Below are 1,153,433 nucleotides of genomic sequence, written 5' to 3'. Positions count from 1 at the left end.
TTCAAACCCTGCGACTGCTCATAAACAAAGTTTATGCCACTTTACTGTCAATTCAACATTGTTCACAGCATTTTCACCTGGAGTTAATTTCATCTCAAGAAACATTTTTTTGCTCATCTTTAGGAAGAAAGTCTTCATCTGTTTGATCATGAGATTGGAACAATTCAGTCACCCAGAGGTGACTAATTCACCTCTAATTCATTTGCTATTTCTACCACATCTGCAGTTGCTTCCACCACTGAAGTACCAAACCCCTCAAAGTCATCCACAAAGGTTGGAATCAACTTCTGCTAAATTGCTGTTAATGTTGATATTGTGACGTCTTTCCATGAATCAAAGTGTTCATAGTGGCATCCAGAATTGTGAAGATTTTCAATTTACTTGGCCCAGATCCATCAGATGAATCACTATATATCATAGCTATAGCTTTAGAAAATATATTTCTTAAATAAGGTGACTTAAAAGTTGAAATTGTTGATGCATGGGCTACAGAATGGATATTGTGCTAGCAGGTATGAAAAGAGCAATAATCCCTCTTTCTGCTTCCCCCCCCCCCATAACCTTAATTGTCATTAATTGTCCTCATATCAAGATTGAGTACATGGGGGCAAGACATGATTGCAAGAGGGACTTTACCTAACAATTGCAATCAGTGTAACTGGCTTATCATACCCTCAATGAATTCCCAACAATAAAAAAAAAAAAAAGAGAAAAAAAAAAAAAGAAAAGAGCAATAATCTCCTTGTACACCTCCATCAGAGTTCTTGGGTGACTAGATGAATTGTCAATAGGCAGTAATATTTTGAGCTCATAGATTATCTGAGATATTTTCTTCTGCCTAACAAGATAGTGTTTATTTAACATACTTGTCTCTTATTTTACGCTCCCAGCCTGTGATTCTACCTCCCAAAGAGCTCAGAAAAAATTGGTCCCAGGCCTTTGTCCTTTGGGTTCATTGATTTCCTATAACTCACCCCTCAGCCCATGTTTCTTATTCTCTGTGAAGAGGATATTTAAACTTCAATCATCTTGCCCTTCTTTGAGTTTTTGTATTTTGTATGACTCCCATGAACACGTGTATGTTAATAAATTTATATGCCTTTTACCTTGTTAATCTGTTATTAGTTTGTTTTATATACTCACATTTTTGAACCTTCAGAGGAAAAATTTAAACCTGCCTACACGTTTAATGTCTGATCCAAGCCTTGGCCTATTTGCCCTTCCATCAACCTCTTCTCTTTGTTCCTCTGCTTTAGATTACAGAGCTGATCCCTGTAGACTGTTTCTCAGGCTTTCCTGCCATAGACTTCCAACTTTGGGTGATGGAGGGGCACTCAAAGAAGGAGGGCAGGAGGAAGGGAGAAGCCATGCTGTTTCCCGCATTCTCTGTCAGTCTCAAGTATCATCTTCTGTACTAGCTACATTTTTTGCCTCTGGCTTCCCCAGATAGGCCAACTGTGGTCCCAGCTTCTACGTGGTGACTTCCCCTGAGCTGTTCAGGGGAATATACTCAACCATATTCATTGCCTGCTGCTCAAGAGGAAGCCAATTCACTGAGACAGCAAGAGTTACAGCAGAAAAAGAGTTTAATGTCACGTGATCCCAAGTCAGGAGAAGAGAGAAATATTTCAAATCTCTTTCTCCTAAAATTTTTGGGGCAGGCTTTTAGAGATAGTTTGACAAAAGGTTAAAGAATGGAGTCTGCTGCTTGGCTTGGCAAGAGCTCAATAGGTTTGAGAAGCAGAAATTACCTTCTTACTGAGTCAGTTCCCAGAAGAAGGGTCACAAGACCATTTGAGTCAGTTCCATGGTATGGACCACTCAGCTGGTTGTCTGCAGAATGCATGATTTGGAAGATATTTTAGGGACCAATCTAGTCTTCCTTTATAAGGGTGATGCTATCTATGAGAGCGAAGTAGATAGCTAAGAATTTTTATGATCATCAGCTATGTGACTCACAAGTAGTAAACAATTATAGGAAAGTGAGCTAGGGAACAACGCAATGGCTGGTGTGTTTGCACACACACACGATTTTTTTAACTATTTCTATATCTTTGCAGAGTTCGTATTCCTACAATAGTTATCACCTTATGGCCTTTTATTAATTTTGTAAAGGGCAGCTTCAGCTCTTTTACTACCACCAATTCTTCTGCATCTCCAGTTTGAGATAGTTTCTTCTTTATTAAATTGGTCATATCTGGGTTACTTCACTATCCCTGGTTAGCTTCTCAGCAATTCTGTCATCTGTGTGCCAATTTCTGGTACTAAATTCTTTCAGTTTTAAATACTAATAGTGTTTCTCTTTTTTTGTGGTTGGATTCTCAATGATAAAATGTCCTATAAAATTACGGTTCATATGACTAAAGTAGAAAACATTTTCAATTTAATATTAGAAACATTTAAAGCTCTTTATATTATCTTCATAAATGAAGATAAACAGTGTAAATATGGGGCATATTGTTTTCTTTGGAAGAGAAATGTTAAGTTAGATTTATTCTTGCATTGCTATCTTGTAACAAATAATGCATGATCCCAGGGGAGCTACTCACCGTAAGTCATTCAGTCCATGGCATGAATCAAATGGAGTTAACTGGATGATATGGAAGTCAAGGTATTGTCTCAAGCCTACCAACCCACTAATGATGTGTTTGAATCAAATTAAATGGTCTACTACAAAGGATACAGTAATGTATATGGTAGTAGTATATACTTGACAATGAATGGTTAAGAGTAAACTTACAGAACAATCACATATTTTAAAATTACATCTTAATTTAATTTAATTCAGTCAGCAGAAGTATGACATGCAGCACATTACCTAACCTTCATTTTAGTCCCTATTGCTTGATTCAGCAAGACTTTAAACAAACAGACAAACCAGAGGAAACTCAACTAACACTTGATTGACTACTATACAAAACACTCACCAGGTGTTGGGAAATGTTCATGTGCATGTAGTTCTTAATCTTGGCATTCAATGGCAAAATAATGAAAGGTGATAACTTTGTTTGGAAAAGGGGATTACCTGAGTTTGCTTCTTCACATTTGATTTTTTTTTTTTTTTTTTTGAGACAGAGTCTTACTATGTTGCCCTCGGTAGAGTGCTGTGGCATCCTAGCTCACAGCAACCTCAAACTCCTGGGCTTAGGTGATTCTCTTGTCTCAGCCTCCCGAGTAGCTTGGACTACAGGCACCTGCCACAATGCCTGGCTACTTTTTTGTTGCAGTTTGGCCAGGGCCAGTTTCGAACCTACCACCCTCAGTATATGGGGCCAGCACCCTACCCACTGAACCACAGGTGCCACTTTATTTATTTATTTATTTATTTATATACACGGAGTCTCTGTTGCCCCTGCTAGAGTGCCATGGCATCAGCCCAGCTCACAGAAACCTCAAACTCTTGGACTCTAGTGATCCTCCTGCCTCACCTTCCTGAGTAGCTGGGACTACATGTGCCTGTAACAATGTCCAGCTAATTTTTCTCTTTTTATGGAGACAGGGTCTTGCTCTTGCTCAGCCTGGTCTCCAACTCCTGAGCTCTAGGGACCCACCTGCCGCAGCTTCCCAGAGTGCTAGGATTACAGAGTTAAGCCACTTCACTGGGCCCAATGTAAATGTTTCTAATATACTAGATGGTGTAGGAAAGTTTAAATGTTTTCCCTGAAGGTTCAGTAATTTGAGTCTATAAAACAAATGGATAACAAATTAACAGGCACGAAAAAGGCATACATAGTTTATTATGTGCATATATGTGTGTACAAGAGTCATACAAAATATAAAAACTCAAAGGCTTGACATTTGATACTTTTACATCATCTTCAGCTTACAGAAAAAAATGGTGGCTTAGACCATGACAGGTTATGGTGGACTGACAGATTATGAGAGGGAGAAAAGAGAAAAGAGCTGGGTAACAAAGACAGTATTGTTGTGTAGACAAAATCTCACAGGTAGCAGTCCTCAGAAAGAATAGATGGTAGCCTGTGGTATATATGTTTCTCAGACATTTAAAGGTGTGAGACTTTCAGTTAATCTTTCTTAGAGCTAGAGAAGTGAGGGGGGGGGTTTCAGAGAGAGCCTGTTTGCCTGTGTTTATTTCACCTCTATAGATGCAAATCTCCACGTTGTCCAGTTCCTCAGAATAGCCATCTTGATATATATCAAAGCAGTATTTTGCGGGGTTAGATATTTTGATTTCTTTTTGTCCCCCTTTGAAATTTTACTGTCAGAAAACATTATGTTTTCAACTCATTAAAAGCCAAGTAGATAGCTTTGAAGAGGTTTGAGTTAGAGATGATTGGGTACGAGACTGGCAAAAAGGGAAGCAAACATGAAACTAGTAGAAAGACCCACTATAAGTATATTATGTTGATATATTAAGTATATTATCCCATAACTTTTTGAATCAGTCTCTTAGTTCTAGGAATAGGTTCATTTGGTCAAGAGGTTCTCGTGAAAGTCGGGCCTCTACAAACAATCAGGCAAACAGATCTTTCAAAAAAAAAGGCATTTTTTATGAAACAGAAGAAAAAGAGAAAGGTTAATGTCTACAGTGGTCTATAAACTAATTTTTCTGGAGTCTCTGGAGCATCTTTAGTTGGAGTTGCAATCTGACAGATTTTTCCAGTTTGTGCTTTGAATTAGGCATTGAAGAGAACTCACTCTCTTAGCAGTCCATGCATCAACAAGCATACCAGCTTTGTTATATGTAAGTTGCTGTAATGATTTCTTCCAAAGTCTAAGCATCTGAATCCCCAGCAATCAAGAATCCTGTTTTTATATTGAATCTTGGGAACCTGAAAATAGAGAAATGACACACAAGACTGGGCTGCGCTGGGCTTCCACAGTGCACCTCACTGAATTTCAGACACTCACTCCCCTGAGGCTGGGGGGAGAGCCAGTGCCAGGCAGCCCATTCTGTAGTTAGCCCATCTGCACGGGAGTCTTATCCCTTGAAGAGATGACTTACATTCTCAGAACCCACCCAAACTGCACCATTTTATTTAAATATGCAAAAAAGTGAATAGCCCCCTGTAGTAATAGCCATTTCCTGCAAATAGCCATGGTCAGCTGTGTTCAAAACTGTCACCCTCACAGGTGTCTCACGGATAGATACCATTGCACACTTAAGGCCACGTGCTCTCTCACAGCGCAGAGCAGCCCATGATCCCCAAAGTCACAGAGATCAGGCAACTCATTGTAAAAGAGAGCAGAGCTTCAGACCTGGGAGAATCCTGCCTGGGACTTGAAGGGCTTCATGAGGAAGACAGACAACCCCACAGAAGGGGCACCTGATGCCTTTACATGTGTTCCTCAAGGGCTCTGAGGGCCACCAAGGTCTACTCCAGATTGCTTCATTTGGTGTCAGCAGTGGCAAAAAAATGAAGAAATAAAAGTCAAAGGGAGAACAAATCCCAGGTGAACCAATTAGAAGAGATTTTTAAGCTTCCCCAAAAGACCAATGAAGTTTTACATTTTTCCCAGCAAAAATAATCATACCAATAAGAAAGAGAAGCAAACAGAGGGAGCAAACTTATAATTTAAAAGGGTTTCAGTTGACTGAAAAAAAAAAAAAGAGAAAGAAACAGAATCCAAAATAGAAAAAAAATTATATCTTATCACCTTTTAATTAAATTGACTTTTGACCATAGACCGCTTAAAAAAAATATTCTTTTCAAAGTCTCTTATTGTTTTAGTAGGGGACAAATAGCCAGTATTCCTGGGTCTTCAGTATTTTTTTTTTTTTTTTGCTTTTAGGCCAAAGTCACGATTTAACCAAGGATGCATAAGCCAACTCCTAAGAGATATAAAGAAGCAGAGCTCACAAGACCCCAAGCACATCAAAGACAGCTCAAAGAAAGGAGAGTCTCTGCTGGCTGCAAATGGAGAACAACCCACATTCTTTCTGGCCATATTCTCTAGGGGCTCAGCTTCTTAGCTGAACCCTCTGCTCACAACCATCCAATATACCCTACATATAGTATTAAAAGAGATAGTCATTATGACAGAAACTCAAAAGCTGTTCAGGGAAGGGAAAGGATTAAAACCAATAGGGATTCACAGAAGTCAAGACTCATCAAATATCAAACCAATTTTCAAAAATGTCTCTTCTGTTGAGTTAAAGGACTTAACAATTTCCTGGCTGGAAATTGAACCTAGGCCTGGTAGGGACAGCTTGAAATTTTAACTATTAGACTACAAAATAGAATGACCATGATCACAAATCCCACAGAGATCCAAAGATGGCAGTTTCGGCATACAAAGAATTTTAACTTTATTTTAAATTTCATTTCTTATTTCTTTAAAAAAATGTTGCCAAGGGAGTCTCTAGGATCATATTCCTTTTGCATCTTTTCATAAGTACCAATAAAAGAGCTGTTTAAGATGAGAGATTTCTATTAATAAATTTTTCTTTTAAATACAGCCAATTTATTCACTCTGTAAGTGAACCAGTCCACATACATTTTTTTCCTGTTAACCCAATTTTGGGAAGTGAAAAAGACCCTCATTTATTTCATTACCATCCTCATTTGAATTGGAGGCCACAGATATCTGGAAGAACTGTCTTGATAAAAATATTCTTACCCTTCTCTGCTGGTTTTTTGTCAGTTGTTCCAAGATCCCATCTGTAGTCCCAAATGAAGGGAATGATTTGCTTCCCTGTTCCCTGCACCCAAGTTGTAAAGAAGTTTCCATTTTTCTACTGAAGTTTTAATAATTTCAGTCTCTAAAATAAACTGATGAATAGGTTAACAAGAGACATACAAATTTTATTGCATGAACATGTCATACATGTGGGAATCATACAAAATACAAAAACTCAAACGCAAGATTGTTGATGTTTTTGTACCATTTTGAGGGTACAGAAAGAATAGAGACTCTCAGTGTGACAGATTATGAGGTGGCAAAATGGATTAAGGGGGAGAGAAAAATGGAAAGGCCCAGCTAGCAAAGGTGGTCATGTCCTGCAGATGAAACTTCCGTATTTTATTGAACCCAAGCAAAACAATGAACAACTTCCCCTGTATCTTTGGGTCTTCATTCTGAAGTTTCCCTTGTGTACACCTTAAATCAATGTATATGTCTTTCTACCAGTTACTTAACCCCATGTCAGTGATTAGCCAGCTTTTAAAGGGCTTGACCCCTATGTCATGAAAATGACTTCACAAGAAAAGCTTACTGTACTTCACATTTGGAAGATAATCCACTGTCATAAAAAAGTTACCAGAATCAGAAAACAAGGTTCATTTTTCCTTCTGTGTCAACCTAAGAAGTGTTCACTGAGAAAATTTCTTCTCTCATTTCATTCTATTTATTTCTTTGCTTTAGCAAACATAATCAGGGCGAGGAATGATACCAAAATAGTATTTTTTTTTTTTTTAGTAATTTCCTAGGTACATTATTCATCTCTTTTTTTTTTTTTTTTTTTTGGCCGGGGCTGGGTTTGAACCCACCACCTCTGGCATATGGGACCGGTGCCCTACTCCTTGAGCCACAGGTGCCACCCCATTATTCATTGCTTATTTGGAAACCTTAGAGCTGAATTCAAGCTCCTTTAAATGACATACATGTTTAACCTTATAACCATTGGCTCTAATTCCAAAGTGTTTCTCCTTCTAAACAGTACATTATAAATCTGAAAATATGACTTATACTTCTTTCAGATACATTTTCAACAAAAATGTTAGATTTACTGCCTTGCTATTGAGTATATTTAAATATATTCATAAGTTTTCACAAGCACTCTTGAAAAATGGTTTGCTTTTTCACAATACTATTGATGACTTTGTTAGTGTTGATGGTATATGCATTAGGTTATATTTTTCTTAAAATAGTCATACCTGGAATTACCCTCATGTCTAAATATTATTATATGAATAATAACATTGCATGCAGATTTTTCAAAAGGCAAATAACACTAAAAAGTTTATAACCAAAACCATTTCAGTTCGATTCAGATATTTTGGGGGTATCAGGGGTGGTGGGTTTTTCCTAGAAGGACCACTTTTAATATTCATTTTTCTAAATAATACACTAATGCTCCACTTCCTAATAACTCCACTTTATACACTATTTATTGTATTCTAGTGTGGCACTTGAGAGCATTTTGTTCCTTTATACAATAACCCCATTTGCCTCTTCCCCGATTACCTCAATTTTCGTGAATAGACTTTCTGGCACCATTTATTGGAACTATGTAACCATTGGTAACTGCTGAGCTGACCAGTGTATTTTTATTAAATATTGTTTTTTGTATAGTTTTTTAATGGGCATTTGCCTCTTCTCTGAATTTCATTCTTAATTTTTTTTGGCCCACTCTCCATAGCTTCTTTCTATAGTCTTCTGTAGGATCTAACCCATGACCAGTCAGCTGTCCGTTTTCCCAGATTCTGTCTTCTGTGCTGGTTTGGCCCAGTTGCTCTGGCTGTTTTACATCCCTGCTCCACTTTTCCTGGTCTTGGGAATTCTTTTAGAATTTTTCCTGTATTGAATCTCTAGTTGCCTACATTTCATCATTATTCTTTCTTAATTTTGTACTCTAGATGAGATGGTGGATATTCTCCAGTAGTTTCCATTGAAAAGATGCCAGAGAGGTAAATGCTTGAAGGATGTTCATGTCTAAAAATATCAGTCTACCTTTGCATTTGATTAATAGTGTTTTGTTTGTCCTAGCATTCTGAAATTTCAGAATAAGTTCTGGTATCAGTCTCTTTATACTCATGTGGCCCTTTCAATTTGTAGATATTGATCCTTTAGCACTGGGTAATTTTTGTAATAGCTTTTTTGGATCCTGTTTCTACATTTTTTCCCCTGCCTTATCTTTTAGGAAGTCTTATTAGGCAACCGTTCATTAACTGTTAAACCTAATTTTCAAATTTTTCTACATTTTTGTTTCTAGCTTTTTTTCATGTCTTCAATTTTATTCTGATTTTGTGCGAGATTTTCCCCAAATGCCTTTGTCTTCTAATCCTTCTACTGAGTTTTCAATGCATTTCATGTATGCTTCTAAAGTGTCTCATTTTGAATTGCATCCCATTTCATCTGCTGCATAGATGTAATATTTTGTGCTTTAGGAAAGTTAATTTCAATTTTTAAAACAAATTTCTCCTTTCACTCTATTGTTTCAGTTGTCTGGCATTTCCCTGTTTTTGTTAATTTTGGTGTCTGTCATTTAGGAACTGTTCTCAAATGTTTACTATCTTTGTGCATCTGTGAATGGGGCACTAAGGAGCAGAATGGAGACTGTGCACCTGGGAGGGGCTGTGTACTCGAGGCTTCATGGAAGGATGTTCATGGAATTTGCCATATTTTATTATTAGAGAAATTCTCAAATGCTATTATCTCTCTTTCTTTCTCTGGAATCTTTCTTAGAAAATGTTCCTTCATTCTGCTATTTGGGGGTAGGGGACTACAGGCTGGGGAAGCTGGTGGAGGTCTCAGCATTAGGTGTATAGTCACCTATTGAGCATCACGTTTTCAGTCCTGAGTCTTGCTCCTCTAATCTCTGCCTGTGCTTAGTATCTGAGACCATCGCCTTTCTTCAGTTCATTCAGAGGGGACACTCTAGGTCTTTTCTGCAGAGGAAAGAAGTAGCCACCTGCGTGGTGACTGGGAAGGAGGCAAAGGACCGAGAAGCCTGATATTATTCCTAATCTTTGCAGCTCGGTATCTCACTCTTTCTCTGGGGTATTGAACAGTGCCATTAGCTTCGCCTTTCTGGGCTACCGAACAGGCTCTGGCAGGCCTCTTTCTATAGATACTTGGTTTTAACTCCTTTTGCCCCGCTACTGCAGTCCTCTCTTAGTTTTTTGCCTTCTAAAAATTTCCTGATATCTCACGCTGACTTCTGTTTTCTTATCCTTAGGGATTTTTTTCTATTTTAGTTCTTTACTTTCTTCTTTGTAGAGCTGTGGGGGCGGGAAAGAAGGATGTTTGATACACTCAACAGGAAGTCTGGTTTTACATTTATGAAACTTCAATTTTATATTTTAAAGCACAAAAAGGGAGTTAAATAATCTCAAATACGCGAGATCTTTTAAAAATTGCATTTTAGACTATTCTCCTTGCTCAGAGATATTTTCAACATGTGTATCTGAACATTTATTTTTATTTCACACTGTGGCTGCTACTTTGTCCGGAGGTGTTGAAAAAAAGACTATGGGTCAAAACACACTAATGGAAATCTGTAACCAGTGACTACAGATTACATTAAAAAGAACAAATAAAAAAAACCTGGGTTACTAGAGCTTTTACTTAAGAAATCAAATTTTTCCCAGCGAAGGTTGTTGCTTCTTCTTCAAAGTATAAAATATGCCAGGAACTCTGGTCTCTTAATGCCAAAATCAGTGTTAAATTGTGCCAACCTCATTCCATAACAGTATTTAGTCTTGGATGATGTTATCTCGCTCTCCCTGTGAATTGGCCTCCTGAGCCTCTGAACTTTGTTACTTTCAGCCTCCTTCCTTAGTTCAGGTAGTACCAAGCCTTCATTCCAGTGTTGACGTGTGAAGGTATGAGATAAAGATCAACTTACCTATACAAGAAAGAGAAGTGGATGACTTACCATGTTTTCACATTCTTAAGGTTTCTAGGTGAAATTCCCTACCTATATATGTCAATCAAATAAATGTCTGGAACTCTGTGACAATTTTTACCTAAGAATGGCATTAGAATCGCTGTGACTTATTTTCCCTCTGGGACGATATAAGATACAGAGTTTCAGAATTTGTTTTGCTATCACCTTGTTCTTTTAGCAGTGAGATTTATTTGATTAAAAGGAGTGAGAAAGGCTCACAAAGGAAGTAGCCATATAAATAGGGAGGAAGTTATAAATTGTTTCTGTTAGAAAAGTTTTCTTTCCAGAACCAAGCATTTAATTTTTTTCCCCATTGCTCCTTGCCATAAAGAAATGGCTTATATAATTTCTGTGATGAGTTTAAGGTAATGCTAAAAAACAAAGGAGGTTATAGTCATATATTATTACTTCCCTGACAACTCATCTCATAGCATATAAAAGCTGGTACATCTTCACGCATAAAAATTTCATGTGCAAAATAAAAGCACATTTAAAAAATTATAAAACCAAGTCATACCTTTATACTATTAAAGATGAATTCTTGGAGTATATATTTTGTACCTGTAAAAATCTGGTTTCAATTCCTGGGAGAGAAGTGAATACTGTTAATTTAATATAAAGACATGATCGGGGCCTGAAATGTCTGCTAACTTCCTTCAAATGCATATGAACATGTGCTCTTTACACCAAAGATGGGAGAAGCATGTCCTCATGGAGCCCACATCTTGCTCCACAAGTTTTTGCTGTGGAATGATCTTGAAACCATGTCTAAAACATATACAGCTTCTGTTCTGTGGAAGAGATGTTATTGAATTTCTTGCTAATGACTCATATTCCTTCCAGAGGTACTTCCTTAAGATCTAGGACACAGCACAGTTCTTGATCTTAAACTACTTGCAATAGTCTCAGGGTTTTGCAAATCAGAAAATCTTCTAGTCCACACTCTCAGATCGATAAATTAAGACCTTGGCGTAGTGGGCTCTTGGCTAGCAAGATCTACCTGCATATTTTAAACCTGTCATGAAAAATCTAAATATTGAGCCTCAAGCATAAAGCCTAAAGTAAATTAAGACAGGCCCACAGAAGATTTAGACTGCAAAACTAATGAGGACCAAGCAGGGAGTTTACAGAAAGGGGTAATATAGTATATTTTCCCTTCATAGTCTCTTCTGATTAGTTTTTTATTATGCTCTGGGGAGTGAATTCTAGAACATATTTGTAAGGGGAGACTGCCTGTGTTCTGAGGACCAGTGTTATGGGAGCAGTAGCTGGAGATTGTTAAATGTGGGTGGGAATAATACAAACTTTGTAAGCTGTATAAAAACTTTGTGAGTCTGGAGTTTTGAGAACTCTAGGCAGTATTAATACAGCAGAAGTGCATCATTACGGCTTAGAAATCTAAGTTAGACTAAATAACCTCTGAAGCAAAGGTCAACATTCTGAATTAGTGTTTTGTTTTTTCTTCGACATCTATCTTAAAGGCAATCTAGAGGGTATTTTATAAGACATAACTTCCTTGTCTAATTGGTTCATGTAAACAACGATGCAAAGATTGTACCTTTCTTAGTTTCTGACAATTTCAATTTTATATCAAATTAAACTAGTTTTGAATGAAAATAATGCATCTGCAGATGGTGCTGAATTGCATAAAATTAATTACTACATGTGCAAGTTTCCAGTAATTAATTCCAGTGAGGCCTGTAAAATCCATTGTGAGCAAAATTACATGCTTCTCAGCCTCTTCTTGTCCAACCTGATGATGGTTTTTTCACTTTTGAGAACAAGTTAAAGTGACATGGAGTTGCAAAGGTCATTCAGGGAAATGCATTAGGTTTCTTGGGATAGAAAAGAACCAAGCTCTTGGATTACGGTGAGTCCCTCTAGTTCCCATGTGTAGATTTCGATTTAAAGGATGATTATCTCTCAGAGATGGACGAGGGACATCAACATTGGCAGTTGCAGTGCTGTTGTCTTGCATATTATGTCCACTTATGCCTGGACATGGGTTGACCATAGGATTTGTCCAAGGTCATTGGAATTAGTACTCCTATAGAATGTTTGTGTCCTTATCATTTTCTGTGGTCTTCATGAAATGTTATTTACAATCCAAAAACTTAATTCATGCAATTAAATATTTTGAGTATACTATCAAGTGCATTTTACCAATAATAGAATATCAGTAAAATGTCTGGGCTCACTAGGAGGCTGCAACTATTACATGATGTGCAAACAGGGCAATTTCAGACTTTTACTTTAGACTGATAATATTTAGTTCTTCTTTCTTTTTCTTCTTTTTCTTTTCAATTTTTTCCTTATGATTATGTAATAGCTATATATCTTTATAGGGTACATGTGATATTTAGATACATATTGTATGTATGTGTAGTGTGAATTAAATCATTAGAACTGAGATTTCATCACCGCAGGCATTTATCATTTCTTTGTGCTAGGAACATTCTAATGCCACCCTTTTAGCTTTTTAAAGTATAACCTAGATTATTGTTGGTTATAGTGACTTTGCTGTGCTATCAAATATTGTTCATAATACCTAAATATCTATATTTTTATACCCATCGACCATCCCACTTTATCCCTCTTATTCCCACTACCCTTCCCAGACTCTGGTAATAATTATTCTATTCTCTTTCTCCATAATATTAATTGTTGTCAATGTTTAGCAGGAAAACATGCAAAATATGTTTTCCATACTTGGTTTATTTCATTTAACATAACGTTGTACAGTTCAATCCATGTTGTGGCAAAGGGCAGGATTTCTTTTTTTTGGGCATGTAATATTCTGATGGGCATATGTGTCACAATTTCTTTTTTTTTTTTTTTTATTTTATTTTTTTATTGTTGGGGATTCATTGAGGGTACAATAAGCCAGTTACACTGATTACAATTGTTAGGTAAAGTCCCTCTTGCAATCATGTCTTGCCCCCATAAAGTGTGACACACACTAAGGCCCCACCCCCCTCCCTCCATCCCTCTTTCTGCTTCCCCCCCCATAACCTTAATTGTCATTAATTGTCCTCATATCAAGATTGAGTACATAGGATTCATGCTTCTCCATTCTTGTGATGCTTTACTAAGAATAATGTATTCCACTTCCATCCAGGTTAATACGAAGGATGTAAAGTCTCCATTTTTTTTAATGGCTGAATAGTATTCCATGGTATACATATACCACAGCTTGTTAATCCATTCCTGGGTTGGTGGGCATTTAGGCTCTTTCCACATTTTGGCGATTGTAAATTGAGCTGCAATAAACAGTCTAGTACAAGTATCCTTATGATAAAAGGATTTTTTTCCTTCTGGGTAGATGCCCAGTAATGGGATTGCAGGATCGAATGGGAGGTCTAGCTTGAGTGCTTTGAGGTTTCTCCGTACTTCCTTCCAGAAGGGTTGTACTAGTTTGCAGTCCCACCAGCAGTGTAAAAGTGTTCCCTTTTCTCTACATCCACACCAGCATCTGCAGTTTTGAGATTTTGTGATGTGGGCCATTCTCACTGGGGTTAGATGATATCTCAGGGATGTTTTGATTGCATTTCTCTAATATATAGAGATGATGAACATTTTTTCATGTGTTTGTTAGCCATTCGTCTGTCGTCTTTAGAGAAACTTCTATTCATGTCTCTTGACCATTGATATAAGGGATTGTTGGCTTTTTTCATGTGGATTAATTTGAGTTCTCTATAGATCCTGGTTATCAAGCTTTTGTCTGATTGAAAATATGCAAATATCCTTTCCCATTGTGTGGGTTGTCTCTTTGCTTTGGTTATTGTCTCCTTAGCTGTACAGAAGCTTTTCAGTTTAATGAAGTCCCATTTGTTTATTTTTGTTGTTGTTGCAATTGCCATGGCAGTCTTCTTCATGAAGTCTTCCCCTAGGCCAATATCTTCCAGTGTTTTTCCTATGCTTTCTTTGAGGATTTTTATTGTTTTATGCCTTAAATTTAAGTCCTTTATCCATCTTGAGTCAATTTTTGTGAGTGGGGAAAGGTGTGGGTCCAGTTTCAGTCTTTTACATGTAGACATCCAGTTCTCCCAACACCATTTATTGAATAGGGAGTCTTTCCCCCAAGGTAAGTTCTTGTTTGGTTTATCAAAGATTAGGTGGTTGTAAGATGTTAGTTTCATTTCTTGGTGTTCAATTCGATTCCAAGTGTCTATGTCTCTTTTTTGTGCCAGTACCATGCTGTCTTGAGCACTATGGCTTTGTAGTACAGACTAAAATCTGGTATGCTGATGCCCCTAGCTTTATTTTTGTTACTAAGAACTGCCTTAGCTATGCGGGGGTTTTTCCGGTTCCATACAAAACGCAGAATCATTTTTTCCAAATCTTGAAAGTACGATGTAGGTACTTTGATAGGAATGGCATTGAATAGGTAGATTGCTTTGGGAAGTATAGATATTTTAACAATGTTGATTCTTCCCATCCATGAGCATGGTATGTTCTTCCATTTGTTAATATCCTCTGCTATTTCCTTTCTGAGGAGTTCATAGTTTTCTTTATAGAGGTCCTTCACCTCCTTCGTAAGGTATATTCCTAGGTATTTCATTTTCTTTGAAACTATGGTGAAGGGAGTTGTGTCCTTAATTAGCTTCTCATCTTGACTGTTATTGGTGTGTACAAAGGCTACTGACTTGTGGACATTGATTTTATATCCTGAAACATTACTGTATTTTTTGATGACTTCTAGGAGTCTTGTGGTTGAGTCTTTGGGGTTCTCTAAGTATAAGATCATGTCTTCAGCAAAGAGGGAGAGTTTGACCTCCTCTGCTCCCATTTGGATTCCCTTGATTTCCTTGTCTTGCCTAATTGTATTGGCTAGAACTTCCAGCACTATGTTGAACAGTAAAGGTGACAGAGGACAACCTTGTCTGGTTCCAGTTCTAAGAGGAAAAGCTTTCAGTTTTACTCCATTCAGTAAAATATTGGCTGTGGGTTTGTCATAGATAGCTTCAATCAGTTTTAGAAATGTGCCACCTATGCCTATACTCTTCAGTGTTCTAATTAGAAAAGGATGCTGGATTTTATCAAATGCTTTTTCTGCATCTATTGAGAGGATCATGTGATCTTTATTTTTGCCTCTGTTAATATGGTGGATAACGTTTATGGACTTGCGTATGTTAAACCAGCCTTGCATCCCTGGGATGAAGCCTACTTGATCATGATGAATGACTTTTTTGATGATAAGCTATAATCTATTGGCTAGGATTTTGTTGAGAATTTTTCCATCTATATTCATGAGTGAGATTGGTCTGAAATTCTCCTTTTTGTTTGGCTCTTTTCCTGGTTTTGGTATCAGGGTGATGTTTGCTTCATAGAATGTGTTGGGGAAGATTCCTTCTTCCTCAATTTTTTGGAATAATTTCTGCAGTACAGGAATAAGCTCTTCCTTGAAGGTTTGATAGAATTCTGGAGTGAAGCCATCTGGACCAGGGCATTTTTTGGTTGGAAGCTTTTTTATTGTTTCTTTGATCTCAGTGCTTGAAATTGGTCTGTTCAGGAGGTCTATTTCTTCATGACTAAGTCTAGGGAGAGGGTGTGACTCCAAATATTGATCCATTTCCTTCACATTGTCAAATTTCTTGGCATAGAGTTTCTGGTAGTATTCAGAGATGATCTCTTGTATCTCTGTGGGATCAGTTGTTATTTCCCCTTTATCGTTTCTAATTGAGGTTACTAGAGATTTTACTTTTCTATTCCTCGTTAGTCTGGCCAATGGTTTATCTATTTTATTTATTTTTTCAAAAAACCAACTCCTTGTTTCATTAATTTTCTGAATGATTTGTTTTCAATTTCATTGATCTCTGATTTGATTTTGGATATTTCTTTTCTTCTGCTGAGTTTAGGCTTAGATTGTTCTTTTTCCAATTCCATAAGATCTCTTGTGAGATTGTTGATGTGCTCTCTTTCTGTTTTTCAAATGTAGGCATCTAAAGCGATGAATTTTCCTCTCAAAACTGCTTTTGCAGTATCCCACAGGTTTTGGTGGCTTGTGTCTTCATTGTTGTTATGCTCAAGGAAGTTAATGATTTCCTGTTTTATTTCTTCCTGCACCCATCTGTTATTCAACAGAAGATTGTTTAATTTCCATGCCTTTGGGTGGGGTCGAGCATTTTTGTTAGAGTTGAGTTCCACCTTTAGTGCCTTATGGTCTGAAAAGATACAAGGTAAAATTTCAATTCTTTTGATTCTGTTGATATTTGTTTTGTGTCCCAGGATATGATCAATTTTGGAGAATGTTCCATGGGGTGATGAGAAGAATGTATATTCTTTGTCTTTGGGGTGGAGCGTTCTATATGCGTCTATCAAGCATAGTTGTTCTAGGGTCTCATTTAAATCACTTATATCTTTGTTTAATTTCTGTTTAGAGGATCTGTCCAGCTCTGTAAGAGGTGTGTTAAAGTCCCCTGTTATGATGGTATTATCAGATATCATATTGCTCAGACTGAGTAAGGTCTGCTTCAAGAATCTGGGAGCATTTTAATTGGGTGCATAAATATTTAGAATTGAAATGTCTTCTTGTTGTATTTTTCCCTTGACCAATATAAAGTGACCATCTTTGTCTTTTTTGACTTTAGTTGCTTTAAATCCACATGTATCTGAAAATAAGATTGCAACTCCTCTTTTCTTCCGAATTCCATTTGTCTGAAAAATTGTCTTCCAACCCTTGACTCGGAGCTTGAATTTGTCTTTTGAAGCCAGGTGTGTTTCTTGCAGACAGCAAATGGATGGCTTGTGTTTTTTAATCCAGTCAGCCAATCTATGTCTCTTCAGTGGGGAATTCAAGCCATTAACATTTATGGAGATAATTGATAAGTGTGGTAGTATTCTATTCGTCTTATTTGGTGAGAGTCCATTGCTTAGTTTTATCTTTTGCATCAGTGTGGAGGTTAGGTTCTGTCCTTTGATTTCTGAGTTCTTACTTTGCTGCTGATCCATTGTGGTGGTCAGTGTGCAGAACAGGTTTAATTATTTCCTGTAGAGCTGGTCTTGTTGTGGCGAATTTCCTCAATGTTTGTATATCCGTAAAGGATTTGATTTCTCCGTCAATTTTGAAGCTTAGCTTAGCAGGGTACAGAATTCTGGGCTGAAAATTGTTCTGTTTAAGTAGATTAAAGGTAGATGACCATTGTCTTCTTGCTTGGAAAGTTTCATTAGAGAAGTCTGCGGTCACTCTGATGGATTTGCCCCTGTAGGTCAACTGGCGCTTACTCCTGGCAGCTTGCAGAATCTTTTCTTTTGTCTTGACTTTGGAAAGGTTCATCACAATGTGTCTTGGAGAAGCTCGGTTAGAGTTGAGGCGACCTGGGGTCCGATATCCCTCTGAAAGCAGTGTGTCAGAATCTTTGGTGATGTTTGGGAAATTTTCTTTTATAATATTCTCTAGTATGGCTTCCATTCCTCTGGGGCATTCTTCTTCCCCTTCTGGAATTCCTATAACTCGTATGTTGGAATGCTTCATAAAGTCCCATAATTCTGACAGTGAATGTTCTGCTTTCTCTCTTCTTTTCTGCCTCTTTTACTATCTGAGTTATCTCAAAAACTTTGTCTTCTACCTCTGAAATTCTTTCTTCTGCATGGTCTAACCTGTTGCTGATACTTTCCATTGCATCTTTAAGTTCCCTGATTGACTGTTTCATTTCCTTCAGCTCTGCTATATCCTTTTTATATTCTTCATATCGTTCATCTCTGATTTGATTCTGTTTTTGGATTTCCTTTTGGTTATTTTCCACTTTATTAGCAGTTTCCTTCATTGTTTCCATCATTTCTTTCATTGTTTTCAACATGTGTATTCTAAATTCCCTTTCTGTCATTCCTAACATTTCTGTATAGGTGGAATCCTCTGCAGTAGCTACCTCATGGTCCCTTGGCGGGGTTGTTCTGGACTGGTTCTTCATGTTGCCTGGTGTTTTCTGCTGATTCTTCCTCATGAGTGATTTCTTTTATCTGTTTCCTTGCCCTAATTTTCCTTTCACTTCCTCTTGCTCTTTAAGTTCTTGTGCCTATGGACCAGTGTGCCAAAACCGGTCTCACTCTGCCCCTGAGAGTTAGGGCTGCAAGGCGGCTCAGACCCCACCCTTAGGCTACTTGGTTGCTGGGTTACAAGCTCCCACCCGTTTCTAGCTCTGCGACCCTGAGGGCGCAGCTTGCTGGGGCAGATCACTGGCAATGGTTCCGTGTGACCCACCGCCAAACACTATTAGCTCCGTCTGGCTCAGCGGCTCAGACTGGGGCCCTAGACAACGGCCAAAGTTCTCCGCACTCCCACTCAGGCCTTCCCCAGGGCAGTTCAACTCAGTGCCAAGTCCAAGGACATCAAAACAGTTCACAGGTAAGGCCTTTCTGGTTTGCAGTCTCGCTGCTACTGAACTTACAGTTGTGGGCGGGTTTAGATGGATTGAACACTCGCGACCACTTGCCGGTTTTCCACTGTTTTAGTCCTCCTCTTGGGGTCCAGAAGTCTCTCGCTGACTCCCTGTATCCTCATAGGAGTGACACTAGGCAGTTCCCACCAGCCAGAGATGCCTGGAGTCCTATCTCCCCAGATTCATGGTGCCCAGATGCAAGGAAGCTGTTACTTGGCTGCCATCTTGCTCCGCCTCTCGTGTCAAAATTTCTTTATCCAGTCATCTATTGACAGACACGTAGGTTGATTCCAAGTCGCACAATTGTGAATAGTGCTGCAGTGAGCATGGCAGGGCAGATATCTCTTCAATATACTGAATTCCACTCCTTTGGATGTACACCCCATGGTGTGATTGCTGAGTGATACACTAGTTCTATTTTTAGTTTTTTTGAGGAACCTCCATGCTATTTCCCATAGTGGTTTACATCTCCACCGACAGTCTCCACATCTTCACCAGCATTCACTATTGCTTGTCTTTTTGAAAAAAGCCATTTTAAGTGGGATGAGATGACATCTCATTGTACTTTTGATATTCATTTCTCTGATGACTATTGATGTTGAGCATTTTTTCATATGCCTATTGACCGTTTCTACGTCTTCTTTTGGTAAAAGTCTATTTTTAGATCCTTTGCCCATTTTAAATCAAATGATTTGATTTTTTCCTTTTGAGCTGTTTTGGAGCTCCCATATGTGCTAGTTATTGATTTCTTGCCTGATGATTAGTTTGCGAATAATTTCTCCCCTTCTATGTTTTGTCTCTTCACTTTGTTGAAGTGCATCAGGGTGCTACAGATCTTGTGGAATGAGTTTCAAATTATCCCCTGCTTCTTGAGGTTTTGAATAGTTTAAGGAGGATTGTTATTAGTTCCTTGAATGCTTGGTGGAATTTAGTGAAGCTATCAGGTCCTGGACTTTGCTTTGATGAGAGATTTTTTATTAGTGCTTTGATTGCAAACATTGTTTTTCATGGTCTTCCTTCACTATCTATCCTGACTGCTGGAGTTGGACGAGGAGTGATGTGGACACCCGCTAATGGCCACCAGCACCAGGTCACACCTGAAGCCATCCTGGTCTCATCCAAAGCCTGTGGTGACCGCTGCCTGGCTACCACTGAGGTTTATTCAAAACCTAAGAGCTCTCTAGTCAGGAGGTGGTGAGTCCTGCCAGGACTGGGTAAACTCTAATCTATTCTCATGTCAGTCACACAGTAGAAGGCTGTCTCAACTATGAAATTTAAGGCCATATTTGGATAATGTTTAAATAGAGCTTTTTGATTAGTCACTGTTTATTTATGTAAATGAAATTAAGTACTGTTTTAATACGTGGAAGTATTTTAAATCTAAACTCAGAAGACCCTTAAAGACTAACTGCTCTTCATAAGGTACAAGGCACTCATTTTAAGCATATCAGTATTCCATTTCTTTATGAACACACACAAGACAGCAGTGACTCTCCACCTTGGCTGCATACAGAATAAACTGTGGGGCTTTTCAAAATAAATTGAGCCCCATCCTAGATGAAAGAAAATACACATACACGCGTAATTACCCATTCAAGTATTAATAACTAAGCTGTTTCTTAACTATCCTCGCTTAAAGAAACCTATACCAAACTTGGGGGTGGGGGGGGAATTTGCTGCTCCTTTTGCTTTATGTCTTCATTCTAGACTCCCTGAGGCATCCTGTGCTTAGGTACCGATTAGGATAAGTTACAGAAAGAATTCGAATATTAAAATTAAGAAATATTCAGTTTCTGACAGTCAAAAATGGAACTTTTCAATAAAATATATTATATATAAAATTCTTATTTTGAAGAAGAATTGCTTAAATTTTGTAAACTCCCATCCAACTAGTCAAGGGACAGTCTTAGAAGCTGCCACCTTAGAGTTTTAGTAAAATAGGTCTTCTCTTTGTGGCTATGAGGAAATTGTGAGCAGGAGGAGAAAGAGAATTAGAAGTGCAAAATGAGCTGAAGTGCAACATTTCGCTTCTCCATGCTTTGTTCCTCAGAGGAAGAGAATTCACGTCCTCCTGCTTCCTGCAGGAAACACTGAGAAGAGGCCAATTTGCAATCCAACAGTTTGGACCACTGCTATGTCAAATAAAGTTGACACCCTAGAAAGTTTGGAAAGATGGAGGCTTGAAAGTGGAGCCTTTCTGAGGGGCCCTTGGTTTCTAAGTGAAATCAAACAGACCCAGAAGAAGCCAAGATCTGGCTAGGAAACTCGATAGAGGAGGGAGCTATGTTGGTGCAGAGTAAACATAGAACGCAGCACAGAGGAGATGCCATTAGCTGAAAGTGAATGGGAGACAAAACTAGAAGAGAGAAATCAAGGGGGGAAGTCAAGTTCAACAGGGAGCACCACCAGAAATGTTGCCTAGATCGAGAGAAGAACCATGAGTAATCAGTTGAAAATTTCAGTAGAGGAGGCCAACAGGGGACTCAGTCACCTGGCAGTCAATGGACATTGCCTCAGTGATTAGTTAATTCCTTCCTAAGGAATCATGTAAGCCTCAGTCCCCCTCTAATCCCAAGCCATGTGGACATACATACTGTACTTAGGTATCTGGATGCCATACTAGGGGGGAGGGGGAGAGGTGAAAATGGCAATTATCACAGTGTCTATGCTATCGTTATATCAGACCAAGCAATTAAGGTTGAAACCTATTAAGATTGACTAGGTTTATTTATTGTTTATATATTTGTTTCTCTTAGCCATCAGATTAGGACTTGGGAGAAAGACTAAATTGGTTTTTCAAAAATATTTTGCCTGCAATTTGAGTTGTAACCTACATTTATATGATGTATGAAGCTTATCCAAAAGGTAACCAGCCATTATTAATACTATTTTTCTTGTTAATACTAGTTTTCTTATTCTGGATACTATCCAGATAGACCTCATATAGTCATAGAAAAATTCTCTGTTGAATAAGGTGAATCTATATATTTATACTTTTATCATATGCTTGCTTCAAATACAATTTAAAAGTATTCATTGAAAGTGAACATTCTTTTCAATTTGAGTTTTAGCCAGCTACATATCTAACTGCCTAAAAATTTAAATTGTTGACATTTTTGCTAAATGCAAAGAATAGTAAAACCTCATTGATTCAGAGTCTAAGTAACAATTCTATTAGTCTTGTCAGACTGTCATAACAAAATACAACAAGGTGAGTGGCTTAAATAACAAAATTGAGTTGTTTCACAGTCTGGATAGTGAGAATCCAAAATCAGAGTTCCAATAGGGTTGATTTCTGGTGAGGGTTCTTGCTTTGGGTTGCAAACAGTTGCCTTTTTGTTGTGTACTCACATGACTCTTGTGTGCCCTTTGGGGAAGAGAGGGAAAGAGGGAAAGAAAAAGAAAAAGAGAGAAAGAGTGTTTTATGTCTCTTCCTCTTCTCATAAGACCAGCAATCTTACTGGATTAGCACCCCACACTTACAACCCCATTTATTCTTAATTACTACCTTGAAGGGGTTTTGGCTGAGGAATGAAGAGTGTTTAACCCAGTGTTTGTCAGGGAACTGAGGAACTCAGGGAGGAGTCCTTCCTAGCAAACCTCAGGTCCCTATTTATTATCATAAAGCAGGAAAAAGTAGTTAAAGGTTACTTATTAGACATCTGTACTAAAAGGGGGAACATGGGAAGGGTCAGACAGAATGTCTCCCACTTGTTTTAGCAAAACTGCAGACCTTAAGCAAGACCTCTGCATCCAGCATCATGAGGCCTTTGGAATCTAGAGAATCTTTACCGTAACCATTAGGCCTGGTATTGCCACAGCTCACATGTACATTCTCTCTTGGAGGCCAGTTTTCTGATATCCTGCACATACAAAACTCACATGACATTCTTGTGACTCTCAAGCAGGAAGCAAGTCTTATGCTAAAGATTAGGGCACAATTTTCCCTATACTACCTAAAGGCCTTGTCTCCAAATACAGTCACATTGGGGGTTAGAGCTTCAATGTATGAGTTTGGGAAGGACAACATATGGTCCATAACAGGCTTAAAACTCAAATGTACGTTTTTAGAGACAGAGTTTCACTCCATTGCCCTTAGTAGAGTGCTGTGGCATCACAGCTCATAGTAACCTCCAGCTCTTGGGCTTAGGTGATTCTCCTGCCTCAGCCTCCCAAGTACCTGGGACTATAGGCGCCCACCACAACACCCAGCTATTTTTTGTTGCAGTTTGGCTGGGGCCGAGTTTGAACCCTCCACCCTCAGTGTATGGGGCCGGCGCCCTATTCACTGAGCCACAGGCGCCACCCCAAATGTATGTTTTTAACATAGCTCTGTCCAATTCTAATTTATGTGAGTTAACATGACGTTAGACATTCTAAGATATTGAAGTATCTTTTAAAGCATAAACAATGAATTAAATTACATTTAGTATACTTGCATTAAATTACTTTTTAAACTGGTAACCCATGTATAGAGTATATGATAATATTTGATACCTGCCATAATAAACAGGCCATTCATCTCATTCTTTACTAATTCTGAGAAATATAGAACTCATCGTATTCTCAGTTTTGGAACTGATCTAACTTTTACTATATTTGAATATGCTTGAGTAGAAAGATTCATTTAAGCCAAAACGTTTATAAAGTGAAGAATAGCTAGTAAGTAAGAAGCTACTTTATTTAGCCTTGCCCAGAGTCATAACCAATAATTTAATTAAGTATATGTAATTGGCATAATATCTTGAAACTATAATGGTATGGTTTTTATTCCTTGTTTTTATAAATCACAGTCCCCAGCACTCTACAACCATTGCAGCCACTAGAACAAAGGCGAATAAAATGCTATTTATTCAAGAAGTCTGCCTCTACCACAGGGCTTCCGCGCGTAGTTATGTCAGTGGTGTACTACGTGGGATTGCCACATGTAACAGGCTCCATTTACGCCATAGATATCATAGTTTGAATATTTATTTTACCAAAAAATTTCCAGCAGATGGCAGTAAAATGTCTCAATCTGAGAAAATCATCATAAAGCAACAATTTTCTGACAAGTAGAAATAAAATTTTTCGAAGAAAGACCACCATTTAAAAGTTTCCCAAAAGGCCCTGAACAGTCTAGCTTATAGGCAATATGCCTTATGGAGGAATTATAAGGATTAAGGGAGTCATAATAGTTTCTGGCTCATAGAAAACTCTGAATAATTGTTACGTACTAACAGTTCTACTACAATTACTACCACTGTCACCATTATTATCATCTCCATGAGTACAAAAAAAAGTCATCACACACAGAGGTAATATCATTTGAGATAAAAGAAATAGTATGGGATTCCTTTTTATCAAGAATGGCAGAATTGGGTGGCACCTGTGGCTCAAAGGGATAGGGCGCCAACAACTTATGCTGGAGGTGGTGGGTTCAAACCCAGCCCTGTCCAAAAACTGCAAAAAAAAAAAAAAAAAAAAAAGAATGGCAGAATCTTTCATGTTATTTAAACAAGCCCAGTGGGGATTTAAACTTTAAATAGAATAATGTATAAATGGGAGAGACTGGTAAATTTAAGTTCCCTCTAACACAGAGAACAGTGTGAGTCAAGGACTTGTAAGGAAGATTAGTCCTTAAAAAGCTGCTATTTTCCCCCAATTCTGAGCAAGGTGTTGTGTCAATTCCTGAGGAGAAGACTTCAAGATGGGTTCAGTGCAGGAAATTTATTGAGTGCAACACCTCTGAAGGGTGAAGTGAGCAGAGTGGGAGTAAGCCCAGAATACCTTCAGACTGTGGTATTTATCTATGCCTGTGAAAGGAAACACAGAGGGAAGGAGAATTGGGCAGGAAAGACACAGATTATAGCGCAGATCTCAGAAAACCTCAGTCAAGCTGACCGGTGCTTCTAAGTAAAAGTTGCCCACTGAAGGAGTGTCACCCTGAACAAGGATAGCTCAGCTCTAGACTTCTTGTCATGCTCAGTTATTAACTGGGGATAGGACAGAGAAGAGTGTTCTCTGACTACATGAAATAATGGCTCCAAGGTGCAGCCACTGGGGCTGTCGTCCAATATGTTCTCTACGGAAGATTGCTGAAAGGGACATCAAAGTGAGACACCTACCTTGTGGTCACACAGGTGTGAACACGTGTTCTAATCCTGCCTCCTATCTTTAAAGGTGTAAATACATCCCTTCATACTCACCCTTAGAAAAACAGACTATTATGAAGCAAACATTTACAGAATTAATAGACGCAGACAGTATTATGATAGTAGCAGAATTCCATACTTTCAATAATGTATAGAACAGCTAGAAAAAATAGTTAAAGAAATAGAGGATGGCTATTCAATGATATAGACTAATTTAACTTAACAGACATATACAGGACGCTCTACCCAACAATAGCAACATACACATTTTTTTCAAGTACACATAGAACATTCTCCAGAGTAGGTCATACATTAGGATACATAATAAGTCTGAATACATTTAAAAAGATTGAAATCATGCACAGTATCTTTTGTGATTACAACAGAGTATAAATAATCACAGAAGGAAAGCAAAAAAATATACAATTATGTGGAAATTAAATGCATTCTTTAAAAACCAGTGGGTCAAAGAAGAAATCGCAAGGGAAATTAGAAAACATCCTGAGAAAAATGAAAAACACAAGACACCACAATGTATGGGATGCAACACAAGCAATGCTAAGAAACTTGTATGTGTAAATGCTCACGTTAAATAAGAAAACAGATCTCAAATCAATAGCCTAACTCGATACCCTCAAGGAATGACTAAAAGAGTCATTTAATATGACTAAATATATTAAACCCAAAGCTAGTAGAAGGCAGAAAAAAAAATAAAGATGAAAGCAGAGATAAACAAAATAAACAATAAAAACCATACAGACAATCAATGAAACCAAGAACTGAGTCTTCGAAAGACCAGAAAAACTGTCAAAACGTTAGCCACATTGCTGAAGAAAAAAGGAGAGAAGGTTCAACTAAATTCAGTAATGAAAGAGGGTACATAACTACTGATTTTATAGAAATAAAAAGAAACATAAAAGAGTAATATCTAAATTCTGGCCTCTGGCTTCTAGATGTTTACTTTGGGGGTGGTCCATTGTGATGTTCAGTATTGAGAATAGGTCTAAGTATTTCCTGTAGAGCTGGTCTTGTGATGAATTTCCTCAGTGCTCATATATCTGCAAACAAGTTGATTTCTCCATCAGTACACCTTTTGGGGGTGGAAAACAAATATAAGAGGGTCCTTATCTAACAAAAGCAATTGATGTAACCTGGTTCTGTGTACCCTCAATGAATCCCCAACAATAATTAAAAAAAGGAGTAATATCAACAATCATACATCAAGAAATTGTACAACCTGGATTGAATAGACAAATGACTAGAAACTTATAACCTACCAAGACTGAATCATGAAGAAATAGAAAATATGAATAGAACTGAAACAAGTAAGGAGATAAAGTCAATCAATAATTAAAAAAAAAAAAAATTCACAACAAGGAAAGTCCAGGACCAGAGGGCATAAAAGGTAAATTTCACCAAATATTTTTTAAAAATGAGACTAATCCTCCTTAAATCCTTACAAAAAATTGAAGGAAAAGGAATACTTCCAAACTCATTTCATGAGTTCCACATTATTCTGATATCAAACACAGACAAAGACATTTCAAGAACACTACAGACCAGTATCCCCGATGAATACTGATGCAAAAGTTCTCAAGAAAACACAAGCAATCAAAATTCAACAGCATATTAAAAGTGTCATACATCATAAGCCAATGCGATTTATTCCTGGAATGCAAGAATGTTTTAACATATGACAGTTGATCAATAGCATATATCACACGAACAGAATGAAGGAGAAAAACACACGATCATCTGACTTGATGAAGAAAGAGCATTTGACAAAATTAATTTAACAGAATTCAACACTCTTTTGTCATGAAAACTCTCAACAAACTGGAAGTAAAAGGAAACTACAAAATAATACAAACCATGTATTAAAAACTCACAGCTAACATCCTGTTCAATGGTGAAAAACTAAAAGCTTTTCCGCTAAAATAAGAAAAAGGGCAAGGAAGCCTGCTTTTACTACTTCTATTTTACATAGCTCTAAAAGTCTTAGCCAGAAAAATGAGGTAAGAAAAAGAAACAAAAGGCATCCAAATTGGAAAGGAAGAAGTAAAATTACCTCTGTTCCCTGAGAACATGATCTCTTATATGTAGAAAACCTTAAGGATTTCACAAAAAACTAATTAGGACTGTAAACAATTTTAGCAAAGTAGCAGGATACAAAATCAACACTCAAACATCATTTCTAGACACTAACAAGGAACACTCTGAAAAAGAAATTGAGAACACAATCCCATTTACAATAGCATCGAAATAATAAAACATTTAAGAATTAAGAAGACAAAAATATTATATATCGAAACTATAAAATGTTGCTGAAAGAAATTAAAGAAGACACAAATAAATGGAAAGACATATGTTCATGGATTGGAAAGGTTCATATTGTTAAGATGCCAATAGTACCTAAACAATCTACGGATTAAATGAAATCTCTTTCAAAACCTCAATGGCATGTTTTCCAGAAAATTTCATTCAAAAATTCATATGGAATTTCAAGGAGCTCTGAGTAGAAAAAATAATCCTGGAAAACAGGAACGCACCTCATGACTTTAAAACTTACTATAAATAACCAAACAGTGTGGTGCTACCATAAAAACAATGGACACACCATGAAATAGAATAGGGAACCCAGAAATAAATCTGCAGGTATATGGTCAAATGATTTTTGGTAAGGGTGCCAGGACCATTCAATAAAGAAAGGACAGGGGGCAGGGGGCAACACCTGTAGCTCAAGGAGTAGGGCGCCAGCCCCATATGCTGGAGGTAGTGGGTTCAAACCCAGCTCTGGCCAAAAACTGCAAAAAAATAAAATAAAATAAAAAATAAAGGACAGTCTTTTCAACAAATGATGATGGATATTGCATATTTACATGCAAAAGAATGAAGATAGACTCTTGCTTTGCATTACATATAAAAATGAACTCAAATGGAATCAATGACCTAGATGTAAGAGCCCAAACTATAAAACTCTTAGAAGAAAACACACAGGAGAAGCTTCATGATATGGGATTTGCCAATGATTTTTTGGTAATGACATCAAATGCATAGGCAACAAAAGGAGAAATAGGCAAAATTAGACTACATCAAAATATAAAACTTTGTTCATCAAAAGGCACTATGAACAGAGTGAAGAGGCAACCTAGTAGAATGGGAGAAAATATTTGAAAATCATATATCTGGTAAGAAATTAATATCCAATATATAAATAACTCCTAAAATTCAACAATCAAAAAACAAACTCAGTTACAAAATGGCCAGAGAACTTGAATAGACATTTCTTCAAAGACATACCAATGACTAATAAGCTCATGAATAGATGTACAATATCACTAATTATTAGAAAAATGTAGATGAAAACCACAATGAGATACTACTTCACAATCATAAATACCCTATTGTCAAAAATAACAGAAAATAACAGGTGATGGAAAGAGTGTGAGGAAATTTCTATTTCTGTACACTGCTGGTGGAAATGTAAAATGGTGCTGCTACAATTGAAAAATGTATGGTGATTCCTCCAAAAATTAAAAATAACCATATTATCCAGCAAAGCCATTTCTATACTTATACATAATACCTAAAATAATTGAAAACAGAGATTTTAACAGATATTTATATATCCATGTTCACATGAGCATTATAACAATAGTCAAAAGGTGGAAATAACTCTATCTGTATATCTTCCTTCCTCCCTCCCTCTCTTCCTTCCTTTTTTCCTTCCTTCCTTCCTTCTTTCCTATTTTTAGCTCTCTCGCTCCTCTGCCTCCCTTTTCCCTTCTCTTCTCTGTTTCCACCCATCCTATTATTGTTTCATTAATGTTCCTACCTTTGTCCTGCCCATCACAGGATGAATAGATAAACAAGATGTGGTATATACATATAAAGGAATATTATTTAGGCTTGATTAAAAAGGGAAGAAATTCTGACACATGCTACCCCCTGTGAAGGAACCTTGAAGACATTGTGCCAAGTGAAATGAGCCAATTACAAAAGGACAAAAATTATATTGTTCTACTCTTATGTACTTAGAGGAGTTAAACTCATGGAGATAAAAAGTAGAAGGTGGTTGCCAAGGGCAAGGGGAAAGAAAAAATGGAGAGTTTCATGTCAAAATGAAGTATGGAGTTTCGATGTCAAAATATGAAAAAGCTTCTTATGGATGGTGGTAATGGTTGTACAACAATGTGAACGTACTTAATGCCATTGAACTGTACACTTAAGGTTTAAAATGCTAAACTTTATGTTATCTATGTTTTACCACAATTTAAAAAAAGAATTGACACCAAAATATTGAAATGCACAATACACATTTAGAGTAAATGAGCCCTAATATTCTCCAAGGCATTTTTAGGAAAGAACTGAAGCTCTTGGGTTTTGGCCTTTTTCTAGACTAAAACTTTGTTATAGTTTCGGGATACTTCCTCTTATGTATATAGTATACGTACTATTACGTTTTTTATGGCCAGGATTTATTAAAACAGTTCAGTAAATTGAAAAACAAAATAGTATCACCATTCAGTGCTGATCTGTTACCTCTAATGAGAAATTTTGCTACCTACCAGAATAGTTGAAATCAATATGTGGCCAAAAGAAACACAACATTATTGAAAACCACTAATCCCAACAAGTGCCATCATTTAACCACCCAAAGTATATCCAATCAATCCTCACTGTGTTACCTACCTGCATACATACATGCTGTGCTACATTGGTGAGCATCACTGCATTCAACTTCCAAGTCTTCTCCTTGGAAAGCTGTGCATTGATGCCAAAGCCTAGTCCACCCTTCAAAGCAATTTTGAAAGTCTTTTTCTGGAATGGCCATCAGAGCTGTTGTCATAGGCGGTCTGACAATTAAGTTCATGAACTCATACTAGCAAAAGTGCTACATACCTCATTGCTGAATATCACTACAGTCACCAGATAGCCAAGGGGAGTAGTACTTCAAAGGTGACTGTAGTGATAGCCAGCAATGATGTATTTTGTACTTTTTCTAGGATAAGTTTGCAAACTTAATGGTCTTATCTCATATATGTTACTACTTCTAGCGATGGAAAACTATAAAAATAATAATTGCATTTAAAATAGTTTGTTTAATAACAAGGAGACTGCTAGGATTATCTGAACGCATTAGATCAACATTAAATCTAGCCCCTGTGTCTGTATACTGCCTAAATTTACACATCAATTCCTAGAAAGTTAAGAGCCTGTGTTGGAGAGGGTTGTGGGTTGTTGGAAGAGGGTTGCTTTCTCATTTTGATTCAAAGTATACTGAGTAGGCTTACACCCTCGTGAATCACATTATTTACATTACTTGCATGAAAATTATGTGGTTGAAAGAACCTTGGTATATGTACCCATGCTGAAGATCACATAAAAAAATAATAAGTAAAAGCATTAGTAAGTACACATTTGTATCAATATCATAAATTCTATTTTCTGGGTCTGCCCAATGCAGCTGCTCCCGTAACCAACCCACACCATATCCCTTCACTCGCCACTACACTTGCTAAGCTCCCGCTATACTGACCATTCTCCAGTGCTCCTCTATGCTCTGATTCTTTCTCTCAAAGATTAGCAAAAAGAAGAAAGAGCCAGCGTTCCCTCGCTACTCCCAGTAGAGGTGGAAAATCAAGTTGAGAAGAATCGACAGGAATTAAGTGTAGACAGAACTCAGTGGGGCCCATTCCTACTCAGGTACAGGGCTCCCTCCAGCTTGAACATTCAGTTGAATTTACTCCATGGAGGGCACAGAATACTTAGCTTGATTTTTGATAATGACTTATTTTCATGAAAATACAGTGTCCATAAAGTTTGGGTGTGATTTAAAATAGTTGTCTATGTTAACGATTTCTTTTGTTAGGTTCTAAACTAAATCACCATTAATCGAATCACCCATCACCTTGAAGTTCTGATATAATTAGGCAGCAGTGGGGGTAAGTGTCTCAATAAAATGCTAGTTTTAGTGTAGAGGTTCTGCTAAATAGTACAGTAAGAAAAACATGAAATGCAAGAACCAAATGCATTTTCCACTCCTAGGGTGTTCAGACTAAGTAAATCAGTGACTTTTCCTATGTCTGCAAGATCAAGGAGTGTGTGCTTTTGGAAAGTACATTCAGTAACTTTAGAAACCAGACTTCACTGTACGACACCCAATACATCACTGCCTGGTTTCCAATCAGAGGACATGAAGTGAGGCAGAAAGCAGACTAGTTTACATTTCCATTTTCCTACATTTGTGCTTACTGTAGGCTTGCAGGCTAACCAACCAAATTACCAACCCAATTATAAATCTATAAAATTTTGTAGATTTTTTTCTAAAGTTTTAACAAGTTTACAAAATAGAATATTAAATTCCTCAGAAATACACACCCTGTTAGAAAATCAAGAAGTAGGCATTCTGTGAGTTTTTGTTAACAGCAGAAAACTACACAGAGAGGGTGGGCTTTGGAAAGGGAATAGATGGTGGGGAGAAAAGAGGAAATAGTAGAAAGATTAAGTATGAAGGGGAAAGCGCTAAAAGGAGGGAAAGAGAGAGAGAGAGAGAGAGATTGATTTTCAGGTAAAGAAACAGCAGACTGAACATCTGAAACAGAAATTTGTTTGGCAGCTCTGAAGGGGTAAGAAACTTCAGGGAAAGGGTGGTAGCAAATAAAAAAAAGTGGAACATCTCCTCTGCCACTGGTGCTGTATAACTTCCTTCTGTTTCTCTGAGATTTTTCCAAGTCTTCAGATTGAGTAACACTTCTATGAAGAAATGCTTTTGGAGTTGCCTTTTTTTCATGTGGTAGTGTATGGAATTGGCCACAGAGGTCACAGAAACAGCCCAGTTACTTTTGGTTATATTTATATACCTCCAGTTTGACAGTGTATAAAAAACTGGTAGTCCTTTTTGAGAGGTCATAAAATAATGTGCCCTTCAGCATTGTTATTTTTACTTACTTGGCTCCATCAGTTAGAATTTCGTAGGTACGTTTTCATGTTTCATACAGTTCAATCTAAGCTTGCATGTCAATGATGCCACCTTTCTCCTCCTAACAATTTTATGCACTCTCAGGAAACTGTAGACTAATATAAAAACAGTCTCTTTTTCTTAAATTATTAATAAAATATTCTACAAAGATTTCCACAATTATATGAATCAGGAAGCAAGCAAAATTTGCAAAACAGTTGTTTTTTTTTTTTTTTTTTTTTTGCCAGCTTTTAAACATATTTTTATTTAGACTAGTAATTTTTTTTTTTTTCTTTTTTTTTTATTGTTGGGGATTCATTGAGGGTACAATAAGCCAGTTACACTGATTGCAATTGTTAGGTAAAGTCCCTCTTGCAATCATGTCTTGCCCCCATAAAGTGTGACACACACTAAGGCCCCACCCCCCTCCCTCCCTCTCTCTTTCTGCTTCCCCCCCCCATAACCTTAATTGTCATTAATTGCAAAACAGTTGTTTTTAAGGTTCTTATGTGGACTATCTATGGGAAACAAAGAAATTAAAGTATGCCTGTGAGCAATGGTCTAGGAATCAGGAGACTGCGGATCCCACACAGCAGTGTCTCAAGTCATGTGACCTTGGGCACCCCATTTGAACTTGGCTTTTGTTTTATTATCTCATATGAGCAATTTTATCTAGATGACCTTTTAAAATTCTTCTAACTCTAACTTTTATGTGTATTATAAGGGTTGATCACTTGGAAAATCGGAGTCAATGTGTACAACGCCAATGTTTTCAGTGAGAAAAGGTGTTCATGATTTATTATGATTTTGATTCTCAGCTGTAAAGTAGTTAATATCCTAAAATGCAACTGATTTAATGAATTGTTTTTAAAGGCAGTGCGAATTAACACTTTCTCCACATACTAAAAAATCTTCTCTGAAAAGATTGCTAAAATTTTGCTTTCACAGAAGCTTAAGGTTTGATGGGAGGAGAGGAGACCTTCCATACATTTTTTTCAAATAATGGTTTTTATTTTGACATTAACTATAGACTCACATGCAGTTGTAAGAAATAAAACAGAGAGATCCTGGGAAGCATTTACTCAGCTGTCCCCCCCTCATGGTGGGATCTTGCAAAACTGATGCATCATCACAACCAGGACTTTGACACTGATACACTCAAGATAGATGACATAGCCCTCACCACAAGCACCCACTATAAGACACCCACGTTTCTTTCTCACCTTCACCTCTAGCCTATCGACAACAGCTAGGCTGTTCTCCATTTCTATAATTTTTTATGTGAAAAATGTTGAGTAAATGAAATCACATACTATTTAACCTTTTGGGGTTGAATTTTATCATTCAGCAAAATTTTCTGTAGATTCATCCAGGTCTTTGTGTGTATGAAGAGTTTATTTCTCTGTATTTCTGAGTAGTATTCCAGGGCATGGATGTGTCACAGCTTGTTTAGAATTCACCCATGGAAGGAAGTTGGGTTCTACCAGCTTTAGCTTTTATAAATAAGGCCGCTGTGAGTGTTTCTGTACAGGGATTTTTTTTGTGAACACAGGTTTTCATTTCTGTGAAATAAATGACCAGGAGAGCAATTGCTGAGTTGTATGGTTGCTACCTGTTTCACTTTTTAAGAAACTAACAAAGTGTTTTGCAGGGTGGTTGCTTTGTGTTACACTCCTGTGGGCAGGACTTGAATAATCCAGTATCTCTACAACCTTGGGAGCAATTGGTGTTGTTGCCAGTTGTTTTTTAATAGGCTTTATCTTTTAGAAGAATTTTGGATTTACATAAATATTAAGCACATGATGCAGAGCTCCCATATATCCCCCCACCCCGGTTCCTCTATTATTAACTTTTTATATTATATGCTATATTCGTTACAATGAATAAACAAGTGTTGGCTTATTATTACTAACTAAAGCTGATAGCTTATTCAGATTTCCTTGGTTTTTACCTAGTGATCTTTTTCTATTCCAGAATCCCATCCCAGGTATAATATTACATCTAGTTGCCATGTCTCCTTAGGCTTTTTTTTTTTTTTTGATTATGATGTTTTTTTTCAGAATTTCCTTATCTCGATGAACTCAAGATAATCTCGGTGTTGTGATTTTTACCAGCCCAAGTGAAGTGGGAAGCCCCCTCTACATCCCATTACCCTTCCCCATCTATAACATATTATAATTGCCTTAAACATTTCCTCTACATTCATTTAAAATCACATCAATATTACAATTTTTGTTTTAAATTTCAAACAATTAAGAGGAGAAAAAGATAATTCTCAAAAAGAGAAGGAAAGCCTAATCTACCTATATTTTACTGTGTTCTTTCTTCTTGATGCTCCAATATTCTTTCATTTTTCGTTTCCTTTTTGTTTAAAGAGCTCCCGTTAGCCATTCTTTAAGACTAAGTTTGCAAATGACACATTCTGTTAGTTTTCCTCCATCTAAGCATACCTTGATTTCTCTTTTATTCCTGAGGCATATTTTGGCTGGATATAGGATTTAAAGTTCACAATTCTTTTTTTCAGCCTTAAAAAATAATCTTGTTTTTCTTTCTTTATTTTTTTTTCAGCCTTTGTGGTTTCCGATGCTCTCCCTTTACTGAACAGATGTTTTTCCTTGTCGTTAGTTTTCCAAAGTTTGATGGGTCTTGATGTGAACTTGTTTGGGTTTATCTCGTTTAGGATTTGCTTAGCCAAATCTAGACATTTTCAGCTATCATTTATTAAATAATATTTCTGCCCTGCTCTCTTTTTCATCTCCTACTTGGAATCTGACAGCACAGGTGTCTGAGGCTCTATTCTTTTTAAAAAATATATTTTCTCCCTATTGACCTAGATTGGCTCATTTCTCCATTCTCAAGTTTACTGTTTCTTTCCTCTGCCCCTTCCATTCTGGTCTTGAGCCATCTATTAAGTGTTCTTATCTCAGTTCTAAATCTCCATTTACTTCTTTGGTACGTCTTCTGTTTGCTACGGTTTTTAAAATTTATTTCAAGCATAAATAATAATGCTCATAATTACTTTAACTCTTTGCCAGATGATTATAACGTCTCTGTCATCTTGTATTGGCATCTATTAATGGTATTATTTTCATTAAATTTGTGATCTTCCTGACTTTTGGTATGACAGGTTTTTTGACTGGACATTTAATGGTATGAGATCCTGTGTTTTATTGCAGCCTTCTGTTTGAGCTAACATGGTTCTGACAGTGGAACGTGCTATGTGCTGCCTTTGTTATTGCCAGGTGTCCACTTGTCCTCGGGGGCGGAGGGCCCCTCATTATTGTTGAGTGGAGGTAGGCGTCTTCACCGATACTCCTTGGCTTGGGGACATAGGAATGTCTTATTATTGCTCATGAATTTCCCTCCAATGACACCATATTCAAGAAGGAAAGTGAAATGTGGCCTTGGTGTCACTGGGTAATGGTAAAAGGCTTGATTCTCCATTCGGCCTCCTCTGACACCATCCTAACGGGCATGGGGAGGGAGCATCTTTATTGCTGGGTGAGGTGAGCAGCCCAGCCTCCCTGCTTGGTCTCTAGGCACCATTACTGTCGAGTGGGAATGAATGTCCCAGCTCTCTTCTTGTTCTCTTGGACCCACCAGGGGAGGGGTGAGGCACCCCATTACAGCCTGGGAACTGTGAAAGTCTAGGGTCCCCACTCAGCCTTTGCTCAAATCTGTAGCAGTTGGTCTACAGTTTTTTTTTTCTGTGTTTTTTTTTTTTGGCAGGATTAGAGTAGTTATTGTTTCAACGTTTACTCTCTTAATAGGTTGACCCTTTCCTGATTCTTTGGCTAAAAAGAGCAGACTTTTGGGATACTTATTTATTTATTTTCGCCATTACTTACTGGTGTTTATAGCTTTCATTTCCAAGTCTAAGATATACGAGGCATAAAAAGAAAAATAAAAATCCCAGAGAACTCGCTGTCATGCTGTTCCTCAGGTCCCGAGGTCCCAGTCTGATCTGGGTTGTTCTCTCCCACTTTCAGAAGCTTCCTTTTTGTTTTATTTGTAAGGGCTAGGGTTCTTCTTACAGGGAAAAGTGTGCCTATTCCATTTTTTCAGATGCAGAAATGGAATCCTTTCTGTACATATTTAATAATTTATTTCAGAACTTCAAATAGTTAAAACTAAATGTCATTTGTTTGCCCATTTCAACAAAAACAAGAAGAAAAGTCTTTCTTTTTGATACAGGGCAGTGCGCCCCGGCTAGGTCAGCGCTAGCCACCTGGGTGCACCTGCCACACCTTCTGCATCTCTGCTCCGTGGTGTTGGTGCAGCGGATGAGGGAAGGCAGAGCTGGAGAACCAGTGCGGCGGAAACCCATGGGTCCCTAGTTAGTTGAGGGAGACCATCACACAGCCCGCGCTGCAGTCCGTGCCACCCCCAGAACCAGCCTTGGACCTAGAGAGCCCTCCTCTGGCTGCGCCACTCCCCCTGAGCATTTCACAGGCCCGAGGGTGAGACAGGGCTCCGAGTCATTTCCTTGGCCTGGTCAATTGCATGTAAGTTTCTTAGGCCTGGACAATTTCATGAATGGACAGTATCCATTCATTGAGGATTCCTTCACCTTGCCCCAGTGGAAGGGGCCGTATCCATTCGTTACCAAGTCCCGGCCAAATGTAACCACAAAGGACCCGTCCGACCATATATCCCCCTGGACAAAGAACCCAGGCACAGAGATATTTTTTTTCCCACTGGGGATTTTCCCTTCTGCTTGGAGCTCTGGTGCTTTTTCTCTATATTCTTTTCTGTAAAATAAATCCTGTCTTACCAGTGATCCATGGTCTGTGAATATGATACCAGAATTTCATCTTCAGTAGGTCCTTGGTCTCAGTGATTCGAAGAATGAATCAGCAGACCACAGATCAGAGGTAAGACAGGATTTAGTCACAGAAAAGAATAGAAAAATACCAAAGCTCCTGGTAGAGAGAAAAAACTCAAGTCGGGAGAAAAAAAATCTCTCCCTCTGGGCTATTTGTCCAGGGGTGTACATAGTCGCCTGGGTTCCTTGTAGTTACATAAGGACAGAGAATTAATGGATACAGTCCTTTCTGCTGGGGCAAGATGAATGAGTGTTTTAATGAATGGACTGAGTCCATTCATGGAATTGAGGCCTAGGAAACTTACATGAAATTGACCTAGATAGGATATGGAGGTTCCCTGTTCAGTCATAAGTGCAAGGGGAAGGAGACACCGAGGCGCTAGTGTCTCCCCAGCAGTTGCCCTGCCCTTCTGGCTACTAGAGCCTCCGGCAGGACACCCCACCCCCTTGCCAGTCCTCCAGCCCGCTGGTTCCTCTGCCGGCTGCACCAACACCACTGGGCGGAGGCAGCAGGTCCTCCAGCTCAGCTCAGCTGGGGAGCTGGCTGGGGTGCCACTGTCCTGTACCAGACTCATTCTTCAAATCACCAAGACCAAGGTCCCATTGAAGAAGAAATTCCGGCAACACTTTGAAGTAGCAAGAATCTTCTATGGTACCTGGTTAATACATGGCCACTTCACATTTTTTTGTCCTTATGCCTCCGTGTTTCTTGATTTCTGAAGTTCCTCTGGTATTTGCATTCACAGATGACACAACTAACTGTTCCAGAGAGTTAATAGCTCAGAACCCAAACCATGTAAATGGGGTTTTTCTTGATTAATTGACTACATGACTATCCATTTATTTAGTCACTTTTAACTACCCACTTCTCTCTCAAGACTGAAAAACTGAAGTTAATTTATCCCTTATTGAACCGATATTGTTTTCTTTCCCCTTAATTATAGAACCTCTTGATAATGATGACCCATTGCAAAACTCAAGGAATCTTCAGAAATAAAAGTACACATCTCTGCTTTCGTTGTGCCTCAAACAGAAATCTTTTGTCATGGGCAGGGGACCCCACAACTGTGGGCCAATGAGGGTGATGGGATGAGAGAAAACTCAGACTCAGATCTCTCAGATGGAATGACCGATGAGGGCCTGGAGAGGTGCTGTCACTAGCAGGAGGAGCAGCTAGCAAGGGCTGCCTTCAGAAGACTCCCCAAGGGTCCTTTTACCCAGCAAAACCACAGAATGTGTTGCAAAGCTGATAATAGAAATAGGAGAGCTAAACACAATGGTCGCCTTAAATCATCATTAGCAGGGAAATAGAAAGGGGAAGAGCAGGGAAAAACTCATGAGCGTTATGTTATGTTATTCTACATCTAAACAAAGAAAAGATGTAACCCTTAACTCACTCTGATACTTTCCATCTGTGCCTGGCTCAGTCCATATTAATCTTAGCATGGCTTAGGCCATAGTAATCGTTAGTTACTTGAAGGAAGTAGTGTTTAGTTGCTAAACACTTCTTTCTTACCCCATGATGTTTAAAGGCCATTTGCAGCCCCTCTTGTGGGGTTTGGGAGAGGCCTGGACTTTGATCAAACAGGTTGTCAGGAACGTCAGCCGTGAGCTGCTGGGTGCTATGGATTCCGTTCAAACCACCAAGCTGTTACTGGGGTCTGAGGAGGCTGGATTTTGCCAACAGGCCCTCCAGAATGACTTAGCCTAAGCCACACTGTCCTTAGCCAACACCCACAGTCTTTCTTGTAGGATCTCTGCTACTTGTTTCTTGAGGTTTGCCAGGAAACAGGGAGACTCTGAAAATGTACCTCTCAATTAAAATCTCAGCGTGCCTGTATAACCTCCATTTATAATTGAGAGGAAAGAGAGACTCAAGAGCAGTTAAGCAATTTGTTCAAGTTTGTACAGTGAAAAATTTCTGACTCCAAAACCTGGAATCTTCTTCTATATCTCTTTCTGAGGCTGGTGATGCTCAAGAGAGAGAAGAAGACAGAGAGAGAGTATCCTCTGTGCAGCTTCTCTGGATGTCAGTGTGGAAATCTGCTCACACACGTTCACTACACACCTATTGTGTGGAGAATATAGTGCTAAGCTCCGGATATAGATGTGTCAGGGAGGAAGTGGGCCGAAGAGACAGTTGGACCAGCAAGCAGTAATTTTCAGTCAGGAGTCCTGGAGCACTGGGCTGCCGTGTTTTAGAATTTTAAAATTCTATAGACATTAGTAGCTACAAAACTTGTAGACAAGGTGCAAAATAAAAATGAGTTCCTTATTCAAAAAGCAGGAAAATAAGCTATGAAGTGTACTGAAATACAAAGTTTTTTCTTGCACTGTTTTTCTCTTGGCTTGTCTTGGTGTTTTATTTGCTATTTAATGTCACTCTAGGAAAAATTAAAAATTATTATTAAAAAATTTTTCATTCATTCTTTTTTTTTTTTTTTTTTTGTAAAAATTTTTCTGTTGAGACAAAGTCTCACTATATTGCCCAGGGCTGGTCTTCAACTTTTAGCCTCAAGTGATTCTCTTACCTCAGCTTCCCAAAGTTCTGGGATTACAGGCATGAGCTACTACATTAGGCCATTCATTCTTACATTCATGCCAGTTTTAATGTGACATAAAAGCATCTGAATACTTCCTTTCCAGTTTGGATGCCCTTTATTTCTTTCTCTTGTCTAGCTGCTCTATCTGGAACTTCCATGTCTGATGACAGACTGTGTTGAGAGCGGTCATGTTTCTCTTGTTCCAGATCGTAGAGGGAAGGATTTCAGTTTCCCCATTCAGTATGAATAGGAAGGTTCTGTCATATATGTTTTTTATCATGTTGTGGTAAGTTCCTTCTATATCAGGTTTTTGAGGAGTTTTTATTATGAAAGAATGTTGAATTTTGTCAAATGCTTTTTCAGTATCAATCAAAATGATCATATGGTTTTTGTCCTTTAGTTTGTTGATAATGATGTATCACATTGATTGATTTGCATATGTTGAACCATCCTTGCATCACAGGGATGAATCCTACACAATCATGATAAATAACCTTTTTAATGTGCTGTTGAATCTATGTTCATAAGGGATATTATTCGTAGTTTTCTTTTTGTATTGTGTCCTTTCCTGGCTTCGTTTTTTTTTATATTGTTTACAAAAATACTATGCATTTGAACAAGTACTCAAGTATGTTTTACTCCTAGCAATGTTCAGAATGAGAATTGCAAATGGAGGAATTCTAAGTACTCTCTTAAAAATAGTTGTATATTGACATCAAATAAGAGGTACAATATTACCTCTTATTGTAATATTTTTGAGGTACAATAACTATATGTTTATGAGTTAAACCCCAGAAGTCAGATGAGACAGGCTTGGAACTTAGGCAGATGTGTTACTTAACTGCAATAAATCTCTGTTTTCTCTTCTCTGGAATGAACGTAAAAGTGCTACCTTAGCCTGTGTTCAGAGGTGATGAATGGAAAGAGTCAAGCATAATGCCTGACACACGTGATTTTACTGGGACTACTATTATTATTTTCTCTAGAAGAACCTTTTCCAGTCCTGTAAATCTAATGTGTTTTATTTTTATCTCATTAAAACAATACATTTTTGAATCATGGCCATAAAATTTTTAACAGTAGAAATGTATTCCATTTTCCTTTTCCTGGACAGCCATGATGGCTCTTGCCTGTAATCCCAACACTTTCAGAGGCTGAAGTGAGAGGCTTGTTAGAAGCTAGGAGTTCAAGACCAGATGTTTTGTGAGACAAGATGTTTTGTGAGACATCATCTCTACAAAAAGTAGAAAAATTAGCTAGGTATGATGGTGCATGCATGTAGTCCCAGCCACTGGGGAGGCTGAGATAGGAGGATCACTTGAGCCCAAGATTTTGAGGTTGCTGTGAACTACAATGATGCCACAGCATGTAGCCTTGGCAACACAGCAAGTCTGTTTTAGAAATTGCTTTTTCTTTTCTTTTCTCTTTTGTTCTTTAAGACTGAATTCATTATAAACAACCTATTACTGGGAGTCTTTTAACCTCTTCTGGCTTATAAAACTGTTAATTGGTTATGGAAAACAGACATCTGCTAAGTCTATTTTTTAGTTAAAACCCCCATTTTACCCCTATTTTAATTCTTTTCTTATTATGAGCATCATGTGATTTATGCATCTTTAGAATTTTTTCCCCTCTAGATATAGCATCTGCTTTCTGAACTTCTGTTTTTGTTGACTCAACCATGAGGACCTTGCATTCAGAGGCCATATACAGAAAATGCTCTATCAATGAGAGACATCATCAATCACCTCATTATCATTGCATCATTTTTATTTGAAATGAGGAGGCTGTTCTGGATAATACTTGCTGATTACGAAAATTTAGAAATGGTTTCTTGTACCCTTAAATGGTGCATGCTATTCAACCTGAATGCCATTGCAGTTCATGTCACGTGTTCCTTTGTCTATTTTTATCGTGGAGGGATGCTGGCTTTCTTATCTACTCATGATGAGTTCAGTGATTTAGAAATCAAGCCCTGTAGCTACATTACCTATTCAGTTGCTGAACTGTGACATGCTGTTTCATTAGTCATACCAGGTTGTTTTGGAAATATGTCCCATCAACCTATAAATTATGGAACTGCTGTTATAAATGCATAACGCAACTATAAGTTTTAGATTAAGTTCATACTCTCTGTGCCTGAATTAAAATATGAATGAGCTTCTTCTCATCCCGGACTTTGGTTCACTGAAGGTCTGAAGTGGGAGGATGTTGTTAGAAAAAATATATAAGAAGACAATATTATTCGAAGTCTGTATCCAATCTGTCTTTTTGACAGATACATGTTCTTGGCTTATTTTAACACTTATATTGAAAAGAAATTGAGAATTCTAGTTCGGTCTTCTTATATTTCAAATCTATAAGGATATTTATTTCCTAGAGGAAAACAAGATTATGAGAGACTCTAAAGAATGGGAGGAAGTTTATGACTGAGGATAATTAATCCAGGATGTTGTTTATGTCTCTACTAGTATATTGCCTTGTTTTGCCAAGCACTTAATTCAGTCAAATAACAGGTATATAGTGAGTGCTAGGTTATGTAATTACCATGCTTGACACCTGGTCTCTAATGGAAAATGATACAAATATATAAAAGACAGCAATATAGAGACTATTGTACCATTACACAAATAACACTTGATACAGGTGTTCTCAAACTTCAGAGTACTATCTTTTACTTTAAAAATGTTGAGGGATTTCACTTGCAACTAGAGGTGGCACCTCTTTGCAGAAAAATCCAGCCTTGCCCCTGGGTTCGATCTTCTTTATACCACATAGAGGTTACTCATCTCTCATTGTCTGTGAGTATAAGTTAGTGTAGGGTTTAACCAGGCTCGGAGCAGAATTAGAAAGTGAAATCAAACACAGACTCTTTACATTATCCTCAATAGCTCTCAATTTACAGTACCCCCAATTTATTTTCAGGTGACATCAGCGTCCTATTTATAGTGATAGTACTTAACATTAGTGCTTGACACAAAGTAAAGATTAGCAGATGTTGATCTAATCAATGCTTTCTTTTTTTTTTTTTTTTTTTCAATTACACCAGCATGGACATAAAGTTCTTTTATTTATTTATTTATTGTTATTTTTTTTTAATACTTGGGGATTCATTGAGGGTACAATAAGCCAGGTTATACTGATTGCATTTGTTAGGTAAAGTCCCTCTTGCAATCGTATCTTGCCCCCAAAAGGTGTGGCACACATCAAGGCCCCAATCCCCTCCCTCCTTTCTTCTCTCTGCTCTTCCTTTCCCCACCCCTCCCTCCTTCTTTCTCTCTCTCCTCTCCCCTTCCCCTACCCCCACCGTGACCTTAATTGTCTTTAATTGTCCTCATATGAAAATTGACTACATAGGATTCATGCTTCTCCATTCTTGTGATGCTTTACTAAGAATAATGTCTTCCACTTCCATCCAGGTTAATACGAAGGATGTAAAGTCTCCATTTTTTTAATGGCTCAATAGTATTCCATGGTATACATATACCACAGCTTGTTAATCCATTCCTGGGTTGGTGGGCATTTAGGCTGTTTCCACATTTTGGCAATGGTAAATTGAGCTGCAATAAACAGTCTAGTACAAGTGTCCTTATGATAAAAAGATTTTTTTCCTTCTGGGTAGATGCCCAGTATTTTTATTACTAAGAACTGCTTTAGCTATACGGGGTTTTTTCTGGTTCCATACAAAATGCAGAATCATTTTTTCCAAATCTTGAAAGTACGATGTTGGTATTTTAATAGGAATGGCATTGAATAGGTAGATTACTTTGGGAAGTATAGAAATTATAACAATGTTGATTCTTCCTATCCATGAGCATGGTATGTTCTTCCATTTGTTAATATCCTCTGCTATTTCCTTTCTGAGGATTTCCTAATTTTCTTTATAGAGGTCCTTTACCTCCTTCGTTACGTATATTCCTAGGTATTTCATTTTTTTTTTTTTTTTGAAACTATGGTGAAGGGAGTTGTGTCCTTAATTAGCTTCTCATCTTTTCTGTTATTGGCGTATACAAAGGCTACTGACTTGTGGACATTGATTTTATATCCTGAAACATTACTGTATTTTTTGATGACTTCTAAGAGTCCTGTGGTTGAGTCTTTGGGATTCTCTAAGTATAAGATAATGTCGTCAGCAAAGTGGGAGAGTTTGACCTCCTCTGCTCCCATTTGGATTCCCTTTATTTCCTTGTCTTGCCTAATTGTATTGGCTAGAACTTCCAGCACTATGTTGAATAGTAAAAGTGACAGAGAACAACCTTGTCTGGTTCCAGTTCTAAGAGGAAAAGCTTTGAGTTTTACTCCATTCAGTAAAATATTAGCTGTGGGTTTGTCATAGATAGCTTCAATCAGTTTTAGAAATGTGCCACCTATGTCTATACTCTTCAGTGTTCTAATTAGAAAAGGATGCTGGATTTTATTGAATGCTTTTTCTGCATCTATTGAGAGGATCATATAATCATTATTTTTGCCTCTGTTAATACGGTGGATAACATTTATGGACGTGCGTATGTTAGACCAGCCTTGCATCCCTGGGATGAAACCTACTTGATCATGATATATGACTTTTTTGATGATAAGCTGTAATCTATTGGCTAGGATCTTGTTGAGAATTTTTGCATCTATATTCATGAGTGAAATTGGTCTGAAATTCTCCCTTTTGGTTGGGTCTTCTCCTGGTTTTGGTATCAGGGTGATGTTTGCTTTGTAGAACGTGTTGGGGAAGATTCCTTCTTCCTCAATTTTTTTGAATAATGTCTGCAGTACAGGAATAAGCTCTTCCTTGAGGGTTTGATAGAATTCTGGTGTGAAACCATCTGGACCAGGGCATTTTTAAGTTAGAAGCTTTTTTATTGTTTCTTTGATCTCAGTGCTTGAAATTGGTCTGTTCAGGAGCTCTATTTCTTCCTGGCTAAGTCTAGGGGGAGGGTGTGATTCCAAAAATTGATCCATTTCCTCCACATTGTCAAATTTCTGGGCATAGAGTTTCTGGTAGTATTCAGAGATGATCTCTTGTATCTCTGTGGGACCAGTTGTTATTTCCCCTTTATCATTTCTGATTGAAGTTACTAGAGATTTTACTTTTCTATTCCTAGTTAGTCTGGCCAATGGTTTATCTATTTTATTTATTTTTTCAAAAAACCAACTCCTTGTTTCATTAATTTTCTGAATGATTCTTTTGTTTTCAATTTCATTGATCTCTGATTTGCTTTTGGAGATTTCTTTTCTTCTACTGAGTTTAGGCTTAGGTTGTTCTTCTTTTTCCAATTCCATAAGATGGCTTCTGAGTTTGTTGATGTGCTCTTTCTGTTTTTCAAATGTAGGCATCTAAAGTGATAAATTTTCCTCTCAACACTGCTTTTGCAGTATCCTACAGATTTTGGTAGCTTGTGTCTTTATTGTTGTTATGCTCAAGGAAGTTAATGATTTTCTGTTTTATTTCTTCCTGCACACATCTGTTATTCAACAGAAGGTTGTTTAATTTCCATGCCTTTGTGTGGGGTCGAACATTTTTGTTAGAGTTGAGTTCCACCTTTAATGCCTTATGGTCTGAGAAGATACATGGTAAAATTTCAATTCTTTTGATTCTGTTGATACTTGTTTTGTGTCCCGGGATATGATCAATTTTGGAGAATGTTCCATGGGATGATGAGAATAATGTGTATTCTTTATCTTTGGGATGGAGTGTTCTATATGCGTCTATCAAGCACAGTTGTTCTAGGGTCTCATTTAAATCTTTTATATCTTTGTTTAATTTCTGTTTAGAGGATCTGTTCAGCTCTGTAAAAGGAGTGTTAAAGTCCCCTGTTATTATGCTATTATTGGATATCATATTGCTCAGACTGAGTAGGGTCTGTTTCAAGAATCTGGGAGCATGGGTGGCGCCTGTGGCTCAGTGAGTAGGGCGCCGGCCCCATATACCGAGGGTGGCAGGTTCAAACCCAGCCCCGGCTGAACTGCAACCAAAAAATAGCTGGGCATTGTGGCAGGTGCCTGTAATCTCAGTTGCTCTGGAGGCTGAGGCAGGAGAATCACAGAAGCCCAAGCGTTAGAGGTTGCTGTGAGTCCTGTGACATCATGGCACTCTACTGAAGGTGGTAAAGTGAGACTCTGTCTCTACAAAAAAAAAAAAAAAAAAAAGAATCTGGGAGCATTTAAATTGGGTGCGTAAATATTTAGAATTGAAATGTCTTCTTGTTGTATTTTTCCCTTGACCAATATAAAGTGACCATCTTTGTCTTTTTTGACTTTAGTTGCTTTAAATCCACATGTATCTGAAAATAAGATGGCCACTCCTCTTTTCTTCTGAATTCCATTTGCCTGAAAAATTGTCTTCCAACCCTTGACTCGGAGTTTTAATTTGTCTTTTGAAGCCAGGTGTGTTTCTTGCAAACAGCGAATGGATGGCTTGTGTTTTTTAATCCAGTCAGCCAATCTATGTCCCTTCAATGGGGAATTCAAACCATTAACATTTATGGAGATAATTGATAAGTGCGGTAGTATTCTATTCATCTTATTTTGTGAAAGTCCATTGCTTAGTTTTATCTTTTGCGTCAGTGTGGAGGTTAGGTTCTGTCCTTTAATTTCTGAGTTCTTACTTTGCTGCTGATCCATTGTGATGGTTATTTCCTTTAGAGCTGGTCTTGTTGTGGCGAATTTCCTCAGTGTTTGTATATCTGTGAATGATTTGATTTCTCCATCAATTTTAAAGCTTAGCTTAGCAGGGTACAGAATTCTAGCTGGAAATTGTTCTGTTTAAGTAGATAAAAGGTAGATGCCCATTGTCTTTTTGCTTGGAAAGTTTCATTAGAGAAGTCTGCAGTCACTCTGATAGATTTGCCTCTGTAGGTCAACTGGCATTTACTCCTTTTCTTTTGTCTTGACTTTGGACAGGTTCATCACAATGTGTCTTGGAGAAGCTTGGTTAAAGTTGAGGTGACCTAGGGTCTGATATCCCTCTGAAAGCAGTGTGTCAGAATCTTTGGTGATATTTGGGAAATTTTCCTTTATAATATTCTCTAGTATGGCTTTCATTCCTCTGGGGCCTTCTTCTTCCCCTTCTGGGATTCCTATAACTTGTATGTTGGAATGCTTCTTAAAGTCCCATAATTCTGACAGTGAGCCTTTTGCTTTCTCTCTCTTCTTTTCTGTCTCTTTAACTATCTGAGTTATCTTAAGAACCTTGTCCCCTACCTCTGAAATTCTTTCTTCTGCATGGTCTAACCTGTTGCTGATACTTTTCATCGCATCTTTAAGTTCCCTAATTGACTGCTTCAGTTCCTTCAGCTCCACTATATCCTTTCTATATTCTTCATATCATTCATCTCTTATTTGATTCTGTTTTTGGATTTCCTTTTGGTTATTTTCCACTTTATTAGCTGTTTCCTTCATTGTTTCCATCATTTTCTTCATTGTTTTCATCATGTGTATTCTAAATTCCCTTTCTGTCATTCCTAACATTTCTTTATAGGTGGAATCTTCTGCAGTAGCTACGTCATGGTCCCTTGGAGGGGTTGCTCTGGACTGGTTCTTCATGTTGCCAGGGGTTTTCTGCTGATTCTTCCTCATGAGTGATTTCTTTTATCTGTTTCCTTGCCCTAATTTTCCTTTCACTTCCTCTTGCTCTTTAAGTTCCTGTGCCTGTGGAATCCGCCGGCAGGATTAGACCGATCAACACATGCAACCACTTGCTAGTTTTCCACTGTTTTTGTCCTCCTCTTGGGGTCCAGAAGTCTCTCGCTGACTCCCTCAAGGTTGGAGACTGGAGATTCAGTAGACAGTCGATGAGGTTTGGTCCAACCGTATCCTGCTTGCTGCGTCAGATGCTGCTGTTCACTGGCCTAGTTAGACACACAAGGCAGACACTGCAGATGAAATGAATGATTTATTAAGGGATGGCTGGTGCTCACTCAGGCACAGCAGCCTAATCAATGGTTTCTAAAGCTGTTGTAACCCATATTTGGAAGTCATCGATTAGAAAGTTCATTTTGTAAATGTTAGCACTTTAAATATTTTATATTGTATTATAAAATTTGTTTTTATTGATTTCAATTCTACAAATCATATGTTTTCTTATTTCAAAGTATTATGGGGATAAAAATGTTTTTGGTTACATGGATTGTTTTTGTAATGCTTAAGTCAGGGTTATAAGTGTGCCTGTCACCCAGATACTGTTCATTGTACCAGTTAGGTGGGTTTCCCCCATCCCTTCCTCTCTTCTCTCTCTGCTTGATTTCCATTGAATTCTACTTCCCTCTGTGCACATATGTGCTCGTTGGTTAGTTCCAATTGAATAGTAAGTATATGTGAGGGCTGCTTTCCATTCTTTAGATACTTCACTTAGGATAATCGTCTGTAGTTCCACACAAATTGTTGCAAAAGGAATTAAGTCATCCTTCATGGCCCAGTAGTATTCTGTGGTATACATACATAACACTCCTTTTGTTAATCCATTCATGAATTGATGGGTACATGGGTTGATTCCACATTTTTGTCATTGTGAATTGGGCTTTAATTAAACATTCAAGTACAGGTATATTTTTGATAAAGTGGTTTATTTTCCTTTGTGTAAACACTTAGCAGTGAGAGTACTAGATCAAAAGGTAGGTCTATTTTTATTCTTTGAGGAATCTCCATATTGTTTGTCATAGAGGCTGTACTAATTTGCAGTCCCACAGTGTGTAAGCATTTCTTTCTCTCTGTACCCATGCCAACATTAATTGTTTTTAATAAGAGCCATTCTAACTAGGGTAAAGTGATATTTCATTGTGGTTTAAACTGGCAATTCCCTGATGATTAGTGATGTAAGGCATTTTTTCATATACTTATCAGCCATTTGTCTATCTTATTTTGAAAAGCTTCTGTTCATGTATTTTGCTCACTTTTCTTTTCAATTTTTTTTTTTTTTTTTTTTTTATTGTTGGGAATTTATTGAGGGTACAATAAGCCAGGTTACACTGATTGCATTTGTTAGGTAAAGTCCCTTTTGAAATCATGTCTTGCCCCCAGAAGGTGTTACACACACCAAGGCCCCACCCCTCTCCCTTCTTCCCTCTCTCTGCTTTTCCTTCTCTCCTCCCCCATGACCTTAATTGTCATTAATTGTCCTCATAGCAAAATTGAGTACATAGGATTCATGCTTCTCAATTCTTGTGATGCTTTACTAAGAATAATGTCTTCCACTTCCATCCAGGTTAATACAAAGGATGTAAAGTCTCCATATTTTTTTAATAGTTGAATAGTATCCCACGGTATACATATACCACAGCTTGTTAATCCATTCCTGGGTTGGTGGGCATTTAGGCTGTTTCCACATTTTGGTGATTGTAAATTGAGCTGCAATAAACAGTCTAGTACAAGTGTCCTTATGATAAAAGGATTTTTTTCCTTCTGGGTAGATGCCCAGTAATGGGAATGCAGGATCAAATGGGAGGTCTAGCTTGAGTGCTTTGAGGTTTCTCCATACTTCCTTCCAGAAAGGTTGTACTAGTTTGCAGTCCCACCAGCAGTGTAAAAGTGTTCCCTTCTCTCCACATCCACACCAGCATCTGCAGTTTTGAGATTTTGTGATGTGGGCCATTCTCACTGGGGTTAGATGATATCTCAGGGTTGTTTTGATTTGCATTTCTCTAATAGATAGTGATGATGAACATTTTTTCATATGTTTGTTAGCCATTCGTCTGATTTCTTTAGAGAAGGTTCTATTCAGGTTTCTTGCCCAAGATTGAAACTGGACCCACACCTTTCCCCACTCACAAAAATTGATTCAAGATGGATAAAGGACTTAAATTTAAGGCATGAAACAATAAAAATCCTCAAAGAAAGCATAGGAAAAACACTGAAAGATATTGGCCTGGGGAAAGACTTCATGAAGAAGACTGCCATGGCAATTGCAACAACAACAAAAATAAACAAATGGCACTTCATTAAACTGAAAAGCTTCTGTACAGCAAAGCAGACAACAACCAAAGCAAAGAGACAACCTACACAATGGGAAAGGATATTTGCATATTTTGAATCACACAAAAGCTTGATAACTAGGATCTATAGAGAACTCAAATTAATCCACATGAAAAAAGCCAACAATCCCATATTTTGCTCACTTTTTAATGGGATTGTTTAATTTTTTTTCTTGTGAATTTGCTTAATTTCTTTGTAAATCCTAGTTAAAGCCCTTTATTGGGCTAATATTTTCTTCCATTGAAAATATTTTCTTACATTCTGTAGGTTGTCTATTTGCTTTGATGATTATTTCCTTGGGTGTGCAGAAGTGTTTTAATTAAAACAAATCCAATTAATTAATTAATTAATTTTATTTTTTGAGACAGAGTCTCACTATGTTGCCCTTAGTGGAGTGTTGTGGCATCACAGCTCACAGCAACCTCAAACTCTTGGGCATAAGCAATTCTCTTGCCTCAGCCTCCCACGTACCTGGGACTACAGGTGCCCGCCACAACACCGGGCTATTTTTTGGTTGCAGTTGTCATTTTTGTTTAGCAGGCCTGGGACAGGCTTGAACCCCCCAGCTTCGGTGTATGTGACCAGTGCTCTACTCACTGAGTTATAGGCGCTGAGCCTATTTACTTATTTTTGTTGCTGTGATTGCTGTAGGGGTCTTCTTTTTATAAATTCTTTGCCTATGTCCACATCTAGAAGAATTTTTCCTACATTTCCTTCTAAAATTCTACATTTAAGTCTTTTATCCATCTTGAATTCATTTTTGTGAGTAGTAAGAGAAATAGTTCCTGTTTCATTCTTCTTCGTGTGGCTTTTCTATTTTCCCAGCACCATTTATTGAATAGAGATTCTTAATATAACCCCCCTCCACATACAGCCAAGTGATCTTTGACAAAGCAGACAAAAAAATCATTTGGCTGTATGTGGGGGGGTTTATATCAAGTTTTTCTATTCTGTTCCTTTGATCCACTAGTATGCCATTTTGGTTACTACAGCCTTGAAGTATAAGTCCAGAAATGTAATGCTTCCAGATTTATTCCTTTCGCTTTTGCCATTCTGACTTTTTTGATTCCAAATGAAGCATTGAACTACTTTTTCTAGATTTGTGAAATATGATGTTAGCATTTTGATGGAGATTTCATCAGATCTGTAAATCACCCTAGGTAGTATGGACATTTTAATATTTTAACAATGTTGGTTCTACCAATGCATGAGAGTGATATGTTTTTCCTTTTTTTTTTTGGTATAAACTGCAACTTCTTTCTTCCATGTTTGACAGGTCTGCTTGTAGAAAACTTTTGCCTCCTTTTTTCAGTATATTTCTAGGTATTTTATTTTCTTTGTAGCTATTGTGAATGGTACTGAGTTCTTTGATTTGACTCTCAGCTTAACTGTTACTGGTATATAGGAATTCTACTTGATTTTTGTACTCTAATTTTGTAACAACACTTTGCTGAATTTATTTATCAATTCCAGGAGTATCTTAGTGGAATTTTAGGGTTTTTCTAGGTATAAAATCATATAGTCAGCAAAAAGTGATAGTTTGACCTCCTCTTTCATGATTTGGATACCACTATTTCTTTCTCTTGCCTGATTGTTCTAGCTAGGATTTCCAGCACTATGTTGAATAGGAGTGGTGACAGTGGGCATGCCTGTCTTGCTCTAGATCTTAGTGGGAGTGCTTTTAATTTTTCCCCATTCAGTATGATGCTTACTGTGAATTGTCATATATGGCTTTTATAATTTTGAAATAGTTCCTTCTATGCCTAGTTTATTGAAGATTTTTATCTTGAAAAGGTGCTGAATTTTTTTGGATGCCTTTCTATTGCGATGCTCACATGGTCTTTGTTTTGGAATTAGCACAGTAGTCACCTACCAGGGTAAAACCATCTTCCAACATGAAAAGTCCTAGACCAGATGGATTCACCACCAAATTTTACCAAGTCTACAAAGAAGAGCTGGTACCCATACTGCAGATGTTATCCTATAACATTCAGAAGGAGGAAATCCTCCCTGACTTTTTCTATGAAGCCAACATCACCTGATACCAAAGCCAGGAAAAGACACAACAAAAAGGAAAACTATAGATTAATATCTATTATGAATATAAATACAAAAAAGTCTCAGTAAAATACTAGCAAACTGAATTCAACAGTGTCTCAAAATAATAATCCACCATGACAAATTTGGCTTCATCCCAGAGATGCAAGAATGGTTCAACATACATAAATCAATAAATGTGATTTACCCCATAAAAAGTACCAAAAACAAAGATTGCATAGTCATTTATAAATTTAAAAAATACAATTCTAACATTACTAAACTGAATTTTCAGAGAAGCTCCATGGACACATACCAGGTTTGTGCCACTAGTCACAGCCAGCTTTGTACACTATCCACATAACTCATACTTTAATAATGCCCCTTAGAAAGAACCTTTGCTTATATGTTCTCATGTATCTATTCAGGTTTTCCTTCAATGCATACATTTGTTGAGTGCCTACAATTCTAAAATTGTTCTGTGGATCAGGGATGCAGAATTGAACAAGATATCTGAAGCCTGTGTCCTCGCATTCTGTTGAGAAGATGGACAATAAACAAACAGACACATATTATATCACTAATTATAAAGGCTAGCAATAAAAGCAAATCAGAGAGAGAGGAGAGGGATTGTAAGGGAGTAGGGTTGGTCAAAGTAGTTCTGTCTAAAAAGATGCTATTTGTTCAGAGACCCAAACATAGTCTAATGTACTAAGTATTAAGTACATTAATACCAAGTACTAAGCCAAGAGCATATCGGCAGAGATAACAGCAAATGTGTAGGTACTGAGGCTGGGAAAATGGGGGAATTAGATTGGCATATCTGAGTAACAGCAAGGAGGCTATGGTAAGGTTGGGACTGAAGGAGGTAGATAATAAGGTATGAAATTGCAGGGATACAAGGGTTTTATTTGAGAAAGACTTTGAGACCATTGTAAGAATTTTGAATTTGTATGAGATAGGAAAGAGGAATGACAGATCTGACTTGTGCTGTAAAAGGGAAATCTGATGTCTTCAGACTAGAACTTAGGAAATCATGGTAGAAGAAGGGAGAACTTTTAGAAAGCTCTTGTAATAGACCCTGCAGGAAATGATGGTAGCTTCAAAAGAGTGCAGCTGTTAAGTGGGAGAAGATATTCTTAACCCAATCCATTAACAAATCCCATAGACTTACCTTTGAAGTACGTTAAGATGAGGTTTCTTAACGTACTTCAAAGGTAAGTCTATGGGATTTGTTAATGGATTGGGTTAAGAACAGAAGAAGTTGAGTTGTCTCCAAGATTTTTGGAAGAATGGACTTAACACTTTACTGAGATAGGGAGCACTGGGAGAGGAGCAGGTATGTGTGTGTGCTTAGGGGCCAAAACAAAAGGATTGTTTTTGGGTGTATTAATTTTGAGATAGCTATCAGATATAAAAGTGGGGAGTGGGGTAGAAGTTGCGGTTGAATACATGAGCTTAGTGTTGGAGGGATAAGGAGGCCTGAAATACAATATCGAGAATCTTCTACATGTTGGTGGTATTTAAAGCATGCAGCTAGATAAGATCGCCTAAAAAGTAAATGCATATAGATAAGGAAGTCGTTCAGAGGACTAAATTCTTAGAGTACCCCAAAATGTTAAGGTAAGGGAGCTGAAGAGAAATTTGCTATGGTCCCTGGAGAAACTGCAAGGGGAAAGGGAAGAGTCCCAAAACACAGTGTCATAAAGCCAAGATTTTTTAAATGCTGTTGATAGACTGATTAAAATGAGAGCTGAGAATTGACCAAATGATTTTACAATAAGATCATTGGCAATCCTTTTTATGAAATCCCTTTCCTCACCTTTCAACTAGCTAGTTACTACACAGTGATCAAGTCTCTACAATGCAAATGCTTATCCAAAAACAAAGCATACAAAAACTAAAAAACAAATTGAGAGACAAGGGGAAAAAGAAACGGAGGGAGAGAACAGAATACAAAAAGTATGTAGCTGATTGTTATATGTAAAAATATTAAAAATATTTAAACAATAACATAGGAGTGAGCTCTAGACAGAGATCTGGGCTAAATGACAGCATTGATGGATATAGTTTTGTTGTGGGTGCAAATCATAGGCTAGACATGCCTATTAAGCAATGGGAGAGAAGACACGAATGATGTCTTGTGAGCTTGCTGTGACCATGTGAACTGACACATAGAAGAGTGTTAAAACATCATCACCCAATCTGATGACAAATGAGAGTCAGTTTTCAGACACCATGTCAATGCTGTACCAAGGAAATGAGCTATTAATATTGCTTTATAAGGAGATTTTTTCCCCCCCACAAATAGTAAAATGTATACTAGGAAATCATTTCTGAAGGTGCAATACATAGTCTTTTTGGACAGGGAATAAAATATTTGAGATACAATATTGCCATTTTAAAATAATCTGTAATAAGAAAATTTGTACAGGGCAGTGCCTGTGGCTCAGTGGGTAGGGTGCTGGCCCCATATACCGAGGGTGGCGGGTTTGAACCCAACTCTGGACATTGCTAAAACAGCAATGACAACTGCAACCAAAAAAAGAGCCGGGCATTGTGGCAGGTTCATGTTATCCCAGCTACTTGGGAGGCTCAGGCAGGAGTAAAGCTTAAACCCAAGAGTTGGGGTTGTTGTGAGCTGTGATGCCAGGGCACTTTACTGAGGGTGACAGAGTGAGACTCTGTCTCAAAAAAAAAAAAAAAAAAAAAAAAGGAAGAAAATTAGTACAAATGAATAAAAAGGGAAGGGATGGGAACGTCACCAATAAGGGAGATCACACAACTAACTCACTAAATAACTGTTAAGAAAAAATGTAGTTATCAGTGGAATGGCTTCACTGTATCTAGATACTTAAAGGAATTATGTAATGGATTAAGCTAAACTATTTGACAGTTGTTTTCTGAAGTTCTGTGGTATTAGGAGAAAATAGAATTGAGATTTAAAAAATTCTTTGACTTCAAGATACAGCTAAGGGAAGGTAGATGTACCAGTCACAGTTGGAGTATGTGTATGGAGTACAAGAGAAAACAGGGCTAATAAAGTTTGAAATAGTCATCTGTTTTTAATTTTATTATTTTTAATGAAATGTTATCACACTCATTAAGTTGACTGTTTTGTTACAAGAAGATATTTCTTTTCCTTTATTAACAGCAATTTAACAGTTCTAGAGATAATATGATAGATGTAAATGTCAATGCTACAAATTTGGGGGTGTAGCTCAGTGCTTCTCAAACTTGAATGTGCATACAAATCAACTAGGAGAATTTGCTAAATCCAGATTCTGGTTCAGTAGGTTTAGAGTGGGTTTTGAGGTTCTGCCTTTCTAGCCAACCAAGTGAAGTCACTGGTGCTGCTTGGGGCATGATGCTTTGAAGGACAAGGTACAGGAGGAGTTGTGCTTGGGCTGGCACAGAGACTATTTGTACCTAATTCTTTCTCAGAGTGAATCTCCTTGGAGTTGACTTCACCTTATCTGCTAGCATCCTTTGAGCTTGCATTGTTTCTTACAGATGAAGACCACATTCTTCACCAATAACTGGGCATGCTTGCAGTAGAAGTGATAGATTTGCTGTTATCTGTTTCTGCTCATTACCTAGGCTTCTTTATGGCCTTTATGAGTGTTAGGGAACATTCTGTGGTCAGAGGATAGAAGGAAATCAGTGGTCCTGTGTAGAAACTGTGACCATGGCCCCATTAACACCATGTTCTAAAGCTGTTCTTTATTTAGCTTTGTTAATTAGTCCATTTTTTTTCTTTTGCTAATGAGGCCAAGGGTCAGGCAATGATCTTTATCCTGTTTCATGATTGCAGACTACACTCCTAAATCAAACTAGCTACTTCAGAAATATGGGCCATTGTTGTTTTAAGAGAAGGTGTATTTAATGAATAGAAAACAAATACCAGTCCTGATAAAAGCTGTCCCCCTACACTCCCCCTCTGAAGGCACTAATGAATTACTTTGATTGAATTAAAAACTCATCTTTCGTATTATGTATTTATGAATTTTCACTTTCTAAGTTAGTTTTTCCTGTCGAATATTATACTTTTCTTTTTAAAGAATGTGACAGTAGTGATGTTTAAAAAAATCAATCCTTTTACAAAATCCAGTCAAATCAACTAGGTTAGCAAGAATGAAAGTTCATGAACAAAACTGCATGACCAGAATCCCCGCACACATCAGAATACAGAAGGAAAAGCCAACATTCAACACAGGAAACGAGGTGAATAAAGAACCAGTGAAACAGAATTTCTCACAGACTCTGAACTGCGGACAAGAGAAACAGCTATAAGAAATAACACAGCACTTTCTTAGAACCTCATGTAGGAGGATAGGGGGAAGCAGCCTAAGCCCTCGAAAATCTCAACGTTTCCAGTGAATGCTCCCTTTTAGTTCTTAGAGAAGAAAGTGAAGAGAAGAAAATCTAAGTGAAGCAAAGTAGAGCCCTGGAGGAAGGACCAGCAGAGAAAGGCCTCAACATGTACCATATCCATACACTACGCATTTTTTTTTTAGCACACCATTGTGGAAGGCCATAAAGTTTGGATCTCTCAGAAGTAGAGGCAGGACAACTTTCTGAATCAAGTTTAGCTTCTGAAGACAGACATGGAAATCAAGAGAAGCTGTATTTCTGAATACTTTAGGGTAACATTAGAGGAAAGAGCTTTTGAATCAAGAATTTGTGAAAGCTACTCTGATTTTTCTCTGTTCCTGATGTAGGAATATTGTCCTAATAGTTAAAAAAAAACCTTTATTTAAACACAGAAAAAAATCTTTATAATCTAAACTACATAAATAAATTGCAGGACAATATGTAAATAAACCAAATACTGCTCCAACAGATAATAAAAACACACCCCAAAAATGTAGCCACAAAGATTAAAACAATACTGTCAAATTTTAGTCTAAAAAATTAAAGGAAATGAACAAAATTTTATTAGAACAACATAAGTCTGTAAAAGAACAGCCCTGAAGTGAGGTAATTAGACAATAATAGATTTTGAAAACAGAGTAGACAGGAATTAGTCATGAACCAGCAAAGTGTAAAAGAAAGACATTTTAGAAATTGACTTTAAAATACAAGAGATTCTAGGGTATAACTTGCTAGTTAAAAAATTAAAAGCAATTTTAAAAATTAAGTAGAATAAATACAAGAATAGTCACCCCCCCAAAACAGTGTAGGACCAAAATTAGAGTATAAGAGGTCTGACAATTAATTTTGAGAACTCATAATAGAAAAAATGCTATAATAATTATAGCATTTATAATAATTATAAAAAAGTATAATCTATAAAAAATTTCATTGCTGAATTTCTCTATGGTCACCTTTGAACTGCTTCCCTTGGGAAGCTGTGCTCCAATGGCAGCACCTAGTCCTCCCTTCAAAGCGATTTTGGAACTCTATTTCTAGAATGACCATTAGGACTGTTGTGGAATGGCAAGCAAAAACACACAAAAACTATAATGAATGGCACTCAGCAAGATGCCGCACATCTACACAAACACGGCTGTGGGACTCTGATTAACCAAAGTATCAAACCTTAACTAGTTGTCTGTACAGTGCTGTCAGTGTGAGTGCATGGTGGCAAGTTGGTGAACTTAATTATCAGGTCTCATACAACAACAGCTCTGATGATCATTCCAGAAAAACATTTCCAAAATTGCTTTGAAGGGTGAACGAGGTTGCTGGCATCAGTGCATAGCTTCCCAAGGGACATACTTCAAATGTGACCGTAGTGATATTCAGCAATGAGGTGTATAGCACTTTTTCAAGGATGGGTTCATGAACTTAATGTCAGGTCTTGTAGAATAGAGGGACATAAATTTAATGAACAATAAAAAAAACTACAACAAAACACAATAAAAACGTTTTAAGAGAAAACTATGAATATAGATGATAAGCTAAATATATCAGTCATATCAATAAATACAAGCTGATTAACTGACTTATTAAGAACAGAATTTTAGGCCAGGCATGGTGCCTCACATCTGTAATCCTAGTATTCTGGGAGACTAAAGCAGGGTAATCCCTTGAACATAAGAGTTTGAGACCAGACTATGCAGGAGTGAGACCGTGTTTCTACTAAAAATAGAAAAAGTAGCTGGGCATTGTGGTGGACAACCGTTGTCCCCTCTACTTGGGAAGCTGAAGCAGGAGGCTTGCTTAAACCCAGGTGTTTGAGGTTGCTATGAACTTCATTGATGCCATGGCGCTCTAACCTGGGCAATAGACAGACTCTGTATAAATAAATAAATAAATAAATAAATAAAATAGAATTTTAGGTTGGCTAACAAAGTAACATTTAATTTTACTGCTATAACAAGAAATAACCATAAGTAATTTGTAAGTTTTAAATAATAAAAAGGATGAATAGTGATATGTATCAAAAGAGTAATGTCTGTAAGCTACTTAAAATATATTATATATATAATTATATATAATTAAATATATTTAAATATATTTTAAAAGTCACAATTCATAGTAATAGTAAAATAAAACAAAAACTGTAGAAAACATTGTAACACATTGGAATGTGCCAGAGCACACAGTTATTATTCTAAAAATTGATCACTAAAAAAAGAAATAAGCATTTATCCTACCTTTACAGTATAACCTATATTTCAGGATAATTAAATAGCCTTAGTAGACACATTTTTCAATGCCTGTGCTCTCCAGCTAATTTATGCAGCAAGGATAATGAAATTAGAAAAATAAAAATTTTGTGATCTCTGATGGAAATGAATGATTCAGACAATGGTCATTAATAGATGATAGGCTATTGGGTGAAAGTTAATGGAGAAATTTTCAATGAAACAATGAAACTGTCACCATTGATCAATTTTATTATCATTGAGAGTGAGGTGCTTAGACATCATGTGCTTTTTATTTGCTACAACGTGAAGAACATAGCACCACCTATGAAGAATTCTTCTCATCTGCTACACACACAGAGAACTTGAACCTAATCAGTGGTGTAGATCTAATTTACAATCTACTGGAAATACAGGGGGTGGAGAAAGTAAATGATATCAACAGGAAACAATCAGCCAAATCCAGAAAAGGGGCATTTTTACAGGAAAAACTGACCCCATTGCTGCAGTGTCATTAAAAAATGTGAGAGATTAAAAGTAATTTAAAAAATACTCAAGTGTATAGTTGTAGCGTATTTTCCAGTTGGTTGGGACAGTCATAGTTTACTTTAGTTATCCTGATATAATTGTTATTAATCCTCTCTTTACTCTCAGACACATTTAGGGTAGAATTATAGACTATACAACCATTTTCCTTTGATTAAAATAAAAATACAATCTATTAAAATTTGTGGCATTTGAGGAAAACCATTTGTGGCATAAAAAACATTTGAGGAAAATTTATAGCACCAAATACCTGTATTTGAAAAGAGGAAAAGTCTCAGGTCAATGACCTCTACTTCTACTTAAATAAATAAGAAAATAAGAGAAAATTACACCTAAACTATGCAGAAAAAAGGGAATGATAAAGCCCAGAGTCTGGAAATTAATGAAATAGAGAACAGAATGACAAAGAAAAATTAATGAATCTAACATCTTTTTTTTTGATAATATTTAAAAAAACAAAAACAAACCAGCAAACTTTCAGCCCGACTTACCAAAAGGGAGTAGTTACAAATTACCAATCATAGGCATGAGAGAAGATATATTACTACAGATAATACATATAATAAGGGTCAATAAAAGGGGGGTATGGAAAGCTTTATAGTAATAGATTCAATAATTTGAAATAAATGGACAAATTCCTTGAAGAAAAAATAAAAAAACTACCATAGCTCGATTGAGAAGAGATAGCTAATATGCATAACACTATTTGTCTTTTTAGAGATGCCTTCGCCAGTGAATTCTATTAAACATTTGGGATGAAATAATACCAAAATGTGCATACACTCATTAAGATTTTAAAAGGAGGGCATATTTGAAACTCATTCTTTGAAACTAGCAAGAAAACAACCAACCAATATCCCTCACAAACACAGGTGCAAAAATGTGTGAACAGAGTTTCTCACATTGAATTCAACAGTACAGTAGCAAATGGACTGGATTCCAAGGATTTGGTTTAACATTTGGAAATCATTTGATGCAATTCACCACCTTAACAATTTTTTTAAAAAAGACTAGCACAAGAATATAGGGAAATGGGCAAGGGAGGGGAGGGGTGGAGGGAGGATGGGTGGAGGGAGAGTAATTGTTGGGACCACACCTCGGGTGCATCTTAGAAGGGTACAGGTGAAACTTATTGAATGCAGACTATAAATGTCTGAACACAATAACTAAGAAAATGCTATGAAGGCTATGTTAACCAGTTGATGAAAATATTTCAAATTGTAAATAAAACCAGCACATTGTACCCCATGATTGCATTAATGTACACAGCTATGATTTAATAAAAAAAAAAATTAAAAAAGATAATATATTCAACATCCAGCCAAGTACATGTAGAAGGTATATTAGTTTCCTATGGCTACTCTACCAAATCTCCATGAACTGAGTGACTTAGAATAATGGAAATGTATTATCTCAAAACTCTGGAGGTTAGAAGTGCAATATCAAGATGTCAGCCGGGCCACACTCCCTCATACGTTCAGGGGGAATCCTTCCCTGACTCTCCCCCTTTTTGGTGCCCCTTGACATTCCTTGGCTTTCTTGGCTGTGGCCAAATCACTTCAATCTCTGCCTCTATCTTCATCTCACCTTTTCCTCTGTCTGTCAGTATTTTCTTTCTGGTTCCTAAAGACACTTGTCATTGAATTTAGGGCCCATCTGGATGATCCACAATGTTCCCCAGAGCCTTTAATTACTTCTGTAATAATCTTTTTTTCTAAATAAGGTCATTTTTACAGGTGTTGGTTGAGAGCCACGAGTCCATCTAATACAGAAAGGAAATCCCACATCCTAAAAAAGGGCATCTACAGAAAAGTTGGAGTTAGCATTCTACTTAACGCTCTTTCCCCTCAGAAGTAGAACAAGACGAGGACGTCGACTCCCAGCACTTCTATCAAACCTTGCGCTGGAGGTTCTAGTCAGGCAAGAAAAGGAAATAAAAGCCATCCCATTTGGAAAGAAATAAGTAGAACTTTTTATTCACCGAAGAAATGATCATTTAGTAAAAAAGTATGATGCAATATATTAAAAGCCTATTGGAAGTAATAAGCAAGTTTATAATGGTTGTAGGATATAAGATCAATAAAAAACAGTTATTTTTGTATATACTAGAAACAATTGTTGAGAAGTGAAATCAGAAAAAAAAAATTCTCTTCATTAGTAGTAGTAATCATACTATTTGTGCCAAAGGAGGCTTTTCAAGCAAAATAGGCTACTATTTGTAATAGTACAATTATGTAATACTAGTACATCAGTATTTATTTTCTGATTTTGTTAATTGGATTGTGGGTATATAAGAGATTAATCCTGAGTTTAGGAAAGACATATTGAAATATTTAAGTATTAAGGAACATCTCATGTTCCTACTCACTATGAAGTGCATAAAATGTATATTATGGGGGAAAACAATGAAGTGAACAATAATAGGGAATAATTAAGGAATCTGGCTAAAGGGTATACGGGGTACATCTTTTTACTATTCTTACATCTTTTCTGAAAGTAAGTCTTACATTATTTTAAAGTAAAGTATTAGAAATAGAATGTGAGTAAAGGAATTGAAAATTATGCATATAAACCACTTGAGGAATTTTCCTGCATGCAAATGGAGCCACAGATGACTGGACAGGTAGGGTGAAGAGGTGGGGAACTTTATTATTACACTTGGCACAGAAAGGTGCTGATGCTATGAGAGACAGTAGTTGGTGAGGTAAAACTCAGAGAAAGGCGTATCCAAATCTCTACATCCTAATCACTCCGTGACCAGCAGATGAGTTGACAGTTCGGTTTTTCTTTTTTGTTCTCTCCCCTCTCTGTTTCCGTTGAGTCTGTGTAAGCTGTGTGCCTCCATTGGACACTGCATTTATCAGTTCTCATCCTCAAGGTCAGAATTTGCAGTGTACATCCTTTCAATTTGGAATGCCACACATGAAAACAATGTAATAGGATAACTTTTGTCTCTTTCACAGTCTTTGTAGCGCTCTGGAACAGGAATGAGGCTTCATTCACCATCAAGCTTTCTCATAATAGCATCTGCAGAAACAGAAAGAGGGAAAGACACATCCGCTTTTTTAGACCTGAATGAACCTGTTATGAGGAATTTTCCCTATCTGCTGTACTGCCCTTCGAGAAAAGTAGAGCAAATGAAAGCAGAATCACAGTCATTTTGCAAAGGGTCCTGATCCCTTTGCAGGCTACAAGTCTTTGCTTTAACACCCTCAGACCATTCTGGGGACACCACCGTCAGACATTCTGGGTCTGTTCTCTGGTATTCTATCTCACTGAAGTTTGAGGAAGTTAAAGAGACCGGGAAAGGGAAGTGAAAATCCTCGTTTTATGAATGCTGCAGTCAAGATTTCAAGTAAAGTTATATATTTAAGAGAATAGTACTCAGCACATGGCAGTTTTCCTAGACTTACGTCAGATGCTTGCCCTTTGGTTACCAATACACCTTTATCTTTGCAACCTAATATTGTTAGTAGGTGGCATCATTTTCCAGAGTCTCCTCTCTTCTTACTAACATTCCGGACAAACTGTGGTTCCACCAACACATAAACAAACTTTTCCTTGGGTTTTTTGTTTGTTTGGTTGGTGGGGTTTTTTCCCTTACTGGGAGGACTTTCTTTCATTAGTTTTTCTTTTTCTTCCTATTTCTATATTAGCGGATGACAGAAATCGAGGAATACTGTACTATATTCCATTATTTTTAGTGCCTGGAATTCAAGTTTAGACTCCCATAAATGATATTTAATGTATCATAAGAAGGAAAGGTATAGTAAAAAGAATACTTTTCTTTTAGAAGTGTGTGTGTGAAAGAGAGAAATAAAGAAAAGGAGAGAGACACAGAGAGAATGGCTTCTCACTGATTCTTGGGGTCAAAGTAATGGTGGAAAGTTAGAAAGCAATTATAGACTTAAAATCAGGATTAACTAAGATAATAGAGAAATGAATGTAGACATTAAAGAGTGTTATATAAAATTTGATAAATTTCTTACAAAAAAGGAAGAAAGTATTTAGCAACAAGCAGCTTTAAGATCAGTGATAGTTACGATGTTTGCTTTAGAGTATATTTTTGTTCTTTGCATTCTATTTATTTTATAAAATTAAGCTAAGTTTCCTGTTTAGTTAAGGTTTATTGATAATTGTGATCTATCAGAAGGCATGCAGAGACACAAAACAATAATATAATGCAAGATAAAAATGTGTAAAAGAAATCAAAACATCATGTAGAAGAAGATAATTTGAAGAATATCAATTTTAAAAGCCTAGGTGAAAAAGATAATCTAGATAGGGGGCTGTCTGGCTAAATAAATTGAAATGGTAATAATATACAGCCAGCATGATATTAACTTGATTTTTGCATTAAAAATAAGAAGGCAGTACTATTTCCTATGCTTGTCTGGTCAAATCATCCTTAGTAAATGGAAGTCTTTTGACTATTTTAGTAACAGCCAGCAGCAAGGAAATTTCCAGAATATCAAGTAAAGAAACTAGAAACAAGAAAGTTTCACTTCCAGTAGAAACAAAGAACACAAATAATTCATTTTACAAAGCTTGGCCAAATTGAAATGGTCCTACACAAGAATATGTAGGGTATAAAGAAGGAAGAAAAAATGTTTAGAATATAGTAATGGGATGCAATTAAGGAAAAGAAAATGTAGGCTGAATATCAGAAACAATGTCCTAACAGTCTATTAGGTCATACATTAGTTTCCCAGGGGAAGAAATGGAAGCCTCTTTGCCTAAGTCATTTAGAGCTAGACTGATTCCCAGAGGGTGTGGCAACCCAGAGGAAATGAAAACTGTAGAGTCACGAGAGTCAGTCTAAGTTAATTTTATAGCACAGTGAAACGCTGCTCTGGGTATGGGAAGGACTTTAAAACCCCTGTAATAGACATGTTCTATCACTTAAAATGAATGGTGCCCCCAGCTGCATCTCCTACCAGCAGCAGATGAAGTCTGCTCTCAGGTGAATCCAGTACCGCCCTGAGCTAAGTGCTAGGACAGAACAACAGCACATGCTTTTCTGATATGAAAAGGTCATAATATGCTGCAACTTCTACCACTGTAAGAGGCAGGTTTAGATGACCTCGCTTCCAGCTGTGTCCTATATTCACTTCTCTCTCCGCCTCGTGTGTCTCCTGCAGAGCTCCACTAAGGAGGCTGAACTCTGAAACTAGGCTGCCTTTTAGTCAAGCGTAATCAACTCTGAGACTAAACCCCTACCCCAAAAGGGCTCTGGGTACAAGCTTGCTTTGTTTATTTAATCGTATTAATGACAGCGTTACTCTTGTTTTTAGGTTGCTTGGCACATTGCTTTTCATATCTTTTAGTCTTTTCTAATTCAGACTATATATGAAGGGTAGATTCTGGGGAGAGGGGCATTTGTTTGGTTTTTTGAGATAGCCTCGCTATGTTGCCTGAGCTAGCATGCCATGGCCTCAACCTAGCTCACAGCAACCTCAAAGTCCTGGGCTTTAGCAATCCTCCTGCTTCAGCCTCCTGGGTAGCTGGGACTATCAGTGTGGGCCACCATGCCTGTCTAGTTTTCTATTTTTAGTAGAAACAGGGCCTTGCTTTACTTGGGCTGATCTCAAACTCCTGATCTCAGGTGATCCTCCCGTCTTGACCTCTCAGAGTGCTAGGATTACAAGTGTGAGCCATCTCACCTGGCCTAGATTCTGTATTTTTCAAGCATATTTATCTACCCCCATCAAGATTTTCCAGATACTTCAGGATCCAGTTAGCATGGATATAAAATAGAATCTAAGGGCTATTAATGTAAGCCACCATTATGACTCACAAAGAAAAAAAAATGCTACCTATAAAACTGTGACATCATACTTTATCTCTCAGGATTTTTATCTTATGCTTATTGGAATAGTTTTTTAAAGACATTTGGTTGTAGATTATTTACCATTCATTATATTTGGGTATATTTTCAAATTGGTGGAATAAATTATTTAACATATTCCTAAACAATTTCACATTTAGAGTGTAACTTCATCCTTTTCACACCCAAAGTTATTTGATCCTCATCTCTGTTTTATCATGAAACAGGGTTTCTGCACCATCAAGAACATTAGTGAGGTAGCATTTCTTTTAAAAGTGCTCCGCTATAGTCTCTGGGATTTTCTCATAAGCTGCTGACACCTGTTCTGCAAAATTTCTTGCTGGCACTTTCTTGCTTGCCATGTAACCATCAATAGAGGCAAAAGATACATCTTTATCTCCCCACAGAGTCTTTCTCCCTTAATGCCAACAAATCACTTTGGATTTGCTTTCCAAGTGAATACAAAAAAGTTCATTAATTCCTTTTAGGATGAATATTTGTTTCTGGACTACTAAATATATGTCCCATCAATGGTGTCTATTTCTTTTTGAACACACAGTAACTTGCCATTTCAATGCAGAATCGTAATATAATTTTTGAAGACATTTTAAAAGGCAATAAATGTAATAATTGCAATATAAGCATAACTCACTTAAAATGACAATACGAACAACTATGACCTAATTTGCTTATATGCAGGCAATGACATCTATGTCATAGCTGCCAGTTGGTTGGAAGATGTGAAAGATCACAGTTTACAGAAATATCTTCAAGTCCTTGTTTTCGGAACATTTCCCCCTGGCTTATTCACCCTACCTGGAAAATTTTACCTGCCTTGGAGTTAAGGCTGTGTTACTGAGAAATAAACACTGATGTCTTTCTCAAGAAAAACTGTAGGCTCCTTTTTTTACTACTCAAGCCCAATAATCCTGTTTGAGGGAAACACACGTTAGAGCGTTTGAAACTTTGCTCGCCGTTTTTGGCACTTTTGTCGCTTGTTGTTGGAAGGGCTCTTTTCTCCTAATAATCTCTAAAGTGACTTCCCTACGTAATGGCTTTGAGGCCGTTTCTTCAAAGGCTTTCTTCCTGGCTGCCTTAAACTAACAGGGAACAACCTTTCACTCCTTCAAATCTTCTCATTGGTTTCATCAATGAATGTCCTTAATTTTAAAATAAATTCCTCTTTTAAGTAAGTTAAGCTATAGGAAAAGATGTACCTTAGAATTGATGTCATAAAGTATCTGTCATTGTATGGCCTTTCTTTCCTACTCATTTTCACTCCAGCTAAACTCTGGTACCATGTAGTGCTGGGATTCCATTACCAGTGAAAGTTATTTGGACAATTCCTTCCTACAGATGAATGACCCCTCATTACTAGTGTAACACTCGTGTGTGTTTGTGTATGTATGATTACTCTATCCTTTATTCTTCAAAGTGTCTTGAAAGCAACTAATTTTACCCAGAATTATGTGTACTCTTGACCCTAGGATTACAAGTGCATGGTAGGTCCTCAGTGTACATTTGATTTAAATCCATGACCCTATAAATGGATGCTCCCCTTTCCCAGTGAACAAATGTACACTGAGGTCCTACTGTGCACCATATTTAGTGCTCAGCTTGTGAGAGAACAAAGAACAAGATAAGCATTATCCCTGAGCCCCCCAACTCTGTACACTTATTCTGCACAAAGTCTCTAGGGATGGATGAGGAGCTATTGACTGATCCAGATAGAACCAGTATCCCAACATATGTCACTGAAGTTATTAGGAAAGAGGACATGAAACCACCTCAGGCAAATGCTTCACAGCAACTCTGGGGTTGTGTGTGTGCGTGCGTGTGTGCATGTATGAGCATGTGTGTAGGTGCACCCAAAGTAGAGGATATAGAACACACTCCAAGTTTTGGTTGAAGAACAGCAGGCCCAAAGTCTTCTGAAAAGCCCTGGAGATTGCATTGTTGAAGGGGAGTCCTCTAAATACTATGCAAAGTCTCTTCTTGAAGTTAAAGGGCCAAACATTGAGATCAATACAGTATTATTTTTGCCTCTTTAAAGAAATCAAAGGGAGAGAAAAAAAAAAATCTCTTTAAATTTACCAGGAAACTGCTTTTATGAGACCCAAATAATCCCTTTCGAACCATTCTAAGTTTCAAAAGGGCAAGCAAATTGTTCATTGAATGTTTAATTACCATTTATTGCTAGCGTATTAGTTTTACATGACTCCCATTTAGTAACACAGTGAAGTTGTGTTCTTGCTACCATATGTGCATCTTATAGCATAGTCAGGCCTCATATGGAATCAACACACATGGTTCATTTATATCCATTTTGTAACACTTGGAATATAATTTCCCTATTTCAACTGATTATAGGGATTTATAGTTATATCACTGTTCCACTGAATTTACCACAAATTTATTGGGGAGGGTAAGTATGAGTATTTTACTAAGGACACGATGAGAAGCATAGAGATGAAATAGGCATAATTTTCTACAATTAAAGAATTTGGCATCTGAAGGCTAAGGGGGGGAGGGTATTATTATGCACCTGTATGTACCTTGTGCTGTGCTAGGTACCAGAAATACAAAGAAGAGTTTTAGGGATGGTTTCTGCCTTGTATCAGTTTAAGTGGAGCATTGGGAGGGATGTTCAAAGGACCAGAGGTAAAGGGCAAGGCAGATTTGCAGAAAGGGAAGTAGGTTCAATATATATTAAGAACAGAATGCAAAAGGTAAGGGAATTGGCTGGAAATCAAAGCACAGACGTAGGCAGGGTCTGACAGCCGTAGATGTCACGTATTATGAAGTTTGGAAGAGAATTATGGAGAGTCATGGGTGAATTTTAAACTGGGGGGGTGACATGTAGTACCCTTTTGTTGTGAAAGACTTGTTCCAGTAGTGGCAGAGAAGGAATAGGGAGACAGACTTGAGGAAGGTCGCAGTGACTTATCTAATGGATACAAGAGTTGGGAGGAATGGAGGGTTTAGGATTATGAAGTCCTCCTTACAGCTCTTCACCCTTTCTTGTGCATGCCTCTATCTCCAGCCAGAGAAAGTCATCATGGCTCCTGCATGCAGGTGTGCTCCAGTATTCTATCATTATAACAAAATTATCCTGTCCATAATTCATATTTTGCAGTTCAAATCATGGAGGAAGCTGGTCTAACTGATTTAATTAACATTTTTGTAGGAGCTTTAGAGTCATATATCCAACTGCGTATTATTGCCTAGATATTTCAAAGGCTTCCTAGAACTTAAAATTGCTAAATACTAATCCGTATTTTTGTGCAATTGCTAAATTGCAGGCAATGCATAAAGCAATTGATATTCACCATATTATTGATTGACCAAGTTGCTATTAGTTCTGTTTCCCTTGAGAACTCTGACTCTTACAGGGTCCTTAGGACCCTGTCCCTAAGAAGAAGAAGAGTGGGAAGGAAAGATGGGACAGATACCCTACTTATTCCAAGGAAAGTTTAGCAGGGACCCAAAGGCTGAAAACATTGAGAATAGCCTGACAACAGTTCCTGTTCTGTTCTGTTTCCAGATCTTCTCATTACTTTCCTTATGTAGCTTATCTCCTATCCTCCCATTGGATCTAACTCCCCATCAGCAATTTAAATCCATTTTCACATGCTAACTACACTATATCTTTTCATGGGGTATTTGTAATAATTATTATTAGTTAAACAAATAATAAAATGACTTTAGATATATTTATATAGAAACAAGTAGCTTTGTATCTCTTTCACATTTGTATGATACTTATATTACTTAGGTTCTAAATGATTCATAGTGAGTGTTTCAAATTCCATGGGTGACTTTTGTGTGTGTGTGTGTGTGTGTGTGTGTGTGTGTTTTATTAGCAAGGGAACAGGTTCACAACTATCCAGAATGTAAAACATGGGGCACGTTTTCCCTATGACTTCCATCTTAATGCTACTTTCAGAAGCAGAGAAAACCTTTTATGTTCATTGAAACACTGTGGGTAGTGATCCATAAACATTTTACCCATTCTTTCTAATTAGTGCCTCTCCGGGGAGGAAATGGTGACCGTGGGGGAAAACTGACTATATAGGTATTCTACTGATTAATTCTGCTCCAATAGCAGCAGACAACAGGAAGATAATTTTTAGATTACTCGATTAGTTCAATGGAAACCAAGGATCGATTCATTTTCTATTCAAGGTCAACATAACTGCTGCTCCTCAGACATTACTCAGAATGTTTTATCAGTTTTGGCACAGCTGCAGATTTACACAGCAGGTTTCTGAGCAAGAGGCACAAGGAGAGTCATGAGTTTTGAGTTCTAATCCTGACCATGAGCTTTAGACATGGATTGCATATTCATTTCAAAAAATTATGATGGCGAATGACACTGTTAAACCTTTCTAAAGCACAGCGATGTTAATGATAGTTAAAAGTAGAACTGAAGAAGTAGAAAGTCTTAAAATTGGAAGGTTTTCTGCTATAGGGTCCAACACTAAGGCCCACTCTCTGTGTCTATTCATTGTATTGTAGAAATCATGATTCTGAGAACTTAAATATAAATTTGCATGCATTGGAGTAGACCTTTGAAAAGTCACCGTAAAGAAAAAAAAAAAAGGCCTCTGGTTAAGGGCTCCAAGTAAAAAGACTTGACTTTTGACATTCAAAAATCATTAAAATTTTTTTAATAAAAAATTATAATTCAAAGAGGTTTAAATTTTTTTTCTATTTAGTTTCTTGAACTGACCATTAATTTTAAAAGTTCTTTAACCTAATATGTCATTAAAGCTGGCTTCATTACCATGTGACCTGACAGTCACATAGGGTCTCATGCTCAGAAGAACTTCCCACTTGATTTCTTGCTCTGCTGATGTTTTGAAAGTCTTAATAATTTTATATTTGAACTTGTGCTTTGTAAGTGAAGTTTGATGGGACAGTGGGGTGTGGAATGGAATGTGAGCAGAGGAGATAAGCTCATGTGAAGTGTGCATCCACCATTCCTTCCGGCTCCATTCCCATAGAGTATTCACCCTGCCCCAGGAGCACAGAATTCTTGGGGCTCACAGCAAGTACAAGGAAAGCAGTTTACTTCAGTGACTAAGTAAGGAGGACCACAAACCATTCCAAGAGGCTGCCTTTTCTATTTGAACTGGCTTAACTGCAGAAAGAAGGCAATGGTCTTCTAAGGAAACTAATGACCATGAGACCTTCCACATCCTTTCTTCTTTCTTTCTTTCTTTTTTTTTTTTTTTTTTAAGACAGAGTCTCACTATGTCTCTCACCCTCAGTAGAGTGCTGTGACATCACAGCTCACAGCAACCTCCAACTCCTGGGCTTAAGCAATTCTCTTGCCTCAGCCTCCCAAGTAGCTGGGACTACGGGCACCCGCCACAACACCTGGCTATTTTTTGGTTGTTTTTTGTCATTGTTGTTTGGCAGGCCCAGGCTGGGTTCGAACCTGCCAGCTCCAGTGTATGTGGCTGGTGCCGTAGCCGCTGAGCTATAGGCGCCGAGCCCCATATCCTTTCTTATTCATGACTTTTCATGTGTTAGCTACAATAAAAAAGATATAGAAGAAAAGGGAAAGAAAGAACAAACCATGGTTCCTTTTCCTTTTAGTCTCTTCTTACTCAACAGTAAGCCCCAGGTGTGCAGTATTATTAGAATATTCACATATCAAGAACTGAATAAAAACAATTGAGTTAGTTTTATGTGGTGTTTTCACTGTCCCTTAAGAGCAAATATATATGCAGGAACAAACTATAAAGTAAAAATTATGTAATTTCAATGATTCTACTTAAATGTTTACAATTAAATGGTCTTATATTTGCATTTAAAACTAGCATTGCACAACATAAAGGTATGTAGTAAAATTCATATTAATATTTCAAATTTCAAATTTTTCTTTACTTAGAACAATACCAATGAGCAAATTAAACATATACACACACCTCATGACAAGTTGTGAAAAAGGCTACAAAAGAAGGGAAAAACTTTATTTTTTATAATTTTTAAATTTTTTAGAGATTTTTTCCTGCTTTTTGAACAAAAGGTCTCACATTTTTATTTTGCACTTGGTCCCACAAATTATGCAGTCGACCTTGAATGTCATCAACTTTTTTTCATACCTCATCACTCTTTTGGCTACTATGGAGCTCATAATGAAAGTTCTTCTTGGCTTTCATATGAGTTGCTTTCCTTTTGATCTCAGCCCAACCTCCCATTCTGATCCCACATGTTCAAGGTTTTGTAGGTTGCTTTGTTTGATATTTCTTTTCGTGTAAATATAGGATATTGCCTTTAATTCTTTTTATTTTAATCACGTTACATTTCCCATTGGCAAAATTGATCTTCCATTAATTAACTTGCTATAGCAATAATTGAAACAATGGAAGCACAAATTTATCAAAAGAAAATTGAACTCTGAGCTAGTGCTCTTCATTTTGGCAAGTTATCTTTGCTTCAAAAATATCATTTATTCTAATTCAGTGTTCTCTGCTGTAAGAAGTAGTTTTCCTTTTTTCTTGAATTCATCTTATTTTCCCCCAAAATTCACAAGAATTTTCTCCATAACACTTTGGATTGTTCCAATGACACCCATGGTGTTCATTACTTGTCTCTTATTCAATCATCATCTAATCATATGCATGAAATATAATTCAGCAGTTTTCCAGCTGGGTACACCAACCTATGATGCTGATCTTTAAGGAGAACTAATATAGTTTTCCTGATAGAATCCAATTAATAAAAAAAAACCTCCGAAATTATTCCTCAATAATATTAATAAAATATGGAGGTGCCTTACATTGTAACCGGATATTATCTATTGGTTGGTTATATATATTATTTATCTCATTTCATGGTGTGTGTATATATATATATATATATATTTTTTTTTTTTTACTTATGCAAAAGTAAAAAAAGTCCCCACTTATATAAATATTCTGTAGCAATTTATTATCAGTTAAATAGCAAGAGGAAAACTTATTAATAATGAAGTACTCAAGCTAGTACTTTATAAAAGTAACCTTTGCTTAATAGACATTCAAAGAACTCCAAACTGACCAGTTACATAGCCTTGGGCAAGTTGTTCAGTGACTAAGGACTCTATCATTCTAGTTTATAAAATAAAGGTAATAAAATAGCATGTCATTTAAACTTTGATTAGAGGCATGCTTGTCATACCATAAACAATAACTACTGCTTTTTAATGCTATAGTTATTATTGGTAGTGTTGTTATTATGATTTCTATTATCATGTGTAGCTAATTACCATAAATGCCATTTTCTCTTTTTCCTGGATAACAGAAGTTGCACTTGGAATTGAAGCAGTGAAGTGATCATTTGAGGTAATGGGCCATGATTACTCTTGGCAGTAATAACAATCCTGTGCCTCATTCTTTCTTAATTTCCCAGTATCCCTTTCTGCAAGTACAGCCCAAGGACCCACCTTAGGCCAGTAAGATCTAAGCACAAGTTTTCTGATGAGGTTTCTGAGAACGAACTTAATTACCTTATAAAAGGGGACAGATGTGCCTAGCATAGCCCCTTGCCTCTTCTATCTGCCTTACTTGGATGTGGATCTGATGTAGCAACTGTCTTCGGATAAGATGTGAGGATGAAAGCCAGTGCACTCACCACAGCAAGCAGAGAGTCAGGCTGTGTGTCTGATGACCTCCCTGAGCAGCGAAGCAGGGGTCAGGGACCTCCGGCGTCTGCTAAGGAATACCAAATAGCATCATATTTAAAACTTCACATGGTTCTAATAATTTATCCTTCATGATTTTTTCAGATAAATAATTTTGCTTTCAGTGTACAATTACCATAGCATATAGTAAATGGGAAATTAAAGTCCTAAAATGATTTTAAGGGAAAGAACTCAATTACATCTAGTCTGTCTTCTGGGTGAATTTAGATGATTTTTTTTCATATTTTTTGTATTTGCTGAACGCAACTTTTTAGAAATTTTGACATGGTCTGGCTATTATCTACTAAATCTCTCTAAGATATATTTTTAATAAAAACAAACAAACAAAAAAACTCATGCAGGGATGTCCAACCTTTTCTGCCACACATTGGAAGAGTAAGAGATGTCTTGGGCTGCACAGTAAATACACAGACATTAACAAAAGCTGATTGGCAGAGAAAAAAAAAGATCTGTGTATACTTTTGCTGATATTGGAAACCACAGATAAGCAAATCATCAGAAAGTCAGCATGCGGCCTGTGGGCATCAGGATGGACACCCCTGGTGCTTATGGCAGGATCTGCAAGAGTCATTTGATTTAAATAATCACACTTATTTTAAAGAATTATTTTTAAACCTATAGGGCAGTGGTTCTCAACTGAGAGAAATCCTGAAATTAGCAATATCTTGAGATATTTTCGGTTGTCACAGGATACCCCCCAAATAAAGAATTATCCTGCCCAGATGTCAAAGAATACCAAAATATCTTCAATGGATTTGGAATGCATCTATTGGGAATGCTAAGGGTTTTCTTTATTTAAAAAGATCAAATTAAGCTATTTTGAAATTTTTAGTCATGCTTAATGGCCAAATTCTACTTGTGAAAAAGGTAGTGACAAGTTTCAGATATCTTGGTAACCTTTTTAGTTAAAATGATATCCATTCAAATACAGTTTTGATTGCAGGCTGCTGTGGATGGGAACAAAATATTAAACAACACAGTAAAACTCTGAGATCACATGTGCACTGAACTAAAATATTAAGGTTTCCCCCAAGTGGCTGGCTGACTAACTGGACCACCTCTTGGCCCAGGGATTCCCTAAAACTGAATTGCTAGCCATGAGAAGAGATCAGACATGCCTAATCACACCCCCCTCCCCTTGGACACGGCCTCTGTGTCTTATTCACAGGCCTAAGGCTGTACAAGTTATACTTGCAGGTCCTCAATATACACAGCGAACCACCCGAGTCTGAGCCTGTGTCCTGTAGTTTGTCTTTGATTAACAGACCCTCATCTTAACTCAGCATTCCTTTTCCCTGACTGCTGGTCTGTTAGACAGAACCTAACTCTTTCAGTCAATTGCTAGCCAAAGAATCTTTAAGCCCACCTCTAACCTATGGCCCCCTGCTTCCAGATGTCCCATCTTTTTGGACCAAGTCAATGTGTATGTTTTCCACATATTGATTTATGATCTCACCTGTAATTCCTATTTCCCTAAAATGTATAAAACCAAACCGGGACCCCACCATGACAAGTCCACTTGCTCAAGGCTTCTTGAGTGGGGCTCCAGATCATGGTCCTCAAATTTGGCTCAGAATAAACCTCTTTAAATTATTTTACAGACTATGGCTTCTTTTCCATTGACATACACGTAACGAGACCATCTAAAGTTATAAAGAGCTTCCACTCTGCTGACTAATGAAGTAGTTTTGTCATTATCTCTGTAACCTTATCCCTTCAAAATCTTTTATCGCTTTATTAAAAGTTAAAAATTTATTCTCATACTTTGGTTCTGTCTATTGCCATAAACATTTTGTATTAATTAGATAACTAGTACTAGCTTACTTTGTAGCCAAAAATAGAAGAGCTCCCATAATCAAATCAAATCCAGGCTTAGAACATAGAAGTTCAAGTTTACTAATTAATTTATACTGTAGCAAAGATACACTTACTTGGGCACATATTTTTTTTATGAGGTGATTTTTCAATGTGTCCTCTCCATTTCTATACATTTAGCTTTTCTAGAATAGCAAACTATTCTATTTTAGTCTTCCCCCCCAAAATGTATAATACCATACAAATGATAACTGCTTTTTATGAAGGAGCTGGGCTACATTTACATTCATTATTTTATGATCCTGGAGCCACTTTCAGAATTTGGTATGATGGAGATTCCAATGAGGGTCAAATGAGATTATACAGGCAAAAAAAGTGCTTCACTTTTTACCTGGAACAGAACGGGGTTCTCAGTAGTGCTAAGTTACCTCTCCTCTCTCTGCTTTGGTATTATTTTCCCAGTAGAAGTGTTTGCGGTGATTCACGGCTCACGGTCACGCCTTAAAATTTACCTTGTTGTGACTGAGCAACATTCGCGTTTCAAGAAAGAGAATAGATACCTGATGTCCTCTTTTTAATCTATCAATTTTTATGTTATTGATTTTGAGTATTCTGCTCATTAGATACAGGCAATTTACTTTTAATTATCTGGACATGCTTTAAATTAAGCAATAGAGTGAGACAAACAGATTTACTTTAAACAATAAATTAGAAACCTGCAACTTGAACTGACACGTGAAACAAAGAATGAATGAAATCCTACTTTAAACTCTAAAGGTCTATTTTTTACCAGCAATTTTGAGACAACTGTTTTTCTCCTTTATATTCATAAGAAAAGACAAACTTTAATGTTGTCAAGTTCATTGCAACCCTGTCAGAAAAGATTTCTTTGTTTTGTTGACTTTAAGGGTAATTTGTCCTTTAAGCAGAGATAAAGTTAAAGAGGTTACTTAGGAAAATGTCTCCGTGTGAGAGTCTGTATGGCTTTCCCTTTCACTGGGAGCCGTCCGTGCGGGCCGTGCAAAGCCATATGTGGTGGGGTAAACTGAGAGAAGCCCAGCCAGTGTTCACCTGTTTCATGAAGATCTTATGAGATACCAGCTTCTTTACTAAGGACGCTTTTGCTACCAAGAAAGAACACAATTGAGAGATGAAGTATTCAATGTCTGCCTAACGGCAGATGTGAATCTTTCCTAACAGGTACATAGCAACAAACCTTTAAATAGAATCCAGCAGCCGTTAAATTAAGAACAAGAACACTTATTTTACTTTTTCTATAGTTCCATTATTCTGTGATTCAAACGTCAACTCATCTTATTTTTAAGCCATAGCTGATAAGGAACAAAGTTTCCCTACCATACACAGGCCTGTGAAAGGCTCTAACCTCATTTATGATTCCTCTTAGAAACCTTTTTTTCTCCTTTAAGGTGAACAATTTTAAAGGCATATGTGTGTATTTCAGGTATAAACAGGCATCATCTCTGAACAGAAGTAGGTTGGCAGTAGGCTTAGAGATTTGTCTAGATCAAATTCAGATCTGCTTTTAGCAGACCCCATACATTCAATTTCAGAATTACCTCCTTTGTCTGCCATGATGTGGATTGGAGACTGCCTTGCCTAAGATTTTTTTTTTCCTTTTTCAGTATGCAAGTGACATTTTCCTGTTCATCCAAAGAATGAAGTAAACCCTATTAGATTTGTTCTCTAGCAGGAACAATTTCAAAGCAGGAAATTAACTTTGAAAATGATTTAAATCTCTTGCCTGGGGAGGGACTTTTACTGCCCTGAGTTCAATAGTTCAATTTGACAGAAGTCTTTGCCAGATTTCTAATACATAGTTATATTAAAAAAAAAAAAAAGATAAAAGTGAGGCTGCTCTAAATTTCATTAACTGAATTCTTGTATGTAGTATCAGACCAAATTTGAAGGCCTGTCAGGTAGAAAAATTTGATCCAGTAAACATTTTATGTAGACATATATTATTTCAAAGAAGAAGAAATACATGTTTTTTTATACAGTGTGGGGGGGGAATCTTTAGGACTGACAGTTGTGTTTTACAATTTTCTTCTGATTTTGTGACAAGAACGGGCAGTAAGCTCAAAACTATGAAAACTGATTGTACATGTTTAGAGTTTATTTTGGTAATCAAATAAAACAACAAAGGCATTCCAATACATTTCTAATGATATACATAGTAATTGTGCTGAAAGGTAAATAGTCAAATATGGCAAAATGTTCATATAAATCACTTTATTCTGAATTTTTATAGCAGACAGATACCAATTTCAGGATTTTTTTCCTTCTCACTTTTTTGGGCATATCCATAATTAACACTGGTGATGACAGTACTCCCCGTGACTTACTTTCTTTCTTTCTTTTTTTTTTTTTTTTTTTGAGGCAGAGTCTCTTTCACTTGGGGTAGAGTGCAGGGGTGTCATAATAGCTTATGGAATCTCAGACTCTGGGGCTCAAGCAACCCTCTTGCCTCAGCCTCTCAAGTAGCTGAGACTATAGGCACATGTCACAGTGGATGGCTAATTTCTACTAGTTTTAGTAGAGATGGAGATTTCACTTGAACTCAGTCTGGTGTTGAGCTACTGAGTTCAAACGATCCTCCTGCCTTGGCCTCCCAAAGTGGTAGGATTATGGGCCTGGCCTCCCCATGATTATTACTATCACAAAAGCAGAAATCTGTCATACATTCATATACACAGTGATATTTTTATATATCTTACTCCCTGTAACTTGCTTGGGACACTTTGCCCCTTATCCTGGGAATAAGATTTCTACTTTGGCCTTCATACACTTACAGCCATACTATTTTCCCCTCAAACCAAGGAGCTCTTGTTCAGTATCTGCCCAGCAGATAATAGTCACATTAAGCCATTGTACCAAATGACACTAAAATTTCTCTTTCTCTTTTTGAGCTTGGTTTCTTGTTCCTAAAATATGTGGATTAGAGATTGCATAGCATTCTGCTGTATGTCATTGTCACTCCAAGACCCAGGCTTATGGATGAGATTCTTCTGGGTTATCATCAGATTTATGGCAGAGGAAAAAGAAAAAAGGTGGAAGAAGCCATGAGATGACCTCTAAAGCTCCTGCTTAGAAGTAGTACTCATCACTTCCCCTTAATTTAATTGTCCAGATCAAGTCATGTAGCCAAATTCAGCATCAATAGGGCATTGGATCTAATTCTCCCAGGAGGATCAGCTTGACAAGAGAAGAATCCCAGATAGTTAAAATAAATGACAGTGAAACCACAATTAACCCAGTATATATCTGGATACATAAACTAGTGCGGGTAACATAGCAGGTGTCAAGGAAGACTTCTTGAGTGGATAAATGAAGAACTATATTAATTGACAAAACAGTGTATGGCATACTCTGATATTTCTATTTTATCGTATCCTCTTCTATTTCATTTTTGGAAAGTGCTCATGACCCATTAAATTGATTCCATGACCTACAATTTAAAAACATTGATTATCAAATCTGAGAACATGAAAGCAGTATTACTTTTCAGTCCTTGATTCTATTCCTTTTTTTTTCCCCAGAAAAACCTTGCAAGCAGAACATCTTCTATGAGCTGGGTGTGTGTTGGCATTGGTATTTTGAAATATTAAAAGTACTTGAATTAGATATCTAGGAAGCCCAGAGTTAATACCTCTACAACTAATCTAAAAGAAGAGAGGTGGATAAACTGGGGTAGGTCCGAAAGTGTTTCCCCAAGAAAGTGATGCCTAAACCAGGTCATGATAATAATAATGGGATCTAGAAATACAAGAAAGAACTACAAAAGAAAAGGTCCAGAAAGTTAATGATGAATTTGAAGAAGACCAAGTAGTCCAAAGGAAGAGGGGTCAGAAATATTATTTAGGACCTTATACTTCACTGACTCACTATTTTGTTTTTCAGATTAATATGAGGGTTCAAACAATTAGATTACCATGTTTGCATTTGTCAGATGAAGTCTCCGTTGTAGTTGTTTCCCTCACCTAGGAAGTGTGCTATATACCCTTATGTTGTACCCATTAAATAGGAGCACATCAATCCTCCCCTTCTTCCCCACAACTTGAATTGAGTTTTTTGCTTGTATGTATGTGTATTAGATTGTCAGCTGGCTTCATTTTAGTATTGAGTATATTGGATATTTGCTTTCCCATTCTTGTGATACTTTACACAAGAAGAATGTGTTTCAGCTCCATCGCTCCATCCAGGTTAATACAAAAGATGTAAAGTCTCCATCTTTTTATGGCTGAATACTATTCTATGGTATATATATATATATGTAACAGTTTATTAGTCAATTCCTTCGTTGATGGGCATTTAGGTTGTTTTCACATCTTGATGGTTACAAATTGAGCTGCGATAAACAATCTAATGCAAATGTCCTTAAAAACCTAGAAGAAAGCCTGGGAAAAACTCTTAATGATGTCAGCCTGGGGAAAGAGTTTATGAAAATTTCATTGCCAATTGCAGCAACAACAAAAATAAACAAATGGGACTTAATTAAGCTGAAAAGCTTCTGCACAGCTAAGGACACAGCAATTAAAGCAAAGAGACAAACTTCAGAATGGGAAAAGATATTTGCATGTTACAAACATGATAAAGGATTAATACCTGGAATCTACAGAGAATTCAAATTAATCAACAACAGCAACAACAAAAGAGCAAACAATCCTATCACTGGGCAAGAGAGAAGAACAGAAATTCTTTGAAGAGGACAAATGGCTAACAAACCTTAATAATCAGAGAAATGCAAATCAAAACCACCCTGAGATAGCCCCTAACTCCAGTGAGAATAGTCCATATCACAGTCTCAAAGCTGCAGATGCTGGCACAGACTTGGAGAGAAGGGAACACTTTTACACTGTTAGTGGGACTGCAAACTAATACAGCCTCTTTGGAAAGAAGTAGAGGACTCAAATTAGACCTCCCATTTGCTTCCACAATCCCACTACTAGGCATCTACCCAGAAGAAAAGAAAAAATCATTTTAACTCACTATTTTTCAACTAGATATGTCATGAATTCCTGGTCTGTAATTTTACCTTTAGAAAAAGCGAGTAAAAGGAGACCAGGAATGTTGTGTAAATTACAATTTTATTTCATAAATAGATCAGATTTAAGGTTAACAGGTTTGTAATGTCACATAATTGTTAGATGAGCTTTTTGTGTCTTCTAAATATATGGGGCTGATTTTTCCCTTTTCTGAATTTTTCCCCATTGAGATTCTCCCTGTACCAATTACATGGCTGCAAAACAAATCAGATTCAGTTTTTCTGATCCATATAAAGAAATTCATAATAGTGTAGCGCCTGTATGCTTCTACGTCCCACAGAATGTATTTGGCAGCATGTAACAAAAAGGGGGTTTAACTTTTTTTTTTTTTTTTTTTGCAGTTTTGGGCCAGGGCTGGGTTTGAACCTTGAACCCCGCCACCTCCAGTATATAGGGCCGGCGCCCTACTCCTTTGAGCCACAGGTGCTGCCTGGTTTAACTTTTTAATCACATCGGAACCATTGGGCTAAGTGGGGCAGAGGGAGTAGCTCAAGAGTGTTTATATGAGTGTTATAACATTCATAGATCAAGGAGAAGGAAGAGAAAAAGACAAGGACAATGAGGCAACCTTTATCAGCAAACCAAACTTTCCCAGAAATCCCCAGCCAACTTCCACTCTCAGCTTATTAGTGACAAGATCATATTCATATCACATGGCGGCTTCCAGCTTCAAACGAGGCTGGGAAATAAAATTATTTAACTGTCATATTCTTGCTCTGAAGAAAATCAGAGATCCTGATAACAAAGAAGGAATAGCAACTACATTTTTATCCCTCATGGAGTTATTAATGGAATCAAACGACAATGTAGATGTAAAAGGACTTGATAAATTTCAAATAATTCTGAGGAAATAAATATTATTTAAAAATAAGAAGTATATAAAATTAAGCTTAATTAGCTGTTTTTGAAATAAAAAATGCCTCAAAATTCCGACAACAATACAAACATACACACACATTCACACATGTAGGTCAGCTATTTATATGTTTATTTTTTTTATTAAATCATAACTGTATACAATGATATGATTATGGGGCATCATACACTCACTTCATAAACCATTTGACACATTTTTATCACAGTGGTTAACATAGCCTTTCCGGCGTTATCTCAGTTACTGTGCCAAAACATTTACATTCTACATTTACCAAGTTTCTCAAATACCCCTGTAAGATGCACCACAGGTGTGATCCCACCGATCCCCCTCCCTCTACCCACCCCTCCCTTTCCCACTTTCCCCTATTGTTAAGTTGTAACTGGGTTATAGCTTTCATGTGAGAGCCCCAAATTAGTTTCATAGTAGGGCTGTGTACATTGGGTATTTTTTCTTCCATTCTTGGGATACTTTACTAAGAAGGATATGTTCCAGCTCCATCCATGTAAACATGAAAGAGGTGAAGTCTCCATCTTTCTTTAAGGCTGCATAGTATTCCATGGTATACATATACCACAATTTATTAATCCATTCGTGGATCGATGGGCACTTGGGCTTTTTCCATGACTTAGCTATTATGAATTGGGCTGCAATAAACATTCTGGTACAAATATCTTTGTTATGATGTGATTTTTGGTCTTCTGGGTATATGCCCAGCAGAGGAATTACGGGATTGAATGGCAGATCTATTTTTAGATCTCTGAGTGTTCTCCATATATCTTTCCAAAAGGAATGTATTAATTTGCATTCCCACCAGCAGTGCAGAAGTGTTCCCTTTTCTCCGCATCCACGCCAACATCTCTGGTCTTGAGATTTTGTGATATTAAGTTGTTTATGTACAAATGGCTCTGTATTATTTATACATAATAAACATTAGCTTATAATTAATTTTCACAGATATTCCAGTGTACCATATATATAATAAAGTAACTGTGAAAGTCAAAGATATCATTTCTCTTAGTTTTACGTTTCCAAGATCTCAAATTTTTCCATAAGGTAATCATGTAAATTTATTTTCGGACCTCAAATCAAAGTGCTTATTATGAACATGGTCATTTGATCGTTTCCAAGGAAAAACTTGGACTAGACAGGTTAAAAATGGGAGGTGGGGGAAGATATGTACATTCACTGCAAAATTTGCAGGCAATCTGCAAAGCTTATAGAATTCTGAAAATTTGAGTAGAGTTTAGGGAAGATGGCCCTATTGAGAAGAATAAATAAGACTGAAGGAAGAGATGATAATTCTCAAGTATATACAGGTATGTTACGCAGAAGTGAGATAGCAATGATTTTATGAGTTGATAGGGCTAGAACATGGTATAACGGATTGAAGCTGTAGCAAGGAGTGTGTTATTAAATAACAGGGGGAAAGGCAATGGAACCTTCCAGAAAAGTGTCTTATTATCCCCATGGGAGATATTCAAAGGACAACATTATTGCTGTTTTAGAGCCTGTCTGCCCAACGTGGTAGAAGATCCACCTTACCTATGTCCTATTGGTACTTCTGGACATTTTATTTCAGCTTCTGCATCATTATTTTTATTTGCTGAACAGTTGGCTGGGGACTTTATATTGTTGCACTGTGATAAAAGAAAGACCATATGTGTGAAGATTATTTGTGAAATACAAAATACTATAAAAAGCATAAACACATATAATGCAATGTTATTATCAACTCACTCTAATATAAAATCTTGTGCTTATCCAATAGTGTAAAGCAGTGGTTTTCTAAGTGTAGCTGCAGATCTCTGGGGTACTGAGATGATTTCAGGTGGCATATGAGGTCAAAAGTATTATATTTGCACAATAATGTGAAAGTGTTATTTGCCTTTTTTACTTTGTTGGCACTTGTACTATTAGTGCAAAACAATAGTGAATAGAACAGCTAGCGCTTTAGTAGAGATATCTTGCTGACACTAAGCTGTATTGGTAATTATTACATTTTTCACCACCCTACACTCTCAGTACAAAATAAAAAAGTCTGTTTCACTTGGGGATGTCCTTGATAGAGCAGTGTATATTATTAATTTTATTAAATATTGACCCTTGAGTGCGCATCTTTTTTAATGTTTTATAAGAGAAAATGGGGGTAGGGTAATCTTTGAGGGACTCAGGCCACATGCCTCGGTTCCCAGAATGTCATGAGGAAGAGCACTGTGCTGTGAGCTGAACTAGTTCCTTTTCAGGTGACATTCAGCTTTTCCTGAAAGAAAATCTGACAGACTGCGGTTATTGACTCTGGTGTATTTGGTAGCTATTTTCTCCGAATAAATGAAGTGAGCCTTTCCCTTCAAGGAAAACAACTTACAGCATCTTTGCTGATGAATATATTTGAACTTTAAAGTGAAAATTAATATTGCGAAAAGCTTGCATTTGCCACACTTGAGCTTGACTGCTTTCCAATTCTTCTTGACTTTTTTTTGACGAGATTGGGAGTGAAAATGGATATGATTTTTGTGATAGTACGGATGAAATATGTCAAATTATGAAAGCTTTGCATAACTCAGTTGAACAAGCTTTCCAAACGACCAAAGTAATGAGTTAAAGAATATAACCTAGAAGATAAACTAATGCATCTTAATGTAAAGCACAAAAAGTTCATTGAGACAGTTTCTTAACGTTCATTGTAAGGCTAAATCTGAGGCCATCACTTGTCAGGTTTTGGAAGTGAATCAAAGAAAAATGTTCACAATCCTCTGCAAAAGTTACTAAAATATTTCTCCCACTTCCAATTAGCACTTCTCTGTGTGTGGCGAGGTTTTCTTCATATACTTCAACCCAAACAAGGTATAGCAACGGAATGAAGGCAGAAGCAAGGAGGAGAATCTAGCTGTCTCTTACTAAGCCTGACATCAGATTTGCAAAAACATTTCAGTTCTTCTTATTACATTTTGTTTGTCTTGAAAAGTATAGTTATTGCTCATAAATGTGATGTTTTAATGTTAACTGTTACTTGTAAATAATCTAATACATAAAAATGGTGGAAAAATGTATTCTTCTGGCTGATGGAAGTTGCAGTTGTGAACAGCTACATCCTTTACTCATTTGATAAGGAGGAGAGTGGAGAAAAAGTGCAGACGCGCCTCTCTTAAAGGAGAAATCTCATCACTCAGCTTGTGAGCAATGTGAGGAACAGAAATCCAGGGAAGAGGGGAAGACCATCATCCCTGACACTGAGAATGGGAAACTGCAGTTTATAATGAAAAATGGAAAAAAAAATCAACAGAGGATTGCAAGGTTTGCAGCAGAAGAAATGAGAAAGGCGGAAAGAGAGAAACCATTCTCTACTGTGAGACGTACAGAGGAGCAATTTCCTGGGCTTCTTCAGCCTGGAAATTGCTTCCAGAAGTATCACACTCAAAAAAATGATAAACAAAAATAAACAAAAACACTTTGATTATTTTGTGTAAACTAAAATAGATAATAAAATCAGCAAGTGAGTATATATTTATGTTTTCCTCTTTTAAAAGTATAGGATAATTACAAGTAATCCACCTACCCCTTTTTTACCCAAAATAAATCAGAGCTGGGGAGTATGCAGGTGGCTGAAAATTGGATTGGAAAATTAATTTTGGATAGGACAAATAATTGATATCATTTAAATAACTTTGCTTTGTGGTCTTCAAAATATTTTATGACAACGAGTCATGAGGCCAATTGTTTGTGAACTTGGGCTGCAAAGAAACCATTAAAACACACTGTTCAGCCTCTGCCTACTTGCCCTGGCAGTGGAGGCCCATTTGCTGTCTATGACGAATGTATCTTGCTTTGTAAACTTTCTTACTCTTTAAACCTATCTTTCTCTTCCTCCATAAACTTTGTTTTATGCTTATCTTAAAACACCACACACACACACTGATCTATATTACATCATTGTTCAATACAATTTAGAATTTGATCCATTTGTTACTTTTGTGTTCTTTCTTATGTACTATATTTTGGTTTATTCTCCAATATCTGTTTTCATTGTTTAGGTAAAGAAGTTGGCTTCTTTAAGCTCCCCTTAACCTTGTGCTCTTTTAACCTTGACACTCCCCAAGGTCATTGCATTTGTCACTGTGTTTTACCATTATGCTTATATTTCTGTTTTCAGAATGACAAGGTAGGCCAGAAGCCATAGGTTACATTTTGTTGATAAACCTACTCTGGTGAAAAAAAATATATATACCAACTTGATGTCATTATTCATGGTGTTGGAGTGAGGAAAAGATGCACACAGCTCATCAGAATAACCCATGTCGGTATTAATGGCCAATGATCTGTGTTTTTAAGAAAAGATAATTTCACATCTTCCTATTTCCATCCAGAACTCGTCTGTGGTGATGGCATTGATACCACTGCCAAAAATCAGAGTCAGTTTGTTTTTTTATTTTTATTTTTTTTGAAGTTTCTTTTTTATTTATTAATTTTTTTATTAAATCATAGCTGTGTACATTAGTATGATCATGGGGCACCATACACTTGGTTCATAGACCGTTTGACACATTTTCATCACACTAGTTAACATAGCCTTCCTGGCATTTTCTTAGTTATTTTGCTAAGACCTTTACCTTCCACATTTACTAGGATTCACATATTCCCTTGTAAAATGCACCGCAGGTGTAATCCCATTAATCCCCCTCCCTCCACCGACCTCCCTCCTCCCTCCTCTCCCTTTCCCCCTTCTCCCTATTCTTAGGTTGTAACTGGGTTATAGCTTTCATGTGAAGGTCCTACATTAGTTTCATAATAAGGCTGAGTACATTGGGTACTTTTTCTTCCATTTTTGAGACACTTTACTAAGAAGAATATGTTCCAGCTCCTTAAAAAAAGATGGAGACTTTACCTCTTTCAGTTTGTTTTTTTAATGTCTTTATTCATCAGTCAACCATTCAGAACCTCAGCGTGGTGTGGAGACAAAGCTGGAAAAGGGACCAATTAGTCCACATCCCTGCTCTGGAGGTGCAGATTCACCTGCTGCACTTTGCATTTTAAATTTCACTATTATATGGATAATTTTATCTGTAATGCCTTTAAAGATGACTCGTTTGCCTGCAGCTTCCTGCTCAAGTTGTAGTTCTTGGACCACAACTTCTACATCCCCTCAGAGCCTGTTAAAAATGCAGACTCTCAGGCCTCACTCTAGCCTTAAAATTTGCATTTTAACAAGATTTCCAAAAGATTCTTATGGACATAATGTTGTGAGTACTGATTCAGGCTATTTCAAGCCCTACGGGTTTCAGCTTCCTGCCTTATAATTGGGAAATGGTTGCTATATAAACACAGCTCTCATGAAATGTGTTATGTTTGAGGATATTAGCAAATACATCCCATCCGTGTTGTTTCCTAGTTTATCCTCAGTGTTATTTTGCCTTCATTAATTGAAGCTAAGTCTCTTTTCAAATACTGGAATGTCTCATAATCTATTTTCTTTAAACATGGAATTTCTATATTCTTTTGAAGTGAAGATTCATCACTTTAGTTCCTATTAGATTTTTGTCTCCTTGAAAATATTGATGTGTAAATTCTTTGCTCTGTGGAATGATCAGTCAGGGTTGGCACATATTTTTTCTTCCCTGTTGACTTGAAGATTCACTTTTATGTGTTACTAAATTGGTAAAGTGTTAAACTGCTATACCTTTGAATTCTGTGAATCATTCTCAGCCCCTTGGCTATAAAGGCCAACATAAGTTACTATCATATAGTTCAAAAGCTTGAAAGAGAAATTGGACATTTTTGGAAAAGAAGTATGCATACAAAATGCGATAAAAAATGTATAAGAACTTAAGTCTCTCTAAGGCAGCTGATCTCACCCTAGCTGAACTTTAGAATTATTTGGATGCTTTTAAGAAGCCCTAGGACTGGATCCCCTCTTGTAGAGACTCTGGTTCAATTGGTTCAACATTGTTTTCCTGTGTCTGTATGTTTTAAACTGCCAAAGTGATGCAAGCCAGGGATTGAGAGTCACTGCACTGCTCGACAAAATGGCAAAGCCAGGAATCTACAAGAGTACACACACCTTGGTCAATCACTCTGCAATAGGATTCTCTTCCATTAAGGACTCTACTCACTCTGAGCCCTAGTGTATAATGTGATTAAATTTGTCAGTTGAGTCCATCAACGCTTAGTTACATATCTTTAAGAATTACTGAAATGTTTGTTTTTGAACCTTTCTTTATGAAGAAGGGAAAAAGATTAACAAAGATGATGAGGTTACACTGTAGCATAAATCATAGAAAGTTTAACGAATGGCTCCTCTGAAGTTAAATGTGCATTCATCCAACTAAAAGGAATGAGAGGATGAATGTGCATGAGGATTTCCTCAAACCTGTTCTCCAAGTAAAGGCAGACTCCAAATACAGCCGGTCATAGAATAACATCCTTTCATTCAATGTCATTTGATTACAACGTAGATGTGAAGGGCTCTCTGCCCCACAGCTCATGCCTGTAATGCTAGCACTCTGGTAGGCCAAGGTGGGCTGATGTGTCCCTTGAGCTCAAGAGTTCAAGACCAGCCTGGGCAAGAGTAAGACCCTGTCTCTACTAAAAAAAAAAAAAAAAAAAATTAGCCTGGCATTGTGGTGGAACCTACAATCCCAGCTACTTGGGAGGCTGAGGCAGTAACAATTGTCTGAACCTAAGAGTTAGAGATTGCTGTGAGCTATGATGGCACAAGTCTATCCAGGGCACAGAGTGACACTCCGTCTCGAAGAATTATAGTAGTAAGCAAGGCACAGTGGCTCATGCCTATAATCTCAGCACTTGGGAGGCCCAGGTAGATGGATTGCCTGAGCTCACAGGTTTGAGACCAGCCTGAGCCAGAGCTAGACCTCATCTCTAAAAATAGCTGGGCATTGTGGCAGGCACTTGTGATCCCAGCTACTTGGGAGGCTGAGGCAAGAAAATCACTTGAGCCTACGACTTGGAGGTTGCTGTGACTATGACGCCATGGTACTCTACCAAGGGTGACAAATGAGATACTTTCTCAAATAATAATAATAGTTAAATTTAAAAATTGTTGATGGGGGAAAAAAATCAGTTCCTATTCAGGGTCATTGTCTGTGTGGAGGTGACATGTTCTCCCCATATCTCCCCACAGAAGTTTTCTCTGGGTACCCTGGTTTCCTCCCACATCTCCGAAACGCGGGTGCTAGGTTCAGTGACATGTATACGTGGTCCCAGTCTGAGTGAGGGTGTGTGTGTGTGTGTGTGAGTTGCCCCAGGATGGAATGGCATCACATTCATGGATGTTTCCTGCCTCCCGAGCTGCCAAGATAGGCTGTGGACACCCTCAATCCTGAACCGGGGTAAGTGGGCTGAAAAATAAATGAATAAATACAAATTATTGTAGAGTAAATATCAGTAAAGCCCACAATAATCACACAAATGCACGGCAGTAAACAATGTGGGACTAAAGCCCTCGGTGAGCTTCCTATTTGTGATCGCTGTTTTTTCTTTTTTTTAACTTTGTGATGGTAAAAAGTACTCCTTGTAGTTTTTGCTTTGCAAACATTTATTCCTTGCTTTAACCTGCCACTGCTACTGCTGTCACTCACTGATTCACCAAAAATTCGGTAGATAATTATCTTATTTTTGTTAGTCTTTCTTAAATGTACAGTAGACCCTCCAGAGTGGACCACCTCCCTACACTGACCATCTCCTTAAGTTGACCTGATTTTCCTTTTTTTTCGTTTTTTGAGACATAGTCTTGCTCTGTTGCCCTCAGTAGAGTGCTGTGGCGTCACAGCTCACAGCAACCTGAAACTCTTGGGCTTAAGCAATTCTCTTGCCTCAGCCTCCCAAGTAGCTGGGACTATAGGCGCCCGCCACAACACCCAGCTATTTTTTGTTACAGTGTCTTTGTTGTTTAGTTGGTCCAGGCTGGGATCGAACCTGCCCGCCTCAGTGTACGTGGCTGGTGCTGTAACCACTGTGTTAAGGGCACTGAGCCAGTTGACCTGATTTTCATAAACCTGGCATGCACCACATGTGTATATTAGTACAGTAGGCCTGGTTCCTTATATTGACCACCTCTGTATGTTGACCAGTTTGTTACAGTCCCCTTGGGTGGTCAACTTACAGAGGGTCTACTGTAGAAACAGCTCACATTTATTTCAGTGTTTAATATTAGAAGTTTTGTAGGTCTTTATTTAGAAGTTGATGATGTTTTGGGGACCAAAAGCATGTCATAGGAACCTAATTATTTATCTCAATTAGCCTATGGTAAAATTTGTTTTGCTGTACACTTTTTTCACTTAAAGTCACGGTTTCCAAGAACCTGTCCACAGTAATAAGTGATGACTTTCCATATGTCATCTCAGTGAACCTAATGGCGTAAGAACAAAACTGGCCAAATATAGTAACCAAATATAAAGCAGTTAGATTGCTTTATTTTTTCTTAATGTTTCATGACATTTTTTAATTCTATTTCACAAATATATTTGATAATAATACATTCACTATATGGTAAAATATGTGCATCCTACTTATTAATATATAATTTGAAATATAATAGATATTTGACATTAATATGCTTGAATTTTTTTAGGAAACTTTTCATCAGTACCTCCTTAGGTTAAGTCAGAGGAATAATAGACAAAGCTTTTCAGGCCAATGTCATATATTGTTATATGTTTGTCAAAACAAACATTAAAAAAAGTTTTTAACCTAACAAATGCCATCAGTGCAACCTGGTCCTTTGTACCCTCAATGATTCCCCAACAATAATAATAATCATAATCATAATCATAATAATAAAAGGAATAGGGCTGCGCCTGTGGCTCAGTGGAGTAGGGCACCAACCCCATATGCTGGAGGTGGCGGGTTCAAACCCAGCCACGGCCAAAAACTGCAAAAAATAAATAAATAAAAGTAAACAAATTTTCCAAAAAACAATTTTTTTTTTTAAAACTACAAACATTTAGAGATGCTGTATTTGTCAACTCGGGCAGCTGTAACAAAATATGATAGGTTGGGTGGCATAAACAACAGAAATTTATTTTCTCGCAGTTCTGGAGGCTGGAAGTCCAAGCTCAGAGTACCAGCACCGTGCATTTCTGGTGAGAGTCTGCCCTGGGGTTGCAAACAGCTGCCTCCTCTGTGTGCTCACCTGGCCTCCCCCACATGCGTGCACTCAGGAGAGAGCTCTCTGTTCTCACTGCTCATAAAGACACTAGTTCTTTTTTTTGTTTTTCAAGACTAGTCAAGTGCAGTAGTGAGCAGGGGGAAAAGAATACAGCAAGGCAGTTTATTCTGTCATTGACTGTTAGCAATCAATTGAGAAAACTCAGTTACCTTTGGACCAGCCTAAAGACACTAACTCTATCAGATCAGCGTTCTATGGTTACGACCTCGTTTAACCATATTTACTGCCTTAGTGGTTCCAAATACGTTTACTCTGGGATTAGAGCTTCAAAATATGATTTGAGGAGAAGGGCACAGACATTCAGTCTATAATAGAGAGATTTTCATTTGTCACATACCTCTCCCTTCTCACACAATATATGCAGTGTGTTAGAAATAAAGTTTCTGAGTAGGGATAATGAACGTGTTTGAAAATTAGAAAGAAAAGTCTACCAGGGGAGAAGGACAAATACGTACAAACACAGGGATGGAGAGAGAGACAGGTTAACTAAAAATGGTCCGTATTTGTCTATGAGCTAACATAATCCCCTCCCTCTCCCTTTTCAATAAATTGAAAACACACATGGAAGCGGAGAATCTACAGTACAGAGAAGAAGGCTTGGAAGGATCTTTAGAGAAAATTGAGAAGAATAAACCCAATTTATTTACTTATTTTCCTTTTTTTTAAAATTATTTCAGGTTCATTGGGGGTACAAAGAATTAGGTTATGCTGATTGCATTTGTTTGGTAAAGTCCCTGTTGTAACTGTGTCCTGCTCACCAGAGGCGCGCCATACGCCACAAGCCCTATGGCCCTCTCTCCTCCCCCTCCCTGTTCCCTCATTCCCCTGCCCACCACCCTGAATTTATTTGAGTTTTTCCTCTTATGAGGGTATTTATTAGATCATGAACTGGCTTCGTATTAGGATTGAGTACATTGGATTCTTGCTTCTCCGTTCTGGTGATACTTTACTAAGAAGAATGTGAATAAACCCAATTTAGGAAAAGAAAATTCGGCTGGGAATAATGGTCTAGCTCCTGACTGTCGATCACTTCTTAAGCCATACCTATATCTCACTATGGAGCTAAAAAAATTAAGCTACCACAGAGCTGCTCCCAAATTTCCATCATTTCTCATTTAGCCTTTCACCTAGTATAGTGTCCAGGAAACTTTCCGGATTATCAGTCATTCAACCACACCTGGAGAGTCAGGAAGTAAAAGAATGCCTTCAAGACCCTCCTTCCCCTCCCTCTCCTCCCTCTCACTTTCCCCAGATAAACACAGTTGGAAGAGGAAAACCTTTTTCTAAACAATCGACTTCTTTTGCCTTTTGTTATTTATTACTGTCTTAGCCTTGAGGCAAAGTGCTTTTTATTTCTAGAATGATAAAGAAATGTAATAAAAGATTTTAAAATTCAAAAGCAATTCAACTTTTAATTATAGGCACACGATGTACAGTTCCATAAAGCTCTGAGTTAAGTTGCTTATTGTGAGCTTTACGGAAATTACTGGTTTATTTGGTGAGAGGAATAGTTTTGATTCAGACCATCAACGTACAATTTTGCCTACCTGATATTTGATCTTTGCTGTATGCAAAGGGGAGAGAGACGTTCACATACACAGGGATGGGGAGAGAGAGAGAGGTTAACTAAAAATGGTACATATTGGTCTATAATTTTTCTTGCATAAATGTAGGGGAAATATTATAGAAATGCAAAACTTTCCTCAAGTCATCTAGTAAAATCACAGCTAGGAAGATGTGACAAGTTTATCCCTGAGAGGTGTGAGGCAGAGTCACCAAAATGTTAGGTGTTTGAGGGGTCAGGTGTCGGGTCCCCAAGTTCCCTGGTTCTTAGTTCCCAGTAAGGAAGAATGATTACTGGAACCAAGGTGATGAACAAATAACAGACCAAGCAGGTGCAAGCAGGCAAAGCGCCAAAGGTTATTAAACCATAAAGCATAGTACATTCCAGAGAAGGAATAGGTCAGCCCCGGGAGTGGAGGCGATCCCCTGTTCAACAGGTTTTCTCCTTTTAAGCTGATTCCCTAATTTTATGTTAAGTGGAGGTTGGAATATTCCTGTTTTTTGTTGGAAATGGGTGGAGAACTCCTGGAATTGGGAACACTCCTTTTTTCTATCCTTGTAAGGCAATCTCCGGGGGTGTTCCGTGGTATTTGTATGCTGTCATGGCCCTGGTGGGTGTGATTTTTACTGTGTTAACAAGGCTAGTCCACTTAGGGACACTGTTATCTCAACTCTGCTCATGCTCCGAAGACTTGTCTTTTCTGGCCTTGTTTTTAGCTCCATAGTACCTTCCCCTGTAGGTGGGGAGCTGCCAGTGGGGGATCCAACATGGTTCATTCCTACCCAGTTTTATCATCTGAGGTCGGACTGTCCTCATACGCTGGTGGTGGAGGCTTCCTTTGTTCCATTAACTTTGTCCCAGGCCTTTTAGCCCTTTTATTATACAATCACACAAAAGATTGTACACATGGGTTCTTTTTTTAAATTTTATTTTATTATGAAATCATAGCTGTGTACATTAATGCGATCATGGGGCACCATACACTGGTTTTATAGACCATTTGACATATTTTCATCACACTAGTTAACATAGCCTTCCTGGCATTTTCTTAGTTATTGTGTTAAGACATTTATATTCTACATTTACTAAGTTTCACATGTACCCTTGTAAGATGCACCACAGGTGTAATCCCACCAATCACGCTTCCTCCACCCATCCTCCACCCTTCCTGCCCTCCCTCTCACCTTCCCGATATTCTTAGGTTATAACTGGATTATAGCTATCACGTGAAAGCCATAAATTAGTTTCATAGTAGGGATGAGTACATTGGGTACTTTTTCTTCCATTCTTGAGGTACTTTACTAAGAAGAATATGTTCCAGCTCCATCCATGTAAACACGAAAGAGGTAAAGTCTCCATCTTCCTTTAAGGCTGCATAATATTCCATGGTGTACATATACCACAATTTATTAATCCATTTGTGGATCAATGGGCACTTGGGCTTTTTCCATGACTTAGCAATTATGAATTGGGCTGCAGTAAACATTCTGGTACAAATATCATTGTTATAATGTGATTTTTGGTCTTTTGGGTATATACCTAGTAGAAGAATTATAGGATTGAATGGCAGATCTATTTTTAGATCTCTAAGTGTTCTCCAACATCTTTCCAAAAGGAATGTATTAATTTGCATTCCCACCAGCAGTGTATAAGTGTTCCCTTTTCTCCACCAGCTGAAAACACCCAGGCCAACATCTCAGGTCGTGGGATTTTGTGATATGGGCTAATCTTACTGGAGTTAGATGATACCTCAAAGTAGTTTTGATTTGCATTTCTCTGATGATTAAAGATGATGAGTAATTTTTCATATATCTATAGGCCGTGAGCCTGTCTTCTTCAGAGAAGTTTCTTGTCAATTCTTTTGCCCAGCCTGTGATGAGATCACTTGTTCTTTTCTTGCTTATACGTTTGAGTTCTCTATGGATTCTGGTTATTAAACCTTTGTTGGAGACATAACCTACAAATATCTTCTCCCATTCTGAGAGCTGTCTGCTTGCTTTACTTACTGTGTTCTTGGCTGTGCGGAAGCTTTTTAGTTTGATCAGGTCCCAGTAGTGTAGTTTTGAAGCTGCTTCAATTGCCTGGGGGGTCCTTCTCCTAAAATACTCGCCCAGACCGATTTATTCAAGGGTTTTCCCTGCACTCTTTTCTAATATTTTTATACTTTCATGTCTTAAGTTTAAATCTTTAATCCAGTGAGAGTCTATCTTAGTTAACCGTGAAAGGTGTGGGTCTAGTTTCAGTCTTCTACAGGTTGCCAGCCAGTTCACCCAGCACCATTTGTTAAATAGGGAATCTTTTCCCCACTGAATGTTTTTAATTGGCTTGTCAAAGATCAAATAACGGTAAGTAGCTGGATTCATCTCTTGGTTCTCTATTCTGTTCCAGACATCTACTTCTCTGTTTTTGTGCCAGTACCATGCTGTTTTGATCAATATTGATTTATAGTATAGTCTGAGGTCTGGTAGCATGATTCCTCCTGCTTTGTTTTTATTTCTGAGTAATGTCTTGGATATTTGAGTTTTTGTCTGATTCCATATAAAATGAAGTATTATTTTTTCAAGATCTTTAAAGTCTGACAGTGGAACTTTAATAGGGATTGCATTAAAATTCTATATTGCTTTGGGTAGTATGGACATTTTAACAATGTTGATTCTTCCCAGCCATGAGCATGGTATGTTTTTCCATTTGATAACATTTTCAGCTATTTCTTTTCTTAGAGTTTCATAGTTCTCTTCATAGAGATCTTTCATGTCCTTTGTTAGATAAACTTCCAAATATTTCATCTTCTTTGGCACTACTGTGAATGGAATAGAGTCCTTGACTGTTTTTTCAACTCGACTATTCTTGGTATATATAAAGGCTACTGATTTATGAATGTTGATTTTGTAACCTGAGGTGCTGCTATATTCCTTGATCACTTCCGGTGTTTTCCAGATATACAGTCATATCATCTGTGAAGAGTGAAAGTGTGATCTCTTCTGACCCTATATGGATACCCTCGATCGCCTTTTTTCCCCTAATTGCAATGGCTAAAACTTTTATTACAATGTTTAAGGAGCAGTGGAGACAATGGGCATCCTTGTCTGGTTCCTGATCTAAGTGGAAATGATTTCAATTTAACTCCATTCAGCATGATATTGGCTATGGGTTTGCTGAAGATGGCTTCTATCAGTTTAAGAAATGTCCCCTTTATACCAATTTTCTTAAGTATTCTGATCATGAAGGGATGCTGGATATTATCAAAAGCTTTTTCTGCATCAATTGGGAGAATCGTGTGGTCTTTGTTTTTTAATTTATTTGTGTGCTGAATTATATTTATAGATTTACGGATATTGAACCAGCCTTGAGACCCTGGGATACAACCGACCTGGTCATGATGTATAATTTGTTTGATGTGTTGCTAGATTCTGTTTGTTAGGATCTTGCTGAATATTTTTGCATCTATATTCATTAGTGATATTGGTCTATAATTTTCTTTTCTTGTTGGGTCTTTTCCTGGTTTGAGGATCAGGGTGATGTTTGCTTCATAGAACGTGTTGGGTAGTCTTCCTTCTTTTTCTATATTTTGGAACAGGTTGAGTAATATAGGTACTTATTCCACTTAAAATGTTTGGTAGGATTCTGAAGTGAAGCCATCTAGTCCCAGGCTTTACTTTTTAGGGAGATTTTGTATGGTTGATGCTATTTCAGAAGTTGATATGGGCGTGTTCAAAATTTCCACTTGATTCTGGCTAAGTCTTGGAAGGTGACATTCTTCCAGGAACTGGTCAATTTCCTTCAGATTTTCATATTTCTGAGAATAAAGTTTCTTGTAATATTCATTATGTATTTTTTGAATTTCTGAGGAGTCTGTTGTTATTTCGTCTTTGTCGTTTCTGATTGATGAGATTAGGGATTTTATTCTTTTTGTCCTGGTTAGGTTAGCCAAAGGTTTATCTATTTTATTGACCTTTTTAAAAAACCAACTTTTTGATTTATTGATCTGTTATATAATTCTTTTGTTTTCAATTTCATTTAATTCTGCTCTAATTTTGGTTATTTCTTTTCTTCTACTGGGTTTGGGGTTGGAATGTTCTTCCTTTTCCAGTTGCTTGAGATGTCCCATTAAGTTGTTAACTTCCTCTCTTTCCATTCTCTTGAGGAAGGCTTGCAGTGCTGTAAATTTCCCTCTTAGGACTGCCTTTGTGGTATACCAGAAGTTCTGATAATTCGTGTCTTCATTGTTGTTTTGTTCCAGAAATTTGGCAATTTCCTTCTTAATCTCATCTCTGACCCAGCTATCATTCAGCATAAGGTTATTTAATTTCCATGTTTTTGTATGAGTATGCAGATTCCTGTTGTTACTGAGTTCAAGTTTTATTCCATGGTGGTCCAAGAAGATGCAAGGAATAATTTCTATTTCTTTAAATTTTCTGAGGTTAGACTTGTGACCTAAGATGTGATCAATTTTGGAGTGTGTTCCATGGGCTGATGAGAAGTATGTGTATTCAGTTTTGTTGGGATGAAATGTTCTGTAGATGTCTGCTAAATCCAAATGTTGGATGGTTAGGTTTAAATCTAAAATTTCTTTGCTCAGCTTCTTATTGGAGGATCTATCCAACACTGCCAAAGGAGTGTTGAAATCTCAGACTATTATGGAGCTGGAGGAAATCAAGTTGCTCATATCTGTTAGGGTTTCTCTTATAAATTGAGGTGAATTCTGGTTGGGTGCATAAATATTAATAATTGAAATCTCATCATATTGAGTATTACCCTTAACAAATATGAAGTGACCATTCTTATCCTTCCTTACTTTTGTTGGTTTAAAGCCTATTGTATCTGCAAATAAAATTGCAACACCTGCTTTTTTCTGATTACCATTTGCCTGAAATATGGACAACCATCCTTTCACCCTGATTCTATATTTGTCTTTTAAGATAAGATGTGACTCTTGTATGCAGAAAATATCTGCCCTGAGTTTTTGTATCCAGTCAGCTAACTCATGCCTCTTTAGAGGACAGTTTAAGCCATTCACATTAATGGAGAATATTGATAAGTCTGGTAAAATTTTGCGTATTGAGTTTTTCAAAGGTCCAGTGGACATTTTTAATCCTTTCGCCACTGTGGAAGTTGGAGTTTGATCAAAAGTTTCTGATTTAGTTTACTTTTCTGGTAGAGGATTGGGCTGGTCATTATGGAGGATAGGTCTGAGAATATCCTGAAGAGCTGGTTTGGTTGTGGCAAATTTCTTCAACATATGAATGTTAATTAAAGTATTTCATTTCTCCATCATAAATGAAACTCAGTTTAGTTTATTATAGAATCCAGGGTTGAAAGTTATTTTGCTTTAGGAGAATAAAAGTCGATGACCACCCTCTTCTGGCTTGAAAAGTTTCAGCAGAGAGATCAGCAGTCATTGTAATATTCTTCCCTGTGTAGGTAATGGATTTCTTACGTCTGGCTGCTTTCAGAATTTTCTCCTTCATATTAACTTTAGTGAAGTTAATTGTGATATGCCTGGGGGATGTCTTACTCAGATTGACCATGCTGGGGTTCTGAAACTGTCTGCTATCTGAATTTCAGAATCTCTTGGCATATCTGGAAAATTCTCTTTCATAATTTCATGGAGAAGGGCCTCTGTGCCTTGTGAGGTCACTTTATCACTTTCAAGGATTTCAATGAGGTGGATATTAGCCTTCTTCAAATTATCACAGAGCTCTGTGAGACAATGATCCATTTTTGCTCTCCATTTCTCTTCATCTTTGAGAGTTTGGGAGCATTCAAAAGCTTTGTCTTCACTGTCAGAAATTGTTTCTTCTGCTTGCTTCATTCTGTTACTGAGGGATTTTACTGTATTTTTCATATCTTTGAGGGCTGCAAATTCTTGCTTCAGTGTGTCAAAATCTTTGGTGGTTTTGTCGTTAAATTTGTTAAATAATTGAGACAACTTTTGAATTTCTCCTCAAATTTCTATTTCTGACTTTTGAATTGCTCCTCGAATTTCTAATTCCAAATGTTCCTCCATTCTATTAATCTTGTTTGCAATCTAAATTCTGAATTTGATTTCTGACATCTCGGCCAGCTTTTTATGAATGTGATCTTCAGTTACATTTGCCATATCTTTCCTTGGTGGGGGGTTGATCTATTCTGGTTATTCATGTTACCAGAGTGTTTCCACTGATTCCACCCCATGATTATTTTATACCATTTGATTTTTCCCCTGGAGCTTTGTTAAGGACCCGTACAGTGCTATGGCCTGAGAAACTGGGAACCTGTTTGGTGTGGTGGGGCTAAGTGGTTCTGTCTTATTTTCAGCTGTCTCTGTCCCACCCTAGTGAAACAGTTACTCTGGGTTGATGTCTCAGCTGTGAAGAGATACCAGCAATTAAGTCACCCTGCCCCCCGCAGGCAACAATTGGAAAAGGAAAATAAAACCTTCCTACAACCACATACCCAGGGCACCGCCTGAATAGTCCTTGGGTGATTGGCTCAGTTCAAAAGGTCCAAATCAATTGTCTCAGTCAGCACCTGTCTCAGTTGGGAGAGTTTAAAAGGTCTCTGGCAACTGGATTGCAGGGGTCTGGTGACAACTCAGATATGACTTGCTCCAATGATCTGTGAAGTCAGGAGGACCCACCCAGCAAATAGATTAGTCTGGGAAGGTTGATGCCTCCTTTTCCACCTTGCACCTCTGTCAGACCCAGTCACTGATAGCCCTGCGGGGCTGTGACCCAGTTGCTTCCAGCGAACAGATACTCCAGGGGTTTGCGCCTGCCTGAATCACAGGGAGATCTATATCTGCTCAGCCAGGCCACTGCTCTCTGCCTCTATCCAGCAGGGGGATGTGAGGCCTGACAACCTCGGGTACTTGATGGAGGCTGGGGTGTGTTGACTCAGTTCCAGCCCCACCCTTGATTGATGTTACTGACAGAACAGAACAACTTAGAGGGAATTTGTTTCTGTCCCTGCTAAATTCCCCTGCAGAAGAGAAGCTGTTTTGAGTTTCTAGAACCTGTGCCCCAGGCCCTATCTTTGCTCCTGCAGGTCTGTATTTGGTTAGCTGTCAGTTCTAGCCTCCTGCCTTCCTTTGTCTATAGGCTGATGATCCCCTGAAGGCCAGGTGTGTCTTAGGTTCAGTAAATTGGTCCTCTGGATCAGCCCTGCCCTGGGAATTTCCTGGCTCTGAGCATGCGTTTTCTCATCCCCATTGCTCCACCCAGGCTGGTACCACCTCAGGCAAACCCTTTACTCACAGGGCCTGTGTTTCAGTCCCAGATCTGTTCCATGGTGGTTGCCATTTGAGAAGATGCTTGGCCTCCTCTGGTTGCCCAGGGAGACAGGGGGTGTGGCTTTAGAATATCTGGGAGTGAGCCCTATTATTGCCAAAAACGGCTGCTGGTCTGCACATCTGGGCACCGCCACTCTGGTGTGGTTCCCTCTCAGCTGAGTATTATCTCCTCACTTCATGCCACAGAATCAGCACTGACCAGCTGCAGTCTAGGCCCTGTCCACACCCCTTGAGAAATCACCCAAGAATCTGGACTCCTGGGGGACAGGCCTCTAGACCTCAGAGTGAGAGTGGAGGGGAGTGCTGGGAGCTCAGAATTGCAGGTAGAGAATATATACAGTTTTATGCCTGGCAGGAGAATGCTGTGGCACCCTAGTAGGGGAGGTAGGTCCAGTTTTTAGAGGGTCTCTCCCATGAAGTATAGTGGGAGGACATTTGAACTCTGCTCATTTGTTTGTGGGGCACTCTGAGCTGGTCTCATGGAGGAGGGGACTCCCGTCTGCTTGGTGATGGATTTTGTACCTTCTGTTTGTATCCTTGGGGTTGCAGCTTGCCTCACCAGGGTTGATGTGCTTTCTTCAACCTTCTCTCTTGGTGCAGCTCTAATCCACCAGGTTACTTGCTAAATTTCTGTCCTTTAACTCTCCTTCTGGATGGGAGTCTCTGTGGAAAGCTGGCTTCAGTCAGCCATCTTGTCTCCACCCCCCACATATGGGTTCTTGATCCAGTTACCTAAACTTTGACAATCTCAGTTATAAAACAGTATAACAATTCAAGTTTCCATTCAATGGCCATGCTTCCTCACATTCCAGCACATACATTGGCCAATCAGCATTATAATAAAACACCATTCTCTTTTTACTAAGAAGTATTACAATAATTCACCATTATATTTTTAGACATAAGCGTAGAGCCATAAGTTGACCATTCAGCCAAGATTCTTCCTACAGGCCTTTTAGATGGATTAGAAATGGAGCCTCCCAGCTTGAAACAAAACTCACAAATATCAACAAACATAAGTTGACAATTGAAACAAAAGTCACAAACAACAATAAACTCAAGTTGACAAACAAACAATGGCAGGAAATCCCAACACAAACAATCTCAAATTCTCAGGACTTAGCAAACAAATGGGAACTGTGTGAATTAGAAATACATTTTCCTATTCTAAAAGGGGGTGTATCCCCCAGTTTCCCTACCAAACAAATGGGAACTGTATCAGCAAGAACCAAATTCTCTTAATCCAAAAGGGAATGAATTTGTAGTTTCTGTAGTTCTGCTCACCCTGATTTCCACCCCTGCAGCAACTACAGATGCCCCAGTCCAGGGCTGGAAGGTCACAGCCTTCCCTAAATGGGTGGCATCAAGGGTCGCTGTGCACTCTGGGGAACTTACCCAGAGGACCAAAGTGTCATGACTTTTCCAAATCTGTTTTTTCCCTCAATGATGTTCAGGTTGTAAGAAGTTGCATCTAATTTAGGGAAGGGGAGATGGGAGTTCCCTGGAGGTAAACAGGCTCAGCAGCTGGCTCAGTTCTTTACTTCTTCACCTAGGAAGCATAGCGCTCCCACTGCTGAGAACCCCTGGTGACGCTCAGAACTGCTCCCCACCTCCTCAGCAGGTACAGGCTGTCATTCCACTGAGGAGCTGAGGATCCACCAGGGAAGTCAAATCTATTACCAAAGGTTAGATTCTTGTCTCCAAGGCAAAAAAAAAAAAAAAAAAAGAGTAAGGACAAACAGAGGAAAAGAAAAGAAAAAAGAGAAGTGTATTATTTTACAGGCAAATAAGAAGGATTGCAGGCTCTCATCTTATAGAACCATCATTCCTCCTTCTAGGGCTTTTAAAGGGGCTATTGCTGTTTAACTAGAGCATCTTTAGTGAAGATAATCTCATGATCTCTCTGGATAATTCTGTTGAGCCATCTCCTGTGGTTTAAGATAATAGGAAAGGAAGGACATGTCTCTCCCACCATGATTACTGGCCCCAGGCAGGAATGCAGGTCTTAACTTTTCAGAAGAGGAGAGGGGTTATAAAGAGATAACTCATAAAACATTTTGTCTTTTTCCAGACTTTTACTTCTGGTACAGACATATCTGAAAATATGCCATTACAGCCAAAGATGTGGTAAAATAACCAGTGTCTCACAACTTTGTCCTGTTACACAAAATAGATTCTTGTTGAGCTAATGCAAATAACTAGATCACCATAAAATAGGATTACTTGAGAATATGTTCCAAATTTTAGAGGAATCAGGTAAAGAGAAAGGCAACTCTTTGAACTTTGCTCACAAACGTATTTTACACAATTGCTATAAGCTATACATAACTCAAAAGAAAAAATATTTATTGACTCTGGAAAACAAAATGTAAAAAGAATCAGCAACATTTCAAATAAGAAGCTGTAAAGATATTTTCAGTCCTTTATCATTTCATTCCCAAGTAATTAATTCTTGTTTTTCTTGACTTTGAGTTCGCAATCTTCGTGAACACATGGGTTTAAAACAGTTTGAAATGTTTTTATTTAGACCAATGATATGCTCTTCAAAATTATCAAAAATCTGCATTCAAGGGTACACATTAGGGTCCTTTTCCATGAATTTTCTTGAAGAAAAGGCAAATTTTGGACTGTAGACTGTTATAACCCATCTTTTGAGAAGAATCAAAGTAAAACAACAATTGTCTGTGGATGGCAAACACTTAGAAGAACCAGGGTTAAAGATGCAGTTGACAAGGAAATTTGGTTATTTCTGTGGCATACAATCATTTAGCATAATTGTGTCTGACATAATGTATGATACACCAAATAATGTATGATACTTCCACATCTCAGTTTTCAGGTATTCCTGCAGTCTGTGGGAACAGAACAGGTTGCAAAATATTTGATGTAAAAGGGCTTGTTCTAGTTCTAGGAGTTATAAGACTTGATTTTTGTCGGTACAAACTTTTGTTCTGTCTACACGTAATCTTTAGTGTCTGGCAACTTAAGGAGAGCAAGTAAGCGACTCCATGATGCAGAGGCCTGGTTTGTGAGCTGTTCACAGCTTCTGGAGATTTGGCAAACACTGACGGCATGAGAGTTAGCCTCAGCCTCGTCTAAGTGGTGCAGGAATGCCATCTGTGGAATAAAACCATAACATGTGAACACAGTAGTGCCCTAATATGTCACCTGTAAAAGAAAAAACAAAAACTGTCTTTCTAGTGACTTTACCTGAGCAAAAGCCAGCTCTTGAGATTCCATAGAGGTTTTTCTGTCCAGTTGACTCACCAACAGCGGAAGCCACAGAGTGATTTTCTGTAGTTGTCAATGCCACATCTTATCAAACATATATCTTCTGAACTTCTTTCACAAGGTACACACACTGGCAGAAATAAAAGTGAGTTCAGGTTCATTTGCATGATCTAAATGTTGACATAACCAGGAATTAGATTGGTTAGTTAGTGGGCCCAGGGTTTGAGAGACAGCTGTTAAGGGATGCCGGGTCTGTGTCTAACCTGCTAGAAAAATAATAAGGGTTAATAAGAGGTCTTAATTGGAAAGAAAACCAGCTTCCAATGCACAGTCCTCAAAGGAGGAGACTTAAAAGAAGTGTTATAAAAGGACTGTCCTTTTGGGGGGGTGGTAAAAAGAAAAAAACAGGAAAGAGGAGTTTTCAGAGGAAAAATGGGGTTCTTGATCTACAATCTTGGGAAAATGCTGTCTGCTTCATGAATACATCTTCTTCAAAGGCCTGGGAACTATCCCTGGAAATTCTAACTTTCTGGTCACCTGTAGATATGGTCCTCCAGTCGTCTCAGGGTAGTTTGGCATGACTCACATAGATACGGGAAGATTTTTTTCTGTTACTTTAACGGTGTAGGTGGTTTACAGTGCTTCTTAAGGGCTTTCCCAGCAAGGTGACCACACAAAGAACACATCTTTTTCTAAAAACTTTGATTTATACCAGATCTCTTGGTCAAAAAGGATGGGAAAGCTTATCAGTTAGTAGAGGCCCTTCTCCTTCCATGCATTGATGACATGCTCCGAGCATGTTAGGTAACTTCTTTATGGAGCTAGTCATGGTATTAAATTGTTCACTTAAATTTCCATAGTGTTCACCCAGCCAGGGAATGGAAGTTTCAGAGGTGCCAGGAGGCATTGGCTGACTGAACACTGTTTCAAAGGGGGTTAATCACTGTCTCTTATTTGGAGCATTACAGATTAGTATAAGGGCCAAAGGTAATGCTTTTTGCTGTTTAAGTCCAATGTCTTGACAGACTGTTTCCAAATCCCTTTTTATTTCAAGATTTTTACATTCCACTTGCCCTGAATATTGGGAATGATGTGGAGTATGAAATTTTAATAAGTACCCCAGAGCCTTTGCAAGCAAGTGGTTTATTTCTGCTGTAAAATGAGTCTCTTGCTCTGACTCAATCCATAAAGGAATGTTAAAATGAGGAATCATCTCAGTTACTAATTTCTTTACCACTAGTAGTGTCAGCAAGTCTAGTGGGATTGTTCCTCTTTTACCCACTACACATGCAAATGACAACCAGGTGGTGAGAAAAGCCTCAAGCTGGACGTAAATCTAGAAAATCAACTTGAAGTGACTCACTGGGTGGACTGGGCCTTTGGGGAGCTTCCTGGAGCACATGAGCTTCTCCTCCAGAGATTTGGTGAGATTTACAAATAGTGCTCTGGGAAATAGTTTGCTCCAGGACCTTGGGGATCCCAGGGCACCCAGGGCAGTACAAACCTTTTTTTTAGTTCCTTAATTATCTCCTATTTGCATATATGTCCCATCTGGTAGGAGACAAGGGCAAGCCAAAAGTTAAAAGAAAAGGGGCCACAGGGAGTCTGTTTGGCCCAATATATAATCTATCTGATAATTGTTTACCACCAATTTGTATTTGCCTATTATTTTGGGATCATAGAACATTAGTCTGATGATCAATAATATCAGACAGGGATAAAGATGGGGTAATAAATTGAGTGGAAAAAGGATCGGGAGGGCCATTTTTGTGGCTTGTATTTAGCAGCCCTGCCTGTTCTATCATGTTTTAGGGACACAGTATCCATTTCTTCATTTGGGCTGGGGAATAACAGCAGTCTTGAAAGGTAAAGAGTTTGTAGTAGGGCAGCAGTTAGAGGCCCATTGGCAATTGAAGTGGCAGCAGAAGTTAAGAAACCATAAGATTTCCAAATTGTGCCAATTGTGTGACAGACTCCAAAGGCTTATCTGGAGTCTGTGCAATTAGTGACAGCTTTTCCTTCAGCCAATGTGCAAGCTTTAGTGAGGGCTATGGCCAAATTGACTCAAGGCGTTGTGGGGTCAGCTTGTGAGTGCCCTGAGATATTTTATGTCCTAAATAAGTACTGTCATCTGTACCCACTGGAGTTTAGAACTAGAGACTTTATGGCCTCATTTAGCAGGAGTCCTTAAGAGAATGAAGGAGTCAAAGAGGGCACCCTGTTTGCCGAGTGAAAGATCTCCTGAAAAGAGTAGATCACTGAGTAATGGCTACAGAGTCTAAATCAGCTTAGATAATTTGAGAGAATATTGAAAAAGACTCACAGGAGCTGCAATATTTGGGTCCCTGTTAATTGTTTCCCTCTAAAGGTGAATGTATAGAGAAATTGTGAATTAGGGTATAACAGAAGCAAAAAGAAAATTAAGCAGAGATCAATGACTTTTATTAAAGTTATATGAACTAAAAGGCATTTGAGTTAGTTTCTATCTTCTTGATAAAATATTTCATTTAACTTCTTATTTTATTAAGCTATTAATTAGAATTCTTTTATATATTTTGGTAGTAAAATATTATATACTCACATGACACATATAGAAACATAAACATATAGACATACGAACAGAAGCAGATCTAATAGCCCTTGTAAAGAATTTTTATTTACAAGCTCTTAGATGTTATTTACTTTTAATCAGACTATCAATCTTTTAATTACCTATCTGATTATTTTGAGTAGTTATTAGGTAGGCAACAATTTTGACTGTGGTAAGATTTTGCCATTTTTGCAAGCATTTGCTGCTTCCAAGGCCTTATACTTATACATGCATAGGTAGGCATCATAGAGGACTCAGTTATTCAGAAATAAGGCATCCTATTTTTACCTTAAATATTGGATTTGGCTCTCCAAATTTCATGAGGAAGTTAGGCAATGATTTTTTTCATACTCTAACACATAAGAGAAAGGAACAAAGGGATAAGAACACAGGAATTTCTGTGAATTCCTGAAAGGTATAGTTTAATGAGAGAGGATACCCAAGAAGGGTGAGGTCTAGGAGAACAGGTCTTCTCAAGGAGACCCCAAGGATATACCTGCAGGGTCCTCTCCATAGTGACTCAGCTCTTAGGAATTTGTAAACTTCCTGAAACTTGGAAATTTCCACTTCCGTGAAATCCTGTAGTTCTGTAGGGGCTGGAATAGTATCTCCCACTTGATTCAAACTGGCCAATGAGATAGGTACCTCTGGGTTGGAACTCTTCGACTGTCAATAAAAAGGGAAAGACCAAGCCAGTAGGGGAGGGTGGCCATTTAGAATTCTTCTATGCCATGAGCTCCTGACCAGTAAATAAAGCCCTTCCTCTTATAAACATGGTGTTTGGGTGCTCTTTCTCTTCATTGGGCCTCATCATCCTACAACGTTGCAACCCCCATAGTACTGCCATTTACTATTAGTTTCTGCCTGACCCCCTCAGACATTTCAGGCCTGTAATTATAACTAAGCCAATTAATTATTGGATTGAATCTATACTCAGAACCCAGTTAGTATTAAAAAATTGCTAATAAATAAATAAATAAATAAATAAAACCTCAGAGAGCTTAAAAGACAAATCTGTGGCACTTTTGGAATCTAAAGAGACCCGACCCATGAACCCCCACTGCAGGTAGAGAGCTATGGGCACAGTGGGTTCAGCGAGTCCCTTGTGTGGACTCTTTGTGCTCCTGAGTCTCTGGTGTTGGTTCCCCAACAGTCTTTCTTTTATACCAGTTGCTACCAGACTGGTCAATTTCTGGTATGACTACTAATAAGTACTTAGTGTTTTCAGATTCTGTCTGAAATTGTTCAAAATGTACTATTAAAAGACACTGCTTTTTCAACTTTGGGTGTTCTTGCCTTATCAAGTTCCTACTACTTGAAAACTTGTGAGAACATACAGAACCTTGGGAGGCTCTGCTTTCAATAGGCATGTGTTTAGCAAATGGCATTTATGAAATTTTGTCTCCTTTACACTCTTGAGTTGGAAGGTATTTTTAAACTTCCTTAATTTTTGATATTAAAAGAAATAACTTTGAAGTTCTGTGATTATTCCCTTACAAAGATTTCAGTTTTAAGGGGTAAACGTTAATTGTTAATCTTGGATTGAATTTTAACTAAGATTGCTGACCTTTACTCTATCAATATGAATATTGATAGAATCAATTTAACTTATTAAAAATGGTAAGAAGGTACAGGCATTGCAAATAAGAATCACAGTCAATAGAGTATGGATTTATAGGAACCAAGGGTAATCTGAGCCACAGCCCTTTTTACCTCTTAAGAGGTTTTATAATAAACAGACTTGCAGTTATACTTTTCCGATAAAATATGTACAGAAAAGTATCTACTAAAAGAGATTTTAAAGGTATTATTACCCATATCTACTCATAGAAAATAGGTTAGAGCCACTATAGGGAATGGGGTAGTTAACTTGAACCAAAGGAGCTCATTGCAGCACTTGAAAAAGTATTTGAAGGTCATTTGCACATAAATGAAGAGTTTGCCTCTTCACTACTGCCTATTAAAGTTTTAAAACATGCAGCAGTAGAGGGATGGGAGTCTGCTTATGCCCTTGGACAGTTTGTTTCCAGTAGTCCATCTTAGTTTTCATGCAATGGTCATTAAATTCAGGTCAAGTAGAAGGATCCTCTGTATCTCTGTGATTACTGCCATGAGATTATCAGCTTGGAGAAAACAATAAATTGTCTGCATTAAATACTTCAGCCAAGCACAAAACTAATCTTTCTTAAAATCTTAAAAAGCACTAATTGGCTCCTTCATATGTCTAGCTTTAGGAAGCACAATAATTCATATAAATTCAATTTAATGGTTATTTGTTTACACATCTACCATATACCTTTGCAAAGTGAAAGGGGTTCAGGGTGTACCCAGAGAGGAAACAAGGAGAGACGTTCAGGCCAAGTTTAATAAAAGGGGACAGAGACCTGCCTGGAAGGAAAAAGATGGTATCTGCACCGAGGGTGGTTGGAGCCTCTTTTTATACTGGGCTGGGGTAGAAAGATTCCACAGCATGCTGGAAAGTTCCAGCAATCTAGGGTTTTTCTGGTGGAACTCTAGGGGCAGGGCCAGGTGGGCCTTTTGTTCTAGGAAGGGAGGGAGGAGAGGAGAAGAAGGGGTAGAGTTTGTGTAAAGGCCACAATTGGCTCCCCAGACAAAGTGCTTTGAATATTGTAGAAGAAGTAGAAAATGTTGTTTCTGTCCTTTAAGAAGCTCAGTCTTCAAAAAGAATTGAAATAAAATGAGCAAAAGTCTAGAAATATTTTCTAAATATTCTTGAGATATAAAACAGTGATTTACAGTATCTGCTTTAGGGAGGGCCAGCTTTAAACAACACATATTTACATAATGGCTTGCCTGTTGTTCCATCTGTCCCAAGTAATTGCTTGTCTGTAATATTTGATGATCCTTTGATGAGTGCTTCCCTCCTTTATGTAAAATGTAGATCATATTGTCTCCTCCAAAGCATAATCTGAAGTTGAGGGTAGTATTACTATCTAAGAGAAAAAAGAAATGTACAAGACAGAAAGAGAATAAATGTTTACTCCCGCCTTGATTGTTATTTTAATTAAGGAAAAGGGGAGGGCTGTGGAGATGGAGATGAACTTGTGAAATGTAGGAGACAATTGTCTAAAACGTTTCAAGATTGAATGGTGGCCTCCATTGCTCCTGACATTTTCCTTTTCTAGTTTGTGTTTGCCTCTCATGGATACCATGTAGCCAAAGGGGGGAGGGGAAGTACTGTTTCTAATATCCGAATCAATCCTGAACAAAAGGAACAAAGCTAGAGACATTATCTGACACCAAATTATACTACAAACCTATCATAACTCAAACAGAGGAACTAACATAAAAACAGACACATAAATCAGTGGAGAAAAGAGAACCCAGCAATAAAGCCATGCATTTACAGTTAACTAATTTCAGTACAGATGCAAAGAACATACCCTGGGGAAAGAACAGCCTCTTTAGCAAATGATGCTGGGAAAACTGGTTATCCATGTCTATAGGAGGATAAAACTAGATTCCTATCTCTCATAATATGCAAAAATCAAATCAAAATGGAATAAAGAATTAAATGTAAGAGCTTACCCCAGGAAACTTCTAGAAGAAAACATTTGAGAAACACTTTAAGACATAGGTATGTCAAAAGATTTCTTGAGTAAGATTTCAAAAACACAAGCAACCAAAGCAAAAGTGAATGAATGGGATCACACCACACTATGAAGCTTTTGCAGAGCAAAGAAAACAATCTATAAACTGAAGATACAAGCCACAAAATGGGAAACATTATTTGCAAACTATTTGATTGACAAGGGCCAACACTCAGAATATATAAGGAACTCAAACAACTCAATAACAAAATAAATAATCCAATTTAAAAGAAGCAAAAGATCAGAATAGACATTTCTTAAAAGAAGATACACAAATGGTCAACAGGCATATGAAAAAATGTTCAGTATCACTAACAGAAGAGAAATGTAGATCCAAACCATAATAAAATACCATCTCACACCAGTTAAAATGGCTTTTTTAAAAAGACAAAACATAACACATGGTAGTAAGGATGTGTAGAAAGGGAAACCCTTGGGCAATGGCCTTGAAATAACATTAAGGAGAGTGAACTTTATATGACATAATCCTAGTTTGAAACAGAATGTACTTAGAAAAAAAGCCTGGATGGCCAGCTACAGTGCTCAGGCCTGTAATCCTGGCACTCTGAGAGGCTGAGGCAGGAGGATTGCTTGAACCTAAGAGTTTAAGATTGAAGTGCTCTATAATTACACCACTGCACTGTAGCTGGTACTACGGAGTGAGACTCTATCTCAAAAAAACGAAAAGAAAGGGGCACCTTTAAACACTGTTGGTGGGGATTTAAATTAGTACAGCTGCTATGGAAAATAGTATAGATATTTTTTAAACAACTGAAAACAGAACCACCATATTATCCAGCAATCCCACTGCTGGGTATATATCCATAAGAAGGGAAATCAGTATATCAAAACGATATGTGGCGTTCCATGTTTTTTGTAGCAGTATTCACAATAGCCAAGATATGGAATCAACCCAAGTTTCCATCAACAGATGAATGGATAAAGAAAATGTGGTATAAATACACACTGGAATACTATTAAACCATATAAAAAATAAAATCCTGTTTTTGTAACAACATGGATAGAATGAGAGGCCATTATGTTGTAAGTCAGGCACAAAAAGATAAGTATTCTACATTCTCATATAGCAGAAGTGTCTGAAAAAGGGCAAAATGTTTTATGAGTTGTCTCTTTAAAACCCTCACCCTTTTTGGGAAATAAAGGCCTATATTTTGGCCTGAGGCTAGCAGTCAGAAGGGCCAGGAGTGTTCTTTGTCTTAAATCACAAGAGATGTCTAAATGCAATTGTCTGGGCGAAGGGAATGAGGTCATCTTCACTGGAGATAAGGCCACCAACCATAGTTAGCAGCAATGGCCGGAAGCTGAAAACTCCCTTTAAAAGCTCTATATTTCTCCTTATAGGGAGATTGGTGGTTCTTTGAGAGTCTGACATCTTTCTCATTTGCTGGCAAATTAATAAACTTCTTTTTCCTTTTCTTCAAACCACTTGTCCTTGTTCTTCATTCAGTCATGGTGACAAGTAACACTCTCATGTATGTGGGAATTAGAAAAAATTGATTTCATGGAAATAAAGAGTAGATGTTTATTTACTGGGAAGGGCAGTGGGGTAAGGGAGGATAAAGAAGGGTTGTTGAATGGTTACATAAATAAAATTAAATAGAAATAAGATCTAGTGCTTGGTACCATAACAGGGTAACTATACTTAACACTAATTATATTTCAAAATAACTAGAGGAATGACTTTGGAATGTTCCCAAGACAAAATAAATGATAACTATTTGAGGTGATATATAAGCCAGTTATCTTAATTTGATCATTACACATTGTATGCATGTGTCAAAATATAACATGTACTTGATAGATATATACAACTACTACATACCCATAATTTTTTTTAATGTCTTGGTTTTTTCAAATCAAACTATGTCTCTAGTAGTTTATTTAGGGATATAGAAGCCACACTATATGGGTGTAAACTGGTTTTGACACTCACTTGCTAGAGTCTGCTTAAGTATGTGCTAAACAAAGTTGGAGTAATGGCAAATGTAAAGGAAAAATAGCACTAGATTATTAAAACAAACACGAAAGACTATATTCAAGATTATGGCAATGGAGAAGAAAGACTGAATTCTGTTGAAACAAAGGGCAGTACAGTTTTTACTAAGGTGAGCTAATGGAAAATAACTAGATGTTGGTGAATGTGATTTGACCATTATGTTTGCTAATCATCTTAAGGAAGTTAGATCCTGATCTCCCAGCCAGACTGAGATAGAGATGCTATTTTTTTTTTTCAATAATTCCATTTCAAAGGGATGGCTCCCAGGTCTTTGGTTCAGTCGGTAAGGCGCCGGCCCCATATACCGAGGGTGGCGGGTTCAAACCCGGCCCCGGCTGAACTGCAACCAAAAAATAGCCAGGCGTTGTGGCGGGTGCCTGTAGTCCCAGCTACTCGGGAGGCTGAGGCAAGAGAATCGCTTAAGCCCAGGAGTTGGAGGTTGCTGTGAGCTGTGTGAGGCCACGGCACTCTACCGAGGGCCATAAAGTGAGACTCTGTCTCCACAAAAAAAAAAAAAAAAAAGAAAAAGACATTTCTGGGGCTATAGAAGATTTAAATCAGAAAGGAGCAGAGAAATGACTGCAAATTTTCTAAAGTAAATGTTCTAAGAAGGAGGGAACAAGGGGTTTATACTCAGTGAGAAGTGTGTCTAAAGTTCAGCAAAGCCAAGAAAAACAGGCTGTCTGAGCTACATAGACAAAGGTGAACTACATACGTGTTAAGATTTGTTTTTCTCTCAATGAATCCCCAACAATGAAAAAAAAAAAAGATTTGTTTTTCTCCTTTCCTCTTTCTCTCCCCTACCCCCCTCCCCCATAATCTGTCTCCCTTTCTCCCTCTTTCTCTCTCTTTCTTTTTAAATCTACATGATATTTTTAGAAGTCAGAAGGTTTTAGGCAAGGACAGGGAAAATGAGGCCTGGAGAAGAGAGTTTGGAGAGGGGATTGGGCACAGTCAGCCAGCCTAGAAGGTCTCCAGTAGCAGGTTTCATGCCCACCTTAGGACCCTTCACAGCTGTTGGTCACTAACTGGGCAAAACATACCAGGGAGAGGAATCCTCTTAGGTGATTTGGTGAAGAGCACGGGTACAATAAAGGGCCAAACAACAGAGCCCAGATAGCTAGGTTTAAAGAAACCAACCAGTGTATGCCAGCTAGGTTTAAAGGGTCCAATCATTGTTTACCAGCAAGGTTTAGACAGTGAGATGAGGTCCTAAACAATCAAACTGCAGTGGTAACCTCTTTGGGTCTCCTTCCTCTGTATTGAAGCTTTCCTGGCCTCAATAAACTATCACTTTTGCTTACCTGTGGTCTGTGAATTCATTCCTCCATTTCTAAGACCGAGAATCTGGTGAGAAGAAGAGAAACTCAGTATCAATATGATAATGGACATTTACACCAACAGCAAATTACCGGATTAACCATAGATTCCCAATCATCAATTCGAGAGTAATGAAATGCATTCATTACAACACTAAATATAATCAAATTTATCATTCATGAGATATTCAAATAGTTTTGTGGGATACAAATAAAATTGCCATTACATTTTAAATTCCCTAAACTAACTTTAGGTATTTTATAATGTTGACGGTTTGGAATATAACATATAAGGTGATTTTTTATTTTGGTAACATATAGTTTGTGAAAGCTAATGTTATAAAAATAGGTCTGTTTTCCTGAATGCTAGATAGAAGATTTGACATTTTCTTTGTTAGTATTAATATAAAAGACTGAAATATTTTTAAACGATAGAAATGTAATTGAGATTCCAAATAAGATTTAATATCAGAGCAATATTTCAATAAAATATATTCCAAGGTATCCATCAAATACTTTAATTCATTTTATTGTTTTACTTGCTCATTCAAATCCAGGTGCAAATTTAGAAAGAACATGACTTTTACATTTAGAACAGTTTCCTCTGCTTCTAGTGATCTTCATAACTGGAAGATGTAAAAACCCACAATCAGCCAGGATCCAGATGGTTATTATACTCACTTTAGTTTCTGGGCTGACAAACACAAGCTGATTGAAAATGCTTTTCTATTGTTTCTTACAGGACCAGTACTTGATTATTTATTGTTTGTTAGTAAAGTTTTAACCGGGAGGTATCCAGACAGAGAAATGCTATGGTCAAAAGCGAGGTTAAGAATTTTACTTGAAAAGTTTGAGAAAAACAGAAAAAGAATAAATCAACAGTTGCAGATTAAAAAAATGAAAAAACATTAGGTGATAGAGTAAATAAAGCTACAGGTATAACAGGGCCCGATTTTAGTGGGCCTTACTTCTGTAATCCACTACTTGACAGAACTGGACCTGTCCAGTGTCTTCTGCATCTTACCTAATTCTTTGTTAAAATGGTTAGTTACTTGGGCCGATGATAAAAGTGATGTAATACAGATGTCTTTAAAAAAAAAAAAATGACATCAGGGAAAGCTCTGCTATCCTTGCTTCCCAATTTTGTCTTTTAATTGAGTATTTTTGAAATGATATAATATATAAAAAGAACAAAAGCTTTTGAGATAAACGGCCTGAGTTTGAGTTTTAGCACTGCTGCTTACTACTTGTCAGTCAAGCCACCAAAATTAAAATCTGTACTGTATCTCGGAGGTGGACGCTTTGGGCGTTTTGTGACTTCCACTTGGGCAAGTGACCAGAGCAAGTTAGTTAACCTCAATTTCCTCATCTCTCAAATGACAATCCAAGCACCTACAGGACAAGATTTGCATGAAGATTAAATAAAGTAGTAACTGTGTGATAGGATGCTAAATTAGAAATTTCAACTGAGGTACCAAGAGGGAAAGAGCTGGTAAAGGGGTTAATAAAATACAGCATTCCATAAATATTTTAAAGAAGACTAAATGATGAAACACTATATTGGTATAAAAGAGTCACATTTTTGGATGTTAGGAGATGTATGAATAGTGTCTTTAAAGAGAATAGCTGCTGTCACTTACCTACCATTTACCTTTCAAAGCATAAGAGTATGGGTATCTCCACATTTCCCTCAGGTCAGAGAAGGCTTCAGTGACATCACTCAGAGAGCTTGATAAATACCCTCTCATTTGAGTATTTTATTGATACCCTGGAAATTTGGTGAATTTTGGTGGCAGAGTAAAGTAAAATTGAGCTCCTTGGATTTGCCTCACATTCTTGCACAAGTTTTATTATTATTATTATTTTATTTAATTAATTAATTTATTTATTTTTGAGACACAGTCTCACTTTGTCTCCCTGGTTAGAGCGCCATGTGGTCATAGCTCATAACAATCTCAAACTCATGGACTCCAGTGATTCTCTTGCCTCAGCCTCCCAAGTACCTGGGACTACAGACGCCCTCCTTGACTGACACCTGGCTATTTTCTAGAGACAAGGTCTCACTCTGGCTCAGGCTGGTCTCTAACCCATGAGCTCAGACAATGCACCCTCCTTGGCCTCCCAAGTGCTAGGATTACAGGTGCGAGCCACCGTGCCTGGTTTTTTAAAAATTCTTAATTCAGTTTTCAGTCTTGCATTTCTAAAACTTGTTCTAGAAGCAAATGAATGAATGTATGGACCAGATATAGACTAAACATGTATTGCAATAGGTATCCAAGGGGGTTGTTTGGAGGACCATCAAGCCTTCATATAAGCAAAGCTGAATATGGACTATAGGATGTCTAGGAACTGAAGAGTGAGAAAGTGGGCTTATAGGGGTCCATTCTAAAGGAAACCAGGGCACTCTGAGTGAGTCATCATCAGTAGCTCTATGCGAGATGGGCCCATGGTGGGACTCTGCCAGGCACAGAGAACAGGGCATCATTTTATAAGACTACTGGTCATGTAAGAACGTTTCTGCCCTCCTTACCTTTCTGAACCATCTGCATCCCATATCAAGTTGGAAAATTTGAATATTAAATGGAAAAGCATTTTTTAATGTACTAAACTGAGAATGTGATTATAATGTAAAGAGATGGCAAGACTTTCTACTGCTAGTGATAGAAAACCTACAAAGCCTACCCAAATTTTCTTCCAGAGAAGAGGATAAATTCTCCTACTGAGTACATTTCATGGAGGGAAGAAATAAACACTAAAGTTGAATTCTCATTAAATCTCCAGATTCCCAGGATTCAAGTATGTTTCATAGATATCTTACAAATTTAAAGTAGCTAGAGCTATGACTGGCTTATAACAAGTACCCTGTTTCCCCGAAAATAAGACATCCTCCAAAAATAAGACCTACTTACAGGAAAGATAAGACGTCCCCTGAAATAAGATCTAGCGCATCTTTGGGAGCACACCTTAAAATAAGACATTGTCTTATTTTCGGGGAAACAGGGTATTGATAGATATGAGAGCTCTTTTTTTTTAGGTTATTTTGTTTTGTTTTGCTTTTTTGTTTTAATGATTTTGGTACTGACTTCTACCTGAACTTCTAAGGTTAACCATACCTGGGAATTTCTTTCAACTTCTGCATGAAAGGCAAAAAAAGTTCCCTTGATAATTCCTAGAGTTGCATCCTCATAAAAGTTTTCATGTTTGGTTTCCTGCTTGCTTTGCCACACTAATTACACCTGAAAATTCACAAAATACCCAAGGCCTTTATGGGTCTGGCTCTTGATTATCTAAAGTTTCAAAATCTCATTTTGCTTAATTCTTTTATATCACTGTCGTTTCTCTCTTCCAGACTACTTTCTGATTCCTGGTTGACTTTATTATTGAGTGTTTATGTATTTCTGGACTTGATACTGATGTATCTTTATTTTTTTTCAACTTTTATATGTGTTGGGCATCCAGCCTATGGACTAGATCACACTCCAGTGGCTATTCTGTGTCCCAGATGTTCCCGGTTGCAGCCATTCTGAGTAACCAGTTTAACTGTACAGTTGTGTGGAATTTTTCCTACTTTGAAAATTTTTTATTACTTAATAAAATGACATCTTTTGAGACCCCCTTTTTTAAATTATAGGAACCCAATTCTAGCACAGGTGAATATACTGTTGAAATTGCAAGGGGGCTTGAGCCTAGGTCCAGTTATTTATTCCATTAAAATCCAATTATTGAGACAATGAGGATTATATAGGAAGAAAATAACTTAATATGAAAAACATCTTTTTGGAAGAACAGGGGAAACTGCCTCAGACCTGCCTCTCTGACTAATGTAGATCACAGGCTTTTACAAGAGGGGCTATGTCCCTTGGGCTTGGGTGTGGGGTGTCTTGCTAGGGGCGATCACAGCAGGTTGTGGGGAATGGTGAATCTTGGTGTCAGGGAAGTCTATTCAGGGCCCTTCAATATCTCATCTCCTTTGTCTTGCGGAAAGTCCACCATCTCTGAGAAACAACTTAAACATTCAAGTAGTTAGTTAAAGGAAAGAATTATAAAAAATATATAGGACTCACTGAAATTTGTTCATAGAATTGGTTGCAAATATGGAGCATGACTTCACGCCTTTCTTTTCTTTTTTTTTTGACTTCACGCCTTTCTACACGTGGAGATCTGTATTGTGCTGCACCATGGTTGTCTTAGTTCATTCGGCGCCGTTATAACAGAATACCCGAGGCTGGTTAGTTTATAAAGAAAATATGTTTGTTTGGCTTATAATAAGATTTGCTAAAACTTCCAAGAGCATTGCTTAGCTTCTGGTGGAGGAGGTATGCTGCTTCATAATGTGGTGCAGAGGTGGCCAGGTGAGCGGGCTTCTGCAAAGAGATATGCCAGAAAGGCAGGGTCCAATATCAACGAAACGAATCCATTCCCAGGAGAATAAGAACTCACTCTTGCAAGAAAAAAAAAATCTATGCATAAGGGTGGAGCCCTGATGACCAAAGCACCTTCCACTGCCATGCTGGGAATCCTTGCAGCGTGAGTTTCAGAATGGACACCTCAAACCACAGCAGTTGACTACACTTATCTTTCCACATATGTACCCTGCAAACCTGGCAGTAGAAAAACATTCCTTGTATTACTAGTAGAAATTTAGCTGTAATATATTTATTTTTTTCCATCTTGGAGAATTCAATATGCCAGGCGAGGATGAAGGGCATAAGAATTGGAAGCATAAAGCATATAAATTGTAGTCTTGTCTTTCAGTGGAATCACAGAGTGTAATAAAACTCTTTCTTGCATCAGAAAGAAGAGAAGATAGATCTTCTTTCCCCTGTGTGAATTGCTTGTAGAGATTGCCCTTAAAACAGAGTTTAGAGCCCAGTAACAATCAAAGTGTACATGTCTTTTCCTTCAAAGGAGATGTTTTAATAAAAAGAAATGGGGAAGACAAGGATATGACAGAGGAAATGTAATTGTTGCTGATTTGAGCCTTACATATTGATATTGTGACTGGGTAGTGATTCTCCTTGGGTCAGTTATTTTCTGAGTCTGTTTCATGCTGATAGGAGTGCAGCTGACAAACTACATCAAATATTTACTCGTTATTGAATTGATATAAAGCCTCTCCTCTTAAGAGTTTACTGTGCTACTCATAAAACTTTTAAACCATACAACTAACTTTTAGATAGGTATAGAAATAGTAAAGCACAATTTGGAGCCTGGAGGAAAAGAGATGGGTAATGGAAAAACAGAGCTGGTACTTGATTATCTATAACCTTGACCCAGCTGTGATCTGTAAGGTGTAATAAAAAGAATGTTCAGGCCAAATGCACACTCTAATTTCATGAACAGAACCACTGCCCAGAATTCTGTTTAAATGATTCAGAGAATGAGCTGGGGGAGTTAGAAGGAAACCTATTCTTTACTGCCTCCCCCCACCTCCCACTCCCCCACCCCCACTCCACACTTCTGCTTTTCAAAGCAAGCTTTCAGGAGCCACTTCTCAGTTTCTTCAATGATCCCTCCCAAATAGCACTTAAAGCTAGTGCTGAGAAGAGATCAAGAAAGGGCTTCAAGGCGGATGGGAGGAAAGCCTGGCCTGCTGAGAAAGGAAATCTGGAGGGCTCATGGAAACTCAACTGATCACTACTCAGCAATTCTTGCCAAAAAGGGGAAAAGAACGTGAGTATGACATAACCTAGGTAATCAATGACCAATGGAAAAGAGCAAAGGTGTGTGGAGGTGCAGAACTGATGAGGGCATTACAAACAGTTTCAAACAGCGTTAAAGAGAGTATCAAACCTCCACACTGCTTTCTCATCTATCTCTTCTCTCCTTCCTCTCTTATGAGAGAGACCCGCTTCCAACTCTCTTCGGAAGTGCTCTAAGCTTTCTCTTTGGTCTTAAATACAGTTTCCCTTTGTTATACTAAAGCCTGTTCAAAGTTACTTTTGCTTTCTATACGTGCTGCCTGTGCTCCTCTGGTTTTCTTTCCATTTCTTCCCACTTTTGCTTTTGATTCATCTATGCCTCAGTTGAACTTTCTAGTTCTACTGAGCAATTCAATGTTGAGCTCGAAATCTACCTTCTTTAGTCTCATCATAAAAAATGGCACACTGAATATTGGGAATGTAGAAAAAAACAATAGATACAGCTTTAAAAAAATCTTCATCAGTTTCTCATAAAGGATGCCAAAGGACACAGATGAAGAGCTGTATAGGTTGATGCCTGGGGTAGGAGCACAAAGCATCCAGGCTCTCACCCCGGGCACCACCCTCCAGGAACCACCACACGTTCAGCTATCCTGGGAGCTCTCCAAACCCTGTCCTTTGAGGGTTTTAATGGAGGCTTCATTACTTAGCAATAATTAATTAATCCATTGGCCAGTGATAATCAACTTAAACTTCAGCCCCTCTCCAGAGATTGTGAGGTGGGGCTGAAAATCTTTCAGATGACCAGCCGCCATCTTGAAGCTACTTAGGTGCTGCCATCCATTAGCTGACTCATTAGCATAAAAAAAGGCATCACTTTGGAGATTCTAAGGATTTTAGGTGTTGTATGCTAGGAAATTGGGTTAAAGAACAAATATGTATTTTATATTATTATAGTTCACTCCAAATTTTTGAACCCAGATCCCTTACATCAAATGGATAAACAACTTAAAAAACACTGCTGCATTCCAAGAATCCCATTCAGTCATGTTAATAATTAGTGCAGTTAATTATTGTGTTATGTGAATATGTCTCTCATGGTAAGACCACTCAGGTTTTCAAGCTTCAATTGATCTTGTCAGGTTCCAAAGGCAAGAGTGGTCTTGGCAAACATGTAGCCTCACCCTCTTCAGGCATCTGCTGTAATTGAGCTAAATGCCAATTCATTCTCTTTCTTTGAGCCTGTCTTGAGGAATTAATGCAATTTTGGATTTTCCTTATTTTGCAACCCACTTCCTCATTTCTTTCCCTTCAGTTTCTATTCCTCTTCCCCATTCATACCCAAACTGTTTCATCTTTGGAAAGGACTAGTTACTGAGCTGGCCTGGATTGTGGACAGCAATTCTAGTGTAGCAAGTATCTCCCCCACCCACTTTTCCATTCAGATAGGGTAAGGTTAGGTAGGTCTAGAACTGGTGGGACATTTTTACCACCCAGCAGTATAGCCGCGTTCCTTGCTAATCCCAATTTTGTCATAGGGGGTGAAGGCACAACCCATGCCATCAGACCCTTAGGAATTCAGACACAAGTTTTAAAACATACAATTACATCATCTTTCTTAGGAAATATCCCTATTTCCACAAGTGGTTGCAGACCTGGTCCTATAACTACTGCATCAGGTAGGGGAGGTGACAAAGGGAAGAAAGAAAAAAAAGTCATTAAATCAGTATACTCCTTCCTTATAAGAATTGCATAATAAAGCAGCTCCATTCCCAACCTTTCTTTACTGGATCAACCCTAAAAGCAGGTGAATATCTAGTGAGAACATTGCTTTAGTCCCACTGATATTGAGTGTGAGCTCCCACTCATGCCTTTATCTCTCCCATCTTGGACAACCAGTGTCTTAAGTGTCCATTCCACTTCTTTATCAAACTATTACTCACAGGAGGATATCTCTTTGCCCGTTGCTAGACATTATGGGCTATGCAGTGTGCCCCTTGGCCTACGATAATCTCATGTGGAGAGACAGACAGAAAGAAGATGTTATTTACTTCTGTGCTCCAGGGAATGGCATAGTTCTCTCACTTCTAATTCTGCTAAATGGGCTCTTGAAGTCTCATCTTTGGAGAATAGCAGCTCTCTAAGCCTGGCTGGGTTCAGCAGTAGCCAGACTAATGGAAGAGGGCAGCTTCAAATACAATAGTGATAGTAACCCAAGGAACAGTATAAAAGAATCATCTCAACATAGGGACTTCATTAAAATCTTTCCAGTTCCTTAATGAATAATGAATGCTTAATGAATTCATCTGTTGGATGAATGAATACATTTATACATATACAGATACTAAATCACTCCTTTTGATTGTGCTTCTTCCATATGAAACCCAGTCCATAAACCCAGATGCTTTATGTCAAGTTTTTATGTTGTATAATTATCTGAACATTGTGAAAAAGAAAATCCAGGACCCCATCTTACTCTGATATCTGTGCTCCTACTGACCACAAATTTCTTTATTTTTTCTTTTCTTTTTTTTTTTTTTTTTGCAGTTTTTGGCTGGGGCTGTGTTTAAACCCGCCACCTCCGGCATATGGGGCTGGCCTCCTCCTCCTTTGAGCCACAGGCGCTGCCCCTGACCACAAGTTTCTTTAGCTGATTGTATTGGCTAAGCCACTTTCACCTACTTTCCTAGCACATCTTTCTTCAGTTGCATTTTTTCTTTTTGTTATTCATTGTGGATTTTAATGGAAATATAAAAACTTCAATTAAATTGAAATTTCCCTTATTATTTTGTTTCTAAAGATGATGTTTTGACAGACTGAGTTTGTTGAGTAGGTCACACAAGCATGCAAGTTTTGTGACCCATTTTGTGACACTGAAATGTGCTGCCAGTGGTAACTTTTTCCATTTTTTTTCTTTTTCTTTTTTTTTTTTGAGACAGAGTCTCACTATGTCACCCTCCATAGAGTGCGTGCCGTCATAGCTCACAGAAACCTCTAACTCTGGGGCTTAAGCGATTCTCTTGCCTCAGCCTCCCAAGTAGCTGGGACTACAGGTGCCCGCCACAACACCCGGCTATTTTTTTTTTTTTTTTTGTAGCTGTCATGGTGGTTTAGCAGGCCCAGGCCTGGCTCGTCTTCAGTTGCATTTTATCAAGGTAGCTGTTGCAACAAAATAAAGATTCTTCATCCTTAGTCTTAGGGATGTTAAATCAAGCTTCCAGCAATTCTAAGCCACTCAAATATATAATTTGGTCTTCAGAAGGAAAGCTGGTGTCAGTACTTCCATATACTATAATTGTTTAAATTTAGATTTTATTACATTTTGGTCCATTGCCTACAGGACAAGTTTCTACTTCTGAGCCTGACATTTAGCTTCCTTTCTCTGAATTCCTAGAAAATATATCATGCTTGTTTTAAAGAGTTCATTCTATGATGAGTATTGCAAATGACATTTTATTGATGAATGCATGAATTTTATAGTAAGAAAAATAATTGTATTCGTCATTTTATTAAACATTATAGTTATTAATATTTATAGCTTTTTTTGTTTGAGGCAGTCTTTTTTGTTGTACTCAGTAGAGTACTGTGGGTCATAGTTCACAGCAACCTCAAACTCATGGGTTCAAGTGATTTTCTTGCCTCAGCCTCCCAAGTGGCTGGGACTACAGGCGCCCGCCACAATGCCTGGCTATTTTTAGAGACAAGATCCCGCTCTGGCTCAGGCTGGTCTCGAACTTATGAGCTCAGGCAAATTCACCTACTTCGGCCTCCCAGACTTCTAGGATTACAGGTGTTGAGCCACCACACCCAGCCAATATTTGTAGCTATTAACATCTTACACCTATTAAAATCTCCTATCACATTTTGGGAAGAATGTCTGAAAAAATTGAAAGTACATGGTAGCCATTATTACCTTAGGAATGACCTCCTTGACTTTAAGTTTTCAGCTGAACCAATGCCTCCTTCAAAGTGAAGGGAAAATGTAAGAGCTTGGAGGTAATTCTTGAGGGTAGTAGGAGTCGAATGGGTAAATGAAAGTGGAGAGGTCATTTTCAGAGATGTGTGCAATAACACGGAAGGCAGAATATACCTGACTTCCAGGGACAGAACAACACAAGATTTCATGCTAAGATGTAGTTCAAATTATAAAAAAAGAGTCTTCACAAGTTAATGGTGATTGAATGTACTTAGGGAAAAAATTATCCTGGCTCTATCAATTACACAAATGTTTCTTTCATACAGTCCTACTAAACTGGTCCTAGAACAAAAATCATTTGCCATATTTCTCCCACTGTAGCTGGGAATAAAAACACCAAGTGTTTAAAGTTTTATACACTTTGTTTTACATTTTTTTCCCATTAAAAATATATCCTGGTGAGATTTCCATGTAATTATTTATACATCTAATTTGAGGATCAAATTTTGAATTTGTTAATTAACAAATTGCTCTCCAAAGATTTTTTCAGTTACACACTCACAAGAAAACATACGTGAAGATCCCTGTTTCCGTATGTCCCTATAAACACAAACATCGAACTTTCTGATTGTTATTGCTCTGTAGTCTTACCTTGTATTTTTGAATTCTGAATAAAGTTGGCCACATGTTCATTTACTTAACAACCAGATATATTTCTTCTTCTTTGAACCATCTCTTCATATATCTTGTCCTTTTTCTATTGTTTGCTTTTTTGTTGTCCATGTTCTTTTTCTACTAAGGAAATTAGACCATGATTATGATACACATTTAAGTTGCAAACTTTTTTGAAAGTTGGAGTTTTCTACTATGGCAGCTTTTTCCAAAATCAATTTTTAAGCTTTATGTAACTAAAACAGTGGTTTTTTTTTTTTTTTTTACAGCTTTATTGAGACATAATTAACATCTTTCTGTAATCAATACTTTTGGCTTTTTAAAAGTAGTACAATTGACATAAAATAAACTGCACACACTGTATTGAAAGTGTACGCTTTGATAAGTTTTGAAATATGCCTATACCTGTAACACCTTCACTTCAGTGGTGAACTACCCTTAAAACTTATTTACATTCCTTTGTAATCCCTGGAAATACTTCTTTGGCAGCTTCCCATATATTCTGATATATTATATTTTTATTTTGATTTAGTTAAAAATATCCTTTAATTTCACCTATGAAGAAAGTTAGACTTCTTGCTTTGTTTCCCTCCAGAAAACTGTTCATTCTTATACAATGTCTAGTTTTTCAGATGGGAGGACAAATCCAGTTCCTGTTATTCTATTGTAGGTAGAATCCTATGTAATCAAATTTCACCATCTTTTTATTTTTTTGGCAGCTGGGGTGGGGGTTACCAAACACCCCAGCCTGGGATGGTGGTCAACAAGGGAGACAGAAAAATCAAGAGACTTTACCCCAAACTTACAGCGTAAAGCCTGGAATCCTGAAAGGGCAGCACTGTTTCATGTGTCGGGTGCAGCCCGAAACAAGGCAGCCCTGGGTCCTGCTTCTCAGGAGTCTTTCACTGGGAACAGCAACAGAGTAAACATGCAAGAATGCACAGCAGTCAAAGGTAAAGGAAGGGAGTTCAAGGGCAGCAGTTGGGTAAACAGGAACACAGGGTAGGGAACATCTGAAATGGCCAGATGACATATACAGGGGGAGAGAAAGGGTGGGAACAAGTTTCGTCCCTTTGAGCTACATTAACTTCCCTAATTTAAACTAGTGATCAAGAATCTAAAGGTCTGAGCCCACCTGCACTGCTGAAGCCTCACACAAGGACAGTCACGTGGACATTTCCCTGACTGGACACCCTGCCCTGAGTTGGAAGGTCTGTGAGGAATTCAGCCTGCCTGCCTCCCACAGCTGGTATTTGTGTTCCATTTAGAAATGTCTCCAACACTTAGATTTAGTTTTTTAACCATCAAGTTGTTTTCCTGATACATTTTCTTTTCTCTCTTTCTTTCTTTCTCTCTCTCTCTCTCTCTCCCCCCTTCCTTCCTTCCTTCCTTCCTTCCTTCCTTCCTTCCTTCCTTCCTTCCTTCCTTCCTTCCTTCCTTCCTTCCTTCCTTCCTTCCTTCCTTCTTTCTTTTTATTAAATCATAGCTGTGTATATTAATGCAATCACGGAATTCATTTTAGTATAAAATATGAACTATAAAGCTAGAATTCTTACCATTATTCACCCCAGACGAGCACTAGTAGCTCTCTAGTTGTCCCAACATCATTTATTGAATAATTTAGATATTTGTCACATACTCTCCTATGCATTTGAAAGCATTTTTTGGCTCCTGTTATTCAATTGCTCTCTACTCATGAGTCAGATCTTTCTGTCTTAACTGTAAACATGTAAAATATAGAAGTATTGGATAGAATTCATCTTCATTATCCTTGCTTTAACTTGGTTATTTATTTTTCTATGTAGTATTTAGAAACAACTTGTCTATTACAGAAAAAAAATCTTGTTAGGATCATATTAGAATCATAGATTATCTTTGAAATACTTGGCATTTGTAAGATGTTTAGTCATTCTACTCAAATCATAATAAACTTTTTCTTTTGATCAAGTGTTCCTTTACATTCTTTGCTGGTATTTCATATCTCAGTGGTTAGGGCACCAGCCACGTGCACTGGGGCTGGTGAGTTCAAACCTGGCCTGGGCCTGCTAAACAAAGAAACAAAGAAACAAAAGAGCCGGGCATTGTGGCAGGTGCCTGTAGTCCCAGCTACTAGGGAGGTTGAGGCAAGAGAATTGCTTGAGCCCAATAGTTTGAAGTTGTTGTGAGCTATGACATGATAGCACTCTACAGAGGGCGACAAAGTCAGACTCTGCCTCAATAACAACAACAACAAAAAAGTATTTATAATTTCCTTTATTTAAAGTTCATATATTTTTTTTTTTTGTAATTTTTGGCTGGGGTTGGGTTTGAACCCTTCCAGGATATGGGGTTGGCGTCCTACTCCTTTGAGCCACAGGCGCTGCCCCATTTATCTTTTTCTTAAGGTTATTCCTAGATGTTTATAGTAGCATTAGTTTTGTAAATGTGAAATTTTTCTTCCATTAATTTTTCTAACCAGTTTTTATTTAAAGTAGTGATTCGGTTTATTATTAAGGCCAACACTGGTTGATGCTTCCAGCACCAACTACCCTGTCCAAAATACCTTTTTCTTCCTTGCCTACTTATACTATGAAGATTGCACAAAGTAAGCCCTTGGCTTCTCAGCCTCAACTGATGGAATAAGTACGGATCTTGTGAGCAGGAGGGAAAGACCTGGAGGATGTGGAGACTTTGGCAATGCTGTGATAGAGTCACTGATTCAATGCCAGTGAACCACACTCCCACCCCAACCTCAGGCTTTATTACAGAGCAAAGAAAATAGTTTAAGAGACTTGGAAAGATTATATATGATTGATACAACCATTTTTTCAAAAATCATGTATTTAAAGACTTCTTTCCCAAAAGTATGACTTTGTAAGCAAATATTCCGGGCAGAATAATGCAGCTAAAATCAGAATTATACTAACAACTCAAATGCTCTTAAGCAACATATGTTTTTCATAGAATTAAGACAGAGTACCGAAACAGTATTTTTATAATAAAGTATCTATTATTAACATTTTAGAGTCATTGTTCTGGGGCAGCTAGGATACTACATTCATTTTTTTTTTTATTAAGTCTTTTGTACATAGATCATAAATACATTTATGCCATTAAGGGATTCAATGTGTTGATTATTTGTACAAATTGGAGTGCTTACGTCCTACTAATCAACATAGCTTTCACCTCATTTACCCAATTACAGCATGAAGACATTTGTGTTCTACACCTGATAGATCCAACTTGTACTTGCAGCGTGCTCCACAAGGTGTGGTCTCCCTACTATCCCTCCCTCTATCACATTCCTTTTGTTTTTATTATCCTAATATTTTCAACACGGGAGTTGTAAAAACCTTAGTCAGGCAATAATAGTATTTCTCCCAGAATTTTTGATTGAATGATGATTTTACAATATTATCACACAAAATTAGCAGACACTAGAAAACTACTTATAAAAAGAATATTTTTTCATTAATAAAACTTTATTCTCACTATTTGGCTGAACAAAGACATGTATAATTTTGACCTTTGAATCTTAAAGCTTAAATCATAAGAAGAGAAGAAATGAGGCTCTTGGACCAAAGGTGAACTGTGAGCTGTCTTCAGCCGTGTTAGAGCAGTGGGCACAGGAGAAAATGTGCATGGGGGGAGGGGGTCGTAACCCAGGAGGAGAGTTTATCTTTATAACTTATTAATGGGTTATTATATCAAAGTTTTGTCGAACATCTGTGATATTAGTTGATTATTTTCACTTAAGGATTCAGAGTGATCATTCTGAAAAAAACAGTATAGTAGTCAAAAGCAAGCATGTGAGAAATTTTAGTGACAATCACATGTCATGATTGCCTTTGGAATGGAAATGACAGTGTGACTATAAAGTCTTTCACTTTTATAGAACGAATGTTGGCAGTCCCTGGTTATAGGTCAGCTGCTCGTGTCTCCACTGCAGTAGAGCTCCGGGTCGGGCTACAGCCTTCCTGGTATCATTGCCCTGGTGTCCTACAGTTCATCTTCTGAAGGACTTTTTTATCTGCCAGTAAAAATTTGCTTATAAAAACCAAATTGGTTTCATCACATAAGAAGCGTGGCTGCTCCATTGCATTCATGTCCTAGTTGTAGTGATAAGATATTTTTAATGTGATAAAATGATCTTTGTACAGATTTGTTGGTCATAAAGTGATTATACTCAGATGCTTGGATGGCAAAACTATCCTCGCCAATCAAATAAAGGAGACTCCAATTTATTGAGGGCCATGAGAAGAGGATTTTCTTTTTCTCTCCTCCATGTTCTCTTTAACATTCACCTAACACTTTCCCCTTTGCCTCTAACACTTTTTACCTTCCATGTGATTTGCATGTTCCTGGTAATTTCCTCTCTCCACCCAGGAGAAAGGTCAGCAACAGTTTTGTCCTTATTTAAACAAGCACAGAGCCTGACAGCTTGTCACAAAATATTAGTTTTTTTTTCAGCCCCTAGAGCAGGAGGAGAAGGAGGTGAGCCCCAGAGCTAAATTTAAATGTGGAATAAGGGTGAGTGTGGAGTGAGTCTGGAAGAGAGAGAGCTCCCTCTCCCAGCAGTAAGAATGGCTTTGACATGGACGGGAACCCGTCCTTCTGCTCTTCCATCTTCATCTAATGAAGAATAAACTGTTCAGACTCCTTGCTCGGAAATGTCGATACCTTCTTCTTACACAAATTGTTAGTACCAGCTTAAGACTCTTAGTGCGCATGGTGGTTAAAGTATAAACACTCTGGGGAACCAAAGAGAACTTTTTAAAGGCTTCCAGAGGCCTGAAGCGCAAGCCTTAGCTTCAGATCCAAAGAGTGACTCAGGCTTCCCAAGTCTTCTGATGCTCAACACAGACTCTGCTTCAGCCAAGGTGTTCAGGACAAGGAGTGAAGATATAACTTGTGAAACAATGTATCAAATAAAATAGTATAGTGAAAAACATAAAATAAAAAGCAACAGTAGAAGTATAAGGGAAATTGACAAAAATACAATTGATTTCAAAAATATGAAAACATCACTCTCTTTTTATGACAGCTCAACTAAATCAAAATGGACCTATTGAAATGCAAAATCTGAATAATATTAAGAAGTCTGATGAAAGAGATACACAGAAACCTTTAGACTCGAAAACCTAAAAGAATATACATTATTTTCATATGCCTGTGGAATCTTCAAAACTTTATTTTTTTAAGAGCCCAAAAGAAATATTAGAAATTATAGCAAACCGGTGCCTGTTGCTCAGTGGGTAGGGCACCAGCCCCATATACTTAGGGTGATGGGTCAAACCCGGGCCCCGGCCAAACTGCAACAAAAAAATAGCTGGGCATTGTGGCGGGCGCCTGTAGTCCTAGCTACTTGGGAGGCTAAGCTCAAGAGTTGGGGGTTGCTGTGAGCTGTGATGCCACGCACTTAAAAAAAAAAAAAAAGGAATCTATTTTTAAGAAAAATATAATCAATACTATAATTTTACAATTATTTAAGTAAAAAAGTGAACAATTATTGAATTATCATTAAATCTGTGATCTTAAAATCTTTCATGTTAAAAGAGAAAGTAAAAAGAAAAATGGAAAATAAATGAGGTAGGCATTCAGCATAGATAATTATCTGAAAGTAATAGGTCAAAGCTAAGAACAATATGTAAAAAAAGAAGAATGAAAGCAAAAAAACTTAGTAATTTAGAATGGATAATCTTCCTAGATTGATAAATAAAAGAAGCTTTTTGCTTGTTCTTATTTTTTTTTTTAGAAAATAATATGTGAAAAAAACCCTAGAAGGCTAATACAATGATATATAAATAGAGATAGAAGATGGTAAAAATAAGATTACATATTTCTGTGAAACTAAAAATAAACTAAGTTTACTCAGAATAAAGTATAAGGCCTGAATAGACCATTAGACAGGTAATTAAGTAAAAAAGTGTTCAGAGTACCACTAATAAAATCATTCACAGAAGAGATGGTTTTAGTAGGCAAATTTGATTCAATGCTAAAGAACAAAATTTCTATGTCATACAAAATGTTCCAGAACTTATAAAAGGAGGCAAAACAACTTCTGTTTTACAATTTTTATAAAGCTAGCATAACATTCATAATCCGAAAAAGATAAATTCTTTCCATTCCTTACGATAATTATTATGTAAGCTGCTTTCAACTCGTCTTTTTAGAAGCATAAAGATAAATTGAAAGCTTAAAAATATGTATGGTTGCATATTCGTAGTCATCTGTTCTTGGTCATGTTTCTCCCTAGACCTCGTTTACATTTTAATTTATCATTTATTTAATGCATTTTTTATATATAACTATAATTTTTGTGTGTGTTCTTAAGTTTTTTAAAATCCTTTCAGAATGAAGATTGGATGAAACTACTTTCTTTAAAACATCTTTTCACTTAAAAGAAATTCCAAGCCCACAGAAAAGTGATGAGAATAGTAACATCGACTTCCTATGCCTTTCATCTAGATTCACATATTGTGAATATCCAGCCATGTTTGTAGTCTCTCTCACTCTTACATGAAAATAGGTGGCATGCATCAAGAATCAGAAATTTCCCATCATTCCACAAAATGCCATCATGCCATTTTGGAACAAACTTTCATCCCTGAGAAGCAACTTCTGATCTGATGTTATCCCTGTTCGTTGGTTTTACTTATTCTGGGATTTCATTGTCCCAAACGGTATGCACTTTTTTGTGTCTAGCTTCTTTGATTCAGCAAAATATGTTTCAGTTTCATTGACCTTGTTGCATTTGTAAAGGAGCTCAGGAAATTTCATCCCCAAATATGACTTCTTGGTATAAAGAATATCTTCAATTAAAGACTCCTAACATTGCCATATATAGGGAAATGGGAACTGTAGCTCAATGCAAAATAGTCATTATAAAATGTTTACAAAATGTTCTCAATGTGTTGGCTGCCTCTTTGTAAAATTTCGTAGTGAATATTTTGTACGTAAAAGTACACTGAGCTACAATGTCCCATTTTCCCTATGTATGGTGACTTCAGGGGAGACTTTTGGGACAACCTGCATGTTATTTATGCTATTTTAGTTTTTTTGTCTTTCAAAATAAATTTTACAACTAGCTTTTACATTTTGAGAAATAATTCTGCTAATATTTTGATCTAGATTGTATTGAATATATTGATCAGTTTGTGAGGAATTAATAAAAATACTGAGGCTTCTAAATTAAATAGAGTGTAATTCATTAAGTACTTTTAAAAATAGTTTTTAATGTAGATGTTTTATATTTTTTGTTAAATTTATTCATGAGTCTAAATGTTTGAAATACTATTGTAGATGATATTTTTTATATTTATCTTCAAATTATTCATAACAATTTGATATTTACATGGTAATTTTATATTTTGTGATATTGCTAAATTTACTTATTTGTTTTAGTACTTTTTGGGTAAAAATCTTTAAAATTTTCTAAATAGCAATATCATGTTATCTGCATAATAAAGGCAGTTGTATTACTTCATTTTCAATCTGCAGGTCCGTTCTTAACTTTTCTTGCCCTATTGCACTAGCACCAGCTCTAGCATACTGTTGAATGGAAGTGATGAAAGTAGATATCCTTGTCCTGTTCCCTTTCTAATGGAAAAAGCATTCAATATTTTACTACTAAGTACTATATTTGCTTATATATTCATTTTTATAATTAATTTAATATTGATTATTCAAGGATGCCCATTATAGCTTGAGAATATTTTCTTCTGTTTATAGTTTGCAGAGTTTTTTCTTGTTTTGTTTTGTTTCATTTTGTTTTGTTTTATTGAGACAGAGTCTTTCTCTTGTTGCCCAGCCTAGAATGCTGTGGCATTAGCCTAGCTCACAGCAACCTCAAACTCCTGGGTGCAAGTGATCCTCCTGCCTCAGCCTCCCAAGTAACCGAGATGAGATTACAGGTGCCACCATGATGCCCAGTTAATATTTCTATTTTTAGTAGAGATTTAACTCTTTCTCAGGCTGGTCTTGGGCTCAAGCAGTCCTCTCACCTCGGTCTTCCAGAGTGCTAGGATTATAGGTCTAGGCCACTGCCCTGGCCCTTTTGAGAGATTTTTAAAATACAAATGGGTAGTTATTAAAAGTTTCTGTAGCTATTATTATATGGCCTTTCTTTTTCAATCTGCTAAAGTGTTGAATTCTGTTGCCTCACACGTGTTAAATTACCTTGCATTTATGAGATAAGACCCGCTTATTTAGTACAAGGTTTATCCTTTTTTTGCATATTGATGAATTTGATTTGCTAACATTTTGCTAAGATTTTTTCATCTATAATTTCAGGGATACTTAGAAGTTGACTTGACAAACACACTGTCTAACAAAAGACATTCCAGATCATTAGAATAAAAATATGCTATTGATGTGAGTGTGTATTTCTTGTTTGGCCAGACTTGTTGCGTGACTTTTTGGGAACAGAATCCAAAATAGAGATTAGGATATGCACTAGTATCAGAGATCACAATATAAAAACTTATTCGGAATCAGGAATGTTTTTTATGAAAACTTTAATACAAATTTTATAATCCTGTTTATGATTTTTTTCCCTGAAAATGAAAATGTTCTTTTCATATTTACATTTGTGATTTTTCCTAGATAGCTGTGTACATTTATTCCAAAGTTATAAATTTTCTTTGAAACTATTTTTGTGCCCCTTTCATGAGAAAATAAGTAACATAGTGTAGAAATTATAATTTATAGGATTTTATGGAGCATAGAAGAGAGCTACAGGAAAATAACCCTAATGCAATGTTATTCTACACATAACTAATCATTTCTTACTCAAAAGCCATTGTGGATTTGTTCCTGGGACCATCTTTCATCCAGTGTATAAAAGGGTGATGAAAAAATGGTTCAGTAAACTAGAAAAACCATCAGGTAGAATCATGGTTTGTTAAAAGTCCTCAAAACAACATAAAATAGAGAAAAATGCTATTCTATCATTTATAAGTCTTCTTCCAATGATGAAAGCATTTTATAGTGTCACAAACTCATGCAGTAATAGTTCAGTGGTGCTGACTATCTTCATGATGATGGGAAGGAAATCCAATTTTTGGTTGAAATTATAATTACAGTACACACTAACTGTAGCTTTTGAGAAGTCATTTTACCTTTTTGAACCTCTTTCCCATTCTTTAAGATAAGAGGCTTAGAAAGTAGAATTTGCCAGATCTTTTCTGGATATCTATGTACCACCATACCTTATAATAACTAATAATCATTGTGATGACTCTGAACCATTATAAACTTCTGTAATGTCCTTGAAACATCAAAAAAGTTATGTCAAAAATTTTTATTATGGACTTTTACTGTTTTTGCTCACAAAGCACTGCTTTTTCCTTCTTCTGTTAGGAATAGCATTTGAATATTGGGTTGGATATTCATTTTTAAGAGCTGGTGCAAGGATCTCCCAGATTAAAATGACTGGCATGACCATTTTCTCCTAATTTTAATGATTTTTGTTGGGTATGAAAAACAAATGTAATTCATTTGATCAGACTCAAACTCTGACCTATTTACAAAGTAGAGAATAATTTATTTCTGTGCTTATTATGAATGAGAACATGTGAAAACCTAGGAGCTGTTAGCCATTTCTAGACCACAGAGGGGAAGCTTTGACAATAACAAAGCCAACACTGAGGAAAAGTGGAAATAATGAACCTGAATCAAGGTCGTAGCTGCTTCGTTTGAACTTCTGAATCAAGTCTTGAGAGAAGGCACCAACACCTTTGGGTATTTTGGTTATCCTTTAGAAAATAAGAGATTTAAGTAACTGGCTCCTTTTTTGTTGTTTGTTCTGGGTAAATAATCCTTATAATCAAAAACATCCTTCTGATGTTAATTGGAGAAATGCTTTGATTTAAAGCATTTAAATCAAAGCTAGACAGGCTTCAAGGAGAGTGTGTCTGCCCATATGTGTGTCTGCCCCAGTATCGGCATACTACCTCTTCGGGAGGGATTTCTCCTGCTCATTACATTTTCCCCCCTGCTTCTTTACGAAATAGATTCACTTCCTTTCCATGTTTTCTACCTCACGTCTATGGGGACCAGCTCTCACTGTTCTTGGGAGAACTCTCTATGTGGTCCTAATGGCTCCCGTAATGACAATATCCAAGACCAGTGCTAGCTTGGGTCAGTCAAATAATTCAACATTCTTGGCAGAGGGGCTAGTACAAGGCTGGACGTGTGCTCTGTGGAGTAAACAGAAGTTTCCTTGATATCAGTCTATGACATTCGGAAAGAGGAGTTTGCTTTCTTCTTGAGTATCAAGGCTGGACGAAGGGAAGTTTGGGTCTCCCAATGGATGTATTCCTATTGCATACATGTTATAGGCAACGTATATATAATAGGAAAGAAGAAAGCCGGGCCAACAAAAAGCAGGGTAAGGGAGAGAGGTGTTCTCAAAGATACATCCAGGGCCAATATTCCCCTTATGACTGAAGCCAGCTTCCCCCTTGAACCTCTCTGTTCTTTCAATCACTAAATTCCCCTTCCTCAGACCCTGTTCTTCTACAACTCTCCTAACAGCAAACCTTCCAGTGATGAAGCAGCCTCAGCTGGCTTTTTGAATCATAGCTGGGACCTTATATCAACTAGGCTTAGCAGACACTTCTTTCAGAGCTGCCAAATCAAACACACTGGCCTGCATATAAATTGATTAACTGAAATCTCACCATTATTTTGCTGACTGTGTGCCCAGTGACTGTCATCTGGTCTTAGGGAGACTAGGAAGAGACAGAAATTTTATTTCTCTCTGCAAATGGATTTCTGGGGCAGAAACCACTCTCTCCCCACCCCCACCACCCCCAGGCCTGTGGGAACACCTACCCTCACCTTGTATAGTACCAGCTTAATATTGTATGTTATCCTTATTTTTTGTTATATTTTAATGGAAAACTTACAATTTTGCCTCTTCAGACATCTGGAAATGACCCTAAGGTTGGCATGGATTAGTCAAATCTGGGGTCAGTCTTATGTCATACTAGGATACATGAATCTAAAGAGCTACAGTTGAAGACAAAAGAATGGTATTTTTGATTTGATTGATTGTGGTTCTTTATGGTACCAGAACAATGGGTTGGTAAACTCTCAAAATGTCGTTGGTTACAATACACATCTTTATACTAAACCGTTTCTATCCTTTCCCTGACTTCATTTCCCTCTCCACTGCCCATCCACTATTCCATATGTACACATCATTTTAAATGACTAATCTCTATCTTCTAGAAACTGCTGTTCCTGTCTAGTTACAAGTATGTAGGTAACTAACTGTAGACATCTTTTTCATTCTTGTGTTCAAATCTGTGCTTAAGAAACTGCATTGCAGGCAATGGATTGCTTCACCCTTCGTCATCAATTTCTAGTTCATTTAATTGACAGATATTCATGAAGTACATATTCTAAGCCAGACACCATGGCAAACACGAAAAGGCTGCACCTATCATCATCAAGCTAGCTGACAAAAGATGAGCTCCAGAGCCCTTACTTTCATTTCCATTTAGTCAAGTGTCCTTTTATTAGGGATTTTAATGCATTATCTCAATTAGGATTCATACAGCTTTATGCATTTTGTAAATTACAAAGCTGTGTACAAATACAAGTGATTAATTGTTTCAATAACTTTTTTTTTTTTTTTTTTTTGGCTTAAACAAGAGATATTTATTTTCTCCCAGAACGAGCGAGCTGTGGTGTCCCTTCCTTTTCTTTCTTTTCTTATAAGGACACTAGTCCGATTGGATTAGGGCCCCACCCTATAACTTTCTCTAACCTTAATTACCTCCCTAACACCTTATGTCCAAATACAGTCATGTTAGGGGTTAGAACTTTGACATATTAATTTGGAGTGAGGGGCACAGTTTAGTCTATAACACTAACATAATTTTATTTTTTATTTTTTTTTAAACTTTTTTTTTTTTATTGTTGGGGATTCATTGAGGGTACAATAAGCCAGGTTACACTGATTGCAATTGTTGGGTAAAGTCCCTCTTGCAATCATGTCTTGCCCCCATAAAGTGTGACACACACCAAGGCCCCACCCCCCTCCCTCCTTCCCTCTTTCTGTCCCCCCCATAACCATAATTGTCATTAATTGTCCTCATATCAAAATTGAGTACATAGGATTCATGCTTCTCCATTCTTGTGATGCTTTACTAAGAATAATGTCTTCCACGTCCATCCAGATTAATACGAAGGATGTAAAGTCTCCATTTTTTTTAATGGCTGAATAGTATTCCATGGTATACATATACCACAGCTTGTTAATCCATTCCTGGGTTGGTGGGCATTTAGGCTGTTTCCACATTTTGGCGATTGTAAATTGAGCTGCAATAAACAGTCTAGTACAAGTGTCCTTATGATAAAAGGATTTTTTTCCTTCTGGGTAGATGCCCAGTCATGGGATTGCAGGATCAAATGGGAGGTCTAGCTTGAGTGCTTTGAGGTTTCTCCATACTTCCTTCCAGAAAGGTTGTACTAATTTGCAGTCCCACCAGCAGTGTAAAAGTGTTCCCTTCTCTCCACATCCACGCCAGCATCTGCAGTTTTGAGATTTTGTGATGTGGGCCATTCTCACTGGGGTTAGATGATATCTCAGGGTTGTTTTGATTTGCATTTCTCTAATATATAGAGATGATGAATTGTTTCAATAACTTTAAAAGCAACAATAGGATAAAGAGGACATTGATTGCTGCTGCTGTTATTTTGTATTCATTTCTCTACTCTCTCTTCTTCTGAGGTTGCACAAATTTAGGAAAACAATTCAAATTTCTTCCCCCACCACTGTGGTGACTATGATTGTCCTTCCATTGCCGGAGGCTGTGCCTGTGATGATTAATGAACAACTGTGGTGTAAATTGGGAAGCACCATAGGAACACCCAGGTATAATATTTTTTAAAATATACATTGAGATTTTACAGATACCTAGTTAATTTCATTTTTGAAGTTAGGTGATTCAGAAAATTTAGCCTTGACCTTGCAGATTCTCAAAAAGAATGAAAGTTGTTGAGCAGACTTCTTGGGAGACAGCGTGCTTATCTTAGAACAACACTGGAATGTCCTCCTATAGATAAGAATGAGCACATGTGTCAGTAACTAAGGTCTAGCAATTTTATCATAATTTTCTTAATAATATTTTATTTGCTTTGTGCACAAGTTTCTCAGGATAATATGATCTGAAAACACTCTTAATTAGCTATATCACTCAATTTTATTCAAAATTATCCCCCCTTTTTACCCATTGGATATAATTTGACAGTGGATATAATTTACCCAATCTGAGCTGGGTAAGAAAGAGTTTAGGGGACAAGGACTCCGAACCCCAGAGATGGATGGTGTTCTGATCCTTTGTCTTCCTTTCTGTGAGCATTTAGTAACAGAAGAGGAGAAATTTGTTTGCTAAAGTTTGTGTGTGTTGAAAAATAATCTTTTTAGTTACATTTTGCCTGGAGTTTTATTTTCCCCACAGAGGACTATAAATAATCTCAACCACTGGCTTGGTGCCTGTAGCTCAGCATCTAGGGCGCCAGCCACATACTCCAGAGCTGGCGGGTTCAAATCCGACCTGGGCCTGCCAAACAACAATGACAACTACAACCAAAAAATAGCCAGGTGTGACGGGCGCCTATAGTCCCAGCTGCTTAGGAGGCTGAGGCAAGAGAATTGCTTAAGCCCAAGAATTTGAGGTTGCTGTGAGCTCTGATGCCACGGCACTCTACCAAGGGCAACATATTGAGACTCTGTCTCAAAAAAAAAAAAAAAATAATAATAATGTCCCGCACATTCCCTACAACGGCTATAGTCCCAACAGAAGAGGAATAAGGCAACCTTATGGTAACCTTTTAAATTCCCAGATGTTCAACTGCCTCCCAAAATTCCACCATGGTAACAGCAAAACCTACTATTAAAGGTGCCTCTGTCTAGATACGGTTAGGACATTGTATATTTAAGAAGCATCTTCTGATAAACAAAATACCAGCAATAAAAATAAATATTAGCTGAGGAAGCCCAACCAGTTAACCTAATCATATTTTTATTATCTACTTTTAAATATTTGGTTATTAGTTATTCTGGTTACAAGGCTTGAGGGACTGGAATCTTGAAAAATAGTTGTAAAGATAGAAAAAGATGAAGATTATGATGAAGATTATGAAAAGTATGGAGCACTCACGCAATGCAGAATTTTGGGGTATTGAGTATGTACTTCGGAAGGCTGTAAATACTAAAAACTCATTCACGACCAGACACACGGAGATGTCTTGGTATCATTTCTTGGACATTTAACAGATGTATTATCTCCAAGGACCACTGGAGTGTTATTTTCTTTGGTGAATCTTTTCTTTTCTTTATATGAGAAAATAAATTCTGAGAGCTACTGTAATATAAGAGTTTTTTTTTTTTTTTTGAGACAGAGTCTCACTTTGTAGAGTGCTGGAACAGTGCTGTGATGTCATAGCTCCAGCAACTTCAGACTCCTGGGTTCAAGTTATTCTCTTGCCTCAGCCTCCTGAGTAACTGTCACAAAGCCCAGCTATTTTTAGAGGTGGGGTCTTATTCTAGCTCAGGTTGGTCTTCAACTGGTGAGCTCAGGCAGTCCGCCCATCTTGGCCTCCCAGAGTGCAGAGATTACAGGTGTGAGCCACTGTGTGCAGCCTAAAAATAAGAGATTTTTGGAGTCAAATAAGTTTATTTACATATCATAACTTACTATTAAAGAGATTCAAACATCTTGCACATAACACATTAAGGCATTTAAGAAGATACAAATTAAATAAACCTGTTTAACTTTGTTGCACACAGTAAAACCATTCTTCTTTGAAATACATAGTATCCTGTGAGTTTACTTTGGGGAAGGAAACTTGAGTGAATTTTCTTTCCGATATTTTTTTGTTGGCCCTCACAAAATACTATCTATATGACAAACTACTTTCTTAGTTGAGAAAACTGAGCCACCAAAATGGCAGTGCTAGTAGATGGTTAAGCTAAAATTCATACTCAAATAGTATGGTGTGGAAGCCCAGACATTTGATGATAAGACATCCAAAGTTTGAACTTTAACCTTGAATTTGGGGAAATTTATGTGTGTTTATAAGTCATGGACTGCTTCATATGTTGATTTGAAGGCACATGAAACAAAATCCATAGACCGATGTTTCAAACCCGAATGACTGATGTGTAACTTATAATAGGAAATCAACGTCATAGAGATCAGAACATACAAAGGGCATAATTTACGCATTATTCCCTCTGCATTAGCCCATGTTCATGAGAAGCTACATCACAGTAAAAAGATTACAGGATGAAAATGGAACCAGAAGAAGTAAATTAGGTCACAAGTTCATAGTCCAGGCTTCAGGGACTTGCAGTGGTGAGGAAACAATGTCAGTTGGAAATCTTTCATAATTAGCATAGTGAAATTCAGGTTTTTACCCAAAACTATTATTAGTGTAGAAACTGCCCCAAAATTAAGGACTGAGAATATGGGCCTTTGCATCTTCCCTTCTAAGATCCAATAAAAATATATGCAATTAATTTACTTAATAGAGAAATCCAGGAGTATGGAAAAGCTATACAGAATGTCATTAGAAAACCAAGACTATTGTGAAATTCCTGAAATATAAAAATAAAATATGAATAGATTATTGAAGAGTAAAACCACAGGAAAATGAATGATAAAACATGATTTGACGAGGAGAGCAAGATGGCGGCCGAGTAACAGCTTCCTTGCATCTGGGCACCGTGAGTTCGGGGAGATAGGACTCCAGGCATCTCTGGCTGATGGGATCTGCCTATCATCACCCCTGTGAGGATACAGAGAGTCAGCGAGAGACTTCTGGACCCCAAGAGGAGGACTAAAACAGTGGAAAACCGGCAAGTGGTCGTGTGTGTTCAATCCGTCCAAACCCGCCCGCAACTGTAAGTTCAGTAGCAGCAAGACTGCAAACCAGAAAGGCCTTACCTGTGAACTGTTTTGATGTCTTTGGACTTGGCACTCAGTTGAACTGTCTTGGGGAGAGCCTGAGTGGGAATGTGGAGAATTTGGGGCATTGTCTAGGGCCCCAGTCTGAGCTGCTGAGCCAGACGGAGCTAATAGTGTTTGGCTGTGGGCCACAGGGAGCCACTGTGAGCGATATGCTCCGGCAAGCTCCGCCCTCAGGGTAGCAGAGCTAGAATCTGGTGGGAGTGGGTAACCCAGCGACGGAGTAGCCTAAGCGTGGGGTCTGAGCCGCCTTGCAGCCCTAACCCTCAGGGGCAGAGTGAGACTGGTTTTGGCACACTGGGTAAGTGGATAACCACTTCAGCAGTGATTCCAGCGACAAGTACTTTCCTGGGAAGGCTTCTGCTCAGCAAGTTTATAAGTTCAAAGTGCCTTTTAAGTGGGCTGAAGAGAGATTTAGGGTGTCTACCTGCTGGGGTTTGAGAAATCAGCAGCCTCCGGTCGTATCAGAACTGTGATTAACATCTCATACCCCAGAAGACCACGTATTGCCCAGACAATATTCAACAACATATACATATTGCTTTGTTTCTGGTTGTGGGTTTTTTTTTTGGTTTGGTTGATTTTTTTGTTTATTTTGATGTTGTTGATGTTGTTTTGTTTTTTAATTTCAACCTTTTCCATACAGATCTTTTTTCTTTCTCAATTTTTCTAGTTTAATTATAATTTCCCATTGCTGCCTTTTTTAATAACTAGAACTTCATTTTTGCTACTGTTTCTACCGCTATTATTTGGTTTTTCACCCAATATTATCCTGTAAAGTTTTCTGTTTGCTTGTTTTGGTTTGATTATAGCATTTTTGTCTTTCCTCTCTACTTGGTGGAGGTGGGGTACTGTGTCTGATCAGGTTAGCAAAGAGCTGCTGACCTCAAGGGAACCACCCAACTGAGCACCCCCAGAGGTGGGGATTTTTTAAAGGTTGTGTCAAAGTACCCTACTGTACACCTCTATTGCTCTCTCTCCCTCTTTCTGTGCCTCTCTTCTTTTTGTCAATATTCCTTTTACCCACCCCCTCTCCTTTCTCTATTTTTTTTTTTTTTTTTGCTTTTTACTCGGTCCTCCTTTCTTTCATTCCTTTCTTGCTGTTAAACCTTCTCACCCTTCTGGTCCTGTACCAAAAGGACTCATCTAACCCTTAGTCCACAGGCACGAGAACTTAAAGAGCAAGAGGAAGTGAAAGGAAAATTAGGGCAAGGAAACAGATAAAAGAAATCACTCATGAGGAAGAATCAGCAGAAAACTCCAGGCAACATGAAGAACCAGTCCAGAACAACCCTGCCAAGGGACCATGAGGTAGCTACTGCTGAGGATTCCACCTATAAAGAAATGTTAGGAATCACAGAAAGGGAATTTAAAATACACATGTCAAAAACAATGAAAGAAATGATGGAAACAATGAAGGAAACTGCTAATAAAGTGGAAAATAACCAAAAGGAAATCCAAAAACAGAATCAAATAAGAGATGAACGATAAGAAGAATATAAAAAGGATATAGAAGAGCTGAAGGAACTGAAACAGTCAATTAGGGAACTTAAAGATGCAATGGAAAGTATCAGCAACAGGTTAGACCATGCAGAAGAAAGAATTTCAGAGGTAGAAGACAAAATTCTTGAGATAACTCAGATAGTAAAAGAGGCAGAAAAGAAGAGAGAGAAAGCAGAACGTTCACTGTCAGAATTATGGGACTTTATGAAGCGTTCCAACATACGAGTTATAGGAATCCCAGAAGGGGAAGAAGAATGCCCCAGAGGAATGGAAGCCATACTAGAGAATATTATAAAAGAAAATTTCCCAAATATCACCAAAGATTCTGACACACTGCTTTCAGAGGGATATCGGGCCCCAGGTCACCTCAACTCTAACCTAGCTTCTCCAAGACACATTGTGATGAACCTGTCCAAAGTCAAGACAAGGAAAAGATTCTACAAGCTGCCAGGAGTAAGTGCCAGTTGACCTACAGGGGCAAATCCATCAGAGTGACCGCAGACTTCTCCAATGAAACTTTCCAAGCAAGAAGGCAATGGTCATCTACCTTTAATTTACTTAAACAGAACAATTTCCAGCCCAGAATTCTGTACCCTGATAACTAAGCTTAAAAATTGATGGAGAAATCAAATCATTTACGGAGATACAAACATTGAGAAAATTCGCCACAACAAGACCAGCTCTACAGGAAATACTTCAACCTGTTCTGCACACTGACCACCACAATGGATCAGCAGCAAAGGAAGAACTCAGAAATTAAAGGACAGAACCTAACCTCCACACTGATGCAAAAGATAAAACTAAGCAATGGACACTCACAAAATAAGATGAATAGAATACTACCACACTTATCAATTATCTCCATAAATGTTCATGGCTTGAATTCCCCACTGAAGAGACATAGATTGGCTGACTGGATTAAAAAACACAAGCCATCCATTTGCTGTCTGCAAGAAACACACCTGGCTTCAAAAGACAAATTAAAGCTCCGAATCAAGGGTTGGAAGACAATTTTTCAGGCAAATGGCATTCAGAAGAAAAGAGGAGTTGCAATCTTATTTTCAGATTCATGTGGATTTAAAGCAACTAAAGTCAAAAAAGACAAAGATGGTCACTTTATATTGGTCAAGGGAAAAATACAACAAGAAGACGTTTCAATTCTAAATATCTATGCACCCAATTTAAATGCTCCCAGATTCTTGAAACAGACCTTACTCAGTCTGAGCAATATGATATCTGATAATACCATAGTAACAGGGGACTTTAACACTCCTCTTACACAGCTGGACAGATCATCTAAACAGAAATTATACAAAGATATAAGAGATTTAAATGAGACCCTAGAACAACGGTGCTTGATAGACACATATAGAACACTCCATCCCAAAGATAAAGAATATACATTCTTCTCATCACACCGTGGAACATTCTCCAAAATTGATCATGTCCTGGGACACAAAACAAATATCAACAGAATCAAAAGAATTGAAATTTTACCTTGTATCTTCTCAGACCATAAGGCACTAAAGGTGGAACTCAACTCTAAAAAAAATGCTCGACCCCACCCAAAGGCATGGAAATGAAACATTCTTCTGTTGAATAACAGATGGGTGAAGGAAGAAATAAAACAGGAAATCATTAACTTCCTTGAGCATAACAACAATGAAGACACAAGCTACCAAAACCTGTGGGATACTGCAAAAGCAGTTTTGAGAGGAAAATTCATTGCTTTATATGCCTACATTTGAAAGACAGAAAGAGAACACATCAACAATCTCACAAGCCATTTTATGGAATTGGAAAAAGAAGAACAATCTAAGCCTAAACTCAGTAGAAGAAAAGAAATATCCAAAATCAAATCAGAGATCAATGAAATTAAAAACAAAAGAACCATTCAGAAAATTAATGAAACAAGAAGTTGGTTTTTTGAAAAAATAAATGAAATAGATAAACCATTGGCCAGACTAACGAGAAATAGAAAAGTAAAATCTCTAGTAACCTCAATCAGAAATGATAAAGGGGAAATAACAACTGATCCCACAGAGATACAAGAGATCATCTCTGAATACTACCAGAAACTCTATGCCTAGAAATTTGATAATGTGAAGGAAATGGATCAATATTTGGAATCACACCCTCTCCCTAGACTTAGCCAGGAAGAAATAGAGCTCCTGAACAGACCAATTTCAAGCACTGAGATCAAAGAAACAATAAAAAATCTTCCAACCAAAAAATGCCCTGGTCCAGATGGCTTCACTCCAGAATTCTATCAAACCTTCAAGGAAGAGCTTATTCCTGTACTGCAGAAATTATTCCAAAAAATTGAGGAAGAAGGAATCTTCCCCAACACATTCTATCAAGCAAACATCACCCTGATACCAAAACCAGGAAAAGACCCAACAAAAAGGAGAATTTCAGACCAATCTCACTCATGAATATAGATGCAAAAATTCTCAACAAAATCCTAGCCAATAGATTACAGCTTATCATCAAAAAAGTCATTCATCATGATCAAGTAGGCTTCATCCCAGGGATGCAAGGCTGGTTTAACATACGCAAGTCCATAAACGTTATCCACCATATTAACAGAGGCAAAAATAAAGATCACATGTTCCTCTCAATAGATGCAGAAAAAGCATTTGATAAAATCCAGCATCCTTTTCTAATTAGAACACTGAAGAGTATAGGCATAGGTGGCACTTTTTTTTTTTTTGTGGTTTTTGGCCGGGGCTGGGTTTGAACCCACCACCTCTGGCATATGGGACCGGCGCCCTACTCCTTGAGCCATAGGTGCCACCCAGGTGGCACATTTCTAAAACTGATCAAAGCTATCTATGACAAACCCACAGCTAGTATTTTACTGAATGGAGTAAAACTGAAAGCTTTTCCTCTTAGAACTGGAACCAGACAAGGTTGTCCTCTGTCACCTTTACTATTCGACGTAGTGCTGGAAGTTCTAGCCAATACAATTAGGCAAGACAAGGAAATAAAGGGAATCCAAATGGGAGCAGAGGAGGTCAAACTCTCCCTCTTTGCTGACGACATGATCTCATACTTAGAGAACCCCAAAGACTCAACCACAAGGCTCTTAGAAGTCATCAAAAAATACAGTAATGTTTCAGGATATAAAATCAATGTCCACAAGTCAGTAGCCTTTGTATACAACAATAACAGTCAAGATGAGAAGCTAATTAAGGGCACAACTCCCTTCACCATAGTTTCAAAGAAAATGAAATACCTAGGAATATACCTAACAAAGGAGGTGAAGGACCTCTATAAAGAAAATTATGAAATCCTCAGAAAGGAAATAGCAGAGGATATTAACAAATGGAAGAACATACCATGCTCATGGATGCGAAGAATCAACATTGTTAAAATGTCTATACTTCCCAAAGCAATCTACCTATTCAATGCCATTCCTATCAAAATACCAACATCGTACTTTCAAGATTTGGAGAAAATGATTCTGCGTTTTGTATGGAACTAGAAAAAAACCTGTATAGCTTAAGGCAGTTCTTAGTAATAAAAATAAAGCTGGGGGCTTCAGCATACCAGACTTTAGTCTGTACTACAAAGCCATAGTGCTCAAGACAGCATGGTACTGGCACAAAAACAGAGACATAGACACTTGGAATCGAATTGAACACCAAGAAATGAAACTAACATCTTACAACCACCTAATCTTCGATAAACCAAACAAGAACATACCTCGGGGGAAAGACTCCCTATTCAATAAATGGTTTTGGGAGAACTGGATGTCTACATGTAAAAGACTGAAACTGGACCCACACCTTTCGCCACTCACAAAAATTGATTCAAAATGGATAAAGGACTTAAATTTAAGGCATGAAACAATAAAAATCCTCAAAGAAAGCATAGGAAAAACACTGCAAGTTATTGGCCTGGGGAAAGACTTCATGAAGAAGACTGCCATGGCAATTGCAACAACAACAAAAATAAACAAATGGGACTTCATTAAACTAAAAGCTTCTGTACAGCTAAGGAGACAATAACCAAAGCAAAGAGACAACCTACACAATGGGAAAGGATATTTGCATATTTTGAATCAGACAAAAGCTTGATAACTAGGATCTATAGAGAACTCAAATTAATCCGCATGAAAAAAGCCAACCCCATATATCAATGGGCAAGAGACATGAATAGAACCTTCTGTAAAGATGACAGATGAATGGCTAATAAACACATGAAAAAATGTTCATCATCTCTATATATTAGAGAAATGCAAATCAAAACAACCCTGAGATATCATCTAACCCCAGTGAGAATGGCCCACATCACAGAATCTCAAAACTGCAGATGGTGGTGTGGCTGTAGAGAGAAGGGAACACTTTTACACTGCTGGTGGGACTGCAAACTAGTACAACCTTTCTGGAAGGAAGTATGGAGAAACCTCAAAGCACTCAAGCTAGACCTCCCATTTGATCCTGCAATCCCATTACTGGGCATCTACCCAGAAGGAAAAAAATCCTTTTATCATAAGGACACTTGTACTAGACTGTTTATTGCAGCTCAATTTACAATCGCCAAAATGTGGAAATAGCCTAAATGCCCACCGATCCAGGAATGGATTAACAAGCTGTAGTATATGTATACCATGGAATACTATTCAGCTGTTAAAAAAAATGGGGACTTTACATCCTTCGTATTAACCTGGATGGAAGTGGAAGACATTATTCTTAGTAAAGCATCACAAGAATGGAGAAGCATGAATCCTATGTACTCAATTTTGCTATGATGACAATTAATGACAACTAAGGTTATGCTGGGGGAAGCAGAAAGAGGGATGGAGGGAGGTGGGTGGGTCCTTGGTGTGTGTCACACTTTATGGGGGCAAGACATGATTGCAAGAGGGACTTTACCTAACAATTGCAATCAGTGTAACCTGGCTTATTGTACCCTCATTGAAACACCAACAATAAAAAATAAATAAATAAAAAATAAAAAGAAGAATAAAAACGTGATTTGAATACTTCTGAAGTGGTGAAACCATCTATATTAAAAGGATGTAGAGCCCAGAAAGTCTAATTTTTATACAAGTATGAAGAGAGCCAGAAATTAACCAGACATTGTTCCCTAATTTCCTTACAGCTTTAGGTGGTTACTGCTTAATGATACCATCCTCCCTGAAAGGTGCAAGATTTGTGACTTTCCTCCTATTTCTATAGATAACATTACCATTGTGAAGTGCAAAGGCTTGTGCTTCTATAGATCACATTGCTATTATATAGCCTAAAACAGGTCTTTGATTTTCAGACTCTGCATTCCAGGCGGACTCACAGATGCCAACCAGACCTGTGGGTAGGCGTGGGAATGGATCCAACAGTATTGAGGCCGCCCCCTACCCCCACCCAGGAAATCTCCCAATCAAGATAATCTCTGCTCCCCCCTCCTATGAGTTCATCCCCTGCCAATTAGCAGACCCAATTCTCTAGCCCTTTGCCAAACTATCCTAAAAAACCCTTTCTCCCAAATTCTTGGGGAGACAGATTTGAGAAATTTCTTCCATCTTCCCACATGGTGCCTACAATACTAAACACTTTCTCTGCTATAACCTTTGCTGTCTCAAGAGTGTTGGCTTCCTCTTGAGCAGGGAGCAATGAACCTAGTTGGGATGTAACAGCGGCAGTTATTCTTCCTGTGGGAAGGAATGTGGGACCTTGGTCAGGATAATCTTATCCATTGAGCTGCATCTTGTGTGCCTGGAGCAATTAAACTCTCTGTTCTCCATTACTTGACCAAGCAGTGGTTTAGGTGTTACTTGATCACTGGATGAAGCAGGAAGCCACACCAGATACCACAGAATAGAATTGTAAAATTAAGACACGATACCAGGGAGCTATTAGCCTCCCAGAAAGACAAGCTTGCCTCTACTCATGAAATAATGCAAGTCACATCCTAAATTTACCATAGACCTGTATTCTCTTGCCCCATAAAGCCCCAGGGGAAAGCTGTAATCATCAAAACAGTAACAGAGCTAATGGAAAACTTCCTCCTCATCTGCCTTCTGAAGGTTTGCTAAAAATCAACTGACACGTACAGATTAATGGGAGGAATGGCATACAAAATGTATTAACATGCATGTGTATGCATGAAAGTCATACAAAACATGAAAACTCAAAGGAAGGGCCAGATGGTGAATGCTTTAAGACCATTGCGAAGCTGCAGAAAGAATAGGAGCTTTGGAGCTTGGCAAGACAGGTTAGGGAGGGACAGTCTTGTTATGCAGATGAAACCTCAGAAAGCGCTGGAATCTGATTATGGATGTAATATAAGTTTTCTTCTGAAATATGATTTTTCTCTGCCCAGTTTTTAATTTCTACCAAAGATAAATCATAAGAAGACCAATATATTTGCAAAATAAGTTTTAGTCTTATTTTATTTGGCCTAATTATTTACATAAAGTACAGCAAAAATAATATTAGGCCATACAGACTCCTTTTAAGTTGGCTTTACTGGAACTTTCCATAAGGAATTTTAGATTAGACTTTTAAAAACCTTTGAGGATTTAGGAGCATAAACAAAAATTATGTCTGTAATACTTGAATTTCTTTCTTCTTGAGGTTCTCAAAATATCTTGATGTTCCTGGGCCTGTCAGAAAAATGCCATTCCTATCAAAAGGTCATGAACTTTGTAAGGGAACTCTACTTGTGTAGACAAGGTAGCAGGCCGGTCTTTTTCCATATCTCTTGGCTTTATAAAGTCAACTTCAAATCCTCAAAGCAGTCTGGGGAGAAGTATGCCATTACCATCCGAGCCTTGGTAAAATAACCAGTGTCTCCACTGTGACCTGTTACAACAAAAAACAGACTTTTTAAACTTAGGCAAATAATTTTATTATCATAAAATATGAGTACTCACAAATAATTATTTTGTTTCAATTTTGCTCACAAAAGTGTATTTTACCCTGACCCTATTGTTGTTATAAGCTATCAATAACTTAAAAGAAAACAAAAAAGGTTACTTAACTCTGGAAAATAAAACGCTCCCCCAAAGTCAGCAATGTTCAAAAGAAGTCATAAAAACTCATTTTTGTCCTCATCAGTTTTAGTTTTTCAATGATATATTTTTAATATTAAGGCTCATTAAAAAACACTCACAATAAATTTATTTAGTTTTAATCAAACCAATTTTGAAATTTTTTCCTTCAACTTTCTATATTCATTTAGTTTTATTTACATAATTTTTTTCATCACTTAAAACAAAATTTTCTCCTCAAACAAACATCCTACTGCTTTTATGCAGATGAAACCTCTGCGTAAAAGATGGTTTGATCTTGTTTTCTTGTACCCTTTGCATATAGAATTTTCTTACTTTAGTAGTTTTTTATTACATATATTAATTTGAATTTTAACTTTTAGTAACCCTAAGTTCAAGTGAAAATCTAAGCAGTAATTCTGAACTATTTTATGTTGGTATTTTTAGAAGAAGAATTTGTAATGTTTGAGAAAAACATTATCTAATTTTTTAACAGCTCTAAATATATTGAGCTTTTCTTTACCATATAAGAATAAGATGTTGAAGTAGATAAAGAAACATTTTGTGTTATATTTTATAATGTACTTTTATAATTACTTTAATAATTACTGTTTTAGTATTTTAACTTAGTGACAAATGATTCAGACATTTTATGGTTATCTATTACCCACTTTAACATAACGTGATTCTAAGATTTTAAATTACTGAAAATAATTTTGAAACTACGACACAGGTACCTTCCCTAATGTCTTCCCCAGTCATCCTGTGTTTCAAGTGCCGATATGGTACCCAGAATGGCTATGATGGGTAAGGCCCATCTGGACCCTGGATTCACACACCAGGTGTACAGGTCAGGACAGAGGATAGAGCTGTGAAGATAGCAGTTGGTGGCCCAGGTGCTATAGACACACATATCTCCAGGCCTCACCATGGCCACCTGTCCAGGATTCAGAATCCAGGGGCTCAAAAGATGTGTGCAAGGCTTTGGGGAAGCCCAGAGTTCACTATTAAAGTTTAATCTTATAAACAAATCAAGAAAGTATCAAAAATATTACGGAAGCAACATCTAGCAGAGGAAGCATAAATCTGACCAGTAGTCCCAGTCAAAAATCTCTAAAGTATATTTAATACCCAATGTTCTGAAAGCATTCCTGTTTTATTTACCCCAAATTCTAAAACCAGCTTTATTAACTAAGAATTATCTCAGATCACATAGAAACATAGCCTACACCTTGCATGCATAAACAGAGAGACACACAGATGCCCAGACTCAGATCTTAGAGCTTTCAATAGGATTCTTCATTTGCCAGCTTCCAAACAGGTTTTCCTTCTTCCAATAAGATCATAAATTTGCCATTTCCTCATTTATTTGCTGTAAACAGTTGTTAACTAAGTGACCATAACTGTGTACTTTCAAGGGACGACTCTTAGGTGATCAAAGGCAGACATTTTAATCTCAAAGGCGTGGAACAGTGGTTCTCAACCTTCCTAATGTCACGACCCTTTAATACAGTTCCTCATGTGTGTTAAAGGGTCGTGGCATTAGAAAGGTTGAGAGCCGCTGGCATAGAATTTAGATCTAAATATTATTACTTGCCAAGACGTGGAAGGGCAGAGGTATAGTCCCAGTTAAGGCAAGATAGCCAGGAAAAGTATTTTTAAGTTTTTAATGTAAACTTTTAAGTCAAGGCCTTTCCCACTGTAAAAGTTCCTAGTGGTTTAGATGCAGGGAGGAAGATGCTCTTATATATGAAGATTTTCTTTATAGATTTAATTTTTTGTTGCACAGAGTTTTAAAATAGAAAGTTGTGCTTTTGAGATGAGTTTAGCTGGTAAGTGGATTTTTAATTTAGTTTCTGTGTTCTTATGTGAATTAGTACTGAATTCAGGACGGAGCCAGGCCCACTCATGACTTCTGGGGCTCCATGAGGAAGACGGCAGACCCAGCCAGGGGTCAGTATGACCTGGGCTGTTTTCCCCAAGGAGGGGATACTGGAGTAACGACAAGTCTCTTGAGTTCCCTTTATGTGCAACCATAACACTCATATTTCTTCTCAGTACTTTTTTATCCACTGACCACTCAGTTGAGGAAGTAGGGGCTTGAAAGGTGACACATAAATGACTAACGTGAAACTGGGTGAAAGATCAAAAGCAGCGAAAGGAGGAGAAGAAGTAAATGGAAGAAGGACTCTCTCTAGAGGAGACAGTCGGGAGACATTAGCTTCCCAAAAAGGCCAGTGAAATTTTACATTTTTTGTTTGTTTGTTTTAAGCAAACTTACCAACAAGAAAGGAAGTGAACAGAGGGACTGAACCTAAAATTGAAAGAGGTTTCATTTGACTGAAAAAAATTCTCATGGGGGAAATGTGATCCAAAAGAGAGTGTTTTTTCGTTTAAAGCCTGGTTAGCAGCTTTTCATTAAGTAGACTTTTGACCAGAGAGCTCTGCTTAGAAATATGTATATATATATATACATACTATACAAAAATAAGTACATAAATCAACAAATATACAAGCAGCAAACTTTTCGTCCCATGAGCAGCCAGTCTTTCACTAGAGCAGAGAGAATGGTGGCCGTGGCAGCTGTAGGGGTGGCTGCAGACATGGCGTCTCCCCCTACCCCCACCCCCTCCATCATCTAGGAGGAATCCGCTGTCATCTCATCAGTTCCCAGTGGCAATGGTAGGTGGGTTTCTCTAGCCCCGTAGAAGCAGCAAAATAAATGGAAAAGACAGTTACTATCACACTCCAAATATAAACCAAACTTTTTTAAAATATAAGGGTGTGTGTGATTAGATTAGATTATTTACATTTGTAAGGAAAAGTCCAAAGTCTGAGTTTAGTTGAGACCTTCACCCAGGAAGTGTGCCACATACCCCTATGTTGTACCTGAGAGGTGAGAACTTACCAAACCCTCCACCCCTTCTTCTTAAAAACACAATTTAGGCGGTGCCTGTGGCTCAAAGGAGTGGGGTGCTGGCCCCATATACCAGAGGTGGTGGGTTCAAACCCAGCTCCGGCCAAAAACAAAAACAAACAACTCCCCACCCCCCCATCCCCCCCACACAATTTAATTGTGTTTTTCTCTCAGGTGGGTCTGTATCTGTTGATCTACAGGTTCCAGATTGGTCCTGAGTATGTGGGATGCTTCCTTTTTATTCTTGAGATATTTTGCTTAGAATAATGTTCTCCAAATCCATCCAAGTAAATACGTTCCATCTTTTTGAGGCTGAATATTATTCCATGGTGTACATATACCACCACGTTTATTAATCCACTCATGGGTTGCTGGGCACTTTCATTGTTTCTGCATCTTTGCTATTATGAATTGAGCTGCTGTAAACATTCTAGTGCAGATGTCCTCGTGGCAAAATGATTTTTTTCTTCTGTGTAGATACCTAGCAGTGGGATTGCAGGGTCAAATGGGAGATCTACTTTCAGTTCTTTGAAGATTCTCCCTACTTCTCTCCATAAAGTCTGTACTAGTTTGCAATCCCATCAATGGTGCATAAGTGTATCCCTCTCTCTGAACCCTCATCTCTAGGTTCTTGATTCTCTTCCATAGATCTATGTCTTTATTTTTAAGCCAGTCCCCTGCCATCTTAATCACTATGGAATTGTAGTAGAACCTGAGGTCTGATAACATGATTCCTCTAGATTTGTTTGTATTTTATAGAGCTGCATTAGCCATTCAAAATTTTCTCTGGTTCTATATGAACCAGAACTTTTCAAGATCTTTAAAGTATGACAGTAGTGTTTTAATGGGAATTGCATTAAATCTATAGATTGCTTGGGTAGTATAGACACTTTAACAATGTTGATTCTTCCCAGCCATAAGCATGGTACGTTTTTCCATTTAACATTTTCTGCTATTTCTTGAGTCAGCGTTTCATAGTCTTTTCTCTCTGTAGAGGTCCCCCGCGTTCTTTGTTGTTCCAACATATTTCATTTTCTTTGAAGCTACTGAGAATGGTATTGTGACTTTGATTAGGTTCTCATTTTGATTTTTGTTGTTGTACATGAACGCTACTGATCTGTGGACATTGATTTTATATCCCAAGACATTACTGTATTACTTGATCACGTCCAGGGGTCTCTTGGTTGATGAGTCCTTTGGATTTTCTAAGTATTTTAAACTAGAGGTGTATGTTAGCTTAATTAATAAACTAATGACTCAAAACCTACACAAATAAGCACACATGAGATTGAAACCATGAACCTCTTTATGGCTTTACCCAAAGTCTCCAAAGAGGAAGCAAAAGCCGTATCTCTCCCAAGATCTACACCACTCGGAATGACAGCTCAAAGAAGGGAGAGTATTACTAGGCAAACATAGAACAAAGCCAGCCTGAATTTCTGTCTGGCCATATTCTCTAGGGCCTCAGCTCTCAGCTGACCATCTGCACATAAATGTTTGACAACCAATGTACCCACAGATGGAAGATTGAAAGACACAAATAGTAAGCAAAATAGGAAATGAAAATCTGTCCATACGAGTAAAAAGGATTACAAATGGCTACCCCAAAAGGTCAACAGTCGAACAAATATATATCCAAAACAAACACATTTTTATAAATATTTCTCTCCCGAGTTAAAGGAATCTACTCAAGTATTTCTTTTAAATATTTACATTTTGAAGACAAGGTAAACTTTGCATATCCCCTCGTTACAAACCTGGAATAAAACCCAGGCCACAGCAATAACAGCCGAATTCTAACCACTGGTGTACAGGAGGGAGTAAGTTTTTATTTTTTTTCCAAATTCTGCAGGGTATTAAAAGGAGGCAGTTTGAATATGTATGGAATTTTAACTTTGTTTTAAATCTGATTTCTGCCTTTTTTATATTTCCAAGAGAGTTTCTGTATTTTTTTTATTTTTAAAAATACACTAATAGGATAGCTGTCTAAGATGAGATCTAAACTAAAATTTTTAAAAAATACAGCCAATTCATTTATTCCATACACAACTAAGTCAATAAGCTCTTTTTGCAAAGTTCCAGGGGTAACCTTACACATTTAGAACACCTTGGATGTAAGTGGTATTTTTTAACATGGGTACAAAAAGATGCAGTCTCACGTGATCCTCCCCAAATTCACTCCTAGCAACAGGAAGTGAAGCTAAGCTAGAGAAAGATTCTTGTCACTTTAAGGATATTGTTGCACATAGTGTCTCTAGTATTCAACAGATTTGTGGGGTCAAAGATCCATTTAATTCATGACACCCAGTAGGCCTCTTGGGATTGGACTTTCTTAGGACTAAGGAAAAAATTAAAACTATTTCTGGGAGGAAAAAAAAAACCAGACCCTATGATTATTCATACCAAAAATTATACCGGTGTTGCTATACCTAAAACTAGGTTATTATAAAAGATTTTCTTCCATAAATTTTCAATTTGGAAAAGGAAAAAGAGATAAATAGTGATTTTTGCCAAGTGCTTGATGGGATTCCACAGACAAACACCTAGGATCTGACTGGTAACAAATTCATACTCTTGGCCAGCTTGTCATTCATACGCCTGGCCGTCTTAACTGTGGCTTCCAAAAGAGCAGAGTGAGGTTCTCTGTGTAAACTTATGGGGTACATGAAATATTCTGTTACCTTCATAGAAGATAGAGTGATCAAGTCAGGGTGTCCAGGTTGTCCACAATCCAAGTACAATATAATTTAGTACCATCGTTCTACTCTATTAAACCTTGAATTTATTCCTTTTATATTGCTATAGGTTTTTAGCCTTTAAACTACTCCTCTTTACCTCCTTCTCACTTCCCACACAATATTGCAATAAACAAATGCAATATTTGTTTATGGTGCCTGGCTTATTTACTTCAGATAAAATTCAGGGACAGAATATCCTTTTTATTGCTGAATAGTATTTCATTGTGTACACAGAGCAAATTCACCTTGCCCATTCATCCACTGGTGAATACTTAGGTTGATTCCATACCTTTGTGACTATGACAACCCTTCGATATCTTGATTTATTTTCCTATTGGTGAATATCCACTAGTAGAATCACTAGATTGAGTAGTACTTCTATTTTTAGTTTTTTGAAAATCTCTGTACTTTTTCCCATGGGGAATTTACTAGAATACAGTCCCCCAGCAGTGTATAAGAGTTCCCTTTTATCTGCATCCATGCCAACATCTGTTACTTTTGCCTTTTTAACAATAGCCATTCTGATGGGGGGAGATGGGATGTTATTGTGGTTCACCTGTTCTTCTCTCCGGGGAACATTGTTACTCCGGGTAAAGAGGGAGAGGTGCACTGTCTTTTGGCACCTGCAGTTAAGTACCTGCTGTGGTGCTTCCGATAATTTGAGTTGGCCATCCCTGGGACCCCAGAAGGGGGTTCTGGTGCTAGCAGTGTTGGGCTAGGATACATTATCCCCAGTCTGCAAGCCCCTAGATGGTGTGCTTGAATCCTATTAGGACCAGCCTGGGCTGGAGAACTTGTCCTCAGGCCTCCCTGGTTCAGGTGCTGGCTGTGATGGGGGTTAGGCAGAATGATCTCGTCCAGCAGAATGCTCAGTCAGGGGAAGGATGGGTGTAACTGAGAGCTAGCAACTGGGCAGGGCAGGTCCTTCTTGGTGGGATTAGCAGAGGCAGACGGCTGTGTGGTGAATAGGCTGTTCACACCTTGCTCCCTCCTCTGTGGCAGCAGTGTTTGTCTTTTGTGGATATGTAAGTGACTGGATTCCCAGTTCCTTGAACACAGCTCCAACTTCTGGGAACTGGACTCCCAAAGTGAATGCAGACTGTAGCTAGAATGCTCAGGCAAGGGAGAGACAGTTGAGCCACAGACATGGACATCTTACCCCAGCTCACTTCAGCAGTAACAACAGTTACTGTGTTTGGAGCACACAATAGTACCTGCCTCTCCCCTCCATTCCCTTGGTGACAATACTTCTGTGGCAGCAGCCCCAAGTGGCCAGTGCCTGTAGGTGACAGAACCAAAGCAGGGCAGAGACCTTTGGGGGCTGGGCCCTCTGAATGCTTCAGGGGTCAAAAGGCTGTAGGTTTCACCCAGTTTGTTAAGTACATTTATTGCAAATATTACAAAATCTGAAAAAAAAAATTCTAAATCAAAAATACTTCTGGCCCCAAGCATGTCAGCTAATGGGTACTTGACCTGTATTCTACATGTATTAGCTACCAGAGAGAAAAATCACAGACATGACCCAAAACTGCTCAGTTTTGTTGTTCTATGTTTATAGGCACTTGTAATGTCAGTAGGATAAGTTCAAAGTTGTCCAATCCATATAATTATGTGTATGAAAAGGACAGTAGAGTATGGCTGCTTTAGGTATACTATGAAGTTTAACAGTCAATTTTGTTTCAGAATGTCACTTTTTATTTCTGTTAAGACACAGAATCCTTGGTTGGATGGATTACAGTTTTTTCTCAGAATGGCATTTTCTTTTTGAAAAAAACTAACTATAGACAAAGGTTTATATTCCTATATACCCTGAACTAGCAGCTGTATTAAGTATCAATGGATATATCAGGTGAGAGTTTAGGTGTAAAAAACTTGTGACTTAAAAATGTGAACAAGCAGGTGACACCTGTGGCTCAAGGAGTAGGTCCCATATGCCGGAGGTGGCGGGTTCAAACCCAGCACCAGCCAAAAATAAAAAAATAAAAAAAATGTGAACATGCTTATTGTTTATTTTAAAATACACTAAAGAATCCCTTATTTGAATGTCTTTCTGGAAGATTAGGATGTATGGTTATAGTATAATAATGTTATATTGTAGTTCATCTTGATCTCAATGATTTGTGTGGGGTTGATAGAAAGATTATTGGGGAGTGGTTAGCTGGAAGAAGGAAATACAGGATGATCCTGTAGTAAGAATTTTATAACAAAAATTTAATTATAAGATGAAATAATAGTATAAAATCCTACTGTTTTCAGAACTATCCATACATAAACTATTTTTATGATGCTTGTAGTTGGCTGGGTGATTTTATTAATTTTGATGTGTTTATCAAAATGTATTCTTGGTATTTGCTAAGGCAAATATGAATGATAAACTCACATATATGAACATGTAGCATGCTGCCCTTATCTTATTTTCTTTTGCTTGATCCTAACAATTCTATTGAGAGTCATATTCCAGAGAAGACTAAGGCTCAAATGAGTCAAGTGTCTTACAAAGTCTGCATAGCTGTTCATATAAGCATCAAATAGACCCAGCTCTCTTATTCTGCACTTCAGCAGTGCTCCCTGACTTCCCAACTTAAGTGGAGACAATTTGAAAACATTCAAGATAAACCTCATTTGTAAGACGATATTTGAACCTGCTAAAACCATCCATGTTAGGATGACTATTTTTTTTTTCTAATTTACACTTTAATGTGGCCTTAAAATTAGCCTTTTTTATTGTAAAATTACCTAATTTATATAGTTTTTGTTTTCTTATTTGGTTAGTTTCTGATTGGTCACATTACAGAAAATAATTATCTTTTATCTAATTAGAATTATAAATAATTCCAATGAATGAAAGCAAAAGGTAGTAATCAAATATAATGCAATGAATAATTACACAAATTAATTCAGTATTAGCTAATTGTGAACAATGCAGGTGATTATTATGCACAGAACTGGTAGAAAAGCCAAAGGCATTAAACTAAAACAAATTAAGTTTTGCAAATAAAGGATGCTTTGTTAGGATGACTATTTTAATTCTCAGGGACACGTAGGCAGAAAATCAGAATGAGACCACAACCAAAACTCAATGCAAGTTGAGGCCAAGTTTAAAATAAGAGAAATGAGAGTATAGATGCAGGTCCAGAGCCATTAGGTGTTTTCACCAGAAATAATTAGCCTGTTGGGATTAGATTTAAATATATAACTGATTGCATGTGATATGTGTAATTGTTGGTTTTACCCTTCAATTTCAAAGCATTAAACTAGTTCCCCATCATATTTTAAGCTGCAGTCTCTCTGTTAAGTCTGTAAACCTGAAATTTAAATCCTGATGCATGAAAAATCCATTCATTTTAGCCTTCTCAGTGATCAATGTGGTTGTCTGCATGTGTTCTGGTATCAATTCTGAAGGCTAGCTATGCTCTGATCCAGATTATCTATCTCATTGTCCTAGTTATCATCTTATTTAGATGATCTTCTTTCTGAAATAATACCTATTATTAAAGTAATTACCTTTGATTACTTTTTGTAGTGGGGATTTATAACATTCCGGTATCTTATAAGCCACATTTTTTGACATGTTAGGCAGCTGGAGTATGTGATTAGAATTAAATACAAAAATACAAATTAAGAAGAATATTAATTTATTTTTGTTCTGAAAGCTTATTAACTGAAGAAGACCATTTTTTTTCTATTTTGAGTATCTAGTATCAGCAATATCATGTTCATAGCATACCTCATTAAGTAAAGTAATTTAACAAAAAATTGTATCTGAATGAATGCTGATAACTTATAAAAGCACAAATAAAATTGAATTTGTGTGAAGAAGTGTTTGTCTATGTCTAGACACTAGGTAATTAATTTCCACATATTCCCTAGAAGTAATTAGAGAATTTCCAGTTTTTCTTAACTTTCATATTTTCAAGAATATCATATAATACTAATTTTTTAAAAAAGCAGTACATTATTTCCCCCTAATTGCTATATTTCCCACCAAAAGCACTATTTTAGAATTATTTGCCATTTATTTCTTTATTCTTTCTATTATGAACATGAAGTGTCATATGTAATTGTTCTCCACATTGACAGATTAATTTTGAAATTACAAAGGAATTTGAACCTCAATAGAAAGATAATGATTATGTATTTTTTTTAAGCATTGACAACACCTTGAAGCCAAATCTGCAAGTCTTTCTGGATGCCCCTAAGTTAATCAGTCAATAAATGTTGATTCTACCATCATGGAGAACTATTTTCAACCCTGATGAGCATCAAGGATTGAGCCTTTGGAAAATGGCTCACTGTATGGTGGTCCTCTAGCTACCTACCTAAAAGTTCTAGACTTCAGTAAATCATTATGAATGAAATTTCTTTAGGCCAAGCTGCATAACATGACCAGTTTTCAGGGACAAGGGTGGCTTTTAAAGGAATTGTAAAAATACTATGAATTTTCACATGAGATTTTCCTGTTGGAAACTTACATCTAAATGTGGGTAAGCCTTGAGTGTTGGTGCTGTCTTAGTGGACATCTGGTTATACCTATGTCACTGAGCTGAGTTCCTTTCACGTGCGACGCTCTTTCTTGAATGCCTTGTTTATGTATTTATCTGTTTCTTTGGTTATTGTTCATTCCTCCTACAAGAATGTAAGTTCACTGAAGGCAGAGGGTTTTGTCTGGTTTATGTTAAGTTCCTGAGCATCATATTGAACAAAACATTTTCCCCATTCTTAAGAAATTTGGCCATTTAAAAAGTAATGCTGAAGAGTAAGTGAGCTAAGTTTTGTGAAGTTGAAACTCAAAAATGTCCAAATTTTAATCAAAATCTGCCCTTTTGCATGAGACCTCCAGTCACTAACCTCTCGCTTAGGCCACTTGTGCAAGGATTGTTATGAGGATCAAAGTATAACTGTTATGGATCACTGAGAAAAGTGCTTGCCCTACAGTAATCATTTCAATGCTGTTGGCTATCTCCCACCAAAACTCCATATGTAGTTTTCTATTTGCACTTTTGAATGTTTCACGTACCAACAATTGACACCACGTGGCTACTTGTTGGCAATTCAGCTACGTTGGTGGTGTTCTATTCTAGAAGGGCCAGGAGTTCTCCCTTGCAGTGGTAGATGCTTAGTATGAATATGGGTCTTTTTATGGGTTTGACTTATCTTACCACAGAGCTTTAGTCAGAACCACTGGAAGCTTAATAAAAGTCTGATACACAGGCAGGGATCCCTTATTACATAGCACCCAACAAGAGAAACTATGTTGCAAATATAGTACAAACATGGGTCACTGATTGACTCACACATCACACCACCCAGAAGCATCCAGGTTTATGGAATGTTGGAATAGACTTCTAATGGCACAGCTGCAGTGCCACCTTGAGAATGGGTTTCTATACTGTAGGTCATAGTCTACTCATTAGGTGAGGTCTGAATAGGGACAGAAAAGAGCTAACCACTGATCAGCTGCCTTGATTCCTAATCACCCAGGTGAGGCTTTGTGCTTTCTTTTTGAGGTCCTAGTCTGTGAAGGGAGAAAACTCTTGACAAGGGAAACAGTCAAGATTCCATTAAACTACAATGGCTATAGCTGGCCTTGGGCATTACAGACTTTGTGTCCAGAAACCGACAGGTGATGAGAAGTGTTGCAATCTTGGCAGGAGTAACTAAACCTGATCTCCAGAATGAGGTGTCTCTTTTTATCCTGAGGAGGCAGAGAGAAACAGGTGTGCAATCCAGGTGATGCACTTCGATGCCCTGTAGTATTCCTTTGTTCAGTTTTAATGGAGAATGGGCATGTGCAGCAATCCTAGTTTAGGAAAGGCATGATTCCCTGGGGCCAGGCTGAGGGAATGAGTATTTTGGTCACATCACCAGGTACACCAGCAGGACCTCCTACTAACTGCAGAGATAGGGTTGTAATTTTTCCTAATCTTCTTCTCTTAAAATTTATCTCTCAGGAAGGGAGGCACACGGGAAAGAGGAAGTGCTTCCTGAAAATGTGTGGAGGAGAGAGTCTGTAAGACACACATGGGGTGCACTGTGGTGGTCCTGGGAGTGAACCACTCAGATAAACCTTCAAAAGAATCTGCTTCAAGAGAAGTTGGTAAATAGCCTCCAGTTGCTACGTTTTGTTGTGTTCATCTGCAGCCCACACTCCTGCTGAGCTGTCTCTGTCCCATAACTGAGCACAACAAGGCTATGAGAGCCAGTGCCTTTCTGCCTGACAGCACTTGGCTGATGGTCAGCGTTTGCTTGGGACTGTACTGCTCCCCCTACACAAGCTTCTTTCTTTTTCTTTTTTTTTTTTACTGAATGAAAGATATTTATGCATAGTTTATATAAAATATGGTTTCATTTATATAAATCAGATACTAAATATGTACATACAGTAATTATATATGCATTTAAAAAACGTCTGGTTACATATATAATAAACTGCTAACAGTGGTTCCTGGGGTTACCCTTCACAGATGTCAGACTTGCATCAGAATCCTTTTTATGTTCTTGTTGCTCCTCTTTATTCTTTGCAGGCATTTCTCACAGTAAATCATTGTACATCTAATTCTCTCTTGGAATCTGCTTCTTACAGGATTCAGCATAACACATAGGATAACACCTGTGGACATTGTCATCACTGTGATTAAAAGTAAGCACTCCGATATATTCTGGAAACTGTTTATTTCTTAAGCCACTTTCTTATATCCTCTAACGATGGAGCTATGAGTATTTTGCATGCACATACATTTTTATTATGTAAACAAAAGGATACAATTATAGTGTATTTATTAATGAGAAATAACAAATGTTTATTATTTGATATATGTTCATAATCTTTTAGAGAAGTATGGAGAAGTAAAATTCAAATATGATTTGTCATATAACGTATCCTTTTTCTGCTTATAAATATCGTACTTTAAAGGAAGTCATATTCTTTCCATGATCTATCTCTGATTGTTCAAAAGTTGGACAATAAGTAGTCTGAATTAAAAAAAATAACCTTTTATATGGTTTTCAATTGTACCACTGTGGCAGAGAAAAAGAAAAAGATGTTTTTAATTTGAGTAAAATCATCTTCAAAGGTAAGTACACGAAGGTTTTGTTGCAGGTACAGAGCGTGGGTTGGTTGGTCTTTTGGTGCTTCTCTGCTGACAACTGCAGGTACCTCTATGACAGTGAAATGAAATGAGGACATGTCAAAACAGAGTAATTACAGCTAAGCATGCAATGGGGAAAATACAGGGAACTTTCATGACACTGACCTCATCACTTTTATATTTATCTAACAAGAATGAAGTAGCTAAGTCATTGCTATGTCAACGTTGACTTGTGTATTTCCCTAGGCAACACTTTCTTTGGGATTATTATATTAGCTTGTAAAGGCCGTATATTTTAGACATCTGGTTAAGAAATAAGGTAGAGTTGTTTCTTTTCAAAATAAATGTTTATATTAGTCCAAGAGTTTATTTCTTTAGGAAAAATATGCTGTATATGTTTGGGTGGCTTTTCCATACCCTTTTGTTAAGGACTTTGCCATCAACTATTGTTCTTGCTGAGTACCTATGAGTGCTGAACTATATGCTGTTTACCTTTGACTTTGTACCTGAAGCCACATCTCTGATTTTCCTTTTCTCTCTTTTTGACTGGTTTTTGAAATTTCAGCTATTTGTTGTAGTATCCTCTTGAAAGACCCAAGAGTTACCTCAAATCGTTCTGTTGTATAATATAGAATTTGGCTAGCCTTTGTCTCTGGTCTTTGGGAGGGAGCCCCCAAACCCTGGGATATCTCAAGTGATAGATTATTTAGTATTTGTGGTGGTCCCAGTGGACTACACTTGACTTTATAATAATGAGATAACTCATGGAAAGCCTTTACATAGTTTTTGCTGATTAGATGAGTCATGTTAGGTCAGTGGTTGTCAACCTTCCTAAGGCCATGGCCCTTTAATACAGTTCCTCATGTTGTGGTGACCCCAACCATAAAATTATTATTATTTACATTGCTACTTCAGGTGTTGCTACTGCATAACTGAAACATGTATTTTCCGATGGTCTTAGGTGACTCCTGTGAAAGGGTCGTTTGACCCCCTGTGGGGTCATGAACCACCAGTGGAGAACTGCGGTTTAGGTGCTGGCCATGCCAGAAAGACTTTTCATGTGTTTGTAGGGTTGAGGTTTTTTAATCACATTATATCAACCTGACTTTGCCTGGGGCGAAGAAAGGGATTGAACATTGAGTTCAACTTCATGCCTAATGAGTCAATCATTTATGCTTATGTAATGAAATCCCAATAAAAAACTCTGTAAAATGATGCTCAGTTCACTTTTCAGGTTGGTCATACACATAAATGTGCTAAGAAGGTGATACATCCTAAGAACATGGATCATTCATGCAGATCTTGGTCTTCATTTGGCTGGTACTGATGCTTGTCTTTTATGATAAAACTACAATGTAAGTATCTTGTGTTCTTGGATTCTGTATATGGTCCTGTTTAATTCTCAAGGCTTAAGGTTTAGTGGAAATCTTGAAATTTGTATCCAGTTGGTCCCATGTGTAGGTGACCAGGGAACCTTAGACGGTGTAACTGGAGTCTCACATGAGGACAATCTTGTGATGTCTGTGCCCTTAACCTGTGAAGTCTGACCTACCTTGGGTTGTTAGAATTACAACATCATTGCACATTCTTTAAATCCCAAAGCACAGTCCTTTCCCAGAGTTACCATCTTGTCTGCAGAACTTTGTTTCTTTTCTCACATCATCAGCCATTCAGTCCAATTTCCTTTTCCCTCATAAACCTTTTATATATATCTCCTTCAGTTCATGTCCACTGTCATGTGTAACCCTTTTTGCCTTGGCAGTTTTAATACTTAATACTTAAGCTAGTCTATCTTCATTGTAATCTGTTCTTCATTTCACAAATTTATCTTCCTTACCCTATTCTCAACTCAAATATCGTTTCATAGATGTCTGTTTAGTGCCAACCATAATATCGCCTAAGTAGCAGGCATACATTTAAAAGTTAAATAAAAGTCTCCCTGCCATGAAAACTCCATACCTGTAAGAAATCCCACAAGTTGGCCCTTATGTATCTCTTCAACCCTATCTTCTCCATAAATGAATCATATGTTCCAATTACTTTATTTATTAATTTGCGTATTTTCAACCAATAGGAGATAATCTCCATTCCATTGACTAAATTGTGGAAGTCTAAAGGTTGTTTCTTTCTCTACTTGTGTGAACTCTATCTCCTCTGTGAATCTTTTTGGATTTTCCCATTCCTCAGGGATTGCTCTGACCTCTAAATTGTTGTAGCATTTATGGAATGCATATATGCATATTGTATTTAGTTCTTAATTGGCTTCTAGTCTAAAGCAGGGATTTTTGTTTATTTTTATTACTGCAGGTTCTTCCAAAATCTATTATTGTAAACTTATGAAAATAGGCAAGTGTAATATAACTTTTTGTGATCTCAAGGACATATGTAAAGGGTGCATTATTTTTCAGTGTACTTTTCTCTCTTTTGTTTAATGAGAACAATCAATTGTCTGATCTGTAAAAATGATGAAGGTAGGGAAAATAATACAGCTATTAATTCTAAAGTTGTTCTAATAAATCCACTACTTTAAATGTCCTTAAAATTTTAAGGATAGTATTGTCCAAATTATTCCACTGTAGACACAATTACAGAGAAAATGGTATGCATTTGCTGTTCTTCAATAAGGCATGTGCGATTTTCACTTATTTGTTCTAATCCAAACTTTTGTTACTTAAATGTCCGCACAAAAAAAGCCCACATCTCTCACAATAGAACCAAGCAATAATGCACTTATAAGCATATGGGGTGGCTCCCCACTCTTTTCAAATAGGAAAGGGATCATGTCCCAAACACTGTTTAAACAACACATTTTCCAGTCAGCTTTGCTTCCTTAATTTGACATATCTTCTTACCCTATCCAGATGTCCATAATAACTGAAGACTAAATATTGGCATTCATTAATTTTCTCATTTTATGGCAAAGAGAAGAAAAACAAGACTCACTAATGAAAAAGCATACAAAATGCATCATACATTTAATGGAGGCAATCCTTGTACAGATACGGCCCTTGTGCAAGAAAACACAACTTAAAAAAATAAAATAAAATCCTGGGAGTGACTGAAGGGAATTTATTAAATCGTTTGGGCAAATTTGTTCCAGAGCATTAGGTCTACATTTGTTTTAAAGAGGTTTTTATCTTCTGTGCCTGACTGATCAATAACAATATTAAAAATCTAGGTTGTTAGAAAGCTGAATTTTAAAGTGCAGAACATCTAATCAGTGAATAAAGATGAATGCATTGGAAAATAAAGATGAAATGAACAGTGAAAATTTACTTCTCTGAAAAGCTGTATCTGATAAATTTCAAATTTCCTTGTAAGAATTCACATTACTTTTACTTACTGTTAGCAAAAATACATTTTTACAGCTCTTGCTTTGTCAAATATAATCTGGTGGTTGTTCTATATTCTAACACCTGAGTTAATGGTTTCTCTCAAATAGTACTTTCAAGGTTTGTGGGTCAATATACATTTTATAATGCTCAGTAGGAAATATTTAAATTAACTCCTATCAACTCAGAGGGATAGCAAAACTACATAGTCATATAATAGTCTATAAAATGACAAGGCAACTGAAAAGATCAATTATTTTTACTTTCTTATTCCTGCCTCTTGAATTGGTTTTGATGCATTATATTGAGCTGGTAAGAAATCAGACTAGTAGAAAGAAATACACAAATGTATACATTTTAAACACTTGTTTATTTTCAAACTTTACAGATGTATGATAGGGTCTGGTAACTGAAGACCAATCATAGTTGGATCAAAGTTCACTTCCAGAGTGAGCCAATGAACATTTGTTGTAGGTAGTAAAGAAATATAGGTAAATGTCTGCTTTTTGGTGAGGGATTCCACCTCCAGCCATTGTAGATTTCAGTATCTTCCATGGTGAACAGGATAATCTTTGGAGAAAAGTACCTGAAATCAAATCAGACATACATTGATTGAGGAAAGTTTCTTGGGAAATTTCTCACATATAATAAGATGTTCTGTTATGGCAATAGTGCATCGTTGTTTAGTAAATTCCTAAATAACGTCTGAAAAGAGTAAGTGTAGAATAGTTACCAATGGAATTGGGTTTCTTATGGGTCCTCACACACTGAACTAGAGAAGAGAGTGACTAAGAGACAGTGGTAAGAATGTGACAGGTACAGATTCATCATGTCACCAACAGGGAGGAGCTTGGGCTCTACAGGGGACATAAACTGTCCCAAAGATGACATCTTAGACTTTGGTGCATATTTTTAGAGATGAATTAAATAGTGAACTCTTATATTAGAATTCAGTAAACACAACCTCTTTGTCTCTTTTGATTTTGTAGTAATTTGTTTCATCAACAACTTAAGTGTGAGATAATATTGACCTGAATCCAGGAGGGGAAGCATGTATTGTCAAAATGTAAGTCTTCTGAATTTGTTGGCAGTGATATTTCTTTAGAAATAGCCATTTGATTGAAGCAAGATGAAAGAAGAAAGTCATAAGTTGATCAGGAAGATCACCCAACTGATAACTGGTTCGAAGACTATCTGTGACGCTGTCTTGATATATAAATACTAGTTTTAAAAGAGACCTAGAAATGAAGAGGCACAGGCTGGATGACTGAATAAAAAAGCACAAGCCAAGTATATGATGTATTCAGGAAACACATTCAACTCCCAAGGACTAATCACGACTCTGGGTGAAGGGTTGGAAAACAATACTTTGGGCAAATGGAAAGCAAAAGAAAGTAGGAGTCACAATCCCAATCACAGATACAATTGTCTTTAAAGCTAAAAAAGTAATGAAAGAGAAACATGGACACTATTGTTCAAAGGAACTATACGACAAGAGGACATTTCAATCCTAAATATGCATCCAATGTGAACACCCCCAGCTTTATAAAATGAATCCTACTTAATTTGAATGATATGATATCCTATAGCACCATAGTCATTAAGGACGTCTACATCCCACTGAAAGAACTGTACAGATCCTCCAAGCAGAAACTAAACAAAGAAATGATGGACTTAAACACAACTCTAGACCAAATGGGCTTAACAGACATGTGTATAACGTTTAACCTCATTATCACTGACTGTATCTTCTTCTCATTAATTCATTAAATATTCTCCAAGATCGATCATACCTTAGGACATGAAGTAAACCTCAACAAATTTAAAAGAATACAAATTATACCTTGTATCATCACAGACCAGAATAGAATAAAAACAGAACTCAATTCTCACAAAAATACACATCCTTATGTGAACTCACGGAAACTAAAAAACCTTTTGCTGAACGATAGCTGGGTCAAGGAGGAGATAAAGAAGGAAATCATTATATTCCTTGAACAAAACAATAATGAAGCCACAAGCTATCAAAACCTGTGAGATACTACAAAAGAAGTATTAAAAAGGCAATTTATGCATTAAATGCCCACATCAAGAAGATGAAAGGAATGGAAATAAACTATCTAATGAATCATCTCAAGGCACTGGAAAAAGAAGAGCAATTCAGTCCCAAACTAAATAGAAGAAAAGAAATAACCAAAATTAGATCGGAACTAAATGAACTTGAGAACAAAATCCCCACTGAAAGATTAATGAAACAAAAAGTTGGTTTTTTGAAAAGATAAATAAAATCAATAAAACTTTGGCCAGATTATTCAGAAACATAAAAGTAAGATCTTTTAATCTCTATCAGAAATTTAAAAGGGGAAATAACAACAGATTTCACAGAGATACTAACAATCATCGCTGAATACCACAAAAACTCTATTCCCAGAAATTTCAAAATATGGAGAAAATGTACTAATTCTTGGAATCACACTAATTTCTTAGACTTAATCAAGACAAAAAAGTCCTCTTGAACAGACCAATATCAAGCACCAAAATTGCAAAAACAATAAAAAAGCTTCCAACAAAAAAAGTCCTAGACCAGAATATTTACACACCAGAATTCTATTAAACCTCCAAAGAAGAGCTTGTATCTATTTTGCAGAACATATTCCAAAACATTAAGAAGGAAGAAACTCTCCCCAACGTCTATGAAGAAAATATCACCCTGATATTTTCACCAAAACTAGGAAAAGATTTGGTTAAAAAAAAAGATAACTACAGACCAACATCATTAATGAATATTGATATAAACATAGGAAAATCCTAGCAAATACAATTCAGCTACACATTAAAAAATAATGCATTATGACCAGATTGGCCGCATCCCAGGGATGCAAGCCTGGTTCAACATACACAAATCCATTAACATTATCCGTCACATAAACAAAACCAAAAACAAAGACTATGTGATCCTCTCAATAGATACAGAAAAAGCATTTGAAAAAATACATCATCTTTTTCTTACAAGAATATTTAAGAAAATAGGCATAGTTGGGACATTTCTTAAGCCATCCAAGACAAACACACAGAAAATATTTTGTTGAATGGAAAAAAATGAAAACCATTTCCACTTAGAACTGGAACCAGAAAAGAAAGCCCATTATCACCACTACTATTCATCATATCTAAATGGGGACAGAGGAGGTCAAACTTTGCTCTTTGCTGATGATGTAATTTTTTTTTTTTTTTTAATTGAGACAGAGTCTCACTTTGTTACCCTTGGTAGAGAGCCATGGCATCACAGCTCACAGCAACGTCAAACTCTTGGGCTCAAGCGATTCTCTTGCCTCAGCCTCCCCAGTAGCTGGGACTACAGGTGGCCTGCCACAATGCATGGCTAAAATGATATAATCTTGTACTTAGAAAATTCAAAGGACTCATCAACCATGAGACATCAGAAGGGATCAGGAAATACAGTAACATCTGGATACAAAATCATTGTGCACAAATAAGTCATCTTCATATATGCCAACAATAGTCAAGCTAAGAATAAAATCAAAGACACAATACCATTCACAGAAGCTTCAGAGAAAATGAAATGCCTGGGAATGTGTCTAACAAAGCATCTGAATGAAACCCTAAGGAAAAAAATAGCAGAAGACATTAACAAGTCAAAGAACATACCGTGCTCATGGCTGGGAAGAATCAACATTGTTAAAATGTCTATACTGCCAAAAACAATCTACAAATTTAATGTAATTCCAATTAAAATACAACATTATACTTTGAAGAACTTAGAAAAATTGTTCTTTGTTTTATATGGGACAAGAAAAAAACACTGAATAGCCAATGCTAGTCTATGAAATAAAAACAAATCTAGAGGCATCACATTACCAACTTCAGATTATACTACAAGTCTAGAGTGATCAAAACAGCATAGTATTGGCTTAAAAATAGAGACATAGATCTATAGGACAGAAATGAGAATGTAGAGGTAAAACCAGCTCCCTGTTGCCATTTGATTTTTGATAAACCAAACAAAAGTATATGCTGAGAAAAGAATGCTCATTTAATAAATTGTGCTGGGAGAACTGGTTAGCCATAAGTAAAAGACTGAAACTGGACCTGCACTTCTCACCATATATAAAAATTAAATCATGCTAGATAAAAGATTTAAATTTAAGGCATGAAACAATGAAAACTCTGGAAGAAAGTGTGGGAAAAACTATGACAGTGGTCTTGGGAAAGAAATTATTAAGAAGACACCATTGGCAATTGTAGCAACGACAAATATAAATAAATGGGACTTGATGAAGTTAAAAGCTCTGCACAGCTAAGGACACAATTAAAGCAAATAGACAACTTTCAGAATGGGAGAAGATATTTATTTGTTGCAAATATGACAGAGGGCTAATAACCAGAATTTACCAAGAACTCAAGCAAATCAACAAGAAAAGAACAAACAATCCCATTAATTATTGGGCAACAGACATGAACAGAATCTTTTCCAAAGAGGATAGATAAATGGTCAACAAACACATGAAAAATGGTCTCTTTCCCTAATCATCAGAGAAATGCCAATCAAAACCACTTTGAGATATCACCTAACCCCAGTGAGAATAGCCCATACATATCACAAGGTCCCAAAGTTGCATATGCTGGCGTGGGTGTAGAGAGACAGAAAAACTTATGCACTATTGGTGTGATTGCAAACTAATACAACCATTTGGAAAGAAGTATGGAAAATCCTCAAAGAGCTAAAAGTAGACCTTCAATTTGACTTAGCAATCCTGTTACTAGGTATTCACCTAGAAGGGAAAAAAAAATCATTTTATTATCATAAGGGCATTTTCACTCGAATGTTTATAGCAGTTCAATTCATAATTGCAAAGATATGGAAACAACCCATGTGCCCATCAACCCATGAATGGATTAATAAACTGAGATATGCGTATACTGTGGGATATTATTCAGCCATAAAAAGAGATGGAAACTTTACATCTCTTGTGTTTACATGGAGGGATTTGGAGAACATTCTCTTAAGTATTTTAAGAATGGAAAAGAAAGCATCCCAGGTACTCAATACTATGTTGAAACTAGTAGATCAACAACTAGAGGTCACATGAGAGAAAAACACAATTAAATTCAAGAAGGGGCGATGGGAAGGAGGAAGTGGGACTGGTGGGAGGGAGGAAGAAGGGCAGAGTTTGGTAAGTATACACTGGATGGGAGCAATATAGGGGTATATGGCCCACTACCTGGGTGAAGGACTCAACAGCACCTTGGACTTTACCTTACACATGCAAACAATGTAACCTAATCCTAAGTGCTCCAAATAATTTTTATTAATCCAAAATAAAAAATACTTTAAAAAAACCTAAAAATATTACTCCCATAAGAAAAGAAGATAGTTGAAAACAGAGAAGAAGTGAAGTTGGTTCCCACATGAAAGTATTAGTGTTCTTATTTGCTCATTTATTTCTTTTTTAAATAATGCTGCTGCTACAGTTTTTTTCAGCATTATGAAAATGTTTTTTTTTTGTAGAGACAGAGTCTCACTTTATGGCCCTGGGTAGAGTGCCGTGGCATCACACAGCTCACAGCAACCTCCAACTCCTGGGCTTAAGTGATTCTCTTGCCTCAGTCTCCCGAGTAGCTGGGACTACAGGCGCCCGCCACAACGCCCGGCTATTTTTTTGGTTGCAATTCAGCCAGGGCCGGGTTTGAACCCGCCACCCTCAGTATATGGGGCCGGCGCCTTACCGACTGAGCCACAGGTGCCGCCCTGTGAAAATGTTTTAAAGAAGATAGAAATCACTGTATGAAAGGATTGGCCCCAGATATTGTGAGTATGGGCAATAGAAATGTGTGAGTTAAAATAAATTTTATATATGTAAATGTTATCTTAATGTCAAATGATCTTTAGAAGAAAGCTAAGTGTGCCACTTAGGATAGTCCTAGTATGAGAACAAAGTTAAAATAACTTATTATGATAAATGTCATGGAGTAAAGAAGGAAGAGAACAATTAATGAGCATTTATATTCCAGACCTTGTGATGGGATGCTTCGTGAGAACAAAAACACTTCTTGAATTAGGGTATATACATAACTTATGTATCATATTTAATCATGTCATTGAGAAGTTTAATAGAGTGACAGTTCATCTTAACAAATAAGGTTATACTATAAACTATTTTGAAAAATAACTTAGAAATCAAAAGTCAAAATTCAGATAAAATTAAAAACTGTAGGCAATTGGTTGTGGATTTTGTTTTAAGCAATAGTGCAAAATAAGGCAAATTCTCTAAAAACCATGATTTACAGCCACTCCATTTTCTTGTGTTATAAGTTAAGAAGGGAAAGGAAAATTTGTTTCTAATTTATATTTTCACTTTTAAATTTCATTACATTTACACTACTAAATCTACATTGAACAATGCTGTAATTGTAATACATATCATAGTGTGGACTGGTCTGTTTTGATTAGAATATTTTTAGAAAAGATAAGAAATCATGAAAGTTGGAATCATTTCCAACATAAAGTATATAGAAATATTCTTCCAAAAACATTGTTCTTTATCTCCATTCCTTAGTCACTTAAAGAATTAATCTACTTAATAATGATACAGTTGGTCATATTTATTGAATGTTTTTTGTTTGCCAAACACTCTAGTAATCAGTTGTATACATAATTCAATCAATCTTTATGACAACACTGATGTAAGTACTGTTAGTATTCCCATTTTGCAGATAAGACGACTGAAGTTAAATGAAGTAACTTGCCCAATGTCTCACATATAATAAAAAGGATTTGACTCTAAAATCTGGTGTTTATCTCCCCTGCAAGTCTTTTTAAAACAAATTATTATCCAGCTGTTGAATGGTATATTCTTGATTAAACATATTTTCTTCATTTGTTTAAATGAAATTCTATTGTTGCCTACGCTTTGAGTTAAGTCCCTATAAAGATGGTACATTTTTATCTCCTTCTGGTACAAGCTACTTTCTGGCAGGACCATAGCAAATTTTTTTTAGGGATAAATCACCTCTAATCCATCACTGCCACAAGGAAATTAACAAAACAGATGCCCTACAGATCTCAGGACCCAATAATGGTCTCCATACATGAAGGGCAGTGAACACCTGTACAAACACAAATGAAAATCAATATTCTCCTTCCTAAAACATTCTATTGTTCAGTTATCTTTTTTGAGATATTCATGATTTGAAGTTTTAAAAAGCACTGGGTAAAAGCCTATTTATAACAAAATAAATTACTCTTTGGTATCCAGTGCAGCAACCTAGTATTTGAGAAAAACAGAACTCCACAAAGGCTTAATATATTCAGAATGTGACGAAGTGTGACCCATTTATGGAAGCAGAAAATGCATCACAGATATTTCAGTGTTTCTTTCTTTTTGTTCCCCAAAGCAGATAAATTATATTTACCAGCCAAAAAACCAGAACTGCTTCCAAACTTACTTATTTTAGGGAAGAATCGAGAGAAAAACAGAGGGAAGAAAATATAAGAATTGGGACTCAGAAAGGTAGTCCCAAAATATAAAATGTGATGGGTTTTAAATGACTTCATAGGGATGCCGGAATATGAGAAACACTTGATGAATTTAGGTAAAAATAACTATTTGTTACCACAGATCCCTTCAGGCACTCTCCATACTGTGAGGATATTGAACGGTTTATAGAAGCCACATGTTCACATTGATGTTTTTTTCAGAGGTTTTTGTCAGAATTTTCAATATACCAGGAAAAGAATAAACAACATCACACTATACAACTTCCAATCTGGCTTAAGTATTCTCCTAAGTGCTCATCTATATACTAGCCCTTTTTACATTTTTCTGCATGCACTAGAATTTTTATTTTCTCTCCTTTGGTAAACTATCAACTGCTTGGAAATGAGAAAGTCTGTCTTACACACCCTTGTATGCCCAGTCCCCAGTACTACACTTAACACACAGTAGCTGTATCACCCAATGTCTGCTAAATATAAGAGTGAGCAAACAAACCATGTTTGGGGATTTTTTTTTTTAAAGAATATGTATTTACAGATAGATTGTGATACTTTCATATTACTCAAGTGTTTAAAATAGACAAATATGTTCACTGATTATGTTTAAATCTTCCAAAAGTCCTTCCAAAGTGGAAGTCATATATATGTACCCACACATATATATGAAACTCATCTATATAATTTAACAGTTTTACAAAATACCAAAACCAAATGTCATTGTAATTAATACCATAATTACTATACTTTAAGTTTTAAGTTAAAGTTATAGTTGGAAGTAAACTAAGTTTCCTAACAATCTAGGTATTTTTAAGTAATTTAATATCAATTTAAAATTATACAGAAGGATTAAAAATGTCTTTCGAATGCAGTGATTTGTTAACAATAACTCCCAATGGCCTGGTGGAACAGATAAAATGTGGCTGGAATGACTTGTGTCCACAATGCTTCAGATCAAAGTAAGAAAAAAAAAAACATTGGAAATAGCTTTTGGGGCCCTTGAAAGCCACTTCCAGTCTAAGCCACAAGGGCAGAAATAATCAATAATGGTAACCATTTGGTTTCATTTATTTCTTTTAATGAACATGTTCACAACTCTCTAAAAGCATTCTTGCAGGACAGAGATGGATTTCAATTCTCTGGTTACTGACAGAGGAGAACCTTTGAAGCCGGGAGGGAATTTCACTGCTGTCCACTGACTGTCCCCTGCCCTCACCTTTAGACCTTGGTGCTATTTAGCTCAGAAAAATTTGTCATTTTGGCACAGACAGACAAGCAGCTGATTGGCAACTATCCACTAATTTCTCTCTATGATTATTGAAGCAATTTATTTTGGAAAGGAATCCCCAAACTGTGGATCAGACTCAAATATGTAAAGTCTTAGAAATGTAAGCAAAAAGGCCTCAAGAAAAAAATAGACCCTCAGCTGGCTTAATAATTTTATTAATATTCAATAGCATCATTTCCATTTCTGTAGTCACCGCCCTACTTCAAATAAGCATTAATTTGTGTCTAATAAAGTGTCATTAATTCTGTGGATACTTAAAAATTTGCTTTTGATAAATGAATAACATCTGGATTACAATGGCAGCCTCTTAACTTGTCTCACTTACTCAAGTTCTTTCCAATTATTATCTTTTTTATGTCTAACTGCCAGAAACAAGAAACTTGTCTTGAATTTCTACCATGTTTAATTCTTTGCTTATGAAACTAGTTTTCTTTTTTTAACAAAATACAAATTCCTATGTCCAATATCAAATTTCTCCACGGTGGTGAAGAAATGATGACTGACCATACTTCTCTTATCAATTGCTTCCTTTTCTCCCTAATTTTCTACAATACTGCCCCTAGTGTTCAAAAGGATAATCAATCTTTTCTTTTTTTATTTTTATTAAACCATAGCTGTGTACATTAATATGATCATGGGGCACCATACACTTGGTTCATAGATCATTTGACACATTTTCATCACACTAGTCAACATAGCCTTCATAGCATTTTCCTAGTTATTTTGCCAAGACCTTTACATTCCACATTTACTAGGATTCACATATACCCTTGTAAGATGCACCGCAGGTGTAATCCCATTAATCCCCCTCCCTCCACCGACCTCCCCCCTCCCTCCCCTCCCTTTCCCCCTTCTCCCTATTCTTAGGTTGTAGCTGGGTTATAGCTTTCATGTGAAGGTCCTACATTAGTTTCATAATAAGGGTGAGTACACTGGGTACTTTTTCTTCCATTCTTGAGACACTTTACTAAGAAGAATATGTTCCAGCTCCATCCATGTAAACATGAAAGAGGTAAAGTCTCCATCTTTTTTTAAGGCTGCATAATATTCTATGGTGTACATATACCACAATTTATTAATCCATTCATGGATCGATGGGCACTTGGGCTTTTTCCATGACTTAGCAATTATGAATTGGGCTGCAATAAACATTCTGGTACAAATATCTTTGTTATGGTGTGATTTTTGGTCTTCTGGGTATATGCCCAGTAGAGGGATTACAGAATTGAATGGCAGATCTACTTTTAGATCTCTGACATTTATTCTCCAAACATCTTTCCAAAAGGAATGTATTAATTTGCATTCCCAGTGCAAAAGTATTCCCTTTTCTCCACATCCATGCCAACATCTCTGGTCTTGGGATTTTGTGATATAGGCTAGTTTCACTGGAGTTAGATGATATCTCAAAGTAGTTTTGATTTGCATTTCTCTGATATTAAAGATGATGAGCATTTTTTCATATGTCTGAAGGCCGTGCGCCTGTCTTCTTCAGAGAAGTTTCTCTTCAAGTCCCTTGCCCAGCCTGCAAGGGGATCCCTTGTTCTTTTCTTGCAATGCGTTTGAGTTCTCTGTGGATTCTGGTTATTAAACCTTTGTCGGAGACATAACCTACAAATATCTTCTCCCATTCTGAGGGCTGTTTGCTTGCTTTACTTACTGTGTTCTTGGCTGTGCAGAAGCTTTTTAGTTTGATCAAGTCCCAATAGTGTATTCTTGAAGCAGCTTCAATTGCCTGGGGGGTCCTTCTCATAAAAAACTCGTCCAACCCAATTTCTTCAAGGGTTTTCCCTGCACTCTCTTCTAGTATTTTTATAGTTTCATGTCTTAGGTTTAAATCTTTAATCCAGTGAGAGTCTATCTTAGTTAATGGTGAGAGGTGTGCGTCCAGTTTCAGTCTTCTACAGGTTGCCAGCCAGTTCACCCAGCACCATTTGTTAAATAGGGAATCTTTTTGCCACTGAATGTTTTTAATTGGCTTGTCAAAGATTAAATAAGGGTAACTAGCTGGATTCATCTCTTGGTTCTCTATTCTGTTTCAGTCATCTACTTCTCTGTTTTTGTGCCAGTACCATGCTGTTTTGTTCACTATTGATTTGTAGTATAGTCTGAGGTCTGGTAGCGTGATTCCTCCTGCTTTGTTTTTATTTTTGAGTAATGTCTTGGCTATTCAAGGTTTTTTCTGATTCCATATAAAACGAAGTATTGTTTTTTCAAGATCTTTAAAGTATGACAGTGGAGCTTTAATGGGGATTGCATTGAAATTATATATTGCTTTGGGTAGTATGGACATTTTAACAATATTGATTCTTCCCAACCATGAGCATATATATTTTTCCATTTGTTAACATTCTCAGCTATCTCTTTTCTTAGAGTTTCATAGTTCTCTTTATATAGATCTTTCACATCCTTTGTTAGATAAACTCCCAAATATTTCATCTTCTTTGGCATTACTGTGAATGGGATAGAGTCCTTAATTGTTTTTTCAACTTGACTATTTTTGGTATATATAAAGGCTACCAATTTATGAATGTTGATTTTCTAACCTGAGATACTGCTGTGTTCCTTGATCACTTCTAAGAGTTTTGTAGTAGAGTCCCTAGTGTTTTCCAGATACACAATCATATCATCTGCGAAGAGCGAGAGTTTGATCTCTTCTGACCCTATATGGATACCCTTGATCGCCTTTTCTTCCCTAATTGTGGTGGCTAAAACTTCCATTACAATGTTAAAGAGCAATGGAGACAATGGGCAGCCTTGTCTGGTACCTGATCTGAGTGGAAATGATTCCAATTTAACTCCATTCAATATGATATTGGCTGTGGGTTTGCTGTAGATGGTCTCTATCAGTTTAAGAAATGTCCCTTCTATACCAATTTTCTTAAGTGTTCTGATCATGAAGGGATGTTGGATGTTATCAAAAGCTTTTTCTGCATCGATTGAGAGAATCATATGGTCTTTGTTTTTAATTTGTTTATGTGCTGAATTACATTTATAGATTTACGTATATTGAACCAGCCTTGAGATCCTGGGATAAAACCGACTTGGTCATGATGTATGATTTGTTTGATATGTTGCTGGATTCTGTTTGTTAGAATCTTGTTGAATATTTTTGCATCTATATTCATTAGTGATATTGGTCTATAATTTTCTTTTCCTGTTGGGTCTTTTCCTGGTTTGGGGATCAGGGTGATGTTTGCTTCACAGAACGTATTGGGTAGTCTTCCTTCTTTTTCTATCTTTTGGAACAGGTTGAGTAATATAGGTACTAATTCCTCTTTAAAGGTTTGGTAGAATTCTGACGTAAAACCATCTGGTCCCGGGCTTTTCTTTTTGGGGAGATTTTGTATGGTTGATGTTATTTCCGAACTTGATATAGGCCTGTTCAACATTTCCACTTGATTTTGGTTAAGTCTTGGAAGGTGACGTGCTTCCAAGTAATGGTCAATTTCCTTCAGATTTTCGTATTTCTGAGAGTGAAGTTTCTTGTAATATTCATTAAGGATTTTTTTGATTTCTGAGGAGTCTGTTGTTATTTCGTCTTTGTTATTTCTGATTAATGAGATTAGAGATTTTACTCTTTTTTTCCTGATTAGGTTGGCCAAAGGTTTATCTATTTTGTTGACCTTTTCAAAAAACCAGCTTTTTGATTTATTGATCTGTTGTATTATTCTTTTGTTTTCAGCTTCATTTAGTTCTGCTCTGATTTTGGTTATTTCTTTTCTTCTACTGGATTTGGGGTTGGAGTGTTCTTCCATTTCCAGTCTCTTGAGATGTCCCATTAAGTTGCTTACTTCCTCTCTTTCCGTTCTCCTGAGGGAAGCTTGCAGTGCTATAAATTTCCCTCTTAGAACTGCCTTTGTGGTGTCCCAGAGGTTCTGATAGTTCGTGTCTTCATTGTCATTTTGTTCCAGAAATTTGGCAGTTTCCTTCTTGATCTCATCTCTGACCCAGCTATCATTCAACATAAGGTTATTTAACTTCCATGTTTTTGTATGTGTATGCAGATTCCTGTTGTTACTCATCTCAAGTTTTATTCCATGATGGTCTGAGAAGATGCATGGAATAATTTCTATTCCTTTAAATTTACTGAGGTTAGACTTGTGACCTAAGATGTGATCGATTCTGGAGTAAGTTCTGTGGGCTGATGAGAAATATGTGTATTCAGTTTTGTTGGGATGAAATGTTCTGTAGATGTCTGCTAAATCTAAATGCTGGATGGTTAGATTTAAATGTAGAATTTCTTTACTCAGCTTTTTGTTGGAGGATCGATCAATCACTGCCAAAGGAGTGTTAAAATCTCCGACTATTATAGAGTTGGAGGAAATCAAGTTGTTCGTGTCTGTTAGAGTTTCTCTTATAAATTGAGGTGCATTCTGGTTGGGTGCATAGATATTAATAATTGAAATCTCATCATATTTGAGTCTTACCCTTAACAAATATGAAGTGACCATTTTTGTCCTTCCTTACTTTTGTTGGTTTAAAGCCTATTGTATCCGCAAATAAAATCGCAACACCTGCTTTTTTCTGGTTGCCATTTGCCTGAAATATGGATGACCATCCTTTCACCCTGAGTCTGTATTTGTCTTTTAAGTTAAGATGTGACTCTTGTATGCAACAAATGTCTGGCCTGAGTTTTTGTATCCAGTCAGCTAACCTATGTCTCTTTAGAGGGCAGTTTAAGCCATTCACATTAATGGAGAGTATTGATAAGTTTGGTGGAATTTTGGGTATTGAGTTTTTCGAAAGTTCAGTGAACATTTTTAATCCTTTTGCCCTTGTGGAAGTTGGAGTTGGATCAGAAGTTTCTGAGTGAGTTTACTTTTGTAGTAGAGGATTGGGTTGGTTATTATGGAGGATAGGTCTAAGAATATCCTGAAGAGCTGGTTTGGTTATGGCAAATTTCTTTAGCATATGTATGTCATTAAAGTATTTAATTTCTCCATCATAAATGAAACTCAGTTTAGCTGGGTACAAGATCCAGGGTTGAAAGTTATTTTGCTTGAGGAGATTAAACGTTGATGACCACCCTCTTCTGGCTTGAAAAGTTTCAGCAGAGAGATCTGCAGTCATTCTAATGTTCTTCCCTTTGAAGTTAATAGATTTCTTTCGCCTGGCTGCTTTGAGAATTTTCTCCTTCATATTAACTTTAGTGAAGTTAATTATGATATGCCTGGGGGATGTCATATTGGGGTTGAGTCATGCTGGGGTTCTGAAGCTATCTGCTATCTGAATTTCAGGTTCTGTAGGCATGTCTGGAAAATTCTCTTTCATAATTTCATGCAGAAGGGCCTCTGCGCCCAGTGAGGCCACCTCATCTGTTTCAGGAATTCCTATGAGATGGATATTTGCCTTCTTCGAGTTATCCCAGAGCTCTCTGAAGAGTGATCCATTTTTGCTCTCCATTTCTCTTCCTCTTTGAGAGTTTGGGAGCATTCAAAGGCTTTATCTTCCATGCCAGAGATCCTCTCTTCTGCTTGGTCCATTCTGTTGCTAAGGGATTCTACTGTATTTTTCGTATCTTTGAGGGCTGCAAATTCTTGTTTCAGTGTGTCTAAGTCTTTGGTGATTTTGTCTTTAAATTTGTTAAATTCTTGAGACAGCTTTTGAATTTCTCCACTAATTCCTAATTCCATTTTGTTAATCTTGTTTGCCATCCAAATTCTGAATTCGATTTCTGACAACTCAGCCAGTTGTTTATGAGTGGGATCTTCATTTACATCTGCTGTATCTTTCCTTGGGGGGAGGGGGTTGATCTATTCTGGTTATTCATGTTACCAGAGTTTTTCTGCTGATTCTGCCCCATGATTGTTTTACTCCCTTTGATTTTCCTCTGGTGTTTTGTTGAGGACCCGTACAGTGCTGTGGCCTTAGAAACTGGGGCCCTGTTTGGTGTAGAGGGGCTAAGTGGTTCTGTCTTTTTTCTAGTGACCCTAGTGAAACAGTTACTCTGGGTTGAAGTCTCAGCTGTGGAGAAATACCAGCAATTAAGTCACCCCACCCACTGCAGGCAACAAATGGAAAATCAAACCTTCCTACAACCACACACCCAGGGCACCACCTGGATAGTCTCCAGGTGAGTTAGTTCAAAAGGTCCAAGTCAATTGTCTCAGTCAGCAGCTGCCTTGGGTGGGAGAGTTCAAGAGGTCCCTGGGAACTAGATCACAGGGGTCTGGTGACTGCTCTAAAATGGCTTGCTCCAGTGCTGTGTGGAGTCAGGAAGAGCCACCAGTAAATAGATCAGTTCGGGAAGATTGATGCCTCCTTCCCCACCTTGCAGCTCTGTCACACCCAGTCGCTGCTAGCCCCACAGGGCTGTGACCCAGTCAGTTGTGACCCAGGCAGTAAGCAGATACTCCAGGGGTTTGCACCTGCCTAAGTCACAGGGTAGTCTGTGTCTGCTCGACTAGGCCGCTATTCTCTGTCTTTATCCAGCAGGGGGTGTTGTGGCCTGTCAACCTTGGGCACTTGATGGAGGCTGGAGGTGTTCACTCAGTTCCAGCTCCACCCTTAGTTTATGTTACTGGGTGAAGGGAACAATCCTGTGGGAGTGTGTTTCTGACCTTGCCAGATTCCTCTGCAGAGGAGAGACTGATTTGAGTTCCCAGAACCTGTGCCTCAGGCCCTGTCTTTAGTCCTGCGGGTTTGTATTCACAGCACAATCAGTTGTTGGCTGTAGCCTCTTGGCCTCCTTTGTCTATAGGCTGGTGATCCCCTAAGGGCCAGGTGCGTCTTAGGCTCAGGAGAGCGGTCCTCTGGATCAGCCCCACCCTGGGAATTTCCCGGCTCTGCGGGTTTGTTTTCTAGTCCCCGTGTTCCACCCAGGTTGGTACCGTCTCAGGAAAACCCTTTACTCAAGGGGCCTGTGTTTCAGTCCCAGGTCTGTTCCATGGTGGTTGCCATCTGAGAAGATGTTCGGCCTCATCTGGTTGCCCAGGAAGACAGGAGGAGAGGCTATGGGATATCTGGGGGTGGGCCTTGTTATTGCTGAGGATGGCTGTTGCGCTGCACCTCGGGGCACCACCGCTCCAGTGTAATTCCCTCTCAGCCGACCATCGTCTTCTTGCTCCTTTTCTACAGAGTCAGCATTGGCCAGCTGCAGTCCAGGTCCTGTCTACACCTCTTGAGAGTTCACCCAAGAATCTGGACTCTTGGGGGGGCAGGTCTCCAGATCACGGAGTGAGAGTGGAGGGGAGTGCTAGGAGCTCAGAGTTGCAGGTCGTAACACCAAGCTCATGAGACCAAATGAACAAATAAACAGATACAAAGGTTACCAGGCACATGGGCCCATAGATACAGAGACAGACGGAGACACATAGACATACAGACAACAGCCACGACAACAACAATATAAGAACAACTGCAATAAAAATAGTGATAATCGTAAAATAATTGAAAGAAAGGAAAAAAAAGAGAGAAAAAAGTGGTGTTAGAAGGATTGTTAAATGAGAAGAAAGAAGAAATTAAAATTAGAAGACATAGAAATAAAAGATATATCTATATAAAAAGTAATAATAAAAAATTATTGAAATCTCCTCTAAGAAAATGGTGAGGAAAAAACAGACAAAAACAAAACAAACAAACAAAAACCCCCCACAGAAACCAAACCAAAACAAAACAAAACAAAAAAAAGCACCAACTACCAAAATATTCTTGTGTGTAGAAATATACCTATAAATATCTATATGTCTGCTGTAGGGATCAACTTTCATAGGAATATATTCATACTGCGATATACTTTCTGGACACCAGGTGGCATTGTGAGTGGTTCTGAGACTTATACCTGATTTACAGTTTATACCGTTACCATGGTAACCACCTTCCATGGCCGATCACCATTTTGGAGTTTCCATGAAAGATTGTCGCCTAAGAATTGTGCAACCACGGCTGTTCTTTTCCAGACAGCACTTGCGACCGACTTTCCCACTCAGTGCAGGTGTCCACGCTTCCTAAGTCCCTCCACTCTGTTCCCAGGTTCCCCTGCAAACTGGCGACTGCAATCGGCCATAAGGGGAGCGGTGCTGAGTTAGCGCTGTCATTGGCGGGCTCCCGGCTCTATCTCCTGTAGCTGGTTCCCGGGGTTTCAGCAGCCAAAGCCAGTCCGCAGCTTCAATAGCTTCGTGGCTCCAGAAGCCAAAGCTGAGGTCCTAGCCTTCAAGCCGGTTCCCATGGTTGGAGCTCTCAGGGGACTTATTTTGAGTTTTATGGATCAGAGTTTCCCTTTTGGATGGGCGCCCGTCAGTTCGCCACGCAGCCTGAACCACCAGCCCCCTCCAATGCCTGGGGGAAAGGTGCCCGCCCTTTTGGGTAGTTCAAAATGTCTGTTTCCCTGGGCAGGATCCCTTCCCTTCAATTGTCCAACAGTTTGCCCAGCTCCCCGTGGTTTCGAGTGGCTCTCCTTTCGGAAGCCTCCCTCAGTTCAGGATTAATTATTTGTCAATTGGATTTTGTCAGCATTTATAAGCTGCTGACCTCTGTAGGGGAGGGGCCTGCTGGCCAGCACGGCCAACCAGGGAAGAATCTCTACAACAGAGTCTGTGATTTTAAATTACCCCTCATATATAGCAAACTGCCAGTTCGCTGGGTGTCTCCAGCTGTCTGTTCACTCCAATAATCCACACAGAGGGAAGGTCCAGACCGCCTTTCCTCTCACCTGGTGGCTTGGGAGAGGTGGGCTACACATCCGTCCTGTCCACCATCATGCTCTGCCTTCCCTCAATCAATCTTTTCATAGGGAATGAACAGTGTAGTTAATGACCAAGTGTAAGTTTACTTAAGTGTACATTTTAGTTCTTTAAATGAGGAATTTTAGGGGTTTTAAAATTCCATTGTATATTGCCTGAAATTGAATTATGTTCCACCCTAATATTTCATGTTGTAAATGGTGAAATGAAGATGAAATAGGATCTATAGGGAGACTTTCAAAAGTCTACTAGTACGGAGAGAACTTCAGTGTGCTAAGTAGGTAAGGGGATGATCATCTTTTCTGTCTCAGACTTTGAAATTTAAATCAGATTTTTTTTCAGCAAGATTATTTAAAAGCCTAGATTCATACTTTCTGCATCACCAGAGAGTTATTATTGGAAATAATAACACCCTTGATTCTGCAATGTCAATTACAACTTTCCACTTCAGGGAGTCCCAGTGAATGAGTGTAGCTCTCCTGTAATGCGTCAACTCTATTATGAGAAACCAATCTCAGTAATGATTTATTATAAATAATAAATCTATTTATTATAGATTTTACTTTTTCATTTGTTCTTCCTTTCTCATGTCATGCTGGGAAAGGCATAGCCCCCAAAATTATTCTCCAATTTCTGCCAAATTATATCATTAACCAAATTCCATACCTAAGAATGAACTTTTTTTTGTATGGCCAAATCATTCTGCCCAGAACTGCCATATTATCATTTCCAAAATGATGCTTGATTCATTTAACTTACATGTTTAATGGGAAAAATATTATCTCTTTATATTCAAAGACCTCCATAATTTGATTTTTTACTTTATTATTATCTTTTACCAATGATTTCCCAAGCATCAAATGCTACATTACCCTTGAACATAATTTATAGTTATCCACTTGCCTTCCTATCTTGACTTTAGCCACTTTCTCATTATATCTCTGTTCCTGAAATGCTCTCCTCAACCTACCCAGATGAGCCCCCATGCCTCTATGGACTTCCCTCTAATTCCTCATCTGGCATTCATATTCACTGACAAAATGCACACAGGACTTTCCATCTAATCCAGTGGTTCAGAGATACAGGGGGCATTTGGCAGTATCTGGAGATATTTTCGGTTGTCATGCTTGGGAGGTGCTATTGGCATCTAGTGGAGAAGGTCAGAGAGGCCGTTGGATATTCCACAGTGTGCAGGGTGGTTCCCCACCACTAAGAAGCATCTGATGCCCAGTATCAACAGTGCTGCTGTGGGGAGATTTTAACCTAATTCAACCTGACTCCTCTATTTCAATCCTACTCCTAATTTTACTCCTATACATTTGTCTTCAATCATCTGTACTAGAGTATATTCCCCTAGAACACTAGGACCGTATCTTATGTACAATTTCATTTCTTCAAAAGCCTAGAACAATGTTTGGTACATGTGGGAACTCAGAAATACCAAAAAAAAAAAAAAAAAAAATACATGATATGGAATATCTGGAGCATCACTTAATAAAGAATAAATATATGAGAAGAAAATACCAATAAATCTACATTAAGCTCAATGTATTGTTTTCTTTGATGAATCTGATAATTCAGTGATCATTTGAGGATAGTTTAATAGTAAAAATCAACTAGCATTATTCTGGTAAAAAGAGAATTTATGAGTCATTGTATATTTATAATACTATGTAAATAAACAGAAAAACAGATATATTATGAACTTCATTGTGCTTTTATAACTGATTAAAAGTTCAAGGTTTGTGGAGCTAGTATACCTACCTTTAATAGAGTCACCTTCTATCTTTCCTATGTTGATTTTGTTGAGTTGTTGTTTTATACTGTGCTGCAAACAATTGATCTTTGCTTTATGCAGGTCTCTCAGCTGCTGTATGGTGAGTGTTGGTTAAATTAGCCCCAGTTTGTTTGCATTCTCTAACTGGAGCATCTAGCTGTTGGGCAAAATAAAACATTAAATTATCTTGCCAATTTGCTATAAATATTCAAAAACTATTGCCATTGGAATATATAAACCATATTTTAAGTTCCCTTATGAAATGAGCTGATGTGTTTTGCTTACTAATGAAATAGCTGTGTTTACATAATGTTCAACAGTCTCCCATATATGAAAAAAATGAAGGTAGCTTGAAGCTGCCTCCTCTAGAGGACAAGATTCAAGCTCTTCAGCCTGCCACGCATCGCCCTCCCAAACCTGTCCCCTACTTACCTTGCAGGCATATCTCTTTCATAAATATCCTGCTTTGGCTGAATTACTTTATCTATCCTTCCTTGAAAATGTCTCTCACCATGTCTAAGGTGAGTGTTTCCCTGTTCCCATAATTTTGGGAATTTGGAACAGCCCATTGATCCGTCATTTTTCAATGACAGGATTAACTTTCTCTTTTTATCCCTCTACCAACCCAACTTCCTCTTGAATGGCTGGTCACTCCACCCATCCATCTCAAGTTCCAACTTTTCCAAAAAGACTTCTCTCATCTCCCAAACCATACTTCTGCCTCCAAAATGTTAGCATCTATGCCACATAACTAACTTGTGTTGCCACGTTGTTGTCATTGTATTTGTGCATTTTTATTTTTCCTTTTCCTCCAGATTTTACAGTCTTAGAGACCATGATTGGCAGACATCTTTGAATTACACTTAGCACACTACCCTACACCTAGTAATTTGTTATTATGTAGTAGTTCAATACATGTTGAATGAGTTATGATTTTGCTTTAGAAGTAGAAAATAGTGTGACAACCTTGTTATAAACTATACAATGAAATTTGTTTTTCCAATAAATGTCAAGAAAAAATGAAGGGAAGATTATTATAGATACAATAACCAAATAACCAAATCATAATATGTTATAGACATAGTAACCAAAAGTGATGTGTAGACTTTATTCAGATTCTGATTCAAAAAAATTAATTGTAAAAGGATATCTTTGACACAATTAGAGAAATGTGTACTACGTATATGGAAGTATAATGGGTGAGGTGAAAGATCTATGGTATGATAACAAAGGCTTGCTTGTTGCATCATAAATAGTTCTTATCATTTAGAGATTCATGTTGAATAATTTTTAAATACCATGTTTGATATTTGCTTTAAAATATTCCAGTAAAAATATATGCGGGATAATAAAAACTTGGCAATTTTGGCATAATTACTGAAACAGAGTGAGGGGTGTATGGTGTTCATTATACTATACCCCTCTAGCTTAGAGTAGGTCTAAATATTTCCATAAAAAGCTTAAATATTTATAAAGTGATGTAGGAGAGCAATATTTTAGTCCTTCTTATAGTCAGAGAGTATTTGATCATTTGAAATATTAACTATAGGAGACTCTAAGGACTTGAATATATTTTATTTATTTATTTATTTTTTATTGTTAAATCATAGCTGTGTACATTTGTGCAATCAAGGGGTACAATGTGGTGGTATCATATACAATTTAAAATATTCTCATCAAACTGTTCAACGTAGCCTTCATGGCATTTTCTTAGTTATTGTATGTAGACATTTGTATTCTGCATTTAGTAGGTTTCACCTGTACCCATTCTAAGATGCACCATAGGTGTAGCCCCGTCCATTACCCTCCCTTCATCCTAACCTCCCCCTCCCTAGCCCTCCCTTGACCCTTTTCCCATATTCTTGTGCTATAGTTGGGTTATAGCCTTTGTATGAAAGCTATAAATTAGTATCATAGTAGGGCTGAGTGCACTGGATACTTTTTCTTCCATTTTGGGATGCTTTGCTAAGAAGAATAAATTGCTAAGTCATGGAAAAAGCCCAAGTGCCCATCGACCCACGAATGGACTTGGACTAGCAAATTGTGGTACATGTATGCCTTGGAATATTATGCAACCTTAAATAAAGATGGAGACTTTACCTCTTTCATGCTTACATGGATGGAGCTGAGACTTGAATAAATTTTTATTTTGCAATGTGTAACTCACCACCTAGAACAAATTCAAATGTGACAACAACATCCTGCTGATTGGATAATGTGCTCTAGCTGGTGTTGTCACAGAAGACTACTGAGTGCTTAGTGAGCCTGGCTTCTCACTCTTATCCAAGGATGCTATCTTTCTTATCCATAACTATCTGGCTTGAAGAAGGTTAGAGTCAACACAATAGATAGTCTCTGGCTCAAAATGACTTCCCCTCTTACCCAGAGAATGACCAAGAATGTAAAAAGCAATGAATATATTTTTTCTTGGGTAGGTGAACTGCATCCACTCATCCTCATTGCCATGGAACAAAAATAATGTGAAGAAAAATTGTCCATGAATAGACATATCAGGGATCAGGTGAGCTGAGGTGGAAATCGTGGACATGACCAAGTGGTAAACAGTAAAGAAAGATAGCAAAGACAGAAAACAAATTAGTGATCTGAACTTTAGATTTAATTACTGCCAAATCTTTCTCTCATAGTCGTTGCTACCTTTCAATGTTGTTGCCATGTTCCTAGACAAGTGCCTCATTATTACTTCTCCCGTTGATCCAAAGCTGCTCATGGTTATCTTCACTAGCATGCTCAAAACTATCCCCAAAGTTCATAAAATCTAAGTTATATTCTTGTGCCTGACATGGAAAAACAGCCTCCAGAGATGTCCTCTACCTTCCTGGCTTTCAACCACCATCTACCCTTCCTTCTGTTGTCAGAGGGCACCTCTGTTCTCCTGTGGATTACTTCAGTGACCTCTCTACTGGTCTTTTACTTCCAATACTTTCTCTCTAACATACACTATGGGGACTTTCAGGCTAGGCTTCCTAAAATATGGGGTATGACAATTAATTTTGCAAACTTATCCCAGAAAAACTGCTATATGCCTCATTGCTGAATATCCCTACGGTTATCTTCACAGTACCCCCCTGAGAAGCTGTGCACCTACACTAATGCAGAGTCTACTCCTCAAAGCAGTTTTGGAACTCTTTCTGGAATGGCCATCAAAGCTGACATCGTATTACCCTTGATGTCCTGATTGTCATAAAAATGTTTTCCTCTCAATATTTCCTTTAACTTTGGGTAAAGAAAAATAGTCATTGGGGGGCAATCAGGTGAGTAGGAAGGGAGGTTTTCCACGATAGTTATTTGTTCACTGGTTAAAAACTCTCTCACAGACGATGTCATATGAGCTGGTGCATTGTTGTGATGCAAGAGCCAAACCTTTCTCATGCCAAAATGTTCAGTTACAATTTTCCTGTTTTTCTATCAAGGTTTCCTTGGTCTGCTATACTCCTCACAGCTCATGATTTTAACTCACCATGTGATGAATATTTGCAATATTTTTGTCAGTTTGCTTGTCACTGGCTGCCCTGACCTCTCTTCATCAGTGACGCTTTCTGTCCCCTCAGAAAAATGTTTATCTTATTTGTACACTGCCATTTTCTTCAAGGCATCATTCCCTTCAACCTGGGCTAATGTGTCTGGTTTCCCTTCCACTCTTACCACGTTTGACAAGAAATTTAATGTCTGTTCATGGCTTTAATTCAAACTCTACCCTTCTCATGATGGCACACAAAAACACACACCAGCAACAATGAACACCACTCAATAAGACATGGCCATACAAGGGCAAGTTTGCAAACTCAGTTGTCAGACCTCAAATAGCACTTATTGTGCCAGTCACCAGGTCAAAAGCTTTCACTGGCTCACTGTTGCCTATCAAGTAAAGTCCATTCTTGTTCACTCAGTAATTCAGAGCTCACAAATCTGCCCAGAGGCTACATTCTCATTTTTTATGTGGTATAGGTGGTTTTTGTTATATTGACAAACTGTATCATGCTCAAGTCAGAACGTTCAGTGTGTCCATCACTGCAAAGGCATACTTTTTACTTCATAGGTGGATTTCTATCCCTCCCTCTTCTCCCCTCCTTGCTTCTTAGTATTCAGGGTCCATTGTACCACTTCATGACCACCTCTCTCTCGTTTAGCTCCATTTTGATCGTGAATTCCTTTAAGCACTTGAAACTATAGACCAACTGCACTAACTATAAACCAGCTGAACTAATTTCACTTACTTATAAATACTCTGTCCTTTTAGGTCTCCCCTCTCTATTCCTGTATTTAACGCGTATCTTCTAAATATTTCCACTCATGACATCCTCTGATTCGTCCTGTCATCATTCCTTAGCACGAAGACTTTCCTGGGTTTTGTCGGAATTAGCCTCTTTCTCTGTAAGATTCAAAGGCTCTTCATGTGTCTGTTGAATGTTTCTCTCATTGATGTTATAAGTGGTATAAGCTTCATTTCTCCAATTGACCGTAAGCTCTCTGAGAACACAACCATACATTTTTGTATCATCTTTCTATTTTTGGTACAGCCATCTGTGCTCAGGGTATGGTTAGTAAATACTGGTTACAGGGCCAATGGAAGGAATACTGAGGATTCTATGCACAGGTGGAGAATAAGGCAAAGCAGTGCTTTCAGAAATTGAAAACTTTATAGTGTTTCAGTTCTAGTTATGAAGTAAATTAACAACATTCTTTTAGGGCTGTGCTGGGCTTTGGGTTAAGTGTGTTCTTTGTATTCAAAATTCTATATTTTATAGATTAGGAAACAGACTTGGAGTAATTTGGTAACTTCTCTCTTCATGGTCTGAGATTCAAACCCATATATACCTGAAGTCAAACCTTGTCACTTTTTATTATAGTTTTAATGTGGCCGGGAAGCCCTAGGGCTTTGGGGACATACATTACGGGATCCATCAGGATATTAAAAAACAAAACAAAATGAAACACTAAAATGGATGATGTCCTCCCCTCCCCATTACTTCAATAACTGAAACTTTTCTTTTGTTTTATGCTGTGAATTTTTTCCTTTTTGCCTTGAATATTAGTAAGGTAGGACAGTCACTTTCTTCTCTGGCATATTTGTCACCGACTGTTTTCTACCTAAGGATGTCACAGGTGTAAATTATTTGCTTAGATACACTGAAATACATAGCTCTTCACTTACTGTACTAAGTTTTAAATAAAAATTAAAAGTTGCATTTAATTCCCTCAAAGAAGGCGTACCATGAGCCTATGTGCCTATTTAAAGAATGCCATCATATTCTAATACATATATTCTCACCTACTTTTGTAAATGTCTTCAAAACAACTTTGTAAGTCTCAAAAGAAAATAAATTTCATTCTTTGAGAGTCTAAATTACTACTTTCTCCAAAAATGGTTATTTCAAAAAATTTTTCCATTTTGAAAGGATGGGCCCATCATGAGGATACTTAAAATATACTTCTTTAATGCCAACTCCATAAAAGAATTCTTAAAATTATTTGGAAGATGCATGACTCCCAAGGCAACCTCTTAAAAGAAAGCTAATTTGAGTGTGTCAGTTCCGTTATGTGTGCATAAATATGTATGTATTTTTCTGATATGTGTACACATACACACACTGTGCTATACATCTAATATCAGAGTTTATATGCATTTACATACATGTACACATACACAGGAAATATGAAAATATTCTTATAGGAATATTCACATTAGAAATATTTCTATTTCCTTAGTTGTAGGTTATACAGAAATAGCAATATCAAGGTAGTTTTTTATATCAAAAATTTCAAAAAGATTTGAAAAGAGAATTTTTTTTCTGAGATTCAGAGAGACAAGAAAATTTTCAAGAAGGCAATATGGCATTCCAGTAATCCTTGGAGCTGTGGATAACCTATGGACCTTCCAGGTTAGTATTTCCAAAGCATTTCCTGGACTGCTATTCCCAGGAAATGATACTGTGTAAGGAAGGGGGAGGAAAGGAAATTGGTGGTTAAATGTTTTGGTTAAATAAGCTTCTTAAAGACTTATGGATCATGTTAAAGGCTCAGAGATATTTTTCTTGAGAAAAGTTGCTTAACTTTTCATTTCTAATAATTTCATAATGGATAATCTTTATTTTCTTTACATAACCTTTAAAACATCACCAATATCCAGCTTAAGTAAAACCACGACATTTAAGCTGATGATTGTGCTGGTGGTATGGATGGTCGTATGATAGCATAGCTCCTATTCGTTCAAAACAATTTAGGAAGACTTTTTCTGGAATGATAGAAGGAGTACTTCAAACTCATCCTAGGAAAAGTGCTTTGAAAGGACAGGGCAGAGCATTGGTGCATAGCTTTCCAAGGGGAATACTTTGAAGGTGACTATAGTGGTATTCAGCAATGAGGTATGTAGCACTTTTTCTGGGATAAGTTCGTAAACTTAATTGTTACACCTTGAATGTTCAGAAAAGTCCCTGAAGTTCCTTGGCTCCCACCACACCAATTTTAACCTCCAAGAAAAATACATTTCACTAACCTATGCAACCAGAAAAGGTTATATTTTGGCTTTCTTGTATCTATCAGGAAAGTATAGGTAGAAAATCTATACATATGGTATGTATATAAATATGTAACCTTTACCATTATTTTTATGATTCGAAGGGTAAAATAAGATTATTGACAATGATTGCAGGAGTGTTCATAAATAGTAAATGATTTTAATTATATGTTTACTGATAGAAAAATAATAAATTAGTGGGTAGGGATCTTCATACTTAGGTTTATAATTTTACTTGTTTTATATCTCCAAGGAGGGACCAACCTTAGTATTTTCACAAACAGATGTCAATATGTCAATAAAGCAAGGTGTTTATGTAAGTTAATATGTAATTATCTATAATTACATATAATTATAGATAATAATATAACATGAATACAGAACTCTAACATTTGCTAACCATTTCTCGCTGCCATCGAAATGAATTCTGTTCAGTTACTACTTGCCACACACAGGATTTTAAAAAGTCAATTGTAAGATGTATTCAATACATTTTTAAATTTCAAAATTTTGTTTTCAGAAATGATTTTTTCAGTGATGCTCACAATAAGTATCCAAAAATTGCGAATTATTTATATTTTATAGTAACGAGTTTTCATTACACGTGTAACAGGTCTTACAACCCATCTTGTTTCATAAGGAAACAGAGGATCCTGTGCCAACAGGTGTGCAGAGACCTCTGTGGATACTACGTTCTATTACTCAATTAGCCTCCACGATCTTTTATGCCTTCCATTTATTTGTATTTACTATGAAGTACTAATTAACTCTGATTCTACCCTAGTTAATCAATGCTGTGCTGTGGAGGTCACAGGCTTCTCTAATATTAGTTTTTCTTTTCCAAAGCCACATTGTGAATTATGAACAAGTATCTTAGTAAAAAAATACATGGAAGCAGTGATCCAACTCATGACATTCTCAGACTGCTCCCTTACATAAAAATCAAGCAAGAACAGCACTGAAATCACCAAGAATTGTGAGAAATTGAAAATCAGGCTCAGCACCTGTAGCTCAGTGTGTAGGGCACCAGCCACATACACTGAGCCTGGTGGGTTCAAGCCCGGCCCCGCCAGCTAAACAACAATGACAATTCCAACCAAAAAACAGCCGGGCCTTGTGGCAGGCACCTGTAGTCCCCACTACTTGGGAGGCTGAGGCAAGAGAATTGCTTAAGCCCAAGAGTTGAAGGTTGCTGTGAGCTGTGAATCCACAACACTCTACCAAAGGTGACATAGTGAGACTCTGTCTCAAAAAAAAAAAAAAGAATTGAAAATCATCACAGAAGTTATTCAGATTCAGATTTCATACAATGTAACCTAAAATGCCATTTTTCCTTTATTTTGAATTTCTTTGGAAAAGCAAAACCAAATTAACAATATTATAAGCAACTTTAAACTATCCCTCAGTATTATGCTATCTTGAGTTTTTATGGAACCTTTCTAATTGTATGGAGTATTTCCGTGTTATTCCATTCTCTCTCTGCATAGTCCCTGTGCTACAATACACCAAGCCCAATGCCTCCATGTCTTTATTTAGGGTAAGACAAGAATCTAACTTCAGATTGAGAAGGAGGAAGTGATAGTAAGGACTACCATAACCATGAAAACGAAAGATGCCTTAACTTCCCCCGCCACCTGAAGTCTCCCACCACCACTTACCGTCATGGCTCTTTTCTGTACCCGTTCTAACATGACCAGATTGCTCCTTCAGTCACACGTTTATTCCGTCATTCCCGAAATGTTTAGCACTGTATGTCAGGTGCTTCCCTCGATCCCTGGAATTTAGACATGAACACATGTTTTGCCTTCAAGGAAAGCATTATGTGGAGATAGACTAATAATCAGATACTCTCAAAACTATGTGGTAAAGCAATTATATAGAAAAACCCCAGGTGCAGAGAAGAGTTGGGGTGAAGGAGACAGGGTTCTATCTTAAAGGAACCAATAATGTTGCCTCAATGAAAGAAAAGGAAGTAGGAATTGACCAAGTGGTTAAATTTGCATGTTTTTCCTCTTTACCAGATATCAAATTTTATAGCTCTTCAGATTTAGTCCTGGGCCCTCCTGCTGTATTTCTAGACACTTCTCCTGAAGTAGTATTGTTGCTTCTCATGGCTTTAATGCCATCTCTATGCTTATTACTTCCTGATACACAAAACTTTTCTTTGAGTTTCTTTTGGGATTTGAGGGATTTTGTGTTGATCAAATAAAAAGATATGACCACAAGGTGCCAGGACCACACACAAGCTTTATTGGGCTACTTTGAAAGGCTCCATTTGGGAGGAAGACCAGAGGTGAAGGGTCAGGGTCAGTACTAGGATGACGAGGAGGGAGAGAGAACTCGTGGGAGAGAGGGGAGCCATGTGCCCAGGCAATGTTGGTCAGTAGCATGATGGGGGACGGGTAAGGCATCTGGGTAAAAGAACTCTAAACAGCAGTGGCAGCTTGAGTCTTTACGAACCACAGGGTTTATCTATTGCTAGCAGATGTGGGGTGAAGGTTGGCGGGGTATGAAAAACAGGAAGATTTTAAATAACTAACAATCTGCTTGCATAGCCAGTTTGAGAAACTGAACGTATGTGCAAACATTTGATTTTTCTTCCCTGGTGGGCTCAGCCTGCAGTAAAGATAGAAACAACCTAGGGGCCAGTACGCAGAGGCTATCTTTGGCTCTTCTGTGTAACAGCTTCACATCAGTATAATCAAATGCCTATTTAACATCTCCAGTGGGGTGTCCTATAAATGTCATGTAATTTACTGGATCTGGACAGAACTCCTGGTACTTCTTCTGTTTCTTCTTCTCAGTTAGTAGAACTATCATCTAATACTTGAGCAGAAACTTAAGGGTCATACATGGTTCCTCACATCCCAATCTAATCCATCATGGATTTCTGTCATTTGTACCTCCTGATCCTCTCTCATAGTCACTTCTCCACAGCTGCATTGCCAACATTCGAGTCTGAGCTGCTAATATATGTCAATATTCTGCTAGGTTGTCTTCTTGTTTTATTTATGTGACCTTCCCATTGGTTCTCCATACCACAAACAGTGTCATCTTTTGAAACATAGATCACACTAGCTCCTCAGTGCAATACTTTACAAGAATCCCCTGTTACACGTGAGCATTTCCAAATCAGAAAACTCTGCAGGATCCAGCCTAGCTCTTCTCATGCAATTCTCCCCATTGCTGGTCAGTGTCCAGCTACAGACTCAGTGACCTGTTTGTGTTCTTTCCCTCACCAAAGCCTCTGCTGTTCCGTCTGCCTGCAATGTGCTCCTCTCTCTGCAATTTGAATGGTTTGTTCCTGAGGCTATTTTTTAGTTGGCATGTCTAATATTTATCCTCCCCACTGCTCACCTGCATGACTCTATCTCAGACTTTCCATTTATTTCTGGCATAACAATGATCTAAATTCATAATTGAAATTATTATGTGTTTTTGTACATTGCTCCAAACCTTCTTTAGAATCTAGGCTCCACGAAAGGAGAGACTTTGTCTGTTATATTAACTGCCCTTTTTTTTTTTTTTTTTTTTAAATAAAGATATCTAGTATAGTGCCTGGCACATAACAGAATCTAACTAAATATTTGTTAAGTGAAATACATGCATACATTTGTAAAGAATAAATAAACACATAAGGGCATAGTCTCTTTTCATAAGAGCTAAAGATGTCACTCTATTATGCTGTACAGTGGAACAATACGAACACTAAATAATGCTTTTTTTGATGAGGAAAAGGAATTCAAACAACTATGGGGAATATGAACAGCCTTTGAATGAATACCTTTGAACATCAAATCTTTGAATTAAATCAAATGAGATTCTATGGCAAGGCAGGGGGTCTCCTAGAAAAGTAGACTGTCATCAGATTTTCTCCAAATTTTTTAGATCAAAGAAGATAAAACAAGGATAATCTTCATCATTAGTTGTTTAAAAGATATGTGAAGAAATATTTTCTATCAAGGGTAAGAATTTTAAAAAGCTGTTTATCAAGAGGATATAACAATATGTGAGAATCCTTTCTGCTGTGTCTTTTTTCTTTTCTAACACATCTATGGTAATTACGCATTTTCACATTTTTTTTATTATCAAATCATAGCTGTGTACATTAATGTGATCATGGGGCACCATACACTGGTTTTATAGACCGTTTGACACATTTTCATCACACTGGTTAACATAGCCTCTCTGGCATTTTCTTAGTTGTTGTGTTAAGACATTTACATTCTACATTTACTAAGTTTCACATATACCCTTGTAAGATGCACCGCAGGTGTAATCCCACCAATCACCTTCCCTCCGCCCATCCTCCCCCCTCCCTCCCCTCCCTTTTCCCCTTCCCCCTGTTCTTGGGTTATAACTGGGTTATAGCCTTCATGTGAAAGCCATAAATTAGTTTCATAGTAGGGCTGAGTACATTGGATACTTTTTCTTCCATTTTTGAGATCCTTTACTTATGTGTGCATTCTCCCTCTGCCTTTTTTCCTTTCTCAGTCTTAACGGAAATGTATCCATTCTGAATCAAACCTGCCTTAATCTGGAGATAGTGGCAAAAATAATAATACAAAGAATAAGAATATCATTGGTGGCCATTTGTTCCCCCAGGTGCCAGGCATTATTATTAGGGCTTTACATGCTCTAACTAATTGAATCCTAAAAACAAGCCCTATGAGTTAGGTACAGGTTGAGTGTCCCTTATCCAAAATGCTTGGGACCAGAAGAATTTTGTATCTTATACTTTTTTTGGATTTTGGAATATTTGCATATACACGATGAGATATCTTGGGTTTGGAACCGAAGTCTAAACAAGAAATTTACTCTCTACACATAGCCTGAAGGCAATTTTATTTTTCCCTCGGGAGCTCTGAATAAACTGCGTTGTACACCTGCATGTGGACCGCAGACTCCCACATGAGGTCAGGTGTGAACCTCTCCATTTATGGTGTCCTGTGGGTGCTCAAAAAGTTTTTCACTTTGGAGCATTCTGGATTTGGGATTTTTGAATTAGGGACGCCCATCTTGTATACTATTGTGATCTCCATTTTATAGATGAGGAAACAGGAGCAAAGTAAGGTTACATAACTTGACTATGATCTCATAGCTAGAAAACAGTGGAACTGGGGATCTGAAGTAGGCAGTCTGGCTCACAGTCTTGGGTGTTAATCACTATGCTCTACCGGATATTTCTGTCATTATTCCCCACTCTTTCTTTTTAGTCATCAGAATTTTCTATTTGAAAGATATCAGGATTGTGCTGATTAAAGAGAATTGACGCTTTTCTTGTCTACGTTTCTAGTTTCCTCCTCTTTCCACCTTTCGTTCAGTAAAAACTTAAGATCTGACGTAATTAATGATTGGAAAATATTCTTTGCTTTCACAAATTCATTCATTCACCTTGTACATATGCAATGAATATTTACGAGTACACCATATTCATGAGTACGTACTATGTGTCAGGACCTTGGGAGGCTTGGGAGTTCCTTGGTGAAACAAGTCAAGAGGAAAATCTGTGGCGGAAAAGAGGAAATGGAAACGTGAAGTTCACACATGACGCACACTCAGACAGGAGGTGTTTTGTGGATATATTTCATATACACACACACATACACTTTCCTATATGTTTACAATTCATAAATTTAAACTTTATGTGCTTATTCTATATACACTTTACATATGTACATAATTACAAATTATTACAAGTGCTGGGTAGGAAATGAACAGAGAATCAATCATTGACAAGAACTGTTGGAAGAGCAATAATGATTCTTGGGGAAAACAGTAGATTGGGGACATTCCTGAACTCAAAAGTGGCAGGGGTGGTCTTGAAGTCCCAGTGGGGCCCAGCGTAGCTCACAGTATCTCTAGTCTGGAACAAAGGAACCAACCAGAGCTATGTCCTGTGTGGATGACCTAATGCCCGTGGCTCTAGCTGCAAAGTACGCCAACCAATGTGTTCATTTGACAAGGAACTAAAAATATCAGCATAGATATCAGTGAACCGTAGAAGACATTTAGTTTGCAGGCCCATGTTGTGAACCTGCTGTGAAGAGATATAAAAGAAAAAGTACCTTTGACTGCAGAGCTATGCGTCTAATTGGGTAGAATAAACAGATGCATGAGAAAAGACACTGGAGGCAACGGACCAAAGTGTGCAAAGAGAGCTATTATAAACGGAATAAACAGAGCGTGGCTGAGCACATCCTTTTTAAAGGAAGTGAATTAGAGACATGGCATTTACTTAATTGATGGTGGAGGCAGTGAGAATATATTTAGATGGACATGGAAAATAAGTGCTTAAATTTAGGAAGACGAACACAAAAAGAAAATGCAGCTTCTAGTGAAGAAGAATGTAAACAAGGAAAAAGATCTGGAAAGCTCTGCCCAAACTTATTGACGTGTCACTGTCCCCTTTGTGTCCGTTTCCCTATGTATCAATGTTGTTCAACAAAGATACGGTACTGTCACCAGCAGGGTGCCAACGCCAGGCGTCGTCTCGTGAAATAACCAGTCTGTTACTACTATGTTCTTAAGATACGTAGTAGTAAAAATATGGAAGGATAAAAACCTTCCATTCAAAGGATGCTAATATTAATTTCTGTCCAATATGAGAGGTTTTAGAATGGTTCTAAATGATTTGGAAACACTTTAATAAATGCATTTTGAATGATTCCTAAGGACAAAAGTAGCCAGTCGACACTCTGGGACTGCAAAGAGGAAGCCTGGTCTTTTCTTCAAGTTTGACGTGAAGCACAGACAGAGGTGAACATGTCACTTCATAAAACACACTATGGAGGCACAAACCGGCTGCAAGCAATGTCATTCAGGCCATGAGTGGGAGAGTATAGGGAACGATCCTGGAAAGATGGTTATTTGGTTGAGAAATTATAACACAACAAAAGAAAATAAAAGGGAGAGATAATTTCAGGCAGAAGGACAATGTAATAGCCTAGGTGTACAAAAAATGTGGACAAATTTACAAAACATTAATTTTTAGCAAATCAGCATGAACGCATGCTTCAATCTTCAAAGTCCAAAGTAATTGTAACAAATATATGGAATGCACAATCCTAGTCTGACACTTTTTGGATTAAGACTGTGTTTATAAAACGAACTTAAGCTTTTAAGAAATGAAATTGGTTTGTGGCCCAAATTTCCTTCCTTAAAAAAGAAAGCAGAGGAATGGAAGTTCAGAATAATAAGAAGCAGCAGGTCCATATTCCAGTCCTGTCCTTCAGGTATGCAGAAAGGGATCAGGAGACTCTGCCAGCCTTTGTAACTTACTAGGGAAGACACTAGGATTTGATAGACCAACCACCTGTTAACCGGCTCCCTGCAGTTGGAGGGATGTGGCCTGAGGAAGGCAAACAGGCTAAGTTAATAATCAAGGCAATGGGTGAGTGTCTTGTGTCAGTCACTAAGATTTTGTTTTTTAGCAGAAACAAAATCTCTCTGCCAATATCTCAGGGATGTGGAGCAGAACAGCTCAAGGTAGAATCATTAGCTAAGTAAAGGAAGAGAGGTGCAGAGGGGCAGTGAGTTTAGGGGTTTATGCACCAGATGGTCTCTGAGAACCACACTTCCGATGGTGTTGCTTGCTCACAAATTCAGTGCGGGCAAACATCCTTTGTCAGTCTCTCGGATCAATCAAGGTTCAATGAAGAAAACAATATTCACTTGGAAGAATGAAATGAAAGCATTCTAATGAAGGGAACTGGTTAAAGGAGGAAAGAGATGATGAAAAAGACAGAAAAGCCGACCAGAAAGGAGCAAAGTGACTCAGAAATTCCCAAGAGGAGCAAGGTTGCCTGCTGCGAACTTGAGTTGTGAGAGGCGAGTGCGGAAGAGACAGAGCAGCTGCTGAAGAGGCAGGAGGTGAGGTGAGCATTGGGAGAGATATCTGGTTTCTCCCTTCTTCCCAGTCTCAAGTCTCCTGCCAGAGTCCCCACGGCCTAGTCCCAACAAAGCAGCCGAGACAGCTCTCTGGGAAAGATCTCCCTCCCCGCATTGAGGCAGAGGAAGGGCAAAGAATGGATTCAAGAGCAAACCGGCCCAGCAACAGCACAAAACCCAATGAAGAGAGTGTAAGTTATAGAAATCATAGGACCATTGCACTGGAAAAAGAAAGACTGAGCTCCAAAGGCTGGCTTCTCAGAAGGTGTTAGAAAAAGATCTTTCAGACGTGCCTCCCATCTTTTCTCTTCACTTGACCAGAGTGGGAATAGGAAATGGGAAATTCTGCACGCGCAGTCAAAAAATGACTTTTCATTCAGATAGAAATGCTCATCAGAGAAGACAAACTGATTTCTTTTCCTCTAAAAGAAATTATATGTTAACATCCTATTTTGTGAAACAGCCTACGTGTAAGATTTTGTGTGTTAGGCAAGCACATTTTACACAACCAGCAAAGGCTTATTTTCTGTAATTACCACACTGGCCTGACACCGAGATGTGAGGTTTCGTTCAAGTCTTTGTACATGTAGTGACCTGAGGTGTTTTGATAAATGCCATTGCCTAAAACTATTCCGTAGGAATTTGGGCGCCATCTGTGTTTGTTTCTGCAGGAGCCGTAACTGCCTGGAGAAAATCTGCTGCTCGTTTCAGAGATGCTGCGGTATAAACAACACTCGAGATGATGCCTTTACGTAATTATCCCACCTTTCATTTACATAGTGCTTTATTCATTTCAAAGTGAGTTGATGTGCTTTCATTTAACAGATCTTTACAAAACTCGTGGAAGTGGGGTATGGGCTTCTCAGAGATATAAAAGCTTACCCAGGAAAATAACACTGAAATTAGGCAGTCTTCCGGAAGACTGTAGAAAACCACAGTAGCGTCATCTGCTGATGGCGATGGAATATAGTTACTGAGCCCATTCTCTGTGGCAGGCACTCTTTTGAGTATATCACATATATTAACAAATTTAATCATAAAACAAGTCTATGGGGTTCTCCTCTTAGGGATAAGAAGACAAAAGGACAGGGAAAGTGAACTGACAACTAAAAAAAGATTTGAGGCTGGGCTCTAACAAAATAGCTTCTCTCAAGCTGTGTCTTCTTTAAATATTTACTCAGCAAGCAATTTTCCTAACTATGGAAACATATTTACGTTGGATCTGTTTTTTTTTTCTTTTAAAATGTATGTGTAACTCACGAACCTGCTGGCAAACTGGCTCACTGGTTCTCTGTTAAAAGAAAAAAAATTCCCTGATTTGTAGCATTTTCCAATTTCAAGGATATAAACTGACTCACTGGTGTGCTCCTGAAGCCACTGAAGGGAAGCCACGGAAGTCTAGATGAGGAAAGCTGTGCACAGTTGGATCTCGTCAGCTAGTAAGAAGTGGCCCAGCAACACAACCAGCTGATTAAAATTGCTATTGTATTCAAGTTGAAACATGTCCCCTGGATATGATGGTGAAAGTCTATTCTTGAGATATTCCTAAATAGGAATTCATTTGATTTTCAGTTGTTTTGTGCAACTCAGTATGACTTAAATTGTTTTACATATGTTCTTGTTCAATTACTGCTTCTAAAGAATTATGTAATCATGTAACTTTGGGATTGTTTTTCCTCGATGATAATCAGGCTTATCTAGGGGAAGGCATTCACGTAGCACCTGAAGAAAGAAGCAGGGAGGCTGCAAAATTGCAACTACTAAGAGGGGCCGGTACGTAGATCACAGGCTTCCTGAATTGTGACAAAAGCTTCTCCCCAAGCTTCATTTTCTGGATCTTACCTGCCCCTTTTCTAATACAAAAAAGATGGTTGTTTTTATTTTTTTTCCATTTGAGACCGTCTCACTCTGTTGCCAGGGCTAGAGTGCCATGGCCTCAAGCCCAACTCCGGGCAACCTCAAACTCTGTGGTCAAGCAATCCTCTTGCCTCAGATTTGCTGAGACTACAGGCGTGCACCACCATGCCCAAGTAATATTTCTATTTTTCTTACAAACAGGAGTCTCTCTCTTGCTCAGGCTGGTCTGGAACTCATGACCTCAAGCGATCGTCCTGTTACAGGCCTGAACCATCACACCCAGCCAGTGGCAGTTTTTATCATCAAAGCTGTCTCACATTAAAATTGTTTTACAGACACATTTCCACCCACAACTAAGCATTCTTGACGCCCTTCCCTCTCCCCTTTATCCTTGAAAACAGAATGTTAATATCAAAACTTTCTGTCATCAGCTCACCACATTCTTTTCTCATTTGCGTTTTGTTTTCATTCTTATTATTTCCCCACATGAAACTGTTTCCAAAAGTATTACAAAATTTCACTGGGAGAATATAAACATCTCACATTTTTTCTACAATAAAAACAAACAGTAACAAAAAAAGCAAAGGGAGCTTGGCTTGACTGATGCTGGGGAGGCATAATGTAGAGCAGGATAAAGATTCTTTTTCAAATTTTTAGATTAATATGAGGGTACCATTAGGTTACAGTGTTTGCATTTGTTAGGTGAAGTCCAAGATGTAGTTGAGCCCGTCACACATGGGATGTGCTGTCTACTCTTACCTTGTAACCTTGCCAACTCCCTTTCCCTCCCCCTCACTTGAATTTAAATGTGTTTTCTGTGTTATGGGCGTGTAATTGTTCATCTACTGGTTTTACATTAGCATTGGGTACCTTGCATACTTGCTTTTCCATTCTTGTGATACTTTACTAAGGAGAATGTTCTTCAACTCTATCCAGGTAAATACAAAAGATGTAAAGTCTCCATCTTTTTCTATGGCTGAGTAGTATTCCATGGCATACATATACCATAGTTCAAGGGTCCTCAAACTATGGCTCCCTGGCCACATGAGGCGGTGTGATTGTATTTGTTCCCATTTTGTTTTTTTACTTCAAAATAAGATATGTGCAGTGTGCATAGGAATTTGTTCGTAGTTTTTTTTTTTTTTTAACTATAGTCTGGCCCTCCAATGGTCTGAGGTACAGTGAACTGGCCCCCTGTTTAAAAAGTTTGAGGATCTCTGCATAGTTCATTAATCCATTCATAGGTTGATGGGCACTTGGGTTAATATTCTTAGTGCTCTTTTTGACCATGCCTTTGAAGCTCTGTTAGCAACCCAAAGCAAAACAGTGACAAAACAACTCCATCCTAAAAAAAATGTGTGTCAGCAGACAGAGCTGGGGCAGCTTGGAGGAAGCTCTGAAAGAAAGCCTTCCTCCCGCTGGTGGGTGGGTTGGTGACTTCGCTGCTCTCTGAGAAGAAACTAGTGAGAAGAGAGATTTACTAACCATTCTGGGAGCAAACTCAGAAGGAAAACTCTCCCGCTGTTAAAATTCATGCAACTCTCCTTTGCTTTTCCTTCTTTTCAGTCTTTTTCTTTAAAAGAAAAGGGCGAAAATCTTACTCTTCTAAGCTAAGAATTGTGAAAGTCCTTGCAAGCCCATTGGTTCCAGGTCAAGAAACAAATAAATGAACACCTAAAAGCTTCACAACCAGAACACTGACTCCTTCAAATGGAGATCACTGGAGTTTGCCCCCCACAGAAGGTGGAATAAATAAAACAAGTAAATCCAGATGTCTCATTCATTCAGAAAACAAATATTTATTATGCATATTCTAGATATAAATTCCTAAAGATCTAAGATTCTAAAATTGAATAAAACATAAATCTGGCCCTTTAGTAGTCTAATCTGTATTTACCAGCTGTGATTAAATTTCTTTATTACTGATATAAATATAAATCTATAGTATATAAGCTTTCAGAAAAGATTTTAAACCAGATTTTTATGGAGCCATAGCATAGAAATATTAGAAAATATTTTACATTTCTAAGTATTTATGGTTAAAAGTTTCATTACTTATTCAAGAACAATCTAATTAAGAATCCAAAAGGCATGACAAAGAATCCTTAAAGACAAGATTTTATTTTTAGCTAAAAAAAGAAAAAGAAAAAAATATTTCACTTACCTGTCTGACCTTCCATTCATCTCTCTTCTATAAAGTCATCTTTTTAAATCTCAGCCTAAATTAACTTTTAAAATCTGCATAATTAACATATTAATATCTTTCACATACGTTTTCATCCAGGGCTTGCTATGGTGCATATTGGAATCACCTGTAGAATTTTAAAATACCAGCCCTAGAAACATACTTCCTTCCTCAGTGCAGATAGGATCCCGGCACCTGCATTTTTAATGTGGACCACACATGATGTTGATATGCACATCCAGTTAAGAATCACTTCTCAGATTACACTCTACCATTTGGCATCTAACAACAGCACACAATTTGTGCCTTTGTATTCTTGTATCCCCAAGTGAATTAGAATCATCTTTTGAGTATAGGCACAGACTTATATTTACTTTTTTTTGTCTGCAGCACATAGAAGTCAATTCTACACTAGTAAGAATTTCCAAAAGTTTTGTTTAAAAAAATGAGGAATTTCCTTTCCAGAACCTCTCTATAATAATATATCTGTTTTTATATTCATACTCTTTATATAGCAATAGAACAAATTTGATTATGAGCAAATATTGTTTATTCATCTTTATTTAATATTGCTTTACAGACAGGCTTCTGAATTAAGGTAATCCCTAGAGTTTCCAAGATGAGTGCTCTACATAGAGGAGTTTTACCTTGACTCAAATCTAATTATCTTCTTATTTGGCCTATGGTAAGAAGAAAAACAAAACAAAATATTGAAAAGTATGTTAAGTGCTGCCAGTATTAAGCCCTTAATGCATAATAGTTGATATAATATGAGGTGTTAGGGATGTTCCTTTGCCCCCAATAATTTTTCTTTGCATCTTCTTTCTGCATCTATATTCTGATAATCAGTTACTCCAAGAGACATCTAGGCATAGAATGTCAGAGCCAAGAGGCCTGAAAGGATTCAATCTGCCAATGTTCATTTTTAACCTATGAACCAATTTAACATTAATAGCTAAAGCAATTTATACACATTCATGGGGTTCAAATTTTCTGCCTTGTGGAGCTGTTTGAAGGTACAAATCGTGACATGGGGATATTCCTAAGTATGGTGCCTGGCATAAACCAGTCACTCAATAAATCACAGTTATTGTCATTTATAGGACACTATTACTACCCTGAACTAAAACACTACTGAGTTTTAGTTCAGTTCAGTGCTGTTTTTCTGCCTCTTAAAATGCAGCATCTTTATAAAAATGCAGATATAATAGCTAGGAAGAAAAATTAGAACTAGCCATAATCTCTGTATTAAGAAAAGCAAGTTCATTATATAGACAGGCAAATAGGAAGATAGTATGTACAATGGTCTTCTGACACATATGGATACAGAGTCAGACCTTTGTCTGAATTCAGGTTTGCCCACTATGAGATTTGCCACCCTATCTTACCTGTCACTTTTGTTTCCTCAACTAAAATGTGGGCAATAAAATACTGGCCTTACTGGGTTATTGTGACGAATTCATTATACATGAAAGTATTACAAAGATTCTGACAATCAGCAAACTTCTAAAAAGATTATTAATTATCATTATTATTAACATTTTATTATTTACAGATAAATTTACTATACTTTTCATCCATACCAGGACACACCTGAGATGGAAAGGTAGTGGGGTAGTGATAAGTACACTGGAAAACAGATGTAAACCAGTACACCTGGTCATTCTACAATATATTTTCTAGCTTAAAGCAAATTCCCAAGGGAGTGTTATATTGTTCAGGAGAATTTACATGGAACTCTTTGAAAAGAGTTTGAAAAGATGTTTAGTATGGGTCAGATTAAAATGGATACAAAAGCTAGGTGCTGTTTCTTTCCAAACTCTTCTGGAAAAAAAAAATAGAAGGAGCCATAATGTTTCTACAGTATTTATAACTTGCCTCAATTCTTTCCTAAGGTCTTTCTCAGAAATGTACTTTCATTAATTTTTTTAAAGTATGTTTAAGAAGAAATTTCTGAAATATCTTACACAACTTTCATTAAACAAATATATACACTACAATTTATGCTCTCTAAATAACTTCTTTTTATATATAAGGATGTATAATAAAGAAAGCAGAAATATCTCTTCTGAATCATTGATATCACTGATCACCCATTCACGGATACATTTCTCCCTTGTTTAAAAACAAATTAGAATTTCAGGAGGGAACAAGTAATCATGGTCCTATTCTATTGAGTTTCTGCTCTGTTCCATCCCATTTCATTCTACAAACATTTATTTGAAGCCCCATGTGTTGGCCCTTTCCAATAAAATTGAACTTTCTCTCTCATACAAAAAGGCAATACTTGGAAAGATCACTACAATAACTCTTTAGACAACGCTCTATAAGGAACCATCATGTACGCTGGACAACATTTCTTCCCCACAGGAACTTCTTGTCTCCCACAGTCCTTATTATCAGGAATAATGTGAACATTTATTACATTCTCTCACAAAAATATATTTCTTTACTGATTGATTTTTACTGGGGTTTTCATTCTGTCCTACAGGAATTCATAGTCTCAAGTTCTGGTGATATAAAGCATATAAAAATCATGTGCATATGAGAATCAACGTATTACTGCTGTGCTATTACAATATAGAATAAAACCAAGACTTTCTCACTTATTTACCACTAATTTGATGTCCCACTTAGCTTCCATCTGATGCAAAGAGTGGCTTCATCCATTTAAACGCGTCTGTTCAAGCCCAGAGTGAAGCTTTCTGTGCCTTGGAAGCAGAGTTCATAAATGAAATCACAAATGGATGAAGGGACTTACCTCCCATGGTTTAAAAACATTGAATCTCCAAACAGCCAGTGCAAGGTTTATTCCAGCTTTTGGTTTTTGTATCATACATCTTCACCAATGGTCTCAGATGAGCAGAACAACTTTAAAGCATAATGCAATGCAGGCATCTATAAGGCATTCTCATACAGGATATCAATTCATCTCATGGCATATTTAACAACAGTAGCAGTTGTCAAACATACTCAAAACAAAATAAATAATCCTTCCCACCTTTATTTTATATTTAAGTGCTTTTTATACTCTGTGTTTTAGAAAAACAATTTAACTTTAAGCAGCATTCTAGCTATGATCAGTCTCTCCTGAGGAAGTTTTTTATAAGATTGACTACACATAATGACAAACATCAGTCACTGTCATTAAGATAAGGCTGGAGCAACACCACAATATTTATAGGCAGTTAAGACATAGCAGTAAAAATATGACTTCCTGTGATGTGGGCAGGCTTCTGACGACAGCTGAGTACTACTTTGAAAGTGAAACTCGTCCAAGGCTGGCATTAGTATATTTAATGGTATGTGCATCAAAAGACCTAACCACAGGGTACACAGCTCAACGTCCTCTATCAATCAAAAACAGTTATGCTGCTTAATGGCTGTTCCATTAATGTTTATGTGCTGCTTTTATATCCCGAATTATTCGATGAATAAACGTTAAGAAGACACTTGAGAACTAAGTTTAATGGAAACTTAAAACTCCCAGGATTCTTACAGCATCTCATGTTCTCAGCTAGGGAGTAGAGAGTCTACATCGATATTCAGAAATCTACACTCCTACAAGAAGGAAAAAAAAAATCAAAAGTTTGGAAGGAAATGATCTATGTAGTTTAAACCTTGCCACCTTGAAATTGAAAATCAAAATAGGGTTAGAATGGAAATAACAGAGTCAGATTAATTCAAAGGAGAAACTTGTTTCATCATATCAGAAAGGCTCAGCTTTTGTATTTCAATTGCTTTCTTAACTTGTAATGTCTATCAATCGTTCTACTTTTCCTGTAATAAGACTTAGCACTTTTAACGTACAAATGGACAGGGTGTATTAATTTAACATCTGTCTTTTGGTAGAAGTTCTGTAAAATTACTGAAAATATAATTTCACTGGAAATTGCCATTTTTAAATTTATGAGAAAAATGATATTTGTCTTTTGTAGTTGTTTGGATATAGTAGTATTATAGTCATCCACTGTTATTCATTCTAATATAAAAGTACTGATGTTTCCAACACTAGGGCTATGAGTTAATAAAACCCTTTATCATCCCAAATTAATGGGGTATCATTAGACACAGGAAAAAAGGGGGAAAAAAGCAATGAGAACCGAGGAAAAGAGAGCACACATTTCCTTTTGGAAGCCTAGAATACTTTCATACCAGGCATAGTATTTCTAAATGCTGGTGTATATGTATTTTAATAGAATTGTAGCCAGCCTTGTCCTGTCCTGTGGTTTAACATATCAACATGAAGTTCATAAACACAGACAAATGAGTTACAAGTTCATGAGATGTCAAATGTTCTTGACAACTTCCCACTAAGAACACAACTGAGAAATGACAAACTTATCATTCACCTGATTGGGGGAAGTTTAAAGCTGACTGCTTTTGATTATGAGACAATGAGTCTTTCAGTTTTTAGTTTACTTTGTATTTCTTAAACCCTATTTCCCTGAAACATATGTAGTTAAATCGAGTTGAATTTGAGTAGTTTAGAACTACAGTTTTTTTGTTTGTTTTTTTATTGTTGAGGATTCATTGAGGGTACAAGAAACCAGGTTACACTGATTGCCTTTGTTAGGTAACGTCCCTCTCACAATCGTGTCTTGCCCCCTTGGCACACAATAAGGCCCCACCCCCATCCCTCCTTCCTGCTCTCTGCTCTTCCTTTCCCCACCCCTCCCTCACAGCTTTATTATTTGTAATAAATTACGGTGGTTCCACAATTAGAAATCTTTTAGGTGAGCAATTGACTTTTAATTTTTAAATATATATTCGATACTCAAATGAGGTTTATTTGTAATTTAAGTTGATATGCTTTTTCTAATTTTACATGTTAGCTAATAATTGAAATTCTAATTCACGTCTATTTTTTAAGGTACTGAGCAAATAACCCAAGATATACAAATTTAAATATGGTCAGTGTGTCTTTCATGGATCAACTGATCATGAATGAAATAATAAATCTTCAATTTTACTTCCAATTAAAAATCATTGTAGTATGTTTCTCCAGTTATTTCATAGTTTATTTTCATATGTCAGAAATTAAAGTAAAAAATATTTAGGAAATAGAATATTTGGAATAAGCTTTGAGTACAATTATGTTACGACATAAATCATTAGTGTTAAATATTGCCATTCTGTTGGGAACTACTTAAATGTTTGCTGTTACAGAGTTTTTTTCTATTAACTCCAACATAAGAGCATGTTTTAAAATGTAAGAGGAATTGCATTACTGGGGAATGAGACGTTCTCAACGAAGGCAAAGTGGAAGAGAGAATTGACAAGTTGTTGGCTCATTTTGATAAATGTTCTATTTTGAATAGATGATCAGCTCAGTAGATAAGACTTTTTTCTAAATTTTACTGTTAAAATGTAAATTTTCTTCCTAATCAATAAAATTTAGAGACAAGTATATGATAAGAAAAAATAGTAAATTTACACAAATAATGTTCCATTTTAAAGTCTGAAATAACAATCTTATTTATTTACTTAAGTTCTGGTAAAATGTGAATATCCTTGGGAGGAACAAGTATATCCAGCCTCAGAGATAGTAATAAGTAATATTCTGTGTAATATAAGAGTATAATAGTGTTTTGTTTTGTTTTTATTTTTACTCAGGAAGATTATTCAATAGATTATTTCTTAATCTAGTAATCTGACTTTACAATTTAATTCTGTCATTATATATAGTCATTGTAGCAGGCCGTATAGCCTACAGCTAGGAGGAGTGAGAGTTATAAGAAATACCTGTGTAGCTCAATCATGGAACACCTTGGTGGAAAGGGCACGGAGAGGGACTTAGCTCCTAACAAGCATGGAAGCTCGTGAGATGAGAGCAGTGGTGTTGAGAGGCTGGAGAGCAGCCTTATATTTGGATGGAGGAGAAGGCAGTCGGGGGTGTGCACATTCTATCACGGACTTGCTTACTCTGACTCTGTCTCCTCTCCTGCCTGCAGAACTCCAGCACGGCGTCTCTCTGCTGAAGATCACCAAGCTCTGCTAAAGACTAAGATCTATCTTTCTAAGACTGCTTTACTCTAAGACACTCTCTCTCTCTCCAGCTAAAGTAGATAGCCCTCAGGCACCTCACAGACCTGAGCAAGCTAACTTAGAGGTCCGCGTCCGGAACCTGGTTAAGCCGGGCCGAGACCTGGCCAGTCCTGGGCCCTGGTGAGTGGTGTCAGGAATGAGATGTGACAGGTCATCAACAAATTAATAAACTGTTCCTACTCTGGAAATTTCTATTCTAAAAGTAGAAATTTCTTATTTCTTTGTACAGTAAAGGCAATAAAAATAAATAAAATAACTGCTATGCTTAGGAACCAAAAGTCTGGTAAATTGAATAATTACATTTTGATGTTGTCACGGTCTTGTTAAAAACAAACTATTAGTTACATATCCAAATGACTTGAGGGAAGTGAAATATGTGTATTTCTTCTGATTCCTAAGTCTATAGAATTGGCTTAATGCCGCTGAAATATGTTAATGTTATTACCTAGGGTTATCCTGAGAAATAATGTATGTTTCTACTGCAGTAAAATAAAACCTAAACTACAAAAATAAATTAGATAAAGCATTTATAATATATCCTCACATTCTAAAAACCAATCCAGCCTTAGAAGAGAATAAAATAATGTCTAATTACATATCATTATCAAATATTTTATCTTTCTAAATACACACTCTCGAGACACTTTGTAGCATGTTGCTGTTTTCTTATTATCATTATTTTGCTGTGGATATTGTAGACATAATTAGTCATCTCTTATTTATAACCTACTTCTAAATCCTTCCTTCTCCTACATGGGAAAGTAGGGATTGGTGGTGGGGATCAACTCATCCTCAGATATATGTATTTGTTTCACAATTTGCAACTTAGACATCACCTTTTCTCACTACAAAAGTGTATTTCTTGATCTTAGCAATTACACCAGGCTCTGAATCCTATAACACAGTGGAGCTGTTCTGACCCTGGAAGCAAATTCAGGAACGGGTGTCAGATTTAGGAGCAAAGGTTGATGTGGAAACTGAGTAAGTCTAAGACTCTCATTTAGTAAAACATTAGTTTTACACTGGAAAAGGAGTTAATATATTTTCTGCATAGAGTAATGCAACAGGTTAATTGTAAGACAGCAAAATCTGTATTGATTTGTAATATGTTGCTTTGACAATGTGTTTGTGACAAGTAGGTATTTCAGGGTCCTGGCAATACACTTCAGCAACAACGGTGGACAGAGATACGTTGAAAAACAGCAAATCCTCTGCATGGGTACACACCTATGAAAGAAGCCAAGTCTCTGGACTGCTGTATGAAATTGTATAGTAAGTTAAATTAAGATCAACTGCTGACCTGTTTAATTTAGATCCAAACCTTGTGGGATCTTTTCCTTAAAAAAAGGAATGATTCATGTCTTATAATCTATTAACATAATAATACCCAAAGCTTTTCCAAATATTCTATTTCCCAAAATTTTCTTGGTTGAACATTAGAAAATTGCTGTGGACTTTATGGCTCTTATAAACCCAACCAAAATTAGACTTTTAAATTCACAAAACATTTAAAAATGTCAATTATTCAACAGAAAGATTTTTTTTTTTAAGATGAAAGGACTACTGTAAGTATAGGAAAATAATGTCTAAGATTATGCTAATTTTTATCTAGTAGTCGGAAAAAAGCCTACCTTCTCTCTTTTGAACTTCTTATAATCATAGTTAATAAAGAAATGAATCACAATTTTGATATACAGTAGATCCTCCACAATTGACCACCTCCTTAGGTTGACCTAATTTTCATAGACCAGACATGAACCACTTGTACCTTTCAGTGCAGTAGGGCCTAGTTCCCTATGTTGACCAGTTTGTTATTGTCTTTTGGGTGTTCAAACTCACAGAAGCTTCTACTAAACTTAAAATCTCAATTAGAATGTTTTCATTTATTTCTTACTTACTGTTTAATGCTTTTATTTAATTTCAATTCCATTCTTTCCCAACTAAAATCATGACAAAAATTACCAATTAATTTAGGTTTTATAAAGTCACCATTTTATAATCATTATTCTCTTGATTTGGAGTAATTTCATATGCCTCTGACACCAATATGTTACTTTTTTAAGTATTAAATTTTATGGCATGGGCAGTGCCTGTGGCTCAAAGGAGTAGGGCGCTGGCTCCATATGTCGGAGGTGGTGGGTTCAAACCCAGCCCCGGCCAAAAACTGCAAAAAAAAAAAAAAAAATTTATGGCATGACTGTTAGTAAGCATGCAAAATTCAGTCACAGTAGAACCTCTGTAAGTTGACCACCCAAGGGGCTATAACAAACTGGTCAACAGATGGAGGTGGTCAATGTAAGGAACGAGGCCTTGATACATCTTGTGGTCCACGTGCAGTCTATGAAAATTAGGTCATTTACAACCTAAGAAAAGGGGCAAGGGGGAAAGGGAGGGGAGAGAGGGGGGAGGTGGGCAGAGGGAGGGCGATTGGTGGGATTACACCTGCGGTGCATCTTACAAAGGTATATGTGAAACTTAGTAAATGTGGAATATAAATGTCTTAACACAATAACTAAGAAAATGCCAGGAAGGCTATGTTAACCAGTGTGATGAAAATCTGTCAAACGGTCTATGAAACTAGTGTATGATGCCCCATGATCACATTAATGTACACAGCTATGATTTAATAAAAAAAAAAGAAAAAAGAAAATTAGGTCAACTTAAGGAGGTGGTCAGGGTGCAGAGATGAGAGATTCTCCAACTGTGGAGGTTCTACAGCACTAGTACCATGAGCAAATGATTACATTTAGAGGAAAAGGTCAATACATTTAGTTAGCTCTAAATGTGCTTATAAATAGACATTTAATAATTACTGCACATGAAGATTGTCCTTTTTCACATAACTTTGATTGTTCTCTTTTTCACCATTAAACACTATCATTTATACAAATGGGAAGGTTAATTTTCTTGGAGAGAATAATATTTCAGCCCAAATCCCACCATATAGCATTCATGTGATTTTTGGACAAATCTCTCAACATGTAAATTTGTTTCCTTATCTTTCAAATAAGAATAATAAAAATTTCCCTGCTTTCTTCATATAGCTACTGTGATAATATATATAAATATAATGAAATAATGGTAATAAGAATGTATAATAATAATCGTAAAGGTTTTAAGCCATACGTTTATGCATATTTATGTATGTATACACAATGTCATATAGAATATTAGCTTTTTACATACAAATAAATATCCTGCATAAATCATAAACAGTATATAAGAAATATTATAAGTCCAGAAAAAGATGGAGACATATTGATAGGTATTTATGCACTAAGTTACATTTGATAAGTAATGGCCTCCCATCAACCTGGACTGATATAATATTAATACTTAAGATAAAAAACATTAAGCCTTTTCCTAAGATGGCTCTAAATTTTACATTAGAAAAATAAAGCCTGGCTATTCTTTCCCAAAAATATTTCTTGGCCATTTTTAAAGTAAGATGCTGCCCTCCATGCAATTTTTCCTTAGGGGACAACTAGGCACGCATTTAGCTCAACAGACTATTCAGGACCCACTGAATACTTTTTAGCTGTAAATTGTCACGAGGTCACTTTCTTTAGAACCTACTTCATTTAGTCTTAGGATCATCATTACTGTCATTTGCAAGGTAAAGTGTTTCCTTGGATGATATGATAAATTGGTAGAGTTAATGATGGAAAATTATGTGGATTCAGTAAATCACTCGATTATTACTTAAAATATGCAAACACCTCAGAGTTAACTCCTGAGAAAATTAATTAGGAAATTTGTTACTACTCTTCTCTCACTTCTGAGGAATCAAATAAACTCATTACTTTTACCTATCAGTAATTAATCTTTTAAAATAGTCTACATTAGATATTTTGTAATAATCTAAATACAACCAATAAACACTAGGTTCTTATTGAGAATGTTACCGAGTTTATGCTTTCAACAGGGTATATTTTTTACTTACAATATAGAGTATACCAAATTATGTATCTCTTAAAATATATCTCTCATACATCATTATTATAAAGCACTGTAGTAAAATTACTTTGTCATACCTTTGGCATTCAAGGATTTAGTACTCCTATTTTTAAATATCTTCTAAGGTATGTGATATGCAGTATTTATAATTTTCTAAAAGTGTAAGTTTGAATTAACATACTGCCTCTGAGAGGCAGGTGCAAATTTTCCTTCTCTGCTTAACACTAGACACAGAAATTTTCTGTAGTGGTTTAAAAAAGTCTATTGGTGAAAGTGAAGGGAAGGTGCAAAGATCCTTAGATCTGAGAGAGACAGCAGAAATTCCAAATATATTCCATAGTGAAATGTTTTGTGTTAAGAGAAAGTATATTTTTAATTTCTTATTTGTTTGTAGAATAAATGGCACATGATGGAGATTGATGAAACTTTTTAGAAGATCTTAGGACATTATATCCCTTGAAGGATGCAAGAGGTCATGTATCTTCTGTGTTTCTTTCATCTGAGCACTTCTAATGGATAGTTGTCAACCTTGTAGCTACATTCTTTTCCTTTCCAAATCTATTTTCCTTTATTCTCATGTTCACCTGATAAAATATAAAATATATGTCAATAGTGGGTATTATACAAGCCATAAACACTGACCACAGTATTTGACAGGTAGTATCCACTCCATTATTACAAATGCCTTTTCCTTCACATTATTTTATTATTGAAACAACAGTACAAATTTTTGTTAATCTCACTTTCATTTTTATTCCTGGGAATTTTCATGCCAAAAATATATAGGCCATATTTCTCTAAGATTCTCATGTACAGACGTAATATCTGTTATGAAGGCATCCAATCTATATCTGTTTATGAATATAATGAGTATTTTTCCAGCTGTGTTCCAATGCTATATTAACTGAATATTTTAGTAGAGGATATTGGTAAAATGGTTAACCAGTGGATTAATTTGTTTGATATACATATTTTTATAGATTAAACTTGTATTTATCCATGTGATACAGACCTTGAACGTATTTTAAAGTTAAAATTTTTAGCCGAGGGAAAATAACTAACTTGCGGGGATATTAACTAAATTTGAGGAGGATATCCTCAAATATATCTGTATGAGTTTACTTTATATATTTCACAATTCTATAAATAGTGCCATTATTAGTATCATTTTACCTATTAGAAAATTGAAGCTTGAAAAGTTAAACTTTACTCACAACTCAAAAGTTGTGTTACTGGCTAATTTCATAGTGTAATAATACAACTTTAATCTTCCTCACACAAGTTAAACTTACGGAAGTGGGTAGTAGCTTGTTTTTCACAAACAAAATTCAGCACAGTTCTGAAACTTAAAATTGCATATATTAATGCACCAGAAATCAGCGGTTCTCAACATGTGGGTCACGACCCACAGGAATTGTATTAAAGGGCCATGGCATTGGGAAGGTTGAGAACCACTGAAATAAATAAATAAATAAATAACAAATTGCTGAAAAATGGAAAAGGAAATGAAGAAAAGGAAGACAAAAGAATTAAAAAGAACTATAAACCAATCTATTAACAGTCATCTCTAAGGAACAGGATTATAGATTTTTAATTTTTACTTTACATACTTACATCATGCACTATTTGTTTTTTTTTACTCTGAGTATGGATTACTTCTGTAGTCATAAACAAGCAGAGGATGCCCCCAAAACAAAGCATCTCAAGAAAAAGAGAACAAAACTAATTCACAGTCACTTCTGCCATATTCTAAGATAATCATTCTTTGTACCTGAATGATTTACTCACTAACAATGAACAAAAATGTATTTAAGAAGCCAAGCCAATTTGTGCTTTGTGAATGGCTGTCGGTGATAACAGGATTCCAGAGAAGTTTCCCTGATGCGATGTGATGTCACTCGTTGTAAAAATTATTGTCTTATAAGTAAGCATAAGCAGCATGATTAATATTATTTCTAAATTATCTATAGGTCAATAAATTAATTGATATTCTTAAATATCTAACAGGAAAGTTGAAAGAAACAACTGAATAAAATTCAATTTTAATTCCATTATAAAGAGTATCTTAAGGCAATATGCAAATACATTCCATAAACATCTTCCCTGTTTAAAGACATTTAAAACTACCTTCATCCCAGTCACACATTTTATGTGCTGGTCTTTAATAAATCCCACAAATGAGCTTGTTTATTTCTAAGGTTAAAGTTTACATTTTGAAATAATTAGAGAAGTTGGACTAATCAGAGATGTTTGCTCATCTATAAGCAATCCCCTCTACTTTATAGATAACAAATTAGGAGTTTATGGACGTTAGATTATCTATATATGTCGATATTTTTCTGTTTTCGTTAAACGTGTTTTCCTTTCATGCTTTTTGGTTTACAGTGGACATACCTTGGTTTTATCATGAACCCAATAAACATTCCTCAATGTCGGGACTCTGTGAAGAGATTAGACAGTCCTCCCTCCCCAGGGCCATCAATTGTCTTTCTCTTTGTCTTTTCACCTCCCCATGTTCTGCTGGGAAAATGACATGACTCTCAGAAGAGCAAAGTAGGATGGTATCAGAGAAGTTGAAAATGTCATGTCAAAAGAAAAGGCAGGCTATGAGGTCAGATGATAGAAAAATATGGCATACCTATGCGCCGATGGGCAGAGAATGAGACAGGGAAGAGGGAACATTTTCCTACCGACAGAAGTAATTCTGAGAGACATTCAGGTGATAGCAACCTGTGTCTAGTGGTGACACTTGCCTCCAGACAGGTTCTAAGAAGAGGATCCAAGCATCTCCAAATTTCTTTTAGAAATAGATCATTCACTATACCCCGCTGTGAAATACAAAACATGGTGGAACAAAAACTTAAACAATATTAGTCTTCAATAACTAATCTTACCAATTTAAAGCAGTTCATTCTGTTTTTTTTTTATTTTATAAAGAAAGATAAACCATCTGGTTAAGACATCCCGTGGTATAAGAATCAGAAAACTTCCTCTCCTATTCTCTCAATTCCTCTCATAAGAAAGTACGATACCCAGATGTAAAACAGCATATCAAGTAGATTGACCTCCCTGCATACGCACTGGAAATAAACTTTCAGGTACCAATTAATATATTCAACATAAGGAGACTTAGAATTTAATCTTCACGATGGATTTGGAAGACTGGTGCCTATCAGTCACCAACAACAGCTATTTTATTGTTAACTCAAATACGTAATAGGAAACTGGAATGTCCAGACTAATGTCACATAGTATATTGGCAACAGAAAAGACCTTTAAAAAGATTTAACATTGAACAGTACCTTCGCCTGTGTTCTTAACATATGACTGCATGGTTTATAAAAAGATTTATCTGGTTTGAAATTGACCCTATTCTTTAAAGCAGAGTTCTAATCTATAGATCGAAGAATGAAAGCTTGAAATTGCTTTCATGCTTATTTAATCATGTGAGTGTATTTTTTAGATGTCAAAAGCGAATTTAGATTATAAATGAATTCATTTGTTCTACCAATGACTGTGGTCATGCTTTGTGACAAAGTGTGGGAAACTTTGATCTACATTTGTATAATATAATCAAAATGACTAATTTGGGGAAAGATCAAAGATGCAGTTCAAGTTAAAATATTTTATCAATCTTTTTATAAGTCAATATTCATCATATTGTGACAGAACAGAAATCATGTTAAGGCTATCTAAGATGTTTGATTCTCTTTTTAATCAAATTTATTCAAAGATGGGAATCTCCAAAGCCTTTTGGAAAATACGTGGGTTATCAGACTTTGTTTTAGAGATAGACTTTGCTGCATATTAACAGTGTAACATTATTTCCTCTTCTGTAAAATGAAGTTAATTATACTGCTTTTACATACTTATTGAAAGGCTTGCAGATGGTTCATGGACATTTTTAGGTGAAAATTCTAGTAACTTGATTATTTTGCAACCTCAAAAGCACAGGGTTTCACTATTATTATTGTCATTGTTATTAATGCTGAGCCTCATATCAATTATAAATCATGTAATCAATTTTAGAAACTACCATGCAATTGGACATTTTCAATCATTTGCCATAAGATTTTTTTGGGGGTTCAGCAAAAATTAAACCTCCCCATGGATATTACGAGCATTGCAAATGGACAAGTTTTTTACTAAAACTAGATACTCGGCCAGCTCCTATTCCTCATCCCTGTTCTCTATCCCCTTTCCAAGCAAAACAAAATAAGCCCACAACCTTGTATTATGTGGAGCAAGAGAACTGGCAACAGAGAGATACTGCTGTAGTCAAAGAGTTACATATTTGTAACATGTTTTCGAGGTGCATGCAATAATTTAGTACATTCATATAATTTGTAAAAGTCAAATCAGTGTAACCGGGATATCCATTATCCAAATATTTGTCTTTTCTTTTAGTCAGAAACACTTAAGTCATTCTTTTCTAGCTATTTTGAAAGGTATAATAGATTATCGTAAACTACTGATGTATCAAACACTAAGGTTTATTTCTTCTAAGTGTATATTTGTATCCATTAATCAACTTTAGTTTCACTTCTGAATTTTTTTTTTTTTTTCTTTTGGCCGGGGCTGGGTTAGAACCCGCCACCTCCGGCCTATGGGACCGGCGCCCTACTCCTTGAGCCACAGGCGCCGCCCTAGTTTCACTTCTTATTGGAAAAATAATAGCAAGCGCAAAGACTTTCTTACTTATTAGTTTTATCATTAGTATTTAAAGTGCTTTGTTTAGTGCCCACACTAGGTAACTTTGGTGTTTTAGTGAGTTCCCAGCTGTAGAATGGTTAACATACCAAAGGTTAGGGTTATCTGAACATATGTGTGGAGCACGCATACAGGTAACTTCAAAATGCACTTAGATAAATTGCACTATCATTTAAAACCTTAATTTGCCATGGAAGTTTGTATCACTTACAGGAGGTCAGTGTCAGACACAGGACTCATTTGCCAGCTGTGCCGCCCATTACTGTGACCCACGTGCAGCCCAGCATTGTTTCCTGATACTGACAGTAGAAGGCAACTTCTACAACCAAGAGGCCACTAATTTGGGGAAATTATCATTCTCTGTTGCTGGAGAAACCTAGTATATTCATTTTTGATTATTTTAAGAGACAGGCAGGATAGGGCTTGCCTGTAAATAACTCTGCTATGTATTATATAATTAACTTGATTTCAAACTCAAGTCTCCATTCTGCTAGTCAGACAAAAATAATCTCAGTTGATGCAGATTAATTTTGGTCAAGAATTCCTCTGTCAACTCAGAGATTTATTTTTAGCCCCTGTCTTTGTCCTGGGTTGAATTTAGGACGTGCGGGTGCTAGTGGCAGGCAACGGCTGGTCTTCTTACCTTTCTGTGTTGTCAAGTCTGCTGATTGGTGTGCCTCCTGGCCAGCAGGCGTATTTGGCGTATGCAGAAAGTACTGCAGCCTCCTTACCTTCCTGTGGAGGGATCGTGTGCGTGTGCGTGTGCATGTGTGTTTCTCTGCCATATGGCTTTACTCGGGACAGTGTGGGGAAACATTCTATAGCCATTTCCGGAGGACTGTGCCTGGCACACACTGATGTGGGGAACTCTGTGAGGTTTGCTGCCTCCCCAGGCTCCACTTGAGATAAAAGTTCCTCCTTGTGTTCCAAACCTATCTGAGGACTATGTTGGACAACTGACACAGTGTATGGACCTCACATCCAAGGCCACCCTAATTTCTGAGCTATTGTTGGCTCTTGAGCTCTCTTCTCAACCCAGCCGATCTCTATCTTGTAGATAATGTAGACAGGTAGATGGGAGTCTTTTAAATCTACTGTTTAACACTTATGCTTTATGTCCAAAGTCCACCAGTCTCATGTCACTAAAAAATGTAGGCTTTTGTCTCAAAATCCCCTTTCTTGCAAACATTGTTTTTGGGTTGAAAAACAATGTTTCCTTCTCTTGTTCAGTGCTGGTACTTCTTCTGTGATGACCTTGCTTGACTTAGTGCATGCAAAGATCCAGGCTGAATGGTAAGAGAGTCACAGGGTTATAAAACCACAGCAATGAACAAAACACCATATTGATGACTATAGCCAAATAGTAGCAACCTGAGGCTGGGTTTTCTTTCCTTGCTTTGTCAGATCAAGCCCATCGTTTGAAAAGGATGAAGGAAAGGAAGGAACAGGAAATCTGGATTTGAGATTTGCTCTCCCCTTTGCTTTATAAAAGTAATAACATTTTTTCATAGTCAAATTAGATAAGGAATGTTACCGTTAGATAAAATTTCAGAATTTCTCTCATTTTTGAACTTGATTCTACAGATAAAAGAATTTTAATGGAAGCACATACATTATTAAATAATTATTTTAGGGGTTTGAATTGTATTACAGCTATCTCCACTGAAGAGGAGGCAGATAAAAGAGTAATTATAAAATTGACTGGATGTGAGGTTTACTTTGGTTTCACTGAATATTTCCATAGGAATAACTCTCCTTCTTTACTTCAAATCTAGAGTGGCTTCTTCCCACTTTTCCTCATAAAATCTGAGCCATTCAACACAGTACTTAGTTCAGAACCAGGACCTGACTTGAACTGGTGTTTCCAGGCTTTGCTCTTGCTCTGAGCCTTCCCAGATCTGGCCCTCGGGGCTCTCAGAGCTTCTGTTTTCCTCTTACTTATTGAATTTATTAGCTTCGACAATTGAGACAGCCTGTTCCTTCCCTTCCAGTCCACCTGCAGTCCACCTCCTGGCTTCTGCAGTCTCTGCCATCCGTCATCATAAAGACTCTCCAAGCTCCCTCATCCTTTCCCTGTGGTGCTTCTTGAAAACTAACCTGTATTATGGATATTTGTGTAGCAAAAACAGGGCCAAAACCAGAAAGAGAAAGTTTGGTGCTTTTAACCCTGCTTCATGCATCACACCGGGTCATTTCTGTTCTCCGAGCATCCGCTCAGCCTGTGGATTTCACAGCTGTCCTTGCACTGTTTTCAAGTCTGAAGTTTGCTGGCTAAAGTTTCGACTTCTGGCGAACCCAAATCAAGTCTCAATGTCCCATAGTGGTTTTACTCAGCAGCTATTTGCTAAATCAAATAGAAGGACAGATGAGAAACAAAATATTTATTGATCAATCCAGTGGGATACATGGGGAAAATAATGACAGTTATTCATTCATGTTATTTGAGTCTCGGTGACAGACCTGGCAGCAGGTTAGTCACCAACTAGCTTTCCCTTCCCTTTATCTTAGCCCATGACTGTGAGAGCTCCTTGCATGCATAGAGTAAAAGTTTTAACACTCTTTCTCTGTACAGTTTATAACAGGTATAGTAGTTCATAGCAAAGAAAAGAGCTGAAGATGAACTCTGAATTCACATTGCATTTGACAAGCTTCTGACTAAACCGAGAAAAGCTCATCAGGTAAAGACCACATCATACCACTTTATTCCAAGAAGGCAAAAATAGCTCCGTTCCTTGACAACAATCTAAGCCTTTTCGGTCATTCAACAAGTAGCGTTAGGTGTTTCCACTCAGTGCTCTGGCTTCATGTTTTATCATGTGTTCATGGTGATGAAAGTTATTTCAAAGAAGACCAAAAAAATAAAAATAAGCTTACCTCCATCTTTAGCTCATCGCATCTGCTATTCAATAATGTATTCTTTGCTTGTGGGTACCTGAAATAGTGAGAAAGAATAGAACAAAGAACATTAAATATAACTCAACAGCATTTTGTACAAGGCAAATATTTACAATTTTAACTGATGACAGACACACACTTCATCCAACTATTAGCATGCAACTCCAGCTGCGGAAACTGAACAGCAATATGCCTACGCTGGTTAGCAGCAAAAAAGTAAACCAATCACATCGACAAAAAGCCACCATAAACAAAAAAACTGTATTTAAAAGATTAACAGTTTCGGCATTCATCCCTACCATCAAGTCTTTCACTTTTTTTTTTTCCATCAAAATTTAGCTTATGTTTGATGTTAGCAAGAGTTGCATCACTATTATTGTTAATTTTAGTTCTGTTTATTGCCTTGAGGGTTATATATTGTAAAATAATTTTGGTGCCTCTAGTTAATGTTAATTAGTTGTTTTAATAGCCTATAGACCTATTTGTTATGTTTTTGTAGGTTTACTTTTTTAACTATCAGGAACTAAATAACTGAGAATATTTAACATTACTGTTGCATAGGCAAAATTACAGAGTTACTATTAGTGTTACCTGTTTAACGTTTAGTCATCCTTTGAGTCCTGCGACATATTTCCTTAATAATCATCAGCCATCAAGTCTGATAGTCTCAAAAGAAATATCAGCCCTCTAAAGTGCCTTCAAGGGCGGTGATATTTAGCACTGAAAATTACAAATAAAGTTTTTGAGGTTGAATAGCAACAACTGGCCAGTGACACTGATGATTTGTTTGTCAAAACAAATTGTTATCAACTACGCAAATGAAGTCCACGCACTCCTTTGAGTGAAAACAATAAAGTGAATCTACGCAATGCTTACATGTTGGATGGCATATTTAATGTGCGGGGAAACTCAAAGGTTGAAGAACTAGGCATTTAGACAGTGGTAAGTGGTAATCTTACCTCTTTATACTCCATTACTCTTTCTCACGAGAGACAGGCTAATGCAAACAAGTCAATCAGAATTTGTATTTAGCAAGATAAAGCTTAGAGGATAGTTTAAAATCCATTTATTATTCTAAATCCAGTTTTTTCCATTAACATGTTATACATTAGTGCTTACTAACCATGATTCATGTAACAGTTTAGTTTGTTAACTTTTAAATTATTTAACAACCATAAGTTATTAATACATTTTTAAGTATTACACAAATATCTTAAAACAGGCTTGGGTCCATTTTTGTAATTTTTAAATAGAAAACATTTTAGGCATCTCTTGAAGAAGAAATAAAGCAAGCATTTAAAGCTAGAAAACAAGTAATTCCAAATTTAGTTTTTACAAAAGTTTTCAGCTTTATTGACAAATTATGGCAAACATATTTGACAAATTGTGGTTTCCTATTTAGAGAAGCTTACACATGGAACTTTATGTGTGTTTTTTTTTTCTTTTTTAACAAATACAGGTTAAAACACTGAACAAATTCAGTTAGCTACATACATCCAGTAGCTGCTTGTTTTCAACCCCATTAAAACAGCATTTAAAATTAAATTTACAAACTTAATATCGAACATCTTCATCTAACTAACAGATATTAAAAGACAGGTTAAAACATCTTATCTACAACTTTATTATCAGCTAGTTCAAAAATCATATTACAATCTTTTAGCAACCCTAAACAACATTTCTGCTAGTTGGTTGAGACTCAAAATCTGTTAACAGATTCATGCTCTTTCTTAAAGAAAAAAAAAGGAAGAAAGTAGAAAGAAAAGAAAAAAAATAAAAAAGATTACACACAACAATGAAAAACGACCAAGAGAATATCATCCTTCTGAAAAGTCTATGCTTGCCAATGTCTTTTTCAGTCCGTTTTGTAAAATAATACTAGTATCAATGTCACGCCAACAGTATAGAGGGAAATACAAGAAATATACGGAAGTGATCATGAGCAGTTATGCCTAGAATAGAAAAACACAAACAAAAAAAGGACTATTACTTGTCTTGTTGCTGTTTATGTGGAGACCACAGGCTATGAATTGTCTTTGAGGTGAGGTCACAGGTGAGCAGGACCTTCAATATCTACCATAGGGGTGTTCCCTGTATCCCCCTCTGGCTGACCTCGGTGGCGGGGCCTTCAAGCTAGAGCGGGTTGTGGCCCATTCTTCTGGTGCTATGAACAAGAGAAAGATAGTAACATACACATGACTGCATAGTGATTAAAAACAATCATTGAAGGCGCAACAGTCAACCAAGAAAAAGACAATGAAAGATCTCCACATTGAAAGCTAAACTGTCACTATTCATCCAAAAGTGTGTGTGTATGTATGTATCTATGTATCCATACATACTATGTACATATGTAGTCGCTTGTAGGTAAACTGTAAACTTTCAGGATATTTTTCAAAGAAGAGAAAGTCTTTGGATAACCACACCTTCATTATGTGTTGGATTTCAATACCACAAATTAGAAGCGTGTCAATGTAAACCACTCCTCATTTAATCTTTTCATACAGACTTCTAAAAGATTGGGATATACTTCTAAAAGATTTGGATATAGTAGATCATATATCTACTGGTTCTTAGTCATTGATTAAATTGAGAATCATCTGGGAGTCATAAACAAAACAAACCCTAAATAACTCATATCTCTTTTCTATCCCCCAAACCAAATGATTATAAAATTCCTCAGGTGCGATCTAGGGCTTGATATTTTCAAATGCTCCTCAGATGACTGTTATGGCGTCCAGAGTTAAGATCTATTGTGCTAAACTGTACAAGAAAAAGTTAATGAGAGGGAAGCGGGATGGAGTAGGGAAAATTTTAAGCAGTAAACTCAGTGAAGAAAAAAAATCCAGGTTTTCCAAATAAACCACTCAAAGAGGTGTTAGTACATAAGGATACGAGGAAGACCCCTCATTTACTGTTAATTGGAATTCTATTATTGTAAACGTTTTGGAACCTAACCAAAAAAAAAAAAAAAAACAAAAACAAGAAATAAGCAACCAAACTTTTAAGTACTGTGGAAAATAGCTTTTGTAAAGTCTAGGTCCATTGGAAAAAAAATGTAGTCCCATCTTTAAAGAAACTTTATAGTGGGTTTGTGATGATATTTTATGTGATTCTGGAAACCAGATTATCTTTGTCTTTTAATCAAACTTAATTCCTCATGGAAAGCAGATTTCATGCCTAGATCTACAATAAGAGGAAGCATGGACCTAGGGAAGGAGATTACTAGAAAGAGAGCCAGTGACACTGACAGCTGAGACAAAGGTGGCAGTAATGAAAATGTTAAACAGGAACTCATTGCAGATATAGGGCATTTGCCCCTGGATAGTTCAAGTAATCTTAATAATTGTATTTTAAGAGATCTTAAGAATTCATATTTTAACGGAGATTGCATTAAATCTGTAGACTGCTGTGGTTAGTACAACCATTTTAACAAAGTTGATTCTTCCCAGTCAAGAGCGTGGTATGTTCCTCCATTTGTTAATGTCTTCTGCTATTTCTTTTGCTATTTACTTTCTTAGAGTTTCATAATTCTCTTTGTAGAGGTCCTCCACCTCCATTGTTAGGTATACCCCTAGGTATTTCATTTTCTTTGAGGCTATCATGAATGGAATTGTGTCTTTGGTTAGTTTCTCAAGTTGGCACTATTGGCATATACAAAGGCTACTGATTTGTGGACATTGATTTTATACCCTGAGACATTACTGAATTTCTTGCTTACTTCCAGGGTTCTTGTGGTTGAGTCTCTAGGGCTCTTTAAGTATAAGATCATATCATCAGCAAAAAGCAAGAGTTTGACCTTCCCTGCCCCCATTTATATACTTCTCTTGCTTGATAGCATTGCCTAGAACTTCCAGAACTATGTTAAATAGTAGGGGTGATAGAGGACATTCTTGTCTGACTCCTTTCAGTTTTATTCCATTTAGTATATTAGCTGTGGGACTGTCATAGATGGCTTCAATCAATCAGCTGAAGCAATGTGCCACCTAAGCCTATATGTGTAAGTCTTCTTGTTAGAAAGTGATGTTGAATTTTGTCAAATGCTTTTTCTGCATCTATTGAGAGGATTATATGGTGTTTGTCTCTGCTTCTATTGATATGGTGAACTACATTTATAGATTTGCGTGCGTTAAACTAGCTTTGCATCCTTGGGATGAAGCTACTTGAGAGACAAACACTTTTACACCACTGGTGGGATTCCAAACTTATACAGTCTCTTTGGAAAGAAACATGGAGAATCTCAAAGAACTCAAATTAGACCTCCCAATTGACCCCACAATCCATTACTAGGCTTCTACCCAGAAGAAAAAAAATAATTCTATCATAAAGACATTTGCACTAGGTTGTTTACTGCAGATCAACTTACGATCACCAGGATGTGGAAACAACCTAAATGCCCATCTACCGAGGAATGGATTAACAAACTGCAGTACATGTAGACCCTGGAATACTATTTAACCACAAAAAAGATGGAGATTTTTTATCTTTTGCATTAACTTGGATGGAGGTGAAACACATTTTCCTTAGTAAAGTATCACAAGAATGGAAAAGCTAGTATAATACATGTCCACATGATGATCAATATGAAACCAGTAGAAGATCTAATCCATGCCCACCTAAGAGAAAAACTCAATTGAATTCAAGTTGGAGGAAGGGAATGACAGGGAGGAGAGGAGGGGATTGAAGTGCTTCCACTTAATGGGTACAAGGTAAGGGTATATGGTACACCTCTTGGGCACGGGACACAACTACAAGAGGGACTTTACCTAACAAATGCAAATATTGTAGCCTAGTTTTTGGTACCCTCACATTAACCTTAAATAAAAAAATAAAATAAAATAAAAAGAATTAGTTCATAAAGATTACCAAAAAGGAATAAGAAAATTCTAAATTATACTATGACATAAAGCAAATGGAAACAATCCACAATGTAGAGAAATTATTAAAAGTTTATCAGTGTTGGAAAAATAGTTCTTTTTGGATAAATTATGGATAAATAATTGGGTTCCCGAGTGGAGCCTAATTAGGAGATCATTTTTACCAATAGTGCCTAATCATAAATAAAAAGATATATCTCTTTTGGGGCAGCGCCTGTGGCACAGTGAATAGGGAGCTGGCTCCATATACCGGAGTTGGCGGGTTCAAACCCAGCCCTGGTCAAAAACTGCAAAAAAAATTAAATCAATAAATAAATTAAATGAAATATATATATATATATATATCTTTCCCTATTTAAGGGACATGCTTATGTTTATTTCAGTATGTGATAAGATATAAAATAAGCATGAGAAAGTTAATAAATACAAAAATGTTACTGTTCCTCAGAAGAGAAATTTACCTGGATCAGAGGTGGACAAATTGGGCCTGTGAGAAAAATTTGGCCAGCTACCTGTTTTGAAAGCTGCTGTTTACTAGAACACAGGTATGCTTATTTATTTATTTACATATTGTCCATGGTCGCTTTCATGCTGCAAGAGTAGAGTTGAGAAATGGCGATGGTGATTACATTGCCCCCAAACCCTAAAATGTTTGCATTCGGGGCTTTTTACAGAAAAGTTTTACAGACTCCTGTTCTATACCATGTTGTCCTTTTTGGTGAGAGAATGTAGATGTGGCTCTTTCTGATATGATCTCTTGAGGACAGGAATTCACCCCCGCCCTGCCTTAATTTCTCAATTCAGAACATTAAGAGAAGAATTCCACACATTTACTTACTTGGAATTAAATAAGATTGTCTTTAGGGGTACTAGAAGGGAAAAGAGACTTAGCTTGCAAGATTGAAAGCTCCTTCTTAATCTTATGTAAAATGAATGTTTATACCACGTCTATGAGATAATCAAGAATATACCAATGTTCTTTTCCTCTGCTGGTAAAATATATGCCAATTTATTACCGTTTATAACCAAAAAAAGTACCACTCTTTACTCCCACTGTATTAGGGATGCATTCCATGGGATTCAAGAGCATAGGTAATATAGGTTTTAAGTTTTCCCAGGAAATGAGAATCTTGGTCCTTTCTCAGATTATAATGTTCGTGGTTAAGTGTTTCTGCCAAATAGCAGAACCTGTAGCAGAAGTGCCTGCCACGTCCTCGGATTTTTCAGAATTTTAAACTGACCTAATCCTGGGGACTTGCCACAGAGAACCTAAGTGTTTAATAAGAATTCATTGACTTGTTACATGTGATACTTTGATGCAGACATCTTGGCTTTACTTGAGGTTTTCCGAGGCTCTAGGGCAGTTCATTGATGAAGGAAAACTCTTCATTTCCTATTAGCCAACATTGGAATAAGGAGGGTCATTGTTCACTGTGCTATCCTCAGTGCCTGGAAAAAATACAGTGTCTAATTAGGGTGGAATGTAAGGAAAGGAGGCCTGCACAAAAGGATGAATGAAGGAGTAAATGTGGGAACTATGAGATAGAAAGAGTTTCCAATGATAACCTAAAAAGCCAATACCACTGAGTGAAGAAATTTGACCTTTATTTTAATAGCTCTATAACTAAAAATCTTATACATCTGCTGTAAAGTCAGACTTTGTACTAAAGTAGCAAAAGCGTTTCACTACTGAATTCAAGGAAACAATCACAGTGGAAGCCCTTTACAAAAAAAGTGCAAAAGCCTTGTTTCGTTGTATAAAAATGTTCTTTTATAAATCTCTATAAATGAATTAACACTATGCTCAGGGCTCAGACACTGGGAAATACTATTAGTTTGCGATAACTGACACTAGAAGGGTAAAAGTCAGCCAGAATGAATTCCTATACAGGCAAAAGCGAATTTCAGATTTTCCAAGATTTCTATACTTGTTCTTAGACAAAAAGGCAAGAAGCAATCTTTCTAAGATTTCTGACTATCATCAGATAAAATTAAGGATTTATTCTCTAATTCAGATTTCATTCAGACTTAATTCATGTTTTAGTTCCCTTGTTTATATGTCCTCAGTGAGAACAGTGAATTGAAATCAGGGAAATTATTTCTATTTGTACCAAATTTCCTTCATTTACCTGTATATCATTGCTAATGTCAGAATGTTTGCATAGAGTCAGACGTTTTCAATTACCATGTGATAATGCAAGCCAGTTTCTCTCTGGAATTTTATTCTTTGAGTTGGGCTTGGAGTGTCCTGACTCAATGAACGTTTTTCCAAAGCCACCCACGATACAGTATGTCATTGAACTTAGAATGGTCAGTCAACCCCTTCATCTCTAAACAGCTGGATTTCTTTACTGCAAGTATTGGAGAGAGAAGGGATTCTAGCCTGAGTCCACGATAGAACCTTGAGCATGGAAAACACCCAAACACAGGGAGAGACAAATTATAAGGTCCATTATGTAGGGGGTTTCTCTGAAATATGAACTTAAAAAGGCCCAGGAGTGAACTTAGTGAACTTAATCTGTCCTCTTGGGATTTCTAGGTAAAGAAGTATTTAGCAGACAAGTAGATTTAAAATATTTTAAGACTTCCTACACATTTTGGAGTCCTGGTTCATTGTTTCTACCTCTGTGATATCGTCTAGGATGTCATTTAAAAAAAAAATTGCAGAAGATTGAATTTTGAAATTTATTTTTTTTACGGACAAGCGAAATAAGATGCTCTCACATCAAGATCTTTGTCATATGGGAAGCAGTAGCTAGGCTATGGGAAGCAGTAGCTAGGCTAGGCAAATCACAAATTATTCTTTAGAGAAGATGCAAAATAAATATCGTATCACTAACTGTCAGATTGAAATTACGGCCATAGATTACAGAATTGTAGATCTAGAAATGACAAATGAAGACAGGAGAAACGGAAGTTAAGTAACTGGATCAAATTGCCACCATTTCTTGGCTTAGTAATACTGATTTTAAGGAGTACATGCAATATGAAATAAATTCATATGTATTATCTGAATAAAAAAGCATCATTAAATATATTTTTCTTTTTTTTTTTTTCTTTATTGAAGATCTCCGATACACCAGTCACTTTACTTGTCCTATGTATAGACAGTGAAAGAGCCTCAAAAAGACAGCCGGGAAAAATGAACACAGAACTTCACAGATTATAAAAGAATTACAATTGATATTTTAGGAAAATGCTGGAGAAAGTGCAGCAGAGAAAGCTACTAACTTTTGTCATTCAGTTGAACTTGGATTGAACTTTTAAATTTAATCATCTCAAAGGAGGGATTTTTCTGAGCAAATATACTCAGTAAGAACACAGGTGCTGTTTAACTTATTTAAGAGAATCCACTTTATTTAAAAGCTTTCAAGTATTCATTATTTTGTATCACCTGGACTCTGAGATGTGTGACAGGAGAAACCATCTCAGCGGCATGCACATAATAAGAACACCATAAATATTGGTGAGCTACCTTTAAATAAGTGGTGCTACAAAATAAAAGGAAAATTTTAAAATCAATATTGTAAATAGTAAAATATTGACTATTAGTAAATAGTAAAATCAATATTTAAATAGTAAACAGGACTATTCAGAAGGACATTGTTAGCAATTAGGTTGCCGTGTTGCATGTATCAAATATGTGCATATATCAATAATTCTTTTAAAAGTTATTCTTTTTTTGTTGTTGTTAAATCGATTGATATTTGACCTAGTAGGTCAAATTTTACAAACTGCCTAGCATGCGTCTCCATCACACGCTAGTCGGCATCCCTGAGGAACATTTTACTTGGATGGAAGAGTGTCAATTACTCAGGTAACTCTTCTCGTGTCTCAAATGTTACTCTGGTGACCGCAAAAGCTTCTGCATCTCAACTACTGTGCTCTCAGCAAAATCGGGCCTAGGAAGAGGTGCGCATTTTTCCATATGCTCTTGTTTCTGCCATGGGACCAGGTACTTGGGGGAAGATTCACAGTGGGAAAGAAAATATGGATGATTTTTAAAGTTGCAAAAACTGTGTTCTATTATTGTTCCAGCAGCAGGGAGGCTGCTGGGGAAAAGAGAAAGCACAGAACTGAGAAGCCAATTTAGGGAAAGGAGGCGTCGTTCAAATGCCAGGATGGAAACTTTCAACGTGCATCTTTCACCAAGTAGCTTTAAAACGTTACCTTCAGGGAAAATTAGTTTTAGGGATCAGTTCAGAAAAGATATAGCATATCATAGAGATTAGTGAGGGCCCAGCTACCATGTACTTTGCCAGTCTTTGGTAGATGTGTTTGTATTTCTGAAATCTAAAAAAAGAGATCTCGAAAAAAAAAAAATTCTTTTAAGCCCACGACAATAAAAGAGGGGAGCTCATGCTAGGTATTTTTGGGACACGGTAAATCAATATGCAAAAACCACAACTAAAGTAGGAAACCTAAATTAATGTGTCATTACAAACTACTAACATTTTTGGTTTACAAATCATGTATAAGAGCATTACAGCAGAATGTATCAAACTTCACCCTGGTTCTGAGCCACTCAGTTTGATGGTCTCAGTTAAGTTTCTGATTTCTCTAAGGAACATCATCCTACTTAAAAGCACCTTTCAAATATATATTTATCAGTTGTTTCAAGGCTCTATATTCCCCCAAAGTATGTTAAGTTAGATGTTTTGCTGTTGTTGTAATTCTCTATAATAGTAACATTCATTTTATTAATTTAAATTTTAAACACCCATCCTACTAAAAAAGAAGGAAACTCACCATCATCACAACTTCTAAGGGCCAAACACACTGCTAGGTATTTTATGTATATCATTAACAAACACTCGCAATTTTACACAATGTTAAGTATACATGTTGCCTTCCTTTTAAAGGTGAAGAAATTATAGATTAAAAAGTTTAGTTGTTGGGCAGTGCCTGTGGCTCAGGGAGTAGGGCACGGGCACCCATATACCAAGGGTGGCAGGTTTGAACCCAGCCCTGGCCAAAACTGCAACAACAACAACAAAATAAATAAATAAATAAATAAAAGAGTATTAAAAAAAAGTTTAGTTGTTGGAAAGACAGAATTTTTACCCATAACTATCTTAACATCTTCCCACCATCCCTTTCATCTCTAAATATTGGCTTCCTTTTAAAGATGAAGAAATTGTAGAGTAAAAGTTTAGTTGTTGGAAAGACGGAATTTTTATCCATAACTGTCTTAATCTTGTCCCACCATCTCTTTCATCTGAATCTTTTCCCTCTTCCTCTTTTCTTTTTCTTTCTTCTTCTTTCCTCCCCACCCCCCCAGAAAACAAACTTCTGTGCCTAAGTACATATATGGTTTAAATTACTACACTTTCAAATTATGAGCTCTAGGAGGGTTAAAAAAAATCAATAAACTTCAGGCTGCACGAAGAACAGCTTGCAGTGGGGGATTTCCACAAGCCTCTGTGTTCCCAGATGAAGCCACCATGATTCAGAATTTGGGGAAGAATCACTGCCTTCCTTGGTGGTGATGGTGTTTTGAAACGGCCTCCTCTGTTTTAGCCCCTATCCTATACATTATCACATTTGATGAATTGACTCAATCTGTATCATTTTATTTCTAATTACCATCCATTAATAACTGACAAATTATCTATGTTGTTGAAGTTAAAACTTTTATTTTGTTCTTAACTCTGCTGTACAGTAATCTTGTAGCTGTAGACTAACACAGGTCAGTGATTCTGAATATTTTTAAATAAGTATGTATCTATCTTCTTGCTTTGGAGTTAAGATCTCATCGAAGTAAAAGGGAGATGAAGAAGCCACCTGGAGTAAGGATTTCCAAAATGGAAAGTGCAGAAACAAAGGATACTTAGACCTAATAGAGAAGATTGTCTGAGAAGCGTCTAAAAACTACTTTCATTTTTGTCAAAGAAAATCCAGAATCATTCAGAAGCCTGCGCTATTCAGTCAAAGGCTTTTTGAAATGTACATAAGGACTTAATAATATAAAAAATAATATCAGGAAGAATATAAATGGTGATATAAAGTAATGTGACATAATTCTCTTTTCAAAGAATTTTACTGCTGTCTTTAATTCAGTGAAGAAGGTAGGCTTGGTGACACAGCTTCATAAGAAGAGAGACAAAATTTGTTGTTACCTTCTTATCTTACTCCCTCACATCCATTTATGTCTATGCCTGAGAACAGAAATGAGCCCAGAAATGAGTCTGTGTCCTTAGACCAACACTAAGTTATGGCGATTAGAAATCATTAGGCCTTAGGCTCTGCAGAATGTTCTTGCCGAGTAACCTGCTCTGTCTGAGCTTTCGCTCCAATGTGTTCTTGCCTGTACCCCCAGGTTGGTAAATGGCTGTCACCCCTTGTGTAAGGTAAAGATTTCACCTAGTCTTTGTCCCTGGTTATTGGAAGGTAATCTCTAAATCTTGACATTTCCCAAGTGATTAGACTGTCTCTTTTACTCATGGCTGCCCCTTCAACCGCACCTGATAGTTTATGTAACAAGATGATTCCAGGTCGGGGCTGGTCATGCCAGAAAGACCCACCAGAAGATGAGAAAATTAGGCTTGGCCCATAAGATATCAGTCCAACCTGAAGAGGAGGATATTGAAATGATTCAATCTATCATGTCTACCTAATGAAATCACAATAAAAACTCTGGATGCTGAGGCTTGTGTGAGCTTCCCTGTTGGCAAATATATATATGCTGTGTGTATATATACATGTATGCTGTATGTATATATATTTATTTAAATAAAAATTATTTAAATTTTTAATTAATTTTGTTTAGAGACAGAGTCTAATTTTGTTGCCCTTGGTAGAGTGCCGTGGCATCACAGCTCACAGCAACCTCCAGCCTTTGGGGTTAGGCAATTGTCTTGCCTCAGCCTCCCGAGTTGCTGGGACTACTGTGCCTGCCATAATGTCCAGGTATTTTTTGTTGCAGTTTGGCCGGAGCCGGGTTTGAACTCGCCACCCTCGGTATATGGGGCCAGCACCCTACTCACTGAGCCACCCAATACTGTATATATCATTAACATTATGCACTGAGTTCCCGGAAGATAATGTGGTGTAGCAGATGCAGGAAGCTTCATGTTTAGGACCCTCCCAGATGTAGCTTTTGTTCCACGTGTCTCTCCCTTGCATTAGCTCTGATTTGCATCCTTTTGCTATCATAACACTATAATCGTAAGCACATTATTTCCTTAGCTTTGTGTCTTGTTCTGGCAAATTGTCACACTTGAGGAGGTAGGCCTCTGGTCAGAAGGGAGAACCCCAAATTTATGATGGGTATGCTAACAGTGTGACAGTCATTTTATGGAAAACTGTGCCCTTAACTTGTTAAGTTTGGTCTAACTATGGACACCCTCCCATCTCTTTGCTTGCTCTCTCCAATCTTTTTAGCAGCCTGAATCTTAGCTCTTCGGCCATGACTGAACCTCTCTGTGCCAGAACTTCTAATGCCAAAAGGCTCCTGGAATATCTTTTTATTGCCTGCTGCTGCCCTCCCCTGAGCATGAGGGATCTTCTGGGATCTTTCTGGACAATCTCCGGCCACAGAGAGACTGACCCGATGAATCTTTCAGTAAATTATGGCATTTTGGTAAACAAAGTGTAGCACATTTATTTCAGAAAAGTTGTATCTTATTCTTTTTTTCTTCAATCCATACACCCTTTTAATAAACATAAAAGTCTCCTCAGAACCTGGAAATTCTATAAAAATGCCCTAACGTGGTGTATCCCCTGGATATATTTTTTCCTTAGGTGGTGTACTTGTATGTTGGTAAGAACATTTTTTTTTGCCCAGATTTATAGTTTGTATTCTGTGCTTTGTGCTTTAAAAGTAATTCACTTTTTCTCTATTCTAAATATGAATCTATCTCATATTAAATATAATTTTTGTACCTCATCTGTTCACCCCCAAAATGCGGGCAATAATCACTTAACTCTCTCCTCCTTCTCAGTGAAAATGATCGTGTTATTAACTCAGCAGGAAATAAAATGGGTTTTTAAAAAAACCTTTCCTATGTTTTGTTTTACTATCTCAGCAAGAGTGTTGTTAGACATACATGGACTATAATTTTTTTGTGGACTCTGTTGGGTAAATTTTAGAGAAAGTAAAGGTTGAGATTAAACTATTCGATATGGAATTGTTCACAAAGAAGTAAATAACATTTTCCATTTCTTAAACTTACAGTTCCTTTAAAGTGGATTTAAAATACCAGGTTCTATACTACAATGTTCGATTACAAAATGCTCAGTGCTATAAAAGCAGCCCGTGCATAAATTATGTGTTGCTGTTAAGACTGCCAGGGATGGGCATAGATTTCACTATTCATCTGTAAGTAGTCATGAGAAGCGGATACTGACAGGGAAAAGTATGTTTCGAGAATAGTTTTGTTTTATTCTTTTTTTTTTTTTTTTTGTAGAGACAGAGTCTCACTGTACCGCCCTTGGTAGAGTGCCGTGGCATCACACGGCTCACAGCAACCTCTAACTCTTGGGCTTACGCGATTCTCTTGCCTCAGCCTCCCGAGCAGCTGGGACTACAGGCGCCCGCCACAACGCCCGGCTATTTTTTTTCGTTGTTGCAGTTTGGCGGGGGCTGGGTTTGAACCCGCCACCCTCGGCATATGGGGCCAGCGCCCTACTCACTGAGCCACAGGCTCCGCCCAATTTTGTCTTATTCTTGTGGGGGAAATGTTAAAGGTATTTATCAAAGGAAAGCTATTACACATTAAAATCATAAGCAGATTTTTTTGTACCCCCCATGTGTGTGTCTCTCTAGAAGCTACTCTCAACACTAGCTTATGGCAGAGCCACCCAGGAAACTTTGCAATAATCTTGCTGGCCAGCTCTCATCTCCAAAGACTGTGAGAGAGCTGGTCTGGGGCGAAACTGAACACTGGTATCTTTCCAAAGCTCACTAGGTGATTCTAGAATGTGTAATCAAGGTTAATAATCTCTAAAATACATAAACGTAAGTTTTAATGTTGCCTCAAGCTGTTGTACTTAAAAAGTACATACTTTAAAACAAAATCAAAATCATAGATACGTTTAACCTAAAATTAGTAATACCAGCTGCAACGTAGGGTGTGCTGCTCTTCTGATTATTTCTTCCCCAGGCAACATGACCTGCATTCATTAAGTCTAATTGTATTAGATATGCATCCAGTGGCAACCTCTGAAATAGTAAAAAAAAAGACTAATTTTTAAATTAATCTTACAATTGAATTGAAAATACTTTAGGAGTATAATTGCACCAGGCCTTCTTTTGATTTAAAATAAAGCTGAAAAATGTACATTAAAGTTAAATTAAAGCACAGTAATGTTTTTTTCTCCATAACTAATTGTACAACAATTTCAATATTAATTAATATCAGGAGAAAATAAATTATTTGCCTACATTATTTTTAAACGATTGTTAAATTCTTGCTAATATCAAGAAAACTCATTTCCATTTATAAAATCATTTTTTTCCAAATTTATGTTTCTCTTTACTATTAAAAACAGGTAAGTCTTTGTTCCTGAATCCCATGGCCGGCACAAATACCAGTTGGCTTCATTTTCCTTTGCTGTTTTCACAGATTAATCAATGCAAGGCTTATTTTCACACTGGGATAATAATCATTCCAGCTCCTCAACACAAAATGAATATGTTCGTGTTCTGCAATTGACTTGAAGTGAGGCTCTCGAATACCCTCAAAAATAGCACGAGGATTCTTTTTTGCTTTCATTCACGACAGTGATTTAACATTATCCTGCCTGCTTCCATACAGCTGTCATCTAACATGCCACTGAAGAATGGACGCATAATTAATTAGCTCTTCAGTTCATGTACTAAATACATTTTAATAAACAACTCCTTTCTCTGAGAAGAGAACATTGCTGTCCATTCTTACCTATCAGTCTCAGAGAGAATTTAGAAGGTTTTTCTTATGGGAAGCATAGCTTAGCCAAGCTAATGTATGCCGTGTATTTAAAATGCATTCTTATGAATTATGAGCTGTTGAGACTTATCCAAACAATTATTGTGCCTCTGACAAATTAGGAAATATTTTAAAAATGCAGAAGCTGATTTGTAATTCCTGTAAGTCAAATATTTATGCTCCAAAAATAAATTCAAGTTATCATAAATGTAATATTTAAATATTGATTTAGTAATAATCAATTTAATATCAATTAAATATTTAACAAATACCAGTGCATTAAATATCAAGTAATATTAATAATGAATAAGATAATTATATTTTAATAATATTCATTTATAGTTTTAATATTTATACTATTGCAAGAAAAATGGTCTAATATTCACTATTAAATTGTCTACAAATATCTTGAATAATTTAATTGTGATGAAATCTAGAGGGATACATGATTTTCTCAAAGTCAACATATCTGTTACTTTAATGATGAAATATGGGTCCAAAAGGGATGCACGGAATTTGAATTTGGCAATATGCAAAACATAATGTGTGAAGATTCAAAGTGAAGTGTTCCACAGAGGACTGGATTTTTATTTTTGCCTGCTTATTTCAAGGCATTTCTGGAGGAAGTGTAATTGAGAGGTTCCAGATTCCAATTTGAGTTGTTCAAGTGCAGGGTCCTGCTACTCTGGAGAACTTCTTCCTCCCTCCCCAATGCTTCCACCTGCCCACATCGTCCTTTCTGCCAGTGTGAGCAGGAGAGGAAGATGCCTGGGGTAACTAACTGTGAAATTCCTCACCAACTGTCCAAGTCTGGGGGGTGCCAGGAAACTTAGAATTGAGGCTGTTCACTTTGTAAAAATACAGACACTCCATTGGGATCTACTATCTGTCCTCATGATGCAACTCAAATGGAACAGAGAAGACTTACTGATTCAGGATGGAATTGAGCAAATAAGTGGGGATAGATTTACATTTTTGAATAATCATTATTGATTTTAAAGACTGTGCACAGTTCATTAAAGTTAAACTATATTAATAATTAGTTTGTGAGATATAGAAAATGAACAAAAAACATCAATAAGTTGAAGACTTGAGTAGGTCTTCAAATCACTGCATCATATATTTTCATTATCATCTTCCATTTGAGGATCACCGGATGAGCAACCTACCTAATATCCTACCACACAATACCTAATACTAAAACCCGAGGGTATATAGTACGTATTAATTTCATTGATCTCCAAGGTTATGATGCTGAGTTCATGCTATTCCTTTTTGTTTGGCTTGGTCCTTGCTCTGTTCCCTATACAGGATATGAAAACCTAAGGATTTTAGAAGTTTAAATCTCATGACCACATGGATTCACATGTAAGTGATTTATTTTCCGGTTATGCAAAAGAAGTATCCTTTTTCAAATAAACATCTCAATGGATGATTCTGATAGCACATGTAAAAATATATTATTATCTGCATTTTGTCCAGGTATAGACCTAATGTTTGAGAAATGGGAAAAAAATTTTCTGTTCTATTTCAATAAAACAGTATACGTTGTGTTCTCTTTTTAAAATTAGAATATATGCATAACATTTTATACTATAAAAAGAGTAAATAAATATATAATAGTGTAATTCAGGTCTATTTAAATTTCTTTTTTTTATTTACTTGTATTTTCTACAGCATGTGTGTACTATTTTAAGAGTAAGGAAAAAACATTTTTCGGGTTAATCAGAACTATGTATCTGCTTACATATCTAAACATTTATGGCAAAAAGGAATTCTTAAAAAATGAATTGCAGGTGTGCACTATTTGAAACATAGGTGCTTTTGTTCCGTTTCCCAACTCCTGTTCTGTGGCTCAGTAAGTACAACAGAAGGGCAACAGTGAGGCTCGAGAATCACTGGACAGTGGGATGGGCCTTGAGCAGCTGGAATCCTCCCTTGGCACCACAGTGCTGCATGCATGATTTTTCTGTACGAAATCTGCGCCATGGGAGAGGTTGCAAGGCATTAGTTTTCTTTACCTCATGTCTGTAGTTGTTGGGAGGCCGAGGCAAGAGGATTGCTCAATCCCAAGAGTTTGAGGTTGATGTGAGCTATGATGCCATGGCACTCTACCCATGGTGACAGAGGAGGACTCTTGCTAAATAGTATGAAAGACCTCCTTCCCCTGAAAATAGTGAAAAAGCAGCTGGCAGGACTTAGAGAGATCCTCTAAACTTAGGAAGGAATATTTAGGATTTAGAAAGAAAGTTATACCTTCTTCCTTTTAAACAAACTAAGATTTAAAGGACCAGATCCTACTCTTTTTATAAGGGTCCACTGAACTCTGCTCCCATCTTCTGATTAAAAAACTAAATACACCCCAACACACCTGAATTCACATATTGTTGTCACTATTAGCTGAACCGAGACGAGTTATTTCATCTTCTAAGGCTCATTTCCTCATCTATAAAATGCAGATGACAATGAGAATGTTCCCTACAGGATTCTAATGGAGATTAGGTTATGAAGATACACATGTAATTTCTAATAAGTATTATTTCCATCATCTCTGCTCCTCATTAAAAACTGTTTAATACAAAGCCACGGTAGTGTGCCATGTGGTAGCAGCAATTAATGGTATCCCAACTACTGATGAAAATACAAAAAAAAAGATGTCTAGCTGCACTCATATTGACTGTGGCTCTGCTGCCCAATTTCCTCATAAAAATGGAAGTAAAAAACACTTAACATTTCAATTTATTATAAAGGAATAAATGAGAAAATACACATACGTGTGTAATCAGCTATGACTGGCAATGGTTATGGGTTATTTTTCTCCTTCTCCTCCTGGGCTCAGCCTCACGCTAGTCCGTTTTTGACTCTGGGTTTAGGAGAACATGATTCCGCCTTTCTTCCTGACGTCTGGCCCTGTCCTTCTCCTTCTGGGTGAAGCGCACACCTTTGTAACAAGCGCCCAACAGTCAGGCGACACTCACTGTCTCCGCTAGTGCTTCCCATAGTGAGGGACATAGTAGCCTTCGTATTATTATGCTTTTTTCTCTTTCGATACAGGACCTCATCTTGTTGATCAGGTTGGAGTGCAGTGGCTTTTTATGGGCACAATCATTGAAAAACATAGCCTCAAGCCTCTGGACTCTAGCAATCCTCCTGCCTCAGCCTTTCTTGTAGCTGGGAATGCCCGGTGGCCTTGGTCTTATTTTAATAACAATTCAAGATTGCATGAGTATCATTTTTCAAGGTGGGTCAACAGATGAACTGCATAAATATTTAAAAAAAACACAAATTATCCCTCAAAAATGAGGTACTATATTGACTATAATGATATATTTTAGGCAGACAATGAATTTTTAAGGAATAAAATTATGATTAATTTTAAGTGGTATTTTAATTAAAGAAAATATTTTTGAAATTAATTAACTTTCATAGACTGACATGCTAATTGATTATCAGTTCTTATGAGTCAATCATTATTTGGCTATGCATGCTAGAAAAATAACTTGAAAGTTATTTTATAATAACAAGTTCTGCCTTTAAAAAACTTTAAATGCAGTACATTGCATTTAAAATGTACATTGTTGTGATGATGCTTGTGAACAAACACAAATCCAAATGAGTGACTCAGACAGAGGACACAGTGACTTATGTAAGACACTATTGAAAATGCTCACTGTTGCTGTTGAAAACGATCTATGATAGTGATTAATGGCTTTTGAACTTTTGATCAAAATTGATCTGTTTAATTTTCTGGTACTGCTTCTGTAAGTCAAATCTCATCCTGCAATTAGATAAATCAACTTAGCCTGGACTTCTGTAAAAACTGGGGGGACAAAGAGAAAGATAATTTCTGAGTTGTCAGTGACTGACGGATGTTCCGATTTCACAGTGTTAGTAAAGAAAAGGTCTTACCGTAGCTGTCATAGGCATCCTCACTTACTCCATGACCGTAGTCATAATACTCAGGCACACTGCAACAGATTTAGACAGCAATCAATGTTACTGCAATCAGGACGAATCAACCCAGAAACGCATGTGGAATGGGAAAGCAAAATGTGTGCTAAGGTAATAAATACCCCAGGACCTGCTAGGCATAAAGCACAATCCTAAGGAAATCTTCAGTAAGAAAAGTACAAACCATTGACAAGGAGTGCTATGATTTTTTTCATGCCATCTTGGTACGCCTTAACCTCTATCCTTCAATTTAATAAATCAAATTCCCCTTAAAACACAAGTGTAATACTTCAAAATAGGTCAAGAAGAGAGTTATAAAAGTCCTGTTTCCAAGAAAAAAGTGCTATAGAAGATGACAATCTGGTCCATCATATATGGCTTTTAATGCTGTTGTCTTCAGAAATAGGCATCTATGTCTCCACTGCCAAACCCTAAAACTGTATTTACACTCTCCTCTGCCCCTTCTACATCAAGTCTGCACAGATCCCACATGTGTGAGCTATTTATTTTCACCCCAAATTTTGCTAGATGCTACTATATTTCAATAACCGTCAAAAAGTCTTCTGCCTCCATTTCTTACTCAAAGGATACTTACTGTCTCCCCACTCTTAAAACGGTCCTCACTTTATCTTGCAGCCTCAGTTTCCCCCTTTAAGGTATCATTCCCCCTAGCATCCAAATGTCTTACATGTCTCATATATTTTAAAACGTCCTCCTGGGTCAGCACCCATAGCACAGTAAGTAGGGTGCCAGCCACATACACTGAGGCTGGTGGGTTTGAACCTGGCCTGGGACACCTAAACAACAATGACAAATGCAACAATAACAACAAAAATAGCTGGGTGTTGTGGCGGGCACGTGTAGTCGCAGCTACTTGGAAGGCTGAGGCGAGAGAATTGCTTAAGCCCAAAAGTTTGAGATTGCTGTGAGCTGTTACTCTGCGGCACTCTACTGAGGGTGCCTCTATGTGCCTCCCAGCAACTATCCCTTTCCTTGTCCCTTTACAGCAAAATTTCTTGAAAAGAGGTGACTCTACTCACTCTTTTCACCGAGTCTTTCTGCACATGCATTTGAAGACACCCCATCAAGCTGTTATTCCCCTGATCCACTGAACAGCCCTTATCAAGATCTTGATATTTTCCAAATCCTGTGGTTAAGACTTAGTCCTATTCTACGTTAGCCCCATTTAACACGGTTGATCATTTCCTGCTCTTTCAAATACTTGGCTTGCTCTCCGATCTCCTGTCTCAGGCCTTTCTGAGTTCACTTCCTTTCTCCCTTCTTCCCTTCTAGTGGCTTCTCACTTTCCCAACCACTCACTGCTGGAGACCACTGGGACTCAGCTGTCAAAATTTTTCTGTTTTCTGTTCATACTCCCTAGGCAATCCCTCCTGACACCACGGCTTTAATACCACCTCTACTCTGATGACTTCCAAATTATATCCCCAGCATTGGTGCCTTATGTATCCAACTGCCCAGCGTACACTTCTGTTTGGATGTCAAACAGCATATATAAACACAAAAATGTTTATTTTCTTTCCAACTCTGTCCTGCTCCTTTTGCCTTCTCCTCATCTTTTTTTTTTTTTTTTTTTTGTAGAGACAGAGTCTCACTTTATGGCCCTTGGTAGAGTGCCGTGGCGTCACACAGCTCACAGCAACCTCCAACTCCTGGGCTTAAGCGATTCTCCTGCCTCAGCCTCCCGAGTAGCTGGGACTACAGGCGCCCGCCACAACGCCCGGCTATTTTTTGGTTGCAGTTCAGCCTGGGCCGGGTTTGAACCTGCCACCCTCGGTATATGGGGCCGGCGCCCTACCGACTGAGCCACAGGCGCCGCCCGCCTTCTTCTCATCTTTATCAGAGACAACACCTTGATTATTACCACTCATGCCAAAAAAAGTGCAGTTCTTTCATTTCTCTCACACGTCACGCGCAATACAACTATACATTCTTCCACTTCTCATGAAGTACACCCAGAACCTCCAGATGTCCAACACCTCCACCGCGGCGACGGTGGCTGAAGTCATCACCGTCTCTCAGTTAAACAAATGCACATCCTTCCCACTGGTCTGTGCCCTGCTTGCTGTGTGTCTGTCACACACACAGCCATCAAAGGCATTTTCGTAGAAGTACGTTAGATTATGTTAGTTCTCTACTCAAAATCCAGCCAAAGCTTCCCATAACATTTAGGGAAAACATTAAAAAGTTCTTATTTTGCCTCCATAATTTGCCACACTAGCATTTCTCAGCTCTCACCCTCTACCATGTTCTCCTTGCCTACTGTGCTCTGGATACACCGGGAGCCCAGCTGTTCCCTGAAAATAACAAACCCATTACTGACGTAGGGTCTTTCCATTTGCTACTTCCACGATCTGGAACATACTCTTTGTAAATGTCCGACTTTTCCTTTTCTCGTGATGTTAGAGCGCAAATGTCATTTAGGAAAGTTTTCTTTAATCACTCCTCGCCCCTCCTACCGGGTTTTATCTCAGCATTTACTAATCACTGCTGTACACGTTGTATAAGCAAACATACAAACACACATCTGTTCGGTTACTTAGTGCCTGTTTCCCACTTCTGGAATATAAGTTTCTTGGTAGAGGAACTTGGCCTCTTTTTTTATTCATTTGCTCTCAAGGATCAAGATTTCTAGAACAATCTTTGGCATAAAATAGCTGCTCCATAAATATTTATAAAACAAAAGAATAAACTGTTCACAGGAAAGTTAGATGAGGAACTCAATACAACCAAGTATTCGTTTTTAAAATACTACACGAAAAGCAACAATTATTTTAAGTTAGTATTTGGTTAATGAATTAATATATTTTGATTGTACTGAAGTATCTATAAACAATTATAATACATTATATTTTTCCCTCAAATACACTTATTGGTCTAAAGTTAAATATTGATCATTGTCCTCCATCTGAATCTTAATTTATAAATTATCTTAAGATTACTGATTTCTTTTAAGTACATGAAAGTATGGCAAGAAAATGGCTTACCATCAAAAACAAAATTGTATGAGGGCTAAGGATAGGGGAGAGATGTCAAAGGATTAGATTAAAGGAAATGATTACCATTATCCTTCACGAGAATAGGTCTTATTATATTAAGTACTTGATATTGTTTTTTTCAGTAAAGAAAGAGATACACAAAAAAGAACAAAAAAAAATATATATATATATACTACAGATGAAAAGAGAGACAGAGGAAAGTTTGCTCATCTTTATCTTCATGGGAGGCCATTTATAATACACTAACTTCAAATTAAGTGTAAAACAACTAAACAAAAGTATTTCCCAGCTCAACCCCCATTGCCCAGGATATTTACCTACAAACTGTCTAGGAAAGCTGTATGATAATGTGTTCTCCATTCTTCTAAGGACTCGAGAGTGTAGAAAGTTAATCCCATTGGCTGGTAGCTACAAGTTTATCTGTTCTCTCTCACATACTTAACAGAAATGATGCAACCCAATTCCGAATCCTCATATAGGTATAACAAATTCCTAAAAGTTGTTACATTGATTCCTTAAATGATCAAGAAGAGGCAGTCATGAGAAAATGATTTAACAAGCAGCTGTGCCATTCATGGGGACACAGAGAGAGCACTGGCATTGACAGAAGCTTCTCCCTGCCTTTGTCAAATCAATAACACCCTTTCTGTGAGTAAGCCTCTGATTATATTTCCCAAAGTGTGCTGTATGAAGCCAGTAGCACCAAACTCTGTCTAGGGGCATTACCACATTTCTCATTTCTAGTGTTGGTTGATGAATGTAAGGGAGGGAAAAAGAACAGGATTGAGTGTGAGTGTGACAAAGAAGCCGCAGTTACTATCACAAGAGATGCATACACATTAGAGGGAATTTTAACTTTCACAAACTCTGAAAAAGAGAAAGTGGAACATAAAAAATATTTTAAATAATGGATAAGTTAATAAAAATGATGAATATTAATCATAATGGAACCTGCCTTTGCTTATTAGAATATAACTTCTCATTTCTTCCACTGAAAAATGTTTACTTGGACACGTGGCCGCATGTAAAGTGAGTACACTCCTCAGCTGCCCTGTCAGGGAGATGGGCCCTTCCTTATGCCTGCGTTAGGGAACGTGGAACGTGGGACGTGTGCAGGGCTGAGGATGGCCATCAAGATTATTTACAGTAAGAAGAAGCTCTTCATCTTGGATTTGTGCATCTTTACCTTCTCCATTGATAGAATGCACTCAAAGTGATGATCTAGCATCTTCTATGCACATAAAGCCAGTGCCTTAGGAAGTCATGGACCACAACAGGGACGAAACCTCTGCCTCTAAATGATCACATGGAGCTGATTGTTAAGAGAAAAATAATTTTTTATATTGTTTGAGTCACTGTGTTTTGAATGTCTCTGTTACAACAGTTTAGTTGAACATAAAAATCACTATGTACAAGTGTGGAACTGCTATTAAAATTTCAAACTATGGGGACTCAGCTTAGTGGGAGGGTGAAGGCTGCAAAGAAAAGATACTGTAGGGTTGAAAGCTGACGACCCATGTTATGCATCTTTGTTGCCAGTGATGACTTGGAAAGCAGGTTATAGGCCTGTATATCCTTTAGTATGAGGGGAAAATGTTGCACAAAGCCCAATGTTGTTGATCCCTGCTATGTTTAGATTTACAAAATATGACACCTTAAATAAGAATGGGCCATTTTTTTTCCAAGAAGAATAGATCTTTGCTAAGAAAGACTCTGATTTATGTGTTAATTTTATACTTTAAATTGACAGAGGGTTCAAAAATTGGGGACTTACCTGGTTGGGGGGGGGGAGAAATCAGCAGCTTCTGTATTCCAATAGCAAGAGATAATGAGTGTTGTTCAAAGATGTTCTTGCATCTTCCCATAGCCTTTGCTACCATAAATGAACCCTAAAACAATCTTAGTCCCCTTCAAATAAGCATCAGCAGGAAGCACGGTGCAAAAAATGTGAGGTCCTCAAGACTTCTGTACCCAATTCAGCTGTGACCATGCATAAATCCATTTATACATTAGGATAAGGAAGAACCTTCTAGGAAATCTGGCATAACTCCCAGAAAAGAGAACCCAGGCTGCACTCATCAAAAAACTTACTTCACTGCTATTGCCAAGTGTCTTCCAATCTCTGCTTGGCAGGATTTTGTAACTGCTATTCTCACCGAGTCTTAAATTTTCCCTTCTTCTGTTTTCCTAATGGCAGCTTCTACTGCAGTTATTCTGGTCCTTTTTGACTCCTTTATGTTGGGTGTTTCATAAGGGGAAGAGGGTTGAGGGTGGGAAAGATAATATCTCTTGTTTAACAGATTGTCAGATTTCAGAGAACTACCTCAGGACCTAAAATAGAGGACTGCATATTTCCCAGAGATTCCAGATTTTGAACTGGTTGCAGTAATTAAAAGTAAACTTGGGTTTTCTCCAGAATAAGGTAGAGTACTTTGTTTGTTTATTTTCTAATGGAAGGAAGGACATTCACTCATATTGGGATGACTGGAGGTTTGAGCTATACAAAGAAGAATTCTAGTTGTTCCCCTCTCAAACCTGTTTGTCCTTTTTCCCATAAGAAACTGACCAACTCGACACTACATTTCTCAGTTGTCTTTACATTTGAGTGTGTTTATGGGCAGAGTGATAGGAAAAAATTTTTTTGAATTGCTTAAAAGCAAATGCCTCTCCTCTACGGTCTTTCAATTGTAATGCGACTGTCGGGAAATAACATAATAGCAATTAAAGCAGTCCCTTGAAGATTAACCGGCATTCAGTAAATATTTGTTGAATGAATAAATAAATGAATAAAAAGAAGTAAAGGGAGACAATATATTTGAGCATGAATAATCTTAGACTTTGCTGTAAATATTTTTATAGAATTTTACGTGTGTCTCAGAAGGGATGTCACTTATATTGACATCAATGGGAACGGTAAAGGAATCACTCATTTCCTTTCTGATATAAATAAAATTCAGATTAAGGGTTTAATAAATTAATCTGATATTGTTCATGCCTTCTCTATTCTGCTTATTTTTTAATAATTTTATTTCAGTTTTTTTAGTGCCTAAGGTCTTGAGGCCAAAAAGCCAAATACTGTGCAAATTTTACTAATAATTAGGTATTGGTTAAATCAATGCAGCTAACATATATATCTTGATTTAATATATGTGTCAGTTGCTAGGAAAATTATATCTGCCTTAACTACAAGAGTAATTAAGTTCCAAATCACTGATAATTATCATAATTTTAATTAACAGCTCCACAATTGTAACTGTATGTTTAGAACTTGATCACTATATTTTCTAAAATATAAGATGGAATAATAGTGAATTGAAAATTAAATAACCCTGTTTTGTTTATACAGAATTCATTTGTCAACTTTTATTCATCTTTCAACATGATTACATAATACGATAAATGAAGCAAATTTAAAGGGAATAGTAGTTCTCTGAAATAATTAAATGAAGAAAATCAATACACTACCCTATCGTTTCTAGCCAATGTTATGTTTTTAAAATTTATTTTAATATTTTATTTTACATATTAAGATAAATTATTTGTGAACATAACTCATAATTATTCCATGTCATTAGATACTACATTCAGGATCTGCAGTTTTCACTACTAAATATATATTTTTTACAACTTTGTAGAGATTTAAAGATAATTAAAAAGATAAGAGAGGATAATTCTGGGCTAACTTCAATCAGCAATTTAAAAGAACATTTTGGAAGATTTGGTGAGTATTGAGAGTGGTACATAATTTGAGCCTAATATTTTGGAGGCCAAACTCAAATGCATGGATTATTAGGAAGCAGGATTTGCTTAACTTTATTTTTGCTAATATTTTAACAATATCTGCAATGAAAGAAACTATATCTATTAAATGCCATTTCCTGATTGATTTCAATCTCCTTTTCCACCCCCTTGCCACTTCTACTACCTGCTTTTTAGAATTGAAAATTTTAAAGTGAGAAGGGGACTTAGCTAAATCATGTGTCCCTTTCAAATTCTTCTTTTCATCCCTTCCAAGAGCTAATAATAACAACCATAAACATATATTTAATGCTTCTTAAGCACTTAGTACACCCCAAGTACTCTTAAGAGCTTTATGTACCTTGTCTTATTTCATCATCACAGCAGTTTTTGAGTAAATGATATTAGTCCAAGTACAGATGAGGTAAAGCTGGGATATGAGCTTAATGATAGAGTTCATATAGACAACTTGCAATGTATCTGTGCATTATACATATTCAAAATAATCACTCTCAACTTGATCTCCATAATACAAACGAAAAGATGGGAAATGATTTAAGTAAAGTTAGTATGATCGTGGAGTAATTGTGATCAGGAAGATCAAATGAATTGTGAGCTCTCCCTTACATTTACTTCTCCTCCTCCTCCTTCCCCAGTAAATCTCAGGAACCATCAAGAACAAGGGCTTGCCTCAAATTCATATTGTTCTCAACAACCTCTCTCCCCATCTCAATTATTTCCACCTGCAAGAAATCTCAGCTAACTCTACAATGCTATATACCATCCATTTGTAGTATTGTCAGGTTGCAAGTCCACCATTATATGTACTATTATTTACTTGTCTGTCTTCCCTAATAAAATATGATTTCCCTGAGGTAGGGGCTATTTGGATTATCTTTGTATTTCCAGGGAGTAATCCAGTGCCTGACATATAGTCAATGCTCAAGAAATATTGGCCAAGTGAAGTGAAGTCTTGGAATAGGTGAGTTTTACGTTCATTCCAACTCTAAACAGCTGCCTTCTAACCTACAACCATCATCTAACAATTAATTGCATTGATTACTACCCAGCCCTCCCTGTTTACTTTTTTTTCATTCCCCTTTCCATTTGAGGAATCTCATGCTATCTTATTCCACTGAGCTGTTAGAATACAGTTCTATTTGAAATAAGCACCTCAATTTTATTTAGTACTTTTCTTAACTCTCCCATGACTTAACTTCAGTAAGAGTCAGCTGTCTTGCTTTAGGTAAGAAATGTTATTACTGATATGTAAGGACTTATTGCTGCCGTTTTGTTATTTCAGTTTGTTTTGTCCTTTTGTCCTGTATTTCTTTTCTCCCCTCATTTTCCTTTATATAAAAGTGATTTTCTCTGGTACTGTGTTTTAATTCTTGCTTTTTTGTGTGTGTGTATCTGTTACAGGTTTTTCTTTTATGGTTACTACAGGCTTGCAAATAACATAACATATCTAATTATTTTAGTCTGATGACAACTCTGATTACAAAACAAAACAACAAGCAAGCAAAAGGAAAATCAAAAAAAATTTACATTTTAACTCTATCCCCTCTACTTTTTGAATTTTTGGGTCCCCATTCATACATTTTATACTATCTATAACAGAATTTAAATGAAGTAAATTCTGTAGTCAGAAGACATAGGGTGGCAGTATGAATTTTAAAAAAGCAGAGTACAACTATATGCTGCCTACAAGAAACTCACTTCACCTATAAAGATACACATGGGTTAAAAATAAAGGCACGAGAAAAAGAATTCCATGCAAATGGCAACCAAAAAGTAGCAGGAATAACTATACTTGTATCACATAAAATAGTTTTCAAGATAAAAACTACAAAAAGAGAAAAATAAGGTCATCAAAAAATGATGAAGGCATCAATTCAGCAAGAGGATACAATAATTGTAAAATATATATATACACCCAACACACTGGAGCACCCAGATATATAAAGCAAATATTAGAGCTAAAGAGGGAGACACGGTCCAATACAAAAATAGCTCTGTACTCCAATTCCCCATTTTTAGCATTTGATAGATTATTCAGACCGAAAATCAACAAAGAAACATAGTACATACTCTGCTTTACAGACAAAATAAGACTAGTAGACATTTATAGAACCTTTCCTTCAACAGATGAAGAAATGAAATATTTCTTCAGCTTATGAAATATTATCAACAATGGACAATATGTTAGGGCACAAAAATAAACCTCAAAAAATTAAAAAATATTTAAATCATATCAAGTATCTTTTTTGACCACAATGGAATAAAAGTAGAAATCTATAACAAGAGAAACTTTGAAAACACATGGAAATTAAACAGTATACTCCTGAATGACCATCAGGTCAATAAAGAAATTAGGAAAGAAACTGTAAAACTTCTGGAAACAAATGAAAAAGTAAACACATAATACCAGACTTTAAGGATATAAGATTAGCAGTACTAAGAGTAAAATTTACAGTAATAAATGCTTACATCGGAAAAGTAGAAAAACTCTAAATAAACAACCTGATGTATGTCATAAAGAATTAGCAATGCAAGAGCAAACCAGTTTCAAATTAGTGGAAGAAAAGAAATAATGCAGATTAGAAAAGAAATAAATGAAACTGAAACTAAAAAAATACAAAAGATGGGTTGCACCTGTGGTTCAAAGGAGTAGGGCACTGGTCCCATATGCCAGAGGTGGCCGGTTCAAACCCAGCCCTGGCCAAAAACTGCAAAAGAAAACAACAACAACAACAAATGATTAATGAAATGAAAAGCTATTTGATTAAGGGAAAAAGAAAGAAAGAAGACCCAAATTAATAAAATCAGAGGTGAAAAAGGAGCCATTACATCTGGAAAACACAGAAATTCAATAAATCAGTAGAGATAATTATGAGCAACTATATGACAATAAACTGGGAAACCTAGATAAGTTCCTAGACACATATAACCTACCAAGATCCAATAATGAAGAAATTCAAAACTTGAACATACCAATGACAAATAATGAGATAAAAGTAATAATAAAAAGCCTTGCATCAAAGAAAAGCCCAGGACCTGAAGGCTTGACTCCTAAATTCCACCAAACATTTAAAGAAGAACTAACACCAATCCTACTCAAATTATTCCAAAATATCAAGGAGGAGAAGTAGCAGGAGAAGAAAGAGAAGGAGGAGGAGGAAATACTTCTAAACTTATTCTATGAGCCCACTATTATCCACTATTATTATTAACAGGAAAAAAACAGAGAAAGGCACAATGCCTTCACCACCCCCCCCCAAAAAAAAAGAAAGAAAGAAAGAAAGAAAAAGAATATTACAAGCCAGTATCTCTGATGAGCATAGATGAAAAAATTCTCAGCAAAATACGAGTAAACTCAATCAACACCACATTAAAAAGAAATTTCATTATGATTGAACAAGATTTATCCCGGATATGTAAGAATTATTCAACATTTGCAAATAACCAACTATAATTATCAAAATGAAGGACAAAAACCATATGATCATTTCAACAGATGTCAAAATATATTTGATAAAACTCAGAATCCCTTAATAATAAAAATTCTCAAAAACTGGGTATGGAAGGAACATACCTCAAGATGATAAAAGACTTATACAACAATGATATCCCCTAGTTAGTAGCATATTGAATTTGGGAAAACTGAAAACGTTTTCCTGAAGATCTGAAGCAAGACAAGGATGCCCACTTTTGGCACTTTTATTCAGCATAGTACTAGAAGTTTTAGTCATAGCAATTAGACAAGAGGAAAAAAAAAGGTCCTTTGAATTGGAAGGAAGAATTCAAATTATTCTTGTTTGTATATAATATTATGTTATATTTCGAAAAACCCAAAGACTATCAAAAAGTTATTAAAACTTGATAAGAACATTCAGTAATGTTGCAAGAGACAAAAGAACATATAAACATCAATGGCTTTTCTATATGCCAACAGAAAGCAGCCTGTAAAGGAAACCCAAATAGTAATCTTATTTACAATAGTTACAGATAAAATGAAATAGCCAGGAATAAACTTAACCGAATAAGTGAAAGATCTCTATAATGAAAACTATAAAACATACACAGACATATATATAAAGGAAATTTAAAAGGACACAAAACAATCAAAAGATATTACATGGAAGAATCAATGTTGTCAGAATGTTCAAACTACGCAAAGCAATCTACAGATTCAATGCAATCTCTTTCAAAATACCAAAGGTAATCTTCACAGAAATAGAAATAGTAAAAATAACCTAAAATTTATGTGGAGCCACAAAAGACCCAGAATAAAAAGTCACCTTGAGTAAAATGGAAAAAGCTGGAGGAATTGCATTATTTCATTTCAAATTCTACTACGAAATTATAACAATCAAATCAGCATGGTACTTGTCTCAAAACAGAGACACAGATTAAAGGAACAGAATAGAGAACCAGAAATAAATCCATGAATTTACAGTCAATTCATTTTTTACAAAGATGCCAGGTACATACATTGGGGCAAGAACAGACTTTTCAACAATGGGTAGTGGGAGAATGGGGTATCTATATGCAGATGAGACTAGACGCTTCTCTCTTGCCATATAGGAATTAAAATAGATTAAAGACTTAAAATTAAAGACTTTAAACTATGAAACAATGAGAAGAAAACATTGGAGAAACATCTATAGAGAGTCTACATTAATAAACTATGGTCTTTCCATATCTGACCTAGGATAGATTAAATAAGAGTCTCCATCTCCTTCCCCTTAGAGAGAAGAGAGAATTGCCAGGAAGAGAGAACTGCCATCAACTAGTAGAGTACATGGTAGCAAACTTTCTGAGAGTACTGGTCCCTAGCTATGGATTATTTGCCAACAGAAACATGATTAAAACTCTGTCTGTGACTCTAGGAATGATCACAGAAGATATGGCAAAGAGTCTTAGGTAGTCCTAGATAATCGGGTAGTGCTAGCTTTCCTGTTGGTCAAACAAAGCAGAGTCTGTGCGGAGTTAAACACAGTCTGGGGTAGCTATATAAATACTTCAGGAAGAGTGAAACCCAAAAAGAGAAAACAAAAAACAAAAAACATTACCGACAAATTATGTGGCTACAGTAGTCTCTACTAGTGACCTCATGCCTTGTTGGTTATTTGAGTTTTTCACTCTAATCCACTAGGACTTCAGATCAGTACTTCAGGAGCTCCTGAATCTAAGATTCTCACTCCTGAAGGTTCACTATCTTATGTTTTACAAGAACTTTGAGGTAGAAGTGTGCTGAGGGTGTTGAAGAAATGGCAAGAAAGCCAGTGTGCAGAGCAAGAGAAGCATGAGCAAGAGCTGCTGGCAATGAGGTGGAGGTTTGGGGATGGGAGGCTCAGTTTCTTCTCATGCCTATTCCCAAGCACAATCTTTCCCCTGGCTTTATCTTGAGCTCATATCCCTCTCTCTCCACATTCCTCACCTTTAACATCAGCTTTATTCCCAAGACATCATTAACCACAAACTCTGTAACTTCTATAAAGAAATTTCCAATATAAAAATTTCAATTATTAGAATCTCTGCAATAATATGAAAGTAGCATGACTGTTTGACAACATTGGTTATAATGTTGCTAAGTAAACAAAAGCACATTTTCAATCATATTTTAAAAGGGAGTTATTTTAGTTAAATGAAAAGCAATTTAGGAAAACATTTATTTGAGAGTGACTTAATTAAATCAAGCTTGAATTTTGATAACTAAATTATATGCATGAGAGATGGTCTCTGAATCCACTGTCATGACTAAGACTTTGGGAGGTGGACAGGCTGAATTGCTCACGGAACTTCCAAAGTCAGGGTAAGGTGCCTAATCAGGGGAATGTCTATGTGACTATCCCTGCAGGGAGAGATCAGCAGTGTAGGTAGCTGAGGCCCTCAACTAGTAGATTAAGCTAGAGAAGCAGAGATGTTTGCCTGAAGAGATGAGATTTGCTGTTCTCCCTCTCTCTTCTGATTATACCATTACCTGGCCACTTAAGATGCTCCACTACCCTAGGCTTACCCTTTACTCAACCTTCCTGGGGTCTGTAATCTCCCCTCTCTCATTCCTGACTGCTAACTACTGACTGCTGTGCATGTTTGCACCTATACTCTGTTATGTACCAAATAAAAAGATTCTGAGAAGCAGGACAGGTTGCTGCATTGTTTTCCTGCTGCCACCAGGCACCTGAACAGTGTATGCCCTCACAGGCTTCCAGTTTTATGCACTAAAGTTGGTGTAAATTTCATGATTTCCTCCGTGCCTTCTCCACTGTTGACCACTGTTCCAGGTTGGGGGTCCACTAGATGCCCAACATAATACTGCAAAAAGGTTAGAATTAATACTAATACTATGTGTAGTTAGAAATACAGATTTATGTGATATTTACTGGGCTGATGCAGATTAATTCTAAGGGTTTAGAAATGAGATACGATGAATCACTAAAACAGTTGCATGTAAAGCACAAATATGGTTTATCCACTCATACAAGGAAAACAGGAAAGAACATGTATGAAGTTAGACAATTCAGTTTGTGAACTCAACTCAGACAAAGTGCTACATACCTCATTGCTGAATATCATCACCATGGTCACCAGATGGCCAACGGGAGTACTTCATAAGACTGTAGTAAAATTCAGCAATGAGGTATGCAGCACTTTTCTGGGATGAGTTGAAAAACTTAATTGTTCAACTTTCTATACCCTGTGTAATTGATAGTTACAAGCAAATCTATGTACACAGCTTAAAATTCTTAAATGATCTCATCTTTTGAGACTAAAATCACAGCACAGGTGCCAATATGACTGGAATGAATAAGATTTAAATATAAAAATGTATAGCTTAAATTATTTAGACCCCATTCTGTGTATATATTTTGCATATTTCATTTTTCATTAAAGACTTTTCCCATTTAGAAATTGACCTTTATTCTGACGACAATCAGAGAATTACAACATACAGGTTAATCTTTCTGATATTAGAAATTTGTTTTCATATGTACAATCATTTGCTATGTTGAGATTTCCTATCATCACATTTACTATTTTAGTAAATAAAGACTTGGCATACAAATAAACTATACCAAACCCTTAAACTCTCTGTATAACTTTTTTTAAAGACATTTCAAGTACAGAAATAATTAATATAGATTTTAAAGAAATGAAGCTCTCTTGAAAAGTTTTATTCAAAAATGTAAAAATCAGTTGAGTGCAATGGCTCAAACCTGTATAATGCTAGCACTCTGGGACGACAAGTCAGGTGGATCACTTGAGCTCAGGAATCTGAAACCAGCCTAAGCAAGAGTGAGATCCCATCTAAAAATAGCTGGGTGGGCGGGCGCTATAGTCCCAGCTACTTAGAAAGCGGAGGCGAGAGGCTCATTTGAACCCAAGAGTTTGAGGTTGCTCTGAGCTAGGATGCATTGACACTCAACCTCAGGGCGACTGAGTGAGACTCTCTCAAAAAATAAAAAATAAAAAAATAAATATATAAAAGAATTTGAAAATTGATCTGCAGATTTGAGGCTTATAGAAGAGTCACAAAAATTAAAAACTTCTTTTTTTTGTGGTTTTTGGCTGGAGCTGGGTTTGAACCCGCCACCTCCGGCATATGGGACCGGCACCCTACTCCTTGAGCCACAGGCGCCGCCCAAATTAAAAACTTCTTAACAAAAAAATTAAAAATCAATAAGTTTGTCTTCTCAAAAACATTCAATGAAATAAGTTGTCTTTTTGCATGTATGTTTTTCAAACCATGTGCAAATACCCTTCTCCATGCTTAAATACCACATAGCCCTAACTAATGCAAGACCATTAGATCAGTACTTCATACTATTTTCCTAAAGTGTTTTTGAAATCCCATCAAGATTGTATAAATAATTTCAAAATATTTTTGAAATGTTATTTGTATTATTTATTCATTCAATACATTCAACCAACAGTGCTACATAGGAAACACTATACTATAGAACAGCCATATTTGTTCATAAAAAGAACATAAATCTGCATCTTTCAAAATTAACCAGTAAACTAAATACATTAAACAGATAGATGTTTAGGTACATAGGCAGGTAGATAGATACGCGGGTGGCCATAAAGTACATGTGCAATTTAAAATAGTGTGCAGCTTTATAGACATCCTGTATAGAGAGATAACAATAACTTCCTACAGTTGTTTTCCTGGCCAGTTTGTTTTGAGAATGTCCAGGGCATAAATCTCCCACTTAGTAGTAACTAATTGTGAGACATGAAAAGTCCATAGTCTCAAAAGTAAAGAACAGTGAGGTCTCTATTCTCTGACCCCTTTGGAAGAAAATCGGTATTTCGTCTAACGATGACATACAGAATACCAAAAATGGGTACTTAAAATTAAAAATGAGAGCAGATATTTTCTGTATTATGAGCATGTCTTTTTGGACAAATTATATAATCTCTCTTAACTCGCTTTCTTACATTTAACCCAGGTGATAGTGACATCTACCTCAAGAATGAATGAGATAACCTGTGATAGCCCCACAATAAGTGCCTAGTACACAACAGGTGCTCAGTAACTACTGATAATAGGTGACTGATCCACCAATGAAGGCACAGACATTAAGCTCCTCATTTTCATATTCATAAGGGTTGCAGGGCTGAGAGAGATTTCATCTTCTTGAAATATTCTGAAACATGAAATAACCATACATGCCCTCTTAAGTTTCAGTTGATGGTGTTTAATCTTTGCAGGATGAAATATAGGGCGGTTATTCATGAGGGAGGTGACATATTTGTTCTGCTCACAGATTAAGGATCAAGATAGATGATGTATATAAGGCATCTAGCATAGAATTATGATCAGCTTTGCAATGATCTTTATAGAAAATGGATATTCTAACCTCATGCTCCAAATAAGATAGAAATATATATAATATATTCATATGCTGTTGATTTTTGGATTTAACACTGTCCATATATTTCTGAAAATGATCTCCTTTATAAACTCTCTTTAATCATTTATTTTTAATTTAGCGTGTACTTTGACTATTATATAAATGAGGGTGAGTGATATTATAACAAAACGACTAACCATTTGCTTTATTGGAATTATCTGTACAGCATAATAATCATTTTCTATAAATAAGACCTTCAGCTGACTGACTAATTATGCTCAGTGGTACATGACAATATTAAATGAACTGTTACATACCTTTGGTACAACTACACAGAAGTTATTGAACCCTAGTTTGAAATGGACAGAATTTTAACCATCTACACATATTTCTTTGGCTGAGTCATAATTCATGAATATCAGTAGGATTTCAGGCCTATAAACAGCAGTATAATTTATAATTATTTCAATGCTTTAATCTGTGGAAGATTTCATTGGTGCACGCTGCACTATGGCTATGTATTAATAGTGATTTATATTCTTCCTCATTAAAATCACAAATGGAATCTTAGTCATGCAGTATAAAGCTCCCAAATCACTTGCTACTCATTAAATAAAGGGTTGTTTTTATCCTCCAGACTTTGAAAATTTAAATAAATATAATAGAGTCAGAGGAAAGAATATGTGAATTGATAACAATGATTCTGTTTTGACTAAGCTTTTCTTTGTGTGAGGAAATAAGGCCACTTTCATCCAGAAACTCAGGACACCGTAACTTAAGTGAGGCTTTGACTGTTTTGTGATTAGAAGCATTATGAAGTCTGCTTACTATTAAACATTAGTAATAATGTTGAATTAGTGCAAAGAAGAAAATAAATCAGAATTTTAAGTGGTTGCCTTCAGGCACCACAATTGTGGCTTTGAATTGAGTTATAATTATGTATTCTCAGGTCTCCTTTTGCTCTAATCCTGACTTTGAGTGACAATTCTTTAGCACAGAGAACAGGTCCCTTTTCTATTTTATGATCACCTATCTAGCCTCTTCTCAATCACTCCCCCTGTAACCCAGAGTGGTGGAGTGTCTCCCAAAGACATGAATCTTTTCACGATCCTATGCCCCTGACCATGGTACTTTGTCTAGATGGAACTTCCTCTACTTCTTCACTTGGGAAGGTATTCATCATCCTCTGGGGTACAGCTCAATGTTCAGCTTCTTATCAAGGGTTCACCCAATCTCCCAGGCAAGGTGTCCCCCTGTCCCCCTTGTCTTTGGTAAGACTTTGCTCACATCTTTATATGGACAAGATCTCATTGTAATGGAGCTCTTTTTTTTCTTTTTTTTTAATACTTGTTTCTTTTGTTAGTACAATGGTGCTCAATGTTGTGTACAAGGAACACGAGGACACTCAAGGACACTGCGCTAAAGAAATGCAATGGAGGGGCAGCACCTGTGGCTCAAGGAGTAGGGCGCCAGCCCCATACTGGAGGTGGAGGGTTCAAACCCGGCCCCAGGCAAAAACTGGAAAAAAAAAAAAAAAAAAGAAATGCAGTGAGTCCCATTCTTCAGATTCTGATTGAACTGGCCTCAGCAGGGGTCCACAGATCTATGATTTCATGTATAATGCTTCTTTTTTTGTTTGTTTGTTCGAGACAGAGTCCTTCTATGTAGCCTTCAGTAGAGTGCTGTGGCATCACAGTTCACAGCAACCTCAAACTCTTGGGCTTAAGCGATTCTCTTGCCTCAGCCTCCCAAGTAGCTGGGACTCTGGGCCACACTTATTGTGCCTTGATAATTTTTTTTTTTTTATTAAATCATAGCTGTGTACATTAATGCACTTATGGGATACAATCTGCTGGTTTTATATACAATTTGAAATACTTTCATCAAATTGGTTAACATAGCCTTCACCACACTTTCTTAATTATTGTGTTAAGACATCTACACTCTTGATAAAATTTTTGATGCACAAAGTCCATGAGCATAGTAAAAAAGTTATTTTATATCACTATGCTTTGAGGTGGTTTCTTATGAAAGAATAATAACTGGAAAGCCCAGTTTTCCAGCTTTTCTTGAGGAAAACAAGAGGTAGAACTACTGTCCCCCTTCTTTATGACACAGATTACATGGGTACACTATCCCAAAGTTGAACACAAGATGGCTGCTTTACAGCTGGCTCAGACCTGCCAGTTTGCCAGAGTCTCATCCAGCACTCTTTAGGGTACAATTTTACAAGCAGATCCATTCATGAAACTTCCTGACCTCTTATGTATGTTGTTTATATGTTAAATGCATTTCTTTCTTTTGGTGGAGCTGAGCTTTTCCTCACCTACTACTGAAACCACAGTTGGCCTTTAAGTTCTTTATCTGGCCTTAATGCTTTCTGCAACACATCAGGTTCTTTGAGAATTTAAGAAGACCTGATGCTTCCCATTTTTAAAGCTCTAATTATGTAGGTCTTACTGGGTCTGCCCAGTATCTTTTTGTTTCCTTGCTCTATCTGTTCAATCCTAAACTAATCTCATGCGGAGAAATGGCTGACCCATTGACATGTCTTGATTTCAATAAATGATTAATTTTGATGCCCAAATGAGACACTTCTTTAGGCTCTCTTGGGAGGCTTGTCATTCATATAACTAGGGAAAAATGGTCTTCACACAAAGTACTTGAACAGTATATTTTTAAGTACAAATGGACTACTTAGGTGAGTAGCTATTATCATAAATAAAAAATCAACAAATGCAATGAATAGATAATGAATAATTTAAGGAAACACATTCTTTCCTAAAACTATTAGTAATTGTCCTAAGTGCCTAAAATAAATATGTCAAAGAAGAAATAAAAAAGAAAAAATAATAGCGGGTATCAAAAGCTGCAGTCTCCTTTTGTTAAGGTAAATGTAAACAATCTCAAATCTACTATTTATGTATGCAGAGGTCTGTAGATGGCAGGAAAATGCAACTCAATTGTGGCATAACTGAGGGAATATATCTCAAATCCAATAACCTTTTGTAAATTCAATCTCCTCCTTGAATATAGCATTGAGACATAAGAGAATTGAATTATGAAATGAGGGTGAGTCACTTTACAGTGAACAGTGCCACTTAAATGAATAGGACAAGCTGTTACATACTTAATATTATAACTTTTATTAAATTACGGGGTAAATGCAGTGCCTCACACTTAAGTTTTCACTGGAAGGGTTCCTGTAGATTCAGTATCAAACATAAGGGTTCACTTTAAAAGAACAGCCTAAAAACAACAATGAATAATTTTATTTTATTTTTCTTGCTTAGAAGTGTCCCTTGGTGAGAACTTTTGGAAAAATGTTCAAATAATTTCCTGTACTCTTATTATGTTCAATGCATATTGTCTATCTAGGAACATAACAACATTCTCAATGGATTCATATTTTCAGGCAGTATTTGTTAGTCTTTATGTCTAAGGCTCTGAACTTAATAGACATGAGTTCAAATCTAACATGCACTACTTGAATGTACTTGGAAAAGCCACTTAACATTTCTAAAATTCAGTTTTTATTTATGTAAATAAAATGGGAGGAAAATCCTTGCCTCATATGTTGTTGCAAGGAATAAATGAGATAAAGGGCCCCTAAATGCTTAGCAGAGAAGCCAGCACGGAAATATCATTAACTATTATGAACCGCTATTAACTATTAACCTTTAGTTCTAAGTAGCCTCTGAAATGCAAAGCAGTGGTGCTCGTCCACAGGCTCTGACCCGTGAGGAGCTAAGAAGTTTCACAAGGGATGTGAGTACCCATTTGTCCACTAAGTGTATATTTTTAAGGTCCCTGTACAGTCTGATGTTGAACATTGCACTGGAGCCTGCATGTCCCTTCCCACTGCCATTCAACCCGCCAGCCTGCTCTCTACTTGGGGAATGACCAACCGCAGCACCATTTATCGGATCTCCTAGCCTCTGCTTCCTAATAAGCCCAGCCAATGGGAACAATGTAAGTAACTGGAGGGAGGCATGAGGTGGGGTGGAAGTGGCAGCCATTTGTGATAGAGAGCAGTTCACTCTAGGGATATTCTCCCACTGAATATGAGCCCTTTATTAAATGCTCCTCCAATTACCCTAATTTAAGAGCATCAGTTTCTTCCCCCTACAAGTAGTTCCTGATAGTTTTAGATATTCAAAAAGCGTCCTCATTCTAGAAAACTTTGAAAACCGATACCAGTGGAGTTTTCAGTTGGAGAATTTTTCTTCCCCCCCACCCCCCCAGCACATTCCTTCATTAATCCACAAAGGGGCAGCTTCTTTTCTTGGGTAGTGGGAGATCCTCACCTGACTAGGGCTTCAAGGAAAGCACAGGCTTTCATTTTACATTTTGTCTAATACACCAATCTACAGGGGAAAATTTATACTGGAATATTATTTATCTTTAACATTTCATATCTCAACAAAATTGCTGTTCGAGGCCCGGTACAATGGTTTATGCCTGTAATCCTAGCACTCCGGGATGCTGAGATGAGACCATCTGTTGAGCTGGAGAGTTTAAGACCAGCCTGAGCAAGAGTGAGACCCCGTCTCTACTAGAAATAGAAAAATTAGCTGGGCATGGTGGCATGCACCTATGGTTCCAGTTACTCCGGAGGCTGAGGCAGGAGGAGCTCTCGAACTCAGTGAGGAGTTTGAGGTTACTGTGAGCTGGGCTGATGCCATGGTACGGTAGCCTGGGCAACAGAGTGAGACTCTGTCTTAAAAATAAATCATAACTGTTCCTCTGACTTTCATTTGTAATATAACTGCTTGTATGTAAATAAATAGAAGTTACTTTTATATATATATATATATATAATCTGGTGGTATAGATATTTTTTTCTTTGGGCATTGGGAATTGTTGGTAAAACTTTGTGAATTTACATGATATCAGAAGGTGGAGTTAATGCCTTTGAGGAGTATCTAAAAAAAATAGGTATCAGAACAAGAACAGAATTTAAATGTTTGATCCAATTAAAGGTGTTAATCACAGGATATAACTTGTCTTCAGCCAAAGACTTCAAGTGAGTTCCCCTGGAAACCGCAAGACTAGTCCTGCAGTTTGAAGCTTGAATAATAAACTCATCAATCTATTTCTTTACTTTCTCTCTTCACAGAAAAAGAGCAAGAGGAAAAATTGGTCAGAGACCCCTCATCTCATCTTTAGCAGTCATTAATACGTCATTCAGTTTAGCTGCCTCCTGAGGAATCTTTAGTGAAGCACCTTTTCTGATCCATTTGAAATTTTCAGAACTAATGATACCTTACAAGATAACTGGGGATTAATTAAAGTTGTTATATCTTCTGAACTCCAGGTGAACCTTTGTGGGGTCGTTACCTTGTGAACTTGCCCAGAATCTCTATTGAGGATGATATAATTATTCCATTTAGGCACCTGCTAGATTCCTCTTTTTAATCTCCACGAATTTTGTATTCACCTGTGCTAACAAGTCAATTAAAGACCATTTTGTCTAAGATTTTTATCTATTATCTCAGTTCTGCATAGTTACGCATATTTTGTCTTCAAGATTCTAGATCAGCATTTCTTCTGAGTTTGAACTCAACAATGCCAAAATCACATTCATACTATTTGTAATTGCTGGAGTTCTGCATTGGTATATTTCTCTTTATTTTACTTTTTAGAAAACATTTCCCTTCATCAATCCATATCTTACATTTCATAGTCCACATAAAAAGCACCACTTAAAAAAAAATACTAGACTGATTCTTGTAGAATGAACTTTCTCTCAATCCTAATGCCTAATACTTGATATCCTTTCATTGCTCCATTTGTATTTGTTTAACTATACGTATACATTACATACAGCTTGCAAATGACTCTTTGAACAAAGCACATATGAAAACATACCTAAAGATTAAACAAATGCATTGTCACTGTGTGTAGAACAATATCTGACACATACTATGTACAGTCACTTAAAAAAAGCTTGTTTTACTGAACTGTTAATCTTACTTTCTGCTAGCATAATTTAAATTATTTAGAAATAATACTTTAGTGGTTATCTGTTTTAATTACAAGTTATTATATTAAACATTCTTCCCCACAGTTTCTTGAGAAAAATAGTTCACTCATTAACACATATCTTTATTTTTCACTCATTCATTCAGAACATCTTTATTGAGAACCTCTAGTGTGCCAGAGATTGTGCTAGTATTGAGGATATGACTTTGACCAAAATAGACATTTATAATTATTATAATATATACCATTAGTATTGTTGCAACTGATTTTATGACATTTTTTTGTCCCTTAGCACTAAATTGGTTTAGCACTAAATTGTCTGAGAAACATAGAAGCATTTTATCAGTAAATATTATACACATAATTCTGAATTTTGTCTTCTCTTTGAGGAGTCAGGTTCTTATTTTGTATACTTATGGTGCAGAATGTATTAGGCCTGACACGCATGGCCTTTCCACACCTACCCTGTGAAAATCCAATGCCTAGTATAGTGAAGGGCACCAGGGTGTATCAGACAGGGAGTCGGGGCAACTAGTAAGGACGTAAGAGACATGTACACAAATAATGTCAATGTAAGCCAGAGAAAGTCTATAAAAAAGTAAAAATGTGGTGCTATTAGCATTCAGGATAGAAATATATCATTTCCAAACAAAATATTAAGGGAAGACATTTTAGAAGAACTGGCTTTTGAGCTAGGCCTGGAAAGGTGGGAAGAATTTATCCATAAAAAAATCTAGTGGATAGGAAAGGAGGAGAAGAAAGCAACAGAACTTCACAGAAAATATCCCTTTATCTACAAGTTACACTTCATTAAAATAAGATAAAATATTTTCCCTAAGATTATTCTATATTTCCATTACTTTTTATAAATAAATGTGTTCAATAATGATTCATTTTTCAGATATTCAAAGATAAATTATCCTAGTCTTATATTCTGCTTCATCCTTGTCTGTTAGGGTCAAATAACCCCATTTAAATATCACTAGAAAAATGACACAGAAAATCCCCTATTTGCAGACAATGATTCCCAAATCTCAATGATCTAAATGTAGATTTGCAGAGCTACATCGAAGAATTATTATAGTTTATGGTAGTTGTGTTTGTATTTTAATTATATTTTCTACCAAATATTTCTGAGGAAAGCTATCACTACCTTTATGTAGTAACATGTAATGATGAAGTAACAATTTGATTGCAAATATTAACAATGGTTTTAAATATGTAGCCAATTTGCACACAACACTCTGCTCAGTGTCAATGGTATGATACAAAACTTTCCCACATCCTGAATATCTGTAATGTGTTCCAGTATGTAATGGGGGCTGTTAAGATATTACCCATAGCAGAAGCTCTTGGCTTATAATGGCTTCTCTACTTAACCCACTACAAATTAGTCGATGTTAAAGGTGTTTTATTCCATAGTGCTATCTTAAGTCAGTTTAGTTTTAAATGTATCCGTTCATACTGCCCTTTTCCTTAATTCTTTCTTTCTAAACAAAATTTCCCTTCATTTCTTTCACTACGTTGTCTTTCAAGCCATCAAAAATACAAACTTTTGTGCGTATAGATTTTTTCCACTCCATAATGGTCTTAAGGTTGTTTCTTCCTTGTCACCTCTTCTTCCTCAAATATTATTTAATAACTCCTAAAGGAGACTTATTCGTTAAGTGTCCTTGCCTGCCAATAAAATTTGTCAATAACGACCAAGGCTGTATTGATTTGACAACAATTAGTTCCAGTGGCTTCTGTCAGTCACATAAAGGGGAGAATCACTTACCTATCACACGACTTTCCTCTATTTTCCTAGGAATTTGTACCATTTTTAGAAAAGCCTTAGGGGATTCACATTTCTAAAAATTTATTTGTTTTAAACAATTTCATTCATAATTGCCCCCACATAAAAGCCAGACTCAAAAGGCTACATACTGCATTGCTTTTACTTATATGACATTTGAGTAAAGAGAAAACTGTAGTGACAGAAAACATATAGTGATTTCCAAGGCCTGGGGACGAGGGAGAAGGTGATTACAAATCATCTTGTATTAGAAACATTTTAGGGTGATGAAAACACTCTGTATCTTCATTTTGCTGGTGGTCACACAGTAGTTTGCATTTGCCAAACTCATATAACTTTATTCTAAATGAATAAATATTACCATATTTAAATTAAATCTGACTTTGAAGAATTCATTAATATCACAAATTTTGGATCTATCTAAGATATATACGGATAGAGGGTGCCAAAAATTATACACATTTTAAGAAAGAAAAAAAAACTGTATTAAGGTTGTAATGCTCAAGTCACATTTCTTTTGTTACCGGTATTTATTATTAAAATTTTAATATTTTTTTCCATTCTTAAAATGAGTATCCTTTTTTGACACCCTCTATGTATATTCAATTATCTTTAAGAGATCAAGAGGGTAGAGGAATTCTTGGTTCTATAAGATGTTTTAAGAATTTCTCTCTTTTCAGAATACCAATAACATCTTCTTTTTCAAAAATACAAATTGTGGTTTAGGAAATAAAAACATACTGCTTTGCTTGTCTTAACTACAAGTTTATTAAAAAAAAAAAAACTCTAGAAATAACAGGATTTAGTTACATACCAGCTTATTTAATGAGATCATTGGTTATAATAATCATCCAGTCTCAATAACACACTCCTATTTTAATATTTGCAATTGCAAGATTTCACCTTTCACACTCTAGTAAGCAACTTAATAATTTAGAAGGATAATGGAGAAAATCACTGCTAGAAAATCTTGCATAATATTATCAATATTTAGATTCAAGAAACAAAATAGCAGGATTAGAGAAAATCCTGAGAAGGGTGCTTTAGACAGCAAACGCCTTACCTTTGCGTCTGGGTCCCATAGCTCTTATCGTAAGCCTCGTAGGTTGGATCCTCATATTCACCCCTGTAGCCATCATCGTACCCCTGAGGCAGAAAATGGTAGAAAGACCTATTAGGAACCAGTATGAATAACTTTGATCTCTTTTTAATTAATAAGATTTTATACAATGTGACCTTGGCTTTGTTTTATGTTTGGCTTGTGACCATATATCACATTTTATTAGATTAACAATTCCCAGATAACCTTGAATAATATTTCATGGATCAGCTATTAATGTTTATTAATTAAAATCAGTGTATCATTGAAGTAGCAATACTTACTCTAAAATTTATTTAGAACTGTCATCATCAATACTAATGAAGACAATTTAAGAAATTTAAAATGACATTTTCTTTTGAAAATATTTGGGTAGATAAAAACAATTGTGATAAAGTAATGTTGGTGTTAACATATTTGTTACAACCCCACTGGGAGTTTTTTTTTTTTCCTTCTAGTAATTATAATTAAGATAAAAATTACAAAGTCCAGGATCCATAAATTGTAGTTAAGTTTCAGCAAAAAGATGGAATCATTTCTTCCAAAAAAAAAAAAAGAGAAAGAAAGGAAGGAGTTAAATATTCTATGATTTTTAAATCTCTTAAATAAAAGAATGTAGCACAGTGAGTTTTATTACCTGACTAAATTACATAAACAAAGCTAAAGTAGATTTTGTCATTGCAACACATGCAAATAAGCTAGCATTAACACACTTCCATTATCAGTCACTCTGTAAATGGTTTAGCTTAATTTCCCTATGTGCTCATTGACTTTAAACCCTAGCCATCCATCTCAATTATTCCCATACCTCTGAAAAAACCTTTGGGTTTTCTGACTCTGGTGTTGGTGCATCACTTTCCCTGGAAAGCACTTCCAAGCCATGCTATCAATTCATAACTTCTTTTCAATCTGGAGTCATAAATCTCTCTTCTATTAAAAATCTGATTCAAAAATTTCAACAGATTTCTAAATGTGATAGTTTCTACATTAATTTTGATTAACTTGAGCTCATTTAATCCAAAAACTAATAATATTTGTATCAATTTAGGGGGATTAAAAAATGATTACTTTATTTCCATTTTTGCATCAGGTTTAATCTAAATATTGCTATTATTAGCTGTGGGTTTTTTAATCCAACTTCCATGTCTTCTATTTTTTTAACCATATTTTTGCCCTTCAGCATGGGATAGTCTCTTTATTTGACCTTTGAATACTCTCATTGGAGTCCTAATGAATTTAAAACTTCTAAAAAATTATAAAGCTAATTGTAATATTTATAAAATAAGTACATGCAGATTATTTAAAAATTATAGTAAAAATTCTAAAGAGTTTATGTCCAAAACTTGTAATCCTTGTTTTTCTTCAACCTCCAGCTATCTTTCATTCTTTTCCTTTATTATTTTAGTATTTATTTTGTGCAATTAAGTAATATAATTAATGTTGCTTGATTTATGACTTTTAGTCATTTTTCTATTGACTGGCCATTTAGGTGGTTAATATTTAGTTCTAATATGGATTCTTTCTCTTTTTCTTCCTATACCTATCTTCCTAATATGATTTCATCATAACTTTTTGTTAAATTAATAGCCACTTTCTTTTTTGTTACATGGAGACAACTCTTCAAAGAGTCAAAAACTAAATTAAAGTCACAATGCCCCAGGAGTCTCAGGGGATGCAAACTTCTTTTCAAGTACCAGGCTTTTGGTGTTCTATCAAGATTATAAAAATACGGCTTCACTCACCTTAACTTTTTATTCAGACTCAAGAGCTCTTGCTTCTAACAGGAGGCAAGTGAGTTCTAATTTCTCTTGCTTTATTTCATTTCAGTTTTATCTGTGTTTTATAACAAGGAGCTAGGAGTGCTGTGGTGGGGATAGGTACATAATGTCTTGGCTCCAAGTTTTCTCAATTCCTTATGTTTCCCCCATTTTCATCTGTTGAAATGCTACCAGTTCCTTAAGGTCATTGTACATAATACTATCTCCAGGAAGCTTTTCCAGTTTTTCTACCCCTATGATAACTCTTGGTCCTCTGTATTCCAATAGCCTGGAATGCTTAGAATACTTAGTACACATGTACTGTACTTATTTTCTACCATTTTATCTCTTTTTTAGAATTTAAGCTTCTGAAAAGCAAAAACTGTGTCATAATCACCTTTTCTGGATGCCTGTGGTACTACTTAGCATAATGTATTATATAGAGTAGCCATTCAATAATATGTTGAATTGTTAATTTGGACCAAAGGAGACCATTCTCCTCACGTGCAGTTATGGATGGACCTAAGTTAATCACCAGTAAAAGAGAACTATTTCCTATTATAAGGGTAGAGCTTTACTCTTTGGTTTGGGAAGATTATTTCATTTTACTTCCTCACTTTTACTTCTTTTATGTGTTACACAGAAAATACATAAAATAGATAAAATTTTTTCCTGCTAAAGTTAAAATTTCATAAAGTGTATAATGCAATGGCTCCCAAATAATTGTACTTACCAGAAAAGGGAAAATAAACGTGGATACATATACATATCTTTTTTTGTCTTCTAATACTTGATTGCTGCTTAAAAGTATCTTTTTAATAAGAAATATTTATAAACGTATGCGTCTGTGTGAAAATGTTTGTAAGCATAGACTCCTACCAAAAAACTATCATTAGACCACAGTCACAACACAGAAAGCATCACAGTGTTTAAGATGCCAGCACTGTGCTCTTAATATTAAAAACAAACCATCAATTATTCATGAGTTTATCGTTATTTCATAGGTCATATAGTTTTCCTGATGCTAAGAGTACAGGGAGTAGGTGACTTTTTGAAGAGCAGAGAGGACAGCAAGAGTGTTCTGGAACCTTGGGGTAGGAAAAAACAGTGGTGTAGCTGTGAAGGGTGTGGACTCTGGGTTTATTTTATCTTCATCAAAGCCGAGACCTTCACAAGGTCCATATGTGGAACCTTGGCCAAAGTTTTAATTGTTCTGTCCTTTGTAAAATGAAAGTAATATCATCGATCTCATAGGAATTTCACGACCTAGTACTGTACTGTTAAATATAGGAATTTAACTTTAACATATTATTTTGTTATTTTTATGGCTACTTCAGAGACAGCATGAAACTCTTGAAGGCAGAGAGAAGCAGCATATAATTTAGAAACAGAAGGGAGCCAGAGAATTCCTTTCTATTCTGAAATCTAATGAAGAATTAGGCGCAGCTCCTTTCTTGAGAATTTGGAATTAGGACTGACATACTGGTTTAGTTTAGGTTCGTTTTAGTCATTTATTCATTTTACGATTATCTGTTGAGCACTTACTACATGCTAGGCACTGCTGTAGAAGCTAGAGATTTGGCAATGAAAAAAAGAAAGATGAGAAAAGCTAGAGTTACATGGAAGATCTATGACAAAGAAGATCTCTACCTATAAATAAGAAATGGAGCAGTTAGGCTGAGGTTCTCCAGATGTTTGGTAAAAAATGCCCTTCCTTTGCTTTTCTATGCCTGGAGATGAAGTGCTGGCAGGAAGGTCCTGGAGCAAAAAGTCTTGGAGAAGCAGGGGAAGGCAATGTCAGCTGACCAGAGAGTCCTCGGACACTGTTGAGAACAACCAGCAGTCTCAATGTATTAATTCAAGTTGCACCATCAATAGAGTTTGTGGGACTTTCTGAAGAATCTCAAAACCTCTTAAGAATTAGGGAAGGGTAAAAACAACACATGGAATATTTTATATGCTACAGTTTTTACTAAGGCCAACAAAATTCTGATAGAGGGGAAATCAAAGTTCTAGAAATCAAAGTTATAGGAGACCATGTTTGTGTGTTTTCTTCAGAATAGTAAAAACATGGATTGTACTAGTGATATTTCAAGATAAATCACTAAAAGAGAAATTCTTCCTAAAAACACCATATTGACAAGGGATTCAAATTCAAAATGAATGTTTCAACTAAAAAATAAAAAAATAAAAAATCCAAATTTCATTTTAGCTTTATTGTTTGAGGGTTTCCTTTGAAGAAATTACTATCTTATTATATTCTGGCCTACTAGTACATTCCTAATAAAAAATTAAGACTACTTCATGCTTTTTAAGTTCACAGAATCTCAAAGCAGAATTTTCTACAGTAGAAAGAGTATATCTGTCAGTAAAAGAAAAGACCTCCTTAATCAATTAACGGCTTTTATTTTATTTTCTTCTACCTATAGACACATGATTTGGTATCTGTCACAAAAAAGAAATTACCCAAAGAGATATATTCATTCCTTTTTGGAACATATCCTGAGACTATCACTTCCCTGTAAGATTTCTTTATATTTGTGAAGTTATAAAGTCTTTAGTTTTCTGTTCTTTAAGCCCAATAAGAACAGGTTCTTATAGGATTCTTATGAAACCAAATCTTGGTTATTTTCCAGATCTTAGCTAAGCCCTTCATAATTTACTCAAGGTACAAGGTGAAGTATGAGCCTAAAACCAAGCAATAATGAAAGAAGACAATTTCTTTGTATTTTCCTATGAATTATAGATCACTTTATGCATTTGAATACTGAGCAAAGCAACATACAAGACAGACATATATTACCATAAACACATAGGTGTGCACAGCCAGCCTTTTCAAAACTCCTCTGAAATGTATTTTTTTTTTGTCTTTAATAAGCCTACTGATTTCTCGACTTCATGGGGTCATTGACTTAAACACTCATTCTGGAATTATAATTTCTATACCAATTTGGGGTTGTCAAATCTAAATAATATCAGGTCTACATATGAGCTTAAAATAATAATAAATCATCAGACTTTATATTAATCACTGATTACCTATTTTCCAGGCATTAGACATAAAAGAAGACTAAGACATAAATCCTGTCTTTGAGATGCTCTTACCCAGTGGTGTTCTAAGATATGTTTAATAATTGCGTGCTCCCCAAACCTGTATGCATATGTGTTTGTATGCATACGTACATAAAATTCAGTATACATTTTACTGAGATAAAGCACACGATTTGCAAATAAATTATGGAATTTATTATAAATTCTACACACATATAACTTCAGCATGACTTATAAATTCAATGTTCTTGTAATTTTATCATCACAATAATACTCCCATAAATCATAGCACAAATAAATACTTTATTAATATCCAGTTCAGCAAAGAAGATGGTCATGTGATGGATGAACATGTGTGGATGGTTAGATAGGATGTGACTTCACATTTTCATTTCTGTTGACCAGTAAAATAAAAGGGAAATCTCTAATATATACGTTAGAATTTTACTTGTTTGTTAGTGGTAATTCGGTGTTTTGATAGATGATATTTTTCACATACTGAAAATATTTCCTCATATCGTGTTCCATTTACAATTGTAAATGCTATCCTCATAACTCACTTTCAAGTTAATAATGCATTATTATTAAATTCTCCATAGCTTTCTTAAGTCTAGATAATGAACAAAATAAAAAGTCAAGTCCTAGATTTTAGCATCTGCCAACATCTATGGTGTAAAATTATTGCCATAGGTGAGTGCAGGCTACCAACATGTTATCACTAAAAACAGATATGTGAAGAGATGACCGTTAGCACCACCATAATATATTGTTTCTACCATGCAGATACAAGAGATGAGAACCACCTAAAGGGTACAGATTGTAATAAAATAATGGTAAGTTTATAAATGTTTGCTATCTTTATTTTTAATATGATTTAATTTTAAATTTATACAATTTAGTTTTTAACAATGGCTGTGTTTAACAATTGGTTCACAAAATTCCTAAAAATTTTACAAGGACTCTTGTGAGCCAGTATGAGTCATCTCTGGCATGCCACTGCTCTTGGACTAATAAGAGATCAACAGATGTACACGCAATTTAAGCACTAACGGGAAGTACTCCAGTAGAGTAGGTAATAGGTACTTGGGGAGTGTGTGGGAGGAATGCCTAAATTGTTCTGAGGGGTTCAAGGACAACTTATCAGGGAAAGTCTTATTTGAGGAAGGTGTATTTGAAGATAAGTAAATACTATCCAGGTGAATAAGCAGGTAAAATGAGAGTATTCCATTTCCAGGTACACCAAATGTGAATGCATGGCATTATGAAAAACAAAACAAAATAAACACTGTTTTGTGAACTGCTAGTAACTAGATCGAATTAAAGCATGAAACTCCTGAGAAATAGTAGGCAGTTAGGTTTAATAAACTTAGAGAGGTCAGGTCTGAAGTGCTTCCTATAACATGGTGAGGAGTTTATCTGTATCTAGTAGGCAAGCGAGCCATCAAATGGTTTCAAGCGGTAGGATGACAAAATGTAGATTAGTCTTTTTGTATTCCCCTTCTCCTCCCTCCCTCTCTCTTTCTCTCTCTCATTTTTTGACAGAGTCTCACTCGCTCACTCAGGCTATAGTGCCATGGCCTCAGCCTAGACTCTCAGCAACCTCAAGTGCCTCAACTCAAGTGATTCTCCTACCTCAGCCTCCAGAGTAGCTGGAACTACAGGTGTGCACCATCACAATGGATAATCAACATTTTGTAACTTTTATTTGACTCAAAAATGAAAATCTCCAGGTCTTTTGGTAGTAGGCTCCCTTTTTTCTGCTATTTTCTCGAACATGCTCATCACAGTTATTGCTAAGTTCCTGAAAGATGGAATTCCAGCATCTGAATCACTTGTGATTTTATTTTTTTCTGCTTGGTTTTTATAGATTTGAGATGGTTTTTAAATATGTCTCGTAATTTTTCATTGCACGCTTAATATTGCATATGGAAATTTATGAAGACTTTGGCATTTTGTTTTTCCAAAGGGGATTAAGTGTTTTCCCGGAAGGCAATTAGAATAGTAGCAGATAACCCCGATACTATTAACAGTTGGTCTTAGGCAAATGGATAAATGAAGCTTAGTCTAAGCTATAGCTATAGCTCTAGTAGTCATCAAAATACAGATGACAACTGAATAACTCCTTGTGCACAGCGTCTAATGAAAAGGGAAGTTGAGTCTTCTTACCACACTCTACATAAACACAATGTTACCTGCCCTACTTTATCTCTAGGAAATGAGGGCACAAGCATCACCTATAATAAATATATTTCACATGGGAAGACCTCACTGTATAAAAAAATCGGTCTTGAATTTATCCACAATTGAAAGCCCTTGTAAAATCCCTATGCCAATGTTTTTGGAGTTCTTTTTGATTAGCATCAACCTGTAAAAATTTTGGTTCTATTTTTGTATGCATTATTAACCCCTAGACACAAAATAAAAAAATTTCGAAGAAAACAGAAACATACAGGAATATGTATTTGAGAGGCTGAGGTAGAAAATAGGAGCAATTAATAGCTATAGAATATAATATTTATAGAAATTTGAATTGTCCTTTAATATAAATTTGGATTTATATATAGCCTTAATATATACAGGAATATGTATTAAGTTGCCTCTGGATATAGCTAGAGTCTTTCTAATCAGCACTAATTTATGGAGCAAAGATTTTTGAGGATTTCTTATAACTCAGAAAATGAAATCATTATACAAAATAGTTCAGAATTATCTCTCACTATATACTTTGGAAAATAGTATGTTTCAAAAATATCATGTTATGTCATTGACAGTTTCGCTAAGTTTTTGTTTGTTTTGAATTTACCTATCTAAAAAGTTAAGTAAGACCACAGGAAATTGCTGTTTTTGTAGGTCAGAAATGGTCAAATGTTGGCAACCTAATACTAATATTAGAAACTATAAAATTGCCATGTTTTTGTCAACTGAAGAGAAGCAAAAATGTCCTGTGATGCTACTGAGTTATTGTGGCTTTCAGAAGAAAAGCATTTAGAAATTTAAACAATATAAAATGACATCAATTAGTGTGTCACATACCCACATTTTCTTTGAAGACTTTAAAATTTAATAGGTCTTGGTGACAGATTTAGCATTTGGTTATTATATTTATTTTGGATTTTATTCTCTGTAAATGGTCAGTGGGTATTAAAGAAAATATATAAATTAAATTAAAGGAAAAATAGAAATTTTCTAACATAATTGAGAGAAAAAGAACATAAAGTTAAGCAAGCAATGATAATTAGGAACTAGAAAACATTCTAGAATGTAGAAAGTAATTTGATTATGAGGGTCGAGATCACAAATTTGTCACCAAATACTAAAATGTTAGGCAAGGAAGCAATTTGCAAAGTTTGCCCTTTGATATTAATGAATGTAATTAACAGATCAAATAGAAACTTAACATTAACTCTCTTTATGAAGTGTGTTTAATTCTTATAAACATATTCCTTTCTTAATGTCGCGATTTAAACGATAAAATGACCACTTCATATATGAGCTTTTGTTGCTACAAAAGTACTTCATAGATATAATTCAAAGTTTATACCCAGGATCTACAAAGATCTCAAACAAGTAAGCTAGGAAAAAACAATTAAAAAGTGGCAAAAGATATGAAGAAAGTTTTTTCAAAAGAAGATATATAAATGGCCAACGTACATAAAAAACTGCTCAACACCACTAATCATCAGGGAAATGAACATTAAATCGATAATGAAATAGTACCACCCCTATTAGAACAGCCATTATTGAAGAAAAAAACAACCACCAATTGATGTTGGTGTGGATATGGTGAAAAAAGGAATGCTTATACACTGTTAGGACTTTAAATTAGTGCAATTACTATGGGAAACAGTATGGAGATTCTTCAAAGAATTAAAGTAGACTTACATTTGATCCAACAATCCCACCACTGGGTATCTATCCAAAGGAAAAGAGGTAATTATATCAAAGAACCCCTATACCTGAATGTTTATTGCAGCACAATTCAAAATTACAAAAATATGTAATCACCCTAAATATCCATCAATTGATAAGTGGATAAGGAAAATGTGTTATCATTTATATACCATGGACTATTATTTGGCCATAAAAACGAATGAAATAATGTCATTTGCAGCAACTCTAATGGAACTGGAGATCATTATCCTAAGTGAAGTACTTTTGGATTTGACAAATAAACACCACATGTGCTTAGTAACAAGTGGGAGCTGCATGATGGTTCCACATAAAGAGATATAAAGGACACGGGAACTAGGAATGGAGCAGGGTGGGAGGAGAGTGAAGAATAAAAACTTACCTATCGGGTATAATGTATACTCTGCCCAGGACAGGCACACTAAAAGCCCCAACTTCAGCTTATATAATTCATTCATGTACTAAGTAGCCTTTAATATTTTGAAATAAAAATTATTTAAAAAACTAAACATACATTTGACTGGGCAGGGTGGCTCATGGCTATAATCTGAGAACTTTGGGAGGCCAAGGTGGGAGGACAGTTTGAGGACAGGAGTTTGAGAATAGCTTGGGAAACAGGGAGACCTCATTTCCACAAGAATATTTAAAAAATAAGCAAACATGGTGGTGTGCCTGTAGTTCCAGCTATTTGAGAGGCTGAGGTAGAAAATAGGAGCAGTTAATAGCTATGCAATATAATATTTACAGAAATTTGAATTGTCCTTTGATATAAATTTGGATTTATATATGGCAAATCAATATTTTCAGCTTAAGAATTGGAGGCTCTATGATCACACCACTGCACTCCAGCCTGGGTGACAGATTAAGACTCTGTCCAAAAAAGAAGAAGAAGAAGAAGAGGAAAAGAAAATAAAAACATCATGAAATAGTATTAAAACAAAAACTAAACAGGAAATGCCAATGTTGTAATAGTCAATATTACCTTAGAATGTAAATTTGAAATGCTTGTGACAAGTAGACTCTTGGCTAAGGATTATTTATACTTTTCATATATCTTTTCTTAAAAGTTTTATATGAAATATCTCCCTATGTTCTTATCATACATTCTATCTTTGATGTTATATAGATAAAACTAATGATGTTCCATTCATGTGAGAAACATTCAGATTCATATATAACACATATTACGAGACCTCTAAGTTACCATGGGAAGTGGTTATACACACAGTATTCTGTTAAAAACCTACCTCAACCCTATATGGCGGGTTGTACATCTTTACACCCTTTTAAAAATTAGGAAAATAAGAAGTAATTTCATGAGTCCATAGCCCACTAGAATGTGTCCTGGCTAAAATCCAAACTCAGTTCTCTGGCACTGTAGAGTATTTAATCTCTAATTGCCTTATTAGAGTCCTAATATCATTAATAGCAAAATATAATGCTCATGATCATTTTTAAATCAATTGAGTAAGTTTATGATAGTAATGACACACACAGTATGAGGTTATAGTTGTTCAAACATGTACTGAAGAAATAATGAAAAAACATTTGGGGTTAACAGTTTTATATTTTCAAAAGTGTCTTATCTTTAAATGGACATATACTTTAATGAGAATATGGAGGCAAGACATGATTGCAAGAGGGACTTTACCTAACAATTGCAATCAGTGTAACCTGGCTTATTGTACCCTCAATGAATCCCCAACAATAAAAAATAAATAAATAAATAAATAAATAAGTAAATAAATAAATAAATAAATAGAGAATATAAAATATCAAGAACTCTGCAGCATCTGGGCTTTTAAGGCACTTAAAAGTTAACCAGTTAGTCCGTGACTGTTTCATGGATGCTGGCAGAAGATATGAAACTCCTGGATCAGAAACAAGGGACTTTATTAATCACAACAGTGTGACAGCCGGAGCCTCATTTGCTTTGTCTTAGTTTCCTATGTGCCCCTCATTCCCAAAGGGCGGTGTAGAAAGAGCCAAGTTAGAGGTCTGCACACTCAGTGGACTGCACTACAAGGAGGAACAGGGAGCCCAGGAAATCTCTACAGTAAATAGAAGCACATCTGCTTTTCCTCTGGGGGGGATGTTACCTGGTTCCTTAATGCTGCTACTTACAACACAACTCTGACAAATAGTATAGGTGAAGAGTACTTAGGGCCTTATACTCTTGGCATACTCTGGCAGAAGGTACAAGAACACTCAGGATCTATGACAGATTAGGTCTTCTAACAAGAGATGGGAGAAAGACACGTGACATCTAGGAGCCCTTCAAAAATGATTTAATATATTGAGGAAGGAAGGGCAGATTAATTATATTGTTTGTGTATTTGATATCAGAAAGCTAGCTCAGCAGATGGCAATGTATGCCTTTACTTTTATCTCTTTGGCAAAATTCAACATGATTTCTTCTTTTTATTCTACATTCTTGTTGTCTCCTAGATTTCTATAATGTTTTACCCAAAGGGAGTATTAGCCTGAAACCCTTTTCTACTAGAAGCAATAAGCATTATCAGTTGTGTCATACTATTTCCTGAAAACATAGATCACATATTGTTAGTGATGCTTCCAGTTCCTGCAGAATATTAACCTTCTCTATCATAGCAGTTTCAAACCTGTTTCCCTTTATTGGAAAAAATGACCAAAATTAGTTTCCGAAGTTTCAAAGCTCATCTAACTATTTTTGATGATCGACACTACTTAATGGGATTTAGGTTTCCAGGTAGGTGATTCTTAATCATGAACAGTTGCATTAAATTTCTGTTAGAAAGGACACTATTCATAAATAGAAGTACATCACAAACTCTAGATTAATAATAAAACTTGGTGCTTGTTGGGGAGAGAGGAAAGCTTGGCTATTTATAGAATGCTTCTAGGCCATAATTAAAATGAGACCTCCTAGAATATTTTAGTTATTTTTCCCTAGTATGCCATGAAAGGATATTTGCTTTATATTTTTGGAAAAGATTCAGTCGCCAGTAGTTTTATAAATGCCTTTTAACACTTTAGAAGTCAGACAGCAAGATTTCCAATTCAGCTAATGAACAGAACCATTTAGAGTAACGTAGTGATGGTTTTTTAATGGCTTTATTTTGAAATATGTTAATGATTTACGTCCTTCACATTGTGGACATCAGTACTACTTCTGAATAGAGCCCAAAGCAAATGCTTTAAAGTCCATGCCTTAAGTCACTAAGGTCTTCGAACTCTCTCAACAGAAAAAAGACCACTAAAATTGGTAATGCTGTCGTGGCTAGGAAAAGAATCAAGTATTAGGAGACAATCCATGTTTTTCTCTTGTAAGTACCAAAAGGTTAAAGATTAATACAAATAGCTTAATATATTTCTAATCATAGGAATCCAATGGGCTGGCCACATCAGAGGGAGAGTTTTCATTGTTGTTGTTATTTTTAAAGGGTCTTTTCACCTCCAATTACCTAAACAGTGCCTTGAAATCGCTGCTATGTGTTTTCTATTGTTATTTAAGGCTGTAAAAACCAAAGCCTAAAATGTTGTTGACATCATCATAGCTGATTTTATTCAAATGATCTAATACAACCCACGTATAGCAGAGGATGAATTAGAAACAAAGAAAGGGTTTAAAAAATCAGCATTCCATAATGACTCTTGGTAATATAATGCTGCGCTTCTTGCCACGCTTCTTGGTAATATAATGCCGAAAAGGGATTTTACAGATTATAAACAAGAGTGTGATGGCATGATGTATCTATTGAATATTATTGCAATCCCCCAAATATTTGAGTTCTAATCTTTAGGAATATTTTTCCAATTAGAAAACAATTTAAGACCCTATTATTTATATTAGTAAAGTAGTTTATATGTTTTGTTTCACACAACTATCCCTTGCTAATAAATTATGCCTGATAAACACATATCAAAATGAAATAACTAATTTCACATAAGCCAGCTAAGTAATTTTCATTTTGGTGATGGTTATTTTCCTATTGTATGGTACCAACTACAACAAATATGCCTTTGTTATCCTGAGAGAAAGGCCTTTCTAATCTTTTTGATATTCCTATGATAGAAATAACACTAACCATGTCAGCCTTGTATTCATCTTTAACCTTTTGGTACTTAGGAGTGAAAAGCATGCATGAGTTGCCTTCTAAAACTTCATTCTGTTCTTAGTCATGAAAGAATTACCCATTTTATTTTCTGCAATGTTGTTTTCTATTCCAGCAGTGCCAATTCATAGATAAAAGTAAATGTTCACATTAACTGCAATATTAATAAAGTATTTTGATATTGATTGAATAGAGAGAGGCTTCACTGCTAAATTAGGCTTAGTTTTGGTCTTGAAAATTCTACTTACTAAATGACTCTCTCTTATTTGGTCAGGCTTTTTTGTTGTTGTTGTTGTTGTTCTAGGCTCAGACTTGGGGCTGTGACCCAAGGCTCCCCTGGAAACTGGCTGTCCTGGAGGCAGACTGTGTGAACAGGCAGAGGCCCTCCCAGCTCTAAGTTTCACATAAGATTTCTTTGCATAATTCCATGTAAAAATGTTTCAAATACATTGGTGTATAATATTCTGCTTTATTAAACATTTCTACGTGTTCTATTGTAACTACCACATCTAAGCTGTCTGAGCAAAAAATACCGATTTGCCCTATAGAAATCCAAATTTACATCAAAGGACGATTCAAATTTCTTTAATTATTCTATTCTATAATTACTAACTGCTCCTTTTCTGTGTAGTGAATCATTTCTTTCCAAATTTAACATTATCATGTTAAAGCTCCTGTTAGATATCACACTTGGAGATTCCGTATGTGCCGGTACAAAGCTAGGGCAATAGGTTATTCCGTGATGATGGAAATTTTCTATGCTCTATGCTGCTCAACATGGTATTCACTTCAGACATGACTAATGAGTACTTAAATGTGGTTTGTATGACTAAAACCCCCCAACACACTAAATTTTAATTTTATTTAATTTTAATTTATTTAATTGTTAATTCAAGTAGCTATATGTGGCTATTACCTACCATAGTGGTCATGGAAGCGCTAGCGAGTAGTCACATATGGAAATATTCGTCTAACCAGACATTTTTTAGTATCTTCTTTTTTCTTCGGTTTGAAGTTAACCATAGAAGAAGAAAAAGCCAAGGGAGTTAGGTTTTATACATATCATTTTGGTAGCTATAAATACATATATTTAACCTGCTGTCCATTCTCCCTTTCATCTCTTCCTGCCCCATTATAAAGATTACCCTTGATTTTGTCCTTCTAATTTTGAGTGTTTGGCCTTTCGATGAAGGAGATGAATTGGGAAATTGGATGGCATTTTCTATACGACTTACTTTGTTGGGAGTATTCAAAAAAATGAAAAAAACCACAAGTTCACATGGCAATCGTTGAGCGCTCTGAGGAAAGTTTCAATATACAAACATCCAGCAAAGAGCTATGAGATTTGGGAACATGAAAAACACTTCTTGACTCTGTACTTGTCCTTCTTATAATCTTTTTAAAGAATCAACAAAAAAGGGGTATATAGATCCAAATATCTAAGCTTGTGGTGATTTAAAGTCTGTTATTTTAAAGCAGAATCTTACCCCGTCAGTTCTGTTGTATTCCTTATTGTTTCATTATAAACTGATAGAATGACCTCAGGGTCTGATGCTTAAGGAGGCTTTCAGCATTCACAACATTGATAATGAGGAGTTATTTTTAAGACTGTATAAGATTACAGTGGGGAAAACTATAAAAGACACTGGAGACATTTTATATGTGCTATGACTCATTTTTTAAGACAGCAACAGCAACAACAAAACAATATTCTTGCCACAAGGAATATCTTAAAAATAGAAGAAAATGGGTCAAAAAGAGCATTGAAAGAGATGAAAGGTCATTTTATAAAAGTCTATGATGTATTTACATCTGAGACCTATGAAATCAGGTTTCCTTTAATTCTAGTTGAAATGGAAATTGAACTGAAATAATGAGAAAACTGGTGATGAGGCTCACACAAAGATCAGTAAATGCAGGAAATAACAAGCAGAACAAGCAAGGCCAGTCCGCAGGGCTCAGGCTGTTTTTGACTGGATGTTTGTTAAATCTCCTTGATGAGCTCTTAGCCCTGCAGCTCATAGTGGGCTTTGTCTTTCTGAAATGCTGCTGCTGTTCTGATATGTACTCTACCGCAGCTTCTTGACGCCTGGGCACACACACGGTCAGTTATGACCATCACCTTGCTGGTCCCTAGTGCTCCTCACTCAGCACCTCTGTCTCAATGCTCTGGAAAGCAACCAAGTATTTTCAGAACAAGTCATCTTCTGATTCTATATACCTCTGTTTCTCCTTTCCAGCGTTCTTCATTTCCCTCTTTCATGATTTGCTTGTTTCCCAGGGGGTAACTGCCTCTCTTCTCATTTATGACCAAAGGAAAAAGAAGAGAACTAGAAGATAATAGTCAAATTTGACAAATGTTACGGTTCTTCCAAAGTCAAATTCTTATGTTTCTAATTTTATCTTGAGTAATCTGCATAGAAAGTGCTGTAATAGCTAATAGGTCTCTATCAAAAAGAAGGTAAACAATGACAGTGATTATTATGGTATTGCTATTATTATAATATACTACTAAAACGTGCAAATACAGTAGAATCTCTGTGAGTTGACCATCTAAAGGACTGTAAAAAACTGGTCAACATATGGAGATGGTCAAGCTAAAGAACTAGGTCTACTATACTGAAATGTACATGTGGTGCACATCCAGTCTATGAAAATTATGTCAACTTAAGGAAGTAGTAAATGTAGGGAGGTGGTCAACTCAGGAGGCCCTACCGTGTATAATTTGCGTAGTAGTATACTAAAAGAATTTTGAATGACATAGTCTGTAACTTGTGCTAAACACATATATAGATTATTCCATTTTTTGTTATGACGCTGCTACTTTGCCATACTAATTTTATAACTCTGGATGCCCTTGTATGATTTCTAAAGTATAATTATAACTATCTAAAAGATCAGTGGCCAACTTCTAAAGTTCTTGAATATTCCCTGCATTTTCTATTATATAGTTTTCAAAATTATAAACAGAAGGATGTGCCCTATTACAGGAGCCCAGACTTTATAACAAGACACCTGGAAATGCTCAGAGAAAAGGGGACATGCCTGTCAGAGAAATGACACAAGGCTGGGCTGTCTATGATACAATACACCCTTAGAGCCCTTCACATTTTTGCTAAATACATAAAACATCTAAATGCTGAGTGGTGCTGTATTTTACATGGAAAATCAAGAAGGAACTGCCATTTCAATTGTAGGGATTAACCAAATCAGCACACTCTGATTGATTGGGGGGTGTGGGAAGGACTGCTGGCAAAAAGAAGCTTAAGAAGCTTGAGGAAGTATATTAGTTTGCTACACATACCATAACAAAGTGTCACAGACTGAGTGGTTTAAACAGCAGACATTTATTTTTCCTATAGTTTTGGAGGCCAAAAGTCCAAGATCAAGGTGTCAACTGTTTATTTATTTATTTATTTATTTTTTTTTTAGACAGTCTCATTATGTAGCTCTCTGTAGAGTGACGTAGTGTCACAGCTCATAGCAACCTCCACCTCTTAGGCTTAAGAAATTCTCTTGACTCATCCTCCCAAGTAGCTGGGACTATAGGCACTTGCCACAACGCCCAGCTATTTATTGGTTATAGCTGGCTTGAGCTGGATTCAAACCCACCAGCTCTGGTGGTGTACATGGCTGAGCTACAGGCACCCAGCCAAGGTGTCAACTGTTTGATTTCTTCTGAAACTTAACTCCCCAGCCAGCAAATGGCTATCTTCTCATCATATCTTTTTTTTTTTTTTTTTTTTTTTTGCAGTTTATGGCCAGGGCTAGGTTTGAACCCACCACCTCTGGCATATGGGGCCGGCGCCCTACTCCTTTGAGCCACAGGCGCCACCCTCTCATTGTATCTTCACAGGGTCTTCGCTCTGTGTATGTCCTTCTCCCACATTTGAGATGATGTGTGTCCTAATCATCTCAAAAGGACATCAATCATGTTTGATTAAGGCCCTAGCTAATGGCCCCATTTTAAATTAATTACCTCTGTAAAGATTATTTCTAAATACAGTCACATTTTGAGAAACTGCATGTTTGGGTTTCAACATATAAATCTGGGGGTGGGGAGCACAATTCAGCCTATCACACAAAGTGAATCACCATAAATCACAGGAAAGGGTGGAACGTCCTGAGACATGGTCGCTCTGGAGATGGATCTGGGCCAAGTCTAGTCAGACTGCCATGGGTTCCATCCACACTTGGATGCCATCTGGATTGCTCTGCAAGATAAGGATGACTTTCCCATTTTACAGGTGAGAAGAATAAGCCTTATAGGGTTTAAGTAACTTGCTCAAGATCGCACAGGTTCTTAACTAGCAGACAAAGGATTTGACTTAGCTTTATCTGACTCTAGATCTTAGTCTCTTTTTATTAAACCATGCTGCTAAACAAGCTTTTTTCTCTAAACTCAATTTATCCAACATAATGATAATTAAAATACAAATTGATAGGCTATTCAATAGTTTTTTGAACATTTTAGTTTTGATTATGGAATTTAACAATCTGCAGAGCTAATTATTTCACTTTACAAATATATTTTGAGTGCCTGAAATGTGACTGTGATATATCGATAAATGGAACAAAAATCTCTGCACTCAATGAGGTCGTAGTCCAGTGGTGGTTCAAGATGCAGACAGAGAATAAACAGCATGGAGATAGACACTACAGAAAAATTAAATAGAGCCAAATGTTTGGGATGAGGAGATCAGTATATAAATTTTAATAACATAGTTAGAGCAGGTGTTTCTAAAAATCTGAGATTTATAGTATTATTTGAATGAGAAGATGTATTCTAGATTAACAGAATATTAACAAGTAATAATTTATAATGAAGACTTGCAGAACTCTACAGGAACCCAAGCTCTTAATTAACTTTCAGTAGGTATTTTATTCATAACCATCTCATCCATGACCATGAACGCATCACAAAACCAACTAGAATTACACTGGGCTTAGTAATTTATGGAATGGAGGGAAGGGCCACATAAGGGCACAATAAGTTCACCATTCCTGTCGCCCTTTCTTACTCCCTCCACCTTGGTTTTCCTCTCTCTCCTGCACTTTCCATTTCTCATCTCTTTTTATCTTTGCTCCTCCACTTGAGAGGGACACAGCCACCTCTGCAGCTGCTTTCATGTCACATCACTCAGTGGCTAACCCAACAGGAGCAGGAAGCTTCTTTCTAAGCCTCAGTTTTCCAACTCACAAAGGAGGACCGTCCTTAGCTTGGGCTGATCATTTTGGCTGCGAGTGAGAGGTCATGACCTGCTGATTTGGCGACCCCTGAACCGTATGAGCATTTCTCAGGCAAAAGAGGGACAGCTATAAATAATTGATCAGTATAATGGATATAAATATCTTTCTTTTAGCAGAGAACTGTGATTCATAGTTGGCTCTGCTGAGTTAATCGGTATGATCTCTTGCTCCTGTGTGTAGTGTTAGAATTTTTATTTTCTTCCTTAGGGCTATCTGGAAAGAGAAGAAAGCATAGCGCTGACAGAGAGGGTGGGAATATGGCAGCCATGCATAAAGGTCACCCACATCTATATTAATATGTGCCATACAGAGGTGTGGTAGACTGATGGTGATGTAAGTGTTATTTTCACATTCCAGTCCCAGGAATCTCTAAATTCCTTTTAAAAATCCCTTAAAATGGGGGGTGGGGGGGTTGCAAGGAATTATTAAGTTCAGAACTTGAGAAGAGATTATCATGTACTATCCAGGTAGGCCCTAAATACCATCATAAGCATCTTGTAAGAAAAAGGCGGCCGGGGGGGGGGGGCTGGGGGGGGATTAGACATTCACACAAAAAGGAAAAGGTGATTGATGTGAAGACAGAGGTAAACACTGCAGTAATCCAACCACAGACAAGAAATGCCAGAGCCACCAGAAGCTGGGAGAAGCAAGGACGGATTCTCCCCTGGAGCCTCCAGAAGAAATACAGTTCTGTCAAGTGATTAATTTTGGACTTCTGGCCTCCTGAACAGTGAGAAAATAAATCAGTGTTGTTTTCAGCCACAAAGTTTGTGTTAATTTGTTACAGCAGCCGTAGGTAACTAATACAGATGTGGAAGAGCAAAAAGGCATCCATTTACCTGGAACTCTCAGCAAGCTGAGGAGTTAAAAGATGTCTGCATTAAAAGAAAACAGATGAAACAGGACTTCTGGTGGGATGCCACAAAAACATGGACAATGGTCTGTCTCATTATTCATGAGTGGAGCAAGAGAACATCGTGGGGTTGAGAGCTCACCAATCTTCAGTCCTACGTGCCCTGCAGACTTAATGTTCGATAAGTGATCAGGTGAGCCTGTTATTAACTTCCCAGAACTTCTGATTCTCCGTAAATTGGGGTACAAGTTTCATCATCAGAGGCTACAAACCTGGACTACGTTTAGAGCCACATAGTGGAAGGATTTCATGAACTCACAGAAGCAATCATCTTAAAAGGTGTGGATTATGTCTTATGTCTAAGTCTTCCCCCTTGATGCTGTGCCTTATACAAGACTTTGCTCGTGATTTTACAAATCTCTGTAATTTATTAGATGAAACTGCAATATTTGATGTGGCGCCTACTTATTGTGGAGTGAATATAAACTAAGGAATAAATGGAATAGAAAAAAAGAAAAAGCCAGGAGGGCATAGAGAAATCAGTAACAAATAAGCGTGAATTTAGGGAGATCTTTTTAAAACCATAACTCTGAGGGCTCGTAGAGGGCTAGCTTGCTTTACTAAAATGAAGATGACAGCAGTGTTTTTCAACCCTTGGCATTAATCAATAAAACATGTTCAATGTCAGGTTTTTCCTCCAGAAGTTTTCATTACAATTTTGATGTCAATACTAAATTTCTGATAGAATATAACAAACATAGTATCTGTCTGAGCTAAAATTATATACTTGTCTATTTTACATCCACCAAATCAATGTGTCAAGGAATGTTGTAGAGATTACTTTGGGCAGTCTCTTCTCTGAACAATTCGACAGGTATGAGTTTATGTTATCGTATGTATAAGATATTATTTCTGCATTCAAAGATCTGTGAAAATAGAACATCAACAGCTATAAATAATTTTAGTTAAAGAAATGCTGTCGGGCGGCGCCTGTGGCTCAGTCCGTAAGGCGCCGGCCCGATATCCCGAGGGTGGCGGGTTCAAACCCGGCCCCGGCTGAACTGCAGCCAAAAAATAGCCGGGCGTTGTGGCGGGCGCCTGTAGTCCCAGCTACTCGGGAGGCTGAGGCAAGAGAATCGCCTAAGCCCAGGAGTTGGAGGTTGCTGTGAGCTGTGTGAGGCCACAGCACTCTACCGAGGGCCATAAAGTGAGACTCTGTGTCTACAAAAAAAAAAAAAAAAGAAATGCTGTCAAGATTAGATATTAAAATGAAATATTTAAGGACCTCTCTCGGTATTTACCCTCATCCCCATTCCTAAATTCTGAGAGCATTGGTAGATTCTTAGCTATCCATGTGATGGAAGTGAATAGCAGTTTGAGAACCATTACTTTGGAACTTTATTAGTCCTGAACTATGGAGGAAACTTCCTAATGAGGCAAAAAGTTCACCTAAACCAGTCTACAAAAAACAGGAGCCTATAAGAAAATTCAACTGTCCTGAAATTCTAGGCAGCCCATGCATTGAGTATGTGCACACAATTCAGTAGATTTTTTGAAAAATTTACTATAATAATTCATGGAATGGGGTGAGGGCCCAATAATGACATACCAGGCCAGTAGGTAGATTTAGAAACCACCAATGCTGTGATTTGAAAACTGCTTGTTCTGAGGTCTTTTACTTTTCAGGCAATTAAGCAATATCTCCTAGTTAATGTATTGCTCTTTAGGGAAAGTACTGGTAAGAGGGACATCAATATGGGGGTCCTGAACATATAAACATCATTGTAACAGCATATTACAATGGCTTTTGTCAGGGAAAGTTTATTCAATGACCCATTTTCTAAATCAGACACACAGTTTTGACAAGTATTATAGATTTATGGATATACTAGTTGAATTAGGGAGTAATTTTTCATTCACTGAATATTTATGGAGTGCTTGTTAATATAAAAAGTACCTTCAGACTTATTTGTTTCAAAATTGACATACAACTAACCCTGGACACCATTCTCAAATATCTGGAAATTCTGATTAGAAAATAAGCCACAATACATTTTGCTCAAATGTCAGACTCTGAGAAGTAATAGTTTAACCTAACAAAAAATGCACAAGCATTTTCGAGTGTGTGATGTGACACAGATATGTATCTGTGTTTTGACATAGGTATTATACTCATGATCTCTAAAAGTTTTCTCAAGCCACATTCTAATTCTTCTCTCCCTTACCCCTACACCCTAGTCTCTGGGCCCAGGAACTACTAATCTACTTTCTGTAATGATAGCTTAGTTTGCATTTTCTAGAATTTTATATAAATTGAATCATACGGCTTGCATTCTTTTTCAGTCACCTCCTTTCACTCGGCATAATTATTTTGAGCTTCATCCTATGCTTTGGCTTCCATCAAAATTCATTCTTTTTTATTGCTGAGTAATAGACTTGAAAGGGATATTCTGCTGTTGTTGGACAAAATGTTCTACATACATCAGGTAGGGTGCATTGGTAGCGGTGTTCAAATCTTCCATATCCAGGATGATTTTCTGTTTATCGTTCCGTTTATTATTGAGGGAGGCAATTCTCACTATAATTCTTGATTTATGCATTTCTCACTGTAATTCATATGTTTTCACATAAATATTACATGCTTTATCCAGAGTACATTTTACTTACATGGAAATTTTTCCTTTCCAGTCTTGCTTCTAGTATTGATTAGGTGGAACTGAAGCAATGCCCAGTTTAGCCCCCATCATTCCCCACAACATAGTGAGTCCTTTATATGTACTCTCCTCAGTGTTCTATTAATCATAAATCATGTTTTCAAGTGTGAAAATTAGGAATAGGCATTATTCTCAGCCCTGCGTGAATACTGGACTCTGATACCTCAGGAAGTAGTTATTTCCCCAGACTCAGTTAATGCACATGTGTTCTTATCAGCATCCTACAGATTTGTAGAATTCTCTCCCTGTGCGTCTCTCTCCCATCCGCCGGTTCTCTCACAATCTTTAGCTGCTTTGGTTGCCCTGAACTCTCAGCTCTCTACTGTCGATTCAGGGAGTCGAAGCTTTAGCTGGATTCCTCTCACTGAGTCATGCCCCAACCTCTCTCAAGGCCATATGCTGGGGTAACTGCACGGCTTATCTCATTTGTTTCCTGAGAAATCACTATCCTTTACTGCCAGATATTCAGTATCATGAAACATCTGTTATATATATATATATATGTTCCTTATAGTGAACTGCCTCCCTCAACAATAGAATAATATATATATTTTGTTTTAGGTGAAGGGGTAGGTCCACTTCATGTTAACTTTATAGACAAGCACTTGCTATCTGAACTTTCATTCTGTTTATATGTGTAGCTTGTATATAGTTTTTTTTTTTGATAGGTAGGGTCTTTGCAGATTTTCATCTATATATCTCTCCTCCATGGCTTGAATGGTATTTTGTATAGGTTAAGCACTCAATAAATATTTACTTATTTTAAACAGCTAGTCAAAAATCTAAATTGGTATTCATTCAATGCTGTACTTGGTACTTTCCATAGCTTAGAAACAGGAAAAGTTAACACTCCACTCCCCACATTTTATTCTATAAATGTACCAAATGTAGCCCTCAAAAGTTAATAAATTTTTCAGGGGGGGCAGAGACAAGATGGCTGATTGAAGCCAGCTTTCCACAGAGGCTCCTGTCCAGTAGGAGAGTTAAAGGACAAAAATTCAGCAAGTAACCTGGTGGATTTGAGCTGCACTAAGAGAGAAGGTTGAAGAACACATGTCAACCCCGCTGAGGTGAGCTGCGACCACAAGGATACAAACAAAGGTACAAAATCCATCACCAAGCAGACGGGCATCCCCTCCCCCATGAGAATGGCTCAGAGTGCCCCACAAACAATCGGGCAGAGTTCAAAGATCCTCCCACTACACTCCATGGGAGAGACCCTCTAAAAACTGGACCTACCTCCCTTACTAGGGTGCCACAGCGTCCTCCTGCCAGGCATAAAACTGTATAAACTGTATATAGTCTCTACCTGGAATTCTGAGCTCCCAGTGCTCCCCTTCACTCACACTGAGGTCTGGAGGGCAGTCCCCCAGGAGTTCAGAGTCTTGGGTGATTTCTCGAGGGGTGTGGATGGGGCTTTGACTGCAGCTGGTTGGCGCCAGCTCCAGGGCACAGGAGTGAGGAGAGGATGGTCGGCGGAGAGGGGACCGCACCGGAGCGGCAGTTCCCTGAGGCACAGTGCGACAGCCGTCTTTTGGTGACAATATGACCAGGCATAAAACTGTGTAAACTGTGTGTGTTTTCTGCCCACAACCCCAGTCTCGCAGCGCTCCCCATGCTCTCCTCTGCTCTCGCTCCAAGATCTGGAGGCCTGTGCCCCAGGAGTCCAGACTCTTGGGCGATTGCTCGAGGGATGTAGACAGTGCCGGGCTGTAGCCGGTCACTGCAGACTCTGCGGTACGGGAGCAGAGAGAGGACAATTGGCCGGAAGGGAGCTGCAACAGAGCAGTGGTTGCCTGAGGCATAAAACAGCAGCCCTCTTTTGCAAGCAATATGACTTACTACCGAATATTCTGAAGCCACACCCCCTGTCTCCCTGGGCAACCAGAGACTCTGAGTATAGGATTTGCCTGAGACAACTCCAACTTGCAAACCAGGGAAACTCCCAGGGCGGGGCTGACTCAGAGGTCCGCTTTACTGAACCTAAGACACACCTGGCCCTCAGGGGATCGTCAGCCTATAGACAATACAAGAGCAAAGACAAGCTGATTTGGAACTCAATTCAGGTTCTCTTCTGCACGGGAACCACAGAGTTGTTCTGTTCTGTTCTGTCAGTAACATTAATCAGGGGCGAGACTGAACCTGAGTGAAAACCCCCCAACCTTCATCAAGCTCCTGAGGTTGTCAGGCCTCACCTCCTCTGCTAGAGAGAGGCAGAGCACAGAGGCCTGGCAGACTTCCTTGTGATTCAGGCAGGTGCAAACTCCTGGAGTACCGATTCACTACAGGCAACTGGGTCAGCCAACGGCAGGGCTATCAGTGACTGGGTGTGACAGTGGTGCAAAGTGGAGAAGGATGCAGCAACCTTCCCAGACTGATCTATTGGCTGAGTGGCTCCTTCTGACTCCACACAGTGCTGGAGCAAGCCACACCAGAGTAGTCACCAGACCCCTGTGATCCAGTTCCCAGAGACCTCTGAAACTCTCTCACCCGACACAGGTGCTGACTGAGATAATTGATTTGGACCTTTTGAACTGAACCAATTGCCTGAGGACAAATCAGGTGGTGCCCTGGGTGCACGGTGGTAGGAAGGTTTGATTTTTCTTTTCCAATTGTTTGCTGGTGGGGGGCGGGGTGACTTAATTGCTGATATTTCTCCACAGCTGAGACTTTAATACAGAATATCTGTTTCACTAGGGTGGAACAGAAACCAGCTGAAAACAAGACAGAACCACTTAGCCCCACCACACCAGACAGGACCCCACTTTCTCAGGCCACAACACTGTACGGGCCCTCGACAAAGCCCCAGGGGAAAAAAATCAAAGGGAGTAAAACAATCATGGGGCAGAATCAGTGGAAAAACTCTGGTAACATGAATACCCAGAATAGATCAACCCCCCCAAGGAAAGATATGACAGATGTAATTGAAGATCCCATTCATAAACAACTGGCTGAGATGTCAGAAATCGAATTCAGAATTTGGATTGCAGACAAGATTAACAAAGTGGAATTTGACATTCGAGGAGAAATTCAAACATTGTCTCAAGACTTTAACGAATTTAAAGACAAAACCACCAAAGACTTAGACACACTGAAGCAAGAATTTCCAGCCCTCAAAGATATGAAAAATACAGTAGAATCCCTCATCAACAGAATGGAGCAAGCAGAAGAAAGGATTTCTGACATCGAAGATAAAGCCTTGGAACGCTCCCAAACTCTCAAAGAGGAAGAGAAATGGAGAGCAAAAACGGATCATTCTCTCAGAGAGCTCTGGGATAATTCGAAGAAGCAAATATCCGAATTGTTGGAGTTCCAGAAACAGATGAAGTGGCCTCGTTGGGCACAGAGGCCCTTCTGCATGATATTATGAAAGAGAATTTTCCAGACATGCCTAGAGATTCTAAAATTTAGATAGCAGACAGCTTCAGAACCCCAGCATGACTCAACCCCAATAAGACATCCCCCAGGCATATCATAATTAACTTCAGTAAGTTAATATGAAGGAGAAAATTCTCAAAGCTACCAGGAGAAGGAAAACCATTACCTTCAAAGGGAAGAATATTAGAATGGCTGCAGATTTCTCTGCTGAAACTTTTTAAGCCAGAAGAGGGTGGTCACCGACTTTTAATCTCCTAAAGCAAAATAACTTTCAACCCCAGATCCTGTATCCAGCTAAACTGAGTTTCATTTATGATGGAGAAATTAAATACTTTAATGACATTCATATGTTGAAGAAATCTGCCATAACCAAACCAGCTCTTCAGGATATTCTCAGACCTATCCTCCATAATGACCAACCCAATCCTATACCACAAAAGTAAACTCACTCAGAAACTTAAGACCAAACTCCAATTTCCACACTGGCGAAAGGATTAAAAATGGCCACTGGACTTTTGAAAAACTCGATACACAAAACTTCACCAGACTTATCAATATTCTCCATTAATGTGAATGGCTTAAACTGTCCTCTAAAGAGGAATAGGTTAGCTGACTGGATACAAAAACTCAGGCCAGATATTTGTTGCATACAAGAGTCACATCTTAACTTAAAAGACAAATACAGACTCAGGGTGAAAGGATGGTCGTCCATATTTCAGGCAAATGGTAATCAGAAAAAAGCAGGTGTTGCAATTTTATTTGCAGATATAATAGGCTTTAAACCAACAAAAGTAAGGAAGGGCAAGAATGGTGACTTCATATTTGTTAAAGGTATTACTCAATATGATGAGATATCAATTATTAATATGTATGCACCCAACCAGAATACACCTCAATTTATAAGAGAAACTCTAACAGACATGAACAACTTGATTTCCTCCAGCTCCATAATAGTCGGAGATTTCAACACTCTTTTGGCAGTTTTGGATCAATCCTCCATCAAGAAGCTGAGCAAAGAAATCTTAGATTTAAACCTACCCATCCAACGTTTGGATTTAGCAGACATCTACAGAACATTTCATTCCAACAAAACTGAATACACATACCTCTCATCAGCCCATGGAACTTACTCCAAAATCAATCACATCTTAGGTCACAAGTCTAACCTCAGTAAATTTAAAGGAATAGAAATTTTTCCATGCATCTTCTTGGACCACTATGGAATAAAACTTGAGCTGAGTAACAACAGGAATCTGCATACTCATACAAAAACATGGAAGTTAAATAACCTTATGCTGAATGATAGCTGGGTCAGAGATGAGATTAAGAAAGAAATCGCCAATTTTTTGGAACAAAACAACAATGAAAACACGAATTATCAGAACCTCTGGGACACCACAAAGGCAGTTCTAAGAGGGAAATTTATAGCACTGCAAGCCTTCCTCAAGAGAACGGAAAGAGAGGAAGTTAACAACTTAATGGGACATCTCACGCAACTGGAAAAGGAAGAAGATTCCAACCCCAAACCCAGTAGAAGAAAAGAAATAACCAAAATTAGAGCAGAACTAAATGAAATTGAAAACAAAAGAATAATACAACAGATCAATAAATCAAAAAGCTGGTTTTTCAAAAAGATCAACAAAATAGATAAACCTTTGGCCAACCTAATCAGGAAAAAAGGAGTAAAATCTCTAATCTCATCAATCAGAAACAACAAAGACGAAATAACAACAGCCTCCTCAGAAATTCAAAAATCCTTAATGAATATTACAAGAAACTTTATTCTCAGAAATATGAAAATCTGAAGGAAATTGACAGATACTTCGAAGCATGTCACCTTCCAAGACTTAGCCAGAATCACGTGGAAATGTTGAACAGGCCCATATCAAGTTCGGAAATAGCATCAACCAACAAAACCTCCCTAAAAAGAAAAGCCTGGGACCAGATGGTTTCATGTCAGAATTCTACCAAACCTTTAAAGAGGAATTAGTACCTATATTACTCAACCTGTTCCAAAAGGTTGAAAAAGAAGGAAGACTATCCAACATGTTCTATGAAGCAAACATCACCCTGATACCCAAACCAGGAAAGCACCCAACAAGAAAAGAAAATTACAGACCAATATCACTAATGAATATAGATGCAAAAATATTCAACAAGATCCTACCAAACAGAATCCAGCAACACATCAAACAAATTATATACATCATGACCAAGTCGGTTTTATCCCAGGATCTCAAGGCTGGTTCAATATACGTAAATCTATAAATGTAATCCAGCACATAAACAAATTAAAAAACAAAGACCATATGATTCTCTCAATCAATGCAGAAAAAGCTTTTGATAATATCCAGCATCCCTTCATGATCGGAACACTTAAGAAAATCGGTATAGAAGGGACATTTCTTAAACTGATAGAGACCATCTACAGCATACCCACAGCCAATATCATATTGAATGGAGTTAAATTGGAATCATTTCCACTCAGATCAGGAACCAGACAAGGCTGCCCATTGTCTCCGTTGCTTTTTAACATTGTAATGGAAGTTTTAACCACCAATTAGGGAAGAAAAGGCGATCAAGGGTATCCATATAGGGTCAGAAGAGATCAAACTTTCGCTCTTCGCAGATGATATGATAGTATATCTGGATAACACTAGGGACTCTACTACAAAACTCTTAGAAGTGATCAAGGAATACAGCAGCATCTCAGGTTACAAAATCAACATTCATAAATTGGTAGCCTTTATATATACCAACAATAGTGAAGTTGAAAAAACAGTTAAGGACTCTATCCCATTCACAGTAGTGCCAAAGAAGATGAAATATTTGGGAATTTATCTAACAAAGGACGTGAAAGATCTCTATAAAGAGAACTATGAAACTCTAAGAAAAGAAATAGCTGAAAATATTAACAAATGGAAAAATATACCATTACCATGCTCATGGCTGGGAAGAATTAACATTGTTAAAATGTCCATACCACCCAAAGCAATATATAATTTCAATGCAATCCTTATTAAAGTTCCACGGTCAGACTTTAAACACCTCAAAAAAATAATACTTTGTTTTAAACGGAATGATTAAAAAACCTCGAATAGCCAAGACATTACTCAGAAATAAAAACAAAGCAGGAGGAATTATGCGACCAGACCTCAGGCTATACTACAAATCGATAGTGATCAAAACAGCATGGTATTGGCACAAAAACAGAGAAGTAGATGTCTGGAACAGAATAGAGAACCAAGAGATGAATCCAGCTACTTACCGTTACTTAATCTTTGACAAGCCAATTAAAAACATTCAGGTGAAAGATTCCCTATTTAACAAATGGTGCTGGGTGAACTGGCTGGCAACCTGTAGAAGACTGAAACTGGACCCACACCTTTCACAATTAACTAAGATAGACTCTCACTGGATCAAGGATTTAAACTTAAGACATGAAACTATAAAAATACTAGAGGAGAGTGCAGGGAAAACCCTTGAAGAAATTGATCTGGGCGAGTAGTTTATGAGGAGGACCCCCTGGGCAATTGAAGCAGCTTCAAAAATACACTACTGGGACTTGATCAAACTAAAAAGCTTCTGCACAGCCAAGAACACAGTAAGTAAAGCAAGCAAAAAGCCCTCAGAATGGGAGAAGATATTTGCAGGTTGTGTCTCCTACAATGGTTTAATAACTAGAATCCACAGAGAACTCAAATGCAAGAATAGAACAAGGGATCCCATCGCAGGCTGGGCAAGGGATTTGAAGAGAAACTTCTCTGAAGAAGACAGGCATGCGGCCTTCACACATGAAAAAATGCTCATCGTCTTTAATCATCAGAGAAATGCAAATCAAATCTACTTTGAGATACCACCTAACTCCAGTGAGACTAGCCTATATCACAAAATCTCAAGACCAGAGATGTTGGCGCGGATGTGGAGAAAAGGGAACACTTTTGTACTGCTGGTGGGAATGCAAATTAATACATTCCTTTTGGAAAGAGATATGGAGAACACTTAGAGATCTAAAAATAGATCTGCCTTTCAATCCTGTAATCCCTCTACTGGGCATATACCCAGAAGACCAAAAATCACATCATAACAAAGATATTTGTACCAGAATGTTTATTGCAGCCCAATTCATAATTGCTAAGTCATGGAAAAAGCCCAAGTGCCCATCGATCCACGAATGGATTAATAAATTGTGGTATATGTACACCATGGGATATTATGCAGCCTTAAAGAAAGATGGAGACTTTACCTCTTTCATGTTTACATGGATGGAGCTGGAACATATTCTTCTTAGTAAGGTATCTCAAGAATGGAAGAAAAAGTACCCAATGTACTCAGCCCTACTATGAAACTAATTTAGGGTTTTCACATGAAAGCTATAACCCAGTTACAACCTAAGAATAGGGGGAAGGGGGAAAGGGAGGGGAGGGAGGGGGGAGGTGCGTAGAGGGAAGGGGATTGGAGGGATTACACCAGCAGTGCATCTTACAAGGGTATATATGAAACTTGGTATATGGTCTGTGAAGCTAGTGAATAATGCCCCATGATCATATCATTGTACACTGCTATGATTTAATAAATAAATAAATAAACAAACTGTTCATCTTATAAAAAAAGTTAATAAATTTTTCCAAATTTGAGTCCAACATAAAATGTAGTCCTATTGTATCACTTAATTTATAATTTTGTTTTCATATCTATAAAATGAATGTAATAATACTAGCTTTAACTAAATGTTATAATAGCTATTGTGTGGTAATATACAGTTAGGGTGTGGAGACGTGTATATTGTTGACTCAACAAATCCTAACAGCTGCTATGAAGCCATTCCTGTTAGTTCACAATGTGCCATATCTACAACACTGGAAATAAGATCTCACATATTCATGGTAAATGGTGAAAATATCAGGACAATACCATAGTGTGCTATGGTACCATAGAATTACATAGGAGTCGTGTGGACTATCAGCTATCCAAAATATTAATGAAAACAACAATTTTGTGTAAGGATATCAAACCTTTCAAAGTATTCAATGGAAGAAAGTATAAAAGAATAGTCACCATTTCTTTGTTCCAAAGAGAAAACACAACATTATTAACTAGATGTTTGCTTGTGTATACAAGTTAGCAATGTTGCTAACTATAATGGACATTCATCATGATTTATCGAATAAGGTACACAAAAAGCGCAGATACTCTCATATTACATTTTTGTGGTTTCTATTTGTTATTTTCTGTGTCTGTTTTTCTGTGACTCTGTCCTTTATATGTTTCTTAAAAACACAAAAGTTAAAATGCAATGCCCATTCCCCTCACGTAGTACTTTGTATAATAAACAGATAGAAGAGAGTTTTAATAGTAAATCTGAACTCTCTTGCATCACATAATTTAAAATATCATGAAAATATTATTAAAATTGACTCACTGCTCTTAAATATTTTGAAAGGTTTTTTTTTTTTTTTTTAATATATAGGAATTCTCCTGTGTTCATGTTTTTGAAGTACTTCCACAGCTTTCCTGGAAGAGGCAGCCACGTTCCCTAAGCCACTTGCTTCCAGTAGGTAACTTATTCCTTGGCCTTTGGCAAAAACACCAAACTATTCTGGAAAATGTTTGAGCTCTTTCATTTTTGCTGTTAACATAATTCAGCCTCAAGTCATGCCGAACAGGCGGGATCTCTGATACAATGATCAGCATCATAATAGTAGGATTAGGTTAATCAACAAAAATTAAATGAACACTAGCAGCCTAAAGGAACTACAATGTGTGAAAAGGATTGTGTCTTTCAGCTTTAATTAACTTTCATCTTTGCCTGGAACACGCTGTCTTTTAAACTCAGTCAGACTTATTAGAGTTCTGAGCCGGTGTGGACAGGCACTAAATGGCAAACTGCCTTCCCAGAGAAGAATTCAGTATTCTTGTCCTTGTTTACTTATTCACAAAATAATCTTGAGAAAATAATATGCATTTATACTTTTTTCTCTAATGTCATCCTCATCTAAAAAGAAGATGAGCTATTTAAAATGAATGCTGTACTAATTTTACCGGGTAATTCAATTACACATGGTCTTAAACATTCTGAAGACATTATAAGTGAGAGAAATTCAATTAATTTGTAATTGTTTTTCTAAAAGCATTGGTATTGTTTTTGCAGAGAAAGTTTGCAAATAAAGATGAAAACAGAAGAACAAGGCTCCAAACTGTTCTTGAGACTAGCAATCCAAGTAGAGCTTTGGAGAAAAATATTTACAAAAGAAAAGCCACGGCCAACAGACTAGAAAATCATGCATTTTAGGAATATTGTGTGATCATCCTAGTTTTAGCATATTTGAAATGGAAATAAGAAGATCATAGGGATTTATAGAAAACCAATATTAGAAACTCGACATTGCACCTTTACATTAAATATAAAATCTAAATATATTGGACGTAACACAAATACATTCATAAAGTGACATTTGGAGAAATGCCAGGAAGAAACACTGAATAGTTTTAAAAATTTCTTTAATAATTGACAGGCAAAGATTATACTGGCTTTTGTAATATTACATGTTGTTTATTATTAATATTAAAGATGTTGTTATTTGCATTTCTCTGATGATTAAAGATGATGAGCATTTTTCCATATGTCTGTAGGCCGTGCGCCTGTCTTCTTCAGAGAAGTTTCTCTTCAAGTCCCTTGCCCAGCCTGCGATGGGATCACTTGTTCTTCTCTTGCTTATACGTTTGAGTTCTCTGTGGATTCTGGTTATTAAACCTTTGTCGGAGACATAACCTACAAATATCTTCTCCCATTCTGAGGGCTGTCTGATTGCTTTACTTACTGTGTTCTTAGCTGTGCAGAAGCTTTTTAGTTTGATCAGATCCCAGGAGTGTATTTTTGAAGCTGCTTCAATAGGCCGGGGGGTCCTCCTCATAAAATACTACCTTGAGATACCATCTAACTCCAGTAAGATTAGCCCGTATCACAAAATCCCAAGACCAGAGATGTTCGCGTGGATGTGGAGAAAAGGGAACACTTCACTGCTGGTGGGAATGCAAATTAATACATTCCTTTTGGAAAGATGTTTGGAGAACACTTAGAGATCTAAAAATAGACCTGCCATTCAATCCTATAATTCCTCTACTGGGTATATACCCAGAAGACCAAAAATCACATTATAACAAAGATATTTGCACCAGAATGTTTACTGCAGCCCAATTCATAATTGCTAGGTCATGGAAAAAGCCCAAGTGCCCATCGATCCATCCACGAATGGATTAATAAACTGTGTATATGTACACCATGGAATATTATGCAGCCTTAAAGAAAGATGGAGACTTTACCTCTTTCATGTTTACATGGATGGAGCTGGAACATATTCTTCTTAGTAAACTATCTCAAGAATGGAAGAAAAAGTATCCAATGTACTCAGCCCTACTATGAAACTAATTTTTGGCTTTCATATGAAAGCTATAACCCATTTATAACCTAAGAATGTGGGGAATGGGGAGAGGGAGGGGAGGGAGGGGAGGATGGGCAGAGGGAAGGTGGGATAGGTGGGATTACACCTGTGGTGCATCTTACAAGGGTACATGTGAAACTTAGTAAATGTAGAATATAAATGTCTTAACACAATAACTAAGAAAATGCCAGGAAGGCTATGTTAACCAGTGTGATGAAAATGTGTCAAACTGTTTATAAAACCAATGTATGGTGCCCCATGATCGCATTAATGTATACAGCTATGGTTTAATATTAATAAAAAAAAGAGATGTTTTTAGCGGTAAGATTCAGGTAAATAGGGCTGTGAGGTGGCTGGAAGTAAAATTTGCATAATGCTTCGCTTTCAGAATATCTTCCCCTGTTACATTTTGGGGGGTGAATTTCATATGGTGTAGTGAATAGCTACTTCGGCTGTTTTTTATGTAAGGTTTCCAGAGACACCGTTTTTGAGCTTTAAGATGCATAGTCTGTGAAGAGATGTAATGTGTGTACGATGCAAATCAGGATGCAAATAAGAGAAAGATGTTATCAATCAGAGGGCTAGCCTCTTTTGGAATTAATCATAATGGTTATGTTTGAATTTCACTGGCACTTGAGACTACTACATATTTTAGAAAACAAATACATGTCTGCTTAGCGATTCCTATAAATACCTATTTGATTTTGTGCTGGTAACACACAGTATTTTTTTACGTTTTCTATTATAATAATATGGTGGTGATATCAGCTTATGAAATTCTAATGGCTCATTTTATTTAGGAGATTTTACACACACCAAGTAATGTTCCTGAATATTTACAAAACAGCATCGGGGATCATTGCATTAAAGCATTTGTACTATTTGCTAGGAGACTAACACCATGAATATCAAAAAAGATCATTTAGCAAAGGTTCTTTCTATGAAATACATATGTATGTGCCAAATGGAACTGTCATTTCAGGGTGATGCAATAAAGAATGATGCAATTTGAAACAGAATTAATCCTTTTCTGAATTTTGGCTTTAACTCTTTTGTATTTTGTAAAATGGTGATACTAAGTTATATTGTATTTGAAGAAAGATAATTTAAATTAATCTGTACAACTAAACATGGAAGCCTCAGTATCGTAAAATTTCACAGTATGTAATTTTTCTTACATTTATTTTGTCTTTTTGAAAAATCGCTTCTGTAACAGCTGTTATTACTAACAACATTTTAAGTTCAGTCACATCAAAAAAATGGAAAATAATTATCAAAAAATATGTATATCCCCTGATGTAAGGGATAATAAACAAGAATAAAAATTTTGGTATTTTTCATTGCAAATGAGCAATTTGATACCGACATAAAATAAACTGACCAAAGGAGAATTTGCATTGGTTATGTACATACTGTTCAGAGACCCGCCTGGTATAAATCTGAAATCCTACCCAACCTCACCATACTCATTTCTCAGATTTCGATGTGAAGAAAATAGATACTTCTTCATTCCCATTTAATTTTTGACCAGGAAGAGTCTTCTGGGGACTTGCTTATCCCAAAGAAAAGATGGCTGGCTGATGCTTAGCCATTTATAGCATGGTATCAAAGAGAAGGAAACTTCAATCCAGTGTCTCTCAAGCGGGTAGCAAGGAAAGGTATATGACAGAGAAGAAAGTTCCATCCAAATCTTGTTTACTTTTCTCTCTTTTCAAAGCCCTCTCCTTTCTTGTCTTCCCTCAACTCAGTCAAGCCAGCAGCAGGGATGAATGCTAGGAGAAGGCATCTCATCTGCCTGCTCCTCCCTGGATGTTAATGACTTCCCCTCCCCCTGTCCTGCCTTGGGGTCTGTTCTCTCTGTTCTTCCATGAGTAGCTCCAGGCTCTTGACCATATAATAGAACCTCTGTCCTCTGAAGAATAAATAAATGATTGGATAAAGACACCAATGTTTATACACTAATATTTTGATCCTTAACACTCCTGTCTCTTTAACTTTTATACTGTGATATGATAATATATGTAGGTCTCTTAGATTTTATTGTGAAGAATTTGGACCACTGAACAAAGCTGGAAGGCAGAAGGGTAAAATGGAGACCAAAAGTCCCTGGAGAGGTTGTACCAAAGTTTCTGATCAGGTTCAAAATGAAATGAGATTGTCAGCAGACTAATTATGAGATCATTAGGAGCCTGCAGAGTTGAAAATGGGACAAGATTCCAAAATAAAAACTTCAGAGGTATCTTTTATTAGACTATAAGAATCCATATGAGTCCTATATTATTGAAATGAAATCCAATAACAACACAGATCTTAATTTTTTAAAGTGTGAAGGATACGTCCCACTTTAGACTTGTATGGAAACCTGAAACCATAGTATGATTGCCCTTCCAGTAAGTGAAAATTGTGAATTTTTATGGGTGCATAGGGACTATCTTTTGGCTTATATTCCTACATCATATTCCAGGTGTGTCTGTGTACCTTGATGTATTTTTTTTTTTCTAAGTCAAAAACTAAAAATCTACATTAAATTACATTTTTAAAGTAGATTAAATCTACATTGAAATGTAGATTAATAAAGATAGAACTATTACAGGAAATCATTCACATTATAAGACATTTCTCAGTTGTCAACAGATGGAAACAGAGAATTTAAAATGATGAACTCACTGATTTTAAAATTTTATTCAACTTATAGGGAACTTAGAAGAAACCTACCTTTTTTTTTTTTTTTAACTAAAATGCCTCTGTATGATTTTCCTCTGCAGTGAAAGATGTATGTTGCCAAACATCTTTGCTTTCTAGCCTTTCTTCCATGCTTTTGGTAATTTTTATTTACTATCAGTATCCTCTTTTAAACCATTTTCATAGTTGGATATGTTGCATTTTAGGCTGAGCTTAAATGAAGTTCACCTATACATATTTATGACTAATAATTTCATTGGGTCCAACAAAACATAAAACTGTAAATTCTCACCAGAGTTAGGTGTTATCTCATTGTGGTTTTGATTTGCATTTCCCTGGTTATTAGAGATGCTGAGCATTTCATCATGTGTTTTTTAGCCACTAGACTATCTTCATTTAAAAAGTTTCTATTCATGTTTTTGCCCACTTTTTAATAAAGACCCATTCTGTAGGTTGTCTGTTTATTCTATTGTGTCCTTAGCTGTATGGAAACTTTTTAATTTCACCAAGTTCCATTTGTTTATTTTTGTTGTGACTGTGATTGCTTTTAGTGTCTTCTTCATAACTTTTTTCCCTAGGATAATATTTGTGAGAGTTTTCCCCACATTTTCTTCTAGAATTCTTTTAGTTTCATGCCTTAGGTTTAAGTCTTTTATCCATCATGAATTAATTTTTGTGAGTGATGAGAGGTGTGGATCCTGTTCCATTCTTTTACATGTGGCTATCCAGTTTCCCCAGAATGTTTATTGAATAGGAATTCTTTTCCCCAGTGTATGTTTTTACCTGCTTTGTCAAAGATAAGATGGGACTATGAGGATGGTATCATCTTGGGGTTCTCTATTCTGATCCATAGGTCTATATCTTTGTTTTTGTACCAATACCATGCTGTTTGGGTTCTTATTGCCTTGTAATATAGCTTGAAGTCTGGTTAAAGTGATGATTCCCAATTTATGATGTAAGGTTGCGTTGGTTATTTGGAATCTTTCTTGATTTCACACAAAGCATAAATTTATTTTTTCTGGATCTGTGGAAATGACATTGGCATTTTAATGGGCCAGGGAATCTGGAAATCACTTTAGATAGTATAGCTATTTAACAACATTGATTCTGCTGATCCAGAAGCATACTATGTTTTTCCAGATTTCATTTCTCTGTGTTTCGTAGTCCTCTCTGTAGAGGACTTCACCTTCTTAATTATATATACTTCCAGGGGGTTATTTTCTTTGTTGATAACTGTGAAAAGTATTGTGTCTCTGATTTGATTCTCAGTTTGAGTGGTTTTGGTGTATATGAAAGGTACTGATTTATATACATTGATTTTGCAACCCCAGACTTTGCTGAATTTAGTCACCAATTTCAAGAGTCTCTTGGTTGAATCTTTGGGATTTTCTAGGTGTCATCAGCAAAGAGCGATGAGTTTGACTTCTTTTTTTTTTTTTTCTTACAAGTTAGATCCCGTTGATTTCCTCCCCATGCCTGATTGCTCTGGCTAGGACTTCCAGCGATATGTTGAATAAAAGTGGTGAAAGTTCTGGTATTGATGTGTAAAGAAAGGAAGAACACTTATACACTGTGGGTGCACTGTAAACTAGCACAACCTCGATGGAAAGTAGTATGGAGACACCTCAAAGAATTAAAAGTAGACCTACCAGCAATCCCATTACTGAGAATTTATCCAAAGGAAATAAGACATTTTATAAAAAAGACACATGCACTCAAATGTTTATATCAGCGAAATTCACAATTGCAAAAAGGTGGAAACAAGCCAAGTGCCCATCAACACAGAGTGGATTAATAAAGTGTGGCATATGTATATCATAGAGTATTAGCCATAAAAAGAAATGGTGATCTAGTATCTTTTGTAACAACCTGGATGAACCTGGAGACCATTCTTATAAGTGAAATATCACAAGAATCGAAAACAAACACCACATGTACTCGATACTAAATTGTAACTAGTCAATCAACACTTGTGTGTACACATGGAAGTATAATTCAGTGGAAATCCAGTAGGTGTAGGGAGAATTGGGCATGGGTAAATTCATACCTAAGTGGTACAATACACACATTCTGGGTGAAGGGCACACTTAGTGTTTTGGCTTAAAATGTATACAAATAAACTATGTAACCAAAACATGCATCCTGTGATATTCTGAAATTTAAAAAAAGGAATTATAAAAAGAAAGCAAGTCACATGAATTTTTTGGTTTTTTAGTTCATACAAAAGTTATGTTTAACTATAGTATAATCCTTTAAGTGTACAATAGCATTGTGTCTAAAGAAAGAATGTTCATAATTAAAGTAATTTGTTGTCAAAAATGCTAATGATCATCTGAAAAAAACAAAGAGCTCAAATAAAGAGGGGGGAAAAATGCAGTTCGCTGTGCTATCAACTCACTGATGAAGAGATAGCAATGCTAGTGGTGGCTGCCAAGACAGAACAAAAAGTAATTAAGTTATTCTGTTTCTCCTTCCCAAATAAACATTGAATCAGAGAATGCCAAGAACCTTGGGAAAGAACAAAAAAAAAATCATTCTATTATTCATTTAGGAAAGGAAAGAGTGGTATTATAACGTAACACAACAATGGAAGCCTCTAGAGAAATCTATGTGTATAGGGAAAAGAAAAATTATATAGGATGTCTATGTTCTTTGATGATAGAAACCTCAAAGGAAATCCCCTCTTTAATTTGACAAAGAGCATAACAGCATATCTTTGGTATCTCTCCAGGATTCTAGTGTTCTTATTTCAAGAGTGTGAAGTAAATAATATCACATTGCTGTAAAAAGATGGTTAAGATTTTAATTGTCTGTCAGCTGCTACACTGTTTAATACAAATCATTTCCCAGAGTTTATCTTTGAGACAATGGGAAACTACTAAAATACATTAATACCACATCTCCAAGAGTCAGCCTTATGAGTGTTTAACTCTATGAACTAACATGGAATATCTGGCACTAGAGCAGTTGGGTAGAGTTGACTGTGCCTCTTATGCCAGGGACTGGGCCAGATACATCACCATTCTTGATCTCAGGTCAACTTCCCTATAATTTGGTTAAATATTTCTCCTTCTGATTACAGCTAAATAAACTTAGAGAGGTAATGATAATTTAACCAAGACCACACACTGCTTAATCCAACCTCAAGCACTGCGTATCTCTCCAAAGAGAGGCCATAGGGAACATGACTTTCACAGAATGTTATAAAGTAAAATGGGTAGTTAAAAACAAAAGATAAAAGGACAAATTGTAAAGATAGAGGTGCCCTGTGGTAACTGGGAGGGTAGTTTTCTAAAGTTTCACAAAGCATAGACGATTCCTCTTTGCTGGGACAAGTACCCCTAAGTCACAAGTTGCTTGTTTGCATCGGTCTTCATGGCACCATCAGTCCTAAATGATATATGCTACACCGAAATGTCAAAAAGAATTAGCTTATCTTTTTAACCTCTTTGTCCAGCCAGTTTCAAGGATAAAATGTCATAAAGAATGGATTGACTATTGACTAAAGGCCAAACCCTTCAGCCTTGATTTTAGACCTTGAAGCATTCTAGTTCCTCGTATTTCTGTAACCCTCTGCCAGTGCTTTTTCACCAACAATCTACCACTCATTCCATGCCTGATGCTTGCTAGTGTCAGATTCATTTGCACACTGTCATTTTTTCTTCTTCTACTAAGTTCATTGTCCAAACGTAGTCAAGCTCCTAACTGCTTTAGTGAGGGAAAGGGGAGCGTTCAGCTGGCAATTTGGGACATTTAATTATCCACTGATTCTGCCATCCGTTAGAAAGAGTAGAACAGATTTCTCTATTCAGAAATACTAATTTAAATATATGAATGTAACATATTATTCCAATGTTTATTATTTTAATGACACCAGAAATATTTCTGTAATCTTTCTTGGGTTCACTTTCTCACAACCCACTATTTAATAAGATCTGAAGTTCTCCAAATCAGAAGTTCCCTCCTTTGGGAGCCTTAAGAAAATACCCCCTAGAGCTTCTATGACCTAGGATATAATAGTAAAATCTTGTCAGTGTCTAAATAAATGTGGCAATAATGTAAGGATGGAGATAAGTACAGGAACAATGGGATTAAGAGTGTGTGGGTCAACAAAATTTATTTAATTGTTTTCAATAAAATTTTAATAGTATTACAGGAAGAACATAGTAGGGTAATCTATAGAATATAGTGGCAAATAACATATTTCTGTTAAATGCATTAAATTGAGAGAGAAATTAAAGGGTAACTAAGAACTTTTGACCAGGAAATGTATAAAACGCCTTATTTTTTTTTAACCACTCAACCAGATAATAACCCAATTAGAAAATTTGACACTGCAAAATAATGTGTTTTATAATTAAATCTTATATTAATACTAATAATAACTAACATTCAATGAGTGTGATGTTTCAGGCACTGTGCTACATTTTTTTACCTTAACTATTGCAATTGTTCTGAGTGTAATCTCAAAATGTAGGGACGATTCACCTCTATTTTCTGATGATGAAGCTGAGGCACAGTGTAAAATGACCCAGCTCAGATATATCCAAGCTGGCACTTAAATCCCAGTCTTTCTGACTCTAAAGCTGATTGCTTAGCATTTGTGGATGGAACTGAATTAAAAAATATAGTAAACATAGAAGAAATTTACTAAATTTAAGAATTATTGCTAAGTTACTAATTAGTAATTCATTTTCTGTCCTAGGTTACATGCACACTAACTCTCTGTGCATCTTACAAAAACAGGTTACGTGATGTACCCTCAGTACATTTTTATTCATGAAATAGAGAACTTTAACCAATGAATTAAAAGTAATTGTCTCAGTAATTTAGTTATACTTGGAATATTTTTTCTTTGCAAAATTGGGGGGAAATACATCTTCAGAACCAAAATGCAAAACATTTGTTAATTTTGGAAAGCTTGTAACTCTACATTTCTACCATAAGTGACTAATATTTTTCTTACGGACATCACTGAATCTATCCATGATCATATTTACTCCCCCCCAAAAAAAATTGCAGTCATAATTGTCTAGTATTTTCCTTCTAACAAACCACATTCATTTAAATCTAATCCTGGATCTTCTAAGTCCTAGATTTTAGTCATGGGGGGATGGCAAACCATTTATGGTACGTATATGCCCCTGGCTTTCTACAGTTGCCCACATCCTGCTTATAATCAGTTTCTGCCCTTCTGAGTTTCACTTGGGAAAACCTATTTGAAACCAGTTTGTGTTCTCCCAGCAGCATCTTATAAATACATGGCATCTTTCCCATTTAGCAGGTGTAGAGGTCTCTCCTTGAATCTCAGTTTCATTTATTACAGAAGACAATGGCCTTATGCTCTGTGGTGTCTGGTAATGTTCTTAAAATGACAATTATGCTAAGCCACTAGTCAATATTTTAGAACATCCCAAACATATGTTCCAAATTTGAGGAGAATATAGACAATCATTTTTACACGCTGCAACAACATAAAGACAGAAATTTAATTTTATCTATATCAATTACCTAATATCCTTTTATTCTATCTCTAGACACAGAATGATATTAAGAATTTTAAGACAGATGTGAACATACTTTATTCTTACAGTAACTCTCATGTCCATGTTCAGATAGAACAATTTTTCAAAATAATGGATAAAATAATAACTGATAAAATATGGATAATATTCACAATATAAAATGAAGCTCCCCTTTAAACAAATCAACTTTCAGAAATCCAGTCTTTAAAACTCAGGCTAACACCCTTCTACAAATTTGTTTTTGAATTGTGTAAGCACCCCCATATCATCAATAAGTTCTATAATCGAAAACAAGCAAATAAATAAAAATAGATAAAATTAGTCAAATTGGCATAAAAATTTGCAGACTCTTTCCCTGAAGTGGAGAAGGTAGATATTGCTGATGAAGCTGTGGGGACGAAGAGAAGGATCCTGTTGTGATCTGACTTTTTCCTCCTCTTTACAGTCTCACACTGAAGAATTTGCAAAGGAAGAAAAATTAATGGTGTTCAGGGACTAGAAATATGATATTGAGCACTTAGAATGAATTTTAAATGGCAAATTTAGAATTTTAGACAAATGTTTTAAAAATATGTCTCCAGGAAGGGAAATTGGGGTGTATGTTTTTTAATTTGTTTGCTTGTTTTTGTTGTTGTAGTTTTGGACTGGTTTGTTTTGTTAATTTTTTTAGAGCTGAAAATACAGAGTCTTTGTTGCATATTAGGAAATCAAAAATTGGCAACTACTGTGCCAATTGGCTGGTGATATTTGTGCTGATTATACAGGTATTGTGTGAGCAATGAGCGGCCTGTGTTTTTTTGTTTGTTTGTTTGTTTCCAGGAAATGGTCTTGCTGTAGAAATGAGGAAGCAGTTATTTTAATTCTTATTGTATCAGGATTCAGATTTGTACCCATGTCATCAGATAGAATGGCTAATGCCAGGATTTGTCACTTCATGGGTTTAAGACCAATCAACTCATTTCAGTTGCTCGTTTTAAGCTTTGGCTACAGACTATAAAATGCCATTTCTGAAAGGCTTGAACCTTTCTTTCTTTTTTTGCACTCAAACCTTGGTTTATTTTTGCAGTTAGAAGGGAATCGTGAGTGTTTAATATGATTACATAATTTAGATAAATCCAATTATCAAAAAGCTATCACAGGTAAATGAAAGTACTTCTCTTTATTCAGAAATGTTAAATTGACCTCCATCATGGCAGCATTTGTGCTCAAAATTATGTATTAGTTAGCTATTCCTGCATCATGAACACCACACAGTTTCAGAAACATATAACAATAAGCATTTGTCACTCATGGATATGTATTGTGTATGCTTAGCTTGTTCTAGGTTGGGCTTGGCGGGACTACCCAAGCTGATGGTTGGGTCCAGATGTCTCTCAACATTCTTGAACTAGATGACTGCTAAGACAATACTGTTCTCTTGGCAATGGCGAAAGCTGAGAGGTATGCAAGCACATACCATGATTTTCCTTACATTATATATACCACATTGTGTTGGCCTAAGCAAGTCACATGACCAATCCTGCAGTCAAAAGGTGAGGAAGTGTATTGCCCACTACAGGGCCAGGGCAAAGATGTGAATGAGTAATGCTACCACCTCTCCCACCCCCACCACAGGGGCATGAATAACTGAGTGCGGTACTAGAAACTATTACACTTGGGAGAGAAAATAAATTTTTTATAAAATGAAAATTGCTTTCTGGGATATAATAAAGATTTTCAGCCTTCATCTATATACAATTTATTGGTAAACAACTGTTTCCTATCATTCATTTCCTATACATTCTCAACAGCTGTTCCTTTTCCTAGAGCATCTTTCTCCTCTTCTTAACCTGATACATTTTTACTCATTGTTGAAACTCAGCACATATATCATCCTTCATAGGATGTGCAAGCCTCTAACCTAGCATTTTCCATGTTGTGTTGTAATGATCTATTTGTCCACTTCCCCAGAGGACTGATAAGTCCTCTGAATCTTTTGTTCCTAGCACTGCTTCTAGCAAGAACTCATTATATATTTATTAAAGGAAGAAATAAATAAAAACAAGACAAAAGACAGTCCCTGTCTTTAATATTGATGCTTTATGCTCTAAAATACTTATTTTCTCAATAGTTTTTTTATATAAGTGAATTTGAATTATAAAAATCAAATAATTTCTCACTGAAATAAAATTCATATAACTAAGTAGATTATCCATTAAAAATTTAGCACCCTGCTATCGCCTTTAAAACAATGTAACATATATTTATCCTCCAAAACGAATTAAATTTTTGTTACCATTTTACATAAAACCATAATATATTCAGGAGATTAATAACAGTAGCCATTACCTATACAAGCCTGGGTTTTGTTGTTAATCATATGTAAACTACTGAACTGCCGTATTATGAGGAAAATACACCATTTAATTATTATGAATGGTTGTTAGGGATTATTTAATATCAGACATCAGTCTTTTGAATTATAAAATGTGAATCTTTGAAGCAATTAAATAACTGTACTCAAATCTCATTAAAGAAGTATGAAAACAAACCTTAGAATGTCTGTATTAAGTATGTTTTTTTCACTCAATTAAAAAAAATAATAAACCCTGAAATTAAATCTAGCAATAAGCACAGGCTTTCTAAATAGAAGTGTTTTTTTGAAAATAGTTATTGAAGCTAGAATTACTTTAGTATTTGGATTCAGAGGTATTGAAATATAAATTTTAAAAGTTGAAAACACATACATAGCCATAAACAGTTATAGTGTTTTAACAATTTAGCCTTATATTCTGGGGTATAACTTCTCATTAAGCTTATAAAAATTATTTATTTTTCTCACATTATAGTAATTGGATGATAACTTTCAAATGCTTCATTTAATGACTGTCAAAAATATATTTGTCATTCAATAAGTTTATGAAGATTATTCCTTTTCAGTTATTTTGCCAGAATAAATAAAAAATTCTATACTAAATATAAAGTATGCATGCGAAGTAACTCAAAATGAGTAAGAGTGATTTCTTTAAAAACGCAATTCTTTAATTATATGCCAATTTTGTTTTATGAATAAATTTAGTCTAGAAATTAGTATAGTATGTGCTACATCCTTAAGTAATAAATGGTGTAAATATATGATACAACTAACTAAATAAATGTGAACTGTTTCATCTTAACACCGTTTATATAATTTCTGGTAAACACATTAAGTGGAGCCACTTAAAATTGGCAATATTTATTGAATTTTTTTGTTTGTTTTTTTGAGACAGAACCTCAAGCTGTCGCCCTGGGTAGCGTGCTGTAGCATCACAGCTCACAGCAACCTCCAACTCCTGGGCTCAAGAGATTCTCCTGCTTCCACCTCCCAAGTAGCTGAAGACTACAGGCACCTGCCACAATGCCCGGCTATTTTTTGCTTGCAGCCATCATTGTTGTGTGGTGGGCCCGGGCTGGAGTCGAACCTGTCAGCTCAGGTATATGTGGCTGGCACCTTAGCTTCTTGAGCCACAGATGCCGAGCCTATCTATTGAATTTTTTATCTACAAAATGGTAAATTCACATGGTTCAACCTAAAAATAGTTTATAGATAGATCATTCTATATGTATTTGTGTCCATATAGTAATGTGTTTTATTTCTAAATATTACCAATATTAGGATTTTAAAGTTAGTACAAATTTTATAAGTTTTTAAAAATACATGCAGGAAGGTGAAGCAAGATGTCTGACTATAGACATTGGTTGATACATCGTTTCAGAAAGAGGGAAAAGTTTTAGATGAAAAAATAAAACAATAAAAAAAACTACAGCTCAAGTGTAATTCTGAGTGAAAAGTACCAGAACCTAATGGAGATTCCACAGAAGAAATTGTGGAGCAGAATAGAAGGAACAAGAATTCAGCAGAGATCATCCCCCAAGAAACTTGGAGTCTCATGGAAAGGGAAAGTGGAGGATTTGCCTTTCCTCCCATCACCCCTCAGACCCATCGTAGGATCCAGAGCTATTAGAGAGCTTCTCTAGCTGCACTAGCCCCAAAGCTGCTACTGCCAGGAACTGGGGGCCTCTTGAATAAAAGCACTGGTCTGGCAGTCTCTTTGGGGTCACTCCCTATCACCACGGACATGAGCTGAGGCAGTGGGGGCCATACTGTTTCTCCACCAGATGTGTGTGTTTGTCCTCCCCAGGAAGCTTCAGCCCTTCAGTTTTTCTGTCCCTGATCCCCACCCAAACATTTACCAACTCATGCCCAGACTGTGGCCACAGGGACCCATTGGGTCCTGTGGACACTGTGTGACCTCAGAGCTTGTACATTCTAGGTGACCTTTTCCTCCCCTTTTCTGCCCACCACTACTGAGTGTCATGAGTGCACCAAGGGATGATCGTGGGCTCTCAGGAGTGGCTACTTCTCCTCTGTGGAGGCTCTCACAGAGAATGGAGCTCATATTTTCCCCCTTACAATCTGCAGCAGACAAAGGTGAGTTCAGACTCTGAGGATCCTGACTGCCAGCACTCCCCAGTGCTGCCCAATGGCTGCCCCAGTCAAGTGGCAGTCTCTTTGGGGTCATTTCAGAAGTGAAGAGACATTCAGCCCACTTGAACCCTCCAGGAGCCACCGGGTACCAGTAGCTTCACACTGGTATGGTCAGAGATTGAACTTGGGGGACTAGTGGACAGGTTTGCAGGCTAGATCCCTACTCCCAGGACTTGTGCTGGTTGGGAAGATTTGTGAACTAATCTTGGGAGGCTAGGAAGCCCAGGTGGGCAGAAATGACAAGGAAGTGTGATGTGGAGCACCCCTTCCCACACAAGAAACCTGCATTTTTGGTCAGAGGCAGGATTCTGGTAAGGGAAGCTTCCAGCCTGCTGTACCAACCCTGTTGAGTTAAGCTAATTTGGGCAGCTACTTGTAGCCAGACACTGGAAAGAGATCCATGGGGACAGAAAGGAGCAGGAAGAGTGAAATCTACTTCTGACAACTGGACTGGGAAAAAAGAAAAATAAAGTCTTTCCCAGAGACGCAAACACTAAGGGAATTTGTCACTACTACATGCAATAGCACAATAGACACCAACCAGTGTAGAAACATCCAAAAGTTATAGCTCCCGACTCTCATGAAACACCAGCACGAGAGGGAGAACCAAACAACGAGGGGTCATCCAGCGCGTTGAACTGATCACCACCCCACACATTGATACCAACATTCAATGTGAACAGTCTCAATGCTTTATTGCAAAGAAAGTTGGAATGCCTTATTTAAAAGACAGAGACTGGATAAAGGGATGGAAAACCACAACCCAAGCATTCGCTTTCTCCAAGAAACATACCTAAACCACAAGTACTCACACAGACTGAAGGCAATAGGATGGAAAAAAAAAAAAAAAAAAAGTATTCCACACTGTGGAAACCAAAAGTGAGCAGGTGTAGCCATTTCATTATCAGATAATAGGCTTTAATAAACAATGGTAATCAAGACAAACACGATCATTATATAATGGTACAAAGAGCGATTCAACAAAAAGACCTAAGAATCCTAAATGTTATTTAGTTGGACTTTATTCGGGCAAATATAGCCACTAATTATATGTTTTCCTGATGACTATATCTATGATAGCCTTGGCTAAAATCAAACCAAGGTCCATGTACACTCAGACATGGAGTATCTCGCTCTTCCTCTTTCTCACCTGTCTTTCCCTCTCCCTCTCTCTTTCTCACTTCTTTATCAGTAAGCAATTAGTCTTACAAAGAAAACCGTTCAGCTGGTTCTGTCTTCATTTCCAGGAGCAGGCATAGCCGTTTAGGTCCTTCCGCTGGTTCTCAGTATTACTTAGCTGACACACATACACAAACACACACACCACCCAAAAATGTATGCTTTGTCACAAAGTTGTCTAGCACAGGGATAGAAAACTATTTTGGTTTTATCTTAATCTCATAATCTAAAAATAATACTAGTAAATTATTTTTTCTCACTTCTCATATTTGCTTTTGCATAAAATATGTATATGCTTTCATATAATTGTCATAATTTCATATATAAAATATACATTGCAGATGTCATTCTATTGAGCAAGTTCTTTCTTTATTCTTAAATATTCCTAAAGGCATACTATTTTGGTGTATAGAGTTATTGTATAGCTAGGAATGTACAGTGACTTATTTCATTAGATATTTAGTTTGGTTTCAGCATTTGGGTGCTATCAATAATGCTGTAATGAACATCTGTGAACATAAAACTTTGACCTCATCTCCCATTATCTCCTTAGTAGAGATTTCTAGAAATAAAATTCATTGCCAAAGAATGTCCATCTCTATTTAGTATAAAATTGTGAGTGAAATTATTTATGACTTTACCATGATCACAGTTTCAATCTGCTTATAATTTTTGAGAATATCATATGACAGATACTATTCCAGTCTTCAAATAATTTATACATTTTAACCCTGTGGTTTTTCACTGCGGAAGAAAAGCATGGAGTAATTTTCTTTAGAAACTGATTACTCAGACTTACCTATGCCTCTCATTAAAAAATGTCAAATGTTTCATATTAAGCACTTCATCCTTCCATTTACTGAGGTTTGGGGTATTTTTTTGTTGCTGTTTTTTTTACTTCATAAAATACTCTGATTCATTATGAATCCAAAAAGCCCTGATAAGCGTCACCAAAGCCAAGGTGTTACAGCTAATGCCAATTTGAGTAACTGTATATGTCCTGCTTTCTTTCAGTCAGTTTCATTTGGGGATGTTACTCACTTCTTCCTTGGAGATGACGGTTTAATGATACTTTTAGATGAGTTTTGAAAATCAGGCTGTATTTTACCACAAAAGGTTTATGACAATCTCAGCTCAGCTTAGAAAACCTGCAAAGTAGTGTGTTTCCCAAAACTTTCCTAAAACTTCTTTTCACTTTATGGGCAGTTCTCAAGAACACACAGGTATAAACCAAACAGCATAATATGAGGTTGGACAATTAAGTTACTAGACTCACCCTAGAAAAAGTGCTACATACCTCACTGCTGAATATCACCACAGTCACCTTTGAGGTACTGCCCTGGGGAAGATCTGCATTGTTATCAGTGCTGAGTTCAACCTTCAGAGCAATTTTGGAACTCTTTTTTATCTGGGATGGCCATTAGACTTGTTGTCGTATGAAGTCTACAGTCAGAAACTCAATCTAGAAAAAGTGGTACACATCTCATTGCTGAATATTACTCTGGTCACCAGATGGCTGAGGGGAGTACTTCATAGGTAACTATAATGATATTCAGCAATAAGGTACAGAGCACTTTTTCTATGATGAGTTTATCAACTTAATCGTCCAACCTCATATGTCATTACTAGAAGCATTCTAATGCCTTAGCTAAGTAACATATTTCAATGAAACTGAATTAATACATGTGTTGGAAATATTTTTTTCTAAACATACCCCAAATCAATGTTAATCAATCATTTGAGTAGTTTTCAGTTTATAGATATGAGCAAAATAGTGATCTCAATGGTTATTACAAAACAAAATTCTCTATTATGTATGGTTGGTAAAGAAAACGTAACCACTTTCATGGTATGAAATATTAGTGTGCTTTTGGCTCTGGCCTATATCATCAATGACTAAAGAAAGAAATATCAGAGAACACAAATTACTGGAAACTTCACTATTTATAGCTTTCAGTGGTGATTATTTCTAGGCTTATCATTTCAAACAAATCATTTGCCTAACACCATTGTATTTAATGAGACAGAAGAATTTTTCTTCCAGCTGGAGCTCAAATGTTTTATTTTATCATGCAAAATATGTATAAGAATAATTTGTTGGCATACATCTGACATCTAATTGTGAGACATTTATGAAGTATCTTACACATATTGCTACTGGCTTTTGTAAAAGAGTTTTGCATATTTTATGCAAATGTAATATTCTCTTGTTCTTAAAGATAGACAGCACATATCTAATTAAGTAAAATCCTATTACACAGTAAATTCAGATAGGCTAATTTTATTTAAAGTGAATACTCATTTGCAAGGTTTTTTTTTTTTTTTTCTATTTTAAGCTAGAGGGCTGATTCTAAAAGAATATTTTTGATGACAAGTTTTACAATAACCAGATTGACTGGTTTCTACAGAATATGTCATTCCTAGAAAGTGAAATGGTCATTTATAGAAATCACATAACGTAATGCTTATAAGATGCACACACCATTTTACCTTAAATATATTTTTGTATATTAAATTTAAGATACATGTAAAATTGGTAAAGAGAAATATACGAGGCTGAATCTGTTAATAATGAGGTTTCCAAAGTCAAACTTCGTGGGTTTGAATCACAGATTTACCAGCTAGTTAGTTACTTGTTACTTGGGCAAGTTCTTAACTTCTCTAAGCCTCAGTTTTCTTATCTGGAAAATGGTCATTATGAGTGCAGACATCTTATAATTTATGTAAAACAGAATAGTGCTTAGCATCTAATAACCTTCAAATTAATACTATAACATTGGCAGTACCTTATTTTGAGAAGTTTCATATCCACTCATTAGTTACTATTTTTTGAAAATCCACTGTATGCAAAGTATCATGTTATCAATGTCGGCAATTTGAAAAGATAAATTGAAAAAGCAAATTGTGAGTATTGAAGATAGAAAAAAGGTAGAAGGAAAAACCATAGTCATAGTAAGAAAGCAGATAAAGTTATTACGGAAATTGGCAATAAAAGCAAAAATTATAATTATCTAATAGATTTATGAATAAAGAAACAAATTTAAAAAAGTAAAATTCCTAAGCTCACATGCATGGGAAGAAGAAAATTACAGCATTAGTGTTTTGAAAAGAACTATTTGTTCAGGTAGGTTACATCTTTTAAAGACTTGTATATGGGGATTAGCCAACAGAAAATTCCATCAAATAAATTAGAGACCTTGTGAATTCTATCTTTAACATTTTATTTTGGACACACTAAAACCAAGCTTTTGGCCTGCTCTTAGATGGTTTGAAATAATTTCTTTACTCCTAAACAATCTGAAAATAGGAGAATAATTTTCAAGCTGTTTCTTTGAGGTTAGAGTTTCAGACCTTGGTTAGTAAATGGAGTAGATTTAATAGATGTACGACCACATCAATACTGGCAACCAGTGGAAACCTACCTAAGTCTGTGTATCTCACTTAATTTTCACAAGACCCAGTAAGGGCACCTCTGTCCTTATTTTAGTGTCAAGGAAACAGACTTATTTTCTTCTGTCCTTAATGACTTCCACCTCATCAGTGGCAAATGAAATCATTTCAAGTTCTGCCTGACTTCTAAGTTCATCCTTCTCTCTGGTAATCGCACTGTCTTGATATAGGTCGCAAAAGAGATGTTAGACAGGAGAGAAATCATAACGGTTAGAAAGCAGCGGGAAATGGTGAAGATTTCAAAAGCACTATTCATTTGAAACAGATTCATTAAGGATAAAAAGCAGGCAATGGCGTATTTGTTTTCAAACTCTAAGGAGAGAAAGTGAGTACTAAAAGAAAAAAAGTTCAAGTTTTTGTACAAAAGCCCAAAATAGTTTTGTAATTATGCACTTTCATACACCAAAAGGTAAGCTCTACTGATGCTAATTAAAATTTAGGGGAAAATTCTGTTCTACAAAGATGGAGTATAAATGATTATCTGCTATTTATCTTAGTTTGGATGCTTCTGAATTGATTCAAACATACAATCTCCTGTAAAAATCAATGAGATTTTATATCCAGAGCGAGATTTTAGGTTGTACTGATCAAAGCGCGAAATGTGCTTTCTATTTAAGGAGGCTTTTCAAAATATGTCTTTATAAAAATAAAATAGAAATCCTCGTAAAAGTAAAATACGAGCAGGATTTCCTCAGGGTCCTCAGCAGAGCGCTCTTAGACTGTTTCTTCTACTTATTTAGAAGAATATGCCTTTGTGTTTCATCCATTAGATTTGAAAGATGTTTGAGTAAGTGTGATTTAAAGAAGAAATTGCTAGAGAAATTAATCAAAGCTTTCACAATACACCTTACTTGGGAGTTTTTGAAAACAACAACAGAGGCAGGCAACAGCAGCCTGAATTAGCAAGAACAATTCTTTACCCACAGTTCAACTTAAAAAGCTTTTCACCCGAATGGTTCTACCTGATCTTCAAAATAACTCCGAGTTAAAGAAAGATCACTTTCTCCTTTAATCTGCTCTCATGATGAGCTCATTCACTGATTTTTAAACTAAATTACGTTATCCTTCTGGGATAAAGTTAACCTTTCCAGGATGTACTTCGTTTTAAAAAGCTAGTATTCTTCCTTGTGTAGAATTTTTTGCGTCTGTGCCTACACATGAAAGCGGCTCGGTAATTTACTTTTCATGCACCACTGGTCAGCTTTCAGTATCCAACTTATGTAGTTTGAAAGAAATGAATCCTGGAATAGTTCTCCCTTTTCTATATTCTGGAATTATTTATTGTAAACATTGGCATTTGTTCCTTGAATACTGGTAAAATTATGAGGGTCTAGAATCTTTTCAGTAGAAAATTTAACTGATGATTTGCAATGTCTTGTTGCTAGCTACAGAGTCATTTGTATTTTTTGGTTCCTGAGCAGATTTTGTCAATATATTTTTCTGGATATTTATCCTTGTAATCTAAATTTTCGCATTTATTCAAATAAGATTGTTTATAATACATGTTTGATGCATGACAATAAAATTTGCAAACTCATCCTAGAACAAGTCCTACATACCTCATTGCTGAAATATCATACGGTCACCTTCTAACTATCAAGTCCCTTGGGTGGCTAAGGACCAATGTCAGTGCCTATATCACCCACCAAGAAATTTTGGAAATCTTTTTCTGGAACGCTCATCATCAAAACTGTTGTATTACACTTTATGTCCTGAATGTCATCAAAATGTCTTACTTTCAATATTTCCTTTTCCATTGGGTAAAGAAAAAAAGTCATTGGAGGCCAAACCAGGAGAATAAGGAAAGTGCTCCAATTGTAGTTATTTTTTAAGTGGCTAAAAAGTCCCTCGGTAGTGCTGTGTGAGTTGGTGCACTGTCTTGACGCAAGAGCCATGAGTTGTTGGCTAAGATTTTCAGTTAAGATTTTTCTAATTGTTTCTCTATAGATATTTACTTGGTCTGCTATGTTTACCACAGTCACCTGATGAATTTGATGAATTTTTGTAATACTTTGTCATTTCTACTCATTATTGGTTGCCCTGACTTCTCTTCATCAGTGACACTTTCTCTCCCCTCAGAAAGACATTTAATTCATTTATACACTGCAGTTTTCTTCATGGTGTTATCCCCATAAACTTGGACTAACATATTCCTGATTTCACTTCTACTGTTGCCAAGTTAGGTAAGAAATTTAAAAATGTTTGTTCATTGTTCTCATTCAAGCTCTGACATTCTCATGACAGCACACAAGACATGCAACAACAATAATGAACGCCACTCAGCAAGACACTGCCACATGTCAACATGAGCACAGTTGGGGGACACTGATGTACCAAGGGTACGAAACCTTCCAAAGTTCTACAGTGCCGCCAGTGTAAGCACAGAATAGCAAGTTTGTAAACCTATCATACCTCATCTATTTACTGCTTTAATGTACAGAATTTGATCTCCTTTGTGAGTTTTAATTTGTGCGTTTTCTTTTCCCCTTGACCATTTAAATCAAAGGTTTTGTCAGATAACTTCCAAGCTTTCTTTCCATCCTTAGTCTTGAATATTTCTATTACATGATTTTTATTCTTCTTCTTCTTTTCTTCTATTTTCTTTGAGACTATTTTTCTTGTCTTCCATTTGTTTTTTTAAAATATGTGCTTGGCTTATTAAATTTTAGCCTATCTTATTTACTAATACGTGCTAAGCTTATTTCTAAGTATTGCTTTAACTACTTTCTTAGGTTTTGAAAGGTGGCATTTTTATTGTCATTAAATGATAAATGTTTTGCTTTTATTCATGCTGATTTCTTAATTAAAGCATTTGCTATACAAAACGTGTCCTATTGCTCTATAGACTAAGTACAATAAGGTCAGAAAAAAATCATCTGCATGCTTACAGTTTTTTAAAGAGGGATATATTTGTTTTAGAGTCTTTTTTTGATGGATTTTTCTAAATGATTTCATGTGTTTGAAAAGAGTTTTATTCTGCAGTTTGGGGGTGCAGAGCAAAAAAAAAAATTATAACTCAAGTGTATCGAAACGTTCATGATTATGAAGTAACCTTCTGTCTCCAGTAGTTTTATGCAGTGTCACACTACCCATATGTTAACATAACTAATGGTGTTTTCTTTTTAAAAGTTTTGCCTGATACCTATTTCTTTTTACTTTCTTCGTATTTTAAAAAAGGCCATTTGTAATTTTTGTAATTGTTGATATGTGTGGACTTAATTCCTGCCATCCCACCTTGTATTTTCATTTGTCCCTCATAGTGCACGTGCTTCTTTCCTGTTTCTTATATCTGTGAAAAAATGTGTTTTCCACTTTTCTTTTTTTTTTTTTTGCAGTTTTTGGCCAGGGTGGGATTTGAACTCATCACCTCTGGCATGTGGGGCCAGCACCCTACCCCTTGAGCCACAGGCGCCGCCCTGTTTTTCACTTTTCTTACTTTGCTTTCTATTAGTTTAGAAACTATATCTTCTGTGTCTCCCTCACTTACAAAATTCTTAATTTTTCAATCAAATTTAAATTGGCATAATTAGTTTATCAAAGTCTAAAGCCTAATATATATGTACTTCTAGAAAAATAGGGCTTTAGACCATTACAGCATTGACACTCTGTCCACCAGTCCTCCCTTTTGGTGCATTTGCTGCTGGCTTTTCTATAAATTCATATTTGTATTTAAATTCTATATTATTTTTCCTCAAGTAAGTTATAATTTTTTTTTTTACTGAGTCAATATTTGTCTTTTAAAGCATATTTTAATCTTTCATTTATTCTTGAAATCAATAATTTTCATCTGGAATCACTTTTTTTGTTCCTACATCATTTCAAAATTTTCTTTTATGAGGATCTGGTGATAGATATTTCAATTAGTTTTCCTTTGATAAAAAGACGCTCAGTTTTCAAAGGTTGAATTTAAAATTTTATATGGCATACATAGTATATATAGTTATAGACTATTAAATTTTACTATTAGTACTTTGAACATATTTTTGTTACCTTACATCCATTGTTGCTGATAAAAATTCAGAATAACAATTACTAAAAAAACATACCAAAACACTCTTAAGGACTCCCCTCAATAAAAAAGTTAGCTAGGAGCTGTAAAAATATGAAATAATTTAATACAATATTTTGAAAGAAGAAAGGTAGCAATATTCAGTAAAATGACTCAATGCTAGAAAAATGTCAAATCCCAAATCCCCAAATTCCCAAATCCATCTGCTGATATACTGCAAATTCAGTCAAAATACTAAAGGGCTTGTGGTTCATATGCACACATCTATACATGCTTAAATTCATACATGGCTATGAAGAGCCAAGAGTAACCAAGAAAATATTGATAAAGATTTATGAATATGAATTCCCCCTATTTAATATCAAGACATTAAGCTTTGATGATTAATATCTTATCTTTGATCTTACTTAGGGAAAAATGCAAAAGAAGAGAAAGCTCAGAGACAGACCTCTTCATACGTGATAAGGTAGTATGTAACAGTGCAGACATTATAAACCAGTGATGAAGCAATGTGCTGTTCAGTAATGTGTGGAGACAGTAAGCTGAATATAGAAAAAGTTCAAGTTTGAAACTTATTTCACACTAGTTATAAATAGATTGCAGAGAAGATCTAAATCTAAAAAATGAAAAGTAAAAAAAAATTGAACAAGTAAATACAGTCATGGACGAGGTGTCCCTAAAGTTCATGGGCTATTTAACTATTTAAATATTTAAATGCAATATCAATTTATATTGTTTAATATATATTTATATTATTTAAATTATTTAAATACAAATATGTAATTGTATATGGTCAGAAATTTTTAGTGATACATAGTATTTGTGTAAATTTATGAGCTACATGTGATATAAGATACAATATGCCCAAATCGTTAAGGAATATTATGGTTATGAATGCATGACGTTTAAGTAAAAGCATTAAAATATAATTAGGAACGTATCAAACTTGGCAAACTGATTACTTTTAAGGAAGGAGGTTAAGATAAAGAGATAAGAAAAAGGAGTTTCAATGAAACTGTAATGTTAAAAACTGGCTAAATTAAATACTGCAAAGTGTTACTATTAATTAATACTAATACTATGCAAATATGGCTGGAAAGTCCATTGGAGAAATGTTACATTATTTTGATTTTCTTTCCATATGTTAAAAATACTTCATAATTTTAAAAATTTGATTCAAAAATATAAACCTACTTTGCAAATTGTACAAGATGCCACAACCAAATCAAACAATTATTTTTTAATGGTTATGTGCAGACAATATTTTTGCTCCATGCACTCATACTGATTTTTCCAGATGTTACCTCATAAAAAAGATAATAATCATCAACAACTGTAGTGTTATCTTCGAATTATGAGGGTGTTAATGCCGACTATTACAATAAGAACAGTTCACTTGGCAATGGGCGATGGCAATTTACCTTCGAGGTGACAATTTCAGCACTGCTTTATAGTTCAAATTCAGAATGCTACCAACATAGGAACATACATTTAGTGTTTTCTTTGGCCCTCAAAGCATTAAATACATAAAATGCTAAGGCAAACTTACAAACGAAGGATAATTAAGGTCCAGAGTTTTGCTACTACTAAGACAAACTGAAATCTATATAACATAACATTAATTTAAGCTCAATTTACTGAGCTCTCACTGTATGATGGATACTGTCAAAAATTTTATACACATTATCTTGATTATTATGACAAAATTAGGAAGGACAATCATTTCACTGAAGGGGACAAAGAGATTTAGTGACCCCTCATCATGCCTGAAATCACACAGTAGGCCACAGAACCCAGGAAATGTAGCCTAGCCCTGGCCATTAAGAACAACTTTATAATTAAATAGTTTTCTCCAGAAAGAAAAATGATGTTTTTCATGGTATATTAGCCAGCTGTATTTTAAGCCCTGAAGCACCTTCATATTTTACTGGTGGACAATTTTTGTCTAGCATCAACTTTAAAGAGAATAATTTAAATGTAATAGCTTTTTTGCTTGACTGAATGAGAAGTAACTAATAGATCAAACTTTTTAAAACTAAAGTTTGTTTCTCCAAAAATATTTGAAACTTCAACAAATGCAATTAAAAGAACACAGACTCCGTGTGGTGAGGGCCTTGCAAATTATGACTCTGCTGAAAATTTGAAAAGTGGTCAAGATTTTGTCATATGGTACCAACCAAAGGAGTTTTTAACAAGTTTTAGAAAGTTGTTATGGATACAAATACATGTTTGTTTGTATTTTTAACATTATGTCCCCGAAGGCTGTTTAATAGAGAGGTTTGGTAAATCTGAAAAATTCTAGTAGAATTAAAAAATATATTTAATTTAGTTTTTCTTCACATATTTCCTATACTGTCTTCCGATTATATACTGTCCTCCAGTTATATACATAGGTCTTAATTATACATCAGGGATTTTTTTTTTGAGACAGAGCCTTAAGCTGTTGCCCTGGATAGAGTGCAGTGGCATCACAGCTCACAGCAACCTCCAACTCCTGGGGTCAAGTGAGTCTCCTGCCTCTGCTTCTCAAGTAGCTGGGACTACAGGCGCTCACCAAAACGCCTGGATATTTTTTGGTTGCAGCCGTCGTTGTTGGCGTGCCCGGGCTGGATTCGAACCCGCCAACTCAGGTGTATGTGGCTGGCGCCTTAGCCGCTTGAGCCACAGGCGCCGAGCCTGCATCAGGGATGTTAAGAAATGGTTAGGAAAAAAGATCGAATGATTAAGCACGGCTTGGAATCTAGCAAAAACCCAACACAAAAAGCTGTAACACACAAGTGTGTCAGCTTATACACAATATTAATTCTCCTGCTGCAAATATTTCTCTGATGATAACTTGATGGGACTCCATACTCTCAGGGCCATACATATTTGTCATACATAAGTATCTATACTTTTTTTTAAAAACAGCTTTAGGGTGAGGGAGGCATATTGAATCCACTGATATAAATTATATTTTAAAAAATCAATGATAACTAATGTAGGAAGAAAATGATGGCTTTGATGCCACTTTTGTTCTAGTTTTATTTCTCTAACTTTAGTCTCATGGCAGGTTCACTTGTCATGATTTTCTTATGTGTGTCTGCCCTCTCCAGATCAATGCAACTTATAATTTGTTTTTCCCTGAAGATCATTTTTACATATTACTTCTTTGTTCCTACTGTAGACTCTATGTTTGAGCAATGGATAATATACTAGGATCTTCATTTTGATTATTTGGTCTGTTTCCCTTTAATCATCTTATTTTTCAGTACATCTGAGTAATTTTTGGCTCAAATAGTGAGAGTTATCATACTACTATCATAGAGTCCCCAAATGTTAGGGTGTTCAAAGGGAAACGAAGGAAAAAAGAACAAAGAAAAAGGGATACAGTGTAGTAGTTAAGAGCATAAAGTTGGAAAGATGGCTTGGAAGTCTCAGTTTTGGCACTTTTAGCTGTGTGACCTTGGGCAGTTTTATTTCCTCGTTTGTAAAATTAAAATATTAATAATGTTGTTCTAAGATTAAATAGGATTTAAAACTCCATTTTCTAGGAAGAGAAAATAACTAGTCTTCCATAATTTTATTTATTTATTGAGATCATCATAATTTGGCTTTATTCTTATTTTTGAAGTCAATGTAAGACAAATAAGCAAGCTTAAAATATGCTATTCTGCTCTTTATGCCAGTATAAATAATTGAGAGTTGGCTTTGTCTGAAGAGCCTAAAGGTTATGTAATAATGAAAGATCATGTAGTTTTTTCAGAATTATGAAAATATGTAATAATCTTAACAGCTAACCCATGACAATCAACATATATCTTTCAGTGCTTTATTTATTCAACAAATATTAACTGAGTGCCCATTCTCTGCTAAGCATAATTCAAATAAAAGAATTTGTGATTAAAAAAGCAGACATATACTTATAAATGTGACTTTGGGGTTAACTCTTCTTAAAGGTAAATTAAAAATTATTATTGAATAGCTTTATATAAATAAATAAAATAATTATATAATTGGAACAATAATACACTACATAATGACAAAGGAATCTTACAAGTGCTTTAGGAAGTGGAAGAATATTTACTATGTAGCATGGCTATAATGTTTGTTATCTATAAAATTCCCTTTATAGTTAAAAAGTATATTGGCTATTTCTAAAAGGGGCCATATAGTTGATTTTCATAGACTTTTAAAGGATGTGATTTAACACATATTGTATGCAATAGCAATGATTTGTAAAAACACATGTTCACGTTAGAAAATACATCAAGGCATGGGCAGCGCCTGTGGCTCAGCGGGTAGGGCGCCGGTCCCATATGCCGGAGGTGGCGGGTTCAAACCCAGCCCCGGCCAAAAAAAAAAAAAAAAAAGAAAATACATCAAGGCATATAAAGATTGCCCAGTATTTAATGAGAGTTCATTATTACTGTCTAATAATAATTCACTTGAATTACCAAATTACCTATATTAAATGTTTTTATATAAGATACTCAGAACAAATATCACCTCAATTTTCTAAATTATATAAGTGATGATAGATATAAAATTATTAGTCCTTCATAAAATCATATTCTGGTTTAATGAAGCCTATTTAGATGTATTTTTCAACAATTCTTCTGTAAATAAAAAAAATGAGCACTACACACCTAGATGAACGTATGTTTTTGACCATGAAAGTGAGGACACACAATGGTTTTGTCTCATGGAGCAGCCAGGGAGGTAAAGAAGAAACTGCGTGAAGGGAGATGTGTTTGTTCAACACGACATGCTTTGCAAACACAATGCTGCCTGATTCCTCCCTTTGCATAATGGTGTTCTGAGAGCTCATTAGTTGTATTTCAGATACTATCCTATTGCAGCTAATTCTCATCACAACCCAGTCAGGTAGGTATTCATGTCTCCATCTTTACACCAAAGATATAGAATCAGAGTTTTTAGTTGGTGAGAGAGGAAAGAGGCACCAGCAGGTGTGGTTACAAGAACAGATGATATCTGATTTTCAAGAGGCAATCATTTTCATTCTGTACACATTTTTTAAAAGGACTTAGCAAGTACTGAACTCTCCAAAATATATCAGGGATCTCCCCTCTCTACTGCTGGCCCCTAGGCTGTCAGGCCATCTGTGGGAAATACCAAATGTTAACTGAATATTCCTCATTTCAACAGAATTGCCTCCTAAGTAAGAACACCACAAAATAGCGTGATGACAGCTGATAGCGTGTCAGTAGGATGTATTTGTATAGTACATATTTATATAGGTATTATACACATTGGTCTTTTTTCAGATAAAAATGCATGTGTTTGTTGAGAGGACTTCAGGCTTTTGATTCAAAGGAGAAGTATCTCCTGCCATGATTTCTGAAAATATCTCCCGGCAGAGTGGTCATTTGGAGGCATCCATATCATACTATCACTCAATCAGCCGAGGCGTGTAGCTCATTCTCATAAAAGTGGAAACAAAAAAGCAGAAGCAAAGAATGCTCTGCACTGTGAACTATGTCCCCTTCATGCTCAAGGGCGTGATGTCTGGGCAAGGGCTGAATCTGAGCTCTTCCTGCCAAAACAGCAAAAGGATACAAGACCACATTCAGTATCAGTGAAATTTGTTTAAAGCCCTATACAGCATTAAAAAAGAGTAATTAACTATAGTTAGTCTGGTTAAAAAATGCTATAGTTAGTTAGAAACTATGAAACATAAATGTTTTTTAAGTGTGAATTTGTTTTATAATGTCTGCTAATCTACAAAACAGACACAACTTTATGGCATTAGAATGCTTTCTAACTTGTACATTTTATAGTGATTCTTCTTGGCCACCACCATCATCATAAAAGCACATCATTACCTTTTTCTTATTATTATAATCATGTCTTGGGTAATGAGGCATTTTAGCTTATTTAATATTTAAAAGATAAAATTAGAAACCATACCTTTTATGTTTTGCAATGCTATTGCTCTGGAAACCAGTTTTCTTAAAAAAAACTCATAGATTTTTATAATAGTATCTACTCACATATTTTTATAATAGTATATACTTTTAGAATACAGAGATGTATACTGAAGTATTGATGAGGCAATAAAAAGCTATTTGGTATATTTAATTAATATGAAGTTGTTAAAATTCACTGGGAAATTTAAAGAGTGGATGATGAAGATGGATGCCTTAAGCCTTAAATTTTTTGGAATATTGGCTAGCCATCCAGAAAGGAGTCGAAGGAACAAGTGTGAAATTAGTGTGGACTTCAAGCACCTTTATGAGGTTTCTAATTTTTCACTGGCCCGTGTGGCATCAATCATGAATTTACAGTACCGTACGTTTCGAATGCTGCAGTCCCTTGTCCCCAGGCATATGTAACAAAACATGCTGTTTTCTAAAGAAAAAGCATTAAATAGACAGTCAGAGATATAAGAGGCAGGGATATAAGCTATATGTGCCTTTTTTTTTCTTCATTTTGAATATCTTCAGGACTTTTCATTGCAGATTCCTACCGTTCTGACCTAAAAAAAAAAAATGTACTCTCATTTTTAATCTTACTAAGTCTTTCTTTTACATAGCTTATGATTTTGTTAAAAATGTATATATTTAGGGTGGCGCCTGTGGCTCAGTGAGTAGGGCGCTGGCCCCATATGCCGAGGGTGGCGGGTTCAAACCCAGCCCCGGCCAAACTGCAACAGAAAAATAGCCGGGCGTTGTGGCGGGCGCCTGTAGTCCCAGCTGCTCGGGAGGCTGAGGCAAGAGAATCGCGGAAGCCCAAGAGTTAGAGGTTGCTGTGAGCCGTGTCACGCCACGGCACTCTACCGAGGGCGGTACAGTGAGACTCTGTCTCTACAAAAAAAAAAAAAATTAAAAAAAAATGTATATATTTAATGAAGCAATCAAGAAATACTACCATCGGGGCGGTGCCTGTGGCTCAGTCGGTAAGGCGCCGGCCCCATATACCGAGGGTGGCGGGTTCAAACCCGGCCCCGGCCAAACTGCAACCAAAAATAGCCGGGCGTTGTGGCGGGCGCCTGTAGTCCCAGCTACTCGGGAGGCTGAGGCAAGAGAATCGCTTAAACCCAGGAGTTGGAGGTTGCTGTGAGCTGTGTGAGGCCACGGCACTCTACCCAGGGCCATAAAGTGAGACTCTGGGTCTACAAAAAAAAAAAAAAAAAAGAAATACTACCATCATTATGGTATGTTAATGAAACAAACTAATGACTTAAGAGTTTCTAATCTGAAACCTCAAATTTTTTAAAACACATAATCATAGATCTGCCTCTTTTGGCAAATTACTTTTCAGTTTCCTTTCAACTAGAGTTTCTTAAATAAATTCCATCATGTATGAAACAAAGACCTTCCATCAACACTACCGTGATGCTGACTTTCTCCATGTTGTTACGTCCATTCATTGTTAAAATGTACTAATATAATATTTAGAAGACAAAAAAATATTGCTTGATGGGCAATGAAGAGCTGATTGAAGGATAGATTTTAATTTATTCATCCTTCTACTTCCCATACTTCACTATAATTCTACTGTGGTTCAATCTCTGCCGTAAAATATGTGTGATAGTTATAAAGTACCAAGTTGCGATGTGTTAATAGAAATTCATAATATCTAAATTATGTGTAGCTATTTGGCATATATATTGCATACATTGGGCTGTGTATGTTTCTACACGGGTTTATAAGTAACAGTACAAATTACTCTATCATATGCCTGTAAGAGATGATTGCAAAAGGCATTTTTACATGTTAAGTTTGAACTGGAATTCTGATAATGTTGCTTTGACTTGTCCTGATGCCCCTGGGCTGACAATCAGTATTCTTGGTCTCTAATTAATCTTGGTGTGAAACTTTTACAAAGGGAATGACGAAGAACTTAAATTTCATATTTGCTTATTCCAATCCTAGGCCAATAAAACCACATATTGCTACATAATGTACTGTGAGAAAAGAAAGTCAAGTGGTCAAGTCTAAGCATATGTTTTAAAGGCAGTTCCCCTCATCATTAATGTGAGGAGACTGAGTGACGTGATCCCAACATCCTCTCTGCATCTGTGCCTTGGATCCCCATAAGCTGCAAAGCAGAAATAGTGCTTGTGTCTCGGCATGTCCAAGGTTAACCTGGTTCTACCCTGGAGAGCAGCTGTGTAATACTATAGGCAGGTCTATATGTACCTCCTTTACTACAAACTAACGGGGCAGGGCCTTTACTCTGATGTATTGTTTTTAGGATCTTCCTGATTCTGGATGTTTTTCAACTTGACAGCCATATCTATTTCTTTTTCCAGATATTGGGTCTCTCCTGGTTGTGGGCAGTGGATTCAACCTTCATATGTTTATTCTTACTGCTGACCTCGGCATCTCTATCCCACAGCCTGGTGTGGATGTTCATTTTTAACCCTGTCCCTCCTTGGCTGCAGCCACTCTTAGTTTCTTCTCTCTTTAGGGTTGTGTTACAACCTTGTTCTTACTAAACAGGACTAAAGATCAACTCCCTAATGCAGACTGCTTTCATGGATATCTAAATAATATCAGCTCCTAGATGCTGTGCTGTTATAGCCCACCTGTCTGCCAAAACATCCTGAGTGGTAGGTAGAATCTGTATTCCTGGGCCTCAGAAATGCCTTGTTTTAAGCTACTGGTAGGCAAATCTTTCTCCTTGGCTAGGGCCTGAATGCATCATGGAGGAGCAGCTTAGGGAGAGCTACATTCATGCATCAATCTTCCCCATTTGGGGACAGCACAAGGATGAGTAAGGAGAGGCAGAGTGAATTAAATGTGCATGCATGTGTTTGTGTGTGTGCAGGGGTGGGGAAGACAGGGATACAAAGAGAAGCAGAATGGCAAGGAAACAGCAGCAATCCGTGTTCTAATAAAAACAGATGTAACAGGTGTAACTATTTAAAGCAATTATCTCAAAAAATGTACGGGGATAGAAGCAGGACAATTACAGGGGTGTCTCAGCCTGAGCTTTTTTGACAACTACCTTGATGTAATTTGAATTTCAACTTTGTTTTCACCCATTCAAAATGTTATTTTCTGAACCATGGGCTCTGAACCGTGAGGGACTATTTTCTCCTCCTCCTCCACCTCATATTCAGTTCTTCTGTTCTTGTACAATGTAAGTGAAAATCGGAAAGAAAACAATCTGTCAAGTGTTTGCAGACGCGAAGACACAATTCTTTTGCAGGCATCTTTGTTGCCTGTCGAAACAATGATTATTAAGAAGCATAAGAATCAAGGTCATTCCTGGTCATTCCCTCCTTTCAGAGAGGGAATGAATGGTCATGGGCATACTTTTGAGAAAATATATTAAAACCCTGCTGACCCTGGAGCTGTGTGTTGACAGCACGACTGTTACTGAGAATCCCACAGACTGATGTGTGTTCTTATATTTTAAAGTTTAGTTGGACAAATATGAATGAATAATAATAATAACGGCAGACACTTAAATACACTTACTATATGCCAAGCTTTGCTCATGCACTTTCACACAGATAATCTTAGTTAATCTTCATAGCAACACACAATAGAGTAAGAACCACTGCTATCCCCGCTTTCGAGATAAGAACATCAAGGCAGGGTGGTTAAGTAATTTGTTCAGAGTCACGTAAGTCATAGTGTAGAGCTGAGATAGAAGTTCAAGAACTTAGGCTTCAGAGTCTGTGCTCTATTGATGCTTAGTAGATTTTCCAGAGATATCTGTAGCAATATTTCATAACCAACTTTTTACCTTATAATATGATATGGACACATCTTCCCTCCAGAGATAGGGTCTATGCTCACTTTTTTCTTAAATCTGAACAGGTTTGGATGAAACTGGAAACGGCTATCTAATCAAGGCTTGATGATACATAGGGATCCAGCTTCCACCTGCTTCTCTGTTGGGAAACTACTTATCTTTGCACCTGGGCTACCATATAATCGCCCTACCATCCCCAAGGCCCCCAAGGCATTAAAAAATCCCACAGGAGTCCATAAGAAGAGACCCTGTGGCAAAGCCCCCAACTATGTGATGGTGGAGAGAGGCCCAGGAAGCTCCAGCTGCTTCAGCTTCTCCACCAATTCAGCTGCAGTCACCACCTAAAAGACTTGAGTAGAAACCGCCTTACCCTGCCATAAATCCAGTGCCTACCTGGAATGCCCTTTCCATAGGAGGTAATTAGACAGTTACAAATGAAGCAACACAATTATCATATTTAAAAATGTATCTTAATTATAAGCATATATGTTGGTTCATGTTTTCGTTTCCTCCAACAGAAATACTCCTCTTATGATATCATTATGATTCAATCCCCAAGTTGATGTCATCTCATTACTAGTTTTGTTACACCTTCTTTTCTTTCAAAAGAAAGCATAATTTCTATAGACGCTATGATAATATGATTCTACAAGTTCTAAGTTTTTTATTATGCTACTTTTATAACTGAAAAAATAAAAGTTATATACATTTATAATGGACAAGATGATGTTCTGATATATGTATATATCGTGGAGTGGCTAAATCAAGCTTATCATCTACTCATTAACTTCACTTAGATCAAATCTTGCCTCAGAATGAAAATACACTACATGCCTGCAAAATATTCCATAAAGTAAAAATATTGTATTTTGTGAATAAGAACCCTCAAAGCATCATAAATATTCCAGCCAGAATACTCTTTCTGGATAACAATATTAAATCAACTGTCATGTTAGGGGGAGATTCGAAGAATAAATTTAATACCTCTTCAGTTGTTCAAATAAAGCAAATGCATGAATGTTCACCCACTAGATACCATCTCATCACTCAGTGGAAATCTTACATGAGGAGGAACGTTTCCACTGGCAAACTTATTTACTTAAACTTTATTTAAAGTGATTTTACTTTATTTTTTATTTCAGATAAATATGAGGATACAAACTATTTTAAATTTATGTATTGAATAAAATGTGAGAGTCTGAGGTTAACTATCATTAGTATTTTAAATCTATAAAATTGATTCATATTTAATACAGAAAGGTAGAATTTTTTTCCTGGCACAATTACAGAATTTCTTCATCTCTGGGAAACTTCAATTTTTGTCCTTAAGGCCTTTGATCTATCAGAGGACGTCCACCTCCATTTGCTAGGATAAGCTCTTTCACTCCAAGTCCACTGATAACAGGGGTCAGTCACACCTGCAAAGTACCTCATGGAGGCACCTCGATTAGCGTCTATCTGTTTCAGCCTAGCCAAACTGACCTATAGAACATGTCTACTACACATCTCACCAGGATTTCTCCAATGTTCCCACTCTGGGTGGCCCTGGAGCCCGGCTGGGAGCCCCTTCCAGGGAGGAGAAATGGAGGGTAGAGGTTTGACTTTGACTTTTCTATTTGACCTGCTGTGACTTACCTGTGCTGAGTACCTCTAAGGCAGGAAAGGGTGGGGTCAGGGGACCTGGCGGGTGGCCAGCAGCATGGTTTCCTCCCTAGGACCCTCCAGCAGTCCAGTGGTGTTACAGCTCAAACTCCAGCAATGGCCACAGCCATGGCCCCTTCCTCCAAACACCGGGCCCCAGAGCCAACACTGCCTGTTTCGGGATGACACCGGAGGACCTGGAGCCTGACAGACTCCTGCACAGAGCTGCTACTCCTCCCTGGAGAGTCTTGCCCGGTCCCCAGCCTGCTCTGGAATGGCACAAAGGGTGGGATCAGAGCACAATTCTGGGCACAATTACAGAATTTCTTCCTGAGGTGCCCCTGCTTGAGGAGGGCTGCTTCAGACTCACAAGAGGCGGCACAGAGCAGTGGCAAGCACAGCTTGATCCTGACAGGGTGAGGAAGCAGGGACTGTCCCCACTGCTTGGATAAAACCTTGTCACTTGGAGCAGATGGGGGCAGCCTTTGACTATGGCAGCCACACTTCTCAGGACACAGACCTAGTGGCTGTGACTTGCTGAGCTTCAAGAGGCCTGAGATCAACATGGCTTCATTCCGTCACCTGTGTACCCACCAGGCCACTCCCTGCCCCAACCCCTTGCAGCTGGTGACCTGTACACCCATTTGTATAGACCCGGTCACCCACTCACAAAGGAATTTCCCAAGTAGCTACCCAGGGTTCTGATGCCCAAGCCTTGGGGAGCTGAAGCCCAAAGAGAGTTATGCAGGGATCCCCCAAGCCCCTCGTCCTAAGAGCTTCCCCCGGCACACAAAGCCTCCTTTTCCTTGAATCAGTTCCCAGGAGCATCATCAGCCTCCACGACCATCTTGGCCTCCGGCCTCTGCTGGAAAGGGTGCTCTGAGGCTAAGCAGTTGTCCTCACTCCAGGGGGAACCTTACAACTCTGAGGCTGGACCCTACTGAGTCCAGGTCCTGGGGTGGCAGTTCCTTTGGCTTCTGGGCCCCTGCAGGCCTAGTCTGGGGAAGCAGACACTGAGCTCAGAAGAAGGGGGCATGAGCCCAACACTATGGCGCCACCTGCACAGGCAGGACTGACACTCTGAACCCTGGGAGCCCCGAGGACAGAGGGCTGGGGTCCAGGCCACCTGCAGCCACCCTGAGGAGTCCGGGGTCCTGAGTACCACTGGGGGCACTCAGTACCCAGTGTCTGCGTACGTCCATTAGAAAGATACAGAAATTGATCCACATAATGATGTTAGAATATGCAAATGTGCCATAAGAGAAAATCTAAAATTAGATTTTAACATGTTGTATTATAAACATAAAACTATCCAGAATTCTAGTTCTAGTTCCATCAGAAACGTTTATTACCAAAAGTCAGTGTAAAGAAAATGAGCTTCACTATTAGGCTTAAGAAGAAGTATCGACCAAAGGGCAAATGTGATTTTTCTCTCATGACATGATCCATTTTCTTCTAAATGTAACTTTGTAAAATGACATCAGAGGAGCCACTGTCAGAGTTATATGTTTCTAGTATGCATTGCTTAAGGATAAAACTGACAAAAAAAAAAAAAAAAAAAAAAGATAAATGAGAAATGCAAATCTAACCTAAATTTTAGGTTAGATTTGTATTTAGAGCAGCGGTTCTCAACCTGTGGGTTGTGACCCACAGGAACTGTATTAAAGGCTCATGGCATTAGGAAGGTTGAGAACCACTGTAGTAGAGTATAAATTTCTGTATTTCAATGACTGTAATTGCAACTCAAGGGAAAATTGAACATTTTAGGATTTGAAATGAGCTAAGAGATTGTAAGAATGTGAAAAAAAATTCAGATTGTTATTTTATGCATTTGAGCTGTTTCTTAAAATTAAATTCAAATTTTCTTTTTTCCCCCTCTCTTGATATGTATATGGATTGAAGCCACATACAAAATTCCTCTTCTCTGAAATAAATAGAGGTGAGGAAAAAAGAAAATTAAATGAAATTCAATTAAGTTTGACATAAACATCAGTTTAAAAAATGGAGCATCTAGTTATTTATAGCATTGAAACAAAAATTATCTGCAATGATACCTTTTTTTATTTAAGTTGAAGCCAGTGGATTCTGCCGGGGGTAAAAATAAAAAGTAAACTACCAGGCAATGGTCTGACTTAGAAGCACTAGCCTCTTTTTTACTATATTTGCAGAAGTCAAATGTACTAATATCACACTAATGTTCTGTAGTCCCTTCATGTAGATGGTGGCAGGGCAGCATAATAAATCAACAGAACAAATTGTCAGAGCGGTAATGTGGCTTCTGTTGTTCTGCTTCTCATTAAAGGCAGTGGCAATCGAAGAAAAGCTATTACTGCAGCCAGAATTCTTAATGAGGTTTGCTACCAATTAGTTTACACACCAAGTTACAGACTCTGACATTTGGCTAGCTAGAAACTTAGGCAACTTTTCATGCAAAAAGATATTACTACGCATAAGCCACAAAGTCTTAGCGATTCTAATGGCTGAGCCAGTTATTAAAACAGGTCTCTAAAAAAAAAATACCTTAAGAAAACATTGACCTTCACACTCCTGCTTTCTTCTGGGCTGATATCAAATCAATGAAAAAATAAATAAATAAAACCTAAAGCCAATGTTTTATTGATACCTGAACTAATGTGGTTTGCAAAATCTTTTTATTAAGCTTTGCAAACTAACGTCAGGTTAAACTATTGTGCCTGGAAAATGTCAACTTCAAAACTTATCTGACAAGCGTGATGGGGCTGTTTTGACACATTTTAATCTAGACCCTACCTGACAACCTCTTCTTTTCAATCACTTCAAGGCTATGAATAAACATCGGAGCATCTTTTATACTGTAACTAGGATTTAGCTGTATAAATCATGGGGAGGGATACCATTCATTGAATATTTTTAGTTTTATCATCGTGAAGAAAGATTCATAATGTGAAGAAAATTTTGTAAAATATCATAAGAGAAAAATATATTGCTGTGTCATAGTATCTCAAAAAATGAATGCCAAAAAGAATACTATTATTACCATACATAAGAGATTTTAAATAGATTATTAAATATATACTGCTTATTACAAACTTGAAAATAAAGATGTGGCAAAAAAGTACTAACTTTAGAAACAAAACTGTCTAAAACATTATCTGAGAATTTAACGATATAAGCTATGCTTTTTTAGAAGTGTGAATAGAGAAAAACAAGGTACCATGATGTAAAGATCACTGCAGCGGTGTCTGGGGTGTTCTCTGGGGTACAGAGGGAAGGGGTATCTACAGCCAAGGTGTTTCTTGACACCTCGGCTTCCCTATCATTTCCTCAATCTGGTTCTTTTATTCTTGAACTTTTTTATTAAACATGTGCCATTTTTCTCATTGCCTTCTATATCTCTATCAAATCAGATAACCTAATGTCATGAAACTCTATCTTTTATTCCTTTGAAATTTACATTTTGCCCATAATCAAATCTGATATTTCTTTATAGACAACTCAGGTTGCTCTTCTTACTCCAGCCATTGAATCAAAAGTCTTTAATTATTACTCGGAAAAAAGCAATACAATTCATATCTTCATTTCATGGCATATGGAAAAAATTATATATCTTCCATGATTCTGTATAAATTTGCTTTTTATTCGACTTTGATACTGCTGGGTACCATGCCGGTGCTAGAACTTACATTCTTTTACAGCCAAAGTGGCTAATTCCTCTTATCTTTAGATCCTTCTCTTATTTTTTTCCAACCATCAAAACAAACTTGGATTTCAGCATTCTCTAAAATAACCTAAGGAATCTTACATCCTCTAGATTATCAGGCCATGAACTGCTCATGAATACTGGCTGTACCTCTTCGAGTTCTCAGTACTAGAATGAGTTCTTGCCACATGGTATATGATCAATAAATGTATAATTAAAAAAAAACTCTATAGACGATGCTTCCTAAATGCCAGACTTTCCACGAAGAGCTTTAAATGAATCATCTGATTTAATCTTTCTAATCACCCATGAGGAAACAGAGGCTCATGAATATTAAATAATTTACCCAAAGTCAACAGCGAGTTACAGAAATAGTATAACTGCCTTATACATTATAATGCAAAAAAATGCACAACTATTAGCTATTTTACAACTTAGTGTCTAATACAATTGAATTTCATATTAAGGAAATCGTAACATCACGAAGATCCGTAATATACTTCACATAATCAACATTATCAATAGAAAATAAAATTTACAGTAAATCACTACTTTGTAAAACAAAAAAAATATATGTGTAATGCAATAAAATTCCTTACATGGAAACAAAAATAAAAATATGAATAATAAACTACAATTTAAGAGTTGAGATATGGTCATTTACATTTATTTCTAATACACTGACCCTTGCTCTCAGCACAATTTCACATCCGCACCTCAAGCCTTGGAGTATTTTCACCTTTTATATTTATGCATATATATTTTTTCACATGCATGTTACAATCTGATATTTGAAGTGACTTGAAGACACCTATTATTTTATTTCGGAAGCTTCCTGAAATCTAACGTAGTTTGTAATAAATAGAATTTACAGCTCCAGTGAAAGGTGTTGGGTGTACCATTACATATCATGTGCACAAGTAAATGTATACATGTGAATTATATGGAAAATCAAAATTTAATGAGAAAGCAGAGAGAAATAAAAATGATAAGAAAATCAAACTTAAGAACAAATGCAGGAATTAGAATTGAATGGACAATGTTGTGTTATGAAAATGACATATAGAAGGAAAAGAATGATGATTCAAGGTGAGAAAGTTAGGGTGGGTTCAATTAAAGGAATAAATTCTCAGGTAAAAGACCATTTTTTCTGGCCATGATGTGATAATATTGTGTTTAGCGTTATTATTGATATTATACTACCAAACTATATTCAAATGGAACCAGGCTTATTATAATGGCTTGCTGCTGCAAGGAGGCCACAACCCCAGGCAGACCAGGACATTGTCAGGGATCGGCCAGAATTTGTAAATTAAGGCATTCTTGGAACCACGTGTCTAGGAGGAGTCAGCTGCTGTCAGTAGTTTAGGACTGGCATAGATAGACCTAAGAGAGCTTGTTTTAGAAGAATTTGAGTTTGATAAAAGTAGAAAAAAAAAATATGGTTACAGAGGGGGGGAGGGAAGCCTGCAGATAAAAATCCTTCATGTGCCAAACAAATTCAAAGTATCAGAGGACCAGCAAATTTAGGGAAGAAAACCAACCCAGAAGACAATAGAAATATTTGGTGAAGTCAACAAGAAACTGAAAATGAAGCAGATCTGAGCATCTCAGTCTGAGGTTCAGCCAGAAATTTCAAAAGCTCAGCCGGAGCAGGACTTCCGCTGTGCATCCTCTGGTCTATTGACAAACGCTATGACTTAGCACCGGATCTCTGTACGGGAATTTATCACACACAAGAAATGTTGGGCCTCTGGGGGGAGTTTTGCTATCTAAAAGAGAATAGCAACTAAAATGTTTAGAGGCAATAGATTTTTACAAATAGTAGATCCTGAAGAAAATTTATTAAGTTATTATTATCAACAAAGGAGGCATGACGTCTATGATGAGAAAGTTGCAGAAAAATTATAGAGAAAACAAAAAGCATCACTATCCGGTAAGGAAGTAACGGAGTAGAGGAGGGAGGATGACGACACGATGGAAAGGAAAATGCTGGGATTAGAAAGTTCCCACAAGGAAACCCAAACAATAATGACTAAGTTAAAATCTGCACTGCAGGCCAGGGGAAAAGGCTTAACATTGTGGGAAATCTAATCGGAGTTGTAGAACAGTGTTTCTGACAGTTCAGTGTGCATGGGAATCTCTTGAGATTATTGTTAAAATACAGATTCTATGGCCAGGTTAAGTGGCTCACATCTATAATCCTAGTACTCTGGGTGGATCGCCTGAGCTCATGAGTTGGAGACCAGCCTGAACAAGAGTGAGACCCATCTCTACTAAAAATAGTTGGGCGTTGTGGCGGGTGCCTGTAGTCCCAGCTACTTGGGAGGCCGAGGCAAGAGGATTGCTCTGTTTGAGTTTGAGGTTGCTGTGAGCTTTGATGCATACTGCACTCTACTCGGGGGAAACAAAGTTAGACTCTGTCTCAAAATATATTTTATTTTTATAAATATATTTTATATATTTTATATATTATATATATATATTCTGATACAGTAGGTCTCTAGCCTGAGATTGTTGAGATTGTGGATGTCTAACAAACCTTCACTGCTGCTGCTTCAAGCTTGACGTATTGTGCAACAAGGCTGTAGAGGGCAAACTTGCCTAGTAAACCCAAAATGGACAAACATGAAATAATTAGAGAAGATGATAGATATGGATGACAATGAACCTATGGAATAGTACATCCTTATGTCAAAGAACCACCCCACTAGGCGCCCCTACATGCTGGGAGTTTTTGTGGACATAGGAAACAGAAAGGGAAGGGTTTGGGTGCCAGCTCTCTGCTATGCCGCGGAGTAGCACTGTGAAGTATTGTTTGGCTGCTGATTCTATGCACAGAGAGGCAGATATAAAGCACTTTGCAGCCTTTTGGTCAAGTTCTCCATCTCGATAAAATGAAGCCTATTATGAGGCAAAACTTTCCTAATCTTTTGCTACCACTCTGGTCATTTAGCTCCTGGCAGAATTTTTACTTTATCTATAGCAATGTAGTCAAATCTCGTAAGAGTTAAATGAAATTAACTCATTTTCTGGTATGAACGAGGTAGTAGTTAACTGTAACAAAGGAGGATTTATCTCTTCACTGGTGATCTCCCCATGCTATGACACACACTAGGCACTTTGCCTTCATTATTGCTTTTTTTTTTTTTTTTTTTGAGACAGAGTCTCACTTGTCACCCTTGGTAGAGTTCTGTGGCATCACAGCTCACAAAAACCTCAAACACTTGGGCTCAAGCAATTTTTTCAGCCTCCCAAGTAGCTGGGACTATAGGTGCCTGCCACAATGCCCAGCTATTTTTAGAGATGGAGTCTTGCTCTTGCTCAGGTTGGTCTTGAACCTGTGAGATCAGGCAAACCACCTGCCTAGGCCTCCCAGAGTGCTAGGATTACAGACATGAGCCACCATGCCCAGCCCTGAATTCAGAATTGGATGGACCCCCCCAGTCCCACTTCCACCCTCATGTCAGTAATAAAGGCGTTTTAGTCCTGCACTTAGTTTGGTTGAACTCCAAGATAAAGAAACAACAAATCTATTCATTTCTTCATGGAGCTCTGGCTGAAAATTTACTCTAGCTGACTTTTAAGTATGATTCAATGGATTCAATTCTATGATTCTTTGAACCCTGTGGCAAAGAGATGTCAAATGGATTCTTCAGGTTGAAACAGTGGTCTACTTATGCAACAGGCTTCAGAACATTGAGCTGCTGTTGCCTTCTATTTTAGTACAATTTGTCAATCCACTATGTTTGAAATTAAAATGACTGGACACAATCCAGTCCATGAGTGAATTAGCAATATTAAAAATTATCAAATGCATGATGTTAATATGGTTTTGCTTTAACTAAAATTTATAATTACATGGGTTTGTTTGGGTTCAAGTGAATGTGATGAGGGATGGGTGATAACACAATGAAACTAAAAAGTTCCCTCTTACCTGTTGGAAATATGTTCCAAGACTCCTAGTAGATCCCTGAAGCCATGGATGATACCTACCCCTACACATATAACCATTCCTCAGTATCAGTGGTTTAAGGACCCTTTTTGGATTCCTAAATCCATAGATGCTCAAGTCTCTTATATATTGATAAAAAGGTGTAGTGTTTGCATATGACTTAAGACAATCCTCTCCTATCTTTAAATCATTTCTAGATTACTTACAATATCCAATACAATGTAAATGCTCTATAGTTTTTGTACAGTATTGTTACAAAATAATGACAACACAGGCAGAATGGACTATGTTTTCTTTTCCTTTACAGTAATAAACGGGTGGAATGTACAACATAGATGTGGACAAAGAGACGATTCCCCTCCCAAGCAGAGCACAGCAGAATGACACTAGATTTCATTATGCTACTCAGAATGGCATGCAATATAAAACTCACGAATTATTTATTTCTCAAATTTTCCGTTTAATATTTTCCGACAATGGTTGACACCAAGGAACTGAAACCTTAGAAAAGCAAAAACATAGACAAGAAGGGAGAGGGGAGCTGCTGTAATAATGTTTTGATTATTTCGAGTGCTATGATTTTCCCATAAGTACTAGGTATACAACTTAATTTATCGTTTAAGCAAAAGTAATGTGTTCTTGTCCATCTACTCATCCATTTACAATGACCTGGTGACTTATGCTGCGTTTATAAGAGGCTGGTGAGGATTATCACTGGGATCACTGGTGACAAAGGAGAAGAAAAGTAACTGTCCCCAGAGTGTTAATTCCATGACCTCGGTACCATGGAGAAATGACTTCTACGAACGCTTCTATTCCTGAAGTAATTATTGAGGAAAAATTATTTTGTTCTTGCTTATTATAGAAAATGAGGAATTGATTTACTAAACCAAGTAAACGAGTCCGGGACTCTGCTTTCACTTTGGAGGTCTTCTTTATGGTTGACAAGGCTTCACATAACTTGTCTCTGGATACTCACTACAAAACTATATGTTGATAATAACCAGTACATTGAGAAACCCTGATGTATATATGTTTAAAACATGTGCTAATATTATGTTTGTTTATATTAGATCAGAATAAAAAAAAAAAACACAGTATTTCATTATAGGAAGGATTTTCAACTGTGCTGCTCAGCATGACAGAGCTCTTGTAAATACTAACATTTCCTTACTGAGCAAAACCTCACTCTCCCAAATCTAAAGTCACACTGCTCTGAGAAGAAATAATGTATCTCTTGGGCTTCTTATAATTTGCTAAAGCCACAACTATATTTCAATTAAATGATGAGACATAAAGCTTACATTGTATAAAATACTTCCATGAAACAGTTATTGATGAAATTGTGTCCCTCCATAATATGTGTCCCTCTACCCCTAAAATTTGTCTAAGTACTAAGCCCTCAAGCCTGTGGATGTGACCTTTTTAGCAATCAGAGTCTTTGTGGATGCAACAAGTTAGGGTGGGGTCCTTAGGGTGGATGCTAATGCAATAGGGCTGGTGTCTTTATAAGAAGTGAGAAGACAGCCATGTGAAGAGAGACCCACGGGGAGAAAACAAGTCAACAGCGATGCAGCTGTAAGCCAAGAAAGGCAAGGTTAATGGCCAAGGCCAGAAGCCAAGGCCAAGGAGAGTCCTGGAAAGATTTCACCCAGAGTCTCGGGGCAGGCATGGCCCTGCTTAATGTCTTGATTTCCAACATCTAGCCTCCAGAAGTGGGGGGAAAAAACATTAATTTCTGTTGTTTTGAGGCACCCAGTTTGTGGTACTTTACTCCCATAGTCCTAGGGAACTGATACAAGAGTGTTGCTTTTTTCAAAATCCAGTTTCCCAAAGGCTAGTTTATTCTTAAGGAATAAATCTACTAAAATGCAGGATGCCATGATGTTATGTAATGAAAAAAACTAATCCCATATTCATTTGAGGGGACATTTAGAACCCTCCCACATGAATCTTTTTATACTAATATTTTTGTGTGCAGAACACGTATGGATGTTGTCCTAATTTAAAGTACACACTTTTTACATGATACACGGTAACTACAAGTTAGTAGATTTCAATTTTGGTGCGTCTATTTAAGACAATTTTCTGGGTGATATTTTTGTCAGGTACCAAACATGCCAAAACATTAAGTAGAGGCACAGAAGTATGAAATCTATACTGGTGGATAATAGGAAGCTTTTTAGGACAATTTCCCTGCAAACAATTGAATTTCTCTTATTTTATTTTTCTACCAAGAATGTAAATGTTCCCCCCCCAAAAGATGATTGTAATGCAAAATGATGTAATTTCTTGAGAATTACATTTGACAGTGTATTACAGAAGATGGCATTCAAGTTTTTTGAAAGATTACCTTTTATGGAAAATGATGAGCTGAAATCACCACTTTATGATTTTCTTGTGTGCATGTAGAAGTTCCAAACCGCTCTGATACACATTAGCTTTCTTTATTTAGTCTTCCATTTGTCACTTATAATGCCAAAATATCACATTAAATGCATTGCCGTGCCACAGAAGAATGGCAATTACAGAAATACTAAGGACTGTATTAAAACAACTCAGTGTGCTAGCCATTACACCAGTACATTAGAGTTTTTCTTTTCACTACAGGAAATATCTAAATACTTCTTTATGGGGAAAAAAAAACCACATTAGATTTGAAAAATAAAAGGCTATGTTTTTAAATATCGAACATATTTGGTTTAAGGAAAATTTTTAGTTCACAAAACCTCTATTTTTACCAGCCACTGTGGCTTTGGATACTTGTTAGTTATTAGCCATATTAGCGCCAAGTCAAAGCCGTGGTTTTGTACGATGCCCTGGAATCTCACCCTGCTAACCTTTACAGAGACTTACAAGTCATTGGTGCATAATAAGCGGAGCCTCCACTTAATGAAGCTGGATCTTTATATTTTTAACACTCATTTGGAAAACCAATTAACTCTGGCTCTATTGAACAAATTGAACAGGAAATAAATCAAGTGTTAAAACATTGGTGACAGGCCAGCCTTTCTGTAATTAGGGTGCTGATATGCCCAAGGCTGTTTGTGCAGTGCTCTGTATTTTGATTGACAACTTTCACAGATTAAAGGTATTAAACTTTTTAGAACATTGTCCACCCCACCCCCATCTCAAGAGGCTTGAATCACAGAGAAAATCCTAAAAGCACCAGTTTACACTGGGCACTGCACTGTTTGGTTATTGTAAGCTATTCCTCCAGAACCTGGTAAGTTTAGAAGAGTAAAATGGGCTTCTGGAGCTTAAACGTGACAAAAAAAAAAAAAGCTTGAAAAAATACTCCACTCAGTCTTGTCTCTCTCTAATAATATTTTGCCTTGTTACTTTGGCATTTTTTCTTCTTTCTTTCTTTCTTTTTTTCCTTTCTTTCTTTTTTTCGAGTCTCACTTCGTCTCCCTGGTAGTGCTGTGGTGTCATAGCTCACAGCAAGCTCAAATTCTTGGGCTTAAGCAATCCTTTTGCTTCAGGGCTCCCAAGTATTTAGGACTGCAGGTGTCTGCCACAACGTCTGGCTATTTTTTCTGTTGGTGGAGATGGGGTCTCACTCTTGCTCAGGATGGTCTTAAACTCCTGAGCTCAGGCGATCCACCTGCCTCGGCCTCCCAGAATGCTGAGATTACAGGTGTGAGCTACTGTGCCTGGCCAACATTTTTTTTTAAATTCTAAAATAATGTCCCAAAGTCTGAATATTAGTTCAAAGAAAATGCACATTTGTTGTGCTTGCTTCGGCAACATGTATACTAAAATTGGAATGATACAGAGATTAGCATGACCCCCTGCACAAGGATGACATGCAAATTCGTGAAGCGTTCCATATTTAAAAAAAAAAAAAGGAAATGCACATTTTGTATATATGTTACTAGGAATTACTTTATTAAACCTCAAAAGGTTTTGGAAAATCTATATTATCCTTAGTAGTAAGTTCAGTACGGAATTGAATTAATTATAATACTTTAATGTCTCTCTTCCCCAGTTAATCTTTCCCAATATTTTTCTTTCTTTGAAAGATGTTTATTTTAGTTATAATAACTTATCACATTTTAACAACTCAGAAAGCTTTCCCTTCTGGAAGGCAGGTGGTATTTAATTTGTAAAATGTATAAAATTATTTTATTCATACAAATGATCTCAGAGAAATAAATGTTCAGGCGAAGAAAAAGAAGGGCATAAGAGAGTATGGAATTTAGAGAAGGGTTTTTTCATTCGGTTTTAATGAGTAATTTTTTTTTTTTTTTTTTTGGTTTTTGGCCGGAGCTAGGTTTGAACCTGTCACCTCCGGCATATGGGACCGGCACCCTACTCCTTGAGCCACAGGTGCCGCCCCGGTTTTAATGAGTAATTTAAATAAAAAAGTTTTAAAGAGAAGAAGCTTCTCTTCTTCAAAATATTGTCAAATGTATCGTAGCTTAAGGAAACAAAACAAAATACTGGAGCTCAGCGTCTCCCTATCATCATTTTCTATTCTTCTCCCTCTCTTTCCCGAGACATACCCCAGGAGAGAGGGGAGACAAGATGGCGGACTGAAGCCAGCTTTCAACAAAGGCTCCCGTCCAGAAGGAGAGTTAAGGGACAGGAATTTAGTAAGTATCCTGGTGGACTTGAGCCTCACCAAGAGAGAAGGTTGAAGAACGCACATCAACACCGCTGAGGCAAGTTGTGATCACAAGGACGCAAACAAAAGCATCCATCAGGGACGGGGCTAAGCCTGAGTGAACACCTCCTTCCCATCACCTGCATCAAACACTCAAAGATGTCAGGCCCCATCTCCTCCTGCTAGATAGCGGCAGTCTACGGGGGCCTGGCAGACTTCCTCGCGATTCAGCTGAGACTTCAAGCCAGAGTAGAAGTTGCAATAGGATCGAACAGAAACCAGCTGAAAACAAGACAGAACCACTTTGCTCCACCACACCAGACAGGGCCCCAGTTTCTCAGGCCACAACACTGTACGGGCCCTCGATAAAACCCCAGGGGAAAAACGAAAGGGAGTAAACCATGGGGCGGAATCAGCGGAAAAACTCTGGTAACATGAATAACCAGAATAGATCAACCCCCCCAAGAAAAGATACGGCAGATGTGATTGAAGATCTCATTCATAAACAACTGGCTGAGATGTCAGAAGTCGAATTCAGAATTTGGTTTGCAGACAAGATTAATAAAATGGAATTAGGAATTCGAGGAGAAATCCGAGACATACCCCAAATTCTGGACTTGATACATATCTTCTCATTCTGTGTTTTTATGCTGGATACAGAAACATCTACAAACAACATTAACATTATGGGGGTTTTTAGTAACTCGTTTTATTGACTCTTAACTTAAGGGTGCTGTTCTTTCTGAGTTTAAATGAGGTCCACAGTCCAAATAGGATGCAACAGTCAACTTGATTCATATTTATAGATAGACACTGTTTTCAATGTCAGTGAAAGCAAAGTTTTCACCGTTCTAGAACTTAGGTGAAAAAATACAAGAAAATGGGCAAATGAACCTGATAATTGTTTATGTGAAGGTATTTGAGGGAAATAAGCAGACAGATGAGGGACAGTATGTCTAATGATGACTTCCGCCTGACAAAAATGAAACGGCCAAGCCAAGAGCAGAAAATGAATAGTCTGAGTCAAAGGAAAGAGCAGGTGTCAAGGTCCTGGAGAATGAACAAATGGGAATCAACAATAAAAAAACAAGTACTGACACATACACTCTGAACATTTATCTTTGATTTTCAGGTAAGGCACAGGAAAGTTCACTAACTTGTTCAAGCTAGAAATTATTAAAGCCAAGACAAACAGTATCCAGAAACTTGCTCTCAATATACACACAGTCACATGGCTCGGCCAGTAGAGAGTTAATGGAGAGGGTAGCAAAAGCCTGGTTTGCTGTGCAAAGAGTTTATGGCTTTTGGTCAGCTTTTTCAAACTATTGAGAAGACTGAAGATCTGTAAGCATTTGAGTGATACCTGATTTATATCTGAGAAGGATGAAAACCATTGTTGAGAAAGAATGGATTACTGGAGGTTAAGAATGGAAGCCATTAAAATTTTTTTATAGGATTCTAGTCAAGAGATTATGATGGCTCATATCAAGCCCCACTGGGGATAGAAAGCTGAAGATAACTTTGTTAAGTGTTAACTAGCAAGACATTCTGATGGACTTTATATGAAAGGTGGAAAAAAATAGAGAAACATGGATTGAAATATAGATTTTTGGCTTGAGCAATGGGTGAATGGAGGTATTTTATAGAAGATGAAGAATATTAGACAAAGGATGGGTTTGACGGGGCTTGAGGCTATAGAACAGAAATTCTTTTTGGGCAATTTTGAGCAGATTGTTGGCTTAAAAAAAATTGGGATCTTGGGAAGAGTTTAATTCCAGAAAATCAATTTAGGATTAATGAAAAACAAACTAATTAGAGGTTTAAACCAATCCATGATTGCTGTCAGGAATAACGTTTGCCCTTGCTACTTTCTGACAGTCACATTTGTATTCCTAACTGTATTAACGTAAAATTGTATCTTACAGATTTATACAATCCATTTATGCAGAAGGCTATCATTTGCTGGCAGATTCTTATGGTCTCTTCTGTGTGTGGAATACATTTTAGCAAATATAAGAATCATTTTGGAAGGTTATTTTCAAAGGCCTAAATATGGACTTTCTGATTTAAGATGTCTTGGTAGCGCCTAGGTTTTCATATTGTTTAAATAGCACCCCAGTGGATTCTGACAGGGGTGGTGCACAGGCTACATTTTAAAAACCTCTGAAGTAGGAGAAATCTGAAAGCTTAGTTAGTTCAGCAACTACCTAAGTCAAACTACTACGGTGTCCCAAATGTCACCCATGCAGTAGCCATACATAGGAAAAAGGGGGAATATTTTAAAAAATATTTAAAAAATATTTACAAAATATTCTCTACAGGTTGACCACCTCTCTGTAAAATTTTGCAATGAATATTTTATAAATATAGGTACATTTACCTATAATTTCCCATTTTTCCCTACATATGGTGAATTTATGGATGACATTCGGGACACCTTGTATTTACAATGGCTGTGGTTTTTAACAATAGTTCTTTTGAAGAATCTACTGGGGTGCTATTTAAACAATATGAAAACCTAGGCCTTACCAAGACATCTTAAATCAGAAAGTAGGCTTTTTAAAATAACCTTCCAAAATGATTCTTATATTTGCTAAAATGTATTCCACACACAGAAGAGAACATAAGAATCTGCCAAAATGATTCTTATATTTGCTCAAGTTTGAGAACTGCTTTATTTAATATGTAGAAAGTGGGTGGCTGTGTTGTGTTATTAATGGACATAGGATATTAGTGGAGACTTGTCCTGTTCTACTTGAAAAATGTTGAATGCGAATGGACAGGTACCAAGGACCTAAAATGTGGAGAGCATGCAAAAGGTAACATGATACTTCTAAGATCAAGGATTTGAGTTGAACATGAAAGGTTTATTGGCAAACTGAGTCTTTCCATCTCTCTTTGTACGGAAGGGACTCCTTCCGCAGTCCCTCTGCAGGTTGCCAGAGTGGTGAGTAGTGGAAGCTCATTTTACTGCTGTGATGTTTTTTCCCCCTGTTTATAACCCTTAGAAACAATAAATTTCATTTGGCTATGTTCTAGATGTCCTACATATTGCTTCTATCATTGGTGGGTATCATATTTTTTTTCTACCAGAACAGTCTCTTTATCTTTATGTAACTCTAAAACCACACTGTGCCACATTAGAGACCAAGGACAGAGAATTCCTGGTAGAGTAAGAATTCATTTCAACCTAGTCTACATTTTACAGATGCCTGGAGAAGTCTAAGGCTTGAACTTGCTAGCATGCTCACTCCAGATAAAAATGTCTTCATTTATATAGTTAAAAGACACAGTCGGCTCATTGTGTCAGATATTCCAAAAACTGTCATGGATTTCCTTGAATGTTTTCATTATTTGAGTTCCTTCTCTGTTTCATATTCCTTAAACTATTCTTCAGAACCAAAGTGACCTCATTCATTTCAAAGATTTCAGTAGCTATCTCTAGGAATAAATCCCCACCGTGTGTTCTCAACCAACTCTTCTTGATAAACTTTAGATCTATGTTTCTCGCTGCCAATTAGCTATCTTTTGTTGGCTGAATTACAGGCACCTCCAAATCGGCTATCCAAAACTGAGCTCATAGTCTTTCCCCAGATTTGTTTTTCAGCCCATATAGCACATCCCAGGAAAAGATACCAACATCTGCCCAGTTTCCCAAGTCCAAAAGCAAGCACCATCCTTGAACTTTCTGTCCTTCTCTTTTTAAATATCCAGTTGATCACTGAGTCTTGTCAAATTCATTCTCTGAATATCTCACGAATCTCTTGACTTCCCGTCATACCCAAAACCACTGACCTTATATTAGAACACCATTATCTGTACCTGGATCAGTCAGTGCTTCTACCTCTGAATGTAGTTTTCCTTGCCATATTCTTTTTCTCTCATTAATTGTCCACAGAACTCAAGTCTCTTTGTAAAATATTTAAAAATTCCTTAATAGTTTCCCATTACTTTTACTAAATCTAACTTCTTATAACATCCCAAAAATTTCTTATTTATTTATGTGGCCCCAGATTAACACCCCAGGCTAACCTGTTTCTATTCCATACTAGACACTTTACTATTCAGTTTTCTAAGTGAACTAGGTGAGTAATGCAATTTTACAGACAAGCTCTCTCCCTTTCAGACTCTGCCTTCACCATCCAAGCTGTGACATTTAACCCCAACCAACAATACTCTCTTACTCACATCCTCAGAATCAGTATCTCATTACTCCAGACTCATGATAGCCCATATTATTTCTATTAGAATCGTTAAGACAGCCTATTATGATCAGCAATCTGTTTTGTAACTCTACATTCCACCAGCTGCTCAACTCTATGAAAACAGGCACCATTCCTATTTGGGTTTCTTTGTTTGTTTGTTTTTCACTATTATTTTATCTCTAGTGTCTGGCACAAAGCCTAGGATAACATAAGAAAATGTGCTAAATCATGAAAGACGTGGTGCTAAATCAATTCTAACTGATAGGCACTCATTGCTGGATTACTGAGTTGAGGGAGATTCTAAGCCTGCAATTAGGAACAAGGAGCCATGAGAATGGACTAGCACGTCTATCAGGCTGAGAATGTAGGATTAGAACCACTTGACAGACATCCTTCACCTCTTACTAAGGGTTTACACCAGATCTTTAAGGAGGAGAAATTAGGATTTTATTATATATTAAAATCCTACACAAGATTTGTATATAATTGTTGATATTAGGATAAAATTATTATTTTTTTTATTGCTGGGGATTCATTGAGGATACAATAAGCCAGGTTACACTGATTGCAATTGTTAGGTAAAGTCCCTCTTGCAATCATGTCTTGCCCCCATAAAGTGTGACACACACCAAGGCCCCACCCCCCTCCCTCCGTCCCTCTTTCTGCTTCCCCCCCATAACCTTAATTGTCATTAATTGTCCTCATATCAAAATTGAGTACATAGGATTCATGCTTCTCCATTCTTGTGATGCTTTACTAAGAATAATGTCTTCCACTTCCATCCAGGTTAATATGAAGGATGTAAAGTCTCCATTTGTTTTAATGGCTGAATAGTATTCCATGGCATACATATACCACAGCTTGTTAATCCATTCCTGGGTTGGTGGGCATTTAGGCTGTTTCCACATTTTGGCAATGGTAAATTGAGCTGCCATAAACAGTCTAGTACAAGTGTCCTTATGATAAAAGGATTTTTTTCCTTCTGGGTAGATGCCCAGTAATGGGATTGCAGGATCAAATGGGAGGTCTAGCTTGAGTGCTTTGAGGTTTCTCCATACTTCCTTCCAGAAAGGTTGTACTAGTTTGCAGTCCCACCAGCAGTGTAAAAGTGTTCCCTTCTCTCCACATCCACGCCAGCATCTGCAGTTTTGAGATTTTGTGATGTGGGCCATTCTCACTGGGGTTAGATGATATCTCAGGGTTGTTTTGATTTGCATTTCTCTAATATATAGAGATGAGGAACATTTTTTCATGTGATTGTTAGCCATTCGTCTGTCATCTTTAGAGAAAGTTCTATTCATGTCTCTTGTCCATTGACATATGGGATTGTTGGCTTTTTTCATGTGGATTAATTTGAGTTCTCTATAGATCCTAGTTATCAAGCTTTTGTCTGATTGAAAATATGCAAATATCCTTTCCCATTGTGTAGGTTGTCTCTTTGCTTTGGTTATTGTCTCCTTAGCTGTACGGAAGCTTTTCAGTTTAATGAAGTCCCATTTTGTTTATTTTTTTTGTTGTTGCAATTGCCATGGCAGTCTTCTTCATGAAGTCTTTCCCCAGGCCAATATCTTCCAGTTTTTTTCCTATGCTTTCTTTGAGGATTTTTATTGTTCCATGCCTTAAATTTAAGTCCTTTATCCATCTTGAATCCATTTTTGTGAGTGGGGAAAGGTGTGGGTCCAGTTTCAGTCTTTTACATGTAGACATTCAGTTCTCCCAACACCATTTATTGAATAGGGAGTCTTTCCCCCAAGGTATGTTCTTGTTTGGTTTATCAAAGATTAGGTGGTTGTAAGATGTTAGTTTCATTTCTTGGTTTTCAATTCGATTCCAAGTGTCTATGTCTCTGTTTTTGTGCCAGTACCATGCTGTCTTGAGCACTATGGCTTTGTAGTACAGACTAAAATCTGGTATGCTGATGCCTCCAGCTTTATTTTTGTTACAAAGAACTGCCTTAGCTATATGGGGTTTTTTCCGGTTCCATACAAAACGCAGAATCATTTTTTCCAAATCTTGAAAGTACGATGTTGGTATTTTGATAGGAATGGCATTGAATAGGTAGATTGCTTTGGGAAGTATAGACATTTTAACAATGTTGATTCTTCCCGTCCATGAGCATGGTATGTTCTTCCATTTGTTAATATCCTCTGCTATTTCCTTTCTGAGGATTTCATAGTTTTCTTTATAGAGGTCCTTCACCTCCTTCGTTAGGTATATTCCTAGGTATTTCATTTTCTTTGAAACTATGGTGAAGGGAGTTGTGTCCTTAATTAGCTTCTCATCTTGACTGTTATTGGTGTTGCAAAGCTGGTTTAACATACGCAAGTCCATAAACGTTATCCACCATATTAACAGAGGCAAAAATAAAGATCACATGATCCTCTCAATAGATGCAGAAAAAGCATTTGATAAAATCCAGCATCCTTTTCTAATTAGAACACTGAAGAGTATAGGCATAGGTGGCACATTTCTAAAACTGATTGAAGCTATCTATGACAAACCCACAGCCAATATTTTACTGAATGGAGTAAAACTCAAAGCTTTTCCTCTTAGAACTGGAACCAGACAAGGTTGTCCTCTGTCACCTTTACTATTCAACGTAGTGCTGGAAGTTCTAGCCAATACAATTAGGCAAGACAAGGAAATAAAGGGAATCCAAATGGGAGCAGAGGAGGTCAAAGTCTCCCTCTTTGCTGACGACATGATCTTAAACTTAGAGAACCCCAAAGACTGAACCACAAGACTCCTAGAAGTTATCAAAAAATACAGTAATGCTTCAGGATATAAAATCAATGTCCACAAGTCAGTAGCCTTTGTATACACCAATAACAGTCAAGATAGGATAAAATTATTTAAATAAAATTTGTTCTGAATAAGCTTTTTTTTGCAATATGTCATCGCTATTCCTTTTTTCTTTTTTTCAGACAGAGTCTCACTATGTGCCCTGGATAGATTGATGTGGCGTCACAGCTCACAGCAACTTCAAATTCTTGGGCTTAAGGGATTCTTTTGCTTCAGCCTCCCAAGGTGCTGGGACGACAGGTACCAGTTGTCATTGTTGTTTAGCTGACCCAGGCCGGGTTCGAATCCTCCAGCCTCAGTGTATGTGGCTGGTGCCTTACTCACTGAGCTACAGGCGCCAAGCCATCACTGCTATTCTTTATATATTTTCATTTAAAGAAGTGTTCTCTAGATTGAGAAATTGGGTAGAATTTATATGATGGCTAAAGATAATAGTGTTCTGCATGACCAAAGTCAGAAATATAATATTCCTACCAGAATGTTGTCTTAATATAGGTTAGTTCTGTCAGAATGTGATACATATGAAAAGCAAAACAATTTCAATTAATAATTATACTCGTCAATGGTGTAATTGCTTCAAAATGGTTTTGCAGAATTGCTTTCCCTGAATGTTGGGAAACATTGGTGAATTATTGCCTCCCTATGGTAAGCAGTTTGTCTCCTGAATACTTACGTATGTGTAGGATGATTCTGTAGTGGAAGTAAAGGTTATTCAAATTTACAGTTTTCAAAAATGTGTAGCTACTACAAAATCTGGAGATTACAAAATTAAAACTGAGAAACCAGGGACCAGTAAAACATGAACGTGAGTCGTGTAATGAAGAAGTAGTGCCTGAAATAACATGCTCCGAAATAATTTAATCCAAGTTAATTTAATTTAATCCAAGTTAAATCACATAGAAATGTTTACTATCGATCATTTCTCAATTCAATGAAACAAAAAAATTTAGTGCCCTTAGTAAACATTTTCTTTTCTTATTTTAATAATACAAGAGATGCATGACTTTCAAAGTTCAAAGAGCAGGAACATATTCTTCTAAGTAAAGTATCTCAAGAATGGAAGAAAAAGTACCCAATGTACTCAGCCCTACTATGAAACTAATTTATGGCTTTCATATGAAAGCTATAACCCAGTTATAACCCAAGAATAGGGGGAAGGGGGAAAGGGAAGGGAGGGAGGGGGGAAGTGGGCAGAGGGAGGGGGATTAGTGAGATTACACCTGCGGTGCATCTTACCAGGGTATATGTGAAACTTAGTAAATGTGGATGTAAATGTCTTAGAACAATAACTAGGAAAATACCAGGAAGGCTATGTTAACCAGTGTGATGGAAATGTGTCAAACGGTCTATAAAACCAGGGTATGGTGCCCCATGATCACATTAATGTACACAGCTATGATTTAATAAAAAAAAAAGTTCCAAGAGCAGTTTAAGAGCATCAAGCCCTGTGTTTACCGTTAATAAAGCCCAGAATCTGGTACAGCTTATGCATCTATTTTTATTTATCTTGTTGAGTCAACATACATTGAAAGCACTGACTTCTACTTTGCACTAGAACTAGAACACTAGAAGATGTATATTTTAGAATTTCCACTTTCAAATTCATCAGGAAATTTAAGCAACTTTGGAAATTCTGTATAAAATAAATAGTAAGAAGGTTTTAAGTTTTATTAATTATATGTTATATCATTTCTTAGTTTTAGATCATAGTATGATGTGGTCCAAATCAGTTGTTAATAGACTATGCACAAAGCCTGCTATATCTATCTATCTATCTGTATCTATCTGATAGATAGATAGATACAGATAGATAGATATTTACTGGAAATCTAAATTTCCTAAAAAATATCTATTACATATTTTAAAAATACTAGTAGAACATTAATCTTAGCCATCTTGAGTTTATTATACTATAGATTTTTTAAATCCATCATTTCACAGTTTTCATCTGGAAAATTTTCCAAAAGACTCATCTTTTTTACACATTAAATTAAATCTTAACTATTTGGCTTACTTTCGTTGAAATCAAGGGGTAAATTATTCCATTAGAGAAAAGCATATAGAAAAAGATCTACATTACTGTCTGAAAATAGAAATCATTTATGAAAAAGGTAGTTTTATAAAATGTCTTTGCAGTCTTGACAATTTATATTTATCAAATAATTGTCCTCTGACAATGTGCACAGTTTCTCTCTTATGAAGAGAAATGAATTATCAATTTAAAATACTATTTCCATAGGGAAAACATGTTCTGAGTCTTTAGGATTGACAGTCTAAGTGCTAGATTTGCTCATATAAATTGCTATCATAATTCTGCATCTAATCACACTTAATCCTCTAATACACCTCTAAATCTTGAGCTCTGACAAATAGCACCCCAACCTAAGTGTACTTACACCAACATCTTGATTAGTTTTTGTAGTTGGTTTAATTTGGAGTGGAAATGCATCTTCTCTGAAGGTCTTACAAGTAAGTGAATGCAGTTAAGAGAGTTGGAAAAAAAAATCACTCTCTGATCTGTTGACAGGGTAACTAAAACTTACACATGCTTAAAATCATGGTCATGCAGCAAGTCCCTCATTAAAGAGGGGGGCATGCTGTGAAAGGAACCGTGACAGAGAACATAGACACTGAAGTCCAAGAGCGTGGTTCAGAGGCGGCTTTACCACCTATGGTCTATGTGAATTGGGGAAAGCTATTTCACCACTTTGGATCTTGGTGTCCTGATGTACTGAATGGGGATGATGAGACTAGAATCTAGTTCACATCCCTGTATGAGGATTAAATCAAACATTTACACATTTTTATACTATATACTACTATAAAGTTAGCTGCTCAACAACTTTTTTAAGAAACAATGTAAGATTAGGAAGTCACGACTTGAATGATTCCTCTCCCTCCAAAAATAGGTGATAGGACATCCAAAACCTGACAAATTACCATATATGTAAAAATACTTCTAGGATGCAGATGACCAAAGAAGAGGTTTTCCAAATTTTTAATTTGCCTTCTAACTTAATTTCAAACTATGGCCCTTAATATTCATATAACCGTGACATTTGGGAGGGGAGGGGGGTCCCTGATGGTCACTTTGAGCTATATTCTGTGCCCCAGAAAATCCACCTCTGGAGTCTGCATCTCTCAGGCTCTCTTGACACCTGGTTTTCTCCTCAATTAGGTGAAGAGGAGGCACTGACAAGAAATCAGAGGGAAGGAAGAGAGAAAGGTGAGAATCTTTACCCCTAGTGTCATAGCTGCTGTTGTCTGCCACACTGGGATTTGACAGTGGCCCCTGGAAGATGGCCCCTCTTCCATGGTGGCTGCATTCACAGGTTCCTTGGTAGGCCTCCTGACCTTCCCTTCCAGCAGGAGTTTGTTTAAAGACTGCCTGCTCTTACTGGCCTCTGGCTGTTTCACCATCCTTAGTTGAAAGGGCCCCTTCTTTGAGCTCCCTTCAATTACCCCTGGGAACACTCCATCTGGTTAATGCTACCACATGGCCCATACAGGTAGGATTCATTAATTATAAATTTGACCTTTCTGGCCTCTACAGAAACTTATGCTGAATTTTCAAATTTATAGGACACTTCACCTATCTGCCCTTGAAACACTTATTGGTATAAAATTCAGTGGTTCTTTGGGGAGACATTTCTATGTGCTGACAAACTCTTAACATAACATTTGACAAGTTTTTTGAAAGCAGAGTACTTTCATAATTTTTTTTAAAATGTGAGTCACAGAACCCAAAGCAATATTAAAACCAAACTTATCACAACATGACATAGAAAAATTGCTAGCTAGAGGCGGCCCAGCCTGTGTTCTTTTTTTCAATTACCCTATATCTCCCAGCACATAAATTTTAGCAAGGAAAATAGCTGAGGATACATAAAATTAAACTAATTGTTTACTTCATTAGAAAATATAGGACAGCCATTGCAATGATGATTTCAATCACGAAGTGCTAGAAGGAGAGGATACTTCTTAGGGTTTCAGGGGAGCGTATTTAGAACAAACAAATTGAAGTTACACTTTTACACAGCAGGTAATAAGCATCATTAGTTCACTCACTCTTTCATTAGTTCTGTGGTAGGCAATTTGGAAAATGCTAGAGAAACAGTGATGATCAAAATGGACATAGTCCCTGTCCTCCTCTAGGTCACAGCAGGCAAGAAAGTATTAAAGCAGCCTGCCTGGGACCCCTTCTTGCCCTTTGTAGCAGTAAGCATACGGGTGTTGCTCTGGGCAAAAAGAAAGTGACAGAAACTTCTATTTAATTTTCATGTCTACTGGATGTCCAGTTATGCAGACACATGATACCTGTTTGTTAGGAGAAAGGAATTCTCTATATTAAAAATACTAGGCAGGATGCCCTTGCTAAAAGATTCCTTGTAGTAAAGAAATCCAGAAGGTGTGTAAGGCGTGGATGATACATGTAACTTGGACAGCTCTCTGGGTTATGTATTGGTCTCCCTGAGCTGCTATGACAAAATTCCACAGACTAGGTGACTCAGCAGAATTTATTTTCTCACAGTTCCGGAGGCTGGTAGTCTGAGATAGGGGTGCTGGCATGATTGGATTTGGGTGAGGACTCTCCTCCTGGCTTGCAGGTAATACTCTCTTGCTGTGCCTTCACATGGCTAAAAGAGACAGCACACCCCTCTTTGGTATCTTTTCTTATAAGGGTGATAATTCCAATAATAATCCCTCACCCTTAAGACCTCCTCTGCACCTAATTATCTTCCAAAGGCCTCACTCTCAAACATCATACATTGGAGGATAGAATGTCAATGTATGAGCTCCTAGGGGACCACGATTAGGTCCACAGCATATAAAAAATTAAGACACTGCATCATTTAAAGGGACCCTGAGGCCTTCACCTAGAGACATCGCTGATCATCTGACATTGACATGCATGTCTGTTATGAGAAAGAAAGACCGTAAGGCATCTCTGTTACTCAGAGTGCCGTATCTTTCACACAAGCCTCTGGATTTCCTGAACCCTTGAACTTCTTAGCTTCATGCTCAGTACAATCCCTGGTGAATAGATCCTATTTGACAATCTGATTCTCTGTATTAGCTCAACCAGCTAGTGAGGTTGTGGTGTGCTCAGATCACATCTAATTGCAAATGTTGATAAAGGCTATAAGGAAAGGTGCAGATGTCTCAAGACAGTATAAAAAAAGGACCAAATTTAGATGCAGGTGTCTGGGAAGCATTCCCTGAGAAGGTGACTTTAGGACTAAGGCTTGCATGTCAGGTTCAGGTCAGCAAAGAGGATTACTGGCTGGGGCTAGGGGTGCACAGGTATAAATTTCCTTTCATTATTCTTTGTATGGTTAATTTTTATTGATGTTCTCTTTTTATTATTGGCCTAGAATTTGATTAAATAACATCAGGAGTTCATCATAACTGATGGTTAAGTCATATGAGGACAATAAATGACAATTAAGGTTATAGTTGGGGGAGGAAAAGCAGAAAGAGGGACGGAGGGAGGGGGTGGGGCCTTGGTGTGTGTCGCACTTTATGGGGGCAAGACATGATTGCAAGAGGGACTTTACCTAACAATTGCAATCAGTGTAACCTGGCTTATTGTACCCTCAATGAATCCCCAACAATAAAAAAAAAATGTAAAAGCTAAAAAAAATAAAAATAAAAATATTATTTATTCTTCAATTTTTAGCTCAAAGCTCCTCTGTTTTGCATTCCTTGTCTGTTTTCCTCAAGTGGCTGGGAGATAAACCTTGCCACATCTCAGGAAGCTTCTCCCCTCTTCTCTGCCCCTTGACCTGTCCTCTGATGTGCTTCCTACAGCATTTATCACATTGAACATTTATCACACTTATCACACGGCCTACCTAGGAGAACCTTGACGAAAGATGCAACCTTTTATTTATCTCTGTATATTTTTGCTATCTTTGCTTTGACCTTACACACTCCTATTTATCCTTGTATGCATGGCACATAGGTGATGATCCACATTTGTTTGTGAAGTAAATAAATGCCCCTTAAGTTGTAAGTGTTGAAAACATTTATCTTCATTAGTCTACAAAGGGTTAGGATTATTAATTTATCCTGGAAACCATTAAGTACAAGTGAAGTGATTGCAAAATATTTAATTCTTCAATGCTAGAGTGGTTTAAGGCAATACTCTCTATTCACAATAATTTGGTTATGTGAACACAAAGATACTGTAATATAACATGAACTCTTTTGTGTGTTATGTTGCTGAGATTCTGTGTCTGTGGTTAAGATTGAGGTTTTTAGGTAATTTGCTTTACTGGTGACTTTACTTAGAAAAATAAACTGAATTGACAAAAAGACAACAAGCCCAAGAAGCTCAGAAAATCGAAAGGACCTAATAAAAGAAAATTCAGTAATATTACTTACTAAAACTATTTCCTGATGGGTTAATTAGGCCCTGTGGGAAACATATAGTTGTATTTCAAGTAAAGCCAGAATTAAAGTAGAAAATGGTCCCCATAAACTCACGAAGCAAATCATATTCATAACAGCCAATAGCAATGCATCAATTTAAAACTGGAGTCCCACATAATAGTCAATCTTTAGCGTGATAAAAATGGTCATGGCAAAGGTGAGATCCAAAGCATGGGATTCAGAGAGAGCTCATCCAGTGTTGCAAAAGATAGGTGAGTGTACACTGCACACGGATAACCTTCTGAGAAACCAGAAGGAAAGGAAATGAGAGCCACACACAATATGAAGCCCCACTTTCCACGCCCTCTCTGATTAAATTCTCAAAGCGAACAATACAAAAAGGTGGAGGGTATGTGGATGTGGGGAGAGCTGATCCTCAGGAGAGAGGGATGTGGACTCACATTCAGCCTGGCCGGGTTTGGGGTGGTTTCTTTTTATTATCTTTTCCTGTTTACAGCCAAGACCAGGGTGAATTTCAAGCATGGTATGTTGACAGCTATAAATTCAGGAGCTTTAGTTAGAGGCCTTCTCTAATACCTATCCAAGTGTCCAAACATATCCTTACACAACCTGCTGTCTGAGAAAGAAAATTGGAAAGAATAACTGGGGAGCATTAGAAAATTTTGGCAACCTATTTTCAACTTTTCCTAAAGTGATGGAGAGGGAAGGATGTTGAAATCTCTACTGATTCCTGAATTCTGTATTCCTGCGTCCCCACGCAGAACTTAGCTTTTATTCCCATGCCCCTCTCTTCTCATTGACAAACTCCAAGTCATTATTCAAGTGCCTCTTGAATAATAACTGAAGTCCATCCTTCCCTCTGCTGCTTTAACTTGGCACTTGTATCTCTCTCTGGCTTCTCCTTTGTAGGCCTAATGTCATGGCCTGGGGCCCAGTTAAAGCTAGCTTGCCATTCTACCTTCGAGCCAAATGGGAAAGTGAAGTTGAAATACATACTTGAGGTTATTACTAACAATATACTCTAAAGCTCATTATTAGACACGATAATAAAATAAAAATAATATCAGAGATATAGAGGTATGGATAATTTAGACATTTGATAATATTTTAATTTGTCAACTCTAAGACGGTGGTTCAGAGCGGCTATTATTTTATATATCACAAAAGAAGGAAATAATGTCCCCAGCTCCATTCTTGTTCTAACATACACCTCTTTTTCCAGACACGGTAATCTGTGAAACATATACATCTACAAATATGAGAAAACCTGTAGCTAGAGAAGATTTACTTTTTTTTAACACATTTAAAAATGCACTGAGGATAAGGACAGGTCAGAAGGTCTGTGACTTCCCTGTTTTTAAAGTGGGTAAATCTCTGTTATTCATCTTGGTGCTCCTTAATGCCTTTGTAGGACAGGGTCAGTCATTCTATTCCAAAGGAACCTGGAGCTTTAAGAGACATCTAGCAATATATTGCCACTGTTCTACTCTTGGAAGATTATTAAATGACTGTTTTTTTGTTAATATTTTATTACATTACAGACTAAAAAATACAAATGATAAAATGCCTTTTTACCCTTCCTGTCTTACCAATTTGCCAGTTCTTGAAGATGAAGGATAAAGAGAGGGTGAGAAAAAAGAGAGAGAGAGAGAGAGAGAGAGAGAGTGTGTGAGAATCTTAACATTAGGATTTATGATGTACCCTCATTTTTATTTACTGAAATAGGTTTCCACCAAATACTCTTATTATTTTGGTATTTCCTTCATTTACACCATGACTTAAAAGGACTTTAAAAAGGTATCCTGAGATATTAATCAATGTTTGCAATATTATTTTCCTGAGACAAAATGAATCCTAAGCAATTGACAAACAGGTAAGCCTTCATTATATAACTCAATTAAAAGTTGGGAGCTTCTTGTATGTTTACGAATGTGATTAACATGCTCACCGCACATAAAATGTTCATAATATGATCAATATATTTTTTTTTTTCAGTTTTTGGCCAGGGTTGGGTTTGAATCCACCACCTCTGGCATATGGGCCCGGCACCCTACTCCTTTGAGCCACAGGTGCCTCAATAGATTTATCAATAGATTTATCAATAGATCAATAGATTAATAGATTTATCTCTAATTTCTCAAATGTCCTATAAAATCTCCAAGTGATAACATAATTATATTAAAAAAACATTTTCTTATTGGTTAAAACAAATGAAATTATCTAGCTATTCAAATATGCCGATGTAGAATAATTTAAGGAACAACTTAATTACATAATAGTTTTTCATAACACTCTTCCAGGACAATCTCAACCATAATAAAGGATGAACATATACGTAGGGATAACACGTCATTACATGAGGCGAAGGTATTTGCACACTAATAAAATAGGAAAGTCTTGAATATTACGATTTATTTTAAAATATGACAATAAATAAATACTTCAGGGCTGGCTTTAAAAACAGAGGCACTTGAATAATGACTTGGAGTTTGGGCTTATGTACTTCATATCTGCAAGTCTCTTCCCACTTGCCTTCCATGTGTCTCAAAAGCTTCAATTCAGAAATGTTAGTAACGCGATACAGTAAAGAAAGGCTGCAACTTAACATCAGGGAATCTGAACTCAGCTGCCTTTTCTGCCTTGGAAAGACCTGGCTTTGTTTTCCTCAAAGGAGATAATTAGAATACTTCACTCAAAGGATTACCTGGAGGAGCACATGACAAAATGTTTGTAAGATTCTCTTTTATTTTTTTTAATTTATTTTTATTATTAAATCATAGCTGTGTACATTAGTGCAATCAAGAGGTACAATGTGCTGGTTTCATATACAATCTGAAATATTCTCATCAAACTGCTCAACGTAGCCTTCATGGTATTTTCTTAAATGTCTACATACAATAACTAAGATCCTCTTTTAAACTGTGAAGTGTCGTGGTACGCAACAGCAGTCTTCCTTAAGACTTTAAAGGCAGCTGACTGAATGGCCCAGATGCTTTTGGAAGATACAATGACTGAACCCCAGTCAGGACCTGGCTGCTGTTGACCTGTGGTGTATTTGGAACCCAAAAGACTTGTGGAATGAGAGTCTGAAAGCCTTTTGCGCCCAAATGGGCTTCTATGATTAAAGCATGACTTTTTGGTTTTAAGTCTAGAGCAAGCAGTAAATTTCTAAACATCTTTGAATATTAAATTCAGGCTCTATACTTTTGTCTTCATAAACTTATTAAATAGATTAAAGTTAAATTTTCATAAGTATCTTAATAGAACACAGATATCTTTTGGATCAGGCATGCACAATTTCTGCTGATCCTTATTTATATGCACAAGTCAAGTCATAATTTGACAATTTGTTTTTGTTACAACTTTTCTATAAAATGCCATTTCTTTTTCTTTCTTTATAAACACCATGCCCATGGATTTACCAGGATAGATGCTGAAAGGACAAAATGGGCAGGCGGTTTACATTAACATTAGATACCTTGGTATATCTAGGAAATTACAGTTTGTGGAGCTGTTATTGACATTGGTATGAATGATGCCAGTGACACGGAGCCATGACAATTTGTTAGCAATGCTTTCTGGCCTCAATGACATTTTCCACATTATCTGCATTCTTTGTCCTGCAGCCTTTTCAGAGCTCTTGCCGTTGATTAAATCCTAGGCCAGGCAATTGCTAACATGTCCAAAACGTAATATTTTTGAAATAGCTTTGAAAATGCCATTTCATTCACACATTCTGGAAGAGCGTCTTTTCCTATAAAATACCACATGTTCAGCTTCTTTCATAGATTCCCAATTCAAAACGCCTTTCATCTTATGATGCATCACATCAATCAACAAGGTGTTTATTTGGAAGAAATTTGGTCATGAGCTGCAGCATTCCTTCCAGATACAAATTCAGTGAAAGCCCAGCATATAGTCCTTCATCATTCATCACTTGAGGGAGCTGGACAAGACAGACTCTAATGACTTGCACTTCCAAGGGCAAGTACAGTTCCAAACATTTTGGTCAGGAAAAATACTACAGTTATTCTGAACTTGTGCCCAGTTTCTCTCCAGTAAAAAAAATATTTCTGGAACGCTTTCAGAAAACTTATTCAGAGAACATGATTTCCCTGAGGAACTCTTTCAATTTCTTTAAAATTAAAAAAAAAAAATGTATGTATTTCCCTCTCTCCTCTCTCTTTTTCTCTGTCCCTACCTCCCTCCTTTTCTCTAGCCTTTATTTGAACCTTTTCAAATGATTCTGTTACAAGTGTTTCTTGGCAGCAACCAGAGTGAGGCTACAGGGTGCACATGGTCACAGAAGAGAAATGGAGAAACATCTGATAAATGCTGATAATTCAGTCTATGTCTGCTGGTAGATTTTTTTTAGAAAATAGTTTTATATTTGTTTCCTATGCAAACATGGTATTCATCTATACTTCCATTAACCTTTGGAATATTCCCATTTTACTTTTATCCACACATTATTTCTGTATATCATACTAAACATTAAGAGTTCCAAAACAAGGAACGCTCTCAAAGTAGAATTAATCAGAAAAAGAGCTGCCAAATATACTCTCCTAATTTTTGAAATACAAAAATAGAAAAGGCTTTTTCCCTACTTTCTTCAACATTGTATTTAAAAACAAAAATATGTGTTTAATCAGCATATGAAATAGAAGATTCAATGAAATGACTTAAAGAAGGGAACATGTAAATGTAATCACTTAGCATTGTAAAACTAATTAACAGCAGAGAAGATGAGTTCTTTCACCTTTGGTAGTTCTGATTCTGGTTTAATTTTCTTTATCATAATTGAAGTAAAGAATACTCTCAAAAGCTAATTCCTTTTGGTTTAAGGGCATCTATCCTGTTAGCATTTTTTTTATGTTCCTCTGGAAACAAATGCAAAGATGTCACTATGTCAAAATCCTTAGCAGAGGGGAATCACAAGGCCAGGACCTGGTTGCCTTCTCATGGTTATTAGTATGGTTCATCATTTCATTCTTCTCATTAGAAAGGGCATATTGAAAACAAGACTCATTTTCTATGATTCTAATATAATGCCCATGAAATCTTAAGGGATAAGTATCTTTTGTAAAATAGATAATTTGTATATAAAGTACAATTCTATTTTAAGTTCACTTTTACCTTTGGCCAAGTTTACTTATCATGGATTTATTAAAATTTTGGGTGTTAGAAATCTCTTAAGTATAATATATAATTTATAACTTGCTGCTGGAAATTTATTTAATTCATTTTTAACCTTCCTTCCTGTCTGACTCCTTTCATCTCTTGCTCTTTTTCTCTCCACTTATTTCTATCTTCCCTCCCTTCTTTCAAAGGGTAAAGACCCACCACAAGAAAAGCAAAGGGATGCCAAGTGCATTTGTCAGGGTCTCTCAGGGCTTTGACCAGAAGGATACCTTCACTTATCAGAGATTTTACTGACATCCGGTTTTTGTTTGTCAGTGTCATTAGGAAAAGTTAAGAAAGATTTACTGTTTGAATTTTGAGCTTTTAAATTTGTAGAGATGCAGAAAAAATCCACTGCCAACATTTTAACAAACGCAGATGAGAACTTTATCAGTCTGCAGAAAGTTCCTCAAAAGCACCCTTCCCGTGCCCGTGTAGTAGTTCTACATTCAATATTTTATATTAATGTACTTTAACTGCAATGGCAATGGGGCATTAAAAAGAGTATATGAATGAGTGTCAGGGGGTCTTTTACTAATCAGTTACGTTGTGTGATCCCTGGTTACAGCTCATTCATCCTAGTGTTTATTTCTCTCCTGCACAGCACACAGACATTGCCATCAGCTACGGCCCTTTCTCTGTGCCACTGCCAAGATCCACGGAGATAATGGATATGAAACAGCTTTGAAAGTGCAGGGTACTGTAGAAAGGCAGGGACTTATTATTGCAACACAGAAGGTACGTGATGCTTTCTCAAACCATTGAGAGGTTTCGCTTATGTTCTGAGAAATAAACAATATTTCACTGGCATCACTTCTAGATTCTAAAATGTGAATATAAATACACTGTACAAGTCACTGCATGTCACGAAGACATATCCAAACATGCATAGAGTTATGTTAAATATATATTACATATAGTATGGCTTCTAAGACGAATTTCAACAGGAACAGTTAAGGCGCTAAAAAAGTTAAAAGTATACTGAAGTCTTATTAATGAATTATCTAACTAGTTTTGTAAATCTGGTGCACATCTTTATCTCCCCAGTCTTTCATATACATATGTAGAACTTGTTTTTTCTGATTATTTTAAAATTTGAGGATATTTCCCAGGATGGCAAACATTGTGAGCAACTGAAAATACCATATGTGTTGTTCTTAATTTTTACAGTGACAGACCTGAGGGTTAAGAAAGAAGCGCTATACCCAAGGCCCCCGACTTAGGAGGACCAGAGCTGAAATGACATCTTCCAATTTTTAGCCTAGCTTTCTTTTCACTATGTGTGAACTAATTCTGTGGAATCAGAGTTATTGAGAGGATTTATCTGTCGGGACAATAATATTAACTAACATTGCCTCATCTGTGCCAGTATTTCATTCTACACAAAAGAGCCATTCAGACTACCGTAAACACTGCCCTTGATGTGCTGTCCTGTCGGCCAAGGTAGGAACTTTAATTCGTGTATCTCAAATACATACCCAGGTTTTCCCTTCTGCACAGACTCCATGTAAGACAAGTGTCACATATTTTCCACGTGGAAGATACACTTACCATGAGCTGGGTCTGAAAAGTTGGCAAAATGACAGGAAGGTTGCCCTTTTTTTAACTTTGGAAAATTTTCATGTTTTATCATCTATCTACTCAGATAAAATTAGCTAGGACACATTTTTAATGCTTCCAATAAATAAAAAAAATGTGCCTGCAGCATGAAAAATCCTTTGACTGCCTTGTGTTATTGGCAACAGATGAATCTAATTTGTATTCTGACATCAGCGCTATAACTAACGAGAGAAATAAAATGGATTCCTATGACCTCTCTTCAGTTATTTAGTAAGGATGAAGTGTCAATTGGTTAAAAGTAATAACACTGTGGCTATACTTAGTGTTACACCTGTTAGGTAAAAATTCAAAATGAAATATACACACATATATACAATAGATTATTAACACGGAAGGTTAAGCAATCTAAAGTCACCATATTACCTTAAGAGACTAGTATTTATACTTCAATCAGTTGGTGTTGACAGAGGCTTAAAACTCTATATATTATGCAGACAGAATGCTATTTTTGAAACATTTATATATTGAAACATAACTTATCTGAACTATAAAAATTTATCTCTTGAGCAGCAGTGGCAGAAATCATTTATCCATTATGTCAGAGTCCTTGTAGACCAGGGATATGAAGAGTCACAAAAAGATCTTGAGGGTACAATGAGGTACGTTAAGGAAACCCGAGGGATAGAGCATCATTCTGGGTTTCATGTTTCCTGTTCTTCGGCTAACACTATTGGTACATTTTAGCAAATGATAGTCATACTCTGTTAACCATGCTGGAGTGCAGTGGCGCCGTCATAGCCTGCTGCATCCTCAGACTCCTGGAAGTTCCCTCAAGCCTCCTGCCTTTGCCTCTCAAGCAGCTAGGAGTACATGCCACCAATTCTGGATAATTTATTATTTTTTGTAGACACTGGGTCTCACTATGTTCTTCAGGCTGGTCTCAAGTTTCTAGTCTCAAATGATCCTCTTACTTTGGCCTCCCAAAGTGTTGAGATTATAGGTGTGAGCTATCACACTCAGCCTCCTATAACTTATAAAAAGCAAGAAGAAAATATGATTCACTAATTAGGCTATGTCTCCTTCTATCACTAACTGAAGACAAAGCATTACTCTTTGAGTGTTGCATAACTATCCAAAGTCTACATTATTGTTCCAAGTATCAGTGGCTACTGAAGTGATAGTGGCTAGGGTGGTGTCATTGTAAGACATGATCCTGTGTGCTTTTCTCCACCTGTTGTCACACAACTTTTCACTCTGAAGACCATCTCTTCCTTGAGCGCTAACAGCTAGACATGAGTCAACTACTGTTGTGTTAGAAGAGAGGGTCATAATAATACCCAGTTGAAAGTAAGATATTCAAACTATTAAGAAAAGGTCAGCTAGCCTTAGCATAAGACAAAACATTCAGACAGCACTGTCAGAGTGAATAATTCTGCCTCACTGTCCCTTTCCTCCACTGAGCCAAGTATATGAAGCATGGGACAGGTGCCGGGGAGCAGTCACATCGTCAGGGACCACCTGGCTCAAAGTCTACATGCATCAAAGGTCCATTTGCCACTTTTCACCAATGACAGAGACCACCTGAGAACTGAGTCCGTGGCCATTAACCACCTCTGATTTTGTCTGGTAGAAACAAAACAAAATTAGCGGCATACAGCAGACCATTGTCTTTTGGACAGAAACACTCTTTCTGACCAACCTCTATGAAAAACCCTCATTCAACAGCTTAGGAAGCCTGTATCTCCTGCACTCTAAAAATAGAGTCAAGGAACCTAGACACCTTTAGGAATGGTACAAAGCAGATGTCCCTTCAGCTGACCCACGAGAGAAAATATATAACTGAGAACTACCATTTATTCTAGATGACAACAAAAAGATCTGGTATAAATATGAGTCGCAGACAGAGCTTAAGCACTGTGAACTTTTTCTTAGAGCTAAGAAAATGGAAGGTGAACAGTTTGGAAAAAGGACAAAAAAAACCACACAAATTTGATCGATTTTTTTCTACTTTCATGTCATTTTTTCTGTCAAGATAAATAGATTGTCTTTCTGCAATGTTGATATGGAATACTTCTCACACACATGGGCTACAAGTATTGTGAAGTTTAAAGAGTTTGCATTAACAAAATATTTTGTAAATCTCAACTTATGATATTTTCAAACTAAAAAATCCTTAAGTTAAGTTACATTTATATTTCAGTAATGCCCACAGCCAAAGAAACAAACAAAACAAACAAAAAATATTAAAGAAAACACACCATCATATTACAAACCCATATACAAAGGACTTGTAAATGTTTGTATTATTCTTAACATTTCATGCATCTTGGGAATCTTTCTTCTATATATAACATATCTCAAACAATGTATGCACAACATTGTCATTATGGAATAACTAAAACATCTTTTTTTCTTCTAATTAATCAAAGCTCTTTAACTTACCTTTTGCAACCTGTATAATAGTATAGAATTCAGGAAAGATATAAAGAAATACTAAAGCACAGAGAGAATCTGTCATTTATCCAGGTCTCAGTGATTTGTTATAAATAGAAATATACCTGAACCCATCTATTACTGTCTATCCTCTACATCAGCACAGCAAACCAAGCTGCCATCATCTTTCATGTAGACTAACACAATGGGTTTCAAACTGGTCCCTATCCTTCACTTGCTTACATCCAATTCGTTTTCTATGCTACCATAAACGTGATCTTTTAAAAATCCAAACGTGTTCATAAATTCCCTTGTTTAAAAAGTTCAAAGACTTCCCCTTGAATGAAGAGAAACAATTACTCAATATGAGCTAAAAGTTACTGAATTATTGACTCCTGCCTCCCTCTCCAGGGTTATTTTTCACCACTCTCCTCCAGGATCACATTCCAGTAACTCTCCCTTCCCTTCCCTTCCCTTCCCTTCCCTGCCCTTCCCTGCCCTGCCCTTCCCTTCCCTTCCTTCTTTCTTTCTCTCTCTCTGTCTCTTTCTTTTCTTTCTTCCCTTCCCTTCCCTTCTTTTCTTTCCTTTTTTTTGAGACAGTTTCACTTTGTCGCCCTCAGTAGAGTGCCATAGCTTCACAGCTCACAGCAAACTCCACCTTCTGGGCTTAGGCGATTCTCTTGCCTCAGCTTCCCGAGTAGCTGGGACTACAGGCGCCCGCCACAACACCCGGCTATTTTTTCATTGCAGTTTGGCCAGGGCCAGGTTCGAACCCACCACCCTCGGTATATGGGGCCAGCACCCCACCCACTGAGCACAGGTGTGGCCCACCTGTAGCTTACTTTTAATAGGCCAACCCTTTGTCTACTTCCAGGATTTTGCAGCTATCTTTTCTTTGGCTTAAATGCTTTTCCCTGTGCTAATACCAGGTAATTTTCCACATCCTTCAGATCTCAGAATATAGAGATACAGAGAGGTTATAGAGAGGGGAAACCCATAAACTTAATCCTCCACAGAAAGATTCTCTCGGTCTCCAATCTCAAACAATTGTTCATTTTATATTATCTCACAGCAATATCTATTTTCTTATATAGTAAGTGGATTATAATTTATAACTGTGTATCTATTTCTGATTGTGCCATTTCTCTCTCACTCTACCTCACTCGATGACTGTTCTCTCCTTGCTTTGCATTGTGTCTGGCAAAGTGTGACTAGTCACAAGGCAGTTTATAATAGGTATTTGCGAAACAATGTGGGGAAAGTTGACAGGAAGTTAGTGAAAGTGGGTGAAAGATCAAGAACATAGGTGTTTAGGGCTGAGCGCCTGTAGCTCAGAGGTTAGGGTGCCAGCCACACACACCAGAACTGACGGGTTTGAATCTAGCCTGGGCCTGCCAAACAACAATGACAACTATAACAACAACAAAAAAAGCATCCGGGCATTGTGGCGGGTGCCTGTCCCGGCTACTTGGGAGGCTGAGGCAAAAGAATCGCTTAAGCCCAAGAGTTTGAGGGTGCTGCGAGCTGTGATGCCATGGCACTCTACCCAGGGAGACAGCTTGCAACTCTGCCTCAAAAAAAAAAAAAAAAAAAAATAGGTGTTTTGATAGCATAAGAATGAATGAAGAAGAAATGCTGCCTGAATAGAAAAAGAATATTGTACGGATATGGAAAAACGAAGTGAGGATGCATGCTAAAGTAACATGAAGAGAAAGTAGGGAGTGTAAAACTCGGAGATTGATTTCTTCTACTTTCTCCATTTCTTTCCCCATTAGAGTGAATATTTATCTTAAAGTGAAAATATCCACATATATTTTTTGCATTAATGATTAAGCAAAATTTTTTCAGTAAAATAATCTATCCAGTTTTTTTGTTACCTTTATATAATATTAGTCTTTAATTATTATGAGGACAAAAATCATTTTGCATGAGTAAAGGGGTGCGTCATATTCAAAGAACTTTCAAAACAGTTTTACGGCATCATTTTCTGTTCAAATGGGTAGAGACTTGAACAGAAAATGTACATTATGTATATTTAAAATATACAATTTTGCCAATGTCAAACTAATAGCAAGCATCGGTAGAAATAATGGTGTCCCAAAGGTCGCCATACAAAGGGAAAATGGGAAATTGTAACTAAGTGTACCTTTATTTACAAAATATTCATTACAAAATTTTACCAAATATTTCTCTGTGTGTTGATATAGAAATATAAGAAGATTAAAAATGCATGGGTATAAATATAATATAAAATATGAGTTTGTTAATTTTTACATGTATGGTGACACCTTGTATAAAAACGACTTTGGTTGCTTGTGACATCTCAGTTCATATATTCCAAGATTCAACATATAACTTAGCATTTTTCAATAACAACAATTTTCTGCTGATTATCAATACACGGTATAGCAAAAAATAACAGTTAAAGCTGTTTTAAGTGCTTTGGACAAGTGCTTTCTAAAAATACTTCAGCCCTCACTTTCCTCCTACCCCTAAATAAGCAAAAAAAAAGAAAGGGGAAACATTTGAAAAGTAAAATCCTCCACAAACCAGATATCAGTAGATAAGACCAGCTAACTCTAACTAACTTAGGCTTAGCTGGCTTTTAGAGAAGAACAACTACTGGTGCCCACCAAAAGGTGACAGTCACCTTTCTCACCCAAGTGGCACCTGTTACTGCACACGCAGCATTGGCATAATCGTAGCTTCTGGCCCACCTGCCATCCATCATGGCCCCTCCACTTTGGCACTCCAAAGGAGATCATTGAGTTCAGTGATTTAAACCGAGGAGAAGTGGATTTCTTATTCTTATCCTCCACAGGCAAAGGTTAAAAGTAGCTCTCTGACTTCGAATGAGCCTCATCTTTCATTCCCTAATCACACAGAAAATTATCTTCATAAACTGTAATGGAAATGAAGGAGCCCAAACAACGGGCCTCAGTGACCACTGGGAACCATCTGTCACATGCAGGTTCATTATATTCTGGAATTAAATTTGAGAGTTAATTATTTTATCAAAAGAAATAATTTGTAGCCTTATAGTGGCTTCTAAAACCACTTAAAGTTTTATAATCTCAGGACATTTCAGCTCCACAAAAACTAATACATTTCCTTATTTTTAAGGTAAACCAGGCATCCAACAAGCTGTACTTGGAACCAATCGGTCTCAATTTAAACGTTCTTTTTTAGCTGACTCTCCTTTACTGCTACTATCAATGCTCTGAAAACAGGTAATAAACTAAATGCACTAAGAATTGTTTTGTATGGTCTAGTAGACCCTAAACTCTTTGAGGGCAGGCTCCAAGTCTTTGCATTTACCTCCTCGTCTATAACTGTGCTTCTCATACAGAGAGCAGTAACATTTCTGGCATATATCACAACGCAAAAGAATTCAACCTTTTAAAATTTCATTAATGTGTTTTAAATAAAGCAATCAAGTAGAAATAGAAAGTAAACAGGATCCAGAAGATTAATTTGGCTTTACAAAGATTAATGTTACTCTCTGATTTCATTAGCAGCCTCATTAATTAATATTTATCAGGTCCTCACTGATGACACGGCCTTGTTCTTGGTACTATGGATTAAAGTCTCGTTATTTTGATGCACTCTGCTAAAACAGGATTGATTGCGCCTTCTTAGACGAGACCCGCACTTGCATCTTCCTGGGCATGGTATGAATCATGTACAACAGTTAGCACTGAAGAGCACAGTCGATGCGATAGCATTTATTATAAAACATACTCATTTGAAGCAGTAATTGTTCTGCTACCAGGGCACAACCCTTTATAACATCCCTTAAAGAGTTTTTTTATGAAGATGGAGCTTTAATTTTTTCAGCAGCTACCAAGTGCAATGCTTGAGTACTTTTCCTCATTTGTTTTTTATCGTATATCACTACCCAGAGGCAATCATTAGCTAATTTGCTGATTTATGGTTGCAGTTTATAAGCTTTAAACAACGCTAAACCATTTCTGTTCCTTTCTCAGTGCACTGACAGATGAAGAATGTCTGTCCTTTATATTCCCAGCTGGTAAAGACAAGGCCCCTCACTCTCTGGGTTCTTGGCTTCTGGGACATCCAAATTGCTGCCTTATTACTTTCCTGCTCCACTGAGAGCAATGTTTACCTAGCTATCCAATCTGAAAGCCGCGAAGGTTCTTCGCGCTGCCACCTATGACCTAACAAGGTCAGAACGCCAGCTTAGCATGGGAGTCTAATAGCTATTACTCACGCGGTATTCAAGTGACAGGCACGGAGGAGCAAAAGTGGGTGTTGCCATGCAGGCTGACAGGGCCTGCCATCCCAGCTGTGTGAGACATGTTTTCATCATTCAACGAGACACACACATTCACATTCAAAACTTGCTTTGAATAATCACAGTCATTTTAGCTTTGCACATATGATCCAAAGTTTACACTAAAGGGGGAAAGATTTTCAGTGCTGGCTGGGGCTGACCTGGTAGCGGTGTTGTAAGTGGCTACAGAGCTGAAAAGAGCACAGTGTGAAACGGCATTATTACGCTTCCAAATTTGCTGGCCAAATATATACATCAGATAGACGATAACGAGTGCTGGCAGGGATGTGGCGTGATTGGAGCTGGGATATGTTGCTGGTGGGACTAGGAAATGGTGCCTCTGCTTCAGGAAAGGGGCTAGAAGTTCCTCAAATAAACACAGTTATCCTATGACCCAGGATTCCATTCCTTACACTGAGAACATTGAAAACATACATCCACGGAAAAACTTGTACCAAAATGTTCGGAGCAGTGTTATTCACAACGTCTCCGAAGTGCAACAACCAAAATAAGCATCAGCTGAGCAATGTATAGAGGCATAGCCATGCAAGACAATATTATGCAGCCATAAAAAATAACGAAGTTCTGATACATGTTACAGCATGGATGAACCTTTGAAAACATTATGCTAAGTGAGAGAAGCGAGAGGCAGAAGCCACAGATTATATAACTCTGTTTATATAAAATGTCCATATTTGCCTATAAATGGAGTCTAATTAATTAGGTTGGTGTTGGTCTGGGACTAAGAGTAGGGAGGAATAAGGAATCACTGCTAATGGACATGGAAATTCTTTCTGAGGTAATAAAAATGGTCTGAAATTCTACTATGGTGATGGTTGCACAACAAAAGCCAGTGAATTTACACTTTGAAAGGGAAAATGGTGGTATGCGAATGATATCTAAAAACATCCCCATATTATCTTTTTTTTTACTTTTTGGATTTGATCTTGGGAGTGGTTTTATTTCTTTTTTGTTGTTGTTGTTGTTGTTTTATTAAATCCTAGCTGTATACATTAGTATGATCATGGGGCACCATACACTTGGTTCATAGACCGTTTGACACATTTTCATCACACTAGTTAACATATCATTTACATCTTCAAGTGCTATGCATCTTTGGATAAGTATTGCTAAGCCATTATTTTTTCATATACACCTAAAAATCTTATTTGGACTAATTTCTATTAAGAAGCACTTCAAGCATATTAACCATTATGCTATATGTTTTATCAAAAATTCCAGAATTGAATTTTTGAAATATAATTGTTAATGTCTCTAATTATCATTTGATCTATCACATTTGGTATCACTCACCTCTTCGTAGTAATGGAACACCTAATTCTCTTTGAATGTCTTTACTATACTTAGCATGACAATATTTTGTATTTCAAATAATGAGAACTGGACTCTTGCTAATATTCACATAGTTTTAAAATCATGCTATTCTTTCGTTTATCCTATTGCCTTTGGGGTAGGAGGAAAAAGATGCTCTTTCTACTTTCTAAGTCTGTTTCTAGCTAGAGTCTACTGGAAATACAATTCTCTCAGGCAAAAATAAATGCTTTTTACCATATTTCTCAAAACCCATTATTACCTTTACCTGGGACTATAAAAATGATGACTTAACTGGCATCATACAACCTGTGGTCTCCTCTCTCTAATTCGTGCTACACTTTTAATCTTCACTAAAGTGCCTTCTAACAGAAAGCGTCAAAAAGCGTCAGCAAACTCTACTTACTGTTGAACTTAGCAGAATTTTCAGTCTGGTGTTTTTGCTTCTCTGACTTTCCCACCCCATGTTCCACTAATTCCTCCTCTCACACCTTATAGTCAGCCAAATAGACTCCTTATTTTTTCCCATTTCACCCACACATCCTTGCCGTGATCTCTGGGACACCCCGCCGTCTGGGATGATTTCGGTTCTGGTACTCTGTCGGCACGCCAACCATTTCTTACGGCTTATGTCACATGCCGGTAACAAGACAGCTCATGAAAGTAGGAAATTTGTCTAGTTCTCTAGTTTAACTCCAGTGACCAGGATGGTGCCTGGTATAAAGTGGAAATTCATTCAATAAACAAGTAAAGAAATAACTATTAACCTGTATTCAAATGAAGGAGTTAATAGTATCTGTCTATTCTTCCTGATGTTTCCATTTTCTCTCCTTCTGAAGTCATGGAGAGCTGCCTTTTCAAGAACTGATGTCCTGTGGTACGTTTTAGTTATTTAAATATTGATCTTTATTTTCCTCATGTTTCGTTCATTTCCTATTTCATGAATTTTATAAGTCAGCAATTTACAGCACCTTGCACTTGGTCTCTGTTCAGTCAATTCTGGCTGGATTAAAGTAACAACAGGGCTCAATATGCTCACTTAGGAAACTGTACCTGCTTTGCATTGTTGTCACTGCAGACTTATTTGCATAAATATTACATGCTTAGTGACAAACTTACTGAAATAAAGTATAGGTGTTTTAATTAGTTTTTATTTAAAATGGTGTATGTCATGATAATCGTATAGAATATGTCCATTAAGAGTGAAATATGATTGACATATGAGCACACATTAATAAAAATCATTCAAAAGACTATTGGCTTTTGAAAGCAAATGGCTTTTAAAAGCAAATGTATCTAAGTATTTTCCTACTCTGTCAATAGTCAGGGACGGCAGAGGCTATCATTACCCAATTTTTATTCAAAGTCAGGGATATTGTTCTTCACTTTGGGGATCAAGGTTGATGCTAATGAGATTTTAGAACATTTCTACTAACTGCTATGGGAGTGTACTGGTTTGTGGTGAATATAAGGAGACTAAATCTCAGAAAGCCTCTCCATCCATCATTCTTTCAAAAGAACAGCAATGTTTCATAAAAGCTATGTAACTCTCCTGTCCTTGCTATCCCTGTAACTACCCTTTCTAGACAAGAGTAATGTAGACTAAACTACAAACTACTGATCAGATTACACTCTCCCTGGAGAATACCTTATATGTAAGTTTATAAATGAATTTATTAAAAAATATAACAGAAAATATAAATGACAGTTGCTACCCTCATTTATCCCAAAGCAACTACAATTTCCATGTGATGAGTTATGTAGACGTGCTCCATTCGTGTGTTAATTGACTGGTTACCTAGGGCATGAGTAGTGTCTACGTGTCGGTAACAAGATCAGAAAGTCTGCTTTGAGCTAGATTTTGCCAAGCAATTCATCTGATTTGGAAATATATCCTATCAAGAAAGTAGAGTTAAAATTTTTAAAATACTTCTAATAAATGTTTTACAAAACCAATCTTCTCCATCCACTAAGATATCCTGTAATAAGTATAGACATAATTCAAATGTTCTTAAAATTAGTAGAGTTTTCATAGAGGCTTTCAATATTTGCAAGGTAAGGACTCCAAAAAACAAGTGCTGCAAAATTTGATGGTTCTAAAAAATATAATAGAACCCTTGCAACATAAAAAAGCTATATATATACATACCTGACAGTAACAGGTATTATTTTTGAGGCATACAAATATTCACTTTGTCATAAAATGCTATTAATATGAATCGTAGTAAATGATTAAGCCTCTTTTGAATTTTATAGTGGATAAAGATCTCTTAAGATCTCCCTGGTGCTTCGGTTTATTAGAAATAATTTTAACTTTATGGTAGAAACAGGAAATAGCATGCTGCCCAGCTGTCCTTGTGGAAGAATCCGTGGCCTACTGAATGGTATGGAAGTGCCAATGCCCTTCCATACCTGATCATTTTTATTTAAACTAACTTACTAGCATGGTTAACTTGAACTGTTGAAACTTTGAAAAACAAAATATTTTTTGAATAATAACTCAGGGGTTCATGTGTGCTTTCTAAACCCAAAGGCCTTTGTGTAGGAACCTAAGCTTATCTCCCCAAAACATGGTTCAAATCCAAGCCTTGACACTTACTAACTCTCCATCTTTGGGTAACTGCTCAGAGCTTCAGTTTCCTGTCAGGTAGAATGGAGACTTGAATCTTTATTTTAATGAGTCTCATCAGAGGAGAAAATGAGAAAACTAATATAAATACCTGGTCCAAACCTGGTATCATGGGCCAGATTTTCACTATATGCCAGCTATCATTTTAACAAATTCTTTTGGTATCTGCTTTTTGACCAGCTCTGTATCACTATGAATCTTAACTAAGTGCAGGTATCAAGTACATGGGAAAAAAATATAGTTATTTCATAGTGCCATTGTGAAAAACATTTACATGTATTGCAAGTAAATAATTAGCAAAGAGAAATTACTCATGAAGAATTAGTCTATTCCAGCTGTAAGGCTTTTGTTGATATTTCCAGCTTCATCTAGTTGTGTGATATTTAGTATCTGAAGATGTGATTTAAAATGATTCGTTTATAATTTGTATGAATCACACTTCCAAAAAGGATTTTAATCATTTATTCTTTGAAAAGTTTAGAGTCAATCATCAAGGTCATTTGATACAAATTTTACTTAAAACACATAGATTTTGAGTTGGGCACAGTGGCTCCTGCCTGTAATCCCAGTACTCTGAGAGGTCAAGGCAGCTGGATCGTCTGGGCTCAGGAGCAAGAGTGAGACCCTGTTTATAAAAAATAGCCAGGTCTTGTGGTGGGTGCCTGTAGTCCCAGCTACTTAAGAGGCTGAGGCAAGAGGATCTCTTGAGTCCAGGAGTTTGAAGTTGCTGTGAGCTATGATGCCACAGCGTTCTACTGGGGACAATAAAGTGAGACTTTGTCTTAAAAACAAACAAACAAACAAAAAAAAAACCCATAGATTTTTACTTATATTGAGTTACAGTAGAACCTTCCTATTTGACCATTTCCTTATACTGACCACCTTCTTAAGTTGATCTAATTTTCATAAACCAGACATGTACCATGTACACTTACCAGTGCAGTGGGCCTAGTTTCTTATGTTGACCACCTCCGTACACTGACCAGTTTGTGATAGTCCCTTGGGTGGTCAACCTGCAGAGCTTCTACTATATTGTAATTTCAGGCACTACTCTGATTTTACTTTGCACAAAGGTCATGTCAATCCCACTGAGACTACTGTTGAGGGAAGTCTGAGGAAATACCTCTGAAGAGGGTGGGTATGGGCTCCATGGGATGGGCCTACGAGAAACAACAGGGCAACAGGGACCATTAGAACCTGGACACCACTGCCAAATCACTGCTGTCAAATGCCACCATGACAAAAAGGATTTGTTATATCCTCCAACCTTGTTCTAGTTGGGAAAAAGTTGCAAATCACCTGTCTATGAAACAGAAAATGTGTCTGACATGACCCTCTCACCCAGTACCCTGGCCTCAGCATGGTTGAGGATCCCAGGGTCTCTGTCCTAGGCTGTTGTAGCAGCCTCCCCACTGGTCACTCACCTCCCTTTCTTCATTGCAGAGTCTGCCCTCTACATTGTTGTTAGGACTAACGACCCCCCCAAAACATATGATTATTTCCCTCCCCTGTCTACAAGCCTGTGCTGGAAAAGTGAGCAAAAATTATTCCCTATTTTCTTCAATACAATGTAAATCCTTTGGCATTTGTATGTTGCTGTGTGCTAAATTGCTTTCCTTAAAATGCATCTGCTGAATACCTAACCACCAATACCTTAGAATGTAACTGTATCTGGAGATAGGTCTTTTAAAGAGGTAAGCGGGTAACAAGACAATTGGTGTCATTACGAGAAAAGGAGATTAGAGGCTGGGCATGGTGGTGCACACCTGTAATTCTAGCACTCAGGGAGGCCGATGCAGCTGGTATCTCGAGCTCACAAGTTCGAAACCAACCTGAGCAAAAGTGAGACCTTGTCTCTACCAAAATAGAAACAACTGAGGCAAGAGGATCACTTGAGCTCAAGAGTTGGAGGTTGCTGTGAGCTATGATGTCACAGTACTCTGCCCAGGGTGATAGCTTGAGACTATTTGCAAATAAATGAATAAATAAATAAATAAAAAATTGAAAGGAGACTAGGACACAGGCAACACGTAAGTCTGAGAGGTCACCATGTAAGGACACAGTGGCAGCCACCTGCAAACCTGACAGCGAGGCCTCAGAAGAAACCAAAAACTGCTGACAACTCTATATGGGCCTTCTGGCTTCCAGGATCTAAGAAAATAAATTTCTGTTGTTAAAACCACCCAGGGTATGGCATTTTGTTACGGAAGTCCTAACAACTAATATGGATATGTTGAAGGGATATTCGCTAAGTTTCATTACCTACATAAGACTGTATCAATGAGTTAGAATGTGGTGTTTGGGAGACAGGGAATGGATATTAATATACAACTTACAGAGTGACTAAAACCACCATAGAACTGCGAGGAAATATCCACCTCTCTGTTAAGCAAAGAAATGTAAACCAGAATAAATACTGATTTTAATACCCACCAAAAGAAGATTTCTTTTCCTTTTAATTTTTTTTTGTAATACCCAGAGTGATTAAAGAAGGTCAAATTCATTACTGATGACAGTCTTATTTGCTGCAACCTTTACAGGATGTAATTAAGAAAATTTTACATGTATAAAGAGAAATAACAAAAACACGAAATACATTATGGCCTAGAATTCTATTTTTCTTAAAAAAATTAATGAAAATCACCTTAGAAATTGACTGTGTTTGTATATAGAGGGTCGTGCTTATTTTTCTTTACTGAAGCATTATTTATAACAAAAAATTAAAGATATCTATATAGGTAACAACAGAATATTGAGGATCATTTTAATTTTAATTCTGCCCATCATATCTAATCATTTAAGCCAGAACAAACTATTAAAATGCCAAAACACTGTTTTCTCCATCCTTAAACACGTTACACACACACACACACACACATTTTGTGGATACTGACCTATTGTTATAGGAGATTGTCCTGAGCCGTGAGCTCTCCATTATAACTACAGATTCCCTGTCTCCATGTTTTAAATATAAGGTCTGACAATGAAGTTTGCAAACTTGCCACTGTGTGCTTACGTTGGCACCACTGTACAAACACTGGGTTAGGTTTCATAACCTTGCTACATCACGGTCTCACAGCTGTGTTTGTGTCAACATGTGGCAGTGTCTTGCTGAGCAGCAATCATTATTGTTGTTGTGGGTTTTTGTATGCCATTGTGAGAATGCTGAACTTGGATTAGAGCAATGGACAGACACTGTTAAACTTGGCAAGAGTGGAAGTGAAATCAGGGACATCTTAGTCCAAGTTTGTGCGAATAATTCCATGAAGAAAACAACAGTGTACAAAAGGGTTAACGTTTTTCTGAGGGGAGAGAAAGTGTCAGTGACAAAGAGATGTCATGTCGCCAGTAAGGAGCAGAGCTGATGAAAACATTGCAAACGTTCATGGAATTGTGCATCACAATTGTGGGCTGACTGTAAGAAGTGTAGCAGACCAAGTAAACACCAAGAAACACAGGTCATTAAATCCCTTTTCATTCAGACCATTAAATCTTAATTGAAAATGTTAGCATGAGAAAGGTATGGCTCTTACATCATGACAGTGACCAGCTCACAGGGCACTGTCTGTGAGGGAGTTATTAGCTAGTAAACACCTGGATTGGAACACCCTCCCTACTCACCTGATGTGGCTCCTTTTTCCTGTATCCAAAGGTAAAGGAAATATTGAAAGGAAGACATGGGGATGACATTCAGGATACAAGGGTAATACAATCACAGCTCTCCTGGCCATTTTGGAACAGAGTTTGATAGAGCAGGTGCTGGTGTCAGTGCAAAGCTTCCCAAGGGCAGTTCCTTCTTGCAGGTGACTGTAGTGTCATCATCAGCAGCAACAAAGTATGTAAGCACTTTTCCTAGGATGAGTTCAAGACTAATGGTCGGACCTCGTACTGGGTTTTGGTATCTTACTTTCCTTAATCTTGATTCAGGTGTCCTCTACGCTCCACGGATTCAACTTTTGTATACTCTGCTTCTTGGGCCTTGAGTTTGCAGTAAGTTTTTGCTTAAGTTACAACTCTCTAGAGACTATCCTCAAATCTACGCATGGAGCTTATGCCTAACAGGCTATTTTTAGTTACCAACTTCACACTATACAGCTATTAAATGTATTTACCATATAACTTAATAATGGCTTTAAGCCATTAAAACTTTTATTAAGCCTATGCCATAGGAAGAAAATTAATTATGATAAAAAGTTGCATAAACATATTTCCAGTTGTACGATCAAAAACCAAGGCATAGGGGAAAAGACTAGAGGGAAATAGACTAACATTTTAAGAAGGGCTTTTTTTCCCTCCCTATTGACCTGTGAGCCCACTGAATATAAACATGTCCTGAAGAGCAAAGGTTCCTTAAGCAGTGTTTTCTCCTTTATTACCTCCCTTTTTTCTTTTCCCTCTTTTAACTCCTTCTATTTTGTTTCTTGGGAATGTCTCTTTAATAAATTATCTACACCCAAATCCATGCTTTAGGCCCTGCTTTCCTCAGAACAAAAACCAGGGTAGCCATTACCTTGTTAGGTTCAGTTGAGTAACACCTGTGATCTTATCCAACATCTTCTAGACTCACTGCCTTTCCCTCTCCATTGTTAAATATAGTTTTTTTTTTCTTTTTTTTTTTATTGTTGGGAATTCAGTGAGGGTACAATAAGCCAGGTTACACTGATTGCATTTGTTCAAGACATGATTAAATATAGTTTTTATCAGTTGCTTTTCTCCCATCTCTCAGATGTTTGATGCTAAAATTTCACTGTGTGCTTTTGTACTCGTCTGGTGTTTCCATTTGTCTGGGCCTCTTCTTCTCTGCCCCTGGTATTACACTTAGTGTCAACATTGGGTGCTTTTCTTCACTGCTAGGCCCATGGAGAACAAATGCCTGATTTAACTGAACCCTCTTGGCTAGTGTATCGCCCTTCCATTAATAGAAACAAAGTCTCCTCTAATTTTACTTCTTTGTACCAGTCACTTATATATTTTTACTTAGAGTAGATAGGTGGCTGAGTCTTAAGAAAGTTCTGCAAATCCCCATAAACTCTATAAATGCCCCATGTCTTTAATTTATCTGAAAATAGAAGAAAACCATTGAAATAACAAAACGTAAAAAACTTATAGTTTGAAAGACAATTGTGAAGTATTTCTCATTTGTGCTTTTTTTTGTTGGAAAGTTTCATTTCCTTTTTATGTTTTGGAAGAAGTTAGTTTTAGAAGGTAGATTTAGACGTTTTCTTCCCAGGTTACTCAGGTTAGTGTGTTGTTTTGTAAAAATCATCATATTCAGTCCTCTGCTATCCTCTAGATATATAAGTGTATTTTTCTGTTAAGAATCCAATAGCAATGACTTTTAAGATCGGAAGGCACTTGAAAAGGTCAAAGCACACTCCTGGGATTGCGGGAGATAGAGAGCAGTCATCAATGTCACGCAGTCAGTTTGTTAATCTCTCTGTTTTTACACTTAGTGCCGGTAGAGCATTTTGGGAAGAAACAGCTTCTATGTGCAAAATATGAGAACAATTATAAGAAGCAAATGCCTGGCCTTCTTTAAATTTTGTGCTGATGAGCATAGCACCAATGTGAAGAATGGATCTAAAGAAAGTACTCTTGCTTTGGGCCACACTTAATTTGATAATCATTTAGTAATTTCAGTAATGATAATGGTGCCGAATAGACTTTCATTAAGTAACTTGACTTCCCGAAGTTCTTTTCTATTTTTTCCCAAGACTCAACAGATTTCAATAATTTTCTGAACTATGTATTTCAGAAATGTGAAAACCGTATTAGATACGTCTTGGATATAGTGACGTGTAATTAAAGTTAAAACTACAACTTTAAGTATGAAAGTTGAAAGAATGATTAAACATCTCTCTTAAATATCTGTGACTTATTCTAATGTTCCTCTTCACATAAATTATCCACCTAACTACAACTATAGCTTCGAAATGGTCACAATTGATCAACTGATAAAATTTCTTTCTTATGGTGAGAAAGAGATGGTAAAGAAATTTAAATAAAATCAAGGTGGGCATATAGGCTTATTTTCTTCCCATGTCTCTAGAACCTATAATCAATCTTTCCATGGATAATGAAAAATATAATTGTTCATTATATATTCAAAATATAGCAACAGAAATTGTTATAACACCTTTAAGAAAAAGTTATGTGAGCAATATACTGATTTCTTTTCCCCGACTGAAGCCTAGCAATTTGTATACACAGAGCTTACCCTTGTAGGTTTTGGAATTGATCGAACGGTATGATCTCACAAACCTCAAGCTGGGCAGTGCCAATGTGATTATAAATCATTTGTGGCAACTCCTGCTCACTGTAATATCTTGAAATGCTTGGTATCCAATAGTCCCCTTTGTTAAAAGGTAAGAGTATAACATGATGGGGATTTTTCAGACAGTGAATGGTGCCTTCTGTATATACGACGATCTAGTCAACTTACTAAACAACTTATCTGAACTTTGTTATACTATGGTATGTCATATGATGGTATGTTATCTCATAATGTATCATTTAAGATATTTGTATAGTATCTAAAGAATGTTATAGTCAAGGAACACGCGCTCACTGTGAAGAATGAGAGGCATTTGAGGTTGGTATCATGGCAGAGGCATGTTGTCAAAAGACTAGACTCACTTGGTTGTTTTTTCTTTTTTTTTATTGTTGGGGATTCATTGAGGGTACAAAGAACCAGGTTACATTGATTGCATTTGTTAGGTTATGTCCCTCTTATAATTGTGTCCCTCCCCAAAAGGTGTGTCACACACCGTGACCCCCTCTCCCTCCTTCCTACTCACTGCTCTCTTCCCCCACCCCCCACCCCCCACCATGGACTAGGTTGTTAATTGTCCTCATATAAGAATTGAGTATATGGGATTCTTGTTTCTCCATTCTTGTAATGCTTTACTAAGAATAATGTGTTCCACTTCATTCAGGTTAATACAAAAGATGTGACATCGCCATCTTTTTTAATGACTGAATAGTATTCATGGTATACGTATACCACAGCTTGTTAATCCATTCCTGGGTTGGTAGGCATTTAGGCTGTTTCTACATTTTGGCAATTATAAATTGAGCTGTGATAAACAGTCCTAGTATAAGTGTCCTTATAGTAAAAAGATTTTTTCTCTTCTGGGTAGATGCCCAGTAAGGGACTGCAGGATCAAAAGGAAGGTCTAGTTTGAGTTCTTTGAGGGTTCTCCATACTTCCTTCTAAAAAGGTTGGATTTATTTGCCATCCAGTCCCACCAACAGTGTAAAAGTGTTCCCTTCTTTGCACATCCATACCAGCATCTGGAGTTTTGATTTGTGATGTGGGCCATTCTTGCTGGGATTAGATGGTATCTCAGGGTGGTTTTGATTTGCATTTCTCTAATAATTAGGGATGATGAGCATTTTTTCATATGTTTGTTAACCATCTGTCTTCTTTAGAAAAGGTTCTATTCCCCTCTCTTGCCCATTGACATAAGGAATTGTTGGCTTTTTTCATGTCGATTAATTTGAGTTCTCTCTAGATCCTAGTTATCAAGCTTTTGTCTGATTCAAAATATGCAAATATCTTTCCCCATTGTTTAAGTTGTCTATTTGTTTTGGTTGTTGTCTCCTTAGCTATACAGAAGCTTTTCAGTTTAATTAAGTCCCATTTGTTTATTTTTGTTGATTTTGCAATTGCCATGGAAATCCTCTTCATAAAATCTTTCCCCAGGCCAATTCGTTCAAGTGTTTTTCCCATGCTTTCTTTGAGGAGCTTTTATCATTTCATATCTTAAATTTAGGTCTTTTATACATTTTGAATCAATGTTTGTGAGTGAAGAAAGGTGCAGGTCCAGTTTCAGTTTTTACATGAGGACATCCAGTTCTCCCAGCACCATCTATTGAATAGAGATTCTTACCCCCAGTGTAAGTTTTTGTTTGGTTTATTGAAGATCAGGTGGCTGTAAGATGTTAGTTTCATTTCCTGGTTTTCTATTCAATTCCAGATGTCTAGGTCTCTATTTTTGTACCAATACCATGCTGTTTTAAAAACTATGGCTTGTAGTACAGTGTAAAGGCTAATCCCCCTGGCTTTGTTTTTATTACTAAGAATTCCCTTAGCTATATGGGGTTTCTTCTGGTTCCATACAAAATGCAGAATCCTTTTTTCCAAGTCTTGACAGTATGATGTTGGTACTTTAATAAGGATGGCGTTGAATCAGTAGATTGCTTTGGGAAGTATAGACATTTTAACAATGTTGATTCTTCCTAGCCACGAGCATGGTATGTTCTTCCATTTGTTAATGTCCTCTGCTATTTCATTACTTAGGGTTTCATAATTTTCTTTATAGAGGTCCTTCACCTCTTTTGTTAGGTATATTCCTAGGTATTTCATTTTCTAACTATGGTGAAGGGAGTTGCATCCTTAATTAGCTTCTCATCTTGGCTGTTGTTGGCGTATACAAGGGCTACTGACTTGTGGACATTGATTTTATATCCTGAGATATTATTCTATTTTTTGATGACTTCCAGTCTTGTGGTTGAGTCTTTGGGGTTCTCTAAGTATAATATCCTATCATCAGCAAAGAGGGAGAGTTTGACCTCCCCTACTCCCATTTGGATGCCCTTTATTTCCTAGTCTTGTCTAATCGTATTAGCTAGAAATTCCAGTACTATGTTGAATAGTAGTGGCGATAGAGAACAACCATGTCTGGTTCCAGTTCTAAGTTGAAAAGCTTCCATTCAGTAAAATATTAGCTATGGGTTTGTTATAGATGGATTTGATCAGTTTAAGAAATATGCCACATATACCTATACTCTTCAGTGTTCTAATTAGAAAAGGATGCTGGATTTAATCAAATGCCTTTTCTGCATCTATTGAGAGGATCATATTGAGAAGATCATATGGTCTTTGTTTTTGCTTCTGTTAATATGGTGAATTACAATTATGGACATGTGTATGCTGAAACAGCCTTGCATCCCTGGGATAAAACCTACCAGATGATGATATATGACTTTTTTGACGAGAAGCTGTAGTCTATTGGCTAGGATTTTGTTGAAAAATTTTGCATCTATATTAAGTAGTGAAATTGGTCTGAAGTTCTCCTTTTTAGTTGGGTCTTTTCCTGGTTTTGGTGTCAGTGTAATGTTTGTTTCATATAATGTGTTAGGGAAGATTTTTTCTCCTCAATTTTTTTGGAATAATTTTTGCAGTATAAGAATAAGCTTTTCTTTGAAGGTTTGATAGAATTCTGGTGTGAAGCCATCTGGACCAAGGCATTTTTTGTTGGGAGATTTTTTTTATTGTTTCCTTGATCTCAGTGCTTGAAACTGGTCTGTTCAGGAGATCTACTTCTTCCTGGCTAAGTCTAGAGAGAGTGTGTGATTCCAGATAGTGATCCATTTCCTTCACATTGTCAAATTTCTGGGCATAGAATTTCATGTAGTATTTAGAGATAATCTCTTGTATCTCTGTGACACCTGTTATTTCCCCTTTATCATTTCTGATTGAGGTTACTAGAGATTTTACTTTTCTATTTCTAGTTAATCTGACCAAAGGTTTATCTACCTATTTTTTCAAAAAACCAACTGTTTGTTTCATTAATTTTCTGAATGATTCTTTTGTTTTCAATTTTATTAATCTCTGATTTAATTTTGGATACTTCTTTTCTTCTGCTGGGTTTAGGCTTAGATTCTTCTTCTTTTTCCAACTCTATAAGATGGCTTGTGAGTTTGTTGATGCGCTCTCTTTCTGTTTTTCGGATGTAGGTATCTAAAGTGAAAAATTTTCCTCTCAGAACTGCTTTTGCAGTATTCCAAAGGTTTTGGTTGCTTGTGTGTTTATTGTTGTTATGCTCAAGGAAGTTTTATTTCATCCTGCACCCAACTGTCATTCAGCATAAGGTTGTTTAATTTCCATGCCTTTGTGTGGGGTTGAATATCTTTGTTGGGGTTGAGTTCCACCTTTAGGATATGATCAATTTTGGAGAATGTTCCATGGGCCGATGAGAAGAACATATATTCTTTAGCTTTGGGATAGAGTGTTCTATATGTGTCTATCAAGTAAAGTTGTTCTAGGGTCACATTTAAGTCCCTTGTATCTTTGTTTAGTTTCTGTTTAGAGGATGTGTCCACCTCTGTAGAAGGAGCATTAAAGTCCCCTGCTATTATGGTGTTATGGGATATAATATTGCTCAGACTAATTAAGGACTATTTCAGGAACCTGGGAGCATTTAAGTTGGTGCATAAATATTTAGAATTGAAATGTCTTCTTGTTGTATTTTTCCCTTGACCAATAGGAAGCATCCATCTTTGTCTTTTTTGACTTTAGTTGCTTTAAATCCACATGTATCTGAAAATAAGATTCCAACCCCTCTTTTCTTCTGAATTCCATTTGCCTGAAAAATTGTGTTCCATCCCTTCACTCTAAGTTTTAATTTGTCCTTTGAGGCTAGGTGTATTTCTTACAGACAGCAAATGGATGGCTTGTGGTTTTTTTAACCAATCAGCCAATCTACACCTCTTCAGTGGGGGAATTCAAGCCATTAACATTTATTGAGATAATTGATAAGTGTGGTGGAGTTCTATTCATCTTATTTTGCGGAAGTCCATTGCTTAGTTTTATATTTTGCGGAAGCTAGATTTTGTCCTTTAGTTTCTGGGTACTTACTTTGCTGGTGGTCCATTGTGATGGTCAGTGTGTAGAACAGGTTGAAGCATTTCCTGTAAAACTGATATTGTGGCAAACTTCCTCAATGTTTGTATATCAGTAAAAGATTTGGGCTAGAAATTATTTTGTTTAAGTAGATTAAAGGTAGATGACCATTGTCTTCTGGCTTGAAAAGTTTAATTTGAGAAGTCTGTAGTTACCCTGATGAATTTGCCCCTTTAGGTCAATTGGCACTTACTCCTGTCAGCTTTCAGAATCTTTTCTTTTGTCTTGACTTTTGAGAGGTTCCTCACAATGTGTCTTGGAGTAGCTCTATTTGAGTTGAGGCAACCTGGAGTTTGATATCCCTCTGAACAAAGTGTGTCAGAATCCTTAGTGATATTCAGGAGATTTTTATTTATAATATTCTCTAGTATGGCTTCCATTCCTCTGGGGCATTCTTCTTACCCTTCTGGGATACGTATAACTCATGTGTTTGAATGCTTCATGTCGTCCCATAATTCTGTCATTGAACTTGTGCTCTCTCTCTTTTTTCTGCCTCTTAAACTATCTGAGTTATCTCAAGAGTTTATCCTCTACCTCTGAGATGCTTTCTTCTGCATGGTCTAATCTTTTATCAATACTTTCTACTGCATCTTTAAGTTCCCTAATTGACTCTTTCAATTCCTTCAGCTCTGCTATATCCTTTCTATCATTCATCTGTTATTTGTTTTGTTTGGATTTCCTTTTGGTTATTTTCCACTTTCTCAGCATTTCCCTTCATTGTTTTTATCATCTGTATTTTAAATTCCCCTTCTGTCATTTATAACATTTCTTTATAGGTGGAATCCTCTGCAGTAGCTACATCATGGTTCCATTTGGTGGTAGGGTTGCTCTGGTCTAGTTTTTCATATTGCTAGGACTTTTCTGCTATTTCTTCCTCGTGAGTATTTTATTTTGTCTGTTTCCTTGCCCATATTTTTTTTTCACTTCCTCTTGCTCTTTAAGTTACTGTGTCTCTGACTTAAGGTGTTAATGAGTCCTTTTGGTATAGGACTGAAAGGATGAGAAGATTGAAGATCAAGAAGGAAAAAAGATAATAAAAAGAAAATAAAAAAGAGAAAGGAAAGGGGGTGAGTAAAAGGTAAGATTGACAAGAAGAAGAGAGGCACAGAAAGAGGGAGACAGGAGTAATAAAGGTATACAGTAGAGTATTTGGACCCACACCTTAAAAACTCCCCAACCTCTGGATGTGCTGGGTTGGGTGGTTCCCTTGAGGTCTGCAGTTCTGCCAGCCTGAGCAGACACAGTACCCCACTTTCACCAAATAGAGAGGAAAAACAAAAATATCATAAATCAAACCAAACCAAACAAAAAACCTTACAGGATAAAATTGGGGGAAAAGCCAAATAACAGGGGCAGAAACACACACAAAGATGAAGTTATTATTATTGAAGAAGACAACAATGAAAAATCATATTTACACTTAGAAAAAATGAAGAAAAAGAACGAAAAAGAATCTAGGGGGTAACAGTTGAAATTTTAAAAAAGGAGGAAAAAAAACCCCAAAGCAATATATATATCATGTTGAATATCCCCTGGGCAACAGGTAATCTTCTGGGGTATGAGATGCTAATCACAATGCTGAAACAGCTGTATAAGATGGAGACTGGAGACTTGTGCTGACTTCTTTGCCCTCAAACCGCACAGGGTTGAGAGTCTGAATCTCTCCTCAACCTGCTTTTGTCTAAGCAGAGGGTTTCCCAGGAAAGTATGTATAACTGGGAATCTCTCCTGAAGTGGTTGCCCATTTATCAGGCATGCCAAAACTGGCCTCACTCTAAGCTCCTTCGGGCCAAGGCTGCAAGGCAGCTCTCCTACTGCCAAACACTAAAAGTTCGACTCTTCCCCAGAGTCTCAGTCCCAATCTCTGGGCACTGTTCAAAGTCACTAGATCATTCTACCAAGGTCTCCTAGCATGGTCCTTGCTCTGGGGCCCTGAGGGCAAAGCATACAGGGCAGCTCTCCCTGAATGGCTGTGCACAGCCCACAGGTGAAAAATGAGAGCTCTGTTCCAGCCCAGCAAGCTCATTCCCAAACTCTGCACACTGCTCAAAGTCACTTACTGACTTGTCCACAGTCTCTCTAAGATAATTCAATCAAGTGCCCAAGTCCAAAAAACCAAAACAACCCACAGAGAAGGCCTTCTGCAATCTCGCCGTTGCTGTAGCTAAAGCCATGGGTAGGTGCCATGGCCTCAGACTGAACACAATCACTTGCCACTTCTCTACTGCTTTTGTCCTTTTTCTGGGGTCAAGTAGTCTCCTGCTGCATCCCAAAAGAGATGTTTCTGGGCAGAGCCCATAGCCAAAGGTGCCCGGAATCTTCTCTCCCCAATTTCACTGAGGCTGGTTGCAAAGAAGCTGTTACTCGGCCACCATATTGCTCCACGCCCCACTTGGTTGACTTTTCTCTCTTTGACACAACCACATTAACACTTAAGAGGCACTTATTTCTATTTGCTACCTTACACCCTCTCTAATAGTCATTGGTATCTTAGAGACTTAATATTTTACTTCTAAGAATCCCTTATGCAATTAAAAAAAATTTTTAGAAGAATGTAATTCAACATTTTTGATTCTTTATGACCTGGAGAGGCTGAATTTACTTTTGAAGAGATATAGTACTAGATATTGAATCTTATTCTTCCATTTTCTGTTTTTACCAATTGAGCAATTCAAAATTTAGCATAATATAAATTATTTATTATTTTTCAACATTAGTTTTTTTTTTCTTGCATGGTACAAATTCCTTTTTATATCTTTGAATTTTAGCTGAAATGTTGACTTTTGACCCATAGAAAAACACAACCAGTTGAAATTTTATGGAAGGTAATGTACTTATATCATTTAATTCATTTCAGTAGATAGTATCAAGACCATCTCTTTTTAAACAAACAATAGCTTTTTATTTTACTATATGAATTTTACCACATATATGGAGACACATGAACTTCCTAAAGGTTGATATTTTGCTTTACTTGTACTTAAGCCTAGAAAGAAATCAAATTTTTCACTATTTTTTTATCTGTAACTAAAGAAATCAGTACATATAAAAATCTGAATTAAATTTTTCATATTCACACATGTATCTTCTCTAAATAACTAACTTTATATGTGATAGATAATAGCTGGTTTCTAAACAAAAGTTGCATACTGACCAGATAGTCTAGAAATTGATGCAAGTTATATAGGCTATATGATTAATATTCCACTCACTGTACAGGTATATATATATATATATATATATATATGTATATATTATACATCTTGCAACTCATAAGTTTAAAATTATGTGTAAACTTGGATAAAGACTGGAAAAAATATAGCTGGGCGCACTGGCTCATGCTTATCATTCTAGCACTCTGGGAGGCTGAAGTAAGTGGGTAAGTGGATTGCTTCAGCTCAGGAGTTCTAGACTATCCTGAGAAAGAGTGAGATCTCATCTCTGCTAAAAATAGAAAAAACTAGTTGGCGTTGTGGTGGGTGCCTGTAGTTATAGCTACTTGGGAGGCTGAGGCAAGAGGATCACTTGAGTTCAGGAGTTAGAGGTTGCTGTGAGCTGTGAGGCCACTTGGCACTCTAGCCTGGGACAACAGAGTGAAACTCTGTTTCAAAAAAACAAAAACAAAAACTAATTTTTTATAAAAGATTTTTAAAAATGTAAAAAATACAAATTATTTGGATAAGAAATTCAGTGAACATTTTTTTTTGTTGTTGCAGTTTGGCTGGGGTTGGGTCTGAACTCACCACCCTCAGCATATGAGGGCCAGCGCCCATTCACTGAGCCACATAAAACTAATGGACAAAATACTATGTTGAAAACATATATATTTTAAATTATATAGATTAGTGGATACAAAAAAGAAAAAAATTCCTCAGGAGCCATCAAATAATTATGAATTGTTAATTCCAGAAAGTGTGCTAAGAACACCAAGTTTTTCCTCAGAATCTTTGTCTAATGCTTAATTTTTAATAGGATATATGCCTATTAACACCAGAAAGGTAAATATCAGGGACTATAAGAAAGTCCCATAAAATGTTGCAACCCTTTTTAGTATGACACATTAGTGGGTAAGTAGGAAAAATATCATCTAAGCAATTAAAAACAATGGAAATACCTTCCTGAAACAGTCTTACCTTTGCGTGAGACAGAAGAAATGTCTCCCATTCATACAACTTTTGGGCTTGTGTTCACAGTTATCAATTGCTGCAGAGCCCCATAAGCCAAACCTTTGGTTAAACAGACTTGTTGGCTGTGCTCCCAGATGGGTGGGAGGTATGAATGCATATTAACTTGGGACTGTAAACAAGGCCTCAGTGTGGGTCCAGGATTCTGTGCTTGCACCTCATCAATCATATGAAAGAATAAGGCATCATAAGCATGAATCAGCATAAACATGAAAGTTTAGAATAATATCTGGAAAAATTGCATGTATCAGAATGACAGGGTGATGCATTTGTGTTTAATATGTTTGCACAGATAGATGTGGGCAATAGAGAAGTAGAAACACTGGGCAATAGAATTTGACTGAAATGGATTACAGAACTTTTAGAAGATACAATAATCGGAACAAAGAATTCAAATATTAGATTAAAATAAGTAAACTGGGGGAATGATGTGAGAAATTACACTGAATCTTGAAAATGAGAAGAAGTGTTTAAAAGATACAGAGAAAAGAGTGAGATAGTTCTGAAAATGAGATATCAGGTAGATTGAGAAGAATTTTCAAAATTTCAAAAGCTTCTAGAATTGATGGAAAAGGATAGCCCACAGACACTGTAAATATTTAAAATCCCAAGTAAAATAAGTGAAAATAAATCCACACTTAGACATTTCCTGGTAAAAACAGTAGGACATTAAAGATGATTTTTTAATTGTTTTGCTACAGAGTCTCACTTTGTTGCCCTGGGTAGAGTGCCATGGCATGACAGCTCACAGTAACCTCCAACTCTGAGACTCAAGAGTTCCTCTTGCTTCAGCTTTCCAAGATGAGAAGGTTTTAAAAGCAGCCAGAGAGTGACACATTCTCTACCAGCAGAGATTAGACTTGGGCTAATTTCTCAACAGCAACAGTAAACAAAAGATTTGAAGATACAGAAATTTATAGATAGTAAAAATATTTTTCACTAAGAGGGTGAAACAAAAATATTTTACACAAATAAGAGCTGACAAACATTATTAACAAACTGGCAAAATTAACTTGTACATTTCTAAATCGTTCCTATTTCAAGTAAGAGAAAATTCATCTAAACAGGGTTTTCAAGCAAAAAAGATACGATAAAGAAGTTAGAAAACAAATGGGCAAATCTGAAGAAAAATATAGCATATGAAACACTAAATTCACTATCTAAATTCAGCAATAAAAGGAACTAGCCCTGAAAAATAGCTTGTTTTCAGAGAGAGATTAGACTTGATGCAATCTGAGTTCCATCTATTATACAGGAAGCACTTTTAAATGTTGATATTTTGTTAAGTATAATACATGCTGGCCCAAATATATAAAGCCTCCCCCAAGCTTTCATTTATTACAATGTGTAGGAAATTTTAGGAATATTGCTGGAAATGATACTAACACATAAACATTAATTAAATTGCTAATAATACAAATAAACATTGATAATAATGATGTCAATAATTTTTTTGAAATTATCATATATTAAAGGAACACAAATATAAGACACCTAGGCCGAAAAGATGCGAAAGGCTTATTATAGAAATATATTAAACTTTTTGAAGGGAATTAAAGAGCAGCTAAGTATGTAAAGGGATGTGCTGTGTATAAGTACAAGGAACCCTATACCACAAAGATGTTAATTCTTTTCCAAACAATATAACAATTCAATTTATATGAAGGAAAATAGGACTAAGGGAGCTAAGGTGGTTCTAAGGAGAAAAAGGAAACAAGACATCTTGCATGACTAAATATCATGATTCAATATAAAAACTATAAAAATTAAGCTGGTGTTATATTGGTTTACAGAACAAAAATAGAGCTCAAAGAACTTGAAAACTGATGTGCACCTATATAAAAGCCTGATACACAAGAGCTGGTTTTGCACATTTGTGGGAAAAGGATTCATTGCACTGAGGTGACAGGTAATCCTAAGGGAGAAAAAAAATGAAACCTAAATCTCTTTCCATACCACAGACAAAATCTATTCCTGGTGAATTAATGTAGAAGGAAAAAATATCATTTTAAAAAGAACACTTAAGAGAACATTTTTATGACCTTGGAATAGAAAATTTCCTGTGTAAGACACAAAACTCACATTCTGTAAAAGGAAAACCAGTAAATTCTACCACATCTTAACAATAACTTTGCTCATTAAACATCATAAATGAGAATGAAAAGATGGAATCACAAATCAATGGATGATTTCTGAAACAAATACAAATGACAAAAGGTTAGAATCCAGAATATATAAAGAACTTTGAAAAATAAATGTGAAAGAAAAACAATCCAATAGAAAAACAGGAAAAATTCATGCAAGCACTTCCAAGAAGAGGGAAGAGTAAGAACAACAAAAAAAAAAAAAATACTTTTAGAATGGGTACCGGAGAAACTTACTAAATGCAGAATACAAATGTCTACATACAATAACTAAGATCAAAACAGCATGGTACTGACACAAAAGCAGAGAAGTAGATGTCTGGAACAGAATAGAGAACCAAGAGATGGATCCAGCTACTTACCGTTATTTGATCTTTGACAAACCAATTAAAAACATTCAGTGGGGGAAAAGATTCCCTATTTAACAAATGGTGCTGGGTGAACTGGCTAGCGACCTGTAGAAGATTGAAACTGGACCCACACCTTTCACCATTAACTAAGATAGACTCCCACTGGATAAAAGATTTAAACTTAAGACAGGAAACTATAAAAATACTTGAAGAAAGTGCAGGGAAAACTCTTGAAGGAATCGGCCTGTGTGAATATTTTATGAGGAGGACTCCCCAGGCAATTTAAGCAGTATCAAAAATACACTACTGGGACCTGATCAAACTAAAAAGCTTCTGCACAGCCAAGAACATAGTGAGTAAAGCAAGCAGACAGCCCTCAGAAGGGGAGAAAATATTTGCAGGTTATACCTCCGATAAAGGTCTAATAACCAGAATCCACAGAGAACTCAAATGTATGAACAAGAAAAGAACACGTGACCCCATCTCAGGGTGGGCAAGGGACTTGAACAGAAACTTCTCTAAAGAAGACAGACTCAGGATCTACAAACACATGAAAAAAAGTTCATCATCCTTAATCATCACAGAAATGCAAATCAAAACTACTTTGAAATATCACCTAACTCCAGTAAGCGTAGCCCACATAACAAAATCCCAAAACCAGAAATGTTGGCGTGGATGTGGAGGAAAGGGCACACTTCTACACTGCTGGTGGGAATGCCCACTAATACATCCCTTCTGGAAGGATGTTTGGAGAATACTTAGAGACCTAAAAATAGACCTGCCATTCGATCCTATAATTCCTTTACTAGGTTTATACCCAGAAGACCAAAAGTCACAATATAATAAAGACATCTGTACCAGAATGTTTATTGCAGCCCAATTCATAATTGCTAAGTCATGGAAGAAGCCCAAGTGCCCATCGACCCACAAATGGACTAGCAAATTGTGGTACATGTATACCATGGAATACTATGAAGTCTTAAAGAAAGATGGAGACTTTACCTCTTTCATGTTTACATGGATGGAGCTGGAACATATTCTTCTTAGCAAAGTATCTCAGGAATGGAAGAAAAAGTATCCAATGTACTCAGCCCTACTATGAAGCTAAATTATAGCTTTCACATGAAGACTATAACCCAACTATAGCACAAGACTATGGGGAAAGGGCCAAGGAAGGGGAAGGGAGAGGGGAGGTTTTGGTGGAGGGAGGGTAATGGGTGGGGCCACATCTATGGTGCATCTTAGAATGGGTATAGGCGATTGCACTAATGTACACAGCTATGATTTAACAATAAAAAAAATAAAAAAATAACTAAGAAAATGCCATGAAGGCTACATTGAACAGTTTGATGAGAATATTTCAGATTGTATATGAAACCAGCACATTGTACCCCTTGATTGCACTAATGTACACAGCTATGATTTAACATATAAAAAAATAAAAATAAAGAAAAAAACTTTAAATATTTTAAAATATAACAGATCTCATTAGTAATAATAACAATACAAATTAAAACCACAGTGCGATTTGACTTCATACTTGGTGGGTTGGCAAGAATGTGGTGTAATAGGATCTATAATAATATACTAAGTAATTGAGGGCATTTGCTGATAAGAACAATTTATGGTGAAAATTTGGACATTCTTATTCCCTGTGAACCAGTACAAGGAAGTAAGCATGAGAGTGTTCATGGCAGTTGTTTGAGTCTGTTTTGTATTGCTATAAGGGAATACCTGAGGCTGGGTAATTTGGAAAAAAAAAAACCAAAAAGGTTTATTTAGCTTATGGCTCTGATGTCTGGAAGGTTACGGCATCTAGAGAGCTCCTCAGGCTGCTTTCCCTCATGGCAGATGGGAAGAGGCACCAGAATGTGCAGAGAGCACATGGTAAGAGAGCAAGCGGGGGTGGGGGGGTGGTGTCAAGTGCTGAGGGGGAGGTGGGAGGTGCCAGGATCTTATAACAATCAGCTGTCACAGGAACTGACAGAGAACTCACCCTACTCAAGAACGCCACTGATCCACGTGTGAGAGATCCATCCTTACAACAACCCAAACACCTCCCATTGGGACCCCATGTACCCTATTAGGATTAAATTTCAACATGAGGTTTTGGGGGGACAAAAATCCAATCTACAGCAGCAGTATTGTTCATAAAAGAAAAAAAGTGACAAATCATCCAACTGTTTAGCAAAATGGATTTTTAAAATCTTGTTATATTTATCATTGAAAAATGAAACAACTTAAGCTAATGCATCAATATGGATAAATCTTAAACTAAGAATGTGTACAGTGTAAGTCCCTTTTTATAAAGTTTAGAAAGAAAGAAACTAAATAATAGTGGTTTAGAGATGTCATATAAAAGCAGTAAAAGAAAAGAAAGGAGATGATTATCATTGAGTTCCAGATACTCTGAGCGGGATGACTTGTAGATATGATTAGAAAAAAACACTTAATAAAAAACAAACAAACAAACAAAAAAAACGTATGAGGGGATTTGGGGCTTGTAATCTTTTATGTTTTAATCTGTGTGTTTGATGTGTGTTTATTTCATGAATATTATTATTCTTTAAGCTGTACACATGAATGATATAAACTCTTTTATGTATGAAATTTTTCACAGCAATAAAGAATAACGAAATTTATTTTAGTAGGATTACTGTATTTTTAATTTTTGAAAATTGCCTTTGATTATTTAATATTGTTTTTAATGTTAAATACCAGAAGAATCGATTTTGTAGGACTTGTTTTCAGATAAGAATGAGTAACCAGCATTCATTATAGATACATGCAAAAATAGCTTTAATCATAATGTCTTCACCAAAAATAAATGCTTAAAATTAATTTTTTAGGCAAAATCTAATATTTGACACATTCTTTAAAAAAGTGCCTCAGTTAGAACATTTGTCCATATTGTATAAAAATTCATACTGATTAAACAGAATAGCTGATGAACAGGGACAAGAGTAGTCTCTAATTTAGATGAGGAAGTAATGTTATTCAGTTTAGCCCCGCTCCTACCTAAATGTGTGCTCACTTTCCCCGCTTCTCCACCAAACTCAGTAATCACTACGACATGTGCTCTCTACCCAATCAGCAACTAGAAAATATTTGCTTAGGTGACTCTTCTTTGTGTTGCCAGGGCAATGTTGACACTGGTAGACAAACCTGGGTCTTACAAGAACATAGGTAATGAGAAAAGCAGCTCATCTCAATGTGTCTCAAAGATCTAGTGCAAAGAATCGGGCAAACAACCAAGAAAACCTGGTGGAGGTTAGTTTACAGAGTGTGACCCAGTTTCCCAAAATGTACCCCCATCCTGGTACCAGTATGGGAATCCCGTCGGAACTGATGCCATGATTTAAAAGCCTCCTGGGATTTCTTAAATCTGTCAGTTCCATGGCCTGGATTCTACATCTCCTGAACTGGCCAGCTAGACTGATAAAAGTCAGTCATTTAATCAATTCTTCATTGAGTATTTATTTGCTGGCTAGATCGATAAAAGTCAATCATTTAATTGACATTTTATTGAGTCTTTATTTGCTGGGCAGACTGATAAAAGCCAGTTATTTAACTGATATTTTACTGAGTACTTATTTGCAAAACAATGTAAAAAATAAATGAGAATAAACCTAGACTATTCTTAACCGTGCTTAAATCTAGCAGAAGAGACAGGCAAGTACGTAACTAACTACATCCAAGGCTGACTGAATGAAGCATCTTTTTTAAGGTGTTAGCTAAGGAATGGAAGTGTACTTTCTGATTTGGGGACCTGAAAGGTTGAATAGATCCTGCCACGTGTAAGTGTGTGTGTGTGTGTGTGTGTGTGTGAGAGAGAGAGAGAGAGAGAGAGAGAGAGAAAACAGTGAAAAGTATAAAGAATTACATGCAGAGTAAAAGCAACCAGGTATGGAAACCTATGTAATGCTCTGGGCGCAGTAAGTAGATCAGGCCAAAGGTGGGGTTTAAACAATCAGGATGCTGGAGAAAGGAGTAGATCAAGCTTGCTCATGACAGCCCAGTTCCAGGGTAAACAAAAAGCCTTCCGGGTATGATACAGGTGCCAATAAGTGAAATCCTTTCCATCTGCTTCACTCAGGCCTCACTCTTGCCTAAAGGACAGCTCTTCAGAAATTATATAACCCACCCTGTCAGGACTGATTCAGGCTTCACTCTGAGAAATAGGTTGCAATTACATGTGTGTAACGGCCTGTCCTTCGCATACAGAGGTAACCTTGAGCAGGAACTTTCCACACTTCCATGAAGTCTGAAATCTATCCTTCTGTTTAACTGTGTCACGACTAGATTGATATCGTGTGTCCTTAAAAGCAACCTTGTAACAGGCATCAAATACAAATCAGACTCTCTATCCTCTCTCATTAATGTCATAATTATTTTATTTTCCATGATCCTAATAGTTAATTCCATATCAGTTTATTTCTGAAGCCAAACTAGACCTGGTTATAACTCTCTAAAGTTAATTATTACCTTATTATATTAATTTAATTATTATGTTCTCTTTTGTGTCATTTGCTGTATGAGTTTTTTTTTTTTTTCCTGCAGATCTTTTGTGATGTTGGGGTAATCTTAAAAGACTCAGTTCTGCTCCTCTCAGATTTAAAATAATGTCAGAGAGAAAGATGTTATTTATTTATTTGCTTGTATATGTGGAGTATCCTGGAGCCGGAAAAGTTGACAAATAAATGACCAACATGAAAGATTAGGTTTTGTGATGTCTTCCAATTTCTCACTTTATGGCCTCCGAACCATTACCTTGAAATTCAGTTGTTCCCTCTCTGCTTTACTGATTACTGAAGTCTCTAAGTGGCCTTAATGTCAAATCTAAGGTGCTAAATTTTATAACAAGATCAATTTTCACAACATTTTTACTGCCAAATACATTTTTTAAAGGATGCATTAAATTTGAGTCTGTCTAAAGCATGATGGCTAACAGGTTCTTTCAGAAGAAAACAAGCAATGTGCTTGTGTGAATATTTATCTGACACTGGCTTACAATACTAGATTATTACAAATGGCAGGGACATAGCACTACTAGTGAGGTGACACAGGAGAATTTATCATCAGGAGGAGGTAGCTTTATAGAATATTGGTATTAGTGTACCAACATTCTTCCAACAAAATATTAGGATCCAGGCTCATTTATCACTTAGCAAGACACTCACCTGCACAGAGCCTCCGTCACCCAGCCTGCAGAAGCTCTGCTGGAAATGAGATTAGTTTTTCCCTTCAATGGTATCCAGTTGTTGCAGTAAGTAATTTGGCAGTGTGCAGCGTCACATATAGATCTTTAAATTAAAGATCCCACAGGGTGGGACGAGCTTGAATTCAACACAGTTATATGCAAACTGCCATCTCTGGGGACTGATGGAGTAAATTTGTTATGGTTTTGTGAAACTTTGAGCCCCATCTTTTTGTTGCGCCCATTCATTTGACTATTGCCTCTATCTACTTTTGGGCTACAAAACCAGAGTTGGGGAGTCAGAATAGAGATTGTGTTGCCCAGAAAGCCAAAAATGTTTATTCTCTTGTCCTTTACAGGCAAGGATCATTTACCCTGCATTGGACCACCAGCCTCTCATGCTTGAGATGTTCTGCTTCTGTTTGGCTGAAAGACTTGAAGGGGAGGGGATGGAAGTGCCTAAAACACATACTGGGAGAAAGACAATCCCACAGTTCTTGCAGTGTTTTTTAAATGCTTTTCTGGCAGTGGGAATAGAAAATTCAATGGAAGAATTATGGAAAAGCAAGAGGATCCTTTTTGTGACCAGAAAGTTCTGGGTTTGCTTCCCTTCAGCCTTACACGCACTGCATTCGAGTCTGAAGCTTCCCTCCTTGGACTCACTCTATGGGGGGTCACAGCACACACAGACCTACCCTGCTCTCTGGAGGAGCTGCAGAGCCTCTGCAAATAGAAAATTAGTTTCTGACAAATAATGAAGATATAAACTACTTAAAAAAAAGACGAAACCTGTTCTTCACTATTATGCAACTGGAACAGGGGCTAAAATTGCCTTTGACAGATGGGTGCCTCTAAAAAAGAAAGTGTAAAAACCACTGTGTCACCGTGATATTATGCTTAAAACATCTCTTTAGAGAATGGTTCAGGCATTTGGCTGAAAAGAAATCTGCAATCACGATAAGATTGCATTATATTATTTTACTTAGAACAAAAGTGAATATTATTTATCTTTTATAAATCTCTTTTAAAATTTAATTTAAGGTCACGGTTTTCATAAATGTCTAAAATGTTTTCTAGTTGAAGCTCTTATCAATATGTACATGAATTGAGAAAGATTTATAGTAAAAAGAAATATGATAAAGATGATATTGAATAGCATTCTGTTTTGAAATTACCAAAATATCTTTTGTAATGACTGAAATTCTGGAATTGGTTCCAGAGTTTGGTCCAATTAATTGACTGGATCTTCCATAGCATGTTCCATGGTCCTCTCTTTTTTAATCTTCTCCTGTTTAGATTATTCTATAAACTTCCAATGGCTCGTCCTGTCTCTGACATCCACCTGCGCTGGTCCCTGTTGTCCTGCAGAGCCACCTCTATCTTCACAAATTACAGCTGACATTTCTCAGACATCTCAGAAATGTCCAACCAGTACCCAATTACAACCCATTAATTATTAAATTTTATTCCAGGCATTGTTTGCACAACTTATTTTTATGACTTTTGTTCCAACTCATCTCTCAAGCTTTCTCCTTCTCATGAGACACTGTTTTAATTTGTTTGGTCTGGGTAGAGTTACCAGGCGGTTCCTTGAATTATTTCCCTCATTTCTTTTGTTTTGGCATCATCTGCCCCTGAGTGTCTCAAGGATCCTTTCGCTGGCTTGCCAGAGACAGCAGAGCAGCCCGGACAGGAGCTGGACTGCTGGGTTTGGATTCCCTGCAGCTGGTTACCTGGATGATGCTGGCTGAGCCGCTCAATCTCTGAATGTAAGGTTTGTATGTCAGACAGTAATATCACCTAACTCATACAGGAACCTAGAAGATGATGTGCGTCTACAAGTGTGAGCACTTACACGAGTGTCTGCCGTGCGTTAAGTACTATCATTTGATAACTTAGAGGCTAGCAACATTACCCCCGGGGAATTAAAGTTGCTCTGGGGCTTTCTGGGGAGGTAACTTTAAACCTATTATTATTTTTTTTCTTCGACAAAGTCATACTCTGTTGCCCTAGGCTAGAGTACCCTGGCATCAGCCTAGTTCACAGCAGCCTCAAACTCCTGAGTTCAAGTGATTCTCCTGTCTCAGCCTCCCTAGTAGCTGGGACAACAGGCACCTGCCACAATGCTCTGCTAATTTTTATATGTTTAGTAGAGATGGGGGTCTTGCTCAGGCTGCTCTCAAACTCCTGAGCTCAACGGATCCATCCAGGGTGCTAGGATTACAGGTGTGAATCACCCCACCTGGCCTACTTAACCTCTTTAAACCTCAGTTTCCTCAATTGTAAAATGGGGAAAACACCAACATAATAAGGTTGTTGTAAAAAATGCATGCTGATGGTAAAGAACTTTGCATAGTTTGTAGACAGTAAGTACTCCATTATCCTATGTTGGTTGCTTCAATGTATATTATACTATCGGAATCATTATTAGTATCATGATTGTTTTGTTGTTACTATTAATATTCTAGACTTCCAAAGAATTTTACATCTAACTGCCCTATTATTTTATATTTATGACCACTATAAAATTATTGGCTGCTTCTTCCTCAAAATTCTATATTTTTACCATATTAAATAGGTAGCATAAAACCTAATTAGTTCTTCCACCTTTCTGCGTGGAAGCAAAGTTAATCAAAAACATTACAGTTGTGTTTAGTTTAATGAGATTTCCAGCAGATGCCATAACTGTTTTACACCCACTTTATGAGATAGGTTAGGAAAATATTAGCATGTATTTAACAAGAAAGTCTGGAGTTCACCCTCATAAATTATATTCTGTCCTGTACTTGTGAGTTTTATTTTTTGCCCAGGTATTGTACAATGTATCTGTTGCCCTCTTAGAGCCAGGACTTTGCCTTTTATATCTTTATATCTAACAAGGTATAAGCTTCAAAGACAAACCTGTCGGCTCTACTATCAGGTATGTGACTATATATTATCTTTGACCCTAACTCCTTAATGGAAAAACAAGGATTATACCGCTCATCTTTTATTATCATTGCGATATTATATATGTAAACGCACTAACATAATAGACACTAATAAAAGCGACTACCATTTTTATCCTTCATTGCCTTTGTCTGTAGAAATTAGCATAACACAGAATGAGCATTCAATAAATATTAAATTGAATCGAAACAAATAACAATGGAAATTTTAACACACTACAAACTATGTAGTTGCTTAATACTGTATACATTTAGAATTTTTCTGTCTTTCTTCTTTATCTAATTTATTTTCATTCTTGGTAAAAATCTCATTTGAAAATTAAAAACATCAGTTCATGGTAAGTTCATAAAATTAAAGTACTTCCTTTCATCTTCTTGTAATGTTATAGATATAAAAGTAAGAAGTTGGATTTTATCCTGTAGGTGGCAGGGATAGATTGATGGTTTTTTTTGTTTGTTTGTTTGAGAAAGAAATGCTCTATTGAATTTAGTATTTTAGGAAAACAAATCTGAATTTAATATTTGAGACAAAGCAAAGAAAGAACCAGAAGATAACTTTCATAGTTTCAAGGTTTAACTCAATAAAAGTAGGGAAATCAGGAAGAATGTTAAGTTGGGGGGCAGGTGATAAAATCAGGTTGAGATGCATGTGTGTAAGAAGACAGGTATTGTTTGGATGGAAAGGTCTACAAATGATAGGTGACCTTTAAACTCTTAACCATGACTCTTCCTCCTCTCTTCCTGTCAGTAGGAAGAATCAAGAATTCAGATAGCTTTGGAGATGAAAGCTGAACTTGTGATACCCTTATAAGAAGGGTTAGAATAGAAAAACAGGGATAATAACTGTATAAAATGCCATGGTTGGGAAGGAATGTTAATGGAGATTGTGTTCCGGAAGGGAGGATTTTGATAGATTTATTTTGGGGTATTATTTGCTTTTCCTAAGTTACATATGAAAATGATCATATTAGTTTGTCTAGATCTTAAGTATAATCGTGTTATGTGAAAGAAAATCTTAAACAAGATCTAAGTATGACATGAAATATCTTTTTCTTCATTATGCTTAGAGCTCTATGTGTGTAATTCTGTTTTGTAGCAAATATATTGCGTAAAAAACTTTAGCTTACATTTGGAATATAAAACAGAATAAATGCATTTTCTAAAGATCTGGTTTCAAACATGGAAGGGGCAGGTCCTGCTTAAAGACTAAGAAATAGACTAAGATATAGATATATTTTAACCTTCGAAATTCCCAGAAATACCTCCCAACACCTTCAATCTCAGGCATGTTTGCTGTCTTACTGTAAACTCTTCTCTTGTCTCCACAACTGTCACTTCTCACTGCTGGGTACAGTCTGAGGAAGAAGTACCAGGATATGTCAGGGAAAGGATCTTCTTACATGATTTCCATAAATGCTGTTACCAAGAAGTAAATACTCTGAAATATAAATGAAATCTAGCCTGCTCTTCTCATTTTATTTATGCTCTTGATAAAAATTAGCTCTTTTTAAATTTTTTTTTAAAGAAAGACAAGTGCTACCATGGCTAGAGTGCAGTGGTGTGATCATATAGCCTTGAATATAGCTCAAGCAATCCCAAGTAGCTGAGACTACAAGTGAATGCTACCAGGGGTGGTAGCATTCACTTGTAGTTTTTGTTTGTTTGTTTATTGGGTTTGTTTTTTTTTTTTTAGAGACAAGTTCTCACTATGTCACCCAGGAGGTCTCAAACTACTGGCCTCAGGTGATTTTCCACCTCTCCTCCCAAAGTGCTAGGATTACAGGTGTGAGCCACTGCACCCAGCCAACAATATTTGCTTCTTGAGAAGTGTCAGTAACTAAAAAAATTAAGAGACTGTGTATAGTGTGTGTGTTTAACTTTTAGAACACAGTCATGTATCTGCAGAGAGAAGATAAGAGAAATCTTGGCCACCTAAAATCTCATTGGTAGATCTGCTTGTCTGTGGACTCAATATTCATATGTCATCCTCCCTGCCCACTCCCTGCAAATTTTAGAAAAACTTGAAACTCAGATCCACATGGGAGCAAGATGATGGGTCTAGTTCCTCGGAAGACCCATGAACAAGTGCATTTGTGCTTTTCTCTTCTCCTTGTAAATCCATTAGAAAGAGTGTTGCAGGGGAAAGTTGGGACACCTATGATTGGCATCGCCAGTTTTGTCAGTTTAGTTCAGTCACTTACTTTCTAAACCTTAATTTATTTAACACTAAAATAATAAATTGAATAAGATCCTTTATAACATTTAAAAGTGCGTGATAGTATTTTGCATTCAGAAGATTCTGCAAAATGATGGAGAGAGGTAGACAAAGTACATTAGATGATGTTCGACTCTACAGTGAGCAAGTTCAATGTGTTGCCAGGCAGAGTTCCTGAAGTCACAACGGCGATCAGCTCTAACTGACCACAAGAAATTTTGGCACAGTGCAACTATTGGCCTACACAGCTGCCCCCATGACTTGGCTGGGGAATCCTCCTAAACTCCAATTTAGTTAGCTCACTTTTTCTATTTGGGAAAATCCGTCATATTCTATTTTCGCTAGAATTTCATCAGCATGGAAGAAGTGTTACAGTAGTTGATGGCCAGCATTGCTAAGAGACCAAGAAATTGAATCTGAGGTCAGAGTACCCAGAATGGACAAGAACAAGAGCTCTGTACCCGTGTTGACAAGCTGGATATACTGGGGCACCAGTGACGATTTGGGCTGTTTATTCCAAAAAGGCATAAGTTCGATATTATTTAATAAAAAAAATATTGTGAGATAAGTGACCAGCAGAAATTATAGCATGGGCTAAAACAACAAAGGACATTGGCTTATATTTTCAAGTAGTTTACAACATCTAGTACAGCTGCACTAGAGGAAGAAAGTAAAAACATTCAAAGCAAAATCTCCTTCTCTTTGATGCATGATGACTGTGGTTCATATAAAAAAATGCGGAAGGCTTTAGTTTTATTTGCAGATATTGAGAAGAAGGAAAAAAAAAGATTATCTGAAAGAACAAACTATGCATTTTCCAGCGACCTAAAACTCTTATCCAGCACTCACACCAACTGTACCTGCAGTTCTCCAACTCTGCTGCTAGCATCCAAGGCAATGTAAAATAAAGAACAATTCACTTTACACAGACATTTATGAGTCACAGGTACTGCAGAAGAGTGAATGTAAACATTGGATGAAAGATGAAAAAATAAAAATCCCATCAGTGGTGTATTCTCTATTTGCTTTTCAAGAAGTACAAGGCGGGAGGCATAACAAGGGTCCTTCCTGCATCCTTTCTCTGCCAAATTGATCCATGACATGGTTTCCTATAAAGGGAAAGTATGGTTTTCCATCTTCAATAATGAAGAGAAATAGTCTTAACTCAAATCTTGGGATTATTAAAAGTTATTGCAAAGAATATTTGCAGGTTGCCTAGAAAAAGCCTTTGGCTCGTAAGATACTATAGAAAATAATAGCAAAGACCTGTGTCTGACGTTCCTCATTTGGGGGAACATAGAACATTCCCTGTATGAGGAACGCATGAAAGAAGGGGCCCAAAATGTGGACAGTAACTCAATCCTACTTAACCATTTCCACTTGACTGTCTGCAAAAGCCAGTGACAATTTAACTAGCTAGACAATTTATATGTAAGTTTTCCTCACCAGAAAATTATAAGGGTGATGTTGTCAAAACACGTTGAACAATGTTTTTCAGCTAACAAAAGAGAAAATGAATTTTAGGATTCTTAGGTATAATTTATCACCTCATCTGGAATGTTAATTTTTCAGTGGGATACCATTGTCAAAATTATAATCAACTCAGAAGAAAAACATTGTAGGCAAACCATTAATTTGTACTCAGTATATATTTCAGGAATATACCTATAGAAATAAATCAAAGTTCAAGTTACTTTCGTTTTTAATCCTTAGGCCATGTGTATTAACCAAAGATAGAACATAACATGACCTAAATAATGTTGCACACGGAAGCCATGTGTATTAACCGAAGATAGGTTAGGCCATGTGTATTAACCAAAGATGGAACATAATGTGACTAATAATGTTGCGCACGGAAGCCATGTGTATTAACCAAAGATAGGTTAGGCCATGTGTATTAACCAAAGATAGGTTAGGCCATGTGTATTAACCAAAGATAGGTTAGGCCATGTGTATTAACCAAAGATAGGTTAGGCCATGTGTATTAACCAAAGATAGGTTAGGCCATGTGTATTAACCAAAGATAGGTTAGGCCATGTGTATTAACCAAAGATAGGTTAGGCCATGTGTATTAACCAAAGATAGGTTAGGCCATGTGTATTAACCAAAGATAGGTTAGGCCATGTGTATTAACCAAAGATGGAACATAATGTGACTAATAATGTTGCGCACGGAAGCCATGTGTATTAACCAAAGATAGGTTAGGCCATGTGTATTAACCAAAGATAGGTTAGGCCATGTGTATTAACCAAAGATAGGTTAGGCCATGTGTATTAACCAAAGATAGAACATAATGTGACTAATAATGTTGCGCACGGAAGCGTGGTACAACTCCCTAAGGCCAGGACAGCATTCTGTCATTTCTGCCACCGCTTTCCTCTCCATGTCTATAGCAGATGCTGCAAAAAGATTGTGGCATTTTTTTTTTTCCCTAACAGAGCCTAGATGAAACTTTAAAATACTTTATGATATAATGTTCTCCAGAAGCTAGCAGCCATCTCAGAAAGGCTCAGAGAGAACACCTATTTTCATCCTGGTAAGTGTTATAAAAGACATTAGTCATCGTGATAATTATAAAGTACAGGTTTGGATGCCATCCTGAGTGTCGTGGCCAACAGAAGAATCTACATCTGTTCTAAAATGGCTTAAAAATCTGAAATACAACGCTACAGGAAGGATGGTGCCTTCAAACTACACCTCTAGAAAAAGGGTGAACAATATTTAAAAAGATGACATCTTATTTTTTCTAGGAGATAATTTAATATTTCAATAGTGCTTAAAATACCACCTCCTTTCCATGAACACAGAACCACAGTGGTATTACGCCCATCCATCCTATAGTTTCGCAACACAGTTCATTAACCTAGCATGTTTCGGTTATTTTAAATATTAGTTACATTTCAAAAAAATCAAAACTCTGCAATGCATTCTGGTAAATTAGTCTCTAAAATGAGGAGACTAGAGCATGAAACTCCAACAAGAATGTCTAATGGAATACAAATATCCAATATAGAAACTCTAATAAAAAATCTCTCTTCTTTTGGTGAAGGCTCTTGGCTATTACACAGAAAACCAACACACGTGGCTCCCTCAAAATGCATTATAGATCAGGTTCATAATCTTTCCTTCCACAAAAATGGCATAAGAATTGATTTCAATTATCATTTAATACTTATTTCCCTCTCCTGTCAAAAAATGTTCCATACACATGAAAGTGCGGGTAGGCAGCCTGAACTCATTTATGGAACTTTTAAGGACTATTGATTTACCAGTGAGTTTCCTAGTTCCTCATTGTTACTAGAAGGATGCCTCAGAGTCTGAATTAGATGATAGGATGGACTGGAATGCCAATAGGCTTAAGACTGATGAAAAGAGAAACATCAAAAACTGTCAAAATGCATTTTATAAATTAGGTTAACATGATGGATTAGACAGAGGCATAATTTTTCGTGTAGCATTTAACTGAATTTTAATTATATCTCTTCTTGCTTTTTAGTGCCCCAATATAGCTCCTTAATGTCTAGCCCATTGGAGAAAACCTGAGGTAATTTAAAATTAAATTGGACCTATGTCTTTGGAAACTAGAAACTATTTTGTGTATCTCATGTATTTTTTTTTGTTTTATCTGCAGTTTTTAAGCGATACTAACATACCAGAGAATACTTAAGCATGTATTTATGTTGTCTGTGTTTTTTTTTTTTATTAAATAATAGCTGTGTACATTAATGCAATCATGGGGTACAATGTGCCAGTTTTACATACAATTTGAAATGCTTTCATCAAAATGGTCAACATAGCCTTGACGGCATTTTCTTAGTTATTGTGTTAAGATATTTATATTCTACACCTAGTAAATTTCACATGTATCCTTTTAAGATGCACCGTAGGTGTGGTCCCACCAATTACCCTCCCTCCACCCATCATCTGCCCTTCACCCACCTCTAGGTGTGATGTTCTGACAGACAATTCCAGAAGCTATGTGTCCTTACCTGCACATTTAAATCTTCCAGACCATCTTTATTCAAAGATGCTGGAAATGCTGACAGGTGGGATGTAATCTCAACTGTGTGCAGGTAAAATGCCTTATTTTTGCAACAAGAGAGATGACCATTGCAAAGACATTCATAATACTAGAATACATATTAATAGCACTTAGTTGTTTCTAGCTAAACACAGAAAAAAAGACTTTCAGTACTCGAAAGAAACTAAGGTTACACAAGCAGTTTTTCCCTTCAACAATCTCTCCCTGCCTGCTTCCCTACAAATATCTTCCTATGAACATTGCTATTATTTTCCTCTATGGGATAGGATCCAAAATTATGGAGCCTAAAAATTTCATAATTGTACATTCTCTCTTTAAGAAAAAATTTATAAAATTATGAACACCTAGTTGGCTTAAAAGTATAAATTTATTTTAGATTAGAAAAATCATCACGACCACAAAATTTTAAAAGCTAGAGATACTGAACATCAAAAAAACTAAAAAATAGAGTATTTTTGTTTTGTTAGTTATCATACCCTTATACTTTTTCCTAATTGTTTGGGGGCATAATATTTGATCACTTGTAATATGACGATGATTTGATAATATTTCCCTAGAGAGGAGAGAAAATTCAAGGTATTTTTTTCTCTTGCCTGGTTAATAGGGGAAAAAAAATGCTATTGATAGCTTTGAAAAATTTCTTTTGTTTCATAACTTATTAATGGTTATGCCATAGACAATTAGCATTGTTGCTGAACTCATGTAAAACTCTAAGAAGTTTCTTTCATAGGTGAGCTAATGAGTTTTCCACAGAACAAATTCTGGCCCAGTACCACTTAAACCTGAGCACTCCTATCCGTATCCTTCCTGCGTCAGAGCCCTAGTTCACAATCACAAAGCATGGTAAGACCTCTGTGAAGACTCGTGTCATGACACCAGGTGAGATGCTGACGGTATTCCTAGAATAATTTCTGCAACACAACCATAGCAATGCCCAAATAATATAAGTAAAACTATTGCAGTAAATCCAAACTAAATAAATTTCCAACTAAAGTCTTATTATCAGGATCTCCCAAATAGCCATGCCCACTCCATTCCATGTGACCCAAGGGAACGTCTGACAGGTGGGGATGTAATCTCAACTGTGTGCAGGTAAAATGCCTTGCTTTTGCAACAAAGAGAGATGATCGTTGCAAAGACATTCAGAAGGCCCCTCCTGAATCACGGCAAGGAGCTTCTTTGGCTTCCAGGTCACCACCCTTGCTGCCCGTGGCTCCGTGGTACCACCTTTCTGCCTAGGCCCCTTCCTCTCCTGCCTCCCCGACACAAGCACACTTTTCAGTGAGTCTTCACTGCTTTTACACACTCCTCCCACAACCAGCTGTCATAAAATCCTGTTTTCATATTCACCTTTACCTTTGGCCTTGACATATAGGTTATTAAGAAAGTTTTGAGACACACAAAAATCAAGAAGTGTAAAATTCGTGCAGATGGAAACAAATCAAGCCCTCCCAGCAACTCTGATAACCTGAGCAGGGTGGAACTTGCAGGAGTGAATCCGAAAGGATGCTGTTACTGTGCTCCTTAGAAGTGAAATAAAAGACCATAACATAGTCTGTCTCAAAACTTTGGTAGTGACCTACATATTTGAACTCCCATTCCTATTCTTAAAGCCAAGGTCACACCTCAGTAAGCCTCACTATTGTTAATTCCCTACATCTTCTTCCTTTTTTTACATTTTTTTTTTTTGTTTGGCTGGGGCTGGGTTTGAACCCGCCACCTCCGGCATATGGGGCTGGTGTCCCACTCCTTTGAGCCACAGGCGCCACCTAATCTTCTTCCCTTTTTTCATTCTCTTCTCCAATCCAGTCTAAGCAACTGAGAATTATACAATTCTCCCAAATCTTAGTTTATCGTCAGCTCCAAAATTTTCGGGGGGCATTTTACTATAATAAGTTAGAACCTCAACGTTTGAGGGCATTTTTAAGTCCAGTCATATTTTCGCTGCTATGTTAAATGAACTCTGTTTCACCACATTGTTCTCCCTTATTCTTTAAATTTGCTTTCAAAGGTCCTTTTTATTTATTTATTTATTTATTTTGTCTTTGCCCTTACTCTCCCTTTTACCTGGAACATTCTCCCTCTTCTCTCTACTTGTCAAAGTTATACCTATTACCCTGGTCTGCCGTGACTGTTTTCCTCATCCTCTTAGAGGTTTCCCCAAACATTCATAGCCATTACTGGAGCACGTATAGTCTGTATTTGGCCCTTAATATATACTATGTTCTACTGTTGTTCATTTAATACTTAAGTAAAATATATATGTTGATGTGCATGTCTATAATATTGTTGCAAAAATATCCTAAGTAGATTCAGTTCAATTGCTCCTATGAAGCACTTTACTTAGAAAGAGAAAATAAATTTAAGAGACACTGCCTTTAGGATGTCAGTGGGAGAAGATAATAGCAAAAATGACTTCTTATGGAAGTGGACCAAGAGCCTCATGTAGCAAATACATGTTAAATGCTGCTAGACTACCACTAGATGGCATACTTTTCAGAGTAGAGCCAGTGTCTCTCACCACAGTTTTTATACTTCCAGCACCTAGTTTCTGGAGGTACTGAGTTCTCAGTAGCTGGAGGTGCTTATGCAGAGGCTAAGCACTCAAACACTCACTAGCCGTCTGCATGGGAGTATGAAGTACAAATGATCCCTATAAATATGTGTGAGTTCCCACTTACAAGCTCCAGTTTCTTCCCCTACTAAAATAGTAAAATCAATAACTAGATGATAGTATTCTCACAAGAGTAAGTAAATTAATATACAGTGACTAGAACCTGGTAGTATTCAAAAGTTTTAGTTTATTCTCTTTTAACTTATTATCCACTGGTATAGCTTATAAGCTTAATATTTTGTTGTATGAAAGTTTTTGTTGAAATCTACTTTTCAACTTTCCAAATCTCCTTCAGTCCTGATGACAGATCTATATAATATGAATGTAGTCTTCATAGCATAATGTCAATGAAAAGAAGCTTTAAAATATATAAAGTTTTGGTTAGGATGTGTAACAATTAAACTAAAATTCACTTTTTTTTTTTTTTTAAGACACAGCTAACGCTCACAGTTTTAAACAGCAATCTCAATTACAGTAAGCGGTTTCTTGTCAGGCCAGCTGCAAGAACTAGATTTGATTACCTAAATACATTCCATGTGCTCAGAAACTGAATGCTCAGGAGGGGAGAGTGAAGACTGAGAATGAATTGACTCACAGTGTGATTTATAATAAAGGGAAGCTTTTCAGAGAAATTTTATCCAAAAGTGAAGAACTCCGTTGAGATTTTCACCATCAACTCAGCATGGTGCTATTATTTTATTATTGAAACACTTCCACTTTTGTTTTTGATACCCTGAACAAAGGAATCAATAGTCTAAAATTACAGCAGAGAGTTAGTGGCTCTTGGGTGTTAATCTCGCTTTGGTACTGAGCAACTCAGAGATTGCAGCCAGCAGCCTATCAGCCACGTAGCAGGCTTTTATGTGCTGATTGATTGGCTTTAGGAAAAAAATTAACACATAAAATTTGATATAGGAGAGGTTTAAACTAACTATGATAGAAAATAGTTTTTCAAAACCAGTATCCATATACTTTTCCCTGTTATCAACGGTATCCTCTCATAGATAGATGTGGGAATATCAGTCGAGGTTATAATACTTTTCCCACTCCCCATATTGTCTGGGGGGGGAGGAGGTTCCCCAATAACTATGCCTGCATTGTGTGAACTCCTCTCCTCCCCTAGCTGTGACATCCAGGTGTAATTTCAGATGACCTCCTCCCGAGATTCATAGGTAACTACTACAGCTGGACGCCTGACAAGCCTGGCGGAATATGATTCTTCCGCCTGGGGATCTGGTCAAGACTGAGAGACAGCCAGCCAGTGTCTGTTGGTAACTAGAGCTGCGCATGTTTATGTAAGTTAGATTCATCAGAGACACCACAACATCTCATCTGTACATAGAAATGGAATGAAAACAGAAATGCAGAGAAAGCAAAGATGAGAAGGGGGAGAGGGTCCTAAGCTTTCTTTTTTGGTCCAGGTCTTACTTAAGGCCTTTATGACATCCCGTTTACTGGATTTCGCGAACCTGTATTCACACAATACCACCTTCATATCATTGTTTTTAAACTTTACTAAATTTGCTTATTCCTTTATTCATATATTTTCCTTTTCTGTCTCCTCCCACTAAATTCGAAGCTCCGTGAAGGCAGATGTTGGTCTGATTTACTCACAGATATGTACATGTCCAGGACCTTCAGAAAACACCTGATATTAGACAGAGACTCAGAGAATAACGGAGTGAACGACATAAAAGGCACTATATGCCTTAATAATTAAGTTACCATTTCACATGACATGGCTTTAATATTTTCTTTTATCTTTTCTAAAGAAACACCCCCATCCTATATTTACCTGTTCAGAATCAAGCCCTTACACTTTATGCCCTTGTTTTTATTGCTTCACATTCTAATGATTTATTCACTATAAACTGAATGCACACAAAACACTGCAATTCTGTTTTGCCAATCTTGTTCTCGTTTGTAGTCCCATGTGTATGGTGTAAATTCTTTGATTAGTAACAACGTTGACCACCATTATCTGAAAAACTTTTCTTTTTAACTTCTGAAAAAATAATCTGTTTAGGCTTTTAATTTGGAGGACAAGAACACCATTGTGATGAGGTACATAAGAATTGTAGAGTTGAAAGTCTCCTCAGAGATAAACAGTGATTCCAATAATCCTAATGTGAATGTTTAGCTCATTCATTGAATAAATAATTACTTTGCTTGTATTATCTCTCAGGCAAGAGATGGCAGAGCTGAGGCTTGTTCCTGTGTTTTCTGACTTAAGGGCTTGTTTACATGGTAGAGTAGGTTTTTTGCTTCTGGCTTTGCAATTTGAGATTGCAAAGGCTTTTAAGATTGTCTAAGGCTTTAAATATTGATATTTGATATATTACAGATCACTTTAAGTGAACACATTTCATCCATTCCAATAGAAGTGATTTCTACAGTTAATTTTTCTTCACTCTTGTAGATATTAGTCAATGTTTCATATTTAAGCAGTAACATTATTCTTAAAACCAAACATATAGTAAGCATTTATACATTCTTGGTGATACCTATATATTATGTTTACTTTATTTTAGGATTAAATTTCAATCGGCTATTAACTGCTCCATAAAATATTTATAAGTTTTAAGTGCCCAGCATATAATAGTAGCTATATTTGAAGAGTTTACATTTAATAATATAAATTCACAAAAGATATTAAAGGGGACAGCATGGGGTGGTTGAATAAAACCAACACCTAGATCAGGGGGCGGGTGTGCTGGAGAAACTAAAGGCCAAATGAATGTTTCATGGGACAGTGATCTGGCTTGCAAGGATTTAATTTAACATTTACAGCAGACTCCGGATAGTCACATGAGTGAATAGTAAACTCTCTTTTTACAGGTTCACAATCTACTAGGAGAAATGGCACAAGACCCATAATGTTAGAAGTAGAGTACTAAAAAGTTGAACTAACAGTCAAAAGGCATTGGGGTATATAAGATGACCAAGAGATAGAACATATGGGGGGGGATCCTCAGAAATGCTGCATTTCTGCTGTTCATTCTATATATTTTTTGAGTTCTGTATGTCAATCCATGTCTTTACCATAGTGAAAGAAAGAGTCAGGATTTGCAAATGAAAGAACAGCCACATTATTGGTGTATAATAAAATAATAGTAAATAAAAAATAGTAAAAAAGTGTATAATAAAATCACATTATATTTCTCAAATACTTCTGTTTTATGCCTCTGATGGATTTTCTGAATATATACATGCTGATGTTATAATTATAACTGCTTCTCATCTGAAATCTGATCAAGCCTTCTACAGATAAGAAAACTTCAAGATCGTTTGATTCTTAGCATCCAAGTGATTTTCAATAACAGTGATGACAGCTATAAAATAAAAGCTTTTCTCAAAATGCTCTTGTTTAAATGCACTGCTTAAATTCCATTGTACGTGATGTTTGTTTTACGCCCCGAACGTTACCTGCTATATTCATGGTATATGAGTGTTTTTGATGCCTAAACTGTTCATCAGTCAATTACTCAAACTCTTCCTCAAACTTATTTCTTGAGAGTACTTACATATTCTTCATAAGCCTCGTGGGCTGGAGGAGGGGGTGCCCTGTATCCTGGCACCGTTGGTGCCCCCCGGGCTCGAGGGGTAGGGACCCCTCTTGCTACGGGGGGCACTGGAAGAGCTCCACGGGTCACAGTAGTTCCTCGAGGGGTGAGAACACCTCGTCCAGGTGGTGGGGGAGGAGGAATGGCACCTCCACGGCCCCTGGAAAAACAGGTCATGCATAGATTAGACACAAGGGATGGGCCAAAGTGGACTAGAGCAGAATAGACCTCACGTCTCAGACAATGGAAGAAACACACATCTCTCTCTTTTTCTCCCCATCCCAATAGAGATTACTTAATATAAACACTTGATTTTAGCCAAAAGGCCAAGAAGCAATGGAGATTACTCAATACATAAAGTGTTTTGATCTCTACAGCAGAAAACATTTGCCAATAGTATGACTTATTTCTCGTGAAAATCACATGTCACTATGACATTGTTTTATTCAACTGAAAAACTGAAGCAGAAAACAAAAAAATACCCAAACCTGTCCCAATTATATTCCAAATTTGCCAAATTGGAGCATCATCTGTATACAGTGGACCATTTCTGCAACTCAGCCGCTATCTGGCAATGTCTCCTCCAACTGGGGCTTATGGCAGGGATGTGTAGTATTATGACTTCTAAGAAAGAAAAAAATATATCTGTCTGCACTTTAACAAAATGTGGAACTCTGGCCATGGTGATGTCATTCTGTTTATTATAGCAGCTTAAGTTTGGGGTCACTTAAAAGACCAACTCATGATCACTGATTTATTATCAGGCATGGCCCCCTCTGGGCTGGTGACGTCTCTGACACAGTACATTTTACTATGGTAACTACAGTGCTATGGGGTACATAGTGCATTTAGTCTTCTGCAATGAAAAGAACAGACTGAAATACTCTGCGGTTCTTCACACAAAAGTAACTTGCATTAAAAGCATAATATCAAACAGTTGCAGCCAACTTTTATGGTCTTTTGAGGCCTTTAGAAAGGTTGAATGTTTGTCTGAAATCTTTGGGCCAAAGCACGGTCATTTCACTTTTTATTATGTCTGAAAGGTTGGCCTCTCGAAAGCACTGCTTTCAGCAGGAACACTAAAGCTTTGGGAAAAAATGATGCTCATTGGCATGTCAACAATCGTGCTGTTTGGCCGAACCCACAGAGGGGGACGCAGGTTATGCCTTCTGCTGTGAATAGCAGGCGGCTGGCTTGCTCTTTCTTGCTTACAAAAAATGAGCTTTTATGAGGGAAGAGTAAGAATGCTGGTCAAGCTTTTAAAAATTTTAAATAGATTATGGAGCTGATGAATAGAGAAGCTGCCAGAGAACTTACTGTGAGTCTAATGTGTATGGAACACGCCCTGAGATTGGGAGAAGGTGAAATACAGAAGGCCCCCAGGCCCGCTGGTGCTCAGGGTACAACACAGCTGAAAATAGCCCCTTCTCCATTATCATGGTGATATACAGAGGCATCTATCAAAAAGGATGTACGCAGTAGAAACCAATTTACCTTCACGGGGCCTCCAGGCACCTATCTGAGTCCTCGTAAGCAAAATGAGGCCCATCCAGGCTTTCCAGGTGTATTCCTGGCTTCCCGTACCCACCAGCACTCCTCCACTCTCAGAAGTGTCCTTGTGTGTGTGATAAATTACGTGTTCACCCTGCTCTAAATTATATTCATAAGTCTTGGACCTACCACTAAATAACCATGGATAAGTACTATAACTACCTAACCCTGAGGTGTATTTTTTCCCCTAATGAGTTAAATGCAGATTTCTCAATCTATAACAATTATTCCTGTCCACAAATTATATGATGCTTGCATCAAACCTGATTTCTCTCCATTCCTTCATCGACTGACTACCAGACACATCCCTAGCAAACCTATCCTCTGAACCTTGACTCCTTAACACCTATGAGGTCTGACAATTAAGTTTGAGAACTCATCCTAGGAGAAGGGCTACATACCTTATTGTTGAATATGACTTGGGTCACCTTGGAAGTACTCCCTTTGGGAAGCTATGCCATTGACGCCAGAGCCTAGTCTGCCCTTTTAAGCCCTTTTTCTAGGATAAGTTTTTGAGCTTAATTGTCTGACCTTGTCTACACTACATTCCTTCCTTGGATTATTAACCTTGTTTCTCCCTCCTCCAACTTAAGTCAAAATTCATGTCACCTGTTTTAGGATACTGCCCTTGGCTAAATACACACCACAGTAGTCTTTTCACTGTTCTTCTGGCTTCTTGAAAGATTGTTTTCCATGTTTAATTCTTTTCCTTCTTCCTGCTCATTCCTGAACTGCGTGTAATCAATCTAGTGGTTCGTACTTTCACTGCTCTGTTGAAAACACTCTTTGCTGAGATCACGGGTAGTCTACCAACGTCCAAATCCACTAGAATCTTTTACATCCCCATGTGAGCGCACCTCCCCTATCGTATTTAAGGTGTGAATTAATATCTGGAAAATGTTTCTTTGGACTTTTATGACCCTGCTTTTTTCCTCTTTTCCTCTTCCTTCTTTCTTACTCCTCAGCCTCTTGCAGGGCGCCTGTTCCTGAACTCATTGTGGAATCTTGGTGTCCCCAATATCTGCCCTGGATCTTCTCTCTTCCTCTCATGGTTGCCCCTGCAGTCCCTGACTCTATTAATGGACATTTGTTTCCTTCCTACCATAATGTTATATCTTGGTTTGTGTTTCTTATGTCAGAAATTCCCTAATTTCCCTGCATATTATTTACTTGATGATCTTTTAAAAATTCCATATTCCAGCCCATATCCAAGGCCAACTAAACCACAGTCTCTGCAGGCAGACAGCCCAAGTGATTCAATCATACTGGCTAACTGGGAACCACTGCCTTATACTTGTGTTCCTCACCTCATGTAAGCATCTTGGCGAGCCTGTCATGTAGGCAGTTCTAAGCTATTCTTTAAGTTCAGAAACCAAGGCACAGAGAGTACAAGTCAACTGCCCAAGGTCACACTAGCAATCCATAGAGATAGGATTAATTACAGGAATAGTTATAATTCATCATTTAACTTGAGCCTTGACCTAATCTGGGTTGATAATATCATCAATCTCTTATGAGGGTGGGCACTAGAGAGTTATCTTTGTCTTGGGCCACACTTCCCTAAAATTTAAATTGGCATTAATTCCTCAATACTTTAACCTCTAATTTGGTCTTATCTGTCTACACTCCAGGTGCTGTTGAGTTCTGTCTGTCTTGGATAATAGACTTGTCTTCTCCTGGGCTCTCCTGCCATAAGTCAGTCTCTCTCTCTAGCCCTTCTCCTTCTCCATCTCTCTCTCAACCACTCCAACTGTTCGGCATTCCCACAGTGATGGCAGCATATTCCTTCTTAGAAACAAATATGATTACTTGACTTTTAACAAACTTCATTTGTTCTAATTATTAGTTCTCTGTTCAGTAAACAAAACCCTTCAAAATTTGCCTGCAATGTTTCATTTTCCACTTCTTGCTCTCAGTGCAGCATGCAGTGCTGATATGTGTGAGAGATGTCATATATTTTCATTTTTCAATTATGTAAAATGCATCATTATTATTATAACAGATACAGTGCTTTGTTCTCTGGTATGCATTATAATTGGAAGATTAGAGAGTTATAGATATGTTTATTGAAATGTAAATTATTTTAATTAAATACATTTCAACAAATTATTATAGCATTTTAAAATATTCTAGGCACCATCCTTTTGCATATAAGCGTAAATGAATAACTTCATAAGCTAATACTTTCATAAATATGTACAAATTAGCATCTATTAACTCATGTTTTCCAAAGTTTTCTTATCAAAATGATTTTGTTTTATGAAGCTATTGCCTTATTCATTTTTAATTACAGATACATTTCATCATGTTGTTTGAAAAAGATGATAACAAAGGTTCTGTTCCATTTACTTTTATTAATGTTAGTAACGATAATGATATCAGTATAGCATTGGAAGTAAAATTTAATTTCCAATTAAAATTACTTCAATTATTTTTTCTTTTCATGTATGTAGTATCACATCTGTAGAACATATATGATATGAAATAGCAAAAGGTTTCAATAAAATTTTTCTTCTAAGAAGATATGTAAAAATCTAGATCATTTAAAGAATCAGCAGTATTCTTTATTCAAGTACTAAACAGATTAAAATTTTTGAATAAGGGCATGACATTAAAGGGTTGACATTAAAATCTTATATGCATTTAGTAAGTTTCACCTGTACCCATTCTAAGATGCACTGTAGATGTGGCCCCACCCATAACCCTCCCTCCACCAAAACCTCCCGCCTCCCTTCCCCTCCCTTGGCCCTTTCTTTCCCCATAGTCTTGTGCTATAGTTGGGTTATAGCCTTCATGTGAAAGCTATAATTTAGCTTCATAGCAGAGCTGCAGAATACAAATGCCTACATACAGTAACTAAGAAAATGCCATGAAGGCTACGTTGAACAGTTTGATGAGAATATTTCAGATTATATATGAAACCCGCACATTGTACCCCTCGATTGCACTAATGTACACAGCTATGATTTAACAATAAAAAAAAATTAAAAAAAATAAATAAATAAAATCTTATATGGACCATTCAAATATGGCAAATGCAATATTCTATTAAGGAACATTAATAACACAAGGTAATCTATTCATGTAGTGATTTGTAACATCAAATACAGATTTATGCATTATTTTTTTCTAAATGATCCCAATTTCAAAGAATAAAGAACAGAAAGTTTATGTTCTTTCATTGGGCATTCTAAATGTACACTTAGGATAAACCACATAAAATTGCTAAAATTGGCATTTTTTGAACTACACAAGTGGCAATTTCATGTGACTTAACCCTTTTGATTAAATCCAATAAAGATGACTTGCAATGATATCATTGCAAAATCCATCAGGATGAGGCTACAAATGTGCAAAAATGCTGTTTAAAAATGACAGCATTGCTTTATGTCACACTAATTCTTTGCAATAAGCAAGTGATCCGAATGTTACAGAGCTCCTTTTTTCATTGTATAAAGATAATATAATTATAATCTCTGGATTGAACATATTCGGAAATTTTGCTTTTAGCTAAATCTAATTTCCAGAATCACCACATTTTACCTACAATAAGTTATTTCCTTGATATTTTATTTGGAAAGTTATCATTCTTCACTTTTTTCCTACCAAGTGTGTAAATTTTTGAAATATTTATGATTTAAATGTCAAGAACAGTGGTCATGTTGACAGTGGTGGTTGAAATATTTGGAATATAATTTAAGAAACAAATTGAATCTGCAAAATATCTTAGCATCTCTTAAAATAATTTCTTTGTGATATATGAAATAATATTCTAGATCTATGTTCTTTAGAGATTTAAAGGCCAACTATAATAGGGTGAAGAGAATGATTGAATCCCACAGTCACCGTGTGAAGGCTATGAATATTTCTTACTTTACCTTTTTGAAAAACAGTACCTTCTATTGAAAGCTTAACAAATTCAGTATTCAGAACAAAACAAATTTTAATACAGAAAGATTCCAATTTCTTTGCAAAGTGAGTAGAACCAAATAAAGACTTCTCTGATTGTCAAGGGCAGGGCATTACTAAGTGAAATGTATCTGAATTTTAAATATCCTTACCATCGGCAATGCAAGCAGTGTCCTTCTGCCTTTGGGGGCTGATGGTCCATGTATCATCTACATTTATCTCTGATTCTCTCTCTGTTTCTGTCTCTCTTCCTATTACATTGCCTGGCAAACTACGTCAATTCATGGGCCACTTAAGGCACAAACTTTATAGTTTTCTCTCCACACAAGATTATCAGGGTTCAAAGAGGTAAATGGTTGTATGGTTTGTGCTTCCTAATCTTAGGGAAAGAACAAGAAAGTAAAAAAATCCCAGGTTTGCTGCCTTAGTTTCTAAATCTAATTTCCAGAATTGACACCCTTATTTTGCAAGACTAGTTATTAAAAGAATTCATAGTTAATAGTATAAATAATGAATTCTGGAATCAGACTGCCTATGTGTCCTTAGGTGAATCCCATAAGCCTATCTGTACATCACTTTCTCACCTATAAATAGTAGATATCTCTTAGTATGGAGGATTTGATGAGCTAATATATGTAAAGCTCTCACATGTCGCATATGCATTCATCATTATTGTTTTTGTTGTGGTGATGGTGATCATTGCGGATGTTGTTTATTCCTAGCTGTGATCCTTAATGACACAGGCCTGGCATCTTCTTTAACTGTTGATTTATTTACAGAAAGAACAAATGTACCTTGAAGGTGTTGTGGGAGCTATTCTGAGCCCTCTGCCTCTAATACCTCTGCCACGACCAGAGTCCTCTGAGCCATTTAAATAAGATAATTCACGCAGTTGTTCCTGACGAATTTCATCATTATAGTCCTAGAAGAAAAAAAAAACAACACAATTTGATGAGTTAAAAATGACATGTTAGTTCTTAGAGCTGAATAAAAACTACAATGCTATAAATAAAAATATACATTTTCATTTCTTTTCTGGAGCCTTGTATATAAAAATCTAAAATGATTTTAACAAGTATATATACTTTAAATTCCTATTATTACATACAGAAATTAAAGTTGCTTATTTTATAAAGGAATTACTCAGCAGGAAATCAGATTTTATTTGCTAAGATATTGCTAGAAAAAGGAAGATGGCAAAAGAGAACAAGAATTTGGAAAGTACCAGGGTCATTATTGTTAACAGGAGAATTACTAAAAAACAACTTTACTTGGATGAATGTGTGTAGATTATGAATGAATACGCAATATTCAAATCGCTCCCCATGCAGCCATAAAGGGGCAATCCCAAGGCTCAGCATATACAATATATAGTGAGCATGGATTAAAATCAGTAAGAACTACAATTGTGGGTCAGCTGCAAATGACTGGTACTTTGTGAAATCCGACCAAACAACCTGATGGGCGTCACGAAACACAAGGATTTTCTATGTGTTCAAGCAGTGGCCTACTGCAACGTGGGAGCCCCAATAGAAAGAACCCTTCATGACAACCAGACACTAAGTCAAAGTCAAGGAGACTGTCTTTATCCTTCAAACATGTGGAAATGTATCATTTCACTAGGACCCCAAAGTGGATCTGAATCATAAAAGATGAATAACACCTGCAGAAAACAAGTGCCAAGTGCCTGTCTTACCTGTTCCTCCCTTTACCAACACGCACACACACACACACACACACAGAGTTAAAAAATACAAAATTGAATAACTGGTAATTTGCATCAAATGAACAATCTAATTAATTATTTTTCTCTAAACATATGTTTAAGTGAAATCAACCTGGCAGATTTTCGAGTGGTGGAGAGGGGTCTAGGAATTGAGATTAGAAACATCTGTAGAGGGCAGGTCAACAGACGATGTTTGAGGCTTAGCTGTGGGACCAAAAATCAAGTGTCATTATCATCTGCACCAAGTGGTGCCCAGTGTAGCTTTGCATAGATGTGGCGTATGAATTTAAAATGAAGACCAAGACGATGTACAGTCACCCACACAGCTGTGTCTAGAGAACAGCAGGTATGCAGCCAGCCTACAAGGATTTCTAATGCACAGCTTCACTCTGCAAGCTTTAGAAACAGCCTGGATTACAAGCAAAAGTGCTACTCACTCCACAGCATTTATTTTATTTTTTATTGTTAGTATGTTGCTTTCATGTTTATCATCTTCAGCAACTGATTATAGTGATAATAGACTCAATGCAGTTAGCTGACAGAAAAGCCACATGGTAGAAAATTATAGTTTCTAACAACTCATATATTATTCAATTTCTACCCCCTAATTTTCACATTCAAGCAATGACTAAATTTAAGAACAAACATGTCTATTATTTTATTAGAATCAGGGATTATAATGAATTGCCACGACTGAGTAAACTGACCAGGTGCCGTTGAAATGAATCATTAATCCCGTCATTTTCTCATTTAATATCACCAGTTTTAGGGGAGATTCTTGTAGCTTCCTCTCTGAGGACAACTTACGCACATTCAGGGTAAGGTAAGGTAATTCACTTGTGAATTATAGAAAAAGGTGGATGGATTCTGATTCTTGGCAACACTGATGCCTGACATAAAAATTAACAAATTGCAGATGAATTTGACATATGCAAAAATGTACCTTAGAGCGTAAATGTTTTTAAAGGCCAAATCAGACAGTGTAAGGAAGGAGGTGTGGTTGCATTCATTGTATAATCATAAGCTCAGAAGAGGGAAGAGGAGAAAATATCGAGGGGTGAGGGGGCTGAGTAGGACACTGAGGAAGGTCAGAGGGGAAGAGGAAGGGGGAACAGACTAATCAGACCAGGTGATAGAATGATCCAATTATTCAGGGCTTCCTGCATCCATATACCCCTAGAGAGTTGCCACCACACTGACTCTGGGGTTGGCCTTGTGATTTGCCTTAACTAAAACAATAAAAGAAAAGGTGACAAAAGCAGAGATTTGAAGAGTGCTTGTATATTGCAGTTGTCCTTCCTGTCTCTGGAAACTCTTATGCTGCTGGGTGAAGATGCCCAGGCCAGCTTTCTGGGATGGGACACCATGTGGCCAGAGACTACTGTCATCCCTCCCTTCTCTGCTATCCCATCCAAGTCATCTGACATGTGAGTGAGACCATCCTAGGCCATCCAGTCCCGGTCAAACTGGTGAAGACCAAAAAAATCAACCTGGCTAAGCCTGGAACCAGGAGAAGTAAGATAATAAATTGGCGCCTTACACCACTCAATATTGTGGTGGTTTGTTCTTTGCCAAAGCTAACAAATGCAGGGGGGACAGCAGCATGGAACACGAGAGATTATTTCAGAAGTGTATTTCAGCACCCTCTCTCCAGCTCGCGATCTCTTTCTCAGGGCAGGTATAGCCTTAGTTGAAGGTGAATATATCTGAATGTCATAGTCTGGTATCCTTGCAGTTTGAATTATCCATTTAAATTTTTTTGTTCAGAGTCCATGCTCACCAATTCAAGTGCACTGGAATTCAGCTTCCAGATAGAAATCTGCTAACATGGAAAGAATTTGCTGATCTTATTAACATGAATATTGGACACTGCAGATTAAAGTAATTCTTAGTGTAAGCAAAACAAATTCTATTAATATAATACTGAGTTTTTTTATGAGCTTAGCTAGAGAACTCTGCTTGAAGAAATAAGTCATTGTCCAGAATTGTGGTGGCCAAGATAATACAGATGAGTTACTACAGGTGTAATTGACCGAGAACCCTGCTCACTATGCTCTGAAATCCTGTTGTCCCAAAGGCCATGCTACCTAAGAGCTCCACCCAGCTAGTGACTGAATGTTGTTAGACGCTAAAATAGATCATTCTTGGAGGTAAAGGACTTTTCTAACTCGGCTCAAGGTTTACCAGTGTTGCTGAACTTCTCGTACAGTTTCATTTCACCAGGGCAATTTAGAGGGTTCCCACCTCTCTTTCTTTGGGGTCAGATATTGTAGTGTGAGGGTTCTCCAGCCTTCCTCAGCTCCCTTTTCTTTCTTTCTCTCTCTCTTTTTTTTTTTTTTGTCACAGGAGTATCTCCCTAACATAATTCTTAAATATTTAATCACATTTTGGCATCTGCTTATTGGAAGACTCAAACAAACATACCAAGTGCTGACAAAATCAAGATCACAAAACTGAGAGCTTTTGTGAATCCATTTAGGTTAATGATGGTTGAGTTTATTCTTTTCAACATACCTTATATGATAAAGGGTCATCTTAATGATTCGTATCTGGGTTGAGGGACTAAATCTGAGCGTCATCTGAACATATTTATGAAGTATGAAGATGGCATAATAGCACAATGATGTACCATGGATGAAAATTTTTTAATAATAATATTAATGCAAATTTATATCACTGATGATAATTAGTGGATTCATTAATTGCAATATTTGCATCATTAAATGTTCAATGATCAAGATTTTTAAATAAATTCACGTTTTCCTGATTAGTGAACCAAAAGATACAAGCCACTTGACTTACAGCTATGAGGCATACATATGAGGGTTTCAAATAAATATGCAGAAGAAAAATAATTTACATGTCTAAATGTAGGGATAGTTAAAACCCTAAATATTCTCTAGACTGACTTTATCCTGTGCATTATTTTTATAAAATATGTAACTTTCTAAACCTCAAGGTCTATGATTTTATATTTTACTGCTTATTTCCAATCCATTATTAAACATGGATGTAACTTTGAACTAATCTTTCATAATTAATAGATGAATCTAGCTAAAGCTAGAACATGTCTTTGATTATTTAAATATTGAATGCGTTGCTAATGCTTCTGTTATCTATAAACTTAAAGATACAAGTAAATAAAATATTTCAAGTTTATTTTGGAAATGTTATCAGAAATATATCCTATATTAGTTCACCAGAGTAGTATTAAGTTCTATGATTCTGAAGTTATTCAATAAATTATACACTGAATGGATTGTTATAGTTTTATAACATTTATAATTTTAATGTGCAATTCATTATACTAATATACATATTCATTGAAAAGCAAAATTATAAGTTCAGATGCAGGAAAGATGATATTTACTTATTTGTTTATTTATTTATTTACTTTGGAGATAGGGCCTTGCTCTGTCACGTAGGTTGGAGTGCAGTGGTATGATCACAGTTCACTGAAGTCTTGAAATTCTGAGCTTAAGTGACCCTCCTGCCTCAGCCAGAGGCTAGGAGGATTATGAATTTGTACCACTATGCCTGGTGAAAACTTATATTTATGTGATATGGTTTGGTACTATTTTATTACTTTAATATTAAAACACCTTTAGGAAGTATAGAGAAAGAGATAGACAAATATTTATTTATGTGAATAAATGCAAAAGGACAAAGAAAGGAAAAGCTATTGCAATTCAGGATTAAAAATGAAAAAATTCATTTTCAATTATTAAAAATAAATGCACATTAAAAGATAAATTAATACATGTATTCAATTTATTTAAATATTGGAAAACTACAAAATATAAAAGGGCTACCCATAATATGAAGACAATCGTCTTCTTGTAAAAAAAATTAAAATCATACCTATGAATACATTTTAATATTATATTAGAGAGGATTTCAAATTTTGGGGATTTCACACTTCAAGTAGTAAAGAATGATTTATTCTTTTAGGATAGGCCCACTGTAAATAAAACTTACACACACTAAAAATACTCCTTGACTTGTAAGATGAGTCATAAAGTTGCTGATTAGTTAGACCTGCAGCTTTGGTTTCAGACAGAAAGAATTAATGGTGTACCTTTAATCAGTGGTTCTCAACCTTCCTAACGCCGTGAACCCTTTAATATAGTTCCTGTGGGTCGTGACTCACAGGTTGAGAATCGCTGCTTTAAATGAATCTATCGAGGCTTAAATAACATAGGAATATCATACATATTTTTAAAATTGAGCCAAATATGATTTTTCTATAACATCCAAGATGTTTGCATTTTTGCTACCAAAATGCATTTTTAAAATTTGCTAGTCAAAATAATAACAAAGATGTGCATAGTATTTTTTATATGGCCCTTTTTCCTGGATGAAGCAAATTCACCCTATAAAACAATTTCCATGAAATTCACGAGAGCTCCTTTTTGCCTCTCTGACGAGGCCCTCCCACAGTGACGGCATATGGTGGAAACAGTATACAAAAAAGCTCGGAGCAGACAGATGTTTGGATGTTCCTAGAAACAACTTATACACACAGTCTGCATACTTAATGTATACGCGTAATTTCCCAGTTACATACACTCATGTCCATCTGCTATGATGGCTTTTTGCCCAAATACAAATTGGAAAGATTATTTCACTTGCATATAGATGCCAGGTGATGCCAGGTGTAGACAAGGTACCTGGAGGCACAGCGAGGGACCATTTTCCTGCCAGACTCCCTCCTCGGAGGCTCCAGTGGGCCCTGGTGCTGCACATTTAAAACTGTGATTATAACCACTGGTAACATGTGAACGTATACTCGGCTGTCGCGATGCCAAGACCGGCAGACAACATCAGGGAAAATGAAACGTAGTCTATTGCTCTCCTGGGCCACGACAAAGAGACCTGGCCCAGGTCTCTTTCCTCAGCCTCTACAAGCAGTTGGGTGAGGTCACTTTAACCCGAGTAATAAACAAAAGGTGCAGGAGGCATCGGGTCCTGTGCCAATATCAGAACTGCAAGTAACTAATTTAGATTGGTCAGGAAACTACGTCATAAACTAGTGCTGATGGATATTGTTTAGCAAAGCAGTGTAGGCTATTAGAAGATAACATCTCTAAGCCCAAACAGGGTGAGTTTTAATCAGCCCAGACTTGGGACCAGAAAAATCTCATTATCAAAATGTAGTCAAAGAGCAGTCAATTAAGATTTATTAAGAATCTGCTCAGTGCATGACTCTGCATAAGTTTCACATAAAGGCTTTAAAACACATTCATCAAAGCATGTTGAATATCACAAAGTCAAAATATTGTGGACTTTGCATCATAAACTGCTAGTGATGGTAAATTTCTGTCACTGAAGAATGTTTTCTCTTTTTTCTCATTATTCAAGCCATACTGCCCACTATGCAGAAATCACCAGAGAATCAGATACCATTGATACATATTTTATGTCGATATTTTGCAGGAGTGTTGGAAAAGCATACTTTCTGTCTTGTTTTATTTGACTTTATTAAACATTGGCCACTACATAGGTTGGTTAAGAGCAAAGACCTCTTGAATGAGCAATAATGGACTTATGTATTTGGTGTTGTACTTTTACCCTGCCTCCCCTAGAAAATCAGCCACAACTTCAGGGTAGATTCAAGGTGGTAGGAAAATGTTTAGATACTAAGTGATGGAGTGGAGCTGTTATTCTAACATCACCATCTCCATTTATCTAGGTAAAGTCAAAATGACTCCATTTCCTTTTGCAAATTTTCTTGGAAAATTATTATGTATATGACACAGGAGCTTTATTACATTTGAAGTCAAAATAGGCAGTGATTCGATACTTTGGCATATAATCTACCTTAATTTACAAGTACATAAAACTCACTCTTGATTAACCCAGAATTGATAGTTCTTGGTTATTGATCCAATGGGCCCAAATTCTTAGACAAGAAACCGTCATGTAAGGGTACACTGAAAGGATAGTGTGCAAATTCTGGGCATAAAAAGGATGGTAGGATGTGGCTTACCTGGGTGACTTTTTATCAATAACCTTGCAATTCCAGGTCTGCCTCTGGACATGGAAATTTTATTTATTTACGACGGCAATGCGTCTAACCTGTGAGATTTTTAAAAGTATCTAAAGGCATTTTGCAAACATCGATCATCCTTTTATATATTCAATGTATTTCTGAGCAGTGGAAGTAAGTGGCAGGCCCTGATGCAGGCGCCGGGGACAGAGGGCAAAAGCCCCTGGCCCAGGGCAACTTAAGTGATTGTAGATAACTGGATCCTTACACCTGTTCACAGAAGGTAGTGGTGACTCTGACACAGAAAATGAGCGAGGGGAAAGCAGGAGTAAGAGCCACCCAGCGAGGGCGAAGGGTGTTAAGTTAGAGTTCCAGCTTCTTCAGGAAAGTAAGGACAATCTGATTTAAAAACAAAACTTTAGTTCCATGGTTAACCGAAGACATGGACTTGTAAAATATGAGTACAATATTTTACGAGTACAATATTTTATGAGTGAAACAAGTATTTAGAAAAAATGTGCCAAAACATGATGTGGACATTCTCAAAGAACTTTTATTATGAAATAAATTAGAATTGCCAAATGAAGGGAAGACAGATGTAGATGCAGAAGACCCGGGCACATGTCCTTTACTCCCCTCCTTGCTTCTTGGTCTTCTGCTTTAATCGTGACCATCTATGGAACTGTTCCACCGGACTTCCCTTTCATAATTTACTGAGGACCTTGAATGGACCGCAAATGGTATGTGTCTGTGGGATGCATACTCAGCTTCCAAATGAGTACCCCTCTTTCTGGAAGGGGCAGGCATCTCGGCAGGGATGACCTGGATTCTTTGCTCTAGTGGGACCCTGCCAGAGCAGGTGACACAACTGGGCTCTCCTCTGAAGGTGGGTGTGACATCTCACCAATCTCAGGCTTCCCCCAAGATACCCTATTCCCCTGGACCACCTACAAAGCTCTTCTCAAGAGCATTGAACCAGGGAGCAGCTGAATTCAGCTTCTGAATCATGAAGTAGATGAATCAGGGAGCCCCATTCCATCCTCCATACAATGACAGACGTAGCAGGTAGCCAGAATCACTTCAAATTCAATTCTGCATGTTGTAGAAGAGCTTTACTACAAGTAGTCATTACATGTTCTCTGTAACTGTGGGAATTACGGTTCTTTTCTAAGTCTTCTTTCACGTCTTAGATCTCCTCACTTCCCAAAGCTATATCTTAAACAGCAACCATAATTCCTGTTCTCTGGGAATCACTCCCTATAAGGTACTTGAAGACCATTCAGCTCCCTGCTAAACTGCTGTGTCTGCAAGTTCCTTCACCGAGGATGTGGGAGAAGACCATGGTATCAAATATTCACATGCAGGTCCCAATCTTTCCCCAACACCTTTCTTTATTAATTTTTTAAATTTATTCTGAAAAGTCTGACTGGGAGAAGGTAATAATTTAATTGTTCTATGAAGACCATGCTCTATGGCCCACTGACATTATTTCCATCCTCTGTGATTAATAGTATAACTTTGATTCTTTTGCATCCCAAGGAGAGAAATGATAGGATCTCAAGAAGTGGAGATCAGCTAAAGGAACTTCCCTTTCAAACAATGTCTGGACACTACTCACAACACTCTGGTCCTTTGCTTGCAGGTGGGATTCTTGTATTGTTCTAAAGATCTAGCACAGCTCACGTTGCTCAGCACTGGGGACAGAGAACTGGGTTTCTATTGAACTGGTGAACATATCTCAGCATGCAAAGACCAAGAAGCGAGCACGTGAGTGCTCTTTTATTGCCTTCCATAGTGAAGAAATACATTAAATATATTAACATCATATACATTAAATAAAACAAATAAGCTTGTTTGTTTATATACGTGTTCTATATGCTGAGAATACAGTAAGCAACACAACCTTCATCGTGCTTACATCGAAATGTAGATAAGGACTAAAATATCAATATTAGTAAGTTCACTTAGGATACTAATAATGCTATGAAAAGAAAAGGAACAGGGCCATATGACTGAGTGAGCAGGGAAGCTAGTTTAGATAGTATGTGAGCCATAATCCCCCTAAACAGGCAATATATGAACAAAGACCCAAATTAAAAGGAGTGTTCCACGCCAGGATCTGCCTCACTAGTCTTCCAGGTAGACAGAAAGCAAAGGTATTAAGCCAGGAAGGAGCTAAATCTTTTCAAGAAGGTTTAGAGCAGTGGTTCTCAACCTGTGGGTCGCAACTTCTTTGTAACAATGAAAATACATCGCGGCATTAGAAAGGTTGAGAACCAGTGGTTTAGAGAATCCCAGTGCAAGTATATCAAGAATTTAATGAGGAAGGGAGAAACTGGTATAGACAGTAGCCAGGAGTTGGATCACGGTGGTTCTCCATGGCTTTCTTCTGTGTATAATAGAGGCTTAAGGAGTATTTACAATGGACAACACAATAAGCAGTTTTATATCTTTAAAGGAATGTTCTGGCTGTTGTGAGCAAATGAATTGAAGAAGGACATGTGTACAAACCAGGAGAGGAGCTGAGACGCTCTGTGTAACCGCAGTGAGCACACAGTCTATTGCAGTGATCTTTGCTATCACCGTGGAGCGCTGTGGACAAGAAGAACCATTTCATAATCGTGGGCGTTTCTGGAAGTAGAACTGGCAGAGACTGCTGAGATTGCTGAAAGATTAGGTATGGATGGGAAAAGTGGACTTAAAGGCACCTCCTAGATTACTGGTTTGTGTTACTGGTTCAATGGTGGTACTAAGCCTGGACTGGGAGGAGAGCAAACGGTAAGCGCTCTCTGGTCTCTCTCTATTCTTAAAAGTGAAGCAAATATTATTCATAAACAATGAACCGTTTTAAATTGGACATGTGGACTCGCGTTCACATGTGGCGCGATTTCTCCCTTCTACAGTAACCTGTCTTCTGAGTAGACACGAGTATCTTCAAGAACCCTGCTTATAAGAAAAAAATAACAAAAAAGACCAAAGTCATAGACTGTTAATCATAAAAAGGAAAATAGATACCTTTGCTTGAAGGCATCTAGGGATCAAAAAGAGAGAGAGGGGAACTTGGCACTTAACAGATGGGGAAGAACAACCCGTCACACTTTTTCCTTGTATAAGGCCATGAAAGGTGATACTGTTAGGAAATGGTTAATAATACAATTTTTCTCAAGCATTTTAAGCAGGATTTCTTCTCAAGGGAATGAGTCCTCTCAGAAAGAATTGGAAGGATCACTCTCAGGAATGTGGGTGATGAATTGGAATAGAGGGATCTCAGTCTGTTCCACAGAAATCCAATTCCTGCAGAGACCTATCAGAGCAGTCGGACAGCAGATGATGAAGTTGGGAATGAGGGAAGACCTCAAGTTTCACTCTTAACCAGTTTTCTCCTTTTGAACAAGTCACTTTTGGCTTTATTTACATAACCTGAACATAGGGAGGTGGTTGTAATGATGCAACTAAATTTTTCCCAAGGTTCCTCTGTAAGATTTTCTGACAAAGAAAGTTTCTGTGGATATCAGGAGGAAGGCAGGCTTCGGAATTTTCACTTTATTGAGGTAGAATCAAAATACAAATGATCAGAGCTCTATGTAAACACGGAAATATGACTGTATGAACATTTATATAATAACTTATTCACAAACTTCCACTCAAATAACAATTGGCTTTCTCTGCCAATTCATTTTATGTATTTCATTTCTATAAAGTCAATGAGAGAGACAAAAAGAGTATTTTTAAAAATAGACTTAAAATATACTATCAGCAAACCCCTTTGCAGAAAAACAATGTTTTAGAGGGTTTTGTGCTTTGGTTTGCTGTGCCAGCTCTCACGCTTGTCCAGAATGCGAATTGTGATTAGAGTCTTGGGGCCATAGTGTCAGTACAGGGCTGTGTGGTTATTACACACCTCAGCTGTACTCAAGCATTCAGTAAGACACAGAAGCCATTCGCCGGCTGTCTGTCACACTATCTTGGATGTTGCTTCCAAAGCACAAGTAAATATAGAGCAGAGCTATGATCTCTGTCCCATCTCACCATCCAGATAATTTACAGCCTAGAAACACATACCCAGATTTTTCATTCCTAATTATCAACAACATTCTTCCAGGAGATTTGATTTTCACAAATTTCTAAAACATTTGATTTGCAATGTAAAAACAACAGTGTGATACCATTATGTTCCTGCAGGAATTTGGAAACTGCAGAACCCTGACCCCATCACATATCGGTGAAGATGTGGGAACTCTCCTTGACGGCTAGTGAGACTTCAAAATGACACAGCCACTTTGGAAGACAGTTTGACAGTTTGTTACAGAACTAAACACACTTTTGCCACATGATCCAGCAATCATGCTCCTTGGTATTTACCCAAATGAGCAGAAAACTTAATGCACATAATAATCTATACATGAATGTTTATAAGCAGCGTTGTTCATAATTGTCAAAACTTGGTAGCAACCAAGGTGTCTTTCAATACGTGAATGGATAAATAAACCATGGTGCCTTCAGCTAATGAGCAGTTAGTTACCAATAAAAACAAAGGAGCTTGTACATAAACCATGGAAAAACATGGAGGACATTTAAAGGCATATCACTAGATGAAAGAAGATCTGAAAAGGCTGCACACTGTATAATTCCAAATATACAGATGACATCCTGGAAAAGGACAAGCTACAGAGACAATGCTGGGTAAGTTATTTCCCTTGGCTAAGAGGAAGATGGAATGACTAAGTGAAACCAGTATGATATTACAATGGTGGATAAATGACATGCATGTATATTTGTCCCAACTCATAAAATGCACAACAGCAAGAGTAAACCTTAATGTAAACCATGAACTTTGGGCACTCATAATGTGTAAATGTACTTACTGATTGTAGAAACTCTACCTTTGTGGTTCAAGGTGTCAAGAGTGGGGAAGGCTGGGGCAGGCAGTGGATGTATGGGAAATCTCTTTACCCTTTTCTCAATTTTGTTGTGAACTTGAAATTAATCTAAAAATAAATCTTATTGAAAATCAATTAAGATATGATTTTGATAGCATGATGTTATACAATAAAGATCATTTCAATCAATGGAAACAACCTATATAAGCTTAAAGAAACCATGGTGCTAAGCAAATACCTCTTTGCTCATCCTCAGGAGGCCACTGAGGCTTCCTCCATATGCACTGTGATCTCCAAGGAATCCCTGCCTGTGTCAGCACTGACCGAATTGATCTTCAAGGACCCTGGCGAATGACAAAGGCTTGGAGGGTTATTACCTCCACTTATGGACTCGGGGGTTAGATGATGAATGTGAGGCAAATCCAAGCAGGGGTTTTGTGGTAGAAAACAGTTCCAATGCCTTCCATTTTCTCCTCTTTATATCAGTTAGGTTCTTCTTTTATTTGTTTTCTCTTGTTCTAACATACTGTTAGACTAGACCTATTTTGAAATCAAGCATGCTGGAATCAAAGGAGCATAGGAGATACGTGAACCAGACCTTCAAGTCCTTACTGCCCAGACATTCTAAGGGATAAACTGCATTCCCCCCAAATTCATAAGTTAAAGCCATAACCTCCAATATGATAGTATTCAGACATGGGGCCTTTGGGAAGACATTAGTTAAATGTAGTTAGGAGGGTGGAATCTTCATCATGGGATTAGTGTTTTTATAAGGAAAGACACCAAAGTCAACCCCCCTCCTCTCTCTTTCATCTTTCTCTCCCCGCCCTCCAGTGCAAGACTGTTTATAATCAGACACACACCCACCCCACGGAAGCACAGGGAGAAGGCAGCCACCCGCAAGCTAGGAGAGTGCCCTCCCCTGACCCCAGCATGCTGGCACTCTGATCTCCAACTTCCAGCTTCTGGAATTTTGAGAAATACATTTCTATTGTTTGAGCCGCCCAGTCCATAGTACTCCATAAGGGCAGCCTGAGCTGACTGAGTCACTGTGCTCTTTCTGAGCACAGGAAAGGCAACCACAGCATATCACATCATCCCTGTTGTAAACTGGTATGACTGCTGCTACACTTGCTGGTGGGGTATGCCGTGGGTTTGAATGCGGGTAAAATGTGTGCATTCGAGCTGTTTGACTAACGAATTGGGATTGCATACGAGAATGAGATAGATAAGGAAGATGCTTTGGAGGTCCAAAGACAGGAATTCTGAGCTTTCATTTTGAGTCTGTCTGTGTGGCATTACAAAAATCACCACCTCCACCTCCCCGCCTTTTTTAAAATCTCTGTTACCTATTTTCTTATCTCTATATTGAGTTAAATAAAACCTGACCCCCACTTCTGGAGATCTGAAGACAATTCAAACCATACAGTGAGCCTCTAAGGGAACGCATGCTATCCTCACACATGTACATTAGCATGCATATGTGACTCTGTAGTGTACATGCATGGGCACATGATTACACAAAATAGAAGGAAAATGAAAGCAAGGGAAGGATCAGGGAAATAGAAAAGCTTCATGGCGGCGTCTGTGGCTCAGTGAGTAGGGTGCCGGCCCCATATACCGAGGGTGGCGGGTTCAAACCCGGCCCCGGCCAAACTGCAACCAAAAAATAGCCGGGCGTTGTGGCGGGCGCCTGTAGTCCCAGCTGCTCGGGAGGCTGAGGCAGGAGAATCGCTTAAGCCCAGGAGTTGGAGGTTGCTGTGAGCTGTGTGAGGCCACGGCACCCTACCGAGGGCCATAAAGTGAGACTCTGTCTCTACAAAAAAAAAAAAAGAAAAGCTGCATCCACAGCTGCCTAGGGTCCATGTGAAATATGTGGTTGAGAAACAATTTTTCAAAAATATCAAAGACATCCAAACAAGTCAGAAAAAGGGTTAGTAAGAGCACCCAAAGTTGGCTACAGGCCTGAGACAAAATGGGTTTGAGCATCTCACATTATAACGAAATGGGCAGTAAATGACACGTACCATAGTCATTTGTCAACACCTCGGAAATTGTCTGTGCAGAGCTGGATGAGAACTAAATTCTACCGTGTGATTAGATGAAACTGAAATGTCAAAAGCATCTGTGAAAACCAGCAGGCTCACAAAGATCCTGTTTTCCCCTTTAGCTCTGATGGTCTGGCTACTTTTCTGTGTAACTTCTATTCATAAAAACATGATTACGATATGATATTTCATTTCTTCCTTCTAAAAGGTGTATTTTGTTTAACTTCATTTCAAATTATTTCTGGCCATGTTCACTGATATAAAATCTAAGAAAAAAGAAATAAATAACCACCAAACCATCACACATCTCGAGTTTTTAAAACATTTGGCGTACTGAAGCAGAAAGAGAAAACCTGCCCTCCCTGTGTGGGAAACGGGGAGATCTAGTATTTCAGATGCAGCGCCCCCATCACTTGGTGTCTCAGAGACGCAGAGGAGAGAAATATCCCCGCAGTACCTTTATCTCCTCTTTTACAATTCTAAGAGTGGTGTGAAAAAAAATCTATTTTTATATATTTTGAGTTACACAAAAATCAATTTCTACCTTTTTTCTTTTTAAAGATACATGACCCCGAGAGCTTAAAGTAGATAAATACACATGATTGCAGCATTACTATACAATGGTAATCAGATTGTTTAATTTCATGATTAAAATGTTTTTAGGCACCATGCCAATTGTTAGAAGAGTTAAGTTTTAAAATTGCAAGTTAAAATTAACTGTATTGGTCTTTGGAGAGATCCTATGATGTGAATAGGATGATGTGGTACCATTGCCGAGGTCAGAGTCATGGACACTTATCTGTGTAGCTCAGTATAAAGTGCTTAACCTCCTAGGACCAAATTTTCATATTTATGAAATGGAATTAATCATAGTAATAAGCACAATAGTATTGCTGGTGGGAGGATTAAATAAATCAACATATGTAAATTGTCAAGAAGGTGTCTAGCACACACTGAGCTATTACAGTCTCCATGGGGATTATAGAATCACTTTCTCTGAGATACCACTTACTTGACACAATAAGGCAGCTTGGTTCCATCAATCTTATTTTATTTATAAAGAATTTTAGCTAAAAAAGGGAAACCTAAAGTGCTAAACATGTGTTTTGTCCAGCATTTTTCTCAAGTGGTACAGAATCTTTGAACTAGAGTAAGTAATGAAATATTTAAAAATGTATTTTTGGCTACTGATCCTTGGAAGGTTAAGATCTAGGGTGAGAATATGTTACAGAGGCAAACTCTGATTTGATGGATTCAGGAAGATTCATATCAACTTAGGGCTGTTTCTTTCTATAATATATTTAACCATCAGTCAAGTCCAAAGCTATTCTTTTTTTTTTTTTGTAGAGACAGAGTCTCACTGTACCGCCCTCGGGTAGAGTGCCGTGGCGTCACACGGCTCACAGCAACCTCTAACTCTTGGGTCTATGTGAGTCTCTTGCCTCAGCCTCCCAAGCAGCTGGGACTACAGGCGCCCGCCACAACGCCCGGCTATTTTTCAAGGTTTCAATCCTAAATAAGTCTGTAGTCAGGTATATTTAGACTTAGTGATCATAATATCTCTGCCACGAAACGAAGGTCTAAGGAGACCAACAACAGAAAAATACCGACCTAAAGGAAGGTTTTATAGAGGTGTGGCTGGAGAGAAAGCCAAGTGAAATATAAGAAAACAGGAAACTCAAACAGGCCACTTCTTAAAGGCAAAAATTAATATAATGTCAACATTAGTGAAAACTGATGCAGGGAAAGGAGGCAGGAGCATTATATATTTCATTTTTTTAATAAAAATGAAACTAAAAAAGTAAACAACAGTTTAAAAGAAAAAATATTCAAGACCAAAGTTTTAAATTGAATTCATTTCGGAGAGATTATGCAAAAGAAGGAAATGTAAAACTTAGTAGTTAATTATTAAACATCAGGAATCTCGCTTTCAATTGGGAAATAAGTAACACAAGTCACAGTTGCAAGACATATATTTTTACATGTTCCTATCGTTTCCAGGGTCTTGTCTTCAGAATAAATGCTAAATTGTACCCATCTGCACGTGTTCTTATAACACTTATCTACTAGGTAATTTCTCTCACAATTTTAGATGAAGAGTATATTCTATTAACTCCCAAGTTTCATTAAATACACATTAAAGCAGCCCTCTTTATTAATTTTCTTTCAATATGTGGGTGAATATCTTAGCAAATTATATTGGAGTTTGGTTGGCAACATTCCTAGAATTTTTAAATTGTTACTGTATTTTTTTTTTTTAAGTGTAAAAGCAATAACTGCTCAGCAGAGCAAGCAATGTGAGGCAAAGATAATTTCTTTAAAGTTAATAATCTTTTTACAACACCTCTCCCACATAGTAAAATAGAATGGCCTTTATCATATTTTTACTTTTTCTATTGTTTTTCCCCATATGTTTAAAACAAAATTGTTTGTAGCCTCTGGTGAAGGCTGGGAACTTCTTGATGAGCTCCTCCACAACTTCTACTGAAACGTCATGGGATTAACCACGCAAGACTTTCTGGGAGATCTCATGTTGCAGTTTAAATATTTTGAGGCAACCATTTGATGCTTAGAAATCTGCCGCACTGAATTTTTGTGCAAGTATTTTAGCAACTTCTTGAATCATCGCTCCAGAGATTCGGCATTCACTGCCTCATTTGTTTCAAGCAGCTTAATGTGGCTTCACTGAGTCAGGGAAGGAAGTTTTCCTCCTTTTCAGCTGCAGGTTTCTGCTTTCTTTACCATCTCTCCCCAAGGACTCACATTGGTGTTTTTAGATGTTGCAAACTGTGGTCTTGCTAATATCGAAATGTTCCCCTGTCTGTCTTTGTCTGCTGCTTTCAGACAATGTAGAAGATCAACTTTTTCCTTCAGTGTCAGCTCTTTGAGTTGTTTCCGTGGGGCCATTGTATCTTGAAGTATCACAAGAAGGGAAAAACAAGCACCACATGAACTCAGGACTTAACTTGATTAACTGTAAAATCTTTCAGTAATTGTAGGATGTACTTAGAACTTAGACCAGTCCTTCACCTTGAGAAAATCTTCTACAACATATGATAAACAGCAGGATACTAGGCCTGATCCAACACATGGTGATATTAAAACATGAAGGTAATATTCAAATAAGAAAAAACAACTTATATTAAAGATAAATAATACGACTAAGGGGCAAAGCCCTTACCTTCTACCCCTTGGCATAGAGTGGACTCAACTGATCAAGTTATAGAGAGAAAATAAATATTATGTGTTACAGCCCAAGTGGTCAAGATACAACTTACAGGGGTAGTTAATATGCAGAGGTCAGTCTTGCATTGAATATGTGTGGTACTTATCTGGTCTGTAAAGCTGGGCCAACTTAAAGAGGTGGTCAATGTAGGCAGGTAGTCAACTATGACGGTTCTACTGTATTCATTTTATATTATGAATATCAATTTTAAACTATGATGAACATTATGATGTTTTAAAATCTAACATTGGTCTTTGGATTTTATATATGATACTCCTTATATTTATTTTTATCATGGCATCGATAAATATGTCTAGTCAGATAAATTTGTCTAGCATTTTATTTATAAAATCTAGAATTTTTGGATTGCATTAAAATACTGGAAAAAATAAGATTTATATTTTATTATATTCTATTTAATGTTATATATTTAAATGTAAACTTTAGTCATTTTAAAATGTATTAATTTACTAATTTCTTAATTCCAAGTACACAAAAACATATTGTTATATATCATCATCATTAGTGGTAGTTATAAAAAATACGTGATAACCTAAAACTTGGAATTTTGTAGTTAAACTTAAATATTCTTACATTTCTTTTTTAATTGAGTGATAACGACATTTATTTGGTATTTATTGACTGCTTATAATTTATCAGCACAGGATTTAGGAACAAAATAAATTGACAAAGATTCTTGCCTGCATTAAGCTAACATTTTCCTAAAAAAAATAAAATAAAAAAACAAAGTTAACATTTTCCTGGTAGAGGAGTGATAGATAACAAATAAAAAAGTAAAATACATGTCAGGTGATGATATGTGTTGTGTTTAAAAATGTGTAACAGGGAAGGGAAATGCTAGAGAAGGTGGCAGGGAATGACTAGTAAGCGCCATCTGACATGGGTGAATGTGGAGATGGGGTGAGAGCTTCATGGGAAGGGAGCAGGAGCAGCAGAGGTGGGTTCTCAGGGGGAGTGCGCATGCCACATTGGTAACGCACATGGAACCAGCATGGTGGGGAAGCCATTGCTCTTTACTCCAAGTGAATGAGCATTCATAGAAAGTTTAAGTAGAGGAATTACATGGCATGATGCATGCTTTAAAAGGGTCACTAGGAATGTTGTTAGGCATTGGCAGTGGGCAGGAGGGAGGTCTGGTGCATCAGACAGAGCACTTACTAGGCAATTGTAATAACCTATGTCTGATGACCTAGTAACATGGTACCCAAACAAAGCAAACACATGACAATAAACCCAACCAAGGAGGAAAGACTTTTCTATGTATCCAGTAACCACTCACCTTTATCCCCACGTATTTGGAATTAACTTACTCTCCTTAGCTCTGCACTGGTGGTTGGGTAGGGTGGTCAGACTTAATAGGACAAATTCATTAAAACCAAGGGCATAAAGTTGGCTTCAGTTTAAAAACGATTAATATGAACGTTAAGCCATTTAATTCTTTCGCTTTAATGACCATCTTTTTTACAGCGTGGTGCCTCAAAAATGTAGTCTTGTAATTGAACTGGTTGATATTAATACTTACAAAATTAGCTAAGACTTTTACTAAGATTTTCAACAAAAGGTGAAATAACAGTTGAATGGATGCTCCATTTCATAGGCATAGACATTGTGCTGTGGTTTGCAAAATGTTTTCAATCAGTGTGTAATAGTGATTATATTATCCAACTTACATTGTTGTATGGACAAGCTACCATTTTTGAAAAGAAAAATTAAGATTCAGAATTACTACCACAAGGTGTTGGAAGTAATAATTCACTGATCTGCAAAAATATATTAAGGAAATACTTTGTGTCAGTAATGGACAGGATCTCTTACAAAGATACATAAAATATTCTAATTTCAGAAAATTAGGATATTTTATACACCCCTGTGGTTTTGTGGGTAATAACATTTATAATGAAGATGAGCACACAGATAATAATAATGTGGACCATTTATTAAAGGTGGTCCCCAGTGTCATGCTGTGATAGTGCAGTGGTTAGTACTCTGCCCTGTGGAGTATTTACTGAGTATTAACCATGTGCCAGGCATTGTGTTTTGCATAAATCATGTCTCCAGTGTCCACATACATATAAAATAGGTAGTAATACTAGTGACATTTTAAAAATGAGGAAACAGACACTGAAATTAAATGCGTACCTATAATTATGCAGGGATTAAAAACAATTATGAAAATGCATTTATATAGAAATAACTATAAAAAAGTTTTAGAATGGTTATATACAAGTATTGTGGATTTATGGAGGAAGGCCCAAGAGGGGATGTAAGAAATCAGCAGAGGAAGGGAGTAAGATACGGGTAGGATTCTGGATCATGGAACAGAAGTCAAAGTATGATGGAAGGAATATGTGCAAAGGGGCAATGCATTTTTTTTCTTTATAAAAGGAAATGTGTAGGATTATGAATCATGGCTGGATGGTGCGTAGGAGTGGGTGAGCTTAGAAGGGTAAGAAAATGAGCTTGGTAGGTAGTTTGGAAGCAAATTGTGAAAGCACCACTCTCAGGCATTTGAAATTGATCACATAGGCAAGTGGATTACTAAGGGTTTTTAAGAAGAGTGATTCGGAAAAATCATGGATTGAAAAAGAGTAGAATTCTCTCCTAAGCTAGTTAAATTCATAACATGCTGGAATATGGAAAGCAAGAACGGGCAGTTCAGAGTGCAATATGGGAGGGATTAAACCAAGGAGGAGGGCCCTGTCTGGCAGGTGTTCAAATCCCAATTCCAGCTTTCAAAGGGATGCAGCAAACTGGGGTACACTTTGGGCCAGGGATAGTCTGTAGGCATCTTAGTGAGCAGCAGTGATTTAGGGTTATTGGCTGTGGAAATTCTTGGTTTCAAGTAGCTTTAGGACAGGTATTGAATTTGTGGGTTTGAAACTTAGGAGAGAATTTGTAGCAAGAATTTTTGGTGCCATCAGCCAGTGGGTGAGGGCCAGAGCCAGGAGAATGAAAGATGCCATTTGGAAAGATAAGCTTAAAAGAGAATGAAGCAAATGGGTCACAGACTAAACATCATTTCCTGGATTTCTTAGTTTTATTCTTTTTTAAAGATGTTCGCTGAAGTGTGGGTAGAGTGCAAAATTATGGAACAGATTTAAAACAAGTCTCTGGCTTTCTGATTTTATTCCCTACTTCCACTATCCTTAGCAACCATTATCGAGTGCTTTTTCTAGGACCAGTGTCTGGTTGACATCATGTAATTCAGAAGAAACTGTCTAAGATTAGGAACATGGCCAGCTTTATATTAATGACTTTGTCAGTGAACAGCCAGGGGAACAGGAAAATTTACTTACATTTTCAGAGACAATAATAACAAGAACAACAAAATAATAATAACAACAGTAATAAAATATGATCCTCTTGTGAGGTTGTTTGAGAATAAATGATAATAAGTAAAAAGTACTAGGTTGGCACATGTTTATATACCTATTTTACGAAAATTATGGCATATTTATGATAAGCTAAGACTTGAGAGTATTATTGACAAGCAGTCATTTTTAATTTCCAGAAACAAACAAAAAAAATCTAAATGATAAAGCATCCCACCAAACATACAGTCCTATCAATTTTAGTCATTAAAAATTGACAAGTACCCTGAACTAGCTACCGGCAAGTTCAGAAATGTGGTGCTTGTTACCCAGAGCATTTTTAAACAGAGATTAAAAACCTTCTCTTTCTACTAAGTCTCCAAGCCAACTATCTTGGGGCTATTACTCATTTAAATATACATGTGCATATGCATATATACAAACACACACACACATTTAAAAACATTCTCCAACATCACAAGTAACATTTCCTTAAGTGCCTAAAGAATTGAGTGTCTAAATTCTTCAATCTAGTTCTTGAATACTCTAAAAATTTGGTTGCCTAAGGGAATCCTGTAACTACATTCATAATCCATCACTTTGAAAACACAGGTTGACTCAACACACAATAAATGAATGAAAGAGTGTTATAATGCATAATACCATATAATGTGCATCTGTTGCACAGCGGAGGGAAAACACAAGGATGAGATATTTATTTAAAACCTAATAGCTGAGTTTTTCAATCAGCTATAAACCTGTGGCAGGTGATGGCTCTGTTTCTACAGATGAAGTAGGCTATGAGGGAAGATAATTATTGCAGTTATGCAGATGGAGAGATCAACGGGGTGCCTTTTCCTTACTAAGCTCTGTCCAGTCTGGGATACTCCATATACTTGAAGTATCTTTCTTGTGTCAGAGGAAGTAACAGCTAGATTCTACTCATGGCCTACATTGGTAAATCATTCAAATCGCACTCTTGTCTTTACCTCATTATATAAAATGCTAAGGACTTGCACAGGACAAATGGAAATTTACTACAGAAAACAATGTGATTGTTACCAATTCACATTCTGATTGCCCATTCACATTCAGTAGATAATGGAGTAATTCTTTTGTGGTTTCTACATTCAAATTTATACTTGTTTAGTAATTGTAGTTCCTGAAACTTAGTTGGTGTAAAGTGGTAACCAAAGCTGAATGAATTCAAGAGGAAATTATTCCTTCTAGTGCCTTATTTACAATTCTCCGCTACTCAGAGGAGAAAAACTCTATTTTCATAATAAAATTATAAAATCACTCTGTAGAAATTGGTTAATAAAGAAGAAATATGGGTTTATTATTTGTGTAATTCTCATTCTATTGAGGCATGTGTATTTTAAATACTGAATTATTCAGATTATTATTCACATTGTATGATCAAATAGCTTGAAAATTACTCCATTCGCTGTATTTAATCTAACTCTACTCACAATATACTTTTCAGCATCTTTTAGAATGATATAATCATGGCAAATATTCATTTTAGTGGAGTGGTACTATATGGCGTTGATTTAACAGAGGGCTACATGTAAGCCATTACATTTTAACAATATGGAAAGACCAATTATTCATATAGGGAATACATGTTTTCTTAGGTTTTATCTTGCTTTCATTTTCTATCTGGTTAAAGCAAAGATAATTTATTATCTATACCATATTATGGTTGAATATTAGATTTTATGATGCTTTGGAACACTTATAAAACCAAGGTTGTTTGTTGGACCATTGCATTTATTTTCTGATTCCCTTTTCCATTGTTGCCATAATTTTTTAAGACTACTGGAAGCTTTTTGGTAGTGAAATTTGAAAGCAAATAGCACTACTTCCTACATAATACCATATTTTAACAATTACATAAAAATTACAAGTCTGCTACAAGCAAATTTCCATGCTTTAAAGATGATTGATAAAGGTTCGAAATTATGCAAGAGGACAATATTAATCTATGGGAAGGCTGAATGTGGTGCAGGTTTCCACCAGCGTGGTCATCCTCATTAACTAGAAAACAGAGCAGGGAGCAATGCTGAGGTGGGGAGTCGTAAAGTAAACAGTCACGGAGGATTAGAAATTAGAACTCAGGAGTTTATCACTTTATGAGAATAACACATGTCTGTTCTGTATTTGTGTTTGGAACAACTTTGCCATCTGCCATCAAACTATACCTTAGTGAACGGTAATGTTTTACTTTATGTAGTTGTAATGGTCCTGCTTTAAATAGTCAATCTCAACATACTTGCTGACATTCTTCGCTTTTTCATCTTTTTTATTTCTGGGAAATATTAGTTTCAAAACTATTCTAGAATAGTAGTATTTTAGCCATCCTTGCAAAGCAAAATTATACAGTGATGCAAATTCTACTGTGCCCATGACATTAACTTTCTATTATTGGCCACCTCACACCTCATTTTGTAATTTCGAAATGCATCTGTTATCTTGAAAACCATCAAAGCTAAGTTTTTAAGCAATCTTTAATGTTATAAGAAATGTATCTGCTATGGACTAAATGTTTGTGTCTTCCCCAAAATTGTATGTTGCAGCCTTAATTCCCCATGTGATGGCATTTGGAGGTAGACCCTTTGGGAGGTAATTAGGTTTAGGTGAGGTCATGAGGGGACCCTCATGATGAGATTAGTGCACTTAAACAGGATGCTAGAAGAGATTTATCTCCATAAATGCATGCAGCAAGAAAAGGTCATGGGAGGACATGACCAGCAAGAAGGTCTTCCCAAAGAACATGACCATACTGACACCATGATCACAGACTTCCTGATTCTGAAAACCGAAGAAGTAAATGTTTGTTGTCTAAACTCTCTAGTCAATAGTATTTCATGAGAGTAGCTTGACTCAGTTAATGTCAGTACCTGAATCAGATGTTTTTTTTTAGTCTTTTATTTCATGTAATTATCTGTAGAATAACTTTGGAAAAACATTCTAATTTTACTGATAGTTGTACTATGAAAACAAAATCTTCATAGTGATTTTTCACAGGTATTTTTAAGACACGTAGTATACACAAAATCAGAAGTGAACATCAGGTTTCTACCTGCATGAATTTGGCTAAGGAGTATTACATTAAAAAAATTTTTTTAAAGGAGTATTTTATTACATGACTAATTTCTATCACTTAGTTATCATAATAGCAATATAATATGACTCTGCCCAAAGGCCATTTTCTACCATCTATAGACCTATGATTTATTAAGACTCCCGTCAGTCATTCACATTCAACTTACTGAGAAATAGGAAAAATAATCAGAGATACAAGGAAAATCTTAGCAGTTTGTAACATTATACAGGGAGAAATAAAATTGCTTACTCAAGATGGATTACTTCAGCAGGACTCCTTCACGTTCCTCAATTCCTGAATATTATCAAGAAACAACGAAAACTACACTGCAAATCTGGATTCCGTCACAAGTGAGAAACCAACAAGCTAAAAAGCATGTCATGGTCTTTTAACAAATGTTGGTTTAAAAGAATTAAGTTAACCTAGATTTAATACAGATTGATATATATTATCTTCAAAATTAATAGATGAAGACGTTGTTTGACTTCCCTTTCTGCATGAACTTAAATGTGTCATCTCCTAGTTGCCTTGGTCTCTTCATCCATTAAGAAAAGGTCAGAACTATTTTGCTTCTTAACCTCCCTTCTTGCTATGATGTGAATGTGCCCTCTCAAATTAATATGTTGAAACGTAATTGCCAATGTGACAGTATTAAGAGGTGGGCCCTTCAAGAGGTAATTAAGGCGTGAGGACAGAGCTCTCAGGCGTAGAATTAAGGACCTCATAAAAGGACACAAAGGAGTGGGTTGTCCCATTTCTGCCTCTTCTGCCACTTGAGGAACCGGTATTCATCCCCTCCAAAGAAAGCAGCAACAAGATGGAAACAGAAAGCAGCTCTAACCAGACACCAAACCTTTCAGCACCTTGATGTCAAACTTCTCAGCTTCTAAAACTGTAAGATGTAAATTTCTGTTCTGTGACATTTTGTTATAGCAGCAAAAATAGACTAAAGGACTCCCTCAAATACAAGATCTCATGACTTGCCTTTTCTATTTGTAAAGGCAATGAAAGAAGAAGGGTGAAAGGCTGTATTCTCATAACTAGCAATTCTTCCAGGAAGTATTCAAGGAGAGTAAATGCTAATTATCATTGCGTGCCAATCATGGAGTTTCTGAATGTATTGCGAGGTGTTAACGGACTCCATACATCCCCTAAAGAAAGATAACAAATGATTGCAAATCTAAGAAAAGTATGTCTAAGAAAAAAAAGAGCCTCATAATGAAAGTAAATCAAGGGGAGTTAACAGAAGCAAGTTAGTTCATGAGTTGCCTGCAGGAAGCAAAGCACCAGGTTTCAATAGAGTTTTGTTTTATTTAGATGTGGAAACTAGTAACATATTCCGTATGCCACGAACCATAACAAACTTAACACATTGTAATTTTTCTACTCAGGTGTACATCAATAATTTGCTGACGATTTTTGTTTCAAATAAGCAAGTCTTTTGCATATTTGATACAAATACTCTCTGATTTTACATAATAGTGTGAATTGACAAAGATTCAATCATATTATATACACATAATGCAATATTTACCTGTACATCTTTATAATTGCAAAAGATATATTTTAATAAAAATATAATAAGTTTTACTTAAAATACCACTAATATTCATCTTCACAGAAAATCAGTATAAGAAAATCGGGTTCGATTCCTTATATATCATATAAAGGAAGTTAAAGATTTAGAGTTTATATTCACAGATCCACAAACCTTTGACAATCATTTACTGATAGTTTCAGGTAACTAAACTTTATAAAGATTCCGAGTTTTATAAAGTGCAAAAATATTGTATTACCAAAAAGTTACAAATCTGAAATATTAGACCTAACAACTGCTACTTAAAATTTAAAGGGTATAACAGCTATGACTTAATAACAAAAAAAAAATTTTTAAGGGTATATATGTATGTGTGTCTATATGTATGTGTATGTTACATCATATTCACGGAATTTATTTTAAGTAATTTTATATGCTCTTTTTAAAGTAATAAAGAGTTTTACATATAGTTTCACGGTTTTGAGATGATATTTCTGACTACACGATTGTTTTTAATTGACAGATGATATTGTATATTTCTATCACGCACAACACAATGTTCAGAACTACAATTGACCCTTGAACAACATAGACCTGAACTCTGCGGGTCCACGTATTCGTGGATCTTTTTGAAGAAACACTACCCCCCATGTGCCTCTTTCTCTGTCCTCCCTTTCCTTCCCCTCCCCTCTATGCTTATCCACCAGCGACACAGCAGACAGCAATAGCATCATGCTTTCTCGATTTCAGACTCCTGGCTTATATTCTGGTATTTGGAGGGGGGCAGGGGTGTACTTATTTTTCCTTTAGCTGAAGTATATCTTTTGTTTTCTCAGTAAAGCTTTTTAAACTGGTAAACTCCTGTTGTTTATAGGCCTAAAAAATATTATTATTTTTCTCTAAGTCTTCAATGATAATTCAGCCTAAGTTGATCATTAGTTTCTGTCCATCTGATAATAAAATACTGTCTCTTTATCATCTGTACCTAGTTTTGTGGATGAGAAGTTTACTGATAAGAAATATGTTGTTCTAATTTCTCACCGTGAATATTTTTTTCCTTATAAAATTAAAAAAATTTTCATTATGTTCTATAATATGATGAATATACGTTTACTTTGTCCATTTCAGGACTTTAAAAATTGTGAGGAATTCATTCTGTTTTCAGTTTTGAAAAATTTTTATAAAATATTTTTTCAAACAAGACAGCCATCTGATTTTCTGGGATTCTGTCCCTGAACTCCCACTGGAGATGGATAGAAACTTCTTTCTCCTTCCTTCATACTTTTTCCTTCATCTCATGATGCTGCATTCAGGTAATCACCTTAATCCTCATTTAGGTTCATGAATATTCTCCTCAGTTGTGTCTGTTACACCTTTTACATATCCCATTTTTAATTTGTTAGTTTATTTTCTAGAATTTCTACTAGATCTTTTGTAAACCATCCTTTTTCTTTCTCCTTTTTTTTTTTTTTTAACACTGTCTTCTCTTTTTTTTTTTTTTTTGCAGTTTTTGGCCGGGGCTGGGTTTGAACCTGCCACCTCCAGCATATGGGGCCAGCGCCTACTCCTTTGAGCCACAGGCGCCACCCCGCATTTCTTCTTTTATTTACTCAACTATTTCAACATTCTCATTTTAAAGTTCATTTCAGATTCTTCAGCATCTGTGATTCTTTACCTATTACTATTTCTGCTACTGCACAGTTGTTAGGTTTCCCGTTTTCTCTTGTGTTTTGGAATATTTCATTGTTAAGTATCTTTGGTCTAATGTGTCTTACGTTTCTTGAACTTCTTAAGTGGTTTTATTAATTTCTTCTTTGACAGTTTCTACTGTCTGAGTATAGGGCGAGAATTTAGGTGACACATCTATTTGTGTTACAAGCCTAGAAATCACAGTTTTTCCATTTGATTCTGTACTTACAATCTTGGGGCAGCAGGCTGATATTTTCTATTGGGGCTTCCTTTATCCTATAACTAGATTTATACAGGCAGCTTCGGATCAGTAAGTCTTCAACACAAGAGTCTGATGGTCTTTATTTAGACTTCTAAAAGGAATTAAAACCCATCCTTCATGTCTTATATTGGGACAGCTTTATACCCATGAATTACATGGGTCTACTCCTCGGCACTGCTGTAAATTTCCTCTTAATTTCTGGTACCTGAAGATTTCATTGTCTTACTTTCAATTCTTATTACCTCCAATTTTTCAATCCAGCATTTGTATGTAAGTAGAGTAAGTAGTAGGGGCTGTTTCCCAGCCCCATCTCAGCTAATTTCATCATCTTAACTAGGATACCCCAATGTACTTTCTACAATTCCAATCAGTTTGCATCACTAATTATTTATTGTATATCTCCTGCGTTTACATAACTGGAATCTAGGCAAAAAAAAAAAATATGTAAATCTCACTATCTCTCATTAAAGAGTTTACAATCTGTTCATTATTTAAATGAGATAAAACATTTACATTTAAAAGTATAATATAAAATGTGCTTATTTAAGTTCATATGTATTCAGGAGGGATGGTATGACTTTAAGCAAACGTAAAAAAAATGGAAGAATTTAAACCTCAGCTTGCTATAAAAAGCATAGATTTAGGAAAGCTGTAGAGTCAGGAGAAGTACTTCTAGTTAAAAGAAACAGGATATGCCAGGGTATGGTGCCCCATGATCACATTAATGTACACAGCTATGATTTAATAAAAGAAAAAAGAAAGAAAGAAACAGGATACGCTGTTGAGGTGAGAATGAGCAGAGTATATTGAGGGGATAATAATTATTACCAACCTTGAGCAGATCCATTATAATGGAGAGCAAATTCTAAAGTACTTTTCTTTTTCAACGTTCTAACTTTATTTAAGGAGAATATTCTAAGTAACAATGTTCTGCTGTGAAATTGTTCCTCTGAGAAGGCATCGTGGCAGGGGAGAACAGAGGAAGGGAGGCCGTGCAGTGGCTCAGCTGTAAAATGATGAACGCTCAAACTAGCAGATTGCTAACAGGAGCAGGAAAAAAAGGGAAAATCATCGGTGGCAGCACAATATATTCACACCCACTTCTTTCCACAAAGGATTTGGGGTCTCTTTGAGAAAATATAAAAGGATGAAATAGAAATATAAAAGGAAACTTTAGAAAGAGAAAAGCAGAATTGTTGATCTTATGATGCCATGGTTTCCGGCTGGCAGTGCAAATACAAAGATGTTATAGGAAGTGTGCTCCCCAAGGGAGGGACAATTTTTTTCCCCTAGGCATAAATTCTGAAAAGAACTCTCCTATTCATGTTCATCAGTGGTTTTCAAATGGAGGCTATTTTGCCTCCTCAGAGACTTTTATCATCATCTGGAGAGACATTTTTTTATTGTCACGCTGGGTTGGGGGGAGGTGTGCAACTGGCGTGCAGTGGCTAGAGGTGAGGAATGATGCTAAGTAACCCGCAACACACAGGGTGGCTTCCACAGCGATGAGCTATCTGCTCCAAAATGCCAGTGATGCCGAGGTTATGAAACTCGAGCATACAATGGTGAAATGTACCGGGCTCCCACAACTATTTCTCAAAGAAATAAAGAGGCTTAATACAGCTATTTTGCCTGTATCCATTCATATGTTCAATGATTTTGAAAGCTTAACATTTAATCATATTTCTATGGGTACCACATGCGACCCAGCATAACTTGCTATATTTTCTTCACTGTACTTATCAGAATCAAAATTTCTTAATATTATTTCAAATTCTAAGTTACTTATTTAGGCTTATTTTTTATTTTCTTCTTAACTTCCCATAATTATTTAAATTTCTTCACTGATTTTTTTTTCTATCACTATTCTTTGGCACAGAGAAAAAAACAAACAGATTTCTAACTGTCTAAGGAATGTCATAGAAATTTAAAAACTAAGAAACTTAGAGAAAGGAAGAGTGGGTATGACTATAAAACACCTTCACATATTATTTTTTTCTTTTTTACTCTCAAATGATACTAAAGCTTAGACTACAAGAACAACATTATGGTTAAGAACCAATGCGATAGAATTCCTCAATCCTGATTATAAACAGGGGATGAAACTGATGGGCACACTGGTTCCTTCAATGTTAAAGTCTAGTAACCAAAGACTAGGCAGCTATACAATTATGGATTTCCTATAAATTCAGATGAATTTCTAGTACATCCTCATAGAAACATTATAGCAGAATGTTTTAGTCCCTTGATAGTCAACCCAGAATGAAGTCTACATCCTTTATTTTTCTTGATACTTCCACTAAACCCATATTCTTAACCATATGTGATACTGTTCATGAGGCTATTTAGTAAAAAGATAAATACAAAAATTCATAACCACATTAATGGAAAAAATCTCCATTTGCAATTTAATTTATAAGGATTTAAGATAAATAATATCAACTTTATTATTTACCAAAGATAAAAATATATAACTAGTGATTAAAATATATTTGATGGAGTTTTGAAATAATATTAAGAAATACAGAGATTCTATTAGAAATACAGGGAGAGGAATGGAAAGGTTTTTGGTAAGAATGTAGTGACATAGGAATGTTTCAAAAATATAAATTGTATTAGCCACATTCGAAATCTATATGGAACAAGACATATTGCAAAAATGGGCCAGATGTGGTGGCTCATGCCTGTAAATCCAGCACTTTGGGAAGAGGCTAGCTTGAGGTCAGGAGTTCAATACCAGCTTGAGCAACAGCGAGACCCTGCCTCTGTAAAAAAATAAGATAAAATAAAATATTTAGTGGGTGTAGTCTGTGCACCTGTTGTCCTATCCACTTGGGAGGCTGAGGCAGGAAGATCCTTTGAGACCAGGAGTTTGCGTTAAAAGGAGCCATGAGGTATGGTGGTGTCACTTCATTAAGTTAGTAATGTAATTAAGTCAAAATATACACAAAAGACCGTTTTGCTAAAGTTAATTTATAATAGTAATATTTTATTAATTATAAAAAAGTCTCACTGAACATGTAATATTCTAAAAGCATATTATTTTGATGGGCAAATTTCATTCAAGTAAAACAGGATTCCCGTATTTGGAAGATCATTTGTCACAATTACTAAAAATAATATTTTCACAACAAAATAATTATATCCTAATATGTATTATACCAAAAAATGTGCTAAGCCAGGAGGCAGATTGTATTATCACTCCTCCCCCCCAACATTTTCTCTATTCCTACAAGCTTTGTTCACATTTCACAAGGACATGGAAAAGACACAACTTGAACCACGTCTATATTTTTGACCGACTTTAATCCTCAAGTGCACACAGGGATATTTGAATATAAATTTGTATTTATTTAGAAGCATTTTCTTTATAACGTGTACTCTGTTCCCTAGAAATCAAATTTCCACTGATTTAATTTCAAACAACTTTCCTTGGTTTCAATTTTCTGTTATTCCATATAACACCACACCAAATAACACCTTTCAAAATAAATAGAAATGTCTTAGGTATAAATAAAAATAATTGAGACTGTCCAACATAAAATGGGATTCTTAGAATAGTAACATTGATACACGAAGTCCATTTATGATCCATTAATAACAAACAGTTATTCATACAAAAATGACTTTCCACTTAGAAAAAGCACTAAAATTGCACACAGGATGCCACAATCCAAGTAAATAAAGAACTGGTAAGTCTGCCTTTACAAATCACACAAATATTTTATAGTTGTGTTTGCTTATGCGTGTGTACACTAGAATCTCAGTGAGAGAGAGAGAATGGAAGGCACCATCTCTTTTACACAAGTACATCATCCTTCTACACAAGTGCTAGGAAGTAAGATAAGATGCCATTTAGAAATCTTACAGTTCACAAATTCCATGCTCCCTACCACATTTAAAACAAGGTGACATTGTAAACATTTATATATCACCTCTTTACCTCTTGCTATGATTTTAGGTCCACACTGATACCCGCTAGATTTATTTATCAGTAACTTAATGGAAGTATATCACACATAAAAATGCACCAACACCACCCGGTAAAAATCACCTCCTTTTCCCCTCCTCCTCATGACTTTTAAGATAGACTGGTTTGAATTAAGCCTCAGATCATTCAGGCTGCTGTCTCGCTTGAGATTAGACTTATCTATGGGATCTGCTCTTACACAAATTGCCTTCAGATGATGCAGAAGATTATTCCCAAGCCAAACCTATCCTAAAATGTTTTGAACCTTTTTTTTTTTTAATAAGTTAAAGAAAGGAAATATTGTCAGTAAAACCTTGGCAAGAAAAAGATATCCCCTTAGATGTTTCTTTCATATGAACATGTTTTAATGAAGGGGCTATTTGGAGAAAGGTACGCTGGGAAGGATAAGCCACCCTGAATCCAGCCACACAGCAAGACACGACCATCACTGACACGGGAGGGATGGAGATAGGGAGGAAATAGCTACAGGACTGCTGGACGCACGGAAGAGAAACTTCTAGTGGAAGCTTAGTCTGGGGAGGCGGGTATATAGCTACAGCTGGAGACATTTTAAAGCAAGTAGGACATGTGGATGAGCGATCCAGACCTCTCTCTTTCTGCTCACCATCTGCACCCCTGCTGGTGCCTTCACTGCAGGACCCAGGCACTCCACCTAAGCCAGCAGGTAGGAAGTGTAGGAGTGTCAGATTCAGGGCCAGCCTCCCCACTCTCAGAGAATGAAGAAAAAGTGAAAGAATCTGGCATAGGAAAATGAATAAAATCCAACAGAGACACCATTTTTTAAAATGGCATTCTTGTTTCACTCCAGAATCATATACTATGTATTATACCAAATGAGCAAGAATAAGAATTAAAAGGAAATACTTGATCAAAGCTTCTATCTAAAACCAGCTGCCAATTTTGCCTGCTACATCTCATCCACTGACTAAATTAGACAGCTGACAACCATACGCTTCCTACCTGCAACCATGATCTAGGATGAGGCATCTGCAAACAGAGGTAAGTGTTCATCATTTGATTAATGTGAATTGGCAAAAGAGAATCTCAGTAGAGCACAATCCCTGCCGCATCATAATTTGGAAAAGACTCCACGAGGTGATCCAATTTCATTATTGAAGACATTGTCCAATAAATTACTCAGTTCCAAGGCACACACATTGACCTTCACTTTGGTAGTTCCAGTTCCTGGCAGCTTCAGCAAAAATGAAAAGCTCAGTAAATATTGTTTGAACTAAGTCCTGTATTATGAGGTAGAGATACTGTCCATAAAGAAGCCCATTCTTTGCTGAGGATAATAAACAGGAGGGGAAATGAAATTATTAGGCTGGGTAGCCAAAAGTCTCCAAGAGAGGAATTAAAATTGTGGTTTAGAATAGTGTTAGTCCTAGTGGATTGCAAAAGCAACTTAGTAGGGTTTAAGAAGAATTTTAAATGAAGAAATAAAAAGGAAAAGTGTAATGTGAATTTGAGTGTACTGGACAAGCAGGAAGGATATGGATGGTGAAACTCTGGCTTCACGTTTAATGTGCATGAGCTTCCTGACCCTCAGCATGAAATGTATATCCTAATGCGGCTTCTAGTTAAAAAAAAAAAATTTTTTTTTTGAGACAGAGTCTCACTATGTTGCCATTGGTAGAGCACTGTGGCATCATGGCTCACAGCAACCTCAAACTCTCGGGCTTAAGCAATTATCTTGCTTCAGCCTCCCAAGTAGCTGGGACTACAGGCACCTACCACAATACCAGGCTATTTTTTTGGTTGCAGCCAACTCAAAATTCTTGAAAACCACTGCCACATGGCAGTGAGGTAGGTGCCACTATGATTTCAGTTAGAGACCAGAATCCAGAGGCATATAATACAGGCAAGACAACAGTAACAACAATGAAAGAACGACAAACCACAAGAAAAGGAAATCTGGGGTAGCCACAGAAAGAGAGTGTATATTTCTTCATAGTATATAAAAGCAAAGTAATTTGCTAATCATTCACTTAAGAACAATATGGGAAACCAAAGTCTATGAAGATTGGTGTTTTAGTTAAGTTTTATATAGCAAAGATAATTGGGAAGAAACTATTTTGGGAAGGCAAATGACTATTAATTAACTTTTTTTTATTTATAGTCATTTATATTTATTTATTATATAAATATCCAGGAAAGATGAGGTAACCATCAGGACATTTATACAGATTAAATAATATATGTGACTAAGTAAGTGGCTCTTGACTCTAACTTCCCATTTGTCTCAATATTTGTTTATTATTTTAATTGTGTGATTTATATAACAGTGTTTTTAATCATTGATAAGAATTGCATTGAAAGACTGATTTAAAATCCAGAGTTCTCTTTTTTAGCTGAAGAAAAACTTAATGTTTAAAAGTGCATACACTTGTCATTTGGTGACCATTTCTTCAAATTACTGAAGCGTTATTATAGCAATTCAAGAACAGAGGAATGAGTTTGGCATATGCAACCGTCTGTGTGTCTCTGAGCAAGTTACCTCAATTCTCTGTCACTCATTTTCTTTTTTTGTACAATAGAGATTGAGTCTTTCCATAAAGTGTCATTGTCAGGATTAAGCTAGAAACACGCGGTTTACAGCACACACATTCCAAGCTCTTATGAATCAGTGGCCTTGGTGGTGGTGGCGGTGTTGAGAATAACAGTGTGGGGAAGCCCTCATGCCCTGTTTTTCAGGTATCCATGTGGAGTCCAGGTCTCTCTATCCACCCCTGGGAGCAAGAGTGACTGAGCTGGCTTGCAAGAAGTAGCTCGGCTATTCTGCTCAGGCCCTACGTCCTCCTCTTTTTCAGGAGCCAGCCTTTCCCCTCAAGGAGATTCTCACCCCCTGCATGGTGTAAAGCCTCCAGCAGCAGCCTCCTGGGAGAGGCTGTGATTGTCCTTCTATTCCCCTGAAGAGTGGGAATTTTATTTAATTAGGGGTATTATCAAGACCTTTTGACTGAAGATTTAAATCTACTCAATTTATCTGAAATCAAACTGTGATCTTTTGACATGTGACTTACGAGGAGAAGAAAGGGAGGTTTATTAGCCCCCCCTACATTCTTACTTCATAGTAATTAATATTTCTGTGCTCTTTTGATTACATGTTGCTAGATTTTTTAAAGTAGATCAACGGAATGACCTTCGCTATTAAAAGACTTTGTGTCAGGAAAGTCGAAATCAGTGTTTATTAAATGAAGCTATGGAGCACGTTTTACAATTATGCAATTCTAGGTATGTTTTGTAACTTCAAATGCATTTATCCTGTTTATACTAACATATATTACCGCTTTAATGTACAATATGCTATTTAAAATAGTTTAAAAATCATTTTTGCTTTTCAAATTGTATGCTGTTTATCTCCTTTTAAATGCAAAGGTTAAAAATTTTATCTAAATGCATTAAAAGACTTATCAATTGTAATGTTACTTACAGATTTAGTTTTACAGGAAGGATAGTTTTTCTATATTTATATAAACTATATGGATAACATTTTAAAAAGAGTAACCCATATTCTCAACAATTCACTTATATTTCCAGGTATAAATATTTTTCAGGTTTAAATATATTTTCCTAAAGACAAACGCACCCCTAAGTTGTTTTATTTACCATTATTTTACCTCCTATTTTAAATTTGAAGTAGAAATAGCAATGTTAGTGATATCTAGTTTAATTGCTAAAAACTGAAATATTTTTCTTGAGTCAATAGAAAGTTTATCAATAGAACATTCAACACAAAAATGTGTGTTTATTATAGCTGAAAGGTCCAAAAGCTGGTTGTTGTTATTTCTTTTAAAAAAGCCTAATAACACGGGAGGTGCCTATAGCTCAGTGAGTGGGGCGCTGGCCCCATATACTGAAGGTGGTAGGTTCAAATCTGGTCCCGGCCAAACTGCAAAAAAAGAAAAAAAATTGCCTAACAATATCAAATTCAACAGGAAGGCAAGTGTCTGTATGACTAAAAATTCCTGTACGCTGGGGAATAGCAGTCTTTGGCAAGTTTACTGGATGACAGCGGATATACTGGTAGAAAAAGGCTGTCTGTGTGGAAAAATGCTATTTTGTTGCATCTTAATTCTCTTCCCTTGGCTACAGTACAGCTCCAAGACGTGAATGGTTTGCGATTTAACAGTAAGTGCTGATGTTGAAAATTCAGTATATTACTTTGGTGTAAATGATTGTATAGTAATCGCTACTGATACCACTGACTTCCTTCTGAAACAGATGCTAGGAAATGAATTTCCTGAATTAAGATAGTAGACTGTTGAAATGCTCACTAAAAGTTAACATTCCAGATGTTCCAAGACTCTTTTAATTCCAGACTTTTTTTTTCTCATATAGATAGATCTCTCTTTAGTTTCCCTAATTAATTGATGGTGTTGATTCTGTGTTAATATACTTCACATTGAGCGCTATGAAAATGTATGTTTTCTATGTAATTCTCTTAAATGAATGTATTTATTTCAACTATGCCAGATCTGGGGATATTGTCCTCCCTGGAGTAGGATTACTTGTCTTTATAAGACTTAGAATGTGTGAAACAAGATATCCCCTGAGGTTCTAGGTAATATTTCCTTTAAACTGATTTTCCTTGAGGCAAGTCTAAATGTCATATTGGAGAAGGGGAAGAATTTTACTTCCACTGCCATATACTATGCATGGTTTAATTCTTTTTTTATATGTATATTATAAGTTTAAGTATGATATCCAAATTAATTATAGTGATGTGTATAATACTAAAAACTTCACTAATAGTATTTTCACGATCAAGAAATACTTCTAAGGCACAAATTTGCGGTAACTGAAGTGGTATGTATCACAGGGGCACATAAATGCTGAGAAGTAAGCAGCCCACGTCTTTTAATTTTTCCATCTAGAGAACCATAAGGCGTGAAGTGGCTAGGAGATTGGTTACAAATTTCATGTTATCTCTTGTCTGTTCCAGGCAGCGATATCTAGAACATTCGATGGTTCTTTTCTTTGAAAGTATATTTGCCATTCAAAGATGGACAAGAATGAGTAAAAGAAAAACTTTGCTTAATATCAACGAAGCTGTACTGGGGGCAGGTCTATCATACCGAGACAATTGCTGCAGACAAGGGATCTCTGCTCTCTAAAAAGGCAGACTTGAAATTGACAAATGACTCCCTGTGCATAGGAGTAAATTCTCTTTAAAGAAGCGATCTTTGGAGTGACTTTAAAGTGGCTTTCAAATGTACTGGGGGTGGAGAATAACTGGAAAATGTGTATCTATCAATCTATCAATCACTTTAAATTGACAGGGCAGCACCTGTGGCTTAAAGGAGTAGGGAGCTAGCCCCATATGCCGGAGGTAGCAGGTTCAAACCCAGCCCTGGCCAAAAACCTCAAAAAAAAAGAAAATTGACAGGTAAAATAATGCATTTCACTTTTTAAAAACTTACTTTCTGTACTAATACTACACTAGAAATATTCCAGTATTGTTACTTCCTTATTCATCATAAGCATTTCTCTCGACACTTGAACATTCGGTCAGGATATAGGGCATTTGTACAATACCCTGCCAGGCTAATATGTCTTTATTACTCACTCATCCAGTCCCTTTAAAGGTGTTAGCCTGATAGTAAAGGTACTTTAAAACATTCAAAGACAGGATTAGAAAAATAAGCATACAGTGTAAATTACTGAACAGTTTTTATGGGATGTGCCAATAGTGGGCGAGTGGCTATAAAGTGACCTTGACAAAGCTATTTACAGCCATGTTTAAAGTGCACAATTTAACCTGAAGTGAATAAAAGGTGTTTATCACATCAGTATCTCCATAAGCAATCCCTCACTCTTTCATTGAGGATTTCATTTTTTTTCTTTGCATACTGTCAGAGAGGTTCAAAAATGCATTAGAGAAGTTCTGTAATTATAGTTTCTGCAGTTCAAATAGCTTTGCTAAAGTGAAGTAAAATATCTGTATAATCAAAGAAAGCTACTCCTTAGCCCATGAGTTAAACTGTTTACCAGAATTCTATAAATAAACCCAACACTTTGCATTGGAAAATAATGAGATAATGATATGGTATGTATTTGATGATCATGACTAAGGCAAGATTCACGACTCCATAAACATTTTCAAGTTCATTTTTATTTACAATTAAGTATAGGAATACATGGTAGAACACTTTGTTTCATTTTTCACTTTTGAGTATGATTTAAAACTAATTATTTTTAAAGGGTGCAGTAGGAGAGATTTTCAGTTAAAAATTCTGTATTGAAAATGTGAACACAGAGATACACAGGTCAGAGGCATTATAATAATGGTAAATTAGCTGGGGACTGAACACTGCCATCAAAAAACAGGTATGGATCTTCTACCTAAGCTTTCAATAATTTTGTTATGATTTTTTTTTTATTTTCCTAGTTTGGACTTTTAGGACCAAAAGTCCTAAATACAAATTCAAAATTAGTGAGGACCATACTGACATGGTTTTTAATAAGCCCATGAGTTATGAGTTATTCCATGATTCACATCTGCTTCCTTACTCTACACACTATATCTTCGTGCCAAGTACAATTTTCCACCCAGATATCAATACATACTTGAAATGGAACTCTGAAGATTTTATAACAATTACCAAATGTGTCAAGTGACACATATTCCCGACTGTTGCCATGACTTAACTGCAATTTCCATTAAAAACATGAAACTGAACAAACACATCAAACAGCTTAGTTTCCTTGCTAATCATTTTGTCACACTTTAATTCACAACATAAATGCCTTGTGGAAATTCTACTTCCGTCTCCATTCCTATCTGCCTACAGACGCTGTGTAGCCGCAATATGGCTTCCATATCGACGCATGTCAGAAGATGCTTCTTTTTGTTACAACTGTAAAACACTCTAATATATTAATGACACTGATTCAAAGTTAGAATAGCTCAAAGTTTTTTCATGTGCTCCTATCTGACGCAACTTAGAAAATTTCCCACAATGTTACATATTTCATTAATAATTAAATCTTTTGTTTATCTAGAATTTCATAGCACTTTCCTATATATTAGGTAACCAGAGATTCACCGTGACCCAGTGAAAGATAGAAAAGCCATTGTTATTTCTGTTTAAACACGAAGATGCGGTAGCTTAAATAATGCCAATCCAGGCTCCATATGTTCTCACTCCAAATAGTCTTCTGGTGTGACTTTTCAAAATATGATGGGAGTTTTAAAAACTTTAGTAAGTCCTTGGTATACATATTGACAAGCACTAGAAAAATAAAGATTAGAATGGCAAGTACTCATCCAATTGTGCCCATCCCTGCTCCATACCCAGACTAAAACACATGCCAGCTAGAACAATCTACCACGTATACTGAAAAACGTAAATTGAAAGTTAGAAGCATTCACTACAAGTCTTAAGATTGTCTGAGAAAAACTGCTATTAGGCCAGTTCAGCTTTGACAAAAAGTACAGAATTTTCCTTCAGATCGCTAGCATTTCGGCAGAGCTGCTTTTGTGTCTAAAGACAAAGATGCCCTTTACCTGCCAACTGATAAAACAGGCCACTGCAACAATTAAGTAGAGCTCTCAGTCACGGAGCTGAAAAAGTGAAGCTTTGTCTTTGCGTTCATGAAATTTACTCTTCTGTAGGAAAACAAAAAGCACACGACCCGCCCATGCTGTAGAAATCAAAACAATTTCCTGATACTGTTGGAGAGGTAGTGTCACGACCTCTCTACTGACTTGGGAGTAGAACGTTTAGAGGTTGACACAGAAAGACTGAGGGGAAGGGCATGGGCCATAAGCAAATAAACCCAAGCGACATATCAGAGTTAACTCTGCAGCTAACAGAAAAAGAAAAAAACTCTGCAGCTAAAAGAAAAAGAAAAAAAAAAAGCTGTGAGCCACTTATAGAAGACCTATGACAAGTTTCCAGACATTTAAAAAAAAAGGAAGGAAGAAAAAAGAAAAAAAATGGGCCAGGAAAGGAAACAGATGGTGATAGAAACACCACAAGTGAATAAACAAGACGTGGGGACAACATTGCCACAAAATCAAGGTCTGTCAAACAGTAACAGAGAAAGATTCTGGCAGAGGGAGGCTCTGCAGGCATGTCAGAACGCCACCAGGCATAGCACGGAGAGACAGGCTCCAGGGGTATGTAATTCTGGAAGCACCTGCTGAATTCTGGCACTGTCTTGAGAACTTACTTTTTTATGATGGTCTGAGAACTCAGCCCAGGGGGGTGTGTATGAATGTGCGTGTGGGCGGGTATGTAATGGTACACGATAGGGGTATCTCTGTATGTGCACGCTTGCCTACATGTGCCTAGATACAGAGAGCATCACAGCGTTAATTTTAATACCACTAGCATTTCCTGAGTACTTCTAAGTGTCAGTCACCTATCCCATGCTCAGAAAGACGCCAAGAATACAGCCCTATAGTCATCTTCTTACGTGAGTACACACAATGTTGCCAAAACATAAAACAGTTAAATTTGCTGATACTCATCGCTGATAAGCAGAGGAGCAAGAATTTGAACGCAGAGATTTGAACTGTAGATTTCATGCTCTTAACGCAGTTGTACGTGTTATTTTTTCTAGTATATGTAATTCTGATTCTCACAGACCAGTGTTACTGACTTTAACTGTATCCTATTAACTAGTACATTTAGAAGACATCACTGGATGTAAATCTCTAAACACCATGTGATTCATTGACAAAATGGGAATCAAAATAGGTTGCTTCTCCTTTTATCTCTTTGATTGCACGGGTCTTGGTAGTGGTATCTTTAATTAATCATCTCAAACACCTTCAGCCAGTGTCTCTTCTGTTACTTTCCAGGCTACTAACCATGCAGCCATGGTCAGAGCCACTGAGCACTCCAGGAATGTCTCACAGAACTTCAGCGGTCCCCTCCACACTTCTTCACGTAGGCATAGAGAAAATCTCACCAGGAATTAATAATTCTAGTATTAAAGAAAAAAAAAGATGGGACGAGGTAAATCCTCCCTTGTCTGGACATCCCTGTATTCTTGGACATTAAACAAAGGTAAACTGTACTGATCTTTCTGGGATCTCCATATACTGTCCGTGTGACTGAAGCTCTAAAGCTTTCTGTGCCCTGTTGAATAATATGTAAAAATTCAGAACAATACTACCTCACCTGATCCTTTTATATACGTACACGTTGAGTAGCTGAGAAGGGCACTTACCGCCTTCCACAGTTGTTAGTTTTCATCATCACCAACATGATAATTCACCTTTACCCTCTACGTGCCTTCACTAGACTTTCATTGCCCCCGTCTCTAATCTGGCCGCTGATTCCTCCATTCACACCAAACCCTTTCACTCTAGTCTCTGTACTCACATTCCATGGTCTTCTGACACAAGCCATGGCAGAACAAAACCCTCTCTTTTCTCAGTCTCTTGGTGCACAGGATTTCCATTTTCTTACTGAATCCTGCCTGCTCTGCAATCCAGTGAGAACAGGCTGTTTCTTCCATCCTGCATCAGTCAGATTTAAGAACAGGACCAAGTTTCTCCCATTCCTATTAGTGTGGCTTGCCAACCATCACTCTCCTGTTTGGGGTGAGGAGCGTTACAAATGCTGACGCTTGGAGCAATGTGAAGAAGAGGCTGTGAAAACGACCCTGGGACAGACTAAAGCCCATGTGTGGCCGCATCCCCACGTGCAGAACGCGCGTCCCACCTCCGCTGTCTCCACCATGCCCGAGAGAAAGCGGAAGGGGACGCGAAAGGAGATAAGCCCAGGGAAAGGACAAACCACAGAGAAGATCCCCAAGCTTGTTTGCTAAATCTGCTCTTCCTAGCCTCGAAAGGCCTCTGCAAAGAAGGGAGAAGGTACCCAAAGGGAAAAAGGGGAAAGGTGAGGATGGAAAGCAGAAAGTAACCCTGGAGAGAAGGGAGATGCCCCAACGGACCAGCACAGAAAGCTGAGTGCTGGGCGTGCAAGCGAAGTGTGTGTGTGTGTGTGTGTAAGTAACTATGGACTTCTGGTGGCTGTATGGTTTGAAATACTATTTTTTATCAAGTTTTATAAAAAAATGCAGAATTTGGTTTTACTTTATTTTTTAAGCTATGTTGTTAGCACACAGAACACTTCATTATTGTTTTGGGGGGGGAGGGGCGCACATCACTAACAGAATGTCTCCAAAGCTAGATGGATGTGGGGAAACATCTTTCCGTTTTAGTTCTGAAAGGCTTCCTCTGGCTCTCAGGAAAGGGGATTCTCTGATGTTGGCACATAGACACCTTGGCTCAGATGCCTTGTTGTATGGAAAAGCGACTTTGTTTTTTTTTTTTTTTTTTGGTTTTTGGCCAGGGCTGGGTTTGAACCCACCACCTCCAGCATATGGGACCGGCACCCTACCCCTTGAGCCACAGGCACCATCCCGACTTTGTTTTTATGTCCTGTTCTCCCTCTGCCTTCAGGAGAGAATCTTAACTTCATGAAACCCAGTCACTTCTTGGGACCTGACTCCAACCCCCTGCCCCCAAATTGGTTACCAGTATGTCCAGGAATCTGGACATTTATAGTGACACTGCTGAGATGGCATCTTTCAAAAGAGCAGCGGTTCCATTGGCAGATTTTGGATCTTTAGATAAATCCTGAAAGTCAGGGTCGGCTTGTGAAAAGTTGTTAAACAGCATCTAAATGTGCAATGTCTACCCTCACTCTAAACTTTCCCTGCTCAGAGCGTCAGATGAAGATGTCATTGAGTTTTACGGTGGCTTTCTGATTTCAGTAGACCATTGAAGAAGAAAGTTGGAAATTGTTGCATACTGTTAACAGTTATCTGCCCATGTCCTGCCTAAACTCCATGATTGTTTATAAAAGTATCTTTAACAAGCTAGATATAGTTTGAAAAAAAAAAAAAAAAGTCTGCGCCCTTCAAGAGAGGGCCATGTGGCCAACTTTCTTTATGCTTTTGTCTGTAAGCTGCTTAGATGTAATCCCAGTCATTTGTAACTTTCAAATTTGGTTTATTCCAACCAACTAGACATTGATGTAGCCATTTTCATAGCTCTCACTGACAGTGGTATTTACTGCCATTCTACTTCAATGATCCATACTAATAACAGCCATACTCTTGACTTTGCATTACCTGAAATTCCTTCATCTCCTAAATATTCCTTTCAAACACTGTGAACCTTGTTTACCACTTTGTTCTGTCTCTGTCTTACGTATTCTTACCTCTATTGCATGTCTTCTATTCTATTTTATATCCTCTTTTTGTTGTAGTCCCCTGTCTTCTATCTTTATTCCCAGCTCTGCTGATCTTTGTCCCTGTGATCCATAATTCAAACTATTCCCTGGACAATGCCTTCAATTCTCTGGGCTCCTTGTTGCTACATCAAACCAGCCTGACACAAACCCAACTCTGGGTCAATCTGAATGTCTGCCTCTCTGTATCCACACGTAGGTCGCTGTGGCCAGCCAGAGGGGCAGACAATGGCGCTGAACAATGCACTCCTGAAGCAATGGTATACTACAAGCTCAACTGGTGTCACTCCAGCAGCGTCTGCTCCTTCAAACGTTTTTGGTTTGTCTGGTCTCTCCTATTGTCCACAACTATTTAAAACTTTAATACAACTCCCCAGGTTTCTGACCCAGCTCTTCCACCTTCACAATTAGCAGGCAACACTGCCTTTCACTTCTCAGGGAGTTATTGGATGAGATCGTTAAGAATAGAACGTATTGATTTAAGTTAAAAATATAAGGGCATCCTCTTAGTTAGCACATCACTTGACACCTGTGTTTTATTTATGGACTACCCATCAAAAAGAAGACTTAACATGATATTTAAAGCTACTAGTAGTTTCATTGAAGATTGACTCTTAGATGTCATGAAATTTCAGTTAATGCAAATGGGAAAGGTTGACTTGTGAGGCTTCTTGATTTTAAATTTTATGGATGCATCAGACACAAGTAAATCAAGTCTGGTAGCTCTTAATAAAGTCAGAGAATAAATTAAATGGAAAAACACACACATTTCAGCCAGATTTCTTTTGGCATTAACAGGCAGTAAAATGATCCACCGCACACTGCCAAGCCGCAGCATTTTGTAGACCAATTCTGAAATGTAGTATGTAGTTTGCGGCAACCATCTGCTAAACTCGCTTTACTTCCTGTCATTCGGCTCACATGAAATTAAAATATCGATAGAAACAATCTCTGCAGGGAAACTGGGAAAGTTAATAGGAAAGTCAATTAAGGGTTTCATGAGATTACATAGTCTAGCTTTTCGATACTTCTACTATTCTTAATTATATAACAGGACTAAGAATAAAATATAAAATGCAATAGAAAGTAGACTCTGCCAAGTGCAAGCAAAATACGGAGACAGTTATGGGTTAGGTAAAATGCAATACAATATTAGATTCACTACAAGAGTCTGCACTCAATGGCAGCCATATTGGTAGGAAAATTCTAATAAGAAAATACATCTTAGCTCCAAGATAAAATATAAATACATTTAAATGTTATTGTCAGAGATTCCTGCCTCTATGCTTCTTCTAGGTATATGTTTTTTTTCATTTTGAATGACCTTAAGACTTGTTCTTATTTCATTTCAAAAAATAAATAAATAAGGATCCCTTGTCTCAGAAAACATCATGTTACTATCAAGACTGATGAAAGGTATAACTTAGCATTTGTGCCTAATATTTTGATCCTTGTTGCCAAATATTTCTCTGTATTTTCCAGGCACCTTGCCTGGATTCATGGGCCACTATGATGATCCCCTGGGCTCAGAAGTCATCCTCCTTAAACCCCGCTATTAATGTATTGTCTGTATGAGCTGATCTCCTGTGCTGTGCAATCTGTTTTTCCACCTGGGTTTATGGTACCTATTCTTTTCTCCTTAATCTAGTAATCTTTCCTCACCATGGTGGCTCATAGCTCTATAAAACCTCAATATCTTCCCTTCCTCTGCTCCTAGCCCCTTCAGACCTGTCTCTTTTTATTAATATTGTGACAGCTAGCAAGAGATACCTAATTCCAGAGGAGATTTGTGTAGCTTCACTGAAAAACTGCTGTCAGAGCCCAGAATAACCCAGAACAATAACCAATTAAATTCTATATTAGGGTAGAAAACAGTTTGTAACTTAGAATCATATTTTTAGTTCATTTACAAGGTCAATTTCATAATTTCTTTCTATTAAGAAATTAGCTTTTCAGAATAATAAAAAATATATTTCATTTTCTGTTTCAATCACATAGATGGAATCTAGTCCCAATCAATATGTTCATGTATTTTAAATTGTAATTCACACAAATTTTTAGGCAAATGATACACATACTCACACTGCTATTATTAATATATAGTTACTGACTCCATTAATTTGGTAATTATTATTTCACATCATAAATATTAATTTGTAGAGGAAAAATATTAAAGTATGAATTGAACATATAATATTGGACTGAATGCTACTGTTTGTAATTTTGAAAATAGCTTACTATTTATTGTAAGTCAAATTTAGAATCAAGATAATATGAATAAATTTCTTTTAAATTTGTGCTTTTAAAAGGAAAAACTTAAAGACATATTTGTTTAACGACTTGAGATCTTTAAAAGACTGATGTTTCCTAAAAAAAAAAAAAATTAAACAGAAGATCCATGATAATTCTTATGTTCTGAAAAAATACAATACAAAAAGGGAAAAGTATCCTTAATTAGATTCTCATCTTGGCTGTTATTAGCATATACAAAGGCTCCAGATTTGTGGACATTGATTTTATAGCCTGAGGCATTACTGTATTTTTTGATCACTTCCAGTAGCTTAAAAGAAAATGAAATACCTAGGAATACACCTAACAAAAGAGGTGAAGGACCCTATAAAGAAAATTGTGAAATCCTAAGAAAAGAAATAACAGAAGATATTACCAAAAGAAAGAACATACCATGCTCATGGCTGGGAAGAATCAACATTGTTAAAATGTCTATACTCCCAAAGCAATCTACAAATTCAATGGCATCCCTATGAAAATATCAACATCAAACTTTCAAGACTTGAAAAAAAAAATCTTCATTTTGTATGGAACCAAATAAATAAATAAATAAACAAACCATATAGCTAAGGCAATTCTTAGTAATAAAGACAAAGCTGTGGGCATCAGCATATCAGACCTCAGGCTATACTATAAAGCTATAGTGATCAAAACAGCATGGTATTGGCACAAAAATACAGACAGAGACATCTGGAACCAAATAGAAAACCAGGAGATGAAACTAACATCTTACAGCTACCTAATCTTTGATAAACCAAACAAGAACATACACTGGGGGAAAGAATCCCTATTTAACAAATGGTGTTGGGAGAACTGGATATCCACGTGCGAAAAACAGAAACTGGACCTGTACCTCTCTCCACTCACAAACATTGATTCAAGATGGATAAAAGGCTTTAAGGCATGAAATGATAACAATCCTCAAAGAAAGCAAGGGAAAACACATGGAGAGATAGGTCTGGGAATAGACTTTATGAAGATGACTTCTGTGGCAATTACAACAACAAAAAAAATAAACAAATGGGACTAAATTAAACTGAAAAGCTTCTGTATAGCTGAGGAGACAACAACCAAAGCAAATAGACAACCTACAAAATGGGAAAGGATATTTGCATATTTTGACTCAGTTCTTTTACTATGATCTGCAGCGAACTCAAATTAATAAACACAAAAAGAGCCAACAATCCCTGCAATCACTGGGCAAGAGAGGTGAATCGAACCTTCTCTAAAGAAGACAGACAAATGGCTGACAAACATGAAAAAAAGCTCATAGTTTGTAATTATTAGAGAAATGCAAATTAAAACCACCCTGAGATAGCATCTAATCCCAGTGAGAATGGCCCACGTCACAAAATCTCAAAACTGCAGATGCTGGCGTGGATGTGGAGAGAAAGGAACACTCTTACACTGCTCGTGGGACTTCAAACTAACACAACCTTTTTGGAAGGAAGTATGGAGAACCCTCAAAGAACTCAAACTAGTCCTTCCATTTGATCCTGTAATCCCATTACCGGGCATCTACCCAGAAGGAAAAAACCTTTTATCATAAGGACACTTGCACTAGACTGTTTATCACAGCTCAATTTACAATCGCCAAAATGTGGAAACAGCCTAAATGTCCACCAACCCAGGAATGGATTTAACAAGCTATGGTATATGTACACCATGGAACACTATTCAGCCATTAAAAAAAATGAAGATTTTACATCTTTTGCATTAACCTGGATGGAAGTGGAACACATTATCCTTGGTAAAGCATCATAAGAATGTAGAAGCAAGAATCCTGTGTATTCAATTCTGATATAAGGACAATTATTGACCTAGTACCCAGTGGGGGACAGGGAAAGGAGCGAGCAGAGAGAGGGAAGGAGGGAGAATGAGGGGGTTATGGTGTGTCACTTTTGGGGGGTGGGACACAATTATAAGAGGGACTTTTCCTAACAAATGCAATCAATGTAACCTGGTTCTTTGTACCCTTAATGAATCCCCAACAGTTAAAAAAAAAGAAAAAAAGAAAAGAAGAGGACTTCCTCAAGAAAGAACTGGGTGTGTAAGGAAATGACATACAGCTTCTGGGAAAGCTAAAACCATAATTGGTGTTTTAAAAAAGAGGGGAGGGGAAGTAGAACTTCCAGAAATTTACTGTGGCCCATTGTTATAAAAATGCAAAAGTCTAGACGTTTAAATGATATTAAAAAAGACCATAAGCCCTTCTTTTCTTCTATTGGTTTTTGAAACAGTTACAAATAAGAATGTCAAAATGCTCTTCTCATTTATATTTGTGATCCCAGGTGCCTGAAGACACTAAAAAGTAAAGGACGTGATGCAGGCTGAGGACGAAGGCTGCAATTTGAAATACCGCTGATCAGGCGGTAAGTTGGCTACTTTTTTCCCTTTCCTTGTTTCCCAGCCTGGACTCAAGTTAGTTCACAACTTAGAAGGGCACATTGTAATGGATAAAGTGAAACCCGAGAGGGATTTTCTACCAGTTCCTGAGAGGGTGAGCATTCTACTGCTGCAACAACAGCCCTGTAAGACATTTTCATTCAACAATTCCGGTACTTGTTGACTGAGGGGTTACTATGGCCAGGCGTTTTTTTAATCTCTATTGACAGTCAACGCATAAAACAGACAGAGATTACTGGGTCATACACCATAGGAGGGGGAGATGAGCTAGAAACCACAGACCTAATAAGTAAGCACATTGCAAGGTGACTGAGAAGGTGCCCTTTATAAAAGGACAGGACAGCACAGCTGGGGACAGTGAATCAGGAGTGCTGGCAAGGGCAGCAAGATGTTTTAAGGAGGGTTGTTAGAATGGCCTCATTGGAAAGAGTAACATCTCAAGATCTGAACAAGCTGAGGAAGTCCACAGTGCTGAACTGGGGAGGAGGGAGAGACTTTCCATACAGCAGGTTCAAAGGCCCCGAAGAGAGATAACTGACTTGCTCAAGGGCAGCCAGAAAAGTTAGAGTAAGGGGCAGAGAGAACCAAGAAACAGCCACAGGGCACAAGGTCGAACAGAAATGGTGGCGTGGACAAATCAGATGTGGCCTTGAAGGCCATTCCAAATCTTCAGCTTTTACCCAGAATGAAGCAGACAGTCAATGCAGGGTTTGAGAATAGGACTGATATGGATTACAGTTCAAAAGGGCTCACCGTGGCAGCTGTGTTGAGGACATATTATGTGAAGGTCATATAATATAAACAAAACAGCATGTTTAACAGGGCTTATCAAACTTAAGTAGGACAATGTGATCAAACACAAATACACACGTGTGTGTATACATACAAATATATCTCTGTGTGTGTGTGTATACATGCGTGTGTGTGCTCCTCTTTACATGGAACCTTGTGTTCCATGAAATACACTCCAGGAAAAGTAGTTCATGAATTCATTCATGTTCTAAAGGATATCTTACACGCAATCTTCAGTAAACATTATGTTTCACAACTGAGCTTTGATAGGAATTGGGCAACTGGGTGTCTGAGTTTGTAATCTGGCAGCATCTGAAGGGCAGGTCTACTGTGCTGCCAGTCAAATGTATCACTGTATGCTTTGAAAGTTATGGTGAAGTTCTGAAAAGCTGGTCTTCATATTAAATGATGCAGGGCTAGGTTTGGTTATCACTGACTTGCGGAAGAAGTGATAGTGATGATAAAGGGCGGTAAAATAAATGGTTTCCCCTGGCGCCTCTCTCAGCTTGTAATGAGGCAGTAACTGTGGGGCACAGTTAAGACTATCTCAGGAAACTGCTTCTCAAATAGCATGCGTGGCCCCAAATCTGTCTCATTCCATAGGCTTCACACCCTAAGGGGTCAGATTTTTTTTGTGGATGGGGGTGGGAGGGATCAAGGTTCCACAAAGGTATTTACCTTATGTACAGTGTGATCATCCAACTAATAGAAAATAAATCTACCACATTGCAGAAGGTCTGTTAAATTGTCCAACATTAAATGTGCTTAACATTTGAGGGCATATTCTTATAGCTAGAAGATGGTCACAATCAATAAGTTATGATGAATACATCTGAACTATATCTGTCAACGACGATTGTTTTTATTATTGATTTTTCATCCTTGCTTTCTGACAAAAGTTAGATAGGAATGACAGTTACCCAGGACAGGTTACTTCTAGGTTGTAACAGTAAAATATGCCAATTTTATATAAATCAGATTTTAGAACCTATATCCCACCAGCTCACAACATGGAATATTGGATCTAGAAGCCCAGATTTTTAGTTTATTAAAGGGGGAACTAATTTACTGATCCCGAATGTGTGAATGGGTCTTCTCTTGGAGGCAAGTATGCTTACAGGGCAATGACTCTCAATGGCCAGCATGTTGGTTGGCCTTTCTGTTCTTATTTCTCACAAAGGCAGCAGTATACTTGTTAATTGCCAAGCACCACTTGAGCTGGCTACTATTTTGTAGTGAAATAAAACAGGACAGTAAACAAAACTGCAGGGAGTGCTGGTGCAGTCACAAATATATACAAAGCGGATAATAGCCCATATCAGTTTGGTGTCCTCAGGCTATGTTCTGAGCATGAGATGAAGTCATGGTTTAACACAATTACAAAGTATACACTTAGTGTTGCAGAATATGCTTAAATATATGAACAGTGGTATTTAAGTAATTTAAGAGAAGACCTAAAAATACAGAAATTTCAGGGTGAGAAAAATACCATTGCTTTTAAGAATTCACTTTCCAAAAGCAGAAATTGAGGTCTAACACCACATTTTCTAAAGTATGTGGAGGAGAAATGAGATAGTTTCCTGAACAAAGGGATACTTGGCCAAATAAATATTGCAAACACTAAGTTTAAAAAATTTGCTCAGCTTATTTGGTGGAGGGCTTCTCCGAGCTTTTCGGTTGTAATTTGGTCTGTGAATTTGTAAGGTGGGAAGACTGAAGGCTCCATTTTCTAAACTTGACGGACCACAGAGGTTCTCTATAACTGTTTCTTTTCCCATAGACCACTGTGTGGAATAAATGTTCCATAGAACGTTTTGAGAAATTGATTTCCTGACCTGATTTAAGTTAGATCCAACCTGTATTAACCTAACACACTCTGGGACACAGAGGCTGCAGAATCTTGTAGGTTTCTCCTGCCCGTCTCCTTAGATGTTTAAGGTCTTTAGGATCGTAGTAAATGCATGTGGAAGTTTTCTTTTTCATAGCTAAAGAAGATGACTTCTGTGATCTATAAATTGGAATAATTTCTTAGCAACATTTTAGAAAGCAAGCCTGGGGAAAATGGTGTTTCTGCCTTGATACCTAATTATGTGAGCTTTACATACACACACACACATGTGTACACATACACAAATACAGCTTTCAAGATTTTTATCCTGTGCCTGATAGAAGGATCAGTTTTAATTTTGTTTTCCAGCTGAATTTATGGAGTTTAATGATACCTAAAGATATGAATTTCTTTCCCTCTTAATATATGCTTAATACAAACTATTGCACCTCCTTGTACTTTATAGCTCATTACTGTAAATACATGAGTTCACTTACCGAAAAAATTGAGAACGAAGATAAAGGAGTTATCACTTATGGTCCTGGTATCAAGTGGTTCTGCAGACGGATAATGCTGCTCTTTAGGAACCCATATGTGTGTGTGTGTATATATCACATACGTATGTTGCAATGTCACTCAATTTATGACTTCAGGAAGCTGGGTTCATGGGGGAGAGAGGATGGACAAATTTGCGTACAGCATCTGCACTGCCAATTTACACTTCTCTCTAGTATATTGTATCTGCATTAGTGTATTTATCATTCAAATTTAATTTCTGAAAGTAATTGACTTATTTCTACAAGATAAATTTATTCTCCTTAAAATCAATTAACAGCCTATATCGCTTGTGATTACATTTTTAATTTTTTTAAAGTAGCTTCTGATGAATTTAATTAGTTAATGTCATTTACAGACATCAAGTTATCTAAAAAAAAATCAATTAAAGAATAGTCTTCGTCTAGCTTTCAAGCAATTCTGACATTGGAGTTGTAATATAAATACCAGAAGAATGAACCAAACAACAGTGGCAGAAATGTGCTTTAAAAGAAAACCACTTAAACAGATTTCCACACAGGTGTTCAGGCAAAAATAGAGGCTGTCAACAAGATTACAAAAAAAAAAAAATCTTTAGTCAAATATCTATGAATTTTGTTTCACACATGGTTAAACATCTGGATACCTAGTAATGCTTACGTATTTTCATGTTTTACTTTATATTGTGTTATACAAGTAATCCACTAATACTTAATGTCTAATATGGAAAATTTGTTAATCCCTTGCACTTGGATTAATGTAAATTGAGTTTTGTTGCTGTTTGGAAAATGGGGGGTTGATGTTAGCTTCTATGAGCTGAGATGGAAAAAAACAAAAGGGAAATGTGGAAATCAAGTGATAAGACTCCAGAGGCTTGTTCCATGCCCTCTGTGAGGGCTTCCGTTTGCTATGTGTAGGGGCAAGTTTCAGGGCACTTGAAACAGCTGCCTCCAAAATCAATCACAGCCTTTATGAGTAGGGTAGCTTGACCATCTAGAACAGAGGCAAAAGGCTCTGTCCGGACTGCTGTGGGTACAGCAGCTAGGCCAGGGGGTAGGGGGACGGGAGGACGTTAGGCTTCCTGCTGCTTCTCAGTCTCTAAATATTTATACTTAGATTAAAAAGTTTCCTGGAGGGCAGCGCCTGTGGCTCAAGGAGTAGGGCGCCAGTCCCATATGCTGGAGGTGGCGGGTTCAAACCCAGCCCCAGCCAAAAACCACACAAAAAAAAAAGTCTACTGGAATTTTGACACAAGTTTTAGTTTTCAGGTCAACATTCTTTTCTGTAGTTACTTTCCCTCCCTAAAGCCCTGTGACCATGCAGGCAAAAAGCGGGTAAAAAACAAGGGAAGATGGGTATTTTCCAGATTGGATGAACGTGGAAGTCTAGAAAATCTGATGTCCTAAAAACAGTCACTCTCATCACCAATACATGGTATCATCTTTCTCACTATGATATTTCACAATTTTTTAATTCAAATAATCAGAAATAAATTATATATGTATATATATATAATAGATACGAATATTCTGGACTGAGGGAATGTTTTGCTATTTTAGAGGCTAACTTATGGCATTTTCTTGCAGTGGAGAGTACAGAGCACCCAGACTACTGACATTTTGATGGTTAGTGTTTAGACAGTCACTTCGATTGGAAGGAGAAGTTTGAGCGACTGTAATAAATTAATCTAAAATATAATGGACAGCCCATAGACAAATTTCTTCACCCTTGAGTATATTTTTTTATAATGGGTTACATTTCCTGTTTATATTACTTTGATGAGAAGTTTAGGGTCAGTTGGCAATAGACGTGAAAGCCTCATATTTATTCAGAGAATACAGATTCTTATTCTGTCCCCATCAGATCAAGTGTTATGATTGATACTAGGGGGGAAAAAGTCTCTGAATGAAACACATTCTAAAGTATTATAATTGCTAGAGTAGTTGTATCATGCTTAAAATGAAATTCAGAAGTGAGAATTATGCTGAAAGGTAATGAATTACGGTACGTAGTAAAATTATCTCATTACAAGATAAAATATTCATTCATTTAAGAAGATAACTGTAAGAAAATGTACTTTCCTATTATAATCATCATCAGGTAGTCTGAGGCAAAATGACCTGTGATTTTCAATATATATCATTTAATTTTATAATGTAGAATAAATTTAGCATTTTAATGCAATTTTTGTCATGCATTTTAATATTTCCTTCTCCCGTGCTAAGACCATAGTGCTTCCTCTGTGAGGCTCCTTAATCTTGGAGCCATGACTATGAATCCCCTGGTATTTTGTGTATGATGGTAACGTACATGTGCATGTCTCTGGGCAAAGTATACGGAAGTTTCATCTGATTCTCAAAGCGATCAATCATCACTGAATAGAAAACACAAATTACACAATATCTTAAGAAGCCAAAGTCCTTGGGATGTCCTATGATGTGACAGCCTGATTCTTCACGCTGTCCCTAGCCTGATGTCATTCCCTAGTACCCCATATTAACCCTGACTTCATTTTTTGGAAGATAGATTTTGAGAGTCCTAGAATTCCATAAAACCACTGGAATAGGCAAATATTTCTGCAGAAGGAAAAGAGGGACTGATAGGGTGTATATAATATCACTGGTCATTCTCAGGAATACTAAAAATACTATCTAGAACACTCTGCGATTACAGACACATTTCATTTTTTTCACTCCCTACCTTGTATTTAAAGAAAACATTTCCTAAAAAGAAACATAGTGAGAAACATTCCTTCATCGTATAATTATAATTTCTAAAAATAAAACTCATGTTAAGAGCATTAAAAACATATTAGTCAATATATTGAATAATTCCTGAGACATATTTCTTAAAGGGATGGCACACTAAGATCTATAAAAATTATGTATGGATTTAATCGAGATAAATAATAAAGAAAATAGGATTGGTGCTATTGTCTTTTACAATTTAAAAATTGTCCTGTTCTAAACAACATAGTAATAAGTTGAATTAAAAATTAATGTTTAAGTAATGTACTTTGGTCAAAATTAAATCCAATTTATATAAGAATTAGTCACTATTTTCTTTTCCTTTCCCTCACTCTATATTGTTTAGAATATTGTGTCCTAATTTTAAGTGAAATATATTTGTAATTTCCCCTTTATAATAATGTATTTTTTTCCAATTTTAATATCAGGTGTATCCAGATGAAGTAGAATGATTGAAGTATTTCTTCTTTTTCTGTTGTCTATAAGATTTGGCATGATCTATTTTTTGAAATTATCTTTTATTTTTATTTATAAATATCAGTTGTCTATTTTTGGAGACTTTGGAAAAAAAATAATAAGAAGTTAACTGATGACTCTATACTGAACCTCAGAGTCAAGTCATTTATAATAGACATACTCTTATTTGACAATGTGAATGTTACTTTTTTGCCTTATCATTATTATTATTGCTCAATATTTCATTGCAGTAATTGTCTAATTTCTTTTCCGAATGTATTTATCTTTGTTTATTCTTTACGAGGTTTTTGTTTCTAGTCCTTATCTTAAAAATTGCTATTGTTGTTAGATTTTAAACCTTTTTTGATTTTGTGAAGGCAAAAAGTGGAAACCAAATAAACACATATATATGTAAAAAAAAAAATAATAAAATAATTGTTTACAAAAAAATTATCCTGTTCCATGAAAATCATACAAATATAACACGATGCACGAAGTTACAATAATGTGTCATGTTTGGATTATCAGACTTGGGTAGAATTTCTTTCTGCTTGTTTGTAAGAAAAAGCAGACAAATGAGTCCATCAAAAGGTAAGGAAAGGAAGGAAGAGGGAGAAAGGAAGAAAAGATGGGGGTGAGGTAAAAAAATAAGTATGACAATACATCACAGTATATTTGTGAAATTTGAGGCAGGAAAGAATAAGATTTATTTAAAAATACTTTGAAATATAAGCCAATTTTCAAAGCTGTACACCTTGAATCAGTAATTATATGTATATTATGTATGTACATGAATGAGAGCAAGAGGCAGCAGCGGGGACTAGAGCTGAAAGGAGAGACATAAAGGGCCAGGAGAGAAAGGAAAGGGCAAGAGCTGCTACAGCAAACCCACATTCAGAGGAGGACCAAGCACGAGTGAGGAGAAGCTGGGAAGCAGGGGAAGAGAGAGAGAGAGCAGGTAAGGAGGGCCGGTGGTAACATAGACACTGTGTGTACACCTGCGTGTATATACACACACACATACATCTACTGAACATAGGCCCCTACCCTCCGCCCTCACCAGAGTGTTTAGAATGCTAGTTAAATCTTAACTTCATTACTCAGGTATGAGGACCCCCCCAAATTTCAGAATGTTACTGTAATTACAGAGTCTTCTAGATAGCATTATTTTATTCCTGAGAATACCAAGTGATATATATAAAATACTATTTCAGCCCCTCTTTTCCCTCTGCAGTCTAGTTTCCAAGTATTAATATACTGTACTACTTACCATCCCCACTAACTATGAGAATGACCACATTATCACATAAAGAAACATCAGCTTGCTTCTAGATAGATGACAGAGTATTCCTTAAAGTGTCCGGCAATGTATAATTCCAAAGTAAGTTATGTTCATGCTTCTCGTGCCAAAGAAGTTATACCACATACTCCTGGTCTATGTTTAAAACAATTGCAAGGTGCTTTTGCCACAGGGCAAAATGCATTTGTGTTATAAAAATAAGAAAGTGAAAACAAGGAAGAGGTTGCCAAACAAAATAGACTTATGAAGATAGTATTGAATTAATGAGTATCTAAGGATGTATATGAAAAAATGTACTTGCATTGTCACTAAAAATAATATTGGCAAGTGCTCACTGAATGACAATAAATCCAGAGTTGTCTGTGTGACCAGAAATAGGCCTCATCTGATGCTCTAACTATGGAGGAGCCTAACACTAACTACACAGCTGTTGCCACCAGCAGGGTATTCATTTAATGCTCCTCAATACAAAATGGGCAATTTTACAGAATCTGGGTCTTCATATTTAGATAATTTCATAAAAAGGAGGCATCTGATCCATTCCCCTTTGTTGTCTGACCTGGATTTCACCAGGGGTTTTCAAATGACCCTCTTTGGAACTCCATGGCTCTGAAAATTCCTTAGGGGATTGTCAAAAAGTGAATTTTTTCCAACTATTTTCTTCTCAATCATTAATATTTAAATTATCTTAGAAACTCATAATTGCTCTGACCTTAAAAATCCCTTGTGGCTCCACAATTATATAAATGAGTCTGTATAGGCACAGGGATAAAAACTTTACATGGAAAATGTTTTCTATATCAACGTGAACTGGACTTAAAGCCAGGGTAGCAAGGTCTCTAAATAAAGAATTTTCGAACAGGATTTTTGTTGCTTATAGCATCTTAGACTAATAAAGACATTATTATAGGAGTGATTTGTGTTTTTCCATATTTTGGTTAAGACATCTAAGTTCTGGAGAAATGGTTAGTATCACTAACTTGTGCACCTATTAGCAAATTATTAATCATAACAATTCAGTACAATTCTTTAAAAAAGAATACTATTTAAACATTGTTTGCATAATGGGACATCTTTGCATTTAAAAGTGTGTCAGGGATAAGAAGATATCTGTACTTTGAATAAATACAGAGCAATTTTAGCTGAAATCTTACCTAATGATAGCCGAAGAAGAGTAGTTACACATTTTCACTTGGTGGGGGGGTCTCCTTTCACTTTTAAAATAATTTTCCTCTGATGATGAAATCCATCTATGTTTATAAGTTATCTTTCTGAAGATTTGCATGTTCCTCAGATAAATAGATTAGGAATAAAAAGAAGAGGGATAAGAGCACATTTTTTCACATCTTGAAAATACATGCCAATATAGATGATGTGTTCTGTCCCTTTAGTGCTCTCCGGGTAACAGACAAGACCCGTGAGAATGGGTGAAATTAATACAAGAATCTGTGTGTTCAAGGTTTATTTGGACCTAAACAAAGACAAATACTGGCTGGAGAATGTAGACTAATGGAGGAGCAATATGGTTGAAACAAATCATATAGAATCTTTTAACATTTTATCATTTCATTGTTATAATAGAGCAAATTAAATTTTTCTATTATAGCAGCCTGACCCTAAAATTCAAAACTTCAGAACAGAGATAACAAAGAAAGTGAACAGATGACATCTGAGAAGTGGTAGGAATCTAAAGGGAAACAGGTTTTCAGAAATCATAGTTGGCCAACAATGGAATAGAATTGTCATTAAGTGATCATTTTCTTTATACATATATGGTCCCATATACTCCTAGTGACTGATTAATCAAAAATGATACTATTACACAATGTGATTACACATTATCAATTACACATTGATAATTCATCATTTCAATCCCATGTTACTTGATGGGGTTGTTTGGTGAAAAGTTTCTTGTTTGCATGAATAAATTAATAAGGAGAAGATAGGATTAGTTCAAAATGACTACATATTTTCAGTCTCCTTCAAAACACATTTTAAATAATTCTGCCATTTTATTTCTAGTTGGCTGAAGATAAAAGAGCAAATCCTGAGCATATCTTGGTAAAATGAACTCTAAGGATAAGGTAAAACAATCTTACATCTCTCAAACAGAAAGACCAAGTTAAGTACCTGGGGCAGAGCTCATCTGCAACACTGGAGGCAGAAAGGTAGCAGAATAAATAGCATTTAGAGATTACTGGGGGAAAGACTGTGCTGTGAGAATCCTGAGCACCTCCAAATTATTCAAACAGGTCATTGGAAGGTCTGCAACAATTCTGCTAGTCTCTCATCCATATATCCTATCATAGGAAAATATTTGAAATTGAGACTCAAATCCACAGAGCCACAATCAGAGTATTCCAAGACCAATCTTACTAGGCTTTCTCACTTTCGTTTCCTCTCACTCCTACCCCACCCTCTGTGATCATTCACAAAGCTCTGGGAGCATCACAAGCTGGAGAAGGTGGAAGGAAACAGTAAGTAGACCACACCCTCTTCTCCACTGCTACTCTCAGGACATAAAGGTGGCCTAAACCTATGGGAGGAGTAGATCTTTAAACTGAATTAGAAATTACAATTATAATTTGGATATACCAGGCTTCTTCAAATCTGAATTGCCTAATTAAGACTCTTCTTGTGAGAAAATTAATGGAACACTATCCATTTGTTCAACTTGTAATTAAGAATAAGAAAAGCAGAGGCCAGGTGTGGTGGCTCACGCCTGCAATCCTAGCATTTTTGGAGGTCCAGGTGAGAGGATTGTTTGAGGTCGGGAGTTTGTAACCAGCCTGGACAACATAGTGAGACCCCATCTATTAAAAAAAAAAAAAAAAAACTGTACAAAAATTAAAAAGAATAAAAATCAGCCAGGTGTGGTGGTGTATACTTGCAGTCCTAGTTACTCAGGAGGCTGAGGCAGGAGGATCATTTGAGCCCAGGAGTTGAAGATTACAGTGAGTTATGCATGATTAACTACTGCACTCCAGCCTGGGTTACAAAGTGAGGCTATTTAAAAGAATGAAAGATAAAAGGAAGGAAGGAGGGTAGGAAGGAAGGAATAGAAAAAAATAAAACCAACTCCTATTTGTACCACAATGAGTATAGACCATCTAGTAAACCACATGTACTTATAGTTTAAGGCTTTTTTGTATGCACATCCTACATACACTATGTTGTAGAGATTGGCTAGAATGAATGCAAAGTGAACAAAACAACACAGATATTAGAGCTGAGATAGAAGATTCTGTGTAGAAACAGGGTTTCTTCCAAGTTCCCTGGATATCTAGTTTAAATACTGTGTGGAGAAACCTATTGATGTTCCCTTGTAAATTGCTAAGAGTAGTTTCGGCCTAGTAAAATGAGAAAAGTTAATCAAGGAAGAGTAATTCAAAATAAGCTTATATTGTATCTTATGTTGTTGCAAAATACGATGTTTTTAAAGTAAGAACTGATTGCTAGAACAGAAGTTGAAGACACATTTCAGGAATACATCATTTTGGAAAAATTTTCAGTTTTAAAATATGCTATTCTCTATAAGTTTTTATTAGTACATCTTTAAAATTTTCAGTGCGAAATAGAATCTTTGACTGTAGGTCATCAACATCTTTAAGGAACTAATTAAATTTTCTCTCTTTTCCCTTTTCCCCTTTCCCTTTCGTTTTCTCTCTCCATCTCATTAGATAACTTACCCTGATCTATATAATGGAGGTCTATACCAGCAATTGATTTTATTCCACCCCAGAAATATCACTTTCTGTTTGATCAGTGTTGCCTACTCTACTAATCACCACCATCCTCATGTAAACACATTATTATCTAATCTGGTTTCCCAGTTCCAGCATCTTTCAAATCTTTACAATCTTTACCTTTCAAATTTTAGAAATAGTTATCTGGTTCTTAAATTCCATAAAGTCAGTGATTGATGTCACACAAATTCTTAGAATTGCACCTGGAACATGTTTTGTGTCCAGAAATATATGTTGGCAATAATTTGTAACATTTATTATATCTATTTCAAATTCCTGACTCCGTTAAAAATTATACATGTTATTTAACAGACTCTGATTATCGAACCACTTTTCTGCCCTTGATTCCTCTTTCAAACCAAATTCTTCAATAATCATGTGTCTATTTCAGGCGCTTCCATCTATAAAGCTATGTGCAGGTCCACTTTGGCCTATATGTATTATGTACTTACGTGTTATTGAAGGAGTAACAATAAATGTTTGGTATATAATACAAAGTTTCTATTTGTATAAACTCCTGAGACCTGTCTTATACTAGAAATGTGATAAAGTTAAGAGATGGGATTCTTGCCTTCAAGATCAAATCTGTATCCTTAGAAACCACAGATCTTTGATAACACAGATAACCTTCTAAGGAGGTTGTTAGGCCTCCATGTTAAGGACTGTGCATAGAATTGCAGAAGCAGTTCTTTTAGTGGTAATGTCAGCTCATGGGGAAGAAGTAACTTATCAAGATGAAACCAAGGTGCTAATAGAAACAAAAATATGATGCTGGGCACCGAAAAAAAACAGTACGAGCACATGAAAAGTGTGACCTTGAAGGCTTTAGAACTCCAGCATCCAACAGAGAAGGTTGGTGATAAATTGTTTCATAAGAAGTAATTTGGATGGACATTTGATTATCTGCACCGACCAGGAGTAGAAAATATTTGTAGGAGAGTTTGTAGAAAAATCACACAGAAATAATTATTCATTCACTACTTCTTTTACTTGGTATGTACATATCTTTTGGGTATGTCAGTCAATTAGCAATACTCATGTTTTCTTGTTTTTTTGAAAATAATAAAATAATCCATACTATTATTTTGTTCTGGAAGTAACAATGACTTTGGTTTTGTTCTAAGATATAGGCCTGCATTGCATTATAACTTATCCAATAAGAAGAAATACTCAATAGTGGATGATTATAAATATCTCCTAATAAAGTCAGAATCTGATGATAGTGCTACAGCAAGGCAGGAAACATTTCTAAGCAAGTAATAATTACTTGAATACATGTGGTTTTACTACCATTAGCTACCACACTATTAGAATGTGGTTAATTAGAAGGAAGAAAAGGGAATTAATTAGTTTTGAAGATAGCTATATGTGGAAACTCTTGACAATATTTTAACAACCACAGTCATGAAGGAATAACACCCAGGTTATGGATTCAGCTTCCCTGTCTGCACTGAGCTATGTTCTTTTCTAATTAAAAAAAAAAAATGCTGGAACTGATCACTCTCATGCTTGTAGGATGTTGCTGCTCTAAGTGCTGAACTCCTGCCATCAGTCAGCCAAAAGGCATCTGCTATCTCCTACCCCTTAGGTCTGGCCATTTGTTAATGGCTGATGGGGTTTTGTTGAATACACAGTTTTCTGTACATATTCACTTACATAAAAGACTGACAAAATTTTTACTTTTTATCCAATTGTGGCATACATTTCAGGGACACGTTTTTACATTTATTGTCCTTCAAAACTTTATACACTTTTTCCACACATGAAAAGTCTAAATCCTTTTCCACCTCCTAAACTGGAAACACCTTGCTTTCTTTTCCCATTTTCCTTACATCTATTTGCATTTCTACCTGACTGCCACTAGCAATCAGTGCCATTTTCCAAATTCAGAGCTAGGATCACAGTGTTTAAAGAAGAGAAGGCAAGAATCTCTTCTGTTTTGTTTTTAACACAAAGAAGAAAAATATTTTACTTTTCCTCCCCAGTCAGACTCTTGGTAGGTTTCTTATGTCTCAAACTTGAAATGAAATAATATGCCCTAACTGTTCCATTTCAGGGATCACAGCTGTCGCCAAGACACACATCAATCTGATGCAGGAAAATATAAACTGTAATTATGCATGTTTTGCTCTGTGTTGAATTGACTTAAAGTCATATACATGAGACAAGAAAAGGACATACACATACAAAACTTTATAGAGATATAAAAGTTATCTACATTTTATGTAAATGACACAAACCTCTAGTGATAATCATTGGAGACTTAGGCTGGGCATGATAAACACCTTTCAAGTTCCTTCATCTCTGCTCATCTTACAGTGCTGTGTAGTGTGCTGTGTTGGGAAGCTCTTGAGGTCATGACAGGGTTCAGTAGAAAGGGATATTGTGATCTGTTGACTGTGTTGGTAACAGCTATTGGAGAAGGTAACAAAGTATTCTGCTTGTTTGTTATCTGTGAACTAATTCCCTGTTTGTGTAGAAATTTCATACTTTCATCTATTTTTATGAAAGGATATATAAATATACATTCAATGAGCAGAATTTTGTTGAATGGTTCATAGTTTCTAATTATGAGACAATATATTATATTTTAATCATGAGTTAATAACCAAACATTAGTAAGACTTACTAATTCAATTTAAATGAAGGTGAGACTCAGCCAATTTAGGAAAATAAAATGCAGGGTCATTATTTTGAGGCAACCGCCTGACCAGGGTTAGAGTAAGGGATGTTGTGTTCAGGGTACTAGAGAATATTATTCACAAACTATGGCATAAAGGTCACCCTCTTGACATGTGCAAGACACAACCTCCACAGTGTCGTATGGCATTCCTGGTGCCTACACTATAAAACCCTTATTAGAATGGCTATTATTAAAAAGTCCAAAAATAATAGATGCTGGCATGGATGCAGAGAGAAAGTAACGCTTACATTTTGTCGGGAGACTGAAAATTGGTACATCCACCAGGGGAAATGGTGTGGAGATACCTCAAAGAAGTAAAAGTAGATCTACCATTTGGTCTGGTAATCCCACTACAGGGTATTTGCCCAAAAGAAACGGTATTTTATCAAAAAGACACCTGCACTCAAATGTTTATTGTAGTACAATTCACAATTACAAAGATGTGGAAACCTGAGCGCCCATCAATTCAATGGCCTGGCTGAGCTGACGGGAGGACCTGCCATACCTTCTGTGTCTCTGCCCCAGTGGGTGTTCTGGAAGCAGTGCGCTGAGGAGCCAGCAGGTTGGTGGGTGGGCAGAGGGGCTGCAGGAGGCTGCAGTAGCTGGAGCTCAGGGAGCACAGGTGGTGTCTCTGCCCTGCCTCTGTCTCCCTCCCCTCAGCTCTTTCCGCTGAGCAAGGAACCCCCCCATTTACCATGTGTGGTTAATTTCATGTAATTCTCATAGGCCTGGAAACACACTGACCTCTTGCCCAGAGCTGTAGGGACTATACCCGTTTATAAGTCAACACATTCATTAACCTTGCCCCAATGGAAGGGACTATATCCATTAATTTGTTAGGCTATATATGTATATATACCCAAGACAAAGGACCCAGGCAGAGGGGAGATTTTTCCAGACTCAGGTTTTCTCTCTGCCAGAAGCTCTGGTGCTTTTCCTGTATTCTTTTCTAGGAATGACTTACCTAATCCTGTCTTACCACTGATCTGTGGTCTGTGGATTCATTCTTTGAATCTCCAAAACAAAGGACTTACTGAAGAATAAATTCAGATAACAGTAGTGTATATATGCCACAGAATTAATATTACTTGGCCATGAAAAAGGATGACCCAATGCCATTTGTAATTTGGATGGCACTGGAGACCATTATGATAAGTAAAGTATTTCAAGAGTGAAAAAACAAACACCACGTGTTCTTACTCTCAAGTTAGAACTAACTGAGGAGCACACAAGTGCTTAGATAGGGAAGTAAAACTTAAAGGAAATCAAACAGAGGAAAGTGGGGAAGAGGGGATAGGGTACAATGAACACTATTTGAGTGATGGGCATACTTGTAACCATGACTCAAGCATTGTAAATGATCCATGTAAATAAAAATATTTGTGCCCCTATAATACTTTGAATTAAAAAAATTTTTAAAGGAATAGAATAAACTTATTATAATGGTAATAGTTATTTACCTCTTATAGAATACACAGTATAAAAAAAAGGGGACCACATTAACATTATTTAAACCACATATTAGTTTAGTATTTTATACCTTTTTTTCACTATCAAATAATTGGTTTTACAATCCTAAACTGTATGTTTAAGAGAAATTAACAAATGCAAGGAAAACTAATATAGGATCTTCTCAAAGCATCAGAGATTTAAAATTAGCTATGTTCAAATCAAAGATGTCTTCTTTACCTGATCTTCTACTTGTTTTGATAAGACTAGAGTGTCTGGAGACCAGCAGGCTGAGAGTAATTCTTTTGTCTTTAACAATTCATTTAAAGTGATGAAACTGTGTTGTTTTCCAATATCCTAAAGCATTCAGACATTTAACAAGAGGTTGTATGTTCTAAAGCTGGTAGTCTTGGATGATCACAACCCCTGGACAGAGAGCAAGCTTGATAAATTTTGGATAAAATACAGGAGATGGAGGAAGGTAAAAAGATCTGTTATGGGAAGATATTCCATTTTGTAGAGGAAGGAGATGTCAGTGGAATTCCAGAGTCCTACCCTTCCCTAGGTCGGCCTTCTGTGTTCTTCTACAATGTCCTTCCTGGTTATAATTCTTTACTTAGGCGTCTGTACATGTTATGTACAAATATGTTAACATTCTTAGCCATGCCAGTACTTTGGAGAGGAATCATGAACAGTGAGCCCATAGTGTTGGTTGAACAAAAGCCAGCATGGCTGGAGCATAATGAGTGAGCAGTTGATATACAGAGATGAGATCACAGAGATAGGGACAGGTCATCACACTGGCCAACGTAAGATTTTCATTCTTCATCTGGGTCTGTGTATTTGGTGCATATTGATTGTGGGATATTGTTCCCCAAATGTGACCAGGATTGCTATTTTATCCCATTGTATCACTCCTAATGCTTTTTAGTTGGCCCATTCCATCAGTCACACTATCAAACATTTATTTTGCCAGACATGATGTGAAATGATGGCAAGATAGTTTTGACCAAGAGACGCACCGACAACAATATATATACCCTCGGGAGATATATATATATATTTATATTTATTACTTCTCCATTGAAATATACATATGTATTTCAATGGAGAAGATATAAATGAAATGATTATAAGTATCATGATGTATAAGAAAGCAAGTGAGATATATTATTCACATTTATAATAAAATTGGGTAACCTGGCCAGTTTTGGATCTACTCTGGCCTATAAGAGTAGATCCAATATATATGTAACAAAGAAATACTATTTTGTGTTACATATTTTACATCAGAAAGTCATTCCTAGATCTTTCTATTTACCATGACAATAAAATAAATTAAAGCCATTCATTGATATAGTGCCTAATAATTTTCCAAGTCCTTTCATATGAATTACCCCATTTACTATTTACAGTAACTATAACAGAGGTTGGCCAATCATAATTACCTTCATTTTAAAGATAAATAAGCTGAGGCTCTAAGAATTTAAATGACTTGTCTACAGTCATGAAATCAGTCAGCAGTATAAGCAATTCTAGTCTGTTCTGAGCTAAATATCATGAAATTTTACTCAGTATAGCACTAGGCCTTTAGTTTGTAGGCAAAAGGAAGAGAAAACATAGTATAGTAATTCTTAAGAAAAATGAGATCTACTTAGGCAGATGAATAGGTGAGTGCCAGACAACAAATTATGCAGAAATTCTGTGTGTATATGAAGTTAAAGAAGAATAAACAGAGTGGTCTGGCATTACTCTGTAACCTCGCCTTGATAGAAATTAATTTTTAAACTGGACATATAAAGATATGATACTGTTAGCTCCTAATGTATTTACATTCTGGAAATTCTGGAATTTCTCTGATGATTTTTTTCTTTTCTCACTGCCAAAATTGCTGCCAACCAATTAAACTTACCCACCATATGGTCTGAGTGTATTGCTTAATAGAAATCTACTGTTTCTTCATTGTGTAAATTAATCTTACCTACTCTTTTTCTCTCCTGAAGACTCTGTCAGCCACTTCAGAAAACTTTATTCAGCATTCTTTTCTAAATACCTTACACCCCACTAGAATCCTGATGCCAAGATTTCTATTTGAACAACCTCTTCCTAGAATGCTAAATTGTCCACTTTTACAAAAGCTTCACTTGCTTAATATTCCTCTACTTCTTAGAAAATCAATAGAGAATTCTACTTAATATGGAACCCAGAATTTGCTGCCCTACTAAGTGAGTGATATCCTCTGTTGCCTTCACTTAGTCCAGTTTATTTTTCTAACTTTTTCCTGAAGTCAACAAATGTCTGGCTCTATTAAAATTCATTATTTTTATTATGTTTTATAATGAGCCAGTAGCTGTCATATAGTCACATAAAAGTGCATCTAATAGTTTAATGTACTGACATCTTTTAAATATTACATATTTAATCTCTTTCCTCTTCTACTATACCTGCAAATTTTTTTCCATTATTTATAAATTGATAACAAGACACGTCAAGTCATTAAAACACAAGGAAAAAAGTATACAACGTCAATTACATATTTATGTTTTTATGTTTGTCCTGTTCTTCATGGCCGTGAACTGGTGCGTGGCATATAACGTACTCAAGCTGAATACCACTGTCAAACCATCGCTATGTGACAACATACCAGGTCCTGCCCTAAATGTTTTTTTTATGGGCTATATTATTTTAGCTTTGTATCAACCCTATTGTAAATAGATAATTAGTTTGTAATATAAATTTCCTTTTAAAAAGTCAGTAAATATCAAAGGCCCACTTTAAAATACAAACCAATGAGAAACATATTCATAAAAAGTGAAAAAACACTTACGGGAACCAGGAATTTTTTAATTTCTTCCAATGCATGACTCATACGTGAATAAGCTTCCCCAGGTGGAGCAAACACTTCAATTAATACATGAAGTTCATCACTCAAGTGGGCATATTTGGCTTCTCCGCTCTTCCTTAGTTCTTCTTCCTGTGAAAGAAGTTATTTTTAGAAATACAAATCCATTCATTTTGCATTGATTTAACATTTACAGAGAATATGACAAAAGGGCATAATTTAAGCAAATTTTCCGTAAGTAGAAAGAAACCCTCTGAGAAATAAAAATCTGCTACACACCATTTAAAGATTTTAAAATCATTTTTGAATGTTTGAATGATTAAGAAAAACCTGGCATGATTATCATCTACGACAGATTTTAAACAGATAAATGAAAATGCTAAACTCATGAAAATATATCACAGAAATGCCGTTAACTCTTTAATGTTCACTACTGTATTCTGGAAGAAAAGGATTTGTGTGTGTATGTGTGTTTGTGTGTGTGTAATTTTCAGATAGTAAGTGAAAGATTATGGCTGTGTTCTTTAAGAAAACCGGAAGCTGGGAGGCGCCTGTAGCTCAAGGAGTGGGGCGCTGGCACCACATACTGGGGGTGGGGGTTTCAAGCCCAGCCCTGGCCAAAACTGAAAAAAAAAAAAAAAAGAAAAGAAAAAGAAAAGAAAGAAAGGAGGGAAGGAAGAAAGAAGACCAGAAGCTTCTAGCTACTTTCTGGGCAGTGAAAATGGTACTTGTTTGTGATACAAAGTTAGCTAAAAATGCAAAACCAAGACTTATCTCCCAATCTGTCTTCCCTCTGGCCCACATTATCATCAACCCACATCTTTTCTATCCTTTGCTGCCTCATTCTAGTCAATAGAGGTAAATTAAAGGGATGGTGGTTTGACAGTATATTGGCATGATTCTGCACGAGCTACGTAGCTTCTGTCTAACCAACAATACATTTCTATTGGAAGATATTTTTTGTGGTACTATGCCCAAGCCATTATCAAAGACTGATTAATTCAGTATTAGAGCAGAGAAAATTAACATATGATGAAAACATATATTTTGTTCATGTGTGGTTTGTATTTTAAACATATCATCTCTAATTCCATAATTAGTTTGAAGATAATTCATATATTTCCGATTAGGAAACTGAGATAAGAAGATTTAAGTAACTTCAGCAAAATTGGGATTCAAACTCAGCTCTATTCTGCATTTTTTTTTTTTTTAAATTTTAAGGAAGTAAAATTTGGTTAAAAAGTTACCATAAAAAATACTATGTTTCACCTTTTCCTCCAACAGTTGTTAGTGAAACAAGTCGTTATTTCACTAAATTTCAAATGATATGACTAAACAAGTAATTTTTAGTTTCATATAGAGATTAAATAGAAAAGTGACATGAATAGAATTGAAGTGGATAAACAAGGGCAAATTTGCTATTGATTTCATGTGAGTTAACCGTGTAACTCTTGCTAATGTGAGTGTTTGTCAGATTAGAAATGCCCAGATGTTCCAAACATAAAGGATCTAGGAAAGAGATGAGAAGGTGGCCTGACCTAGATGCTCCCTTCCCCTACTCACAGCTCTCAGAAACAGTCCCTTTCTGCCTGGGAATCCACTGGGACTTTTTCCTTCAGGCTTTTCTTAGTGCCCAGTTTTCAGTTTGGGGAGAAGGAGCAGTTGACTTCACAAAAATACACCCATGAGGTATAGTAAACATTTCTTCCTCTGTGAGTACTGCTGAGATGCAAGCTGCTTGGTAATTCTGGGGCCAGCTTAGTTTGGGCAAAAGTATAGGGGTAGTTTAAACCACAGGTCTCTGCACCCTATCCCTTTCTCCTTACTTCCTATGTTGACTTCTAACTGGTTATTTTCCTGTTACTCTCTCCTTGCACCTGGAATTTCCTAAGGAACTTCAAATGATTTTCACCTCTGTTAAACAGAGCGACAAGGTAATTGAGTGGTATTTCCTCGAGTGGCATGACCCGCTCATTATGGAACTCAACCAAATAAGGAGACCATCAGTTAATTGATCCTGCTATCCTTAGAAGAAACAATGGTGACCAACATTGGCTACTTGGAATGACTCTTTGGAATCACATCTTTCATAAGCTGTGTATATGAGAATTTTATAAATATGCAGTGCTTTTGATGAGGAGAGTCTAGCAGAAGAAATTGTTCTGTCCTCTTAAGGTAAGAATAGTAGCCACTTGCTTTTGAATTTTTATAAGGAATATGCTCTACTTTGTTCATGATGTGATAGAGACCATATATTTCTCCTTTGTGCTACCTCAGATGTTGGTGTTTTGACCCTCTAGATTCTCCTCTAAGGCCTCCCACCAACATCACCACCACCAGAAAAAATTCCTGAGAAAAAGAAACAATGACCAGCTCATCAGCCTTTAAATACCTATGTATACATCTAGATACAGACATAATATACGATAACCTACATAATATATATGTAGTCTTTTAAAAGTATTTAATCGGAGATGCAGTCTTTACTAACATCTATTCAACGGATCGACCACGTTAACCAAATATTCATTACTCCACAAAGCAGGGGTTTGGAGCCACTTGCTCACTTGGTAAGGACTTATTTTTTAGCTTATCTGTAGTGTCCAATATCACGAAAAGTATGCATAGACTTTTTCTTTTGCTAATCAGCTTTCCTTGGTGTTTTTGTGTTTCATGTGTGGTCCCAGACAACTCTTATTCTTCCAATGTGTGGCATAGAGAAAAAAAAAAAAAGGTTGGACACCCCTGAATAAATTATTTCACTAATGCCCAAGGAAGCCTGACTGTCCAGGCTTGTAGATTTCTCTCTCGTGCACCCAACTGCCTGAACTCCAACTACTTGTATTAAACAAGAGTCAGTGTTTATTCCCAAACTTATTTACACTAGTTGTATTTGTTATTGTATGTTTTGTTATGGTATTTTATTGTATTTTTATATTTCCTCTTTCAACACAAGGACAAAATGGCCTAACTCCACATTTCTCAGAATGTATTCCCATCTTTAACGACACATGACTGTAACAGAAACAATAAAGGTGAAGGAAACCAACTTTGGATCTGAAGTGTGCAAGAATGTAGGAAGTGTTTTTGCTATAAAAAGTACAAAAGGTTGAAGTTGGTTTTTTTTAAAGGGAAAAGATAACTGTGTTCTAAGTAAAAGGGCTAGATGCTTAAAAAATAAAAAAATAAAAATAAAAAGAGTGAGAAAGGAAAAGGAGAGGACAAATACTTGAATGATATAAACATTTTTTGAAGGTTTGTAGGAAAGGAATTTTTTGTTGTGATGTGGAAAATTGTAGAAGTTTTATAAAAAGAAGTCTTATGTTGCCTAGTCAAAGCTGGCTATGGTTGAATGGGTTTCTTTCCAGTTTTTTGTTTTGTTTTGTTTTCAAGTGAACTTTATATCAAAACTAGAGTTTGGTTTTCTCTCTCTTAAAACAACAAAGTTTTCTTTTCTTGGATTGTTGATTTGCTTCTGAAGTAACAAACAAAGATTCTATTTTATCAGAATAATTTGCTATGCTTTTTATGCTAACCTTATCACATCTTTTTATTATTTAAGAGAATCTAGTCTTTTCATTAAAGAAAAAGCTAAGGGTTTTGTTTATTTGTTTTGCATTTGCTTTTTTAACAGTTTTGTTACCTCCTACATTTACTTTTGAAATCTTTTTTATCATTCCTTAGGTTAAGTGGATAACTAAGTATTGTTTTACAGTGACCTGGGTTCCTATTTCATGAAGTGAAATGTGTAACCTTTTGATATTTTTAACACCTTGACAGAATAAAATTTTAAATGAAGTCTTCTTCATCTGAAACTGATGTCGAGATTTCCCAGAGAACTCCTGGAAACTCTCAGAATTTGTTCTCCCACTTTGTAAACAGAGGATGCTAAACTAGTTAGGTTTACTTGATATGCTAAAGTGAATGGTTGTCAAATAAGAAGAGCTTCTTAAACTACCTTATATTTATATGGGTAAAATGTTATTGTATCAGTAATTATATGAAGTTTCCAGAAATCTGCCCAAGGTCTTTACTGTCTCTGATGTGTTCTGGAATAAATTTGTCAGTCATAATTCCATAGTTTAAATTTTGTATTCTACAGAATTCTACCAAATTCCTTTGTCAATTATGTTAAAATTAACATCCATCAGATTTTTAACTATGGCCATTTTAATCTTTTTTTTTTTTTGTCATTCACAGTTACTGCCTTCCTCTGATGCTTTTCTGAAAGCTCCTACAATCGGTTACTAGCAGAACGCTTTGTCTTCAAAAAAAGAGGTCCTCTTTGAGATCCATGGAAAGAACTATTTATTACAGGTACTCTGGGATATAAACTTCTTATGTCATTGTTTAGATAATTTTAAGATCATCCCACTTCACAGAGCATAGATTTTCAGAACTCCAGTGGAGAAGCTGAGGATTCATAAAACCCCTCATAAAATTAAGAAGAATAAGAATTTTTAATAGACTATTGAAGAATGATCATAATTGGTATGGTCTTTGTTTGAAACACTGCTGGTTCTTTAATGGTCGATTTCCTGGATATAAGAAATCTTGTCCTCTTTTCTCAAGCTACCTATACTTCATAACAACTTAATAAATTACATGTTTATAAACAGAAGTGAAATACTTATCTTTTTACTCCCCGCTGTTCCCTCTATAATTTGGAAATCTTTATTGAATAGTTTTACTTTCATGGCAATATATTTATTTGCATAAATTCAATGATAATCTGTCTTCCTTGTAAGAGGACATAATTGGAAGAATTGATTACATAACCAAGACTTGATTGGAATGTCATATTTGATAATGATGTACATAAAATCAGTTCTGATCAGACAGTTTTGAGGAACAATGGTTGACTTTATAAAGCAGTGCTTATAAAGTCCTCATGGGAAATTAAGCTAACACCTAGATTAAAAGGTTCCCAGTGCTGTAAGTAAGAAAGATCATTTCCTGGCAGACCTGGGTACCTTGAGAAAAGAGGAATTCACCAAAAATCTACAGGTACTTAGATGAAGAAGGGTGATGAGTTCTTGGCTTAATTTCCTCGCCTTGAGAAGACTTTTAGAAATCCCATCTGAGAATTTGAATGCAAAGTTCCAACAGAGAAAAACTTAAAAAGACCTATGGGTTCAGTTATCATTTTTGCTCCACCTACGTTATAATCAGACCAAATTAAATGAAACTAGACTTATTTGGTCAGCAAGAGTCATCTTTGATTATCATTTATCAAAGATGAGGTTGACTGTAGAGAGAAATTTTATGTTTTAGTGAAAGACTATAAACGTTTATGGGTTATCAGATTATGGTCCTGTTGATTGTCTTTGAGTTATTTTCATCTCTTTATAATCTAGATCCTTCCATACTGTGTATTTTGTAAGTTATTAACAGTTCTAATATTTCTCCCTCCTTTCTGATTTAGCATCATCTAAGAACTAAAACTACGCTTTTCCCTAAATCCTATAAGTATAGCTTGATAATGATATAAATGTCAAAGGATTCATTGATGCAACAGTTTGAGCACTCAAAACATTCACTAGAAACATTTACATCTTTCATACACTGCTCCAGAAAATAATCACGACTACAGCCCTACCACTATTATCCTTACTTAAGATGTTCTGAGCCCAACATCTAGAATTCTCAATGGGCTATTCTATGTACTCAAAAACTTTATTAATCTTTGTTTTGCTGTTTGTTTCTTCATTCTAATATATGTTCTGTATTCCCTTTGCAATATTATACTTCACAGTTTCTAACCTAAATCTTTTCTCCATAGCAATTAACTTAGCTTAATTTTATAAAAATTCTATGGAAGTTTCAGATAGGGGAAATGTGAAGACCTCTCTGGATGCCCAGAGTTGGTATAAAGATTATTTTAGAGTGAAAACATTTGAGCTAAATAAGAGCAGAAGAAAAATATTTTCTGACTTTTCCAAATCTTACTAGAACAGATCTTTATCAGAGTTGGTTAGAACAACCTCACCTTCCCTATTGTCCAGAATGGTCTTCCATTAGGGAGGCACTGATCTTGGGCACTAGAACACTCAAAAAAAATTAGTAAACAAGCTTCATCAGAACCTTCCATCCACTGAATCCCTAATACTCCCCCGCCCTTCATTTTGATATAGAAACCAGTATCTCTGGTGATTCAGTGAACTCCTCATCGTAGAACAACTGCCAGGTGCATGTATGGTTGTAGCCCTACCAGTACCAACTTCACTTAAGATGTTACAAACCAAACAACGGGAAAAATCTTGCTTTTTTCCCCTATTATTCTGTATATTGCCAATTAATTTTCAAGCCTCCAACCAACTGAACCCAATTTGGAATAAGAAAAGTTTTCATCCCAACAATATACATAATATGCATATACAGTGATAATTCATTTTATGATTGAATAACTACACAATTCAAGTTTGTACCATATCAAGTATTTGTCCTGCAATTATAAAGACAAAGTCTGTGTAAGTAAACAAATAATGGAATCTTGTAACCCAGAGGACTATTGCAGTTCTCTTAAACAATTAGAATAAGTAACTTTTTTTTTTTATAAGAGCCCCTCCTACCTAATACTTTCTATAGCTTGTTACCTCATTGTATTATGCTATTAGCAGTTCCGGTTATTATTAGGCTATTCCAGTTTCAGGAGAATGAATATCTGTATAAACACTGTGCTTAGTTTTTTCATCCAAGTATCAACTTCAGGAATCTTTAATGTAGAGTCCAAGGAGAAAGGTCTCAAAGACTGGAAACTTCATAATAATATGTTAGAAACAACCACCATCATTTTAAAGACTAAATTAGTTTTTCTGTACTATTCTCTAAGTATAAAACCAAATATCTCAAAACTCTTATGAGCAAAACCAACCAGTGCTTTCCTGTAGACACTCACCTGTACTCCTGAGTCTAGAAAAGAGCCTTGAACCAGGATTTAAAAGGTACCTTAGAAGTTAAGGTACCTTAACTGCAGCAGATATTTTGCTCTTGTGGCCCTCAGTTATTTCATATACAAAAGGAGAGGAGGCCACCTAAGAGGTGATTTTGAAATGTTGCTCTAGGGAGCCACAGGTGTTACAGAAAGGTACCTTGAAAACTTTCCTTTCCCACCCATTCAACTATATCAGTTCAACTTGGACCATTTTACATATAAGAATTCTATGTAAGTGGATATTGTTATACAAGTTCAATAAACTAAAAACAATAGACAACATTAGATATGATTGTGTCTAGGTTTTTTACAGCTTTAAAATGTCACAATTTACTATGTGACTGTTCTTTACAGGCATCTTGGTACTTAGAACGTTGGTATTAGAAAATACTTTAATACTTTCCAAACAGAGTACCTAAATTAAATTAATCTAAATTAAACTAAATTACAAACATATGTAATTTAATCTTCATAGAACCCTTTGATGGACTTTGGAATCAGTGTAGTGGCGAAAAAAAAAAGATTTTGGAGTCCGAGAAATCTACATTTAAACTAATAAGCTGTGATACTTATTATCTGTGATATTTGGTGAAAGCTGTTTAATTTTTAAGCGTTAGCCTATTAATCTATATAACAAGGAAACTCTGGACCTCTCATATGAAGATAAAATGAGATAATACATAAATTCTGAAAATACAGTGCCTGGCAAACTATAAACTCTCAGAAAAAGTTAAAAGTTTTTCTCTCAGACAAGCCAAGTAACTTGGTTGCAATTATGTTAGTAAGGGATTTGAATTTGGTCTGTCCTACTCCAAAGAGATACTCTTATGTTAATAGATGTTTATTATGTATATTAAATTCACATGGAAGAATATAATTATAAAAGCTTCAAATTAAATGTTGCTTTGATGTAAGCAAGAGTATACCAGTCTGACACTGGTTTAGTTATTAAGATCATTTAAATGTATAACTTTAAGGGAACATGTACTTGAAAATTATTCTGAATCAAAAAGCTCAAGTGTTTCAGAAAGATAAGGAAAAATTAACATCGCCAATGCTGTAACAAAATACCATACTGAGTGGCTAAATCAGCAGACATTTATTTCTCACAGTTTTGAAAACTGGGAAATCCAAAATCAAGGCTTCCCGTCAATTTGGTTCCTGGTGAGGGATCTCTTCTTGGCTTGCAGGATGTCCTCACATGGGAAACAAGAGAGAGGGCTCTGGTTTGCCCCTCTTTTTACGAGGGCACTAATCCTATCCTGGAAGCTCCACCCTAATGACCTCATCTAAACCTAATTGCCTCCCAAATGCCCCACCTCTAAATACCATCATATTGGTGTTTAGGGCTTCAATATATGAATTTTGAAGGACACAAACATTCAGTCCACACCACCATGAGTTGTTTCTTGATTTGCACCTTTCAAATAAATCATAAGGTATTGGCTGCAATATGTGACATAGACCATGTGACATTGAAAGGCCACGTATGGTAATTAAGCCCAGTTTCTGCTTCATGATGTCTAGAGTTAAAAATCCCAGCTTTTCCCCTTAATTGTGTGTAAACTTGGGCAAGTGACTTCACAATTCAGAGTTCTAGTTCTTCACCTATAAAATAAGGGTAGCAATAACAATAATAAAGTACTAATCAAATATTACTATCACTAAATATTATTATAGTGGGTCTCTGTGATTCAAAATGATATAATAAATTATATATGAACTAAAAGGGTTAATGTAACCTAAGATCCCAATTAATCTCCCAGGAGTAGCTCCACTTGTGACAGGAATAAACTCAACAATAAAGTTGAAAATGCATGATGCACAGTATGTACAAGTTTGGTTTGTGCTTTAGTAATTATTATTGTCATATTTTATCCTCAGACTTACAATGTACTAAAGTGCTTTTTACAGGCTTTTTCTTTTTAATGCCCCAGGGAGCTTTCTTTTAACATAAAACCTCTTCGGAAATAAATAAGTCTATTGTCTGCACAGCATTTGCCATCAAGAAATTCAAATAAATATACATTTATTATTTATACTTTAGCCTGAATAGGATTCGTCTGAATCCCCACTTTAAAGACATTTCTAAAAAAGCACATTTGGAAATCCTTTTAAGCAAGGACAAATTAGTTACCCTAAATTTATGCACACATAAAGGTTTTTGCACAAATAGATGTACATACATGTGTGAATTGAGAAACAATGGCTCCGTCAAAGAATCTTGTCACTTCCCTTCCAAATTCCTTCTCTCTTTAACCTAAATGTGGCAAGAACTCTTCCAAGTTCAGGCCATGCATACTCCAAATGGTCAGCTCTGGGAGGGGAATCTTTGCACTGCTGCACACCCATCTAGCACTCATGAGATTCATGAAGGGCACGACACCACAAGTACCAAAGGAACCAAAGGCGGTATTGTAAAGAGCAGTCCAGTATTTAGGACACAAAGGAGTGGATAGTGCCAAACTTAAGTGTACTTATCTTGAATTTGGAGTTGTGGTTTTATTAGCAGTTATGAACATGAAATCCTACAATTTAGATTACATCAAGGATGGTCTAGCTCCTTAAACAACGAAAGGGTGTTGTCCAAAATAGTGAAGAGGGTTTCTTGATACAATAAAACTGGCTATTTCACTATTCAAGGAACATAGGCGATTAATCTCCACCAAATGTAATTTCTGGGACGGTTTACAGGTCCTCCCTGGGAAGGAACACTCACAGGCCTGTTTCTACACTTCTGCTATCTAGTAATTAGGATTTTACAACTATTTATTCTGTGGGAACAAATGAACATAGGAACACAATTATCTAAATGGGCTTCTCTGACCTCTTCTTTCTCAATTCCAACTGGGTGCAAATGGGTTTGTTTGGGTCTAAGGAGGCCATGGAAGCAGTTGGAGAACACATTTGAAACCTGCCCAACAGACACAAAAAGGAGGGAATGAATCGGTCCTAGGAAGAACAAGTCTGGCAGAGATAAGTGGACTCTGGAGAAGGGCAGGTGAATGTACTGGTTTTCCCTGAGTGCAAAAGCTGAAAAGAAACCAAGAAACAGGCTGAGAACAGGGCCTAGCCTTTGAGGCTGGGAGGAATCAGGGAAACCCAGGAGCAGAGGTCTCAGGAGACCCACCACGTTGCCTCCCCACCCCGCCCCCAAGGCGAACATCTCTCCGCCTTTCATATTGGAAGAATTACATCACTATTATACTTCAACAGATACATCTAAGCTAATAAATAAAAATAACAACCAATACTAGCAACCTTAAAGAGGAAAATCAGACAGGATGTCGGAACACGTGCCATTTGAACAAATGTCAATAAAATGGTAGCAAAAGAAAGATGAACAATCAAATAAAACATTTTTGGAAGCAGCTGAGGAGGTAAAAGATAGGCACAAACATTTTATGGTGTCAAAAGAAATGATTTCCCATGTAAGGGCAACTACAAATTAAAAATAAGAGGCTAAAGTCTCTCTGTTGAAAATAAGAGTGTACTTTTCTTCCCCTTTTCTCAGAGTTTTTGTGTTAGAAAACTTGTAATCATAAGTACTTTCTCCTCCCCTTGAAATGTATATAAATCCTTTTGGAGACTAGATGAGCTTTATGACCTAGGAAACTCTTTCCCAAGGCCTTAGAGACCATCTCTGTCTGTTTGTCTCTGTCTTTCTCTTTTCTTTCACTCTTTTTACAGACTGACCAAGGTGAGAGGTGGGGAGTCAGTATATATCATTAGGTTGCCCAGGCTGCACTGGGGGTTCTGGGCCCAAGTAGGTGGGATTGTGTAGGTCGGATTACAAGTATGTGACACCTCAGTTGGTCGGGTCCCTTTTATTGTTTATCTTAGTTTCCTTATTAAAAAGATATGACAAGTTTGTTTTTCCTCTGGATATAGACAATTGGTTAATTCAGATGGTCACCCCAATTATCAGATAAAGTTAGGTGAGTCGAATGTGACAATTAATGCTATTAAGTCATCTCACTCAAGGCCTACTTACTGTTTACCTTGAAAGCCCTTGTATGCAATGGGCTTGGCTGGTTGGCTGTACAGAAGGGGGAAATGTCTTCCTGTATTTGCAATCTCTTCATGGATTGCCTGTGATGGGTACCACATTCAGGTTTAATGTTCCTTCAGTGATAAAAGCATTTCTCTACTGTCTCAGTGGAGAATATTTTTGGGTTGGGAGATTTTGTTTTTAATTATATTTCCCAGCATCCTTTGAAACAAAGGGTAACAGATGCTATTGATACTCTGCCCATAACACCTTGCATTATTATCTCCATGCAACCAGTATGGATTTGTCTTTTTGCCTGAAAGTTTGCTCTGGCCTAAGCTCTTGAGCTCTCTGCAAGCATACACCAGGGTCAAAATGGTAAGGAATTACCTTTCTCAACTCTCAATTCACGACTGGGGTGGTATGGGAGGTGTTGATCTATCAATATCCAAGGTTGTTCAACCCTTCGATGGGCTAACTCGTATGCTCTTTTTCAGAGTTCCCTGGTGGAAATACATCCCAGTTGCTCACAGTTTTAACTTGATTAAGAATGCACCCTGTCTAGGTTCATTCATCTTGTTATTTTAGTTCCTTATGCCTTTATCGGGGCATGAGGTCTCCTTCCAATAATTCAAAAATTTCACATAATTCAATCTTGCCACATTGCCTTTTCCAGATGAACTCAAACCAAGATAAATTAGTAGATTTAAATAAGGAGAAGATGATTGTAATCAGAAGTTTTTTTTTCCTTAAGGATTAAATACAAACAAAAGTCCATGAATAAATAAAATCATGAAGAAATAACAGATATGGCAGGCAGATACTGAAAATATCTAATATGAAAATAATAGCTTTTAAAATATTCTCCTTTTGTAAATGCCACAAAGAACATAAGGAAAAACAAAATAAATAAAGTATCTGCAGATTAAAAGGGATCATTTAATTCTACTTTTGATTGAAGAGAAAAGGTCCGCACTAAGGCCTGTCTCCATAGAATCTTTGCACTTTAAGTAAAATGAAAACAAACAACTTATATACGCTTCTAGAACTAGAACTACAAAGAAAAAAATATTAATTGGCCTTGGACTTCTCATCTATTAAACTTTGAATTTAGAAATAAGGATAACAAATAACACATACTAAACAGTAGTATCTGGGCTAACTTCTTTATACACATAATTTTATTTGTTACACCAGGAACAGAATCTAGCATTTGATAACCCTTCACAAGCATGGAGAACTTCATGCCTCCTGAGTTCACAAAGACATGAATACTTACACTATAATAAGGTGATATTTCATAGTTTCAACACTTCCACTATAAATTATGACATTTATTATGTTCTTCCAAGATATATAATGTTTAGACTACTTGAAATTAAGTCCATGAAACAATTTTCACTAATGCAAATAGACAAAGAAGTCTCAGTAGCCCAGAATTAAGGGGGATTTAAATTTTTTTGAGTATCTGCCAACTAACATAAGAAAAACAAAACATTATTGTCAAGAATATGGGCAAAGTGGACGGCATTCTGAAATCACTTTACTTAGCACACCGATTCATAGGTAGCTGGATCCTGTTTCCTATTTCAGGAAGAGGCATCCTCTAAAAGAAAAGACTTAAGGAAGTCACACAAGCATCTTTTGAGTTTGGAATGGGACCCATGAAGAAAGGTGTGCAAAAGCCTAAGAACCAATTAAGAAGTGAAAACAGCTTGCGAGCTGGGGGCAAGGAGATCTCAGTAAAGTAACCTTTAACCCGATAGATATTGCCAGAATTGCTTCTGAGCCTGGTGATGCTGAGAGGGCAAGTTGTCACTGCCAGCCAATAATGGACAAGCAAACACTAGTGAGGCCCAGCTGTGCCAAAGGCCTGTTTCTAAAAGGAAATTGAGAGCTGGGATATCAGTTTGGGGAGGACATCTTGGGCAGCCAGACATGTTTGTGGAGGAGGCAGCAGTAGAGTGACGAAAGAGCTCTGACCCAGAGTGCTGAGGTGGAGTGACCAAGCCACAGAGAGGAGAAGAACACATCAGCTGTGAAGGCTGCAGTAGCAGGTCTTGCAGAGTTGCGTGGATGCTGCCCACCAGGAGGCCATTGACCCTTGACAATGTGATATGGAGAGATTCCCTTCAAACACGTACATTATATTGTTCATCAGGCAACCTGACTAAGGCGCCAACACCATTAGGACCTAGAAATGGTTAACCACGGCTAGAATACACCTGGTATCCAGATTTATAGCATGGACTCAAGGTCAATCAATAAATGCCAGGACCAGAACAACGTAGACTACTGTCACTTTCAGCTTTCTGAAAATCAAACTCCATCATATTCGTTCCTGCTTACTAGGCTGCACTAACACTCTAAAATTCAACAATTCCATCATGGCATCATTCGTGGCCTTTTTAATATGTCCCTGCCTTAGCTTACCATTTTCATCTTCTATCATCCCTTTCGTGGATGCCATCTTTCAATCACAAGAAAATCTTCGCCTTTTTTGGAGGTCACCATGCTCTTTCAAACCCCTATGGACCTTTGTTCTTTTTACAAAGTTCAGATCAAATATATTCAGCAAGGCTCCACAGACTCAGCAATGCAGAACTGGTTGCTCCATAGACTCCTCAATGTAACATCTTCTAAACGATATCATACCATACATATTTAGTATGACGTTACTAACAGCAATACCATCCTGCCTCAGAATACTAGGTTCCATGGATCCTTTTAAACATGAGGTATGTAATTTTGTGGGTATCTGACTTATACTGTGTGTGTGGTTTAGGGGTTAGGGAAGAGTATATTACGTGAGGCTTCTCAGATCATATCTAAATGGTTAATAATATGTATAATCTCTATATACATTATTATTTTTTTTTATTTTCACATATACATGTGCTTGTTAGGCTTCCACTTTTTGCCTTCACAAAATTAAAAAGGCTTAAAATTTAACAACAATTACAATGTTTAAGATAGGGACCAGAAACAAAAACCTTGCAAAGAATGAACGAAGACAAATACATTCAGAAAAGAAATCAGACGATTGCTGCAATGAAGTATTAAGCAATAATAATAATAGTATTTGTATTTTTTTAATCAAAAAAGGTTAAGTATTTTCCAGGAGGAATGAGGTATGTGGGAATTTGATCTTTTTTTTTTTTTTCTTTTTTTTTTATTATTGGGGATTCATTGAGGGTACAATAAGCCAGTTACACTGATTGCAATTGCTAGGTAAAGTCCCTCTTGCAATCATGTCCTGCCCCCATAAAGTGTGACACACACTAAGGCCCCACCCCACTCCCTCCCTCTCTCTTTCTGCTTCCCCCCCCATAACCTTAATTGTCATTAATTGTCCTCATATCAAGATTGAGTACATAGGATTCATGCTTCTCCATTCTTGTGATGCTTTACTAAGAATAATGTCTTCCACTTCCATCCAGGTTAATACGAAGGATGTAAAGTCTCCATTTTTTTTAATGGCTGAATAGTATTCCATGGTATACATATACCACAGCTTGTTAATCCATTCCTGGGTTGGTGGGCATTTAGGCTGTTTCCACATTTTGGCAATTGTAAATTGAGCTGCAATAAACAGTCTAGTACAAGTGTCCTTATGATAAAAGGATTTTTTTCCTTCTGGGTAGATGCCCAGTAATGGGATTGCAGGATCGAATGGGAGGTCTAGGTTGAGTGCTTTGAGGTTTCTCCATACTTCCTTCCAGAAAGGTTGTACTAGTTTGCAGTCCCACCAGCAGTGTAAAAGTGTTCCCTTCTCTCCACATCCACGCCAGCATCTGCAGTTTTGAGATTTTGTGATGTGGGCCATTCTCTCTGGGGTTAGATGATATCTCAGGGATGTTTTGATTTGCATTTCTCTAATATATAGAGATGATGAACATTTTTTCATGTGTTTGTTAGCCATTCGTCTGTCGTCTTTAGAGAAAGTTCTATTCATGTCTCTTGCCCATTGATATAAGGGATTGTTGGCTTTTTTCATGTGGATTAATTTGAGTTCTCTATAGATCCTGGTTATCAAGCTTTTGTCTGATTGAAAATATGCAAATATCCTTTCCCATTGTGTGGGTTGTCTCTTTGCTTTGGTTATCGTCACCTTAGCTGTACAGAAGCTTTTCAGTTTAATGAAGTCCCATTTGTTTATTTTTGTTGTTGTTGCAATTGCCATGGCAGTCTTCTTCATGAAGTCTTCCCCCAGGCCAATATCTTCCAGTGTTTTTCCTATGCTTTCTTTGAGGATTTTTATTGTTTCGTGCCTTAAATTTAAGTCCTTTATCCATCTTGAATCAATTTTTGTGAGTGGGGAAAGGTGTGGGTCCAGTTTCAGTCTTTTACACGCAGACATCCAATTCTCCCAACACCATTTATTGAATAGGGAGTCTTTCCCCCAAGGTAAGTTCTTGTTTGGTTTATCGAAGATTAGGTGGTTGTAAGATGTTAGTTTCATTTCTTGGTGTTCAATTCGATTCCAAGTGTCTATGTCTCTGTTTTTGTGCCAGTACCATGCTGTCTTGAGCACTATGGCTTTGTAGTACAGACTAAAATCTGGTATGCTGATGCCCCCAGCTTTATTTTTGTTACTAAGAACTGCCTTAGCTATACGGGGTTTTTTCCGGTTCCATACAAAACGCAGAATCATTTTTTCCAAATCTTGAAAGTACGATGTAGGTACTTTGATAGGAATGGCATTGAATAGGTAGATTGCTTTGGGAAGTATAGACATTTTAACAATGTTGATTCTTCCCATCCATGAGCATGGTATGTTCTTCCATTTGTTAATATCCTCTGCTATTTCCTTTCTGAGGAGTTCATAGTTTTCTTTATAGAGGTCCTTCACCTCCTTCGTTAGGTATATTCCTAGGTATTTCATTTTCTTTGAAACTATGGTGAAGGGAGTTGTGTCCTTAATTAGCTTCTCCTCTTGACTGTTATTGGTGTATACAAAGGCTACTGACTTGTGGACATTGATTTTATATCCTGAAACATTACTGTATTTTTTGATGACTTCTAGGAGTCTTGTGGTTGAGTCTTTGGGGTTCTCTAAGTATAAGATCATGTCGTCAGCAAAGAGGGAGAGTTTGACCTCCTCTGCTCCCATTTGGATTCCCTTTATTTCCTTGTCTTGCCTAATTGTATTGGCTAGAACTTCCAGCACTATGTTGAATAGTAAAGGTGACAGAGGACAACCTTGTCTGGTTCCAGTTCTAAGAGGAAAAGCTTTCAGTTTTACTCCATTCAGTAAAATATTGGCTGTGGGTTTGTCATAGATAGCTTCAATCAGTTTTAGAAATGTGCCACCTATGCCTATACTCTTCAGTGTTCTAATTAGAAAAGGATGCTGGATTTTATCAAATGCTTTTTCTGCATCTATTGAGAGGATCATGTGATCTTTATTTTTGCCTCTGTTAATATGGTGGATAACGTTTATGCACTTGCGTATGTTGAACCAGCCTTGCATCCCTGGGATGAAGCCTGCTTGATCATGATGAATGACTTTTTTGATGATAAGCTGTAATCTATTGGCTAGGATTTTGTTGAGAATTTTTCCATCTATATTCATGAGTGAGATTGGTCTGAAATTCTCCTTTTTGTTTGGGTCTTTTCCTGGTTTTGGTATCAGGGTGATGTTTGCTTCATAGAATGTGTTGGGGAAGATTCCTTCTTCCTCAATTTTCTGGAATAATTTCTGCAGTACAGGAATAAGCTCTTCCTTGAAGGTTTGATAGAATTCTGGAGTGAAGCCATCTGGACCAGGGCATTTTTTAGTTGGAAGCTTTTTTATTGTTTCTTTGATCTCAGTGCTTGAAATTGGTCTGTTCAGGAGGTCTATTTCTTCCTGGCCAAGTCTAGGGAGAGGGTGTGATTCCAAATATTGATCCATTTCCTTCACATTGTCAAATTTCTGGGCATACAGTTTCTGGTAGTATTCAGAGATGATCTCTTGTATCTCTGTGGGATCAGTTGTTATTTCCCCTTTATCATTTCTGATTGAGGTTACTAGAGATTTTACTTTTCTATTTCTAGTTAGTCTGGCCAATGGTTTATCTATTTTATTTATTTTTTCAAAAAACCAACTCCTTGTTTCATTAATTTTCTGAATGATTCTTTTGTTTTCAATTTCATTGATCTCTGATTTGATTTTGGAGATTTCTTTTCTTCTACTGAATTTAGGCTTAGATTGTTCTTCTTTTTCCAATTCCATAAGGTCTCTTGTGAGATTGTTGATGTGCTCTCTGTCTGTTTTTCGAATGTAGGCATCTAAAGCGATGAATTTTCCTCTCAAAACTGCTTTTGCAGTATCCCACAGGTTTTGGTAGCTTGTGTCTTCATTGTTGTTATGCTTAAGGAAGTTAGTGATTTCCTGTTTGATTTCTTCCTGCACCCATCTGTTATTCAACAGAAGATTGTTTAATTTCCATGCCTTTGGATGGGGTCGAGCATTTTTGTTAGAGTTGAGTTCCACCTTTAGTGCCTTATGGTCTGAAAAGATACAAGGTAAAATTTCAATTCTTTTGATTCTGTTGATATTTGTTTTGTGTCCCAGGATATGATCAATTTTGGAGAATGTTCCATGGGGTGATGAGAAGAATGTATATTCTTTATCTTTGGGGTGGAGTGTTCTATATGCGTCTATCAAGCATAATTGTTCTAGGGTCTCATTTAAATCTCTTATATCTTTAATTTCTGTTTAGAGGATCTGTCCAGCTCTGTAAGAGGTGTGTTAAAGTCCCCTGTTATGATGGTATTATCAGATATCATATTGCTCAGACTGAGTAAGGTCTGTTTCAAGAATCTGGGAGCATTTAAATTGGGTGCATAGATATTTAGAATTGAAATGTCTTCTTGTTGTAGTTTTCCCTTGACCAATATAAAGTGACCATCTTTGTCTTTTTTGACTTTAGTTGCTTTCAATCCACATGTATCTGAAAATAAGATTGCAACTCCTCTTTTCTTCTGAATTCCATTTGCCTGAAAAATTGTCTTCCAACCCTTGACTCGGAGCTTTAATTTGTCTTTTGAAGCCAGGTGTGTTTCTTGCAGACAGCAAATGGATGGCTTGTGTTTTTTAATCCAGTCAGCCAATCTATGTCTCTTCAGTGGGGAATTCAAGCCATTAACATTTATGGAGATAATTGATAAGTGTGGTAGTATTCTATTCGTCTTATTTGGTGAGAGTCCATTGCTTAGTTTTATCTTTTGCATCAGTGTGGAGGTTAGGTTCTGTCCTTTGATTTCTGAGTTCTTACTTTGCTGCTGATCCATTGTGGTGGTCAGTGTGCAGAACAGGTTGAAGTATTCCCTGTAGAGCTGGTCTTGTTGTGGTGAATTTCCTCAATGTTTGTATATCCGTAAATGATTTGATTTCTCCATCAATTTTGAAGCTTAGCTTAGCAGGGTACAGAATTCTGGGCTGAAAATTGTTCTGTTTAAGTAGATTAAAGGTAGATGACCATTGTCTTCTTGCTTGGAAAGTTTCATTAGAGAAGTCTGAGGTCACTCTGATGGATTTGCCCCTGTAGGTCAACTGGCGCTTACTCCTGGCAGCTTGCAGAATCTTTTCTTTTGTCTTGACTTTGGACAGGTTCATCACAATGTGTCTTGGAGAAGCTCGGTTAGAGTTGAGGCGACCTGGGGTCCTATAGCCCTCTGAAAGCAGTGTGTCAGAATCTTTGGTGATGTTTGGGAAATTTTCTTTTATAATATTCTCTAGTATGGCTTCCATTCCTCTGGGGCATTCTTCTTCCCCTTCTGGAATTCCTATAACTCGTATGTTGGAACGTTTCATAAAGTCCCATAATTCTGACAGTGAACGTTCTGCTTTCTCTCTCTTCTTTTCTGCCTCTTTTACTATCTGAGTTATCTCAAAAACTTTGTCTTCTACCTCTGAAATTCTTTCTTCTGCATGGTCTAACCTGTTGCTGATACTTTCCATTGCATCTTTAAGTTCCCTGATTGACTGTTTCATTTCCTTCAGCTCTGCTATATCCTTTTTATATTCTTCATATCGTTCATCTCTGATTTGATTCTGTTTTTGGATTTCCTTTTGGTTATTTTCCACTTTATTAGCAGTTTCCTTCATTGTTTCCATCATTTCTTTCATTGTTTTCAACATGTGTATTCTAAATTCCCTTTCTGTCATTCCTAACATTTCTGTATAGGTGGAATCCTCTGCAGTAGCTACCTCATGGTCCCTTGGTGGGGTTGTTCTGGACTGGTTCTTCATGTTGCCTGGAGTTTTCTGCTGATTCTTCCTCATGAGTGATTTCTTTTATCTGTTTCCTTGCCCTAATTTTCCTTTCACTTCCTCTTGCTCTTTAAGTTCTCGTGCCTGTGGACTAAGGGTTACAGGACCAGAAAGGTGAGAAGGTTGAAGAGCAAAAAAGGGATGAAAGAAAGGATGACCGAGTGATAAGAAAAAAAAGAAAGATAGAGAAAGGAGAGGGGGTAGGGATAAGGAATATTGACAAAAAGAAGAGAGGCACAGAAAGAGGGAGACAGGGCAATATAGGTGTACAGTAGGGTACTTTGACACAACCTTAAAAAACCCCACCTTCTGGGGGTTGGGTGCCCAGTTGGGTGGTTCCCTTGAGGTCAGCAGCTCTTTGCTAACCTGGTCAGACACAGTACCCCACCTTCACCAAGTAGAGAGGAAAGACAAAAATGCTATAAATCAAACCAAAACAAGCAAACAGAAAACTTTATGGCGATAAAATTGGGTGAAAAACCAAGTGATAGCGGTAGAAACACTAGCAAAAATGAAGTTGAAGTTATTAAAAAAGGCAGCAATGGGAAATTATAATTAAACTAGAAAAATTGAGAAAGAAAAAGGGATCTGTATGGAAAAGATTGAAATTAAGAAACAAAACATCAACAACGTCAAAATAAACAAACAAAAAAACCCAACCAAACCAAAAAAAAAAAAAAAATACACAACCAAAAACAAAGCAGTTTGTATATGTTGTTGAATATTGTCTGGGCAACACGTGGTCTTTTGGGGTATGAGATGTTAGTCACAGTTCTGATACGACTGGAGGCTGCTGATTTCTCAAACCCCAGCAGGTAGACACCCTAAATCTCTCTTCAGCCCACTTAAAAGGCACTTTGAACTTGTAAACTTGCTGAGCAGAAGCTTTCCCAGCTTTCTCGCTGGAATCACTGCTGAAGTGGCTATCCACTTACTCTGTGTGCCAAAACCGGTCTCACTCTGCCCCTGAGGGTTAGGGCTGCAAGGCAGCTCAGACCCCACCCTTAGGCTACTTGGTTGCTGGGTTACCAGCTCCCACCCATTTCTAGCTCTGCTACCCTGAGGGCGGAGCTTGCCGGGGCAGATCACTGACAATGGATCCGTGTGACCCACCGCCAAACACTATTAGCTCCGTCTGGCTCAGCGGCTCAGACTGGGGCCCTAGACAACGCAAAGTTCTCCGCACTCCCACTCAGGCCTTCCCCAAGGCAGTTCAACTCAGTGCCAAGTCCAAGGACATCAAAAGAGTTCACAGGTAAGGCCTTTCTGGTTTGCAGTCTCGCTGCTACTGAACTTACAGTTGTGGGCGGGTTTAGATGGGTTGAACACACGCGACCACTTGCCGGTTTTCCACTGTTTTAGTCCTCCTCTTGGGGTCCAGAAGTCTCTCGCTGACTCCCTGTATCCTCATAGGAGTGATGATAGGCAGTTCCCACCAGCCAGAGATGCCTGGAGTCCTATCTCCCCAGACTCACGGTGCCCAGATGCAAGGAAGCTGTTACTCGGCTGCCATCTTGCTCCGCCCCGGGGGAATTTGATCTTTTAAACATTGTAATGTCTTATCACATGATCTTTGATCTTTTCCCCTTTCTGTTCTTTATCCTGTTTTAGCAGAAATATATGTGATAATCTCTAAGAGGACAGTTTAACACCCATGACAAAAGGATGGGGGGAGGGGAGTGTAAATACTTTTATATTTCCAAGCAACCAATTACTTTGGAGGGTCTAGACTTGTATTAAGTGAATGCTAATTTTATACATTTTTTTCCCCCACAAGTTCATCTCTACTGTGTTTTTGTTGACCTACTGAATGTCCTAAGGATACTGGAAAACACAAACCTGGCACCAGAAATGCCTAAGAACATGTACAAGTGAGAGTCTGGGAGAGGGAGGAGGTCCTTGTACCCTCTGTAACTTAGCTTTAGGCATTGTCCCTGCTTACCAGGGAACTGAAATTAGGCATAGGACACTCAGGCTGATGCACAATTTTTCTTGCCTGAAAAGCCCTTTTGCAGAAAGTTTTCTCAGCATCCGTGAAATTGACTCTTTTGGCAAACGTGTAAAGGTAGAAGGTAAGAGGACAGGCTGAACACCTGACGGTGGGCTCTTCATGATATTTTATACTTATTGGCACATGGCTTGCTCCATACAGTGCAGAAAATATCTTTTCCTGGAGTGCACTTATCCCTCACTAACTCTGAAAAATTTTGTTTTCATAGCAGCACCTGAAAATCTAGCCCCACTGCCTACTTACGTTTACACAGGGCTCAGCCTCTCTGGTTACTCCAGGGCAGCAAGCCTCTTTTGATGTTATGTAAACAGAAAGGAAAAGTGGAATCATAATGACTTAAAGCGACAGGTCTTGGTCCTATAGCACTGATAACTAGGGGATGGATACAAAAATAATAATAGCATCTGAAAAATTTTAACCCAATCTCTCCTTTAATCCTATCACCTCCACCACCACCACTAGACCCCAAGGCCAGCGTGTCTGTAGCCATAACAGTCAGCAGAACAAAAGGTAAGGATGTTGGGATACAGCTGCTCCCTCTTCCTTCAGCCATAAAACCATGAAAATGGTATTTAGATCTGATCTTCTATAGTCAGCTGCTTGCCTTTGGTGCTAACATCACTAGTTCATGCTCTGAGAAGAAAAACGAACATATGTTGAATCTCCACAACGTCTAAGAATTATACTAGGGATTTGCTCACCTAAGAGCTTCTTTAAACCTAACAATAGGTTAACATTATCTGCAGTTTGACTTTTAAGGAAACAAAAGATCCTTTGAAGATAGCAGAGAGAATTTTTGGGAAATGGATTAACTCCAACTTTCAGGCCTGTGATAAGTGTCACATTCATAACTGATAATCATCTCTTATCTCACATCACAAAAATAGAAAGTGGATGACACTCGAGGCTGGATCCCGCCCTGCAGGGTATTCTGCTGTTCACCTCACTGCGGGCAAGATGGAGCGGCTGTTAGTGCACAAGGAACTCTGCTGAATGAACTAAAGTAAGGCATGAGACAAATGACAAGTTCCCTGATCTCAGTGGCCACAGGAATTCTAACAAAGCCTGAATTCTCAAGGGAGGATTTCTGGAAAGAGGAGTATTGCAAGGGTACAGGAGCAATCTCAAAGATCTTGTTTTGAAGACAGCCGGCATCAGGATAGAACTCGCCTCTCAAATAACGTCTTTGAGGCCAGCATGAATAATAACAAGTGTCTTATTTTTATTCCAGAGGCAAACTCTGTCTGGTAAGAGGAGACCTAATCACTAGCTATCCCTGAAAAGTAACTATCTAGAAAAATTGCCTCGTTGATTCTGCTCCAAAGAGTCACAATAATAAAATAATAAAAACTTAAATAATAAAATAATAAAAACTTAAAATGCACATCATGTGAAGACTCTAATGTTAAGAGTTTCTGGAGGGTGGAGCAGGACCTGAGAAGGCTCACTGTTTACTTGGAGAGATAAGGCACCTACACATAATGATTCCAGTACTGACAAAAGTCAGAAGAAAAGTTACAGAAGTTTATTCATGGGTTCACGTCCACATTCAGCAAAGTTCACAGAGTTGGTCAGCGGTGAGAGTCTGGTCCGACGTGGGGACACTGGAGTAACTGAGCTAAATTCTAGTGGAAGGAGACAAATGATTGAAGGATGAAAAATATTTATTATCAGTGCAATAAGAGAAATCACAGAGAGAGGTGGGAGGTTGCTGGAAGGATGGCATATTATTTGAATGAGGAAGGTTGTTGGCGCTGAGTAATGACAAGGTGCTCACCTGCACCACCTATGGGTGGGTGACCCAAACAGCAGTGCAGGCGCAGCGACCAGTGAAAAAACACGGCAGGCAGAGAAAAATGTGGCCTGGTCTGAGAGACGGAAAGAGAGTCAATGCGACTTGAGCATAGAGAATAAAATGGGAAGGTGCAGAAAATAAGGTAGGAAGCAGAAGACCCGGACAATGAATATAGGCCTCTGCAGGGCGTCCTACAGAGTTCAAAAGCAGGGAAAGGTTTTTGAAGCAGAGATCGTAAGCGCTGTCTATTCAGAGAGACTGGGAGCTTTATTCTTGCATTTTGCAAAAAATAACCAGATATATTCCAAAAATATGCAATATGTTAAGAGTATAAAAGCAAAGATTTTTCAGTTTTCGAGTGATAAGATCGCTGAATCTTTAAAACATTAGAAAAATAATACCTTAGCCTCCATGTGATTATTTGTGTCTTAGATTCAGCACACTGACATCTAGTTTCTTAACATATGAAATATTATTCAGAAATCTATATTGATTCCACTGAGTTTTGAAGAATAGCTGGGATTTGAAAATGAGAAGGGAGTGAATCACCAAAAAGGAATATTATGAATGAAATCTACTTAGCTGTTTGCTCCAGAGTTCAGGTTCACCCCACAGTTTGCACCCTGCAATGGCACTTTACGCACACCCCAAAGGTCATTCAGACTGTAACTCTGGGCTGGCTACAGGGAAGCCATTTCTCTTCCAGTACATTTTTAGCTGGTTTTAACGTAAGAGTTTAGAATTAACCTGCTGCTTACTTATGCAGCTGCCTGGCACAAGATTAGAAAATGACCTTCAGGAAAAAACAGATCAAGAGTCTGTAATAGGTCAACCTAAGACTGCTGATAAGCACCAAGCAAATCAAGATGACCAGGACAGAGCTTTCTTTCTGCCGCCAACTCCCTTTATACCTTCCTTCAGTAAGTTGCTCAGTCGGCAGATGATCTTTGAGACAATGGTCTACCATCTCCTCAGGCTGCCAGCACTGGACTCAACTGGTTTCCTTCACTAGCACTGGCCTCTACGGTTTGGTTCTAGGGTGGCAAGCAGCCTGCCTTTGGCAACAGGACCACTTTCCATGCTCAGGAGTGGTTAAGTGTGGACAATCATTTAGCTGGTTGGCCTCATTCTCGAGCAAAGGCACAGAGGCAGAAAACCATACACTGTGTCAGGGACACCAAAAGCTCCTGCTACGATTTGGGATAGCAGGCATGCAAAGGGGTGCGATGGGAAGTCATGTGGGAAAGCCAAATCTGACGATGGAGATCCTGACGTCCTAACTGGGGAATTGGACTTTAATTCTTTAATCTGGGGCTGAGGGAGGATATGGGGAATATATGATGAGGGTAATGTTAACGAGCACCATGTTTCAGAAAACCGAAATCAGCTAGCAGTTTATGAAATGCTGTATCTGTCTGGTTTGAAGTTGATTCACTCCTTTCCCCCTACCAATTATTTATCAAATTCATGTCTTCCTTTATCAGTTCCTTAATTTTAAATGAAAAATTACTGTTTGTGGAAGATACATTCATCCAGACTTCTATCAATGCATGTTAGCTTGAGATACTTACAGATCAGCTAATAATATTGGTTAGAAAAGAAAGGAAACAAGGAAATTGAACATAAGTGTAAGTATTTTCAGAGACCTGACCTCATGACTGGCTACGTCAACTCTCTTTCAAAGATCACGTTTAAAGGAATACCATCAGGTTTAATCTGCCATCAGGGCAAATGTTAAACATGTTTTAATGCTTTATAAAAGGCTAACTGTGACTTAGAAAGAAATTTCCAGTTAGAGCATGACATATAGATTTAAAAAATATTGTATCACAAATAACTTACGTGAAAACGAAAATGATATGCTGAGGAAAGATTTCAATGACCCAAAGATGGGTCAAATAAGATACTGATACCAAGACTGATGAAAACATTAAATATATGAAATGAGTAGGAATTAAATGCTATAAATATGTATAGAATTTAGTTAATATTATAAGTATACAATTTGGATATCTTATCTACATTCCTAAGTGTCTTTATAACCATTAAACATTTTTTCTGTGCCCTCTTATTAGGAGATTAGTATTTTAGATTGTTTGGCATTTTGGATTGTTTTATACGGAAGAATGATAAGTAGAGAGACTTACTGGTCATTTTGTGGATTGCAGCTGACACTTTAAAAGGTGAAGTAGAGTGCCATAGAATAATAACACCACAGGGAAGGCCATATGGCAAGGTGAGATATTGCCGTATAAACCTTTACTTTAATACATGTTATTGATTAGTTTCCTGATGCGGTAACACTTTAATGCAAACTTGGGGTCTTAAAACACCACAAGTTTATTCTCATACAGTCCTTGAGGTCAGAAGTTTAAAATTCGTGTATCAGCAAGGCTGTATTCTTCTTGGAGACTTCAGAAGAGATCTGTTTTCTAGCTTTGCCTAGTTTCTACAAGCTGTCCTTATTCCTTTGGCTTGTGGTTCCTTTCACCGTTTCAAAGTGATACAGGACAGGTGGCGCCCCAGCCAGCTGAGCTGAGCCAGAGGAGTCCTGATGCTGTTGGTGCACAGGCAGCGGGCACGGAACCAGCAGGCTGGAGGGTGAGGTGGGGGCGTAGGAGGCTCCAGGAGCCACAGGGGCCAGACAACTGTAGGGGAGACACCAGCACCTTAGGTCTCCCTCCCCTTGCACTTCCCGCTGAACCGGGAACTCCTCCCTTTCTAGGCCTGTTCAATTTCATGTAAGTTTCTTAGGCCTGAATGAAAGGGTTGTAGACATTCATTAACTGAGTTCCAGCCACAAATCGCCAAATGCAACCACTGAGTTCTGGCTGAATGTAACTTGAGAGGACCACCCCCCTCTCCATCCCGGTTAAATATAACAATCGAGTTTCGGCCTTGTGTCTATATATACCGCTGAGCAAAGAGCCTGGGGAGAAACAGAGAGAGGGAGCGAGAGAGCTTGTCCCCCACCTGGGTTCTCTCTGCCAGGAGCTTTGGAGTTTTTGTATTCTCTTCTTTTCTGTAAATAAATCCTATCTTAATGCAGATCTGTGGTCCATGAATTCATTCTTAGAATCACAGAGACCAAGAACCCCTGAAGAGGAAATTCCGATATCAAAAGTACATCACTCCAGCTACAAATTTCACAGTCCATCTGATTCAATTGATGAGATGCAGGAGATAACACCCCCAAATGTGCTCCCTTGGCATTCTGAGTATTTATCTAAGCAACGGAAACTGAGAAGGTGCAGAGCCGCCCGTGGGATACAGAATTCCCCTGCCCCTTTCTCCTCAAGCCGGGCATCAAGCCTAGTGGGTGGCTTGATCAAAATTTGCCTACAGCAACGCTAATTTTTTCTCTCCTTTCTCCCCAAAGAGCCCTCTTGTGACAGGTGTTCTGCTGATATACTCAGAGGGAAGAATTGTCACACAGCAGCTCTAATAAGAACCTGAATAGGCCTTGGTAAGTTCCCACCAGTTCACTGCTATTGAACACACACCTTCTTCCTCCTGATACGGGGTGCGGGCACGGCTTGGTCAGCACCAGCCACCCTGGAGGGAGCACCTGCCACGCCTTGTGCATCCCCACTGGTGGCGTTGGTGCAGCGGAGAAGGGGACGCAGAGCTGGAGAGCCAAGTACCGCACAGAGGGCGAGCGTGGGGGAAGCCTGCTTGTCCCTAGTTAGTTGAAGGAGACCGAGGCACAGCCCGCGTAGCTGCCAGTACCAACCCCAGAATCACCCTTGGACCTAGAGAGCCTCCTCTGGCTGTATTACTTCCCCGGGAGCATTTCACAGCCATAAGGGTGATACAGGGTCCCCCAATCAGGGGGTGCCCACTTTTCCTTGGTCTAGTCAATTTCACGTAAGTTTCCTAGCATGGCCAATTTCATGAATGGACTATATCCATTCATTAATTTGCTCATTCACCTAGCCCCAGCAGAAGGTACTGTATCCATTCATTAATGCACTCCCTCACCTTGCCCCAGTGGAAGGGACTGTGTCCATTCATTGATGCACACCCTCACCTTGCCCCAGTGGAAGGGACTGTGTCCATTCATTGATGCACTCCCTCACCTTGCCCCAGTGGAAGGGACTGTGTCCATTCATTGATGCACTCCCTCACCTTGCCCCAGTGGAAGGGACTGTGTCCATTCATTAATGCACTCACTCACCTTGCCCCAGTGGAAGGGACTGTGTCCATTCATTGCTGCACTCACCTTGCCCCAGTGGAAGGGACTGTGTCCATTCATTGATGCACTCCCTCACCTTGCCCCAGTGGAAGGGACTGTATCCATTCATTAATGCACTCACTCACCTTGCCCCAGTGGAAGGGACTGTGTCCATTCATTGATGCACTCACCTTGCCCCAGTGGAAGGGACTGTGTCCATTCATTGATGCACTCCCTCACCTTGCCCCAGTGGAAGGGACTGTGTCCATTCATTGATGCACTCACTCACCTTGCCCCAGTTGAAGGGACTGTATCCATTCATTAATGCACTCCCTCACCTTGCCCCAGTGGAAGGGACTGTGTCCATTCATTGATGCACTCACTCACCTTGCCCCAGCAGAAGGTACTGTATCCATTCATTAATGCACTCCCTCACCTTGCCCCAGTGGAAGGGACTGTGTCCATTCATTGATGCACTCCCTCACCTTGCCCCAGTGGAAGGGACTGTGTCCATTCATTGATGCACTCCCTCACCTTGCCCCAGTGGAAGGGACTGTATCCATTCATTGATGCACTCCCTCACCTTGCCCCAGTGGAAGGGACTGTGTCCATTCATTAATGCACTCACTCACCTTGCCCCAGTGGAAGAGACTGTGTCCATTCATTGATGCACTCACCTTGCCCCAGTGGAAGGGACTGTGTCCATTCATTGATGCACTCACTCACCTTGCCCCAGTGGAAGGGACTGTATCCATTCATTAATGCACTCCCTCACCTTGCCCCAGTGGAAGGGACTGTGTCCATTCATTGATGCACTCACTCACCTTGCCCCAGCAGAAGGTACTGTATCCATTCATTAATGCACTCCCTCACCTTGCCCCAGTGGAAGGGACTGTGTCCATTCATTGATGCACTCACTCACCTTGCCCCAGCAGAAGGTACTGTATCCATTCATTAATGCACTCCCTCACCTTGCCCCAGTGGAAGGGACTGTGTCCATTCATTGATGCACTCCCTCACCTTGCCCCAGTGGAAGGGACTGTGTCCATTCATTGATGCACTCCCTCACCTTGCCCCAGTGGAAGGGACTGTATCCATTCATTAATGCACTCACTCACCTTGCCCCAGTGGAAGGGACTGTGTCCATTCATTGATGCACTCACCTTGCCCCAGTGGAAGGGACTGTGTCCATTCATTGATGCACTCCCTCACCTTGCCCCAGTGGAAGGGACTGTGTCCATTCATTGATGCACTCACTCACCTTGCCCCAGTGGAAGGGACTGTATCCATTCATTAATGCACTCACTCACCTTGCCCCAGTGGAAGGGACTGTGTCCATTCATTGACGCACTCCCTCACCTTGCCCCAGCAGAAGGTACTGTATCCATTCATTAATGCACTCCCTCACCTTGCCCCAGTGGAAGGGACTGTGTCCATTCATTGATGCACTCACCTTGCCCCAGTGGAAGGGACTGTGTCCATTCATTGATGCACTCCCTCACCTTGCCCCAGTGGAAGGGACTGTGTCCATTCATTGATGCACTCCCTCACCTTGCCCCAGTGGAAGGGACTGTGTCCATTCATTGATGCACTCACTCACCTTGCCCCAGTGGAAGGGACTGTATCCATTCATTAATGCACTCCCTCACCTTGCCCCAGTGGAAGGGACTGTGTCCATTCATTGATGCACTCACTCACCTTGCCCCAGTGGAAGGGACTGTATCCATTCATTAATGCACTCCCTCACCTTGCCGCAGTGGAAGGGACTGTGTCCATTCATTGACGCACTCACTCACCTTGCCCCAGTGGAAGGGACTGTGTCCATTCATTGACGCACTCATTCAACTTGCCCCAGTGGAAGGGACTGTATCCATTCATTAATGCACTCATTCAACTTGCCCCAGTGGAAGGGACTGTGTCCATTCATTAATGCACTCATTCAACTTGCCCCAGTGGAAGGGACTGTATCCATTCATTTGTTACCAAGTCCTGGCCAAATGTAACCACAAAGGACCCACAGGACTATCTATACCCCTAGACAAAGAACTCAGGCAGAGAGAGATATTTTTTTCCAACTTGGGTTTTTCCTTCTGCCAGGAGCTCTGGTGCTTTTTCTCTGTACTTTTTTTCTGTAAAATAAACCCTATCCTATCCCTGACGCGTGGCCTGTAGATTAGTTCTTCGAATCACTGAGACCAGGGAACTCCCGTATCACTTCAATCATAACTCTGCATGACTGACTGTCCATAAACATAATTTTCCTCGAATCTTTGAGTCTTCCTCTCTGAAATGTCACATATCATATAAAACTTGCATTAAATTAATTTTTTATGCTTCTTTCTTGTAATCTGTATTTTGTTATGGTAGGTTTAGCCAAGAACCCAGCCATGGGTATGGAAAAGATATTTTTTCTCCCTTCGCAATCTTCACATCTACTTTTTCTGAGTCTGATCCTCTTACTTCCCTCTTAAGAGGACACTTGTGATTACACTGAGCCCACCTGCACCTGTATTCTGTTCATCTCAAGATCTGTAACTTAATTGCATCTTACTACATCAGATGATGTCTTTACAGCTCTTCAGATTGGGATGTGGACATGTTTAGGGGGACTTTACTCAGATAAACACAATTGTGTGTTTGTGTGTGTGCTGGATCATGATTAAAAAAACACATTTCTGACTGTAAATTGTGTCTTTAAAAAATCTGAAACAAGGGCAGCACCTGTGGCTCAAAGGAGTAGGGCACTGGCCCCATATACTGGAGGTGGTGGGTTCAAACCCAGCCTTGGCCAAAAACTGCAAACAAACAAACAAAAAAACCCCTGAAACACTCAAATCCAGTGATAGGCAGATATGCTAAAATGCTATCATTTTTCAAGTTACACAGCCATAGTAAACATTACTAATTGATGTCAATTTATTTTCTGCTGAACTTAAATGCAATCTCAGAATCCTTCTTAACATAGATTTTAACAAAATACACTTAATTAGATTTGGAATACAAGTAGAAACCTTTTATCATCTCTTATAATTACATTATTGCTAACAGAATAAGCAACACTGAGCTATGAAAGAAATCAGAATTAAACTGAAAGTCTACTTAGTATAGGGCGGCGCCTGTGGCTCAGTCGGTAAGGCGCCGGCCCCATATACCGAGGGTGGCAGGTTCAAACCGGCCCCAGCTGAACTGCAACCAAAAAATAGCTGGGCGTTGTGGCGGGTGCCTGTAGTCCCAGCTACTTGGGAGGCTGAGGCAAAAGAATCGCGTAAGCCCAGGAGTTGGAGGTTGCTGTGAGCTGTGTGATGCCACGGCACTCTACCGAGGGCCATAAAGTGAGACTCTGTCTGTACAAAAAAAAAAAAAAAAGAAAGTCTACTTAGTATAAACCTGATATTTATTGCTCAATGGAATAATAGGGAATTAAGAAAAGAGTAGAAAAGCAAGCACCAAGATTTAATCAGTGCTCTTATCAACTATAGGTTTTATAGACGTCCAGTAATGGTGTGTAGGTAATCAGAAAAAATGATTGATGAGGTATCAGCTCAGGCAAGCCTTCCTGCAGAAAGTGGTATTGGCAAGATTTAGGCAGGTGGCCAAGTAGGTCAACGCTTCAGGGGAGAGGAAAGTCTTCTGAGGTTCCTCAAGAGGAGCTCAGCTGCATGGTCTCGGGGTCATATGTTCAAATAATTTTGAAGTTTCAAAAATTCATCATGGAAAAATATGGTCCTTCATTAGCAAAAATGAAAATAAATTTGGTTATTATGAAAAACTGGTACTGTTGTATCTGTCTAAAACTTATCAGAAAAAATGCCTATTTGACATATACAGAAAGAAAAATATCAACAGGAATACAGGCTGCCAAAGTAGCACAAAGCACTTGTAGGAAGAGCCATGACTTGTGCTTGAACAATGATGTTTGGTGTTTGAGAATCAGCCCTTCTTGGCATCCAGATTACTGCAGCGGCTGATTGTGTTTTGGTCACCTCATCTGAGAAAGACAATTAAAAAATTTAGTGAAATGTGAGAGCACACGAGCAACTAAAGAGCAGATTCCTTAAAGCACATGTAAATTAGGTTTCAGCCTAATTAGAGGAGTTAATGAGTCAGTAATCACTGGTTTAGAGGCCATCAAACATATCCCTAGTATCATCAAACAAAGAAGATAACGCACGATTTTCTATGATAGTGAATCGGTTCAGAAGGTTTATTTTGTATGTTGATGATGTGAAATCAAAGGCCTTACAATCCTTCATTTTTTTACATATTTGTGCTCTTCTTACTGTGACACTATGTTAAAAACAGGAAAATGTTAGAAAAATAGAAACATTAAAGTATTAGAAAAATAGAAACATTTTTCAAAATAACAAATACTTTTGAGAAGAGTAGTATAAAAGTACTAACTTGAAACTTTTCAGGATGGAAAAAAGTTTCTTTTTTTTTACCGAAAGCCATAACTTAAAACAGTAACCATAAAGCATGTTTCAGTGATACCAGTATCACTACAGCTTAATAAGTTTCTATTTTTAACAGCTGGTAAATACATTAATTTTTGCATAGTTTTTTTTTGTTGTTTTTTTTTTTTCCCAGTTTTTGGCCAGGGCTGGTATGAACCTGCCACCTCCTGCATATGGGGCTGGTGCCCTACTCCTTTGAGCCACAGGCGCCACCCCAATTTTTGCATGTTAATGCAAGTCATTCATAGACTCTGCTGGTATTAGTTCTTGAGTTTGTTGAATATATATAAAATAATTTGTCTTTTCCGGAAGTATCACCAACACACTCTGTACAAACATTAATGACTCATACACAAGATGAACTAAAATGACCTCGGGATGAACAAATCTCCGAGGTGAAAGTTATTGGATTTTTGTTTCAATTTTCTTTGTGCTTACTACTGACACGTCTATTTTATATTTAGGTTGAAGACAAGGAGGAGTATCTTGCATGGCTTTTACTGAGACAAGGTTATTTGAGAAATTTTTTAAAAGAAGCAAGTCAATGTGCAAAGCAGATTGAAGGGAAAATTAAATTTTAGCACATTATGACACTTTAGATGAAGCATAATGTTCCCTGATCTCCATATGGCTTTTACTGAACAGTCAGGGCACTTTAAAAAAATTATCTTTAGTAATCAGAAGGTGAATGCTATTAAAACCATTCAATTTTGCCATTTTAAGTTTCTTTTATGGGAATTAAGAATCATAATCAGTGACTTTAAAAAAAATTCAACCAAAAATGGTTGATATTTCCTTCATGGGTCTATAAAATTTCCTGTGATTAGGAACGGATGGTTGCTGTGTGAAGTAAGGTGATAATATTTGATGTAGTTGCTTTCCTATAGCTACAAATAATGAATAAAAGAAGAAGTTTTTTTTCTTCTAATCAGGTATCATTAGGAAATGTTTCTGATAAAATTTATTTTCAAATATACTTATTAAATATCATAAAGATCTGTTTTCTATCATTTCTGCATCCTATAATTTCTGTACTAATAATAATGAAACAATTTAATTTCTATCTTATATAAACATATTTTTATAACCTATTAAATACTACATCTGTTTGTTTCTTTTTTTTTTTGAGACAGAGTCTCACTATGTCGCCCTTGGTAGAGTGTCGTGGCATCACAACTCACAGGAACCTCAAAGTCTTGGGCTTAAGCAATTCTCTTGCCTCAGCTTCCCAAGTAGCTGGTACTACAGGTGCCCACCAGAACACCTATATTTTTTTGCTATTGTAGTTGTCATTGTTGTTTAGCAGGCCTAGGCTGGGTTCGAACCCGCCAGCCCCGGTGTATGTGGCTGGTGCCTTAACCACTGAGCTATGGGCACCGAGCCCTACATCTGTTCTTTAAAATAATTTTTTATCTGAAATTTCAATTGTATATATAATTGAGCAATATAAAAATCTTTTGAATTATTTTAAAGTTTCCATGATTTAATAAAAATTACAAAGAAGATAATATAAATGGCTATTATCATAAAAGTCTTATTTAATGCATGGCTTACGATAATTGTACATTAGAGTCAAATGTCATAATACCCTTAAATATACATAAAATTTCTTAAAATTTAATTTTCTTATTTTATTTATATATACTATATTTTAAGATACCAGATTCTATAATATAATTTTAAGAGAATAACTCATGCAAGTTAGAGAACTGAAACAATTAAGATTTCATAATTCTTCCATGTTATCAAAACCATTCTGAAGTCTTAGTAGATTGCCTCTTCCTAGCATCTACTCTTCTATAAGAATTTTCATTCTTAAAATCTAACATATATGAAATCTTATTTCTTTTAGTTTTGGCTAAATTACACATACTTTTTCAGCTATTATCTAATTTATTTTTCTATCCATGTAGAAATATTTTCCATTAAGACAACAGTTCCTGTTTGTTTTAATAACACTGTCTCCAACTTATAGGTTGGTACATTTATGTAATTTTTTTTAAACTTATCAAATATCCTGAAATATAAAGACCATGATAAAACAAAATCGCATTAAGAAAGAAATTTACCAATCTAGAAGCAATAAAGGAATCAAGAAAAGTATTGTGATAGAATACTTGGATCATTTTATTAGTTCACTCTTCTTCTTCATCATATTCCCACTTTAAAATAGTCTTTAGCTATTAAAACTTTGATGATATGAAAGCTATTGTACTAATTCAATCAAAAATTTCACCATGGAGAAAATAATTTTTGCAGATATTGTCAGTGAATAAAGCAATATACATATTACTTTATTCAGTAAAATTTCACCAAGTTCATGTTTATTGATTACTTATAGCATAAATAATTTTTAGCATAATAATTTATAGCATAATCAAATATAGCATTATTTATAGCATAATTTATAACATAATATTTATAGAATTAGTCCTATTTCCTTTTCTTCTGACCCCTTCATAAGAAAATATTAAAATTGCTCATGTAACAATGTCAACAGATGTAATGCAGAGCACTGATGTAAACTAATTCAACAATGAGAAAAGCACAACTTAATACTCGGTAAATATTTATTGAATTAAACATTGCTGAATCTCTTCCATTTACAACAATCTGTCAATTGGTATATGTTGTTTGTTACAAGTGGAATATATAACTAATTGCATTTGTTATTAGTAGGATATACAACTAATTTTTCCTAAAATACCATCTTATTATTATTTCTGAGATTGATCATTACTAAAGTTGAATCATTATGAATTATAGAAAAACTATAGCTACTTCCAACTCAAGTTAATAAAATTTGTACTCGCATAGATGCATTCTATATTATAGAATAATAATCATTTATTCATTTAAATATATAACTCTTGTTTGCTAAATCAAAATAACTTGAGAACAGAAAATCTTTCAACTTCATGATTGAGAATTGTGGCTTTTTCTTTAATTTAAACAAAGGCAAAAAAACATTCATTTCCTAAAGTTTGCTTAAGAGATCTGAAAGTCTAATCACAATTTCTTGATGTTCTTGGTGTAAAATCTGAAACGAATGGGAATTAATCGGTACAGTTATGGTTGCAGATATAGAAAGTGATTTTTTAATCCATTCTTCTTCCTAATCAACAAAGTAACATTTTCAAATAGGCTACTTCCAGGAGAAGAACTGGTTATATATGCTAATACAACTGTCCTACAAAGGCACTGTCATTATTAACCTTGTCATATTCATTGCTATTTCTACTTCTATCATTATCATTTTCAAGTCACTATTATACTCTCCAATATTTTAAAAAGAAAACATAAAAAATTACTTGTACCATAAAAAAATAAAACTGAATAATCCCAATATGCATTAGTAGAATGAAGAATAAATATTTTGAAGGGCTGTCTCTCAAAGCATGGATTGCCCTTGTAAAAATCACAACAAACATAATTTTCAATGCATTATGGGCTCATTAGAAATGAAGGAAAATATTTAAAGAGCAAAACTCAAATTCAATTAAATATTGATGATATTTAAAAAATAAATGAGTTTGAGAAAAGAACCCCAAATATATACATAGGGACCAAATTTTTAGATCTTGAAATTGTCAATGAAGAATATAAAACAACTTTATATTTTCAAAGTTTTAAATGTGAAAAACAAAAAGAAACCACAGATATGAAATTAAAAATGAACAATAATAAAGCAGATTTAAAAATCACAAAATAGAATTTTCAGAAATAAGAAATAAATTGTTGAAATTTAAAACTCAACAGATGGACCAATCTAGAAATAATACACAGCTGTTTGTTATTGAAGACCCTCTTAATCCAATGTAACACAAAAATGAAAGAGATGAAAATATGAAAGCAGGATTAAAATAGAAAGCGAAACTTAAAAGTATGATTATGATGTTGAAGCAAACCATTAAAACAGATTAGCTATGTTAATAAGGAACAGGTACCCTCCAGAGCCCCCTCCCCCACTTCTCTTTAGGAAATATCAAGTAAAATTCACCCAGAACATTAGTGGTTTAAAAGTAGATGTATAATCAGTGGGGAAGCTTTTCTTTAAGTTAAACCTTTAATACCATAGATTAAAAAAAAAATCCCCAAACCTGCCATATCTTTGTCATATTGTAGCTGGAATTTTTCTCTGCCAAGTCCTTGGTCTTGGAGATTTGAGGAATGAATCCATGAAACAAGTGAATATGCAAAAGGACAAATTTCATTGAAAGATAAATAGATAAGTGAAGGAGGGGAACAGAACCTCCGGCAGTGGTGGGGCACCAGGTGGGCATTCCTTCTGTGTAGGGCTTTTCTATACTGCTTTTCCTATCCTGTGGTCAGGAGGTTTGGAGGGAGATGGAATGTATGTCTGGAATATGTCACAAGCGTTTGGCACCAAGGGCTGGTGTAGAATTTTAAAACTGCCGCAGTGCAGAGGAATATGGTCCTAAGGTCACACCTGAGGTGCGCTTCTCTGCTCTGGGAGCAGCAGCCCAGATGAGCTATCTATCCGTCAGGCTGCTTTTTTTATGACCTTGTGTTCAGAGAATGCAGCTTACAGAGGGCCTGTTTTGGCGTAGAGATGGGGGTCTGTGATAAGACTGATTTCTGAGTCTTCTTATGCCTAGAAAATGGGGGTCCCTGTCCAGCCTTGAGTGGGAGAACTCTGTATCAATATGTTAAAAGGCACATTTGATGCTGGAGAAACATTAAAACTAGAATGCATAGGCTGTGCTATCTCCACAGCACAATGACAGAATGCAGTAGAGTATATGCAAAAACTATATAAAATACCAAGTGTGAGTTAATTCCTGAATGTACAAGATGACTTTACAAAATGAATTTTGTGTATTAAGAAATGTCAAGTATTGACCAAGTGCAGACATGGAGCTCCACAGGTGAAAAAGTAGAAAAAGTAACACATTGTGATTGACAGATAGACTACATGATTGGACTGTGGTTTAATTACAAAATTTATCATTAAGGATGATTCCCACCAGTCATGGATGGACATAAACCTTATTTTCTGGGCCAAATGAAGTTCAATAATCATCTTGATTATAGACCTTAAACAAAAGCACCAGTCTGACTACAGCACGTCCCACCTAAGCTGCTACTCCTGGAGTAAAGAACACACCCTAAGCAAAACAAGACCAGATTCCTACACAAGGATGGTTTTAAAATCTACCTCTACCCTCAAAACCCTGCCACCAAATGGTTATGACATTCCATCTCCCCTAATCCCGTGCCTGGAAAGTGGTCTATAAACCCTTAGACAGAAAGCGCAGATGGGCTCCCCACTCAGGAACCCCCTTCATCATACTGAAGAAGGCCCTGTTTGTTTTCTACCTTTACCTATAAATAAAATCTGTTCTTTTGCTCACTTGCAGTCGCAAGAGTCACGTGGTCCATAGATACATTCTTCCAATGTCTGAGACCAAGAATAAGCACTTGGTAGAGGGGGAAATACTACCTACAAGGTTATTTAAGCAAATAAAATGCAGATCTGCAGCTTGACAGACCCACTTCAGCAAGGCATAAAAAAGGTATCAAATGCTTCAGGTTTTTGCCATTGGAGAGAATTTTTTTTTAACCCTAAAGTTAAACAAAAGACTGTTTTTTCCGAGTTGTGCAACTTAAAGTAATTTACCTCATGTATTTTACACTAGTTTTCATATTGAAAATGAAGATCGTAATACTGATTATCTTACTGAAATTTTGTGAGGAATAAGATAAAGGTGTGGGTAGCATTTAGAATAATACCCTGGTGGTTAACTATGATGGTTATCATCTTTATTACAAGTCTAAACATATTAACGCTAATCAATACAAAGAGGAATTCAATTCCTAATGACTGAATACATCATCAAATGTTGGCCCCCTGAAGCTGAAACTGATAAGAATGAGCCTATAGTTGAAGTGTTTCACTGAAAATGCTCCTTTTTCCTCGGATTCAGAGAATGTACATACTGCCTGAAATTCAACAGTGGTAACTACATTAGCGATTAATACAAACAAAACTAAGGTTTCTAAAAGATGGTGGTTTGTGAGAGAATATTGATTTGGAAATTTAAATTTACCATTGTAAAATAATGAATCTCTATTGTGATTTATCAAATTTTTTGTATCAGAAGAGAGAGTTCTATTGACGGCACGAGAGTAGGTTAAAAACACAAGCTTTGCAGTTCAACACAAGTAATGTTTATCTGCTACCTGGTACTTACTCATTGACATTTGACAAGTTGTTTTAACATTTCAAAATCCTCAAATTCTTCTTCTGTGCACTAGGGCAATAATTGTCCCTTACCCTCTTCCAGCTTTCTTTTAAGGATTTAAAGGACATGGCCTAGAGCAGCTAATTTAGTATAATTTCTGGAGCACAGTAAGCATTAAAAGTGGTAATTGTTGCTATCGTCATTATTTTCAACATGGAATTATTTATTGGAGAAAAAAGGATGGCAGCTCTCTGTAATAAAACTGCAATTATTATTATTATTATGTTTACTAGTTTTCGTTACAGTATTAAGAAGAATTTTTATCAAACTGCTAATTACACAGTTCCTATCTAAAAATGTTGGCTTTTTTGAAATTCACCTTATAAACAATGAAGAGACACCTTCATATCTCCATTAGAAGAAAGACAAAATTAGGTACTAAATACCCCACCTCCTATGTTTAAAAAATAAACACATCTGTTCTTTTCATTTAAAGTTTCACTTTAAAGTGTTCTGTTTTTTTAATTTACTTACAGAGGTTTTCACTTTGTGGTTTCTAACCAGGTGGGCATCATTAAACAATTAGCTGGCATATCATGAAAAAAAAATTGGTAAATACACATCCCTTTAAAAATATCCAGCTAGGCCAGCTAGGGTGGTGTTTTGGAAATTATTGGAATTGATCTTAACAAGATTTTCCCATCTGTTCACAAATCCAAATGCTAAACTCAAGGAGTACCTAGAATGCAGAATGAATTAGGTAAAAATGGGTACTATCATCCCTATGGTAATGTTGACAAAACCTGTCAAGAAAAATCGAGTGACGTTGTTTACAAAAATGAACATTCTACTAAGAGTCAACATAAGAAAACAATAACATATTGCACATAAAAATAAAAACCAGAAGTAAATAAGTATGCAACTAAGTGACATTCAACTAATGACAAATCTTACATTCCATGACAGAGGAAATGTATCTTGAACTAGTAATTGTTCAGATGTCAAGTAAATTTATATCCATTCTCATTAAAAGTGAACAATCAAGTAATATTTATTTTTAGTCTATTTGAAAAATGACAATTGATAATATCGATTTTTCAAACATATTAGACTTCAATGCGTTAACTGTAATTGGCTGATACAATTTGATCAAACTGCAGTGAAAACAAAAATTTACTTTACCTTCTCAACATTTCAACCTCTTTTTATTTTTTATTTATTTATTTATTTTTTTGTTTTGGCCAGGGCTGGGTTTGAACCCGCCACCTCCAGCATACGGGACCAGCGCCCTACTCCTTGAGCCACAGGCGCCACCCACAACATTTCAACCTCTTTTTAAATTTGAAACCATAAAATAGCAAAATTGTTTCAAAAATTTAATCATTATATTGTTTTCCAAAAATGATGTCATGTGTTTAGTACATTTTAAAATCATACCATAAACAATTTCATTTAAATTACTATAATTATTTCATTATTATTGTAAAATGGAGCTATATAGGATGAAAGTCATAAAGCCCACTGCCTGGCTTCATATACATGTTCTACCATTACTAGTTGGTGGCCAAGGTTAACTTTCTTAACCTTTTGAGAACTCAGTTTTTACATTTGTAGAGTAAGAACATTCACATACAGTTGAGGAATAAACTAAATTATACACACAAATTATTACTTTAGTGCTCAACACATAATAAGCACATGTTAGATATTATTATATTACTTAATGAACAGCTGCGACTAAAGATTGCATTTGAAAAGCAAAATATATTAATATGATTTTAGAAGGAATTAATGGAAATATATAAATGAAACAGTCCATGAATATTAATGAACTAAAACAGATAATGAAGTTTGCATAGATATAGCGATAACCAAAGAATATTGTAAGAGAGCAAAGGGCCAGGGGCTTCAAATGCGGACACAGCCTGGGAGCAACAAGATGATGAAACATTGGGGGCAGAAAACTCCATATCTTAAAAATTAATTATCTTCATTAAAGAATATATCTGTTAGTTTTGAAGTCCAAGGATTTATTTAAATTATATGGATAATCAAGGTTAAAAACAAATTCGTGTCTTAATTCAAGTATTTAAAGAGAAATACAAATATGATTCAAACATCCAGGAGTTGAAATGATTTTTTTTCTCAACCTAACGCATTAAATTTGTTTCAGGGAAGATGTTACTTTCAAATTTAATCAAAAAGCTATCATCACATCTAGTGACTATTAATATTAAATTCAACTAATTAGAACTCTAATGGAACCAGCTGTAAATTTTGATTGGAAATTACTTTTATCACACAAGTATCTTCATTTTAAATTGTCAACACAACCTTATCTGAACAGATTCAGAAAAAAGCGAGAGATGACAAAGATCACCAGACTTCATAGGCATTCCGCGTGGTTTACTGACAAAGGCTGTTGGGCAGGGCAGATTTCTATAAGGGCCAGACAACCAGCAAGGTGCAACACCCAGTCATATTGCAGGACTGCTCTGCTGAACGTTCCACTGCTGTACACCCCGAAGCCAGGTCAAACTCACAAAGAGTTGCTGTAAGATCTTCTACAGCCAGTTCTCCAAATCAGGCCCATCACCACCATCCAGCCTACACGTGCACAGCTGCCTTACTACACAACGCCAAGCTCATGTGCTGCAAGGAAGGGCATCTATAAAAGGCATTTGCTTCCTACTGGAGTATAAAGCAATTAAAATGGACGTAGAGTAGGGCGCCGGCCCCATATGCCGAGGGTGGCGGGTTCAAACCCAGCCCCGGCCAAACTGCAACAAAAAAATAGCCAGGCGTTGTGGCGGGCGCCTGTAGTCCCAGCTACTCGGGAGGCTGAGGCAGGAGAATCGCCTAAGCCCAGGAGTTGGAGGTTGCTGTGAGCTGTGTGACGCCACGGCACTCTACTGAGGGTGATAAAGTGAGACTCTGTCTCTACAAAAAAAAAAAAAAAAAAATGGATGTAGACTGAACCAACAAATGCCATCTGCCATATTTAGCATATTATATATACATATATAATCTTCACACTAATAAAGAATCCAAAATCTCTACTTTTGCCTACAATTACACCTACAAGATACTGAGGCTCCTTCAAGTATGTCAGTCTTCCTCTTTCCTTAACAAAATACTTCTGAGAGATTCCAGAGGGGCACCACATTTCATGTCCAGCAAGTCCTCCTCTCTGTTCACAGGTGCCATTCCAAGAAGAGGCTTAGAGTTGTTTTTATCCCCTTGGTGATGGCAGATGGGCACGTGTTTCCCTTCCTTGATGATGCTGATATCATCAAGATTGATTGCACAGCTTTCATTATGAACTAACCCTCCATCAGACACTGTTCTAGGTAATTTTACAAATTTTGTCTCGACTGTGCTTTACAATAACTTGGTGAGGTTGATGCAATCCTCTGGTGGTGCACTACCTCACATTGGGGACCCTTCCCACAGTATCCATACTGTTTACATTTCCATGTTTATGAACACAAAGATATAAATTTTTCACCCAAGAGCACTGATAATAGCAAGAGTGGCAGAACTATGTTTCAAAAGTAGAAGCAAGTCAAAGAGATGCTCGCCAGCAAAGGAGAAGGACTTCCCATTCCCCTCGTCGGAGTCACGTTGGTTCCCAGGTTACAAAGCTGTTAAGTGTACCCTGAATCTCTCTGCAGAGGTTTGATCGACAGATCTGAAAACTAAGTGGATTGTTGCAATGAGATATGAATGACACTAATAATTAATATTTCTAAGAAAACACTGTTCAAATATAAAATTAAATGTGCGGCATATGTTCTAATTCACATACGTTTTACTTCTCCATCTAATTCTCAGATGTTATATCTACTGTCAGTAAGCTTCTGTACATTTTCTTCTGGTCCTCAATCTATTGGTTCCAAATATGCTGGTAAGAATCGTTTATACTTAACTTTTCATTCCTATAGTTTCTCCTAAATAAAGCATAAATGTACTAGGAGATCTTGCATTATATTATCCTAGGGATAGAAAGGTATTTTCTTTCCAGCTATTAAAATCTAATCTTCTAATTGATATTTTAGTTTTATCAAAGGACTCCTACAACTTGTCAAAATGTTAGTTCCAAATTGTTCCACGAATAACTGACAGTTAGTTATCTGGAAGTCTAGACGTAACAAATTGCTCGATCTGATTTCTTTAGAACATTGTGTAACATTATTGGCTAGATAGAGCGTGAGTGACAGAACAAAAAAAAAAAACAGTCAATTTATTCATATGATAATTAAAGACTAAAATTGTTATTTAGGCAACATAAAATTAAAATATTTTACTAGCATAACAAAGATTAACTCAATAATTTCTCTCATTCTTAAATAATATTCAACACTTAATTTGCAGTCTCTATTTTCTTCTTGAATTAACAAATCTTAATGTTTACCTCTGTCTAGTCATATAACAATATATTTTCATGCAAATGCAATTATTTTGGACACTGTCATATATTTAAATAATTATGTAAATCACATTATTCAAGGAAATAATAAGAATTGTTTCGTTAGGAAGATTCTTAATAATACACAGATATATTTGCAAATATATTCTTCTTTAACTTCCCAACTTTAGTTTTTTTATGGGGGTTTTGCATTGGTAAACCACATCTGGAGTGTATTCAAGGAAAGGCTAGAAACGTTTATGATCACAAAATATAAGCATGTAATGGGATTGGGGTGGCCGTCCTATGCTAATGCAATAAGGGACACCTTTACAAGGAATTCTCAACCTGTTATTTTTCACCTTTCACACTTAGATAAAAAATAATTATATGGCTTGTCCAATGATATCTTAAAACAGTACAATCATAAATCAATACACATAAAGTACATATGACAATAATAAGAGAGTAATTTTCTATTAATATGATTTGGGTTTTACACATAAAGACAATGGAGCCTAGCAGTGTAAAAGTTTTATTTATGGTGACATAGCTTGGACTAGCTAGAGCCCAGCCCAGAACTCACACCCTGGTCCACTTGGCTTTGCAAGATGCAAGAAAAACGTGCAGGAGACATGGTGCGTGGTTTCCGACCGCTGCGGTATTTCCACACCCCACAATCTTTCCCTCAATCAGCACCACACACTCTATTCCTCTCATAGAAAATCTATCTATAATCAGCCTGTCATTCATTTGGTTTCCTGTGGCCCTTCCTTTCATGCAGTGACAATTCCAGACCTCCAGAAACAAACTAACTTTGATAAGTTTGTGACATTGATTAAGCGACATGCTGGAATAATCAGACTTGCCTCCATAACAGGATAAAATTCTATAAGAAGAAAAGTAAACAAACAAAAAAAAATGACAAACAACCAACTGTGAAAAGCTTTGTTTCTTCACCCTCTTACTCCACCTGTAATTTCATGGTCAAGAACTCAGAGGTACACAGAGTTGCCCACAGAGAGGACAAAAACTACAGTTCCATTAGGAATAAAAGGTTGGAAAATATAGGAAAGCTTTTAAATTTTCCATTCCTACTCAGGACAGCCAAAATTATTATCCACAGATCAGGAAGATGGATTAGATGGATTTAATGCCATTTCTGCATTCCTCTCAGAATAAGCACAATTAGCATTCCATCTTGAATCACTAAGGTTAAATTGTTTGAAGATTTTCCTTCTTGCTCTGATGATTTCAATAATTTTACTCCAGTGTCAGCAAAGAGAGTTGGTGCCTTTTACGCCTAGAGTCATTAGTTTTTCTTCTGAACTCCCTCAAAGCTGGTTCATGCCTCTTCCAGGTTTCGACTTTCAAGTATGTTTCTAAATGTAGCATTAATCAGACCCAGAAAGAAAGAACACAAATTGTGATAATTGAGCAGAAGGAGTTCTTCTCAAAAAAGCTCTTCCTTTTGCTTTCACTTACTTTTTTCCTTATAGATATTTTGGTTTCCAGTGGTTCTATGAGTTTATATACATGGGAATTTCAACTTGGAGCCCTAGAGTATATTTTATAGTAGAATGAGGTAGGAACAAAACAAATCATGTACACATGTGGTGATTTTTAGGAATAATTTGTGAGGTTCAATTGTTTGTACTCAAGTGCTAGTGTAGAAAATTTAGTTTTCAGCATACCAGCAGGTATATAAGAGCATTCAGCATATTGACTATATGCAGTGCTCAGAAAAAGTTTAGTGATAGCTGATTTTGATAAAGTTCTCATAAAGTGTTTGAGTGAAAAGAAAATAAATAAGCAAATACGGTAGAACCTCCATAGTCAACCACCTCCCTACATTGACCACCTCTGTAAACGGACCTATTTTCATAGACCAGACATGTACATATCAGTGCAGCAGGCCTACTTCCTTATGTTGACCACCCTTGTTTGTTGACCAGTTTGTTAGAGTTCCTTAGGTGGTCAACTTATAGAGGTTCTACTGTATATATAGTGTGCATATATACGTGTGTATACTATAAATGCATATTTATACACTTATATGTATAAATATACCATATAAATTTAAAACATTATATAACACATACAACACATATATAATATATAAATGTATTTTTATAGTATATGCAACAGGATATATTTGATCAAGAGTAATATTTAAAGTACTTAAGAGTACAGATGGGTAAAATAAAATCTATTAAAATCAAATAACAATGTGTACTAACCAAATATTCCTGGACATGAAGCAATCCAAAGAGATGGTAGCCATAAACACTGACCATACGTTGTTCCAATTACATGTCAGCCTTGGTATGGTGTTACCACTTCTAAGGCAGCCCCCTCCATCCCAACATTATATAAAATTATTAGAAAGCCTCTGTTTCTCTTACTCAATTTTTTTTTTTTTTTTGCAGTTTTTGGCCGGGGCTGGGTTTGAACCCGCCACCTCTGCCATATGGGGCCAGTGCCCTAATCCTTTGAGCCACAGGTGCCGCCCTCTGACAAGTATTCAATAAACCACAATAAAACAAAGTGAAGACTACACTATATCAGTGGAACCAAATCTGTTCTTTTTAAAAAATAAGTTATTATTCTCTTCTCATCTTTTCTCATTTTCTCATTACTTGTGTTGTTGTATAAGGTATGGCAAACAAAATGAAATAACATAAAACCCAATAATACTATGTTCTCTCCTTTATAAATCCTTTTATGACAAACCAGTAATCTGATAAGGAATGCATTTTCCTGAGACCTGTGAACCCTTTGCAGCAAATTAATAAACCTGAAAAGGTGGTTGTTGGAAACTCCAATTTATTCTGTCAAGACAGGCAGAAGTTATAGGTAATATGAAGACCCACCACCTCTGAGTGGTGTCTGAAATACAAAAGTAAGGAACTGTCTTGTGGACCTTAGTAGGACACCCAGCTGTCGTTGGAGAATTCATTGATACTGGGAATAAAAACAAACAAACAAAAACCTCACATCTCTAGAGTCAAAAGTAAAATATTGAGAATAGTAATCTAGCAAAGAATTAGGTGTTTTTCTCATTCAAATTGCAATGTATGTTTAATTTTAAAAGAAAACTGTATAAAACTGCAAATTTCAAAGAATATTGAGCTGAGTAAGATAAAAATGTGGGTAAGATTTAAGGCTATATTATTAATTTTTTTTACAGTATATTTCAATGAAAATATCTGAGAACCCAATGCCTTGAAATGCCGTCTGTATCCATTTTGACAGATTTGATCCTTTTTTGATGATTTGGTTAACCTGAAAGTGAAGTACTTGTTTCATATGGATTCTTTCTGCTTATTCTTTCTGTGAATGTAATATTCTTCTGGCTAGCATATGATTAGTTAGGCAATGTAAAATCTATCTTTCCTCTAAAGTTGCTAGTTTTCTTTTTTTTTTTTTGTAGAGACAGAGTCTCACTTTATGGCCCTCAGTAGAGTGCCGTGGCCTCACACAGCTCACAGCAACCTCCAACTCCTGGGCTCAAGCGATTATCTTGCCTCAGCCTCCCAAGTAGCTGGGACTACAGGCGCCCGCCACAATGCCCAGCTATTTTTTGGTTGCAATTTGGTTTGAACCCGTCACCCTCGGTATATGGGGCCGGCGCCTTACCGACTGAGCCACAGGCACCGCCCTAAAGTTGCTAGTTTTCATATATGCTGATAGTCAAATCTTCTAGTCATATGTTTTTTTTTATCATATTTGCTTTAAAAATCCAAGCATATTTGTGAGAATGTGGGTATGGATGTGAAACACCATAACCATAACAGTAACACTTACTAGCAATTTGTTTTCTTAAAGACATTAACAAATAATCTGCTTAAATAAATTAATGTTCAACTCCTCTCAACTAATCGATTTGGCAGAATGTAAAAATTTACTTTGCAACACGTGATAATTCACAAGACCCACTCATCTTTCTTTATAAAAAATATATCTTCAACATAACTAAGATTGAGACATGATAATGGCAGTTTTGATTTTTTTCTTGTGTCTTGAATTTACTTTCTATAAGATATCATCAGAATTCTCTTAAATTATTTAGGCAAACAATAATGATGATAAAATTTTTATGTGTATTTGGATCGGGGAAATCACATCTTTAAAATAATGAGTTAGGCAGCCTTCAAAAAATTAACTGTGGTCATAAATAATCTTGTAGTTCCCCTAAGGATGGGTAATGGTTTCTTATATTTTAGCAATTTTGTATAATAATTATCTAAATATAATTTTAATAGCCTGTACTTTAATACTGTTAAAATACCAAATTCATAATCATTGTTAGTAATGGGCACAATAAATTATTAGGAATATAATAACAAACTTTTTTGTTAATATTAAGAAGAACAAGTGACATATATTTCTTTACATCTGTGGGAGGGGAGATTTTTTTTTTTTGTAAACAGGGATGGTGTATAAAGCTAAACAAAATCTTCAAACGACTTTTAAGATATGCTCCATTTACCTAACATTCCTCTTATGAAACTGTTTCACAAAATATATCAAATATTTTCTAACTTAATAAACTACCATTGACTAATCTACCATCTATTATGATGTCCTAGAAATTTATGAGTAAGTAACATTATCAGGAAACATAGATATATGTTTAGAAATTAATTTTTAATTCCTATGCAATAGGTCATGGAGACCAATGTTCTCCGATGAATTATCTAAGCATGTCTGTCCTCCATTACATAAAATAGCTGTGTGGTTCATGTGCATTCAATACCACTAACAGCATAAAAGAGAGACGATCAGAAATACAAACTGCAAAGATAAAACAGAAGTGAGTATGGCATATTAACAGACACGGGGGGTTTCATAATAAATCCATCTCCAAGATTGATTTCCATAAGTAAAGCAATTTTATCAGGCATGAAACTCGTGGATTATAATGACATAGGCAAAATTCTGTTAATAGTATATAGATGTTGCATTTTTATTTATTTTAAATGAATGTGCATAAGTAGTCAAAGCTCTTTATGAAATAAAATTGTAATTGAGAGATAAACAGATATTATCATGTGAAATAAGCCCTCCACCTTCCATGAGAGGAATAGACTCCTGAGAGTCCCAACAAAAGACAGGCATTGAACTTGAGGACTGAAGTTTAATTTTATAGTACAAGAGAAAAGAGAAAGCAGAACTTTTCTAGAGCAGCCACAAGAGATTCACCACTAAACTGTCAGATCTAAAAACTGGGAAATCTGCTTTAACATCAGATGTGAGGGCAGAGACAAAGATTTCTAATATCACCACCCAGGTGCACCAGTAATAAGATGGGGATCTTGCAGCATCTGCTCAAAGTCTGATATAATTCTTTTGTGAGTGCTCCCTTAGAACAATATAATTTGCTAAAGTATCAACCCTAGAGTGTGCAATTCTTCGGAGAAGATTCAATTTTCCTCTTGGTTATAAAGTTTGAAAATGCCACTGCTAATTACATGGAAATATTAGACACTTCATGAATCAATTTGGTAAAACTGTCTAAATTGATGCAGATGGCTTCGTTTTTCTAACAAATCTAGTTTGTCCGACGAGGGAATCAGAATCTTGACTTCGCTTCTGAATTCTGATATCCTCACTTAGGGCATTTCTGGAAAAATACTTTCTCAGACCTTAATTTAGAAATGATTATTTGCAGAATGAAAAATGAATAACCAATAAAGGCATCTTTCCCAGAACTAAAAGATGGTAGTAATGTCAAGGAAGCTATGACAAAAAATCAGAGTAAATGTATAACCAATACATTAGGAGTAGTTTTAAATTCCTTCAAAATTTATACTCCTTTGATAAATATATTACATTGATAAGATGATAGAGAAGGCCTTGTGCCTTAACTTCTTATAAAAAATTCCCAGATTTTCTACTGTGAAAATACCTGCCCCCACGACATATGTGAGTCTTCGCGGCAGCCTTATTCATAATAGCTGGAAGTGGAAGCAGCCTAAGTTACCATCAGAAGGATGGATGACACCATGGGTGATGTGGCTGTACAGTGGAAAATGTCTCAGTGGTATAAAAGAGCAAACGACTAAAACACACAGCGAGGGACTGACCCTCCGAAGCATTATGTTAAATGCAAGAACACAGGAACAAGTCTACATACCATATTTCTTTCTTTTTCTTTTTTTAAAATTATTATTATTATTATTATTATTATTTTCAGTTTTTGGGCGGGGCTGGGTTTGAACCCACCACCTCCAGCATATGGGGCCGGCGCCCTACTCCTTTGAGCCATAGGCGCTGCCCCTTAAAATTATTATTAAATTAGCCTTACTAAAGTATGTCTTACAAATAATTAAATTCATCCACTTTAAGTGTATGGTTCAATAATTTTTTTAAACATGCTCATTAAATTTTATTCTTTTTTCAATTTCAAAATATTAAGGGGGTACAATGTTTGGTTACATGGATCACTTTGGTAATGCTGAGTCATAGCTATGGGTGTGCCCATCACACACAGAGTGATCACTGTGCTTGTCACGTTGGCTTTTGCCGCCCCCGACTTGATTTCCCCTGAGTTTTACTTCCCTCTGTGCATGTGTGGGCTCATTGGTTAGATCCAATTTAATAGTGAATGTGTATACATGTGGTGTTTATTTTTGTATTTGTAAGATAACTTCTTTAAGAAAATGTTCTCCAGTTCCATCCAAATTGTAGCATCACCATATCCCACTTCAACCTCAACTCTCAGGCTCGACCAGTTTTCCTTCCTCAGCCTCTCAAACAGCTGGGGCTACAGCAACTCTACTCCAGGCTAATTCATTCTGTTTTGTGTACAGAAAGGGTCTTGTTCTTGTTCTTGGTCTCAAAATCCTGGCCTCAACCAAGCCTCCTATTCAGCCTGTCAGAGAGCTAGGATTACAGACCTGAACCACCACATCTGGGCTGGATCTTTATACTATATAACTTCATTTGAAGGGAAAAAAAATAGGTGAAAATAACAGAGAGCAGATTAGTGCTCACCAGACAATGGAGGGGAAGGGAGACCCTGAGGGAATTTTTAGGTGAAAATATCCTTTATCTTCCTTGTGATATTGTTATTGTGAACATTTAAATGCTTAAAAGTGATAGATTTTATAGATGTAAGTTATACATTAATATGAGTGATGTTAAAAATGCAATGATCTGGCCCTGGTGGTTTTCATGAAACCAGTGGTTTAGGAGGGAACATATACATCAAGGTGGCATCGTTGGATTACAACGTACCTAGTAATTTATTACAGTAATGTGAAAAGAAATTCTTGTTTAGATGTGCAGTTAAAGATACTTTTATCAATTTACTAACCTATAAAACTATATAGGGATGAAGAAATGAAAGAAACTCTCTCCTTCTAAAAAGTAAACACTGGGCTCCAGAGACTCCAAGATTTTCTAGGAGAGACCGCACTCCTAGTATTCTACTGAGGACGGGGCTGTCGGGAAGAGAAGTGATGGGCTTGCTTCTCTGCCTGTGTCTCAGTATGTGCAAAGCATTGTCAAATCCCAGTGGACAGGCTGTTGACCTAGGCACCCTGGGTACCAGGTGTTTTGCACCCCTTTTCCATCCTAGGTGTCCATCATTAACAAAGAGGAGGGAGGATGAACAGCAACATTTTCATAGACATAAAATATGAACCACTCAATTTTTTATGAGGCCACATGGTAATGAAGAAGCATGCTCAGTTCAATCTTCTCTAATAGATCCGATAAGTAATTCCATGATATTTAAAGAAATCTGGATCCATTTTCTACTTATTCAACTTGGGTTGCAATAGTGTAAGAATTGTCCAAAGAAAAGTTAGCAAAGTCTGTTTCTTTCAATGTTGTGGTTACTTGATGTTAGTCAGCTACTTAAAGTGAGCTGATTTCATGATAGGGCCTTCATGTTCGTCTTTAGGTTAATATTCCCTCGTAATTATCTAGGGATCTCAGGAAAATGACTATCTCTTGGACAACAATACATTCAGACTATAGAAATAAATGAATTAAACTAATATCTTTACATCATCTGTCAACTTTAAGATTGCATAAACCAATGTACTATGTGCTATGTGTATTATGATATAAAAGTATATTTGGTACACCTCAGATCAGATGTACGAAAGCAATACAGGTCTATAATCATCCTCATCATATTCTAAAACTTCAGTTTAATTGTTAAGTTTAATGCTGAAATTTAATTCTTACATCTCACCTAGATCATGACGTTAAAGCTATAGAATAGAACTGAGAATAGTTTTGCCCTACTCAGATTGTGAAATCTCCCTTTAAAGAAATAATAACAATCATATTAAAGATTTGCATGTGCTATCTTTGCATGGTTATTGTTATTAAATAAAGTGTGCATAAAACTTTTAACCTAAAATTTATAGAATTGGAATCCTGAAAAGACTAACCCCACACAGGTAGGATAGGTTTGTTCAATTCATGGCTCACCATTTTATTCTGCACCACATATGCTCCTGAGTGGGTAGAAGTGACTACTGACTTGATTGAAGCAGATCTGATATTGGCAGTGTCACTGCAAAAATAAACACCCCTCTCACGGTCAAGAAAATACAAAAAAGAGTCATTGGGTGTTTTCAAATTCCAAGAAAAATAATTCTGAGTTTTCATTATTTAACTCAAAATGTTTTTAAGGTGAAAAGAAGAGAATCAAGACTGAAGAAAACATCCCATAAAAATGCTTAATGACATAAATAAAATACTGCAAAACATACAAAAGAGCAAACAGAAAGCCCACTGCTGACAAAGAGGAAGTGGCAGAGGGCAGCTAAGCTTAGAGAAGGGAGACAGCCCAAACTCTTTAAGCCAAAGCCCACATTTTAGTTGCCTTTTTTTTTTTTTTTTTGACCCCATAGTGATTCTAGAATTGTGGATACTAGCGATTCTATACCTATAGCTGAGGGCTTCCTTATCTGGGATAAACCCCATGCAAGAATCCTGGCAGTGCAGTTTATTGCCCACCTCAAAACTCTGACCTCAAGGAGCAAAGACATTTAATGTTAGTATTTTCAAAATTAAAACAAAATGCTAAGTTTGTACAAAATAGACAAAGAGCAAACGTCTCTGCAGATAAAATTTTTAAAAAAGCAAATATATTCAGAGGGAGTCTCGGTGATTTCTAACGTTTAGATATGCAGCGAAACATCCAACAACGTTTCCTTTATCGGCACCTGGGCTGCTTGCTCCTGCAGCGAGCTTGACTGCCACAGCGGAATAGCTTGGCGACATCATCCATACCGAAAGCCTTGGGAAGAGCTTCTCTGGAAGGGCCCAGAACACTGTCCTGCTGCAAACAAATCCATGTGGTGCAATCAATTTTGTTTATACCAGAACATACACATTTTCATTTCTATCCTGGTTTATTTATTTCTCAGTCTTCCTGACTTCATTCCTTGTGAACTCATACGTACAGGAAACAATGAAAAGTATACTCCTAACACTGTTATTCATTAGATTGAGAAGCTTGTGATTTTTTTTTTTTTTTTGTGGTTTTTGGCCAGGGCTGGGTTTGAACCCACCACCTCCAGCACATGGGACCGGCGCCCTACTCCTTGAGCCACGGGCGCCGCCTGAGAAGCTTGTGATTTTTTTGTTTGTTTGTATTTCTTTGGGCTTTATTTAGCATCATTAACCATAGCCAGAAAAGAGAGTTTTCTATTGTTTAACAACAGTGGTCAAGAGCCCAAATTTTCATGCACTCATGACAACACTATTTAACTAAGGAATGATTCAGGTATCAGCAACTTATAAAGCTAGGCTACTGTTCAACATGCGAATGGCTCGTGAAGTGAAAAATCTCATAAGACAACAGAATACTAAGTCAAATAAAAATCCCTGCTACTAATGAAATCCAGAATCTAAATTAGTGCTGATGGTGCACTTGAGCTAACTGCAGGCTTTTCCTCTTCAGCATTCCCACTCTGGGCCCATTATCCTCCAAACTGGAGCCCCGAATTCCCCAAGCTGTGCTAGAACAACTTGTTCAAGTTTCTCTTCAAAGTACATGGCTTATATTGGGGTCAGGTTTCAACTGTTTAAAACAAACATTTAAAAGCATCTTTCTAAAAACATAGGAATAGTAACAATAACAAACTTTACATCAGGCCGAGACAAGATGGCGGACTGAAGCCAGCTTTCAACAAAGGCTCCCGTCCAGAAGGAGAGTTAAGGGACAGGAATTTAGTAAGTATCCTGGTGGACTTGAGCCTCACCAAGAGAGAAGGCTGAAGAACGCACATCAACACCGCTGAGGCAAGTTGTGATCACAAGGACGCAAACAAAAGGTACAAAATCCACCACCAAGCGGACGGGAGTCCCCCTCCCCCATGAGACCGGCTCTGTAGCCCCACAATTGAACAAGTGGGCAGAAATTAAAGCCCCTCCCACTACACTCCACGGGAGAGACCTTCTAAAAACTGGACCTACCTCCCCTACTGGGGTGCCGTGGCGTTCTCCTGCCGGACATAGGGCTGAATAAAACTTTGGGAATCCTTTGCCGGCAACCCTGAATCCCCGGCGCTCCCCTCCCGCCCACTGAGGTCCGGAGGCCTGTCCCCCAGGACTTCGGATCCTTGGGTGATTTCTCAAGGGGAGTGGACAGTCCCCGAGTTGCGACTGGTCAGCATTGACTCTGAGGCGCGCCGAGTGAGGAGAGGGCACCGGGCTGAGGGGGAGTCACGCCTCGCGGCACTTCCCTGCGGTGCAGTGCACCAACCCTTCCCGGGCATAGGGGACCCAAGACTGAATCAGACTCTGGCCTCCCGCTGAGAGCTGAGAACCCCTACTCTCACTCGGGGTCTGAGGGCCTATCCCCCAGGAGTTCTGCTCCTTGGGTGATTTCTCGAGGGGAGAGCACAGTGCCTGAGCTGCGTCAGGTCAGCGCTGACTCTGGGATACGTGAGCGAGGAGAGGGCACTCTGCTGAGGGGAAATCAAGCCTTGGCGGCACTTCCCTGCGGTGCAGTGCAGGAGCCCTCCCCGGGCACAAGACTGAATAAGACTCTGGCCTCCCCGCTGAGAGCTGAGAGCCCCTACTCTCACTCGGGGTCTGAGGGCCTATCCCTCCGGAGTTCGGCTCCTTGGGTGATTTCTCGAGGGGAGTGCACAGTGCCTGAGCTGCGTCAGGTCAGCGCTGACTCTGGGATACGTGAGCGAGGAGAGGGCACTCTGCTGAGGGAAAATCAAGCCTTGGCGGCACTTCCCTGCGCTGCAGTGCAGGAGCCCTCCCCGGACGTAGTATTGCGTGAAACTGAATGAAACTCTAGCTTCCCCCCGCCCCACTCCCAATCCGGGTCTGGGGGCCCATCCCCCAAGAGTTCTGATTCTTGGGGGATCTCTTAAGGGGTGTGGACCCAGCACAAACTGCAGCCGCTCAGTGCTGACTCTGGGGCGCGGGACAGAGGAGAAAAGGGTCGCCTGAGTGCCCACACCAGAGCAGCAGTTCCCTGGAGGTAGATCAACAGCCGTTTTTTCTTTAACGGCAGAACGCTCACTTCTGGATATTCTGAGGCCACACCCCCTGTCTCCCTGGGCAACCAGAGGAGGCCACCGGTGTCACGGCTCACAAACCCAGAAGCCTCCAGGGCGGGGCCGACCCAGAGAGGTGTTCAGACGCAATTCTCCAGCAGCAAAGACGTTTGAACTCAAAACAGCCCGTCTCCTGTAGGCGACGACAGGAACAGAGACAGAACCTCACAAAGTTGTCTGTTCTGTTCTGTTCTGTTAGCAGCATCCATCAGGGACGGGGCTAAGCCTGAGTGAACACCTCCTTCCCATCACCTGCATCAAACACTCAAAGATGTCAGGCCCCATCTGCTCCTGCTAGATAGCGGCAGTCTGCGGGGGCCTGGCAGACTTCCTCGCGATTCAGGCAGGTGCAAACCCCTGGAGTGTCTGTTCACTGCAGGCAACTGGGTTAGCCATCTGCAGAGATACCAGTGACTGGGTCCGACGGAGGGGCAAAGTGGGGAAGGAGACGTCAACCTTCCCAGACTGCTCTGTTTGTGGGGTGGCTCCTCCTGACTCCACGCTGCACTGGGGTGAGCTGTCTCAGAGGAGTCACCAGGCCCCTGTGATCCAGTTCCCAGAGACCTCTTGAACCCTTCCACCTGAGACAAGTGCCGATTGAGACAGTTGATTTGGACCTTTTGAACTGGGCTAATAGACTGAGGACTTTTCAGGTGGTGCCCTGGGTGTGCGATTGTAGGAAGGTTTGATTCTCCTTTTCCAACTGGGGCCAGAGGTGGGCAGGCGGGTGACTTAATTGCTGATTTTTCCACACAGCTGAGACTTCAAGCCAGAGTAGAAGTTGCAATAGGATCGAACAGAAACCAGCTGAAAACAAGACAGAACCACTTTGCTCCACCACACCAGACAGGGCCCCAGTTTCTCAGGCCACAACACTGTACGGGCCCTCGATAAAACCCCAGGGGAAAAACCAAAGGGAGTAAACCATGGGGCGGAATCAGCGGAAAAACTCTGGTAACATGAATAACCAGAATAGATCAACCCCCCCAAGAAAAGATACGGCAGATGTGATTGAAGATCCCATTCATAAACAACTGGCTGAGATGTCAGAAGTCGAATTCAGAATTTGGTTTGCAGACAAGATTAATAAAATGGAATTAGGAATTCGAGGAGAAATTCAAAAACTGTCTCAAGAATTTAACGAATTTAAAGACAAAACCACCAAAGACTTAGACACACTGAAACAAGAACTTACAGCCCTCAAAGATATGAAAAATACAGTAGAATCCCTCAGTAACAGAATGGAGCAAGCAGAAGAAAGGATTTCTGAAATTGAAGATAAAGTCTTCGAACGCTCCCAATCTCTCAAAGAGGAAGAGAAATGGAGAGCAAAAACGGATCACTCACTCAGAGAGCTCTCAGATAATTCGAAAAAAAATAACATAAGGGTTATAGGAATTTCGGAGGCTGATGACGTGGCAGCCAAGGGCACAGAGGCCCTTCTACATGAAATTATGAAAGAAAATTTTCCAGACATGCCTAGAGAATCTGAAATTCAGATAGCAGACAGCTTCAGAACCCCAGTACGATTCAACCCCAAAAAGCCATCTCCCAGACATATCATAATTAGCTTCACTAAAGTTAACATGAAAGAGAAGATTCTCAAAGCAGCCCGGCGAAAGAAAACTATAACGTACAAAGGTAAGAATATTAGAATAACTGCAGATCTCTCTGCTGAAACTTTTCAAGCAAGAAGAGGCTGGTCATCAACTTTTAATCTCCTAAAGCAAAAAAACTTTCAACCCAGGATCTTGTATCCAGCTAAACTGAGTTTCATCTATGATGGAGAAATTAAATACTTCAATGACATTCATATGTTGAAAAAATTTGCCATAAGTAAACCAGCTCTTCAGGATGTTCTCAGACCTATCCTCCACAATGACCAACCCAATCCTATACCACAAAAGTAAACTCACTCAGAAACTTCGGATCAAACTCCAACTTCCACACTGGCGAAAGGATTAAAAATGTCCACTGGACCTTTGAAAAACTCGATACCCAAAATTCCACCAGACTTATCCTTACTCTCCATCAATGTGAATGGCTTAAACTGTCCTCTAAAGAGGCATAGGTTAGCTGACTGGATACAAAAACTTAAGCCAGATATTTGTTGCATACAAGAGTCACATCTCAACTTAAAAGACAAATACAGACTCAGGGTGAAAGGATGGTCATCCATATTTCAGGCAAATGGTAATCAGAAAAAAGCAGGTGTTGCAATTTTATTTGCAGATACAGTAGGCTTTAAACCATCAAAAGTAAGGAAGGACAAGAATGGTCACTTCATATTTGTTAAGGGTAATACTCAATATGACGAGATCTCAATTATTAATATCTATGCACCCAACCAGAATGCACCTCAATTTATAAGAGAAACTCTAACAGACATGAGTAACTTGATTTCCTCCAGCTCCATAATCGTTGGAGATTTCAACACTCCCTTGGCAGTGTTGGATCGATCCTCCAGAAAGAAGCTGAGCAAAGAAATCTTAGATTTAAACCTAACCATCCAGTATTTAGATTTAGCAGACATCTACAGAACATTTCATCCCAACAAAACTGAATACACATACTTCTCATCAGCCCATGGAACTTACTCCAAAATTGATCACATTTTAGGTCACAAGTCTAACCTCAGTCAATTTAAAGGAATAGAAATTATTCCATGCATCTTCTCGGACCATCATGGAATAAAACTTGAATTGAGTAACAACAGGAATCTGCATACCCATACAAAAACATGGAAGTTAAATAACCTTATGCTGAATGATAGCTGGGTCAGAGATGAGATTAAGAAAGAAATCACCAATTTTTTGGAACAAAATGACAATGAAGACACAAGCTATCAGAACCTTTGGGACACTGCAAAGGCAGTTCTAAGAGGGAAATTTATAGCACTGCAAGCCTTCCTCAAGAGAACGGAAAGAGAGGAAGTTAACAACTTAATGGGACATCTCACGCAACTGGAAAAGGAAGAACATTCCAACCCCAAACCCAGTAGAAGAAAAGAAATAACCAAAATTAGAGCAGAATTAAATGAAATTGAAAACAAAAGAATAATACAACAGATCAATAAATCAAAAAGCTGGTTTTTTGAAAAGGTCAATAAAATAGATAAACCTCTGGCCAACCTAATCAGGAAAAAAAGAGTAAAATCTCTAATATCATCAATCAGAAACAACAAAGACAAAATAACCACAGACTCATCAGAAATCCAAAAAATCCTTAATGAATATTACAAGAAACTTTATTCTCAGAAATATGAAAATCTGAAGGAAATAGACCGATACTTGGAAGCACGCCACCTTCCAAGACTTAACCAGAATCAAGTGGAAATGTTGAACAGACCCATATCAAGTTCAGAAATAGCATCAACTATACAAAACCTCCCTAAAAAGAAAAGCCCGGGACCAGATGGTTTCACGTCAGAATTCTACCAAACCTTTAAAGAGGAATTAGTACCTATATTACTCAACCTGTTCCAAAATGTAGAAAAAGAAGGAAGACTACCCAACACGTTCTATGAAGCAAATATCACCCTGATCCCCAAACCAGGAAAAGACCCAACAAGAAAAGAAAATTATAGACCAATATCACTAATGAATATAGATGCAAAAATATTCAACAAGATCCTAACAAACAGAATCCAGCAACACATCAAACAAATTATACATCATGACCAAGTTGGTTTTATCCCAGGGTCTCAAGGCTGGTTCAATATACGTAAATCTATAAATGTAATTCAGCACATAAACAAATTAAAAAACAAAGACCATATGATTCTCTCAATTGATGCAGAAAAAGCTTTTGATAATATCCAGCATCCCTTCATGATCAGAACACTCAAAAAAATTGGTCTAGAAGGGACTTTTCTTAAACTGATAGAGGCTATCTACAGCAAACCCACAGCCAATATCATATTGAATGGAGTTAAATTGGAATCATTTCCACTCAGATCAGGAACCAGACAAGGCTGCCCATTGTCTCCATTGCTTTTCAACATTGTAATGGAAGTTTTAGCCACCGCAATTAGGGAAGAAAAGGCGATCAAGGGTATCCATATAGGGTCAGAAGAGATCAAACTCTCGCTCTTCGCAGATGATATGATTGTGTATCTGGAAAACACTAGGGACTCTACTACAAAACTCCTAGAAGTGATCAAGGAATACAGCAGCGTCTCAGGTTACAAAATCAACATTCATAAATCGGTAGCCTTTATATACACCAACAACAGTCAAACTGAAAAAGCAGTTAAGGACTCTATCCCATTCACAGTAGTGCCAAAGAAGATGAAATATTTGGGAATTTACCTAACAAAAGACGTGAAAGATCTCTATAAAGAGAACTATGAAACTCTAAGAAAAGAAATAGCTGAAAATGTTAACAAATGGAAAAACATACCATGCTCATGGCTAGGAAGAATCAACATTATCAAAATGTCCATACTACCCAAAGCAATATATACTTTCAACGCACTCCCTATTAAAGCTCCACTGTCATATTTTAAAGATCTTGAAAAAACATTACTTCGTTTTATATGGAATCAGAAAAAACCTCGAATAGCCAAGACATTACTCAGAAATAAAAACAAAACAGGAGGAATCACACTACCAGACCTCAGACTTTACTACAAATCGATAGTGATCAAAACAGCATGGTATTGGCACAAAAACAGAGAAGTAGATATCTGGAATAGAATAGAGAACCAAGAGATGAATCCAGCTACTTACCGCTATTTGATTTTTGACGAGCCAATTAAAAACATTCAGTGGGGAAAAGATTCCCTATTTAACAAATGGTGCTGGGTGAACTGGCTGGCAACCTGCAGAAGACTGAAATTAGACCCACACCTTTCACCATTAACTAAGATAGACTCTCATTGGATTAAAGATTTAAACTTAAGACATGAAACTATAAAAATACTAGAGGAGAATGCAGGGAAAACCCTTGAAGAAATTGGTCTGGGTGAGTATTTCATGAGGAGAACCCCCCGGGCAATTGAAGCAGCTTCAAAAATACACTACTGGGACTTGATCAAACTAAAAAGCTTCTGCACAGCTAAGAACACAGTAAGCAGAGCAAGCAGACAGCCCTCAGAATGGGAGAAGATATTTGCAGGGTATAACTCTGACAAAGGTTTAATAACCAGAATCCACAGAGAACTCAAACGCATCAGCAAGAAAAAAACAAGGGATCCCATCGCAGGCTGGGCAAGGGATTTGAAGAGAAACTTCTCTGAAGAAGACAGGCGCACGGCCTTCAGACATATGAAAAAATGCTCATCATCTTTAATCATCAGAGAAATGCAAATCAAAACTACTTTGAGATATCATCTAACTCCAATGAGACTAGCCTATATCACAAAATCTCAAGACCAGAGATGTTGGCGTGGATGCGGAGAAAAGGGAACACTTCTGCACTGCTGGTGGGAATGCAAATTAATACATTCCTTTTGGAGGGATATATGGAGAACACTCAGAGATCTAAAAATAGATCTGCCATTCAATCCTGTAATTCCTCTGCTGGGCATATACCCAGAAGACCAAAAATCACAACATAACAAAGATATTTGTACCAGAATGTTTATTGCAGCCCAATTCATAATTGCTAAGTCATGGAAAAAGCCCAAGTGCCCATCGATCCACGAATGGATTAATAAATTGTGGTATATGTATACCATGGAATACTATGCAGCCTTAAAGAAAGATGGAGACTTTACCTCTTTCATGTTTACATGGATGGAGCTGGAACATATTCTTCTTAGTAAAGTATCCCAAGAATGGAAGAAAAAATATCCAATGTACACAGCCCTACTATGAAACTAATTTGGGACTCTCACATGAAAGCTATAACCCAGCTACAACTTAACAATAGGGGGAAGTGGGAAAGGGGGGGGTGGGTAGAGGGAGGGGAATCGGTGGGATCACACCTGTGGTGCATATTACAGGGGTATTTGTGAAACTTGGTAAATGTAGAATATAAATGTTTTGGCACAGTAACTGAGATAACGCCGGAAAGGCTATGTTAACCACTGGGATAAAAATGTGTCAAATGGTTTATGAAGTGAGTGTATGATGCCCCATAATCATATCATTGTATACACTTATGATTTAATAAAAAAATTAAAAAAAAAAAAAAAAAAACTTTACATCAAAGGCTTTTCTAAGAAATTAAGTATTAGTATTTCGCATTCTTGAGAATCATTTAATAGTTCAACATTAAAATTACCCATTAATTAAAAATGGAGTATATCTTACAATGAGTAAAATAAAGCTACTTAAGTATTTCTGTCTAATATTCAATTTTCCAATTAGAACATGACATGCTCATACGAGTTTACTGTTTGGAATACTGGGTTTGTGGGCAAGGCAAAAACAGGATCTTCTGTAAAAAATGAAGGAAATATTATATTTAAAAAATAAAAATATGCAATAAAGACCTCGAGAAATTAAATATGTTCTAGATTTTCTCACCATTAAACTAGGGGTATTTCATGTATTAATTACTGCTTGCTATTAAAAACAAAAACAAGACAGAAATATACGTGCATGCACACACAAATTATCCACTGAAGAGATATATATATATATATAGTGCTACAAAATATGAAGTATATTAATATTATATAAGTTACATATACATTGCTAGACTTAATTGCCTTGGGATTCTGCTTACACGTTCTTCTCTAATATAAGAAATTAGCATAAAAGAAAATAACGTCCATAGGTACACATATTTCAATCTCAAGTAATCTTGATGGCTCCTGTAATGTATAAATTGATCTCAGACCTGAATTTCACCTTGTATACATAACATCGGAAATGACTAATGAAGTAGTAGACTCAGTTAATGTTTTCTGCGCAAAAAATGCCATATGGAAACTTTCTTGCCCCAAGTGAACCTTTAATGATCTATGTTAGTCAAAAGGAGGGGCTGAGAAAGAAAACTGTCCCAATCTTAGTCTGCAGCGGTACTTTCTGGGTGTTGCCATTAACTTCCCGTGGGATCCATTCGGCATCCATGAAAAAACAAAGGAGCCCTTGCTTGTTGCTGTAGAAGCCTTCCAGAGAAACTGAACTACCTGCCCATTTAACCTGCAGTCTCGTGACGTTAAGCCAGACATGCAAAAGCAGAAGGACCTTGAACCAGTTTTACAAATATCCTAATACTTTTTAAGTAGAACTTTCTATTTTTGGTGTCTGGTGTTCCATAAAAATGTCTCTACCAGGAATTGCCTCTCTTGGAAGCCTTTTCCTCCACTGACAAATTTGAAATATTTTTTTTTTTTTTTTATTGTTGGGGATTCATTGAAGGTACACTAAGCCATTACACTGATTACACTGCATTGCATTTGTCAGGTAAAGTCCCTCTTGCAATCATGTCTTGCCCCAAGAAGGTGTGACACACACCAAGGCCCTGCCCCCCTCCCGCCTTCCCTCTCTCTGCTTTTCCTCCCCTCCCCATAACCTTAATTGTCATTAATTGTCCTCATATCAAAATTGAGTACATAGGATTCATGCTTCTCCATTCTTGTGATGCTTTACTAAGAACAATGTCTTCCACTTCCATCCAGGTTAATATGAAAGATGTAAAGTCTCCATTTTTTTTAATAGCTGAATAGTATTCCATGGTGTACATATACCACAGCTTGTTAATCCATTCCTGGGTTGGTGGGCATTTAGGCTATTTCCATATTTTGGCGATTGTAAATTGAGCTGCAATAAACAGTCTAGTGCAAGTGTCCTTATATTAAAAGGAGTTTTTTCCTTCTGGGTAGATGCCCAGTAATGGGATTGCCAGATCAAATGGGAGGTCTAGCTTGAGTGCTTTGAGGTTTCTCATGAATAGAACCTTCTCTAAAGAAGACAGATGAATGGCTAACAAACATATGAAAAAATGTTCATCATCCCTATATATTAGAGAAATGCAAATCAAAACAACCCTGAGATATCATCTAACCCCAGTGAGAATGGCCCACATCACAAAATCTCAAAACTGCAGATGCTGGCGTGGATGTGGAGAGAAGGGAACACTTTTACACTGCTGGTGGGACTGCAAGCTAGTACAACCTTTCTGAAATAAAATTTTAACATGTGCTTCAATCATTTGATGGTGGGAGAGACAAATTCAAAGTAAGTTTCAAGTAAAAACAATACAAAAGAGAACAAAACAAAACAAGCTCTCCACCTCCAGAAGCAGACACACACACACAGCCCTCCAGAAATTACCAGAATATGATGATTACCATTAGAGAGAAGCAGAAATGTACAAAAAGTATGAATTTAATACAGTGTATTTGGAAAATTGCTAACAATGTTGTAAATCTCTTATTATTATATGAAAGAAGTAGTAATGTGTCCCAGCTGTCAATTATTGTATAACTAACCATTCCATTCCATTTTATTATTTATTTATTTATTTATTTTGAGACAAAGTCTCAAGCTGTCACCCTGGGTAGAGTGCTATGGCGTCACAGCTCACAGCAACCTCAAACTCTTGAGCTTAAGTGATTCTCTTGCCTCAGCCTCCCAAGTACCTGAAAGTACAGGTGCCTGCCACAAGGCCCGACTATTTTTCTGTTGCAGTTGTCATTGTTTAGCTGGCCCAGGCTGGGTTCAAACCCGCCAGCCTCGGTGTATGTGGACGGTGCCCTACCCACTGAGCTGCAGGTGCCACCCCATTCCATTCCATTTTAATATTATTGTTACGTGCATAGAGTCTGTGGGTCAGAGACTATAGAGCTCCATGGGAATAGCTGGTGTCTGCTCCAGATTTCTTGGGCCATAGAGAAGAGGATTCGAGAAGCCAGGGACCCCTCAAATGAGTAAGGGCTTGAATCATATGGAGAGGTCTTTACCTGCACGTGTAAAGCCTGCACTGAAATGGCTCAAAAGCTGGTCTCCACAGGGACTTCTTCTGACACCTATATACAGCCTCTCTGGGTAATCTTGGCTTTTCAAAGGAGACAGCCTAAGGGTTGTCAGAATCCTTGGAAGGCAGCTTTGAGCTTCAAGAGATAGTTCTCCTGCAAATGTGGAAGATGGACACCTTCTTCCAAAGTAGCCTCAAGAATCACACATCAACATTTCCTTTGCATTGTATTGGTTATAAGCACCCCACTGAATCTGTCCAGATTCAAGGGGAAAAGAATTTGTCTTTCTCTAAAAGAAATGTCAAAGAATTTGAAGCCATCTTTAAAACTGCCATAGAATATAACATTTAAAATATTCTCAACATACACCTGGCCCTTTTTATATTGGTTATGTTGCATTTGAATTTTTATTATAGTATTTTGAGATGAACAGAAAAGCTGTGACAAAAAAAAGAACAGGATTTCTTTAGTGGTAGAAAAGAATTCCATCATTATAGTTCAGATTTATTAAATGTGAAATGTCTAAATATTTCTCTTTTCATGCATTCTATTTTTAATAGCTTTACAAATGAAAACATTTTTGCCATATGGTGAGAAAGACCCTGATTCTGATTCCCTCATTTCATTCTTGTTGGGAAATCAGGATGATGTCAATGAGTGAAAATTTACAATGGCGGAAAAGCCACAAACTGGAAGCATTAAAAATAAATCTTTTCTGCATATAAACCTTGGTTTAGGGCTGTGATATTAGATCTCTGAAAGTTTCCAAACAGAAGGTCTTAATTATAAAATTAAAGATGAATTTGTCTTGGTGTGAATAAAATCAGACTAGAAAATTTAATGATTTAAGATAATACATAACTTTAATTCATAGTACATAAAATATTGCTACCTCATTCCCTATCATTGTAGTTTATGAAGAAATTAAGCCAGGATAGCTTGTCGTTTTTTTTTTTTTTTTCATTCTCAGGTCAAAACACACTACAGTGAATGCCAAATTACTCATACATAAAAAAGAAAAAGATGCTAATGAGAAAAATTATTCCACAAATATGATGATATATTTCTTCAACCCAAACCTGATTGTTTTAATTTTTGGTCACTTATAATCCAATTATAACACAATTGAAATAATAGATTCGTTCAACATTACAAGGTAGGTTTCACCATATACCCACACATACATTTATAATACAATGTTCCTTATCACATGTGCTATTGTTTGAATGGGACCTTTGAGTCTGTTACCCTAACTCTTCAGAATTCAGACTAGAGAAACCGAAAATTCAGTGAATCAAAGAAAACTACAATTCTACCTATTTGTATTTTTATAATGCTCCCTTGTGCATGACAAATTCCAGTGTTATTTAAGCAAATTATTATGCTTATTCCTACAACTCCGTAGGAAGTCAAGATGAATTAGGTGTTGTTTGAAGAAGAAAAGTTGAAAAAGAAATATTGTTTATCTACTGTGTAGTTCATCAGAGGCACAGCTAAAATTAAAATCAAAATGTCTGGGTCTGGATTTTGGAGAATTACAAATTGCTTTGGTATTTGAGATATTAAAAAGTTAAAGCAGGAGTCTGTGTAACCAAACACAGCACGTCTGACAAGCAATGATCATGGCTTTGCCCCTTCGGGTTGGAGGAAGCATCACGCTGTTTGATGTTAGCAGAGCCCAGAAGCCAAATGAGAGGATGGCTGGTGCCCTATTCTCACTTGCACTGCCCAACAGGCAACCGCAGCTCTTTGAAGGTTTTCATTGATTTTATTGTTGATGAAAATCAAGTTGCCATGAAATCAGAAAGGATTTACAAAAGTAGACATCACCGAATACAGAGATATATTATAAAATAGAAACTGAGCATGTTAATAGCACAACAAAGACAGAATAACTTGCCTTGAAAATTGTCACACATTTTCAAACACAGGTCTACCAAGCAGCACTTTCCTTTTAATATATAATCATTAGCATGATTTAAGGCCACATTCCATAATTTGTAATAGAAATGCCAAAATCCCTTGCATCAGAATATAATTACTTTACACCATACCCTTGCGAGTCTGGGTGAGTCTGCAGGAAATTTCATGCTTTCCTCTTTCCTGACACTTGCCTGGGTATGTTCAGCCATTGTCTGATTTTCTCTAACCTCTCTAACCTTTCTTCTTGGGGGTAATATGTTTGTTCTTCACATTTTTTTCAAAGATTAGCCTGTAGAACCATTGCTTCTTCTGTTTTTCCCTCACCAATCTTTGCCACCAGCACCACTAAAAATAGTCTGAAGCTACAGTAAGTTACCCTGAACACTGTTCAGGATCCATTGCTGCTGAAGCTGGCAGCTGGTGGTTATTTCAAACCAGCTGGCCAGATGGCATATTCAGGATTTAGAGTTTTAAATAATTTCTAAACTGTCAGTTAATTTCTTGAGATACTTTAAAATATCATATATATACTATATATTTTCTTTTCTAGACTACCTTCTTATCCTCACAATTTAAAATCAGATTCTGTCCAAATACTCCTAGGTGGTCCTAAGTAAAATGTGAGTTTACATTTTCTAAGATCTGATTGATATGGGAAAGAAATCATAAAAATACAGGATTTTGCTCCTCGTATTAGCCTGGCTATTATTACATTTTATTTTTATTTTCTTAGTTTGCTTACAGAGTTGTTGCCTAGCTATAATTTTTTTCTTTTTTTTTTTTGCAGTTTTTGGCCAAGTCTGGGTTTGAACCCACCACCTCCGGTATATAGGGCCAGCACCCTACTCCTTGAGTCACAGGTGCTGCCCCCTAGCTATAATTTTTTAAAAATGTAATGACTCCCCCAAAACAGAAATAAAAAATAAAAACATTAAAATTATTGAGTCTCGTACACTACTCTATACCACTAGATATCTTAGACCCTACTAGAACTATTTCCTACATAATGCAATTTTATTATATAATCTAGGAACAAATCTTGAAACTTCACATTTTCCTATTTAAGGATTAAGAAGTCTTAATAGGTTTATGAAAACAAAACTAAATGAGCTTGTCACTCTATCCCCCTACTAATCTAAATGACTGATATTTTCTTAACTTAAAAAAAAAATGTTACACAGGTTGGAAAGTTTAATTAAGTCACAAGCTGTTCAAAGTCTGTAGACATGTCTGATACTTTCCATAGAACATATATTAAAACTACTCTTGAACATATAACAGATATGAAATAATATTTTTGATTAGTTTTTTTTTCAGGACTTAGGTAACTAAGTATCTCCTTTCGTCATGAGGTAAAGATCAAGGTTAAGACAAACACTGAACAAGAAGTGTGAAGACACAGTATGGTCATACTTCTTTAATCTTTTTTTTTTCATTGTTGGGGATTCATTGAGGGTACAATAAGCCAGGTTACACTGATTGCAATTGTTAGGTAAAGTCCCTCTTGCAATCATGTCTTGCCCCCATAAAGTGTGACACACACTAAGGCCCCACCCCCGTCCCTCTTTCTGCTCCCCCCCCCATAACCTTAATTGTCATTAATTGTCCTCATATCAAAATTGAGTATATAGGATTCATGCTTCTCCATTCTTGTGATGCTTTACTAAGAATAATGTCTTCCACGTCCATCCAGGTTAATACGAAGGATGTAAAGTCTCCATTTTTTTTAATGGCTGAATAGTATTCCATGGTATACATATACCACAGCTTGTTAATCCATTCCTGGGTTGGTGGGCATTTAGGCTGTTTCCACATATGGTAAGCTCGATGTGGTAAAACAATCTGTATTACTATGCCTTACAAAAGTGAAGCAAATGAATTTATTGAGCAATATTTTCTGCAAAGTTGTCTGACTACAGGACGACAGAAGAGCCCTTGACCCAAATTTTGTTAGTACACCAGGAGTGCCTCGAATGCTTCAGTCATTTTTTTTTTCTATTGAATAAAATGTGAACAAAACTTGAATTCCTTAATGCTTGCAGATACAAGCTTTAAACAAGTACATTCAATCTTTACAGTCAGGTCCAGCTGAGAAGAGTCCTCAGAAAAGCTTGACTAAGGTTTGGTCAAGACAGAGTCTTTGTCCAGATACATGTGCTGGTGTTTGTATAGGGGAACGTGCGTGTGTGTGTGTGTGTGTGTGTGTGAATGTGTTACGTTTCAGTGCTTACTGGACATCTACATTGCCATACTTAATAGACAAATATACAAATTTAGAATATATTGAACTTAGGGGAGAGATCTGGGGCTGGACATCAATACTAAGTGTATAAAATCTGATCGTAAGTGGAATGAGATCAAGAAGGGAATAAAGAAATCTGAAGACTAATCCAGAACTCGGACGGCTGGAAGAAGATGATGCAGGAGGAAACAGTAAAGAATGGAGGGAAGCCAGTATTTGCAAATTACTTTTCAGGGAGCTGTACCATAAAGACAAACTAGGGAATCAGGTCATAGTTGGAGTAGAATGAATATGATTATTGAAACAAAGATATGGCTGTAGTCGTCGTAACAGTTACAGACACAGATACAGACATGGTTCTAGGTAAACGCGCAGATTCTCCCTCAGGGCCTTCACCTTTGGCTTTTTCGCTCTTATTTCTGATCTTTGCTTGTCCCCCCCGCCCCCCATTATCCGGTGTTCTACCACTCTGTCAAATTTGCTTCCCCCACCATTAATCTCTTTTCTCTTCTATTTTAACCTATGACAATTATGAATGCTTGAAAGTATAACATTCGTTTACGTTTTGTCTGTTCCTCCCATTCAAATGTAAACTTCAAGAGCGGCACAACCTTGTTTTAATTCATTATTATAAACAAGAAGGGTGAAGACCTAGCATGGATAGCATGGTCATACTTCTTTAATTAGCGCATGAACAGAAGCCGGCCCGTTTGTGGGGCAGTACGCGTACACGCACTCACACACTCACACACACACACACTTGAGTTAACCATTAAATGATGAGTTTCATTTAATGGTTAAAAAAAAATAATAATGTAAAATCTTCCTGCACGTATTCAAGTAACGTTACAGAGAGGCATAGCAGCATGGTAATCAATAATTCACACGGAATTTATGTTTATTTTAATCAAGTGTTTACTAAGGTAGATTTTTCCTATTTATGCCTGTGGCTTTATTTCAGCTGTGGGGCCAACAGTCTCCACAGCTAAGGTCTTATGATCGGGATGCTAAGAAAATACATTTTACAGGGTAATAAATTATTGTTATTATCACTATTAAGTATTTCATGTTGTAAAGAATAATGAAAACACTCAAAGCAGAGACAAATGTGATGGAACACTCCAAAAAGTAATAAGAAACTGGATTTTAAGGAACAAGTAATATCAGTAAATTAAACCTAATGGCAACATAATAGAAGCAAATTTGTTTCCTATTAGGTTTTCAAATGCTGTTGCTGTGACCTAACCTGCTCACCGGGAAAAAGGAATCTAATTTAAAATGTTATGAACAGGAAAATCCATCCAAATGTATGGGAATGAAAAATCTATACACCCATCTATTTTCAAAGCGGTGGAAAGACTATACGCAGGTTCCACATGTGCAGAGCTAACGAGGAAAATTATCAAGCCTGGAGATAAACAAATAACTCAGTAAAATATAAGTTATAAAAGAGGGCTTAGCCCATGACAGGAGTTCAGAGAGCTAACCTCTGAGCTAAATCTTAAAGTCTACGTACGAGAGGAAAGTACATAGTATGAAGTTCACTTTGAGAGATTAAGAGATGTTTGGAGAAGACATAACAAGAACAATATAAAAGAACACACGCAATTACATATTACATGAGGTAATTATATGTTATATGCATCAACTTGTCCTGTTATATGAAAGAGGTTTGTGACAGGAAGCAAAAACTCTTCCCACAGCTAGACGCAGGTGTTATCACCTCCTAAATAAGTCTGGTATTTATTCTCCATGTAGTCAGAGAAACTAGAGGCAGGAGGAGTCATAAGAACATTTCATTTCTAAAATTATATACAATATAAAGTAACCAAAACTTACCCCAAAGAAAAGCCCAGCGGAACTTACGCCTTCTGCAATTTTTTATAATTGACGATTGAGCCATTCTATAAGAGGACCCCCATGGCATGCCTGGCTCACACGCTAAACATAGACTCACTACGATAAAGATGAAATATTGTCTTCATGACATATTCACCAGTTCAGTGACATTTTGCTCTACAATTCCCTTGATTTAAGATGTCTTATTTGATAGTTTGAACACAGAACTTCTCAGCAATGTTCCAAGTATTCCCATAGTCAGAAATAAATCTTTAAACCTTTCATTTTCTGCAGCAATATTATCAAATCATAAAAGTATGGGCTGGTCAAATGATACTACCATATCCGTTTACCTTTCTCAGGAAATTTTCTGAGACCCTATATGAGTAAATCTCTACAAATAGCATTTCTCCCAAAAACTGAATTCTAACATACAGAAAATTGCTATGACTTCATAAAATGGAAAATGACATAGTTCAGATGTGAAATACATCATTCCCAACATCCAACTTGATACATTTTTTAGCTTATTGTTCTCCTGGAGGTCAGGTGAGCGGTTTAATATCATTGAAATATTTCAAGAAATAGGTAGGATTCTGTTAGATTGCAGATAGGTATTTGAAATTGCTTCGGGTAAGAGGATCAAAGTGAAATAGAGCAGAGAGATGAAGATAGAAAGGATGTGATTAGTTGAGATGACTGAAGAAGGAAAAGGGGAACAGCCAGAGCATTAAAGAAAATGAACACACACATACACTAACATCCTAAAGAGGAAGCATTCAAAAGGGAGAAGATTTGACAGCAGCCTACACGAAGGACTATATAAAGAAGGAAAACACAGAATATATGTTCTGAATAAAAGGAAGGGGGCCACCGTTGATTTTTAGGTAAACAAAAGAGATAGGAAAAAGTGCCACAGGCTCTTCCCAGTGGTGAACATGATAGGAAACGATGACAGAAGAGGTCATATGTGCTGTAAATTTGACAGACCATGTTACAGGTAACCTCTCGTATGCGTCAAATATCAAATTCAAAGTTCAGTACCTTGGCTTTATCTCTCATTGATCCTTTCCCCAGGATAGACATTTTAGCACCTGTTTCTTCCTGTAGCCTCTTCAAGGAGTTTCCTCTTGGTCCAAGCAATTTCCCCACAAAATTGAACTAGAAAACAAGATCGATAGAACGTCTGTTTTAAAGTAGAGTAAAAGAATGATTTGCTCCAAGAATAATCAAGGGGTTACAGGTTTTTTCCAACTTTACCACTGACAAGAGAGTTATATCATTTATACACACATATACACCCACTCACACGATACTAGTTCAGTATTGTGTGAAATACAATATTGTGAAATATTGTGTAAATACTAGTTTAAATCTAAACCCCATTTAAAAAGGAGTACTTCTTTCTTAAGGATGGACAAAATCAATACTATGTTGGATTTATCATTTACTTAAAATATCAAATAAATACTTATTAAGGAAAGAAATTGGAGAAGCATACTAATTTACGCAATTTCTAAGTGCCTTTTATCTCCAACTAAATTAGTGAAATAAGAAACAATTTTAACATAAGTCTGTAGGACTTTTGAACTTGCCAAAGTTAGTGTTTTAAATTGATTCCTAAAGTAAAATTTAACATTCGTGTTTAGTAAATATTGCCTATACCCGTAACATTCTACTAAAATTTTCATGATTTGGAATTAAGGGACTCAATTATTCTTCGATCTTACATTCTTTCCATTAAAGAGTTGTTATTGGGATCAGGAAAAAAAAAGTGAACATACGAGGTTAAAAAACAGTAGATATGGAACGTTTATACAAAACAATTTGTCTCATGGAAAATTCTGAGAGTCCACACAGTCTGTTTATTCATCCTGAAATGTGAATAAAAACTGGTAATTTAAGAGTTTGTTATCAGAATGCATATGTCAGCAACTAAAAAGAATAGTAACAAACAAAATGACCAACATAATCATTTGTACCATAATTCAGTGATTAATTTACAAAGTACAAAAAGGCAAGGCACCAAAAACTACATGGGGTAGCATGAAGGACAGAGGTGAAGAAGCTTAAGTCACTGCTTCTAAATCACAGTTTTCCTATTTTTCTTAAAACAGATGCACCATATCTAATGCCAAAACTCTAAATGACCTAAACCCAAAATAAAATCAAAAGCTGTCTTCTCTCACCACATTTACTCAGTACTGTACAGCAGTAAGGATTTTGTACATATTGTTAAGTAGATAAACAGAACAGTATAATGTCCAAATAGACAACACATTAGATGTTCAATTATTTTTGTCAGAAGTGCAAAGGCAAAGCAATTTAAAAAGTGAGGTCTTTTCAACAACTGGTGCTGAAATAAGTGGATATGTATAACCAGAAAACAAAAAAATATATCAAACAAAAAAGCAAACACAATAAAACTTTTTTTGCCCTACCTCACATTTTTGAGATCCATCATAGATCTAAGTGTAAAAGCTAAAATTATAAATATTCTAAGGGGAAAACATATAAAAATGCTTTTGCTAACTTATGCTGGGGAAGATTAACAACCTGCTAACCCCGAAATCCATAAAAAAAATTCAATAGATAAGTCATAGACTAAGAGACAATTCTCCCTCTCTCTTTATATATATATTATTTATATGTATATATGTATATATATTATTTATATATATTATATATATTATTTATATGTATATATTATTTATATACACACACACACACACGCACACATATATACACGCACATACACACGTGGAAAAAATAACTAGTACCTAGACTCTATATAGAACTCTATCAAATAAATAACATACACATGTACATGCCCCAGAATGGCCAAAACTAGAAGAACACTAATGTCAAATGTTGATGTAGATATGAAATTACTTGAGCAATCACTATTGACAGCAACTTTGCAAAGACGATTTTCAGTTATTTATAAAGTTAAAACATAAAGCTCCACTATGACTTAGCAACATTATTGCTAAATATTTTCCAAGAGAAATAAAAACATATGTTCACACAACAACTGGCATAGGCATGCTCATGACATTGTATTCACAATCACCATTAATTAATACAAACCAGTGCCCATCATGGGAGAATGAACAAACAAGTTTATAGCCAAGAGGAAAAAATTAATTACTGGTTGACTCAGCAATACAGATATATCTCACAAACATTTGCGTGAAAGTAGCCAAGCAAAAGTACATCAAGGTACATTCCATTATCACAAAATTCTAGTGGCAAAAATAATATATGGTGTTAGAATTCATAAGAGTGGTTGCCTGTTGAGAATAGAAACCTGAAGTTGGGCTGGCTAGAAGCGACATGAGGAAGACATCTGGGGCGACAAAATTGTTCTTTATTTTGTTGGAGATATAGGTATAGCGCTATCAAAACTCATCAATATTCACACTTAAAAATAGTGCATTTCATTGTATGCATATAGTATTTCAATTAAGAATGGGAGAAAAACTAGAAGGCTGAAAACTCACATACATAGTTACAAAATAACATAGTTTCTATTCTTACATTTAAGTCTTTTACCCATTTTGAGTTGATTTTTGTGTATGATGTGAGATAAGAGCCCAATTTCATTCTTTTGCATGTGGAACTCTAGTTTTCCTCGTATCATTATTGAAAAGGTTATCCTTTTTGCATTGAGGTATTGTGAAAAATCAGTTATCTGTATTAGTTTGGGTTAAATTCTGAGAGAACAGAAACATCGACATACGGAACAGAATAGAAAACCAAGAGATGAAGCCAGTCTCTACATGCCATGTGATCCTTGATAAACCAAACAAAAGCATACAGGGGGGAAAAGAATCTTGATTCAACAAATGGTGCTGGGAGAACTGGATAACCACATGTAGAAGACTGAAACTCTACCCACACCTGTCACCTCTTACAAAATGTGACTCAAGATGGAGACGGTATTTAAATCTAAGACAAATCATAAAAATCTTTGAAGAAAGTGTGGGGAGAACACTTGATGATATTGGACTGGGGAAAGACTTTATGACAAAGACTACAGCGGCCACCACCACAACAACAAAAATTAACAAGTGGGACTTGATTAAGCTGAAAATTCTCTTAATTAAGAGAATTAAGGACAGCTAAGGACACAAGTAAAGCAAAAAGACAATCTTCAGAATGGGAAAAGATATTTGTAGGGTATCAATCTGACAAAGGGTTGATAATTTGAATTTATAGAGAACTCAGGTTAATCAACAGAAAAAGAGTAAATAATCCCATATACCTCTGGGCAAGAGATGTGAACAGAAGCTTCTCTCATGAAGACGGACAAATAGCTAACAAACATAAGAAAAAAATGCTAATCGTCCCTGATCATCAGAGAAATTCAAATCAAAACCACCCTGAGATATACCTAACCCCAGTGAAAATGGCCCATATCACAAAGTCTCAAAGCTGCAAATGCTGGCATGGATGTGGAGAGAAGGAAACACTTCTACACTGCTGGTGGGACTGCAAAATAATACATCTTTTTTGGAAGAAAGTACGAGGAATCCTCAAAGAACTCAAATTAGACATCCTATTTGATCTTTCAATCCCATTACTAGGCATCTTCCCAGAAGAAAAAAAAAATCATTTTATTATAAGGACAATTACACTGGACTGTTTATTGCGGCTCAATTTACAATTACCAAAATGGGAAACAGCCTAAATGCCCACCAACTCAGGAATGGACTAACAAGCTGTGGTATATGTATACCATGGAATACTATTCAGCTATTAAAAAAAGATGGAGACTTTACATCTTTTGCATTAACCTGGATGGAAGTGGAACACATTATTCTTAGTAAAGCATCACAAGAGTGGAGAAACAAGAATCCCATGTACTCAATTCTAATATGAAGGCACTAGATGATCTAATACAAGGGGGGAGGTAGGGGAAGAAGGGATCAGGGAGAGCAGAGGAGGGAGGGGGATGGGGTGTCACGGTGTATGGCACACCTCTTGGGGGTGGGACACAGCTATAAGAGAGACTTTACCTAACAACCACAATCAGCGTAACCTAATTCTTTGTACCCTAAATGAATCCCAAACAATAAAAAAAAGTCAAAAGATAGCAAATATGGCAAGGTGTGCAACAAACGGAATTTCTGTACACTGTGGGAATGAATAATAGATTGGTATTGCCTTTATGGAAAATAGTATAGAAATTTCTAAATAAATTAAAAATAGAACTTCCCTGTGACCCACGAATCCTTCTGGGAATATACTCAAAGGGGGGAAAAATAAAATCACCTTGTACAGATACTACTGCTTTTTTTTTCCCCCTTTCTATTTTTTCCGCTTTCTTTTTTTTTTTTAGAATTTATTCTTTGTTTATTATTATTATTGTTATTATTGTTATTGTTTGGGACTCATTGCCAGTACAAAGACTTAGGTTACTCCTATTGAGTTTGTTAGGCAAAATCCCTTTTGTAATTGTGTCCCACCCTCAAGAGGTGTGAGGGACTTGAGAGAGGGGAGGAGGGAGAGGGATGGGGGTCATGGTGTATGCACTTTTATTTTCATTACAGCATTATTCACAATACCCAAGATATGAAAAATAAAAAAAAAATCCTAAGTGTCCATTGATGATCCCAGGGGATATTGTGTTAAGTGAAGTAAGCCAGATACAGAAATAAAGTTATTGTAAGATTGCAACTATATATAGAATCAAAAAAAAAAAAGAAAGAAAGAAAATCAGAAAATCCACATATATGAAGATAGAGAATGAAACAGTAGTTAACCAGGGGTGGATGTGGGGTGGGGTACAAATGAGGAAATGGAGGTCAGAAGATGCAAAGTTACAGATACGCAGGATGAACAAATATAGAGATACAGTGTAAAAATGAGAACCACAATAAATAATAAAATTGTATTTGGGATTCCTGTTGAATGAGTAGATTTTAGCTGTTCTTGCTAAAATATTGTTTTAATGGTAAATATGTAAGATGATGGATATGTTAGTTTGTTTCACTATAGAAAGCATTCGACTATCTATATGTATCCCATAATATCATGTTGTATACCTTAAATGAACACAATAAAATTTGTTAAAAAAATTAAATTAACACGAAAAATTATCATAATGAAAGGTACTAAAAAGAAATACCAGTCTCAAGTGTTGCACAGAGGAATCTCAATAGACTTTTAGGAAATATATAATTTCAGTCTATGTAGACTATTCCAGAGGAAGAAATAGAGAGATATTTCCAACTAATTTTAGCAGGCTATTATACAATACAAAAACCAAATCAGAAAAGGAAATTTATAGACTCACGTCACTCATGCAAAGTAAAGATGGAAAAAAATTCAACCAAATAGTAGCATAAACAAGGCCTGTTATATAGTAAATGTCACTTAAATTTATAATCCCTAATCATAATTTGGCGATTAACAAACTAATGAAAAATGGCACCCTTCTTTTTATTTGAACATAAAAATGATTTGAAAAACTTAAATATAATCAATATTCATCTGAGAAATAAGGAAACATCCATAGAGGGTTTCCCTTCAAAACCCATAAGAACAGTAGATTTAATAATAAAACCATATCAGAAACTAGGTCAAGATATACATCTTTGATGCTTTATTCAGCCCCAAAGATTCAAACTACTGAATAAGACAAGATAAATGCTATAAAGATGAAAGTGTAAAAATAAAATTTCCAGTTTATATAATCATATTAATAAAAAGCTTATCAGACAAGGATGCCCACTGTTGCCTCTGCTACTCGACACAGTGCTGGAAGTCCTAGTCAAGTGGGCCATAGAAGATCAAGGGTATTCCAATGTGGACAGAGGAGGTCAAACTCTTGCTCTTCATGCAAAACTCCAGGGACTCAACTACAAAACTCACAGAAGTGTTCGAAGAATATAGTAATGTCTCAGGATACAAAATCAGTGTCCCCCAAGGAGTAGCCTTCATATATGCCAATCACAGTCAAACTGAGAATCAAATTAAAGACACAATATCCTTCACCATAGCTCCAAAGAAAATGAAATACTGGGGAATATATCTAACAAAGGATGTGTGAAGGTTCTCTATAAAGAGAGCTGTGAAATTCCGAGAAAAGAAATAGAAGATATTAACAAATTGAAGAACATATCATGCTTGTGGCTGGGAAGAATCAACACTGTTAAAATGTCTATACTACCCAAAGCAATGTACAGAATGAATGCAATCCCCATCCAAGCCCCATTGTCATACTTTGAAGAACTTGAAAAATAGTACTTCTGGCTCAGCGCCTGTAGCTCAGTGAGTAGAGCACCAGTCACACACACCGAGGCTCGCAGTTCAAGCCCAGCCCAGGCCTGCTAAACAACACTGACAACTACAACCCCCAAACAGCCGGGTGTTGTGGACGGCACCTATAGTACCAACTAGTTGGGAGGCTGAGGCAAGAGAATTGCTTAAGCCCAAGAGTTGGAGGTTGCTGTGAGCTGTGACACCACGGCACTCTACTATGGGCGACATATTGAGACCGTGTCTCAAAAAAAAAAAAAAAAATAGTACTTTGTTTCATATGAAGCCAGAAAAACACCTGAATGGCCAATATAATTTTAAGAAGTGGAGGGGAGACAAGATGGCGGACTGAAGCCAGCTTTCAACAAAGGCTCCCGTCCAGAAGGAGAGTTAAGGGACAGGAATTTAGTAAGTATCCTGATGGACTTGAGCCTCACCAAGAGAGAAGGCTGAAGAACGCACATCAACACCGCTGAGGCAAGTTGTGATCATAAGGACGCAAAAAAAAGGTACAAAATCCACCACCAAGCGGACGGGAGTCCCCCTCCCCCATGAGACCGGCTCTAGAACCCCACAATTGAACAAGCAGGCAGAAATTAAAGGACCTCCCACTACACTCCACAGGAGAGACCTTCTAAAAACTGGACCTACCTCCCCTACTGGGGTGCCGTGGCGTTCTCCTGCCGGACATAGGGCTGAATAAAACTTTGGGAATCCTTTGCCAGCAACTCTGAATCCCCGGCGCTCCCCTCCCGCCCACTGAGGTCTGGAGGCCTGTCCCCCAGGACTTCGGATCCTTGGGTGATTTCTCAAGGGGAGTGGACAGTCCCCGAGTTGCGACTGGTCAGCATTGACTCTGAGGCGCGCGAGTGAGGAGAGGGCACCGGGCTAAGGGGGAGTCACGCCTCGCGGCACTTCCCTGCGGTGCAGTGCACCAACTGTCCCTGGGCACAAGACTGAATAAGACTCTAGCCTCCCCGCTGAGAGCTGAGAGCCCCTACTCTCACTCGGGGTCTGAGGGACTATCCCCCAGGAGTTCGAATCCTTGGGTGATTTCTCAAGGGGAGTGGACAGTCCCCGAGTTGCGACTGGTCAGCATTGACTCTGAGGCGCGCGAGTGAGGAGAGGGCACCGGGCTGAGGGGGAGTCACGCCTCACGGCACTTCCCTGCAGTGCAGTGCAGCAACCCTCCCCAGGCATACGGGGCCCAAGACTGAATCAGACTCTGGCCTCCCCGCTGAGAGCTGAGAACCCCTACTCTCACTCGGGGTCTGAGGGCCTATCCCCCAGGAGTTCGGCTCCTTGGGTGATTTCTCGAGGGGAGTGCACAGTGCCTGAGCTGCGTCAGGTCAGCGCTGACTCTGGGACACGTGAGCGAGGAGAGGGCACTCTGCTGAGGGGAAATCAAGCCTTGGCGGCACTTCCCTGCGGTGCAGTGCAGGAGCCCTCCCGGGACCGTAGTATTGCGTGAAACTGAATGAAACTCTAGCTTCCCCCCGCCCCACTCCCAATCGGGGTCTGGGGGCCCATCCCCCAAGAGTTCTGATTCTTGGGGGATCTCTTAAGGGGTGTGGACCCAGCACAAACTGCGGCCGCTCAGTGCTGACTCTGGGGCGCGGGACAGAGGAGAAAAGGGTCGCCTGAGTGCCCACACCAGAGCAGCTGTTCCCTGGAGGTAGATCAACAGCCGTTTTTTCTTTAACGGCAGAACACTCACTTCTGGATATTCTGAGGCCACACCCCCTGTCTCCCTGGGCAATCAGAGGAGGCCACCGGTGACACGGCTCACAAACCCGGAAGCCTCCAGGGCGGGGCCGACCCAGAGAGGTGTTCAGACGCAATTCCCCAGCGGCAAAGACGTTTGAACTCAAAACAGCCCGTCTCCTGTAGGCGACGACAGGAACAGAGACAGAACCTCACAAAGTTGTCTGTTCTGTTCTGTTCTGTTAGCAGCACGCATCAGGGACGGGGCTAAGCCTGAGTGAACACCTCCTTCCCATCACCTGCATCAAACACTCAAAGATGTCAGGCCCCATCTCCTCCTGCTAGATAGCGGCAGTCTGCGGGGGCCTGGCAGACTTCCTTGCGATTCAGGCAGGTGCAAACCCCTGGAGTGTCTGTTCACTGCAGGCAACTGGGTTAGCCATCTGCAGAGATACCAGTGACTGGGTCCGACGGAGGGGCAAAGTGGGGAAGGAGACATCAACCTTCCCAGACTGCTCTGTTTGCTGGGTGGCTCCTCCTGACTCCACGCTGCACTGGGGTGAGCCGTGTCAGAGGAGTCACCAGGCCCCTGTGATCCAGTTCCCAGAGACCTCTTGAACCCTTCCACCCGAGACAAGTGCCGATTGAGACAGTTGATTCGGACCTTTTGAACTGGGCTAATAGACTGAGGACTTTTCAGGCGGTGCCCTGGGTGTGCGATTGTAGGAAGGTTTGATTCTCCTTTTCCAACTGGGGCCAGAGGTGGGCAGGCGGGGTGACTTAATTGCTGATTTTTCCACACAGCTGAGACTTCAAGCCAGAGTAGAAGTTGCAATAGGATCGAACAGAAACCAGCTGAAAACAAGACAGAACCACTTTGCTCCACCACACCAGACAGGGCCCCAGTTTCTCAGGCCACAACACTGTACGGGCCCTCGATAAAACCTCAGGGGAAAAACCAAAGGGAGTAAACCATGGGGCGGAATCAGCGGAAAAACTCTGGTAACATGAATAACCAGAAAAGATCAACCCCCCCAAGAAAAGATACGGCAGATGTGATTGAAGATCCCATTCATAAACAACTGGCTGAGATGTCAGAAGTCGAATTCAGAATTTGGTTTGCAGACAAGATTAATAAAATGGAATTAGGAATTCGAGGAGAAATTCAAAAATTGTCTCAAGAATTTAACGAATTTAAAGACAAAACCACCAAAGACTTAGACACACTGAAACAAGAACTTACAGCCCTCAAAGATATGAAAAATACAGTAGAATCCCTCAGTAACAGAATGGAGCAAGCAGAAGAAAGGATTTCTGACATTGAAGATAAAGTCTTCGAACGCTCCCAATCTCTCAAAGAGGAAGAGAAATGGAGAGCAAAAACGGATCACTCACTCAGAGAACTCTCAGATAATTCGAAAAAAACAACATAAGGGTTATAGGAATTTCGGAGAACGATGAAGTAGCTGCCAAGGGCACAGAGGCCCTTCTACATGAAATTATGAAAGAAAATTTTCCAGACATGCCTAGAGAATCTGAAATTCAGGTAGCAGACAGCTTCAGAACCCCAGCACGATTCAACCCCAATAAGCATCTCCCAGACATATCATAATTAGCTTCACTAAAGTTAACATGAAAGAGAAGATTCTCAAAGCAGCCCGGCGAAAGAAAACTATAACGTACAAAGGTAAGAATATTAGAATAACTGCAGATCTCTCTGCTGAAACTTTTCAAGCCAGAAGAGGCTGGTCATCAACTTTTAATCTCCTAAAGCAAAAAAACTTTCAACCCAGGATCTTGTATCCAGCTAAACTGAGTTTCATCTATGATGGAGAAATTAAATACTTCAATGACATTCATATGTTGAAAAAATTTGCCATAAGTAAACCAGCTCTTCAGGATGTTCTCAGACCTATCCTCCACAATGACCAACCCAATCCTATACCACAAAAGTAAACTCACTCAGAAACTTCGGATCAAACTCCAACTTCCACACTGGCGAAAGGATTAAGTGTCCACTGGACCTTTGAAAAACTCGATACCCAAAATTCCACGAGACTTATCAATACTCTCCATCAATGTGAATGGCTTAAACTGTCCTCTTAAGAGCTGACTGGATACAAAAACTCAAGCCAGATATTTGTTGCATACAAGAGTCACATCTCAACTTAAAAGACAAATACAGACTCAGGGTGAAAGGATGGTCATCCATATTTCAGGCAAATGGTAATCAGAAAAAAGCAGGTGTTGCAATTTTATTTGCAGATACAGTAGGCTTTAAACCATCAAAAGTAAGGAAGGACAAGAATGGTCACTTCATATTTGTTAAGGGTAATACTCAATATGACGAGATCTCAATTATTAATATCTATGCACCCAACCAGAATGCACCTCAATTTATAAGAGAAACTCTAACAGACATGAGTAACTTGATTTCCTCCAGCTCCATAATCGTTGGAGATTTCAACACTCCCTTGGCAGTGTTGGATCGATCCTCCAGAAAGAAGCTGAGCAAAGAAATCTTAGATTTAAACCTAACCATCCAATATTTAGATTTAGCAGACATCTACAGAACATTTCATCCCAACAAAACTGAATACACATACTTCTCATCAGCCCACGGAACTTACTCCAAAATTGATCACATTTTAGGTCACAAGTCTAACCTCAGTAAATTTAAAGGAATAGAAATTATTCCATGCATCTTCTCGGACCACCATGGAATAAAACTTGAATTGAGTAACAACAGAAATCTGCATACCCATACAAAAACATGGAAGTTAAATAACCTTATGCTGAATGATAGCTGGGTCAGAGATGAGATTAAGAAAGAAATCACCAATTTTTTGGAACAAAATGACAATGAAGACACAAACTATCAGAACCTCTGGGACACTGCAAAGGCAGTTCTAAGAGGGAAATTTATAGCACTGCAAGCCTTCCTTAAGAGAACGGAAAGAGAGGAAGTTAACAACTTAATGGGACATCTCACGCAACTGGAAAAGGAAGAACATTCCAACCCCAAACCCAGTAGAAGAAAAGAAATAACCAAAATTAGAGCAGAATTAAATGAAATTGAAAACAAAAGAATAATACAACAGATCAATAAATCAAAAAGCTGGTTTTTTGAAAAGGTCAATAAAATAGATAAACCTCTGGCCAACCTAATCAGGAAAAAAAGAGTAAAATCTTTAATATCATCAATCAGAAACAACAAAGACGAAATAACCACAGACTCATCAGAAATCCAAAAAATCCTTAATGAATATTACAAGAAACTTTATTCTCAGAAATATGAAAATCTGAAGGAAATAGACCGATACATGGAAGCACGCCACCTTCCAAGACTTAACCAGAATCAAGTGGAAATGTTGAACAGACCCATATCAAGTTCAGAAATAGCATCAACTATACAAAACCTCCCTAAAAAGAAAAGCCCGGGACCAGATGGTTTCACGTCAGAATTCTACCAAACCTTTAAAGAGGAATTAGTACCTATATTACTCAACCTGTTCCAAAATGTAGAAAAAGAAGGAAGACTACCCAACACGTTCTATGAAGCAAACATCACCCTGATCCCCAAACCAGGAAAAGACCCAACAAGAAAAGAAAATTATAGACCAATATCACTAATGAATATAGATGCAAAAATATTCAACAAGATCCTAACAAACAGAATCCAGCAACACATCAAACAAATTATACATCATGACCAAGTTGGTTTTATCCCAGGGTCTCAAGGCTGGTTCAATATACGTAAATCTATAAATGTAATTCAGCACATAAACAAATTAAAAAACAAAGACCATATGATTCTCTCAATTGATGCAGAAAAAGCTTTTGATAATATCCAGCATCCCTTCATGATCAGAACACTCAAGAAAATTGGTCTAGAAGGGACTTTTCTTAAACTGATAGAGGCTATCTACAGCAAACCCACAGCCAATATCATATTGAATGGAGTTAAATTGGAATCATTTCCACTCAGATCAGGAACCAGACAAGGCTGCCCATTGTCTCCATTGCTTTTCAACATTGTAATGGAAGTTTTAGCCACCGCAATTAGGGAAGAAAAGGCGATCAAGGGTATCCGTATAGGGTCAGAAGAGATCAAACTCTCGCTCTTCGCAGATGATATGATTGTGTATCTGGAAAACACTAGGGACTCTACTACAAAACTCCTAGAAGTGATCAAGGAATACAGCAGCGTCTCAGGTTACAAAATCAACATTCATAAATTGGTAGCCTTTATATACACCAACAACAGTCAAATTGAAAAAGCAGTTAAGGACTCTATCCCATTCACAGTAGTGCCAAAGAAGATGAAATATTTGGGAATTTACCTAACAAAAGACGTGAAAGATCTCTATAAAGAGAACTATGAAACTCTAAGAAAAGAAATAGCTGAAAATGTTAACAAATGGAAAAACATACCATGCTCATGGCTAGGAAGAATCAACATTATCAAAATGTCCATACTACCCAAAGCAATATATAATTTCAACGCACTCCCTATTAAAGCTCCACTGTCATATTTTAAAGATCTTGAAAAAACATTACTTTGTTTTATATGGAATCAGAAAAAACCTCGAATAGCCAAGACATTACTCAGAAATAAAAACAAAACAGGAGGAATCACACTACCAGACCTCAGACTTTACTACAAATCGATAGTGATCAAAACAGCATGGTATTGGCACAAAAACAGAGAAGTAGATATCTGGAATAGAATAGAGAACCAAGAGATGAATCCAGCTACTTACCGCTATTTGATTTTTGACAAGCCAATTAAAAACATTCAGTGGGGAAAAGATTCCCTATTTAACAAGTGGTGCTGGGTGAACTGGCTGGCAACCTGCAGAAGACTGAAATTGGACCCACACCTTTCACCATTAACTAAGATAGACTCTCATTGGATTAAAGATTTAAACTTAAGACATGAAACTATAAAAATACTAGAGGAGAATGCAGGGAAAACCCTTGAAGAAATTGGTCTGGGTGAGTATTTCATGAGGAGAACCCCCCGGGCAATTGAAGCAGCTTCAAAAATACACTACTGGGACTTGATCAAACTAAAAAGCTTCTGCACAGCTAAGAACACAGTAAGCAGAGCAAGCAGACAGCCCTCAGAATGGGAGAAGATATTTGCAGGGTATAACTCTGACAAACGTTTAATAACCAGAATCCACAGAGAACTCAAACGCATCAGCAAGAAAAAAACAAGGGATCCCATCGCAGGCTGGGCAAGGGATTTGAAGAGAAACTTCTCTGAAGAAGACAGGCGCAAGGCCTTCAGACATATGAAAAAATGCTCATCATCTTTAATCATCAGAGAAATGCAAATCAAAACTACTTTGAGATATCATCTAACTCCAATGAGACTAGCCTATATCACAAAATCTCAAGACCAGAGATGTTGGCGTGGATGCGGAGAAAAGGGAACACTTCTGCACTGCTGGTGGGAATGCAAATTAATACATTCCTTTTGGAAAGATATATGGAGAACACTCAGAGATCTAAAAATAGATCTGCCATTCAATCCTGTAATTCCTCTGCTGGGCATATACCCAGAAGACCAAAAATCACAACATAACAAAGATATTTGTACCAGAATGTTTATTGCAGCCCAATTCATAATAGCTAAGTCATGGAAAAAGCCCAAGTGCCCATCGATCCACGAATGGATTAATAAATTGTGGTATATGTATACCATGGAATACTATGCAGCCTTGAAGAAAGATGGAGACTTTACCTCTTTCATGTTTACATGGATGGAGCTGGAACATATTCTTCTTAGTAAAGTATCCCAAGAATGGAAGAAAAAATACCCAATGTACACAGCCCTACTATGAAACGAATTTGGGACTCTCACATGAAAGCTATAACCCAGCTACAACTTAACAATAGGGGGAAGTGGGAAAGGTGGGGGGTGGGTAGAGGGAGGGGAATCGGTGGGATCACACCTGTGGTGCATATTACAGGGGTATTTGCGAAACTTGGTAAATGTAGAATGTAAATGTTTTGGCACAGTATCTGAGATAACGCCGGAAAGGCTATGTTAACCACTGTGATAAAAATGTGTCAAATGGTTTATGAAGTGAGTGTATGATGCCCCATAATCATATCATTGTATACAGTTATGATTTAATAAAAAAAAGAAATTAAAAAAAATAATAATTATAAAAAAAAAAAAAAAAGAAGTGAAAACAAATCTGAGGCATCACAGTACCAGACTTTAGGTTATACCACAAGTCTACAGCAATCAAAATAGTGTAGTACTGGCATAAAAACAGAGATATAGAGCTATGAAATAGAATAGAGAATCTAGAGATGAACCCAGCCACATATTGTCATCTGATCTTTGACAAACCAAACAAAACCATGCACTGTGGAAAAAAATACCTATTTAATAAATGATGCTGGGAGAACTGGTTAGCCATGTGTAGATTGAAATTGGACCTACACATCTAACCACTTACAACAATTAACTCTCTCTGGATTAAAGATTTAAATTTAAGACACAAAACAATAAAAATTCTAGAAAAAAGTGTGGGGAAAACTGGACAAAACTGGACTGGGAAAAGATTTTATGACGTCCCCCTTGGCAATTGCAGCAACACCACTTTAAATAAATGGGATATCCTTAAGCTAAAAAGCTTCTGCATAGGCACGGGTACCACAACTAAAGCAAACAGCCAGCCTTCAGAATTGGAGAAGATACTTGCATACTATGAATCTGAAAGAGGGTTGACAATTGGAATCTACAGAGAATTCAAATTAATCAACAAGTAAAGAGCAAACAACCCCATTTATAAGTGAGCGAGAGACTTGAACAGAAACTTCTCTGAAGATAACAGATGAGCGGCCAACAAAGATATGAAAAAAATGCTCATTACCTTTAATCGTCACAGAAATTAAAACCACCCTGAGATGTCATCTAATCCCAGTGAGAATGGCCCACGTCACAAAGTCTCAAAGCTGCAGATGCTGGTGTGGATGTAAAGAGAAGAGACATTTTCACACTCCTGGTGGGACTGCAAACTAATACAACCTTTTTGGAAGAAAGTATGGAGACTCCTCAAAGAACTCAAATTAGACCTCCTTTTGGATTCTACAAACTCATTATTAGGTATCTACCTAGAAGAAAAAAAAAATCATCTTACCAGATGGACATTTGCACTAGGATGTTTATTGCAGCTTAATTCACAATTGCCAAGATGTGGAATCAACTCAAGTGCCCATCAAGCCATGAATGGATTAACAAATGGTAGCATATGTGTATGCCATGAGTACTATTCAGCTGTAAGAAAAGATGGAGACTTTACATCGTTTGTGTTTATTTGGATGGAGTTGTAGCACGTTCTTATCAGTAATGTATCACAAGAATGGGGAAAAAATTGTGTCCAATGTATTCAATACTAATATGAAACCAATGTACAAACAACTACAAATGCACACGAAAGAAAAAGTCAAGTATAGTACAGCAAGGGGGAGGTAAGAGGAGGGAAAGGGAAGAAGGGAGGAGGGAGGGTGGGAGATGGGTGGGAGTTCACCTACTGTGTACAATGTGAGGGTGTTCAGCACGCCCCCCTGGGAGAAGGGCTCAACTACAACTTGAACTTTACCTTAGAAATGAAACCAATGTAACCTAAACATTTGTATTCTCATACCAATCCCACTTAAAATAAATAAATACATAAATAAATAAATAACTTAAAAGTATTTTCATAAAAAATTATTAGAATTAGTTCCGAACTCACCAAGGTGTATTATACAAAAATCAATATAAAAATCAATGACGTTTTTGTATACCACCAGCATACAATTAGAACATTTTTTTTAAAAAGAGATACCAATTATAACAACAGTAAAAATAGATTATCCAGGAATAAATTAGCTATGGACATTCAAAAGATATAAAATACAGCATTAAAGCCATTATGTGGATATAAATAAATCAAGAGGCAGGTATTTCACAAAGAGGGAGTCCCAATGCCATGTAATTTTCTAGTCTGTGGATTTAATCTAATTCTGATTAGAATCACATTGGCTGTTGATCAATTTATGAATTGGTTCTAAAATGTGTTTGAGAAAGTAGAGCCCAAGAACAGCTGAAAGTACCAGTTGAGGCCTATTTCTATAGAATACTAAGATTCGTTATGAAGCTGTATGAATTATGATAGTGTGATACATGCAGTCCTGGTGACAGAGAAATAGAGCAATGAAATCGCAAGTCCAAAAACAGATTCCTGTGTGTGTAAAAATGATACATGATGCAGGTGGCATTATAGGTCTTTGAATGAGGTAGCCAGAATATTGATCCCCTAAAGATGCCCATGTCCGAATATCCAGAATTCATAAATGTGTTACCTGGTAAAGGAAACTTTCCAGATGTGATTAAAGTAGAGAGATTTTGAAATAGGGAGATTATTCTGGATTCTCCATATCTGCCTAATGTTTTTTTATTTTAATTTTCATTTATTTAGAGACAGGATCTCCCTCTGTTAGCCAGGCTGGAGTGCCGTGGTAAGATCACAGCTCACAGTAACCTTAAACCCCTGGGCTCAAGGGATGATCTAACCTCAGCCTCCCAAGTAGCTAGGACTATAAGCATGTGTCACCATTCTCAACTTCTTATTTTATTTTATAATTTTATTTCGTTTTGTTACAGTTTATTTGTTTCATTTTATTTACTTAATTTTATTTATTGTATTTGAGAGGGAGTCTTGCTAAGTTGCCCAGATTAGTATTGAATTCGGCCTCACGCAATCTTCCCACCTGGGATTACAGGCAGAGGACACTGCACTCAGCCCCTATGTATCTATTAGTGAAAGAAGAAGGCAGCAGAGTCAGAGAAGGTGTGATAACAGAAGCACAGGTCGTAATGACACAATAACTGAAGGCAGGAGGCCAGGAGGGAAAGAACACAGGGAGTTTTTTAGCTGGAAAAGTCATGGAATAGATTTTCTCTTAGAACTTTGATGAAACCTTGCCCATAGCTAGATTTTAACCTCATAGAAACCATTTCAGACTTCTGACTTCCATAACTGTAATAATAAAGTAATAACTTTATTACAGAGTTAAGCCACTGAGTTTAAGTTTGTGACAATTATTAATAGCAGCTATGGAAAACTAATATACTAAGGAAAGAATGAACTACTTAATATATAGTGTTATATATATAACACTCCATAGTAAGAAAAATGAAATTACTTCCTACATTGTAACAACAACAACAAATAAAAAACCAAAACCAAAAAACTAAATTACAGATGGTTTATAGCCTCAGGTGGGAAAGGCAAAAATAGTGTAAACATTTCTAAAATGACAAAAATATGATACTGTAAAATGAAAGTTTAATTAAAATTAAGAATACTTGTACCACAATGAGGGTGAAATATAAAGTCACAAATTAGGAGACTATTTGTATTACATGTTAGTAAGAAAGCATTAGCTCACAAAAATAAATAAAAACACAAGGAAAAGACAAATGGCTTAATAGATAAAGGAAAAAGCCATAAATTTATCATTGAAGAAAAAATAGTGATGGAAAAAAAGTATGAAAAGTTCAACCTAATTAGGATTTTTTTTTCTGCTGTATCCCACTGAGGTTTGTCTAGTCTCATTTTCTTTTTTTTATTAAATCATAGCTGTGTACATCATTGATATGATCATGGGGCATCATTCACTAGCTTTACAGACCATTTACCAAGTTTCACATATACCCTTGTAAGATGCACCGCTGGTGTAATCCCACCAATCCCCTTCCCTCTACCTTCCTCCCCCCGCCCTCCCCTCCCTTTCCCCCTTCCCCCTATTCTTAGGTTGTAACTGGGTTATAGCTTTCATGTGCAAACCCTAAATTAGTTTCATAGTAGGGCTGAGTACATTGGGTATTTTTTCTTCCATTCTTGAGATACTTTACTAAGAAGAATATGTTCCAGCTCCATCCATGTAAACATGAAAGAGGTAAAGTCTCCATCTTTCTTTAAGGCTGCATAATATTCCATGGTGTACATGTACCACAATTTATTAATCCATTCATGGATCGATGGGCACTTGGGCTTCTTCCATGACTTAGCAATTATGAATTGGGCTGCAATAAACATTCTGGTACAAATATCTTTGTTATGATGTGCTTTTTGGTCTTCTGGTTATATGCCCAGTAGAGGGATTACCAGGATTGAATGGCAGATCTATTTTTAGATCTCTAAGTGTTCTCCATATCTCTTTCCAAAAGGAATGTATGTCTCACCTAATTAGGATTTAAACAAAAATAAAATAAACGTTAAAGCCCAGATGTCATTACACATGATATCCTGGTAAAAAATGAATACCCAGTGCTGTACCCTGTACGGCCTGCGGGGGACATAACCATTGGCTTTGTTTTGTGAATCTACAAATGCACTGATACTATCCATGCCTCAGCAATCTCATTCCTAAACATACAATCTAGAGAAATGCTTGCACATGTACAAAAACACTCAAAATCACAATGCTTTTGCTAAGAGCAAAATAATTGGAAAAAAATTATAAGATTTTTGCTAGGAGCAAAAATAATTGGAAAAAAAACTACCAATTCTCAAAAAGGTGTGCTGTCAACTCTACACAATTCCACACCATAATCAACACTTCTGTCTATGTCTTGAAACTTTTTCCCAGATGCTTGTCCAGGTGTGTGTGTGTGTGTGTGTGTGTGTGCATGAGACTTGGAACACAGGTATAAATTAGGGTCCACCATTCTTGGCAAGCTGTGCAGGTTAGACATGGCCACTTAGCTCCCCTCTTCACGAGGCCCCCTCCATGAACACAGAAGTCCAACAGACTTCACCAGCACCCAGTTCTTGGTCTTACAAGCTTTGCAGATCTCTCCCTAAACTTCCACTCTGTGGTCATAACAGGCTTCACAGAATCTCCTGGACCTCTGGTTTCTGCTCTGTGCTCTCTGAGATTTAGGTTCAGACATTCATTGCCCCTGGAAGGAATTTTCCTGAAGTCCCTTCCCCAGTCTCTTGCAATAGTTATATTAGCCTTGAATTACAGGATATAATGACTATATGGGGAATGGCTTACAGGGGTAGGGAACCTAAGGCCTTCTGATTTGAAGATCGTTATTTTTTAAGCATCAAAGGAGGCAAGAAAAGCTTCATCTTTCTCTGCTGCACTCCTTTGAACAAAAGGATTTTTTTTCTGTAAAATTTGGCTGTATTGAAGGATCTAGAAGTCCATAAGTTAGCATAACCATGACTTGTATAAACAAAAAAGTAAACTGTGACATAGTCACAGTAAAATATTATATAGCAATAAATATAAATTATTTATAATTATATAAAACTTCACTAATAAATGCTAGAAATAAAATTTTGAGTAAAAATTCAGTATCTGACAAATAACATGTTTTAGAAAACACAGAAAGAAGCAAAATTAAATAATATTTTGCTTATGAATACCTGCATATGTCATAAATGTATTACTTTTATAATATGAGTAATAATATAACACAAAACACAGGATCTTGGTAACCTCTGGGAATGGAAGTAGGGGATGTGACCAAAGACAAACACACATAATGTCAATATCCTAGATTTTAGTTTAACGAATGGGTTTAAGACTGTTCATTTTATTTTGTTTTACATGTTATACAAAAATTATATAAAATTTTGAATGTATTCAATATTATATAAATTTAAAAATTAATTAGAAAAAGTTAAATTTGACCAAGCTTCTGTTTAACACTCTGTTACAGAAGCTTTTTTCCTGTTATTGAAGAGGGTAAAACATCAAACTCAAAATACCAAAGCACTCAAGGTAATGTCACCACTGGGAATGCTTGACTATGAAAGGAGACAGCATTTCCCACGATCCTGGATAAGGACAGGTTATCGACAGTATAAAAATAGGGTTCATACTTTCAGAATGTTCTGTTCTCCACCTTGATTCTTGGGACACTTTACTCAGCACTTCTATTTTAACACAGTGGTTTTGTTTCTAAACAATAATCAATTTGAAACCAAAGTGTCTTGAAGCTGTGATGGAAATGTTCCCTTCAATTCATTCACAAACTTTACCTGCTGAAAGGGAGTGTTATTGTAAAATAAAAGATTTAGTTTCACCACTGAAGGAAATTTATTTTTTATGAGTAACATTAATTATATAATATTATTTTATACAAGAAGTCCTTTTAATGTGTTTTTAAGATTTATAAATGTACAATCTGCCATTTGCTCTTGCTAAAACTATTTACTTAATACAGTATAAATTTATGTATGTGATTCTATCCCTTGTACAATGTCTGGATTTTTTCTGCCAACAATTTGGAATGGGTCAGAGGACTCTTTTGTGAAGGATTACATACTATTTCTGTTCAAGACTTAAACCATTAGAAATAAACATGAAACTGATTATATATTTTAGAGGTTATGCTTTGTTCTTAAAAATTTATTTTCAAATAAATGCTAAAATTAGCCAATACAAAAACGGTTTTAATAATACTGTTTTCCCCCTCTGCCTTCACCCTATATTCAAATACCCTTTTGAACAAACCTAATTGACATAATCAGGTGTATTATCAGTTCACTGTCTGCAAATGGTTTCCAACATCTTATTTAAAGCAAACCTCTTTTGAACACAGAAAAAAATCACATACTACAGGGCAGCGTCCTCAATATTTAGCCATGATTTAGTAAGGTAGGAAATCTAAGATTTATAAGGCTCAACAGAGTAAACACTGCTGTTTGCAGTATATTAAATGTTCTCAAATTATTTTTAAAGTGTTTTATCCACATGTGTTTTAAGAAAATTAAATTTGTATGTTTCAAATTCATTCATGCTTAAGCCATTGAACAGTTATTTTGTAATAAGTTATATTTAAAAAGTCTTTGGGGCAATTTTAATCTTATTTTTCCCCCTTTTAAAAAAAGTAAGTATTTAAATTGTGTTAGAAATAAAACAAACCAAGAGAACATTTTCAATGGATTTGAAAAGCAAAATAAATAGATAATTGTTGACGAAACATGTGCTTATCATAAAGGTAGAGTGTGGGAGGTAGACAGGCTGAATTCCTGATGGGCCTCCCAACTCAGGCAGGGTACCGTGCTGGGTCCGGGGAAGGTCTATGTGACCATCACTAGGTGGGGGTTCAGCAGTACACCTGGGCTAAGTTAGGGAAGTTAAGACAGCTCAAATGGGTGGGCTTGTTTCCCCACTTCGCTTCTTCTGGTGTAAATTCTCTGGCTGCTTCAGACCTTTCATTACCCTGTACCCCTGTTTATCCTACCATTGCCCTTTCCCCAACCTTCCTAGAGGCTGTGATCCCCCTGCTCTCATTTTGTAACCTTGACTGCTGTGCATTCTCTCATGTTCACTCTGTGCTGTACCCAGTAAGAGACCCCTGAGAAGCAGGACCAGTGTCACATTGTTTTCCAGCTGCCACCTGGCACATGAAACAGGCTTCCAGGCTTTATGCCATAGATGTGGTGTAGAGTCTCCATTTTTCCTGCACTATCTCCCTTGCTGACCATCATCCCAGGTTGGGGTCCACGGAACTTCAACAGTAGAGCCACTTAAAAGAATATTTTAGGGGGCGGCGCCTGTGGCTCAAGGGGTAGGGTGCCGGTCCCATATGCCAGAGGTGATGGGTTCAAACCCAGCCCCGGCCAAAAAAAAAAAAAAAGGAATATTTTAGGGACATTTTTCAAACAGTAAAACCCAAGAACAACTTAAAATTAAGTGAACATAAACTTCAATAATATTGGGCATACATACTTCAAAACGCACTCATTCATCCCCTAAACAAAGGATACTCCAGAATGTCTTATCTGTGGCCTCCCATTTTGCCTTTTCCTCATGACTAATAAGAGTCCATCAATACTCATATGGAATAAATCTTGTTTTTTTTTTTTTTTTTTATTGTTGGGGATTCATTGAGGGTACAATAAGCCAGGTTACACTGATTGCAATTGTTAGGTAAAGTCCCTCTTGCAATCATGTCTTGCTCCCATAAAGTGTAAATCTTGTTTTTCAATGTGGCACTTTTCTCATCACACATTTTTGAGCTCATTCCAGCAACTCTGTCCCTTCTCAAATAGGGTAGGTAATTGACCTACTTTTACTCCCCCTCTTATGGGCTCTGAGACTGCACCTGCTTTGTGGTGGAGCATCAGTGTTGCATCCTAGGGCCGCCTGTGAAGAGTCCCTAGCCTGTCAGTCTTGGCTCTTTGCCTCCTGGCATTCTTTTTTCAAATGATACAACTGGTCTCAAGCTGTCTTGTTTCCTGATGCTCAAATTCCTCTTGCTCTTACACCTGATAATACTTGAACTCTAAGTTCATGTCCATTCCTGACTTTAGGATGAATCCCCTTCTTAGTCAGATGAAATTCACACACTTAATGTTGTGTGCTTTGGGAACTCAACATTGAGTCGATGGTTAGTTACTCTACCCTGGTGTTTGTTGCAATTAACACAAAGAAAAGTAATTTGGGGAAGATTGCACAAAGTGGGACCATTGTGGAAGATCAAAAAATATTCTTCTTGTATAAACAGAAAGGAAATCACAACACTTTAGGTATTCTTCACAGCAATTACCAAATGTGGGAGAGTGAGGAATAGAGTTTTATTATAATATAGTAGACTATTGTTTTATTATATCACAAAGTATCAAGCTATGTCTAAGAAATTAATTTCATTTTGAATTTGCAGATGTTTCCACCAAGAAAACTATCTGAAGTGTAACAAAATAGACAGTGATGAATAGTTAAGAAAATTCAGAATGAAGGCATCATGTTTTAGAATTAATAATTAAAATGAATATCAATAAATTACTATAAACTGAATTTTAGTCAATAAATATAGGCATATAACATCAAGGATGGAATCAAGTTGGTCACTTAATAACCACAATTGTTTAGCACCTAAACCTGTGAAATGTACACAGGATAGAAAGTGAACCAGACATAAATACTTATCATAGGGAAACTGCAGCTCCTTTGAGAGGAGAGGGACTGTACATAAACCATCAGACTATAATTTAAACAAAAGCTGATCATGCCATAAAAGAAATGCAAAATAAATGATATTTAGCACTGTGAGAATTCAAAGGAAGAAGAAATTGTTTCCCCATGGAAAAGTTAGGAAATGCATGATCTGAACATGGACTAGGGAGGCTGAATCTGGGCATGAAAAAGGCAGGGACATTATAAACAAGCTCCCAAAAAGAAGAAGAAACGTTTGGGAAAGATGGGTAGGCGGGGGACAGTGAAACCCAAATGATGTCAGGAGCCTATTGCAAGTGATGTAGTGTAAACTCAATAAATGAAATGGGAGCACAAAGTAGAATTAAAAAAGAGAAAATATGAGAAACTGAGGTCATAGCCTCAGTAAGATTTGATAATTTACTCAATTGGTTGGCTAGGAGGGGAGCGGGGTGAAGTAGTAATCAAAATGAATTCTATCCACAGTGGTTAGAGAGACTGCATAGCACCAAGGACAGCACAGAACACAGGAGCACAACTTCTGGAGGAAAATTCAGGATACATTCATTTTCAGGAGCCCTCCAAATGGAGAAACCTAAAAGTCATGAACGGGTAGACCTTGAAAGAGAAACTTAAGGTGAAAATACATGCCTGGTAATTTTCTACACAGGGGCTTCCCCTTCAAGTCATGAAATTCCTAAGGGAGCAGGATAAAAAAGGAAAGCTCAGGACAGAAGTTGGAGAGTATTTATATTTAGAATAGAAAGTAAGGAAGAAGGGCAAAGAACTAACATCTAGAGAAATGGAAAAGAACCAGGAAAAATGATCATAAATCGCTTAATCAACAAATTTGTATTAAATGACAGTTCAGTGCCGAGCACCGTGCCAGAAGTTTAGGATTCCACAGGAATGTACACAGTACACCTGGAATTACTGGAAGACAGTATTTAAGATGGGAAGCTGGGTCAGGGACAGGGGAAAGGGGTGCCGAGGGGAACTTTCCTGGCTCAATAGTAACGTGAGAAAACCCCAAGAGCCTGACAAGTTTGGAAAACAGAAAATAATTTGCTCCTGAGAGGTGAGGAATGGAACTGAAGGGAAAATGAAGAAAAAACATACTTTAGGTATTTATTGATCCTGTTGAGAATTTTAGCCTTCAGGTAAAAACAATGTAGTTCACAGAACAGTACAAACTGCAATGGGCTGGGGTTGGTGGGAAGAGACTGAGGCATGATTAACATTGACTTAAAGTGCATCTTCCTGACTGCAGTGCGAGGAACAAAGTACACAGAGGTGGAGAAATCGGGAAGCAATCATGTTAGCAGAGCTACAGATGGATGAGCTTAGACTTCGAGAAAAACTGTAACGATTCATTGGATTTGGCATTTAAAAAGAATGATCAGCCTGTATCAAAACATCACACGTACCCTATAAAGATTTACAATAATTATGTACCCATAATCATTTAAAATTAGAAATTAAAACAGAGATTATTCTTGGCTAAAATATCAATCATTACTATATGTGTATATGGTATATATATAGTGCATGTATATGTGTGTGTGTATATATAGTGTGTGTATTTACATATAGTGTGTGTGTGTATATATATGCCATCTACAGTCTACAGACTGCTATGCAGTCTCTCTAACCATTGTGGATAGAAGTCTTTGTAATTACTACATATACATAGTACACACACTATATATACATTATATACACTCTCTCTTTGTCCTCCTTGGCAGAGTGCCTCGCCATCACCGCTCACAGCAACCCTAAATTCTTGGGCTCACGGGATCCTCTCGCTTCAGCCTCTCAAGTGGCTGGGACTATAGGTGCCCACCAAAAATGTCTATTTTTAGCAGAGATGGGGTCTCAGTCTTGCTCAGGCTGGTCTTGAACTCCCAAGCTCTAGCAATCCACCTGCCTCGGCCTCCCAGAGTGATTACAATATATCTAATCTCAGAATTTATGTAACATTAAGAAATAAAACAGTAAACGTCAATGCTGTGAATTAAAAGAGTTTAAAGGAAATATTTGCTATAAAAATAAAGACCCATTATTATTGCTTGCCATAAGGTCCAAAATCCTATTTGGCATTGCTCTCTTGAGGGAAAGACTTGACTCTGAAGCAATCATCCATAGTTGCAGATTAAGAACCCGTTTATGTTAAGATATTAAGTATAGAAGGAACCCAAGTGCCCACCAATTCATAAATGGATAGATAAACTAAGGCATATGTATTTCATGGAATACTTACTATTCAGCCATAAAGAAGATGGAGACTTTATATCTTTTGTATTTACCTGGATGGATTTGGGGAACATTGTCCTAAGAAAATACCACAAGAATAGAAATACAAGCATCCAGGATACTAGAAGATGAACTACTACATGTCCACTAAAGAGAAAAAGAACACAATTAAATTTAAGTAGGGGAGGAGGGGGGAGGGACAGGAGACCGGGAAACAGGGGTGGGGACTGGTGTGCTGTCACCTAACAGGAGCAACATAGGGGTATATGGCACACACACCCCAGCTTTTATGGCTTTTACTTGGGCTTTCATATAACAAACACAAATAATGTAGCCTTGTTGTTTGTACCTATGTATAATCTGAAATTAAAAAAAATGTATAAAAATGTAGGTTCTTTTAAATGTGTTGATAGATTGTATTGTGTTCCTAATCAAGATTTGCCTCAGATGTTTCAAAATAACATACGCTGTGTTAAAATCAAATTATAGTTTATGAACAGTCTGTGTTTTATGGAAAAAGCAAAGAAACTTAAGAACATGCCGATAAGAGCATTTGAACATGAATTTTAATAATAAACACATACACAATTCATGTACCATTCATTCTGCTATAAATAATTCTTTACTATGCTTCAGCACTTTTGTGACTGTTAATCATATTTTTTTTTCATAGAGAGACAACTAAAGGCCCTTTGGAAATATTTTAAATGTTTTTCCTCCTGTGTGGAACGCCTTCTGAGACCCGATCACTGCCATATTTATGCAACTCTGGGAACACCTTCTTCAAGCTCAAATTTTTATTTAGAGATTCAATTCACTGAAAATACTATTTTGAGTGAAAATTATTAACATTAAAAAACAACCCTAATGTTAATTATAACTACAGCTCAAAAACAAACTCTAATTAGTTTGGTATGTACGATTATCTAAATAAAAATATTTCTGAAGTATGAAGCAGATGAGATTTTCAGAGTCATCTATAGAAGTAAATGATTAAGTATACACTTAGTATAGTGACATGTAGCTACATGATTCTATTTTTATCTGCATATATTCCCCATTAATATTTAATTAAGATATTTCTTTAGCCTTTCAAATAGTCATGAAAATAACATCTTAATGTCACCTGTATTTTTATTTATGAGAATTTTAAATTTCTTTAAGTAGGCTGTAATGGAACCATAATTTTTAATTATTGACATTAGATGAAATCCTAGCTTTGTAAAGCAAATCTTTTATGTAAATGTCACATAATATAAATCTCTTATAAGCTATGTTTACAAGGTCAGATAACTAACTTCATAAACTCATCCTAGAAAAAGTGCTACTTACCTCATTGCTGAATATCAGTACAGTCACCAGAGGCGGAGCAGGGTCCTTTGAAGGTGAAGATAGTGATATTCAGCAATGAGGTATGTAGCACTTTTTTATTAATTTAAGATCAGCTGCGATGTTTCCTTCTCATTTCTACTTTAATAGCTTTCATTCTTTTAGTCTAGCTAAATGTTTCCAAATTTTGCTGATTCTCTCAAAAACACAACTTACAGCTTTGTTTTTAATTCTCTATTTTCTTGACTTTTAATATTATTTCATTCCTTCTTCTTGCTTTGGTTTTATTTATTTTTTCTAGTTTAAGGTGGATGTTTAGTTTATTTAGATGTTTCTTCTTTTTTAATATACTATTACACGTGTATATCCGTGTGTGTATGTGTGAGAGGGAGAGAGAAATAGAAAGAAATAGAGAGAAAACATGAGTCAATCTTGGTTCAATATGATATTTCCTGACTTTGAATTCTTGGGCTATGGTTTGAATGTTTGCTTGTGTCCTTTCAAGGTAATGGTATGAAGAGGTGACAGTTCCTAAATGAATGAGACTAGTGCTCTTATCAAGGAGGCCTGTGGAAGCTTATCACCCTTTCCCACACATAAGGACACAGTGAGAGGGAGCCGCCATCTACCAAGACAAGAAGGACCTAAACACTCAATCGGCTGGCACCTTGATCCTTGACGTCCCCGCCACCAAAACTGTGAGCAATAAATTTCTGTTGTTCATAAATGATATTTTATATAAATTTTAGTAGCTCAAGTTTCATATGCCATATGGGAATGTGTACACATATCCCCACTTGCCTTTGACACAGGATTGGGGTTTCAATATATTATGGCAGATTTTTTTCTGTCCCAGTTTTTATGCCATGAGCACCATTTCACATTGCTCCAATGGGCATACTGAAATAACCTTACTTATGGAAATATAATACATCTCTCTGGGTACTAAGGCCCCTATTTCAGTCTCTAGATCCAAAAGCCTATCTAAGGCTAATCTCTGTGTACCGTCATTCTGGTGGCCTGGCAATAATCTATCTATTTCAATGGCATCAAGAGATTTCTTTTGGTCAATCTGTATGTAGATTTTTCTCATAATATGTTTGGTCTTATTTTTTGTGTGCATGTAGTTATCCATACATCTCAACATATCTTATTGATGAAATCAATTTTAATACATATGTTAATTTATCCCCACCTCTCTATATTTTTGTCAGCTCTATTATAGTACAATTTAATCTTTTTTTGATAAAGAGTTTTTCATATCTGCTAAAAATGGATTAGACAACCACACTGAATTAATTAGACAGATGCAGGTTGTGTTCTCACAATGTGCATAGCAAACATGCTACTCTGGATTCCACAAGAGGAAAGCTCATCTCTTCTTAAAAGAGCTGTGTTTTCACATGACAACTAGCCTAAGACATAACACATACAAATTACATTATGATAAGCACTACAAAGACTTGTGCGAAGATGAAGAGATGGTAAAGTTGGGAGTTAGGCATGAACATTTCAAGGAGTTCAAGGTACCCATGGATCTTTAACTTGTGTTAAACGATTAGTAGATAGTGTTGTCATCTGAAATGGTGGACAAAGTCCTCTCCCAGGTGTTCACTGAGAGGTCTTTTTGACTAGAAAGTTCATTTGGAATTATATAATTAAATATTCAAATGCCCAGTAAAAAGATCTTGATGCCACATTATGCCCTACATAATAGGGGCTTTAAAAGTGTATTCCTAGGGGGCAGAGGCAAGATGGCTGACTGAAGCCAGCTTTTCACAGAGGCTCCCATCCAGAAAGAGAGTTAAAGGGCAGAAGTTAAGCAAGTAGGCTGGTGGATTGGAGCTGAGCCAAAAGAGAAGGTTGAAGAATGCACATCAACCTTGTTGAGGTGAGCTGTGACCCCGAGGATACAAATAAAAGGTAGAAAATCCATCGCCAAGTGAAGGAAGGAGTTTCCTTCCTCATGAGAACAGCTCACAGCACACTTTCTACAAACAAGTGAGCAGAGTTCAAATATCCTCCCATTTTATCCCATGGGAGAGACTCTCTAAAAACCAGACCTCCTTCCCCTACTAGGGTGCCATGGCACTCTCCTTCCAGGCATAAAACTGTATAGAATATATACATTCTCTGCCTGCAGTTCTAAACTCCCAGCACTCCCCTCCACTCTCACCCTGAGGTCTGGAAGCCTGTCCCCCATGGAGTGCAGATAATTGGGTATTTTATCCAGAGATGTGGATAGGACATGGACTGCTGCTGGTCAGTGCTGATTCTGTAGCACAGGAGTAAGGAGAGGATGGTCAACTGAGAGGGAAGATACAGGAGAGGTGGTCCCCTGAGACACTGAGCAGCAACCACACCCCCTGTGTGTGGAGATGTTCCAGAGTCACACCCCCTGTCTCTCTGGGCAACCAGAAAAGGCTGGGCATCTTCTCTGGTGGCAGCCATTGGTGGAACAGATCTGGGATGGAAATGCAGGCCCTGTGAGTAAAGGGTATGCCTGAGGCCATATGGCCTGGGTAGAGCATGAGGATTAGAATACACATGCCAGACTCCAAGTGTGGGGCTGACCCAGAGGACTGCTTTACTGAGCTTAAGATGCACCTGGCCCTCAGGGGATCATAGCTGAGACAAAGGCGGCAGGCAGAGGCTGGAAATGACAGCTGAGTGTGAGCTATAACCCCATGTGCCCCAACATAAACTACAGCCGGGACCCAGTAATGGCACAAACAGGGGGTGAGTCGCGGTTTCTGTGTCTGATCCACAGGGGAATATAGCAGGGACAGAAACAAATTCTGCAAAATTGTTCTGACCGCAACATCAATCAGGGGCAGGGCTGGAACTGAGTGAACTGACTCAGCCTTCATTAAGCACCCGAGGTTGTCAGGCCTCACCTCCCCTTGCTGGATAGTGGCAGAGAGCAGCGGCCTGGCTCAGAATACATAGATCTCCCTGTGACTCAGGCAGGCACAAATCCCTGGAGCATCTGCTCATTGGAGGCAACTAGGTCACAGCCCTACGGGGTTACCAGTAATTGGGTGTGACAGAGGTATAAGGTGGGGAAGGAGGCAGTAACCTTCCTAGACTAATTTATTTGCTGGGTGGGTCCTTCTGACCTCACAGAGCACTGAAGAGAGTCATGCTTGAGCTGCCAGCAGACCTCTGCTATCTAGTTCCCAGAGACCTTTTGAACTCTCCCACCTGAGATGGGTGCTGACTGAGACAATTGATTTGGACTTCTTGAACTAGGCCAATCACCCGAGGGCTATCCAAGTGGAACCCTGGGTGTGTGGTTGTGGGAAGGTTTGATTTTCCTTTTCTAATTGCTGCCTGGGGGTGACTTAATTGCTGGTATTTCTCCACAGCTGAAACTTCAACCCAGAGTAATTGATTCACTAGGGTAAGACAGAGACCAGCTGAAAACAAGACAGAGCCACTTAGCCCCACCACACCAAGCAGGTCCCCAGTTTCTCAGGCCGTAGAACTATATGGGTCCTTGGCAAAGCTCCAGGGTAAAAGGTACAGACACCAGTCCCAGCTTTTGGGCAAAGGGCTGGTTAATCACTACTCCTGGAGCCCCCAACCCAACTTCTCTTTATCTACTCATCTAGTCAAATGGTGTAAAATAATCAGGGGGTGGCATCAGCAGAAAAACTCCGGTAACATGAATAACCAGAGTAGATCAACCACCCCAAGGAAAAATATGGTGTACACAACTGAAGATCCCATTCATAAACAGATGGCTGAGATGTTCAGAAATCAAATTCAAAATTTGAATTGAAAACAAGACTAATAGAATAGAGGAAAAGGTGGAAGTAAAAATTAAAGGAGCATTTCAAAAATTAAAGGTGGAAGTAAAAATTAAAGGAGCATTTCAAAAGATGTCTCAAAAATTTAACGAATTCAAAGACAAACTCACCAAAAACTTTCACACATTGAGACAAGAATTTGCAGCCCTCAAAGATCTGAAAAAACAGTAGAATCCCTCAGGAACAGAATGGAGCAAGAAGAAAAAAGGATTTCTGACATTGAAGACAAAGCTTTTGAACGCTCCAAAACTCTCAAAGAGAAAGAAAAATGAAGAACAAAAACAGATTATTCCCTCAGAGAGCTCCAAGATAACTCAAAGATAACTAAGATTCGCCTCATAGGAATCCCTAAAGGCGACAAAATGTCTTTGCAAGGCACAGAGGCTCTTCTTCATGAAATTATAAAAAAGAACTTTCCAGACATGCCAAGAGATTCTGAAATTCAGATAGTAGACAGTTTCAGAACGCCAGCACAACTCAACCTGAATAAGACATCCCCAGGCACATCATAATTAACTTCACTAAAGTTAATATGAAGGAGAAAAATCTGAAAGCAGCCAGACATAAGAAAACCATAACCTACAAGGGGAAGAATATTAGAATGACTGCTGATCTCTCTGCTGAAAACTTTCAAGCTAGAAGAGCGTGGTCATCTACTTTTAATCTCCTAAAACAAAAAAACTTTCAACCCAGGATCCTGTACCCAGCTAAACTGAGTTTCATTTATGATGGAGAAATTAAATTCTTTAATGACATTCACATGTTGATGAAATTTGCCATAAATAAAACAGCTCTCCAGGATATTCTCAGACCTATCCTTCATAATGACCAGCGCAATCCTCCACCACAAAAGTAAACTCACTAAGAAAATTTTGATCAATATCCAACTTCCACAGTGGAGAAATGATTAAAAATTTCCACTGGACTTTCAAAAAACTCAATACCCAAAATTTTACCAGGCTTATCAACATTCTCCATTAATGTGAATGGATTAAACTGTCCTCTAAAGAGGCACAGGTTTGCTGACTGGATACAAAAACTCAGGCCAGATATCTGCTGCATACAAGAATTTCATCTTACCTTAATAATAAATATAGACTCAGGGTTAAGGGATGGTCATCTATATTTCAGGCAAATGGAAATCAGAAAAAAGCAGGTGTTGCCATTCTATTTGCAGATACAATACACTTTAAACCAACAAAAGTATGGAAGGATAAGAATGGTCACTTCATTATTTGTTAATGGTAATACTCAATATGATGAGATTTCAATTATTAATATTTATGTACCCAATCAGAATGTGCCTCAATTTATAAGAGAAACTCTAACAGACATGAGCAACTTGATTTCCTCTAGCTCCGCAATAGTTGGAGATTTCAACACTCCTTTGGCAGTGTTACATAGATCCTCCAATAAGAAGCTGAGCAAAGAAATTTTAGATTTAAACCAAACCATCCAACGTTTGGATTTAACAGACATCTACAGAACATTTCATCCCAATAAAATTGAATACACATACTTCTCATCAGCCCACGGAACATACTCCAAAATCGATCACATCTTAGGTCACAAGTCTAACCTCAGTAAATTTAAAGGAATAGAAATTTTTCCTTGCATCTTCTTGAACCACCATGGAATAAAAGTTGAACTCAGTAACAACAGGAATCTGCATACTCATACAAAAGCATGGAAGTTAAATAACCTTATGCTGAATGATAGCTGGGTCATAGATTAGATTAGGAAGAAAATGATCAAATTTTTGGAACAAAAGGACAATGAAGACACAAATTATCAGAACCTCTGTGATACCACAAAAGCAGTCCTAAGAGGGAAATTTACAGTACTGCAAGCCTTCCTCAAGAGAACAGAAAGAGAGGAAGTTAACAACTTAATGGGATATCTCAAGCAACTGGAAAAAGAAGAACATTCCAACCAAAATTAGAGCAGAATTAAATGAAATTGAAAAGAAAATGATTATACAACAGAACAATAAATAAAAAATTTGTTTTATTGAAAAGTTAATAAAATAGATAAACCTTTGGATAAACTAACCAGGAAAAAAAGAGTAAAATCTCTAATTTCATCAATCAGAAATGGCAAAGACAAAATAACAAGAGACTTCTCAGAAATTCAAAAAATGCTTAATGAATATTACAAGAAACTTTATTCTCAGAAATATGAAAATCTGAAGGAAATTTACCAATACTTAGAAGCATGCCACCTTCCAAAACTTAGCCAGAATCAAGTTCTGAAATAGCATCCACTACACAAAATCTCCTTAAAAAAAATGCCCAGGACCACATGGCTTCACGTCAGAATTCTACCAAACCTTTAAAGAGGAACTAGTACCTATATTAATCAAACTTTCCAAAATATAGAAAAAGAAGGAATACTACCCAACACATTCTATGAAGCAAACATCACCTTGATCCCCAAACCAGGAAAAGACCCAACACAAAAAGAAAATTATAGACGAATATCACTAATGAATATAGATGCAAAAATATTCAACAAGATCCTAACAAACAGAATCCAGCAACACATCAAACAAATTATACACCATGACCAAGTGGGTTTTATCCCAGGGTCTACAAATACAATTCATCACATAAACAAATTAAAAAACAAAGACCATATGATTCTCTCAATTGATGCAGAAAAAGCTTTTGATAATATACAGTATCCCTTCATGATCAGAACACTTAAGAAAATTAGTACAGAAGAGACATTTCTTAAACTGATAGAAGCCGTCTACAGCAAACCCACAGACAATATTGTATTCAATGGAGTTATATTGAAATCATTTCAACTCAAATCAGGAACCAGACAAGGTCGCCCATTGTCTCCACTGCTCTCTAACATTGTAATGGAAATTTTAGCAATCGTAATTAGGGAGGAAAAGGCTATCAAGGGTATCCATATAGGGTCAGAAGATATTAACCTTTCACTCTTCACAGATGATAAGATTGTATATCTGGAAAACACCAGAGATTCTACTACAAAACTCTTAGAAATGGTCAAGGAATACAGCAGCGTCTCAGGTTACAAAATCAACACTCATAAATTGGTAGCCTTTATATATACCAATAGTCAAATGGAAAAAACAGTCAAGGACTCTATTCCATTCACAGTAGTGCCAAAGAAGATGAAATATTTGGAAGTTTACCTAACAAAGGATGTGAAAGGTCTCTATAAAGAGAACTATGAAACTCTAAGAAAAGAAATAGCTGAAAAAGTTAACAAATGGAAAAACATACCATGCTCATGGCTGGGAAGAATCAACATTGTTAAAATGTCCATACTACCCAAAGCAATATACAATTTTAATGCAATCTCTATTAAAGCTTCACTGAAAAAATAATACATTGTTTTATATGGAATCAGAAAAAACCTTGAATAGCCAAGACATTACTCAGAAATACAAACAAAGCAGGAGGAATCATGCTACTAGACCTCAGACTATACTATAAATCTATAGTGATCAAAACAGCATGGTACTGGCACAAAAACAGAGAGGTAGATGTCTGGAACAGAATAGAGAATCAAGAGATGAACCCAGCTACTTATCGTTATTTGATCTTTGACAGGCCAATTAAAAACATACAGTGGGGAAAAGATACCCTATTAAACAAATGGTGGTGGGTGAACTGGCTGGTGACCTGTAGAAGACTGAAACTGGACACAACCTTTCACCATTAACTAAGATAGACTCTCACTGGATTAAAGATTTAAAATTAAGACATGAAACTATTAAAATACTAGAAGAAAGTGCAGTGAAAACTCTTGAAGAAATCGGCCTGGGCGAATATTTTATGAGGAGGACCCCACGGGCAATTGAAGCAGCATCAAAAAAACACTACTGGGACATGATCAAACTAAAAAGGTTCTGCACAGTCAACACACAGTAAGTAAAGCAAGCAGATAGCCCTCAGAATGGGAGAAGATATTTGCAGGTTATATTTCCAACTAAATTTTAATAACCAGAATCCACAGAGAACTCAAACACATTAGCAAGAAAAGAACAAGTGATCCCATCGCAGGCTGCGCAAGGGACTTGAAGAGAAACTTCTCTGAAGAAGACAGGTATACAGCCTACATATATGAAAAAATGCTCATCATCCTTAATCTTCAGAGAAATGCAAATCAAATCTACTTTGAGATACCATCTAACTCCAGTAAGATTAGCCCACATCACAAAATCCCAAAACCAGAGATGTTGGCGTGGATGTGGAGAAAAGGGAATACTTCTACACTATTGATGGAATACAAACTAATACATTCCTTTTGGAATGATGTTTGAAGAACATTTAGAGATCTAAAAATAGACCTGCCATTCGATCCTACAATTCCTCTACTAGGTATATATATATCCAGGAGACCAAAAATCACATCATAACAAAGATATTTGTACCAGAATGTTTATTGCAGCCCAATTCATAATTGCTAAGTCATGGAAGAAGCCCAAAAGCCCATCGACCCATGAATAGATTAATAAATTGTGGTACCTGTACACCATGGAATATTATGCAGCCTTAAAGAAAGATGGAGACTACCTTTTTCATGTTTATATGGATGGAGCTGGAACATATTCTTCTTAGCAAAGTATCTCAAGAATGGAAGAAAAAGTATCCAATGTACTCAACCCTACTCTGAAACTATTTTATAGCTTTCATATGAAAGCTATAACCCAATTATAGCATAAGAATATGGGGAAAGAGGAAAGGAGGGTAGGGGAGGGAGGTTGGGTGGAGGGAGGGTAATTGGTGGGAACACACCTACGGTGCATCTTACAAGGGTACATGTGAAACTTACTAAATGTAGAATATAAATGTCTTAACACAATAACTAAGAAAATGCCTAGAAGGCTATGTTAACCAATGTGATGAAAATATTTCAAATTGTATATAAAACCAGCAGACGGTACTCCATGACTGCATTAATGTACACAGCTATGATTTAATTAAAAAAAAAAAAAAGGAAAAGAAAAAAAAGTGCATACCTAGGGAGCAAGTCTGTTAATTCACCATCCCATTTCCAGGGCCTGAGAATAGAGTGCTAATAGCATTTGTTGAATGAACAAATAAATAATAAAAATAAGACAAATATAAGAAAGATTTGCTTCAGTGCCTTGCACAACCTCTGGCATCAGTATAATATTTATCGTTGCAGAATACATTATTGGTTTCAAAGGAACAAAGTTTTATTTGACAAATTTAATTTCCTGAAGAGCAAAGACCATATTAAGTATTTTCTTTTATTCTTATTACAACATATCACATTGTGAGAAGTATGATACTAGGTAAAAATTATACCTTTGATCTTTTAAATCTAACCAGAGGCAATTATAAGACTTTACCTGCCAGGCCTCAGTGTACAGCTAAGGCCTCAGGCTCCCCAGGTTAGCCATGCTCATATGCATACCTGCATTCCACCAGACTTTCTTACCTAGAATCTTGAATGAGACAGTTTCCCTAGATCCTGTTCACTAATTTTCTACACTTAGGTTCTCTGCTTCTCCTTTTCCCCACTCCTATTCCCAAAACACAGTCCAAAAAGCCAAGAGTCCTTTGTTGTGAATCCTTGGCCATGTGACAATTCCTCTCATCTGAAACATATCCTTCTGGCCCGCTCTTGGTACCACCCCTGGGAACAAAATGGCCCCGGCCACTTTTTTGGCCTTTTGTTTACACAATCAGAGTAATTAAATCAGGGCTTGATTGTTACCTTCAGTTTGACTCACTATCCCTACTGATAGCTTGACACATAGTAGGTGCTCTATTAATTAAACTGAAAGAAGAAATGAATTGAAAATAAATAAGAGAGATAATGTATCACAAGGGATGAAGAGATGGGGCACAAAGTTCATCAGAAGGGGATGTGTAGATTCACAACTATTGGGTACAGTGCACACTACTTGGGTGAAGGGCACACTTATAACTGTGACTCAATCTATACCAAAAGGTAAGTATATAAACCAAACATGTGCACCCAATATTAATATTTTGAAATAGTGTTAAGAGCCTCAGCCTTTCCTTTTATTTTAATAAAAATATCATGAAACACATTTATCTTTCTAAGTCCCTTTGCAACACAAGTGAGAAGGAATCTTACTATACATGTGAAAATGTACACGTGCATCATTACATTGTCCATTTTTGTAGTTTACAGCCAAGTATCTTAATAAATGTTGCTAAGAATAAATGTACGACACGTTGTTTGCAAAATTACCGAGTGTCCAGGAATTTTGCAATTCACTCTCACCACATAACACCGTGACATATTTTATGAATACAAAACTGCTAAGATATAAATCCCAAGTGATTGAGACATTTTAAAATTTCTAACTGTAATCTAGAATATTTTCATAAAAATAGGGACTCAAAGTTCTAGAATCTTATGATCCACACCATAAAATAACACACAAGTAAAGGATGATGTTAACTTAGGGGGCAGTGTGTGGTTTCTTTTATTTTATCAAAGTTATAAATACATCAGACAATTGTAACTTCTATTTATAAATATGCCAGGTAATTTTGATTATTTAAATTATCAAGTTTTATGATCTATAAGTAGTATATTTTTATTCCCAGATAGCTAAAAAATTTTTAAGACTGTTTTCCTCAAAACGAAGGTAAAACTGATTATTTGACTTCTAAAGGAAAAACATTTTAATTTATAATTTGATCTGTATTAGAGGAACTTAGAAAAGGATTACTATTTTGTAATGATTTAGGCCATAGAAGTCATGCCAGGAATTGAAAGAAAAAGTTACTAAATTCATAAAAGTGTTCACAAAATATAATAATTATTCTATACCTAAGGTCTAACATTCTGAAGAAAATTATACCACAGAAAGTACATTTAATGTACTCTAGTTTCTACTTCCGTGGTGTTAAAAGGTTTTAAAGTGCTTTGATGCAAAATGGCAAATGTCATACTTTAGAGACAATCAATATTTTTTGCATTTGCTACTAGAAGGGAACATTTCTGTGTGTCATTGTTGGGAGACTTGCTCTTAGAGAAGAGAAGCCAACTGCATTTTTAAACATTTTCTTCACAAAATCTGTACCATAATATCTTATTTCTCTATAGGCAAACTGCACTCCCAGCTGACTTGCAAAGGGCTGATAATCAATGTGGGAGCAAAGCCTACAAGAATAATTTAGCGCAGCATATCTGCGAACAATTGCTTTAAATCATGAACTAGGGACTAACAATAATTCACCATGATCCATAACTGTCTATCCACTTGAACAAAGTAATCTTGAGTTTTTCTGTGTAAGGATATGTATTTCATGATATTCTTATTTAGTATGTTATGTCTTCCTCTCTTATTTTAAAAGTGCTGTGTCTAACCTATTAATCTGATATACTATTAATTATAGATTCACATGATAATCATTCTTGTAAAATATGACTGTTAATAATGGCTTTATTTAAAGTAACAATCACCAGAAATCTTACCACATTTCTGGTTTTATTGCATAGCCTGGAATCGGGTATTAATATTTATGAAGAATTGGAAAAATTTAATTACGTTGTATATTTGTCACTACAGAAAAGTGTTAGACATGTTTAATGCTGCATGTATAGTTTTAGAAAAGCACCATACAACATTTGAGGGTTTTCCCCAATGGTACTGGATTCAGTTATTAAATTTTAAGGAATAGCAAAAAGGAATTCCATCAACAAAGCAAAATTGAAAATTTAATAGAACCTGATTTAAGTATTTGTTCCTAATTACTTCATCCTACAGAAAAATGAAAATGCAGAATTTGTATCATGAAGAGAATGATATCTAACTCAATTTGACAAATATTAATTGGATTTCCTAATATCTGTGCTAAAAGATATGATGGTAGGACAGACATGTCCTGAGTTTACACACAAATAAAAATCCCAGTTTCAGGAATATTACTCACTGAAGATTATAATCCTCTTAATTTTATAGATAGTACTTTTACAAATAAAAACATACAATTTAGTGGTTTAGAAATTAGTGCCTATTGATAAGCAAGGATGGAGGCCCTACAAGGAAGACATTTGACTTTCATTTTTCTTGTGGTCAAAGCAAAATGAAAGATGATGAGCTATAACATTTATAACATTACTGAATACAAATAAGTACATTTATGAATAAAGTACAAATTTAAAATGCAATTATAAAATATATTCTGAATTTTGAAATATGTTTCTTATGACTCTGCAAATAGATTCTCAATTATATAAAGTTAATATATATAAGAGATACGTTACTCTGAAGTCTACTAATGTGATGTCTCCACATTTGTGCTTTCTGCTTTTGATTACTTTAGCTATTCGAGATCTTTTCTGGTTCCAAATGAAATGCAGAATTATTTTCTGTGGATCTGTGAAATATGACCTTGGTATTTTCATGGGGATTGCATAGAATCTGTAAATCACTTTGAGTAGTGTGGACATTTTAACAATGTCCAGTAATACAGGAAAACGGTATGATTTTCCATTTGTTTGTGTCAACTTTGGTTTCTTTCCTTAGTGTTTAGTAGTTCCCTTTGTAGAGATGAATATGTTCCTAGGTATTTTATTTTCTTTGTCACTATTGTGAATGGTATTCAGTTTTTGATTCAACTCTCAGCTTGAGTGTTAATGGTATGCAGAAATGCGACTGATTTGTGTACACTGATTTTGTAAAGAGGGATTTTGGTGAATTTCTTTATCAATTTCAGGAGTGTCTTCATGGGGTCTTTGGGTATTCTAGATATCAGATCATATTGTCAGCAAAGTGCAATAGTTTGACCTCCCCTTTCCCGATTTGGATACCCTTTATTTCTTTCTTTTGCCTGATTACTCTGGATAAGACTTCCACCACTGTGATAAATACTTCCACCACACTGATAAATAGTAACAGTGGGCACCTTTGTCTAAATCTAGATCTAATCGGAAATGCTTTCAGCTTTTCCCCATTCTGTATTACGTTGGCTGTGGGTTTATCAAATATGCCTTTATAAATTTAAGAAATGTTCCTTTATGCCTAGTTTATTAAGGGTTTTCATCATGAAAGGGTGCTGAATTTTTTCAAATGCTTTCTTTTTTGCATCTATTGACATGATAATATGGTCTTTGTTTTTGTTTCTGTTTCTAAGGTGAATCACATTTACTGATTTATGTATGTGACTCATCTTTTCATCCCTGAGATGAACACCACTTGGTCATGGTGGATTTTTTAAATTTTTGATGTGCCATTAAACTCTGTTTGCTATTACTTCATTGGGGATTTTTCATCTATATTCATAAGGGGTATCGGTGTGTAGTTTTTTGTTTTGTTTTGTCTTTCCCTGGATTTGGTATTAATATGATACTAGCCTTGTAGAATGAGGTGGGGAGGATTCCCTCCTTCTTGATGGTAAGGAATAATTACTGCAGCATTGGTACCAAATCTTCTTTTTAGGTCTCATAAAATTTGTGCCTGGATTTTTTATTATTTTGTTGTTGTTGTTGTTGTTGTTGTTGGAAGATTTTTTTATTACTCCTTCAATATCATTGCTCATTATTAGTTCATTCGGGAGTTCTATTCCCAGGATTTTTTTTAAATTATTAAATCATAGCTGTGTACATTAATGCAATCATGGGGCACCATACACTGGTTTTATAGACCGTTTGACACATTTTCATCATACTGGTTAACATAGCCTTCCTGGCATTTTCTTAGCTATTGTGTTAAGACATTTACATTCTACATTTACTAAGTTTCACATATAGCCTTGTAAGATGCACCGTAGGTGTAATCCCACCAATCACCCTCCCTCCGTCCACCTCCCCTGTCCCTCCCCTCCCTTTCCCTCTTCCCCCTATTCTTAGGTTATAACTGGGTTATAGCTTTCATGTGAAAGCCATAAATTAGTTTCATAGTAGGGCTGAGTACATTGGATACTTTTTCTTCCCTTCTTGAAATACTTTACTAAGAAGAATATGTTCCATCTCCACCCATGTAAACATGAAAGTGGTAAAATCTCCATCTTTCCTTAAGGCTTCATAATATTCCATGGTGTACATATACCACAATTTATTAATCCATTCGTGGATTGATGGGCACTTGGGCTTTTTCCATGACTTAGCAATTGTGAATTGGGCTGCAATAAACATTCTGGTACAAATATCTTTGTTATAATGTGATTTTTGGTCTTCTGGGTATATATCTAGTAGACGATCGAATGGCAGATCTATTTTTAGATTTCTAAGTGTTCTCCAAACATCTTTCCAAAAGGAATGTATTAATTTGCATTCCCACCAGCAGTGTAGAAGTGTTCCCTTCTCTCCACATCCACGCCAACATCTCTGGTCTTGCGATTTGTGATATGGGATAATCTTATTGGAGTTAGACATTATCTCAAAGTAGTTTTGATTTGCATTTCTCTGATGATTAAAGGTGATGAGCATTTTTTCATATGTCTGTAGGGTGTGCGCCTGTCTTCTTCAGAGAAGTTTCTATTCAAATCCCTTGCCCAGCCTGCGATGGGATCACTTGTTCTTCTCTTGCTTATACGTTTGAGTTCTCTGTGGATTCTGGTTATTAAACCTTTGTCGGAGACATAACCTGCAAATGTCTTCTCCCATTCTGAGGGCTGTTTGCTTGCTTTACTTACTGTGTTCTTGGCTGTGCAGAAGCTTTTTAGTTTGATCAGGTCCCAGTAGTGTATTTTTGAAGCTGCTTCAATTGCCTGTGGGGGTTCTCCTCATAAAATACTCGCCCAGACCAATTACTTCAAGGGTTTTCCCTGCACTCTCTTCTAGTATTTTTTATAGTTTCATGTCTTAAGTTTAAATCTTTAACCCAGTGAGAGTCTATCTTAGTTAATGGTGAAAGGTGTGGGTCCAGTTTCAGTCTTCTACAGGTTGCCAGCCAGTTCACCCAGCACCATTTGTTAAATAGGGAATCTTTTCCCCACTGAATGTTTTTAATTGGCTTGTCAAAGATCAAATAACGGTAAGTAGCTGGATTCATCTCTTGGTTCTCTATTCTGTTCCAGACATCTACTTCTCTGTTTTTCTGCCAGTACCATGCTGTTTTGATCACTATTGATTTCGAATATAGTCTGAGGTCTGGTAGCGTGATTCCTCCTGCTTCGTTTTTATTTCTGAGTAATGTCTTAGCTATTTGAGGTTTTTTCTGATTCCATATAAAACGAAGTATTATTTTTTCAAGATCTTTAAAGTATGACAGTGGAGCTTTAATAAGGATTGCATTAAAATTGTATATTGCTTTGGGTAGTATGGACATTTTAACAATGTTGATTCTTCCCAGTCATGAGCATGGTATGTTTTTCCATTTGTTAACATTTTCAGCTATTTCTTTTCTTAGAGTTTCATAGTTCTCTTTATAGAGATCTTTCACATCCTTTGTTAGATAAACTCCCAAATATTTCATCTTCTTTGGCACTACTGTGAATGGAATAGAGTCCTTGACTGTTTTTTTCAGTTTGACTATTGTTGGTATATACAAAGGCTACCAATTTATGAATGTTGATTTTGTAACCTGAGACACTGCTGTATTCCTTGATTACTTCTAAGAGTTTTGTAGTAGAATCCCTGGTGTTTTCCAGATATACAATCATATCTTCTGCGAAGAGCAAAAGTTTGATCTCTTCTGACCCTATATGGATACCCTTGATCATCTTTTCTTTCCTAATTGCGGTGCCTAAAACTTCCATTACAATGTTAACGAGTAGTGGAGAAAATGGGCAGCCTTGTCTTGTTTCTGATCTGAGTGGAAATGATTTCAATTTAACTCCACTCAATACAATTTTGGCTGTGGGTTTGCTGTGGATGGCCTCTATCAGTTTAAGAAATGTCCCTTCTATACCAATTTTCTTTTTTTTTTTTTTATTGTTGGGGATTCATTGAGGGTACAATAAGCCAGGTTCAACTGATTGCAATTGTTAGGTAAAGTCCCTCTTGCAATCATGTCTTGCCCCCATACAGTGTGACACACACCAAGGCCCCACCCCCCTCCCTCCGTCCCTCTTTCTGATCATGAAGGGATGCTGGATATTATCAAAAGCTTTTTCTGCATCAATTGAGAGAATCATATGGTCTTTAGTTTTTAATTTGTTTATGTGCCAAATTATACTTATAGATTTACATATATTGAACCAGCCTTGACCCTAGGATAAAACCGACTATAATTTGTTTGATGTGTTGCTAGATTCTGTTTGTTAGGATATTGTTGAATATTTTTGCATGTATATTCATTAGTGATGTTGGTCTATAATTTTCTTTACTTGTTGGGTCTTTTCCTGGTTTGGGGATCAGGGTGATGTTTGCTTCATAGAACATGTTGGGTAGTCTTACTTGTTTGTCTACATTTTGGAACAGGTTGAGTAATACAGGTACTAATTCCTCTTTAAAGGTTTGGTAGAATTCTGATGTGAAGTCATCTGGTCCTAGGCTTTTATTTTTAGGGAGATTTTGTATGGTTGATGCTATTTCAGAACTTGATATGGGCCTGTTCAACATTTCCCCTTGATTCTGGCTAAGTCTTGGAAGGTGACGGGCTTCCAAGTATTGGTCAATTTCCTTCAGATTTTCATATTTATGAGAATAAAGTTTCTTGTAATATTCATTAAGGGTTTTTGGATTTCTGAGGAGTCTGTTGTTATTTTGTCTTTGTCATTGCTGATTGATGAGATTAGAGATTTTACTCTTTTTTTTTTTTTTCCTGGTTAGGTTAGCCAAAGGTTTGTCTATTTTATTGACCTTTTCAAAAAACCAACTTTTTGATTTTTTGATCTGTTGTATTATTCTTTTGTTTTCAATTTCATTTAATTCTGCTCTATGTTTGGTTATTTCTTTTCTTCTACTGGGTTTGGGGTTGGAATGTTCTTCCTTTTCCACTTGCTTGAGATGTCCCATTAAGTTGTTAACTTCCGGTCTTTCTGTTTCTTTGAGGAAGCTTGCAGTGCTATAAATTTCCCTCTTAGAACTGCCTTTGCCGTATCCCAGAGGTTCTGATAATTCGTGTCTTCACTGTCATTTTGTTCCAAAACTTTGGCAATTTCCTTCTTAATCTCATCTCTGACCAGCTATCATTCAGCATAAGGTTATTTAACTTCCATCTTTTTCTATGAGTATGCAGATTCCTGTTGTTACTGAGCTCAACTTTTATTCCATGGTGGTCTGAGAAGATGCAAGGAATAATTTCTATTCCTTTAAATTTACTGAGGTTAGACTTGTGACCTAAGATGTGATCGATTGGAGTATGTTCCGTGGGCTGATGAGAAGTATTCAGTTTTGTTGGGATGAAATGTTCTGTAGATGTCTGCTAAATCCAAATGTTGGATGGTTAGGTTTAAATCTAAAATTTCTTTGCTCAGCTTCTTATTGGAGGATCAATCCAGCACTGTCAAAGGGGTGTTGAAATCTCCAACTATTATGGAGCTGGAGAAATTAAGTTGTTCATGTCTGTTAGTTTCTCTTGTAAATTGAGGTACATTCTGTTTGGGCGCATAGATGTTAATAATTGAAATCTCATCAAATTGAGTTATACCCTTAACAAATATGAAGTGACCATTCTTATCCTTCCTTACTTTTGTTGGTTTAAAGCCTATTGTATCTGCAAATAGAATTGCAACACCTGCTTTTTTATGATTACCATATGCTTGAAATACAGATGACCATACTTTCACCCTGAGTCTATATTTATCTTTTAAGGCAAGATGTGACTCTTGTATGCAGCAAATATCTGGCCTGAGTTTTTGTATCCAGTCAGCTAACCTGTGCCTCTTTAGAGGACAGTTTAAGCCATTCACAATAATGGAGAATATTGATATGTCTGGTAAAATTTTGGGTATCGAGTTTTTTCGAAAGTCCAGTGGACATTTTTAATCCTTTCACCACTGTGGAAGGTGGAGTTTGATCAAAAGTTTCTGAGTGAGTTTACTTTGATGGTAGAGGATTGGGCTTTTCATTATGGAGGATAGGTCTGAGAATATCCTGAAGAGCTGGTTTGATTATGGCAAATTTCTTCAACATATGAATGTCATTAAAGTATTTAATTTCTCCATCTTAAATGAAGCTCAATTTAGCTGGATACAGGATCCAGGGTTGAAAGTTATTTTGCTTTACGAGATTAAAAGTCAATGACCACCCTCTTCTGGCTTGAAAAGTTTCAGCAGAGAAATCTGCAGTCATTCTAATATTCTTCCCTTTGTAGGTAATTGTTTTCTTACTTGTGGCTGCTTTCAGAATTTTCTCCTTCATATTAACTTTAGTGAAGTTAATTATGATATGGCTGGGGATGTCTTATTCAGAATGAGTCATTCTGGGGTTCTGAAACTGTTTGTTACCTGAATTTCAGAATCTCTTGGCATGTCTGGAAAATTCTCTTTCATAATTTCATGGGCCTCTGTGCCTTGCGAGGCCACTTCATCACTTTTGGGGATTCCAATGAGGCAGATATTTGCCTTCTTTGAATTATCCCCACGCTCTCTGTGAGAATGATCCGATTTTGTTCTCCATTTCTCTTCCTCTTTGAGAGTTTGGGAGCATTCAAAGGCTTAGTCTTCAATGTCAGAAATCCTTTCTTCTGCCTGCTCCACTCTGTTACTGAGGGATTCTACTGTGTTTTTCAGATATTTCGGGGCTGCAAATTCTTGCTTCAGTGCATCAAAATCTTTGGTGGTTTGGTCTCTATATTCATAAAATTCTTGAGACAACTTTTGAATTTCTCCTCGAATTTCTAATTCTGACTTTTGAATTTCCCCTCGAATTTCTAATTCCAAATTTTCCTCCATTCTATTAATCTTGTTTGCAATCCCAATTTTGAATTTGATTTCTGACATCTCGGCCAGCTGTTTATGAATGGGATCTTCAGTTACATCTGCCATATCTTTCCTTGGGGGGGTTGATCTATTTTGGTTATTCATGTTACCATAGTTTTTCCACTGATTCCACCCCATGATTGTTTTACACTGTTTGATTTTTTCCCCTGGAGCTTTTTTGAGAACCCCGTACAGTGCTATGGCCCGAGAAACTGGGGACCTGTTTGGTGTGGTGGAGCTAAGTGGTTCTGTCTGGTTTTCAGCTGGTCTCTGTTCGACCCTAGTGAAACAGTTACTCTGGGTTGAAGTCTCAGCTGTGGAGAAATACCAGCAATTAAGTCACCCCAACCCCCACAAGCAACAATTGGAAAAGGAAAATCAAACCTTTCTACAACCACACAACCAGGGCACCACCTGAATAGTCCTTGGGCGATTGGCTCAGTTCAAAAGATCCAAATAAATTGTCTCAGTCAGCACCTGTCTCAGGTGGGAGAGTTTAAAACATCTCTGGCAACTGGAACCCAGGTGTCTGCTGACTACTCAGATATGGCTTGCTCTGGTGCTCCGTGGAGTCATGAGGAGCCACCCAGCAAATAGATCAGTCTGGGAAGGTTAATGCCTTCTTCCCCACCTTGCACCTCTGTCACACCCAGTCTCTGAAAGCCCCGCAGGGCTGTTACCCAGTTGCCTGTAATGAACAGATACTCCAGGGGTTTGCACCTGTCTGAATCACAAGCAAATCAATTTCTGTTCAGCCAGGCCACTGCGCTCTGCCGCTTTCTAACAGAGGGAGGTGAGGCCTGACAACCTCAGGCGCTTGATGGAAACTGGGGGGTGTTCACTCAGTTCCAGCCCCGCCCCTGATTGATGTTACTGACAGAACAGAACAGAACAACTTTGCGGGAATTTGTTTCGGTCCCTACTAAATTCCCCTGTAGAAGAGAAGCTGTTTTTAGTTTCCAGAGCCTGCGCCTCAGGCCCTGTCTTTGCTCCTGCAGGTTTGTATTCAGTTAGCTGTCAGTTCTAGCCTCCTGTCTTCCTTTGTCTAAAGGCTGACGATCCCCTGAGCACTGGCTCATCTTAGGTTCAGTAAAGCGGTCCTCTGGGTCAGCCCCATCCTGGGAACATCCTAGCTCTGTGCGTGTGTATCTAGTCCCTGCCATCCACTTAGGCCGGTACTGCCTCAGGCAAACCCTTTACTCATGGGGCTTGTGTTTTGGTCCCCAATCTGTTCTGTGGTGGTTGCCACCTGAGTAGATGCCTGGCATCCTCTGGTTGCCCAGGGAGACCGGGGGTGTGGCTTCAGAATATCTGGGAGTAAGCCCTATTGTTGCCAAAAGATGGCTACTGCTCTGTGCCTTGGGGCACCGCCGATCCAGTGTGGTTCCCTCTCAGCTGACCATCCTTTCCTCACTCCCATGCCCCAGAGTCAGCACTGACCATCTGCAATTAAGGCCCTGTCCACACCCCTCGAGAAATCACCCAATAATCTGGAATCCTGGGGACAGGCATCCAGACCTCAGAGTGAGAGTGGAGGGGAGTACTGGAAGCTCAGAGTTGCAGGTAGAGAATATATACAGTTTTATACAGTTTTATGCCTGGCAGGAGAATGCTGTGGACCCTAGTAGGGGAGGTAGGTCCAGTTTTTAGAGGGTCTCTCCCATGGAGTCTAGTGGGAAGACCTTTGAACTCTGCTCGTTTGTTTGTGGGGCACTCTGAGCCATTGTCATGGGGGAGGGGACTCCCATCCGCTTGGTGATGGATTTTGTACCATTTGTTTGTATCCTTGGGGTCGCAGCTCACCTCAGTGGGGTTGATGTGCATTCTTCAACCTTCTCTCTTGGTGCAGCTTTAATCCACCAGGTTACTTGCTAAATTTCTGTCCTTTAACTCTCCTTCTGGATGGGAGCCTCTGTGGAAAGCTGGCTTCAGTGAGCCATCTTACCTCTGCCCCTCTATTTCCAAGATTTGTAAATTTCCTCTAATTTTCAAGCTTATGTGCATAGAGATTTTCATAGTATTTACTAATGATATTTTGAATTTCTGTGGCATCAGTTGTAATTATCTCTGTTTTCATTTCTGGTTGAGCTTTTTTGTGTCTTTCCTCTTCTATTCCTGGTTAATCTGACAAGATGTCTAAAAATTTTACTTCTATTTGCAAAGAACCAACTTTTTGTGCCAGTAATCTTTTGTATTTTTTGGTTTGTTTCTTTATTTCCATCTCATTTAGTTGTATTCTTATTTTAGTTATTTCTTTCCTTCTAGTGACTTTGGCTTGGTTTATTCTTACTTTTCTAGTCCATAAGATGTGTTATTATATTTTTAGTTTGTGATGTTTCTTTCTTTCTGATATAGGTATTTAAGGCTATCAATTGTCTCTTTTGGTCTGCTTTTGCTAAATTCCATAGATTCTGATAGCCAGAATCCCCTTTGTAGTTCAATTTGAGAAATCTTTTGATTTCTACTTTAATTTAATTGTTTACCCAGTAGTCATTCATCAACATGTTGTTTATTCTTCATGAGTTTGCATAGCATTAAATGTTTCTCCTGGAATCAATTTCTAGTTTTATTTCACTGTCTTCTGTGAAAACACATAACACATGGTATTTGTTTATTTTTTTGAACTTGTTGTAATATGTTTTGTGTCTTAAGATATGATTAATCTTAGAAAATGTTCCATATGCTGATAAAATTAATGTATACTCAGTAGTTTATGGGGTAAAATGTTCTATAAATGTCTGTTGGTTACTATCCTGTACTATAGTATAAGGCTAGAGTAACCAAAAAGCACAATACTAGCACAAAAACAGAGACACTGTTATGGAACAGACAAGAGCATCCACATATAAAACCATTCACATACAGCCAACTGATCTTTGACATAGCAGACAACAATATATAGTGGGGAGAAGCAGCCCTAGTCAATAAATGGTGCTGGGGAAATTGACTACCCATATGTAGAAGAATGAAACAGGATCTATATCTCTCACCACTTACAAAAATTAATTCAAGAGGGATAAAAGAATTAAATGTAAGTCATGAAACCATAAGAATTCTACAGGAATAGCCGGGCGTTGTGGCGGGCGCCTGTAGTCCCAGCTACTTGGGAGGCTGAGGCAAGAGAATCACGTAAGCCCAAGAGTTAGTGAGCCATGTGATGCCATGGCACTCTACTCGAGGGCGGTATAGTGAGACTCTGTCTCTACAAAAAAAAAAAAAAAGAATTCTACAGGAAAATGTTGGAAAAAAATTCCTTTAGATATCAGCGTAGGCAAAGAATTTATGAGTAAGACCCAATGACAATTACAGCAACAACAAACATAAATAAATGGGACTCAACTTAAAAAGCTGTGCACAGCTATGGAAGTAATTGACAGAATAGAAAACCTACAGAATGAGAGAAAATATTCCTAAGCTATATATCTAATAAAGGGGTAATAACCAGAATCTAAAAAGAACTCAAATAAATCAACAACAACAACAAAAAAACATTAAAAAGTGGGTCAAAGACATGAGCAGATCTTTTAAAAAGAAGACAGATAAATGGGCAACAAACACATGAAAAAATGTTCAATGTCACTAACCATCAGAGAAACGCAAATTAAAACCACAATGAGATATCACCTTACCCCTGCTACAATGGATTTTATTAAAAAGTCCAAAAATGACAGATGGTGGTGTGGATACAGAAAGAAAGAAACACTTACACACTGTTGGTGGGACTGCAGATTAGTACAACCTTCAAGGAAAACAGTAAGGAGATTCTTCAAATAACTAAAAGTAGACCTACTGTTCAATCTAAATCACAAACACAGAGAGAACTGACCTGAGAATAAAGAATGAAGAAAATAGTTATACAACCAGTGAGAATTAATAATTTATCACAAAATAGTTATTTTAGAAGTAGATGGAACCAGAGTAGGAATCATGTCTTAAAAGGGAGATAACTGAATTCTGGGACTAGGGCTGAATTACTGTCTAATCAAATGGTTTCCAGACTAAAAAAGTTATGTAAAAAATCATTATAGATTATTAAAACCCATCCTCAGTAAAAAAAAAAAAAAAAAATCTTTAGTTTACTGGAAAAGTGAATACATAGTATGTTTCTCTGTGTGCATTTGTGTGTATATGTGTGTTACAACTCACATTTATTGAATATCATGAACTAATTTCTAGAAATTTTTTAAAATTTACTTTGAAAATGTATTTTTGTCCTAGTTGGAGTTGATAAAAAGGAATATAAAAGGATAAATCTTAATAATGTCCAATGATACACTTCTCCCTCCGCATTCAATCCAAGACTTCCCCTTTAGAGGAAACTACTTCCTATAATTTTACTACCATGTCTGCCTTCCCATATTTGAATAGCATAAGGGTAAATACATGACCTAATCCATGCCCATCAAAGTCCTCTCTTCAGATTAAAAAAAAAAAACTGCACTGGACAAGAGAATTTATCTAATAGTGAAATTCAGAATTGAGCTGAATTTCCTGCCCTGAGTAGGAAGAAATATATGATAGACATATACACATGAGATGTCTCATATACATGAGATATATATGGTATTTTTATGATATATCTGAGATATTTCATATATATAGATATGTACATGAGATATATATGTGAATATATATATCCATCCACAGAGAGAGAGAATGAAGTTGAAATTGAGCGAAAAATAGAGGTCGGAGATGAAGAGTGAGCCCTCATGCTGTTTGAGTCCTGCTTGCTAATTGTTCCTGAGGCTTAGCTAGATTTCTCAATGATCCAGAATTCTTCCTTGAAGAATGTGAGATATTCTCATAATTAATTCTCCCATGATTAAACTAGACCAAGTTGAATTTCTGTCATTTGCAATCCAAAAGAATCCTGAAATACATGTATTCAGTTGTGAACTATTTTTATATATACCTTTGTATTTTATAAGCTTGTTATAAGCCATCCACCACCAAAGTACTTCACCACATTGTTTGTCCAATTTTCTTTGGCTCCATTGAACAATTTGGAACACAATAATAGATATCATCAAGAAGGAGAGGGAAATACTAATGTAAATGCAAACCAAAGACTATAGAATGCCTTTCTAATTCTCATGCTAGAGAAGTATATAAACCACACATTTTCCTATTCCTTTTTTATATTCCTCTAATTAGTACAAATTTCTGTAATGCCATATGGTCCTATGGGATATGAACCTAAAGAGATAATGGAATCAGGGTTGTAAAGGCTTCCTGTGTACTTTGGTATCTATTTGTATAAAGTTTGGATGAAGAAGGATGGCTGATTTGTGCAAAAGAGAAGAGAAATCAAGGATATTGCTCAATTGCTCCTCCTGACTATCTTCATGGACTGGTTTTTAGATTATGAAAAGGAAAAGACTACACACAAAAGCCAAATTAATGATGCTATAGAGCTCTGCTGATACAACTACACCAAATACAACTGCATTTCCCCCATTTTCTGGGTAGAATAAAGAAGAGGTCCCATAATGAAGTCAGCAAAGAGAAAAGTCATGGTACTTTTCTCTGCACATATGCTGTGCATATGTGCCCTCGAGAGATGAGGAAGGGGAGGTTAGCATTTTCTCAGAGGTACACCAGATAGCCCGAGAAGTCACAGCTCAATATTAGAAACATGAAAGATATTCATGTGGCTGTCTCCAAGGTATGATTAACACGACAAGAAATACAAGTTTAGCATTTTCTTAAAGTATGGGTTTTTTTTTTGTTGTTGTTGTTGTTGGAAACACCATTATTATGAAAACCAAAGAGTAAAGAAAAAACGCACAGAATTATTCACGGTTCACCATTAAGAATGAAATATAAGTTCTCTGTAAATAGTCTTAATGAGGCATTGTGTAGATTTATAATCATGGTTTCTCACATTTCTCAAAATATGCTTCAGCTGAGAAAAGGATTCCCATTAAATAGTTCATTAAATTTATCTCACCCATTACAGAAACATGATTTCATGACAAATTAAATCATCACTATTTTCCTTTTCCTTTAAGAAAAGAGATTTAGTGAATTCTGAATTTTTATATTACATTCAAATGGATGGCTGTAACTATCAAAATTATTACAACAAAACAGTTAAATGTATACATGTGAAATCAAATATTTAAAGTAGTGAGGCTTGCTAGATAAAACTGTGTTAGCCAGATCAGATGAAGTTCTTAATTAAGACAATCAAGAATGTGAACTGAAAAAAAGAAAGAAATTCAATGCATAAACCAGGAAGGATATGTAGTGTAAGAATAAAAATATCATAGGAAATAAGGCTGAGAATCATCAAAATACTGGAGAGGAGGAAGCAGTGGAAAAGAAGTATTATCAAACAGAAAAGAAAAGGAATAGGGAAGATTAATGTTAAGGGAGAAAAGTGGGTTTCAAAATAATTAAAAAATGAATATAAAACATGCTATTGAAATACTGGATCTTCATTTCAATATTTAAAATATCATTAAAACTCCTGAATTTGTAGAGGAAAAGATCTTAATGCATAAATGAAATAAAATTTGGTTTTAAACACAAAATGTTATGAAGGAACCAAGTCCATAAAGCTTAGCTTAGTAAATTAGGGGAGATATTGAGAGATCTGTTTCTATCAGAATAATAAAAGGCAAAGATCTTTGGCAATGCCCGGAGAAAATAAAGCCTAGGGTTAGAGCTAGAGTTCCAATTAAGGCTACAGAGTCACTGAATGTCACTGCATATTGAAAATACAAGCAAGAGCATTGAAGGGCAGGGATGGAAAAGGAGGAAGTAATTTACCTGTCTTAGGTTAGAGTTAGAATTAAGGAAAAACAGATAGCATCTGATGAAATTGATTTTCTTGGGCGTTAGTAAAAAATGGATCTACTAATAGTTATGAGGAGTGGCTTGAGGGCTTTTGAAGACTGTTAATGATTCAGAATTTGCTAGAGAGAACGTGAAATGGTGGTTAAGTGGAGACAAAGAATTACCAGTGCACATTAAAAACTCAACTCTTGATATTTGAATAATTTGGAAATTACATCTCTAATTGTGTCCATCAACTCCATTTGTAAATTTCCAGTGATGCTTGGTAGATATAGATACATAAGGACAAAAAAAAGCAGGAAATTTAACTTAAAACACAATGCAAGTTTGACAAGAATTATTTAGAAAAGGAAAGGAAGACTAGGGAAATGACAGCACTATTGTATACTTGAAAGTGATTGACTAATCCCAGGATTCTGAAATACTGAAAAGGACTAAAATACTGAAAAGTTAAGAATCATAAAGAATTGAAGATTTGGTATAGCTGTAGAAAAGGTTTAATTTTGTAAAGTAATGGGAGGCCTAAAATTATAGAGCCTATATAATAGAAAATTTAGTTCATTTGGGTTTAAGATATCAAAAATAGAACACAGGATTTTGGCAGAGTGGAGGCAATGGTGGTGACACAGCGTTGAAACTTCCTTAAATGCTCTAATACATACAAAAACTCAGCAACTAGGTAGCAAATCCCAAACCACTAGGAAACATCATAACAAAACTAGATGACAAACATTCTCCAGCAATCATGCAACATAAATGATAATAACCTTCATCAATTCTGGATAAAGGAGAGTTAAGCCTTGTTTATTTGACAAACCCCAGAATAGAAACGCAGAATGGCTAAATGGTATTTGCTGAAAAATACAGTGGGCCAATTTGACATCAGAAGTTAACACATGAGAGAACTTTTAACCAACACAGTAAAAGGTGGGTATGGAGTATCATCCCTATGGCCCCTATAACCTCTCCAAATTGGCTAGCCAGGGATCCACTTCTGGATAGATCAGGACACCGAGGAAAAATTACCATGAGTGGAATCAAAATTGAAGCAAAACAGTGTCAGCAGAAATGAAAAAGAAAAAACACAAAGGAATAGGAGAGAGGAGGCTTGGAAGGCAGGAAATCACAAAAGTTCCTTATCATGTTATTTAACTGGATGCAACTCAATAAAAGGAATTATGTAAATTGAGAAAACATATATGTCTCCTTCTAGAAGTTCAGAAAAAATACGAATTTACATAGAAATGAGCAATAGAAAGGATCAATTTAAATCTCATAAAGTTATTACAGATACAGTTTCACATATTTCTACAGACAGAAGGGTAATGGTCACAAAACACATTAAAATTATTATTTGCTATTTCAAATAACCAGAAAGACTTTAAGAAAATTACATTAGAGTTGAAGATAAATCCCAATTAGAAAAAAATTTATAATTGAAAAAAACCTGAGTTTTAAAACTAAAGAAAACATTGGAAATAAAGGCAAAAGATTATTTCATAAATTTTGACCAATCTAGAAGAACAAAAGACAAATTATGGGAAATAGAAGGCAAAAATTGAAACTTAGATATCAACAATAAATAATACGTGAGATCAAATAAAATGAAATACAAAGTAAAATACTGAAGATAGGTAATAAAATAGTAAGGTTCCCATAAAATGAAAACTAAAACAATGGAAGAAAACAAATTTTAAACATCAAATTTAAGATTTTTTTCCTGGAAATTAAAAAGAAACAAAATGTATAATATTTATCTGAGAATACTGACCCTAAGAAATCAACATTTAAACACGCTAAACAAAATTTACAAAGAAAAAAATTTCCTTTGATTGTCTATTTAAAAGTGACTTACAAGAAAAAGAAAATGAATTATCAGACTTTTCAACACAAACAGAAGAAAATGTAATACATATTTAAGACATTCAAGAGAAGAAAGTATGAGCCAGTTGTTTTGTTGTATCCAGCAAAATTTCAAGCATAAAGTCCACAAACTGTGCAGCTGAATTTAGATTGCTAAGATTCATTGAGAATTTTTGCATCTATATTCATAAGGGATATTGGTCTGTAGTTTCTTGTTGTTGTTGTGTTCCCTCCTGGTTTTGGCATTAAGGAGATACTAGTTTCATCAAATGAGTTGGGGAGTATTCCTTCCTTCTCGTGGAAGGAATAATGCTGCAGTATAGGTACAGGTTCTTCTTTGTAGGTTTAGTAAAACTCAGGTCTGAAAGTGTCAGGATTTCTTTGTTGGAAGAATTTTTACTGCTACACCTATTTCAGTACTTGATTTTGGTCTGTTGAGGGGTTTCAGGAGTTCTATCTCTTCACGACTAAGTGTAGGGAGGTTATATGTTTCCAAAAATTTTTCCACTTCTTCCGTGTTTTCAAGATTGTGAGCATGGAGATTTTTATAGTATTCAAGGATGATGTTTTATACTTCTGTGATACCAGTTGTGATTTCTCCTTTTTCATTCTTGATTGAGCTTATTAGAGTCCTACCCTCCAACCCGCATTTCTGGCTAATCTCGCAAGAGGTCTTTCAATTTTGTTTACGTTTTCAAAGAACAAGCTTTTTGTTTCATTAATCTTCTTTATAGTTCTTTCACTCTTGACTTACTTTAGTTCTGCTCTGATCTTGTATTTCTTTTCTTCTTATGGGTTTGGGGGTTGTTTGATCTTCCTTTTCCAGTTATATGAGATGATTCATTAAATTGCTGATTTGTGATCTTTCTGTCTTTTGGATGTAGGCATTTAAGAGTATAAATTTTCCTCTCAGGATGGTTTTGCTATGTTCTTCAGATTTTGATAACTTGTTTTCCCATTATCATTTAGTTCAAATAATCGTTTGAGTTCCATCTTGATTCCTCCTTGACTCAACTAGTGTTCAGCAATAGGTTGTTTAGCTTCCATGATGATTTTATGTAGAGATGAGTGTTTGTGTTGGAATTGATTTCTAATTTTATTCTACTGTGGTCTGTGAAGATATATGGCATAATTTCTATATTTTTTAAATTGTTGAGACATATTTTGTGGCCCAGGATGTAATAAATCTTATGGAATGTCCCATGAGCTGATGAGACGTACATTCAGTAGTTTTGGGGTAGAATGTGATGTAAATGTCTGTTAGGCTCATTTATTTACTGGAGTTCTGTTAAAGTTCTTTTTTTCTTCCTTATGTTCTGTTTGGAAGATCCATCTAGTTTTGTAAATGGAGTGTTCAAATCCTGGTATTATGGTTCTGATGTTTGTCATTTTATTTAGATAGAGTAGGATTTGTTTTATGAACCCACATATTACTTTGTTACGTGCATATATATTTAGGATTATTCAGTCTTCTTTTGAATTGCTCCCTTCACCATTATACGATGACCATCTTTGTCTCTCTTTCTCAGTATTGATTTAAATTCAATTTTATCTGATATGAGAACTGCTACACTGGCTTTCTTCTGGTTTCCATTTTCATGGAATATTTATTGTTTTCCATTCTTTCATCTTGAGTCATTTTAAATGAATCCATGTGGGTTACATGTTTTTCCTGAAGACAACAGATACTTGGCTTATATATTTTTAGCCATTCAGTTTCATTCTTAGAAATGCAAGGATGGTTCAACATATGCAAATCTATAAATGTAATTTATCACATAAATAGAAACAAAATAAAGATACTCCCAATAGACACAGAAAAAGCAATTGACAAAATTCAGCACCTTTGTATTTAAAGGATCCTTAACAAAATAGGGATAGATGGAACATACCTCCAAATTACAAAAGCCATATATGACAAACCCACAACCAACATCATACTGAACAGGGAAAAACTGAAAGCATTTCCAGTTAGAACTGGAATGAGACAGTTTTGCCCACTATCACTACTTCTATTCAACATAGTGCTGGAAGTCCTAGTCAGAGCAATCAATAGAAATACATAGAAATATATTTCATGAAGGAGGTGAAAAACCTCTATAGGGAGAACTACAAAACATTGAGGAAGGAAATTGCCGAGTATATAAACAGATGGAAAAACGTATCATTCTCCTGAATGGGCAGGAAAAAAAACATTGTTAAAAATGTCTATACTACCCAAAGTTATTTACAAATTCATCTCAATCTCCATTAAAATTCCAACATCATTTTTCAGTTTTCTAGAAGTATAGTTCTATGTTTCATATGAAACCAAAAAAGACCCTAAGTAGTCAATGCAACTTTATGCAATACAAACAAGTTGGAAGGCATCACTTTATCAGATTTCAAGCTATACCAAAACAGCATGGCACTGGCATAAAAATAGAAATATACCTGTGGACCAAAACTATGAATTTAGAGATGAAACCATATTTCTATTCTCATCTGATCTGGGACAAAGCAGACAAAAACATACCACTGGGTAAAAGAATTCCTAGTTCAACAAATTGTGCTGGGAAAATTGGATAGCCACAGGTAAAAAACTGAAATGGGATCCATATCTCTTATCACTCATAAAAATTAATTCACAGTAGATAACACACTTAAACATAAGACATGAAACTATTTAAATTATAGAAGAAAATTTTGGAAAAACTCTTATATGATATCACTTGGGCAGAAAATTTATGAAGATGAGCTCAGAGGCAATCAAAGCAACAACAAAAATTAACAAGTGGGACTTAAATTAAAAAGCTTCTGCACAATTTAGGGTAACAATCAATAGAGTGAATAGACAACCTACAAAATGGAAGGAAAATGTTTACATGGTATACATCAATAAAGGGTTGATAACCAGAAACTATAAAGAACTCAAATAAATCAGGAAAGTAAAATCAAACAATCTTTTAAAAAAGTGGGCAAAATACATGAACCAGAAACTTTTCAGAAGAAGATAGCCTAATGACCATTAAACACATGAAGAAAAGGTCAACATTTCTACTTATCAGGGCAATGCAAATAAAAAGCACAAAGAGGTATCACCTCACACCAGTGAGAATGGCATTTATCAAAAAGTTCCAAAATAATGAATGTTAGTTAGCACGGATGCAGAGACAGGATGGTCTCTGGTCACTTACATGTGCTGGTGGGACTGCAAACTAGCACAACCTCTTTGAAAGTAGTACAGAAATATCTCAAAGAGCTAAAAGCTGAACTACAATTTGATCCAATAATTCCGCTTCTGGAGAATTTACCCAAAGGAAAAAAGTCATTTTATAAAAAGACATTTGTACTCCAGTGTTTATCACAGCGCAATTCACAACCAGAATGATGTGGAATCAACCCAGGTGCTCATCAATACATGAGTGAATTAATAAAATCCAGCATATGCACACCATGGACTACTAGGCAGCCACACACACACACACATACAGTGAACTAATTACCTGTGTAGCAACTTGCATGGAACTGGAGACCATTCTGCTAGGTGAGGAATTGCAAAATGGGAAACAAACAGCATGTGAACTGAACTAGATGTAAAACTGAGGAGACCGAGCAGGTGGTAGGGCAGAAGATGGGATGGGTAAATTCACACCTAAAGGGTACAGTACACACTATGGATGACGGGTACATTTTTATAAGTGTGACTTAAACTGTAAAAAGAAATTCATGTGATCAAATTGTTTGTACCCCTGTAATATTCTGAAATACAAAAAACCCTGAAAAATAAAAACAAAAAAACAAAAACCAACATAAACACTTCACTGAGGGGTACTTCCTGAAAAATCCCATCAAGAAGGTATCTGGAAAATTAAAGGGACTGTGTCATTGAATTAAGAATTGGTAAGGAGGGGCGGCGCCTGTGGCTCAGTGAGTAGGGCGCTGGCCCCATATACCAAGGGTGGCGAGTTCAAACCCAGCCCAGGCCAAACTGCAACCAGAAAAAAAAAAAAAAAGCCAGGCGTTGTAGTGGGTGCCTGTAGTCCCAGCTGCTCGGGAGGCTGAGGCAAGAGAATCGCATAAGCCCAAGAGCTTGAGATTGCTGTGAGCCGTGTGACGTCATGGCACTCTACTGAGGGTGGTAAAGTGAGACTCTGTCTCTACAAAAAAAAAACAAAACAAAACACACACACACACAAAGTAAGTTCCTATTGATCAAAAGTAAGTTCCAGGTCAAGGAAAAGGGATTATAATAGTTAACAGAAAGTAGGGTTAATGAGGGTCACAGGAAAGTCTGTCTACCATATGGGACACTCCTGGAGAACAAGAGTATGTGGTGTAGACGTCATAGAGATGAAACTTTGAAAAAAGTTAAGTGAATACCGCACAGTCCTGGTTTGAGTTGAGAGTAGCAGTGGGACCTCCTGAGATGTTGATACCTCAGTACTCTGGGCTCTGTCCAGTGTTTTGGTGCTCTGTCTAAAGAAATGTCCCCAAAACAATGAAGAACATAAGAAGTCAGACAAGGAAGTTTGTGAAACTCAACCTAGAAAAAGTCCTACATACCTCATTGCTGATTGTCACTATGGTCACCTTCAAACTACCCCTTTTGGGCAGCTATGCACCAACATCAGTACCTATCCCACCCTGCAAAGCAGCTTTGGAACTCTTTTTCTGGAATGACCATCAGAGCTATCCTCATATGAGGTCAGACAATGAAGTTCATGAACTAATCCTAGAAAAAGTGTTACTACCTCATTGCTCAATGTCACTACAGTTACCTTTAAAGTTCTCCCCTTGGCCATGTGGTAACCACAGTGATATTCAGCAACGACGTACCACTTTTTCTAGGATGAATTTGGAAACTTTATTGTCCAACCTCGTGTATGTAGTCCTACATCAAGATTCTGGTCTTGCACACCATCTTCCACTAAGATAAATTACACTTTTTTAGATAAATAAATAGTATGTTCTCACAACAAGAAGAGTGTACAACACTAGGATTTTTGCTATAACAGTGAGGAAGACATCAAAGATTACTATGGCCATGTCAAAAAACTCCAGGAACCAATTAAAAAACTTGAATGAAACTCACCCTGGCCTAATGGAATTATCTGAGCTTCAACAAGGATGAAAACTGTAACACTTAAAATCCTTCAAATATATTTTAATTCAAGAGTTCATAAAGATACCTTAAAGTAAATGGATTGGCCAACTTTGATAAATGACAGGAGCCAATTCATTATTTTAAACACAGTTAACATAAAGTGAAAGAGTGAAGCATTTATCACACAAAATAGTAGAATATAATTATTGTATAATTATAACTAATAAATGAAAAGTAATGATAGATCTGACAAATTATCAATTTATATTTTCTAATAAATTAGTAGATACAAGCAATGGCTATTAATAACTTCTGACATCATAAAAACAAAAATCCACACACTTATGCAGAAGATATGGTCCATCAACAGCTTAAACCTGGGTCTGATCAAGTTTTTGGATTTAGCTGCCAGTGTGCAAAAATAGAGGGACCAGAGGAGTAGCCTGTACTATACTAGAATCATGCAACTAAAAAAAATAGGCTATGAGAAATTCTATAGAACAAATGGTGGCCTCCACAACAGATAAATAGTAAGAAACAGATAAAGATGGAAAGAAAAAAAATGGACAAGGTTAAAATTATAATGTCTAACAAGGAACTTTTGAGTGAGTAACTATAAAAAACTGTAAGACAGTGATAACTATAAAATAATATTACTATAAAAGAGTGGCTAATCATTTTGGTGGCAGGCAGGTAGTTTCCATCTAAATGGGTCATGGAAAGATTCCACCAAAGTTCTCTTTTTCAAGCTGAGTGATAAATACAAGGTTTCAGTCTCACAATAATTTATTAAGCTAGACATGCAAGTGGTTTTCTGTATCTATATTTCATTTTTCCCTGAAGTGAATATTTTTTTTAAGACAATTGTTTGTGTCATGTACATGCAAAGGCTAAAAACAAGAAGTAGAGCATCTCTAGATATAGGAAAGACGCACAGTGAAGCAAGCACTGATGAGAGTTCTGTGGTAGAGTAAATAGCAAATGGCCAGAAACTGTGATGGAGCTTGTGGGCTGGAGCATCCTCACAGATGAAAATGTCTCCCAGATGATGGTAACAGAACAAAACCACTCAAGGTAGGAAAAACATTAAAAAAAGAAAGAAAGCATCAATAAATCTGTGGAAATTGCCTAGGGATGGCATATGATGGTGAGAGTGGTGAACACATGACAATAAATTAAAGACAGTAACGAAGACCAGAGTTATCTATCTATCTATCCATCCATCCATCTATCTATTTTAATAATCTAGGGATTTAGTTGATATTAACAAGAACTATTTAATGAAATAATTCCTTCACTGTACTAAAAAAGTTAATCTTTGAATAGGTTAGTCATTTTTAATGGTATCAGATATTTCTACCTACTATTGCCAGTTCTAAGGCCCCCCAAATGGTTGCTTCTACAGATAGGCACTGTTTATCTATCTCAAGAAAATAGGAGGAAGGAACACTCACTATCAACTAATACACATTAGTCAACAACTCTGCGTGTGGCTATGTAAGTGTATTACATTGGCAGGTAATTCAGAGGTAAAGCAATTTCCCTTCTGGCACACAAATTGTATCAGGGAGCAAGGTTGTATCTCGCGGTAACAAGGCAATGTCCTATCTGCCAGTAATCCCTTGTGGCTATAAGAACGCTGTTTTGTTTTTGTTTTTGTTTCTGACTCTTTAAAAAAACCTTTACTAAGCACCATTCATGCATGATGCTCCAAGGAAAGCTAAAAATGTTTATGTGCCAGAAAGAATAGAAGTACTATTTTTATTATCCAAGAGTCTGATTTTAAAGGAAATAGAAGTTGCTAAAATGGAATGTGCACCACAAATGTTAACCTGCATTTAAATGGAAATTTTTTTTTCTAAGGAGCTCAATGTTCTATGCTACTGACTTCAATTTTGTTTAAAACTCTCCTCAATGAAGGAGGAAATATCACTATATTATGGAGGTATATTTAGGTACGTGATTTTAGCAGGTGTCAAAAGGAATGCTGACCAGCAAGCATTTTAAGTACTGCTCAGCATGGATAGAATGCTAGGTCCCTTTATGGAAAATAAAGTAAACACAGGCACAATCTCACTGCCACAACCTATGGGTGACACAGTAATCAGCAAAGGCCCAACCTGTCATATAATTCACTGCAACTCAGATGCTGCTCTGCCATGGGGAACAGAGCTGCAGTGCCATCTGGGTGTTGTCTGGACGATTGTGGAATCCAAAATATTTCCTAAAATGGCAAACAGTACCACATTCCTAGTCCCACTGGACAGTACTTCTAAATTCCCTACCTAGATGTAGACTGTATAAGTATGATCATACAATCTTAACACTGAAATAGAACTTAAAGGTTATCTAGTCATACACATAACGGCTAATGATATAATAGCATCTAATACTTTGTGTTTTTGTTAAACTATGTAATACACACAGATTTCTGATTTTCAAATAATTCTCAGCACAAAGTATTAAAATTTATTTAATTACCCTGCTGCTATACATAAGGAAAATCAATGTAATGGTAATTTGTGTGAAGCTGTAATTCCCTTGGCATTTAAAATAAAGGTCCCAAATTCATTTACTTCTTTAAGGCACAAATTCCACAGTAATGACCATTGTGGACATTTTTCATTTTGTTTTCAATAAAGTATATTTTTCTACAATTACTAAAGAAGTCCATTGATTGCACTTTGTAGTTGCAGATCAGCTGTTGAAATTACTGAATTTTCACCAGAAAAAGTACCACAATTTACACATCATCTCATGATCACCAGAAAATAAAGCACAGAGGGAAAAAGTTACACATGCTTGCTGATGGCCTGGCCCGTCCCTGCTCTGTTTCATCAGACCTTGGACAAATAACGTAATGGAATACTGCCCAAACTTCGCCTAGTAAGCAAGGTTGGTAGTAACACAGTATCTTGTCGTGTAAAGCACTTAGAACAACACCTAACAATTTTCAATACATAATATTTAGTAAATACAATTATTATCCAGGTTCTGGATTGATAAAACTTGTGTAAATCAAGTGGGCTCTGAGTGGATGCGTCCAGGTGGAGTGTTTTCGGAAGCACACTGTGCAGATATTATAAAATTATCCTATTTAATAGCTAGGTCAAATACTACTATTCTCTATTCATGTTTGCTGCTTGTCTCCAGGTTTCTTCTGGAATTTTTTGAGGGTATTTTGCTTTTATTTATTTATTTTTTAATCTGCTCATCCGTTTCCATGAGCTCTTCATGGTTTCCAGCAACTGGAGATGCTCTTGCCCATCCCCCTGTGGGTCACACTCAATGGATTTGGGGTTTGACAAATGCAACTCCATAGTATAAAGTACCCAAATGGCTTTTACTGGGTTACAGTACTGCACAGAGGCCTATCTAATCATATTCTTGAAAATAAAAATACTTAGAAATAGATAATATCTTTAATTAAATACACATCTCCACATAGGTGATCAGGTTCAAATCTTTTCCCAGCTCTCACTGACATCAGAAACTATGGGCATGACTGAGTCAGATGATACACAGAACAATTTATCAGATTATATAGAAGTTTCTTACAAAGCTGAAATGGTAAGAAGGAATGTGTAAGTTATTTTATTTTATTTCCTATCTGGCCTCTGCCTCTGAGCAAAATAGCTATTTCATGCTAATCATAATTGTCCACTTGATTCAAACAAAAAAATAATATTTCATCTTAATTCTACCTTTCCTATTACAAGCTTTCCTAAAACATTTTCCCCTGGAATAGATAAGAATTTATAAATGACCTTTATTTTTATCATTCCTCTCTGACTGTAATTTATAGGCAAAGTACAAAAGGTATTGAACAATGAAAGGGCAAGGCAATCATATAATTTTCATTACAGAAAAAGAAATTCTACTTTTAGGATCATTTGGTAATGAATCTGTAAGGCCTATGAATCTACAATAAGGATAAAATAAGGAACATCCATAGTCTCCCTTCAAGCTTTCACTGAGATATTAACTTTAATAAAACCACAGTGATCATCAGTCAGGCTAATTTTTAAAGAAATGTTAGCAGGATTTAGGGAGCTTTATATTACTGATCTATTTAATACTTGGAGATCAATGGGAGGAGAAACCATTTTATAATACTCTGGATATGTTTAGAAGTTTGTATTTCCTTTTAACTATGGACATTTGGCAAAAGGTCCCCCACCTTTTGTTTAGTTAATTAGGCACAAATTCATTCAAAAAATCATAAAGTAATTTTCAACAAAATATATTTAGAAGAATAGGATAAAAATAAGAATGTAGAGAAATTGATCTGACTTTAGGTAAAGTAAAATAAAGTCAAGAGAAAGAATATACAAAACATGAACCTCAGATGGTTTCACCAGATCCATCTCTTTGTTGAATTTCTGTCTAGATGATCTGCTCACTGATGAAAGTAAGGCATTGAAGTTCCACATTATTATTATATTTATTGTATTGTCTTATTGCATTTGAATTTATCAAATACAAAATAGAGACAATAATAGTCCCTTTAGATCTATTAATATTTTCTTTATATATTTAGGTATTCCAATGTTGGGTGTATATATACATATTTAAAATATATATATTTAAAATTTTTTTTTGTCTTGGTGAATTGCCCCCTTTCTTATATAATGACCTTGCTTATCTCTTTTAACAGCTTTCTATTTAAAGTCTATTTTATCAAAGTATAGCTAATCCAGTACTCTTTTAATTTCCACTTTATTTTCCCTTCACCTTTTTCATCCCTTTACTTTTAGTTCATGGGTTTCCTTATAGGCAAAGTGAGTTTCTTGTAAGCAGAACATAGTTGGGCCTTGGTTTTTAATATTAGTTAATACAGTAATGCTATGTCTTGTAATTAGAGAATTTAACCCATTTATGTTTTAAGGTAATTATTGCTAAGGAAGTTCTTGCTGCTTCTATTTTGTGATTTTTTTCTAGTTTTTTTTTTTTTTTTTGTAGCTCCCTTTTCCTTTCTATCTTCCTTTGTGATTAGGTGACTGTTGCTAGTTGTGCATTTTCATTCCTTGCTTTTTATTATTAGTTATAGTATAATAATAATTTATTATTATTATAGCTTTTTGCTTTGTGGTTATGGTATGGCTTACAAAAAAATCTAGGCTCTATAACAAGTTAATTTTGGCTGAGGGAAATTTAACTTTGATCACAAAGATAGAAAATGAAACAAAAAACTCTACATTATAACTCCATTCCCTTTCACATTTGGAATTTTTGATGTCTCACTGTTGACCATTTTATATTGCCCATCCTTTCATGATTTACTTGTAGTTATTATTTTTTTAAATGTTGGCTTTTTATCTTTATACTAAAGACTAAAGTGGTTTATGGGCAACACATGCACAGTGTTAAAGTATTCTGGTTTTGTCTTTATTCTTGTACCAGGAGTTTTATACTTTCTGTTATTTTCTTGCTATGTGTTAGGGTCTCTTCCTTTTCCTGTAGAATTTATTCTAAAACAGATTTGCTGGTAGTAAATTCTCTCAGCTTTTGTTAGCATGTGAAAGACTTTATTTCTCCCTATTTCTGAAGGATAACTTTTCTAGGTTCAGGGTTTTCTGTTAGCAATTCCTTAGACCTTTGCATTTATCATCATATGACCTCCTGCCTTTAGAAGGTTTCTGCTGAAAATTTTGCTGCCAAGAAAATTAGAACTCCCATATATATCATTTGCTTCTTCTCTCATGTTGCTTTCAGAATCCTCTTTGCCTTTGATGTGTGAGAGCTTAATTAGGACGTGTCTTGGGGCACACTTATTTCAACTGAGTCTAGTTGGTGGCCTTTGACTTTCCTGTGCGTGGCTATTTCTATCTTTCTCTTATTTAAAGAAGTTAGTTTTCTGCTAATTATTTCTTTGAAAAAACTTTCTGTGCCTTTGACATTCTAAAGTTCCACTTAAACCCCAATAACATGATTATTTGCTCTTTTGATGCTACCCCATGATTCATGTGGGCTTTCTTTATTCCTTTACATTCTTTTTTCTTAATCTCTTCTGTGTATTTTCAAAATGCCTGTCTTTGAGCTCTTTAATTCTTTCTTCTAACTGATCTATACTGCTTCGGATATCTTGTACTACATTTCTTCAATTGGTTCATTGTATTTCTATGCTCTAGGATTTCTGTTTGATATTTTACAAAATTATTTAATTTTTTTGTTAAGTATTTTCTGATAGATTGCTGAATTTTTTTTTTTGTATTTTCTTAAAGTTAACTGTATTTCCTTAAACAGCTATTTTAGATTTTCTGCCTAAGAAATCATGTATATCTATTGCCTCAGGGTTGGTCTTGGCACCTTATTTTGTCAGATGATGTCATGGTAAAGATCAGGCACTATAGGGCTTTGCCCAAAGTTGATTTTCCTGTTGCAGGTACAGCACTACGTTCCAAGGCAATCCATAATGTCTACTACGCTCTCTTTCCTCTCAACCAAGCAATGTCTCTATCCACACTGTGCCGCAAGGATTAGGAGAGAAATGAGGCAGCAGTTCCATGGCCACTGTGATGCTGTTTCATAACTAAAGTCCACAGCTGATAAGAGCACAAGAGCACAATGGTGTGCCGAAGGACCTCCCTGCCATGGCCTACCTAATGCTGAGGTTTATCTGTGACTCCAGGCGACTGCTCACTGACACCTAGTCACTCAAGAGCTTTGATGGAATTTATGTAAGGAGATTAGTGATGTGTTCATGCCTCCTAACACAATATCTATTCTGAAGCCCATGCTTCAATGCATAATTTCCACTCTCAAGTCTTATCTTTTAAGAAACAAATTTCATAATGCCACAGGTGCCACAGTGATTCCATTAAGGGATCTGGGTAAAGTAAATTGAAAACATTCTGAAAAGGGTTCATGATTTTAGATGCTATTGAGTATGTTTGTGATTCATGGTAAGAGGTAAAAATATTAAACCTTTAACAGGAGTTCAGATAAACTTGATTGGAACCCCTTTGAAAGTTTAAGACTTCAGTGGAGGAAGTACCCACAGATGTCATGGAAATAGCAAAAGAACTAGAATTAAACACGAATTCTGAAGATGTGCCTGGATTGCTGCAATCTCATGATAAAACTTAAGCAGATGAGAAGTTGCTGCTTGAGAGGGAACAAAGTGATTTCTTAATTTGGAATTTACTCCTGGTGAAGATGCTGTCAACATTGTTGAAATGACAAGAAAGGATTCAGAATATTACATAAACTTAGTTGATAAAGCAGCACCAAATTTTGACAAGATCGTCTCCCATATTGAAAGAGGTTTTTCAGTGGGTAAAAGGCCATCAAATAGCATCAAAAGTTACTGAGAAATCTCAGTAACTTCTCCCTTATAATAATATATTTTTCCAATTTTAATATCAGGTGTACCCAGATCAAGTAGAATGATTTTGATGTTTTTCTTCTTTTTTCTACTATCTATAAGATTTAGTATGATCTGTTTTTTGAAATTATCTTTTATTTTTATTTATAAATATTAGTTGCCTATTTTTTGTTACTTAAAAAAATAATAAGTTAACGGTATAGATGACTCTATACTGAATCTCAGAGTCAAAGCATTCTATAATAGACATACTCTTATTTGACAATGTGAATGTTACTTTCTTTGCATTGTTATTATTGTTATTATCGCTAATATTTCGATGTAGCAACTGTCTGATTCCTTTTCTGAATGTATTTATGTTCGTTCATTCTTTACGAGGTTTTTGTTTCTAGTCCTTATCTTAAACATTGTTATTGTTATTAAATTTCAAGTATTTTTAATTTTGTGAAGACAAAAAAATGGAAACCTAATTAACACACGTATATGCAAAAAAAAAAAAAAAAAAAAACCTTACTCAGAAATCTTTCCTGAAAGGAAGAGTAAATCAACGTGGCAAATTTCATTGTTGTCTCTATTTAAGGAATTGCCACAGGCACTCCAACATTCTGCAACCATTGCCCTGATCATTCAACAACTGTCAACATGACCCTATGCTAGCAAAAAGATTACAAATCACTGAAGGCTCAGATGTCCATTAGTGTTTTTATTAATAAAGTATTTTGTAATTAAGATATGTATAGATTTCTCTTTTTAGAAATAATGCCATTGCATACTTAATAGACCACAGTGTTGTGTAAACATAATTTCTATATACATTGGGAAACCACAGTTTCCACAGTGTGTCTCCCTTTACTGTGGCAGTTATTTATTTTACTGTGGTACTCTGGAACCAAGCCCACAGTATCTCAGAGTTATGCTTGTACTTGTAGACTACATAAAGAGATGATGGCTATTGTGTCACAGCTGCAGAGTTTTTTACGAAGATAACAAATTGATGAGGATGGAAACTTCCCACACAGAGAAGTCATCGATAGTTTCACAGGCAGAAAATCTATCGCTAGTGTCTGAAAGAGCATGAATTAAAAAAAGAAAAACATTTTTACAGCAAGATAAACGCTATCGTTCATTTATAACATGTCCTTGAGTTTAAAATGTTCAAATAGTTGTTTTTCATTTATAATGTGTAGGAAAAAATAAAACATGCAAGGTATGAAAATCTAGGCTTCCATAGTCAAAATCTCCAAATTTACATCTACGATAAATGTGTCCTGAAATGCTTTTTTCTATCCAGATGAAATGACCAATTTTAAGTTATACTAAAAGATGTCACAAGCACCATTTAACAGCAATGACCTCAAAGGGAGAGGGGTGAGTTTAAAACAAATTATTTAGAGTTTTCTAAGTAACCGCGGGTTGTAAGTTTTATTGAGTGAAATGTAGACCTCCACAGGTTTTGAGCAGAGACACTGTACTTTAACAGATCACGTTGTCTGCTTTGTTGTGAGGGCTCACAGAGGGAAGCAGGGGGATAAGGTTGAGGTCTATGCAATAATACTGTCAAAAGATGATAGATTTCAGACCGGAGTGTCAGCGACGCAGGAATAGTACGATTCTGGACTTTTACTAAAGGTAGAGTGAGCAGGATTTCCTGACTGATGAACATGGGGTATGAATGCAAAAGGAACCAAAGTTCTTTTGGTGTGACCAAGTGGAAAAAACAAAAATAAAGGAAATTTGGGGATGTATAGAAGATAAAGAATTCAGTGTGGGACATATTAATTGAAGGGGTGCTAATTCTCTGTCTGAACATACATTCTTACGGACGTAAAATTCAATACAAAGCCACATGATTTGTCGACTGTTTCTTTATCATTATTTTCTTGTACATATCTTCAAAAAGTCAAAGAAATAATCATCGTAACCTAACACAGCTTTCTCAAACCCTTTAAGGGGTATGAATACACATTACAACTCTACCATGAAGTTTATTCCTATTAATGGAATTTTTTTCCCTGAGCCCGTAAGACTTGAAATCCAAGTGAATGCTCCAGCGAAGTCATTGTCTCAGGTACTCAGCAATATTCTTTAATTGAAATAACTAAATCATTTTTTTGCCTATGTTTATTTTTCCAATTATGTTTGTAATATAGTAGTAATGAGCTATATTTTAAAGGTAATTATTTAATGATCTTGACAATGCAGAATCTTTCAACTGTTTCACAATAAAAAGGGGGTACAGGGAAGTAGGATAAAAGTCTGGCTTTCTAGATAAGAAAGTCGAAAAGAGTTCTACAGCAAAATGAGTTTCAGGAACATTTGACTTATGCTGATCAAGCATAAACCTAATTTCCACAAAATTTAGTTTCTAGCTTATAACACAAGGTGGAGTAATGGTCACAGTTGCAGAACAGTGCACACAGCAAAGGTTACAAATATCACAAGACTACTAGTCATCACCATATAATACCTGGAAAAGACCAGGTGACAATAGTTGTTGACACGTAAAGGAAAATCAGCACATGTGGTAACTAAGATAACCTGTGATCAAGAAAAACTAGACAAGAATACCTGCGGACCTCAGGGAACACGTGAAAAACTTATAGATAATTACAGGGGGAGCTAGGATAAAATACTTATATTGGGGTACTGTCTTTGGGTCAGGGTCTTTCTCACTCAAGAGGGGGACCCTTTTCCTCTCTCTGGAAAAGCCTATGCTTATCTATACTTTGCTTTAAATAAACTGCACTCTCTTTCTACTGCACTGGAGTCCCAGCTGCTTTACTTCCACTCCGTCATTACTTTGCTTTCACTTTCACGTGGCCATACTTGCTAGTTCTGCTGAGTGACTGGACCAGGCCCACTGAACAGCTGGACTCTCAGAGGCTTCTAATATTAACCTCATGAATTAATAATCCCACAGCTTTTAATAGACTAGAGAATTTCTCAAAATCTTGTTTTGGTATTTAAATATTATAATTGAGTTGTTAACGCATTATTATTTAATTTTTATACATTGTATAATGAAACATTAGATAACTTAAAAAACAAATACTTTCTGATTGTTTTGACTCAAACTTTTTCAAAATCATCAGTCACCACTCGAAATAACTATTCAAACAAATAATCTAAAGATGTCAGTTAATACTATAGAAACAAGCACAAAGCATAGATAACACAACTATAAAATGATATTTATTTACCCACTTGTACCAAATTAATTCAGTTACTGTTTTAACCTTCTCTGGTATAATTTAAGGAGGTTGTATGCCTACATAGATTAGCAATACTATTTTGGTTATGTAAAAATGACACTCCTACTGCCTATGGTTGAAATAAATGTAAGTTTGAGATATGTCATGTGAAGCCAACTTAAACTAGTAACACCAGAAAAATGTTGACTCATCGCATAACATAAGGTACACTAAAAATAGTTAATGCAAATGAAAATTTTATTTTTATATATATGTACATGTATATATATGCACACACACACATATATATATAGATAGATAGATAGATAGATAGATAGATATCTGTTGTATTGTCTCCAATACAGATTTTCTCATACGCTGGGCAAAATAAGGTTAGAGGGGAAAGCCCAGTGGAAAATCAATTAAAGATAGGAAGTTTTTCAGCTTCCTTATGTAAGACGAAAAAACTTGGAGTGGTCTTCCCTCCTGCCTGAAATAACAGAAACAAAAAATCTGAAAAAATATACAAATAAAAAACAAAACACACACACATTTCAAGATCCTGCTTATCAGGCAATGAAGAGCAGTTCCCTGAAAGGCAGGAAACAAACGAGATGAAACCTAAGACTATCCTAGTTACCGCTTGACAGTTTCTAGGCAATAGGCTAGGTAAAGGGTTCCCAGGCAGAAGGCTATGTACTCCCTGAGTTTAAGAGACAACTAAGAATTCAGAGAGGCCAAAACATACAAAATTAACCTGAGTATTAAAGACAGGGCTGTAGCATGAGAGAACACTAGAAATCTACCGAGATTGCCCCTCAAGTAATCTTCACAATACTGATCAACAGATAAACGTCAGGAAAGTACTTGAAGTCAGTAAAAGAACCACTTAAAAGGATTAAAGTGAATAAGCCTGGTACTCACAACGGGCTAGGAATAGTGATTATTTCCATGAGTCAGACTGGACAAACAAAAATTCACAAGCACCAAATACAGTATCCAGGAAGGCTGTGGCTCAGTAGTAGAAAATAATTAGGCCTTGATGGACAATTTGCTTTGATACTTGCCTAACATGCCATTAAAGCAAGATCTGACAGAATCAAACCGTCTCCAAGTAGCTTAGCTCTAGTTTAGGGAGATGCTCAGCAATATTTATAGCAATATAGAAATGTTCAGTTCAAATGTATAATGTTGTATCCAAAGTTTGTATCCAAAAACCACCATGCAAAGAAGAAAGAAACCATGATACATTATGAGGGGAATTATCAATCAATGGAAATGATTTGAAACTAGCATAGATGATACAATCAGTAGATGAGGATATGTAAACAGTCATTATATTGTATTCCATATGTTCAAAAAATTAGAGATATAGAGAAGGTTTTTTAAAAGACCCAAGTAACTTGTAGAGATGAAGAAAACAATATCTTGGACAAAAACTAGATAAAATAAGTAATAGATTAAATATTCCTTCACAAACAGAAGTACCAATCACAATGACCTCAATGGTGAATTTTATCAAATGTTTAAGGAAGAAAAAAACATTAATTTCCAAAAATTGAAGTAGAGAACATAGTTCCCAGCTTATTGAAACAGGCTAGCATTGCTGTGGAACCATTAGTATTTGAAGAACATTAAAAGAAAAGTATAGACCAATATCCCTGCAGAACATAAATTCAAATGTCTAAATCAAAATTTAGTCAATAGAAAGAAACAATATATAAAAAGTATGAATAGGGATGTTCATCCTCCTCTAAATGCAAGGTCATTTTAACATTTTAAAATTATAATTCACCATATTTACAATCTAAAAGGTGAAACCATATTATCATTCTGATCATCTCCTCAAGATGTTAAAAAAACTTTGAGAAAATCCAATATCCCTTCCTATTTTAAAAAATTTGGCCACAAAAAAAAAATTAAAAGAAAATGCCTTGGTTTCGTGAAGGGCATCTTCCAAAATCCTATAGCAAATATTATATTTAATGGAATGAGAGATATAAAATGAAGATGCCTTGTTTTACCATTTCTAATCAACAGTATACTAGAGATTCCAGCCAATGAAATCAGGCAAGGAAAAGAAACAAAAGTCATTCAGATTGGAAAAGAAGTAGTAAACTTATATTTATTCCCTGATGACATTCCCAGCTATGTAGAAAATTCAATAGAATATATTAAAGAGCTACTAGTAGGAGAGTTTGACAAGGTTACAGGATACAAAATCAGTATATGAAAAATTACATTTGTATAGTGGCAATGAACAATGGAAATTAAAAGTAAAACATTGTTTATAATAGCATCTAAAATATAAAATACTTAGGAATAATTCTGCCAAAATATATAGATAACTACAAAATATTTCTTAGGGCGGTGCTTGTAGCTTAGTGGGTAGGGCGCCAGCCCCATATACCAAGGGTGGCGGGTTCTAACCTGGCCCCAGCCAAACTGCAACAAAAAAATAGCCAGATGTTGTGGTGGGCACCTGTAGTCCTAGCTACTCGGGAGTCTGAGGCAAGAGAATCACCTAAGCCCAGAGTTGAAGGTTGCTGTGAGCTGTGATGCTACAGCACTCTACCGTGGGCAATAAGTGAGACTCTGTCTCTTAAAAAAAAAAATAATAAAAAGTCTTAGGAAAATTAAGGAAAGCTTAAATAAATGGAAAGTTACACCATGTTCAAGAGTTAGAAGACTCATTGTTGTTCAGATGTCCATTTTCCCCAAATCTACACCATCTACATTCAACTATAGATTGCAATCAAAAACCATGGCAGGCTTTTGTTTTATACAAATTAACAAATGGATTCTAAAATTCATATGTAAATTTAAATCAACTAGAACATCAAAACGACTGAAAAAGAAAAAAAAGGTTGCAGGATAACTAAGTAAGTCTAGTTATTTTGAAGCTTATTATAAATACTATAAAGATAGACAAGTAGAACAGAATAGAGTACAGACATAGATCTATTCATATATGGACAACTGCCTTTTCAACAAAGGTTTAAAGTCTAATTAGGGAGAAAGAATAGTCTCCAGAAAAAAAAAAAAAAGTTTTCAAAACCCCTGATGTCCACATGCAAAGGAAGGAGAAGGAGAAAGAATGAAAAGAAGGAAGGAAGGATGGAAAAGAGAGAAAAGAAAAACAATTTCAATCTAAACTCCACATAATATTATACAAATTAACTAAGAATAGAGTATATGCCTTATGTAAAACCTAAAACTAAAAACTTCTAGAAGAAAACATAGGAAGTAATCTTTATAACCTTGGGTTAGGAAAATATTTCTTAGATAGATGAACCAAAATCAAGGTCCATGAATGGAACCATTAATACAATGATAAGTTAAACTTCATTAAAAGTAAAATTTCTACTATTCCCAATATGTTAAAAGACAGAAGGAAAAGCCACAGACTCAAAGAAAATATTGTGAAGGCACATATCTAATAAAGGACTATTGTCCAGAATACATACAGAAAGCTCCAAATCCATAGTGAGATACTCCAAATCCAACAGTTTTTAAAATGACCACAGTATTTCAATAAGCAGTCATCTAAAAGATATACAGAAGGCAAATAAGCATATAAAAAGATGCTCTACACCATTAGTCATTAAGGAAAGGCGAATTAAGATCACAAAGCAATATTGCTCCCTACCTAGTAGATGGTTAAAATGAAAAGAACAACCACATCAAGTATTGGTGATGATGTGGAGAAATTTCCATACAGGAAACATAAAATCATAATACTACTTTGGAAAACAATTTGTCAGTTTCTTAATATGCCAATATGCATCTATCATAGGACCCACTCACTCAAAGTACAGTTATTTAAGAGAAAGTAAAGTCTGAGTCCCTCCAGAGATTTACACACTAATGCTCTACATAGTTTCATTTCCAAACCTGGAAATGATGCAAATGCTTAAGTTCATGAGTAAAATACCTGTGATACAGTACACGTATATGGTGGAATATTACTTACATTAAAAAGGAAAGATCTTAAAAAAAAAAATAGCCGGGCAATGTGGAGGGCACCTGTAGTCCCAGCTACTCAGGAGGCTGAGGCAAGAGAATCACTTAAGCCCAAGAGCTGGAGGTTGCTGTGAGCTGTGACGCCACAGCACCCTACCAAGGGCGACAAAGTGAGACTCTGTGTCTTAAAAAAAAAAAAAAAAGGAAAAATCTACTTATACATGATAAAACATTGATGACTCCCCAAATAATTATCTTGAGTTAAAAGGGCAGAGTCTCCCCAGATTCCCCTACCCCCTAAAAACACATACTAAAATGATTCTATTAATATATATATATAAATTTTGAGGATATAAAAGTTCATGTGTAATAACTGGGTCCTAGATGAGATACAGAGGGGTAGGAGTGAGGGATTACAAATCAATTTTTTGCACAGGAAAAATGTGTGTGTGTGTGGTGGGGAGTTGAAGGATTTTCTCATTATCTAGATTGTAGCAATTGATGTTTTCACCAGTGTACATATTTGTAAAAACTTATCAAGTTGTACACATTATATATGTGGAATTTTACCTCAATAACCCTGTTAATGTTTTTTAAAGGATAAATTATTATTTTAACAATCCAGTCAGCTAGCGTTCATGTGTTAAAATGTAGAACTTGCATCTCAGTATAATGGGTCTTTACAATAAGTCCATTAGTGTATGAAGTAAGTATTTTATTCTTTTAGGATAGCTAAGAAACTCTAGCAATTGCTTACAACTTGTGACAACCAAGTTCAAAACTAGATTAGTTGCTATGATTTAATTCTGTTTTTCATACTTCATGTTTTGTGGACATTTTAATGCTTCTTTTAGAAGTTAAAGTATCCACATACACCCTAAGAGTTCACAGATATGCATATTTATTAGCATTTTAAGAGAAAATGTGTGATGTTTAACAATTTACTTAAACATAGATAGGAATTTATAAATATGCTGCACATTGGATCATTTTAAAATCATTCCACCACTAGAAAGCCTACTTGAAAACTTGGTCTGCGCAGAATTCATTCATTCAACATAATTTTTGGATATCCCTTCTAATATGTTGCTTCTGTGAAATTTATAGATCTAGCAGCAAGTATTCTGTGAAATTGGACAGTATGTTTAGGTAATTCAGTCACTTTAGGTGTCATAACCAATTTTTCTTTGGTAAGTTAGCTGACTTACTACAGCGGATCTGAAACTGTAGCTGTATCACATTTAATTAGAGAGTTTGTTTCAAAAAGCAGACTGTTGGAACCCACGTGCAGAATTGCAGATTCAGAAGGTCTGAGATGAGTCCTGGGAACTTGTATTTCTAGTAAGTTTCCAAGTGAAGTTGATGCTATTGTTCCAGGACCATACTTTGAAGACCACTGATTTGACTTATTAGAAATACTTTTTAACTCCTGTGTGAATAATCAAGAATATAAATTAAATTTGGCAAATATAAAGACAAAGTGCCTCCATTAAAAATAAAAAGAAATATTACCTAGGAAACATCTATTATTCACTTAATTCTCACTTCACCTAAGGTGTCTCAATCACAAATGTGAAAGTTTGTAGTTAAACTGAGCCAGTGCTCTTAAAATTGACACCCTTACAAAATCTATTCTACGTGATTGAAGGAAAATTTCTATAATCCCCAAATCGGACTTATTTCCCCAGTTAATAGTAGGGGACACAAATTAAAGCAGCTTTGATGATGCAAATTATCACTGTATCTTTGAGCATCCTTATGCCTTCAGCCAGCTATATTTTTCCAGTAAGAATATTAAAATATCACAATGGAGCAATAGAACTAGATGAAATCTTGTGGGCACAAAGGATTCAAGCAACACTGAATAAATAGGGCATCTCCACTGGGGTTTATACACCAGCAAATTTGTTCACCGAGTTCCCATGAGGAAAAAAGTGAAAGAGAAGACTGGAACATAAATAGATAGATAAAGGAGATAAAATCAACTCCGTATCTAACACGATGATCCTTTCCATAAATGAAAACAGTTATGTAATGAAGGGTGAGTAGCAAAACCTAATAAAGATGCTAAATTATTTTAGAAGCTTAGTGTGATTTTTTTTTCTCACTAAACAGCCTACTTTGTGGAGACACACAGCAATACCATCCACAAAGAGTTCAGTGGATTCTTCAGCAAAATAGTGCAATGCAAATATTGCCAGAATAACAGAGCAGGGGGTACATCCACATTAGTTTTAACCAGTGATCTTCCATAAAATTCTTATATAAATAGCAAGATTTCACAGAAAAACCAAAATATGAGCCAAATTTGTGATAGCCTTCATGGCTTTCTCTCTATCAGTCTATTATTCACTTAAGCATCCTCCCACCCACCTACCTATACAGTTAACTACCACGTTTTAAAATGCTATTTTTTTTTTTTTTCTAATACATGGCTTTCTACGTGCCTTCATTAAAATGGGTGAAGCTATCCAGTGGGATTGAATCCCTCAAATATCTCCTTTGGGATTCAAGCCAAGAGAACTGTGTCACTCTAAGAGTAATACATTAAATAGTGAAGCCTAGAAAATCCCTCATTAAGAATGTAGGAATGGACTCTCCTAGGGGTCCTCAAACTGCGGCCCGCGGGACGCATGAGGCGGTGTGATTGTATTTGTTCCTGTTTTGTTTTTTTACTTCAAAATAAGATATGTGCAGTGTGCATAGGAATTTGTTCATAGTTTTTTTTTTTTTTTTTTTTAACTATACTCCGGCTCTCCAACGGTCTGAGGGACAGTGAACTGGCCCCCTGTTTAAGAAGTTTGAGGACCTTTGCTAGGCTCAAGTTAGGTCACTACATTCGGATACTGGTTGAACATATGTACTGACTTCTATATAAACTCAGGCAACCAAGATCAAAAATTAGAAGTGAAGGGTAAACAGTGTTATAGTCAGATTTGAACTTCAGCTGACAGTTGAGAATATAATACTTAATGCAGTTAAAATATGAATCTCTAAGAAAACTAGAATTATAAAATGTTAATTTGGCAAACTTTATTGTAGAGACATACACTGAGGCTTGACATAAAATATAGAAAAAACAGATACAAATCGATTCTTTTAATGTCAATTATATGTTGTAGTTGACCACAAAACAATGAATGCTAAAAAGAGAACACAGGAAAAATCATACAAAACTGAAATTGTGAAACTAAAGTCAAAAAAAACCAATGTTAAGAAGCAAATAAATAATTCTCCTCAATCAAAACTGAGTCAAAGGAAATTAAGAATACATTAATGTTAGGAAAATGATATACACAAGATAGGCTAAATGAGAACTTAAACTTGTAGGTAAATTGACTTTAGCTATTTTATCATCAAAAAAAGAAAAAAAAGATAAAACACTGTGCTTAACATTTAAAAATATAGCCCAGGTAGGGGACTAGGGAGAGCACAGGCAGAATAAAATTCATTTCTCTTGTAGCTCAGCTGAGGCTATCTTGGCTATAACAGAACTTGCAAGTGTAAATGGGATTCTGATGTGCCATCAATAACTAGTGGGAGAAATTTTTTTAAAAATATTGTATAGAGGGGCGGCGCCTGTGGCTCAGTGAGTAGGGTGCCGGCCCCATATGCCGAGGGTGGTGGGTTCAAACCCAGCCCCGGCCAAACTGCAACCAAAAAATAGCCGGGCGTTGTGGCGGGCGCCTGTAGTCCCAGCTGCTCAGGAGGCTGAGACAAGAGAATTGCATAAGCCCAAGAGTTAGAGGTTGCTGTGAGCCGTGTGACGCCACGGCACTCTACCCCAGGGTGGTACAGTGAGACTCTGTCTCTACAAAAAAAAAAAAAAAAAAAAAAAAATATTGTATAGAGAATTGCAGCAAAAACAGTAAGGAGGAATAAATATGTACCCAAAGTTTTTTTCTACGGTGCACACTCATTTTTAAAAACTATACAATATTAACATGTAAAAATATTATACTTTTTCCACCAATTATAAATAATATTAGCTCCAAATGATTTGATTAAAAATACTTTAGTCATTAGTCAAAATGACAAAGTTTCCATATAACTAACTTCCATTCTGACCCCCACTTAGCAAACTGTTACTCTTTATGCATCTTTAATAGTTTTTATCGGTTTTCAGAAACTTTCAGATGTTTTTGCTTTTACCCCTAAAAGGTTTTAGCTAAGTCTACTTGTGTGAGCTATTTTAAACAATGAAATTTGAAATACTGAAATACTCAAGGAGAAATATAAGTAACTTGTGATATACCCTTGCACTATAAACTTATGTAATCAATAGATAAAATGTAGTTGCAAAATGGATCTATCACAATGAAAAAGCGTTCAAACAATGTGTTTCCAGGCTAAAATAAATTTCAAAAAAATTATACCTATGCACATATATACACATATGTATACACATAAATTAGGATTTAGGAAAGTAGAGATCATTGTGTCATAGACCATGATCCTTTTAAATTGTAAATTCACAAATTATAATCGTATATACTTATGAGGTAGACAGTGATGTTATGTTATGCCACTTGATATCATTTTTGCAGTGACAATATCTGAAATTTACTGTTTTCAATTTTGAAATATACTGTACAATATGTTACCATCATCTACAGTCACTATGCTGTTCAATAAATCTCAAAAAAAAAAAAAAAAAAAACTCACCTGATTTCTCCTGTCTAGCTAAAACTTGGTATCCTTTGGCCAATATCTCCTTATTCCCACCACCCTTAGCTTCTGGTGACCATCCTTGTACTCTTTACTTCCACTCATTATTTATTTATTTATTTTTTGTAGAGACAGAGTCTCACTTTATGGCCCTCGGTAGAGTGCTGTGGCCTCACACAGCTCACAGCAAGCTCCAACTCCTGGGCTTAAGCGATTCTCTTGCCTCAACCTCCCGAGTAGCTGGGACTACAGGCGCCCGCCACAACGCCTGGCTATTTTTTTTTTGGTTGCAGTTTGGCCGGGGCCGGGTTTGAACCCGCCACCCTCGGCATATGGGGCCGGCACCCTACCAACTGAGCCACAGGTGCTGCCCCCACAAGTTCATTATGTTTAATTCCACATATAAAGGAGTTCATGTGATATTTGACTTTCTTCACCTGGCTTTTAAAAATTATATTTAATATTGTGGTCTAGACATAATAATTGTACATATTTATAGGGTACATGTGATATTTTGATACAAGCATTATAATGTGTAAGGATAAAACCAGGGTAATTAGGATACCCATCACCTGACACATTTACCATTTCCTTGTATTGGGAACATTTCAAATCTTCTCTTCTAGATATTTTGATATATATTCTAAATTATGATTAACCACAGTCACCATACTGTTCTATAGAACCAAGAATTTATTTCTCTAATTATATTTTCATATGCATTTATTGAAAAGATATCTGCACTCTCATGGTTTCTGTAGCCAAGATACACGATCACCCTAGGTGTCCTTAAAGGATGAATGGACAAAGACAATGTAGCATATTTGTGCAATGAAATATTATTCAGCTGTACAAAAAGAATAAAATTCTGTCATTTATATATATTCATTTATTTATTGTTCATATTGATATATATCCTATCATTATAATATCATTATCATTAATGATATGGTCTATCATATATATATACATTTATAGATTATTCATATTTATATACATAATCATATCATTTATATATATCTATTTATATATGTTCAGTAGTGGGATTGATGGATCATGAGGCAGATCTATTTTTAGTTTTCTGAGAAATTTTCACCCTGTTTTCTATTGCGGCTGTCCTAATTTACATTTCTCCACAGTGCACCAGTGTTCCCCTTTCTCTGAATCCTCCCCAGCATCTGTTATTTTTTGCCTTTTTGATAATCACTGTTTACACTGGGGTGAAATTACATTTCATTGTGGTTTTGATTTGCATTTCACTTGTGATTAGTGATGCTGGGCATTTTTTTCACATACCCATTGGCCTTTTGTATATCTTATTTTGAAGAATGTCTATTGAGATCATTTGCTCTCTCTCTAATAGGATTATTTGCTCTATGTTGGTTTGACGCTGGCTGAATTGTTTGCATTTCTTAAATATTCTGGCTATTAATCCCTTGTCAGATGATAGTCTGCAAATATTTCCTCCCATTCTGCAGGTCTGCTCTCACTCCGTTGACTGTTTTCTTTGCTAGGGAGATGCTCTTTAGCTTGATATAATCTCATTTTGCCAAGTTTTGCTTTTGCTGCTTGTGCTTTTGAGATCCTACCCCCAAAATATTTGCCATATTCATGTCCTGGAGTGTTATCCTAATTTTTTTATACTATTTTCATAGTTTCAAGTCTTGGATTTAACCATTTAATCCACTGTTTTGATTTATAATGATAAATAGGGATCTAGTTTCATTCTTCTGCAGATAGGTATCCAGTTTACCCAGTACCATTTATTTATTCAACACAATGTATGTTCTTGGCACTTTATCAAAAATCAGTTAGCTGTAAATCTGTGTATTTCTGGGTTCTTTATTCTGTTGCATTGGCCCATATGCCTGTTTTTATTCTGGTACCATTCTGTTTTGGTTATTATAATTTTATAGTATATTTTGAGGTCAGGTAGTGTGATCTCAAAGCCTTCAGCTTTTTTTTTTTTTCCCCTCAGAATGACTTTGCTTACTCAGGATCTTTTGTGGTTCCTTACAAATGTCCTTGGTATTTTGATAAGATGGCATTTTATCTTCAGATTGATTTGGGTAGCATTTTCCTCACTCTTTATTCTTAAGGTTTCTGAAACACTAGTGTCCAATCACGTGGATGGCATGTATTTTTAAAAGGACAAGTTTTAACAGTATCACTGAAGTATTTCAGGATAAATCTAAGTATACTTTAATAAAGTTTTCTAAAACATACTTCGAATTAATCCTGTATCCTTATATCCTGCCTGTATTTAAAAGAGGATAGCTAGTCCTATAATACTTTAGAAATACTGATGCCATAATTTTTAAACAATGTCTAATACTCAATAAATGTATTTGCTCATTATCTGGATTGTAGCGATTGATGTTTTTACTGGTATACACATATGTAAAAACTTACCAAGTTGTACACATAACATATCTGCAATTTTACCTCAATAACCCTGTTAATATTTTTTAAAGGGTAAAGTGGTATATTAACAATCCAGTGAACTAGCGTTCATGTATTAAAATTTAGAACTTGCATTTCATTATAATGGGTCTTTAAGGTATACTTCATATACTTAATGGAATAGTAAACTTTATATACTTAATGGAATTATTGTAAAGACCCACTATACTGAGATGCAAGTTCTAAATTTTAATACATGAACGCTAGTTCACCATTAAGTATATGAAGTATAGTTAATGGAATTAATAAATTTATTCAGTGATGGACATTGTTTAAAAAATTATGGCATCAGTATTTGTGGGCATAAATTAGAGTCTGTTTGAAGCTCATCACTGATAACACCATCAGTGACAGACATTCTGTGTGTGTGTGACCTGAGTGCTGACAGCAGCACTCAGTGAGACGCATTTTACGTGCTTGTGTTAGGCACGGCCATCTAATGGCGCTGATGTCCGGTAGACTGGAGCCTGTGGACATTTGTGAGCACTGTTCCTGTTGTTATTGCTGTTATGTTCTGTTTTGTTGGCAGATTTGCATCTATCAATTAAAATACAAACAGATGACATATGTTCCTTGTTAACTGCCCTTTTGAGCCCTCATAACCGTGCACAGTAGATAAAATAGTATCACACTGACTGACTCATTGACTTAGTTTATCTCCTTGTACTTGCCCTTTTCATTGTACATGTTTAAACTCCTCTGGCAAAGGTTACAAGTTACTTCAAAACATTTGATGGACGCTTTTCTGTTCTCATTTTACTTAACTGTTGACTTGTAAAGACTTGGAGACTCCTGCTCTTCCCTGAGTGACTTGTTCACTGCTTTGGCTTCAAGTGTCGCACAGTGAATATTTACTCAGAACCTCAATCCTCAGCACCAAGCTTAACAATTTACAACTTCCTACAAGACCGAAGCTGCCTATGGCTCTGCAATGCTTGCAAGATAAAGCCTAAGTTTTTTTTTGAGATGGCTACTTGTGTCTGGCATGAGCCCATCCTCACCCACCACTCTCTCGGTGTTCCTAAAGACATCTTGGTGGGCAGCGCCTGTGGTTCAGTCGGTAAGGCGCCGGCCCCATATACCGAGGGTGGTGGGTTCAAACCCGGCCCGGCCAAACTGCAACCAAAAAATAGCCGGGCATTGTGGCGGGCGCCTGTAGTCCCAGCTGCTCGGGAGGCTGAGGCAAGAGAATCGCTTAAGCCCAGGAGTTGGAGGTTGCTGTGAGCTGTGTGAGGCCACGGCACTCTACCGAGGGCCATAAAGTGAGACTCTGTCTCTACAAAAAAAAAAAAATAAAAAAAATAAAAAAATAAGACATCTTGGTAAGCCATGTGCTGTGAACCCCTAAAAACACTTGTTACAGATTCTTAGGATGCGAGCATGTTTTGTGCCATATTTTCCTCTTCCTGGAGTATCTTCTTAATTCAAAGAGAACTTGCTTGATTTAAGAATCAGCTCTATTATGACATGGTTTCCAGACCTCTCCTCTGCCTCACTCTCTCCTGTACGCCCCTGAAGCCCCCGTGCCATGTGGCCCGTATAAGTTTTACTTGTATGTCCTCTTCTTCTAAACCTAGCAACTTTTTAAGGACAGAGGGTAGAGTTTTATTTTTCTCCTTATCAGAGCATGTGTTATTGTGATATTAATGAGTCTTACTAACTGTGATATTAAGTCTCATTAACAGTCATATCCACATAAATTGTGATATCTATAAAAAAATTTGGCTTAAAGATTTCATGAAAGACTAGTCTGTTACCTATATACGCATCATTTGGTATCTATGGTATTAGTTCCAGGACTCCTGCATATATCAAAATCCACCCATACTCCAATCCCACAGTCCACTCCCCTGCTGAACTCTTCTTATCCAAAGGTCAGCCTTCCATTTAGAGGTCAGTTTCACATCCTGACAATACCACCATATTTTCCAGACACACTTGGTTGAAAAACATCTGCATATAAGCGGACCTGCAAAGTTCAAACCCTTCTTGTTGTTTCATGGTTAATGTTTAACGGCACATTTGGTTTCTGGTTTCTTTTGTATCCCTCCTCTCTTCTGGTTTATAAACTTTACATTTTTAGTTCAAGAGTATTTCTTCAGTTTTCTACCCTTAACAATCATCATCTAAGACTGTGGTCACCTCCCCAGGCCCGGGACCAGCACTGGCCCGTGGCCCATAGGAACCAGGCCACACAGCAAGAGGTGAGCTGAGGGCAAGGGAGCTAAGCTTCAGTTACAGCCCCTCCCCACCACTCACCTCACTGCCAGAACTCTGCCTCCTGTCACATGAGAGGCAGCATTAGATTCTCATAGGAGCACAAACTCTCCTGTAAACTATAAATGCGAGGGGTCTAGGTTGTGTGCTCCTCATAGAATCCAGTGCCTGATGATCTGAGGTAGAGCTTTGGGGGGGCGATGCAAGAACAGATTATCATCAGCAGAGGGGTCTGACTCACAGTGACCATAATAAATCATAATAAATACTTGCAGATTCATATCAAAACCCTGTCTGTGAGTGGCAAGTGCCAATTAAGCTGTATCTGGCGGCAGGCTTTACAGCAGCAAGTGAGCATCTGACTTCAATGGTACAGTTGTTTCTGGTGGCAGGCTTTCCATGAGAATCTGACCACTATTTTAGTCTGCAGGTGGTCTGCCCGTCATTTTATTTACCATTTCCATCCGTGTCTCTTTCCCTCACTGTGCACTTGTCTCCATCACAGCTTTGTAAGCCCACAACATAACCCTACAGAAAGATGAGTAAAACGAACGCTGCTGGAGAGTTTATCTGAAAAGGGAGGAGAGCGCAGATTGCCAACAAAATAGAAGCTGCATTTAAAAGAAAATACCAAGAGTCCTACTTAAATTACGGGTGCATTGCCACAGTTTCTCCAGCCCACTCTAGGTAGCCCATGGTCACTGGCTATCTAAGGAAGCCACAAAATTTCTAAAACTGCTTTACCACACGGAGACCAAGCACCCTGCATTAAAAGACAAGCTTTGGAGTTTTTCAAAAGAAAAATTTGAACCCAAAGAACAGAAGCAATTACTGAAGGTCATGACTTTATCAAATGTGTCTGCGCTGAGAGCATCACCGTGAGAGACTAACCACATTGCTAAAACTAAAAAGCCCTGACGACTGGCGAGAGGTTGATCCTGCTTTGCGGTTAAGGGCACTTTGCTGTGAACTTTTAGAAGAGGATGCAGTTCAAAGGATGGCACATGCTCCTCTCTCGGCTAGCACCCTGAAGAGATGACCGGATGGAATGACAGAGATACTGAGGCACAATTATTAGAGAGGACTAGGGAGTCATTGGGGTATGCAATTCAGATTGCCGAGTCTACTGATGTTGACAATAAGGCAACAATGCTTGTTTTTGTGCCAAGTATTATCCAGGAGGATATGCATGAGGTATGTTATGCGCACTTTTGTTCCCAACCAACACCAGAATTATTCAAGTCTTTGGATGATTACATATCGGGAAAACCGAACTGAGCATTTTTATCAGTATGTGCATGGACAGAGCAGCTAAGAGGGCTAGACAGCTTTCTAGTTGCACGTTGTGAGTCAAGGAGGTTGCTTCAGAATCTGAGTCTACACCCTCTGTCATCTATAGAGAAATGTCACCTGATCTGAACATTTTGTAGGATGATTGTAATTATCAACCACATTAAAGTGCATGACCTCAACTCACACCAGCTTGTGCAGCTCTGTGGGGAGACGGACGCAGGCACACACGTCTGCCCTTACATGCAGAAGCGAGATGGGTTTCCATAGGTAGGTCACTGGCAGGAGTTTCTGAGCTATGAGCTGCTGCAGAGATTTATTTTAGAAAAACTGTCCTCACTGGCAGCAAATTTTCATGACACAGAATGGGTCACAAAACTTGTTTACTTATGTGACATATTAACCTGGTCAACAGACTCAATGGGTCATATCAGGGGAGAATGACAACTGCTTTCAAGTTGGCAGATAAAGTGGTTGCATTCAAAGCCAAACTGGCATTATGGGGCACCAAGTGAACACTGGGGGTTTTTGACATGTTTCCACCATTGCCAGAGATTTTGAAAGAGACTGAGCCAGCACCCTCTTTCTCCCAGATGGTACATGACCATCTCAGGTATCAAGAGTTTAGGCTTTACTTCCCAACCACAAAAGACCCCTGGACTGGGAAGAAATGGATGCAAGACCTATTTGTGAATTATCCAGGTGAACTGACTTTGTTGATGGTGACCTCAAAAGCATCTTTGAGACAACTTGAGATCTCCATGTGTTCTGGATTGAAGTCGAGGCAGAAAATCCTGAGATTGCCACAAAGCACTGAAAAGTCTGCTTCCATTTCCAGCACCCCATCTTTGTGAAGCAGGGATTTCTGCCACGACAGCCACCAAAGTAAGTTTACGGAGTAGATTGGACTTAGCAACACACTTTGGGTGCCACTGTCTCCTATCGCCCCCAGATGAGACTGTCTAGATGCAGGAAAACAAGATCAGGGTTTCCAGTAATTCTGCATTATAATGGGTTGTCAAATTATTTCATTGTATGTAGTTACAATGTAATAATAATTGAAATAAAGTACGCAATAAGTGTAATGCACTTGAATCATCCCAAAACCACCCCCCCACTCACCAGGCTGTGGAAAAAATTGTCTTCCATGAAACAAGTCCCTGGCACCAAAATAGTTGGGGACTGCTGACCTAAGACATGTGCATATTTGTTCAAACCAGTCACTATTTGCAGATCTCTGGAGTATTTTGTCTCCTTCTTAAGAAGTACACATCTTTAACGACTTTTCCTCTCCCACAATCTCAAAGCTTTCTATCTTCATGGAGCCAGACAGATTCCTCACCTTTTATTATTTATCTGGGATACCTGAAGCTACTGTTTTGATGTTTCCTCATTCAGAGAAAGCCTTCAAGCTTCAATATAGCTTCAGAACCATGATTTTTTCAACTTTATATATGGGTTTGCCTGGTTGATCAACTGAGGAATATATACACTCTTTATTAATTTGAGTTCTCTACTGTTCTATCCCTTCCTTTTTGTCAAATTAGCCTTCCTCTGCCTGTTACTATGAAATAGGGCTGAGGCGTCTTTCACAATAAACTAACTAAATACATAGTAATTAGGGACCGACTGCCTTACTCACCAACCCCTAAATAGGAAGATTTTATTTGGTGTGTTTTAGAGTAGGGTCCTTGTAAGGAGTGAGTCTCTTTACCTTGATACAATTTCAGGTTCAAACCTGAGGTACTGAAATATAATCAAATGATACACATAATGATCGTGTGAATAGTTGGAAGTGTTTTTTAAATAAACAGAGATATTCATAATTCTACATGTTACCGATGTTTCTTCAAGTATTGAGTTTCCTTGAGAAGCATCAGCTTTCTAAAGTATTAAAAACCAAACTTTCAGTATTATTAAACTCTCTTTTAAATATATAAGACATTTAAAAAATATTTGTAAGTACTTGAGAGACAAACAAAACACTTAAAACTGGTCAATTTTTCTCTGAATTACTCAAATAAAAATACTTAAAAACCATATTAATATGTTAATGAGTTATAAACTGATAGTCTGTAATGAAGTTTTTATTGCACAAAGTTTCTTTTTTTTTCTTTTTGCATTTCATAAAGATTCCAATGGGAACAATTCTTGGGTAATTCTTATGTTGTATCAGAATTTGCTGTGTTGTAGTTTCTACTAATTTGTCCTAATTTTGCCTGCTGAAACCACACAGTACAAATCTACCCTGTCTTCAATTGTCTGAAGGATTTTTACTATTAAGAGGCTATTTTAACCTCAGGCCTAACATTTCTAGTTTCCACATAACATTTCCAGATTTCTTCAAACTGTGTTTCTAATTTTCTATAAAGTTCTTTCAATCGTGCAAATATTATATACTTAGTTAATTGTCAGGAATCATGGGTTGTGCTGAGAAGATACAACACCTAATTGCCAACACTAAAACAAGTTTCTATGTTACATTTTTCCCATATTGTACAGAGTTTTCAACTTTTTCTTTTATTATTTTATGTCAGCTTACATGAGCCAGTTACTTCCTTGCATTTAAATGGTTACAAATGTAGCTCTTATTAGTCTGCCTGAGGGCGGAGACTGTTAGGTATTTACACAGAGTTTGGTTAAGAGCTGAATTCAAGAGCCAGATTAGGGTCAAATCACGACTCTGCCCTCACTCCCTATAGAACCCTGCACATATTGTCCTGTGCTCATTTCCCCAGCTCTAAAACTGGGGCTCTACAACAAGGAGCTAACTTAGAATGCAGCTGCAAGAATTCCTGTGATTGAATTTTTACTCTACTTCCATTGGGGTTTTAGGTGGTAAACAGATTTCTGTGATTCTGGAAATAGATGGATTACCAGTCCAAATATTTGCATGCGTGTTTTTCCCCTTAAAAAAAAAAAAAGTGTTTTAATAGGTACTTTAGTGGAAATGTAGGACAGACAATTCTCAAGAACACTATCTATGTCAAAGACTTAAAATTTCTCTCAATGACATCACTCTCTCTGTCTCTCTCTTTTCCTGGGATACTGTGTTTTATGTAGAAGGGATACAGCCTCTTAAAACAACAGCTTTTCAAATCTGTCAGATCAGTCAATCGTATTGATTATGGTTTTTGTTCAGCTTGATAAATCTTAGATAAATATCTCTCTAAATATATCTTTAATATAGATATTTATAAACAGGACAGACTTAATAACTTTCTTTCAGATGAAAACAATTATAAGAACACACAAAAAGATAAATTTGAAGTAGCTGTATTCTGCTTATATGCTGAACATATTATTATTACTTTATATCATATTATTCCTATGTAATAACATAACACAGTTTCAGAAAATAATCTATTATCTTCTACACATGATAAATTCAATGTGTGTGACTAACACTACATGATAAATAGGGCCTTTTTTATTCCTGAAGTTGGATGTCAGAGTCAACTGAAAAATGTGTATCATATTCAATATATTTATTCCAAGGCTTGTTAAAATTACCCCATTTTGCTAGAGATGGATAAAATGGCATCTCCTTTTCTGTGTTTTATGGATTAAAACCGTGTGAAATGATGGCTTTAAATTTCCCATGTTTACAAGTTTATTAAAACCCACAACAAGTTATATACTTGATTAAAGATTTATGGAAGACGCATTGGATTGCCTTCTCATAGGTAAAAGTCATTCAGGAGAAGCTGTTCCAACATTGGAAGTACTCTGACAACATCCATCACAGGTATGGAGAAGGAAGTGCCAAGGTGAAAAATGTAGTCATGAAAAATATAACACAGGAACAAAAGAAGAAGTCATTAAACCCAGAATACATAAAAACAAATGTATTTTTGATAGACAGGTTTAAATTAAAACAGCAACAAAAGGGAATTTAATAAAAATCACCTAAATCTCTAATGAGTTAACTATTTCCACCTTTAAAAACAACACAATTATATTTAAAATTTCTTAGAATATATCAAATAAAGAAGCAGGGACAAAAGAAAACTCTCATATGCGCTTTATTGAACAGCACTGTCCAATAGATGGCCACCGCTCCTGTGACTATTTAAATTCAAATGAATTTAAATTATACCATTAAAAATTCATTTCTTTAGTTGCACTAACCATATTTAAAATGCTCGATAGCTGCATGTGGCTAGTAACTACTGTATTAAATAGTGCAGACAGAGAAAGATTTCATCAGCACAGAAAGTTTTATTGGGCAATATTATCCTAGGTTTATTTTTTTAATCACTATATTCCTGGAGAAACAGGAATATAAAATTAAGTTGTTATTATTCCCTGAAGGCAATGTTTCAGATGTTTATTTTAAAAATGTAGAAAGGTAGCTAGGATTCTCGGTATATGATTATTGCAAAGAACACCTATGCATTTTATGGGAGAACTGTCTATCTACTAAATATCTACTAAATCCAGATGTAAAAAAAACTAATTGTTTAGTTCATGTTTTCGTAATTGCTCAGAAATGCTCAGATGGGACTCAACTCTGTCTACTAAAACTCATAAATAAACAAAAACAGACCATATCATTCACTTCATGGCCCTTGGCATGAGAAAACAAGGTAGAACTATTAGGGCCATAACCATGGCAGAATCATTTCCTTAAAAAATAACTAGAGAGTGGCATCTGTAGCTCGGTGGGTAGGGTGCCAGCCGCATGTACCAGGGCTGGAGGGTTGGAACCTGGCCTGGGCCTGCTAAAATAAAAAAAAAAAAAAAAAAAAAAATAGCCGAGTGTTGCGGCAGGCACATGTAGACCCAGCTACTTGGGAGGCTGAGGCAAGAGAATTGCTCGAGTCCAGGAGTTTGAGGTTGCTGTGGGCTGTGACACCACAGCACTCTACCAAGGATGACATAGTGAGACTCTGTCTCAATTAAAAAAAAAAAAAAAAGAAAAACAATTAGAGATGTCTGCTAAGGCAGTGAACCTGTTGACAGTTTGCTGCAGCTCAGTGAGAATGGTCCAAAGGCCAGCTGCATGGCACAGTAGTCAGGAGCCTGGGCTCTGTAATCAGACACCTGATCCACTGAACGAAGGTTCAGCATTTTAGTCAACTTATTTAAATTCTCTATTCATTAGTTTCTTCTCTGTGAAAGGAGAATAAGAATAGTACATCTTTCATTATACTTATTATGGAGAAAACTAATAGGGAAGATAAGAAATATTCATGAACAGTGGTATTTATAGAGGTAATATGAGCACTACTGTAATGATATTATACTATATTAATGATTTACATGTTAATATATAATAATATATGGAATCCCTTATATTATTGGAAGCCCCCCTTTATATTATGGAAGCTCCCCCTTACAGTGGGGTTATGTCCCAATTAACACATTATAAATTAAAAATATTGTTAAATAGAAAATGTATTTAACATACTTAAATGTAAGCTGCAGAATATCATAGTTTAGCCTAGCCTAACTCAGATATGCTAGGGCACTATCATTAGCCTCGGGTTGGTCAAGATGATCTAACAAAAACCTATTTTATAATAAAGTGTTGACTATCCCATGTCATTTACTGAACATTTGTATGAAAACTAACAAAATGGAATGTTTGCATATGTACCTGAAGTACTGTTTCACTGAATGCATATTGATTTTACACCATGATAAAGTTGAACAATCATTAAGTTGACCCACGGTAAGTCTGGGACTGTCCGTATGTTTACATATTTATTATATGAATATTATAAGAATTAATATGATTAATGTTATTCTAGAAAACCTCATGCTGTTGTTAAAACACATATTTCTAAAACTCAATCTATGTCCCAGAATCAGAAGTTTTGATGATGAGACTTACTAATCAGTATGTTTTACAAACTTCCCAAGTAATCTTATGTCTGAGAACCTCTGTCATAGAAAAACTGCACATGAGCGTTAGAGCTGAGCTTGAATCTAGACTCCATCATTTCTTGGAGCCTTTGTGCCTTCATTTATAAAATGGGAAAAATATTTATGTTGCTAAGATCATTGAGAAGATGATATTGTTAGTAAGAATCTCAACCAGTTTCACTGAATTGCAGTTATTTAAGGAGAACTCATTTACCAGGGGGCTACTAACAAAGATCAGAGTCATGCTTAGGGACAGGACAAAGGAATCTCCAGATGGAGTTCACTGCTTCAATCAGTACCTCCCGCAGGGAGAAGGAGTCCCTTGGAGCAGGCGCCATGAGAGGAACAGTTGACAATGATGACTCGTACACATCTCAGAGGAACCTCAAAAGAAAAGCCAGGGAAATAGATGTTCTGACCTCCTTCCCCATTCTCTTGCCCTATGTCTGATAGTCTGTTGGGGTCTTAATTAGCTAAACCTAACAGGAAGCCAGAGGCCAGAGAAACCTATTGATGCAATTCTCATATATCAAATCTCCCATGGCAGAATGCAGGGAGGAGACCAGGGAAAATGGCTATGGAGAAGCAGATGGCAGGTGTGTATCATACATACGAGGCATCGAATACATTGTCCTATTTTCCATCAATAGTTTATCATTTTTAGGTGCAATGTACTCTGAAAAAGTCCATGAAAGGTTCTAACAACCTAAAAACACCTGCTTGTTAAAAAATATGCAGAAAAAGATGAAGTAGACATTTCCAGACAGAATTCAGTGAAATGACCCAGTGTGCTCGTGTCCTGATGAACGCATCTATAAAACTAGCCAACATTTAAAAAATTTTTGTAAATATCTCAAATTTTAACAATAAGTTTTCAGATAACTGTATAATCAACACTTTAACTCTGTGATGAAAAATTTCATCTCTACCCTTTATTTAATTATGAAAATTCTGGGATTATAGCTAACTTGATGAATACATGGCAGAACTCAGATTCATGTCTTTATTGTTGCTTTAAAGTGTATTTATTTTGCTTAGGTAACTAATATATTTGCCATAATTCTTAAAATGTACAGATGAGTATGTCAAGGAGGACATCCCTTGCTTTCTTTATCACCAAGTAAATACCTTGCAATTGTGATTCTCCAAGTGTGGTTTCTTGACCAAGCAGTTGAATCTTTGTCACCTGGGAACTTATTAGAGATGCACATTCTTGCTTCTCCCCCAACCCTACTAAAACAGAAATTCTGAAGTTAGAGCCCAGGAATCTGTCTCTTTACAAGCCCCTGGTGATCCTGATGCAACTAGTGTTGAGACCCACTGATTTAATGGACCACCTGTAATCACCTGCTGCAGTTACCATGATGGAAACCCGAGTCTCTGGTTTCAAACCTAAATATACTGAGGGGAGTTTTCTATGGTTTTAGGCTGATTTAAAGTTTCATGTCTGTCATCTCCTATTGATTGACCATTATGTTTCTGTTTCCAGAAAGAGGCTCAGTAGACACATACAACATGCTACATGCATTGTTGTTTCCATTACACCGCTGATTACGTGTGTTTAAAAAGTATCAGGCTTCTGATTCTCCTCCCTTCTAATGGATTTTTGAGGATGCCCATAAATTCCAGCACTGAGACAAGAAATTATGTATCACAATGAAACCGGCTCCAGGAACAAAAACATCTTTTTTGCAGTTGACCCATGTTTCAAGTTCCCAGGCCTGTAAGATTGGTTGACCAGAACTTTATAATTTTCTGTTTCACCGATGTCCTTTTTGAGTTGTTTTTCTTAAAAGGAAGACTCCTCGCACGGTAATGACACAATCACAAGGCCATGTACTACCCAGTTGTTCAGAGAAGTTAAGAGAAGCAGTGTTCCACCACAAATCCTGCCCAAGACTGGCTGAGCGGCAGACTCCCTCACAGACTCCCCAGCATGCACGGGGGAGCAGAAGGATCACCAATACTACTGGGAGGAGCTGATTCACCACTGTTTGATCACACAATGTAGACATACAGAACTATGAGTTCTCACTGTGCTAGCATGCCCTACATTCCACCCAAACATGTAATGATACTCACTCACTCTAAGCATTCTTCATTTAACCTCTAGAAAAATCCCTGAGCCCATCAGGAGGCTGATTTCGGGCAGTCCTCCTACCTCCATCCATTCTGCATCCTCTGCAATAAACTTTTTTCTTCCTGATAATCTTGTTTTTCTCAATAATTGGGTTTCCTAGCCAAAAAACCCCAAAAACACCTTGTGGGTTCAGTAACATGAGTCCACATCGTTTTACACTAAATTAACATGGCTTGATTTAGTCTAATTTGCTTTTAAAAATTATTTGAAGACCTAAGCAATTTTTTTTTTCCATAAAGTGCCAGACATTAAATATTTGGGGTTTTTCAGATCATACGGTTTCTTAGAACTACTTAACTATGCCAAAATGCAAAACAGTCATAGATAATATATAATAAACAAAAGGGTGTGGCTATGTTCTGATAAGAATGAGTATTATTAAAAAGACAAGAGACCACAAATATTAGGGAGGGCATGGAGCAAAGAAACGCTTGTGCACTCTTAGTTAGAATATAGATTAGTGATGCCATTGTGGAAAACAGTATGGAAGTTCCCAAATAAATTGAACATAGAACTACCACATGACTCAGCAATCCTTCTGGAAATGAAATCACCACCTCATAAGGATACCTACAATTCCATGCTTATCACAGCATTCACAATCACCAAGATATAGAAGCAACCTAAGTGTTCACCCATGGAATGACTAAGGAAATTGTGGCATATTTATTTAGCCATAAAAGGTGGGGTGGTGGGGAATGGGGAGATTTGGGTCAAGGGCACAAAGACACAATTCTTCCAGATGGGTCGTTTAGAGATTTTATGTACCGCCTAAGGACTACACTTAACAATATTGTTATCATAGCCTGGAAATTTCCTATGACTGAGATTTTTGGTAATCTTCCCACAAAAAAGAAAAAAAAATAGAAAAGAAAGATAATTATGTGAAATGATGGCTATTTAATTTCCTTAACTATAGTAATCACTATATGTATGCATATCAAAACATCGTTTTATACCTGTTACAGACATACAAAAACCACTTTAAATGTACACATAAAAAAACTTTCTTTACAGAAAAAGTCATGGAATTTGGCCTATGAGATGTAATCTGTCAACTCTTGGTTTAAGGAATGTTTTTGTTCTAATGACAACACTTTCCATAAGAAAAATGTAAGTTAGGCAGGTGAAGAATTTTGTTCAACAACTGAGTAAGAGGTAGGTTCAGGAACTGATTCCCAGTCAGGTGATATGCGTATTTAAGTAGAAGGAACTCAGTAACTGAAGTCACAGCATCGCTCCACTACCATAAATGTGTTTTTATTCATTACATTGTATGCGATATTATCATAATTTTGTATGACTGTAGCATAAGGAGTTGTGTTTGCTGTAGCTTTAAATGACAGATTTGGTTTTTTGAAATTATGTTTTATAATGTTAAATCTTTGTGTCTTTCTCCCCTGTGACAACACATTAGAAAACCAATTATAATGTAAGAATATCGCTAATGCTAAAATGTCAGGGAGTGGCTAGCTGGGTCCCTCTACCATAGTGAACAGCTACGGTCATGTGCAATTCCTGGCTTCTGCCCAGCAAATGGTTGCCAACCATTCTAAAAGCACAGCCATTTAGATGCATTTAGCCCACTCCCTCAGGCAAAGCTTGTGGCTCATTGGTGACATATGTAGGAACTCACTGGTAAAGTTGGCGTGGTTGCTGTATTTGAAATGTGCTCCTCCTTATTCCCTACTGTTTACTGTCCACTCCTAGATGCTAACCCTCATTTGACTTAGCTTTTTTCTTAAATCAATAAAATTCTCAAAGCCTTTGTCTGATTGTCATTAGATTCCTCTCATTTAAAGTAAGACACTTTTTGGGATTAATTCACATTAGATGCATAGCTTCAAATACATTTAATTTAGAGCAGAATTATAGAGGCAATGAAGGTAAAAACGAGGAATGTAAATGCCAGGTCTAAATCAAAAACCACTGCAAGACTTAGTGACAGCCGATACCTGGCCTTAGTGTTAAGTGAACAACAGGGAGCAGTGGAGACTTGGGAAAACTGCAGAAGGCATGTCCTATCAAACGGAAACAATCTTTGCTTTCTAAAGTAGAAAGTCTAAGCTATAAAATCCAATGTACACTCTTTTCCAATTTTTCACTTTCAGGCTTTAAATATTGTCCACTAATTCCTGTTTTGTAAACACTGTGAGGATTGCCTGCTCACGGCTTGCCACTTCACAAACTCTGATTTAAGGTTTAGCAAACAACCAAAAATGTCTGAGTTCACATCTTGGTGTTCCCAAAGTTATTAATACATGAACAAAGCTTCCTCCAAGTGGTTTTATTACTGTTCATTGAGATTTAGCTGTGATCTTGAAGTCATGTCAGAAAGCTCACAATGTGCTGTCTTTCCACGTTTGTTTCTCTGCCTGATCGTTTGCTGCTGTGCTCGCTTGGGCCTTTCCGATTCCCTCACTGCTCGGGTCCACACCCGACAGATGTCAATGACTGACTGGTGGGCTGACTGTACTGCGGTGCAGAAACACAAACATGACTGATCACTGTGTTGTGAATTAGACTTGGAGTCGAAACAACAGCATGCAAAGGCACTCAATAATCTTCTGCCTTTGTTATTCCAAACACTGTGTGCATAAAGGTTAGCCTGTGCTCCTCCTTACCTATCTAGGTTATCTTGACATGCTTCAATTATTCTGCAATTGCCTCTGTTTTTCAGCAGTGGTGCCCTTAGAACGCATTTGCTCTTTTGACTAATCAGATAACTTGGAGATGCAGAACTACGTCTGCAATAAAACCAATATCGATAAGAGTCATTTGGCATTTTAAAGGATTCATATTTCAGGAGAAAATTATACTATCAACTGTGATTTATATGCATTCCTGTTATTTGTACAGCAAGTGGGCTTCTAAATTTCTATTTATGAAAAATTTAACTAAAATGTTATCTCTTATTACTGTGACCAACTCAAAGGCTAATAAAAACGTAATTCTACAGTGAGTTGCTCATATTGTATTTTTGCCTAATCCTAAAATAGCAGTCTGTTGCTAAACAATAGAAATAACAGAATAACTGAAGCTTGTCAAGACCATCTAGGAGGTTGATTAAACCTAGAAATGTTTCCATGTGAAATTGACTGTGAACTAGAATTTACGAACTCATTACACTTTGCAGATATGACTTGTATAGATTCCTCCCTCAAGAAAAATTTAAGGAAAATAGAGATATGTCACCAAAAACTACATATGTTGCTGTTACAACAAAATGTAAGGTTAACTACAAACAAAACTGCATCTTTAATGCTTTTATCTTATCAAAATACCTGCATGTTTTTATAGGAAGAGTGTAAAATTGGTTATTTTAAATTATTCCAAGGTAGTCTATAAAACGGCCACTGGCAAGTCATAAGTAATTGTTTGCAATCCACTTTTCCCTTAGCGAATACAACGCTGTTCTTTTCATCCTGAAATAGGTAGCACTGAAAACAAATTGTTCCATGTTTTTTTTAGATAGAAAACAATTTGAGAACAGTATTTTTGAAACCTTTAGTTTCAAATTTTATTACTTTTCTGAAAACCACTGACAAAATTTTCAGAAAAATGAATGTTCCAGGAAATGCCAGTGAAAAGGCAAGGGAGGAAATATGTATTGCTTTATAAAATGACTTTGTTAATTTGAGTCAAAAGTTTTAATCACGTTTACATAAAGACAAATTTGGAAGAAATACAAATAATCCCTGAGACTGCCACATTCACTGCCCCATCTCCTAAATATTGATTCAATTTACACACTTCTCATTATAGCGGACTTTGTTCGGTATAATATGTACTTAATCGGAGCTATGCCATACTGATGAGAACAATGGGGACGTCATTGACTTTTACGCCATTATGGTGACATGAGGTAAGTCGAACCATTCATTAAATGTCAATCACACCTAAGGGCCACCTTAGCAGCGGGTGATTAACCCGGCTTCTGGTTTCTACTCTGTTACTGCCCTACAATGCCAGTCCCACCTTTCACGTTTTTCATGAGATTTCACCTTGAAATCACTACCCCTCTACTCAGCCCATTTACTGCCTTTCAAATATTCACAGAAAACATTTAAAATGTCTGGATACAACTAAAAAAGAAACCCAAGCCCTATCGTCTATTGCTCTTACTTTATAATTGCAAAGATGCGTATTTTCCAGGAAATCTTTTCCTTCAGTATGACTTTCCTTCTGTATTTCCCTTAAATCCCTAGCTTTCTTTATTTTATTTATTTATTTATTTATTTTTATTAAACCATAGCTGTGTACATTAGTATGATCGTGGGGCACCATACACTTGGTTCATAGATCGTTTGACACATTTTAGGGAATATGTGAATCCTAGTAAATGTGGAATGTAAAGGTCTTAGCAAAATAACTAAGAAAATGCTACAAAAGCTATGTTAAATCCCTAGCTTTCTGTGGTTTCCACTGTGAACTCCAAAATCTCTTAGCTATAGATTACAACAAGAGAAAATAGTGGGGTTTTTTTTTGCAGTTTTTGGCCAGGGCTGGGTTTGAACCTGCCACCTCTGGCAGATGGGGCCGGTACCCTACTCCTTTGAGCCACAGGCACCGCCCCAAGAGAAAATGTTTTTGAGACAAACAAGGTGAAATAATTGATATAGCATCTGGTTCACTGCAAGCATTCCATGAAAAGTATTTATAAGCAGGAGAGGATAGGAGAGGAAGCGGGAGAGCTCGGCACGGATCACGGCCAGAATACTACATAGTATCATGGACCTTAGATTTTGCAATCAGATTTCCACATTAGATAAAGAATTCTGCCAGCTGAGTAAAGGATGTGTTTGTGAGGACAAGAACAGAGGAAGGGAGAGTTATGGGACTTTTGTAGTAAAAGTGGAGAGAAATTACATAAATTTGGGGGTTATCAAAATTAAAAAGTTAAACACTATAGATGGTGAAGGGTTTTTAATCAAAATTGCGCTAACGCACTTCAAAGAATTTATTAGCTCTCTGAAATATACGTATGATTGATTCCTTGTGCTCGTGTGATATATATGCTATCTTTTACTTATCCTGCTTCTTAGGAAAGAAAGTTCACAGCTATCAATAGACATCCAAAGAGATGTACAAATAATTCAAAAGTATTAAGGACAACCAGAGTACCATTAGACGCAGTAGATTAAAAATACGACTCTGGGGGAACATTGATATTAAGGGGTGGACAATGAAAAAAAGGGCAAAGAAAAATCACTTAAATATAAGGAGAAAGTGCTGAAATACAAAGTTTTAAAAAGGAGAACAAGCTTAATTGTGCACAATGCGACGTGGAAGTTGTGCATCAAAAGACATTTCTTCTGGTGTTCACAGTTAGTACCACTGAGGCTCTTAAAAAAGATCATTTTTGAAAGAATAATCATTTACATTCAGGATGATTCCATCCCAAGGGGGTGGGATTTGTAATTTTATGGAGTGTTTTCTGATAATCAGAACTACTGAAATTAATTTACAGGATGAAGGGATGCTACACATTTTTTAAAAATGGGCAACCACCTTGAACAATGGTGAAATGAACAGGAAAGTCAGAATGAGGGAGACGGAGGGCAGCACAGACGTGAACACAGCAAGAGCAGAAAGTATGTTGTGAAGCTAAACGAGAACAGGAGAAATGAGGAAGAATAAAAATATATATTGACTGAGAAGAAGAAACCTGGGGGAAAGTGATCTTGAAAAATTCTATGAACAGAACAAGACTCTGGAGGAGACTGATGGACAAAATGAACATTGACCAAAAAAAAAAGATCATTTGACCTTAAGTGGAAGAAACTGTCCTATGAGCTCTTCAGTTTTATTTGCAGAGGGTGTGGCTGATGAGACGTCTTATTTGATGGCCTCAATTTTCTCAACAAAATAGAATTGTCAGTGAAACAGATGATTTCTAATTTTCACCTCTTTTACAGTATTTTTTTTCCAAAATATCCTCCCCTGTGCATAATGAATATGATTGTCCATTTTTAGCTTTGTAAAGAAATGTATCACAGACTCCACAATGATTTTTTTCCTCTCAGGAAACCTCTACACTGTCTTTACAGTCAGTTTTGATATGTGTATGCAATCCATCTACAATTGTTTGTTTTTCTGAGCACTTACTGTACCCCTGCATTACTCCTGCACTTATTAATGAAGAGGGTAGGTGGATTTCCTTTGGTACCTGTCATATAGGTGAACGCTAATGTAATTTCACCCTCAGATCTGAAGTTAGAAGGAAAGTGGATCTGCAGGGCTCTTGCCGAAATGAAATGTGTTGAATCTAAAGCACATTATCCAGTATGACTTTTCTGGCATTATAAAATTTCCTTTCATAATCCTTATCAAACACTATATAAAAATTCCCGAGTAGTTTTAAATAGTCCATAATCTTAACTCACCAAAGCACAAGAAAAAAAAAAAATTAGCAGCCCCCAGTCCTAGAGCTCTGCCTCCTCTCAGGAAACATCTGCACTTTTTTCCTGATTGCAATGAGTTTGTGGGAAATATAGAAGGAAGAATGCTAATGAGGACAAGCCACTGAGATTGACAGCTGGCAAGGTATTGCAAAATAGCAGTGAGTAAGCTGTAGTGAAATGTCTGGTTATCAAAAGGAGAAGGTCTAGGCCAACAGTTCTCAACCTGTGTGTCGTGACCCCTTTGGGGGTCTCCTGCCTATCAGATATTTACATTACAATTCATAACAGTAGCAAAATTACAGTTATGAAGTAGCAACGAAAATAATTTTATGGTTGGGGGTCACCACAACATGAGGAGCTGTATTAAAGGTATTAACTGTATTAGGAAGGTTGAGAACCACCAGTCTAGGAGAAGAGGATACAAAATTAAAGTAGGATAACAAAACTTCTTCCTGGGTGGCACCTGTGGCTCAACGGAGTAGGGCAGGGCCCCATATGCTGGAAGTGGCGGGTTTAAACCCAGACCTGGCCAAAAATTGCAAAAAACAAAACAAAACAAACAAAAACAAACAAAAAAAAACTTCTTCCTGTCTAACTCTTGTCTTATTTTAGGTCTCTATTTGTGTTCTGATGAATAGAAATGTGTCTCATGGCTGAAAAGATGCTGATTAATATTCTCCAAGTATATGACTGTGCAGCCTTGCATCTCTTTGGGTAAATTTCAGTGAGAACCTTTGGGTGTCAGTACTCATGAATACCTCTTCTTAGCCTCTATGGTTATTTGTTTTACATGTAAATATGGGTTTATTTTCCATCCCAAACTGTAATCAATGTAGTTAATGTTAAGGCAACATCAGTAGCAATGTTTCTAGCTCTGGAACACCATAATGACATAGTGATCAAGACTATTGGATGAAATTTCATGATGAAGGGGAAATAGGACTACTCAAAGTTAGGAGGAATTATGTCCCTAAATTGGAAATGACTAGAGGAGTGTTTAGCTTCCATCAGTTATATATCTCTGCTTTCTAAAAGAAATGCATTTTAAAGTTTTGAGATAAATAATCTGCATATTATAAACAAGCAGGTGGTAAAATATAGACAGGTGAACATTATATGTATGTAATCCATCTATCATTATTTTAAATTTCTTTAAATACAGTGAGAGAAAAATAAATAAATAAATATGGTGAGAGAAAAAATATAGTTATGGCTTATAATAACATTGTATGCCATTCCTTTTTTAAATGCTCAAATTAATTTATGTTTCAATTATTAGTAATAAAAAGTTCATTCTGACTATGCAATGTTCAAACAACAAAGGTATCATAATTATTGGAAAACTCAGGTGTTGAGTTTGCATCAAGTATTGAGTTTTAAAATCACTTTCATTTCTGCATCTATGAAACCATAAGTTCAAAAATAGGCTAATTATCACATAATCAACTTATCCCATTTAAAACAACTATGGGAAAATATATGAAAAGCTTCAGCAAAGTTTCTGCCCATCCTTGATGTGCACGTACTTGATATCTCCCGAAGTTAAAATTTACTGACACCACAATGATAGAAATTTATCAGCTACAGTGGATACAAAACCTAACTCATTCACACACCTCCCACCAAAGCTTTCATTTTATGAATGCTTACTCATATTTTCTATTACACTAAACTCACAAATGAATATGAACTTTTGCTTTGAAAAGCTATTTTAACATTGGTGAAAATTAATTTTAATGCATGTACTTAATAGCTAAAGACAGTAGTCAATATCATTCCATCAATTTGCCGATTCCCATCATTTAGCTGAAATGCCTCTTTGTATTTCCCAACCATTACTATACCACACAGGCTTTACAGAGCACATCTACTCCCTGGCCTGGTATCACCCTTAAGTGTTTAAAGATTGTGTCATTTTTTTCCCCCCTGAATTTTTCACTTTTCTAAGGTCAATTTTCAGATCCATTCACTCTTCTTCATAGGAGATGATTTTGAGAAATATCCCCAATAAAAGGCTACTCTCATCTAAGTCTCAGATATTATGTTTACTCTATTTTAGAATGGCAGGCATAGAACAGAACGCAATATTTGATAGTCTGAGAGGCGCAGTGTAGGAGGACGGCTGACTCACTTATTCTGAATAACGTACTGCTCTGAACAATATCCTAGATTACGATTCACACCAACGGTACTTCTGACCTAAATGTTGGGAACAAACCGCATGGCCTTATATTTAGCCCTTTGGAAATCTATCCTCTTTCAAACACAAAATGTATCTCTTAATTCATTTTATTCAAGGCAACAGCCATCCTTTGCTGCTTGAAACAATAACAAAATAATGTGCTGATTCTATTCTTCCTACCTCTTCTAAGCAGGTAATAGAGCAGTGAACATATCTCTGTAGCACCCCAAAAACATGTCTTTCAAAACTGACAATTAAAATCAGATATTCAAACAGCTACCATCTTCCTAGTTTCTATAACCTGTGTTCCATATTTCTCTATTTATTATATCTTGCAGGAATTAGTAAAAATCCATGAATAAAGATAAGAAATATTAAGAATCTCTATTTCCTTGTCTGAGAAAGCAAATTTGACAGGATTTAACATTTAGAGACTCATATCATCACTCACCATCACACGTTTTTTCCTGCTTTAGATGTTAACACAGTGTTTTTAAAAATATACTCTGTTAAAATTCTATTCAGGATTGATAGTAAATCTGACTTTCTAACATTTTATAAAAATTAGCAGGTAGGTAGTTACTAAAATGGAGTCCATCAGAATTCCTCCTAATACTGTGTACATGTTTCTTTTCCTTACCGAACATTGATAGTGACTCAATAATTTTGTCTGCAATATCCTTTAATACCGGGATTGTCATAGAAATGGATGATTTCTATGTTCTAGGGGTCTGGCGTTCATGTGAAATAGCCTCATGCTCTTTACAAACATGCTCGTTTATGTGCACCTCAGTTTCATCTTACCAAAGAACATTTACTCTAATTTTTAAATGAAGAGCATTTCAGAGAGATTTCTTTGGGAAAAAAAAAAAAAAAACTGTAGTGGAAACTGAGCCCTGATCTTTAGCATAAGACTCACTTCCTTCTTAAGAGATCTAGCGAGTCAGGAGAACAGCATGTGAGTTGTCTGCGGGCAGGGGATCAGAAAACTGGCCTTCAGGAGAGAATGTGTGCGTGAGGTGTGGCAATAGTAATTATAGTAAAGATTCTCTAGATTCCAAAGGTCTCTTGATGCTGGAGGCAGAGGCTGTGCTGTAAGTCTGGGCTCTAAGTCTCTAAGTCTTTGCAAAAACAAAGGTGGAAACGTTCTGTCTGACCTTCGCCACGTCCTCCCTAATGGGTGCCAATGTTGGACAAGCAGCTTTTGTCTACTCCTTCCTGTTTTATGATAATAAATATGGACCTGACGTTTACTTCAGAGGGTTCCTCAGTCCCCTGGCACAGATCCTGTGTCAAGCCTCTTCATTTTTTGTGCCAAGACCCCCCTCTCTGGTGACCCCAAGCCCCTTCCAAAATAACATTTAAACTAATATCTCAAGGAAAAAAAGTTTTCTTGTATCAATAAAGTGCAATGGAAACAATATCCCACAGCAAGAAGATGTGGAGTATGGGAAAGCTGTGATGAGATTTTCCGTGACAGGTGGTGCCGTGGATGGAGACGAATCATGACGGAGGGAGACGGTAGCGCCTATAAAGTTAGGAAGGGAGATCATGTAATGGACAAACATTAGTGCTATTTCCTTAGTGCATTAGGAAGCCTCCAAATTGTTTTAAGCAAGACTCATTATTGAATTTATGTTTTTAAAAGATGACCCTGACTTCTGTCTGAAAATTGGATGAGAATGGGGAAGGCAAGGCTGGAAGCTGAGAACTGAGCAGGGCGTTAGTACAAAGAAGATGGTGTATCTCAGAAAAGGTGAGAGAAATGGACAAATTCAATTACGTGGAGGAAGTAGAATCACCCTGAGGGTTAGAGCAAAGAAAGTGTCAAAAACCAAATACAGATACATGGATCAGGCAGCTGGAAGATAGAGGGGCCATCTAGATAACATAGGTTGTACATATCATATTGAAAATCACTGATCACCAAAAAGAAATCAGAAGCAAAAAATGAAATCAATATTTTTGTGTCCATAGTCTAAGTGATACTTTCTTTTTTCTTTTTTTTGTAGAGACAGAGTCTCACTTTATGGCCCTCGGTAGAGTGCCATGGCATCACACAGCTCACAGCAACCTCCAACTCCTGGGCTTAAGCGATTCTCTTGCCTCAGCCTCCCGAGTAGCTGGGACTACAGGCGCCCGCCACAACGCCCAGCTATTTTTTGGTTGCAGTTTGGCCGAGGCCGGGTTTGAACCCGCCACCCTCGGTATATGAGGCCGGCGCCTTACCGACTGAGCCACAGGCAGCGCCCCTAAGTGATACTTTCCATAATAAATGTACTATGCTTTGTTGAAGATGGCAGAAACAGACAAAAGTAGAAGTCCAAACTCTTGAGCAGGAGCGTTCAATTGCATTGCATGATCATCATTGCTAACCTTATATTAATTGTATTATTAATTATACGTTAATGTTGAATATAAAAATGTATAGACACTTAATAAACAACAAAATAAAAATGAGTTTTCTTTTCAATATCAACTGTTAGAGCCCAAACATGGTAATAAAGTTGTCTTACCAAAGCCACATAAGTTTATTTTGTAACCCACTGTTTACATTCATAGTACATTCTTATCATCTTCATTTCAGTAGACACAGACCAACAGTATTATTTAAATGGGTTCATAATTTCTTTTATATGGCTACATAATGATTTATTAAGTCATCTAAACATCTTGGCTATTTTAAAATTTTTTCCTCATTGAAAAACATTGTGATGAAAAAAAAAAAAAGATGTGGCTTTAAGAAAATCCCATCAGAGGCTGTCCCTGTACTAGAAATTTTGATCTAGGACCAAAAAGTATCTGACATTTTATGTGTAAATTTTCATTTTCATATGAAAGCTACAAATTAGTTTCAGAGTGGGGCTGAGTACATTGGATACTTTTTCTTCCATTCTTGAGATACTTTCTATGAAGAAATTGTTCCAGCTCCATCCATGTTAACATGAAAGAGGTAAAGTCTCTATCTTTCTTTAAGGCTGCATAATATTCCATGGCATACATCTATCACAATTTATTTATCCATTCGTGGGTCAATGGGCACTTGGGCTTCTTCCATGATTTGGCAATTATGAATTAGGCTGCAATAAACATTCTGGTATAAATATCTTTGTTATAATGTCATTTTTGGTCTTCTGGGTATATACCTAGTAAAGGAATTATAGGATTGAATGGCAGATCTATTTTTAGATCTCTAAGTGTTCTCCAAACATCTTTCCAAAAGGAATGTATTAATTTGCATTCCCATCAGCAGTGTATAATTGTTCCCTTTTCTCCACATCCACGCCAACATCTCTGGTTTTGGGATTTTGTGATGTGGACTGATCTTACTGGAGATTAGAAGAAAGTGCAGGAAAAACGCTTGAAGAAATCAGCCTGGGTGAATATTTTATGAGAAGGACCCCCCAGGCAATGATATCTCAAAGTAGTTTTGATTTGCATTTCTCTGATGATTAAAGATGTTGAGCACTTTTTCATATGTCTGAAGGCCGTGTTTCTCTCTTCTTCAGAGAAGTTTCTCTTCAAGTCCCTTGTCCAGCCTGAGATGGGATCACTTGTTCTTTTCTTGCTAATACATTTGAGTTCTCAGTGGATTCTGGTGATTAAACCTTTGTGGGAGACATAACCTGCAAGTATCTTCTCCCATTCTGAGGGCTGTTTGCTTGCTTTACTTACTGTGTTCTTGGCTGTGCAGAAGCTTTTTAGTTTGATCAGGTCCCAGTAGTGTATTTTGATGCTGCTTCAATTGCCCGGGGGTCCTCCTCATAAAATATTCACCCAGGCCAATTTCTTCTAGCGTTTTCCCTGCACTTTCTTCTAGTATTTTTATAGTTTCATGTCTTAAGTTTAAATCTTTAATCCAGTGAGAGTCTATCTTAATTAATGGTGAAAAGTGTGGGTCCAGTTTCAATCTTCTACAGGTTGCCAGCCAGTTCATCCAGCACCTTTTGTTAAATAGGGAATCTTGTCCCCACTGAATGTTTTTAATTGAATTGTCAAAGAACAAGTAACAGTAAGTAGCTGGGTTCATCTCTTGGTTTTCTATTCTGTTCCATACATCTACCTCTCTGTTTTTGTGCCAGTACCATGCTGTTTTGATCACTATTGATTTATGGCATAGTCTGAGGTCTGGTAGCGTGATTCCTCCTGCTTTGTTTTTATTTCTGAGTAATGTCTCGGCTATTCAAGGTTTGTTCTGATTCCATATAAAACGAAGTTTTTTTCGAGATCTTTAAAGTATGACAGTGGAGCTTTAATAGGGATTGCATTAAAATTGTGTATTGCATATACCCTTGTAAGATGTACCGCTGGTGTAATCCCACCAATCCCCTTCCCTCTACCCACATCCCCCTTGGTAAATGGTCTGTAAAGCTAGTGAATGATGCCCCATGATCATATCAATGTACACAGCTATGATTTAATAAAAAAAAAATAAGAAAAAAATTGTGTATTGCTTTGGGTAGTATGGACATTTTAACAATGTTGATTCTTCCCAGCCATGAGCATGGTATGTTTTTCCATTTGTTAACATCTTCAGCTATTTCTTTTCTTAGAGTTTTATAATTCTCTTTATAGAGATCATTCATGTCCTTTGTTAGATAAGTATCATAGTTTTGTAGCATCTTACTGCGAAAGTGAAATTCCCTTTCTTTTACTCGCTATTTTTACTCTTTTTCATGCAGACCACCTTTAGTATAATTTTGTAAAACAGTTAAAAAATGATATTTTGTTTAACCTAACTTATAGATTACTTTCTAGGAATAATAGCCATTTTGAAATACTGTTTCGTTCAATATCATACGGTTTAATGATGTGGTTCTCCATTAAGTCTTTTTTATGAATTCCTCTGTAAAATTTTGCAACTCGATACAGAGTTGTAAATATTTCCCATGAAATTTACTCTTAAGTAATATTTATAGTTGGAAACATAATATTTTAACTATAATATTTATTGAATTATTTTAGTTATAAAAAAATCTTTTATTTGATTCCCTCAGGTTTGCCAGGAAGACAGTAGTATGATATCAACGTCATGATAATTTTAACTACATATTATTTTTCTTTTTTAATAACCAGCTAAAAATTTCTTTTTCTTTTTTTATTTATTTTTATTTTTTTTGTAGAGATAGATTCTCACTTTATGGCCCTCGGTAGAGTGCCATGGCATCACACAGCTCACAGCAACCTCCAACTCCTGGGCTTAAGCGATTCTCTTGCCTCAGCCTCCCAAGTAGCTGGGACTACAGCATTCACCACAATGCCCAGCTATTTTTTGGTTGCAGTTCAGCCGGGGCCAGGTTTGAACCCGCCATCCTCGGTATATGGGGCCGGCACCTTACCGACTGAGCCACAGGCACTGCCCAACCAGCTAAAAATTTCAAGATCTAGTATAGCAAATTTTTGTGAAAAGGAATCTAAGAAACCCAAATAGACTTTGAGTTAATAATTTACTTGCTTATGATATAATAAAAATAAATATAAGAAATGATTGGTATTAATTAATGCATAAGCCATTACAATGCAATTTAACAAATTAGAAATTTGAGCACACCTGAAGTTAAAGTTATTAGTTTAACTTTTTTTAATGTAACATTTCACCAAATTATTGAACCACGGAATCCATTTTCTATCGGCATGCTAATATTTAAAGATTAATACTCTTCTATGTTTATCATTAATATGGCTTCTCACTAAGGTACATGAGGAGTCTTGAATTTTGGCATCATGAATTTGGCAGATTTTTCTGCTTTATAAAATAAATTGGGAAATTTTACATGATTTTATCAAGTATAAAATAAACAAAACAGAAATTATTATTTACAATTCCTTGGATAGGAATTAGTTATGAAAATTTCTTGGTAAGCACTTTTGAGGGGGTCGAGTTTTGTAGTAAATTATTTCATTCATAGGAATTGGTCTAATTTCATTTCTTTCTATATCTTAAATCAAACCTACTAATTTATTGTTTCCTAGAAACCTGGTTTCAAATATACCTGAAAATATTTGTTCAAAGGTATTCACAAAAAGTGGTTAACATAGTTTTGTTTCAAATCTCACACTGAAGTCTGATCCCGAGTGCCGGAGGTGGGCTGTAGATGTGTTTGGGCCATGGGTACAGATACGTCATGAACAGACTAATGCCTTCACTGAGGGAAAGTGCGAATAAGTCTTCACTCCATTATTGCTATAAGAACTGTTAAAAAACAACCTGACAGTTCCTTTCTCCCTTCTTCCATAAGCTAGATCTAGGTTCTGTTCAGAAATTTCACTTTGAATGTTTACTAGTCATTCTTAAAGAGGGAATAGCCTAGCCGTGGAGTTTAGAAGTGCGCTGCATTGCCTCAATTTCTGCAGGATGATCAAAATTAGAAATTAGTTTTGGAGGTTGTCCAAACTGAAGTAAGCAAAAGTCTCTCTCTTTTTTTCTATCCCTTTCTAGAAATGCTCTAGTAAGCAGAAGTGCTTCTTTAATTCTGTCAAATAACAGGAAAATGTTTAATAAGATGGGAGTCTCTTATTTTATAAATTACATTATCAATGTATCTTTGAGAGAGGGAGAAAGGAGAGAGAGTGTGCGCAAACATCCCACTTCCCAAAGTCACTGGGCACTGGATTGCTCACTTTTGCTCATTTGGTCCTCTCGGAGTTTCTTTTTCTTCTTTTTATATAGGATATATTTATTTGCTTGTGGTGGTATATCCTCATATTACAAAGGCAATTAATGTAATGGAAGAATCTTCCTTTTGAGTCATCTGAAATAACACAAACTATACATTCCAAAAAAAAAAAAAATCTTCATGTGGATAACAACAACAAACTTTTCTTTTCTTACAGGTGGACATTGAAGTGGACCTAATTTGATTTTCATTTTAAAATCTTCCAAAAGCAAAGACGAGTTCAAACCTGGCCCCTGCCAAAAAAAAAACTGGACCCCCCCAAAAAAAATTCAGACTGCTTCTCTAGGAGTTTCTTTTTGCTTTTGTCCAGAGAGTCTGCGGCTGTGACACTTCTTTGACGCTACACGAGAAACTGCTACTCAAAAGCCCTTTAGAGTAATAACATGTTACAAGAGGGATGGGCTATAACAAAGAACTCAAATGTTAATTATTATTAAAAAACCTAGGAATTGCCAACATTTCTGAAAGTGTGTCCTTGATTCATCTGGAAAGTACAGTTGCTGGAAGGGACAAAATGTAATTATTAAACCACTTACAGGGGCTTGTCAAGAAGGGCTGTGTATGTGGACAATAATGCTGGTATCGTTATCTTTTCTCTTTACACTAAGGATTCTTTGCTCTTCTCTGTACCTGGCACCAGTGTCTAGGGAGGTCAGATAGCCAGCGATTAAGTAATTCATTTCAGCCCTGAAAGTTCAGCATATGCAAGCATAGCACAAAACTCTTACAGATGTTATCCATTTTAGAACTAGGAATAAATAAGGGCAGACATACTCTACAGGATGTAGAAAAATATTGAATAATATGAAGCAAGCAAACTTGGAAAAATAAGTACTGCTCACACCAAATGTGCTAAGATGCATTTTCATATTAACATTTACAAAGCAGATCGACTTCATAAATTGACTTTGGAAGTTAATAAAAAGTGGTTGCCATTGGATTATCTTTGGGCATATTATTAATTGGTTACAGCCAATAGACAAATAAAACAAAGTCATGGTGACCTTGTTTTAAACAAAGTCTAATGTCTGTCATGGACCAAACCAATAGTTCTTCTCATTTATAAATAAAAAAGCACAAGGCTGATAATATGGAAATGAAATCAGCTAATCTACCTAGACACGTGCTGACTGCCCTTTGATAAGCTTGGCACTTTGTAGTCTTCATCCTGTTAGTTCATTTAGAGACATGAATTAAAAGAGAGTTACAGTGCAACATGGGAAGTATTATTATATAGGATGCACGTGGAGTGCCTCATAACCACTAAACAGACCTTCTCCCCCCAAAAAAGTAAATGCCCACAATTGTCTCATTTATATTTTATAACATAAAGCTTCTGGGCATTCACTTATAAGAACTTGTAGAATCCTGTCCTTTCCTATTCTCTCCCTTCAATGTGTTAATTCCTAAGTCCCTCAGGTGCTCTGAGGATCCTTTCTCATTCTGGAGTCCAGGACAGGGGCAATCTTGTATGCTACCAATGCCCCCTGCAGTTCACCTCTCGAAGTCTGTCTATATGGCATTATAGTGCTGAAGAATTTATTCATTCTTCAAACTAAAAGCTCTTTCTAGGAAAAGTGAGCATTTATAAAAATAAGTATCACTCCTGGGATTTGTGATTCCACTGTCTAGCATAGCTCATCATGTTGAGTAATGTGCTCAACAAAGATTCATTAAATAAATGAACTTATGGTGCATAAATAAGATTAACTGATAAAATGCACATAAAGCACTTTATAAGAATCTAACAAAATTAGTCCTTTTATGGCTAAGCACAATACGGTACAGTGTGTAAGAAATTACTAATTATGTCACAGCCCCCCCCCCAAAAAATGTAGAAAATCAGCCTTAGTTAAAGGTCCATTGTAAACACAATGAGGCTGGATACCCACCCCTGGCATTTCCCTAGAACTAGCCTGTTAGAAAAAGGTATGTCCCAAGATTCTACATCTAAAATGGATTCTAAGTGGATGCCAAGGAAGCTAATTAATTCAACTGAACTCAATTTATCTTTATGTGTGAACTTTTAGTGTCTAGATCATAAACTATTAAAAAACTTAAATAAAATAAATATAAAGCATACAGCTCCGTGTCCAGCACAGAGTACATCCTGATTCATGCTAACCTCCTACCTTCCTCTTTTTAATTCAATATAAAAACATAGCAGCGTCAGGGGAGTCTTTGAAAGTCACCAGCCAAGGGGAAAGACCAGATTCAAAACAGCTGTTGGGATGGTTCATTCTCTACCACGTTCCAGGCTCCCCTTTGAGGGGGGAGTAAATGTCTCTTTTCGGTAACAGCCCTAATAATATTTTTGCTGCCACCATGTGGTTGGTGGCAGTTGATGCAGCGACCGGGGTTATGAGGTTCCTTAAAAAAAAAAATCTTAGAAATCGTATCATACATTGAGGGTTTTCTTACTGTCATCTAGATGTGTTAAGTGTTTCGATATACATTATTTCTCTATGATTTAATAAAAAAAAGAAAATTTGAAAAAACGCAAAAGTATTTTAAAAGAAGTAAAGAAATTAACCATCAGTCATACCAATCAGGAAAAATAAATCAGCTCAGAATTTGTTTTTGGTTTCTTCTCTCTGTGCATATAAATATACATTACGGTTATTATGTAACATGGTAATTGTTTAATCAATTAGTAAATGCTTGAATATATTACAATGTTACTTTTTTAACTGAATAAATAACTAAATGGTATTCATTATAAAAAAAAATAAAGAATGAAAAGAAAACCTGCTAACATGGTGTTACTTGTATCCTCATTTTGTAGGAAGCCACTGACCGCCGAGGGAAGACGAGAAGGTAAGTTGCCGTGTCCACGTGACTTGTCAGTGGTAGAGCGATACAGCACTTGAATTCAAAGCAGTCCCATGTCACCACCTAAACATCAAACCACAGTCTTGTCCTTTCTTTCTAACTGGTGTTCCACAAAAGATTGAAAGTGAAATTATTTATTTTAGCTATCCAGCAACTTTCCAAGCACAAAAGTAAACAGAAGCTGACTCCTCTCTCTTTATTTAATACATACCGTGTTTTTCTGACAGCTAGGGTGTCAGTCCTTTAGGGTCTAGGATTTGTGTCATCAAAGTATTTACATTCCCACAACGCAGTGAATATTTATAAAAAAGACACCGAATCAATGTGTTAACAATTTTAATTTATAGTTCTGCAAGCAACTGACAGATTTCTATCTTGTTCTGACATCAGTTTAAGAGCCAAAGCTCATCCTTCATTATAAATCTTGCTTGATCTTAATTTGATCTCCATTCTCCCAGGATGATCTTTCTTCCAGCTTCACTTTACAGCTTTCTTCTCTTCTTCACTCTTCTCGCCACATCTTTTATCTGTATCTTTTCTTGCAAGGCAGCAAGATCAGGGGTGAAAGTACATACGGAGCCTGGACTCGATCCTCAGATTCTGCCTTAGCCGCATCCTATTGAGGTAATGCTGAGACTGCTTCATGAATTTTCCTTAGCATCACTTTCCTCGTCTGTGAATTGAACATAAGAACATACCACACCAGAACTTGTCCTTTTTTATTCAGTCAATACATACCAGTCTAACTCCCTTCTTCCAGCACAAAATGCAAAGGAGATCCACAAATTAGAATATAAAACTCATCTGTTTCTACACTTCACAATAACAGTTTCAGAATTAAACGTTTCCTCTTCGGGAATATTCTTGAAATACTGCTTTTTCAAAATGTATTACATAGTAAAATTGCATCTATATTTAAGATTTTCCTCTTCAGTGATAAATAGGACTTTTCTTGAAAAACGTGTCTTTAGTAAAAAAGAAGGATTTATAAGGCTTTATAAATCCTGATTTATAAGGCTTTATAAATCCTGATTTATAAAGCAATTTAATCTTTGCTAGGCCTGTATAATCTTACACAGACTCATATCGGAGATACTGATTAACTAAACCAATTCTCAAGGAAGGAGGCAGAAGGGTACCACAGCTGGCAGGTGGTGAACCTAAGTCCCTACAAGAACAAGAAGAAGAAAGATGATACCAAGCAACACACACATTCCCTGACTTCAGGTAACACAGCAGAACCAAAAACTGCCAATGAACAGATGACCCTAGCAAAGAATTAGCACTGACGTATCCCTGACGTAAAGATGAAGTGTGCACATGAAACAGAAAGGCAGCATCTGATAAAAAGATACATTTGTCTTTTTTGAAAACCGTATGGTAAAAAATGGAAAGAACAGTTAAAATACGTACAGCAGCTGCTCTATAAATACGTAGTCTGGAATCAGATTGCTTAACTTTAAGGCCCTCATTCGTATGTTCATAGAATCGTGACTGGGCAACATACTTCACTTCTCTATGTCTTAATGTTTTCATCTGCTAAATGGGAATGATAATAATACTTAGCACGTGGGAAAGCTTAATTGAAATAATACCAGTAATGCAGCTGGTACAGTTCCTGGCACTTCATAAAAACTTGGTAAGTGTTACTGTTTGTGCATAATAAGAAAAATGGAATTGAGTGCCTTGCTTTAGAGAAAGCATGATTTTATTTCCTTAATAGTCCACTGACTCTCAAGAAAGCATATAATTGACCAAAAACAAAACAAAACAAAACAAAACACCCTCTCTTCTTGGTGCAATATAAACTATCCATCTTTCAGTTGATTTAAGAAGCTGAAGAGGCAAAATTTGCATAGGAGACAGTCTAAAATATTATTAAACATGATGATGAGAAATGCATATTCAAATCTTGACCTGACCAAATTCCTCTCTGCAGTTCATTTGTCCCTTTGCCACCAGCTTGCTCCACAGAGATAGTGGCGTAACTTGGCGTAGGCTGCTGTGTGGCTGTCACTCACACACACACGCCACTCCTCAGAAAGACTGAAAAGTAACTTGTGCATGACAAGCAACCTCAGGGAACATAACTCAGATCAGAAATAAACAAATTAATATTTTCAGCCTGTTATAGGCTCTTCAAGTGCATATTTAGATTCTCTGAGCACAGGAGGGTAAGAGGCAGAATCTGGATCCACCCGATAGCATCAGGGCTTTGCCTCCTGTGAGGCTCACTGGTGATTATGTGTGTGAATGAAGGGCTTGGAGGGGAAACCCTGGATTTTGAAACAATATTTCACAGTTTGTAGCTTGCTCAATGGGGAAAAAACATTAAACTGCACATTTTAAGGTCCTATCTCAAGGATTAGTTTCACTCTCTTCCAAGACTTAATTTCATTACCATAAACTATGAATGAATGGAACATTAGAGAATAACCTGTTTAGCATTTTAAACAGAACATGCCGCAGAGCCAAATCACAAACCCAAATTTGCTTGTCCAATTCTACAAGCTGAGCAAATGATGAAATTCCTGAACGCCAATTTATTACAAAATAAAATCTGATTAGTAATAAAGAATATAAAATACGAGTATAGTCAGTCAACTTCTTGACACCCCTGAATACTGACCTCAAATAGCAGTCAGGTGTCTTTCTGTATTGTACTGTGATCAGTATTATGTTAAAATGCTTAATGTATGGCCCTTAAAAAGGCTTCAACCTTTATATTATTTAAGAAACACAGAATAAGAACTAACCACAATGCTTCCCCCCTTTAAAAGAGCATGCTTTTTCTGAGACAGAGTCTCACTTTGTCACCCCTGGTAGAGTGCCAGGGCGTCAAAGCTCACAGCAACCTCAAGCTCTTGGGCTCAAGTGATCCTCTTGCCTCAGCCTCTCAGATAGCTGGAACTACAGGTGCCCGCCACAACACCCAGCTATTTTTAGAGATGGAGTCTTGCTCTTGCTCAGGCTGGCCTCGAATCTGTGAGCTCAAAATCCACCTGCCTCGGCCTCCCAGAGTGCTGGGATTACAGGTGTGAGCCACCATGCCTGGCCTTAAAAGAGTATGCATTTAACAAATTATATAAATATTAGCTCTAATATTTGTTTTTGTTGTTTTTTAAAGCCTAGAAAGATGATTGGTGCTTTCTAGTAACGCCATGTTTATATCATGGTGAGTTGGGGAGGGTGGTAAGGACCTGAGAGCAATTATTGTCAGACTCCCTCAGCATTATCTGGTGCCACTTTTTTCTTTGTTCACAAAGCCAAATGAAGAACACTCTTTTTCATTTTGAAAAATGCTTAGCATAAAGCATACTCAGTTCTCTTGAACTATGAGTATCATCTAAGGGTTATTCTTTTGCTATTGCCAGAAGCCCTCCATATGAACTTTGCCTAAAGCAGGCTGGGCACGGTGGCTCATGTCTGTAATCCCAGCATTCTGAAAAGCCAAGTGGGGGGGGGGGTGTCATTTTAGCACAGGAGTTTGAGACCAGCCTGAACAAGAGTAAGACCTCATCTCTAAAAATAGCCAGGTGTTGGGGAGGGCATACATAGTCTCAGCTTCTGGGAGGCTGGGGCAAGAGGATCCCTTGAGTTCAAGAGTTTGAGATTGCTGGGAGTTTTGATGCCACAGCACTCTACCAAGGAGTACAAAGTGAGACTCTGTCTAAAAAAAATAAAAAGAAGAAACAAACAAAAAAAAAAACTTTGCCTAATGCATTCGTGGACTTTTTTTCCTTCTTTTCTTTCTTTTTTTAAGACCCAGTATTACTCTGCTGCTTTGGTTACAGTGCCCTGACATTATAAACTGACAGCAACCTCAAACTCCTGGGTTCAAGGGATCCTCTTGCCTCAGCCTCCCAAGTAGGTGGGACTTGACTACAGGCACTCACCACCATGCCTGGCTTGTTTTTTCTATTTTTAGTGGAGACGGGATCTTGCTCATGCTCAGGGTGAGCCCAACTTCTGAGCTCAAGCAATCAACCCACCTCGGCCCTCCCAGAGTGCTAGGATTACAGGTGTGAGCCTCCATGCACAGCCATGTTCATGGTATTATTCTAAAGGCAACGGTTTCAGACATTGCTTTGGGCAGGAATCCTGCTCTGCTCTTCCCCATCTACCTGCCCTGAAATCACAAAACAGGCCTCTCGGAAGTAGTTTGGGGTACTGGAGTTCTGGGTGTTTGGTTCCTTGCTTTTACTAGCTGAAATTTTTTATTTTGTTCTGTTTTTTTATCTTTGGATTAATCATCTTGGTAGTAAAATGACCATAACAAAACAGACAGAACAAAATGGGGGAAGCCAGGCAGAGTTCTGATGGGCCCTGGAGAGGGGCTGAATGAAATCTTATCAGAGAAGGCGACGTAGAAGATGTCAAAACAAGGAGTGCAGGTCTGGAAAGGGGAGTCACAGAGGTGGAACAAACATGCCTGGGCTCTCGAGACACAGCCTGGCTCAGCCGTCATTGACATTTGGCCTGTGTCCCTCTCTTGACAGCTCCCTCTTCCATCCATACTTTTCTTCTGCCCTATTTCCTTTATTATATTACTTCCTAAAGTAGATTTGAATAGGGAGAAAAGGGAATGAAAAGCCCTAAAATGACTTCACCAAAGTGATTTTAGACAGTGTCAAGCCAGATGATATCTAGCATATATAAAATTTTCATTTAAAAGTAAGAAGGGACACAAAGAAAAGACCTCAGGGAGGGATGGGAGGAACACCGAGCCTGCTGAACCAGAGAGTCCGGAGGGCCCCTAACAAGGTGGGTTTAGAGTAACCGATAACCAATAGGAAGAGACAATCAATGGCCAGTGGGAAAGGGCAACACTGCCTGGAGGCACAGAGAGGCCAATGAAAGACTTGGAGCTGATTAGAAACCAAGGGAGAATGTACAGCCCTGCTGGTCTTTAGTCTCTATCCGTCTCATATGACAGGGACCCGCTTCCAACTCTCTTTGGAAATGCTCTACACTTCCTCTTTGTTCTTCTTAAATAAAATCTACCTGTTACCCTGAAACTTGTGCAAGTTGCTTTTACCTTCTATCCCACTGCCTGTGCCATTCCAGTTTTATTTTTAGTTTCCACTCATGTTTGCATTCAATTCCTGGTGGGCCTGGGTTAAACTTTCTAGCTCAGCAGAGTAATCAAATCAGCTCCACTGGGTTCAGGGAACCGGACCTTGAACCCCAACAAAAAGATAGTAAACAACAACTGAATACTAGCTGGCCATAAAAAGAATAAAATCATGTCATTTGCAGCCACATGGATGGAACTAGAAGCCATTGTGTTAAACAAAATAAGCCAGGAGCAGAAGGACAAACAGCGCACAGTTCTCCCTCGTATATGGAAAGTGAAAAGTTGGTCTCTTGGAAGTAGAGAGGAGAATGAGAGATACCAAAGTCTGGAAGGGCTAGGGGTTGGGCAATGGGTACAGACCTACTGTTAAATAAGAATAATTTATGATATTCAATGGCAGAGGAGGGTGACTATAGTTAACAGAATGTATTATATTTTTAAAAATAGCTGGAAAAGAGGTCTTGACATGCTCCCAACATACAAAAATGATAAATACTCAAAGTGATGGGAGACCCCAGATACCTTGAGACTTGACCACTACAGAGTGTGTGCATGCAATAAAACATCACATAAATATACATATATGTATAAATATATACATATCACTTCAAATTTATAAATGAAATGTATCAATACAACTTTTTTAAAAGAAATAAAACTTAGTAAACAAACAAGCCCTTGTTTTTAATCTGTAAAAAAAAAAAAAAAAAAGTACTTGCAATTTACATACCCTCTCAATCTCTGCTCATTTTCTATGTGATAGGAAATCACTTCTTAAAATTCCCTTAGTTTCTCTTATCCATTTTAAAGTTAAGAAGTAGAGTAAGTAAAGGAAAACACACAAAAATCATAAATAAATCATAGATATAGGGGAAAATAAGATAATTGGAATAAAAAATAATAAAATAGTGGGCAGCACCTGTGGCTCAAAGGAGTAGGGTGCTGGCCCATATGCTGAAGGTGGCAGGTTCAAACCCAGCTCCGACCAAAAACTGCAAAAAAAAAAAGTAAGAGTATCATGAATGATGTTGAGAAGAAAGTCAACCAAAGGATCATTTATTTATTTATATTTATATATATTTATTTTATTTATTTATATTTATTTACATTTTATTTTATTTATATTTTATATATTTATATTTTTATTTATATATATTATATTTATATTTTATTTATATTAATACATAAAAAGCCTCTCTTTTTAAGGATTATTCATGCCAAAAGATGGAAATATACCAAAAGATGGAAGTGATTGATGGCACAATTCAAAGGAGGGTGACACTATTGAAGTCTTGTGGAAAATGTCCTAGAGGTTGGATTTAGGCATGGAGAAACACTAAAGGATCTCATACCAGAGAATCACATTATTTTTAAACCACTTAGTCAAGATCCTTTGTGAAAAATAAGTCAAAAGAAGAAAAACTACATTCTGCAAAACAAATCAGAGGGCTATAACACAAACAAATATAGTCTTTATAATGGTAGTCGGGAAAGGGAGGTTACAGTGGGCCTGAAGAAATGGGAATAAACTTCAGCTGTGTCTAGGAGATATGCGTGGATAGGATCTGGCAATTTTAAAGTCAAAGCATGCGTCAAAGATGACACCCAGATTCTACTTCTGCATCAAGGAGAACTATCTATTCATTGAAATAGATATAAAAGAACAAGTGCAGATTTTAATGGAAAGAAAATTATTTGAGTTTGAATTTGTAGAGTTTGAGGTACCTTAGGAGAAGGTATAGAATATGTTACTGAACATACAAATTCATGTATCAAGAAACCAGCTTTTAGAAAAAGATACAGATTTAGGAGTCATTTGCAAATATATGGTTCTGAAGATCATGGCAGAAGACAAGCTTACGGGGATCATAGAGTAGATAGGGGGCCTAAGCCAGGACCGCAGAGCAGATGCCAGCTTCTTCCTATGCAGTCTTCAAGGCCACTGGGTTTTGGCATTTTATTCAACTTCACTGAGCTAAGCTATTGTTTTTCTTTAATTCATGAACACTATTCATATCTAAAACAATTTTTCTCATATAGTTGTTTTTAAAATGCACAGTACAAGCTATTCTCATATCTGTCTTCCACAGTTTACAAAAATACCAGAGTTCATGTAAGTCATTTGCAAGAAGGATGAAAATGGGATTTAGAAAAGCGCAACTGTTTCCGCATAATCTTTCCATTTCTGTGAAGATTGGAGTGCTCTATCCCACTGGTGTGTGTTGGGGGGAAAACACCACCATAATTCCAGAGTACATAATGGGCTCATTCTTTTTCTTACACGTGTGAAATCAGATTGCAGCAATTTCTCTGTCTAGTTAGAGAACATATTGTGTGGTAGCAGAATTCTGTATTTTAATTTAATGCACTTTCCCATACATTTCCCAGAGTATAGTAAAAAACAATTCTTTATATTCTAAAAAATGTAAGTTTCTTAGCAATGCCATCAATCCAGTTAACCTGATAGCTCAGGTACAGAATCATAGTGTGTAAAGAACCTTTTAATAATTTCAAAGGATCTGCAATGCAAATGAAAAAAATGAAAACACATGTGAAAATGTTTCTCAAGTTGGTTTTGTATATCGTGTACTACATATTTTTTATCCACCAAGAAGTTATATTTTACTGGTCAATTTCAGAGAGAATTTTTGAAGACTACATTAAATCTTATAATCAAACATTTATTTGGTTGGTTCCATAGACTTAGACTGAACTAAAAGCAAGATGGATTACTAGTAATCCAATTATTACTAATCCATATATACTATGACACCAATTGATTGATTAATATGATACAATCCTATGTTGGTGTTCAAGTCAGCTGCATGATTGGTATGAAACTATAAAATCAAAAATTATTTCAAGACTTTGAAATTAGATCCCAATAATTGAAAAATATTGAAGTGTTCATAAAACAGAATTTTTTCAATTGGATGAAGGTTAAAATATGTATTGGCAACTCCAGAAATTAAATTGTCCTCATTAAAACTTAAAGTATGAATTCTATTTTTGGCCTAACTTTAGCATTGTATTTGAACTGTAATAATACCAGTGTAGAAAGTAGAATACTCTCCTATGCATTTTGTTAGATTCTCTTGATCGCTCAAGTCACAAGACGAAAAACAAGTATGTTACCAGCTTTTTCTACCACTGAGAGTGACTCTTGTAAAACGTTAATTTTATAGCTTTTTATGACATCACGAAATGAACCATTATTTCATTAGGTGGAAGATAATATCACCATCTAAAAGAAGAAAGTAAAAATGATGTAAGTTAAGCCCAACCTGTATATAATTTTTAATTTCATAGCTGATGATACAAATGAAGCAAAATTACCATTGGCAGAAGTGATAATGAAGAATTTAAGGAAGTTTTAATATTTGTCAGATTGTCCTGAACTAGTCAACATATACCTAAATAACTAGAATGCAGAAAATTTCACTCTAACTTAGCACACGTAATTAAAAATAAGCCAGATCCTGGGATAATAAGTGGCAGCATCAATTCAAACTGAGATGTAGCTTCGTATGGGAACATAAAAAGTAAGCAAAATACACTATTCAAGTATGGACTCCTATGTTTTAATTGAAATCTATAAGTGAAAGGTCTAATATATAAAATACTATAACAGCATGTTTCACATAACTTTCATTCATTTCATAATTTAATATTGCATGCAGAATACTCTTTTTCCAATTTATGTCACTTCACAAATCTCAATCTTAACTTGCAAATATTTCAACAAGGAAGCAAAGTAAAGATGAATAACGTTTCAGAATTGTATTTAAATACAGGTGAAAAATTTAGTTTTCCTGTAAGCATTGCAGATATTGAAGATAATACTCATGCCAAGTTTTCTCCTTTTTTTGTATCTTGAAAAGTTATCACATTTGTATGTGGCTTTCCATGATTTAGTTGTATGTGCTTCAGATCCCTTCTTTGAACTTACTACACAGGGATATTAAGTGAATTAAATTAATATAAAAATCACAGAGAAAAGTGCATGATATTTAGTAAGCAGTCAAGAAATAAAAGCTTTTATCACCATTACTATAATTATTACCTTCTTCCATCCATTTAATTCTTACTTTTATGACTGTCTTAATCATTTTCCTATTCAGTAGTTGTGATGCAGAACTCGTAAGAGAAATTATTCCAACTATCTGTTTTCCCAGACTAACACAGAACCTGAGACCGAGTAAGTGCCTCCCTGCAAAAGAAGGTCTTCAAATGTAAAAATATAGAAGAATGGTATTTACTTCGTGGTTGTACTTGTAAGCAATTCCTGAGTTAACCTTTTACAGCTTACACCAGGTGGGAACATAAAGCCAAGTATGGACAGACATTCTCATGTATTCCTAATGAAACGTCATGGCAGGTGTTTACACTGATGTTGCATCTGAAAAACACCTACGATGAAGGTGTTGACAAACTTCCCACTGACTATGTACGTAGTAGAGGAACGATAGAGGAGCTATGCCTGAAATTTAGGGCTGTCTGTTTCAAGACCTTATTTTCCCACTCTATTATACTATTTCTTAATAGCTCGCTTTAGCATCTCAAAAACTCCATATCTTACTATATTTTTACAGATTTCTTTCCAGAAAGAGAAACCCACGATCCAGGAAAGAGGCCAGACATAAAAATTACCAGGTAACAAAACATCCATATGAATTTAGGCTTCTTTACTGAGAAGATGAAACAGTAAGATGAACAATACCCTGGTCTTACCCCTCTGCTCCTCTCAACTTTATATCTCAAATATTACCTTCTCTTTACTTCTCCACTATGTTTCTAAAATTACAACCTATTTTTACATGTTCTTGCTTCCTTTTTCAGACTTTAGCTTTTAAATTTTAAGGTAAACTGTTAAAAAAAACTGACTCAGGCTTTAATGCAAAATAATACAACTCCCACGTTTCTGGATCTATCCTAGTGTGAGATCAAATTAGGCTAATTGTTTGAATGTATTAGGACTTCTTGAGACCACTGATGGCCTCTTTTCTTTTTTCTTTTCACATTTATGAGTTGAATGCCATGTGACTTCTATACAGACCCAATGAAGAGCTCTTGAATGACTGAATAAATTACTTGGAATTAATATTCAGAATGACAGGGAGGCTATGCAAGCTATTTTGTGAAAGGTCAATGTTCAATAGTGCATTTACTAAAAATGAGGAATTAACTAAAACTAGAATAAGATATTCGGTAATGACTTGAAAGCAATTCCTGAGCTAACCTTTTAACTTCATTTTAATTAGAAAATCTGCTTAAGCAAAGTAACTGATTTTCTAGGCATCAAAGTTGAGAAAAGCTTCATGATAATTTCTTTATTCTCATACGTTGACTCTTCCATCCACGATGAGAATAGTATTGAGGCTGCAATACCAGTCATCTTACAGGGTCACTGCTGTAACTATGATAGGTTCCCTGGAAATTCTGTAACACAAGGCAAGAGGTGATGAAGTGATCCTCGCTCTGAATCCATTCTATAGTAACTGTATTTCCTTGGGTGAGAGTATCGTGGAGAAAAGACTATGTAGTTATAATTAACCCATGAACAATGTGGGGGGTTAGGGACACCAACCCCCTGCAAAATTAGAAATCCATGTTTCAATCTTGACTTAACACTTAACATCCCAACACTTAACTCTAGTAGCCTATTCTTGACTGGAAGTCTTACCAATAACATAAAATAATACATGATCTCGTGTGTTACATGTATGATATATGTATTTTTATAATAAAGCAAGCTAGACAAAAGAAAATATTATTTAAAAAGTCATAAGGATGGGAAAATATATTTACTATTCCTTAAGTGGATTTGGATCATCACAAAGGTCTCCATCCTCGTGGTCTTCGTGTTGAATGGGCTGAGGAGAAAGAGTGGGGAGGGTTGGTCACGCTATCACAGGGGTGGCTGAAGGGTCAGGAAACTGTACAGAAGTTGACCCACAAGGTTCCAATCCATATTGTTCAAGACTTAAATGTATTTACTGACTACCTATACTATATGCGAGACATTATTCTAAGTGATTGGAATTAACAGGACTAATCAAAACCACAAAGGAACTGGTCATTCTGCAGCTTACATTCTAACACGAAGAAATCATAACAACCAAGCCTATTATAAAGTATATTAAAAGGTGATACATGCTATGGAAAAAAAGAAAAAAAAATGAGAAGGATAAGGAAAGTGTGAGTACTTGATAGAGAAAAAGGAAGGATGCTGTATGATATAGAATGTCCGAGACCTCATTAAAAAAGTGTTGTTTGAATATTTCATGAGGAGGACCCCCTGGGAAATTGAAGCAGCATAAAAATACACTCCTGGGACCTGATCAAACTAAAAAGCTTCTGCACAGACAAGAACACGGTAAGCAAAGCAAGCAGCTAGCCCTCAGAATGGAAGAAGATATTTGCAGGTTATGTCTTTGACAAAGGTTTAATAACCAGAATCCACAGAGAACTCAAACATATTAGCAAGAAAAGAACAAGGGATCCCATCTCAGGGTGGGCAAGCGACTTGAAGAGAAACTTCTCTGAAAAAGACAGGTGCATAGCCTACAGACACATGAAAAAATGCTGATCATCCTTAATCATCAGAGAAATGAAATCAAAACTACTTTGAGATATCATCTAACTCCAGTTAAGATTAGCCCACATCATAAAATCCCAAAACCAGAGTTGTTCGCACAGATGTGAAGAAAAAGGATCACTTCTACATTGCTGGTGGGAATGCAAACTAATATGGGCCTTTTGGAAAGATGTTTGTAGAATACTTAAGAGATCTAAAAATAAACCTGCCATTCGATCCTATAATTCCTCTACTAGGTATAAACCCAGAAGACCAAAAATCACATTATAACAAAGATATTTGTACCAGAACATTTATTGCAGGCCAATTTATAATTGCTAAGTCATGGAAGAATCCCAAGTGCCCATCGACCCACGAATGGATTAATAAATTGTGGTATATGTACACCATGGAATATTATGCAGCCTTAAAGAAAGATGGAGACTTCACCTCTTTCATGTTTACATGGATGGAGCTGGAACATATTCTTCTTAGCAAAGTATCTCAAGAATGGAAGAAAAAGTATCCAATGTACTCAGCCCTACTATGAAACTAATTTATAGCTTTCATATTAAAGCTATAACCCAATTACAGCACAAGAATATGGGGAAAAGGGCAAGGAAGGAGAGGGGAGGAGGGAGGTTACGTGGAGGGAGGGTAATTGGTGGGACCACACCTACAGTGCATCTTAGAAGGGTACAGATGAAAGTCACTAAATGCAGAATATAAATGTCTCAAAACAAAAACTAAGAAAATGCCATGAAGGCTATGTTAACCAGTTCGATGAAAATACTTCAAATTGTATATAAAACCAGCACATTGTATCCCATGATTACATTAATGTACACAACTATGACTAAAAAAAAAAAAAAATTCTCAATAAAAAAAAGTGTTGTTTGAACAGAGAGTTGAATTACATAAGGTAATTAATTAGGTCTGTAGATGAGAGGAGGAAGTTCATTTTTGGCTTGCAATAGCTTAGTGTAAGGGCCCTGCCAAGTGTTAAAAACAGCTAGCAAACCCAAGTTGCTACAGAACACTAATGGATGAGGAAATTTCTTACTTTAACACTAGCTTGTTTACACAATGTTTTAAATTTATGTCTCTTAAATCATGTAGAAAACAAAAAGGGAACTTACAAACCATGTTTTTTCAATACTAGCTTTTATCATTTCCTTTTACTTAATTTTATTGATATCTTTATTTCTTCATATGGTTTTAAGTTAATTTTCTAATGTATTTTCTTTTCATTTCACCCTAGAAGACTTTCTTGAGTGTTTCCTGCAGGAAAAGTTTAGTAGCAAGGAATTCTCTGAGCTTTTGTTTCTCCAGGAAGGTCTTAATTTTTCCCTGATTTTTAAAGGACAATTTAGCTGGAAGTAAGACTCTTGATAGGGGTTTTGATTTTTGTTTTATTTTAACACATTGACTATATTATGCAATAATAAAATTGAATGAATATTCAATCATGGGTGAATACCGTAGGTAAATCTTGGCCATGTCATAATGAGAAGTCTGTTGACGGTCATCTTTTTTCTTTCCTTTTCTTTTTTTTTTTTTTTTTTTTTGGAGGGGGGCGGAGAAGTCAGAAAGGGGCTCAGAAGCCCAGCACTTGTCAACCTCTCAGGATAACAGGAAGTGCCTGTAAGAGCCAGTGAGGTAGGAGGAGAAAGAGGTGTCTGTTATGTCCTGGAAGTGATCAGCTGGGTCACATGTCCCTAAGAGTTTGAAAAAAAAATGATAGAAGAGAATTGATGATTGAGTTTGGCAAGTGTTTGTTCACTGGGATCTTGATAAGAGCTGTTTCTTTAGAAGGTTCAGGAAAATAAAGTGAAATCCATTTCAAATAGATAGATGTCCAAAATTTCTCCTACAGGGCAGTGAAAACCTTGGGACTGCTACATGTAACCTTAGGAACTGCCCTTTTGGAGGGCCCTTTCTCAGGGCTGGTACACACAAGGATACACGGAAGATGGGATCATACTATGCACATTGTCTTACAACTGCTGACGGTCATCATAACCAGCCTCTCTTGCTGCTTTCAAGAATCTCTCTGTGTTTGGAATTTTGACTAAAATGTATCTAATTGAAGTTAGTGACCTTCTTGGATGTTTATATTCATGTCTGTCCTCAAATTTGGAACCTTTTTAGCTATTATTTCTTCTAACATTCTGTCTACTCTTCTTTCTTTCTTCTTTTGAGACATTCACAAGGTGTATGTGGGTCCACTTGATGATGTGCTGCAAGGCCTATATGTTCTGTTCACTTTTCTTCAATCTTTTCTCTTTCTGTTCTTCAGACTCATTAATTTTTATTGCCCTGTCTTAGAGTTCACCAATTTTTTTCTTCAACTGTTCAAATATATCTTTGAAACTTTCTCATACATTTTTAATTTCCGTTATTGTACTTTTTAGCTACCTAATTTCTTTTTGGCTCATTTTAAGTTTCTTCTCTTTATTGCTATTTACATTATATTCATACATCTTTTTTTTTTTTTTTTTTGCAATTTTTCTCCGGGGCTGGTTTGAACCTGCCACCTCCAGCATATGGGGCTGGTGCCCTACTCCTTTGAGCCACAGGCACTGCCCCATATATCATTTTTTTTTACCTTCTCTATGCCTTCCTTTAGTTCTTCCAGCATCTTAAAGATAGTTGTTTTAAAGTATTTGCCTAGTAGGTCTGCCATCACATCATTATCAGGAACAGTGGGTGGGTTTCATTAAGTGGGCCATGTTTGCCTATGTCTTTGGATGCTTTCTGCTTTGTTGCTGTTGTCCAAAACTCAACATTTGAATCTAATAATGTGATAAATATAGAAATCAAATTTTCCCTCTTTTTTAGGGTTTACCATTCTTTGTTACTGTTTTCATTTTTTTTTTTTTTTTTTTTACATAATTGTTGTGGGCTGTCTTCTGTGCAAAAGAACAGCCTAAAATGTAAAATTCTTCTCATGTACCTTCTGAGCCTGTACTTTTCCATGGGCATGTGTAATCACTTTGCAATTTTGTCCATATATGAGATTGCATTTGAATATCCTAGTCTTTAATGTCTGACACCAGTCCTTTAAATCCTCTAGAAGTAACTTTAGCTGGAGGGGGAGGGGATTCCAACATGGGAGAGTACAACAAAAGATCGCACCCTGTTGGCTGCATTGCTTTATCAGAAGTACCAATCAGTGATCAGAACACAGATACACAATATTTGAAGTCCAATGTCTTTTTTTACTCATCTGGATTCCAGAAGCCGTGTGCAAATTGCTCCAGGAACCCATGCAGAATGTCCCACAAGGGGATACGATTGGGAAATGAGTAGCTGCTACTGTGCTAAGAGCTAAAACAGACAAAAATTAATCATGATTTACTACCTAAGCCTTCCTCTGGAAGTTGCAATACTTCGCTCGACTTTTAAGTTGAAGGAAATTTCCATCAGACAAATTCTGCCAGTGCAAGTGCTGTTTAGGTAAGAAGACTAATTTCTGGTACTTTCTTCTCCACCACAGTTCTTTCTCTAATGCTGAAGATAAGACTAATTTCCCTGGGTGGTTGGACAATATATACAGATGAAAGAGAGGAGTCAAAGGAGGATCTACAGTTTTGGGTCTGACAAAGTAAAGAGAGCAGGTGTCACCAAGAACTGGGACAAGGTAGGTTACAGGTGAAGAAGACTTGGAGTGAGAAGAATACTGGATGAATCTGTTATATCTAGATGTTCTTGTGGCAACAGCGAGTAGGAAGCTGCAAATAAATCTTCAAATGAGGTCTTTGCTGGATCATCAGCTTATATGTTATGCAAAGAGATGCCATAGGTAATAAAATCACAAAATGAGCATGCATAAAGACAGAGAAGAACACCATAGACAATTCCTGGGGAACTCCAACATTAAGAAGTTGTGTGGAAGAGGAGAAGCCAGCACATGATGGTGAGAAAATGCAAACAGTTCTGTAGGAGGAGATGCAGACAAATTGTACTGTCCTGGAAGCCAAATAAGGATAACATATCGGTGATAGTTTAAGACAGATCTTAGATCTAGTGAGGTCTTTATTGCTGCAAAGGTTAAAAAAAAAACAAAAAACAACAATGAAAACTTTCAGGGACAGGATCATATTTCAATGAGAAAAATAAAAAGCTGAATGGGAATATCTACTTAATATTAGACCTAGCTAATTTATAGCTCAGTGAACTTTCTTTTAAATCCTAGAAGTATTCATCAACAGGCTAATGAGTATCACCAATACTATAGGAACCATTTCTAAACTAGGTAGAAGATTCAGCCATAGGACCTACGAGCCTCACTCCACCTAATATGCAGATTATTTCTGCCTCACTTAACACCAGAGGAGAAATACATCTGCTTTTCCATCTGGGCCTTTGCAATGTTAGCAGTCTGTGTCCAGAATTATCTCAATGTCTCCTAGTATTAAAAAAAGACAAATTATATAATGGTTTAATGCAAAGAAGAGAGAGGTTTGGTGTAGGGAGATCTGGTTTTAAATGTTAACGCTATCATCACTGATGTGCTGTGCAGCTTTAGGAAAATTGCTTCAATATTGTTAAACCTTTGCCTCTTCTTCAGAATCCTGACAGTGTTCTTTTGAAAAGAATATAGTAGGTTACCCTGCTTTGCTCACTGTCTGAAATACAGTTGGCAGTCATAAAATCCTTACTTCTCTAAGTGTGAGGCCCCAGGTTAAAAGACTGCTTTATGATGTTTTAAAGTTAGTTTTAGACTATGCTCTTCATTTAAGGATTATATCTACTCATAAATCAGAAATAGAAAGTGTATTACTTTTTCATTAAAAAAAACCTTTTAATCTGGTTTTTAAGTTCATAATAGGTTTTAATGGGTTTTGAGGTCATGTGTGGGGGTTACATTTTCTATTATATGTTTTAAGATGTAATTTGCTTGAATTATAAAAATAGAACCATTCAGTGTAATGAGGTAAAGACAATAAGCAATGACATTAGAAAGGTTAGATATGAATATTGAATTGCTCATTTCCTAATGATATGATTTTAGCAAGTCATTTCTTCTGAGAATCAGTTCCCTTGTACATAAAATGGAAAGGATAATATAAAGATTTCTGTGACAATCAAATGAGTCAATACATGGAGAAACTACAAGGTATCTGATATATAGACAATAGTCAATAATCCTTCGTTTTTCTTTTTTATTTCTCCACACTAGGAAAAAAATTTCTATACAAAACCAATTTTTTCTATTTTAATGCTTTCCCTTAGACTTACTATTTAAAAATATTCCTGTTACTAGAAAAATAACCTGTTAATAATTACTAATGTAAACAGCACAAAAACCTGCAACAAAAAGGGATCTCCTTTTTGCTTCTAGTTACCTTACACGTATCTTTCTCTGTTATTCACTCGACAATAACTTTATGTTCAAATACATAATTTCTAAATAAATTTCTAGATATGCCACTGCTTTCAAAAGTCTGTGCCTGTGTGATACCAAACTGTTTTCCAAAATGGTTGAATCGATATACTCTGAGCAATAGCTTACACAGTGTAATTTCCCACATAGTCTAAAACCATTCTTGGTTACAATCAAATTTTTTTCTATCTGACAGAGAACAGTAAAATTTCAAATTCATCTTAACTTACATTTTTACAATAAATGAAATGCTGGTATTACCAATTTGCTGTTATACATATGCAATAACTGTGAATATCATTAGCTACTTGTTCAATAAGAAAAATGACTTCTACTAACTATAAATTTTGTGTCACATGCTACAAATATACCTCAAATATTCATATAAGGTCAGCATTTATCTTTTATTTTTAGTAACTATCAACATTATTTTCGCTTGTACAGAAGTTTTAGATTTATACCGTAAAAGAACTTACTCACTTACTGTGGCTTCAGTGTTTTCCATATTTCTTAGAAATACTTTGCCCCAATTAAACTATATGAAATAAACAGCTCATAACTCATTCTTGAACATGTATTTATTTATTGTAACTTAATCTTAGAACTTATTCTTGTCCAATCTTTGTTGTACAGGATAAGATAGGAATCAGTCTTCCTTTTCTTTTCCCTCCCAAATCCCTCACTAGTTATCTCTTCAATACTTATTTGTTCCATGAGGAATGGAAAACTAATTTTATCAAATGCAATTTTGATTTATAAATGCAGTCAATTTATTTAAAAATTTAAAAAATACTAAATCAATCTTACATCCCTAAAATAAAGTACATTTGAGTGCAATTTATTATGTTGATAAGGTGCTTTTGAAACACATTAATAATAGTTCTGTAACATTTTTATGATCACAAAACGTATATAACACAAAATTTACCATTTTAAAGTGTGTGTGTGTATATTTTTTTTTTTAAAGACAGGTTCTGCTATGTTGCCCAGGCTAGACTCAAACTCCTAGATTCAAATAGTTCCCCAAGTCAGCTTCCTGAGTGGCTGGGTCTACAGGCGGCTTGTGCTTTTGTGAACAGCTCATTTTATTTAATTTTTCATGCACAATTCAGTGCCTTAAGTACATACACAATCTTTTGCAATGATCACCACTGCCCATTCCCAGAACTTCTTCATCATTCCCAACAGAAATGCTGCACCACTTAAACAATAATTTCCCATTATTTCTTTCCTATGGCTCCTTGTAATATCTGTTCCAGTTTCTGTCTCTATGAATTATATAATATTTGTTCTTTTTGTCTGGCTTATTTTATTTTGCATAATATGCCCAATGTTCATCCATGCTGTGGAATTCATCAGAATTCATTGCTTTTTAAGGCTGAATAATCTTCCACTGTACATTCAGTAGAACCTCTGTAACTTGACCACTCAAGGCAGTGTAACAAACTGGTCAAAATACGGAAGTGGTAAATATAAGGAATGAAGCCTACTCTACTGCTATGTACATGTGGGGTATGTCAGGCCTCTGAAAATTAGGTCAACTTATCACAGTGGTTAATGTAGGGAGCTGGTCAACTAAGGAGGTCAACTATACTGTATGTGTGACATTTTATTTATATATTCAACTGTTTAGGATATATAGACTATTTCCCCTTCTAAGCTATTGTGAATGATGCTGCTATGAACATTGGGGTTCAACATTTGGTAATATTTTAAAGTTTTATTCTGAAATTTATAATTGAGATTGTTCTAGAGTTTTATTGATATTTTCATGAAATCCTTCAAAACATACATTTTTAATAACATTGTTTACAAAATGGTATAAATCTCCACATACTATACAAATTTGTTTTTATAATGGCTTACATTAGAAAAAAAAAAAGTCCTTCCTCTTTTTACATGAATATAAATGTCTTTTAAAAAGTTGGTTGCTCTCTTGTCCTCACTTAATAAAAGTAATAATAATCTTTTATCTAGATATTTCAGGGAAAATTTTTATTATCATTTTTAGGGAAAGTTTGTTTGTCTGCTAATCTCATACTATTTGAATTTACATAAAAATCACTTGCTCCCACATGTTCAGGAAATTTTTCGAAATTAATAATAAAATGGGAATCCATTTAGTTGGTTAGTTGGTAATGTAATGTCTGTTGATGTTAATAATTATCTATTTTTTCTTTTCTGGTCTCTCTCTCTCTTTTTGAATTAAATCATAGCTGTGTATATTAATGCACATGGGGTATGATTTAATTGTACATGGGGTACAATGTGCTGGTTTTATATACAATTTGAAATGTTTTCATCACACTGGTTAACATAGCCTTCACAGCATTTTCTTAGTTATTGTGTTAAGACATTTATATTCTACACCTAGTAAATTTCACATGTACCCTTGTAAGATGCACCGTAGATGTGGTCCCACCAATTACCCTCCCTCCACCCATCCACCCTTCTGCCCTCCCCACCCTCTCCTCTTTCCCCTTCTCCTTGGGCTATAATTGGGTTATAGCTTTCATAAGAAAGCTATAAATTGGTTTCATAGTAAGACTGAATACATTGGATACTTTTTCTTCCATCTTTTTTGGTTTCTTAAAGATTTGTCTACTTAAAAAGCCACACCTACTTACTATAACAGCAAAAGAAATAACAGAAAGACCATATGTTTAGTGATAAGTGTAGAGAAAACTTTGAAGAATTACCGCTTCAAATGAACTAAAGATAAGAAAGAACGACAAGGTGGTAGAGAAGTATCTGAGATGGAAAATTCTTTCACTCTCATTAGACCCTAAAGTAAGAGTACAGGATAGGAGACATCTCAAAAGGCACTTGCATTTTTGTATACTTCGAATTAGTTTTCTGTTTTCCAGTTAAGAGTAAATCTGAAAATAAGAAGCAATCCTCCTTACAAAGTTGAAACACTATTAGCATGAGGTCTGAGCAATGAGTAAGGCAGTTGGGGTAGAATGCAAACAACTGGTTGAAGAACATTGAAAATCCTGTAGACACAGAAAAGAAGGAGAGTTTGTTACGATTTCAGAAAATTCAAGGACATATTTTGCAAAGATATTCTGAGTTCACAAAAGTTATGTTGAGAATCGAAGTACACATAATTCAGAATTGGGAATGCATGAGTCAATGTGAGTTAGTGATAGAGAAATTGAAAACATTCAAAATAGGAAAAATAATATGTGAAGTACATGGGCCTTAATTAAAAGAAAGGATAAGTACCAGACACAATATTAATACCATTGCAAATTTCTAAATTTTGATAGAACACAGGGTTATTTCACACGGCATTCTGCTAGAAAGAGAAAAATCTACAGCATTTTGAATGTTTTTTCCTCATATAAAAAATGTGACTCCGCGTGTCCCTTCACTTTCTCAACTGAGATTTCAGTTCACTACCAAGGGACTAGAAATCTGATATGAATAAAACTAAAATCACACAGCCTGTCAAATCCACTCTTCTATTTACTTTGGAAAACCAAAAACAATGCTGTGCAGTGGTCTCTGTCTGCTGAAAATAAAACAGGTTTAGGTTATAACCTACACAGTAGCTCCTGAAAAACCATATTGCTTACAAAAAATTTTTTTTTCATTGTAAGAGGTTATGACTGGCTTTGAAATTTGGTCATAGTTTCCATATTCAGGAACTATTCTCAGATGATCATATAATTACTGAAAAATGAGAAATAACATGCATCATGGATTGGGATTTCAGTACTTTGTCTCTTGAAGTATAAGAAGCAAAGCAAACGCAATCTCTGTAGGACGCAATTGCAGGCGAGACTACTTTGTACTTCCAACTAGGCACAGAAGGCGGCACTTCTCTCTGGGAGAGAGAAGGATAAGAAATACAGGGCAGGTAAGATGGTTTGGAATATATTTTGGAACTTTAATTTTATGCATTAATTTATATAAGAAACTGATATGAAAACCAGCACAGGGGCAGGTGGCTGCATTTGATCTTTAAAAAGGCCAAATTGGGGGCAGATTTACACTCCTGGCAATATATTACTTTAAAAAGTTGGCAGTAATTCAAGGTGAGAAATATAAAGTTGGCCTGGGGAAAATTTAATTGAAGAAAAGGTCTGATGCATTTCAGTGGCTTCTGAAAGCACATCAAAAAGGTATTCTTAGAAGGGATTGAGAGGATGAATTGCTCAGGTGAACAAATAGGAACAGTAGTAAACAACAAGTTGATACCCTCCTGCAAGCTCGGTAGCACTTTTCCAGTCTCTAAGACCGTCTCTTTTTATAAGGAATACCTTGTGATAGGAATTCCTTTCGTATGACCAACAGCAACAAAATATAACACAGCCTCTGCCACTTACACATATCTTAGTTTCAGGACCCTAAAAGACACTTGTCTCTTGCAGCTCAAGAAAATATGGAATTCTTACCATTCAACTAAGGATGAAAATTGTCTTCACTGACACCAAATTTATACCCCAAGTTATGGTATTTAAAAATTATTATTATTATTATTCTTTTGCAGTTTTGGCTGGAGCCAGGCTTGAAATTGCTAACCCTGGTATACGGGGTCGGCCCTCCATGTCACCACTGAAGCATAATGTAATTTTGGAGACATTTCAAACTGCAACTGAACTCAACACACATAGTTCCAGCTCAATATACAAATCCAGGACCAAGTTTCCATGTGCATAGGCAGCAACAATGAATTTCAACCATGGCTTACTTGAGAGAGACAGTCAAATGACTTTGACGATAATATACATAACAGTTGGAGATGTTAATATTTGAAAAATGGTGTGCTAGACTATGAAATATATATATGGATTTGTAAAGAAAGAGCTAATATTAAAGATAGTGCATGTCTCTCCAGGGTCTTCTACATTAAATCTCTTAGGAAAATAGAGAAACACGTTTATTCACGTTATCTCTTCAGAGGCTTAACTGTCAAGAAATAATTACTCTGACTCTGAAATATTTGAATATACAAACAATAGATGGACTTCTATTTCTCTATTTTTCTTTTGAAGAATAAATTTTATTGTGTTTATTTAGAGTACAAAACATGATGTTATGGGATACAAGTAAAAAGTTACAATACTGAAGCAAATGAACATATCCAACCACCTGACATAGTGACCTATTTTTTGTTTGTGTTTGCAAGAGCAGCCAAAATACACTCATTTTGTATGAATCTCTGATACATCTCTATTAATCTTATTAAAACATAAAAACAAATATGGAGAGTTGTTCATTCAAATAATTTAATGATAGTGCATGTTTTCCTCCAAATTAAATCATTAAACATAAAACATGGGAGCCAGATGAATCATTCTTAAAGTGCTTGAACAGCATTCTTACAGCTTCTATAATTTAAAATCTTAAACTTTAAATTCCTTGTAGTATTCAACTAAGTCAGCAAATTAACTTGAAGTTGGAAACTAATTGAAACAAAATCTATCCCAAAAAGGTCATGTAGTAAAGTTGTGATAAGGTCAATTCTCCAAGAATTCCCATAGTTATTTATTGCCCTTTGTTTGAGAGGACTGTGTCATCACCACATTAATTACTGCTTCAAACAGCAGGTATCAAGGGAAAAGATGGTTCTGAGGGAATGTTTTAGGAAACAGGTCTTTCCTAGTGAGTCCCCTTGAGGAATAAAATCACTTTTTATTATAAAAGATTAAACTTTAAATCCATAAACACTGTCGTACTCTGTTAAACAGCTCATAGCATCACACCACATGATGCATTTTACAGCTCATCACTGTACATCAAATACACATCAGGTTTTGGAATAACATATTTATTCTATCTCATCAGTATTTTCCTAACAAGTGGGCAGCATACACTCAGCGAGATAGAATCACAGTTTTTAAATAAAACATTGTTTGGCTTCAAAATATTATATAAGTTCATTTTCAAACGATTATAATTTTATTTTAATATAAAAACAAAAAAAAATAAGTAGATCAACATTGATAGGTGACTCTGGTCTGTTTCTCAGAATTCCACTCTATTTGTAAAAGGGGCTCTAAAGTTCTCTTAAGTGTAGTAATCAGATGAAATGAACAATACTTTAAAAATTAAAAAATTTGGAAGGCTATTCATCAATTAAATAAATGGCAAATTTTCTCAAACATGAATTATTATATGAGACTATTCCATACATGGCTATGTCAATCATTAAAAGCTATAATTTTCACAACTTCCAAATTTTACATGAAAAATACAAATATGTGAGCATGATCAGTTGAGTTAAAAATGGAATGGATTACAAAAAAGTAAGAATCTAAAACAACAACTGCACAAAATATCTCCATCTATGCAGGGGTGTCCAATCTGTGCCAAAAGTGCCACTTGCAGATTATATGAGGACTGTTTTGCTTATCTGTGGCATCAACTACCATGAAAAATATGTGCGAGCTTTTTCTTTTGCTCATCAGCTTTCTTTAGTGTTTGTGTATTTAATGTAGGTCCCTACACAACTTTTATTTTTCAAATGTAAGGCAGAAAAGAGAAACGATTGGTCTTTAATTAAGATATGACCTTGAGCAATTCATCATCATCCAGTCGCATCATCTGTAAAATCAGTTTTATATGTAATTTCTAAGAGTAGTCTCAGCCTAACTATTCTTTGATTTTAAAAAATTCTAAATGCTACAATTTTCCAGTGATCCATGGATTTCTGCAATAAGAACAGTAGTTTTTGTTGTTTGAACATAGACTCACGAGTTGTGAAACAAAAATTCACACAAAAATTTCATACACGTACCCATTATTACAAGTGAGTTTTATATCTTCCATTTTTTATCCACATTAGTGTTGGTTTTTTTTTTTTTTCATTCAGATTGATTAAATGCCTTTATCAATTCTCTCAGCCTCTGCTCGTCTGAGAAAAGTTTTATCTCTCCTTCATAATTGAAGGATAACTATGCAGGATACTGCATTCTTGGATGACAGGTTTTTTGTTTGTTTGTTGGTTTTTTCTTTTAGCACAGAAAATGTTGTTTGATCCCTTCCTGGACTGTTGGGGTTCTGTTGAGAAGACTGTTGCAGGCTTACCTGGAGCTACTTCATATGTTATTTGCTTCTTTTCCTACATGCTTCTTTCAGAATCCTCTCTTGGTCCTTGATCTCTGAGAGTTTGATTATTAGATACCTTCGGGTAATCTTAAGGGGATAGAATATGTTCCGTTTCTCTGACCCACCTATACCTAGATATTTACATCTTTCTCAAGCTTTGGAATGTTTTCTGTTATGTCTTTGAATAAGCTTCTTATCCCTTGCTCTTGCTCAAATCCTTCTTGAACATCAAAAAGTCTTAGATTTGGACTTTAGAGTTTATTTTTTTATAAACTTTATTATAGGCAATTTTTATCGTTTTTCATTCTTTCTTTGTTTTTCTTTTCTGACTGTATTTTCAAATAACTTGTATTTGAGCTCACTGATTCTTTACACATTACACTGTTAAAATCCTCTAATAATTCCTTTTGGTTCAGCAAATATTTTTCTCAGTTCTAATATTTTTGTTTATTTTTCATTATGATTTTGATCTCTTTATTACTTTTATCTGATAAATTTCTGAATAGCTTCTCTGTGTTACCTTGGAGGTCACTGAGTTTTCTTAAAACTGCAGTTTTGAATTCTTGTTCAGAGAGCTTACATATTGCCACCTTGTTCATGTCAGTTACTGGTTCCTTATGATGTCCATTTCAGGTCATAGTCCCCTATTTGTTGCTGTTTCTCATGGATATATCTATATCTTTTCATGGGGCAAACTCAAAATATTCTAATAGTGTTATTATGGCATACAATTCACTCACAACTCCAGTATGCAGCCCAGTAGACATCTATCAAAAACAAATATAACAGGTATAGCAATATGTTAAGAGATAGGTAATAAAAATTAGGTAAATTTAGATAAATAAAAGTAAAAATGGGGGGCATGAAAGTAAAGTGAAATTTTTTTTTCTTTGTTTCCATTGTTTCTCTGTGGTCTACGATATGTTATAATCTCTCTAAAAAACTTGTCATATCTATAACATGTTTTTTGTAAGCTACTGGATAACAACAATGCAAAAACGCATAACAGATTCACTTAAAATAAACAGCAACAAATTTAAAACATACTACTAGAGAAAATAATTTAATCACAAAGGAAGGGAAAGAAAAAAATGAAGAAAAGAAAACAAAGATTTGACCGGGCACTAGCACTCTGGGAGGCTGAGGTGGGTGGATTGCTGGAGCTCAAGGGTTCTAGACAAGCCTGAGCAAAAGCAAGGCCCCCATCTCTACTAAAAATAGAAAAACTGAGGCAAGAGGATTGCTTGAGCCCAAGAGTTGCATGTTTCTGTGAGCTATAATGCCACAGCACTCGGCGCTCTACTCAGGACAACTGCTTACAACTTTGTCTCAAAAAAAAAAAAAAAAATGAAAAAGAAAAGAAAAGAATGAAAAAGAAAACAAAGTTAAAAAACAAGCAGAAAATAAGCAACAAAATGCAAGCAATTAACTACCTACTTACCATTAATAACAGTGATGTAAATGAACTTAATTCTCTAATTATGGGGCGTAATGGGTAAAGAGACAAGATCCAGGCTTGGCACAGTGCTTCACGCCTGTAATCCCAGCACCTGGGAGGCCAAGGCGGGTGGATTGCCTGAGCTCATAGGTTCAAGACCAGCCTGAGCAAGAGAGAAATCCTGCCTCTAAAAATAACCCATTGTTATGGAATGCACCTGTAGTCCCAGCTACTCAGGAGGCTGAGGCAAGAGAATCACTTGAGCCCAAGAGATGGAGGTTGGTGTGAGCTATGATGCCACAGCACTCTACCAAGGTGACAAAATGAGACTATCTTAAAATAAAAACAAAAACACAAAACTATATGCTACCTACAAGACATTTCACCACAAAGACATACAGAAACTGAAAGTAAAGAGGTAGAAAAGATATGCCATACAATTACAAATCAAATAAGTACAGGAATAGCTAAACTTACACCAGAGAAAATGGACTATAAATCAAAAATGATAAAAAAGAGAAAGGTTACTATCTAGTCACTGTATCTAGGGTCATTTCAGAAAAAGGATATAAAAATTACAAATATCTATGCACCCAGCAGCAGAACTCCCAAGTATACAAACGTCAATAGATGAGAGACAGTGAGAGACAGACTGTACAGTACAACGACAGTACGGGACTTTCAACACCTCAGGTTCAGGAATGAAAGATTTCCCAGATAGAAAATCGAAAACAAAGCATCAGTATTAAACTATATACCAGATCTACTAGGCCTAACTGAGAATTACAGAACATTTCACCCAGCCTTCAGGGACAGGTCCACATTGGCAGTAGCCTACCACAGGAAAGAGGAAAGACCGGAAATGAGGAGGCCAGTGACCCACTAGAACCACAACCACAGCAGGAACTTGAGTTTGGGGGCTTTTCCCACCCAGGAGCATGTGCAGAAGCTAGGAGCTCATGATCAAAGTAAACTTTCCCTCCTGAGCATGGTAAAAATCCCACCCTCCCACACCATGACTGTTTACAAATATCACGAATATTCCACTCCCAGCTTAACTTGAAATTGGGGAACCAATATAAAAAGGAGAAACTTCATTATGTTCAGCATCTTCTCCACCTGCAGAGGCAGACCCCTTCCACTCTCTCTCAGGAATGTACTTTCACTTTGTTGTTTTTCTTTTTTTTTTTTAATTAAACGTTATTTATTTATTTATTTAATTTTATTTTATTTTTATTAAATCATAGCTATGTACCTTGATATGATCATGGGGCATCATTCACTAGCTTCACAGACCGTTTGACACACTTTCATCACACTGGTTAACATAGCCTTCCTGGCATTCTCTCAGTTACTGTGCCAAGTCACTTACATTCCACATTTACCAAGTTTCACATATACCCTTGTAAGATGCACCACTGGTATAATCCCACCAATCCCCTTCCCTCTACCCCTCTCCCCCCACCTTTCTCCCTTCCCCCTATTCTTAGGTTGTAACTGGGTTATAGCTTTCATGTGAAAACACTAAATTAGTTTCATAGTAGGACTGAGTACATTGGGTACTTTTTCTTCCATTCTTAAGATACTTTACTAAGAAGAATATGTTCCAGCTCCATCCATGTAAACATGAAAGAGGTAAAGTCTCTATCTTTCTTTAAGGCTGCATAATATTCCATGGTGTACATATACCACAATTTATTAATCCATTCGTGGATCGATGGGCACTTGGGCATTCAATCCTGTAATCCCTTTACTGGGTATATACCCAGAAGACCAAAAATCACATCATAACAAAGATATTTGTACCAGAATGTTTATTGCAGCCCTATTCATAATTACTAAGTCATGGAAAAAGCCCAAGTGTACTTTCACTTTGTAAACCTTCCTCTTTTGTGCAGTAAAGGATTCGAGTATGGAATTGCTTCCCTTCTGTTCTCAATGTGTCACACTGGCCCCATTTGTCATTCTTCCAAACAAGGAATCAAAGAAACAAGATATCTCTCCAACCAATCCTGACATAATTGCTGCAGAATACACATTCTTTTTATCAGCACAGGGAATATTCTCCAGAATAGACCACATCGCAAGCCATAAAAATGGATGAACAAATAAAAAAAAAGGAGAAATCCGATCAAGTAGCTTTTCTGACTTTGATTAATTAAAACTACAAATTAGTATAAAGAGGGAACTCACAAACTTCATAAACATATAAAAATTAACACTATCCTGAACAATCAAGGGTCAATGAAGAAATTAAGATGAAAATAAAAACATTTCTTGAAACAAATGAAAATGGAATTTCATAATCTATGAAATTTAGAAAAAGCAGTGCTAGGATGTCTATGGTAACAAATGCCTATACCAAAAAAGTAGACTTTAAATAACCTAATCATGTACCTCAAGGAACTAGAAAAGCAAGAAAAAACAAACTCAAAGTAGTAGAAAGCAAGAAATAAAGATCAGAGCAAAAGTAAATTAAATTTGAGACTGAAATACAGAGAAAAATTATTAGAAAATATTAATATTTGTTTTTTTAAAAGACAAAATTGTCAAACCTCTTGCTAGACTAAGAAAAACAGAAAAGAACCTAAAATTATATAAATATGAAATGAAAAAGGTAAACTAAAAACATCTGGCCACAGAAATACCAAGAATTATTATAGACAATAATGAACAATTATATCCCAACAAATTGGAAAACCTAGAAGAAATGGATAAATTCCTGGATACAAAGAGCTCTCCAGAATTATGAAAAACAAAAAAATCTCAATAAATAATTAACGAGTAATAAAACTGAAGCCCTAATAAAAGTATCCCTTCAAAGAAAATCCCAGGACCTGATTACTTCACTGCTGAATTCTACCGACCATTTAAAGAGGAATTAATACCAATTTTACTGCAACTCTTCAAAAATATTTTTAAAAAAGAGAATACTTTCAAATGCATTCTACGAGGACAGCATTATCCTGACAAAAAAACAGATAAGGGCACAACAAATAAAGAAAATTGCAGGCCAGTATCAATGATGAGCATAGATGCAAAAATCCTCAGCAAAATACTATCAAAGCAAATCCAACAACAAATTAAAAAGATCATTCGCCAGGGTTAAATGAGATTCATCAGGGATGCAATCATGTTTCAACATAAACAAATCAATAAGCCTTATATTTCATATCAACAGAACTGAGAACAAAAACCATATGATCATTTCCATAGATACAAAAAAAAAAAACATTTGGAAATATTCAATATCCATTTATGATAAACACTCCCATCAAACTAAAAAAATAGCAAAGGTCATATGTGACAATCCCATATCTAATACTGTACTGAACAGGGAAAAATCAAAGGCCTTTCCCCTAAAATCTGAAACAAGGCAAAGATGCCCACTTTCATCACTTTTATTCAACATAATGTTGCAATGAACAGAAAGGCAACAGAAAGTACAAAAGGGAAAGAAATAAAGGGCATCTAAATTAGAAAGGAAGAAATCAAATTGACTTGTTTGCAGACAGTATGATCTGTTCCTTACAAAAATGTAAAGATTCCACCAAAAAACTATTAGAAATTATAAATGAATTCAGTAAAGTTGCGGGATACAAAATTTGACATATAAAAATCAGTAGCCTTTATGTACTTCAACTATGAGCAATTTGAAAAAAGAAATCAAGAAAGCAATCCATTTATTATAGCTGCAAAAATATAAAATACTTGGAAATCATTTTAATCAAGGAAGTTAAAAAAAACTATACAAGGAAAACTACAAAATGCTGCTGAAAGAAATGAAGAGGACAAAAAAAAAAGATATTCTATGCTTACGGTTTGAAATAACAGATACTGTCAAAATGATATACTAACCAAAGCAATTATCAGATTCATTGAAATCTATATCAAAATATGAAAGAAAGACATTCTTCAAAGAAATAGAAAAAAAAATTCCAAAAATTTATATAGAAACACAAAAGATTCTGAGCAAAAATAATAAAGCTGGAAGCATCACACTACCTGACTTAATTTACTACAAACGTATGGCAACCACATCAGTATGGCATTGACTTAAAAACAGACACATAGATCATTGAACGTGAATATAAACCCCAGATATAAAACCACAGATTTACAACCAACTCTTCATCAACAAAGGCACAAAGAATATACAATGGGGAAAAGTCAGACTATTCAATAAATAGTATTGGGAAAACTGGATAAACTAGATACAGAAAAACAAAACTGGACATATCTAGTATCTCTCGCTATAAACAAAAGTCAAATCAAAATAGATTAAAGACTTAACTGTAAGACCTGAAAATATGAAACAACTAGAAGAAAAAACATTGAGGAAATGCCGCAGAACACTGATAAATCAGTGGAGAGACTACGGTTTTCAATAATATAGAGTATATTTCAAAATAGCTAGAGGAAATAATTCAACTGTTCCTAGTATAAAGAAAAATATTTAATGTACCAAATATTTAATATCCCAAGCACATTGTTTTTATAATGGAAAATGATATATTAAATTATCCCAAATAACCTCAATCTATGTACATCTATTTATTATACATCAATGAAATAAATTAAATAATTGACACCATAGAATATGTTTATTTCAATACTTGTCATTGTGAATCAAATACAGATTCTAGTAATACTTAGTTTAAAACCACTCAAACTAGAAGTTGAAGAGTCACCAGGACTTTAAATGTCTTCGGTACCTGGTCAGACCCCTAGAACCGCATTTTATAGGAAGCAGATTCTGAGTCTGTCATTGGCTTTCCTGTATCCAGAGAATAGACAAGTACTAATCTGAGAAGCAGTATCAATCTATATCATATTTAAATTTATAATTTAAGGAAATAATCTTTGATTCAAGACTATAACTGGCTAATTAATCAAGTTCCATAAAAAGGACACATTTTTCTTAATATTTGAACTATATTTCTCCAAGATCTTTCTACCATATTTCACTGATATATACAATTTCCATGTACATTTCTAGGACTTCTCAATTTAATATTGGCAATAACATAATTATAAAGTAAATCTAATAATGTCTATTTCAAAAACATGTATGATGTACCTATTAAAAATGTTCCTTTATTGCTACAGAGTATGTCTAACTGAAAAGAAAACAAAAAAAGAAAATGGCACGCCCAGAAAACCTCATCTGAAAATCTACTGGGTTGTAACAACTTTATCCCTGTTTTACATAATTAGAAGCAAAACATTCTAGCTAATTATATTTACTAGAATTTATCACATTGAAAGACAATTGGTAAACTAGAGCACTTATTTCTGTAATCTTTATTATTAAGATAATTATATGGTCCTTGCTTCAGATTCACTATTTAGAAAACAAATTATCAGCCTGAATCTTTTGAGTTTCCATTTTAGCTTTTTCATTTATTTGGAAAAAAAAAAAAAAGAAAAACTCTTTTACCCATAGAAATTTCTGAATATAATGGATGAAACCATGTCACTGAATGCTATATTTTATAACCAATGACCTACTAGCAAAAAAGTAAAGAGAGATACTAGTACACTAAGAATATCATAATTATTTTTATAAATATCTTGAATATCCAAAGCTAGAGGTTATAATCCAAAAATCTAATAAACATCACATTGCTTTCCTAGTTATAATAATTCTCTGCTGTTTGGCCAATGTTATATATTTAGTATAATTAATTCTAACCCCCTCTATAAGAATATACATTTTAAAATGAACCAAAACATAATCAAGTGGGTGTGCATGTTTAGACACATCGGTGATTCATTTATATGTTAAACAAACGATTAAAATATCTTATTATGTTTCCCACATTCAGAGAAGAAAAATGCTGTACCTTTTCTGGAAAATTTCCCTTATTATCAAACCTTAAAAGAATGTTTCTTTCTTTATGTCAGTATCATGAGTTTGTGTATACTTACATAATGAGGCTTTAAACAGTTATTTTATAAAAGGCAAAGAATAAGTCTTATTTACATCATTTTTTCTTAATCCTATGAGAACAAAGTACAAATTATAGTACCTTTGGGTATTGTTTGACGGGAATTAATACTCTTTCTGAGAGCTTTATGTTTTTGTTGCTGATGACATCAAGATATTTTTTTTCTTCATCTTCCTTTTTTCCATCAGAACCTTGAAATTTTTCAATTTCTGAAAAAAAAAAACACAAGGAAAAAATAAGTGAAATGAAAAGAATGGTCAACAGAAACATACTGTTAATATTACTCCTCTTTCCAAAGAGGATCTTAAAAATTCTTGATACAAGTCCCGAAACAGCATTTTGTTAACAGCTGTGTGACTGCTGTTACTATATATAAGATGACCTCTGTCAACTAAAATTCAAAAGTGATAATTAAAGATGTGACTGTATTTTCTGCCATATATATGATAATTCAATTATTTTTAACAACTTCAAACAAAATTTAAGGAAAAATATGTCCTTTGACTATTTAAAATATCTAAGCAAACACAACTTTCCCAGGAGCAATGAGTAGCATAAAATACATTGTGAGGTTATATGTTTTATTTTTATTCAGAATTATTGTTTAGAAAATAAAAATAATTAAAAATTTGAGTAATCCGGTTCTCCAAAATAAATGTAAAAAGAAACTACATGGTATTTTATATTCTAACCAAACTCGAAAGCAATTTAAAGGGGACCACAGTAAAGTCATATAAAATATTAAAGCTATTAATGCTATCATAATATATTCATCAATATGAAATTATCTTTCTAGATGCCTGAGAGGAACCACAGTAAAACCTCCATAGCTGATCGCTTCCTTAAGTTGATGTAATTTTCGTAGACTGGACACATGCCACATTAGAGTAGGCCTAGTTCCTTATGTTGATCATCTCCATATGTTGATCACTTTGTTACAATCCCTTGGGTGATCAACTTACAGGGATTCTACTGTATTAGATTTGATCTATTGGAATATAAACAAAATGAATATTTTGAACATATATATACAATGCATCCATTTCTTCATTTTCAAATTAATTTATCCCATAAACATTTTCAAACTTCTACTACTATGGAGAAGTTTTTTTTCCCTTCACAACAGAAAACAGTCTCTGCTTTTATGGCATTTATATTCTAATGCAGAAAATTAATAATGAGAAAAGGAATGTATGTGCACAAACATATTTATGGGTGGAAGCGCAGAATAAATTCAATATAGCTATTAATATAAAGGAAGCTCGAGTCCAGGGTGGGACTATTATTTTAATTTGTAGGGTGATTTTTCAGCAAGCCCTGAATTATGAGAAAGAGTAAACCATGAGAACATTGAGAAGCAGAATTTAACAGTGTGAGGCAACAAACGTCACTTGCTCTTGGGAACAGTAAGAAGTAAGAAAGCCGATGTGGAGGAAGAACCAAATTTAGAGAAAAGGCTTGGTGGACGGTTATGGGACAGATCATGTAGGAGACTGGGGGTTATATGACGTTTTCTGTTTTTTATTGTGAATATAATGGGGAGCTACTGGACTGCACTGGGGGTGGGGAGAAAGTCAGCCATGATTCTTATCTGTAAAGATTTTATACAATATACAAAATGAATCACAGGGAAAGATAAGCAAACAAAAAAACTGCACTGGGGTGCAAACAACCATGTTTGCTTGAAAAATGATGTTGACTTGGATTAACAAGGAGGAAAGAAATGTTAGAAGAATGTACAGTTACAACCAAAATCACTTCGTAAAATCCACTATGTAAACAAGATGTCAGAAGATTATTATAAATTCATTTTGCTAACAGTTTCATGTTTATTGAACAGTTATTATTCCCATAAAATCATCTGTAAATGGTTTTTTCTTTTCTTGCTCTTGGTCAATTGCACTGTTTCAAAACACTAAGGTATAAATATGATAAGTTTTTTTCTTTTACTTTTGTTATGGATAGAACAAAAGCATTATAGTTCAGTTATTTTGAAGTAGATAAAAGTTGATGAGAGTCATCAAGTTTGAAAATTTTTAATGCAAATTAATTTATATTACAATTTAAAACAATTATTTTTATTTCTTTTTCTTTTTTTTTATCGAATCATAGCTGTGTACATTGATATGATCATGGGGCATCATTCACTAGCTTCACAGACCATTTGACACACTTTCATCACACTGGTTAACATAGCCTTCCGAGGTGGGTGGAGGGAAGGGGATTGGTGGGATTACACCAGCGGTGCATCTTACAAGGATATATGTGAAACTTGGTAAATGTGGAATGTAAAACAATTATTTTTAAAAGGTCTGTTTACTTTGAAAGATAAGAGGAATACTATATTATATGGAATAGTTTTCTTTTTTGTTATTGTATTTTTAAATAACATCTCCAAAAATGATTTTACACAGCTTCCAGAAAAATCCCTCCAACATTCTGGGCAGTAAAATTTTAGCATACTATTTAATTGGGCCGTGTGGCATTTAAAACAGTCTTTTTTGAAGTAATATTACATTGTTTACCAGGTAGTGTGTCTGAGTAAAAGGTAAACTGCATTGTTTGTACAGACTCATTTATAAACATTTTATCAGTCATATGGTATAATTTTTCTATGGATAAATATCTTAAAATGAACTGAATTGTTTGAAAAGACTTACAAGCCTATAATTTCTACCTGGCATGATGGCCTCATCTTGCTACATTCCCACTCCAAAGTACTAAGTCACTTTCACTGACGAGCACTCTTTATTCCAAACTTTCAGTTCCTCATATAATTACTATAATCAGAGCTATGGTGGCTACAAAGAAAACATATTCATTATGTCTTACAGTACTAACTATGAACTTTGGATGACTGCCCAATGGGTATAGATGGATATCTAGTTTGCTGAGGCACTGCAGATGACTCAATTCCAATCTATTATATGTATGGCTTCTCCCATGTTATTTGTTATGAAAAGAAATTGAACGTGGGTGGTGCCTGTGGCTCAAAGGAGTAGGGTGCTGACCCCATATGCCAGAGGTGGCAGTTTAAACCCAGCCCCAGCCAAAAACTGCAAAAAGAAAAAAAAAGAAGAAGAAGAAAGAAAGAAATTGAACGTGTCTACCATTATTTGCTTTCCACAAAACTGCTACCTTAGGCTTTTTTTTACATGTTTACAATTCAATCAACATATGATTAATTCTAATAACTTTCCCATCAAGAAATGGAACTGACTGAAAATAACATTTCCATTGTTCTTTCTGGTTATTTCCATAATTTTTGTTTGAAATTTTTATTTCTTATGTCCTCCTGACACTTTGAGGGAGTTATCTTGTCTTCCCTGACATATCTACATGATTAACAGCTCAATAGCTGTATTTGTCAAATCCATAGTCACATAATGGTATACTATACGCCAAACTTGACTAATTAAAAAGCCAAAGAAAACCAATTTATACAGCACCTTTCCTATTAAAATTTTCAGTTTAAAATATATCTTATTTATTCAATAATTAAGGTACATGGAAATTAATCTTTGTGGAACATTTAAACAATACAGGTACAATAAAAATTCACAGACATCCACAGCATGATTAACAAACAAAAAACTGAATGGTATTGTTGTAAAGGCATTGAGTCATTTTTCTATACTTGTTTATATATTATCTAATTAAATTTGGTGATCATATTATTAGAAAAATATATTCAATATATTAGGAAGGTTTATCTTTTCTTGAAAAAGTGTTCAAACTACAGAGATTTTGGTTCATAATTTATGCACAGAGTGGAATTTTTGTTCATTAAGTTATGTATATACTTTAACAAAATTGATTAAACTCTGCTATTTTTCTCTACAAAATATATAAGGCACATTCCCATAAACAAAGTATGAATTGCTTCTTTTACCCTTTCTTCCAGTGGCTTAGTTTTTTAAAATTCACCTCACTCCTTTATAGAAACTAATGAAACACCTAGGATTATAAAAGGAAAATAAAAATAATGTAAACATAGAAAATACCCTCACGATCCAAGTGACAAAGGATCTATAGGAACTTTATAATAAAAATGTCGTTTTTCAAAACTCTAGAAATAGGTATTAGGAACACAGCTGGGCTCGATGTGGGTCAGCAACTGTAGGAAAATTTTAAAAGAAAATTCTGATAGTCCCAACAACCCTAGAATACAAAAATGTCAGGCAAGTACTTACACTCAAAGGAAGGAATGATCTCTCAAAGTATAAGTCTCAAAAGGTGATTAAAAAAACAATGCATAAGCCAGGACAAAACTATAAAAGCTTTAATTTATAAACAATATTGAAATAGACCATAGGGTTCACCTAATGATATGAGAAAAGAGCTCAACATACTGAGGTAGCCCAAGCACTCTAGGATATCTGAAAAAAAGAAAAACACACATACGAATTTCATTTTATAAATATGAAGGTTTCCCCTAATGGTTTCGGAAAAACTGCTTCAAGAAAAATACCAATGAAGCATGAAATAAGAAAACAACCCCAGGTAAGCAGCCTATTCCCACCAAGTAAGCACCAGCACAACTTTCTTATTTAACCACAGCAAGAGCTATAGATTGTGTTGAATCCCAAACAAGCACACTCCATAAGAAAACAAAAAACAAGAAAGGGGGGTTGGAGGGATGAACTAATTATAAAATTGGAGAAAATAAAAGCCAAAGAAAAACACATTATAACAAAGCAAAAAATGCTAACACCTAATATTTAAAAATGAGCAAAAAAAGTGAAAATGTTAAAGCTTATGAAAGAACAGAAATAGAGAAAACTTGTTGAAGAAGTAATTAAATTACAGAAGAATAAACATTTACAAGTAAAGCAAGACAAAAGTACAGAAATAGAAAAGATTTAACGACGTGATAAAATCTGCAACAAATTGTGGAATGAGAAGTTTTGAGAGATAATGACAGAGAAGACAGGCAGGAAATCCCAAAGTCTGTATTACTCCAGGTGCAGAAGATACAAAATAAAGCAGTGGACTAAAGAAACACTAAGAAGTGTAACTCAAGAACATGTCTTATAAAAGAACTGTATGCCAATGGGAATGAAGTTAGGAATACGATTAGCTCAGCTATATTATTTAAGAGAAAATGAGGAAGGAGAAGGAAAACAAAGAGGAGGAGAGGGAGGAACAAACAGTTAAGATTAGACTCCCTAGGGAGGAGAGATTAAAGATGGCGGCCGAGTAACAGCTTCCCTGCAACTGGGAACAGTGAGTCTGGGGAGACAAGACTCCAGGCATCTCTGGCCAGTGGGATCTGCCTATAATCATCCCTTTGAGGATACAGGGAGCCAGCAAGGGACTTCCGGACCCCAAGAGGAGGACAAAAACAGTGGAAAACTGGCAAGTGGCTGCGTGTGTTCAATTGACCTAATCACACCAGCAACCGTAGGTACAAGCAGCAGTGAGACTGCAAACCGGAAAGGCCTTACTGTGAACTGTTTCAGTGTTCTTGGACTTGGCACTCAGTTGAACTGCCTTGGGGAGAGCTTGAGCAGGAGTGTGGAGAACTTTGGGCATTGCCTGGGGCCCCAGACTGAGCCACTGAGCTGGGTACAGGAAGCCATTGTGAAAGAACTTTCCTGGCAAGCTCCGCCCTCAGGGTCTCAGAGCAAGGATTGGGTGGGTCAAAGTAACCTACTGACTGAGTAGCCTAAAGGCGGGGACTGAGCTGCCTTATACCCTTAATCCTTAGGGGCAGAGTGAGATGGTTTTGGCACACTGGAGCCTTGGGCTGTTGCCCTGCGTAGAGTGCCATGATGTCACAGCTCACAGCAACCTCAAACTCCTGGGCTTGGCGCCGCCCAGACCTCCATAAGAGCTGTGCAGTGACCCCCGACTGGTGACCCGCACCCACCAGGCCTCCACATTCCCTGACCAGGAACTGTGGGAGCCACACAACCCTGTATCCTCCCTCCTGTGTCCTCCCAGCTTCCACACTAGCCCATTCATCTGGACAGGAACACTGGTAGCTGTGTACCCTTTGGAGCCCTCCCTGCCTCTGCGCAGAGCTCTTCTCCCTGGCCAGAGACTGCTGGAGCCTTGGGCTCTCTGTGCCAAAGTCACTGGGCACCAGGCACTCCCAGAACCATGCGCACCACCCCCAGCTCTGTTGCTGGATCTGAGTGTGTCACAAACTGGAGCTGCTTCCACAACCAGAACTCCCTAGCTAGAACAGCCCCAGAGGAACTACACAGGGTCACTCCCTACAAAGATCCAGCAACAATAGAGTGATCCTACTGGGGTCTAATCTTGGAGAGACACCTCCCCAACTCTGAGAACAGCCAGAGGCAATGGTGAAAAACAATCATGAGGCAAAATCAACAGAAAAACTCTGGCAATATGAATAATCAGAGTAGATCAACTCCCCCAAGGATCAATGGGGCAGAAACAGCACAGGACCCTGTGTACAAACAAATAGCTGAGATGTCAGAAATTGAATTCAGGATCTGGATAGCAAATAAGATCGAATTAGAATTCCAAAAGTTATCTCAAGAATTCAATGGATTCAAAGACCAAATGACCAAAGATTTCGACACAATGAGACAAGAAGTTCCATTCCTGGGCGGCGCCTGTGGCTCAAGGAGTAGGGTGCCGGTCCCATATGCCAGAGGTGGCGGGTTCAAACCTAGCCCCAGCCAAAAACCACACACACACACACACACAAAAGAAGTTGCATTCCTCAAAGAGCTGAGAAACACAGTAGAATCCCTCAGTAACAGAATGGAGCAAGCAGAAGAAAGGATTTCTGACATTGAAGACAAAGCTTTTGAATGCTCCCAAACCCTCAAAGAAGAAGAGAAATGGAGAGCAAAAACAGACCACTCTCTCAGAGAGATCTCGGATAATTTGAAGAAAACCAATATTCATCTTATAGGGATCCCCAAAAGTGATGAAGTGGCTTCACAAGGCACAGAGTCTCTTCTCCATAAGATTATGAAGGAGAACTTTCCAGACATGCCAAGAGATTCCAAAATTCAGATAGCAGACAGTTTCAGAACTCCAGCACGACTCAACCCAAATAAGACATTCCCCAGACACATCATAATCAATTTCACTAAAGTTAATATGAAGGAGAAAATTCTGAAAGCTGCCAGACGAAAGAAAACCATTACCTACAAGGGGAAGAATATCAGAATAACTGCAGATCTCTCTGCTGAAACCTTTCAAGCTAGAAAGAGGATGGTCATTGACTTTTAATCTCCTAAAACAAAATAACTTTCAAGCCAGAATCCTGTACCCAGCTAACCTGAACTTCATTTATGACGGAGAAATTAAATACTTCAATGACATTCACATGTTGAAGAAATTTGCCACAACTAAACCAGCTCTCCAGGACATTCTTAGACCTATCCTCCATAAAGACCAACGTAATTCTCCACCACAAAAGTAAACCCACCCAAAAAATTTTTGATCCAATTCCAACTTCCACAGTCGCAAAAGGATTAAAAATGTCCACCAGTCTCTCAAAAGGCTTATCAATACTCTCAATTAATGTGAATGGTTTTAATTGTCCTCTAAAGAGGCAGGGGTTGGCGGACTGGATACAAAAACTCAAGCCAGATATCTGCTGCATCCAAGAATCGCATCTTACATTAAAAGACAGATATAGACTCAAGGTGAAGGGATGGTCATCTATATTCCAGGCAAATGGAAAGCAGAAAAAAAGCAGGCGTTGCAATCCTGTTCTCAGACACAATAGGCTTTAAACCAACCAAAATAATTAAGGATAAGGATGGACACTTCATATTTGTTAAAGGTAATACTCAATATGATGAGATCTCAATTATTAATATTTATGCACCCAACCACAACGTACCTCAATTTATAAGAGAAACTCTAACAGACATGAGCAACTCAATTTCCTCCACTTCCATAGTAGTGGGAGATTTTAACACCCCTTTAGCAGTCCTGGATAGATCCTCCAAAAAGAAGCTAAGCAAAGAAATTTTAGATTTAAACTCAACCATTCAACATCTGGACCTAACAGACATCTACAGAACATTTCATCCCCCAAAAAATGAATACACGTTCTTCTCATCAGCCCACAGAACATACTCCAAAATCGACCACATTCTAGACCACAAATCTAACCTCAGCAAATTTAAAAAATAGAAATTATTCCTTGCATCTTCTCAGACCATCATGGAATAAAAGTTGAACTAAATAACAACAGGAACCTGCATACCCATACAAAAACATAGAAGCTAAACAACCTTATGCTGAAGGATACATGGGTTATAGATGAGATTAAGAAGGAAATCACCATATTTTTGGAACAAAACAACAATCAAGACACAAATTACCAGAACCTCTGGGATACTGCAAAGGCAGTCCTAATAGGGCAATTTATAGCACTGCAAGCCTTCCTCAAGAAAATGGAAAGAGAGGAAGTCAATAACTTAATGGAACATCTCAAGCAACTGGAGAAAGAGGAACACTTCAACCCCAAACGCAGCAAGAAAAGAAATAACCAAAATCAGAGCAGCATTAAATGAAATTGAAAACAAAAGTATTATACAGCAGATCAATAAATCAAAAAGCTGGTTTTTTGAAAAGATCAATAAAATAGATAAACCTTTGGCCAACCTAACCAGGAAAAAAAGAGTAAAATCTCTAATTTCATCAATCAGAAATGGTAATGATGAAATAACAACAGACCCCTCAGAAATTCAAAAAATCCTTAACGAATACTACAAGAAACTCTACTCTCACAAATATGAAAATCTGAAAGAAATCAACCAATACCTGGAAGCACACCACCTACCAAGACTTAGCCAGAACAAAGTGGAAATGTTGAAAAGGCCTATATCAAGTTCTGAAATAGCATCAACTATACAAAATCTCCCTAAAAAGAAAAGCCCAGGACCAGATAGCTTCATGTCAGAATTCTACCAAACATTTAAAGAAGAACTAGTACCTATACTACTAAACCTCTTCCAAAATATAGAAAAAGAAGAAATATTACCCAGCACATTCTACGAAGCAAATATCACCTTGATCCCCAAAGCAGGGAAAGACCCAACAAGAAAAGAAAATTATAGACCAATATCACTAATGAATATAGATGCTAAAATACTCAATAAGATCCTAACAAACAGAATCCAACAACACATCAAAAAAATTATACACCATGACCAAGTCGGATTTATCCCAGGGTCTCAAGGCTGGTTCAATATACGTAAATCTATAAATGTAATTCAACACATAAACAAACTTAAAAATAAAGACCATATGATTCTTTCAATTGATGCAGAAAAAGCTTTTGATAATATCCAGCATCCCTTCAAGATCAGAGCACTTAAGAAAATTGGTATAGAAGGGACATTTCTTAAACTAATAGAGGCCATCTACAGCAAACCCACAGCCAATATCGTATTGAATGGAGTTAAATTGAAATCATTTCCACTTCGATCAGGAACCAGGCAAAGTTGCCCATTGTCTCCATTCCTCTTTAACATTGTAATGGAAGTTTTAGCCATTGCAATTAGGGAAGAAAAGATGATCAAGGGTATCCACATAGGGTCAGAAAAGATCAAACTTTCACCTTTCGCAGATGATATGATCGTATATCTGGAAAACACTAGGGATTCTACTACAAAACTTTTAGAAGTGATCAAGAAATATAGCAATGTCTCAGGCTACAAAATCAACACCCATAAATCTATGGCTTTTATATATACCAACAATAACCAAGCCGAACAAACAGTCAAGGACTCTATTCCTTTCACAGTAGTGCCAAAGAAGGTGAAATATCTGGGAGTATACCTAACAAAGGATGTGAAAGATCTCTACAAAGAGAACAATGAAACTCTAAGAAAAGAAATAGCTGAAGATGTTAACAGATGGAAAAACATACCATGCTCATGGCTGGCAAGAATCAACATTGTTAAAATGTCTATACTGCCCAAAGCAATATATAATTTTAATGCAATTCCTATTAAAGCTCCATTGTCATATTTTAAAGATCTTGAAAAAACAATACTTCGTTTTATATGGAATCAGAAAAAACCTCGAATAGCCAAAACATTACTTAGTAATAAAAACAAAACTATAACCCAGTTACAACCTAAGAATAGGGGGAAGGGGGAAAGGGAGGGGAGGGAGGGGAGAGGTGGGTAGAGGGAAGGGGATTGGTGGGATTACACCAGCGGTGCATCTTACAAGGGTATATGTGAAACTTGGTAAACGGTCTGTGAAGCTAGTGAATGATGCCCCACGATCACATCAATGTACACAGCTATGATTTAATAAAAAAAAAAAAAAAAGCAGGAGGAATCACGCTACCAGACCTGAGACTGTACTATAAATCCATAGTGATCAAAACAGGATGGTACTGGCACAAAAGCAGAGAAGTAGATGTCTGGAACAGAATAGAGAACCAAGAGATGGATCCAGCTACTTACCATTATTTGATCTTTGACAAGCCAATTAAAAACATTCAGTGGGGAAAAGATTACCTATTTAACAAATGGTGCTGGGTAAACTGTCTGGCAACCTGTAGAAGATTGAAACTGGACCCACACCTTTCACCATTAACTAAGATAGACTCTCACTGGATAAAAGATTTAAACTTAAGACAGGAAACTATAAAAATACTTGAAGAAAGTGCAGGGAAAACTCTTGAAGGAATTGGCCTGGGTGAATATTTTATGAGGAGGACTCCCCAGGCAATTGAAGCAGTATCAAAAATACACTACTGGGACCTGATCAAACTAAAAAGCTTCTGCACAGCCAAGAACATAGTGAGTAAAGCAAGCAGACAGCCCTCAGAAGGGGAGAAAATATTTGCAGGTTATACCTCCGATAAAGGTCTAATAACCAGAATCCACAGAGAACTCATACGTATTAACAAGAAAAGAATATGTGACTCCATCTCAGGGTGGGCAAGGGACTTGAAGAGAAACTTCTCTAAAGAAGACCGACGCAAGATCTACAAACACATGAAAAAAAGCTCATCATCCTTAATCATCAGAGAAATGCAAATCAAAACTACTCTGAGATCTCACGTAACCCCAGTAAGAGTAGCCCACATAACAAAATCCCAAAACCAGAAATGTTGACGTGGATGTGGAGGAAAGGGCACACTTCTACACTGCTGGTGGGAATGCACACTAATATGTTCCTTCTGGAAGGATGTTTGGAGAACACTTAGAGACCTAAAAATAGACCTGCCATTCGATGCTGTAATTCCTTTACTAGGTTTATACCCAGAAGACCAAAAGTCACAATATAACAATGACATCTGTACCAGAATGTTTATTGCAGCCCAATTCATAATTGCTAAGTCATGGAAGAAGCCTTAGTGCCCATCGACCAAGCAAATTGTGGTACATGTATACCATGGAATACTATGCAGCCTTAAAGAAAGATGGAGACTTTACCTCTTTCATGTTTACATGGATGGAGCTGGAACATATTCTTCTTAGCAAAGTATCTCAGGAATGGAAGAAAAATCTAATGTACTCAGCCCTACTATGAAGCTAAATTATAGCTTTCACATGAAGACCATAACCCAACAAGACTATGGGGAAAGGGCCAAGGAAGGGGAAGGGAGTGGGGAGGTTTTGGTGGAGGGAGAGTAATGGCTGGGGCCACATCTATGGTGCATCTTAGAATGGGTACAGGCGATTGCACTAATGTACACAGCTATGATTTAACAATAAAAAAAAATTATTACAGCAAAAAAAAAAAGATTAGACTCACTAGGCTAGAAGTAATTACAAAGGAATAACTGGAGTTCCAGACAATGGGTAAACACCATGCTCTACAATAGAGCTGGGCTTAGACCTTAGTTCCATCTGTTATTTGCTGCTTAACTCAATATAGGCTTGCCTTAATGCCGTATCTGGAAATTAGGAAAGAAATCTTGGTAGTGTTGTGAAGATTAAATGAGATACTACAAATAAGGCACTTAGAAAAGTGCCACAGACAAAAGCATTATTGTTGTTTCTATTTTCATTACTATGAAATCAATCTTAAAATAAGCTAGTGAAAATTGAAACAGAGTCATAAAGGAAAATTTCTCTGAAGAGGGAACCAGGTTCTGTAGGTTCCTTTCAAAATAAAATTGTCACAAGCAATTTGGTATAGAAGGAACTTAGTTTAACACTAAAAGGCCACATATGAAACATTATGAAAACTAATGTTAGAATCAATAGTAAAAAATTGAAAGCTTTTCTTCTATAATGGAACAAGGTAAATATGTCCACTTTTACCATTTCTATTCAACGTACTACTGAAGTCCTAGTACAGCAATTAGGCAAGAAAAAATAAAGTCATCCAAATCATCAAAGAAGAAGTAAAACTATCTCTGTAGTTCACATGATCTTATATAGAGAAAAACACCAAAGACTCCACATAAATGCTATTACAACTAGTAAGTGAATTTAAGATCCGTGATATTGGCATACACTGACAACCAACTATCGTAAAAGAAATTAAGGAAAAAGCTTACTTATAATGGTACCTAAAAGAACAAAACACTTAGGAATAAACTTAACCAAGCTGGTAAAGATTTATACATTGATAACTGTAAAATATGGATGAAAGGAATCAAAGATAAAAATAAATTAACATTCTGTGTTCATAGATTAGAAGAATTAATGTTTCTAAGATGTCCATGCTAGCCAAATAAATTATAGATACCATGCACTCCCTATCAAAATCTCAATGGCTATTTTTTAAAGAAATAGAAAAAAAATCCAGAGATTAATATAGGATGATAAAATCACTTTAAATCAGTGGTTCTCAACTTTCCTAATTCTGCGACCCTTTAATACAGTTCCTATGGGTCACTGCCCCCAGGTTGAGAACCGCTGCTTTAAATGGTCAAAGCAAACCTGAGGAAGAACAAAACTGAATGGATTACCCTTCCTCACTATAAAATATAAATTTACAATAATCAAAACAGCATTAAAACAGATATATGGACTAATGGAACAAAACAGAAAGGCCGGGGATAAATATGTGCTACAAGGTCAACTTATCTCCGACAAAAGTGCCAAAAATACACAAGAGGGAAAGTCTCTTCAGTAAATGGTCTCTTCAATAAACGCTGCTGGGAAAACTGGATATCGACATGCAAAAAGAAAGGGAGGGAGGAAGAAAGGAAGGAATTAGAAACTTTTCTTACACCACACACAAAATTCAACCAAAACAGATCCTGAAACCATAAAATTCCTAGAAGAAAACACAGGGCAAATGCTTCTTGATATTGGTATTGGTGATGATTTCTTAATAAGATGCCCAAACAAAACACAACAAGATCAAAAATAGACAAGTGGAATTATAACAAATGAAAAAGCTTCTGCACGGCAAAAGAAAGAAACAACAAAATTAAAAAGTAACCTACACAACGGGAGAAAATATTTTCAAACTACATATCTGATAAGGGATTAATTTCCAACTACAACTCAATAGCAACAAATGAAAAAATCAATTTAGAAAATGAGCAAACAGCTCGGAATAGATATTTCTCCAGCATTGACATGCCAATGCACCACAGGGATAGAAGAAAATGTGCTCAATATCACTACTCATCAGACATGCACATCAAAACAAGGAGATAACACCTCAAACCTGGTACAACAGCTAGCTCAAAAAAAATAAATAAATAGAACAAAAATAAAAAGCTTTGGTAGAAACACAGAGGAAAGGGAACACTTGTGCAGTATTGGTGGGAATGTAAATAGGTGTATCCCCCATGAAAAACAGAATGGAGGTTCCTCAAAAATTAGAAGTGAAACTACCATATGATGCAGCTATTACAGTCTGAATGTTTGTGTTTCCTCAAAATTCATATTTTGAAATCCAAACCCTCCAGGTGATGATATTAGGAGGTTAGGCCTTTCAGAGGTGATTACTTCATGAGGGTAGAGCCTTCAAGAGTGATGCTGGTATTCTTATAAAAGAGACTAGAGAAAGAATCCTTTTCCACCAGTGCAACACAGTCAGATGGTGAGGACACAGCTAGAAGGTGAGGATACAGTTAGAAGGCACCATCAATGAAGCAGAAAGTGCCTCATCCAGGCATTAACTTTGCCAGCACCATAACATTGGACTTCCCAGTCCCCAGAGATATGAGAAATAAATATCTGCTGTTTATAAGTGAAGGGAGTTCATTCATCCTTTCCACCTGTGAAAACACAAGATAGTGTCATATGAACTAGGAAATGGCCCCTTATCAGATACTGAATCTACTGTAACCTGGACCTTGAACTCCCTATCCTCTAGAACTGTAAGAAATACATGTTTTTTGTTTATAAGCCACTATGTTTACAGTATTTGATTATAGTAGCCCACACAGACTAAGAAACCACTTACATGAGGAATTTAAAATCATCAGAGGCAGAGAATAGAATAATGGTTGATGGGGGAAAAAAGAGAGAGGGAATTGGTAAATGTTGGTTAAAGGATGCAAAGTTTCAGTTATACAAAATGAATAAGTCCTAGAGACCTACTGTACAACATATGGTAATATATAGTTAAAAATTTTCTAAGAGGGGTGGCACCTGTGGCTCAGTGAGTAGGGCTCCAGCCCCATGTACCGAGGGTGTCGGGTTCAAACCCAGCCCCGGCCAAACTGCAACAAAAAAATAGCCAGGTGATGTGGTGGGCCCCTGTAGTCCCAGCTGCTCAGGAGGCTGAGGCAAGAAAATCACCTAAGCCCAAGAGCTGGAGGTTGCTGTGAGCTGTGATGCCACAACACTCCAACCAAGCATGACACTGTCTCTAAAAGTGAGACAAAGTCAGACTCTGTCTCTCAAAAAAAGAAAAAATTCTAAGAGGGCAGATCTTGTGTTAAGTGTTTTTATAACAAAAACGAGACTCTTGGAGGTAATGGATATGTTTATGGTATTGGTTGTGGTGATGATTTTACAGATTATACTTATCTTCAAACTCATCAAGTTGGATATGTTAAACATGTACCTCTTTTTGTAAGTCAATAATATTTCTAAAAAGTGTATCAGTTTTTGTTGTGTGCTTTTAAAAATATTCTAGAGAAACAGAAGATACAATTGCCTGGAAAGACAAGACACAGTATATAATTTTTTTATATATTAAGAATGATTTTTCAAACCACCTTGGGATATAACCTAACCCCAGTGAGAAAAGCCCACATCACTAAGTCCCAAAGCTGCAGAAGCTGGCATAGTTGTGGAGAGAAGGGAACATTTATTTACTGTTGGGGATGGTAAACTAATACAGCATCAATGGAAAGAAGTATAAAGAAGGCTCAAAGAGGTCAAAGTAGATCTTGCATTTGATCTTGCAATCCCTTTTACTAGGTATCTATCCAGAAGGAAAAATAATCATTTACCATAAAGACATTTGAATTAGAATGTTTATTTATTACATCTCAATTCACAAAAGCCAAGATGTGGAATCAATCCAAGTGTTCATCAACTTATGAATAGATTAATAAACTGTGGTAGATGTATGCCATGGAATACTATTCAACTGTAAAAAGATGGAGACTTTACATCTTTTATATTAATCTGGACAGAGTTGAAGAATATTCCTCTTAATAAAGTATCAAAAAATGTAAGAGCAAGTATCTAATGTGCTCAGTACTAAAGTGGTCATTAGTCAGCAGCAAATGAACAACGACATGCCCACACAAGAGAAAAACATAATTAAAATCAAGTGGGTAGGGAAAAGGGATAAAGGGGAGGGGGGGGTTTGGCAAGCTCTCACCTATTGGGCACAGTGTAAGGATATAGGGCACACCTCCTCGTTGAAGGGCTCAACTACACCTTGGACTTACCTAACAAATGAAAACAATGTAAACTAATTATTTATATACTTGTATTAATCTGAAATAAAACTAAAACCTTAAGGTGTTTATTTCCCACTAGAAATTTTATTTTAGTTGGTTATGGAGTATGTTCCCGGAGTACTTTGAAATGTAAATGACTATTATGATACACCTCAGGTAACTGAATTCCTATTAATACTGATAGAAGGATAAACAATAAAAAATGATATAAATTTGGGATATGCTGGAAACTCTTAATATGCTTAACACTTTGGATCAGAATTCCTAAGGAATTCATTTATTTTAAAAAGTTGTATCATGATAAAATACACATACTATATAATGTACCCCTTTAAAGAATACAGTTCAATAGTTTAAAGCACATTCAAAGATAGATACAGATATTCATCACCAATGTCGATTTGGGAATTGTCCCTAACTCATTCTATGAGCACAGAGTTACCCTAATACAAAAACCAGAAAAGGGCAAACACACAAAAACAAAACTACAGGCCAATATCTCTTATGAACATAGATGCAAAATCCTCAGCAAAATCTTAGCAAACCAAATTCAACAGCAGGTAAAAAAGATCACTCACCAAAATCAGATGGGGTTTATAAATGAATATGAGGAAGGTTCAACATACACAAATTAATACATGTGATGAGTTAGATCAACAGAATGAAAATAATACATGATATGATTATCTTGATAGACTCAGAAAAAGCACATAATAAAATGCAGTATCACTTTATAATACAAAACCTCAACAAACTATGAATACAAAAACAATATCTCAAAATAACAAAGGTCGTGTACAACAAAATCACCAATAACAACAGACTGAATGGAGAAAAGTAAAAAGGCTTTTCTCTAAGACTGGAATTAGACAAAAATGCCCACTTCCACCATTCCTATTCAGTGTAGTACTGGAAGTCCCAGCTGGAGCAATCAGACAAGAGAAAGAAATAAAAGGTGACCAAATTGGAAAAGAGTTCAAACTGTCCCTCTTTGCTTATGATATGATCTTAATATTCAGAAAAACCTAAAGACACCAATACCAAATTCTTAGATTTGATAAATTAAAGTGAAGTTGCAGGTAATAAAATCAACATACAAAAATCCCTAGTGGTCAAGAGATGTGACTCGTACCTGCAATCCTAGCATTTTGCAAGACTAATGCAGGAGGATTGCTTGAGGCCAGGAGTTTGAGACCAGCCTGATTGAGAGCAAGATGCTGTCTCTACAAAAAATAGAAAAATCAGCAGGACGTAGTGTGGATGCTTGTAGTCATAGATAGTTGGGAGGTCTAAAGCAGAAGGTTTGCTTCAGCCTACGAGTTTGAAGTTGCAGTAAGCTATGACCATACCACTGCACTGTAAGCCTGAGTGACTCTGTCTCAAAAAACAAGCAAACAAAAATAAACAGAAAAAAAAAGTAGCATTTCTATACACCAATAGTGATCTAGCTAAGAAAAAAATCAAAAAGGCAATCCCATTTACAATAGCTACAAATAAGTACAATACCTAGAATAAATTTATCAAGGAAGTTAAAGATTTGGGCAGCAGCTGTAGCTCAAAGATTTTGGAGTAGGGTGCCGGCCCCATATACCGGAGGTGGTGGGTTCAAACCTGGCCTTGGCCAAAACTGCAAAAAAAAAAAAAAAAAAAAAAGGATGTGAAAGATTTCTACAAGGAAAACCAGAAAAAAACCTGATGAAAGAAAAGGATCAAGACACAAACAACTGGAAAACAGTCTGTGATCATGGATCAGAAGAATGACCATTAAAATGATCATATTGCCCAAAGCAATCTTCAGATTCAATGCAATATCTATCAAAATGCCAATGTCATTCTTCACAAAATTAGCCAAAAACTGTCCTAAAATTCGTATGGGACCAAAAAAAGAGCCTCAATAGCCAAAGCAATCCTGAGCAAAAAGAACAAAGCTGGAGGCATCACATTACCTGACTTCAAAATATATTACGAGGCTGCAGTAAACAAAACAGCATGTCATTGATATAAAAATAGACACACAGAGCAATGGAACAGAATAGTGAACCCTGAAATAAAGCCATATATTTACAGCCAACAAGACATTTGACTAATCCAACAACAACTTATACTGGGTAAATGATACCCTCTTCAATCGATGGTGTTGGGAATATTAGATAGTCACATGTTGAAGAATGAAACTGGACCCCTATCTGTCATCACATACAAAAATCAGCTCAGAATCGATTAAAGACTTAATATAAAACCCAAACCTATGACAATACTAGAGGAAAATCTAGGGACAACTCCCCCGGCCATTAGTCTAGGTAGAGAATTTATAACTAAGGTCTTAAAAGCACAGGCAACAAAACAAAAAATTAAGACAAAGAGGTTTAAACTTAAAAGCTTCTGCACAGCAAAAAAAGGAATCAACAGATTGAAGAGACGACCTCTTGAATGAGACAAAATATTTGCAGATTATTCATCTGACAGGGAACTAATGCTCAGCTCATACAGGAACTCAAATAAATCGACAGGAACAAAACCCAAATAATCTTAAAAAGTGGGCCAAGAGCATGAATAGGCATCGATTAAAAGAAAACATACAAACAGCAACATACATACAAATGCTCAACATCACTAATCATCAGAGAAATGTAAATTAAAACCACAGTGGGATACCATCTTACCTCAATCAGAATAGCTATTATTAACATGACAAAAAATAGATGTTGGTGAAGATATGATGAAAAGTGAACTTTTAAACGCTTTCAGTGGGAATGTAAACCAGTATAGCCACTAGACAAACAGTGTGAAAAATTCTCAAAAAACTAACCATCGAATTGCTATTTGCTCTGGCAATCCTCTGAGCAGGAGTCTATACAAAGGAAATCAATACATCAAAGGGACACTTGCCCTTGTACGGTTATTGCAGCACTATTCACAATAGCAAAGATATGGAACCAACCTAAATGTCCATCAAGGAATGGATAAAAAAAATGTGGCTTAAGTACACAGTGTAATACTATTCAGCCATAAAAAAAGAATAAAGTCATGTGAATTCCAGAAACACAGATGAATCTGGAGGTCGTTACCTTAAGTGAAATAAGTCAAGAGCACAAAGACAAAATACTGTATGTTCTCACGTATGTGTAGGTGTAGGCGCTAAACTGTGAATGTGTGGAGGCAGAGCGCAGAAAAATAGGGGACAGAGACTTGGGTGGGTGAGTACGGTAAGGTGGTGGATGCAGAGACACGGGTTAGAGGGGACAAAAATACATTAAGTAGAGGGACTAGATCAATATTTGATACCAGATTAGTGGGACTATATTTGACATAAATGCATTGTATCCAAGTGATGAATTCCTGAACTGATGATTCACATTACATAGGTGTAACAAAATTTCTCATATACCCCATAAATCTGCACTAATTAACAAAACCAACATGACATCATGATCTACAGCTGTTACACTATCAAGTCAATTAATGGAACAAATTACTTTACTTTTTCATTAATTCAATAAATATTACTCAATGATAGCTGACACCTGAGAGAGCCAAAGCACGTGCGTTTTAACTCTGTGGAGTGGTAACAATTATCACACTTTTCAATTAAAGACACAGGAATTCAAAGAGCTAAGGTATTATATATCTTTATAAATACATAAAAGAAAACAATAGGAAAAAGGATTTAAAAACTATGAAGTCCTCAATGCCATAATAACGTAAATAAAAATAATAGATTTACGTATATTGAATCAGCCTTGAGATCCTGGGATAAAACCGACTTGGTCATGATGTATGATTTGTTTGATATGTTGCTGGATTCCGTTTGTTGGAATCTTGTTGAATATTTTTGCATCTATATTCATTAGTGATATTGGTCTATAATTTTCTTTTCTTGTTGGCTCTTTTCCTGGTTTGGGGATCAGGGTGATGTTTGCTTCATAGAACGTGTTGGGTAGTCTTCCTTCTTTTTCTACCTTTTGGAACAGGTTGAGTAATATAGGTACTAATTCCTCTTTAAAGGTTTGGTAGAATTCTGACGTAAAACTATCTGGTCCCGGGCTTTTCTTTTTGGGGAGATTTTGAATGGTTGATGCTATTTCTGAACTTGATATAGGCCTGTTCAACATTTCCACTTGATTTTGGTTAAGTCTTGGAAGGTGACGTGCTTCCAAGTAACGGTCAATTTCCTTCAGATTTTCGTATTTCTGAGAGTAAAAGTTTCTTGTAATATTCATTAAGGATTTTTTGGATTTCTGAGGAGTCTGTTGTTATTTCGTCTTTGTTATTCCTGATTGATGAGATTAGAGATTTTACTCTTTTTTCCTGATTAGGTTGGCCAAAGGTTTATCTATTTTGTTGACCTTTTCAAAAAACCAGCTTTTTGATTTATTGATCTGTTGTATTATTCTTTTGTTTTCAATTTCATTTAGTTCTGCTCTGGAAAAAGCCTAAGTGCCCGTTGATCCACAAATGGATTAATAAATTGTGGTATATGTACACCATGGAATACTATGCAGCCTTAAAAAAAGATGGAGACTTTACTTCTTTCATATTTACATGGATGGAGCTGGAACATATTCTTAGTAAAGTGTCTCAAGAATAGAAGAAAAAGTACCCAATGTGCTCACCCTTATTATGAAACTAATGTAGGACCTTCACATGAAAGCTATAACCCAGTTACAACCTAAGAATAGGGAGAAGGGGGAAAGGGAGGGGAGGTAGGGGGGAGGTAGGTGGAGGGAGGGGGATTAATGGGATTACACCTGCGGTGCATCTTACAAGGGTATATGTGAATCCTAGTAAATGTGGAATGTAAAGGTCTTAGCAAAATAACTAAGAAAATGCTATGAAAGCTATGTTAACTAGTGTGATTAAAATGTGTCAAACAATCTATGAACCAAGTGTATGGTGCCCCATGATCATATTAATGTACACAGCTATGATTTAATAAAAATTAAAAAAAAAAGAAAAAATAAATAAATAAAAATAATAAAAACCAGAGCCAGCTTTTCCTTAGAAATACCACTTAGAAACATGTCCTCATATAAAATATTTTCCAAGGATTGGGCAATTAAGGTTCATGTTTTGCCTTGAATGCTTGCAGGAAGCTCAAAGCTAAGTCTGTCTTCAAATAGCAATAACTTTCCTCAGATAGGAATTATTTGTGTAATCTTTTCTTTTCATTATCTTTGCAACTTTTTCATTTGTATTATCCTGTGATAACATTTTATTTTTATTTTGTACTTATTTTCATTATAAGCTGCCTGCAATCCATCTCAGGAAGTGATAAGAATGCCACTTTAAATTTATTATGGTGCACTAATAATACTAGTAATCCAGCAATCCTTATTATTGAAAAATTTCTTTGAGTTCCTGTTCATGTGCTTTTTAGAATGATGGGTGCTAAAAGTACACTTGTCATCTGCTAGCTACATGATCTTAAGCAAGTTAATTAGCCTTGGTTTCCTTGTTTTATTTAAAAGGAAACTAAATCATCTAATGATGACATTATAAGGATTAACATTTTGGGCACAGCTTACTGGCAATAATTATCACGTTGTTTTGATATTATAACACCTCACATCTGTCTATCTTTATTTTGTAATCTTTGAGATGGAAATTTATTTTGTATGCTGTGTTCTAAGGCCAATGACTAACAAGGAATAAAGCAAACTATATTCTTAACCCATATTTTAAATCATAGACAAATAAAACGGATAATTTCTTACAAAACAGAGCTTAAATGATAACGTGGTAACCTTATGTGTAAATGATGATGCTAATACAACAGACGTGAACAATGGATCTCCCAGACTCAAAGCCAGTAAATACTGATCGAATTCCAAAAGCATTTAAGGAATGGAATGTTGTTCTTGAATATGGAATAATATTTTCCTCTTTATGGAAGGCATGAAAGACTATGTCAGATTTATTTTTGGCAAATCCTCTTGAATTATGTGCAAATAATGTTAAGGAAATAGAAAAAGTAACGGTTAAATTAGATTTGAAAATAATCCAAGCATTTGTTTTCAGAAGATTAACCATGAGACAATTAACTATTTTAATCATTATTCATTTATTTTAATGACTTTCATCTATTACAATGGTGAAACTATGTTAAGAGCCGATCACAAATTCTTACGTTTTAGCATCTTAGAGCTTTCTTTAAAAAGAAGAGAATGTTTTATTGATACTCCTATATATACACACATGCAATCTTCCGTTTGGGGTTCCTTTCTCTGACCGCATTAAATGTCTGGATTTTAGTTCCTGCTAAGTTAAATGCACGTAAAGTTCTATACAACAGACAATGAAGGCCACGTATTTCTTCTTGCTGAGCGTTTACAATCACACGACATAAGAAAAGTAGAAGAGATATTTTACACTGACACACTAATTTGCAAAGCTTAGTTCCACAGTGTATTACTCTGACAAAGGCACCATCATGTACTAGAAAGATCCCAGGTTGTTCTGTGGCCACTCTTTCTGCGTTTTCTCAACCTTATAGCAAGTGCAAGAAATTGCTTAAGTGATTTATATGCATTATATCATTCAACCCTCATGTTAACCCAAGATGATATATACAACTATTACCTACATTACACAAATGGGAAACCTGCATATTAATTTCCCAGTTATAGAGCTAGAGAAGTAATGGAGCAGTGAGTTTTTTTATTTTTATTTGTTTTTGTTTCAGAAAAATTACAGGGGCACAAATGTTTTGGTTACATGAATCCCTCTGGAATAATTTCAGTCAAAGTTGCAAGTGTGCTCATCCCCAGAATAGTGCGCATTGTACCCAGAAGGGGAGAATTTACCCCTCTCTTCTGCCCCTCCCACCTGCTTGCTTTCTGTTGGGTTTTACTATGAAGTATCCACGAGTGATGGATTAGTTCAACTTTAATAGTGAGACCATGTGGTGTTTGTTTTTCCATTCTTGTGAAACTTCACTTAGAAGATGGTCTCCAATTCTGTCCAGTCCACCATTTTTATAGCTGAGTAGTACTCCACGGTAAACATATGTCACATTTTTAATCCACTCACGCTTTGCTGGGCTCACTGATGGTTCCACATCTTTATGATTGTGACAGTAAACATTCCAGTGCAAATGACTTTTTGATAAAATGACTTTTTTTCCTTTTGGTAAATAACCAAATCACGAGATTGCTAGATCAAATGGTAGGTCTGCTTTTAGCTCTCTGAGGTATCTCCATACAACTTTTCATAGAGGTTGTACTAGTTTGCAGTCCCACCACCTGTACCTGGTGATCCTTTCTCTTGGCATCCATGCCAGCCATTTGTTGTTGGGGAATTTTTGATAAAAGCCATTCTCACTGGAGTAAGGTGATATCTCATTGCAGTTTTGATTTGCATTTCCCTGATGACTATAAGCGTGGAGTGCTTTTCATATATATACACATATATATATATATATTTTTTTTTTTTTTTTTTTTTGAGACAGAATCTCAAGCTGTCACCCTGGGTAGAGTGCCATGGCATCGCAGCTCACAGCAACCTCAAACTTTTGGGCTTAAGCAATTATCTTGCTTCAGCCTCTCAAGTAGCTGGGACTACAGGCACCCACCACAACGCCCAGCTATTATTATTTTGTTGTTGTTGTTACAGTTGTCATTGTTGTTTTAGCAGGTCTGGGCCAGATTAGAACCTGCTAGCCTTGGTGTATGTGGCTGGCACCCTACCCACTGGGCTACGGGTGCCACCAACTTTTTCATATTTTTATTGACCATTATTCTATCTGTGTTTGAAAAGCTTCTATTCATGTCTTTCTCTTGCTTTTTTAGGGAGGTGATTTTTTTCTTTCTGGTTTGCTTGAGTTCTTCATAGACTCTTGTTATCTATTCTTTTCAGATGGATAGTAGTCAAGTATTTTCTTCTATTCTATTCACTCTTTTGATTGTTTCCTTGGCTGTTCAGAAGTTTTCTAATTTAATCAGGTCCCATTTGTTAATTTTGGTTGTTGCTGTGATTGCTTTTGGGGTCTTCTTCATAAATTCTATTTCTATGCTTAAGTCTAGAATATTTGTCCCAATATTTTCTTCCAGAACTCTTATAGTGTCATATCTTAAGTTTAAGTATGTTATCCTTCATAAATTATTTTTGGTCTGTGGTGAGAGGTGTGGATCCCGTTTCAGTCTTCCTTATATGACTATTCAATTTTCTCAGTACCATTTACAGAATAGGGATTCTTTTCCCCAGTATATGTTATTGCCTGCTTTGTTAAAGATCAGATAATAACATGAGGATGGTTTTATATATCTGTTCTCTGTTCTGTTTCATTGGTCTATAGTTCTGTTCCTGTGCCAGTACCATACTCTTTTGGTTACTATAACCTTGTAATATAGTTTGAAGTGCAGTAGAGTAATGTCTTACAATTTATTCTTTTTGGTTAAGCTTCCTTTGGTGATTTGGCCTCCACCATGACTAAGTGGGCTTCATCCTAAGGATGCAAGTATTTTTCAACATACATAAATCTATAAATGTGATTCATCACATAAATAGAAGCAAAACCAAAAACCATATGATCATCTTAATATACATAGATAAAATTCAGTACACTTAACCATATGATCATCTTAATATACATTGACAAAATTCAGTACACTTTTATTTTAAGAATGCTTAACAAATGAGGCATAAATGGAACATACCTCAAAATTATAAAAGCTATGTATGTAAAACCAGTAGCCAAAATCATATTGAATGAGAAAATAGAAAGCATTCATGTTTAGATTTAGGGCTAGACAAGGTCACCCACTGTCACCACTTCTAATTAACACAGAGCTGGAAGTACTACCAGAGCAATCAGGCAAGAGAAAGAAACCAATGGTATCCAAATGGGGACAGAAGAGGTCAAACTATCACTCTCTACTAATGATATTATCTTATATCTAGAGGACCCCAAAGACTCCACAGAGAGACTCCTGGGACTGATAAATAAAGTCAGCAGAGTCTCAGGACACAAAATCAACGTATTCAAATCAGTACAATCCCTATACACCAACAACAGTCAAGCTGAGAATCAAATCAAAGTGTCAATACCTAAAATAAATATCTATGAATATATTTAACTAAGGAAGCAAAAGATCTCTACAGGGAGAATTACAAGTCACTGAGGAAGGAAATTACGGAGGATGTAAACAAATGGAACAATAAAACATACTCATGGATCACCAGAATCAACATTGTTAACATCTGTATACTATCCAAAGTGATATAAATATGTATATATGTATATATGTAAAATATATATGTGTATATATATATATATATATTTTTTTTTTTTTTTTCTTTTTGAGACAGAGCCTCAAGCTGTCACCCTGGGAAGAGTGCTATGGCATCACAGCTCACAGCAACCTCCAACTCCTGGGCTCAAGTGATTCTCCTGCCTCCGCCTCCCAAGTACCTGGGATTACAGGAGCCTGACACAACATCCGGCTAGTTTTTGTTTGCAACCGTCATTGTTGTTTGGCGGGCCCAGGCTGGATTCAAACCTGCCAGCTCAGGTGTATGTGGCTGGCACCTTAGCCACTTGAGCCACAGGCACTGAGCCTACATATGCTCTATAGAATACCAACATCATTTTTTCCAGACCTAGAAAAAAATTACTCTAAGAAAATTGTTATTTTCTTCTAAGTGTGATGCTAAGATTTTTAGAGCTTTACTACAGATTGGGTCTGATTTGAGTGGAGTATGGAAGCCAGTTGTGAGGCAGTTGTGCTAGACCAGCTGAGATAAGATTAAGGATAAGGTGCTGGAGGTGGAGGCCTAAAAGTAGGTTGGATTATTTTGAAGGTAGAGATTTTCTGTAGATTAGGAGAGAAGCCTAAGCAAAAGAAAAAACTAAAAAATGACTCTCAGGTTTTTTGCTTGTTAAGTACGTGAAGAATAACCACATATACAGACATAAAAATGACTGACACAATAAAAGCCTTGTTAGGGAAAATTATGAGTTGTGCTTCTGTTACATATAGGTAAAATCTAAGCAGAGAAGTAGGGTCAAGGGTTGGCTATATAATTCTGAAGCCCAGGGAAAAGCGTGGAAGTTGACTCAGCATTGATCATTAGCATAGAATTAGTGTTGGGTTAGACAAATTCATAAGTGTGTTGGGTTAGACAAAGAAGAGTGCCAAGGATTGAGCCCAGTGATTCTTTTTGTTTGGAGCTCTGGAAGAAAATGAGGATCCAGACAATGAAGTAAGAATAGAGAAAGTGAAGGCAGAAGAAAACCAAGAGAATTTATATCACAAAATTCAAGCCCAGGAAGTACTTTAAGAATGAATGAGAAAGAAATCAACTGGCTCGTATTACTGAGAAGTTTAGTTAAATAAAAACTGAGTTTGGCCCCTGGACTGAGCAAGATGAAGCTTGCTGGCTCGCTGTAATGATTTTAGACATTTGTTATAGTGGATTTATGAGAGAACAGGTGAGAGTACATGGATATAGTGAGCATGAAGCTTCCTCCCACCTCAGTAAGGTGACTCTGGTTCACTGCCTTCCTGGACACTATGCCAAATTCTTCAGACCACTTTTACCGTAGTTCCTTCAATATAATAACATTTTCTCCTTTCTTTCTATGCTTGGAACTAAATCCCTTTGTTGACATGGCTAACCACATTTCTGGTTTATTTCAGCCATTCTTACAGTCTCCATCTACCAGCTTTCGTCTTTTCAGATATCGCGTCCAAATTACCTTCTTGGGTTTTGTTTATTTTATATCCATTTTTTTATTCCACCTTTCCACTAGGAAATTTCCAAGACAAATGAAACTTAGGATTCTTCAAACCAAATCTTAACTCTAATATTTATTGTTTTCCCCGTCTTCCCCTCACCCACAATCTTCCTAGCTACCTAAGAAACACAAAAACACTAATCTCAGCCATTTAAACAGGAGCCCTCCCTGTTCCCTGTTGCTCACCATTCTACACGCAGTCGTCATGGGGTCCTGCTGGGTTCATTTCTGGAGCTCCTCTCAGCATCTCCACTCCCTGAGCTCTTCCGCTGCTTCCATCTGCTTTCCATTGTTCTCCTCTATGCAGAAGCCATCGGTTTCCCCACAGACCCATGTACAGCTTGTCCTTCCAGGTCTACGTTGGGTTTTTCAAACACAGTTCTGAGCATTCCACATTTATCTCTTCCATTGGAATATGATGTTTATATTGTGTTCATTCCCTGGCTGTACAAACTATTCAAATCTTTGTTGAATAGATGAGTGTCACTACTCTGCTTCTCAGTGCTTGAAGGTTAAACTTTTAATTTTTCTCCTTTCACTCAAAAATTGCTTTCTCACACACATAAGACATAGGTTCTACTCCAGTCTTGTCTCTTGGCATCTTGAAGCAGGTACGCGATGGTCTATCCTCACACACACTCTGAGCAAACCAGTACTTTCAGTCCTTAGGTTTTTGCTAACGATCTCTCCTCCCTCCTCTGACCAGTGGCAGGTTACTCTTTCTAAAGTTGGCTCACGTTACATGACAACCCCCTCCAAGATCTTAGCACTTTGTGTTCTAAACCCAGCACTTTCATCACTTTGTAATATGCTAATGACAAGTATTTTCCTCATTAGACTGTGACTTCATTTAAGCCAGGTACCCCAGCACATCTATTATTTTTCACATCCGCCACCCATTACAATGGACTGCTTGAAGTATAAATGCAAACTCAGGTGTACTCACCAGCCTATCTCCAAATAAGTTTTCCTAAAAGAATGACTCTCGGTTTTTAATACAATAACTTCATAAAATATACAATGGTCTTCAGATTATCGTTTACTCACATGTACTTCCACAAAACACAGTACTACAATTTAAAATTCATACTTAGTTCTACAAAATGTAATACAACATTCATATGACCTAGATTGATTTCAATCTCATGTACATGTCTTGGAAAGCATACAGACAAAAGGAACAACGTCTAACAGGCAAGATGCAAAGTAACTTTTTCTTCCTGTCTTATTGTTTAGTGATCATAAAGTAATATTTTAAACGTTTCCAAACTAAAATAATCTCTTTTTTACTTTTATGTTGATGGTTAAATGTTACCTTGGCTACATTTCAGGAAATTGGTTGAAGGTTTTGAGTTGATACAGAATGCATTTTTTTAAATGTAAAATAATGTGAAAGTAAGTTATCAAACATTTTTATTCAATATAGCTGATTTTTAAAATGAATTACTAATACTAAGTGGGAGCAACTGGTACTCTTTACTAAGTTATTTTGATTTTCTCACATTAATATTTAATCGAATTTATTTCTAGAGCATGACTGAACATATCTCTTATGTATGGGGGAAAAAATAAGAGGGTTTACTGTTCCCAAAGATATCTTGGGATCTACTATCTTTAAAAAAGGAAATAACACATTTAAAATCAGCAAGCCAAGCAGTGGTGGTTTGGTTCAAATTAAAACATTTTTTTTCTGAGCCTACTTTTCCTGTGATAATTACTTAAAATGATGTTTATTCACTATTTAGACTAAATTTACAAAATACTACAACCAGATGTGCCTAAATTTGTATTAATTTATTTAGTAGATACTCTGATTCTATATATAGAACTCAATATTACACTCTCTTATATTATATAACATTCTATATATAGAATGCTAATTATATTATGCATTCCTTGTGTTTAAATATCAATTTTCCTAAATTGTATAAAGGTGAGCCATTATTAATTAGAGATAAAAATTCCTAAAGTGTCAATAGCACAAGGTGCTTAATAAGAACTGAATATGATCGGCTTCATCACATTCATCATGCCCAGGGCACAGTTTCTTAAACGAATACTTTCCCTTATGCACCTCTTGTTATGAAAAATATCTTACTGTTTATAAGTGATTGGGAGGGAGAAGAGAATGAAATAATTCTCTGTGCTCAACTGCTAGCTATCTAGGTGACTATTCACCTCAAGTGTCACAATGTCCTTATTTTTATGTCGCTCATAGCACTCCTAATTTCTTACCTGCATATTTCAAGAAGTCAAATGTATCTAAAGCAAATTGAGAAGTTTATATTTATATTTTTAGTACTTATGAATGGCTTAAATATAAATTGGAAGATCATTCTCCTTGGCATTGATATCTGGCTGAATATAATAAATGCAAATGATTTATAATTGAAGGAATTAAGAGATTCCTTTTAAATACATATATGTGTGTATATATACATATATACAGTGTGAATGTTTGTGTGTATATAAATATATGCATATATATGTGTATTTCCACACAGAAAAGGAAAAATACTTCATCAGAGTTTGTTCCTGTATTAAATTTAAGGTTTATCTGAAATTTTATAAAGTCCCTTATTTAGGCCACCATTTTATAAACTGATTCTGTACCTGAAGACAGTAAAGGTAGGAAAAAAAACAGCCACAGTGTTTGAAGTCAGACTAATCCAAAATGTGTCTCAATTTTTATGGGTCTCAAAAATGTAAACAGGCCTCCCATCAAACAAAAAATATCTTCTTCGATATTGAGTTATTGTGAAAATTAGATACAGTCTAACTGAAGGGGCTAATGTATGATGGTGATTTTTAATTTCTTCGGGGTTGGTAAGAGGTTACTTTTAACGCCCTTTACCCAACTCTTCAAAAGAAATACTCCTCCACTTCATTCTCTTGGAAAAGATCCTACGAGTAAAATTCCAAGCTGTCCCAGAGTTGCAAACACTTAACAAATGGAGCTATTACCTAAGTCCCCGAGTTACAAACATCCAACTGACATAAGACTCACACTTCTAAACACAGGCTATCATAGGTAACAGGTTCCAACTTGCATACAAATTCAACTTAAGAACAAATCTACAGAAACTATCTCATTCATAACCCAGGGACTGCCTGTAGTCAGATAATAACTACACATTGAAGAAATGTCAAACTGTCTTCCAAAGGTACTGTGCTGTTGCACAGTCTCACTAGCAATACGTGAGGGTTCCAAGGTCACCACATCCTAACAACACTTGTTATTGTCTGCTGTCTTTAATTTAGCCCTCCTAACACATGTGAAATCGTATCTCACTGCATATCTGATTCACATTTCTGTTTTGATTCGTTTATTTCAAAATATAAGGAGGTAAGAGTGTTTTTGTCACATGGATGAATTGTGTAATGCTGAAGTCAGGGCTTTCAGTGTGCCTGTCACCAGAGTAGTGTACACTCTCCCCTGTAGCTAAGAAAGTACCTGGAATTTTGATGTGAATTACACTGAATCTAGAAATCAATAAGGAAGGCTGTCATCTTAACAATGTTTAGTCTTTCAAATCAATAACAAAAGATGAATTTCCATTTATTCAATTCTTCTTTATGATGTTTCCATATGGGTTTATAGTTTTCATTTACAAGTCATGTATTTGCTTTGCTAAATTTATTCCTGAGTATGTTCTTTTATGAAGCTACTGTAAATGGAATTATTTTCTTAATTTCATTATCTAATCCTTTGTTGTTGAAGATAGAAATACAATTGATATTTGTATGCTCTTATAACCTACAACCTTGCTCTACTTATTTAATAGTTCCAAAATTTTATATAGATTCTTCTATATCAAATTACATATGGACATTTATATTTTCATAACAATCCATCTTATTTCCCACCACAAAATTTTTGAAAGAGAAAGTATAATTACATTATTCTTCCAAATCAGCAAACACCTTAATAAAACGAATTCAATGAGAAAGCAATGCCTGAACAAGAAACGTCTTTGCCATTAAGCAGAAATTCTCCCTCATAAATATAGTTGTTATAAAGCATGGTTTAACATTCTTCATTCTAGTAAAACTGAAATTAATACTGTGAAATACTGACAACACTCTGAGAATCTTTCTCAGCTAAGGAACGAGGAAAATCTCTTGGGCATTAGGCGCTCAGTAAATCTTGTGTGACTAAATGTGAAAATGAATGGTATAAAATACATAAAAAGTACATCGTCCAACTAAGAAAAATCAGTAAATTCTCATCCCCAAAGGAAGCCGTCACTGCGGAGAGATAGCCTGACACTAATTTTTGGCAAGAGATGGACAGGGAGGCCACTGCGCCCTATTTTCATAAAAAAGAATAGGACTAAACATCAAAAACTAATTTTTAATGTAAATTAATGAAATAATTTGAAGCACTACTTTATATGTTGTTGATATGCATGTGACTAAAACCATTAAAACAAAGGCAGAATAAGCATTTATTATGAATTCTAGAAAGTGATTTTCCAGCCTTGGTGGGCAAGTGGACCCAGTGAACTCAAATTCCTTTAAGAATCCATAATTCAATCAAAAAGCCCAATTTTCTAATAAAAAACATGAATGCAGGCTGGGCACAGTGTCTCACACCGGTAATTCGAGATCTTTGGGAGGCACACATATATAACTGTGTGTAATTTTTAATTTTTTTTTTTAGAGACAGACAGGGTCTTATATTTCCCAGGCTGGTCTTGAACTCCTGCCTCAGCCTCCCATAGTTTTGGGATTACAGGTATGAGCCACCACATCCAGCCTGTTAGTTATTCTATAATCCACTATGCCTTCTAGGATTTTATCATTCATGAAGATAACCTTGACAAAAGAACTTGTATAATAATTAAAGCAAATATTTAAAATTTTAATCTTATAAGGAAATATCAGAACAAATACTTAGAATATAAAGATATCCCTCCAAAAATCAAGGATTAGATTATAACAAATGAATTTGTCATATTTTCTTGGGTATGTAAATAAACCTAAGAGTCTTTTTTTTGTACCTAAAATTCCATCACAATCTGAGGCAAACAGGATAAAGATATGTACCATAATATCAATTTAAAACTTGCAAACTCAATTTTGAACAGCGATCAAAGTTTGTGAAAACACGTACATTACTGAGGACAAACTATGGTTATAATCAAATCAGCATAAATTTTAACTGGTATCATATACAATACATCACAAATCATTTACTGAAACTATTCCTTAAGATTACTTAAAGAATCCTGCTTCTAAGGATTATGGGTCCTGAAGGTCTTACTGTTCTCATAAGACACATATTTGCCAATTCAAGTATTTAGCACACTAAGCATTAAAAATGAGCTTTCTTGAGGCCAGTGTTCAGACTATTAAACAGAAAAGCCCTCTTGTGTGTCTCGTAGAGACAAAATCCATGAATTTACAAATACAGATTTTAGAATAGGAATAAGAATTATAGTGCTTGTACAAACAGATAAAAGAAGCTTATATAAAAACAGCACAGAAAAGGTATAATGAAAATTTGGCAGATGTGGCAGATATCTGAAAGACATTTTGAATGTTGTGAGAAAGGGTTGTGAATTTTTCAACATGTTTAGAACAATAGAATGTAGTTCACATGAAAATGTCCAAAACACTTTGAGACAACAAATAAATGAAATTGAGGTAGTGTATAAATAATATAAAACAATTAAGTTACACATTGAAAAATACAGCACATGCTTCTAACAAAACTAAATTATTTCGCAAATCCAAACTTTATTTTTGGTTCTGCCAAATTAATCAGAAGGATAAAATATTCTTTCCCATAACCTTAAAACACTAGTTACTATTATAAAGTCCTTGCTAGATAATTCCTTAAGCTTTTAGGGGGAAAATCATACTACAAAATGCTAATATTTACACATTACACTTTCATAAAATTAAAGACATAAAAATTTAAGGCATATGCAATTTATCTACTCAGTTACAGAAATATGTCTTCTTATAGGAATATAAAAATTATCTTTAAATAAACTTTAGGGTCAAAAACTCTATATAATTACCTAAGTGCACACGTTATAAGTATTAGAGCTTTGTAAGATGAATTTTTCAAGCAATATGTAAAAATCATCTTAAAAAGAAACTGGAACTAGGGATTGTGTTTACTCCAGTTACACATTTTAAACTAGTAGACAAATTCTATCATAGTTGGAAATAGTATTTTATAACACAATATTGCACTTCTCAAATATATATATTCAGTGCATAGAAATTCTGCCATGAATTCTTTAGAATTCTTTATGTTCCTCAGACTCCCACACCAATAGCAACTAATGATTACCTTTCCAATGCAACTCATTATTTGTTGGTAATATCAAAACATAGAAACTTTGTATCACTCCTGATCTCTTTTATATCTTTTCTCTTCATATATCTAAGGTGTTTCTAAATTATCCCAGCATCCTTTCAAAACATGTTCGTAAGTGTACTAAAAGCATACTCCCATGATATGTCATATTCAAATATGAGACAAGAGGTGTTACACTATACAATACAGAAAGGGGGAGAGAAAGGTGAGTGGATGGATGGTTATTTTTCACCCTACTAGGAAAAACAACCTCCTGACTGGCTGGCTGTTCAAATTATTTGAGATACACCAGTGAATAAAAGAAGTGCCTTTTGGGCGGCGCCTGTGGCTCAGTCGGTAAGGCGCCGACCCCATATACCGAGGATGACGGGTTCGAACCCAGCCCTGGCCAAACTGCAACCAAAAAATAGCCGGGCGTTGTGGCGGGCGCCTGTAGTCCCAGCTACTTGGGAGGCTGAGGCAAGAGAATCACTTAAGCCCTGGAGTTGGAGGTTGCTGTGAGCTGTGTGAGGCCACGGCACTCTACCGAGGGCCATAAAGTGAGACTCTGTCTCTACAAAAAAAATAAAAAAAAAGTGCCTTTTGGGAGCTTATTTTCATGTGGTATTGTTACTAGATCCAGGACATATTAAGGGAAAATAAAATGGTTCCTTAAGTCTGCTGCATAAGGAAAATACCAATGTATTTGTATTAATCACACAAGTCCATATAAAGTAACGATTATGATAGGTGCCACTAAGTAAAAGTACGTGGTTTTATAGGGGCGTGTAATAGAATGGATCTAGTCTATGATTCCAGGAAAGGTTGTATCAAGAAAGGAATATGGAATCTGAGAAACAAGAGATGACTGAAGAGAGAAAACCAATCCATTCTAGGAAAAAGAAAAGCACGTGTGATCAACTCAGGGCAGAAAGGGTCATGGCAGCTATAACAGGTTTTTATTATTTTTTATTTTATTTATTATTTTGTGCCTATGTCCCCTCAAGAGAATGTAAGCTCTGAGGACATGGGTATTGCCTATCTTTCTTCGCTGCTATAACCCCAGCACTTAGGATAAAACTATTGCTCAGTAAATATTTGTCGGAAGATGAATTAAGAGTATCTACAGTAGAGGGAGCCAAGAGAGTAGAGTGGAGGCAAAGCCAGAAGAGACACTTGCATGTATTTATAGAACGTGGTAATAAGTCCCATGTTGTCTTCATGGCAATGAGAAGTCAAACGAGGTTTTTAAGACTTTAGTATGAGCAGATATACAAGGCATATTGAAACACCTGTAGGGGAGCAGGAAGATACAGACAGACAGGAGGCCACTGCGGTGGTTCAGGCAAAAGAGAAACTAATGGTAGTTTGAAATTAGGGTGGTATTAAAGAGAAATGGAAGAATTTGAGACCTACTTAGGAGATAAACTTTGTGATACTTGGAAATGGATCTGGGACGTGGCAGAAAAGAAGGCTGTAGAATAAAAAGACTTGTATGTTTTGACTTGTGCCATCAGTAGTTGTATAATTCACACAGAATGGGAACGCTGAGAGGATGTGTGGATGTGGTGGTGGGAAAAAGAGATTTGTATGAGATATTTTGAGCTTGGACTGTTTAAAGCATCCATGTGGGGCAGCCAGTGCAGATCTGAGGTTCTGAAGACGTAGGCTGGAGCTGCATCATGAAGACTTTCATGTAAAAGATAAGTAAGTTTAAGAAGGACTATTAGAGGGAATTGGCAAGATCAGATTTTTAACTAGAAAACAACTAAAATTGGTGTTTATTAGGCACGTCTTGCAGACAGAGCAATACCAAACCATTAGAACCTCACTTAAAGAGGATAAAGTGGTATCTAAGGAGGCCAGTTAGGTATTTATTGTAGCATTGTCAAACTAAAACTAAGACAGTAGCTGTGAGTTAGGTGAGCAAATAACTGATTCACGAAATCTTTGGGGATTTTGGGATGAGGTGAAATATGGATACTAAAGATTGAGTATCCTTATCCAAAATGCCTGAAACAAGAGGTGTTTCAGATTTTAGGGTTTTTTTTTTTTGAATTTTGTAATATTTGCATCATGTATATATTTACTCGTTGAACATCCCAAATCTGAAAATCCAAAAATTAAAATTCTCCAAAGAACATTTTCTCTGAGCATCATGTAGGTGCTGAAAAAGTTTCAGATTTGACAGCATTTTGGATTTTGGATTTGGGCTTGGGAATGCCCAGCCTATGTGAATACAGCAGATACTCTCTCCCATCTCTGTATTATACCTTGGGGGGCAAAGATATTTATACAGGGAATGAATTCAGAAGACAGAAATAGCATCTCCTTCTGGAACCAAGAGAAAGTCTGTTTATTAATTAGTATAATAAAGATAATATCTCCTCTGGGGGCAAAGCCAGCCAGCTTATTCGCCATTATTAAGACTCTGCTTTCCCAAACTTAGTAACACAACCCACTGGGTGAGCAGGCCTCACGAGGGCCTTGTCACATCATCAGATGGGAACTGGGTCCCAGGAAATAGGCACAAATGCTGATGCTCTGGCTACTGCTATTCCTATGAGTAATGAAATCTTTGTTTATGACCTTTATGCCTTCTGCCACCATCCATAAAAAAAAAATGTGGCAGACTAACTTGTTAGTATATAGGTAGGGTTAGGTTTAAGTAACTTTCAGTATTTCTTGACAGCATATGGCTTAGACCTAGAAATAACTTAATCTAGCCTTATCCAAGATGCAATATACTTCCTAGTAAATCCCAAAATGTGTAAGATGCAATAGCCAGTAAGATCTTTTATTATTACTGGTTGGTCTGTACTCCACATAACAACAGAGAACTCTCCTAAACTAGGAGGGAATCACAGGTTGAAACCTATTAAGGGAGCTCTTTCCCTTCTGATAAGCTCAGATTGAACTTTAGGACCAGCTGGCTGCAAGAAGGGCAGGAAATAGGAAAGAAAGAATTTGAGCATTACGAAAAAAATAAAAAATAGCAGAAATGCAAAACCAAATAAAAACAGGATGTAGACAGTTTTTTTCTAACAAGTTTCTTCCCACCATGCCTCCATAAGACCATATGTCTTAGTCATAGAAGATAGGGAATAGTAGACAAGGTGATGTCTAGGATCATATCAAAATCTACCAGGAATTACTGAATAGACTCTGATGATATTAACTGTGATAGGAAATGAAAGACCAAGAGAAGGTTTGGTGAGATAGAGGCAAGAATGTGGCTCATTGACCTTGGAGTTTGTCACCCTAGTGGATTATCCAACTGAATAAATCCAATAAGCCAAGAACACTCGTGTCCAAAGACCATCGGAGCAATCTAGAATAAAGAGAGAATTGGGAAATAGCACATATAATAGGGCATCCAAGAAATACGGCGAAAGAAAAACAGGTCGGCAGCAGAAAATTGGAAGATGATGACTTTTAGTAAAGAGAAGAAAAGTCCATAGGTGAAGGAGAGTAAGAAGAAATGGTCAGAAATATAAAGTGATGACTTGAGAGCTAGGAAAGGAGATAAACTTAGAAAATAAGAATTACTTTATGATCAGCTAAAGAAGAATGAGTGATGGGGGTGGCAAGTAGGCGGAAATGGGTTGGAGAAGGAAAGGAAAATGACAGAAAAGCATCATCAAAGAGAATCTGACACGCCGCGTGATGAATAATAGCATGGTTTACACATTAGAAATAATTATCTATTTGTGTTAAGATATTTATCGTATTCCTGATACGATGGAGATTCAAACTAAAAGCACCTTCACTAAAACCTCCATTTTATTTCTTAGAATTATGCATAAATGTAGACAATCATTAACATGTCTTAAGTGGAATTCATTGAGCAGATCGACTTAGGTTTCATTCTTCAACTTAAATCTTTATGCACAGACCTGTCATCATATCTAGCGAAGGCTCACAAAGAACATTGTCGGGTAACTTTTCTCCACAGTGTTTTGGTGAAAAGAAACTTAGACCAACATACATGGATTGAATCATGCATTGATGGTAAATGGAAGGCATTCTCAGAAGGCTTGTTATTAACACAAATCACTGCTCAGAGAATTCTAAACAGTAAGTATTATGTTGAGTCCTTTTCTTGATGTACATTTTCATGTATTGCATTATTTATTGATTTTCTTTAATGTTTAAGTACCTTAGTAAAATGAAATCACTGATACATATGGATATCCCTGATGAATATACAAATGAAACTATAATAAGATGTCAAAGTCAGGAATAATTATCCTTGTATAATTAATGACTATTTTTACGGTAATTTTTATTTCCTTATGATTATTTGTCTCTGTTTTCTTGTCCAAAATTTCTGCTTTAATTTGTTCCACTATACGTCACATATATCTGGGGCAACGATGGCTCTTGTTTGGATGGTATTTAAGAGTATATGAAGACAGGAACTAGGGGTAGTATCTAAATAACCTATTTTATCGGTACTTCAGATGAATAAAGTTTGAGTTTAACAAAAATCGTGTTAGTTTGTTTTCACTTGAAATCTCAACCCTATGATTTGTTCCCAAGAATAAAAATGATCATATCCTCTCTACAATCATATGTGAACAAGTGCACACACATGCTCTGAGGCACATGCACACACTTCACAGTATTGAGTATGAGAAAAACAGTGGACTTCAATCTTACAGGATTTTAATCCCGGGGGCCTAAGTAACCTTCCTAGCTGTGCTTCTTCCTGTCCATGAATTATGTTTCTTTTAAATTTGTTCAACACCTAAGTCTCTGAGCTATAAACAGAATAATGCCCATGTTATGAAAGTCAAAGAAAGAAATGTTAAAGACTCTGAAAACTAGAAACCATTAATAAAAATTGGAACATCCCAAACGTCCATACAGGGCAGCCATAAAGTTCATGTGCAAATTAACACAAATTTTATGGCCACCCTTTATATTGATATAAACACATACATTAACGACATCAGAATGAATGCTTTAAAGGGTTCAGAGATATACCTCAATATATGTTCAATGTCTGTTTTTATCCACAAAGTCAAAGGCTGATATGGTTTATACAATTAAGCAGCTTAAGCTTAGAAACGGTGAAAAAGTGGGAGCCATTACATTAAAATACCTGATACCTATGAGCCCTGAAGGTGAGTGTGTAAGCTCCTCTGACAAACTGCCTAAAAGAAAAGTGGAAATCCATGTGTTTCAAGTTCAAAACTAGCACTGCAACAAATGAAAGATACATGTAACAAAACTCCAAGGAAATCAGAAAGGAATCCACGAAGCTCTTTATCGTTATCTAAATGTTACATAACATTGTTATAACAATGTTATAAAAGGGTATGCTATCTTTAACATCTATAGCCCCCACAGCTGGTCATGTGGCTAAACATAATGCCGTCTCTATATTTTGAGGAGCATTACATCCAAAGATAGTTTTTTAAAATACTGCATTCTTTTAAATACTGGCTTTTTGAAAGATAAATTTTATTCTATATATTTGAGATTTATAGAGTGATGTTATGGATATATAAAGATAGAGATAGTAAAATAGTTACTATAGTACAGTAGATGAACACATTTATAACTCCACGTAGCTACTTGTTTGTGAGTGTCATAAGGGCAGCTAAAACGTACTTATTTAACAAAAACCCCAAAGATAATATAATGATATCTCTGGCTTAGTCATGACACCTGCCAGCTAGTTTGTAGTCAAACTTTGTATGCCCCCAGCCACACCCATGGTAACCACTGCTTTACTCTCCATCTCTGTATATCTGATCTTTTTTATTTAAGATTCCACAGATAAGTGAGACTATGCGATGTATTTCTGTCTTTATCTAGCTTATTTTATCTGCATGATGGAATTCATATCTATCTATTTGGGGGCAGTGCCTGTGGCTTAAAGGGGTAAGCACCAGCCCCATATGCCAGAGGTGGCAGGTTCAGGCCCAGCCCTGGCCAAAAACTGCAGATCTATCTATTTTGTAGCCAGCAAATGATAATCTCATCTTTTTTTTCGTTCTTTATTTTTAGGGGTGCGGTCTTGCTATGTTGCCAGGCTGGAGTGCAGTGGCTACTCACAGGTGTCATCAGAATCACACTACCTCACCAAACTTCTGGCCTCAAGCAATCCTCCCGCCTCAGCCTTCTGAGTAGCCAGGACTATAGGACATATTACCATGCCTGGAAGATTTTTAAACGCTGATAACACTCCATTCACTGTGTGTATGTGTGTGTGTGTGTGTGTGTGTATATATATATATATATATTCATTCCATATTTTTTTTTGTGTGTGTGTACCGTATTTCTTTATCCATTAGTCTACTGGCAAATATTGCGTTTGTTTCAATATCCTGGCCATTGTGAATAAAGTTGCCATGAACACGGGAGGGCAGATATCTTTATAAGGTGCTGATTTCACTGCTTTGGGTAATTACCCTGAAGAGAGATTGCTTAGTCATATGGTGGTTCTATTTTTAAATTTATTTAATGACCTCCACACTTTTTTCCACAATGTCTGTATCGATCTACATTCTTACCAATAGTATATTAGATTTCCCTTTTCTGCATGCCCTGGCCAACTTTTATTACCTCTTGTCTTTTTGAAGTTGGTTTCTTTTGCATTTCTCTAATGATTAGTGATGCCATGCACCTTTCATATATCTGTTGGCCATTTTTATATCTTATTTAGAGGAATATCTGTTCAGATCCTTTGTCCACAGGGGAAAAATTCCTTGACATTGACCTCAACAATGATTTTTTTTTTTTTTTTTTTTTGCATACCACACCAAAAGCTCAGGCCACAAGCACAAAAATAAATAAATGGGACTACATCAAACTAAGAACCAACAAAATGAAAAGGCAATTTAAAGGCTTGGAAATGTATTTGCAAACCTCGTATCTCATGTGGGTTAGTATCCAAAATTTCTATTGAACTATAACTCAATAGCAGAAAAACAAATAATCCCATTAAACAGTATAAATGGTACTGAAAGAGAGTGTGGCTTTAACCCAGTATAACAGGCATCCTTATAAAAAGAAGAAAAGGGCGACAACAGAATCCCATGTGAGGACAGAAGTTTGGCATGATGCGCCTACAAGTCAAAGAATACTCGAGACTCTCAGAAGCTCAGGGAGAGGCACAGAGAAACAGGTTAGTCCCTGGCACCTTCAGAGGGAGCACCTTGGTTTCTTACTTGTGGACTCCAGAACTGTGATACAATAGATTTCTGTCATCACAAACCATGCAGCTTTGGGCGGTGTTATTTAAGACAGCCCTCGTAAACTAATACAGAAGGGTGGGAGAAAGGGAGGGGGCAAAGGAAAGTATGTAAGGCACATCAGAATCTGTGCTAGAGAATCAGTCGCCAAAAGATGTAGGTATGTAAATAGAGTGATTCAATCATAAAGAAAGTGATTAAATGTCTTAGTAAATCAAACGCAGGCGACTCGAATACAGGCAGTCTATGAAAGGGTTAGTCAGAAATTAGTCTGGAAAAAATGAATGACTGGTACTTGGCTCATCCAAAATAGTCATAAAAGCAGCAAGTATAGGATTCTAGAAATAATAGCTACTACACAGATTTTATATATATATAAAATATATATGTATATAAATATAATATGTATAAAATATATATGTATATAAAATATATAAATTTTATATATAAAATTTTTATATAAATATATAAAATTTATATATTATATATATAAAATCTGCGTAGTAGCTATTATATATATATATATATATGTTGTTCTAACTTTCAGTCTCCATTACCTTTCAAGAGGATGCTTCTTGAAAAGGAAAACTCAAGAGAGAATCAAGTTTAAAGAAGATTTCTAAGTATTTTTCATGTTTTGAGTTTGAGGCTATTGTGGCAGAGAAAAAGGCTGTGAAGCAAAAGTTCTCTGAGAACAGCGGTCTATAGAAGCCCACCTCATTTATGAAGCCAGCACAGGAAGGATGGGATCACGCAGGTTAATGAAATTACAAAAGTGTTAGAAATCAAAGGAAACTCAGAGAAGCCAACAAAAGAAACACTTTTAGGAGAGACAGAATGTTAAAAGAACTGAAGTTGATAGAATCGATGTAGAAGACTCGTTGGTAAAGAAGAAGCCGGATTGCGGTTACGAGATTTCAGAGATAGAGTAAGTCTGGGGGATGATATCATTATTAAAATAAGGGATGAAGTACTTTCAACTTTTTAGTCGAATACACATGTGTTTGTTTTCTCAAATAGATTTTTCTGGCAAGAGAAATACATGATGATAATATTCTTTGGCATTTAATTTAAGTACAAAATCTATTTAGAAAATAGTTATCAAACTGGAAGGTTTTGTCTGTGGCAAATTGGACAGCTTTGTTCTCCATCCCCTGCAGATCTCCCCGTGTGCTCAAGTCCTGATTTATGCCTTTGGATTCTTCACTTGTTTACTTTTGATATTTGATTTATACTGCTGAAAATGCATTCATGCAAAACCTCTTTGCTGTAACGATTGCTAATAGCCTTTATTTTTTTAACCGCACTACAGACTTTTCATACCAGTCCTCCCTATCCAGTAAAGGATTATGTTAACATATCAAATTAGATCTACCACTATGATTATATAAATCCAGGTAAGTATGGATTTTTAATGATTTTCTTTTAAATACTAAGTAGGATGACAAACCTAGAAAACTGTAACAATGGGAAATCCCAGAGAATTAAATTACCTAGAAATGGTAACTTACATAAACTATACACCCATTTATTATAAAATCTGACTGTTAATAATGGCTCAGACCTTACGGGATCAAATTCCCTTCAGATAACAAAAGAAAGCCTTCAGCATAATCAAAAAGAGCAGCTAACTGAATGAGCTGACAAAATGAGAGAACAACAGAAGTGGCCTGGAAGTGGTTGACTTGATTTTACTCACGTCTGTCTGAGCAGTATTCACTCACCTGGTGCAAGTCATCTGAAAGTCTAATGAAGGCATTTTTTCCTTAGTTTTCACCAACAGGAAAAGGGCTGAGCCACACCCTGCAAGGCTCTGTTACATATGGTTTTATCCACAGTAGCAAAACTGGACACTAAGTACTTCTCATATTTATTTTTCTTACCTCTCTAGTAGATCATGACATTAAATTTCCTCTTATTTCCACTCAGTACCACCTCTAAAGTTGAATAACTAAAATCTTGAGTCTGTTTCATCAACAACCCTAAGAGTATTTTTTTTCTTGATTTTGCACTCACAATTTTTATTCAATTAATGTAAGGAAAGGGGTACACATACAAATCAAGATGCAAGAGAAAGAAAATAAAAAATCAAAATCTCAATGACATAGTTGAATTTGCCATTGTTCTCTTGGAAAACTAAAAGAAGTTTAATACAGGGCAGCACCTGTGGCTCAGTGGGTGAGGCGCCGGTTGCATGTACAGAGGGTGGTGGGTTCGAACCCGGCCCTGGATGAACTGCAATGAAAAATAGCCAGGTGTTGTGGTGGGTGAGGCTGAGGCAAGAGAATCACCTAAGCCCAAGAGCTAGAGGTTGCTGTGAGCTGTGACGCCACAGCACTCTACCAAGAGGGACAAAGTGAGATTCTGTCTCTAAAAAAAAAAAAGTCTAATACATGGGTGACTATGAAAGTGTTGAGACACACTGTGTTATGGCCTATTATTTCATTTCTAAGAAACACTGTCTATAACATCCTTTCTGATTCACCTGAGCCAGGTGCAAATTGCTCAGCTTATCACTGTTGCAGGGAGGGCTTCATTTGTTTCCATCTGTGCAGATTTTACATTCTTGAATTTTGTGTATCTCAAAACTTCCATAATGACCTGGTAGATAGTATCTCTTTTCCCTAAGGAAATTCAGAACCAGTTGAGATATAAAAGTGATAGGCTAGGAAACCCAAAAGGGCATGAAATTACTGAAAAAAGTAAAAACTAGAAAATATAATGGATATATGCAAGTGAATTTTTCACTTCTGGACTCTAGAATTCTACAGTCCTTACCTCTTCATCTAGCCTCATGCAGTGGCTCCTCACTTTCATGGGAAGTGTTACCCATTACAATCCAGGATTTGATGGAGCAGAGCAAAATATGATTTCCTATGGAAGAATACCTTTCTGTAGGAGGAAGGAGATAGAGGCTGGTTATAACTGCCCAGGCCCTTCCTCTAACTCAACAATATAAGTCACTACTTCTCCCAAAGAGGGGGGATTCTAGACCCTGGAGTTTTACATCATTGAAGGTTTGTCCACATAAAAAGAAATAGTTTGCATCGGGAAGAAGCCAGCCCAAATCATAGCAAAAAGAAAATGCCCTCTTAAAATAATATGTGTAATATTTAAATTAGAAAGTAAAACTTCGTTAGGTTATCTGAAATATTTGTAATTTACAGATTTCAGCATAATCTCTCCAACCCACTAGAATAAACATTAATGTTTTCACCATTTTGGTTTCATAACTCTACCATTTGAATGATCAGCCCCAGATTTTGAAATATTATCTGTAACAAAGCATAGGTTTTCAGAAAAAGTAAACATGTATTATCTTCACTACATTGGGATCTTACTCGAACCAAAGATAATCCATGTAAATCAGTCAAGATACTCATCTTGCAAACTAATATAACTAATACAGTATATTTGAAGATTAATATCAGACTATTTATCATTCATATGACAGTAACCTCAATGAAGTTCCCTTTTCTAGTATTAGAAACACTGTACAGACAGACATTCACACTGTACGTAAAATATTCACCGAAGAAATAAAATATTCAGTCACAATTTAGAATCACCCAACAAATGTTTGAATAATGGTGTGATCAAGAAGAGTCAAGCTAAGTGACACTTGCAAATGACGTTTATGACACAACTGTTTTGTGGTCATTTAAAACCTTCAGCAAAGCATTCCTAATCTGTTGCATTAAACATAGACTATAAAAATCCTTAGGAAGCACACAGAAATATTTGCCATTTTGTAACAGCAACAGCCCACTTCAGTGTCGGAGAATTACAAAAGAACATAGCAATGTATTCATTCTAAAGGTCTCTGGGAAAACAGAAGTCCCATAGGATTCAAGGCATGAACTTCAGGTGGTGCGTTGCCATGGTGGTCTTGGAAAGCAACAAAAGGAGAGTCCAGTGACTAAAGTTTGATATACTTTCTTTAAGGAATTTGAGCATGTTTCTTTTTCCTGTTTTTTATTTTTCCTTTTTCCTTTTTATATTTTTATATATACATGTGTTTATTAGGTTTCCACTTTTTGCCTTCACAAAATTAAAAATGCTTAAAATTTAACAACAATAATAATGTTTAAGATAAGGACTAGAAACAAAAACCTCGTAAGGAATGAACGAATGTGAATGTTACTTTCTTTACATTACTATTATGATTATTGCTTAATACTTCATTGCAGCAATTGTCTGATTTCTTTTCTGAATGTATTTATCTTCCTTTTTCTTCTTATTTATGACTTTCAGTTTTCTCCCAATTGGAGAAGAGCAAGTAGACCTGAGTGGAACGCAGAAGACTTAAAGCCTAGAAACTTTATCTGGGGATAAGGAGACTAAAATTTGCATCTAGAAAATTGTGTCTAGATATGATTAATTTTAGGCCTCTGAAAAGCTAAGTAGTATTATTAAAATCAGACACCCAAAATCAACAAAAGTGGTTAACTGTCTTAGTATCAGCATGAGGTAGTCTAATAGATGACAGACATTGACATGAAGATCTACACATCTTCTCAGAAAGAGGCGATGGGATTAAAAAATAAAGGTGCCGTTTGAAAAATAAAAAAAGTAATAAAATAAAGTGCCAAGTAACAAAATTTGAGACTATGTTTCACCCAACATCTCTATACTTAATATAATGCATAAGGAAAGGAGTCTCATGTCTTTTTGAATGAAAGCTGAATCTTTCTTAAAACCCTAAAATCATACTGTTTTTAAATCCGATTCTTTCTGATCAATCAACCCCATATCCAAAAGACTAGGAAAAAACAGGCCTTTAACAACTGGTTTGTGAAGTTTTTATTCAAAGAATATACATTGAATGCCATGTTACTCATTGTTTTTCTGACTTAAAAGTAAACATACTTTAACTTATTTAGCAATAATTGTGCACTTTCTAAATTCCAGATGCTGGAGTAGACTCTGCAAATACACACATTAATGTTATTCAGTCTTTATTATTGAAGAGTTGCTTTCCAAACACAAAACTGGTAATCTAATGTGGCAAGTATGATAAGAAGAACAAAGTACTAATGGATCAGAGAATGCAAACAATTACATAGAGTATTTGGAGATAGGCTTATACGAAAGATTACATTAAGGCTACGTTTTCTAGAAAAATGATCAACAGATGTCTTTATTAAAACCAATTCTAAAAAAAGTATCAAATTGCCTTACATATGTAACATGGAAACACAATTTGATTTTTATAATCACGAAGAGTTTGTAAAAGCCAAATGAAAACCTATAGTATCATAGCATCATAAACCACGAAAATACAAAATCCTGAAAGCTTAAGTGAAGTTTTAAAATTAATTACTGATTAGCACTCTGGGAGGGATTCTGCTTTCAAAAGTGGCAGACTGGATCATTTGAACCCAGTCTCCAAATGGATTTAACACATTAAAGATCTTCTTAAAAGCAATAAAATCCTAATGTTACCAATGGGCCAAGATCCAAAGAGAAGAGTGAAATCTGAAGATGGAAGCCTAGCTTTTGAGTTTGCTTCTGCCCTTGGGGCATCTGCCAAGCAAAGAGACAGGAAAGGGACCTCACTGTCTCTAGCATGTTAGTTATCTCTTAAGCTACAGGGACAAATGTGGAGTCAAGGGCAGTTTAAGGGAAAAAGAGTAAGGATATATCAAAAGAACAGTCTCAGTGGCTTCTAGCACCTGAGGAGTCCAGACTTATCTCAAGCTCTGAAATAAGAGTAGAATGATTTTTGAATTTCTGTTTCAGGTACCCAACAAGCACAAGAATATCCTCTGAGAATCAGATATCATCGTCTTACAACATAATTATTTCTTCAAGTATTTTCTTAACAATACTATCCGCCACACAAAGAAAATTAGGTATGCAGATAAAGACAGCACACTATGCATAGAACGAGCACCGACAGCAGAAAATAGGCACAGACCTGTGCAGAGGACAGAAAAGACTGATACCTAAGATGTACGGAGACGAAATTTGAACTTAAAAATTCAGTCATGAATGGTAACATTCATAAAGAGCTGCATTATGAATTGAAAACAGAATCAAAAAGAATATCCAGAACAGAAATATTAAATAAATAAAATTACCAATTAAATGGGCAGATATAACTGTAGATAAGGCGGAACTATTTGAAAAATAATATACTTGGAGACTTTGTAGAAGGAAGCATGAAAACCAAAACTGGAAAAAAAAAAGAGTGTATGAAATACAGAAAACAGCGTGAAAGAGTCTAACATAAATTTAATCAAAGCACCAGAGGAGAAAACAGAAAATAAAAGCAAAAAATGAAAAAGTAATAGCTTGAAAGTTCCAAAACTTATGAAAAACTGAAGAACATCCTGCCAAACATCCAATTTTACAATCCATCCTAAAAAGGTAAATACAAACCAAATACAGCCGGGCGTGGTGGCTCACACGGTTATGTCTAGCACTCTGGGAGGTGGAGGCAGGTGAATTGCTTGAGCTCAGGTGTTTGAGACCAACTTGAGCAACAGTGTGACCCTATTTCTAAAAAAATTAACCAGGAATTGTGAAGTCCCATCTACTTGGGAGTCTGAGCCAAGAGGATTGCTCAAACCTGGAAATTTGAGGTTGCTGTGAACTAGGATGCCATGGCACTCTACCCAGGGCAACAGAGTGAGACAACATCAAATAGCAAAAATTAAATACCAAGATAATAAAATAAAACAAATGAAAAGACCAAATGTCAACTAGAAGATGCGTATTAGAAAAAAATAGACATACAAAATATTTTAAGCGAGTGGAAAATTTCAAATATGGACTAGATATCAGATGATATAGAATTACATTTAATTTTATTAAGGGTGGTAATATATTACGATTACATGGAAGAACATTTTTATTCTTAGAAGATACATACTGAATTATCTAGGGTCTGAAGTTTCATGACATCTATAGTTCACTTTCAAATTGTTTAGAAAATTATATATATGTATGTGTATATACATATCTATACATACATGTGTGTGAACATATGCTCTCTCATGTGTATATACTCCTATATAGGTATGTGCATATATGGAGGGGTGTGTATATATATATATATATATATAAATATATGGGGAGATAGGTGGCAAAATGTTAACAATAACATTTATTGAATTTAGGTGGAGCGGATAGAGGCATTTATGACACTATTTTTTGACTTTTCTGTATGTCTGAAAATGTATAAAATAAAATTTTGGAAATAGACAAAAAAAAAGGACAGGAACACATTTTAAGTAAGTAGAGGAAAGAAGAAATTTTTCAGGAGTGCAGCATGAGTGAGGCTGATATAATTTCTCAATAACAGTGATGTAAGCCAGAAGACAGTTAGATAATGTCCTCAAACACGTTGCAAGAAAAAAATCAGGAACCTAGAACTCTATAACAAATAAAAATGTCCTTCAATAAAGAAGGTGAAACAAAGACCAATTCACTCAAACCAATGAATCCACCACCACCAATCTCAGGCAATTGAAATAGTAACGTATTTCTTTAGCAATAGAAAAGTAATCTCAGAAGAGAAGGCAAAGATCAAAGAACAAAGCAGGGCAATGAAACTGTAACTACACAGGGACATTTAAGTGAGTCTCTCCTTTATAAAACAATAATGATGTTTTATTGGGAATTTTATACATTATATACGCACATCTGCATAAACATATATACAAGTTTATGCATGTGTGCATGTACAGGTATGTAAATGAACACGCATACACAGTTAAAACAAACAATAAGAGAAGCACAGAAGCCCAGATGGATAAACAGGCTAAAGGGAAATAAAGTCTTCACAGACACATTAATCAGGAGGAGGAGGGAACAAGTGATTAACATCAGTTTATTATGACCCCGTATCAGAAATGACAGTATATAATTTCTAAGAAGGCAATGAATGAAGGAATAGCATAAGAACATAGTGTTACAACAAAATAAAAGGAAAATACTGAATCATAAAGAATGTAAGAGAAAATATGATAACAACAAATAAATAAGATAGATTGAAAGTACTTAAAATATTAGATTTAAGTGGGGGGGGTCACGGTGTTTGGCACACCTCTTGGGGGAGAAACACATTTATAAGAGGGACTTTGTCTGATGAATGCATTTCGTATAACCTCGATCTTTGCACCCTCAACGAATCCCCAACAATAAAAAAAGCAAAAACAAATATATCAGTAACCACGTTGAAAGGAAATAAAATTGAGCTCCAACCTAAAGAAAAAGATTGAAATACAAGCCAATCATGGACAGAAAAATATTTTATGATCTTTCTTACTTTATTTATTTATTTATTTATTTTGTAGAGACAGAGTCTCACTTTATTGCCCCAGTAGAGTGCCATGATGTCACAGGACTCACAGCAACCTCCAGCTCTTGGGCTTCTGCAATTCTCCTGCCTCAGCCTCCCAAGCAGCTGGGACTACAGGCGCCCGCCACAACGCCCGGCTATTTTTTGGTTGCAGTTTGGCCGAGGCCGGGTTTGAACCCGGTACATAGGGCCGGCGCCCTACTCACTGAGCCACAGGCACCGCCCATGAGAAATCTAGAAAGAAATTGAATATACAGACATGAAGAATAAAATAGTGGTTAACAGGATTGGAGAAGGAGGGATGGGGAGATATGATCAAAAGGTACAAAGTAGCAAACAGGCCAGCTGAAGAAGTCTGGAGATATAATACACAGTGTTAGTACCACAGTTAATACACTGCTCCAGATTGTAGCAAGAGAAAAGAGGCGACTGTGTGAGATGCTGGGTATGTTAATTTGCTTCAACACAGCAACCGTTTTACTATGTATCTGGATGTCATACCAGCATGTTGCGTATCTTAAATATATACAAAAAACTTATTTAAAAAAGAAAACATACAAGACTACAAATAACGAAAACAAATCAATTAACTGGATGGCTTCAACATATATAAGCAAAAACTAATTGTACTATATGTGGAGAAAACAGACAAATCCATCATCCCTGTTGGAATTAAACTTGATCCTCTCAACAATTAATAAATCAGTCAGAAAAAGAGATAATCAATGCTTCGAGTAAAACAATTACAATCTTGAACTCATGGGCATATAAACCACACATTTTTATTGACGTCGCTGTTAACAGACTCTTATCAGCATACATTGAAGGTTTACAAATGTACAAAAATGACTGAACCAAATATTAATCTTTACAAATTTAATAAACAGAAATAATACACAGTATTTAGTCTGTTATTAGTAAGTTATATACAAAGAGTAAAAGTAAGTAAAATCACTATATAGCCAAGCAGTATAGTGTAACATAGATTTGTGCAGAAATCTTTGAATCGCATGGTCTAGGCAAACTCCCCTTCTAAGAAGCCAGCTATCTTACAGCCAGGTTCCAGTTGTTCCACGTGGGGTTGTACAGTGCCATTTTTTTCAAAGCATCATCCTAGCCTAGGTATTCCTCCCTCTTTTGAAAACACTTCAAATATAAGCCAAACAAAATACCTGTTAGTGTTCTGAAGCTTTTCTGTAAAGATCCTGACTTCTGTTGACCTTGACTTCTCTTTCTATAGGTTTTTAAATCTCAGTCCTTCAAGAAAAGACAAGGCGATGACATGGCACTCTTTTCTCGCAAAGTAAAACATAGTGTCAATAATTCATCCTAGCAGGCATTTGTACATACATATCAAACTTCCTGCAATTTGGGTTGTTAGATGATGGCAGTGGGGATAAAGGCAGGTTGTAGAGTCTTTCTCACATGTCTTTGAAAAGTTGTCCTTGTGGTCCTGGCATTGGAAATCCAGATAACTGACTATTCAAATAGAATTTAGACTGGTTTTTTCCTTTCCTTTCTCTAACAAATCCTATATGTCTTAGATAATTCTCTGCAATAAACTGTCAGTATATGAAGAAACAATTCTGGATGGAATAGAATGATTTTATGAACAATGAAATTCTGGAGGCACAATTTAAACTTGTAAAAAGAAAGTCTTATTGAAATTAAAGTCATTCAAATATATTGGGACTTTATGATTTTTTACAATGTGATTACCATTTCAAGCACTCAAAATTTATCTTAGAAATAAAATATGAGTAATACCTAGCAATAAATTTTGATTTCTGTTAAATTTTTCAAAAATTCATTATAATAATGCACGCATAAACGCTCCATTGATTTATTTATGTATTACTTTTGAACATTGGTATTTTTATACACATGGGTTGCTTCACCTTACAACTTGAATTATTCATTTAGGGAGAATCACAAACATGAAGATTTGCAGTTAATATGTTAGACATAATTTTTCTTTTTATTTGTAACTGTGTCATAGCCAATCACTATTTGAGAGGTTCAAATGTAAGCACAAACATAAATTTCCCCAGTCCTACCAAACATACTAAGATTATTCAACAGTGAGAACATAAAATTGCCAACAGTATCTTGCATCAAGCCTAATAAATCACACCTATCTAGGTGCCACTGAAAACTAATTAGCAAAATTTATAAAATATTGTTTGCACGACATTTTAATTTCCAAAGAACATCTTTAATATTTTTCATTTTTCCTTTTGTTTCTGTGTGAAGACTTTGCTTTCTCAGAAAGCATCTACTCCCAGTGTATCCTTGAGATAAGGTGAAATAAATGGTCTAACTGATTAGGATCTACTTACTGCTCAAGACACCAATCTATCTTGATTTCCTTCTGATGAATTCTTCTGAAGCACTGTTGAAATATTTCTTATCATTACCAATTTATCCTGTTTCATAGAAATGAATCGATATAGAGTTTCCAAATTCATATATTTGAAATAATTTGCCTATCTAATATGCTCATTTGCCATAATCTATGATAGCTAACCCCAGAATACACTGTCATCTTTAGTCATTAAAAAGAAGATAACCAGGACAAACGATTATTTTAAGGATGGGGAGACAATTTTGCTTTTTACTTACATAAAATTTCAAGCTGACATGAACAGCACAGATACTGTGTACAATTAACTTTGTAGGATGAGGGAATTCGTATGTATCTAAACTATATGCTCCATAAAGAAAAGAACTGTGTCTGTTTCACTAAGACTTCTGTTCTCAGTGCTCAAAATGGTCCTATATAATAGTCTCTTAACAAATAGCTACTAAATAAATAAATGTCAGAATTTAAGTATAACTGTCCTTCACCTGATCCCAATGTGTGTACAATGACAATTATTGTACCTTTTTGACGAGGTCTTTGCTCAATTATAGAATAATTCTAAGGAAGGTAAGTCCAAAACAAAAGGGTACCAACCACCCTCCCACAGAAACAAAACACACACAGCAAACACATACAGGAATACCCACAGGCCCCTTAGATTCATGCAAATGCTTACTTAAAATGCACACAATACACACACCTGAAGCCCAGTTACCAACCTGTGCTTAATACTTTGTGTAAACACACCCTACAGACAGCCAGATAAACAGATGCTTATCTTCTTTTGATAATGCTTTCTGCTGTAAAATTCTCTTAAAATGTCTTCACAAGGGTTATTTAGAAAACAGAAGCAGATGGGCTTCAATAAGTCAATTTGATTATCTGATATATTAAGAAACCTAGAATTAAGGAAAGTCACCAGAGATCTGGAAGCCACCAACAAAGTAGAACTAGGTCACAAAGAACCTGATTTTCTTTTTTCTGCCCCCTAACCAAGAGATGCACATACAGTCGTAATTCCTTGTCACATCTCTCATGAAGAGAAAGAAGTCCCTCTTCGAATCATGACCATAGCCCTCTCTTTTACTATCACTGGACCATCATAGGTTCCCTGCAGCTGCTAGGAAAACGTTACAAGATGACGGACTTAGACTAAGTGGGATCTACCTTTGAAGCTAACAAGACAGGCAGCTTCCTCAGCAGCACAGTGAGGAAGGCTCAGGTTAGATACCAGAGGAAAATCTGGCTTCTACTGGAAAGAAAAGGGACGTAATGCATTATGGGTAAGTGGTGACAGACACAGCCAGTAAGTGGTCTCCTCCGCCACCCCCACCCTGTGACTGTCTCAATGTTTCTAGACTTAAAAACTATCAGCATCACAGTCAGTTCCCAGAAAGTGAAGACTTGACTTCTCATATCCAACCAATACAGTTAGCTGTTGTTATTCAAACACTTAAAGGAGTTTAATGTAAGTTGTCTTTATGAATAGCGTAAGAAAAAAAATAAAATACTGGTCAATAAAGTGACATGTGCAGAAAACTAGATTCCATGGTAATTGCCTACAATAATCAAGAAGTGAAATCCTGTTGGGATCTCCATGAGATCCTCAAAAATACCACCCTTATTTTTGATCATACTGTTACAATCAAGATAAAGACATCTCTTAAACTAGTACCAATGACTTGGGAAAAAAAGTCTGAAATACAGATAGATCTCAATTACAGTTTGCTACATACTCATTTTGTGACCTCTAGCAAGTCATTTAATCCCACTCTTCTATGAAAAGTGTAGGTTTATTACTAATTAAAGCATGCTCTTACTGTAAAGAGTAAGTAAACTGAATCAAAGAACTTATTTAGTGAAATGAATCAAAGAACTTATTTAATGAAAAAATATTTAATGAGTACTCTGTATATGCCAGGTATCACGGATACAATGATTAAAAAAAGACAAGTGCCATTGCATTCTACCAATGTTCCTCAACATATCTCAACCTAAAACTTAAAAAATAAACATTGGATTTAAAAATACTATTTAAAATATATTGTATTAAAATGAAAAGTGGTAGTTTGAAAAGTCTAACTCAATAGCCATGGGGTAGCATAACCAAGTGTAATAGAGTAAATAGGCATGAATGTCATCAAATGCCTTTGGAGGTGACTGCCCCATTCCCAGAGATAGGCAGTGAGGGGTGACCCATTCATAGGAGTATTTGAAAGAAGTCATCCTACAGAGCTTGTGACACCACCACAAAGTCATTATCTATTACAGTACCATCCCTAATGGCTCAAATCGATTTGGTAAAGATTAAAGCTGAGCTATCAGTCACAGTAAAATCCCATGAAATTCTCTATCTGCACCAAAACCCAACCTACACAAAATTTTCAACTATAAAATGATCTTTAAAATATGAGTATATCTACTTTTTAATTGAATTGGGCTGGTACAGATCAGCATCTCATGTTCCCAAAAATTATTCAGTGAAATGAGAGAATATATTACCCCGTTTCCCCGAAAATAAGACATCCTCCGAAAATAAGACCTACTCACAGGAAAAATAAGACGTCCCCTGAAAATAAGACCTAGCGCATCTTTGGGAGCACACCTTAATATAAGACATTGTCTTATTTTCGGGGAAACAGGGTATTTTAAAACCGAGGATGTTCCCATTTATTTTAGGCTTTTTTTGAGCTGACTCAAAATAAAGATGTATCAGACTAATGTTTACATGATCTGTTTTTATTTTAGGTTCTCTGCTTTAAAATGTTCACATAATTGATACATTTGGTGGTAAACTGTTCAAGAAATGCTACTTTTTCCTTCCTTCCTTCCAACGCCCCCCCACTCTGATCTCTGTTTTATATTTATCACTCCTTGGCTTCCTAATATTCTAATACTGTTAGATCTTAATGTTCAGTCAATTGGTGCCACCACCTTCCAAATGCCAAATGTCCCTAGGTCAGTGGTTCTCAATCTTCCTATTGCCTCCTAATGCCACAACCCTTTAATACAGCTCCTCATGTCGTAGTGACCCCCAACCATAAAATTATTTTCATTGATACTTCATAACGGTAACTTTGCTACTGTTATGAATCGTAAGTAAATATCTGATATGTAGGATGTATTTTCATTGTTACAAAGGGGTCGCGACCCACAGGTTGAGAACCGCTGCCCTCGGTGAATACTTTCTTTTGCCACATATTAGTTTCCTCAATGATCTATTTACTGGCATACATTCTATATCTATTTTAAACATTGGACTTAAAAATACTATTTAAAATATACTGTATTAAAATGAAAAGTGGTAGTTTGAAAAGTTTAGTAATTGTAGAATTACTATAGAGAATTTTCTTTTTAAATCTTACGGCTCCAGAATTATATTTGTTTCGTCCAGTATCATATATTATATACACTTATCTTGTGTTTTCTCACTGAATATTTTCAGTGACTGTTCCAGGAAGGCAGTAGAAATGCAGAATTTCCCCTGAGAACTTGATGGAATAACGTTTTCAGTGACATTCATTTAAAAGATGAAAATAGAAAAACACTGAGTCCATTTAAAATGTATCAAAATAAATGGTAAGTTCAACAACGTATCTCCCTTCCTCCTCATCATCTGTCTCCCCAAATAAACAACCTATCACAACTCTTCCACAGTGCATGAAAATCAGGTCAGCATGAGCATTTAACATCTGAAAATGATAATTACATTGAAAATAATTTGTGAGCCTACAGAAGTGACACATCAAACATTCTGATTTTCCATTAACTAGCATCAATATATCAGGTAAATCAAACTATCTATGTGGACTAACATTTTTATTCTAAAGGAAGAAGATAAGATCAACCTTAATTTCTTTCTATAATCTATTTGTGTTCATGAAACTTGCTTAATGGAAGTAAGCATTGAAATTGTTCATTGTCTTAACATTGACCACTAAATCATTTAAAAACTTCTTCATTGCTAATTATTCTTGACATACCATAAAAGTATGCCACATACTATAATGTATTAGAGTTCCACATAATGTAACATATTAGAGTTCTTAATAAATTACTTAGTATATAGCTCTCTCCGTATCTTAACAATAAATGAAGAATTTTTTTCTTTTGAAAGTATTATTATTATATCTTATGCACATTCAGTTTAGTGGGTAAAACCTCTAAAGATGAATCGATAAGCATTAATTGAGCTCAAAACGTTGTTGGATAATATATTAAAGAAATGGAATTAAAAAGATCATGAGGCCAGGCACGGTGGCTCACACCTGTAATCCTAGGACTCTCGGAGGCCAAAGCGGGTGGGATTGCTTGAGCTCACAAGTTGAAGACCAGCCTGAGCAAGAGCGAGACCCCATCTCTAAAAATATAGCCAGGCTTTATGGCAGACTCCTGTAGTCCCCGCTAGTCAGAAGGCTGAGTCAAGAGAATCACTTGAGCCCAAGAGTTTGAAGTTGCTGTTAGTTATAAAGCCACCACACTCTACCAAGGGCAACAAAGTGAGACTCTGTTTCAAAAAAAAAAAAAAAAAAAAGAATTCATGGAAAAGTTTTCTATTTCTGGTTTTCAACTTTTACACTCAATTCTAATCAATGATTAAAACCTTGGGTACATATGCACGATTGAAATATTAAAAATAATCTATTAGTAACTTTACATATTTTTTAAGAATGAGGAGCATTAAGACTTCCAGGTAACACACTGAAAAGAAAATATGTGGAATTATAAGACAGTTTCTTATGAAAATATTGTAAATATGAAGGGCTGGGCACAGTGGCTCACACCTATATCCTAGAACTCTAGGAGGCCAAGGCAGGTAGATTGCTTGAGCTCATGAGTTCAAGACCAGCCAAAGCCAGAGCAAGACCTCATCTCTAAAAAAGAAATAGCTGGGTGTTATGGCGGGCACCTATAGTCCCAGCAACCTGGGAGGCTGACGCACGAGATTCGCTTAAGCCCAAGAGTTGGAGGTTGCTATGAGCTGTGACACCATGACCCAGATTGACAAAGTGAGACTCTGTCTCAAAAAAAAAGTAAATATGAGTTGCAATATTGGCCTTATTCATTAGCTTTTTATTCTCTATACCTTAGTTTCCTTAACCTTAACATGGCAATGATAATTGTATCTTTTGCCAACAGTTAATGTTAAATTTGAAAAGAGTTAATACAAAAAAAGCACTTAAAAGTTGCCATAATAAAAGAATCTAATAAACTGTTGTAATAAATCTAAATAAACTATAGTAATCTATATTACTCAATATTACTAAATCTAATAAATCTAATAAACTGTAGTAATCTATATTACCCAATTGATAACACTGCATGATGCTAAAAGTGTAATTAGTGGAATTTATAGTGAAAATAGATTTTTAGAAGTATGAATTAACAAATTAATCTATCAGTAAATCCTCAAGAAATCTATCACTTAGAATTTTCTTAACTGTTTTTAATATGAAAGGGTACTTTCAAAATTATTATCAAAAGAGAGAATACATTATTTGATGACTCAGTATCTCTCTGAACATCAATAATTATGTTTACCTGAATTTTTTCATGCAATATTTTGAGACTACCACTTGCATATGATGGCTTATTTCTTCACTAGGTGATGCAAGGTGGCTACATTTGCTTGTTGGTTTGTTTATTTATTTTATTTTATTTTATTTCATTTTTTTGCAGTGTTTGGCCTGGGCTGGGTTTGAACCCACCACCTCCGGCATATGGGGCTGGCGCCCTACTCTTTTGAGCCACAGGTCCTGCCCTGGTTTGTTTATTTTATAGATTGCCATTATATTAAATGTTCTCTCTACCTTGTATTATGTATGCAAAGGATTCTGAAGTCGCATAAGCATAATTCTTGTTAAAGAATATACTAAAAAGACAGAGGTTCTGTGAGTTATTTTTCTGTTAATTACATAATCTGTACCTAGTAGAAAGAATTTTTAAAAGCATTATAGAAGACTTACTACATCACAGTTACAGTTTTATTACAGATAGATATGTTTGCTGCAAGAGTTGTTTATTATTATCCATAGTTCAGACAAACTAGAAAAATAAGTCCAACAAACACTTTCTAAGCTAAAAAAATAATTAATTTTAAGAAATCCTCTATTGAAAGTCCTATTCTTATCAGAATCTAAATAAGTAATTGGATTTGGAGGAGTCTAAAAGAATTCTAGCTTGGATGTTTTGTTTGCATAATGGTACTGCCAAGGAGAAATACAGAGGGAGAAAAAGAATAAATGTCTAACTGTACTGGAAATCAGATATTTTGCCTAAGAATAAAATTATTAGCCTGAGAGATCATAAAGATATTTCATAATATGAAAGAAAATGAGAAAATATACCCATTGTTTTCACTAGAAGGAAAAGATTCATCACATCTGGAAATCAATGCTGTTCCATCATTGCACACTAATCATACAGTTCCTTGGTATAAACAAAGATAGTAACATTAAAAAATTAGATCAGATGTAAGATTAATTTGGCATGCACTAATTTATACACCCACAAGGTATACATTCTTTTGCATATTGAAATTTATGCATGGAAAAATGCACCTCTTTATATATAAGGATGTCAGTCAGCACCCCTACAAGGGACCTCAGGAGCAGAAAGAATGTGACTGCTACAATTAGAATAGGATTGCTGTGTCTGATGGTAAATATAATCTTACCTTTATAAGTAACTTTAAAACTATGTCAAGATGAGTTCTACGCTCTCTGAGTGAACACAGCAAGAAATACATGGGCATTAATTACATGTGTATAAGTAATATATGATGTCTATAAATCTGTGTGTGAATGTCCATGCTTATACATATACACGCACATATAGACATAGACTAAGATGAGTTAATACTGATGCCTTGAACTCACGTGCATTACTATTTCTAGAAATAATGGATTTGAGTTCTAGTTGGGACCATTCTCCCCTTGTTTGTCTATAACTTCCTATCCCAATAAATAAGTCTCTACCATCCACCATAGATTAACCTCAGTGCTGAAACCTAGCATATGTACAGAGTGGTTTCACAACTGTTAACCCTCATCTCCACTGGACACATGTTATGGATAGAACACAATGCTGGTGGCTGGTGTGCTGTTCCTTTCCCTTTAATCTTATAAATCACCCTCATTTCCAAATATACATAGATCAACACCTTTGTCCCCGTATGGATGCCACTGTTGTTACCTTTCTGTTGGATTGAAATATTTCCATATAAAAATATGTGGAAAGACTAAAGTAAAAAGTAACTTAGAAGATTTATAAAATCATAAAACTATAAAAACACGTTAGTAGGCACTCTCCTAGGGTCTCCGAGGAAGGCATGGAAACTGACTCCAAAGTTTAATTTGTATTAACTGCTTGGTATCTTTGTGGTAAATTTCTGACAAAATACCATATTCATTGTAGCCAAAAGGCCAAGAAGCAATGAAGAGAAACTATTAAAGATGACAAGACTAGACATTTTATAAGATGCTCATTAAGAATCAATAAAACAAATTAAAAAACCAGTAATTCTGGGCGGCACCTGTGGCTCAAGGAGTAGGGCGCCGGTCCCATATGCCGGAGGTGGTGGGTTCAAACCCAGCCCCGGCCAAAAAAAAAACTACCAAAAAAAAAAAAATGAAGGCATGGAGTGTTACTGAAGATCAGGCTAGGGCTAGCAACTTCTTATTCATTTCCTTCCTTGTTCATTCAACAATCCTTTTCTGACATGGTTAATGCAGATAAGTCTGTCCTGGCTTCTTTGATAATGACATCATATACTATTAAGTCACAGTGAGGCCGCCTGAATTAAAAAAAAAAAAAAAACAGTAATTCTTTTTTTTCTCTTTTTTTTTCCTATGACAAAAGACAGAAAGTCATAGATTTGAAGCAAGAAACAGGGAATTGCTTTATGAAAGGACTGATGGCACTAAATAGTTGATTTGAAAATAGAAGAAAAATATAAAATAGTGTAAAAGGTAAACCCGCTGAAGTTAGAAAACAACTTACACGTGCATTAGTGCACACGGTTGTACGTGATGTTGCTTGCTACCTGGCTCAGGTATACAGAGCAAGAACAGTGCTGAATCCGAGTACTCCATCCTGGGAACAGCTCAGTTCTAGAACCAGATGGTTTGACTCTCAGTCCCACTATTAACTAAGAGATTCACTTTACATAAATTACTGAAATACTATATGCTTAATTTTTTATTTGAAAGTAGGAATAATAAAGCAGTTGGCATGGTGCCTGGCACCTAGTTATTACTCAAAAAATGTTAATAATCATTATCATGATTATCTAGCATTCTGGATTTGTGAGCCAACTACAGCAGAAGGATAAATGAGTGTTGTACATATGCATATAGTTTGGCTCTGAAAATGATGTTTTGCTCTGGTCTTCTACTCTCCAGGAGTGGTGTTAATTTGTTGGAAGAGGGTCAGAAAAGATCACCCAAATGTCAACTTTTTACATTTCCATGATCAGATCATTCAAATTGTCCTAACTTACAGGTGTTGACATGACAACTGAAAACTTCTACTTTATATTTTTTATTAAATGACTTTGTTATTTTCACTCTACTTCAGACAAGAAAAATAGATAACAAACATTCTGTTGCCAAAATGTGCACAGAATCAGGTGATCCAAGAGAAGACCCCAGGCACAGAGGACGAAATAACATTTGTGAACGTAAGAACCCAGTTCAAATATATCAGCCAGCTCCACTAGTAGTCGCCTGAGCTGTAACTTTCGATTTATAAACATATCTGGAAAAAATAATCGCAATGTTAAAGCAGGACATTCACATCACTGAAGACTTTTTCTTCCGCTTACTGAAAATAAAAGGAGATAAATTTTTGAGCAAGGTTTCTCAACTACTGACATTTTGGGTCAGGTTTTGGGTTATCTTGTTGTGGTGGCTATTCTGTGCATAATAAGATATCTAGTAACATCCCTGACCTCCATGCATTAGATGACAGTGGCCTCCCCCTGTTGTGACAAACAGTCTCTAGACTTGACTAACTGTCCCCTTGGGGGCGGGGGAGGGAATTACCCTAGTTGAGAACCACTACTTGAGGCATGGTATTTACTACATTTTAATAGCAGAGCCTTTGATAATAAGAAAAGTCATAGTTTAAAAGAGCTTTTTTTCTAGGAGTTAACGACATTTCAGTTCAAAACTCTTTAGTGTTGTGATTCCAGTAGAGTCTGCCCCATGGCACTGAAGAAAAAAGAAATATATGTTTCCTTTAACAATTACATCCTCACAAGTAGAGAACTGAACCATGTCATCTCTTTCAGAACTGATGCTTTTCTTGTTTCTTTAAAGACATCTGCCCTTATGGCATTGACACAGTCTAAAATCCAATCCAAATCTGGTTCACGTGTTAACACCTGCAGGCCATGCCTTTCTGCTTTCAAATACTTTGTCAGGTGCCACAACCACAACGCTCACAGAATGACAGAAGGTATGAAAGAAACAGGGGATGTACTGTGATCACATTTTTTCTTTTTTTTCAGAAACACCTTCCTGACAGGTGAGTTTTGCATCACTTTACCTCTGTGCCTAAATAAAAGACTCAGTGCTGTCCGAGCACGGTGCACATTAGTCTAGCAGGAAAACCCACACACATTGACGGGATACTTGCGAACATGTTAGCGTTCTACAGGCGTGAGACGCAGAGTTGCTCTGTGATTCTACAATAGAGGAACGCTTGATAAAGACCAACACGAGGTGGTTATATGTGTTCATGGGTCAATTTCAAATTTAAAATGTAAATAGGAGACCAATACGGTGGCAACCGTAAGATTCACTGTCCTCAACATAGAAACCCCAAATAAAAATGATCACCACTTCTAGCCAGGTTTGTAAACAGACACGTGACAAGTGGAAATGCCCACCCTCTAGGATTTTCTTTTTAATATTTCACTGTGAAGTGTGAAAAAAGAGCACAGTATTCAGAAGACTAAAAATAAAGCACAATAACTACATGTAAAAAAAAAAAAGCTCATTGTAATGGGATTAAAAATGTAAATAATTACAAGAAGACAATTGCTATAATGAAGACCAAGTGGGAAAACTATGGGTGTATGCACTCTGTGGGTTTAAATCCTATTTCTTAATTTGGATTCCTCTGGGTCTCTTATCTATAAAGTGAAGATGTCACCAACTTTGCAAATCTGCTGGCAGGGTGGGTTAGGAGGCGTGTCAAATGCCAAGCTGGCAGCTTGATGCAGCAGATAGTCACTAAATAATGGCTGTGAATCTTTCACAGATTAAGGAACTGCCCCATGCACAGTGTACTAAAAATCTATTCCATTTTTTAATGCCTTTTTTTCAGTTTTCAAAAATATCACTTGTCTTCTTTTCCCCTTGAATCAATTAGTGTGATAAATTCTACGAATCATTTTTCCAATTAATGAATGATACTGCCATTCCTGGAAGGAAACAACAATAGAATAAAACAGTGCCTGCTCCCGCCATCTGCTACTTTTAAGAAGATTGCTGAGTTTGCTAATAAGTTATTTACAGTTTTCTATATCTAAATTTATATGTAAAATGATCTTTTTGCTATATTTGCTATTATCAGTTTATTGTGTTGGGCTTTAGTAGCGATCATAAATAAAAGGTAAAATATTTCCACATTTTTATAGTCCTAAAAAGATTTATATACCGTAAATATTGTAAGCCTTTCCTATTTTCCAATGGCTCTTCCCATTGTTAAGCAACTATAGTTTTTAAACAGAATTTAAAGGATGTTGAAATTTTCTCTGACCAGAATGTGTCCCCATTGTCCCAGTTCTGCCTTTAAAAATAAAAACGGTTGAGAAAGAAGTGAGATGAAATGATCGCATGTCGACATTATAGGGTGATAAAGGAAGTACATGGGTATTGCCAAATAGCAATTAAAAGGATATTCTGGCCTAGACCTTTGGGGAAGTATAGCTTAGATATACATATAAAAAAAATTCCTATTAATTCAGCATTTGTGAAGACAAATGAATTTACTTACCATAGCATCAACCCAGTGTCACACTGTAGATGGATAAGGAGAAATAGATTAAATAATAGATTTAATTTGTTTCTAAAGATCCTTTCCACAGATCTCTGAACTAAGCCTGGGCATCCACACCCAGGACTTCACAATGTCGTCTCTATGAAACAGAGCTGTATACATTTGCCCGCCAGGTTTTAGCACCTGCATCTGCAATCCTCTGTGATTATTAAATGGAAGAATGGGCAAGGCCAGCCAGATAAGCCTCTGGACCTCACAACCCCAGGACTGTGGTCCTCTGGGGCACACAACAGCAAGTTCAATCCTTGCTTACGCCCAGGAGGTAAAGGTGACTTTCTGCTCAGGAAGAGACCAAAATTATAGCATTTTATGAGTTCTGCAGCTTATTCCCAAGATCCCTACACACTAGAAAACTGAAAAAAGAGCCAAGATTTTCATGCAGCTGGAAGGGTTTTTGGAGACTCATTACTGAGTATCTGAACACAGGGTGGAAAGTACAATTCAGAAACGTTCTTCCTCATGTTCAAGCTCACCAGAAGACACGCTGTATTCTCCTTTTTGTTATCCTCTGTTACTTTTGAACTTAGGGTTTCTAGTTGCCTTTCTAGCCCTTTAATCTCATGTCATCTCTGTTGCCCAGATAGCTTAAAAAGGAAATTCTACTGAATGTTTTAACCCTATGCAGTTTACACAAAGAAAGTCTCAGCTTCACTACTGGAAAAGAGACTTTGTTGATTATTATTAGAGGACTGTGTGGTTCCTCTAAATTCAGAACAGTGGCTGAAAGCTTTTCAAAACTCAACATCAAATAATTACATTTGATCTTCTTTCTGTTTCTAATTCAAGAACTTTCTGCTTTCTGTTGAAAGCACGTTCTAGTCTCAATAAACGCAATATTGAAATGACAATTGTCAAAGATCATCCCAAACAATGCTTGTTTACATGTTTAGAAGATTCAATCTGTATTTTAATACAAAATAAAGGGAAATTATGTGCTAATACCTATCTGTTTAGCAGAGTTTCTAGAATTATGAGTCATATTATTTACATACCTGTACATAAATACTTGGACTGGTTTGCCAAGTAATAGGCTCTAATTGAGACTTCAGTAACCTAAATGCAATTAATTATTTGATATAGAAAAATCAATGTTCAAATTACTCCCGTAAGCTATTTCTAACCTTGTTTGATCTGTGGAAGATGCACAATGTTGAAGGACATATATTAAAATAAGGAGCATTTAGCATAGTGAATTATCTATAATAGAGGTAAGGAAGGGATTATCCAGGGAGCCAGAGCAAAGAACAGCCATTGGCGTGAGGACCTCCATGCTATGCAAAAGATTTTCTTGAATTATTCAGCTAGTTATATACGCTAGCTAGAGTCATTTTATTTTGTACATTAGAAAATTATTTTCTCAGCTAAAATATAGCTGAGATGCCTCTCACAATAAATGAGTAAATAAATAAATTAATTAAACAACCTTTCAATCCTCCTTTTCTACTGTAAACAGGCCATTTTTCAAGCTTCTTAGATTTACTTATAATATCAGCAAGACTGGATAAGTAAGAGGGTATAACAGAACTCTGTTCTTGTCCTTTGCAATCGATAGCACACAAACTATAAATACCCTGCTTTACAAAATAAAAGGAATACAAAACTTTTCAGTGTAAAGTACCTATAGCATTTAATCGAAGCCAACTTTCAGAAGATAGATACAGAGCCTTTTTCAAATGCTGACAAAGTAGAAAAAGAAAAATGATCTCTTCTGTATCTTTAATGAAGCTTGCAGGGAAATATATCTGTACCTAGCTTAGTGATTTCTGATTTTTTAAAAATATTTTTCCTAATTTGGTAAATCAAAATGTCACTCTGTCGTGATCAATTGAAATATAAACCGTATTTTTTTTAATAAAAGAAACTGAAATTTAGTAAATAAGTCATGAAAAGTGGCAATGCTGAAGACTTAATTAATGGCAAATGATTTGAATTGTTTTTGGAGGAAATTTATAGACCACCAAGTCCTAAACCGCCAGATGAAGGTGAAAAAATTTTTAACAACTATTCATTATCAAGATGAAGACAATGTGTTCAGTTCCCAAACACATTTATACCATTGTCTTCTCGGAGACGGGAAAACTAGATTTTCTCTAAAAGTTTAGGGAAAGGGCAGCTCTCTTTCCTCTCACACCTGCGGGAAGCGGTAGTGTGGTTCACAATTCTGGTGCATTTATAAATTTACCCATGAGGGTCACACTTTAGTACAAAGTGTAAATTCTTGTTCCATAGTGTCTCTCTCTCTCTCTTTTTCAGTATAAGTTACACGTAAAATAGTATCTGGGTCTACGATGTCTAAGTTAATTTGACACAAACAAGAAGTTTCTGGCTCTCTGAAAGAATGAGAGGAATGCGTAGAATTGTTCTAAAATAGTAATGGTGCATCAAACACAGAGAAAACAACTAACACTAAATATTTTGCAAATATATTCTATATATCAAAGTTATTTAAAATGTAGACTTTTGGAGTCAGGAAAATTTGGAACCCAGACCTTGCTGTGTTGTCTTAGGTTCTTTAAGCTTCGGATCAATCATTGTTAAGAGAAAGAAAATGGTAACTCCTACTTCATAAAGCAGTTGTAATTATGAAAAGAGATAAAAGGCATAAACATTCTATATAACAACTGGCAAAAAATTCCTAAGAAATTTCAGTCAATACCACTGATAATTTCAGGTGACTAGAATACCAAGATACTGGTCCTATACTTCTTCTTGTCAATGAAGAGGCTATAGTTAGATATTGATTTTGTATTGGTGGAACTACACAAAGAATAGCTCCATTTTCAAAATCCTACGTAACATTTCAGTGCAGATAAAGACGTTTTCTTAGAGTGTCATTAAACGAGTCTTCCTTTATATTTTCTTAAATAAAATACTATTCTGAAACAACATACCATTTCAAGTCTTAGTCCTTAAGATATTTTCAGGCAGGATTGCCTCCAGGAAATAAGTCTCCCATAAATTAATAATTCACATTTATTTGCCTATAATACAGTTGTTAGTTCCACTTTATATCTGGTCTGAAGTCATAAGATAAATTTAATTAAATCAGCATAAATTAAGGTGTGTCTACAATAGCTTCTATGACTTCAATGAATCAAAAGAAAAGGCAGTTACCGCAGAGCACAGGCAATTAAATGAATTACATAAAATTGCTAATACAGTGATAGGCAGTTTTTTTTTTTTTTTAAAGTTGGGCCCAGCAAAACATCGGATCTACTTTCATCTCTATTGATAGAATTCCATCTTAAACTTCAAAAGATAGGTTGCCAGTGATCAACTAAACTACCTGCTTTTACTTTGAGGGAAACCCCAAAAGGTAAAAGACATGTTCTAAAGTAATTCCAAGTAAACACGCTGCCCCCCTTGCCATTGCAAACAGAGAAAAACAACGAGAGGAAGAAAGACCGTGCTCCAAAGGCAATGAGGGCATTGAAACGTAAGGACCTGGGACAGAGAGCAAAGATACACAATACTGTCTTAAATACTAGCATTCCTCAATGTAATTTTTTGAATGATAATTCTTTGTATTTTGACTATGTACATTTAGCAAAATTTTTCCAGAAAACTAATGAGTCCCATCAGTCTCTTACAATCCAACACTGAGGACTCTGCTTTAAAGATGCTGTGAACATGTTCATTCAGCCATTCCTATATAAATTCTCAAAAGAAATGTATAGGCCAAACGCGTAAAATGCCTCAGGAAGGTGTTCCACTAGTGCCTAAATGCCATAATTATGGATATATGTGTATGTTATTTCACATTTATTTATAGTCACAATGATCAAAACTACAGGAAATCATGACATCCTTAAGGACTGTAGCACCTTATAGTCTTCCCTCAATAGATTTTGTAAGGTATATTGTAAGGTACACGCTACAAAACAGTAAGAGCAGGTCTCCACCTAAAAGTTATTTTATATGTCAATTTCTCAGCAAATGTGTTGATGTTGAAGAATATTTGTCATACGTCTCACCAAAATCTCACCTAGATAATTATACAATTAAAACCATTTTAACTTTTCAAAAGAAAATATACATTTTTAGATTAATTTGCCTCATTTTTCTCTTCCCTTAACTCATACCTAAATATAAATTGATTTAGAAAATACACAAAATAAAAAAAAATAGGTTCAGTGTTTACGTTCATCTTCTGTAGCCTGCGGGATGCAGGCTTCCATTGAACCAGTCTCAGTCCATTTGCAAAGTGACACATTATCTCTGTTCTACTTCTGGATAAAAGGCCCACTTTCCATGTGGAAAAATTCTTTTCATATGAATGAAAAGAAGATGCTCCTCCATTCTCAGTAATGATAAAGTGCATGATGTACATTTCCACTAAAAAGCCTTGCTTCAAATAACTAACACAAATTTATTTAATTAAAAATCACATTTCAAAAGGTAGCTTCCTCAGATGTTTTGAAGATGCACAGAAGCACCAGTTTTACCACTGTGTTGTCTCTTAATCATCTTCTTGATTAACTGTAGTACTCTGTTCTTGCAACAAGGACTAGAATTAAATTGGAAGAAAATACTTTTCGTATCATTTAAGATACCAAATGAGAATAGGTCCAGGGGCAACGATCTGCCATCCAGGAAAAATTTCAAATGTCAAACCGCAGAGAATACAAAATGCAAGTTGACTCTCTTGTCAGATGAATAAACGTTCAGTTATAGAAGAGGACAAAGGACTTCCTCGAGATCAGCTACTGTTAGTAAAATATCATAATTATAAACCATTGTTTAGACATACTCATATAAATATATGCCATTCTCTTGATTATATTTCCCCTACATAATAGCATAAAATGCAAAGTCCATTACACAACTAGCTTTAATTGTTCTAAATTTACGTGTAATTGTCTGATAATTCTAAGCACACTATGTCTATCAATTTGTTTGTTATAGTAAGATAACTTTTAATGAGGACTTCTATAATCAAATTTAGGAAATATAGAGAGACTTTTACTTCAAAGGTAGAAATAACATTTATATGAAAGGGAAGAAGGAAAGTAAGAAGGCAAAGGAAGGAAAAGAGAAGGGAAGTGGGCGGCACCTGTGGCTCAGTGGGTAGGGCGCAGGCCCCACATACTGAGGGTGGTGGTTCAAACCCAGCCCCAGCCAAACTGCAACAACAACAACAACAAAAATTAAAAAAGAAGGGAAGGAGGGAGGGAGGGAAGGAGGACGGAGGGAGAAAAGAACGTGAAATCTTTAGAGTTCAGGAGAATGCTAAACAATGGCTAGTATATTTGCAGGGAGTACCGGAATTGGAAAATCATATTTTAATTTTCATATTAAAAATTAGATAAGGCATGAATTATCAACGCCTGCTAAATCTAGGAGGAACTGGGTATTAAAATGTTTAGGGTCTTAAAGTATCTTATCACAGACTCATTAGTTACAAGAAAAATATTCATTATAAAAGAAATAAGAAAGGTTATTTTTATTTTTTTAGAAAAAGGGTTAGTGATAATATATTTTTTAAAATGTCAATCCTCAAAGAAAAAAACAGGCTATGGAAATGTACCAGAGAAAAGAGGCTAAACAAATGTAACGCCTCAGTAGACCATTTCATCCTATTCTGGGTCCTGTACTGAAGGAAGAAATACTATAAAGAACATTATTGTGTTAATGACACAATTTGATTAAGCATGGTAGATTAGAGTATTGCATCAAAGTTAAATTATTGAGTTGAGAACTCAACTAGTAGTTATGTAATAATATATCCCTACTCTTAGTTAATACCCACTGAGCTTATGATGTATGTAAAAATCTTCAATGCATAAAAATATGTTAAAAATGTGAATTTACATGAACAGTATGCTTGTGCTTCTGTGTTATTTTGTATTTTTTGTAATTTCTCTGTAAGTTCACAATTATTTTAGAATAAAATGTTAGAATATAGTGGGAGTTGGTTGGCACTTTTAGTATCTAAGAGTATTTTTGTTTGTTTACCAAACACTCATAACATGACTTATACGTAGTTGCACAACTATTAGCCTATTCTTAAAACATTCCTTTTAGATACATTTTTTCTTCTACAAATGAGGAAACTGAGGTACAAGGAGGTTGACAACTGGCTCCATATGACACAGCCAGAGGTAACATTTAAATCTAAGCAGGCAGAGTTCAAAGTCTCTATTCTTATAAAAAGTCTATATTTCATTAAATAAGTAAAATATTGGTTGGTATGAACACCAAAGTAAGCTCAGGCATTTTTTTGTTTGTTTGTTTTCAGTTTGGGCTGGGATTGGGCTTGAACCTGCCACCCCCTGTATCTGGGGCTAGCGCCCTACTCCTTGAGCCACAGGCACTGCCCAAGCTCAGGCATTTTAATAGGCGAAAATGACATTGAAGTGGTACAATCATCCCCAAGACGATTACCACTTACTTACAACTCTAGGTACTAAAATTCTTACGTACATTATATACACACAGACACACACACAGGTGTATAAACATTTCATATTTGATATCATCACACATTTCGGAAATCATTTTCAAAATCAACCAAAAACAGATGCTGTTTCCTGCAGACCTGCATAGCATCACAATCATTAAGAAAAAAGTACATATTTTAAAGATAAAAAATTAAAGCTATGAGAATAAGAATCCTAAAGAACATGTTAAATAATTTAAAATATAACGCCACACCATTTATAATACATCACAGCGGGACACTTATGAATATGAACAAATAGCTGACCCATCACTAAGGAAGGGAACACCCTTGGCATAGCACCTCACATAAGAATATTTTTGACGAGATTTATAAGAGGAGAGCTATAATACATTTTTTAGAACGTGTTTTCCCTCAGCTTTTGATATCTTTAGTGGGCTTTGACAAACAATAAAGATAATGTTCATTGCTTGATGATAGCACTTAATATTATCTGTACCAGATTGACTTGAGCCGAGCAGGTTAGGGTGGACCTGTTCATAGCAATACTTCCCACTTTCAGGGTCTCCATGGCATGATTTTACCAACATGCCAGCCAGCATCACATCCCCGCTCGTCTCCATTCATCTGTTAAGATCAATTTTATTGCATCTCTTTGAGTAACACCTTTCCTGACTATTTCAGACTGAAATACGTTCATTCCTTTAGCAAAAAATATCACCTTCTATTAAGCCTTCTCGTCATTACCTTGAAGAGCTATTCAAATCTTACTGTATAAACTGTATTTTTTTAAACCAATTCTTTCCCTTTCTACTAAAGGATATTTTGTTTATTTTTATTATTTTTTTTTTTTTTGTAGAGACAGAGTCTCACTGTACCGCCCTCGAGTAGAGTGCCGTGGCGACACACAGCTCACAGCAACCTCTAACTCTTGGGCTTACGCAATTCTCTTGCCTCAGCCTCCCGAGCAACTGGGACTACAGGCGCCCGCCACAACGCCCGGCTATTTTTTTGTTGCAGTTTGGCCGGGGCTGGGCTTGAACCTGCAACCCTCGGCATATGGGGCCGGCGCCTTACCAACTGAGCCACAGGCGCCGCCCCTAAAGGATATTTTGTACTCCTTCTCACTGGGCTGTGAAGACCCCAGCCCCGGTTTGGATGTTCTCTGGGTGCCACTAGCTAGGGACCCACAGAATCCAAAAACACTTGGATTCAGCCAGCACAAAGAGAGGAAATTAAGCAGCCACAGCAGAGCAGGCACGGAAAGAGGAAGTAAGATAGCAGTGGCAAAGTAACAGAAAAGTTTAATTCTTTTAAGTATATAGAACACACTTAAGTTTATAAGTAGATAAAACACACATGACAAGAAGGTGGGGTCTCTTCCTCGTGAATGACAAAGCATTTATTCCTTGCATTGACTCTCCAATTCCTAGCTTTGCTCCTCCTACTTCTAACACTTAAGCATTTTTTCTTTCTTTTTTATCTCTTCTTTTTTTAATTGTTGCAGGTTCATTGAGAGTACAAAGATTTATGTTACACGGTTTGCATTTGTTAGGTAAACTCCCTCTTTTACTCGTGTCCTTCCCCAAAGAGACAGGCCATACACCATAAGATGCCATCCCTCCTTCCTCCTTCTCCTGACTCCCTCATTCCCCTGCCACCCCCCATCTTGAATTGATTTGAGTTTTTTTCTTATGTGGGTGTGTATTAGATCGTTTACTGGCTTCATATTAGAATCAAGTACATTGGATTCTTGTTTCTCCATTCTTGTGATGGATCAATGAGACCCATCTCTGGGACTTTTTATATTTAGGACCAGAAAAAGTATGTAAAAGGCAATCAATCTCTCTCTCTCTCTCTTTTTCTCTATCTCTCTTTCTCTCTCTTTCCCCTCTCTCTTTCTCTCTCTCTTTCCTCTCTCTCTCTCTTTCTCTTTCTCTCTTTCTCTTTCTCTCTCTCTCTTTCTCTCTCTGTCTCTTTCTCTCTTTCTTTCTCTTTCTCTCTCTTTCTCTCTATCTCTTTCCCCTCTCTCTTTCTCTCTCTCTCTTTCTCTTTCTTTCTCTATATCTCTTTCTCTCTCTTTCTCTCTCTTTCCCCTCTTTCTCTCTCTCTCTTTCTCTCTTTCTCTTTCTCTCTCTCTCTTTCCCCTCTCTTTCTCTCTTTTTCTCTTTCTCTCTCTTTTTCTCTTTCTCTCTCTCTTTCTCTCTCTCTCTTTCTATCGCTCTCTTTCCCCTCTCTTTCTTTCTCTCTCTCTTTCTCTTTCTCTCTATCTCTCTCTTTCCTCTTTCTTTCTTTCTCTCTCTCTCTCTTTCTCCCTTCACTGCTCCCTCTCTCCCTTTTTTCTCTTGGCAAGTTGTTGCACAAGGTGAAAGCTGTTTGGCATATTGAACATTCAGGTTTCCTAGCTTGTAAAAAATTATATATAAGATGAGTGAATGAAGTTAACACAAAAAACAAGAAGAAGAGAAGGAGAGCTAACAGAAAAAAAACCTCCTCGTATTAGGTTATTAAATATGAAATGTCCAGTTTCCTGAAGTACTAGTTGATATCTCTGACATCTTTTTTTTGCACATCTTGTTTTATTTTTATGTTGAAGGTACATTCTTTCTAATGCATGTTTTGGCTTGTGATTATTGTTCAAATTGTTTAAACAATGATTTTTGTGTAACCACAAACAAGCCAGATATTCATGTTTTTTTTGAATATTAGTTCCATGTTGGAACCAAGGCAACACAGACAGCTTGCAATACCAACAAAGCGTTTGGGAAGGATGTGGCTAATGAACACATGATACGAGGGTTTGAGAAGTTCAATTCCGGTGATTTTCATCTTGAAAATGAGCCACCTGGGTGACCTGAGATCCAAGTGGATAATCATGACCTGAAAGCTTCAGTGGAAGCGAATCCATCTAACCTACACATGAATTAGCAAGGTTTGATGTCCGTACTCCAACAATACTGGACCATTGGAAAGAAATCACCAAGGTAAGGAGCTGCATAGATGGGTTCCACACAAATTAAGTAAGTGTCAAAAGAGAAATCGTCTCAAAGCTTGCCTTTCTGTGCTGTCACGAAATAAAGTGAACCATTTCCACACCATATTGGGATGTATGATGAAAAATGAATTCTTCTTGACAATCTAAGTATTCTGCACAATGGCTGGATGAAGATGAAGGCTGTAACACAGTAGAAAACCAAACATCCATCAGAAAAAGCTGAAGGTGTCTTTGTCATGGTCCAGCGCTGGTATTATCCACTACAGCTTTGTGAAACCTGGTCAATTCACTACAGCAGATGTCTACTGAAAAAACTAGTGATATGATGGGGATGCTGGTGATTAATCAGCTGCGATTGGTCAGTGGAGACAGGCTAATCCTCTTGCAAAACAATGCTCAACCACATGTGGTACAACGCTGCTCAAACTACTGAAGCTGGAACTGGAAAGTCTCTGTCATCTGCTTTACACCCCAGACCTTGCCCCAACAGATGACTTCTTCTTCCAGGCTTCCAACCACTTCTTGCAAGGAAAAATATTCAGTTCTCAACAAGCCGTGCAAAACACCTTTCTCAGTTGCATCACACTCACTCTCCAGGCTTCTTCGCTGCTGACATAAATGAGCTACTTTTAAGATAGCAAAACCATGTCAATAGTTGAGGCACATGCTTTGATTAATTGTACTGCTTCTCATTTGAGATGTAAGAAACTGTGGGCATTTTCCTCCCCTCCACGTACATAGTCCTGGGGACGAGATGCCAGCGTTCTTTCATTTAGGGAAATCTCCCAATAGTCAGCAGCCAGGAAGAAGAGCACAGCCAGTTTTCTAACATTTAACAAACACAGAAATGACTGACCCGGAATATCAATGTTTGCAGAAATCCATTCATACGAGAAGTAAAGCTACAAAAGGAAGGTGAGCATATTTCTTCCTTGGAGAAAGGTTGACAAAATAAAACAATGTCAAAAAACTATCACGTCATCAGTTTCATCTTAAGAGTTGTGTTTCAGTTGCTGCTTCTGTGTTCTACATATGTGTGTCCCACCATTTCAGCCTCTGTAAGGCTTGTGATCCGAATATTACTGAGCGCCGCCACTGGACCAGCTCTAAGATAAGGGACATAGTTTGTAACAATTCTAAAATTTACCCAGGCAGTAACTCAGTGAATACATGAATACTTTCTATAGACCCAATGCTTTTTGGGATACAGTGAGCCAGAGACACAAAGGTAAGGATCTCACCATTATGGAATATATATGATCAAAAGGAGACAGGCAATAAGAAAACATTCTACATAAGCTACATTTGAGTTAGTGACAAATGTTTTCAATTAAAGCAAAGCTGATAATGGGATGGAGGATGGTGAGGAGACCCCTTGACTTGAACTGCTTGTGGAAGATCACATTGTGTTGGGACAAGAATTGTTAAGATGAAACCAGCCATGCAAAGACCTCGGACTGATGCTTTGTAAATAGCTGTGACAAAGGCCCTAGGACAGGAAATAAACACTAGGTGTTCAAGGAAGAAAGGAAACCAGTACTGCTGGAATAAAGTGAGCAGGGGAGTGAAAGTGGTGTGAAAAGGTAGACAGAAGCCAGATGGAGAAGCAGAGGAGGGCATGACATGGACATCGTATCTCATTCTAATCGCAACACGAAGTTATGGTGTGGATGCTCTAACTTATGAAAACTCTGAAAGCAACTGAAGGAAAGGCTTATGGTAGGATTGTAAGGGGTGAGAGTCATGCTTTCATAAAACTATTTTTCAGCTGCATCAACAGTGCATGTAAAGTGTTAATAGAACACATGGGATATTTTACATACAAGATAAAAATTAGTGATAACAATTTATTGTTCTTATTTCTCTCCCCCATGAGTTCTGAAACCTGCACTATGAATCAAGACCTCATCTTGAGAGGTGTTGTCCTAATGTAAACTCATCCCAAGATCATGTCAATATAAAAACTGTGGATGACAGTACTTTGTAACATGTAAAAAATGAGCAGGCCATTTCAAACTTACAAATGGATCATCTTCCAAAAGTTCCTTCACACAACCATGAGTGGAAATCCAAAGCAGACTTTCTCAGTTAATGTTAGTTATTTTCCCAAGGTAGCCTGGAGAGTTCTGTTCAATATATGATGTGTCAATGATATTACTTTTGGTTTTGGAATCAGAGGTCCATAAGATAGATCAGAAGAAAATAACAACGAATTGCCAACATTACTCCAAAGACTTATTAACCAAACAAAGCCTATTTCAACATCATGGGCAGACATTACTATTATCTCCATTTTCCTGATGAAACACTAAGAAACACAAGGTTAACAACTATCCCATACAGTCAGTAGCTGCAGAGCAGGGGTCAAAGCCAGGCAGTTCAAAGCAAGCTTCCATTCCTTTAAATCCCCTCCACACCCATGCAGTGCAGTTCCTGCTCATTCCTCAGGCTTGGAAACACAAACACATACACACACACTGTAGAAAGACTCGGTGTTTGCCTGTGAGTCATTACCAAACCCCTTTTAGAAATTATTCCCACATTCTGGTGCTCCATCTCAGAACGCTAAGAAGCCTACTATACTACTCCAGGTAAAATGAGCCTTTACATCTCACAAGTTGGTAAGCAAATTCTTAATAAAATCCTACAGTGACACAAATTAAAAAGAAAACATAAAACAATAACTTTACCCTCAAAGTGGAGGGACGATTTTAGATTTTAAGTACCATCCACAGGGGCCACCTGGCCCCGATATCAGACTCCAGGCTGCAGCATCCTGGGAAACAGTGTAACCCGCACTGCTCTGCCCAGCTTCTTACTCATAGCTACTTTTGAAGAATTTAAATTAGTCCTCTCAGAAACTGCCAGAGGTTCAGACATGGTGATGTAGTCAAGGAGACAAGAGTGCTCACTTCCAGAAGGCAGGATGTCCGGGAGCACATGGCGCCAGAGACTCCTGGGTTCATTCAAGCTGTGCAGATTTGAGCTGGTTACCTAAGTTCCTCACTCCACAGTCTCCATACAGGAGTAACACAGTATCCAGGTGATTGCGGTTGTGCAGATGAATAATCAGGTTGGAATGGGGACGCAAGTCACCTCACTAAGTATGTCCTATAGGCCGTGTGCCTTACTGGTGCTACATATGAATCAACCTGCAAACTACTTTACATATTAGGTCAAATACAATCTCCAGTTCATAGAAGAGGAGACTGAAGTTTTCCAAATAACGAGCACTTTTTCCAAGGTAAGTGGGATTGGAGCTTTGGCACCCTACATCCGCAGTCCCAATCTCAACCCCTAAGTTTACTGTTCTCCTAGACATTAGTTACCAATAAAACATACTGTTATGATCTTTGTTCCCAACCCTATTATCAGCCCTATTACTGGGTTGTTACATGGATTTACGGAGCGTAAAGTGTAAGTAAGTTAATGGCCACATAACCAATGTTTCATACACCGATTCTTTCCTCCTTTACTCAAAGTGAGTATTATCTATTTGGCTTTATTAAAACTATCAAATTTGAGAATATATGAAATAAGTAACAGAGTAGGTTATCCTTTCCAGAAACATGAGGCAATTAAACCTACAATAAACATTCAAATCCTGCACCACTAATTCTTTTTTGTCCTTTCGTAAGGATGAAACCTTTTTCAAAAGCTACTGTGAATGTTGTTAGTGCCAGAAAATATTCAGGCAGCTTCTGCTCGATGAGTTTCCAACCTCTCACTTACCCTGCTACCCAGTAAGATTCTTTGTGAGATGCAAAGGCCGGGCAGCAAGCATCTTGCTTTTTTTCCAAAGCATATGCCCACGTCTATCCTCTAGTCTTTATCCAATTACAGGCAACTTTTCCACCCTGCGCTCCCTGCGATGACCCAGCTTGAAATAAAGCCTGATGCAGGTTGAACCAGCGAGTGACATAGGCTGAGCATCCCCAAATCAAAAATCTGAAATCAAAAATGTTCCAGAATCTGCAACTTTTTATGTGCTAAGATGATGCCACAGAGCAGAATACCTGTACCCACAAACAGCAGCAACAGCGGACACGGGCAGGCTTTCTGTCTCCGTACACCACACGGTGTTTTGATTAAACATCACTGTATACTGCATTTTATTGTTCTGGGTGAGAGGAAACATCAGACACAGCTGAGGGACCATGAAGTGGATCCTCTTGAGATGAGGAGGCATTCTGAAGTTTGGCTCTTTAAAATATATAGTCCAATGTACAGTAACTTAAAAAATAAACCAAAAAACACACAGTGTTGTAAGTGCTGATAGAAAGCTTGCTCTTGTTTGTTGCTGTTGTGGTTTAACAGTTGATACACAAGGACTCTGGTCAGGCTACAGTGCTGCTTAGTTAACCTGAATGTAGGATTTTTTTCACTGTTTTAATGGTATGTCATAGTTTTTGCTGTTAACTACTTATGTGTGAATAGAGGTAAGGAAATGCTTGCCCCTATTGGGAGCATATAAATTCAGAGTCAGGAATGACGGTGATGTCAAACAACTACAGACTGTCCTCAAGGGTGGCTGACAGCTTCAATTTCCATTGGTTTAATGTACACAAATTATATTGTATGCACAAAATTATTAAAAAATATTACATAAAATTACTGTCAGGCTATGTATATAAAGTACTTATGGAACATAAATGAATTGTGTGTTTAGACTTGGGTCTAATCCAAAAGATATCTCATTATGCCTATCCAAATACACAATAATACAAAATTCCAAAATCCAAAATACTCTGGGTCTCATGCATTTTGGATAAGGAATATTCAACCTGTACATGGAAGTAAGTGTGTCCCTAGTGGGGTGCAAGTGTCTCCAGCTCTGCACACGTTCCCATCAAGGGACCTCTCAGATATGACAGTATTCAGCAGAGTGCCCAGGGACAGTACGGAAATAAATCTCAGGTGATCATCAGTGTTATACATTCAGTTCACAGGAAAAAGAAATGAAAAAAAGGGAAATTGTTCCTTTCCCAAGGTTCAGGTGAGAGGCCAGTTGCTCTAAGAGATGAGGAAGGAAAAAAGAATGAGCTTCACTAGGAAAGAATTATGCCTGCTAGAGGCAAAAAGTCAGAACAGCAATAGAGTTCTCTTTTATTTTTCTGATTCTAAAGGAAATATATAATACTTCTACAAAAACTGGAAATTATTAAAAATATAATGAAAATAATTATGAATAATTGCAGAATTCATATAACTTTTAGTTCAATATTTATATTGGATCATACTGCATATATAATTTGTGTTCTATGATTTGCTTATTTTTCCTTAACTATGATTCAATTACTATATTTAATTGTCAGTATAATACTTCACTAAAAGATACATCACCTGTAAACTGATTATTTAGTTTTACAACTTTTAATTTTTTATCACTCCAGTTCCTTAATCCATCATTCCATTTATAATTTCATCATTTGCTACTTTGTTAGATACTACTATTATGGATTACTAATAGTAATGTTACTATTAGTTAACTGTTACTAATAGTAACGTTTTGCAATATTTAGTTAATATGGTTATCAGAACAAAGGAGAATGGTGTGGATTATCTAAAATAAAAATAAGAATGTAGAAAGTAATTTTTTTAATGAGATCATAACTGTGTACATTACTACATTTATGGGATACAATGTGCCTATTTTATATATGATTTGGAATGTTTACATCAAACTGGTTAACATATCATTCACCTCACTTATTTAATTGTTGTGTTTAGACATTGAAAATAATGAAGAGATCTTTCTCTGATCAAATGATAAAATACTCAGCTTAATATTTTGTGATAACTTTTATAATATTTAAATCCTGGACTACAGAGGGGCAGGTTTTACCTCCCATCTTACTGCTACTTAGCCCTTAAAAATATTATTCTTTTTATCAGTAAATTCACAAATAAAAAGTTTTAATCAGTTTTTAAAAATTAGTTTTTACTTACTCTGATACAAAATAAAAGTGTTCAATTTCCTGCACATTTCCTCAAGTCTAATTTCCAAGGAAGCGTTAAGCGGAGAACATTATGCAGGATAGAATCTGTTACGTGCTGGTGCAGGGATACAATTAGGGTGTTCAAGTACTTTCAGGAAGGAGCATGAACCTCAACTTTGGTTTCAGTAAGATCCAAGGCTCAGCCAAGCTCAGCCACATCCTCACTGCACAGACCTTCGCTCTATCATCAGTAAGAAGGAAATACTATTTGTCTTATAAAGCTTTGTTTGAGGCCAACAAGAACTAATACACACCAGTTGCCTTCACTTTATAAAACCAAACAGATTATTATAGATTGTGCTTCTCATCAAAGAGAACGATCTTTTCATCCACACAATTCTTTGTTCTATTTACAAAATCTGGTTGTCAGAGAGGATCAAGCTAGACTGTGTTTAGACTGAAAGGAGCACAGGGGCAGCCTACTGGTCTCTTCTTCTTTTTTTTTTTTTTTTTTTTTTTTGCAGTTTCTGGCCAGGGCTGGGTTTGAACCCGCCACCTCCAGCATATGGGGCCGGCACCCTAATCCTTTGAGCCACAGGCGCCGCCCCCTCCTGGTCTCTTCTTAAACCAGCACTGTTTGTGCAGGACTCCCAGGTCTTCAAAGAAAATAAAAATTCCACCCTATTTCCAAGCAGTTACAAACCCAGTTCTTCGTTACCACGTCTCCTCTTCTGTCCAAGGAAAAGTCATCCTAGATGCAGATCTGACTTCCCAATAAAATAGTGCTCAGAAGTTTTTGTCTCTTTGTTTTTTAGAGTGAACATGGTCAACGTGGCCTTTTTACCTAGAATGCCCAGTGACCTCTTTTAAGGCTGATATTTATAGACAACTGTATCAAGCTACGTTACACTAGACAATCACTTTGAGAACAGTTTCAGGCTTCCTATGGCAGATTTAACCAAAACTGATTGCGAAAGAGCTTTCCTCAAATTTCAGGTCTGAGCATTTCGATATCTACCGATTGTTTCTTTTAAATGTAATTAATAATAATAATGCCTAAGTAAAATTTTAAGAATCCGCTGAAATCTCTTGATCAAATACTTGTTTATGAGAAAACAATCATTTAATAACAACCCATAATAGAGTTATAACAGGCTTTGTTTTGAAATGTTCTTTTGCAAGGACTTTATTCTTCTTCTCTGGGCCTAAATTCTCTCTCTGGAAATCTAGTCACTGGCAATACATCTAGTTTTAGGCCACTACATGGACATACTCACATTTATTAATCCAGAATGACAGCTTTTAAGGTTAAAAATAGAAGAGCTTCCTAATGAATCTGCCCAACTGGCTTAGGTAGGTGGCATTAAACAAACACAGTATTTACTCTTTTAGTTACGTTCTGTAATTGCTCCTTACTACCAGAAGGAAAAGAACTCAATTCATTAGGGCCCAAGTTTCTTCCTGGCTTTGTCCTTGTCACCCTGGCCAGTCTTACTCGCTCTGTGTGTGCCTGCGCTCTGGCTATCTGGACCTACTGAACAGCTTTGTGGGAGCAGATTAGAATAGCCAGTATCCTTGGCCGTGTGTTTAATCTTGACAGAGCCCACTTGTCTCAATGAGTTGCAACTAATTAGCTCTATTTTATAATATGAGAAATGTGTTACTATCTGCTACAACGATACCAAAAATCATTTTATGTAATGACCTATGACCAAATGTGTGTTCTTCACAATCTTACGAAGGCAATCTAAAAGTGAGGAGGCCTCTCCGTAAGAGACAAATGGACCATTTCCACCAGGGGTAGCATCAGGCAGCAAGCATTCTTGAAGCAGAAAGCAAACAACGTCTTTTGTTATCATGTGTGGTAAACTAAATTCGACTTTAACCTAGGTATTAGCTTTTTAAAATCATGTGTCACTCACTTGGCATTTGGCCAATTAGTACTATTTGAAATTTACTAATTTTAATCTAATAAATATGAATCATAAAGCTCATAATCACTCTCTTGTATTTAAGGTACAACATAGCTCATAAATTAAATAATAATTTTGAAAGCAAACATAGAAATGAGATTTTTCTCACTCCATAGTTTGAATACACATCACTGAAGAGGAGACATGGGTGTATAATCCAGTGACTTTCATTTGACTTTTTGATACGTTGATTCAAAAATCTGATAAATATTTCCAAAGTTCTAGACTACTCTATAAACTGTAAGAAAATAAAGATAATTGCCTTTGAGTTTTTCCTGAATTTAGGTTAATACAGAATGTAATGTATAACAGAAGTTCATTAAGGCAATACGTCAATATGTCGTGAATTTATTTAGTGTAACAAGATTCCACACCGTGTAGTTCCTTCGAGTCCATTTTTTACCTGTTACCTTTGTACAACCCTAGATTTATTGTGTTTATTTTTCAAGAAGTAGCAGAAGGCATACTCCAGTATGTGGATTCCAGTCTCTGCATAACTCTGGAAATATAGCACTCTTTTAGTATAAAAATCACAGAAATGAAGACTCAGGAATTCATTATTCATTTCCAACACCTAACCTCATCAATCATATTATAAAAGATTCCCATTTTGTATATCACCAGGTGAAATAAGTCTTAAAAGAAATTACATTGAAAACACACATCTGTCAGCCAAACCACTTGAGGTTATGTCACAGAATGAATCATTTTTGTCATTGCCAGCAAAATTAAACATTTTTATATTAATCTATATCTGCAAATAAAAATAGAAATAAAGTTTAACATTAAAATATAATATCTCAAGAACTTGAAATATAGGATTTTAACCAAGATGTATTGAAGTTCATCAAATCTCAATTGGAATCTAACCTATTATCATCGAAAATTCTGATACATTTTTGGGAGGTGAAGAAGGTTTTTCACAAGTATTGTTTTGCCATCTTTGCTAGCATCTAGCGGAGTTCTTGAAGCATAGGTATACTCAATAAATATCTGCTAAGTTCAATTATTAGACTATATTTAATATACAAAAGTATCTGTAAGTACATGGTTGTAAAAAAAAAAACTCCATATGAAAATAAACTACAAATATATAGAAAATCTATCTACATTTTTCTCTAGAAAGAATACATTCTCTCTAGAAGCAAACATACATAAAACTGGTGTCCTGGTCAGCTTTTGCGGTGTCACGTTGACATTCAATCATGCCCACATTTAAACCTAAAGGCAATTAAGCAAAATGCAAGAGATCAAAGTTTGGCGATGAGTCTAAACATAAAAATTCCATGAGAAGGCTCGGCACCTGTGGCTCAAGCAGCTAAGGCACCAGCCACATATGCCAGAGCTGGCAGGTTCGAATCCAGCCTGGACCTGCCAAACAACAATGACACTTGCAACCAAAAAAAAGCCAGGTGTTGTGACGGGCGCCTCTGGTCCCAGCTACTTGTGAGGCTGAGGCAAGAGAATCGCTTAAGCCCAGGAGTTGGAGGTTGCTGTGAGCTGTGATGCAACGGCACTCTACCCAGGGCAACAGCTTGAGGCTGTGTTTCAAAAAAAAAAAAGAAAAGAAAAGAAAATTTTGGGCCGTGACTGTGGCTCAAAGGGTAGGGCGCCAGCCCCATATGCCAGAGGTGGTGGGTTCAAGCCTAGCCCTGGCCAAAAAAAAAAAAAAAAATTCCATGAGAAAAACTGATTTTCACACCCTGCCATAACTGTATTCACCAAGAAAATTCAAAGAAAAGATTCAGGTGCATTTTACAATCTTATATTTGCATTTCCTACACCATTTGCAATATGTGTACTTTGTTCAGTGCTATGAAATTTCCATAGGGAAAAAAGTATCCCATTTACTGTCTAGAGTAATTTTACAAATTATTTCTTTTCCATGTAGAATTCATTGGAGGATGTGAAATGTTTTCCTTCTTAAAATTCCGGCATCCCTTTTAGCATTTTTAGGAATAGCAGCTATTGTAATATCAATTGTTTTTACATTATTTAGACTATCATCGATCTTTTCCAAAAATATTTAAACATAAGGATTGCTGCATATTGTCTCAAAAAACATTACTCCTACATGCTAGGATAAATTTACTACAATGAAAATAGCACATTCTTTTGGTTTAGCAGAGTGATAATCTGTTAATTCCAACTCAAGTCATTCACATCAATTGTTTTCATATTTTAGCACCCCCCAAAAAACACGATCCTGCCTCTCAAACCCGTGCACAGAGACATGCTTTTCTTAACCTTTGTCTATAGTGTGAAAATCTGAGAATCCCTTTACAAGTGAACATAACTAACGTTTTTCATTACTTATGAAACTGAATTTCTTCAAACACTAACGTTTATTTACAAAATTCCCTTAATGACTACTACTTCATATTCGACATTTTAGAAAAATAGGCATCACACCTGGCGGTGAAATGGCCTTAACTCATTGGTTTTATGCTCTTATCCACAGAGTAATATTTATAATTAATTCTGGCACTAAAACCAGTTGTTCGCATTTTGTGATAGTCTGAAAATGCTTTAATTTAAGAGATAGCATCTTAACTCTTAGGATGAAAACCACAGGACAACATTGCCCTTGACTATCGCCAAAGAAAAGCACCCACAGGGGCGGCGCCTGTGGCTCAGTCGTAAGGCACCGGCCCCATATAACGAGGGTGGCGGGTTCAAACCCGGCCCCGGCCGAACTGCAACCAAAAAATAGCGGGGCGTTGTGGCGGGCACCTGTAGTCCCAGCTGCTCGGAAGGCTGAGGCAAGAGAATCGCTTAAGCCTAGGAGTTGGAGGTTGCTGTGAGCTGTGTGAGGCCACGGCACTCTACCGAGGGCCATAAAGTGAGACTCTGTCTCTACAAAAAAAAAAGAAAAGCACCCACAGAAGCCCTTACTCTCAACAGGCACCATAATCATTTTGCACAGAACACAACGAAAAACACCAAGACAGTACTTCTCAAAGTCGACCTGAGTTAATATGACAACTGTCTTGAGTATCCAAAGAAGTGATAGAAGCTACAAACAATACATACTCCTTATAATCGCTTAACATTAGGTAGTAAAAATCAGGGACCATAAGAAATGATTAGGCCGCACCATTTTTTGAAGAAATACTAACAGCACTTTACTGTGCGTCCTTTCTGTCTCATATTTAATGCCACTTTTAAAAATAATAATGACAAGTGTTTCAAGGACCTGCCAATACATGTAAAATGTGTCTTCCTTATTCCCCAAAGTTCTGGGGATTTTTGATGAGGGGAACAAGTAAGAGCCTCCCAAAACACATCCATAATATTTATTCTACACACTCTCATAGAATGGTTGCATTCCCATTTAATGGAAACCTAGTTCGTTTGTGATTTTAAATTCAACTTCAGACTTTTGCAAGCTACAAAAATCATAGGTTGGCTCTTCCCTTTTCTTGTACTGCAACCTTAGCCTCTCCTATTCCCAGTGGCCTCTCTTTTTGCAGGAATTTACACAAGACTATTAAGTTTCAAATTACCTGATTCTTACTGTGCGATATAATAGTGAATTGGCTTTGCACATAGTGACATGTACATAGAAGAGATTCTAACGTCATAATTCCAACTGCCTTTTCTTTCTCTCTCTCTTTTTTTTTTGAAATATACATTTTTAAATCTTTATTTCTTTTACTATCCAATGTATTGGGTCTATTTGTTTTCAACATCTATTAAAATGCTTGAATGTAAAACTGAAAAGGAGCTCAAAAAATTATGTGTCTTCCCAGGAATCTCACAAATATAAGTTCATATGACTATTTCGCATCCCTGCCTCTACTCACTAAATGTCATGAGATTAGCAATTTCAACAATCTAATGTGAAAATAGTTTCTAAAATAATAATAGATTTAGAGCATTAAGAACAGGTAATTTGCAACTTGGCTATTATCAGTAACCAGAAGGCCTTTCTTTAATTTTAATTTTTATTTATTTATTTAAAATAAAGTCCCTCTTGCAATCATGTCTTAAAATATACATTTTTAAATCTTTATTTCTTTTACTATCCAACGTATTGGGTCTATCTGTTTTCAACATATAGAATGTAAAACTGAAAAGGAGCTCAAAAAATTAAGTGTCTTCTCAGGAATCTCACCTGCCTCTACTCACTAAATGTCATGAGATTAGCAATTTCAACAATCTAATATGAAAATAGTTTCTAAAACACAAATAGATCTAGAGCATTAAGAACAGGTAATTTGCAACTTGGCTATTATCAGTAACCAGAAGGCCTTTCTTTAATTTTTAGTGAGCTTGGATTCACAATCTATCACAGAACCACTAAGCTGAAAGTTTTACTTAAAACTAAACTATAAGATGCAATGGGGGGCCTGGAAGTATTGATGGTGCAATGCGTAGTAAAATACCATACAGAAAATGAGCTTGACTTTAACCTATAAAACAAGTTATTAAATTATAGGTGTAGGATAAAACACGTCATTGAAAAGACTGTGTCCTGATTACCACCGTTATGAAAGAACATCTAATTCTTCTCAATTACAAATCAAATTTCCTTATCAATTAGCTTCTACCCTGAAAGGCCGAAATAATTACAGATAATAGGTATGTGGAGTGCGTGCAGGAGTTTGTTCATGGTGTATGTGTGTGTCCATTTGAGATGTTAATAGTTAAATAGAGGAGACTTTTTCTTAAACATATAGTTAATTGAGGAAGAATTAAGAAAATAAATCAACTACGTGTTATATTTTCAATTACATTTAGTTTAACCAAAGACTTACAAATATTACAATAGTAAAATGAGAGACCTTGTGACTGCTTCATAAAAATTCTTTTCTTATTTTCATTCTCAATTAGGAATATGGTCTATTCACCTGTTCACTGCAGGCTTTCAGCTTCCCACAGCAAATGGAAAGGCAGAGCATGGCAATGGGCCTTTTGAAACCAAAAGAAAAGACTGTCACTCCCAAACTACCAGCTATTTCCCTTTTGAATACAAACATACTATTTGAAGTAATTCACTTAGCTTTTTCTAAAGGCACCTTGTGTAACCTTGCAAGTGGTGATTTGTAATGTGGCAGGCTGTTATCAGGCAGCTACAATATTTTACCTCAGCACAATAAAGAGCAGCATTATTCTAAAGTTCATTCAAACAGAAACATTGCAGGGAGGCATTCTCCAAACTACTTCATGTTTATTCATTTGTTGATTGAGGGGGAAGGAGGAGGTTAGGTGACAAACCATCTTCCTCCTCACTTATCAGACTCATTTCCAAGTTACAAAGGACTTTCACATGTTTTATCTGTACTTACGCAACCCCTCAAAGGATTAAAACAGTCTCACATTATAGCATTGTAGGCACTGTGTTGCCCGCGCTCCACGACATCGTCTCATCCTTTTGGCTTTGGTGCACATCTGTCCACCTGCCTGGAGCCAGGACCTATCCAGTTCCTGCATGAGGTCTATATCTGGCTGTCAGAGCTGCTCTTTGCCCCCCACATGACAAGCCTAAAACATCTGGGAATTATCACCTCCTAGGAACTGCTCCAACCTGGCCATGCCTCATGAGGTGCGGGGTAAACACTCAGCTCCCTCACCTCGCCAATGTTTTACCATGTGCTTTACTCCAGCTCCCAAGACTCCCCAGTGTGGTGATGCACCAGCTGCCTTTAGTACAGTTTTCAAGTTTTAGCTTTCAAACAGATCTTTTGTTGGCACCTTTTTTTTTTTTTGAGGTCTTGTTTCCCCATTTCCAGGGATGGCTTCCAAAATAAATTACAGTAGAAACTCCATGGTTGATCACCTACCTACAGTGACCATGTCCTTAAGTGGACCTAATTTTCATAGACTGGACATGCATCACATGTATGTGTGAGCAGGCCTATTTCCTTACATTGACCACTTCCATCTGTTAACCAGTTTGTGATGGTCCATTGGGTGGTTAACTTACAGAGGTTCTGCAGAACGTGCACTTCTTTATCTCAAGATCTACTATTTCTGGAGGAATTTATAAGATATATACTGCTCTTTCTAAATAAATTTTGGACCTAACTTTAGCCAAATGAACAGCGGGTAAATCTGAAATACATATTTACACTGACATCCCATTATAAATAAAGACGTCAACAGATAATAGCTGTATTCTTTGTCATTACCTCCACCTCCTAAGATTAGTGGGGTTTGTAAAGGAAGAGTTTTAAATAGTGGTGTGCATCACATGTAGATGTTTTCAATTTGCACATATTCAATTAGACTCACACACATTCAAACAAATAAAAGTGTTTTCTGTTTAGAAATGAATAAAGTTCCTTGGGCATTTGAGTTAGTTTTGGTGCAGTCATCAGCGCCAACACAAGTATATTTCTATGCTGAAGTGCTAACCTAGCACACGTTTTTAGGGGAACCCAAGCTAACACATTGTAAGACATTGGTATTATCCTTGGGCCAATTCTGTTTTCTCTTAACGTTCTTTTGGTTGCAAATAACATAAACCAATAAAAGTTATCTGAAATAACAATCAGAAAAGGGCCTATCTTGGAAAAACTCTGGGGATTCTCAAGTGACCAACGTCACTAAGGACCTTGACATCCTTCCTAGGGGGCTACTGGAAAGCAAGGACACTGGTTCTCATCTCTGCTTCAATCTGAACGTCTGCTTTGTTCTGTCTGAAGACTAGGCCCACAGCTGCAGTGTACATTCACTGTGTAGTAGGAATCAAACCAAAGGTGTTTGCTCCTTAGTTTTAATACTAGGTTCTCACCAGGAAGAATCTGGTAACCACTCTGTACTTATGATTCGTTTCTAATTGGGAGTGGTTACAATGAGCCCCCAGGGACCAAAGGTAAACATTAAATGCACCAAAGATTTTATTCTCTTCTATACCCTCCTGCAGATCTTAAACTTTCATTGCAAAAGTTTGATACAAATTATTTTCTCTTTATGGTAATTTATGGAATTAATGTCCAATAGTATAAAATTGGAAAAATGGAAAACAGAATAGACACTCATAGGTCATCTAATCAAAACTTCGATTTCTAGGAAAGTACCAATATATACCTTTTGAAGAAAATGAAATATTTTTTTTTCTCTTAACTTTCTATAGGAGGTTCTAAATGATAGGAGGTTTCTATGACACTCATAGGTCATCTAATCAAAACTTCGATTTCTAGGAAAGTACCAATATATACCTTTTGAAGAAAATGAAATATTTTTTTTTCTCTTAACTTTCTATAGGAGGTTCTAAATACCTTCAGGGGAATACATTTTGGTACTTCATTACTCTATGTTACTTAATGGCATCTAAATCCATTTTCCTTCCTGTCCTAAATGTAAACAAAATATTTCCGCTGCAAACCTACTTCCAAACCACATTCCATAGGTACATTTTCCTTCTGGAGGAATAGCCTTCCTGCCCATCACACACCCTGTACTGAGAATCACCTTGTCAGATGCCAGCCCTGATCCTGTCAGGCTGGATCACTGTTCAAGCTTCCTTTTGGTTATTCGTGTTGTCGTGATGAGTATATATGTGTTTACCTAAATGATAGTGGGTTGCTGCTTTAGGAATAAGCATGAAGTCACCAGTCACTTATGCCCTTGAGCAATTTCTAAAACTTTATGTCACATTTCAGGGTGATAACAATGCTGGCAGTTGATACGCCATTGAAGTTCAAGTGCTAAGTTGAGCCATCACTGTGGATGCAGATGTAGGTCTGTTGTTACCCTCAGTGCACGTACTTTATCGACGGCGGAGATGCCAACTTGGTTTCTGTGCAATATATTTTTCTTATAAAAATAGATGTGACCTACCATCTAAAATTACACAGTCCTTTCTAAGGAAATGTTTCATGTGTGTACTATTTCCTCTATTTGACACTAGAGCCTACCTTGCTACTTGGAACACTGCAACGCTTAGGTTTTACTAGATATGATTACTGCTCATTAGCAAGAAATATTTATTTATTGTCAGAAAGGTATTCCTTGTCAAATTCAGTGAACACCAGGGCCTTTGCGATGGTTGGTCTTGAGTTAATATAACAGAGTTATATTACGTAGAGTTTGAGTATTTTACAAGTATTATGTTCTAAACTCAAAAGGAAAAATTCTATATAGTTATATATATATAAGTTTAACATACATTGTAAACATGTTATGCTTAATAATTCTACGACAGCCACTGTTTCCTTCAGTATATGGAGTGTCAATATTCAAAGGTAATTCAAATATTCTTAAACATTATAATCTTTATTTGCACTATTTTATACATTTAAACTCAGACCTTCATTGTGTTTACATCATATTTTTGATCACTTTAAACACAACATTGAAACAAGAATTATCTTTTCAGTAAATGATGCTGGAAAAACTGGATACTTAATTCTTTAAAAACAAAACAAAACAAAAAAGCACCTTGGCTTTGTGTTGACACCATAAACAAAAATTACTTCCAGGGCGGCACCTGTGGCTCAAAGGAGTAGGGCGCCGGCCCCATTATGCCATAGGTGGTGGGTTCAAACCCAGCCCTGGCCAAAAAAATCCTTCAAAAACAAACAAACAAAAAAATTACTTCTACATGAGACATCTATACTTAAAAGCTACAAAACAAAACTTCTAGAAGAAAACATCAAGAATACCTTTGTAACCTTGATTTTAGGCAAAAATTGTTTAGAGAGCATATAAGCAGCACTGACTATAAGGAAAAAAAACTGACAAATTAGACTGGCAAAATTAATGACTCTGCACTTCAAAAGACAATAAAAAAATCTAAGCCACATGTTGGGAGAAATATTTGCAATACTTATTTGTAATACTTAACAAAGGATAAAAATCCAAAACAACTCCTAAAACAAATAAAAGATTAACAATCCAATTAAAAATTAGTCAGCATTCTAAGCAAACATTTCAAATAAGAATACATTTAATGGCAAAAAAAAAAAAAAAAAAAAAACTGAAGCAGCCAGGCACAGTGGCTCATGCCTATAATCCCAGCACTTTGGGAGGCCAAGGTGGGTGGATCGCCAGAGCTCAAAGCTTTGAGACCAGCCTGAACTAGAGTGAGACCCCATCTCTAAAAAAAAAAAAATAGCCCGGCGTTGTTGCAGGCACCTGTAGTCCCAGCTACCTGAGAGGCTGAGGCAAGAGAATCGCTTGAGCCCAAGAATTTGAGGTTGCTGTGAGCTGTGAGGGCACAGCACTCTATCAGGGGTGACAATGTAAGAATCCGTCTCAAACAAAACAAAAGCTTGCTCAGTATTATTAATCATCAGGGACATGCAAATTAAAACTACAATAAGTTATCACTTCAAACCATTAGAAAACAAACATTAAATGTTGGCAAGTAACTGCAACAGCCAGAATTGGTATGTATCACTGGTAAGAGAGTATAAGTAGTTTAGAAAAGTGTTCGGTAGCCCTGTATAACAAAAGGTGAAGCATATAGAGGATGACAAAAAAGATACATATATTTTCCATATTTTAAGAAAGGGGAAAAAGTGTTAAAATTGCAATGCTCAAGTCTCATTTGACTTCTGCAATTACAAGAGATATAAGATACAGTATACAAGGTAACAAAAGTTGGCATTGTGTATTGATTATTACAACTTCGATACAGTTATTTCCTTTCTTAAAATATGTGTACATTTTTTGGCATTCTCTGTATATGTTTGAGGACTCGGTAATTCTGCTCTATGTAAAGAAAACATGTCCATGAGAATCCTGTTTGTGAATGTTCCCATCAGCTGACACTGCAAACAGCTCATTGCTCCATCCATAAGAGAGACTCGATAAACAAGCCAGGACGGATGGATGCAATGGAATACTACACTACCATCGAAAGAAATAAACTGTCAATACATGCAACAACATAGGTGAATACCAAAGACACACTGAACTGAAAAAGAAGGAGGAGTAAAGACCATATTGTTCAATTTAATTAGCATTAAAGGAAAGTCAAAATTATTTATCATGATAGGAATCAGAACAGGTGCGTGCTAAAGGAAATGGAAGTTACTATAAAGGCACAAGGGATGCAAGGGTCTGGGCTGATAGAAATATTTCCTACCTTACAAACAGTATCACTCACACAAGATTACACAATTATCAAAATGTATCAAATTTTATACCTAAAAAATATATTGTATGTCCCCGTTCAGAAATTTAACCTCTATTTTTTAAGTAAGAAAATTAGACAAAGCCAAGTATATCAAGAGAATTTTTACTAATTTCTGCTTTCAGATCAATACTGCATTCTACACTTGTATAGGAGTCATGAGAATCTCAGCTGATCTCTGAGACAGCTGGTGGGAGCCTGTTTCATAGATGAGGAAACAAAAACTCAAACTGAATTAGAAATCTGGCCACAGTCACCAAGGGACCAGGATCCTAGATTCAAACAGTTTGTATTTTGACTTTACCTACCACGTTTTTTTTTTTCCTACCAGAACAGTAGCTTTCAATATTCCAATGCAAGAAATGCATTTTAGGTAATGACCTAGTAAATCCATAAATAATCCCATACACAAACATAAATGATAATAAGGGTTGCATAAAATATAACTATAATATATACACAGCCATATTTTGCACAAAAACGTTTCAGTCAACAGTGAAACACCTATGAGATGGTGCTCTCGTAAGATTAGAAGGGCGTTGAAAAGTTCCCATGGCCTAGCCAGGCTAACATCTATCACAACACATACTCACATGTTTGTGGTAATGCTGGAATACCAAAGGCTATTGCGCTGGCAGAAATATAAAAGTATAGCACATACTAGTATGCATAATACATAATGCTTGATAATAAATGGCTTATTATTGGTTTACATATTTACTATACCAGGCTTTTTATCATTTATAGTTTACTCCTCTACTTATATAAATAAAAAGTTAACTATAAAACAGCATCATATCTGCCATTCAGGAGTTATTCCAGAAGGTGTTGTTATCAAAGGAGATCCTGGCTCCATTCATGTTATTGCCCTGAAGACCGTTCAGTGGGACAGGAGGTGGAGGTGATATCAAGACAGTGATATCAGTGATGTTGACCCTGTGTGGGTCCAGGCTAATGTGTTATGTCTTTGTTTATCACAACAATAAAACATTAAAAAGTAAAAAAATTAAAAATAGATAGAAGGAAAGAATATTTTTGTATAGCTATACAAGGTGATTGTGTTTTAAGAGTTATTACAGAAGAGTCGAAGGGCTTTGTTTTTAATTTTAAAAGTGTATAAAATAAGGTTAAAGTAAGCTAAGGTAAATTTATTATTGAAGAAGGAATTTTTTGATATTGAGTGTATCCTAAGTGTCTAGTGTTTATAAAGTCCTAGGCCTTGGCATTGTCTGACACTCACTCACTGTGATTCACCCAGAGCAGTTGCCAGTACCCCAAGCTCCATTCATGGTAAGTGCTCTATACAGATATACCATTTTTTAAATTTTTTATGCCATATTTTTACTATACATTTTATATGTTTAAATACATAAATATTTATTTTAATATACTTTTTCTATGTTTAGATATGTTGACATATGCAAATATTTCTACTGTGTTCCAATTCCCTACGGTATTCAGCGTAGTAATATGCTGTACGGGCTTGTGCCCTAGGATCAATAGCCTGTCCCACACAGCCTACGTGTGCAGTAGACTAGGCTATCTAGGTTTGTTCAAGTACGCTCTAAGATGTTCACGCAAAGATTAAACCCACTACAGTGCATTTCTCACAACACATCCTGTTGATAAGCAGTGCATGACAGAGACACACAGCATATATTTCCTCTTAGATACAACATACTCATTATTTCCTCCAATACATAGGGATATGTTGGAAGATACTAATAATAACACATTTATCTTTTCACGCTATAATCTCGATCAGTAAAAATACTGCTCGCATTACAAGACATGTTAAAGCCGATTCAGGCATCTCATAAAGCGTTCACTATGGATCACAGCTTTGCTGACCAGAAGGGAGGCGGTAAATTTCTATAGTGAGTGTAGAAGTATAAACCCAAGGGGAGAAACTATCAAAATAGTGGCAGCAGTCAGCAAAGTTGCATGTGCCACGTCAGTAAGAACAAAGGAAAAACTGGGGGCATGCAATGAATTTTACAGAAAGACTTGGAATTCCAAGGACATCCTAGAAAAGGAATAAGAATGGATTTTACAGCACTGTGATACTGTACATAGTTCTGTTAAAGGACGTTCCATGCAACACTAAGAAAGTTGGCGAGCAGAAGTAGAGAGGGTAGGGAGCAGAGCTGACGGGGCAGGGTATGGGAGTGGTATTACGATTTAAAAGTGAACAAAAGATGAAAAGAACAAGTTATCTCATTTCACTATGGGCAAGAGACTTGAACAGAAGCTTCCCTGAAGAAGACAGGTGTGTGGTCTACAGGCATATGAAAAATGCCCATTATCTTTAATCACCAGAGAAACGCAAATCAAAACCACTTTGAGATACCATTTAACTCCACTAAGAGTAGCCCACTTAACAAAAATCCCAAAACTACAGATGTCGGTGTAGATGTGGAGAGAAGGGAACAATTCTGCACTGTTGGTAGGAATGCGAGCTAATATGTTCCTTTTGGAAAGAAGTATGGAGAACACTCAGGGATCTAAAAATAGACCTGCCGTTGTATCCTACAATTCCTCTTGGATATACTAGGAGTATATCCAAAAGACCAAAAATCACTTGGCAAAAAAGATATTTGCACCAGATTATTCATCTCAGTGACTGAATTTGTAATAGCCAAGTCAGGGAAGAAGCCCAAGTCCCCATCAACCCATGAATGGATTAATAAATTGTGGTATATGTACACCATGGAATACTATGCAGCCTTAAAAAAAGATGGAGCCTTTACCTCTTTTATGTTTACATGGATGGAGCTGGAACATAATTCTCCTGAGTAAAGTATCTCAAGAATAGAAGAAAAAGTCCAATGTACTCAGTACTTCTATGAAACCTACTTATATTTACTCACACTTCCTTATGAAAGATAGAACACAACTATAGCCCAGGATGAAGGAGAGAAATGGAGTGGGAAGGGAGGGAGGGGGCAGGTCTGATAGAGGGAGGGTAAACGGCAGGACCACACCTATGGAGCATATGACAAGGTACAAGTCAAATTTAACAAGTATACAACATAAATGTCTTAACATAATCAAGTAAATGAGGCGAAAGCTATACTAATTAGTTTGATGTAAGCACTCCAAACTGTATAAAAAAATTAACACATGTACCCCACATATGCATAAATATATTCATGATCTATGTGTATATAACTTAATAAAGGAAATAAAAAATAAAAGTGAACAAAATAAACAATCGTATGCACCTGTCATTATTTTGTTAGCTTAGAATTAATAGTGCCCCTACTTTATGGAAAAAGCGACATGCAGAAACTGAAAGTAACTTGCTAAAAAAAGAAAATACAGGTCTTTAATTATAGGAACTAATAATGAATCTGGGGAGTCCAGCCACAGCAGATGTCCTCTATACTCCAATGCCTCACTCAATTCTTCTATCCCTTTCTATAGGTTAAACCACACAAAACTGCGATTTTTTGCAGGTCAAAATAATGACACATTGTCAGTGACACACCCTTCAACACAGGAATTACTCCCTGTTTTTCTCTCCTATGAAATCAAAGTTCCTGGAAGAGTTTTCCAGCATCCTCTCACAGCCTCGCTCCCTATTCACTCCTCAACCTGCAAAACTATGGATTTTCTCTATCCCCCTTTTTCTGTCTGTGCTTTGTTGCCAAATTTATTAGAGTTTTTAAATCACTGCCTCACTTGATTGGTCTGCAACACCAGAGAGTACGAACTAAATCCTTCGTTCTTCAAATACCCCGTTTACTTGACACTGAACTTACTTGACCTGTCCTATCTACAGTCCAGCCAACTCCATTTAGTCCTTTGCAGACTGCTTTTCTTCAGCCCTCCCTTCAATACTGATATTCCTCATAATTGGCTCTGAAGTGTCCTTCCTATGCACTTTGTATGATCTCCGGTGATCTCTTCCACTCCCAAGGTCAATTACCACCCAGTGCTGATGAAACATAAACCGTCCCTTGCAGCAGAGGATCTTTCTTCAGAATCCTCTCTCCACCTGCATTTTTACTTTAACATTCCACAGGTTCTTTGGTATGTATCCACGTAAATTCAACACTAACCTCCTTTTAATAAACATCTCAGTGACCGGCACCTCCGTTAAACCAATTATAAAGAAACAACCTGGATATCAACGTTAATCACCCTTTATAGTTCAGCCCCTCTATTAAAACCAAACCTTTACATCTGACTTTCAGATTTCTATTAGTACCGTTTACCTTTCCCTGCCTGCATCTCATCATTGGAATTAAGGTCACCAAACCTCTCTCCTGAACTGCTATTCTAGCTTCTGGACAGTCTGCCCATCCCCTGTGTGCATCTAATACAGTCTCCGATGATGCAACCACATTATGTTTTCAATAAAATTCTGATACTATGCTTGCCCCTTTAAAAATTCCTCAATGATTTGCCATTGCTTTCAGCATAGAGTCTGGCGGTCTTAGCATGGTTTACGAAGTATGTGTGATGAGCCTCTGTTGCCCATTTTTCTTGATTCATTCCCTTTTACTATATCTTCCAAGCATGCTTAACATCTACCTATTTGAGTGAATGTTCCCTTTCTAGCCAGGTTTGGAGATGTTGTCTGCTATACTCATGTATAATTCTCTCCAGATTATAGCTTCTTCTCCACTGAATGCTGGGCATATTCCACTTATTTGTTAGGTCTCGCTAACATGCCTCTTCCCATTGAAGACTTCCAGGATCTCCGAAGACTTCTCTACGTGCCCTATCCTGAACTCCTAAAGCATAATGTATTTCCCTTTTCATTAAATTTTGAAGATTCTGTGGAAATTGCGTATTTAATTGCCTGAATCTCCTGACCTCTCCTCAACCTAAATGTAAGCCTCAGATAGTAATGAGAAGCACAGATAATAAGAACCGATTGGACGGAGTCTGTATTGTTTATTCTCTCTCCCCCATGTCTAGCGCATGCTTATGTATACAGGTACACACATACACATACACACATGCACAGACACCCACTACGGATTAACTCAAAGGGAAGCCATTTGGCTTATCACAAACTATTCAAAACTTACCACTTCATCTGACTCCATTAAATTGCTTTTAATTATCATAATGTTTTATTCCATCCGATTTTCCTTATGTAGAGGTAACCATTTCCAACCTTCACTAATTTCAGAAGACTAGCTTAATGCACAGCCGTCCATCATCCTGAAATCTATTCCAAAGCAATATCATATAATAAAATGCCATCCGCCTCGGCATAGCAAGTGAGCTTCCATCTTCACATCATTCCTTAATGGCCCCCTCTGCCACCAGGTCTCACATGGACGAAAAGGCAGCTTGTACTTTTAGCCTTCCAGAGAAAAGAAACTTACACTGTCTAGAAACACGGATAATCCTTAATCCAAAATTATACTTACTTAAACTTCTCCATTTATAACATTGACATGAACAGACATGTCGCAGTAAATGTATTCCATTTTAATTAGTCATTCATCTACTGTTTGCATTTTAGAGACGTCTTTTATACAATAGATGTACTGTTGCATGTAAATCAAAGTTCTGGTAAAATAGCCTCAAATTTCCTGCAGAAATTTATTTTAAAGGACACAAATTCTGCAGTAACCTAGTTCTTCAACTCTCAAAAATTTCGGATATTCCCTTATACAAGTAATGTTCTTCAATATTGTTTCATGCCCAATGTCTACCGGCTGTGTCCTGACACTATTTTCTTGGACGTTAACCTAACTTCTCATTTATTGCTTTAAAAAATACAAATTGTTTATGCTACCTAGTATTCCTCTTGTATCTTCTTCCATAAAATAGGGACAATATTACCTGCCTTTCAGGATATAATGTAAGCACCTCAGCTACTGTGCAGATTCAATTAAAGTAGCTATTCGTTTAGTCACCTGTCTCAAAATTAAACAAATTTCTTCTTCAACCTCTTCCCTGTGCTTTCATCACACTGATGCTCCCTCTCCTGAGCTGCCATCAGGGCCTATCATCATCTAATGTACGAATCTATGCACTTGCTAAAAATATCTACACTCTTGAGAAAACTCACCTATTCTGCTTTTTCTATGAGTAAAACCTAATCTTTAATGTTTTAAAGGAAACAGACATCGATTGTGCCATTTCTGATAACAGCACAATAACATCAGCCGTTCTGTTTCAAAGTTATTAAATCCTAAGACCACAGAACCAACAGATACATTTAAAGCAAACTATGTTGTCAAGTCATCTGTTTCTGACCAAATGTGAAATCTGCTTACCTCTAAATGTTAAAGAAAACTTTCGGTGCCTTAAGATACAAGAGAAGACTCTGTTTCTGGAAGAATTCAGAAAATATAAGTACCTCCAAATCATACAAAGTTCCCCGGTCCCTTTTGAAAAAAAAAAAAAAAAAAAAGTCTGAAATGTTCTCCTGTGCCCTGCCACCTCACCACAAAAATCTCTAAGAAACAACAGGCAATATAAATCATCTGGAAAATACAAGCTGTCTCAAAGATCCTTAACCCAATTCTACACTTAGGTAAAATCCCCCCTTCAAAAATTTGCTTGAGTTTTTAAGCTATACTTACTGTATGATGTTATATAATAATTCATCTATAATTTGCATTCAGACACAGAGCTCAGAAGTCAATGGCAACAACAATGCTGATTTCCTACACAAACTCTTCATATTAATATCAGGGCTTCCTTCAGAGTCTGACTAACTTGGGCCAGAGGAGGCAGTATGTGTAATGGTTACACCTGGCTTCTGGGTGCAAAAGTCTGGGCTTCAGCTCCACAATTTATTTGCTATGGGACTTGAGGTAAGGTTTTTAAGCATTAAGTATTCTCATTTGTAAAACTAGTAACTAGACAATAAGATTGGTGGGTGGATTCACCGTGGTAATGCATACAAAGCATTACAGTGACTGACCAGGAGTAACTTTCCAATAAATGTTGACAACAGGGATGAGGATGATGAGTCTCTGACTACCATCAACAATAGGAGTTATGACCTCCTTCGAATCCTGGCATCATCTAACTCTAAAATTTATGTAAAACCTAGCAGATCTTCCAGGAACTATTGCTTATACTATACACACACATACACAGGGTTGGATCCTCTACAGATTCTAAACCTCATAAATTGACTATCTGATACCACTTCATGTACCAATAGCACATACGACAGTCGGGTGTTAGTAACATGCGTTCAAGGGCATGTATGACTGTGTAGACAAATGCTGTAGTCCCAGCCCTGTGGAATTCATTGAGTACCTACATTATAAAGATATCTATGGTAAACAATGTATTTGTTACTCAAGTGTAATTTTATGTTTTTCGTCTTTCTCTACTGCAAAATCGTTTTGAAAGTAATGTTCATGAGGCAGAGGTAACCAAGGGAGGATATGCTAAAAATGACTACTTTCTCCCCCCTCCCCAAGAAATCTAATAGTGATTGTAAAACAGAATACTTGGCCATGACATCACAAGTATTTGACAAATTAAAGATGCGATAATTACAGAACTCTACCCTTGAGAAAATTGGGACATCACAGAACACAGATACTTGGTAATATTAATTTGAAAGAACGGCTATTAATGAGCACTCTATCTTAATAAAAAATACTTCTGGATTCTGCTTATTCTATTGGGATTCACTATTTCATGGGAAAAGGACCATCTTTTAAAATGTGAACATGGAAATCTTAACACTGTAGCATGAACAAAACAAACTGGTGTCACCGTGCATTTCCAACTAAGATATATTTCTTATAATATATCCAGACCAAAAAAAAAAAAAAAAAAGAAATCAACTGCACTGTCAAACAAATAAGTACGTAGAGAAAGCTGATGATGCTACACAATTATTTCAAAGGAGTTTATAAAAATTATCTCTAAAACACATTTCCTTTGCTTCTACAGCTGTTGCAGGGACAGAGAGCTTCACTCTAAACTTCACGCGAAACTGAGAATCATGATCAAGTTTTGTTTTTTTCTCCACTCTCAGGTACTATGCCATAAAAAAAACAAAACCTTAAAATGAGACAAAGAAAAACATGGTGTCCATTATCCAGATGGAATTATCTTTGTCATGCTCATTATTTTTTATGATTAATTAATGAAATATTATTAGACAAGGCCAAATATATATTCATGTGAAAATTTTACAAATACATACATTAACACACACAGATAAAAGAGGACTGGGCATTGCATATAAAACAAGCAGAAGATGACGACGCCTCTCTGGAAGGTGGAAAGAGGGAGGAGGCCTGGTCCAGGTGTACAAGACTCAGGAAGGACATGTTAGGGGTTTCTTCAAATTTTCTTTGTGCCTCACATATGCCAGACTGAGTACTAGGAAAGCCAGCAATCCAGAAACATTAGCAGAAGCAGACCGAATGAAAAATAAAGTAAAATAAAAGCCTTAGTCTAAACACCAAAGAAATAAATACAGCTGCTCAGGACCCTCTCAGAGTATAACAGGACCTCTCTGTACTAGCTTTGCAACTTCCTGTAAATGTATAATTACTTCAAATTAACAAGTTTGGAAAAAAAATGAATGGAGACCTTCAAAGTTCTCTCCTGTGGTTTTGAATTAAACAACCGCAAAGTATGATTAAATTGAAGAATGATCAAATTCCTGGAATTTATTACTGGACATACCTCCTAAACACACAGTGGGTGAAAGAAAATCCCTGAGGTCAGCAACATTCACTGAATGGACAATTTTTGAAGTTTTCTATACATAAGAATGAAGGCAAGCATTAAGGATTCAGAAACAGAAGTCACAGTCTGGCCCTCAAGCTCAGAGGGGGAGACAGACAACATCAAACAGAATTGCCCGCTGCAATGTTGTAGAAGTGGAAAGGTCAGGAAGAAAACCATTCATTTATGAGGATGAGGAGGCCATCAGGAAAGGTTTCTTAGAAGAAGAAACAGCTAACTCAGTTTCATTGAGCAAGTCGAAATTATAATCAGGGAGAAAAGCTAGGAAGAGCATTGCAAATCAGGGTTGCAATAGGCAGAAGAGGAGTAAGTTCATGTGCGGAGGTGGTGGCAGAGAGGCCAACAGGGGTCAGGAGGTGAGACCCATAGAGAAAAGTCCCTCAGCATCTATGGAGAGACTTATGCTGAGAAGACTCAGCTCTGCTCCTTCAGGGGCTCACAGACTAGTGACAGAGACAACCTAATCTTTACAAAATAACAGTGGTGTGGACAGTGACCTAGAGCTGTTCAGTATAGAAACGGGAAAAAAAAAATACATTTCTGTGTTTTGGTAGAGGAAGCAGGGAGGGGTACAGAGAGAAACTAAAAGCAGTTTGGTATATCTGAGATGAATTAAGTAGAAAGGTTCAAGAAAGGAACCTGGAGAGGTAGGTATATTATTAGAATGTCAAGGAGTAGGGATTATACCTTGCAGGAAATTATTGCAATGGAAATTATTTCAGTAATTATTGCGATACAAATTGTTAAGAAGTTTGATTGGTCAGACTTTAATTTTGAATGAATCACTATAACAGCACGGTATGTCCTGGGGTGGGGAAAGAGGGATGGAGGATGCTGAGGGCAAGAAATGATCAGAGAATAAAGTAAAATCAGTAGTGTATAGTGTTTAGAATATAAGGCAGATGGAAAGAAACTCGCAGAACATCGACAGTGGAAAGTACAGCCAACAGACCTGATGAGAGGTCAGAAAAATTGTATTAGATCTAGCAATTAGGAGATTGCTGTTTCACTAGGGTCATCAGTTTCAGGACAGGAGCCAGACTGAAAAGTTTTTAAGAAGTAGTTAAGAAAGCTAGTATAGACCAATATTATCAGAAGCTTGAAGGACATAAGAGAAGATAAGGGTCAAGAGACATTATGTTCATTACTTTTGGCAAGTGAAACAAATATTTTATTTTTTAACAGTTATTCAGATTAGATCAAGCTCACAAGTCTGCCATAAAGAAAGGGTAGGCAGGGAGAAATGAGTTGGGAGATAATAAAGAAATGATGTAACTACAGAAGGAGTCCAAAGACGACCAAGAGGATGAGGGTGAAGACATGAGTGAGCAGGTCAACCTGGAAGAAAGAGAAGCATTTGATCTTCTGAGAATGAAGGACAGGGAGGATGTGATGGTAGGAGGCTGAGGAACACCAGACCAGACACATTCATTTCATTCAATAAAAAAGATGATGAAATAATTGGCTGAGCACAAAGGATGTGTGGGTTTAAGAGAAATGGGAACACTTCTGCACTGCTGCCGGGAATGCAAGCTAATATGTCCCTTTTGGAAGGAAGTATGGAGAACGTTCAGGGATCTAAAAGTAGACCTGCTGTTCAATCCTGCAATTCCTCTACTAGGTGTTTATCCAAAAGACCAAAAATCACTTTGCAACAAAGATTTTGCACCGGATTGTTTACTGCAGCTCAATTCATAATTGCCAAGTCATGGAAGAAGCCCAAGTGCCCATCAACCCATGAATGGATTAATAAATTGTGGTATATGCATACCATGGAATATTCTGCAGCCTTAAGAAAAGATGGAGACTTTACCTGTTTTATGTTTATATGGATGGAGCCGGGACATATCCTACTTAGTAAAGTATCTCAAGAATGGAGGAAAGAGTATCCAATGTAATCAATACTATTGTGAAACCAATTTACAATCACTCACACTTTCATATGAAGAATAGATCACAACTATGGCCCAGGATGAAGGAGGGAGGGGGGATGTCAGGGGGAGGTCAGATAGAGGGAGGGTGAATGGTGGGATCACATCTGTGGTGCATATTGCAAGGGTACATGTCGGATCTATCAAGTATAGAGTATAAATGTTTTATCACAATAATTAAGTAAATGAGGTGAGGGATACATTAACTAGTACTATGTAAGCATTCCAAATTATATATGCAATCAGCACATTGGACCCCATAAATGCATTAATGTAGACATGATCTACCTCTTTATGATTTAATTTTTTAAAAAGAGGAGGTATGGAATTACCTTAGAAAGAAACAGGACCAGCTCAAACTCAAGGTAACAACTTGAGAACATGATATCTTAAAAACCCTATTTGGAATCATTTTTCATCAGATAATTTATTTCATAATTTGGTTTATGACTTCACATTTCACTCAGTAACAACTCAGAGTAAGGCAACGCTTACTTTCCTTATCATCTTATAAAAAACTAGATTCGCATTGAGGTAAAGTCCACAATGACATTAAAGATCACAAAAAATCTTAAGAGCATCCTCTTATACTTGTATAATTTCTGATATATTTTTGTAACAATTATATAAAATACTGCTCATATTATCACAAAACTTTTTAACCTTAAAATATTACCCTGCCTTGCAACTATTACTTTTCCTGTTTTATGGATGAAGAAACTGAAGTTTAAAAATAACATATTCCATATTTTACAGTAGGGAGATATGTCAACACTCTACCCCAAGTGCTTTAAGTTTTGAATTTGTTTTAACTGCAGATCAAAGATAACTTGAATTTGTTTCTTTTGCCCATGTTTGTTTTATCTTTAAGAAACATAAAAAAAGATTATCCCAAATCTATTGAAAGAAAAAAACATGAATCAAATGAAAAGTCACTTTAAAGAGTTTTATGAACACTATTTTTATCAGAAGCATATATCGATAACTTTCATAATTCAAATATTTATCAAGCATCACAGAAAATATTTAGGAAAGGCAATCTAAATTTAAAAATTGATCCTTATTGCAAATCTAAAAGTGTTAAGTGCCACTGCAAATCAGCATTTGTGATAAATATTAATCCCTGTTGTTCTCCTGTTTTTAAGAGCTCTTTTATATTTGCCAAAATTATATCCTAGATAGTAGGCCAAACTTTTCACCAAAGTATGCAACTAATACCTCAAGTTTTTCAAAAACCATTTCAACTACTGGGATAGTTGGCAATATTTGAGTTAATCAAAATAATGATGAGTCCACCAATGTTTGAGAAGAATTCAGGTTAGAGAATCGTGCCCCAAACATTCTCAACTGGAAAAGAATTCGTCATATGCCTAGAAGTACAGAATTACCGTCATTAAATCTATAAATGTGAACAAATCTATGTCTGTCAGCAGACACAGAATATTTCTAGACAAGAACATTTATATGTATGTACCTTTGGGGGCTCAACCCTAATAATAGTTCAATAGACTTAAGAACATGAATCTGTTCTCTGTGCTCGAAATAATGTATTCAAGCTTCAGGTTCCATTATAGTACAATAAATCTATTAATTATTAAATGTAAGAGGGAATTTAAAAAGTTTCAGAAATGTGCAGCCATTGATTTCTGAATGTACAAACACTCCTTTGCATTGGCAATAGCCTGAGACTTAATTAGAATTGCAAAGAGACACACAGATTATCTAGTTCAACTCTGCTACTGAGAGACAAGGAAACTTGGCCCAGGGAAGAGAACCTTAACTAAGATTTAGCTGAGGTAAACGTGGAGTGAAAATCCAGGTATCTGGATTCACAGTTTAATGCACTTCCCAGAAGTAGCATCGATATAAATAACCTCATGTAATTTCATCTGGCAAGCAAATTCAGAGGCTGTGTAGAACTTCAAGGATCACGCTGAGTTTGCTGTTTTATCAAATTCAAAAGCACCTTTCATAACAAATGGATCCCTAAATAACAATCTCAGAAGGAAAATCATTCTAATTAATTTATCATATTACAAACACTCTTCTTATTCAAAGTCTCTTCTAAGTAACAAATACAAAACAAAAATTGGGTTCTTTCAGCATCTTTCTCAGAATCATTCCTATTAAAAATACCCAGCAGAATCAAGTAAAATAAAACAAACTATGGTATACAACAGAAACAACACAATAACAAAGTAGTGATTTTAACCCCACAGGCTTCCACTCTAAATAAAGCCGTAGCAATTAGCACTGATTTGCACCTATCACCAATCAAAAGCAAAGTAAATCCTTATGAAAGCTCATTGGTTTAAATCACTACCCTGATATAGATTAGCTTCTGGAAAATCATTCTGAAGAACTGAATCATCTGGATCATTTTTATTACTCACTCGGGCTTGACACTGTCTGCACGGCACTGACTGAAATGTACTTCAGTATGCACCTTCTTTCCAAATGAGTATCCATGTCAGATGTATTTATAGCCACTGCCTTCAATCAGTGCATTTTCAGGGATGAGAAATAAAATCATCTCAAAAATACTTTTCTATAAAGATCCGAAACAAAACCTGGAAATCTTGGCAAATGGAATTTGGTAAGATAAGTAAGATAATAAAAAACTTATCACAATAAAACGTACATTAAGATTAAGATTTCAAAGAACACTCATCTTACACTCTTTAATAAGCACATGTAAATTCCATGACAAATAGAGAAGTAATTTGAACACTAAGCATATTTTGCATAACTCCTTATGTACTTCAAGATTATTATCATCACATTCTCCATTCTCTTTTCCTTATTATGATTTCAGTGAAATTTGGGCACCCTCTTTGTTTCTTACTTAGATGCTTTTCTCTATTTAAGAGCCTTGCCTCCTAATTCTTTACAAAAGCAGGACATACTTCCCCCTGCTGGTAAAAAATAAAATTACAGCATAGACCAGAACACGTTCCTAACTACTATATCAAGAAACCAAGTTCCTGAGAAAGATAAAATGTTAAGGAATCAGGTGCATAGCCTTCTCTGAGGGTTTTACCAGGCACAAAAATACCTATGCACTCTGTTAAGAGTTTCTTTTATGAATTTCTTGTGCTTGGCAGTTTTCAAGTACAATAACTCACATTAATGACTGATGAATTCATCATTGAGCCAGTTGTCCCAAATAGAACTCCAATTAGCAGGTCAGAGAAAATGATCAATTTGTATTTTTATTCAATTTAAAGAAATCATCGGCTAAATGAAGAAAGTTATGGAAAATATATTAAATTGTTTTTGAAGGCTTAATTGCATTTTAATCATTTTAAGCAATTTTAAGTATTAACTTGTCATTTTCCTAATATTTTTATGTAGTTGTCTTTTTGTAACAAAGAAGTAGAAGAATTTATATTTCAAATTGCCTTTATTCTTCCATTTTAATATTTTTTTCATTCAGTACCCGAGAATATAGTCAGCAGGATTGCATTTTACCTCCACTCCAAAACAATTTTGTTTCCTTGAAGACATTATAGCTCTTTCAACGTTTCGTGTTTTGATTATAAATCTTTTCCTAATTGTTTAGAATGCAATGCAAGCATAGAAAAACACCTTACACTTTAATGTCACTATAAATAACAATCCATCAATAAAATATTAAAATACATCTAATGCCTATTTGCATCACTTATGAAGGATTAGAATTTATCCATCTATGGTACAACTAAGTCTCAAAAAAATTGTTTTAATGCTGAAGGGCTTAGGTAGAGGAAGTTGTCCCTTTTCATTTTTTGTTTTCGGTAAGTCCATAACAACCCCGGCTACAAAACTGCATTGTACCCAATTTGATGATAAAGCAATTCATTATTAATGAAGCATTCATCCAAAAAAATCTGCAGATGTTTTTAAAAGGCATGTGTAAACTACTACAGCTATCAGGGGTGTCTTTAGTAGTTAGAGGACACCATTTATCCACGATAAATGGAGTAATTTGTTTAATATTTGTCATACAGAAGTTTGTGTGTTTGTGTATTTTTTAAAAAAACAATCTTTCAAAGCAATGCAAAAGACTAGACTTGTATTCCTAGGGGAATGAACCCTCCTTTAACGTTACAGGTTCACAAAAGAAAATGCACACTTGGTAAAACAGTTGATCAATTATGTAGTGTTCCCAGAGAGCAGCATCTTACAAAGTACCCAATCATCGTACTTCAAATAAATGTATAAGCACTTTAGCTTCTGCTCACCCCATTCACATACACACAAGAACATGCATAGCTTAATCTGGGTAAATTCTAAGACTTCCCATAGGAATGACTTTAATTAAAGGGCAGCAGAGTCACTTTCCAAATGCAGCCCCCAAAAAAAGAAAAAGAAAAGAAAAACAGAAAACAGAAAAAATAAAAGGAGGAAAAATAAAAAGAAGAAAAAGAAGAAGAAATACTGGTTCGTAGCTAAGAAGCCCTCAGAACACTACTCTGATCACCATTTACTCCCAAACTGATGTGTCTTCCTTGTGCGAAGTGCCAGCATCTCTGTAGATCGCGTTACACTTTATGGTTTCTCTACCAGTGATCCTAACAGGTCACATCACCACTGCCATTAGATCAGACAGCCTTGATCATCCCCAATTAAGACCTGGAGAAGGAGCATCACTGTGCGCCCGAGCTCCGAAGCCAGCATCTTCAGGGGGACAGTTTCTGCGAAGGCGGAGACAGGCGTCCCTCCCCAACTTAACTCCCCGCATCCAGCCGCGGCCGAGACGGGCAGCAGGCGGTTTGTGCCCATCTGTGGGGGGTAAGTCCTACCTTCTGCCAGAAGGCGCGATGCGTGCACAAAAGATGGATCCAGGCTATCTTTCTCGGCCATCAGCTCAGGCAAATATTTCTCCTCTTCCATAGCGCGGACTTGGGACTGTCCCTGGGCGAAGCGCGAGGTTCCGCTCGCTCGGACGCAGGGTCGCCGGGCAAAGCCTTGCTCCGGCGCTGCTCCTCCTCCAAGCCGCCAGGGGATTCCTGCGGGTCCTCACTGGCCCATGCACCGTGCGCCCGCTACTCCCGCCGTCGGGCTGCGCGGCCTCGCGTCCACACCTGCGCGTCCCTTCCGTCGTCCCTAGCTCGCGCGGGGCCCCGGCTCACACCAGCGGCCCTAACTGAAGAGGCGGGAACAGGGCGCGGCCCACCTCCGCCAGCCACTCATTGGTGGTGGTGCCAGGAGGGGCGGGACCCCCGCGAAGGCTGCGGGCCCTCATTGGACTATGCAGCACGTCGAGTCGCCTGACTGACAGGAGGTAGCTGCAGAGGGGAGGGGAGCTCGGAAGGTGCAAACGCTTTCTTCTTGCAGCCCAAGCCTTCCCTGGTTATTAGGCATGCCCAGTTCTGTGGAGTCCTCTGTGTCTTCAGCTGAGGTGCTGAGATGCTGGGGGAGAAAGAGAGCGGGCAAAGAACCGGTTAAACAGAAAGGCCGGGTCCAAGAAGGCAGGGGAGGTGAAGATGAGGAGTAAATCGCTGATGGGGTGGAAAGCGCCAGGGAAAGTCTCAGAAATGTAAATGGGACTTCACCTGTGTCCCTAAGGCACAGGTGTCTCCTGCCTCTCACGCAGCTCAGAAGCGCTCCGTTTGTACAGGAGTCCGCGGCGCACTGGGGCTGGAAATACCATGAAGACCTCATGTGATCAGCAGCTGGTATTTCCGATGACCTACATCTTGGGGACGCAGTAGGACTTTCATCGATAAACAAATAAAGCGGCTCCGGGGCAATATTAATACAGCAACCTGCTTCTACTGTGCAATCACTGAGATATTGAATTCTAGTTACCGTCCATGCCTCTTTCCGCATCCCTGTGTGTGTGGGGGGGGGGAGGTGAATTTTAACTTTTAAAAGCCACATAATCGACTAGTCACAATTTGTAAAGGAATTGGGAAAACATGTGGAAGAAAGAAAAGATTAGCAAATAGGAAACTACGGTTGCTCTAATTTTCCCCTTTCTCCTTAGTTTAGATGTGACAGTCGCTTTCACCAAGTACTGTGCTGAACTTCTTTCTATCATCCCACCTCTATTTAAAGGAAAGTTAAACTCCCACAGTATAACCCACAGTGGAGTTAGCGCCCATCCTTCTTTTACCAATGAGGCCATACATTGGAGCTTGCTTATTACAAACCTTACAAAAACAACACTTCCCGGGTTCTTAGGTCGTCTTTTCAGGAACAGTCACTGTCCAATTCTCCTCTTCCCCACCAAAGAAGAGGAACCATCTCTCCCACAAATAAAATATTCTGAAACCTTTCCTGTTTTCTCTCACTGTATTCAAATCTCTACCCTATTTGTTAATAGCTTTTTACTTGACGTTGGGGAGTTATCTTACATTCGTATAACATGTAAAAAGTTTGAACTCTCTCATCTGTTAAATCAATATTCCTCACAGAGGCACTCTGAAAAACATGGGCCAAGTATTATTTTCTGTTTTTATAGATGTGGAAACAGATCTATAAACATAGATCAAAGGCAAAGATAAAGAACTCAAGTCTCATATCTGGTTAATGCTAAAGTTCAGATTAATCCAATCCAATTTTTCTGTTATCCTCTACTCTTATTTATTTAGGGGTGGGAAAGAGGTTGATGGAGCACTTGCAATTATCCAGTTTTTAAAAAAGAAAAGCATAATTTAAACTCACCTGTGGATGTTATTCTCTATTTTAGGTTACATAAAATATTTAAAATGTCTTTATTTTGGTTTAGAATTTTTTGCATGTATTGCTTCTTGGCTCTTAATATTACTTCCAAAGAAGAATATGTAAGTTAGAGTTAAGGATATACAGAGAGTATTTTCACTTTTAGTTGATTATGTGCAGAATGTTTAGTAGTTAAAGGATCATTTATCCTTCACTTAGTGGGCAATACAGACACAAGGGGGAAACATGTTGCCCAACTTCAAAGGTGGCTAGGATTTACCCTAGGAGTGAAGAATGGATAAGATGCCAAGCACAGCTAATTAGCTGTAAACATTTTAGAATAAATATAAATTAGAAAAATTATTGTACAGTCATTGCAATCACATTTTTCTTTGTACCATATCAAAGATCTGAAGCATGTGGTGTTGATGGGGATATACACAAGCCCATTTTATGAATCCAAAGAATATAGTAACTCCCATATCCAGCAACAGCAATTACATTATTATTCAAAGTCTTTTTACCATGATTAAAGGTGGACCAAATAGCTACCACAGAGAGCTATCCAAGAGCTGACTTTACAATACAATATTTCTTGGATATCCATGTTATTATAAAATGGTCGGAAACCTAAATGTATTTATGTTAGTGGTCATCAAAACTAAGGATTTGTTATTGGTACTTTTCAAGTCGACCCTCATAACATTCATTCTAACAGAAACAATATATTTATGTAGCTTAAAAGATTAAAAGGAAATAAACATCAACCTTTAGAACAATCTGTGCACTTAGTACATGATGGCAAACTTAAAAAACAATACATAAATTATATGAACACTTAAGAACCAATAGCCTTTAGAATTGTTTCATAAAATATTGCTTATTTTTAAACAGAATATGACTGAAAAAAGACACCCTCCAGTGTGCTACTCATACAATCACCCAGCGTCAGATCGGTGTGTTTTCAATAGATGGCTCTCTGTTGCTCTGTGTTCTCTATTGATTTCACATACATATTTTATAGGCACCACATTATTTATTGAATATTCTCAGAGCAACCTGATGAATGTGAACCTTTTATAAACATAAATGTAAATAAATTAAGAGTCTTGTATAAATGATTGTTGAATGTACAGCATTTTGTGCCTATGTGTGAATAAATTATAACTGCCAGTGGGCCCACCTCTTCTTCTAATGGTGTAAATAACTTAACCAAAATTACCATCGAATTGATTTGCCTAACAGAAGTAAAGATTTGTTCTTATTTTAGACATGAGTTCTAGTTCCAAAAGGTTCTAATCCCAAAGGGTTTCCTGAAAATGAAAACTGCACCATTTTTAAATAATGGTATATTATGGAAAATTTTGTCCCTTTATCAAATTAAGTTTGGAAGGATGACTCGGTCATGCATTATAAAATATGTTCTGTGGTTAATGTACAAACTATGTATTTAATACTTTCACATAACCAGGTGGGAAAGGTCAGGCTAACAGGTATTTCGTCAGGCTTGTCTTTGCTCACTAATAAAAAATACCTAGGCTGACCTATTAAATAAAACACTCAGTTCCCTTTCCTTTGAAGCTCCCAATAACTTTATGGATACAAAGCCAACATGACTATTCACTGCAGGATTCAGCAGAACCCCTGTACAATAAGGACCATAAATTAAAGAAATTGTCATGCCACGGTAATTTATGTGATGATAATGAAGAATGGTGGTGTTACTATCCACTTATTCTTCTAATGTCTTGGTACCTGGGACTGAGTATAAAAAAGCACCAACATATTGACTGACTCTTTTCATTTACTCAAAGAGCCTGCCAGAGCCCATTATTCAGAAGATGCTATTTTAGTATCTGAATTTCTTTTAGTTTCATTAACTACATAAGTGAAATCAGTTCTAATTTCTTTTATAACTTTCATGATAATTATTTCAGGGTTGTAAGAGGGGCAAGGGAATGAGGACTTGCCTATCCTGATAACCAATAGTAGTAATAACATGTAGTTTGAGAAATCTCGCATATGTAATGTGCTCAGAACCAAAATTCTTTCTACGTGCTAATAAACCACAGCACAACACGAATATTTGCCTTTGGAAGCTGGTGAGTGTATGTGTGTTTTCTGATTAGAAAGCATTCAAATTAGCATATTATATTTAATCTGATACAGCTATATAATTAAAGAGAGAGAGAGAGAAAGAAAAAAAGAACTGACATGTGTCAGGGCCCACTACTATGTTAGAAACGCTTCTGAATCCTAACAACTGGGAAGAAAAAAGGAAGGTCAGTGAAGAAATGGTTCTTAATTCCAAAGTCTCCTAATAGCCCAGGTAAACTATTACCAGTGTAGCAATTATTTGCATTTGGTACAATGACAGAGTTCATGTTGTATTTCTATGGACAATGACTGCATTGTTACATTGGGGGGGGGTGGTGATTGACAAAAGCTGAGTGGCAGAACTTCATTATAAAGGAATGGGGAATGGAGCTACCCTTCCACGGTGAAAGTTATTGACTTTCTTCTTAAAATTAAATCCTGGAATTGTTGAATCTTAGCTCTAGTATTGATTTCTGGAAATCAATATATTAAGGTAAAAAAATCACATCAGTAAAATGTATTTTTCATGCACAGCAAATGAAGATCCGATCTCTGTTGTATTCAGTATACAATAAAAAGATGAAGGCCAAGAGATGATTTAATAAAAAACAATCTTAAAGCTCATTAAAATTTTTGTCACAAAGGCAGATATACAAGCAATTGTATCATAACTAACATAAGGGAAGAAAGACTGTTACATTTCAATTTAATTTAGAGAGTATAACAAAAACATCCCTGGAAAAGATTATTAATATTGAAATAGTATTTTAAGAGACTATCATCCCATAGTCTCTTAATTGGCAATTCAAGTTTTTAACTTACTACAGATATTTGTTTGATGTATCTTTTGTCATTGTAATATCGCATGTAAAAAGATGTTGCTACGCCTTTAATAACAGTTATAAAATCCTCCTGTATAAAATAGTTTGTGTAAGGCAGGTACCAGGTATTTGAAGAGAATGGTCATAAAATTAAAAACACAATTGCAAATTTAAAAATTCATCAGGGGGGAGAAAACAAACAAAAAAAGACATAGATAATGTATAAGATGCTGGACGATGAGCTATCATGGCCGTCTAACCAGCATAGAACTAATAAATATATGATAATTATCTCAATATATAAAACTGAATATATAATATTGGGTTGTATATGGCTAGATTGCATTTCTATTTTTTTCTTGCTATAATAGGCATCAGTGGGATAATAGGTAAAATGTAAAAAAAGGTCTTAATTTACTGATTTTTATAATGGTATTATGTTTATACAAGTGAATGTGTTCATTGAAATACACAATAAAGTATTCAAAAGAAAATGGAGGGCGTGTAAGATCCATCATTTACTTCAAACAATTAGGATAAAATATACATGCATAGGCATTCACACAAAGGAGGGCAGAGAGAAAGAGAGAGAGAAACAAGAAAAGTGACAAAGTACTACAGTAAATGTGATAAAATATTTACACAGGAAAAAATTAGGTCAGGGTATACTGAAATGTTCTGCATTATTTTGAAACTTCTCTGTGAATCTGAAATTACTTTAGAATAAACAAAATATTGAAGTTAGCTAGTTTTTCTTGTTGTTGTTCTTGTTTGTTTTTTTAAGACAGAGTCTCACTATGCTGCCCTTGGTAGAGTGCTGTGGCATCACAGCTCACAGCACCTCAAACTCTTGGACTTAAGCAATTATCTTGCCTCAGCCTCCCAAGTAACAAGGACTGCAGGCACCCACCACAATGCCCAGCTAGTTTTTGGTTGCTGTTGTCACTGTTGTTTTAGCAGGCCTGGGCCAGCCTCGAACCTGCCAGCTTTGGTATATGTGGCCAGCACCTTACTCACTGAGCTACGGGCATCGAGCTTAAAATTAGCTAGTTATTAACAAAAATAGCCTCAAAATATCTGACTCACAACTTCAATTTAGGGATCATGTTTTACAGTCCAGCCATGAAGCGCATGAGACATGTAGCCTTTGTTCTGTTGTACACAGAACTCAGTTTGGCTATAAAGTCTCATTAAAAATACCAAGTATGTATGTGTGAATTTCTTATTTATGTCTTCTTTGCAAACAGAGCATGATGCAGTTTGTGTTGGGTCGATTATTCCCTTATACAAATAATGACAGCATCAATTTATTAAATAATTAACCATTTTTAAAGAATTGACTTAAATGATCGATAGGCATAAATATATTTTTATTTTGAATAAATACCAGAATTAATTGCAGTTCTATTTAATTATAGTTGTAAAAGTGGAAAGTTTTAATTTACATGATTCTTATATGTGCTCTTGGGCCTTGAATGTCCTGATAAAACACCTGCATTTTCAGTTTTACCTTGTATATTCGAAATGCTTTGATCCCGTTTATTGGACATCATAGACAAAGTGTGTGCTTATTTCTTAGCACTTAGTTGGGTGGTTTAGAACCTAAGGTGAGGGATGGAATTAATGAGGTAAAGAAACAAAATTTTTTGCTATCTTTTTATAACACTAGTGTACTGTTGTTGAAAAATTTTAGCGGCAGTAAATACATGCACTGTTGTATTGCTGCAGCTAAGTTTTGGGAGCAGGCATGAGTATACTCTTTCATGAGTATAAAAAACACTTAGAAAATAGGAGTAGTTAGGAATTTCCTCAGCATGGTAAAACAGTAACATCACTCTTGATTGAAAGTTTTCCCCTAAGTTCAAAAATAAGACAAGTATTCCCTCTTTTGCCACTCTCATTCAGTGTAGTATTGGAAGTTCTAGCCAGAATATTTAGACAAGAAAAATTTTAAAAAGGGAATCCAAATTTGACAAGAAGAAGAAACTCCGCAGTATTTCATAGAGACATGACCCTATAAATCAAAAAGTCCAAATAATCCATAAAATTTACTTGAGCTAATAAACAAATTTACCAAATTTGCAGATATATGGTCAATGTGCACAAAATGGTTGTGTCTCTATACATCGTCACTGAAAAATATGGAAAGGAAATTAAAGATTCCACTTATAGTAGCATTCAGAAAAATAAAATACCTAGGAATAAATGCAACCAAGAAGATGAAAGACTTACACTGAAAACTATAAAACATGACTGAAAGAAATTAAAGAAGACCTACATGCACGGAAAGCACCGTATAGTCATGAGTTGGAAGACATAATATTTTTAAGATGGCAATACTATCCAATACAATCTACAGGGTCCGTGCAATTCTTGTCAATATCCAAGATATTTGCAGAAATATAAAAGCTTATTTTTAAATTGATATGAAATTTCAAGGCATACTACATAGCCAAAACAATATTGAAAAAGAACGAAGTTGGAGAACTCATACCTCTTGATTTAAATACTTACTACAAATTTATAGTAATCAAAAGACTGTAATACTAACATAAGGAACAGAATGGAGTGTCTAGAAGCAAACCCATATATCATGGACAGTTGAGTTTTCACTGTCCAGTACCATTTAACAGGAAAAAAATAGTCTCCTCAATTAACGATGCTGGGACACCTAGATATTCACAAGCAAAAGAATGAACTTCGGTCCCTGATTCACATCATATACAAAAATCACTTCATAAATGGATTTACAACCTAAAGTATAAAGTCTAAAACTCTTAGAAGAAAAGACAAGAATAAATCTTTATGACCTGGAGTTGGCAATGGACTCTTACATATGAGACCACAAGCACATGCAGTAAAAGAAAAAAAAAAAATAGATAAATTGGGCTTACTCAAAATTAAAACTTTTGTGCCTCATGAACATTATGAAGAAAATTCATGGGGCGGTGCCTGTGGCTCAGTGGGTAGGGTGCCGGCCCCATATACTGAGGGTGGCAGTTTCAAACCCGTCCCCAGCAGAACTGCAACAAAAAAATAGCTGGGCGTTGTGGCAGGCGCCTGTAGTCCCAGGTCCATGGGAGGCTGAGGCAAGAGACTCCCCTAAGCCCAGGAGTTGGAGGTTGCTGTGAGTTGTGTGACGCCATGGTACTCTACCGAGGGCAATAAAGTAAGACTCTGTCTCTGAAAAAAAAAGAAGAAAGAAGAAGAAGAAGAAAAGAAAAAAGAAACAAAATTCAAAAACAACCTACAGAATATTTATAAATTAAATATTTGTTAAAAGTCTTTTTTTTTATTAAATCATAGCTGTGTACATTGATATGATCATGGGGCATCATTCACTAGCTTCACAGACTTACCAAGTTTCACATATACCCTTGCAAGATGCACCGCTGGTGTAATCCCACCAATCCCCTTCCCTCTACTCACCTCCCCCCTCCCTTTCCCCCTTCCCCCTATTCTTCGGTTGTAACTGGGTTATAGCTTTCATGTGAAAACCCTAAATTAGTCTCATACTAGGGCTGAGTACATTGGGTACTTTCTCTTCCATTCTTGAGATACTTTACTGAGAAGAATATGTTCCAGCTCCATCCATGTAAACATGAAAGAGGTAAAGTCTCCATCTTTCTTTAAGGCTGCATAATATTCCATGGTGTACATATACCACAATTTATTAGTCCATTCGTGGATCGATGGGCACCTTGGCTTCTTCCATGACTTAGTAATTATGAATTGGGCTGCAATAAACATTCTGGTACAAATATCTTTGTTATGATGTGATTTTTGGTCTTCTGGGTATATGCCCAGTAGAGGGATTACAGGATCAAATGGCAGATCTATTTTTAGATCTCTAAGTGTTCTCCACATCTCTTTCCAAAAGGAATGTATTAATTTGCATTCCCACCAGCAGTGCAAAAGTGTTTCCTTTTCTCCACATCCGCGCCAACATCTCTGGTCTTGGGATTTTGTGATACAGGCTAGTCTCACTGGAGTTAGATGGTATCTCAAAGTAGTTTTGATTTGCATTTCTCTGATGATTAAAGATGATGAGCATTTTTTCATATGTCTGAAGGCTGCACGCCTGTCTTCTTCAGAGAAGTTTCTCTTCAAATCCCTTGCCCAGCCTGTGATGGGATCCCTTGTTCTATTCTTGCTAATGCGTTTGAGTTCTCTGTGGATTCTGGTTATTAATCCTTTGTCAGAGACATAACCTGCAAATATCTTCTCCCATTCTGAGGGCTGTTTGCTTGCTTTACTTACTGTGTTCTTGGCTGTGCAGAAGCTTTTTAGTTTGATCAAGTCCCAGTAGTGTATTTTTGAAGCTGCTTCAATTGCCCAGGGGGTCCTCCTCATAAAATACTCGCCCAGACCGATCTCTTCAAGGGTTTTCCCTGCATTCTCCTCTAGTATTTTTATAGTTTCATGTTTTAAGTTTAAATCTTTGATCCAGTGAGAGTCTATCTTAGTTAATGATAAAAGGTGTGGGTCCACTTTCAGTCTTTTACAGGTTGCCAGCCAGTTCACCCAGCACCATTCGTTAAATAGGGAATCTTTTCCCCACTGAATGTTTTTAATTGGCTTGTCAAAGATTAAATAACGGTAGGTAGCTGGATTCATCTCTTGATTCTCTATTCTATTCCAGACATCTACCTCTCTGTTTTTGTGCCAATACCATGCTGTTTCGATCACTATTGATTTGTAGTATAGTCTGAGGTCTGGTAGCGTAATTCCTCCTGCTTTGTTTTTATTTCTGAGTAATGTCTTGGCTATTTGAGGTTTTTTCTGATTCCATATAAAACGAAGTATTGTTTTTTCCAGATCTTTAAAGTATGACAGTGGAGCTTTAATAGGGATTGCAATGAAATTATATATTGCTTTGGGTAGTATAGACATTTTAACTATGTTGATTCTTCCCAGCCATGAGCATTGTATGTTTTTCCATTTGTTAATATTTTCAGCTATTTCTTTTCATAGAGTTTCATAGTTCTCTTTATAGAGATCTTTCACGTCCTTTGTTAGATAAATTCCCAAATATTTCATCTTCTTTGGCACTACTGTGAATGGGATAGAGTCCTTAACTGCTTTTTCAACTTGACTGTTGTTGGTATATATAAAGGCTACCAATTCATGAATGTTGATTTTGTAACCTGAGACCCTACTGTATTCCTTGATCACTTCTAAGAGTTTTGTAGTAGAGTCCCTAGTGTTTTCCAGATATACTATCATATTATCCGCGAACAGCAAAAGTTTGATCTCTTCTGACCCTATATGGATACCCTTGATCGCCTTTTCTTCCCTAATTGCAGTGGCTAAAACTTCCATTACAATGTTGAAAAGCAATGGAGACAATGGGCAGCCTTGTCTGGTTCCTGATCTAAGTGGAAATGATTCCAATTTAACTCCATTCAATATGATATTGGCTGTGGGTTTGCTGTAGATTGTCTCTATCAGTTTAAAAAATGTCCCTTCTATACCGATTTTCTTAAGTGTTCTGATCATGAAGGGATGCTGGATATTATCAAAAGTTTTTTCTGCATCGATTGAGAGAATCATATGGTCTTTGTTTTTTAATTTGTTTATGTGCTGGATTACATTTATAGATTTACGTATATTGAACCAGCCTTGAGATCCTGGGATAAAACTGACTTGGTCATGATGTATAATTTGTTTGATGTGTTGCTGGATTCTGTTTGTTAGGATCTTGTTGAATATTTTTGCATCTATATTCATTAGTGATATCGGTCTATAATTTTCTTTTCTTGTTGGGTCTTTCCCTGTTTTGGGGGTCAGGGTGATGTTTGCTTCATAGAACGTGTTGGGTAGTCTTCCTTCTTTTTCTACCTTTTGGAACAGGTTGAGTAATATAGGTACTAATTCCTCTTTAAAGGTTTGGTAGAATTCAGACGTGAAACCATCTGGTCCCGGGCTTTTCTTTTTAGGGAGGTTTTGTATGGTTGATGCTATTTCCGAACTTGATATGGGCCTGTTCAACACTTCCACTTGATTCTGGCTAAGTCTTGGAAGGTGACGTGCTTCCAAGTATTGGTCAATTTCCTTCAGATTTTCATATTTCTGAGAATAAAGTTTCTTGTAATATTCATTAAGGATTTTTTGGATTTTCTGAGGAGTCTGTTGTTATTTCATCTTTGTTGTTTCTGATTGATGAGATTAGAGATTTTACTCTTTTTTTCCTGATTAGGTTGGCCAAAGGTTTATCTATTTTATTGACCTTTTCGAAAAACCAGCTTTTTGATTTATTGATCTGTTGTTTTATTCTTTTGTTTTCAATTTCATTTAATTCTGCTCTAAGTTTGGTTATTTCTTTTCTTCTACTGGGTTTGGGGTTGGAATATTCTTCCTTTTCCAGTTGCTTGAGATTAAATATTAAGTTGTTAACTTCCTCTCTTTCTGTTCTCTTGAGGAAGGCTTGCAGTGCTATAAATTTCCCTCTTAGAACTGCCCTTTCGGTGTCCCAGAGGTTCTGATAGTTCGTGTTTTCATTGTGGTTTTGTTCCAAAAAATTGGCGATTTCTTTCTTAATCTCATCTTTGACCCAGCTATCATTCAGCATAAGGTTATTTAACTTCCATGTTTTTGTATGAGTATGCAGATTCCTGTTGTTACTCAGCTCAAGTTTTATTCCATGGTGGTCCGAGAAGATGCATGGAATAATTTCTATTCCTTTAAATTTACTGAGGTTAGACTTGTGACCTAAGATGTGATCGATTTTGGAGTAAGTTCCATGGGCTGATGAGAAGTATGTGTATTCAGTTTTGTTGGGATGAAATGTTCTGTAGATCTCTGCTAAATCCAAATGTTGGATGGTTAGGTTTAAATATAAGATTTCTTTGCTCAGCTTCTTGCTGGAGGATCGATCCAACACTGCCAGAGGAGTGTTGAAATCTCCGACGATTATGGAGTTGGAGGAAATCAAGTTGCTCATGTCTGTTAGAGTTTCTCTTATAAATTGAGGTGCATTCTGGTTGGGTGCATAGATATTAATAATTGAGATCTCATCATAGTGAGTATTACCCTTAACAAATATGAAGTGACCATTCTTGTTCTTCCTTACTTTTGTTGGTTTAAAGCGTATTGTGTCTGCAATACACAATTGCAAAATTGCAACACCTGCTTTTATCTGATTACCATTTGCCTGAAATATGGACGACCATCCTTTCACCCTGAGTCTGTATTTGTCTTTTAGGTTAAGATGTGACTCTTGTATGCATCAGTTATCTGGCCTGAGTTTTTGTATCCAGTCAGCTAACCTATGCCTCTTTAGAGGACAGTTTAAGCCGTTCACATTAATGGAGAATATTGATAAGTCTGTTGAAGTTTTGGGTATCGAGTTTTTCAAAAGTCTAGTGGGCATTTTTAATCCTTTCGCCAGTGTGGAAACTGGAGTTTGATCTGAAGTTTCTGAGTGAGTTTACTATTGTGGTATAGGATTGGGTTGGTCATTATGGAGGATAGGTCTGAGAATATCCTGAAGAGCTGGTTTGGTTATGGCAAATTTCTTCAACATATGAATGTCATTAAAGTATTTAATTTCTCCATCATAAATGAAACTCAGTTTAGCTGGATACAAGATCCGGGGTTGAAAGTTATTTTGCTTTAGGAGATTAAAAGTCGGTGACCACCCTCTTCTGGCTTGAAAAGTTTCAGCAGAGAGATCTGCAGTCATTCTAATATTCTTCCCTTTGAAGGTAATGGTTTTCTTTCTCCTGGCAGCTTTGAGGATTTTCTCCTTCATAGTAACTTTAGTGAAGTTAATTATGATATGCCTTGTGGATGTCTTATTGGGGTTGAGTCGTGCTGGGTTTCTGAAGCTGTTCACTATCTGAATTTCAGAATCTGTAGGCATGTCTGGAAAATTCTCTTTCATAATTTCATGCAGAAGGGACTCTGTGCCCAGTGAGGCCACTTCATCTGTTTCTGGAACTCCTATGATTCGGATATTTGCCTTCTTCGAATTATCCCAGAGCTCTCTGAGAGAGTGATCCGTTTTTGCTCTCCATTTCTCTTCCTCTTTGAGAGTTTGGGAGCGTTCAAAGGCTTTATCTTCAATGTCAGAAATCCTTTCTTCTGCTTGCTCCATTCTGTTCCTGAGGGATTCTACTGTATTTTCATATCTTCGAGGGTTGCAAATTCTTGCTTCAGTGTGTCTAAGTCTTTGGTGGTTTTGTCTTTAAATTCGTTAAATTCTTGAGACAACTTTTTAATTTCTCCTCAAATTCCTAATTCCACTTTGTTAATCTTGTCTGCAATCCAAATTCTGAATTCAATTTCTGACATCTCAGCCAGTTGTTTATGAATGGGATCTTCAATTGCATCTGCCATATCTTTCCTTGGGGGGGTTGATCTATTCAGGTTATTCATATTACCAGAATTTTTCCGCTGATTCCGCCCCATGGTTGTTTTACTCCCTCTGATTTTTTCCCCTGGGGCTTTGTTGAGGGCCCGTACAGTGTTGTGGCCTGAGAAACTGGGGCCCTGTCTGGTGTGGTGGAGCTAAATGGTTCTGCCTTGTTTTCAGCTGGTTTCTGTTCCAACCTAGTGAAACAGATACTTTGGATTGAAGTCTCAGCTGTGGAGAAATATCAGCAATTAAGTCACCCCGCCCTCCACCGGCAAACAATTGGAAAAAAAAAAATCAAACCTTCCTACCACTGTGCACCTAGGGCACCACCTGATTTGTCCTCAGGTGATTGGTTCAGTTCAAAAAGGTCCAAATCAATTGTCTCAGTCTGCACCTGTCTCGGGTGAGAGAGTTTAAGAGGTCTCTGGGAACTGGATCACAGGGGTCTGGTGACTACTCTGGTGTGGCTTGCTCCAGTGCTGTGTGGAGTCAGGAGAAGCTACCCAGTCTATAAATCAGTCTGGGAAGGTTGCTTCCTCCTTCCCCACCTTGCACCACTTCACACCCAGTCACTGATAGCCCTGCACTTGGCTGACCCAGTTGCCTGTAGTGAATCGGTACTCCAGAAGTTTGTACCTGCCTGAATCACAAGGAAGTCTGCCAGGCCACTGCGCTCTGCCTCTCTCCAGCAGGAGGTGAGGCCTGACAACCTCGGGTGCTAGATGAAGGTTGAGGGGTTTTCATTCAGGTCCAGTGTCACCCCTGATTAATGTTACTGACAGAACAGAACAGAACAACTCTGCGTTTCCCCTGCAGAAGAGAAGCTGAATTGAGTTCCAAATCAGCTTGTCTTTGCTCTTGTATTGTCTATAGGCTGACGTTTCCCTGAGGGCCAGGTGCGTCTTAGGTTTAGTAAAGCGGACCTCTGGGTCAGCTCCACCCTGGGAGTTTCCCTGGTTTCCAAGTTGGAGTTGCCTCAGGCAAACTCAGAGTCTCTGGTTGCCCAGGGAGACAGGGGGTGTGGCTTCAGAATATTCTGTAGTGAGCCGTATTGCTAGCAAAAGAGGGCTGCCGCCTTATGGCTCAGGCAACCATTGCTCCGGTGTAGCTCCCCTCCGGCCCACCATCCTGTCTCCGCTCCCGTATCCCAGAGTCTGCACCAACCAGCTGCAGCCCAGCACTGTCTACACCCCTCGAGCAATTGCCCAAGAGTCTGGACCCCTGGGGGACAGGCCTCCAGACCTTGGAGCGAGAGCAGAGGGGAGTGCGGGGAGCTCTGGAAGCCTGGGGTTGCGGGCAGAGAACACACACAGCTTTACACAGTTTTATGCCTGGCCGTATTGTCACGGAAAGATGGCTGTCGCACTGTGCCTCAGGGAACTGCCACTCCGGTGCAGTCCCCTCTCCGCCGCCGACTGACCAGGACTGGCCTCCAGACCCCAGTGGGAGCGAAGGGGAGTGCTGGGAGCTCAGAATTCCAGGTAGAGACTATATACAGTTTTATGCCTGGCAGGAGGATGCCGTGGCACCCTAGTAGGGGAGGTAGGTCCAGTTTTTAGAGGATCTCTCCCGTGGAGTGTAGTGGGAGGACCTTGGAACTCTGCCCGGTTGTTTGTGGGGCACTCTGAGCCGTTCTCATGGGGGAGGGGACTCCCGTCCACTTGGTGATGGATTTTGTACCTTTTGTTTGTATCCTTGTGGTCGCAGCTCGCCTCAGCGGGGTTGACATGCGTTCTACAACCTTCTCTCTTAGTGCAGCTCAAATCCACCAGGTTACTTGCTGAATTTTTGTCCTTTAACTCTCCTTCTGAATGGGAGCCTGTGTGGAAAGCTGGCTTCAGTCAGCCATCTTGTCTCCTCCCCCCCTTAAAAGTCTTGTATCCATAATAAATGCTTAATATCATTAATCATGAGACAAATACAAATCAAACACCATAACGTGACTCCACTTCACATCTACTAGGATGGGTATAATTGAAAGAAAAAAGAAAAATATGTTTTGACAGGGATGTTGAGAAAATGGAATCCTCATGCATTTCCCACAGGAATGTATGTTGCAGAGGCTGATATAAAGGTTAATGGTGCAGAAGCTATGACACACAGTTTGGCAGCTCATCAGAAAGCATAAAATTATTGTATGACCCAGCAATTCCACTGCCAGGCATATACGCAAAGGAGTAGGAAACTAATGCTCTTACTAATATGTGTATTCACATATTTATAGCAGCATTATGCAGAATAGCCAAAAGGTGGAACCTAAATGTCTATCATCCATTGGAGGGATAAATAAATGCAGCACATCCATAGAAGGAGATATTATTCAATCATAAAAAGGATTAATGTACTGTCAGAATTATCTCAGCACTTGTTGGAAATGCAAACTGTTCTTGTATTATTTATAGCCAATCTTAACTTTAAAGGCCATCTCTTTGTGAATAGCTGTCTTAAAAATAAAACTTACTATATTTTTCACAGATGTGTTGTTAAATACTAATATTAATCAAATATTATATACAAGCTGTGAGTTATAAGAAGATTATTCAAGAGTAGAGTATAATATATAATACCCTATAATATTATATATTATTATATATATAATATTATTAGTATACTCTATATATTATACTCAATAACCTATTAACCACAGAGGTATATATATGTATGTACCTACATATGTACATACATATATATACACCTCTGTGGTTTATAGGTTATTGCTTTTAAATTTAACTATTTCGGGATATTATTGAATTACTGAAACAAATTTTTTCTATTTGCTTGGGATTGTAGACACCAATTCAAAGATTATGAATTTCTTATTAAATTTATTAGAAGAATACTAAATGTACCGAATCTCTTAGTAGTTGCTGTGTTTGCTTTAAAAGCTTATTGAAGAAAGACATTGATTTTGCAAACCACAGTCAACTCAGAAATTCCTTATTCAGATGTCAGAGCTACCCAGATCATCTAAGGAATAACTAAAGCCATAAACATGTTTTCGTAATGCTCCATATAAGCACACACTTTCCACGATCTGGATTATTATTTCAAATGCACTATGAATTGCATGAAAAACGTTATGAGATAAAGTACCAACCAGTTTTCTGTTTTCAAAATGTGGGCAGCTATATGGGTTTTCTGTTGTTGCTATAAAAAGACAAAAAAATTATTATTGTACAGTTCTATAGGTGAGAAGATCTACTTTGGTTAGAATGTATGATCAGAGTTGCTCTGTATTCCTTCGTGGGGGATCAACCTTTACCAGCTTTTAGAAGCTGACTGCATCGTTGACTCCTGGGTCCTTTCTTTCCTTTTCATCGCCAGCAGCAGTAGGTTATGTCTTGTTCAGATTGCATCCCTGTGACCTATTCTTCCACCTTCCTCGTCCACTTTCAAGGGTCATTGTGGTTTAATTGGACACATCTATATAATCCAGAATAATCTCCCTATTTAAAGTTGGAGGGAAAGCAATCTTAATACCTTCTACAACTGCAGTAACCTAAATAGTGCTTCCTCCGAATGTTCATATGCTACTTCCCAGAACTTATGACTGTGTTAATTTACATGGCAAAACAATTTGTGTGTATAAGTAAAGAATCTTGAAAATGAAAGATTATATAGCACTATTGAAGTGAGGCTATAATGCCATCACAAGGGTCCTAATGGAGGTGAGCAAGGTCTAGGAGAGGAAGAGGGGTGTGTATGGAGCGGGAGAGTGATAATTTGAAGGTGTTACTCTGCTGGCTTTGAAGATGGAGGAACGGGCAGGACCACCAGCCAAGAAATGCAGGTGGCCTCTAAAAATTAAAAATGGAAAGGAAATTGTCTTCTAGAGCCTTCAGAAAGAACACAACCATACCAATCCATTTTAGACATCTGACTTTCAGAACATTAAAATAATAATAGTGTGGCTTTGAGCTACAAAGTGTGTGGTGATCTTTTACAGCAGCCATAGGAAACTCACAAATAGAACCTCTACAAGTGTACAGGTCCCTGGGATTAGGATGTGGATATCTTTGGTGAGCATTATTCTATCTAGCAAAATATTCATATTTTTAGGTAAATGAATTCCTAAATATGTGTGCTTATATTAGTCAATGGAGAACTGTCTTATTAAATGAAAATAATTTTCATATATTATGGTCACCATTGTATCTAAAATATACTCACTCGCTGGTGGCAGAACAATGGCTTTTAAGGTTTTTTGATTTCTTTTTTTTTTTTTTAATTCTCTGGTAATTTCTACATAAAAAGAAAAAATAATTTCTACAAACCAGCCAAATGGAAACGTGACTTAGCTCAAAATGTATAATATTCTCCCATGAATACTAATACATGCTTTCATTAAAAATAAAATATAGCTCAGCTGAAAGTATTGGCAGTACACTGTTTCACAAATGTTTATGAAGCTTTCTTTGGCATAAATTTTAAAAAGGTACTAAAGTTTCAAAGATGGCTCATGGAAGTAAAATGAAGGAAAATTTATATTTTCTACAAAGCCAACCAATAGAAGAAGTGAAACCAAATCAATGATGGAAAGAGAGAGAGAAATTCAAATGGTAGGTCAACACTATATGACAGAAAAAGAATCTTTAAATAAAACTAATCAAAGTACTGACTGGAATGGCTAAAAGCACTGAGAATAAATAAATGCTTTTCAAGATGATTATTGGTTTCTGTTTTTTTTTTATTTTTTTAATATTCATTACTGAAAGTAAAATTGTCATTCAGAGAAAGGCAAGCAAGATACTACTATTGACAATTGAACATAACGCATGTTTGAGAGAGCTGTTACAGACTGATACACTTTCATAAGGTAGTCAGCACACTCAATCCAATCAGATTGATTTCCAGGGAAAATAAATTACCTTGTATGTAGTAGAACCATTTCATACTCATTACTGTACAGGAAAAATGCCTTTTAAAGTATTTTTACTTCCTTAAAAACAATTACAGCAGTAGACAAGGCACTTTATAAGGCACTCGTGAATTTATTTCCTATGTTTTTGTGCCAGGACTTACAGAAAAGCCTGTAAGCCTTTCTTCAGACACATTACTCCAAAACCTATTCAAGGCATTTTCTTAGGTAACAATGTCTAAACATGATATAAAATTTTTGGATTCACCCTGTACCATTTTCACTTGGAAAGCTGAATCCAGTTGGTATGGATTTCATAACACCATTTTCTCTCTCTCTTTTTTTTATTTTTTGTTGTTTTTCAAAGTTCATTGAGGAAGAGAAAGATAGATTAACAGAGAAAGATGTAATCGCCATAGACTGTGAACACACCCCACCCATTGCCACAGCAAGTAGGCACATGTCTCACCTGGCTGAAAGGTAGCTTGGAAAATAACTTTAGGTGCCAATTTTTGATTGGATTACTAGTGATACTCTATCTGAAGAAATTATTAAAGCAACACCTGAAAGATGAGGCGTATGCGGTTTGGAGTTTGACCTCCTCGGCAGAGAATGTAGTATGTGGTAAGACTCTGAAGTGGAAGAAAGCTCGGTATATACGTAGATGCCTGGAGCATAATGGGAGCATATTACAATGCTACAGAGAGAGGTGGACAAAAACCAGATAAAGTCAGAAGTACAACTGTTAGATCATCACATTGACCTAATAAGACTAAACACATAAGACTAATTTCTGGTTAATATGAAGATTGAGGTGGTTTCTTAAAAGGGAGACAGTGAACCCTTCTCCCCTCTTTCTTCCATAGTCCTGCTCGTGATGGCCAAAGCCATATTAGTGTTCATAGACCATCACATGAACTTAAGAATCACACCTAGGTAATGAGTAAAAAGATCTTGGTTCTTTGACAGTTTCATGGAACTATCTATTATGCCAAATCTGGACTACTTAACTCCTCTTTTTGTATGTTAGAGATGAAACAACTAAAAACTTTAAATCACTGTTTATTTTTGGTATTTCTGTTGCTGCAGCTAATACCTAATTCAGAAGAGTGATGAAGTAGTTGAAATAAAAATGACAGTGGCTTGTACTGGATTAAGGATGGGTATGGGAGAAAGAAGACAGACTCAAGATATACTCTGAAGGTAGAACGCAAAGGACCTAACCATTGATTAGACATGGGAGGCTGAGAGGAATAGAAATGTCAAAAATTAATACAAGATAGGCAGCTTGAACAACAACGTGGTAAATGGTGCTATCATTACTCACTGGGGAAGAGTTGAGAAGGTGCAGATTTAAGGAAAGTAAAGACTTCACTGTGGGGTATATTTTAAAAATAGCAAGTTCTTCCTTCAAACTTGTTCACGTTTGTGCTAAATCCATCAAGAAAAACTGGACACATTTGCTAAATTCATCACAAAATTCAGTTAATTATAATTTTTTCCATTTTTTTTTTTATGGTTGGAGATTTATTGAGGGTACAATAAGCCAGGTTACACTGATTGCATTTGTTAGGTAAAGTCCCTCTTGCAATCATGTCTTGCCCCCATAAAGTGTGACACACACCAAGGCCCCACTCCTCTCCCTCCATCCCTCTTTCTGCTTTTCCTCCCCCCCATAACCTTAATTGTCATTAATTGTCCTCATACCAAAATTGAGTCCATAGGATTCATGCTTCTCCATTCTTGTGATGCTTTACTAAGAATAATGTCTTCCACTTCCATCCAGGATAATACGAAAGATGTAAAGTCTCCATTTTTTTTAATAGCTGAATAGTATTCCATGGTATACGTATACCACAACTTGTTAATCCATTCCTGGGTTGGTGGACATTTTGGCGATTGTAAATTGAGCTGCAATAAACAGTCTAGTACAAGTGTCCTTATGATAAAAGGATTTTTTTCCTTCTGGGTAGATGCCCAGTAATGGGATTGCAGGATCAAATGGGAGGTCTAGCTTGAGTGCTTTGAGGCTTCTCCATACTTCCTTCCAGAAAGGTTGTACTAGCTTGCAGTCCCACCAGCAGTGTAAAAGTGTTCCCTTCTCTCTACATCCATGCCAGGATCTGCAGTTTTGAGATTTTTGTGATGTGGGCCATTCTCAGTGGGGTTAGATGGTATCTCAGGGTGGTTCATTAAACTGAAAAGCTTCTGTGCAGCCAAGGAGACAATAACCAAAGCAAACAGACAACCCACACAATGGGAAAGGATATTTGCATATTTTCAATCAGACAAAAGCTTGATAACTAGGATCTATAGAGAACTCAAATTAATCCACATGAAAAAAGCCAACAATCCCATATATCAATGGGCAAGAGACATGAATAGACCTTCTCTAAAGAAGACAGATGAATGGCTATCAAACATATAACAAAATGTTCATCATCCCTATCTGTTAATTATAATTTTACCAAGATATCTATAGGTAAGTTTAGGAATTCTCACTGAATCTAGTTTTTTTTCTTCATGTTACTCCTAAGTAACGCTGCTATTTGCTTTATGCCACTCTATTTTTTTTTTTTTTTTTTGCAGTTTTTGGCTGGGTCTGGGTTTGAACCTGCCACCACTGGCATATATATGGGGCTGGCACCCCACTTCCTTGAGCCATAGGCACCACCCTATGCCACTCTTAATTACAGAGTATGTTAAAAGTCAACATATGTAAGAGAAAATGGAAAATTGTAATTAAATACACCTTTATTTACTAAATATTCCTTACAACATTTTACAAAATATTCTCTATGTATAGGCCACCACTTTGTAAAATTTTGTAATGATTATTTGGTAAATGAAGGTATATTTAGCCAGAATTTCCCATTTTCTCAATTATGGTGACCTTAGGGACAAGCTGTAGATGAAGTTGCTGTGGAAAAATGCCATTTTCATTCCTTAATTGTTATATTTTCTAGAGAGAAAAGTAACAACCACCAAGATTTAGAAAGTAACAACCACCAAGATTTAGACCAATAATTCTCTCACTTTTTTCTAGAGATAACACCAATATTTTGAAGACTCTCCAGTGTTCTGGTGATTTATAGCAGTATGGCATTTGGACCTTAGCAGTGGGTCTTGCCATCATCATTTTCCAGACAGATAACTTAGAGGAGTTAAGTAACATTGTTAAAAAAAATAAAAAAAGGGCGGCGCCTGTGGCTCAGTTGGTAAGGCGCCGGCCCCATATACAGAGGGTGGCGGGTTCAAACCCGGCCCCAGCCAAATTGCAACCAAAAAATAGCTGGGCGTTGGGGCGGGCGCCTGTAGTCCCAGCTATTTGGGAGGCTGAGGCAAGAGAATCGCTTAAGCCCATGAGTTGGAGGTTGCTGTGAGCTGTGTGAGGCCACGGCACTCTACCGAGGGCCATAAAGTGAGACTCTGTCTCTACAAAAAAAAAAAAAAAAAAAAGGCAGACAAGGGGTAGCGCCTGTGGCTCAGGGGTTTGGCGCCAGTCTCATATACCAGAGGTGGTGGGTTCAAACCCAGCCCCCCAAAAAAAAACTGCAAGAGAAAAAAATAAAAAAGGCAGACAAAGAATTCCAAGGTAAGTCTGCCCAATTCCAAGGCCTGTGTTCTCAATGCTAAAACTGCCTTCTTCCTTGTATCTTCACCTTATAAATAGACCAAACAACTTCTAAGATACTATCTTTAATGCTAATCAGTTATAATGAGGAAAATTACTTTTGCAAATATGTTTATATATTTAGTCACATATAGTCATTCACACTCTGAAAATTTTTCAACAAAGAATAATATATAAAAGGTTCCAGTAGAGTAGAACTTTTTGTGAGCAAACCTCTATCTCTGAGTAGCCTCTGGCATTGATTAAATTGAAGTTTAAAAAAAATTATAATTCAGTCCCATCTTCAGACAGTCCATTATCAAAGCATAATGCCTGTTAAATGAGTTGAAAAAAAAAATCCCAGAGGCAGTAAAAAGTAGTAAAATCAAGAATGATAGTCTAGTCCGTGATATTTAAATGAGAAATGAGGGGAGTAAATAAAAGGGCACTGCCAATTCTAGCCAGGAGAAATTGCAGTGCATTCATGAGGGAAAAGGCTGGAAAACATTTTTATAGAAAATAATGATTTAGCTACATGGAGAGTTCTTTTCCCAAGATTCTTTTTTTTTAAAAAAAAGTCTGACTTTCCTTTAGTATATCGCTTCATAATGTCCCCGAACTCAGTTATTTCGCTGTCTGTACAGAGTAAACCACCCTGCAAATTGTTAGTCCTTAGTATTTGATTCAAATCCAAAGAGGTTACAGAGAAACGCAAACTATGTCATGCTTACATTCTCGGGAACCCATTACATGAAAGGGTTTGTATTAAGTGATTAGTGGATACAAAAGAGAAATGAACACTTTCTCACCTGAAGGCGTTCACATCCCGGTGAAAGTAGTAACACAATAAATAGACAAATAACGGTAATCGCTTAAAGGCTGTCATTACGTTCCTGCTATATTTCTAAGTCAACCAAAACAAGCTTCGCCCCTTGTGAACTTGTTATTGCTAATAGCTAAGTTGGAGGAATAAACAATAATTTAATACACACATACATTGTGCCCTTATAAGTGCCCTTAAATTTCCACTCCACCGGCACATTTGCACACGTGCAGTTTTAACATCAAAATTTTAATACCGTAGACGAACAGCAATATTTCCTATGGGTTTACGTAAAGCACAAAGAAAAAGCCTTCTGGGAGACTTCTGGAGGGCTTAACTATATAAACTAATCCTTTTCACTATCCGAAGAGCAAAAGATTTCTTAAAACATGGTGTTCCACTTGATATCCATTCAAATAAGTAAAGGCCAAATTACAAGTTAGATAAAACATTGTCATTTTACAAATAAAGTTTCCAGATTATCAGTAAGCAATTTTTTGCTACTGTTTCTGGTTAAAAGCATTTAGGTCCAGAATAATTCTATGGCAAAATATATCATTTTATCAAAGTTGGCACAAAAATCAGAATAGATGATAACCAGGAAAAAAGAATGAATAATTGAAATAATAAGCTTCGGAGGCCTCCAGTCTGCACGTTGGATGAATGAGTTCAGTCCAACCTTGCTGAAGCAGCCTTGTTTACATTCCATACTCTATATTTCAGAGTAAGAAATAAGTCATCGACATGTCTAAAACTTAATATGAGCTAACCAATATTTTATTTTTAACCTCCTCAATTCCTATTATAAAGAAAAATGCAAAAATTGTGAGTTAAATAGTAAGCAAATATGTTCATTAATATATTAAAATAATTCTTTGTCAAAAAGTAAGGTTCATTTTTAGAAATGCAAGGCAAATAAAATACAATACAATAAAATAACAGAATATAAATCTGTGCTTAAAAGAGGGTTTGAAGACTACCTTGGTAACTTACTGGAAATCTAATTTTGTCAAATTAATGAAAATTGCTATGTCTCATTTTATTATTCACTGTATGTTTTAATAACAGCTCAGACAAGTGTTGTGAACATTTGGGGTGGCTAATATTTGTTAAATACTAAGAAGTGCCTGGAAAACTTTTAGGGTTCAATTTTTTATGCATTATTTAGAGTAGTATTAATTATTGCAATTATGTTTATTAGAAAACAGGTTAATAGTTCAACACAACATCAGTGGAGAAAAAATAAATATAAACTAGAAAGGTATTACATAAAATGCAATATCTATTGCTGAAAACTTGAAAAACAATAAAAGAGAAGTTAATTGACTTAGATTGATAGAGACTATAAAGCATAAATGAATGATTTATATAATATTATTGTTATAATCATAGTTATTCCTATTTATTCCAACAGCCCCATACTTCCAATTATCTGCTTTTGCCATTTCATTTCCCTTCCCAGACATTGTTTTCCACCTCTCTGAGCACTTGATGGAAAACTCTGTGAAATGGACAAGAACCTTTTGTCTTTTTTCGATCACATTTTCACTTTTAATGGTGACTTTAAATGACCAGAATTTTTAAAAGCTCAGTGTGGTGCATTATGTCATGTTTCCCTTTACAAGTAGTCTTTTGTGTCCATCTCAAGAAATCAGTGATTTTTCCATGGTCACCAAAATGTTCTTCTGTTTTCTTCCTTTTTTTTTATTTTAATTTTTTTTGGAGATAGGGTCTCACTCTGTTGAGACCCAGGTTGCACCCAGGTTGGGGTGCAGTGATTATAAGTAGGTGTAATCATGGGGCAGTACAGCCTAGAACTCCTGGCATCAAGAGATGGTCCTGCCACAGCTTCTGCAGTGGAGACAGACACATGCCTATTTTCTACCTAAAGCTTTATTTTACCTTCCTAATTGAGATCTGGAATCCCCTGGGAAGTGATTTGCTTATTATGTGTGAGACAGGGTTAAAGGCATTTTTTTTTTTACATATGAATTTGCAACTGACCCAGCACCATTTATTGGAAAGACTACCTTATTAACAATTTGTATTTTTGGGTGGCGCCTGTGGCTCAAGGAGTAGGGCGCCGGTCCCATATGCCGGAGGTGGTGGGTTCAGGCCCAGCCCCGGCCAAAAAAAAAAAAAGAAAAACAATTTGTATTTTTAAAAATCTATTCTCTTCCATTTCTCTATTTGAGGAACTGGATCAAAATCACATGCACACACTATCACAGTGTAAATAAAACTGTACTATGGCTTCATAATAAGTTTTGATACATAATGTAAGTCCTTTAGTGTTGTATTGTTTAAAATGATTCTGGCTATTCATGGTCACTTTTATTTTCACATAAATTTTAAAAACGCATTATCAATTTACACAAAAAGAGCCCATTTTAAGCTTGATAAAAATTTCATTGAATCTATAGATCAATTTGGGAAGAATGGACATGCTGAAATTCTTGAATCTTTTAACCCATGAATATGGTACATTCTTGCACTAGTTTTTAAATTTTTCTCTCAATAATGATGTATACTTTATAATATGGGAGTCTTGAATAATGTGTTTCATATTTTGCTTGATTTTTTGTGACCTGGATATTATGTATTTTCATATTTCAATTTCTATTTATATAAATAAAATGATTAGTTCTTGACTATAAATCCATTGAACTTGTTGAATTCACTCATCATCCAATAGCTTGTCTTTACTTTGTATTCTTTTCAAACACATGAGGTCTGACAATTAAGTTCATGAGCTCATCCTCATAGCTATCCCCACTGTCTTCTTCAAAATTCTCCTCTTGGGAAGCTATGCCCTGATGCCAGTGCCTAGCCCATCTTTCTAAGCAATTTTGAACTCTTTTTCTGAACTAACCATCAGAGCTGTCCTTGTACAAGGTTCAACAATTAAGTTCACAAACTTGCCACCATGCACATTCATTAGCAGCACCGTACAAACAACTTGGTAAGTTTTCATAACCTTGGCACATCTGTGTCTCCCAGCTGTGTTTGTGTTGACATGTGACAGTATCTTGATGAGTGGTGGTCATTATTGTTGTTGAAGGTTTTTGTATGTTGTATAACAACAGTTTTAATGGTTGAGAAATTCATGAGGCTTTCTTTATCACTTAGCTTATGGTTAGTTTTTGTAAAATTCCATGTGCTATCAGAAGGTTTGTGAATTGTCACTGTTGACTTTACTATATCACAGGTATTATTAAGTAAAAGTTGCTCTAATCACTTGTGTACTTGTTTTTTTTTTATCAGTTTGTTCTATCAGCTCTTGAGAGAATTGTGTTAAAATTTCTCACTATGACTGTAAATAATTATATTTATCTTTCTTGTTATGTTTATTTTTTATTTATATGTTTGAATCTGTCTTGTATAAATACAAATTTAAGATTATTATATCATCCTGCTTGACTGGCTTCTTTATCATATGCTACATTTTGATTTTTCTGTTTGGAGTAATATTTCTTCTGCCTGAAAAATTCCCCCAGTACTTCCTTTAATTCAGGTCTTCCGTATGTGTCTGTTTCACACTATTGCCCTTTATTCTTAATAGATATTTTCAGTAAACATGGTACTCAATGGTGACAGGGGTTCTTTTTGTTTGTTTGTTTTTCTCAGCACTTCAAATATGTAATGTCAATGTTTTTGTTGTGGTTTTAAAGCAATTTTATTAAGGTATGACTTACACATAATAAAATTTACCAACTTGAATGTACAGTTTAATGAGTTTTGAGAAACATATATACCCATGTTATCACTACTCCAACCAAGATGTAGAATATACGCAATACCACAAATTTTTCACTTCTCTCCTCTCATAGTTATTCACTCTACTGTCCTTAGCCTCAGATACCACAGATTGGATTTCTACCCTTGTAGATTGGTTTTGTCTTTTCCAAAATTTCATGTACACCAATAATATCTTGCATAATTCATTTGACTTCTCCTGATCAACATCGGTTTTCTGAGATTCTTCCATATGGTTTGGATATACTAGTAGTTTATTTCCTTGTTTGTTTGTTTGTTTTGCTCTTATTCTATATGGATTGGTCATCCATGTCCTTGTTATTGGACAATTGGGTTACCCAGCACTGTGTTTTTCCTCTGAAGCTAGTATGAGAGCTACATACAAATCTTTGTGTGGACATATATTTTCATTTCTACAGGGAAAATTTCTAGGATTAGAATTTCTTAATGAAAATGTGAAGTAAATATTTAATTTTATAATACATGACAAACTTTTCTGAAGTTATTTTTACTATTCCTACTATCTAATTATACTAATTCTGTTTGCTCCAAATCCTTACCAACAATGAAACACCCCCAGTGGCTTCCCATGGCAATTAGAAAGAAATTCAATTCTTTGTAATGGCTATTAGACCATACATTAATTTGCTTTCTTAAATACATATTTTAAATTTCTTTCTCTTTACCACAACCAGGTGGCACTACTTTCTCTTCCTTAAATAAAGCAAATTAATTCTCTCTATCAGAATTTACTCAGGGATCTCTGCATGGAAGACTGTTCCATATCTTCTTTATTTGCCATTATAGCTCACTCAAAGATCCTCGTCAGTTATGCTTGATCTCAAATAGCCTCCATTCCCAGAAACATCCAAAAATTATTAATTTTTTAAAAAATTGTTTTATTTGTCTTAATTTACCATATTGGGTAAAATACATATCTAGCAATTGTATCTCTACAGACTAGATCATAAAAGCTAGACACTCAAAAATGTTTACAGAATTTTAAAATAAAGAAAAGGACAAGGAAAAGGTGAGGGAGGAATATAGAAGTAAAAGGATGGAATAGAAATGTGTTAGACCCAAAGGAAAGGGATTAGCAGGACTTTGAATCCTTGCATGCCTCATCTTCTCATACTTTGTATTCTACTTCCCAAATTCTCTTAGTGTTTTTTTTTTTTGGTTTGTTTGTTTGTTTGTTTTATTTCCTTGTGAGTACGTCCTTATTTAATTACTTGTGCATGAATTTGTTTGAAGGAATTGCTTTTGGAAATCTTGACCTAGAACAAATCCTTGTGTTTAATATAGTTCTATTTGATCATTACAGAAGAAAAGTGAAAAGTAAAAATGAATTACCAAGTTAATTCTTTTAAAATGTCTATGTATTCTTGCATAAATACTGTCAGAGTAAAATCTGGGAGCCTCATCATTTTATGAGCAACTCTGATTTAGACTTACAGGTCTAAAATGCTCTAGAATTGGAGAAGTACTAGCATTCTGAGCCATTGTTGAGGATGAGTATTCTCATAAGGACTGTCAGTATGTACTGTACAAGCACACTGAGTCAGGCCATTGGGTGGGTTAACTGACGGGCAGGTTGTGAGGCCTCAAGTGGAAACTTCAGAACTGTCAAAATTCTAGTCCCTGGGTTAAAGAGGAAATAGAAGCAAGCAAGTTTATAATATCAAGGCCGGTCTTTGACCATGAAGAACATTGAAAAGTAGTCTTTTCTATTAACTCCTCAGGGCAAAGGAACTCATATATCCTAATTATCCTAGTGATTACTTCAGTAGCTATTATATGCTGCATGAAGGATTGAAAAATGTTGATAAAATGTATGGAATAAGTCAAAAGCAATAGGACCTATATTTAGATAATGGGACTTAGGCACAAGGTCAGAGTAGGATTAGCATAAATTTGATTTTAGGCCGAGTCATTGAAAGCCAAAACTAATAGACTCCTTAATCTGCCAACCTAAAGATGGGATGAGGCAGCACAGTGCTAAACCCAGTTAGAGAACTAGGTTAAAGAAGAGAACAGGGCTTACAGCTTGAAAGATCATTTCAAATCTAGATGACCATTTATAGATGTTTATTTGATGATAAAGGGTAGGGCTTTATAACTTTATAAGGGCTTTATAACACCTTTTGATTGGTATTTGTTATGTACATGGGTGGGTTTTATTTAGTAAAAGAGACATAACCATGTAACATAGAAAATTAGTGTTATAAAAAGTAAAATACAGGGCGGCACCTGTGGCTCAGTGGGTAGGGTGCCAGCCACATATACTAAGGGTGGCATGTTCAAACCTGGCCCTGGCCAAACTGCAACAGTAACAAAAAAATAGCTGGGAGGCTGAGGCTAGAGAATCGCCTAAGCCCAGGAGTTGGAGGTGGCTGTGAGCTGTGTGACGCCACCTGAGGGCAATAAAGTGAGACTCTGTCTCTCCAAAAATAAAAAATAAATAAATAAGTAAAGTACAAATGTCATTCACTAGATTATAAGAAGGAGACATTTCAAAAAAATAGAAAATGAACAAGGGATTCATAGTTAGGTGGAAAATATCATCATTAAGATATTTTTTATTCCAGAAAAATTATAACATTTTGATCTATTTGAATAGTTATCTTCATAGTAAATATATTTAGTTTTATTAAGATAAGCCGCATTTGACTCAACAACAACAAAAAAAAGTAATTTCATTGAAAATTGGGCAAAAGACATGAATAGAAATTTTTCAAAAAAAGGACATACAAATGGAAAAACAGGCATATGAAAAAAATCATCACTAATCACTCTACATCATTAACCATCAGAGAAATTCTAATTAAAACTACTAGATATAATCTTACCCCAGTTAGAATGGCTATAGTGAAAAGAGAAAAAATAACAGATGTTGGCAAGGATATGGAAAAAAAGGAACTTTATACACTGTTGGTGTGAATCTAAATTAATATAACTTTATGGAAAACAGTGTGGCGATTTCTTAAAGAACTAAAAATGGAACTACTATTCCATCCAGCAATCCCATAACTGGGTATTTACTCAAAGGGAAAGAAATCATTGTATCAAAAAGATACCTGCACCTATATGTTTATTGCAGCACTATTCACAGTAGCAAAGATGTGGAATCAAACTAAATATCTATAATTGGATGATTGGATGAAGAAAAGGTAAGAGATATACTCAATGGAATCCTACCCAGATACAAAAAGAATGGAACATGCAGCAGCACGGATGGAACTGGAGGTCTTTATCTTACGGGAAACAACTCAGACACAGAAGGACAAATATTTCATGTTCCCACCCAATTCTAAGCAGGAGCTAAATAAAGTGGACACATGAATGTAGAGTATTAACAACTGAGACTTGGAAAGGAGAGAGGGTGGGAGGGAGGTGGATGATGAGAAATTATGTAATGAGTACAATGTACATTATTCAGGTAATAGATACCCAAAAGCCCTGAATTCACCACTATGCAATCTATGCATGTAACAAAATTACACTTGTTCCCCATAAATGTATACAAAAAAAAGAAAGAAAACTGTATTTGAATATTAACAGAAATATTTTAGAAAAAGGATTTTTTTATTAATTACTTTCTCCTCTCATCTGTTTGGCATTTAATGAAGATGTGAACTGTATATGTATATACCCTGCTTAATTTAAAATATAATTGAAGTATAGTCTATGTTTAATTAATACATACCTATACACATATATGCTTTCACACCATAAAATACACTATTTCTCAGAATTGAGAACTATCAGGTGTCAAAATTGTGTATACATGTGTTCATGTGTATACACAAAAATGTGTATGGACAATATAATATTAAAAGTGTCTGTTCACACATCTTATGTCATTAGGAAAATGCACATTAAAACAATAATAAGATTATCATTCCACAACTATTAGAATGGTGGAAATCCAAGGCACTGACACTACCAAAAACAGGTGAGGATGTGGCGCGTTCACTACTGGAGGGAATGAAAAATGGTACCGTGACTTTGGAAGACAATTTGGCGGTTTCTTAAAAACTAAACATCCTCTTACCATATGATTCAGCAATCACTGTCTTTGGTATTTACCCAAATGACTCGAAAACTTAACACCTACACAAAATTTGCACGAGTATATTTATAACACTGTTAGTCATGGCAATTAAGAGATCCTTCAGTAAGAATGGCTAAATAAACTGTGGTACTTCAATACAAGAAAATTCTATTCAGTGCTAAACAGAAATGAGCTATTGTTATGGAAAGACATGCAGGTCTTTAAATGCCTATTACTAGGTGAAAGAAAGCATCTGGGAGGGTTACAGACTCTGTGATTCCAACCATTACATAACATTCTGGAAAAGGTAAAACTGTGGAGAGAGTAAATAGGTAAGTGGTTGCTAAAATCGTGAGAGGAAGAAAGGACTATAAAAGTGGAGCATCAAGGCTTTTGAGGGCAGTAAACCTATCTGTATGGTATGAAAATGTTGGTATATGTCATTATACATTTGTCAAAACCCATAGACTGTAGCACACCAAGAGTGGACCTACTGTAAACTATGGTCTTTGGGGATAACGATGTGCCAATATGCAGGTTCGTTGGTGTAACAAATGAACTACTCTGATGCAGGATGTTGACAGTGGGGGAAGCTGTGTGTACTTTCCATTCAATTGAACTATGAACCTAGAAGTGCTCTAAAAACTTTAAAAAATAAGAAATAAAAATATCCACATTCAATATTGTTCCAATGAACTGCTTTTTAAGACATGAGAACTTATTGTTTTTAATTGCCTAAACATCTACCTAAGCCTTTTGAATAAAAGTAGGAAAGTCTCACACTCGCTGGGCTCACTAGTCTTCATGCTACGTCCTTTCACTGGAGTCTTAGTGCTGCAGAGCTATGTTTTTATTTATTTTTGTTGGATTCTTGTCCAACAAAAGACATTGCTTTTCTTCAATCATCAACTCACTCTTTCTTCTTTAATCCAGAAGATGACTTTGTTGCCAATTGATTTATAAAACTTGACTGTCCAATGTGAGTCTCACATTCATATTTTTGGGTTTTTGTCTCAAAACACCTTTAGTCTAACCCTCTTCTGCATTGCCACAAAACACCCTAAAAATTATACTCATTATATTCAATTTTCCTTCAATCTACGACCCTTCTAGGGTAGGGTCATATCTCTGATCCACCCTTTCTTGCTTGGAGTCTTTATGCCACTTAGGACTCCCCATCTCTTCAAACATTACCATTCCTTTGGCCTGCTGCTCTTCTCTCTTCTTAGTTATTTCTCACTTTCAATAACTTTCCTCCACTTCTGTCTTCATTCAATTCAATTCGATATATACTTAAGTAGTCAATTAATAATAAATATGTAAATAAAATGATTAGTGTTACAAAGTTCTGGTGTTATCCTCTGATGAATTTACTCTCTATAAATTTAATTGCACCCATATGCTCACTGGAGTCTTATTGCTGCAGAGCTATGTTTTTATTTATTTTTGTTGGATTCTTGTCTTCTTTCCTGTAGAAGACATTACAATTAACTACCATTAGAATAAGGTAAGGGTTTTTATGGATGTACAGATCAAGTACAATGGGAGACTGACAGACATAATGCCCGCTACAAAGGTTTGCTCAGAAATATATTAATGATTAAGACTTTATCTAAAATAATCCTGAGTAGGGAATCAATTAGTTGACAATCAAACTGGAAGGAACTATAGGAAATGAACTATGGCATCAGAAATCATTTATAAATTATTATGCAGGAAAAATAGAAAACAAATAAGGTGTACGGTAGATTGTGGCAAATAAAAGATCTGGAACAGCAGAAGAGAGAGGTTTACCTAATTGTGAAATCTATGAATGGCCATTGAAGTTTTAATACGAGGCTGATATAATTGGAGTTTGACATCACAAGAGTTTTTGGATAGCAATGTTTAGGATGAATTATTACCTCGAGAGTGACTGTGAATTGTTGGGGTAGGATTCAGGAAGCAGTCTTTTTAAATTATAACAGATACCCCTAGGAAAGGTACGTAAGTGTATGTCTAAGACTTTGGGCTCTGGAGCTGTGCTCTTTCTGGTAAATACTTAGAGATTTAGAAAATGATGACTGCCATTTTACCTTCTGATCACTTTTGTTATGAATAAGGCACAGGAGGCCTTCAGAACATTGTAAGCACAGAGTAAGCACTTGCCAAATAGTCACAGTTATTGTCATCATCAATAATATTAACTAAAACATTGTGGTATTAGTGAAAATACAAGGCAGGATATGAATGTAAAAGATAATAGAGGATTTTGCAACTTATCAGGTAGATGTGGAAAGGAGTGAAAGATGTCTCAGAGGTTTAATCCTGGATGAGTCAGAGATGGCAAGTGCCATTAATCAAAAAATGCAAGTCAACAGGAGTTGCCAATTTTGGAGCCAAAGTAATAAATTTGAGTTTGCTCCAGGTACATGTAGGTCATCTAGGTAGAGCAGTAGTTATGTAATTTAAAATGCATTTTTAAAATTTGGGATATAACTATAAATCCTCAAATTGTATGAACAGATTGAACAGCTGGAGTGGGAATAAAACTTCTAAGAAAATAAATGACAGTTTCAGGGATGAAGGAATCCCTACACTTCAACTGCTTCTAAGTCTTCCTTCTGAACAAGGCTTCTTACATTGGTTTCGTAAGTGAATCTTCTTGGTTTTCCAGTAGTGGTGGTACTATTTTCTGCCACATCTACTTTAGTTTATTCACCCATAATTCATTTTTCTCTTAATGCCAAAAACCAGCCACCTGTCTCTGTGTGACTGTTTGCACAAAGCAATTGAAGAAACGGTGACATCATTCTCTTTCATAGCCAATGGTGCTGTGTCCATGAAACAGCTCTTTAAGGGTTTTCTTACCCTCATCCTGACTTTCAGATCAAATCTAGATGGGTTAGACAGAAAAGTAATTCATAAAGAAGTCACTATGCTATACTCAGATGCCTTTTGTTTTAAGGTATATTTTCTTAGGGGATTCTTTGGTCTATATTCTAATTCTCAATTCAAATAGCACTTTGGGACCTATAGAATTTATTCAGTATTTTTTGTTTCCTGTCATTTAATATTCTTTCTAGGAATGAGATCCTAGATTACTTTCACACTCCTTGATAAAAAGATGTGTATCTACATTTTAGTTGCTCAAGTATAAATTTGGCCTTTAAGATGTATCCTCAGGACTTCAAGCTGTTTGGCAATGCATATGGTTTCCTCTCACTACTCAAGAAGTTGTCAGTGGAACAAATGTTTTTTTCTTAGTGAATTGGGTGAGAAGGAAAAACAGCATTTCGAGGCTTAACCCTCCCTGCCCCCGAAAAGAAAGAAACCACAGGAATTAGGAATATTTTGAGATCTTGTCTTTCAAAGAGATTTACTTAGGTGTTCTAAATCAAATTTACCAAAAACCTAGAAATTATACAAGTCTTATTGGCATATGGTTGCAATATTAAACAGTTATAGTTAAGAATTTTTCTCATATTCAATAACTGTTACTTTTATTCTGTACAATTATAAAGAGCATCATGTGATATGGGGATGTTAGTATATTGATCATCATTGCTTTATTTTTCTATCTGAAAATATCAATTTAATTTATTTTCTTCCTAGTTCTAAAGTAAGATATTTAATCAATGGGTAGCATGAGGTCAACTGTCATGTTGGGCATTGTTGGTAATGCCTGAGGAAGGGGTCATCCCCAACACAAGGAGGAGTCCCCCATGGATGCCTCTTCCTTGGCTTTACAAAGGGCCTGCAGCTCCGATCGAACTTCAACCTGAAGACGGAAACTCAGGCAGGAGACGTGACTCATCCCTTGTCAGTATTGTGCTTAGTTCCCTTTCAAAAAGTCAGGCTCTGTGCCCAAATATAAGTGTCTCCTTGTGCATTCTGTTTGCTTGTCTCGACATTTGCGGGAAAGGGAAAAAAGGAATAAAAAGAACAAGGAAGAAGTATTTCCAAATTCTGCCTAAAGAATAAAATGCCCCAGGAATGACTGAGTGAGTCACAGCATGTGACCGGTTTTAAACACAAATACAGCCCTGGAAGCTAAAAATAATTGATTTGAGCTTTGATTTTCTAGTCAGTTCTGTGGAAAGTGGGTAAATGAAAAATCATCTATCCATATTATTTTTAGCCACGGCCAAAACACTTGGTCAAATAAATCTCTTAAGTAATTTCATATGCTTTATTTTAACTTCATTATGAAATATTTCTTTTGCCTACAAGTATATGATTCAATTTTTTTCTTACACAAAATGATGGCTCAATAAATTCTGTAATGTAGTGATTTAACTTTGACATGTACCATCATATGAGAGAATATATACTACAAAATTATCTGTAAGTATTAATGTTTATAATTTTGACAGTTAACAAGTATTTATTAAGTGTCTAGTATGTGTCAATATATATAAGACATTGGGTATACAATGATGACAAATAAGTATCAATTCATGTGTTCTTGAAACTATAGTCTAATGTGCAATTCATCTGTGATTTTAGTCTATAAAATGATCTGTGGGAGAACGTAAGTATTTCTGTAGAAGTATAGCACAAAGAAGTCCAATCTGTACCAACAGATCAATCACAGTTCTGAGTAGTAAGAAACTCATTGTCCACTGGGGAAAACAATACATAAAGAAAATTGAATGAAACTTCACTTTTTCCTTTTTCTTTTTTTAATAAATCATAGCTGTGTACATTGATATATTCATGGGGCATCATTCACTAGCTTCACAGACCGTTTACCAAGTTTCACATATACCCTTGTAAGATGCACCACTGGTGTAATCCCACCAATCCCCTTCCCTCTACCCACCTCACCTCTCCCTCCCCTCCCTTTCCCCCTTCCCCCTATTCTTAGGTTGTAACTGGGTTATAGCTTTTATGTGAAAACCCTAAATAAGTTTCATAGTAGGGCTGAGTACATTGGGTACTTTTTCTTCCATTCTTGAGATACTTTACTAAGAAGAATATGTTCCACCTCCATCCATGTAAACATGAAAGAGGTAAAGTCTCCATCTTTTTTTAAGGCTGCATAATATTCCATGGTGTACATATACCACAATTTATTAATCCATTCGTGGATCGAGAAATCGGTCTGGGCGAGTATTTATTTATTTATTTATTTATTTATTTATTTATTTTTTATTGTTGGGGATTCATTGAGGGTACAATAAGCCAGTTACACTGATTGCAATTGTTAGGTAAAGTCCCTCTTGCAATCACGTCTTGCCCCCATAAAGTGTGACACACACTAAGGCCCCACCCCCCTCCCTCCATCCCTCTTTCTTCTTCCCCCCCCCATAACCTTAATTGTCATTAATTGTCCTCATATCAAGATTGAGTACATAGGATTCATGCTTCTCCATTCTTGTGATGCTTTACTAAGAATAATGTCTTCTATTTCCATCCAGGTTAATACGAAGGATGTAAAGTCTCCATTTTTTTTAATGGCTGAATAGTATTCCATGGTATACATATACCACAGCTTGTTAATCCATTCCTGGATTCAAGATGGATAAAGGACTTAAATTTAAGGCATGAAACAATAAAAATCCTCAAAGAAAGCATAGGAAAAACACTGGAAGATATTGGCCTGGGGGAAGACTTCAAAAAAAACTCTGGGCGAGTATTTTAGGAAGAGGACCCCCTGAGCAATTGAAGCAGCTTCAAAAATACACTACTGGGATTTGATCAAACTAAAAAGCTTCTGCACAGCCAAGAACACAGTAAGTAAAGCAAGCAAACAGCCCTCAGAATGGGAGAAGATATTTGCAGGTTATGTCTCCGACAAAGGTTTAATAACCAGAATCCACAGAGAACTCAAACGCATTAGCAAGAATAGAACAAGGGATCCCATCGCAGGCTGGGCAAGGGATTTGAAGAGAAACTTTTCTGAAGAAGACAGGTGCGCAGCCTTCAGACATATGAAAAAATGCTCATCATCTTTAATAATCAGAGAAATGCAAATGAAAACTACTTTGAGATACCATCTAACTCCAGTGAGACTAGCCTATATCACAAAATCCCATGACCAGAGATGTTGGCGCGGATGTGGAGAAAAGGGAACACTTTTGCACTGCTGGTGAGAATGCAAATTAATATATTCCTTTTGGAAAGAGATATGGAGAACACTTAGAGATCTAAAAATAGATCTGCCATTCGATCCTGTAATCCCTCTACTGGGCATATACCCAGAAGACCAAAAATCACATCATAACAAAGATATTTGTACCAGAATGTTTATTGCAGCCCAATTCATAATTGCTAAGTCATGGAAACTTCACTTTTTTCAATGGGATTTTACCATACAGATGTTTTTCAAGGTGATTTTAAAATTATGACTTTATAGGAAAGGAAAAGATTTTTATAGATATATAGCTATACATTGCTACCCATAATAATTATGTATTTCCTAACTTTGGTTTTGGATTTATTTTTATCTGGAGTGCTATACTATCATGATTAAAATCTAACATCATACTCGGACCTCTGGAATGTGGTAATTTGCAGCCTTCAATTCAATTTGCTAAACGTTTATTCAATGCTTACTAAGTGCCAGGGATTGTGTTCAGTGCTGACAAGGATTCCACTTGTAAGGAGCTATCTATAGACATGTGTACCTGACTTTGGGAAAGTCTCCAAGTATTCTCGGTTTCAAAAATAAATATTTGGCCAACTTCAAAATATAATGCTGAAATATAATAAAATTTTAATCTGTAATATCCAATGACCCAGGCTTTCACAACTTCTAAGAATAAGTAAATTCATATTCTATTTATTACAATTCAATTTGTAAAAAGAAAAAATGGCTATAGAGATAAATTATGGAAATTTAATTAATTTAATATATATTTCAATAATAGATTTAAAAATTACTAATGCATCTGTGGATTGTCATCTACATATTGAATAAAGCTAATTATTAATGAGGTTATAGCTGTGTCCCGAAATTTTCACTTATTTATATTTAGCCAGGAAAGGGCAATAAAAGTTAAAACATACGCACACATACACATGCTATTAACTATTGGAACACTACCTTGTGAAACTACTTTTAACTTCATTACTCCTTTGCCAGTTCCATAATCTCAGTCTCTAAGTTACAAAAAGAATAATATCAAATTTTTATTTTGTCCTTGGGACTCTGCTCTAGTGATCTGAAAAATGATCATATCTATGGCTTTCAAAAATTAAACAAGGAGTAAGGGAATGCCATTGCTTTGACAAGATTCTGGTTATATATTTGGTACCTCTGAGGTTTGCACCACAATGCTCTTTCTAGATTATTGCCTCAATACAATACAAGCAAACAGAAAATGGCAGTTGTAGTAAAGCTGTGTGACTCTTGCCTGTCCATTGATGAAGACAGCACCACTTCCTCCTCCATCCTGGCCTACCTGCCACAGGGATTAGCTGTGGCGTGATGAACAGACCATTGGGTATCCACTTGCTGAGTTCTTGCTTGTTTACATGGTAAACTTTGACATATAATTTATACTGATTTTGAAAATGTTAAAATAGTATAATTTTCATTCTGCCTAGATTTCAGAGCTATTGTGAAGATTAAATGAGCTCATCTATGTGATCACATGTGGTAACTTACCAAACATGATACAAAGATTTATTTTTTTTTTCCTCATGAAAACCTCAGTTTTGTAGGTAATGTTGGTTCGATATTAAATCATCTATACTCTCAGTACTTGCTCAATAGAAATTAATTCAGGTCTTTTAAAACAATTGTACATCACACCTATTTTCATTCCAAATATGATGTATAGCATATACTAAGAATAGAAGCCTATCAATGCAGCAAAATCTATCAACCTATGTTCACTTAAGATGTATCCCAGGGGTGGTGCCTGTGGCTCAAAGGAGTAGGGCATCGGCCCCATATGCCAGAGGGGGCAGGTTCAAACCCAGCCCCGGCCAAAAAATGCAAAAAAAAAAACATGTATCTCAGAATCTTCAGAGCTGGGAGAGGGAGGTAATAAACGTACTTTTACAAAGCCCCAGCCTCGTTTTCATCTTCACGTCTCCTCACCAAGGCCAGCTGCTGTGGAAGAAACTGGGTGATAATTTGCCTTGGATCATTTCTATTCCCTGGGTATGACCAATTATCTGTCCTTAAATATATGGCAGAAGAAAAATTCACTGCGGATATGCCTGTTTATCATCTCTTGGAATTAGAAGCTGAGGAGCTGAGATTGCAAAGTAATTTTGTATGAGTCTAGTTAGGTCATATACTATTACTTAAGTTACCCACATTTCAGTTTCTCCAAACTCTTTAGGTCCCCAGGAGGTTACCTTCCTCTCTCTTAACTTGGGAGAGAGAAAGGCTGTAGCTCACATTCTTTTTCCTCTTGCCCACCAGGTAGTTGCTCCTTAATAACACATTCTCCCCACCACCCCAAATTAAATCAGAAAGTCAGTGATCATTACCTGGCACATTCTTCCTTTCTCTCTCTCTCTCTCTCTCTCTCCGTTCTCACCCTCCCCCGCCTCTCTCTCTCTCTCCCTCTCTCTCTCTGTTTCTCTCATTCTTTAATAACCCATTCCTTTCTCTGAAGGAACGTTGGTGGAACATCTATGTTTTCACACCTTTTTCCCATACGAACAAAAACACCAAAGGAGTCTACCAGATTTTACTTAAGAGGTGAAGTTATTATGGATAATTTCATTGTAAAATGGATGGAGAAATTTCAAACACTGTTCTATACATGACTTTTCGGAGCACAAGAGGAAAGCACCCCAATTTAAACTCTGTATACATATCCCTATATCCTGCTCTCGGTATGATCACCCTGAGAGGAAACTACATTATCATAGAAGTTGCCTCACTGTGAAATCTATCATTACTTCTTTTTAATATGTGTATCTTTCAGTTCAGCCTGTCATAGCAAAATACCATAGACTCTGTAGTTCCAGATACAATAACACTGGGGGTTAGAGCTTTAATATATGGATTGGGGGGAACACAATTCAGTCTACAGCAGTATGTTACTACTTATGGGTGTTATTCGGTGGGTCCCAATCTCCTGGAGGGGCCAGGAGGAGGATGGATATCCTATATCAGAGCCAATGGGAGGCTTCCACATGGGTGTATGCTACACAGAAGAGCTGCACGGATTTCTCTGACGCTCCTGTTGGGTGATGACCTTCCGGCACTGCCTCCCTTTTCCTATGCCTCCCTGTATCTCTCTGTATCTCTAAGTTTGCCTCTCTTTTTCATTTTCTCATTATCTCATTCTAACACATTTTCTCTCTCACTCATACAACTTTTAAGAACAAATATTAATTTTCAGATATTACATGTTATAAGCCTGAGGCCACAAACTGGAATGCTGCCAGGCCAGCTAGATAATGTAAATATAGAATAAAAGAGAGAAAGTGAAATGTTAGGAAGTGAAGAACCTTCCACCTTATACTCCTTTCAGTTAAGTGGTCTGTGGAAAAAAATAAGTGAGAATTCCTGCTTCATTGGATTCACCTTGACACCTTCAAAGTGGAAATGGGTGTTTAAGGTAAGTGATAGAAAACTCCTGCAAGATTATAGATAAAAGACAGGAGAAAATTCCTCGGGAGCCTAATAGTGAATAAATGAGTACATGGATTTTGTTGATATATTCATCTATCAATTAGATATTTAAAAGTTGTATCCTGTGAAGATTTACAACTGTTCTCTTATAATCTCAGCTAAAGATCATTATCTACCTAGTGTCAGTCTTGGGAGGGGTTGGGGTGATTTTTTTATTCCTACAGGAATCCCCATCTGTTTAATGAAAATGAACAAAGGAAGTCGGTCAAAGTCTTACTGTGCTGAGAATTGTTTAAAAAGTAAAGTTTAAGATGCCGTGTGTGGTTCCACCTTCTGGGCAGTGGCAAACACACTCTTAACTGCTCCCGGACTCTGATCTTTGGATTGGGGTGCAAAATTACTCTCTATACCTTTTTAGAGAGGACCTTGGAAGAAGTATCCTCCACAGAGCTGAATAATATCTCCCAGACTGTCTGCCCAGTACTTGATCCTTTAGTCTCCATGTATCATGACCTGGAAACATGGCAATTCCCTAGCTATCCACACCCCCACACCTTCATTGCAACCTCTGCCCACTCACATTCACTCTTGCTCCTAACATTGGAGACCTGAGACAAAAGGACAAAGAGAGGTCACATCCATGTACAAGTCTTTATGTAAATATATGTTTTTATTTCTCTTGAATACATTCCTAGTAGTAAAATTTCTGAGTCATATGATATCTATATTTTTTTTTAGGAACTATCAATCTATATTCCATAGTAGCTGCACCATTTTACATTCCTACCAGCACTATACATGTATAGTTATTGCAATCTCTCCACATATCACCAGCACTTGTTGTTATCTGACTTTTTTAATTATAGTCATCTGCAATGAACTGAATATTTATGCTTCCTTAAAATTCGTATATTGAAATCTTACTCTCAAGTGGTGGTTTTAGGAGCCAGGGTCTTTGGGATGTAATTAGGTCATGAGGGCAGAGCCCTTGTGAGTGGGACTAGTGCCCTTATAAAAGAACCTAAAGAGCCAGCTTATCCCTTTCCACCATGTGGGGACATACAGAGAGGTGCTGTCTATGAGGAAGCATGGCCACACCAGACACCACATTTTTGGTGCCTTAATCTTGTACTTTCAAGCCTCCAGAACTGAAAGAAACAAATATCTGTTTTTTATAAGCCACCCAGGCTAATTTTTTTGTTGTTGTTATAGCATCTAAAAAGGACTAAGATACCATCCTACTGGATGTGAGGTGGTATTCCATGGATTTATATTTTCTCGATTACTAATGTTTTGCAGGGAGCAGTGATGCACGCCTGTAATCCTAATACCCTGGGAGGCTGAGGTAGGTGGATTGCTTGAGCTCAAGAGTTTAAGACAAGACTGAACAAGAGTAAGACCTTGTCTTTGAAAAAAAAAACAAAAAACAGATGTTGTAGCAGGTGCCTGTAATCCCAGCTACTTTGGAGTTTGAGGCAAGAGAATCGCCTGAGCCCAAGAGTTTGAGGTTGCTGGGAGCTATGATGCCATTGGCACTCTACCCCAGGGTGATTGAGTGAGATTCTGACTCAATCAGAATCTTTTTATATATTTTCAGCATCTTTTTATATATTGATTTGCCATTTGTATATTGTCCTAGGTGAAATGCCAAATCAAATTCTTTCTTTGTTTTTAATTGGGTTCTCTATTTATTATTCAGTTGCTGTTATTCTTTATATATTCTGGAATATTCTAGACACAAATCCCTTGTCAGATATACGATTTGCAAATATTTGCCCCCATTGTGTATGTTGTCTTTTGATGTTTTTGATGGTGTCCTTTGAAGCACAAGAATCTTTATTTTGATGACGTCCAATTTGTCTTTTCTTGGTTTTGATTGTGCTTCTGGTATTCTCTAGGAATCCACTGCCAAATCCATGCTCATAAAAGTTTATCTCTATTTTTTCTTCAAGATGTTCATAGACTTAGCTTTTAACTGTTATTTCCTTGGCCTGGGATACTTTTCATCTGTCTCTTAGCAGGTTAGTGTTTTTATTTTTCAGGTCTTGTCTTAAGAAATGTTCTTATTGACCATTCTAGAAAATTTTGACTTTCCTCTCCTCATATTTCTCTATCACAATAACTTAATTCCTTCAAAGCAACTTCAACAGTAAAAAATTATGCCATTTATTTATTTACTTACTTACTGTTGGTTTTTACAACTAGAAACCAAAATTCTGGGTGACTTCTGGGGTCCTAGAAGTATTCCTTAGGTGCTCAATAAACAATATACTAAAGAATGGCAAGTGATAGGAGAATTCCTGTGGGATTCTAGATAACAGACAGGAGGAAATTCCTCGTGAGCCTGATAGTGAATAGTTGTGTACGTGGCTTTGGTTGATTTATTCTTCTATTAAGCAGATATTTAAAAGTTGTATTCTGTTAAGCAAAGCGATTGGAGTCTTTATCAAAACAGAATTTCAGAAAAAAAACATGTAAATAGCAGATATCAAAAAATAATAGGTCTTCATTTTCTTGGATTAATTTCTTAAACATTAAAAATATAAATGTGATTGAAAGCTAAAATTTGATATCCATAAAACAAGGCTGGCATTTAAATATCATCTTAAAAATATTGTTCTAGTTACAAAAGTATTTGAATACATAAGTGATTTATGAAGTGTAAATAACAATTGGAAATAATTTCCGTATTTTAATGCATATGCCCTAGAAATTTAATAAAAAATCATTATGAAACTCTGTTCTTTGGCTAACAAATCATGTTTTCTCCTGAGAACTTTGCAAATAACCCTAGCTTTCAACAATATGATTATTAGTTATTTTCTTTCTTTTTTTTTTTTTTGTTTTTTTTTTCCTGCAAAGTTACACCACATCATTAGGACTACCAATCTTTAGGTCCATCATTCTTAATATTTTGGTATTATCTTTTATTGCATTCTGCCTGTGCACCTATCTACCCAGTATCAATTTAGGTATTACAGTTTCCTACTGTTTCTGCTACAATCCTTTTCATAATCATCTTTAGCTTTACATCAATAATCATTAATAATCATGACCCTAAGTCATGAGATAACTTGGATTAATACATATTTCAGCCTGTATTTCTATCTCTAGATACTCCATCACAGTCTCTTCTCATTCTCACCTGAAACATCCTTCCTAAGCACCGTTTCATTTATTTACCCCTCCTCAAGTACATAGCATAGCTCTTCCAGATGTTTTAATGGAAACACCCCTACCAGGGTAGAATTTCATGCTCTTGGTGAGCTAGGACAAATTTTTGTCTCTGCTAATTAGGGTTACTGAATTTACTGTGTTGAACTTGTGGGCCCATTCTTACCCGAGAATCTAGAATATCTCTCCATTTCCCTCTATTATCTCAATCCCACTTTGTTTTTTTATATGTTTGTCAGTTCAGGCCATGTTTTCCCAAACTCAGCTCCCAGAAGCTCTGCATAGCTAGGATCATGGATATCCTAATCTGAAACCTCAGTCTCCTTCCTACCACCAATCCAGACTTAAAAACCATCAAAGAGTTTTAAAAGGAATTATTACCAATTTCAAAATGGCATAAAAAGAATAGAAAATATTTAGGCCTGTTTTAGAAAGAGAGCAATTAAGCTTACAGGCAAAAAAGAGGAGGTCAACACAGGAGGAAAGACAGAAGCCATGAACAAAATGGCAGGGAAGTATTTAATGATGGTGGTACTAATTAATGGTAGAGGTAGTATGTAATAGAAATATGTTTTTCCACTGTGGTAAAGAGAAAGAAATTTTGTGTTTAAATTAAAAGAGACATTGCGGCTGTGAGGAAGAAAATTGCAGATTCTTGTCAAAGCTGTGCCCCTTAGAAGACATGACGTGAAAACCGCACAATGAATTAAAACAAAGATGAAGTGTATAAGGCAGAAATTCAATATAGTCAGTGTGATGCTAGCTTCGGCTAGGTTCCAAAATTAGGTGTGCCACACACTGACCACAGAGATAAGCAGATCTGTATTTTATTTTTACTATAGATTCTGAGCTCTTGGTGAGCCTGGTCCCCATACACGCTGCCATGCCATCTGTTGAGTGGGTCCTTGAGAGGAGTGAATTAAATAATGTGTGTAAAGCATGGGCTACAATGTTTGGCACATGGTGGGTACACAGAGGATTTTGCTGTTATTAATAATCAGAAAATTATCTGAAGTTCTGACAATTTTCTGAGACATTGCATGGTTATTTTGGTGAGCCCCAGAGGAATCCAGCAAACATAAAGATATGTCAAGGAAAATATTTCATACTTGACAAGTGATGGATGGGTAAAAAAGGTACCTGCTTCATTTTTCTAGTATAACTTTAAATTGACTTAACACTGTTTACCCTAATTACCATTACATGGTAATTATATGTACAGGATTTTTTTTGTTTATAGTATTATTTTTCAGAGAAAATATTTGTTGGTGAAATTCTAAATTTCTTGAATTAAAAATAAATGCTGCTGTTTTTGTCACCAAGCACACTAAGCATCAAAAAGGAGTTCGTTTTTGAAGTAAATGGTTTTGAAATTTTATTATATTGAGGTACAGTGATTCAATAGACCATGGGAATTACCAACAAGTATGTCAGGAAAATAAAATTAATACTTTCTATCTCAGAGAGAGGAACACTACAAGTTGATGAATAAGTTCTTGGAATTATCCAAATCTGAAAGCAGTGTGCTACAGCTCAAAATTGGTTCTAATATTATCAAAAACACTGCAGTGAGATGCATCAATTTGTTCAAAAGAAATGGAATAAAATGATTTATCTGACAGAAGAATTCAAGAGGCACTGGATAGAAGAGACCCTGGAGTCAGGAGCCTCATCAGAAAGCCATGTCTCACATTGAAGTAATGAATCCTCAAATGCCTAGGAGAAAATTACATAATTTTTCTAACTTTGAAGGATGCATCTCTCCAGCTATTCAGTGTTTATTCTTGCCCTATGTGTCTACCAAAGCTAATAAAGGGAATGGATATGTTTGCCTGTGAAAATTAAGAGAATATTGTTAATGATAGAGATTTTTCTATCAACAGTGAAGAATATAGACAGTGAGGATGCATTCATTGAACATGATTATGAAACCTAGGAGCATAACTCTGTGCCTCTGATGGACCTCTTCTCTCCTCCTAACCCGTCCTCCCATCTCTTAATTCAGCCACCACTCCAGATGTACTCCTGCATGTTTGGCTAGTTGCCTGAAGGCACAGTCTGGTAGCACTTTTCCTGAGCCTGGGTGGGTCCTCTTACTCCCTGCCCCAGTCTTCCAGAAACCCACTTGGCACTCATGCAGAATGCAGAAGTGGACAGTGTTGCCCAGGATGGCTGCCTTAGACCGATGACAAGTGAAATCAATCCAATGGCACATTTTATAAGATTCTTCAGAAGTAAAGTACCCATTACTAATAGCAATGGCCACTTCCACAGACATTTTTTTTCTTTGCATCCTAGAATTACATTTCTAAATAAACCACCTATAAGCTCTGTCTTTGGATCTACTTTTGGGGAACCTACACTGAGACAGAGAAGTCACTTATACCATTAGTATAATTTTTCTTTTTTATTCTTTGAACATAATCAAAGATTTTTATACCAGGTAGTCATATACCTCTACATATTTTGATTGGTGTTATCTGTTTGTTTATTTTAAAAGTCAAGTGATAGGAAACAAAATTGTTTTATGTTTATTTCAGAGAGAAAAAACTCAAAAAATAGCACCAGTGTCTTTCTTTGTGTTGAAGATCTAATGCATGGCTTGGGTGTGAAGGTCAGTTTTACAGGTCAACTTGGCTAGGCTATATTACCCAGCTATACAACTGAACACAAATTTAGGTGTTGCTGTGAGGGCATTTTGTAAATGTAGTTAGCATGCACAATCAGCTGACTTTGAGTGAAGGAGTTTACCCTGAATAATATAGGTGGGCCTCATCCGATAAGTTGAAAGCCTTTCAATGAAAAAAGCTAAGGTTTCCCATAGTAGAAAAAATTATGCCCCCAAACTGCAGCATCAATTTTTTCCCATAACTTCCAGTTTGCTGATCTGCCCTATTTCAGATTTGCTGCCCTCACAGTCATATTGGCTAATTCTTGAAACCTCTCTTTCTCACTCTAAATACACACACATATTTTATATATGCATGTATATACATACACATACACTTTCACATATGCATGGATGTAAATGTATATATATGTATACCTGTATATATGTACATATGTAAGGAATGACAATTAAGTTTGCAAACCCATCCTAGAAAAAGTGCCCCATACCTTATTATTGAATATCACTGGGGTCACCTTCAAATTATTCCCTGTAGGAAGCTATTCATTGATGCCAGTGCCTAGTCAATCATTCAAAGCAATTTTGGAACTTTTTTTCTGGAATGGCAAGTAGAGCTGTCCTTGTAGGAGGTCTGACAATTAAGTTTGTGAACTTTCCACCATGCACTTAAGTCAGCAGCACTGTACAAACAACTCGGTAAAGTTTCATAACCTTAGTATATCAGTGTTTCACTGCTGTGTTTGTGCTGATGTGTGGTAGTGTCTTGCTGAGTGGTGTCCCCTATTATTGTGTATCATTGGTGTACAATGACAGTTCTGATGGTCACTCAAGAAAAAGAGTTCCAATATTGCTTTGAATGGTAGACTAGGTGCTGTTGACGGTACATAGCTTCTCAAGGGGAGTACTTCAAAGGTGACTGGCATTATATTCAGCAATGAGGTACCTAGCACATTTTCTAGGATGAGTTCACAAACTTAATCATCCAACCTCATTTATTATATTCTACTGATTCTGTTTCTTTGGAGAACTCTGACTGCTACACCATGTAATATTCTAAAATAATACTCTAAACTTATCAAACTAATACATGACATGAAAAAAAAGTTGCTATCAAGAATATATTTACATTGAATAAATAAACATATGGGGGAAATGTAAATCTTCCTCACAGAAGAATTCCAAATTATATAGCTGCACCCCTCTCCAGGAGGATGACTGGATTTAATGACTCACTTTCAAGAGTGGAAGAGCAAAAAGGAAAATCAGTAACATTACAGTGGAGAAAGCTAACACACACTACCTCACCCAAGGAATGAAGCTCAGCAGCACCTGTGATGTCATGAGCATCGCATGAACCCCAGTTTGATATAAGAAAAGTACTTCACTTCTGTGCTATTTTTCTTCCAAAGCCTGTAACCCCAGGATAAGCATAGGGTAAGCATCAGATAAACCAAGAGTAGGGGACCTTCTACAGGACAGTCATCCTCAAAACTGCCCAAACCATGAAAAACAAGGAAAGACTGAAAAAATGTCACAGAACAGAGGAGAAAAGGGAAACATAACAATTAAATTCAGCTTGGTACCTGAATTGATTCATGGTGGGGGCGGGGGGGGGGGGGAAGAAGGGAGCATAAATGAGAAATTTGGTGAAATTCAAATAAAGTCTGCAGTTTACTTGATAGCAATGTACAAACACTTTTCTTAGTTTTAACAAAATACTACGGTAATGTAAGATGTTAAAATAGGAGATAATGCAAGGTATGTGGAAACTATTTTTACTATCCTTGCAAGTTTTGTGTAAATTTAAAATTATTCCAAAATAAGAATTTGCATTACAAAGGTAAAATATTTACTTGCTTTCATTATTTACTAAGTCATGGAAATATTTAAGGAATTTGGGAAGCATTTCTGACATAAATGTTCGGAAACATTTCCATGGTTGAAATATTTTTATTTAATAAAAAATGCTAGTAGTAGTTTAATATTTATGCACATTACATTATGCATACATAGAGAAAAACCTTCAATAAGGTTTGACACTAGCTCAGTCAAAATTCCTTAACTTTAGGAGAAAATTTCTACAGACCTTAAAATCAAGGAGAATAACAATAACGTAGATTATAACATTTTCCTTCTCATTTGGACCCAATTCAATCTGGAAAATAAGAACTAATTCCAAATTGAAATTTTATGGATGATAATGTAAATTCTGTTATATTATTCATGTTAATGCAAAAATGTTCTATAAACAGACCTCTGATTCTTTTGTAATATTTGTGCTAAATTTTGATTACCAAATATTGGGGAAAAAACACATATCTTGATATCAAAGGCAGGCTATTTGACACAAAGTAAGAAAAACATAAAATTTAATAAAGTGATAGCCTGTGCTTATATCACTGACATCTTAACATGCTTTGGGAAAACATTATAGTTCACAGAAGAATTCAAAACATTATTGAAAATATTTTTTTATATGTTTATAAGACATTTAGAGAAAAAAACAAAATTTTATTTATTAAACTCAGTTCATTTCTTATTTGATTTACATTATTATCACAAATGTATAGTAATAGAATGGAAATAAATACACAAAAAGTCATTTCTATTTGACTATCTTCCAAATTTGCTGGTAAAACCAATTTCTACATTGACTCCTTGCCTTTCCTTGTGACAACGTGTCCCCTTCTCAGTATTTTGTCTCAGTTTGTTCAGGGCAGTGTGCCTGATGAAACTGTGTACATCTTTAGACTGCCTTGCAGTGGGTATGAAATCTTGCTACCTGCAACAAGAGGAAGCATATGTCTAGTGGGAAGGGACTTCTGAGGACACACAGTTTCTCCAATAAACAGGAAAGTCTTAGCTAGCATGTATCTTTTGCTCTTGGCCCTTTGTCCTTTTCATCCTGCCTGTCCTATAGGTAGATCTGTCCTCTTATAATCCCTGGGAGAAAGTGCACATAGCAAAGCAGAACAGGAAGCTTGAATAAATTCAAATCCTTGCTTACTTAAGCAATTTCATCAGTTTTGGATAGCCTACTTGCATATTTCTTATAACTGATAAATAGAGCGCTATTTAATTAAAACACTATTACAGAGCCTCTGATGCCTGCAAATTCCATCATCCTATATACTGTTCTCTGTGCCAAAAACTGGTTATATATCAATTTGCTTATTTTTAATTTGAATGGAAAAACCATTTGTATGTTGAATCCCATGATCATCCAAAAGAGGGGGAAGTTCTGTAGCATGTTTCAGTGTGGTAATTTGAGGACTATAGCGATTATCCTTTCTCCCCTCCACCAACATTTTAATGCTGTTGCTTGGTTAAAGGATGATTTCAAATCACATAAAGAAATTTTTCAAAATTACCACCTATGCCTTAGCAGTGTTACTTTACTGGTATATTTGACTGCATTTTATATCTGCATTCTAGAATGCTATTGCTATCCATTCTTTAGTTTTTTCCTGCACAACATTCTTACCTTTGAATGGCTATCCTCTAATTATATAATTTCATGCAATAATATCAGTTTTCTGTCTTCTGATAAAGCATAGCTTTTTAATACTAACCATTGTTTTTTTTCTTAAATATTTTACATACTGTTAGGAAGAAGCTATAAGTAGTATAAATATTCTATTCTCTGCGTTACTTATGGTTGTTTAGGATGGCGTTTGGTTGCATGTAGAAAAAAAAATCTGCTCTCCAAAAGTGGCATAAATAAGGCTAAAATTTTTCATGTTACAAAGGCCTGTGGATAGACTATCCAAGTCTGATTTTGTGTTTAACAGTGTCATCCAGGATTGTTCAGTAAATAATTCATCCTTACCTAAACATAAATCTCTTTGTCCTTGATTCTGAGGTGGTAATCTCTAAACCCTTAGAATATCCTGACTGATAAAAATCTTTGTTTACCTAGGACCCTGGTATGCATGACAAGATGATTTAGAGTGAGAATTTGTACGACAGCAACAAAGTGATTTAAGCTGGGACCCTTGGGTTACAGCAAATAGTAACATGATGATTTAGGGTGGGAGCTTTGGCTCACCTGACTCAGTCAAGTTTCAGAATTAAAGATGCAAGTAAGCAACATGTGTGGTCAACTAGATTCACAGAACAGACTTTGGAAACCAAAGCTCTGGAGAGCTTCCCTGATTAGCCATACTATGTGCATGCTGGGGACGGTCCCATCAGCTTGGGAATTCCTACTATCCAGTTATGTGGTAGGATGTTTGCCTTTGGGGCCCAGGCATTGTATGTGAGCCAGAGCTACTGGTTGGCCAATGTTCTCTCCCTACAGAGGACACACTGAGGCTGTTGTCCCTGGTATTTTAGTAGTGCCTGCAGCAGGTGAGATTCCTCTTTTCCTTGGCTCCTACCCTAGAGAGGAGCCACGCCCTGCCCTCAGCTGTAAGGTACAACCCTGGGAGGCGTCTCTTCCCTGTCTGACATAGCTGCTATGTTGGAAAGGTTACTGCTGGTTGACTGGGTCCCACATGGGCCTGGCTTTGTGAAATTGAGTAAACAGGAAATCATCAGCTGCAAAAGTCAGGGATTGGAAGACATCAGATTTCTGCTGCACCTGCTCTCCTGTGAAGTGTCCCTGCACAGACTCTGAGAAGTTCCATGATCAGCCCCGGAGGTCTGCAGTGGAGACTGGAACCCCTCCAAGATGGAGCTGCCCATAACTTTTATTTCTGTCCTACAAAGAGAGTGTCCCCTTGGGTTGTCTATCCCGCAGTCTTCACCTCTTTCCAGCAGTGTGAAATCTATTGGACCCTCTCACTTAATCTCCAAGATACTCACTGATACTTGTAAGAATCAGTCATGCCCTGTTTGAGTTGGTAGACTCTGTAATTAGCTATAGAGTTATTCTCTGTCCTGGTTGGTGCTTGCTAGAGAGAGTCAGCTGCCCAGACGTTCTTTTGTCCCTGAGATAAGCTCTAGTCTCTCAAGTGTAAAGCTGGAATGCCACAGGCTTTGGGAGGGGCCCTGGCTCCCAGAGGGTTGCTTGGACCCCACGACAGCAGAAGTGGGTGGAGTGAGATTGGTTGTAGATTGTGCAAACCTGAAGGCTTTGCAAAGCCTGGCTGGGCTCAAAGGTTTTTCTTCCCCGCCCAATAGGAGGAGCTTCTGGGAGGAGAGTCCGGGCAGGTTTTCCCGAGCCGGTCGTGGGGGAAAGGCTGCAAATGCCCTCCGGTTGGGGCTGTTGCCAGAGCACCCTGACTGGGATCTTCCCAGTGGGAGGATCCGCCCTAGTTCAACAGTGCGGCTTTCCTGTGGTGAGGTCCATTCCCAAATCGCCGGGTCAGGGACCCTCACAGTCTTCTTGCACCAGTTCTGCTCACATGGGCTCCCCGACCTCCCCAGTCCAACTCTCCAACTTCCCCACTTTGCCAGCAACTTGCTGGAGTCCTGGGGCACAGGCTCTGGCCTGCAGAAATCTCACCCGCCGTTCTTTGTGTCCGTGAAATTTTGACAGGCAGAGAGCTCCCAGATTGGGCACCCCAGAACCACCATAGGTTGTCACGAGGAGAGGCGTGGGCCCGGCTCTCTGTGTTGCCCTCAGACTGGAGTCCGCGCCAGCTGGGGCTGCCACCCACCGACTTCCAGGGCTCAGACTGCTCTGCTGTTGCAGTGACTTGAAGTGGATTGGGGGGTGCAGGGAATAATAAGTGTCTGAATGGAAGAAAGCTGGCTCTAGGGTCACCCACACCTGGAATGTCCAAGCTCTGGCATCCCTGGAGGTTCTCCCCACAGTTCCGTGGCTGCCACCGTGCTTGGGCTCGTGAAGGTGGAGAAGCCTCGTGTGAGCTCCTGTTGCAGCCCGCTGACCGCGGGTGTGTGGAGGAGAGAGGGATCCCCCTACCCTTTCGCTGGGCGCCAGGCCTGTCTGGGTTTGATCCTCGCTGATAGTCTTTGGTATCTTTTTTCCTCTATAATCTTCTTTCTCTGCTTCGTGATTTTCGTCCACGAGGTCCCTGGCGGGCTCTGGCACTCCTGTCTACCGTCTACACCTGAGCTGTGTCCCCTCTTCCCTGCCCCTGTGTCTGGGGTCCTTCCTTCCCTGGGGACAGTCTGAAAGCTCTGGTGCTGTAATAGCGTCTTTAAGGTAACATAAGCAGTGCATGTAAATAAACTCTTTGAGGAATAAAAATTATTTTTATAATACCATTTTGATTATAGAAATAAAACATTTGACAGCAGGTTGAAAAAAATCAGTTCTATGAAATTACCAGACTCCTACATAATTTATTGTAGCATTATCTATAAATAGCCCCAAACTGGAAACAATCCAAATGTCTGTCAACTGGCACACAGTTTTATTTATTTATTTTTTTTATTAAATCATAACTGTATACATTGATATGATCATGGGGCTTCATAGACCATTTGACACATTTTCATCACAATGGTTAACATAGCCTTCCTGGCATTATCTCAGTTACTGTGCACACAGTTTTATAAAGCCAACAGTTGAATACTATTCATCAATGAAAAGGAATGATGCCTCAATACACAGGATAATGTGAATGAATCAGACAGAAAAGGCCTCAGTGCACAATGTAGGGGTGTATGCCGCACGGTTTGGGGGCGGGACTCTCCCTCACAAATTCAAATATTGTGACCTGGTTGTACTCTCACATTAACCTGAAATGAATTATATATAGTGTTATCATGGAGAAAAAAATAGAAAAGGCCATAGTGGATTATTTAATTTATATGAGATTTTTCAGGAAAGGTAGATTTGTGGAAACTGAAAGCAAAAAGCAAATTGTATAGGGGCACTAGGAAATGTTTTCCACCAATTGGCATAGCTTAAAATTGGATTGTGACAATGATTACACTATTTAATAAATTTATCAAAAAATCCTTGAACCATCCTCTTACAGTGAGTGCATTTCACAACACATAAATTTTCTAGTAAATAAATTACGTGCAATTCCAGAAAAGATGTGTCCACGAACTGCCCTAGTAAAAGGAAAGCAAAAGTGTTTGATAGCAGTTGTATGCAGTGATTCTTAAGTTTGCCTGAGGCCTCCTCTAATTAGAAATATATAGTGAAGTTTTTACAGATAAAAGTTCTCATACACTCATCTTGCAATCTTAGGTTGGAGCCTGATAAATTTTATTTTAATGAGTTATTTAAGTAATTATTTTTCACACTTACATTTGAGAACTCCCAATCAAAAGAGGTAAGTATTTTGGGTTAATGATTCGGCACATTGAAGATGTGGCTTAGGGATAGATGGAAAGTTGAATATTTTTAAGCTTAACTAGGATTTAATTTTTATAGCCTGCTGCCATGATTTGTGTCAAATATGTAAAGAAAATCATAAATTTGTTCACAGTAATAGAAATTAATTACTTTCAGGTTTCCAAACCTTATGAAATAATACAAACCTTGAACATAAGGTAAAGGCCAAGCACATAATAAACATTTTCATTTTTGACTCAGCAAAGGAAAGATTGAGAAAAGGAAGGAATTTGGGGGTGGGACTGCATGAGGTTTAGTTGTAACACATCAAGTGAAAGTTGTTTAAATTGTTGACATAATTCTCCCTCTTTGTATATCAGAAGTATGTTTGAAATATTCTAAATGTAAACAAATAAGTTAAGGACAATAAAAACGAATAAAAATGTTTGTCCAGACACAAAGAAGAAATATGATCATGGGTCGTTTCAAACTGGAAAATTAGCTTACTCAAATTTAGAAAGTTAAAGTATTGATGTTGTCTTAATACTAGATATATCATCAGCTTCAAAATGCAGAAAAAAATTCATCCGTTTGAGAGAGAAACTTACAGTTTAAAATGGAAAAGAGAACAGATTTTAAAATATGATAACTATCATCTAATCCTGAATGAATGGATAATGGTAATTTAGAAAGTGATAAAAAAATGAGGTAGAGATTTAAAGAGCTTTAAGGAGCAAAATAAATTATTTCTAAAAAAAAAAAAAAAAGTGACAAATGGGTCTGCTATTTTTTCCTTAGAAAATTTTGTATCATTCTAGAGAACTGAGCAAATGACAAGCAATTCCTTAAAACCCCAAAGTCATCCCTTAAAAAAAGTTCTTTGCTTGAAATAGGCCCTTAGTGATAGATTAAATATTACCTCAGAATGATACGGAGAAAACTAAAGTGTTCAGAGAAGGCCTCTAAAATATTTTGGATTCTGATACTTGGTAACAATAAGAACTTGGACAAGTACATTTATTTCTTTATTTTCTCATTTTGTAAAATAGGGCTGGTAATACTCCTTTCTTCAAGTGATTTTGTGAGTATAAAATTAGATGACAGAGGCAAAGTACTTGGTGTCAATGTCTGGCATATAAGCTTTCAACAAAGGTTAGTCATTATTGTTATTCTTACTATGACTGCTCTAAAAGGTCACTATTTTAAAAAGAGACATCTAACTCAAAAGAAAAAAAGCTGCCAAATACAGCTTATTCACTAGATTCCAAGGCATTAGGAATACTGGTCATTCCTTTAATGTCATGTTGAGTGGTTTAATCTTTCCACAACCTTGAACTGTCTGTAGTTTCCAGCACTACTGATTGATGCTTCTGCTTTAATCACACTCTCTCCTCTGCTCAGAATTTCCATTTTTTCCTCCCTCTGCCTCTACTGCTAACTGCCTTGCTTTACCTTAAGTTTTCTGACAGGTTTATAAACCTTCTCTAGTCCCACTGGCACAAGTAAAATATTTCTTCTTTAGGATTTCTGTAGTACTTTTTGTGTACTATTACCACTGTTTACCACATGCTTTTATAATAATGTTTATGTTAACCAACTTTATTCAAAACAGAGCTGTTGTTATATCTTACATACTGCTACTCAGAATGGAGGCTGGTTTATCATAGTCCCTAAGTAAAATGGTATTTGAACTTCATTGGTTAGGATCAGTATGCAGAATCTGTTAAAACCATGATACACATTGAAACTGTTAATAGGTGCTGGGAATATTTGAAAAATACACAAATGAGGGATTTAAAACAAGTGGATAAAGCAGCATAGATATACATAAAGATTATTTTCATAAAAAACATTGGCCTTCTAGGCAAATGCACCTGCCATCAAGTAGGTTTGGAATATTTAATTAGATAAACCATAAGTTATTTCTTAAGTTTCGGAATCTGCTGTACTCCTTTCTTTGATTTCTACCGATTTCTCATTCCTTAGCCTTTACCAGTAATACTCAAATAAAAGTACTTAGGATTAAATAAACCTTTGATTCTTTATAAAATAAATGTATGCTTTAATAATGTTTACTTGCGTCAGAAATTGTTCTTGTTCTTACACCTTTCAGTCTTTCAATAATTTGAAATATAAATTACGTTCAGTCAAACATGAAACTTATAAAGTAACTTATTATTCAAAGCATTTTTATTTTTAGTATGAAATTTGCATAACAAATCACTTCCTTATTTATAAAAGTCTTCTGTATTTATAGAAAGTTTTTCCAAAGCATTTTTATTTACTTGGTCTTGAAAATAATTCAATTAATATTGCCTGAAATCCAGTCAGTATATATTCATATTTATTGATTTAGACAAAGGTAACTACAGTGTGATTGCTGACTTTATATTATCCAGCCTATAGGTGCAGACTATTCTTTGACATATTACTTTTTGTTATTTCAAAAATATTCTAAGGGTACAAAATGTTTGTTGCATGGATACCTGCACGCTATATTACTGAAGTCAGGCCTTCCAATGTGCCCCTGCCAGGACAGCGTTCACTGTAACCACCAGGTAGGTTTTTCTCTTTCGTCCCCACCTTCTTAGTTCCCAATGTCCTTTACAGCCTTTTATGCCCATGAACATTTATCATTCAGCCCATATTTCAGTGAGAATTTGCGGTGTTTGGTTTTCCGTTTCTGAGCTACTTCACTTACCATAACGGTTTCCAGTTCCATCCAAGTTGCTGCAAATGACATTATTTCATTCCTCTTTATGGTTGAGTAGCACTACATGGTGTGTCTGTGTCTGTCACATTTTCTTTATCCACTCAAGTATTGATGGGCATTTACATTGATTCCATATCTTCGCAGCTGTGAATTGTGCTGCAGTAAACATTCGAAAGCACAAAAAGAAATCATTTGGCTAGAATGACACATCAATTTTCATCCCTAAAAAGCAAATTTGAAGTAGCTTTCAATGGAAGACATTTGTACTGAGAAAAGAAATAATAAATACCCAATGAAGTAGATTCAAAGCAAGGGGGAGACCAGCAAGCAGTTAACCATGTTGCAAGGGAAGAATGAAAGAAAACCATAGTATGTGAGGTAGTTTTGGAGAACAGAACAGGAAACGTTTCCTACAAGGAAGAAAGAGGTTGAGCAGATCTTTTTGGATAAGGTGGCATTTAAATTTGAACTTGATGGACAAGAGCACATTTACAAATGGAGAAAGTCATTTAAAGTTAAGAGAATATCTCCAAAATTATAACGTAATTGTACAATGAGTATATTGGTGTTATGTGCAGTGTATATGGAAAGGGTGTTGGTGTACAATACATGTACATTAGAGACATGTTTTCCAGCACAGAGAGGCCGAGAGTACCATTATATATTGGAAAATCTTGGAAAACGTGATAAGCTGTTCAGGGCAAAGGGAAACCACTGGAAAATTTTGAGCAGGGTGTCATAAGAACTCAGGCATTACATAATAAGGTTATAAAGTATGGAAATCAGAACTTGATGAGTAGTAACATTCTTTAAGGAGCTTCATTTTTAAGTACTTCAGAGCCTCTAACATGCCTTGCATAAAGTAAGTGTTGAAGGACTATTTGCTGATGACTAGCAGGATACAATTCTAAGGAATTTCCTCCACTCATGGTTCTTTATTCTGTTTTCAGAGTATGATTGGCCTTACCCTGCTATGGATTGACTTTTAATCTCGCCATCATTTTTAGGAATAAGGATAGATTCCTAAAAACCATGACTACATTAACTTGTGCACATTATTAAAAGAATGTGCGTTGCCAGTATACATTGAAATACAAAGTTTAGAATCCAAATTCAAAAAGCTTAGAATACTATAGAGAAGTAACTTCTTCCAATTGCTACATTTTTAGAAAGCAAAACTATCCAAGAGAATAATGGCAATGATATGTAAAATATTTCCAAAAAAGAAGAGTATCAGCCTCATTTTTGCTAATTATGAGAAATACAGAAATCCTGCTAGTGAATAATTGATTATAAGAATTTTGTTCTGGATATGCTGTAATAAAATACCATTTCCTTTCCTATTTTTATCTTGTCTATTTTTTACCCTATTTTATCCATTTTTAAAAAATCTTTGTCATATGGAAAGTTACACATTTTTTTTTGAGTTCTATTTTAAAGGCTAGGTTAATTTTCTTTTTTGATATTTGAGTTGAAATATTATTCTCTGGAATTCTACTTGGAGTAGCTCGCCAGACTGCACTCCTGGTTGGGATGAGTTCCTTCATCTGTCTCCTTACCGCCAACCTCTCCTACTTGTCCATTGCAGATAAGAGCAACGGGGATTCTAGTTTGGATATTGGTGAATAGGAGCTGTCAGAAAGAATTTGAACAGTTCAGCACTCCCAAAATGTAGTATCACCCTCTTTCCAGCCCTCATTATCCGTATTCCCTACATCTATGCATTGGCATCTGTGGCCCGTTCTGAAGGAGGCTGTTTCTGCTTCCTGTGAATTTCATAGCTTCAGAAATATCATCTCCAATTCTGTTACTACTCTCAGCATACGCTCTTCAACCAAGAACTCCTGAGAGCTTATTATTTAGGGGAAGTATGTAATTCTACCTTTTACTTATTTTCGCCCTTTTCTCTTCTCTTCTAATTTTATTTTCTTCCTGATTTTTTGCCAGGGTTGTGAGATTAAATCATTAAGCTTCTGCTCCAAGGAGCTCTTTAAGATAAAGATCAGAGGCAAATATGAGAAAGCCCAAAAGTGAACTGTCTCTTCAGTGGGGAACACACAGTGTTTTAAGATTAAGATCGTATACATGATAAATTAATTAAACTTAAAATGAAAAGTGGGAAATCCTTTTTCAATAAAAACTTGAACATGCATATTAAGAGTTTAAGTCTTAAGACTTAAGAATATAAGTCTCCATATTAAAGCCCATGGAGACTTTTTAATCAAAGCAATGTATTTTCGAATTTCTTAAAAAAAATAAAAGAAACGTTCCTAAGCTGAAATATTTTTATAAACAATAAGGCTTACTTTGCCATCATTAACTGAAAACCAAAGTTCTAATCTAAGTTTGCATAAAAGAAGAAGGCTGCATTCTTTTGTGAAGTACATTTTCTCAAAGTTTTTTTGAGCTCTAGAAATTAGGACTGAGTCTCCTTAGTCTGCAATTATATCTGCTCTGTCCTTATGAAATCTACACCTTAAGGATGATAGCAATGATGTAAAACTTCTGACATTTTAAAACTCCAGCATTATGAACGTTACCAAAAGCCTGAAGTATCGTTATTTCATACTCAAAAATTGAGTATAAAATACATACTTGAGAATGGATACAGTATACTTTATTTTCAAACATAAAATTATGAAGGATAAAGTGTTGGCATACCAGATATATCAATGGTCCTCATTGTGGTCTTTTTCATGGAGATTCATAAACTATAACCAGATCAAGCGGTCTCCAACCAGGGAAATGTTTTTTTTATATCTAAAGCATTTAAATTAATTTATTTCTTAAATTGACAAAGGTTGCATATGTTTATTGCATTTAACACTGATCTATCGAGAACAGAACATTTTAATAATTTTAATTTAGAAAACAGCTTATATTTATAGAAAACATGACCATATTTAAGAGATGATGTTGTCAAGTTCCTCATTGTCTAATTTTTTAATCTAATTAAATGCCAGTCATATTTTGGGAAAAATATTTCTTAAAATAATAGTGCCTTGTTTCTTGCTACATTTCTCTGTTAGATTGAATTTTCCTTTGTATTTCAGTAAAAATAAAATTATTTAAGTTATTACATATTCGGGAAGGACTAATAATATAGGTCTGCTCAACTGGACTCTCAAAATTACTTTGAAATCCTTGTAAAATAGGCCAATAAAATCATTTTTCAATCCACTTGACATAAAACAAAGATCATTTAATATAGAATAAAGGGAAATTTAAATTATTTATCTAAAGACTGTAAAAAAAGATAGCAACCTTTATTTAGAACTGCTTTGCTGTGATTAGCTGAAAGCCACCATTAATATTTAAGTTTACTCTGGATGAAAGATGAATACTGTGTTATTCTGAAAAATACATTTCCATAAGACCTTTCTGGGACATATTTATGAGGTATTTATATATATGTCTATGCATACAGACACGTATGCACACACACAGAAGAAAAATAATTAAAAAATATAAAATTTTAATAAAAGGAAATAATAAAATAAAATAATAATAAAATAAAAAATAATAATAAAATTCATTATTGCCCACAAAGAAGACATAAATGTCCTGCCTGACAGGTGTACCTGCATATTTTTACCAATAAAAGAAATTTTATCAAAATCTATGATTTATCACTCTATAAATAGGTGAGAGACACATAATAGGTGAACTTGATGCCCTTAATCATTTTATTGTTTATTTCATTTTTATTGTTTTATTTTTTTATTTTCTTGAGACAGAATCTCACTCTGTCACCTGGCTTGAGTGCCACGGCATCATTTTAACTCACAACAACCTCAAACTCTTGGGCTCAAGTGGCCTTCTTGTCTCAGCCTCCAGAGTAGCTGGCACTACAGGTGTGCACTATCATGCCTGCTAGTTTTTCTACTTTTCTGAGTAGAGACGGGGTCTCACTCTTGTTCACACTGATTTCCAACTCCTGTAATGAAGCAGTCCACCAACCCTGGCCTCCCAGAGTGCTGGGATTACAGGTGTGAGGAACCACAGCCGGCCCCCTTAATTAGTTTAATATTGTATTTTTACAATTTTATTTTACAAGAATTTCAGAATGGCATCTTCTTCTTTGTTTCCTACAGTCGCCCTATATTTAAATGTTGCCTCTGTTTTTGCCTAAAACATCCGCATTTGCAATGCTTTTAGCTTCTGGGTTATTTTTCCATGGGTTACGGATAATTACTAAGCATTATGACACATTTTAAATTTATTAGGATATTTATTTATGTTCATACTTGGACTGGCTTAAATATTATTGAAGTAATTTTCACAATCGTTGCTTCAAACTCCCCACTATGCCTCACTTTGGCTTGCTGAATAGAGGAACATGTTTTTGGTTGGCATTCTGACATTCACTTGCCCCTATTTCCCTCAAAATCGTAGTGATACCACATCCTTTTTGACTACTAAAGGACATTCTATCCCTCTTTACTCTTTCCTCACTCTGAAATTAGTCATTCACTCCCTGCCTCCAATTATCTCTGTCTTCTGGCCTTCAATCTAGATCAAAAACAACGTTACTTGATGTAAAAATGGTTGCCTTACTTTGCCTCTTTTCTTTTCATCTCTAACTTGTAGAAAGCATATGTCATAAACTCAGAAATAATAATTCATAATATTCTTCCTGATCTTGCCTAATTTTGATTTTGTGTATGTAACTGAATCCAAAACCCATGTCTTAATTTTCACTTCTACAATTTTTCTGGCTTATGTGACAGTTAACTCTCACTCTAAGAATTTGCTAAGTTACATCCTGTACTTTTATTATAACTAGACATTTTGACCAAAAAAATCTTCAAAATTCAGAAAGGACATTATCAATTATTTGTATACAGATGCCCCAAATTTACATACATTTTAAGAGACAAAAAAGGTATTAAAATTGTAATCCTCGATACATACTGATAACAGAAGATAAATACAAGTCACATTGAGCACCTCTTGTAATTGCAGAAATCAAATGTGAATCGAGTATGACAAATCAAATACAGTCTTTTCCTGTCTTAAAATGTGAACATGTTTTTGGCACTTTCTGTATATTGCACATATGATGGCATATCTGTTTTCATGTTCCTTAATAAGTACAAAAATGTTTAATAACACTTCTTAGACTACTATGATTTGGGCATAATTTTCACTTAAAACTACATTTGTCCTCCTACCTGTGTCTGCTTGGCTTACCTTTGGATTCTATTGCATTATTCTTTCTGTCTTTCACGAGCATTCATCGTGTCAGCTCTCATGCTTGTCACATTTATTTTGGGGTCCATATGCTTTCTTGTACCCTTCTTCCCAGAAATTCTTTCAGTACTTCACAGTCAATCGGGACAAAATTAGTGCATTTCCTTTCCTCCCAAACCTGCCAATGCTCCCTTCCTTTTCTATTTTGTTAAGAGAATCACCAAGTAAGAGACACACTCAGACACAACAGCAAACACTTGAATGAATCCTCCTCTCTTGTTTCCCAAGCAAAATTGTTGATTAACTCTGTTAGACATATTCTTGATTTTCAGACAAATCTTCTACTTCTCCATTGTCACTGCTTTTGTTTGGTACCTTTTAATTCTCACTTGAAATACCATTTCACTTTCTTAACTGGGACCTTCACTTCCATTCTTTGTCCATCTGTAGTCTTTCATATATAATATTATCTTGATAAAAGTGTATATTCTCTATTTTCTGGTACAAATCTTGGAATATGTAAATGATTTTTGGTAAATGAATGATTTTTATACTTCTGCAACACATGAAGTCCTCTCTGTGAGAGTAAATACACATTCTGAAATGTTATAGCATTTGAAATATGTCAGCATTTTTATACAGACAGCAACAGAATAACTGATAATGAAGACTGTCTTTAAAGATCTGAAAATATGTCTATAGCCAGTACTTAGAGCCACTCACCGGGGTGAGGGCTGGATGTGTCTGTTGCCAACTCCATTTGTGCATGAGTAAACTTCAGTTTGAGGAAGTTAGCAACTTTCCCATAAACCTAATTTTATTAAGCTTTGAAACAATGAATATAAAGAAATCACTCAATTTTAGAACCCTGACTTAATCCAGTTCTCTATAATCATGTTACTCAATAAATCTCTATTGAAGAAATTGAAAAGCTACACTGAGGAAGGTTGTAGGAGGGTCAGGGTTGTTAGGAAAGATCATAAGTCCAAATTAAGATTTATGAAGCTTATGAATAAGTGTGCTGAATAGTCATTATGAAAAACTTATGAATAAAACAGATACCATGATGTTATTCCATTAGTAATATGTATTACTGTTTTACTTAATTTATTCCAGAATAAAACCTCTAAACCCTGGGAAAAGCTGAAAAACAATTAAATAAGGTATATAGCAAACTTTGAAATAATGGAGTGTTAACATAAACAAGGAAAAAGTGAGGAAGTAAGAAGAGATCACAGGACCTGTGAGTGAGGAAAAAAAATAAACATGAAACTGATGTCAACACACTTGCCAGGTGGAGCTCCGTAGAGTATGAAAATTGTGGAAGAAGGAACGACGCTTAAATCTAGTGGGTCCTCAGGAAAGGACGCGCTACATCACTAATCATTAGGGAAACACAAATAAAAAACTCGGTGAGATACCCTCTCAAGCACACTGCCATGGCTACTATCAACAATGCAGGAAATAACAAATGGGCACAGTGGACAGGAATGTCAATGATGATGCAGCTTTCTTTGCTGTGCAAAATGGTGTGTTGGTTCCTCAAAACTCTAAAACTAGAATCACTGTATACTCCAGCCATTTCATAGCTTCACTTCTGGAAAAGAATTAAAAGCGGGGTCTTAAAGAGATATTTGTATAGTCATGTTTGTTAACAGCATTACTTAAAACAGCTAAAAGTAGAAGCAACCCCATGTTCACAAATGAAAGAATGGGCCGGGCACTGAGGCTCACGCCTGTAATCCTAGCAGCCTGGGAGGCCGAGGTGGGTGGATTGCCTGAGCTTAGGAGTTTGAGACCAGCCTGAGCAGTAGCAAGACCCTGTCTCTAAAAATAGCCAGGCATTGGGGCAGGGGCCTGTAGTCCCAGCTACTTAGGAGGTTGAGACAAAAGAGAATCTCTTGAGCCCAAGAGCTCGAGGTTGCTGTGAGCTTTGATACCAGGGCACTATACTGAGGGTGACAAATGAGTTTCTGTCTCAAAAAATGAATAAATAAATAAATAAGCAAAATGTGGTGTTTGAATACTGTACAATGGAATATTATTCAACCTTAAAAGGAAGGTAATTCTGACACATGCCCCAACATGGATAGACCCTAAGGACATTACGCTAAGGGAAACAAGCAAAAAAATGACAAGTTCTGAGCCACAAAACAGTTCTTGCCATCCAATTGTATGCCTTCAAGATAGTATTTTTTGTTACTTAACAAAAGCTGTTGTGTGGGTAGATGCAGGCCTAACTTGCCAGTAAAAGTTAGATTACATTTAATTTTCCTATAAGATATAAATGTATACACAAAAGGATGATTTTTATCTTGATAGCTATTTTTCCCCATTTTTAAGTGAAACAAGCAAAATGGTGGTCTTGCTGTTAGACAGTATGTGCTTAAAGGTATGAATAACCTTCTGCAACCCCCTTTTATAACCAATTATAATAGCACATAAAATTCTTATGAGATTCACCTAAATAATAATTATAGTCACCCTAATGTGATCTGGTATATTTTTTCTGAGCACCTCTGACATGTAGTTGTGTGGGAATATTAAGACATACATGCAACTACTTTGGGGGGGAAAATGGCTGCTATATCCTAAGACAGGAAACTCAAGATACTCTAATTATCTTTCTATTCCTTTCCAGGAACACTATGTAGTGTCTGATGGCTCAGCACTTCTGAGATACCCAGGGGTAAAAGTACCAGACAGTTTAAAAGAGCTGTGGTATGTTCTCCGGGCAACAGAAGGATTTATTATGTGCAAATTTCCATTAGTGCTAATGGTAGTTATTATAAGTGATTCATACTTTAAAGCTATAAACTAAAAGTCCATCATTATTCTGCCTACTTTGAATGAATATTTCCTTTTGTTGTATAAATTTTATAAGAAAGAAGAGGGATAAATATCAATACTTTAAATATTTAAAAATAACTATGTGACATAGATTGACCTCTTTATGGTTGATCACTTTCAAATATTCATTTTTAAATTCTCAACAATGTACCCCTGCCACTTCTTTCTCATTTCTCCCAGTGTAGTTAGGCAGTGAAGACTAATTTTGATATTAAGTTGATATCTTCTTTTATTTTTCATATAACACATGACAAAGCCAAATAAAAAGGAAAGGTTTTTTTTTTTTTTACTCAAATTTTGAGTGTAATTGAAAGCAGATTATCATTAGCACCATACTATTATTTACTGGAAACCTTCAAGGTACCAAACTAAAGTGTCTGGAATAAAAACGTTCATCTCTTTGGGAAGCACATAATTTGGTAGGAAAACTGTTTGCTAGTATATAAAGCCCATTTCCTTATCTCTTATTCCAATATTGTATCTTATGGCCTTTCTACTTCTAGTCATATAGGGCATTCTATATCATTGGCTCCAGGAAGAAATGACGTAGCAGAATTCAGAACATAAAGAGAGTTATTTCCTCTACTTCTGAGTTTCAAAAACCTAGAATTCCAATGGTGGGCATAAAGAGCTCACGATCAGGAACAGTAGATCTGGAAAAATAATGGACGCATCTTAGCATGATTTTCCACTTCTGAGACTAGAAGATAGTCCCTATGGGAAGCAAAAGAGAGGAAAGTGAGGAGAGCTGAATAATTACCTGTCATTGAGCATAGGGTTTTTATCATATCAAGCTTGTCTCAGGGATTGAATCAAGAGAAAGAGAATCCTCAACTTAGGTTTAGGAATTGAAAGTGGATGTAATCTGTGCCCACTTTCCCTATAGGAAGCATGGTAGATATTCAGAGAAGACACAGCAGCAGGTGTCCCCAGAGAGATGAGAATTAGCCCAGGGGATCACCTTGGCTCAAGATGATGCCGTTTGGCAATGCTCCCTGAGAAGGTAGGTCCAATAGTACCGAAGAGAGAATTCTTACATTAAAGGCGAGCTGAGATAGCAATGGATTGAACTGGGTCAAAGCCAAAGATGAAGTAGAAGAGAGAACTGTACAAAGGATGTCAAAAATGTCAAAGTGACAAAATCTGAAAAGAAGAGACCAATTACTTCACCCCAAAGTCTTCACCACCCCTAAAGTCCCTGCAGTACTTATGTCACAACTCCAAGGTCAGAGGAGATAAATTAAAAGGTGGCCCAAATTAAGTTTACCGCCAACATCGATTGGAAGATCCCAATTTGGTATAGTTGTATTATAGAAATATAAAGAAAGTTATATACACGGTATCTCTGAGGACTGAGGAGCCTTCATAGATAGATTACAAAGACATGGTTACTGCATAGTAGAAGTAAAAATTATGCCTTATGGCAATTTAGAACAATTATATAGAAAGTATGTAGAGGAATGGTAATATTTCAACTTCAACTATTCATTATCTAATAACAAAACAAAACAAAAGCAAAACAATATAAAAAGTTTACAAGTGTTTCCAGTGGGCTAATAACTATGCCATACACTTCTGTTAGAGCATGCATAAAGTAAGGTTTTGTTCTCAAAGAGCATAAAATCTCGCCAGAGACAAAGACACGTATATTATTAACTTCTGTACCTTTAAAAATATCTGTTAAATTTATATTTTCCAGTGGGTTTTCACAGATTAAAATTCTCATTATTGGATACCTCTTCACAGAATCTAAATAAAGCTGGATATCTCATGGAGGACATTGTTGACCGATAAAGAAGTTTGGCCTAGTGACCATTAAAATTTGTGTTAATGGTGATATTCTGTGGTTTTAAGATAGAATGCTCCAATATGAGGCTGAATGTTAGAAAATTTATTTCATATAGATTTATGTTTAAGGCCACTTTAACCACACATTTTTTGGATTATGCTTACTGATTTAGAAGACTCATTACCATTTCGTTTTCTTAAATTTTTCTCTCATACTCTGAGTTATATTTTTCCATTTCTTTATTATGTTAGCTCACAGAATGAAACTCATTTCCATTTACATTATGTCAATAAATATTTTAATCTTGGGAAAAAAGAAATCTCTAAGAATTTTGCTTGCATAATGGCATAATGCCAAGTTCATAGCTTTGTTGAGGATCTTACACAGGGCCTTTGTCTATGCGCAAACGAGCAAGGAAGCCTTTCTAGGAAGAAAAAAAGTCATTCTTATAGACTGCAACTTCCAACGTTGCATAACAAAATCTTAAGTAATGGTTCAAAATGCATGCTGATCTTGATGACGTATGCAAAGATGAGTAAAGTCAATTTTAGCACAACAGATACAGGTCAGTTTCAGTAGCTGGCATAGTGAGCAGATGCGGCCTTTCTCAAATTTTCTGCTCTGAGATCACCACTGTGATTGAACTATGTTGTTTCAAGAGACATTCGTAAAATGTCAAAACAAAAGCAGTATGTCATTTTGGGGTACAAAAATTAAAAGGCACAGTAAGGATTGAAATATAGTCTTGGTTTTGGCTTGAATATACAAGCTACACTTACATGTTTTATCAGTATTTCTATCTGCATCTTGATGTTGACTAAGATGAAGTTTGTATTAGAAATAGAATGACTCAGTTCAACAGATACTTCTCAGTACTTTGTAGTTTCCAGATATTCTGCCGGGTGTATAAAGATGAACAAGTGCCTGTCTTTAAATGTTCGTGGTTAAGAATGAATAGGATAGAGACATAATCACACATACATGTACACATACACGAGACAAAGGACAAAAGTAATAAAATAGGTGGAAAACTTTAAACAAAAAGAGTAGGAGTCAAATGGATGGCTTGAATAAATGTCTGCTATTTTATTGGGTCTACTTGACTACTCATCGTGAAAAACTTCACCCCCTCTCTCTTTTAAGCAGGAGTAGAACTTCCTGGCTACCCCTTTAAGAATCCTTTTTCAGCTATATTACTTCTACAAACAATATGAATTTTGGAGAATCTCTGGTATTAATTCTTGTGCCTCTTTTCTCAGTTCCCATCCTTGGTTTTAATTGTCTCCATATACTGGTGACTACAGCATTTTTACCTCCATGTCATCCCTCTCCTGTTAGATCTTGGCTGGCATGTCCCACCATCTATAGTACTTGGCATCTTTACACGGTCATTTTGTTAGCATCCCAAGTATATAAGGAAATACAGATTGGGAATCATTTTTCTCCCTACTAGAAAACATGGTATCGTTTCTCCAACTAAATTATTGTATCTACTCACTTCCCTCTATTTTTGTTATCACTGTAAAAGCCAACGAGGCCAACATACTGATATAAATTCATAAAAATAAATTTTCTTATGGCCAGCATGCTAAAATCAATTAAATTATTTATTTTAAAATAAAATAAATTATTTTTTTAAAATAAAATAAATTATTTATTTTAAAATAAAATAAATTATTTTTTTAAAATAAAATAAATTATTTATTTTAAAAAATCAAATAATTATTATAAAAATAAATTTGTCAAATAATCAGTTCATTGGCCAGTTTACTGAATTTGCTAATTTATCAATTTACCCAAACCTTACTTTTACAAATAAAGTTACTTAAAATCAACTGTTCAAAAGCTATTTCATCAGAATACAATTACCAAAAGTGAAAATTTCCTCACATTAATATCATGTATTTATAGGGTTTCTAGCATATCATGGCACATAGATGGTTTCTAGAGGTTTTGAGAAATTTTTTTTTTTTTTTTTTTGTCGCCCTTGGTAGAGTGCTGTGTGGCATCACAGCTCACAGCAACCTCCAGGTCTTGGGTGTAGGTGATTCTCTTGCCTTAGCCTCTTGATTATCTGGAACTACAGACGCCTGCCACAATACCTGGCTACTTTTTGTTGCAGTTTGGCCGGGGTCAGGTTTGAACCCGCTACCCTCGGTATATGGGGCCTGCGCCCTATTCACAGAGCCACAGGCGCTGCCCTGGTTTTGAGAATTTTTTAAATTGTAAGATGAGTTCATTTACCATAGTTTTAATGCTGCTAAATTCTAGTCACTCCACTTGTTTTATTGGGAATTTGTTGGAGCAGTTCATTTGAATGTCTATTTTAAGAGTGATTCATATTTCAGAGCTTAATAAATCCTTGAATATTATTAACCACATTGAGTTCACTGATAAAAATGTGTCTGAAAATTTACTGGAATATAGCAACTCTTTTCCCATTCATTTCTGTGAAAATACTTCTAACCTTGATGAATAAATAACATTGTCTAGTAAATTGATAGATTTGGAAAAATGACCTTTCAGCGTATTTATAAAGTATTTTTAAAGATTCAGCCATTTTATAATTGATGCACATTTTCTCTTGGACAAAGTAACCTACAATTATTTATTAATTATAACTTCTTTGGAATATCACATTTCTTTATAACTAGTTCTTCTTTTGTTCTTAAGCATTTGAAATCTTCGGTCTACTTAGCTGTCAGAAAAATAATTTTGAAATGCTATGGTGCCTCTGCCCATTTCTACTAATGGAGTCCCAATTTACACAGTAAAATCTAAACTCTTTCAGAGATGCCTTCATGTCTGCTGGCATCTGATCCATAACTGTATCTTCAGCTTCATCTCATGATCTTCTCTGTTATTACACTTTGATGACGTGGCTTTCCTTCTCATTTCAGATAAGATAAAATATTTTCTGTCTAAGACCTTTGTATTATTCTGTTTGTGTAAGATTTTTATTTTTTTCCTGGTTCTTCACTTAGCCCCTTTTAACCTAAAATATTACTCCCTTAGATAATCATTGCCATTTATTTATTAAAAGTTTCTCTATTGTTTTCTGTCATAGTAGTCTGTTCTTTTCCTTCATAATTCTACTTCCTCCTAGGTTTCTTTTTTTTTTTTTCTGGCTCAGGCTTGTCTCAAACCCATGAGCTCAGGCAATCCACCTGCCTCGGCCTCTCAGGTGCTAGGATTACAGGTGTAAGCCACCATGCCCAGTAAGAAAAATAAATTAATTGAATGAATATAATAGAAATGGAATTTTTCAATAGAAAATATAATGTATTCTAGAATTATATGAAACCAATATGTTTGATGCCAACATAAACATTCCTCAATGGATTATTAAATACATTTTCTAAGGTATACAAAGGTAATATTGCTGATTATCAGCCTTGCTAAAATACATCATGTGAAAATAAGTTGACTTGCTATATCCTGTTTAACTTAGACCAATGGATAAAGTGTCTCCTGCCTGAATAAATGAGATATATTTTTATTTTAGTCTACCTTTGGCAAAATTTTAATAGCATTATAGATAAGGTGGATAAATAGATACTAGTTTGTATTACAGGCATGTAGATTCATTTGCTATTTGAACAACCCTCTCAGAAAATGAGTATTGATTAATGAAATGGTGTCAGCCTGAAGAAACTTCTCTAGTGATATGTCATAGAATTATATTTTTGCTTTGTTCCATTTAACTTAAAAAAAAATTAACCATATTTCTGAAGATATATAAAGCAATCAGATCAATTTACACAGTGGGAAGAATTGTTAAAATGTTAGATGACAGGATTAGAACAAAAACATATGAAAATGGGCTAAAATAATTAGCTAAAGGAAAGAAGATAAAGTTTATTAAGAATACACATAAAATTTTATATTTATGTGTGCAATTTAAAAACACAGTGATTAGATGAGAGAAAATTAGCAGCTCTCCAAGGACGTTTCAGTGGAATACAAGCTTAACCAGTAGTCACCTCTCTATGGTTACAAAGGTGAACATAGAGGTATAAAACGAGGTTCTATTAATAGGAACATATCATTCAGACAAAAACAAGAGATTAGGTTCATTCCAGTATTCATGAGTCCAACCACTTTAAAGCTTAGTCTATCTAATTCTGGCCTTCACGTTTTGAGTATGAAATGAAGAAGCCAAAGTTTATCAAAAGGTAAAAATAGCTGGAAATTGTTACTTAATCTCTAAGCATATGAAACTAAACTAGGAGACTGAGCAGCATATGATATGAAAAGTACTTGTAGATTGATAATTTTTGTTCTTTTAAGAAGTTAAATTTTTATTTTATTATAGCTAAAAATAATTTAAATAAGGAAAGAAAAATATTAACAATAGTTCCCTGGAGACAGGTAGTCTTGTAATGACAAAAGCTGTCATTTATTAAGTCCTATGTGCCACACAGAATATCTTGGAAAAGTTGATATTATTGCCCCCTTGTCATAGACTTGAAAAATCGAAGCACCAAAGAATTTACTAATGTTTCCCAAAATTCAGAGTAAGATTATTGACTATTTTGATGAAGAGAAGAGTTTTTAAGTTAATAAAAATTTAGAAACTTTGAGTTGAGAACCTGGAGGGCACAGAAGAAAATGGTTTACAAAACAGAGAGGAACAATTTTGAATCAAAAAAAAATTTTTTTTAAATGGTTGCACTTATTTGATTATTTGAACCCATAAATTTTATGTAGTGACTAATAAAATACTTCTAATATCTAGAATAAAATAAATGTGATTCATGTTCTTGTAGAAAATAGTTTCGCCTTTAGGCTACCTGCCATTATCAGAAACCTGTAAGATGAGCTTAACTATTAAATTTGCAATTAACACTTGTATTAATACTTCATAGTTCAAACCTTTTGTCAAAATTTTCCCTGTTTGATTCTCATACAACGTCTCCTTACTTCACAGGTAAGAAAACAATCAGAAAATTGCAGTGACATATTTGAATGTGTCAAAATAAACAAGCTTCAGAATGAGCCTACAGTCCAGAACTTCTGGCTTCAAATTTTGTGTTATTCACCACAAAACAGCAAAGGCAGAGAAGTGTATATAAAATAATGGAAAGAAGCATTATTGAGTCTAAGAAACAGTCCCCTGTTAGGGCCTTGTCTGATTAAATATTCTTAAAACCCTATGTGGTGATAAACTGAGCATCTGTACCATATTCAAGGTCATCTTTATTTTACCTATTTTTATTTTTTTTCTTTATTTTAGATTAATGTGAGGGTATAAACCACTAGGTTATGGTCTTTGAGTTTATTAGGTAGAGTCCCTGTTGTAGCTGTGACCCACATCCAAAAGGTGTGCCAAATACCCTTACATTGTGCCTGTTAACTGGGAGCACACCAGCCCTCTCCCCTCTCCCCTTTTCCTCATCTCCCTCTTGTCCAACTTGAATTGAACTGAATTTTTCTTTTATATGAGTGTGTGTTAGATTGTATGCTGGCTTCGTATTAGTATTGAGCGCATTGGATATTTGGTTTTCTATTCTTGTGATACTTTACCAAGGAGAATGTGTTTCAACTCTACCCAGGTTAATACAAAAGTGCAAAGTCTCCATCTTTTTAATGGCTGAACAGTGTTCCATGGTATACATATACCACAGTTTGTTAATCCATTCCTGGGTTGATAAGCACTTAGATTGTTTCCACATCTTGGTGATTATAAATTGAGCTGTGATAAACAATCTAGTTGGTCCATATGTCTTTATGATAGAATGATTATTTTACTACTGGGTAGCTGTCTAGTAATGGGATTATGGGATCAAATTGGAGGTCTAATTTGAATTCTTTGAGGATTCTTCATACTTCTTTCCAAAGAAGCTGTATTATTTTGCAGTCCTCCCAATAGTGTAAAACTATTCCCCTCTTTCCACACCCGTGCCAGCATCTGTAACTTTGGGACTTTGTGATGTGAGCTATTCTCACTGAGGTTAAGTAATATCTCAGGGTGGTTTTGATTTTCATTTCACTGATGATTAGGGATAATGAGCATTTTTTTCATGTGTTTGTTAGTTAATCATCTGTCTTCCTGGGGGAAGGTTCTGTTCATGTCTCTTGCCTAGTGACAGATGGGATTATTTGATTTCTTCTCTTTTTTTTTTTGGTGATGAATGTACATTCTCTATCGATCCTAGTTATCAAACTTTTGTCAGATTTGTAACATGCAAATATCTTTTCCCATTCTGAAGGTTGCCTATTTGCTTCAATTGTCATGTCCTTAGCTGTGCAGAAGCTTTTCAGTTTAATTGAGTTCCATTTGTTTATCTTTGTTTTTGTTGCAATTGCTGCTGAAGTCTTCTTCATAAAAATTTTTCCTCAGGCCAACATTCTCAAGAGCTTTCCCTATGCTTTCTTCCAGGACTTTTGTCACTTAATGTCTTAGATTTAAGTCTTTTATCCATCTTCAGTTGATTTTTTGCAAAGTGTGAAAGGTGCGGTTCCAGTTTTAGTCTTTTACATGTGGATATCCAGTTCTCTCAGCACCATTTATTGAATAGGGGCTCTTTTCCCCAGTATATGCTTTTTTTTTTTTTTTTTTTGACTTATCAAAGATCAGATGGGTATAAGAGACTGGTTTCATCTCTTGATTTTCTCCAATTTTTAAGTTTTACTAGTAATTATATTCTAGGAGGAGAAATAGAAATTTATACATATTCCTACTTGGAAGAAATTCTGTATAGGTTCATTTTGTTAGAGCTAACTAGGACTAATTTATCACCAAGTTTGTGGTCTAAAATTTATGTTTTATAGATAAATATATAGAGATTTATAGATTTCTATAAATCTATAATTTATAGAAAAATAGTTTGAAATTTTGATTTTGACATAACAAATATCTTACTAAATTTGATCGTATAACTCATCCCCTGGAGACTACAATGTAGAGGTTATAGGCCAATAATTCTTAGTAATAGTAATACCACTCTTTTCAAACATTTTAGAAAAGCTCTTTACTGTGATTAACAAAAGGACTTATAACCTAAAATTCATAATGCCAACATACAGAGTACATTTATTTTTATTTTATTTTTTTGGACAATGCCTCTCTCTGTCACATAGGCTAAAGTGCAGTGACATGATCATACTTCACTGCAACCTTGAACTCCTGTGTTCAAGAAACTTTCCAGCATTGGTTTCCTGAGTGTTTGGAACTATGGGCATACACTGCCACGCCGAGCTATTTTTTTTTTTTTTCTATTCTTTCATTTTGTTTTGTGTTGTTACCCAATCTTGTCTTGAACTCCTGGCCTTGAGCAATCCTCAAGAAACTCCTGACCTCAAGAAACTTTAGTCTTTCAAGTAGCTGGGAATACAAGCATGAGCCACCACACCTGGCAAAATACATTTAGATTTAAATTAAATTTTAAGATAATAGGGAAATATCTGTTAATTTCTAAAGCGATAAGCAAATATCTATTAATTTCTCCCTTAACAATTTTTTGACAGAATTAACTAACTAGCTCATGGGTTTTCCTCTCATTATCTATATCAAATGTCCATCATTCTTTCAAGTTTTTTTTTTTTATTAACCAATAATGAAGTTACACTTTATATTCATGGTTAAATGAAAGAATATAGAGATTGCTAATGGTTTTGAACTAACTGATGGACACATAAGGGCACAGAAAGAAGTAAAATTTGTTGGAAATTAAGGAGAAAAGTGGGGGGTAAAAACCTACCTAAGACGTACAATGAATACTATTTAGGTGATGGGCACACTGATAGCCCCAACTAAAGCATTATAAAATCTATTCATGTAAGAAAAACTTCTGTACCCCCTTAAGATTCTGAAATAAAAGAATTTAGAAAGATTAGACTCAAAATGTTAATCAACAGCGTTTTAAAGCTCCTTCCCTCTGGGGAATCTGATAGGTTCAGAGGCAGAGTTAGGTCCAGGTGGAATGGGCCCGGGTCTCAGGGGTTTCATCACTTCACATTCCATCTGGCTGCATTATCTGGTCAAACCAAATAAAACCTTTTTCTTTCTTAGGTAACTGTCTGAGTTTTTAAGAAGGCAAACATCAGGCTAATGTGGACTTTCTTATTCTTCTGCCATCCTCAACATGCATTTTTCACTTTCTGATCTAATATGACTGCTGTGAGATTGTAATTTTGTTTCTCCGCATCTAAAGCTAGTCTTGTAAATTTAATTATAAGATACTCCCAGAGAAAAAAAGAAATGTCTTAGCAGATCTTATTTTTAGTCTTTAACATAATATATATGCAAAGTATTTAAGTGTATAACTTTATGTAGTATCTATCACATAGAGATCAACTTCATCCTTGTCCAGCCTGAATTCATTGCCTATATATGGTATTTCTTTCTGTCCTTCCCTTGGTTCTCTGCTATTGACAAGAGTATCATCTAAAAATTAACTTTTGGTAGAAAACAAATAACTAGTTAAAAACAAATTAAATTATTTGATTCACAAAATCAAAATCAAGATTCACCTCTTTCCTTTTGATTCAGTGTTTCTATTTCAAAATTTCACCTTAAGAAATGTGCAGTGATTATTTATTCAATAATATTGATAATGATAATAAGTGTAAAGTTCACTGATGTGGGAGGCTGCATCATAGCTTAAGAGCTTAAGATCTTTATTGGAGATGGAAAAAGAAAAACTGATTATTGTATTTCACTATTTTACAAAAACAGCACTAAACAGTATTCTGTCTAGGGAATAGAGAACAATATAAAGAAAGCCAGTGTGTTCCCAGAAAGACTAGCTAACAAAATATGACACCAGCAGAGCAAAATGCTCTTAGTCAAGCTAATAGCCCATAGAATGGTGTAGCATGAAATTTATGATTTGACCAGGAGGCCTAGATTATCACAAATGCCACTCCAAATGTCAGCCCTTGCACTATGTCATGATGAACAAGAGGTATGCCCTTAGATGAAATCAGCAACTTTGTCACTACTAAAACTCATCTTAGGTAAAAGGTATGTCACAGATGCATCATGACATTAAAACAGATTTAGGAATCATGTCATTTGTTCAACTCCATGAGCAGCAGGGATATTACAAGTCCAGGGTCCAGCGTTAATAAGACCAGTGCCCATAAATCCTGAGCCCACCAAAATCTTTGGGGCAGTTCTGCTGCTAACGAAATTAATATAAAAGTGGATTACAAAGGGTTTTTGAATAACTATTTTAGGTAAGCTTGAGAACAACCAAAATTATGACAGAAAAATGAAATTCTATGAGGACATGCCTAAGCATAATTTCAAGCAACAGGGCACAGCCAATGACTGCTGGGAAACCATAGCAACAGGCAGCACAAGTTGGCAAGTTGGCATGTTAGTAATCTGAGACGGGATGGTGTTTAAAAAGGGAGGAAGCTGAGCTGTAAGAGGATCAATCCTGAAAACACAAAACAAGCGTATTTCCCCCCTTACAGAAAGAAATGCAGCCTTATTAGTTACAATGTTCTAATAGGGGTAGAAAAAAATAGCACCATTAAATAACAATCACAACAAAGACTTCTTTGCCTTTAGAATTCATGGATCAGGACTGCCTTGCAAGAAAATAATTTTGGTAATTTAGTAATTTAACCCCTCATGCCATTTGATGAAAGAATGACATTTATATCAAAAGTTATAAGGCACACTATTATAAGTCTATAATCTATAATAGCTAAATTAAATGCCAAAGCATGTTGTTTGGCAATCTAAGTTTAGAAACTGATGATGCATAATACAAAAAGTGCTATAAGTGATAGCTTTGTCAGACACTGGAACATGGAAATTCAAAATATTTAAATAAGACTTCCTTATCAAAAATGGAACATTTCATTTTCTCAGTGTAAATCCTGAGAACATGAGGAACATACAGATATGCAGAAATGGAAAACTAGGATTCTTTTTATATTTCTACAGAGGAAAATACTTGCTCCTTTTTCACGTCTTCCATAAACTATTTCATCTAAAGCATAATGTAAAAAGAACCACTGGTCACTCATAAGATATAAGGCACCTCTAAATTTCTTTCCAATATTCCATTGCTTTGAATATTGATAAAGCCAGACTATACATTTTCTAGCATGAATTAGCTGCAAATCTCAAGTTATATCTTAGCCAGGTAAATACATCTTCAAGTACAGACCTTTAACGAAAGGGAAAAATGGTATTTTAAAGTCAAATTTTAAGTGCATCTCCCTAGGTAGAATTTTATTTGGGACACTTCGCTGTGCTATCATAAAGATAGAAAACGACACTCCACCAAAGATGAGCATTTTTATGAATTGAGGTAGAAAGAAATAGATTCACAACTGTTTCCAAAAGGATAAAAGAAATTTCATACAAATCTAAATGTTGTATGTAGTCATATCAGTTTAGTTTAAGAAAATCAGTACTGTAAAAATGATTCTTAATAAGTGGTGCTAATAAATAGTTATAAACAGAGGTTTAAAATTGACAAGGTAAAATTGCTTTTAAACCTCTTCCTTCAATCCTATAAAATACAACACAATTAACCAAAAAAAAAAAAAATAGACTAAGAAACATTTTTAAATGAAGCAGAAAAAAGTCATAACCCCCCGAGTCGTTTCCTTGGCCGGTTACTGAAATGTGGTTGGTTCCGCTTCTCTTGGCGCTGGCGTTCCTCTGCACAGCTGCGCACCCACACGAGGCCCACAAGCTGATCTACTACTCCGACAAGTACTTCGACGAGCCCTACGCATACCGGCATGTCATGTTACCCAGAGAACTTTCCAAACAGGTACCTAAAACCCATCTGATGTCTGAAGAAGAGTGGGGGAGACTCTGCATCCAACAGAGTCTAGGCTGGGTTCATTACATGATTCCTGAGCCAGAACCGCATATTCTTTTTTTAAGACGACCTTTTGTTGATCAAAAGATCAACAAAAATGAAGTATATCTGGGATCGTCAATTGAATCTTTTTCAAAATTTAATGTATATGTGTATATAAGGTAGTATTCAGTGAATACTTGAAAAATGTACAAATCATTCATCCATACCTGTGCATGAGCTGTATTATTCACAGCAACAGAGCTCAGTTAAATGCAACTGCCAGCAGGTTACTGTAGGATGTTTAAGATAGAATTTCTTCTAGTCAGTTTTTCTCTTAATATAAGTGCCTGTTTGACTTGTTACTATCGTTAAATAAAGTTTGTATGTTGCATTAAAAAAAAAATCATAACCCCAATGATTACATTATTTTGAAAAGGAGTCAAGAACTCGGAAACTTAAACTCAAAGGTAGAGATACAACATAGACAGAGGTACGAGTTTACACATACTCTTTAAACAAGGTGAGGTAGGGGAGAGGCAAGGTGTCCCTTCAAGTATGGTTCATAAAGGGGATGTATAATGATTCTCTAAAACATGAAGATGGAAGGTCACAGAAGAAATTTGAGTATTTTCCTCAGTTTGACGTGTAATAAATGCTGGGGAAGTTAGAATTGAAGGAGAGGTTACAATTGATAGTTTTTACAATCTTTGTCAGGTTTTTATGTAAGAAGATATCCCAAATAAATTATAATGAAATAGGAAAGAAAAGCAGTTATCATAATGTAAAGGCTCCATGAATGAAAGGCCTTCATTATGAGACATTTGGAGCAGGTGAATGTAGACAGCTGAGAGAGGCTCTGTCCTGGAGTACAGTGGATGCAAGAAACTCAGGACTCCAAACAACAATTCTGAATTAAAGCCATGGCTGTCCCTAAGGGACCTCTGTCACTCTGTCCTCACACTACTATCCAGCAAATGGCTATCCTGAGTCAAAAATAAGAAAGGAAGAGAAAGATAAACAAGGAAGGAACCACCATGGCCTTCATGTATGGATGTGACCAAAATTCAAAAGATGAAGAGAAAAGAAAGAGGAATGGTATAATATAAATAATAGCTCTCCTTAGAGTGTATGGAATAACACACAACATATTCATAGAGAATGAAGTCAACAAAGCACTACACACACACACACATGCACAATTTAACGAACAGTGGATGGCAACTTGAACTTAAAGGTAGAGAATTGCAATTCAGCAAAGGCAAGAGCTGATGGTGGCTAATACATTAATGGTGGGTAAAGTGAAGAGAAGTACTTAGATTCTAGAGATACATGTATATTAGAGGAAAAGTGTGTAGAACTGTACTGAACCCAAAATGGAAGGAAAGAGTATGGTGAATTCTGTTGCAATCTCATAGTGTCCATTCCTACAGTTCTCCTGAGGTTATAATGCTGCTTTGATTTATATATTTACCTTTTTCCCCAACTACCCTCAAAGCTGGCTCTATCTTCACTTTAGGACCACCACTAATCAGTCTTAATCAGACTACCTCCAGCCTTTCTGGCAGATACAGTATTTCAGTTAGAATTTGCATTTTCCTGGTTAATTGATATTGGTCCAGAGGTGGACACATCATAAACTTTGGTCCAATAATAATAAAAAAAGTTTATTTTCTGGGTTAGTTAAGAGGTTTATTTTCCAAGGATACAAATACCTCATGTATGTTGATTAGGAACTTGAACAAATGATCCTATTGTAATATTCTGATAAAATTATTAAATTGAAAATAAGTTAATTATGTGAAACTGGTACATTGAATAAAAAGAAATCATAGAATTTATTTATAAAAGAAATTTTATTTTACTTTTAGTGGACATAAATGTGAAATGCTGTTTCCATTCATGTTCTTTGGGTCTAGTGTATATTTTTTTCTCTCTCTCACTTACTTGCATACAATGACTTTTCTAGCATGAAATAGAAAATATATAGTTATTTAAGACTCAACACAGTCTCAAAGGAGTAATGTAAAATGTGCTCTCCCAATGATAACCAAAACTTTGAATTTGATTTATTGATAAATATGTGTCTATTCTTCTCTTACTCCTTGGCTGGCCGACCACTTGATAAGTGTAATCCTACCTCTCTCACTCTTTCTCTCTCTTTCCTGGCTGAACATGTTTACAAACAATGTCCAACCAGAAACAGCAAGTTAAGTCGGAGAGAATGTTCTTACCCAGATTGGTAAATTGCTAAGATGGATTCATGTTCTATGAGTTTAGTGTGTATTTAGAAACTACTTTTCTTTTCTCTCTTGGACACTTTCAAAGGTTCTTCAGGGAACCACCCGTGGGGAGATTTGACTGCACTTAATGACCTGGCACTTAATGAAACATGGGACATGAATTTTCCTTGGGTCCTCCTTTTGAACAATTTTACTCCTCTCCTTCCTAGGTCCCCACTCTGCCTCAGACAATTTTCTTAAAGGATTTAAACTGGCCTCAGGTTGTTTTTCTTTGATGCATCATTCACTAACGATCTAGAGAAAACTTGTAGGTAGTTTTGCCTGGGTGATCTCCAGAAGTCAGGTCAGTTCCAATGTAGCAATAATGTTCCTTACTCAAATAGTTAATGAAATCATCTTATTCTTAAAAAGCAGACTCTAAATAAGAATCAAGCACAACTTCACTCAGTCCCGCTAGCTTTATCAAACACATTAAACACCCAAATATAATTAGTGAACAGAACGATTTCTCAGGTTAAGTAAACCCAAAAAATATCAATCAGTAAAAATAGAAAGAAATACACAGCTAGATACTACACAATGAAATTGCTGACTCCCTCTTTCATGTGTTTTTTCTTTGAAGTTTTTTAAATAGCTTTTTCACATAAACTTCTAAATAATTAATTCCAATGGTGCTTAAACAAAGAGGAATAGCCAAAGACTAAAGATTATTCTTCTGGAACCAGAACACCTGCATTAAATCCTAAATTTTACTTACCAATAATGAACTTGGAAAACACTTTACTGGTTTGACCCTTTCCTGTTGTTTTAAACCTCATAACTTTGTCTTTCTTTTTCTGTGTGTTCTGTGTTGGAGAGAGAGAGAGAGCAAGAGAGAGATATTTAGGAAATATAGTAGGAAAGACCTAAAGATATATAAGTCAATGAATATTATGATTAGAATCACATGGAAGAAACATTAACCCACAGGCAGTGTTTGCTTTCTGGATTGGTGGAATAACATTACAGCTGGTGACCTCATTAGGACATAGCATGTACTTGGAAATATTTTAAAATCCAGACAAAAGATATTAGAAACTTGTTCCAGATCAGAAAGGATGGGATTGGAAATAAAATGAGAAATTATAAAAACATTATAAAACCAATTGTGTGTAAAGAATGAGATGCAAAATATTAATAAATTGAGAAAATGAATCTATGAAAGAAAATGTGCTTAGTTTATGCACATTATATTTGAAGTCTCAATTTGACCCTCAGGCCAGTGTACCTAGCATATTGTTATTTATGTAAATATAGCACTCAGAATTAGATGGAATAAACATAGAAATAATAGTTCACACTTCTAGGAAAGAAAGTGTGTAGAGAGAGAAATAATGGACTAAGAGTATTCACATGTACTAAGAAATTAATTAAGCTTAAGCATCTTGTACCCTCACTTGAATGGGACCTTTCCAATGCCATGGGAGGATTTGAAGGAATGTGTTCACATGGTTATATTTCTGTAATATTTGTAAAACTAAGATTAAAATTTATTATCATTATTATCATTGAGATAGAGTCTCACTCTGTCACCCTGGGTAGAGTGCCATAGGGTCATAGCTCACAGGAACCTCAAACTCTTGGATCCAAGAGATCCTTTGCCTCCCTATTCCGAGTAGCTGGGACTACAGACACCTGCCATAATGCCTGGCTAATTTTTCCATTTTTAGTAGATACTGAATCTCACTCTTGCTCAGACTGGTCTTGAACTCTTAAGCTCAAGTAATCCAACAGCCTCAGCCTTGCAAAATGCTAGGATTACAGTTGTGAGCCACCCTGCCTTTTTAAATTATTTTAAAATACACAAACACAAACACAAACACACACACACATACACACAAAGATAGTTGATCCTTGAACAATGTGAAGGTTAGCAGTGCCAAACTGAAAAATCTGAGAATAATTTTGACTCACTGCCTGGTCAGCAATAACATAAACAGTTGATTAACACATATATTGCACATTATACATATTATATGTAGTATTCTTACAATAAAGTAAGCTAGAGAAAAGAAAATATTATTAAGATAATCAAAAGTAAGAGAAAATATCATTATTCAGTAAGTGGAAGTAGATCATCATGAAGGTCTTCATCTTCACCATCTTCATGTAAAGTGGGCAAAGGAAAAGGAAGATAAGGGATTGGTCTTGCTGTTTCAGGAGTGGCAGAGACAGAAGAGGTGGAAGAGAAGGCAGGCACGCTTGATATAACTTTACAGAAAGACATCATAATTTCACTCTGACATTTTTGTTTTTTCATTTCTTTAAGAATGCTCCTAATGTGTAGCAAGATTGAATCAGTGACAAAAAAAAAAAAAAATCCATCCAACCAAAAAACACCTGAGGACCAGATGAATTCACAATAAAATTCTACCAGACATACAAAGAACAATTTGTGCTTATCTCACTGAAATTGTCACAGAAAGTCCAGGAGGAAATTTGTAACTCATTCCACAAAACCATTATCACTTGATACCAAAGCCAAGGAAGATAGGAACAAAAAAATAAAACTACAGAACAATGTATCTGAGGAACATGGATGCAAAAATACTTAACAAAATACTGGCAAACCAAATCCAATAGTATATTAAAAGGATAATTCACCACAATCAACAATATTTCTGGTTGTATCTGAGGAATGCAAGGATGGTTCAATATACACAAGTAAATAAATGTGATCCAGTAGGGAGAATAAGGGCTAGGTAGAGCTATTCAAAGGACAGACAGACAATAAGTTGGGAATTGGAGCAAAGGAGAAATTGTTTTCAGAGAAAAATTTTAGAACTGGAGATACTGGATGCAGAAAACCTCTAATGTCATAGGCATAGGTGTGGTTAGACCTGAGATGCAAAAAGTGGAATGAACATTTCAAAATAAAGATAATAATAACATAAAATTGTATTGTACAGCTTATACAGTCCCACACTCTCAAATTAATGCATTAAAACATTCACGTTCACATGCACACTTATCCACATACTAAATATACTATGTACATGAGGATATTTATTATCTTAAATTAGCATGAAGCTAAAAGTTTGAAAAGATATTAAGACAGAATTTTAACTTATTATCATACTGCTAATTATACTAATGATTGCTACTTCAATATTTTATTCTAATTAACAAAACATGACAGATATTTACAGATAAAATTTTCCTTTTAAAAGCATTTTAGTGAACTATATTTCATATTCTCTTATAAAATAAAAAAATACAAAGTATCTTGATGTTCAGGACTAACAGGCGCTAACTGACATATTTTAAAAATTCATTTTTTAATTTTCTCCTTGTTCTATTTATATATTGATGACTTTTTAGTTTTAAATTCTTAAAAGAGACATTAAATTTCTCTGATGCACATACATTTGCTTTTTACTTTCAAATAATGAATTCTTATCACTTGAAACTTATTTCTTTTTGATCTTTATAGCAGTTTTATACCCTTTCAGTGTCTGTTTAAGAAATATGTTACCATTTTTTCCAATCAGAATATCAGAATATCGAAGATGCTTCTAATTTTAGTACACAATATATTTTTCAGACATTTACTTTTTTCATTAGCACAGAACATTACACTCAAAGGTATTCACCTCAGTGCCTTCCAGATTTCTCAAAAGATTATTTCAAAGTGTAATTGTTTTATACAAAAGAGTAAACATTCATATGCTACCATGGTATTGACTGTTACAAATCAATATAGATATTTTCTTACTATCCAAGCAGGAATATAGAGGAAAAGAATATTAAGCTTTCATGTGGGTAACAATCCCAGAATGAATCTTCACTGTGAAAGATTAATTTCATGTGATGAGAAATCTTTGAATTAGTGTCTGAATCAACTAGTTACTATCTTCTACTAATGCAAGATATTTTATGGAAACATCTCTTCCATGAACTTTGAACCTAATTACCAAAATGAACACCAGAAAGACATCTATTGTACTTCAGTAGAAAAAGAAGAAAATGATTCCTTCTTATCATTTACAGAAATTTTTAACTAAATGTTTTAATGTCTCTTTTTGGAAATGTATTGCATTTACTCTGTTTGCCTTATCAAATAAGTAGCAAAATAAGAAACTGTACTGACAACAAAAATACCTTTCAACTTAGAGACAGAATGAGATGATCATTGCTAAAGGGCTTTGTAAGAACTGAAGTCAACATTCAGTTTTAATAGGGTTGTAATTTGAATTCAGTAAAGTTTCTATTTGTAAAAGGTCCTCATCTAATTAAACACAAATATATCTTAATATGTGTCCTCGACAGATGTAATCCTTTTATACACAGCCAACTTCAGTGCTTCCAAAGGATTTAAATAACTGAAAGAGGTGCTTAATCAAAAACAGCCTGTTATTCCAATTAACCTTCTGCTAAACATCAATGATGTTTCATTTCTGACATCCTGTCCTATAGATGGTGATGATTATTTCATTCATTTATTAGTTGATCAGCCAATAAATATTGAATAACCACTACATGCACAGAACTGCTCAAAACTTTGAGAGCTGAAAAAAAGAAGAACTTTCTGGGAGGGTGCAAAGATGGTGCACTAAAAGTGCCTGCACTCGCTGCTCTCGGGAGATCAAAAGTTGCCAGTAGAAGCCTATTTGTGGGTTGCTATGTCAGAGACAGCATTGTGAAAACACAGGTGAAGTGACCAGAGACTTCCAAAGCCAGAGAGTGAAGGTTGGGGTGATCTTGGCAAGACCCAAAAAAGGTAAGCAGAGACAATGCCCCAGAGAGCAGGCACTGCAGGAATCTGGTGGCTACTAATCTGGGTTTCTGCAGGCTGATGCCATCCTGAGCTCGAGGTGCATGGAGCCAGGTCTGCACAGGACTCAGCTTTGTAGCAGGAGCCTTCACATGGCCTCCAAAGGGCTGGAGATTGAGTGGGCAGAGAGAATGCTCACCCGTGCTGTGCCCCATGACTGGGAGTGAAATGCTCCTTCCCCACAGTGTGGGATCTGAACAGGGAAATTGACTCAGGAACCAAAGTAGCACCTGGGAAGCCATAGACAATTGCCTCCACAGGACCTAGGTGGGGAGAAGACCCAGGCTCCCAGTGGCCTCAGCCCACCTCTGTGGTCACTGAGCCACTGGACACTCAACCCCTGTGGCCCTGTGACTGGGAACTGAGCACCACCCTACCCATCCCCCAAGCAGGATGTGGACTGAAGTGGTGGCTCCACAGGAGCCTCCTGAGAGGCCTTGGGCAACTGCTACAGGGGTTCTAGGTGGGGATAGAGGTGAGAATCTAAGCTGTCCAGCAGCCCCAGCCCACCCTGGGCCACTAGAACTGCCCACAGCCTGTGTGACTGGGTGTCTGCTGTACTCCCACCCAAGGACCAGCCCTCACAGCACCCCAGCCTGCACAGCCCTGCCTCCACGGCCCACAGTTACAGTTACCCATCAGAATTAATTACAATATTAATTCATACTTTTTGTAGCTATGATGCATTTAAAGTACAATTATATATCACTTAATGATGGAGATACAGTCTCAGAATGTTTTTAGATAATTTTGGTACTTATGCAGACCTAAATGTTATGTTATTACAACACCTAGGCTATTGCTGCTGGGTTACAAACCAGTAGTATGTTATTGCACTGAATACTGCAGCCAATGTAATACAGTGGTAAGTGTTTGTGTATGTGTATATGTCCATAAAAATGCAATTAGTTGAGCTACAATGTTATGATGGCACAGGAGTCACTAATAGGAAATTTTCAGCTTCGTTTTAATTTTATGAGACCTCTATTGAATATATAGTTTATGTTGCCTGAAACATTGTTACAAGGGTCATGACTGTATGTGACATTGTCGTGTTGTGATATGGTTTTACCAGTAGTAAAACCATTGTATTAAAGCATTAATAACAACAATAAATGTAATTCCCATGCCCAAAACTAGACTTGGTAATTTATATCCATTATTTCAAATAATTCACATCTCAATTGTATGGGGATTCATTTATTTGATGGTTGCTGTGTTCATTTGCCTACCACCTATTACCAGAGTGCTTCGGATACTTCAGTAGAATTATTTCCTCACAAATTATAATAAGAAGGACTAAACCAAAAGTCATCTAGATAAAATGTTGCATCAATAAAATAGATACCATTATCACATAAATGTAGTTATGACCATAGTCAAGCAATGCTTTACTCACATATACAAAATGAGTTTATTTAGCATATGCTATAATCACTGTTTATACTATATTGTTTCTCTTTTTTTTTTCCTTGAGACAGAGTCTCACTCTGCTGTACTGGGTAGAGAGATGTGGAGTTGTGGCTCACAGCAACCTCAAATTCTTGGGCACAAGCAATCCTTTGGTCCTTAAAAATGACCTTATGTTCAAGTATAGGGATGGCTGTTAATGTGTAATTTTGAATGTACAGGATCACATACAAATAGCCACTTATGCAATAGAACACACTTAATAATCCCTAAACCATCACTATTGCTAAGTATCTCACAAGTCTTACCACTGTTCCCTGTCCACTCAGAGATATATCTGTGCATAGAGGTGGTTTTGACTGGTATAAATGACTAACATGTTTACTCAGTGTTTACACCTCAGAGAGTGACTCTTCATATCTTGCTGCACAGCCAGGTGATTTAGCTCAAATTCAGCTGTCTTATCTCTGGTTGCTATGCACACCATAGTCCTGGCTCCCCACTGTTGTTATTTCCTAGTTATCATTGGTTCAGAATGTGCCACCTTGAGCATTTACTCCTGTATCAGCCTGCTGGGCTCGTGATTTGCTAGAGTGAAGCAAAGCCAAGCGGATTTGAACATTTGTTTAGCATCAGAATATTGACTACCTCCCAGCACACCATTACTGAAGGATTTTCCTAGCATTTGGTGCTCATTATAATACCCAAAGACATTGGCAAATTACTTCCAAAAGGATTGTATGGCTTTATCATCAAAGTAAGGTTTTAAGGAGACCATAATTGGAGATACCCTTAAAAAAAAATTGCAGGGCTTAAAAGGTGTGGCTAAGTAACTGCCAGTTTTCTCTCTGACACTATTTATTATATTTTATTAAGTATTTGTTTAAAAAAGGCATTTCTTCTGTCCTGGTCACACAGTATGAAGGAGAAATTAAGAAGTGATTGGGATTTACAGTCACATAGTCAGTCTGTCCTCCTTGGTCACATAGCAAATACCCAACGTGGATTCCAACATCCAAGCCACTCTCTTGTCTCTTCTGTTATTAAGTGACGGCCCTCTGAACTGGAATCATCATCTTCAGTCTTAAGTTCTTTGATTCCTCTTTTTGCCTCCTCATAATTAATATTGTACTGAATGCCACTGAGATAGTAAATCAAATGGCAATGTCCCTTTCTCATTTGAAAACTTAAACTTACTTCTGAAAGCCTGGATGTCGGCATTCTCTGTATAACTTGAATTACTTATTAAATCAAAGAAACAACCTTAAGACTCTGTAAGCAGCATCTATTTGCTCATGATTTTTCCCCTGAGGAATTATAATCATAATTACATGCTCTAGGTCAAGAGTAGCAATGATAGAACAGAAATAAAGAGTTATAAGAAGGACAACCACACATCTGAAAGCTTTTTATCAGATTTCAGTCTCAGTTTCTGCTTTATGCAATAAATTATAAAAGTACATCTAGCATCCACTTGTTTTCCTTTGTTCTTGACAGTAAGGAGCTCATATGAGGGCCTCCTAATGAAGTCAATGCATGATTCCCACTGCTTCTCAAAATATTTGATCAAAACCCCAAATACTCTATTTTCTAAAATTCAAGCCCCATACCTATTGGATAAAACCTTGAGAGGTATGTTTCCCCACCATATCACCCCTTGCTTTTTCACACTGTTGAGACAACTATGGTCTATTAGAAAAGGCCTTGACCTTGAAGTGGACCTAAGTTTTAAGTTCCATTCCATGCCAGTTGCTAGCTAAGCTGAATAACTGTAAGTCTCAAATTCTTCTATGTAGAATAAGAAAGCCTTGTTTCTTACAAGGTTATCTGAAGGGACAGAATAATGTGGAACGATGTGCTCTGAAATTGTTTATACTTTATAGAAAGATAAGGTCTGTTATAATTCAGTTTATAAATAATCTTATTACAATGGAGTTTAGCTACAATTGTACAAATAAGACTGATAATAAGTTAGTATATATTATCTGATGATTACTGATTTTTTTCTTTCTATGAAAAGAAACATAAACATTCTTTAGTACTGAAAAGTCTCTGATTTGTTTGATTTTTTTTTTTTTTTTTTTGGTATTTATGTGTATAGTGATAATCAGGGTGTTTTTGAACACTCTCAGAATACCCAAAATTGACAAAGATCCTATGTGGTCATTAGAACAGAATTTCATCTCCAGCTTTGGCTTCCTCAGCAATGAACCCTAAGTTCAGGGAACATAGTTGCCAGTAACTTAAGATGGTGGCACATCACTGGTGTGCCACTTTTTGGAACATTATAGATGCTGTGTTACATTTGTGTCAAATTTGGTGTTAAAGGATGGCAGAAATGCTAGTGTTACTACCATAAAAACACTTCTGCGACAATGAGAAAACCAGCCATGTTCCTTAGAGAGAGATACAGTGATGATGAGCTGTCCATCTGAGAAGTCCAGAAAGTACTGCCAAACCAAAAATGGTATATTGCCCTTTAATTTGGTTAAAAATTCTGAAGAATTTTCCTTTGCTTAACTGCAGGCATGCTTTATACAAGAGTTACAATAAATGAAATAAACTTTTTAATTTACCACACCTAAATATTTCTAATTAGATAGTTACAACTACTAAAAAATTCACATGGAGGGCAATCATTTTAAGAGCCTTCACAGGAAGCAATTGTAAGATGCCTATACTTTGTGTAATTATATAGCTCATTCTTTGTCTTTCTCAAGAGAATTTTGTACAGGATAATAGCTTCAGAAAATGATATTAATATATCTTATGTCAGAGCTATTACCGATCTTAATTTTCACCTTTCATACACCTTTGAATATCTTATTTATGCCAAAATGTCAACTATGCAACTGAAAATGGCCCACAAGGAATATTAGTCATCTGTCATTTTGGATAGAATTTTCTCATATCATCTCTGACAATATTAAACACTCTGAGAAACAGGTTTGTATACATTTTGTGCTTATGGATTATTGCAGATGATCCAAAATTTCATATCCGTTATTATCCAACATTAAGTTACCCTCATAAAATTGGTTGTGAGGTACTGAATGAGAACTAATTCAATAATGCAGTGATTTAATTAGAGATACAGAAAAGTTGCTAAAGACTCCAGAATTAGAAAAATACCTGGTTCTTCATTTAATATTTTTATGCTCCCTTGGTATAAGAAAACAGATTAAACTTTTTTGGTAAACTTATCCACAGTCTTATAATTAAGTTTGTGAACTTGCCACCAACTATGCACGTTGGCAGCACTGTACAAACAACTTGGTAAGGTTTCACAACCTTGGTATTTCCCTGTCTCACAGCTGTGCTCACAATGATTTGTGGTGGTGTCTTGCTGAGCTGCATTCATTATTGTTGTTGTGTGTTTTTATATGCCTTATGATGACAACCCTGAAGGTCATTCCAGACAAAGAGTTCCAAAATTGCTTTGAAGGGTAGACTAAGCACTGGCATTGGAGCAGAGCTTCCCAAGAAGAGCACTTCCAAGGCGATCATTGTGACATTCAGCAATGAGGCATGAAGCACCATTTTTAGGATGAGTTTGTGAACTTAATTGTCAGAACTGTGTATGTAAAGTAGGTAGAGCATAAATGAGAAAAGGTGGTCTTTATATGAATGCAGTCTTTATAGCAATGGCCACTCCATCTTTTTTCTTCCCATTTTTTTCTGTAGAAAGTACTTGAATCATGCATTTTTTTACACTCTTCTAAATGATGCCCTCTTATCAGGAAATTGCCAAAAAGATAAAACAGCCCCACCTCTTCTGCCATTAGGGCATAGAAGAGGCAAAAGAGAGGAGGGAGGCTGAGCAAAGATACAGCCTAGACTTCCCCGACTTAAGGTAGCAATGGGAGGTGCCCCCTACTGGACACTTTGGATATTTACAGGGGCTTAAACATTCTTGCCAACACCAGAAAGGCTCACCCGAGGAGACCCACCTACTGCACAAAGCTGTGAGGTGGTGACTTGTGTGGCTGGGAATCAAGGAGAAAAGGAAGAAGTTGTATTTCAAGTGGTTCCCTCACGTTAGGAGTTCATGCTCAGAGGGAAGCCATTCTAATGACAAGCAAAGGCATCATCAGGAGTGAGATGGCATCAGGACACACAAATTACAGCAGAAATAAAGAGCAAGTCAGTCCTGGCAGAGGCAGTGACGACCAGCAGCGTCATCGCCAACCTTGAAACGCGGTACCGGGGGCTACTCACATTGCCTGTCCAACAAGGCCAAACGCAAGAAGAAATGACTTTGTCCTCTCTCCCTCTTCTGCTCCAAGATGAGATGTAAAGGAAAGACCACTGTCTTCTCCAACCCACACAGCTGGAGCTCTCAGCCTAACATCTCTGGGGAATGGGACAAGGAATATTTGAATCAAATGTAAAATCGAGGTATTTTAAATGAACAAGACCAAGTTTTAATCACTGAAATGAGACTTTGTAAATAACTAAAACAACTAACATTTTATAGATTCAGGCTAAGATACTTTTAAGGGACATGCCAAATACAAGAAATGGGGAATTACAGAAAGCTCCATGGTAACAGTTCCAGGAAAAAGAAAGCATAATTTTTATTTCATCAATGAGTTAAGATTCTTAAGTTGATTTAGATTTTCAATATTCCAGTTATAAATATCATTAATAGAAGAGTTTACAAATGCAAAATCATCTTCATGTCTGTGAATAAAGCCTATAATATTTCATAAATTCCTTTATTTCTTTTTTTACATTTATCTGTGTGTCCACAAGACATTTTTGAAGAACCCAGCTCATGTAAAAACTTCATGTTAATGTATCAGAGGTATCATAAAATTGTGGGTGTTTTAATCTACGAAGTTTAGGGAGAGTTGCAATTTAGCAATATTTTGGAATAATATGCTTTGTTTTTTGGTTTTTTTTTTTTTTTTTGCAAATGATACAAGCCTTTTCTTTCTTTTTTTTAATTTATTTTTATTAAATCATAGCTGTGTACATTAGTATGATCATAGGGCACCATACACTTGGTTCTACGAAAGCTATGTTAACTAGTGTGATGAAAATATGTCAAACAAGCCTTTTCTTATGTCCAGCAATTAGCTGATCATTCTTATTCTCAGTTCAAATAGAGCTGAAGTTAGCATGCCTTCACCTGTGCTCAACCCCAAACTTCCAACACATTGCCCATATATTGTATTGGCATGACAAATTTCAACTGGACAGTGTTAGGCAGCAGTTTGAGATTTTTTTGTTCAACTTATATAGTAGACCCTCACTAGTTGACCACCTTCCTACATTGACCACCTCCCTAAGCTGACCTAAGATTTTTTGGATCTTTTGCTTTTTAATTATTTTTATTTTTTTCCCCAGGAGGTATGCCATACATCCCTACCCTTTGGGTTAGAACTTACCAAATCCCTTCCCTCTCCTCCTCTCCTGCTCCCTCCACCCCCTCCTTCCCAACTTGAATTTAATTGTGTGTGTGTTTTTTTTTTCTTTCTTGTGTGGGCATGGAATTGTTCATATACTAGTTTTATGTTAGTACTGAGTACACTGGATGCTTGCTTTTTCATTCTTATCATACTTTACTTAGGAGGATGTTTTCCAAGTCCATCCAGGTAAATACAAAAGACGTAAAGTCTCCATCTTTCCTTATGGTTGAATAGTATACATATACCATAGTTTATTCATCCATTCATGAGTTACTGGGCACATGATAAATATTCTAGAGCAAATGTTCTTATGATAAAATGATATTTTTTCCCTCTGGGTAGATAACTTAGTAATAGGACTGTGGGAGCAAAAGGAATGTCTGATTTTAGCTCTTTAAGGATTCTCCATACTTTTTTTCCAAAAAGGCTATATTAGTTTGCAATCACACCAACAGGGCATAAATATTCCCTTCTCTCCACATCCACGCCAGCATTTGAAATGTTCAGACTTTGTGATGTGGGCTATTCTCACTGGGACCTAATTTTCATAGACCAGATGTGCACCACTTGTACATATCAGTACACTAGGACTAATTCCTTATGTTGACTACCTTTGTGTGTTTCAGTTTGTTATAGTCCCTTGGGTGGTCAACATACAGAGTTTCTGCTGTATTTAAATGTTGGCCTGAGAACACCATGAGAATTTGCAGGGATATGCAATTACTCTATATTTCTAGACCCTCCTCCATGGCACTTTCTTGGTAATATCTGTTTAGGGAAATATTTGTTTATTCAATTGATTGCTTCATCTGAGCTCTTCCTGATTTTATTCCATTCTCACTATCTTCACTGCATCTAAATCACAGTTGATTTCCATTTGTCCTTGAAAAGATTCTCTACGGCATGGCCACTTCTCAATGTACCTGTCCCAGTACAAATGTTCACCCCACTATGGAAGTCTTTATCCCTGTTATTTACCTAAGAAGGGTTGTTTTTCTCTGAGATTAGGTTTTCAAGGTTTACTTGTGTCTACTGCTCTTTGCTAGCCACATAAAATAGTATAATTATCATTTGCTTGTGTATTTTTTTAACCATAGGACAAATGTCTTTCACATTCTTCTACACCATAACTAGAGGGAGAAGTCACTATATTTATAGGGAGGGCTATTTTAGTTATTTCAAGCTTTAATTCCTCTTCTAAAGATAATCACATCAGCACCATACATTTTAATGAATATAATATTTATTTTTTCTTTTCTATCATTATAGAATTTAAGCTGCTTATGCTGATTTTCTTTTTTGATTGGATAGAATTTCTTAACTGAAACAAAACAGAATAAAACAAAGCAAACCCCCAAACAAGAAACTAAGTTGATAATGATAACGGTAATACCACCAGAGTTTCCTTATAAAGTATGGTGTTTGCTGTTAGTTTATGACAGAAATTTTTACCAAGTTAAGAAAAGATTTTTCGAGGGGAGACAAGATGGCGGACTGAAGCCAGCTTTCAACAGAGACTCCCGTCCAGAAGGAGAGTTAAGGGACAGGAATTTAGTAAGTATCCTGGTGGACTTGAGCCTCACCAAGAGAGAAGGTTGAAGAACGCACATCAACACCGCTGAGGCAAGCTGTGATCACAAGGACGCAAACAAAAGGTACAAAATCCACCACCAAGCGGACGGGAGTCCCCCTCCCCCATGAGACCAGCTCAAGAGCCCCACAATTAAACAAGCGGGCAGAAATTAAAGGCCCTCCCACTACACTCCAGGGGAGAGACCTTCTAAAAACTGGACCTACCTCCCATACTGGGGTGCCGTGGCGTTCTCCTGCCGGGCATAAAACTGAATAAAACTTTGGGAATCCTTCGCCGGCAACACTCCCGGCGCTCCCCTCCCGCCCACTGAGGTCTGGAGGCCTGTCCCCCAGGAGTTCGGATCCTTGGGTGATTTCTCAAGGGGAGTGGACAGTCCCCGAGTTGCGACTGGTCAGCATTGACTCTGAGGCGCGCGAGTGAGGAGAGGGCACCGGGCTGAGGGGGAGTCACGCCTTGGCGGCACTTCCCTGTGGTGCAGTGCAGCAACCCTCCCCGGACAACATTACGGGGCAGGCACAAGACTGAATAAGACTCTAGCTTCCCCGCTGAGAGCTGAGAGCCCCTACTCTCACTCGGGGTCTGAGGGCCTATCCCCCAGGAGTTCGGATGCTTGGGTGATTTCTCAAGGGGAGTGCACAGTGCCTGAGCTGCGCCAGGTCAGCGCTGACTCTGGGACACGTGAGCGAAGAGAGGGCACTCTGCTGAGGGGAAATCAAGCCTTGGCGGCACTTCCCTGCGGTGCAGTGCAGGAGCCCTCCCCGGGCTGTAGTGTTGTGTAAAACTGAATGAAACTCTAGCTTCCCCCCCCAACTCCCAATCGGGGTCTGGGGGCCCATCCCCCAAGAGTTCTGATTCTTGGGGGATCTCTTGAGGGGTGTGGACCCAGCACAAACTGCGGCCGCTCAGGGCTGACTCTGGGGCGCGGAACAGAGGAGAAAAGGGTCGCCTGAGTGCCCACACCAGAGCAGCAGTTCCCTGGAGGTAGATCAACAGCCGTTTTTTCTTTAACGGCAGAACAACGCCCACTTCTGGATATTCTGAGGCCACACCTCCTGTTTCCCTGGGCAACCAGAGGAGGCCACCGGTGAGCGGGGGATTTCCTGACACGGCTCACAAACCCGGGAAGCTTCCAGGGCGGGGCCGACCCAGAGAGGTGTTCGAATGCAAATCTCCTCCAGCAGCAAAGATGTTTGAACTCAAAACAGCCCGTCTTCTGTAGGCGATTTCGACAGGAACAGAGACAGAACCCCGCAAAGTTGTCTGTTCTATTCTGTTCTGTTCTGTTCTGTTACCAGCATCCATCGGGGATGGGGCTAAGCCTGAGTGAACACCTCCTTCCCATCACCTGCATCAAACACTCAAAGATGTCAGGCCCCATCTCCTCCTGCTAGATAGCGACAGTCTGCAGGGGCCTGGCAGACTTCCTTGTGATTCAGGCAGGTGCAAACCCCTGGAGTGTCTGTTCACTGCAGGCAACTGGGTTAGCCATCTGCAGAGATACCAGTGACTGGGTCCGACGGAGGGGCAAAGTGGGGAAGGAGACGTCAACCTTCCTAGACTGCTCTGTTTGCTGGGTGGCTCCTCCTGACTCCACGCTGCACTGGGGTGAGCTGTGTCAGAGGAGTCACCAGGCCCCTGTGATCCAGTTCCCAGAGACCTCTTGAACTCTCCCACCCGAAACAAGTGCCGATTAAGACAGCTGATTTGGACCTTTTGAACTGGGCTGAGACTGAGGACTTTTCAGGCGGTGCCCTGGGTGTGCGATTGTAGGAAGGTTTGATTCTCCTTTTCCAACTGGGGCCAGAGGTGGGCAGGCGGGGTGACTTAATTGCTGATTTTTCCACACAGCTGAGACTTCAAGCCAGAGTAGAAGTTGCAATAGGATCGAACAGAAACCAGCTGAAAACAAGACAGAACCACTTTGCTCCACCACACCAGACAGGGCCCCAGTTTCTCAGGCCACAACACTGTACGGGCCCTCGATAAAACTCCAGGGGAAAAACCAAAGGGAGTAAAATAACCATGGGGCGGAATCAGCGGAAAAACTCTGGTAACATGAATAACCAGAATAGATCAACCCCCCCAAGAAAAGATACGGCAGATGTGATTGAAGATCCCATTCATAAACAACTGGCTGAGATGTCAGAAATCGAATTCAGAATTTGGATTGCAGACAAGATTAATAAAATGGAATTAGGAATTCGAGGAGAAATTCAAAAATTGTCTCAAGAATTTAACGAATTTAAAGACAAAACCACCAAAGACTTAGACACACTGAAGCAAGAACTTACAGCCCTCAAAGATATGAAAAATACAGTAGAATCCCTCAGTAACAGAATGGAGCAAGCAGAAGAAAGGATTTCTGACATTGAAGATAAAGTCTTCGAACGCTCCCAATCTCTCAAAGAGGAAGAGAAATGGAGAGCAAAAACGGATCACTCACTCAGAGAACTCTCAGATAATTCGAAAAAAAACAACATAAGGATTATAGGAATTTCTGAGAACGATGAAGTCGCCTCCGAGGGCACAGAGGCCCTTCTGCATGAAATTATGAAAGAAAATTTTCCAGACATGCCTAGAGAATCTGAAATTCAGATAGCAGACAGCTTCAGAACCCCAGCATGATTCAACCCCAATAAGTCATCCCCCAGACATATCATAATTAGCTTCACTAAAGTTAACATGAAAGAGAAGATTCTCAAAGCAGCCCGGCGAAAGAAAACTATAACGTACAAAGGTAAGAATATTAGAATAACTGCAGATCTCTCTGCTGAAACTTTTCAAGCCAGAAGAGGCTGGTCATCAACTTTTAATCTCCTAAAGCAAAAAAACTTTCAACCCAGGATCTTGTATCCAGCTAAATTGAGTTTCATCTATGATGGAGAAATTAAATACTTCAATGACATTCATATGTTGAAAAAATTTGCCATAAGTAAACCAGCTCTTCAGGATGTTCTCAGATCTATCCTCCACAATGACCAACCCAATCCTATACCACAAAAGTAAACTCACTCAGAAACTTCGGATCAAACTCCAACTTCCACACTGGCGAAAGGATTAAAAATGTCCACTGGACCTTTGAAAAACTCGATACCCAAAATTCCACCAGACTTATCAATACTCTCCATCAATGTGAATGGCTTAAACTGTCCTCTAAAGAGGCATAGGTTAGCTGACTGGATACAAAAACTCAAGCCAGATATTTGTTGCATACAAGAGTCACATCTCAACTTAAAAGACAAATACAGACTCAGGGTGAAAGGATGGTCATCCATATTTCAGGCAAATGGTAATCAGAAAAAAGCAGGTGTTGCAATTTTATTTGCAGATACAGTAGGCTTTAAACCATCAAAAGTAAGGAAGGACAAGAATAGTCACTTCATATTTGTTAAGGGTACTACTCAATATGATGAGATCTCAATTATTAATATCTATGCACCCAACCAGAATGCACCTCAATTTATAAGAGAAACTCTAACAGACATGAGTAACTTGATTTCCCCCAGCTCCATAATCGTCGGAGATTTCAACTCTCCCTTGGCAGTGTTGGATCGATCCTCCAGAAAGAAGCTGAGCAAAGAAATCTTAGATTTAAACCTAACCATCCAATATTTAGATTTAGCAGACATCTACAGAACATTTCATCCCAACTAAACTGAATACACATGCTTCTCATCAGCCCACGGAACTTACTCCAAAATTGACCACATTTTAGGTCACAAGTCTAACCTCAGTAAATTTAAAGGAATAGAAATTATTCCATGCATCTTCTAGGACCATCATGGAATAAAACTTGAATTGAGTAACAACAGGAATCTGCATACCCATACAAAAACTTGTAATTTAAATAACCTTATGCTGAATGATAGCTGGGTCAGAGATGAGATTAAGAAAGAAATCACCAATTTTTTGGAACAAAACGACAATGAAGACACAAACTATCAGAACCTCTGGGACACTGCAAAGGCAGTTCTAAGAGGGAAATTTATAGCACTGCAAGCCTTCCTCAAGAGAACGGAAAGAGAGGAAGTTAACAACTTAATGGGACATCTCACGCAACTGGAAAAGGAAGAACATTCCAACCCCAAACCCAGTAGAAGAAAAGAAATAACCAAAATTAGAGCAGAATTAAATGAAATTGAAAACAAAAGAATAATACAACAGATCAATAAATCAAAAAGCTGGTTTTTTGAAAAGGTCAATAAAATAGATAAACCTCTGGCCAACCTAATCAGGAAAAAAAGAGTAAAATCTCTAATATCATCAATCAGAAACAACAAAGACGAAATAACCACAGACTCATCAGAAATCCAAAAAATCCTTAATGAATATTACAAGAAACTTTATTCTCAGAAATATGAAAATCTGAAGGAAATAGACCGATACTTGGAAGCACGCCACCTTCCAAGACTTAACCAGAATCAAGTGGAAATGTTGAACAGACCCATATCAAGTTCAGAAATAGCATCAACTATACAAAACCTCCCTAAAAAGAAAAGCCCGGGACCAGATGGTTTCACATCAGAATTCTACCAAACCTTTAAAGAGGAATTAGTACCTATATTACTCAACCTGTTCCAAAAGGTAGAAAAAGAAGGAAGACTACCCAACACGTTCTATGAAGCAAACATCACCCTGATCCCCAAACCAGGAAAAGACCCAACAAGAAAAGAAAATTATAGACCAATATCACTAATGAATATAGATGCAAAAATATTCAACAAGATCCTAACAAACAGAATCCAGCAACACATCAAACAAATTATACACCATGACCAAGTTGGTTTTATCCCAGGGTCTCAAGGCTGGTTCAATATACGTAAATCTATAAATGTAATTTGGCACATAAACAAATTAAAAAACAAAGACCATATGATTCTCTCAATTGATGCAGAAAAAGCTTTTGATAATATCCAGCATCCCTTCATGATCAGAACACTCAAGAAAATTGGTCTAGAAGGGACTTTTCTTAAACTGATAGAGGCTATCTACAGCAAACCCACAGCCAATATCATATTGAATGGAGTTAAATTGGAATCATTTCCACTCAGATCAGGAACCAGACAAGGCTGCCCATTGTCTCCATTGCTTTTCAACATTGTAATGGAAGTTTTTGCCACCGCAATTAGGGAAGAAAAGGCTATCAAGGGTATCCATATAGGGTCAGAAGAGATCAAACTCTCGCTCTTCGCAGATGATATGATTGTGTATCTGGAAAACACTAGGGACTCTACTACAAAACTCCTAGAAGTGATCAAGGAATACAGCAGCGTCTCAGGTTACAAAATCAACATTCATAAATCGGTAGCCTTTATATACACCAACAACAGTCAAATTGAAAAAGCAGTTAAGGACTCTATCCCATTCACAGTAGTGCCAAAGAAGATGAAATATTTGGGAATTTACCTAACAAAAGACGTGAAAGATCTCTATAAAGAGAACTATGAAACTCTAAGAAAAGAAATAGCTGAAAATGTTAACAAATGGAAAAACATACCATGCTCATGGCTGGGAAGAATCAACATTATCAAAATGTCCATACTACCCAAAGCAATATATAATTTCAATGCACTCCCTATTAAAGCTCCACTGTCATATTTTAAAGATCTTGAAAAAACATTACTTCGTTTTATATGGAATCAGAAAAAACCTCGAATAGCCAAGACATTACTCAGAAATAAAAACAAAACAGGAGGAATCACACTACCAGACCTCAGACTTTACTACAAATCGATAGTGATCAAAACAGCATGGTATTGGCACAAAAACAGAGAAGTAGATATCTGGAACAGAATAGAGAACCAAGAGATGAATCCAGCTACTTACCGCTATTTGATTTTTGACAAGCCAATTAAAAACATTCAGTGGGGAAAAGATTCCCTATTTAACAAATGGTGCTGGGAGAACTGGCTGGCAACCTGCAGAAGACTGAAATTGGACCCACACCTTTCACCATTAACTAAGATAGACTCTCATTGGATTAAAGATTTAAACTTAAAACATGAAACTATAAAATACTAGAGGAGAATGCAGGGAAAACCCTTGAAGAAATTGGTCTGGGTGAGTATTTCATGAGGAGAACCCCCCGGGCAATTGAAGCAGCTTCAAAAATACACTACTGGGACTTGATCAAACTAAAAAGCTTCTGCACAGCTAAGAACACAGTAAGCAGAGCAAGCAGACAGCCCTCAGAATGGGAGAAGATATTTGCAGGGTATATCTCTGACAAAGGTTTAATAACCAGAATCCACAGAGAACTCAAATGCATCAGCAAGAAAAAAACAAGGGATCCCATCGCAGGCTGGGCAAGGGATTTGAAGAGAAACTTCTCTGAAGAAGACAGGCGCACGGCCTTCAGACATATGAAAAAATGCTCATCATCTTTAATTATCAGAGAAATACAAATCAAAACTACTTTGAGATATCATCTAACTCCAATGAGACTAGCCTATATCACAAAATCTCAAGACCAGAGATGTTGGCGTGGATGCGGAGAAAAGGGAACACTTCTGCACTGCTGGTGGGAATGCAAATTAATACATTCCTTTTGGAAAGAGATATGGAGAACACTCAGAGATCTAAAAATAGATCTGCCATTCAATCCTGTAATTCCTCTGCTGGGCATATACCCAGAAGACCAAAAATCACAACATAACAAAGATATTTGTACCAGAATGTTTATTGCAGCCCAATTCATAATAGCTAAGTCATGGAAAAAGCCCAAGTGCCCATTGATCCACGAATGGATTAATAAATTGTGGTATATGTATACCATGGAATATATGCAGCCTTAAAGAAAGATGGAGACTTTACTTCTTTTATGTTTACATGGATGGAGCTAGAACATATTCTTCTTAGTAAAGTATCCCAAGAATGGAAGAAAAAGTACCCAATGTACACAGCCCTACTATGAAACTAATTTGGGACTCTCACATGAAAGCTATAACCCAGCTACAACTTAACACTAGGGGGAAGGGGGGGGTGGGTAGAGGGAGAGGGATCGGTGGGATCACACCTGTGGTGCATCTTACAGGGGTATTTGCGAAACTTGGTAAATGTAGAATGTAAATGTTTTGGCACAGTAACTGAGATAACGCCAGAAAGGCTATGTTAACCACTGTGATAAAAATGTGTCAAATGGTAAAAATAAAAAAAAATAAAAAAAGAAAAGATTTTTCTATTACTAATTTTAAAAGTTCTGTATAAGGAACATTTGTTAAATTTATACCACTATTTTGAGGTTCATATGGTTTTCCTTTTTAGACCTATGGATGTGATAAATTATATTAGTAGAGTTCCTAGGTTAATACCATTCTTTCATTCCTGAGAAGAATGGGATAGTAATTACTCATAGTGGATAATTTTTTTTAATTGACTTTGATGATGTTATATGAGAGTTTACATCTATGTTATTTCAAAATAGTTTTTTATAGCAGGAATGGGAATTGCCGTAATTTGTAGAACCAAACATATTTCTAGCAGATATTTCTATTTGGTGGAAGCAAATGAGGCTGTAATTCATTATTTGCAAGATACATTCCAGAAGCAACTAGCACTTCCTCAGAATAGAAATGAAATCTGAAGCTTATTGTCATTAACCTATGCTTTTAGTTTTTTATATATCCATTGTCAGTTTTAGCACCAAATTGTACAACACCATCTCTTTTTATTTTTTACAAGTTTAATAACAGTTGAATACTCTACTGCTAGAAAATTTGAAATAATGTTTTAAATGTCTGTTTTAGAGGTATTTAATCACTTGATTCCCTAATAACCTCACTGATATTTCTTTGGCTATTGCTTTATCAAGTTCTTAGAGTATATTTCTAATTGGTTAATTCTTAGTAAGCTTTGCATCTTCAGAACACAGTGCATGTCTTACTTTTCTGCTCTTGAAATGGAAATAATCAACAAGAGGTACTAATTTTTAAAGCAATAAAAACTGAGATTATAGTACTATTAATTCTTACAGTTGTATGTTTATACTTTCCCATTCTGCCTACATAAAAGATTAGTATTTTTTTAAATTACTGGAGGATAATTATTTTCTTGCTATCACACTGAATATTTTGTTTTGGCCACTAACATGGTCACCTAGAAAATGATGCTTTCTAGTATTTATACTCTTGTTGTAGACAATTTCCCTTACCCTGGACCTGAAAATATGACTAACTTTTTAGCAATAAAATGCACAGGATCAATTGTATGTGATACTCACAGCTGTTTCAAAAGAAACCTTGCAACCTTCTCTGAAGGCCTTAGAATGTTTACTCAGGGGAATGTCAGTTCCAAGTGAGAAGTCTGAACACCTGAAGTCACCATGATGTAAGTAAGCCCAGCTAGGTCTGGAGAGAGATAAAAATTCCTACTTAAGCCCCAATCAACCCACAAAACTCTGAGAGCTTAAAAATAATGTTTTAAGCCACAGTATTTTGAGTTGGTTTGTTAAGCAGAAAAAAAAAAAACCAGCTAAAAATTTGTCCCTTCCTTTTGGTATTTGTCTGTTTTTGAAAAGTTTTTAACTAAATTTAATTGATATTCTGCTATGGGTAAAACAGGATTGATGAACGAGTGAGGCAGCTACCAACAAAATTTGTATGAACAGACCATACAAAGCCATTCTTAATTGTGGCTTTGGTTTTGAAAGCCATCCTCAGTTTTGATAATTTGCTAAAAGGATTCATAGAATTCACTGAAACTGTTATGCTTAGGGTTACGGTTTGTTACAGGGAAAGAGATGAAACACATATGGCATAGTCCAGGAGGTTTCCAAACTTGGAGTTCCCAGATTCCCTCTTCCCATGGAGTGGTAAAATGGTAATGCTCCTTAGAAAGGATGTGTGACATCCTAATATACATGGAGTTCTTCCAACCAGGAAAGCTCTTGGTGTCCTGTTTTTATTAGAATTTCCTTACATAAGCCTAGTTGACTTGCCCAAATGGCTGAAATCAGTCTGCAGCTACTAGGAGGTTGAAGTGGTATCACAAGACCCAAAGCCCAGACCCTGTCACATTGTCAGCATGCCTTAAAGCTCTCTCCTAAACCACCGTGCAACTATCTAGCTGACCCAAAGATCTTGGGAAAATAAAGACAGTCCTATAAGTAATGGCTTAGAGATTGCCTCCCAGCAACAAAGGACAAAGTCACATCTCTTCTGGACTTCACTAATGGTATTCTACTAATGCTTTGTTAAAGGTATTCCAGCTTTATCATTTTAGCAGTATCTTTTAAAACATTCCATTAAAATGCTGCATCAAAATACTACTGCACTATCTCTGCATAATTCTAACTCCAAAACATCAGTTTTCTTTTTTCTTTTCTCCTGCCTAATAGTAGTACTCAATAAATTTCAAAAATTCTGAAGGCTATAAAGCAGTGTCTCATTTAGTGGATCTATCTAAACAGTACGTTGTTTAGCAGGTACAGAATTGTATTTGATGCTTCATAGTGTTAAATTAGTAGAGCCCTATGAAGGTAGTAAAATACCTAACTTATTATAATCTATTCTGGAAGAATTCTTATACCTAGGGTTGCTGGATTTAAATCAAAATACAAGAAAGTGCCATATTCTCTTTTAAATTTGAAATTAAGTTAAACAATCAATTTGGGGGGATAGTATGTCTGAAATATTACACGCATAAATATTCTTAAAAAATTCTTGTTTATCTGAGAATCAAATTTAAATGGGCAGTATTTAATCCGAAAACCTTATACTCAGTAATCCTTTCAACCCAGTGATATTATGAACTAAGAAAAAAACTATGATCGTTGATTTGGATTTGTATATACATTTCCTGAAGGTATGTAAAAATGCTAAACTAAATATACCCATATAAAGAGTGCTATCATTTATTATAACAAGTGTAAAAAGAATAAACTAAGCAAAGTTGTTTATTCCCTCATAGATTAGTATCAACTATTTAGTAAGGCTAATTTAAACATTCATTCCTTGTTTCTGTTATGATTTCTCAATGCCTAAATAAATGAGATAAATTCAATATATGATGAATTCAAAAGTAGTTAATATTTTTTTTGTTTTTGTTCTTTTAGACAGAGTTTTAGTTTTTGCCTATGGTAGAGTGCCATGGGGTCGTAGCTCACAGCAACCTCAAACTCTTTGGCTTGAGTGATCCTCCTGCCTCCACCTCCTGAGTAGCCTGGACTCTCGGTCCCCACAACACCCAGCTATTTTTTTTAGAGACAAGGTGTCACTCTTGCTCAGGCCTGTCTCAAACTACTGAGCTCAAGCAATCCACTATCTTGGCCTCTCAGAGTTAGGATTACAGGCGTGAGACATCACACCCAATCAAAAGTTGTTAATACGTTGAACAATCCCAAATGTTCTTATTTTTTTCTGTATTCCCCTAAAACTATTCAGTCACATGAAGTTTTCAACAATATTCCTGATGATTTAGTGCTTGAACATTAAACAGTATTCATGGCTGTGTCTATGAGCTAAATTCAGGCCATATTAAGCATCTGATATAAAATAATGCATAATGAATCATAGCTTCTTTAATAACATTATGCTTTGCTTTGACAACCAAATAGTGAAATCTTACTGTGTTCAGCTTCTGTTTTATTGGGATCAATGGGGAGAAACCAAAAATAATTGTTACATGCTTTATGATAGTACCAATTAGTTAGCATCATAAAGAACTGTAAACAAGGAAAATGTTCTAGCTTGAATCATGAATTAAAATTTGAAAATTTATTTTTTTATGCTTCTTCATTGACTTGAACCTTAAAAACATGCCATTGATTGAATAGGTCCTCCTTGTGTATGATGACTAGAAAAAACCCACAAAGACTGAAACAACAAAAAGTATAGCAACACATCTATCCTAACAAGAACTGTCAGCGGGAGAATCTACTCATTCCCATTTTTCTCAACCAATCCCATTATTGGAACTCTTTCATTGTCCTAAGCCATAATGCATGGACTGTCCCAATAAATATTGGAAAAGCAAGAAAAATCTTAGCAGGCAGGGGTGAACCACACATTTATTTATTTTTGTCTTTATAATAAATAGACACAAGAAGTGCTTAAAATTGTCTTCCTAAATACTTCCTGTGAGAAATGTGGCTGTTATTTTATTTCTTTATAATCCTGTCATTTGTTCCCTCATTTATTTATTACAAATATAGATTGAATTATTAGTACAATATCACACAGAATGCTATGTTCTGACTATTCAGAGATGAATAAGTAAAAACAAGTTCTTTCAATAAACTTATAAACTAGTGTGGAAAAACAGATGAGAAAATCAATTCTTGCAGCAGAAGTAAAACATGCTAAAATCAGAGCAATGCATAGTGAGAAAGGAGCAGAATAATTTTTTTCAGACTATTTGTGTGTTAGTTAAAGGAAGATATAAAGGATGGTCATAATGTTCAAATTTATTTCAGTTGCACACAAACTTTATGGCCACCCTGTATGAAAAACATTTTCACCAGGTCATCTACCATGGAAGGTATTATTGGGGTGTAGAGAATAAAAGTGAGGAAAAGGAAAATGTATGTATAGGTGTTAGAAATTCCACCCCAGTCTCAAACATATTATGTGCAAGAACAAAACAAATTTTACAAGTAGGCTCAACTATAGGCCCTGAGAAGGAAAATGCAGTATTTATTTGTAAATATCATAATATCACAGGGGCACAAATGTTTTTGGTCAAATGGATTCCTTTTGTACTGCTAAAATCAAGGTTTTTGATTTAATCAACTATCATTTAATTATATTTGTTGTTACTGATTGCCATTTTGGTCTTCTTTATAAATTCTTTGCCTAGGCTTATATCTAAAAGAGTTTTTCCAACATTTTCTCTCCTAGAATTCTTATGGTTTCAGGCCTTAAATGTAACATTATTATCCATCTTGAATTCATTTTTACAAGTGGTGAGAGATATTGATTCTGTTTCAGTCTCCTACAAATGGCTATTCAATTTTCTCAGCACCATTTATGGAATAGGGATCTTTTCCCCCAGTGTTTATTGTTGACTTTTTTGTCAAAGGAAGTTCTCAATATAAGGTCAGACAATTAAGTTCGTGAACTCATTCTAGAAAAAGTGCTACATAGCTCAAGCATGAGTATCACTACATTCACCCTTCGAAGTATACCCCTTGGGAAGCTACGTACCAATGCCAGCACCTAGCCCACCCTTCAAAGCAATTTTGGAACTTTTTTTATGGAATGACCATTAGAGCTGTTGTTGTATGAAGCCTAACAAGTTTGCATCTCTTCATCGAAAAAGGTCTTTGAAATGTGGACTAGGTGCTGGGACTGGTGCATAAACTCCCAAGTGAAATACTCAGAAGATATTGGAGCTCTTTCATTGTCCTAAGCCATAATGCATGGACTGTCTCAATAAATATTGGGAAAGCAAGAAAAATCTTTTTTTTTTTTTTTATTGTTGGGGATTCATTGAGGGTACAATAAGCCAGGTTACACTGATTGCAACAGGCAGGGGTGAACCATAAATTTATTTATTTTTGGTTAAGATATAAATAAGATATTTATAAGTTAATATATTATAAGATATTTTTGGTTAAGATATAAATAAGATATTCAGCAATGAGGTATGTTGACTTTTTCTAGGACGAGTTCATGAACGTAATTGTCTGATCTCATATGTGGATGGTTTTAAATCTGAGTTATCTGTTCCATTCCATTGGTCTATGTCTCTGTTTTTTGTGCCATTATTGTGCTGTTTTGGTTAATACAGCCTTGTAGTATAGTTTAAAGTCTGGGTAGGTGATGTCTCCAGCTTTGTTCTTTGTGCATAAGCTTGTTTTTGTATTTTAGGGCTTCTTTCTTATTCCAAGTGAAGCATAGAATTATTTTTTCTAGAACAATAAAAACTAACATTTATATTTTAATGGGGATTGAATCTGTACACCTTAGGTAATGTGGTTTTTTTTTTTGTGAGACAGAGTCTCACTCTGTTACCCTGGGTAGAGTGCTATGGCATCACAGTTCACAGTAATCTCAAACTCCCAGGCTCAAGAGATCCTCCTGTCTCAGCTTCCTGAATAGCCAGAACCAAACCATATCTGCCACCACACCCTGCTAGATAGTATGGACATTTAACAATGCTAATTCTGCCAATCCATGAGAATGATATATTTTTCCATATGTTTATATCATCTTTAATTTCCTTCTTTAGTGATTCACAGGTCTCTTTGTGGAGAACTTTCACCTCCTTGAATTAAATGTATTCATTTCAGATGAAATTGACTTTAAATCAACAATAGTAAAGATAAATATGTTCATTATATACAATGGAAAAGTGAAAAAATTAAAAAGAAGACATAACCATTATAAATTCACGTATTTATGCACTTAACACAGGTGTGTCCAGATACATAAGCAAACACTACTAGATCTAAGCAAAGTGATAAACAGCAGCATCTTAATTGCCTGGGACTTCCATACCCTACTGAAGAAAAAGATCCCCCAAGCAGAAAATAAAGAAACTCCATATATTTAAATGGAGCTCTACAGCAATGAGCCTTAGTGATACTTATTGAACACTGTAGAAAAAGCTACTGAACATTCTTATCATAAGTAGATGGACCATTGTCTAAGAATTATCCCATCTTAGCCCGCAAAATATGATTTAACAAATTCAAACATATAAAAATTAAACCATGTGTCTTCTCAGCCCCTAGAGGAATATAATTAGAAATCAACTCTTTGAATAGATAAACAAAATTAATAGCCCTCTTTTTAGATTAACCAGAAATAGAAAAGAAAGGACCCAAATAAGCTCAATCAGAAATGAAAAAGATGTTACAACTGATATTACAGAAATACAAAATATCATTTGCAAATACTATAAAAAGCTCTAATGCACATAAACTCAAAGACATTAATATCTGGAAAGACACATGCTCCCCAGGCTCAATCAAGAAGAAATAGAACTCCTAAGCAAATCAATAAAAAGCAACAAAATTGAAGCAGCAATAAACAGCCTTCCAAGAAAAAAAGTCCCAGACCATATAGATTCATAGCTGAATTTTATCAGACTTTCAAGAAGAATTTGTACCTGTACTGCAGAAATAATTTTATTACACTGAGAAGAAAGGAATCCTTCCTAATTCATTCTATAAAGCCAGTATTACCTTCATACGATAGCTAGAAAAGTGCACAACAAAAAAGGAAAACTATAGACAAATATTCCCTATGAATATAGATACAAAATCCTTCATAAAATACTAGCAAACTGAATTTAATGGCAAGTCAAAATTCAGTCAGTATAACCTAATTCCTAGTAACCTCAATGAATCCCAAACAATAAAAAAAAATAAATAAATAAATAAAATCTAGTCCACCATAACCAAGTGTGCTTCATTCCAGGTATGCAAGATGGTTCAATATACATAAATGTGATTCACCACATAAACAGAAGCAAAAACAAAGACCATATGATCATTTCAAAAGATACAGAAATAAACATTCAATAAAATTCAGCACCATTTCATGATAAAGACTCTTAATCAAATAAGTATAGGTGAAACATACCTAATTGTAAATTGTAAAAGCCATATATGACAAGCCAACAGCCAACATAATACAGAACAGGGAAAAGTTGGAAGCATTTCCACTTAGAACTGGAACAAGACAAAGATGCATACTGTCACTACTTACGTTCAACATAGTGCTACAATCCTAGCCAAAGCTATCAGGCAAGAAAAAGAAATAAAGGGTATCCAAATTGGAAAGAGAAGGTTAAACCATCATTCTTTGCTAATGACATGATCTTATCTCTAGAAAAGCTCAAAGATTCCACCCAGAATTGATAATGATAAATAAATTCAGCAAAGTATTAGGTTACAAAATCAATAAAAAATCAATAGTATTCTTATATACTAAGAATAGTCAAGCTGACTCAAATCAGAGACTCAATAACTTTCACAATAGCTAAAGAGAAAAGCAGTATTTTGCATGTTGAGTTCTCAACTGCTTAGAAGGGAAATAATAATACTAAAACCCTATACTTCCTTAATTCTTCTCTTATTGACTTACATCCAGTAAATTGTTATTCATTCTTTTAAAAATTAAAATCAAAGCAAAAAATAAAAACTTAAATTTCTAAAACCCTCTCCCAAGTGTTAATTCTTATTCTTAAAAACTCTTTTCTTTCAATTTAATTCAGTAAGATGATATCAACTGAGAAGCTAATGAAGATTCCATCCAAAAAGGAAGAAAAATAGTCCAGATAAATCAAAATTATTCAAGTGCCTTTTCATTTCTTATCTCATTATCTTTTGGTAAAAATATTTCATATGAATATTTAAAAATTGTAATTGTTCACGTGGGATATTTATGTGAAACAAAAAGCAAAATAATAATGAGCAAAATATATTTTAGAAAGTTTATAACTCATACCCTGGAAATATAACTATGAAAATTATAAGTACTTTCTGAAAAACCTTTTTTTGCACTAATTATTAATAATTTTGTTAGTGAAAATATGACTGTGAAAGAAGAAATAAAATTATAATAGTTTATTCACATTGTTTCATTTTCTGATTTAAAAAGCAGTTGTGGATATGGATATGGTGATATTTGAGCTTATTGTCCCTATCTGAACATAAACTTCCATAGCTATTCATGCTTTTAAGTGTATAACTGACAAAAAAAAACCAACAAAACCCTCACAAGTAAATAAGATTTAATCTTATTTAAATTTATAAATGAAATTAAAAAGAAAGAACACTATATGCCTGCTGTCATGATTAACAATAAAATTTGTGTCATACAGGAATAGCCTCAAAATTTGTTTTTTATTAAAATGTATTTATAGTTAAATAAATAATTAGTTCATTTTAAGGATTTATTAGTAAAACAAAAAAAGATGAAGAAAAGGTATAATTTTTTTACAACATTTGATATATTGACTTCTAAAAAAATTTCATGTATATATAATTAAACTGAAACAAACTTGCAAACACTGCTAAGTTGTATTTGCTATAGATATTCCTTTTATATAAGTTCTCTAATTTCTAAATACAACAGTAAAGAGCCCATTAATTTGAAAACCACAGACATGGTATTTCTACTTATAGCAGAATTGCATTTGCCTCTGATTAATAACTTTGACCACAGACTGGATGGGAATCAAAACCTTCCAGGCCATCCTCAGTACACACCAGTGACTTGCAATACCATTCTTTCTCCAGTGTAGCTCCACTGTACTGTTTTCTCCTACCTTCTTTTTTTCCTCTGCTACTGGTACTCTAAACACGTAGGGGTATTTGCTCCCTTACTAATCACACCTATTTTTAAGGTTCACAAATGGGAGACTGGTATTTCCAGAAACTAGAAAATGTTAACTAGGGACAAGATTGGGTAGTAATTCAAGTTTACACATATTATCATGCTAAGGGTTATTCCTTAATGCTCCTTATAAACTCCTGTCACAAGTTAAGCTTTATGTATTTTGATTCCATTTCAAGATAAATTCCTCACCTGTCTAAACTCTTTATGCTCTATAAGTTGGCATAGCTTTCATTAACTTTCTTTCTTTATAAGTGCTTATAATCATGTATGAAGACCTAAAAATTAATCTAAAAAGATTTTTTTCTCCAATATAAGGAGGGTATATTTTGTGACATCTTACAACTTATCTTTATACAATGACTCCACACACACTATATTCGATTGTATTGATTGTAAATAGCTTTTTTCTTCATATATTTTATGACACCTTTCTGGCTGAAAGAGTCTCTCTTATCTTTCTGTCATGACTGCACCCTATTAAATATCACTTCAGTATTAGAAAGTAAATTGCACCTTTTTCGTTAGTATGAAAAAAAGGAAACATATGGGTATTAAAAGTCCTAGACTATGATTGAAGTTCTGTAACTAATTTCCTATGGGAGTTGATAAGTTGGTTATAATGCCTTGTCCATATTGAAGGATAAAAAGTTGAAGATTTAGTTCTGAAATGTTATCAAATTTATGTATTAATTACATGATAGTCTTTGTTCAGCTGTACTCTTATATCACTATGACAAATCCAGCTGTGAAAGAGAATGAAATATCTGATATCTTCAGCATTAACACTAAGAGAAAAGTCAGGAACTCAGGGGTGTTAGTCAGGGCTCTCCAGAGAGGCAGAACCAATAGGCTATATATAAATAGGTGGATATAGATATAGATGATATATAGATATATAGATACAAGCATACATCAGAAACATTGCAGGTTTGGTTTGGTTCCAGACATCACAATAAAGCAAATATAATAAATAAAATCATCCAAATTTTTTGGTTTGCCAGTGCAAATAAAAGTGATGTTTATACTCTACCATAGTCTATTCTACGTGCAATAGCATTATATCTAAAAAACCCTGTACATACTTTAATTAGAAAATATTTTATTACTAAAATGTGCTAACAATCATCTGAATGTTTAACAAGTAATCAGCTTGCTGCTTGGGAAGGTCTTATATCTATGTTGATGGCTGATGATTAATTAGGGTGATTGTTGTTGAAGGTTGCTTGGTTGTGGCTATTTGTTAAAATAAGACAACAGTGAAGTTTTCAGCATGGATTGACTCTTTCTTTCATAATTTCTTTGTAGCATGTGATGCTGTTTGCTAGTGTTTTATCCACAGTAGAATTTCTTTCAAAATCTGAGTCAATTCTTTTAAGGCCTGCTGCTACTTTACCAATTAAGTTTATGTAATATTCTAAATCCTCTGTTGTTATTTCAACAATATTCATGGCATCTTCACCAGGAATAGATTTCATCTCAGGAAACCACATTTTTTTGCTCATCCATAAGAAGTACCTAATCTGTTTAAGATTCATCACAGCCATGCAGCAATTCAATTACATCTTTAGGCTCCACTTCTAATTCTAGTTCTCTTGCTATTTCCACCACATTGGTAGTTACTTCCTCCAGTAACTGCAGTCTTGAACTCCTCAAAGTTACCCATGAAGAGTGGAATTAACTTCTTCAAAATTACTATTAATGTTGATATTATTATATTATATTATATTATATTATATTATATTATATTATATTATATTATATATTTACCCTCTTCCCAAGAATCATGGATGTTCTTTTTTTTTTTTTTAATTTTTTTATTAAATCATAACTGTATACAATGATATGATTATGGGGCATCATACACTCACTTCGTAAACCATTTGACACATTTTTATCACAGTAGTTAACATAGCCTTTCCGGCGTTATCTCAGTTACTCTGCCAAAACATTTACATTCTACATTTACCAAGTTTCGCAAATACCCCTGTAATATGCACCACAGGTGTGATCCCACCGATTCCCCTCCCTCTACCCACCCATCCCCTTTCCCACTTCCCCCTATTGTTAAGTTGTAGCTGGGTTATAGCTTTCATGTGAGAGCCCCAAATTAGTTTCATAGTAGGGCTGTGTACATTGGGTATTTTTTCTTCCATTCTTGGGATACTTTACTAAGAAGAATATGTTCCAGCTCCATCCATGTAAACATGAAAGAGGTAAAGTCTCCATCTTTCTTTAAGGCTGCATAGTATTCCATGGTATACATATACCACAATTTATTAATCCATTCGTGGATCGATGGGCACTTGGGCTTTTTCCATGACTTAGCTATTATGAATTGGGCTGCAATAAACATTCTGGTACAAATATCTTTGTTATGTTGTGATTTTTGGTCTTCTGGGTATACACCCAGCAGAGGAATTACAGGATTGAATGGCAGATCTATTTTTAGATCTCTGAGTGTTCTCCATATATCTTTCCAAAAGGAATGTATTAATTTGCATTCCCACCAGCAGTGCAGAAGTGTTCCCTTTTCTCCGCATCCACGCCAACATCTCTGGTCTTGAGATTTTGTGATATAGGCTAGTCTCATTGGAGTTAGATGATATCTCAAAGTAGTTTTGATTTGCATTTCTCTGATGATTAAAGATGATGAGCATTTTTTCATATGTCTGAAGGCCGTGCGCCTGTCTTCTTCAGAGAAGTTTCTCTTCAAATCCCTTGCCCAGCCTGCGATGGGATCCCTTGTTTTTTTCTTGCTGATGCGTTTGAGTTCTCTGTGGATTCTGGTTATTAAACCTTTGTCAGAGTTATACCCTGCAAAAATCTTCTCCCATTCTGAGGGCTGTCTGCTTGCTCTGCTTACTGTGTTCTTAGCTGTGCAGAAGCTTTTTAGTTTGATCAAGTCCCAGTAGTGTATTTTTGAAGCTGCTTCAATTGCCCGGGGGGTTCTCCTCATGAAATGCTCACCCAGACCAATTTCTTCAAGGGTTTTCCCTGCATTCTCCTCTAGTATTTTTATAGTTTCATGTCTTAAGTTTAAATCTTTAATCCAATGAGAGTCTATCTTAGTTAATGGTGAAAGGTGTGGGTCCAATTTCAGTCTTCTGCAGGTTGCCAGCCAGTTCACCCAGCACCATTTCTTAAATAGGGAATCTTTTCCCCACTGAATGTTTTTAATTGGCTTGTCAAAAATCAAATAGCGGTAAGTAGCTGGATTCATCTCTTGGTTCTCTATTCTATTCCAGATATCTACTTCTCTGTTTTTGTGCCAATACCATGCTGTTTTGATCACTATCGATTTGTAGTAAAGTCTGAGGTCTGGTAGTGTGATTCCTCCTGTTTTGTTTTTATTTCTGAGTAATGTCTTGGCTATTCGAGGTTTTTTCTGATTCCATATAAAACGAAGTAATGTTTTTTCAAGATCTTTAAAATATGACAGTGGAGCTTTAATAGGGAGTGCGTTGAAATTATATATTGCTTTGGGTAGTATGGACATTTTGATAATGTTGATTCTTCCCAGCCATGAGCATGGTATGTTTTTCCATTTGTTAACATTTTCAGCTATTTCTTTTCTTAGAGTTTCATAGTTCTCTTTATAGAGATCTTTCACGTCTTTTGTTAGGTAAATTCCCAAATATTTCATCTTCTTTGGCACTACTGTGAATGGGATAGAGTCCTTAACAGCTTTTTCAATTTGACTGTTGTTGGTGTATATAAAGGCTACCGATTTATGAATGTTGATTTTGTAACCTGAGACGCTGCTGTATTCCTTGATCACTTCTAGGAGTTTTGTAGTAGAGTCCCTAGTGTTTTCCAGATACACAATCATATCATCTGCGAAGAGCGAGAGTTTGATCTCTTCTGACCCTATATGGATACCCTTGATCGCCTTTTCTTCCCTAATTGCGGTGGCTAAAACTTCCATTACAATGTTGAAAAGCAATGGAGACAATGGGCAGCCTTGTCTGGTTCCTGATCTGAGTGGAAATGATTCCAATTTAACTCCATTCAATATGATATTGGCTGTGGGTTTGCTGTAGATAGCCTCTATCAGTTTAAGAAAAGTCCCTTCTAGACCAATTTTCTTGAGTGTTCTGATCATGAAGGGATGCTGGATATTATCAAAAGCTTTTTCTGCATCAATTGAGAGAATCATATGGTCTTTGTTTTTTAATTTGTTTATGTGCTGAATTACATTTATAGATTTACGTATATTGAACCAGCCTTGAGACCCTGGGATAAAACCAACTTGGTCATGATGTATAATTTGTTTGATGTGTTGCTGGATTCTGTTTGTTAGGATCTTGTTGAATATTTTTGCATCTATATTCATTAGTGATATTGGTCTATAATTTTCTTTTCTTGTTGGGTCTTTTCCTGGTTTGGGGATCAGGGTGATGTTTGCTTCATAGAACGTGTTGGGTAGTCTTCCTTCTTTTTCTACATTTTGGAACAGGTTGAGTAATATAGGTACTAATTCCTCTTTAAAGGTTTGGTAGAATTCTGACGTGAAACCATCTGGTCCCGGGCTTTTCTTTTTAGGGAGGTTTTGTATAGTTGATGCTATTTCTGAACTTGATATGGGTCTGTTCAACATTTCCACTTGATTCTGGTTAAGTCTTGGAAGGTGGCGTGCTTCCAAGTATCGGTCTATTTCCTTCAGATTTTCATATTTCTGAGAATAAAGTTTCTTGTAATATTCATTAAGGATTTTTTGGATTTCTGATGAGTCTGTGATTATTTCGTCTTTGTTGTTTCTGATTGATGATATTAGAGATTTTACTCTTTTTTTCCTGATTAGGTTGGCCAGAGGTTTATCTATTTTATTGACCTTTTCAAAAAACCAGCTTTTTGATTTATTGATCTGTTGTATTATTCTTTTGTTTTCAATTTCATTTAATTCTGCTCTAATTTTGGTTATTTCTTTTCTTCTACTGGGTTTGGGGTTGGAATGTTCTTCCTTTTCCAGTTGCGTGAGATGTCCCATTAAGTTGTTAACTTCCTCTCTTTCCGTTCTCTTGAGGAAGGCTTGCAGTGCTATAAATTTCCCTCTTAGAACTGCCTTTGCAGTGTCCCAGAGGTTCTGATAGTTTGTGTCTTCATTGTCATTTTGTTCCAAAAAATTGGTGATTTCTTTCTTAATCTCATCTCTGACCCAGCTGTCATTCAGCATAAGGTTATTTAACTTCCATGTTTTTGTATGGGTATGCAGATTCCTGTTGTTACTCAATTCAAGTTTTATTCCATGATGGTCCGAGAAGATGCATGGAATAATTTCTATTCCTTTAAATTTACTGAGGTTAGACTTGTGACCTAAAATGTGATCAATTTTGGAGTAAGTTCCGTGGGCTGATGAGAAGTATGTGTATTCAGTTTTGTTGGGATGAAATGTTCTGTAGATGTCTGCTAAATCTAAATATTGGATGGTTAGGTTTAAATCTAAGATTTCTTTGCTCAGCTTCTTTCTGGAGGATCGATCCAACACTGCCAAGGGAGTGTTGAAATCTCCAACGATTATGGAGCTGGAGGAAATCAAGTTACTCATGTCTGTTAGAGTTTCTCTTATAAATTGAGGTGCATTCTGGTTGGGTGCATAGATATTAATAATTGAGATCTCGTCATATTGAGTATTACCCTTAACAAATATGAAGTGACCATTCTTGTCCTTCCTTACTTTTGATGGTTTAAAGCCTACTGTATCTGCAAATAAAATTGCAACACCTGCTTTTTTCTGATTACCATTTGCCTGAAATATGGATGACCATCCTTTCACCCTGAGTCTGTATTTGTCTTTTAAGTTGAGATGTGACTCTTGTATGCAACAAATATCTGGCTTAAGTTTTTGTATCCAGTCAGCTAACCTATGCCTCTTTAGAGGACAGTTTAAGCCATTCACATTGATGGAGAGTATTGATAAGTCTGGTGGAATTTTGGGTATCGAGTTTTTCAAAGGTCCAGTGGACATTTTTAATCCTTTCGCCAGTGTGGAAGTTGGAGTTTGATCCGAAGTTTCTGAGTGAGTTTACTTTTGTGGTATAGGATTGGGTTGGTCATTGTGGAGGATAGGTCTGAGAACATCCTGAAGAGCTGGTTTACTTATGGCAAATTTTTTCAACATATGAATGTCATTGAAGTATTTAATTTCTCCATCATAGATGAAACTCAGTTTAGCTGGATACAAGATCCTGGGTTGAAAGTTTTTTTGCTTTAGGAGATTAAAAGTTGATGACCAGCCTCTTCTTGCTTGAAAAGTTTCAGCAGAGAGATCTGCAGTTATTCTAATATTCTTACCTTTGTACGTTATAGTTTTCTTTCGCCGGGCTGCTTTGAGAATCTTCTCTTTCATGTTAACTTTAGTGAAGCTAATTATGATATGTCTGGGAGATGGCTTATTGGGGTTGAATCGTGCTGGGGTTCTGAAGCTGTCTGCTATCTGAATTTCAGATTCTCTAGGCATGTCTGGAAAATTTTCTTTCATAATTTCATGTAGAAGGGCCTCTGTGCCCTTGGCAGCCACTTCATCAGTCTCTGAAATTCCTATAACCCTTATGTTGGTTTTTTTCGAATTATCTGAGAGCTCTCTGAGTGAGTGATCCGTTTTTGCTCTCCATTTCTCTTCCTCTTTGAGAGATTGGGAGCGTTCGAAGACTTTATCTTCAATGTCAGAAATCCTTTCTTCTGCTTGCTCCATTCTGTTACTGAGGGATTCTACTGTATTTTTCATATCTTTGAGGGCTGTAAGTTCTTGTTTCAGTGTGTCTAACTCTTTGGTGGTTTTGTCTTTAAATTCGTTAAATTCTTGAGACAGTTTTTGAATTTCTCCTCAAATTCCTAATTCCATTTTATTAATCTTGTCTGCAAACCAAATTCTGAATTCGACTTCTGACATCTCAGCCAGTTGTTTATGAATGGGATCTTCAATCACATCTGCCATATCTTTTCTTGGGGGGGTTGATCTATTCTGGTTATTCATGTTACCAGAGTTTTTCCGCTGATTCCGCCCCATGGTTTACTCCCTTTGGTTTTTCCCCTGGGGTTTTATCGAGGGCCCGTACAGTGTTGTGGCCTGAGAAACTGTTGCCCTGTCTGGTGTGGTGGAGCAAAGTGGTTCTGTCTTGTTTTCAGCTGGTTTCTGTTCGATCCTATTGCAACTTCTACTCTGGCTTGAAGTCTCAGCTGTGTGGAAAAATCAGCAATTAAGTCACCCCGCCTGCCCACCTCTGGCCCCTTGGAAAAGGAGAATCAAACCTTCCTACAATCACACACCCAGGGCACCGCCTGAAAAGTCCTCAATCTATTAGCCCAGTTCAAAAGGTCCGAATCAACTGTCTCAATCGGCACTTGTCTCGGGTGGAAGGGTTCAAGAGGTCTCTGGGAACTGGATCACAGGGGCCTGGTGACCCCTCTGACACAGCTCACCCCAGTGCAGCATGGAGTCAGGAGGAGCCACCCAGCAAACAGAGCAGTCTGGGAAGGTTGACGTCTCCTTCCCCACTTTGCCCCTCCGTCGGACCCAGTCACTGGTATCTCTGCAGATGGCTAACCCAGTTGCCTGCAGTGAACAGACACTCCAGGGGTTTGCACCTGCCTGAATCGCGAGGAAGTCTGCCAGGCCCCCGCAGACTGCCGCTATCTAGCAGGAGGAGATGGGGCCTGACATCTTTGAGTGTTTGATGCAGGTGATGGGAAGGAGGTGTTCACTCAGGCTTAGCCCCATCCCTGATGGATGCTGCTAACAGAACAGAACAGAACAGACAACTTTGTGAGGTTCTGTCTCTGTTCCTGTCGTCGCCTACAGGAGACGGGCTGTTTTGAGTTCAAACGTCTTTGCTGCTGGAGAATTGCGTCTGAACACCTCTCTGGGTCGGCCCCGCCCTGGAGGCTTCCGGGTTTGTGAGCCGTGTCACCGGTGGCCTCCTCTGGTTGCCCAGGGAGACAGGGGGTGTGGCCTCAGAATATCCAGAAGTGAGCGTTCTGCCGTTAAAGAAAAAACGGCTGGTGATCTACCTCCAGGGAACTGCTGCTCTGGTGTGGGCACTCAGGCGACCCTTTTCTCCTCTGTCCCGCGCCCCAGAGTCAGCACTGAGCGGCCGCAGTTTGTGCTGGGTCCACACCCCTTAAGAGATCCCCCAAGAATCAGAACTCTTGGGGGATGGGCCCCCAGACCCCGATTGGGAGTGGGGCGGGGGGAAGCTAGAGTTTCATTCAGTTTTACGCAACACTACGGTCCGGGGAGGGCTCCTGCACTGCACCACAGGGAAGTGCCGCCAAGGCTTGATTTCCCCTCCGCAGAGTGCCCTCTCCTCGCTCACGTATCCCAGAGTCAGCGCTGACCTGACGCAGCTCAGGCACTGTGCACTCCCCTCGAGAAATCACCCAAGGAGCCGAACTCCTGGGGGATAGGCCCTCAGACCCCGAGTGAGAGTAGGGGTTCTCAGCTCTCAGCGGGGAGGCCAGAGTCTTATTCAGTCTTGGGCTCCCTATGCCCGGGCAGGCTCCTGCACTGCACCGCAGGGAAGTGCCGCCAAGGCTTGATTTCCCCTCAGCAGAGTGCCCTCTCCTCGCTCACGTATCCCAGAGTCGGCGCTGATCTGATGCAGCTCAGGCACTGTGCACTCCCCTCGAGAAATCACCCAAGGAGCCGAACTCCGGGGGGATAGGCCCTCAGACCCCGAGTGAGAGTAGGGGTTCTCAGCTCTCAGCGGGGAGGCCAGAGTCTGATTCAGTCTTGGGCCCCCTATGCCCGGGGAGGGTTGGTGCACTGCACCGCAGGGAAGTGCCGCGAGGCGTGACTCCCCCTCAGCCCGGTGCCCTCTCCTCACTCGGCGCGCCTCAGAGTCAATGCTGACCAGTCGCAACTCGGGGACTGTCCACTCCCCTTGAGAAATCACCCACGGATCCGAAGTCCTGGGGGACAGGCCTCCAGACCTCAGTGGGCGGGAGGGGAGCGCCGGGGATTCAGGGTTGCCGGCAAAGGATTCCCAAAGTTTTATTCAGCCCTATGTCTGGTAGGAGAACGCCACGGCACCCCAGTAGGGGAGGTAGGTCCAGTTTTTAGAAGGTCTCTCCCGTGGAGTGTAGTGGGAGGGCCTTTAATTTCTGCCTGCTTGTTCAATTTTGGGGCTCTAGAGCCGGTCTCATGGGGGAGGGGGACTCCCGTCCGCTTGGTGGTGGATTTTGTACCTTTTGTTTGCGTCCTTCTGATCACAACTTGCCTCAGCGGTGTTGATGTGCGTTCTTCAGCCTTCTCTCTTGGTGAGGCTCAAGTCCACCAGGATACTTACTAAATTCCTATCCCTTAACTCTCCTTCTGGACGGGAGCCTTTGTTGAAAGCTGGCTTCAGTCCGCCATCTTGTCTCCCCCCCATCCATGGATGTTCTTAATTGCATAATATATTAATTATGTTTGCTGTCTTATATGGGTGTGGTTCTTAGTGCCCTGAAATAATTAAAATAGTAACATCAAAGATTACTGATCACAATAACAGATATAATACTAGTGAAAAAGTTTACAGTGTTGTGAGAATTACCTATTTGTGACACAGAGACACGAAATGAGCACATGCTGTTGGAAAAACTGGTCCAGTAGATGCTTAATTTGAGTTTGCCACAAAAATTCAATTTGTTAAAACCTTAATATCTTCAAAGTGCAGTAAAGTGAAGCATAATAAAACAAGTCATGCCTGTATATAGATATAAGTATAGCTATAGACACAGACATACGAGAGGAGATTTATCAAGGGAATTGTCTCACAAGATTATGGAGGCTGACAAAGACAGTAGGCTTTCTGAGAGCTGAAGAACATGAGAAGCCAGTAGCACAGCTCAGTTAGATTTGGAAGGCCTGAGATCCAAGAAAGCCAATGGTGTCTCTCCGTCCAAGGCTAAAGGCCTTAGGAGAGCCTGTGAGGCCACTGGTATAAGTGTCAATGTTCAAAGGCCATAAAATTATGGAATTTGGAGTTCTTATGTCTTTCTACAGGACAACAAGGGCATTCTTCTTCCTGCTCCAAAAAAACAAGAGCAAGAGTTTACCATCCTTTCCCCTTTTTATTCTATCTGGGCCTTCAACTGGTTGGACAGTGCCAACCCACACTGAGGGTATAGCTTTCCCACTCACTTTACTAACTCACATGCTAACTTACTCTAAAAACACCCACACAGAGATACCCAGAAACAATGCTTCACCAGTCATTTGCAGACCCATCTTTCCAGTCACGTTGACACCTAAAATTAACCATCACAGTGAGGTTAGGTACACATTACTCTGAAAAAGTTGAGAGAATCAAGAAGCTTCTATTTTTATTTCATATTTTGATATGTTTTGTTAAACTGAAAGTAGATACTTAGTTCCACTCTACCAAGCAATTACTTATTCCATCTGGTATTTTGCAAAGAGACTTTCTCAATTAAAGAGTCAAAAAGGATATTTTAGCAATATGGTAGACTACGAGATGCTGTATCTCATTTCCCAACAAAAACAATTAATTAACAACTATCCATAGCAAAAATAGCCCTGTATTAGCTCTAGAGTACAATAAAGTTATAGAGCACAAAAATTGAAAATGGCCACATAGAAAAGGATAGGAAGCATTTTACCTGTCTCACTTCATCGCCAAGGCTAGGACAGGTCAGTACTAAGATGAAGCTCATTACCAGGGTTTACCTCCATGGTAGAAGAAGAGAGAAGGAGGACCTCGTCGGGGTTTTCATCAAGGACCCCAGTAGTCTTTGCCACTAGACCCAGAAGCCTTCACTAATATCAACCTCAGCTACAAGAGCTGCCCAAAACTCATGCGACTGTTTCTGCACCAAGAAACAGCACCATCACATCCCTCCACACCTGCACAGACCCAGAAATACCACATAAGCTGACCTAAAACCTGAAGTCACACGTGCACACTGGACCTGTCCCTCTGAAAGTCCCCCGATGTGGTCCCCCTATGCACCTCACTCATCCAGGTCCTTTATGTCCACTTCCAGGTCAAAGACCAGGGTGAAGGTCTTTGCTCACCAAAGCTGGTCCATAAGATCTGGAAGATTTGACTACTTATTAAAATGTGCAGAGACAAAGGCTACAAAGAACTCAAAATATCCGGAACATAGGATAATACCACTAAGGGAACACAATATATTTCCAGTGACAGACCTCCCCAAAATAGATATTTACACATTTCCTCACAAAAATTCAAAATGATGTTTTTTAAAAAAGCACAATGAGCTCAAGAGTAAATAGATATTCAACACAAAAGCACCATGATAACAATATATAAACAAAATGGGACATTCAACAAACAAATACAAATCATTTTTTTAAAGTACAGAAATTCTGGAGCTGAATAAGACAATAGATGAAGTGAAAAAGGCAGGCAACGTCCTGACACCAGACTAGTGTAAGCAAAAGAAAGAACTGGATAACTTGAAGATGGTTTCAGAAGAAAAATACAAAATAATGAAGAAAGACTGTGGAATTTTCAGGACACTATTGGGCAAATCAATTACACATTATAAGAGTTCCAGAAATCAAAGAGAAAGCAAACATTTCAGAAAGTTTATTTAAAGAAATAATGACTGCAAGTTTACCAAATATGGGGAAGGAATAGACCCGGATTCAAGAAATTCAAAGAACTTCAAATAGGTAGACTCATAAAGTGGACTACACTGGGCGGTGCCTGTGGCCCAAAGGAGTAGGGTGCTGGCCCCATAGGCTGGAGGTGGTGGGTTCAAACCCAGCCCCAGCCAAAAACTGCAAAAAAAAAAAAAAAAAAAAAAAAGAGGATTAAACCAAGACACATTTTAATTAAATTGTCAAATTTAATGACAAAAGAGCATCCAAAGAAGCAAAACAAAAATTGTTGATGTACAGGAACCTTATAAGACTGTCAGCAAATTTCTTACTAGAAACATTGCAGGCTGGGAGACATTGGGATGACATATTCAAAGCACTAAAGGAAAAAATAAACAAACTGTAACCAGCAAAGCTCCCCTTTAAAAATGAAGGAGAAATAGTATTTACCAAACAAAGATTGAGGGAATTCATCACCAATATACCAGCCTTATGAGAAATTTGAGTTCTCCAAAAGGTAATGAAAAGATGCTAAATAGCAATAAAAAAGCATGCAAACATATAAACCTCACTGTGAAAGATAAATATATAGACAAATATAGAATAACATAATCATAGTGTATAAGTTACTTTTAATACTAAAAATAGGTGTAAAAATATACCAGTAACAATTTTTTTTTTTTTTTTTTTGCAGTTTTTGGCCAGGGCTGGGTTTGAACCTGCCACCTCTGGTATATGAGGCTGTTGCCCTACTCTTTTGAGCCACAGGCACTGCCCTATACCAGTAACAATTTTAATGAATAAACATTTTGATAGGTCAGAAAATTAAGTTTGCGAACTCATCCTAGAAAAAGTGCTACATACCTTATTGCAGGATATCATTGCAGTCACCTCGGTAAGCTGTGCACAGATGCCACTACCTTTCAAAGCAATTTTGAAACTCTTTTTCTGGAATGGCAATCAGAACTGTCATCGTATCACCCTGGAAGCCCCAAATGCCGTCACAATGTCTTCCTTTCAGTATTCATTTTATTTGTGGGTAAAGTCATTAGGGGCCAGATCAGGGGAGTAGGGAGGGTGTCCCCATACAATTATTTGTGTACTGGCTAAAAACCCCTTCAGGGGCCTTGCCATGTGAGCCAGTGCACTGTCACGATGCAAAAGCCCTGATGTGGTGGGAGAAACGCAGGCCATTTTTGTCCAGCTTTTTCATGCACCTTTTTAGCACTTCCAAATAGTAAATTTGGTTAACTATTTGTTAGCTGGTAAAAATTCATAATGAATAATCCCTCTGATATCAAAAAAAGGTTAGCAATATCGTTTTGACTTTTGATTTGGTCTGACAAAACGTTTTGATCACGGAGAATTGGCTGACTCCGATTGTTCACTTTGACACTTTGTTTCCGGGTCAAATTGGTACACTCCCATTTCGTCGCCAGGGATAACGTGGCCCAAAACATCAGCTTGCCTCTCCAAAACAGTTAGGCAAACATAGACCTCTCCTTCGCTTGTGTTCATCAGTAAAATCCTTCAGTACCATTTTTGTATACGTCTTTCTCAGGCCCAGACTTTCAGTTAAGATTTCCTAACAGAAACATTGATGTTTCTCTATCAATGTTCACATGGTCTGTTATGCTTCTCACAGCAAGTTTGTGAACTTCATTCTCAGACCTAGTGTAACTGTAGTAAACTCTGATTACAGGAGCACAAAATGTTGGGAAGAGGAAATAATTGCAAAATATTTATATAAGTGAAGTTAAACTGTCATCAATTTAAAACAGATGGCTATAACTGTGATGTAATTTATGCAAACCACAATGCAAAAACCTGTAATAGAGACATGAAAGGTAAAAAGAAAAGAATCAAAGTAAATCAATATACAAATCACGAACAGCAAAGGAAGACCCCCAAGAGAGGAAGAGAGAATCAAAATGATTGCACAACAGACAGAAAACAAGTAACAGAACGGCAGTACTAAGTTCTACCCGAATTACGAGTGTGAGTGGATTAAATTTACCAATCGAATGATACAGTGTAGCTGAATGGATAAAAAAACAGAGTCCACCAATATTCTTTCTACACAAGACTGATTATAGATTTAGGAAAACATAGAGTCTAAAAATGAAGTAATGGGAAAAATGCTCCATAAAAATGGTAACCAAATTTAAGCAGACATGACTATCTTTGTGATGGAGAAAATATACTTTTAAGTAAAAAACTATCTTTAGGAAATAAGGAGGAAAAAAATATATAATGTTCAAAGTTTAATTGAAGAGGAACATAGTGTAATATGTAATACATATGTAATAATTATATATATACATATAGTCAATTCAAGAGGAACAGGTAATAATTATAGATATATGTATATAATATAGATGCCACTGATGTCATAATACCTAAATATGTAAAAATTATTTACAGGTAATAATTATATATATATGTAATATATATGCTACTGACATCATAATATCTAAATATGTAAAAACTATTTCAGGTAATAATTATATATATATGTATATAATATAAATGCTACTGAGATCATAATACCTAACTATGTAAAAACTATTTACATATCTGAGGGGAGAAAGTGATGGCAGTACAGTTTTGTGAAACTTCTATATTCCACTCTCAATAATGGATAGAACATATGGAGATAAAATTAATAAACAGTGGACTCGAACAATACTACAGACCCAGAGAACCCAACACACATGTATAGAACATTGTATTCAACCACAGAACATATGCATTTTTCTTAAGAGCATGTGGAATATTCTTCAGGAAAGATCATATCATATCTCACACACAAAAAAAATTCTTAGCAAGGTTACAAAGATCTCAATCATTCCAAGTATTTTTCCAACCACAATGGCAGAAGGCTGGAAATTAGTTAACACAGCAGTCCCCCTTAGTTCCCTTAGCAGTCCCCCTACAGTTCATGCACAGACATAGTTCAAGATCTGCATTGGACACCTGAAATGGCAAATAGTATTGAAACTTGGGTACACTAACAATCAGGGAATTTCAAATTAAAACCACAATGTGTTGTCACCTTAGCACTATCAGAATGAGCATTATTAAAAAGTCAAAAAAAGAATAAATGCTGGAGTGGATGCAGAGAGAAAGGAATGCTTATACCTTGTGGGTGGAACTGCAAATTAGGACAACCTCTGTGGACAACAGTATGGATATTCCCCAAAGAAATAAATTTAGACTTACTGTTCAAATCAGCAATCCTACTACTGAGTACCTAAACAAAGGAAAAGAAGCCATTTTATCAGAAATATTTTGGTACTCAAACATTTATTGCAGCACAGCTCACAATTGCACAGATGTAGAAACAAGGTAAGGGTCCCCAATTACGAGTGGTAAATAAAATGTTAGATGTTGAACAAATATATATATACACACACACTATGGAGTACTGCTCAGCCATAAAAAGGAATAAAATAATGTCTTTTGCAGCAACATGGATGGAGGCAGAGACCATTATCCTAAGTGAAGTATCTCAGAAATTAAAAAAAAGAAAACCAGCATATATACTCCCTAATTACTGGGCACTAAATGATGGGCCCAAAGAGATGTAAAGGACATTGGAAACCAAGGAGGTGGGAAGTTGGGAATGGTTGAGGGGTAAAATTTTACCTATCAGGTACAATGACCACTCTTCTGGTGATGGGCATACTGAAAGCTCTGCCTTAAGCATTCTACAAAGTATCCATGTAACAAAAGCATTTGTACCCATTTACGTTATGTGAGAAAGTGCCTACAAACCATATTATCAGATGAGGGATTAATAACATAGGGAACATATACAGCTCCATAGCAAAAATCAAGTCACCAAGTTAAGAAATCAGAAAAGGACCTTAAATAGATATTTATTAAAGAAGAAAATGACCGACAGGTATACATAAAGGTGCTCAACATCTCTAATCACCAGACAAATGAACACCAAAACCACAACGAGACATTATCTCACACCTGTTGGAATGGTTATTATCAAAAGACAAAAGATAACAAGTGTTGTCGGGGATGTAGAGAAAAGGTAGCACTTGTACACTGTTGGTGAGAATGTAAATTCCTAGAACTATTATGAAACATTTCAAAGTTCCCTCAAAAGTTAAAACGAGAATGACCGTAAGGTTCAACAATCCCACTGTTCAATATATATCCAAACGAAATATAATCAGTATGTTGAAGAGCTATCTCCACGCCCATGTTCACTGCAGCATCATTCACAACAGCCTAGTCATGGAAATGATCTAAATATCTGTCAACACCTAACGGATAAAGGAAATGTAAAAAGAAATTCTGCCGTGGATAAACCTGGGACACTCACTAGGTTGAATGAAATAAACCTGACACAGAAAGAGAAATACTATAGGATCCCATTTATATGTGGTCCCTAAGGAAGCAGAAGCAGACAGTTTAATGGTCTTTGGTAAAGGTAGAGAGGTAAGGGGACAGGATGTGGGGAGACATTAGTCAAAGGGTACCTGTGGGGAACGGGATGCCAGGCAGCAGGGCCCCCACAGCCTGGGGAGGCCTTCAGGAACTGACCCCGCACCCCAGCTGCTGCTCCTCCTTTAAACAACATTCTTTTCACCTGCCAGAAGTCACATAGCCCATGCGTACTTTCCTTATTATTGGCAAGCACATAGTTTTTCCTCTTTAAGGTTTATCTTTACCCCATGTGTTAAGATTTACATCATTTAGCAACCTTGTGAAGATCCTGTATAAATAAAGCTGCTTCCCTGGTTCTGGGCTGGCCACAGCCGTCCCCTCAGCCCTCCTGACCTCGTCCTGTCTTTTGTCTCTTGTGTGTTTATGTCATTTCCGTTTCTTTCTCTCATTTCCCACCATTCCCACTCAGGTTATTTCTCCTTTCCCCGCTGGTCCGTGAGAATTACCAAGTTTCGGTAGTGCAGCATAAATAAGTTTGGGAGAGCTAATGCCCAGCGTCGTTACTATAGTAAATAATAGTATTGCATCCTGGAATTTGCCTAGAGGGTACTTAAGTGTTCTTACCAAAAAAAAAAAAAAAAAAAAAAAAAGAAAGGAAAGAAGGGAAGGAAGGAAGGGAAGGAGGGAGGAAGGAAGGATGGAAGGAAGAAAAGAACGAAAAGAAGCAGTGATGAATAAGTTAATTAGATTGGTTGTGAAGACCAATTCACAATATATATGGATATTGAAACATCAAGTGTATACCTCTATTATAAAAAGTTTTTGTTGGCCAGGTGCTCCGTGGCTTATTTCTGTAATCCTAGTACTCTGGGAGGGCAAGGTGGGTAGATTGCTTGAGCACATGCGTTTATGACCAGCTTGAGCAAGAATGAACCCCTAGTTCTGCTAAAAATAGAGAAACTAGCCTGACATTGTGGCAGGTGCCTGTAATCCCAGCTACTCAAGAAGCCCAGGCAAGAGGATCACTGGAGCCTGGGACACTGAGGTTGCTGTGAGCCATGATGACTCCATGACACTCTACCCAGGGAAGACTCTGTATCAAAAAAATTTTCTTTGACAATTATACCTCAATAAAGCTGAGAATAAAGAGTCAGTAAGGCTTTCAAAGCTACATTCTGCCAAAGTTTATCACAGTTTCTATAATACTCTTACTGCACCATTGAAATAAACATCTTATAAATTTATTTTTAGCTATCAAATAGATTACAGAAAAAAAATAAAAGAAGTACCTTTTGTCTCAATCTTCCTCCACTTTTTACCTGTCACCTTTAGGCTTACCTATCTTCATATCTGTGAATTTGTCTTTTTCTCTTCAAGATGAAGAAATTTCTCTCTGCCCTTCAAGGCCAACACTTTTTTCTTTCTTTCCTTTCTTTTTTTTCTTAATCTATTTTCTCATCCATTTTTTTCTTACTCTAATTGTTTTCTCACCAAGGTCCTCAATTTTTCAGACATTTTGTCCCTAACTAATTAGTTAAAAATTTTCACTGCATGCGTAGAATAAATGCATCAGACCATTTAACATTGCTATCTTTCACATGTGTGGTTAATTTTTAATAATATATCAGAACACAAAATTAGTCAACTTTTTATTTATTTATTTTTTGTTTGTTTGTTTGTTTTGTGGAGTCAGAGTCTCACTTTATGGCCCTTGGTAGAGTGCTGTGGCATCACACAGCTCACAGCAACCTCCAGCTCCTGGGCTTAAGCGATTCTGTTGCCTCAGCCTCCCAAGTAGCTGGGACTACAGGCGCCCGCCACAGCACCCGGCTATTTTTTTGTTGCAGTTTGGCCGTGGCTGGGTTTGAACCCGCCACCCTCGGCATATGGGGCCGGCGCCCTACTCACTGAGCCACAGGCGCTGCCCTCAACTTTTTATTTTTAAGACTTTTTTATTTCTAATACACTTCTTTTTTCTCTTTGCACTAATATTATCACTTTTTAATAATAATATTAAAATAATAATTTTAATTATTATTAATGATTAAATTATATTTACAAATAATTAGAAAAGATGTAGAAACAGCCTAAGTGTTCATCATATTATGAGTGGTAAAGAAAATGTTGGAAGTACTACTCAGCCATAAAATAATGATAATAAGTACTCAACACCCACTAATATTACTTTTTAATATATTCCATGCTTGTACCCTGAAAAATACCTGTTATTTTTTAAGACTAAATTGGTATCCCTACTTCTTAAAACTACTTATAGCTCCTCCTGGCAGACTGAGACACTCTTCTCTTAGAGGGCATCTGTCTATACTTTGCTGAAAAGGTCAATTATGTAGTTTTATGTGATTTCAATTGTTTTGACTAGTTCATTACTGGCTAAGACTTTTCAGAATGTGTCAATTACAGATATCAGCCAAAAACTTAAAACAGTGCTACTGGGTTTAAAACTGCAATAAAATCACAGCCTTTTTTTATTAAGAAAGTCTCTAAAGTAATGATTTTTTTAAGTAGGAAAAACGCATGAAGCGTCAATGTCTATAATGATCAAAGATTTATGAAAATAACAGAATGTGTAATAAGATTTCAGGGTTGAGGATTTCAGGATTTCAGGCATTCTTACATAGCTGAGACTAGGCGTCTCTATGTATAAGTGATCATTTTTGCCTCCTTAAGTAAAGACAGAGGGACAGAAGAAATGGAAAGTATTGTCATATCATTGATTTATCTCTGGATATAGTTGAGACAATCTAATATGAGAGACACATTTCTTAGGTAATGGCTAACTCCGATGAATTATATCTGATCATCTAGAATAGATCTATGTGTGATGATCTGAAACAGATTTAGGTAAGGATATTCTGAAAGCTTGGACCCTAGATTAGTGATGATATGTGTATTAGAGAACAAGAGCTGAGAGTTTAACGAACCACTTAGAATGTAAATTATTAAAATGTTAGTGCAAAGAGCAAAAGAAGCATATTCTAATATCTGAGCAAAGTCTCTTAAAAATACAAAAAAGACAACTTTGTTTCCTGAATATAACCATATTATTTTTATGAAAAGAACATAATAATAATAGTGGAAGAATTACTCACTAATAAGAACAATAAAAACCATTTTTAGGTGTTTCCTGACAGTTACTTAGGTATTTCACACATATTTTTTCTAATATTTATAATAACATCATAAAGTACTAGTTATTTTCTATTTTACAAAAAAGTCTCATTGTTTTCTTATATCTCAACATTACAAAACTCATTAATGGCTGAAATGAAATCAAAGCATTAGTTTAAATTTAAGTATTTTCAAAATACCTACAACTTGTGATAGTTCCTCCCTTTGTCTGATATAAAAACAGCTCCTCCGTCTTGAGCTCTACGTGTCGGATTCTTTCTCTGTTACCTCCTTGATTGAAGGCACAGCTCAAAGGCCAAATTAATCTCATTTTACAAATGAGAAAACTGTACATAAATCAGTTTAAATAAGTTTATCCCAGTAAGAAAGTTAATGAGAGACGAAGCTAGCATTCGAACTCTGTTTCATTCAACACCCATGTGCTTTCCTCACTACCATATTTGCTTATTACACTAAGATTTTTTACATTAGGTCTTGAAATGGTAGAAAATTGACAGCTATACACAAAGATGATAAAGACGAACACAAATATTTATATGTGTATTTAGGGAAATAATTATATTAATGTCTCACTTTGCTAATTTTAATTTTAAGCTCAGTATTTGGTATTTTATATATTTTTGCTATTGTTACCGAAAAATCAAAGCCATTTTATTTGTTTTCATCAATTTTGTTCATTGAGAACTTAATGATAATATTATTTATTCACTTAATTTAAATATGAATTGATATATTTTAATCTCATTTTCAATATTTTTTGTAATAATTTTCAAAATATTCTTTCATAGGTATCGTGAGTGCTGTACTACATATGATTAACGTATGTGGGTTATTACAAAAGTTTTCAGACACACAAAAATGAAGAAATATAAAGTCCAGGCAGGTAGAAATAAATGAAGCCCTCCCAGCAACACCGATAAGCCAAACAAGTTCAAACTTACACAGGTCAATCAAAAAGGATGCTGTGGTTATGTTTCTTGGATATAAAATAACCATAACACAGTCTGTCTCAAAACTTTAGTAGTGACCTATGTGTTACATCTAGTGGAAATGTGGACAACACATATGCACATACTGAGGAACAGAAGGAGCCAGTGGAAATGCTAGGCAAACATTTTTTATATTTCTACTTCTAGTTATGGTAGACATTATCTAAAATAAAGTACTAAGGAGAAAGTAAGCACGAGAAAAAGTAGAATCAAGCTATATTCCTGCTAAAATGGGAGGTTGCATGTCAGAGTGCTTTAATTATCAAAAAGAGAACAAGAAGAAGAAATGGGGGGAGAAATTAGCAGCATCTGCTACAGATACTCCTTTCTTTACGTGCTTCACCTTCTGCATATTATCCTACCTAAGATTTCCTTTTTCCTCCTAGTCAACACTCTGCCATCGGATTTTCTTCTTTCATAAATTTGATAGAAAAATTATCCAATAATAGTATGTCTTTTGTTTATTCTTCATTATTAGTTTGTACCTTTAAAAATTACATCTTCCTGTCATCGTATTGAATTCTCTTCACGGAGAAGAAGGAAACACTTATTTTTAGTCTTTATGTTTGTATTGGTAATTCTCATTTTGCACATCTATAATTCTTCCTTAAAACTTATGAAAAAATTATTTTGTCCATTCGAAAACTAACGAGGTTTTACTATATGCAGCAATGACTGAGACTGAAAGCATTTGATAATGACAGATACATTTAGCAGCTTGTTACGGTGGGATGCAACACTGTTTGTACACACCTGTGGGGTATGTGTCTCTGTGTGTATGAATGGGAAAGAGTTGGGTGAGATTGAAAGGTCAGAAAATTCAGGAAGGTGATGTGATGTTGGTGAAATTATTCCAGGTCTAAAGTGTATCCTACCTTAACTTGAATTTGGAACCCTGGGACATTAAATGATCATGAAATTTGAACTTGAAATTGTATGTGTTAAAGGTCTTGTGAGATAACAGTTATAAACAGCAATCTTTTATTCTCTTCTGAACTGAGATGTGCCATGGGGGAATTTTGTCCATAATATTTTCCTGGGGAGCTGGAAATTTCTACTAGATCATTCGTAGACTCTTCCTCCAATCGAAAGTATTAATCACTATTACAAGATAGTTCAGTGGTATAATTGCTTTATTTTTTTTTGAAGGCATAGCAGAACAGGCACAGAAATATTAAATACATTACAGAAGATTACAAAGAACAGATTACAAGGAAAGTCAGCATAAGGAATTAAACCAAGGTCTTTCCTGGGAAATACTGTTGCAAGCAGAGAAATAGTAAATTCACTTCTTAGAATTGAACCTATGACCTCATCCATCCATTCCTGCCTTTGGGGCCATGTTTGCACCTCCTTTTCGTATATGGGTCCCAGCTAGTAAAATTTTCATTTATTGTATTTTCCAGCTGTATAATTTCTAGTTTGTTCTTACTATACTTTTCAATTCTGTGTGGACATTTCTTTGTTTTTTTGTTTTGGGGTTTTTTTTTTGGACAAGGCCCTCTACCTGTCTCCCTGGGTAGAGCTGCCTCCCTCACCGCAACCTCCAACTCCTGGGCTTAAGCAATTCTCTTGCCTCAACCTCCCAATTAGCTGGGACTATGGGTGCCCACTACACCACGTGGACATTTTTGTTTGTATTTTCTTTTTAGCATATTATTTAATTCTTTGAATATATTTCTAATAGCTTCTTTGATGCTTTTTTTTTTCAGCTAAAACCAATGTCAGAACTCAGTGACAGTCAGTTTCTATAGCTTGCTTTATATTTTGCTAAATAATGTTCATACTTTTCTATTTGTATGCTTACTAATTTTTGGTTGAAAACTGTATATTGTAAATACTATCGTAGTGTCTCTGAATTTTGTGTTATTTTTAAAAGGTATTTTATTTTTACTTAACTTGCCTCTACTTAAACTGGAGAACGATCTTCTTCACAGTATGCAATTTTGTGTGTGTGGATGTTCCTTTAGAGCTATTTTCTGTTTTCTGTGTAGTTTAGTTAGCAGTCAGCCAGTGATCTGGGCAGAGGCTCAAAGGCTATGACCAGATATCTGGGTCCTTCAAGCCTTCTACCTCTGTCACTGGAGTTGTATGTGGCAAAAGGAATTGCATGACGCAGCATGAAGAATGTGGCAAGTTCTGACGTCTCACTGGGATTTCAAGTTTTGCCTACCAATTTTAGCTCTCCTCCTCATATCTGTAGTTTAGCAACTAGCTGGGATTTAATGGCGAGTTTATTATGTCAGTGTGTTTCCCTCAATTCTAGGACCTGTTAAATTTCTTCCTGAAATGCCATTTGCCTAAACTGAAATCAAATATTATTCCTGTAAACCTGATTCTTATTTTTTGCCATATGTGTTTGTGTTTTCTGTTTATTTTGAATCCACCACTTTTAGCTTTAGTAAAAATATAAATTTCACCCCTCACACTGAACCAAACCAGTATTGTAAAGCTGCTGCTTTCCACGCATAGTTCCAAATTCAGACACCACATGATTCTGATAAAACTGGGTTTTTGCATCCGGAGTTAGAGAGGACTAGAAGGCCAGAATCGCACAAACTTCTTACCTGGAACTGTACAGTTTTATAGGAACACACCCCTCTCTGTTTCCATTGTATTTTGTTTAATGCCCTGATTTGGTTATTTTTGACCTTGCTGTCCACTCTTTACCTTTCTTCTACATAAGGAAATTTCCCCAACTTCCTTCAGACTCTATTACTAGAAATACGGTATCCCAAATGCACTTATATAAAGTTCTACAAAGCTAATATAATGTTAACAAAACAGAAAGAAAAAATACCAGTAGCCAAAATGGACAGTTGAGTATAAAGGAAATTGAGAAAATTTTGTGGAGAGATAAAAATTGTCATTATTCTGATAGGTATACAAATTGTCGTTATTCTGATAGGTGTACGTAGTCTCAATATTTTTCAAAATTGAACAGCTAAAATGTATATATAACAGTGTGTCTAAAGAACTTTGCCTTGCTTAAAGAGACGTCTGATCTTTGTCCTTGGATCCTGAGACGTCACCTCTTAAAGTCTTGGGACTTTTTTAAGTGGTAGGAGTGTTTTGTTCTTCGTGTTGAGGCCCTGGTTAACACCTGATAGTCTTAACAAAGTGACTTATGGAAGGTCCTTTGGGCCGCATGAGAACAGACCGCTAAGGAGTCGGGTGGAGGAGAGACGGAGTTCAGGCCTGTGAACAATCAGTCAATAAATCATAATGAAGCCTCAATAAAATTTCTGGATACCATAGCTTGGATGAATTCCCTAGGTAGACAATGCTCCATTCATAATTGTCGCACACTGGAGCCAGACTGTTATGTGTACTGAGGACAATGGGCATTTTGTATCTGGAGTCCTCCCAGACACCTCCTCTGGCTGATTTTAGTGTATCCTTTCCCTGTAATAAGCCATAACCTCGGCTACAATTTGCAATGAATTTTGTGATTCCTTCTGGTAAATTATTGAGCCTGAGAGTGATTTTTGGAACCCACGTTTAAACTTGTAAAATTTATCTAAATTTTATCTTAAAAACATAATAATCCTTGGAAGGATATGGTAAGGATAAAACTAAATATTACAGGAATGGCATATTCTTGGTTACTGTTGAAATTGGGTAATGAAAATAAAGATGGAGGGTGGCGCCTGTAGCTCAGTGAGTAGGGCGCCGGCCCCATATACTGAGGGTGGCGGGTTCAAACCCAGCCCCTACTGAACTGCAACCAAAGAATAGCTAGGCGTTGTGGCGGTCGCCTGTAATCCCAGCTGCTTGGGGGCTGAGGCAGGAGAATCATGGAAGCCCAAGAGCTGGAGGTTGCTGTGAGTCCTGTGACATCATGGCACTCTACCAAGGGCAGTAAAATGAGACTCTGTCTCTACAAAAAAAAATAAATAAATAAATATAGATTATATTTGTAATTTTATTAACATTTTTTAATCTTATATAACAAAATATTAAAATTCCCTCAGTCTTCAAAGTTTTCCCTTTAGATTAGGAAGGCCCAAATAAACACAAAATTTAATTGCACTGTAACTTACTTATTTTATGACTTTATATACAGTAAGCTTATTTTTGATAAGTAATGAGAATAAAGGAAGCAATGAAATTAAGTCATTTGTTGTTTCTTAATTAATTTCCATAAGGTTTATTTCATTATTTAGATCACAATTTTTAAGGTTATTCTTTGTCAATTTGCTTCATTTTTTCACTATGTAGCTACTTTTTTGAGTATCTCTGATCAATAAATTCTATTAAATATTCTTTAGAGTGGTCTGTTTACCATGAAAGAACAGAAAAGAGTAACCAGATTCTCTGAACTGAAGAAGATAGAGACAAAGATAAAAATTGATTCAGCAGAAATTCCCGCTGGTCTTATGAATAGTCATCTACTCTAGAGAGGCGGCTGTACAGGCACCAGCAATTGTCAAATGACTAATTATGAGTGAATGGTGCCTGAAATCTCTTGTCCATTCAGCAGATCAGCAGAGCCTATCTCTAACAAGTATTGGGCATCAGGGTTACCTGGGAAACATTTCAAAATGGGCATTCTTTTTATTTTATTTTATTTATTTATTTATGTTATTTATTTTCAAAATGGGCATTCTTGGACTGCATTGCACAGATACTTAGAGGCATAGTTCTGGTGTGGAAGTCAGGTATCTGTGCTTTAAAAACCTTCCTCATGGGGACTGAATGTGAAAAGAAGCATTTTATGATAAAAAACAAAAATAAGAGGGCAAAAATATAGGGTGTGAAGTGGGGAGCAAGGTATGAAGGAAAGTGAAGCCAGTAGGATGGCAAAGGATCATTTTACTCTGTCATTTATTTTCGTAGTTTCAAAAACTTTAGAAAATTCACTAAGACAATAAATTTATTAAGAAAATATTCTTATGGAACCTAGAGAAAGTGATAACTGCCCAAAAAGAATGGTAGCAAAATTGAGAGAATCTCACATAGATACAGAAACAAGGAAAGTGGGAGAGGAAAACTGAGAAAATTGTGTGAAGCCATAAAAAGTGTGAGTACAGCATTATACTTTCTAGGGCCTTGGAATTGGGATTTGAGTCCAGTTTAACCAGATCTCTGAGAGACAAGCTAGTGTGATAATTGGGTTATAGAAAGTAAACATTTTGAGGATCTCTATTCTCAGATTTTGCATCCCAGCATCCTCAGAATGCAATTTACAAGGATGCTATAATGCGCCTCTGCTACAATGCATTCAACTTCTGTGAAAAAGGTAGATCTTGAGTCAGGGGATCTGTTCCAACCAGATACACATGCATGTATTTGTGCAGATGTTGAATTATCAACCTCTTTCAATGGCTCCAATCTGTGAACTTGTCAGATTCTGTTAAACTCTCCTCTAATCCCCTTCCTTTCCGGCCAACTTTATGTAATCAACCAATACAGAAACATTGAGACAACCCAACTCCAAGAAAACAGTTGGTAGGAAGGGGATGGAGTGGTGATTATACTTTATTTTCTGGGAAGAACAATATCTTTGTAAGCAAAAATGTCTGGAAAAAGGCATAAACATGTATATGTTTTTATAATGAAGGACTTCCAGCATACAAAATGAGAGAGACTAGTATGATGAAACTCAGTGTTCCATTACCCAACTTTGAAAATTAATATGTGGACAATTGTGCTTTATCTACATTCATTTTATCTCTCCTCTACCCAAGATACTTATGAAGGAAAATTGAGATGTCACCTCATTTTGTCTGAAAATATTTCAGAATCTATCTCTAAATTCAAAGATTCACAATATCATTATACCTCAACATGAACAAAACTTATCATTTGTGCTCATATCTCCCCAATTCTCTCATGAATTTTTAGAGTTTTTTAGGCAAATATTCATAAAATTCCATAAATTGTGATGTTTGATACAACTTCGTGTGCTTCTTAAGACTTTGTGATTTGTTTAATTGAATAGGCTAAGATGTTTAACTAATTTGTACATAGCGGGACAAAGAGTTTTATCCTTATCATTTGCTTGACTTTAACAAAAGTCTATTACTTTCCTGGTAAGCAATATACTGGTAACTCTACTGAGATACGTAAATTTATTAAGTTAGAAGTACTCATAAATTTCTCTTTTATATATGATTTAACATACGAATGTTGAAAATTGTCACATGCTTTTTCTCGTATCCCTGAAGTTAGCCATGACTTAGTCCCCCAGAATTGCTCTATAAATTTGAGTCCATTCCAATGAGAGTACTTTCAGGTGCCTCTGGAGGAGAATGGTCCTGGTTCTTGATTCCCAAGAATGAGCACTGGTGCCTAGTCGATGACAGAGTAATCACCATCAACGCACATTCACTGTAGAACAAAAGCAAACAAACTGTAAGGAAAATGCGTCTCAAGGACCCAGACCAGACAGGTCCCTCTACCTGAGTAGAGAAGAGAACTCAAGTGTGAGCCTCCCGCGTCTTCCATAGGCTGACTAAGCCATCAAGTTTATGGCCTTTCCCAGGGCAGGATGGGCTATTGCCTCCTCCCTCTGGGCTACCTGACAGGTTGGGTTACCTAACAAACTTCTTAGCACGCAAGAACCTGTGGGAATGGAAATTCGCAAGTTTAATCATTTGACAATGGGCCCAGAGGGCCCAGGTTAGTGTAAGGTGGCTAGGGGCTCCTCACTGTCTGTTCTAACCATAATTAGGGTCCTAGTCTCGCCCCCAGCTCTACCCCTTACTCTTGTGTCCCAGCCAGGAGAGAAGCTGGGGACTCAGTGGTACTCCTCTCCAGGCCTAGCTGCTCCGGCCCTAGCTGGCCGGGAAAGAAGCTGAGGGGCAAAAAGCCATGTCTCCCCCTCTTCCCCCAAGCAGAAGGAGGGAAGGCGGGGGTTAGACTGCACGTCTTCCGCCTTAGGTAAGGCGGGCCAGCCTGTGTGCCCAGCTGCTGAAGAGCTAGGAGCTGCTGCCCGTGGCGACAGCGGCTGCTGGAGCCCTCAGTGCCCCCCAGGCTGACTAGGGAGGGACCTGACAGGTTGCCTCCTCCCTGGCAAGGAAGGGGCCTGTTCAACATGAACCTGGCCATGTCCGATGCCACCCGAGTCAGGCCAGCACCACCCAGCAGTATCGAGAAGCTTATTGTCTAACTTGACAAATAATATAAATAAATCAACTTGTGAAGGGGTCATTTGGATGCTGCCAAAGAATAATGAAGTACATCAGGTAAGCTACAAAAGATGCTGAAACCAAATTAATTAATGAGCTTTATTAAAAGTACTAAATAAATCAATGCAATTAAATGATGAAGTGTTGCCAGGTGTGGTACCTGTAATCCTAGCAGTTTGGGAGGATCAGAGGGAGGATTGCTTAAGGACAAAAGGAGCCCAATCAAGACCCCATCTCTACAAAATATAGAAAATCAGTTGAGCCTGGTGGGGTGTGCCTATGGTCCCAGCACCTCAGGAGGCTGAGGCAGGATGCTGCCCCTGCCTGCCTGGACAACAAAGCAAGACACCGCCAAAAAAAAAAAGCCAGAAAACCCCTAACGGGGAAATGCAAAAGCATTTCAGGTCAATTTTGAATTTTTCTATATGATAAAATTAATATTTTATCAACTGACAAGGGACAAATTTAAAAAAAATCAGTGTTAGAGGACTGACAAGATGCTTAGAAAAGAGTGTAATTAATTGGTTATGTGTATTTAGTAAAATTTTATGCTAACTGTTAATATTTTTACAACAATTAATATTTTACATACTATTCAGTTGAAAATAATATCAGATTGTTCAGTAAATTTGAGGAATACTTTGGAGAATCTAATATGAACAAATAAAGAATTGGTGACTTAAGAATGCTTTTCTTTTTAGAGCATGGGGGAGTAAAATGATATGAACTGAAAGTCTTATACAATATTCAAGTTGACAGTAAACTATTCAGTTACCCCTTAAGGATGTCTAAGGATTAAGCTATGATTCTCACGAGATTAATGCAGTAATGTAGTAAGAAAAGTGGTAGGTTGAGCTTCACTTGGAGGAAGAAATGAATTGTATGCAGAATCCTGGTGGAGTTTTAAAACATTGTTCAGGGAAGTATAATTGAAATGATGAAGAAATTCAATGAGAATCTAAACAAAAATTAAAAAACAACTGACATGACCAGAAAAAACTTAGGACTTACTAGTTCAGGCAAAACTCTTCTATTGCCCCATAACTTAGCTGTAGTCAATGTAAATAAGCTAAATGTTCCTTATTTTCATATTGCCACTCTTATTCTGCTTGGGAGCGAGGATAGAACAAAACAGTAATCTGGGTTTGTATCAGGTGTACCTTTGCCATAGACAGACTATTTCAGACCACCTATTTGCTTAAAGCAACAACTATTTCTTTAACTCATAATTTTATATGTTAGAAGTTTGAGATAGGCTTAGCTGAACAGTTCTTCCTATCTAACTTGATGTAATTTATATTTCTGTGTCAACTGCCAGTCTATCATTTTGACAGTCTGAAAACATTTCTGAGATACCATGAAAAACAGTCTCTATCAGTTTGTCAGGCGATTATCAATAACTCCATTTCTTCCTACTTCAATTTTCTTCCTCCAGAGACTTTGTTTTGTTTGTTTCCATTGGTTATTTTTTATTTTCGGGTTGTATCTGTCTGTCTGCACTATAATAGAAACACCATAGTTTGGATGGCTTATCTAACAATTATTTCTTATTATTCTGAAGGTTAGGAAGTCCACGATGCCAGCTGATTTGTCCCCTTCCTGGTTTGTAGAGGGACGCCATCTTGCTGCACCCTCACTTAGTGGATGAGAGGGGAGAGAGACAGAGAGAAAGAGAGAGGGATGGATGAGAGATGGGGGGTGGAGAGAGAACGTGAAAGGTAGGAGGAGAGAGCAGGGTGAGAGAGAGAGAACCTTAATGTCTCTTCTTAAAAGGGCACTGAGTCCATCATGAAGGTACCACCTCCTAAAGCCTTTACCCTAAACCCCATCACTTTGGAGATCAGGATATGAATTCTGGGGGGACACAAACATTCTTCCCATACCACATGGATTTTTTTTATTGGAAAAGGGAATGTTCTTGTTCACTGTGACATACTTAAAATTAGTTTGAGAACATAAAATTTGAAGGGGTGTGTATAATATTCCAGACATCACTTTGGTAATAATTCTATTAACCAGAGTAACATGGAATAAATATAGCTTTAAAAAGACATTTATCTTCTGACACTGAACTTTTAAGTATTAAAATATATAAAATTCAATCTTTGGAGATGTTAAGATTAACTAGTGATAGTATGACAGGATCTTAAAGATTATATTATCTATCTTCATTTAATAGGTGAGTGAATCAGATAATGATAAGAGAGGAATAGAGTTTCTCCAGCTGACTAATTAGTAATAAGACAAATATGAGGGGACCATTTTTCTTTATTCTAAACCACAATATCTCAAAAAATGAACTAACTATAAATGATGAGCCAATATTTTTATAAAATGTGGAACAATTTTATGGAGAAAATTCTAAAAGCAACTCATTGGAATTTTCAAAATGTCAGGGAATTTTTCCTAATATGTTGTCTCTACTCATCACTTAATTACTTAAAATTTTCTGATTATTCATGTTCTATTTTAATATTTAGTATTAAACTTAATTAATTAATTATAATATATTAATTAATATTTAGTATTAGTATTGTTAATATTTAGTATTTTCATTTATTTTACTTAAAGCCTATAAGTCACTTTAATTTCCTCCCAAAGTCATATGATATCATGGACATTTTAATAAATGAATGATGCATTATTGTCCCTTAATGAGAGAGAAATAATTCTGGATGGGACATTGAGCTATAGGATGAGCTTGTGTGAGTTACACCAATGATATCTTTGACAGCTAAAAGTTTGCATCAAGAAAAACAGAGGAACTTCTAGGAGACATAGGAAGTGTACATAAAAGGAAGCTAGCGATACATCATGTCTGTATTTAAATTAAGCTCTGGGTCTGAATATTTACAAATATTTGGTAGTATTGTTGATAATTATCATGTGTGCTAGCTGGGAAATAATTGCCATTAATCGATACCTGTTCTAATGCAATAAAAATTTTCAATTAGAGTAAATATGTAGGAAAACCTCATCAGTCAATACACATAAAAAATATAGTCATGGACCATCACTGACATATATCAACTATTCAAACCAGGATATGTGCCATCTTTAACTCTGTAAAAGTTATACACCTCCTCACTGGCAGCTGAGACTCCTTCAGCAATGCAATTGCTGAGAAAGGAAGGTTATCCACTTAATTCTGTAGCATAAGCATTTTCATTTGTTTTATAATTTAGCTGCTTAGTGTCTGCTAGACGACTGAACGAAGGAATTATTAGGAAACACCCCTGTGGTGAAGAGGAAAAGAAGTAGCTAAAATGAGTGCATTTGTATGAACTCCCATTGTTTTAAGTGGAGAAAATTCCACTTGTTTATTATATTGTGAGTTTCATTTCTGTTAAATACCTACAAAAAAATTCTTCATCTGGCTATTCTCAAGAAATACCAAAACTCTGTATCTTAGACAAAAAGGGAGATTTGTATTTTAAGAAGCACAGTAGGGCGGCACCTGTGTCTCAGTCGGTAAGGTGCCGGCCCTATATACCGAGGGTGGCGGGTTCAAACCCGGCCCCGGCTGAACTGCAACAAAAAAATAGCCGGGTGTTGCGGTGGGCACCTGTAGACCCAGCTACTTGGGAGGCTGAGGCAAGAGAATGGCTTAAGCCCAGGAGTTGGAGGTTGCTGTGAGCCGTGTGACGCCATGGCACTCTACCGAGGGCCATAGAGTGAGACTCTGTCTCTACAAAAAAAAAAAAAAGAAGCACAGAAAATTATTTGTAACTTCTTTGATTAAAATGGTCAAATATGATTTAAATTAGATGTGTTCTCACTCAAATGTCATCATGTTTGTATAATATTCAAGAAGGTCATGGACATAGAAATGTTCAGTACTTGTAAATTCAAATCAGTAAGTTTCAATATTTTAAACATTAACTATTAAGCGTATCAAGTAATCAAAAAACTCTGTGGTAGGTTTATATTAGTTTTATTACATTTCCAGTTCCTATACTGCATTGATTTTGTGCATGTCACTCAAGTATACATATGCACAAAATCAATGTACTATATATTTTGAAATATGATAAAATTAATTGTATTTTAGCTTCTCAAAGGTGAGGACTATACATCCCTGCTGTATATGGGGTTCAAGTAATACAATCGTGTAAAATGTGATATTGCATTATTGGAAGTTAAAGAAATAAGTGGGACACTCTACTCTGCTGCAAACAATACATAAAAAATACAAATACTGTATGCTTCATCACTATTTGTCTTCCTGTTTTTATTTTACTCAGGAAGTCAGCAAACTTTTTCCGCAAAGAGCCAGACAGTAAACATTTTTGCCTTGAAAAGCCAGACTTGTCATAACTATTCAACTTTGCTGTTATACTATGAAAGCAGTCATAGACAATATCTAAATGAGTGGGTTGCAGCTGTGTTCTAGTAAAACTATATTTATGGACACTGAAATTTTAATTTCATGTAATTTTTATGTGTCATAAGATATTGCTCTTTTGATTGCTTTTCAACCTATTAAAATGCAAAAAAAATTTCTTAGCTTATCGGCAACAGCATAACAGGAAGTGTGTTGGGGTTGAATTGGGCCTTTAAAAATAGTTCATTTAGTCAGACTTAATACTAATTTTCCTATCTCTCACAAATGCGAAGTTCATTCACTAGAAATGTATAGCTAATTTATGAGATAGGTATAAATGGAGAGAAACATCTATGTATAATAAAGTCTCATCTCCAAATACTTGTTCACTCATTCAAGATACATTTATCCTTCATATGAAAAGCATGTACTGAATGCAACAAATGGATTTACTTTACACAAATAATTACAATACACAACCACTCAGGATAGATAACTAAGTCTAAAGGTACATAGGTACTACAGAAGTTCCCAACAGGAGATGATTGCTGAAATCTTGGCAAATATTTTCAAGATGTAGAGTGTCTTTGTGCTCAGAGTCAATGGATGACAGTACATTTACAAGAGATGGCAAAGGGTTAAAGAGATAAGGTACGTTCTAGGTAGAGAAAGACAATTCAGTTCTAGAGTTATAAAAGTGAATAGCTCATGGTTTCTGTCTGTGAGTGATTTGCATTCTAGTGGAAGGTTGTGAACTGCACATTGGACTTGTGTGAGGAGAGAGCCCCAGCCATCTAACAGCTCAGCCCCTGGAGCCCTGGACACTGATCAGTGGGACAAGCCCATACCCCAACACACTGCTTTACCTGCTATCCTGCCTTGCAATCTTGGATGCCAAGCAGAGGTTCTCACGTTGACAACCTGTGTACAGAGTGTCAGGCCACATCCCTATTGTCCTGTGCACCCACTGGAAGAACAAGTAGTTTGGTCCCCACACCAGACTTATTCACATATCATGAATAAGTTCATGTCTGCATGAACCTGAGCTCCAAGTGGCAGGCCATGCCTATTAGCAAGGTATACCATCAAGCAGGCCATACACCCACAGACTTCCATTCCCTGTGGTGGGTCATGGGCCCTGGTTTTTTTCACCAGAGGGCAGGCAATGCTTCTTGCCTGAATGACGCATGAGGGACCATGGACTTACAAACCTGCATGTCCTGAGGGAAGCCATGCCCACTGGTCACATGTGCTGCCTGCAGGCAGTTCCCTGAGCCCTGCATGCCACATAGTAGGTCATGTCCTGCAGACTTGCTTGCCTTTAGGTTGGTCATACCCTTTTTGCTGTGCACCCCTTGAGGGGCACACTCCCCTGACCTTGAGCCCTGCCAGCTGGCCAGGGAGGTAATACTGCCAAGCACTTCACAGAGCCATACCTGGCATCCAGATCTCTACCACACACCTACTGGCCACAAGTGCCCTCCCCCTCCACCCCACTGCATACTGCCATTGTACCCATATGGGAATGGAGTGAGTATCCACAGCCCTTATACTTGCAGCCACTGCCTAAACAGTCTTACTAAACAGCAACCGCCACCACTGTGGGGAGACCTGAGCAGAAAAATCTCCCAGAAATGGCAGTCTCAGTGGAGAGGTATTCACCTCACCCCCTGTCCAAGCTTCCAACAGAAGCCTAGGGACCAACCTACTGCTCCACATGAAGATCTCCCACTATTGTCTCAGGACCTGTACAGGAACTGGCCAAAGTCCCACAGTGCACCCAGGTCTCTGCTGAGGTCTGCAGACTAAAGTCCTACAATGTGCGCAGGTGCCTAACAAGTACTTGCAACCAACTTCTCAGTCTGTGATGTCTCTAAGGATCCTGTGAACCTTCTGCATGTCTTCTCCATAGGAAGAGACCTACACAGCTCCTGCCTAAGCTTTCAACAGTGGTGTAGGAGCCAATTCACTAATCCAAATGAATATCCTCTAGCATTGGCTTGGACCATGAAAACTACAGAAGATGGAGACAATCCAGGAGAAGAACTGTGTCACAGGTTCTCAGGGTATTCACTTCTCTCCCACCAAGTCAATCCTCTGGAGTAGGACACAAAAGCATTATTTACAAACCTCTTTTTCCTCTGTAGAGTTTGTTGGAGACCTGTCAGTCCTGAGCTAAGAGAAGTGAATTCAGATGAGAAGAAATGAGCAAAAAAACATTCTGGCAGCATGAAAAATTAAGCTGGTTCAAGACCACCAAAGGGTCACAATACATCCACAATAATGGACTCCACCAAAATAAAATTGTTAAAAAGTGTTAGAAATAGAATTCATAACATGGATGGCAAAAAAAAAAAAAGAAAGAAAAGAAGGGATTGAAGAGAAAGTTGAAAACCATAAAAATAAGCCAAAAAGTCTCAGTACTTGAAGGAAAAAAATGAACACTTTCTAAAAAGGTAGACAACATATGAAAGAATAAAACAGAACTTAAAGAAGTGAGTCATTTAGAGGATTAAAAATATAGTAGGAAGTTTTAACAACAGGCTAGACCTCACAGAAGAATTTCAGAATTTGAAGACTAAGCTTTTGAATTAGCCTACTCAGTCAAAGATAATAGAAAAATGAATAAAGAATTAATAATTACTTAGATAAATATAACATTATACGAAATGAACCAATATATGAATTATACATATACCAGAAGTAAAAGAAGAAAAAGCAAAAAGCATTTGAGGAAATTATTGGGGAGAATTTCCTTAGTATCACTAGAGATTCAGATATCCAGAGGCAAGGATGTCATTGAACATCAAAAAGACTCATAACATAGCAAATGAGACATTTTTAAGAACACATAGTCATCATCCTGGCCAAAGTCAAAATGAAGGATAAAATTCTACAAGTTGCAAGATTAAAACAATAAATAACATAAAAAGGAAAACCCGCCAGGCCAATAGCAGACTTTTCAACAGAGACTGTGCAAACCAGAAGGGATTTGGGCTCCACTTTTAGTCTTAGCACAAGAGAGAAATCAAAATAGCACAAGAGAGAAATCAAAATGATAAGGTATCATACAACAAGATGAACAGCACATCATGCCATATATAAATCTTAACAGTAAATATTATGTGACTTCCCCAATTAAAAGACATAGAGTGGCTGAATAAATGAAAAAAAAAAAAAACCCTAAGTATTTGCTACATGCAAGAAATACATCTAAACCATAAAGATTTACACAGAGTCAAGATTAAGGTATGGAAAAAAATGTTTCATGCAAATGGAAACCCAAAAAGAACAGATGCATCTATCCATTTTCATATCACATAAACCAGACTTTAAATCAACAATGGTACAAAAGTAAAATATGGTCATTAGTTAATGGTAAAGTGTAGAAGACTGAGCACCAGGCTTGTAGAAGCAACCACTGGCTCTTGAAAAAGGCGCTGAGAGCAAGACAATCTCCTAGACGGCATAGAGATGTTTAGCAGCCCAGAGACAAGCCCTCAAGCAGCCGCATGCCTTAATGAGATAGGATTGGTAGCATTAGCAAACAAGTGTTATACTTTGTAACATTCGTAGGGCAACAGGATGAGAGTCAGCCCAGGTTGAGCTCAGGCAGAAAGAGCACTTCACAACCATTGAACATGTGATCCTAGCATGTGGGCCCCCACTCCTGTTGTTATCAAGCTTCAGTAAAAGGCCAAAAGAGAGGTTTCTCAGGGCTCTCAGAAGACAAATGGGAGGCCCATCTTTTGTAGGCATGTATCTTCAATCCATGTCCTGACTGTTTTGATTCATGCGGTGATAGAGTGCTACAGCGGGCACCGACAGTAAAGGGAATAATTCAACAAGAAAACATGATAGTCCTACAGGTATATATACACCTAATGCAGGAGATCCAAGATTGATAAAGCAGTTCTCCTAGATCTAAGCAAAAAAATACTCATCAGCATCTTAACTACCAGGACTTCAACATTCCACAGCTATAACTGGTCAAATTGTCAAATAAAGAATAAATTAATAAAAAAACACTGGAATTAAAAAAGACTGTAGAAAAATTGAGCCAAACAGACATTTACACACTTTCTACCCCAAAACTTTTGAATACAATTTTTTCTCTACACACATAAACTAGAAAATATAGAGGAAATGGACAAATTTCTGGAATTTACCGAGACTCACTTAGGAAGACACAGTACTCCTGAAAAAATTAATAATAGATGGAAGCAGTAAGAAAAAAAATCTCCCAATAGCAAAGGCCCTGGGCCAGATGTATTCATAGAAGAATTCTATCAGACCTATAGACGAGAGCTGGTACCTACACAGGTAATCCCCAAGTTACAAACATCCCACTTACATACAGAGTTACAAACATTTGACTCACATTTGTGACAGAGGCTATTTTAGGTAATAGGTAAATGTATCTATTTCAACTTATATACAAATTCAACTTTGGAACAAACCTGTAGAACCTATCTCATTCATAACCCAGGGACTGCCTGTACTGCAGAAATTATTTCATAACATTGATAAGCAGAGAATCCTTCCTAACTTTCTCTGACACCAGTATGAGCCTGATACCAATGTCATGAAAGGACAAAACAAAAAAGAAAACTATAGGCCAATATCCCTTATTATTACAGATGCAAAATGTCCTCCACAAAATACTAACAAACTGAATTTAGCAGGACATTAAAAAGATAATCCACAATTAAGTGAATTTCATCCCAAGGATGCAGAGATGGTTCAGCATTCACAAATCAGGAAAATATGATTTATCACATGAAACAGAAACAAAAGCAAAATAATCATTTCAGTAGAAAAAGAAAAACATTGGACAAAATCCAGCATCCTTTTATCATTAAAAGCCTGAACGAACTAGTCATAGAAGGCATATATGACAAACCCACAGCCAACATCATGGGAAATAGGGAAAAGTCAAAAGCATTGCCACTAAGAACTGAAACAAGAGTGCCCACTGTCACCACTTCTAGTCAACACAGTATTACACTCTAAGCCAGAGCAAAAAGCAAGAGAAGGAAAATATGATCATCCAAATCAGGAACCAGGAAGTCAAATTTTCCCAGTTTGCTGATAATATGGTCTAGTATCTGGTAAACTCTAAAGATTCCAGCAAAAGACTCCTGGAATTGATAAATAAATTCAGCAACGTCTCTGGTTTAAAAAAAAAAAAAATCAATGTACACAAATTGGTAGCATCTTTATATACTAAGACGAATCAATTGGAGTGTCTAATCAATCAATGAAGAATCAGTACTAATTTCAATAGATAAAAAAACTAAATAAAATACTTATCAATATACTTAACCAAGGAGGAAAACAATCTGTAGAAGTTCAAAACACTGATGAAAGAAATCACAGATGACACACATGAATAGAAAAATATCCCTTACTTGTGGATTGCTACAATTAACATTGTTAATATTTCAATACTACCCACAGTGATTTAGAGATTCAATGCAATCCCCACCAAAATACATATGTCTTATTTTACAGATACACAGAGATAATCCTAAACTTGGTTTGGAAAAACAACCACAGCAACACGCAAAGAAATCTTAAGGAAAAACATCAAATATGGAGGCATCACATTACCTGACTTCAAATTATACTATAAAGCTAAAGGAACTAAAACAGCATGGTACTGGTATAAAAGTCAAGATAGATAAATAGAGAACCTGGAAATAAAACCATCTACCTACAACAAACCAATTTTTTGCAAAGCAGACAATAACATACATTGTAGAAAGGAAGTCCTATTCAATCAGTGGTGCTGGGAAATTTGGACAGGTATATGTAGAACAGGGAAATGGTACCCACTTCTCTCACCATATACAAAAAGTAATTCAAGATAGTCAAAAGATTTCAATGTCTGGCATGAAACCACAAATATTCCAGAAGAAAATGTAGAAAAAACTATTTTAGACTTCAGCCAAAGAAAATAATTTATGCTGTGATTCCAAGGACAAATAATAAATGGGACTTAATTAAATTAAAAAGTTTCTATACAGTTAAGGAAATAATCAACAGAGTTAATAAACAACCTACAGAATGGGAGAAAATAATTACAAACTATATAACCAACAAGGAGTTAATATCCAGACTCTATAAAGAACTCAAACAAATCAGCCAGACCAAAAAAAAAAAAAAAAAAAAATGAACAGCCCCATTAAAAAGTGGTCAAACAACATGAGCAAAGGGTTTTTTTTGGTAAGAAAATAGACAAATAGCCAAGGGAGGGTGGGTAATCACTAATCATTAGGGAAATGCAAATTAAATCTATAAAACACCACCTCACCCTTTTCAAAATGGCCATTATTAAGAAGTTAAAAAGCAATAGATACTGATGTGGATGCAGAGAAAAGAAGAATGCTTCTACACTGTTGATGGGACTGAAAATTAATGCAACTTTTATGGAAAGCAGTATGGAGAGCCCCCAAATGAATAAATGTAGGCCTACCATTAGATTCAGCAATCCCACTGCTGGGTATCTACCCAAAGGAAAGGAATTCATTTTATCAAAATGCCACCTGCAGTCAAAATTTTATCATTGCACAATTCACAATTATAAAAGTGTAGAAACAAGTTCCCATCAATTCATGAGTGCATAAAGAATGCATGATATTCATATACCATGGAGTATTACTCAGATATCAAAAAAAAATACAATAAGTTCATTTGGAACAACTTGGATAGAACTGAGGACCATTATCCTAAGTGATGTATCTCAGAGAAGCAAAAACAAACACCATGTGTTCTCACTAAGAAGTGGGAGCTAAGTAATATTGCCTTACACATAGGCATAAGGCAATATTAAGGACAAGAGAAACCAAGAAAGGGAGAGGTTGGGAGGAGGGTAAAACATACTCTGGGTACAATGAACACGATTCTGCTGACAGGCACACAAAAGCCCTGGTGCAAGCATTAGACAAGTTATCCATGTAAAAATATTTATACTCCCTTAATTAATATTTTGAAATAAAAATAATGAAAAACAAAATTATTCTGTTCATGTTATTATTTCCTTATAAAGCCATCCCAAGCCTCTCCAGCATATGTATTAAGAGTACTGCTAGCTCTGTCCAATTCATCAGAGACGTAAATTAAGACATTCTTTAGTTCACATTTAAAATGATCTGTATTTTCCATGCACATGTGTTAAGAAGACAGGTAGGAAATCCTGTAAGTGCAGAATATGCGATATTATTTGAGTATCTGTCTCAAAGAGAACAATATATGATTCTGGCTGGATTGATAGTAGTTATAGTGCCTTCCAGATTTTGGGAAAGACATTATTTCTATTGATCCTTATTTTTAACTTACACATTGAAAATAGAAGTGTATGAATACAACTATTTTTTAATCTGAAAATACTTCTCACTCATACACAAAAATGAAGAATATATGGTGTTAATTAGCTGGATTTTTACATCAAAGATTTTTGAATTAATCTTTTTCAGTTGTCTTAATACTAATGAAAGTAGAAAAAGTCAACCTCAAAATTAAGTGCAGATCAAACTAAAGAAGGAAGATTGAAGTCCAGGTGGATGAACTCAGTTCAACTTTGTTCTTCAAAGAATGACTCTGATGGAAATGATTTTCATTCCAGAAAGATGCTAGGTTTGCTAAGTTTTACCAATTAAAGAAAGTCAAAAACCTTGTCTGATATTTGAGACCTGTGCTTTAAAATGTTAGTTATAGGAAAGAAAACTGTTCTGGTCCACTAAATAACATCAAATCTTAACTGAATCTCTTTCTTCCTTAATATACGGTCTTAATAGGCTTTTGGACAGAAGTGAAAGCATTGATCAAGCAAAGGCACTAGGCCTCAAGCTTTAGAATCTGCTCAGGGGCATTAAACAAATAAAGTGATGGCTATCTTCACAGTTTGCCATCTCTCTCTCTTTTCCTACCCCCTCCCTTCTCCTTTCCTTTCTTCTCTCATCCCTTCTTTTCTCTTTCTTTCTTTCCTTTATTTCTTTCTTTCCTTTCCTTCTTTCTTTTCTTTCCTTCCTTCCTTCCTTCCTTCCTTCCCTCCCTCCCTCCCTTGTTTTCTGTCTTTCCTTTCTTTCTTTCTTTCTTTTCCTTCCTTCTTTCCTTCCTTCCTTCCTTCCTTCCTTCCTTCCTTCCTTCCTTCCTTCCTTCCTTCCTTCCTTCCTTCCTTCCTTCCTTCCTTCCTTTTTTCCTTCCTTCCTTCCTTCCTTCCTTCCTTCCTTCCTTCCTTCCTTCCTTCCTTCCTTCCTTCCTTCCTTCCTTCCTTCCTTCCTCCCTCTTTCCCTTTCCCTCCCTCCCTTCCTTTTTTCCTTCCTTCCTTCTCTTTCCTCCTTTACTTCCTCTCTCCCTCTCTTCCTTCTTTCCTTTCAACTGCTTAAATTTTTCTATAGCCTGTATTCCGTGCAATTATACTATAAATTCCTATGTTTGCGCTTATTTATAAATGGACTTTGTGCTTTTTTTACTGCATACTGGTAAACTCCATGAAAGCAGGATTTTTGTCTTTTTTATTATTTTATTCTCAAGGCCTGGGTCAAGTCTGAGGTCATAATAAGTATTCATTGAATACTCATAGTAGGTACCTATGGATGAATACTTTTAGATATAAATGAATGAATGAATAAATGATTCATTTAGTCAATTGTCTGAGGCAAATATATTTGAAAAAACACTAATTGTCAAACAGAGAGAAATGTATATAATAATATTTAAATTAGATCTATAAACTCTGTGGAATTCCAAGTAAGAAAGGAATTATTTTTCATTTATGATTTATAGAAGGTAGTACAAATAAACTGAAGTTTGAGCTACTTTGGAAAATTATTATTTCCAAATAAGATGAGACGATCAATATAGAGGTAATCAGAAGAGAATTTAAGTAGTAGTATTTGTAAAGGACTTTTTAATTTCAATATTATTTAGAGGATATAAGTGCAGTTTTGCTACATGGATATATTATGTAGTGGTGACGTACCCATTGCTTGATAGTGTACATTTTAATGTACACATTAATGTACTCATTGGTTGAATAGTGAACATTTCACCCATTAGGTAATTTTTCATCCTTATCCCCCTCCTCCTCTCTTTGTTTGTTCTCTCCAATATCCATTATCCCAAGCTGTATGATCATGCATACCCATAGTTTAGCTTTGTGGAAAATGAGGCTGGAATTACAGGGTTTGCCTGCAGCATAAACCAACCTATCTGGGTAATTGAGAGCATTGGGAAGACATGGAGTTATTTTTTTTTAATGTAAATATATTATGGAGTAGAAATGTTTGCATTATATGAATTGCTTTTGTACAGTTTAAGACAAGGTTGTAGAGTGCCCACCACCCAGATAGTGTGTGTGGTGCCCTCCCCTGCTCCCTCTCCCACCTGCCTGCTTTCTTTCCATTGAGTTTTACTGCCACCTGTGCACATGGATGTTGATGGATTAGTTCACCATTTTTGTGGCTGAGTGGTACTCCATGGTGTACATGTACCCCATTTTATTAATCCATTCATGCATTAATGGGCACTGGGGTTGATTCTACATCTTTGCAATGTGAAGATAAACAATTCAAGTGTGCTTAATAAACATTCAAGTGCAGGTGTCTTTTTGATAAAATGAATTTTTTTTCCTTTGAGTAAATGCTCAATTGTGGCATTGCTGGTCAAATGGTAGGTCTACTTTTAGTTCTTTGAGGAATCTCCGTACTACTTTCCAAAAAGGTTGTGCTAGTTTGTAGTCACACCAACAGCACATACTGTTCATTTTCCTCCACATCCACACCAGCATCTGCTATTTTGGGACCTTTTGATCAAAGTCATCCTCTTGGGAGTTAGTTTACACTGCATGGGGTTTCCGTTTGCATTTTCCTGATGATTAGAGACATGGATCATTTTTTCGTGTGTTGATTTGCCATTGTTCTCTTTTCTTTGAAAAGCTCCTGTTTATGTCTTTTGCCCACTTTTTTATGGGATTGTCTGATTTTTTCTTGCTGATTTTTTTGACTTATTTATAGATTTAGGTGTTTCATTGAAGAGAAAATATGCCTACTATCTCGCCAACTTGCACTGTCTGGGCAATCACTCAAGTGCAATCATCTAAGTGTTTGTATTAATTCTGAGATAAATCGACAGAAGTAGGATCTTAATGACTGCTTATTTATTCATTTGACTATGGTTAAAATACAAGTTCTTGGTCTTCTTTTAAAAAATTTTACTTCAATTAATTTGAACCTAACTATTGTTATTTATATGCTATGTAGTAGCAGCCATAGATTGCAATTAAAATATAACATTTTTCTGAGATATAAACTGATTTGATATAGAGATTTTTGCAAATTTGAGGTTATATCACAACAAAGAACACCATTCACATACTTCCATTCTCAACCAGGAGATCTGAATTCCAATATAATATCTATCAATAATTTAATATATAAGGAAAACTCTGTCTCTTGATTGCCTTTATATTTAAAATGAAAATATCACTACTCTATGTTTATAATTCTAACAAAAGGAATAGGCATTTATATAAGCTATTATCCCAGGTAAGTGTCAGTCAACAATACAGACAATAAAATCCTAGATACTAGGGCAGGTGTTTTTCATGGTGTTTGCTAAGAAATATATTTTATTTATTCATCTATTTTTAAATGATGAATATTCAGATTTGTTAAGATATGTGGTATACGCTACAGCTATGACAATTAATAAAATATTGCCTGAATCTCCAAAAATTCACTTCTAAGTACAGAAAATTCACTATAGGTGATAGGTTGAACTTTAAAATTCAATAATAAAACATTCAAAAAGGACTAAATGTTTTCTAAAATTTACTAGTTTATATTGTGAATGGACAGTTAAACTAACCAACATAGATCATAAAAGAGAAATATAAACAAAGTCCATAAAGCAGCATGACCTATATTCTGCATGAGTAAAAATTAAGAAATATCATGTGAAGGATACATTTTAAAACATATCAGTCTATACATTAAAATCATTTTTAAAATTTCTCATGATAAGATGTTAGAATGAAAATCAGCTGTTGTTAACTGAAAGTCTGACTTTATTTCAATTATATTGTATGACTTCTGCATCCACCCCAATAAAAAATTAGAAGCATAAATGTATAAGCAGATAAAACTACATATGGTTTAAATAATTCCTGGTATTTCTTTACTGACTGTGGACCATAAGTTCCAAAGATCTATCAGCCTTATTGTTTTTCTTTCTTTCTTTTTTTTTTTTTTCACTAGCAGAATGTCTGTGGAGAGCGGGGACTCAAACTTGAATGGATACTTGCAGCACTCTAGTGGCCATTCTGTCTAAGTGCAAAAGCGCCCTGTAAAGTAAATCAAAGCTCGTGACACAGATGTTCTTGAAAAGACAGTCTATACTCAGGAGTTTGATATTTAACTGAGATCTAGTATTCTTACAACATAAGTAATTCAATGTTAATTTACTGCCTTTATTATGTTAATTTTTCTTTCTTTCAATGCTTCACATTTTAGGGGAAAACACTTGGGAGATATGAAAGTATAAAATGATTAAAGAGGTGAAGAAATACATGGGTTGAAGAATTCGTTCAGGTTGAAGACCACAGGCACCCAGTGTGAAAGAGTTTCTGAGGCCAATCTTGATTGGACTAATAAACAAAGGTAGATTAATAACTTCATATTTCTGGAGTGGAATCTATTTTCTGCCTTGTAATTTTATTTGGCAGAGGTAGAGTCCTCAAACTTAAAAGGAAAACATTCAATTGGAGGAGATGCCATCTATGGAATACCTAAACTTATAAGCAAAGTTTTTATTTAACGAGATTTGTGATCATTATAAGAATGAGCAAGAAGTGAGGGCTTTGGAGGGTTGTATAAATTATGCAAGGATAGAGGATAAGCTGAATTAAACATGAAAATAAATTAAATAGAAATAATTTAGAGATAAAGAAATGCAAATTAGAGTCTAGCTACAAAATAAACTGCTTGTGGAAATCTACATATATCTGTTGAATCATATGTGTATCTATCAAGGATACTGTTGGTTAACTTATGATTATTTTCCTTCATTTTACCAATGATCAATTTTTAAATTCTGAAAGATAATGTTAGAAAATATGTTTGAAATAATTTATCAACTAAGCTAAAATGCCATTGTTGCCATTTGGTAAAAATTTTGTAATGAATTATAAACTGATTATATGTACATATAATATATATATTTAAAAATTACTTAGTATACTTAGCAGCCAGGCATGGTGACTCACACCTGTAATGCCAGCACTCTGGGAAGCTGAGGCAGGAGGATCATTTGAGCTCAGGAGTTAGAGACCAGCCTGGGCAAGAGCAAGACCCCATCTCTACTAAAAACAGAAAAAAAATAGCTGAGTGTTGTGGCAGGCACCTGTAACCCCAGCTACTCAGAAGGCTAAGGCAGGAAGATTGCTTGAACCTGTGAATTTGAGGTTGCTGTGAGGTCAGCTGCCCCCACAGAATTCTAGCCTGGGCAACAGACTCTTTCTGAAAAAAAAAAAAAAAAAAAAAAAATTAGCTGAAAAAAGAAGTCACTAAAATTTCAGAAAACATAAATGATAGCATTTTATTTTTAAGTAATTTTATTTTCTATTCATAGATTGAAATGAAAGCATAAAGGTTAAAATGTTTCTTTAAACAGTAAAAATTATTTTCCTTAGTAGTGTCCTCATACACATGCAGGTACATACAGGTCAAATATTAAAACAACAGTTCTAATACCATAGCATTTAAACAATTGAATTAAACAGTCTTCATCTGACCTATGCAAACACTGTTCTCATGAGATACACACTGAAATGTTTCCATACCTGTATAATTTCTGAGGTGTTTTTTTATATAATAAGAAAAAATGCATAATATGAAATTTCCTCTACATAATTGCCAGTATGTAAATACACGGTTTAAGGGAGTAAAAAATTAAAATGATGTGCCTTTATCAAGGTCAGTCATAATATAAATTATTTTTGATAACATTTACGTAAGCCCTGTGATCAGATAGGTGATCAGATAGGTGTAAAACTAATCAGCATATATTTTAAGAAATAAGTAATTTATCAGTTCGTTTTCACTCCGCAATGTATAGCACTCCTAAATATACAGAATTATTTATTTTTCTGCTGTAAATTGTTGATTTTAAATTAAATATGTACCCATATATCATGACATATTTAAAAGTCATTTATTTTAGGTATTTATGTAATATTAAATTCTTTCCCACAGTAAATACAAACTTTGTTATTTAAAACAAAAGTAAAAATTTAATGATTTCAACTTTCATGATTTAGACTATTATATGTATTTTTTCTTTCCAAGAAAGGGAGTGGAAAAGTAGCAGCAGTGAAAGAGTTGCCAAAAGGCAATTGCCCGTGTGAAAAAAAATATTATTCTGACACTTGTTAAAAAGGTGAAGAAGATTTTATTCAGTATTACTGCAATAGAGTGTCAAGATTTTTGCAATAGGAAGGAAAGATAGGGTTCAACCCTAAATGCAGGACAAAACAGCTGGGGATGTATAGTCAATGAGCCAGGTGAATCCATAAGTCAGTAGAAAATTAAGAAGAGGATTCCCGCTATATTAACTACTAAAATTCTTGCTATAACTGGGTAAGGCAGCCTTGAGGGCAAGACCCAAGGGTGAAGCTTCATCAAAAAGAGGGCTCAAAGAGTCCAAGTTTTGGTCAATGAGAGAGTCCTCATCACTCATAAAATCATGTTAAAGGAGATTTAATTGCTATTGTTCATTTATATATGCTGAGTATTAAAAGCCTGGGGCAACAATAATTCATGCTTTTTTCATCATATTCTCTTTCTTTAGGTACATATTATGTACATATTATTCTTGGATATTTCATCTTTTACACTTGCCATTTTCTCTATTGATGAATTTACATTTCTGTGTGATGCATTTTATTAGTATTTGCATTGTGCTTTTGGAAAACATCACCTAATTAGTTTGTATATCCACCCTTGAGGGCTATTACCCCACTTTGTTTTATAAGGAAAATAGAAACAAGGTGGTTAAACTACTTTCCTGAAGGTGATAAAGGGAATAATTATTAGGAAGAGGAAAATTGCATATTCCATAGAATAAAAAAAAGGGGCACAGCCCTAATGAACCTATAATCACTTTATTATTGAGACTTTATAAACTCATTTTTTATACATTAGTCTTCAGTAATAGAAAAAATTAATTAAAAAAATTATATACCATGTCGGCTACCCTTTATGAAAATTTAGGCTAATCACTTAAACTTACTTTGCTTCCTACTCTTTAGAATGACTATGGTTATACCTTACTTTTTTTGAAAATAGTAAACACATGTGAAAATAAATTTTAAATGATAGTAAAATTAACAACGTCACAGTTTTATAACTCAAAGGTATCTCTGTACTGCACTATTGAATGGTCTGTTGATTCACAACAGCCTAAGTACATCCCCAAATTCCACCTACAAGATGTTGCCCCAACTTGTTTGCATGGCTGGCCAGGCCTCCTGAATGCCCTCAAATCCCTGCATGATCTATTCCCTGAATGCCTGATCAGCCTCTTTTCTTGCCAATCTGTTCTTTTTATTATGCTCCAAGCGTGTGACCTCAGGATCCCAGCAGAAATCTCCTTTAGATCCTTTGCGTGTACAGTTTCCTCTTTGTAAATGCCTGTTATTCCTGCACATTCGTTAAAAGTCAGTCATTCAACAAAGCTTTCTGATTTCCCATAATAGGCCAATTCTTTCTCCTGTAAAATCATGAATCGCCATATACCTTTCTTTTATCTATTCTAGATAATAGTTATCTATATAATAATATATTTGATATCAAATTTCTCCTACTAAACTGTGACCTCTTTGGAGGCTGGAGTCGTGTCTGTTGTGTCCAGAGCTGGAATCCCTAGTATCTGGCATCGTGTCTGGTGTCAAAGGGGTTTAACTGAATAGTTGTTGAATCTATCAAGTTATATTGTACCTGTTAAGCACCTTCTAGGTCTATGAGTAGGGATAGGAAATTCTGGCCTCCTAGTTATGAAAGTTAAAAGGGACCCTGCAACAAACAATGAGTTTGGGGAACCTGTGATTCAATCGACTGAGTATGTCCTGTTCTCCACAAAATGCGGTTTCCAGCTTGTGACACAAAGTAGAGTCATGGTCACAGTCACGGAATAGGGCACACAGCAAATGTCACAATTATCACAAGACTAATAGACACCATCATACAATTGTCAGGAAAATAGCAGGTAACAATTATGGCTGAAAAGAGAAGTTAAATGGGCACATGGTGCGAGTGAGGTAACCTATTACCAATGAGAAATGGCCAAGAGAACCAATGAATTACTCTCTTACAGATAATTACAGGGGGACCTAGGATGAGACATTTTTGCTTGCATAGCATCTCCTGTCACTCACAAGAGAGACCCTTTTCCACTCTCCTGGAAAAGTTTGTGCTTACTTGTGCTTTTCTTTAAATAAAAACTTCTTTTTCTGCATTGGAGTCCCAGCTGCTTCATTTCCACACTCTCCTTTATCTCCATAACTCAGCGGAAATTGCTAATTCTGTTGAGTGACTGAACCAGGTCTACTGAACAGCTTGAGGGGCTCAGAGATCCCTGACAGTCTAGGGCATGAACACGCTATTCCAGGACACAGAAGGAACAAGTTGACTTGGAAGAAACAATCTGGCTAACCCCAGGAAGAAAACTGCTGGCTTTAGGCCCAAGTCATTTCAAAATGCTGAATTTCTGAACTGGTGATAATACCTTAGCCTCGAAATTATATCAGATACAAGAAGAGGGTTCTAAGTGCATGCACAGAGATAGTACTAATTCAAGGAAATTCTGAAATCATGGGTGGGGTGGGGTTTGAAGGAGGAATCAGGGTAGCCATTTCATCATGCAAAGCACCATCAAGAGAAAAGAAAAAGTAGTGGGGGCGGGGGAATGAATTTTATGAAGGATGCAATGAAAGTTATAAGAATACATTTTTTTTTTTTTACTGAGATAACTTTTTAAAAAGTTAAAGAAAATGAAGAGGAACCACAAATTATAATGGTAGAGTGAGCAACTCCTTTTATACAAAAAAGAATGGAACTGTAGAAAACAAAAATAATTTGTTTGGAATATACTTGAGCAAAGAATAAAGAGAAAATGACAAGTAGATGAAAACAGTTAAAGGTGACAGTTATGAACAAGAAAAAAAATCTAATAGAGCTTTAGTAAGTATTCTTAATGAAGATATGAAAACAAATGGAATAGAAATAAAAAGCATGTTTACTAGAAAAATAATTTCTCTCTATTAAAGACAAATGTACTTCTATACAACTAAAATAGCCTTTAAAATATTACAAAGTTCAGAAAAGATACATTCTTAGGTAAAACGTATTGAAATTATTTAATTACAAGGTCAAATAAAATATAGAAAACACATTGTATAAGTCCAGAGAGAAAAGTTTTCATTTTATTAAAGGAAAATGCTGCCTGTCCTCGGAGTTTCTTTCTTCTGTATTAAATAACAGAAGACAATGGAGAGGTTAGTGAGAGAAATAGCTAGATTCACCTCTCCTCAACTATTGTGATGCCAAAGAGGAGACACTTTTACATATGCAGGAGCTTAGAATGTATAGCATCCACTTAGTCCATTCGATTAAAAAATGAGTTAAAAAAACCTAAAGAATATAAATCTGTAGTCTTAAAGGATGGACAATGCAAACATTATCTAAATAATTATTGAAATGTGGCTATACATTGGATGAAAGCAATTCTATTTGAAAGTAAAGAGATACAGTAAAAAGGAAGGAAGTGGAATCAATTAAATTTGTTCTAAAATCCCAAATTACACAAACATACCTCCAACAATTTTAATCCCAATTTGTTTGGCTTGGATGATGAACTTTTATTTTCATTTACGACTTTTTTATTTTAAGTTTTAAGTTTCCGAATATGGGCTGCACACATTTTGTTTACACACTTTGTTTTTGTACAGATTGAGCCAAAGTTGTAATTGTGTTCTTCATTCAAATAGTGCTGAGTAGTACTCTGTGGTGTGCAACAACCACATTTTATTAATCCGTTCATGTTTAGTGGGCACTTGGCTGTTTCCATGTCTTTACAATTGTGAAGGGTGCTGCTATAAATATTCAAGTGTGGGTGTCCTTTTTATAAAATCACCATATGTGAAAGAAATATGAAATATGTGAAAGAAATATGTAATAGAGATGAAATAGAATCGTCATCTCTCACCACTCACAAACCTTAATTCATGACAGATAAAAGACTTAAACTATAGGAAACTATAAGAATTCTAGAAGAAAATGTTAGAAAAACTCTTCTAGATATCAGCCTGGGCAAAGAATTCGTAAAGAAGACCCCCCCAAAGCAATCACAGCAACAACAAAAATAAATTGGACCTGATTAAATTAAAAAACCTTCTGCGTAGTCAAGAACACAAACAAAAGAGCCAATATACCCAAAGGTCATTGTAATTCCAATTATTAATCCCTCAACAATGATCCAAGAATCAGCTGTAAAACATTTTTACAAAAATTTGTAGTGGGGGCGGTGCCTGTGGCTCAAAGGAGTAGGGCTCCGGCCCCATATGCAGGAGGTGGTGGGTTCAAACCTAGCCCCGGCCAAAAACTGCACAAAATAAATAAATAAATAAATAAATAAAATAAAAATAAAAATTTTTAGTGAAAACATAATGAAGAAACATGGAAAACAAATGAAATCTTTTATTACATAAGAGTGGATAAATTGTGGTATAGCCTTAAAGATAAAAGGCTCTTCATTATATAAATAAAAGTTGTATTTTATCAAAATATTTAATGAAATGTACACATACTCACAAGATGTGTGTAATGACAACAACAAATTAGAATTATGTGTATTATAATTATTTCATATCATTACACAATGAGCCATAATATTTTTTAATAAAAATGCTAAAAATGCTAAATTTAAATTAAAATGTTAAAAATGCTAAATTTATTTTCATAAATAAATTGTTTCAGCCATTCTGATATACCTGAAGTATTTTTAGGGTCTGAAGTGTGTTAGGTTAAATTTAAATATTGAGGAAAACTTGGGGATAAAATGCCTTATCTTTCAATTTGAACTATGTTAATTATTCTTTTTTTAAAAAAAGGGGGGGATATGTCTATAAAATCAAGGCAAAATGATTTGAAAATCTAAGCCAAGAAAAGATACTTTGCATATCTTTAAATATAAAATCAGAAAACCATCCAAGCTATCTCATGTTTTTGTAACTGGCAAACTTTATATGGAGCTTGTAAGTGTACTTTTGTAAGGAAACATGGGAAAACTTTGTAAGTAGTAAATACAATTTATCTTCAAGATTTTAATGCATATTAAATTTTCACCAAAGATAGTGAGAATGTAATTATAAAAAACAGATGCGAGTATATACAGGTGTCAGAAAAAAAAATTATATAATCTACCCCCCTAGCTTTTATATTTTAAATCATTTCAATTTCCCCCTTAGATTTGGATTAACTACTCTTGATGAATAACTGACATTATATTGTTCATATTTATAATAATGTACCCAAAGTGCATTTTATAATTAATAAGAAATATGTTAAAGCTATCACTAGTAACTAGGTCACCTATAAATAGAGGGGGTGCCAAATACATACACACATTTTAAGAAAGAAAAAAACTATCATAAGAGATAAAGATACAATATACAAGGTAACAAATGTTATTGGTATATATTAAATATTGCAATTTTAATATAACCTTTTCCTTTCTTAAAATGTTTATACATTTTTTACACCCTGTGTATTTTTAACCAAACAAGGAATTTAACAATTTATAGAATTATGCATTAGCTATAACAGTTGGTATCTGCAGTTGGATCATATTCTATTTGGGAGAAAGGTTAATCCTGTAAATGAATAAGTATTCAACCTCAAACTTCACCTTTCTCCATTTAAATTTATATTTTCAGTCTTCTAGCAAATTTTTTTTTATAATGACTTTTCTTACCTTTTTTTTATTGTTGGGATGCATTGAGAGGACACAGAACCAGTTCACGTTGACTGCTTTTGTTAGATAAGGACACTCTTATATTTGTGCTCCACCCCCGAAAGATGTCCCCCCCCACTCCCTCCCTCCCTCCCCTTCTCAGCTCTCCTCATCCACCACCCTCCACTGTGTACTAGGACCTTAATTGTCCTCATATTAGAATTGAGTAAACAGGATTCTTATTTCTCCATTCTTGTGATGCTTTACTAAGATTAATGTGTTCCACTTCCATCCAGGTTAATACGAAGGATGTAAAGTCTCTATTTTTTTAAATAGCTGAATGTATTCCATGGTGTACATATACCACAGCTTGTTAATCCATTCCTGGGTTGGTGGGCATTTAGGCTGTTTCCACATTTTGACGATTATAAATTGAGCTGCAATAAACAGTCTAGTACAAGTGTCCTTGTGGTAAAAGGATTTTTTTTCTTCTGGGTAGATGCCCAGGAATGGGATTGCAGGATCAAATGGGAGGTCTAGCTTGAGTTCTTTGAGGGTTCTCTATACTGCCTTCCAAAAAGGTTGTACTAGTTTGCAGTCCCACCAGCAGTGTAAAAGTGTTCCCTTCTCTCCACATCCACGCCAGCATTTGCAGTTTTGAGATTTTGTGATGTGGGCCATTCTCACTGGAGTTAGATGATATGTCAGTGTGGTTTTGATTTGCATTTCTCTAATAATTAGGGATGATGAGAATTTATTCATATGTTTGTTAGCTATTCTTCTGTCTTGTTTACAGAAGGTTCTATTCCTCTCTCTTACACAGTGATCTAAAGGATTGTTGGCTCTTTTTATGTTTGTCAATTTGAGTTCTCTTTAGATCCTAGTTATCAAGCTTTTGTCTGGATCAAAATATGCATATATCCTTTCCCAATGTGTAGGTTGTCTGTTTGCTTTGGTTATTGTCGCCTTAGCTGTACAGAAGCTTTTCGGTTTCATTAAGTCCCATTTGTTTATTTTTATTGTTGTTGCAATTGCCATGGAAGTCTTATTAGGAGTTTTGATTTTGCTTTGTAAGCCATGGAATGATGTCTACAGATAAATACACCTACTAACATGACTGTATTTCTTCCAAAGGAAACATAACTCTTAGAAAAAATTGCAACTGTGAAGCAACATCTACCACAATCATAAAGGCAGATGGTTCACCTTAATGCAATCTTCAATTATCTCTCAGCTACCTCTGTTCTAAGTATATAACGGTGAAATGTTAAGTGCCTTATATTTATTCCATATAAGATTAACAGTAATTTAATTTCTTCACCTTTAAAAATTCGTTTTAGTTTTGGAGGTATTAGTATTCTACTGAATAAGAAAAGTTTGTTTATATAATAGATTCTTTGGGAAGAATGAACTTTTGATGCTGGCCACTGGCTCTGTGCTTTCTTGGGGATTTCTGTGTAGATTCATGTGTATCCACCTACTTAAACCATCTTAAACTGTAATTCCCAGCAAACCTTAGAAACTCCTCCTAGCAAGACAGATGCAAAGGCCAAGGCTTTCTACAGTGTTAACTTAAAGCAACAACTTATACTCAATTCCGATCTTTCCCTGGGCCATTTATCTCAGTTCGTAATTAATTTATTTTTGTGATTATCTGATAAATAGCTGTCTTCCCTACCGTATTTAAAGCAGTGTCAGAGAAAAGATCACTCTCTTTTGTTCAACATTGTACCCTCAGCACTTAGGGCAGGATTTTTGGCTGAAGAAAATTCAAAGAAGAGAGCTGCAGAGGGAATGTGGGCAGCAGAATTAATGGGCCCACTCCTCCGGGTCCTGTCAGTGGACAAATTAGCTCTTACTTATCTGTGTCTTTATGCCCTAGACTCAAGATTAAAATGTCCAGAAATAGAGTCAAATTGTTCTGTCCTGAGTCTCTCTCCTGCTTCTTGGCAAAAAGAACACGAGGCCCTGGATTGATTGACACTGAAGCTGTGTAAAATGGAAGACTAGAAATTCTCTACAGAAAAGCCAGGTGCTGTTACCAGACCATCATAGGGATGGATACCAGGAAAGCAAAACTGACAAAAGCTTAATACAGAGAATTGTATTAAGCTTTGCCAGAAGATATGTACAAACGTTACACATACCCTTTAATGCCAGTCTCTGCTAACATTTCCTACAGCAAATTAATTCATCTTCCATTTAAATGTATTATGCCAGCAGATATTTTGGAAGGATTCTCATTGAATCCATACCAAGATAAAAACGTATCTGTATTTTTAATATATTAATTGGGAGGTATTTTTCCCCCTTGTACTGCTTCTTCATGAAGGTAAGGAGCACATCGGTTCTGTGCAATTCTATATTCCTAGCACTTGCCCCAAATAGACATTCAAATATTATTGAATGAATAAATCAGGGAAGGATTACAGAGGGTTTCTAACTGTACATAGCCCTTTCTAATCTCTTTCCCTTTTGATGACTAAAAAACAAGTTAAGATTGAAATTACTTTAAGAACTATGTATATACAAATATGGGATCTAAGAAAATAAATCCTAGAGTTAAAAAATATATAAATATAATTATATATTTATATACATATATATATATGATATCTATATCCCTTTGTCAGTTTTACATTAGGCTCAACCCAAGAGTCTCAAAAAACATTTTAGGAGCGTAGAAAATGATGGAAGTTGATCTTGTGCTAGTTTATCTCTGCTCTAAGGCAGAAAAAGAGACCTTCCTGGACAGGTTTGAGGGCTTAAATTCCTACGAAATAAATGTAAAAGCTTGAGGGATAAATCCTGACACTAATTCATCCAGTGAGTATTTTTTTTTTTCTGAAATAATCCTCTCTAGCAACTTGTCATGAGAATCCATTAGATGGACACATTTCTTCATCTATGGAATCCTTCTTTCTGACATCTCCATTAAGTGATATTATTCAGTCTGTTCAAAATGTGATTCTGTCTCAGTTTTCCTATCATCTGAGGGCTGAGATAGTCATACTGACTTGCTCACATTTTATTCTTTGCTAACTACAGAGTATGGTTTTCTTAAAAGCAATTATGTAGGCAGTGTCTGTGGCTCAGTGGGCAGGGTGCTGGCCCCATATACTGAGGGTGGCGGGTTCAAACCCAGCCCCAGCCAAACTGCAACAAAAAAAATAGCTGTGCATTGTAGCAGGCGCCTGTAGTCCCAGGTACTCGGGAGGCTGGGGCAAGAGAATCATAGAAGCCCAGAAGTTGGAGGTTGCTGTGAGCAGTGTGACACCACGGCACTCTACTGAGGGTGATAATGTGAAACTCTGTCTCTACAAAAAGAAAAAGCAATTATGCTTCCTCACCCTGATTCCTGGTTGCACTGGTTTACTACCTCACTGGTGCTTCTCCAGCAGGAAATTGTTTGACTCTGCTCCATCTTGGTCAGGTGACGCCCTATCCAACCTTAGTGCTATTGATCGTGTGGCAACCAGGTAACAGGCCCATTACTGTGCTGAATTTAAAGTCTAGCTCTGGTGTTTAGTGGATGTATGTCCTTGGGAATGCCTCTTTTCTGATTGAATCATTGTCCACAAAATGAGTATAATAATATAAACAGTAGATCTGTCATATCAAATGGAAGGGCATTTATGAATGGCCAGCACAATGACTCATTAGAAATATTTGAGAACTCGGGCGGCCCCTGTGGCTCAGTCGGTAAGGCGCCGGCCCCATATGCCGAGGGTGGCGGGTTCAAACCCGGCCCCGGCCAGACTGCAACCAAAAAATAGCCAGGCGTTGTGGCGGGCGCCTGTGGTCCCAGCTGCTTGGGAGGCTGAGGCAGGAGAATCGCTTAAGCCCAGGAGTTGGAGGTTGCTGTGAGCTGCGTGAGGCCACGGCACTCTGCCGAGGGCCATAAAGTGAGACTCTGTCTCTACAAAAAAAAAAAAAAAAGAAATATTTGAGAACAATTATTTTTTTCCCTTCATTTCCAAACAGAAAATGACTGCACTTTTTCTGATTCTGTAGACTACACTACTAATAACTGGAAAGTTTCCTTCTGCTATAATGTGGAGATATACTGGCTAATAACTAATCTGCTAACTATCCAGGTGGAGACTAAATGGAAACCTATGAAGAAATCTAATAGACATTTTACTTCTGTTAATTTACTTCCTATGGAGTTTTACTTCTACATAAATTGGTCTTTGTCTATCATATACTTGCAAACGGTTACGTTAGATCAAAAGTGTTTACTCTGTCCTCATCTGATATGTCATATTGTTGTCACTTTGTATTTGAAATTAAAATGGCAAAATTAAAGACTGTGTCAAATAGCTAGCCTTAACTGTTTTATTTAACCAGCTTATAATCATGAACTAACACTGGAATGTTGCATCTATTTGTTGCTCAATAGGTATGCACTAAATGAATGAAAATTATTAATGAATAACTCTAAGAATAAGAGTAATATGATAAGGAATTTTTCTGTATTTATAATATCTAAACATATTTTTTTCAAACCATCCTTTAGAAAGGCTGTCACTGCCAACCACATTCCAACAGGTCATAGATGGTTCAATCTAGTCCTTGATGCCAAGAATTAAATTGAAATGTGAAATATACCAAGTGCGTAAAGTAAATATGGCATTATACCATGGCTATATAAGTGGTGCTGTTCATTTTGCCCAGTGTACTTCAGACAGAGTATGAGAACTTTAGCATTTTTTTATGAGCTGTTAAAACAAAACTAGAAGAAAATTAATGGATCATTTTATGTTTTTTGATGAGCTATTTTGGGAATAAGTCTTTTTTATCTAAAATTAATGTGATCTTGGGTCCGTGGATCTATCTAACCCTCCACTACATAGATACATGCAAAAGGCAGAATGGAAGCAAATGGCATAAAACACAAAGACATGCGTGGGACTCAAACCAGTGGCCAAGAGCACTGAAGGGGGATTGTCTGGGTCCACAGTACAGAACAGGCAAACTCTGAATTACATGTCGGCATTTTTACAGGAGAGACTGGGCGAAGGCATTTCAGGCAGAGGAAGCAACACGGACGAAAGCAGAAACGTAGGTGATAATGTGAGGCATATGAGGAATGCAAAATGTGTGGCTGGAGGCAGTTGAGCGATGAGCTCAACTCCTGATAGACCTATGAGTAATGCCAGGACATTTGCATTGTAAGCAAGGTTAAAGCGAAAACATTGAGCTTTTATTGTTTTGTGTCTTAGATTTAAATCTTCTATCCAGCATGAGGCAATTTTTTCAAGTGGTGAGGAGTGCAAGACCAGTTTCAATCTTCTACATGTGGCTATTGAATTCCCAATTACAAACATATGGGAACAACCCAAGTGCCCATCAACCCATGAATGGATTAATAAACTGTGGCATATGTACACCATGGCATACTATTCACATCTTTTGCATTTACCTGGATGGAGTTGGAGAGCCATCCTAAGTAAAGTATCACAAGAAAGAAAAAGCAAGTATCCAATGTACGCAATACTATACGAAACCAGTAGATGAACAATTACATGCTCACATGAGAGAAAAAACATTTAAATTTAAGAATGGGGGAGGAATGTGTGGTAAACTCTCGCCTACGAGAACAATGTAGGGGTATATGTCATACCACCTGGGTGAAGAACTCAACTGCAACTTGAACTTTAACCAACAAACACAATGTAACCTAAGTGCATGTACCCTTATATTAATCTGATATTTAAAGAAAAGAGACAACATCAAGAATTTGAGCAAAGAATGAGTTATCAGATCTCATTACAGTTGTCCCTAGGTCTTTGTAACATATTAGTTCCAGGATCCCTGTGGACACCAAAATCTGAGATGCTTGAGTCCCTTATATAACAAGGAAAAATATTTTCACGCTTTCTATATTGCAATTATCTCTAGGTTTACTTATAATGCCTAATACAATGTAAATGCTCTGCAAAGAATTGTTATACTATATTCTTATTTTCATTTTCCTTATTATGTTGTTATTTTGATTGTTATTCTTGCATATTATCCATCCATGGTTTATTGAATTAAACCACAGATAAAAAAGACCTCCTATATTAAGAGCATAACTCTGGCAGCAATGTAGAGTTTGAATTTGTTGGTGGGAAAAGAGAGGACTGTTAAGAGTTTAAGTACAAGGAAAACATTTACAAGGTTAAAAATGATAACCCAAAGCGGTGGAAGAAAACATTGGGCAGATGAGAAAGATTACAGTGAATTTAAGGAGCTATTATCTGCAGATGAATTGGTTGAATTCAACAGAAAAATAAGTGTCTTTCTCATAGACTAAAAAAAAATGAAGAAATATTATAGCAAACATGTTAACTTTGTTACTGGGATCTTGAACTTAAAGGAGTCCGTGCACTGAATTTAACGTTAGTCATTTATTTATGGCCAGAAAATACATTGAAGATGCAGGTGATGAGTACTGTGAGATAAGCTTATGAAAGAAGGCAAAGTTTGGAGAGATTGCTGAAGATAGACAATTATACAGTTAGCTGGGAAAGACACAAAGGACTTTTAGTGAACACCAACGATTCAGAAGAGGTTGAAGTCTAAATTTGCAATGACGCTGATTTACATAATTACATAATTTTTCCCCAAGCAGGTACTCAGCTTTTATCTATACACTAAAGGCAGATTATAGAGTTCACCAAGGGAAACCTTCTTCAGGAGAGTGCAGCAAGGTAGGGAGGATCTGAGGCATGAAAATGTGTTGTGAGAGTGATCCAGCCTATAAGCATAAAAAGTGAGGAAAGTAAATAAACTAGGGGAAAATAAATAGGCTCTGGGAATCGAGATGATGTCACAGAGGAGAGAAAGGATTCATGACAATGCAGGAAAGCTAAAGAAGACAAACACTGTTTAGAATGTGAAATATTTTAGTGTGGTCTTGCAGACATGGAGAAGTGTAAAGCCACAGAGAGAAGTTTATTTGGCCAGTGTCATTTCCTTCTCTGTTGCTTATTGCCTTGTGTAGGCAATGAAAATTCTTCAGTTACAAACACTTAAATTGATTAGCAAAATGCTTAGCAAAAAATGTTCAAATCTTCTTTCTGTCCTTTGCTCAATTCCAAATAATTTCTAAAAATATACAAAATTGTCAATTCAAATCATCATCTGAGTTATTGACAATTGAATTATTTTGTGCTATTTAGAATAGAACTTCTAAACGAGTTAGGATAATTACAGGAAGTTATCATAGGTGTGCATTAGGGACAATTGATTGTGTATATAATATACACAAAGATTATAGTATAAAAATGTTTCTTATAACATTTCAATTGGGAAATATTCTTAACACATCAGTCTCATCTATTTAATATTTTGACAAATTTGCAACTAGTGATATGCTATAGAAATAGCATATTATAATTTATAATTAAATATAACCTATTATAATTATATATAATCTATATATCTATTGTAAATAAAATAAAATCTAGTATAACTTAGCTATTTGAAAGTTAAATATTGATATTCTTATTACATATTATACTGCTATTTTGAAATATTTTATCGAGTATAACTAAATTTGTATATTACATACTTTCATATACTTTATAGATTATATTTTATAAAGTCAAATATTACAAATATTTTATTTCTTTTGGTGAAAATTATGGCAAACAATATTGGATTGTATTTATTCTCTACTTGTTAAAAGATCCTCAGACATTTTGTAATGTTTAAATTACCAGATAACTGAGAAATGAAAATATCGAATTCTTGAAAGACAGATTCAAAACTAGAACAAATATTTAAGTGATAAAAATACAACTCAATAAAACAAATGAATGTTTTATACAATCAAATGTAAGTATCTAATCAAAGATTAATCACTATTATATTACCTGGTATCTGACCACATAAAAAATAGAAGCAGTGAAATTATGAAATTATTATCTTAATGAATATTTTTGACCTCTAATTATTTACAAAGAATTTAGATGTCTTCTCTGTCCTCTATTAGTTACATACTAACTAGATAATTTAGTCAATTTGACTTATATCTAAAATGCCAGATAGAAATCTGTATTATGAGAATCACACAGCAATTTCTATGAACAATGATTTCATAACTTTTGGGGGGTAGGCACACAACAAAAAAGGGGAAAGGTACATATCCCCAAGAAATACTTGAAAACACACTTTTTATTTTTGCCTTTTTTTGAGGGGGGGGATTTTAATAACAAATAAGTACAAGTATATAGTCTTGAATTTCCTTTGCTTGAGAAGAGAAACATTAATGATCTGCTGTCAGAGACCTTCTAAATGAGTTAGGATAATTATAGGAAGTTATCATAGGTGAATTTTAAAAAGTCTCTAACATTAATCAATACTTTAAGATAAATTTCAGACATTGATAATGGAAATGCACTGATAACTACTATTTAGGATGGGATAAGATTTAATAGTGAATGCCATACGTCCACCCTGGTTTATCATACATCCCTGGACCCAGAGATCCCATAATCTGAGAATTCTTTCTTTAGGGATTGCTACGTAGTTAATGGATTCTTCTGGACCTGAGAGTATCTTCATCCTAATTCCATGGCTTCTGGGAAAGTCGGCAGTAAGGTTGGGGAAGATGGACAGAGAAAAACTGGAACAAAATATATCATGGAAGATTGTCAGACAGCCACAGATCCCCGTTAGTGGAGCAAGAAGCTCTGACAAATTCCAATACCTTACGTAAGCAAAAGAACACGAGATTAGGCACAAAACTTAATATTTATCTAGAATGAGGAAATATTTCACCAATTTTTAATTGAAATGATAAATAACATGCACCAACGTCATCACAGAATATGGAAAAATAACACAATTTTTAATTATTGAACTGTCTCATTCATCCTCATAATAATACCTTAATTTTTCTACATTTTATGGCTACAGAATCTCACAGCTTATTCATAACAATCAATTGAGAGAATAAAAAGATTTTTCTTTAGTATAATTGATTAAAAACTATTTTATGGATAGTTGTTTGGTAATATCAGATCAATATTTAGAATTGTTTTAAGTTTACTTTCACAACTTAGCTGTAATTTTTGGAAGACCTTCTGAAGATCACCTCGGAGTTCCCAGCATTTCAACCCTATTTCTACTTCAGTACCCACTTGCCTGTGCTCGGCCCCATATGGTGTGTTCATATTACTTTCTCTAGCTCCACAGGAGTTTCTGTGTCAGGAAATTGAGGTTAGGGGACACAATAACCATTCTTATACTAAGAGAGCCAGTAACAACCTAATTAAATATAGAGGTGAACACATATTGCAAAATTGTACCTGTTAAGCTATAACTGAATGTATCCCGACCTAATTTCTCTGTTTTTGAATGCCATAATTACCTGCAGCCAAGCCAACACCACCCAGGAGCATAAATAGACAACTATTTTAACCAACAACTTACTTTTATAATTTAATAAGATATTTACCAGGGAGAAATCTTTGCAAAAGAGGAACCATAGAATACGAACTTTCTCAATTTTACAGTCTATATGTTTCTAAACAGTGGCTCCAATTTGCGGTTCATTGCGTGTGACCAGGTTTAAGGCCTTTTCTCATGTCCTTCTTTCCCTTCTTTTTGCTGTCAGATGACGGCCTGTGTCTTTAATGCTCATACATCATTCAGAATAGCCCTTATTTCTCTTTCCTCACAAAGGGCGTTAACTCAGAAATTAGAGCTTCGTATGTTTGCTCAGAGAAATAGAAATTTGTTTCTTATTAAAACGACTGTGTTTTCATAGTTACAGAAACATAAACTTTCCTAACACGAAGAATCAAAATAGTCTTATGGCTAGGTCTCATGGATTAGATAAAATTATATCACATTTTCATTATTTGATGTATCAAATAAAATCTTATTCAACATCACTTTTATTTCTTCTTTTTTCAAGACATTTTTTAGAAAAATGTTTCAACAGAGCATGGAATGATCTTTTTTCACTTTCTTTCTTGGCTATGTCTATCTGCCAGGATATAAAATTAAAGAAGCTAAATTAGCATGTTAAAATTAAAGAAATCCAGTCATATTCATAAGCAGCATTTTTCTGACATCTTCAAACCTAAATTATATTGCTAATGAGAAGCTGCAACCCCCTTGAAAAATCGGTGATGAGTATGCATCTGGGTTCCTGTTTCTTTTCTTTTTTTTTTTTTTAGAGACAGAGTCTTACTTTGTCACCCTTAGTAGAGTGCTATGACGTCACAGCTCACAGCAACCTCCAGCTCTTGGGCTTAAGGGATACTCTTGCCTCAGCCTCCTGAATACCTGGGACTACAGGTGTCTGCCACAATGCCTGGCTATTTTTTGTTGCAGTTTGGCCAGGGCCGGGTTCAAACCCGCCACCCTCGGTATATGGGGCTGGCGCCCTAGTCAGTGAGCCACTGACGCCACCTGGTTTCCTGTGTCTTGTAGATATGGGTTTTATAATATTAATTGTACAATTGCAAATCTTTGAAAATTGCTCTTTAATTTGAAATGTTTCTAATCACATACTATCTAAAATATTAGATAAATTTTTAAAATATTTCAAAAATCCTGCAATAGGTGTCATTTTGCAATCAGAATTGTTTAATGCAGCCCCTATTATTCTGAGGGGTGATTTTCATTCTATGTCAATATATTAGATGTACTTTTTCTGCAAGGGGCACAGGTCCCAATAAATTAAGCCTTTAGAAAAGGAAAATAAAAGTGTCAACTATACAGTAGGGTATTTAATTCAATGTCCCTTTTTTCAAAATAGTATCAATTTTAAATGAAAATTAGTAAGAATGAGCTTTCGATGTAACATTTTACATGAAGAATCGATTCTGAGTAGGTTTTTTATACTTGTTTTTATATGAAAATGAGAAAATTGAAGCTAATGTATGCTAAATTTTTATTTAATGGAGAAAAAACATCTGTGATCCATACTATCTATTCTTAATATATATCAAAGGTTTCAGTTTATAACACAACCGCTACTGGAAAATGGAGGGAGTGTAATTTCATGCCCTACACCCAGCCAGTGCTAACATCTATCTATCAGTATCTTAAGCTATATTTTTTCAATTGTACTCAATTTTTTTCAGGTAACCAATAAATTGGATGAATTTCCTCCTTCTACAGCCAAAAAAAAAGTTAAGGGTTCTCCATGTTTTATATACAAGCTCTGACAATTAAGTTTGTGAATTCATCCTAGAAAAAGTGCTATGTACCTAATTGCTGAATATCACTACAAACACCTTTGGAGCACTCCCCTCGGGAAGCTTTGCAGTGACACCAGCAACTAGCCCATTCTTCGAAGAAATTCTGTTATTGTTTTTCTGGAATGGATATTGGAGCTCTCAGTTGTTATTCTTCATGACCTGAATGTCATCCGAATTTCAATTTCTTCCTTTCAATATTTCCTTTATCTTTGGGTAAAGAAAAAGTTGTTGGAGGCCATCAAAAACAACACAGCAATTAAGTAAACAAGATGAAGTATATATTAACCAGTATGATGTAAGCATTCCTAATTCTATATGAAATCAGCACAATATACCCCATAAATGCATTAATGTATACATAAGCTATATAGTATAATTTAATTTAAAATAATAATAATAAATAGTCATTTTGGTAAAGAGTAATTAAGAGGGCACTTATAGAAATAATAAAAATGTAACAGCAATAAAAAAAATTGACAGAGAAAACCAGAGAAACAGCCCGGAAGAGCTGTTCCTAAATGGTGAGCAACTCTGGGTATTGGGAAGTCTGTGTACAGGCTTTCCCCTGATTTTCACCTAATATGGAGCACTTAGAACAGACACAATGGATCCACCAAGCCACACAGAGATGCACCAGTAAAAGGCCAGATACCTCCTTGGCACAAGGGAAGAGTTTGACCATAACCCTGAACAAGCCCTGGCTGAAAAAGAAGCTTCTCCAAAGTAAGTGCAACTTCCAGGACACAAAGTGCATAAACAAAGTTATACTCCTCCGTGGCAGTCAGGAAGACTGAAGGCTTGCCCAATACTGTGCCGTTTCAACAGAGATTAGAGAGGAAACAATTTATCTGCTAGTACTTGGCAAAATGTAGGGTACAAATTTTAAACCCACTGAATTGTGATAGCAACCTCCAAGCCACACATACATCTGAAGGTAAAAGGTACTTGGCTTTTAACCAAGTGCAACCTTTAACCAATAAGTCATTTATGCTGATGCAGGAGAGACTCCAAGGTCCACAGACTAAAAGTATGAACAAAAAATATTTCTGAGCAGGAATATCAGAGACTGCATACCTCAAAGCAAACGAGGAGTAGTTGGGAACCCCTTCACTGCCAGTGCTGATATAAATGGTGTGACCGCTTTGGAGCACAGTTTGGGAATTCTCAAAGTTTTACAAGTAACTATTTAGTTTCACTCATTCATTCTAATTCTAGGTATTTACCCAGGTGAGATAAAAACATTTATCCACACAAAGATGTGTACATGAATGTATATAGCAGCATTATTCATACTTAAAATGCGAAAATAACCCAATTTATATTCATAAACATATATTAGAACAATAAAATACAATAATATAGGCTCGGCACCTGTAGCTCAAGTGGCTAAGGTGCCAGCCACATACACCAGAGCTGGTGGGTTCAAATCCAGCCCGGGCCTACCAAACAACAATGACAACTATAATCAAAAAATAGCTGTGCGTTGTGGTGGGCACCTATAGTCCCAGTTACTTGGGAGGCAAAGGCAAGAGAATCGCTTAAGCCCAGGAGTTGGAGGTTGCTGTAAGCTGTGATGTCACAGCACTCTACCCAGGTCAACAGCTTGAGGCTGTGTCTCAGGAAAAAAATACAATGATGTACAAAGGAATATTACCGTGCAAGAAAGAAGAATAGTTCTATTACATAACCTAAGCTTTAAAACGTTATTTTAAGTGAATAAAATCAGTTTTAAAAGACCATTGCATATTTATGATTCCCCTATTGAAATACCTTGTGTTGAATGTACACTATTGCATTTCAAATGTATTGAAATCTATAGAGATAGAACATAGATTAGTGGTTGCCTAGCACAGGGGTGGGCAGGAATGAACAGTGCCTGCTAATGGATACATGGTTTATTTTTGGTGAGATGAAAATGATCTAAATTTGGATTGTGCTGATGATTGCACAAGTCTGAGAACATATAAAAAAGGCCCATTGACTTGCACAGTTAAATATTATGGTATGTGAATTATAGCTCAATAAAAATGTTTAAAAATAGTAATAGAGTACATTCTGCCTTAGAAGAAAAATGTCATAAGGTTTCTGAAGACTGTCATGTGAATAGTGTCCACTATAAGTAATTATAGTGTTAAATAGAAACAAGGACAGAAAATCAATTTCATATTGTGACCAAGTGTGGAGATGTGTGAGGAAGTTGTGGTTTCTCGGCTCTTCATAAACACGGGATTTACTCCAAGGAAAACCAATTGTACTAGACCGCTACTTCCATAGCGCCCACTAAACGAAGCCTCCCAGCATACACACCGTCGTAAAGCCCCATTGACTTGAATCTGTGCTGCTCATGTGACCTGCTTTAATCAACTCAGTGTGAGGGGTAAATGATGTGCTGCCATGTCTGAGCCTAAAGCTTAGTCATGGCTGCAAACTGCACTTCCTCTCTCTGCCCTTGGAATCCAGGTGTGATAACGTGAGGTGAAAGTAGAAAGAGGCTGTTGTGTGAATGTGTCTTGTGCAGGGAGAGCCGCAGAGATTGAGCCTGCGATGAAATGTCAGAGAATAAGGAGGCTGAAAGCTCGCTCAGGCAAACAGCGATTTTATTTCTTCCACCAAGGCTTATATAAGCACATAACTTAATCAATAAACATATGACTTAAACCTTGCCCCCAGGCCTCTTACTGCCTGGCACCTATGGGCCTACAGATTAACTGATAACCACTTCACTAACATTATCTAAAGCTATTCTTATGGACTAAGGTTTAACTGGATTAACTGATAACCACTTTACTAACATTATCTAAAGTTATTCTCACGCTAAAGTAATCAAAAAACAAAACCGCAAAGCAAGGTTCTGGGGAAATAAGGTGTTGGAATGCTTGACCTTTAAGGGACCATCTGGAGGCAGTGAATCATCTTTAGGGAGTATTCTGGAAATAGCTGAGATAAACAGATATCTGCCTACAGACCTGCGCCCACGAAGCTCAGCCCTAAACCACTTCCACGTGATTAGGCCCTAAGCCACATGTGGAGTTCTAGCCAGGTTCTTTCCCTTCCAACTCACAAAAGACTTCAAACTTGCCTTCACAAAATGAAACCATTTAAAGGTTTACTTATAGGCTTTTTGCCTATAAGAGGCACCCTCATTAAGCTTTCAAACAGTAGTCAAGGTCAAATGCCAATTTAGGGAGTGAGCTTATTCCCTGGTCATCTTGCCCAGTGGAGTGTGCAGGTGTCCGCAACACTAGGTGACATCTTGTGGAGAAGAAATACCTAAAGGAGCCCAGTCAATGTATAGAATGGTGAAATATAATAGAATGGGTGATTGTTTTAATTACCAAGTTTTAGAGGGGTATGCTTATTGATAAGTGATTCGACGATGGTGTATCTCAGATCCACTTGCAAGTAGATGTGAGATGGCTTCTAACTTACTCCCCACTGTACTGTTCTGGTCAAATGTAACACAGAAAAGTGTGCAGATGATATAACAGTTAGTGACTAGTTAACTGTTTAGCCATAACATATAGTATATAACTTTGGATTCTAAATAAAATAGTCATGTAATATTGAAATGTTTCAAAATCTATATTTCCTTTGATAAAAACACAAAATAGATCTATTTTCATTTTTATTTACTTAGTTAATAAACATTTATTTATGTGTTTATTTGAACATTCTCATTTCATCCTGAGAAATGTGCTGAGAATAGGATACAACCTTGAATCAAAGGGTAATTCTACTGACTATACAGAAATGTCGGTTTGGGAGGTTACGATAATTCACTTGAGATACATGATGGCCTAAATTTGGAAGAAAATAGCATTTGCGATAGATAGAAGTGGGTAGTTTCAAGAGAGAAATACTTTTATGTTGATATAAAAGTTTCTGGTTAACTAATTATACACAGCATGAGAGAGAGAAGGTGAAGTCAAAGTTAGTCCTTCGATTTCCAGTTTTGGAACCCAGTAATATTGAAAGAAAGTTGATTTGTCAGGTGGCGCCTGTGGCTCAAAGGAGTAGGGCACTGGCCCCATATACCAGAGGTGGTGGGTTCAAACCCAGCCCTGGCCAAAAACTGCAAAAAAAAAAAAAAAAAAAAAAAAAGGAAGAAAGTTGATTTGTCCTGTTTTATTTACTTTAAGATTTCCTCAAGACGGCTAGGGGAGATGTTTATAATATAATTGGAAGTATGAGCCTAAAGCTTATAAAGGAAGACAAGAGTTGGAATTATAATTTGGATTCATTATAATATTTATAGCATAAGTCTATGAGAAAGGCCAAGAATATCCAGAGAGTATTTCAAGTGAAGAGAGAAGGGGATTTGAGAGAGGAATATGGGCATTTAAAGACCATGCAAAGGAAGAAGATACCACCAGAAAGGGTAAGCAGGGACTGCAGCAGTGTCACAGACTTAGGGGGTCACTGTCCCCTGCTCCCGAGGAAGCCAGTGAACAAGATAGCGGGGTCACAGCAGGAGGGAGTTTCACATCACAGGTGCCAGGTGCGGAGATGCAGGGAGGTTTTCAAATTCATGTACTTGAGAATTTGGGAAAAGAGTTCCTGGAGATAGTTTGGTAGGAAAAGGACTAGGCAATTTGGTCTAATTGACTGGGTTTGGTGGAATCACATGGGGTGTAGAAATTATCCTCTTTGCTGAGTCAGTTCTTGGGTGTGCGTCCAGCTGAGTCAGTTCCTTGGATGGGCCACTGATCTGGGTGGGGAGGCCAGTCCATTGCAGTGCAGGTCCTGGAAGAAATCTCAAAAACTAGCCTTAGGTTTCCTAAGGGTGACATTATCTATGGGAGCAATGAAAAAGCTAAGCCAGAGTCTTTATGACCCTTAGCTATATGACTCCTGAGTAGTTAGGAATTATGGAAAAGAAAGCTAGGGAACAAGACCCACCTGACCACGGTTTCTACCTTGTAGCCCTTTATTAACTTTATAAGGGGAGGTTTTTGTAGCAGAAGAACCTGAGTTACAGGACATCAGGCTCAGCCAAATGGTTTTGAGAGAGCATATGAGGTAAAGACTATGAAATCTCAATGGGATTTATGAATAAGACAATTATTGGTAATAGAAAAATGAAAATTCAGTGAGATAGTGTAATTTCCTTCAGTGGAGGAAGTTAATAAATAATGAAAAATGTATCCAGCATAGAAAATACTTTTAAGAAGTTTGGTTGTGAAGGAAAAGCATGTCAGTGGTATAAAAGTTACTGGGGGAAAGGGAGTCTTTCTGCCCAAAATGGAGCCAATAAGACGGCATTATCTGTAAAAGAATAGTAAAATTGACTAAAATCTGTCTGTTTTTATTACTATTGTGCATAGTAAATTTAGGAAATTCCAAGACAAAATATTCCTATCAGAGCAGATCACTCATGTCCACCATTTCCTCCCAGCACCACTGAGTTAAAAAGGAAGGAAAGACGGAAGGAGGGAGGACGGAAGGGAGGAGAAAGGGAAGGGAAGGGAAGGGAAGGGAAGGGGAGGGAAGGGAAGGGAAGGGGAGGGAAGGGAAGGGAAGGGGAGGGAAGGGAAGGGAAGGGGAGGGAAGGGGAGGGAAGGGAAGGGAAGGGGAGGGAAGGGGAGGGAAGGGAAGGGAAGGGGAGGGAAGGGGAGGGGAAGGAAGGGGAGGGGAGAGGAGGGGAGAGGAGGGGAGGGGTCGAAGAAAGATTTGTGAGTTTTTTGCTTGTTTGCTGTTATAAGAAGGGAAATACTTTTTTAGAAACCCTTTTTTAGAAACTGCCTATGTTCAGAGACTGATGTGAACAAGAGAGCCATCATATTTCCCTCAGCTTGACAAAACTTGAGATAGGTTTTCCCCTGCTTCTAGGCCTCAGGGTTCCCTCTCACCCTGGCCCTTACAGAATCTGGGGATCCTAACCCCAGCGGTCTCTCTCCTCCTTTCTCTTAGAGCAGTTACTTAGATAACTTGTATTTACAAATTCTTTCTCTGACTCTTTGAGATGTAAATTGTTTTAAAAGCCTCTTGCTAGTTTTATGACCCAACACTCTCTTTCTCAAGGACAGCGCAACCATTCCTTTGAAATGTGATCAAGAAAGATTGGGTCTATACCTCCCAGTCTTTTCCCGAAGGGGAAGAACCTAATCAACAGCCTTATTTTCTTTCTTTTTTTTTTTTAATTTTTTTTTTTTTGTAGAGACAGAGTCTCACTTTATCACCCTCGGTAGAGTGCCGTGGCCTCACACAGCTCACAGCAACCTCCAACTCCTGGGCTTAAGCCATTCTCTTGCCTCAGCCTCCCGAGTAGCTGGGACTACAGGCGCCCACCACAACGCCCGGCTATTTTTTGGTTGCAGTTTGGCCGGGGCCGGGTTTGAACCCGCCACCCTCGGTATCTTATTTTATTTCTTTTTTTTTTTTTTTCCTTTTCCTTTTTTCCAAATTAATATGAAGGAACAGCCTCATCTTCAGTTGCAAAACTACCTCCTCTTTGAAGACATCAGAAAGTTTACTTTCCTTTGACTGTTCGCAAACACAGGGCCAATGTCCCCTTTCAGCCCAAGCTCCCAGAAAGGCTCCTGTTCTTTGTTTTAGGGGAGCTAACACTGAGCTCTGGTCCCTGTTCTCTGTTGCTACACCCCTACAATAAAGGTTATTTTCTTTCCCCTATTTAATTTTATTGGTATAATTTTTACTTTGACAGTCAGCAAGAAATGAGTAGAGATTGCAGATTCAGGAGAGTGAAGAGCTAGTCAATGGAATAGAGTTTCTAAAAAACAAAAAACAAAAAAAAGAGAGAGAGAGGATAAAAGTTACTTGGAGAGATTGCTTTAGCCGAGGAACAGCCATCCCATTGTTTTCAATCTATAGAATCCTCTTACAAAGGAGGCAGACTGAAGCATTTTGGCTTTCTCTTTTGGAGTAGGTAATGACACATTTATTTTTTCTCAAGAAAGTGACTGAAGGGCAGCATAGTTGACTAGTAAGTCGTGACATCAAGACATCACTGCTCACACAGCATGCTGGCCCCTATGGCTTGTTTCTTGCTTGACCACCTTAGCCTTGTTTTGTTTTGTTTTTAAGTGTTTATTTTGCAGAACTGGAAGAGCACTAAAAACCAGACTAGGGCACCTAACCCCACAGCATCCTCCAGACCGCATTCTGAGAAGTCAGATAAAACCAGCCCAACCAAAACGAAATGCTCTGGGAAACAACCACCTTTCATTGTCATTTCACATCAACAACTGCTCTGGAAAACAATCATCTTTTGTTACCTTTTGTAATGACTGCTCTCCTCTTTAAAACTCCAATAAAAGCCCAAGCCACTCATTCCCAGGGCCAGCATTATTCTTCCCTTCCACGCTAGGCTCCTTCTTCCCTTGGAAAGTAAAATAAACTTCTTGCTTCAAAGATTCTTAATCTTTGAGTTAAGAATTCTTTCTCAGCCCAGGGGACGAGCCCATTTAATAGTGTCTATTTTGATAGCTTTATATTAGATATTTAAACTAATAGCACATTTGTTAAATTCTTAGTCAATTATCCTGTATGCAGCTTTTACTGCTGTCATATATCTCTTTAATGATATTAGGAGATATCCTATATTGCAATTTTTGCTACTATCATATATCTCTTAAGATGATATTAGGAGTAGCAATAATTGATTTTTTTAAATTTTTGCCTAGCTGGGAGTCGTGGTTGGCACCTGTAGTCCCAGCTACTTGGGAGGCTGAGGCAAGAGAATCGCCTAAGCCCAAGAGCTGGAGGTTGCTGTGAGCTGTGATGCCACAGCACTCTACCGAGGACAACGGAGGGAGACTCTGTCTCTAAAAAATAAAATAAAATAAAATAAATTTTTACTATCTACTATTAAATTAATTATATTTGATTATTTCATAGCAGCTCTTACTTAGACCTGGTTAGTGTTTATTTCATTGAATAGAATCCTTACTTTTATTTGAAACATTATAAAACTTTCATAAACTAGGTACCAACTCCATTATATTTCTGACTAGCAAAGAAAATCTTTAATTGAATTTAATATTAGGTTCTTTATCCTTTAGTTATAAAAGACTTACTCATTTAGAAAACATTTCCACTCATTAAAAAGAGAAATTTTCTAATAATTAGACTTTCCTGAAATGGAATTATTTGCTTTTCAAAGGAAAAAAAATCTCTATACAAAAAAGTTTTTATGCATTTAGGGAAAGATCAAGATTAAGGTAAACCGCCACTTATCTTCTGTGGGTTCTTGGAAATTATGGCTTTGAATGGAATAAGGTATGGCACGGGCTTCAAAATGTCATTTCATTCTACACTGTTTTGTTATGACATTGATGAGAAAAAGACAGTTCTGTTACATAGTTTGCTTGTGCCAGTTTCTAAGAAACTATGGCAATGTTAAGTGAGAGCCTCCTGTGGTAGAGTCCCTTACATTGGTGCTGGTTCTGGTACTTTCTAAGTATGTGAATTGAACATATTGCCTCATTTTTTCAGGCTTCAGTTTATAGTTAACTTATTGGAATGTTGTTAAGTTCAAATAAGCTAACATATAACTTATTTTAAGTCACATAAACAAATGTATGAGCAGTCAGTATTTTATCAGTAGTTATTATTATAATTTTGTTATTTGCAAATAAACAATTTCATGTGACAATGTTAAGCAATATCCCAATCATGATATCCAGCTTTCAAAGGATGAATCGTGCTTATTCCTAACCATAGTCGAGGCCAGGCACTTAGTATGGGAAGGTGCTGCTGTCAACGATTCATCCCCAACTTCTTTTTCTAGTGTTTTCTGTACATGGGGTTCTCAGAGTTGCTGGGGTCTGCCATCAGTGGATATGCCTACACTTCTACTGGAGTACTTCAGAGTTGAGTAGAAGCAAGAGGTGGTCACGTTGCTTCAAGAAGTTTCACATGATAGTGAAAGCGCTCCCTATAGGCAACAAGAGTTTATAAAAACAAACTCATGGTTTCATGTGCTCCAATAATTATACTTAGTTTTAACTTTGCAATACACCACAATATCTAATTAATTGAATTTCCCTGCTGTGTCTTTGAGTTAGAAATATGTGACTTTGGCAGGAAAATATGAGCGATGATTTACCTTCTATTAGTGTTAAAAGCACCACATTGTTAAATTATTTCTACCGAAACGGTATACGTTTTTCACAAAATGTGCTAGAACATTCAAAGAAAAACAGGAATTGGGAGATTGCAGCCTCATGAAAAGCTGGGTATTTATTTTTAGACAAAAAATAGTGTTGAAAAAGATAATTTAGTAAGGATGAGGAAAATAGCTTGCAGAAGACAGAGTCTAAGGGGCCATTCTGTTCTTCAAGTGGAAGGTAGCAATAAAAATTAATTACTCTTAGGAGATCCAGGTACATTAAGGGACATATTTTAAAATTGAAACTTGCAACTGTATTTAAAGTCTACAAGTAAGGACCAATTGTCTTACCCATTTCCATTCTTTTTTGGCTTTAGATTTTGTCTAGAATTTGTATACCTGGATGGCTTGGCTATTAAAACCATTAGAATTAAAAATTGAAATTTCACACTATGACTGTGTTGAGGTAGATTTGGCTACATATCTCTAATGTCATTATTTATAGGTTATGTATGGCTATGAGCTTTTACAGGTACCATATACTTTCTTGCAAATGAGTCACCAAGTGTAGCCAGGGATCTATTTCAATAGTATTGTCTTCTACTCTCCCCATATATTTCTGTGGGGTTTGTAACAAGTGTATCATGTCACATCTTAAAGGGCATTGTTAGCTTTGTATGAGAACAAATTGAGGTAGTTTTTCAAGTTTTTAACAGAAACAAATAAGAACCTTAATATTGATGAGTTTTATGAAGAAAAGTTAAATATTACAGATTAGATTTGAGTTATCAGATCTTGCACTTGACATCAGTTATCTACATACTTTGCCTTCTTCTTCTGTATAGATAGCACTTACACCTAACTATGTTTTAATTTTTGTAATATACAATTATATATCCAGTGAGTATCATTTCGTAATTTGTAATGTTATTAATTCTTTCATCATTATTGATTCTTATTTCACCTTTAATCAAAAAATCAAGTAACTTCAGAATCAGAGACTCTTAAAGTTAAGAACAATTGATATTAAGTAAATAATTTCTTATTCCAATGAAATAACATTTTGATCCCATTTCTGCTGTGCTATGAATCTATTCTGGTAGGTATTTCATAGCCTATTTTCAAAAATATATTCTAGGCCTCCTTTTTGCTATATTGAAATGCAGGATTGAGTCATTTTACGAGTGTATAATCACTTTAAAACTTTCTGTTACGCTAATTTAAGACATTACTTTTTATTTAAATTGTGTAATTTGATACCAAACAAGCCTCCTCTTTTGTTTATTAGGGAGGAAAACTACTAAAGGATATAGAAGGGAATTCAAATTAGAACATAGTACTCAAAAAATATTTAAACATTTTTAAATGAAGGCACAAATTTCAATCCAGTTCACTAAATGGTCTCATGAGTGTTGAAAGAATCATCTCATGTTAGTGAAGAGAGAGAAAGAGCATTATGGGAAGACTTTGAATATGCAAATTAACCAGTATTAATTAGCTCCAGCAGTCATATATTTTATGTTTAAGTGTTAGAACTTAGTTAAGGCAATAAGACCAAATCAGGTCTCAGTAATTTACATTTTTATAGTTCTTCCTAAAGCAATCTGGAATTGACTGTTATTGCCAAGAGAGAGCATCAACCAGTATGTAAAAGGCCCTGCACTCTAGGTTATGAGTTTAAGAACAATCCCACGTCAATTCTCAAGATTTCAACTTCAAATGATATTTTTATTTCACCATTTTATTATCTTAATAAATCATATGCTTTTCTATGTTGTTCAACTATGGCAAATAGGATCTTTGAAATCGTGTGACGACAGTAGTATTATTTCATTTTCTTTTGCATCCATGAGTTTTCTCTATTTTCATTTTCATCCTTGTTTTCTCCTTAAGGCACAAACCAAAATCTCCTTTACAAGCATTTTACTCAGCCCCAACACTATAGCAAAAAGACTCAGGACTGAAACAGGATTAAATGTGTCCTTATGTTTGTTTTTTAGACAAGTTGCTCAAAAGTTCACCCTTAGTCATCTCTGATACGACCTTCTGTACACAGAGAGTTTGACATCACTGAAATGTAGATTTCATTCCTCCCTTTGGACATTTCAAGTATTTAGGGATATTGTACTTGAAGAGATTTATTTCAGGAAGGTAAGAAATTATTCCTATTCAGCCCTGCTGCATGATTGTGGAAGCCTCATTTTCTACTAGGAAATCCTGCTGATGATACCAGGCTAATTACCAGCAATTACCTACTTCGGGGAAAGAGTGTTAAGAGGCTGTACTGCTCTTTTCCAGAAAGTTGACTTCCAGGAAGGGAGGCCACAGGTGGAAATTTCAAAGGATGAATTTTCATAAACTGTATATCAAAAAGGTTTATTTCAGCTCACATAGTTTTACTATACTTTATAAAACAGATTCCTTACTTCAAAGGCCCCTAAAATAGCGCATAATGTCCCACACATCCAGTCCAATTGACTCTTCATGGGATACAGTTGTGCAACTGGCTTTTGTAGCAATGGACTGCACAGGATGTGTCAATTGTCAAAAGGTAATGGGGTCACTGGAACCACAATTTAAAACTCGTCTAGAAGAAGAATTAACAATAAGCTATGACTTCAATACGCGGCACTGTGCAGATTGTGGGTTATTCTATTTCAGGTAATTTCCTTTCAGGGAGCACATTTAAAGTCCTAAGACAGAGACCGTTGCTACTCTTCAGGACACGTCAGGAGTTTTCAACATTCTAGCCCTCTTATTTCCTAAGTAGGGATTATTATTATTATTATTTTTAGTCGTCCAGATTACCACTTCATCTGATTCTTTCCTAATGAGTACCACTATTCTTCATTTTACAAAGGTAGGACAGACAGTTGGAAGCCTCCTCAGGGGTATAACAAAATTGACTGAGCACAGAGAGAATGTGAGCTAGAGGCCGTCCATTAGGATGGCAAACTGCAGGGACTGGAAACTTTGCCACTCTTGTCTGTTGGTAATTGGGAAGAGAAGGCATTTCTACCTATATCAAATCATATATAAATTAGCCACTTGCTATTCTAAAGCAAGTTTCCGTAATCAACTGCAAATTATTAACTTTAAAATGGGTTCAGGGTTTTTGCCTAATCATAAAGAAAACAGTCGTATTTCCCTACAATGACAGTTAAATGAATAATCCAACCATTTCTTTTAAGAAATATTTTATTGCAAATGTTGTATCTGAGTGTCAGCAAGTTCTTGAATTAAAAAGAAGCACTGATTTAGGAGAAGAGACTCTGAGTGCCAGTCTAAAAATTCAGTGATAGCATTTTGAAGCAAACATTTGCATATTGTGCTCCAAACAGCAGAGGTTTTTGGATAGGAGTAATAAGTTTTTCCATAATCTAAGAAAGCCTTAAGGATTTTAATTTTTAAACTGCTTTTAAAATAGTTTGCCTGTAAATAGATGAATGTTTTCTAAAATTAAAATAAGGAGGAACTATGAGAATCTAATTACTCCATTCACATGTAAATACTAGGAGCCAGTTCCTAAATGTTCTCCCCTTGTTAGTCTAAGAGCCTAAGACATAAGCTATTTTTTTTTTTTTTATAAAGCTCTTTTAGTTTGGAAGAACAAACATTACTACCACGAACATACTGATTATGTCAAAAGGTGACCTGCTTTTTTCTAAATTTTCTACAGCTGCTCTTTCAATCAGTTTAGAATGAGATTTAACTGTGTCATCTTTAACTTAGAAAATAATTTTCAGTATAAAATTTTCTGTGAGCATAACGTTTTAAAATTGACCCACATTCTAACACCAACATTCTAATTCGGGGTTTTGAGATGATTTCAAGTATTGTCCAAGCCCGTTCACATGTTTGTATAATAAGCAGCCTCAGTTGGAGGCTGGATTCATTCCTTCTTTGCCTATAATACAAAGAAGGATCCAGGGTCTAATCCGTGGAGGCCAACAGGTGCTGTAACTTTCAACGTAGATTCTTGAATGGCAGAGAAGGACTCAACATTTCCCTCTTTTCATTTATAGACTCTTCCAAAAGCTCCCTTTATTGTTTCCGTCACTCCCACTACTTTAGACTTCAACACTAGAACTAATATTTGACAATTGACAGCTCTTTTCTGGGGTCAGTACTGGCTTGCAAACTATCAACCTTCACATCTGTCCTAAATGAGTCCTTATTGTTTATTTGCAAACTCTGTGCTATTTTGATTTAACGATAAGGATGCCAGTGTAAATAATTTAGGAGCCAAGTGAAGGAAACCACGGATAAGTAAACGGAGAGCTGCGTGAGATAGGGAAGGGAAGGCAACCAATGAAGTGTGCATGATTTAAAATTGTTTTGTATTGATTGATTGATTTAAAACACATCTGGTTCTGTTGCCTGGGCTAGAATGCATGATCAGGGCTCACTGCAGCCTTGAACTCCTGGGCTCAAGTGATCCTCCAGCCTCCAAAATTGCTGGGATGATAGCCCTGAGCCACTGCACCAGACCTCTTTTTTTTTAATTGACACATTGTAAGTGTTCGCATTTTGTATGCACTTGTGTGGTACAATCTGGCGTTTCAGTACATATATATGTTGTGCTATAGGTGTCTAGTTAACTGGGAGGTCTAGTTTCAAGGTGGAATCCTACAGTAGTGACTTAGGTTATGGGAGTGGGGAGTGGTGAGTGCAAGCAGCCCTTGCCTCTGAGCCGTGCAGCTGCATGGACTCCTGGCAACTCTCTAAACTGGACTGACTGGGGACCGTGAGGACTGGGGGACTCTCATGTAACAAGACCCTGTGAATTCTGTGGCAGCAATGGGGATGTCTGAGGAACAAGCCCCTTTGGCTATAAGCTCATCCTGGTATGGCAGAGCCCGTGGCAGAGGCAGGGTAACTCCCTTACCTCTCTGCGGGGCTATGCTGGGCTGGGCTTCTGCACTCCACAGGGATTTTGCTACTGCCTTGGGGCTCTCCAGCTTACTTCCTTAGTCACCTCAGTTGAAATATAATTTTTTATTTCTGTTTTGATCTTTTTTTTTCTTTTAGAAACCGAGTCTCACTTTGTCACCCTCAGTAGGGTGCTGTGGCATCACAGATCACAGCAACCTCCAGCTCTTGGGCTTAGGTGATTCTCTTGCCTCAGCCTCCCGAGTAGCTGGGACTACAAGTGCCCGCCACAATGCCTGGCTATTTTTTGTTGCGGTTTGGCCGGGGTCGGGTTTGAACCCACCACCCTCAGTATGTGGGGCCGGCGCCCTACCCACTGAGCCACAGGCGCCGCCTATCCTGTTTTGATCTTTTTTGTGGAGGGGAGGGATGAGCACAAAACAACTCTGGTCGGCCATCTGGCTGACATCACCTGCCCTGGAAGTGTGTGTTATTAAACCAGATAACACAGTGGTGTAAAAAGAACTAATCCCATAGGAAAACTCCCAAAAGTAGTGCAAAATACGTATCTTGAAATTATTCACTCAAGAGATGAGGGTGTTGGGGTATTTCTACATCAACTTCCCAACAGCCATTGGCTGAGGGATAATTGGGTGGGATAACGGTGAGAGGTTCTCCATCCTGTCATGAACACGTGGAGACCAAGGCACTGGAACTTTAGGCAGAAGAGGGAGCGTACCCAAGAGTTTGGGGAAGACCCCATTAAGGGTGTGAGATCTGAAGCCGCCACTACTCCCTAAGAAGTGACATAATTTTCTTCTACATTCGAGCATTTTATACATTTTTAATATGCAATTTTTTTGGACCTTCTTAATGTCAATGTTGCTAGATTTTAAAGGCTTGGCCATCTTCTTTCTGTACTTTTTTTTTGGCAAGATCCTAAGGTATCAATTGTCTGCTCAACACAGATGACTTTCCAAATTCTATCAATGCCTCAACTTAAATGACATTGTCTGGATGACAGTTTCTTCTGTGATAACTCTTCCCTCATCAATAGACTCCTGGTTTTTAGCCTGCAAAGAGCTTTGCTATATTTCTTTAGTATAGGTAATTGTCCACTGTGATTTCTGAAACAGATCCATTTTAAAGATAAATAGTACATAAAAGAGGTAAAGTCTCCATTTCTTAAGGCAGCATAGTATTCCATGGTATACATAATGGCATAAATGTATTCATGATCTATGTACAAATGACTTATGAAACAAAAAGAGAAAAAAAGAAAGATAAATAGTATGAGCTCATTCTCTTGGAAACATTTATTTTTAGAAAAAAACAATGCAACTTGCAGTATTTATCATAAACAAACATTTAAGCACATTAATTGTTTAGAATAAAAAAATCTTTGTAGTACATTTTCACAGTATTTTTCAGGGTTTTTGTGTTTTGATTTTTACTTGTGCTGTTACAATTGCCTTCTAGTTTTTAATTATGTAAATAAAGTACAGTAAGTTATTGAAAAATTGAATGTATAATAATATGAGAAAGAAATTAAAAATCACTTGAAATCTTAGTAAATAGATATTACTGTCATTAATGTGTCAAATTACCACAATGTTGTATAGCTATGAATGTGTACAGTCACATTCATAATAAATAATTGACATCCATGGTCTAATACCACATGGCTTTACTGATGCCATATTTTAAATATTCTGTTTTCTCACCCTCAAGATATAAATTATAAAGTGTATTTATCATATACAGAATCTAGACTTATTTCCAAATACTCTATAATAAATGCTCTCCTATTGCAATTGTATTTTCTAACGGCATAATTCTGATAAGAACATAACTAGTTTTGTATACAACTATGCTTTGCTTAACAATGAAGATACATTCTAAGAAAGCACAAGAGATTTCATTATTGCGTGAATATCCAGAGTGTACTTCCACGACCCTAGGTGGTATAGCCTGCTACACACCTAGGGATATAGTACAGCCTATTGCTGTTTTGAATACTGTAGGTAATTGTAACACAATAGCAAGTATTTGTGTATGTAAACATGTCTAATTTTAGAAGAGGTACAGTAAAAATACAGTATAAAAGGGAACTTACCTATGTAATATACCTGTAGGGAAGTTATCATGAAAGGAGCTTGCAGGACTAGAAGTTGCTCTGGGTGAGTCAGTGAGTGAGAGGAGAGTGACTATGAATGCCCAGAACATTACTATACACTCCTCCAGACTTTATAAACGTTGTGCATTTAAGCGACATGAAATGTATAATTTTTTCCTCACTTCAATAATAAATTAACCTTAGCTTACTGTAACATTTTTAGTTTATAAAGTTCTCAATTTTTTTAACTTTTCAACTCTCATAATAACATTTAGCGTAAAACACAAACACCTTGTAAAGCTGTACACAATTTTGTTCTTCATATACTTATTCTATAAGATTTTTAAAATTTTTAAATTTTCAACTTTTTTTTTTTTACTTTTACAGCTTTTGTTGTTTAAAAAAATAAGATGCAGACATGCACATTAGCCTCGACCTGCACAGGGTTGAGGTCATCGATGTCCCTGGCTTCCTATCTCCACGTGTTGCCCCCTGGGAAGGTCTTCAGGGACAATATGACTTAAGAAGCTGTCTTCTCCTGTGATCAAAATGCTTTTTTGGGAAATACCTCCTGAAGAAATTGCATGAGGCTATTTTACCATTAACTTAATTTTGTGTGTAAGTGGAAGGAATAAATTCTAAAATAAAGATAAAAGACGTATATTGCAGTGGATACGTCAACCTACTGACAGTGAAATAGGTTTGTTTATAGCAGCGTTTCCACAAACACACGGGTAAGTCCTTGCACTCTGATGGTAGGAGGACAACCATGTCTCTAGGAGGTAGAGCTTTTCAGCTCCATTATGACCCTAGGGGGCCACGTATGCTCATTCACTGAAGCATTATTATTTACTACGTGACTCTACTTGCATTTTTTTCTCCTCCAAACCTTGCTCAATAATTAGTTGTTCAGTTACATCCAACAATTTATTTATAGATGTATTTTCATACTTAAAGTAATATCTAGACATGTATAAATAAGATTGTCTTGTGTTTTTTTCCAGCAATTCTTCTTTTTTCTTCTTCTAGGGTTACTGCATGGGCTCGGACTCCCAGGTTGAGTAAAAGTGGGTGGCTTTTGTCATTTTATAGATAAATGTTTCCAAAGGTTTTTAGCATAGTCCATTTCTGTTTCATACTCAAATCTATTAATGTGCAGATTTTGTTTCCTAAAGTTCTACTCTTTACTGATTTCCTGAATGAAGTTGAAGTTGAATTTTGTTTGAATATTATAGCATCTCTCTTAGACATGGGTAGGTTCTGCATACCAATATTTTGTTCAAGATTTTGCATTTATGTCCATGAGTCGTATTTTTCTGTAAGTTTTCTTTATGGTATTGTTTTGTCTAGTTTGTATTCAAGTTTAGGTAAACCATAGACACTGAATTATGAGAGTATTTGCATGTTTTTTTCTTCTGAAAACTTATAGCTCCTGTGGTTTGAGAGGTTGATATAATGTACCTATGTCTCCCCAGCGAAAAAATGATCACATGAAAAATCACAAACATTTTCTTAAATATTCAGAGAGCTTGTTTCCTTGCTAGGTATGGGCAATCTATTGGCCCTGTGGGTGCCTATCATATTTCTAGAGAAGTGACTAGTTTCAAGAACATAAAAATAACCTCTTTGTCTAAAATTTCCAGAGTTCAACGTTATTATTAGTGTCTGACAACAAGCAAATATTAAATTTTTATTTTTTCCATCATTAATATTGCATATCCTGAGCTCTACCAGTGATTTAGAAAAGTAACCTAAAGACTAAACAAAAACTGAAGACAATTATTGATAACATATAAATAATAGCATGGTAGAAAAATTAAACAAAAAAATTAGGAGAGAAAAAAATGGCTAATAAAATACTGAGTTACAGGAAAATGAAAACTAATAGAATTAAATGTTATTGTTTTGAACTTTTGAGATACTGAACATTTCTATAATATTCAGCATTTTAAGACATTGACTAATGGTATCATATAAGCCATGAATTATGAATCATTCATCTTTTCAAAGCAAATTTTCAATGTCCATTACACTGACTCTCTAATTCACCTATGTTCAAAGAATCATGAAGTAGATTCATTCCATCTAAGTTAGTACTAGTAAAGATGGTATATAACTCAAATTTCTGTCAATAGGGAATAGCATAAATATTGTATGTATACAATGGAATGCTGAATAATAATTTTAAAAGCAGACATATAGATAAGGAACTATGGATATTATGATATGTATGACATTGATATATTATTAAGAAACCAAGCAAGTTTCATAATAACATTTAGTAATTTTTCATTAAGGTAAATATAATATATAGGTAAATAATAACATACATAGTACAAGTGTATCCACATACATATATGCACACACACATTAATAAAAGTTTATCATAATTTAGAATGTCTGTGAAAATGAAACCAACACTATCCCCTGGATGTTGGAATTCCTTGGATGGCCTTGAACTGTGGTCTCACTCTTCTCAATACAGATGGACTTTGATCTTCTGATGGAGTTAAGGCTACTCTACACTAATTAGACAGAAAATAGTTAATAATGCATAAATCTAGAGAATGAAATGGAATAGATGCAGTGCTATAAGAAGAGCAGACTTGGTATTTTCTGTACAATTTTACATTTTTAACACATATATACTGAAAATAATTTATATAATTCAAAACACGTGAATAGTGCACAAAATAACCACAGTGTTCTTAGATGATAAATTATTTTTTGTATTGTTATGTCCTCAAGTTTGACTTTGAATTACTTTGACATATAATCACACATACAAATAAATTTAAGCTAATGAATCTATTAACGTTAATGCTGTAAAATAATACTGCTATAGTTTTCATGCCACTATCTTAAATTTACAAGTTACTTATATTAAATAATTTTAAGCATACTTAATATACTCTTAGGAAAACATCTTCTTGAAAACATGGCTACCTAAATTAGGGGAAAGAAATATTTTTAACACGTCAAAGGCCTTCATTTTCTTTAATATATTGTATTTTCAGAGACAATAAATTTGCTAAACTGAAGGAAATCAGTTTTTTATGTCAGATCAACTTAAATTTTCTATGTAAATGTTCTGTAGTTGCGTGTTTGTGTGTATGTGTGAGAGAGTATGACAGTGTGTGTGCCTAATGCATAAATTTTAAAGAAAACCTGGGACCCCACTTTGTAATATACTTGAGCAATGTGACCCAAATTAAGACTCTCAACTCTCTTTAAAATTAGCCAGACTCTCAGGAGCAGGTTTGTCTAAATCTGGAAAAATAAAGGCTGTAGGTCATTGACAAACCAAAAGTGTATTTATTTAATATCACTCAATAGAACAGTTTTATGCATCACCAATTAATTAGCAAATGCAGTTAATTTTTCTGAATCTATTTTTAAAACTTAATTAAGTCTTCATCTTTCTCTTCAATATTACTCTGTGTTTGGAAATAAAATTATAGGAAGATTAGTCTCTAAGATTATTATGAATGTGAATAATTAACTCTGTCATCATCTGTTATATACATGTTAAATTTAAATTGAATTTTAACTATTACTGTAAATACACTAATTTAATTTTCTATAGAGCATCTTATTAAATGGCCCAAAGGTGTTAATTTTTATAGAGGTAAATGAGATGGTTAAACTATGTTTTTGTTTAAAAAAAGAAATAAAGGCAATATAATTTTTTTTTGTTTTGTGATGCTTTTTATTTCTATGTAGTTTTATATAAGTTTAAAGTTAGAGAAAAATTATAAGAATATTATAAATAATCTATTATCTTTCTTTCTTTTTTCCTCTTCTTTTGAGATTATAATTGCACATACTTATGACCACTTAATGTTGTCTCATAGGTTGCTGAGACTCTATTAACTTAAAAAAGACAAAAACCTTTTTATTCTACTTTTCAAGCAGGATAATTTCTAGTCCTCTGTTTCCAGCCTCACGTGCCATTCTTTGTTGTCATCCACCAGTCTGCTGCGAAGGCAATCGAGTGAGCTGTTAAATTCACATATGACGTCTGACAATTAAGTTCTTGAAGCGGCCACCGTGCACTTACGTTGGCAGCAGTGTACAAAGAACTTGGTATATCAGAGTTCTCACCTGTGTTTGTGTCAATACGTGGCTCTGTCTTGGTGAGTGGTGTTCATTATTGTTGTTGTGTGTATTTGTGTGTTATCCTAGAATTAGAGCCATGAACAAACATTAAATTTCTTAATAAACTTGGCAAGCATGGAAGTGAAATCTGGGACATGTTAGCCCAAATTTAGGAAGATAATGCCATGAAGAAAGCAGCAGTACCCAGAAGGACTAGATGTTTATTGAAGGGAGAGAAAGCATCACTGATGGAAAAATGTCAGGGTGGACAATAAGGAGCAGAATTGAATGAAGCGTTGCAAAATTTCATTGAATTCTGTGTCAAAATCATCATCTAGCAGACCAAGTAAACATCAATAAAGAAACAATTAAAAAATCTGAACTTATATCTTGGCCAACAACTCATGGCTATTACATCACAACAATGCACCAGCTCACACAGCAGCATCTGTGAGGGAGTTTTTAGCCAGTAAACAAATAACTTATCATAACACCCACTGTACTCCCCTGATTTGTCCTCCAATGAATTTTTCTTTATCTGAAGATAAAGGAAATACTGAAGGAAGACATTTTGATGGCATTTAGGAAAAAAAGGTAATGTGATGACAATTCTGATGTTCATCCAAAATTAAATGCACACTAAGTGCTGGTACATAGGTTCCCAAAGGGAGTACTTTGAAAGTGACCATAATGATATTCAGCAATGAGGTTTGTAGCATTTTTTTCTAGGATGAGTTGCAAATTTAATTGTCAGACCTCATATTTTACCTCTTAGTTTTAGAAATTCCATTTTTCAATGGTTCAAATTTCTCCACTGAGATATCCCAACTGTTCATTCTCTATGACAATATTTGCCTTCAAATCAAAAGATTTTTATAATATCTGCTCTGGATATCTTGTTTCTAATTTCAACCTTTGAGAAGTTTCAGGATTGATTGCTATTGACCACTTTTTCTTTTATCTGAGAACTATATTTTCCTCCTAATTTATGTATTTCATTTGTTTTCTTCTTTTTATTTTGTGGGGCCAGCATCCCTGGCCTTGGGAACAGGGTACTATTCAGACCTTGAGTTCTGTTAGCTTCCTTCGAAGAATGGTGAGTTTTGCACTATCAAGTAGTTAATTTGACTGACACCAACTCTACATTGTGCATTTCCTGCACCAGGAGAGTGGTTAAAACCTTGGCTCAGTTCTTCTAACCTTGCACTCATTGCTGTGCACAGAGCATTTCAATAATCCTTTATGAGTGTATATTTCATAGGAGAACTAAGGATGCAGGCAAAGTTTATGTGCAGATTTAGGGGCTATATTCTCTGTTGATACTCCTTTCATCAATATCCCTCTATAGTTTCAATTCCTCTGCTAGGCTTGCATTCTGGTCTAAGACTTTTCAATATAGTTTGGACCTTCCAATTGAGTTCAAGTAAAAAATCTACATAAACTCAAATATAACCCAATGAAAATACCTCCTCAAGGATTACTTACCCTCCAGTTCTGCCTGCCTTCGGTGGTTTTCTGGTTCTGTCATAATTATTTTTTCGGAGTTTTCCAGAGTTTTTAGTTGCTATGTACAAGAGTATTAGTCTTATGCAAACTTTTGATAACGACACGACTGCAGGACTGGGTTGTCATTAACTAATACAATTTGTTTTTAATTTCTTTTATGCATGCAGAGTAATTTGAGAAATTGTCATTATATGCTGATTCTGCAAATATTTTTCAACAGTTTTTATCTCATCATTTAAATCATAAATAGATTGTTAACCATTTTTTACACAAAAAGCAATAAAATAGAAGCTCATGATAGAAATCATGATTATAGTATCAAATTATTTTACTATTATACTACATGCTCATCATTATTATACTATGAAATAATTAAGATAAACCATTTGAAGCCAGTACTAGTATTTTAATAAAGAGTAATTGAAGTTTAGGTATTAAGTATTTTTCCCAAGCCACAAATATGCTAAACCTTATCCAAAAATTACTAATTCAGAAATCACAGAGTAACCTAAATGTGCTAATTCATCTATTAAGAAACAAAACACTTATTTCTTTTAGCAACATTGCTCCCTGTTAATTTTAATGGAAGTATATCTGAAAACTGAAATTTGATGGAAATTCCAACAAAAAGTTCTTATTGGGTAATAAAGAAGCAATATAATTTTTTAAATTAGAATACTGTGAAAGCCATATGGAAAATTCTTTGTCATTAAAATGAATGACCAAAAATAAGTTATCTCACTGGGTAAAGCTTTTATTCTTCTAAATTTAGTGTAAAAAAGCAGTTTCAATTTAAGCCATCACTTTTAATGCTTATAATACTCTATCAAATGAAGAATTTAATGAAGTGAGTCATTATCAACCAGTTCTTAGGCCAATTCTTATCAAAATTTCAGAATTAATTGTGATTCACTTGAACAAAAGTTTTGTTAGATTTTTAGATTGAATTCCTCTATATCAGCAAATATGAGGTCTGGTTAAAAATTATCTCTAGATTTACACACTTGTTTCATTTTTAATCTAGTAATAATCATAGTCACAAACTCAATGATAAGCTATCAGAAGGTTGAATTACCCACTAACTCATATAAACTATCTGAGCACAAAATTTTTCATAAATCGGGAAAGTTTAAAATTAAATACATTCATCCTCAATCTCTTTTATTATATTAGAGACGAAGCTTCAGTAGAATGAGCACTATTTATTTTATCTTTCTCTGTCCTGCATTTTCTCTCTCCTCTCTCTCTTTCATACACATACAAATCAGAGCATCATTGAAGATTTTCTTATTTAATTCTAGTATTCCAAAGAAAATCAGAAGAGGGAGAGTGATTTTCAACTGTAAATAAAGGAAATATTTAAAGGAAAATTTTTAAGTCCTATAGTAATGAAAACAATATTTATTCCATGCAGAAGAAATAGCATTAAAAATGGCATGAAGTTATTTATCAATGAACTATGAAAATTTAGAGCCATGAATTTCTGCATAAACGGAAGTTGATAAGGCCGAAACTAATCCAGCTCCAGTGGCAATGTAAAGATCCTTGAGTGCCATGTTAAAGTGGTTAGAAACTTTTCCAGAACTCACAGGAAACCAACTCTCTAAAGTCTTATTTTTTTTTTCCAAAATGGAAAACAGTTTTATAGTTGGTTTTTCCAATTGCAAAGATGATAGTTACTTTTTATTAATAAGGAAAATAATGCCATAAAGTATAAACAAGAGATAAACATTATTTATCCTCTCATGAGACAGAAATATCAACAACGAACACTTTGATAGGTGCTTTCGATCTATGTTTGCACTAACATACTAACTGTATGCCATAAAACAGTTTTAAACCCCTTTTAGAACTTGTTATATGTGTAATCGATTTTATAGGCACGTGGTAAAAAAATTCAAGTAAAAATATGTCTCAAGCTATTATTTTTCCATTTTCCCAAGTTCACTGTCCAAAATTAACAAATGTGATACATAATTTCAGAAACAGCTATGCATATACACGGAGATACATGCACAAACATTTATAATTATACTCCCCTTTTAAAAAAACATTATAGCAAATTATAAACATTGCAACATAAAACGCTACACCACACCTTGCCTTTTTAATTAACAATTTTCCTGAAAAGCTGTATCCATGAAAACGCATGTTCTGAAATAAAGGGAAAGAGTGGGCAAGAATAAAATCAGTACATAAATTATTCATTTTTGCTTGTTTTACTAATTTTCTGACGAATGTGTTGCCTTATTAAATTATAAACAAAGCATAATGTTTCCAATATTTTTACAGTTTTGAATGTACTGACTATTTTTTGGTCAAATACTGTGACTGTTTTATGGGTACTTGGAAAGTGTAAATTTCATACTCAATAGAGCTAAATCAATTAAATCAATATAAGCAATAGGGTTTTCTAGGTCTTATTTTTTTTCAACACTACGCTTAGAGCAGACCACTCTGATGACTTTTTGTTTATGATTTTAATGTAGTTATTTGAATATAGGTCATGCCCTTAAAATTTTCAATGTGAATCAAATCTTCATTTTATAAAATCCTTTTTTTAAAAATTAGTGTTTAGTCAGAATTATGTATTATTGACTATTAATAACTGACTCTGGAAGAGTGTTTTGTCCTCAGTTTTCTTCTCTGTCCTTCTTCTTTTAAGCTTTCTGAGTTACTTCATTTTTAAAGTTTCCTGCACCTAAAATCCACTTGGGTTTTGACTGGTTAACCAACATGAGTATCTTCTTTTTTTAAATAGATAAGCAAATGTCATTTACATTTATAGAGATAAAATAATACTTGGCTTTAGTCTCATCATCTTAATTTATGTTATTTTTCTAACATTCATCTTTATTCATTTTCTTACTTAATACAGTGTGTTTATTGTATGTTTCCTTCTGACACGTTTAAAAGTTTTTTTAAAGTTATTATGGGCATTTATAACTGTTTTGTTTAGTGGCATGAACCTCTTTCTCTACCATCGCGTATACACGGAGTGATTCTGAAGTTACGATACATACATCTACTTTCCTCCATGTCCATAATCTCCAATGTGCTGCACTAGGTTGCTGTCTCTGTAACAAACATTCCTCACAATCTAAAACTTCTCCCTCAAAGCACATTTTTACCCACCATCATTGTTTTTCATTTATCCTGAGTTCCACAGGACAGCTCCCAACTTTTAGGCAAGTATTCTGGCTTTACTCGGATGGCAAACCCAACCAGTGAAAAGTGTAAGTCAGTATGATTGACAGATGTTGGCTCAGAAAACTTCCCCTGAGGCCAGATTGTAGGAGAGAGCTACCAAAGGAATAACAGAAGAACAATGCTATACATATAAACAATTGATGCCCACTATATTTAACCCCCGGGTAAACAACACACACCTGTGCCTCATTCTTTCGACATCTATTACAAATATGATACTGCTTCATTTGTTAAATGAACATCTAGACCCAATTCCTATTCACATGTCTTTTCTATATTCACCCTAGTCATTAAATTCCTTTTTCTTCTTTTCTTCTAATTTTTAAATCTCAGAATACTATGGGGGGTACAAAATTGTTGGTGACATGGATTGCTTTTGTACAGTTTGAGTCAAAGTTTTAAGCATGATTCATTTCTATCATAAAGACTTTCTTATCTCTCAGTATCCTTTTCTTTAGCCTGAAACATTCTAATATAATAGAAAAAAATTTCACAGAATATAATAGTCTCCTATTGCATCTGTAACAAATTAACGTATACTTAGTGGTATGAAACCACACATATTTGTTATTGAACAGTTATGGAAGTAAGAAGTCTGGAATGGGTCTCACTAAGATAAAACTGTGTTTTCAGCATGGTCCTACTCCCTTCTTCTGTAGGTTGTAGGGTAAAATAAGCTTCTTTGTCTTTTTTTAGTTTTGAGAATGACATTTTGTGTATTCCATGTCCCATGTCCCCTTCTTCCATTTTCAAAGACAGCAGTACAGCAACTCAAGTCTCTTTCTCCTTCTATCTCCACATCACTCTCTGATCCCTTACCCTGTAGTTACACCGGGTCAACCCAAATCATACAGGAGACTCTCCTCATCTCAAGATCTTTATTGTAACCATATCTGCCAAGTCCCTGTTACTATATCAGGTAACATTTGCAGATCTAAAGAATTAGGGCCTGGACATACTGGGGAACAAACATACAGTCTACCTTCCCTAGGTCATGTTATTATGTCATGTAAATATTCTGTAACAAAGTATGAGTCATTTCGCTTCAGAAAAGGATTTTTTTAATGAGTAGGCATTGATAATCTAAATGCAGAAACCAAATAATGTGTTCTATATTGGTGATAGGAAATATTCCTTAGAAATCAATTCCTCAGGTAACCAACATGATGCAAATATGAATATATTCATTTTTCATTAATATTTTCCATGACTAAGGATTTTGTTGACTCTATTTGGAATGGTTGGCATTCCATTTCTATGGTCTGAATGTTTATGCCCCCATAAAATTCATACATTGACATCCTCATCCCCAAGGCAATGATGTTAGAAGGTAAATAAAGCCTTTGGGTCATAAAAGTAGAGCCTTCATGAACATTAGTGTCATTATAAAGGAGACCCCCCCCCCTCTTTCCACCACATGAAGACACAGAAGAGGTACCATTTATGAAGTAGGAAACCAGCCCTCACCAGACATAGAATCTCTGTACCTTGATTTTGGACTTCCCAGCCTCCAGAACTATGAGAAATAAATTTCTATGGTTTTTAAATACCCAGCCTATGGTGTTTTTTTTATAGTAGCTGAATAGACTAAGACACCAATATACTTTTTAGATGTATTTTAAATGCAGCATTTAAAACAGTTAAGCAAATTAGTATTTGGAATTTTTTAAAAGAAGATTCCTAGGGCGGCGCCTGTGGCTCAAAGGAGTAGGGCACCAGCCCCATATGTCAGAGGTGGCAGGTTCAAACCCAGCCCCGGCCAAAATCTGGAAAAAAAGAAAAAAAAAAAAAAAAAGAAGATTTCTAGTATGGGCTTGGTTTATATCTTTCTACTCCTCTTAAAACACAATATGATGTAAAGCTTACAACAGTGAAAAACATGCCAATTTTCACAAGAGTTTCCTTGCTCTAATTCATGGATGAAGAATTTATCAGCAACCAAGTAAGGACTTGAAGACAAGTGAATCATGTTTTCTAAGAATAAGAACGTCAGGTTTTAAATATTACTTCCTAGTAGCTCCTGAGACAGTCTATTGTGAATTCCCATGAAAACTGTGACATGACACTGAAAATGGTGAGTGATAAAAAGTCACAATACCAAAAGCCATGACTGATGGCCTATTCTCAGAATCTAGGAAGAGTTTTCCTTGTACATAAGGGAAAAGGTATTGGATTGAAAAAATTATCAGAGACCACTTATGCTTTATTTGATATCAAAAACTATGTTCTCTGAATGAAGACTAGAATATAAATAGTTCTCTATTCTTGGATCCCTGACTCAAGCCCAGGAAACACTAATTTCAGCTCTTTAATTTATATATTACTCTTCCACCTACCCAACAATCATTTTCCAGGATGGTGCAAAGTAGAAAGTTGATGGAGTTACTAACATACTTTTAGTTCCTGATGCTTTTGACAGAGCAACGTTTGACGCAGCATCCATGGAAATCGATTTGAAATGAGTATGAAACAATTAAAGAGCATGCTCATATTGATGTACACAGCTATGATTTAATAAAAATAAATAAATAAATAAAACAATTAAAGAGCATGCTCCTTGCATCAGTAATTCTGAGTCTAGGAATCACTTCTTAGCAAATAATTATTTTTTAGACAAATAATTCTTCAGAAACACAATTTAAATTTAAAACCATGAGAAAATGGTTTTAAAAAAATGGGTCTAAATGGAATGAAATTGTGTTTCCAGAATACCCAGGGCAGTGTTCCAGAGTAGTATAAATATTTTGGTTTTAAATCGTTTTAAAAAATGGGTCTAAATGGAATGAAGTTGTGTTTCCAGAATACCCAAAGGCAACATTCCAGAGGTAGTATAAATATTATTAGCTATTAGGGATGAGAGGTAGGAATTAGGTATGACTACAAGGTGTTATAAGGAGGGAATTTGGGGGAGTGTTAGAATTTCTCTTTTTGATGATTGTGGTTATCAAAAAATATGCATATGTTAAAGCACACAAGATAGTATACCAAAATTAAAAGAAGAAAGGGGAAAAGAAGGAAAGGGGGACAAAAGGAGAGAAGAGGAGGAGAAAAGAATTGTTTTGCTGTGTGTAAAATTAAAAAATATCAACATTCATGATATATTCATGGTGGGATAAAATTTAAAAAAAAAGCAGGCAACAATTTAAAAATCATTCACGTGTTAGTACTCTCTCCCTGAGGTAACACAATTAAGAGCTAGTAACCACTAGGTTAACTCTTTGATAGTGTTTACTCTTTATGTGTCTATCTATATATATAGATCAAACATATATTTGACTCTTATTATGTTTAGAACATATTGCTTTATCATGCACAGAATAGCATTCTCTCTATATAACTGCATATTTTATATGCCTGTTATATAAAAATTGAGTATCAAAACTTATGAATGTATTATAATTTAATGATTTTCATATAATGATTAAATATGATCTCTCTGTTGAATTCATATACATACAACTATTTTAATAAGAGATATAAATATTTTCTAACAAGATGCATGACAGTATTCTTTTTTTTTTTTTTTGCAGTTTTTGGCCGGGGCTGGGTTTGAACCCGCCACCTCTGGCATATGGGGCTGGCGCCCTTCTCCTTTGAGCCACAGGTGCCACCCGACAGTATTCTTAGAAGATAGTTGCTATGGCAATTTTGTGCTGGCTATAAACAACCTCAGATACTTGTTAGATCCCTTTTTCACATCTGTCAAGGTGCTGCTAGGACAGCTCGACTGGCCTCAGATGCTGCCCCCTCTTTTCTTTTTATAAATTACCAATTTAGTGATTGACAAATGGCCATCTTGCTATACTCTTTTTCACACTCTATGAATTTAGAAAAATAGAGAAATATTTATTAAAGAAAATAGTCTTTGAATTTTATCAGAATACAAGATCTGACAGGTCTGGTATTTATATGTATGACATACTTTTACTTAATTTGAACTCTGGTATATTTGCAAGTTTCTCAATCGCTGCAACGATTGTAAAAATATATAAGAACCTCTATGCTTTTTGAAGAAGCAGATCTTTAAAAATTATTGAAATGAAAAGTGCATTTCATTATGATGCCAAGGCAGAAGAAATCACATAATTAATGAATTATGTGTACACAAAACTTGAAGTACAACCTTTGTTAAATTCAAGATAGTGCTAAGAGTGGAAAAGAGAGGTAATTTATCTCCATATATATATATATATATATATATGTGCACAAGTATCCTAGGATGTAATTCTGGTGTCAAAGGATGATTAGTTTTCTAGAACACACTGTCTTCCCTCTCTAAGGTGCAGCAAGGTCAGAGGCTATCTTGTAATGACCAGATGGAAAGGAGATGTATCAGAGGTAAGTATTGCATATTGGAGCATTTAGTTAATTTTCATTACCTCAAAAGCTTACAGTTCAGAGCTTGCTAACCAAGTCCAAGCAGGCAGAACGGAAAGGGGGTGGAGAAGACAATAACTCTTGCTGAATATAAAATCTAAAGCATTGAAGCAGCCACTGTACAGCATCATGGAGCTACAGAGGCTGCAGGGAGCAGGGCTGCAGCTGCAGACGGCCTCCCCACATGTCCACCAGTCCAGCAAGTGTGGAGAAAATGAGGCCAAATGAATTCTGAGAGTTTATTACTTGCACACATAGCAACAAGATCAGCATGATGTTAACTCCTCTAATCCTGAGTCCCCCAGGAGAGGGCCAAGCTGGAGAGGCCACATGACAGGTCGCATGGGCACTGGGTTACTCTGACACTGAAGAGTCATCTTTAACTTACAGCCAAGTAGTTTCAAGCCTGCATTATACTCTAAAGGAGAATAAGGTCAAAAATCTGTTGGTCAAACAAAACCAGGGAGGTGGGTAGAAACAGCCTTATGGCAGTTTCGCAAGGCAGGAAGTAAGAGAATAATCTTGTGACAACTTGTCACCAGCCTGCTTACCTTCGATTGCTCTCACAGGGCAATCTGCAAACACTGGATTAGACTGTGGTCAAGCCTGGCCTATGTGGTCTATGTGGACGTGTGCAAAGTTACCAGGACCCCAGGGTGGAGCTTTTCCCTATACTGAATGACTTATGAGATGTTAAAACATTACAATTGCAACTGGCAAGAGGCTGGAAGAACCTCGTCTAGTATTTCTTAAACTAAAGACCTTAGTAGGTTCTAAGTGAGTTTCTAATCATCTAATCAAAGACACTGATGGGCCTTTGCATTCTTGTAAATCATACACAAGGAGGATGCATTTGGTTGTTAATTAACTTAATTTATGCTCCGAGCAGCTGTGTATTAAACAAACCCTCTTGGTGTTAAGTCACAATTATTTGCAAATTGATTAATAGATTAATCTCATTTTTGTCACTTACCCCCCACCTGTAAACACCACATTCCACAGGTAAAGCCCAGAGTCTCAAGACTGTAGAAAAGTCCTGCTACATACTAGACATCTGATTTCTGCTTGAATACTTACTGACTTAATGACTTCGTAGAAGGCTTTCTCACATTATTACACAGTTATTATGATCAGAAAAGATTTTCACCAAAGATTAAAACTGACATTGCAACTTTCAACTTACCTATAATTGTTAAGTATATTATTTTGTTCGTTTTTTTTCTCTACTGGTAAACACTGGATTAACATGCTACATTTTGTTCATGGTGGTCTCAACAAACTGGGACCCATGTATCTTCCCTTCTTAGTTATTGGTTAGTAGAAACTGTAAGTGCCGGACAAAAACGTGTTCCAGTGTTGATAGCTTCTGGCAGAGAAATATAACTCATTGCTCCGAATTTCAAGAGTTCAGTTGTGGTCAGTAGCAGAGAATCTAAATAGGTAGCAAAGAAAAGATGCATATTTTCAATCTCTTACACTGTAGCTACTGTATTACAGCCACTGTAATAACATTTCAGTGGTAAGTACTTGACAGAGGACGTGGCATCTTGCCTTCCTATGCTGAGTTCTGACCTCGCCTCTTTTCCCTTTTTTAAAATTGCCCACTTAAATTTATATCACGGACCTCTAAATCTATTTAGTCAACACATTTACTGAGCAAGGCTGAGCACTGTTGTAAACTTCTGTATTCATTAAATGTGCATTACATAGGAGACAGTCGACAACTGTCATGGTGAAGAAAATGAAATGAGTGACGTGACAGAGGATGGGTGGAGAGTTTCTGTAGGGAGTTTCCGGATCTGGAACATCAAGGTCTTCACCATCAGTACCTAAATCTCTTCCTGAGGAAAAGCAACCAAAATTAAGACACTTCTATGAAAATAGAATTTTATATGCTTCAATTTTCTGTTTAAAGATACTAATTCAACTTACCTGTATGTGCTCTGTGAGGCACAGCAGTGCCCAACCCACTGCAAGAGATAAAGGAAAATCGGAATCAATGTCTGGGTAATGTGCAAGGTAAAATGCCATGGCATGGCTATAAATGGAAAAAAAATAAACTTTTAAATGAATACGAATCATGTGGAACATGATTTTTTTCCTAGTAACAAATTTAAGTTGCAAGTCACAAATGACGTGTTGCTTACTTACATTAGAAATATATTTTTAAAAGGTAGGCTAGGAATAGCTTTCTTCTCCCAGAGACCTGGTATATATATATCTATATTCTTCTCAGAGATAATGAGAACCGTGTAGCTAAAACCATTTCTCTTCTGCTTTAACTTCTCGAGCTATCAAATGCAAATTTATATCTCAACTTCAGCAGCCACTTTGGATGTTACGTCTGCTTATCTGTCTTCTCTTTTTCCCTTGGTCTGTTTCTCATATTCAGATTTTTATTTTTCCTCACCTTGATATTTTATTTATGTTTTACTATTTTGTTGGTTGTGTTTTTATAAGCCATTCGAAATCCCTGTGGATTAGGATTTATATCCCAGGATATAAATAAGCTACTGGCTTAAAATTGTTCTGAGTGCGTTACCTGTACCATCTCTAAGCCACGTGAATTCTCAGAAAAAAATTTTTTTTTCTCCCAGCATTGGAAATTCTAACGTTTTCTTATAAATTTATCTCCAAGAAATAGTAAGACTTTTTTAAATAACATTTTTGGTAATTTCATTTGAGATATGAACTTAAGTTTTAGACATTAAAATTTTTCATACTCTTATTTCTAAACTCTCAAAAAAAAAAAAAAACAAGGCTATTTTAAATGGTACCAGGCATAATTCTTCTAAATGCTTACTACTCTAGTTTTCTTTTCTTTTTTTTTTTTTTTCCAAGACAGAAAAACATGAGCTAGGTCTCTGTCTCCATTCCTTTTTTTTTTTTTTTAATTATTTTTTACTAAATCATACCTTTGTACATGGATGCATTTATGGGGTTCAGGATACTGCTTCGATAATAATGTGAAATGTTTACATTGAACTAAGTAACACATCCATCATAATTATGCTTTCTTTTTTTTTTTTGTAGAGACAGAGTCTCACTTTATGGCCCTTGGTAGAGTGCCGTGGCGTCACACAGCTCACAGCAACCTCCAACTCCTGGGCTTAAGCGATTCTCTTGCCTCAGCCTCCCGAGTAGCTGGGACTACAGGCGCCCGCCACAACGCCCGGCTATTTTTTGGTTGCAGTTTGGCCAGGGCAGGGTTTGAACCCGCCACCCTCGGTATATGGGGCCGGCACCTTACCGACTGAGCCATAGGCGCCACCCTATGCTGATTTCTTAGTAGTTTTGAAATGTACCATTGCATCAAGTACATTAGGTTTTCATCTTTACATTTAAGACATTTATTTCTGGGTACGATTATGGTCTTGTTCATAATCTATTTCTATCATTCTTATCTTAAATTCCAGTATCTGATTTGACTAAGGAAATAATTTAAGACAAAATATAGAAAATGCATAAAAACTTAGATGATAATGATAAATTTACCTACATAAACTTTAAATACGTATGTAGAATCAAAAAGGAATCTTCAAAAAAATGATCAACTCACATGGTTAACTAGGGAGAATTTCTTTAATGCACAACTGGAAAATTACTAAGAAAAGGTCTAATAACTCAAAAAAGATTTAGTCAAAGTGTATGAACATGTAGATCACATAAACAGAAAAAATATGAAAAGTTATATAATTTTATCATAATAAATGCAATGGGAATATAAAAATTCATGAGCTATTTTTTATTTATCAGATAGACAAAGAATAAGTTGTTTGATAACAATGAGTTTTATCTAAGGTCCCAAGAAATAAACTCTCTTATATTCTACTGATGAGAATAGACATACATATATATATTACACTATATATACATATTTTTTTCATGAATTTCAAAAGGCAAGGCAATGTTTATCAACATTTTCAAATGTACATTTTCTTTAATCCAGCCATTTGACTCCAGGAAAATTTTTCATATGTATTTAAATAATAGGCATTTAAATGGTTGTTAATTCCGTATTACTTATAATCCTCAGATAACTAGAAAAACTTTTATCAAAAGTGATTAGTATATGTATACCATGGAATATTATGCAGCCTTAAAGAAAGATGGAGACTTTACCTCTTTCATGTTTACATGGATGGAGATGGAACATATTCTTCTTAGCAAAGTATCTCAAGAATGGAAGAAAAAGTATCCAATGTACTCAGCCCTACTATGAAACTAATTTATAGCTTTCATATGAAAGCTATAACCCAATTATAACCTAAGAATATGGCAAAAGGAGAAAGAGAGGGGAGGGAAGGGGGGAGGTTGGAGGGAGGGAGGGTGATTGGTGGGACCACACCTATGGTGCATCTTACAAGGGTACATGTGAAACTTACTAAATGTAGAATATAGGGTGGTGCCTGTGGCTCAGTGAGCAGGGCGCTGGCCCCATATACTGAGGGTGGCGGGTTCAAACCCAGCCCTGGCCAAACTGCAACCAAAAAATAGCCGGGCATTGTGGTGGGCACCTGTAGTCCCAGCTACTCGGGAGGCTGAGGCAAGAGAATCGCTTAAGCCCAGGAGTTGGAGGTTGCTGTGAGCTGTGTGAGGCCACGGAACTCTACCAAGGGCCATAAAGTGAGACTCTGTCTCTACAAAAAAAAAAAAAAAAATGTAGAATATAAATGTCTTAACACATTAACTAAGAAAATGCCAGGAAGGCTATGTTAACCAGGGTGATGAAAATATGTCAAATTGTATATAAAACCAGTGTATGGTACCCCATGATTGCATTAATGTACACAGCTATGATTTAATTTAAAAAGTGATTAGTTCAAGTTATTGATTAATTCAAGTGATTGATGGATTATTTACTTAATAAGTAATTACAGTTCACTATGTGCCAGGCTAAATTCTAGGCCCTGTAGTCCAAAGTGAACAAGATAAAGGCTTACATACTGGTGGGTAGTGGGGGTTCATAGAGATGAACTCTGAGGAGGTAACATTTGATATATGACTAGAGGGCCAAGGAACTACCCGTATGAAACTAGAGGAGGGGTATCAATGGCACATTTACACAAATAAATCTGCTATTAAAAAATACAGAGGAGTAAAGTCTAACCAGAACTGTTATAGAATGCATTCCATAAATTTTTTTCTTTCTAAGTTATTAGTGTCAACCAATGTCATAGAACAAGATGTATTATATATCATATAATATAATCCTTTGGATAGATGAATTTATGCATGTGTGTCTGTATTTCTATATGTGGGTGTGTGAGCTTGTGTGTATACATGTGTATACCCATAGAAAATTTCTTAAAAATGCAAAAGAGACTATTAACAGTGGTTATCTCCAAGGAGTAGGATTTGAATATCGGGGGCCTTTAAATTTCATCTTATGCTCATGTATTTCTTACACATTTCATCATAAGCATGTGTTATTTTTAAATACTAATTTCAGCATAAATATATAAAATGTATCTATGAAATCAATAGTACAACTAGGAAGGAATAGTCCTTTAAACAGCTTCTTCTAAATGCCATTGCAGGGTTTCAGGCCTTTTTAATACTGATTTTATTACTTAATGAAATTAACATCAGCCTGTTTGTTCTTTTAGTTTACACATCTGAATTTACTTCGAAAATAAAACTGATATATTTCAACATTAAATTTTCGGAAGTAATATTACATTTTTGTTCCATATAGCATATTATTATTGCCTGAGAATTCATCCTTGCATTTAAATAGAATATTAACGTGGGTGTGGTAAAGGGATTGTTTTAATGAATTATAGCACAAAACTTGAATAAGATTCATCATTTACATTAATTACATGTATCTTGGTTAGAGAAGGATCACCAGCAAGATCTTTCTTCAGAACTTCATACATTAAATAGTCTGTCATAAATACATCACCTTGTGCAAAGCACTTCTACATTTGTTTGAATTCCGATGTTACTTCCTGGATGAGCACATTTCTAACCCACCTAGCCAAAGTCACTCTCTTCTCTGGAAGAGCACATCATCTTGACTTTGTTACTGCCCTTGCGCTATTATTATAATACATATTGATTGTGTTATTTGTCAAATTCTCCCATAATACTGTGAGTGTGCAGAGGAAAATTGATATACCTCTTAAAGCAAAAACAAGCCATAAAAGGGTTTATTTCCTTAAACTGAAATTTCTTTGAGTCAAAAAAAGCAAAAGTAAAAAGAAATATATAATCCCAGAGTGAAAGATACTACTGCTGTTTTTCCTAAAATACTTTTTATCTTTTTACAAAATTATGTGTTATATCCAGTATACATAAAATACTTTCAAAGTATTGTATTATATTAATTCATACACAACCTGCATTTTTGACTAAAGAGTATGTCATGAATATGATTTTGTGTTTAGGTATTTTTCTGCAAAGACATTTAATAGCTACCCAATTCCATTACACATACATTAATATTATTTTCATCTTCTAACATTAGAATTTGTGGCTATTTTGAGTTGGGGATTTTTTGAAGAAAATAAAAGACAAAATAAAACAGAAGCCTAGAGAACAAACTCACATGTGACGAGAGCAAAGACAGGTCCTTCCTTTGATATTTTGGATTTTCTGGCTCCATCATCTACCCCAGCTCACCCAGCTCATTCACCCCTCAGCTACTCTCAGTTCTGGACCCTCTTCCGTCGGTAGAAGCTGAGATCTATTGCACTTCTATTCCTTCATCCAGCATCTGAAGCCCCTAGGTGATGGTTTTCCAGAACAGAATTAGAATGGGGCTTAGGCAAAATTGTGTCTATTGAAGCCAAACACAATGTCTGATGGGGCTGATTTGTAGCTAGAGTACATTCCTGGGGGAAATCTCTCTTGTCCTTGGCTTTTCCAGGCTTTAAGTAGCAGGTACTGTTTCTCCTTTCAGATGGACCAGCAGGTACTTAATTAGTAAAATTCTATGGCCAAAAATGAGTAAACTATCTTGTTTCAATGATGGGATTGTGGGTTAAATTAGAAAGCTTTAAGGTAATTGAGCACCGAGGCAGCATGCTCTGGTGTCTGAGGTCTAAAATGAAGAGCTTGGATCATTTTTCCCCTATGATAATGTCCTTCAGGCCACTCTTTCCAGACCCATGTAGCACGGGCAGGCATTGGCTTTGCTGAGTCCAACACTCATCAAAGCCTCATGACTTAGGAGACCAGAAGTAAAAGGTCCCACACCTGGATACCCACTAGTTATCAAGGTTCACTTTATATCTCTCCATAGTTATCTGCACCATCCTGTTATGTCCTTTGAGTAGAGGTTATAAAGTAACTTTTGAATATACGTTTATAATTAGATAAGATCTGAGAGCAAAGAAATCTAAAACAAAGAGCCTCTGCTTGCACATCCAATTTATGCAAGTGCCAACCTCTGATTGAGAATGGTAGCTTGAGTGCCTCTTCATGCAGAAATTTGCATTTGGTGGGGACATAAACAGGGTGGGAATGATATATTCTTATTGCTCCTCCTCATCGGAGATGATGAACAGAAATGAAAAGTGGCAAAAAGATCAGAATCATATACTGTTACTACGTAGAACGTTCAAGAAAAGAGAATGGACATTCTGGATGGGTCAAGCAGACCTTACACAGAGTTCTGATAAAGTGTCTTCAAGTCCTTGAAATTGTTGGTTATGCTCAGAACAACTGAAACTGAGTCCTGGGATACAGAGGCTTTTTAAATTAGTCTTGCTGAAGATGGAAGGGTAGCATGTGACCAGGTTGTCATAGTGAGAGGCTACCTCATTTTGGATGTTTGTGTCACAGTTAAAGCACACATTTCCCCAAGTGAGAAACTTTGCTTAACATTGCACAACTAACTAATGGCAAAACTGATATTTTTTCAACTGGGTAATAAATTTTGTTGAAATAACCACTTCTTTATTCTCTTTCTTCCATTGGCTTACCGATCTTCATTAAAAATAAATATCTAAAGCAGATGCTTTGGCATTATCCTTATTGATCATCAAGACTAGGAGTAAAAATCCTTTCAAGTTAGGCTATTATTATAAATTTCTTACAGTGCATACATTGAATTCTTTGCTACCTCCAATGTATTTGTCACAAAACTATGTTATGTACCTATCTATCTTTACTCATGTAGATCTCATAGTGACCTTATACAGAAAGTATTTCAACCTAACCTTAAGGATTCTTAAGAAACTTTTATTGGAATAGTGTATCATTTACTGTGCTTCTTAGCATTTAAGATGTGGGCCAAAAGCTGCATTCTACATCTCCACCTCAAGCTCTTATGTTGTGTTGGTGAGATTTTTGTTTCATCAACTTGGTCATTAAAAATTCCAGTTTCTTTAGCGATCACTGTACTACTTTATATATCGGAATATTACTTTTATAGACAGAGAAAACATATGCATGGGTTCATTTAAAATAAAAAGATGTGTTTCAAAAAGCCTGGCAATGTTTTAGTAAAGGAGGGAGTAACATTATTATTATTATTATTTTTGAGACAGAGTCTCATTTTGTCACCCTCGGTAGAGTGCTGCGGCATCACAGCTCACAGCAACCTCCAACTCTTGGGCTTATGTAATTCTCTTGCCTCAGCCTCCCAAGTAGCTGGGACTGCAGGCGCCCACTACGACGCTCAACTATTTTTTCCTGCAGTTGTTGTTGTTGTCTACCTGGCCGGGGCCTGGTTTGAACCCACCATCCTTGGTCTATGTGGCTGGCTCCGTAACCACTGCGCTATGGGCGCCGAGCCAGGCGGGAGTAACATCTTATCTCTTGAAATCTTGTTGTAATAAGGTGCATTATCTCAGAAATACTGTAAGAGAAGAAGACTTTCAAATGGTGAGGAAAATGCTTAAGGTGCAGGCATTTGTCTGTTTCTATTTTTAATATATTTTTCATCTGTCCACACAGACTACATATATGATTTTTTCTTTTGTCAAATATGTATCTCATTTAGATAAAATGTAGTTGTTTTCTAAAGTCAATACATTTTAATAAAATTATAATAATGTATTTGCATACCTCATATTTAAGTAATATGTTCCTAATACAATCTTGCTTCTGCTTAACTCAATTTTAGAACAAACCAAAAGTTAAAAGAGGAAGGGGTCTTGGCACAAAGGAAGAAGAGGCTTGACACAGAGTCTGTGCCTGGGGACTGAGAAATTCAGAGAGGAGTCTTCTTGAGCAAAGCTTGGGTCCATATTTATTATCCTGAAACAGGAATGCTCATCAGACATTAGCAATGATAGGTCATGAGAAGATCAGATAGAGTGTCTCTGCATTTGCTTTTACAAAACTGCAGATCTTGAGCACAACCTTTGCCTCCAGTGTCAAGAGACCTTTGGAATCTAGAGAATCTTTACCATGACCGTTAGGCCTGGCATTGCCACACCTCACATAGACATTCTCTTTTGAGGTCAGTTTTCTGTCCCCTGCATGTACACAACTCACATGCCATTCCCATGACTCTTTAGGTCTCTCAAGCAGAAGTGAGCCAATGCTGAAGGTCAGGAAACAATTTGCCTCAGAAAAGACAAGTAAGCAAAACTGGTCTTTGATAAATAAAGAAGTCCTGGAACAATCTGATACTGTGTCTTAGATGTCCTTTTCATGCTCATCTTCTTCCACCAGAAAGTCACTCCCAGTTTCCCATAAGAAAGAATGCACTCACCGAGTTCATTGTCTATGTACAGCCCTTTCCATTTCCAAGAAAAGTTGCCAATGATAAAGTGAAGTTTAACCCAAAGGACAGAACGTACCATTTCAAAATGCTAGACACTGGGATGGTGGATTTATGAATATTTGGAAGCAAGGAGTCCATCTATTTTTCTTACAAATCCATGGCACACATTTGACTAATTTATTTTGAAAGCTACATTTTTATTAAAACATTTATATTTCCCTGGGCGGCGCCTGTGGCTCAGTGAGTAGGGCGCCGGCCCCATATGCCGAGGGTGGCGGGTTCAAACCCAGCCCCGGCCAAACTGCAACCAAAAAATAGCCGGGCGTTGTGGCGGGCGCCTGTAGTCCCAGCTGCTCGGGAGGCTGAGGCAAGAGAATCGCGTAAGCCCAAGAGTTAAGAGGTTGCTGTGAGCCGTGTGACGCCACGGCACTCTACCTGAGGGCGGTACAGTGAGACTCTGTCTCTACAAAAAAAAAAAAAAAAAAAAAAAAACATTTATATTTCCCAAATGATGAGATTTGCTTAAGATTCCATAGCTAATGAGAAAACTGAGGTTTTCCTTTGATTAGACTCTTTTACATCCTAAACATGAAATTTTATTTGGTAATTACTCTTTTATCTTAATTTTAATCATTTTTTTCCTCTTCACCTTTTTATCTAGATATTTTCATTAAAAATATTTTCAAGTTCAATCAAGGCAGGTGCTTTGGTGTCATATACATGTTATTATTGTTATATGTTATTTGCTAGTCCTTGAATAAAGCTCTTATTATTTTCTTATTTAGTCTGCCTATTAGCAATGCTGGATGGATGGGCTTTAATCCAGAATTCAAGCATCTAAATATAACAAAAATGTTCATTTCAGTGTTAATATTTTCACTATAAAATTGTTTTAGTTTCAAACAAGAATTCTAACCTTGCCCAAAAAGCATTCTTACTTACAGCTTCAATTTTAATGATGATTTTAGAGAAGTTTAACATTCATTTATGTCTCATGTACTGTTGGTTCTTTGTCAAACTCTTTTTGTATGTCAATATTAATTTATGAATATAATTTTGCCTTGATAATATGGTTCTGTGTGGCAGTAAGTTATGTCCTAATAGAAGACTTACTATCATAAATTTTTTCCAAACAATAGCTTTAAACATCAATTTATTATTTTATACATTTTTTCAATGTATTTTTAATTTACATAAAAAAGAGAATTTTAATTTGAATACTAATGAAATGCCAAGTTGTATTATATCTAGGTTCAAGTTCATTTTTGTCTCACACTTTCTTTTTTTTTCCCCCAGATCAGTTACATCTCTGGTCTTTGATGAATTCACTTAGCCGATTATTAGCTAGAGCATCATTATTTTCCAGGGTAAATTATTTCGTAGAATAAGACAATGTTTTGTGAAAATGAGGACTGTGTATGATGAACTCACAAGTTCAGAATAGTCTGTCAAAGTTCAGAAGAAAATATCTCAATGAGACCTCAGTATTTAGAAAAGAAGGATTTGGTAAAACATTACTGTTCTCATTAGTACTGCAAGTCAATAAGAATTTTTTTTGGAAAAAATCCTGCTGACCAGAGCACTTTTTACTGAGAATATTCCTGCTAAGTTAGTGAATGGTGTTTGTTACTATTTGAGGGGAGGGTTGAATCATAGTGTAATAAAAGTGGCCTATGTTTTTGTTTTTAATCATTTGAGGGTACACAACAAAAGCTGAAGCTTTAAGAAATATTAATATTTAACTCAGAAAACCATCATGGTGGGAATTAGAAGGGGACTTAAATTCTCAACAAAGCTTTGCCACTAACAAGGTTGTTACTTTTGGCAAATCACTGATAGCTCCTTTTTTTTTCCCTGTAAAATGAAGAAAATAAACTAGGTGGAATCCTTTTAATTGTAGGTACCTGAATTGACTGTAGGTAGAGGGACATTAATGAAGACTAGTTAATGTTAAAAATTACTCTAGAAACAGTGTATGAAAAATCCAGGCAGGAAGAAGGCTTGCTTTCAGAGTTACCCACCCCTTCAAGCGTCCTCAGACCCAGAAGGGCTTTTTCATGTCAGTTGTGGTAGCATTATGGCTGCTGGTGAGAACTATGTCTCAAGAGAAGAACAAAGTTTTTGCATTACAGGCCTGGCTACTGAGGCAAAGGTGAAAAGAATTATAGCTTCCTAATGATGGTCAGGAGAGGGAGTCTGTATTTTTCCTTTAGAATCATGAAAACCATGAAGGCAGTTCTGAAATATAGTGATGCCCAGGCTTCACACTAGAACAAGGGAGTCAGAATCTCTGGGATGGGGAATAAGCACAGGTGATTTTTAGGTGATTCTCAGGTGCTTCCAGCACATAGACAAGGCTGAGAGCCACTCATCTCAACCAAGATTGGCAAATTCACTTTCATTTTAATTATTTATTCAATTCGATTGTGGGTAAAAAATGACAATAGAGGTCTGAGTCAAGAGGGATCCTGAGATCGCACATTTATCCACTTGAAAAAGAGCTGTGCTCAGTGGGTGATGAATATCACAGCAGAGCGAGGGCATGCTACCGCACACTTACCACCCCTGCATAGACAGGTTTGGGTTTTGTTTCTGTGGTTTGGCTCATGTTTTTGTTGTTTATTTGTCTTCTTCCACTAAAATTCTTTGTGGCATCATACAGTGTCTTCTCACTGAGGGCTTTTTGAATAACCATGAGTTCTTTTGAACTTGCTTAAAAATAAAAACTATTATAAATAATTAGTCTTTACTTCAACATAGTAAAGTCCAGGTTATACATATTTTATCCTGAAAACCTTCCATGATGCACTAGCCAAATAGTTAAGGAAGCATGGAAGAACACAAATTCATAGTAAATAATAAAAAGTTTTTAGTTGTATGGTGGCTTTGTAGTATACTGATTCTTTTTTGAGACAGAGTCTCACTCTGTTGCCTTGGATAGAGTGCTGTGACATCATAGCTCACAGCAACATCAACCTCTTGGGCTGAGCAATCCTCTTGCCTCGGCCTCCTGAGTAGCTGGGACTATAGGCACCTGCCACCACACCTAGTTATTTTTTTTAGAGACAGAGTTTTGCTCTTGCTTAGGCTGGTCTTGAATTCCTGAGTTCAAGCAATTCATGTGCATTGGCCTCCCAGAGTGTAGGATTACAGGCATGAGCCACTGTGCCTGGCCTGGTACACTGATTCTTATGAAACATTTTAAGAATAAGAGTTTAGAGTTTACTCATTGTGAAAGGCCAAAAATCCATGACCATGATATAAGTAGCTTTTACATTTATGTTAAAAATTACCTTACCTTTTGTCTTCAAAGCTGCAGCGTGCATACATCTTTCCAATGTTAAAACAAAAAGTGATTTGAACTTGCAACTTTTCTCGCTTCAGTTTTTACTTCTCTTTTGTATGTTCATAATAATTTTTCAGAAAGAGAAAAGTGCCCTAACCAATCGTCTCCATATTTCTATTACAAAGTCGTCCCGACTCCTACAGCTGACCTCCAGCCACTGTATTATTAAGCTATCAGTTTAGGACTTTGATATCAAGATGATAGAGTGTTATCAAATCATAGAATCTTCCAGCTCAATGTATCACAATAAGAAATGTTAAAAATATTTTAAGCCAAAAATTCACAAGTATCAAATAAACCTTAACTTTATGTCATAAAACTGAAAAAAATGTGACAGCCAAGAAAAGAACTGATAAATTCTGGAATAACAGTATTCCTAATATACTCCTAACCCAACCTCAAAAGCAGTAGTCTGAGTAAACAAAACCGTAGAATTTTCACTTCATTTATCACATTTGTAAGTAGTTAGGCTTTAAGGGTATCTTTTTTCTTTTTCTTCTTTATTCAGGAATAAGAATTGAAAAAGTGGGAAATTACAAGATGGTAGAGTGAAAACAGAAATAGCTGTTAGAGTTGGGTTAAGTGATGGGAATGAAAAGCAGTATCTGCCTTTTTTGACAGAAATAAAGACTCTGGGTTCCTTGGTAAATTGAGAGAGTCATCAGAATGTATGTATTTCCTCATAATGGCTGGCTGCCTTCCACGCCAGTTTGAAATACAGGTGGCACAGGAGAGTTAAAACAACCTAAGAAAAAGGTACAGAGGCTCATATAATTCAGGACAAAACTGCAAAAGTTAAACATGGATAAGATGTAGAGAAGAGTCGTGGTAGCTACTGTAAAAACCTACTGCTATAACTGCAATATATGAGGCTGGACTATTCTAGGACAAGTTCGCAGACTTAATTGTCTAACTTCAAATAAATAAGTAAATATATGTATATGCACACACACATATATACACACATACTGATAGGCTGTCTGGAAAATAAATCCAGTCATGTAAAATGAATGATAGACATACATGGATGGATATATAGTATATATGCCAAAGAAACAAGAAAAGGTCGGTCAGTTCGAGGCAAAACATTTGGTAAAGAAGAAAAATATCTCTATTCGTAGATGATATGATAGTGATCTTTGGAAACTTAAGATAATCATTGGTAAAACTGACAAACACTGACACAATAATAAAAACAATAAAACACTGTTTGGGAAGGAGAGAAAATAGCAGCTGGCATCCAGAACAGCTTCTCCAGATGAGTGGTACTAGAGAACCTGTGGGACTGGACAGGACTGCAAAAAAAAAAAAAAAAAAAAAACCCAATAAAATAATTTGGCAAGAACTATACAATTAACACACAAAAATCAGTAACTTTCATCTATATAGACAAGAGCCATACAGATGATGCAGGACAGGTGGCACCACGACCTGCCGCCTTAGCCCTGGCGGTGTTGATGCTGCCGGCTGGAGGAACCAGCTTACTGGAAGGGCCGGACACCTGCTGGGGAGACACTGAGGCCTTGCTCTCTCCTCTCCGAGCACTTCTGGCTGGTCAATTTCATGGCTGGCGCCTTGCTGGCTCTTCAGTGAGTTTCCAGGGGCAGAGAGTTTCCAACCTTGCTGCTGAATGGACAGCTGGCTGTAACTGGTGAAGATACCCACCCCCTAGAAGTCAACATTGAGTTCTGGCGAAACAACCTCCTGCAACTATATAACCCCCTGAGCAGAAAGCTGTAGGATACACCTGAAAGAGTGAGCAGGAGAGCTTGTTCCTTGTTCCCCTCCTGGGTTCTCTCTGCCAGGACCTTTGTTTTTTGTAAGTTTTTGTACTTGTTTCTGTGAATAAATCCTGTCTTACCACTGATCTGTGGTCCTTCCATTCGTTCTTCCAATCAGGAGACCAAGAACCTGAAACTCCGGTCCCACCAGCATAGATCGTATTGCCAAAAATGAATAACCTGAATCTAGTCATGAGGAAACATCAAACAGGGCCAGAGCAAGAAACTTTATTCCCCAGAAGTGTAAAAGTGTAGAAAGAAAAATATTTTTTTTTTAAAGGAGCATAATTTACAACCAAAATGCCCATGAAGTGTTTAGTGGATAAAGAAAATGGAATACTACTGAGACAAGAAAAAGAAGGATGTAACGTCTTTTGCAGCAAATTGGATGAAACCAGAGGTCGATATCCTAAGGGAAGCAACTCAGGAATGAAAGTCACACACTGCATGCTCTCACCTAGACTGGGAGTTAAGTAGCGGGACTGCATAGTTATACAGAGCAACATGTGGGATACTGTAGGCTCAGAAGGGGGCAGGTGGGATGTAAGGTGAAAAATTACCTGTTGGGTACAATGTACAGTATTAAGATGACTTATACAGTAAAAATCTAGACTTCTCCAATAAATAATCCACCCATGTAACAAAAAATCATTTGCACCCCCAAACCTATTAAAATAAAATTTAACAAAAAGAGTGAATTAAGCCTTTTGATGATTTGTTAATGGACGTACAAATACCCTCTAAATACTTATCCTTATTGATAGAGCCCTACATCTTGCCTCCTTTGTTGATTTTGCCTCTGACCTCTGGCCTCACTCTGCAACACTCTTCCCTTGCTTTGTCCTCCAGCTGCCTGTATTGACAATGACTTATACATTCATATACCGCCATCACTCTCTGTCCTTCTGGTACCGGAATTTCTTCTTCAGTAGGTCTCTGGTCTCTGGGATTAGAAGCATGAATCCACTGACCATGGATCAGTGGTAAGACAGGATTTATTTTACAGGAAAGAATACAGAGAAAAAGCACCAGAGCTCTGAGTAGACTACCCAAGTAGAATAAAAACTCCCCTCCTGGGTCCTTCCTCTGGGGGTATATATATGTATCACAACAATAAATGGATACAATCCTTTCCTTCCCAAGCCTAGGAAACTTACATGAAATTGACCAGGCCTGTGAAATGGGGGGTTCCAGTTTAGTCCCAAGTGCAAGGGGAGGGAGACAGTTTAGGGGGGAAAACCATGGTGCTCCTGGAGCTGGCAACGTGGAGGTGTCCCCCCACAAGTTGTCTGGTCCCTCCCACTAGTGGAGTCTCCTGCACCACCCGCCCAACCCACTGATTCTTCTGCCACAGGCTGCTGAGCTAACACCCTAGGGCGGGGACAGCGGCAGGTCCTCGCTCAGCTCAGGCCAAGCGGGTGAGCTGGCTGAGGCACCCCTGCCCTGTATCACTTTTACTCTGCTGTGATCACTTCTTTCCTACTCAGTAACAACACTACCAAACTGGGTATGTCTCAAATAAACTCTCATTAAGAGCCACCCATTTAGAAAGGAAACTCTGGGAAAGCAAAATCTTGGTTCCCTTGTTTCTTGTTTCAGCTCTCTGGCTAGTACTCGGCCTGGCGGACTCACATTCTAGGTACCAAGTAAATATTCTCTAACATTACTTGGCATTCGTGATCTCATTTGGTAAATTCAAGCTCTTTAATTTTTTTAACTAGCCAATTACACTGTAGCGTCTGACTCTGCGGATTATGCCTCGCTTCTTGAAATCCCACTTCTCCTTGACCTTTGTGCCACCATTTTTGTAATTCTCTTTTTTCTTTTTTTATAATTTTGCATTCAAATTCTAATTCTCTTCTTATCTCTCATACTTCTTTCCCTTTGTCATAGCTTTGACTTCCCATGCTCTCAGAAAAGGCTTTCTCAGAATTCATAATGAGAGCCCTGGAAGGGCACGGTCACTTCACTGTCTGGTGGGTAGTTCATGGAGGGGAAGGACACACGTGGTGGCAGCAGAATGGAGGGAAGGGGACTGTTGGGCTAGAACACAGATCATCAAGAAAAGTGCCCCACATTGGGAATAAAAACAATGGGTAAAATCCACACATCTTATAATACGTTCAACCTCATTAAAAATATATTTGCTTTCATGTCTGTGCTATAGGCATTTTCACCACTCTTCCATGCATTAGTTGAAGTAACATTAGCAGCTGTAATAAAAAATAATAAAATGTTGTAATAAAAAAATTCCAGCATTTTATTAGCCTAAGTGTGTTAGAGTGTGTCACTCTTATTCACATTGCAGTTGACAGATGTATGGCACTCACTTTATCTTGGGACTCTGATATCCTTTAGGGTCTTGGAATCATTTAAATGCAGGGGGTAGATGAAGAAAGAGCACAAAGGGAGGCGGGGACATGTTTATGGGCGAGGTCTGTGTCACAGCGTGTCTGCTCACCTGGTGTTGATGTGCTCAGCATTGTCAAACTCAACCCCAAGGAGTCTGGGAAACAGGTGTGGGCTTCGGAGGAAGAAGACAGGAGCTTTGTGAACACACAGTGGACTGTCATCCTCTGTGTGGAGAGATGGGGTGGATGTTGGTAAGGCCAATGTGATACCAGCTGATAGTTAATTTGGTGTAAGAAGCAGCAATAAAACATAAATGTTTGCGAGCATGCTTTAGTGCTAGTGAAAACTCTTTGATAGGAGGTAATGACCTGGGTGCAAGTTGCTGGGGTTTATTTTGTTGATTTTAGTGCTGCCTGGGAGATCATCAAGCTGTATATATATATTACACTCCAACTTGGGGATTTGAGAGCTACATTCATAGACGTTATTCTGCTGCCTCACATTGCCCTCTGGGTTTAGAAATTCTAGTATGAGATTTCCCACATCGAGAGTGTTCCTGCGACTTTTTTCTTGGCTTTCCAAGGTAGTCGTTCTTACCTGTCCTATTGGTGTCTTCTTTAGCCATGTCCGCTCTGGAGTTGTGTCCCAGGGTGATTCAGAACTATGACCCTCAGGTTAGCACCTTGGTCTTACAGTTCTCCCTTGGAGAGTTCAGAAATTGGCCCAGTTTGAAATATTATCTGTGCCCTCAAGGCGGCAAATTTATGTCTAACTTTCCTTTTCATGACTCTTGGTAGCTTTTTCTTGAATGCTCTAACTAGGATGTTGCAGGGAAAGACACAAGCTCTGAAGTTAAGTAGACCCCTTAGATACCTGGCCTGTTATGTAGTAGGTGTGCGACCTGAGGGAAATTACATGATTCCTCATGGCTTCAGATTTCTTATCTTAAAAAAAAAATGGAGAAGTGATAGAAACCTGTTGTTATTGTTAACATGATCCAATGATAATAAAACTTGTATAAGACATTCTCTTTCTATACTTCTTATTCTAATTAAATAATGAGCACCCAGGTGTGAAACCTGCCTGTCATCCTGAACACCTTCCCTGTCACACTTCTCCACGTCTAATTAGTTGTCAAGATCTATCACTTTTGCCCTTGTGACCGAGACTGCTAGCTGTTCAGGAGAAATTGATTCCTCTTCTTTCTGGGCACCTGGCTACATTCCATTTCCAAGACTCTCTTACAGTTAGGGGTGGCCCTGATACTGATTTCTAACCAGGGCAACATGGGGGGAGGCAGCATGTGGTGCTTCCAAGCTTGGCTCATAAAGAATTGCACGTCTGATTGACCATGAGCTTTCCCTTCTGTCACTCTGACCCCCACAGTGCCCCTGGATGTAGTTGTTGAGGACAGCAGAGTTTATGTCACTGGTTCTGTGACTGACCGAGCAGAGCAGAGCACTGTTTCTCTTCCATCTTTCCAGATCTATTTAATTTAGACCTGCCTTGGACCTTTTGAACTTTTCAATTGTACGAGAAATATACTTATATTATATTTGAACTGTTAAATACTTAGGGGGCTATATTTTAGAAGGATTTGACTACTTTTAAAATTCTTTTAAAATTCTCTGTTACCTTCAGGATACTATTTATGGCCCACAAGGCTCTTCATTATTGTTAACATTCCTCTTCCTTGAAACTCAACTCCTACCATCCCCACTGTGCACACTGTATATTACATGTCCATACCGACCATTTCACTGACATGATGGACTATGCGTCATTTTACCTTTTAGGTTTTTGCATATACATGAAATGTTCCTGGCTCCTTTGTCTACAGAACAGATTCCCATCGCCATATACAGGTCCAATTCAGATATCTCTTTATTATTCTTCGCCCTTATTCCACTTTCCAGTCATGGTGACATATGTGTTCGTCTGTTCTCCTGTAACACTATATTTCTCTGGTATTGTTCTTACAAAGTTATTTTGCTAACCATTTGTTTACCTGTTTTTATCATCAGGACTAGGCCAGGTTTTCATTTTAGACTAGGGATTTTTTTCTGCAGGTGTTTTAACATGCCCATTTGTGCATTACACAACATGCAGTAAAATTTCTGAAGATATGTATTGAATGAAGAAACCACGTCAACACTTGCTGGCTTAAAACAACCATTTTTAAAATTTTTATTTACAATATCAGAAGCCAGAAGCTTGTAAAGAGACTGGCACAGCTAATCTTTGATCACTGAGGAATCGGCTGGGGAAACAGAGTGGCAGAATCCCCTTCCCGGACAGTGCTTCATCTGCACCCACCTCCGAGCCTCAGAGCCTCTTGGCCAGCCTCAGTCTGCCCCCTCCAGCCCCCGACCCTCATGTGGCATTTCATCCCTGGAAAGGCCCACAAAGCTTGTGCTTGTGCTTCTGAGTTCATGGCGGTCTCAGGGTCATTGCGCAGCTTCATGGCAGCTGACTTCGAGAGGAAATACCCAGAAGCGAGTCCCCCCCCCAATCTGGGTAGAGTCTATAAGCCTTGATATAATGTATCCTCAGATTCTCAAGATGTCAATTCTTCTGCATTCTATTAGACAAGCAAGGCATTCTTGGTTTTTAAGGAAAGGAAATTAGATCCTATCCCTCAGACTTGATGGCCACCTTTAATCTACCATAAATTATAAATGGATACAATAGGTAAGCCACTGCCTGTATATTGGTGCCCCTCCAAAGTGCCCATGTAGAAATTCCAATTTCTGGGCTGATAGTATTAGGAGATGAGGAATTTGGGAGGTGATTAGGTCCTGAAGGCACAGCCATTGTGATTGGGATTACTGCCTAGGTAAAGGAGACCCCAGAGAGCTACATGTTCCTCCCATCACGTGAGGATATAGTGAAAAGACTACAGTGAAAAGTAGTCCGTGTTCTAGGAAACAGAGTCCTCATCAGATGTGTAATCTGTCAGCATATTGATCTTGGACTTTGCAGCTGTTTTTCAGAACTGTGAGAAATAAATCTCAGTTATTTATAAGCCACTCAGCGTATGGGCAATATATCAATAACTAGGAATAGAATCTCAAAACAATTCCATTATAAAGTTAAAACATTAAACACTCAAGTGTACAAAGTACCACATTAATTAGGAAAATAACAATTTATGGGCTTGGAGAGTCAAAATCTGATATATGGGTAAAAAAATTACATATTAGTTCCTTTCAATGTCCAGAAGGAATACATCGTCTCGCCTAAAATGAATTTAGCGAAAAAACCCAAAATATTTATTTTAACATTAGCTAATTTATCTAGGTGTAGGATAGTTTTTGTATAGGAATTGTGCACCTATCAGTCTAGATAATGATTATCTTGGAAACACAGGAAAATTGATGTGTGAGGAGTTAAGTGTTAGCTGAAAAGAAGTGATGCTGTCTGTGGCAACCATTCCAGGGGAGGTCACTTCTAGAACAATGAATAGGTTTTCAGAACACTGGTAGGTGAAGTAGAGGCCTTCCTCCTTTTTTAATGATTTGAAGCAAATAGATCTCTGCTTACAAGACATTATGTGTCCCAGAACTATTTCAGGAATAATACTCAAATATTCTTTGCCACATGGAAGCAGTTTGGGAATGAGGTTACCAAAATGAGGGTACTGTTCATCAGTCCTGACAACAGCTGCAAATGTAGAGAAATGAAGCAAAAAAGGTCTCTGAAGCTAGGTAGGTTTGGGCAGCCATGAGTAAGACTCAAAATGAACGTCTCTCATAGTTCAGTTGTAGTGAACAGCAACCGCTCTAGTTATTTTAGAAGAGGATTCAGAACAGGAAAGTGCTGGAAAGACTATAGGCTGAACATTCAGCAATCAACCCTCACAACACACCGCTTAATGGGCTATCCAGCCAGAAGAACAGTTACTTCTGTCACAGTGAGAATGGAGGAGCATAGTCAGGCCCAGGTACACACCACGTAGCAGTAATCTCAGGGTCCAGGGGCTACTCCATACACTTACCTTTCAGCAACTCCCAAACTCGTGAGTGCAGCATGGTCTTGGGAACACTGCACACCTCCATGGCCAGATTGCTTGCAACGGTAGATGCAGCAACCTCACTTCTGCCCTCCAAATCTTTGGGGAATATATTTAATTGGCGAGCTCTAATTTGCATCCGAAACTCTGTCTATTAGAGAGTCTGTAAAAGGTAGTTTTCCATTTTCCATTTCCGCTTCCAAATTTCTTTCTACACTGCAATCTGAGAAGAGGCTAACATGGCTGATGGTTGCCGTTTCAGCTCATCCACTGTGAGGTGGTCCTGGGCAGCCGGGAGTGACACTTTGTATGGAGGAAGGACACTGTCCTCTCGTTGAGGCAGTGTTGATGCCCTCAACATTTATCCTGCAAAAATCTAGCTCTCTACAAAAGGCCAGGCAGCTGTAGAAACAGCAGCCCAATAGTACGGTTGCAAATGCTGGAGAAGGGAAGGACGGAGGAAATTTTTCAGGTGTAGCTGGAAAACACATCTGGGATAATTTTCTTCCATCAGGCTGGATAAGGCTTTTCTTCTAAGAACTTGTTTATATAAGAGAAATACAATTTGATTTTGTTGTTATAAACCGATGAGCCCAGGCATGTACGGGTTTGAGAGCAGTTCCTACACTTAGGAAAAAATCCAAAAAAAACGAACCTGGAGCCTAGACGTCCACATTTCTCAAACAATGCTTTAGTGGAATCTATTCTAATTTATCGAAAATCCTGGCCAAAACAGGGCTATAAAATGAAAATTCAGAAGAGTTTTAAAAATCATTTCCAAATATTAAGGAAAAGGTGTGCCTTTAGTAAAAGGATTATAAACCTTCCTTTTTGTGTTTTTATGAAAATAAATTGTTATGTCAAGCCAGTATTGAGACTAAAGGGCACAATTTTGCTGACTTATGAGAGCATGCAACATGGAATTTTTAAACGGGCCACACTGGATTACCTCTTAAGTGTAGCCTTTGGAGTAAATGAAAACAGATGATGAACCTGCACAGAGATTGATTTCACTGGTGTTGCTTAAACGAATCACGACTACAACCAGAACTCTGAGCCTTCTGGGTTGGGATGTATTGTGGGTAGGATTTAAAAGGGGTACAGCACTGGTCCCATATGCCGGAGGTGGCGGGTTCAAACCCAGCCTCGGCCAAAAACCACACACAAAAAAATAAATAAATAAAACAAATTAATAAATAAATCTGCTCTTGAAATAAGAGGGTACGCTACCTATAGCTATGTTATTAGTCTTCCTTTTCAGCAAAAACTAATACCTAAAAGCTCCCTCATTATCATCAACTGTGTCATTACACTTAGTATAAATATAGCCTTCACATGAATAAATCATTCTTGGATATTGACAAAACAGTATATATAAATGAGTCTTATTACCAAGGAGCTAGGGATTATTTTACAAAAATAAAAGTAATTACCTAAGAATCTCTATATACCTGAAGTTCGGACTCTAGCCTCACAACCTCTGTCAATTTCTAACATTATCCTTCACACATTCTCCACGCTCTTACTATTGCATTTTATGTATTTCTCTACTGTGATGGTAACTGCTTTGAATTTTAACTTTTCGGGTGATTTCCTGTCTACACCAATTTCTTTAAAAAAAAAAAAAATTCTGCTTTGTATCTCCGACATCAAAATCACAGTTCTTCATAGTGACTAGGAACTCAATAAATGTGGGTCGAATAAAATACCTACAGTTACTTATGCCTCCGCCTTATTTATATTCAATTCATCCCCTTATGTGTCATTCAAAAAGAAATCATGTTTTAGGTGCTGCGAGAGGTAAATGAGTAACAAGCATAGCCAATATGCTTCCTATAAATGTGTTAGTGGAAAAAAAAAGCAAATACACTGATAAATTTATATAAGATATTGACAATGGCATACATTCTTATCAGTGTTGACAGGTTCAGGTATTCAACATAATGTTTAAGACACTTCAAAGGGAGGAGAGACAGTTTCAAATGGGAGCAGATAAATGATGAAATTCTTCCTGAATGAAGTCACATGAACATTACTGCTTACCTGGAAATTTCTCAAAGTTTACCTTGGTAAGTGTTTGTCAGGCACCACACGGGGAAGACATCATTTTTGCTTTCACTACTAATGCCCAAAAAGAAGCAATGGTCTTCAACTTATAAGAGGTAAATTTCTAGAATTGTCACAGATAACAGTAGAAAACAACTGGAAATGTACTTATCCCTAAAAGATTGTTGCACTGTTTGTTGAGTAAAGCTCTTCCTCATGAATGATGTATTACGCATAAGTAACATCCGGAAGAGTCCTAAGGTTATTAACAGCACAAACAACTCCTGTTCTGACGTCTAAGAAAACATTAGTCTTTGGTTAAAGCACATACCTGAGAAGCAAGATCGGGTTGGACTCAGGATAAGAAAAGCAAAGTCTGGATATTAATAATATGAAAATTACCAAACTAGGATGTCAGAAATTAATTTCTTTTTATAAATTAAATGATTTTCACCTTTCAATTTGAATTTTAGGTGTTCTACTAAAGTTAATATTATTGTCAATCTGCATAAAGTAAATTTTAGTTTATTTTTCACTTCCTCCTTCCTAACTCCTCAAATAATTTGAAAACAGTATTGAGAACAAATGCAACTAACATATCCAAGTCTACATATTAAATTAAATAATAGTGTGGAATTTTTTTTTTTTTATTTGCGTACATGCTTTCACGTGGGGTTACTTTCCTTTGTTACTTTGTTACCATGATCATTGGTAGGCAGCATCAATATTATCACCAATCATTGAATTATGTACAGCATTTGTGAGTTTGAACAGATTAAATTCCTGTTCGATAATTAAATGAGCATAGCTGAAGAAACACCAGGATACCTAGCTCTCAAAATATCCACAGAATCTGAAAAATGTGGAAATATTGGGCCGAAAATCCCTCTGCTAGAAATGTTCAATCTGCATTTTTAACAAATACTAAAACTATACTTATACATACATCAGCTATTAATTAGTAAAATGTTATTCTACATAAGAAAATGGATTTTTGGGGCGGCGCCTGTGGCTCAGTTGGTAAGGCGCCGGCCCCATATACCGAGGGTGGCGTTTCAAACCTGGCCTTGGCTGAACTGCAACCAAAAAATAGCTGGGCGTTGTGGCGGACGCCTGTAGTCCCAGCTACTCCGGAGGCTGAGGCAAGAGAATCGCTTAAGCCCAGGAGTTGGAGGTTGCTGTGAGCTGTGTGATGCCATGGCACTCTACCAAGGGCCATAAAGTGAGACTCTGTCTCTACCAAAAAAAAAAAAAAAGAAAATGGATTTTTTATTCTTTCTACACCCTAAACTGTACGTATTTTCTGGTTCGTAGTTCAAAAGAGCTTCCTCTTTTGACACTTTGAAAATGAACTGTATAAAATACCTTGTTGAAGATATTCCCGTTATTATAAACTATTTTTGATACTTTTATATTATTGAAAAAATAAAATTCAGAATGTTGCAAAGATTATGTAGCATGGATGAACAGAATCCTCTGTTCTCTGAAATTGCTCAACATAAGTATCATTTAAAAAACATCTGTCCAATACTATGTAGCCATTTCAATTTTAGTTTTTTTCCCTTACAGTATAGAAAATTTCCTGATTAAGAGATATGCTGCTTTTCCTCGTTTTTCTTAAATGCATTATTTCCTTACTTTTCTCTCGTTCAAAAAGCAATAAGTGATTGTTGTAGAAAATATACCGTGAGTTGATGGACCTTCACTCTGCAGTGAACTTTCTGAAACAGTTTTGAGAAATACTGCGAGTATCTCCCCATGTGATTTCTGGCTTGAGTGCATATTCGTACAGACTAGCTTGTGGAGGAAAAATGATTCAATGGATTTTAAGGTACTAATTTGTAAACATGTTTAAGAATTTATGCTTTCTGGGGTCTATCTTTATACTTATCTCTATTTCTTTCTCTCTTATTTTCTTCCACCACATATCTTTATATATAATTATTAATATTAAGCATAGCTAAACATTTATAAAAATAGCATCCATTTTCTTATTTGTATATGTGTGCTTTTAATCAATATTACACATATGGTCGTGTGTATCATTATCAATTTTTTTTCTTACTTACTTCTCCCTTTCACCTACTTTTTTCTATTAGGAATATTGGTAACAGTTGACATTATAGTTTAGTCTTTAGTTTGTTGAATACAACTGTTAGATATTTGAATGAAATCTATAAATAGCTATTGATAGTTGGATAGTAAATGATCAAGAAGAGAAATTAACATGGAAATGAATATGGAACTTTGGGGGTTATTGTTTATTACTGTTTTCTGAGAGCAACTTAACTTGTACAAAGAGCAGTTGCCTTATTAGGTGAGTTCATATGTACTTTCTGTATCATGTGTGGAAGACTAATGTGAACACAATGGTAAGAATAGATGCTTGAGAATCACAGAGGTCAACCATCGGATACTTGTTTTGGGGCTCTCAGATTCATTCTCATCCTTCCATGCATTCCACTAAAATGCAAGGGCTAGATGCCAGCAAATGTGCATCCCATAATCCCTTGGCAACTGATTTCCAGCCCAGTTGTGCTAACAGAAAGTGCTGATATGAGCCTGAATGGGATGAAGGGAAGAGTAATTTTTTTTTCCTGCTTCTGTAGTTCCTTCAGCAGTCACAGCAGCAATAATGAGCAAATATAGGTTTCTGGGTCAATTTTAAGCAGTGGAGTTCTATCCCAGCCAAGGCAGGAGTGCTGGAGCAATTGTGGCTGCTCTGGATGAGGCTGTGCCCACTGCAGACAGTGTCAGATTCTCAGGCTTCTGCCATGAACGAGTGGACACGCTAATGGCGTTTATGTCGCCTGCAGGTGGATGCATATTCCTCAGAGAACTGTGAAAATAAAAAGCATAGAGAAACATACCCAGAATAGTCAGCTTAAACTTAACTGTAACTTAACTTGTAACTCTGTAAACTTGTAAACATACCCAGAACAGTCAGCTTAAACTTAACTGTAAACTTAACTTGTAACTCTGCAGTGTTTGTTAAAAACATTTGCTAGCTTTTATGTCTCACATGAATGTCACAGTAACATAAAATCAGATTCACATATATTATAATTGTGGGAATCAGATCAAAATAATCAAGCACACTTGGGCCCTAATAAAGTTGAAAGTTGAGTTCAAAAGAATGCTTCAAGAGGTAAAAATAAGTAATGGTTTGCCAGCAAAGTCGCTGCTCACAACAGAAACATGGTGAAACATCTTTTGCTTTTATTTTTCAAAGAATGAAAAGAACCTTAAGAATGGTCTGGTTAACCGCATTTCCTTCCAAGTGAACAATGTCGAGGTATTAAAATTTGCAAAACTAGTTGGTGAAATCCTGGGGAAAGTATTCAGATTTTTTCCTAATTGGGCATGTTGCTATGAGTGGAGTGGTCAGGATGAAAGGATTTACCTATATAGGTTTGCTTGACTGGCACACTGACCTTGAAATCTTCCAAGAGCATCAGCTCAGTAGAGAGAAAAGGTAATGCCTTAGGAAATCTGTTTTTTGGCAGGTCCATATTTTAGAGTCCAGGTGAATTCAATTCATGCAGAGATTGGACAATTAAGTCAGCGAACTCATCCAAGAAAAAGTGCTACATACCTAATTGGTGAATATAACTCGGGTCACTTTTGAAGTCCCCCCTTGGGAAGCTAGGTACCAATACCAGTGCCTAGTTCACCCTCCAAAGAAATTTTGGAACTTTTTTTCTGGAATGGCCATCAGAGTCATATGAGCTCTGACAATTAACTTTGAGAGCTCATCCTAGGAAAAAAATGCTTTGAGGTATGAACTAGGTATTGCCTTTTGTGCATAACTTCACAAGGGGAAGACTTCAAAGATGACCATAATGATATTCAACAATGAGACATGTAGCACTGTTTCTAGGGTGAGTTCACTAACTTAATTGTCTAGCTTTGTAGATATTGGTTGATTATCTTTATTTATGGCATTAGGTAATTTTACATATATGTGAAGTCTCCTATGCTTAACAAGTGATCTTGCTATAGTTTCTAGAACCCTATCATGTTGAAATTTAGAAAATTTATATTTCTTAGGTACACAATGGTCAAATATTTGCTATTTCATATGACTTAATAAAAAGGAATTGATATTCTCATTAGATTTTTCTGATTTCACCAAACTTCAAGAGTTTTGGAACTCATTGCAAATCATGAAGAGATTGTTATATTAATATTTTATATTTTCTCTAAGATCTCCAAAGACCTTGTAATGTTCCCTTGGGAGTGCCTTATGTTTATTCTTTTACTCCAGTTTCAGGTGACATCAGTTCACGGGCTATAAAAGCATTTTTGTATTGGATTATTATCATAGAGAATTCACTCAGGTTATGAATGGAAAAAACATCCTAATTAGATTACCATTGGGACATACTCTGTAAAATCCCTTGGTGAACTAAGATGAGGAGGTGGTATAGGTGCAGGCCTGCCCAGCGTGCCTGGTGGAGTAGTTCTCCAAGGTGCACACAGTGCCCAACAGCTGAGATTGCAGTTAGGGTAGTTAGCAAAGCCAACAATTTATAATACCTCCCATGTATCAAGTAAGTATATTCATAAAGTAGAACTGGAAGGAAAATCCTCATTTCCACAAAATTATTTCTCTCCCCTGCTTTGCTTTCTTTTTTTTTTTAAATTTGAGTTTTTAAAGAATAATTCTTACTCATAGATGATATTAGACTGTGCAGTCTTGGTAACTGATAATGCTTGAAATGTAGACTGATCAGAGACACTTCAAAAGGTTACTTGTCTAGTCAAACATGTCAGTGGAGATCAAGATACAGATAAATGTGTTCATTATAGTTCATTCTAAATGGTGAACATGAATCTGTCTGGCAGATAAATCTGTATTTGGACAGTCCATTAAAAAAGGCATTAACAATTTTAAATGCATCATTGAACATTTTATTATCCTTACCTATGGGCTCAAAAACTCAATAAGTAGGAAAGAAAAATACCCAAATTAATATATATTTCTATTTTGCAATGTATATGTATTGATTTCGTTTTTGACCAATTAATAATTTTTTTAAATGTCAGGATCAGCTGTACGGAATTAGAATTATGTATCTTCATGTATAAACACCATATATCTTTAAAATTATACATGTTTTATGGAATATGGAATATTTCATAAATTCATTTCATTAATTAAACATGTTTTATGGATTTTTTGTTCTTTTGACTCACCTTTTGCTGTGATTTTAATAAGTGTTAAATATAGCTTATAAGTAATACAGAAAAGAATATGCCTAACATTGATAATCATTTTAATAAATGTAGGCAAATATTTTTAAAATTATAACATTTGTGCTTTCTAAAACCTAGATATAAAGAAAAAAGATATTATTTTATAAAAATGACCTAGGTTTCTATACTATTTATAGCAATCATATCAGTTAGGGTCCAGGAATACCACAGAAACCACTTTAACACTTCCAAACATAATGAATTGAATAAAACAAATTGATTCTTCAAGTGATGAAAAGACTGAGAAGCTAAAGAGAGGGCAGTGATTGAATCCAGAGATTAATACAGTAATAAATTGCAACCATCTCTAGGACAGAAGGGACAATGAAAGAATATCTATTAAAAACACAGAAGCTAGACCCTGATGTGGCTGGAACCACAGCAGAGCTGCTTAGAGCTTTCTGGGACGTCAAACAGAGGGACTGTCTCCTGGGAGATCCACCCCCAGAAAGCTACACTTCCTGTTGCATAGTCAGTCAAAGGCAAAAGAGAGGGTGAGTAACTCCCTGGTTTCTCCCTGTCTTCTGCCAAAATACCAGCAGTGCTACTGAATTGATAGGGAAAAAAGAGCCTGGGAAATGCCTTCTGGTTGTTTTACAAATGTCTGACTGGATCTCCTGACACAGGGAGAAAAGGACTAATGGCCTGGTTCCATGATCACACCACATTTCTGCGAGACTGCATTCAGCAAATTAGCACAGTTAATTAGAGGTACTAATACAGGCCCAGTCCTGTAAGAGGTGGGACTATTTTTCCTAACTCAGAATATTAGGGGATACACATGTTTTGTAAGAACCAGCACGGTGAAGGGGAGCAAATCAGCGTGGAATTGGTGGGGAATGAGGAAAATACAGCACAAGAGAAGACACGGAAACAAAGGATGGGATCAGGAGGGCTGACTGGGCTGATGGCTGCAGCCAGCACCAAAGCACAAAATCAGCCTTATTTTATAGTATCTGTTCAGGGTTGTCCAGGAGGAAGTAGCACAGACAATATGGGGAAACAGCATAAACAGAAGACACAATTTGGGTCTTACAGTGCAATTGGAAAATAGAAATGACTTTAATAAAGACAAATCATCTTGTTAATGGTTTCTTCTCAACTTCATTAATATATGACAAGAAGTAAGAAGGGCAAGATCAGGAGGATCTCAGTAGAGCTGAGGAAGAACTATGTGACTTGGTGGTCACTACTCCACTTTGTTAGCACATGACAAGGAGAAGGAAGGGAAAGATCACCAGGGTCTCTGCATAGTTAACTGTACAAAGAAAGAGCTACATGACTTCCGGCAGAGGGAGCAGGAAGAAGGGACTATGGCTGTTTTGGGAATAGAGAAGAAGCAGTTGGGAGTTCATTCTCTGAATGTTCCCCAGGCTGTGAGGACCCTGCCATTTCACAGCCTGCTCTCCACACATACTTTGGTTTTGTACAGATTGAGTCAAGGTTACAAGTGTGCCCTTCACCTGGGTACTGTGCCTTGTACCCCATAGGTGTGAATTTACCCATCTGCTCCTTCCTCCTCCCCCAGCTTGATTTTCTTAGAGATTTACTTCCATATGTGGACTTAAGCATTGCCTGATCAGTCCAATTTGTTATTAAATACATGTGTTTGTTGCTCCATTCTTGCAATGTTTCACTTATAAGAATGGCTTCCCAGTTCCACCCAGATTGTCACAAAAGATACTAGATCACCATTTTATGGCTGAGAAGTACCTCACAGTAGACACACATACAGAGATGTGTATCATCTCTTGTTTATTCATGACCACAAAGCACTGGAATGATACCTGGTATATTCCTTTTTTCTTTCTTTCCTCCCTCCTTCCCTCTCTTCCTGGCACAGTTTACTCTATTGCCCCAGGCTAGAGTGCCATGAAGTCATCATACCTCACAGCAACCTCAGATTCCTGGGTTCAAATGATCCTCCTGCCTCAGGCTTCCAAGCAGCTGAGACTACAGATGCCCATCACCACATCTAGTTCATTTTTCTATTTTTAGTAGAGAAGGGGTCTTATTCTTGCTCAGGCTGGTCTCTAATTTCTGAGCTCAAAGGATACTCTTGCCTTGGACTTCCAGAGTGGTAGGATTATAGGGGTGAGCCATTGTTACTGGCCTTTTTAAAAAAAAAAAAAAAAAAAACCTTGTTTATTCTTATTGCCAACAAAACCTTGTGCTTAGGGTGGTGCCTGTGGCTCAGTGGGTAGGGCTCTGGCCCCACATACCAGGGGTGGCGGGGGTTGGAACCCGGCCCCTGCCAAACTGCAACAAAAAGTAGCCGGGTGTTGTGGTGGGCACCTGTAGTAGTCCCAGCTACTCTGGAGGCTGAGGCAAGAGAATTGCCTAAGCCCAGGAGTTAGAGGTTGCTGTGAGCTGTGACGCACTCTACTGAGGGCGATAAAATGTGACTGTCTCAAAAAAAAAAAAAAAATACCGAAAAAACAAAAAAACAAAACCTTGTGCCTAATTGTTCAAATTACACACCTTGTGCCTAATTGTTCAAATAACACAGCTTAGAATTTGTGTTATTTCATAGTTGTATTACCTATTACCACCAGCATCCCCCTAAACATGTCTCTATCTAGTCCTACCTCTAAAGACACAGCCTCCTCTTATTAGCATAATTTAAAGGACCAAGGGACTAGATCTCTTCTTATTTCTTCTATATTCTCCCCAGTTCTTACCTAGACATAGCCAAATACCAACTTGTAGGTTGAGTATCTTTTTCTACACCTTGATTTACCAAAGTTTCAGGGAACATAACCTAGCCCTATGTCCCAGGTATAAAAGTGAGGAGTAAGATCTATTTTTTTTTTTTGATGTACCCTTGTGTATAAGCTCTTATAGGAATTCTCTAGTACTGCGCTCCCTCATAATATCAAATGGTCTTATCTTGAACAATCTTGGAATTAAGAGTGAAATAGTTCTGCCTCTGCTGAGATGGCATTCTGTCTATGAAGCTGCTCTGGAAGTTTTTGGAGTGGGTTCGTTTCTTGTCTTTCTCCCATCATTATGTGGAAGTCTAGAGTAAAATCCTATCACACATTCTCCATACCTAATCAAAAGCCAAGTGATGAAAAAAGGAAACTAAAAAAAAATCTTATTTTTCCTGAAGTGAAAAGGATGCTACTAATTGTATTGCATTAAGAAAATATCAGTGTCTCAAAAGTCCTAAATTAAAATAGCTATTTCAAAAGATATCAGAGAGAAAATATATTTAATGTTAAATTCTATTTCATTACCTTTTATATCTCACAGCATGAATAGGTTCATTGCTGACTTTTAAAAAGTGACTGAGGTAATTATCGGGAAAATATTATTTCATTTTGATTACTAGAAAAGCATCTTTTAAATTATTAAATCTTCAGGCAAATGTGAAACCTATAATTATACATTTAAAAACAAGGCAGAATTTCACAGCCATTAAAACACCTCTTCCCTGAAGGCAGTAAGCAACGATACTGTTATTCAGGTTATAAAGCAGAGACAGGACCAGGAGAGCTTATAGAACTGAACAGTCGTAAAAGGATTTTAGCATGTTCAATCAGACTGCGGACTAAATGGTTGATCCAGAGTTCCATGTGGCTAATTTAATTGATATACACTCAATTATTAATAAGTTAGAACATTCCAAATTACACTGATATATAAAAACTGAGTAATTCCAGTTAAGTCAATTCTTTCTGAAGTGAGATTAGGAAAGACCAGAAAGCTTCCTACATGTGGAATAGTCTAACAATTGCAGACCATATTTACTTTCAACACATTTTAATCATTTCCTTCATGTGAAGAAAATTATTTTTAATGGGAGTAAATGATGTGGCATGCTGGGTACGCCATTTTCTAAAGGAATAGTTCAGCTTTTGAATAGAGAGAAGTATGTGATATTTTGAGTAGAGAAGTATTGTGACTTGAACTGACTATCTAGATATTTACAAATTAGACTGAAAAGTGTACCTGATCTAGGAAATCTTTCAATAGATAATGCAATCTGTGTAGAAATTTTACTTTTAATCAGAGAATTTCAAATACAGTAATTAAAAATAATTTTTCAATAGCAGAGTTAACAAAGTGCGGAAAGTACAGATAAAGCTTAGGTATATAAGACACATTAAGTTTCTAAAATTGCATATTATCTTCCTTATACTATCCATTCTTGTATTATTAAGTCCTAGTTTAATAACTATTTTCCTATTTTTCATGTCCTAGTTTAGTGGCATACTCTAAATCCATGGTCAAAGTGGGTATAATTCTACTATATTTTATTATTATTTTGTGGAAATTTTAGCAGCATAAACAAAACATCTCTTTTAACTAATGTAATAAATAAAATTCTAGTGTAAATTTTATTTCATAAGTAGACGTAAACAATTTGACCACAGATTATGTTTTCATCCTTTTATACATGTATCTAGAATCTGATTGTTCTGATCTTTACTGGCCCATTCACTTGTGTGTTCTTTTTGGCTTATTGGAAATGATTTTTAAAGAATCAGATAGAATGTAGGGTAGGACATTAAAGAAAGTATATTGACGGCTGGTACCAGGAAAGGCAATGGGTTAGTGGCAGCTTTGCCCGATTCACAGTTCAGCAAGTGGCTGCTGTTTAAACCTTCCCTGGACTGAAAGAGGAGGAGGTCAAGGCCAACTGGCAACTGAAAGAAAAATCCATAAAGTGGTTTTTAATAATATAATTCTATAAAGGAGATGTAAAAAAAAGCCGGAAATCACTAAACCATTTGAACTGAGGAAAAAAACTCACATATTTTCAAAATGAAAATATTTGAGGTCTTGTTCCATATAAGTAGCACTATATTGAGCAAGAGAATGACAGTTTTTATTATATAATGAGAATCGAGGTGCTTCCAATTTGTAAACTGTGAGAGGAAAAGGTCCTTTGAACTACAAAATCTTGTTGAATATGTTTCAATTGAGTGTAAGAAAAAATAAAGAAAAGTATTGTTCTCATTTCTTCTCTACAGGATATTTTGAGTCACGACCTGTAGAAGCAAGTTAATAGTCAGTCAATGACAGTTTTACATGAGATGGTTTGGAATCTTATTTAAAATGGTATGAATAAAAGTAGAAATTTGGTTGTAGAATCTAAGAACGAGGAATATAAAGAACAGAAAGAAATTGTGAGTCATTAAACACACACACAGGAGTGTAACTCAGGCACATTACCCAGACTTAAAAAGATAGCCCGAGAGAGCTGCTACACAGAATATAATATTTTTGATAATTACATATCTCAATGCCATTTTTATTTTCCATGAGAAGATATATAAAGTTATAATCTCTAAACTATATAAAGTGAATGCCTGATTCATTTTTTAATTGCTATCAGCTAAGTTATTTATGAATCTCTAAGTCTATATCATAGGTTGGCCAAGGGGATATCAATTTCTGGGTTCATAAAATTGAAAGCACATGGACTTGAGAGTCAGATACTTTTGTACTTAATTCTTAGCTGCACTGAGTCTTGTTGTATGATACTGGAGAAAATACTTTATCTCTTTGGGCCTGCACTGCCTTATCTAAACAACAGGGATAATCGTACCTATTTCAAAAATTGTTATAAGAATTAATTAAAATAACATTTGAAAAGGTTCACTATTATTATCACCTGTATTGTATACATTACACAATTGTATATTTTTATTTTATACACAATAAGAAATTATCTGTGCTTTTGAGAGTATATATAAGGACTCATAAAAAAAAAAAGCATTGCAATATTTGCCAAGAACATGGTTTTTAGTGTGAAAGGCTTGGTCTTCAAACTCAGAAATGCTAAGGAAGGAGCACTAAACATGGTTATGTGTGACCTTCCTCAACACTTTCATTCCTCCACATTTTCTTTATTGGTTATGTGCATTTTCTCTGATCTTCCTAGGCTCTTGGTTTGTGCAGGACCAGCAGCTGTTCCTGAGGCAGCCATTGGAAGAACAGGTGGAGGGTTAGATTTTGAGCCTGTTGCTTCTCTAAGCACTTGAAGATATTAAACTCAAGATGTCATTGAGTTATGTATGTGCATCCACTTCTCCGAAAAGGGATTTGGGCCAATAAGCTAAATTTGGAAGTCATCATCCTATGGTTATAATTACAACCACAATGAGACATAAGTTGCCTGGGGGAAGAGTACAGACTACACAGTGAGAAGACGCAGCAAGGTTCGTTCTTGTCAGATCCACCGCTTAAGAGCAAATACAGGAAAATGGACATGCAGAGAAGTCAGGATTGAGAGAGAATAGTAAGAAAAGTTGGAGCAATCAGGAGAGAACAGGGTCACAGAAGACCCCAGCTCTCTATAAGGACAGTTTAAACTAAAGCTTCTGTGGTGCTGAGGCATCATCATTTATAATTTGATATAAACACATCCCCTACACAACCCTTGAATAACATTCCCTAGTCCATGGGCTAAATTTATTCCTTGGAGACTTTTCTACTGATTGGATCAGGTCCATCCAAATTATTAAGGAGAATTTCCTTAATAATAATCTTAATAAAATCTAGTATTGTAGATGTTAATTGCATTTATAACATGTCTTCAAAGTGACATTAATGATTGATTGATTTACTGGGTACTACAGCCTAGTGAAGTTGACACAGAAAACTGACCATCACTCCTGGTGTCTAGCTAGCCCCCAAACTACATATTTGCTTACCTAAACCCATTTCTAATACCTATCAAATAAAAGATTCAAAACCTTTTTGGATATCAGGGAGTTAAACATATAGTGTACAAAATACACCCTCTATTCCACATAGGTGGAGGTATGTGAAACTTCATTGAGTTGTATACATATGGTTTGTATATTTTATGAGCATTACCCTTCAATAAAACATTTTTAACCACACCTATAAACTCTCAGAATGTTTATTTTATTTTATTTTATTTTGAATTAGTTATTTGGGATCCATATATATACGGACATTGAAAATTTTAACAAAGCAATTTTTTTCAGGTAGCCCTAAAAATAATTTTCATAGATTATAAGTGTTACTATTTTCTACCTATAAATTAAAAACCCATATTATTAGTTGCAAAACACCAGAAATAAATCACCCCTATTCCTCCCTAGGCCTCCTTAAACTCAATATAAAAGGCAAAACAGCTATACTCTGAACTACGTACTGCTTTGTGATGAGCTCACCATATAGTAACAGTTAATAACGCAATAGTTTGTAATATTTAAATCATAAATTTCTTTTCAATAGTACTGTCATATTCATTAATGCATAAAAGTAACATAGCCTAATGGTTATGAGGGCAAAACTATCCATAACTCCTCTGAGATATCATGGTATGGACACTAACATTAAATTCTAACTATCATGGTAAGGACACTAACATTAAATTCTGTAATGTTATTTCTTGCTATCAGAGATTGTGAAAAACAAAGAATCAAAAGTGAATTCAAGGTTTGCAACTACAAAACCACAGGCACACTAACATCTTGTCATTACCTGACCTGTCAGGTCACTGGCTATGAACTGGATTTACAGGTTTATTTCTCAGTGTTTATTTTGTTTTCTAAAAATTCTGTTCTTCAGCATCAGCAAAAAAATTCACCTTGAGGGTGTGCTATTATTCCAGAATTGTACATAGAGGATATTATAAACATTTGACTTTTGGTTACCGTCCATATAACATACCTCACCTTTATGACTCCAGGACACAATTGAAAGTCCCAAGGACTCTGATGCCATAGCAGGTGATGAAGTGGCCACCAGGTAATATCTGCCTATACACTTTTTTTATAGGTCATTTGACAGAAGGGAAACATATTTTATATAATGAGTGAAAATGCTACCTCAGTCATGAAACCTTCAGCATAAGGTGATGTCATAGATACATTTCTGCCTTCCCCAACCTCCTAGAAAGAACTTTAATACAACTGTGAGAATTGCAAATGTAAAAGTCCATTATCAATGCCATGGCCTGCAAAAGCTTGGTACTTTAGAGGTCAACATCTGTAAGAATCAGTGACAATAAAGATTCTGTGTTGACCTCAGAGGCATCACAGAAGGCATTACCAAGCAATGAAACCGCTGTCAGCGTTTAAGAATAGCCAGATCCTAGTCCATACCTTAGGAAAAAGAGTCGTGCATCTGAGTTTAAGTGCTATGAAGTATTCAACCAAATTTCAAGACATGTCTTTTTATGTTGATTATGAAAAATATATTTACAAATGCATCTTTCCCAAGATTTATGAGACAGATAAATCAAGGCAACAGTTAATAGATTTTCAGGGGATGATCACTGCAATAAATAATGTTTTACTCATCTTCCAGGCTTGTGATACAATTGTCATAATTTCTAGCAGGCTTTGAGTTCCTTACAATAATTACATTAATAAAAGAAACTGTTCTAACTCTAAATTTGAAAGGTAGATAGTTGATACTTTTGCTCATAATTTGTATGCCATTTATCACCTGGGAGAAGATGTGAAGAGCAGTCAGAAAAGATATGTTAAAAAACAGTAATATACGTTGATCTGATAATTTCAGACTTAAAAATCCAGGCTCGGCATCTGTGACGCAGTGGTTATGGTGCCAGCCACATACACTGTGGATGGCAGGTTTGACCGTGGCCTGGGCCTGCTAAACCACAGTGACAACAACCTCAAGAAAAAATAGCCCAGCGTTTGTGGCGGGGGCCTGTAGCCCCATCTACTTTGGATGCAGAGGCAAGAGTATCACGTGAGCCCAAGAGTTGGAGGTTGCTGTGAGTTGTGACAATACGGCACTCTATTGAGGGTGACGTAGTGAGACTCTGTCTCAAAAAAAAAAAAAAAAAAAAGACTTAAAAATCCACATAGAATTGACATGCATAGGAATTTTCAAGATGAATTGAGGTACTTTTCAAACTTGTAAAGGCAGTAATGGTCCTTATATGAGATGCTCCTCACAGTACAAGCTTATGTCGTGGTTGTTACATTCTCCCGGAGTCCTACTTTCCTTTTTATTTCAGGGCCTATTACAATAAAAAATATAGTAACATGTATAGTAAAATAACTCAATATAATGTCTCTGTATTAACCGAAATATTATGTATGGCTTCTGGCACAGCCAAAGCAATCCCTTCTTTTCCTTGTGACAATTAAATAAAACTTAGAGGTTGTTCACCGGGACAACCGGGAAACACATCAAACTTTGCAATTGTTTCCTATGGTCAAAAAGTCATCATGAACATGCTTTAGAAGAGTGTGGAGAATGTAAACGTATGGGAAGGCATAAGTACGTTATTTTAAAAGCACAGAGGAAAACATGACCTTAAAGAATACACACGAAGAGCTGGAAGCTCTGTGTCTGTTATAGGGGCTGAAAGAAGCCGGACAGAGGTCTTGCCACATTCATATGTGTTCTAATACAAAGCTGTCTTGATGATAGCTGGAATGCAAGTGGATAATTGTAACTTCAGACAGAGTTAAGCAAAGTGAACTAGTGATCCATCTAAGCTTTTCTCAAGAATCAAAATTCCTCCCACGACTAGAACTCATTAGAAGAAATATGCTAATTAAATTTTATTAATGGTAACGTCACAAAACACTTCAAAACAAGTCAGTTTATGAGTAATTTCCTTTTTTACTTAAATCTGAGGCAAAATGTAAGCATTCAACATGAATTTTCATAGTAGAATCAATTATCAATGTAAGCAATTGTGTTTTTCAGGTTGTATGGAACTCATGCTCAACTCTAGTCCATTCAACCATAATAACTGATACCAATAACAGTGAAAGTAAAACATGAGCCTTCTTTGATTTAAATCTTGAGCTGCTAAGAGACCTCATGAAAACAAGGATATTGAGCCATTCCCCTTTTAGAGTATCGCAGTTGTGAGTATTTTATCATTCAGTGTGCTCAAGCATTAGTTACAAATTTTCTATTTAATATCCCTTGAAACTATTAACAAAAAACATGAGTTAAACCAACATACATCAACACAAATAAATGGTTTAAAAATAGTGTATGAATAAATATACAAGGGGCGCTCTCACCATCCATTGGTTTGAATGTGCCATACTCCGTGATGCTAATGGTGTGGCAATAACTTCCTATCCTCCTGGAAACGGCTTGATCACTACCAGCTTCCTTTCTTCTCTCCTTCTTTTCTTTCCATTTCTGTTCCTAGTGACCTAATTCTAAGAGGCTAGAATAACATTTTGTTTCTCTGAAATTAAGCAACTAAAAACCGTACATAAAACCAAACATATCAGCATGTGATTCTTTTTGTCACTACTATGTGTGAATTATTGTAAATGATTAGCACATATCATAACGGAGGACCTCTGAAACTGTGCCTTCCTCTACTGTGTATATTGTCGGTCAGAGCTCTCGGGACGTTGGCTATAGGTTGTGATATTTTGTATCTCCAGGATATTCTTATTCCATATCTCTGAAAATAGTAATATCGTCTTTCTAATTTGCCATGAGCCAAACATCACTTGCTCTTTCTGACTTCTTTTTATTACTAATAAAAGCTTACATAAGCCCTCTTGACACAATTATACAAATCCTGCTGATTGTAGTAAGTCTGGGAAATTATACAAATTCTGCTGATTGTAGCAAGTCTGGGAGATGCCCTCCCGGAGCTCCTTCTGTGCTCTGTCCCACGCACCTGGGAAGCTGTTTTATTTGTGCCCTCATTTTTCAGTGAAGCTTTCACAGCCATCTCACTTTGTTCTTTTCCAAATGTCTGAGTATGACCCAAATGTCAAGTATAATTTCAATGGCTTCAATCTGGGGATTCTTCATTCCTTTTTTTTTTTTTCCAGCCCCATCATTAGTCATCATTTTTCTGCAACTGGAAACAAAATTGTTGCCACTCTGTCTGAGGATAGCCCCACGACACTCTTCAATATAAATTTAGAAGTAAGTTTTACACAATGGCCTATAACTAATGACACTCAGCTTCAATTACAGAATAAAAGGAGATAATAGCTTGATAGTCTTAATTTTTACCAAGACTCTGTGACACAAGTGGTCTCGGTTATTGAGTATTTTGTATCTTCACATGTTATTCTTAAGACCTTGGGGAAAAATTAATCTCCCTAATATAATGACCCATTTTACTTCTGTCTATGACAAAGGAATCCATATTAGATTAGACTGTCGTAACAACTACAAAATGAGAACATACAAGAAAATAACTGTTTTCAAATGTAGAATAACAAATATTCCAGCATCATGATTCTTGAGAGATGGGAAGGATGGAAGGGAGCCTTAGGGTCATCCCAACTTTGTGCCTAGAGGCATTTTCAACTCTGATGCAGCGAGGGGTAATGTAAGAGCACAAAAATCCCAGTAAACTACAATTAAATTAAATTAAATTAAATTAAATCAAATACCTGCCAAAACAAAACATATCCCTCCACAAGGGAAACAATAAAATTCTTACATTCGAAATCATAATAATCACAAAACTCAATATTCAGTTAAAAAAAATCCCTAGACATGAGAATAAAGAGCAATCTGCGACCATTAAAAATGAAAAATATCAGTAAGGCCAGGCACGGTGGCTCATGCTTGCAATCCTAGCACTTGTGAGGCCAAGGCAGGTAGATTGCCTGGGCCCAGTCTGAGCCAGAGTGAAATCTTGTCTCAAAAAATAGCCAGGCATTGTAGTGGGCGCCTGTAGTCTCAGCTGCTTGGGAAACTGAAGCAAGAGAATCACTTGTGCCCAAGAATTCTAGGCTGCTGTGAGCTATGACAGTATAGCACTCTACTGAGGGTGACAAAGTGAGACTATCTCAAGAAACAAAAAAAAGAAAAAACAATATCAATAAATAGAAACAAACACAGAACTGATAGACATGATGTAAGCAGCCAGCAAAGACTTTAAAACAGCCATTATAAATATGTTCAAGGGTCTGAATTTATAAAATGAACACAATGGGAGAGAGATGGAAAATAGATAATAAAGGATGAATGGAAATTCTGCAGCCCCCAAATATAGTGTCTAGGTTTTTAAAAATTTCTAGATGGGCTTAATAGAAGATTAGATGGTCTAGATGGAAGACTTGACAAACATGAATATAGCAATAAAAACGATCCAAGCTGAAAAACAGAAAAAAAATGCTAAGAAAAATATGAGCAGAGACTTCATGATCTGCAGGAAAACAGCCGTGCAACAGACATATGACTGAAGTCCTAGAAAGGAAAAAGGATGGAGGGGAGGGAAAGACAGAATATTTAGAGGAACATTGACTGAAAACGTTCCAAATTTTATGTCAAACACATAGCCAAGAAGCTCAAGGAGTTCCAGGTAATAGCAACACAAAGAATCCTACACAAAGTCTAATTATAATAAAATTTCTGGGATCCTTGATGAAGAGAAAAATCTTAAAATAGCCACACAGGGGAAAAAATCCACAGCAAAGAGAGAAACTGAAAATGAAAATTGTCATGGACTTTGCATCAGAAAAATGCGAGCCATAAGAAACTAGAATAGCAGACGTACAATTCTTAAAGAAAAATAAAGCTGTTAACCTAAAATTTTATTTAAAAAATCCTTCAAAAATGAATGTAATGGTCATTTTTTGCTATAATAACCATTTTACTACATATATGTATCTTATACCTTGATTATACTTTGAATATACACATAAAATCTATTAAAATCAAAAATAAACTATACACCAATTTTAAAAAGTGAAATAAAGATATTTTAAAATTAGGCAAGTGTGAGACTTCATGTTGAGCAGACTTATCTGTCAAGAAATGTTAAGGGAAGTTCTTCAGACTGAAGGAAAAGGATATTAAACAGAACTCATATCCGTGCTAAAAAAGCACAAAAAAGGTAACAATTACCCTGCGTTAAGGTTGGATATCCCAGGGAAAGTAACAGTAACTAGTGAAATGCAAAGGTAGGGTCAGGAAGATGCAATAAGGTGTGTTAAGAACCCGAGAGCAGTTAGGAACCTGAGAACTCACCTGCAGAGTTAAGGTGAGTGCTCACCACGCTAAGCTATGTTACAGCCTGAATAAAAAGCAATCTGGAATGAAAACAATGCCAAATTGTATATAAGTCTAGTCCACATTATAACCAATTTATATATATGTAAATGTCTTTGTCCCCACATATGACTTTGAAAGGCACCGACCTGCCTCATGTAGTAAAATACAATGATAAAGACATAATGTGACGTCTGATGAGATAAACACCCACGGGTGATGAACTGCTAAAGATAATATACTCTAATCCAACTTTACTATAACGATATAACTGCATGTTACTGGTATAAGTATAACTGGATACAATTATGTATCTATAGCGAACCTTTCTTCTCAGGGAAAGTCAACTTGGATGGCGCAGCATTCTCACTTGAGTGATATTCTAAACTCTCCTCCTCTTCCCTTGGTTTTCTCTATTTTAAAAACAACCTTTGACGGAACCAGTGTAATCAAGTCATACTTTAAAAGAAATTAATTATAAACAAAATTGTTCCAGATAGAAAAATGCCTTGAGAATATTCTTCCCAGGAAAATTGAAATAGGAAAATAGGACAAGGCAAATGATGCTATTTTTTCCATCTCTGTCTATTTTACTCAACACATGCTTCCATTTCACTTCTGAATATTCTGGAATTCTGGAGTTATCAATATAAAAAAAATTAATAGGTGGGTTACAGAGGATTAGAAGGAACTAAAGTAGAGAGCATTTTACAATTAATTCCAATCTTAATTTTCTTATGCCATATCTCTTGCTCCCTGATGGAAAAATTAGAATTTTAGAATAGGGGGGATTCATCTTTGGCCAGTTAATTTACAATTAAGAAAAAGAGCACCCCCCCCCACCAGAATGTCAAATGTAAAACATATCCTGAATAGACTTCTGCACGAAGAAGTTGACAGTAATTAGCTTAAATAACAGATTTAACACTCTCTTTTTTAATCAGTAGCACCTTTTACAAAGGAAATGTATTAATTCGCAGCCCTATATCAAGTTTCCTTCTGAACTAAAATATCAACTTTCACTCAATAACATTTAATAATCTTCAGTTTTTTCTCCCTGAAGAAAAATGAACTTTTTTGAAATAACTCACATATTCTTTTTGATTAAAAAGAGATGAGAATATTTTACATGTTTCTTAGAAAGTCTGAACTGAATTAAGCCTCATATTTTCATAAAATATGAATCTTCCTCCTGTGATATATCATCTTGTATAATTTCACACCCCCTCTGTGCCAATTACTAAGCTACTGTCTCCTAGCTTCAGAGCGGTCCTCCTCCGTCCATCCTGCGGCTTGTAATATGGGGTTAGGAATCTATCAGGGGATCCTAGAGAGAAGGGACCATCTGACTTGTTACCTCTTTGTTCCTGTTTCTGTCAGTATCACCTGAGTGTTACTTCTTTAAGCCTCAGCAGTTAATTATAAAACGTTTGCAGGTTTTTTCCAACTTTTACAGACCCAGCCTTATTATTTTCTCCTGAGGGGCCTCCACCACTATCTGGACAGCATCTTCTCCTCAAAAGTACGATTGCAAGAGGGACTTTACCTAACAATTGCAATCAGTGTAACCTGGCTTATTGTACCCTCAATGAATCCCCAACAATAAAAAAAAAAAGATGTTAAATTTTAGTAATTCCCACTCCTGCCCCTTTTCCCTCTCACCTCTAAGGTTTATATTTGCTTTCTCCCTGTCATTTTCATGATACTTTATCATTCTCCTTTTTCCCTTTGAACTGTTTCAATTCCAAGAATTACCTTAATATTCAAAGAAGCTTAATATATTAAAAAAATTATTTCCTACTCTTATAATAAATGGTATGTAATCATTATTGTTTAAATTATGCAATGTTTATAGTACTAGGAAGTGTCAGAAATTGAATATTTTAGCAGAACCATGGCTTCTTCGAAGGAGCACAGGTAAAACCATACTTAACATGGCAGTATTTTATGTCTCTGGACCCTGGTATTTCAATGTTTGAAATTGTGAATATAAATCATATCTCTGCAAAGTAAAAAAAGTGTGAAGAAATTAATTACTCAGTAATAATAAACTGGGGTCTCATTTTCCTCTATTCCAATTCATGGACGGCTAGAACCTTCCCATGCCAGCTCAGTACTTGATCTTCAGGGATATCCTGGCTCCATAGTTCTTACTTCGTCTTTCTCCTATATATTGAACGAACTTAAATTCTCTAACTTCTAGTCATTCCAATGAATCCAATTCTCTCACTTTAAAATTGAGTCAATCTGCCGGGTGCAGTGGCTCACGCCTATTATCCTGGCACTTGGGACGCCAAGGTAATGGATTGCCTAAGCTCATGGGTTCAAGACCAGCCTGAGCCAGAGCGAGACCCCCCTCTCTAAAAATAGCCAAGTGTTGTGGTGGGCGCCTGTAGTCCCATCCACTTGGGAGGCTGAGCAAGAGAATCGCTTGAGCCCAGGAGGTTGAGGTTGCTGTGAGGTATGATGCCACAGCACTCTTCTGAGGGCAACAGCTTGAGACTTTCCATCCCCTGCCCCCACAAAAAAACATTGAGTCAATCTAAGTCCAAGAGGATTTGAAATAATTTGTTTATAGACACACAGTGAATAACATTACTGGAAGTCTATCTGCTTTTAGAAATTCTGCTTCCAATATAACTTACTTTTTATGTATAAGGATAGATGATTACATACATCATTTTTTACATAAATATAAGTTTAAATTAAATCTTGCCACCGATGAGATTGATTGACCCAGCTTATCAGAACCAAAGTGGTCGCAGCTTTCATGGTTAAGTTTGTTTTAGACAGGCTATAAATCAATACCCTTTGCTGTGGGGGTATGTCTGTCCCCTTGAAAGCTTGCATTGAAATTTAATTGCTGTTCTAGCAGTTTCAAGAGGCGGAACCTTTAAGAGGTTATTAGGCCACAGCAGCTGCATCCTCCAGTGGGACGGGTGCTGTTATAAAAGGGCAAATTCAGCCTCCTCATTGCACTGTCTCTCCCCATCTCTTACCTTCTGATATGTGTTGACACAGCAACAAGGCCCTTATTGGCTCCCAGGACCTTGGTCTTGGGCACCCCAGCCTCCAGAACTACAAGCCAATAAATTTCTGTTCTTTATAAATTATGCAGTCTCAAGGTTTCCCTCACAGCAGCATACCCTGGGCTAAGATATCCCATTAACATAAAGTCTACATGAGAACGTCCCAGAATTGGTATGGTAGATTTGCTTCATGAAGAACTCAGAAGTACTGGCTTTCCACTTCCTAAGTGATTTTATGGTCCCAAATGATTTATCCATTTCAGTGATCGTATTAACAAAACAACCAGCAGGGAGCAGGAGAGGTTAGGATAAGGTCCATTGTCTTCATTTAGAGTCTCATCCTGAATCTTACAGTTACCATAATAAATAGCCCATTGTCAAGCCCTTAGGCCAGAGTGCTACCCTCTCCTGTAAAAGAAGCTGCACTACGTAATCTTTATTATGGGCACCCATATTTCAGATAAATATAGGAGTTTAGTGATAGCCAGAAGATCCGTCTGACTGTTTCCAATGCACTTGGTAAACATTCACCCGAAGGTGTTCTTTTCAGCCTGCCAAAAGACCCCTTGCTATTCCTTTTTCTTAGGCAAGTCTTGTGGTTTAGAAAATTGTTATTTCCTGGCACATTAGATGAAAGATTATTAAATAATGAAATGAATTGAGTTCCCACTACGTGTTAAGAGATATGCTAGACAGTGAAGATACAGCCAGGACAAATACAGCTATGGCCATTGCCTTCATGTAGCGTACAGGTTAGTGGGGAAACAGGATTGAATTTAATGAAAATTGAACAGCACATAAATTGCCAATGGCAGAGATGTTTTCTTACTAGGATCCTTCTTCCCCTATAACAAGAGACAAAGCCCCACTTTTCCATTTTTGTTTATGTTTTTGAGATTTGCTCCAACACTTTAAAATCAAATATTTATATGTAGATTTGGGGCCACAAAACATTGCCAGATTTTTAAATTTGATGTTGACAATACAATTTAAAAGTTCTGTGTACTCATCACCCCAATTACTAGAGAAATCAAATCAAAACCACCCTGAGATATCATCTAAACCCAGCAAGAATGGCCTATATCACAAAATCTCAAAACTGCAGATGCTGGCATGGATGTGGAGAGAAGGGAACACTTTTACACTGTTGGTGGGAGTGCAAACTAATACAACCTTTTTGGAAGGAAGTATGGAGAACTCTCAAAGCACTCAAGCTAGACCTCCCATTTGATCCTGCAATCCCATTACTGGGCATCTACCCAGAAGAAAAAAAAATCATTTTACCATAAAGACACTTGCAGTACTGTTTATCACAGCTCAATTTATAATCTCCAAAATGTGGAAACTGCCTAAATGCCCACCAACCCAAGAATGGATTAACAAGCTGTTATACATGAATACTATGGAATACTATTCAACCATTAAAGAGATGGAAACTTTACATCTTCTGTATTAACCTGGATGGATGTGGAACACATTATTCTTAGTAAAGCATCACAAGAATGGAGAAGCAAGAATCCATATACTCAATTCTGATATGAGGACAATTGAAGACCTAGTGCATGTTGGGGGGTGGGGGAAGGGAGAGCAGAGAGAGGAAAGGAAGGAGGGAGGTGGGGGAAGGGAAGAGCAGAGAGAAGGGAGGAGAGAGGGGGTGGGGGGTGTCACTGTGTGTGACACACCTTTTGGGGACGAGACACAATTATTAAAGGGGCTTTACCTAACAAATGCAATCAGTGTAACCTGGTTCTTTGTGCCCTCAATGAATCCCCAACAATTAAAAAAAAAATTGCTGTGTAATAGTATCTACTTCATGCTTGGCACTCTAAGACTAAAACTATTTTACAGGTAAGAAATCACACTCAAAGTGGCTAAGCTAACTAGTAAGCAGTATATGAAACAACTGGTGGCTATAAGTCATCATTTGATTCTGGGTTTTTTAGTTTAAAGATAGCACATTCTATGATTATAATACATAGTATATTAGTAATAGAATAAATGGTGGAAGTTGTTAAAATTTATAGACAAAAACACAGGAATAATTTTTCTACTTTGCAATCCTGGGAACAATAAAGAGTAAGAAATACACAATGTTAGTTTTATTCTATTGTAGCAAAAAGTCATTCTTGGTAGAGAGGAAGGGTTCTTGAAGTCTCGCACATTGAGTAGGAAGCTGAAGAAGCCTTTAGTCTGCTCAACTTTAGTTTTTATATTAAATTATGTCAAGGTCTGAAAGAATTAGTGCAAGGATAATTTAATGGTTTAACTTTAAGGAGAACCCTTATATCTACCTGATAATTTAGTAGAGATACTATAAATATATTGAAATGTCTGGGGTACTAATATTCTTCTAATGTTAATACTAGATTTGGGAAAAAAATTAAAGGTTATCTAGAAGTCACAGTAGGTATATATAATTATATTAAAGAGAGAATATCTTTTAAAAGTGAGCACATTATTTTTGAAGAGTGGACCGTTTTTATTTGTTGTTGTTGTTTGTTTGTTTTTTCCAGGAGATTCTCTCAATTTATTGAATATTCAATTCATTTAAAAATTGGAAGGTAAAAAGAGCTCCAGTGCTTTCCTTCTATCTGACACACTAATCCTATGATTTTCCTCATAGTTTTCATGCATACAGAGAGAGGCAATTTTAAATATATCAAAGGTAAAGATCTTTCCATTTACCTAAAAACATGACTTAAAATAAATCAAGCCAACAGTGATAGATTTTCAGCTATCTCCGAATCATTCTGTGGGCATTGCAAATGCTACAAAGGCGCATACAGATCCCTGCCTTCAAAGATCTTACATTTTAATAAAAGAGCTTGAAAGGCTTCTAGATAACTGGAACAAGGATAGATATAAAGGGGGTATAAGTAGATTACTGGGAAGGGAGGGAGGATATCTGATTTTATAAACAAGGCAGGATTTATTAAAAAAATGGAATGGTATTTGATGTAAGCATAGCAGATTTAGTGATATTTCAACAAAGCATGAACATGTTGGAAAAGGGAGGGCATTAATGATGGATAAAGTACAAGCCAACCAGAAGGCAGGATGTGGGGATGTTTGCTCACCCAGTTTAATTAAAGAAGGCTTAACGAGTGCAAGTGTCTTCATAGTCTTCTGTTACTTCTTAATCAGTAATAAAAATATATTTATAAAAATAAATCATCACTCCCACCCTGATAAGAGTAAAGTCACACATCCATTATGAATTGAATAAGAAGAAATTTATTAATCAATTGTTACTTAGTAACTTAAAGATTAAATGGGTTTAAAGATATAAAAATTGATCATTTCCTTTGGGTAGTATAGACATTTTAACAATGTTGAGTCTTCCCAGCCATGAGCATGGTATGTTTTTCCATTTGTTAACATCTTCAGCTATTTCTTTTCTTAAAGTTTCATAGTTCTCTTTGTAGAGATCTTTCACGTCCTTTGTTAGGTATACTCCCAAATATTTCATCTTCTTTGGCACTACTGTGAAAGGAATAGAGTCCTTGACTGTTTTTTTTTGGATTGGTTATTGTTGGTATATATAAAGGCTACAGATTTATGGGTGTTGATTTTGTAGCCTGAGACATTGCTGTATTCCTTGATCACTTCTAAAAGTTCTGTAGTAGAAGCCCTAGTGTGTTCCAGATATACGATCATATCATCTGTGAAGAGTGAAAGTTTGATCTCTTCTGACCCTATGTGAATACCCTTGATCGCCTTTTCTTCCCTAATTGCAATGGCTAAAACTTCCATTACAATGTTAAAGAGCAATGGAGACAATGGGCAACCTTGCCTGGTTCCTGATCTAAGTGGAAATGATTTCAATTTAACTCCATTCAATACGATATTGGCTGTGGGTATGCTGTAGATGGCCTCTATTAGTTTAAGAAATGTCCCTTTTATACCAATTCTCTTAAGTTTTCTGATCATGAAGGGATGCTGGATATTATCAAAAGCTTTTTCTGCATCAATTGAAAGAATCATATGGTCCTTATTTTTTTAGTTTGTTTATGTGCTGAATTACATTTATAGATTTACATGTATTGAACCAGCCTTAAGACCCTGGCATAAATCCCACTTGGTCGTGGTGTATAATTTTTTTGATGTGTTGTTGGATTCTGTTTGTTCAGATCTTATTGAGTATTTTAGCATCAATATTCATTAGTGATATTGGTCTATAATTTTCTTTTCTTGTTGGGTCTTTCCCTGGTTTGGGGATCAAGGTGGATGTTTGCTTCATAGAATGTGTTGGGTAATATTCCTTCTTTTTCTATATTTTGGAAGAGGTTTACTAATATAGGTACTAGTTCTTTAAAGGTTTGGTAGAATTCTGACGTAAAGCCATGTGGTCCTGGGCTTTTCTTTTTAGGGAGATTTTGTATAGTTGATGCTATTTCAGAACTTGATATAGGCCTGTTCAACATTTCCACTTCATTCTGACTAAGTCTTGGTAGGTGGCGTACTTCCAGGTATTGGTCGATTTCTTTCAGATTTTCATATTTCTGAGAGTAGAGTTTGTTGTAGTATTGATTAAGGATTTTTTGAATTTCTGAGGGGTCTGTTGTTATTTCATCATTAACATTTCTGATTGATGAAATTAGAGATTTTACTCTTTTTTTCCTGGTTAGGTTGGCCAATGGTTTATCTATTTTATCAATCTTTTCAAAAAACCAACTTTTGGATTTATTGATCTGTTGTATAATTCTTTTGTTTTTAATTTCATTTAATTCTGCTCTGATTTTGGTTATTTCTTTTCTTCTGCTGGATTTGGGGTTGGAATATTCTTCCTTCTCCAGTTGCTTGAGATGTCCCATTAAGTTATTAACTTCTTTTCCTTCTGTTTTCTTGAGGAAGGCTTGTAGTGCTATAAATTTCCCTCTTAGGACTGCCTTTGCAGTATCCCAGAGGTTCTGGTAATTTGTGTCTTGATTGTTGTTTTGTTCCAAAAATTTGGTGATTTCCTTCTTAATCTCGTCTATAATCCATGTATCCTTCAGCATAAGGTTGTTTAGCTTCCATGTTTTTGTATGGGTATGCAGGTTCCTGTTATTATTGAGTACAACTTTTATTCCATGATGGTCTGAGAAGATGAAAGGAATAATTTCTATTTTTTTTTTAAATTTGCTGAGGTTACATTTGTCGCCTAGGATGCAGGAGTATGTTCTGTGGGATGATGAGAAGAATGTGTATTCAGTTTTGTTGTGATGAAATGTTCTGTAGATGTCTCTTAAGTCAAGATGTTGAATGGTTGAGTTTAAATCTAAAATTTCTTCGCTTAGCTTCTTTTTGGAGGATCTATCCAGCACTGCTAAAGGGGTGTTAAAATCTCTAACTACTATGAAACTGGAGGAAATCAAGTTGCTCATGTCTGTTAGAGTTTCTCTTATAAATTGAGGTGCGTTCTGGTTGGGTGCATAAATATTAATAATTGAAATCTCATCATATTGAGTATTACCTTTAACAAATATAAAGTGTCCATCCTTATCCTTCCTCATTTTGGTTAGTTTAAAGCCTATTGCATCTGTAAATAGAATTGTAGTGCCTGCTTTCTTCTGCTTTCTATTTGCCTGGAGTATAGATGACCATCCCTTCACCTTGAGTCTATATTTGTCTTTTAACGTAAGATGAGATTCTTGTATGCAGCAGATATCTGGCTTGAGTTTTTATATCCAGTCAGCCAACTTGCCTCTTTAGAGGACAATTTAAACCATTCACATTAATTGAGAATATTGATAAGCCTTTCGAGAGTCCGGGGGACATTTTAAATCCTTTTGCAACTGTGGAAGTTGGAATTTGATCAAAATTTTCTTGGTGAGTTGACTTTTGTGGTGGAGGATTACGCTGGTCTTTATGGAGGATAGGTCTGAGAATATTCTGGAGTGTTTGTTTAGTTATGGCAAATTTCTTCTTTAACATGTGAATGTCATTAAAGTATTTAATTTCTCCATCATAAATGAAACTTAGTTTAGCTGGGTACAGGATCCTGGGTTGAAAGTTATTTTGTTTTAGGAGATTAAAAGTTGATGACCATCGTCTTCTTGCTTGGAAGGTTTCAGCAGAGAGATCTGCAGTTATTCTAATATTCTTGCCCTTATAGGTGATGGTTTTCTTTCGTCTGGCTGCTTTCAGAATTTTCTCCTTCATATCAACTTTAGTGAAGTTGATTATGATGTGTCTGGGGGATGTCTTATTTGGGTTGGGTCGTGCTGGAGTTCTGAAACTGTCTGCTATCTGAATTTCAGAATCTCTTGGCATGTCTCAAAAGTTCCCCTTCATAATCTCATGGAGAAGAGACTCTGTGCCTTGTGAAGCCACTTTGTTGCTTTCAGCGATCCCTATAAGATGAATATTGATTTTCTTTGAATTATCCCAGAGCACTCTGAGAGAGTGATCTGTTTTTGCCTTCCATTTCTCTTCCTCTCTGAGAGTTTGGGAGCATTGCAAAGCTTTGTCTTCAATGTCAGAAATCCTTTCTTCTGCTTGCTCCATTCTGTTACTGAGGGATTCTGCTGTATTTCTCACATCTTTGAGGGTTGCAACTTCTTATCTCAATGTGTCAAAATCTTTGGTCATTTGGTCTTTGAATTCATTGAATTCTTGAGATATCTTTTGGGTTACTGCTTGGAGTTCTAATTCGGTCTTATTTGCTATCCAGATTCTGAATTCGATTTCTGACATCTCAGCTATTTGTTTGTGCATGGTATCTTGTGCTGTGTCTGCCCCATTGATCCTTGGGGGAGCTGATCTACTCTGACTATTCATATTGCCAGAGTTTTTCTGTTGATTTCACCTTATGATTGTTTTTCACCATTGCCTCTGGCCATGATGGTGTTAGAGTTGGGTAGGTGTTTCTCCAAGATTAGACCCCAGCTGGATCACTGTATTGTTGCTGCATCTTTGTTGGGAGAGTCCCTGTGTAGTTCTTCTGGGGCTGCCCAGCCAGGGAGTTCTGGTTGTGGAAGCAGCTCCAGAGTGTGGATTCAGCAACAGGGTGGGAGGCAGTGCGCATAGTTCTGGGGGTGCCTGGCACCCAGTGACTCCTATTAAAGCTCCACTGTCATATTTTAAAGATCTTGAAAAAATAATACTTTGTTTTATATAGAATCAGAAAAAAACTCAAATAGCCAAAACATTACTCAGCAATAAAAACACAGCAGGAGGAATCATGCTACCAGACCTGAGACTGTACTATAATCGACAGTGATCAAAACAGCATTGCATTGGCACAAAAACAGAGAAGTAGATGTCTGGAAAAGAATGGAGAACCAAGAGATGAATCCAGCTACTTACCATTATTTGATCTTTGACAAGCCAATTAAAAACATTCAGTGGGGAAAAGATTCCCTATTTAACAAATGGTGCTGGGTGAACTGGCTGGCAACCTGTAGAAGATTGAAACTGGACCAACACCTTTCACCATTAACTAAGATAGACTCTCACTGGATAAAAGATTTAAACTTAAGATATGAAACTATAAAAATACTTATAAAAATGCAGGGAAAACTCTTGAAGGAATCGGCCTGGGTGAATATTTTATGAGAAGGACTCCCCAGGCAATTAAAGCAGTATCAAAAATACACTACTGGGACCTGATCAAATTAAAAAGCTTCTGCACAGCCAAGAACATAGTAAGTAAAGCAAGCAGACAGCCCTCAGATCGGGAGAAAATATCTTCAGGTTATACCTCTGATAAATGTCTAATAACCAGAATCCACAGAGAACTTAAACGTATTAGCAAGAAAAGAACATGTGACCCCATCTCAGGGTGGGCAAGGGACTTGAAGAGAAAGTCTCTAAAGAAGTCAGACGCACGATCTACAAACACATGAAAAAAAGCTCATCATCCTTAATCATCAGAAATATGCAAATAAAAACTACTTTGAGATATCACCTAAACCCAGTAAGAGTAGCCCCCATAACAAAATCCCCAAACCAGAGATGTTGACGTGGATGTGGAGAAAAGGGCACACTTCTACACTGCTGGTGGGAATGCACACTAATATGTTCCTTCTGGAAGGATGTTTGGAGAATACTTAGAGACATAAAAATAGACCTGCCATTCGATGCTATAATTCCTTTACTAGGTTTATACCCAGAAGACCAAAAATCACAATATAACAAAGACATCTGTACCAGAATGTTTATTGCAGCCTAATTCATAATTGCTAAGTCATGGAAAAAGCCCAAGTGCCCATCGACCCACGAATGGAGTAGCATATTGTGGTACATGTATACCATGGAATATTAATCAGCCTTAGAGAAAGATGGAGACTTTACCTCTTTCATGTTTACATGGATGGAGCTGGAACATATTCTTCTTAGCAAAGTATCTCAGGAATGGAAGAAAAAGTATCCAATGTACTCAGCCCTACTATGAATCTAAATTATAGCTTTCACATGAAGGCTATAACCCAACTATAGCACAAGACTATGAGGAAAGGGCCAAGGAAGGGGAAGGGAGGGGGGAGGTTAGGTTAGAGGGAAGGTAATGGGTGGGGTCACACCTACGGTGCATCTTAGAATGGGCACTGGCAAAACTTACTAAAGGCAGAATACAAATGTCTACATATAATAACTAAGAAAATTCCATGAAGGCTACTTTGAACAGTTTGATGAAAATATTTCAGATTGTTTATGAAACCAGCACATTGTACCCTTTGATTGCACTAATGTACACAGCTATGATTTAACAACAACAATAATAATAATAAATTGATCATTTCTTATCACTGAATTATCTCAGGATATTTTTAGATTGAAGGACTCCAGTGGTATCATTGGACTCTGACCCTCTCAAACTCTGATACAAACTCTGTATCATAGAGGAAGATATGATATTCCTGACCTATTGACTGCAATAGAAAGAGAACTTCCCTGACAACTTCTTCCCTGACAACTAGGAAAAGAGCTTCCACAGAGGTCTCTGATTGGCCAGTGTGCATCACAGACACACCTTTGCTGAGGTAATTCTAATTGGCTAGGGACGGTTCAACTTATCTTTCTAAATGATTAAAATTTACAATTTTATTTAGCCCATTTTTATTCCACTCAGTTCCAGCAATTCTGTAAATAAAACCAGATACTATTATTATTATTAGTAGTAGTAGTATATTTATTCTACTTAGGGAAGAATCTGAGGTTCAAAAAGATGATGGATATGGGAATTTGTCTGAAGTTTCCAAACTACAGCAATGAGGAGACTTGATCATTTAAAAACTTACATGTGAGGACTTAGAAGATGCTAAGGAACTGGTAGAACAGATCAAAAGTTAAAAAAAAAAACATTCTAGAACCATGAAGCAGAAGGAAAAGGAACAATTTAAAACAGAGAAAGTTGGAAAATGCTACACAATGCCTGAAGAATAAAACTGAGGAAAGATGAGCAGATTTTAACCATGCGAGTGAGGGAGGGATGTTTCACTGCAATGAGAATATGTGAGGAAGCCTTGTCATCTTGGATATTGACTTTTGTGTGCCTTAAGAATCATACCAAGGAAAGTAATAGGATTATGTCTCAAAAGAACAGCAGGAATGAAGAATAAGACAAGTTTTGTTTTGCTTTCAAAACACAAGGAAGATCAACTTTCATAACCAGTGAGCAATAAAAATAAATTTGTACTCGAAAAATTTAGAAATTAAATAAAATGTATTAAAATAATTCACAAATAAAAGCTTTATTATAAAAATCTATGTTAATTAAACTGGTTTTGAATGACTATGTTCAACTCAGTGTAAACATTATTGTAAGCTTGTCAAAAATCTGTCTCATTACTTAGTACTTGATTTTCCCCATCTGGTGACAAACCAGTGACTAAAAACAAACTCAAAGGCTCCTATGCTCTAAATAGCAGTAACCGTGTCTTCACCTATTACAATTTCCTGATTATAATAGAACAAATAGCTGCTAGAAGTTATCAAGGGTAAATTCTTTACCTTTACTAAACTGTCATAAGCTTGGTGATTTCAGCAATTTTAGTCAATAAGTTGTCTTCTCTTGGGTTGCCCGGGTGTCAGTGGGGGTATTCTCTTAAGATTTCTAGGCTCCAACATTCTATCTAGACCTTTTCCTTTTTTTTTTTTTTTTTTAAGTCTCTGACATATTCTGACCACTCTTAATTAGTTTGAGTCTTTGGAAAGAATAAAAGCACAGTGAAACACATTGATGGCAGATTTAGCTAACTGCCTTTTTTTACTTCCTTAGTTTTGTCTCTGGGCTTCAAATATTCTTCCACTGAAGTATACGTGGTTCATACATTGTTTTTATATATGCATTTTCTTTCCATATCCAGTGAGATTGTACCTTATGGGAAGCATTTTATTCTGGGATAATTTTGAAAAGCAGCACAAGGTCAAAAATATTAATCTCTGAGGAAAGAGGAAATCTATTTTGGACACAACTTTTATATTTTTATCCTAATATCACTTTGTCTGTGTCACATTGTGAATGTATTGCCTACAAGGACCAACTTATTTTGGGCCAACTGAAAAGTTGATGAGTGAGTGAAAAGAGCGACTAATGATGCTCTCGGTCACAAAGTATTTTAAGTTGGGGATAGATATCTTAATCTTTGTTTTAATTCTTTCATTTGTTTAAACAAACAGAAATACAGTGAAGTAAAATTAATAGTTTCATATATGGTAGAACCTCTGTAAGTTGACCACTCAAGGGACTGTAAAAAATTTGTCAACAGGTGGAAGTGGTCAACATAAGGAACAAGACCTACTGTATTGATACTACATATACACATGTGGCTCATGTTTGAGCTACAAAAATTAACTAAACTTAAGGAGGTAGTCAATGTAGGGAGGTGGTCAGCTATGAAGGTTTCACAGTATAGAACTTTTTTTTTTTTTCAATTAAATCTCATACTGATCAGCTATTAATTGTCTAGGAGTTACTTTTCAATGGAGGAAAAGAGAAATCACAGTCCTTTCTATTCTTCATAGTTTGAAGATCATTGAATTGGACAGATGGCATCTCAGGTAACTTTTGTCTATGAAATGTTTTGGGCAATGTACTAACTATATTGGATATTAGGGCAGGTGTAGAAAGAGACTAAGAAGAGAAAAACAATACATGGTTTGGGTATGTATTAAAACAATATTGCCAATGCTTTATTTAATTGAGTGAGTAGCAACTTAAATTATTGGTCATAGAAAAAAATTAAGAAGAATTAATTTGGAGAAATATTCTTCACTCCTTTTTATTTTTATTTTTTTAACTTGATCTTTTTTGTTTCCATTGTTTATTTTTTATTTTTTTAAATTATTTTTTTATTAAATCATAACTTTGTACATTGATGCTTTTATTGGGTTCAGGGTACTGCTTTGATATACAATGCAAAATGCTTACACTGAACTAAGTAACACATCCATCACAATTATACTCATTTCTAAATAGTTTTGAAATGTACCATTGCATCATGCACATTAGGTGAGGGTTCCTTCCTTATCCCCCCCTTCCCTCTCTCTCCTCTTCCCTTCTACTTTCTGTACTACAGTTATGTTTTGCCATTCATATGAGTGTGTAGGTGGTTTTATATTGATTTCATAGTAGTATCGAATACATTGGATACCTTTTTTTTCATTCTTGAGATACTTTACTAAGAAGAATATGTTCCAGCTCCATCCAGGTAAACATAAAAGATGTGACGTTTCCATCTTTTTTATGCATAGTATTCCATGGTGTACATGTACCACAATTTGTTAATCCATTCATGGGTCGATGGGCACTTGGGCTGTTTCCATGTCTTGGCTATTATGAATTGGGCTGCAATAAACATTCTTGTGCAAATGTCTTTGCTGTAAAATGATTTTTGATCATCTGGGTATATACCTAGCAGAGGAATTGCAGGATCAAAAGGTATGTCTACTTTTAGTTCCTTGAATGTTCTCCAAACTTCTTTCCAAAAGGGTCGTATTAGCTTGCATTCTCACAAGCAGTGTAGAAGTGTTCTCTTCTCTCGGCATCCATGCCAACATCTGTAGTTTTGGGATTTTGTGATGTGGGCTAATCTTACTGGTATTCACTCCCTTTTAGAAGTATTAAAAAGTCTTGGCTGGGCTGAGGAAAAACTTTGAATACAGTGATTCTGCCTCTTTGCAAAATGTCTTGATTAAGCCCTTAGAGAAAACATATTTGTATTCTGATGAAAATAGCCATTTCTAAGCTATTAACAGGGATGTTTTCATAGTTATATCAGATAATCAAAGGCTTTTCCAATCCACTTAGTTTAAAGTATACCTCCATTACTTTATCTCATATTACTCTAGATTTTCATTCAAAGAACATACCATATGTTTGATATGTATTTTTTAAATTATGTGTTCAATGTCTCATTGCCATTCTTTGGTTCGCCCAGCACCAAACATTTAGAAGTGCTCAATAATTTTTTGAGTGAATGAATAAATGAGTGAATCATAATAAGAGGTCCTCTGAAGAGCAAGGAGCTGTAGAAACTGTGAAGGAGGCCCGGATCAGTAGGCAAATGGAGCTACCAGTAGAGAGCAAAGGTTAATGTATTCACCTACACTACTAGCTCCCAGTTGATGACCTCATTTAATTCAAGCTTTCCCCTTAAGCAGGAATTTTTCCATGTTAACTTATTACAATGGACTTGAAATTTCCTAGCACCTAATTAACTTTCACTTCTGCTGAGTCACACATTTGAAACATTGAAAGGCTGGAGAGAAGGACCAAGAATTGTAGTACTCAATAAATACCAATAACAAAAGAGGAATACAGGTTACCCTGAACACCTTTTGTAATTGCAGAAATCAAACATGACTTGAATATTACAAATGTAATACAATTTTTTTCCTTTCTTAAAATGTGTCTACATTTTTGGACACGTTCGTGTGTGTGTGTTTTAACTTTCATTAGTTAGATTAAGCAATTCCTACCTTATAGAGTTTTTTTTTTCTGTATTCATCAGTACAATTTAGCTTTCATAATCTTTTGCCCATTTTACAAAGATAAAGGCAAAGAAGATACTGTCGCGGACCGCCAGTCGAATGAGTCTCAGTCTGAGGGCTTTTCAGGGCGGAACGTTACAGGTTGATTGGAAGGTCGACGCAGGATGGTTTTTGACAGACCACTAGACACCACAAGTGATGATGGAAGTAGCTGCAACTTTACTGAATTTTAAGAGTGTCTTTTATACATTTTTGACAAAGCATTACAAATCACAAAAGACATTTTTATGACTTGCAGGTGGTCACAAGTTCTTATCTTGTCTTACAAATGTAAGCATTCAACCATCTATCTTACACAGTGTTTTGCCCGCAAGGGGGAACAAATGGCAGTTGTGAGGTAGCTGATAAGCAGCAGTTACTTTTCAGCTTCCTTTATCTAAAGTTGAATGTGTTTTTTTAACATACAACACTACTTTCTTTCATAGTTTTAGTTTCATGATTATATATAGTTGTTATGATTAGAGGTGTATTATGAATCATATAAGTGATTAGAGTGTGAAGGAAACATGAGAAATAAAAGGATATTGTATGAAAACTAAACTATATTGAAAGTGAGGTTAGGAAAGACAAGGTTAGAGATAGGGGGAAAGGGTGGGTGGATATCAAGTTGGAAACATTTTGTTTATGGTATTTACATTCTTTTGATGTACTGTATATTTTTAAAGTTTTTGTTCTAAAGAAGTGGTTTCATTAGTAACACCTGGTTGCTTTCCCTTATCTAGGAATGTCAAGGCTTGTAACTTCTCTTAGTTCTTTAATTGTTCTCAGTTTCTTATGATCTCTTTTAAAAACAGCTGAACATATTCTTTTATGTATAATGTTTGACTACTTCTATATATTTTTACTCTAATTAGTAACTATATTTTGATTTATAGTTAATTGCTTGTTAAGCATTAAACTACTCTATTGATTTGTGTTACATATGAAAATCAGTGAAGTAAGACATTTTTCTAAGTAAAGTTTTACTAATTAGTGAAGTCAGATGTTTTTCTAAGTAAAGTTTTACTGCAGGAGGTGTCATGTTGGAACATCTTGTTTGCCGTGCCTGCATTCTCTCGATGTACTATTTCAATTCACTGACATTTATGGTGGGGACGTGCTGTTGTACAGGCTCTCTTGGAGCCACTGAGTCCGGCACAGCCATACTTGCTGTGTTTAATTGTGGATCAGTAAGTCACTGTGTTTATTCTTAGTTTCTCAAAACAATCAGGCAATAATCAGTCATTCAACTGAACAGACAGGTTTCAGGGTAAAAGTTTCTTAGGCTTTAATGCCGCACCTCATGACTTCCTACGTTCACTAAAAGGCATGCTAGGCAACTTATGCGCTGCTGTCGCAAACCAGGGGGACTGGGGGCAACGCTCCGAGGAGCACCCACCGCCTTACCACAGTTTTTACAACGCGGACAGAGCCATCCCGCCACGGCTTGATGCCGGGGGTGCGGCAAGATACAACTCAAAAAAAATAACTCAATGAAATGTATTTAAGTGTGTTTATTAGTGACTTTGTTTCTTCACAGAATCATTAAAAATTTAATGGACATCCACAAATACTTTTCAATTTTAGTTTACTTTGTGAGGAAGAGTATTTACTATATTGGTGTTAAGGAATTTGGGGATTCCCAAACAATCAGTACACATCCTTGATAAACGTCAACGATCTACTGAACAATTTCACAATTCAAGTTCATCAAGATACATTGAAATTACCTTCAAGTAATTCTCATTAGAAGAGCATAGGAGTACATATGAGAGAGGGTTATTTCTTCACAAATGAATCCCAAGTTAAACAACTATTTCTTGTTTTGTTTCAAAACCTGGATTTGCTAGCTGCTTTTACAAATTCTGTGCTTCATACTAAGTTTCCATAGCAATTTAGGAAATGTTTATATTGGAAAAATATTCAACAGGGAAAGAAAAGTTTTGAGGAACAAAAAAAAAAAAAAAAAAATGCATCTAGCAATGTGCCCTGCAGCCTACAGTGTAATTGCTTTAAAAACCAGGGAATGGAAAACAGTTAAAAGTGTTATGCCACCATACATCTTACAGGGATTAAAAGTTATCATTTTTCAGACTTGTGCAGGGCAGTTTGTTTCAGCATGGCACTCTGCCACATGGTGATATATTTGCCTGCACAGATCACACAGGGGTAGTATAATACTCAGTCCTGATTTGGATTTTCCCTAAAGGCAGACACAATCTCTACAATAATAGTGATAAATTGTTGGCATTCAGTTGAACAGCAAGAGACTCCCCCCAATTTTGCAATAGTTAGAAGCAGTTTTCCGGTGCTCATTTGTTTTTGTTCTTTCTTTCTTTATTTTTTTCTTTTAGTTTTTCAATTATGACTTTCAAAGAAAATACTGGTACCAAGATTTAACTTTGTAAATGCCAAAATATATTTTGTTCCATGACCTTTAAAGGTTTTTGCCAAAATGTTCTGCCTTTTAAATCATAGTTCAGTTAAAGCAAAATATTTTTTCTCCTCTTTTATTAGAAATTGGACTTCAAATTATACATACTATTTCATAGTGAGATACAAGATGTTTGATTACTTCAGTTCATTTCAGACCACCAAAAATATTGAGTGCCTCTACCTGCCAGATAATGGACTAAGTTTTGGAAAAACTAAACGAATCTGATGTATTCCTAGCCATCAAGACATTTCCAATTTTAGACAATCTTGCTATGAGCTCAACATGATCACATGGGTCCCTTCATCTTCCAAAAGCAACACTATGAATGAATTCAGACTTTATCAATGCTTTTCTACCCTCTAATGGTCTCATATCTGCAGCAGAGAGATTGTCAAAATCTTGACACCCAAGGACAATTTCTGTGTCTGACTATAGAGCAAAGTAGAAAAGGGTTCAAGAATGACCAGTGTACACATTCAAGTGAGAATATCATGGATTTCAACAATCCAGTTTTATTATACTAAACATTCATTTCAAAAACCCTGAAGAATCATAAAAAGTGAATATATCTAGAATAACAATTAAAGCTGACAAATAGATCTTGTTTGAACCTATTTACTTCTTTCAGTTACATGATCCTATGAAATAATTTTATGTCTACAGGCCTTATTTTTATTGTTTTTATTAAGTACAAAGTGCATATTAGTATGAAAGAAAGGACTCCCCTAAACAGAGAGGAAACCCTCTCCCTATATGATCAAAGGAGATTGGGGAAGCCAGTGATGTCGGATGTTGTTTCCCATGTAATGGCCACTATTACGCTTTACAATTGGGCAGTATGATTTTTATCCAGCACATGCAAAGAGGCCAGAAGGATCAGGAAAAAAAATTGTAGAAAAGTTCATTTTTCTTTCTCTTAATATGTCTTTAGTTAGCATTTTTAGCCTATATTGGGGCCCCAATTCTCACTTTTAGGATGTTTATCTATAATCACTCTTCCAAATAATCTTTGGAAATCTTCATCTAAATTTTCAGCTATTTAAACTCCTTAGGTCAACGAAATGAATTCATTATCTCCTCGCTTTTTACAAACTAATCATTTCCCTATGACTCATATTCAAAATTCCACAATCTTCTCCCTTGAATTTCCTTACTGTTTTTCTTTGCTCTGTTTCTCTTGTCAGTGTTTTATTTCAGATTCCATCAGGAACAGAAGATGCAATATGGTGGAAAGATCATAGTTTTAAAGACAAATAGATGGGCAGGCCTATAGCTCAGTGGGTAGGGTGCTGGCCACATACACCAAGGCTGGCTGGTTCTCACCTGGCCTGGGCCAGCTAAAACAACAATGACCACTGCAACAACAACTATAAAAAAATAGCCTGGCCTTGTGGCGGGCACCTGCAGCCCCAGCTACTTTGGGAGACTGAGGCAAGAGAATCGTTTAAGCCCAAGAGTTTGAGATTGCTGTGAGCTGTGACACGACAGCACTCTACCCAGGTGACAGCTTGAGACTCTGCCTCAAAAACAATAAAATAAATAAAAATAGATCTTGTTTGAACCTATTACTTCTTTCAGTTGCATGATCCTATGAAATAATTTTATGGCTATAGGCCTTACTTTTATTATTTTTAATAAATACAAAGTGCATATTAGTATGAAACAAAGGACTTCCCTAAATAGATGAGCTATCATCTCATTGGTCCATGGATTAATTTATTTATTCTTTCAAAAATATTCATTGAGTGCCTATTGGAAATCAATAGGGCACTGAAATCATTCAGTGTGTTAGGTCACTAACCGAGTTGGGGAGCATTGAAAGGTGCCCAGGTTTTGGTGACATAAATCACAGAATGTATGTAAACAGGAAAATATATAAGACATTTTCTTAGAGGTAGTGTTTGAATTCAGGGATATAAGTAAATTTTTTTAAAGGTAGGATGTAGTGGAAAAAATGTATTATCCATAAACTCCAACACTTCATAGAAAAAATTAATCTGAAAAGTATAAGGCAGAGGAATCAGAGGTAACATGGAAACTATCGTGTCACAGAGGGTGAGCTAAGAGAATATTTTAAGAAGGCAATAAATAAACTGCTAATTGTTGCTGAGAGATGCAATAGGGGGAAGATGGAAAAAATGGACGCTGGATTTTGATTCATAGACATGATCACGAACCTTAGAGTTATTTTGGAGAAGTGTTGAAAATAAAAAACTGGATTCTGCTGTGTGTCCCCCAATATCCCTTCTCCTCTTGTTCTACAGAGTAAAAGAACTTAAAATATTTGGCTGTGCACTTACAAAATAAAGCCAACATTTTCCCATCACCATGAGAGCTAAATGGGATTGTGTTGCTACTTCACAGATAAGGAAATTAGAAATTCCTGGAAATGCTTCCCCTTTGTCCTTTTCCCTGGCCCAGTGACTGGATGAGGACACAATAGTAAGACATATTTGCCCAAGCAGATAAAGACACAACTTTCTGAATATGAGTAACAAGGGAAAAGGGACTTGAGTGTTGGCATGTTATTAGAACGGTGCTGCACACCAGCTTCAATTTTTATAAGAGGAAATTAATTCACTTTTGTTAATTTTGGATTTCTGTTATAGCAGCTGGACTTACATCTTTACCAGTAAAGAGAGAATAATGGAATGAGAGAAAGTTGAAAATATGGAGGATAGCCTATTAGCAAACTAGCCACAGTATTGGCTAAGAAGGGGAATAAAAAGATACCAAAGTAGCTGGAAGGAAGGGGAAAATGACTATGGTGAGGTATGTGTTTCCAATTGTATTGATTTGAGTATGTAAAGGCCAATGGGAAGAATTCTGGGACAGGCAGAGGATGAGTATAAAAAGAGAAAGGGATTTCAATAATGTAAGATTATTGAATACCAGAGGACATTGGATTTACAGGACATTCTTTTGCAAGAAATGTTTTCTCTCTTGTAATAGGAAAAAAAGAGGACAGGGTACTTACAGATAATTTTATATGACTTTTTTTGAAAAATTTTGAGCTATTTATTGTATATCTTTTCTAAAGCAAGGCTTCACGAGTTTATGAGCAGAAAAAAGGCCTGATATTTAAGACTAGATTTTTTTTTTATATTTCAATTTAATGTAAGGGTACATACAATTAGGTTATATTGTTTGGGTTTGTTACGTACAGTCCAAGTTGTAGTTGAGTCCTTCACCCAGGAGATGTGCTCTATATCCCTACATTGTGCCCATCAGGTGATAGTTTACCAATCCCCCTCCCTTTACCACCTGTTCCCTCTCTCCTCCCCCCTCCTCTCCTTCTTGATTGTAGAATTTTTGAGTGTTTGTATACACATGTGTCCACATATGCTAATTATTACAGGAAAAAGAGTAAAATTGCCAATTTGGTTCAACTTGAAATTATTAATTATAAATTTATAACTGAACTTATTTGACTTTATCCAGTAGCACTTGAATGATGAAGTGTAGGCCCAGGAAAATTGGGCAGCTGGATTATTTAGAAATGAATGTTTACCATATTAGTATGCTGAAAAGACAGCAGGGAAAAGGGGTTTATAATATCAGTATGGGTGGTGCTCAGGTGTTACACTGTACCCTGTGTTCAGGGTCAGATGTGATGATGCTTTTGTCCTAGGCCGTGGCACTGCAAAGCCTGCTTGCTCCTAGGATGGTTAAAATGCAGATATCTAAGATGTTCATCACACAGCCTATAGACACATGAAAAAATGCTCACCATCTTTAATCATCAGAGAAATGCAAATCAAAACCACTTTGAGATATCATCTAACTCCAGTAAGATTAGCCAACATCACAAAATCCCATAACCATAGATGTTGGCGTGGATGTGGAGAAAAGGGAACACTTCTGCACTGCTGATGGGAATGCAAACTAATACGTTCCTTTTAGAAAGATGTTTGGAGATCACTTAAGGTTCTAAAAATAATTAGATCCTGCCATTTGATCCTGCAATTCCTCTACTAGGTATATATCCAGAAGACCAAAAATCTCTTTATAACAAAGATATTTTTGCAGCCCAATTCATAATTGGCAAAGTTGTGGAAGAAGCCCAAGTGCCCATTGACCCACAAATAGATTAATAAATTGTAGTCTATGTACACCAAGGAATATTAGGCAGCCTTAAAAAAGATGGAGACTTTACCTCTTCCATGTTTACATGGATGGAGCTGGAACATATTCTTCTTAGCAAAGTATCTCAAGAATGGAAGAAAAAGTATCTAATGTATTCAGCCCTACTATGAAACCAAGTTATAAGCACCCACACTTCTATATGAAAGCTATAACCCAATTATAGCCCAAGATGAAAAGGAAAGAGGAGAGGAAGGGGAGGGGAGGGAGGAGGATGTGTGGAGGGAAGGTAATTGGTGGGACCACACCTATGGTGCATCTTACAAGGGTACATGTTAAATTTACTAAGTGTAGAATACAAATATCTTAACACAATAACTAAGAAAATGAGGTGAAGGTTATGTTAACCAGTTTGATAAAGTATTTCCAATTGTATATAAAACCAGCACATTGTACCCCACAATTGCAGTAATGTACACAGCTATGATTTAATAAAAAAGTATAAGTCCATATAAATATTTTGTAAATTTACCTTTACTTTATAGATGCTATAATAAATTAAATAACATTTTAAAAAATAATTAAATTGGAGTTTAATTTAAGAAAAAAAAAGTCTGAAACCTCCTCCCTTCTTTTCATATCTCCCTTTTCTCTACATTGGATTAATTGCACCATTGCAAGTTTTTGCTATTTCAATCATTTGAGAAAATTCCATGATATGAGTAAGAACTCAATGACTATTTTTTAAAATGAATTCCTCCTGGACGTCATTGTTTTGGGTACTCTATACCTAGACTGGAGTGCTAAGTACCACAAAACAACTATAATGGCAACAGAGGCAGCTCTAAATAGGCAACGAAGGCTTTCCACATCGGCATTTTCCTAGGGGAAGCACACACACGTGTTCCTGATCTATTTCATTATACTGTGCTCAGAATTGTCATTGAGCTTTTTCGCCCCCATCTGTATCTAGTATAAGCTGATAAAATTGTATTTGTTGATTGTATTTTCTATGCTTTGCTCAATCTCATCACATTCAGACAGTCAAAATTCACCATTGTTTTTCCTACCTCATAATTAAAGTCAGGATTCCACTTGATCATGAGCAGTTGGAGGTTATCCTGCAGATCTCTGTCAACTCGTATTTAAGTATCAGCTCCAGCCTTTCCTTTGAGAATAATTTACTCACTAGCATTTCTATCAGTTGTGGCATTTCTTTTGCAATGAGTCTCTGGTGTAGCTTGGCAGCATATGTTTCTTTATGTTTTCTCAGTAACCGACACAAAAAATCACATCATGATGCAGCTCTCAATTGCCATTCCATCTCTCTGTTAAAAAATTCTATTCTTAGATGTTTTCGCCCAAAGGAAATAAATTTTCTTCTAGCTACCTGAATTTTGTGACTTGCTTTTTAAGATTCCAAGAGCTAGAGCTTTTGTACAAAATAAAACTTCAGCATAGAAGTTATATCAGGCAACATTTCATAGTTTAAAAAAGTCTACATAGAGCTCTATAAATATCTATTGACGTAAGCACTTGACAAAATAATAAAACTAATTAACAAACCTCAACGAGCACCAGGAGCCCTATTAGCTATCACAAAGCCAGGCTTTGGGATGCCTTACTTTCCCCCCTCACATTAGCATTTTTTAACTCTTTAGATTTAGGGGGTATAAGCATGTTTTGTTATCAATACATAGATGAATTGTATAATGTGGAAGTCAGGGCTTTTAGTGTACCCAACACCAGAATAGTGTACATGGTACCCAATAGGTAACTTTTTATCCCTCACTCCCCTCTCACCCTCCCCCTGTCTTAATTTCCAGCATCAACTATACCACCTTTGTATATATCTCATTTAGCTCCCATTTATAAGTTAGAGAATGTGGTATTTATTTTTCCATTCATGATATGTTTCACTTAAGATAATGGTCTATAGTTCCACACAAGTTGATGCAAATGATGTTATTTCATTCCTTTTTGTGGCGGAGTTGTAGCACTCCGTGGTATGTATATACACCTTTTTCTTTGTCCACTCATCTGTTGATGGGCACTTACATTGATTCCATACCTTTGCAATCGTGAATTTTGGTACAATAAACATTGGGTGCAGGTATCTTTTTGATACGATGGTTTATTTTCTGTTGGGTAGATACAGCAGAGGGATTGCTGGACTGAATGATAGGTCTACCTTTACTTCTTTGAAGAATTTCCATACTGTTTTCCATAGAGGTTGTAATAATTTACATTCTCACCAAGAGTGTTTAAGTGTTCCCTCTTCACCACATCTTCATCAACATCTATTGTTTTTTGACTTTTGTACAATGATCATTATGAGTACTATGCAGCCATCAACAAAAAAGTCAGTGAACTAATCTTTTGTAATAAGCTGAATGGAAGTGGAGACCAAGAAGGGAAACTCAAATAACACATGTGCTCACTATTAAATAGAAGCTAATCAATCAATACCCATGTGCACATTTGGTAGTAAAGTTCAACAGAAAGCAAGCACATAGGAGGGAGGGGGTGGGAACAGGCAAATTCACACCTACTAAGCACCATGAGCACTACCTGAATGATGGGTATACTTATAACTTTGACTCAAACTGCATAAAAGCAATTCATTCAACCAAAACATTTGTACCACATAATGTTCTTAATGAAATAAGTACCAGCATGAACTAAAAGATAGGTGAACCTTAAAAATATTATGCTCAATGAAAGAATCCAAGCATAAAAGGTGATATGTTATATGGTGTAATTTATAAACTGTACAGAGACAGAGGTAAATGAATGTTTTCTTAGGGTAGGAGAATTGGGAGGTAGTTAGGAGTGACTGTTAATGAGCACATGGTTCTTTCCAGAGTGATGAAAATGTTCTAAAATTGTCATTAGTATTGTTTGCACAACTCTGGATATACTAAAAACCATGGAATTGTATACTTCAAATGGATGAATTGTGTGGTACATGAATTATAAGTCAAGAAATCTATATATGAAAAACTGGCCATTCTGATAGGGTAATACTTATTGTGGTTTTAATTTGTGTTTCCCTGACTATTAGTGATGCTGAACATTTTTGATACGTTTCTTGGCCATTTGCATTATCTTCTTTTGAAAAACTTCTGTCTGTGTGTTTCGCCCACTTTTTTTTTTTTATTAAATCATAGCTGTGTACATCAATATGATCATGGGGCACCATACACTTGTTTGATAGAATATTTGACACATTTTCAACTCATTAGTTGACATAGCCCTCACTTTTTGATGGGGTTGTTTGTTGTTTTCTTGTTGATTTGTGTTCCTTTTAGATTCTGGACATTAATCCTTCGTCCTTTGTGGGATGTGTAGTTTGTGAATATTTTCTTTCATTCTCCAGGTAGTTTATTTACTCTCTTGTTTTCTTTGCTGTGTAGAAACTTTTTGGTTTAAAAAGTCCTACTTATTTATTTTTGTTGTTGCTGTCATTGCTTTGGGGGTCTTTGTCATAAATTCTTTGCCTAGATCAATGTCCAGAAGAGTTTTTCTTAAGAATTTTCATGGTTTCAGATCTTTAATCAATCTTGAGTTAATTTTTGTGTATGATAAGTGATAGGGATTCAGTTTCATTCTTCTACAGGGCCGTGTCCAATTTTCCCAGCAGCTTTTATTGAATAGCATTACTTTCCTCCGTGTATGTTTTGGTCAGCTTTGTTAAAAAATAGTCATAACTATTTGGGTTTATTTCTCAGTGCTTTGCTTTGTTCCCACTTGTATGTCCGCAATATGCTATGTTGATTACTATAGCCTTGTGCAGTATGACTTGAAGTCACGTAATGTGATGCCTCCAGATTTGTTCTTTTTGCTTAAGATTACTTTGACTATTCTGGCTCTTTTTGGTTCTATATGAATAATTAAAATTGTTTTTTCAATTGTTTGTAAAAACCGATGTTGGTATTTTGATGGAAATTGCATTGGATCTGTAAATCACCTTGGGCAATATGGGCATTTTAACATTGCTTCTTCTAATCCACGAACATGGGATGTTTTTCCATTTGTTTGTGTCAGCTATGATTTTATTCATCAGTGTTTTCCAGTTCTCCTTGTACAGATCCCTTCCCTCCTTGGATAGTATATTCACTAGGTATTTTATTTTCTTTGCAGCTATTGTAAATTATATTGAGCCTTTGATTTGACTCTCAGCTTGACTGATATAAGTATGTATGCTACTGATTCGTGTACTTCTGTAACATGAGACTTTACTGAGTTTATTTATCAATTCTAGGAGTATTTTTGAGGATTCTTTAGGATGTTCTAGATACAAAATCATGTTGTTAGCTAACAGAGATAGTTTGACCTCCTCTTTTCTGATTTGGATGCCCTTTGTTAATATTTCTTTCTCGTACCTGATTTCTCTGTCTAGAACTTCCAGTACTATGTTGAAGAAGTGGTGACAGTCACCCTTGTCTTGTTGCAGTGCGTAGAAGATATAATTTCAGATGTTCCTCATTCTGTATGATGTTGGCTTTAGATTTGTTATGCGCAGCTTTTATCATTTTCAGGTATATTCTTTCTATGCCTAGTTTGTTGATGATTTTTATTATAAAGCAGTACTGAACTTTACTGATGCTTTTTCTGCATCTATTTTTTTGTCTTAATTCTTTTCATGTGATGAATCACGTTTATTCATTTGTATATGTTGAACCACACCTACATCCCTAGATGAATCATCTTTCTTGTTTTCTACTGGATTCAGTTTGCTAGTATTTTTATGAAGGATTTAATCCTCTATATCTATAAAGGATATTGGTTTGTACTGTTCTTTCTTTGCTGTGTCCTTTCCTGGCTTTGATGTTAAGATGACATTGGCTTTGTAGAGTGAGTTAGGGAGCATTCTCTCCTTCTCGATACAAAACAGTTTTAGGTTCCAGCTCTTCTTTGTAGGTCTGGCTGGATTCAGCTGATAATCCATCTGTGCTGGAGCTTTTCTGAGGAGGGAAATATTTTTGTTATAGTCTCCAACTCACTATTTATTTATTGGTCTGTTCAGAATTGAAGGTTGGGGGGGTTGTATGTTTCCATAAATACACCCATTTTCTCCACATCTTTTGGTCTGTGCATATAGACGTTTTCATAGTAGTCTCAGATGGTATTTTTTATTTCTGTGGTGTCAGTTATAATGTCTCCTTTTTCATTTCTGATTGAACTTCAATTTCTGTTCGTCTACTGGTGGTCTAGCAATTTTATTTATCTTTTATAAGATTCAACTTGTCACTTACTTAATATTTGTATTTTTGTTTGTTTCAGTTTCACTTAGTTCTGCTATAATCTTCGTGGCCTCTTTTCTCTTACTAGCTTCAGGGTTTTTTTTTTCTTCTTTTTCCAGTTCCTTGAGGTGTAACATTGAGTTTTTAATTTGTAGTCTTTCTGTATTTTGATGTAGCATTTGGTTCTGTGAATTTCCATCTTAGCATTGCTTTTCCTGTACTCCAGGGATTTTTCTAGTGTGTGTCACTTTTGTCATTCAATTAGAAATGTTTTTGATTTCCATTTTAATTTTATCATTGACCCTAGGATCATTCACCAGCAGATGGTTTAATTTCCATATATTTATATAGTTTTAAATTTCCTCTAGGAATTGATATCTAGTTTTATTCCACTGTAGTCTGAGAAAGCATATGGTATGATTTTGACTTTTAAAATTTTTCTGAAACTTATTTTCTTCCCTGACATATAATCTGTCTTGGAAAATATCCCTTGTACTGATAATAATTCATATTCTGGAGTTTTTTTGGTCGAACATTCTCTTAGGTTTACTTGTTCTTGAGTTTCCTTTAAAACCAGTGTTTTTTGCTTTGTTGATTTTCTACCTCAATTATCTGTCTAGGGGTGTCAGTAGATTGAAGTCCCTGGGATATTGATGTCTCTGTTTACTTCTTTCCTTAATTTTGGTAGTAGTATTTTGTTTTATGAATTAAGAAGCTACTGTGTTAGGTGCATATGTACTATGTAGAATTTTTATATGTTTTTGTTCAATCCCTTTATCATTATATAATGACCATCTTTGTCATTTTGTACTGTTTTGATTTAAAGTCTATTTTATCTAGTAAAAGAATAATTATTCCTGCTTGCCTTTGGTTTCCATTTGCAAGGAATATTCTTTACCTGAGTCTAGGAATATCTTTGTGGGTTTCTTGTAGAAAACATATATAGGGTGGACATAAAGTTCGTGTGCAATGTAATATGTTAACCTTTTTTTTTTTTTTGCAATTTTTGGCCAGGCCTGAGTTTGAACCTGCCACCTCTGGTATATGGGGCTGGCGCCCTACTCCTTTGAGCCACAGGCACCACCCTATGTTAAACTATTTTAAATTGCACACGAACTTTATGCCCACCCTGTATTTGGATCTTTTTTTTTAATCCATTTCACCAGTCTATAGCTTTTAAGTGAGACATTTATACCACTTATAGTCAGTGTTAATATTGAAAGCCAGTAACATAGTTTTTTATTATCATTTGCAAGTATTATATACTGCACATAATAAAATATGCTACATTTTTATATGACTAGCAATGTGATGTGTTTATTTACACCAGTATAAGAGTATGACATCACTGGGTGATAGGAATATTTTTAGGTTCATTATAATCTTATGGGAGCACCATATCATATGAAACACATCCCTAACTGAAATGTTATGTGGTACAGGACCATAGGTGATTGGTGCACTTTTGTTACTTACGTAATAATTGGTATAACAGAGTGCTAGAAGAAAAATTTATATTTTGTGTAATTAGAGCTAACATATTGTAACTGGAATTTGAATTTTATTCTTAGAGGACTGGTGTTATTTAACTAAATAGTGTCAACTGAAATATGCATATTGAATCATGCAAAGTGAGAAACACCTATATTTTAAATAGTATGTCTTATTTCTAAAATTAAGTTCACTAATTGTTGAAGCTTATTTTTCCAATAATCTCTGTGAAACAAATTGGATTTGATTTTTTATTTTTCAAGATAAGGTACCTACAGTGAACAAACTGTTAGCTTCTAGAGTTGAGGGCAGTAATCATAACATATTTACTAATTCTCACCAGAACCTAATTGTGCTTGTGTGGTAGATGGTTTGATTGAATGGATTAATGAAAAGAAAGTTTCCTTCAAATATGTATAAAATATTCAATAAAATGTCTTATTTAATGATGTTAAGAATATAATCTTTCATTTTATATTAAATTATAGACACATAAAACCTATAATCACATTCATATTATGGAACGTTCAAGATTTGATGGGATCATAATAGACATAGTACAGGTAATTTTTTTCCCTTTGTATTTTCCATGTAGAAAAACAGAAGGCATGTTCATATGTCATTTTTGACAAGTCAATAAATATAGGCTGAACAACTTTCCTTCCCAAATTATTTCTTTCTTAGGAGTTTTTCTAAGAAATGAATGCTCCCCAGGTCAGAGAAAAGACATTTGTTTCTATGACCCTATTTTCACTTCTTGCAAGCTCACTAACGCTTTTTCATTTTTCTTCACTGATCAACTGTGTAAGTAAATAGTGGTCTGGATATATTTGTCCTAATACTACAATGGATTGGACTAATGATTAATATATTTTTCTTGCTTCTCTAAAAATAAGACATATATACTGAGATTTTATTATCCCTATGCACCCCACTTGAAAACTGTAGATGACCACATCTAACCAACAAAATTAGACAAATAAAAAACATTACAAAGCATAAATCTAAGAAAGCAAAATACTATGGTACATGTCATCTTTTTAAGGAGGATTGAATTATATTCCATTTTGGGTGAAATAGGTGTGTGGAGATAAAATTTCATGTTGAATGAGAAGCAATATGATTAATTCCACAACAATGAGGTAAAGTTTGTCTTCAATGTTTGTGGAGACTCTGCAGGCAAAAATACTTTTAAAGGAAGCCTTATTCCCTCAGGACTGCCTAATCCATTAGAACCTCAATAAGTTGATCACTTAAGGGACTGTAACAAGCTGGTCAACGTATGGAGGTGGTCAACATAAGGAACTAGGTATACTGTACTGATATGTATGTGTGGTGCATGGTGCATGTTATTCTATGAAAATTAGGTTAACTTAATGAAGTGGTCAATGTAGGGAGATGGTCAACTCTGGAGGTTCTACTGCATCAGTTTGTGTCTTGTTCATTGTAACTTCTTTGAAGCATAGATGCATGCTGCAAATGTATTTGATGCAGATGTTTAAATAATTATAAATGTATTCATAATATATTTCAATTCAAATATTCGATATTGTTCAAATGAATCAATATCTGTTTTATTTTTTAAAATAATAAAATAAAGTAAATAGGAGTAGATCAGGAGAGGTAAATAGATTGAAAGGTGATGTGATAAGAAGAGAAGAGAAGGGAAGGGAAGGGAAAAGAGGAAGTTTAATAGAATAACTCATTCTGTTTGAACCAATGATTCAAAAAATGACATCAGAATATTGTATTTAAAGCCAGACGTGGTGGCTCATACCTACAATCCTAGCACCCTGGGAGGCAGAGGTGGGAGGATTGCCTGAGCTCAGGAGTTTGAGACCAGCTTAAGAAGAGCGAGGCCTCTAAAAATAGCTAGGCATTATTGTAGACATCTGTAATCCCAGCTACTCAGGAGTCTGAGGCAGGAGGATCATTTGAGCCCTAGACTTTGAAGTTGCTGTGAGCTATGATCCTACAGCATACTTACTCTACAGAGGGCCACAAAGTGATACTGTCTCAAATAATAATAATAATAAAATAAAAATTTAAAAAGAAAATTATTCCTAGATAACACCTGTTTTTCATTAAGAAAAAAATAGGGGTATTTTAAATATTTGTATAATGTGAGGCAAGGGATAGATGAAACTTAAAACTCCGATAGCATGTAATTTGCTGGTACAATGCACCATTAGCCAATCTGTTTGTTGTTCATCTCCATCCTAATTTTTCCCTCATCAAAAATTCTTTATTTTTTTTTTCAAAATCGTGTGCATAATTATGTGGTAATGCCCATCATAGGGGCTCCATTTAAAATGATGTTCCTAAAAATCTACTATGGACCCAAATAGAATTTTTTAATTACTTTGTATGAATTGCTCTTAATATTTTAAAATTCATGCAAGTACTTCTTTATCAGATGAAAATAAACACACAAAATTTTCTTCCACAGAAAAACTAAAAATAGGTATTAAATATAAAATCTTAGAAAATAGACCTGTGACTGCAGATACTTTGTCTGTCGAGTTACTTTTTCTCTGCAGTCGTAGATATATTTAGCTATTGCAACTGAATGTGTTCATTCATTTATATTTCATTGTCAGTTACAGTGACAATTGTTTCACCACAGGCTTTTAAGATTATAGACAGGTTTGAAGTTGCATCCTACTCCAGAAAAAGATAAAATAGTTCTCCCATTAAATGAAACCTGTTAAGTGTCATTTCCACAGCTTGCAAACCTCGCAATTCTCAATGCATATCTAGATGTCTTTCTCCATTTCTCAGCAGCAAATCATTAGCCAAGAACTGGAGTGAGACCTCATTATCATTCACACTAGACTACTTCACAAAATGTGTTAGAAGAAATTTACTGATGTATACCTAAGTATTATCAAAGAATTGGCATTGACTATACTTGTCAACAGAATACATTTTGTGATATGGTCGTCAGTTTTAATCATTTTTGCTGGCTTGTTTGCTAATTCACAAAATTTAGTAATTGGAGTAGACTTCTGTCATATATGTAAATTTGGCCTGGCCTTCTGTACCTTTAATGTTACAACAAACCTACAATTTTCTGGCTAGTTTTAATATTTAAAATGTAAATGTAAAAGTTATTTATTTATTGTACAGTCTTTTGTTATTGTTAATAAACACATGTTCCTAACATCTGAGGGAAAATAATGTAGTTCTTTAAAAAAGTTACTATCTTTATAATTTGATTCTGGAAAATTAAGTTTTTCTAAGTAATTACAAAAACCTGAATAAAATATGAAAGCTCACTGGCTAAATTTATTAACATGCAAGAACACATAAATTAGTAAGGTAAAGATTGGAAACTCAACAAAATAGGTAGAATAAATAGCAAAATATAACCAGACAAAAAAACCCGAAAAGATGTTGAATTTTATTGCATTTAAATAGTGCAAAATAAGATAACCATGAGGTACTATTATTCACCTAAATAAAATTTTAAAATACACTCAGATTTGATAAGAATGAGAAGAAACAGTCCCTCATATGTTATCAATGAAAGTATAAAATCATACATTTTTTGAGAAATATTTAGAAAAATAACAAAGGAACACAAAATCCTAAATATGTTTTCTCATTAAGCAAGTGCATTTAACTCATGTAATATAAAGGTAAATTTATGATTTGTAAAGGTTTTCAAGTGTAGAATGTAACTATGTTAATATTGAGTCTTTCTGGGCAGTCACATCCACATGAAATTCTATTTTTTGAAGGAGATGGAAAATCAAAATCTTAGTTTTACTTTAAACTCTTTTTTCTTTAATGCATTCTAAATGTATTATCTATTTGATAAAAACAAAAGGTTCTCAAAGTAATGGTAATTTTAAAATGTTACTTTCACACGATTATGATAATGAAGTTTCCAATCTCTGTTACCATTTGTATTTAATGGGGAAAACAAATTGGACTAGTGTTGTTCTAGTTCAAAATTAAAACAAGATAAGAATGGGCTATTTTTTCATCTATCATGTCCAGAATGATCTCAAGTTTACATGATCACTACTTTAACTTAAAAAAAAAAAAGTATAACATGGACATACAAAACATTTACGCAAAACTCAAAATTGTTCACTTCCCACCCAAGGGGACAGAAATGATACTAAAAAGAATCTCTATTAAATAACATAATCCTATACAGGATTGTCCTTAGAGTATTCTATAGTATACTACGAGTAAGAGGTAAGCTATATCTCTAGGACTTCAAACAACAAGTGTAAAAGCTCCTCTGGACAACCAGGCTCATTATCAGGGAATGTAATTAGACCTAATTGCATCCCAGACTTATTTTCCATAATTTTTCATTCTCCTTGTCCTCATCCATATTGATTATACCACATAATCATGGGCTTACTGATTTGTTGCATTTTAATTGGTCTGTAGTGTTTTTAAATGTATATTTCTCTTCCCACTATTATTGTGTGGCTGTTTATTTTAATACCTCTCTGATATTCCTTCATGCAATTGGCAATCAGGAAATGTTTCTTTAATGAAAACATGATGAAGCAGACGCGGTTCAGCACAGACTATTAAATCACTTAATTATATGGGAAAAATCAAATAGGGAAGGTGAGATGCTGGTTGTCAGTTGGATAATAGTAAAACAAAATTGAATAATAGTTGTATAGGGAAGAGTGAACCAAGGAACGTTCGTTCAAGAGGAAGTGAGGAATGGTCACATAAAATGATTTTGAATATATTTTATGTATCTAATCATAGGAGGAGGGGTAAAATAATACTAGATGTTCACACCATTTATTTTTAATTACTAAGTATACATATTTTATGACCTATAATACAAAATACCTATATACAGAAATATTTTGAGAATTTCATAATGAAAACATGACTTTGTCAGATTCAGTGTTTCTCTATTGATTCTATAATAGAGACTTAATTAAATTAAAAAGTTTCTGCACAGCAAAAGAAATAAACAACAGAGTAAATAGGAGAAAATATTCATAAGCTATACATCTGACCTAGGACTAATATCCAGAATCTATAAGGAACTCAAATAAATCAGCAAGAAAAACATTAAAAGTGGTGGGAAAGACATGAAAGGGCATTTTTTCAAAACAGGAGAAACAAATGGCCAAGAAATATGAAAAAATGCTAATTATCATGAAGCAACAGAAAAATGCATATTAAAACCACAATGAGATGCCACCTTACCCCATTCATAATGGCCAATACTATTATAAAATGTCAAAAAACAATAGTTTCACAGATATTGTGAAAAGGAATCACTTATACACAGTTGGTAGAAATGTAAATGAACACAACCTCTATGAAAAACAATACGGAGATTTCCAAAAGAATCAAAAACCGACCTACAATTCAACCCAGCAATCATACTACTGGGGATCTTACCAATGCTAAAGAAGTCATTTTATAGAAAAGACACCTTCCCTTGTATATTATTGCTGCATAACTCATAATTGCCCAGATAAGGAATCAACCCAAGCCTCCATCAACTGAAGAGTAAATAAAGAAAATGTGATGTGTGTATACATACATATAAAATATGGAATACTATTTGGCCATGAAAAGGAATGAAAGAATGTCTTTTGCAGCAAATTATATAGAACTGAAGTCCATTGTCCTAATTGAAGTAATCTGGGAACAAAAAAAACAAACATTGAATATTCCCATTTAAACGTGAGAGGCTTGGCACTCTTAGCACAATGGTTATGACACCAGCCACATTCACTAAGGCTAGCAGGTTTGAACCCAGCCCGGGCCAGAGAAACACCAATGACAACTGCAACAAAAACACTAGTCAGGCATTGTGGTAGGTGCCTGTAGTCCCAGCTACTTGGGAGGCAGAGGCAAGAGAATCGTTTAAGCTCAAGACTTTGAGGTTGCTGTGCGCTGTGACGGCACAGCGCTCTACCTACCCAGGATGACATAGTGAGACTCTGTCTAAAAAAATAAATAAATAAAATAAAATAAATGTGAGAGCTAAGCAATGGGTATACAAGGTAATGCAGACTGAAATAATAAACATTGGAGACTCAGAGAGGGAAAAGTGGGAGGGAGGTACTGGACGAAAAATTGCATACAATTTACACTATCCATTGTAATGTATACTGACTATACACTATTTAGCTGACAAGTACACTAAAAACGTTGACTTTTCCACTGTACAGTTCCACTATACAGACGAACTATACAGTTCATCCATGTAATAAAAAATTTGTACCTCCTAAATCTATTTTTTGAAAATTAGAAAAAAGAGTGATAAATTTTCTAAACACTTCTTCACATTTTTATCAGTATGATAGAATATCTGCTGATAAATCTCATATTGTAGAATTGAACAGACAATTAAAAATAACTAAATTAAGTTCCAAATGAAATCATATGGATATCTAAAGCCTTATAAAATCTATGGGAAAATGTCACTTCATTGGCAGTATGTGTGTTTCTCCAATATCTGGAAAAATCGTATTATTTCTATACCTAATTTATTTAATCTTGCTAAAGGTACTTGTACACTAATTATGCCAAGATTAAAATTCTAACACATATACTATGCATCCGCTAAAATACATTATGAAAAGCTTCCAGGACTTCAGTAACACTCATTGGCAAATCATAATTTGTATAAACATTTCGTCCAGTCACTCTTAGTAATTGGGCAATTGGACTTGCATCATATATCAATAACCAAAATAAAGCTTTCCTAAAGGGTTTAGATTGCAAATGTCTTTCATTTTCTCTAAAGCTGAATATAATTTTTTTTAAATACAGGAAAATGTAGGTGCAATGAAATGTGAATTAAGATTGTTATCTTTGTTCTGACAGGGAATCATCATTGTAAGAGTATTTATATAAACCCAGGTTGAATCTCAAATTTTTACTGCTGCTAAGTATGCTGCATAAGACTTGCTTATTCATATAACTTCTAGTTCAGAACTAGAATTTAGTCAAAATTTTCTAGGGAAAAATAATTTGAGTAACTTTTTCTCTCCTCTCTGTCTCCATTTCTCTGTGTTTACATCTACATATACACATACATGCACACTTATTTGTATGTAAAATAAAATTAATTACCCTTAACCTCAACAATATTCTTTTTTTCTTAAGTAAGGAATTATAATTATCTGATCAATGAGTTCTCACTTTTTTCCTGATGGGAGAGTATTATTTAACAAAACATGAGCTATGCTCAGACGCACCCTCTGAATCTTTCTCAACACAATTTTAGTTACCTTTATGAATATGGTGAAAGTACTTCTATAAGAGAAATTTATTTGTAGTAAAATCATCAAAGTAATAATTTTCTTCCAACATTTAAAAGATTTTTTAAATCAACCATTATACTCATTTCACAGAAAGCATTTGTTAAGTTTCCTTTCTTCTGATATGTTTTTGAATATTTTTATTAGTGTTGAGATCCTATACTTAAAAGTTTCATGTTATTTGGTGCAAAATATATATATAAAGTTTTGCTACAATGGTAAATTATAATAAATCATATTATTATAATTATATTAATGAATTGTAATAATAGTAATAGCCTTTTAATTCCATGTTTTTCCACCAAATTCCATTGTATCTGAGAACAGAAAATTCTACTTTCCTTTGGTTTACATTTGCTTTGGGGTTTTTGCATACCTGTTTATTTTAGTGTTTCACAATCAACTTTTAGGTTATGTTTGTAGGATACAATCGTTTTTTGCATTAAGAGCCAATCCAAAAATAATTTTCCTAGGTGAGACATTCTTATTTACATTATTGATATAATATCACTTTTCTCTCTTTTATCCTTATTGAAAAGAAATATTTGCCTTATTTTTCTTCTTCAAAGTACATATACATAAGGATATTTCATCTTATTCCTTCTTTGTTTCAGTCATTTCCCAAAATATGAATATTTTTCATGTTGAATACAATATTTTCCACGTATTCAATGTATTCAATGTTCATCAACCATGTCACTGTTGAGATTTCCTCATCCTCCTTGTTTGATGAAGCCCATCCTCTAACAGTACTGGTCAGTATAGCTTTCTGCACTGATGGAAGGTTGTGTTATCTAACCTTGTAGGTATTGAAGACTGTAGCTCCTGAGTACTTGAAATCTGGCTAGTTTAATGAGGGACTAAATTTTTAATTTAATTAAAATTCATTTGTATAGCTACCTGTAGCTAGTTGCTACTTTTTTTCATGACATAGATCCATAGCTAAAAATAGATACAGTATTCCCCAAATACCAACAAAATGGTAAAGGATTTAGGGTAAGTAGTTCATACAATCTTTATCGAGGTCATCTGTCTGGTTTCTGCAAAAAACCATTTGTCATAGTAGATGAGAGTGCACTACCATAAAATTAACCAAGTAGTAGCCCCAGTTTCTGCTGCTGTGTATCTGTTGACCTGGAGCAGGTCAGCACAACTCTTTTTGACTTGGTGGGTGGAGTCAAGAGCTTGCAAATGTGCTCACCTCAATACCTGTCAACGAGTCTTTCACTTCCTTAGGTTTATTCCTAAATATTTTATTCTCTTTGAAGTCATTTCAAATGGGATTGTTCTCTTAATATCTTTTTTGGAGAGCTTGTTTTTAGCAAAAACACTGATCATTTTTGTATGTTGATTTTGTACCCTGTAGCTTTACTGAATTCATTTCATTAATTCTTAAAAGTTCTTTTGTGGAATCTGGGGTTTTCTGCATTTAGGATCACATCGCATGCAAACAGGAATAATTTTAATTATTTCCTCTCGATTCAGATTCTTTTCAGATTCTTCTTATTGTAGAATTTCTTTGACTAGGAAGTCTAGTATTTTGTTGAGAATGAGTGGACATCCTTGTCTTTTTTCTGATCTTAAAGGGAAAGCTTTCAATTTTTCACTGTTAAATATGATGTTACCTGTAGCATAGTCACATATGTTTTTTATTATATGGAGGTACATTCCCTCTATACTTCTTTTATTGAGCATTTCGTTACAAACAGTGCAATAGGAAAAACAAAACAAAAAAATTATCCCAATTAAAAATGTGCAAAATGGGAAAAGGGCTTAAATACACATTTTTATAAAGAAGACATATAAATGGCCAAAAATAATGAAAAGATGTTCAACATCATTAATTACCAGGAAAATTTAAACCACAACTTTAATGAACTATCACCTAATACCTGTTAATGTGGCTACTGTCAAAAAAAAAAAAGAAAAAAAAAGAAAGAAAGAAAGAAAAGAAAAGTGTTGCTGAGAATGTGGAGAAATTAAGACCCTCTGCACGGTTGATGGAAAAATAGTGCAGTCATTATGGAAACCAGTATGGAGGATCCTCCGAAAATTAAAAATAGAATTATCATGTAATCTGATAAATCCACTTTTGGGTATATAATCAAAAGAGTAGAAATCAGGATCTAGAAGAGATTCTTGCATTCTCATGTTAATTATAGAATTAGTCACATTACCCTAGATATGGAGACAACCTAAAAGTCCACTGAAAAAATATATGAATAAAGAAAATGTGATATTTTACAGACAATAAAATGTTATTCAACCTTACAAAGAAGGAAATCTGGTACTGGTTTTGCATATAAAAAAGATTTAGGAGTTAAATATAAAGACACATATCAATTGAAAGTAAATGGATAGAGAAAGACACATTATGGTAATCTTACCCAAAAAAAACTCAGAGCAGTTTTATTAAATTCAAACAGCAGACCTCAAAACAAAGAAAGTAGTCAGAGATAATGCAGAGTATAACAAAATTTTAATGGGGGCAATTCTCCAAGAAGATGTAAAATCCTTAATGTGAACACACCCAATAACAGCGCATCAACATATGTGAGGCAAAAACTGGTATAAATGCAAGAAGAAATCGATAACCCAATATTACAAGTGCAGACTTCAATAATGCAGTAGTATATATGCACACATCTAGTAGGAAGAAAATCAGCAAAGATATAGTTGAACTCAGCAGTATCATCGATCTTCTGGATATCATGGACCTCTATAGACTACTTCATCCAACAACAGGAGAATATGTATTTTTCTGAAGTTCACATAGACTATTCACCAAGATTGATCACATTCTAACCCATAAAACACATCTTAACAAATATAAAAGAATAGAAATAATATGTGCTCTCATACTACGATGGAATTAAACTAGAAAAAAATGGAAGAAAGATAGCTAAAAAAATTCAAAATAATTCTGAATAACACCTGAGTCAAAGAAGAAATTTCAAAAAAATTCAAATATTTGGAATAAATAAAAATAAAAACAACATTGAGGCTCATAGATGCAGCAAAAGAAGTATTTGAGGAGAGTCTATGGCATTAAATTCATACCTTTGAAAAGAATAAAGATCTACAATTAGTCAGAATAAAGATCTACAAACTTTCTTTCTTTTTTTTTTTTTATATAAACTTTTTTTTTTTTTTATTGTTGGGGATTCATTGAGGGTACAATAAGCCAGTTACACTGATTGCAATTGTTAGGTAAAGTCCCTCTTGCAATCATGTCTTGCCCCCATAAAGTGTGACACACACCAAGGCCCCACCCTCCTCCCTCCATCCCTCTTTCTGCTTCCCCCCCATAACCTTAATTGTCATTAATTGTCCTCATATCAAGATTGAGTACATAGAATTCATGCTTCTCCATTCTTGTGATGCTTTACTAAGAATAATGTCTTCCACTTCCATCCAGGTTAATACGAAGGATGTAAAGTCTCCATTTTTTTTAATGGCTGAATAGTATTCCATGGTATACATATACCACAGCTTGTTAATCCATTCCTGGGTTGGTGGGCATTTAGGCTGTTTCCACATTTTGGCAATGGTAAATTGAGCTGCCATAAACAGTCTAGTACAAGTGTCCTTATGATAAAAGGATTTTTTTCCTTCTGGGTAGATGCCCAGTAATGGGATTGCAGGATCGAATGGGAGGTCTAGGTTGAGTGCTTTGAGGTTTCTCCATACTTCCTTCCAGAAAGGTTGTACTAGTTTGCAGTCCCACCAGCAGTGTAAAAGTGTTCCCTTCTCTCCACATCCACGCCAGCATCTGCAGTTTTGAGATTTTGTGATGTGGGCCATTCTCACTGGGGTTAGATGATATCTCAGGGTTGTTTTGATTTGCATTTCTCTAATATATAGAGATGATGAACATTTTTTCATATGTTTGTTAGCCATTCGTCTGTCATCTTTAGAGAAAGTTCTATTCATGTCTCTTGCCCATTGATATAAGGAATTGTTGGCTTTTTTCATGTGGATTAATTTGAGTTCTCTATAGATCCTAGTTATCAAGCTTTTGTCTGATTGAAAATATGCAAATATCCTTTCCCATTGTGTACGTTGTCTCTTTGCTTTGGTTATTGTCTCCTTAGCTGTACAGAAGCTTTTCAGTTTAATGAAGTCCCATTTGTTTATTTTTGTTGTTGTTGCAATTGCCATGGCAGTCTTCTTCATGAAGTCTTCCCCCAGGCCAATATCTTCCAGTGTTTTTCCTATGCTTTCTTTGAGGATTTTTATTGTTTCATGCCTTAAATTTAAGTCCTTTATCCATCTTGAATCAATTTTTGTGAGTGGGGAAAGGTGTGGGTCCAGTTTCAGTCTTTTACATGTAGACATCCAGTTCTCCCAACACCATTTATTGAATAGGGAGTCTTTCCCCCAAGGTAAGTTCTTGTTTGGTTTATCAAAGATTAGGTGGTTGTAAGATGTTAGTTTCATTTCTTGGTGTTCAATTCGATTCCAAGTGTCTATGTCTCTGTTTTTGTGCCAGTACCATGCTGTCTTGACCACTATGGCTTTGTAGTACAGACTAAAATCTGGTATGCTGATGCCCCCAGCTTTATTTTTGTTACTAAGAACTGCCTTAGCTATACGGGGTTTTTTCCAGTTCCATAGAAAACGCAGAATCATTTTTTCCAAATCTTGAAAGTACGATGTAGGTACTTTGATAGGAATGGCATTGAATAGGTAGATAGCTTTGGGAAGTATAGACATTTTAACAATGTTGATTCTTCCCATCCATGAGCATGGTATGTTCTTCCATTTGTTAATATCCTCTGCTATTTCCTTTCTGAGGAGTTCATAGTTTTCTTTATAGAGGTCCTTCACCTCCTTCGTTAGGTATATTCCTAGGTATTTCATTTTCCTTGAAACTATGGTGAAGGGAGTTGTGTCCTTAATTAGCTTCTCATCTTGACTGTTATTGGTGTATACAAAGGCTACTGACTTGTGGACATTGATTTTATATCCTGAAACATTACTGTATTTTTTGATGACTTCTAGGAGTCTTGTGGTTGAGTCTTTGGGGTTCTCTAAGTATAAGATCATGTCGTCAGCAAAGAGGGAGAGTTTGACCTCCTCTGCTCCCATTTGGATTCCCTTTATTTCCTTGTCTTGCCTAATTGTATTGGCTAGAACTTCCAGCACTACGTTGAATAGTAAAGGTGACAGAGGACAACCTTGTCTGGTTCCAGTTCTAAGAGGAAAAGCTTTGAGTTTTACTCCATTCAGTAAAATATTGGCTGTGGGTTTGTCATAGATAGCTTCAATCAGTTTTAGAAATGTGCCACCTATGCCTATACTCTTCAGAGTTCTAATTAGAAAAGGATGCTGGATTTTATCAAATGCTTTTTCTGCATCTATTGAGAGGATCATGTGATCTTTATTTTTGCCTCTGTTAATATGGTGGATAACGTTTATAAACTTGCGTATGTTAAACCAGCCTTGCATCCCTGGGATGAAGCCTACTTGATCATAATGAATGACTTTTTTGATGATAAGCTGTAATCTATTGGCTAGGATTTTGTTGAGAATTTTTGCGTCTATGTTCATGAGTGAGATTGGTCTGAAATTCTCCTTTTTGTTTGGGTCTTTTCCTGGTTTTGGTATCAGGGTGATGTTTGCTTCATAGAATGTGTTGGGGAAGATTCCTTCTTCCTCAGTTTTTTGGAATAATTTCTGCAGTACAGGAATAAGCTGTTCCTTGAAGGTTTGATAGAATTCTGGAGTGAAGCCATCTGGACCAGGGCATTTTTTATTTGGAAACTTTTTTATTGATTCTTTGATCTCAGTGCTTGAAATTGGTCTGTTCAGGAGCTCTATTTCATCCTGGCTAAGTCTAGGGAGAGGGTGTGATTCCAAATATTGATCCATTTCCTTCACATTGTCAAATTTCTGGGCATAGAGTTTCTGGTAGTATTCAGAGATGATCTCTTGTATCTCTGTGGGATCAATTGTTATTTCCCCTTTATCGTTTCTGATTGAGGTTATTAGAGATTTTACTTTTCTATTTCTAGTTAGTCTGGCTAATGGTTTATCTATTTTATTTATTTTTTCAAAAAACCAACTCCTTGTTTCATTAATTTTCTGAATGATTCTTTTGTTTTCAATTTCATTGATCTCTGATTTATTTTTGGATATTTCTTTTCTTCTACTGAGTTTAGGCTTAGATTGTTCTTCTTTTTCCAATTCCATAAGATCCCTTGTGAGATTGTTGATGTGCTCTCTTTCTGTTTTTCGAATGTAGGCATCTAAAGCGATGAATTTTCCTCTCAAAACTGCTTTTGCAGTATCCCACAGGTTTTGGTAGCTTGTGTCTTCATTGTTGTTATGCTCAAGGAAGTTAATGATTTCCTGTTTTATTTCTTCCTTCACCCATCTGTTATTCAACAGAAGATTGTTTAATTTCCATGCCTTTGGGTGGGCTTGAGCATTTTTGTTAGAGTTGAGTTCCACCTTTAGTGCCTTATGGTCTGAAAAGATACAAGGTAAAATTTCAATTCTTTTGATTCTGTTGATATTTGTTTTGTGTCCCAGGATATGATCAATTTTGGAGAATGTTCCATGGGGTGATGAGAAGAATGTATATTCTTTATCTTTGGGGTGGAGTGTTCTATATACGTCTATCAAGCATAGTTGTTCTAGGGTCTCATTTAAATCTCTTACATCTTTGTTTAATTTCTGTTTAGAGGATCTGTCCAGCTCTGTAAGAGGTGTGTTAAAGTCCCCTGTTATGATGGTATTATCAGATATCATATTGCTCAGACTGAGTAAGGTGTGCTTCAGGAATCTGGGAGCATTTAAATTGGGTGCATAAATATTTAGAATGGAAATGTCTTCTTGTTGTAGTTTTCCCTTGACCAATATAAAGTGACCATCTTTGTCTTTTTTGACTTTAGTTGCTTTAAATCCACATGTATCTGAAAATGAGATTGCAACTCCTCTTTTCTTCTGAATTCCATTTGCCTGAAAAATTGTCTTCCAACCCTTGACTCAGAGCTTTAATTTGTCTTTTGAGGCCAGGTGTGTTTCTTGCAGACAGCAAATGGATGGCTTGTGTTTTTTAATCCAGTCAGCCAATCTATGTCTCTTCAGTGGAGAATTCAAGCCATTAACATTTATTGAGATAATTGATAATTGTGGTAGTATTCTATTCGTCTTATTGTGTGAGAGTCCATTGCTTAGTTTTATCTTTTGCATCAGTGTGGAGGTTAGGGTTTGTCCTTTGATTTCTGAGTTCTTACTTTGCTGCTGATCCATTGTGGTGGTCAGTGTGCAGAACAGGTTGAAGTATTTCCTGTAGAGCTGGTCTTGTTGTGACGAATTTCCTCAATGTTTGTATATCCGTAAATGATTTGATTTCTCTGTCAATTTTGAAGCTTAGCTTAGCAGGGTACAGAATTCTGGGCTGAAAATTGTTCTGTTTAAGTATATTAAAGGTAGATGACCATTGTCTTCTTGCTTGAAAAGTTTCATTAGAGAAGTCTGCGGTCACTCTGATGGATTTGCCCCTGTAGGTCAACTGGCGCTTACTCCTGGCAGCTGGCAGAATCTTTTCTTTTGTCTTGACTTTGGACAGGTTCATCACAATGTGTCTTGGAGAAACTCGGTTAGAGTTGAGGCGACCTGGGGTCCGATAGCCCTCTGAAAGCAGTGTGTCAGAATCTTTGGTGATGTTTGGGAAATTTTCTTTTATAATATTCTCTAGTATGGCTTCCATTCCTCTGGGGCACTCTTCTTCCCCTTCTGGAATTCCTATAACTCGTATGTTGGAACGCTTCATAAAGTCCCATAATTCTGACAGTGAATGTTCTGCTTTCTCTCTCTTCTTTTCTGCCTCTTTTACTGTCTGAGTTATCTCAAGAACTTTGTCTTCTACCTCTGAAATTCTTTCTTCTGCATGGTCTAACCTGTTGCTGATACTTTCCATTGCATCTTTAAGTTCCCTAATTGACTGTTTCATTTCCTTCAGGTCTGCTATATCCTTTTTATATTCTTCATATCATTCATCTCTTATTTGATTCTGTTTTTGGATTTCCTTTTGTTTATTTTCCACTTTATTAGCAATTTCCTTCATTGTTTCCATCATTTCTTTCATTGTTTTCAACATGTGTATTCTAAATTCCCTTTCTGTCATTCCTAACATTTCTATACTGGTGGAATCATCTGCAGTAGCTACCTCATGGTCCCTTGGTGGGGTTTTTCTAGACTGGTTCTTCATGTTGCCTGGATTTTTCTGCTGATTCTTCCTTATGAGTGATTTCTTTTATCTGTTTCCTTGCCCTAATTTTCCTTTCACTTCCTCTTGCTCTTTAAGTTCTTGTGCCTGTGGACTAAGGGTTACAGGACCAGAAGGGTGAGAAGGTTGAAGAGCAAAAAAAGGGGATGAAAGAAAGGAGGACCGAGTGATAAGAAAAAAAGAAAGATAGAGAAAGGAGAGGGGGTGGGTATAAGGAATATTGACAAAAAGAAGAGAGGCACAGAAAGAGGGAGACAGGGCAATATAGGTGTACAGTAGGGTACTTTGACACAACCTTAAAAAACCCCACCTTCTGGGGGTGCCCAGTTGCGTGGTTCCCTTGAGGTCAGCAGCTCTTTGCTAACCTGATCAGACACAATACCCCACCTCCACCAAGTAGAGAGGAAAGACAAAAATGATAGAAATCAAACCAAAAGAAGCAAACAGAAAACTTTACGGGGATAAAGTTGGGTGAAAAACCAAATTATATCGGTGGAAACACTAGCAAAAATGAAGTTGAAGTTATTTAGAAAGGTAGCAATGGGAAATTATAATTAAACTAGGAAAATTGAGAAAGAAAAAGGGATCTGTGTGGAAAAGATTGAAATTAAAAAAACAAAAGAACATCAGCAACGTCAAAATAAACAAACAAAAAAAAAAAACAACCAAACCAAAAAAAAAAAAAGAAGAAAAAAATACACCACCAAAAACAAAGCAGTTTGTATATGTTATTGAATATTGTCCGGGCAACACGTGGTCTTCTAGGGTATGAGATGTTAGTCACAGTTCTGATACGACTGGAGGCTGCTGATTTCTCAAACCCCAGCAGGTAGACACCCTAAATCTCTCTTCAGCCTACTTAAAAGGCACTTTGAACTTGTAAACTTGCTGAGCAGAAGCTTTCCCAGCTTTCTCGCTGGAATCGCTGCTGAAGTGGCTATCCACTTATTCAGTGTGCCAAAACCGGTCTCACTCTGCCCCCGAGGGTCAGGGCTGCATGGCGGCTCAGACCCCACCCTTAGGCTACTTGGTTGCTGGGTTACCAGCTCCCACCCGTTTCTAGCTCTGCGACCCTGAGGGCGGAGCTTGCCGGGGCAGATCACTGACAATGGATCCGTGTGACCCACCGCTAAACACTATTAGCTCCATCTGGCTCAGCGACTCAGACTGGGGCCCTAGACAACGGCCAAAATTCTCCGCACTCCCGCTCAGGCCTTCCCCAAGACAGTTCAACTCAGTGCCAAGTCCAAGGACATCAAAACAGTTCACAGGTAAGGCGTTTCTGGTTTGCAGTCTCGCTGCTACTGAACTTACAGTTGTGGGCGGGTTTAGACGGATTGAACACACGCGACCACTTGCCGGTTTTCCACTGTTTTAGTCCTCCTCTTGGGGTCCAGAAGTCTCTCGCTGACTCCCTGTATCTTCATAGGAGTGATGATAGGCAGTTCCCACCAGCCAGAGATGCCTGGAGTCCTATCTCCCCAGACTCACGGTGCCCAGATGCAAGGAAGCTGTTACTCGGCTGCCATCTTGCTCCGCCTCCATCACAGGGGATTTTTCAAGATCTACAAACTTTCAAACTTAAAAAATCAGAAAACCAGTTCTAATCAAAAGAAAGTAGAAGGAAAATAATTAAAAATTAGAGCAGAAATCAATAAAATTTAAAACAGAAAATCAATAAAGGTCAACAAAATTATAAGCTGGTTCTTTTCAAAAGATCAATGAAATCAATAAGCCTCCAGTGAAGCTACTTATGAAAAACAGACCAGAGAGAAAAAATTACTAACATCAGACATAAAAGATGGTCCTGAAACCTCTTCATTCCGCAGGCCCTCCTGACCATAATTATCATCTGAAGCTGGGTCCTAAACCTTGCCTTCACCCCACATGTTTGAAAATTTACATGAAAGAAAGATAGGAAGGGAGGCAGGAAGAAAGGAGGGAGGGAGGGAGGAAGGGAGGAAGAGAGAGAGAAAAAAAGAAAGAAAAAAAATCTATACACAGACATTATGCCTGTCACAAAAATTAACTTCAAATTTACCACAAACCTAAATGCAACATGTATAAATATAAAACCCCTAGAACATAACATAGAAGGAAATCTACATGGGCTTTGATTTGGTGACAGCTTTTTAGATACAAAGCAGGTGCAATATATGAGAGAAATAATTGATAAGTAGATTTCATTTATAGGACCATTTTATACTCTTTGAGAAATATTCTGTCAAGTGAAAGCAAAGACATGCCACATACTGAGATAAAATATTTGCAAAAGATGTATCTACTAAAAACATTTGCTATCTAAAATATTTAAAAATCACTTCAAACTAAAGAATAAGAAAACAAAAGTTCTTTTTAAAAATTGGGGAAAGGGGAGGCGGAGCAAGATGGCGGCCGAGTAACAGCTTCCTTACATCTGGGCACCGTGAGTCTGGGGAGATAGGACTCCGGGCATCTCTGGCTGGTGGGATCTGCCTATCATCACTCCTATGAGGATACAGGGAGTCAGCCAGAGACTTCTGGACCCCAAGAGGAGGACTAAAACAGTGGAAAACCAGCAAGTGGTTGCATGTGTTCAATCCGTCTAAACCTGCCCACAACTGTAAGTTCAGTAGCAGTGAGACTGCAAACCAGAAAGGCCTTACCTGTGAACTGTTTTGGTGTCCTTGGACTTGGCACTGAGTTGAACTGCCTTGGGGAGGGCCTGAGTGGGAGTGCAGAGAACTTTGGCCGTTGTCTAGGGCCCCAGTCTGAGCCGCTGAGCCAGACGGAGCTAATAGTGTTTGTTTGGCGATGGGTCACACGGAACCATTGTCAGTGATCTGCCCTAGCAAGCTCCGCCCTCAGGGTCACAGAGCTAGAAACGGGTGGGAGCTGGTAACTCAGCAACCAAGTAGCCTAAGGGTGGGGTCTGAGCCGCCTTGCAGCCCTAACCCTCAGGGGAAGAGTGAGACCAGTTTTGGCACACTGAGTAAGTGGATAGCACTTCAGCAGTGATTCCAGCCAGAAAGCTGGGAAAGCTTCTGCTCGGCAAGTTTACAAGTTCAAAGTGCTTTTTAAGTGGGCTGAAGAGAGATTTAGGGTGTCTACCTGCTGGGGTTTGAGAAATCAGCAGCCTCCAGTCGTATCAGAACTGTGACTAACATATCATACCCCGGAAGACCACGTGTTCCCCGGAGAACATTCAATAACATATACAAACTGCTTTGTTTTTGGTTGTGTATTTTTTTCTTTTTTTTTGTTTGTTTTTTTTTTTTGTTTATTTTGACGTTGTTGATGTTCTTTTGTTTTTTAATTTCAATCTTTTCCATACAGATCCTTTTTCTTTCTCAATTTTTCTAGTTTAATTATAATTTCCCATTGCTGCCTATTTTAATAACTAGAACTTCATTTTTGCTATTGTTTCTACCGCTATCATTTTGTTTTTCACCCAATTTTATCCCCGCAAAGTTTTCTGTTTGCTTGTTTTGGTTTGATTTATAGAATTTTTGTCTTTCCTCTCTACTTGGTGGAGGTGGGGTACTGTGTCTGATCAGGTTAGCAAAGAGCTGCTGACCTCAAGGGAACCACCCAACTGGGCACCCGCAGAAGGTGGGGTTTTTTTAAGGTTGTGTCAAAGTACCCTACTGTACACCTATATTGCCCTGTCTCCCTCTTTCTGTGCCTCTCTTCTTTTTGTCAATATTCCTTATACCCACCCCCTCTCCTTTCTCAATTTTTCTTTTCTTTTTTTTTTTTTATCACGCGGTCCTCCTTTCTTTCATCCCTTTTTTGCTCTTCAACCTTCTCACCCTTCTGGTCCTGTAACCCTTAGTCCACAGGCACAAGAACTTAAAGAGCAAGAGGAAGTGAAAGGAAAATTAGGGCAAGGAAACAGATAAAAGAAATCACTCATGAGGAAGAATCAGCAGAAAACTCCCGGCAACATGAAGAACCAGTCTAGAACAACCCCACAAGGGACCATGAGGTAGCTACTGCAGATGATTCCACCTGTAAAGAAATGTTAGGAATGACAGAAAAGGAATTTAGAATACACATGTTGAAAACAATGAAAGAAATGATGGAAACAATGAAGGAAATTGCTAATAAAGTGGAAAATAAACAAAAGGAAATCCAAAAACAGAATCAAATAAGAGATGAACGATATGAAGAATATAAAAAGGATATAGCAGAGCTGAAGGAACTGAAACAGTCAATTAGGGAACTTAAAAGATGCAATGGAAAGTATCAGCAACAGGTTAGACCATGCAGAAGAAAGAATTTCAGAGGTAGAAGACAAAGTTCTTGAGATAACTCAGACAGTAAAAGAGGCAGAAAAGAAGAGAGAGAAAGCAGAACATTCACTGTCAGAATTATGGGATTTTATGAAGCGTTCCAACGTACAAGTTATAGGAATTCCAGAAGGGGAAGAAGAGTGCCCCAGAGGAATGGAAGCCATACTAGAGAATATTATAAAAGAAAATTTCCCAAACATCACCAAAGATTCTGACACACTGCTTTCAGAGGGGTATCGGACCCCAGGTCACCTCAACTCTAACTGAGCTTCTCCAAGACACATTGTGATGAACCTGTTCAAAGTCAAGACAAAAGAAAAGATTCTGCCAGCTGCCAGGAGTAAGCGCCAGTTGACCTACAGGGGCAAATCCATCAGAGTGACCGCAGACTTCTCTAATGAAACTTTCCAAGCAAGAAGACAATGGTCATCTACCTTTAATATACTTAAACAGAACAATTTTCAGCCCAGAATTCTGTACCCTGCTAAGCAAAGCTTAAAAATTGACAGAGAAATCAAATCATGTACGGATATACGAACATTGAGGAAATTCGCCACAACAAGACCAGCTCTACAGGAAATACTTCAACCTGTTCTGCACACTGACCACCACAATGGATCAGCAGCAAAGTAAGAACTCAGAAATCAAAGGACCGAACCTAACCTCCACACTGATGCAAAAGATAAAACTAAGCAATGGACTCTCACCGAATCAGATGAATAGAATACTACCACAATTATCAATTATCTCAATAAATGTTAATGGCTTGAATTCCCCACTGAAGAGACATAGATTGGCTGACTGGATTAAAAAACACAAGCCATCCATTTGCTGTCTGCAAGAAACACATCTGGCTTCAAAAGACAAATTAAAGCTCAGAGTCAAGGGTTGGAAGACAATTTTTCAGGCAAATGGAATTCAGAAGAAAAGAGGAGTTGCAATCTTATTTTCAGATACATGTGGATTTAAAGCAACTAAAGTCAAAAAAGATAAAGATGGTCACTTTATATTGGTCAAGGAAAAAATACAACAAGAAGACATTTCAATTCTAAATATGTATGCACCCAAATTAAATGCTCCCAGATTCTTGAAGCAGACCTTACTCAGTCTGAGCAATATGATATCTGATAATACCATCATAACAGGGGACTTTAACACACCTCTTACAGAGCTGGACAGATCCTCTAAACAGAGATTAAACAAAGATATAAGAGATTTAAATGAGACCCTAGAACAACTGTGCTTGATAGACGCATATGGAACGCTTCACCCCAAAGATAAAGAATATACATTCTTCTCATCACCCCATGGAACATTCTTCAAAATTTATCATGTCCTGGGACACAAAACAAATATCAACAGAATCAAAAGAATTGAAATTTTACCTTGTATCTTCTCAGACCATAAGGCACTAAAGCTTGAACTCAACTCTAACAAAAATGCTCGACCCCACCCAAAGGCATGGAAATTAAACAATCTTCTGTTGAATAACAGATGGGTGAAGGAAGAAATAAAACAGGAAATCATTAACTTCCTTGAGCATAACAACAATGAAGACACAAGCTACCAAAACCTGTGGGATACTGCAAAAGCAGTTTTGAGAGGAAAATTCATCACTTTAGATGCCTACATTCGAAAAACAGAAAGAGAGCACATCAACAATCTCACAAGAGATCTTATGGAATTGGAAAAAGAAGAACAATCTAAGCCTAAACTCAGTAGAAGAAAAAAATATCCAAAATCAAATCAGAGATCAATGAAATTGAAAACAAAAGAATCATTCAGAAAATTAATGAAACAAGGAGTTGGTTTTTTGAAAAAATAAATAAAATAGATAAACCATTAGCCAGACTAACTAGAAATAGAAAAGTAAAATCTCTAGTAACCTCAATCAGAAATGATAAAGGGGAAGTAACAACTGATCCCACAGAGATACAGGATATCATCTCTGAATACTACCAGAAACTCTATGCCCAGAAATTTGACAATGTGAAGGAAATGGATCAATATTTGGAATCACACCCTCTTCCTAGACTTAGCCAGGAAGAAATAGAGCTCCTGAACAAATTTCAAGCACTGAGATCAAAGAAACAATAAAAAAGCTTCCAACCAAAAAATGCCCTGGTCCAGATGGCTTCACTCCAGAATTCTATCAAACCTTCAAGGAACAGCTTATTCCTGTACTGCAGAAATTATTCCAAAAAATTGAGGAAAAAGGAATCTTCCCCAACACATTCTATGAAGCAAACATCACCCTGATACCAAAACCAGGAAAAGACCCAAACAAAAAGGAGAATTTCAGACCAATCTCACTCATGAACATAGACGCAAAAATTCTCAACAAAATCCTAGCCAATAGATTACAGCTTATCATCAAAAAAGACATTCATCATGATCAAGTAGGCTTCATCCCAGGGATGCAAGACTGGTTTAACATACGCAAGTCCATAAACATTATCCACCATATTAACAGAGGCAAAAACAAAGATCACATGATCCTCTCAATAGATGCAGAAAAAGCATTTGATAAAATCCAGCATCCTTTTCTAATTAGAACACTGAAGAGTATAGGGATAGGTGGCACATTTCTAAAACTGATTGAAGCTATCTATGACAAACCCACAGCCAATATTTTACTGAATGGAGTAAAACTCAAAGCTTTTCCTCTTAGAACTGGAACCAGACAAGGTTGTCCTCTGTCACCTTTACTATTCAACATAGTGCTGGAAGTTCTAGCCAATACAATTCGGCAAGACAAGGAAATAAAGGGAATCCAAATGGGAGCAGAGGAGGTCAAACTCTCCCTCTTTGCTGACGACATGATCTTATACTTAGAGAACCCCAAAGACTCAACCACAAGACTCCTAGAAGTCATCAAAAAATACAGTAATGTTTCAGGATATAAAATCAATGTCCACAAGTCAGTAGCCTTTGTATACACCAATAACAGTCAAGATGAGAAGCTAATTAAGGACACAACTCCCTTCACCATAGTTTCAAGGAAAATGAAATACCTAGGAATATACCTAACGAAGGAGGTGAAGGACCTCTATAAAGAAAACTATGAACTCCTCAGAAAGGAAATAGCAGAGGATATTAACAAATGGAAGAACATACCATGCTCATGGATGGGAAGAATCAACATTGTTAAAATGTCTATACTTCCCAAAGCAATCTACCTATTCAATGCCATTCCTATCAAAGTACCTGCATCGTACTTTCAAGATTTGGAAAAAATGATTCTGCGTTTTGTATGGAACCGGAAAAACCCCGTATAGCTAAGGCAGTTCTTAGTAATAAAAATAAAGCTGGGGGCATCAGCATACCAGATTTTAGTCTGTACTACAAAGCCATAGTGGTCAAGACAGCATGGTACTGGCACAAAAACAGAGACATAGACACTTGGAATCGAATTGAAAACCAAGAAATGAAACTAACATCTTACAATCACCTAATCTTTGATAAACCAAACAAGAACTTACCTTGGGGGAAAGACTCCCTATTCAATAAATGGTGTTGGGAGAACTGGATGTCTACATGTAAAAGACTGAAACTGGACCCACACCTTTCCCCACTCACAAAAATTGATTCAAGATGGATAAAGGACTTAAATTTAAAGCATGAAACAATAAAAATCCTCCAAGAAAGCACAGGAAAAACACTGGAAGATATTGGCCTGGGGAAAGACTTCATGAAGAAGACTGCCATGGCAATTGCAACAACAACAAAAATAAACAAATGGGACTTCATTAAACTGAAAAGCTTCTGTACAGCTAAGGACACAATAACCAAAGCAAAGAGACAACCTACACAATGGGAAAGGATATTTGCATATTTTCAATCAGACAAAAGCTTGATAACTAGGATCTATAGAGAACTCAAATTAATCCACATGAAAAAAAGCCAACAATCCCATATATCAATGGGCAAGAGACATGAATAGAACTTTCTCTAAATATGACAGACGAATGGCTAACAAACACATGAAAAAATGTTCATCATCTCTATATATTAGAGAAATGCAAATCAAAACAACCCTGAGATATCATCTAACCCCAGTGAGAATGGCCCACATCACAAAATCTCAAAACTGCAGATGCTGGTGTGGATGTGGAGAGAAGGGAACACTTTTACACTGCTGGTGGGACTGCAAACTAGTACAACCTTTCTGGAAGGAAGTATGGAGAAACCTCAAAGCACTCAAGCTAGACCTCCCATTTTATCCGGCAATCCCATTACTGGGCATCTACCCAGAAGGAAAAAAATCCTTTTATCATTAGGACACTTGTACTAGACTGTTTATTGCAGCTCAATTTACAATCGCCAAAATGTGGAAACAGCCTAAATGCCCACCAACCCAGGAATGGATTAACAAGCTGTGGTATATGTATACCATGGAATACTATTCAGCCATTAAAAAAAATGGAGACTTTACATCCTTCGTATTAACCTGGATGGAAGTGGAAGACATTATTCTTAGTAAAGCATCACAAGAATGGAGAAGCATGAATCCTATGTACTCAATCTTGATATGAGGACAATTAATGACAATTAAGGTTATGGGGGGGGAAGCAGAAAGAGGGATGGAGGGAGGGGGGTGGGGCCTTGGTGTGTGTCACACTTTATGGGGGCAAGACATGATTGCAAGAGGGACTTTACCTAACAATTGCAATCACTGTAACTGGCTTATTGTACCCTCAATGAATCCCCAACAATAAAAAAAAAAAAAAATTGGGGAAAGAACTTTAATAAATATCTTATAAAGGAGATAAACAGATGGCTAATAAGCATATAAAAAGATGCTCCACTTGGTAAGTCATCAGATAAATGCAAATTAACTAGGCAATGAGAGGCCACTATATATCGGATAGAATGGCCCAAATCCACAACACCGATGGCATCAAATGCTAGTGAGGATTTGCAGCAGTAGGAACACTCATTGATTATTGGTTGGAATATAACATGGTACAGCCACTTGAGACGACAGTTGGGCAGTATCTAACAAAATTAAATATTCTTTTGTCATATGATCAGCATACATCTTCCATTGTATTTATCCAAAGAAGTAAAAAGCCTATGCCCAAAGAAAACCTATAGAAAGATGCTTATAGCAGCATTTTTCATAATGGTCAAAATTTGGAGGGAACCAAGATGTGCCTCAAAAGGTGAATGGATAAATAAATTGGGATTCATTCAGACAATGAACTATTCAGCACTTATAAGTGAGCTATCAACTCACTTTCAATATGGAGGAAACTTAAATGCATTTTTTTTCTTTATTAAATCATAACTGTGTACACGGATGCCTTTATGGGGTATGATGTACTGATTTAATATACAATGTGGAATGCTTACATTGAACTGATTAACATAACCATCGCCTCGCTTACTTATTTGTTGTGTTAAGACATTTGTACTCTATTCTTAATAATTTTGAAATGTATCATTGCATTATGCACATTAGGTGAGGTCCCACTGAATACCTTCTCTCCTCCTGGCCTCCTCTCTACCCTCCCCTCTCCCTCCTCCTCCCTCCTTCTTTCTGCAATTCCTCTACTAGGTATATACCCAGATGATCAAAAATTATTTTACAACAAAGACGTTTGCAGTAGAATGTTTATTGCAGCCCAATTCATAATTGCCAAGTCATGGAACCAGCCCAAGTACCCATCAACCCATGAATGGATTAAAAAGTGTATGCCATGGAATACTATGCAGCCATAAAAAAGATAGAGACTTCACATCTTTAAATGGATTTTACTGATTGAAAGAAACTAATCTATAATGGCTACATGTTGCATGATTCCAATATGTAACATTCTGGAAGAGGCCAAACTATGAAGAAAGCAGACAAATAAACAAACAAAAATCAGTAGTTGCCAGTACTTAGGGAGGAGGGAGGCATGAATAAGTAGAGTACAGAAAATGTTTATGGTAGTAAAATTATTCATGATATTGAAAGGGTGGAAGCATGTCATTATATTCACATGTTCAAATTATTCATGATGTTGAAAGGGTGGAAACATGTCATCATATTCACATGTTCAAATCTACAGAATGTACAGTACCAAGAGTGAACTAAAATATAAAGTATGGACTTTGGGTGATAATGATGTCCTAATACAGGTTCATCAGTTGTTAAAAATGTCCCACTGTGGTAGGGTATGTTGAGAACAGGAGAAGATAGGCAAGTATAGAGTCAGGTATATGTGAGAATTTTTTCACCTTCCTCTCAGTTTTTCTGGAAAGCTAAAATCAATTTTTAAAAGATCATTTTTATTAAAAAAGAAAAACTCGAGAAGTTGCATCTTATACAATCTATTTATAAAACATTTTGAGCTGATAAAATTTTAGAAATAATTCTAGATCTATTCTTCTGTTATGTTTTCTTATTCCAAAATTAAAAACACAAAGGGACACAAAGAACAGATTAGTGCTCATTTGTCGTAAAGAGGAGGGTAAGGGTGAGAAGGAAAGGATGTGATACAAAAGGGCAAGATGACTGATCTTTGTGGTGACCTTAACTGTGTCAGTATCAGTAACCGGATTGTAATACTGCATTCAACTTTTGCACTGTTAACACTATGGGAAACTGGAGGAAAAATACACAGTACATATAGTTGTATTATTCATTACAATTGCATGTGAATCAATAATTATCTCGAAATTCAAAGTTTAACTTTTTTAAAAAAATAATTAAATGGCAGGAAAAGAGAAGGAAAGCCTGCAGCTTGTGACAAACATGAACAAACACGGAAGATGCCATGCTAAGTGAAATAGGCCAGTCACAGAGGGACAAAGGCTGCCTGATTCCACTTATGTGTGAACTCTGTAATAGCTGAACTCATAGAGGAAGAGACTATAATAGTTGCCCGGGGCTAGAGGATGGAGGAAATTGTGAGTTGTTCAATGACTGTAAAGTCTAAGTTATGTTCAATGAATAAATTCTAGATATTTGCTGTACAGCATAGCACCTAGGGTAATCAATTCAATATTGTTCACTTGAAAATTTGTTAAAAGGGCAGATTTTATGTATTAAATGTTCTTACCATGAAAATAAAAGTGAAACAAAGGATACAAGAGATATTTAGGAGGCGCTGGATATGGGTATTCACTTGATTATGGTGATGGTATCATGTGTGTTTGTATTCATTTGAATTCATCATATTGTACATGAAATATGTGCATTTCTTTGTATACAAATTATACTTCAATGGAGCTCTTATACTCCTCTATAAGAAGAATCAAAAGTTTAAATTACAAGGAAAGAGTAGTGTGTAATCATTACAATCTCCCAGAGCAATCCCATCTCCTGTTTCTTCTTATAATATAGTCCAGAAGGATTTTGATTGTTTTAACATTCCTTATAACATCACAGTTTCTTCCATATTACTGACTCTATTCACTGCTGGTGCTTAGTGGGACTGTAGAACTGGTAAGAATTAAGTGTCAAACATTTTAAACTCCAAGGTAGACACATGTATTTGGAAGATTTGGAATTATACTTAAGAAAATTAAGACCTGTCTCATCTGTCAAGTATTTCAAGAGCTAGTTGTCTAGAGAATGCTGATGGTTATTATCTCTTGCATCATGTCCTACTAATAAGTAAAAGGACAGACTTGGTGCAAGTCTTTGGGTTTAGAGGATATATATACCCCAGAGAGAAAGACTGCTCCTATCGCTATATATCTAGAGACAGAGAAAATGTCTAATTTTCCGTGTTCCAAAGGCAAGAGAATATCTCGTGCAATACAAGTCTGCCGGGCAAGCTGCCCCATCCCTCTGGCTACTAGACGCAGTAGATCCAATGAACGGTAATGAAATTGTACAGATTTATAGAAAGTCTCAGCAGTATAATTCCAAAGCAGACTTCTACAGTTCTGTAACCATTCTATGCTATATATTTGAAAAAGAGCTATTGAATCCAAACAGCTGCAGTAAGACTATCTGGGGAAGAGATATTTGAATGTACCTGTGAGACTGTTGACAAAATCAGTACAATTTTTGGGTCCCACAATAGAGTGTCCACTATAGAGAAAACTCTGCAACTAGATAAACCATACAACTTGTCCTGGGAATTTCCACCAGGCTCCTCCCTTCCTCACATCAATTGTTCCCACAATGGGCACATGAACAGAGTTGCCGTGATGGTGGATACGGATGCAGCATAGGAGCCCAACAGCATGGGCTTCTCACCAAATCTAAGCTCTTTAGTGAAAATCCTGACTATCTATCAGAGAGAGTGACATTGAACCCTCAGTGTGACACGATTTCTTAAGGACATAGCTCAGATCATTGGTGAAGAGGGTGTTTATATTACATCGCTATCCTGGAAAAGATAGTAATACATCCTCCCTGGCAGATATAGCAAACACGGGAGTGTCTTCCCCATTTCCAAGGCTCCTACCATTCCATTATAGAATGCTTGATCTATGAGCATGGAACACCCGTTATGTTGCAGTAGAAGCACTGAATAAACACCCAGCCTATGGTGCTGTGTTCCTAGTAGAAAGCACAGATCCAGGAACCAGGATTGGTTCTCTTGTGATCAACTTGTAACAGCTCTCCTGCCCCACCGCCACACTTAGGAGCTTCCAGGTTAACCAGGACAGTAAACACAGCCGGCCAAGAGCACGGCAACTAAGGGCTCACACCAGCTGGAGTACTGACTAGGATGAAGGAAACCTGGAGTGAGAAGTAGAGAAGTGAAATGTTCACATTTTCTTGGTGCCCCGCTACTTCTGAAGCAGAGAGAATTATCGTTTATTTCAATAACCATAATACACTAAATCTTGGAGACTGCAGCTGGCGACTTTTCAGAAACTCTGGACTCACATGAGGAAGTCTGAGTGGTACAAAGAGTGGACTTTACTAACAACTCTCATGCCCATTGTAGATTCTATAGTCCTAATTATTATATTTTTTTCACTTCTTTGGGTATTAGTTTCATGTGATTCTTTACCAGAGCTGCATAATTATGAACCTGACCTGATTATGGTCTCACTTCAGCCCTATTTTTGCAGTTTCTGGCTTGCTGCTCCAGAAATTTACAGCTGATGCCATAGAGTAGTACAACTTGAACAGTAGCTCGGAGCTCAGCACAGGTTATTTGAGGACTTCATGCCTTGTGCAGAAGATCACTGATGAATAAGGAAGAGGATTTATTGGTTAAATGCTTTCTCTTTTCTTCCCTGGACAGAGAGTCAAGCTGTTCCTCAAATAGACTCAGGGGATCGAGCAAGTGGGCCCTTAGCAGGGGCTCAATAATTCACCATTGAATTGGGGAGTTCTTCCGCTACATCCTCCTGCCTCATTCACATCTGAATGATCAGTCTTGGCAAAACCCCTTCATTTAACCATTTGTTTTAGGCTCTCATTTCTTGGGATCTTAGGAATAGATACACGTATATAAACAAGGGTGCTAACTGTATGAATATACTTAATACTAAAAGATATTAGAAATAACTAATAATAGAAGCATTATTGCTTGAAATTCAGTATGTTCTTATTATGGAAATGTTATTCAAATCATTAAAAGACTAAGTTAAATCTTCACGAATCAGAAGGCATATGTAAATCATAGAAAAACAGATAAAGGTGACTCAATTTGCATTGGAAACCAAGCCAAACTATACATACACACACACACACACATATATGTACATATATTATTATATAAAACTGTATGATAATGTGGATACATAAGAAGGTTAGATAACATGCTATTCTGGAAGGATTTTTAATTCTATTCTTATTGTATATTAACAGACTATAGTTGTATAGATTTATGGAATACAAAGTAATGTCATAATTTTTAATACAATATTGAATTATTAAATTAGGAAAACGGCATATAAATCACCTGAAATATTACTTTTCTGTGATGATAACATTAGAAATTTACCTTTAGTGATGCTGTGTAATGGCTATTATATATTCAGCATGTGGTGCAAGAAAGGTCAAAAAATCAGATGTACTCCCTTCTGTTAGGCTTTCTGTTTGTGTTCTTTGACTGTCATTTCCCCCACCCTCAGCCTCTAGTAGCCACTATTCCATTTCGAGCTTCTGTGAGTTCAATTTTTTTGATTTCCACATGTAAATGAGACTCTGTACTGTTTGTCTTTCTGGGCTAGACTCATTTCACTAAGCAAAGTGTTCTTCAATTCCATCCACCTTGCTACAAATGACAGATTTTCTTCCTTTTCAAAGGCTGGGTAACATTCCATTGTGTAGACATACCACATTTTTTTCATTCATTGCTTGATGAACATTTGGGTTGATTCTCTAACTCAGCTATTGTGAATAGTGCTGAAATGAATGAGAGAGTACAGCTATCTCCTTGACAAACTAATTTCAAATATTTTGGGTAAATACCCAGAAATGAGATTGCCAGATCATATTGTAGTTCCATTTTTCATATTTTTGAGGAATCTCTGTTTTGTTTTCCATAATGCTTATACTAATTTACATTTCCAACCACAGTGTATTTCTTCACATCCTCACCAATGTTTGTATGTTTTGATAAGAAGCATTCTAACAGAGTGAGGTGGTGTCTTATGGTAGTTTTAATTTGCATCCCCATATTCATTAGCGTTATTGAGCATTTTTAAAGTGTATCTGTGGGCCATTCATATGTCTTTTCTTTGAGAAAAGACAATAGATTTTTAACGTAAGTTATATAGGCAGACGAAATGAGGGATCATTAACTTTTAAAAACTCATCTTTTAATTTATTTGTTGTAAAAATAAATAAGTCATAATTTAGAATTTTGAAAAATAGAACATAGGACATAGTTGTGCCATTATGCTCATAATTTTTATGAGGTTAGGAATTAATTTGATCTCTGAATTTTTGCAAGGCAGTCATTGGAAGGAGTATTTGAGATGGAACCAAAGGCATGATTAGTGTGGTCTAAAGAGAAAAATAAGAGGTGAGAAATTAAAAAAGGAAATTAAAAAATATTCTACTTTTTGAGGAATTCTTCTTTAAAAGACAATTAAAATGTAGGGCAGTTCGGGCATGCATGTGCCCTGCTTGCTCTCTGCCATGAAAGGTCATGGTGAGGGGAAGCCATGTGTCCACCAGGAAGAGTGTACTTACCAGGAATCAAAAAAAAAAAAAAATGTAGGGCAGTTAAAAAGATAGGGATATAAATTCAAGGAAGGAAATTATTATTTTTTCTTTTTTAATTTTAATTTTTTTTATTGTTTCAGGTTAAATGATGTACAAAGAATTAGTTCTGATGATGGCTTCCACCTACAACTCTAGCCTCAACATGAGCTCTTTACCTCCCCAAGGGAGGGCAGGGGGGGAAACACCATATCCTCTATCTTTGGTAAGGTGTTTAATTCCCACAATGCCTTCAGCCAGAACTTCTGGTTTTTATCAGTCCTCTTCTGATATTATATATTCTTTTGTGCTGTCAGAAGTATTTATTTTATTTACTTTTTTATTGTTTTGGGTTAATTGGGGGTACAAAAAATTATGTTACAATGTTTGCATTTGTTAAGTAAAGTCCTTCTTATAATTATGTGGCGCCCCCAAGAGGTGTGCCATACTCCATGCCCCCATCGCCCTCCCTCTTCCCTTGTCCCTTCTCCCTCATTCCCCCACCCCCCACCTTGAATTGACTTGAGTATTTCTCTTATTTGGGCATGTATTAGATTATTGGCTTCATATTAGAATTGAGTACATTGGATAATTGCTTCTCCATTCTTGTTATACTTTACTAAGAAGAATGTGTTCCAACTCCATCAAGGTTACAAAAGATCTAAAGTCTCCATCTTTTTTAATGGCTGAATAGTATTCCATGGTATACATATACTACAGCTTGTTAATTCATTCCTGGTTGGTGGCCATTTCGGTTGTTTCCACATTTTGGCGATTATAAATTGAGCCGTAACAGTCTAGTGCAAATATCCTTATAATAAATTGATTTTTTTTCTTCTGTGTAGATACCTAGTAATGGGATTGCAGGATCAAATGGGAGGTCTAATTTGAGTTCTTTGAGGACTCTCCATGCTTTCAATGAAGGAAATTATTAAAATAAAATTTTATTTTGTATTTTCATAAGAACGGTGAGGTTTGAAACCTAATATGAAGGGATAAGAGAACTGCAGAGTAAGTACCTAGAGAGAGTCAGCGAATATGGGATCCAGAGCAAGGAATGAAGTGCAGAGGTTCAGAGAGAGGAGTGTGTGGTCAGGAGGGAGAAAGACAAGGGAAGCACAAACGTAGATAGACCAATACCGTGATACTGTTAGCAGTTGCCTGTATTCCCCTGTTTTCTCAGAGAATTAAAAAATAAAGATATTAGTCAGGAGTTAAGAAAGTGGAAACTGAGATGAAATTTTGAGAAAAGAAAAGAAATTATCGAATCTAGAAAAGAGAGTAAATGCACTAGGAGGATAAGACAGGACTGCTGAGCCGTGTTCACCGTAAACAACTTGGTTGGGATTTAATGTGAAACATTAGAATCACCATGAGTTTTTTTGTATAGCTGTGGTCATCCACCTGTGTGGGTGTAAGCCAAAATGGAATGATATCATTTGAATGTCCCCTCCAAACTTCATGTTTATTTGATCCCAGATTTTTTTGGGGGGGCCTTAATGGCTCATTTGAGTGGATTCGCCATGAATAGATTAACACTCTCCCTCGGGGGTAAGGGAGTTCTCACTCTATTAGTTCCTGAGCGAACTTACTGCTAAAAGAGCCTGGCATCTCACCCCAAAACCCACTGCCTCCTCTCTTGGACGCAGATGCTCAAGGGCCTCATCTGATCCAATGCTTAGCCTTGAACTTTTCAGCCCTCAGGATCATAAGCCAGCTATGATCTTTTTCTTTATAGATTACCAAGATTCAGGTATTCCTTTATGGCAACACGACATGGCTTAAGACAGGTTGGGGTAGGTTGTGCAAATAAAATAAAAAAATGAGCTAAAATATGAGCTTTTGCATTCAATTATACAATCAAGCATCCATACTTCTATTGTCTTATAGTTTCCCTTACTTTTCTACTGTAATAATCTCTGTACAGCAGAATTGTTAAGAGGTGACACTCTCCAATGAAGTGGTTTCCAAGTGTGTTTCAGGTTTCTCTGCCCAGGAATACCTCTATGATGCTGGGGAACATTTCATGGGCTTTCATAGGTTGGAGTACACCCTGGTAGACCTAACTTCATAATGTAAGAATCCCACATGGTTTTACATTTCTCATTATAAACCTTCCTGTGGTAACAGTACTTTTGCCTTTACACTAGATCACTGTGATGTAAGAAAGCAGCTCACTGCATCCCACTATGTGTGATCTACATTAATTAATAAAACATTTAACTAAAGCAAGGTTTGAGATTTCACTATGGCATTAGTAAAAACAAATCTTTATTAATATATAAAATGGCATCACGTACAATGAATGCTCTTTTTATGAATTGCTTGGCTCTAGTGAAAAATCACTTTTCAAATAAATAGGATAAGGCCCCAGCACAATTGTTAGAGTTTTACACACTCAGTTTAATAAAATATGTCACATTACATCCAACACATTAATTAGCTTTATTTCAGGGTATGTCCATAGTGATTTTTATTTTTGTCTGCTTATGTCCACAGTATATGCATATACCAAATAAGTTTTTACCAGAAATAACAGGACTTAAAATAAAACTTTTGGATTTCTCAAATTTGATGATACAACTCATAGTAATTGATAATAGAGGAAAGGAAAAAAGTAGCTCTTTACATCTCTTTCCTATTGTTTACAGGTTTCAGGAAGGAAGTATTTTTGTTTTAATAATATATAATTCTAGATATTTTTGAAATATTCAAAATGATCAAAGCAACAAAATTCACATTTTAAATTTATTTACTTGAGAATTTCATATTAAGTGTAGAGTATCTTTCTATGACCTAGGGAAAACACATTCCCACTGCAATTAAGTACACTGTTTCCTTTTTCCCTTTTGTAAAATGTGGTAAAATATTTATAACATAAAATTCACTATTTTAATTATTGTAAAGTGTATAGTTCCGTGGCATTAAATACATTCACATTGTTGTGTAATTATTGTCGTAATCTATCTCCAGAATTTTATCTACCAAAGTTGAAACTCTACCTGTCAAACAACAACTCCCCAGTCTCCCTTTCCTCCAGCTCTGGGAAGCCATCATTCAACTTCCTATCTCTATGCATTTGACTATTTTAAGTCTTTCATGTAGGTGGAATTATGCAATATTTGTCTTTTTGTTACTGGCTTATTTCATTTAGCATAATGTCTTCAAGATTCGTGCACATTGTTACAGGTGTCAGAGTTTCCTTCCTTTTGAAGGCTGAAAAATATTTCATTAGATGTACATACTCCGTTTTATTGATTCATTCATCTATCTTCATGGTCTTCTCAAAACAACATCACTTCATTTTTGTTACTTAAATGGAAATATTTGCAAATTTAAATAGGTCTGAATCATATTGTTTGCTGTTTCCTTAGAAAAGTTCTGAAACGAAGTGGAGGACTAAATGACCAAAGAGTGCAGTCAATGGAAGAACATATGAATTTACACATTTTTAATATTAACTTGATGACTTTTCTTAAGTAGAAGTACCAGTATGTATGTAAAAGCCAAAGTTGGCAACAAATAGATTAAATAATACTTTTGGAACCTAAATTGTTCTCCTGCCCAGGAATGTTATACTTGTTCCTAATCCAGAAGCACAGTTCTTCAAGAGCCTTACATATTTGATTCCAAGTTACCATTCAAAACTCAGTTTCTATTTCTAAGAACTGTGTATGAAACATAAATGAGACATTTAATACCATAGCACCATTTTTCAAAATCTATGTAATACTATTTTTAACATTACTAGAAAGCGTATAATTTAAGGAAATTAGGCATTAATTTGAATTCTATTTTTTCAAGTCTTCTAAAAGAGCCACACATATATTAGATAATTAGAATTTTTGACTCCCATAATTATAGAAAGCTGATGCTTTTAATACCTCTCCTAGCATATCATTTTAAGGAAATATTGGCTGCTGTTTTTCCACTGCTTAAACAATATTGAGATCTTTTTTCAATTTCTTGTTAAGAAACACCTCAGATTCTTTTTTATAAAGCACTCTTTCATTTTAGCAGAAGGATGCATTGGAAATAATCTTGATTATTTGGAAATAATCATGATTTCCCCATCATGAAATACTAAATACCAGAGTGATTATTGAACAATGAAGCATTTCCATTACTTTCTCTCTCTCAGTTTTTGGTATCATTAATTTTTTAGTGCCAACAGAGTATTGCAATAATCTGAAGTGCAATCCCTTTGCAGCAAATCTCATAAATCTCATGTCCACCGTGGTTAGGAAGCAAGGGGCTTTTATAATTGCAGATATTTCTGGTCTGGCAATGAACACTTTCAGCAGATGTGTTCTCCTTGTGAATATGTAAAAGTAGACACTCAAACAGTTGCATGGCATGGCGTCCTGGGATCTGGGTAAGTGATCGGCAAACATTGGTTCTGATGGGAGCTGCATCACCAGCTTGCCACATGAAGTTGGAAATACCAATTTCCTCCACCAGAAATTCGTATTTCTAAATTGGGAATTTTGCTAATAATGTTGCTTTAACTTCTGTCAATGAAACAAAATACATGGATACATTCTTATGTTATCCAAGAGGGATAAGAAAAAATGATTTCTATAAAAGAAAAATGTAATGTTCTGAAAAACGTTCTGAACAAATTTGACATTTCTGATTCAAGAAGGGGTAATCCTATATAGTCTTCTAGTAGATCTTTTTGGAGAAGAGGATAGCATAACTAACAGTTTATCATTTATGTTTGGGCCCTCAATATTAGGTCTCCTGAATTGGTAATACTTTGGATATTCAGCATAGTTTAAGGTATCCCAAAAGACCTCATTTGCAATCTCCAACTAAAGTTTCTCCAAATGAAAATCAATGGCTTTGAAGTATCCTGAGAAAGTGGCTTCAGGAAGATCCATTTGCAAATCGTAAAGGCAGAATACAAATGTCTATATACAATAACTAAGAAAATGCCATGAAGGCTACGTTGAACAGTTTGATGAGAATATTTCAGATTGTATATGAAACCAGCACATTGTACCCCTTGATTGCACTAATGTACACAGCTATGATTTAACAATAAAAAATAAAAAGAATAGCTACTAATATCATTAGCTTACCACATGCTGATTTCCAAGTGAAGGAGGTAAGAGCTACTGTCAAGGTTATTTGTAGGACAGACACACCTCTACCTGAGAGTGTTCTTGTAGGTAATACATAAGCAGATGATATTCAGGAAGGTTTTGAAACAATTTGCAAAAGCAGATAAGCAAAAATTTACTAGACAATCTCTCCAAAGTAAAAAGCAGATAGGACATAGTTTGAATCACCATTCATGTTTTATTTTTCATGTTCTTAATTCAAGAATAGATGGAGGATGCATATTTAATTAATATATTTATCTGAAATAAGTAGTTTTGGAGAACTGTTTCAATGAAAATAAACTGATATGGTTCAGATAAATTGTATCTTCAAAGTCTCACAATTTTCTTAAGAAAACATTACCATGCTAGCAATTAAGTTAAAATATTTAAAGAATGATGAATTAAGTTAAATTAAGTATACTTATTGTAAATTCTATACATTAACTCTTGATGCTATACTTTTACTAATTATTTTATTTCAAATGTTTTTATCATTATCATAATTTTATTTACTGTACAGTTTATATTTCCTGTATCTGTGGTGATGTTTAAATGATTTATTTTTTCATATTCTTTTCAGGCAAGCTGTAGCATAGTTGAAAATGGGTAAAATATTCCAAAGATTTAGACACTTTTTATAATGATTTAAATTTTCACTATTAAAAATACCTATGAGAAAAGTGGTAGAGGCTGTTATAGAGGTGGAGATTTTTAATGATGAAATAATGTGAAGTGTCCAAGCGTACATAGAAAAATGCTTGACTATTGGGAAAAGTAACATAAAATTGGCATTAGAAAGTACAACTGTAAAATATTTACACATGTAGATCAATTACTTGCAATTTTATCATTGCTTTTATTAATAGCACTTTGATACTATTTATCTTATGTAAACATTATGTAACTTCTAATATTCTCTTTGAAAACTACCTTTAAGCACTAAATAAAAAGTAACCTTAAAATACTTCTCTATATGAAATGTATATAATTACTGAATTTAAACTGAATCCTGGTACTTCTTGGGCATATTCTTTTGTCTGGAAATTAAATATTTGTCCTCCACACTGTGCCAGCCTGGAGGAAAAAGAATGATCCATTGTGCAGTTTGTGATAACTGCAGTGATCATATTTTAGAACCGCAAGCTCAATTTATCTTTTTGCATAGATTAAACTATAAATAATAATTTCTGCTGTGGAATGATAATTAACATTACATAACTTTTTAAATTGTAGCATATGAAGTTGAAATAAGAAACACAAATGTGAGGTTTGATAACACTTATCTTACTGTTTTAATGGATTATAATGTGCCTTTAAAATATACATATATTCTGACACGTACATCCATAAACAGCTGATATTGCTTTTATTGTGCTATATTGAGTATGCTGTGTAAACACTGGAAATGTAAAAAGGATTTTGAGGAATTTTACCTTTCTTTAGTAAAATAAAAAGGATAGTGATCATATTCTGTCTTCCCTATGAAACTCTGAGTAATGAATAAAACAATACTTGATTATCTCTTTATTTTCTCACAAGAGAAAAATTTTAAGTTGTATTATGAACAGCATTCAAATGACATACTTAGATCTAGTTATATATAACGTGTTTTTTTTTTTTCCAATTTTGGCTTCAGTAGCTATTAAATGTTAACTGGGAATTCTTTCCAATATTTAATATAACACTCCATGTTAGTGTTACTGATAATGAACATTTTAATTTACTAATAGTATACCTCTGTGATTTTGGTTTCTTAAATTGTAAGCTTTTGAAATAAAGGCAAAAGGTAAAAACTTTAAGTATGACCATTGTGCGGGTTAATAGAGTAGAAAATAATCACCTGTGACTTTGACTGAGGTCGTGCTCAGGAGGGAAAAACTACTGAGGATCTTTTTTCCCCTTAAGAATTAGGGTGCCAATTTAACTACCAAGTTGTAAGAATATCAGGAGTAAAAAGAAAAGAAAATGCCAAAGAAGTAAGCCATCTATTTAGAATAGAAAGTTCTTCTGACCTGTCCTTCAGGCACAGATACGTGAAATAAAGACGTTTGTTTTTAGGAAGCCCAGCCTGTCCTCTTACTGCCCACAAACACCAAATTTTCTTATAATAACATCGTGGGCCTGAACTCCTTTTTACTGAGTCTGTTCTTAAAATGTGATTTCAACCCCATTAACAGCCTTCATGTTGTCAGAGATAATGGTCACTGTTTTGCCCTGATATTATTCAACTTTTCACCAAAAAATTCTGGCTCCTTTTTCCTTGAAAAACTTTTCACTCTTGGACTCCACAAAACACCATGTCTCTGTAATTTTCCTTCAATGTCACTGGCCCTTCTTCAAAAATTTCCTTTTCTGAATCCTTCTGCTATGTCTGGCCTTTAAATGTTGGACTAAGGAATAATTTTTTTTTTTTTCAGGTAAATTTGATTTAAAATGACTGTCACTTAGATCTAAATACAGACTTTGTTTGCAGAAGACAAAAGGTTGCACAGTCCTCCTCCTCCTTTTTTACATCTTTTGAATTAAGGTATAACTTATATTAAATCAAATTCACTCTTTTTAGTTTATAGATGTACATATTGATAAAAAATATTGCTGTATGACCCCCACACGAATCAAGATAAAAACAATTTCATCTCTTTCATAAATTTCCTGTGTCCCTTTGTAGTTCATTTCCATTCCCAGCCCTTAGCAACCTATGGTCTGTTTTCTGTCACTCTGGCTTTGCCTTTCAAGGAATATCATTTTATTTATTTTTATTATATATTTTTTTATTAAATCATAGCTGTGTACATTAATGTGATCATGGGGCACCATACACTAGTTTCATAGACCATTTGACACAAGGATATATTTGAAACTTAGTAAATGTGGAATGTAAATGTCTTAGCACAATCACTAAGAAAATGCCAGGAAGGCTATATTAACCAGTGAGATGAAAATGTGAATAATTTTGTTTTACCTTCTTGATTATCTCTATAATTTATTTGTGGTCATGGATTTACATGTTGTGTATATTTAGATGATTCATAGTTGTCTATTTCTGTCTAGGTTTCTCTTGAGATTTAGACTCAAATGTCTAAAAACAATACACATCATTTGGCTGAATAATAGTCACCTCGAACTTACTGGGTTGAATATAGGACACTTAATGCATCTCATTAACTCCCCCTAACCTCTAAGTATCCCCTGCTCTGGAAGATCTGGTCTTTCAAAGACCAGAACAGGGCATACTTACCCATAATGGTAAATGAAATTAACTGGAAGATTAAATTAAAAATCTTGAATAAGTCCTTAATTAATCTTTCTCCTTCCCCAAGTCTAACTAGTGAGTCCCATTGACTTGATTACCAAAATATATGTTAAGAATATATACAAAAAGGCAAGGCTAGCTTTCCTAAAAACATGTATATCATTTCTCTCCATCTCCATCTCTGCTGTCAACCTTCCTTCATCTCACTTGAAACACTTATACTTGCTTATCTCCACATTTGTCCCAAGAATCCATGTTAAAAAATAAACAGAATAGTCCTTAAAAATTAAGTTGAATCAAATCACTCCCTTGATTAAAAGTTTCCTTATGTTTAGAATCAAATCCAGACTCTTTCCCATGGCTCACCAAGTCCTACTTATTTCATTCTTGTGCATCTAGTTAAAGTTATCTTCCAAACTTCTCTCTCCTTTCCCCATCTTCTCACCACCCTGCCTGAATTTCTTTTTGTTTCGTAAATATACTAAGCTTGTTTTTATCTCAGTATCATTCCACTTGTTGCTTCCTTCCACCAGGAATTCTCTTATTCAAACTTCTCAACGTTCTACTTTTAGTCCCAATTTCACCCCCCCAGAGAGATTCTTTCTGCCTCACCTACCTCTGCTCACCACAGCCTGAGTCTAGCTCCTTCATGGGAAAAGAAGCCTTGCCCATCTGGCTCAGTGCTTGGGATGGTGTCTGGCATCTAGTTGCTCAAAAAACATTGGTTGATTAATCCAATTAAGACGGTAAGCAGAAGCTCTCAGAAAGCATTAGGAATGTATCCACACAGAAGTATAAAAAGCTGGATGAATAAACATTTTAAACCTATTATTAAATTCTTAAAATCAAGAAATAGATATTATGAATATTTTTACTATTAAGAGAAATTTGAGGCACCCTTCAGGAGATGGTAGTAAAGTCTGAGGGATGTCATAGGCCATGCCTGCCACCTCAAGTAATACACATACGTAATTTCTTCTAAATTTCCTTGAAAAAATGTATTATAAAATTTCACTTTCACTTTCCATCAGTTTCATTTACCAATTAGCTTCATTTTTTTATGGCATTTTACTTGTTAATGAATGATTCACTTTTAATTTTTCAAATTGAGCTAAAAAAAACACACATCAAGGTGAACAGCCTAAAATACCCACACAAAAATTAATTCAGAAATACTTGTATCTTCATGCTTTGAATATATACTATTAAGCATGGGAGTTATAAATAGTTAACCATGAATTATGCACTTATAATTCTGCAGATGAATTCTTGAGGAGAAAAATCATGGGTCATATCATATAGATTTTAATATGAAACTTTTTCACAGTTAGAGGAGTTCCACTTGAAAACTGAGAAGACAGGTTGTGAATTAATAGTCATAAAATGCATTGTTCTATGAACTCATATTGAATTAATAAAAGAAATATGAGTCGGGCTGGGAGAGAAGAAGGTATATCTTCAAGCTTAGTCAAAGAGTATATAAGCATAATTTTTTAGAATTAGAAACGAATGCTGCAACTTTCTTTGGACTATAATAACAGTATTCGAAGAAAATATTTTTAACCAAATGAATAAAACCTGAGGCACATAAAATATTTTAGTGTTGTAAATTTTGAGAAGCAGGCTGCTATCAAAGACAGACAGATGATCTGTTTACCCTTTTACTCATTGTGCCAATGTTACATACACATGATTTTAAACTACACTTTTGATATTCCCTTGGTGGAATCTGAAAAGTGGCATGAGTTGAGGGATTATTGGAGCCAGTCTTCTTACTTTTCATCGAGAATATTGAGTCTGAAATAAGTTAACTGACCAATGGAGAGCCTTAGATCTGTAATCAGACCACCTAGTCTGAATGTGACTTTTGAAAATTACTTAACTTCCCTAAACATCTTTCCTCATCTATAAAGGGGGAATAATATCTACTTTGCAAATCATTTTATAAATGAATGAATTTATATATATACAGATGCATATGTATCTATAAAATATGCTGTATATTAAGAAAGCATAACACATTGACTTATTCATCTATTTACTAAATGGTGTCAATTTTTCTAGGCAAAGACAGTGATGTAACCCAGATCACATAGGACTTTGACCAGGTTCATTCTACGTTACCACAACACCTTTATGCCCATTTAATTATTATATCTTCATTTCTTATTTTATTGGCTGGCTTAGTTTTCTTCTGCCTCTTTCTCTTAATTCTTTACCTTTAGAAAATATAATTAAATTAAGTTTTATCTAGAAAATAAGTTGAGAACAAATTATTAAATTAGCACCAAGCTATGTAGAAAATTAGGCTAAATACACATATATTTTAGTGTTCTTTTACTAGTACTTAATTCTTATTTTATATTTTATCATTACATAATTAACTTTAGCAAGAATTTTTTGAACTAATTTATTTATTTATTTATTTTCACTTAATTTTTATTAAATCATAACAATATACATTTATGGGGTACAATGTGATGATTTAATATACAATGTGGAATGCTTAAATCAAACTGATTAACAAAACCAACACCTCACTTATTTTTTGTGGTAAGACATTTGTAATATCTTCTAAATTGTTTTGAAATGTACCCTTGCATTGTGTGTATTAGGTGAGATCCCGTCACATATCCTGGCTCCACTCACCCTCCCTCCTACTTTCCTTCTCTCCCTCTCCCCTCCTTTCTGGATTATATTTGTATTTATATCCCTATGAATGTTTAAGTGCTTACATATTGGTTTCATAATAGTATTGAGTATATCGGATACTTTTTTTTCCCATTCTTGAGATACTTTACTAAGACTAGGTATCTACCCAGATGAACAAACATCATTTTACAACAAAGACATTTGCACTAGAATGTTTATTGTAGCCCAATTCATAATTGCCAAATTGTGGAAGCAGCCCAAATGCCCATCAACCCAGGAATGGATTAACAAATTGTGATATATGTACACCATGGAATACCATGCACTCATAAGAAGATGTGAATTTTACATCTTTTATGTTTACCTGGATAGAGCTGGAATATAGTCTTCTTAGTAAAGTATCTCAAAATGGAAAAAACAATATCCAATATGTTCGATACTATTCAGAATATTTTAATACAATGCTTATTATTTTTCTGTCCAGCTCTATTTAGCCTAAACAAGCTGCATGGACCAAAATTGGATTAAATTTTCTGAGACTTAAGTTAATAAATGAATTGATAAATTTCTACTGTAATATGTAAGCATTAATATTTATGATATCAAGCCTTGAGAATATCATTTGTTTTTTGTTAAATGGCAGTGTGGTGACATGTCTAAGAGTTAGATTTACAACCCAGGAGATGTTGAAAATGGAGATATTTTTAGAAATAAAGAACTATAGCCTATGCAATTGTTATAGCTAATAGATGCAGTGAAGTAGGATGTTAAGCTAACTCTACAGATAACCCAGGCAAGAAAGTTGCCAATAGGTGATAATTTCATTAGAAGCCAGACCTTTGTGATTACACTATGTTTTATATGAGAGAATCAAACTATTTTATATCTTATATTTTCTATTATTTTACATACATAGACTTAGTGAACTAAGTCAACCCTGTAATTTCACACTTAATTATACCATTTTGTCACTTCCTATGATTGTATCATAAAATATAACATTATCAATAAGGATTGTATCATAAAATATAACATTATCAACTGATTTACCACTTCTCGAGAACAGAGCTTGTGCCAGACACTGGAGTAGGATCCAGCTTACCATAATGTGATTTTGGCTTCAAGAATCTTAGAATCAGTGCTACAGAACATCATAGCTATGGCTATTCAAAGAAAGAACTGAGATTATGTGGTGCTTCCCTAAGAAAAAAGGATTTGAATTTGAATTTGGATTTCTATATCTACATAGCACATAAAAAATTATTTTCTTCATAGGAGTAAAAGGAAAATATTATTTCTTTTTTTTTTTTTAAATCATAGCTGTGTACATCAATATGATCATGGGGCACCATACACTTGGTTCATAGACCATTTGACACATTTTCATCACATTAGTTGACATAGCCCTCCTGGCATTTTCTTAGTTACTTTGCTACGACATTTACATTCCACATTTACCAAGCCTCACATATACCCTTGTAAGATGCACCACAGGTGTGATCCTTTCAATGCCCCTCCCTCTACCCACCTCCCCCCTCCCTGCCCACCCTTTCCCCCTTTCCCCTATTCTTAGGTTGTAACTGGCTTATAGCTTTTGTGTGAAGGTCCTAAATTAGTTTCATAGTAGGGGTGAGTACTAATAAATTGTGGTATATGTACACCATGGTATACTACGCAGCCTTGAAGAAAGATGGAGACTTTGCCTCTTTCATGTTTACATGGATGGAGCTGGAACATATTCTTTTCTCAGTAAAGTATCTCGAGAATGGAAAATATTATTTCTTATACAGGGTGTAAATTACATAGAAGAAATAACTATTTGAACTGTCAAACCAGTATCTATATGAGTTAATGCCCATCTCCATGCTTTTTAACTGTTCAGTGTTTAATTCACACAACAATGCCTCCAATATACTCAACTAGGGAAGTTTAGAGGGTAGAATAAAATTATAGGCTATATGATAAATAAAGATAAAAGCCAAATAAGTATGGGGTATCAGGAAGATAAAAAACATAAAAAAGAGAATGTAGAAGTGTGATTTGAAAGCAAATAACATTTAGCTTTGTTAGAAAATAATAATCTGGACAACATGCTTCGGAATGAGCAAAACAGATAACAAAATTTATCTGCCTTTGTGAATCTTATTCGTTTTTCTGAAATCACTTTGTTTATTCAAAAGAGCTATTTTGTTAAACCAAGTCTTGGAATTTTTGGAAGCAATTTGGGTTGTAAGTTGCTTATTGGGTGAGATCTTAGCTATACATCTATTTATTACACCTTACTGAGAAATTTTAATGTAACATTGTAATGCTCTTCTTGTCAAAATGGTCTTTCATTCTTTTCCTCACAAATTTTGTATTTAATTTATAGTTAAATGTTTCTACATCCAACATCAACAACAACAAAAAATTGTATCTGTGTTATAACATCAAATATGAGACATTTGAATTGCATTTCTTTATACTAGCAACAAAATTTGAAATTTGAAATTAAGAATTTTAATTAATTTTTCCAATTAAGAAAAAAATTGCTATTTAAAATAAAACCAAAAATATAAAATAATTAGTTATAAATAAAACAAAACACATGCAAGATCCTTACAATCAAAAATTCTAAAATATTGCTGAAGCAAAATAAAGATAGAAAAATATGGAGAGATATGGTATTTTCATAGGTCAGAAAGTCTATTATTAAAGATGCCAGTTTTCCCCAATCAATCTGATTCAACAAAGTCCTACTCAAAATCCCTATTATTTTTAGTAAAATTGACATCCTAATTCCAAAATTCATATGAAAATGCAAAACAACTAGAGTAATCAAAACTACTTTGAGCAAGAAAAACAATGTTAAAAGATTAAGATTATGTGGTTTGCACCATTACTATAAAGCTATGTATAATGACAGTGTTGTATTCAAGTAGAGATAATCAAACAGATTAATATAACAGAATACAAAGACAATTGATTTTCTGTAAAGTAAAGCTATAGAGGCCTTTCATTAGAGAAGGAATAGTCCTTTAAACAAATGGTGCTAGAGTAATTTTTTACCTGTATGTGAAAAAAAAAAATGGAAAAATGGAATTTGGGTCCATACCATGCATCATATATAAAACAATTACATAAAATAGACCACAGAATTAAAAGTAAAATTTAAAACTATAAAGTTTCTATAATAGAATACATGAGAAAATCTTTATGAATAATCAGAATAAATGTTACTTAGCACAATCTATGAAAAATTACAAGCCCTAAAAATGAATTGAGAAACTGACTTCATTAAATTAAAGATTCTGCTCTTATAAAACATTATTAAAAAAATGTAAGACAAGCCACATATGGGCAGAAGATATTCACACCTAATAATTCTTATGGAACACTTGTTTACATAATGTAAAATAATAGGAAATCAAACTAATTTTTAAAAATGAGCAAAGACTTAGCCACTTCAAAGATGTAAATGAATGACCAGCAAGCCAATGAAACAATCCTTGACATCATTTGCAACAAGTGAAATTAAAAGTAACCGCATGTCTAAAATGTAATAGATTGATCAGGGTGTGGAAATACTGAAATATTTGTGCACTTCTGATGGAAATATAAAATGGCAAAATAATCTTTGGAGAAAAAACTGTTACAATTTTTTAAAATTTTAAGCAGTCACTTATAATGTAGTCCAGTCATATTTATTGCAGATATTCATTCAAAAGTAATGAAAGAACATGTCTGTACTAAAACATGCTATAACCTCAAACTTAAAGCAACCCAAATGTCCATCAGTAAGTAAATAGATGAAAAAATATGGAATATCACTACAGTGGAATACTGCTCAGTAATGAAATGATTGAACTATTGATACATGCATCAAGTTAGATAAATTACGTAATAATTATGCTGAGTAAAAGTAGCCAAACTACAGAGCACATGTTTTATTAGTACATTTATATAAAATTCTAAAAATGCAAAGAAATTAATATTAGCAGAAAACAGAGTGGTGTTTGTCTGGACATGCAGAAGATAGGAGTTTCCTAGGATACTTTCAAAGTGCAAGAGGGACTTTACCTAACAATTGCAATCAGTGTAACCTGGCTTATTGTACCCTCAATGAATCCCCAACAATAAAAAAAAAAGAAAAAAAAAAAATGCAAAACCTTTCATTTTGTTTTGGAAGGGAGGAAATCCGAAAGAGTATGAAAACTTTCAGGGGTTCTTCACTTAATTAGTGATGGTGATGATAGTTTCACAGATATATATTTCAAAACATCAAGTTGTACACTTTGTGTGGTTTATTGTCTGTCAATAACATCTCCAGAAAGCCAATAAAAATTAAGTTGGAAGCAAAAGATATAAAGGGAGCATGAAGCAAAATTTCAGGAGCAAATAAAATTTAGAGTATAACTGCAGTGCTTCCACAGTCTAGAACTTCCTACTCTTATTCGTATCTTTTCGAATATATTTCCTCTCTCACTCAACCCCACAAACTCATTGCTCGGATTAACATCTGCAGTGAAAGAAACACACTCTTGTGAGACATGGTCATTCTGCAGTTAGAGATATCATTCTTCTAAGTAGGCAGATTCATTTTATCTTGATATCTACCAACTGGCGGAGCTCTGTCTTTCCAGATACAGGGTTAATTTCTGCTTTTAAAATAGATACATCTGAAAATAGTTGAGGGAGGCTATCATATACTCCTGAAGACATCCTCTTAGGATAAAAAATAGACCCAGTTTCTTCTGTCATTTTTGAGATCTATTATTCCACTCTATTCGTTTCATTCAGGATTCCCTTGAGTTTATTAGTGTCACTCTCAAAGTATAGAACCTCAAACTGAAAACAACAATCTGAATTTAATATGATCAACATAGAGGACAGGATGACTGTAATCTCCTTTGTTCTGCGCCTTACAACAGCCTAAAATTGGATTACCTTTGCTAGCAACAGTGTCAGGCTGTCAGTTCCTATTGGTCTTGAAGCTAAATAAAAATTCATGTTCTTCTTTTTTTAGCAGAACTGCTATAAATCCCGTTTTCCACTATTTTATTTATGTAAAACCAACTGTTTGAAGGAAAATATAGGAATTTGCATTTGCTCCTGTAGAATTATGTCTTGTTTTATGCTTCTTTTTTCTGCCTATTGAGATCATTTTGAATCCAGTCTTTTCATCTATTATGTTTTCAGTTCCTCTTAGCTTTGTTTAGTCACAAAGCTTATACACAACATTGATTTCATGTGGTCTCCTTCAGCCTTACGTGCCTCTAGCTACCAATTTACCTTTCACCTTCACTTTGTAATTACCATACTCTTGTGTTATTTACTGCTAAATGTACCTTTCTTTAAGCTGAATTTATTCTCTTCTGTGAAACTGGAGATTTTGGCAAACCACTTCCCCTCCAGTATAAACAATCATCTATATTGGTGAATTTTAATTCTCTGTTTCCAACGTTACTGTTACCAGTTCACGAATTGGCACAGCATCTACACTGGGCCAATCAGAATCCTCTGCAAGAGTTGTATTTTTGTAATTCATTATACAAATAATCTCTTTCTTTCCTCACCTGTTCCTTGTTCCTAGAAAGTAATAGTGTCAAGGTGAAAAGCTAGGCAGGCTATTCTTTGCTCTTAATTACTACACCACATTTATCCTTAAATGCCCTCTGACCACCAAGTACATGAGTCCCAGCCTTCTGGGAAATCACATCAAATGGCAAAGACTGATCTGCCGCATACATTTCATTAAGCCTCAAAATTTTAAGAAGCTTATATCATACATCTCATTTAAGTCATTTGTTTTTTGTTAGCTCTGATTTTATTTTGAGAGATTCTCAAATTCCTACAAATATCCATTTTTTGTCTCTATATGTAAAATGCCACATGTTCCTGATGGACAAGTCCTATTTCATTCACTTCCCTCCACAAAAATGAAGTATAGCATTCTAGGAAAGAGGGACAGAGAGGACTTGGTCCTCAGTGGTCCTCTATGGAATATGACAAAAATCATGCTGTCTTTAGAGGTTCTATTCTGGTGGAAGCCTATAGGCAGAGGGTATGTAGAGATAGTAGCTTGGTGCTTGGAGTTTTTATTTATCCGGACCACTGGTGAAACAGAGGATATTTGCTTTACTATTTTGTAGAGGGGTCAGTGAAGTTGAGTAGATTGGCTGGGCTGAGCTAAGGTATGATAAACACAGGAACAGAATCCATTGTACTCTATGAAATCTACCAAGATGCCTCTATTCTGTCATATTTCTGATAGACCAATTTAGGCTTAGCGGTTTTCCAGAAAAGATGCTTGCAACTTCTATGTTCAGGCAACAAGACATTCAGTAACAGGAAGTTACTCTAGATCATATGTGATTTAATGTAACTTTGGCGAATTCTATTTCTCTTGGGAAAGGGCATAGTAACATTTTTAAATTGTTAAATGCTTTCTTTATCAGTACTTTTTTTGGCAGCAATGCTGGTATCTATTGAGATTGTCATTAAATTTGTACAGGAAGAAAAGAAAGCACTGAGTCCCAAACTGTGATTCTTCATTTCTGTCCCAAACTGTGATTCTTCATTTCTGTAGTTTCAGTATCAGCAAAATGTCTGATAAATTACTGTTCATTAGCAGGAAAGAGAACCAAGGGAAGCTAAGGAAAACTCAACGCGAGGAGAGGTTAATCTGGACTGTTTTTCAGAGCTCTGTAGAAGTGTCCCAAAGGTTTGTGAGAAAGGGAAGTATATTGGTCAACTTTTTGCCAGGTGTGGTGATTCATGCCTATAGTCTTAGCACTCTGGATGGCCAAGGCTGTGGATTGCCTGAGCTCAAGAGTTTGATATTATCCTTAGCTAGAGCAAGATCCTGTCTCTACTAAAAATAGAGGTGTTGTTGTGGGTGCCTGTAATACCAGCTACTTGGGAGGCTGAAACAAGAGGATCTCTTGAGCCCAAGAGTTTGAAGTTGCTGTGAACTATGACCATGGCATTCTACCCAGAGGCAACAAAGTGAGACTCTATCAACTTTTTGGGTAAATGATCCCTCCAAAGTCATAGTGGCCTTAGATAATTATCATTTGCTATTTCTCTTGAATCTATGGTTAGTTGAGTATGACTCAGCCTTGTTCATGTTTTCCTGATGGGTTGGATAGACACTGGCTCTTCCCACTTTGGGGTGTGTGAGTGGGGTGACATGTCTCTCTTCACTCAGCAGGCCAGCAGGGGCTTGTTCATATGGCAGCCCCAGTGTTCTAAGAGATTGGGAAGAAGGGTGAAAGGCCTGAGGCTTAGGTTTGGAAATGGTATAACATCATTCCACCATGTTCTGTTTGTGAAAGTAAGAGACAAGAAGAGGTGAGATTCAAGGGGTAGAAAATAAGCTTATTTCTTGACAAAAGGAGCTGTACAGTCACACAGTAAATGCGTTTATAAGGAAGATACAGAGAAGATTGAAAAATTATACCTATTTAAGATCTATCCTGACATAATGGATGGACCTCAGAAACAGTGGCCAAGCAGGTTAGTCTTGATTAAAAAGCTATAGTTTTAGAGGCTAAAATATGTAAAACATACTAAAATATGTGAAAACTGATATTGTAGGGAAAGTTTTCAGCAGTGCCCCAAAGAAGCATTGGCAGAAGCAGTGACAGTGAAACCAACCCTCTACTTACCTCTCTATCTAATAATATTTTGGAACAAGACTGACCTTTTTTTATCAAAGAGTTCTCTGAGTTCCTGTGTAACTCAAGCTCAAGTAAGGCTTCATTAGAGTGATTTGGATTCCTTGGTATAATTTGATAGATAGATGGTGGATAATGCACACTGGGGAAAAGAAACTCCAGTCAATAAATGGTGCTGGGAAAATGAATAGCTACATGCAGAAGAATGAAACAGGACCCCTACTTCTCACTACTCACAAAAATTAATTCAACATGAATGAAAAACTTAAGTGTAATCATGAAACCACAAGAATCCTGAAAGAAAATGTAGGAGAAACTTTTCTAGGCATTGGACTAGGTAAAGAATTTTTGAAAAAGATCCCAGTGGCAATTACAGCAGGAAAGTAAATAAATAAATAGTAAATAAAATAGTAAATAAATAAATAAACAAATAAATAGTAAACAAATAAATAAATAGTAAATAAAAAATAGACATTAATCAGTTAAAAAGCTTCTGCACAACCAAGTAAATAACAAGCAAATAGACAACCAACATAATGGGAGAAAATATTTGCAATCTACACATCTGACAAAGGTCTAAAATCTGGAATCTTGAAGAAATTTATTTGAGAAATAAAGAGTTGACAATATTCATAATTGACAATTTTTATACCTGTTTATGTCAGAGATGCATATTTTGACATTTTGTGTCAGTGATTTACCCTTGAAATTATGAGTCACACTCTTCCCCTTTTTCTCATCATATGGCCTACACCACCACACAGTGTATTATCTTTTGATTACTTTTTAATAGTTCGTTTTTATGATTTTTAACATAAACTTGAAAACATTATGCTACAAAGTTAACAACGCATTTCTTTAAATTGTTCAATATAAAAATCTAATTAAGTATCTATGATCTTACATTTCATATTTTATCCAGTTACAAAGTGAATGCTAAAAGAATAAAGTTATTTTCAACTGAGCCCCAAAGGTATAAAAAACAAATAGGTAAATCAGTAGTTTCTAAACACAATAAAAAGCTAAAGTGATATGAATGGGATCAATACTTTCTAGTGTTAATGTTTTAAAATTATCTTATGAAAGTAGTACATATTATGTAATATTTGTGAAAAGGCATAAAAACACAAAGAAGAAAATTAAAATTATTGAAACAAATATTCAGAAACCTGCTATTAATATTTGATGTTTTGCTTAGTATACCATATAAAAAGAATTTTGTTATTTTTCAAATAGTGTGTGTATGGCAGAGAAAGTTAGTGCTCATCCATGCTCCATGCAACCCCTCCATGTCTTAGGACCTCTTACATGAGGGTGTGCATGGGTCTTGCATCTCTTTCTGGCTGATGGACTGGGTGACAAAGAACACCTAACCTGCACATTCTGGCCAAGTCTCCTACAAGTTGTTCAGAGACTGCTTCTCCCTTCTCAGTAACTGCAACTTTGGAGATTGTGTATGCCAGTGAGTTTAGCTCCAAGGTGATGGAGCACTCACTGTTATAAATCAGACTTTATGTGCATGGTTACTCCAAGATTTCACCTCTGTTTATGACAGTAACATAGTCAATCCTATTCCAACAAAAATAATTTCAAAAAGAGTTACTACACTACATATCCGGATTTTTATCACTCAGTATTACATATTCATGTGTATATGTGATATATGTATATTTCATATATTATATACAATATATCCTATGTTAATAAAAATACTTAAAACAGTAATTGAGGGCGGCGCCTGTGGCTCAGTCGGTAAGGCACCAGCCCCATATACCAAGGGTGGCGGGTTCAAACCCAGCCCCAGCCAAACTGCAACCAAAAAAAAGCCGGGCGTTGTGGCAGGCGCCTGTAGTCCCAGCTGCTCGGGAGGCTGAGGCAAGAGAATCGCTTAAGCCCAGGAGTTGGAGGCTGCTGTGAGCTGTGTGAGGCCAGGGCACTCTACCCAGGGCCATAAAGTGAGACTCTGTCTCTACAAAAAAAAAAAAAAAAAACAACAGTAATTGAAGTGCCATGAATAATTCATTTAAATCTATCTAACTCCTATTTTATTCTAGTCAACTACACATATAAATGTAGCATGCATTCTATTTTCAAGTGCCATATAGCTTATACATTGTCAAACTAAGCAATCATACCCTCTTAAGCTGAGAAATTCACCCTTATTTTCTCTTTTTTGCAGAATTACTGTATTTTTAAATGTTCCCTAAGGATGACCAAAGTGAGTTTCACATGTATCACATAGTTCTTTTTATTAAGAGAAACTGTCCCAAGCATGATCTTCAAAATCGAATTGAAAGCTTTTTATAATTTTTGAATAATGCTGTAATAGATGGACAAAAATGTGACTTTATTTTTATTGGTAAATAGATTAAATGGCATTCTCTTAGATTCAGAGTATAAAACACTGCATTTTAATTTGCATATTACTCCAACTGCAAATGTTTTAATATCTTATTTATTAATTAAGATTTTCAATATGACATTCTTTCATTGAAAAGGACCCACGGAGCAAAGAAGTATGAATAGAAAAAAAATGCTTTTTCTGACTATGTTCTCAGTTATATATGGCAGCATCAGTGTTTTACGTATTTTGTATATATTGAACTTTTAGCCAGTATTCATTAAAATAAGGTAATTTTAAATGTCTTGCTTTTGTTTTTTTTTGTAGCAGTGATCTATGAGTCACTTGGGTATGCAAAAACAAAAAAAGAACTTTGTCAACTAAGGAGTAGAAATAACTTCACACTATAAGCTCACAAGAACATTATAAGCTCTCTGAAAGAGATCAACAACAGAAAAACTTTTTCCAAGTTACATCCTCACTACATTTGTCTCATATCCATGGTTCAGATAGTAATAGTTTTTGAAAGAGTTTAATCTTTCCTCTCAAACATATCATCAAAGAGTAAGGATTCTACCTGAAAATTTCTTTACTCTAAACAGGAAAGTGGATTATTCCACAATTAAAGCAAACTCATGTACATTTTGAGGAGCCATAATTTTTTTTTAAAGACAAGTTTGCTTTGTTCTACTTTATCATGAGGACATTTAGAAATTTACCAATTACGCGCCGGTCCCATATGCCGGAGATGGTGGGTTCAAACCTAGCCCCGGCCAAAATCAAGAAATTTACCAATTACTACAGTATGTATTTAACTTAATTTTATAATTAATAAGAATGGCCTCAAAAGTGCTATGGAAGTCATTACTTTGTGTTTCTAAAGTGAAGTTTAGAATATGAGGTGCATGGATATAAAATAGTGCATGGTTCATCATGCTACCTAATAAAATTACTATGAGATGAAGAGTTAAGTGATATTTAACAATAAATTAAAAGAATTTGAGCCTATGAAGTCTTCACCAGGATTCTGCACATTTTAGTCAAAGTTTCCATTGATTTAATATTAATTTCAACCACTGAAAGATGTCTCGTTCTATGATTTGGCATTGTAGTTGTTACTATGATATTTTGTCCTGATGATGGCCCTGTGATATTTCACATAGTGTAAGATGAGGCAAGATTAGATAGGATAAAAATTATTGGTGGAGATTAAGAAGTTAGAAGAAAATCAAATTAATAAAGAAGAGGAAAAAATTAACAAGGAAAATTACATTAGCCAATTTAACAATTTTAGGAAGATGGATATCAGCCTGAAACTGGGTGGGGGGAGCAGGAGAGAGAAAAATGGAGCAATTTCAAGCTTTTTAAAAGTTTTTGTTTTATTATTGAATTTTAAAGTATTGATTTTCAAGTAATAGGTATCCAAAATACCTTCAAATATTAAAAACAAAAATTGTTTGTATGCTGATTTGCCCTTTGACAAAAGTAGAACAACTTGAAGATGTAAATTAATTTCCCTTTCTTCATCTACTCCACTAAGTTGACCTGCTGTATTATATGTCAGGCTTACACTAGTTTTCTGAAATTTAAGAGACAGAATGAATGGATTATGTTAATCAGAAACTTAAAAAAAGTTTATTTCATCTGGCCTACCAAATTAGTAAATGTCCTACAGAATCCATCCACTCTTACCATTAGGAATTCACAGAAATATTTGTTTGGAATGGTCTTAAAAATACTTTGGAAGTAAGTAGAACAATAGAGTGATAGATATGCAAATAGCCATACAGAAACATAGATGAGGCAAGCAAGAAGAAAGGATATTAAACCTTGGAAAAGTCAAAGGGGAAAATCTGTAATTGATATTCTTTATTGCTGTTGCTTCTAGATAAACCCCTTTGAATCTGAAAATTACGTTTATTAAAACGTGCAAAACTTCCTATTCATCAGGCTTGTAAGTACACTTTTCCTTACATGTAATTAATCAAGGGTAAGTTTTTATCTTCTACTGGTCTTAGGCACTTAACCAATGGATGCAGTCCTTTGGTCCTAAAGGCAATGGCACTTGGAGGGTGTCCAATACAAATACATTTGAGAAACTAATTCTTTGGCTCAAAATATGAATGTTATTATTGAAAATTAGGCATTTTCTTCTTGAAATATGTTACTCTACATATAATTCTGTACATATGAAATATCTAGCATGCTAAGAAATAACAGTTCCATGTGCCTTATTTATTAAAATTTTTAAGTTTTCAAAAGTTTTAATATTACCTGGTCATTCAAATAAAGTTATGGTTTGTAGAAAAACATTCTCGAAAAGGCCTAAATACCTTTTTCTTATGGAATATTCAATAAATATTTGTTATTTTTGGCATTTTTAGAAACAGGGAAACATAATTTTGATCAACTATTCTCAAAATATGTTTTTCTCCAAAAGCTATGCTTCATTTAAAGAAAATCAATTGTTCAATTCTATTTGTAATTCTTGTGAAATGCTTAATTTTTTAATTTTATTTAAAGATCTCCATTTCTAAAGGATAAAGGCATGACAAGTTATTCTGAGTACAAGTCCATTAAGAATTAACATTAATTGAAGACTTTAGTATTCTATCATCGCTTTCTGACACACCCAATAGTAATAATAGAAAATATTTTTACATTTTTACTTTAAACAACCTATAGCTTTACAAAATATGTTAAGTTTTGAAAACTACTTCCCTTTTTAATGATATATTAGCTATTAAAATGGCAATGAATGACTAATAAGTCAATCAAAGCCACTGAGAAGAGATATTTGTAATGCTATATTCATATTAACTGCTATGCAACTTCTTAAAAAATCTTTTGAATGATTTTTAAACATAGTCAATCATACTAATGGTTTAAGAAAAGAGCACAAATGAAAGTAAAACTAAATGGAAATCAAGTAGGTGGGAGTGGGGAGGATAAGGAGAGTAAATTCACAACTACCTGGTGCATGCACATATTCTGAGTGAAGGGAACACTTGCAACTTTGACTTAAAATGTATAATTGATAATTATATAACCAAAATGTGTGCACCCCTGTAATACTATCAAGGAAAAATAAATATTTTTTTAAAAAAAGAGAGGAAATGAAACAAAATTCTTTTATTTTATTGATTCATTTCTTGAAGAAAGCAAGTGCTATTAAATTTTATTTAAAAAAAGGGACACTTTTCCCACAAGCTACTCTTTTAAGCAGGTGTATCTGACTATGATAAACATCTTCAAGTAAAATGTCATAATCTTATTTGTTAAAAACAAATCTGCATAAGTTTTTTATGACTATAAAATGATGAAAGTCTCTGAAGTTTATTTTTAAATGCACATGCTCACTTTATAACTACTGTACTCTAATTTTACAAAGGTGGCATTATCATCCTTCTCCAGGGGAGTATGGAAGATTTTTACTGTGGAATATTGGCACTGTGATGCGTTAAGTACTCTCACTTGAAACAAAAAAAAAAATTTAAGAAAAAGGTATTTCAGAAAGCTTAGAAAGTGTAAATTAACAAAAATGTCTTCTAAAAATTAAAATTATAGCTAACATATTGGGTTTTCTTTTTTCGGTTTTAGAAATTTGTATTATAGAAGTTATTTATTGTTGTGATTTGAGTGACATGACTACATATGAAACATTCAGCCCATTTTCCTTTATGGAGACATCAGAGACACCAACTTAAAAACAATATATGATGCAAATTGCCTTTTTGAGAACTCTGAAAATTAGTTAAGCGTTTGCAGCACCCAAGGTGAATGCAAAATCAAGATGAGTTGTATCTAAATGTGTAAGAAAGTACATCACATTTTCCTGCAGTACTCCATCCACCTTGCTGGCACAGTGTGGCATAATGAGAAGAAAGTTGCTAACTCCTCGATTTTCTCACAACAAACAGAACAGTAGACTCTGGCTTTTCAGGAGGTTACCTAAGGAGCTGTCTTGCCTGACTCCTGAGGCAGTAATGGGACTGGTGGTTTGGACACTAGTTTGAGGTTGTTGAGAGACTATGGTGAATAAGAGATTACAGTTTTAGAGAAGGAAGCAAATCTCTTCAATTAGAAAATTACATGCACACACCCAGATATGCATCCCCAGAAAGATATTAGAGGTAACCAAAATCTCTAGCCAGTCTGATTAGTTAATATTTTCTCTGGTGCATAACCAGTCCATAAAGATCAGTGCTGGGGATTGTTTTTCAAGCGACCAAATCTAACAAAATATTATAAGGCATAAAAGGAACAAAGAAATGTGGCCAAAGCAAAGGAACAAAACACATCTATGGAAATCAATACTAAAGAAATGGATATCTGTAACTACATGACAAGAAATTAAAAATAACTACCTTCAATATGCACAAAGAGCTAAAACAGTACAGACAGATGAATAAATGGAATAAGGGAAACTATGCATAAATAAAAGGAGAATAATAACAAAGAGATAGAAAGTATTTACAAAAAACAAACACTGAAGCCGAAGGATACAATAACTGATTTGAGAAATTTACTGAAGGAATTCGATAGCAAAACTGATGAAAAAAAGAGGAAAGAATCAGTATACTTAAAATAATTATGTGAAATTATTGGACAGCACCTGTGGCTCAGTTGGTAGGGTGCCGGCCCCATATACCTAGGGTGGCGGGTTCAAACCCGGCCCTGGCCAAACTGCAACAAAAAAATAGCCGGGCGTTGTGGCAGGTGCCTGTAGTCCCAGCTACTTGGGAGGCTGAGGCAAGAGAATCGCTTGAGCCCAGGAGTTGGAGGTTGCTGTGAGCTGTGTGAGGCCACGGCACTCTACCGAGGGCCATAAAGTGAGACTCTGTCTCTACAAAAAAAAAAAAAAAAAAATTATGTGAAATTATTGAATAAGATAAATACAAAGAAAGAGCAAATGTCAAAAGTTAGAAGAGAGCCTAAGGAATTCAAAGGATTGATACATTCCAGTGGATTGATACATGAATTATGTGCATACCAGAAAGAGAGAAAAAAGAAAAGGAGCAATATCCTGTTTAAAAAAATACTAATTGAAACTTCCTAAATTTGAGATACTTAGCAGACATACAAATTTGAGAACTATGATTTTCTCCATAAACAATACATGTTTTTAATGAAAAGTAGTTATTTAATTCTGTTTATAATTCTTTAAAAATTCATCATTTGTTATTTTTATTTACAACTGTACTCTGTTTCAAAAGCATAAAGTCACGAAAAAATTACCTGGAGCAAATCCTTTATTTACCAGGTTTATCTGAATAAATTCCAACAGACCCACACAGAGAAACATTATAATCCAACTGTCAACAGCAAAAAATAAATAATCTTGAAATCAGCACAAGAAAAGTGATGATGCATCACATGAAAGGGAGCTCTATGACATTATCAGCACACCTTGTAATATAAATCTTGCAGACCAGAAAGGAAGGAAATGATGCACTTAAAGTGCTGAAAGAAAAAAAAAAACCTATCAAACAAAACGATTTTTGAAATGGAAGGAAAAACTAAAACTTTCTCAGATAAGCAAAGACTGAGGGAGTTCATCACCACTAGACATGCTGAACCAAAAATAAAAAAATGAGGAGGATTCCATTCTTTCACATCGAAACTAAAAAGTGCTAGACAGCAACAAGAAAACTTATGGAAATATAAACTTTTTGGTAATGCTGAATATATAGGAAAATATATGATTCTTCATATTGTAATGTTGCTTAAATCACTTTTAACTCTGATATGCAATTTAAAAGGCAAAAGTGAAAAAAATGCAATGAATCTCTGATAATGAATACACATTATAAAAAAGAGGTAATTTTGACATAATATAAAGTGGAGAGGGAGAAGATGCAAGTTAAGAGGTATTGTACATGACTGGAGTTAAGTTGTTATGAATTATAGAAAAAATATCATAACTTTAAAATATATTTTAAGTAATCCTCATTGTAACCATACCAAAAATACCTGAACAACATAAGCAAAGGGAAATGTGGAAATAATGAAAGCATTATCATTATGAAAAATCATCAAAGCACAAAGAAATTATTAAGAAAGTAGAAGAGCAAAATACTTGTAAAACCAAATGAAAATAACACAATCTCACTTATCAGTTAATACTTTAAATGTGAATAGATAAAATTCTTTGATCAAAAGACATGTATTGGCTGAATGCCTAAAAAACACAAACAAACAAACAAACAAACAAAAAACAGGATTTTACAAACAAACAAGCAAACAAAAAAACCCGACAGAATTCAAGTATACAATGTCTATAAGAAAGTCACTTCAGATCTAAGAACACAGTACGGCTAAAAGTGAAAAGATGAATAAAGATATACTATGTAAATGATAACCAAAGAAGAGGAGGGGTGACCATACTTACATCAGATAAAATTTCATTAAGTCAAAACTGACAGAAGAGGTAAAGACATTGTATAACAATGAGTGTTTTAAATAACCAGAAAACATAGTAATTATAAACATATATGCACCAAATATCAGCGCTCCCACATATATAAAACAAATATTGACAAAAATGGAAGGAGAAATATACAGCAACAAAATGATAGTAGGAAATTTCAAAACCTCACTTTCTCAGTGCGTAGAGCAATCAGACAAAAGATTAATAAAGGAACAGAGGACTTCAATACTAAAATAACTGAGCTTAGCAGACATATGCAGAACACTCCATACAACAACAGAATATTATTCTCAAATGCACATGAAACATCCTCCAGAATTGATAACATGCTGAGCCACAAAATAAGTCTTTAAAAATTCAAGAAAATACAACTTATATAAAATAACTCTGACCACAGAAGAATGAAACTAGAAATCAATAGCAGAGGAAAATAAGAAAATTGAAATATATATAGAAATTTAAAAATATATTCTTATACAACGAATAGGTCAAAGAAAATGCAAAACGGAAATTAGACAATACCTTGACAAAGTTGAAAATGAAAACACAACACATCAAAACTTATATGACACAGAGAAAGCAGGAGAAAAAAGGAAGCTTATAATAGTGTTTATTAATGTAAAAAAGAGGAAAGATCTCAAATAAATGGCCTAAGTTTACATCTCAAGTAATTAGAAAAATAGAAGGAACAAAACCTAATATTAGCAGAAGGGAGTAATAATATAGATTGGAGTGGAAATTGGAATAAACTCTAATAGACACAGAGAAACATTATAATCAAGCTGTCAAAAGCCACAAAGAAAGAATTTTGAAAGCACCACATGTGATTCATCACATAAAAGGAAGCTCCAGTAAGATTATCAGCAGATTCTGAAATATAAATCTTGCAGGGCAGAAAGGAAAGAAATGATTCAACAGAAAAACTAAATAAACAAAACAATGAGTTGGGGTTTTTTTGAAAATAGCCACAAAATTGACAAACTTTTAGCTAGTTTAAGAAATAAGGGCGAATTAAATATTTAACATCATAAATGAGAGAGGAAACATTACAACTAACACTACAAGAACAAAAAGGAAAAGAATGTGAGACCACTATGACCAATTATAGGACAACAAACTGGAAAACCCAGATATATACAACCTACCAATACTGAACCAGGAAGAAATGCAGACCTATAATTAGTAAGAAGATTGAATCTGCTATCAAAAACTTCTGAATAAAATAAATCTCAGTACCAGATGGCTTCACTGGAGAAATATATCAAATATTTAAGCAAGAATTAACATTGATCCTCTTCAATCTTTTCCAAAATTTGAAGAGATAGGAGCACTTCCAAACTCATTTTATGAAACCAATGTCACACTAATACTAAAATATAATAAAGAAACTACCAGAAAAAAATGATATCTCTGATAAAAAATCCTCAATAAAATTATTACAAGCCAAATTTAACAGTGCATTAAGGGGTTATATACTATTACCATGTGGGATTCATGCCTTGAATAGAAGGATAGTTCAATCAATCAATATAATAGACTCTATTGACCACAGAAGTACAAAAATTGCATTATTATCTCAATTGAGGTAGAAAAAGCATGTGAAAAAATTCATCACCCTTTCATAATACAAACACTCAAAAACTAAATATAAAAGACATGTACCTTCACATAATAAAAGCCATTCATGAGTCTATAGACAACATCATGTTCAATAGTGAAAAACCACAAGCTTTCTTTCTATGCTCAAGAACAAAGGGGGAAAAAAAAAAACAAGGAAAAAGTACTAACTCTAACAACTTCAATGTAGTATCATAGTATATTGATGAGCAACTAGGTAAGAAAAAAATTAAAAAACATCAAAATTGGAAAGGAAGAAGTAATCTTATCTTTGTTTTCAAATGACATGTTCTTAGACATGTGGAGAAAACCAAAATAGTTCCACAACAAAAATACCATTATAAGCAATAAACAATTTCAATGAAGTTGCAGGATATAAAATTAGCATGCAAAAATTTTCTTCACTGGGCAGCGCCTGTGGCTCAGTCGGGAAGGTGTTGGCCCCATATACAGAGGGTGGCGGGTTCAAACCCGGCCCTGGCTGAACTGCAATCAAAAAAATAGCTGGGCGTTGTGGCGGGCACCTGTAGTCCCAGCTGCTCGGGAGGCTGAGGCAAGAGAATCGCTTAAGCCCAGGAGTTGGAGGTTGCTGTGAGCTGTGTGAGGCCACGGCACTCTACCGGGGGCCATAAAGTGAGACTCTGTCTCTACAAAAAAAAAAAAAAAAAAATTTTTTCATTAACAATAAAAGATATGAAAAGGAAATTAATAAGATAATTCCATTTACAATAGCATCAAAAAGAATAAGTTACTTAGAAATAAATTTGATCAAGCAGGCAAAAGAATTTGTACACTAAAACTACAAAACATTGTTTACAAACACATTATAGAAGACATATGTATATGGAAAGAGATCTAAATTCATTAGAAGTATTATTTCCTATTATTTAAAAATATTAAGGGGATGCAAATATTTTTTGGTACGTAGATCACTTTTGTTATCCTTGAGTCATGGCTATCAGTGTGGACATCACCAAAATAGTTTTCATTGTACTGTTAGGCAGATTTTTGCCCCTATTTCTCCTCCTCCCCCTTGTTTGATTTCAACTACCTTCTGCACACATATGTGCCCATTGATTAGCTCCAATTTATTAGAGTACATGCGATGTCTGTTATTTCATTTTTGAGTTACTTCATTTAGGATTATCATCTCCAGTTCCACCCAAGTTGCTGCAAAAAACATTAATTAATCCTTTCTTATATCTGAGCAGTATTCCATGGTGTATGTGTATATCTACCCATCCAAGATGTAACAAAAAACACACAATCTCCATCTTTTTATGGCTGAATGGCTTTCCATGGTATGCATATACCACGGATGTTAATCCATTCGTGTTTTGAAAGGCACTTGGGTTGTTTCCACATCTTTGTGATTGTAAATTGGGCTGCTATAACCATTCAAGTGCAAATGTTCTCATGGTAAAATGAATTTTTTTTCTTTTAGACAGATATCTAGTAATGAGATTGCAGGATCAAATAGAAGGTCTAGTTTTAGTTCTTTAAGGACTCTCCATACCTCTTTCCATAAGGGTTGTACTAGTTTGCAGTCCCACCAAAAGTGCAGGAGTCCTTCCTTCTCTCCCCATAGATGCCAGCATTTATCACTTTGGGACCTTGTAAGGTGGCCCATTCTCTCTGGGGTTAGGGGATATCCCAAAGTGGTTTTGATTTGCATTTCTCTAATAGAGCATTTTTCATGAGTTTGTTGATGTGCTCACTTTTTAAAGGCTATTTTTATTCTTGCTGATTTGTTTAAATTCTTTGTAGACTCTAGATATTAGCCCTTTACCAGATGCTCAGTTTATGAATATTTTCTCCCACTCTAGGGGTGGTCCATTTGCCCTGTTAATCATTTCCTTAGCTGTGCAGAAGGTTTTTAGTTTATTCAAATTGCATTCATTCATTTCTGTTGTTGCTGAAATTGCCATGGGGCTCTTAGTTATAAATTCTAGGCTATTATCTGGAAGTATTTTCCCTATTTTTTTTCTAGAATTCTTATGGTTTCATGCCTTACATTAAAATTTTTAGTATAACTAATTAATTTTTGTGACTGGTAAGAGATAGGGGTCCTGTTTTATTCTTCTGCATGTGGCTATCCATTTGCCAGGTACTGCTTATTGAACTGAGTTCCTTTTCCCCATTATTGTCCACTATAGCCTAAAATCAGTTGTCTGTAGCTAGGTGGCTTTATATCTGGTTTCTCTATTCCATTCCATTAGTCTATGTCTCTATTTTTGTACCCAAACTATGTTGTTTTGCTTACTATAGCCTCCTATTATAATCTGATGTCTGGTAATGTGACACCTCCAGATATGTTCTTTTTGCTTAAGATTGCTTTGGCTCTTCAGGCTCTATTCTGGTTACAAACCAAGTGTAGAATTGTTGTTTTTAGATCTGTGAAGTATGATGTTGGTATTCTGATGGAGATCACATTGAATCTGTAAGGCGCCGGCCCCATATACCAAGGGTGGTGGGTTCAAACCCGGCCCCGGCCGAACTGCAACAAAAAAGTAGCTGGGCGTTGTGGCGGGCACCTGTAGTCCCAGCTACTCGGGAGGCTGAGGCAAAAGAATCGCTTAAGCCCAGGAGTTGGAGGTTGCTGTGAGCTTTGTGAGGCCACGGCACTCTACTGAGGGCCATAAAGTGAGACTCTGTCTCTACGAAAAAAAAAAATAAATAAATAACTTTTGGTACTATGGACATTTTAACAATGTGGATTCTACTGATCCATGATCATGATGTGTTTTCCCATTTGTTTGCATCCTCTGCAATTTCATTTCTCAGTGTGTCATAGTTGTAGATGTTTTCCAAGGACCCAAAGCGGGGGGATGGGGGTTGGGGGTGGAGGTTCCTAAGACCATTACAGAAAATCTGTGAAGTCAAAATTATTTTCTAGCATTCTATTTCTAAAGTGTTATTTGCCCTTTTTATGGTCATTCTATTTCAAACGCACAGTGTAGGCCACAGGGAAAATCCACAATTATCTCAGAGAGTTACATATTAAAATACTATTTTTCTTTAACAATATATGTATGTGAAGCCGGAATTTCTTCATAAAGCATCATACGTGGACCATAATGAGTAAAGAACCAGATATGAGAATACAGATGTTTTCTATTAAACTAGTTACTAAAGAGTTATAAAAATTGGGGAAAAAACACTACTTTTATAGAAATGAGAGAAAGAATCACTTTTTATTTTTTAAAATAGTTATTTGCATAAAAATATACCACCAGGCTGAGGCAAGAGAATCGCGTAAGTCCAAGAGTTAGAGGTTGCTGTGAGCCGTGTGACGCCACAGCACTCTACCCGAAGGCGGTACAGTGAGACTCTGTCTCTACAAAAAAAAAAAACATATATATATATATATACCACCATACATGATGTTTGCTTTTATTTATTGTAAGAATGTTTATTAGTCACCACAAATAGTTTTATCATTTAAAAACAAATTAATAATGCATAATGAGGCTATATTTGACAAGGCAGAATTATACACTTAAATTTTGTTACATGTATTTTTCCACATTTAGAAATAAAAGAAGAATTAATATTAATACTTTTAAAGTTTCTTATTTTTCACCTCTAACATTGTAGATATTGATGGGTACAAGCCACATAAACAAAAGCTTCTTGATGTTTCTGCTAACTTTTGAGTATGGGAAAGCATCCTTAGAACAAGATACTTGAAAAACCCCATTCTAGACATATATTTTAGCCCATTATTCAATTTGAACTAAAATATACGTGTGTATTACAAAAATCAAAAGGGGCACTGTTCTTTCAGAAAATTTCAACAATAATTGTTTTGTAACAAATGAAAACTGACTCTTTGATTTGTCAATTCAGTTTTGTAAAAATATATTGCAACAGATGTATCAGGAGCAACAACAACAACAAAAACAACAAAAAAAAAACTGGCACACTTAGCAATTTAAATTAGGGTGTCCACTGTCCCATTGCATAATTTGAGGTTTTCGGTTTTTTTTTCATGTGCTCATAAAGTGCATTGTCTATTGAGTTTTCATGGACGAGATAAAAGAGACACAATTTTTCTTCAAAAGAGAGACAATGGGATGTTCCCCTCAAAAAACACAACAAATTTCAGTCTTTAAATAAATAGTAGTACCTGTGGCGTGTAATAGATCGGAATTTCTCATCTGTTTTACCTTTACATTGTGATCTCAGCAAATAGTGATTTTCTTTCATATGGCTTCAAAACGACTCTACTGCTATTATAACACATAGGGGCTGACAATAAGAAAATGACAACAGTCTCGTTGTCACTGCCTTGGTAAAGAAACGTAATTTTGAACAATTTTTTAAATATATTGCATACTGGTTGTATTTTGTTAGTTTGGAGCATGAAAATAAAAATCGCTTCCTGGGGCAACCCAAAAGAACTACCGTTATAGAATTGGGGGGAATAAAACTCTTTATTTTTATTTAAAAAGTAAATAAAACATAGATGATGTGGGTGTTCCAATCTGTACATAGGTGGGAGCACTCAGAAGCAGTTTCAAGAGCCCTATTGATACCGGAATGTCAGGTTCTTGGTCTTGGTGATTTGAAGAATAAATCTGCGGACCACAGACCAATGGTAAGACAGAATTTATTTATAGAAAAGAATACTAAAGCTCCCAGAGAGAAAACCCAAGTCAGGGAGAAAAGCTCGCTCTGTCTCTCTCCCCGTCTCTCTCCATCTAGCGGTATATGTAAGTGCAGAGGTTTTTTTGGCCAGGAAATGAATGGACACAGTCTCTTCAGCTGGGGCAAGGTGAATGAATGTATTAATGAACGGACACAGTCCATTCACAGAATTGAGGACTAGGAAACTTACATGAAATTGACCCAAGCATAGGAAACGGGGTGCCATTTTCAGTCATGAGTGTAAAGGGAAGGAGACACCGAGGCGCCAGTGTCTCCCCATCAGTTGTGTTCCTTTGGCTATTGGAGCCTCGGGTGGGGGTGGGGATGGGGGTGGGGGTGGGAGCCCCACCTTGCCTACCCTCCAGCCTGCTGGTTCCTCTGCCAGCTGCCGCTGCACCAAAACCGCCAAGGCAGACGAGGCAAGTCGTCTAGCTCAGCTGGGCTGAGCTAGCTGGGGGCCACCGTGCCACCTGTCCTGTATAACTATGAGTTTTTTACTGCTTTATCTAAGCCACTCATCTTTCCTTCCCCAGTTTCCTTTGCTCTAAATTAACAAAAAATACACTTCCTTGGTGAGGGTCACAAAACAACTCCAACTTTACCTTATAAACACAGTGTAATCTAATTGTATGTACACTCACCTTAATCCAAAATTAAAAACAAATAGAGCACTCCAGAACCTCACCACAGTGTCTACACCAAGGGGGCAGCAAAGCATGAAAACACAGAAACAGGAGAAAGTGTTTTTGACTTTTTGCACAGTCTAAAAAGAATCTGCTATTGGAAAAAAGTTGCCTCTCTGAGTTTATACTTAGTTAAGGCAGAAATGACCCCAATCCTTCAGCTCCCTGTGCCCACGTGATTCAGCACAGCCTCATCACACTCTGACTCTGAGCTCAGCTGTGAGCGGCTTGGGGCTTCTTGTTCTCTGCCATGGGTGGAGGACACGGTCAGGACAGCCTGCTGGTGAATGTGGCCTGGGAGAGCTGAGTGTCCCAGTCCAGTGCAGACTGCAGCAGGAGGACCATCTGGCAGAGACAAGCCCAAATCAATGACGCTCAGGTGCTTGATGTGATTAAATGCCTATAGTTTTAATCTCTTGAAAAACAAAGCGAAATAAAATCTGTCATTTAACAGTGGTGGTGTTCTTATGGCTGGCAGTTGTCTTCCAACAGGATTCAGTAACTATTTTTTATTTTTTTTAGAAAAGAATACATAGTAAATATATTTGGCTTTGCAGGCAGGGAAATTTCTATGGCCACTATTCAACTTTGCAATTTCACAGTGAAAACCACCATAGGCAGGGCATACGTGAATGTGTGCAGCTACGTTTCAATAAAACATAATTTACAGAGGCACGGCTGGTGGGAGGGGTGTATAAATTTGGACTGTGCACTATAATACGACGACCCTTGTTTTGGAATATCACTTCCTTTCCCCTGTGAGACAATTAAACCATTGTCTGTGTCTGTGGCAGCTGTATTGTTTAATTTATGACAATAACAACAAATTACTGTGGAGACGTATAAAGCACTAAAAATTTGTTAAACATACTTAAAATTCTGTGCTACATTGTTCACAAAACACTGTGGATTTTGGATTTTTGTCCCCCCAAAACATGAACTTTCCCTGTTCATGTATTTAGAGCGATTTGGATTTCAGTTAGTCTAACCCTGCGCTGATACTGACAGCCCAATTAAGGAGAGATTACTTCGCAAACCCATCAAGTTTGAAAAAAATTTTTCAACTTGTTCTATGCTTGCTAAGGTCATACAGAAAATGGAATTTCACAGATCCCAGCACACCTTGAAGTATACCCCGTAGTAAGCAAATCCCCCACAGTCATAAACAACTGTTCTCGTGTTACCATTTAGAAATTTACTGCATTTCACAGCCCAATGGCTCAGTAAAAGCAATTTTTATTTTTACTTCCTGTATCACCCTGTGTGAAAATCTTTCCATGTCAGAGAAGCAGTAGGAGGCAAACATTAAAATACTTTTTTTTTATTTTATGGATGGAAAACCAGGCTTCAAAACACTGTCTATCTCAAAATGTTGACAGCTAAGGTACCAGTAGGAGGTAACCTAGAGAGCAGGTTACCACACAGCAATAAAAGTTAACATGTTAAGATATACTTAATTGCAAATAAATATAAAATGTTAACAGAATTCTGGCTTTTTACACTCTTGGTTTTTGGCCAGGGCTAGGTTTGAACCCACCATCTCTGGCATATGGGACCGGTGCCCTACTCCTTGAGCCACAGGTGCTGCCCGTCTTTCACCTTCTTAACTTCCTATCCTTTTCTGTCTCAAACCGCTTTTCTTACATTGTCATTAACGATGAGTCTATGAATGTACGCAAACTTGCCCATGTTCACAAACTGAGAAGAAATGCAGTGTTCACTGAGGGCTGGAAATAGGAATTTGATTTTTAAAGCTGCTATAGAAACCAATTTAATTTGTATTCCTCTGTTTTCACGTTGTCGATAGTCCTTCTCTGATATTTCTCCAATCTATCGAAACTCTGATGATCAAAAGCTTCCGAGATTCTCTGTTTTTCCATTTTATTACACACATGTGTTCTTTCATGTCTTTTAGGCCATTAGTGATTTAGTTCCACCATAATTAACCAGTTCAAGAATATTTTCTCAGGCAGCCCCTGTGGCTCAGTGGGTAGGGCGCCAGTCCCATATACCGAGGGTGGTGGGTTTGAATCCAGCCCCGGCCAAACTACAACAACAAAAAAACAGCCAGGTGTTGTGGCAGGAGCCTGTAGTCCCAGCTACTGAGGCAAGAGAATTGGCTAAGCCCAGGAGTTGGGGAGTTGGAGGTTGCTGTAAGCTGTGATGCTACAACACTCTACCGAGGGTGATAAAGTGAGACTCTGTCTCAAAAAAAAAAAAAATATTTTCTCTGTTGAAGACACACGAGGCACCTTATCCTCTACGACTTTAAAGTAATTGCTATTAGGTATTTGCTCTTACTGAGCTATTTATCAATAATAAGGCAAAAATGATTAGTCTATCCACCTGTCAAAACCTAGTGCAAATCTCGAGGCCTGGAGTTATATTTTGTCTCTCTCTCCTTCATATGGTCTGTCCCTTCTCACCTCAAAACTCTCTCCCTGTGAGTCAAACCAAAGTTCTTATAACGATCTATAGGTCCCTACATACCTGCTCTCCACTCTCTGACTTCATCACCTAACACTCTCTCTTCATTCACGCCACTTCCTCTATTCTGCCCCTTCATCATGGGGCACGGGGCCTCTGCCTTTTACTTCTGCTCTGCCTAGAATGTGCTTCCCCAGCTCTGCACATAACCAATTTAGCATCTTTACTTCCTATAGACTTCTATCTGTGAACCTTTCACTAGACACACTATCTAATTCCTTACCCCAATCCCTGTTGGTATTTCACATACCTTTCTCTCCTTATTGTTTCTATTTAGTATTACTAATCTTTCATCTATTACTCGCCTTGTTCTTTGCTCCACTACACTAGAAGAGCAGGTATTTTATGAGAGCAGGTATTTCCATTAATTTTATTCAGTGCTCTATGTGCAACACTTAGAAGAATACTTGAAACTTAAAATCCTCTACTAATATTTGCTAATATAAAAATTAATCCTCTATTAATATTTGCTTACCAATTAATATCAAGAACATATAATTTAGTATTTCAGATTTCACCTTGTTTCTCTGGTCCTTACTGTTCCCTGCATGGCACTAATCTGCCCCAGTTACATTGTAGGGCATGGCCTCGATTTCACCTTTGTGTTCCCAATACCTGGAATAGTGCTGAGCATTTTGAAGGAACTCAGTATATGTAAGTTTCTATTAAGATCATAGTACATTGATATGGAAAGAATGTAAATTTACCCAAAACTGAGTAAGCCTACTATTTGGCTAGAAGAGTTTCTGGAAAATGTATTTTTGGTTGTCTTGAAGAAATAAAGAACCAAGATCTACTTACTACCATCTCTCCTCAGAAATGTTCTCTACCTATTTAAATGCCGAGTCTAGAAAACTATGGATAGCTCAAAATGCAAGAAAGACAAAGGCAAGTAGGCCAATAGAAAACCACTTCTTAACAAAAATTCATGTCAAAATTTGATTCAGAATGAAAATAACATCGCGTCAAATTAAATAAAATATCCTCTTACCAGTTTCAGAGGCTGTGTCACTTTTCTTGTACTCAATTTCACATTTTGTTTGTGCAGAAGCCCTCAAATTGTACACAGTGACCTCGATCGAGCAGTTAGAAGAATCTATGCTTAAAACATGGTCAGTAGCTGATGCAACAATAAATCACTTCAAATTAGTAGTGACTAGCAAGCAGCCTCCAGAAGTTAGAATGCTCTTGCTGAGAAGGTGAATTGTGTACAATTTAGCTGTTAAGATCATTTTGTCTTCTCTTGCTAATACGTTTGAGTTCTCTGTGGATTCTGGTTATTAGACCTTTACTGGAGGTATAACTTGCAAATATTTTCTCCCATTCTGAGGGCTGTCTGCTTGCTTTACTTACTATGTTCTTGGCTGTGCAGAAGCTTTTTAATTTGATCAGGTCCCAGTAGTGTATTTTTGATACTGCTTCAATTGCCTGGGGAGTCCTTCTCATAAAATATTCACCCACGCCGATTCCTTCGAGAGTTTTCCCTGCACTTTCTTCAAGTATTTTTAGAGTTTCATGTCTTAAGTTTAAATCTTCAATCCAGTGAGAGTCTATCTTAGTTAATGGTGAAAGGTGTGGGTCCAGTTTCCATCTTCTACAAGTTGCCAGCCAGTTCACCCAGCGCCATTTGTTAAATAGGGAATCTTTTCCCCACTGAATGTTTTTAATTGGCTTGTCAAAGATCAAATAACGGTAAGTAGCTGGATTCGTCTCTTGGTTCTCTATTCTGTTCCAGACATCTACTTCTCTGTTTTTTTGTGCCAATACCATGCTTAGAGACCTAAAAATAGATCTGCCATTCAATCCTATAATTCCTTGACTAGTTTTATACCCAAGAAGACCAAAAATCACAATATAAAAAAGACATCTGTACTAGAATGTTTATTGCAGCCCAATTCATAATTGCTAAGTCTTGGAAGAAGCCCAAGTGCCCATCGACCCGCGAATGGACTAGCAAATTGTGGTACATGTATACCATGGAATATTATGCAGCCTTAAAGAAAGATGGAGACTTTACCTCTTTCATGTTTACATGGATGGAGCTGGAACATATTCTTCTTAGCAAGTATCTCAGGAATGGAAGAAAAAGTATCCAATGTACTGAGCCCTACTATGAAGCTAAATTCATGTGAAAGCTATAACCCATCTATAGCACAAGACTATGAGGAAAGGGCCAAGGAAGTGGAAGGGAGGGGGGAGGTTAGAGTGGGGGAGGGTAATGGGTGGGGCCACACCTACAGGGCATCTTAGAATGGGTACAGGTGAAACTTACTAAAGGCAGAACACAAACGTCTACATACAACAACTAAGAAAATGCCATGAAGGCTACGTTAAACAGTTTGATGAGAATATTTCAGATTGTATATGAAACCAGCACATTGTACCCCTTGATTGCACTAATGTACACAGCTATGATTTAACAATAAAAAAAATAGTAAGTTAAAAAAAAAGGAAAGATCATTTTGTCTTCATAGAGCTGTATTGTGGATGAAGGTCTTAACTCAGTCATTAACTCAGCTGAATCAGCTACCCAAGGAAACATGGCTGCTTGCCAAGCGGGCCTTACAAAACCGAATACGAGGTGACAGGTGACGGCTTTGCTGCTGTGCTGTTTTTTATTATTTTATTTTGGAGGAAAACTCCCAATATCAGTCAAATACAAAATAATAAACGTATTTTGGCAGCAATTAGAATTATTACACAAAGAAGTGAAATTCATAACCAAACAAAGGGAGCCTGAGAAGAGAAGCAGGCATGCGTGGGCAGACCCACATGCAACCCACACAGTCACTTGCATCGCTTTGCATTTTTACAAATCAGATGTCTCAATTTTATCTCATTATCTACCCACAATTTTCAGTCCTTTTACCTCCTTGGACATCCCTTCCTGTACAATTCCCTTTCAATTCCACAACTCCAGTTCTTCTACCCCTCCATTTTCACTCCATATGTAACATGGTTCTGGTCTCCCGTTTTGGGGCTCAGTCTACTATTGTGAAATATCGCTCACAAGCACAGCAATATTGTACTTCTGCAATTGCCTGACAAAATTGCAATTGTGATTTTTAATCCCACAGTCCTTTTCTTCATGCCTAGACAGTTTCCTCAGCTCTGTTAAAAAAATAAATAAATAAAAATTTCTTAAAAATCTACCCTGTATATTTATGACACCAAAAAATAATGATTTTCAGACAAAGTTGGATGCTAAAATCTTCTTAATAATACATATTTTTTGTCCTTCACTCAGTCTTTCATTCCATTCACAACTTATTCCATTTTCCACAATATTATCCTGACTACCATGCTTAGCCTCCTTCACAATCTTTTGGAAACTTAATTCTACTTCAAAAAGAAAATCAAGGCAAGCAGGAGTAGATATTCTCAATTTCCTGCCACTTAACTTTATTCATGTTTTCTTTTTTTCTTTGAGCTTTAGGCTATGAAGAGTCACTCCTATGTAGGGCCAGTTACTCCATTTTCACTGAATCAGAGAGACTCAGTCTATTCCGAGGCACTGCCCCATCAGGTATTTCTTTTTCCCTTTCTAATTATCCCTACTGGCTCTATCTACTCAGCCATTAATCTTGTTCTTTCTTTCAAGATCCTATGCTACTCATCTAAGCATCTCTGTCCCCTAACTAAGCTTTATAAAGAAATATTTTTCACCCCCTAATCCCCCTAATAAATAGAATTTTTTCTTTAATCAACTGAAATTACTTTCTTCTTTCACCACTTTCTGCTCCCTGGAAACTCATCTAGAAATGAAACTACAATCTCTATGTGCTAAAGCCAATGGGTACTTTAAAAATGAATTCTTTCGAGAATCTTTGTCTCAGGGAATTCTTGGGCTCTGAGCTCCACTGTGCCCTTTAGCCCTCCAATTCTCAGTCTGCTTCATACCATCCTGCTATCTGGTCTCATCAATCCACTCCAATCTTCAATCTTCCCTCAAAGCATTTTCTTCCTCAGGTTACTTTTTCCGCTGCTTTGGCTAATTGTCCATTTCCTACCCTAATTCTAGACTATGTACTGTATCACTTTACTTCCCCAGTGAGAAGTATTCTTTCTTTCTCTTCATCTTTCACTTAATTATTAACCCTTATATGGTATTTACTAACATATTTTATTAACAAATGCATGAACAATACATTATATCTTCAAAATACTTTCAGGATTATCATCTCATTTCATCCTAATAACTCATCAAAGGAAATTATTTTGATTGTCATGATTTATATCATTTTTAACTTACTAGAAGAAACAGGGATAAAAAGAACTAGAATTGAAACTTGATCATGAGTATTCAAACTCCAAATTCTAGAATCTCATATGATAAGATTTTTAAAGAGAGTTCCTTCAGCCAGAACTGAAGTAAATGACTTGATTATGGGGTCAGATGCAGCGGAATGTACCCTGTTCACCTGAGTAATTTTCACATTTTCTTTTGTGCTTCAAAGGAGAGGAAGGGAATTTGTGATTGAATGTTAGTGTAGGCCGTATTTTCTACTATAGCATATACACTGAATGAGTCAGAACAATCCACCACCACCACGTTTATAGGAAAATTACATTGCATTATTCATACATTTGTTATTTCATGTTCAATTTTTTTCTCTTTGGCATAACCTTCCCATTTTGTCCTCTAAGCCATCCTATTGGGTCCAATTAGCATTTCCATCATTACACACTGTTTAAGAATACTGTATTACCTTCCTATATATCAGTTCTAATAATGGTTCTCTATACAGGCAGGTCTATGGATGTTAACTTTTTCTTGTTTGGAATCTATTATGTGGCTCATCTTGTAACAGATTGATAGACCTCACTTCTGGAAAATTACTTGGAGAATATTCTTATGAGTTTATTAACGACACTTCAGTGACTAAGGCTCAACAGAAACTTACTGAGGAAAATAACCATTAAGTGATGTCATATTATTTGAAGGTCTAGGTTATTGCAATGACTTTGGGGCCTAACATGTATTGCATTCTTATTTAGTGAAGTTCAATGATCTAGGATTTGGACAAATAACATTTCATTCTCATATGTTTAGGTGATTTCTCTGGCTTCAATTCTCAATGTCCAATGGAGCAAGGTTGAGTTTATTGTTGCCATTATAGACTTCTTCACACAGAACATATAAGTGCAACATTCTATTATTTACTTACTCTTGTTTATAAAGACAGTAACAGAACTTCTGGAGATCTTCAAAAAGCACCTAGTGTAATTTGGACATTGCTTCTGCATTCAAATATTTGGATTCATTTTTTAAAACATAAGAAAGAACTTATTTATTGAACTGATATATAATAAATGCCTCTTATAAGCACAAAATGTATTTTCTGTGACATATGCAAAAACATAATTTAAGAAAATATACCTGTGGATAATAAATATCAGAACCCTTAAAAATAAATATGACTTTTCTTTCCATTAATAAACCTACCATTGCAGGATCTGAGAACAAACCAAATTCTCTTTGACAACTTGAACTCAGAAAATGGCATGATACCATGATGGATGTTTGTAGCTTGATACAGAGAGAATGGAGTTCTGTTTTAGATTAGAAGGAAAGATGTATTTATTGTTATAAATTTGGGAATCTTAAAAACCTACTACTAAATTTAGGATTTAAATGGCAGGAACATCCCATGATCATCTCTGCATTTGCATTTAATACATATTCTAGTTATGTGATTTTTCCTTTAGATATGAGCTCTTTAAGTGCAAGGCCTTTTTCACTCTTCTTCAAAACCCTTGCACCCAGCCATAGTGTTTGACCCACATTATCTATAGAACAAAACAAGAAATGATGAAGTAAAGGAATAAATATATCATCCATAGATAGTCTACTGTCAAAGTAAAGACAGTATTATTGTTATTGATTTTGATTCCTTTTTCTCATGTCTTTATTAATTCCACTTACCTCCATTCTAAGTGAGCATATCACTGCAATATTTTATACACCTAAAGAAAATATATTTAAATCCTTACCAGAAACTTCTGGTACACAGTGGTGTGCTCATAAATCTTTAAGAACCAGCTTTCCACAGGAATAAAGAAGAAAAGACTCTAAGAATAAAAACGTTGACTTGTAGCATTTACTGATTTCTGCTGTATAATATTCCAAACATGGCTGATTTCAAGCTACTAACATGATGTCACTGACACAGAATTAAAAGAACATGTGCACAGTTGACCTCCTGAGCCAGTGGAAGAAGGTTCCAGGGCATCACTGGCTGCTTCTGCAGCCTGTCCTGCATTTCTCACATCAACTGACTTTTCTGAATTGCTTTTCCTGCAATAGATTTTCAGTTGTTCCTCTCAAGGACTGACTTCTATGCAGAGGTAATAAATCAAGGACATTAGAGTGGGAGATAGCCAGGTTCTTCAAAAATGTTATCCTTAGATACAATCCTTAAGATCATCAATAAAGCACAAGAAAAATTACATGTATTCTTTTACAAGAAACATGTTTAAAACTCACATAACAGCATAAGAAGTAAAAGATGGATGTCTTTTGAATTTATTCTTATTTATGTTGAAGAAGGATGTATTGTCGTTAATAATTTTATCCTTTTAGGTGAAAGAAAAGTAGACCATTATTTCTTAAAAATCCTTTATTCTTTTATGTTAACTACTTCCTCCCTCATTTTATAATTAATTTAAGCTTAGATTGTCTCTGGTAGTGAAATCCCATAACTTTAAACATTTGAGGTAAACCACATGTTTAAATATTGATGTATTTTTAGGTACCTTGATTTTTAGCTTACAATTATTAGAATCAAAGGAGAAAAGATCAGTTACACATTTTTTTTTTTAAATGCAGAATGCTTTATTTGCAGTTTGTGGCCGGGGCTGGGTTTGAACCCATCACCTCCGGTATATGGGGCTGGCGCCCTACTCCTTTGAGCCACAGGTGCCGCCCCCAACAATTTTTTAAATGCTCTACTGATGGAGGCTTTGAAAGAAATCAAAAGTAACGAAAATTATTGAATTCATAACTTGATCTCTGGAGACCCACTAGATTTCTTTTCTACCATAATGAACAAATCCTAAAATACTGCAGTGGTTAATGTACAAGAGAGAAACATAACATGACTCAGCTTCAAAAACCTCCTACTCACTGATGGTGCTTCTTCACTATATCTGCTTGCCCAAGTATTATAAAAAAGTGAACTCTTCTCCAGGATGGACCAGCTTCCTTTACACTGGATGGTTCCTCATCTCCCAAGGCATCCTCAGGTAGCATCTCCTGATTTTTCCATATTCAGACATACAACCTTTTCAACGAGGGCAGAAAACATTTAAATCATTCTCATAGAATTGTGTTCAATTTTTTTTTGAACAGGATAAAATAAAAAGTTATTTCCATATCCAAATAGTCTAAATGTTTATACTTCTTATCATATCACATTTACATTTTACAACAACCTATGAAATAGCTATTATTTTTCTCTTGCATGTCACAGAACATCTAAATAACTTGTTCAATGTTACATAACTAGTAAAGATGGGCAAAGAGACAATTTCAGGTGTGCTTGATTATTTATCATATACAGTAATAATTACTGTTTGACCACATATTCCAACAAATAAAAAATTGGAGACATAACACATGAAGTATTAGCAATTGCAGGAACGACTGTTTTTTCTTTTGTCTTCTATTATATGGAGTTTACTTCCTAAGCATGATGGGATCATACCTGGGTTCTTGATGAGGAAATTCATAGAGATACAATGCAGTAACTCTTGGGCAGCCCTTACTTATTTGGATGTGGTAGATAGTTTATAAAATGACTCTGAGTCAAGATCAACTCACAGAATTAAAGAATTTTTATCAAATACACGGTTATTTCACTTTGGTCCTCTAAAGTAACTTGAATGATTTTGTTTCCATACAGTTAAATTCACTTTTCAACTGACAATAAGCAAGAATCATTTCATTTTACCAGTTAATTAGCTTAATTTCAAGCTACTGAAAATAGAGACTTTGAAGTAAAACTGTCTTTCAATCATATCTGCCCGAGTAGGTGCATTTAAAAAGAATAAGAAATCAGAAGTCTTGGTGTGAATTTCTACAAAATATACCAATGCATAAACAAATGCAGAATCACCCTACTCCTATAAAATCCTTTCAACAGGACAGGGAGTCAAGAATCTGCTTGCTTAAAAAATCAGTAATACCACCTGAAGAAATAAATAGCAATTTTCTCTCTTAACTTAATCACTAGGATTTATATATGTGATTTGCAAGTGATAGTGTCAAATGCATTGTGTTTGTAGTACATTTTTAAAAGTCATCTGGTAGCTTTTATCCAATTATGATACAATTATATTCTTTTTTTTATCTTTGAGGATGAACCTATGAATAAAACATCTCCTTTTCCTCTGGCGGATGTCAGAATAGGCTTCACAGAAGAGATGACAGCAAAGCAGAATTTTGAAAGATGAATTGCAGTCAAATACAATTTTTACTATAAGGTGGGTGTGACTCAGGAAGTAGATGTTTCAGAAATAACCTAATCAGCACGCTTATGATCCTCCCACTGCCACTACCCAAGAGGATTTTCTGAGGAATATGCCTGATACCACATCAGTCCCCAAACAGAGCCAATCAATATTTCCTAACCTCTAATTATTTACCAAGTAGATGAGTGTTTAATAATAGGCTTTAAGGAAAAAAAGGAATATGACTTGAGAAGGAATTAGGCATGTTTTGGGAGTTAAGTATCAAAATACAGTAAAAGATGATTTATATATGCTATTTTTCTCATCTCTGAATCTCCATTAATTAGCTTTTTAATGTTCTTCAAAGCATCTATTTATGATCCTATCGACCTGGAGGCAATTTGAAATATTTAAGTGTAGTCAAGAGTCAAGAAAAATGAACTAAACAGTATTCTGTAGAGTTTTACATTAATATGCCATATTATATCTTAATCCTTTATTAGCAACTAACCCATTTTTGATAAAAGATACTCCAGTGGACATAGGGAGCCAACTTTAGCTGTGAGTCTCATAAGACTGCTTACGACCACCTGTGACAAGTTCACCAAGTCACAGTTTCTCCTGAGCACCAAATTCCTCATTCGTAACGTAAGGGTCTTATTTTAAATGATTATTAAGTAACTCTTCTATCCTTAATAGCTTACAAGCTTCTAAACTTGCTTTATAGTGATAATATTTTTCAAAGCTCCTACATAAAGTATTGTTTATCAAAACTAGTATTATCTCTAGCATAACCTACTTTCAAGACTGAATGCTGCCCCAACAAAGCCAACCTGCAGAATTAGTTAAAGGGCATACATTACTCTATAAATACAGGGAAATTTTAGTAAAAATATGGGTAAGGACTACTTATTAAATTATATGAAATGTTAATCCTAAAATCTACAAAGGGTAAAAAAACAAAAAAAGTTGACATAATTTCGAATGATAGCTAATTATTAAGTACTTACTATTTGTTAGGCATAATGCTTTATGTTAACAAGCACATTTAATTTTTGAAAGAACAGTATGATATAGGAAGCCTCAATACCTTTATTTTGTAGATGAAGAAACTAAGACTCAGAGATTAAAATTAACTTTTTGATGTCAGATTATTAAGAGAGGATAGAAATGGGGTTTGAATTCAGGTATACTGACTATAAATATTACATCAAAACCCAAAACATTATACTGCCTACATAGAAAAATTTGACTTGTCGAATACCAAAACAAGTTGAAATTAATATATTATACCTTAGGCACAAAGATAGAGAGGTAGAGGTAAAGAGGTGGCCCAGAGCAGATCCTTAACAGTTGTAGCAGTTCAGAACCTACCAGAAGTAGTGGCTTTAGAACCACATCTCTGGAGAGATGAAGGCTCTTCAGCACGTGATTCTGTAAACATTGCTTATTTAATAGAAAAAGAAGACAAAAAGGAATACTTTATATTTAGAAATATAACTCAGATGAAAGATAGAATGAATGTTTTAAATAGTACGCCCACACACAACCAATGAAAAGTATAATTCATTTCACTGAATATGCAAGATGCATTGAAATTTCATTTATCTGTATAACTATATAAATAAAGTTAAAACATATGCCATAAACTGCAAAATCACACTTGCATTTTCAATAACTAACCAAGATTTCCAGGATTTAATGTCTGAAGGCATACAGAGTTTTTGTAAGTAATCAAACAAATAAATAAAAAGAGTCAAGAATTTTAGCAGGAAAAATCACAGAAGGAAAATTTTAATTGCTAATAAACATTTTATAAACTCAATATTACTAGAAATTAAGGAAGTACTTATTAAAGCAATGAAATGCAATTTCACATCTGTCAAATTAGCAAAAATACAAATAAACGTATATATGATTATACTCAATAGGCTTGGGCTTGAAAGAACCAGAACCTGGTCTACATTGCTAATAGACATATATACAAGAATAACTGCTTTGAAGAACAATTTGGCATTATCCATTGCAACTAGGCAACCACATACACCAAAGAATGAACAATTCTTTGTGCATGGATAGCAAGTGAAGAATTATTTTAATATTGAGAAATGAAATGACTTAAATTTTGAGTAATAGGAAAATGAATTAATAGCCAATTACTTTATATTTATTGAATATCTAGAAAGTTATATAATACGTAGTTAGTAAAGCACTATATCTATATGTATTAATATAGATAAATCTTGAGAAGTTACAGAGTAAAATAAAATTAAAAACAAATATGTATAGTCTAATGCCCTTTACATAAATATGGAAAACATACAAATTAATGCTTTGTTTTGGATATATGACTATGGATATATGTGATGTAAAGAAGGCCCTCAATTTTATTCAAATATTTTAGTTCTTTGTAGAATAATTTACTTTCCTTTAAAAAAGTAACATTGTAAAAGACTGAATCATGTGTTAAGTGTGGGTGGTCGATATGGAGTCCCTACTACGGTATACCTTTGATGTATGTATCTTTTAAACATTTTACTATTAAAGAAAATTAAAATTTAAAAAACTTTAAGCTAAGTTAAAGTTTTTAAAGCTAAGTTGAATTTTATGGTTTCAAAGCTAAGTTGAATTTTATGGTTTTAGCCTTCCTCTTATTCATCCGAAGTACTAAAAACAAATCTTTTTTAACAGCAACATTTCACCCAGAGCATAAGATTTGATTTCCACAAAGATATTTTGAAATTTACATGTTGAAAAGTAAGATATTAAATGTGTCCCCCAATTCTATAGATATTTTTATTTATATATTTTAAATATATGTATATGAACTTTTTTTATTTTAAAATTCAACATTTTAAAATTGTATTGAGTTGAATAGTGTGCTTCCCAAATTGTTGCCTGTCTAGAACCTAAAAATGAGACCTTATTTGGCAAAAGGATCTTTGTGGGTGTCCTTGTTAAGATTAGGATGGACCCTAAATCCAATGACTTTGTCCTTATAAGAGCAGGCAAGCACACAGAGAGACATGCAGGAAAGAAGGCCAATGTGATGATATAGGCAGGTATTGGAGTGATACAACTACAAACAAACAATTGCAACATGGAGTCACTTAGAGATCTAAAAATAGACCTGCAATTCCTCTATTATGTATATATCCGGAAGATCAAAAATCACTTTATAACAAAGATATTTGTACCAGAAGGTTTATTGCAGCCCAATTCATAATTGCTAAGTCATGGAAGAAGCCCAAGTGCCAATCGTCCCCTGAATGGATTAATAAATTATGGTATATGTACACCATGGAATATTATGCAGCCTTAAAGAAAGATGGAGACTTTACCTCTTACATGTTTACATGGATGGAGCTGGAACATATTCTTCTTGGCAAAGTATCTCAAGAATGGAAGAAAAAGTATCCAATGTACTTAGCCCTAACTATGAAACCAATTATAGAATGGAAGAAAAAGTATCCAATGTACTCAGCCCTACTATGGAACCAATTTTTCACTTCCATATGAAAGCTATACCCAACTTCATCCCAAGATGAAGAGGAAAGAGAAGGAGGAGGGGAGGGGCAGGGGGACAATGGGTGGAGAGAGCGTAATCTGTGGGACTGCACCTATGGTGCATTTTATAAGGGTACATGTTAAATCTACTAAGGGTAGAATGTAAATGTCTTAACAACATAACTAAGAAAGTGAGGTAAAGGCTATGTTAACCAGTTTGATGTAAGTATTTCAAATTGTATATAAACCCAGCACATTGTACCCCATAATTGCATTAATGTACACAGCTATGATTTAATAAAAAAAAAAAATTAAAAAAGAAAGTTAGAAAAGAAATCGCAATGATTGCCTGAAAAGGTGCATGAAACATATGTTCCTCAGAACCCTCTAAAGGAATCAGCACTACTGACATCTTGATTTTGGACTTCTGGACATCCTAAACTATGAAAGAACAAATTTCTGTTGCTTATAAGCCACCCAGTTTGTGATAACTTGTTGTGGAAGTCCTTGGTAACTAGCACAGGTATCTTTGACCAATAAAATACATTAGGACTCCACGAAGAAACAGCTGATTCTAGGTCTGTGGCACAGAAAATATAAGACTGGAGTGTGGTCTTGTAACACCACACATACCCCCAACAAACACCAAAACAGGGATGGGTCATGTTAATGTGACCCGAAAAGCCAATCTTAGGGAGTTCTCAATGGCAAGAGTTGAAATAACTTAAATAATAAATAATGGTAATATTAGATTAAAATATAAAATCAAAATAAATCTTTATGAGGTCATACTGATATAAATTATAAATAAATATTACTAAGTATATTAAAAATGGGAGAAAGAACAAATCCATCCATCCTTCCTTCCTTCCTTTCTTTCATTCTTTCTTTCCAACATCACACTCTATTGGCCAGGTTAGAGTCTAGAGTGCTATGTTGTCATAGCTCACAGCAACCTCGAATCAACCTTGGTCTCTTTGCCACTGTTGGACCTACAGGTAACCACCATAATGCTCCACTAATTTTTCTATTTTTAGTAGACACAGGGTCTTGCCCTTGCTCAGGCTAGCCTCTAACTCCTGAAGTCAAAGGATCCACCCTCCTTGGTCTCCCAGAGTGTTGGGATTATAAACGTGAGCTATCATGCCCAATTGGAACAAAACTTTTTTTATAGAAGAATTAAAATTAATCAATATAGAAGTAATTGCATTAGGCAAGATATACTGGTGAACGCTAAAATTGTAGGTAAAACATTAAGTGGAAGAGAATCTTTGCATAGCACCAAAGTTTCTCCCCCAAATTTATTAAGTATGGTGTTTTTCTTATTCATGGCCACAATGTTTGATATCCTTCCCTCCAAGAGATGTAGTTTAATTCTTCCTCACTTGCATATAGGCTGGACTTAGTGACTCACTCCGAATGAAGGGAGTATGAAAAGAGAAAAATAGAAACTTTGGAATAGAAAAACCTAAGATCCCACCTTCAAACATCCCAGTGATAAGTCATCTTACCTCGGTATGATGCAATGAGATGAGTATGTAACGTCGAAGGCACCTTCTCCCAAATCCCCAACTTCCACATATTCACGGGAAAATATCAACATAACCAAACCGAGGAACATTTAACAAAATGTCTAACTACCCTCTTTCCCCAAAAATAAGACATCCTCTGAAAATAAGACCAACTTACAGGAAAGATAAGACGTCCCCTGAAAATAAGACCTAGCGCATCTTTGGGAGCACACCTTAAAATAAGACACTGTCTTATTTTCGGGGAAACAGGGTAGTATCTTCAAAAGTGTCAAGGTTATAAAAGACAGGAAAAGACAGAAATTTTCATAGATTAAAAGAGACACAGGAGAGATGACAAGTAAACATAGTGTGACACACAGGCTTAAACACTAAAACAGAAAAAAGGCATTAGTAAAAAAAAAAACAAGAAAAAATTGAAATTGAAAGTTAAGGTTTTAACTAATATTTCATAAATGTTTATCTCTCAGTTTGGGTAAAGTACAAGATGCAAAATATTAAAATGGAAGAAAGTCTAGTGAAGATATGGAAATATTATTAGTTAAATGGTAAAATTAACTATGTTGCAGTGAACAAGAAATGATTTCAGGCTTTGAAAAGTTTACCTTAATACTCCACACAAGTTTATGATTTCTTTTAACTCTTTTATAGATCTAAAATTATTTCAAAATAACAATTTTTAAAAATATATGGTATCAAAGTTTTAATATACAATTAGTATGAGATTCTATTAAAAGCTTAAACATTCATCATGCTAATTATGTATGGAGTGAATTGAAAGCCAAGTCATGAAAATAATTTGATAAAGATTACAGAGCATTTTGGAAATAAAAAAATTTATTAAAGATTAAAGGCCCTTTTCCAAGAGTAAAGAGCTTTTTCTTTGAAATAAATAGAGTGATTAATAATGTACATGTGGCAACATATCAGAAAGTCTCATCCAAACTATTTTTGCAAGTCTTTCTCTAGCTTTCCAAAGAATTACAGATGTCAAACTCAACCTTGAATTTCATCAAAAATTCAGCATAGTTTAATTTCAAGACTTTAAAAAGTGTTGTTAAATTTTATATTTCTTTACCACAGGATATAGAAGATTTATGGATAATTTCGAAGGCAATGGTCCTTAAAACTGAATGAGTGAATTAATGCTGAAATGTTTGATTTCAGTGAGAAAAAGGACTAACCACTCATTCATCTGCTAAAGTTCTCAAAAAGTTTGGGATAGTATATAAATTTTTCAAGAAAGATTAAGATAGCTCCCTTCTTCTGGAACACTTGGAAAAAATATTTCATTTAGAAACAACTTTAGTATATCTATGCCATAATTTATTTTTAATAAAGTTTAATATTTAATATTTTTACCATGAACTTCTTCATAGTCTTAATGTCTAGTTCCTGTATTTTGGATAAAATAAACCATCAAAATAGAAATTTACCGATTGTGTTCAATAAGGATAACCAAACTCTAACCAAATTAATATACCAGGTCATAGCTGCAGTTCTCAGAGCTTAAACTGCATACGGCAATGATTAAAATGTTTCTTTGCAATTTATCTTTTCTACAATTTATTTGGAAAAAGTATTATCAGTCAAAAGATAAAATTAACTATGTTTCAATGAACAACAGATAATTCTAAGCTTTGAACGTTTTATCTTCATCCTCATTTACAAGTTTATGATGTCTTTTAACTTTTAGTTCTTTATAAGTCTTGATAGGGATTTTTTTTCTGTTTGCAACTGATAATTGAAAAGGACTGTTTTTGAGAGTATGCTGCTAAATTATATGGTTTTTACTTTCCCTTCTCACGCACATCTCAATATACCCGATTGAGTTAGAATTATTCCATCCAGTGTTCTCCCGCACACAGCATCTGACTCATAGTTGTGTGAAAATGCCTGTTGAATGAAGAAAGAGTGAGCATGAGTTACCTTTTCTCTGGAAAACTTCTGCAAACATGAAGAGATTATTTCTTTACTTTGAAATGCTGTTACTTTTCCTCACAATGCTGTGATATTCTCTTTCTGCATACTTCATTCTGATTGACTGAGATGGGCTTCTTACTTTGACCATGACACATTTCTGCTACTGTTCAGCATCTGGTAAGATGAAACTTTTTGTGCTATATTGACTCATTATCTCTACAGAGGCTACAAGCTTTAGTTTTGTGTATTTTCTACTCTCAATGTTTTCCACTTATTACAAAGAGCCGGAGTTCAATTACAACAAAATGATTGATTGTAAACTCAAATGCCTACAAGTGGCCTGGCGGGTAACATAAGTAAAGTAGGCTGACAGGAGTGTTTTCCTGTACATCTTATTCTACCACACAGCACTGCTGAGCGGTAGCTGAGTGTTGCCGTGATGGAAGGTCTTCCTAGCACTGGCAGATGTTCTAGTTATCAGGCCAGTCTAGCAATCAGTATGTTTATTTGAAATCTCCTTATTTTTCAATGCTGACTCAATGCTTATTTCAGGCTGCTCACACCAATCTATTATACATTTCTGCCAGTTGGAGTTAGCTGATTCCTATTAGGAGACTATTGATGATTTATAATTATATTTTATAGTAATTCTCTCCTAAGATACAAGGAGTTGAAAGTCAGCAATTCTCCTAAAAGACTATATTAAAAAAGTTAAAGTAAAAAGGGGTTTGTTAAGGGCTAACATATGTGAAAGAAAATATTTCTAAAAATCTAGGGATAGATGAACTGTATTGTAATATTCTTCAAATTATGTTTTGAGGACCTTGGGTTATTGAGAAATTTTAATGGATGATAAGAACGTAGATCTGAAGACTAGTTTGTGGAAATTGTGTGGTTAAGCATGATTTTTTTACTACACAACCTTTCAGCATATCTAATACATGTGTATGCCAATATTAGGATGTTATTCCTAAATACAGAGGGGTCATTTGAATTAAGATATAATTCAAAGAATGTTTCATTTCATTTTATGTAAATATAACCAACCACATTGAACATTACAGATAAAGAAGGATTTTCTCATACACCTATCAGAAATTATAATTTTGCAAACAAGACCCATAGTATTATAAACAAATAATCACATAAGCTCTCCCTCACAAATTTTATCTTTTATCTAATCCAATATTATCTGGTTGATTATGAGTTAACTAGTAGGACTATTAGCTTTTGTGAAGACATCTACCTTTGGCTTAAGAGTTCTGGAAATTCTGGCTCAATTCTTCAAACAGACTAAGAGGTGGAAGCCCAGGGCAGTGCCATCATCTACTGGGCCCCATGAAGCTGCTGTGTGCACCTCTTAACTGTCAGGGGTACATGGCACAGTACATCACTCTTCAAGACCAAATAGTTCTGGTTATTATTATAGTAGTGAACAGAGAACTATGGTTGGTTATAGAATCTTCTTTCTGGATAGTATAATACAAAACCATTTCATACAGTTTTAGCTACTGATTACCATGAGGACAAAAATGTATGGTGGATAATGAGGACATCAACAGAAAATCTAACCCATCTAGTAAACTGGGTGTCTTAAATGTCATCTATCAACAAAGGTATTTTTAAACTATTAAACAATGTATTTACACATCAACTTATTGATGGTCATCATGCCAGTCTTTGCACATGAACATGAGTATGTATTTATTCATCCTGAAAAGCATAGAAGTGCCAAAATGTATTCATTGAATAATGTTTTTTTTTTTTATTAAATCATAGCTGTGTACATTAGTATGATCATGGGGCACCATACACTTGGTTCATAGACCGTTTGACACATTTTCTTCACACTAGTTAACATAGCTTTCGTGGTATTTTCTTAGTTATTTTGCTAAGACCTTTACATTCCACATTTACTAGGATTCACATATACCCTTGTAAGATGCACCGCAGGTGTAATCCCATTAATCCCCCTCTTTCCACCTACTTCCCTCCTCCCTCCCCTCCCTTTCCCCCTTCTCCCTATTCTTAGGTTATAACTGGGATATAGCTTTCATGTGAAGGTCCTACATTAGTTTCATAATAAGGGTGAGTACATTGGGTACTTTTTCTTCCATTCTTGAGATACTTTACTAAGAAGAATATGATCCAGCTCCATCCATGTAAACATGAAAGAGGTAAAGTCTCCATCTTTTTTTAAGGCTTCATAATATTCCATGGTGTACATATACCACAATTTATTAATCCATTCATGGATCGATGGGCACTTGGGCTTTTTCCATGACTTAGCAATTATGAATAGGGCTGCAATAAATATTCTGATACAAATATCTTTGTTATGATGTGATTTTTGGTCTTCTGGGTATATGCCCAGTAAAGGGATTACAGTATTGAATGACAGATCTATTTTTAGATCTCTAACTGTTCTCCATATCTCTTTCCAAAAGGAACGTATTAATTTGCATTCCCACCAGCAGTGCAAAAGTGTTCCCTTTTCTCCACATCCACGCCAACATCTCTGGACTTGGGATTTTGTGATGTAGGCTAGTCTCACTGGAGTTAGATGGTATCTCAAAGTAGTTTTGATTTGCATTTCTCTGATGATTAAAGATGATGAGCATTTTTTCATATGTCTGAAGACCGTGTGCCTGTCTTCTTCAGAAAAGTTTCTCTTCAAGTCCCTTGCCCAGCATGCGATGGGATCCCTTGTTATTTTCTTGCTAATACGTTTGAGTTCTCTGTGGATTCTGGTTATTAAACCTTAGTCGGAGACATAACCTGCAAATATCTTTTCCCATTCTGAGGGCTGTTTGCTTGCTTTACTTACTGTGTTCTTGGCTGTGCAGAAGCTTTTTAGTTTGATCAAGTCCCAATAGTGTATTTTTGAAGCAGCTTCAATTGCCTGGGGGGTCCTCATAAAAAACTCGCCCAACCCAATTTCTTCCAGGGTTTTTCCTGCACTCTCTTCTAGTATTTTTATAGTTTCATGTCTTAGGTTTAAATATTTAATCCAGTGAGAGTCTATCTTGGTTAATGGTGAAAGGTGTGGGTCCAGTTTCAGTCTTCTACAGGTCGCCAGCCAGTTCACCCAGCACCATTTGTTAAATAGGGAATCTTTTCCCCATTGAATGTTTTTAATTGGCTTGTCAAAGATTAAATAATGGTAATTAACTGGATTCATCTCTTGGTTCTCTATTCTGTTCCAGACATCTACTTCTCTGTTTTTGTGCCAGTACCATGCTGTTTTGATCACTATCAATTTGTAGTATAGTCTGAGGTCTGGTAGTGTGATTCCTCCTGCTTTGTTTTTATTTTTGAGTAATGTCTTCGCTATTCGAGGTTTTTCTGATTCCATATAAAACGAAGTATTGTTTTTTCAAGATCTTTAAAGTATGACAGTGGGCTTTAATGGGGATTGCGTTGAAATTATATATTGCTTTGGGTAGTATGTACATTTTAACAATGTTGATTCTTCCCAACCATGAGCATGGTATATTTTTCCATTTGTTAACATTCTCAGCTATCTCTTTTCTTAGAGTTTCACAGTTCTCTTTATATAGATCTTTCATGTCCTTTGTTAGATAAACTCTCAAGTATTTCATCTTCTTTGGCACTACTGTGAATGGGATAGAGTCCTTAATTGTTTTTTCAATTTGACTATTGTTGGTATATATAAAGGCTACCAATTTACGAATGTTGATTTTGTAACCTGTGATGCTGCTGTATTCCTTGATCACTTCTAAGAGTTTTGTAGTAGAGTCCCTAGTATTTTCCAGATATACAATCATATCATCTGTGAAGAGCGAAAGTTTGATCTCTTTTGACCCTATGTGGATACCCTTAATCGCCTTTTCTTCCCTAATTGCAGTGGCTAAAATTTCCATTACAATGTTAAAGAGCAATGGAGAAAATGGGCAGCCTTGTCTGGTTCCAGATCTGAGTGGAAATGATTCCAATTTAACTCCATTCAATATGATATTGGCTGTGGGTTTGCTGTAGATGGCCTCTATCAGTTTAAGAAATGTCCCTTCTATACCAATTTTCTTAAGTGTTCTGATCATGAAGGGATGTTGGATGTTATCAAAAGCTTTTTCTGCATCAATTGAGAGAATCATATGGTCTTTGTTTTTTAATTTGTTTATGTGCTGAATTACATTTATAGATTTATGTATATTGAACCAACCTTGAGACCCTGGGATAAAACTGACTTGGTCATGATGTATGATTTGTTTGATATGTTGCTGGATTCTGTTTGTTAGAATCTTGTTGAATATTTTTGCATCTATATTCATTAGTGATATTGGTCTATAATTTTCCTTTCTTATTGGGTCTTTTCCTGGTTTGGGGATCAGGGTGATGTTTGCTTCATAGAACTTGTTGGGTAGTCTTCCTTCTTTTTCTACCTTTTGGAACAGGTAGAGTAATATAGGTACTAATTCCTCTTTAAAGGTTCGGTAGAATTCTGACGTAAAACCATCTGGTCCCGGGCCTTTCTTTTTGGGGAGATTTTGTATGGTTGTTGTTATTTCTGAACTTGATATGGGCCTGTTCAACATTTCCACTTGATTTTGGTTAAGTCTTGGAAGGTGACGTGTTTCCAAGTAACAATCAATTTCCTTCAGATTTTTCTATTTCTGAGAGTAAAGTTTCTTGTAATATTCATTAAGGATTTTTTTGGATTTCTGAGGAGTCTGTTGTTATTTCATCTTTGTTAGTTCTGATTGATGAGATTAGAAATTTTACTCATTTTTTCCTGATTAGGTTGGCCAAAGGTTTATCTGTTTTGTTGGCCTTTTCAAAAAAACCAACTTTTTGATTTATTGATCTGTTGTATTATTCTTTTTTTTTCTACTTCATTTAGTTCTGCTCTGATTTTGGTTATTTCTTTTCTTCTAGTGGATTTGGGGTTGGAGTGTTCTTCCATTTCCAGTCTCTTGAGATGTCCCATTAAGTTGCTTACTTCCTCTCTTTCCGTTCTCCTGAGGAAGGCTTGCAGTGCTATAAATTTCCCTCTTAGAACTATCTTTGCAGTGTCCCAGAGGTTCTGGTAGTTCGTGTCTTCATTGTAGTTTTGTTCCAAAAATTTGGCAGTTTCCTTCTTGATCTCATCTCTGACCCAGGTATCATTCAGCATAAGGCTATTTAACTTCCATGTTTTTGTATGAGTAAGCAGATTCCTGTTGTTACTCATCTCAAGTTTTATTCCATGATGGTCCAAGAAGATGCAAGGAATAATTTCTATTCCTTTAAATTTACTGAGGTTAGACTTGTAACCTAAGATGTGATCAATTTTGGAGTAAGTTCCGTGGGCTGATGAGAAGTATGTGTATTCAGTTTTGTTGGGATGAAATGTTCTGTAGATGTCTGCTAAATCTAAATGCTGGATGGTTAGATTTAAATCTAGAATTTCTTTACTCAGCTTTTTGTTGGAGGATGAATCCATCACTGCCAGAGGAGTGTTACTATTATAGAGTTGGAGGAAATCAAGTTGCACATGTCTGTTAGAGTTTCTCTTATAAATTGAGGTGCATTCTGGTTGGGTGCCTAGATATTAATAATTGAAATCTCATCATATTGATTCTTACCCTTAACAAATATGAAGTGACCATTTTTGTCCTTCCTTACTTTTGCTGGTTTAAAGTCTATTGTATCCTCAAATAAAATTGCAACACCTGCTTTTTTCTGGTTACCATTTGCCTGAAATATGGATGACCATCCTTTCACCCTGAGTCTGTATTTGTCTTTTAAGTTAAGATGTGACTCTTGTATGCAACAAATGTCTGGCCTGAGTTTTTGTATCCAGTCAGCTAACCTTTGTCTCTTTAGAGGGCAGTTTATGCCATTCACATTAATGGAGAGTATTGATAAGTTTGGTGAAATTTGGGGTATTGAGTTTTTTGAAAGTCCAGTGGGCATTTTTAATCCTTTTGCCATTGTGGAAGTTGGAGTTTGATCAGAAGTTTCTGAGTGAGTTTACTTTTGTAGTAGAGGATTGGGTTGGTTATTATGGAGGATAGGTCTGAGAATATCCTGAAGAGCTGGTTTACTTATGGCAAATTTCTTTAGCATATGAATGTCATTAAAGTATTTAATTTCTCCATCATAAATGAAACTCAGTTTACAAGATCCTAGGTTGAAAGTTATTTTGCTTGAGGAGATTAAACATTGATGACCACCCTCTTCTGGCTTGAAAAGTTTCAGCAGAGAGATCTGCAGTCATTCTAATGTTCTTCCCTTTGAAGGTAATAGTTTTCTTTCACCTGGCCGCTTTGAGAATTTTCTCCTTCATATTAACTTTAGTGAAGTTAATTATGATATGCCTGGGGGATGTCTTATTGGGGTTGAGTCGTGCTGGGGTTCTGAAGCTATCTGCTATCTGAATTTCAGGTTCTCTAGGCATGTCTGGAAATTTCTCTTTCATAATTTCATGCAGAAGGGCCTCTGCGCCCAGTGAGGACACTTCATCTGTTTCAGGAATTCCAATGAGTTGGATATTTGCCTTCTTCAAGTTATCCCAGAGCTCTCTGAGAGAGTGATCCATTTTTGCTCTCCATTTCTCTTCCTCTTTGAGAGTTTGGGAGCATTCAAAGGCTTTATCTTCAATGTCGGAGATCCTTTCTTCTGCTTGGTCCATTCTGTTGCTAAGGGATTCTACTGTATTTGTCATATCTTTGAGGGCTGCAAATTCTTGCTTCAGTGTGTCTAAGTCTTTGGTGGTTTTGTCTTTAAATTCGTTAAATTCTTGAGACAGCTTTTGAATTTCTCCATGAATTCCTAGTTCCATTTTGTTAATCTTGTTTGCCATCCAAATTCTGAATTCGATTTCTGACATCTCAGCCAGTTGTTTGTGAATGGGATCTTCAATTACATCTGCCATATCTTTCCTTGGGGAGGTTGATCTATTCTGGTTATTCATGTTACCAGAGTTTTTCCACTGATTCTGCCCCATGATTGTTTTACTCCCTTTGATTTCTCCCATGGTGTTTTGTCGAGGACCCGTACGGTGCTGTGGCCTGAGAAACTGGGGCCCTGTTTGGTGTAGAGGGGCTAAGTGGTTCTGTCTTGTTTTCAGCTGGTTTCTATTTGACCCTAGTGAAACAGTTACTCTGGGTTGAAGTCTCAGCTGTGGAGAAATACCAGCAATTAAGTCACCCCACCCACCATAGGCAACAAATGGAAAAGGAAAATC

General features: G+C 36.4%; 1 protein-coding gene, 1 long non-coding RNA gene and 1 other non-coding gene across 4 annotated transcripts; 1 reads left to right on the top strand and 2 right to left on the bottom strand.

Annotated features, from left to right (window-relative positions):
- Positions 1-161,747: 161,747 nt before the first annotated feature.
- On the bottom strand, positions 161,748-191,203 carry LOC128594625 (uncharacterized). Its single transcript, XR_008382613.1, has 3 exons — positions 188,825-191,203; positions 180,619-180,788; positions 161,748-161,958 (listed from the first exon to the last, which is right to left on the bottom strand). It is a non-coding gene; the product is annotated as an uncharacterized LOC128594625 (long non-coding RNA).
- Positions 191,204-216,003: 24,800 nt separating this feature from the next.
- On the bottom strand, positions 216,004-793,861 carry KHDRBS2 (KH RNA binding domain containing, signal transduction associated 2). 2 transcript variants are annotated; one of them, XR_008382612.1, is made up of 11 exons: positions 793,499-793,814; positions 688,988-689,115; positions 547,353-547,469; positions 477,639-477,785; positions 412,371-412,498; positions 406,078-406,276; positions 259,910-259,992; positions 235,403-235,461; positions 218,699-218,872; positions 216,688-216,745; positions 216,004-216,157 (listed from the first exon to the last, which is right to left on the bottom strand). XR_008382612.1 is itself a non-coding variant. In XM_053603566.1 (9 exons), the coding sequence occupies exons 1-9, from the start codon at positions 793,587-793,589 to the stop codon at positions 218,775-218,777; spliced, it is 1,050 nt and encodes a 349-aa protein (XP_053459541.1). In that variant the 5' UTR covers positions 793,590-793,861; the 3' UTR covers positions 217,759-218,774. The 2 variants fall into 2 exon arrangements, 1 of the variants encoding a protein (XP_053459541.1); XM_053603566.1 differs by lacking the exons at positions 216,004-216,157; positions 216,688-216,745 and having other exon boundaries at positions 217,759-218,872; positions 793,499-793,861.
- On the top strand, positions 336,466-336,570 carry LOC128595084 (U6 spliceosomal RNA). The gene has a single exon (XR_008382771.1). It is a non-coding gene; the product is annotated as a U6 spliceosomal RNA (small nuclear RNA).
- Positions 793,862-1,153,433: the final 359,572 nt, after the last annotated feature.

The sequence above is a fragment of the Nycticebus coucang genome, chromosome 9, assembly GCF_027406575.1.
Source record: "Nycticebus coucang isolate mNycCou1 chromosome 9, mNycCou1.pri, whole genome shotgun sequence".
Lineage (NCBI taxonomy): Eukaryota > Metazoa > Chordata > Mammalia > Primates > Lorisidae > Nycticebus > Nycticebus coucang.
This window is presented reverse-complemented; position numbering and strand designations above follow the sequence as displayed.

Excerpts from the sequence above, each read along its gene's own strand:
- KHDRBS2 (XM_053603566.1), bottom strand. The coding sequence starts at position 793,589 with ATGGAAGAGGAGAAATATTTGCCTGAGCTGATGGCCGAGAAAGATAGC. Across the intron at positions 259,993-406,077 it reads ACGAGGCTTATGAAGAATAT|GGGTACGATGATGGCTACAG; the intron begins GTAAGTACTCTC and ends TTTCTGCCTCAG. Across the intron at positions 235,462-259,909 it reads TATGGGACCCAGACGCAAAG|TGTGCCTGAGTATTATGACT; the intron begins GTAAGGCGTTTG and ends AATCTGTTGCAG.